The 866,975-nt window shown below is 46.2% G+C and overlaps 1 protein-coding gene across 1 annotated transcript; it reads left to right on the forward strand.

The window, feature by feature from the left end:
* The first annotated feature begins 27,466 nt into the window (after nt 1–27,466).
* ELP3 (elongator acetyltransferase complex subunit 3) lies at nt 27,467–759,315 on the forward strand. The gene is made up of 15 exons (XM_078649905.1): nt 27,467–27,606; nt 35,497–35,596; nt 61,019–61,157; nt 82,707–82,777; nt 95,864–95,927; nt 120,846–120,914; nt 137,552–137,706; nt 231,988–232,149; nt 318,825–318,951; nt 463,689–463,882; nt 485,539–485,629; nt 509,382–509,447; nt 562,769–562,996; nt 635,391–635,472; nt 757,502–759,315. The coding sequence occupies exons 1-15, from the start codon at nt 27,588–27,590 to the stop codon at nt 757,576–757,578; spliced, it is 1,644 nt and encodes a 547-aa protein (XP_078506031.1). The 5' UTR covers nt 27,467–27,587; the 3' UTR covers nt 757,579–759,315.
* Nucleotides 759,316–866,975: the final 107,660 nt, after the last annotated feature.

Raw genomic sequence — 866,975 nt, forward strand, 5'->3', positions numbered from 1 at the left:
ATCTTCACCTCCTGCCCTGACCCTCCACTTCATCTTCTGAACAGTTCACTTGTTCAAGGTGTGGTACCTGACCCTTTGAAATCTGCGGTTATCGTGCCTATCCTGAAAAAACCCGGCTCGGACCCCTCGGTGCCTGCCAATTTCCGCCCCATCTCCCTTTTGCCATTTCTGGCAAAGGTGCTCGAGCGCCACGTCACCGGCGCTCTGAGCTCCTTTGTGGAGATGTATGGAGCCCTTGCCCCCCGTCAGGCCGGCTTTCGCCCCGCACACTCTACGGAGTCCGTTGTCATCTCGGTCTTGGACAGCCTCAGGGAGGGTATGGGCACCAACCAACGCCAGGCCCTGGTGCTCCTCGACCTCTCAGCCGCTTTTGACACGGTGGATCACACCATCTTACTTTCCCGTGTCAGGGCGGCGGGGATCGGGGGGACGGCCCTGGTCTGGCTTTCCTCCTTCCTGAGGGACCGCACCCAGGCTGTTCGCCTGGGTGATTTTACAGCGGACATCCGGAAAGCTCAGTGCGGGGTCCCACAGGGCTCCTCCCTGTCTCCCCTTTTATTTAATCTTTACATTGCTCCCCTTATTTTTTCTCTACAACAAATGGAGGTCGCCGTGTTTAACTACGCGGACGATCTCCAGCTTGTTTTTGACCTGTCTTCTTCTCCCTCCTCTGCTCTTAACTTTCAATCTATCATGCTCCATATCCGGGACTGGATGAGCCACAACCACCTTAAACTCAACCCTGATAAGACCGAGTTGGTGTTGACAGGTGGTTCATCCAGCCCCTGGACTCCTTTGTTTTGGCCCCCTTCTCTTGGCCCCTCTCCCACTCCTGCTGCTTCAGTTAAAACCCTTGGCATAAAAATTAATTCCCAACTGTCCCTTCACTCCCAGGTTAGCTCTGTGGTTTCTGCTTCTTTTTTTGCACTGCGTACTATACGCAGGGTGTCCCGTTTTTTTTCCTTTTCTGCCCTCAAACTCATCATCCTGGCCATGGTGGTGTCCCGCCTGGACTATGGTAACGCCCTATATGCGGGTATTCCTGCATATAGTTTACGGCGTCTCCAACTCATACAGAACCAGGCGGCCCGCCTGGTCTTTAATCTCCCGAAATTTCACCACTCCACCCCCCTTCTGAAATCTCTACACTGGCTGCCTGTACGAGCCCGGGTCCAATTTAAGATCGCTTCCATTGCCTTCCTTGCTCGTCTAGGTTCAGCCCCAGCTTTTATCTCTTCTGAGATTACCCATTATGTTCCGTGTAGAGAGCTCCGTTCGTCCTCCCAGGCCCTTCTTACGATTCCACGTTTCCGAAGAAAGAAGTGGGGAGGCTCTAAATTTGCCACTCTGGCCCCGTCATTGTGGAATTCTCTTCCTCTGGAAATTCGATCTCTCACTTTGTACCCTCAATTCCGGAAACAACTCAAGGCCCACCTATTCAAGAAGTCCTTTGAATAATCCCTCACGGCCCCCTCCCTCCTTCTTCCCCCGGTAGTTCGTTAGTTGTAGCGCCAAGAAACCGCTGGTATACGCGCGCTCTTACAAATAATTTTAAACTCAAACTCAAACTCAAACCCTTATGGTCGCTCTTTAGATCTAAGCCATGGGACATGAGGGCAGTTTCTCTGCTTACACTATAGCCAATTTTCTATTGCTAGAAAACTGCATGATGGCTGCGTTTTGTGTCGGATTGCTGACATCACCAACTGCCACGCCTGTTTGTTGTGTTTGGATGTGTAACCACAACACTGCGAAGTCAACTAGGCGCGTAAGCTGCAGCACCTTTCATCGGTAGACTAGCCTGCCCAGGTTGGACTGCCACCTCTAGGCTTCCATGACTCACACCGCTCGATACCTTTCGCTGAGGGCTAGGCAGTGATCACCAGGACTTCTCTCTGATATGGAAGCTATGGGTCTTTTTTCGGAGTTCTATATAGCGCGAATTTGACCCGAAGATATCAGAGGCTTTTACATGAACCCCAGTTGCGTTACAGACGGAAACATTCATTTTTGTTGGGCACGGGGAGATTAAGTGATTTGCCCAGAATCACAGGATTTTGAGCGTCCCTGCCGAGTCTCGAACCCGGTTCTCCAGCTTCAAGGTCTACGGCTCTGGCCCTAAGGCCACATCCTCTCCCCTTAATACAAGCAGCAAGGCAGAATGACTGAAATACAAGATTACGGTTCTGTATCAAAGCTGGTGGTAACAGAACAAAAAGATCAACAACCTTTTAGAAGAGAGCCAAACCAGCATGAGCATAACAAAAGCTACAGAACACATGTTGCTGTCTAGAAGCGAAAGATGGTACCCCATAGATTGTAGAAAGGACACACCACCAGCCATCAGTGCACGCTTTCACCAGGCATACACACCACTAGCCATCAGTGCACGCTTCCACCAGGCACACACACCACCAGCCGGCAGTGCACACTTCCACCAGGCACACAAACCACCAGCCATCAGTGCACATTTTCCACAGGCACACACACCACCAGCCATCAGTGCACACATCAATTGTTAACGCATCCATAATTAACTATTGTAAAGTAAAGTCCACATTTGTAAAGCGCACAATCACCCGTAAGGGTCTCTAGGCGCTGGGGGCCGTCGGGAAGATTAAGCGAGCTATTGCCCAGAGTCACATGGTGCTGGGCTAACCTGCCGCCGGAGCCGGGGATCGAACCGTGGTCCCCAGATTCCAGCGTCAGTCGCCCTGGCCGCGGCGCCACACCTCTTCAGCAATCGCAGTATGGTGCAGGTTACTTTTAAACATAGTCACCTAAAGCGCAGCATGCCATCATTGCTACAAAAATAAATACACTTTTTTTACCTACAATTTATAGACTTTTGTTGCAATTGGTGTTGCAATATTTAGCAATGCCAATAGCTCAAACTTAATTAATGCGAGACCTATTGCATTGCAAATGCTTGTTTGCTTTTGTCGTAAGATGTAATGCTGACTAGTGTACTGGAACTGATGGCTGAGTTCTATTGTTTCACACTCTAATTCTCAAGTACTGTGTCGGCTGGCATAAACCTATGGGGAAAAAGGAAAGTAATTACAACTGAAAAACGTGTCACCCATCCGAGGGGAGGCCGTAGACTCACTTGTTCAGCTCCTGAATTTAAAGAGAGGTTACCCAAGAAGGTTAGAAATTCATCACCACCTCTCTTCCCAACTACAACAAACACTCACCATCTCGCTTCTGCTTCACCGAACACTTGTCTTGACACGCATAATTACCCTAACAAACACAACTGTATACCACCAAGTAAATAACATCACATACACACACACACACACACACACACTCACACACACACACACACACAGTTAAATCATGAGGGAATCTTGCACTGCCGATCACGTGTCTGGTGAGCTAAACGTTTTCACGTTTTCACCTATTTGTGCGTGTGCTCTGCTGCAGCTAGTGCCGTTTATAAAATCTGTAAACTCTTCAATAATGCAGAACAGCTCCAGAGTCTCTTCACTGTACTCTGAACTGTCCCATGATGGAGCCACAAGAGGACAAAAAAGCATTTTGTTGACCTCCAGTTCAATACTGAAAAGTTGCACATTACACGGTTAGAAACTTTCAAAAACAAAACGTTGCTTTAACAACATTAACCTTTTTTTCTTCTGTTGCGAGTTATTCATTTATTTTATGCTCCTCCCATATATGTTTCATACTTAAGTCTTTCTTCCTTTTGTGGAAGCACAAACACACACAGACACACACACACATACAGCCCCCCCCGCCTCGCATACACACACACACGCACGCACACACACTCATAGAGACCCCCCCGCCGCCGCCGCGCATACACACACACACACACACACACATAAAGAACCCCCCCCGCTGCCGCGCATACACACACGCACGTACATAGAGAACTCCCCCCCCCTCCCCCGCCGCCGCGCATACACACACGCGCACACACACAGAAACCTCCCCCCTGCCGCCGCCGCCCTGCAACTAAGCCCCACTCACCGGCACTCCGGACTTTTGCAGCAGCCGCGGGGCTCTCCCTCGGGCATGGGAGCCCCGTGTTACCAGCTGAGTCATTCTGTACCTCTCGCCCCTGGCTACGAGCGTGGAGCAGGTCGCCGGTCCCGGGGGGCCCGCTCACTCCTCACCGGTGCCTGCTGTGTGTCTTAGCCCAGCTGGGGTCCCGCTATTCCATGCTCAATCGTCGGTCGCGGTCTTGGCAGGCCCACAGCGTTGCTCCCAGCCTCCGGTTAGGTCTCCGCCGGGCCCACAGCTTGATCAATGCACTCCTGCGGCGGCCCTACTCCCGGGCAGTATCACCACGTCTGCCGCACCAGCGCCTACGGCACCCCAGGGTTTCCCAGCACTCACAAGCCTCTTCGAGCACGGGCTTCCAACAGTCCCGCCTGCTGCTAAGGGTAGTCCGGATCGCCGGTCTGCAGCTCGCTGGTGGGCAGTCACCCTGATAAGTGCCCAATCAGCACAAATATGGCGGTTTGGAATTAATTTGGACCTGTCCCTGGTGACACCGTGACAATCCGCGAGTAGCAGCTAATTCTATCTGCTGCATAATTAATGCTAAATGTGCTGCTGTGCCTGTGTGTGCATAACGCTGGCAGTATTCCATGTAAAAGTAATTAAATAAATGCGCCACCTGCTGTCTGTTCACACAGATCCATGGCGCAGGCAGCGCGCAGATGTCTCCCCGCAGATCCATGGCGCAGGCAGCGCGCAGATGTCTCCTCCCCTGCCTGGCCCCCGCGTCTGCGCGCGGCCTAGTTTACCCCTTACTAGGGTGGGGTCTGGATTTGAAGGCCGGGCTCGCGCTAAATGCGCGTGCGAGTTGCGAGAGGTCAATGAGGCAGACACGAGTCACGAGTCAAGGACCGAAAAAGAGCGAGGCACAACTTTTAATTGTTTCTAATTAGCCCCCTGCCCCCCTGTCTGCAGGTGAGTGTAGTCATGCTAAATTGTAGAACTGTTTACCGCTTTTTATTAATAAAAGCACATCGCTTTCAGTTTCCACATTTCCAAAAAAAAGGGAGGGGTGAAGCAGGTGGGCCTGCGATTTGAAACTGAACAAATGAAATCCAATTAATTAATCCGTCCACCCGACTCTGAACCCTGACTGGACACTGCCTGGCCTTCCATTGCAGAGCATAGTTGCGCGTAGTGAAGGTGCCCCGGTCCAACTGCAACACTCGATCAAATCTGCCGGAAGGGGCCTCAGCCCCTATAACCGAAGGTCTTCCTACCCCCTAAGGCCTCTATGACTATGAACGTTAGCGGGTATGGAGGCCCATAGTCAATCACACCCAGTGGGGAACACAGACTGGGTTTAAAAAGCAGGCCTGCAGCCCCTCCCCACCTGCCCTTGTTAATTCCACCCAACTACATCAGTGGCGTCTCTGCCCCCAGCTATCTGACCAGTGGCCCCACCACATTTTTTGCTAAATATATTGATATGTGGTAACACTGTTATTTCACTATGGCCACTATCGTCACAATGTGCTACCAGCCAGTGATGTTGCAGTCTCAGCGAAGAGGTCATGCATTGACTGAGCACGGGTTCTGTAGCCCCCTTCCTGAGAACCTGTGATGCTAAATGGTGTGAGCATAGTACAACGTTAGCGCTTCATGGACTGGATGAGGACACTGGTGAAAAACGTCAGGAACATCCACAGCAAGGCAGTGGCACAGAGGGGCAACCTATGGGCCACGTGAGAAGCAGGTGACTAGTGAAGCTGTTACTGTTGGGCGTTCTAATGTGTTTGCGTCAGATGCAGTATCACACACAAGCGTGGAAATGTGAGCTGCACAATACGCTTGCACTGGTGCACAGCATGATAAACTGGAATGGGGCAGCAGCAGAGGACACACTGGTGAGCGCTCATGCACGTCGATCACACTTTTGGGCAGTGCAAGGAGCTAGCACTGTGAACATTGGAAGACCACGGCAGACAGTATTTGAAGCAAGTGGGCCGTAAGAAATGCTCGTGCCAGCAAGCAGGTCACAAAACTGACACTGGTGAGCACGATGAGATGCTGCAAAAACATGCGACAGAATCATTCCCGAAAGGGTAATCAATTTTAAATGCGCGCATTCATAATTTAATGATCATATTCACCCTATTTATTTAGACGCATGGCATGCATTTATTTCTTGCACTATTCCTGTACCGTGATTGGCATGTTAAGCGAGGGATTGAAAGTGGGCCATTATTTTACATATCACCGGTAAACAATGGCGAGGGAAGGAGAAGGGGTTGTTGCGGACTGGTATGTATGTGTTTTTCAAGTTCTCGGTAATCCACTGGAGGCTGTTCTATAAATGATCATTGAAGGGATGCAAGCTAGCCTATAATTACAGGAAAGAAAGTGGCATCTCTGGCATTTCATAACTATAATGTGTCCTCGAAAACAAAAGTGCTTGGTGAGTTTGTCACCAATAATAATTTAAATATAGGCTCATTACTGAACATCACAACACTTTAAAAACCTTTCACCTTCATGCTGGAGAAGAAAGGACCATTTTAATGGTGAGGTTCTTTTGTGTTCTCTTGAAAAATTCACTTAAGACAAAACGTCATTGACTTAGTGTAGTCTACCGCCTGTATTCTAATGAGAGCGCATAGATAAATTGCATGTATCTTCAAGACTGGACAAATCAATGCAAACATGTTAGTGATGGGGGTGGCGGGATGGGGAGTTGTCTTAAAAATATGCAGGATTGCTACAAAGGAGTGAGCACATTTTGTAGTTTCTCTTCACGAGAGGAAACCTGCAAAGCGATCTGGTCTACAGTGTCTTTGTGGACGAAATATTTTGTTTTTAAATTTTCCATATTAATTATCGAGAGCTTTTACTGTAGCTAGTAGAGGCAAAATAAGGTTGCTTTGTGCCATCAGTATGTGAAATTGGTTGTAAAGGACGAGATAATCTAGCTGCAATTTCACTTTACCTGCTGCACCACAGCTTTTAGGTGCATCATCAGAGCTGTGTGAATAACAACTGTGAGCCCGTGCGTGAGGTGCATCATCGGAGCTGTGTGAATAATAACAGCTGTGAGCCCATGCCTAAGGTGCACCATCAGAGCTGTGTGAATAATAACTGTGTCAGCCCCGTGCGTAAGGTGCATCATTAGAGCTGTGTGAATAATAACAGCTGTGAGCCCGTGCGTGAGGTGCATCATCAGAGCTGTGTGAATAATAACAGCTGTGAGCCCGTGCCTGAGGTGCACCATCAAGCTGTGTGAATAATAACTGCGTCAGCCCCGTGCGTGAGGTGCATCATCCACATTGCTCAGGTCACCCAAATTCCTGCCCTCTCTACCACACTGCTTTCAAAAACAGCATACTCTTGCACACACTCTCACTGCTCACCAATTCAAAGTTTGCTAAAAATTGTATGCAACGCATTGTCATACACAATGCCAATAACTCAAACTTTAATGCTGCGAAACCTATTGCATTGTAAATGCTTGTGTTTTAGTCTTTCTCTTCCTTCCGGTCCCTTATGCCCTTCTTTCATTTCCCTTCCTAACTTTCTTCCTCATTTACATTATTTAAATTTTTTTCCACAATGATATTTAATTGTTTCTTAGTTTCACACCTTATGCATACTTACACTGATTGAAAAACAGTCCTGTGCGGCCAGTCTCATGGTTTGTGAATAGCACACTGTTGCATGATTTACGTGGCAAATATTTTAAATGCTCTGCTTGTGCACAGGCTCTTAGAGTCAGAGCCGGCCTCTAGCTGTGCTCTAGCTCAACTCTCCCTGTTATTTTGTTGCCTCCCTCACCTCGCAAGCTCCACTTGAGCCTAGAAGCCATTAGAGTTTCAGGCTACCTCTCCACGCCTGCTGTATTGGGGAGACCGATTAATATCGATAGATTAACAAACTGAAATAAATGCAGCTGCTCGTCTCATGCACGATGCCAAGATAACCATCAGCACACTGGCAAAGTGGCATAAAGCTGGAAGGATGCTACCCAGGGCACTGCTGCCTGACGTAGCGGTGCGTCCATTGGGGGCGTTTAGGCATTGCCCCACCAATGCCATGGGCCCACAGCCCCATCTAGAAATCGTTCTATTTCTGATGCTAATTCCAACAATCAGGACTCCGTCCCTAAAGCAGACAGCAGAGGCGGCGGACCCGGTCAAGTAAGTTTAAGATTCTTTGTACTTTATTTTCAAACCCCCACGGCCCCCAACCCAGCGTGAGACCACCCCCTGCGCGAGACCACCCCCCCTGCGCGAGACCACCCCCCTGCGCGAGACCCCCCCTGCACGAGACCCCCCCTGCACGAGACCCCCCCCTGCACGAGACCACCCCCCACGCGAGACCACCCCCCACGCGAGACCACCCCCCACGCGAGACCACCCCCCACGCGAGACCACCCCCCACGCGAGACCACCCCCTCGCGAGACCACCCCCCCACACAACCACCCCCCCACGCAACCACCCCCCACGCAAGACCCCCTCCCCAGGCGAGACGCCCCCTCTCCCCGCGAGAGACCCCCTTCCTCGCAAGTATTGCGAGCCGTGGCTGGTCTTTGGGAATAGTGAAATTACAAACTTTGTAAAACTACTTTACAACTTAATATCCCACTGCCCGATTACTAGATTGGATCATGTCATGAACCTAAATACTACTCCTGCGTGCAGAATGGTTTCTGAATCAGGCCCATTGTGTCCTGGCTTGGTCGATTCCCTTTTACATTTTGAAATAGTGCATGCTTATGTTAAGGTGCTAAAAGCGCTCGGCTTCATTGCCTAATAAAAACAAGCATTTGCAATGCAATAGGTCTCGCATTAGGAACATTTGAGCTATTGGTATTGCAAATTACACATTTTTTATTTATGTGTTGGTTTTGAAAATAGCGAAATTAATAGCTTTGTAATTTACAATGCAATACTGGTAACTTTTGCAAATGTGATCTCGCATTAGGAAAATTTGAGCTATTGGTATTGTAAACTACACATTTTTTATTTATGTGTTGGCCACTGTTTAAAAGTATTGGTGGCACTTTGGGATAACACCCAATCCAGTAAATCCTGGGTTTCTGCTGGGGGAAGAATATAAACATAGCAGAATTTCTACAGTAGGATTACAGAAGGCTTATCAACTAGTGGGAAAAATGCATTGTGAGCCAGAAAAGCAAAGCAGGCAATGATAAATCCAGCCTGTCTTGCTTTCCCATTGCATGTTGTTTTCTGCTATTGGCTTTGCCAATACTTTGTAAATTGAGCTAATTGTGGCAAAGTGAGTACCAGTGGCAGTCCACTTAAGAAGTGTGTTTTCAATACTTAGAAAAGGGCTGTCACATTGCCTGTAGACACAATGTGGCAGCCATCTTGAAAGTGTATAAAATGACATTCAGCCATTTTCGAATGTCTACCAAGATAATTAACATGTTGCATCAGACAACGTTGCGTCACGCAATGTGATCATACTTCTAAGATGGCAGCCGCATTATGCCTGTTGCATAACGGAACACGATGGCTACTATGGAAGTATAAAAAAACATTCTGTAATGGCAAACTGGCAGTGCTGACATTGCCAATGCTGGCAATTTTAAAATCATTTGGCACTGACAAAGCCAATTGCGACAAGATCTGGCAAAGAGGTGGTAGGGTAGTTAGTGGAAGCTCATGGTGGGGAGAAAGAGGTATGGATGGGAAAGCGAGCACAACACTCTACCGCCGCATTGCTCAGCGTTTGTCAGAACCGCAAATCCGAGTGTAGGAGTTTGTGGGGTATGTTCCGTGATAAAGGAGCAGGAGTTCCCTTGTTGCAGTGCATGGACCGGTCTGGTCCGCAGTTGGAGATCTAAGATGGCACCCAAGATGGCCACCGATGCTAAAGCTGAGGTGAGCGGTCTAGTCGATGTGCCCACAGCTGCAGGAGAGTAGAGAAGCAGCGTGAGCGCCTCATTGACAATGCACTTCACTGAAGATTTTCAGTCAGGAAGGTCGTCGTTTCAGCGCTACGTTTCCAGAGCTTCATAGTCCCGTTATAGTAACTGTTTTTTCCCCCAGTAGTTTCGGAATTAGAGAAGGAGAGAATTTCAGAGGCACCCGGCATCTAGAGTCCGTGCCAGATATTTAAGGAGCGGAAAATCGTAGGAGTGTCGAGAGTGACTCAGGCTTCGTCAGGAGAAGGAAGCAACAGTTCAAAGGTTCAGAGCAGCTCGAAGAAGTCACGACTAACACAGAGCTAAGTGCAATTCTCCTCAGTAATAAATACGAACTTACCAAGATAGATATTCATTTGTTGTAAACCTGAAAACAAAAGAGACATAATTATTTCAAGGGCATAGCAATTTACGAAAAGAATAAAAACGTCATTTGTAATTCAGTTAATACTTACCAGAACAGAACCCGGGATCATTGTTAAACCTGTGACAGGAAGATAAGGAAGTAGTTAGCTTTCTTAGGGCCCGATGTAGGTGACCATTACCGGTCAGTAACGGCCGAATTCGGCCGTTACCAACCTGTAAATGGGTCATTGAGATGTAGGGGACCTTTTTTACAGAATCGGTAAATTTACCGAATCGGTAAATTTACCGATTCTGTAAAATACCGAATCGGTATTTTTACCGATTCGGTAAATCTCACATGTAGGTGGCACTGCAAACAGTGCCACAGGCCTTTAGGAGTCGGTATTTTACCATCCAATCCAATTGGGTGGTGAAACACCGAATCCAGGTGTGCATGCATGTGTGCCACATGGCACACATGCCTGTAATTGGGGTGCCAGAGGGTGTCAAAGTGACACCCCCTGCACCCTTGCAAAATTCGGTATTTACCGATGTGGTAAATACCGATTCGGTAATGCCCATTGATTCCTATGGGCTTCAATGCCCATAGGAATCAATGGGCATTACCGATTCGGTATTTACCGAATCGGTAAATACCGATTCCTTCCGATTCGGTAATTAATTACCTACATCTGCCCTCCTCTTTTTTACCACTTCTTAAATACCGATTCGGTATGAATCGGTATTTAAGAAGTGGTCAAAAAGATTTACCTACATCTGGCCCTTAGTGTCCTACAAATTCAGACAAGGCAAACTGCAATAAATCATCAGAACAGAAGTCGAACTTTGAGAAGACCTGTGAGAGAAGGAACAGGTTTTAAACAGAGGAAGACATTAAAGACACCAGTTTTAAGAAACACAGTGAAAAGATACAGAAACCCATTTTAAAGAAGTGCCCAACAGTTAGTGAAGTAAGTGCACTTGCAAATAAGTTAATAAGATTATAGGATAAAGGAAAGGCCAGAGAAGTAATGTTTGTTTTCTTTAACAGTAACAACTAGCTGGCAAGGAAGGCATTAACACACAAACCACCAGAAGAGAAGCAAGGTCCAGGAGAATTAGGGTGGGTGAGATATACAGTGGAGTGATACTAGTAGAGAGTAGAAGCAAGGGTAGTAATGTTGCATTAATTTTCAGGTTCCACTGAAAGAAACAGAAGGCGTCCGCAGATAGCTGACTGAAGGAACCCTTCCGGACCAGTCTCTTCTCTGTTTATTATTTTATCCAATTCCCCCGTCCCCCAAGGTAATGGCTTGGATGTTCTGAGTAAAGACCTACTAACATTGCCGAGTGGGACTAGGGACCTAGCATCTCTGTTCCCGTGCAAGAACTGGTAAGTCATTAAAGTGTAAAACTTGAGTTCTGACAGCGTTTGAAGGACAGGGAAAAAAGATGAGTTGGTAGTTGGAAGAAAATAAGTGTTGCATGGCTTAACACTTATAAGGTCCCACAGGCGAGACCTATTGGCTATGCCAATGCTTGTTTTATTTAGGCGTTGCACAGCGAATTACACAGAGGCTTTAGAAACTGACAGTGAGAGTCAACTTTCAAAGCTTTGTTGGAACCTAAACATACGCAGAGTGGAGCGCTAATGTTGGTCACTTTTACACACATGCAGCTTGCTATCTATGCGTCTCTATTGCAACTGGCGCTCATGGAGCTTCGGGTCGAATTTTCGCTATATAAAACTGAGACAACAATAAAAAGAATGGTAGGGACAGATAGAAAAACAGTGAGAGAAGTGAACGGACCATGGCGTAAATCTATTTTTGCCGGGGTACTGTCTGTAGAAAGAACGGACCTGCCTACTGAGGTCACTGTCCTCTCTCGGGTCTCAGCATCTATTGTCGACGCCAGGTATTCTCTTTGGAGGAGGGAGCCTGGATTGACTGTCCTGGCTGTGACGTAGCATGTGTGCATGGGCACAAGTGCAAACAAGGTAAGTTTAACCACCTACCCTTTTACTGTGTAGAATGCCACCGTTCTGAACTGGGCAAAGAGCGCTCCCCCACACCAATGAATCCCGGCGCACCTTCATTGCCACTGATGTACACACGCCTGGGTTAATCTAAATTCATCCGATAATGCAATGAAGTAAAATGCGCTTTATAAAAGTAACACCATAATACAATACAACTGATGTGACGTAGCATGTAAATCAGATTACTGCAGACAGTTTAACTTGTAATGCAGTGCAAGTCACTTAATCTCACCGTGCCTAAAAAAAAGAAATGTGTTGCTTTGTCGTTTGTGTTGCATCTGGGGCTCATGTAAAGCACCGATAGCTTCCGATCGAGTTGGCGCTATATAAAACTGAAACAACAACAAAAGTGGTGGTGCGCGCGCAGCAGAAGTGAAAGTGAGGGAAAGGAAGGGATTCAGGAGCGGAACTGACATTGCGCGTGCGCCTCAAGTTAAACTAGGACACGGGGCTCAAAGGGGGCCGCATTCTATTAGAAGTGAAATTTAAAAGAATGGGATGGATGCCTCGGCAGCCGCCGAGTGTTCATCGGCTTGCATTCGTAAAAGGAGATTGACAAGTCGGATGGGGGTGGAGGGCGGGGGAGAAGGGGAGTGAGCGAGTGGGAGGGAAGCGCTGGCGAAGCATCGCTCTTCAAGAGCCTGGTGGGGGGGCGGGGGAGCCAGCGAGTGGGAGGGAGGGAAGGAGCATATGGGGATGGGGTGTGAGTGAGGGGGAGCAGAAGCCTTTGATGTGGTGTGCGTGGCCAAGCGCGCGCTGGAGAAGCGTCACGCTTCAAGAGTTAACATGCATTGTGAGAAATCCGCAGAGAAATCCGCTTAGTCAAGAGAGTTTGTTCCCCTGCTATAGGGTCGAGCTAATTAATCCCTGCGGGATTTAATAGCTCGACCTAATAAGTAAAAATGTGCTTTTCAAATAAACCAGAAAAACAGCCGGGCGAAGCGATTACACTTCATGAACCTTGAACATGATTTTCCATGCAGTTACTTATTTCCTATTAGTAATCCATGTTCTGAACCCCAATTATGGTTTATGTCAAGCATATTAATTTTTAACACAGGATGCAAATTCAGATGCCACACAGGTGCCGCTCAGAGTTGCCCTCTCCCCGCGCAGGGTTCATTTGAAAAGCACAAGTTGATGGCAAGCGGTCCAGAGTATGAAGCAGGCCTGCGCCATGCAGAAGTTTACCCTGGCCTTTCCAGCCACAGGCCTGCTGCCCCAATGTGCATAATGCCTTGCAGCTGCTAGACTGCACCTGTTCCCGGCCTAAGAATACTCGCTGGCCACTGCCAAACCGTCGTTTGTCTTCGTGAATTCTCTGTAGGAATGACAGATAGCCGCTATTTAATGCTATTTAGGCACATATGGACAATGATGGCAGAAAGTTAATTATTCCTCGTGCAATCATCACTTCACTTTGAAGCAGAGTTTGGCAGGCATTTCGGTAAAATTAGGTTTATTTATGTGAGATTATTGTGCTTTTTGTTAAATTCATCTGTTTAAGTCTTTGTTTTGAAACCATAGAATGAGTGAAAAGGTTCGGTTTTGTACAGAAATTGTCGATTTGTTATGCACTCTTTCACTTACCCTCCATGTCTCTGGTGTAGTAGCTGAAGTGCATTCTTGTGCATCTCTTAACAAGGGAAATACAGATTGGTGTTTCATGGTCTGCATGCTTTTTCCTAGTCAGAGTCTTTCAAGGTCTTCCCCCTGCGCATGGTCCATTCATAGGAGTTCCAGAGATTAGTAGTACCAGCAGGTGTATAGTGATGTATAGTGGTGGGTTTATCTTTCTAGCTGGTGGGCTTTTGCTTTAATGTGACTGAGGTTGCTTATTCTGGCCTGCGTGGGGTGTTTTCAGAATAACACAAGCGTCCTATGCTATTCCTAACATTGGCGATTTTTTAAAATGTGTAATTCTAGCCAATGTTAATATCTAGCTATTATTTTGCCTGTTATAATTGGGCATATTTTATTTTCTCTCCCAAGACCAGTAGCTAGTTGTTTAAAAGCATACTGTTAAACCCAACTACACCATGAACGGTATTAGATGGCCTTGTGCATCACTCACATCACCTTACTTATTGCCTGCCCTTTTAATGTCCGCACTAATTTATGACCGTCTCACATGTTTCGTAAATGTTGATGACAACTTAAACGTATTTCAGTTGCATAAACATAGAAGTGATACTTTATTTGAAATAAAATCCATATTGTGATGCCAGGAATACAACAGTTAATATTAAAATAGGTTCACATCACGGTTTTGCGAATGAACATTGCTTATATTCTGAATGTAGCTATACTGAATAAGCAGCTATCCATATTATATGCCATCTCTGTATTAATGTAATAACTGCACTTTCGCGATTGCTTTATTAATATTTCTGCTTTCTCCAATTTGCTTGAAAATGCACCATTTGTCCACTCTTTTTTCAAAATGTTTCCGGGGGAGAACCCCCCGAACCTCCCCGTAGATTGTTCCGGCTCGCTCGCTTTGGTGCAGTATGAGAATAATTTTACGCTTCACCACTTGCAAATGTCACCAGCCGCCACTGCTCAAACACCAGAGTTACAGAGAGGGTCATCGCGCAGTGGCACCTAGTCTGGGCGTGGCATGCACGGCACAGGAAACTATCGGAGAGCTGCCGCCCTGTAACGGGGAGCAGCCATCAACCCCCCAGAGCAGGTCAACCTGAGTGGGGATTCATCCTGTGACCCCCCCTCTTGTTTCCGCAGACTGGAGAAGCCCGAGGATCCCCCGAGAAGACTACGAAATTGACGCTGGCCCCTTTAACTGGGAAATCTTGGAAGAAGAGGAGGACCCTACTGGAGCGTCAAATGCGGAAGTCGGCGGCACACAGGTGTGCTTGTTCACCGGAGGAGTTGGCGGGAGCGGAGAGGTGTCGGAAGAGTTGGAGAGCGTATTGGAGGAGGAGGACGAAGGAGAGAGAGCCGAAAGAACATCAGGCGGGAGGAGGAGACGAGAACCGTCGGCGGCGCGGGAGCCAGGAGGCCATCGGCACCACGAGTCGCCCAGCCGCACGCCTGGAGGTGTGTGGCTAAGCGAGGTACGAATTCGTATCGCGGGTTGTGTAGAGAGAATGGGGAGGTCTGTCCCGTGACCCAAGACCCCGTGTTACCTCCCTGTTTCCCTTCCCCTCACGACCCACCTCCTCACGCCCGTTAGGTACTGTACAGCACCTGGTGTTCCTTCACTACCCTTTCCCTGTATTGGCCCGGAGAGCAGACCTGGGACTGAATCTGTCCTCTTTTTCCTTCCTCTACATACGGCTGTTGCACCACCATCACGGAGGCGGAGGAAGGAAAGACCCGATGAAGCCCACGGTGCAGCCCCAGAGACGAGAGCAACCGCACAAAAAGGAGAAGACTGAGAAGTCGTTCCCCTAGAAGGCTCCCTTGGAGAAGGACCTGTACGGATTATTTGTCGTCACAAATAAAACCACATGCTACAAAAACACGTCTCCTGCCCTTCCCTGTGCAACCCGCTACAGTGGTGGAGAATGCGGGCACTCCCATCTGCGTGAACGAGATGGAAACAGTGGTACAGCAGTTAGTGAAGGGACAGGAGCGCCTGGAATGGTTCGTGGAGCAGCAACTGCGGTCAGCCGAAGCCGACCGCGAAATTATGAAGGCGGCCATGGCCTCCAAATCGAATGATGCCCCGCCCAGCTGGACCCGACCTGGAGGGGGAGAAGAACGTGGGATCCCTCATGGCATGAGCTGTGTGTCTCTACAAAAATACCAACCCGGAGATGATCCGGACTCGTTCATGCTCAATTTTGAACGAGCCGCTAGAGCGTGTGGGTGGCCTGTGGCCAAATGGCCTTTCTTCCTGGCTCCGCTGTTGGTAGGGGAAGCGCAAGCCGCCTATCAGGTGGCAAACCCTACCGGTGACACGGCCTATGCCGAGGTGAAACGCGTGATCCTAGACCAACTGGGCTTGGACTCAGAAGCCTACAGACTACGATTCAGACGCGAGAGGGGAACCCCCGGAGAAAGCCCCAAAACCCTGTTTGTGAGGTTAAAAATGGCGGCCGACAAATGGCTCACCCCTAACGTGAGCACGAAGGAAGAAATAATGGACCGAATATATCTGGAGCAGTTTCTGGAAGCTTTACCGTTTGCGATTCAGAAATGGTTAAGACAACACCATAACTTGACCACAGCCCAGGCTGTTGAAATGGCCGCCACGTTCTCCCGGGCTCAACCCAAGATTCCCTCCTGGGAACTGGAGAAGAACGTCCGGGCAAACACCAGACCAGAAAAGAAGATGCAAAAACCCCCAGAGCCTCCACGGCAGCGCCCCTGGAAGCCGGAGCCACCGGTTACAGGGGGTCCCCAGTGTTTCGAGTGTGGCAATTGGGGGCACATAGCAAGATTCTGCCCTCACAAGAAAAATTCTGAGGAACCTATGGAGGTGGGATACCTCCCTAGAACTGTACTCTACTCCGCGGAGATGGGGAACCAATATAGAGTGAGTGTGAGGGTAAACGGGTCACCTATACAAGCCTTATTAGACTCAGGTTGCCGGCAGTCTGTGGTGCAGTCCCAACATGTAGAACCCTCCCAGTACGTCCCTCACGAAAAGGTTAACATCCGGTGCGTCCACGGGGGCGTAAAGCCATACCCCGTGGCCTACATTCCCATACAACCCCGACAGGGAGATACCCTCTCGGTAAGAGTAGGGGTTCTGTCTACCCTCCCCGAAGACCTCATAATAGGGACTGACAACCCGTCCTTTACCAGCATGTTTAGCCAAAGCCTCAGTCAAGACAAAGGGAGGGCCACCCGGAAGGATAGGGCTACCACTCCCCTCCCTGCCTTCGTGACCCCTGAGCCATGGGTACTTGACAGGAGTTTTCGGTTCGCCCAGGGTAACAATGCCACCCTATTCAATGCCTGGGAAACCGCCCATAGTACCCAGGACCAGGACCCTCCCAGGTACCCCCGGTTCCTTATTAAGAACGGTCTTCTCTATAGACAGGGACAAGAAAACGAACCAGAGCAGCTATTGGTACCCGTCTCGTTTCGGGAACAAATACTTTTCTTTCCACACGCCCATTTAGTGGCCGGACACATCGGGGCGTAGAAAACCACCCAAAACGTCCTACGCCACTTCTACTGGCCAGGCATATACAAAGACACGCTAGACTACTGTCAAGAGTGTGACGTATGTCAACGAAAGAACATGTCCAGACCACCGGCCGTCCCATTACAGCCCTTACCCATCATAGGCACCCCTTTTGAGAGGGTCTGTATGGATTTAATCGGACCATTACCCAAGACCAGGAGAGGCCACTAACATGTGTTGGTGATAGTGGATTACGCCACAAGGTTCCCAGAAGCCTTCCCTTGACAGCCCCTACCACCAAACAAGTGGCCGATAAAATGTTGGAGCTGTTTTCAGGAGTGGGTTCCCCAAAGAAATCTTGACAGACCAGGGGACCACCTTCGTATCAAGACTGATGAAAGAGGTATGCCAGACGTTGAACATCCAGCAAATTCGAACGTCAGTATACCATCCGCAAACGGACAGGCTCGTGGAGCGGTATAATCGAACAGTTAAGACCACCCGCAGAAAAATGTTGGAAGTCAGCGGTGCGGAATGGGACCAGATACTCCCTTTGGCCCTCTACGTGATATGGGGACAGAAACAAAGCAGCGTCGGCATGTCATCCTTCGAGCTGCTATACGGGAGACAACCTCGTACTCTACTGGCCATGACCAAAGAGGCCTGGGAACAGGAAACCCCCGAAGAAACCCTGAAGACCCTGGAGTATGCACAAAACCTCAGGTCTAAGCTAGGTAAACTACGGGACTTGGCCTACACGAACTTAGAAAAAAACCAGGTCAAACAGAAACAAATCTACGACAAAGGGAAGAAGTGGAGGCGAATAGCCGTGAATGAGTGGGCTTTGGTCTTGCTACCCTCCTCCACCCAGAAATTCAAGGCTGAATGGAAGGGGCCTTACCAAGTCGTCTCAACGGTAGGCAAGACCAGTTACAAACTGAGACTAACTCCCCGCAAAACCCAGCTCTTTCACATAAACATGCTAAAAAAATGGTTAGGACCCCCACCAAAGACGATACACCTGTCCACGCCTACCTCCCAGACTTTTCCCTCTACCATGGAACACCTGGTCGTAAATGAGGACTTAGGGACAGAGGAAAGAAACGGCCTGTCAGCCACCCTCTGAAAACATTCAGCGGTCTTTTCGGACCAACAGGGGAGAACGGACTTGGCGGAACACCACATCAACACCCATCCGGGGAAGATCATCAAAATAAGACCATACAGGATCCCCGAATCCCGAAGACAAGACATAAGAAAGGAAGTACAGGACATGTTGCGCTTAGGCGTTATACGTCCGTCGAAGAGCAACTGGTCCCGTCCCATTGTTATGATCCCAAACCGGACGGGTCCCGAAGGTTCTGTATGGACTTCCGAGCCCTGAACGAGATCTCAGCCTTCGATGCCTACCCCATACCTCGTATTGACGAGCTGATAGAGAAACTGCGGGACGCCAAATACATAACCACGCTGGACCTGACCAAGGGGTACTGGCAGGTACCCCTACGAGAGGAAGACCGACATAAAACCGCATTCTCAACCTACGAGGGGCACTATGAATTCACCGTGTTACCCTTTGGCCTCCATGGGGCCCCTGCCACTTTTCAGAGGCTAATGAACACAGTGCTACAAGACCTGACTGGCTTCACATCCGCCTACCTTGATGACATCGTCATCTTCAGCCCGGACTGGGATACCCATCTACACCACCTGGATCAGGTGTTTACGACACTAGACAAAGCCGGCCTGAAGATAAACGCAAAGAAGTCCCGGGCAGCATACCAGAAAGTGAAATACCTTGGATACGTCCTGGGGCACGGATTAATAGAACCCCAAATTGAGAAGTTACGCGCCATTGCAGACACTCCATTCCCAGGAACCAAGAAAGAGATGAGAGCCTTCCTGGGCCTAATCGGCTATAACCGCCGATTCATACCACAATTTGCCCAGATGGCGGCTCCTCTCACGGATACTCTCAAGCATCAGGTCAAACAGATGGTGTTACTACGCCCCTCATTAGCAATGCAGGAGGCGTTTACTGCCCTGAAACGGGCCATCACGACAACTCCAGTTCTGACTTCCCCCGATTTCTCTCGTCCCTTTTCCCTGCATACAGATGCTTCCGATTATGGGATAGGGGCGGTGCTATCGCAGGTGGGGGAGGACGGTGTGGACCACGATAAATGTTGCATTTTACTGCCACATCAACAAAGGGAGCTGTTCCTTTCATGCACCAGGGCCAATGGCATCCTTCTACACCACTGCTTCGGAGAGTGATTTTACTCTCTGGGTCTATCCCGAGTCTTTCTTCTTGTGTCATTGTCTTCCTTGGCAGTCTCTCCTTTCTCTCCACTCTGGATTGCATGATCTCTTTTGAACCCTCTTGTTTTTTCACTTAATAGTATTTATTGCTATTCTAAAGCGAGCGTGGAGTTTTATTACTCAGCTGAATGGTGCAAAGTTACTGACCTCACAAGGATGAGAGGCTGGGAGGCGCACTAGGGTTTGAGCCTTCGACCTTCAGACTGCACGTGTATGTCTGCCATTTATTTGGTGCGTTAGTGTAAAGATGTATTTGTGCCTTGTCCGGTCTCTTTTACCACCTCTCTCTTGCTGTTGCCCTTCTTTGCCGCTCTTTTCTCCCCATCACTCCAGCTGTCCTCCTCTCTCTCCCTCTCCCTCTAGCTGTCTCTCTTGCATTGTGTTCTCACTGCCAAGACCCATCTCTCTCATTCCTTTTCGCCACTCTTGATGTCTGTTTTTGCACTCACGCTCCCCCGGCCTCATTAAAAATCCGCTTAGTCCATTGTTATCTCTCTGCACTGTCCCTCCCTGGATTGCTCTGTCCGCGTCTGTCTGTCCCTCTCTGCTCAAGTCACGCGTTGCTATTCCTCTGCAAAAGCCCGTATCTCGCCCTGTATCGGTCCCAGTTTCTCTTCCTCTCTTTATCTCGCTGTTGTCTCTCTAGCTCTCCGTTTCGCGCCCAACCCGTTATCGCCCGACTTTGTCCTGCCAACTCTCTGGGGACTGGGGATGCCCCCCCCTTGCCTCTCTAGTCTATTGTCCTGTCATTCCTAAATCTCTGTCCTCCTCTAAGTCATTCTCCGTGCCTCACCCCCCCTTGCTTTCTCAATGATTCTTTACTCTTCTTTCCCCCTTTCTTGCTCTCCCTCTCTCCTCCAAGCCCCTCTCCGCAGACTCTCTGTTCGGGCAGTCTCTAGCTCTCTTTCATCTCTCCATCATCCTCTCTTTTCTGCTGTTTGTAGCTCAACCTCAGGCTACGACCTGGCTGCTATGTTATCAGATGTTTGTGTAGCGCCCATTCCACCTACAGCTGTCAAGGCGCTGGGGCTCGCTTTTTGCACTCATGTATGGGAGTGACATAAAGACGTTTAAAAAAAATGTTAGGCTGGGAATACATTCTGTAAGTAAAACATCGATGTCCATGGAGACGCTTTCCCTATTTTATTTTAGGTATCTGCCACCACCCTCGAAGAGCATCTGCGCTCGCTGCTGACAAATGAGGCGACACACTACTTTAGTACACTGCGCCCACACACTACTTTAGGCCACACACACTGCGTCCACACACTACTTTAGGCCACACACACTGCGCCCACACAGTACTTTAGGCCACACACACTGGGCCCAAACACTGCGCCCACACACTACTTTAGGCCACACACACTGCGCCCACACACTACTTTAGGCCACACACACACTGCGCCCACACACTACTTTAGGCCACACACACTGCGCCCACACACTACTTTAGGCCACACACACTGTGCCCACACACTACTTTAGGCCACACACACTGCGCCCACACACTGCGCCCATACACTACTTTAGGCCACACACACTGCACCCACACAATACTTTAGGCCACACACACTGCGCCCACACACTACTTTAGGCCACACACACTGCGCCCACACACTGCGCCCACACACTACTTTAGGCCATGCACAGTGCGCCCACACACTACTTTAGGCCACGCACACTGCACCGACACACTACTTTAGGCCACGCACACTGCGCCCACACACTACTTTAGGCCACGCACACTATGCACACACACTACTTTAGGCCACGCACACTGCGCGCACACACTACTTTAGGCCACGCACACTGCGCCCACACACTACTTTAGGCCACACACTCTGCACCCTCACACACTCTGCACCCTCAATGCAACATACACTCCAAATAACACTCAGTGCCACATAATTACACTGCACTCAATGCAACATACACTCCAAATACCACTCAGTGCCACATAGTTACACGCCACATAATTACACTGCACTCAATGCAACATACACTCCAAATACCACCCAGTGCCACATAATTACACGCAACATAATTACACTCTACTCAATGCAGCATACACTCCAAATACTACTCTGTGCCACAAAATTACACACCACATAATTACACTCTACTGAATGTTACACACACTCCACACAATACCACTCAGTGCCACATAATTACATGCCACATAATTACATGCCACATAATTACACTGCACTCAATGAAACATACACTCCAAATACCACTCAGTGCCACATAATTATTCTATCCATCTATCTATCTATCGCCCTCACTCTATCTATCTATTGCCCTCACTCTATCTATCTATCGCCCTCACTCTATCTATCTATCGCCCTCACTCTACCTATCTATCGCCCTCACTCTACCTACCTATCGCCCTCACTCTACCTATCGCCCTCACTCTACCTATCGCCCTCACTCTATCTACCTATCGCCCTCACTCTATCTACCTATCGCCCTCACTCTATCTATTTATCTATATCTATATCTATCTATCTATCTATCGCCCTCACTCTATCTATCTATCGCCATCACTCTATCTATCTATCGCCCTCACTCTATCTATCTATCGTCCTCACTCTATCTAGTGCACCACAGCATCACTCAGGGGCACCACAGCAGCACTCAAGGGCACCACAGCAGCACTCAGGGGTACCACAGCAGCACTCAGGGGCACCACAGCAGCACTCAGGGGCACCACAGCATCAATCTGTGCAACGATTCAACAACAACTGGTTCAAATATGTTCTATCAATGTTTCAAGCGTTATTACAAATGTCACAAAAATATGTTAATATTTCACTTCTGTTCTTGGATTTTCGTCACAATAAAGTACACTGAACATAATATTCACAAAAGTTATTTACTAAAGTTTAAGCTATTCCCATTATAAATTACAATAACTTTTAAGTATTAATTATTTAAAAAAATTAAGCCATTGTTATTTGTAATATCAATACATCTAAGTCACGTAAATACAACACATATTGCATTACAAATGCTATAGGTGTCACATTTGCGAAAGTTATAACTATTGGCATTGTAAATGACAAAGCTATTAATTTCGCTATTTTCAAAACCAACACAAATAAAAAAATTGTCATTTACAATACCAATAACTCAAACTTTTCTAATGCGAGACCTATTGCATTGCAAATGCTTGTTTTACGGGCAATCTTCATTACTCTTAGTTCAGGTCTTCCTCGTCAGTTGTTTTGCCCTCTTCCCCATTGCTTAGGGTACAGGCAACCAGAAGTTAATTGTTGTTTTCTTTGGATATCTGCCTTTGTGTTACAGGATGGGGTAGGATTGATTTCTTCTGCATATAATGTGGTGGCAGGAGGAGGAAGTCCACCATATATAGTGTAGCTTTTTTGTTGATTCTAGCTTGGTATAACCATTTCTGGGGAGGAGAGGCCCATCTCGCCCAGTAAGGACTGCTGTGACAGGAAGACCTGAACTAGGTGCAATGAAGATTACCGGTAAGAAACCAAAGCAAGACCCAGAACTGTAAGACTGGCAAAGTAGGCAGCTATGAAGTTACTGGTACTAGCACTTAGCATGTCGGGAATTTTGATCCAACACGTTTATGGTTAAAAGTAAATTCGCTATTCACAACTGGATGTTAGCTCACCAACTCATTCTCAATCCCTCCAAGACGGAATTCCTCCTCTTATCTAGCTCTCTCTCTCTGCCTCCTGTTCAATCCTAGATGGATCAATCAACTCTACTCAACAGTAAACCCATCATTGTGGACTGTGCTAAATCCTTAGGTGTCATACTTGACAAAAGACTCAACCTAATCTCACACATCAATTCCATGGCCAAGAGCACACGTTATCAGCTGCGCCTTTTATGGGGGATTCGTCGGTTCTTCCCGGAGAATGACCTAAAAACCTTGGTCCAATCGCTAGTTTTCTCTAGACTGGATTATTGTAATTCTCTTCTGACTGGCCTTCCCAAATCTCACCTCTCCCCCCTCAAATCCATCCTCCATTCAGCAGCTCGCTTCATTTCAGGGTCCAAACGAAGTGACCACATCACTCCTATCCTGTCTTCTCTCCGATGGCTTCCCATTGAGGCTAGAGCTATCTACAAAACAGCGTGCATCACCCACAAAGCATTGCACTCTTCCTCCCCTCGCTATCTGGCGAAGAAACTGAAATTGTCTGGAGGCTCAAGACCTTCTCGGAATGCGGAAAAGTTCCTTCTTGAACGCCCCTCCTTCAAAAGGGAACAATTGTTGGCACAATCGTTCTCAGATAATGCAGTGAGAACTGGAACTCGCTTCCTCCTTCGCTCCGTGCCATCAACTCCATTCAGATCTTCAAAGCGGACCTCAAATCTCTTTTATTCCAAAGACACTTTCTGAACTGATTCCCTCCTTCCCAGACCCGCCAGGAAGTTCTTTAGTCATTGTTAATGTGTCACATATATTTCTATTTTTGTTTGTACATCCTGTGCTTGCTGTGTTTGATATTGTGTTCAAGTTCAAGTTCAGAAATTTATATAGCGCACTACTCACCCAGAGGGTCTCAAGGCGCTTGGGGGAGGGGGGTGCATTTACTTATCGAATATCCAGGTTTTTAGTTGTTTTCTGAAGGAGAGGTGGTTCTGCGTAAGGTGGAGGTGGGTGGGGAGAGAATTCCAGGTCTTGGCTGCTAGGTAGGAGAATGATCTGCCCCCCATGGTGGATTTACGGATGCGTGGGATAGCGGCGAGGGCTTGATTGGATGATCGTAGTTGGCGGGTGGGGGTGTAGAAGGTTAGTCGTGTGTTGAGGCATTCGGGTCCAAGGTCGTAGAGGGCTTTGTGTGCGTGGGTGAGGAGACGAAACGTTATTCTCTTGTCGACGGGGAGCCAGTGGAGGTCTTTCAGGTGACCGGAAATGTGAGCCTGACGAGGAATGTCCAGTATGAGTCTGGCTGAGGCATTTTGGATGCGTTGGAGTTTTTTCAGTAGTTTGGCTGTGGTTCCGGCGTAAAGGGTGTTTCCGTAATCTAGACGGCTGGTGACCAGGGCGTGGGTGACCGTCTTTCTAGTTTCGGTGAGGCTCCAACGGAAGATTTTTTTGAGCATGCGTAGGATGTTGAAGCAGGATGATGAGACGGCGTTGACTTGTCTGGACATCGAGAGAGAGGAGTCTAGGATGAAGCCCAGGTTGCGTGCGTGATCCGTAGGTGTGGGAGCGGTTCCCAGGGCAGGTGGCCACCAAGAGTTGTCCCAGGCAGAGGGGGATGAACCTAAGATGAGGACTTCCGTTTTGTCCGAGTTAAGTTTTAAACAGCTGTTCTTCATCCACTCGGCTACTTCTTTCATTCCTTCGTGTAAGTTGGTTTTGGCAGTGTTAGGGTCTTTGGTGAGGGAGAGGATCAGCTGGGTGTCGTCTGCGTAGGAGATGATGTTGAGGTTGTGTTGGCGCGCGATGGATGCGAGGGGGCTCATGTATACGTTGAAGAGGGTGGGGCTGAGTGATGATCCTTGTGGTACGCCGCAGATAACTTCGGTGGGTTCTGATCTAAAAGGGGGGAGGCGGACTCTTTGCGTTCTTCCGGCGAGGAACGAGATGATCCAGTCCAATGCTTTTCCTTGTATTCCGACGTTGCTGAGGCGTTGTATGAGGGTGCTATGACAGACTGTGTCGAAGGCCTTATATACTTTCCACATTGGAGAAATTATTTTTAAGAAAAAATTCTTCTAAATCAATTTTTATGTATATGTATATGTATACTGATATGTTTGTTTGATATATATTATTCGAATTAATCCATGTTTATCTATATCATGCAATTATCTTTTTATTGAATCTGATGTATCCACATTTATATTTTTTATAATTATATTAAAAATCAACCCTTTTTGATATCATTACAGTCTATTTCTTCTTTAATGAGTTGTTTATGAATATATGTCTCTTTCAATAGCCTCTGCTTGTCCCTAATTGTCTGCCTGGGTTGATACCTTTGCACAAAAAAAGAAGGCTGCGGATAGGTCAAGTAGGATGAGGGCAACCGTTTCTCCGTTGTCCAGTAGTGTTCTAATGTCGTCTGTTGCTGCGATGAGGGCTGTTTCGGTGCTATGTTTGGCTCGGAAGCCGGACTGTGAGGGGTCGAGGGATTTGTTGGATTCAAGGAAGGCGGCGAGCTGACTGTTGACGGCTTTCTCTATGACTTTGGCGGGGAATGGGAGGAGCGAGATGGGGCGGTAGTTCTTAAGTTCATTGGGGTCTGCTGTGGGTTTCTTTAGAAGGGCGCTGAGTACGGCGTGTTTCCAGCTTTCCGGGAAGGTAGCGGAGTTGAAGGAGCAGTTGATGACATCGCAGAGATGGGGTGCGATGATAGAGTCTGCTTTGTAGAAAATGTGGTGGGGGCAAGGGTCGGTTGGCGATCCTGAGTGGATGGAGTTCATCAGGCGGATGGTGTCTTCGGTGGTGATTGTGTTCCAGGCGTAGAGGTTGTTAGAGTGCGGTTTTGGTTCGGGGGTGGGTGAAGTGGGCTGGTCTTCGGATTGGTTTTTGAAGCTGTTATGTATGTCGGTGATTTTGTTGTAGAAAAATGAGGATAGAGAGTCGCAGAGGTCTTGGCAGGGGGTGATGTCGTTGGAGCCAGCGTTGGGGTTGGTAAATTCTTTGATGATGTTGAATAGTTCCTTGCTGTTTTGGGCGTTGTTGTCAAGACGATCCTTGAATGCTGATTTCTTGGTGGAACGGATGAGTTGGTGGTGTTTGCGGGTGGCTATCTTGAAGGATTCCAGGTTGTCGATGGTTGGGTTTTTTCTCCAGGCTTTCTCGAGGGTACGACAGAGCTTCCTTTTGCCTGCGTTGTTTTGATTCTATGGCCTGCTATTTTTCGCCAGGAAGTACTTGAGTCATTGTAAAATTTGTCATATTTATTCTTATTTTTGCTTGTACGGTTTGTTCATACCAAGCTTGGGATTGTGTGCCTTTTGCCTGCGTCGCTTCGATTCTATGGCATGCTATTTTTGTTTGTTCCATTCCTGCAATAGTTTTCTCATGTAACGTAACTGGTTCTATTGTACAGTGCTCTGACACCTTCGGGTAAAGTCCGCGCTTTATAAAAATGCATTAAATAAATAAAAATAAAAACAAGCCCATGCTGTTTGTTATAATAGCAAGACTGGCATAGAGCGACAACAGAACAAGGTGGCACTTGGGTGGCAATCACGGCATTATAAATATGTCTTTAAATTAATTGACACGATGTTTTTGTGGACATCGCTGCATCGCCTAACAACCCTCTTTCAAGATGCAGCCGGTATCTTGTATTTCCGTCTGAGACGGATGCTTCTGGACCTCCGATTCTTGGGCTTCGCAAGCGACATAGAAAGAAGACAGGGCTACCGATGCCTGTGTGGACAGTGTAAATCGATGATGCACCGTATAATGGTCGATGTAACAGTTTGATGCAGGCGGAAAAATTAAAAGGCCAGTTTTCCTTACAATAAATTTGAAATCAAAAATCTTTAAAATATATTTACATTTAGATGTCTGATTTTTTATATGAACTACTAAATGCAGTTTCTAAACCTATATTTGCAGCAGTAGTATCGTCCGCGAACGGACCTCCACACGACGACTGCAATTTTGCTCAGTCAGTTCGTAGCAAGAATGTTTTTGTATTGAAATTCGCAGGCGCCGGCGGGTCGCAGGTTCGTTCCCCCTTTCAAGATGGCCGCCACTTAGGCTGAGGAGAAACCTCCCAAGTGACGGTGGCCGAAGGGGGCCACGTGTTCCGGCTTCTAGGAGTAAACACGCCGTTGACCTGTCACACGAGACTTTACTACTCCTGAGTTTTGTGTCGCTTTTACCTGTCAGTGCCGGTAGGGGCTGTCAGCCATGAAGCAGAAAAAGAAAGGTGAGTTCTGCCCAGCTTATACTCCTCTCGTGTTTCACAACGGGTACCCATCACCACCACCGAGATACATGCACACACTGCGCTAACTTGCCTTATTTCCTTGTCATGTCTACGCACACACACACTGACCTACATCTTACAACCAGATGATTACTTGTTCGGCTACAGCACCTATCTTGTGTTTCAGCTCAGCGGAGGATGCCTTACATACATTCTGATGTATGCCACTGATACTGAAATCAGTATCCTCACTTATGTCTTCACCGGTGTGTGCACGCAGTGGAAAATACATCCACCACGGTACTTTCCTATAAGAACTAATGAATCCTCAGAGTTGGAGGTTTAATTAAGTTACCCAGTGAACTAATTGACTTGAAAACAAAACATTGTAAAAGGAAACTCCAGGGCTGAAACCACGATGTAGCTAATAGCATGGAATCATGCGCGTGCACCTTACATGCACGCACTATTGTCACTGACTCGGGCTTTGCACCTACATCCACTGACACACAGCCATTAGAACAAGCAGACACGGAGTTGGGGCAGTTGAGCATGTTGTGTACCGGGGGCGTGTGCTGTGACAAATCAGTTATCAGGATCCTGGTGTGAGAGGCAGTCCTTTAGTCTTGTTTCTATAATTCATGCAAGTGGCCTACACTGGGAAGAGCTGGCCACTATCCCTATCAGCAGCTTGGCCTTCATGTGTGTGCCCCCTCACTTCCTGTCCCCCTACGTGCCAGGAAGCAATATCCATTAGTGTTCCAGGTCAGGATCGTCCACAAGGTCCTAACACCCTGTCTCCTTTACGACAGACCACATTGACATGGGCATCGGATTGGCCAAGAGCCCATCTGCAGGTGGGCGTCATTAGTTGCTCCACCGTGGAGTGGTGGAGGATCAAGAAAGTGGAGGAAGTGTGTCATGACCATAAGTGGCCATGAGTTATGCGACAGAGAGGAGGGGGCCGATTAGAACCCTATGAAAGTGCCCCCCCCCCCCCCCCCCCCCCAGTGACCTCCCGCTTTGTCCCCTGATGTGCTGCAGGAGCTGGACTGAATGTTTGCCACCCATCTACCACAAGGGGAGAGGAGTTGGCCTAACGGCAGGACCTGGGGATTCGAGTTCGAGTCTCGGTAACGACGCCAAAACCTCCTGTGATTCTGGGCAAATCACTTAATCTCCCTGTGCCTAAAATGAAAGTGTGTCCTCATGTAACGTAACTGGAAAATATGTAAAGCGCTCTGATACCTGATTCGGTTCGGGTCTAGTTCGCGCTATATAAAACTCTGCCAAAAAAAACAACAAAAAAAAACATGTCTACATTGGAGCCTATTGTAGCCTTGTAATGACATCAATGCTTGAGGGCACTAAGTTGCCCAGTTGACCACCTCCTTCGCGAGAAGCCTTTCAGGGGGTGAGGATGGTTGAAAGGAGGGCAGACCTCCTGGTGGCCCTACACTTCTAGTCTTACCGCGGGTACCCCGGAGATTATGTGGGGCATGACCAAGTCATGGGTACCCCCTGCAGGGACCAATGCGCAATGCGGTCTCTGGAACTGTCAGAAATGTTTGATGTGTCAGTCGCTCACCTGGTTTTTCTGTACTATGTTGACCCAAATGAGGATGTAAATAGGATATGTGCAGTGCTGTGTTCAGGTTTACTGTATATTTTGCGATATTTTCTATTGTGTAATGTTATTTGTTTACAGCAGTTATTATACCACCTTGTTAAATTTGCTACCTCCTAACCCAAGAAGTTGAGTCTGTTGCCTTTGTGGGGGAGAGGGGACCGCACAGTTCGTGAGGGTGGTTGACCCCATCCCTATTGCATAAGTGAGTGCACTATAAGGAGACATAGTAACTGCTCTACTTTGGGGCATGGAGATACAGACGCTGGTGGGGCTTTAGAGTCACATGAACTAGGAGTCACAGAGCCTGGGTCAGAGAGTCAAGGAAGATCTTGACACTGGCACAGGTAGGCACCGACACTGCAGCAGGGGGATAAATACACCTGAACAGCGAGACACAGACACCAGATTAGAATTACAGGGATATGGAGTCAGATATTGTGACGGGGAGGCATGGCCATTGGCTCTGACAGTCATATGGACAAAGAGAAGGGTGGCTGTGGACAGTGGGAAACCAGCCAAGGGCAGTTGGACTGAGACATGTATCCTGGGACATGGAGCCGTATGACCATATGACCATACGGATATTAAGCCTGACAATGAAACGTACCCAATGGAACAGAGAGACCTGCCCTTTGGTGCATGGAGTAATGGCCACTGGGACCAGGAGATACTCCTACTAGAGCGGAGACCGATTCATACACTGGAACTTGAAGGCTGTGTTCCTTACAGTGGGACAGGAAGAAACAAACATAGTGATGGGGTACAACACCTAAATGTCAGGAATTTCTCCACCACATAAAAACGCTATTTACCACCGCAGGTGTCGAAAGATGCGTTTGGATGTATGTGTTGTTGAATACTTATTTGATGGATTTTACAGTGTCAGCGTGGTCGTAACGCAAGCCTCCACATCCCTGGAGGGGGCGCCCTCATTTTGGATGTCTGCGACTGTGTCTCCATTGTGCATGTTTTCAATTTTGAAGCATGCTGTCTTCGATGGTGCCTTACTGACCCAGGCCTGAAGAGAAATAAAGTAACACATACTATCTCTTTCAGGCCGAACCTTTGTGTGAGAGGTGGAGAAGGCAATAAATATACTGCTTTGTGCTTGCTTTGATTTTAATGTTAACTTTTGGAATCCTTTACTTTTTAAAAGGTGGGAGGGGTGTGTTTGGTCTTGGTGAAGCAAGAGGACTAGTGAAGCCGGTGGTGGCATGCTAGGATTTTCAGATCAGGATCAAATGCTGCTTTAATGAACCGTAGAACCACACAACCAGCATGTACCACAACCCCTCATTTGTATGTGTTTTTAAATTCAGTTAAATGAATTGTATAATAGGAAGAAGAGTTGTGAAAGTAAATCAGTGTGTATTGTGCAAAGAAAGTTGGTCCAGGATTGGTGTGCTAGTACTTTGAGTAAGATGGTATGATAATACGTTATTAGAAGAGGCTGCAGATTTACAGCCTCCAACTTACCAGACACATGCAAGTGCAGCTGCAAACCCATCGTTGCCTGAGCTAGGTTGAGCCACAATGGGAGATATGCTTGTAATGGTCGTAGTCTGACGTGGTAGCAAAAAGGACTACAGATCATTGTTTATGTACATTGACAGAGCAGCTTGTACGAGCCTTATTCGAGAAAAAGAAGGACAGCACTGCAACTTAGTAATGAGGCACATTGGCAGAGCTACTTGTCAGGAACCTGTGGCCAGATGTATGAAATACTGATCGCAAAATGCAACGAGTATGTTTGTGACTAATGTGGAATTTTGCGAACCAGTATATGCACTAATAGGTCGAATTGCACAATTCAACCTACCACATCAGTATTCATGAGATCGATCACAAATTGTAAATCACTCTCTAATTTTCAGTTGATTTACATCATATTGAGGGTAAACAGACCACTGTTTCTGTGGTTGTTTTTTTCAGATATATATTTTTCTAAATAAAGCAAATTTTCCTTGAAAGAAATGGGGCTTAGCTTAAAAAATATTTAAAACTTTTTAAATGTTTGTTTGATAGTAGACAGTGGTTCCCCGAACCACTGCCTACTCCTTATCAAGCTTGTCTTGTTTACATTCGCAAAGGGGAAATGGGTTATCATCCCATGTTGGGAGTTGTTAAAATCTGATTGTTTATCAATTAAATTTCAGTTGCAGAACTGTCACACATACCATTTCAAATTACTATGTAGAAGGGACGTCTTAAACACCCATTCCAAATAGCGATTTTTTTTATGCCTTTAAAATCTAGTTTTGTGATTTGGTAACATTTAGCAGTCCCAAACCTTTAAGTTAGTAAATCACAGGCTTTGCAACCACTAATTGACATCATGCAGCTGGCCCATTTTCCTCAATTGTAAACATTAAGGGCCTGATTTAGATCTCGCCTGACGGGTTACTCTGTCACAATGGTGACAGATATACCTTCTGCCGAAACATAAGTCCCATGATACCCTATGGGATTTATATTTTGGCGGACGGGTTATCCGTCACCGTTGTAACGGAGTAACCCATCTGCGAAATCTAAACCAGGCCCTAGGTTACCAACACAGGGAAAATAACACAGACTTAAAAACAATTCTGGTGATTTTCATATTTAGGATTGATGCTAAGAAAGACTTTGCAGCATAAGGTAAAACAAAACTTACTCCAGCCCTGAAATACCTCCATATGGTTTGACAAAAAGCAGGAGTGAACTTCAAAACTCTCTGCCTAGTACATAAGTCATTCCTTGGACAATCACTGAACTAATTCCCAAATATTTTTGGGCCAGATGTACTAAAAATAATGTACAAAAGTAATTGTAAATTGTGCACCCACTTTTGGTGAATTGATTCTGGTTTTGTGAACTGGCTTAAGAACCATGACGTTGGCTTGTTGACTCACCATTCAGAGTGGGTTGCAATTCGACCTACCTCATGACTATCCATATAGCAGTTTGCAAATTGCAGCTCACTCCTATTGGATGCCATCACATGGATAGAGGCCTGCTGGGGGCAGCAGACCACAATGATGTTGATTGTATTTAAAATATATTTTTGTAAAAGTAGCCCATTTTCACCAAAGGAAAACCTTTAAGAGAAAAAAATACTTAAAAAAACGTTTAAGAATATTTAGTGATCCCTTGGGCCACTCCCCACTCCCAAACAGTATATATTTGCCTTTGTGAATGGGTTGCATCCTCCTTTGAGGAGTCTGTAATCTATTAAAAGTTTGCAATCCAAATTGTGGTTGGAAGTTTGGAAGGCATGTCTTAAACATGCCCCTTGCATGCATTTTTCAACTCCCTGAGCGACTTGATAAGCATTTACCGAATCACAAAATGTGTTTACTACATCAAAAAATGCTAATCTTGTGATTTAGGGAATCGTATGATTTGGGACTGCTAAATAGCTTCCTGCATCTGTCCCCTGATTCTGGAATGGCAGGGCAACGATGTTGCAATTCAGTACTAGCAGGCATTGGCAGTCCTGCTCATGAGGACACTAGTTGCTGTGACAGGCTAGGATTGTGTTGCTTTGGTAGAGCGGCTTGTAAGGGCCCTGATTTTGGAACAGTAGGGTTAATGGAACTTCAAGTTGGGTTGACATGCATTGGTAGGTGTGCTTGTATGGGCACTTGTTTTTGAAAATGTAGGTCCGGATTGAGGCGGATTGTCAGTTGCCTATGGTCTGAATTCTGGAAGAGCAGCGGTGCAGAAGGTCAGGAATTAGGTGTATTGGTAGAGCTTCTTGTGAAGGTTGAATCATTGCAATAGCAAGTTTGGTGCCAATTGGGCCCATGTATTACAATCACTGACTTTTTATTTAACAGCTTAACAACCTGAAAGCTTCTGTACCTCTGATCTATGTCAACTGGACTAACCCACCAGAAAGCCATGTCAATAGATGCACTTAACAGGAATAGGTTGCCCCTACTGAAATCGACCATCTGATAATTCTCCCAAGGCTGCAGGTTAGGCCTGAGGCACATTGACCTACCTGCTTGTGAGGGCATGAGAAGATTAATTTGAATGTGAGCCCCTGGGTTGTCGTGCCAATGTGGAGGTATGTGATCACAGTGTATGCATGTTCATAAATAGCCTGTGTGCTTCTGAATGCATTTGTTGCTAGCCTAGGTGTCTGGCAGAATATGCTGGAATTTTAGGTGGGCTCTCCGTCCTGAAAGATCAGACTCTACTTCCTGTGGCAACATTACTTGGGCAAAGGTCATATAATGTGATTTTCAGTGTGTTATTATGCTTATTTGTAATTTTGAAGCTTGAATAAAGTCTATTTTATTGTCACAGAGTGTTGGCATGCATACCGTCCTACAGAGATAAGGCATTACAGAGAATAGCCCAATTATAGAACTGGTTATCAGAAGGTTGAAGAAGGAGCACAGAATTGATCAGTTGTTTTAGGGCAGAAAAAATGTTCATTCCCGCCTATGAGACCAGAAATAATCACTCTGGTAGGCAGGGGAAGAAAGAAATCATCCAGATTATGGCACGATTGGATCTGCTTTGGAGAACAGATGGATGTTTAATGGGTGATGATGAAGAACATAGACTCGACTTGGTGCCAAAAAGAGCTTACGGTGAGCAAGGGGTAGGAAAGTGGGCACCCAACATCATTCTTCCTTTGTCTATGGCTACCTCAGTTGTGCCTTGCTTTGGCGGTGTGCTTTGTTACAGGGCTGAAGAAAGAGGACAGTTGCAGCTTTACCTGTTTAGAGAATGAGGCTTGCACAGCCACATCCCATTCTGTACATTTTTTCGGCGACAGCATTGCTGCAGCCTGTGGTGTAGTTCTTTAATGTGTTGAAGGCTTGTACACCTACCTGCAAAGCTGTACCAGTATTATATATTAGGGAGGCTTCCACAAATAGTGAAATAAAACACGTTGAACAAGTGGCAGCATTGTCCCCAGACCGTTCCAAATGTTCATACTGCACTTGGAGTTTTCTCTCTATTTGTTAGGGATAATTTTGAATTTTTGTCTGGCCTTGTTTGTCATAGTGGACCCCAACATATTAGGTGCCAGGGGTAATGCCATTCTCTTCAATGTCAGGTCCACCCTAAGGGTTTTCCCAATCATGGAGCCTGCGGCTGCAATGCAGTCTGAAATATAATGTTACCTTGGTCTCTAAATGAGTTGGAAAATCGAGGCTGCTGACTGAATGTATCTGTGAGGTAAGGGACAAATACAGTCATCCTATAAGCTCCCATTTTGTAAATCAGAAGGTTTGATTGCAGAGCATGTTGAACTTACATGGTAGGGGTTCTCTTTGACTTTCATTTTATCAATAGGCCAAAACAGTGAAGTACTTATAAAGCGTGGGTGACAGCTGTCAATAAGAAGGGTGGCGCCCTCACTGTTCCTTGTAGGGGACCCCCATGGAGTTTTGTTAAGCCACTGAGTGTGATCTCTTTTTTCCTTATCCTAGCTTCAAGTAACTTATTTTCCCAGTGGCTGCGTCCCTTTAAACTAACCTCATACATTTGAGATCTTTTCTCAGAGGAGGAGTCTATGTATCTTGGCTATTGAACATGTACTTGAATGCAGAGGTCACACAATTAACTGGGAAGTGCATGTGAAATTGGCGTCTTTTTTTGGTCTGCTGTGTGAAGTACCATCAATTGGAAGACATGGGTGCACGCCTACTCCTGTTCAGTCATGCTGTTGGTGGATTAGAAATCGTTTTAGGGCCAGAAGAGTTTTAAGTAATAGGAAGAACTTGCTTGTACAATGTTTTTATGGTAAATCATGTGTTTATTATATTTTTGTAGACATTTAGTAAGTGCTGATTGAAAGCCTTTCATCAGTTGGTATGTCTTGAAATTGTGCGTTCATTCTGATCATGTGGAGAGGGATTTATGCTTTCATGTTTGTTTGTCAGATAACTGCGTATTGTGCTAGAACTGAAATAATTTGGATTTCTTTTAATTTGGTCCATTCTGAAACATTTAACCATGATGTGAAAGACTCAGTGGACAAACCCAGCTTCATACTCTTACAACTATCCAAGCCAGAAGATGAAGGAAGATCTGACCCATTCCCCCTCAGCACTCCATGCACTCAGTTTGGGTTGAAGTGCCTCATACTTACAAGAGCTTCTTTAATATATTTTATGGTGGTTGCTTTGTCATTTTTTCTGTAACTACATTTGTCTGGTTCAATAGAACAGACAATGAATAACCACAAATGCAATCTTCTGCAAACCTTTAGGAAGTGTTTTTCTGTTCCTGTTAACTTTGACGATGTTCTGTTTCAGGAGACTTCAGCCATGCTGAGCTGATGATGATGACAATATCAGATGTGATCAAGCAACTTCTGGAAGCCCACGATCAGGGCAAGGATGTCAATCTGAACAAGTGAGTAGTATCCTGTACTGAATACCAAGCAGGCCGGGTGCTTGTTCAACAATCCCTGAAAAGCAGTACAACTGGCTTATTCTAAGCCCCCTGCTCACTTGCTTATTTTAAATTGCAATTCACCTTTTAACATTGATTTGTGTGTGACTATTGTGATACTTACCTTGCCTGTTCACCCCAGCCCCGGTCCGACACGGCTGTGTGCCGATTGATCGGATGGCTTTCGGGGTTACTCCAGACTTCCGGGTAAGGTCAGCGCTCCAGACTCCCGCGCTCGGACCTATTTAACTAAGGGTTGTGCGCATGCGCGGCCGACGCGATTAGCACCCGGTGGCAGTGGGTGGTCGCTAGCCGCCTGTGATTGCTCCCTGCTCACTTGCTTATTTTAAATTGCAATTCACCTTTTAACATTGATTTGTGTGTGACTATTGTGATACTTACCTTGCCTGTTCACCCCAGCCCCGGTCCGACACGGCTGTGTGCCGATTTATCGGAGGGCTCTCGGGGTTACTCCACACTTCCGGGTAATGTTAGCGCTCCAGACTCCCACACTCGGACCTATATAACCCACGGGCCGCTGGTGACATTTGAAAGTGGTGGGGCCTAAACTGATTTGCATACTGCACCATAGCGAGCGAGCGCAGCGAGCGAGCCTGAAACCCATAAGGGGGTTTTGAAAAAAGAGAAGAAAAATCGTGCATTTTCAAGCAAATTTGAAAACGTACAAACTGCAAGTAACAAAAGGATCTCTCTGACAAAAGCAGTGACTCACTGACCTATTTACATCATATGCATGTTGTGATCTGCATCAGGTACATGTTCTTTGCAGCAGGCACATTAACCTTCTGCGCTGCTGCCTGCTGCCCTGTTCACTACTGGGACCTCAAACATAGGCTAGCTCTGCCAGACTGCCAACGCACCTCCATATATAGGCCAACAACTGATTTTTCTATTTTTTGTTTTATATAGCGAACTAGACCCGAGACATTGGGTATCAGAGCGCTTTACATGAGCACCTGTTTCGTTACATTACCATTAATGCCTAAATAAACCTCACTTTACATGAATGTGTCTTATAAAGAGTCTTGGATAAATAGGTGAATGAGCACAACACATAAGCGGCAACTTGCTTATTCATCTCAACCCCTTGGAACCCTACATGCCTTGCCCTTCCTTCCAACCTGCCGTCCATGCTGCAGCAACAAATGTCATTGAACCACTGCCACATTGTCAACTTTGAATTACAAAATATGTTAGACTTTTTGATGTAACATTCTCAACAAGCAAGGCATTGTAAGCAGCTTGAAAAAAGGGATACTGCAAACAAGCTTTTAGCATTTTGAGCAGAAAACCAAGGCGAATCAGCGACACATTTGGTTATTAATGACAGCATGAAATTAATATGCACTGCAATCTGGGAACAGTGGGCATTTTTCAAAGATCCTTCAAACGGGGGATGCTTGACAAACCGCCAAATAGGATATTATTTGTAATAAGGCTTCAGCAAAACGAGTTGTGTGTAATTGTACTTCAGGGGTGTAAATGCTATCTACGTTCATTCTTTATGTATTTTATAAATGTCTCTGCTTTCAAGCAAATCAGGAAGTTCTTAATTATGAGCGCGATTCTCCCATGCATTCAATGTGCAAATATTCATATTGGCTAAGTAGGATCCCAAAAGCAATGAGCTCGTAAATCACGCTGGAGTAAAAGAATAATATTTGACAGTGTGGGTAAAATAAGATGCATCTACGTCACCTGGTGGAATGGCCATACATAATGCCTGACTGTAGGGTATGCAGATTTCACGAGACATGGGGAGATGCTCCTGTCCTCAAAGCCACAAATGGACCAGGTATACGGAATTGAATATTCATGTGATATCTTGCGAATAGCATGGATCTAAATTGGATATTTTGCATATTCACTGGTCATCTGTTATTAGCATCCCTGGAGGGGTGGTACAGCTCCTCGAGTGCCAGCCCTACTAAAAACCACCTTTTAGTAGTTTTCGACTTGGTGCTGGCTCACACTGTGTCACTAGGCTTAAATTTGTCAGGTTATTACATGTTTTTTGAAGCACGAAACAGAAACAGAGAGTGCCATGACTATGCAAAGTAGTTCAGTTTCACCAGGCACTAGGATGCGAGCGACCAAACCACAGTGAAAGAAGGCAGCCATGATGAAAATCACGTCTTTGAAGCTGGCATAGGAAGGCTTTGACAGGAGGGCAACATGTGATATTTTATGTACAAGACATTTTTACGTCTGCCAGAACGTTTAGTACAGCCCAACTACCACCACCAACATAAAGAATGTGCTGCTCAAGATCAAACGTTTCAGCAGGGTAGCCTGGAGTTAGGTATGTTACTGCATCTCTTGTGTCTTGACCCGGTCTGTCCAGAAGCTCTCCCTGTGCTGTTGATTATATTCTGGATGCCAGACAGCAGGCAGTCGACAAAGCAGTGCTCACTGTAGCGCTGTCTCCGCTCTTTCTGTCTTGTAAAGCGATGAGTCTAAAATGTCCCCAATCCCGAATGCACAACCATTCAGCCAGCACAGACCCCTTCCTCCCAGTCAGAAGGATCCTCGCTCAATTTATAATAATAAACTGCTCGTGCTCAAGAAACAAACATCTCTCTATTGAGTTGTGTCTTGTAGTTGCTGCAAAGATAATTTATTTCTCCTGTCTAATGCTGATAGCCCCTCGGGCCTTTAGCAACAGGCAACATTACATAATGATGACAGCAGAGTGCAGAGCTAAAGTTCCAACCATTTTTACATGTTTAATTCCAGCTTAACTTAAAATGGTGTACTTTGCTGTCAAGCAATGAAAGCAATTTTATAAATAAAAAAAGAGAACTCTCAGAACCGAGCGGTTACTTTGGCTCTGGAGGCCACCCCTTCGTCGGAGTTTTGTCATATGCACACAGTGGGCGAAAATATGACACCAGTGTTTCTAAAATTAAAACGCCCCCTCCCTTTTCCAATGTTTTCCTCCCCTGCCTACACACATATTTCGAATGGCTTATCAGGCCTTACAAATTTAGCGACGCTTTTGTTTTCCAGAAAATGCCTCTTACCCCAGGTGGTGACAGCGTAGACAAACGACTTGAGTGAAGTGCTGTGTCGGACGCCAACGGACGTCTGCTGCTGCCTGCGCGCACATGGCGACGACTAGAGCCCCTACACAGTAGAAAGTACAAGTACAGTAGAAAACGAACTACTGAAAAACGTCATGGCGCGCGTCCCGAATGGCCAATCACTGCATGGCTTCACCTGCTGAAGCCACACAGTGATTGGCCATGATATGTAGTGCTGAGGCAGTGTGCCACCACCCACGAGCGGCATCCAATAATGGATTGCCTGCCCTTCTGCGGGTGGACCAACCAATCCTGGCGCTGCATGCAGCGCCAGGATTGGCTAGGGGGGCACACTGACTGCTCGCCCTGGCACCTTTGAAACCCCGGGGCCTGGCTTAAGCAGCCCCCCCCGGCCCCTTTGGTCCCTCTCTAATGTGAACTTCACACTGTCAGCCACTAACTCGCATGCTCGGGCTAGATACAGCCCAAAAATCCTCATGCGCAGACAGTACTGTACTGCTGCTGGCCTGCTTCAGACAGCCAGCCCCACCCCCTGCGCACTCCGCATTCCATCGGGTGTGTCCCGGAATTGAAGCGCTGCGCTGCGGCGCTTCATTATTTGTGAATTATTATTGCAGGCAGCAATTATGCTCTTGTCACGGTGCGTCCAGGCTTAGTGGGGCTACGCCCCAATGGATGCACCACGGCTGATATAACCCAGGCCCTATGCGCTCGTGCAGCGGGCGCGCCAAAGGCAAGCCCGTCTGCGCCCGTCCATGCCAGACCGGGGCCCGGGGCCTATCATTATGCCCGACTATTATATTATTCCTCTTCACAACTTCATATATATATGAAAAAAGTGGTCCTAGATACACAATTTAAGCACAATTAATGATATGAATATTATTTCTTCACAATCAAAAAACACAAAATCAGACTAAATCTGAACATACAAACACAAGGAGATGTATTATTGGCTTAATTCAGCTCAAGAAAACAGGAAACCCAACACAACAATGTATACGACAATTTCTACTGCAATTTATTTACAAATTCATAAAATTTCAGCAAAGAAAGAAAGGAAAGGAAACAAAGTTGGTGCTCAAGTGAAGGAAAATGTAAATATAGATTTCAAGGTAATTTAGTGCAACAGAGAAATTATATGTACATTGCACATGTAAAGCCTACCCATTTACAATCTATATACAATAATATACAAGGGGACAGGAAGGGGCAGGTGTAGGCTTTAAGGGAGTAACTGGGGGGATCGTCGACGTTTCGACCCTGGCGCAATAAGGGAAGGTCACGACCTCTGCTGCGGGTCTTCTTCAGGACGGTTGTAGGGAAGGGGGGGGACGGGGAAGCACCTGTAACGGTACGTGTAAATATTTTAACCATTTATAATAGGTGTTCTAATCAGAAGGGATTAAATAAAAGGAAGTGTTGGGTACATTACCAATTAAAATTAGAAGGTGTCGCAATTCCAGATCAGTTGGGCGATGCACCTATCGAAGGTAAAGACAGACCGGAAAACTGTTAGCCCATCTCCAAAGGCACAGTCCTCTCAAGTTTGTCAAGAAAGAGGTGTTCCACAATTTTTGACTCACCTCAAATTGTCGTAATCGCCCAACTGATCTGGAATACAGTACTGTTGTCGACACAGCGCTAGGACGCACGATTTTCATAGCGGCACTTTGTATATTTTCCGTTTACTTATGTGTAATGTTGTAAGACACCTGAAAATATGCAATAAACATATTCAAACAAAAAATGAGGCCAATAGATGGTTTACCATCGGACTTAAGGCTCAAAAACTTGCGTTTAGGCAGGCTGAACGCCACTGGAGGCGCAGATACTGCCCTACACTAAAAATACAATATATGACTCTTCTCCGGGATTATAAAAAAGCTATTCTCCTAGCAAAATCGGAATACTTTTCCTCTAAGATTCTTCTTGCGGCAAATAAACCCAAGGAAATCTTTACTATTGTCCATGAGCTAGCAACTTCTGACAGAGCCACCCCTAAGCCTGCCCCCTCACAACTTCTCTGCAATTCCCTCAATGAATATTTCATTGAGAAAATTGCAACCATCAAACACAATATTCCCTTGCCTCCTCCTTCCTTTTCCTGTCCCCAGCCAACGCCTAATTTTCCTTTTCTTGACCAACTTCCCCCGATATCCAAGGAAGCTTTCTACGCCTTGCTTAAGAAGGTCAAATCGGGGTCTCCCTCCGACTGCTGCCCCGCTCACATTCTTAGGGAGATTTTCTTTATTTGTTTTGAACCCCCACTAAACCTCCTCAATACTTCCATTACCCAGGGAATTGTCCCTGATGTGTTCAAATCAGCCAAAGTTATTCCTATTTTGAAAAAACCTGGTGCTGATTTTACCTCTCTTTCTAATTTTCGCCCCATTTCTTTGCTCCCGTTTCTGGGCAAGATGCTGGAGAGCCACGTCACCACCTGCCTTACCACTTTTATCGAGGAGAACCATCTCCTAGCCCCCCATCAGGCAGGCTTTCGGCCATCACACTCTACGGAGTCTGTTGTCCTCTCCGTCTTAGATGAGCTTAGGAGGAGTGCCAACATCAACTCTCCACAGGCCTTGGTCCTCCTCGATTTGTCCGCCGCCTTCGACACGGTCGATCATTCCATTCTTCTCGACCGTGTCGGGGGCGCTGGCATTCGGGGGTCGGCTCTGGCCTGGCTCACCTCCTTTTTGGGAAACCGCACTCAGGCCGTACAGCTGGAGGGCTTTGCTGCCCCCACCTGTTCTGTCCCTTGTGGGGTCCCCCAGGGCTCTTCTCTCTCTCCTCTTTTGTTTAATCTTTATATAAATCCCCTTATAGCTGCCCTGCAAAAAATGGAGGTCACAGTATTTAACTATGCCGATGACCTCCAACTCCTCTTTAACCTTTCTTTTTCCCCTGATTCTTCTCTTAAGTTCCAATCTACCCTGACGTTTATCTATGATTGGATGAACTGCAACCATTTAAAGTTGAATCCCGATAAGACTGAGTTGGTACTTACCGGCGGCTCTCCCAGCCCCTGGACCTCTGCCTTTTGGCCTCCTTCCCTTGGTCCCCCTCCCTTACCTTCTGCCTCTGTGAAAACTCTGGGTATCAAAGTCAGCCAGGACCTCACTATGCGTTCCCAGATCAGTTCCGTGGTCTCATCCTGTTTTCTGTCTCTCAGAACCATATGGAAAATTTCTCGTTTTTTTTCCGTCACAGCCCTTAAACTCATTCTTCTTGCCATGATCTTATCTCGCCTTGATTATGGCAATGGCTTGTATGTAGGCATCCCTGCTTACGAACTCCGGCGCCTGCAACTAATTTAACATCAGGCTCATCTTATCTATAGACTCCCTAAGTCCCACCGAGTTACCCCCCTGCTAAAAACTCTCCACTGGCTGCCCATCTTGGAGCGTTCTTTATTCAAGATGGGCTGCCTGATCTTTATGGCTCTGGCTGGCACGGCCCCAGACTTCATCAACTCTAAGATCAGAGCTTACGTTCCCAATAGAGATCTACGTTCCTCCACTCAGTTTCTCCTCTGCGTTCCTCGCTTTCGGAGGAAAAAACTCGGGGGCACGAGGTTTTCCACTCTTGTCCCCCCTTTTTGGAACGCCCTTCCCCTTGCCATTAGGTTTATTCCCATCTACATGGACTTCCGTAAAGCTCTAAAAACTCACCTCTTTTCTCTTGCATTCCCGCCGCAGTAACCCTCTTGCTCCCCTCGGTGCTATCAGTCTGCAGCGCCAAGAAACCGCGTGGTGATTGAGCGCTTTACAAAACCCTTCAACTTCAACTTCAACTTTGTCTAGTAATGGTAGTGTTTTGCAGTGATATGTGAATGGGCACAAACACAAATATGGAAACGCACACCATACATAGAGGCAAATATCAGGTCATACATTCACACACAGGTGGATGGATGGATTTGTGAGTATGTGGGTGAGTGGATGGACGCATGGTTGCGAGTCGGTAGAAAAAGAGAAGTCTTTAGATCCATATGAAGAGGAGTAGATGAATAAAAGTTGTGCCTACACCCGTCTGGAAGTGTTGTTAGATGGGTGAATAACTTTGGAATATAGTTCTGATGAGAGCCAAAAACGTGTTTGAAATCCTGCAGTAATAAACAAAGCCTCATCCACAAAAGAACAGCAATCTTAAAACTGGCAAAAAATAGCATTTCAAAACGTGGATGGAAATACATATACTTGAAATGGCACAGGGTGAGTACATTTTAAAAATACTTGGAAAAAAAGATTTGAAACGTTCATACAGGATATAGAGAAACAAATACAGTAGCTCAAGCGGTGAGTTTAAAGCTCAATAACAGTGCACAGCTGCATGAAGTATAACTCTGAGTTAGATCCCAAAGATATAGCTATTGTATTTGATACAGGCGTTTTACTCGTTACAATATATCTTTGATGTTTAATTTTTACATTTCTGCCAATGAGTAGTGACATGAAGGAAATAGTTGCTATGGTGTGTGTCTGTGAGATTGTAGAACCAGAGATATTCACTACCAAGTTCGTGCAAAGATTCAGTTGTAGATAATGAAAAGAAACGTGACTGTGGGTCTGGGTAGATTATTGCGTACAGTTTTGTAAAGACAAATGCATTATGGCAAAAATATAAGTATAGCAGAAGTAAACAGTTGTGGTACATGGGTTGCATGTAAGTATTAGGCCCCAAAAACATGTTCAGCAATTACACCAATTGCTTAAATGTATTGATGATTTAGGCAAGGTGTATCCCAATACGTCAAGAAGTGGCATATCCTAGTCGGTTTTGGTAGGGGCCTTTATTTGTGGTTATCAAGGTTTGCCACTAGAAGACTCATTGAGCCTGTTCCTGACTGTATCATTAATTGGTTCCATGGTCTTTAAATGTAAAATGTCCTACTGGCCTCCCCCGTATGGCTTCTAGTCCTACTCTGGTGTTGGCATATGAAGAAACAGTTTATCTGGCCTATATACAATTAGTAGCACATATTGTGATGATATAAACCCCATTGTAGGTGGACAGTGCTTTCCTGAAGGATTGATGTACTAATGTGTGGGTGTTCTATGTTGAGTGCATGCTGCACAATTACTGTACTGACTTCTTATTGGTGGGAGACCCCATGCAGCAGTCAGGGTTGCTTGTTTGCCTTGAAGTTGTATTTACCTTACCACACAGTCCAAGATATTCATATCTTTCTGTGGGGGAAGCATGTTTTTCAGTCCTTGTATTCTGTCATTATGTCAAGCAAGAATAAAAAGAGAGGAAATAATATTCAGAGGGAGGGAAAAAGAGTAGAATAAAATGCGCTACAAAAGTGAAAAACATAACTAAAATAAGAGTAAAACAAATGTAAACCAAGTACGCAAGTATTTTGATCAATAAAAAAAGGTCATTATAAATTGAAATGTTGTGAGGCAAACAAGTGGAAAACGTTGGCCAGGCTCCTTCAAATACAAGGAAATCAAAAAATGGGATAAGAACTTTCAAACTATTGATTTAAGGTAAAAAAAACAATGAAAGATTGGTAGCTGTAAATCTGTGGCTCTAGGAGGAAGGTATGGACATTACCCATCGGGGTAACTGGCAGAATAATTGCAGATCGGCTGCAAACAGAGAGTGATGAGTGGCGATATACAGGACAGAACACTGGAGGTGAGGATTAGAGGTTTGAACATTCTGAGGTTTGAAAAGATCAGATTCCGCATCATGGTTTTACAGACTTTGACATATAAGTCTGCATGAGTGGTAGGGTGGAAGGAGGAGAGTTGTGCAGTGCCAGTGGAAAAAGGTGGAAAGACTGAAGAGGTGGTGGGGGGTTGCCTGTCTGCTGTTAAAGTTCTCTTTGTAGACATCAGCTTCTGTGTTGTGTCCTTGAGTAAAATATGGCGTGTCCTCTGTATTTCTTATTACAATTAAAGTGCATTGGCCAAAGGGACAGTGAAAATTTCACACATTTTCACCAAGTAAACTGCAATGTAACAACAATATTATGTGACTTCTGGTAGTAACACTTACTAAGCAGCAGATGGGCCAGGTATGCATTTCTGTCTCTGGTGTATCATTTATTGTGCAGTGGCGGGGTGACTACTCCATGTTATGATGAAATGGCTACTAAGTAAGTGAAGGCAGATTCCAATCTACATCTACTGGTATCTAGTTAATGGCGCTGTAAATAAGAAAGAAGGTTTTTTTTAATAATTGACCTGAGAGACACCTAATGAATCCTACCCCAAACTATCCAACCCAATGATGTTCAAAGCAAGGAAATCTCAGACTAATCTTTCTACTAAAGACACTGCAGATCCCTGGCCTCTCCTAGGCACAACACTAAAACCCATATATAATGGATTGTGGGAACCTAGTCAGAGGAAAAATTGTAGGTTTTCCTATATTTTGGCTGCGCCTTGTTGGAGAGGAAAATTATTTTCTTGAGTCCCCTCACTCATCAAAGGTTGCCCTTAGGTGACATGCTTCATCATTGGGGCCATCCCAAGCATCTACTGCTTGGGGCGTGCTGCGACTTGCGAAGGATACATAGGAGCACTGGTTTTGTGAGACTATGTGTGGTGCTGTGTGTGGTGGAGTGATGATTAGTGGTGATTAAAAATACCTAGCTAGTAAGCTAATATATTTATTCCTGCCTCTAGTTGGTATAGTAAAAAGGGGTTAGATAAAGGAAAAATAACAATTATCTGGTCATAGTCCCTAATATCTTGTCGACATGTTTCAAGGTGACCCCTACACCTCTTCCTCAGGACAACATGAGGGCCAGCCCCATGTATACCACTCCTGTGATTAAACCTAGAATCAGGACGAAAATAAAGTAGACACACCTAGTGTGTGTATCTATCAAGTATACATACGGTTAATGTTGTATCCGTAGTATTTTTTTGTTAGCAGTATTATGCCCCATGGTCCGCCTGGATGGAGGGGCCTGTAGACTTTCTCGGCAGCCCTCCGTTCATTTAACCTGTAGACCCCAGGTACGACCGCATCTCCTTGGCGCAAACATAATTCATGTAGTAATAGTAGAGCGCCTGCCTTATTCTTGCACTGCCTTTCCAAATAAAGTGCTGTGGGTTTTGAGCATCTCAACATTTTGCTTGTTGCTCTGAGATGATATGATAACATTAGAGATGCCAGCAGCAAAGCATTTGTCATATTTCACACCTCCTGTTAGCTGGAAATCTTGATTACTTCCAATAAGGTTTCCGTAGTGCACAGTACTCCGGTCTCAATCCTGTCTGCTGCATGTTACACCGCACAACACGTAGGGGCATTCTCCTGTACCACACTAATCACTACCCTCGCTCCGACAGCAACCAGCACCCAACACCCGCCGCTCTCACATTCATACTCTCCAGACAGCGACCGCACAACATTTTGCAGTCTCCTGCATACTCCTTAACACCCACTCCTTCACCAAATATGCCATAGAGATTTGGGACAACATTTCGGTCGAGAAGCCCATGCCGATCACCTGGACTCACCTTCCAGGACACATAAAAACATGCCCCAATAATCCACCAGCTCAAAAAGCCTTCTGTCAATTGCACACACATCACACAAGGGGAGAGCTCCACTTACTTACTATACACAAATTTCAGACACCTCACACACACACTTTCAAAGCCTTCCATAACACTAGCCCAGCCTACCTCAGTAACTGAACTTACTTCGCTAACCAACCAGACACCTTTTTAAAAAAAGCTTTATTTGTCATTTCCTAACGTTACAATAATACAAAGCATCAGTGCTCACTGCCATATCACAATGTCTATGAAGTATGAAAAAAAAAAAGAACCATCGTTGTTAAAGTCCCATATATAATAAATCCCATCACATTTGTAACGTAAGCAGGTCATCATAATACAACTCCCTGGCTCCGCAAATACTTACAGCCTACTGACCAGCAACGCTACAGCCCCTTTAGATCCATAACAGGCGCATTGCATGACAGTATGAATCAAAAACCTGAAATCAATACACGTGTCCCTGCTGTCCTGCACTGTAAGTTAACCCCACTCCAGTAGGCACCCGCCCCTGTTCTAATTGCGTGCCAGATGACGAATGTGTAGAGGCCGTATAAGTTGTAAGTGGGCCCCAAATGTCTCACCCACCAGACACCTTCGCTCGGCTGGATTCCTACTTGCACACATTCACAGAAACAAAAACGGTGGTTTGGCCTACTCTTACATTGCCCCTATAGCCTGGAATAACCTTCTGTTACACATTAAAGCCACTTCTTCAATTCTTGTGTTCCGCAAGAAACCTAGGACATGGCTGTGAGAAGTTGGCCTGATGTGCAGTGTTCACTATTCTAGTGATCACTATATATCAGTCCAAACAACCCTTATTGATGATTGGTTGTAAGTCAACCTTATAGACCAGCTATCCTAGTAGCATGGATACGAGCAGTCTAAGGCTAAGACTCTAGAGGGCGTGTTAAGCCAGCTGTTTTACCATCACATTACCCCTTGAACACCCAGTGAAAGGACACCACACAAGTGTTATGAAAATAAACAATGTATTTATTAGAATCACAACAACCCTGTACTCTTTATGAGGACAGGGTGCTAAGCACACAACACAACTCTTATGAAAATACTTAAGTTAGCACGTTATACACAAATGCCCGAGGGGCACGAAAAACCATATACTCTAAAAGTGGAATGCGAAATTACTAGCAGGTAAGTACAGTACTAATAGGCTTTGGAATCGCTAGGACTTGACTAGGGAATCGTTAGATTACTTCTAGGAGACCTAGGGGACTCGGGTGCAGAGTGTGCACTCTCACGCGGGATGCGGGACAAAGTCTATGGGAGCTAGTAAAGGCAAAGTTAGTGTTCATGGGCGAACCCGCCCTGGTAGGAAGAAAACGACAGTGGATCCTGACCCTAGGATAGTGAGGCTATGCTGGGACACCGAAGTGCCGAAGTTACCTAGCCCAGGGGCTGCAGCTGCATAGGTCTGAAAAGACGACCAGTGAAGAAAAGTTCGATGGATCCAAGCCTGGATCAAGGAAGAAGGAAACCTGAAAGCAGAGGGGGCCAAGTTCTTGAATCACTAGCCAGTGATTAGGTGGGCACCAGGATGGCACCGGGCGAAGTCACCGCAGTCAGGTGAGTGGGCGCTGCTGGGCTCTGCAGTCTCTCGGACCAGGAGGCGTTGTCGGCGACCAGGATGGAGGTGCGAGCTGTCCTACGAAGGTTCTTGCTGTCGACGTCGCTGGACCCAGGATTGGGCAACAAGTCTTGGCAAATGCAAGGCCCACGCGGTGGACCTAAAATGGCGTCTTAGTTGGACCAGGAGGGTCCAGGGTACTTCTCCGATGGAGGGAAGCAAGGGCCAGTCTGGAGCAACCAGACCAGCAGCAGTGTTGTCGTCGGGCGTCGTTCGGAAGGCCACAAGCCAGCGGGCTAGTAGCCAAACAACGCGGTGAGCAGCAAAAAGCAGAAGGGCCCCACGCCGATCGTGGAGATGCTGGGGGGCTGCTCTTCGGTGTTGGAGCTGCTCAGGGTGGGGGCTTCTCGGACCCCAAAGCACTCACCAGGAAATTACTCGGTGGGCTTGCTGTGCAGAAGTCGTGCAGTCTTGGCGATGGCCGGTCCCTCGAGGTCTCGTCACACCCACGAATCTCAGCGTGACTGATGATGTAGGTAGAGGTCAGAGGTGCCAGGGAAGCCGGTTCTCGTCGAGCTGGGCAGTCTTGATCCGGAGGAGAGACTTGCAGCAGACCGCAGTGTTCTTAGATGGTGCCTGCGGATGCAGGGTGACTACTCCTTAGCCACAAGGGAGAATCTTGAGGAAGAAATCGTGAAGTCCTTTCGTGGAAAGTGGTATCTTGATTCCAAAGATGATCTGTTTTGGAAGGGGGCCAGTCTCTACCTTTATCTTGGAAAAGGGGGCTGGCACGCGACTAAGTCCTGCCCTAGGGGTGGGACCAGGAGGGGGGTGGTTACACCCACTTCCTTGGCGGGCTTTTCCCCAGCACAGGGTCTGGAGTGTCCCTGGAACTGGTTTAAGCCAGCCTATGCACAGTGAGCACCGGGGTGCCACGTGCAGTCACCTTCCTCTGAAGCCCTGCCTACCTACAATACACAAAACCCTGTCTGGGACGGTGCTGGCACCGCCCCTGGCAGGAAACCCTTTGTCTTTATCTCCTGCTCTGGGAGGACTCCCAGCAGCAGGAGGGCAGACTTGTGTCTCGGTGGCAGCATCCATTTTGTGGATGCTAAGGCTCTGTCTGACTTTTAACCGGGTTATAGGTTACATACATGTCGTGTCCCTCTAGAAGGGTGGAATGCTAACCCCGTCGCCAGAATTGGCGAGGGGTTAGTATTCCAATTCGTATGACACCTTACTCGACATGTTTTGATAAAGCGATACCAGAGTTGGCATATAACCGCGAGGATTATAATGCACTTAAGAGTATATGGTATGCGATATCATGGAAACGGCTAAGGGATGGATCCCGAAAGCCGCAGACAGGCTCAGCTCATGCCAGAGCACCATCTCACACGATTCCAAGCACTCTGCCTTCAGGATTGTTAAGGCCTGCCATAGGAGTGACTGACAGGAGATCTGTGTGTCCATTTTTAGGGTTAGATATAGGTATACTATATCTAAAGCAAAGGGTGAGTACACCACCTTGCCCCAGCTGTCAAGCAGCCAGTTGTGTCAGATTTGGATGGCCAGCCAGGGGTGGCATAATACATGCTGCAGCCCCTGGTAGGCCCTGGGTACACCTATGCCCTGGGTACCTAAGGTACACTGTACAGGGACTGGTAAGGTGACTCAGTATCCAATTTAGATATGTACCTAAGGTACATGGAATCCATTTTACGGAGAGAGCAGTAGGCCTGGGGTCCTGAATAGCAGGGCCCTAGGTCAACTAAGTCAGAAAACCAGCAAAACACCAGGCAAAAAGTTGGGGGCAACCATAGTCAGGGATCTACCTTCCTACAATGGCTCTTCGAATAGAACCACTTGCCAGCCCTAGGCCAAGCTTGTCCTGCACTGCACTGCAACAGCTCCAGGATACTCTCCCGGTGATTGTTACATATAAACACAACACATATTTGGCTTTTTTTGTATAGACTGAGAAACATGGGCTGCTCCTCTAACATTATGTTTATATTCAGTAATTGTGTTTTCAGTTACATTTGTATGAATATGTTAGCTATGCCTATTTACCTATTTTCATTGAGTTTGTTTCAGGACATATTGTCTAGTATATGTGATAAATACCTATATCTGCACTTGTGTCTATTAATTATTTTTTTTTAAACAGATTTTTATTTGTCTGATCTCACATAAAATGCATAGCCCCGAGAACCGGGTTCTTCTGCCAACATCAATAGAGTAAGCATATCATTTGCAGACATTACAGAACAAACTAACCCCCCCCCCACTCCACCTCCCCCCCAGTGCGCTGCTGCTAACAGAGAAATAAGAAATACGAGTAAAGAAAACGTGAAAAGTTGAAGACACGTCACAGCATTACTAAATGTCCCAATGTCACGGCGACGGGAGAGCCGTCACATCAGGCGAAGGGTCCAAGTCCAGCCCTCGGTACTCAGCCCATCTCTTCCAGATTTTGAAATGTTTGCCTGGGCACCCTCTGGCCAAAAATATAAGTTGCTCAAGTCCCATGCAAAAGTCCATGCCGCTTTTCCAGGTGGCCAGGGGCGGGGCATGCGGGGCCTTCCAGGCCCTGGCAATGTCCCTCTTAGCCAGGACAAGGCCCAGAAGCAGCAAATGTCGTTTGTACCTATTGCCCCTTATGCCCTCCATAACATTCAGCAACGCCAACCTAGGGTCTCGTGGAAGCACCCAGGCCAGCACCTCAGACAGGTATCGAAAGACTCCCTCCCAAAACCTCTGTAGTGCGGAGCACCCCCACACAGTATGAAGGAGTGTGCCCGCGTCCGAGCCACAGCGGAGACAATCGGGGGACCCCACCATACCCGCCCTCCATAAGCGCTGTCTAGTAAAGTACGCGCGATGCAGGTATTTAAATTGGATTAAGCGCAAGCGGGTGGAGATCGCTGCTAACCGTGGACTTGCCAGAGCCTCATTCCAGTCCTCTTCCTCCAAATCCCCGAGATCCTCTTCCCACGCAGCCTTGAGTTTGTGTAGATCGGAGGAGCAGTGGTGCACCAGGGTCTGATAGGTACGGGATAGTTTCTTATCAGGTAGGTCCCCCATAAACAATTTAGCCTCCAGCGGACTAAAGTCAGGGAGCTGCTCAAGGTCGGCTAAGTAGGGCGTCAAGGCATGCCGAAATTGTAGATATTTAAAAAATTCAGATCGGGGCATCTCAAATTCGTTCTGCAAGTCCTGGAAGGATTTAAGGGTACACCCTGTCATCACATCGCCCAACGTGGAGATGCCTATAGCATCCCAGCCCCGGAAACCCAATAGCGCAGCCAGTTGGGGCAGACGACCATTTGATCAGAGGGGGGTTTCCTGAGTGCGCACATTCCACCACCCCATTCTACGCAGCGCTTTCCGCCAAACGCAAAAAACCACTTGCGTGACCGAAGGAAGACACCGCCGGAGCGTAGCCGAATACAGCAACGTGTGGACAGTCGCCAAACCCATGAGGAACCGCTCCACCGCATAGGCCGGGCCACCCCGGTCACTATACCACCAGTCATTCAAGCCCAGCAGGTGGGCCGCCTGATAATACGAGAGCACGTCCGATGTGGCCAGGCCCCCAGTATATGTTGAGCGGAAGCATGTCCGCAGCGCTACACGAGCAATCCCCCCCCCTCCCACATAAAGCCACTCAGTACCGAGTTGACTTGTCGGAACCAGCTGGGCGGGATCTGATGGGGATGATTTTGTAGTTGGTACACAAGGCGGGGAAGTGCAACCATCTTGAAAATGGCCGATCTGCCATATATAGACAATGGCAAACGGGACCACACCTTGATATCCTCGCGCGCACAAGTCCAAACCGGGGTGAGGTTACGCTCGCGGGAAACTGCGGCGTCTTCTGATAAATACACCCCCAGATACTTCATACCGCCCGACGCCTTCTGGAGGTCCGATGCCCAAGCCCCGACCCGTCCCTGACCCCGAGTATCCACAACGTCGACTTAGTAGGGTTTATACATAAACCGGAGGTGTCGCCAAAAATCTGCAGAATACGCAGTAGCTGCGGCCCCGAGCGGTCCAAATCTGTAAGAAAAAACAAAACATCATCAGCGTATAACGCTATTTTATCCACCAAATCCGCTGACCACCGAAAGCCTGTAGTTGGGCATCAATGCGCACCCTTGCCGCGAGGGGCTCCATGGCGAGCGCGAATAGGCAGGGGGACAGGGGGCAACCCTGCCGTGTTCCCCTCCGAACCGAAAAAGAACGAGAGACCGCACCTCCGACTCGCACGGAGGCCGTAAGATCGATGTACAACAGCTGTACTTATGCCAAGAAGTGGGGGCCAAGATTGAGGCGTCGCAGCAGAGCAAATAAGTACACCCAGCTCAAAGAATCAAAGGCGCGATCCGTATCGGCCAAAAAGAGCGCCGCCTGCTCCCCCAGCCCCTTCCAAGCGGAGATCGCGACATGAGCGCGCCTGATATTTTGGCGGGTGGCTCTGCGAGGCATGAAGCCGGCCTGATCAGGATGGACCAGGTCAGCTATGTGCGGTTTGAGCCTATTAGCCAGAACCTTGGTTAGGACCTTATCCTCAGTATTCAGTAACGATGTCGGGCTGTAGGACGCGTGGTTTTCAGGGGGTCTGCCCGGCTTCAAAAAGACCACGGCCTCGGCATGCCTCCAGTCAGGTGGAAGCACCCCTCCCTCGCGCGCCTCCTTCATCACCGGCCGGAGTCGCGGACCCAGCTGCACATAAAACCGACGAAACAATTCGGCGGGGAAGCCATTGGGACCCGGCGCCTTACCGGGGTTCAGCTCACCCAGTACCAATCTCATCATCCGATAACGGTTTATCCAATAAATCCCGAACTTCATCTGAGACAGCCCGCGGGGGGAAGGTCATCAATAAATTTCTGGACCATTTCAACCGGCAAGCACTCCCGGGGTGCGTAGAGGCCCTCGTAATAAACAGCGAAGCTCTCCGCGATAGCCTTAGGTTCAAGTATAGGTACCCCACCAGGGCACGTAAGTTGGGGCAGCGGTTGGGAATGAAAGGTGCCCTGACAGAGGCGGTGCAACATTTTGCAGGATTTGTCCCCCCACTGGTACACCCGACTACGAGTGGCCAGCCAAGCCTGTTGCGCTTCCTCCAGAAGAACGGCTATGTACTTTTGCTGAGCAAGTATCAGCTGACGTCTGATGGGACCTCCATCCACCCCCCGACTCCTACGCTCTAAATCCTCAAGCGCAGCTTCACGCCGCACTAAGTCTCTCTTTCGCTCCGTACGGGCCGCTGCGCACCAGGAAATATCTACACCCCGCAAAGTGGGTTTTAGGGCCTCCCAGAGAGTGGTAGGGGAGGTCACGGAACCAACATTGGACCGCAGGTAGTGATCTAGTTCTTTGGCCATGTGCTCCCGGTAAGCATTCTGCGTCAAGTGCTAGGTAGACATAGGCCAGCGAAACGGCTGCCTGGCTGGGCCCACGAGGAATGTGAGGGCTACCGGGGAATGGTCGGACAAGGCTCTCGGTAAAATGGCCGCCGAGTGTATCCTATGGGCCAGCCCCCTCGGTACAAAGATGCAATCCAATCGAGAAAAGGATTCATGGACTGCTGAGAAGAATGAGTAGTCCCTACGTGAACCATGGCGATACCTCCACGCATCAATCCAGACCAGTCACCAGAGCATGGAGTTTGGTGGTGGTGACCTCCCCCTGCGACCGCTCCCACTCGCCACCTATCACTACTCAGGTGCATAACATCGTTCCAATCTCCCCCAACTATAGACAGGGCATCCGGTATGGCATCCCAAAGAGCCGTGAGTCTCTCTACAAGAGGCCGCTGCAGAGGGGGCGGGGCATATACGCTGCCCAGGGTCACCCTGTCCCCCCCCCTACCCTGCACAAAGACATATCGACCCTGTGGGTCAGTCCAGAGTGTATCATGCACATAGGAGATCCTACGATGTACAAGTATAGCAACCCCCCTAGACCCCCTCACAAAGCTTGAGTGGAACACCTGTGTGTACCCAAATCGATGGAGACATGGTACCTTAGTGCCTAGCAGATGCGTTTCCTGCAAGAACAAGACATCCACCCCCGCCCTCTTAGCATATCAGAAAACCGCACCCCTCTTCATCTTGTCCGACACCCCCCGCACATTCCAGCTCAAAACACGCAAAGATCCGGAACTCACCGGCCTACCGTCCCCCGCGGCAGACATAGGGTCAAATATGGACATAGAGAAAACGTGTCGTGATGACTCAGCTCCTCAACAGCATCGGAAACACAGAGCAGCATAACATGCGCAAACAATCCCCCCAACTCTAACCCAGAATAGCAACCCCCCCTCCACCTCCCCACCCTGCACCTCCCAAACATGGAAGCACCTGTCGCGGTTGGAGCGCAGCCCGATCCCCAACGGGGGAACACGAACCCCTCCTCCCAATGGATCCCCGAGCAACAACCCATCAACAGGGTTCTCACTCCCACCCACCCAAACCAACTGGGGCAGGCTCCAGCCCCGATTACTTAAGCACCTGAGGGTCTATTGTTGCAGTGCACACAGTTCAGGACGGGCGTCTCACACATCAGGGAGCGTCCTGGTGTCGTTGCTCCAGAGGCAGATCCCCCTGGCGGGACGCGGAGCCAGAGCGCGAACCACGGCCAGACGTCGAGCCCTTGCGCCGACGCCGCTGACTCCGCAGGCCCTGACGGGCCTTCCCACTGGAGGAGGAATCCAATTCACCACCTGGAGCCGTGGTGACGCGAAGTTTCACAGTTTCGTCAGTCCACTGGAAGACCTCCTCGGGGGAATCGAAGAACAGCGTGCGGGACTGGTAGATGACCCGCAATCGTGATGGGTAGAGCAGAGCATATTGGATGTTAAGGCCCCGGAGACGTCCTTAGCATCAAGGAAGGACTGGCATTGCTGTTGCACCAGCCGCGTGTAGTCCTGGGAGATCAGTATGGTGGCATTGTTGTATGTGAGGGGGGCCCTTGACTAAGCATGTCGCAGGATGGCGACGCGATCAGCATAGTTCAAAAAGTTCGCAATGAATGGGCGCGGGCGTGTCCCGGTAGGGGGTTTCTGCATGAGGGCCCTATGAGCCCGTTCCACAACGAAGCAGCTGGATAAAGCATCCGAGGGTAGCCAGCCCTCCAACCACTGAGCCAGAAAGCGCTCTGCGTTGTTGCCCTCACATTCCTCCGGAAAACCAACAAAATGGAGGTTATTCCGTCGTGCACGCCCTTCCGCATCTTCAACCCGCATGGCGAGGCCCTTCTGAATCTTTTCCATGGCGGCAACCTTTTTCTTGAGCACAGAAACGTCGTCCTCAATTTCGGAGACGCGAGTCTCCGTGCCGGTGATTCTTTCAACAGCTTTCCGTAGATCTTGGCGGAGCAACATAACATCAGGCCCAATGGCCCCAATCTTGGCGTCAAGCATGTCCCATGATTGCGTAATGGCCGCCATTAACGCTGCATTATCGGGCACCGCGATGTGCGGCCCTCCACCTCCTGCCGCTTGGCCCGCCTCTGTAAATTTATCAAGGATCCCCTGCTTAGTATGTCCACCACCTGCTGCACCCGCGTCATGGTGCCCGTAGTTGAAATGCGTGGGACGGAGCACCTCACAGCGACACCCTTTAGTGCCCACACACCGGAGATCCGAGGGGCCAATCTGGAAGGCCAAAGGCCCGGTCACCACTTCAGACAGGGGACCCCACCACCGTCAGCGAGCTGTGGCCCGAACCGACCACTGATGCACACCCTCAGGGGTCCCCTTCGCTCACAAATAGCCACTCCAAAGCACTGCGGCCAGCACACCCCCAGACACCACAGCCTCATGAGGCTGCCGAGCACCCCGCTACAGGGTCACCACCACTCCACCAGGCAGGATATATGGAAGAGAGGGGGGGAATCGAGCGGGCGCCTCAACCCCCTAGCCCCTCTGCGACCAACTCACCACTGCCGGCCGGGTCAGCACCAGGAGTCCGCGGCCACGAAGCAACAGCCAGCCGCCATTACACGCCACATAGGATCTCCCAAAGGCGGAACACGTAGTCCGGCGAGGCACTCCAGAGTTCACGGGGGGGGAGGGAGTAATCCCGCGCCGTCCCCACTGAACTGCCGCAATCCTCCACTCTGTGCCCGTGAAGCTGCAGCTCGCTGCCCGGGAGACCAGAGTCCCCACCAGGCCAAAGTCACCGGATCCTTGAGCCAGCCGCACTGCTCACAGCGGCGGGCCGACTCGGCAAGATGGCCGCCGTCCTTCATAGGGCCGGCCGCCTCCCCGACCCCACACGACCGGCGCATGCAGTCCGGTACGCTGCAGAAGGCCCGGCAAGACCGCCAGCCGCCTCACGTTCCTGCGGTCAGGGCCCTCCCGTGGCCAGGGGGGACAGGGGGGGTATAGCTCCGCGGCCCACGGGGCACCAACACTCCGCCGCTGGCGCGATGATCACTTCCCCTGCAGGGCGCAACACCGCAGGTCCCGGCTTCAGCCTCCCGGGAGAGCATTAGGCCCCGCCTCCGCCGCAGATCGCCGTGCAGCGCCCCAGCAGCCCCGGCAGACAACCGGGGGTCACCCTCGAACAGCAATGAGGCTCCGGAGAGCAGCTAGTCGAAGAAGCGGGCTCAGGTAAGGATAAATGTCAGGATGATTACGGGGCTGGCCGGAGCGAACCTAAAACGCTGCCGCCATTGCTGCTGGCCAAGCCACGCCCCCGTATCTATTAATTTTAATGCATTCAGTTTTATAGTTGTGTGATCTTTAGTGAAAAATACAAAAATGTAATTAAGACATTTGCCCGTAATACAGTGCAGTTCACAATGATGGAGCAGATGTATGAAGAGTTTTAGAGTTAACAAAACCTATGAATCTGTAAATCTAAGGGTTTGCAAAGGCTAAACCCCTTTTTCTTCTACACTAAACACTTACAGAAATTCACACAACTTTTTCTGAATACTTAAGCATGTTTAGAAATGGATACTGAGTTGGTATTAGTAAGGGAAAAGTCATGTTTTGAGTTTCCCTTCCAAATACCGATTCAGATCCTATGTATCACTGATTTGTAAATGTAATCCGGTTCCAAAACATTGAAAAATTATCGCCTCATAAGTTGTGGTAGTAACCCGTTCGCACAGTAAATGGATACTACCCCTATGTAAATACTAAAAAAGTAATTTTGTTTGGTAGTAGGCAGTGATCCATGGGACCACTAATACGTCTATATTGCTAATGGGATATGTGCATGGAGTCAGCCTGGAATTGTTGCCTTTAATCACCAGTTTTTTTTTTTACTTTTACTGTCAGTGAATCTCACTACCTGAAACTCACTTACAGTAATTCAATTTGTAAGTGGATTGAGCTTCTTTAATACTAGTGCCCAGTACAGGAGGGTAGGGGGCACTGTGATGGTTACACATAAAATGTGTGCACACTGGTACGGCTGCGCCTAAGAGACTACCGACCTGCACAGCTGGTAGCTGCACAAAGGTAACATGCATGTGGCAGTTTTAAACTGCAAATTTGTGCTGTCAAAATAACCCCTTTTGCGAGGTCTAAACCTTCCTTGTAAATATTAAGTCACTCTTAAGGAGGCCTTTTTGCCCATAGAGGCAGGGTGCATGGTATTCAAAAGTAGGACATGTAAATGTTAATGTTTAATGTGTCCTACAGTGAAATATTGCAAAAGCTGTTTGCACTGCAGCAAAACTGGCTGCTTGTTATGTGTATTAAATGTCAAATTAGGACTGGTAGCAGCTAGAGAAAGAAATCAGGGACCTATTTAGATAGTTATCCAAAATCCAATACAATGGTAAAATCGAATTTTGCCTATTAAGTAAAAGGTACTTTAAAAAAAAGTTACAACTTTCCTTCCACAAGCCTCTAGAGGCATTTCTTAAGTATTCAACTTCCACTTAACTGCTGAAGGCTCCCTTGTGGCGAGATATAGTTTCTCCCAGAGGACAAAGGGCTTAGGTGTGGGGAGGGTATGGCCTTCCCTTGATAGGACTGCCTGAGGGCTGTGCCCAAGGACTAGGTACACTTCAAAGAGGCCTTTCGTGTCACAAGTAGATGAACCTGATACCAGTCCTGCCCCCGTCCTTTATCTTTTTACCCAATTTGGCACCAAAATAAGTGGGAGGAACAATGAGCTGCTCCAGAATTGGTTTAGAGTGACCACAGAGGAGGGGCTGCTAATTACCACTGGGTGGGCACAGGAGCTCTGCAGAGGAGAAAAATGGTTCTGTCATATTGGATTGTCCCAGAATGCGCTGCAGGAGCGATGGTAGAGGGGTGGATGGATGAAGTGGTATTTTAGGATTGGTTGGGGTGCCTGGCATCTAGAACTATCCACTAACACTTATAAAACCCTGCACAAGGTAGAGACTGTGGAGCAAGATCATGGACCTGGATGGCAACACTACAGAGTAATGGACGACTGGAATGAGAAGCCACCTGATGCCCTTCTAAGATGTTTGTCTACAGATGACCCCCAAGACTAGATGGTTCACTTCAGCACGAGTGATGTGGGCCAATGTATGGCCCCTGAGAACCAGTTGAAGAAAGATCTGCACTCCCCTGCTACCCAAAGTGCCTTACAAGACAGCCAGGAGGCTATGGAGTTTGGGGCCATTAGCATGAATGTGGTCTGCCGGTTGGTAGCAGAAGGTATATGCAATAGGCACCCACCAGCAGGAGAGGAACATCAACAGCTAGGAGAGGAGAAGACTGGCACAGGGGGGGCAATAAAACCAGCTCCCTGCAAAGTGAAAATGCTCCTCAACCAATCAATCAATCAGGTATTTGTAAAGCGTGACTATTCACCCGTCAGGGTCTCAAGACGCTTCATGAGTGGTTAGGGGGGGGAGGGGGCAACTGGTCATTCTGGGTGTGGAGGATCATTCTTGAATTGGGTCAGCGACTCAGATTGCCTGAGGTGGAGGGGCAGGGGCAAAGTGTTCCGGGTCATGGCTGTGAGGTAGTGGAAGGAACTGGTGCTCGCCATCAGAAATAAACTAGCTAAAGATCTTAATCAGCCCAACAGGGCCACAGTTCTGCACCTTTAGGATTTGCCCATTTTATCATGCCCATAAAAAGAAATTAGTGCCAGGCGCTCATTCAAGTTCTACACCTGAGATGGGTGAAGGTCTTTGGGCTGGCACATCTAAAGGTAATTAATTTATTGGTGGAAGTAGGTGTGTGTGGGGTCGCATCTAAACCGCTCATTTCCTCCATGGGACCCATCTCCAGTGTGGGGGTCAATGAAACAAAACCAGCGCATGAACTATGGGGACCCGGGACCCCTTTCCAGAGGCCCAGAAAACCACAGGGCCTCTGCTTTACACCCATCCTGCTTATTTGCCACATACCAGGAAGAATTATTACTTCTGCTCCTATCCGCTAGGAACAGAGATGAAGGGAGCAATATTTACCAGAGGCAGGCCCCTGCCGAGTTTAGGGAGCCTGGGGATCTTCGGAAGTGTTGGGGCTCTCCCTCACAGGCCCGAACGAAATGCGAAGTTTGCGGGCCCTCCCAAAAACTGTAATGTGGTGCAAGGCTGCATATAAGATATGCATGGATTTCTGGCCTGGACATCCCCCATAGTGTTAAGAGGGGGATTATTTGCATACCTCTCTTCTTTTGGTGCCCAAGGAGGGGCAGTGGCACCAACAACAGTTTTGCAACATGTTGTGGGGGATTGCAGAAGGTGCAGCAGCCCCTCCCTAAAGTGGTTATAAAACTTACCCCAAGTTTCATGGGGTTTAAAAAAAGACGCATGAGAGTTTAACATTGGAGTTAAAGCTCTCCAGAGCTTGAGCTTCTACTTAGAACTCGGGAGCACAGAGGTCCCTTGTGATTGGTTCTATTGTTGCATTGTGTAGTCTGATAATTGCAAACGAAAGACTCTAGCACATGCTTAATGTTGTTCTTACTGTTTTATTTATTTGATACCCTTGTCAATGCCAATAGGTCTGCCCTATGTACAATGTTAACCCTTGTATATTATGATGTTGCATTTGGCATAGGTAGTTTGATAATGGGATTCTTGACCCACTGGGGGTGAAATGTGATGTAAGGTTGTCACTAAAGGTATTGTCATCTAACTAAAGTACATATTTGTAAATTGATGCAAACTATTTAGTAGTGGGTTTAATAAGTCATTTTCCAAAGAAAAAGCATTGACTGGACAATCGTTTATTGAGTGTTGTTGCGAAAGGAGAGTACTAACCCATAATACCTCCCCTGAAAAGGCCTGGGACTGTTCTACTTTGCTACCATGAGAGAGTCAAGTGCTACAATGGAGTACTTGGTTCCCAGTTAGGAGCCAGTTGTGGACCGATTACTTGGGCCAGACTCAAATCCCGCACATCTACTAACCTTATTTGCTACAGTCTCAAACAAACATTTCTAAAAAAGTAAAATAGTTTTTTTAATGCAATGCCAGTGGAAACTTAGCTACATAAAAAAAAGTGTTACTTTATTTATAGGCAATCACAGACATTGTGGCCTGCTGACCCTAGCAGAGGATCACACCTGTGATGGCCATCAGTCGTAGTGAGTAGCAATTTGTGACTTGCCTTATGAATATAAATGAGGTAGCTCAGATTGGGACTCACTTCGAATCCTTGTTTTCTGAACTGACTTATTCATGCATAGGTCAGTTTGGAAAATAAATTAGTGATTGCAAAAAGTTACTGTGCAAATTGTGACTACTTCCTGCCACCACATCTTAATACATTTGGTGTCAAATTCTGTACAACTGACAAAGTTGGATTTGCCACACTCGCAAGCCTGGAATCTCTTGTATGGTGATGATGTTTAGTGGCTAGGGTATTGACTTTGGCACCAAAAGACTCACCCACATTGTCTGACAATGGGTATTTCAATTTATCTTATGGTGCTTCATTTCCATTGGGTGCCAACATTGGGAGCATTTACAAACTTCCTAAATGCTAATATAAAGTGCTTTATCAATAACACCACATTTACATTCATCAATTCTACCTCAAAGAAATATACACCCTAATTTGTACTGATCTTTAGATCTTAAACATTTTCAGTCTACTTGAACTATATCAGATGTCTGAGGAATGTCATTGGTAGTGTAGCAGTAAAATTGTTTTTTATGTTCATAGTAAGCAAAAGAATTTCATGGTGTGCAAAGGTGGTGTAAGAGTAATGAGTGCTTTTAATTTTAGGTTGAAAACCAAGACCTCTGCCAAGTATGGACTTTCGTCTCAGCCTCGACTGGTGGATATCATTGCTGCTGTGCCTGCTCAGCACCGGAAAGTCCTTGTACCCAAGTTGAAGGCCAAACCCATCAGAACTGCCAGTGGGGTAAGTCATGTGAAGAAACTTTGGTGTCCGATCTTGACATCTGCATTATGAGTGAGAAGGTCACTTTCATTTAGTGGACGATGTAATGAAAATCAGCCCTACACAAATGATTTTTGATAATGGTGAGGTGGTCTAGAACATGTGCATGATAAATGTTTACTATGTTTTATATGACCATGACATTTCACCTTTGGATAAGTAGGTGTTCCATTCCCATCTTGCATTTATGTTTTTTATTTTCTTTGTTCTTTTTCTTTGTATGTCCTTTCTTTGTGTAACCTGTTTTAATTGCAATACACAGATCTGCACTTTTGACTGCTTTTGTGGCACATTTTGGAATTCATGAAGTTGATTATTAAGCCTTTTGAATAGCAACTTCTTTTGATCTTTATTGTTCTGCTCATAATTTGTAAAGTCTGTTGGCTCGGGAGTTAATTTTTATGTTGATCAGACCCAGTGATTCATGATTAGTTATAGAAGAGTAGTGAATCTTAGATGTCTGTATCAACTCATGAAAAATGTATTGTAAAATTCACATTGTCTTCTGATTCCCAAACAATATTGTGGTTGATGTTTCTATATATGTGTGTTATATTTATATAGTGTGAATTTAGCCAAAAGTGAGCTGTTCAGGGTCAAAGACACAGTGAGTGTGTGATTTCCAAAGAGCTCAACCCTGCCACCTTTGAAACTTGATATGGCACTTAGAAAAATCTCCTGGAAAGCCGAGTATAGGCCTTCGTTCTATTGGCATAGACTCTAGACTTCGACTGCATTGGGAGTTTATAGGGAACCCCTAAGGGATCTCTTGGCCTTCCCTGGTGCCCATAAAATACCATGGCTAACGCATGCTAGAATTACACAAAGGAAGATGTGTTTGTAGAAACTTTGATCAAAGCCAAAGGAATCTAATTCAATCTAAAAAATAAGAACATTACATCGGATTTACTGGGAGTACATATCTTTAGAAACCATTCGAAGAAGTAGAGGCATCCTAACTACAGAATTTGCCAACTTGAAATTGCTCCCTTGTGTTTGAAAAGACGATTGATGAAATCCCGCCCCCTTTGGCTTGGAAATTTTAATTCCAATTCAAGTACCAGTCTCTCCCCACCAGAGCCTTCTGTACTAAGTGGGTTAATGTACAATATGTGGGTGATGAGTGTACAGCGGGGCAATTGGAGACCATACCCCCTATTTTATTATTTTACCCTGGTTATTTTCAACCAGAGAAAAATATGGATACTGCCGATGTGCAGACACCTAGTCACTAAGAGGCACCGGGAGGCATTTTGGATTTTAAGGACCGACAGTTCCAGGTTGGTGGTATTCGCTGTTGCAAGATTCCTTACAACTGCCTAGGCCTGTTGTTCAAAGTGTATCTGAGCAAGCAAATAGGAACTTACATGATGATATTTATTTGGGAAAGCTTGGATGAGCCCTTCTCACCTTTGTATTTAACACCACCCCAACCCCCTGTAGACCGCTTATTGTGCAATTTAACTACTTATTGTCACCCATGATTTTGTGACTGTATTTTTATCGCCGCCTTTTAGCTGTTTATAGCTGTGTTTTAACCCAATGTAATTGTAACCTTGTAATATGATTAATGAAGAGTCCAAATGAAAAATTGCACCTTGTCGCTTAGTGTTCCACTGCCATTTGCACATCCCTTTTGGACTGCAAAATATCTAAAAATCGGGGTCTATACATAGGCTATTATAAGAACGTACACATTATTTGAACATTTGCACAGGCCTGCATATAGTTGACCTGAGGGCAAGTAGGATGCTCTGCATGCATCAAATCCCGTTCCGTAGTGCACTGCTCCTTACAGATTGGTGGCCTGCTAAGTCATTAGGTACAATGACCTGCTGGTTTTACACAACATCAGTACAGGCATTGAAAAACCATAAAGACCCTATTGTTCAATAGAATTGGGGGATCAGCATTGTCTTGTATGAAATTATTTGGACCCAAACTTATAATGTTTGCATTTTTGAAACTTTCGATTTGTATGGCACTTACGGATAGTGATTGGTTGGTTTTTATTATGTTTTTATTTGTACTTTTATGATCCATTGTGATTAACATAAAGTTTTATGATGATGATTTGAGGGGTGGTTGGTTTCTAAGAGTGAAATTGACTATTACTACATCATGATGCTGTTTTCTTTATAAAGGTGTGACTTTCCTAAATAAGAGAAGGGTTGGGAAAGTTCTACTTGCTAAGACTGTCATTCCAGAAACTAGATACTCAGAAAGAGGTCTATTGCCATTGGCTTTTCTTGATATTTGTACTGCTTCTTCTTCAGTGTTATTGTTTCCTGGGTGCAGGGCTTCCAAGAGTATCCTGAAATGGCACATTTGTCAGCGACATAAGCAGGGATATCAGTCACCATGGCTTTGTAGATGATCCAGCTGGTTTTGAGGATTGTGGAGCCTGATAAGAGGAGCCAGTGAAGTTCCATTAAGTTGGAGGTGATGTAGTCCTATTTCTTGAGCCCCTGCTGAGGTGTGCTATCTCTTTTGGGGTTAGGTGCTGGACAAGTCAAGTGTATCGGTAGATGGAAATCAGACTGTTACAGACGTTGTATGTGCCTGTATCTCATGTAAAGGGGCCTGAGTCCCTAAGTTTCTTCTTGTGTGTTATCTTATTTTGTCGTTTTCCTTCCCTAATTCTCGTGTGTGCATCAGGGTCACTTGCACTTTGGACACTCATTCGTGGAGTAGGTGAATCTTTCATGTTTGTGATCTTTGACACACAGCACAGAGTGCCGACTCAGGGGTGTGGAATTTAATGAAATATGTACTTGTCCTTGGGAAGAGTAGCTTCATAAATCTACATGTCCTGTAACAAAAATCACTTGTCCCTTTGGTGCCATGTAGTGCGCCGTCAAATAATGGCTGCAATCTCTTTATAGAAGAGCTCTGATAATAGCCTTTCTGGTTATGTCAGGCTAATACTATAGAAGGATTTGAATTTTGGAGTTTTTCACCAGTTCTTCTCTAATCTTTTCCCATACTGAGAAAGGTCGGCAATTTACCCCTGACAATGGCAGAAGTAAAGTTTCTTCCTGAGCTGGGAAGAATGTGGTTGGAGAAAAAGTGAACTTGTAAAAACTCAACAGATTTCCGCTGGGGCATATTCATATTCATATTTGCTCATGCTAAGATGCAATTCACAAATATTTTCTAGGACTACAGTTTCCTGGCCTATTTAAGGAAATTCATGTGAATTCATGAAAAAACATATATCTGCATTAATACAAGGACATATTTCATGGGTGCACTTTTAACATTTGAGCCCCTAATTAAATCTGAGTTAACCAAGACCTTTTGTTTTTATTAAAATGCTATGTCTTCCTATCTGTGAGCTGGTTTCATTGTGTGTCACAGCATTCTGCTCTTTTACAAAGTAGTTTTGTTCAGTGCCAGGAATTTGTATGGCAATGTGGCCTTTATGAGACCAAATACTAGTGGTCTAATAAGAACGCGCTGGCATACAGTACCACGCCTACCTGATAATCCAAAGGTAGAGAAAGGAGCATAGTGTAGGCCAAGTGAGTAACCAGAAAATTAAAATACCCCCCACGTTGATCCAAAGTTCTTATGACACCAAGCAAGCGAAAAAAGTCATTGAATTCCTCGCCAGAATAGCTCTCTTGTCTCTTCCATCTAAGCATCAATCCATTTATCCTTTCACCCACTGATATCTAGAATTTCACCTTCACATTGGCACCCATTCATTCTTTTATCCATTATCCTTTCACCAATCTGTTCGTCCATCTGTTCATCCGTCAGTCCATCCGCTCATCCATATCCAAACCTACCCATCCATCTCCAAACCTATCCATTTCAACCATCCATCCATCCTTTCTCTCATCCATACACCCTCCCTTTCACTCATCTATCCACCCTCCCTTTCACTCATCCTTCCACCCACCCTTCGACCCATCCATCAATCCATCCTTCCACTCATTCACCCATTTATCCTATACACTCATCCATCCTTTCGCTCTCTAATCCTTACACCCTGTAACCCATCCACTCATTCTCCCTTTCCTTCATTATAACATCCTTTGTCCATTCACCATCCCCGTCACTCAACCATCCTGGTCACTCATTCATCCATCCATCCATCCATCCATCTAGCCAGCCACACTTCCACTCACTCACTCATCCTTTCACCCACACATCCATTCATCCTTTCACATTAATTACGAATCTTTGTCTGCCGAGTTGCAGACAGAAGAGGCCCACCTCTACTGTAGCTGCTAAAGCGGGGCGTTCACGAAGCTCCTGTTCAAACCTTTCCTGCCATCTCCAAACCTATCGATCTGACTGATCCGTCCCGCCTTCCTTTCACTCATCCATCCTTTTGCTCATCCATCCTTTTGCTCATCCATCCATCCTTTCACCCCACACATCCTCCTTTTCATTCCTATTCACCCACCCTTTCACTCATCCCTCCATCCATCCTTTCACTCATCCATTCATCCACCCCATCCATCCTCCTTTTCACTCATCTATCCACCTACCCTTTCACTTCCTCCATTTATGCTTTTGCTCATCCATCCACCCTTTCACCCGTCCATCTTCCGTTTCACTCATATATCCATCCACCCTTTCACTAATCCCTCCAACCACCTTTACACTCAACTGTCCACCCATCCATCTATCAACCTTTCCACCCAGCCACCCGCCCATCCATCCCCACCCACTCAGCCATCTATTCATCTACTCTCTCACCCATTAATCCACTCTTTCAAAAAGCTGTCCATCCTTTCACTCATCAATCCACTTTCAACCTATCCATCCACTCACCCATCCCTTCATTCACCCTTGCACTTATCCTACCATTCTTTCACACATCCATCCTTACATCCATCCACTCATTCATCCATGCATCTATCCATTCACCCTTTCACTCATTAATTTATGCATCTATCATTCACTCTTGCACGTATTCATCCATGCATCTGTACATCCACCCTTTCACTTATTCATACATCCATCTATCCATTAACCCTTTCACTCACTAATTTATGCATCTATCATCCACTCTCGCACCTATTCATCCATGCATCTGTACATCCTCCCTTTCACTTATTCATACATGCATCTATCCATCCACCCTTTTACTATTCATCCATGCATCTATTCATCCATTATTACACTCACTCTCCCACCCACCCTTTCACATCCATTATGGGCCTTTGACTGCGGACCTTCAGACTGAAGAGGCCCGTCAAAATCTCTACAGCTGCTGTAGTTGCTACAGCAGTCTGTTCACAATGCCCCTGGTGCAGGCACAAAGTGAGATGAGAGGCCTAGTGCAAGGACAAGATTGGGGGTGGCCTTAGGCCTGTATGAAAGCCCATGGGGAAACTAATGAGCTTTAATGTAAGCCCTCTATGAGTAAGATATGAGAGGCCAAGGGGAGCGGGTCAGGGATGTCAGAGAGGGCAGCGGAGGGTGGTGGGGTGGGGTTAGCAGGTTCAGGCACCGGGTGTAACATAAGGTGTACAGAAAACAAAGTGCCAAGGAGGGGGTGCAGTTGAAGATGAGCAGGGATATTGGAGCCCTATGAGGCCCAGGCGTGGAGCAGAGAATACAAGGCAGGGGTCATACAGTTCAAGTCAGAGCAAGGGGCCAAGAGGCACAAAAAGCAGCCTCTTACATGCCATTGCTGCAAGTGTACTGGAGCTGCAGAAGCTCGATGTGTGTCTCATGCTTGAAGAAAATAAAAGGACCAGGGGAGGGCCTGGAGCCACACGACCTTATCAAGCTGGCTCCAACTTTGAGCTCTGCTTTATCATTTTGTTGTTCTGCTCTGGGGAAATTAAAGTGCAGGTCCCAGCTTTTGCTTTGACCCTTTCACTGCCAATAAACTGCTCAGAGCAACTTATTTACTGGCTGTGACCCACAGGGTTGAACAGCTGTGTGTCGTATTACCATAAAACTGTCTACTTGTCCTTTGGACAAAATGCAAATTAAAACCTCTTGCCCTCCTAAGAAATCTAGACGTCTCGGGCATCGGGAGATAGGAATTCCCCACCCCTGCGACTGGAGCATACAGTGCTTTTGGTGTTTGAGGCCTATGAGTTGGACAGCTGATGCACATTGTTGTTAGTAAATGATGACCATATAGTGCACGAGGATACAGCAATCTTTATTGGGGCTGTTCAATAATTTCCTCTATCACCCTCCAACAGTGCCTCTAATCTCTCCATAGCCCCTCACTCACATGTATTTCATTTTTTTATAGCAGCTGTCATACCAGTGTAGGGTGCCGTAGCATTTTACATCGCACACACACATACAGAGATAATGACTTGTATGTGCATAAATCAGTGTAACGAAAATGTTACATCGATTCTAGTAGACATTTTTTAAGATTGCTTTTCCTGGGGTTTGTGCAAACTCAGGATTCAGAACGTAATCCAGTGGTTAGGGTTGACTTTACATATAAGAATGTATTTCTACCCAAACAAACCCTTTTTAGCAAAATTAGGATAATGAAAGACTGGGAAAAAAACATAACCTAGATTACGATTGCAATTTAAGAACTGCACAGTAAGAAAAGGACCTCTGTGACAAGAGCAGTAACCCACTGAGCTATGCACATAAAATTCTGTTCTGTGATCTGCAAAGTACATGCTCTTTACAGCAGGCATATTAAGTCAAAGCTGCCACTAGACAAAAAGACCTCTCTCCAGCAGGCACATTAATCACCAGAGTTATCTTGGCTCTTGTATTGTTGCCTGAAAACTGTTGGATATACAAGGAACGGCCCCCCCATCCATCCAGCCTCTGGGGGGGGGCGGGGGGGGGGGAACGCCCGATGCCTGGTCTGGCCAGTCCGGCCTTGATTTACTCTCTATTCTAGGTCTTCTCCGATCACAGGTTGGATAGACTGGTCAACTTTTTTATGCTGTACTTACTATTCGTGTTTAAATAGATTCCCAGCCGCTTCCAATTTTTTACAAAGTTGATCACCGAATTCTAGAAATCAGTTTTTACCTACCGCAGAGCCCGAGCAACCTTGGCCGATACCCGATGGAGCTGTCCTTTATAGCTATAGAGGAGTTTGGCCCCTTGGCCGTCACCTACCCAGCCGGTCATCTTACATTGTTTTCCTCGTCTCCCCGTTTCGGTCTCCTTCCCTCCCCCTCCCTCTGTGATTCTTTGATTCAAACTGATGTAACTATGCAACCTGTAACTCGCGGATTCAACTGATGTAGATAACAAAACTGTTTGTACCTACCACGGAGCGTGAGCAACCTTGGACGATGTCCGGTGGAGCTGTCCTATACAGCTATAGATGAGTCTGGCACCCTGACCGTCACCTACCCAGCCGGTTATCTGACATTGTTTTCCTCGTCTCCCCGTTTGTGTCTCCTTCCCTCCCCCTCCCTCTGATATTCTTTGATTCAAACTGATGTAACTATGTAACCTGTAACTCGCTGATTGAACTGATATAACTATGTATCCTGTAACTCTCTGATCCTCATGTAAAGCGCTCTGATACTTCCATGTCTAGCCAGCGCTATATAAAACGTTGGATGAAACAATGTGGCCAACTGGGCATACAAGGTTTGGAACCTAAGTATCCGGGTTAAGAAGTCAGAAATATATCCGGTAGAACATATCCTTCCTCTTGTACTTGTCCAACAAGCTTAGGCTTTCCTCCTACTCCGATGTCCTTCACCAAAGGAGACGGGCATTTATCGGAACAAATACCAAACATTTGGAACGGACTTGCTAGAGCCCTCCTTAAAATGTGCCCTTTAACAATGTCCCCTACAGCTTAAAAGCTTACTCATTCGTCAATCTCATGCCTCCGTTTACAACAGTAAGCACGTTCTGGTCACGATGGTATATATTTTTATTGGAGGTTGTTTTGATATGCTTCCTTTTCACAAGTCTGATATCCTTTTCATTGGACAAACACCATGTATATCATAGTAACCAATTCAAATATTGTCCTCCACATGCTTTCCTGTCATGCGTTCTGAGCAGATGAAACATTCTGAAATGGCGCTTATAACTCCAAGTGGTGTCTTTGTATCTGTAGCTACCAAGTGCACAGTTAACCCCAATGCACGTGTATTGTTATGAAGGGACAGATTTTTTGATGCAAAGACGGACATTTTTGCTAATATAACTAGAACAGGGATTGACAAAAGTATAATCCTAGACATTCTCATGCAAGACAGGAACACATGCAGGTAGGAATTAATGAAACAATTTTATAGCAGGGTTTGAAAAATCAACAGATTGCCACTAAACCTAAAGATCAAATGACTACCAGGTTTCCTCTCAACCTTGTTTTCTTAGAGTTGGAGTAAAATATATATTTTAAGTGTCTTTTTTATTATGTCATTATGATTATATTAAGTTTGTTTGACTAATATACCCACTCTGTTTGAACTCTTGGTCATAAGTTCAGATTCTGAGGTGTTCACTCAGTCTTTCATCCTTTCAAGATTGACAACATGTCACCTTTGGGTTGTTATGTAAGTTACATCTTTGGCGTAACTTTACAAGGGGTGCTATCCCACCCATGGGAGACACTGCTGAGCTTGGCTCAATGCACCAGTGATGAAGGTGAAAGGCAATTTATTGTAGCCCTACAAAACATATTCAATGTGCAACTGACCTAGATGTATTGCTTTTGGGTTACCAACAACCCCATAAAGGGATCAGGGGCACCGTGGACACAACAACAAACCTTATTTCGTTATTCACAGTATCACACACACTGTACTTAGAAGAATTAACACTGTTAAGTTTGAAGTATTTATTACTATAGGAGCAATCTGTTTCTAAGTACATCTAAAACAACTACACTTAATATTATAAAAACAGCAATGAGACATGGGACAAGTAACGAAAATAAAATAAACATTTCTGGCATTGTTAAAATGTCATTAAAATGTCATCTAGAACCTAATGCCTACTCTATGCACTATACTATGGCTACATGATAGGCAGAGCACTATGCAGTTTCTTAGGGAGAAGAGACGCCCTGCATGCCTTGTTTTTCTTTTCTTTTTTTTTTTTTTTTTAAAACCTTTATTGTACAGAAAGCGCTCACAGATACGGGCCTACAACCCATCGGGCCGGCCACCACATTGAAAGAAGCATATCAGGCAGTACAGAAGCACCAAGAGGATATCACAGCAATCCATACAAAAAGCAAAGGCAAAAAGCCACTGAGCAAACATCACGAACAGGATGAGAGAAGGTTGATTTTATAATAGAAGAAAGGGTGTCGCAGAATAATGGTAATCCGTAAAGTCCAGAGGGCCGTGGTGGGCCGCGAGCAAGCAGAAGTATCAAACACAGGAAAATTCAAAAAGAACAGTTACATTTTGGTAAAGGCAGAACGTGAGTCCCACAATAATAAGCAATTGCAACCGCTGCCCAGCGCCCTCCCACCACTACGAAAACACACAATAATACACAAAACTAAAATTAGACTTGCAAAAACAAAGAGCCCTCTGTTACAACAACCCGGGGAAGGAAAGAAAAAAGGGGGAGAGGAGAAAAAAAGGGGGGGAAAAGACATAGGAAAAAAAAGGGGAGAGAAATAAGAACGCAGCATCACTGTACGCGTCCCACGGCTAACAAGGCACTCGAAAATAGACCGGTACATGGAACTAATGGTAACAGGAGGAATGAATGCGCAGTAAACAGTGACGGCAGGAATACCAGAAGGCCCATGCTAGCAAACACACCCCAGGGGGCCACACACCGACACCGCGTCTCGAAAAAAGAAGGGATACATAAGAGCCTTAGAACCAAAAAGAATGAGGGGAAAACACAACACAACAGACCCCCCCCCACCCCCACCCCGCACATCCCACCCTGCACCCCTGCAGAAGGCTATGGCCTACCCCCCGGCAGCGTGCCTGTCGCCCTAATCAGAACCCGAAATATAGAAGAGATAAGTAAGAAAGAACCACAAAGACAAAAAGAAGCGAAAACAGGGAAGGAACAACGGGAGAGGAGCCATATTATCAAAACCCCATCAGCTCCCTCCCCCCCGTCCGAAAATACTCAGAGCCCACGGGAAGATAGTAAGCACAAGGATAAACTCCAGGAACATGAAGGAGAATCGAACATAGTCATACAATCACAAACGGATCATCCAACCATACCGAAAGATAATAGTCCACCGAGGCAAGTTCATCTCATCCCTGTCCTTGTTTATCACAAGCTGTAGTCGTCCAACACACAAGGAACCAAATCATGCGAAACAGGAGGTGAATAACAGGGAGTCCGATCGGCAAGCCACACAAGCCATATCGAGTGCGACCCGGATGAACAGGAAGGGACGGCAACCACATCAGGCAAAGCAGGCACAGTTCCGGCGACAATATGAGGAAAGCTGATCCGGCGGAGCAATCACAGGATCTTCGTTCGGCCATTCGAGGCAAAAAAGGAAAGGGAGATCCAACGAGGACGGTTCGGACGGGACCCGGCCGGCGGACCCCCGGCACAGGGGGGAGCTCAGGATGAAGGCGGGCAGCAGAGATCCGTACACCCACTCAGACGGCGGCCGCCGGGCCCACGACCTCCAGGAAAGTTCCAGCAGCAGACAACAGAGATGAAGCCGCACCAACCAAGGGGGGCCCAGCAGGCCCGGCAAAATGATCCTCCTCCAGGTCAATGATAGGTGCGGCCATGGGAGCGCCCCAGGAGCGCAAGGCGGCGAGGATGTCGCCAAGCGTAGGATCACCTTTACGGTATTCAGCAAACGTGCCATGCGGCGGACCAGCATCGCCAGTCTCGGCCAGGCCGAGAGACATGGGGCCGGCCGCCATCTTAGAAGCCCGGCGGGGCCGCGGCAAACTCCGACCCCCGTCCGGGCATCAGCGGGGCAAACAGGATACAGTCGACCACCAGCAGAGGCACCACCAGAGCAGGAAGGGGGGCCACCAGAAGAAGGCGAGTCGCCGGCTCCCCACACGCCACCGGCTCCGTTCTCCGAGTCCGGGCGGAGGGACTCAAAATGGCCGGACCGGAGAACAAAGGGGAGACGAGCCACATATACGGTCAACCCCGTCCATGGAAGGCAGCGCCCCAACACCAGGCCGCAGGAGCGCCGGACCAGGCCTGGATAGCCGTTACCGGTCTAATTGCACATCGGCCTCTCCGACCGAGCCCACACCGCCACCAAGTGCCGGCCACAGCGCTCCGTCCCGCCCGGGCGCCGCCAAGGAGTGTCAGGCCCGCTCGCTCCGGAGGCCCCGAAGCAGACAAGGGCGCAGCTCAGGATCCGCGGCACCCAGGAACAAACGGATCAAACGGTAAGTGCCTGTGAAATGTCGTAGTTCCATAGTCTATCAAAGAATACTTCCCGGGGCAGGATAAAACACAGGATAGACGTTCCAGACAGGAAAGCGAACGGAGCCGAGCTAAAACGCGGCCATCTCGGACGCGAGCTTGGCTCCTCCCCCCTGCATGCCTTGTTGACAGCAAAGCCTGTCTATTTTTTAAGAGGAGGCGTGACGAGTGTTACCCACAAAGGGCAAACACCCACTGCGGTAGCAGTCAGTCGGTCTTCCTCTGGGACTTGGCTTTATCAGCTCCAGGCGAGTTTTATCATCTGCGAAATGTGAAGTGCACTGGCAGCAGGGAAGACTGTCTCTGTCAGAATCTCGGGCGATAATCTAGATGAAGGACCTCTCTCGACAAGTGGTCAAGTGACAGTCCTTGTATCCTAAATCTTATCAGAGATTGAAATTTCTGTCTTACGTTTAGGAATGTCTGACATAGATCTAAAAGGCAAAAGGACGTCTATTCAGACTAAATTGTCTTGGTTATGTCTGTATGTGTTTTTATTTAACTTTGATATGGTGAACAGTAAACATGAGACCCAGACGAATGTAACCTTAGATGTTGTATCTGTCATTAATCAAAGAACATGATGATATCACAGTTCCTAGAAAGATAAGATCTGGCGACATCTGCGCCTAATGGTAGAGGTGACAATGATTCTGTATAAATCTGGGAATGCGGGAGGTCCATTGTCTAAAATAAGGACGATGGCAGCCTCCATAAGCTAAGAGGGAGGCATCATGTCGGGAAACTGTGAACATATGTTAACTGACAAGATTTCTAAGAGACTCCTCTGATTGAACATGCTGTCTAGAAGTTCCCTTTTTCTTTATTTTTATAATGACTTAATTTGGATCACATGAAGCTGAGGCAATCATTCAGCTGTTTTAAAATGCTTTTGACGTGAGTTACTCTGCCCCAAACCCCATCCTCTATGTAGATGCACACATGACAGCTGGTCTGTCTGATATGATCTTGAAACGTGATCAAATATGCCTGCACTGCTAATCGTTCAGTTACTGGCCTGAGACCTGGCAATCGGAACCAAGGTTTAAGAGTCAAATCTATCTCAAGGCTGGTCCTTATACAGCCTTGATGGTCTCTTCCTGGTCATATTGGCATGTGACCAACTCCTGTTAACATCTAATCTACTCCATATCTCTGAAGTAGGATCCTTGCTGGTGGCTGCATTGCTGCTATGTTGCCCCTTTGTCAGATCTGGCACTCTCATTCAGACCATACTTCTGAACTAGCAGAAACTTGCCTTAGTGGGCTTATTGGTTGAGGGGGGTGAATACCCATCTCAAATAACAACTACCATCTTTTTCATGGTGAACCCCCACGAAAGTCACAAAATTAACCTGTGTTTAACCCTCTGGTTGCATGGCACAAAGCAGTCAGGCTTAACTTAATAATAATAATAAAAAAAACATTTGTAAAGCGCCTGGTTACACTAGAGAAACAGTGCGTCCCCGCGCTGTGGATGCAGTCCACAAGGACTCCTGAACACAGACCCACAGAGAGGGAAGGGGACAGGAAGGACAAGGACCCCTCAATTCTTGTCTTTAGGGAACAAGTGGGTCTTAAGTTTAAGCCGGAACAGCGTTTCCGAAGGTTCCATTCGAAGTTCAATGGGGAGTTCGTTCCATTGTTTGCTGGCTAAATACCTAAAAGAACGACCCCCCATCCGCGCTTTATGGATACGGGGTGCCAAAAATTGCATGCTACCCATAGATCTCAAAAGGCGTTTGGGACGGTATATAGTCAGCATCTTTTGGAGGTAGACAGGGCCTTTGCCCTGTGCAATACGATGGGTCATGCACATGGTTTTAAACCGAATACGTTCCCGAATGGGGAGCCAGTGCAAGGTCTGTAAAGCATGTTTCCCAGACGACTTCCTAGGCAGGTTCAAGACAAGCCTGGCAGCCGCATTTTGGACACATTGGAGTTGGTTCAGGCCTTTTTTACTTAGGCCACATAGCAGAGAGTTCCCATAGTCAAGATGAGAAGTAACCATGGCATGCACTAATGTTTTCCTCGCTGTGATGGGTAGTAGGTCTAGGATTTTACGTAGAACCTTTAGTATGCCATAGCATTTACCCGCCACATTTCCAATGTGTTGGGAATATGAGAGGTTATTGTCCAAGAGAACCCCCAAGTTCTTCACCGTATCAGAAGGAATAGGTGTAGGACCCAGGTCAGAGGGCCATCAGGCCGACGTTCAGATCGAAGGAGAAGAACTAATCACTAAAAGTTCTGTTTTATTCCCGTTGAGGCGAAGGCAATAGGTCTTCATCCAGCCGGCGAGTGCCACAAGACAAGCGGAGAAATTATCTGCAGTCTCCACTGGGTTATGAGATTGGGTGTCATCGGCATATGACACGATATTCACCCCATAGGATTCCACCATCCTAGCAAGGGGTTCCCTATACAGATTAAACAATGTTGGGCTCAGTATAGAACCCTGAGGGACCCCTTGTCTAAGGGAACGAGGTATGGATTTAAAAGGGGGGCAGTGTGCTTGAAATTTCCTGTCCGCCAGAAAAGAGTCCATCCATTCGTAGGCTGACCTGGCTACCCCAACCTCGCTCAGGCGGGCAAGGAGCTTGGAGTGCGACACGGTGTCAAAAGCCGCACTCAAGTCCAACAGTACCAGGGCGGCTGTCTGTCCCTCATCCACTTTCTGACGGAGCAATTCTTTGGAAAAAGAAGGGCAGTTTCCGTAGAATGTTTCGCCCTAAAACCAGATTGGGAGAGATGTAGAAGGTGATTATCCTCCACAAATTGTACCAGCTGGTTGTTGACCAATTTCTCCACCACTTTGGCACAGAACGGCAGGAGGGAGATAGGGCGGAGATTATCCAGCTGAGATGTACTCTGGTTAGCTTTCTTTTTGATAGGAACCACCTGGGCTAATTTCCATTCCTCTGGCACATGACTCTTGAAAAGATAGGGTAGCCAAATTACCTATGTGGTTACTCATGAGGTGCATATGACTCCTGAGAATCCTAGGAGGGGCAACATCCATAGGGGATCCTGATTGGATACCCGTAATTAATTTTATCAATTCCTCCCTCGGAGGAACCTTGAACTCAATGAGACATGTATTCTTAGTGAGCCTCTGACAAGTATCCGGGACAGGAATGTCATCGGCCGGACTCTTCTGAAAGGACATATAAATCTTCTCCACTTTGTTCACGAAGTGGTCAGCAATGGATTCGCATATCTCGGTGGAAAAGAGGTCTTTGGTCACTGTCCTCGCGAGTGACATTAACTCCTTATAAATCACGAAAATCTCTTTGGAGGAATTTTCGGATGATTCAATCCTCTCTTTAATAAATTTCCTTTTTACCTTCTTAATCAGACTATGGTACTCCCTTAAGCTGTTCCTGTATAACTCTTTACGGGCAGTATCATAGTCTTTGCGCCAAAAGCGATCCAGATCTTTACATTTAGCTTTGGCTGCACGCAGTTCCTCATTGTACCATGGGGCTGACCTAGTCCCCCGTACTGGGGCCTTTTGGGTCCATGGTGCATGGGTCCATGTTGCCACCTTATCTAATGCCTTAGATACCCATTCCTCATACTCCTTCCGTGCTTCCTTAAGAATCTCACTAAGGCGGGGGTTTCCTGATTTAATGCACGTTCGAATGCCTCATGCCTCATGACTGAATTTTTTCCAATTCCTGCGTTTTAGTAAAATCGGTCTCTTAGATTTTTCCCCTCTGGGTGTGCCTGTTACTACGAACGGTATAAGATGATGATCCGACCACAGAATCCTGATGGGAGGGAGCACCTTAATATCTTCCAAATTAGAAAAAATGGGATCGAGGAGATGTCCCGCTTGATGCGTTAGCATCCCACCAGAGAGTCTAAACGTCAGGGCCTTCTGGGAGGCAATTACTGATTGTGCCTCTATACAGTTTCCATCCTCAAAATGTAGGTTCAAATCACCCAATATGAGGAATTTACTATAACGTAAGGCCGGTTGAGTCACTGTTTCCAGTAGGCTCTCAACAAATTGTGTGGACCCCCCTGGGGGGCGATATATAAGATAGCCCATAATCGTACACTCAGGGGACACTTTGATAGAGAACAGGCCTGCTTCACTGTTGCTAATTTTCACTGGCTCAAGGGAGCAAACCAACTCAATTTTATGCACCATAGCAATGCCACCCCCTCTTTGTACCCCCCTGTCGATTGTTAACAGACCGTAAGCCGGTGGGAGGGCCTCCAAAATCTCCGGAGCTGAAGCCTCATCCAGCCAGGTCTCCGTTAAAAACAGCAGATCCGGCTGATAGTCAGTTAGAACATCTGAATGTCCAGACTATGTTTTTTGAATGAGCAACAGTTCACCAAAAACATGGCGAGTTGATCGACCATCCTCACGTTCTCCAAGGCAATTACCGGGTTAAAATGGCATACCCTGCACTCTTGGAACATAATTTCCGGCCGCATACTGTGTTTACAGGCGGCACTCGGGGAAGGGCGAAGAAGTATAAGTTGGTCGCGCGAATATCGCGAACCTTTTACCGTCTCACTAAGAATAGGAGCAGGGGTTCTGGCCCCTGGCCGCGTCCAGTTGCGGACGGGCGCAGACGGGCTTGCCTTGTGCGCGACTTCGGCCGCTGTCCTGTCCTCATTATGTAGGGGTAGGCCAGGAACAACTAGAGCGCTAACCCGAGCGATGAGGAAGCAGGAAGTGGTGGGTTCCTCACCCTCCGCACAAACGCCCACAATGGACGCGGCGGACCGGGGCGGGACAAGGAAACAGGTAAGAAATCACGAATCGGTAAACAAACGAACAAACAGTAGTCTACAATTTTAAAAATGATAAGAGATTTTAAAAGCAATGCAGATTCAAAAAAATATCCAGCAGGATCCGGGCCAGAGGCAATGTGTAAAATATTTATGCAGCACACAAACAGTATTAGAATGAAAACGCACCACAACAAAAATCCCACCCCATGATATAAAAATAGAGCACATTTTAATAAAAGAAATGAGACAAGAATGCCAAAAATCCAGTCAGTTGAAGAGATGCAGTTTTAAAGATTTAGGCAAGTATAGCGCCTGAAAGTACGAAGCACCACTCGCGGTTATCTGGTCGTGCTAGACTGGGAGATGTTCAGGCCGACTGCGATGGAGCATGGGCCGAATACAAGAACCACATTAGTCCCGCTAAAAAAGTTACCTTCTCACAGTTTGGCCCGAATAGTCCAGTTCGAGGTGGAGGATGCTCCAAGGAGCAAGGCGAGTGTTGCGGATAGTCGTGACTGTAACGTGAAGCGCAGGCCTGGCATCAGGGATGGTCGTTAATGTAGTGCCAGGTCCTGTCAGGCGTTGCAGATGGTCATTCCTGGAGCTATGTGGGTGTCTATGTTGTAATGTGAAGTGCACTTCTGGCATTGCCGGTTATCGCACGAAGTCGCTGTAGCACAAAGTGTGGGTTCATCAAAGCTTCTTGTTGGCCAACGTCACGGGCCGCAAGATCTTCGTGCGAAAGGACCGTTTGCAATCGCAAAGAGCCAAAAACATCAGCATTTCTCTCTTTGGTTTCAGAGGAGTGCACTCTGCTGCCAGCCAAGGGCCCAGGACTGGGGAGGAGGTAATTCTTGGGATCAGGGATTCACTCTAGCAGAGGTGGGAAGAATTCAGGAAGGGCCAGTTGTAGGTCCAGTGGCAGCAGTTCAGCAGAGCAGTTGTGGGAGGCCTTTGGAGCTTGTTGTGTCCCTGTAGCTCAGAACAGGAGGTGAGCCAGCTGACCCTTGGAGTCTGAGAGGAAGGAAGGAGGGCAGGTCCAGTTTTCCTTCTCAGAGAGTAGGGCAGGTCTCAAGTGGCAGGGTAGTCCTTCCTCTGTAGTATCCGCAGGTCCAATAGTAGACAGAAGAGTTGATGTGAGGGTCCAGTAGTTCTATCTGGTGCCAGCTTTGAAAGTTTTAGACTCCCCCCCCCCCCCCACATCTTGTTCTGGAATTTGCATCCTTCCCCTGCCCAGGCTTTAAGGGGTCGGGGTGACAATAGGCTGGTGTCGCGTTCTTTGTGAGTATGCTGGAGGCAGCTCCTTTGAACTGTCATTGGGGCAGGGAACAGCTCCGCCCCAACTAAACTCACAGGGTGTCCCATCCTGTCCACACCTAGTCCTCGTTTGTCTCAGTGTCTGGTAGGAATAGACAAAGGCCAACTGCCGAATACACACATTTATGTGACACAGGATAGAGGCTACAGGCACTAAATGGTTAGCACAAAAAATGCAAACTGTATAATAGTGACATTTATAAAATTGTGACTTAAAATACGACTTCACCTTCAAAGAGGGCTATATATTACAGTTCATTTGACTATAAAAGTGAAAATCCTACTTGTTCCCAATCAAAAGTTATCACTTATTAAATGTAATAAGTTAACCAATGGTATCCACTGGTAGAGGTAGGCCTTGTAGTAGTGAAACACAAATGTAAGAGTTTTTTACTATCAGGACATGTAAAACTCAACAGTCCATATCCAACTTTGTAAATATACTGCATCTTGCCCTTTGGGCTTTTCAGCTCTTATCCTAGCAGTGACTTGTATGTATTGAAAAGGGAGGTTTAGATGTAGCAAAAGGGTTATTTTTCTAGGCCGAATTAGCAGTTTAAAACTTCACTCAGACTGCAATGCCAGGCCTGAGACTTGTTTGAAGGGCTATTTAAGTGAGTGGCCCAATAAGTGCTGCAGGCACACTAGTAACATTTTATTTACAGGCCCTGGGTACATATAGTACTACTTTACTAGGGACTTCTAAGTAAATTAAATTAGCTAATTAGGTGTAAGCCAATTTTACCATGTTCAGAGGAGAGAGCAGTAGCACTTTAGCTCTGGTTAGCAGTGGAAAAGTACAAAACCCAATAAAACGAATTTCATCAAACAGGAGGGGCGAAGGCAAAAGGTTTGGGGGTTAGATCACACAAAAGGCGGACAGGTCTAACAATGCAGAAAAATACACATTATTTTGTTTGCAACGCAAATCAGGCAAGTATAGTCTAAGTTAAAGCATGTGTTGCTAAAAGTGTACAGTAAATGATATCTTTGAACATTTTATTTCAAACTACTTCATTGATAATGACATTCTATTGCTTTTTGTCCACATGAAAACTAAACACACAAACAGAAGTTCAGAACTAGATACCATTCAAAGTTTTCAGGTCTATGGAATCTTTATAATTTGAGAGGGAGACAATGTCACTGGCAAATTAATTAATATTCGCCACTTGGGTAAACTAAAAGAGGTCAAACAACTTGGCCTTTCAATAAATCCTTTAAATGAATCCTGTCGCACTTGCCAGCGGATGTCAACATTTTCTATGTCAGTGAAGCACATTAGGAATCCAGTTGGGGAAGGATGTGTGTTTTTTTTTTAAACCTTTATTGTACAGGGAAGGCTCACAAATACGGGCCTACAACCCAGCGGGCCGGCCACCACAGATAAGGAGCATAATCAAAGATACAGAAACGCATACAGAATATCACAACAAATCATACCGGAAATCAGGGCTAAAAGCCATATAGCAACCAGCAGAGACAGGATACGAGAAGGTTGATTTTCTAATATATAGAAACGGGTACAACAGGATAATAAACAGGTAGGAAGTCTCGGAGGGCCGTGGTGGGCCGCGAACAGCCATGGTAAAAGATACAGGATAACTCAATAATGACAAATACCTATCGGTAAGGGCAGAATATGAGTCGCACCAGAAAAACAGTGGCAACTGCCGTCCAACGCCACCCACCACAATAAGAACATAGCACATCAAACAGAGTCGAAAAAGGCTTATCAAATAAAGCCCTCCGTCACACAACCCAGGGAATAAGGAAACCCCCCCCCACGAGAGGGGGGGAGGAAGGGAGGAAAAAGAGGAAAAAGGGACAAAAAGCGAAAGGAAGAACGCCACCTCAAGCATGTGCCCCATGGCAAACGAGGCCGGAAACCACAAATCGGTATACAGAACCGGTGGTAACCAGAGCAAAATTAAATAGTGAGCCAAAGTCACAGTAAGACCCGAAGGCCAGCGCATCAGGAACAACCCACCCAGGGGGACACATGCCGAGACCGCGTCCCGAAAAAGAGGACACACAAGAGCCATAGAACCAAAAAATAAGAAAAAGGGAGGGGAAAAACCCCCCCAAAGAAAGGACAGACCTCCCCCCCCCCCCCACCCCGCAAGCCCACCCTGCACCCCTGCAGAAGGCTATGGCCCACCCCCCAGCAGCGTGCCTGTCGCCCTAATCAGAACCCGAAATATAGAAGAGCTGAAGCAAGATAGAACCATAAAGACAAAAAAGGGGGGGAAAAGAAGGAATAAGGGAGAGAGGAACACGGGAGAGGGCCATATAACAGAATCAACGGCTCCCACCCTCCCGTCCGAAACATCAGCGTCCACGGGAAGACGAAGAATTGAAGAATACTGAACAGGAATACGACAAAAGTCCGACATGGTCATACCGTACTAATCGATCATCCAACCACTGCAAGACAACAGTCCACAAAGGCAAGAGCGTCTCATCCCTGTCCTTTTCTTTCCAAATCCATAGCAGTCCGCCTCACGAAGAACCAGACCACAAGGAACAGGAGGCAGAGAACAGGGAGGTCAAACTTCAAACCGCATAAGACGTTTCGTGCACCACTCGAATGATCCGGAGCAGTCAGAAACCATTGTACACAAGGCAGGCACAGTTCCGAAGATGATCTGAGGAAAGTCGACCCAGTGGAGTCAGCACAGGATCCATGATCGGCCATTTGAGGAGATGAAGAACAGGAAGAACCACCAAGGCCGGCCCGGACAGGACCCGGCCCACCGACCCACAGCACAGGAGAGGGCACATCACGATGGAGGGCAGCGGAACTCCGCACATCAGCAGAAACGGCAGCCACCGGGTCCATAATTTCCAGGATAGAACCAGCCGCACCTAGCAGCGACATAGCCGCACACGCCAGGGGGGGCTCAAACGGCACAGCGAAACGAGCCTCCTCCAGGTTAACAGCGGGTGCGGCCACAGGAGTATCCCAGGAGCGCAGGGCGGCGAGGATGTCCTTAAGTGTAGGAACACCTTCACAGTATCCGGTTTCTGTGCCACATCGTGGACCACCGCTGCCCATCTCGGCCCGGCTGAGATATACAGGGTCGGCCGCCATCTTGGAAGCCCGGCGGGGTCGCAGCGATCCCGACCCCCGACCGGGCCACAGCAAGGCAAACGGAACTCAGTCGACCACCAGCAGAGGCACGTCCAGGGCAGGAAGGGGGGCCACCAGAAGAAGGATCGCCGGCCCCCCAATGCCGCCGGCCCCGTTCTCCGAGTCCGGGCGGAGGCACTCAAAATGGCCGGACCGGAGAACAAAGGGGGGGGACCAGCCACAATTACGGTCAGTCCCGTCAACAGAAGGCAGCGCCTCCACCCCAGGCCGCGGGACCGCCTGATCAAACCAGAAAGCCGCGACCGCCCTCTCTGCACAACCGCCTCGTCGGCCGAGTCCACTGCGCCATCAAGGGCCGGCCATAGCGTAGTGCCCCATCCGGGCGCCGCCAGGGAGATTCAGGCCAGTCCGCTCCGGAGGTCCCGAAGCGAGCGAAGGCACAGTTCCGGAACCACGGCACCCAGAGACAACCGGGACAGCCGGTAAGTGTCTGTAAATCGCCGTAGATCCACAGCGTAGCAGAAATTGTCTTCCCGGGGCAGGATAAAGGCAGGATTTATGTTTCGAACTGGAAAGTTGACGGAGCCGAGCTAAAGCGCGGCCATCTCGGACGCGAGCTTGGCTCCTCCCCCCAAGGATGTGTGTTTTAATGTAGTTGAGCAGTAAGAAGCTATTATGAAGAGAGAGAAGGCAAATACATAGCAGGTCCTCACCCACCTCAAAATCTGTATTTGGTGGTGTGCCCCCACTAGTACTGTAGCCCACCCCACCTTCTTGTACAGCGCTCTGTTGTTGTAGAGCTTGGTCTGCTATCTCCCAGCACAGGTGCATGCACACACTAAACTTCTGTTTCATTGTAATGTGCAGATTATAAATGAACATTCTAGCTCTGTGCCCCAGTTAGAGCTCGGTTGCTGCAAAATTCACCCACTGTCTGATTTAACTAAAGTTCCAGTTGGGCTTGTTTACATGACCGTTTTCTTTAGAAAAAGCCTAATTTTCTAATTGTCATGCTTTTTTTTCAGATTGCTGTTGTTGCAGTCATGTGCAAACCTCACAGATGTCCCCACATTACGTTTACAGGAAATATATGTGTGTGAGTATTCCTAATGTGCCACACGTAGCCTTTGTTAAATAAATAAAAAAAAAAGTCTGGTTTTAAATGTGAGATTCCTTCAATTAGCTCATGACTCGCACTTCACTTCTCCTTTAATGCCACCTCAAGAACCTCTCCTTACTTCCCAACTACGTAACTCATTGATAACAGGCACCTAAAATCTATACTCTTCTTCATGCATCGGCACCGTCACGTTCAAAGACTAAGGTTGAAGAAGCTTGGGAAGCAGATTTGAGTATCTCATGGTCTATTGTGATGTAGGACAAGATATGGAGGAAATTACCGAAATCCTCCAGGGCTGTAAATACGATTCAGACTCTGTTCTTTATTTACAATCGCCTCTTACTCTCACCACTCACTCTCAGTAAAAGATACTCCGGCATTCCAGATACGTGCTGGACTTGCTCCACACCTTGCACAGATTTGAAACATATGCTTTTCGAGTGTGTACTGGTTCATGCGTTCTGGACTAAGGTGTGGTCTCAAATTAATACCATCTTCTCCTCTACGCACCCTTTTCACATATCTCACATCTTCTTAGGCAGTCTCTACCCTATATGGGATCACTACACCCTCAGCATAAAAAGAATTGACCTGCTTCTTGCAGTAGCTTTTCAACGGGTTACCAAAACGTGGAAGGATTTCACTAAACTCTCCTATCAGGCATGGTGGTACGCTATATGTTATAACCGTAGGTTAGACACAACGTTTGTGTACCCACTCGCTTTGGCCCCAAAACGAAAGCAGCTGTGGGATCCAGTCACATCATTTTTTGACATTAATGCTCGTCGTTCCCTGTCTCAAACTCAATTTCAACAAGAAGTTGCTAAACCTCCATGAGTTCCTTAGTTACCGTATCTATTTTCTTAGCATAAGTTTTCACCATTATTACGTTTACCAGGTATCTTTAATTTTTATGTAATTTAATTTTGCTGGTTATGAATGCATTTCATTTTCCTTTTCAGTGCTTCTGTTTCACTATTTATTGTATCATTATCCTTGTGCTTATTTATCCTTACTCTGTACGTCTTCGATTTTATGATTATAAATAAAATCTTTCTGAACTGAAAAAAAATGTGAGATTCATGTGTATATTTGAAAAGCCCTCTTCACCCAAGCAGTAAAGCACACCACTGTCAGGTGCTGTTGCATTGGTGTATCTGGGTGACCTAATATCACTGATTTCACCAGCTCAGGTCTAACATTGTGAAACAGGATAAAAACTTCCCTGGCGACTAATCCAGATGTGTCCTCCAAAGCCAGTAGGCGGCAGTGTAGAAAAGTTAGCAGAACGTTTACGGTGCCTCTTGATTGTGCACTTTTTGTAGTATAGTTCAAAATACATAGTGTTGGGTTTAAATCTGCAAGAGTGACAGAAACAACATTTGTAGGCACAGAAGAAATATTCATTGTCAGACTATGATTGACAGTCATCAGGATCTTTTTGAACACACAATGCTCATGCTGTGCTCAGGTACAGTTGTTATATCCTTTATGCTTGCACTGGTTTATCCTTATGCTTGCACTGGTTATATAAGTATCCCTATGTTGCATCTTTCAGTTGCCTAGCACAGTAGAATGTTACTCTCGTGGAAGCTCCAGTGAAACAGTTGATCTCTGGATGCTGATGCTTTGTGAGGCTCCTTGGTGCTGTACTCTCCTACTGTAATAAATCTACCTTTTAGCCTTACTATTGGACTGGATTGCCTTTATTAAAGGACACAACATAAATTGGCGACAAGCTGGCGGAGTCAGAGAGAGTCAGAGCTGCGAGATAATATATGTGGGAGACCATCTGCTAACGTGAATAACAAGCAGTATGCTCCATGATGTGCTCCCCTGTCACCCGTTTAGTATGTGCACAAACTCTGATGAAGAACAATAATCCAAAAACACATGTACGCCCCTCCCCCCCCCCCCCATCAAAACAGCCTAGCTCTTTTGATGGGGGCATCTCAACCACATGCATCACTCGAATAAGAAGAGGTTTGTCTATCAAAACATGACATAAACAGAAGTACTTCTGTTGGGTGGCATCCCCAAAATATTTCTCCATTTGTTTGACCGTAAAAGCTGCACAAACTGTAGACCAATGGGACAAATTTGAAGTTTGGGGTTCAACACATTCTACACACTTAGTATTTATGAAAACATGTCACCAGTTGATCATGCATCACCACATATTATTCCTAGACATAGAATTGACAAGAATTTGAATTGTGGAGTGACTGGAATACCCCAATGTACATAAACCCATCAGAAAAAAGTACCCATCACCCAACTTATCAGGTCTTTCTGAAGTGAGCGCTTCTGAAACACACTCTGCCACATATGCCCTTTATTGGTGGACATCCTCTCTCCCACATATATCCAGTTCGGGTGGCCTCTTTGAGTAGCAGTCATAGTTGCTGAGCCACTATGTTCTCTTACTACTTCAAGGGCTATTTTCTCCATCAGGCTTAAGGAAATGACCCAGAGAAATCAGGCCAGTGGCAGAATATATTTACGAGATTTACTTTTCTTTACAAATAGGAGGTTTCCATTCAAGACTCTAGAGTCCCCATAAAGATTAAAAAAACATGTCAATACTTTTCTGCCAAGATTTAAAAAACTGCTCCTCAAATTTAACTTCATTAAAATACTCGGAATGTGATGTAACGCTAGCAAACTTGACATGTTTTTGGAAAAATCTTAACTTCTGATGCAAGTTTTCCCAAAGTTACATGGAAATTTAATTGCAGCAGCCATTGTGAAATGATTCTACATGCCCTAGCGTGGGCCATGCAACTGTTGTATTTGTTTTTTATTTTCTCATTCTTGGCAAGAACAGTATCTCACACCATCCTCAACAGAAACCATCTTTCTGTAATAACAGTGGTGCAAAAACCCACAAGAGACACGTCTCTTGCTTGTCTGTTGCCCCTCCCCAAGATTCTAGCACCAATTTCGCGAAGAGTTTATATTTACCAGTAGTTCAGTGCTTTAATGAATCAATCAAAGAGTGAACAAATAGAGCAAGTATATTTAATAGAGAGTAAATTATGAAATTAAGCAATAATTATTTGCGTGCAGTCTCATTACAGATGCTTCCTGAATTAGCTCACATAAAGGTTACAGAAGAGAGAGGCAATCTATCACTGCAAATCAGTCTGTGTTCGACCTTTCGCAAGCTTGCTATTGTAGATAATTTGGAGTTTATAGCAGAGAGCGTAGAGATCATGGCAGACTCCTCCTTCTAGTCCACCTAACACCTTCAGCCAAGAACTAGAAACAATAGGCTTCTTTCAGGGTAAATAGACCTCAGGGAGACTGCTAGCCACCGTCCTGATACCCTCACCTAGAAGTTCGCAAAACAAGGACCTAATGATAGTGTGACCCATAAGCCACTAAAAGGATTCTTGGCTTAGACTGAAGAGACACCTTCCACCTTTCTCTGTAGTCACTGGCCTGTTCAAACATAGGATTACACTTGGGACAGAGTATCCCTAAACCTTCAAGTGGTAAGACCGACATTCAGTCTGCATGCATTTTGACCCTCTAGAAGAGGTGACTAATGAACCCTAAAATTATACCTGGGATCAGAGGGCTGAAAGAAAGCCAGAGGAGAAAACAGACTCACCCGAGCCTTGCATACAGAAGAGAAGTTACCTGCTGTGTATGAACATTGATTTTTATGCATAACTTTAATTCGGCACAGCCAGGGCCATTTCTTCATATACCCTACACATGGTTCTAAAGCAATACAATTTTATACCAAATTCCCACTTCAGTGGCAAATAGAATCTTGGCACATTCCAGGTCAGTCAATTAGGTAATGGATGAGTCTTGCCTTTTCCTGCTCCGACATCACAAGAGGTGGTATGCACACCGTGTTCATCAAAATATAATCCATCTTTTTATCAACTTTAACGTGTTGCGTGCGGAACCGGGCCGTGCTATGCCCAGAGTGCACCAAGAATACTACAATGCTGTGGGGAGCGCATTTCGCGCTCCACTCCCGGTCGCACAGCGTTTTGGATACTTGATCCTTCAACTTTTTCAACAATTGACCATGCTTTACAAATTAATCTGCTGTTGTAGTCCACAGTTTATTTACATTTTCTTTTCCAACCATCTTCGTCAAATCCACATATATCGTAAAATGCATTTCATTCAGCTTCACATAATCCCATGTGCCCATCCGAGCCTCTTTAAGAAAATGATCACAAAATGCATGAAATAGTTCAAAGCAGCCATTCATTTATTTCGTCCCAATGCATTTCGGGCATACTTTCAGCCCTTCGTCAGGGGTGGCTGTAAATCAATAGTAAAAGTTACATTGTTACCATTTTAACAGTTTGTTTACATTATTGCAAATATACGTAATGAATCTATGTTAAAATACTATCCCTATTTAAATTCTTAAACATTTATGCTAACCTGGCACAAACAAGTCCTAAACTACCCGTGTGTAACAACCGCCCCTTCACCAAACAAACTCTGTTGTGCTCTCTGACGAAGGGCTGAAAGTATGCCCGAAATGCATTGGGACGAAATAAATGAATGGCTGCTTTGAACTATTTCGTGCATTTTGTGATAATTTTCTTAAAGAGGCTCGGATGGGCACATGGGATTATGTGAAGCTGAATGAAATGCATTTTACGACATATGTGGATTTGACGAAGATGGTTGGAAAAGAAAATGTAAATAAACTGTTGACTACAACAGCAGATTCATTTGTAAAGCATTGTCAATTGTTGAAAAAGTTGAAGGATCAAGTATCCAAAACGCTGTGCGACCGGGAGTGGAGCGCGAAATGCGCTCCCCACAGCATTGTAGTTTTCCTGTTCCGAGCCATCATGTCTAGCAGGACGCTATCAGCCCTTGCGCAATCTGATATTCTTCAAGCAAAGATAGAATCCAGAGAGTGAGTAGGAATATAGGAGATAGATCGAAATTACTAAAAAAAAAAGCGGGGCATTGTGATTTTGCATCAAAACAATTACAGACTTCTCAATGCCAGACCTGTTCTCAAAGTTTAAGCGTTACAGAGCAGAGGTCAGCTACGTAAAAGAGGCTGTGAGACCCTAAGGAAAAGATTGTTCTAAGCATTATCATTAGCCCTAGTTGTATTTAAAGCGCACCGTAGTCTTCACTGAGGTTTATTCCTTTCGAGCACTGGTTTAACTGGTTTAGACCCTATTAATGTACTCTGTGGACACTAGTGAAGCAACCAGAAGCCAGCTGCTAGGTAGATTATTTATTACCATTGCAGACCCGCCTACAGAGCGTTGGAAAAATTGATTTTAACAATCTGCAAAAACAAAGAGAAACATAACCGTCAGGAAGCCAGACAGTGGCAGTTTCTAAAGGAAGACTTATTACTAATACTACTACCAACATTACAACACAGACTTAATGCAGTCTTGCGTTATGAGGTGGTTGGTACATTGGAACATTTCCTACATCGTCAAACAGATCGCAAAACACAAATCAAAGTATACTGTGTAGACCTTAGACCTATTGAAGTAAGTATACCTCTATAACATATCACAGGCATTACATTGGGAATCAGTACATCGCAAGGAACATAGATCAAAGGCAAGTGTATGTACTAACATTTGAAAAAAATACATGTTCTTCACCTTATCCTAGGAAAAAAAAATATTTATGTATCTCACACAGTGGTGGGTCACACTGTGTCGTTATAGTTAGGTCAGTTTCCATAGGAAGAATGTTTTTTTGTTTCGCCAATACATTGGCTCTACACAAAACCGTCTCAAAAAAGTTCAACCAACTAAGCTCCTTGCTAGAAAGTTTCTCGCCTTTCCGTTAAGCGGAAACAAAAGGGGGTCGGGGGTGTTCTCCAAACATTGGTTGAAGGTGAAGTAGGAGTGTCTTCCCTTTTCGTAATAAATCCTAGTCACATGCTGATTTTTACAGCTTAATACAGATAGAAAACATTTATTTTCTTATCTTTTTAAATGTGGAGAAAAACGGAAAATAGGTTGCTTTTTAGGAAATTCTAAATACTGTCTGACCTGCCTGCCAAGCCAATAGCTGTATGGATTGATAGGTAAGAGGGTTAAAAAAGAAAGGAATTTTAGTATTGAGGATTTACCAGCAGGAGATATGCACAAGGTTGATACAGAAATGTGCATATTTTAATATAAGTGCATTGATTTATCTTGTGCGGGTGTTCACAGAATTGAAACTTTGCAGGTATTCAAGCATGAGTGCATATGTATTGGTTCACTCTGCTGAACGAAACGCATTGGCTGAGACTCTTGTTTGTTGGAATAAAGAAAAAATGTTCACTAAAAGAAGTCGACTACTTGTTAATTAAACAAAGGACCAGGGTAGTGCACCACTCCATCATTTCACAGATTCCAGTTTTATCTGCCTAGCAGTTTGCATCTCTCAACGGCAGGTGCAGGAGAAGTCTGCACACCAATTGTGACTATATTATAGATTTTTTACAACGGGAACGCAGCAAAGAGGTGCGGCCAGTGGAGTCCACTGTTGATTCTTGCCCCTCACAGATGGTTAAATAAATGTGTAAATATACTAATTTCTGCTTCATTTTTCCTTAAAACCCAAAATAAATATGGATAAATGCAGATGGAAATGTTATAAAAGAAAAAAAACTAAAACCGGAAGCCCTACTTATAACTCACCCCTAAAGGTTCATAGTGCAAGGTGAATTCTATTTAAAATGATGATATTTACTTACGTTTGCCCTGTCCTGGCCTCTCTGAAAGTAGTTTTTCTCTGTTGCCTATCCTATCGCTCCCATTGACTAACACTGGGTTACCTTATCACATTGATCAAGTGATAACTTTAGATTGGGAGCAGATATAGATCACGTGTTTACACTCAAATGATTTATTGAAACACACGTTATTGGTAAAATCGGATTTTAAGTCACAATTCTGAAAATGCCACTTCTAGAAAGTTGGAACTTTCTTGTCCTAATAATATTTAATAAATGAGAGCAACCCTTCAGGTCACGAACACTGGGTTTATAAACCTAGACAAAAAAGAAGGTATTACCCCTCAGTGAATATCTATACTATCACTTATACTCACACTCTCCCAACTCACTCAACATAGTGTTTGCGAATGAATCATAAGAACACTGTGAAACAACTAAATGAATGTCAAACAATATATTATGTGTTTATTACAAAAAAAGCTCTGTTGACAATATTTATATAAGTATCCTACAACAAAAGCAGCAACATAAATAAACTTTACAATCACAAGAAAGAGTTTAAAATAGGCCCAAATCATTAGCTATTGAGTTAATACATATCCACTGTTTTGGTCACCGTACAACCATTAATTAATTTCTCTTGAAACATTATTCAGTGCATGTAGATTATGCAGATTAATCTATGTCAACCCATTTTGGTGGAATACGACTTTTTTGGATTCACCTTCTTCAGGACTTTCACATATATATTCTTCCCTCAGAAGTATTTTTTAATCCTACATTTTGAGTCATGACTAAAAACAAAGAAAAAAAAATTGTATTTCAAAACCAACAATTGGGACAATCCCATAATTCTCATTAAAAGCAAATGACACCAAAAGACACGTAATAAAATATTTAACAAATCTAAAATATTACCCACAATTTACATTCATCTATACATCTCACTCTCAAACACACTCCTGTTATAATATTTAACCCTTTTCAATAAATTGGACTGTGTTTGTAGATTCATGTTCTAACCACACTGACATATTCCTGTTTCAAGGTTTGATAATTAATACCCCCTCCACTGGATTTAGAGGGGGTTCATATAGGGAGAAAACCCACAGATTTCTAATCCAAATGATATATTTAATTTCGTAAAGGAAAATAAGAAGATGATGTTAACTCCACAAATGTGCTTATGGGTTGACATACCTTAGGTTCTTGTCCTAGTCATTTGTGCCTTCTGCCAATGTCCTGGGTCACGTAACTGAATGGCTCTCCTGTTGGGGTTTGTGTATTCCTCCTAGACAGTGACACAAAGGGGAGGGACCAGGAGTGAGCAGGATGAGTCGTCATGTTAAGATGGCTGGGGCAGAGCTGTACCCTGCCTTAAATACACTTCAAAGGGCTTGCCTCCAGCACACACAGATCGAGGGACCTGACACCAGCCTTTTATCACCGCGGACAATCTGGAGGTTTGACAGGGGAAGAACTTACCTGAACCAAGTGTAGGGGTAGGACAGGATGTCCCCCACACACAAAGGGTGGCTCCATATATAAATACCTCCAGAGCCACTAATCAGTACACTTCTGGCCTGTGGACATTACACAAGAACTGCCTTGTTCCACAGAGGACTACCCTGCTGCTTAAGGCCTGCCCTGGTCTCTGAAAAGGAAGACTGAACTCATTGCCTTCATTCTAGGCTAACCTATGTGACCTCAAGGTTCAGTTGGCTGACCTCCTGTTCTGAGCTGCAAGGACACAGCACGCTCCAGGTGCCTCTCTGCAACTGCCCTGGTGACCCTCTGCACTGGACCTGTATGAGTCCTTCTGGCCTCTGCTAGAGTGAGTCTTGAATCCCCAAGAGGTGCCTCCTCAGGTCCTGGACCCTAGGCTGGCATCAGAATGCACTCCTCTTGACGAAAATGAGAAATCCGAAAGTTTTTGGCTCTTCTCATGAGTAAATGGACCCCTTCACACTGAGACTCTGCCACCAACGTTAAACTTCGGTGAACCCTTTGCTCTACAGTGACTGCCTGCAATAACCGGCAACGCGAGATCAGCAGTTCACGTTACAGCAAAGGCAGCCCACGGTGACCGCCAACACGAAGCTCCAGCAAAGACCATCCGAGTCTCCAAACCAGATAATGGCACTTCAGCATTGAATGTCCGCTATGCCAGGCCTGCTCGTCCCCTTAGGGACTCCTCCAACTCAAACTGGGCTCTTTGCGCTGTAATTTAAGAATGTAATTACAGTGGGGCTAACCTGGCCCCTCTATCTGGCTGGTACTCCATCGCGGTCTGAACTTCTTACTTTTCCCTGGTCTATCACTACCTGATGACAGCGAGAGGATATGATTTTTGTCTTTTTGGTCTCAAATTATTTATTACAATTTTCTCTCTTTTTCTAAATTGTTTTGGGATTTTTCTTGTATTGTTTGTGCATTTTTACTGTTTGTGTGTTGCATAAATATTCTACATATTGCCTCTAAGTTAAGCCTCATTGCTTTTGTGCCAACCTACCAGAGAGGTAAGCACAGGTTAATTTAGTGACTTTTGTTTTTTACCCTGACAAGTATTCTGGTTGTTGCTCAAGTAGGGTTTTCACTCTCCTCAACCAATATCACAATGTATTACAATAAAGAAAGTATTTTTTTTTCACTACAAAAACCAAATCCAGGGAAGGTGGAACATATTAAATATCTGCCAAATTTCATGTGGATTTGAGAAATAGTCATTAGCAATATGAACAAGTTTGTGACCCACTCCCCTTTTAAAAGTGCCCCCCCTTGACGAATCTGCACAAATTAAATATTATAAAGAGCAAGCTAACAATCTGCCAACTTTTATGTAAACTAGCCAAACGGTTCTTGACACCTGTCAAGATATTTCTAAACGTAATATCTTCATGCGCAGCTCCTATTTTAAATGCAAATTTTTCCAAAGCTACTGAATGGATTTACATCAAACCACCAAAAGCCCATTTCTTGAGTAAAGTTCCATCTTTGTGGCAGGTTTGTTGTAAATCTATTTATCAAATCAATTAAAATGGGAAATCACGCTTTTGGGACCACAACTTTATTGTAGCCTCCCCAATTCATGCATCTGTGCAAAATGTACCGAGATTGACCCAAAGGGATTAACTTTTTTTTTTTAAAGATTTGTGCAGATGCGTCAAACAGTGCCAAATTATCAAGGGAAAAAACGTCAAAAAAGGTACGTCAGTCCAATTGGAACGGAGAATTAGACTTTCCTTCATGATCAAATGGATCCAGATCAAACGTGAATCCAGATTGCTTTTGATTGTCCACAACAGCTGTGCCCCCCTCTTGCCTGAACCACTGCAAAAAACATTCAGCATCTCCATTACTTCTTATAGTGGTTCAGGGACACTTCCTTCTGGGAGCCATAAAATCTGTCCCTTTCCCTGAGACAAGGCAGGTCTCCCAGTCCCATTACTTCTGGGTGACAAAGAAGGGATCTAATCTGTTTCTCATTCTAGATCTGCAACCCCTCAATAGTTTCTGCACAGATCATTTCCCCACATTGTGCAGGCAGCTGTGGCATCCTTCCTTTCATTCAAAAGTCAAAGTTTCAGCCCCATTTGCAGGGAGCTTTGCTTTCTTACTGTGCATGGTGGCAATGTGTTCCTTTTTCTTGCTGGATCTTCAAGTGCATGGGCTACTACTACTTGGTGGCGACTGCACATGCCCTTTGATGCATAGCTGACAGAGGCTTCACCAGTGCACACTCGGTAGTGCTCCACCTCTAAACAGGGTGGAAGAGCTGTCAGTTTGGTAAGGCAGGAGCCCTGCCAATTGGATGCGACTACATTCATGGAGGAGCTCTAGCTCTGCCAAACTCTAAATGACCTCCCCAAGTGCTTACTACAGTTCTGAGTACTGAAATTTGCCACAGGTACATAATTTGTGTACACTATTGGCAATATTGCATTAGGTGGATCCGAAAACCTGCTGCAGCATTACTACTGGACGCCACAGAGGCCTTCAGCTCTATAGAGTGGTCCTATTTGTTCCCTGTTTGAGGCTTTCCCCCCTTTTTATATTGATTCCATTCACATCCTGTGCTCTAGCCATACAGTGTGTATTAAGTTAAACAGGTCTTTCTCTGATCCCATACAGATGAGGCAGGGAACAACCAGGGATGCTCCCAATCCCCTCTTTTTTGTACTTTTGCTGGAACCTCTTGCCTCCAAACAGTGGCTGCACTACTCCCACTGTGCTTTACAATTCCCATCACAGCCAATACTAATTTCCTTATATGCGGACAGTATAATTCTGTATAGCTGCGATCTTCAGCCAAACCTTGTGGGCATTTTTTAGGGAGACCACAAGATGCGGAAGTGGGGACACCCGTAAACTGGTCCAAGCCGGTGATATTCCTTTTGACAGCACGCTAAATTTCACATCCGACTCAGTCCTCAGTTAAATACTTAAGAATATAGATCTGTAGGGACAAAGAAACCATAATAAGAGAGAAGTATGGGAAGGCGAATTGGAGGAGAAAAGAGAATACTGGGTCAGGCTTGCATTATACATGGCCAGCCGCATCGCTCTGTATAAAATTATAATCCTTCGCCTGACGCTGTTTTATCTTTATAAATATTCCCATCCCTCTTACTAGAGCTTCCTTTTGAATCTTGCGATCTTTGTTGATATGGTGGGACTGGGGAAACAAACAGCCAAGCTTAAAATGTGGTATAATCACTCCGCCATATGAGCTGGGTGGATTCGCAGCTCCAGATATGGAGCTCTATTACTTCTGTGCCCAAGCACATTATGCCTTTTACTACCTACCCACAGCCATGCATGGCACACCTCGCTGTAGAAAAGAATATTGCAGCACCGACTACGTTGAACATGATAATTTGTCAAGCCCCACATAAGTTCACATCTGAGATACATACCACAAATTGTACTGTAATCGCTCGGCATGCATTGCATTTTTCTTTATCATCGTTTAAGGGCCGCGTCCAAGTCATTTGTGCCTCTTCCCACAGGAACCTTCGCCTCTCCTTTCTTTTGAAACCGTGATTAAGACCACCTCACCAAGGAGGCTTGTAGCCTTATATGTGCAGTTACTGCCTCAGAATGCTCCCATTTGTGTGGCAAGGTCTAAAGTAAAATGGAGAACTATGTTGCATACTGCATACCGGATAAAAGACTGGCAATTTTGTTGCACTCAAACATAATTATTGGCACTAAGTAGCATTCTCCGCGTGATACACTTCATAAACGTACTTGCTTTATTTCACACTTCTCTTGGCCTGTACAGAAAGAGCCTTAACCCCCCCCCCCCCCCCCGCCACCCCATCACAAGATCCAGAATGGGTGATTTATACACTTAGCATGCAGTTGTTCTCGCCCAAATGACTACTCAAACCATGTATGTGTGCAATACCTTTCAGATATGATCGGTTGATCTATACATGTTCTAAGGTAGCGCTTTTGGACTGGGTGGTGGGAATGGAGAAAGTACACAGGAAGCTGAATTCTCTGGCTCTTGTATTAACTAAGAGACTTGTATCTAAATATTGAGACAGAGGTAGAGCTTTGACAAAGGAAATGTGGCTTTCCGATCTAGTGTATGGCACTGAGCAGCTAGAAACGTCTGCGTAAGAACCTTTGACAGAGTACTCATTAAGAATGAGGTCAGAGGACCATTCCCTAGCCTCGGCATTTCAGACCGACTCCCTCAGCAGCCACGCGAGATGATACCACATTCTAAAAACTGCACCTATGTCATTAATGCATGTGCTGCATGTTTCTCTTGGTGAAACATGTACAGCTCTGTTGCAGAGTATCACCAAACCATTGAGGAGGGGGTGGGACACTGTGTCGCTGAGGCTTCAATGAGGAAAGCCATGACTGGGCTGTTACCGACAATGTATGCAATGATAATATCATGTATTGAGCTAGAACACTGAGATATGTTTGGTTATTCAATTTGTTGGCAATAAAATCGAATACAAAAATTAATGACTTGCTACTGTTACAGCTCATTGGGGAAGATACGCTATTTTATTAATGCAGTAGGAGCATTCAGTTACATCTTCATTAAAAAAAAAAATTACTTCTGTGTCAATTTGCTAATTTGCTCTTGGTACCCATGAAGAAGTGATTGTAATTCTAGTCATGTTACTCTAGAGCCTGCCACCATGAGTAGCGTTGACTTTGTCCTTCGTAAACGCAAATGCATTTGGCCTTTTCTTTGTCTCCGCTGATTTCTAATAGACTTCACAATCTTATTGCATTCTGACAAAAGGGAATAAATAAAAATGCTCAAAGCTTCTGTTTCTTCTGTATTTCTAGTGCATGAGTTTCTAGCCTCTAAACACAAGTGTTTTTGTGTCTCATTGTAGATACTGTCCCGGTGGTCCAGATTCCGATTTCGAATATTCAACGCAGTCATACACTGGATATGAGGTACAGCAGTGCTTAAGAGGACATAGATTCTGCCTTCTTTGTGGGAAACGAAGCAAGTCAGGGAGCACGTTAGTTTATTTGTTGATACCACATGGAAACAATTCTTCATGATGTGTGCTCACTTTTTACATTGGTTTTAGAGGACACAAACTGAATATTTTTAAGAGAACATCCTTGAAGAAAGTTGGCTGTCTATAACAAAAATACCATGGCCTCTGTGAAGATTGGTGTTACGCAGAGAGCTGTCGGGTACTCAGGAGAACTGGCCCATGGTGTAATCAGTCTGTAAGAAATTTGGACCATAAAGCATTACTACTGACTATGTACATACATTTTATTCAAATATATTGTTGGTACATTTTTGTTATGTAGATTTCTCGCATAAAATCAGCCATCCTAGACCGTCATTGGGCACGCCTATTTTAGAGGCTCACTCGTGGAATAGAGCAAAAAGAACAATTGATGGACGGAATGCTGAACAATGTCAAACATTCACCCCCAATACAGAGATCTGGGCATAAATTCATTGTTTTTTTGCTCCCCATGCCATGCCATTCCAGTTCAGACCCCGCCATATGTAAATCAGTCTTGACCCTGCTCCCCATGGATTTAACCCAGATCTATTGACTGGGGTGAATGGTGGATTTGTTTTGCGTTCGGTCCATCATTTGTGTGTCTTTCGCTGCACGTGTGTAATGGAGGCTAATAAAGCTACTGTCTTTCAGGCTGAGATGAAAGAGGTAACAGGGCATGGTGGGAGCCACAATATATGCTATACCGAAAAGGTACATCTTTGTAATTGCAGCATTGGCCAGTTTGCACATGTTCCCTAAGAGCTGAGAAGTACCCAAGGGGCATTGATACTCAATAGTCCTTTTCCTACTACACACCAAGAAACCTTGTGCCTAGCCTGCCTTGAAGGCTTGCAACAGGAATTAGACTGCAATCTAGTGAGAACTGAGTAAACGATAACTCGAAGGCACATAATATTAAAGATCTGAAAAGATCCCGCGAGATTTGAACTCCTGACCCTTGGGTCACCAAGTGCATTCACACAGACCAGGAGAATGCTGCACTTCCGCATTCGTCTCTGTAGACCACAGCTCGCGCACTGGTCCTTTCCCTTGAAAGAGAATAACCTGCGAGACACCAACCACTAATTCTCAGGAACCAGGTAGAGCCTGGCTTGTCGCTCCGTCTGCAAAGGCAACTCTATGCCTCAGATATGTGGGCTCCAACTGAGAAGCCCGCTGTCCGCCACCCCCAGGCAGCGGTGGGGCTGCATGCGCAGTACGTGGCCTCCCAGCCAAACCGAAGGGAGCTTCTCTGATGCACCGCTGCTGGGGAGGATCCGGGCATGCGAGGAGTGAAGTGATGCTTAAAGGAAGCATTAGTGGTAGTAAACACAAAGCCACAGTACAATAACAATGGGGAGGGAAGGGAAAAAACATGCACAAAAGCCAGAGTATCTCCTATGGGAACTTATCTTGCTGTACGAGGAGGAAAAAGGACCTCTTGGAGGGAGGTATGGTAGTTATGGGGAGCGCTGACTCCTGATTGGTAGAGTTTTACAGCAAGCAGGTCATGGGATTTGCAGTGTTCTTTCTCACTACTTCTTGTTGGCCATTGTGGGAATGCTGTTTAATAATAAAGCTTCTGGTTGCTGAAGGCGTTGAATTAATAGATCTTTATGCATAATCCTTGCCTCCTGTCATTATATGGAATTCATAGTGAGTAAACAATATGATAAGACTAAGAGCAAGAGGTGCACCAAGTGCATTGGAAGATGCATAACCACCATACAAAAGAACGTGAAGTTGGTGCCAGTGTCCACACAAATAGTAAATCATCAACAACTTATTGTGTTTGGTTGAAGAGCCTTTTTAGGGCTCGGCCTACGTCACCACTTCGTCAGAAGTGGGGCGGAGCTCCGAGCCGTCGTGTTACAGGGCTCAGAATAGTGAAGTAAAAATTCCTCAGTGCGCGAGATTTTTCCGTAGTTTATTTTGGCATCTGCATGCTAATTGGTGCTCGCAGTGCTGTGTTTCTAGTAGCCTTCACGCAATAGGCCATATGGATTTCAGTTTGTGCACTTCCTGCATATTCTGTGCGGTTACCCGCATGGGAGTGCAATAAATTGTCAATTACGAGCTGTCAGGGTGCCGAGGTAATTGAACCCAGATGTTCGGGGCGCGTTCACCAGTCTGCAGTGAGTTTGGTGGGCGCGCGTTTTGGACAAACTGATAATCCAGGGTCTAAGAAGTCCCCACTTCGTCAGAAGTGGGGCGGAGCTCCGAGCCGTCTTGTTACGGGGCTCAGAATAGTGAAGTAAAAATTCCTCAGTGCGCGAGATTTTTCCGTAGTTTATTTTGGCATCTACATGCTAATTGGTGCTCGCAGTGCTGTGTTTCTAGTAGCCTTCACGCAATAGGCCATATGGATTTCAGTTTGTGCACTTCCTGCATATTCTGTGCGGTTACCCGCATGGGAGTGCAATAAATTGTCAATTACGAGCTGTCAGGGTGCCGAGGTAATTGAACACAGATGTTCGAGGCGCGTTCACCAGTCTGCAGTGAGTTTGGTGGGCGTGCGTTTTGGACAAACTGATAATCCAGGGTCTAAGAAGTCTGCGCAATGTAAAACACCTAGAAACTCACTGGGTATCCTATCTCCCACACGTTCATCATGCATTGTTCTGCTGGCACAGAGGGGCGCTGAGCTGGGGCAGGGTCATTCTGTTTGTAATACATAGTTCTTGCTACAAAGAGGGGCTTCTGTAGGACAGGGTCAGTCTGCTTGTAGGGGAGAATGTTTGCGATACAAAACTGAGCTTAACTGTGGCAGTGCGCTCTGATGCCTTCCTCCATGCAATGTAAAACTATACTTCTATTGGACAAACTGATAATCCAGGGTCTAAGATGTCTGCGCAATGTAAAACACCTAGACACTCACTTTGTGATCCGTCTTAGTGGGAAAACAAAGCTTCTAATATGTTTGCCCCCTCTCTTTCAAACATGAGGCCAGAGGGAAGGGTAGGAATGTGATACTACTCTGACAAGATGAGATAAGAAGTAATTAACACAAAACAGATGTTCTCTTCAGTTTTATGAGGGCAGGAGGGCTTTTGTTTCTGTCAATATAGTTTCGTTTCTGCATTTCAGTTACTAACTTCACATGTTTTTAAAACTAAACATTTGTTGTCTTATGACTTACATCAGTGTGTTCTTAGAACCATCTATAGACATAGGTCAGTCTAATACTGAAAACAGCATGTGGGAAACACATGCACAAGCATCACAACAACTTTGTGGCGCAGCTCTCCCTGTCAGTGTATATGTGTATCGCAGTGCTCTTTAATATGTATTTTGTTGTCAATTTACTGCAGCTAAAATGTTCAACAAACATTAAGTAGCCTATCCTGGGGTAAACATAATCTTGCCAGCTGCTTTGAAACTTTTTACATTTTTATGTAACACCTGCAAGCTCGGCTGAAAGCTATGGACAGGATCTACCATTGAGTAACAGAAACGCTTGCTAGAGTCGCGTGACATCACAACACTAGAGACTAATGGTGATTTATTAAACATTGCGGGGAACATTGTCATTCAGAATACATTGTAGTAAAAATGCCTACCTACGTTTAGTATTTTAAGAACCAGTTCTATCTAGTTATGGTTGAAAGGGCTTTTGCCACATGGCGATGGGCTATCAACGTACCTTAACTTTTAAAATAAATGCAGGGCTGCTGATTGTGGATGGTGCCATGTTTGTTATTCCATTCCGTGCCTCTTTTTGCATGTCCAACACATTGAATGCTGAGTGAGACTAAGTGCAGGGTGGGAGTGAGTTTAGAGTGAGAGTCAGTGCAGAATGACAGTGAGTGCAGAATGACAGTGAGTGCAGAGTGACAGTGAGTGCGGAGTGAGTGCAAGTGACAGTGAGTGCAGAGTGAGTGCAGAGTGACAGTGAATGCAGAGTGAGTGCAGAGTGACAGTGAGTGCAGAGTGACAGTGAGTGCAGAGTGACAGTGAGTGCAGAGTGACAGTGAGTGCAGAGTGACAGTGAGTGCAGAGTGACAGTGAGTGCAGAGTGAGTGCAGAGTGACAGTGAGTGCAGAGTGAGTGCAAGTGACAGTGAGTGCAGAGTGAGTGCAAGTGACAGTGAGTGCAGAGTGAGTGCAGAGTGACAGTGAATGCAGAGTGAGTGCAGAGTGACAGTGAGTGCAGAGTGACAGTGAGTGCAGAGTGACAGTGAGTGCAGAGTGACAGTGAGTGCAGAGTGAGTGCAGAGACAGTGAGTGCAGAGTGACAGTGAGTGCAAAGTGAGTGTAGAGTGACAGTGAGTGCAAAGTGAGTGTAGTGACAGTGAGTGCAGAGTGACAGTGAGTGCATAGTGACTGCAGAGACAGTGTGTAAGGGTGCAGGGTGCACATTGTGTGAATGTGCACAATGAGTGTGCAGGTTAAAAAGTGTGTGACTATGCAGGGTGACATTGGGAGTGTGCGGGTGAGCAGTGTGTGAATGTGTAGGGGCAGTGTGTGAGTGTGCAGAAAACACCACACACACATACCACACACACACACCATACACACACCACACACACATACACCACACACACATAACACACACACAAACCACACACACTTCACTCTCTCAACACCACACACTCGTCACCACTCACCACCACACACTCACCACCACACACTCACCCCCCAGGCTCACCCCCACAGACTCACCACCACACACTCACCACTACACACAAAACAACACACACAACAACACACCCCCAGCCGTCAATGAATGCTTTCACCAGGCACAAACACCAACAACCATCAATGTACGCTTTCACCAAAAACAAACACGACCATGCATCAAGGCCGCTGAACACCCACGCACACAACAAACGTCAGTGCAACTTGCACCAAACACACACACACACCAACAGCTGACAGTGCACCAGCCACTCTTTCAATTGGCACAATCATCAACAGCTGTCAGTGCACCCTTTCACCAACCACACGCATTACCATCCAGCTCTGTACGCTTGACAGCCACACTCAGTAACAGCTCTTACTGCACGCTACCACCAGTCATACACACCTCAAGCCACCACTACACGCTTCCACCAAACACACACACCAACAGCCATCACTGCACAATTCCTACAGGCACACACATCCACCACCCATCAATGCACACACCAATTGATAACGCATCCACAAATTAATATTGTACCTATCGCACTATGCTGCACTTTACCTTTTAAAGATAATGCGTTAAAGTGCAGCATGCCACCATTGATAACATTCAAATCCAACACACATATCTCCAACACACACCACATGCTTCCACTCCAAAACACATGCCTAAAACACATTGCCATTTATAATGCCATTATCTCTAACTCAAACAAACCCGAGCCCTAATGCATTCCTAATGCTTGTTATACTATGGTATAAAGACTGAAAGACCCTGATAACGAGTGCCCGAATTTGAGAATTAATCAGGCACTAAAATCATCTCCTACCACACGTTTAGCTCTGAAAATGGGATACAAGCAGATTTTGGTGCTTTCTGCACCAAGACTCACGTGATGTTATTTGCGGAACATTTTCCTTTGGTGTGTATTTCAAGTTTGACCTCCTGATATGTCTATGGAGAAAAGGTAGACATGGTAACTTTATTGTTCCCAGTAATTACTATATGCAGTAAACTCCTCCTGACTCCTATTTCTTAGCCCTCTGCTAACAAGAGAATATACCAGACCTTAGACAAGCCAGCGATGTGGTAATCCTCAAAGCACTATGAGGAAAGACTCAAAAATTTAAATACTGTGTATAAAATTGAGAGGACTGGGTCTGAAAGCTGTTTTAAAGAGGCATTCTAAGTTCCCAAATGAATAAAACACACTAAACGAAGAAAGTCATTTTCAACAGATAGAACAATAAGAGTTTGGAATGATGTGAGGTAGCACAGGAGTAGAATATTTGATAGTAAGCGCATGGATCAGGTTTTGACGTGTAATGTCTATGGTGAAGATGACAAAGGTCAATATGATTTAAGGTGGTGGTGTCAAGAGCAATTGGGAAATGGTCATAGTGGATGATCTGTTATTTCTCTGCTGTCGCATTGTGTGTTCTTAGACTGAACCATACCGCTGTGTATTGTTCTAGGGCTGAGGTCTTCAAACTTTTTTAGGTTGAGCCCACCCCAGCTGAAATTTTTTAGATGTTGGGCCCCCCACCGCCTGTCAGACATTTCTGGAATCTGGTACATTACATAATCGACCGTCATCCGCATATCCCATACCATATCTGGCAAATATTGGTGGGTGATGTGTCGGTTGACTCATGTAATTTTCATGTCTGGATAAATCAAATCATCACGGACAACTCCAATCCTAAAGGTGACCACTTGAAGTGTTCCAGAAGGAAACCAAGCGCCCCATGGTACACCCAGGCCTTAACGGAGAGCCACCTACTTTGTAGGATAAAAGAAAGGAAGTGGAGAAAAACATATGATGAGGCCTCCAGAGCCCTCTATGTTCAACAGAGGAAACTATACCTCTCAAGCATAAAATCCGCTAAAAAAGAGTACTACACTAAAGCCATCAACGACGCACATCAGAAGCAAAAAACGGTTTTCTCAATCATAAAATCCTTCACTCACCCTAAAGCTTTACAGCCTGTAATCCCTCCCTCTGAAATTTTGTGCAACAATATTGCAAATTTCTTCGGGGAAAAAATTGCTACCATTCAAAAGGATTTCCCCCCTCCCTCGACCATTCCCCCTCAACAACTCCAGAAGCAGGCAGCCGACAATCAGTACTCCCTCTGCAGGTTTCAACCAGTCTCCCTCCAGCAGACCCGTAAAGCGATTATGGCCTGCAAATCAGGAGCACCTACTGACTCCTGTCCTCCTCGTATACTGCATCATTTAATTGAGGTAGTCAATCCGAATATCAACGCCATCATTAATGCCTCCTTAAACTCAGGGGTAGTTCCCAACGAATGGAAGAAGGCCATCGTGAAACCCTTAATGAAAAAACAAAATAAATCCCCCACAGACCTGACTAATATGCGCCCTATCTCACTCCTGCCTGCTCTAGGTAAGATCACGGAGCAGATAGTGTACTGGGAGCTGAAAGCCTTTGTGGAGGACATAACATTCTGCATCCACAGCAATCTGGCTTTCGCCCCAGTCACTCTACCGAAACAGCCCTTATAGAACTCTCCGATTCCATCAAGTTCCTGCAGGATGAGGGGAGGAAAGCCGTCCTCATCCTGCTTGATCTCACAGCAGCGTTCGATACAATATCTCATGTCATCCTGATTGACAGGATGCGCGAGATTGGCGTGACAGACACAGCTTTGGCATGGTTAACATCCTTTCTTACTAATAGGTCCCAATCTGTGTCACTAGGTCCCTATCTATCCAGCGTAAAAACCATTACATCGGGAGTACCGCAGGGGTCCATACTAAGTCCATTATTGTTTAACATCTATATGGCACCCCTCCTAGCTGTTATTGAGTCTCATGGGATCCTAGTCACGTCTTACGCTGACGACACCCAACTTGTCGTCTCTATCGACAAAAACTGCACGGATACAGAGCTGCGTTTCCAGAATTGTCTCACGGAGGTATTTCAGTGGTTGAATAAAAACCACTTGAAGTGCAACAGTGGGAAAACAGAGATCATACCATTAGGTAAAGATCTGCCCTTCCGTCCGAAGGATTGGTGGCCCAAAGATTCAGAGGCCCCTCCAAGTGCTGTGACCTCTGCACGCAACTTAGGCGTGCAATTCGATGCAGCCCTTTCCTTCGATGATCACGTCAGGATCACGGCAGGTTGCTGTTTCGGACTTATCAAATCCTTAAACATTTTTTTTGACTTCCTCCCCATTGCGTCCAGGAAATCGGTCGTGGTCGCTTTAATACTCTCCCGACTCGACTACTGCAATGGGTTGATGGCTGGAGTGAAAAAGTCCACGCTGAAGAAGGTGCAAAGTGTGCAGCACGCGGCTGCAAGACTAGTGTTAAAACTCCCCAGGAAATCCTCAGCCTCAGCTGCACTAAACCGTCTCCATTGGTTGCCCTTGCACAAGAGGATCCTCTTCAAACTTCTACTTACAGTCTTCAAAGCACTGAAAAACATTGGTCCTAAATACCTTGTCAACCATTTTGTTCACTACGACCCTGTAAGAACCTTAAGATCCTCCGGTGGTAACCTTACCAAGATCCCGAGGTACAAATATAAAACCAGGGGCGGAAAAACTTTCACAGTCCTAGCAGCAAGGGCCTGGAACTACTTGCCCCTAAACCTCAGACTGGTTGAGACTGAGAGTCTTTTCAGGAAACAACTGAAGACCTGGATCTATCAACAATCTGATGCCTATGTCATGGCCGCTATTTAGAATTTCCAACATCTCATTCCATCTACACTCAATTTCTCAGCGCCAAGATGCTCCTTCCGGAGCGATAGGTTGCGCTTAATAAATACTCACAAAATAAATAAATAAATAAAATAACTGATTGAACCTTCTACATCCACAGCCACTTAGAAAATGTACTGCTTGAAATCAATCAATCAATCAATCACGGCATTTATAGAGCACGCTACTCACCCGGGAGGGTCTCAAGGCGCTGGGGAAGGGGGAACGCTACTGCTCGAACAGCCAGGTCTTGAGCTGCCTTCTGAAGGAGAGATGGTCCTTGGTTCGCCGAAGGTGGGTGGGGAGGGTGTTCCAGGTCTTGGCTGCCAGGTAGGAGAAGGATCTTCCTCCGGCGGTGACTTTGCGGATGCGTGGTACGGTGGCGAGGGCGTTGCTGGTCGATCGTAGCTGGCGGGTGAGCGTGTAGAAGGTCATGCGGTCGTTGAGGTACTTGGGGCCCAGGTCGTGGAGAGCCTTGTGTGCGTGGGTGAGGAGTCTGAACGTGATCCTCTTGGTGACGGGGAGCCAGTGCAGGTCTCTCAGGTGTCCGGTGATGTGGCTGTGTCGTGGGATGTCCAGGATGAGTCGTGCGGAGGCGTTCTGGATGCGCTGGAGTCTTTTTTGAAGTTTGGCTGTGGTTCCGCATAGAGGGTGTTCCCGTAGTCCAGGCAGCTGGTGACGAGTGCCTGGGTGACGGTCTTCCTGGTTTCAGTGGGGATCCATCTGAAGATCTTGCGGAGCATGCGCAGGGTGTTGAAGCATGAAGATGAGACGGCGTTGACTTGTCTGGTCATCGACAGGGAGGAGTCCAGGATGAAGCCCAGGTTGCGTGCGTGGTCTGTTGGCTTGGGGGCGGTGCCCAGGGCCGGGGGCCACCAGGAGTCGTCCCAGGCGGAGGGTGATGATCTCAGGATGAGGACTTCCGTCTTGTCTGAGTTCAGTTTGAGGCGGCTGCTCCTCATCAAGTCGGCAACGTCTTTCATTCCTTCTTGTAGGTTGGTTCTGGCGGTGGTGGGGTCGTTGGTGAGGGAGAGGATCAGCTGGGTGTCGTCGGCGTATGAGATGATGTTGAGGTTGTGTTGGCGTGCGATGGCTGCGAGGGGGCTCATGTAGACGTCGAAGAGGGTTGGGCTGAGGGAAGATCCTTGTGGTACGCCGCAGATGACTTCGGTGGCCTCGGATCTGAATGGGGGGAGGCGGACTCTCTGGGTTCTTCCGGTGAGGAACGAGATGATCCACTCCAGTGCTTTCTCTCGGATCCCGATGTTGCTGAGGCGCTTCACTAGGGTTCGGTGGCAGACTGGGTCGAATGCCGCAGAGAGGTCCAAGAGGATGAGGGCCGCTGTTTCCCCGTTGTCGATCAGGGTTCTGATGTCGTCGGTGGCTGCGATTAGGGCGGTCTCGGTGCTGTGGTTGGCCCGGAATCCGGACTGCGAGGGGTCGAGGGATCCGTTCGTCTCGAGGAAGGCGGCAAGCTGTCTGTTGACGGTCTTCTCGATGACTTTTGCCGGAAAGGGGAGGAGCGAGATGGGGCGGTAGTTCTTGAGGTCGGTGGGGTCCGCCGTTGGTTTCTTCAGAGGGCGGTCAGCTCAGCATGCTTCCAGCTCTCCGGGAAGGTGGCGATGTGGAAGGAGGAGTTGATGATGTCCCGGAGAAGGGGTGCGATGATGGCGTCGCTTTGTTGAAGACGTGGTGTGGGCAGGGGTCGGTTGGTGATCCGGAGTGGATGGAGTTCATCGTGCGGGTGGTGTCTTCGTGCTGATCGGGGTCCAGTTGCAGAGGGTGGTGGTGGCGGGCGTTGGTACGGTGATAGGGTGCGTGGTCTGTGCGTCGAAGCTATTGTGTATGTCGGCGATCTTGCGGTGGAAGAACACGGCGAGTGAGTTGCAGAGGTCATGCGAGGGAGTGATGTCGTTGTTTCCGGCGCTGGGGTTGGAGAACTCTTTGACGATGCTGAAAAGTTCCTTGCTGTCGTGGGCGTTGTTGTCCAGTCGTTCTTTGAGTGCCGACTTCTTGGTGGCGCGGATCAGCTGATGGTGTTTGCGGGTGGCGTGCTTGAGGGCGGTCCTGTTTTCTGTGGTCTGGTCGAGCCGCCAGGCTTTTTCCAGGGTTCAGCAGTTTTTCTTGGATTCCTTGAGTTCGTAGGTGAACCAGGGGGTTTTCTTGCTGCCGGGTCTGCTGGGGGGGGTACTTTAGTGGTGCGATGTCGTCGGCGCAGGCGGTCAGCCACTTGGTGAGGTTGCTGGCTGCTTCGTTGGGGTCCGTTGTGTTGGTGGGGGTGTTCTGGCTGAGGGAGGCGGTGAGCTGCTCGGCGGTGATCTTGCTCCAGCTCCGGCAGGGAACCTGTTGCGGGTGGTGGTAGGTCGCAGTTTTTCTGAAGCTGAAGTGGACGCAGCTGTGGTCGGTCCAGTGGAGTCCGGTGGCGTGGCTGAAGGAGATGTGCTTGCTGGATGAGAAGACGGGGTCAAGCGTGTGGCCGGCGTAGTGGGTGGGAGTGTTCACCAGTTGCTTTAGTCCGAGGTTGGCGAGGTTGTCCAGCAGGGCGGTGGTGTTTCTGTCGTTGTTGTTCTCCAGGTGGAAGTTGAGGTCCCCTAGGAGGATGTAGTCAGCGGAGCGGAGGGCGTGCGGGCTGACGAAGTCTGCGATGTCTTTGCTGAATTGTGTGCGTGGTCCCGGGGGTCTGTAGATGAGGGTGCCCCGGAGGGTGGTCTTGGGGTCAGTGTGTATCTGGAAGTGCAGGTGTTCGGCGGCGGTGAAGGTATCGTCGGAGTTGGTCGAGATGCGGATGGTGTTCTTGTGTACGATGGCGATGCCTCCTCCCGTCTGGTTGACGCGGTCCTTCCGGGTGATCTTGTATCCGTCCGGGATGGCTATTGCGATGTCGGGTGCTGAGGAGGTGTTCATCCAGGTTTCGGTGAGGAATGCGACGTCCGGTGCTGTTGTGTCGAGCAGGTCCCAGAGTTGCACGGCGTGCCTGTGGACGGAGCGGGTGTTCAGCAGGATGCACTTCAGGTGGTTACTGCTGGTGCTCGACTTGGCTGGGGTGGAGCAGGTCCGGAGGCAGGTGAATCGGCAGGCTTGCCAGGTGAAGGGTCCGTGGGTGCGTCTTGGGGCGGCACGGCAGCAGGCAGGGTTCCGGCCGGCATTGAGTGCGTTGAGGGTGGCGGCGTCGTAGGTCCGTCGGTTGGTCTTGCATCGCTGGGGACCAGGCGCGGACGGGCGCAGACGGGCTTGCCTTTGGCACGCCTTCGGCGCACAATCGGTGCGCCCACTGCGCGTACGCGCGGTCGCCATTTATGGCGTAGTGGGAGGGAGGGAGGAGCAGCTGGGAGGCGGGAGTGGAGAGGGCACAAAGCGAAAAGGGGGCGTGGCCGCTTGGACAGCGGCGGGAAGCGGGGAGCGGGGCTGGCACAGGGGGACTGAAACAAGCGACAAATCCAACAACAATGTGCTGGGGACAGCAGAGATAAAAAGGCAGGAACAATTATGGAACGAAAATAAAGGTTAACACAATCACGAAGGCAAAAGGAAAAAGGCAGACAAAGGCAAAAACAATTAGGGAAGGAAAAAGAAGGTTAAAAACACAGTAAGAGCGGTCATGCACACGCAAAATACGGCGGGAGGGCGGGGAGCAGAGGGCAGGTACAGCGAGGCTGCGGGCAGCAGCGAGGAGAGGGGCACACACACAGCTGGTGGCCGTGCGGCGCGGGGGTGTCCTGAGAACACGTCACACTCACCTGCGCCGCGCGGTCGCCATTTATGGCCAAGTGGGAAGCTTACAATGGGCATTGTACATCTCAGTAGAGCAAAACAAATTATAATGTCGTTCAGCACATTAATCCTTGCAAATAATGTTCATATCGTTAGATTTGTGAAACCATTTCTATATATTTTATTGAAAAGGAGAAAGAACGGGAGATCATTGGTTCCTTGCTATATAGATCACCATGGAGTACACCGGTTTCATGGTTCAGGAAGTTCCAAACATTCCCTTCCTGGAGTTTTAGGTGCCTTATTGCATGGTGTTCGGTATTCTGCAGCTTTTTCTACAAATTGATGCTTTTATCTAGCCTGCACACTCACAGACTAATAATGGTGTCCACACTGAATGTTGAATCAAAAACATCGAAGGGGGGGGAGGAGCTACGCTAGCAACCAAGATGGCCGCATAAGCTCCCGGCTCCGTCGACCTCCGTCGCTGGCGAACTTATCCTGAACTTCATCCTGACCTCCCGCCAGACTCCCGTGTGTCCGAATCGTTGCTGAGCCCAGGGGGGCAATCCCGGAGTTTTTATCGCTTTTATCGATGAAGTTATACCGTCTTTCATTTTCACGCCTACTCCAGTGTGTGAGCCGGGGCCTCGAGTACTGACCCAGCCGGGTTTCAGTTGAACAACATCGGCCGCGGGTACCTGGTGGAGTCCGGTCTCACCGGAGTGGAACGTATTCTCGATCCTGGTGGTGGTCTCTGGTCCCGGCGAATACTAGGCAGACGGCGACGTGACGTGGTTGCTGCGGTGGGTGGGGGGCCGGATCCCCGGACCTTGCTGTAGTCCTCGGGTGGGGCCCCCGCTCTCGGCGGCGGTGTACAGAGCGCCAAGCCTGTAAGTCGCCGGTCGTCTCAGTCCGTCCCGCTCCTGTTGGTTTCCCCGGAGTAGCCGGCCTCCGGGGTTGAGGACCTGCTTTGTTATCGTCCGAGCGGAGATGGATCGGATGATGTGTGGACCGACACTGGGGACCGTAATGGCCGCCATCGGGGCTTTTCACCAGCATATGGCGGCTGCTCTCCACAACTTGACTGTAAGCATTGAGATTGTTTGTTTGAGACCGGACTCCAGCCTTGTGTCAGACCTGCAACATACGGTGACCCCCGCGAAGCCTGACCTAACTCGAGAGGAGAACCCCGAACATAATCATACCCTGGTGCCAATTGTATCTGCGCAACTACAGCGGTGCGCTACTGGAGCCCCTGAACAACCAGCAAAATCGGCAAAGTTATCGCCTGCACAGGACTCATTTCTTCCTTCGTTTCTGGAGCCCTCCGTTAATGCTTTTTGGATTGACTTTCGTGCACCTGGTGGACTTCGAAACTTAACTTTTTTGACCCTTTCAGACTATATTGATCTCCTTTTTCTACAACGTTTTGACTCTTTTGCTACTATATTGGTCCTCCCGGATGGGATTTGTGCGATTGATCGTAAGGGCCAGGGCTGACTTTGGCTGTTTGAATTCGGTACAGTGACTTTCTTTTGGCTCTGCTGGGTTGTATCGGAGGGAGTGAGGGCAAGATGGAATTCTGATTGTCTGGGTTTGGTACAATGACTATGTTCGAACTGGGATTTGCCGCCTCTGTGGTGCCGGGGGTTGGGCGGGAAGGTCTTTTCTCTTTTGGAGACTCCCCTCTCGGTATGCTTATTAGTTTGCTTTAACTCGCTTAGTACTACGATGGGGATGTCTGCTTTTGGCGGGAGATGGGGGTGTCCGGGAGCCCGTATCGTATTGTAAGACTTTCCTCCTCCGTTTTTTCCCTTCCTTGGGGTGTAGTTTAGGGGGCGACAGGCACGCTGCTAGTGGGGTTAGGTCGTAGCCATCTGCAGGGGTGCAGGGTGGGGGGTTGATTTTTTTTTTTTTTCCCTTTATTTTGTTCTATGACATTTCTTTTTCCCTTTTCCCTTCTTCACAAGAGATGTGGCATATTCACCTGAGCCTTGCGTTCCTCATATCTGGGGGTCGAGTGTCCAATCTTCATATCCTGTATCCTTGGTGGGCGGGTTCCGATGATGTTTGCTTATGGTTATCTGCATTGTATTGTTTTGACCCAGCTCTAAATTACTATTGATAATTTCAGATGCCTACAATTGTAATGTATTTTCTCGATTCCTTTGCCCGTTCACCACTGTACTATGTTTCACCAAATGATACCCGATATGTACATTTCTACTCTTGTGTTATAATCAATAAAAATATACATTAAAAAAAAACATCGAAGGGATAGAATATCGACAACAAAATATTGAAGGTAAGTAAGTCTAGATTTTCTATACCCAACTCCACCGATATGTACCCACATGGTAAATATGCATCTTCAAGGTGCTTAGATGTGGAGATAGCAATAGTGAATCTATAAATCCCTCTATGCACTTACCCTTCAATATTTTGTCACTTGATTTTCTGTCCTAGATTTAGTATGCCACAATATTGTTGGTGTCGATATTGAGTAGTACAATCAGTGAAAATACCCATTGTGGAAAAAAACCAAGAAATAAGTTTTAAAAGTGTCAAAATCTGAGTGCGCAAATCAAGAAAAAGCAAACAGGAAAAAAGCCGGTCTTGGCTATACCCATAAAATGTCATAATTCCGAGCAGGATAGGAGCCACTCAAAGCAGGAAAACGCAGTCAAAAATATACACAACATTAGTAATAATACCTATTATTAGCAATGTCATTGTGAGCTCCAATGGTCATCCATCACACTCCTGAGGACACAACAGGCAACCAAACCCCAGACATGGGTGCGTCTCTGTATCAGGTGTGGCCATGTGTGCTCTTGTGCTTCCTCAGATCTAGATCTGACCACCACCACACAGACGGGTGTTGATTTAACATGTCTCCCATCAGTACGGTGGTAGGGGGTTCAGCCACCTTACCTGAGGTTGCCAAGGTTCTCCGAGTCCATTGAAAGACTGAACATCCTGGCAAAGCCTGTGCAGCATAGAGGGAGTCTGCAACCGAGCAGCGGTGGGCACAAACAGATGTGCGCACAACAACCTGCACAGCCCCCGGCCATCCCTAGCTGAATACATTCAGCCAGTGCGAAGAGGCGGGAGCGGATAGGCCAGCCACGCACACTAATATGGAGCGTGGCGATGGTGGCTTGAGCATCTGTCCTGCTGTCGGTGCCATATGGGACTCGTACTCTCCTTTTCTGATGAACAGATCCGGTGCTCAAGGGTAGAAAATTATAAAGTGTCAGTTCTGAGCACCGGCCCAGTTAAACCACTGTCTACATTCATACCTATTCAAGTGATATTTCTACTAAACTCACAAGGTATACGGCATTGCATATTTATACCTTAAGAGTTACAGAAATGTGTACAGTTGTTTTACTGTCCTTCCATTATTTACCACTAAGGCAAAACGGACAAATATAATTGCATATTCATCAAGAAAGTATTTAATTATGGAACAAGCAGATTAAGGATGTCTGGCTGATACTGTGTGAGTGAAGTGGCAAGACAGAGACCGTGCATTTTAATATATCCGTGCACATTCTTTAGCATAAACTTGAGACAAATCCGTAGGTGTGCCAATTATGAGTGCATCGACGCGTTTCAAACTCATAAATGAGATTTAGGAACCGTCTTAATCAGCATGAAATGGCTTCGGGAGGTAACTAAATCGCTACTGTCAGCAAACACAATTAAGGAGCATTCACCATGACCTAATATACAGGACGATGCAGGCGTAACTGAGTTCAAATGGTCTCAATGAGTGAGGGGTAAGCCTGGTAGCATACTTTTATTATATGTTAGAATATGGTGAACAAATGCAAAAGTTACACAATGACACAGGAAGTTACGGATATAAATTACAACGAAATCACGGTCTTGCAGAAGCGAACCACTACATTTAAAACTGCCTTAAGGGGGCTAGTTGTATTTTGGGAAGACCGGTAAGCGGAGAATTCCCATAGTAAGCATCTGGTGACACAAGAGATTGGACGAGCGCTTGGAGGGTCTGTTAAGGAATATATCAACGAAGCCTCCAAAGAAATCTTAGCTAAAAGTGCAGAGTTTTACAAATCATTCACTTGAAACTGCACATGGGGTCTTTTGCCCGGGATGAAACCCTGCCAATGACTGCCGGTTTGCAATCCAGTTCGCCATTGGATCCAGACCGATCTTGTACAGGTGAGGTCGAGCGAGAGGGCTAGACGAGGAGAAACTCCTTTTAAAGGATTGTGTTTCAAGGGGTGTAAAGCGTCATTAACGAGCAAATGGTCTTTAAAAGACCTGTGAAGTGCTCGGTGCGGTTGTGAGTGTTCTCGGCAAGCTGTCTCAGACCGGGCTGCTACACACGGGGGCGGGGCTGAAACCCTTGGAGATTAATGGGCGCTGCGCGCCTGCCTGCACGTCTGAGAAGCAGGTTTGGACCAGACCCCATCCATTGTCAGAGTCGCCGAGAGAGCGGAAGACCGGAGGAAAACGTTTTTCTTTAAATTACAAGAGTAAGGTGGAGCGTGCGCCCCCCTCAAGATGATGTCGCCCCCCCTCCGATCCCCCCCAGGGGGTCGCGCCCCACAGATTGAAGAACTCTGTTCTAGGAAGTAATGCAGAGAGCAGCAAAGTATGCAGGTTCTGCCTAAATGGTTGTATTGATCCGAGTGAATACGAATCGAATGCAAATGGAACAGCTGTCAGAGACAGAACAGAACCGTCCAAGTAGACCAGAAAAAAAAGTTGCTGTATGTTGAAACCACAAATTGTGTTGCTGAATGGATATAAAGCAAACCCAGTGTAGAAGGCATTACAACTGTGCAGTGAAATAAAATACCCATACAGAAACATGAATGTAAACATGTTAAAATTGGCCCCATAACCACACGGGCTCTGGTGGCCTTCACAGGGTAGCACCTGCAACACATGTTGCACTTGTTCTGGATGGATCTACCTGCAGATTCCTCACCTGTTGAATATTCCCCAGTGCCAAACAAGAGGCTGAAATATTGCAATAGCTGTCCTATGCCGATAGATGACATTCCACTCCATCTCGGTGTCTGGTACCATAGTAGCATTACATCAACAGGGCCATATAGCACCACCATCGTGCTGTCGATGGTTCCTTTTTTCTGTGCCCCTGGATGCTGATCCAGAGCGCTATTCTTTGGAACATTTTCTACAAATATGTTTTGCAGTGCTGGGCAGGATGTCTCCACCTAAAAGGTCAACCTTCAAACTCTGTCATTCTGGCCATGGATCCTCACAAGGCCTGTCTGTGGTGCTTTGGCTTAAGCATTGTCTGACTAGGCAAAACTCTCTACGGTGTGTGCGACGAGTGCTGGACTTTGTGTCCCTTGCGATCCAGGTCTCAATCACAGTCCATGCCTTCCCCTTCTCAAAGTCATTGAAGGAGAACAAGAGGAAGCACAAGAAGCGACACCCAACACTGTTCTCACTTCAGAGGTGGGTCTCTGCATCGCTCCTCACCTCAATTGGCCAAGTCTTCCCCTGAGACAGTGTTGGTTGATGTCACCTTGGCATGGGAACCCGCTTCAGCACGAACACTTGCTCCTCCTCTGGTGCCGACCTTTCCTCGGTATACCAGATGTTTCTGATGCTGGTGCTGCCCCCTTGCAGATCGTAGCGTTTACCCAAGCTATTGCAGCTCTTTTGTAGTGCCCCGGTTCCCTCTGGTGCACGCTTGAGCCCCATGGATCCTGCAGGATTCCATGACTCGATTACTGTTGATGCGTTCTCTCTTCGGTGCCAGTCAACACACGATGTCCTCTTCTAACAATGTATCAGCCCAATCAGTGCGACACCAGCGTCCAAGCATCTCCATGATGACGGCTTTGGAGCCATCCCAAAAGCCATTGTCTCATGAGCTCAGGGAGGCAGGAACAGAGATTAGTAGAGGAGGCCCTGTCCAGAAAAGAATTCTATTCCAGACCCTTGCCTAAGGATGAATATTTTCAGCCTAGTGGTGATATTTTTATCACATACTAGAACCACGTACAAATGTTACACATCATGAATTATAATGATGACGACAGCAGCAGCAAGGTGGCCTCCCACCAAATAATCACTTTTAAGAAATAAGAAGTATTTACCGCATACCACACAAAGAAAAAATACGACATTCACAGACCCCTTTGAGGCTGGTGCTCTAGTGTTTCCTTTGCGAATTCCTGCCCGACACCCTCCTTCAATTAGCTATAGTGGCTATTCCCCATTACTATTGGTAACATCCAGGGTAAGCCCTAATAACAGTCTGAGTCTCGAGTCCACTTAGACTCTAATTTAAAGTTAGTATTGTTTCAGCTCTTCCATGCTAGCTAGCAGCAAGTTTCCCCTAGGGCCAACAGGTCCAAAATCAGTCTTACCTGCTCCAGCAGACGTGGAGCATTTGGATTTCCTGAGTGTGCCTCATCCATGGGCTCTAGCAGCAGCTGTTGCTGACTTCAGATGAGTCTTTCACATGTGGCCCAGGTGACTGCTTTTAGCCACTGCCGTGTGTCTCACTCCTTGTCTTGCTCCCAAAGCGACTGGAGGCTCTCTGCGGCTCCACCTGCAAGTTTCCTGGCTCCTCTACTGGTGGGCTTTGGCTGCTACGATCGTGTCTTGGGTCCCTTGCCTGGGTGATGGCACACAGGTGCACCCACAGCATCCTCACTTCTCCGGTGGGAGGTAGCCGATCAGGTCACAGTTCTTGATACTCCCTGTGACTCTCTCTGGCATACAGGGTCACCTTATCTCACAGCACACGGGCTCCTGCCAGATCAGGACAGTGAAATCCTTCACGGCTACCACTCCTGGTGTACGCCACCCACTGAAGCATAAGGCTCCGCCCCTTACCGCACAGCAGTCTTTCCAATGTTGCTCTACCTAGCGTACGGGGTTGCCGACTGCACTACGCACAGGCTCTGGCTTGATCGGCGCAGCTTGGCACATGGCTCAATTCACGGCAGCCCTATCCTGGCATACAGGGGTTGCCAATCTGTACTGCACATGGGCAACAACCTCTTTAGTGCAGCAGCTGCTTCCTCACACCTTAAGCAACAAACAATGGCCCAGCTCTCTGATTTCAATTGTAATTCACATTAGAGTCACTAATTTTTCTCATTTACATTTACAGCACTTGTTGCATGAGAATAATGGTAGTTCAGCTGAGTTGTTTGAAGTATATTCTTTATTCATAAATTCTCTTCCAGCAGAATAATAAGACTGTAGCCAACCCGTTTCGTCCTCTCTGACTTCTTCAGGGCAGAAAACACATTTCCTTGTGGTCTGTACTGTATTCTGATATCATTTATCCTTAGTAGGGCCCGATATAACTTCAATATATCTTGAGAATTTTTTTTAGTATTTTATTAGCAATCTGAATGAAGAATTTCTCACAGCAGTGGATCAGTCCAAATCAACCGTCCTTATTCCCTGATAAGTATTTAGGCGTGGTTTGGCTGGGACCGCGATGGACGCCATGCTGCAGTGCCGAAAGGGTAGATTTCCTACATGGTGCAAAATGAGAACTTTAAAACTGTTTTAATGCTGCGAAGATGTGCATGTGCAAGCGATGCACAATGGAGTCCCCTCAACAAGGGAACAAGTGCAGCTAGCCAGACTTTTTCCTTTTTAGGCCACCACTGGTTCCCACCTCTTGCATGGCTCACTTCCACGACTGGCACCGTGGCGCGGCTGTTAATTCATAGGAACCTCCCATATTTTGTGACCTCCACCTTTGCAGTTGACTTCTAGACAATATAATCAGGCACAACGTACTGTTACAGTCACAATAAATGAGGATCCCATGAGTGCCTAACGGTTAATTAATTCTAAGACTTTACGGGGTAGATGTATCAACATACCCTTTTGCGATTTCTAAATTGCGATTTTTAAGGAATCGCTATTTAGAAATCGCAAAATTGGATGTTTGTAGAAATTAGCTATTTTTTTAGCAATTTCTTATTCTTCCTTATTTGCGAATTCGCAATTAAGGAATAATTTCCCATTCATTCCTATGGGCCAGGAGGCCAATAGGAATGATTGTGAAATAATTCTCAATTTGCGAATCGCAATTTGCTAATCGCAAATTGAGAATAATTTCAAGGGTGCAGGGGTGTCTCAAGAACACCCTGCTGCACCCCTGAAATTTACATGTGTGTGCATATGGCGCACATACATGCCCTATGGGCATGTATGTGCGTCACATGCCACCTTCACAAATGCCAAATTGTGCATTTTTAAAAGAATTTGCAAATTACCACCAACTACAAGTTGGTGGTAATTTGCGATTTCTTAACCTAAATTCGCAATTCCAAAATGCTACATACATGGCATTTAAGGAATCCCAAAATTGCGATTCCTTAAATGCGTAAGCAAAATAAGGAATCGCAAATTTTTGCGATTCCTTATTTTGCGATTTTTTTTGTTACATGTCAAAACATGCAAAAAGACCATTTGCGATTCGCAAACGCCGGAATTCTGCGAATTCCGGCCTTTGCGAATCGCAAACGGCTTGATACATCTACCCCTACATGTTTATTTACTAAGCTGCATTTTGTATTTCTGCCACAAGATGGCGCAAGGTTCTCAAGTCAGCTAACTGCTAGCGGAACAAAAGAACTGTATTTGGCGACACATTTATTCTTTGATAATTTCGACTAACCGTGGAATAAATATAAAGTGTTCTGGTTCCTTAAAGTAAAGTACCAGCAACCGCCGGTTAAAATAAAGTGCTATGCCGCACCCTGTACTCACAAATTACACTGCTCGTCTTAGATTCATGTTTTTTTTTGAATCTGTTTCATTGAAGTTTTTGGAATATTTTTTATTATGATGTACAGTGCATTGTAATTTGCGGCGAGTCGTTACAGGTCATACGATCAGTAACACACCGGACTATTATATAGCATGTGAGTGTGATAACATTGCTTCTCAGAAGTTCTCGTACATGGTAAATTACCCATACGACGGCTAGAGCAGTCGACATCGAAGCTGGGGAACCGGGTTGATCCTCGGCAGGATGTAGGGTGACCAACTGGCATGGGTGCAAATTCAGGACAAAGGGTCAAAATTCAGGACAAAAATTCAGGACCGAAGGTCAAAATTCAGGACACAAATTTGGGACAAAACATACGTTTTACAGACATATCAGAGGAGATCGCACAATAGTAAATAAGTAAATAGACAACCAAAATCAGTACAAGTCAAAATAAGTTTATATTAGGTTGAGACAATCGTAAACTTCACAGTTTTTCAGTATGCGCACAGCTTTGCAAAACGACACCAGGCCCTTTCTACAAACAAGATTTGTGCTAATGTAACAATCAACATTAAATAGTATTGTTTTATGTTTAGATCTTACTTTTAAATGTACAGTGAAAACGCTGTTCCAGTCCCATGACACTAAGAAGCACTTCGCTGACTAACACATTGTATTCATGTTTACTCCGAATTCTTTTACTTTGCACCTTATTTTTATTAAGGGATAATATTTTCAGGGGCATTAGAAACTGAATGGTATGCTATTTTTAAAGTGGTTGTCACTTCTACCCGTCACTAATATCTACCTTGACAATGTGGTAAATGACCTATAGAGGGAGGCCTTGCACAAGTGATTGCTCTGCCTCCGACAGTTATTTTATTTTTATTTTCTCCAGCATGGCTCCAAGACAAAAGCAGAATGCCTTTCCCTAGTCTTATGCCGAAGAAGGCACACCACATGCTGTCACTACAATAGGGCCCCTTGTCATTCTATATGTGATAATCAGCTGCAGTCTCAGAATGACAAATGGCGAGTCCACAGTCTTTGCGAAGACTGGGAGGGGCTGTTGCAGGCTGCCTCTACAGTTTAAAAGAGAAGTCCGAGAGGGCCCGAGTGTAAACTTTTAAACTCATGGTGCCTCTCGCAGGGGAACAGCATACCTTCCTGAAATTCCCAAAAATTACAGACGCCTTATGGACATCATACTAAAATAACGGACGGTCCGTGAAATTTACGGACGGTTGGTCACCCTAGCAGGAACGCTCAACATCCTATGATTCTGGGCAAATCACTTGATCTCCCCGTGCCTAACAAACATGAATGTGTCTGTGATTGTACTGGTGCTCATGTAAAGCGCTCTGATACCTTCGGGTCAAGTTTGCGCTATACAAAACTACAAAAAAATACAAATAACGAATAAGTATAAGTCTGGGTGCTTCATATATCGCAGAGCTAAGACTCAAACAGTACATGATGAAGGAAGGAATGGAGGGGCGGGACGTTAACTATTTTAAACTGAACTTATGTTGATTGTGTGCGCTACCTTGCAATCCAGTTACAAGCTACTGCACATGACAGCAACTTAATTGACCGCTTTCATGCTTATCACGAGCTGAGATCGTCATAACTGCCGTGACCCTCCCATTCGCGGCTAATTCCCCGCCTGTGTGGGCGTTCTATGGGAGTGGTCGGAGTCGTCACGAGCCCAGCTCGTCATGAGCACAGCTCCACTGTGCAGCATAACGAGCAGGGCTCGTCACGAGCACCGCGGCGCCGTACGCGGCCCCCTCGCCCCCACACCGCAGGGGAATTAGCCCCGCGTGGAAGGGGTTAAGCATGGTTTGTGGTCTGTTCGAGGGCTGAGTGGTGCAGTGGGCTGTGCACTGACCGGGGCTGTGCATCTGTTCCGGTTGCGTCAGGTCCGGTGGGTAGTCCATGGCGTCGGTGGCCAATGAAGCAGTTTTAAAATCCATCAATATGGCGTCCCAGTTGGTAGCTATGGGGTATTTGCGTAGGCCCTGGTGTCCTCCCTATGCAGTGCCGCGTTCTCCGCCTGTGCCTTTGTGATGGTGGACCTAACCAATGGCGCGAGTGCAGGGGGCACAGGCGATTTTCCGCGCAGGAGATAGATTTGTGGTGACTCCCTGCCAGTACAGCTGTAGGGTCGGACAGGCCCATAGCATGTGTAATACATCTGCTTCTATTAGATTACAGCTGGACAGGCGGCGTCCACACATTGGAAACAGCAGTTAATCTTGTTGGGAGTAAGGTAGGCTCTGTGGATAATGTAGAATTGGTTAAGTCTGGACCAGGCGTTTCGTGGGACATGAACTGGGCTTTCTAGTATAGTAGACCATGCCTTGTCAGTACCGGGGCAAGTCAAGTCCCTTGCGATACATTCATATAGCACACCTCTCATCCTGCTCTTATATAGACTCACCATACATTCACAAAGGTTTACCATTCAACCTGCACTTAAAAGGGGTAAACCAGTCATCCTACATTCAAAAGGACTCTGCACTTAAAAAGGCACAACTCTCATGCAGCACTCCTACAGAGACACCGCCAGTCCTCTGCGCTTTCAATCATCCGGCCCAAGCGCACCGGGTCTGAGGTCGCGGTGATACAGACCCGTTGATGGTCATCAGATGGACGCGATCATATGATGCGTTTTTCATTTCTGTGAGGTTGCCGGTATGCAGCAGTTACGCAACCGAAAGGTTTTGATGTAAATCCCACATGAAAACACTGATTTGGATCCCTAGCCCTAACGAAGTTGCTTCAAATTGATAATAGCAACGAAACATGTTGGCTAGTTATTATTAGTTTTGACTTGATAGGAGTCATTTTTAACGTGGAAAAGCTTACAGCAAGGAATAAAGAGTATTGGTGGCAAGTAAACTTTACCAATTTTTACTGGTGAGGATTACGTTTTTGTTCTCACGGGATCCTTGAACACATGTATAAGTTCTTTTACACATAGGAAGTACACACACATTTAGGTTGCTTCTTCTTTCTTCTGTTGTTTGGTTTTCATTGGGTTGAGGTCTTGTTTTAATACACATGCACATTTCCTTACTGGAAAGAAGGTAACCAATGATGAGAAGTGGGTTACTGGCGAGTACCAGTCAGTTTTTCCCACTTGGTGTTGCTACCGTGAGGTACCGTCTTTCCTTCTCACACATTTTTTCTGGGATGAAAGGTCTGTAGATGGTGGTCTATTTCTTTTTGTTTTAGAAATCGGATACACTGCAGCCTAATGACCAACTTATCAAATTGGTTCATGTAAAATGATGTCTTAAAATTATTTGACACTTTTGGGCTGTTACTTGTAAAATATGTATGGTGTATCAGTGTAGGGACAGCCATTTATTGATAGTAAATACAATCTAGAGATAGACCCGTCAAGATAGCCAGGGAAAGACCTCACAAGTGACTGTAATGTTAATGTGGAACAACAGGTTAAATTTGTTATGTTCTTGTATCAACGGGATACAATTTTTGCTGGTATCCTAGGGGTCTTAGTGTACAATATTGTTCATATGAAGAAGCTCCATCATGTCCACCTATGTATAATCTCTGACCAGATAAAAATCTGTTTAAAAAAAATAAATGTATAGATTTACAGTCTGATTGCTTTCCCATGCGATGGCACCAACCATGTGCCGAAAGAGTCTTGCAGTAGGTGGCGATTTAGGTGATACCTATGTTCACCTTCAGCACGTGGTCTTTGTTCGATAACACAAAGCGCGCCCATCAAACACGCACTGATCGGTTGTGTTGCCATTGTGCATCGATGGTGTGGCACCCACCGGTGCAAAGCATTAGCAACCGACCAACAAAGGACTGTAATGGGTGAAGTGCAACAGAGCTTTGAGAGAGACCAAACAGGAACGAATTCCATATTTTTAACCCTTTATCACGTTCACTGTTCTTTTCAACTATTCTAACAGATATGCTCACAGTAACATAAATCTTTTTTTTTTTGTCTTTGTTCTCCTAGCCAACTTCAATGAGAGCGATACGCGCCAGATATGACCCCTTCCTCCAGACGAGGCATCGAGTAGAGCAGGTAAATGAAACCATCATCAGTTTTATATTTATTTTTGTATTTATATGAGGGTTTTGTATAGACTTTTCTAGGGCAATGAGGGCAGGGAACACTTCAGATTTAACATACAGGTGATACCCTCACACCGTGAACAGAACTTTAAGAGATGAAAGGAGGGGTAAAGGTGGGGCGAGTAAGATAGTTAATTGTGGATGACGATATTGATTTGGTGCTGTTTCAGGGACTATGGAGGATGTCAAAGTTTGCGCCTGTGAAATATCTTCATATAGATGAATCTAGGTTCACAGCGCAAGACAAAAGAATGCTTGATTCAACGTTTTAGATATTTGTTTTGTTTAACCCTAAAAGCAGATCTTTTGCAAGCATTAGATGCAAGTTAAAGAAACTGTTCAAATTAGCAGAAGCCAGTTTCTTGGATATTACAGGATTTATTTTACATTCAACTCTCTACCATCATCAACTCCAGGGGGGGACTCCACAAATGAGTGGTAGGGTGGATCCCATGAATCAGGTTAGAAAAAAGTAAGGCCACTTGACACACTGCTTGCCCCTGAAGTGCATCACAGTGTCCCTTTCCTTATGTCCTCTTTTAGTCTTATGTCGTTGCTGCTAACAAATTAGATGATGTGAAGTTGTGCTGTAGTACATTTTAAGTAACTGGGTTTGTGAGGCAGAGACAGCCAAGCACCAGAAGGGAAGCAGAACTGAATACACTCAAACGCCTCCCTTTAGTCTTCATATGACTCAGCTAGGGTGATGGAATGGGACATTTGAACATCTGAGAAATCTGCATTCCCAAACAGGCTGACATTTTTAAGTCCATCCAGAGTAGGCTGTACAGACTAGGCAGATTAATGAGGTGGAGCGTACTTCTGAATCGACCATTGATCACAATGCTCTTGTGACGATGTACACTACGGGTCCGATTCGGGTCGGAAGGGCTCTAAGCCATGTTCGGAGCCCTTCCAACCAAATCGGTATGTGTCAGACGGATTCCTTTCCGACCGAGCCATTCCGATGGGCTCGTCGGAAAGGAATCCGACTTGGATTTCCGGATGACCTACGACGGGCTCGGAGAGCCCTTCTGCCATCCGGAAATCCTCCAGTACTCCCCCGGTCGCCTGTTTACGACCAAGGGAGTACGATGGCAGTTTTTCGCTGCCTTTTCGTGCGCGTGTGTCCGGCACGAAAAGGCTGTCGGAAACTGTCTCTGGGGCCCCCAGCAGGGCCCCCATGGGTGTGAGGCCGCCGAATGGCGGCCTGGGGGCACCTATGGTGCCCCTCCGTTGATCCCTGCACTCGCTGGCAGGCACCTTGGGGTGCCGGCCACAGGGTGCAGGGATGAACTGCACCACTTTATTTCACATTGCAAGCATGCTTTCCGGTTGGAAAGCATGCTCGCATTGTGAACCATACGAATGTGGCCAAACAGGGTTTGGTCGCATCGTACTAGCAGGGCCATAACCGATCACAGCAGGTCGGTCGGTTAAGGCTCCTGACCGATGTCGGATGGACTCAGGTCTGTCCGACATCAGAATCAGCCCCTAAGCTGGGAGAGATTCAGGAAGGGGTGGACCGGGAAGTTACGTTTCTGGGCAAATATGCTGTGGCTAGGAGCTCTGAGGAGGCAGAACCCCATTTGAGGACATTGGACAACATGATCCTCGCAGTATAGGCCGCTGGAGACTTGATAGTTCTAGAAACATCAAATAATTGTCAGATATAGGAATTCCCTGCCATACCATTCGGTTTCTGGGAATCCAAGGATTGATACACCTCCGAAATGTCCTTCTCTACAATAGGATTGGCCGATTATCTTGTTAAACTCACCCTTACTTAGCTTGAGAACAGTGATAGAGAGATATTAATGCAGCTTCTCATGGTGAGTCATCTCTGGTAGATTAACCATGTACAGTTTGCATACATCCTTTGTGCCGGTAGACTAGCTCCAACCTGAGGTTCAGGGTGCTTCAGCCTTCTTAGATGCACAAAAAGCCTTTTATTTGGTAGAGTGGGGGTTTTGAAGACCATGCTGTGGATGATGGGAGTAAAGGGTGGGGAGCTATGCTGTCCTGGATATCCCTTCTGTACCTGGGCCCCATTAGTAGAGTACAGATTAATAGAGCCTTATTGGAAACATTCCATATTACTTGTGGCACACATCAAGAATGACCCTTTTCCCTGCTCCTGTATGTTTTGCCTGTGCAGTACAGGAGCGGAGCATCATGTGCATAAAGGTATTCGGTTTATGGGTAAAAGAACTACAATTCCAAACATAGACTTATGATATTCTGCTATTTTTACTTGATCTTAAGGATAATCTCTCTTTGGTGGGTTATTGGGCCTTAGGATCAATTGGGATAAATCCCTTATTTTCCTGCTAATTGAAATTACAAATCTCCAACTTCTACATTCCTCCTTTCAGCCAATAGAGGGCATGGTCTGTATTTGGGCAGTAAGGTTAACCGGGACCCCCTGATGGTGTTTAGAGAGAACAGAGCAGGAGCTGACTGGACCGGTTGGCCATTGGAGCACTCTCCCACTTTTCCTGTAGGTGTTATGAAAAAGTGTATCCTTCCTAGCGTCCTATACCTCTAATATTCCCATTTCCCCCACTTAGGATATTTTTAATAATCTGAGCACCTTATGGTTAGGCTGGCGTGGGTATGCAAGCAACCCAGAGTAAAATGTGAGGTCCACCCATTCCGTATGAGGCGGGAGGCTTTGCAGCTTTGACCTGGAACTATGTGTTTATGCAGCACTTTGCAGTTTGTACACATTTGGCAGGCTCCATGGTTCCCACAATTTGCGGCATTTTGCAGTGAGAAGGGGGAAGCCCTCGCCCTGCTTGATGGCGATGGAGGTGTTGCTTCTGGCTGGCATGGTACTTGGGCAAGTGGACTCACTGAAATGTTCAGGCCATGTGTGACGATGCATAGCTGGTAGACAGGGGCTTCCATGTACCTACTCTCCCTGCATATCCATCCATGGCAACTCCTACGTCCCCCTCTATTTAAGGAACCAAAAGGAAAACCACAGCATGCTTGTGTGGGTGTAACTTGCTTGAGAGACCTTTTTTTAAATGGTACCTTTGGTAGCCTGGAACAGTTCAGGGTTGATGCCCCACTTAGATGTGTTCCTGTGCCACAATATTGGTATTATACTGCGGGCTCGTTTACCACAGTTCTTGACTGAGCCCCCCTTTGCAGATATTTATCTACCTGCTCAAGAATGCTCACTCTTGATATATTGTTACCAGGCGGGTATAGAGTGCAGACTTTGGGCCAGAACTGAAAGCTGTTCAAATAGCCTTTTGTTATATCCAGATGCAAGATGGGCACTTGAAAATTAAGCAAAGACTTGTTCATGTTACATTGATTCAACATAATTTTTACACGCCAGGGACATTGCATGTGTTTGATCAGCTGCCATATGTGGCAGACTTTATACTTTTAGCCCATTAAGGTCTGGGAATAGTAGCGTTCTGGAGGAACATATTTGCCAACCTATTCATAATGACGGAACACAAACTTGAATCGTCTCCACTGACTGTTCTTCTGGGATGTGTTAGGAAAGCCCCGATATCTGTGAGAATGTGTGATGGTTTTGACCCTTTCATTAGCCAAGCAATATGGCGGCAATGTACTGGGTTAGAATTCCTTCTCCTAAATTTGCTACATGGGTTAAGGGCTTGATTTCTGATTTCTGTAGAGAGGAGGTTCCTATAAATACTGGACACTCAACCAGGCATCCTTTTGACATTTGGAACACTCTGAGGCAATACTCACAAATACAGGGGTGTGATTTTTGACTTTGAAATACCAGGTTGTGAAATATAGAACAGATCAGCTGAACGCTTCTGCAGGACGGCTAAGGGAGGTGGTGTATTTTGGTCAACATGAGAGTATAATGTTGTTGATCCCCTGGATACGGTTTCTCCTTAGAGAATGGTTTCTGGTTTTGGGAATCCTATTTATGTTTGTACAGAAGAGGTTTTAGCAAGCTTTCCATTTAGAGTTTTCATCTTCCTCGGTCTGTGACTTGAAAATAGAAGACCTGATTCAGGGTTTGGCAGGATTTGAGTATCCTCCCTGAAAGCAAAGGATTCACCTTCAGCAGCATATCAGGCGTATTTGGCGTATGACAGGTGGCAGCCATCCCACTGATAACAACCTCTCACTCTGCCATCGGGTTTGCCTAGGTGCAGAGGTAATTCCACCAGGAACAGTAATAGATCGGTCACCTGATCTAGAATGCTGGATTTGCCAACATGTCTGCAGAGGTAATTCCCTGAAAGACCATCATAGAGAGGGTGAGCAACTTTCACGTTGAGGTAGGATAAGTGTTGCGGATATGCAGGAAAATACCCTACCTGTCTACGACTGTTTATGTAGGTACGTTTCTTGTTAAGCAAAACACACAAGATGAGTTGACCCTGTGCCTCTTGGGAACAGTCAAGCCCAAACTGCCAAGCCATGTCTTCCCTGGACTGGAATCAAGCATTCCTAGGACCGGTTTCTGGCTATCAGCCCTCATCTGCCAGGATAGCTTGATTCCAGTGGCGTAGTGAGCACGGGACCCACGTCTGGGCATACCCTTCCCACATAGGGTGAACAGCAAAACACACAAGATGATGGACGGAATGTTGCACAATGGCAAAACATTCACCCCCGTTCACCCCGAGACATGTTTTGTTACCCAGATTTTATGCCAGAAATTCTGCTATATGACATTTTATGTAAAGAGTTTTTTCAAACAAAGAATTCTACTACTTTGATGGATTCATTTCTGCTACTTTGCCGATGTTTCTCCACTGCCTTAGAAGAGTGGGGAAATCTGTCGTAATCGGTGATTTAAAGTCCGCTGGCTCTCCCTCACAAGGTCTTCACTGGTTATTGGAATATTGGCAGTCCGTTTATTTCTAGCAGCGTGCTTTCAATACTTGGGAGAAAACTGTGGTCTGTGTTTTGAATTGAAAAACTCCTGCAGCAGATAAGTGGATCTTTTGTGTGCATTGCCACAGTTAGCAAGGGTCATGCCAACATTTAAAACTTTCTTCCACTGTGGATCACTAATTTACAACAGAGTTTTTATTCAGGGGTGAGGCCGACTTTGTCACAAAGAATACCGTAACAAGTGATTGTGACTGAGCTCCCCTCCAACGCTTGTGTGAGTCCTACCCGATTGTTCCTTGATGTCATCTCAAGTTTCACTGTCTACTACCTTCTGCCTATTGAGGTCAACCTCTGCTGCACTTGTCCCATAAACAAATCTGTGCTACTCAAGCAGGGTAATCATTCCGTGGCTAAGTCTATTTTAGAGTACTCTAGTAAAGGCCAAAGACCAATTCCTTCCATCATGAAATCATTCAAAAATCTATTTTCCTCCAAGAAGCAGTCACTACCAATGAGGGAGTTAGGGGAGCCATTTGGCATGGATTTCAAGCTCAAAGTTGGCCTTTGATATAGACATCTGTTAATTTTTTGCATTTGATAAAGCTGCATTTAAGACTATAGTCCTTCAAAGCTGTAAGAGACTCAACCCTCTCTATGGGCCTCTGAGAGGCCATGCCTAGAAATTTAAAAGGACCATTAAGGCGCAAGGAAAATTCAGCATTCTGTTCTGTTATTGTGCCCTTATTTATATATACATTTATAAAGCAAGGTCAAATCCCACCCAGGTTTGCAGGAGTTTGGTGTAATTTATTAAATACAAAATGGAAAAACAAATATTTGTCTAATAGCAGCTAAATGATTGATCAGGGCATTTAAGACATTGAGGCTCTCCTTAAAATTGGACTGGTATTCCATGTTTACTTTCAAACTTGAGTTTGTTCCCAAATTGAGATTGCATGTTGCATTCAAATTTCTCATACACTTGGTTCTTTTCTAAACTTACATTTTGCTAGGAAAAAAGAAATAGAGACATTTTTGTCGTGGAATAACTAAAATATTCAGAGGTTTGCAGTTCAGATCAGTGGAAAACATGTGTTACCACATTGTTCTCCATTTTGACCTTGGGAACTCAGAAAAGGGAGTTAATACTGCACTAGAAAAAATCTTCACCCCACATCATCGTTCTTTCCCAGGAAGTATTACCACAGCACGGGAAATGAGAACTAACAGCCTGATTCATCAAGGTACCGTTTTGCGAGTCTCTAATAGCGATTCATAGCGAATCGCTATTGAGGACTCGCAAAACGGTATTCATGTAGGAATTGCTAAATAAATAGCGATTCCTACATATTCTCTATTTGCGAGTAGCAAATTGCTACTCGCAAATAAGGAATAACTCCCCATTCATTCCTATGGGCCAAAAGGCCCATAGGAATGAATGGGGAGTATCCCTTATTTGCGAGTAGCAATTTGCTACTCGCAAATAAGATAGCGATTTTAAGGGTGCCAGGGGTGTCCAAAGGACACCCTGTAGCACCCCTGAAATGCTAATTGAAACAGGTGTTGCGCACACACATGTCCAAGGGACATGTGTGTGTGCAACATGCAACTTAGAAAAATGCTTTTAAAAGCATTTTTCTACGTTTTTGCTATTTACCGAGAGGTCTGACCTCTCGGTAAATAGCGGCCCAATATTGCTAATTTGCAATTTTTAAATGTGTCATGAATAGCATTTAAGGAATCTCTAATAGAGATTCCTTAAATGCTAATCCTCGCATATTTGCTAATTCTTTATTAGCGATTTTTGCATTTGGGATGATGAATCCCAAATGCAAAAATTGCACTCGCAAAGGGCCAGATTCTGAGAATCTGGCCCTTTTGCGAGCGCATTTACCTTCATGAATCAGGCTGTTTGTTCAGTAAATAGTGAGCTTACAAATCTGTCCTAAACATAGGTAATCAATTGGCCCAACCTGCAAACACACAGTTTCCTTTCTTGACAACCGCATCAATAATAATGACTTCATTTAAGGTAGAGTTTCATACTGCAGTTTTGCCTTTTCTAATTAGGACTATTCACAGTAAACTGGTGGGCAGGTAACGGGACCCTGCGAGTCTGTGTGGAGGACTAACCTTACATTGCCCAGATTTGGGCACACCGATTACTCAGTCAGACATTGGTCCTTGTTTGGAAATGGTGGCTTGGCATTCTGGTGTACTAGGTCTTGTGCCGTGCCCACCTCCTGGACATGGAATGTTTTCCCACATCCACTCTTTTTCATCTACCTGAGTTGATAGCACTATGGTAATGACCTGCTTTGTGTCACCCATTAACTCCCAAATGCATGGTGGATCTGGACTCCAAAGGGCTCCTTTTTACCTCCAGCCTTGTTGCAGGCATCAAACATAGTTAGGAACAGGAGGGCTGCAGCAACACTGCCTGTCAGTGGCTCGGGTATGCCTGCTTTTGGCATCTCCAGTCCTTGCGTCTCCTTTAAGCTTCTCCTGGGTGGCCTGTCCCAGGGTAGGACACTCCACATGCAACAAAGGTGAGGGGATTCTGAAGCTCATCTCTACACCTCAGTTGTGCTTGGCAGCTTGCACATATGGATTTCATTGAACTGAAGCCCAGAACATTCTGTTCTCATCCACACAGAGCCATTACCAGTCAATCTCTTACAGGTTCCTAATTCACTTTAAACCCAGCCAGTGCACTCTGTAACTAGTCTCTCCATGCCACTGATGGAGTTGGTAGTACTCCCTCCCTTTCTGGGCCCACCAGCTTTGGTACCTGCATGGAGAGCTAGAGGAAACAATTAATGCACATTCCAATGCATGAGTATGTGACCAGGTATCCTCACACAATATAATTTGTACCTGAGGGAAAAATATTCCTCCACTTTCTAATGAATGTAAGGGCGAGGCAGTGTTTATAAAAAGCGAACATATATTAATTAGTTAATGTTATGTTAATATTATTTGCTATAGCGCACGTCTCATCTCGGGGCTGTTGTGGATCCTGGCAGGGGGAGCAAACCAGGAGAGATTAGTATAGGTAAGCTTTTAGCAATTTCCTGAATGTGCTATATGTAGGAGTCTCACAGAGGGTTATAGGTATTTTATTCCAGTAACGTGGCGCAAGATAAGAAAAGGCCTTACCCCGGGTGCGTGTTTGGCGAATACGGGGCACGCACAGAAGGGCTTGGGAGCTGGATCTGAGATTGCGACTGGGGACGTATGTCGTCAGTTTGTTTTGGAGATATCGTGGACCTTTTCCTCTTAGGGCATTGTACTTGAGACAACCTATTTTAAAATAGGTGCGCATCTTCACAGGTAGCCAGTGCAGTTCTTTCAGCAGAGGCACAGAGGGGGTGCCTGCAGGACGGTTCAGTATCAGTCTAGCCGCGGTGTTCTGGGCCACCTGGAGCTTAGTAAGCAAAGTATCTCTGACTTCAGCCAGGAGGGCATTTCCGTAGTCCAATCTACTTATCACCATTGCTTGAGCCAACGTTCTACGGACATTTATAGGGAGGAGAGGGAAGATTCTGCGCAGATTGCGCATACTGTAGTAGCAGGAGCTAGTAATAGCTGCAATCTGATCTTTCATTGTTAAGGCATGATCTAGTTTTATCCCTACGTTTTTTACCGTTTGTTTGGGCACGGGGATAGCACCCAGTTGGTGAGGCCACCAGTGTCCGACTAGTTGGCTGGGGCTTTTCCAAGCAGCATGATCTTTGTTTTTTCTCGGTTTAACTGGAGACAGTTCTCTGTCATCCAGTTGGAAATTTCTAGCATTCCTGCCGACAAACGTTTTTTCTCCAGATCCAGCTTTTGGCCCATAGTAAACATAAGCTGGTTGTCATTGGCGTATGATTTAATCTCAGAGCCAAATTGCTCAGCGATCTTTGCTAGCGCGGCCATATAAATATTGAACAGGGTGGGGCTCAGGCATGAGCCCTCCGGTACACCCTTTCCCAAACGCCTTTTGCTTGAGGAAAATGGACCTAGAATGATCGTCTGCTGTCTATCTGACAGAAAATGCTGCAGCCAATTTAGTGCTGTCCTCTGGACACCGATTGCCTGCAGTCTTTCCACGAGCCTTGCCTGCGAGATGGTATCAAAGGCTGCAGACAGATCTAATAAGATCAATGCCACAGGTCTTCCTGCATCCATCTTTTGTCTCAGTGAATGGGTAACGGCCAGGAGTGTAGTCTCTGTACTGAAACCTGGTAGGAACCCAGATTGCGAGGGATCCAATATGTGATTAAGTTCGAGGTATGATCCCAGATGCTTATTTATTATGGATTCCAGTTGTTTCCCCAGAAGCGGTAGCAGGGAGATCGGGCAGTAGTTGCCGAGTGATTGTAGGTCCATAGTTGCTTTTTTCAGTATGGGCCGTACACACGCTTCCTTCCACTCTGTTGGAATGATTCCTGTTTATATAGACCAGTTAAAAATCTTTTGGATCATGGGGGCGCAGCAGGTGTCTAGAAGAGACATTGTCTAAGATGGACATAGATCCCTGGGGGATCCGGATTTGGCTGTGGACAGGGAATTGCAGAAATAAAAGAAAAACACATGGAAAAGAAAAGTGATATTTTTTGAGTGATCAAAACTCTTTAAAGTGCGTTACCTCAAAAAGTTATATATGTGATAACGTGTAGGTTCACTCTATTAGAAACTTATAAGGGAAAAACGTGCAAGCAACAGACCGTGCTTTTTTAGGACCAAACAGTCCAGTACCAGCTAAGTAACTAAATCACAAACCTCGCGTTCCAGAAAGCGGCATTGTTCCAAGGCCTCACTTTTCGCCTTACCAACAATCTGTAAGCTTTGCACATTACACGACATCCCACCATAAATGCAAGAAGCTAAATGACCACCTTAAGACAACACATACACACACAGGAACACAGCACATGCAAATAGCAAACATCTGCAATCTCCAAAACAGATTCACTTATTCATACAAAAGCCTTTGTCTGCACAGGTAGGCTACATGCTCTTCCCAAGCCCCTTTTCTCACTTCTGTATACACAGATGAAGTTCTCAAGAAATGATTTACATGTATTTGATGGGGTCGTGCTTTCCACCTCTTTATTCGTAAAATGTTTGTTCCTACTATGTTTGAAACCACTTTCTCCTAGACGCACCTTGAATATCCTTGGTAATAGAACCAAAGCAGGCATCTTCACCCCCCCCCCCTTATATTGGGTGACTGGGAGAATGACTCTCCTTTGGCAACAAAAAGGTATTGCGCATTACCCCACCATTTCTTTCACGGGATGCTGCCATTCAAAATAATCTTCACCACTGAATCCACAATCACTTTGGAGATGCCGCTGTTACTGGCTCTCTCCTTTTCAGGGACACAAAAGGTGGAAACACAATTACTCCATTTGGCATTGTAGGTAATGCAAATTATTGTTTCCATCGAATGCCACACTGGCCCAAATTAAAACTATTGAGGTATGCTGATAAGTGTAGGTACTCTCCCTTTCTAATTAAAAAAAGTGCAAGTACCCTGTCCCTGTGAGAACCGGCCCATTTAAAGCACACTGTCCTAGAACCATGGACCTCATCACCCCTGCACCGTTGTGCGCCAGTCCCCCTTGGGATTTAGGTGAACTCTCTTATCCTTAGAAGCTTAAACCACTCCCTGGCCTCCTCCTCCTTCTCTGTCGCCCTCCAGTCCACCATCCTGTCATGTGGTGCAGCCTACTTGGAGCCTGCACAGGCCTCTCCTCCTAGAGAACAGCTGACCCAATAGTAGTCCATTCATATGTGTACTCAATTCGACTTTTTATGGGGGCGCACCAAGAAGAAGTCCAAAAAGAAAGTATTGCTCGTGTAAATAGAAAAGTTATTTATTTATTTTTATCCGTTCTTTTTAAAATACAAATCACCAGGCACTTTACAAAACAGATCAGCCAACGCGTTTCACTCCCTTTCCATGGAATTTCTTCAGGGCAAATAGGTGTTTATCAGGATATATATGTTAAAACATTCTAATTCTTGTTCTCGAATAATGTCCCTTTTTCTGCCCGTTTAGCAGTTCTTATGCAGGTCTGTCAAGTGGGGCGGTGTAGTCTTCCCCACATACGTATCACATTCCCAAATCGGGCAAGTGTTAATATCCGGGAAGTTAAGTCTGGTCCCAAGTTGCAGCTTGGGACCAGCCATGCCGCGACAGTGAAACGACCATGTCTATTCATACAGGTTCACTACGACAATACCGCTACATACGGTCAGGACGAGGAAGAGACTTAACTTCCCGGATATTAACACTTGCCTGATTTTGGGAATGTGATACGTATGTGGGGAAGACTACACCGCCCCACTTGACAGACCTACATAAGAACTGCTAAACGGGCAGAAAAAGGGACATTATTCGAGAACAAGAATTAGAATGTTTTAATCATATGTATCCTGATAAACACCTATTTGCCCTGAAGAAACTCCATGGAAAGGGAGTGAAACGCGTTGGCTGATCTGTTTTGTAAAGTGCCTGGTGATTTGTATTTTAAAAAGAACGGATAAAAATAAATAAAGAACTTTTCTATTTACACGAGCAATACTTTCTTTTTGGACTTCTTCTTGGTGCGCCCCCATAAAAAATCGAATTGAGTATCTTCTTTGATCTGGAAAGCACAGCAACGTCAAACAGCAGCTGGCGTTGGGGTTGGCAGCACAAAGCTTTAAAGATTTATTTTGGAACTGGATTTTAGGTGCGGCACTGTAGGGTCCGCTGCTACATTCTCTGAGATCCATTCATATGTGTGTTGGCGACAGCGCCGAGGCTGAAGGGGTAGCGGATAGCCCCATGACCTGTGGGCATTGATGTGCTTCCCATGTCTGGCATGTCCTGTATCCACCCTTCGAAGGGCCTTACACATTTTACCTTTCACCTCCACTGACTTTATATGCCCCAACCTTCATGTAGATTTGATCTATAACCAGCCCTGGATTGCCTACAGTAGCCAGTAAATATCAACCCCTCACTCCATCCCTACTTACACTTTTAAGTGTCCTACATGCCAGTGTTGACAAACGTATCCTTTTCCTGGCCCTGCCCGACTGCTCAAATTGTCAAAAGTTACTGTCAAGCAGTCCCCTTTCCCTCACTTCACACATAGCATTGATTAGTTTTAATTATGTTTTTATATAATATTCAGGAGGCCGTTATTTTTAAGCACTTGCTATTGCTTATTGTTGCCAGCTTGCAAAATATTGCTAGATTAAAATTTAAGGGCAGGCTTGTTATGCCACACTTTTTGCAACTCTGCAAGTACTTAAATAAGATGCAGATATTTTGATTACACTTTTGGAATGTGACTTTGTAGTCTCTGAAAGCAAACACCATAAACAAAAGTAATCATGTTTTAGTTGCATAGATGTCTGCAGAATAGTTTTTGTCTCATCACTATATGGTATGTTTTTCACACTATGCAGAATTTAGTTAGTGCGGTGGAGGTAAACAAGTCTAATAACTTATGTGTGGTTACACGCACTGGTTACACATGCCATATTCATTATTTTTTTTAACTAATTGTGGTCAGAGGGATACGATTCTCTAGTTTCCATACACAGTAGTATATATTTTAAGTCTTTTTCAAGTTATAACCATGTTTACAGTTCTACTGTGACTTGTTGATGCTTCAGGGAAAGCTGTACGGTTTTTCAAAAAAGTCGAAATTTGTGTTGGGAGGCATTTATTAGACAAGAACCACTGAATAGGTAATTCCTAGTCATGTTCACAGCCGCCCATGGCTTCTTTAATATGACCTTTTTAGCATGTACGTTGCCCTCAAGAAGCGACATTGAATCACGAAACATGTCGGATACCCATGGTGTGCAGAAGAAAATGATTTCTTACTTTCCTTTACTGCCACTAAAGGTATTATGAGGAACGATTTCTTTAATTGTTAGAATTACCTTTCCGCATGTAGCCACAAGATGGCAGAAAAGACACGTATGTTCATCTGCGAATGCTTCCAAGTTGCAGAATGAGTGCCACAAGTACACATGCTGCACCGACTTGCACAAAGGTATAAAAATAACAAGCATTAGCATAGCCAATAGGTCTCGTGTCTGGGACCTTATAAGTGTTTAGCAACGCAACAGTTGATGTTGTTGCACCAGGGATATTGTGCTGCATAACTAAATACTTATAAGGTCCCAAATGCGAGACCTATTGGCCATGCCAATGCTTGTTCCTCTTGGCTTTTATATGGACACTGGATTTGTTTGCACAATTTATTGTAAAGCTAAAGCTGGTGCGTATGACTAGCTCGCACACAAAGTGTAAATAACCTGAGTGTATTTCACACGTTGATTTATTTCGAATTTATTGAAGACTAAGAAAAAAGCTGACGCTCATCTATCAAGCACTGGCGTTGCCAATAGGTCTCGCAGTAGGAAAGTTGGAGCTATTACAATTGCAAATAACAATGCCTTTTATTTTTGTTTTCATTTTAAAAACATAAAGGGCTTTGTCATTTACAAAACCAATAGCTCCAACTTTCCTACTGCGAGACCTATTGTGCACTGCACAGTGTGGATGTGAGTGGCGTTGCGTGTGTGAGTGGCGTCGCGTGTGTGAGTGGCATTGCGTGTGTGAGTGGCGTTGCATGTGTGAGTGGCGTTGCGTGTGTGAGTGGCGTTGCGTTGCGTGAGTGGCGTTGCGTTGCGTGAGTGGCGTGTGTGGCGTTGCGTGAGTGGCGTTGCGTTGCGTGAGTGGCGTTGCGTGAGTGGCGTTGCGTGAGTGGCGTGGCGTTGCGTGAGTGGCGTTGCGTTGCGTGAGTGGCGTTGCGTGAGTGGCGTTGCGTGAGTGGCGTTGCGTGAGTGGCGTTGCGTGAGTGGCATTGCGTTGCGTGAGTGGCGTTGTGTTGCGTGAGTGGCGTTGCGTTGCGTGAGTGGCGTTGCGTGTGTGAGTGGCGTTGCGTGTGTGAGTGGCGTTGCGTGTGTGAGTGGCGTTGCGTGTGTGAGTGGCGTTGCGTGTGTGAGTGGCGTTGCGTGTGTGAGTGGCGTTGCGTTGCGTGAGTGGCGTTGCGTTGCGTGAGTGGCGTTGCGTTGCGTGAGTGGCGTTGCGTTGCGTGAGTGGCGTTGCGTGAGTGGCGTTGCGTGAGTGGCGTTGCGTGAGTGGCGTTGCGTGAGTGGCGTTGCGTTGCGTGAGTGGCGTTGCGTGAGTGGCATTGCGTTGCGTGAGTGGCGTTGCGTTGCGTGAGTGGCGTTGCATGTGTGAGTGGCGTTGCGTGTGTGAGTGGCGTTGCGTGGATGAGTGGGGTTGCGTGGATGAGTGGGGTTGCGTGGATGAGTGGGGTTGCGTGGATGAGTTGCGTTGCGTGTGTGAGTGGTGTTGCGTGGGTGAGTGTGGTGTTGCGTGGATGATAGCGGGCTTGCGTGGGTGTGAGTGGCGTTGCGTGTCTGTAAGTGTTGCTGTGTGGGTGAAAGTGGCACAGAGCCTTTGATGTAGCCACTTACTGATTAGCATTATGTGAGTGGCGTTGCGTTGCGTGAGTGGCGTTGCGTTGCGTGAGTGGCGTTGCGTTGCGTGAGTGGCGTTGCGTTGCGTGAGTGGCGTTGCGTGAGTGAGTGGCGTTGCGTTGCGTGAGTGGCGTTGCGTGTGTGAGTGGCGTTGCGTGTGTGAGTGGCGTTGCGTGTGTGAGTGGCGTTGCGTGTGTGAGTGGCGTTGCGTGTGTGAGTGGCGTTGCGTGTGTGGCGTTGCGTTGCGTGAGTGGCGTTGCGTTGCGCAAGTGGCGTTGCGTGAGTGGCGTTGCGTGAGTGGCGTTGCATGAGTGGCGTTGCGTGAGTGGCGTTGCGTTGCGTGAGTGGCGTTGCGTTGCGTGAGTGGCATTGCGTGAGTGGCGTTGCGTGAGTGGCGTTGCGTTGCGTGAGTGGCGTTGCGTTGCCTGAGTGGCGTTGCGTGTGTGAGTGGCGTTGCGCGTGTGAGTGGCGTTGCGCGTGTGAGTGGCGTTGCGCGTGTGAGTGGCGTTGCGCGTGTGAGTGGCGTTGCGCGTGTGAGTGGCGTTGCGTGGATGAGTGGCGTTGCGTCGATGAGTGGGGTTGCGTGGATGAGTGGGGTTGCGTGGATGAGTTGCATTGCGTGTGTGAGTGGTGTTGCGTGGGTGAGTGTGGTGTTGCGTGGATGATAGCGGGCTTGCGTGGGTGTGAGTGGCGTTGTGTGTCTGTAAGTGATGCTGTGTGGGTGAAAGTGGCACAGAGCCTTTGATGTGGCCACTTACTGATTAGCATTATTAAAATCTGCATGAAAATGTATTTTATTATTACTATTTATTCTTTGCCAAGCACTCATCACTGATCTGGGCAGCAGTCAAAGTGCATAAATAAAAGTAAGTGAACTCTGATCCTGGGGGATTTGGTAGATGTTTACGTACAGACATACACAATACAACGCACATACCTTAAATGGAAAATATAAATGCAACTTACCTTTATCTGTCGGGAAAAAAAATTGGGTAGGAAAACTAGTTTGGTTAAAGCAATCACTTTAGGCCCCTGCATGCTACAAGCGGGGACGCATTTTTAGTTTGAAGAATGTGATAAGCTGAAGGAGGAGGGGATGCGAGGGATGAGGGAACACGGCCTGGGGGAAGCTGGCTGGGGAGGGGGAGGAGAAATGCAAGGAAGTTAGGGGAGGAGAAGCCGAGAAGCCGCAGAGCGCACGCTGGGCGAAGCCCTTTGATGTGCTGTGCGGCAAATGGAGGGAGGCTGATGCGCATTCATGTTTGAACACGTGGTTCACATGAACTGCATGAAAACGCCATGAAAACGCCAGCAAAAAGCTGGTGGTTTCATGAGCATTTTCAGCACTTGAATTCTCGTTCCTCAATGCGCTTGCGCGCATTTAAGGTCACGAGACCTAAAAACCTCTAATTTTGCAGGATTTTTACAAAACTACCGATTTTGCTTTTTTCCTAAATTGCTATATCACTGTAGAATTCCATCACCAAATTTCAATCCTGTTGATAGTGTTTGGTTGTCTTCTCAATTCCTTTCTACTCAATCATTATCCTTCAAATTGAGACTTCCCTATTATGTTCCTTTATTGTAATAGACCAGATAAACCCTTTAATGTATCGCTTAAGGCTTCCTTCTACATGGAAGTTACATCTTGGGTTCAATACTTCTCCACTATAACCTGATATTCTTGATCCATTTTACAGAGGCATGGTTCAGAAACTACCAGAATTTGAGGTACAGGAAATGTGAGACTCTCTGCTTTGCGGGAGACATTGGCCCACCTGATCCAACGACATTTAAGAGGAATATATATATATTTTAAACTAAAAGTCATCTTGTTTACACTAGTAGACCTGACTTATGGTTGATGTCAATCCTGTTACCACTGTGATGTGCACAAAGGAGAATTGTTAATGATTGTAATATTAAACACACAATTGCTAAATCAGGTGTTAAAGAATTCAGTCCCTGAGCAATGTCAAAATCAGGATGCATGAAGTGCAACATTTTTGGGACTTTCGTGTACACATGGGATTCCCAACAGACTTGTACTGTAGCCTTTTTTGTTCCTAGTAGGATTCCATTTGATTTCAGACATTAAACAAAATGTCAGATGTGCTTTGTCACAGAACTCGCTATACACTTTAGCTAAAGACCTCTCAATATCTTAGGGAAAATGTGTTTTCCCAATGACTATTGCTGCACTGCTTTGTAACAAATAGTGCAGGATGCCCTTTGACCTTCTGTGTCTGTTTGCAGTTGAAGCAGCTGGGCCACAGTGTGGACAAAGTGGAGTTCATTGTGATGGGTGGCACATTCATGGCACTCCCAGAAGACTACCGAGACTTCTTCATCCGGAACTTGCATGATGCCTTATCAGGGCACACATCAAACAATGTGGCAGAGGCGGTCAGGTGAGCGTGTTAGAACTGTTGCATCACTGAAAATAAAAAGTGTTATGTACTCTAATGATCATCAATGACTGGGGAATTAGGGAATTAGTGGAATTAGTGGGATTAGTTGGACTTGAACATATACTCTGCACCTCCCACCATGGCCGGCAACCATTCAGCTCTTCTGTACTGAAGTGCTATTTAGCAACATGCTCCGTGTGACTAGCGTATCTTGTGGGTCACAGTTGATGGTCACCCCAAAGCTCTTACCCCTGCTCTCCTGTTTTCATACATTAGTTTTATTACCTTACTCTCTGCTTGCCCTGTTTGAGTTGCAGCTGCCATTGAAGCAGTCACCTGCAATAAAAAGGTCTTGGGAAATGGGTGAGGTGACTGAAACTCCTGGAAGACCTCTCGGCCTTGGCCTTGTAGTTGTAGAGCCACAGGCCTCGCTGGGCTGTGGGGCTGCTTTGGCACCCCCTGCCTGGCAGGAAGTGGAGAAGGCAGTGAAGCTGAGAGCTGAAAGCCAAAGTCAGCCCAAGGGAACTAAAAAAAAAAATAATGGTTGAGTATAGGTAAATTGGAGAAGGACCAGAGGAGTTCCAGGGTCGAGAGATTCTGGGGTGTGGGGAAAGCTTGAAAAGTTATGTAGTTGTTTGTTAAGGAGGATGGCATCGGTTTGATAGGGTGCTGATAACTCCCCTGCTGTACACCCATGAGTGCTACAACAACGATATGATAGATTTCCTGCTCTGCCTTATCCTTTCTGTGCAAAACAACAATTGATGGACAGAATGCAGAACAATGTCATACATTCACCCCAGTACAGAGATCTGGGCCAAAATCCATCCTTTCTGTGGCAGAAGGTATGGCGGCCAATGGGGGTTTGGAGAGGTTGAGAATATGCTTTTAAGGGGAAAGAAGAGGAGAAGATGGAGGAGGTGATCAGTGTGGTGGTCAGAGCCAGAACTTGGACAGAGGCTGGCATTACACATGGGTCTCCCTATGATGAATACAGAGACAGGGTTCAGAGAGGGTCTACTGGTTTAACCACCAACACACTTCAACCACAACAAAAGTGAGAATTAGAAGAAAAGAACCATAACTGAGCCCAGACGTGGGTCACGTAGTAACTGTGCCACTGGAACACGCCTGTACACCATCAATCCATTCAGTGGGCTGTTACCCTTGATGCTGACAGACTGCAATATATCAGGGTTCAGCCTCAATGTTTCTTCTTATGGATATGGTTTCTTATGACAAACAGTAGTGTCTTTTTTTAACTCTCGCCAGGTTTTTAATTTGTTTATCTGCACTGTATTTTAATTCTGTGTGGATTCATATGATGCTGCTGCTTTTGTATACAATGTATGCTGTATGACAACTTTTTTTAAATTTTCGGTTACTTTTATCAATAACTTGTCTTTACAACTTTGTAATTTACTTTTATGTGTGAGCACACTGCTTTTTCGGTCAGAACGGTAACCCTCAAGTTTGGATGTATATAATTTTGATTGATTGAGTATAAAACATTGGTGGTGAAGTAGTCTCCAAAGGACAATTCTCTGCTTCTTTTTGATTGAACCCTAGTCCTTTGGGTGTTTAAAGGGTCCTTCTCGCTTTTTGTAAGAATTAATTCAAGCATTCCATCCATTACATTATTGTTATTGTGGTTGCCTAAGAAAATAATTTCTGGCCTGTTATCTATTTCCCTCCCTGCTATTTGGGAAATGCTGTTAAGACCTTCTCCCAGTAGAGTGCAAGCTTCAGGCAGGACCACCGTATATACAAAATTGTGCCTTCTTCACCACATTGTCTCCAACAAACTCTGAGCTTAGTCTGATCTGATTTATTCAGCCTCTCTTGTGTGTAGTGACACCTATACATGATCTCATGTAGCATATTTTTTCATTGTGCACATTTTGCAAAGTTGACTAACCACTGAGTGGATACTTCCTCTCAATGTCTGTCTTTGGAATGCACGTTTTTACAGGGTCTGTCTCGTTGAAAATCATGTAGATTTTTGGACGTTAATTGTTTGGTGGTTGTGAGCTTCTGGAGACATTTTTCAAAATCTCTGGGGGATCTTGTATTATTGCCCTTTTTGACCAATGGCTGCAGTGTTCATTTTCTAAGCTCATGGTAGTGAAATCTCTGTGATTGCAGGATGTTTTATCTATCTTCATTCTCTTCAAACGTCCTAAGAGTACCTCTGTCATAGAGGTAACATAGTCGGGAACCTCCCTAGTGTCTCTAAACTTGCTACTCTTGACCCGGTCACAAAGTCTGAGTTTCTAAAAAGGTAAGGGAAATGAAGTCAGGCTCATGATTTTACAAGGCTTTCACATTTTTCTTGTATGGTGTGGATAACTGTTGTAGCATTTTAAAACACAAACTGAGGCAAATTTGGATGTTATGTTATGGTATGTATTTGTAGGGTGTGCATATTACGCAGAAGGGTACCCTTGCTCCTGATAGAAGGGGATGACCGGAATGTCCCCTGAAGGCCTATTGGAAGAGCCAGGTTTCCAGTTGCATTCTGAACTTCTGGACTGAGCTGGCTGACCTAATGGGGATACGAAGCTCATTATAAGTTTCGGGGAGAAAGTGCGTCCAGCAGTTTTGGCTCAACTGGGGATGTGGTCAAGTAGTAGGCCAGACAGTTCGAGGTGTCTCGTTGGGATGTGGATGTGGCCATTGAAGAATGATGGCCCAAGATAGTACAGAGCCCTGTAAGCATGGGTGAGAAGTTTGACACGGAAGCGTTTCTGGAACGTGAACCAGTAGAGGTCTCTCAGGTGCTTGATTATGGGAGTCCGGGGTGGTAAATTCAGTGAAAGTCTGGTGGACGTGTTTTGCACCACCTAGAATCTGTTCATGAGCTGTGCCGCGATGCCAGCTTAAAGGGAGTTGCTGTAGTCGAGCCTGCTGTTGATAAGGGCTTGTAACACTGTTCTGTGGACATTGAGCATGATCCATTTGAATACTTTCCTGAGCATTTTATGGGTGAGAAAGCATGTTGACGCAACTGTGTTGACCTGGTTCAACACTGAGATTTGGTTGTCTGCCACAATGCCCCGGTTTCTAGCAGCTTTTGGGAAGAGAGGCACAATCTACAAGTAGGTAGAAATCCAAGAAAACGGAAAAATTGAGTACCACTGAGAGTTGGAAAAAATATAATTTTTTTAACCACTGATTTTGCAATTTTCTGTCACTAAAAACTGGAAGGAGGGTGATTTTTAGCACAGCAAACGCTTTGTTGGCGCTTGTTCGCCATGCTTTTATGTACAGCAGATTTTTTCGCAAAAAATAAAAAGTTTACTACACTTTAGCTATTGTTCCCCCAGGTGTATCCACAAATCCTGGGCACCTTTAGAATCCAGAACATGTGCCGAAAAAGGATATAGGTTTGGCCTGGATACATGTAGTGGAAAAATAGTTGTGAAGGCTTAAGAGTAGACTGCCCATACATATAAAATAACGTCTCCATGCATGGAGGGAGGGGAAGTGTAAACCCTCAGCATTTAAGGGTGTGAATGTTACTTGGTGAATTGACGGCCATGTTATCCATTTGTTTAATTGCTCTGATAAAGTGCAATGAATGGCAGGTACTGTCCCTCTGGGTTCTGTAACCTTGGCACTAGTTGTGTTTTGAAAATCAATCTGTTGTTTTGCTTCTTGCCTCTTTATAGACTAGTGCAGCAGTATAAAAGCAGCTCCAATAGTATTTTATTTAAAAGCTGATTTATGGTGCTTCAGATGGTTTCTAGAGGCAAAAATGGATTACCCCGCTACTGTTCTAATTGAATATTTTAATGTATTAGTGAAATGGATTGTTATGGTAATCTTTTCCCCATCTGCCTAAGGGACTGCTTGCTAGATTACTCATTGCGGGTGCAAGTGCCACAGTGTGCTTGTCATCATGTGGCCAGTGGTGGAAAGTAGGGGGATCGCGCTGGATACCGGTTCCGGCAGCTATTTCTGGGCCAGATCTTGGATTCGGTCTGGACCCAGTAAAATATGCTAAATGTGTCCTGGTGTCCTTTTCTGACACCAGGACACAATTCAGCAGCACTCGCACATTGTCTGCATTCTGTTCGTTGCATCAACCTACAGGGGCGAAGAGTGCTTTCTTATTTTCACTTCCAGCTGGGCACAAACAAAGGCCTGATTTAAAGGGCCATAAGGCCGTCTTTAGTTCAAGTATTATCCTGGCTGGCATACAAAAGGGGGATGATGGACGTAGCGTTTGAGCAAATCACAGGGTCAGACTGATTTGCATTTGGCCAGGTCTGAAATGGGGTGGCTGAGTGGGCTAAAGAATGGTGATGGATTAAACCCAGATCAGTTGACTGGGGATGAGTGTTTGATTTGCTCAAACGCTCCATCCATCATCCCCTTTTGTATCGCTTTGTTCGCCCTAAGTGTGGCAGGGTATGCTCAGACGTGAGTCCCTTGCTCACTTGGCCACTGGATTCAAGATAGCCTGGCTGATGAGGATTATGAATCCGAAACCGGTCCCAGGATGCTTGTTTCCGGTCCATGGAAGACATGGCTTGGCAGTTCGGGCTGGACTGTTCCCATGAGGCACAGGGTCAGACTGATTTGGATTTGGCCAGGTCTGAAATGGGGTGGCTGAGTGGGCTAAAGAATGGTGATGGATTAAACCCAGATCAGTTGATTGGGGGTGAGTGTTTGATTTGCTCAAACGCTCCGTCCAACATCCCCTTTTGTATCGCTTTATCCTGGCTGGGAGCCATCTGGAGCACCTAGATGCCAATACAGTAGAAGGAAATAAAGGCACAGCTTATCACAAGCACTTTAGAGAAACTATGACCTGAATGCAGGTTTTTGAGTTTGTTCAACCCCCCTATGTAAGAGATATACATGCACTGAAAGGATGTAAGATGTATCTGTGTGGGAGTAAATGCCACTTACTCATTTATTTTTTACTTATTTCTTTTATAGCGCTACTTATCCCAGTGTAGGGTGTCAGAGCGCTGTACATCACACACAGGACACACTAAATCAGTGGGCAAACCAACGTACAGGAAATGTTACTTAAGACAATGAGGATTATAAGGGGTAGGAATCATATGTCGTCTGTATGTTAAGAGTGAACAGCCGGGAGGAACTCAAAGTCAGGTTATAAAATGTAAGGCAGTGATTGGGGTTGTCTGTACTAGCAAGACTTTATTATTTTCTAAAGCAGCCCTTCACAGCCCTTCTTTGTTATGTTAAAATAACAACAGATTGAGGAAAAAAGACATTAAGGATCTAATTCCATGACTTACAATTTGCGTGCATCTTATGAACTGGAAGTAACAAAATGATCTTGGTGTCAAAAGCAATACATCCCTTACCTCTCTACATAAAATACAAATCTGTGACGTGCATGTTGATCGATATTCTTTGTAGCAGACACATTAACCTTCTATGCTAATTTATGAGTCAAAACTGTGATTGGACATAACTCTCCCCGAACTGCATTAAACACCAGAGTTATCTGACCGGCCTATTACAATCCCCTCAAAAGTGCTAGACACAAAAAGATCTCTGCAGCAGGTGTCTTACCCTGTAAGATATTTTAAAATGCAGCCTCGTTGTGACCAATTTAGTAAGCTAGAAGAAAAATGTTGTCACATTTGTTACCAATTTCTTTGGAGCAGATAAAAAATATATAAATATAATATATATATATATATATATATATATATATATATATATATATATATATATATATATATATATATATATATATATATATATATATATATATATATATATATATATATATACACACACACACACAAAAGTTTGATTATCCGATCCTGCTTTTCAAGCTACGACCCTCGCAACTGCATCCCCTGACCTCTGCCATAATTTGACCCCAATTCATGGGTTCCTGGAGTAAATCTGTTCCAATTCCAGCATTGACTGTGGCTATTCTCTCTGCAGGAACTTTGTGACTCTTCTTGATTCATAGGTATCCTCCTTTCTTATGGGAAATATAGCTCTTAAGGAAAAATAAGCATGGTGCTTATGGTTGGGGCGATTAATGTCCATATTATACAGTCTGTTTTTTCCTCAGCATGAGCTGGTCCTCGGCTTTAAAGAGGATAGGTTTTGCCACTCGCACTTGAGAAAACTGCAATCACTGAATGCCGATGGCAAATACAATTGAGGAGTGCATCTGATCAATTAAACATTGGAATGCTGCACATTGCTTCCAGGTGTAGTATTGGAAACGTCAGCCCATGCTGATAACAGAAGTGCTAGGTTCAAATGGACAAACTCTGGTTTGTACAGAAATTGGAATTTAACCCCCAGCTTGTAAGCATTTTAGGCTTATAAACATCCACTGCAGTTATTAACCAAACTTCTGCACCGAGTTAGCAAATCACCGAATCAGCTTTTGGATGAGGACATCCACTCATTTCTGTAGAACACTGTGCCTACTTAGTTGAATTTTCTTCATGAATAGGTCAGGATGACAGTCAAGAAGAGAAGGGTAGGAATGTCTGTTCACCCTGGAGTTTCTGATCGATCTTGGACAGCAGTTTTTTTCATGTAGACCAAGGGCCTCATTTAGAGTACATGCTTACAGATCCCCCTCCAAGTATTTTGAGATCTCTTTAGCTTCAGCTGCTCTGCTGAAGGCACTGAAATAACGCTCTCAGCAAGGTTTAAACAAAAAAAAGAAATTATTAAAGCAGGAGTTTTTATTGGGAAAAAAGAAATGTTGCTGATACGTTGAGCTTTCCCCCAGTAATTAATTTTTGGTTCCCTGTTTCGGGCTCTAAATAGGGCAGACAGTGTGGCTTAAGAATGTAGCCTTCCGGCTAGAGCGGTCGACCTCGAAGCTGGGGAACCGAGTTCGAGCCTCGGCAGGGACACTCAACATCTTGTGATTCTGGGCAAATCACTTAATCTCCTCGCGCCTAACAACAAAATATGAAAGTGTCCATCTGTAACGAAACTGGTGCTCATGCAAAGGGCTCTGATACCTGATATCTTCGGGTCGAGTTTGCGTTATGTATAACTCTAAAAATTTTTTTTTTTTAAATTATAATAATTTTTACACAAAAGTGGGCTGTCGGTCAAATGTTCCCACCAGTGAAACCAGCAAAGGCTCTGGTGTCAGAACATGATGCTCCCCTGACTCTAAATAGAGAGGAGGAATTGCATGTTTAATGCACAGGACATCAGGTTTTCATCCCAACTGCCACCTCCCATTTCCAACTATTTTTTTGAAGTGAGGAACAGCTATGCTGCTTCATGCGAATGCCAAGGGTATTGAGCTTTTTTTCTTCAATGTGGTGGCTTCAGGCCTAGCTTAAGTTCAGAGCATGTGGTCTATCCATACTAGATGGCATAAGGGTGGAAGCAGTGTTGAGGACCTGATTCTAATAGATTATTCATAAGGCTTCAAAACCGGTGGCCATCCTTTCCTGCTTCAACAGAAGTCACAATTTGACTTCAAAGGAAACATCCTGTATTAAATGTCGAAGGATCCGTTCATTGTAGTTGCATACAATTTGTGGTTCTTCTTGGAAAATTTTGGCATATAAGGTCGCTGAGGATAGAGTCAATACTACGATCACAAATATCCGAGGCTCTGATAACAAACTCTATGACCAACCATGTGATATATTAGAACAGTTTGCTGACTTTTATAGGTCCTTATATACTCCGGAATCTACTCCTAATACTGCCTTAATTCAAAATTACTTAGAAGAGAATTCAACCAACCTCAATAACTTTACAGAAATCGATATGCTATCTGACGACATAACCAAGCTTGAACTTTGTCAAGCTATTACATCTTTGCCCGCAGGGAAGGCTGCCGGGTAGGATACTATCCCTATCGAGATTTATAAAATCTGTCTAGAGGAACTTTCACCTCTTTTACTACAAGTTATACAAACTGTAGGGCTAACAGGAATAGCTCCCCGCTCATGGACCAAGGCTAAAATAATATCTTTTCCTAAAAAAAGGAAAACCGAAGTAAGAGAGGGGGTCTTACAGACCTATCTCACTGATTAATTCTGATGCCAAAATTTTCGCGAAAATCCTGGCAACTAGGCTGGCTCCTCTGATGCCCAAAATGGTGAACCCGCAGCAACACGGGTTTGTGACTGGGAGAGATACCACTACCCATGTCAATATGGCCATAACCGCTTTTGACGTGGCCGAGACAGAGTCCACCCCACTCGCTATGATTTTGCTGGATGCCGAAAAGGCTTTTGATCGAGTGGGGTGGGACTATCTCTGGCTGGCTATGTCAAAAATGGGGTTTGGCGGGCATTTTTTAAAGGGGATACAAGCATTGTATGACAACCCCTGTGCTTGTATCAGTTATGGGGGACTGACGTCGTCCGATTTTTTGATTTCCCGGGGCACTCGCCAAGGCTGCCCCCTCTCACCTTTACTATTTGCACTATAACTTGAGCCTTTCCTTCATGCACTTCAGGTACAAACACGAATTATACCCTTTAAGTCTAATACACAGACACTGAAAATTGCAGCTTATGCCGACGATATCGCCATTTACTCATCTGATGTCACAGAGGCACTGAAAGGAATCTTCATAGAGGCTTGTAAATTTGGGACAGTATCCGGCTATAGGTTAAACATAAATAAGACGCAAATTATAGCTAATTACGCACCGGCAGTAGCAACCCCTGAGATTTGTAAAGTAGCTACATATCTAGGCGTGAAAATAACATCCAAAATACGGGAAATTAACAACATTATTATAGTGAACTGATTAAATCTACCACTGCAACTTTGAAGAAATGGCATAGACTCCCCCTGAACTTAATCGGCAGAATAAATTTAATCAAAATTAAGGTACTTTCCAAATTTTGGTATTTATTCCACTCTATTCCTCTGGCACTAAATAACCTCTTTTTCAAACAACTGGATGGAATATTCAGCAGCTTTATTTGGGGCTATAAAAAACCTAGACGATCGTTGAAATTTCTCAAGAACGGAACCGACAGGGGCGGGCTCCATCTCCCTGATGTCAAGTTATATTTTTGGTTCTCGTTTATTAGGCGTATATGTTCTCTGCTTAACAGAGAAGACACTTTGTTTTTCATTTATTTATGCTAAAAGCTGACTCAAATTTGTTTTTATTTCGAGTAAACGACCCTAACTACTTTAAAAGGGTTAAATTCAAGACTGCAAGGGACATAGTGAGGATCTGGACAAATATATTAGCATTCTGTAAGACCACAGTTTATCATCCGAAACTACAACTATGGGGTAACCCGGGTCTTCCTGGAATCTTTAATGATGGAGCAGCTTTAAGATGGGCTACGCAGGGTGTTGACGTTTTGGGGGACTTAAACGGTGCACAAGGGTTCTTAGATTTCCACACGCTTAAAATTTTATATGGTGTAGGTTTAAATAGCTACAAATTCACGACTTTCTGGTACGAAAAAAACAAATTTACAACATTTTAGACTGTGACATTTGGAATTGCCTATACGCAACTAAAAACGATAATAAGTGATGCGTATAGAAATCTCTGCGCCTTTACACCCGATGATTGCTCAAAATTGGCAACGAAATGGAGCATTAAAACTGGCTTAAATATTACTCCAAAACAGATAACTCAATCTTTATCTAATATTAATAACTCAGTCAGATCATCCAGTCTAAGGCTGCAACAGTTTAGAACAACATGCATGCTATATTACACACCAGAGAAGATTTCGAAATGGTCACCCAACAGCAATTATGGCGACCGCACTAAATGCCCTAAATGTTCAGAGCACGCAGCTGATTTGGAACACATGCTGTTTTCCTGTTCTGTACTGAGGGATATTTGGGGGGGAAGTACTTAAAGTTCTGGAAACCAAGAAGATCTATTTACCTCATATTACAGCGGTTACTGTTCTACTTGATGTACATTCCTCCCCTCCACTTAATCCAGCTCTGGCTACGATTCTCTTATCTTGTGCTAAATTAACATTGGCCAGAGCTTGGACTTGTCCTAACCCTCCTAACATCTTGGAATGGTGGTCTTTAGTACTAGAAATATACTCTATGGAGTCAGCTCTGGCAAAACTAAGAGGTGTTCGTTCTCAAAACAATTTTGAGAAAGTATGGGGAAACTTTATATGATGTATGTATAATCATTGCAATACTGTTTATTTGGTCAGACTCTGACTGCTTCGATTATCAATTTTTGTGTTTAATATGAATTACTATCTATTTAATTTACTTAATGTGGAAGTTAGAAACTGAATACGAAAATGTAACAAGTTTTGTATGGACAATATAACTTGGCATGCTTCTTCTCATCAGTTTGTCAATAAAAAATTTTTTTTAAAAAGATTTGTGGTTCTTCCAGAATATGTATCTGTGTGCATACCAGTAAGGTGAGGCGTTTGCAGGGACTGCCAAAGTCACATCCTCTTCCAACTATAATATAGAACCTTATCTGAGACGCCTGCGTAACAAAGGCCCTCACTTTTTAATTGTATATTGATACACTTGTTATGCTGAGGAAATGTAATAAAGCTGGTCTTGCCTTCTTTGATCAGTATGCATACAGTGATGCTGATTTACAATATTTTTACTGAAAGCGCTCTTTTGGGAATGATACTGCCATAGATCTTTTCCAGACAGCAATTTCTGTAGGACATAATATTGAACCTGACCACGGGAACAAGAAAATGCCGCTTTGGGCGGGAAATCCCTACAAAGCCTGAAATGGTTGGCTAACCACTGTTAAAATGTTAAACAAAGCATAACAACCCAGGTAAACCTACCACAACTGTCACAATCTTTATTCCATCATGAGCATCAGAAGAAAGCAGGGTTGCTAGTGAGCTAGGGGTGGCAGAGCAACGTGACCCACAGAGAGGGAAGCATGCTGCACTGTAACCGACCTTCCAAACAAGAAGCACATAGAACCAAACCGAACAACGTGCAAGTAGGAGGTGTAGATGTGGTGACAGGAAGTGCATGAATCTATGTAAGATATAAAAAAGAAATGGGAGAGGATGAAGGATGTAAGTGTAAGCTGGACATTGAAACATAAGAGTGCACAAATTTACAAGCCAAAAAAACAGAATACAAAATTATTAAAACGAAGGGATTCAATGGAATACAAAGTATTGAAGCACACAATAATGACTTGCACTTATTTCAAATAGAATGAATAAACTCGAAATTACCAATGCACCCCCATATTTTTCTCTGAATGAAAGGTTTTAGGAGTTATCTCTATCTTAACATACTTCGAGATATTGACAGCTGTTATAATGTCAACTTCTCAGGAAAAAAAACTCCTAAAATTGAGAACATGGTGAAGTCTGGGCCCAGAAATCTTAAGATGTATACCTATGAAAACCTGAGTTTCCAAATGTTAGGCCCCTTGTTTTTCTATTGAAGAACCATATTTGTCTGTGTTCCTGTTGCCAGAGTGAGACACCTGGACACCATGATTGACACAATGCTGTCTTTGGCTATCCAGAGCAGGCCATGATTCCAAACATGTTTCTAACATCTCAGGTTGCTGAAAAGCATTTCTACATTCTTGTTCCCTTGTTATGGGTGCACTATGGTACCAGCATGTATCTGGGAACCCCTCTGAAGTCTCTCTTCAGACTATAGTAGTTTCAGAGCTCTACTGCTTGACTGCTGTCAGGTCTGTGAAAGGTTACTCTCATTTCTGCTCTATTGCCTTCCCAGCTGGAGTTTGGTAAGCATGAGTGATTTTGAAGGCCATTTTTCTGGCACACAAGTTATTTCTTTACATGATTCTAGTGTAGTTTTCTGATGGGCCAACCAACGCAGCTCTTGGAATTCAGCAAACACATTTTATCCAGCAGTAAAAAAAACACACACCAGTGCCGCCACCACCTTCTAAACCACCACCGCCACCACCACCTTCTTCCTCCTCCCAAGCCATCCACTAAGACTCCTTAGTGAACAACAGCAGTGCTGGCCACTGTCAACATGAATCCTTGATAAACAATACCAAAGACTTCCCCTGTCCACGGGACTTAAAGGACAAGAGTTCATTGGAGTACCAGGCATTGTCGTACCCTGCTTCACCGGCATACTGTCTCGCAGCTATATTCGACAGTACTTAATAATACACAGACCCCTTTGCTGTGAGTGATGGGAGGGCGACTTGGGTCGCTATGAGAAGAATGCATTGGGGGAGGCCTGTAGGTATCCCTTGAGGTTGCTATTCGGGCAGGCTTCTGGCTCATTCAGTTAAAGCTGCTGCACGGGGCATACTACACGGGCACACCGCTCCGAGTGATGTGATTCAAATCGTTGTCTGAGGGGCTGTGGGCAACAGGGTACACTGATGCACACGCTTTGGGTAGACCCACGAGTGAGGCCCTTCTGGGAGGGGATCCAGGCTAGGCTCTCCTGGGTCTTGGGGAAGCCCTGCTGCTCACTCCCCGGTTGTTCTGCTAGGCACCTGTGTTGAGGTGATGCTGGATAGTTATACGCTTCTGCTCTGTAACATGGCACTTGCGTGGCGACGTGGTGCGGTCCTGAGATTGTGCATTGCTTCCGACTTTGAGGGACTGGGAGGCCAATATGGAGTGGTGCAGGCGGGCCGAGGAACCGATCGACCATGCACAGGGCTGCCCCTGGAAGTTTGCAAAGATATGGAATCTGTGGGTTGAAGAGGAAGGGGACTGAAGGGGGAGGTTTTGGGTGGAGAACAGATTCCTGGGACACTTTGGGAGCTGGGTCGGTCTGGTAATGGCCCTCTGGACTTTACGAACACAGAGCCTGATTCACAAAGGGTCTCCGCACTCTAGGTGGAATCTCCACAATGAGAATCGTCATTACAGAGATTCCGCCCGGAGTGCTGACTCTCCCACGACTGCGGAGGCTCCGCCACGACTGCAGAGGTCCTTTGCAAATCAGACACCGAGTGTTCTTCATTGATGCCTACAGTCTGGATCAGGCTAACTTTGTCACATGATGATTCATTTGTATATATGTGCCGCAGCAACCTGGGGGGTTTGGCTGGGTTGTTTATTGTTTAATATGCTGCTGTTTGTGAGAAAACTCAATGAAAAGACAAAAATAAAGAAAACAATACCAACACAAATTGTACTGGCCATCTTGACTCTAAAAGCACCGCAGGGCCATGTAAATAGTTGAAATACTTATAACATCACTTCTTTTGCAACAGCTAATCTGGTTCTTATTCCTTGTATAATCATGTTTACTGATATCAAAGGACTCCTACATATCTAGCTAAGGAACTGCTTCCTCTACGAGGCATCATACTCAGAAGAAAGCTCTCCGGTGTAATGGAATATTCCAAGATGCCTGGGAGAATGCTCCAGGATCCATGCCTCTTCATCCTCCGCTTGTAGGACGCGGATTGACTTGTAAGCAGCACTGCGGCTCGCATCCCTCGTTATTCTTTCAGATAATTAAAACCTATTGTCTTATAACGAATGTGCGGGGTTTAAATATTCGGTGTCTGTCCTGTTTGTGTTTGTAGTCTTGGTTCCTCTTGATGATTGGAATATAAGGGGCCTTGATTAGGGCCAGTGTGTAGAATCTTAAAACCTTACACTACTGATTAGAACTTGCGATTTCTGCATCATTAAAGGACGGTAGCACAAAAGCTTCCCGCGCTTGGCAGTCCGAGTAACTTACTCACAAAGATCACAGTTGCAGTGGTCCGATGAGTGATCCATGGCCTCCTGGCAGCTAGTTGTTCTAACAAAGAAGGAAATTAGTGATTTTGTGGACAATTAGCTTATTGAATTCTTTCTTTGAAAAACATGTACAAGCAGTGACAAAGAAAAGGAAATACTTCTTATCTCAGAACACAAGCTGAAGGCAAGATCTTCTATTTCCGGATGCCTGTCAGTGCAGAATGTGTACCTTATGATAAGAGCAAGGGATTTCCTTCACCCTGCAAAAAGTGTTTGCTGCAGCATGGTACTGTCTTATTGTTTTAGCAACAGTTTAGTTTGTATTAATATATTTCCATATGTAGGCATGGCAAGACTAAGATAGCGCCACACACATGTTATTTCACCTGCCGCCTGCAAATCTTAGTGGATACTTTGTTAGACTTCTGTAAGAGCAGGAGTTTGGAACTTAACACTGCCAAAACTAAATTCATAGTGTTTGGGAAAGTTAAGGGCAAATCAAGAGAGGCCAGGATTGCACTGGAACCTTTAGAGCGGGTGAAAAACTTTGACTACCTCGGGATAAGACTAAGCGACACACTTGGTTGTGAGCATCAACTGGAAAGGAGCCATCTAACCCTATGTCAAGGATCAAAATCAATACTGAGATTTCACAGGCAGTCACACACTCGATAATTGGCTCCAGCACTAGAAGTTTATCGAGCAAAAGCTCAGTGTGGTGCTCTGTATTGAGCAGAGATATGGGGGTACATTAACACAAACAAAGTGACGATATCTGAAAACATCTTTGATAGATAACTTATATCAGTACCTATTACTACCACTCTAATTCCATTGTTCTTTGACCTAGGGACAAAAGGAATTGGTGACATGGCCTGACTGAAACCTTCATATACTGGCTGACTACCAATTACTGTAATTCTCTGAAGGAGGTTTTGATGATTAGTGGCGCTAAAAGTCTACTCTGGTTTAAACATGTTGCAAGTGGGTTTAAAACACTTGGTATGTCAGAAATATGGGTATATCCAGAGAGGGCAACTAGAGAAAGCTCAAGATTAGGTACTGGGTGGCTGTGGGAGAGCGCTATGCCACCAGGACAGCAAATGGCCAATTAATCACAATTTTTATGTGCCAAGCCACTCCTTTCTTTGAACCCTTTCAGGACCAAATTACACCACCACTTGCTAAAAGTTTATACATTAGATTCAGGTACAGCAAGCTTTTATTAACGTTTCCTAGCAATCAGGCTGCAGGTCTATTGTCGAAACTGTGCCCTGCATGTGCTAGAACAAAAGAGACTGAAGAACACACACTCTTCTTTTGCACTAAATACCAAATGATCCGCAGGAGATGGATACGACCGACCTGCTTAAACATTGGAGTTGGGCAATACCGGGCTGCCTATAGAATCCTGAAAACTGATTCTACAGGACCAATAGTTTTTGCGGTCAGTCATTTCTTATTCTCATTCTGGATCAATCGACAGGAGTTTCTGACGTAGCTGGTGCAGATTGTTATTATTAGAATTAGTTTCTGCGATCATGACATTTTGGTTGTCTGCGCAAATGAACTGGGTGTTGCATACAAGATTAAATTGCAAGCTTCCCAAGTGCTGTGTTTTCTAAATGCATGATGGTTAACAGGACGACTGCTTGTTTTAACGGTTTTAACGTTTTATCTATGCTCTTTTTCTTACATATTTTAGATATAACCCAAGAATTTTACCTTGTTTTAATTGTTTTAACTTGTAAAGTCTTGTATGTATCTGTAACATTTGATGGCTTCTAGTAAACAGCCAAATAAAGTTATTCAATTATGTTAATTCAATTCAATTTAATATAGCAGACATATTGCCCCGGGAGATAAATCTGAGTTAAAACAAAACTGTCTTGAGCAGTTTCCTGAATTTGATGTGGTCAGTGCCAAGTATAGATGTGGTATAGGTAAGTTATTCCAATAGGAAGGGACCAAGTAAGACAAAGACCTCCCTCTACATCTTGACAGTCTGATACGGGAGACGGCAATATCCATGCTTCTCAAGTTCCTGACTGGGCTATAACACCGAACAGGCGCAGTGGCAATATTGTAACAGAGTAAATAGCGGTTGAGGAGTCAGCTAATGCTAGAGAATCACACCCACTGTACACAAATAACAGTATCCCTTTACAAAAGAGCTAACCACCTCTGGGAGGCCACAAGCGGAGTGGATAAGAGATTCTCCCTTCCAGGAAAAAAGGCCCTAGAAATAACCGAAACAAGATCATTTTGGGGGTGCTGGAAATGCTACCCATACTCTTCTCAGGTTTATGTACCGCTCACTTGGCGCTGGTGCATCAACACAAGTTTGTCAGCTCAGTAACTCAAGGAAGCATTTTCAAACAGAAGGTGAGTCCCTTAACATAAACTTGTATAGACCTTTAGTACTACTTAACACCAACTATAAAATACTGGGGATATTACTAGCTAATAGATTAATGCCAATGATAAAAGATCTAGTGTACCACTATCAAAGTAGCATTATACCTAGCCATAACAGATACACATTAACCTGGGATGTCTCTTCTACATCATGCCACATCATGGATAACACATCACAGATGGGTCAGTACCCTGCTGTAGCTTCTCTTAACATAGAAAATGTATTTTATATGCTCCTTTGGCCTTATGTTTTTGAAGTTTTTAAATAGATGGTCTTCGTAGAATGTTTATTGAAGTTGATAATGTTGCCCTACTCCCATCCACCAGCAAGAGTTTGCAGAGGTTGAGTAATTTCAGAATATTGGCCAATAAAAGGGGTTGAGAGAGGGGTGTTCACTGTTTCTATTATTGTTCGCACTAGCAATGGAACCACTTGCATATGCAATGTGAAGCAGCAGCCATGAATGGGGCTTACCGTTGCCGCATACTCTACGTATAATATCTTTATATTCCGATGATGCATTATTATTTCTAAGAGAGCTCACCAGCAGCCTACCAGATATAATGTCTTAACTAACGAAGTTCAGATCCATATTGGTATTCCGAGTTAATCGGGAAAAAGTATGTCTTTCCACTGGTAGCTGCTGAATATGATGAACCAGAAGTTGTACTTAAATGGGAAGGAGAAAAGTTCAAATATTTGGGTGTGCTGGTGTACAATTGAGATGATAAAGTCAAGAATAGTAAACTCGGGAAGACAATAACAGAAATCAAGCACTCAATCCCCTTCTGGTGTAAACTGAACATGTCAGTATTGAGAAGGGTTGTGAGCGTGCACATTATGCTACCTTTATTATTTCTTTGCATTGCCCATCATTCCTAAAAATAATTTCTTAAAGGACTTGAATATCCTATCAGAACTGATTTGGGGAATAGGCAGGAGAAGAATAGTCGTGGGCAATGTTTTGCGACTTCTATTGAAGGGAGGGCTGGGAGTCTCGAACCTTGAAAGACCTGAATCGACTGGAACACTATACGTTTGAGGAAATGAGGGAAACACAGGGGTTGGACCTGGTCCAATTCCTAACTTAAAACGTAATAACAAGGGCAGTCAAACTGACATGAGGGAGGAAGAAAATGAACCACCCAAGACAGAATGACTATACATAACATAATTGTGCCATCAGACATGCAGTGACCATACCACATAAAATTAAAATGGGAGGAAAAGATTGATTGGGAACTCACTTAGTAAGAGTAGAGCAGACATCTCAAATACACCAAGAAGGTGACAAGAAACCTATACTTTACATTATCCCTGTTTAGCTACTTACACTAGACTTACTATGAGTCCCAGTTAGAATATGCAAAATGTACCTGGGTGCCTCCGACCAATGTGCCAGGTTCCAACAAATGTAAGCAGTCTTTTACCACATGGTGTGGGAATGTTCACTGATTAAACAATATTGGGGGGAAAAGATGTCAACAATCTCTAAGGTAACGGGAAAGAGGCTAGAGATGACTCCGCTGCTATGGCAGATGCTTAGACCAAAGGGGCTGGGCGCTAGTCCTTGCTTAAAAAAAATTGCAATGAATAGGAAGACCTGTAGATGCCCAAACTCGAAATCATGGCTACAGGATGTGGAGAAATTGACTCAAGCCAGGATGGCAGCTACTGAGAAAAAAAGGATAACAGGCAAGCCTCCGTGCACTATGCCTGGGACACCATCACACTGGCTTTGCCACCAAATTTAGACGAACGCGCACCATGGCGACGAGTGCTTTGAGACATAACTCCTTAATCACCACATAGTAACATACAGTAATGTGCCCCGGAGACCACATTTACATAACACAAGGTATCCTAACCAAGATGAATGTTACATAAAGGATACTGCACGAGACACAAGAGTGAAGCAAGAGCACTTTTTATGAAGTAGGGGTGTCAAGACTGGACTGCCTGTTCATAAGGAAAAAGTGGAAGAGATTGATGGTGGGCATGGAGGAGTGGATGTTGTTTTTATTTATGTTTTTGTTATTCTTAAAAGATATCGCTGTCCTGAAGTTTTATACTGTCTGACTGTAACAAACAAGGGGACTGATGTGACATGAATGTATTAAATGATAAAACTTAATAAAGAGGAATTAAGAAAATCCCTACCTTACAGACAGATCTCCCATATCCTCTTCTGCAAGTTTTAAAATTATGGGGTTGTCCGTTTCTCATTATTTAGATCTCGCCTAGCGACGCATCGCATGCGGTGCTCGCCTTGGCGAGATCTATTGTTGTGGGTTTTGCGTCCGAAGGGGGACAGGAGATGTGCACTTGCCCGGACAGCCGATGTGCACGCTCACGGCGTGTCTTCTCTGGCGATCTCAGCTTGCGCCCGGACAGCAGATGTGCACGCTCATGGCGTCTCGCGTGCTCCCACCGCGCTTTCACTTTCCCGTGCTCAAACAATGCCCCCGCTGCACTCGTGACACACTAGTGACCATATTAGCATGATGGCTTTGTTCCTTTAGAGCTCACATTCTTAGAGTGACATCTGAAGAAACTGCTGATGATCGATTTATTCATTTTTTTTAAACTTGCACTGCTACGTTCTCTCCGTGACTCGCATTCTGCTATGTTCTCTCCTTGACTCAAGTGATTTGAATTATTGTAATACCGATATGTTCCACTCAATTCATGGAGCTCTTTCAAGTGTAAATAGGAACATAGAACCCACAATAACTTTCTAAATAAAAACTATAAATAGACGCCCTTTGTATGTGTGACTGTTTCAGCCGGTCCAGGTTTCTTCCCAGACAGCTCTTTGCATACTAGGATATACAATTCATGTATTCATTTTTTAATGTGAAACTACCAGACCCAGAATGCACTCCTTCTTGTTACAAAGCCAGGAGTAAGTAGACGAACACCTCACACTTGAAATTAGGCCACTAAACTATAACTGAGTCGGCCACAAATACAGACATGGCTTCTCTATCTAACATTATATTTTATTCGCATTGGCATCTGACATTCATTATTCGATTTTCGAGGCTCAATATTACATGAGAAACTCATTACTTTTGTTTCCCTGAGAGAGATGCACATGAAAGTGGTTGTGCAAGCTCTAACTAGTCTGCTGTGAGCCGACAGGCTGGAAAGAAACTGGAAGCATTTACTGTACAGGTAAGCCAGTGCCTGCGCTAGGTTTTGGCGTGACATCACCGTGGACCAGTCACCTGACCCAGGAATATGCCACAATGTCTCCGTGTGGGCGGAGCCAACGGGAGAGGAAGTTACTTGTTGCATGGGAACAGGTAAGACACCCTACTGCGCCGACTGTGCCCTCCGCACATGCAACATACAACACCCTTTGTTTAATGTTTACAGCGTACGCACAGAGGGACACTTACACTGCCCGCTCGGAGCACTGTTAGAGCTGTCGTCTCTCCCCCCTACCCTCTTGGGTATCTGGTCTTAAAGGGCGGTGCTTTGGGGAAGGTTTCTCTCCGAGTAGGGAAACAAGCATTTGCAATGCAATAGGTCTCGCATTTACGCAAGTTTAAGCTATTGGCATTCTAAATGACACTGCCTTTTATTTATGTTTTAAAAACAAAAATTAAAGGCATTGTTATTTGCAATGCTAGTTGCTCAAACTCCCGTAAATGCGAGACCTATTGCATTACAAATTCTTGTCCTGTTCTGGAACTAACTTATGTGCTCCTTGAGAATAGACTCCACGCCAGGAAAAGATTTAAGGTCTGCCTTTCCCTGCTAAACACTTAATTTATACATTATTAGTTGGGTTCAGTCGGTGCAGTAGCATCAAGAAACTATTATTTTATTTTATTTATTTATTTTTTTTTTTAAAACCTTTATTTGAGTATGCAAGAAAGTACAAGGATGGGCCTACAACCACACGGGCCGGCCGCTAAAGAGGAGTAGAGACGTAACATATATGCCCGCAGAGGAACCAGTCAATCAACAGTGCAATACTTCCCACTATATACAGGACAAAAACAGATTTTATTTTATATGAAAGAACAAACACACAAAAAGGCGAAAGTGTATTACTGAAGGTCAGCTCAAAGGACGTAAGGGGGACAGCAACAGAAGTACAGAAGCAAAGCTCTAAGCACTAAGGAGCTCGGGGGGGGGGAGGGAGGGGCATAGATGTCAGTAAAAAAGGGGGGGGGGGAGCCGGAAACACCAGCACAACCCCTATATGAAAGGTTCCAAGAACGCTTGCCTAAGGAGACAGGGTAATCTCGACAGTGCCTACAAGGGGAGGAGTACAAATGTCGCCACGGTAGTCGTTCCATTGACCCCACACCTTCACCCATGCCCTGGGTCTGCCCCTGGCCACATAGACAGTTTTCTCACGGAACATGGACCAATCCATATTATCCTCCCATTTCGAGAGTTCAGGGGGCCTAGAGGCCCCCCAGAGTTGTGCAATATCTCGCTTAGCAACCATATAACCCAGGGTGGCCCATCGAGTCTGTGCCACCGAATAGTCAGTGGGCTCCCAAACATTCAAAAGACAGCGACGAGGTTCCGGACGCAAGGACACCCCTGTCACCACAGCCATCACTTCAAGCACAGCCGTCCAATAAGCAGCCACCATCGGGCACTCCCAAAGAATATGCAGGAAAGTAGCACGCAAACCACATCCACGCTTACACAATCCATCGGAGGAAAAGCCCATCACCACCAGTCGCGGTCCCGTAACGTACACCCGATGAAGGATCTTCAATTGGACCAGACGGAGACGAGCCGGAATAGCCACCTCCTTCGGGGAGGAGAGGGCCGATTGCCAATCCTCATCATCAAGTTCCAACCCATCGCCCATCCACGTTTCCCGAAGTCGGGCCAGTAGGTCAGTCCGATTGTTAATCAACTTTTTATAGATTAGGGAGATAGTGCTATCAGGAAGATGCTCGTCAAGGATACGGTCTTCAAGGGGGGAAGAGTCAGGCGGAATCTCACCAGGAGCAAATACCGAAGCTAAGGCGTGCCTGACCTGTAAATAACGAAAGAATTCCCGACCATTCAGGCCATAGTCCGCCTGGAGGGCCTGAAACGATCGCACAGAACCCTTAGAGTACACATCCCCCACCTTACAAATCCCAATCATGTCCCAACGGTCGAAACCCTTGGTAGACCAAAGACCGCCCAGACGTTCCGAAGCATAAAGCGGCGTCGCCAACGTCAAGCGATCCTCCCAGCCCAAGCTCACATTCGCGGCACGCCACACCGTCAAGGCAGTCAATGTAGGTCCCACAAGATGGCGCCCAGCGGAGCGAGAGTAAAGCACTCTGTTAAAGTCACCTCCCGGAAGCTGAAGTTTATCCATCTCGAACGCCGGATTACGACCTGGCGAAAACATAACGTGATTGATAGCGGACAGGTGGGAGGCCCAGTAGTATCTCTTAATGTCGGGGAGCGCCATGCCCCCGTCATACCACGGGATGGAAAGTTTCGCGAGAGCAATGCGCGGACGCCCATCCCAAATAAGCTGCCTCTGAAGGCTCTCAATCTCCCGAAAATAGGTCTTAGGGATAGGATCATAATAGTTCTGGAGAGCGTAGAGAAACCGCGGCAATTACATCATCTTAAACAGGGCCGCCCGACCCAGGGGAGACAAGGGAAGTTTGCGCCAACGGGCAACGTCCAAACGTAGCCTAAGCAACGGGGGAAGGAGATTACGATCAAAGCGAAGGGACGAGTCCAAAGTAACAAAAACCCCCAAGTATTTGAAGCCATCCCGGGCAACCTGAAGAGGAAGTCTGCTCGGCAACGGAGGCAAGATACCAGATAAAACATATACACAGGACTTGGTCCAGTTGATAACGAGGCCCGAGTTAGCGCCAAAGGACGCAAGAACGTCAAATAATACAGATAAAGACTTACGAGGGGAAGTAAGATACAAGAGGATGTCGTCCGCATAAAGCGAGACGCGGTCTTCGAAGTCCGGGGCCCAACGAATCCCTTTAAGGGACGGTTCCCACCGGAGCCAGGCCGCCAATGGTTCAAGAGCGAGCGCAAACAACAGCGGGGACAAGGGGCAACCCTGGCGGGTACCCCTGCCCAAGGAGAAGGGAGCCGACACCCTACCGTTCACCACAACTTGTGCCAGAGGTTCTGCGTACAGCAACTTAATCCAGCTAATAAACTCGCACCCGAATCCGAATTTCTCAAGAGTCGCCCATAAATAGGGCCACTCCACAGTATCAAAGGCCATGGAGGCATCCAGGGACGCCAAAATGGCCGGTTCAGTCAAAAGCCCCGCCCTCGCCAGCACGCCGTGAAGGCGTCGTAAATTCAAAGCAGTGTTGCGATGTGGGATAAAGCCAGACTGATCCGGATGGACTAAATCCCCGAGAACCGAAAGGAGAAGGGTCGCCAAAAGTTTTGCCAAAACCTTGGGTTCAACATTTAACAGGGATATGGGTCTATAGGAGGAACAAAGGTCACGTGGTTTACCATCTTTGGGGATGACGACGATCGTCGCCAGACGCTGATCATAGGGAAGGATGTTCCGCTCACGAGATTCTAAAAACATAGCGCGAAGATACGGCGCCACCTTATCGGGGCGTAACTTGTACAACTCAATAGGCAAACCGTTCGGGCCCAATGCTTTGCCCGAACGGAGCGAACGGATAGCTGTAGCTATCTCATCATTCGTAAAAGGGGAGTCCAACGCAATACGGTCCAAGTCGGTGACACAGGGCAAAGTGAGATCACGCAAAAGAAGGCGGGAGTCAGCCACATCCCTCACAGACACGGGAGCATACACAACACGGAAATATTCCGCAAAACGATCAACAATGGCAGTCGGATCAATCACATTCTCACCACTCGCAGACTGAATCACGGGCACCACACGATTAACTCTTTCTTTCTTGTCCAACCACGCTAGGAGTTTACCCGCCTTATCACCCACATCGTACAATCTGCCTTGTTGCTCACGAAACATCACCTTTGCAGCATCAGTGACCAGGGATTTATATGCAAACTGTTTTAGACCCAGGGCATGGAGTTTCTCAGGCGTGACACCAGACTCCAACTCGTCCTCCAAAGCAGAGATCTCCCCCTCAAGGTCCACCACCTCCCTCCTCCCGGCTTTCTTAGCTTCAACAATCAAAGAAAGGGCCTGTCCACGAATCACAGTTTTAAAGGCTTCCCACAGGGACACAGCCGAAGAGACCGACCCCTCATTTTCCAGGAAATATGCATCCATGGACTTGAGTAAGAGGGTACGAGTCTCAGGGGAGGAAAGATACCATGGGTTAATGGGAGCCACTCGGCCCGCTGCCTCTACCCCAACCTCAAAACGAAGCCAGAGCGGCGAGTGGTCAGAAATACCCCTTGGCAAATGCAAAATCTCACGAACCGCCGACGACTGGGCCGCGGGCATCAGGAAATAATCCAGCCGAGATAGACTACCATGAGCCCCAGAATGGAAAGTGTATTGGAGCTGAGTAGGATGCAACAGTCGCCAGCAGTCCACAAGGCCAAAGGTATCTAGAAACCCACCCAACCACTGCTGAGCCTGCGGAGTATCCCTAGGGGGATGGCGATCGTGAAGGCCGGAAAGCACCGAATTAAAATCACCGGCCAGGAAGAGAGTACTATCAGGGAGATCTAACAAAACACGGCCCAAATCAGTGAAAGTGGAAGTCTGCAAACCCGGGGGAACATAAACATTGAAGAGAGATAGGGTGCGGCCCTCATATCTACCCACCAAGACAGTATATCTCCCACGGTCATCTTGAATCACCTCATCAATTGCCAGGGGAAGGGAGGTTCGAACAAGGATACCCACACCCCTAGATCCGGAGGTAAACCCCGAGTGAGCCACAAGGCGGTAGCCCCATCTATTCATTGCATAACAAACATTTCCAATCAAATGGGTTTCTTGCATGAAAACAATGTCCGGTGACAAACGTCGTATACATTTCAAGACCACACTGCGCTTAATACGATCTCCCAGACCATTAACGTTCCAGGAAACGAAGTTCAACCCTCTACCCCCCATCCCATCCACCCGAGCCAAGACCCCTCATCCATGAGCAAAACATCAGAAACAGCAGCAAACACAGGAGCAATTCGCCTTGAAAACCACACACAGAAAAGAAAGAACTTCCCAACCCCCCTCCCCCAAACTGAAGAGAAACACCCCCCACCCTGCACCCCTGCAAAAAGCTAAAGAGCCACCCCAACCTGCAGTGTGCCTGTCGCCCCAGAACCCCTAGTCTACACAAAGACCCCGGAGGAGGAAAGGTCTCCGTTCCACCCGCCCCCTGACCACAGCAAGAACGAAAACTAACAAACGAAAGACAAAATAATCACAATGTAGAGGAACGCCGGCCAACACTCCTGAAAATGTATTCAAAATAAGACATGAGAGCCGAACAGTCAGATCTCCACACCACCTTCGGCACCACCAGGGTGAGCGGCGGATTCAGTCTCAGGAGGACGGTCAGGCAAGGAGTCTAGCCAGTCATTAACAGCATCTGGTCGATCAAAGAAAAGGGTACGCTCATTATACTCGACCCGAAGCCTGGTGGGAAAGAGCATAGCATAGCGTAGGCCCCGATCCCGAAGACGTTTCTTGGCACCACGAAACTCCATCCGTTGTCTCTGAACTTGTTGGGAAAAGTCCGGGTAAAAGTTCACCGTGGCATTCTCAAAGGCCACCGGGCCCTTCACCCGCGAAGCCTGCAGGATAGCGTCCCGGTCTCTATAGTGGAAAAGCTTCGCCACAATAGGTCTCGGCGGGGTTCCCGGCTTGACTTTGCCCCCTGGAACACGATGTGCGCGTTCCACCGTGAAAAATTTTGTAAGACCAGAAGGGGCAAGATGGTTCAAGACCAGATCTTCAACCAGGAGATCCACCGAGTGGGGTTCAGGGTTCTCCGGTACACCAACCAGGCGAACATTGCAGCGACGTGCCCTATTTTCAAAATCCTCCAGGCGTCGGGTCATGAAGTCGTTCACCCGACGGAGATTTCCGACCTCTGTCTGGAGCTCCGAGACGTCCTTCGTGAGGCTGGACGATTTAATATCCAATGATTGTACCCTCTCATTCGTCTTGCCGAGATCAGCACGAATCAGATTGACCTCAATAGCCACGGTGTCAAGTTTATGAGCCAAGGCCTCGTACTGTAGGCCGATGGATTCCCTCACGCCCGAGATTGCGCCCATGATGTCCTGCAGGGAGGGCTCCGCCGACTCTTCCAAAACTCGTTCGGACGCTGTACTGGAACCAGGCAGGGCAGCTCCGGGGGACCCCTTAGAATGGGTATAGCGGTCCATGACATTTGATTGAACTGGAGCTCCGCGCAGAGGTGTTTTCGTCTTGCGCGTCTCCCTGTCCCCTCTGCCCGCCATTTTGAAGATGCGTCACAGGACAAGCCACCAGGGTCGACGGGCCTGATACCCAAAGCACGGATCAAAAGTACACAAAAAAGAGGGGCACAACTCGGGTAGAGGTCGCCAAACCAGCAAATAGTCCACAGGAAAGCCCAACAGCCGATCTGCCTCCAAGTCTCAGCCGCAGCTCGATATTCACACTCGTGGCCCAAGTCGGAACAGAATCGAAACCGAAACTTAGGAAGGGGACCCACAAGGCCAGATCTCCTGCCGCTGTTGTTCAATTACAGGACGGCTATAGAACCGCACCCCGTCCCGGGCGCACCTCAAGGGCGGAGCCCAAAAGTTCAGATCACCATATCTCAAGAATACGAGATCCAAATCAATTTCTGAAAGGTGCCAGGGTAATCAGCCAAACGTCCTCCACACGAATTCTTGCAAGAAATCAGGATTCAGTCGGGATAAAATGCCGGGAGCGGCGAGGGTCCGGAGAGCGCTGTGCTCAAGCGGCCATCTCGGATGCCCGCTAAGCTCCTCCCCCCAAGAAACTATTATTTAGTGTTCACATTCTCTGCAAATAAAAACCTAGGTGATGCCTTTAATTTTAAAGGGTACTTCCCCAAGTTCTCTTTACGGATTGGAACATTGACTCCTCCTAAAACAGGAAATACTAAGCTTCTAAATTTAATAAGTCATTCTCATGAACCAACTCCCGGTGAACCACTCCAATCTGCTCAATTGTGGTTTTGTCTCAAGTATGTTTGATGCCTCCCCTGACTAAGTAAAGGAGTAAAATGAAACCTGTGCAGAATAACCATTTGAACTTTAGTCTAGGTAGCTTAAAGGTTAAACTTGAGGAGGGAACAAAGTGCATAGTGCCATAAATTCTCTCTCCTGTTACTGCTAATTGTGGATGCACAGTTTTCTCCCTGTCAATTACATGAATTTCAAATATTTTCCACAGAGTATAAGGTCTTCTTGGGGACAGTTTATTACAGCTGTCAGCATGTGCAAATTCCTGTCAACCCAAAGTGGAATTTCAGTAGACATTTTCTCTTTCATTATGGCTGGGCATATGCAAACAATGTGACTAATGTCCTCCTTTCCGAGTTGGCAGAGTTGACATACAGCTAAGGTGGTTTTTATCATCCAAGTAGGAGAATTACATAAGAATTGGTTTTAAGAATAAGAATTGGGGCGAGGGGTTGGCCTAACGGCTAAGGCGCTCGACCTCGGACCTGGGGAACTTGGTCCGAGTCTCGGTAACGACGCCAAAAACCCCCTGTGATTCTGGGCAAATCACTTAATCTCCCCGTGCCTAAAAAAAAAATGAAAGTGTGTCCTCATGTAACGTAACTGATGCTATGTAAAGCGCTCTGATAACTGATTCGGTTCACTTCAAGTTCGCGCTATATAAAACTCTCTAAAAAAAATGAAAAAAAAAAAAAAATGACAAAGTCCAATTGAGGCAGGGGAGCGAGGGAAAGATTGTTATAAAAATCTCCCCTTTAAAATGCATGAAATAAGATTAAACTTTGTCTTTAATGTAAAACAAGGAAACTGTGATGAAACATAACATGGCAGTGCTGTTAGGGTGGAATATAAAAGAAATACTTTCTTAAGGTGGAATTGTCTCAGAATATAAAAACTAAAATGATTATTCGCTTCTACTAAAAATCTTTCAAGCCATTCCATATGTTGCATAAATAGTCTTTCGTTAGTGGTGGCTAGGAGATCTTTTTTTAAAGTAGCTTAATAGTGTAACACGTGCCCTGGCTTCAAAATGTTTGTGCGCCTTAGCATAAAATTGACAGGATGATCTCAGGAGCGGCTTCCATATCACAGTTGCTTGATTCATCCTGCTGGTATGTGTCAGTGATTACTGAAAAATTGCTGGACTCTTTAAAACAGAGACACAGAGCATGCATGGGTGATTTCCCAATCCTATTTTTCTTTTAGAGCCATGTGACTATCCAGTTAGTCTATTTTAATGTGTTGTGCAATTTAAACCTTGAGGATACATACCTTTTATAGCTCTCACTCTCTTCTGCCCATTGAGTAAGTATTTGAGCACAGGGGTGGAATGTTTGGGTGTACGAAGAGATCAGGTGGCCCTTTGGTTCACAGACCAAGCAATGAATTAAACCTTTCAGATGCTATATCTTGAACAGCTGCTCCTCCGGCATCACTATAACAGAAGAGGATGGGTCAATTCACCATGCATCCGGTAACTGTTAAGCAAAAAGAAAATCTATAGTCCCATTCTCTGGGCCAGCAGAAAGCATTTCCTGAGAATCTGGGAACTATTGCAAAATCAAGACACTGGCTCCTTTTCTCACTTATCATCCTGGTCAAACTGTAGATCAGTGGACCCTGGTTCGGAATAAAGCCATATTGTCTTTCTGATGGATGCTTCTAACCACAGATTCGTCACCATGTGAATCATCCCAAATGCCAAACTAGATCTAGAAGCACTTGCAATAGCCTCTGCATACCAGGAGGTGAAGCCTTCGGCCTCTGTCATAACTCTGTCTCACATCCATATAATAACACGGAGCGGCATATAGGCACTACCACTGTGCACTGACATCAGTACCTCTTTTATCCGCTCCACTCCTAATATCTATGATATTTTTACTGAAGCCTTTTGCCTTCAACAAGTTATTTTGCCAGTGCGTAGGAATGACGCCGCCATGGACAACAGGCTTCATACTGTGCCACGGGTATACCAAGAACAGATGTTGGTTACAAACCCACAGAGTGTTTGCCTGTGGTGCCTCTGCACCAAACATGGCTCCAAGTTCTGTGACAGTTGCTCCCTGATGCTGCGAAAGCAATCAGTGAAAGGAAAGCCAAGATCTTCCTCACCAAGCACAAGCAGTCGGGTCGATCGCAGACCAGCCAAGCTCTAAGTCACCAAAAGAAACTTGGTCAATCCCAGTACAGAGCAACCTCTTCAGGAAAGAATAAGTCGAGAGACAAATTAAAGAAGAAACATAGGATGAGCAAGGATGCCTCTTCGACGTCCAGGCACACTTCAAGAGATCACAAAGCCACAGTTCAAGAACTTGGATACAGAACTGCTGTTGAAGGCGGGCTTGCCTCAGATCGCCTCGGGCCACCTGTAGAAAACAATGTCATTGCTGTCCACCCAGTGGTTTTCCATTAATGGTAATGTTGAAGCCTCACCTTTAACCCTTGCAGAGACTGTGCTTTCATCAGGGCTGTCTTGAACACAGTCATCTTGAAGGTATTTTCATCTCTGCAGTGAGCCTGGGACATCCAGGCTGTAATCCTGATATTTCAGGCGAGAGCTACTGTCCAAGCTTTAATGGTTCTGAAAGGACTTGGTCTGCTGTGCTCTTGCCTCATGCTGGTGCCTTTTGCTCATTGGCCAGTGTCCTTCAAGGGAACCTGCATGTCCAGGAGGGCCAGCATTGGGGGTGCCTTTTGGACAGGAGCCATGTGTTCGAAGAGGTAGTCAGGACCTTCAGTGGTGGATGGTGGAGTCTAATATATAATGTGGTGGTGAATCAATGCCATCTCCTAAATCTTCTGGAACTGCATCCAACCCACCTGGATCTCAAGGCCTTTCTACCACCTACCAGTGGCAGGTTAATCCAGGTGCTAACTGTCAACATGACCACCATGTGGTATTGCAACAAATAGGACAGAGACAGGGTCATCTGGAAGCATTGAGGCTATGGCGCTGGCTAGCACTTCACTGGATCTCCATAGCGACAAGGTCCCTCAATGTCCAAGTAAACCAACTTAGCAGGTGTCATCTTGCAGATCATGTGCGCCATTGGCACCTGCTGTTGGCCTGGGGCATTTTCACCCAATGGGCTCTGACAGACCTTTTGCCACATCTGAGAACACTCAGTGTCCAATGATTTGCTCTCTTGAGTTTCCCCTCTTGGGAGCTGCAAGAGGACGCTATCCCTCTTAAATGAAATTTGCCTCTAATGGCACTGGTGATGAAGAAAGTTAGGTGTAACTTGGTGCAGCTCATTCTGATAGCCTTGGGTTGGACTCGGAAGGTCTGTAGTGAGAACTCATGACTTTGTGCATGTGCCCTCCACTTTGGCTTCCACTTCGGGAGAATCTGCTGTCCCGGTATCAAACCTGCACAATCTACACCACCTTGCATGGAGCTTGAGCAGAGCTAACTGATACGGAAGTGGTGCATGTCTTTCTTGCTTCCTGCTGCCCCTCCACCTTTGGCCGTTGGGGTAAATGTGTTACTTAGTGTGCGGACAAGCAGGTTCATTGATTTCAGGTTAAACTGATTTTCATATTCTTTTGTTTGTACTGTCTTTGGCCTGTCAAAGCTTTTATGTTGGCAAAAGTAACTCATTGAGCCTTATGTTCTTTATTATTTTGCTTGATAAACTCTCACTATTCATTTTGTGATGCATCTCTTTAAAGGGCTTTCAAATATGCCCCCTGTTGCTCCCTTTATGACGCAGTGGGATCATAATTTGTTCATCGCCTTTCTTATGTCTGCTTCCTTTGAGCTCTGCCATAACTCTATTCTGAAGCTCTTGACCTTGAAAACTGTATTTCTCATTGCCGTCACTAATTCTCTATTTAGCCTTGGTATACTTTTTTCCTGACTATTTGGCATTTAAGCCCTGTGCATCCTTTCTTCCGAAAGCAGTGTCCCCCTTCCACATGGGGCAATCCATCACACTCCATGTTCTTTTCCCTACTGCATCAATCTCAAAAGAAGGAGCAAGACTTCACCATTTTGACCCATGATGCTTCCTTAGCTTCTATACTGATAGGACTAAATCGCACCGTGTTCATGATCAACTATTTGTTGGGTTCGTAGGTGGAAAGGTGATTCTGAAAACAACCTAATTTTATTGTAATATTCTCATCGCCCGCTCACCTCCTTGTTCTTTGGAATGGACATTTAGGAATAATAAAGTGCCCAGTTAGTTCTCGCACACTGCAAGCTGAATGTTTCACCACAGGAACAATAAGAAACAACTGTCATCATCGCATAGGAGTGATGCCTGTATGCAGCTCCTCTTCCTCATTCCTGAAGAAGGGACAGAGTTGTGGCGAAGGCCGATGGAACCGTCTGCCAGCGTGCAGGAGCTATTGCAAGAGTTTCTGAATCCAGTCTTGGACCTGGGGAGATTTACAAGGTGAAGAAGAATCTGCAGTTAGAGTATCCACCAGAAAGAGCAATACCAAAGGTAGGTAACTTGTTTGTTGGGTACCTCCTGTGGATTAGGAAACAGAAGATGGAGGGAAAGTAAGAGGGCGAGAAAACTAGAAAGAAGGCAAAGGGGAAGGAGAGAAACAGGATGTTTTGTCATGGTGGTTGGTAATCTGGCGAATACCCAAATCCTTGAAAATGCCTCTTCAAAGTGATGGGCAGAAATGCTCTTTGTTGTATATTGCATGCACACTTTGCCCTGAACATGACAACTCAGTGGAAAACATTTTATTGACGAGGGACGAATGGCAGGATGAACCTGACTAGAACTGTCCCCTGTATTACAAACCAGTAGAGATTGGAAGCAGTGCCAAATAGAGGGGATTCTGTTCAATCTTAGTGCTACACTCTGGCCCCATCCATCACGAAGATGCAATGTATCTCAGAAAATGAGGATGACAATTAGCGGGCAGGCTCTGGGCGCTATGAGGTTATGTGTGGTGTTGTAAGGGTCTGGGCTGTTTAGCTCTCCGTAGGTCATTTATTCAGCATTGGCTGGACAGGCCAGCTAGTCTTTTCTGCAAGGGCTGTGAGTTGCTGGTCTTGTAGGGATGCCCCACAGAGGTGCTGGTGGGAGAAGATGGTAGTGCAGGGTCTGCCTGTGGATTGTTGAATATAAAAGGAGAGTGACAATGGTCTCTGCTCTTCTCTCCAGCCCTGATCCTCAGAGTTTAATCCTGCAGCAGTCCCAGCTTTTCCGGCCTGTCACTTAAATGTGAGATTGGAGAGAATAGTACGTCTTGCTGGTATCCTGGAGAACTTCTTACAACATTGACATGATCTCCTAGCTTCTTGGGGGCATGTCAAATTTGCTGAGTTTTTATCTTATTTTCAATGGCGTGCCGATGGCAGGTATGTGTTTTACAGTGTCGACTGGAGTCTGAGGCGAAGTAGTGAATGGAATCATTTGTACACGAGGCAGTAGATTTGCTGTGGTAATAAATGAACGGAACAAAAGGGGGTGGTAATGGACGGAGCATCTGAACCAATCAAACACTCACACCCAGTCAAAAAATCCAGGTTTAATCCATCACCGTTCTTTAGCCCACTCTGCCACCCCAGTTCAGACATGGCTATATGCAAATCAGTCTGACCCGGTGCCTCATGGGAACAGTCCAGCGCGAACTGCCAAGCCATGCCTTCCCTGGACCGGAAACAAGCTTCCGAGGACCGGTTTCTGGCATTCCAGCCGTCTTCAGCCCGGCTTGCTTGAATCCAGTGGCAAAGTGAGCAAGGGACTCACGTCTGAGCATACCCTGCCAGGTCGGCAGATCCTGGGTCTGATTCAAGTGGCCGGGGAGGGTGTTCCATGTCTTGGCAGCGGGGAGGGAGAATGATCTGCTGCCGGTGGTCGTTCGGCGAATGTGTGGGACGGTGGCGAGGTTGGCGGAGCGAAGTTGGCAGTTTGGGGTGTAGAAGGACAGTTGTTCGTTGCGGTATGCTGGTCCGGCGTTGTGGAGTGCTTTGTGAGCGTGGGTGAGGAGCTTGAAGGTGATCCTCTTGTTGACCGGGGGCCAATGCAGGTCTCTCAGGTGGGTGGTGATGTGGCTGTGGCGAGGGAGTCCGAGGATGAGGCGTGCGGAGGCTTTTTGTATGCGTTGGAGTCTCTTTTGGAGTGTGGCTGTGGTTCCTGCGTAGAGGGCGTTGCCGTAGTCCAGCCTGCTGCTGACGAGTGCTTGGGTGACCATCCTTCTGGTTTCAGTGGGGATCCATCTGTAGATCTTGTGGAGCATGCAGAGGGTGTTGAAGCAGGAGGAGGAAACAGCGTTAACTTGCTGGTTCATAGGGAGCTTTGAGTTCAGAATGACCCCCAGGTTGCGTGCGTGGTTGCTGGGTGTCGGGGCAGCTCCCTCCGTGGCCGGCCGGCCGGCCACCAGGAGTCGTCCCATGCGGAGGGTGCGGAGCCGAGGATGAGAACCTCCATTTTGTCCGAGTTCAGTTTCAGCCGGCTAGTCTTCATCCAGTCTGTGACGGGCTACATTCCCTCGAGGAGGTTGGATTTGGCGGTGGCCGGGTCCTTGGTGAGGGAGAGGATCAGCTGGGTGTCGAGGGCGTACGAGATGATGTTGAGGTGGTGTGCTCGGACTATGTTGGCGAGCGGTGCCATGTAGATGTTGAAAAGGGTCGGGCTGAAGGATGATCCTTGGGGTACGCCTCAGGTGATCGTGGTGGCTTCTGACCGGAAAGGGGGAGGCGGACTCTCTGGGTTCTGCCGGTGAGGAAGGAGGTGATCCAGTCCTGGGTTTTGTCTCGGACCCCTGTGTCGGGCAGGCATGTGCGCAGGGTGTGGTGGCAGAGGAGGTGATGTTGATTCTGTGGGATCTGATGTTTGCCAGAGGATGGGGATGAGTGATGATCCCTGTGGGATTCTTCAGATGAGTTGGTAATTTCTAAGTACTTCGGGGTTGGCTGAGGGCTTTTTGAGATGGGCAGTAACTTCAGTGTGTATCCAGCTATCTGTGTAGTTGGTTGTCTTGAGGAAGGTGTTCATGATGGAAGTGAGTGGAGTGCTGATAGTTGCTCTACCCAGGTTGTAGATATGGTAAGGGCAGGGTTTTATTGGAGCTCCTGAGTGGGCTGTCTTCATTATTGCTGCAGTGTCCACGACAAATGGTCACTTTTTAGTCTTTGGTTTATGAGGTTAGCAGGCTGGGTAGGTCGATGGAGGGGCGGGGGCCTGCATTTCAAAGTTGCTGTAGATCTTGGTGATTTTTTCATGTAAGAAGTCAGAGAGGTTGTTGCAGAGTTCTCATGTAGGGGCGATGGTGTTGATTGGGACTGTTGGGTGGATGAATTCCTTGACGATGGCAAAAAGTTCCTTGCAGTTGGTGAAGCTAGATTCTATTCTTGCAGTCTGGCCTTTTTCTTGATCTCTTTTACTTGATGGTGATAGTGTCTTAAGTGTGGCCTTGTAGGTATTTCTTGCAGTGGTTCCTCAGGTGGTTCTCCATTTACTTTCAAGTTGTTTACAAACTCTCTTGGCTACTTTGAGGTCAGCGTTATACCAGCTTGCTTGTTTGTTGGATCTTTTGGGTTTTGTGTTTTCAGGTGCACCACAGTATTGGTGCAGGTGGTGATCCAATTGTCGAAGTTGTTTGTGTTGTTGATGAGGTCGTTGAAGGGGTGTGGGTTGTTTAGTTGGAGGGCATTGAGCCATCCTGTTTCTGTAACTTTCTTCCAGCAGGGGCTTGGGGTGTTGCTAGACTCTAGGGGTGGTTGGTGGCCCTATTATGTAAGATTATTTACAACAAGGGGTGGTGATGGAAAGAGTCTCTGAATTAAGCAGAGTACTCTCACCCAGTCAAGAGATCAGGGCTAGATCCAACACCGTTTTTTAGCTCATTGCACCATCCCAGTTTCAGAACCTGGCTGTATGCAAATTAGTCTGTCCCTGGCCCAGTGCATCATGGGAACAGGGCAGACCAGACTACAAAAGCCAATTCTTACACTGGGAAGGAAACAAGCTTCCGGGGACCGGTTTCTGGCATTTCAGCCGTCTTCGGCCCGGCTTGCTTGAATCCTGATGGTGCAATGAGCAAGGGACTCACATCTGAGTATACCCTTCCACGCTTAGGGTGGACAAAATTATTTACAACAAGGGGTGGTGATATAGCCAGGTTCTGAGCTGGGATGGGGCAGTGAGCTAAATAACGGTGATGGATCAAGCCCTGATCTTTGGACTGGGTAAGAGTGGTCTGCTTAATTCAGACACTCTGTTCATCACCACCCCCTTTTCTGAATCGTTTTTGGCCACTATAGGTGTGGCAGGGTATACTCAGACATGAGTCCCTTGCTCACTGCTCCATCAGGATTCAAGCAAGCCGGGCCGACGACGGCTGTAATGCCAGAAACCGGTCCCCGGAAGCTTGTCTCCTTTCTGGTGAAGAATTGGCTTGGTAGTTTGGTCTGCCCTGTTCCCATGATGCACTGGGCCAGGGACAGACTAATTTGCGTATAGCCAGGTTCTGAGCTGGGATGGGGCAGTGAGCTAAATAACGGTGATGGATCAAGCCCTGATCTTTGGACTGGGTAAGAGTGGCCTGCTTAATTCAGACACTCTGTTCATCACCACCCCCTTTTCTGAATCCTATTATGTAAGAAGCTTGATAGGAGATGGCGCCTGGGATACGCTGCCACGGATAAAGCTACATACAGGGAGGTTGTCAGAGCCTATAAGTCAGAAATAAAGGCAACACTGTCGGCTTACTATAGTGAGAAAATCATGTTGGCCAGATCACAACCTAAAGAAATGTATCGAATTGTAAAAAGTCTGACCAACCATCCTCGGCTGCCAATTACAATCCATTCTCCCGATGCAATGACTTAGCGGAATTCTTTTACCAAAAAATAAATAAAATGTACTTATCAATTTCAGATAAGGAGTTAGATCTCCCTACCCAAGAACCACATCTCTCTAGAGAAGCTGAGCATCTGCATCATAATACTTTAGATCACTTTCCCCCGTTGGATTTAGAAACACTTGAGCCTCTGATGTACCAAGTAAAGTCAGGCTCCCCCTGTGATCCTGCGCCCCCGTGTACACTGGTTTTAGCCAGCCAAGCTATCCTCCCTACGATCATGGGACTTCTCAATTCTTCCATAGCGACTGGCAAGGTACCACCCACCTGGAAACATGCCATGGTGCGAGCACTCCTGAAGAAACCTACCCTCGACCCCGGCAATCTCAACAACTACCGCCCGATTTCTCTACTCCCCTGGGTGAGCAAACTCCTCGAGAAACACATTAACATCAATCTAACTATGTTTCTCGAGAGCAACCATCTGCTCGATGTCACCCAGACGGGCTTCCGCCCCAAACATGGGACGGAAACTGCCTTGTTGGCGGTAACAGAGGAAGCCAGGCGGCTCTTGGATCAGGGGAGATCAGTGGCAGTTATCCTCCTTGATCTGAGCGCCGCATTTGACACGGTGAACCATAAAATCCTCTTACGCCGTCTCTACAGTCTAGGAGTGTCAGGTGAAGCTCTGGCTTGGTTTAAGTCCTTTCTAAGTGACAGGACTTTTCAAGTCTTTGAGGGAGCTTCTGTTTCTTCAAGTAAGCCCCTCGGCTGTGGGGTACCGTCGGGCTCCTCTTTAAGCCCTACGCTATTCAATGCGTATATGAGACCGCTGGCTGAGATTGTCCGTCCTTACGGCATTAAGATCATTACATATGCGGACGATACTCAGCTAGTGGTCTCTCTCACGCAAAAGAACTGCCAGCAAGCACAGATTAGTCTGACTACCTGCTTGGAACAGGTCAAGAGATGGATGACGAGGTCGTGTCTCAAGCTCAACGGGGTCAAAACTGAGCTTATGCTTCTCGGCCCACCATCTCTTTCTTTCATTGACCTCACATGGCCCATTAGCTTGGGGGCTCCCCCCACACCCAGAGACCACATAAAAAGTCTTGGGGTGTGGCTGGCCAAATCTTTGACCTTCAACACCCAAGCAACCAAATTATCAGCGACTTGCTTTGGTCTCATCAGGATGATGAAGAACATTTTTCCGCTTCTACCTTTCGAGGCCAAGCAAGTTGTTATGCAGGGCTTAATTCAATCCCGCCTTGATTTCAACAACGCCTTGTATCTAGGGGTGCCTGAATACTGCTTGCAAAAACCTCCGCGGATTCAGAATTGTGCAGCACGCACATTGCTCAGTATTCCACGTAGAGTCTCGGTGGAGCCTGGGCTGAGAACTCTGCACTGGCTCCCTGTTAGGGAGAGAATTAAATTCAAGTCTATGTGTATCTCTCACCAAGCATACTGGAAATCTGGCCCAGAAATTAGCCACTCCTTGATCACCCCTTACCGTTCCAAAAAACAGCTTCGCTCCACTTATGCCTTTTTGGCAGCAGTCCCCTGTGTCAGGAGATCCAGGGCTGGAGGCCGGTCTTTCTCCTATAACGCAGCCAAGTTATGGAACTCACTCCCTCTTTACCTTAGATCTAATCCTAACTTGATGGCCTTCCGCAAACAGCTTAAAGCCTTCTTTTTTAACAAATCAGACTAGCCTCTGGGCTGACCACACTGGGAGGTACTAACCTGGATCTTAGCGCTTGGACGCCCCAGGGCAGCAGTCGCGCTTAACAAAACTCCTTTTCATTTCATTTCATTTCATTTCATTATTGCCGTTGGAGTGGTCCGTCCTTGTAAGTTGATTGATGTGACTTTTTTTAAACTTGTTACTGGAGGAGAAAATGGGGTCCTGGGTGTGTCCAGCGATGTGAGTAGGGCCTTGTACGAGCTAGGTGACGCCAGTGTTCTATTGACTTTTGAGCAAGTTTGTGGAGTTGTAGTTTGTGGGGTTGTTGAAATAAAAGTTGAGCTTGCCTAGGAGTATGAATCTTTCGTGCCCAAGGCAAGGGGTGCAGTGAGGTCGGTGAGGAGTTCAAAATACCCATCACACATCACAGTTGCCCCCAGTCGTGCTGGGAAGGGTCACCCAGGTGCCTCTCTCCCCCATGCATCCTTCATTTTCCTAAGGGCTCCAACAGCAAAGGAAAAAAAAGGGGGTACAAGGTGCAATTTAGAAACATTCTATATACCGTATGTACCCACACTCAATTTGCTAACATCAGATCTGTCATTTCACAGCACTAGGAGGATCCCCCCCGCACGCGTAAGTCATTGTCATGCCACATGTATACATGTGGCAACACAGAATTAGCTCATTCTGTGTTTTTCATCGCATGGTGGTCAGTAGAATTGTCTAATCCCCTCCAAACAGCCCAACCCAACCAAGCAGTTACTCGCTTCCTCACCCTACTCTGCACAGGCTGTTGGTATTTCTAGCCATAGCTCTGTTATCTGCACAGACTCTTTTCCAGTGCATAGAGAACTTTAGCTTTACCTTCCAGGGAGCCCTTGTCGAGCCGCCGGCACTGCTGCCTTCACCGATGCTCCCGCTGCCTGTCACCTCCCCCGCCGCAGCCTCCCTCCACCTGGGCTGCCGTAGTGTGGGGGAGTGTGTGACTACAACTCCCAGCGGCATCCGCGACCGGAAGTCGCGTCGAGGCGGAGCGCGCCAGGAGGCGCTTTAAAACGACCATCACCTCCCGTGTCGCGGGAGCGCGCGGGGCCGCGCCGGGCTAAGCCCGGGCAAAGGGCGGGCCCTCTACGGCCCTCATCGGCAGGAAGAGCCAGGGTCAGGGCCTGGAACGCTGCCCAAATTACTACCTGTGAGTTTTTACCACATACACCTATCACTATATTTATAGGAAAGCCAGCCTGTGCGACAGTATTGTACGGTAAAACTCGGGGGTCACCGGTGTTACAACCTCCCAACATGTCGAAGTCAAAAACGACCCAAGCTATTAACACTCTTGACAATTACATGGTCCAGGTTGTTTCAAAAATAAACAGTGATAGGAGATCCTCACTGGGGTTGAGCGCTTCCCCTGCACTGCTATCACCTGATAATACGCCTCCAGACATACCTGATCTCGATGTTAGCAATGAGGTTATGAGGTTTTTCAGCAATCTGAGACTAACCCATTAACCCAGCTATTAGTAGCTATAGCTGACTCAGACGCTGAGAGTATACCTGATGAAGATATAGTATTGCTAGAAAAGGAGCCCCCAGCACCGGTACCAGCCCCAAGAGTTGCTAAGGGGGGGGGGGGGGGGGAAAGAGTCTCCCAAAACGGGGCGGGCTTCGCTCAAGCAAAAAACGCCTAGATGCATCCCCACCGAAAAGTACTGGAGTAGATGTAAGGGGAATCTCTGGGGGGAAGTTACTTTTGGACGAAGATCAATTTAAGAAACTATTAAACGCCCTAGATAACAAAATCAAGACCATAACTAAACCTCTTCTATGCAAAATAGATCACCTCACTGAAGAGGTGAACAGGTTGGGGGGACTTTTGCAAAAATCATTGGAGGAAGCAGCGAAAAATCCTAAGCAGGAAACACTTAGAGTAGAGTCAAAAGAAACGCAGACAGCCCCCAGGACAGAACCCTTGGAAAATACTCCCCTTATTCCTATGCCATCTAATGATATAGGGGGGGGGGGATCCCAGGGGACTGGGTATTAACACCGGTGATTCTGGAAGGCCAAAGCAATGGGATAGGCTGGTAGACTCCAATATAGAAAAGGGACCAGTTGAATTAATTGTAGAGGCATCCCCCCCTAGTACTGGTCCTGGCGAATGTCCCACTCCTAGAATCTGGGCAAGTAGAGAACTCATCCTCTCTAATAAATAAATCATTGCACTGGCTAGCAAGGAACATGGCCTTTTCTCCGGGGGGCATGGCCCAGTTGGCACAAGAAGTTGTGAAGGCTAGAAGAGTAGAATGGATCGGGGGTGGTAATAAAAAATTTAGAGGGGATTGTGTGGTGCTACATTTCTCTGATCCTGAAGTGCTACCAAACATTTTAGCAAATATATATCCTCCCCAGCGCAGATCTACAGAGATAGTTCCTCTAACGCTAGATTTTTTCTATGCAAAGAAAGGGACTTTAAATCCCACAGTACTTAGAACAAAATGGAACCCTGTGGTAAGGAAAGGCAAACCCCTTGGTATAAGAAGTAATTGGGGCATGCCGACGGAAAATAGATACTCTGCCCTTTCTGATCTCAACGAGTGTGACTGACTGAATGGACAGATGAGTGCAGTCAAGGGAAACATAGTTGGGATTCAAGAGGGGGAAACTGGTATTGCTAAGAAGCTTATTGTCACTAACTCTAGTAATGGGAGGACATTCTGTCTTACGGGGGTTCATTCTTGTACTATGGGGCACTTGGCTCCCACTCCCCGCATCATTGAAAACAGCAGGGCAACTAGCCCCCCTCCCACTCTGTCCCAACCCCTGCATGCCCAATATGAATCACCATCGAACGTGAGGGCTAGCCCGTTGAAGGAAGGTCTTAAATTCCTATCCTGGAATCTGGCGGGAATCTTTAACAAACTAGATTCCCCAGAATGGTGCGAATTTATTGACCTCCATGATGTAATTATGTTCCAGGAAACCTGGGCAGTGATCCCTGCCCATCGTCAGGGTTTTTTAAATTTCTTTGTCCCTGCGAAAAAGTATCCAAAAGGGCGGCCCTCAGGGGGTCTAATCACATGGGTACGCCAATCACTACAATGTACCATTAGAGCGAGACCCGTTAATAATTGTGACTTACTGCCAATTGTGATAACCTAAGCTGACGGCCATGAGACGGCCCTCTACAACATATATGCCAGGGGAACAATAAAGCTTCAGAGGTGGTAGTAACACTTGATAACGATCTGGAGCATCTACCAACGCATATCACAATCCTAGTGGGGGGAGACTTGAACACTACATTCGAACCACTAGGCCAGGAGGATAATGAAATGTCCCTAGAGGAAGATACTAAATGGGGAGTTCCCCAATTGGATTTACCCGCGGTAAAGAAATGGTCTGAAGTGGCAGTACAAGTAAAGAGTTTGTGTTTGGCCAGGGGGTTGAGGGCAGCAAATGGCCGTACCCCGTCAGATCTTCAGTGTGTTCATACCTTTGACAACACAAGGGCAAGTAGTCGGATAGATTACTTCCTTGTAGATGTCAGAGATTGGCATAAGATGATAGATATGAGAGTGACACCTAGATTGGAGAGTGACCACAACCCGTTGTGCTTGCTCTTCAAACTGGATCAAGGAGTAATATTGCCAAATCCCGAAAGGGGCGTCATGCCACTAGATATTATTTCAACCAACAACCAACGCCATGTCAAATGGGGAACTCTGTTGGACAAGCCAGGGAAAATGCAGGATTTATTAGAAGTTGTTGCAAATGAGGTTAGTAGCTTGCAGGATCATTGTAATACGCCAAATTTTAATAAATTAATCGAAGTCACACCTTAAGTTTTTTTCCAAAATACAGGGGTTCTTTTTAAAAAAAGTTCATCAGGGTAAGGGTGCTTGTCCTCGTAGAAATGAAGGATGGTATGACCATTCTTGTAGAAAGGCACGGCAGAACCTCAGCCTAGTGTTGAGGAGTAAAGAAGGAGTGTTGAAGACCAGGGACGACTATAGAAAAACTCAAGCTAGGGCAAAAAGGCTGTGGGACGAAAATCAATGGCTAGATCTAAAAAAAGCCTGCGCAGCTAAACAGCAAAAAGAGTTCTGGGCTATATTAAAATGGGGTAGGGGGGGAATTGCTGACTGTCCAAAAAATCATGTGGCTAAGGAAGCATGGGTGGATTTCTTCAGACCGCAATATGCTGATAACTCGCCTCTGGGCTGCCACCCGCTCCCCAAAATGGTATTCTATAGCTATGAAGTATTCACATTGGGGGATGTAAACGTAGCATTGGACGGGGTGACCAGAGGTAGGGCTCCAGGAATTGATGGAATACTGGCAGATGTATTTTTATCCGACCGGGCTAACTGGTGCCAATATTTTGTTTGGCTTGCAAACTCTATTGCTCAAGGAGCCGCAATACCAGCTTCATGGAAGGGCGCGGAGATCATTCCAGTTTTCAAAAAAGGGGACAAGGCGTTCCCAAGTAATTATAGACCCATCAGCCTTATTGACTCTGCACAAAAGCTGATGGGTAGAATGATACAAAATAAAATACAAGCCTGGATAGATGATAATGATATCCTCTCCCCGTACCAAGCTGGTTTCCGCCCCCTAACTAGCTCTGTCGACCAGGTATTCCATTTTTTAACCCTTTACTGGAAAAACGTGACCTTGACAAATGGCCCATTATATGCCGTTTTTGTGGATTTAAAGTCAGCATTTGACTTGGTACCTCGTCAAAAGCTATGGACTGTTCTTAGTGAGCTTGGAATCAGCCCCGAATTATTGTCATTGTTAGTATGTATGCACGAAAACAACTACGCCAGGATTAGGTGGGGTGCACAGGGGGACGTCACTGATTCTTTCCCCGTGGAGCGTGGGGTGAGACAGGGATGCGTCCTGGCCCCCGCCTTATTCTCCCTTTATATAAACGGCGTAGTAGACCATTTAAAGAAATCACCAACTGATGCTCCTATGCTAGATGGGGAGCGGGTTCCAGTATTAATGTTTGCTGATGACACTCTACTGGTTTCGCGGACCCCTAGCGGATTACAAAAGACAATTGATGCATTTGGAGATTTCTGTTGGATTCGGGGCCTGGAACTAAACACAACAAAGACCAAGTTCATGAACCTGAATCCTGCTAAGCGATTCAAGGGCAAAATACATTTTAATGGGTCTGTTTTGGAAGAGGTGAATGCTTTCACCTATCTTGGTATTTCCTTGCAAGGTAGTATGAATTGGAAATCACACATTGATTCTGTGGTCTTAAAGTTCCATCAGCCTGCTGGGGCCATAGCACAAAAATATAAATCTTCACTAACAAAACCTATCCAGCCTATTATGGAGATTTATAGTATGAAAGTGCTGGGTGCCTGCCTTTATGGATCAGAGCTATGGGGCTTCGCCAATCTGAGTGTCTTGGCTATTGCAGAGAACAAATTCCTTCGCCGGCTGGTTGGTGTCCCGCAGAGCACTCCATCGATCCCACTCCTATATGATCTAGGGAGGAAGAAGATCGAGGATATGGCTCGATTGCGCCCACTCTTATATTGGAGGCGCTTAAAGACAACACCTGAACTGGGCCATTATGCATCTGCTCTCATGGACATTATTAGCTCTGACCGGTTCCATAAAATAACTTGGCTTAGAGAAATTAGGAATTTGCTACAAAAACTGCATTTAGACCACTTATGGACTACTACTGACCCTTCCACCTTTCCATCTAAGGTGTTGTTGAAAAAAATGTATTGGGACATGGTACACCAATCGGTTTTAATTTCCAATCGACTATCTATGTTGACATCCCAGTATTTGGAGACCAAATTAGCCCCAAACTGTGAACAGTACTGGGATCTGATCACAAAACCCTTGGATAGAAAGCTGTATTTCCAGTTCAGAGTTGGTTGCCTACCCCTAAATGTTTTTACTTTAAAATGGTCACCAAGTAATGTTAATACATGTTGCTATTGCAAGGTCCACGTTGAGGATATTCCACACTTTTTGTTTGTATGCCCCTTGTATGCTGCTCCAAGAAGTAGATGGCTAAAACCAGTGTGCAAGAATTTGGGGATAAGAAAATACCTAGAAGCACTGAGAATACTAAGATCAAATTGTGCCCCCAATCTTGCAATTGCCCTAGCCAAATATTTGGGTTGGGCCTGGATCATCCGCACTCGCACTTTAACTGCGATTAATCATGAATGATGAAAAGTTTTTCGTTTTAAGTTAGATTTATCTTTTATGTATTAGACACAGTGACCCTGTATTTTTAAACTGTATAAATACCTTTTAGAGGTAAGGATTCGCCAGCATTTTGTATTTAATGTGTATCTTAAATTGATCTTAACTTAGTATAGTATTTATTTATGTTTAGAATAGGGATAAAATGCTTTTATGACAATGCTGTCGAATAAAGTATTGAAACTTGAACTTGCTATCTGCTCCCGTGCCACCCCTCTGAGTCTCGACTCCTCCACTGTAAGTGCCACCCCTTTTCCAATATAGTCCTGCTCTCTACGCTCTTCACCATCTGCAGTGTGGCTGCCCTTCAGGCGACCGCTAGTGCATCGCTATGTCCCTACAGGCAACCACAAATGCTAAATCAAGGAATATATTTTCCTCCTCCTTTTCAGGCCACTGGGGATATATGCTCAGTAAGCATTTTTCTATGGTCGGCAGTTCTCGCCTAGTGAGCGCATGTTCCATATCCCGGATCATCTTATCCCAATACTGATCCACAAAACCCCACACCATGTGTATAAAATCTGCATCTATCAGAGAGCAGAGGGAGCACTGCATAGTATCAGTATGCATCATAACATTAAGCCTATGAGGTGTAAGACATGTGGCATGAATTTAATTAAACTGGGTGTATTTGAGTGAAGCCTTTCTAGATACTCTGCGGATCTGCTCCAGGGCCTGTTGCCATTCTTTACCCCTGAACTCTCTGCCCAACGATCCCTCCCATCTGGTACGCAAAGACGCAAGATGAGTAGTTGTCATTGAAAGAAACATCATTTATATACAGGTGGTTAATTTGCACACCCCTCCACAGGTGAGGAGGGTCAGTAAACGGTTGTGTGCGCGCGCCTCTGCTGTGTTCGGGCCCCATAGCTGGAGCAGCGCTCTCCTCAGTGCTCCATAAGTAAGGAACAGCGCCCCACCAAGCCCTCCTCTTCCATCAGCTCCTCTGCGGTGCACAGGACTCCATCACAGCAATCCCCAATAGTTCATATCCCCACACTACTCCAATCCCGTAATTGCGGCTCAGTTAAGTATCCCCTTAATAGTGGGTAATCCCGCCAGGGGCAGATCTGGTGCTTAGAGGGGGCGTGGGTTAGTTCTGGTGACTGCAGCATCACAGCAGCGGAGCGCCATTGCAAGAAGGGTATGCCTTTCTGTCGACGTCACCCCAGCCTCCAGCTGCGCAATCTGCACCCCTTCGTAGGGTGGCTTTCCTGCTTCGCCCATCTCCTCCGTCTGAGGCCCAGCATGCCAGTCATTGCAGCTGTGTTGTCAAAACATATACAGTTGTGGCTGGTGACATTTGAAAGTGGTGGGGCGTAAACATTGGGCATGACTTTTATATAGCAAGCGATGTGAACAAGTTCAGTGGACAAACCTGGGGTCCAGGGTGAGTCCCTCTCCTGAGAAAGAAATGAAAAAATGATTGACAAATGAATGTGGCGATAAAGCAAGGCTTATAAAGCAGGAGTAACGTATAGTCTTGAAATATTAAACACATTAAAAAGTGCCCCATATCTTACTGCATTAATATGTTCAATGGTTACTGTAATGTGTAAATTGTACAGCATGACCATTTTAGCCCTTTAAAATGTATGCTTGCCCAGTGTCTTGCACTGCATGCAGCATTAACTGTGGAAAAATATTCTCTATCCAGACTGCGAGAAGCACCCACAACTGCTGGCTGCAACCAGTCATATAGAAATATATGCAGACAGGTCTTAAGTGGAATGAAAAAAGTGGGAGCTGTCTATAAAGGAGCATGTCAAATAGATTTCTGTGATTCCCATAGTGTGGCACCTGACCGGTATTTTGGTTTCTCTCTGAGATGTAATTGTATCAAGATAAATGACACAACAATTGACATACACCTAAAGCATGTCAGTATGATTGGCTTTGTCAGTGGGTTTTACCTGTGTAAAATACATGAGTAACAATGATTTGTTATTGGAAATGTTTCAATTCTGAAACTATAAGTTTGTGAATTAAATAGCATTGAGGCCTGTGGAAGGAGTTTTGGCTGTCAGTTATGTGTGGTTTATGTTAGACATGTATCCTCTTTTCTTCTGCATATATTGTTCATCTGCACATCTTCAACCACCTCTCTTTCCTCTTCAGAATCCTCTTTCCCCTTATGCACTTCCTCGCATCTCTGTCACTTCACCGCCCCGTTCATGCACTGCACTCTCTAAAATTTAAGCACTTTAATTTCTTTTACTTTTGTCTTGCAAATATTTTGACATCTGTGTACCTCCTACACGCACATATCCACAGAATTTCAGTTGAAAATGCAACATGTAAACATTGTTCTGTGTGGTCTGCAGTGAGACCACCCCACTGGCAGGCCCTTTGCTTCAGCCTTTGCGCCTGCGCGTCAATCAAATACCCTCATAAACACCTGGCATGGCTCAAGCCTCAAAGTATGCACAGAAAAAAATAGAGATAAACAACAACATGATAAAACAGCTAATTCTTGGGGAATGTAAGATTAAGTAAAGCATGTGAAATAAGAGAGGAACTAAAGCTCTGAAATGCATTCCCTTAACATGTTTAACATTTATTGTTAGCAAGTCAATCAATGTTTTTGGCATCAGTGTTAACTTAGGGGCATGAAGACACGCCAGTTTTAATGTCATACATCAGAGAGCTGTCCTTTATCGGCACATTTTTCTCGCCTTGCTTGACTTGTATGTTTGGATCAACTTCGCAAGGGAAATAGCACCCTGTTAGTTATTTGGATCCATTTTGCAGGGGAACAGATACAGCGGCTCCGCTTCTAACGGAGCCAGCAATCGGCAGCGAGTGCCTGGGGGGTCACAGTGGGGGAGGTTAGCGTGATGGGAGGTCCCAGCACAATATACAAAACAACATTAGCTTGCAAACACTTATTACCGAGAACAAGGCACCAGATGACACGGGCTTGCATCCACTCTCACGTATGACAGAAGGGTGGGATCTATGCCTTTGAATGATGGGCGTCTGAAATCACGCAGTGACGAAGTCTCCCACGCCCAAAACCGCGGCGCTGATTGCATCACTGGCCTACAGAGTGCATAAAATCATAGACCACAATGGCAATGAAGGGCTTTAGAACAGTAAGCCCCGCGTCCTGCATCACAGTTCAGAAAGTTGATTGGCTTCCGACTCCTGCTTCAGAGTGCGGCGGGGCAGGCAGCCTTACGCAGACAGACAGCCTAGACTTAAATACATCTAAATAAATCGTTCTTTTTTCATATGTTTTATGTAGATGTGTTTGATTTTCAGAGGGGCGCAGCCCTCTGAGCCCTAATGGAGAAGTCGCCAAATCTGGGGTGCCCAGGCACCCTGAACCATCCGACGTCTCAACATGTCCAAAGAGACTCAGTGTCTGCCACTGTCCCAGAACAGTTCCCGAAACAGCCCGTTCAGTTCCCAGAAACAAGACTGCAGCAGCCAAACTGGCAAGTTTGCAAAGTAGTAAAGGGCTCAGGGCAGCATAACCACCTTTGAGAGCGCAATGTGTGTCATTATTAAGAGTTTTAAGGACCAATTGTTTGTTGTAACCAGCAAATGAACGGTGGAACTGTATGAACCTTAACCTTCATCTTCTGAGCTTGGCAATCGCTGCGGTTCGAGGATGACTTTGGTCCAAAGTGACCAGTGATGTCTTTGACATGAAAATCAACAGATGGATGACTGGAGGGCCCGCGAGTTGACGGAAATGAACTCCCTATGCCTGAAAACAGTTCCGGTTGCGATCACTGTTAAAGTACAGACACCTCCGGTCTCGGATAGGCATGTTCAAACGAAACGACCCTCAAGGAAGGTCTAGCGTGTCCGATGGCAGTGGGGTCGATGAAGCCTTAATTGGGAGACCCTCTGGCAAGTCAGACACTGCTAGAACTATGATTCCCAGTTTCCTATTTTTCTTATTGTTTACAGCTAAATATATAGACGGAAAATTATATTTTCCTTGCATCTTGCATGTATTTACTAAAAAACAGAAACCTATACCAAATTGCTCTTCTTTTCCACGACCCTCCACGCTGTCATTCCAGCACCCTCTGCAGATGGAAATAATGGAGACTTAGAAAATGGAGCTAAATAACTTTATGTGTACACTTGCTTATAATGTAATGGTACTACTTTCACATGAATGCATTGTTATGTTTGGATGCATATAGTGACAAAATTCGATCGATATTAAAGTACGAATACATATTACTTACATGAATGTGGAAATACGACACCATTTTACAGATGCAACTGCTAAAAAGGATAAATACCGCCAGGATGTCTAGTTTTGAATGATTTTAGAGTTACTTCGCGAGCTACTACTGGTCGCCATTTTTCTTCTAATGGTAAGGGTTTTGGATAGTTTATTAAGTCTGTCTCGGCCTTATGAATTTAGATGAATCTCTCTTTGTATGACTCTTCTTGCCGCTGAATACCTGATCCTGTTCACTAGATTTAGCTTGCGCGTCCTGTCCAGTCCTGTAGGGGGCGCAGTGGATACACGTATATTGAGAAACAGGTTTCATTCTAAGTATTTGTGCAGCACCTGTCGGGCTCAGTTTACTTACAGATTATTCCGTTGAATGTGTATTTTATGATATCGCAGCCTTTATATAGCGCATACCTGCAAACATTTTGGAGCAGGCAAGTGGGGATATTAAAGAAAAAGAAAAAAAAAAAATATATATATATATATATATATATATATATATATATATATATATATATATATATATATATATATTCGGCAGAATGTATTTTCCCCACTGATTTATACTGAAGCAGAGGAAATCTGTCTGAATCGGGTATGTATGGTGACAGACAATCGGCATTTTGAATTTTTGGCAGTTTAATAGCATAGTGCAAACAAAAACATAGTTCTAGACTATGGCAAACAAAAACAAAGTTCTTCATTTTGTTTTTGTTTGTGCTATGCACAACTGCCAAAAATAAAATGTCGAGGCCTATCACATGCTCTGATCTCCCCCTCCAAGAATTAAGGCCAGATGTACAACGTGATTTTGCAGGCGCAAACGTGTTTGCGAACCCATTTGCGCATGCAAAATCCCTGTTGGCCATGTACAATTCCTAAATAGCGAGTCGCAATTTATTTGCGACTCACTATTTAGGAATAGCGAGTTGCAATTAGGAAGGGGCGTTCCCTTCCTAATTGCATCCGCAGTGCTATGTGTGAATGTTTTGTGAACGCAATGGCGGTCACAAAACACTTGCAAATTACCACCCTCTTCATGAGGGGGGTAATGCAATTGCAATTTGGAAGGGGTCCCCAAGGGACCCCTTATCAAATTGCAATTGCTGTTTATCTTATTTAGAGATTAGCCCAACAACATTTGTTTATTAATTCAATATACAGTAAAATGACTAGTACCTGCCGCCCAAGCCATTCTTATAGCTTTGTGACCCTGGAATAATCTGAAGTGTCACACTTGTAGGAGTGCAACGGCAAGTAGTTGTGCTGATACTGTCATTGGCAGTCCTGTCAGCGGCAATGGGTGGGGCAAGCTGCTGTGATCCTGTAACAAAGCCTTATTTATTTTACAAATAAACATTGTGTTGGACTAGATTAGACTCCTTCGTTGGCTAGTCTTTTGTGACAGATATCTTCAGGTATTCCATGCTTGTTCAGTCGGTGATGGATGATTTATGGGCTGACATAGTACCGGGTGATGGACAAGACCCATAGCATATGTCTTATGGAAGGTAATTAAGCTATAGTTGGTTGCAGACCACTGAGTGTTATGGTCTTAGTAGTAGTGTGGGCCAGAAGGTTATATATGAATTGAAATGTATATATAATATGCAGGATAACCATGGATCAGACCTCCTTTGCTGACCTGGATATTGAAAGTAGTGTGTTGGTTGGGCCGTTCCATAAATGTGAGTTGTAAACTGTAGATTGAACTTGAAGATGCGATTATCTTTCTGGGTTCTGTGCCAGTGTTGTGGGATGATGTACTTATCTTGGAAATGCCCATGATTCCAACTGTCTTCTGAAGGTATCTTGTTCCTGGGTGCTTCGAATCTTGGCGAGTGGCGAGCTCCAGAGCTTGGGGAGTTTCATGAGACAACAGTACCTCCTACGGATTTCTCATGGTAAGGTGGTATGCTGATGCATGGTGCAAGCCTGGAGCCAGGTGCTCTGTTTTGTTTGTATCGTTTGAATTTAACTTGTAGGCATAGTGGCCCTTTTCCTTGGGAGGCTTTGTGGACAGTGCAGAGTGCCTTGAACATTGCCCTTCTAGCTATAGGTAGCCAGTGGTGTGATTGCGAGACTGGAGTCATGCCCTCTCTTCAGTGTAGATAGAGACGGAATCTTGAGGCAGCATTTTGGATTTGTTGTATTTTGGTTATGAGTTATAGGCTGTTGGCATAACCACACTTGGAGCTTACAAGAGTGAGTATGGCTTGTAGTTTGTGTTGGTATCTGAGGTATGGGAAGATGCAACACAGTGTTTTAATTGTGTACAATGTGCTCCCCATGACGTTGTTGATGTGATATAAAGGAATGGTCTGAATCCATGGTTACTTCAATGTATCTTCACTTGATGTTGTTGGTGGGACCTCAAGTTACTTGGGGCATATGACAGTAGGTTGGTATGTTTGCCATTTTCCTCAGGTTGTGATTTTTGTCTTTGTGTTGTTGAGCTTTTGGTGGTTACCCACCACCCATGTATTTATGGCACAAAGGCATTTGTCAAGTTTTGAGTTGCAGTGGCCTTGCGGGCCATCCATTTTCAGAATGATTTGTGTGTCATCTGCATAAATGTAACAGGTGAGTTAGAATGATGCAATCAGGTTTAGTAAGAATGATAGATAAGTGGTGAATAATAGAAGGGGTTTGATGTACCCCGAGGGTCACCACAGTGTTGTGTATGATGTGAAAGGTGGTAGGCAAACTATGCTTAATCTGTCACTGAGTTAAGAAGTAATCAATTTGAGAGTATTTTCACGTATTCAAAACGATTAATTCTTTGTAGTAGCTTGTGGTGGTAGACCGTGTCAAATGCAGTTGTAAATATAGAAGCAATAGTGCGTGCCCCTCCGTTCTTATCCACTGTGAGTTTGAGGTCATCCTAAATGGATGTGTTGGCTAACTCTGTCTCTTGGTCAGACATTGTCATTTCCTCTGCAAATTTGGAAAGTTGAGTAAACATGGCTCTTTCAAGTATTTATCCTAAGAGTGGTCCGTTTGATGCCGACCTGCAATTTGCTGGGTCAGATGAGCCATGGTTTTTATTTTTTAAGGAGTGGTCTAATTTAGGAGGTTTTCAGTTTAGGTGGGAATGAACCTAGTTTATGGGACTTGTTTAGTGAATACCTATCTACCTCCCCTGCACAGGTTGTTCAGAGGATATCAATAAAGATTTTTGGAGGTGCCGGGTCTAAAGGTAATCCAGACGGTCTGCTTGCAATGACAATGTCAAGGAAGTCTTTTTCTGAGAGATTATTGAAAGTGGATAGTGGTGAAAGATTATTTCCTCTCTTTCTAAGTTACTTGCGTTGTGTGTTGGAGTGGTGTTAGCTGTGTTTTCTTTAAGGTTTTTTTCTGTCTCTTTAATATTTTATAGATCAATTTTGTCACAGAGGTGTTGCAGTTGTGGTGTTTGTGTTTTGGCACTCAAGATTGCGGAATACTGCTAGAATATTTTGGTGTTCCTTAAAAGAGCAGTGGGCTTCAGTTGTACTTGTGTAGTAGTTTTGCCTTTTAGTGTTTGTCATGGTTCATTTGTACACTTTGACATAATGGCATTTATTGATTATGTCTTGATTTTCTCCATTAGCTTTGTAGTGTTTTGAATTGTGTTTTCATTCTTTTTATGGTGTCATGAACCCATGTTTTTTTTTTTTGCGGTTAATCTTGGATGTTGTTTTCTGCTTGGTTGTCAAGTGCATTGGAGATCCAGTCATAGATGGTGCACATATTTGTTTTGGTCGCATATTCATTAGGGTTATTTCAAGATGGGAGTGCAGTTTGTGGTAATCTATTTTATTCAGTTGTCTGCATGAGCATTTGTTGTTGTCTGTTTTAGGTGTCTATCAATTGTTGTCGATGATGGGTGTGTTGATCTTGAAAGTAAGGATGTTGTGGTCTGTGCGGTTTAACTGCTTCGATGCAGCGCACATTTCCCTGCTGTGCGGGCGAATTCAACGTATGCGCAAATCGGACAGCCCTCAGCCGTCCGAAGTACATGCCTGCTGACGTCAGACGTCCGGGGGCCGTCCGACGCACGGAAGAGGTTACGGGGGAGTTGTCTGCTACTGTGGTCTGCCCCAAGAGGGAAAATATGACATCAAGAGTGTGTCTAGTAGAGTGAGTTTGGCTGGAACCAATTTGTTGGAGGTTGACGGTGTTGTGATAGGTGTGGCTGTGGTTAGATTGTTCTGTCCAGCCATATGTTAAGGGATTCTAGAATGTATAGGCTTGTTTGGTTCCTATGGGTCTTAAAATTTGCATTGCTGGGTGGTGGTTTGTATATTAGTTGGAAAGAGTAAGTGATAGTTGGGGTAGGGTGACATCTTATCAAGGATTATCAGCCGTACGTAGTGTGTTTTTTGATGTGAGTTATTGTTAAATAATTTTTATGGATGAAGGCTAGGCCTCCTGATATTTTGCCAATATGATTTTTGGTGATGATGCGAAGTTCTAGTGGGATTGCTTTGTCGCATGTGGGAGCAAAGTCTTCACCGAGTCATGTGTATTCGTTAATAAGCCTCTTTGGTGTTAAGTATCCTTCCACAAGAGTCTTCTTTTTGGGATTTTTTTTTGCCTTTTTTCTGAAAGGCCTTAATGAGAGTGCATGCGTTTCCCCCATGTTCTGTGTTTTTCTCACTTCTCTCAACACATTTCTATTCATGACATTATAAAAGTTCTACTTTCAACACCTTTTTCCTTCGAGCTGTCTGAGTACGTTTACACTTTTATACAGATTCACCATTCCACTTGCTCTCCTGTTCACTATCAGTTTTAAACCATTTAATCTAAGCCTTTCATTAAACATCTGTACAGTGAAAGCAGTGTGCACCACTCTGCCATCACCATGACATCTCGCACATGCTTACAAGTACCATCACTGTTTGCACATATACAAAGAAAGTCTGTGTGCATAATTTTGACAACACAAAGGTGTACATTGAAAATCAGTGTACACGTTTCATTTCTCACTGTTTTCTGATGCATATATCTAACAGCAGATTCCTCATCGGTCAAATGGCAGGCCCGCATCTATTCTCAAGATAATTCCTGCAAAAGATCTTTCTTCAACGCCAAACCTTCAAGTAAGTCTAATTTGGAAAAAAACACAAGAAGGTGATACAGGATTCTTTGAAGTCCCGCAACTCTGGAGCAGCGAAGTCAACAGGACGGTAAGGTGCCCCTCGATCATGCTCCTAATTTCATACTGAGGAACCGATTTCACAGCTTATCCCAATGCACTTCAACTTCCTGGGTCAATCAGCTATGCCGCAAACTCTTGACATCCTTCTGGCACGCCTTCAGGCACCAAGTTTCCGAGGAGACCTCCAGTCGGATTACCATCTGCAGGTCTGTCCTCTACAAGACTTTTTTTTGTCTGACTCTAAGCCAAATCCGAGTCAACTTCAACCTAAGTTGCATCCCCCGCCAGTTTTGGCGCAGCCAGTCCAGACTCACTCTGACTCGTCAGAACACGATCCTCACACAGGAGCCACCAACAGGCACTTCAAAATCTTGTTGGTTCAGAGTCTGTACACAGTCTGCATGGTCTACAGGGTGATAATGCAGATGACTGGGATGATGCATCCCCTTTTTAAGATGATGATAATTTATGTATGGACCTTCAAGAGGCCAGTTAACTGGACACTTCCCCTGATACAGGGTTGAGCCCCCTTTCTGCACCCTGCTTTTCCACAGAAGAACCAGCCTCCTTCGCTGTATTCATCCAGCATGCAGCCAAAGTTCTGGACCTACAGATCCTGTCCATTGAATTCAAAACTAATGTCCTCACTGTAGCCCTACAACCTTAGCAGGCTTCCACAGAACCACTCCTCCTCTGACGGGCAGACTAATGGGCACTTGGGAAAAACCTTCTTCTTTCGCACCGATAAATAGGAAAGTGTCTAGAGCACACAGACCTGCTTCAGGTTACCCGACACTCTACATCTGAGAGTTTGGTGGTCACAGCATCCACAAGTAGACTCAGGGCGTCTGTTTACCTTCCCCTCTCTACCTCTCCTGCCCAGACTTTCGATGAAGATCAAGAATGACCAGGCTCAAGTCGTCCTAGTGGCTCTGGATTGGGTCAGGAGAGTGTGGTACTTGGAACTTCTGAGCATGAGCATCTGTCCTCCAATCAGGCTTCTTCTTCGGGAGGATACTCTGTTGCAGCAACAGGGCAGGATCCTGCATCGGGGCACTTGCAATTTACACTTCCATGGGGATTGAGCAGTGATAGTTGCTAGCTTTTGACTTCCCTCCCTAAAGTTATGGATGCCGTTCTAGCAGCCAGACGTACGTCTACAAAATCTGTTTAAGGCCAGATGGTACGATAGGTTTGTTACTTTGGCGCAATTCCCGCCATACAGACCCATTGCAGGCAAAGCTGTCAGATGTTTGCTATTTGTGCTGCATGTAGCACAGCAAGGACTTTCTTTGCACACATTTGCCAGCCCTTTCAGCTTCTTACTTTTGTAGGACCAATCATCTTGGTCTAAATCACCTGTTGTGATACGTTTTCTTAAAGTTTTACTTCATATGTTCATGCCCAAACCCTTTGTGATGCCGCAGCCAGACCTTAATTTGGTTCTCATATTCCTCGTGTGTACCCCATTTAAGCCAGTGTACAGCTGTCTTGTGCATTACCTAACTTTTAAAAGTTTTTCTCATTGCAGTAAATTCGGTTTACTGCGTGAGTGAACTGCAGGCTGTTCAGCCTCCATACACTACCTTTTTCGCAGACCAACTGGTGTTGAGAACCTGAGCTGCATTTTCACCAAAGATCGTGACTCCTTTTCATGTCGGCCAATCCATTACTGCCCTGTCATTCTTTGCTCCGCCTCACCCAGTGAAAGAGGAAGAGAGACTCTATCGCTTGGACCCCAAAAGTGTTTTTAGTTTGACATCAGTCATACAAATGACAATTGGGTGGACACTCGGCTGTTCTTTGGGGCAAAGAAGGGTGAGGCAATGCAGAAAAGGACTTTATTGAGGTGGATAGTCCTCTTCATTAGGATCAGCTACTCATTTGCCAAAAAGCAACGTATGGAGCGTCTGAGGGCTCTTCCGACGAGTGCCATGGCTGCTACCAATGCATAGGCATGAGGAGTACCTCTTCTGAGCAGCTGTCAGGCGTCAATGTGGGCGTCAATTCACACATTCATGAAGCACTATTGCCTTGATAACCAGGTACGGCGGCAGGGGCACTTTGCCTGTTCAGTCCTGTAGGACTTTTTGGTTTGAGCCATTCCACAGAGCCACCACCTTGGGAGGGACTACTTTGGTATCTATTCACAAAGTGGGGAATCTACGGTTAGAAGTACCCATCAGGAGAACAAATAATTTACCTTTGGTAACTCTCTTTCTGGTGGATACTCTGTTTAACTGCTGATTCCTCACTGCCCTATCACCTCCCTGTCCTGTGAAAGGGTCTCTTTATCTATAAAGAGGAGGTCCCAGTCTAGAGATCTGCACAATGTCACGTCTGTTCAATTATTGAGCTCTGCATACAACGGCGCAGATAGTCAAGAAAGAAACTGATGTCAGCATGACGGGTGATGCATATATGTGGCTTCAGCATCATCTCTGGGATTGGACGAAGTTGAAACAGAGCTGTACACAGCTAGCTGCTGGCAGGCGGGAGAAATGCTGAGACAAATCTCTGGATCCACTCTGGGGCATAATGGCATTTACAAGGTGAGGAATCTGCGGGCATATAGTCTCCACCAGAAAGAGCGTTACTAAAGGGAAGCAACTTGTTCTACACTATTATAATTTTAATAAACTTAAACCACTACTTTCTTAAGCATTGCAAGTGTGTACATTTATTTTTTCACCATTCAGCGTGTTTGCACCTTTCTCTCAGTACCTTTCTTTTCATAACATTATAAAAGAATAATTTTTCTTAACTTTGTCTTTCAAGCTCTCTTACGTATGCTTTCCCTTTTATTCAGTTTCACTCCTCAAGCTGCTCTCCCATATGGTTTATCTCAACGTTGTGCTCTCTTGCTCCTTCGTTTCCACCCCCACCACGTTGCTTTGTCTTCATTTGTATCCCTCCCTGCACCCTGTGTGTTATTTGTCCATGTTCACCCCCATATTGCTTCCGCCTGCCCCCTGTGTTGCTTTCCAGCACCCTCCTGTTACTTTCCCCCCTCTTTCATTCTGCCTTCGTGTTGCTTCCACTAACCTGTCCTTTACCCTCACCCATGTGCTTACCCCCCACTACCTCATTACTTTTGTTATCGATCCAACTGAGATCAGTAAATACAAAGGAAAAAAACAACACTTGGGTTAGTTTGTAGTCACACACATGCTTGTTGCACATGCCTACAAAGTGGTACATCCAGCTGTGTAGTCTTTTTTCCTGTTTATTCGCCCTGTTTCACAGCATCATGGATGCTGCGCAGCAAAGCTAAAAATACTGGCAAGGCCAATAGGTATCTCACACGAAATCTGTTGGCTTTGCCCGTGTTTGTTTCATGTGCTTCAAACATGCATACTGAGCAGTGAACTTACTCTGCTTGATGATTGCACATCCAAGCACAATCAGTAAGTTGCCCTTTGCTACTGGTGGGTTTCTGGTTGGTTTGATAAAGAGATGGGTGTCAGGAAATTTGGGGCATGCCCTTAGATCAAGTACTAGTTCTCTCAAGAGTTTAGGGGTCTTGACTGCTCACCTTCTTTACATGTGATACACATATCTAGTTGTAGCAGGAGAAATCTTGAGGAATGGCCTACTGGTCCAGCCACTTCTTCTGTGATACACACATCTGAATGTAGTGGTAGGAGTCATGAGGGATGTCCAGTATTTGTAAAGCGCGAACAATTACCCAAGGGTGTCAAGGCGCTGGGGGCCGTCGGGAAGATGAAGCGAGCTATTGCCCAGAGTCAGATGGTTCTGGGCTGATCTGCCGCCGGCGCCAGGGATCGAACGTGAGCCCCTGGGTTCCAAAGTCCGTCGCCCTGGCCGCTGCGCCACACCTCTTCCAGTGGTACTGACCCTTCTAAATTTGATAGACGAAGTCATGAGGGGTAGAGTACTGGCTCATACGAATGTGGCAAGAGTCATGAGAGATGAGATACTGGCCCTTGATGTGGTGGGAGCAGGCTTAAGGCATTGGGTGCTGACTCTGTGGAGTAGTGTGGCTCACTGGTTAGAGGCGGCAGACCCGGGAGCAGAAGTTGGCCCGGGACCAGGGTTCAATTCCCGACGCGGCAGGGTCGTGACCTTGGGTCAGCGGACTCGATAATTCTCGCTTCGGCGCTTACTCTAATCAGGGGTTCCACTCGGCAACTCTGGGCATTAGCTTGCCTAATCTCCACAACGGCCCCATCAATTCCGGGGATGCCTAGCTCCACCTTGGGGACTCCCAGCAGGGACCATCCCACAGGGAAAGCCAGGACGGGTTCCCCAGAGTTATACAGCGCCAGGAAACCTACGGACGGGTAGCAGTGCGCTTTACAAGCTCAAATACATTTACATTTACATTTACTCCTCTGAAAGTGGCAGGAAGACTCATGAGCGAGGGGGTTAGCGAGGGGGTTAGTGCTACATTTGAGATGATGGTAGGTCTCGGCATTTAATTGTCAACACACCGGTAGTCATGTCAGCTGCCACATGGTGGCCCTATTTAAGTAATTTAGAGATAAGCAGAACAGCAGTTGTTTATGAATCCAGTATACATTAAAGACAAATAATACTTTCCGCCGAAGGCATTCTTCTAGCTTAGGTGACCTCAAACAGTGTGAATTGTCACAATTGTAGCAGTGTGATCGTTAGAGGTTGTGTAGATACTGTTATTGGTTGCACAGATTAAGCACTAGATGGAGTATTGTTGCATCCAAATGTGGCAGGAGGAGTCATGAGGGATGGGATGGGCTCATCCAAATGTGGCAGGAGGAGTCATGAGGGATGGGATTGGCTCATCCAAATGTGGCAGGAGGAGTCATGAGGGATGGGATTGGCTCATCCAAATGTGGCAGGAGGAGTCATGAGGGATGGGATTGGCTCATCCAAATGTGGCAGGAGGAGTCATGAGGGATGGGATTGGCTCATCCAAATGTGGCAGGAGGAGTCATGAGGGATGGGATGGGCTCATCCAAATGTGGCAGGAGGAGTCATGAGGGATGGGATTGGCTCATCCAAATGTGGCAGGAGGAGTCATGAGGGATGGGATTGGCTCATCCAAATGTGGCAGGAGGAGTCATGCGGGGTAGCATATCTGAAGCGCACAGTGAGGTATTTCTAGACTAAACAGATAACCTTTTAAATGCGGTCTTGTCTTTCACTCAACTGAAGTGACAGTTTATTGTGTGTTGGGACAACTTCTCATTAGAATCTGATTCTTCGGGGGCAGGGGGGATGGCGCTGGGTGAGAGACTATTTATCAGATACCCGAGCCTACGGAGGAATGGGAACAGCCGACCTTTTCGTTCATGACTGTGCTGTTGACTGTTAGGTGAAGGTCAGGCATGAACTGGAAAAATGACTCAGGCATATTTGAGTTAGAACAAGCATTAGCAAAGTCAATAGGTCTTACCTGTGCCAGAGCTGTTGGCTTTGGCAATGGGTTTTAGCCTGTTGTACGCCAGTGTTTCTGCTGTTCGGCATGGCTAAAAGTTAGTTGGGTGGGATGGGGTGAGCTGAAATGGTGTGAAGTAGGGTAGATTGTAGTGGGATCGATTTTGGGTAGATTGGAGTAGAGTGGGGTAGATTGGGTAGACTGGAGTGTGTTTGATCGGGGTAGAGTGGAGTGGGGTAAAGTGGGGAAGGAATGGTAGAGTGTGGTAGATCAGGGTAGAGTTGCGAGGGGTAGATTGTAGTAGAGTGGGGCAGATTAGGGTAGATTAGAGTGGGCTGGAGTGGGATAGAGAGGTGTGAGGTAGAAGGCAGTGAAAAGGAGTGGGGTTGATTGGGGTGGAGTAGAATGGAGTGGGGTTGGAGTGGGCGTAGAGTGGGGAAGATTGGAGTAGGCGTAGAGTGGGGTATATGGGAATGAGGTGGATTGGGGTAGAATGGGGTTGGTTGGGGTGGGGTAAGTTGGGGTAGGATGGAGTGGGGGTGGAGTAGGATAGATTGTAGTGGAGTGTGGTTGATTGTACTGAGATAGATTGGATTAGATTGGAGTGGGGTAGGGTGGATTGGGGTAAAGTGGGTAGATTGAGGTGGGTAGATTACAGAGCAGCAGCGGTCACTGCAAAACATGCAAATAGGCCGCACTGTTGATAACCGTTTTAACTGCATGAAATTACCAGGTCACATAGATAGTCCTACCAACCGGGTTCCTTCCAGTGACCCAGTTGTTCTTCAGCCAGTGCAGCGCAACTGCTTCCATGTCGGGATTTGTAATGGGAACGGTGAAAGTTACTACTGCTGACTTAAAATGGCACTGTCTGAAGCCCACTCACAGTGGTGCATTAATGGCTGATCAATTGCAACAATGGAGGGCTTGGGCTGAAAAAAAACAAGGTTTGTGGTCTATTTGCTTACTATTGCAGTTCTTGGAGCGCCTACTGAAAGATATCTTCACCAGCATGCTTATAATTGAGAGGGCGTACTTTATTCCCCCTCGCCAGCCTTTTGCAGCTAGTGAAAGTTACGTTTGAGTTTCCTTCCAGACTCTCCATATCCCCGTTTAAATCAGTTTGAGTTTCGGTGATTCTGGTCCCGCTGTGTTCTGAGGACGCGTTAATTGGAAGGCCGAAACGCGTTGACCCTTGAAATCAAGGATCAACGTCACTTCTTCTAAAAGAAAAAGATGTATATGTAACCCATGGGATCCTTGACCATTAAATTTAAGCCATGTATTAGATGGTCTATTTTTGATTCAACGTTGCTACCTGACAATGGCATATTTCTATTGTCATTGCCTTAATGGGGGCAAGTTATCTGTCTCTGCGTTTACTCATGTTCACCTATTTGACGTGAAATTCTGAATGTTTCTTTGTACCTTGTATGATGATTTGTATTCTTAATGGTGTACACTACTTATTATTTGTTTGTAAAAATGATAAAAGATTTCTTTGATAAAAAATATTAAAAAATTAGAACAAAAAAATATTTGTGCTGTCAATGTTGTCTTGCTGACATTTTGTACAGTAATGCCTCTAAATAGTTAATAGATTCAACAATATATCCAGGACCATGACTTATGATTAATTCATATTAGGCGAGTTTCTTTACCGCCAGAGGCCACAGATAGCAAGTCTGCCTCTTGATAATTCATTGAATGTTTCCTGCTAGAGCTTTCCTTCCTTTTGTTCAGAAAAAAAGCAAGCTGCGTCATCTCAGCATCCTTTGATTCTGGGCAAATCACTTAATCCCCCACATAAAAAAGAATCTGAATTTGTGTAATGTAACAACTGGTGCTCGTGTTAAGTGCCCAATACTTTCCGGTCAAGTCAAGTTTGTGATATATAAAAATGCAAAAAATGGTACCTCAACTTACAGCTGGAGCAGCGGACAGACACTATTGAAGTTCAATCAATCTATGCTTCGTCCATTCTCCAATCGCCACACACATGCAGGAAGTGACGCCTTGCAAGTGCTTCTGAGTTAAAAGGCAGCCAAGAAGAGTGATAATGATGCCAAAGTTATTAAAAGTTACAACATTTTTAAACCAGGAGGAGTGTGTAAGCTTGGATGGTCTGTTTAGAACTGTATGTTTTCAATGCGTAAGGAAAGTGTTCAGAGTTTAACGCGATGATGTTTTCATACTAACGCTCTGATAAGAGGGACTTTTGGATTTTAGTGTGGCCATAAGTGTCGTAAACCCTCCCGCCCCCCCCCCCCCCTCCCCGGCATCCCACCCCCACCCCTCTCCCCCCAGCCGTGATGATCCCCTTATTTTACACTTTCAGAGCATCTTCCAGGAAGCAGACTCCTGGTGATATATGGTGCTGGCGATGACAGTGCTTTCTCTCTGTCACCTTCAACTATCCTGACCGCTTTCTTGACTCGCAGTACAGGGGGATCTGGAGGGCATGCGGCATGCGGGTCACAACTGGTTAAACAGTGTGAAAAGTCCCGGCCTGACATGTGGCTGGGCCCTGACTCCCCAGGCACACACAGGCAGGCTCGGTGACAGTGTTGGCTGTACCTCAGCGCGGTGTACATTCTGCATTTCTGCAGAAGGATCCAACGAAATCCAACAGCTTCGTGACTAAATCGCCCCCCCACCCCCGCATTGCGCTTATCTTTACTCCATACCTTTCAGGTGCGTGTTCATACTCGTGTTCATTATGCCTTTGTCTGCAAGCAACAATTAAAAGAGTGTGATTGTGGAGAGTGACAGCTGGAATCTTCGGTACCTACCTTCCTTACGACTGCCTCCCAGGCCGGAGCTCACCCTCCCAAGTTTCCAAACTGCTTCGGGTTTGGTAGTTTTATAGCTAAAATCCCACTCTTCAAATTTAACTGCTGGCTTCTGCTTTTGGAGGCGTCTTTATTACCGTTCTTATAATTTAAGAGGTGTCGAATTTCTACGAATGATGGTGCAGCTGATGTCTTCTCTCTCCTAGCCAATTATGACAGTTGTAAATAATTGCATTTCTTTGATATACTCAAATTAGAAGCTGTCGCTTCTTTTTGGTAGGGGATAGGCCAAGAAAAGAATGGAAGGAACACAAGACTAATATTAGACAAGACTTTTCATTCTATTTGCAAACAATATTTGGAGCTGCCTAGGTGGAAAAATGACATAAGTTAGCCGTACGCAGACCCTCCAGGATTTTGTGATTTGCAAAACGCTTGTGAAATCTGCAGTTTTGTAAAAAGTCAGCACTTTCAAAAGTGCCCCGAAATTCCTTTTATTGGCCCAGCATTGACCACTAAGCCAAATAAACGAAGGGGGTCAGTGAGCAGGCGAGCTGTTTGTTTACTCACCTGCTGTGTCAAAACCTCCTGCCTGGACAGCAAATAGCAAGTAAGTTGAAGGATAACAGTACTGCTGCCTTTTACCCCAAGAACGGTGATGGGCTGTCTGTATGATGGTTCAATAGCTTGCTTGTCGTGGATATTTTCTTGAACTAGGCCCACAACTTTGAGAACCCACCAGTCGGCAGCAGTGATGGCCTTCTCTTCCAAGGTGGCGGCATTAGAATGATTCACATTAGACAGCTGGTCTCTGACTTCTTGGATACTCTGTAAAACATTCAAACATTTCTCCAAATCAAAGTTATCTTCATCCGCCAAGTAAAAATGCTAGGATAATGTTAAATGGAAAATGTTTTCACATTTTTCTTTTGTTGTATAAGATTTTAAAGTAATATAGTATAAATCAAAAAAGCTTTGTTTCGGACACAAATATGACAGTTAAAGCACACATTAAAAACAGCTGAAATGAGCAACAAAACTGTTTCCATAGTTAACCCCTTCACTGCTAAGCCTAGCAGGAAACTGCCCAAAACGTATTGTGTAGACATTAAAATTACCTATCACAAAAGAACCTGGTTTTGTAAGCGGGGCATCTGGGTTTTTGGTCCCTGGTTGGTGGCCATCAAGGGCAACCTACCAAATCCACACAGGGTCGGAAAACTTTGGGGGGTCCATGCAAGTCACATCTCCTTGAACTCCCCTGGGTGTCTAGTTTTCAGATATTTGTGGGTTTGGTAGGTTTCACTATATGGCTGCCGAGCCTGGGACAAAAAACGTAGGTGCCCCCTTTGCAAAACCAGGTTGTTTTGTGATAGATAATTTTGATGTCTCCAGAATACGTTTTGGTCTGTTTCCTGTCGCGGGCACTAGGCCTACCCACACAAGTGAGATACCATTTATCCATTGGGAGACCTGGGGGAATGCTTGGTAGTAGGAAAATTGTGGTTTTTCTAATACCAGAAGATTATGGCACAGTAATGCAAGGAAAATGTGTGACTAGAGTCAAATTTTGAGGTTTGCATGACATTACGGGTAAGAACAAAATGTTGGGATCCAAGAGAGGCACACCACCCAGGGCCGTTTCTACCATTAGGCAAGACTAGGCGGCTGCCTAGAGCGGCAAAAGGGGGAGGGCGGCAAAATAATGAGTCAGAAAACTGTAAAAGGTGAACATAAGGTTAATCTTGAATGTGTTGAATTGAAGGCTTAAAATAATTCTGTTGCTTTTAAGTTTCCGGAAATACAGCCTAACTAGACAATGAAAGTAGATTGAAATAACCAATTACGATGCAGCATAGTTTAGGCTAAACCCGACCCTCGGAGCAATGAAAAACAGGCAGCTGGAACATCAGTCAATAGCAAAGTACAGTGCGCCATCAAGTGCACTTTTGTCTTCTTGACACTCACCACCCAGTACTCCCCATTGTTTTTAGTTTGCAAAAAAGTCTAAAGTTAGTAGATTTTCCCTAGAGACAAACTTCACCTTGGCAGAAAAAGACAGACAAGGCAAATATCACTGCCTATCCATCTTTTCCTCAAGTACGCACACATACTGGTTGGATTTGGCACGAGGGTGATTGAAAGGGCAAAAATGTATTAGTTATAAACAAGAGATTTCACAAAAAGAAAATGCACTGTTAATAATTAAAAGATGAACCAGTGACTCACAGCTTCTGAGCTGTAAAGCCACGTCAAGGCACCAACCACTTTACAGGCCATTCACACACCTTCCATACTATATGTTCACACCACCAGCTGAGGGCCCAGCACATTACAAGACTCACATCAACAGACAATGTACACCCTGGCAGAGAAAGACAGAAAAGACAAATATTACTTCACAAGTAACTATTCCTTAAGTACACACACATACTGGTTGGATTTGGTACAAGGGTGAGTGAAGGCTCAGGGCGTAAAATTGTATTAACAAAAGATTTCACAAAAAGGAAATGCACTGTTAATAATTAAAAGGTTAAAAACCTGAACCAATGACTCTCAGCTCGTGAGCTGTAAAGCCATTGCAAGGTACCAACCTCTTAACAGGCCATTCACACACCTTTCATACGTGACACACACAAGACCATTCACACCGCCAGCCACGGGCCCAGCACATTATATTTACAACAATAGACCGCGCCATTCGAGGGCCCATCACTGTCATACGTCAACATGACTGACACAGCAAGCACTGCCATAATTGCTTCACACCTTTTTCCTTACACTAGTCTCCAATATGGAGTGAGTTTTTCTCTCGATTAACATTTTACATTTTTAAGCAAAGCCTTCACCCGCAAGGAATTGTATTTTTTTAAGCCATTATAAAGATGGGGCAACACATGAAACCTAAATATAAAAATTAGATAAAGTAATACACTAAAATTAAAATCACGAAAAGAGTAGCAACAAATCTCTTTGTCACTAGCAATACTAGTAACAGTGGATAAAAGGTTGATCAATAAGATCTTTTTAAAGCAAAATGTTTTTAACACTTTTCTCAATAAAGGAAGTTTTTTTGACCAATAGATCTGGGGTGGCGAAGAATTACACAACTATGGGGTATCATTTGAGTGGATTAAGTGGATTAATTGTATTCTTTCTTGTATCAAAACCTTGGAATAGCAGATCACCTGGATCCTTTAATCTGCGACTCTTAGTATCTCCAAAGCTGCTTTAGGGCCAGTGGATTGAAGTTGAAGGGCCACATATGAAATTGTACACAAAAGTGCAGGGGGAAAACAAAGAAGGACAAACAAGGTGGCGATTATAAGTGCTAAACAGAGCAAAAAAAGGCCTTTTAAAGAAGCAAAAGTGCTGGAGAGAGACCAGGTAGGACTTGATTATGTCATCAATCCTTTGAAGTGACAAAAGGTCTCCTTTTTTTTAGACCCCAATGCTAAAGTTAACAATGAAGTCTTGAAAAAAGTGATGTCATTTGAAAGAGGAGTTTATGGGAAAACAGTAAGAACGAGCCACAGATGACAAAGCACGAGTAATAGTTACATAAGGTTGATCTGATGATGGCTGGGTGGAGACTGCTAAGGATTGGAGCACAGTATATTTTATTAAAATAGTTACAAAGAGGGCATAAGACATTAATGAAACTCAAGGGTAATGCTTTTTTATGGTTGGATGTGGGCACGAGACACAAACGGTGGAAGTGGGTTACTGGCAGGAGCATGTACTTAGGGATGGCAGGAAAAAAGTGTAAGGATTGTGTTATTTTATGTTTTCTGAACTGCTGCTGAAAAGAGATACATCTAAGATGTAGGAATGGCCAGTAGTACCAGAACGAAGTCGGAGAAGGCTTAATTTCATGGTGGTTCTTTCTGGATCTTTGAGTTCTCAAGCCTTGCAAGGGATGAGCTATATGTGGTTTGAAGGCTACCAAAGATGTTGAGTTTGTCTGCGAGAGTATATAGTTTTTTTGTTTGTTTTGTGCAGTTCTTGGAGATTACTATAAGGGGTTTGAATTTCATGTTGCCCGGAACGTGGGCTCTAACGAATAGTTTAAGGTGGGATTATTGTGGTCTTGTTTCATAAAATGGTGTTTAGAAACCTGTGAGAAGGGTCCTAATATGGGACTGCACCAGTGTCTGGACGGTGTAGCATAAGCTGCTGGAGGGCAGAAAACGTTGTGTTCTGCAGGAGAGGCTTAGTTGGTAATGTGGTGTCTTTGCTTTCTTCCTCATATGGACCTTGAAGGATCAAGGAACTTGATGCTGTAAAGCATGGAGGGAAGCCTTAGAGGTTGATTTTGAACAGCAATACTTGGATCTGGTATTGAAGGTTCCTGACATCAGTTAGTACAAATTCTGTGTTGATCAGACGGTAGATATTGTTGTGATTTAGCAAATCGGTATATCGGTGGAGGAAAAGGTCTCTGGGAGAGTAGGACACCTCGATATCTTATAGTACCTTAACCGCAATAGGCATGAATATAGAGCCATTGGTGAGCTACCAGCTGTGATGGGTATATGGCAGGTTGGGGCAACGTCATGTCACCACAAATGTACCCTGCTAGTTCTTGATCTTCTTGAGGCACATGAAGGACTGTGGTCAGTATTGGCCAGCTGTGCTGTAATGTCCTTGTGGCTCTTGGGAAGCTCTATTGTTCAAGGTGACCTACATCCAGACCTCAGTTTGCCAGACCATGCTTCTGGATATTTGTAGTCAAGAGCATGCTCCACTCTAGGAAGTACTATTTTATTTGTGCATTTGCCCACTCGGACATTTACAAGGAAAAGGACAGAAAACCTTAGATAAATAGGTAAACTGACACATAACATATGTTGTTATGTGTATTTGTAAAGTGCACCCATGCTTTAGGAGCTATGTAAGAGAATGCTCGTCGTCCTGATCTGGTGCTGCGAATGCGTGGGATGTATGCAAGTAAGAGTCCTGCTGGCGGAAGTGTCTGGGTGGTTAGTAGAAAGAGATGCAACTGTTTAGGTAGGTGGGGCATGAGTTGTGTTGTGCCTTGAATGTGTGCTTTGACTTGTACGTCATGTCCAGTTAGCTGTCAATGATTGTTCCAAGGTTCCTAGTGTGGGTTCTGGGTGTGGGTGTGGATCCGAGTTCAGCTGGCCACCAGTTGGATTCCCATAGTAAGGTGTTCTTGCCTAGGATCACTACATCTGTCTTGTTGATGAGTTTGAGACAGTTGCCTTTCATCCAGTTAGCGACTAAAGTCATGCAGGCAGTGAACTTGTTTCTTGTGTTGGGTCTTGTCAGAGAGGGAAAGTATGAGTTGCGTGTCGGATTAAGAGAGAGAATGTTGATGTTATGTGCACAGATAACATTGGCCATAGGGATCATATATACTTTGAAGAGGGTGGGGTTGAGTGTTGTACCTTGAGGCACTCTGTAGATGAGTTTGCGGGCTTACGAGGAATAAGGTGCCAGACTGACAGCTTGTGTTCTGTCCGTTGAGAAGGGGCAGATCCAGCAGAGAGCAGATCCTTGGATGCTAATCACCTGCAGGCACCCAATCAGGATAGGGTAGACAGCCTTGTCATATGCTACAGTGAAGTCCAGGAAAATGAAGGTTGCCATTTCTCCTCTGTCAAGGATCATGCGGATGTCAACTGTGGCAGCAATGAGTGCTGTTTCTGTTCTGTGATTGGGCCTGAATCAGAACTACGTGGCATTGAGGAGCTAGTGTTTGCTGAGATAGTCGATGCGCGATGTTTGATTAGTTTCTCAGAAACATCTGTCAGGTGTGAAAGGAGGGAGATGGGTCTGTAGTTGGAAAGCATGACTGGGTCAGATTTTGGTTTCTTGAACAGGGGCATTATGGTGGCTTGTTTCCAGGTGTCCAGGAAAGTGGCGGAGGTGAGGGGGGCATTATAGATAGGTGTTAGTGCTTCACTGATTGGTAGGAGTCCTTTGGCAAAGGTGTGGTGGTGGCAAGGGTCAGATGGAGCCTCCAAGCGGATGGTCTTCATAGTAGCAGCTATTTTAACAGTGGTGATGGGAGGCCACGAGGTAAGGGTTCATTTATCGAGTGAGATGGGAAGTTCAATTGCAATGATAAAGTTTGAAATTGCTGTTTAAAGAGGTAATTTTGTTGCAGAGGAATTCAGAGAACTTGGTGCAATGGTCTTGTAATGGGATGATGGTGTTGAAGGCAGCAAGAGGCATGGTGAGATCTTTAATGATGGTGAACTTCTATTAGTGCTGACGCTATTGCGATCTGCAAAAACTGTGCACTTGGTGTTCCGGATCTGCTGGTGGTAGCGTCTTAGGGCTGATTTAAAGATGTCTTTATCTGCCGTGTCATGACTTGATCTCCATTTGTGCTCCAATTGCGTTCCTTTGTGTACCAGCTAGCCTGTGGTCAGGCTGTTGCTGATGGGTTGTGCTGTAGGTCAGCCAGGGTGTCGGCACATGTGGTGAGCCATCTGTTGAGGTTCTTGATGGCATTCGGAGGTCTGGCCGGTGCTCGTAAAAGGTAAAAGCACACTCCTCTTCTGAGATGCGTTTCTATCTACAGCAGTTCCAGTCTTGGTAGGTCTTTGGTGGTACAGGATTGGTTTGCTTATGTTTTCTTGTACTTTTATGGCTTTTAAAATGAAGATTTTGACTGATTGATATGCTGAAATTAATGAGGACATGGTCTGTCAAGGTCATAGTTGCTGGCTTGTGGTCTGTTATATGTTGCTGATTGGGGAGAAAATCGGATTCAATAGGTATCTGGCGGTGCTGGTGGGTTCGGTAACGTGTTGGGTGAGGCCAAACTTTCTGATAGTTTCTAGAACAGCTGTATAGTTTGGGTCAGTGTGGTCTTTTAGGTGAAAAGTAAGGTGTCCAAGGAATATGAAGGTGCTGTTGTTGATGATGAGGGATGCAACGAAGTCTGTGATGTTGCTGATGAAATCCTCTTGATCTGTTAACGAGGGTTCCACCCAGGGAGATGTTGTCTGTGATGTGTATCTTGACTTTGAGGAGTTCCATGTAGCTGGTGGTGGTGTCCGTGTAGGTGGTGCAGCTGATGGTATCTTTGAATATAATGGCGATTCCACCTCCAGGATTGTGCTGACAGTCTTGCCTGGCGATTTTGTAGCCGGTGGGGATAGCTGAAGCGATGTCCAGTGCCGAGGTTGGATTTAGCCACGTTCCCTTGACTAACAGCAGGTCCAGATTATGGTGATGCAGTAGGTCCCATATCTCTGTGGCTTGTTTGTTAAGCAAGCGGGTGTTGAGAAGCATGCATACAAGTGTGGCATGTTGTTTGTGTGGGTTTGCTCTGTATGGGAGAGCTGGTCGCTGTTTTATTTGAGTGCGAGAGAGAGTGCAGTTGGTGTGGGTGTGGTGGTTGTAGGGTGTGGGAGAGTGCATGAGAACTTGTAGGAGGTACATGGGAATTCCCTTCGTGTTGTGAGGTGCAGTGCAGGGAGTGGTGGCCAAGGTTAGGAAAAAGGGGAGCGCAGCATGGTAGCAGTGGGTAGGGGGAGAATAAGGGTACCTGGTGCTGAGCGCGGCCTAGGTGTAGACCGGCGCAGACAGGCTTGCCTTCGGTATGCCAGCTGCACATCCGCTGTGCTTCCATGCTACAGCAGCCATTATATCGATTTTAAGAGGAGGGAGAAGTGTAGGGTAACTTGGGCAGTAAACCAGTGATGTCACTTCCTTTTTAGATGGATTATAGGAAACCCAGTGACATCACTTCATGTGCAGATGGGAAATGAAGCCCACTTGCTTGGCTTCTTCTTTTAAAGACAGTTTTGGCAGGAAACCAGTGGTGTGACTTCCTGTGCAGATGGGCAATGAGAAACATAAAAGGAAATGCTAACTATATACATGGGGCAAGCTGCACTCTGTTTTATAAGCAAAAACAGTGCAAGTAGTAATAAGTAGTAATAGCTCTTCCCCCTCCCCCCCCCTTCCCTCCACCACACCTTCTCCAGTGTACACACACAGTGGGACAAAGTAAGGATCACACGTATTGCAGTTTAGATGGATTTTCACACAGAGAGACAGTATTCAGTCTGTCCTGAAATATAAGTAAAAAGCCTGCACCCTTTATCTCGAATCAGCTGCCCCCAACCTAGCAGTCTCTCCCTAACGTATTTTGAGGCAGGAGGAACCTATCTTCTCTAATTATTATTGCATGCGTTGGGTGCAGCCACTGACCAGCAGAGCTGGGTGCTCTGCTGATGTACATCAGAAATCATGCACCACTGCCAGAAACCTCGCAACTTGTCAATTCACACAGGGAATATCATAGGGCAGGTTAGGCAAAAGCTGAACTGAGGCATGGTGGCCCAGTTCTTCTGACCATACAAGGATGTAACCCCCACCCCAGTTGCGCTTAGCTTTCCTGCTCCTTGCCACCCCATCTGGGCGGTAGTCTGGTGCTTCATTGACATAGTAGCAAATGGTAGTTTATTTACCACTGTGACCAATGAACTGTCTACATGACGTATTGGAAGTTTGTTTAGTATTTCCACAGCACAGTGGACGTAGTAAACAAACTAAGTTTCGCTAGCAGTTGCATTAAAAAAGATACACTATAGTTGTCAGAACTTTCAGGGAGCGGTTATTTTTGCGTTCATTGTTGTCACAAGTTAAGGTCTGGCCCCAACAGGTAAGGTAGTCCGTAATTTCTGTTTCATTTATCCTTGTACGTTATTATTCGTCAAAGTAAAAATAAAAAAAGTGTGAACTTCCTGAAGCTCGCAATTGGACGACATTCTGTAAGCCGCTCCATATGTCGCTGATGCAGTGCAGGCTTGGTGTCACTGTCAGCACATTTCTTCACCTCACCTCTGCTCTTCCACCCCACCAGGCCAGGGTTTGATAGGTAACACAGTCCCTTTACTACCATCAGTGAAAGCGTCCGCAGAGTCATTATTTTGAGGACAGCAGGTCTGCGTTTGCAAGGTTTGTACTTACCTTGATTTAAAAGCGCGCGGTTTCGAAGATGAGGTCACGACAGATTCCAGGGTTGCGGCCCGAGCTCATCCATTCTCGTCCCAGAAAAAGCACCTGGCGCGTGCTCGGGTCATTTGTCAGCATTATTCTACCCTCCTTCGTGTTTCTTTTCCTTAAGCGCGTGCTGCTTCCTCCTGAGTTCCTCGACCGCCATAACACCCACGCCAAAGCATTGCACTTCCGGCCAGTATTCGACGTGGCAAGTATTCTGCGATTGCCAAAATCGTGGATAGCACAGAAATGTGTGAAAAAGGGAACGGCTTTTGGGATCTCAGAGACCAGTAGAGCCCTAGACTGACTGCTGATCTCCCGTGAGGTTTAATTTAGGGGTGGGCATAACTGCAAAATTGTGTGCGTGGGAAATATGCGTATTTCCTTAATGGCGATTAGGACTATTGCTCGAAGTGTGCTCCGGGATGTCTGTCTATGTGAACATTTACTCAAGGCTTCCTGGTGTGTGCAGAGTAAATTCCATGCAGTTTCTTCACGGAGCAGTGAATGTTGCTAGGGGCGTGCATGTAGCCGCAGTTTATACACCATTGCACATCTACCACACGACTTTTTTTGATGGAACCATTCTCCCGTCGAAAACATTAAGCAAAACAAAATTGTAAGCGGAAGAAAATCAAAAACCTCTTGAAATATGAATCTCATTCATTGTGAATAGACCAGATAACACTTTCTTTAAAAAAGGTTACTTTGGCCTAGCTAAAAATCGAGCTTGCATGCTTCGCCTGCACAGACCCTCTCAAAACAGTTTCCACCTCCTTGTTTAAAACCTTAATCCCCTGTGATCCTTGACCAGATCTGGGGGTCCCTCTTGTAAAAACACAGATTCGAGCGTTTCTTGAAGGAAATAGTTCCCCGTTCTGTGTTTGTGGTGTTGATACTCCCCTTCCAACTGGAAGAGACTCTGCCATGCCCTTCTTTTACAGAAACTACTAAATATGCTACAGATTGATGGCTGTGGTACATATTGGGCGTACTCCGGCACCTACTGGTATCTTTTGTTATGTCTCAGGCTCTTATACAGCACAACAGCCACCATTTCCATTAGCACCCTAATGCTGTTTGCAATTGGACAGCTAGGTGATGGATTACCACAAGCTAAGGGTGGTTCTTCCAGGGATTAAGTTTCATGATCCTCTCTCCCAGCCCTTGTTTATGTGTCGTTTAATTGTGTCATCAAAATCTGAGAGCACTGTCGTGATTGAAGTGGGCACTTCTTGCTCTTTTTGTTGAGGCTTTGCAGTTGTGTGTTCTTGCTTCCAATCTCAATCTGCTATTTTGCAGTTGTGGGATTACATCACAGACTCCTCAATGGGTGCAGGATGGGGCGGTATTGTCTTGTAGCTCACCACGATCATGTGTGCCTATGCAACGATGAGGGATGTGCATTTTGACACAGACTTTGCCATTAGTGTGTGAAGTAGTGTGAATGTCTTCAGATGTTGACAACACTCCCACTAATGTGTGGTGTTGAGTGTGTTTGCCTTCCTTTATGGTGTAATGTTAGGAAGTTACACCATTGATGTCAATGTGCGCAGTAGCTCATTGTAGGCGTTGAGTGCTGGCTTGCATTGTGATGGTTCTTCCCAATACCCCTCGTCCTGTCTGCCTTCATCCTCATTTCCCTTTGTGATGGCTTTGGCCAGGCTTTCAGCCATTCTGACCTTTTAGGACATATGGATGCAAATACCAGGTCAGCACCATTAGCATGATAGATGACAAATGTCCTGTTATACTTTTTATTCTGTAGTGCACGAGATAAACCAACACCCATCCTTGTTGACTGATCTTCATTTCTGGGATGGGTGGTTTTTGGCTTGTGGAGATGCTGGCATAGCAACTTTCTTTTCTCCTAGTCTAAATCTCTCCCTGTCCATGTTGGCATGTTCTCTAAAAACTGCACAGAAAAGCAACAACAACCAAAGTTATATATTTTCTTGCAGAAAGAAAGAGTTGTATGGAGGGAGAATTAGGGAAAGCTTTGTGTATGAGGAGAAATTGAGGTGTCTGGGTTAGAGAAAACTGTGTCAGGGTGTTATTAGATAGGCCTTGGCAATGTCTGATCTGTGGGCCACATGGGTTTTTGCTGAGCTTTGATAGAATCCAGCGGCGGCTGCTGCCAATCTGACCTGGGGGGACAGTGGGTTGAAAAAATGATAACAAACAAAAATACACTTATCCAGCATGGCTGGCCGCCTCAATCTTCTGCTCCCACGCCACGCTGCTCCTCTGCTCCCGGCACGCCAATACCCAGGAGCACAGTCTCCCCATGCAATCCCAACGCTGCTCTCATGCTATTACTACTAGCATGAGAACAGCGCTGTGATTGGTCGGAGCGGGCCGGTCACATGCTCCAGCAGGGAGTGGGAGCCTGTGCCCTGAGCACTGGGGATATCTCCAAGGAAACAGCCTGGAGATATCCAAGTGCGCATGTTGGTGTAGCCTCCTATAGATGGCCGGCCAAACCGACATGCACACTTTCAGTGCATACCACCACTCCCCCCCCCCCCCCCTGCTGCTGACGCGACATGGCCCGCTCCGCCCTGGACTTGCACATTAGAAGTCAAAAATAAAATGATAATATAATAGTTTTATTGTCATTTTATTTTTCTTCTGACTACTGCGTTTCAGCAGTGGGGCAAAGCTTCTCCCCCATGGCCGGCGAGCCACCCCTAGGAGAGTCTACCTTGTGGAGTCAATAAGCAGCCATTAGAACTTTTTTTTTTCTTTTTAAAAGGTATGTTTATTGTTTTAACCGAGAACATGCGACAATCCCGCACATCATCCCACGCAGGGGGGAGCAATCAAACCACAGCCAAAGTATAATAAGTTGAAACCGGCCTAGAACACCAACTGAACTGAACCAAGACCCCTTACAGCTTACAGCTTCTAACAGGAACGGGGTGGCCATATAGCCTGCTGTAAAGAGAAGATATGTTCAAAAGCCTCAGGGCTTCCGCAGTCTAGTCATCAGGTAGAATGTCCTGCGCTCCTCCAGCTGAAGGCGACCCCCGCCCCAATGTGAGGCGTGAGTCGGAGCGTCTCCCTATATAGCTCCTCCTACGGGCATTGTCGTAAAAGCAAGAATAAAGCAGAAAACACAAAAAGAAAAATCAAATACAAAACCCACCTCCCCCTTCCCATATCCCTCCCCCACCCCAGTGGTGGCGGCTAGCATAGATCTGAGGACATACTCGCATAATGTCGAGGACTTAGAGCTGGAAAAGGTGAAGGGCTCTAACAGTAGCAGGGCATACAGCAGATGGGAGGGCTCTGGAGAGGAAAGATACCATGGGGCCCCACCGAAATTCAAAGTTCTTAAAATCATTCCTAAAAATGTACGCCACGCGTTCTAAACTCAATAGCTTCCATAAACGGGCGTGCCAAAGGGAGATGGCCGGTGCTTCTCTCTTCTTCCACGCCACCGCCAAGGTGATCTTGGCTGCCCCAATACTAAGCCACATAATCTTTTTATCTGCCTTAGTTTGATGTTCCAAGGTCGAATCACGTAATCCCAGAAGGGTAGTGACCATAGAAGTGGGGATGGGATAACCCAGCATCTCTTTTATGTGAGCTAAAATTTCCTCTCAGAAAGGGCGTATAATGGGGCAGTCCCCCAGATATGCTGAAAATCCCCTAAGAACCCGCACCCCCTCCAACACCTATCGGAGGTACCGGGAAAAATCAGCTTCAATTTGGCCGGGTGTAGATACCAATCCATCATGGTCTTCATGTGGGCTTCCCTAAGTTCCAAGGAGTGGATAAACTTTGCGATATCTGACCATAAGTGCGCCCACTCCTTATCAGTGATATCTCGTTGAAGAACTCCCTCCCACATAGACATGTATCGGGGTCTAGGGGTGATCGCCGTGGTGAGTAGGAACCCGTATATGAAGGAGATGACACACTTCATCGAAGAGGTCCTAGTGAGAAATGCCTCAAATTTCGTGAGGGGGGCGTGTGGCTGCCTCCCGCACCTCAGGGGAGAGTGCCTAGTGGAGTAATTGTGCGTGATGGTATCTTTCAGTGTTCCCCACCCCATAGTCCCGCTTGCAATTGTCGAAAGTGAGGGGGTGGAAGTTGTGGAAGAGATGTGTTAGTGCCAGGCATCCTCCCTCCTTCCATGCCGCAAAGGGACCCTCCCTTAACGCTGGAGAAAAGCGGGGTTGAAGTGTAATGGTGTAAATGGGGAGGGAAAGGTAGTCCACCTATCGTCTCTGGATACAGAGTCCCATACTCTGAGTCGTGCGGGTAGGAGCACTGATATACACATTCCTAGGTCTGTCGCATTTGGGCCTCCATACCAAATCCCAGATTGTCCTACCTGCAACACTTCGGTCCATATGCAGCCAATGTTTTTCTGATTCTAACTGGGTCCACTCCACCAACACCCGAAGTTGTGCTGCCTTATAGTATAGATGGATATCAGGGAGCCCCACCCCCCCTCTCTCCTTGGTCGGCGCAGAATAGAAAAAGAAAATCGCGCCCATCCACCCTGCCAAATAAAGGTATGATTTTACTCGCCGAAAAAAAGTCCCCGTCTAGTTCGATGGGAAGTGCTTTTAACAGGTATAACAGCTTAGGAAGAAGGGACATTTTGACAGCGTGGATCCTCCCCAGCCAGGAACTGAACATAGGCTTCCATCGAGCAAGATCAGCCTGGATCTTAGCCAGTATAGGGGGGAAGTTGGCTGAATAAAGTTTCCCCAACGTAGGAGTCAAATGAACCCCCAGATATTGAATAGAGGACCCTGCCCACGGAAGAGGTGTGAGTGCTTTGAGCCAAAGTATTTCAGATTGGGGGAGTGTAAGATTGAGTATATACGACTTGTCATGGTTGATTTTAAAACCTGCCACTGCCTCAAAACGCTCCAGCTCCTCTCGTACGGATGGAAGTGATGTAGCCGGCTCAGAGAGGGATAAAAGGACATCATCCGCGAATAGGGTGATTTTGTGCGATTCCACCAAGCTTTGCAGCCGGAAGACTGGTCCCCATTTTTAAGCCCATAGCTGCTATCACACTAACCATTTTGTGATTGAAGTCGCCTCATCACCCCCTATCGGAGCAGAAATATGACGCAAGGCCTCTATTTCGAGCACAAATAGAACAAACATTCCCCGGAGTCACACCAGCAGATCTCCTCCTCTCCCATAAAGAGCTGAAACAGCACAGTCTTGAGGGAGCACTGCAAATGGCATGGGAAGTACGTAGTCTCACCACCGTCGAGGCTTCGGAAACCTTGAAATCTCTTGCCCCGAATACAGTGGCCCGGGGCCCAACAGAGCCCCCGCAGGAGGGCAGGCAGACTCACATCGATGGATCGTCCCTTGGGCGTTGTCAGCATCTCCCTCTTCTCGAGCTCGGCACCCAGGACGATGTGGATGTTGCACCCTTTGTCACCAGACGCCTCAGAAGAAGGACCCACCCCCTCTGACGGGAGGCCCAAGAGAGTTAGACCATCCTTCAGGTCGGTGATATGTCGCCTCTTGTTGCGGTATTCAAAACTTAAACTGAAAGGTTAAGTCAATCGGTATTTGATACCATCCTCCTGTAGCTTAGTGGTGATAGGTCGCAGCGTCTTTCTGCGCGCCAGTGTGGAGGGGGCAACATCTTGGAAGATGGAGCAAGAGAAGTTCTGGAAGGATATAGAATCCTTCGCTCTGGCTGCCTGCAGGACCGCCTCTTTGGTTTTATAGGAGTGGAACTTTGCCAGCACATCTCGGGGCCTCCTCCGATCGCCCTTCTGCGGAGGGCCCACTCTGTGGACTCTGTCCAGCTTTATCTTAAGCGTCGGAGGGCTCAGAATTTCCGCAAAGAGCCCCTCTATGAAGGCTTCTTAGTCCAGCCCTTCTGCGCCTTCTTTAAGGTCTCTGATCCGAATGTTCTCTCGCCGTGCGCGGTTTTCAAGGTCTTCGGCCTTCAGTTGCGTCTGTTGTTATTGTTCCTTGAGGGATTGAATGTCTTCCCGGCACTCCCCGATCGATTGTTTGTGTTCCTGGTACTGCGTCTCCAAGTCCAGAACTCTGGTGCCCACCGAATCTACGTCATGTTGAAGCGAGGCCAGACGTTCCGATAAATCCGTGCGTAGTTGATCTATAGAGGACTTTATGTCCTGACTAAGCTCAGTGCGGAGCTCGGATTTAAAGTCCTTAAACATGGACAGGAGATCCGCTTTCGTGAGGGCCATGTTCGCCTTGTCGGTGCCTCCCCTACGTGCTGGCTGATTGTCAGCGGCGGCGAAAATATCCGACACCTTGCCTGTCCCCTTGTTCGTGCCTTTCTTTGGCGGCATAAGGAGGGGGCCCCGCACGGCCCAGCTGCCCCCGGTCGCGCAGATTCCCCCCTCAGAACTCAGCGTAGGCTCAAGAGGAGGCTGTGCGACAGCACCCAGTGCACCTTGTAGAAATCAGCGGTGGGTAGATCTCCTAAAGACAATGCACTCTGCACTTGATCGCTGGCATCGTTAGGAGGGCAAAGAGCCCCGCGGCCCATAGTAGAAGGGCTCTTCAACGCAGAACCAAGAGGACGGCAGTTTAATCCCCTGGGCCCCGTCCGCTGCCACGTCCGTCGTGTGTAGTAATAGCTGACATTGAAGGGACCCCCTCGCTCCCAGCGCTGCTCACCGCAATATGCCTCTGCCCCACTTCAGCAGCTCCAAAGCAACCACATCAGGGAGGAAAAATCGTAGTGGAAGGCTTCAGAGGCCCACAATATCTTAGGAGGCCTCCCCGATCGCCTTCTTACGGTCAGGTAGCAGGGGAGATCGTCGCCGTAGGGTCTCAGTCAGTGAGCTAAATCGTCGCAGCCGCGCCGGGGCCCACCGTCATTGCCTCCGCTGCTTCTGGGCCCCCTGCAGTCTTCTGCCGCCGACTCTGACACCGCGTGCCAGCGCAGTTCCGCCGCCTCTTAAGGCCGGTTGCCGGCCACCATTTTGATTTCGGGACCTCTCGCCATCCCCGAAATCGGCACGTGGGGACCACCGAAACCTCGAAAAGCTGCCAAGTCGCCTGTCGGCGGTGCCTCAGGTCATCCGCCGCCCTGGGGTATGTCGTGTGGCTGATTCCGCTCGAGAACACGGCCAGAAGCACTCGCCAGGTAGTGCGCGGACCGGGAGCCGATGCAGCTCACGTCTGCTCGGCCATCTTGCCCGGCCACGCCACCCCCATTAGAACCTTTCATGATTTAAAATATGGCGTTTCCCATCTCATGACTCGAGCAGTTTACCATCCACCCGAGGACCGGATCAAAAGCCTGGTGGTTCACTCCCCCTTCCTTCCTAGGATTCGTCTGCTGTCCCCTTGGCATTACATGCATCACCTTTTGAACCTCTGCTGAATGTCTGACTACATCTTCTTGCATTAGGTGTTTTCGTGCCATAATTGGTCCTAAGATGAAGTATACGTTTACGGACTTGCTATTCCAGGACTTGGGGAAATTCAGTCCCCATTCATTACATTCTAAAAATAAAGAACATAACACTTTTTATCATATTTTAATCTCTGTTTTAGTTTAGGTGGTCTACATGCCAGCTTTTAATAGTCAGATAAACATATATTCAATAATATTTGCGGGGCGTTTTCTATATTAGTTTGATGTTTGGTTGTTTTATTAATTTTGTGCAAATTATTAGTATTTTTCATCACTTGAAACACCACATCCTATTTTGAAAAGACACTGAATTGGCAAATTCAAAGATTCCTAAACATCTTTCAAAACTTGTGGGCTGTGGTGAGGCTCGAGTTCTGTGGTTAACTAATGAATGAGATGACTCTCGTAAGTACTTTGTGGGGGAAGTAGCTCTCTCTGTAGTAGTCAATTGGCAAGTTCCTTCACTTTGCATGTTTCAAAAGGGACAAGTTCTGTGTTTGTATTTAATTATGGAAGGAAACAAGATCACATAGCTTGCACATCGCTTAGCGATGCCATCTCTTGAATTCCTGTGGCTCTGATGAAAGATTTGATTCTTATCCATAGTGTGGCTGTGGGAGTATACTTTTGGCAGTCTTCACAAGTCATCTTGTTGCTGTTATAGTTATCTTACGACATACTTACTTATAACATACATTTCGGGCAAATACCTCCATTCTGTAATGTTTCTATCTATTTAAAGTAAGAAAATAATGTACTACTTATTTTGTAGATTTTCTTTGGTGTGCGGCAAAGTGCAATCATACGGTATTTGCAGAATAATTGAAGGCAGAAAATTAAGTTTGATGGGCCGGCTGACACCCACCGAGGACATTCGTTTCAGATGGCTAGGGATGAGTCACTTTTCAATAAAATGTTTGCAGTTCAGCTGGTATATTCACTGTGCTTTTCATTTGATAATGAATTATACAGTACTTTACATATCCTGTAACAATCAAAGGCATGACATGACTTCTAAGATTAGACATCTCTCTCTTAGCATTAGACTGTGTTGCCACAGTTTCTGCAGAACAATCAGCAGTGCCCTTTGCTGCTCTAGGAAGATGGAAAAAGACAAATTCTATGACTTCTTCCCAATGTGATTAGGAGGCAAAGACGCTGAACCCCTATAGTCAGAGGATGTAGATGAACATTGACTAGCTGATCCACCAAATTAATACCCAGGCATTTTTGTTCTGTTATGACAAACGTTTATGACGTGATTTCCAAGATCCCAGTGTTTTACCTCCAAAAAACTTTGGAAAGCCCCACACGCGGAATTGAGATAACCCACATGCAGAATTAGGGTGTCCCACTTGGGACATCCTCAACTATTGTCTGCAGCAACATGGGAGGCATCTAGTAATTTGCATCAGCAGTTAGGCAGCTCAAATATGAGGACACTCGGGTAAAGTTCCTTCCTCACTGTGTTGTAGCATTTCAGCCACAAATTAATTTCTAAACTAAGGTAATATGGGTGGTAGGTTCCAAAAATCTCTATTAAATCTAAGGCCCCAATTATTAGTGGGTCGAGTTTTCTGATTCCTGCGCAAACAACATTCAGAGTTGTATGGAATTTACCACAGCCTGCAATTACCAAGTGCGATGAAGTCCTGCTCACCCTTTGTTAAATTTCGGCAAGTGTGACCTGCCGCAATTTAGAAAGGATAAAATGTTGGGTATTTACTGTGACATATGGATTTTAGTACAGTAAGCTTCTGAGACCTAACATGTAACCTTTGCATGTTTTCCCAACAGCCGTTTGCTCAAACCCATCTCTCTGGCCATGTACAATTTGGTAACTCTACATTTTTGCTTAATACGCTTATAGCAGTTATGATGGCTGAAATGAAGTCTCCAGGAACTCTGCTGAGGTCCCTTTCCAAAAGCATACATTTCTGCCGGCAATTGCACCTATTTACTCCTTTTGCTTACCCTACGCTTTAACTGCACTACAAATAACTGGTCACCCAATATCCAGGCTGCAACTCTGGAAACCCCTGTGGATGGCTAAGTGGGAACATTGTGCTTTTCGATAGCACCTTTCCTCATTCAGAAAATGGATCCAGTAGAGCAAATTAAGCTACTAGATTAAGTGTTGGCTTGAGGGAAGATTTCTTTGAAGTTCGGGGGGCTACGCTGGTATTGTGTTGCCAATCCTAGTCGTACTTGGTACATTTCCCTTGGCTTCCAGGTAGTACAGGTATACCAATTTACTATCAGGAGCGGACAAAATGTTCTGGTGTCCTTTTAAGCTCTCCCAGATTTCCTGGAAAGGACCTACATTTGAGAGAGAGATCCTCCCCCCCCCCCACACACACACCTTTTTAAAGCGTCCACCTGTTTGCCAACGGTGAGCCACCTTCAGCTTTCATGGCCCGGCATATGGGATTCGAACTAGTTTATCAGTCTGAATGTCCTCAGTGTAGCAACTCCCTGGATGAAAGTGTACTCTCCTGTGGGCCTCGCAGAACGTATTGTCCTGTTTATAGTATTTCTGCAGGAGGACTCTGAGAAGGTACCCTACTAATTTCTGGAGCACCGTTTGAAAATTATTATGTGATACTCATATAAGATAGCACTAGACCTAAACAAAGGACTATAAGACATTTAATATATGAACTAAAAGTGAACTATCGTGCAAAATATAGTAACACACCGTTATATGCATAATAATTAAACTATTACCATGTGGTAATCTGCATTATGCAGTCAGAATTCCTACGGCCACATGTGGATAATGGTCTTAATAGTGCGTATGCACACATCACTGAAAGAGCCATGGGTGGAAGTGGAAGACAGAGAGAGACACTTACCTTGCACAGCTGAGGCCAGGGTTGACCATTTTGGTGTATGGAACCATAGGTATGTATTCATGTGTTTGATATTGCTATAGCCCAACCCAGCCAAACAGTAAGTGGTGATCTGTAAAAGGTCAAAGTCAGGCATAAAAGTAATGAGCAATAGGAAAGGTCGATGGGTTGGTTATGTGCAGTTAATGCATTGTGATGCAGTGTTCTTTAAAGAGATGAGTCCTCAACTCTTTACTAAATTGGAGCAGCGTTGGGCCAGTCATGGGGATGTTGTTCCAGCTGCTGGGTGCATAGATGGAAAAGGCATGTTGTCTTGGTTTTTTCTTTTTCACACGTCTAAGTCTCTAGTCTGATGGCTTCCTGGCTATGTGTGTGCCGAGAACCACAAGAGATGGTGAGCTTGTCTGCAAGATAAGCAGAGGCTTTGTAAATGATGCGTCTATTTTTTAAGGTAGTGCAGGCCGGCAAGGGTAGCCAACGTAATTCCATCAGGATAGAAGTGATGTGATCATATTCATTTAGGTCCTGGTTGAGATGTGCTGCATCATGTAGGATGCCCTTAATGCATGCCAGTTTGAAGTATAGAAAGCAATGGAGTAGAGCGTTCCCAACGTCCAGATACTAGGGCTTGAACAGCAGTTCTGAAGTCTTTTTCTGGAAGAAATATTTAGATTTTCTTTAAAAGAAAGAGTTGGTACCAGGCCATCTTTGTGTTTTTTGGCAGTGCGTTCCTTGAAGGTAAAGTTGGTGTCCAGGTAAAACCTATTGACTTGGAATTCTGTGAAATTGTGGTTGGAAGTCGCTGATGTTCATGTCACTGAGCCATGTGTTTACTATTTGTTGTTTGTTCTTGGCAAATAACAGGAATCCTTTCTTGGTTGGGTTGAGCTTCTGGTAGGCGATGGACATCCAGGTCTGGATGATGCGTAGGCAGTGTTTGAGATGTTAGATGTCTGAAGCACAGGAGACTTTCAAGTAGAGTTGTGTACCATCACCATATTGGTCAATCCTGATGCTATTATCCATGCAGAGGTTGAAGGTAACCGTAGACCATATTGAGCTCTCAGGGTCTTCGCCGGTGACATGGATCCTTTGAGACCTGTAGATGCCCATGTGAACAAACTGGGTCAATTGGAAAGGTAGGAGGATATCAAGTAAGAAACATAGCTTGTGAATCCCATTACTACAGGGTGCATAAGAGGATAAGATGGTTGACTGTGTTGAAGGTAGCTGAGAGGTCCAGGAATATCAGAAGCCAGGGATCATGTTTATTTGAGGAGGGCATCGTCTATGACGTGTAAGGTAACAGTCTCTGTGCTGCAGCGTGATCTTAAGCCGGACTCGTAGTCATGCAAGAGATAGGTATCATTGCTGTGATGTTGGCCAACATAGACTAGTTTTCCAATTATCTTGCAAATTAATGGTAGGTGAATGATGGACTGTAGATGACGAGGTTGCCTGTCTTGAGACCTACCGAGAAGATGCCTTGAGTCAGGGTGTCATTGACAGCGGCATTGACAACGGTGAGTAGGGATGAGAGAGCGTCCCAAAGAGAGCTTTGATGAAAGAGAGGGTAAGACATCATTCTCATCAGAAGTGGCTTTGCAGTAGATGAGTGTGACGTTCAGCGAGAGAAGGAGCTTTGACATAGTGACCTTTGCAGGTTTTTATTGGGAGACGTGGGCATAAGAAATGAAGCAGGCTTGATGTTGTAGATGTCCTGTCAGGTCTTCTGAGTCTTGTTCATTGAAATGGAGGTTGATGGCATTGCACTTTCCTGCAAAATGAGGAATATGTGTTTCTGACGGGGGGGGGGGGGGGGTGATGAAGTGCTTGATTCCCTATAAAAGCTTTCTGGTTATGGCTATATTGATGGTGAAGGCATGTACCTGGGACCGAAAGCAGATCACTTTGGTGAAAAGCTGGGAGTAGGAAGCCATTGAATTGCATTTGGGATGGCGAGATCTCATTGCATGACTGGATTACCCTTGAACATTCCCTGCTTCATCCATTCCAAGGTGAGCATCTGCCTGGAACTGAAGAGAAAAGAAAATGTACTGACTAATTCATGCCTGTAAACTTGCAAAAGACCATTGGGTATAGTTGACTACTGCTGTGAACTTCACAGTGTACACAACTGGTGAAACCAGTTTCCTGCTGACCCACAGGCCACAAGGCTAAAGCATGTCAAGCTTTCATAGGTGAATGCTGTTTGCTGCTTTGTAAACTCCCTCCTTAGTTTGCAGGGTGCAGAACGTCTTGAATTCTCATGGAGCAATTGAAAATGGTTATAGCTTTTAAGTCTGAAAGCAGGGTTGTAGGGATCTCTCTGTAACTGGAAAATGTTGACTGAGTCTTTGACACTGGCCCTGAAGATCTGAGGTCTTTTCTTTAAACATGTGGAAACGTGTTGGATTTAGTTCGGAAAACTGTGGAGGAATTGAAACAGCCTGCTGAGCGTCATTGAAAAAGATCTGACCTTGGTTGTTTTAACTTTACGGTTTTTCCCACTCTGAGCTTGTTCACAAGTAGTTCAAGGTTAAGGCAAGTCTGCTTGCTTAATGTATCTGACTTCATTGAGTCTTCACCGGCTACACCCTTCTCGCTTGCCTCTCTTAATGTTTGCAATGTCAGAAAAGAGTTTAATTCCAAAGGTAAAAATATTTCAATGGAACCAATCACCAACTTATGTCCATCTAAACATACAGTTCCGGGGTGGGTGTAGGGGGATGACTGCTGTCAAGATACTTTGCTGAGAAGACACCTTATCATTTTTATCAAGAAATACAATTGACATTTTCCAGTACTTTCCTATTTTTCAAAATGTTTCTTATAAATTTTTATTTGGTCATTTAAACTCACTTGGACCTTTTTACGGTCCTTATTTTCATAACTGTGTTGTTTTTTGAATAGTTGTTGCACATATAACCACTATGTTTTTCTCCAGAGAAGGGCTTGCTGCTTGAACCAAGCTGCTAAGGGGAGCTGAGGATTCCTCACATAAACCAGCAGCAGCGACTCCTCCGCTGAAGCGGAAGAGCGTCGTCCCACACGAAAAAATAAAATTAAAAAAACATACCATTATCATTTTAATTTTACGGTACTGGCCCATTTTTTTTAAGGGGTGGGACTGGGCTGGGTTTTCAGCCCACAGGGGAAGGACTGGTATGTGCACTCAATTGCGCATGATGATTTGGCCGGCCGCCTCAGGCCGGCCAAACCATCATGCTCACTTTCCATGCAGCCTGGGTGGAGAACATGCCCAGGCTTCCACTCCCTCCTGAGCACCAAACTACGGCACGCAGACCAATCACGATGCTTTGTCAGCAGTGTCGTGATTGGCTGGGACAGAGTAGGAGCCTGGGTGTTTCCTGTCGCAGCGTCCTCGAAAAAGAACTGAGGAGAGGCGCTGGCCAGGTAAGGGACGTTTTCTTTCTTTCTTTTTTTAACCTCCTGCTTGCCCCCTACCCTGCCCTTCACACCACCATGGACCCATAGCAGCTGCTGGAAACCAGTTTACCTGTGTGTGTAGAATTGTTTGCGTCTTCTTGGGGTCAGCTAAACATTTTTTGGGGAAAAGGCTTTGTTTATATATTTCTACTCTAGAGCTATAGGCAGTCCTACCTGCCCTCTCATAAAAGTATTTTCTCAAACAGCTAAAGAAACATCCCTCTTTATCTCTTTGAGGGTTTGCTGTGGGCAAGAAGATATCCATCTAGTGTATCGACTGATCCAGTGTTTGAAACATCTCAACAGACAGCATGCTTTGGTTTGCTTTACATAAATTGGTGTTACTCTGTAAAGTTGGGAGTAACCGTAGATTTATCTGTTTGTCTTCAGGAACAATAGAAAATGCACCAGGTCTGCAAAGACTTGGCAATACCAGGGATACTGCTAGACTGGGTAAGAGAGCTGGTGTTCTCCTAACCTCCCTGACACCTGATCCCCTAGTTTAGTCACAAATGTAAATAAACCTGTCACACCAAGTGATGCTAGTGGCCCCTTGACAGTTGAAAAAATGTTACTGTTTCGTTGTGATAAGCTTTATCATCAGTTTGAGATTTTACTATAATCACGGTCTGCACGCATGGGTGATCAAAACACGTGAGACTTTTCAAGATGCTGGGACGCCGAACGATGTTTTTCAGACTTGACAAAAAAGTTTTCAAACTTCTGAGAATTGTAGTTATTACCCATTTAATGGTACTCCATTTACTAATCTCAGCAGGAAAGATGAAAGCGGAGTTGGTCCTCCCAAGATTTGAACACATGTCAGTGGTGAGCGTTAAGTACATTGAGCCAATTGATCAGCTAATGTTTTGAGGTTGATGGATCCGTGGCTCACTTCAACCCAGGAAGAATCTGTAGTGGTTGTAAGGCCATGGGTTCTGAACTGACTTCACACTACTGGGTGTCCTTAGCACGGTTGAGGCACACTAAGTGAATAGGAAGGGAAAGTTTCCAATCCACTTAACCTGGTCTGCATCAGCATGGAGAACTTCAATTTCCATTGCTTTCAAGATTCATGCATACACTCCCACATGAGCCTTATCCCAGGGGCACCGAACTGGCAGAGGATTGAAGTTTACCTTTCTAGGAGGATAATCTGAGGGAATTGACATTTCCAGAGAGAAGGAGAACATAAAAAAATAAACAACCAATCCATTTGGTTAAGAGTGCGTCTTGGAACAGAAGTCGGTAAAGGAGCGGTCATGTGCGGATTGTATCAACCCTTATCGGAATGTACCAGACGGATTGAATATGGTTTGCCCCTGCTCTGATAGACTCTGGTAAAAATGAGGAAATTATAGTTTACAAACAGACTTATCTTTGCAAACACACATTTAGGGAAACTGGTAACAGTATTTGACTCTCCAATTAAAATGTATGTGTTTCAAAGAAAGCACTTTGCTGAAGTCGAGGGTCTAAGAGAATTACAGAACCAACCAAAGTGCTTTGGAATTAATAAAGGAAAGAAGTGCTTCCAGAGGCCCTTCACTGTGCACATGTGATCCAATCAGTACACAAAAGTATTAGAACATGATTGGTGAGCCTCATTTATTCAGAAGAGACTACATAGAAGTGTGTTTTATACAAAGTGTTTTATAGCATTTGTTTTACATAAACAGTATTCTCTGGTAGATGGACCTGACAATGTGAATAAAGTATCTTTCTTGTGCTTTCATGCAAGAAATCCATCCACTGTTGGTAATGTTTTTAATAGGGTATGCCGAGTTTGTATTTTGATTCTTAGGAAACCTATGAATATTCTTAGCATTGGGATCCCATTTGAATCTTTATGTGTTGAAATAGATAATAATGACAAGGAATGTGCCTCATAATTTGTTTTTAATCCCATATCATGCTGCACTCTTTTTAGGTCGAGCATCGAGAGACCCTCTTGTATACTTTAGTATACCTCTTGTGCTTACTTGAATGTGGACACGAGTCGGACGCGCGCTTTTTCAGTGTCAGATATGTCCGCGGGAGTGCGCTTCTGAGACGCGCTTGCGCAGGCTCACAAACAGCCCCTGCTTTCGCTTTGCTTGCATGCACTAACGGCGCACACACACAGCCAGCGCACACGTACATACGCTGCCGCCCCCTACCCCCCCCCCTGCACGCACACACAGACACACACCCCCGCACCTTCTCCAGGGGCGGCTGGTGACATTTGAAAGTGGTGAGGCATAAACTAATTTGCATATTGCACCGCAAGCCCGAGCCACCTTGCATCCATCCATACATCATTCATGCATCCACCCACCCACCCATCCTGCATCCATACGTCATTCATTCATGCATCCACCCATCCATCCATCATGCATCAACCCATCATGCATGAATCCATGCATCCATCCATACATCATTCATGCATCCACCCATCCATCCACCCACCCATCCTGCATCCATACATCATTCATTCATGCATCCACCCATCCATTCATCCACCCACCCATCCAACCTGCATCCATCATTCTGTGGGTGGGGAATCAGGGGCGGGAATAACCGAAAATTGAATTAGTGGACGGAGTCAGGGGTGTGGCTAGAAATAGCAAAACACACCAATTATTTGTACGTTTAGCATTTCACTGACTAGTTACAGCTTATAACGTTATTTAATTAAAACAATGGATAACCATGTTTATTTGAGGTTTAATTCAGGAAAAAGCAAACACTTATAGGGAATACTGGTTTATGTAAAGTGTATGAAATATAAGCAGGAACAACATGTCACCTTAACCCTTTTGATGCTGCCCTGCCCCCTCATCAGAACGCCCGAACCGCGGAATTGCTGCCGCGGTTAAGGTGTTAATGCTTTTACTCTCATTGTTCAGAAATCCATGATTATTTATATAAAGCAAAATGCCTGGCAATAGCCACCTATGGCTCCGCAATTTGGGGCTATACAAATCAGGATGATATTCAGAAGGTGGAGAATAAATTTATTAGATCCCTTCTCTCCGTACCACAGTCAACCCCGACCTTCTCAACTCATACGGAGCTGGGGCTGGGATTTGTTACAGATTTACCGAAATCCGCCCCTGTAATTTGCTGGATCAAAACCTGGCTTAACGAGGAAATTTCCTTGAATCATTTGATTCTCAAGGATTGCCTGGCTCTGGATAAAGGCCACAAGATTCCACGGCTGGTCTATATTAAAGCCTTGCTTACGAAATTAGGCAGACCCGAGCTTTTCCATTCTCCCGGTTGTATAAAAAGAGAAGATGTGAGGGAGATTAAAATTGCCCTGTTAAACTTATTTACTGCAGAGCGGGAGGCAAAGGAGATGGAGAAACCACTTGTAAGAAGGAATTATGGATTGATAACTGCCCCCGGACTTGAACCGTATCTCCTTCTGGTAAGGAGACCGTTTCATCGGTTTGTTTTAACTAGATTTCGTTTTAATTTAATACATTTTATGCTTGGTTCTTTCTCTACCTGGGACACACCAGAAAAGGCTAAACCCTGCGACTGTGTCAATTTTTCAATACAGGACACACTACATTTTATGATGTTTTGTGACCACTACGCAGAAATGAGGAAACAATATTCCACCCTCCAACTCCACCCTCCAACTCCACCCTCCAACTCCACCATCCAACTCCACCATCCAACTCCACCCTCCAACTCCATCCTCCACCCTCCAACTCCACCCTCCAACTCCACCCTCCAACTCCAACTCCACCCTCCAACTCCACCCGCAAAAACAACACTCCAACTCCACCCTCCAAATCCACCCTCCAAATCCACCCTCCAAATCCACCCTCCAACTCCAACTCCACCCTCCAACTCCACCCTCCACCTCCAACTCCACCTGCAAAAACAACCCTCCAAATCCACCCTCCAACTCCACTCTCCAAATCCACCCTCCAACTCCACCCTCCAACTCCACCCTCCAAATCCACCCTCCAACTCCAAATGCACCCTCCAACTCCACCCTCCAAATCCAACTCCACCCTCCAAATCCAAACCAGTGTTTGTAATATCAATACATGTAAGTCACATAAATACAACACCTATTCCATTACAAATGGTATAGGTGTCACATTTCAAAAGTTATAACTATTAGCGTTGTAAATGACAAAGCAATTATTTTCACTATTTTCCACAACAGAAAATTAAAATAAAATTGGTCATTTACAATAGCAATAGCTCAAACTTTCCAAATGAGAAACATATTGCATTTTAACTCATGCCGGGAAACCCTTTGTGGGTAGCTGCTGCGTGTTATAAGTGCAATAATAATAATAATAATAATAAACTCCCTGTTAACTTCTGCTGATCTGATGCTCACTTTCACCACACCTCCTTCTCTAACTCCCTATTCAATTCTCTTCTCTAATGCTGATCTGCGGCTCTCTTCCACCCCACCTCCTTCTTTAACTACCTGTTCTCTTCTCCTGTGCTGATCTGTTCCTCTCTTCCACCCCACCTCCTTCTCTAACTCCCTGTTCTCTTCTCTTCGCCCGTGCAGAACTGCTGATGTCTTCCACCCTGCCTCCTTCTCTAACTCCATGTTCTCTTCTCCCGTCCAGTTCTGCTGCTCTCCTCAACACCACCTCCTTCTTTAACTCCATGTTATCTTCGCCTGTGCTAATCTGCTGCTCTCTTCCACCCACCTCCTTCTGTAACTCCATGTTCTCTTCTTTTAGCCCTCTGCTGACCTGCTGCTCTCTTCCACCCGCCTCCTTCTTTAACTCCCTGTTCTCTTATGCTGATCTGCTGCTCTTTCACATCGCATCCTTCTCTAACTCACTGTTCTCTTCTCCTGTGTTAATCTGCTGCTCTCGTCCACCCCACCTCCTTCAACTCTCTGTTCTCTTTTGCTGTGCTCTCTTCCACCCACCTCCTTCTCTAATTTCCTGTTCTCTTCTATTCTCCCGTACTAATCTACTGCTCTATTACACCGCCTCATTCTCTAACTCCCTGTTCTCTTCTTTTAGCCCTCTGCTGACCTGCTGCTCTCTTCCACCCGCCTCCTTCTTTAACTCCCTGTTCTCTTATGCTGATCTGCTGTTCTCTTCCACCCTGCATCCTTCTCTAACTCACTGTTCTCTTCTCCTGTGCTAATCGGCTGCTCTCGTCCACCCCACCTCCTTCTTTAACTCCCTGTTCTCTTTTGCTGTGCTGATCTGATGCTCTCTTCCACCCCACCTCCTTCTTTAACTCCCTGTTCTCTTTTGATGTTCTCTCTTCCACCCACCTCCTTCTCTAATTCCCTGTTCTCTTCTATTCTCCCGTACTAATCTACTGCTCTATTATACCGCCTCATTCTCTAACTCCCTGTTCTCTTCTTTTAGCCCTCTGCTGACCTGCTGCTCTCTTCCACCCGCCTACTTCTCTAACTCCCTGTTCTATTCTCTTCTCCTGTGTGGATCTGCTGCTCTCTTCCACCCCGCCTCCTTCTTTAACTCACTGTTTTCTTCTCCTGTGCTAAACTGCTGTTCTCTTCCACCCTGCATCCTTCTCTAACTCACTATTCTCTTCTCCTGTGCTAATCTGCTGCTCTCGTAGACCCCACCTCCTTCTTTAACTCCCTGTTCTCTTTTGCTGTGCTCTCTTCCACCCACCTCCTTCTCAAATTCCCTGTTCTCTTCTATTCTCCCGTACTAATCTACTGCTCTATTACAGCGCCTCATTCTCTAAATCCCTGTTCTCTTCTTTTAGCCCTCTGCTGACCTGCTGCTCTCTTCCACCCCGCCTCCTTCTTTAACTCCCTGTTCTCTTATGCTGATCTGCTGCTCTCTTCCACATCGCATCCTTCTCTAACTCACTGTTCTCTTCTCCTGTGCTAATCTGCTGCTCTCGTCCACCCCACCTCCTTCTTTAACTCCCTGTTCTCTTTTGCTGTGCTGATCTGATGCTCTCTTCCACCCCACCTCCTTCTTTAACTCACTGTTCTCTTTTGCTGTGCTCTCTTCCACCCACCTCCTTCTCTAATTCCCTGTTCTCTTCTATTCTCCCGTACTAATCTACTGCTCTATTATACCGCCTCATTCTCTAACTCCCTGTTCTCTTCTTTTAGCCCTCTGCTGACCTGCTGCTCTCTTCCACCCGCCTCCTTCTCTAACTCCCTGTTCTATTCTCTTCTCCTGTGCGGATCTGCTGCTCTCTTCCACCCGCCTCTTTCTCTAACTCCCTGTTCTCTTCTCCTGTGCCGTTCTGCTGTTCTCTTCCACCCTGCATCCTTTTTAACTCCCTGTTCTCTTATTCTGTGCGGATCTGCTGCTCTCTTCCACCACAAATCCTTCTTTAACTCCCTGGTCTCTTCTGTTGTGCTGATCTGCTCCTATCTTCCACCCATCTCCTTCTCTAACTCCCTGTTCTCTTCTCTTCTCCCATGCTGATCTGCTGCTCTCTTCCACGTTGCCTCCTTCTCTAACTCCCTGTTCTCTTCTCATGTGCTAATCTGCTGCTCTCCTCCACCCCGCCTCTTTCTTTAACTCACTGTTTTCTTCTCCTGTGCTAAACTGCTGTTCTCTTCCACCCGCCTCTTTCTCTAACTCCCTGTTTTCTTCTCCTGTGCCGATCTGCAGCTCTCTTCCACCCGCTTCCTTATTTAACTCCATGTTCTCTTCACCTGAGCTGATCTGCTGCTCTCAAACACCCCGCCTCCTTCTTTAACTCTTTTATTTTCTCCTGTGCTAATCTGCTGTTCTCTTCAACCCGCCTCCTTCTTTAACTCCCTGTTCTGTTCTCCCATCCTGATCTGCTGCTCTCTTCCACCCCGCCCCCTTCTCCAAAACCCTGTTCTCTTCTCCCGTGCTGATCTGCTGATCTCTTCAACACACATCCTTCTTTAACTCCCTGTTCTCTTATAATATGCTGATCTGCTGCTCTCATCCACATACATCCTTCTGTAACCGCACTCACATACATACAACCATGCACGCACACACATACAAAAACACACATACAACCACACACACACAACCACACACATCTATCTATCGGCCTCACTCTATCTATCGCCCTCACTCTATCTATCGCCCTCACTCTATCTATCGCCCTCACTCTATCGCCCTCTCTCTATCTGTCGCCCTCTCTCTATCTATCGCCCTCACTCTATCTATCACCCTCACTCTATCTATCACCCTCACTCTATCTATCTATCACCCTCACTCTATCTATCGCCCTCCATCTATCTATCGCCCTCACTCCATCTATCTATCGCCCTCACTCCATCTATCTATCGCCCTCACTCCATCTATCTATCGCCCTCACTCCATCTATCTATCGCCCTCACTCCATCTATCTATCGCCCTCACTCCATCTATCTTTCGCCCTCACTCCATCTATCGCCCCCACTGTATCTATCTATCGCACAACAATAGCATCACTCAGGGGCACCGCAACATCACTATGCGCTACCACAGCATCACTGAACGCCACAGCATCACTTGTCGCCACCACAACATCATCAGCGCCACCACAGTATCAATCTGTGCCAACATTCAACAACAACTTGTTCAAATATGTTCTCTCAATGTTTCAAGCTTTATTACAAATGTCACAAAAAATGTTGATATTTAACTTCTGTTCTTATATTTTAGTCACAATCAACTACACTGAACATAATCTTCACAAAAGTTATTTACAAAAGTTTAAGCTATTGCCATTATAAATTACAATAACTTTTATTTAAGTATTAAATATTTTTTTTAAAAACATTGTTATTTGTAAAATCAATACTTCTAAGTCACGTAAATACAAAACATATTGCATTAAAAATGCTATAGGTGGCACATTGTCAAAAAATAAAAGTATTAGCATTGTAAATGACAAAGCTATTAATTTCACAATTTTCAAAAATAACACATAAATAAAAAATTTGTCATGTACAGGACAAATAACTCAAACTTTCCTAATGCGAGACCTATTGCATTGCAAATGCTTGTTCTTTTATTGCCGCCTAATCTGTCTTTTTTTGTCACCTCAGTTATTCAAGTCTTACGCTTCATTTGATCCTCCATTGCAGTGTACCTTGCTGTCAATGGCCTTGTATTAGGCCAAGAACCAGTCATATTGTTTCTATTCATAAAGTTCTAAATCACTTAGTAGCCAATCATCTTGTCCTCCTAGTGGTCGTGGCTAGGTAGTGGTTGTCTGTGGGTATGCCTGTGAAGGTATATTTGTTGGTGACAGGTTGCAAATTACTTGAGGTTTGGACTGCTGAATGCAAACAGCACTTAAATATTTTAAAAAACTGTTTCAATAATTCCAGTGAACGCAGAGCAAAACAAAGGACCAACGAGTGTATGCATTTTGGCAGCTTTAACTGCTGTCTTTGCAGTAGTGTTTCTTTTGGAGGAGGTTCACTTGCTTTATGGGGATGCCTGCAGACAAGCTGAATAACAGTTGAGTTTAGCTTGTTTGATATCTAATACAGTGGTGGTGAACAGACTTGATTGTGGTTAATGGTTCTTTGTTATGTAGTGTATTGATCCTGCCACCACGTTTATATTTTTCAGAAGTTGATTATCCCTCCGACATTGAAACATTAGGTGGGAGGGAGCACTTCCTTTCATCCTAACACAGTTCACCCCATTGCATTCTGGTAAATGCCGTACGCTAGAAGCGCTAGCTGTATTTTTGGTTTGCCCGTGGGGTGTGCTTGGCAATTGAATGTGGTGTTACAGTGCCCGAATGTAGTTCCCCTGAGTCAAGTTTTAGAGTATGTCTGCATTCTGCGTTACTCAGTTGGTTCCATCTTAATAGAGCCTCCTTGGTGTATTGTATCCGTGTCAGAGTCTCCGCCAGACCAGGGTGTGTGGCCCCTGTCCCCGGCCGGCCGCGGACGGGCGCAGACAGGCTTGCCTTTGGCGCGCCCGCTGCGCGCATCCGCTGCGCGTTGTAAAGATCATCCAGTTAAAATGGGGTGTTGCCAGTGAAGGTCCGCCCCCTCCTCCCCTCTTGCCCGGAAGTGCTCCGCGCTCCGCTCCTCCCTCCACAACAATCGGGAAATTCCCGTGGCGTACCGGGGAGGCGCGGGGAGCCTGGGTGTCCAAGGGTGCAGGAGGACAATGGGTGAGTGGTGATTAAAAATTTAGGAAAGTGCGCCGCTGCTATTTCGGGCCAAATCGCCCAGTGCAATTTTTAAAACTACTGAATTACTTCTGATATTTCGGCCGAGTCGCCCAGTGCAATTTTAAAACAAATGAATTCTTTCCTGTCACAGGTAAACAATTTTTAAGGTAAACAATTTTTAAAAAGGTGGTCAGGTACCAATCTCGTACTTGCTCTCCCTGTGCCTGCCTCCGCTATGCGATCGCGGAGTTGCAGGTTTTGTAGGGCGCTGCCAGTGAAGGTCCGCCCCCTCCTCCCCTCTTGCCTGGAAGTGCCCCGCGCTCCGCTCCTCCCTCCACAACAATCGGGAAACTACCGTGGTGGACTGGGGAGGTGCGGGGAGCCTGGGTGTCCAAGGGTGCAGGAGTACAATGGGTGAGTGGTGATTAAAAATTTAGGAAAGTGCGCCGCTGCTATTTTGGGCCAAATAGCCCAGCGCAATTTTAAAAACTACTGAATTACTTCTGATATTTCGGCCGTCGCCCAGTGCAATTTTAAAACAAATGAATTCTTTCCTGTCACAGGTAAACAATTTTTAAGGTAAACAATTTTTAAAAAGGTGGTCAGGTACCAATCTCGTACTTGCTCTCCCTGTGCCTGCCTCCGCTATGCGATCGCGGAGTTGCACGTTTTGTAGGGCGCTGCCAGTGAAGGTCCGCCCCCTCCTCCCCTCTTGCCCGGAAGTGCTCCGCTCTCCACTCCTCCCTCCACACCAATCGGGAAACTCCTGTGGTGGACCGGGGAGGCGCAGGGAGCCTCGGTGTCCAAGGATGCAGGAGGACAATGGGTGAGTGGTGATTAAAAATTTAGGAAAGTGCGCCGCTGCTATTTCGGGCCAAATCGCCCAGTGCAATTTTGAAAACTACTGAATTACTTCTGATATTTCGGCCGAGTCGCCCAGTGTAATTTTAAAACAAATGAATTCTTTCCTGTCACAGGTAAACAATTTTTAAGGTAAACAATTTTTAAAAAGGTGGTCAGGTACCGATCTCGTACTTGCTCTCCCTGTGGCTGCCTCCTTGTGCCTGTTTCAGAAACAACACTCAGCTGTAATTCACCACTGATCCTAGGTGCATGCTGTGATCTGCTATCCTACTTGAAACGTCGATTAAGAGCCCTTATTTTAAACTGTATTTTTGCCATTTTGTGTTTTTTCAAGAACCTTTGAAAGGTGATCGTCTTTATTCTCCTAAAGATGGATCAATGTTGACCTTAAATGGATTCCTCTTCAAAATAGGTTGTGAAAACTCCAATCTATAAAAAAAAAATATGATTTGTCAAGGATAAATGATTTAAGTTTATAGTTGAAATAGGAAATTACCATGATGGCAAAATATTTTTCTGCATATGTAATATGTTAAATAGTTTAAATACAGCAAAAATAGTCAATGTATTTGTAGTTTTGGTGAAGCTGACTGAAATAGACATTACTAAAAGTTTTAAGCTAGATTGAAAATTGTACAATCAATGTCCTTGTTGTGCTGGGACTTTTGGTCAATACATTTCTGAGTATTTGTCTTCTGGACAGTAACAAACATAGCAAGCAGGTGGACTGATGGATGCTCTACCATGAAGCGTCTCCCGATAGCAGAGTTGTGAATGCTCCTCTGTCAGATGGACTGCTTTCTCTGACACTCTAATTGAGGCAGGCGGTAAAGAGATTGTTAAGTGGGTCATCAGCCAATTTTTGGCGGATTCCCTTTTACTAATTACCTCTTAATGAGGCCGTTCGTATTAATTGAAATATGGTTGAGTGATTAAGCAGAGGTCAAAGACCCTTTTATGTGTATGGTAAGGTCATGGGGGAGGGAGAACTGTGGACAGGTTTATAATGATCTTCTGTATTGTGAAGCACTAAAATTCGAACATGTATTGTAGTGTTAGAATAAAAATGACTGTGCCTTTTTGGGATGCTTTAGTCCAGGTGAGCTCATACTCCATATGTCTTATTACAGAACTTTCCTTCCTTCATTTGAATAATGAGAAGCAGGAGAAATGTTCAATTATTCAGCTATGCTCTCGATGGTCAAAATAATTTGTTTTAACGCGGCCTTGCTTTCATCATAGGTACTCTGAGCGGAGTAATACCAAGTGCGTTGGCATAACAATAGAGACCAGGCCAGATTACTGCTTGAAGCGACACTTAAGTGACATGCTGTCATACGGTTGTACCAGGTTGGAGATCGGTGTGCAAAGCGTCTATGAAGATGTGGCCAGGGACACCAACAGGTAAAGAGAATATAACTGAAAATCAGAAAGAAAATTTCATTTGGAAACTAAACTGTGCATTTACACTTGTCTAATTTATTGTGCAAGCAGGTTCAGGCCCATTCTTCTACCCAAGTATTGGCACTCAAGCATATCTGTTTCTAAAAGAGGACAGAACGTAAGAGGTTGTAGAGATGTTGTAGACCGTGATTGAAAAAGAAGAGGTCTTCTGTGATCTCCCTTCTCCATTGGTCAGAGTTGAGGAGAAATGGCAGATAAAGAATTTTGTGGTAGATAGTTTTTAAATTAGATAACAAAAGCCTTTCCTCTAGGAACATCTGAAGACATAAGTGAACACAGTATGTTTACTACAGCTGTGGCAATGTTGTGTTTAGCTTGAACCCCATATCAATATTTATAGACAATCATTCATGAAGAAAGAAATGCACCCTCAATTTGAATCATTGTTTTAAAGAAGGATGTTGTTGAACAAATCTCAGTTGCTTTAGTGAAGTTTACTGTTTTCTGTCATTTCATGTATTCTTGAACTCTCTTTCTGGTTTGTTGTACAGGCAAATATCTCCTACATGAAACTATTCCTCTACAGTTTCTGTACCTCACTATGTTGTGATAGTAACTTTTCAGAAGTCCTGTTGCAATGTTGATCTGGTTTGGCAAATCTAGGTGTCGTCAACTATTCACATTATTTGAATTGTCTATTAATATGGAGATATGATCACTCAACTGCATGGTTTGATGTTGAGATCAGTGTCTTTAAACTTGGACTAATCAGATTATGTGGTATGTTTTATGCTCACATTGAAAAGGTTTGGCGGGCCCGTCTTTTTCTTTCAGAGTGTTTGTTTCAATTTCACATTGAAAACCATAACAGAGCAGCGTCTGGGAGACGGCACTGTCTACAGTCAAGAAGAGGATCAATCTCTGTTTGGAGACTTGGGAGGCTGTCAAGCGTGTCATGGCCCCAAAAGTGCTGAGGACTGCTAAGGGTACTCAGGGGCGCGAAGAAGTGGAGACATCCAGTGAGCCTGACATCCCTGCGGCAAACTTCAGAGCTATGGCGCGGCAGAGGGCACAGGCTCGCAAGGAAGCAGCAAAAAAGCGCGAAGAGGAGCGATTATTGGCAAGTCAGAGAGAAGAGCGACATAAAGAATTACCTGCATTGGGCGCAGTGGATCCGGCTGCAGATTCTCTGAGAGAGGCGATTCTGCGTCAGCCCCTGATTTTCGAATCCTTCCAGTTGCGCGGAGCTTCTCCTTCACCTTCGCCAGCAGTGAAAGGCTCGCCGAGTAAAGAAATGGATGCGGTGCCTACACCCGTGGTAACAGAGTGCATTGAATCGGGACCTGCGGAGACGGGTTTGCCGCGGAAAGCCTTGGATAGTGTATCCGCTGTAGTGGATGGCGCCGACTTGAAGAAAGCAGGGACGGGTTCGCCGAGGAGAACTGCACCTGCGGTGGCGGCGTCAGAAGCAGCAGGGCATTCGGCGGTGATAGAGCCCGCAGGAGCTGGGAGCACCAAGGCAGCTGAGGTACCAGGAGTGGTGGTATCAGCGCGCACACAGCGCTCACCTCCAGCCTCAACCAAGATTACAGAATGCATGATTACAGGCTCTTTAGTAGGCGGGGATTGCACTGGAGGCGGAGCCAATGTCATGGAGGAGGAGACTCGTCATGGAGAGGGAGGAGGTGGTGTACTATTGGAGCTACGGGGAAAACCTGGTGGAGCGGAGGCATATAACACTTGTGCTGGGCTGGGCGCAGACGCGCTCTGTGCAGAGACTAGTAAACTGGGTAACAGAGATTTTCAAGACTTTCAAGACGCTCAAGAAGTAACAATCTGTATGAATAAAAAGGTACACGAAATAGCTACATTGCCTGAAATAATCGATGGGGATGTGGATGTGGTTGTGCAGCAGGGTGCTATGCAATTGGAAAGGCAAGCTGATCACCGGAATATGCAACAAGAAATTTCAGAGGAGGGGGTAATCCCCTCTGTGCAAGTAGGAGCTCTAGCGGAAGGCTCACATAAAAGTGTAAGGGGGCTTGTAACGGAGCATGAAGTTGCACAAAATGGGCATGAAGGGGCAGTTATTGAGACCAACACGATTAAAGAAAAAGCGCTGAGCATTATGAATACTGAAAAAGCCCCAATTACAGCTACAACAACTACAGCAACTGCGGCAAAAGGCGCAAAAACAGTAGCAGACTCAAACAGGGGAGCAATTCCTAAGGAAAAGGGCAGGGGGAAGCGCGAAATGAAATCTCACAAATCGAGTAGCTCTGTCATAGCACCGAATTCTTGTAGGGCAAAACAGGAAAAACAGGAAAGAAACGCAAATACTATAAGGCAATTTTCTCCTAAAAGCTTACTCAGCAGTGATGATAGCGATGATTATGAGTTGGAGGAGGACGAAGAGGAAGGTGATGAGACGGATTCATCGATCATCTCGTCTGCAGAATCAGAGCATTCTTCATTGAGTGATTCTCAAGAATCAGAGACTTGCTCCCTACAATCAGAGATGGAGCAGATCAGTGCTGTGGAAGAAAAAAACTCGAAACCCAAAATTAAAACTAAAACTAATAAGACTAGGGGGAGGTCCCGCGTACGAAATAGCAAGTTAGGAAACATGTCACAAAAGGGAATACCTAAGAAGTCGGATTGGGATAAGATAGGTACAGATACATTGCATAGCTTACAAGATGGGGCCAGAGGCGTTAGCACGCAGGAGCAGGAGCGGATCAAGGATCAACACCAAAAGCGTGAAGACCCGCAAAAAGATAAATTTGATCTTTTACTCTCCACAATGCAACAGATACAAGGGGAAGCCCGGCTGGAGAGTCAAAGAGCCCGGCTGGAGAGTCAAAGAGCCAAGCGGGCTAATAAGAAAATACAGAGATCTCTCCATAAAGTACAAGAAATGTGTGCTGAAGCTACAGGTAGATTGACGGAGGTTGAACAGAGGACCGGCAAAATGGAAGATGAGATGGTAAAGCTGCAAGAATTTAGGCAGGTGCAGGAGAAAACAGAGTCTGACATACTCTGGAAACTGGAAGACTTTGAAAATCGGCAGAGGAGAAACAACATAAGACTACTTGGAGTAGAGGAAGGCAAGGAAGGAGGAGATATAAGAGCCTTTGTTGTGGATTTGCTGAAAGGCGCGTTTCCAGAGATGGACACATGGGACTGGGATAAAGAGGTGCAACGTGCGCATCGATTTCCCTTCACACAGAAAAAGGGTAGTGCGGGCCCAAGAGCAAGGGCAATCCTTGTGTATGTGGGAAACTATCTTTTAAGAGAGGAAGTAATTATGAAAGCTAAGCCCATGAAGAAACTAACTTATAATGACATAACCTTTTTTGCTCGCCCAGACTTCTGCCACACAACAGTGGAAAGAAGATGGCGTATGCGGCAACTCATAATACCATTTCAGAATATAGGATGTGAAGTTTATTTGTTGTTCCCTTCTCGTCTCAAGGTAGGCTTTAATGGCCAGTTCAGAGTCTTTTTCTCGGAAATAGTTGCGCAAGAGTATCTGGCTTTTCTTAGAGAAGAGAGAACACATAGAGAACGGAATATACAGGCCGATCGTATTGAAAGTTTAAAACAAGTAGCTTCTATAACAAAGCAATAATCGAGCCTCTTCTTCAATATCATGAATAAATCTTTAAAAAATATGTACAAGGGGGGAGTGGCTGGGGAAAACTCCCCTGGGGGGGTGCGGCTGTCACACATAGGTCAGGATTGACCTATTTGCCAGTAAGGGAAGGGGGGGGGGGAGAAGGGGGGGCTGGGTGGGAGTCAGGGGGGGAACAGGACACGGCAGGATATACAATAGAGAGACGGAGTTTAAAAAGAACATTTCCAAGAAAGGGGGAACAGGTGGGGCGGCGAAAACTTAAAAGAGGCAACATAAGAAATAACGTCAATGGAGTATTGATAATATGTTGGATGATTACATGGCTAGAGTGCAGAAGAGATTGTAGGTGGGAAAAGACATATGATAATGTATACTATGGGTGCTAGGTCTGTAACATGGAATGTATGCGGTTTAAATGATCCCCAAAAACGAGCAAAAATTGCGGTAGCCTTGAAACAAATGAATGTGGACTTTGTATTTATACAAGAAACACATATTATGATAACACAAGCACACTTCCTTAGTCATTTAGGATTCCATCTATTAGTACACTCAAGCCAAGGGGTCAAAAAAAGAGGGGTAGCTATCTTAGCTAGAAATAATAATATTTTGACCAGGAAGAAAGCACAGGATAAATGGGGAAGATGGGCCATGGTTGAGTGTTTTATTGATGGAGAGTGGACAACGCTTGTAACTGTTTATGGCTCAACAGAGGATGACCCCGAAATTTTTCAATTCCTAGATGTCGAACTGGCAACCTGGGCACCAAAAATTATACTGGGAGGTGACCTCAACATAAATGGAGCAGATGGATTAGGTCTGGGTTCCTTTGGGAAATATAAAGGTAGGAAAAAGAAAGTCAACCAGGCATTACATAGTTTAGTTCTAAACAATGCTCTTTCGGATGTATGGGGGAAAAAAAGACTGGACAACAAAGGCTTTACATATTATTCGGCTCCGCACCGAACATGTGCAAGATTAGATTATTTTTTTGTTTCAAGCACCACTATATCGAACTCAAAGATTGAAAGGCTGCCGCGGATCTTTAGTGATCATAACCCCTTAGTACTCACAACGGCAACAAAAATAAGCACTAGACAATATACAAATTGGACCTTCGAAAGAGAGCTGCTTAAAGATGACAAATATTTAGAACACATGAATAAATGGATTATTGATTTCTTTATCTTCAATAGGGATACAGCAGAAATAGGAGTGGTCTGGGACACTTTTAAAGCTGGGGTACGAGGGGAAACAAAGAGTTACAATTCTTATAAAAGGAAACAAATACAGCTGAGGAATCTAGAGTTAGCTGAGAAGGTACTGAAGGCAGAGGAGAACTTAGAAAACTGTGTTTTGATAGGGAGTGGTATGGATAAGGCTTTGACAGAACTAGCGAAAGCAAAAGGCGCGGTAGAGGGCGAAATTGCTAGCAAAGCAGCGAAAATCTATAATACTAAAAGAGAGAAGTGTTATGAATTGAGTGAGTCAGTAGGGAGAATTTTGGCTACATGGACAAGACAACAAGAAGCTGTGGGAATAGTTAGAGAAATTAAAGATACATCGGGCACGGTGCACTCAGAGTCAAATGAAATAAGGGAAGTATTTAGGACTTTTTATGAGAGGTTGTACGACGATGAATTAGAGGGGCAAGACCGGCAAAGAGATAATGGGGAAATGAAGGAGTATCTCCAAGAGATCCCTACAGATATAATCGAGAAGGATGAAGCAGAAGGTCTAGAGGGGGCCTTGTAGACGGAAGAAATTAAGGAGGCAATATGGAATCTGCCCTCTGGTAAAGCAGCGGGCCCAGACCAAATTCCTATAGAATTTTACAAGGTGTTTTGGGATTTGTTGGCAGAAGAAATAATGAAGGTTATGCAACTGGCACAGCTGGGTAAATCAATACCTAAGTCATGGGGGAGTGCTGAGGTGGTAGTGATATTAAAAAAAGGGAAAAACCCGGAAGATCCAGGATCGTATAGACCCATCACTTTATTAAATGCAGATGTGAAGGTGTTCTCCAAGGCGTTGGCGTCAAGGCTTGCCAGAATTATCCATAAAGTAGTCAGTAGTTGTCAACACGGTTTTATACCAGGGAGAGGAACCACCCACCATATACGTAAAGTAATAACTCTATTCGATGTTACTTCAGTCACAGGGGACCCGATGGCAGTAATGTTACTTGATGCAGAAAAAGCATTTGATCGGGTCTCCTGGGGCTATCTTTGGTATGCTTTGGAAAGAACAGGCATTAAACAAGGATTTATTAAAGCCGTACAGACTCTCTATTTAAATCCGGTAGCAACATTACGGGTGAATGGGGGAAATACGGGTCAATTTCAAATAAAAAGAGGTACTAGACAGGGGTGTCCTTGCTCTCCGCTACTGTTCGCTATATACATGGATCCATTAATTCGTAGAATAGAGACATCTCGGATGATTGTACCCCTAACAACACTCATTGGCCAGTGTAAAATCTTAGCCTATGCAGACGATATTGCTGTGTTTACTCCAAATCCCTCTGAATCTATAGAATATCTAGAACTCGAGGCGAGGACATTTGGTAAGATATCGGGGTATAAATTAAATACATCTAAAACGCAGATAATAAAAAATTCATTTACTCCCTGTATAGATAATCGAGTGACGCAGGAAGGTACATACTTAGGGGTTATTATCATGGCAGGTCTGGAAGTGCTAGTAGAAAAGAATATTATCCCTTTGATTAAGAAAGTAGAGAAAGACCTAGATAGGTGGGACAACTTGCATATGTCAATAGTGGGGCGGACAAACATAATAAAAATGCTGATCCTCCCAAAATTTTTATATTTATTTAGAGCAATACCTTTATTATTTGAAGTTAAAATATTAAAAAAATTAGAGTGTATAATCAATAGATTTATATGGGCAAAGGGGAAAACGAGAAGAGCCCTGAGATTCATGACACTTCCAAGAGAAAGGGGAGGCTGGGGAGTTCCAGACTTAAAATTTTACTATTGGGCGGCTGCTCTACAAAATATGACTGGCATGCTGGGAGGGGAAGAATCAGAAGAGTGGAACGAATTTGGAACACTGGCAATCTTTGGATTAACTTTGGGAATGGAAGTGAAAAATGTTTTGTTGAAATGTATAGAGGCAAGTTATTACAAGAAGACAAAGTTTAAGACGCTCATAGCAGCATACGAAATTTGGAAAAGTTTCTCTAAAAGAATAGGTTTGGGGAAATACAATGTGTACACCAGACTTTCACATAACCCAAATCTTCCACAAGATATTTTTTCGGGGCCCATATTTGCTGAGTGGGAAAGCAGGGGAATTAGAACTATTGGGGATGTAAAGGGGGAGCAGGGGATTGCTCAATTCTCAGATTTACAAGCTAGATTTAACATCGAAACCAGGCAATTTTTTAAATACTTACAAATCAGGAGTTTCCTTTTGAACAAAAAAGGAGGTGTGTTGGGGTTTAGGCGTAATTCAATTATGGATGTAATTCAAGGAGGGGAAGATTGTACAATTAAAAGGGTTTACGCAGAAATGATAAAATTAAAACAGGATGACCATCAAAAATGGAGTGAAAAATGGAAGGATAATCTCAATATAAGTGGAGATAGTTTTGGTATCTCTCTAGAAAAAGGATATTCCTTGTTATGTTCGGCACCCTTGCAGGCGCAACACTATAAAACGATATATCACTTATATTATACGCCCGCTAAAATAGCACAATGGGGAGGCACAGTGGGTATTAAGTGTTATAGGTGTGGAAGTAGTGATGCTGATTTACAACATGTATTTGCAACATGTCCTCATCTAGATTTACTAAAAAAGGATATTGAACGCTTCATAAATAATATTTTAGGAACTGAAATTGTGTTAACCCCCGGAACAATATTATTAGGTGTGAATCTGGAAGATGTACGATCATTCAGCGGGAGGGAATTTTTGTTTGTAGCAATATCTGTTATGAGATTATGCATAGCTTCGACATGGATTGACTCTACACCACCTACTTTCCATAAATGGTTGGCTAAACTAATAACAACATACAATGTGGAGAAAGAGATTTATGCACGGAAAGGAAAAAGGGGGAGGAAGCTGGGTAAGCTAATATGGGATCCTATTACGCGGTGGAAGGATGGAGTAATAGATTAAAATTCTGATCTGTCTGAAATATGGTTGATTCGGGATTATATATGAGGTATTAACTGCTATGTTAGTAATAATGTGAGAAATATATTTGACCCTATGGAAACATAAGAGAAGGGTAACTCTGTCTGACTAGCCTTATGTTGTAGAACTTGGAACAATATTATGGTTTAACTTACTTTAGTCTTCTGCCCTAATGGGATGCAGTTTTCTTTATTATTGCTGTCGTTGCTTCATTTGATGTTCTCCCTTAATGTGATGCATTTTTTTTAATTTTATTTTTTTTATTAATATTGCCGTGCCCTGTATATATATATAATTGTAAAACATTTCAATAAAAAGATTTAAAAAAAAAAAAAAAAAAGAAAACCATAACATATTGCAATCTGGCGGCTTGCTAGTTATTTTTAGAAAAGTGCCCATGAGTTGAAATCTCGCAGGAAAAAACATGAACACAGCCTGTCTTTTCCTTGTGTGTCTCTTTGATGTAGATAGAAGATTATCAGTGCCTTATTGATGAGCTATGAAAGATTGTTTGACTCCCAACTGAGTCTGTGCTTATCAAAGACGTTTTATGTACATTATACAATATTTCTACGTTACCTGAAAAACAGTTCAAATGTTCTACAATACAAGATGTAACATTTGTACCTTTATTCCAAAAATGTCAAATTTTTTTAATTATCCTTTTTTAACTGGCTTCTCCATCCCTTTCACCTCTGGCTTTCTTTGGTGGCATGTAGTTTGTAAGTAGTGTGGCTACCACTGCAACCCTATGGGACCTTGCTTGATTGGTGGCTCTCTGTCCATTTACATAAATCTTTTATGTTGTGCTGATCTCTTATTTTATTTCTGAAAATTGTATTTCAGAGTGAAAATTAACGCGTATGGGGCTGAATTAATTTCACACCATTTCAACTAAGGTGGTCAATGTTGATGAGCCGTACGGGCATTTTCTACTGTATTGGTTGAAAGCATTTTTCATTGCATCCTATTTGACAAGTTTCACAGTTAGCAATCAATTAGAGCAAAGGAGAAACCTGCCAAAAATATTTAAATAAGGTTCTACAAAAAGATGCAAATATGGGCATAGGAGCTCCTATGCCCATATTTGCATCTTAGGATCCTTTTATAGTTGATTGCTTGTTTCCCCCTATTGACCTGCCTATATCTGTTCAGGGGACCCCCTTCTATATAGAAGTTTCACAGTTAGTACATTTTTATATTATCCTAGCTGCATCCATTGGCTGTGTAGTGTACAAAATTATTTCTCATTCCTTCTGCGTGCCATATGCTGTACATCAAGAGTCTTCTATTAGAAAGTCAACACCGCTGTAAATCTGCAGCTGCTGCGCTTTCTTGAGTGTATGAGTAATCATTATATTTTCAGTCACATGCACATTTTTTAAGTAGGTTACCACTCTCTGCTTTTAATTGATGTTCATCCTTTGAAACGTCCAAGACGCAAATAGAGTGGACTGTGAGGATGAAGAGATATACAAGTACAGATGTTTCATGTCTTGGTGAAAGACAAATAGCCTGCTTGGGCTATGATAGAGAACCAGTTTTAGTTGAACTCATTATGTTTGACTATGCTTTAATGGCAAAGTACTCTTCATTGCAAAGTTGAAATTTTCACTCAAAATGAGCCTCTTTCTATCTCTTGCCCGGAAAAAAACTAGAAGAATAATCTCTCTGAATCATCCCAAATCCTATGCTCTTTAACATCTCTTACAACTGTGTAAATGGCCTCTTTGAAAAAAAAAAATTAAATATGGATCCCTGTCCCCTGAAGGTGATTTATAATTTTTTGATACAATTGCGCTTTATCTTACACTCATTATTTAAAGGATTCTGGAAACAGGAACGTTTTCCAAATATCTGGAAAAAAGATTCTATACTTTTATTGATCAAAAAACCGTCATTGGACCCTGCTGAAGAAAAAATATACAGACCTATTTCACGCCTCCCACTTTCAGCCAAGATACTTGAGAAGGTATTAATGCAATTCTTGACACCAACAACTGTCTATATCCCACGCAACATGGCTTTTGGCCACGGGATAGTACAGAATTGATCCTTTTAGCAGCCACTGAAAGATCTGATCCAACGTAGATAACGAAGATATCCTGGTCCTTATGGACCTAGCCGCCGCATTAGATATGGTGGTTCACGCCACACTGATCAAGTGTGTGGACAGAATTGGCATAAGCGTATCAGCCCTAAAACTAATTTAGGTGATACCTCAGAGACAGAAAGCAGGTAGTATCATAAGAGGGCTTCATCTTCATTCCTTTTTAGCTACCTTGTGGGGTCCCTCAGGGGTCAACCCTGAGTCCAACCGTTTTTACCCTGTACGTCAGACCCCTCATCCATTTGATTGGTTCTCAGTATGTTCATACGTGGATGATAGCCAACTTTTAGTGTCAGTCTCTTCGTACCCAAAAAAAATAGCACCCCAGTTTAGTGCATGCATGTCCTATATTGCTCACTGGGTGGCCCAGGATTCTTTTTAACTCAACTTTGACTAAACAGAGGTGCTACTGTTCAATAACAGCAACACCCTATGGAACAATTCATGGTGGCCGCAAAGTCTAGGATCTCTGCCAACTCCAGTTCAGAAGGTAGGAAATTTGGGTTTGGTGTTCGACAATAAACGTACTTTTGCTGACCGCTCCAGTCAGGTAACATCTTCTTGTTTTTTTAATGCTAAAGATTTTTTTGTTGCCATTTCTCCGTCTTGAACTCAGGGAAACAGTGGTCATATCAAAGATTGACTATTGTAATGCTGTATTGGTCTTAAAAAACGGCAAACTCTTTAAAATACAGCCGCCAGAACTCTATTAAATCCACCCAAATTCTGTTCGTGGAATGAATTGCCCAACCATCTTAGATCTCTGCCCAACCTTTACGATTCAGAAAGGAGCTAACACCTGGCTATTTTAACATATGCAGTGTTTTAGGAAATTTGACTGATCCCCACTTTATGTTGTTAAGGTTTTCCAAATGCTTACGCCAAGACGCCAATTATTATTAGCACGCTGTACAAGACCCTGTAACATAACAACAATACAGAACCTGACTTCTGGGCCTCTGCTAATCACATGCAATACAGTGTTATCCCCGTGCACTCGATTAAACGAATGAATTTTATCCAGATTTTTCAAAATAGGGTTGGCGCCACATCTGACGCACGGAGTCTGGCCATGCCTTAAATATAGACGACGTGGTGTGGGAAAGGATCACCTGCCCACTGAGATGCGCACTCAATTCACGTTGAAACACGTGGTTTCTTAACGTTCTCCAATAGATTGATTCAATATCAATACAAAGTCTTTCAAATTAATTTCCATCCATTTATTAATGAAATGTTCAATGTATTCATAATGATTTTCATATGTTACACAGCCTTATTATTTTGCAGTTCTTCAAAACACCCAATGCATTTCGGGTCTGTCAGGTGAGTCCCTACGTCAGGGGTCTGTAAAGTAAGTAATACAGGACCAAATTAGAAACTCCACTTTCAAATAAATACCAACCTACAGTTAGTTCATTAAATTTAAGCGAAATGCGTCAAACAAAAGTGCATACCAAAACTACAAGACAAATGTAAATGTAATACCATGATCAGATGCGGTGCTAAAGAAATACGAGAGTAGACAGTAAAAAGCTAAAGAAAGCTCCCAACGTGGCATAAGTGTTATGGTGAATATCGTGGGATTCAGTGTGACTCAGTGTACATCGAAAGTGCTATTGAACCGAAAATCCGAAACTTTACCGTGAGAAAGGAAAGAAAAAAGTATTTTACCTTGACAACATGCAAAAAGCTGAATGTGGAGAAACTTACGGAAAGACCGTGCAAGCCGCGTCTCGGCGTCCACAATAGTAATCAGGCATACGGAAGTGCACCAATTGTTAACCAATGAGATTTAACGCAAATGCGTGAGTCCCGAGTCACATGATACGAGGATCTCGGCTTCAAGGAAATGTGCCCTCGTGAATATAACGATGATTGATAAAGTTTTAAGAAAAAGATCAAAAAACGAAAAAGTAGAAGGACATGTGTACAAAAACACCGTGAGCCCGGTGATACAGTGAAAGGTGTAAAATAGATGAGTGAATCGCCTAAACATTGTTAGAACATCACTAGTTATCACAATCTTTACGAACAGCATAAACAATGTACATGAGATGCAATGGAACTAACATAGTTGCGGGGGGAAAGAATTTAAAATCAGCCAAGGTCAAAAATATACGCTAAATTACAAAAAACATACACATTCAATACGTGTCAGGACCCGAACCGTAGGTTCCATCCTTGCTGATCCAACCACGCCGCTAACTGAATCAAATGATACTGCAAACACTTGGGCTGAAAGAGTACGGTCTTGGAGACTCAAGATGGCCGCCGTTGTCGCCAGAGCAGAGGGCAGTAGGCGTTCCAGTCTCCCTGACCACTGCTGCTGAGAATGCTACGTGGAGCGCGAGCGCCTTGGAAAACGCGCACTTCACCAACGTTCCTGACTGAAGTGGTTGGGTTTTTTCTGAGAGACGCTTTTCTTAAAAAAGTATTTCCTTGTTCCTTTTGAAGCTGAGAGCCAGTTAGCCGCTCTTCATTAAAGACGTTGGAATTCGGTCTCGGCGCGTTAAGCTAAGCGCGAGTCCCGATATTAATAAACTTAAAGATTCGTGAGGGAAATTGAGGAGAGCCGAAGTCGAGGACAGAGGCTTTTGGTGGGAGCCGTTAAGAAGCTTTGAAGAAGCGATTCCTGGTTTGACACGTCCGAGTGAAGAAGCATTTCCCAGTACTAGGATTCAGAAGACTAAGAGCTAAGTGAACATTAGTTGTATTAAGGCTGTTGCTGTCAATGGAAGTGAAACCAGAGTGACATCTTGCTGTTGATAACGACCTAGGAAGAAAAAAGATATGATTAAAGAAGGTCATCAGTTATGTTAAAGGAATGTGAAATAATGTATATAATGTAAATACTTACCCAGAGACTGTTGGAAGAAGGTGAAAGACCAAGCTACAAGAAAAAGATAAGCTAGAGTTAAACACCCTGAAAATTCCTAATATAAAAATAAGAAGAAGGACTACCTAACAGAACCCCCTATAAAAGAAAGCTCCACTAATAGTGAAGTAAGTGCACTTACTAATATAATGAATAAATAGCCTAGGAATCACCCGAGAAGGTATTAAACTATTTTTTGCTGTTTATTTACATTAGTGACAACTAATAGAGGAGCAGAGTATTCAATCAAATTACTAAGAAGAGAAGCAAGGTCCAGCAGCACAAGGGTGGGTGAGAGGAGACCATAGCGATAAGTAGAATAGATTTTCATAGTCCGGTAGGAAGACAGAAATGTAATGTTGTGTTGTTGCTTTTAGGTTCCAACGAACGAGCCACTAGAAAATAGCGACCCGAGGGAACCAGCGCAGGACCATTCTCTTCTCTGTTTATTATTTTATCCAATTCCCCCTTCCCTTAAGGTAATGATGGGAGGTTCAGTATAATGACCTACCAGCATTGCTGAGAGGGATTAGGGTACTAGCATCTCTGTTCCTGTGCAAGAATTGGTAAGCCAAGATCAAGTTAAATAGTTCCGACAATACGGTCATTCATCCCAATCGGTTGTAGGGAATTTAATTTTTTAATCCAAAAGTATTCCGCTCTTAGTCTATACTTCGTCGGGTCCATATCACGGCGCTGGGGCAACACCTCCAATATCGTGAATCTCAATTGAGAAATTGGATGTCGAGCTTCCTGCCAGTGGCTGGCAATGGTGGATTTCATGTTCAATAACCGTATATTGCTTTTATGTTCAGTGATTCGAACTTTGATTTTACGTTCAGTTTGGCCCACATATATTTTGCCACATGGGCATTTGATGGCATATATACAGTTAGTGGTGTCGCAGGTGCTCATATGTTTCAGTTCGATTAAAGTTCCTTTAGTTGGATGAGTAAATTTGTTACCAACAATCACGTTGTTACAGTCTCTACAGTTCTGGCATTTCAACATGCCTTTACAAGTAGTTTTATCTTTCTTGGGAGTGTTCAAGATTTCTTTTACATTTTTGGATCTTTGAAATGCAAAGGTGATCCTGTCGTTGTACAGATCCTTCAGGTCTGGTTCCATATGGATAAGAGACCAATGTATTTTGAGAATGTCCTCTGCTAATCACCTCATCAGCAAATCAGCAAATATCTTGTGTTTCTCTTCATTTGAGAGTGTGCTGTAGATTTGTAGTAACAGGACAGCATTTCCTTTGTGGACAAGCTTGGAACACCTTATCCCACAGAACAGATATATTTTCTACAACATAGGGGGAGTTCGTTCACATTGAGCAAGTGGCTTAGAGTTTGGCTTTAGGTTCTTGAGAAGGGTATTCACTTCCTTTATATTTTCTTTGGATCGTTTATCATTTGTACCATATTTATGCAGGTCTGCTATTTAGTCATTACTGGCCTGTTAATGAATGGCACCTACAGGAATTGTTGTTTGGCATGCTTTCTGCTTCACTTTATTTTATTTTCACTTTTTGATGGGTTTCTCTATTTGCATTTCCCACTTAATAGACCCATCTAGTTTGAAACTTACATTCCCATGGTCTCGTAAACCTTTTGACTCTATTGCCTCCCATGATGTGAAACTAGTGAGGTTGAAGACTGCATTCCTTGCTTCAGTCACTTGAGCTCACCACAAGAGCATTTTCTGATGCATCACTTCAGGTGTGGAATTAAGCTGGTATTGAGCCGCACGACACTACACACAGGCGCGCTGGAGCAATGCTGTTTAAATCTTGTCGATTCGTCACCTGAGGATATTCTAAAGGCCTTTAGCCTTTTCTCAGTTGAGGTAACCCTAACAAGGCTCGACAAGGTCAAGGCTGCATTTAGGACACATATTTGTTTCCTTATCAACATATTATTGGATTTTTTTTATCAACCAGCTAATTTTCCACCTACCAGCCCCTATATATTCATTCCTTCACTTTCAAGGAAAGGGAGCGCTCACATTTTACGTTGAGCACATAAGTCATTTTAGGTTTGTGACTCAGTAAAGGCTAAATCTCTGAAACATGCTTCTGAAGTCTCGGCCTGTACATTTCTTTTTCCATGAGTTCTAGAATGTTGTACAGTAATGTCGACACCTCCCCTCTACGCATACCTAAAGGAGCCACGTCATTTGAGGCAATCTTTACGGCAGCTACAAGGGCTGCATCCATTCCTTCTGCTTTTGTTTCACAATTAATGGAATTTATGAAGCCAACACCCTCTTGGCAGAGTTGGTATTCTAGAGTATTGTTAGTTTCTTTGGCTCCTTATAAGATTTGAAATCTCTATCAGTTGTGTTACTCCTTATAGTGACTCTGTTCCTCAAGACCCTTCAGCCAACCCTCTCACCTTCCACTTTCCAAGGTTACTTGTACCGTACAGGAGTCGCACACTGTTACAGATTTTCCTTTATTTGGCTTAAAGAAAAACTAAAGACACTGATTAGAATTTTAGTGCCATTATTTATGTCCTACAGTTTCAGAACGTTATCTTAATTTGCCCATTACTAGTCCTTTATTCCCATAGGAGAAATATAGCAAACAATTCCAGATAAGTGCACATATCCCTCTTCTTGAAAAGTAGGACATTTTTCAGCTTTTGTCGCACAGTCTGTAAAGGAAGTAGTGTTTAAAGTAATGAAAAGTAATTGTTCCAAATACATAACGTATTGAGTATGGGAATAATCGAAGACAAAACAAAGAAGCCCCGAGCGCGGGGCACACCGTTCAGCGAGGGAGCGTCCAGGGACAAGGGGGTCTCCTGGGCGCTCCCCACCTCTTTATTCCCGAGGGGCCAGGCGGCCCCTCCTATCGCCCGCCCCCCCTGACCCGGACCCACTACCTTGGATCCGGGTCAGGAAGGCCGCCGGCCAATCGGCGGTGGGCCGCGCCCCCAGGGCACGCCCCCACCGCCGAATGACAACAAAGGGGAAAGGGGGGGGCGACGGTCGCCGCGCCGCCATGCGTGCGGGGGGGCCGAGGGCCCCCCCTTTTCATTTGTATTCATGCCTGTCAAACTGAGCAAAATCATTTCTGTACTTTCTCCTGCAGTAGGAATTTCTAACAGGGCTCAAGGCAGTTGCAGACCGGATGCCTAGAAGTTGCCTTAAACTTCACTCACATGAAACTGAGGTTTTGATGGCCACTTTTAGATACAGGTTCCTCACCTTAAGTATATCAGTAGGTACCAGATTGGAGCGGGAGAACTTTGCTAGCAGCGCTCGTGCATGCCTTAGGTGGTGGTTTGCTGCTAAGTGGTTGGCTCCGTGATGTCGTGCCGTGGGAATGGCACTAGGACCCTGAGGCACAGGGTGGGGACAAGAGATACCGGACACCACATCCGGTCAGGGGAGGGCACCAAGGGTCACTTAGGAGCAGGACCTCGGAGCAAGAGGTCGGGGACAACAAAGGGCAACCAGCGTGTACCAAAGAAGCGAATAAAGAATGTACTGAAACTCCTATCGTCTCCTGTGTTTCCTGGGTCAGGGAACACGACACGTATCACCTGGGAAGTGACGGGGCAGACACCCATGTAATCATCACCCCTGTGTACTGATTTCTGTTGCTTTTTTTCAGTGCCTTATAAAGAATTTCGGGAGCTCTTCTCCTCACTTTTAACTTTTATGAACAGTTCTGGAAAATTATCCCCATCGAAAACTACATAGAATGAGTCATGCTCAGACTGCAAGTAGATTTCCATTGTGTCTTTGCTGATGGGCTCTGGTCACAACTCCCATATATTGAGAAAAATGAGCCCTTCTGCAACCCGAGAACAAGAAACAAAACTCTGCATCTTTGATCACAAGAAGAGGTTGCAGCTGAAGCATAAATCGCGCTCCAGGTTGCAGACCCAGTCCCAAGCCTGCTCCTGCATATGGTCTGCTTCACACTCAAAGTCTTTGGGTAAGTTGCAGTCTAAACTCAATCGTAAAACAGTGATGCAGGACTCAACCCCATCAACACTCAAATGCTAGTGAGAAACCGCAAGGACATCAAGATAATGCACCCGTTTGAAACCCCCACTCTCGGAGCTGATCCCACAGCTTGTCCGGGCATGCACTGAGTTCCCTGGGCCGTCTTTGACCCTACAGCAGATAGTGGCCTTCAAAGAGGCCAGGCTGCAATCGTTTCCTGCGATTCAAGCTCCCTCTGATTTGCCCTCAGGGCCACACAGAGCTGCAGGAGCCTCTAGCTGGATAACTGCCAGTGGGTCCACCTTCCATGCCTTTTTCAGGCCCTTACGCATTCTAGTGCAGGCATCTACACTGGTTGCTAGATCCATGCTGCTTCCCGGCGACAATATTGACTCATCTGATGCCAATGTCGGGCCCCGAAGTGACGTTGGCTCAAGCTCAATCGATACTCTGCTTTGAAATAACAAAGCGCACTAGGTAGTTATATCGTTCAGCTCTAATCTTCAGACTAGCAGAGGCTCTGTTCTCTAATTGTCTCTAATTCTGACTGTGCAAGATACATCTTCCCCTCTCTACACCAATGATGAGGAGGAAATGGGTGGATTACTCCCACCTCGTTATACTGATGTGAAAAATGCTAGTGGGTTAGATAAATCATCCGTGGACTACTGAACGAAAAAAGTACCTCGTTCTGTTGGTGGCCCATTTGATGGGCTTCTTTTGCTGTGGTAGTTCGGAGGGAGCCGAGGCATTAAATCAACAATTGCCCTCCATTGAGAAAGCAAACTTTTGAAATTCTTCCGCCAAGGTCCACTCATTCTGCTTTATTTCTTTTATCTGAGCTGCTTTCTACAATACTGACATAATTTATAGAGCAAATATATGTCTCTGTGAGCGCAGTTGTGCTGTTTCACTAAATTGAATAGGGATAGCGAAATTACTATTTTGCCCCACTCGCGCCTCGGTGAGTTTTATGAGTTGCAGAATTTCACCCGGAGCCATGATTCTGGGTGGAATTCTACAATTTGCAATTTTTAGTGTCCCTGTGCCCCGAACTATTGGTTCTGCATACGGCATGAAGACAGCAGACCTCTGAACTTGCTGTGGAGGCTGTGGCTGGACTGCCCAGGCTGGAGTTGGTGCCTGCCAGCCTGACCGTCAAAGTAGGGTGACCAACCTTCGTGATTTGGGTCTCTCGTCCTTTGTCTGTTATGATCCCTGTTACGGACGCCTATTGTCCGTAAATTTGGGCATTGCAGGGAGCAGCGCTGTTCCCCTACGAGAAACCTCAGTTCCCTGATGGGGCCGCCTTGCACTCATCCTCTGAGCACAAGAGCAGCCCCACCCCGGCCATTGTCATTCTGTATGCCCGCTGGTTGTTAATGGGCCAGTCTGGGCTCTTACAGCCTGTGATGGGCCTCCTCCTGCCGTGGTCTACGGCAAGGCATTCTGTTTTAACAGTACATAAAGACAAGCATTTACAGTGCAATAGGTCTCACAAATTAGGGATTTTGAGCTATCGGCGTTGTAAATGGCAATGCCTTTTTATAATATTAAAACACATTGTCATTTACAATACCAATTGGTCAAACTTCGGCAAAGCAAGACCAATAAAGTAAAAAATAAACAGAGGGCAGTGTCCCTGAAGTGGTCACTGCTCACCATTAAAGTTTCAACAAAAAAAAGAGGGAAACAGAGCGCGGTGTTCCTTAAGCGGTGCCACGCGCCACGTTACAGTTAAAATATTTTGTTTTTACTGAGTGCGTGTCGCTAAAGCGAGCAAGGGTACAGCCACTTTTTAAAATAAAGTTAGAGCGGCAAAGCGGTCTATACGAAAAGCGTCTCTCATTGTCCTGTGTGGGCTCGATGCAAATACAAAACAAGCATTGGCTTAGCTAATAGGTCTCGCCTCTGGGACCTTATAAGTGTTTTGCCAGAAGTGTTTGAAAGTTTGATAAGAGATGCAATTTAATATAAAGGGATCCCACACCTCATTGATACATTCAGTACCTGCAGTTTAATCAAACGAGAAGAGGGCATGGAGAAACCTCTTATTTTATCTCAATTAATGGAGAAGGCACGCTTTACTGCAACTTGTGTGTGCTTTCACCTTATAAATATTTAACACACGATCCGAGACAGTTGAATGCTAGAAGCGAGAAGTGAGGGAGAAAGGAAGGGAGAGAGAGAGAGAGAAAGAGACGGAGTGAGTAAGAGACGGAGAGAGTGAGTTAGGGAGAGAGTGATAGAGAGAGAGGAAGGGAATGAGGGAGGTAAGGATGGGGAGGGAGGAAAGGAGAAAGAGAGAGGCAGGGATGGAGAGAGGGAGAGAGGGAGGAAGAGGGGGAGGGATAGAGGGAGGGAGAGTGGGTAGGAGGTAGAGAGGAAGGGATAGATGGAGGGAGAAAGGAAGGGACGGGGGAGTAAGAGAGGTAGGGATGGAGGGGAAAAGGAGGGAGAGAGGAAGAGCTGGAGGGAGAGGAGTGAAAAAAAGAAAGAGTGAGAAATAGCAATGAAGCAACGGGGGAGAACGGGAAAGAAGACAAGAGTTAAAGAGAGAAAAGAGAAAACACAAGTAATCTACAAAAAGGACAAGAGGCTGTGTGGGTTGGGGTTCAAATAAGCAAGCAAACGAGTGACCAAGTCAAACGATTATAGGCAGCAGGGCACCGTCCAAAAAGTACTTGAGAGGTCTATCGCAACTAGACATCTAGAAAAGACCTAAAAATACTCACTCATTGCATCTCACCGTACCATCAATACGAAAAAAGTAAAGATCGCGAAAATCAACAAAGTAACACCAAATATGCTGCCAGGATTATAAAAAAATCATAAGAAGACCAATGCTAAAAAAAACTAGTGTCCATCCGCAGGGCCCGGAAACATCGAATACAATATTATGTTGATTACGTTCAGTAGAGAGGCCAAACTTAAATAAACTAAAAAACTGAAAAAAGAACCACCTTCTACATATCTATTTCCCATATATTTATGGTCTTTGGTCAGTGCTTTTTTCACGTCTTTTGCCATCTCGAACTCAACAAAAGCCTCTCCATTAGGACGTCCCTCTTTGGAAATGGTGGAATGAATTCCATTGAGACCACCAGTTATGCTGCATTTTGTTAACATACAAAAATAAATATCTTAAACCTGATTCCAATGAAAGAACGCAGATTCCAATATCCACACGTCTAGCAAGTGTTTACAGGCCCAACAAATCTACAATTTTTTGCCATTAAACTACTCCCATATCACCCCGAAGTAAGCCAGTCATATATGTAATATGCATACCGACCTATTACCCCCCCCCCCCGATAAATAAAAACGTGCGCCAAGTAGCTGTTCTCAATCAAATGTCACATGCAATTCAAAGCAATCACTTTACGTAAATTCAATGGTCGAATGTCACGTATTAAGCAGTTTCCTATTACATAAACCGACAGCATCAGTTAAAACCATCTAACACTCAAAATGCCTGCTCCCACCCCAATTTAAGAATTAAACAGTATTGTTAGCATTAATAATTGCAAGTGTAAAAGCTAATTAAGACAACTCTGAACGAGCGTGAATTTCTACCAACTTAAATATAATTCATGCCATAACCTTGTTTCAATGGGTCTGTCTAGTGAAACATACCCACCTGAAAAAAAATCCAGCACTTCCTCCTGCGCGCAGGATCATGGCAATCCTCGAATTTTTACTATATGTTCATCTGCCATTGTAAAACCGGTCATCCACAACGATAACAAATTTATAGTGAATATATTGTAGGTTAATAGTGAAACTTAGTGCTCAATATATCTTAAGTTAAGTAGCTAACTAGTTCTCGAAATAATTGCTTAATTAATAAGCAGATAACCCCAAAAGACATGTCGGGTACGGACTACAGCATCTAGTACAACAATTGAGACTTCCGCATACATTTTTTATTTTATTTATTTATTTGAAAAGTTATATATAGCACTGGCTAGATCCGAAGGTGTCAGAGCACTTTACGTGAGTTAGACCGAGTTACAGGTTACATTGTTACATCAATTAAGTCCAAGAGTCACAGGGGGAGGAAGAGGGGGAGGGAAAGGAATACACAATGAGTAAAACGAGGAAAACAATGTCAGATGTCCGGCTGGGTAGGTGTCGGCCGAGTGGGTGAAACCAGGGCCAGACTCCTCTTTAGCTGCATATGACAGCTCCACCGGGCATCGGCCAAGGTAGCTCGTGCATCGAGGTGAGTACAAACAGTTTTGGTATCTGCCCAGGGTCGTCATCAATGGTCCATCAGAAGTTCCATCAAAGTTCCATCAGGTAAGGGCCATGTTGATTCCGGCTCCGTGGAACACTGCCACACTTTCCTTTCCTCAGAGGATACCGGTGGGGATGACTCAAGATCGCCGACCTTACATAATCATGTCCATGATTTAAACATTACCCTAATGAAAAATATCAATTAAAACCGCAGACACTTGGTCATATGCCCCCCCCCCCCCCCCCAAAGTATCCATTCATTACAGAGTAAGGGAGAAAACAGTACTATTTCAACTAATTAAAACTTATCTATTTCGTTCACCGTCAATAAGGCCAATAATTCCTTATCATATAAACGAATTTTCAAAAGCCAAATGTATGTGCATGGAAATTAAATCCACTTCTGGTGGTTAGTAATAGGGTGGAGAAACCTCCGCATTTACACGTCATAAGGGGCGGACAGCCCTATGTTGAGACCAATCCAGTAATGCGACATGCCACATTTTCTTTCCATATTTACCAAACGAACATAACGAGTAAAACCTATGCTGTGGAACACACACGTACATACACACATGCATATGTGAGGAAAGTGGAGCAGTGCACTCCCAGGAAGGTGTCTCATCAATAAAGAAGTTCGATCAGTGTCTTTGTTGTATAAATCTTTATTTGTAACAATCCATGTGGTTATTAAAATACATCAGCCAACGCGTTTCGTTCAAGAAATGAACTTCGTCAGGGAGGTTCAGATGTAAGGAGGATGGTGTGATGCAACCTAGAAAGCTATGGGCCCGGCCTGGGTTGCTCCTGGTTAGTGGAAAAGGAATCAGTGGTACTCAGAGTAGGTCATGGCGAGAGTGAAGCGGCCACCTTGATAAGTGCCAGTGAAGAGAGACCAAGAGTCCTAGTCTCAGCGTATTGGCTTGATGTGCAACTCTGCAAGAAATGTACAGAATCCAGTTCATGTAAAGAAGTTAAAAAGAAGGGGTTAGAGTTGTTTCACAGTCTCATCATTTTAGAACTGAAGCATTTTCAATATTATATACAACATAGCCATAGTTGCTGCTTTTTTAAATTATTTTATTCAATTAACAGCCATTGACATAGCCAATAGTGCTTGTTGAAGTTATGATGTATTATATATCTGGATGCAATAACAGAAGTAGCAGAATACCAGTCGGGAGGCACACTATGCTAAGCACAGATTTTTGGCTACTATGTTTTAAGCCATGTCCTTAATTTCATCAGGCACGCTCTTTGGAGAGACCCCCACGTTTTTTCAACCCACTTAAAGCCATTGAAACAATACCATGTCACAGTCACCTCAAGTCCTGGCACTGGGCATCATGCATGACTCATGACTTCCAAGTTTTGAAAGGGCACAGTGAACTCTCCCTCCCCCCCCCCCCCCCCACCCCCCCTTGCTTTGGAAACAACAGCAAAGGTGAAGTTACTGATGGGCCTCTTCTGTCTGCAACTCTGCAGACAAAGACTCAGCTCATGATTAATGTTAAAAGGTGGGTGAGTGAGTGAAGGAATCGCTGAATGGCTGGATGGATTAGTGAAGAGATGAGTGGATGAGTGAAATGTTGAATGGATGGAAAATGAGAAATAAGATGAATGGATGGATGAGTGAGTGGAAGGACGCATGAGAGAATGGGTAAATAAATAATGTGTGAATGGAATGGTGAATGTATGGGTGAAATAGTGGATGTGTGGGTGGAATGGTGGATGTGTGGTGGAATGGTGGATGTGTGGTGGAATGGTGGATGTGTGGTGGAATGGTGGATGTATGGGCAAAAGGGTGGATGGATGGGCAAAAGGGTGCATGGATGGATAAAAGGGTAGATGGATGAGTGAAAGGATTGATAGATGAGTAAATGGACGGATGGATGAAGGAAATGATGGATGGATTAATGAATTGATAAGTGAAAGGGTGAATGGATGGATGAGTGAGAGGGTGAATGTAAGGATGGATGAGTGAGTGTAAGGGATGGTAGATGGACAAAAGGATGGATGGATGTATTTTGAAAAAGCCTTAGCTGGATCCAGCCATTTCTGACAATTTCAGACCTATCTCCAACATCCCCCTCTTAGCCAAAGTGTTGGCGAAGTGTGTACAACAGCAACTAAGTCAGCACATCAACAACTTCCACGTTCTCGATGACTTCCAATTTGGTTTCAGACCTGGGCACAGTACTGAAACGACCATGCTCCACATCGTTGACAATGCCCTCCAAGCCCTGGGCCAAGGGAAAACGTGCCTTCTAATCCTCCTAGATCTATCCTCGGCCTTCGACACGGTCAACCACGAAAAACTAATCGAACGCCTCAAACTCAGGATGGGTTTGAATGGCTCTGTTCTAGAATGGTTTAGATCCTTCCTCCAAAACTGATCGCAGTGATTCCTAATCAACGGCAACCTATCTGCTCCCTCTCCGGAGGTCCCCAAGGATCAACCCTGTCCCTTACCCTCTTCAACCTTTACCTCAAACCACTTGCCGAAGTATTACGCACAGCGAATATCTCCTACCATATGTATGCTGACGACACTCAGTTCTACCTCAAAGCCTCTTCTCTCGAGGATATTTCTCCCTGAATGAGGCCCTGAAATCAACCGTCCATTGGCTCACCTCTAATCAACTCAAGCTCAACGCTAAGAAAACAGAATTTCTCTTAATTTCCCCTCCAAAAATCAATCCTGAGGTGCAGATATGGATCAAGGCTATCACAGCCCTAGATTGCCCACGGACCATTGTGGACTCAGCAAAATCTCTGGGAATAACCCTTGACTGCAATTTGAACATGCAAGACCACATCAACTCGATGGCCAAATCAGCCAGATTCCACTTGAGCTACCTCTGGAAACTGAAACCCTTCCTTGACACTTTCGGCCTAAAAAGTGCAGTCCAAGCGCTAGTAATCTCCAGACTGGAATATGGCTGCTCCATCCTCTCTGGTTTACCCATGATCTCCCTGGCACCCTTAAAAGCCTGCCTTAATGCTGCCGCCAGACTTCTTACAAGCTCAAAAAAATGTGACCATATAACTCCACACCTGAAAGCATTGAACTGGCTTCCCCTCGAGGCCAGAATACAACTCAAATTGGCTTGCATTACACACAAGGCCTTATACGCAAACTCCCCTGCTTATCTCGCACAGAAACTTGTGGTATCCGGCGGAATCAGAAACTCCCGGTCCGCCAGAAACCTCTTGCTCCAACCTGCACGGTTCTGGGGGAAAAAAAACTTTTAACCAGCCTTTCTCTGGATCCGCTCCAAGAATATGGAACTCTCTCTCGCCCGCCATCAGAAGAATCTCCTCTCTGGCACGCTTCAAAAAGGAGGCCAAAACCTTCCTTATGGGTAAATTCCTCTCCTAAATGCTGCCTCCTACCAACACATTGACCTGGACCAACTGCTGACTAGTGACTCCTTTCGGAATACCGAGCTACCTCATCAAGAAATCTGGGACCTTATCTGGAGATATTTAAATGTAAACTGTATATACATGTCCTCTACTCTTAAAGTGATTCCTTGCCTAATGTGATCCCCTGTAAAGCCCTCTGATACCCTAACGGGCCAAGTTTGTGCTCTATAAAACATTACCAAAAAAAATGGATGAGTGAAGGGTGGATGGATGAGAGAAAGGATGTATGGATGAGTGATTGGGTCAATGGATGGATTTTTGAGTGGATGAATGGATGGATTGTTGGGTGGATGGATGTGTGAAAGGATGGTTAAGTGAAAGGGAGATGGAGAGAGAAAGTATTGATGGATGATTGAATGGGTGTATGGATGAGTGAAAAGAAGAATGTAAAGATGGATGAGTGAAAGAATGCACCATTGTGTTAGGATGAAAAGCTGGAAGAAAGGATGGATAGATGAGTGGAATGGTGAATGGATGGACGAATGGAGTGACTGGGTGAATGGATGGATGGATGAATAAGTAAAACGATGGCTGGATGGGTGAGAGGGTAAATGGTTGGATGAATGAGTAAATGGATGAATGGGTGAAAGGATTGATGGATGAATGAGTGAACGGGTCGATGGAGGGATGGATGAGTGAAATGATGGATGGATGGATGGAAGGATAGATGATGGATAGGTTTTGAAATGATTTAGTAGCTTTGGATATGGATGGGCACACAGATGGAATGACAGAATGAATAGTGAAAGACTGAATAAGGGATGAAAGAATGAATGGATGCCACACCCATGGAGGGGTGACTGAACCCGCCATCCCAAACCGACACATGACATCAGGCAGCAAGCGCAGAACACTGGCTTGAAATGCTCCTCCTGCTTGCCAAAAAGCAGAAATGAATTTCCTTGTATGGCGCTGTGGTACCACAAGAGACGTTCCGCTGTTGTGCCACTGGGCGGCACTGCTCTCATGCCTCCAGGAAACAGCACGAGCTGCCCTCCTCCTGCCCCGAGGCAATGAGAGATCCATGAGGGCATGGTCTGTGCAGCTCTTCTGTAGGAAAAGGCAGGCACAACATTTTTTCCAGGTACATTTCAACAGGTTTTCCTTGCCAAAATGTACCTGGAAAACATTTGCTGGGGAATTAGTGCCTTGCAAATAACAGAGCATGAAGGTTTTGTTGCAGAGAACACTAAAATCTGTATCTTATGTCCCATTTTCAGACAAAACTCACAATTGATGCTATTTATCACACCTGATAAATTGAGACTCCCCTCTTAGTAACGAACTTAACATTTGCAATACATATCACACTCTCCTCCAAGGCATTTGTAATCAGGGCCTAGGTAGACTTACGTAGTGCACAGTACGGAATTGTGCAGTCCTAATGAGCATCATTTTCAATGTGCTTATGGGAAAAGATATTTGCATGCAATATTGTTAGATACACGTAAGCTTGGAATGGAGCCAAGAGGAGAGATGAAAATACCTACCACCAGTACATAGGTAACTGACACAACTTTGTGGGGTTGTTAGGATTAGGGACAGCTTTGCAGCAAGGGTGTCTTGTCTTCATCAATAGTTTGTAGGGCAGAAGACTATGTTAGCAGGAGGGGCAGTGCAAACTAGTTTGTCTTCAGCCCAGTCTTTTTATCACACTATGATTATTCCAAAATGTTATGCAATTGTTGTAATTTAGTCCCATCGTTCTTAGTAGGAGGCAGTCTCATGCCTTCAAAGTTATTTCTGGTATTACGTAGTCATACTGCTACTAAGCTTCCACCCAAAGAAATCTTATTTACTTTGAAGGTTTTATATAGCGCAAACAAGACCCTTGCGGAGATCAGAGCGCTTTACAGGGCAAATATAGGTGACAGACATATACATAAAAATACTATAGGTTATGTTATTACAGAAGTGGTAACTATTAAAGAGTAGCAAATATATACACAGATGTATAAATAGTTCAAGTGAATTTGGCCAAGAGAATCGATTTAATTTATTTGTTTGAAAAATGCCGCGGACGGGTTCTGTCTCGTTTCTGGGGGCAACGCATTCCAAATCCTGGGAGACATTCCTGAGAAGGTTCAGTTGTACGTTATATTCTTGGTAAAACGTGGTTTCAGTAGAAGATTTTAGGAGCTCCTGGTGGTTCTGTTACTTCCCTATAGCACCAATGTCTCCGCTAGGTATCTCCGGGTTTTGTGATGCAATGCCTTGTGTGTCATACAGGTGATTTTCAAATGGATTCTGACCTCTAAAGGTAGACAGTTGAGGGCACAAAGGTCAGGGGAGATGTGACAGTTCTTTTAGAGCCTGTGATGAGTCTAGTTACTGGGTTAATTGAAGCTCTTAGAGGGGCTGTTGTCGATCTGGGAAGGCCGCCGAGAGAGACAGCCCCATACTCCACTCTGGGGATTACTAGAGCCTGAACTGCCTGTTTGAACTAATTTGCTGGTACAAAGGGTTTCAGTCTTCTCAGGGTGTTCATCTGAAAATGTACTCCTTTAGTCGCAGCGCTGACGTGCCTCTGCATATTTAACTTGTTATCCAGAGTTATTCCCAGCGATTCCGCAAAGTCGATAATGAGAGGTTGCCTGTCGAGTGCTGTTAGGTGCTTCATCCACTCACGAATGATGGTTGATTGGCTGGGGGGAGCGATTAAGCGGAATTCGGTTTTGAGGGTGTTTAGTTTTAAGTGGTTTTTGGCCAGACAGGTCTGCATTTTTTTGAGCGTTGAATTGAGAGATTTGATGTCCTCAGGTGAGTGGATCTTAATGTAGAGTCGTGTGTTGTCTAAATACATGTGATAGTGGACATTTGAGGAGTTGAGAAGCTCGTGAAGGGTTCCATAAACAGGTTGAAGAGTGTCAGGGAGAGGGATGATCCCTGTGGTACGCCTAAAGTGACTGGGGTGGGCTTGGATAAAGAATGCTGGATCTTGAATCTTTGTGTTCTGTTTTGAAGGAAGGAAGTGAACCAGTTTAGAACCGATCCATATAGTCCCATTCTGTGTTTCAAGAGGTCTAATAAGTTGTTGTGTTTGACGGTGTCGAAGGCTGAGGATAGGTCAAGCAGGATTAGTATGCAGGCTTTGTTTTGGTCCAGGATTTTTAATGCGTTATCTATTATGTGGGTCATGGCTGATTCGGTACTGTGCCCTGCACAGAAACCTGATTGGACTTGATCAAGCAGGTTGAAGTGATCTATGTGGTTGCTAAGCTGCGTGTGAACACATTTTTCTAATAGTTTGGCCAGGGTTGGGATGTTGGATATTGATCTAAACTTATTCAGGTCTGACTGGTCCGCCAATGGTTTCTTTAGGATGGGGGATTCCTGACCTGCTTTGAGGATGTCTGGGATGGTTCCTTGCTGAAGAGAGGTGTTTATAATCCTAGTCCATAGAGGCACGAACATTGGAATGAAGTCTTTTAAATAGGTTGCTGGGAGAGGGTCTGTGAAGTGATTGAAGGGATTCAGGGCCATCAGCATTTTTAGGATAGTTTCTTCGCTGTAGAGGTTGAAGGAGGCCCAGGAAGCGTTGTTTTTGAGGTTGAACTTTGCGGAACAACTAAGCGGGGTCACAAGCGGGGTCATTGAGGAGATCATGCGTGAGTCGATATGGCATAATAGATCGTTAAGCAGGTCTGTCTTTATGTTTTCTATCTTCGTTGTGAAAAAGGAAGAAAAGTCCTTGCAATTGGGCTGTGTGTCTGGATTAGCTTGGGGGGAGTGGGCGACATCCTTAAATTGAGATTTGATTAGTTTGAATAGCCTTTTGGGGTAATTCTTGGCTTGGTCTAATTTTTTACTGAACGAGTCCGCTTTTGATCGTCTAATCTTTTTGTAATAGGAGTTTCTCGTGCTTCTTAGTAATTTGAGGTTGTCAGAGGATGGTGCCGCTCTCAATTGTCGTTCAGTTACTCTTAGTGATCTTCTGTGTTCATTTAGCCTACCATCATACCAGTATGTTGCGTCTTTTGTGGCGACTCTTTTCAGTTGTAGGGGAGCTAGATTACCTAATCCCATGTTCATAGAGTGGAAGTAATGATTAGTCAGATCAAGTACATCGTTTAACCCCTCCGATGGGCGCATGAAGATAGGACTAGCGGTTGGGAGTGAGACGGGACTGACATTTTTTAGGTTCCTCTTCCAGATGTTCCTACTCGTGTGTTGGACAGAGAGTAGTTTAACTGCTTAATTGATATGGAAAGTGATGATGTGATGGTCAGACCAGTCACAGGGGAGGTTCAATTCAAGCTGAGATTACCTAATCCCATGTTCATAGAGTGGAAGTAATGATTAGTCAGATCAAGTACATCGTTTAACCCTTCCGATGGGCGCATGAAGATAGGACTAGCGGTTGCGAGTGAGACGGGACTGACATTTTTTAGGTTCCTCTTCCAGATGTTCCTACTCGTGTGTTGGACAGAGAGTAGTTTAACTGCTTAATTGATATGGAAAGTGATGATGTGATGGTCAGACCAGTCACAGGGGAGGATCAATTCAAGCTGGGTGGGGTCCGCTTTGGAAATTACTAGATCGATGGTTGAGCCTTTTTCATGGGTGGGGCTGTCACAGATTTGGGACAAGCTAAGGTCGGATAGGAAAGCTTTGAGGCTATTGACCTCTGGGGCATCAGGGTCATTCCAGTGGAGGTTAAAGTCCCCCAAGAATATCTGAATGTTCTGTTGTCCGACTTTTGTGGCTAGGATATCCATTACGTGTTCAGTGAAGGTGAGGTTGTTTCCTGTTGAATGGTAACATGAATGTAGTGAGCATATTGGCGTGTTATTAAAAGTGATGTCTAAACATAGGTATTCACAGGAAGAGAGAGAACTGGGGAGTTAGAGCGGTTCACAGAGCGGTTGTTCTGATGTATGCAGGCAATACCACCACCTGGCCTATCAATTCTATCTAGTCTTGTGATGTGATAGTTTTGGGGTACTAGTATGTCTAGGAGGGGCGTGGATGATTAATTTAGCAATGTTTCGGTTAAAATTAAAAGGTGAAGGTCATTAGTTAGTATGAGGTCAGCTATATCGGCGGAATGTCGTGCGGCCGACCTACAGTTTAGAAGAATATAGTTTAGTTGGGCCTTGGTAGGAGTAGTGTTGCGATCGTATAGGATGGGTACTCGCATGCGGTTGTTTTCAACAATACCTCTGGAAAAGTGTTTTGTAGCTCTGGAGGTATTGGAAGGGATGGATTGGATTAAGGTCAAATTCTGTGTGTTATCCGTGTGTGCAATATTAAGGGGAGGAGAAGGGAACTCGTAAGAATGGAGTAGGGAAGTTAGATCTTTCGATGATAGAGGGTTTTTCCTTCTGATCTGACAGGATCAGGCTTTGGGGTAAGTTACTGTTCTCAATCTAGGGAGCACCTGTTTCGGGGAGCTAGGGCATGGCTGATGAGTGAGTTTCGCGTGTGGCTTGAGTAGTTGCAGGGTCAGGTCATGAAGAGTTTGGATGTCCTCTTTGACTTGTTGTAGAGATAGTAATATCTCATCCAGTCTAGGATCAGGTGTCGGAGTTCTCATTTTCATAGACTGGGCTGTATTTAAGTGAGGAAAGGTTAATACTTGTGTGTGGCAAATTGAAAAGTATTTGGCGAGAGTTGTCACAAAGTACCAAATAATATATATTCAACATTCTTTGTGCTATAGAGCTTGGATATGTGGCAGCTTCCCCCAAACAGCTACACAGCTATTTCCTATACCAACGTCATATTCAGAAAATAACATAAAAGTATTGTGTGCAGGTAAATGAAGCATGAACAGAGCAGTAACTAAATAAATGTGCGTAAACTGAATTATTCGCTTCCAATTTTCGAAACCTTCTTTTGGTGGAAGGATGGCGAAATATCTTGTAAAATATTTTTTTAACACAAGTTAGGTTGACACAACTGGCACAGAGTGTATGGAGTGTACGATTTTCCCGAAATTATGATGTAAAAACAGAATCTGGTGTTTCACATTGCACCAGGTTTACTGGCCTAATGTGTATTAAATAGAACATTTAACATTCACTGTGCTAAAATTCCTTGAGAGCCCCAAAATCATGTTATGCTCAGAATAATGTTACTGACCCTGTGTGCTTTAAAATGTACTATTTACCACATGTAGTCTGAAAGAATGTGGAGAGGTGTGGTGCAGCGACCAGGGCAGCTGACTTAGGAGCACAAGGTTCACGGTTCGATCCCCGGCTCCGGCCTCAGCTCAGCACCATGTGACTCAGGGCAATAGCTCACTTAATTTCCACGATGGCCCCCAGCGCCTTGAGACTCGTAAGAGGGAGTAGTGTGTGCTTTACAAATACGGATTTACATTTAAAGAATAGCTTGGTGTTTTACGCACTACATCGGAAAGGCAAAGGGAGCCCCCCGTAAACAATTTTGACTCCTATGATGTTCCTGTCTCCACTAATCCATGTGTTAACCCTCCCCCCCAACCCACCCTCCCCCCTCCCCCCAAAGTTTGAGTCTAGTTATTGGGAAGCAGCACAAACCAGCCCCAACCCAACCCATGCAGAAGCATAATAAGGGGAGCTGAAAGTGCCCTCAACCCCCGGGCTGCCTGAAGCTATCCCCAACCCTCATGTCTCCCATCAGCCCTCTTGCTTCAGCCCTCTTGCTGACATTTTCCGCTTCCTCTGACAATACATAATTTGTATTGGTTTTCTCCCTGTAATGGGCAGAAAGTGCATGGACAAGGGCCTGGTATGACAGGGCCCATGCAGTTTATTCTTCTTTCTGAGGAGAAAATTTGTTATCACAGGAATTTGGTGTGGGAAAACCAAGTGGAATCAGAGATTTCAGTCACCCAGTGTCCCCTACCAGATTCCAGCACATCCTGGAATGAGGCCCAGATGTGGCGTAACGGCCAGGCCTGCCGACCTTGGAGCTGGGGACCCTGGTTCAAGTCTCGGCGGGGACCCATAACATCCTGTGATTCTGGGCAGATCACTTAATCTCCCCGCGCCTACAAAAAATGAATGTGTCCTATCGCAATGTAAATGGTGCTCCTGTAAAGCGCTCCAATACCTTTGGGTCTAGTCTGCGCTTTATAAAACTGAAAAAAAAGGGAAAAAAAATGAAATCGCAAAGATCTTTCCAGCAGACAGTTGAACTTGCTGCGCTAAGTTCTCATGCGTTCTGCAGTGTTAATCCTCTGATAGGAAGCATAACAGGAAATGGTAGGGGATATAATTATCACTTCTTAGTCAGTCATTACAAGATGCGTGTTTTCTTATCATGCTTTTTTGCCCAAAATAATTTCATACTTTCAATCAATTTTTCAGATGAAAGGGCGGGTAAACTCATCAGATGAAAGGGCGGGTAAACTCATCAGATGAAAGGGCGGGTAAACTCATCAGATGAAAGGGCGGGTAAACTCATCAGATGAAAGGGCGGGTAAACTCATCAGATGAAAGGGCGGGTAAACTCATCAGATGAAAGGGCGGGTAAACTCATCAGATGAAAGGGCGGATAAACTCATCAGATGAAAGGGCGGATAAACTCACCGGATGAAAAAGTGCGTAAACTCACGTTTCTCCTTTTCCTAGACAAGTTAACAGTCCGCTTAAATATGCCAGAAAAAAATGCGGTAGTATGTTCCCACTGTGATTAAAGCTCTACAGAAACATTAGACTGTAAGGTCTGATCTTATTATACAGACCCCTGGGGTCAAGGATCGGATTTATTTCGGACCTCAGGGCCATCCTGGAATCTTTAGCCCTGGACAGCTCTCTAACCGTCCTCGGTGACTTCAACTTTCATTTTGATAAGACCGAGGACAAGGACACAGCTACCTTCCTAGCCGATATGACTATTTTTGGTCTTCCACTGTTGGTCAAATCCTCCACACATGATGGGGGCCATATTCTAGATGGCATTTTTACGAATTTAGCGGAGCTACATGTTTCCCAAATCCTCCCCCTTACCTGGTCAGATCATCACGTCATTTTGGCATCGCTGACGACTCATGATCCCGGCTCTCCTAAACAACATTCCATCCCTTGTCAGCCTTTTCCGGCATCGAACGATATTGATGCTGCCAGCCTGAAAACTCTTTTGGCTAATTCTACACCCTCCCTATCAACCAATCCCACTACCGCCATTATACAATTTAATGAGTGGGTGGGCTACGCAGCCACCCATCTGGCCCCTCTTAAACAACGATCTCGTAATAGATCTGTTCCGTCGGCCCCCTGGTATTCAGAGGCTCTAAGAAACCAGAAACAACAGTGTAGGAATAAAGAGAGGCACTGGCGGAAAGACTACTCTGCTGAGGCCAAAATCAAGTATAAAGAAACGCTGGTCATATACAAATCTATGATTAGCGAGGCTAAGAAAAAGTTCTTTAGCGACAGAATCGAACTAGCTAAAAATTCCAACAAGGCACTGTACGAAACTACTAAGCAGCTAGCCGGTTACTCTTTTAACGTAACCCCCCCACCTTCTCAGTCGCTATGCGACGCCTTGGCCAATTTCTTTTATGGCAAGGTTAATGACATCTATTCCGCCTTTGCAAATAACACTAATTCCTCCTCTAATTCGCCGATAATCTCTCGGACTGGACCCACCCTTTCTCAGTTCAAAGATATCTCCATTTCTCGGGTCGCGGACATTATATCCACCATAAAATCGGGCTCTGCTCTTGATCCATGTCCTCTTAAAGTATTACTTCCTGTCATCGAAGTGGTGCTCCCTGTCATCACTTCTATTTGCAACTCCATGTTCACCTCAGGTACTTACCCAGCCATTTTAAAACAGACCCTCATCAAACCTTTGTTAAAAAAACCTCATCTTGACATGGAAGAATTAAAGAGCTATCGACCTATCGCCAACCTTCCAATTTTGGCAAAAATAGCCGAAAAGGCTTTGAATTCACAACTTTCGGCCTTTATAGAGGAACATCATCTCCTTGACGACTCCCAGTTTGGTTTTCGCCAATATCATGGGACGGAGACGGCTCTGATTAAGGCTGCGGATGATATTAGATCCATCCGGGACGCAGGGGGGACTGCAGTTTTAATACTGCTTGACCTGTCGGCGGCTTTCGACACGGTCGAACATGTTACTTTGATCAACCGTGTCGAAAACATTGGTGTCCAACATAAGGCCAGGAAACTGCTGGCCTCCTTTCTGGCAAACAGGACTCAGGTGGTTACAATGGGTTCTTTCCATTCGTCCACGCTGTCTCTGCCATGTGGAGTTCCTCAAGGCTCATCCCTTAGTCCGACACTTTTTAATATCTATGTGTCGGACCTTGCCAACACCATTCGTGCACACGGGATGAGCCTCACCTCCTATGCGGATGACACTCAGTTGGTCCTCGCCATCGAGAATGATGGCCACAAAAAAGCCGATGATCTCAATCAGGGCATGTTGGCAATTGGGAATTGGATGGCTTCCAATTGCCTAAAATTAAATTCCGACAAGACGGAAGTAGTCATCTTTGGTCATCTGACCCCGGAATGGTCCTCTTGTTGGTGGCCCGCGTCTTTAGGCCCACCCCCTGAGCCTGTTAGCAAGGTGAGGAATCTCGGAGTCATTTTTGACGACCGTCTCACCTTTCTCCCTCATGCTAACCAGATCACGTCCGCCGCTTTTCATAAATTGAGATTAATTAAGAAAATCCTTCCTTTCCTTCCCGATTCAGCTGGCAAAACATTGGTCACCTCACTGGTACTGTCGACCCTGGATTACTGCAATGCTCTGTTCTTGAATGCACAAGAAAGAGTTTTGAATAAAATGCAAATAATCCAAAACTCAGCTGCAAGGCTCCTGGGCAGAATCCCCAAATACCATTCCGCTTCTGCAACCATCAGAGAACTACACTGGCTACCTATAAGGAATAGGATAAAATTCAAAGCTCTCTGCATAGTATTCAAGGCCATGCATAACATGGGACCTGCGTTCTTTACTCAAAATTTGATTCCTTACTGTCCTGCCAGAACCTTACGTTCCTCCAGTCTAAATGATCTCGTGGTTCCACGCAGCAAATCTGTTTCATGGGGAGACAGAAGATTTCTTGTTTCAGCCCCCAAACTTTGGAATACACTGCCTCCCTCGATCAAATCAAGCCATTCACTCTGGTCTTTTCGCAAACAACTCGAGACCTGGCTTTTTAATCAGTAGACCCACTCTTCCCCTCATCGGTTAAATTCTGCAGATATCTTAGCGCCGAGACGCCCACGGGCCTTTGTCCGCGCTTTATAAATTCTATAAATAAATAAATAAGAATGGTGTACGATTAGTTGTAAAATGGAGTGTACAGTTTGGTTTACCAGGGTTAGCTATCTTTTCACAGACCGGTAAAAGCTGCTGAGAGGTGGAAAATATATGGTTTCAGTTGGCGATATGTTATGTGAATTTGTAGAGTGTGGCTAATCACCTGTGAGATTGTGAAGAGATAGTGCCACGATGATGACACATAGGCAGTGCTTTAAATGGGCCGGTACTGTCCCGTATGGAGTACCGTCACTTTTTTATTTTGACCTGGAGAGTACCGGCACTTCTCAAGAGAAATGCTATACTTCTAATTGGAGAGTACCGGCACTTCTCAGAAGCAAGCAGGTACTCTGTTACAGAGTACCTGCACTTCTATTTTTCCATTTCAAGCACTGCACTTAGGCAAGGTAACTTCATGTGAAATAAGGCATTATAGCCATCGGCTTTGTATAGCCTGTATCCTCTTGGAGTCAAGTGTTGAACATTCAAATTCCAATTTTAGGTCTGGTGAGAGAGCTTTTTCCTAGGAGTGCTAATGATTCTATAAAACCATTAGAAACACTCTAGTGCAGAAAGGATTTTTTAATGCATTTGATTGGTCCTTGGCATCATGTTTTCTGCTTCTTAGGGCTTGGATGCTGCAGTGTGTGCGTCCACAGACATAAACTACCGGACCAGTGTGCCAATCATGTTGAAGTTGGGCACAGGGACTGGAGACAATGCAGTGACCATTTTGTGGTTCATCCATGTCATTGACCCCAGCATGGCTGGCGCTGTGGACTTCTACCAATCCACCACCTCATTTTGAACACTGTTGTAACTCACTATATCACATCTGCACTACCAGCACTGCTCTACCTGCATCAGTACAGAATTAGCATTCCACGTCTCCATACCCCACTACCTGAATGCTGAACTACTTATCTCTCACCATTGTTGTACCACAGCACAGTAATTCTGTGCCACACCACTTCCACCAGCAAGCTACCAACATCCCTTTGTGCAGTCCTCCTCTAACACCAAAATGCCACCCCACAGCACAGCGCAACCACTCCAGCCACTACATTATCATTGCAGTACCACTGTACTACCACACTGCTATCTCCAATACTGCACGACACTCCACCAGCACACCTTTAGTACCATCTTCAGGACTTTACCAACAACCCCCTCCCCGTATCACTACCACCCAGAACTATGTTGCAAACCCAACACCGCACTACTATACTACCACGCTCCTGAATCACACCATTTTTGTAGTTCTTTATCCCCAGCTCTGCACGTCCTGCTACACTACATCACACTTCCACCCACAGTACCACACTACTCACCGCAACTGCAGTACAACCCTAACCAAGTGCACTCCCACCTCATACCAGGTCTGTACAGTACCAACACCGCACTGCCCAACGACCTCGGAGTACCTCCTTTCTCTACATCACCGCACTAACACCCCAGAGCCACGATCACTCTACTGGGCAGGATTCTGTCTGGGGTGAGACCTGAATCGCAAATCACTATCTTCGAATGAAGACGATTTATGATATATTTTATGGGAAATGCTCTGCTTTAGGGGAATCATGCTGTAACACGAGTATGGCTTAAGCTGTTTGTATATTTATATGTTTTAAACATTTATACAGTAATATTATTAAGTTATTTGACATGAATTCAGTATGTAGAATGGTGTCACGAATTAAGATTTCCAGATAAGGTCAATAGAATGGAACTCGACTTTGTTTTAAAATTGTGTTTTAAGAGCAACTAATGTGTGGGATCCTGGTCTTGATTACACCAGGCCTTGATCTTTGTGGTTGTGAAAGGTTTTTATTTTGTGCCCTACGTGTGGGTGGCGGAAACGTACGATTAAACCGGTTCTCATCCCACTAAACATAGTTGAAAGAAAAAAAAGAGCTTTTATATAAAATATATGTCTTAAAACTCAGCTAAAACACGTTGCCTAATGTATCACAGAAAGTATTGTTAGGGCCTAATGTACTAATACACTGGTTGCAATTTGCAACCAGTGTGGAATTTTTGGTCTGCCCTATGTACCAATGCGTCGGTTCCCAAAATTCAGAATCAGAGTGGGTAGCAATCTGGCCTACCTTAATAATAATCATGAGGTGGAATGCAAATTGCGACTCACTGATTAGTGGCCTGTCTAAGTGAAGGTGGTCTGTCAGCAGTCAGCCGTGTCCTGTCAAAATAAAGAAACTTTCCTTAAAAGAAACTAAGCTGCTGTAAAAATATATATATATTTTTCAAAAGTTTCTTTGAGAGCTGGAAGTGATCCCCTTGATCACTGCCTGCTCCCCCTGAAACTTATTTTTAAAAATCACGAAGAGGAAGGTTTAAAAGGAGGTCCCCTTACCTTTTGCGAACAGGCTCTCCCTTACTCCCCCAAGTCAGTAACTTTTCAATGGTTTTTAACCTGAATTACGGTCGCAAAACATTGATTCATTGAAAAGCGATTTAGTGTTTGTTAGAAACGCCCACAACAATGCCCTCCCCAAAAAGTGAATTGCTGTCTAGTAGCAACCATAGTTTAAAACTTTCCTGACTCCTAATATAGGATTCGTGCATCATAAAAAACATTTTCTGGCACAATTGGTTACCTGGAATACTTCAGCTACAGCTCCTGGTCTGCTTTTTCTCAGATCCTCGCTTACTTCTCCACTGAAACATGGATGAGTTCTATAAATTTGAGCAATACAGAGTTGGAATTATTTCGGTGTTTTTAAATAATTCGATTTTTTTTTTATAAATTGAAAAGTTGGATTCTATTTAAACTGGTCATAAAAACCATCACTATTTTATTAATTAATTATTTATATTTATTTTTTCAATGAGAGAGATTGACTTTGTGTAATGTCTTACTGCTTTTTGGATGCTATTTGCTGCTGGATTTGTTTTAATCAGCCATAAAAGTAAATTGTCCTGTTAATGTGTCTTTTATGATTTTTATCGAAATAAAGACTTTTGAATTGAATTGAGTTCTATAAATTTGTTCATAGACCTGGCATAATCTTAATATTGCCTATTGATCATTTTGGCAAATCTCTTGGTTCTGTTTCAAACACACATTTTCTATATAGCGCCATTCAAGTCTAACTTTTGTTCTGCAGTTCTCTTTGACACCCTCAATCACAGTGCAACCTCTCCAACACTCACGGCTCCAAATACATTCTGCCCATTTTTACTGGGAGCACAGGATTTTGATGTCGTAATTGTATCTAGTTGAGAATTTATATATTCTGCAGTTTGAAGAGTCAAACGAATTAAGCACTCTAACGAAAAGTACTTTAGGGGCATGTGGAATTAGCAACTTTCAGGATTCTACAAAGTCAGAACAATACTTCCAACAAAAAAAGAATATGGAATGCAGATAATCCCAAAAATGTGATGGTGAGTAAGAGATAAACTGTAGCCTTCTCCTAGCTTCTAGTTGCACTGTCCCCGTGTTCTGCTACATGGAGCGTAAAGGCACAATGGGTGATCTACTCTACTGAAAGCAGCCTCAATACCAATACCAAAAACAAAATATTTTCATTAACCTGAATCTAGCAATAAAAATGTATATATTTAAAGAACTTTTTTATATTTTCATACAGTAATATATTTTTCACTGGTATAATAATTCTTTCATGGATGCTGAGAATTACCATTATTTAACTCTCTAAAAGGTGATTTTACTCTTCAAGGACTAAAATACTCTTGGCGTGGGCGAACGCCGATACGGTAGGTTGTGGATTTCTAAGCTCCCACCCGGCGATACCACATCCAACAACATTCTGCCAAAATACTGACGCCTGGGGACACACAATTATAGCAAAGGGACCCTAAGGCCTCACTACTTGCTGCACTCTCCCCTTGGCGTGGCTGCCATTGCCAGGGAGTACATTATTTTTGGCAAAGTAGGGAAACGGCGTGGCGGCGCTCCCAAGATGGTGTTCGCAGGACGCTGAGCTTGGTTTCGAGACCCAGCTCTCTGCAGCATCCCGGATCCTACTGTGGCCTGGAGAGATGTAGTGGGCCGGCAAAGCAGGGGCCCAGCGGCCCTGCCAGCCTGGATGGAGAAGAGCTTGGTGGGAGGAGCCGTGGCCCTCCAGCACCTGAGGGCCTGGTGGTGTGGAGACTGACTGGGTGAGTGAGAGGGTGCGGCCGGAGAGCAGACAGACTGAGAGTGTTGGGCCTGCATACGCAGAGGACAAAGAACGGTCTGCATGGCCCGGCTCATGCTGCCTGATTCATGGGGCTCCGAGATGGCGGTGCAGATAGCATTGTGAAGGTGAGCAGCGGCCGATCAGGGGCTCCTGTGCTACAAATCGACGAGGAGGGCGGAGAAGATGAGCGGCAGTAGCGAGTGACTGTTGAGGGACCCCCAGTGCATTGGGGAGAGCTTCATGGGGGAGCCCTCAGGCCGCAGCCAAGTACCAGGGCCCTGGGGCACAGGTGGTTCACCCATATAGAGCTGCTCCACGAACTGCCTTTTGGAGGATCCTCATGTGGGAGGAGTGAGAGAACTGAGCCCCCAGTATCCCTAGGAGGAGTGTAAACTGTCCACGTGTCCTGTTAAATTGGATCGGACACATACCTATTTTGAGTTCTGAGCAGAGGGTGAGTTGGTGGGGGCATCCATGTTTTGTCTTTGAGTGAAGAAGGGGTGCAGAGACCCTGCTGGTGTAATGCTGAGGCGCTAACAAGACTTTGCAGGACCACAGTGTTATCTGGCCCGGCTTAGCGGGTGACTGTCTGGGGAGTGTCCTCCTGTGCTCTGCTCATCGTGATTCTGGCCCTGCTGCCCCCACTGGGCAGAAAAGGGGGAGTTCTCTGGTGGTCTACCGATAGCAGGATATCAACAATGAATTCTATCAATATTATTCTACCCTCTATAGTAGTGCTACTGATGGTACAGATGCAGGCATGGAGGCCTTCTTAAAGCCTGTGGCTGTCCCTTCCATTACATCTGAAGAGGCTAAGGAATTTGGAGGGTGGATCCATGAGGCCATAAAGTCTATGGCCCAATACAAAATGCCCAGCACAGACGGGCTGCTGATCGAGTTCTACCCTAAATTAGTGCACCTCTATAAAGCAGCTAAAGACACAGAAGTGCTGCCATTCTCCACATGAGAGGCTCTGATCGTGCCCCTGCTTAAACCAGGGAAGTCAGCCTATGATAGAAAGGCATACTCCTTGTCGATGATGAAAGTCGACTACAAGATTTTAAGTAGGATCCTTGCCACCAGACTCTGGCACCACATTCTAGCCCTGATACACTGCGACCAGGCGGGATTCATCCCGGGCCGCAATACAGCCCTAGACATCCATAGATTCCTCACGCTGTTAGAGGTGGATACAGACGATAAAGTGCAGGCAGTAGTTTTTGCAGTGGACATCGAGAAGGCTTTTGATAATCTGGAATGGGCCTTCCTCTATAGGGTGATGATGAATTTTGGCTTAGGACGGGGGTTTGTCACCTTGACCAGACTATTGTACACATGCCCTTCGGCCAGAGTGCGAACGGGCTGTTTCATCTCCGAAGGATATCGCATGGAGCGCTGTACCAGGCAGGGCTGCCCTTTATCTCCCCTTCTTTTTGACCTGGCAATGCAGCCCTTGGCGTGTCATGCAAGGGCTGAGAATGCTGATCAGGGAATAACGGTGAGAGCCCAGACCCATCTTATTGCACTATACGCAGATGACCCCTGTTTTTTTTGCACAATGCTGTGGTGGCTCTGGCAGGTGTGCGAGACTTGTTTGAGCGATTCGGCTCCCTCTCCGTTCCTGCGAGTTAATAGGCAGAAATCTAGCTTATTCCATCCACTGGTCACTAGTGCCCCACTGGAGTGACTGAGGGCATTGAAATGTGAGCCTCGTTGCCTGCCCTACTTTAGGGGGCAGATTTATCACAATCCCATAGACCTGCTGGATGGGAATGTGGCGAAGCCATCCGAGGACTCTGATCCAGCATGGAGTTCTGGAAAGCACTGCCTTTATCGGTTGTGGGATGAGGAGCATTACGGAAAATGATAGCCCTCCAGCGTCTGCTATACTTTTTTGTAGTTTGTTGATCAGGCGTTGTTCTGAGACTTAGACACTCTATTTACGGGCTTCCTATGGGGCACAGGACGCAGGGGGGTGGCCCTGACCACACTCCAGAGGCCACCTATGGAGGGAGGGTTGGCTATTCCTGACTTTGAGACTTACTGTCTGATGGCACAGCTCCAGTTGATAGCGGGCAGGCGCACTCCCGGGAGGGACCTGGGCCCATCTGTCTTTGACCTTACCAGACTGATTAATTAGGGTGCTCCTTAGGCTTCGCAGTCCGAGTGTTGGTGGCTCTATGGAATTTCAGGTGCTGTGCCGCTGCTGGGCTAGAGGTCTACAGAAGACGCATGTGAAGCTGCCCTAATCCCCTGACTTTCCAATGGGATATCTTGCGGAGCTCCCACATAGGGGAGGTTGGCAGGAGCTGACGGAGTGTGGGGCTGCCGAAGCGTCGACGGGCGGGGTCCTTTTTGAGGAAGAAGTGCTCCTCACGTTTGAGGAGTTCTGCATGTGGCATGATCTGCTTCACAGTCATTTCCTGCTGCACGGGGCAGTCACGGCAGCTGTTCGCAGACACTGTAAGGCGGGCTTGACAGAACCACTGCATGCTAAAAATTGCAAATACTTAGTCACATCTAATGCGACCTTTAAAGCTGTTACTTGCCTGTATAGACAGACGAGAGGACACATGCTGCTGCCCTTGGCCACCCTTTGGGCCCGCTGGGAGGAGGACTTGGGCTCCCAATTTTAGAGGGGGATTGGGAGATCATCCTACAGCGAATCCTCAAAGTCTCCAGGACACCGGTTTTAAACTTATTGACTTTTATGTGCTGCATAGAGCATATCTCACCCTTGGAAAAATTAACAGGTACTTTGCAGTGGAGGACTCAAGGTACCCGAGTTGTGGGGAAGTGGGAGCTGAGTTTTTGCACATGTCCTTGGAACGCCTGGGATTAAAGAATTATTTGGAGAGCATGACTGCACTTTTGGTCAAGATCACAGAGAGGGAAGTCCCGCGCACCCCTCTGCATTGCCTTCTGATCTGGTTTCCTCTAACTTCCAAAACTAAGGTTACAAGCAAGTACCAGGATCTGGCATTTCTCCTAGCCAAGAGGGAGATCACCCGAAACTGGGAGGCCCCGAGGGGACCTCAGGTGGAGATCTGGAAAAAGGAATAGATATGGTTGGCGGGCTATGCGAGTGAAATGAGGGTCCGGGATGCTAAATGAGACCATGGCTCGGAGACCGAATACCTGCTAGAAATATTAGAGACTCCCATGAGAAGGACAAAAGGGCGGGGCTACGTGAGAGCCTGAGTTGACCTAGCATAGCAAGAATCTGACATATGCATGATCTATGGATGGTAGAGCTGACCAGGACACAACCGGGGGATGGGGGTGGCGGCGGCGGTAAGTTGAGGGAGGAGAGGGAAGCTGCCATGATGCTATGAGAGGGTACTGGGAGAAGAGTGTGATGGGGAGTGTTGGTATCTGTGAAGAGGCGAGCTTGCATAACCGAGCTACTGAGTGCCTTATTGCAACTTCTCCCACGCTCACATTGCAGTTGAATGTGCACTGATGTACTGTACCTTTCTGCTGGGTATTGACATTATACCATGCTCTGTCTACTGATGTTTGCGTTATTTGAACCCAAAATCTTTTTCTTTTTTTAAAGGAGTCAAATACTCAACCTTCTATATAGAGCACTCTGATCCTGAAGGAGATAACCTGATACAACCTTTCAACTCTGCAGTCCATTCTCTTTTTACCTAATAATTTGAAATATTAAAGAAAGCTCTGCAAGGGATTGGCGGGTGTTGAAAAGTTCTCCTTTGAAACCTGATACATTGCGACCAGGCGGGATTTATCCCGGGCCACAATACAGCCCTAAACATCCATAGATTCCTCAAGCTGTTAGAGGCAGATACATGCGATAAAGTGCAGACAGTGGTTTTCGCAGTGGACATCCAGAAGGCTTTTGATAGTCTGATATGGGCCTCCCTCTATAGGGTGATGATAAATTTTGGCTCAGGACAGGGGCTTGTCGCCTGGTCCAGACTATTGTACGCATACCTTTTGGCCAGATTGCGAATGTTATGTTATGTTTCGTTATGACAACAAGTTTTGTGAAGCGCACAGCTGCCTCAGCAAAGAGGCGTTCCTGCACTAAAACAGAACATGGAGGCTGGTGACCAGAAAGAGGCACTAAAGTGAAGGGAAAAGATGAGATTTGATGGCGTTACGGAAGGCCAGGTAGTTGTTCATGGCGTGAATGGAAAGTGGCAAAGCTTTCCAGAGCTTGGCAGCCAGTAGATGGAAGGAGCGCCCGCCCGACGGAGCCCACCTCATTCGAGGCACAGTTGCCAAATGTTGTCCCATCGAGCCAAGTTGGTGCGAGGGAGAATAGAATGAGGTTTGACAAAATGCCAGGAGAGGAGGATTTCAGAATTTTAAATGCAGTACAGAGGAGCTTGAATTCCACTCGGTTGGCAACAGGCAGCCAATGTAGCCGGCGAATCGCACTGGATGTGGGACAGGTTCTAGGGAGGCCCGAAAGATTCTGGACGCAGCGTTTTGAACTTGCTGCAGTCTCAGGGTTAGGTCTTGTTTACCCCTAAATAAAGTACATTGGCATAGTCCAGTCTTGACAAGATGGAGGCCTAAATAATCATCTGCCTGATGGACGGTTCAAAAACCCCCAGCAGCAGTTTGAGCCCCTGTTGTATGCCAAAGCAAGTCCCTGCAAATTTCTTAGTTTGAGACTGAAAGCTGAGGCCTGAATCGACCGAGACACCCAGATCTTTATCCACCTGCTTAGGGGTAGGTGCACAGCACAATATGGCCGGCCACCACCGTCCATCCCCTGTCCCCCCACAGCTACTGATCTTTTCCTACCAGAAGAACTGCAGACTTACTGGAATTCAGTTGGGGACAGTTGGCAGTCATCCACTCAGCGACAGCCGTAAGATCGTGCTGAAACTTAGATGCCACCCCCACGGTGTCGTCCTAGAGAGCAACTACTGTAGTGTAGTTCCTATATTCCCAATAGGCTCTGCGCATTGGAATAATATATCCTATAAATATGACATAGGACTTAGGTCAGTAGGTCTCTATCGAATATACTAAAATTAATTGTGAGTGCCAGCTAGCTCAGAGGTCACTAGAAACTTTCTTGAATACACAAGAAGGGATTAGTTTCTGACAACCGCATAAACATGACAACTTTGTTTCCCTAGGACTGGAATAACTATCTTCAGACTTGTGGAAACAATAGATAAGTATTTCACTCAGTCAATCGTGCATGCTTCGTTTCTACAGAGTTGCAGAGAAAAAGAGAGAGACGGGCGTTTCAATAAAAGGATTTATTGAACAGTCTTCTTTCTCATGCAAGCGTAAACAGTAATATTAAATAATACTGTAATAGCATTGTATGGTTTCTAAGCCACTCAAAAATACATACATAAATAACACAGGCTAAAATACTCAACTGGTGCTTCTAAAATACGCCTACCCAATGTACCTAACCTAGGTCTAGTACGAGTGAGGAAGTAAGTATGGTCTTTAGCATAGGTTTAGTTTTGCCAAGAATTTGCCAAAGGTTTCTCTAGGTTCTAATCGGCTCCATGCCTTAGAATGAAGGTCGGGTATCTCTGTCTTAGGACTCGATTTCCCAACACCCTGCAAAGGGAGTTAGAAACACTGGAGCTGGAATCTCGGCAGAGGTGGACAGCTTCCTGATCAGTGTGTCAGCTGGAGAGTCGGCTTCCTTCAGCACTTACTGTATTGGCTGTGTCGGGCAAGTAGGTCGTCTAACGGATGGAAGTAGCCATGCCTGTATTTGGACTGCATGGGCTATGCCTAAATAATGGCTTGATTTCTATGCCTATATAAGGGCAACGTGAATTGTACCTAAATAAGGGCATGAATCTGGAAAATCCATTTGGAATCTAAAGCGCCATACAACACCACCAACTGTATATCATCAGCATATGATACAATAGTAAGCCCTCTGCTCCTCGCCAGAACCGCCAATAGTTGGACATATAGGTTAAAAAGCGTGGGGCTTAACGCAGAGCCCTGAGGAACATCTTTTTTGTTGGAAAGGAACGTGGAGGCGAACGGAGGGGCCACAATCTGGAAGGTCCTATTGGAGAGAAAGGAGGCAAACCAATCCAGGGCAGAGCCCACAACACCTGCCTCCTCCAGCCTAAGCAGCAGGATCTGATGAGAGACCGTATCAAATGCGGCACTGAGGTCTAAAAGAATCAGAGCGACGTACGACCCTCATCTAGAGCAAGCCTAAGATGCTCGTTGACAGCTAGGAGAGCAGACTCCGTGCTGTGACCTGAGAGAAAACCATTCTGAGAAATGTCCAGGCAGTTGTTCTCTTCTAGAAATCTGGTAAGGATAGAATTAACATGGGTCTCAGTGATCTTGGCGATCCACGGCAGGAGTGAGATTGTGCGATATATTTCCAGTTTGGCTGCATCCAGGCAAGGTCTCTTAAGCAGAGGGACCACCCTGGCTTGTTTCCAAGTGCTGGGAACAACCGCTCTAGACAAGGATATGCTAATCACCTGGCTCAAAGGTGACAGGAGCACAGGTAGTGATTTCATGAATTGGTCAGATTTGAGGGGGTCAGCAGGGGAGCTGGATTTAATCTTGTTACATAGTCACCATAGCTCCTCCATGGAGACCAGTGGGAATGCAGCCAGTGTATGTATAGGAAGTGGTCCAGGCACATGATCAGGACTCCTAGCAGTGTGAGGGAAGGTCTTATAAATGTTCTCCACCTTTTCGGCAAAGAAGTGCCTCACACTGCTCACCCGATGATATATGATGCATTTCAGGGACCCCCGACTGTTTCAAATCTTTCAATATAGAAAAGGTGGTTTTGGAGGAGTTGCAACTGCTCCTGATCTCGCCGGCGAAATAAGCTGTCTGCTCTGTATAAATGGCCCTATGATAGTTTTTGATAGCCGCCTGATAGCACTGCTTCTGCATCGGGACATACTCCCGTTTCCATACCCGTTCCAGCCTTTTGCAGGTTTTTGACAAAATGGCGAGATCATCATTATACCAAGGATTGGATTTAGAGTTACGACTTGTTGACCACTTCGCAGGAATAAGTACATCAAGAGGACTGCGAATTCAGTCTGAGAGTGCTTTATCAGCGGCATCAGGATCAGTTGGCATACTAAAGGCATTTATGGAGAGGAGGTAATGAAATTGGTCAAGATTAAGTTTATGCCATGGGCGTGTGAAAACGGCCTTTTAGGCAGCCTCCGAGAAGGCATAACCACTAAGAGGGACATAGGTACCAAATAATGATCTGACCAACACACCGGAACTGGGGTGTGAACTGATAGAGGAAGATTTGAGAACACTGAATCCAGCAAATGGCCTGCAGAGTGAGTGGGACTGTGGACCAGTTGCAACAGCTGACAAGCACCCAGATCAGCTAAGAAATTGCACATCTCCTCTTCATGGGGAGTATCTAAGTGCAGATTCAGATCCCCAATGACACTAAAATTGGCCGCCTTCATAGCCAAGTTATTAACACTTTCCACAAGCGCCGCCCTAAACTCTTTAGAAGGTCCGGGCGGACGATATATCAGTAACCCTGACATAGTGTAGCAGGCGTTCAGTGAGAGCCCGAAGCATGCGCACTCACACCCTACTAGGGTCTCTTTAATGAAGGAACAGGTATAACAAGATTTAAAAATCACAGCTATGCCACCCCCTCTAGACTCTCTATTAAGGGTCACAATATTAAAGCCCTGGGGGAGAGCCAAACCTAACACTAACTCCGAGTCGGCAGATATCCAAGTCTTGGTTAAAAAAAGAGCATCAGGAGATTCCTCAGATAGCACGTCATAGATGTCGGCGTGATGTTTGAATAAGGAACGACAATTGAGGCTTAAAAGTTTAATGTCATTGTTAGAACATGGAGTAGGAGAGGGGGGTGGGGTCAGTGTCCAGGAATTAAATCCACATTTTAAGCAGCAGAACGGGCCCTCTATAAGGAGGCATGAAGGGTGGTTGCAGGAGCACAAAGCTTTCCTTATAGCCAGGAGATTAACCGAGGCATAGGTAAGCCTGTCTTTGGCAAAGCGGCAGCATGCCTGGCGTCTGGCGTCGTACAGGCTCGGACGGGCACAGACGGGCTTGCCTTAGGCGTGCCCATGAGAGAGATCGCAAGGTTAGTCCCACCCCCCGGAGCTCACCCGGAAGTGCGTCGGCGTTACACCGTAGGCTGTGGCAACAGAGGGAGCCCGCCCTCCACACAAACGGCGAAGCCGCGGTGGACTGGGCGGAGCTCAATATTAATGCAGTAAGTAGAGAAAAGAGAGCTCATACACACCAATGGAAGTCAATAAAAAGTATTAAAATAGTTAAAAGAGGTCACACATTAAAAACACAGAAGCGTCTAAAGTGCAGAGTGCAAGGAGGAGAGACACGCATCCACACCAGTATCATCATGGGCCGTATCATCTCCGAAGGATATCGTATGGACCGTGATATCAGGCAGGGCTGCCCTTTATTGCCCCTTCTTTTTGACCTGTTCACATTGCAATTGAATTTGCACTGATGTACTGTACCTTTGTGCTGGTTATTGACATTACACCATGCTCTATCTACTGATGTTTGCGTTATTTGAACCCAAATTTAAATCTGTTTTTTTTTAAAAAAGGGAGTGAAATACTCTGCCCTCAACATAGAACACTCTGATCCTGAAGGAGATTACTTGAAACGACCTTTCAACTCTGCTGTGCATTCTCTTTTTTTCTTAGTATTTTGAAATATTAAAGAAAGCTGTGCAAGTGATTGGCGGTTGTTGGAAAGTACTCCTTTTGAAATCTTAATTGAGAGGTGTTGAAGAAAAAGGTAAAGGTGCTTAATGGGATTAAATTGGAGGATGCCCTAGATTTTTAGGTCAAGCCTACAAGACAGAGCATGCACTGTCTGTTGAGAGGTATATTGTTGCTTGCCCAGAACATGGAGGGGCTGGGCGTCCGCCCATTTCTTATCACTGAGTTTACATTGCATCTAAGGCAGATCATGCAGCACATCCACCTCTGTCCAAAACAGTAGATAGATGCACACCTTGAACAGCACCAGCAGCTAGTGATGCTGCTACCACTGATTGGCTTTCCTGTCACTCGCATTTGCCTGCTTCCTATTTGTGTCCCAGCTTGTCAATCTTGTGTTTCTTCCTTCCATTTGAGCATTGTTTCTTTGATTGTCTGACATCACTGCTTCCACTGCTTGATTTTCAAGCACTACTTTTGTCTTGTGTGTGAAGCTCTCCATTAAAGTGTGTGTGTTTTTGAGCCATCTCCTTTGTGTATGCCTCTCTCCCTGTACTCCATGTTGTACTGCATTGTGCTTGCTCTCTGTTGCTTGACTGCTTCTTGTCTCCTCCATCTTGCACTCATCTTTTGTGTTTCTCTGTAGTCAGTCAAAAAATCTTTTTTTTAAAATCTTTATTTCGGCCATAAAAGCACATAAAACAATACAGTACTGTTGGACCTAGATTTGTCAGGTCACATAGGGTAGCCTGGCCTAGGGCAAGACAATCAGTTATTAGAGGCACATGTGTAAAGGTTGCTCACCACCCAGCAGTAACTCCCTGCAATTCCACTCAAAAATGACACTACACCTTAATTTTTATAAAAGTAGAAAAAGCTTTATATTTTCTCTTGTCAGTTACTTATTTTCTTAGGTTCATTTGTTGTTTCAAAATCACTTTTACAATGCAAATTAAGGGTCACATTTCTTCATCATGTAAACTCTTCCTCTCCTCCTTACTTAGCTTATTACTGTACTTTTGATGTTACATTAAACATTCACTTCAGTTGAAAACCTTCAGGCTTATACACTTAAATTGGCACCTTGGCACCCAAAGGGTGACACTCCCTCCCTTAGAACAGGTGACTATTTTAGGGTTCCAATGGGCAGGTTCAGTGCACAACACAGCTTATTTGTACAGCCTAAATACTTTTGGTCAAGCAAGCCCAGAGCTTCTTTCCCCCCTCCCGCCTCTGAAAGAGAATACAGATCTTTAACATAATTCCCACTCTTGGCGGCACACAGGGGTTAAAGTAAACGTCACTGGGCAGTTGCCCTCTTTATTCACACCGTTTCCTCACTTTGCCGGGTCAATAGACCTTAGTCTCAGTCTCCTCTCCTTCAGTTTCTCAGTTAACCAAATACTGGCTGTCTATGGAGCACCACCCCTCCTTGGTGACACACGGGGTTGCCCAGTGAATTAACAGCCCCTCCCTTCTCCACCTTACTTGGGACCAGAAGCGGTAACCACAGCAGCAAGGGCTTCACTCTTTAAGTCGATGCCTCCTTCATAGGCCAGGCCACATGCCCAGCAGCCCCACAACTAAGGAAGGCCTCCTCGAGGCACCAGTGGCCTGGAATTGCAACTCGCGTCCACTCCCTCCACACGAGTGGTCACGCTTCTTCTCAGGCGCGATGGGCGGTGTCCCTGCGGGCGCCGCCTCCCTCGCTGCCTCCTACGCCGCCCACCTCACCTCTTCGTAGCCGCGCCTCCACACAGGCGCCACGGAGCAGTGTCTCCGCTGGGCACCGCTGCACACGCTTTCTCCTGCGCTTCCCACCTCACTCCTTGGGCAGCTGCGCTAGAGAACAGGCGCGAAGGAGCAGTGTCTCCGCCCGGCGCTGCCTAATCACGATCTCTGCGCCTCGGGAAATGCGCGAGGGAGCTGTGTCTTCCGCCTCAGCTGGCGCTATTCCCAACACTTCTCCAGGGGCGATGTACCTCTCCAGACCCGCGCGGGGTCCAGGGGCTCCTCCTCGACTACAGCTCCTCAGGGCCCCTCGTGGATTCGCGCTGCGCTACTCACAAGGCTTGTAAGTCAGTCTTTTGGAGCCTTATCAAGGGGGTGAGATGAATGTTCAGGAAGGACCTGAGGGGGGCCAGCAGGAGCTTGAAGAGCCACTTCCCTCAGGGGTAATGAACCACACCGGGGCTCAGTCAAAGGGACTCAGGGGGGAGCGTCCTCAAGTGGAAAGTGTCAGCCTTAAAGGTAACTAATTACTACTTGTGCGCCACCCTCCCCAGGTCACAGCCTCACTCCTCAAGTTCTATGGTCATCACAAAATGGCTGCCTTGCATCCTGCCTTATATAGGTCTCCCTCTGAAGGTCCAGCAAAGTCCAGAAGGTTCTGGAAAGGCTCTATGTTAACCTATGGGGCTTTCTAGGGGATGACAGTTGTGGCAGTTAATATCCACCATTTTGTTGATCTGGGTGAATCCCAGTCAGAAAAGGCACCTAGGCCTGAGGTGAAAAACGACGAGGGCAAAAGAGCATCTATCCCCCAGGCCAACTCCATAAAAATAGTCCAGTGGACACAAAAAGATAGAAAGGGAATGAGGGGCAAAAAGGGGACAAAATAAATAATTAATAGGAGGGACTACCCAAAGGCAGACAGGTCTAACACGCGTCCCCCCCAGCTGAAAGTGGGGAGAGCTACCCAACCCCTTGGGAGTCCTCATCACTAAGGCGGAAATACCTGGAGAGACCGTCTGCATTGGCGTGGTCCACTCCAGGCCGATGTTCCACCCGGAAGTCCATTCCCTGTACGGAAATGGACCATCTCAACAGCTTGGGATTTTCCCCCTTCATCTGCATCAGCCAACGAAGGGGGCGGTGGTCAGTCTGAACCAGGAAGTGCGAGCCAAACAGGTATGGCTGCAGCTTCTTCAGAGCCCACACCACCGCAAAAGCCTCCCTCTCAATTGCACTCCACTTCTGTTCCCGGGGAAGCAGTCTCCTGGATAGGAAAACTACAGGCTGATCCAGACCCTCTTCATTAAGTTGCGATAACACTGCCCCAATGCCATGTTCTGATGCATCTGTCTGGACAATGAACTCCTCGGAGAAGTCTGGGGCCCTCAGGACCGGTGCTGCACACATTGCCTGCTTCAACTTTTCAAAGGCTTGCTGACAAGCCTCTGTCCAAACTACCCGTCGAGGTTGTTTCTTTGAGGTAAGCTCTGTGAGGGGCGCTACAATAGTGCCATATCCCTTCACAAAGCGACGGTAGTAACCGGTGAGGCCCAGGAAAGCTCGGACCTCAGTCTGGGTCTTGGGGGGGGTTCCCAGGCCATGATTGCCTCAATAATTGCCTGGAGGGGCTGCTCTGTTCCCCTACCCACCAAGTGTCCAAGGTACACAACCGACCCCTGCCCAATCTGACATTTGCTGGCTTTGATTGTCAAGCCAGCTTGTTTCAGGGCCTGGAGAACTGCTTGCAAATGTTGCAAATGGTCCTCCCAACTGCTGCTGAAGACAGCAATGTCATCCAGGTAGGCAGCAGACAAACCCTCCATTCCGGAGAGGACCTGGTTCACCAGCCGCTGAAATGTAGCAGGGGCATTTTTGAGCCCAAAGGGCATCACACAAAATTGGAAGTGTCCCTCAGGCGTGGAGAAGGCTGACCTTTCCTTTGCTCCATCTGTCAAGGAGATCTGCCAGTACCCTGAAGTGAGGTCAAAGGTACTGAGATATTGGGCAGCTCCTAGCCGGTCAATTAATTCATCCGCCCTAGGGATCGGATGAGCATCAGTTTTAGTAACTGAGTTCAGTCCCCGGTAATACACGCAGAACCTCAGTTCTGGAGTGGTGCCTGGTGGAGCGGCTTTTGGCACTAGAACCACCGGACTGGACCAGGGGCTGCTGGAAGGTTCTATAACTCCTAGCTCCAGCATCTTGGTAACCTCTCCATGGATGCTAGCCTTCACCTTGTCTGACAGCCGGTAGGTCTTTGACTTCACTGGTGGGCTGTCTCCTGTGTCCACATCATGGGTACACAGGTGGGTCCTTCCCGGGACAAGGGAGAACAACGCAGAATACTGCTCCAGTATCTGGCGGCAGTCCTCCCGCTGTTCAGGAGTTAGGGATGGGGAGAGAATCACTCCCTCCACTGACCCATCCTTTTCTTGAGACGAGAACAAGTCTGGGAGAGGTTCGCTTTCCGCTTCCTCTCCTCCATCAGCCACCATCATTAAGATGACCTCGGGCCTCTCATGGTGGGGTTTGAGTCGGTTAGCATGTAGCACCCGTAGGGGCTGTCGAGGGGTCTTAAGGTCCACCAGGTATGTGGCCTTACCCTTCTTTTCTAACAACTCAAAGGGGCCTGTCCAGCGATCCTGGAGGGCACTTAGCTCTCCAGGCTCCATCACCCACACTTTCTGGCCAGGCTCCAACTCCACTGGGTGAGCGTTGTGGTCATACCACTCCTTCATTACTGCCTGACTGGCCTCCAAGTTGTCAGAAGCTTGCTTCCACAACTTCGCCATTTGGCTCCTGAAGGCCAGCATGTAGCTCACCACATCCTGGGGGGGGGTTTCCTGGGAGACTTTTCCCAACCATCCTTCACCAGGCTGAGAGGACCGCGTACAGGGTGCCCATACAGAAGCTCAAAGGGGCTGAAGCCCACTCCCTTCTGTGGCACTTCCCTGTAGGAGAATAGCAAACAGGGTAGGAGGACGTCCCATTTCCTCCGCAGGCTTTCAGGCAGACTTCTGATCATGCCCTTCAAGGTCTTGTTGAACCTTTCTACCAGTCCATTGGACTGGGGGTGATAGGGAGTGGTGAACCGGTAGGTCACTCCACACTCCTTCCACATTGCCCGCATGTATGCTGACATAAAGTTGGTCCCCCTGTCGGACACAACTTCCTTGGGGAAACCCACTCGGGTAAAGATCCCCATCAGGGCCCTAGCCACCACAGGTGCAGTGACAGTCCTCAGAGGAATTGCCTCTGGATACCGTGTGGCATGATCCACCAGAACCAGGATGAACCTGTGACCAGCTGTTGTTGATGGATCCAATGGCCCTACAATGTCGATGCCCACCCTTTCAAAGGGGGTACTAACGACAGGAAGTGGTTCCAGGGGAGCTTTCAGCTTCACCCCTGTTTTCCCACTGGCTTGGCAGGTTACACACGTCCGACAGTAGGTGTTAGACGCCACTTTCATCTGAGGCCAGTAAAAGTAGGGGACAAGCCGAGCAAAGGTCTTGTCCTGACCTAAGTGTCCTGCCAAGGGAATTTCATGAGCCAATTCCAGCAGAAAGGCTCGGTACCGTTGCGGGACTACCAAGGCCCTTGATGAACCAGGTGAGGGTACCTTGGGTTCACTGTAGAGGAGTCCATCCTCCCAGTAAATGTGGTAGTGTCCCGCAACGTCCCCTGCTGCCTGGGCTTCAGCCTGTCGCCTCAGTCCCTCAAGGGTAGGGCACTCCTTCTGGCCCTTACAGAACTCTTCTCTGGTAGGCCCTCCCTCCACATGCCACTCAGCAGGGATGGGCAGGTCCTCCAGAGAAACTACTCCCCCCTCCACGGACTCCTGGTCCACCACCGCAGGTGGCCGATCTGTCACATGGGGTGTGGAAGCCGAAGCAGGCTTCTCCTGTCTTCGGGTCTGTCCCTTTTTGGCAGCGGGTTGGGCCATTGTTCCAGGCTCCAACCCAGGCGAACTCCCTCTCCGGGCAGTCGCAGACCTTGTGCTTACACAGGCCCAGTCAGGTGTACCTGGTACTCCGAAGATCTGAGACAGATGAAACAAAAGTCCAGGAAGCTGGAAAAAGTATGGAGACAATACCGGAGATTGGAGGATAAACAATGCTACTTAACATCCCTCAGGTCATATCATAAGGCTATAAGGACGGCTCGAAAAAGTTATATTGCTATGCAACTTGCAGAGGCTGGAAAGGACTCTAAAGCTCTTTTTCAAATCCTGCAAACTTTTACTTAGCCTGCAGCATGTGAGACGGCAGAGGCTGCTTCTCAAGAATTATGTGATGAGATCTCACACTTCTTTATGAAGAAATTGATATGATCTATGCAAAGATATTGGCCACAAAAACGACTGAGGTAGCCGACCCCAATAACCCCCCTCATAATAGTATACAGCAGAATGTGCAGGTCAAGTGTCTAAAAAACTTTCCCCCTATTTCCTTAGAGGAAGTCATTGCCCTAACAAATATGATTAAGAGCGGTAGCCCGCAGGACATTGTCCCCGCCCGCATCATGCCCATGTTGGCCGAAATCCTTAGTCCAGATATTCAGAAACTAATTAATCTATCATTAAGTACGGGAGAAGTTCCGAGAGACTGGAAAAGGGCATTAGTGAGACCGTTGAGGAAAAATACCACCATTCCTTGGACGGATCTTACTAACCTACGTCCTATCTCTCTCCTTCCCTTTATGGGTAAAATGATAGAGAACCACATTTCCTTTTGCACGGAGTCACTTTACCTTTGTCTGACTAGGACGTCAGCGGCGCCCATCCTTCACCGCCCACACCTCGCCGCACCCGCTCCGCGGGTGCCGCGTCGCGCAGTTGGGCACAGGGCATACCGGAAAAGGCTTGGCTGCTGTGGGACGGCTGCGGGTGAGAGGCGCTAGCGGGGCTGCGAGCGTGCAGGGACTCCAGGAGCCAGGAGTCCCTGCGAGACCGTCTACCACCTTCCGGTCCGCTCTCCCTGCTGGCCCGCCCCCGCCCTCCACGCCCCCTATATCCTCCTTCATTCCTCCCGCAGCGCGGGACGCAGCTCGGGGCGAAGACCGGGCTAAGAGCGGGCCGTTTGAGGCCGTTCGAGGACGGCCCAGGCCTACCATCCTCGACCGATTGGAGGGCACTCAGGTAGATGGTGATCGTCGCTATACCAGCCCCCGCCCTCCTTTGCACCAAGGACGGACTGAAACTTATTGTTAAATCAAATTGTACGAATCCCTTACAATGACTTTAAGATCAGGTAAAGAACGAACAGTACAAATCCATACCACTAAGGGAGTTGTATCAGGCCCCCTTGATGCATTTATCACACGGGCTACGGGGATCCTGGAAAAGGAAATCACTATGGTTGAAAAAAGACTCTCACTTGACCTTATCAGCGGTAAGCGCTCATCTTTGGGGGGACTAGCCACTATTACCTCCCCTGTATCACATGCTGCCTTTAATTGCGTCCAAACTTCTTCCACGGACGCCATCGTTCATCTAGAAAGTGTGGGGGGGAGTCCAACCGCCATTTCCCAGGTGGAAGAAGGGTATAGTTCTGATGATTCTGAAGCTAGCCAGGAGGGTGCCTCACGGATCAGTGGGGGGCTTAAACCTTGTCAGTTATCTGGACATTTCCCCCTCAACAACCCTAACTCTGTTGAAATCACAAACCACCCAGAGTTCATTTCTGACCCTAACATTAAAAAGAGAAAGTTGGATTCTCGAATGTCGGGGGGTAGAGAACGAAAGATCCCAAAAACAAATGAGGTCACAGATAAAGTGATCCAGGGTCACCAGCATCCTCCTGACAATCAAAACCCCTCTGAATTTGCCAACTTGCTGTGCCCCTCCCTCTTGTCGTTGGGTTCCTCTAGTACTTGCCCCATGTGTCTTAATAGCGATGAAGTTTTGCTAGCAAAAATGGAGGCCATGTTTAAAACTCTATTGTTACCTCCTGAGGTAGCCGACCCCAATAACCCCCCTCATAATAGTATACAGCAGAATGTGCAGGTCAAGTGTCTAAAAAACTTTCCCCCTATTTCCTTAGAGGAAGTCATTGCCCTAACAAATATGATTAAGAGCGGTAGCCCGCAGGACATTGTCCCCGCCCGCATCATGCCCATGTTGGCCGAAATCCTTAGTCCAGATATTCAGAAACTAATTAATCTATCATTAAGTACGGGAGAAGTTCCGAGAGACTGGAAAAGGGCATTAGTGAGACCGTTGAGGAAAAATACCACCATTCCTTGGACGGATCTTACTAACCTACGTCCTATCTCTCTCCTTCCCTTTATGGGTAAAATGATAGAGAACCACATTTCCTTTTGCACGGAGTCACTTTACCTTTGTCTGACTAGGACGTCAGCGGCGCCCATCCTTCACCGCCCACACCTCGCCGCACCCGCTCCGCGGGTGCCGCGTCGCGCAGTTGGGCACAGGGCATACCGGAAAAGGCTTGGCTGCTGTGGGACGGCTGCGGGTGAGAGGCGCTAGCGGGGCTGCGAGCGTGCAGGGACTCCAGGAGCCAGGAGTCCCTGCGAGACCGTCTACCACCTTCCGGTCCGCTCTCCCTGCTGGCCCGCCCCCCGCCCTCCACGCCCCCTATATCCTCCTTCATTCCTCCCGCAGCGCGGGACGCAGCTCGGGGCGAAGACCGGGCTAAGAGCGGGCCGTTTGAGGCCGTTCGAGGACGGCCCAGGCCTACCACCCTCGACCGATTGGAGGGCACTCGGGTAGATGGTGATCGTCGCTATACCAGCCCCCGCCCTCCTTTGCACCAAGGACGGACTGAAACTTATTGTTAAATCAAATTGTACGAATCCCTTACAATGACTTTAAGATCAGGTAAAGAACGAACAGTACAAATCCATACCACTAAGGGAGTTGTATCAGGCCCCCTTGATGCATTTATCACACGGGCTACGGGGATCCTGGAAAAGGAAATCACTGTGGTTGAAAAAAGACTCTCACTTGACCTTATCAGCGGTAAGCGCTCATCTTTGGGGGGACTAGCCACTATTACCTCCCCTGTATCACATGCTGCCTTTAATTGCGTCCAAACTTCTTCCACGGACGCCATCGTTCATCTAGAAAGTGTGGGGGGGAGTCCAACCGCCATTTCCCAGGTGGAAGAAGGGTATAGTTCTGATGATTCTGAAGCTAGCCAGGAGGGTGCCTCACGGATCAGTGGGGGGCTTAAACCTTGTCAGTTATCTGGACATTTCCCCCTCAACAACCCTAACTCTGTTGAAATCACAAACCACCCAGAGTTCATTTCTGACCCTAACATTAAAAAGAGAAAGTTGGATTCTCGAATGTCGGGGGGTAGAGAACGAAAGATCCCAAAAACAAATGAGGTCACAGATAAAGTGATCCAGGGTCACCAGCATCCTCCTGACAATCAAAACCCCTCTGAATTTGCCAACTTGCTGTGCCCCTCCCTCTTGTCGTTGGGTTCCTCTAGTACTTGCCCCATGTGTCTTAATAGCGATGAAGTTTTGCTAGCAAAAATGGAGGCCATGTTTAAAACTCTATTGTTACCTGTCCTAGAGCGAACAAGGCTCATGACCTCAAAAATTGACAGTATGGAGGCTATAACTAATTCCAACCATGCCATCCTTCAAAATTTGCTTGGGACTAGCCATATGGGTGCAAGTCAAACTCTATTAGCCACCAAGGACCCCGTTAGCACCACTCAGGCAAGGTGTAAACCTCCCCACATTAAAAGCTTAGGGCCAAATCCCATTACCCCAAAAGGGGGGGTGAAGCAAAAAGCCCCTCCATCTAAACCAGCTATGGATAAGCAAAACTCTGGTGGGCAGCAAAGCACGGGATTACCCTTACCACCTAAAATAAATCCTGCCCCCCCCAGCACTTATAGAGACCCTGTGAGTCAACGCAACACTAATATCAACCGCAGGGAGGGGAATCGCAAAAGATTAACCACCCCTCGTGTCGACCTTCCGCTTGAAGCTGCCAAACACACTATAGTTTTGACAGGTGTTGCCCCGCTAAATCCAGGCAGCAAGGAGTCATTTGGGGATCTCCGCAATAAAGTAATCTTTTGGCTAAACAGAAACCGCCCTCTACCTCCATCATCTCCTACGGAGATATTATATGTAAGAAGAGTAGACTGGGTGGGCCATGGGACTAAAGACCTGGAGGGAGATTGCATTTTGATTTCGTTTAAGGATGCATGGGTGGTAGATGCCATTAGAAGAAAACCTAGATTTGCAAGACAGGGGGATGTACAAACTCTGGCCCTATCATATTTCTACCCCCACAGGCAAACACCCCTCCAATCTCGTCCCATTTTTCGCCAGGCCCCACCATTTAGACTTCCCTTGACACTAACTCCGCTTGACCATCAGCGCCCCTTCCTTTTTAATCATTTTGGCCCCCTTTCTGACCTTGAGGCCATTGACTGACTCCCTGTTCCATCTAGCGAGTCTCCCATGGTTAAACCTGTTGGATATGAGCCTATTGGGCCCTGTATAATGAGTCCACAGATAATCAGCAATCCAGCTGTAGTGGGGGGAGGCCTAGAGTCTGGGGCACCTAATTCACCCGTATACAGTGATCCCCAAAAGGCCATGATAAATAACGATCCTGCTAATAATCCCAAGCTCATAAAGATTAAGTATGACAGAGGTCACAAACAGGCAGCTATTTCTGCTTCACCTCTTAAACCCCCCCGTGTGGTGGCACCGAATGAAAACCTGAAAATCCTGTCTTGGAACATCGCAGGAATCAAGGCCCGTTTTTCCTCCGTAGACTGGCTGAACTTTGTTGATAACTACGATATTATCTTGCTCCAAGAAACCTGGGCAACTGCCCCAGTCTTTAAGCTGGGTTACATCAACTTTTTTAAACCTGCGGTCAAAGGGGTTAAGGGGCGTGCCTCAGGTGGACTAACGATTTGGGTGAAGCAGACATTGGGCCTTCATCCGACTGAGCTCCCTGCCCAGCATCCGGATCTCCTACTAGTCAAATTAAGCAAAGTTAACCAACGGGATGTGCACATTTTTAACATCTATGCCAGAGGACTCCCTGGTGGTCGCAGCCAGCCTTTGCTGAACATCATCGACCACACAATTGCTGAAATGGGTAGTGGGATCGTTACCATCCTTGCTGGAGACTTGAATTGTACTATAGAGCCTTTGTTTGGCACAGGAGACTGTTGGAGCACGGCTGAGGACACTGCTTGGGATATCCCTGATCTAATTGTCGACAAAAGGGCCAAAGCAACAGAGGCGGCAGTGAATTGGATGGCATTCTGCCTAAACAGAGGTTTCCGAGCGTGCAATGGCCGCACAATCTCGGATGAACTAGCCAACTGTACCTTCGATAATGGGCTAAGGCAGAGCCGCATTGACTATTTTTTGTTAAAATTGGAATATTGGCCCTTATTAATTGACATGGCAGTTATACAGCGCCCGGAAAGCGACCACAATCCGCTGTCACTATCATTAAAACTACCAGATCTAAAGAGACGAGAGGAGCCTACCACCTCACATACAGGGGACGTTTTGTTAACCAATGATAGGAGGAGATTGAAATGGTCCGTGGTCTTGGAGGACAAATCATTATGGGACAATGTTAATACAATGGCCTACAGTGTGTATAATGAGATGTCGAAAATTGATCTGCTGGGGGCAACCCCAGGTTTGGCAAACCATGTTATGAATCTCCATACAGGATGTTTTGATCAGTTAAAGTCCCTTCTTTCCCTCCCGTGCCGTAGCGCTTCTACCAAAGCTAATCCCTTACCCCAAAAATGGTACAACAAAAAATGTAGGGAGACACACTCGGATCTTATTTCATCTATCAAATCCAGGGACATGGTCGCAGTTAAGGCGGCCAGGCTCCAGTACAGGAAAATCCTCTGGGAATCTAAACGGGAGTGGGAGGATAAGTTTTGGACAGATCTTCTGGAGGCGTCCACCTCAAACAACCAAAAAAAGTTTTGGGATCTAGTTAAATGGGGGAAGGACCCTGCTTCATCCACACCGGCCAACCATGTACCCCTGGATGAATGGGTAACATTCTACTCCGCCCAATTTAGAGCTGATGACCCTAAAGCTATAAATCCCCTGGTTAGGTCATCCCCGTCAAGCCCCCTCGAGGAGAAACTTATTTTCTCAGCTACAGAGGCCGAGCTGGCCCTGGGCCTGACTCTGCGAGGAAAAGCACCTGGTATGGATCTGATACCGGCGGACCTATATAAATCCAATCTAGCCTTATGGATTCCTTACATAACCATGATTGCTAACTCCTTAGCTAATGGAGCCACGATCCCAAAATCTTGGAAGGGCGCCGAGATAATTCCGATATATAAAAAGGGGGACAAGTCCAAGCCAGGGAATTACCGTCCCATTAGTTTAATCGATTCTATACAAAAAATCATCGCACGTATGGTCTTGGGACGGGTCCAGGGCTGGATTGAAACAGATGATATCTTATCTCCCATGCAGGCGGGCTTTAGATCGGGAATAAGCACCATAGATCAGGTGTTTAGACTCTGCCTGATCTATTGGAAGGTGGTTTGGCTAGGCGGCGGTACCATCTTTGCTGCATTCATTGATCTAAAGTCCGCCTTCGACTTGGTGCCAAGGGACAAATTGTGGGGCGTGTTGGAAAAGCTAGGTTGCCCGTCAGCACTACTGGATCTCATCATTAGATTCCATGAAGATAACTACGCGAGGGTAAGGTGGGGACGCCAGGGACAAGTGATGGAAACATTTCCCGTAACTAGAGGTGTCCGGCAGGGGTGCGTCCTGGCACCCACACTTTTCCTTCTATTTATCAATCAAGTGGTAAAATTCTTCATGGATACCCCCACTGACGCCCCAATGTTGGCGGGGATGAGATTCCCGCTTCTCATCTTCGCCGACGACACCCTACTCCTCTCTAGAACTCGCAGCGGGCTCCAGCGGGCTCTGGACCGCTTTGAGGAGTTCTGTGCTATTAACAACTTGGAGGTAAATGTGGGGAAAACGAAATTTATGGTTTTTACTAGAAACCATCCAGTGTGGAGTTCTGTGAGGTTGAATGGAGTTGATCTCGAGCAAGTCGAGACCATGACTTACCTGGGGGTCACCCTTGACAGCCGCTTGAGATGGAAAGATCAAACCAACATCCAACATCTCAAGCTGGCACGTCTGTCTGGTTGTCTTATAAAAGAGCAAAAAGGATCATCCACTAAGCGGGTTCTCCCTGCCCTCAGGATCTATGACGCCAAAATCACCACTGCTATTCTTTATGGCGCAGATCTTTGGGGCTACATGGACCTGCTAAACCTTTTTAGAACCCAATGTAAGTTCCTTCGGAACCTAATTGGACTCCCACAATCGACCCCCTCAATCCCTCTATGTCTGGACTTAGGATGCCCTCCGATCAACGAGATGGCTAGATTTAGGCTCGTGGCCCTGTGGAGACGGATATGGACCTCCCCTGACCTGTCTCTCTTCGCCAAAGAATTAGCTGAAGTTAGGTCAATCAGCGGGTCCGGAAAAATCCCATGGTTTTTAGCTGTGAAAACCATTCTCATTGACATGGGCTTGGAACAACTCTGGTTATCCCCCTCATCCAATGTTTTTCCCTCTAAACAAGAGTTCAAATCCCTGTACTGGGCCTCGATTCGTCTAAAAAGAGTTTCATCTTCTAGCAATACCAGCCTCACAGGCAGGTTCTTAACTTTTAAGCTAGATCCATTCCGAGAGCCCTATTGGGATGTAATAACCAAACCACTAGACAAGAAATTGTACCACCAATTCAGAGTGGGGTCATTGCCTTTGAACCCTTTTGTTAACAAATGGTCCACAGGGACATCTATCTATTGTAAAGGTTGCCCGGGCCACAGAGAATCAGAGGGACATTTTCTTTTTGTTTGTCCGAGATATACTATACCCCGAAAGAAATGGCTTAAACCATTGTTCCAGAGACTGACGTTCAAAACATCTGCTGAAGCCATTTGGGCGCTAAAGACCAACACTTCCGAGCTTTTTGTTGTAAGCTTGGCCAAATACTTGGGATGGGCCTGGTCTTTAAGGTTAAGACATACGTCTCAGTTGTCAGAGCCCACATATAGTGTCTCGTAAAGTGACAAACTATGTACACTGTTGAATCCATTTTCTTTATTAGATTTCCCATCTGCATCCACCAGGCAAGAAATGGTCCCATACTAATTGTCTCATATTGTATTGCTAAAACACTATGTGCCTTTTTTTACTTACTCAGGTTTCCTTTTCATTGATATTTAATGTTTTTTAAAATGTATCTAGTTTTCAAATGTATCTAGTTTTTGAGGTTTTGTTTCTTTTCCTTTTTCTTTTTCTTTTTTTTTCATAGAGTTTCCTTTTGTAAAAAACTCATGTGTGATTTATTATTGTATTTTAATGTGTCTTTTATGATTTGTTAAAAATCGAAATAAAGACTTGAAACCTGACCTGATAGAGAAATTCGTCAATAGCCATCTGTCCAGTTTCGTCGAGGAGACACATGGACTGGATCCATCCCAGTCGGGTTTCAGGCCGAGACATAGCACCGAGACCACCTTGCTGTCAGTCGCAGACGATCTACACATGTTCCAGGATGGGGGTTATTCTGTCATCCTGGTTCTGTTGGATCTGTCTGCGGCGTTTGACACCGTGTCACATGACATCATGACCACCAGACTTGTGAACATCGGTCTGGAAGGTGGAGCTCTGGCATGGTTAAGGAGTTTCCTGACAGATCGCACCCAGACAGTCACCTTGGGTGCATACCGGTCAGAGGAGTTGGGGATCTCAAAGGGGGTGCCACAGGGCTCATGTTTAAGCCCGACCCTGTTTAATATCTATGTGGCCCCCCTAGCGAACATCATGAGATCCCATGGGTTCATCCCTATATCATACGCGGATGACACCCAACTCCTCTTTCCATTTAAACATCTTACGGACAAGGTCAGGAACTCTTTCTCCCTGGGGATGAAGGCAGTGGCCCACTGGATGGCATCTAACTTCTTGCAATGTAATGTTGCAAAAACAGAAGTGATGCTGTTCGGTGAGGCAAAGCTCCTATGGTCCCCAGACTGGTGGCCGCAAGATCTAGGCCCAGTCCCAGAGCCAAAGCAGGTGGTCAAAAATCTCGGTGTGCGTCTGGACCAGGAGCTCTCTTTGAAGCAATACAGCAACCAAGTGGTGAGCTCATGTTTTCATGTGATCGCCATGTTGAGGAAAGTCTTCCCTATGCTCCCTGACTCAACTAGGAGGACGCTAGTGCAGGCCCTGATACTGAGTCGTCTGGACTACTGCAACGGGATGCTCCTATCAGCAAACGAGGGAGTTATTGCGAGATTGCAGGTAGTCCAGAACACTGCGGCCCGTCTTGTCCTAAATCAGCCTCGCCGTACTCCATCGAAACCTCTCTTGAACACCTTACATTGGCTTCCCATTAAGCAAAGGATGAAGTATAAGATAGGTTGTATTATACATAAAAGCCTTCAGAATAAAGGCCCAGGGTATCTAAATGACAGATTCTCCCCCTATAAACCTGTAAGATCCTTGAGATCTAGTGATCAAGCTCTATTACAGGTCCCGAGAGCCAGAAAGGCCAGGCAAGGTGGAAGAGCCCTTTCAATCGCCGGACCAAGGCTGTGGAACAGCCTCCCTCTCTCTTTGAGACTCTGTCAGGAATATCTCCCGTTTAGAAAACAGTTAAAAACCTTTTTATTTCAAAACTAGCGATACCTGTACACCTACTGTCACAAGCTGAAAGGTTTTCAAAGGCGCGGAGATACTCCTCCGGGAGGTGATCCTAGCGCGTTATAAACCCGCAAATAAATAAATAAATAAATACCTAGCATCTCTGAATGCGTCCGGTATTCCACCTCTCTCCAAGCATTGTGCTCCATGTCATTCCCCAACAGACAATCAACTGGCACGGCAGGGCTTACGGCAACTCGAAGTGAACCTGCAACCCCTTCCCACTCAAAGGGAACCTCGGCCACGGGGTAGTGGCCCATTCTGCCATCAGCCATCGCGGCGGGGTGGAGTACATTGGGAATCACCTGCTCTGGAGACACCAGATGACTTCTCACCATAGTCATACTGGCTCCTGTATCTCTCAGAGCCTCCCCTCTCTGGCCATTGATGGTGATCCACTGCCCATACTTGGTAGTATTTGGGGGCACCTGGATCTTAGGAACCATCTCCCGTTCTCCCAGGGACACTAAGGTGACACCCGCCCACTCACCCCCCTTATCTAAGGGCAACTCCTCCCCGAGCGCTACACTAGCTACTCCCGGGGCTTTTCCTCCGGTGGGAGGGGGTGGTCTCTTTGGGCATCTGACATCTCCCTTATAATGTCCAACACCACCACACTCAAAACAGTGGACAACCCTTGGCTGCTGGCTTTGGCCAGGATGAGGGTTTCTGGGCGGGTTAGCCTTAGGGGTGAAACCTGTTCCCTTTCCCTGGAAACTGTTTTGGGGACCTTTAGAGAACTCACGCTTTTTATCTCCCCCCTCCTTCTTCTGAGGGGCGCCCTGTCCGGCCTTTTGGGAATCCCCTCCAGTCCCCTTAGAGGACACCTGGGTACTTGCCCAGATGTCCGCCTCCTCTGCAAGCTTCCGGGGGTTGGTCAGCTTGCTGTCCACTAGGTGCTGGTGCAGCTCGGGAAAACATTTCTCGAGTAGATGCTCTTTAAGAAAAAGGTCATACAAACCCTCATAGTCCTTCACCTCACTGCCCTGTACACAGCCCTCCAATGCCTTCCTCGCATAATCCAGGAAATCCACCCAGTTCTGGGTGCTTAACTTGTGGCTCCCCCTGAACTTTTGGCGATACTTTTCGGGGTTAGCCCAAACTTCCTAATCAATGCTAACTTCATGGTGGGGTAGTTGGTCTGCTCCTTCGGTTCTAAGGCTAACAAAGTGTCCCGACCAGTAGGAGGCATATACTTATACAACCCACCCCCCCAGTGCTTTTCCTGGATCCCATGGGCTCTTAAGGAGACCTCATAGGCAGCCAGCCACTTGGCTATGTCATCCCCCTGACTATAGCTGGCAACTATATCCTTAGGCAAGTAGGGTCTGGACTCCCTGGTTGGTTCTCTGATTTCGCTGCCACCATTTGGAGAGTTGGCGAGTCCTAACTGTAGAGCCTTGAGTTCTAGCTCTTTTAGTCTAAGCTCATGAGTCATCCTCTGTTCCTCCCTCCCCTGTTCTAACTTGGCCAACTCCCATTTCAGTTGCCTCTTTTCCCTCCTGTCTGTGAGTTCCGCTTCGGTCAAGCTTCCCCCGGAGACACTACTGCCCCCCCTAGAGGAGGTCATTGGTCCTGGGAGTAGGTTTCCCACCTCAGGGTGGAATAATCCCTCTACCTCTATGACCGTGCACAACACAGCTTATTTGTACAGCCTAAATACTTTTGGTCAAGCAAGCCCAGAGCTTCTTTCCCCCCTCCCGCCTCTGAAAGAGAATACAGATCTTTAGCATAATTCCCACTCTTGGCGGCACACAGGGGTTAAAGTAAACGTCACTGGGCAGCTGCCCTCTTTATTCACACCGTTTCCTCACTTTGCCGGGTCAATAGACCTTAGTCTCAGTCTCCTCTCCTTCAGTTTCTCAGTTAACCAAATACTGGCTGTCTATGGAGCACCACCCCTCCTTGGTAACACACGGGGGTTGCCCAGTGAATTAACAGCCCCTCCCTTCTCCACCTTACTTGGGACCAGAAGCGGTAACCACAGCAGCCAGGGCTTCACTCTTTAAGTCGATGCCTCCTTCATAGGCCAGGCCACATGCCCAGCAGCCCCACAACTAAGGAAGGCCTCCTCGAGGCACCAGTGGCCTGGAATTGCCACTCGCGTCCACTCCCTCCACACGAGTGGTCACGCTTCTTCTCAGGCACGATGGGCGGTGTCCCCGCGGGCGCCGCCTCCCTCGCTGCCTCCTACGCCGCCCACCTCACCTCTTGGTAGCCGCGCCTCCACACAGGCGCCACGGAGCAGTGTCTCCGCTGGGCGCCGCTGCACACGCTTTCTCCTGCGCTTCCCACCTCACTCCTTGGGCAGCTGCGCTAGAGAACAGGCGCGAAGGAGCAGTGTCTCCGCCCGGCGCTGCCTAATCACGATCTCCGCGCCTCGGGACATGCGCGAGGGAGCGGTGTCTTCCGCCTCAGCTGGCGCTATTCACAACACTTCTCCAGGGGCGATGTACCTCTCCAGACCCGCGCGGGGTCCAGGGGCTCCTCCTAGACTACAGCTCCTCAGGGCCCCTCGTGGATTCGCGCTGCGCTACTCACAAGGCTGGTAAGTCAGTCTTTTGGAGCCTTATCAAGGGGGTGAGATGAATGTTCAGGAAGGACCTGAGGGGGGCCAGCAGGAGCTTGAAGGGCCACTTCCCTCAGGGGTAATGAACCACACCGGGGCTCAGTCAAAGGGACTCAGGGGGGAGCGTCCTCAAGTGGAAAGTGTCAGCCTTGAAGGTAACTAATTACTACTTGTGCGCCACCCTCCCCAGGTCACAGCCTCACTCCTCAGGTTCTATGGTCATCACAAAATGGCTGCCTTGCATCCTGCCTTATATAGGTCTCCCTCTGAAGGTCCAGCAAGGTCCAGAAGGTTCTGGAAAGGCTCTATGTTAACCTATGGGGCTTTCTAGGGGATGACAGTTGTGGCAGTTAATATCCACCATTTTGTTGATCTGGGTGAATCCCAGTCAGAAAAGGCACCTAGTCCTGAGGTGAAAAACTACGAGGGCAAAAGAACATCTATCCCCCAGGCCAACTCCATAAAAATAGTCCAGTGGACACAAAAAGATAGAAAGGGAATGAGGGGCAAAAAGGGGACAAAATAAATAATTAATAGGAGGGACTACCCAAAGGCAGACAGGTCTAACAAGTACATTTTAGCGAAAAACAGCATGTCCTCTTAAAAACGATATACTTTCTTTCTTTTTTTTGACTCACTATAAATATACAAATTGAGGCTGCATTCTTGAGTTAGCTCCTCCAGACCTGCTCAGTGTTCTATAGCAGGAGATTGTGCAATTTGCATAGAATACATGATTTCTACATTAAGTGCAAGGTGGGAAGCAATAACACGGGCTGTAACAAATGGCTATTTCATTAGTGATTAAAACACATATTTAGTACTAAAAAACATTGTTCTTATCTAATGAATACTAAAAATAGAATAATAGGGACACCAATTTAAAATAGATAAAATTCTAGGAATTATAAAAACCTTGGCAATGGTAAATTGCGGTAGGGGTAAACTTGTAATAGAATGTATACATACCACATTGTTCTCTATAGTGCTTTCCTCCACATACGCCCTCTGCTCTTTTTCTCCAACCTCCATGTTGCTTTTACATCCCCGGCAGCTCTCTATCCCCTCCCCCTGTTGCTTTCACATGCCTTCCGGTACTTGGGTGTGGCTCCCCCTTCCCTGTGTTGCTTCTCGGTTCTCTTCACCATCCTCTGTGTTGCTTCACCCTCACCTTCTCCCTTGTTGGTTCTCCGTTCCACCCACACTCCCTGCATTGCTTCCACTCCACTGCCCGCTTTAAAAAAAAAAAACCTTTTCTGTTTTATTTTATTTTTGGTTCCTGATCCAATTGGGATTTGTGACTATAAAGAGAAAAAATCACCTCCATCATTTTGCAGGCGCGTGCATGCAAGGGTGCACACTCCTACAAAATGACACTTGAAAACTCCTGAGGCGGAAAGCCGGGAGTCGAACTGTGCTGTTGTTTGTTTGCCTTTTTAAGAATATTCTGATTCTGTTTGCTTTTAAAATCACTGCCCTCCCTGAGCACTCACTTGGGAATAGAGCGCCTCCTGCAGCAGACGCGCTGTAGATTTAGCGCTGACGCGCTGTACAGGGAATCTTGCGCCACTCCCCCAGACACGCACAAGCCACGCCCATCTTGCGAGGCCACGCCCCCCCTCCCTTTCCTACCATCTCCATAAAAACATGTGCATTCCCCGGACGCGCAGCGGACGGGCGCAGCGGGCGCGCCGTTTGCGCGCCAAAGGCGCGCCTAAGGCAAGCCCGTCTGCGCCCGTCCGCGACCGGCCGGGCCCAGGGGCCAGGCAGAATGGAGAAATCACCAGCTATTCCTCTGGGGAGCTCCTTGCCCTACAGAACTCTGGTCCTATCTCCCTTGATCCAACTACTCATGCCCGCTTAAGGACCAACAACATTCACACTCACCAGGTATCGCTGGAACCATCCTCTGCCCCGTCCCAGAGCCCCAATCTTTCTACCCCGCCCTTATGTCCTGTTGCTCGGACACTTGATTGCTTATACCTCAATACCAGATCTATGGTAAAAAATCAATTAGATATCTTCTCTCTACTTCAATCAGACAGTCCTGACATGTTGCTTGTTTCAGAAACCTGGCTTACGACAGATTCCTTGCCAGATATACTCGCAGCCCTACCGTCAGACTACTATATATTATCTGCGAATAGAAAACCAGGAAAAACTGGGGGTGGCGTCGCAGCTATCATTCATAAAGACCATACGTTTACCATATTACCTTCTTTAGATCTGCCTGATACTGATAATCTGGTAATAAAATTGGATAACAACACAGGAACTATGGTATTAGTTTTGATCTATCATCCACCTAGATCGATGCCGTCTTTCCCCATCTCTCTGTCTGAGCAACTGGCTGGCCTGACCGTTGACTATGACAAAGTCACTTTGATTGGAGACTTTAACTATTGGTATAATCATCAAGAGGCGGGTCCTCACGCCTCAGAACTCTTTGAGCTTCTCTCCAATTTAAATTTTTCTCAACATGTCAAAATTCCCACCCATGATAAAGGTCATATCTTAGACCAAATCTGGTCTCATAATATCTCCATTTCCAGCCCTACCGTTTTACCGTGCATATGGTCCGACCATCACCTGTTGCATTTTTCCATCACTTTGCAGGGCAACCTAAAAACTTGTGTGTCCCTGGGAGTTACGGCCAGGAAATGGAGATCGCTTAGCCTCCCGGAGCTTTTATCTACCCTAACAGATTCCCTCCCGGTCTCGGCTTCGGACCAGGACATCAACCTCATGGACAAAACACTAAATGATTGGCTTTCATCTGCTTGCGAGGCACATGTCCCCTTAACCAAGTTCGCTCGCGCTCGTCGTATGGACGCCCATAGGTGGTTTTCTACAGAGTTAAAAACTCAAAAACTAGAACTCCGCCAATTAGAAAGAAAATGGAGACAGGGCTATTGCGAAATAGATAGACAAACATTCGCTACCGCCCGGAGGAATTATAATAGCTCCATTCTTTTGCTAAGGCAGCTTTCTTCTCTAATAAAATCTCTACGTCTCAAAATAAATCAAGAGAAATTTTCAAAGTAGTTAATGATCTATGCAACGACACCCGCACTTCCCCTTCCCAACCCCCAACTCAATTACTCTGCGATCAACTTAATGACTTTTTCCGAGAGAAGATTGATATTATAAAAGCTAGCATTCAGATGAATTATAGCAAGGCTATTAGCAGGGAAATTTGTGAAGCCCCACACAAACTTCAGTCAATTCCCCATATTGATCTTCCCAAACTAGTGGAGCTTATGAATCGGGTAAAGTCCGGCTCTCCCAATGATCCCTGCCCCCCCGCATATCCTGAAGGAAGTTTATTCCATATTACCTCAGGGAATCCTTCCACTTCTGAATAAATCTTTATCACTCGGAATAGTCCCAATCTCATTTAAAAATGCCACTTTGGTCCCACTAATTAAAAAGCCGGGGGCTGATGTGGCTGTGCTCTCTAATTATCGGCCCATATCCCTTCTTCCGTTTGGGGCCAAGCTGCTTGAAGCGCACGTGGCTAGCTGTATCTCTAATTTCATTGAGACTTCTGGCTACCTCGAGCCAAATCAAGCCGGTTTCCGCCAGGCACACTCCACCGAGGCAGTCATTCTTGCGGTCCTTGACACACTAAGGCTCAATGCCGATAACGACGACCATCAGGCCCTTGTACTTCTAGACCTATCGGCCGCGTTCGACACGGTGGATCATACCATCTTATTACACCGTGTCGAACAGGCCGGCCTCAGCGGGTCGGCTCTTGCCTGGGTCAAATCCTTTTTAATGGACCGCTCCCAGACTGTCAAACTGGGAAACTTTACGGCATCCAAACTTCCCACTACATGCGGTGTCCCTCAGGGGTCGTCATTGTCCCCTCTTTTGTTTAATTTATATTTGAAACCATTGTTGCAGTCCCTAAAGAACAGGAAAGTCACCATCTACAATTATGCAGATGATCTGCAACTGGTCTTCCCGTTAAACTCTGTGGATGCGGCGGTAGAATTTCAGTCCACGATGTTGCATATCAAGGACTGGATGGATGAGAATCACTTAAAGCTCAATCCCGGAAAGACCGAGCTGGTACTCCCTGGTAAGAGTGGGATTAGCTGGGGCCCTCACTTTTTTTGGCCACCCTCGATGGGTCCCCCTCCTAAGCCTTCTCAATCGGTGAAGAGTCTTGGAATCGCCCTTAATGCCGACCTATCCTTGAAAAATCAGGTAGGAACCGTGATCTCCTCTAGCCTCTTTCAACTTCGAAAGATCAGAAAAATTGCCCACCGTTTGACACACTCCGCCCTCATCCAAGTGGTGATCGCCTTGGTTCTCTCTCGCCTTGATTTTTCGAACTCATTATATCTAGGCCTCCCTCTCACTCTATCTAGACGACTACAGATCGTCCAAAATCAAGCTGCGAGGTTAATATTTAAAAGTAATCGAAGGACTTCGGCGAAACCCTTGCTAGCCTCTCTTCATTGGCTCCCTGTCGAGCACCGGATCACATTTAAAGTAGGTTGCCTGGTTCACAAAGCACTCCACGGCAAAAGTCCCAGGTTCATCAATCAACTAATAAATAAATATGAACCAAATCGGAACCTTCGCTCTTCCCATCAGTCTCTCCTTAAGCTGCCATTGTACAAGAAAAAACGACTTGGAGGATGTTGATTCGCTTATCTCGCCCCAAAGACCTGGAACAGCCTCCCCCTGTCCCTCCGGTCCTGCACTAACCTGCTGAAATTCAGGGGTGCTCTTAAGACCTGGTTATTCAAGCAAGCGCACGGTTAGACCACTTCTTTACCATCTGTCTCCCCCCAGCGCCATGAAACCTTAGGGTGACCGTGCGCTTAACAAGTTCCGAATAACATAACATAACACAGGTCTACTTGTCAAAGGCATTTCCGGATGCTGTGCAACATGGCTAAAGACCATTGACAAAGCCAATAAGTCACATAGGCGAGAACTAGTGCCAATGCTTGTTAAATCTGACAGCGTATAATTTTTTTCTTCAGAAAGTTTGTGAAATTCCATGAAAATGTAATGAAAAAATGCTTTCATAGAAGAATGTCGTTTGCCGAAATCTTGTCTTCTTTTTTTTTTTAACACAGCCTTACACGTCACTCAAAAAAAGAAGCTGGCAAAATACCATCATCAGAACGGTCTGAGCAGAAAATGTCTCACAAGACATTTTCTGTGTGAAACAGTCCTCCCTCTTGTATCTCATGAGACTTTTGTACACAAGGTGCACACTTGGGTAAAAAAAGTTATGCAAAATTGCATAATCCAAAATTTTGATGAATTTAACAAACACAACATTTTACGAAAACTAGACAAAGACACACATCTGCCCTCTTTCTGTTGCAAATGACGGAAATGCTCTCAATGATGTTACTGACCCTTATTCAGCACACAGTTTGACATTGGTATGAGTGTATGAACACGTTGCCTGTGCGATGGTTTTTTTGCAGTACCCTGAGGTCAGGTCACCTGTGCTTGGGGAACTTTTCATGTCCTGACAAAATACGACATCCATACATACAGATCTATAGGACTTTAAACTGAAGTAATCTGACTGCATCCAGTTTTTAAACCAAAAAGAGGGCACTGTTCCTGTGGCAAGGTGCCAAAAGTCACCTGTACACATTAAAAAGAGGTTGAAATGGACCCACTCTAGAGAGGAAGAACAAGTCTTGCCTCCTGTTGCCCTCACACACCCGAAAGGTGTCATGCCTCATCATCGGGCATTGCTCCTGGTAGGGCCGGCGCTGCAATTCCCTATGGGTCCCCCGAAGGGTCACTTTGTCAGAGATCTTTTAATATTGCCGGATGATGCATAGGGTGTGTGGAGAGTAGGTCCAATGTGGGAAATGAAAGTGTGTGCATAATGATTAAAACTGACAGGGGAGTCTCAAGAAAAGAGATTGGATTTAGTGACACCCTTGCCAGAGTAAAAACCCATAAAAATGGTGTAGTCCCAATGGCACACTGTGCCCAGGTGTAAGGTCGACATGTTTCGCGCATTTGTTGCCAAAACGGTCATTTGCGCTTCTTCAGGAACAAAATAGTAAAAAGTGAAGTGCACGTGAAATTGATTGTTAAAAATGTGTTCCCACAATAATTGTCAGGGGGGCCGTTAAGCTGCTCCTGAAGGAACCTAGGAAAGAAAAACACAAACAAACAGAAAATGTGCTTTAGACTACCTTAATGCAACATAGTGTGCCACCCACGTGTGCACATAAACCATCAGAAGAAAAAGAAAACATCAGAGACAGTTAGAAAATGATGGTCTCCTATAGTTATTGAAGGCCAATTGAGGGATCCCGGTGATGTTAACAAATAAACCATAGGGTGCACTGCGCCACAAAGTACGGGTAAACAGAGTAAGTGTTAACTCATGATCAACCGAGCCGAATAAGGTATCGGTCTAAAAATGCTACTACGTGGCAATATTAGAGTATCTGAGCGTAAATAAAGTATAGTAACTCCATAGTCAAAATACACTACAATACAACAGCTGCCTCTTAAAAGCGCCTGTATATTCCAAACCTCCAAGTGGGGACAACAATTCTGGTGGAGTTCTTCCCTCCCACTGTATAGAGAATAGTGCCAATGGTTAAAAGGGGATAAATGCCTGTACATTACCGGGCTGGTGACAACATCGTATAAGGTCGATTACCAACATAAACAGACAATTAAATGGCATTCAACCAAAAGGGCTCGCTGTAAAGCCTCCTCATGCTTACCAACCTCACCTTCCTTACTTACAGGTATTCTCTGGTGTGGGGTCAAAAACGCATCTGGCTCGTTCAGCCGCCTGCCGACAGTAGGAAGCATCCAGTTTTTGCCTGCTCGCAGTCCTTGCTCACCTGGCACAAGCAGTAAAGAGGCAGCTGAGATTGTTCAATACATTGGTATTCAGTGATTCAGCCTAAGGACTGTCCTTAAAATAGGTTAATAGCAATTAGAGTTAGATTGCCAATAAAACATCATACACAACTGTTCTTCTTTATTGAATTCAAGTACGCCAACTCTCATTTCCTAGCTCATTTGTAAGTGCACCATCAATTGCCTGATTTGTAGAGAGGATGTTTTTTCAAACAGAGTGCCCTTTTCAATGAGAAAAAACAATGCACAACATAATAGGGTCTAGGTGATAACCTTAGGAATCCAGTTTGCTTAGCATGTAGGATAAGGGCCTTTGAAGTGTCTACTCTTCTGGAGATAATTGGTGGAAATGACTTGCATCCTTCCCAGGATTACCTACATTCATTAGTGGCTGTGCTTCTTTACCCATGTTATGATGGTACAAAGCCCCATAGCCCAATGTATTTTTGATGCATGGTTGTTATGTGCATACTTGTAAACTGCAGACAGCAAACAGGCTAAAGTCCCTTCACGCAGATTTGGTATGGTCTTCAAGACTGCGACCCTAGCTGGAAATACTCCAGGGTATGTTGTTTCCACCAACTTGCCCTCCAGATGGTAGCAATCGAAAGGACACCTCAAATTGAAGGTAAAGCTCCTTGGAGACTGACTAGCAAGAATGCATGGTCTAACTAACGAGTGTTACTTGAGCACAGCATTCATACTTAGTTTCCAGGCAGGTCTCACTTCCGATGTGGTGCTTTATGGAAGACTCTGGCATGTTGTGGGGCTTGAAAGCCAATCCATTTGCCTGTCAGGATGACCCGAGTGTTTTATTGTATTACCTCTGGCATGCTTCTATACATAATGGCCAAGTCAGAAGGTCTGAAAGGTGGATGGAGGTGAACTTTAGTCACTACAGCACTCCACGGAGGAAACCGTCATGGTGGTCCTGCTACATCAGCAGTGCGTTGCACGGCAGTCATGGTGTACTTCCTGATAGCTCTTCATTGACCTGGATATCCTAGTTATTGACCCATCAGGAGACTATATTCCCAGGAAAGGGACATCCTGGATCTGGCCGCCATACATCGAAGGCTACTTCAGCCCTGCCTGGTCACATTGCCGGAAGTAGTTTCTTAGCAGAGAGGTGTAGCAACATCTAAACAAAGTATGGGTGGAGCAGATTGGTAGAGGACAGAAAAGACCGAAGATGAAGAGGAGCAGCATGGTGGAGTAGGAGAGGAGGTAATCGAGGAGGAGTGGATGACCATACAGAAAACCGGATGAGTAGAGCAGCAGCATGGCAGCATTGAAGAAGGGGAGAAGACCAGAGCTGGGCTGGAGCATATCATAGTAAGCCAAAACCACCATCACCACTGGACAGTCGGCAAGTGACCGGTAACTGGTGGAAAGCCATAAACACCTGTTGTCACTAGTCTTGAGTGGTGCACAAGAGGAAACTGGTGGCATGGGTTACAGAGTAATCCACAGTTGCCGATAGATAACTCAAACGTGTTGGGTAATAGAACTTGTTTTTCCCTGTTCACTTCACAGCGAAACATTGCAGGTAGCACAAACTAATTACTATAAAGAGAAGCTGAATACAATTGTTACAGCCCCTATAACCAAGTCTTTATTCGTCAGAGGGGCGAAAATCACAGCATCATGGGGCTGAGCAGCACATACATATTGACAGTCCAAGAACTCAAGACAAGGATCCATTGTTACGTGTATGTTCTGTTTTCTATTTTGATAGTTCATTAAACACCTAATTTAAACATTATTCTAACAGTATATTTCCTTCTCTCAATGCTCATACACATAACATTGGCCATCGAGGCTGGTTCTGGTAAGGCCTCTGTATCTGACCAGTGCCATGCCCTGCTGGAGGTCAAGGATTTCCCAAAGAGGATTCTACTGGTCATTAGAGTAATGCTGCTGCAGGAGCATGTGGCGATTGCACTGCAGCAGGTAAAGCCCTGTTGTAGGAGAGAAACATTACTAGAGTCTTCCACTACATCTCACAGTCTCTCAAACTCAATCAGACATCATGAGACAAAGAGATTCTGGAACGCTTATCGTTTCTCTGAGGGCTGTTTTTCTTCATTTTGCTACCCCTTTCTTGGTGAACTGATAAGGTACTCTTAAAAGTGTATTATATGTGGTGTGTGAGTACAGCACTTAAACATTCCTATGCCTTTGGGTAACACAAGATTTGAAAGTGTTCGAGTGTATCCTCTTGATATTGCGTCTAAATAGATTGGAATGAAGGCTGATAGCCAGAAACCGGTCCTTGGATGCTTGATTCCGGTCCAGGAAAGACATGGCTTGGCAGTTCGGGCTGGACTGTTCCCATGAGGCACAGGGTCAATGCTGATTTGCATATGGCCATGTCTGACCTGGGGTGGTGTGGAGTGCAAAACAACGATGGATTTAGGCCCAGATCTCTGTACTGGGGTGAATGTATGACATTGTTCTGCATTCTGTCCATCAATAGTTGTTTTTGCATTTGTCACCCCGAGTGGGATGGGTATGCTCAGACGTGAGTCCCATGCTCTCCACACCACTGGAGTCAAGCTATCCAGGCTGATGAAGGCTGATAGCCAGAAACCGGTCCTTGGATGCTTGATTCCGGTCCAGGAAAGACACGGCTTGGCAGTTCGGGCTGGACTGTTCCCATGAGGCACAGGGTCAAGGCTGATTTGCATATGGCCATGTCTGACCTGGGGTGGTGTGGAGTGCAAAAAAACGATGGATTTAGGCCCAGATCTCTGTACTGGGGTGAATGTATGACATTGCTCTGCATTCTGTCCATCAATTGTTGTTTTTGCATTTGCCCCATGATTTGATGCAAGTCAAGATAGTAAACTCATTCTAGTTATTGTTATGGGAGAGGCTACAATGGATTATTTTTTAGATATTAATATATATCATAAGAATAATAATGAGTCGGAAGATGTGAGTAGGTGCTTACCAGTTTACATACATAACTATTAGTTCATATTAAACCAGACATTTGTCTAGTAGATAGCATTTTTAGATTGTGTGCATCTTTTGTTGCTGTGTACTGATGCAGGCCTGCGTAGAACACGTTTGAAAATCAATGTGTCATGCAGCTTTGTATTTTTTTTAATCAGACCAAAATATGGAAAGTGGGGCATCTTTCAAGTCTATCACTGTGTTGGTAGCTTTGACTTACAAATCAGTATCTGTTCTGATTGTTTCCTTTGAGAGTAAAAAAAAAAAAAATTAGAATAGATTCATCAAGGAAATGAAGACATACAGGTGCGTAGTACAATGCTGGTTTAGGAAAGTGTTTTGTTGTATTGTAGATATAAATGTAAGGTGTCCATTTATTGATCAAATAATGTGAAAATGTAGCTGCAACGTAATTCTTTCATAAAACAAAACATTGAACATGGTCTGCATTAACTGGCACAAGTGTGTGGTGTTTCTGTTGAATCACTGGAGACCACCGGCAGACTTTCAAGACCCCATGAAGTGGTCACTGGAGGGATTTAAATACTTGGTAATCTATCTGACTCTGGACCCCAGAGAGTAACACATACAAAACTTGGTACGAGTTTTAGAAGAATACAGACATGTGGGCCACTGGAGGAAACTCTCAATGTCCTTGATGGCCACGGAGACCCTATATAAAATGATAGCTCTGCCCAAATTCGTTTATATGCTCCAGAACACCTTGTATGAAGTCCCGGATGAATTTTTCAGTGGGATGGATATGGTTACTAGGGCGCTACTGTGGGATGAAGGGGCACCGTGCATTGCCCTGCAAACCGAGGTTAGAAGCCAATATAAGGGTGGAATAACATTACCTGGCCTTCATTGTATTACTGGGTACCACAACTACTTGTGGTGGATGAGTGGGCCTACTGTTCCCGGAATTAACACTCATTAATGGTGAATAGGCAGGCAATGGAGCCGGGACTATGTACGAGAGATTTACAGTTATTGTTGGGCCACCCAGTACCCATCACCAACTGAAGTGGTCATCAAACTCTGGGAAAAGGCTACGACAACATTGGGATGGATGGTAAGGTTGACCCTAGAGATCCCCTATTGGAGTCCGTTCTGTTAGCAGATTTGTACATACTAAAGAGGGTAAGAAATAATAGGACTTGTTAAATATTACAAAACTAGGTACAAAAAGAATATGAATTGGTGGACAATCTGTTTCACTTAAATCAAACATGCCCTAGCAGGCTACACTGAGGTACTCCAAGACGTAGTGGGCGAAATTCCATTAGAGTGGTGAGTACTGGAAAACCCAGTACTCAAGCACTCCATCTCACAAATTTACTGAAAACTACTGAACAATAGCCAGCCATCCCTTGATACGGGGAGGGACAAATCAGAATGTGAACTGAGGAGATTAATAGATGAGAATTGGGGAGAGGCATACCGTTGCCTTAGAGAGGTAGCTATAAGAGCAGGATTGAGGCTGGTGCAGTTAAAAATGTAGTATACTACTCCAGTACGTGCTACTTGCTGGAAAAAAAGCACTTTGACGCCTTGTCAGGGCTAGTAAGCGCTATATAAATGCAATTAAAATACAATACTAATATTCCACAAGGGGAAGAACGGTAATGATATATATCTTTGGGTTGTGATCGACCAGAGATTATATTCCACACTCTCTAGGACTGTCACGGGCTAAAATCATACCGGAAGCAGGTGGCCTTTTGCATTTCTAAAGTCACGCAGGAAAAACTGCAGTAGATCCAAAATTAGCCACCTTAGGAATTTGGGGTGAGTGAAGGTTGCCTAGATACACCTTGCCTTTGTGTAATGTGACACTTGTAGTTGCAAGGCGCGTCATAGCTCGACTGTGGGGTAGTAGGCTATCGCCTACCTTAGAGCTCTGGAAAGTAGGTTTAGACTGGTGCATGCAAAGAATTCAGAGACATTAGTTAATATCTAAGGACGTGGCACACACTGTCATGAATGACAACTAAGACGATGCTATTTCAAAGAAGTATTGTGTAATAATGCCAATATGTTTCATGATTATATAGCTGTTCCTGTGTTGAAAGTACAAGATGAAATTAAAAAAAAAAATTCAATTGAATATGGGTACATTTTGATAAAAACAAAAAAGGAAATATGGATCAATAAAGATCTAAATGTCAAAAAGTAAAACTTTTAGAAAGGGAGTCTTCTTTATACTTGAACGATGAATATAAGAATTTGACATTTAATACATGCGGTTGAATATTAGTAGATTATAGTATTCATGTGTTTTGTGTGATTATACAGCAGATTCTTGAAACAGGAGGTCACAAGTTCTTAAGATTACATATCCTGCTAAATCTGGCTGCTTTGAATACTTTTTTTAGAATCCGCGATGTTTTTTAAACTATATATTTTGTTGTCCTTGAATTATAAAGAGTAAAATTTATATTTTTATTGAAAACATATATTTTGCCTCTGAACTTATTGAAGTTACACATGCTGCTCACAGATAATGAATAGCTTTTTCCATTCCCAAGCGTTCATACATTACTTAATTCCCGTAGGACCCATATGGATGTTCTTTACATCAGTTTATATGCTCAATTGAAAATCCGCTGAGCAATTGCAAATTCACTTTCCCTACACACCCTTTTATCCCACCCTGAAAAATATCCTACTTGTGCCCGTGTTGGGAGTACATTTCAAACCTTATTCAGTGTGGAAAGAGATTGGAGAGGAGGTAGTAGATACTATAAAACATGTAAGTGATTGTGTGTTGGCGGGGTGGATGCACAGATCACAGGGTTTTTTGATGTGTCAAGGCTGTAAAATCTGAGATGTCTCCAAATCCAAACCCTGCTATAATATGGGCCCAGTTAGAACCATAATTTGTCACCTCACCACCTGGCACCAAAAGGGGCACATGGATTTGCAAACAGGACAACTAGATTTATGAAGCACCCCGTTTGTTGGACAAGTAGATATTTTATAAAATTCCACACCTCTAAATACCCTCTCTTTTCTGTTCTTAAGGTCATCATTGCTTTCCATCAGTGCCCCAGAGCAACGTTGGCAACCTTTTTATATTCCCCCCTGTATTTAATTTTTTTGACTCAACTAACTGTTTTCTTGGATATTTTAAAATATTTTAATTTACATTTTCAAAGTAGCTGTCTGAACAAACTTCTTTTATTTATTTTTTATTTTATTGTTTTATAGAGTGCCAACTTGACCCGTTAGGGTATCATAGCGCTTTACAGGGATCATAGTAGTGTACAATAGGCAAGGAATCACATTAAGGATAGAGGACACGTATGTACAGTTTACGTTTAAGTAACTCCAGATAAGGCCACAGATTTCTTGATGAGGTAGCACGGTATTCCGAAGGGAGGCGCTAGTCGGTAGTTGGTCATGGTCAATGTGTTGGTATAAGGCAGCATTTAGGAGAGGAATTTACCCGTAAGTAAGGCTTTGGCCTCCCTTTTGAAATGTTCCAGAGAAGGGATTCTTCTGATGGCGGGCGGGAGAGAGTTCCATATTCTTGGAGCGGGTCCGGAACCGTGCAGGTTGGAGTAAGAGGTCTTTGGCGGACCGGGAGTTTCTGATCCCGCCAGATATCACAAGTTTCTGTGCGAGATAAGCAGGGGAGTATAAAGCCTTGTGTGTGATGCAAGCCAGTTTGAGTTGTATTCTGACCTTGAGGGGAAGCCAGTTCAGGGCTTTCAGGTGTGGAGAGATATGGTCAAATTTTTTGGAGCGTGTAAGAAGTCTGGCGGCAGCATTAAGGCAGGCTTTTAAGGGTGCCAGGGAGATCTTGGGTAAACCTGAGAGGAACAGCCATATTCCAGTCTGGAGATTATAAGCGCTTGGACTGGGCTTTTTAGGTCGTTAGTGTCAAGGAAGGGTTTCAGTTTCCAGAAGTAGCTCAAGTGGAATCTGGCTGATTTGGCCATCGAGTTGATGTGGTCTTGCATGTTCAAATTGCAATCCAGGGTTATTCCCAGAGACTTTGCCGAGTCCACGATGGTCGGTGGGCAATCTAAGGCTGTGTTTGCCTTGATTCATATCTGCGTCTCGGGATTGTTTTTTGGAGGGGAAATTAAGAGAAATTCTGTTTTCTTAGCGTTGAGTTTAAGTTGATTGGAGGTGAGCCAATGGACGGTTGATTTCAGGGCCTCATTCAGGGAGAGAATATCCTCAAGAGAAAAGGCTTTGATGTAGAGCTGAGTGTCGTCAGCATACATATGGTAGGAGATATTCGCTGTGCGTAGTACTTCGGCAAGTGGTTCAAGGTAAAGGTTGAAGAGGGTGGGAGACAGGGTTGAACCTTGAGGGACTCCGACCTTGACCGGAGAGGGAGCAGATAGGTTGCCGTTGATTAGGAATCGCTGCGATCAGTTTTGGAGGAAGGATCTGAACCAGTTTAGAACAGAGCCATCCAAACCCATCCTGAGATTGAGGTGTTCGATTAGTTTGTCTTGGTTAACTGTGTCGAAGGCCGAGGATAAATCTAGGAGGATTAGAAGGCACGTTTTACCTTGGTCCAGGGCTTAGAGGGCATGGTCAACGATGTGGAGCATGGTCGTTTCAGTACTGTGCCCAGGTCTGAATCCAGATTGGAAGTCATCGAGAAGGTGGAAGATGTTGATGTGCTGACCTAGTTGCTGTTGTACACACTTCTCCAACACTTTGGCTAAGAGGGCGATGTTGGAGATAGGTCTGAAATTGTCGGGGATGGCTGTATCCATTGACGTTTTTTTCAGAATGGGGAGGACTTGGCCGGCTTTCAGAGAGTCAGGAGTGGAACCCTGCTGGAGCGAGGCGTTAATTATTGCAGTCCAGCTAGGAATAATGGATTGGACGACGGCTGCTAGGCAGCGGGTCGTTGAAATGGTTATTCGGGTTTAGGGACGATAGGATTTTAGATACAGAGTCTTCGTCCTAGAGGTTGAAGTCAGTCTAAAGTGCTTGATTTTTAGGTGAAGTCTGTGGGGGCATCGCAGGAGGAGGGGGCAGGCCAGGAAGATATAAAAAGTATTAAAGAGTATGTGGCTGCACTAAGTTAATTTTCTAAGGCTGCGACTTTGTCAGCGAAAAAAGAGGAGAATTCCTCAGATGATATTAAAGACTTGGGTGTTTCTTTCGAGGTTTTGACCAATTTGTTGGATTGGTGTTTGACCATAACGAAGAGCTTGGGAGGTCTGTTCTAGGCGTTCTCGAGTTCGGTTCTGAAAAATTCTTTTTTAGAGTTAAGGATGTTCTTGTTGTAGGCATTTCTGGACTGGCGGAGAAGTTTTAGTTGTGCGGCGGAGGGGTGCTGTCTCCAGATTCTTTCGGTTTGCCGGAGGCATCTCCTTTCATTGTTGAGAGATCCAGTGAACCAGGATTTCCTGTCTTTGGTTTGGGTTCTTTTTAGCTTTAGTGGGCCTAGGTCATCCATAATGTTCGAGATAGTTAGAGTAGTGATTATTGAGGTCATTGGCCGTTGAGAAATGCGAGGGGGGGGGGGAGGAGTCAGATTTGCAGCGAGCCTTCAGTTCATTGTGGTCCAGATTTCTAGTGTCTCTAATCCAGCGTTTAGGAATCACTGGTTGTGGTGCCCTTAGCTTGTGGGTGCCAGGAGGTAGAAATGCGATGGCTTGGTGGTCAGACCAGTTGCACAGGTCTATGGAGAAAAGCTTGACTGTTGATTCCTTAGAGATGATCCAGTCGAGGATGGCCCCTTTCGAGTGTGTTGGGAGTGAACAGGCTTGGGTCAGGGCTTGATCGGAGAGGAGGTCTTTGATGGCGTTGACATGAAGGTCTTTGGGGTCATTCCAATGCAGGTTGAAATCACCCAGAAAGATATCTTTGGAATTGGAGGGGAACTTAGCAGTAATAAGTTCCATGAGGTGGTCAGTGAAGGAGTCGTTTGTGCCAGGGGGGTGACAGATGATGTGTAAATTGCACAATACGCTGTTACAGTCACAGACTCTCTAATTAAACATAGCAGTATAAGGAAATACACATCTCTAAAATACACTTTTATAAACAAAACAGTTATATCTAAAACAATAAGTTAATGTAAATGCTTATACAAAGAATAGTTAAGATCCGATAGTAGAACAGATATGTGTAAGGAGAGGGAAAGTAGCAGAAAATGACAAGAATGATAAAGAAAACTATTAAACATGAGTATACATTTTTAATCCTAAAATTCATGTAAATTACCCCATATGTTATTGCACTCATTTTCCCGTCTGTGATAACAAATCCTCCTCAATCTAGTGCTCAAAAGAGAATGTTATCTTACTTCCATACCTTGCTGATTAATTGTTTTGCAACCATATGTTTAGTGTTGAGTTAAAATATCTTATGTCGTTCAAACCCTTGAGAGTTTGGGAGCAAATTAAATAATAGAAGTATTGACAACCTTCTTAAATATTTTTAATACAATTGTATCTAGTGTGTGCACCTAAAGTGTAACTTTCGTTTTTAGGTCTCCTGGCGTTTAACAGCGCGTCAGCGCTGTGTCCGCCAGGAGATCTATTGTTGCTGACTCTGCTCCCCAGGAGACAGAACCTGCCGCGCGCATTTCGCAAAAGGCGATCGGCGCAGGCCACGCGCGCGCGAACGCGCTCGCCGTGGCTGTCTCCTGGGAAGCGCAAGCATACCCAGGCACACCTCCCCCTGCACGCATGCGCAAACACGCACACATACACGCACGGAGAGACATCCCCCCCCCCCCGCCGTTGCACACACAGACACACACACACGCACACATACACGCACACATACAGGCATCCCCCCCTTCCCCGCTCACCGGCACTACGTTCTGTTGCAGCCTCCGACCGACCGACCGCGGGGCTCTCCCATGCCCCGCGTCACCACTGCTCCTCCAGGCACTCCGTGGGCGCGGGCTTCACAAAACGGAAGTCCCGCCCCACCATAGGTTTCGTTTTGCGAGCACGTCTTGTTTTTGTACTCGTGCGTGGTGACGTGCCCTCGGGGGAGGAGGAGGTCGTTGTTTTGGGTTTGCGGACAGTCGCAGAATCGAAAGCAGACTTTCAGTGAGTGTTTTTTTTCATTTATTGCCTACCTCTGCCTATCGTTGCCTCTTCTTGCACCTCCTCTTCCTCTCTCTGCACGGCACCTCCCTTTCCCCTCCCACTTCCTCCGATCTTGCTAGGTGTCTATCCTCTCCCCCTGCCATCTCTGAACTCAGACTGGATCGCAGTTTTCCCGTTTTATATATATGGTCATTACTACTACCTTCTGGTGGGCTTCCCCACTCCATGCTCTCTTCGGTGTTGCTCATTTTATTTATCCTCGTCCCACTGGGTCTCTTCCTGCCTCGTCTCCCACCAATTCACTCTTCTCATCACCCTATTTTCCTTTACTTTTTCCGTGACCTACATGTATAGCCCACATTTATTTACCTTAATGTGTAGCTTTCTTATTCTACCTACTCTTGCCTCATCTAACATCCTCGCTTCTTACTTAGTTTTAACCCCCATTCTTCCCACTCCCCGCTTCTCTCTGTGCTTCCTTCTGCGCACCCCATGCCATGTTCCATTTTGTCCAGATATGATCTGTGTTATCAGGCCGACTGTGCTGTTTTGAGTAATCAAAGGTATGTGCTTTTTACTGACATATGATTAAAAAAAACGTCGTTTAGAGAATTCAAGTCGGTGTCAAGTGTTGTCCATGTTTATACCCCCTGGTTGTTGGGTTCTCGTCGACTCTAGTTTTAAAGGTGGCAAACTTTTGAATACCTTTCCATTCACTTTCAGTATTGACTTTAGTTTAACGGCTTTCAGGAGGTTCTGAAGAGCACATTAGTTAGGCTGCTGAAACTTTATTTGACCATAGGTAATCCTCCCGTTTTGTTTTTTCAGTCGCATGTACTATGAGAGTGACTTTAACGTACCAATCATGGTACACTTTTTGAATGCCTCTGTGGCAAATGTACAGATCGCTCGTTTGTATGGCATCGACAGACTGGATTAAATTGGCTGACTGGATAGGCCTTTCGGTCAGTCCGAATCCCCATTTGTGAGGAGTGTATTCTTTTGTACAATAAATGCCCAAGCGCATGTCTGTAGAGTGTGGCAAGCATAGTGGCCTTGTCGCTAAAGATGTGAAGGAGCAAAAGGACGGACTGGAGGGACCCGGTTTTCAATTAATTGTCAGGCTGCATACAACTGGGCTTTCTGCACTTCGTCTAGGAATTTGACTGCTGCATAGTACTGAAGATGTTTTCCTGTTAACTGTTCGTATTTTCGTTTGCTTGAAACGCCCTCTGCGTTTTTTATATAGCTCAAGCAGGCTGTGTATCCGGATCAAGGATCTGGCAAATACTATTGTACTGGGTGGTTGTCAGAGCTTGGCACCCAGCCGGTCTCCTGCGAACTGGCATGACCCTGCCTTTGGGTGGGACGGGCAGGACCAAGATCTGACAAGGAACCATACACACCCGGAAAGGGTCAAGTACTGTCTGCACTTCAATTATCAGTAGATGTTAAAATAGGTGTTACATTTCTGGCGCTTTTTTGTACTTAAACTGTGCAACAAGAGAGCTCTCCGAAATTGGGAGCAAAGCTTTCATCTCTTAACAGTCTCTAAATGAAAGTCAATTTTTCTTTCCTTTCATAGGGTTGCATTGATTCTTTTAAAGTACTTTGTCACACAAAGGCTCCTGTTTTTCCCTATTGCACCGAGCTATATAAAGCATGTGATATTTATTTTTGGATTGGGAATCAGCAATTGTTATGCAAAAAAATGTGATACATGTCAGTGCAGTTTGAGATGTCCAGCTGTTTGTTGCAAAGGCGCTGCGTACTGACTTACTACTATACATTTTAGGTCTGGCGTTAGCCAAGTGCAGCTGACTTTACTACCTTGAGATATATTATATATATTTATTCCGGCCAGCCCTCTTCATCCAATGCTCTGTTATTATGGTAGTGAGTGCAGAGTAGTGAGTGCAGAGTATTGAGTAGTGAGTGCAGAGTAGTGAGTAGTGAGTGCAGAGTAGTGAGTGCAGAGTAGTGAGTGCAGAGTAGTGAGTAGTGAGTGCAGAGTAGTGAGTAGTGAGTGCAGAGTAGTGAGTGCAGAGTAGTGAGTGCAGAGTAGTGAGTGCAGAGTAGTGAGTGCAGAGTAGTGAGTGCAGAGTAGTGAGTGCAGAGTAGTGAGTGCAAAGTAGTGAGTAGTGAGTGCAGCGTAGTGAGTAGTGAGTGCAGCGTAGTGAGTAGTGAGTGCAAAGTAGTGAGTAGTGAGTGCAAAGTAGTGAATAGTGAGAGCAAAGTAGTGAGTGCAGAGTAGTGAGTGCAGAGTAGTGAATGCAGAGTAGTGAGTGCAGAGTAGTGAGCAGTGAGTAGTGAGTGCAGAGTAGTGAGTAGTGAGTGCAGAGTAGTGAGTGCAGAGTAGTGAGTAGTGAGTGCAGAGTAGTGAGTGCAGAGTAGTGAGTGCAGAGTAGTGAGTGCAGCGTAGTGAGTAGTGAGTGCAGAGTAGTGAGTAGTGAGTGCAAAGTAGTGAGTAGTGAGTGCAAAGTAGTGAATAGTGAGAGCAAAGTAGTGAGTGCAGAGTAGTGAGTGCGGAGTAGTGAGTGCGGAGTAGTGAGTGCGGAGTAGTGAGTGCGGAGTAGTGAGTGCGGAGTAGTGAGTGCAGAGTAGTGAGTGCAGAGTAGTGAGTGCAGAGTAGTGAGTGCAGAGTAGTGAATGCAGAGTAGTGAGTGCAGAGTAGTGAGCAGTGAGTAGTGAGTGCAGAGTAGTGAGTAGTGAGTGCAGAGTAGTGAGTGCAGAGTAGTGAGTAGTGAGTGCAGAGTAGTGAGTGCAGAGTAGTGAGTGCAGAGTAGTGAGTGCAGCGTAGTGAGTAGTGAGTGCAGAGTAGTGAGTAGTGAGTGCAAAGTAGTGAGTAGTGAGTGCAAAGTAGTGAATAGTGAGAGCAAAGTAGTGAGTGCAGAGTAGTGAGTGCGGAGTAGTGAGTGCGGAGTAGTGAGTGCGGAGTAGTGAGTGCGGAGTAGTGAGTGCGGAGTAGTGAGTGCGGAGTAGTGAGTGCAGAGTAGTGAGTGCAGAGTAGTGAGTGCAGAGTAGTGAGTGCAGAGTAGTGAGTGCAGAGTAGTGAGTGCAGAGTAGTGAGTGCAGAGTAGTGAGTGCAGAGTAGTGAGTGCAGAGTAGTGAGTGCAGAGTAGTGAGTGCAGAGTAGTGAGTAGTGAGTGCAGAGTAGTGAGTGCAGAGTAGTGAGCTGCCTCAAGTGAAGTACTCTGGTACCCAAGGATGACTAGCAAACAATATTATTCACAACATTGCTTACTATTCAGCAACATTTGACAGTTTGCAACTCATCTTTATACAACAATTCAGAGTTTGATAACAAATTAATGTAACACATTGTAATGTACAATGCCAATAGCTCAAACTTTAAAGCTGGGAGACCTATTGCATTGTAAATGCTTGTTCCATTCTTACAGGAGTCCCATGCATATGGAATGTTAATTTTTGCAGAATACATATAATGATTCTCCAGTTTATCAACGTTAAACACTTTGTGTTGAAGTATACTTAAAAGCTTCAAAATAGTATCCCAATCATCATACCACTGCTTAGAGATTTATTAAAAGAATGCAGGATCCTTATTGACCATCACTGCCCAAGAGAAATGGAAATTTGTGACCAGATGGCAGCCGGTTGTTTTTGTTTTAAAGTGAGATTGCAAGTGCTTGCTTCAGGATGCAGTTTATTAGATAACTTAGATTTTGACTGGGATAGAATCATTCGAAAATGCCTAGATTTTGTGGGCTTCTTGTTCTCATTTTTTAATTTTTTTAATATGCTTACTTCTCTTTTCTATACAATAACTACAGCAACGAAGCATTGTGGAACATGCCACTCCAAAGAGCTGCTCTAAGATCACGGATTCAAACACTCTCTAGCACTTGATATGTCCAATTCCAGAGTATTTGAGGGTCCACTTTAACTTAGAAATGAATATAAAATGAAACAGCAAATATTGAAAGGAAATTATTAAGTTATGTTTTGTGCGCAATTGATTTTCAATATACCAGCAGACATCCGAGATCTCCAAAGATGGTAGTAAATGCCATGTTTCTGTGTTGGATCATATCATATAATGATGCTGTAGCAGACATATAGAAAGCACAATTTCTACCATAAAAGGTTTGTTTTCACAAATATTTAATGTTTCTAACTGTTGCTGACTATTATTTTCAGAAATTGTTCTGATACTATATGATAAAATGTATTTGAAAGAGATTTGTAAAGCTCTGTTGCTCTCTTCTTTCAGGGGTCATACAGTTAAGGCTGTGTGTGAGTCCTTTCACCTTTCCAAAGACGCTGGATTTAAAGTGGTGTCACACATGATGCCTGATCTCCCTAACATGGGATTGGAAAGAGATATTGAGCAGTTCATTGTAAGTATGGCTCCATGCTTGTTAGTTCTACTTTGTCTTATGTCGACAATAAGAGGTTGTCCTTTTTAATCAATAATATTGACTGATAATGTCCAGTTTTAAATATCATGCTTACCACAAGTGGTGTCTTGTCAGGTAATAGGAAAGAGGCACAGGTAGAATAGAGTAATTTGCCCATGATACTAAAGTTTGTTTATGTGTGAATGTCCAAACAACCCTTCAGGTCTCCACAGTCGACAAATTACCTATTAGGCTTTGTTATACTTTCAGGCGGCCATGGTTGTTTTTCTGCTAGAGCCCCCTGTCACATCACTTTATTTCTTCTCCCACTAATTTCTTTAGTTGTTTGGTTGTCCCAGTTCACTTCTAATTATTCAACTTCTCTTAGCACACCGTCGGAGTAGAAAGCTCCCTTTTAGTTCCAAATATTTGCTATTTTCAGTATGGCTTTACAGATGATGCAAAAGAAAAACTTTAACCAAGAATGTTTAACCCTTCTTTCACTTATAAGTTGGTGTTAACAAGAGCAGACAAGGTCTGTCCACTGAAAACATAGCAGTAATTGAATGTGTGGTCTCGTTCTGAAGCCATTTGTCGATTTGTTAGATAACTATGCCACGTGGTCAAAGTCTGTAATCAGTTAGTTTTTAGGTCTAGCTTACCAGAAGTGAAAAATGTATATTTGTGAAAAGATCTACTGTCAGCTTACAGAGTGTGCCCCCTGCTTATCACTGGTTGTTTTTATTGTTACTCTCATTAGCTTGCTTTTCATTCCTTAGCTTGGGTGTGCTTCTTTTCCTGGTGTGTTTGTTCCTCCCCTGGATCATGGATTCATTTCTTGTGTTCTACCACTGTTTTCTTTTAAAGCACTACTTTTTAGGTTTGGAGTAAGCCAAGACCTTTTGATTTCACTAAAATTATGTATAAAATATACTTGCTTATCGGCGCTTTCAGGCAGCTCTCTTCATCTATTGGTCTGTTTTTGAGTCAGTCACGTTTTCCTTCTGTCCACAACACCATGCAACATGGGGCACTGGGTCAGACTACTTCAGGCACTGGCTAACTTCACTTTAAGTGAATGTATTTTGCTTTTTCACAAGGTGCACATCCACATACAAGGTGGTTCCGTTCAGTGCCAGTGTTTTTTAGTTTTTACTCTATTATTTCTCTAGTGTTGCCTTTGTGTGTAGAGCCTGATGTGGTAGTAGGACGCTTTCTACCAGATGTGAGAAAAGGGCACATTCCTGCTTTACCAATTCCTGTACCCTGCTAATGATGTTGTAAATCCATTTTGGAGTCAGTGGCGGCTGGTGACATTTCAAAGTGGAGGGGCGTAAAAGTTGGGGATGAATGCCATGTTGCAATAAAAGCTAGTGAGACGGTTGTCATAAGGGGAGGTTCAGTGGAGATGGAGGACTCTCCAGAAATTTTGAAAAAAAGAGTAGGCATATGGTGCATTTTAAAGCACATTTGAGCAAGCATGAAGGTTTATAAAACAATTGTGAATGCATATCCTTGAAATATTTAAACACTAGAAACCTGCCCCATATATTACTGCATTACTGCACCATGTCATAGGTAAACTTGTTATAGAAGTGAGGAGATGTGTCAAGTTAAATTTCACAAAAAGGATATCCTGTTTTAACTAAATCAGTATCTCCCACTCGCAGCTCTATCCACGCTCAAACTAAACACAGTATTCATGGTCTCTCAGATTCTCAGCAACTCAATACTAAAAACAAAACTCTGGCTTTCTGGATATTGCTGTAACCTATACATATGATGCAATCACTGTCCTTTTCTGTGCAACTACAATAGTTAACGTTCTATTTTTACTAGGCACTCTATAGTCGAGTTGAAAAAAATAAAAATAAAAAATTTCCTGTCATAGAGTTTGTAGCCTGCCCAAGCCCATAGATCACGATTACACCACTTTCATCCCCATCAAATACAGATAGCCATCCATCACCAGTCCCGTGTTTATTTTGTGCCAAATCCTTTGCATTTATTGCTCGCATTTTAAAGGAGTTTGAGAAGGAAAACCTCTGCTACTCTACACAATATTGCTGCGTGGTGACAAAGTCCTACTCTCATTCACGCTCCAGTTGACGCATGTATTTAAAACAAAGAAATACATAATTCAGAAAGTAAAACGTTACTTTTTCACAGCAAAAACACTCCATGACTGCCCACAATGCCATGCCAGGATAAATATAGGCAGGCAGGGCTCTTCAAACTCTGGGCAGCAGGGCCCAGAAAAGGCGCGTGTGCCCCCTTCTCCCATGCTGCGCATCAACAATTAACCAGGCATGTCCATTATTACCTTACTCTGCTGACTCATTCAAAGCCATTTACGAGGCCCACGAGTTAGTCACCACACGAACCTCCGTGCTGTGTACAAGGACACCGCCAGCATTGAGAGACCATTTAAAAAGATGCTTTCACTTTCAGCTAAAACCCTCTCTTAGCCAGGATGCAACAATATTAAGCATTCGGCAGCAGGGCCAGTCAGGCAACATAATTGTACATGCCTGCTCTCTTGGCCAGAAAGCTCTCGCTCAAATGTGCTGACCGTGTTACCCTGAGAAATGGCAGGCTGCAGTCCCTCCGGAGAAACGGTGCTCGGGTGCTCACATTAGATGCATTTCTTGTCCGATGCAGACTGCCGTCGGTGACTCTGGCTACCTAAGGGGGTACGGGGTGGGTAGGGTAGGGTTGTGCTGAGGCCGGGGGGAGTCGGGTGGAGGCCGAGAGGAGTTTAAAAATAAATAAAAAACTTACCGGGTCCGCGCTGCCTCTGACTGCTCCGGGGTCCGGACTCCCGTTGGCGCCTACAGGAACAGCCGGGTCTCCGTCACTACTACTGGCAACACCTCAGACTTAGCCAATCCGATTGATTTAGGGCAGTGTTACGCTCTGCCCATTAGGAGACCGAGGTGCTCAACCCTCGCTCTCCTAATGGGCATGCGCCAGCAGAACAGACACTAGTGCTCATGCGTGGGCACGGAGGAAAATTCGACCTCCGTCCCCACTCATGCGCACTTGTGCTCAGTGACGTTGTGCTCCTTCCTGCTGCCCCTGGTGACAAGCATGTCATTCAACATGATGTCGGACCGCCCACCCCTTCAGACTCTGAAGGGGTGGGCAGTCCGACGTCATGTTGACTGACATGATTGTCAGTTCAACCTCGGCATCTTTGAACTTGAGTAACCTGAGAGTTACTTAAGTTCAAAGACGCCGAGGGAGCTGCGTGTGCAGGCGGCTTGTGGAGCAATGCCCCTGCGCCCTTAATGGATGCACCGCCACTGTTTGGAGTGCTCTTTGTTTTTCTGACTGTTGATGTTTTGCAGCATACGACATTGTGTCCATTTGAAAGTGTTCTTTACAAAGTTATCTGTTTTTAGTATGCATGCAATGAAGTGCAACTCCTAAATGTTATTCTGGTATGTAGCTTAATTGAAGATTATTATACTACTAAACCAATTTAGTCTGTATGTGTGCCTGTCTGGCATTCTATTTTGCTTTCTGTGCTATTGTACATTGTGCTTATGTGGACATTTACTATTATATTGCTAATTGAAGCTGTGCAGTTTATTCCAGTGTCCTGTTATCTATTAATCTATCTTTGCAACTCAATCTAGCTACCTTTCAATCTTTGCAAACCTATCTATCTATCTTTGCAACACTATGTGTACAATCCTCTATCTTTGCAAGTCCCTCTAACTATCTTTTTAACCCTATCTTTTTGTGATAAAGGTTTACAAAAACATTGCATAAAAAAAATTAGCAAAGGCAAGCAACTGGCAGCCAGCACCAGATCGATTGGCTTTTTCAGGTCTTGTTTTAACCAAAACTTTTTCATTTTACTAAAATCATGTGTATAAAATAGTTAAGTTATATCAGTTCTTAGCCAAATGTACTCTATTAGTCTGTGTTGTGGCATTCACCATCTCCAGCATACATCATGGGGCAATGGGTCAGCCAGCTTCAGCCATTGACTGACTTCATTGTGAGTTATGGCATGCTGCCCTTTCACAAGGAGCACTTCCACACACAAAGTAGCTCGTATCAGTGCAAGGGATTACTATGGTAATGTGTGCTTTTTTGAAACAAAAACAAAATTTGCTTTTCACCAATGTTAGTTTTGTTTAATTGATAGGGGCCCAACTGCCTCTGAAACAATGAGAGAAACAAAAAACAAATTACTAAAGCCAAAAGACTGGCAGCCAATACCAGACCTAATGGCTTTGGCAGTGCTTGTTTCTTTTGGGTTAGGCACCCCATGAGAGTGCATGTGTTTTCCAGCGGTCTCCTTTGTGTACTTCTCTTAACTGGCTTCACTACATATTGTCCTCTGTCGGTCATGTGCTTCTCTCTCAACCCCTCAATGTTGCGCTTACCCTCATGCCCCTGGCTCATAGCGCCTTTTTTGCTTTCTTAAGCTATACATAATGTTTCATATTATGATCACAACCAATTAGACCTTTGTTGACAGTATGAAAGAACCTGTTGCAGCAGAGGCCTGGCCTTTAACTGTGGTCCCTATCGATGGCCTAGGTTGTGGGCGAAGGGGCCATTTTGAAAATTCTTCTCTAGAAATGGTGTTAATAAATTAAGTTGTGATATTGAATGTAATCTTGATTAGGATCTACGTATCAAAGGCTAACAAGAACCCTTGTAAGGAATTGCAGGATACACTTCTACTTTACTTAACACTTTATTTGATTGTGGCATTTTTTTGTATTGGTATATGGGCAATACCAACCACTCTAAAGTATAATAGGAAGGAATATCAAGGAAAGAAGTGTTGCAACTCAAACCCAATTCCTAATTTTTGTGGAATTTTTTGGGTACAGCTGTAAAAAGATAAAGGAAAGGCCATTAAAACATGAATTAAAAAGCTGCAACGCTTACAAATAAACGTGCAAAAATTTGTAATAAATGAGTTAGGCGCGGGAAAAATATCCGAACTGCTGCACTTCAGATATGGACGGCACCCCTATTATTTTCTGTTTCTGAAAAGGTGAGAGCTGAGGAGTGAAAGAGCCGTTTGCTTCCCTTAGCCTTCTTTTCTTCACCCCAGCTGAATCACACAGCAGGGCTGGCTATCTGTCCGACAACAAGTGTAAGCGAGGGCAGCCAGTTGAGGAAAGTCGAGTACTCCGGTTATCAGCAGGGCTGATAAGATCATTGGAATAAGGGCCTAAATGAATCAAGCCCTCGCCGCTGAAGGATTTGCCACCGGAGCCGTCGCCTCTTTCTATGCAGCGCGATAAACACACCACAGCCTGCGTCACAGCACACGAGTCACGAGGGGCTCACGCGGCACATTTACGGAAACTCGTGACGCACGCTGGCGCACAGGTTTCATTCACTTCATACTAAAGGGCTGCGAGTTATAAAGTCAGTCAGAAATCCGATATCTACCCACTATAGATTTTCTACATTGATTTGTATAGATTCCTAAGTTGGGGACATAAAAATGCCCTGGAATGCTCAACTACAAAATGTTGTCCAGACCGTGTTTGCAGAAAGTTGCACATTTATGTTTTTTCTCTCATGGCGGGGTAAAAAAAAAACTTAGCTTACATCCCCCTTGTCTTATCTTAAAAAGTCTGTGAATCGGATTATTTCTTGGGAAGCTGCCTTGAGAAGCTCACAACTTAATGGATGAGTGTACGATGTGATTGAGCCACTAGCAGGTTAGATCACTGCAGCGTCAAGCAAACAACATGTTAATGTGTCCGACATTTTTCTCCTGTGCTACATATATGCTGCGAACAAACGACAGGAAACCATCTAAAAAGTTATAAAGGGCTTTGTGCAACTTCATCTTTAGGTCTCGTCTTGTTTACAGTGCAAGCTGTCTGTTTGCAAAAAGACCTATTCTCAGTTTATAGTGAGCTTAGAGACTGCACATTGCCTTCCATTGGCCACTCTAATTGACTTGCTTGTTATTCATTAGCCTGTGTGGGCTATCCTTCCTCTTCTTGTGTTAGGCCCTCCTCAGCGCACAGCCTCATTACTTGTGTCCTTCTACTGCTTACTTTTCAAACACTTATTTTTTTTAAATATTTGGTTAAGCAATCCATAAGAGTGCAGGTGTTTTCCGTCTGTCTTCCTAATGTGATCTCCCCCCCCCCCCCACCGTCCTACTTTGTGGTGCTCTCTGTCGCCCATATATTTCTTCCCCCTGTTGCTTTCTCTCCTGTGTGGTTCTCTCCGCATCTCCATATTGCTCTTTGTTAACCGTGTGCTTCTCTTGTCCCCTGCCCTGCGTTCCCATGTTGCACTTGCTCTCTCAATCAATCAATCAATCAATTAATTAATCAATCAATCATTTGTAAAGCGCACCACATACCCGCGAGGGTCTCAAGGCGCTGGAGGGTGGGGGGGCGCTACTGATCGAACAACCAGGTCTTGAGTATCCTCCTGAAGGTCAACAGCTCTTGGGTCTGTCGTAGGCTCAGTGGGAGGGTGTTCCATGTCTTGGGCGCGAGGTGGGAGAAGTATCTCCCACCGGTGGTTGTTCTTCGGATGCGCGGGACGGTGGCGAGTGAGAGGTCGGCGGAGTGTAGCTGGCGGCTGGGGATGTAGAAGGAGAGCAGTCTGTTGAGGTAGGCTGGGCCGGTCTTGTGGAGTGCCTTGTGTGCGTGGGTGAGGAGCTTGAAGGATATCCTCTTGTTGACGGGGAGCCAGTGCAGGATTCACAGGTGGGGGGGTGATGTGGCTGTGGCGTAGTACGTCGAGGATCAGTCGTGCCGAGGCGTTTTGGATGCTTTGTAGTCGTTTGATGAGCTTGGTCAGGGCTCCCGCGTAGAGGGCGTTTCCGTAGTCAAGTCTGCTGCTGACGAGGGCCTGGGTGATTGTCTTTCTTGTATCTGTCGGGATCCATCTGTAGATCTTGCGGAGCATGCGGAGGGTGTTGAAGCAGGAGGAAGAAATGGTGTTGACTTGCTTGGTCATTGAAAGCATTGAGTCGAGTATGATTCCCAGGTTGCGCGCGTGGTCGGTGGATGTCGGGGCTGCCCCCAGTGCCGTCGGCCACCAGGAGTCATCACAGGCTGAAGGGTTGGAGCCAAGGATGAGGACCTCCGTCTTGTCCGAGTCCAGCTTCAGCTTCAACCCATACAATAACGCCCCAGAAATTGAAGCCAAACAAGACCTCACTAAAAAAGGTGCTTATGAGAGTGTGGCGGTGGTCCAGAATTAGCGGAGAAAGCATCCAGAGGTGCAAAGAGGTAGAAGTGCCTCTGTGTGGTGACCTTTTAGCCCCAGTGTGGCTCCATGCACTGATCACATTCTTTTAGCACCCACCACAGGGAACAGAATTGATAGAGCTGCGGGAACCGGAAGCAATTGGAACTCAAAGAACAGGCTAACTTGAGGGATGATAACATGGGAAGCAGTCCATTATCATCCCCAGCCAGTGTGCGCTGCTTCCCAAATAAGAGTGTGCTCTCAGTGGCTGTCACATCGCATATGAAAACAAGCCTTGGCAAAGCCAATAGGTCTCGCCTTTGGGACCGTGAAAGTGTTTTGCCGTGCACCACATTATAGAGACAATAAACAAGACCGGCCATGCCTTGCAGGGTATTTACAATGAAATTGCATTTATGTAGCACTGACGCCCCCTGACAAGGCGTTGAGGTGCTTTAGCATGCTAATCCAGAACCCGAAATTACTGGGTAGTGCAGTAGTGGATGGTTATTCTTGTGCTGTCAAGGAAGCTGCTCCTTGCGCTTACTCCAGTTACTTTGTTGTAACATTAATGATTTTGGTATGATAATTAGTTGGTGGTATGTGGGAAGCAAATCATGGATGGAGTGACTAAAGCTATAGTTAGGATGTAGGGATTTATTTTCAGAGCGAGAGATTAAGGCATGCGGTGTACCGTGTAGTCAGGGAGCATGCAGAAGGTGAAGGAGAGGATCGTTGAAAAAAATAAAGGAGGGTTTAAGTCAAGGTCAGATTTTCACGCAGGGTGTACGTATATTGTGTACTGTGGTTATTGAGACAGTATGTGATCTATGGATGTATAAACAGAGTCCGATGTTTCCACCGTCCAGGTCGCAGTGGCCTCTTTTAGAAGAAGGTGGGGGAGGGAAAAGCGAAAGTCAACAAAAAAAGTTGTCTGGTTCCAGCTGTGCGTGACCGCGCTGGGAGCACTTTCCAGCCTTGCCAGACAATGGATTTAGCTACATTTGTCTGAGATTTCATGCCAGAAAAACACTTTCTTTCTGTACAGCTGTATTGTGCAGACGGACATCACTTCCATTGACGTAAAATGGCTTGTTGTGAAATGTCCCAGGTTTTGGCTTTAAAATTCTGGGCACCCCACATACAGAATCTCAGTGAATAACACTTATGACTCTGTGGTTATCATGAAAACCTGGCATGGATATTAGCCTCCTGGAACTAATCTGGACACGGACGTTAAGCTTGAGATTGCCAAAACAAAACACGTATCTCTCAATGACCTTCAACAATCACAGTAGTGGTTCTCCCCTCCCTCCCCTCCTTGTTTTCTTTAATTACTAGCTGAACGGCCATTATTATCATGTACAGATGGCTATGAATTCTCCTTCTTTCCCTGAGCTCAGGGTGATGACAACAGTGGTCTGGTCTCAGTTCCAAGGTTTCAGCGGGAGAAATGGAAAAAAACTCCATTCGATTATTTCCAGGTGAGAATTCACAATCCAGAATGCACTGTCCCCTTCAGCAGCTCAGTGTTTAGTCTACGCAGTCTCCCTGACCGATCACACATTCTGCAGATGCCACCTCTGCATTTGGCAGGATGCTGACAAATTAATTGCTAGCCGCTGATATCTGTCCCTTTGTCCGGGCAACATGTTTTCTGACTTCTTCTGGGACCGTTCAGCGTGACAGGAAGAGACAAGAGAAACGCATTGAGGGCACCACAAAAATGCAGTTGCAGTCACTGACAGCAGCAGACTGGGGCACAATGAGTGCCACCTGCTTGCCGCTATCGGTGAAATCCTAAATCAGGGCCACTCAAATTATGCGACTGTCGGGCAGTGGCGTTTTCGCACTGCTAAGTCAAGAAGGTATGATGGGACGTCACCAGCTGTAGTCTCCCCGCGTGATGCCACTGTGTATTATATGATGCAGGTAACACAAATCCACACCATCAAGGAATCTGTATACTTGATCTCAGAGAGTCTTTTAAGAGCTGACTGCACAACTACTTGTGGAATTCAAACAAGGTGTGGTATTTAGCAGCACTAAAGAAAGGGAGGGATGGCGCTATACTTTCCCTACTAACATCACAAGTACTTGCCCTGTACATGATCAAGAATTTCAAGGACTGCAGTTGATTCACGCCTTGCTACAAATAGGCATTACAAACGGAAACAAGGCATTTAAAAAAATATATATTTATTGCGTCTGTGGCTTACAATACACAACAAACAGAGCATGAACAAGGCTGTGTCAACAACCTCACAAAGCAACTGAGGACAGACAGTCACTTGGCAGTAATAATATTAAACAAACGCGCGGAATGGAGATGCAGCATCCCACGAGTGGTGCGCGCGCGCTCATGTGAACTCTGACACTTCACAGATGGCACACTGCGCGCCGCTACTTGTAACCGCAAGCCGTAGTCCGTGGGTGGATTCATTTCCTGGGAAAGGTGGGACTTGCACCCGCCTTTGCCCAATTGCGCGCTGTTTTTTTTAGAAAGACACACGCATAGTCCAATACAAAAAATACTTTAAAAAAACCCACATGCACAACGTGTGAAAAGTTTAGAGTGATTCCAAGAGGTCGTTTTCCTAGAGCAGCTCGTGCGCGCTGCGCTAGGCCTGACCTAAAAATCTTAAGGCACTCACTGGACCACCAGCAAGCAGACAAGAGATACTCCATCATAGCACGAAGCGTGGTCCACATCGCGAAGAGGGTTGCAGAATGTCATGTGATCTCCACATACAACCTCAGTACCCTCAAAATACCATTTTTGGGCACTCGTGCACAAAAAGCCCTTATTTGGCAAAGAAAGGATCCCGCCGCCCTCCACATCCCCTGGAAAAAAACCTTCATATACTCCAAGGAGAGGTAAGTGAACCGACCTTCACCGTCATTTAAGTATTATCCGAAGCTCAACGTTTAGGTATTGTATTGTAATTGCATTTATATAGCCCTTACTACCCCTGACAAGGCATCAAAGCGCTTTTTCGGCACCTAGTATGCTACTCTGGAACCCATAAAGGATTGGTGTTGAAAATTAGTATAGTGAAATATGAAAGTAATTTGAGTGGTGGATATGTTATTCAGTTATTTGGATAGAGAAGGGTAGCGGAGGGATAGAAGAGGGAAAAAGGTTTGCATTTATATAGTGCTTGCTACCTCTGATGAGGTGTTGAAGCACTTTTTTGGCAAGTAGCATGCTACCCCGGGACCCATAAAGGATTAATGGTGAATTAGTATAGTGAAATATGAAATTTGAGAAGTGAACATGTTAATCTGTTATTTTGATTGAAAAGGATAGTGGCTGGATAGAAGAGTGAAGGATTTAGACTTTTTTAAATTTATTTTTTGTTTTGGAGGTCATAGCAGTAGGAGGAGGCTTGGGATGAGTAAAAAGGGATGTGGAGGGGAAGCTATGTGGGGATGAGTTAACTATTTAGCCCTTTCTGTAGATTATAGCATCAGTTGAACAATGTAACCTTGCTTTATAAAAGGCTTTAATTATTACTCAACTCATTTAAACACATATTAATTGCCTTGCAAGGATGAGGGGCTGAGTCAGCCCTGTTGAGATTCAAACCTGAGGGTGGACTGGGAATGAAAAACAGCTGTGGCAGAAATTTTAAAACAAGCCCGTCTTCCTCCTTGGTCCAGCATCACTCTCTTCTCTCTGTCTCCTGAAGCTCCCCTCCTCCATGTCTTCTGTACTTTCCTGAGGTAGCTGAAGAAAGTGACAGAGGCGCCAGCAGGGGCGCTGCAGCCTCCACAGGCTCCGGCGCACTAGGGAAATGCCCCGACAATGAAACAGACAGCCAGGGCCCCACATGTGACCTTGGATTACACTGCGAGGTAAAGAAGGGGAGAGAAACACGCTGCCGCTTTGACTGAGGGCTGAAGGGTTCAAGTATTTTCCTTTCTTCGGTTTGTCCTTTAATCATTCTGTTGATACTGTAGAAGAGGGCGCCCTCAGCAATTACATCTCATATGCAGCTCCTGTCTGTGCATCAAAAAAAGAATGTCAACTTATTCTAGTAACTGCGCCCGAATGTGCACGCTTTTCTTTCTTCAGATCTAAGGGTGTTTTAATTTAAAAAAAAAAAAAGCTTGACCATTTTATAGCTGTTTTTAGGGCTCGGACTCCTTCCCAGTGAAACTGGGAGGAGTTTGAGAACTAATGTTAAAGGAGAAAAAAAAGAAGAAGTATCTCCTAGGGCCTTGGAGAGAGAAATTCCAGACATTCCTTAGCGTTTTCTGTCATCTGGTCAGTGATTCGTCTTCCTTGTGTTTTCGTTTTAATAGGCTTGAAGTGATAGGGTAAATGTAGTTTAGTTCCGCCATTTTGGGCATATTTCGTGCGTGCTCGCGCTAAGAAGTACATAAATTATAATTAGGAGCTGTCAGGGTGCCTCCGTTAGTGAACGGGCGCGTTCACAATTCTGCAGCGCTCAGCGCGCAGCTTCCTTGTTGTATTAGCAGCTGCTTAATGTATGTCCGTTTTTCGAGATTATATTTTATCGGTTTTTTGAAGATTACATTTTATCATACTGTGTTGTTTTAAAATCTTGCAATTCAGCCACAGAAAGCAGAGAACCCCACGCGCCTTTAAACCTGTAAGCAGACACTCGTCCTCCGTCACTAACCCTCCCAGACCTGAACTCCGTGCTAGTCCCTCCTGCACGGCCCCACCGACGCACCCAGTGTGCCTGAGCCCAGCAGCAAGCAGCCCCCAGCCGTCTATGAGTGGCTCCTTCCAAGCCTAATTTGTCAGATCCCGTTCTGCACAGCTGGGTGGGCAGCCCTCCAACAAATGGCAGCTGATAGCGACAAGCAGCAGGGAGGAGACACAACCCCCTCGGCAAAGCTGCCAGAGGCAAGTAGGCGTGGTATTTAGATGCCCTCTGCCACCCGGCACGGGCACAAATGGAGCTTTTTAAACACTGCTGAAAAGGTGAACGGGGCAAGAAGCCGGACGAACTCCGGATCAAGAATTCCACTGTATCAGCTGCAGCAATTCTACCATACCAGTCACAGTAGTACAATTATATATTGCGCACACTGATTCCACCCAGCTTTGTTCTGCAGAGACCTTGCCCTGATGCCCCAGAAAAATTCTTTAAACAGATTGTTTTCAATTGCGTTTTCCTTTGATTTAATTTTCTGAGTGGTGTGTGAGTGTCGATTACAGACAATTTGCAGAGAAATATGTTTGCTTTAACGTAACATCCATAAAAAAAGGTTATTTTAGATCTAAAACAGGACCACATGTGAGAAATGGGGGGGGTCACAGAGATTACTTACAGTGATATTATTTCAAGATAATAATTTATTCTGCGTGCGTTGTTCGGGTGCAGGGGGAGGCTCTACGGACAGGAAAACATATTTAGACACAACTAAACAAAATCATGTATTCAGCCACAGAAACCCAAGGGCCCCACACGCCTTCCAAATTGTGAGCAGACACTCGTCCTCCGTCAATAACCTTCCCAGACCTGAACTCTGTGCTAGTCCCTCCTGCACGGCCGCATCCCAGTCCTTTACTTTACTTCAATATTGTTGTTATCTCCTGTATTGGGTATTTACTGGGTATCAGTGCTTCAAATGAAAAAAAAAATGTTGGTGCTTCTCAGAGGTGTGTTTCTTATAATTTATTGCAAAAGCTTTAACAAATTACCTCTAGCCTGGTGTCTGGGTTACACAGTAGAGAACCCACTGGATGAAGTGAACCCTACCCTTCCTGCCTGAGCCTCCTAACACTTACTCCGTACCTGTGAAATACCTCAGCGCTTAAACAATAAATGTACGAGCATTCTGTGCATTTAATCCCACCTGTGCCTTTTTCCTTGGCATCTTAAACCCCAGTGTTGGCCCCATGTTCAGTTTCAATCCTGGGCTCTCCATTGGCTCATTGTGTGATCGCTGTGAGGTTATGCTATCCGCCTCAAACTCTGTACCAGTTGGATTCAAGGTGAGGCGTCTGTAAAAAGTGGCCCCTGTACACTATACGTATGCCAGTGCCACAGAGCCTCTCCGAGGCCCCTTTTTGCCTCATAGGGATGCCATCCAAGGCGTTTGGGCACTTTTGTTGCTTTCCATTCCTTCTTTCCCTTTGTCGACAACCCATGTGTCCTCCGTACAAACCGGAATACAGACCACTCTATAAGCATTAGGTGCTGTTGAGTGCAGAGTGCTGTGTGCTGTTGAGTGAAGAGTGCTGTATGCTGTTGAGTGCAGAGTGCTGTGTGCTGTTGAGTGCAGAGTGCTGTGTGCTGTTGGGTGCAGAGTGCTGTGAGCTGTTCAGTGCTGTGAGCTGTTCAGTGCAGAGTGCTGTTGAGGGCAGAGTGCTGTTGAGTGCAGAGTGCTGTAGAGTACAGAGTGCTGTATTGTGCAGAGTGCTGTATTGTGCAGAGTGCTGCTGAGGGCAGAGTGCTGTTGAGGGCAGAGTGCTGTTGAGGGCAGAGTGCTGTTGAGGGAAGAGTGCTGTTGAGGGCAGAGTGCTGTGTGCTGTTGAGTGCAGAGTGCTTTTGAGTGATGTGTGCTGTTGAGTGCAGAGTGCTGTTGAGTGCTGTGTGCTGTACAGTGCAGAGTGCTGTAGAGGGCAGAGTGCTGTAGAGGGCAGAGTGCTGTAGAGGGCAGAGTGCTGTAGAGGGCAGAGTGCTGTAGAGGGCAGAGTGCTGGAGAGGGCAGAGTGCTGTAGAGGGCAGAGTGCTGTAGAGGGCAGAGTGCTGTTGAGGGCAGAGTGCTGTTGAGGGCAGAGTGCTGTTGAGGGCAGAGTGCTGTTGAGGGCAGAGTGCTGTTGAGGGCAGAGTGCTGTTGAGGGCAGAGTGCTGTTGAGGGCAGAGTGCTGTGTGCTGTTGAGTGCAGAGTGCTGTGTGCTGTTGAGTGCAGAGTGCTGTGTGCTGTTGAGTGCAGAGTGCTGTTGAGTGCTGTGTGCTGTTGAGTGCAGAGTGTTGAGTGCTGTTGAGTGCAGAGTGTTGTGTGCTGTTGAGTGCAGAGTGCTGTTGCGTGCTGTATGCTGTTGAGTGCAGAGTGCTGTTGAGTGCAGAGTGCTGTTGAGTGTATAGTGCTGTTGAGTGCAGAGTGCTGTTGAGTGCAGAGTGCTGTGTGCTGTTGAGTGCTGTGTGCTGGTGAGTGCAGAGTGCTGTGTGCTGTTGAGTGTAGAGTGCTGTTGAGTGCAGACTGCTGTTGAGTGCAGACTGCTGTTGAGTGCAGAGTGCTGTTGAGGGCAGAGTGCTGTTGAGGGCAGAGTGCTGTGTGCAGTTGAGTGCAGATTGTTGTGTGCTGTTGAGTACAGAGTGCTGTTGCGTGCAGAGTGCTGTTGAGGGCAGAGTGCAGAGTGCTGTTGAGGGCAGAGTGCTGTTGAGGGCAGAGTGCAGAGTGCTGTTGAGGGCAGAGTGCTGTTGAGGGCAGAGTGCTGCGTGCTGTTGAGTGCAGAGTGCTGTGTGCTGTTGAGTGCAGAGTGCTGTGTGCTGTTGAGGGCAGAGTGTTGTGTGCTGTTGAGTGCATGCTGTTGAGGGCAGAGTGCAGAGTGCTGTTGAGGGCAGAGTGATGTGTGCTATTGAGGGCAGAGTGCTGTGTGCTGTTGAGTGCAGAGTGCTGTGTGCTGTTGAGTGCAGAGTGCTGTGTGCTGTTGAGGGCAGAGTGCTGTGTGCTGTTGAGTGCAGAGTGCTGTGTGCTGTTGAGGGCAGAGTGCTGTGTGCTGTTGAGGGCAGAGTGCTGTTGAGGGCAGAGTGCTGTTGAGGGCAGAGTGTTGAGGGCAGAGTGCAGAGTGACTGTTCCAGAGAGAGCAGGGTATGCTTGTGCGCTTACACGGTGCACTGACACACAGGAGCTAAAACAAAGAACAGCTGAGCACGTGTCTTGGGAGCTTCATTGAGGCAGCCGGCCCTTTGTGAGGGGAGCAGCAAGGAGGGGACGCCTCAACCAATCAAGCGCAACTACTCACAACCTACTGTACGATTAAAGCACAGGCCAAAGGGCAGAGCTAGGTCTTTTCGCATTACGTAGGGTGAGCAGTGTGTGAGTGTGTCGTGTGAGCAGTGTATGAGCGTGCAGGGTGAGCAGTGTGTGAGTATGCAGGGTTAACAGTGTGTAAGCGTGCAGGGTGAACATTGTGTGAGTGCAGAGTGCTGTTGAGGGCAGAGTGCAGAGTGCTGTTGAGGGCAGAGTGCTGTGTGCTGTTGAGGGCAGAGTGCCGTGTGCTGTTGAGGGCAGTGTGCTGTGTGCTTTTGAGTGCAGAGTGCTGTGTGCTGTTGAGTGCAGAGTGCTGTGTGCTGTTGAGGGCAGAGTGCTGTGTGCTGTTGAGGGCAGAGTGCAGTTGAGGGCAGAGTGCTGTTGAGGGCAGAGTGTGTGTGAGTGTGTAGTGTGAGCAGTGTATGAGCGTGCAGGGTGAGCTGTGTGTGAGTATACAGGGTTAACAGTGTGTGAGCGTGCAGGGTGAACATTGTGTGAGCGTGCAGGGTGAGCAGTGTGTGAGCGTGTAGGGTGAGCAGTGTATGAGTGTGAGCAGTGTGTGAGTGTGTAGGGTGAGCAGTGTGTGAGTGTGTAGGGTGAGCAGTGTGTGAGTGTGAAGGGTGACAGTGTGTGAGTGTGCAGGGTGAGCAGTGTGAGAGTGTGTAGGGTGAGCAGTGTGTGTGTGTAGGATGAACAGTGTGTGTGTGCAGGGTGAACAGTGTGTGTTTGCAGGGTGAACAGTGTGTATTTGCAGGGTGAACAGTGTGTGTTTGCAGGGTGAACAGTGTGTGTGTGCAGGGTGAACAGTGTGTGAGTGTGCAGGGTGAACAGTGTGTGAGTGTGCAGGGTAAACAGTGTGTGAGTGTGTAGGGTGAACAATTCCAATCCAAACCACATAATTCCACTACACACCACATGCATACACTCCATAACACATGGCTAAAAGACATTGCCATTTACAATGCCATTAGCTCTAACTCAAATAAATCCGAGACCTATTGCATTTCCAATGCTTGTTTCTTCTTGTTTGAGAAAAGGATAAGGTACCGAAAAGGCCCTTGTTTAGCTGTTTAGAGCCTCAGGCTTATTATTTGGCACACTTGATCTCCTCACACTTTGTAATAAATGAAGTAGAGTGGATATTGGTTGGCGTTTCTTTATTATCCTTGCAGGAGTATGGCCAGGGAGTCGCCGATGTCCCATGGGTACTTACTATTACCTAACAGACATCAATGTCAAAGATAATGTTCTGAGCCCGTTTCTTATTTCTGTGGGTTAAGGGTCGTAAGACCGCTGGCCGTATTTATTATTTTTCCCCCATAACAATTTTTAGCATAACATTTTTGCATAATCACCACATTATTTACATCTTTATTTACACGTGAGACCTAGCTTTAACCGCATCGCTGCGGCGGCTTTTCCCGCTGTGTGCAGCAATTTTAAAATTACCGCGTTACATGACGAGCTCAGCTCGTCATGAGCGTACGGCAGGTTACGCTCATGACGAGCTGAGCTCGTCATCAGCCTGGAAGGGGTTAACAGAGACTCTAGTACATGGGAATCACTTAACCATAATTACTTTGTTCTTGTTCATACAACAAACATTGTCCATAACCGGTGAGGTCAAAACTGGCTCTGTGCCCTTTCCTCTTAGCACCTCCTCTGTCCCTAAGGATGGGGGCTCTCCTTATGGGAGGGACCCACGGTCCCTCTCCCCTACTGGGAGCTCTTTTGCCTCAGGGAGTTTTCTTGTGCGGGGGCCCAGCTGCCCTTTGGATACCTACCTTCGGGACCCCTAAACCCCGTTCCTAGCCCCCCCCCCCTCAAGGGCCAGTGCTAGCTTGTGCCCAAATGTGCATGCACGGTTGGTTGATAGGTTAGGACCACGTGTCAACGACCGCCCAAACCCCCAATGTCCCTGCCACCTCCTTTCGACTTGGTGTCAGCACCCCTTGTAGAGTCCAGGAATGCTGATGTTAATGTTGGTATAAAAAGATGCCGTTAAGGGACCCGAAGTGCCCCCCCAATCTTGACCTCACCCACCACACACCAGCATAGTTTACAGACTATCTACCCGATGTTATGCAGTCAGCAGTCTAGTAGCTGGGTGGGTGGAGCTAGCTGGGGTGGAAGGGAAGAGGAGGAGAGTAGACAGGATGGGGTTAGTTAGAGCAGGGACAGGGACACTGAAGGAGGTATTCAATAAAGCTCCTCTATGAATATATATATTTGTCAGTCTTCATTTCATAGATACGACAACTGGCGACGAAGGTGGGATTGGCGTGTCCATCGCCCACAGAAACCTGCAGGAGTGTCCTGTCCCAAGCAGCGTCCAGAAAGGCAAACGCTGCGGTGCGAAGCGAAGCTGCTGCCTGAAGAGAGAGGCCAGCAGTAGGTGACCCTGTCCCTCAGTCCGGCGACTGCGAGGGAGCCAAGAGGGGCCGAAGCAACGAGCGCCGAAACGCTCGAAAAAAGGAAACCCGTTCGCGCCAAAACCGCGACTCACGCTTAATGCGTGTAAGTTAGCACGTGTTGAAAGAGCAGAAGTCGGGAGCCCACTCCGACTCTGCCCGCCACCCAAAGCCATCCAGAATCGTCCTGACAGCAAGCGTCGCCCACAGACGGCCTGCGGACCCGTGCCAGCGATGCTGGTGCACCCGGGGCTCGAGTGGCGCGCGACCTCACGATCTCACTCCTGATGCGTGAGGTTCGGCAAGGTGGCGCCGAGTGAGCGTGAGACGCCAAGAAAAGCAAGGCAGGAGCCCACCCCAACCTTACCTGAGTGCAGCAGCAGTGGCACAGGGTGTGGAGACCAGCAGAAGTGTTGCTCTTCCTGGAATTGACGGCCGGTGAGTCTGGACTGAAACAGCCTTGGTCTGAATGAACAGAGAGAAAGTCTCGGGTGCAGTGTGAAGCCAACAACGGCGGCCATTTTGAGGTCAGGCAGCCTCAAAGACAGACTCCTTGTGCAGTGTGGGGGCGGCCATCTTAAGGTCAGGCATAGTGATTGGCCAGTGAGAAATGACACACACAGGCTACAAAGAAGCATAGCAAACCTGAATTAACCTGATTAAACAAGGCTGAACAAGCACGAGCAGCTGTAGCAAGATAAACAAACACGAGCAAAGTTAGATAACATTGACTGAAGACGACCGTAATTACTCAACTAAAGCACCTGCGAACGAGCAGCGGCAGGCCAGTCAGTGTCAGAGAAAGGGGTGAGAGGCACGTAATACCACGATGGTGACCCCAGACACATCCCCACAGCGAAATGAAGTCAAGCCCATCAGTGCAGGAGTGTCGCATCTGTGGGCCCCGGAACGTTTAACCCTGACCACCGGAGGGAGCATGGGCCCCAAGTGGCAAGAGTGGCTGGAAGATTTCGAAGACTACATCGAGGGATCCAAAGTAACAGTAGATAAAGAAAAATTGATTGCCCTCCGCAACCTAGCAGGTCGAGAAATAAGCAAGATAATCAAAGATCTTCCCCATGCAGATGCTGGAACCTATGACAAGGTACGTGAGACATTAAACAATAAATTCCTCCATAAAAGAAACGTGGACTATGAACGTCATGCGTTTCATCAAGCGCGCCAAGGAAAGGATGAGGCGATGAGCGCGTTCATCACCCGACTGCGGCGGCTGTCGAGACACTGTGAATTCGACAACTTCTCAACAGATGCCGCCATCAAGTCACAAATTATAGATGGATGCCACTCGGAAACCCTCAGGCGGCGGCTGCTAAGAAAACCCCATGAATTAGACGACATTGAAGAAATGACTCACGTCTATGACCAGGCAGAGGAACATGCCACCACCATTGAAACGGGGCGCAATGTAAGTCATGAACAAGCGCGTTGTGTCCAAGCCAAAGGCAGCAGCCGGAGAAACTCGAGAGAAAAGCAATGGAGACCGAGACCGTCATCTCGTCAAAGACGTCCAGACCACAGGAGGCGAGAACCTGGGCGGAGAGACAGGGGACCGGAAAGGACGAAAAGATGCTACAGGTGTGGATATGACTATCCTCATGCAGATACCTGCCCTGCCATGGGTCAGCGATGTAGGAAATGTGGGCGGACGAACCACTTCGAAGCGATGTATGGGGACTATCACAAGGAGAGGCGAAGCGAAACGACGAGGTCGTCTCGTTCCGACACCAGCAAACATCACATAAGAGCTGTCCAAGGAAAGTCCACATTGTCCTCAGGCTCGTCACACTCCAGCCGAGAGTCGCGCAGATCTCGATGGGAGCGTAGATCACCGTCCCGGGACTCCAGATCATCGTCCAGAGATTCAGAATACACAGTAGAATATGTGAATATGATCGCGGATCCCAACCAACTCAAAAAATATCCACGCTTGGACATAAAAGTAGGGAACCATGACACTAAATTCGTACTGGACAGCGGGGCTTCGCTGAACTATATCCCGGTCACAGAATATGAGAGAATGAATCCCAAGCCCCCACAAACTTATGCACCGGTCCGAGTTTTCACTTGGATGTCCAAGAAGCCACTCCTTTGCTTGGGAAAATTTCCAACAACACTCAAACACGACACCATCACCATACCAGCGGTCATACATGACATCAAAGGCCCAGAGGCCGACTGCTTACTTAGCCTACCAACTGCAGAGCGTCTCCGCCTTGTTGAAATCCTATTTAAGGTCAATGATGACCAGGACAGTGTCAGCAAGATTCCCAGGCTGTTTCAAGGTCTAGGGAAATTGAAGGGATGCCAAATACATTTACACATCAATGAACAGATTAGGCCTGTGGCTCAGCACCCTCGGCGTGTTCCATTCCATCTTCAAAAAGCTGTTGAGGATGAACTGCATGACCTCCTGTCTGCAGACATCATCGAGCGAACGGATGGTCCAACCCCATGGGTATCGCCAGTGGTCATCGTGCCAAAGAAGGGGACCCCTAGCAAGGTGAGACTGTGTGTTGACATGTGACTACCCAACACGGCGATAGAAAGGGAGCGTCACCCTGGGCCGCATCTAAGCGACATGATCTCTGCTTTGAATGGAGCGTAGGTGTTCTTGAAGCTGGATTTAAACAAAGGCTGGAATTGGACGTCAAGTCCCGCTACATTACGACATTTGCAACTCACTTAGGACTCTTCAGATAGAAGAAACTGAGTTTCGGTGTCTCATCAGCCGCGGAAATTTTTCAAGAGGCAATCCGGCAAATCATTCAACACATCCCCAACACTCTGAATTACAGTGACGATATTCTCGTGTATGGCTCCGATGTTCGTGAGCACGACATAGCACTTGATCGCGTCTGTCACGCCCTGTTGGATGCGAACCTGACGTTGAACAAAGATAAGTGCGAGTTCCACCAGTCCACGTTAAAATTCTTTGGCCACATTTTCTCGGGTGCAGGGATGAAACCTGATCCGGATAAGATAGCGGCTCTGAACAACACCAAGAGCCCACAGGATGTCAGTGAACTGAGATCGTTCCTGGGGATGGCCAGCTACTGTGCCCGCTACATCAGAGACTATGCGACCATCAGCCATCCCCTTCGCAACCTCACTAAACAAGGCCAACCATTCGACTGGACGCCCCAGTGTGAACAAGCGTTCAGAGAGATCAAGCGTGCAGTGGAATCTGCTGACAACCTCTCGTACTTCAATCCTCGACGGAAGACTGAGATCACTGTGGATGCCAGCCCTGTGGGGTTGGGGGCTATTTTGGCACAATATGACAATGACTCTGACCAGAGACGCATCGTTGCCTATGCCAGTCGCAGTCTGTCTGATCCTGAAAAGGCTTATTCGCAACCTGAAAAGGAGAGTCTTGCGGTGGTGTGGGCATGTGAACATTTTCATGTCTTCATTTACGGCAAGCACTTTACTTTGATCACCGATCATCAGGTGCTGGTCACCATCTACGGCAACCCCAGATCCAAAATGCCTCCGAGGATTGAGAGATGGGGTCTCAGACTTCAGGAATATACTTTTACCATTGTTCACAAACCCGGGAAGGCGGAGAATCCGGCTGACTACATGTCCGACACCCTCATGCATCGTCGGACTCCAAACCATCTATTGCCGAGGAGTACATCCACTTTGTGGCCGACCAGGCACTGCCACCTGCCATTCCCATGGAAGTCATCCGAGAGGTCACTGCGCAAGACGTTGTCTTGCAGAAAGTACTCCGTCGGATTCAGACCAACCGGTGGAGACATGACTCTCAAGAAGAAGACAATGACCCGGCTGTCAAGCAGGAGATGCAAGCATTCCGACACGTCTGTGACGAACTGTCTGTTACCACAGATGGAGTAATATTGCGAGGTCAACGGATTGTGGTTCCTAGTCAACTACGGCAAGGAGTCATCAACCTCACCCATGAAGGCCACAGAGGAGTAGTATCAACAAAGCAAGCTCTCCGGGAACGCGTGTGGTTTCCCCTCCTCGACCAGATGGTGGAGTCTACTCTGAAGGATTGCCATCTGTGCCAGCTGACCAACAAAGGTGATCCACCGGCCCCATTACAAATGACCACCCTACCCAGTGGAGTATGGCATAAACTTGCTATGGATTTCTACGGACTGCTACAATCCGGAAAATACGTGGTAGCCATAATTGATGAATACTCACGATTTCCCATCGCACAATTTGTGCCATCCACAAGTGCCTCTAGCACTCTCAAAGTGCTAGATGAAGTGTTTGCAACCTGGGGTGTCCCCAGAGAGGTGAAAACAGACAATGGACCTCCGTTCAATGGGCACGAGTTCAGTGCGTTTGCAAAACACCTGGATTTCAATCACAGGAAAATTACACCTCTTTGGCCACAAGCGAATGGCACCATTGAAAGATTTATGGTCACAATCAAAAAGACATTCCAGCAAGCCACGGCTGAAAAGAAGGACCTGCAAGTGGCCCTCAATGAGGTCCTCAGAGCATATAGGACGACCCCTCACTCGACCACCAGAAAGTGCCCTGCAACACTCATGCTGGGGCATCCCATGAGAAACCGCATGCCAACCTGGGAAGGGGCCTTGCGAGCAATGTCGCCAATTCGCAACCATCAAGAGATGATGGCGACTGATAAATGCAACAAGGACAAAATGAAATCATATGCTGATGCCAAAAGGAGAGCGAAATCACCATCCTTGCATGAAGGAGATTACGTTCTTGTCAAACAAGATCAACAAAGAAAGACTGACTGTCGGTTCCGAGATGAACCTTTGCTGGTTACCCAACAGAAGGGCACCATGCTAACTGCGGAATCTGATCAACGACGAGTCACCAGGAACGTATCGCATTTTAAGAAATGTCCTCGAGACATGAAAGGACCCTTGATGAACGTGACTGACACGTTCACTCCTGAAGAGTCTGACCAAGGGAGCAGGGGTCAGCCAAGTGAGCCCCTGATCGATGATCCTACTGGAACCATATCCACGCGACCCCGCCGAGATATTCAGCGGCCAAAGAGACTCATTGAAGAAATATGATTTAGCACACTGTTCTGTCATTTTGTTAAGAAAGGGGGAGATGTTATGCAGTGAGCAGTCTAGTAGCTGGGTGGGTGGAGCTAGCTGGGGTGGAAGGGAAGAGGAGGAGAATAGACAGGATGGGGTTAGTTAGAGCAGGGACAGGGGCACTGAAGGAGGTATTCAATAAAGCTCCTCTATGAATATATATATTTGTCAGCCTTCCTTTCATAGATACGACACCCCCCTGCCCCCATGCACAAGGCACTTTGGCCTAGCCATGCCAGAAAATGTTCCAGAAACATTGCATTACTTTTTTTCGATAAGTGCACTGCATCCTGTAATAAAATATACTCACCCTTATTGCACCCGTGGGTATGGCTGATGTTAGATTTGGGGGTCTCTAGTTGGCAGAGGTAGGTACCTTTGACCAAGTATTTTTATATAGACTTAACACAAGACCACAAACAACAGAAATCAACAATACTGTACTTAAAAATGGTAGAAATAGATTAGTTCTCTTAACATGTAAAATGCGACACTTTGAGTTCAATGTACCTTTGGATGCGTAAAGCTATACAACGAAAGTGTTGCAGGGAAGGTGATGCGTTGGTTCCTTACACGCAAGAACGGTGATGCGTCGGGTCCCTACTGATGCGCAGGGGATGCGTTGGTCCTTCTCGGCGTTGGGGGGTGATGCGTTGGTTTCTTACTGAGCTTCCAGGTCAATACAACCAGCAGCACCGTGATGCGATGAAGATCCGGAGCAAGAAACAAAGATGTCTTCTTCTGGATGCCACCAAATGCATGCACTCCCGATGGCCGTGTGGCAACTCAACGATTCTTCGGAGCCGCGACAGGCCCTGCTACACACTTCCTGGTGATGCAGCGGCATCTGATGCGACATCAATCCTCTTCTCTGGCGATGCGAGGCACTTTGGCAATGTGATGCGACAGCTGCAGCGGCGGCGACATGCTCCTCCGTTGATGCGGTGGTGTCTGATGCGACGTCAATCCTCTTCTCCGGCTATGCGACAACAGCGGCAACGACATGCTTCTTCTTCGTGAGTCGCGCTTCCAGCTCCTTGCGACACACAGTCCCTCAGAAAGCCCAACATAACAGCAGGCACTTCCAAAGAACTCTTGGGGAGCTGGTTGGTAAAGTCTGTTGTCCCTGAGACTTCAGCAGGAGGCAAGCTCTATCTCAAGCCCTTGGAGATCCTTCACAAGTTGAATGAAAGTAGCACAAAAGTCCTTCTCCTCTCTTTGGCAGTCAGGCAACCACTGCAGGCCAATCCCTCACGCTTAGGGATAGTTTCTCCTCAGTCTCTCTGGTTCCTCTTCTCAGCAAAGGTTTCTTCTTGTTTCCCAAAAGAGATCTAAAGTTCTGGGGTCTGGGTCCCCCTTTTTATACACAGTTTCTCTTTGTTCTCTGAAGGCAGAAAGGCCTTTGCCTAGTCCAAACCAGTTCTGGTCAGTCCTGGAGCACTCTGTTTACATGACTTCTTCATTCCTTTCACAGGGCAGGGCAGTGACATCAATCAGACGCACCTCAGGAGGTGTAGCTAGCATTGTGGAGGGAAGGTGCAGCCGTATTCAGGTCCCAGGCGCAACTCCTCCCACCCATCTACATGCAGATATCTCTATTCAGTCCTATGCTGACTCACTCTATCTCCTGGAATCCCCCAGCCCCTGTCACATAAACTCCAGACAAAGGAATACACAACCTAGCAGAGGCAGGCTTGGATAGTTAGACAAGAAAATACCCACTTTCTAAAAGTGGCATTTTCAAACACAGAATGTTAAAACCAACTTCACTAAATGATGCATTTTATCATTCTGAGTTCAGGCATACTAAACTCGAATTTCTACCTAGTTCCCTGAGTCAGTTAGGAGTATAAGATGTAATAATCAAACTGCCCATCCTGGCCTATGGAGAACAAGTAGCCTTGCAATAGTGAAAAACGAAAAAGGCTGTAACTCACTATTAGGACATGGCACACACATCAGGGCAAGTCCTACCTTTCATGTACAACCCACCCTGCCCTTGGGCCTATCATAGGGGTGACTAATATGCAGGTTAAGGGACTGGCAAGTGGAAGCACTTGCCCAGTCAACATGACAGCACCAGACTGCCCACAGGCTCTGCAATGGCAGACCTGAGACACACCTTTACAGGCTGCTTCTGTGGGTGGCATAACCAGTGCTGCAAGCCCACCAGCAGAATTTGGTTTATAAGCCCTTGGGCACACTCAGTGCACTGAACTAGGGTCTGACAAGTAAACGAAATCATCCAATCGTCGAGTCACTAATCCATACATCAATTTACAATAGTGAGAGCACATGCACTTTAGCACTGATCAGCAGTGGGAAAGTGTCCAGAGTAAAAAAAACAACAAAAACAGGTCAGACAAAATACATACAGGAGGAAGGCAAAAAGTTCAGGGATGACCCTGCAACAAGGGCGAAGTCCAACTGCTGACAAACGAGCTGTCCTAAACAACTTACCCACCTTCGGTTCAACCGTTTCACTGACTCATTGATAGCCCTGAACGACTTACAACCTCTCCAACTAAACCTCTGGACAATGTTGGACCAAGCAATTCTAGCCTCTCTGGGAACTTCTTTGAGAGCCAACACATTTCAGAGACAATCAACTTAAACAAGTCTTTTCGACCTAGCTCCGTTAAATATTGCCTCCTAGATGTATAATTATCAACACTGGGAGCGTAAGCGTCTGGGGCAAAATTTTTCCAATGCAGTTCTCCAGTGGGTCAGGCGTAGCCCCCGTGTCTGCAGAAAGTCAGCGGATATCTAGGTTTCTTCGCTCGTGATGCGAAGTCACCTGCAGAATGAGAATGCTTTGCACACCTCACATAGAATTGGCCCAACACCAGCATATCTGTAATGCCCCTTGCTCCAGCGTAGACGAGAGGCAATGATGTACCGAGTGGCTGCATCACCTTAGCATCTCCTCCACCTGTGTTGACAGGAGAATATGGTAAGGAATAGGATCATCGTACAAGAAGAATGTGACCTTCACAACATGTTCAATCTCACAGAGCGCTTGTAGCAATCAGACTGCCATCTGCCTATCCTTTTTACAGCCTGTGATGCCAATCCCATTTTTGCCGCAGCAGCTGCTGCGCCAATCCGAAATTAATGGGAACTATAGTCTGCCGGGTCTAAACCTGCTGACACCAGAGCCATGCTGAGTTCCCTGGCTAATTGAAACCTTCTGAGTGGCATCCCATCCTCATGTACCAAAAGGGGGCCCATAGTCCTTTGTACCCGGTGGGCCATAAAGACTTCCAGATTCCCTAGCGGACAGCACTCATTCAATGGGGCTCAGTGAAGCAGTATGTGATTCCCCCCTACCCATTTGGTTGGTCTTAGAATAGGTAATGGAGCCATTTTGCCATTGAATATCTGGTCGATGCAGACCCCCCATATGTCTTTTTTGTTCTTCGCTACCAGCTCTCCCACCCTCAATACCCCTAAAAAGTGAACCTCATCTTGTGATTTGCATACCTTGTCAAGACTGGCCATGATATTTGCCAGTTTCGATGTGCCTATGGGGCGCCTGGAGTCTTGCCTACACCACACCAAGCGATGCCAGCCCTTCCGTGCCCTTTGCACCAGGAATGCTTTTGTCCCATCCGTGTAGCCCGGCATCTTTGCAAAAAAGGAAATTGCCACTGTATGTCTCTTGGCATAGGACACAGGTCGCCCCTCCCCTCTCAGGTACCCTAGGAATGCGATTACTGATTCAGGTGAAAACCATTCTCCCACCCCTTTTACTTCCTGAAACCTGCGATTTGTGCAATGTGCCCCCGTGTAGGCAAGCCTTGTTCTAGGCGCTAAACTGGCCGCCACAAGGTCTGGTAGACTGGGGCACCAAGCCGCCATAGTTACTCTTGGAACTGTGACAGGAACTCTGCTGCTTCTGGGTATTGATACCTGAAAGCCTGCATCTTACAACAAGATAAAGAATCTGCTGCATTGTTTCATACACCTGGCACATGTTTTGATTTGAAGTCAACATTTAGCCCCTCATTACGATACATTGCGGTTTCACTTTCGACCGCCGCATTACGATGCAGGTGGTCAAAAGTGAAACTGGCTGGTCATTCCAGCTGGATTCTAACGGGCTCAAGGAGCTTGTCAGCCAGTCGCAGACCTGTACATAATCCCAATGGACGGCGTTTCCTCTGTAGGGATTACGATTTCCATATCTGACTTGCTGACATGAAAAGCTTGTCGTAAAGCGACATGGGGGCCCCTAGCGGGGCCTCCTTCACCCTGCGGTATCCGGTTGTGGGCCGAGGGGGCACCTATGGTACCCCTCTCCGGTTGATCCCTGCACCATGTGGCAGGCACCCTGAAGTGCCTGAAACGTGGTGCAGGGGTGAACAGATTCTCCCATTTGTCTATGGGAGCTTGTGCTACGGACGGTTTATGACCGCAGCACAAGCTCCCATAGGCAAATGGCATTGTAATCTCGGTGTCCGGACCGCCGACCGGAGGTCGGTCGGTCAGTCAGTCCAGAGACTGCAGCGGTGTCGGGCAGACGTAAGTCCACCTGACATCGTAATTAGGCACTGAGTCTCAAGCATAGCAGTATGATTTATTTTAGTAATTGCAAGATCACCTTACACTTGGCTGCTTGTTGATTTATGGATTACACCACTGTCATGCTATCGACCAGAGTACCACCGATTTATTGCGGAACTGTTCTGGCTATATCGTGAGGGCTACCAAAAGGGGAAAGAGCTCTAGGAACCTAATGTTTACAACCAGCCCAGATTTTGCCTAGTCTCCTGGTCATCGTAGTGCACACCAAGATGTCCCCAAAATGGCTTCAAAGCCTGTGCTACCTGCAGCATCTGTAAAAAGATCCAGCTCCTTATTGGTCTTGGCATGGCTTGGCCATACCACTGTTCCTGTGAAATCCCTTAAAAATGCTCCCCATATTCTCATGTCTTGGCAGGCCTCACTTGTCAACCTAGTATGATGGTGCCTCAGCTACAGACCAGACATGCCCTGTACCTATATATGTGGAAAACGGGCAGCCTATGGGTATGATGCGGAGTGCAAAATTCAGCTGTCCCACTGCCACCTGTAACTGATGTAGTGTCACCTTTGAGGCTTCAAGGCATTCTTCTAACGCCTTTGTGAAAGCCCTGACCCTTATTCTGGGGTAGCTTGGATACGCCTGCCCAGGAAACCAATTCTGTCCCCAGGAATTCAATTGTGGTTGATGGTCCACAGGTCTTTGCTTGCGCGGGTGATACCTATCAATTCCTGGAAGCATTCCAAAGCCCACCCTCACTTTTGTTCCAGGCACACCAAGGAATATGAAGTCATCCAAATAATGCAGAGCCCAATGGTGTCCTGATCTCTGTCTAAATACCCAGTCCAAGAAGATACTAAACCTCTCAAAGTAAACACAGGAAACAGAACAACCCATTTACAAAGTACATTTGTCAAAGTAGAAGGCATCCTCAAATTGGAAACCCAATAAATGAAACTCCTCGGGGTGCACCGGAAGCTGACGAATAACTGATTCCATATATGCCTTTGCTGGCAAGGTCCGAGATCCAGGAGCATTACAATTGCCTGATCTAGTGCGGCATTCTTAACTGAGCACAGTGTCTCCTCAATAGCCTCATTGACCGACTGACCTGCTAGGTGCGGACAGGTTGTGTATCAGATGGTACTCTCGGTCCGTCAGACGGTACTGGTCTTTTTTCGGGACTACCCCGAAACGGGAGCACACAAAATTCTTCTAAGGGATGGAATCAAAAGGACCTACCACCCTCCTCAAATTTTTCTCTTTCATAATCTTATTCTGGCAATGCTAGGATTAGCCCTTAATGACTGCTGGTTCCTGGATTAGGTCACACCTACACAACCCTCAGCTGGTATCCTGAAGCCGTTCTTAAATCTCTCATACAAAGACTGTGCTTCCATCATGTTGCTGTAAATGTTCAGCCATGACACCATTGCTTGCCAGTTAACCAGGGAGGGGGCCTTGACCAATAATTGGTGCTCATTCATGTTTTTTGGGGCACCTATCTTTTGTCTTTTTGAAACACTTGGACTCAGTGTGTGAGGGTAGACCGCAGAAAGAACAAAGGGTGCTTAAACTTGCACGTTCATGGGGAATTACTGTTTGCCCCTGAGCCCACCCAAAAGGGCTGGCTTGGAGCGGCTTCCACCTTCTGCGGTTTCCATTGGCTCAACTCCTTTACATAGTCCCTCCAACTGGTGCCTTCAAACTCCTCATGTTCACAAGCTATCAAATTTGGTAGCACGCCAACTGTCTCCCCAGATTTGGGAATCTCCCCGCTATGATTGCCTGGAAAATAAAGAAACCTTTGACCCAATTCATAATGGTCTCTCCCAACCTCTTCTTTTAAGGCCAATGCCCAAACTCCCTAGAATGCCAGCCCTCCTTGTACCGTTTGCTCTCCTCTCGGTATGGCACAATTAACTTGCATATATCAACATAAATGCCTTTCCAGATCTTACCTTTAACATCTGGATGCACATGCCTGCCCAACTGATCGGGCTCTGAATGTACATCCAACAAACTCAAGCTTCGCAATGGCAGTAACATACCTGTAGGCGTAGCTTCTTTGAGGAGGGTTCAGGACCTTGCTGCTGCCGGCACTGTTTGTGTCACACTAATTGCTTGGGAGGTACCAGCTACTACTGACCCCTGCACCGCTGCCACACCTGCCACTCCTGCCTGTCCTTGTATACCTATGCCATTCAAATGTCCCACAAGTCTCTTGGACCTTTCAACATAGGCGCTATCCCCTACCCCTGCCAGTGCATATTCCAATAAGGGTGCAGACCACATGCCTGCCTTTGAAAGCCAAGGCAAAACACTGGCTAAGTTTGCCACCAACTCCAGCTGAGCTACAGTCCCCACTGGCATCACCTCACTTGCCCTCAATCTATTACCCCTCTTAACACTGCGGCTGTTCGCTGCTGACACTGTAACCGTAGGAGCTCTGCCCTACCCTTCAGCACCACTTACCCTGCCCCTTTTCACAACCCCTGTAGGCTCGCTGCCTTGCCCTTCACTTATACTGCCCACTGGCACGACCTCAGGGATGACCCACGGTCTCTGACCCCTTGGCCCAACATGCTTCCTTACTTTCGGGAAATGCTGCCCGAGGAGCAACTCCTGGCCTCTGATGCCTATCCACCGGCACTGCTGCCTCTACTGGCTGCCCTCCTTGGGGGCTCTGGGGACACAAAAGAGCCAACATCTCATCCATCGCGTCCATCCTGTGCACATTTCCTCCATCTTACTAACCAGGCATTCCCTCTTAGCACCCTTCCGGACAAAGCAATAGCTTATGTTGTCCTCCCTGATCAACATGCATCAACGCACAAAAAATTAAAACTTGCTATGCAGCATGTTATGATCTACTGTTTGCCTTTCCCTTGCCTATGTATCTCTTCCCTACTGCTCAGCCAGAATGAGTGTTGGTGTGCTAGGAGATGTCTGGAATGTTGGATGATTGATGATGTCGTGGAATGCATGGGTGCCTGGTGAGGCTGGGAGTGTCTGTTGGAGTGTGCAGGCTGAGCAGGAGAGAGGCTGCTCCTGGTGGGGCATCACCTGGACTTTACTTCTTCCAGTAACTTATCTGAAGCTGTCATCTTATCAATAAATCTACAATATACGTACATACCACCTGGCTACAGAAGATCTTTTATTTACAACACAGCATCAATTGCTATGGCAAACACCCCCAATTGCCCCTCCAAAAACACTTCTATCCACAACAAAGCGCTCCCAGCTTGATGAAAGCAGGTCTGTAGGCACTACAATACATTGTCCCCACCAAGCACTCAAAGGTACGGCAACACTTAATAAAGCGCTCCTGCACTTCTGTGCCAAGAGCACAACTTCTAACTAACTCCTCAATGCCAAACAAGCAATTTTTCCCCTCACAAGCGCTCTCAAGAGCTCCCAAAATTACCCCCGCCGAGCATGGGGGTCTACCGAAATATCTTATGACCCGTTTGCAAGTGGTCCAAAATTCGGCAGCCCGTGCCATCTTTGGACTCCCGAGGAGAGCTGGTGCCACTGCCTTACTGAACACCCTTCATTGGCTACCTATCTCCAAGAGAGTCCTTTTTAAATGCCTGACGGTGGCCTTTAAGGCCCTTCATGGTATTGGCCCCAAATATCTTGGGAAACGTTTTTCCAGGTATGTGCCAAGCAGGACTCTCAGGTCATCGGGTCTGTCCTTGTTGACTGTCCCTGTAATTCGCCGTGCTCGTCTGGGAGGTCGATCCTTCCGCTATCTGACATCCAAGGCATGGAACGAATTACCATTGTCCTTGAGATCGGCCCCTTGTCTCCTTGCTTTCAGAAAGGACCTGAAGACATGGCTTTTTAGGTAACAGTTCCTTTCTCTCTTCCTTTTGTTGTGTGGTTGCTTTTTGCTGTTCCTTTCTTTGCTAAAGCGCCGGGATGCTCCTCTGGAGTTGCCGTGCGCTATAAAAGAATTAAAGTAACATAACATAACAAAGTAACATCCTTTTTCCATGTATGCCCCCTCGTGTCCTCCGCAGCCACCACCGAGAGTACACTAATACATCCATATCTGTCGAGCCAGGCGAGACAACTCTCTAGCCCATGGGCCCCCAGCAGAACAGTGCGCTTTGAGGGGGCCTGCCAGTAGTGCTTCCATGAGCGGGTGATTGTCTTTGGTGGGGTGGGGGGTCATCAGGGGGAGAGACGTGACCACGTTCACCTTGGCAGCAAGCAGGTACCTAAAGACCTGCTTGCACTGTGCTGCCTTTTAAATAGAGGTAGGGTTTGGGATGTGCTACCCCGGAAGCACTTTAACGCTTCCGGATCAGCGCCCGACCTGGCCCAATCACCGTCGCATTTACAGTCGGGAGCCAGGGTGAAAACGCCTTGGCCCCGTGTCTGGCCCCTGGCTCCCTGCCATAATGTCAGCTCTCCTGGGAGGGAGAGCCTATGGGAACTTCTTTGAGAGCCAACACATTTCAGAGATAATCAACTTAAACAAGTCTTTCCGACCTAGCTCCGTTAAATATTGCCTCTTAGATGCACTTAGGATACTCTCCATGCCATGCACTGAAGTTCAGCTTACTTGTAAAGGAGTATGTAAACTTTAGTGCTTAAATCCTACCGATATCAGAAAGCAATAAACAACACCTGCGAGGGCCCGCATGGATCTCCTGCCCCCTGGATCGCACTTTAGTTATTGCTCCTCACAGTTCCAAACAGTGAGCCATCACACAATTGAGAATCCATGAGAAATAGGAGAATAACTCGATTTTGTACTGTTTCTCCCATAGAGTCTCTTGTGTAAGGGGATAAAACGTTTTTACTTGATACCAAACTTGCTTTGTATAGACCGTGCAACACTACATTACTTGGGTCTTTGTTTTCCATGTACTCATTTACATCCTCTATCTTTCCCAGTCTGACAGCTTTTCTCAGTTTTGCCCTCTGCCTTCTGGTTCATCTTGTTTTCACAGATTTGTTCCTGTCCTCTTGCATGAAAGTAAATGCTCACATACTTTCCCCTACCACCAGCAATTACATGCCTCTTTAATGAATTTGAAAGTTTGTACATTTGTTTGCCCACTCTTCTGGCTCCTAGTTATCACTCTCCATTTGGGATTCTAGCAAAGGGGAGTGCAAGGGGTATTTACTTTCCAATTTATGGTTCAGTCACTACTTCAGTCAACCACAACACCAAGGATTTTCCACTTAACAAATGCAGAGCCTAAGATGGTTTTCTAAAAGATTTGTTCAATTAAGTTGCAGTCGATTCTGTCGAACACTTTCTTGTCATGTAGGGATGAGGGTGACTGAAAGCTTACATTGGTTTGCCACAACTACCAGATTGATATGTATTATGAAATGTTGATATCCTATTCACTCACCATTCCTGTATCAAAAAAGAAAGGATGTCCTTCATGCCAATATTTATGGAAACTCATTGATTTGACAGTAAGTAGGGTAGCTAGGTGACATGCATCACGGTTAGGTGTTTGCCTGGTGTTGGTAATAGTGATGTATATACTGCCCAATTATAAGTCAAATCCCGCTCAGGGATTATAGGACTTTGATGTAGAAAAGACAAATGAAGAAAGGGTGAGGGGTGGCCGTCACATGTAAATCTACCGTGAAAATATTCAAATCTTCCCTAGGTCCTGAACCAGGGAACTGCTAACGCAGTTCTGATTAATGTAATCAGATAGCTGCACTACCATCAAAACATTGTTAATTTACAGTCCTGCAGAAGAAATGTGCAGACTTAAATATTCACTACTGTTAGAAACACCACTCCTGTGTGCCACCAAATATTGTTTCTATTCGCTTTCAGTACGGTTGGATATTCCATCAAATTGCAACCGTAAAACCAAGAAAGCAAGTGTGTGTGCTTATAGCCTTCCTCTACCGTGCAGGACTGTACCACAATCAATGGCCCCTCCATAGATCTGATACCCGGGTGTGACTAAAAGTAGGTGACACCCTGTTCCGTGGTCAAATTACGTACTGGCACGCTGAATATAACTCTGCCCCAGGTGTGCCACCAAGTTCATAAATTTGAAAGCAGGATTGTCAGTTATCACCACTGTGAAAGGGTGCCCTAGCATGAGCTGAGCCCCTGTGCAGCTTTCGGAACCATCTCCTTATAGCTGTTCTATGATATAGCCATACCATATACTCTTAAGTGCATTATAATCCTCGCGGTTAATGCTAACTTTGGTTTGGCTTTATCAAAACATGTTGTGTAAGGTGTCAAACACTTTGGAATACTACCCCCCGCCAGTCCTGGCGACGGGGATAGCATTCCACCCTTCTAGAGGGAGAAGACATGTAGTTACTGGTAAACCCGGTTAAAGTTAAACAGAGCCTCAGCATCACAAAATGGATGCTGCTGCCACAGACACGAGTCTGCCCTCCTGCTGCTGGACGAAACTCCGGCAGGGGAGGCCTGGCCAATAGGGTTCCTGTCCAGGGAGGTGCTGGCACCTCCCCAGACAGACTTTTGTGTATTGGGGCAGGGAGGGCTGCATTCAGTGAATGCTTTTCAGACGCTGCCTGGGGCACACTAGGTGCCCCATGCATTTCCCAGTGCAAACTGGTTGCTGGGGCACTCTGCCCCGGCTCTGGCGCGAAACTGGACAAAGGGAAAGGGGTGTAACCACTCCCTCCACAGGTCCACCCATAGGAGGGATCTTAAAGTTAGTCCAACCCCTAAACTTAGTATAAGTATAGGATCCCAGTCCCTAGAACGTTAGATTACCCTGGACGAAACTCTGAAACAGATATCCTGGACCTTCGACATTCCATTTCGACTGGAAGACGGAAGACGTCTCCCTTGTGGTCAAGGAGTGACCACCCTGTTCAAACAGGCATCAACAGCAACTTTATCAGTCTGCATTTTCGAGGCTCCCGCCGGATCCAGAAGAATCTGTAACATAGGACACGGACTTCCAGACATCTCTGACCCGACCTTCGCTCACAGCAAAGCTGAGACCCGTGGCGGTACGAGAGACGTGGGACCGGAACTCCTGGACATCCTGCATTTTGCTACCTGCACCGACTTCCCGAGGTATCCCGAAGTTGTGCATTGGGGTATTTGAAGCCCCAGCCCGAGCACCATTTGCACCGAAGCTCAGAGGCCCACACTCCACGAGTGTCCTGTGGGCTCCGCTTTTGCATTTTAGCTCGATGCGTCTTCCCGGTTCCTAGTCCGTTGGCTAGTGAGCCCCCGAAGACCTACTTTCGAATCTGACTTGCTTTCCTGGTTGCTCCAGGCTTGCTCCAGCTTCCCTACAAAGGAGAAGCGCCACAGACCTTGCTGGTCTGCAACTAAGCTAATCTTGACATCCTGCGTGGGTTGCGTTTGCCAAGGCTTGTTAGGGCCAATCCGGATACCGACTCCGCAGTCAACTAGATCCTTCGTGGAACAGCTCGAATCCAGCTCCTGGTCGTCGTTGACGCCTCCTGGACCTCGTGGCTGAAGAGACAAACTTCGCCTTTTCACCTGAAATCACCCGACATTGGCTGGCAGCTTTCCATCGCCATCCAGGTCACGGGCAAGTGACCCAGACTCTGTCCCTTCTGCTTTTAGGTTCTTCAGATCTTCTATCCACCCTTGGATCCACCTGGACACTTTTCCTCTGTTAGCCTGCAGCACTTCTTTGCAGATCTCCATTGAAATCGACCACGAAACCCGACACCAAAAGACACCTATGCACCCGGCTTCTGTGGGTGAGGTAACACGAGTACTCTGGTAGTCTCGAGGGTATTGGCCCTCCTAGTGTCTAAGTCCAAAAGTGTTATTCCTTCGTAGTTCATTTAGAAGTGTCCTTAAATTGTAAATTTGTCACTTGTTTGTTTCCCATAGTAAGTCAATGGTAAACTGCGGCTGTGTTTAGACACTGCACGCGTCTCCCATGGGCCTCCTACTTCCTAACCCTTGGTTGTTATTAGAAGCCCCAGTGATTACACAGGCCCTAGGCCTGCTTTCTATCTCAGACGTGTTTCTTATACCATTATTTTAGTATATGGTTTGTGAGGCCCCTAGGGCTTAACGTATACTGTGCAACTTATCGTATGCTAATTAAGTTCCTTGTATTGTACTTTTACCTCTGACCTCATAAAGAGTGCAGAGGGGTTGTGTGTAGAATAAATACATATATATTTTAAATTAAATATACCTTCCGTGGTGTGCTTTCATTTGGTACTCAAGGGATTATAATTGGTAAAACAACTAGTTTAATTCGCTCTCTTCTATAAGGTTAACTTTACAACCACCATCAATAAGGGTCGATTAGACCGGTGCAAGGTGCCCACTAGAACTAGTGGACATCATCTGCCAGGCTAACTTCTCACAACCACAAGAAATTACTAATCTGTAAAATTATGTAAATTGACTACAAATGACAGCCTCTATAATGATAGTGACTGGTTAAATGTCAATTCAATATTTGATACGTTGATGCCCGCTGTCTGCAACTAACATGCACCGTAACACTTTAAATAAAATGCACATCCTCTCCATCTTGGTTTACACCATCTATAGATGAGATTAAGCACATCTGTAGAAGGCTGGAGACCAGATCGAGGAAAACCAAATTTGGGAAGGATGATTACCCACTTAAGGATCTACAACAGAAATACAAAAAAATTAAATGAGAAAAAGCAGTATCCTAGCAGCAAGGTTAATACTGCAGGTAACAATTTTAAATAACTCTTACAGGTGCTTCGGACCTTCACTAATGCAAGATGCCTCCTTCTGTGTCTGGCTCTTTTTATGGAGAAAGCAGAGCAAAGGCCTTCACTTCTTACCTTAAAAAAGATGATTGATAGTCAACAAGCTGTAGGCGTCAAAGAACTGGAGATGTTTCTGTAGTTGTCAGAGGAGAGCAATTCAATTAAACTAATTCCCATCATTCATGGAAAATGATGCTCCCTCAGTTTTCTTTTGAGGGGGTGAAAGAACTTAAAATGACAATATTTTTCAGCAACTGAAGCCCACCTGTTTTGATTCTCAGGCCTTACCTGGCTTATGGCGTAGGGTATTGCACCGTGCCGTACTACTATTGTAAAACAGTACCTATACTTGGTGGATATCCTCAATAAGCAAAAGCAATCAGTCCTCTCTGCACGAACTTAAACAAGTTTCCATATTACAGTGACAACCTCCCGAACTACCACTAAATCATTGTTCTAAACAAGTCATGGATAAAGTAATTACTTCTCAGCTTCAGGTTTTTTTTGTTTTCTCAAGAGTGGCTGTATAATGCAAGACTCTGATCTCTGTTTTGAAGCCTATCTAAGATTGTCAGTCTGCTCATCTTTGGTTTTAACCTATCTTGAACAAAAACATCACAGAACAATGGTTTGGTCCCTCCTAAATGCTTAACTCCACTATGTAAACACCACACGAGGACTTTGCCCAAAACATGGCAGCAAGGCTGGTACTTAGGTTGAGGAAATCTAACATGTATCTGGCCACCTTCACTGGTCACAATTAGACAGATGTATGCATTTTGAACTAGCCTCCCTAGTGTTAACATATCTCAAAGGCACAAACCCATGGGTGTTTTCGCTGTCAGTGCACACTCCAGGGCGTGCATTAGGACCAGACGATTAAATACACCTGAAAATCCCCAGTGCCAAGCGGCATTGAAAGGGGACTTCGCCCTTAATCCGTGGATCTGGTCCTCATTACCTGGTAAAAACACATGCTCATCATCGTAGGGATTAGAAGGGCTGTGAAAACGTCGTACAACCTCATGAACTCAATATTATATTTTAGGATCACTCGGATATATCCACCGCATCACTTTTCTAAAGTTTTTAGCTCTCAAAACATAGAGACAGTTATATTCGTAGAGCATGCCTCACCAGTAAAATAAATGCAAACGCAAATGTATCTTGGTCAGGCAAGATTACACCCTTCTCAAAGAAGGTGTACGTTTGGCACTGGAGAAGGTGAGTATAAAGCCTCTATGGGAGTGTATCCTGTCTGGGGCCTTGATGGTGGAAAATGCCACTGTTCCTTATATCTGCATCAGGAATTATTGGGCCTTCCAGATGAACCCAAGCCCCAGAGCAGAGCAGGGCTATTTGCATTCCAGAAACGATTGAAAAAGTATAGACAGTGGGACTTTTGCTATGTTAATGTGACAAGCAGCTTTGTTCATCATCCGATTAAAAAACGTTTCACCTCAGGCCCTGTTGAGAGTGCCACTGTTTACATACGTGATTGGGGGGACCCTTCATCTTTCTCAATCGGATTTGTGTTTATATTTGCTTTAGCAAAATATATTTAGCATAATATAATTCCAAACTTTTAGCTTGCTGCAAGTGCTTATCTCTAGTTGTATCTAAGATGCATTTTGTTTTACATACTGGCTTTCTGTATCACTCGTTTTTTACATCCTTTGTTTTTTATTTTTATACTCCTAAGTTGCTTACATCCTAGAGGATATTTATTTTTACTTATTTGACCTTTTTACATCTTTAGGTTTTTCCATCCTTAAATTTGTTTTGACTTTGAAATCTTTAGGTATTTTTACATCATTGACTGTGTACATATTTGGGATTTCCGCATCCATTACTTTGTATATCCTTGTCCTTTTTACAGCTTAAGTGTTTTTTAACATGTGTGACTTTTTGACTATCCCCATCCTTGTTATTTTATTCCTTGTTTTTTACATCCTTATTTTTGATTCCTGCGCTATACGTTATTTAAAGTAGTAGCTCATTTGTGTGGAGGAGAGAGAAGTGCAATTTTTTTTTTAGTAAGATGGCCTCAACTGTAATGAGTCTAGTACGGAACTGTTAGTTTCAATGACGATTGCCTAATAAAATTTAGTGTGGAGTAGAGAATGAAACAAGGAGACAATTGACAGAAACCTCTGTTGTAATGCAGAACTAGACCAGCATCAGCACACCAGAACATAAGAGATGTAATCTATAGCCCGGCAAATTGGGTAAAAGTATCTAGAGTGTAGGCACGTCAGCTGCGACAAGGTGAAAACTTAACAGATTGGATATTGATACATACTATGAAGTGTTAGAATAACTACTGGAGGCAATGTTAGGTTTATAGCATTTATGCAAGTCATTATTACATGTCATTACATGTATGAACAAGTAGTAATAAAGAAATAATGAAATGACCACAGAACTGATCGAGGTCAATGTAAATGACCATTTGAGTAGTCATTCCCTGTCCTATTCTGTATAATAAGTAACCCATAACAAGATAGGAAGGAACATCTTTATTTGTTCCACTTTTTCCATTGTGTTCTACTCACCTAACTACTCTGTGGTGAGAAGGTTAATGTGTCTTCTGAGCATGGGGAAGGCCTTGGAACACTGTGCTATAAATAGGAGATTACATATCAGCTGATACCACCTCTATATTAGCAATGCTTCTTTAGCTTTTGATTGGTCAGGGCTTAGATCTCTTCCCACACGTTTTACATTATGATATAACAAGGATCAAACCCTATTTGCCTACAAACTTCACACGAATATAGCATACAAATTTGACACAGTGCTTCCTTGGGTCTCATTCTTATCCAGGTCGTTCCCATGCCTGTGGGCCTATTGCAATTTTAATACAATTTTCTTCACAATGTATAAAGAATTGCAGGGGGCTTTTTCTTATACAAAGACGTATCTCGAATGAATTCAAATTGTACAGTAATCAATACAGTTCTTCATAGCATGTAAAAGCATTTGTGTGACTGAAGACGATGCAGTGCTCAACAAAGTGCGTGTTTTGTGATAATAAAATGGTGATCCATGCTTTCAGGGTTGTACAGTGATTTTAATGTCTACAAAACTAGCCATGCTACTTTTTTTTTTTTAAAGAGTTTTATATAGCGCTAACTAGATCCGAGACATCGGGTATCAGAGCGCTTTAGATAGCACCAGTTTCGTTACAGAAGGACACATTCATTTCTGTTAGGCACAGGGAGATTAAGTGATTTGCCCAGAATCACAGAATGTTGAGCGTCATTGCCGAGACTCAAACCCGGTTCCCCAGCTTCGAGGGCGATCGATGATGGGAAGCCACCGGAGGGTGGATAAAATGGGTGTGATGTGGTCGCTTCTTTTGGCCCCATATATGAAACAAGCTGCTGAATGGCGAACAGATTTAAGGGGGGACAGGTGGGATTTGGGAGGCCAGTAAAGAAGAGAGTTGCAATAGTCCAATCTGGAGAGAACCAGCGATTGGACCAGGGTTTTACGGTCATGCTCCGGAAGAAGCGACGAATCCCCCAAAGAAGGTGCAGTTGGTATTAAGCAGACTTTGCTATGGAATTCATGTGGGATAGTAGATTGATTTTTTTGTTGAATATGACACTAAGGGATTTTGCGCTGTCGACAATGATGGGTTTATTGTTAAGTAGATTCATCTGATCTATCCATGATTGAACCGGGGGAGGAGAAAGTGAGGAGAGGAGGAGGAATTCAGTTTTAGAGGGTTTCAGAATCAGTTGATGAGTTAACATCCAGTTTTGAATGGAGTCGAGAGTAGAGCTTAGGATGGAGAGATCGTGAGTGGAGGCCACCTTGAGGTAGATTTTAGTGTTGTCCGCATATAGATGATAGTGGATCCCGGATTTACTTAGGAGATTTCCCAATGGTTCTAAATAGAGATTGAACAATGTGGGTGCAAGTATAGAGCCTTGAGGAACACCTTGATCTACCGCCAAAGGAGATGAAAGACTATTCGATATTTTGATCAGTTGGGATGTATCAGAGAGGAAGGAAGCAAACCCTTTAAGCACAGTGCCCTCCATGCCCATTCTCTGTTGAAGAATGTTAAGAAGAGTGTTGTGATTGACAGTGTCAAAGGCTGTAGAAAGGTCAAGGAGAATAAGAAGACAAGACTCCCCAGAATCGAGTATCCGCAGCGTGTCATCAATCATTTGCAGCAGGGCTGTTTCAGTGCTGCAGTTTTGAATGAAGCCGGACTGGAAATTGTCAAGAAGATCATTGTCCTTGATATGACGAGAGAGTTGTTTCGCTACACATCTCTCTGTGATTTTCGCAAGAAAAGGTAGATTAGTGATGGGGCGGAAGTTGTTGAGGTCGTTCGCATCACCAGTGGGTTTTTTAAGCAGAGGGGTGACCTGCCAAGTTTTGAAGGAAACCGGAAGGGAGCCTTGACAGAGGGAGAGGTTAACCAGAGTGGTCCAATAGGACAGAGAATAGGTATAGAAGTCAATGGCAAGGGCACTAGGGATGGGGTCAAGAGAATGGTTGGAGGGCTTTGTTTCGAGGATGCATTTGAGGAGGGCATCTTCGGAGATCGGGTCAAAGTTCTGCCAAATGGCTAAGGATTTACGCTCCTCTGGAGGGGTAGGATGACTGACCTGATCCACAAGTGATTTCACTTTTTTGTCAAAAAATACAGCGTATTCCGCTGCTTTCTTTGTAGAATCCTCCATCTTGGAGGTTGGGGGAGAGCAATTTGGATTCTTGATGAGATCGAATAGTTTTTTGGGTCTATTTTTGGCTGAGTCGAGGAGGGTTCTGAAGTGCAACGCTTTTCCATAGGTTGGCCGAGAGTTATAGAGTATGATGGTGAAGAGAGAATGGGATGAGGAGGTTGTCAGACCAGTCTACATGAATAGGGGTAGCGATAGTAAGCATGCCTGTTTTCGAAATAACAAGGTCCCGGATTGAGCCCTTCGAGTGTGTTTCTGTGCAGTGTTGGATAAGATTGTTTGCAGAGAGGAAGGTGGCCAGCAAATTCGCAGAAGAGTCTTGAGACGAGCCCCAGTGGAGATTGAAGACACCCACGAAGATCTGATTGTCACTTTGCGAGTTTTGGTCTCTAATGAAGTCAGTGAGTTCCTCCATAAACGAGGGGCCGCTACAAGGTGGGCGGTAAATCGCATGGAATCTGAGAGGTGAGTGGTGGTGCAATTGAAGTTCAAGGGATAGGCATTCAAACGTGCGGAGGGAGCTGTTAGGAAAAGCCTTAAGTTGAAGGGAGTTTCTAAAGATGACTGCAACACCTCCCCCAACTTTGTCTATTCTGTCATTTCTAAATATAGAATAGCCTGTGTGTACTAGGAGATCAAACAAAGAGTGTGAGGTATCGTTGAACCAGGTGAAGTATGATGGAGTCGGAGATTTCAAGTTTGTGTTTTATTGCAGATCTGCAGTTTTGGAGCAGACAGCGCAGCTCTGTCGAGACTGTTTTGGTTACGGGGCACTTGGGCTATGAGGGCTGATAGGGATGTTGTACTTATACGAGGGTGCTCAGGAGGGTTTAGGTGGATGAGTGGTTCTGACAGAGGAGATGGTCGGAATAGTGTAGATAGTAGGGTTACTTGGCGATGAAAGTGGAAGGAGGGTGGCGTTCGAGGGCTTGTGTGAGTTTGCGATGTTTGCAGACAACAGGTTTTGCTTGGCTATTATGGGGTGTGGGGGCGAGGTGCATCTCGTGGGAAGGTGAGTGTTTTCCACAGGAATTGAGGTGTATAGAAAAGTGGAAATCTTGCCTTTCCATGCCACCAAACACCAGTGGCGGCCCTGGAGGACACCTCAACCGGCCCAGCACCGCCCAGCCCCCCGAGGGGCACTCGCCTTGCACAGAGAAAGGGCCAGCATCCCCGCCACACGTGCCTGCAACGAGCTCACACACCCGCCCCCAAGGCAGCCCGTGCCATGGCCCCTGTACAACCTGGGTCACAACACTTTGTATGAAAACAGTCACTGAGAATTGTCAAAGTTTTGACCCTTGCATTAGTCTCATCACAACGTAAATTTGCGTCATTTGTCGTTTGTACCTCGAACTCTGTAGTCAATTACTATTATTAGAGAGGAGCTGTACCAATCTTTGAGGTTACAAATCACCGGATGCCTAACTTCGGGATTAAAAGTCAGCACTCCTGCACCAAAATTCGCATGGATGTCTGGAGCTGTAACTACAAACACGCCTCACTCATGGTCAGTTCTAAGAATCTTTCATGTCCTGAAGATACACTTATAACTATTGCAAGGATCAGGGAGTGTTTCTTACAGTGTTCTAACGTACGAACACTGCGTCATCTTCAATCACACACATAGCACTGCTGTGTTAAACTTTGACACGTTTGCAGCCCTAGAATTGTACATTTTATTATTGTATTTATTGTACATTACAGTACAATTTAAGCGACGAAGAGAAAGTTAATTCAAGTGTAAATATTTCACCCCATCCACACTGTGGAACACAATAACAATAACATTATGGAAGTAAAACCATGAAGAGTTGATAAATTATGGTAAAACAGAGCCAGTATGCAGTAGAGTACTTGGCAGGTAACACAAGTTTCATTGCTATGGGCTTACTGTTTTCCTTGTAAGGAGAGATTCCGTAGTAAGTTTCAATTCTTTTCTCTGTTCTTATTGACAGAGTGACCAGTCACCAAGTAGGAACCGAACCAGGCCTTTAATTAAGAACTTCTAGGATTTAAAACATTTTGAAAACGTGCATGCACACACAGTAAAGGGCAGGTGGCGTGAATAATTAAATGAGAAAAAGAATCAAATGGTTTTCGGAATCACATACTGGTTCTACCAAGATAAGTAATGATCTACATCTGACATATGAAGCAACTTCTTTTAACATGTATGAAGCAACTTCTTTTAACATGTTATGGTAAACGTTTCTAAAACTTTTTTAATCTGATGTGACTGTTTCTAATCTTTGTTGTAAATGTAGCACAGCAACAAACATGTATTTACAGAGTGCACTAAGATCATATATTTTGGGAAGATGTTAAAGCAAGAATATACTTGGTGTCTGGCACACATCCAAACATCGAGAATGCAACTTCTGCAAACACTTGGATTTATAGTATGAATATAAAAATTGTATGACTACTAGATTTTGTTAAACCATCTTTTATGAACAATCCAAATTAGTAAGAAATGCAAAGAACAGATACCAAACATGTAATTACTCTACTTAGCTTTGCTTGCAAAACCTTGTTTAATCACTAGTTAAACTGCTGTACCATCAGCTCCCAAATCAATTCTCTCTGGAGTGCCTTGCTTCACATAGAATTTACAAGATATTATTTTTTAATCCTTGTCTGATTTACTGATTTAGCTCTTAGAATTAGTGCCTCACCTTCCTCGTTTTATAGGTTTCCATATATAATGCATACAGATTCCGTTTCATTTACACCAGTTGTGGAGCTTCTATTTAATTAACAAGAAATAGCAGTATTTTGATAAGATTCAAATATCTTACTGATTGCTTCGTAAGCACATAGTAAATCTTCAGCGTTTATATGTTCTATTCAGCCAGTGCAGCAAACTTTTTAATTAGAACTTACTCGTTTGAAATTGTGTAAACTCTGTCCATTGGCCCTCTAACAGGAATTATGGGCTGATCCTCCAAGGCAACCAATCTTTTCTGCCTCTTTTTTTATCAAATTAAGCAGCAGAACATTTCCAGCCACCGGTACTGCTGGCTCTACTGGCTGCCCTCCTTGGGAGCCCTGTGGACACAAAAGAGCCAACATCTCATCCATCACGTCCATCCTGCGCTCCATCCTGTGTGTCATTTCTTCCATCTTACTAACCAGGCATGCCCTCTTAGCACCCTTTCGGACAAAACAATAGCTTATGTTGTCCTCCCTGATCAACATGCATCAACGCACAAAAAAATTAAACTTGCTATGCAGCATGTTATGATCTACTGTTTGCCTTTCCCCTTGCTTATGTACCTCTTCCCTACTGCTCAGCCAGAATGAGGGTTGGTGTGCTAGGAGATGTCTGGAATGTTGGATGATTGATGATGTCATGGAATGCATGGGTGCCTGGTGAGGCTGGGAGTGTCTGTTGGAGTGTGCAGGCTGAGCAGGAGAGAGGCTGCTCCTGGTGGGGCATCACCTGGACTTTACATCTTCCAGTAACTTATCTGTAGCTGTCATCCTATCAATAAATCTACAATATACTTATATACCACCTGGCTACAGAAGATCTTTTATTTACAAAACTGGCGACGATTTAAAAGAACCTTCGTGTTGCTGAAGGATTACCCTGGAACTAAGGATTTGACTAACCACAAGAACTCATGAACTGGAATCCCAAGGAAAAGAATTCTTAAGAAAAAGGATTACAAGAATTACGCTCTGGTAACCCCCACCAGTGTCCTTTGTCAACAGGACAGCCTGCAGACCAGGGCGTCTGACTTTCTTTTGACTTTCCTGTAACCTCTTGAACACAAGTGTCTGCTCTACCCCTGCGCAACCTAAGAATCGGTGCTGTTTGTGATTGTCATACAGTGCTTTAATTGAGAACTGTGCCGAGACTGAGTTTTGCCACATCCTGCTGTGTTTTGTCAGTGAGGATCTCCCAGCCACAAGCTTCACAGAGACACAGCTGGCCTGATCACCCTGCTGTGTTCCTCTGCTGTGTTTGGACCCTGACAGCACGTTTCTACTGTGTGGGCAAAAGATTCACTGTTCTCGTATGCAAGTGTGCGCAGTGCGGGCCATTAACTCTGTGATTGTTATTGTGCCCCGAGCAGCTCAAACAAGAGCATAATCATCCAACTGTTTTTGATTTTTGTGACCTTTCACTGGTGGTTTTTGTGCTGCTACTGCTGCCATCCTACTGCTACAGTGACGTGAAAACGAACACCTTTGTGAGGTATTACAGCAAAGGATAACAGTTATAGGCTGGTAAAACTTCAGGATGTACAACGAATTGAATTGGCAGTATCACAAGAGTGAAAAGTTGTCTTGATGCCTGCTCCAGCTGTGTTGTGTCAAGGAAAAACTTCAGAGGGAAGTACACAACTGGCGATATATGTGTCACTGACAGTGAGTTTTTTTTTACTGCGCATTTCTGAAGTCTTGTGCAGTTGAAAACACACGGTTGTGTTAAGGTGCGCGATGCTTACCGTATTTGAAAGCCGCTTTCAAATACTGTTTCCCGCTCATTACCTAGCGCGTGATCATCTGTGCATTCTTAGCAAGAGATGACTTGTGTGAGTTGATGGTGACGTCACACTGGATTCAAGCCCTATCTCCTTTAGAAATTACACTAAACGACTCACTGGCGGCCTGTTGTGTTGAAAGATGACACTTAAATGTAGGTTAAAGTAGATTTATTCCTTTAGCAAGCAGGTACACAGCTGACAGATAGTCAGTCAGCGTCAACTGAATCTATGTAGAACACATAGAGGAAAGTGGAACACAGTACACTACATTCTAAAGAATGTGGAATGTGCAAGGTTAAAGATACATTACATATTACACAACATAACACATCCCCTTTGGAACGCAAAAACAAAAAAACTTAATATGATTATAACAAGCATCATCCCTTTACTTTGAACAAAAACAAAAAAAATATATAAAATAAATGAATATATAACTATATATCTTGCTCTATAATGGAAAATGTTCAGAAATATAATCAGCCAACCAAACAGGAGGCCTTTTCTCACGTCTAGAATTCCTGTTAGTGCTGAAAGCTTCCTGACTGGTACAACCTGAAACAGGAACACTGGGAACAGTCATATTAGTCAAAGCATTTTGATCAGCTAAACCTGATACATTTAAAAAAAAAAAAAAAAATTGTAGGTTAAAGTAGATTTATTCCTTTAGCAAGCAGGTACACAGCTGACAGGTAGTCAGTCAGCGTCAACTGAATCTATGTAGAACACATAGGGGAAAGTGGAACACAGTACACTACATTCTAAAGAATGTGGAATGTGCAAAGATAAAGATACATTACATATTACACAACATAACACGGCCATTTTAGCTCTTTGGGAAGGATTCCCTTGACTATGGTGATAATCACGACGATTTCCTTATTTTAGCGTGGTATCACCTCTCTTCTTGTTTGCATGCTTCGGTGACAAAGAGCTTGATTTTGCCTCACAAAATGTTGAGTAAACGAGAAAGAGCCTCCTTAAGGTCCTTACTGTTACGTTTGCAGAGTGCTCGAACTGGTTAGTTCTTCCTGTACATTTAAACTTTTTGAGACCTGAGTAACACTTCTGATATTGCTGACCCACGATGCTGGACTTTGCTGGTGGATGCTTTGCCATATAGGGACTTCATGGCTAGGAGATTTCGGGTGAGGAATCGCTCACATAAGGGAAGGTCATCATCTTAAATTAGTAGTCACACCAACGATTGGACGACAGTGACTACGTTTTTTTGTTTTAATTTGTTGTGTTACAGATGTTGTAACTTGCTCTATTATGCATACCAACTATATATAGCTAGGTGTTTTTACAATACTGTTAAGTGGGCATGTTGCAGTTTTGTGAAATTGGTCATTCTTGGTTCTATTTATCTGCTTATTGAATCTACATGGAATGAGAGGAGGAGAGTGTGTAATATCCCTGTTTGTATACACAGTATGGTGTTGGTTTCCTCTGGGGGTTGTGATGTTACTGGTCATTTTGTTGGTTCTATCTTTCTGCATATTAAATCTGCATGGAATTAGAGGAGGTGAGTGTGTAGTATTGTGTCCCTGATCACTCTGGGCATCCAGTGTGAGTTGTTGTGTTTTGTACTCTGAGTTTAAGGGTATAGTATTTACCCTTAGTGTTTCTCTTAGCCTTTGATTTACCACTTAGTGTGGTTATTGGATGACATGTCGGTTTCCCTCACTGTTTGCATTGTGTGGGTGAATGGTTTTTCCTGTTTGGACTGCGTAGGAGAAGACACCTTCTTATTAAGTTTCCCTGCGTGTATCTTGATGTGCGGTTGTCACCTGCGTGGTGTAAGATTTTTCCTGTTTTGGACTGCGATAGGAGAAGAAACCTTCTTACGAAGCTTCTCTGTGTGTATCCTCACTGTTTGGATTGTGTGGGTGAAAGGTTTTTCCTGTTTGGACTGCGTAGGAGAAGACACCTTCTTATGAAGCTTCCCTGCGTGTATCTTTATGTGCGGTTGTCACTTGCGTGGTGTAAGGTTTTTCCTGTTTGGACTGTGTTAGAGAAGAAACCTTCTTACAAAGCTTCTCTGGTTTTACTTTTGAAACGTTTGACTTGAAGCTTCTCTGTGTTTGCCTTGATAGGAGTCTTACAAAGCTTCCCTGGTTTCACCTTTGAAATGTTTGACTTGAATATTCTAGTATTGTCTAAGCCTGATGCGTTTCTTGAAACTCTTTCATCTTGATTCTAGGTGTGTGAATTCGTTGGCTTAATGAATTGTCATGCATTTCATTTGTTTGATATGTCCTTGATTCATTTGCTCAATGTATTTTCATGCATCTTTTACAATCTAATGTATTCTCTATTTTGATTGCCTTATGTACTTTCAATTGTTTTTATTGTGTTTTGGTTTCCTTAGGAAGGGGGATGTGTTATAATCTACTGTTTGCCTTTCCACTTGCCTATGTATCTCTTCCCTACTGCTCAGCCGGAATGAGTGTTGGTGTACTAGGAGATGTCTGGAATGCTGGATGATTGATGATGTCGTGGAATGCATGGGTGCCTGGTGAGGCTGGGAGTGTCTGTTGGAGTGTGCAGGCTGAGCAGGAGAGAGGCTGCTCCTGGTGGGGCAGCACCTGGACTTTACATCTTCCAGTAACTTATCTGAAGCTGTCATCCTATCAATAAATCTACAATATACGTATATACCACCTGGCTACAGAAGATCTTTTATTTACAACACAGCATCAATTGCTATGGCAAACCCCTCCAATTGCCCCGCCAAAAAACACTTCTATCCACAACAAAGCGCTCCCAGCTTGATGAAAGCAGGTCTGTAGGCACTACAATACATTTTCCCCACCAAGCACTCAAAGGTGCGCCAACACTTAATAAAGCGCTCCTGCACTTCTGTGCCAAGAGCACAACTTCTAACTAACTCCTCAATGCCAAACAAGCCTTTTTTCCCCTCACAAGCGCTCTCAAGAGCTCCCAAAATTACCCCCGCCGAGCATCCTTTTTCCATGTATGCCCCCTCGTGTCCTCCGCAGCCACCACCGAGAGTACACTAATACATCCATATCTGTCGAGCCAGGCGAGACAACTCTCTAGCCCATGGGCCCCCAGCAGAACAGTGCGCTTTGAGGGGGCCTGCCAGTAGTGCTTCCATGAGCGGGTGATTGTCTTTGGGGGTGTGGGGGGTCATCAGGGGGAGAGACGTGACCACGTTCACCTTGGCAGCAAGCAGGAACCTAAAGACCTGCTTGCACTGTGCTGCCTTTTAAATAGAGGTAGGGTTTGGGATGTGCTACCCCGGAAGCACTTTAACGCTTCCGGATCAGCGCCCGACCTGGCCCAATCACCGTCCCATTTACAGTCGGGAGCCAGGGTGAAAACGCCTTGGTCCCGTGTCTGGCCCCTGGCTCCCTGCCATAATGTTAGCTCTCCTGGGAGGGAGAGCCTATGGGAACTTCTTTGAGAGCCAACACATTTCAGAGACAATCAACTTAAACAAGTCTTTCCAACCTAGCTCCGTTAAATATTGCCTCTTAGATGCACTTAGGATACTCTCCATGCCATGCACTGAAGTTCAGCTTACTTATAAAGGAGTATGTAAACTTTAGTGCTTAAATCCTACCGCTTCCACCGAAATGGATATCAGGAAGCAATAAACAACACCTGCGAGGGCCCGCATGGATCTCCTGCCCCCTGGATCGCACTTTAGTTATTGCTCCTCACAGTTCCAAACAGTGAGCCATCACACAATTGAGAATCCATGAGAAATAGGAGAATAACTCGATTTTTGACTGTGTTTCTCCCATAGAGTCTCTTGTGTAAGGGGATAAAACGTTATTACTTGATACCAAACTTGCTTTGTATAGACCGTGCAACACTACATTACTTGGGTCTTTCTTTTCCATGTACTCATTTACATCCTCTATCTTTCCCAGTCTGACAGCTTTTCTCAGTTTTGCCCTCTGCCTTCTGGTTCATCTTGTTTTCACAGATTTGTTCCTGTCCTCTTGCATGAAAGTAAATGCTCACATACTTTCCCCTACCACCAGCAATTACATGCCTCTTTAATGAACTTGAAAGTTTGTACATTTGTTTGCCCACTCTTCTGGCTCCTAGTTATCACTCTACATTTGGGATTCTAGCAAAGGGGAGTGCAAGGGGTATTTACTTTCCAATTTATGGTTCAGTCACTACTTCAGTCAACCACAACACCAAGGATTTTCCACTTAACAAATGCAGAGCCTAAGATGGTTTTCTAAAAGATTTGTTCAATTAAGTTGCAGTCGATCTGTCAAACACTTTCTTGTCATGTAGGGATGAGGGTGACTGAAAGCTTACATTGGTTTGCCACAACTACCAGATTGATATGTATTATGAAATGTTGATATCCTATTCACTCCCCATTCCTGTATCAAAAAAGAAAGGATGTCCTCATGCCAATATTTATGGAAACTCATTGATTTGACAGTAAGTAGGGTAGCTAGGTGACATGCATCACGGTTAGGTGTTTGCCTGGTGTTGGTAATAGTGATGTATATACTGCCCAATTATAAGTCAAATGCTGCTCAGGGATTATAGGACTTTGATGTAGAAAAGACAAATGAAGAAAGGGTGTGGGGTGGCCGTCACATGTAAATCTACCGTGAAAATAATCAAATCTTCCCTAGGCCTGAACCAGGGTACTGCTAACGCAGTTCTGATTAATATAATCAGATAGCTGCACTACCATCAAAACATTGTTAATTTACAGTCCTGCAGGAGAAATGTGCAGACTTAAATATTCACTACTGTTAGAAACACAACTCCTGTGTGCCACCAAATATTGTTTCTAATCGCTTTCAGTACGGTTGGATATTACATCAAATTGCAACCGTAAAACCAAGAAAGCAAGTGTGTGTGCTTATAGACTTCCTCTACCGTGCAGGACTGTACCACAATCAATGGCCCCTCCATAGATCTGATACCCGGGTGTGACTAAAAGTAGGCTACACCCTGTTCCGTGGTCAAATTACGTACTGGTACGCTGAATATAACTCTGCCCCAGGTGTGCCACCAAGTTCATAAATTTGAAAGGAGGATTGTCAGTTATCACCACTGTGAGAGGGTGCCCTAGCATGAGCTGAGCCCCTCTGCAGCTTTCGGAACCATCTCCTTATAGCTGTTCTATGATATAGCCATACCATATACTCTTAAGTGCATTATAATCCTCGCGGTTAATGCTAACTTTGGTTTGGCTTTATCAAAACATGTTGTGTAAAGTGTCAAATACGAATACTACCCCCCACCAGTCCTGGGGACGGGGATAGCATTCCACCCTTCTAGAGGGAGAAGACATGTAGTTACTGGTAAACCCGGTTAAAGTTAAACAGAGCCTCAGCATCACAAAATGGATGCTGCTGCCACAGACACGAGTCTGCCCTCCTGCTGCTGGACGAAACTCCGGCAGGGGAGGCCTAAGCTAATCTTGACATCCTGCGTGGGTTGCGTTTGCCAAGGCTTGTTAGGTCCAATCCGGATACCGACTCCGCAGTCAACTAGATCCTTCGTGGAACAGCTCGAATCCAGCTCCTGGTCGTCGTTGACGCCTCCTGGACCTCGTGGCTGAAGAGACAAACTTCACCTTTTCACCTGAAATCCCCCGACATTGACTGGCAGCTTTCCATCGCCATCCTGGTCACGGGCAAGTGACCCAGACTCTGTCCCTTCTGCTTTTAGGTTCTTCAGATCTTCGATCCACCCTTGGATCTACCTGGACACTTTTCCTCTGTTAGCCTGCAGCACTTCTTTGCAGATCTCCATTGAAATCGACGACGAAACCCGACACCAAAAGACACCTATGCACCCGGCTTGTGTGGGTGAGGTAACACGAGTACTCTGGTAGTCTCGAGGGTATTGGCCCTCCTAGTGTCTAAGTCCAAAAGTGTTATTTCTTCGTAGTTCATTTAGAAGTGTCCTTAAATTGTAAATTTGTAACTTGTTTGTTTCCCATAGTAAGTCAATGGTAAACTGCGGCTGTGTTTAGACACTGCACGCGTCTCCCATGGGCCTCCTACTTCTTACAACCCTTGGTTGTTCCTAGAAGCCCCAGTGATTACACAGGCCCTAGGCCTGCTTTCTATCTTAGACGTGTTTCTTATACCACTATTTTAGTATATGGTTTGTGAGGCCCCTAGGGCATAACGTATACTGTGCAACTTATCGTATGCTAATTAAGTTCCTTGTATTGTACTTTTACCTCTGACCTCATAAAGAGTGCAGAGGGGTTGCGTTTAGAATAAATACATATATATTTGAAATATACCTTCCATGGTGTGCTTTCATTTGGTACTCAAGGGATTATAATTGGTAAAACAACTAGTTTAATTCGCTCTCTGAAGTCTTAGCCCGAAGACTGCTCGTCACAGCTACCCCTAGGATAGCTTTCTATAAGGTTGACTTTAATGGTGATTTTAATTTGTTTCAGGAGAGGATTCCTAGAGTTATAGCAAGCAACAAGCAACAAGCATAGTAGCGCGCTGTTAGTACTCATGTTATGAGAATTTTTAATAGTGGCTGATATTTTACCATTGGCTGTATTTTTTAACTTGATAATATTGTGCACTGTCTAGTACTCTGTTCACGCTTACTTGCACACTAAATTGTGGCCCCACCGCTATTTTGCGGATCTTTTCCCTACTTCTTCGTTCATCACCGCCATCTTGGGGGTAGTTGGGACGCTTGGTCTCGGGCCGCCATTTCCAGGGCAGCGTTCTAGCTGTCAGGAGGCTCATTACGACGTCTACTTTAACCGGCTGCATGCAAGCGCGCAGCGCAGGCGCGCAGCGTGCGTGCCGTGGGCGCGCCGGAGGCTCGCCAGAGGCGAGCCCATCTACGCCCATCCGGGACCAGGGGCCATAACCCCTGGCCATTCCATCAGGTACAGTAAAGCGGCCTTGCTACAGCTACAGCATGCTAGGTTCATACCTTCACAGGGATGTATAATGACATTACAACAAGAGGGCCTTTATGTAACTATACGTCCAAGGGAGGAGAGGAAAAATAAACGAATTGATAACATCTTGAGGTACGGCCTCTTAAATACCCGTTCCCTACAAAAGCACAATTTAGAAATTTTTTCATTACTTCAGAGCGAGGGTCTTGACATTCTAGGTATTACGGAAACGTGGCTCGAAGACGGCTCCAACCCAGATTTGGTGGCCGCGCTTCCTCCGACCTATAAGGCTATTTGCTTTAATCGCCAGGGCCCCAAGAGAGGAGGGGGGGTGGCGCTCTTCTATAATGGCCTTCGGCGCACTGAGAGGGTGTGCGCAGAAAATTGCGGAGGCGCAGAAGTGCTGGGAGTAAAATTCGAGATAGGTGCTACCTGCTGGATTGTTTTATTAGTATATCGTCCTCCCTGGGCTAAACCTACTTTTCTGGATTCCTTTTTGGAAATTGCTCATGATCTTAGATCCCGTTATAAAAATCTGTTGATCATGGGAGATTTCAATTTCCATTGGGAGCTCTCCCCAAAGGAAGGGCAGGCTCTTCTTTTAGAAGAGGCCCTCGGGGCTATAGGAATGTCGCAATTGGTAATTGGCCCTACGCATTCCAAAGGCCATACTCTGGACTTGGTATGGACCACTGACTCTGCATCAGGGCAACCCACCTCTGTGCCGTGTGTGTGGTCAGACCACTTTTTAATTACAGGTCACAAGAAGCTTGGCAAGGGGACATATAGGCAGAAAATGAAATGGAAAACCGTTAGGAGATGGAATCACATCAATAAGACAGATTTGATTGAACACCTAGCGAATGCCACCGCCCTAAATATGACCGACGAAAACGTTGAGGTGGGCAGTCAAAAGCTTACTGATAAATTAATGAGAGCCATGGACGTGGTCGCTCCAGCAGAAAAGGTGAAATGGGCGGACAGAGGGCCAGGGGCACCTTGGTTTGATGAGACCTTAAGAGCCAAGAAACAAGCCCTTCGGAGACTGGAGAGAGCGTGGAGGAAGGATTATTGCTCGGTGGCACGTAAAAGCTATGTACAAGAATTAGCATTGTATAAAAAAGCTATCGTGTCTTGTAAAGCAGTCTTTTTTGAAACTAGGATAGCGACAGCCCGGATCCCACAGAAAGAAATCTTCAAAGTTCTTAATGAACTGAAAAATGTTAAAGAACTAAAGCCGGAGTTCTCCCAGGATGACTGTCAGAATTTCCAAGATTTCTTCACAAGTAAAATAGAGGATCTCCAGGATGAGATAGCACGGACCCCTATCTTTGACTGTCCACCCTGTACTCTGCCAACTACTCAGGACGTGCGCCAACAACTCGAGACCTTCCCCTTGATTACTAAGGAGAGGCTCTCCAGTCTGGTGGAAAGAGTTAATTCAGGTTCCCAGGCAGACCCCTGCCCCCCTAGCGTCTTTAAGGTCGCTATTTTAGGCTGTGAAGGAGATGTCCTTACTCTCCTAAACAAGTCGCTGGAAACTGGACAGGTGCCGTCGTCCTTTAAAGAAGCTCGGCTGATTCCGCTTTTAAAAAAGCCAGGGGCTGATGTAAAAACTTTAAAGAATTATAGGCCCATTTCCCAACTTCCCTTCCTAGCTAAAGTAATCGAGCAGCACGTCCTAGCACTCCTGTCACAACATCTGGAGACCTGGGACTTGCTAGAGCAAAATCAAGCTGGTTTTCGTAAACACCACAGCACTGAGCTGGTGATGGTTTCCATTTTGGATGAACTACGATGTAGAGCTGACAAGAAGATCCCTGGAGCCCTGGTGCTCTTAGATCTCTCGGCCGCGTTTGACACGGTGTGCCATAAACTGTTGTTGAAGCGGCTGAGAGATCTGGGCATTGGGGGGACTGTGTTAGGCTGGCTGACCTCTTTCCTGCAGGGAAGATCGCAGAGGGTCCAGTTGTCGGACTTGGTCTCCACTGCAGCAGCCTTAACCTGCGGAGTTCCGCAGGGGTCAGCTCTCTCACCGCTCCTCTTTAATATATATCTCCAGCCTCTGATTTATGCTCTTAACCATATGGATTGCCAAGTCTACAACTACGCCGACGACACCCAGATCATTATACAAATTGAAGATACATCTGGAGCCCAGGATAGATTACATAACATCTTAAAGTTCACAAGCAACTGGATGTCCTCCAACTCCTTAAAAATTAACCCAGAGAAGACTGAGGTGTTGCCCATAACCATCTCGGGAAACCCTTGGAACGATTGCCTCTGGCCTAAGGAGCTGGGGAGGACTCCGGTACCAGCTGCGGTGGTGAAAAGCCTGGGCATCCACATTGACGGGAAACTGTCAATGAAGAATCAGGTGTCGTCGGTGGTGGGTACATGCGTCGGCCTTCTTAGGCAATTGCGGAAAATCTCGCAGATGCTGTCTTTCTCTACCTTGAGAACGGTAGTGTCTGCAACAATCTTAGGGCGCCTCGATTATGGAAACTCCCTTTATGTTGGACTCCCTCAGCAGCAACTCTCAAGATTACAGATTGTAATGAATGATGCTGCGAGGTTGATCTTTGGAAAGGGTAGAAGAGAACATGCTTCCCCTCTCCTATGCCAACTACATTGGCTTCCAATTAGGCAAAGGATTTTATTTAAGGGCATGTGCATTGCGCATAAGGCAGTTTATGGCAATGCTCCTAGATACATCAAAGATAAGCTGAGACACTACCTCCCCAAAAGAACACTACGCTCATCTGAGGAGTCTTTTCTAGTCTGTCCTCGCTACCGCACGACCACCTATGGTGGGCGTGCTCTTTCTACTACTCTACCGGCAGCTTGGAATAAACTACCGCTCTGCTTGAGGAAAGAACCAAACTTACTGCCTTTTAGGCGCAAGTTAAAAACGATTCTGTTCCGAGAAGCCTGGGGCTTGGCATGATTTGGGTGATCTTCTCCTCTGTACTGATTCGGCTGTTTACACCATAAGCGCTTAGAGACCTATCGGTGATAATTGCGCTATACAAGTTGAATAAATAAATAAAAAATAAATACAACCACCATCAATAAGGGTCGATTAGACTGGTGCAAGGTGCCCACTAGAACTAGTGGACATCATCTGCCAGGCTAACTTCTCACAACCACAAGAAATTACTAATCTGTAAAATTATGTCAATTGAACTACAAATGACAGCCTCTATAATGATAGTGACTGGTTAAATGTCAATTCAATATTTGATACGTTGATGCCCGCTGTCTGCAACTAACATGCACCATAACACTTTAAATAAAATGCACATCCTCTCCATCTTGGTTTACACTATCTATAGATGAGATTAAGCACATCTGTAGGAGGCTGGAGACCAGATCGAGGAAAACCAAATTTGGGAAGGATGATTACCCACTTAAGGATCGACAACAGAAATACAAAAAAATTAAATGAGAAAAAGCAGTATCCTAGCAGCAAGGTTAAAACTGCAGGTAACAAATTTAAATAACTCTTACAGGTGCTTCGGACCTTCACTAATGCAAGATGCCTCCTTCTGTGTCTGGCTCTTTTTATGGAGAAAGCAGAGCAAAGGCCTTCACTTCTTACCTTTTAAAAAAGATGATTGATAGTGAACAAGCTGTAGGCGTCAAAGAACTGGAGATGTTTCTGTAGTTGTCAGAGGAGAGCAATTCATTTAAACTAATTTCCATCATTAATGGAAAATGGCGCTCCCTCCGTTTTCTTTTGAGGCGGTGAAAGAACTTAACATGACAATATTTTTCAGCAACTGAGGTCCACCTGTTTTGATTCTCAGGCCTGGCTTAGTCAAAAATATAATGGCGTGGGGTATTGCACCGTGCTGTACTACTATTGTAAAAAAGTACCTATACTTGGTGGAAATCCTCCATAAGCAAAAGCAATCAGTCCTCTCTGCACGAACTTAAACAAGTTTCCATATTACAGTGACAACCTCCCGAACTACCACTAAATCATTGTTCTAAACTGGCTCTCACAAGTCATGGATAAAGTAATTACTTGTCAGCTTCAGGGTTTTCTGTTTTCTCAAGAGTGGCTGGATAATGCAAGACTCTGATCTCTGTTTTGAAGCCTATCTAAGATTGTCAGTCTGCTCATCTTTGGTTTTAACCTATCTTGAACAAAAATATCACAGAACAATGGTGTGGTCCCTCCTAAATGCTTAACTCCACTATGTAAACACCACACGAGGACTTTGCCCAAAACATGGCAGCAAGGCTGGTACTTGGGTTGAGGAAATCTAACATGCTTCAGGCCACCTTCACTGGTCACAATTAGACAGATGTATACATTTGGAACTAGCCTCCCTAGTGTTAACATATCTCAAAGGCACAAACCCATGGGTGTTTTCGCTGTCAGTGCACACTCCAGGACGTGCATCACAACCAGTCGATTAAATACACCTGACAATCCCCAGTGCCAAGCTGCATTGAAAGGGGACTGTGTCGTTAATCCGTGGATCTGGTCCTCATTACCTGGTAAAAACTCATGCTAACCATCATAGGGATTAGAAGGGCTGTGAAAACGCCGTACAACCTCATGAACTCAATATTATATTTTAGGATCACTCGGATATATGCACTGCATCACTTTTTTAGAGTTTTTAGCTCTCAAAACATAGAGACAGTTATATTTGTAGAGCATGCCTCACCAGTAAAATAAATGCAAACACAAACGTATCTTGGTCAGGCAAGATTACACCCTTCTCAAAGAAGGTGTACGTTTGTCACTGGAGAAGGTGTATATAAAGCCTCTATGGGAGTGTATCCTGTCCCGGGGCCTTGGTGGTGGAAAATGCCACTGTTCCTTATATCTTCATCAGGAATTATTGGGCCTTCCTGGTGAACCCTGCAAGATCATATATATTAGGAAGATGTTAAAGCAAGAATATACTTGGTTTCTGGCACACATCCTAAATTAACACAAATCCCATGTTATTATTTATTCAGTTCCTGTTCAGGCATCTTAAGGTGCATCCAATGAGTTGTTTTTTACCTATCCTGAATGACGTGCAGGACCAATTCCAAACATAGAGTATGCAACTTATTCAAACACTTGGATTTATAATATGAATATAAAAAGTGTATGACTACTAAATTTTGTTAAACCATATTTTACTGACAATCCAAATTAGTAAGAAATGCATAGAACAGATACCGACCATTTAATTACTGTTCTTAGCTTTTCTTGCAAAACCTTGTTTAACCACTAGTTAAACTGCTGTACCATCGGCTCCAAAATCATTTTTCTCTGGAGTGCCTTGCTTCATGCAGAATTTACAAGAGATTATTTTTTAATCCTTGTCCGATTTACTGATTTTGCTCTTAGAATTAGTGCCTCGCCTTCCTCGTTTTATAGGTTTACATATATAATGCATACAGATTCCGTTTCATTTACACCAGTTGTGGAGCTTCTATTTAATTAACAAGAAATAACAGTATTTTGATAAGATTCAAATATCTTACTGATTGCTTCGTAACCACATAGTAAATCCTCAGCGTTTATATGTTCTGTTCAGCCAGGTCAGAAACTTTTTAATTGGAACTTACTCGTTTGAAATTGTGTAAACTCTGTCCATTGGCCCTCTAACAGGAATTATGGGCTGATCCTCCAAGGCAACCAATGTTTTCTGCCTTTTTTTTATCAAATTAAGCAGCAGAACATTTCCAGCCATACACTATTAGGTCAACTGTATCAACAAGCATTGTCAAAGTCAATCAATTTTGCTTTTTACTAGTGAAAATAAATACTATTAATGGGTGACTTTGGTGTGGGGTTTTATTAATGGCAAGTCAGTGAATGCAGGGGTTGAGAGTGTAAAAGCACATCAATGGAAGAAGGTGAATGGCAATGTTTAAAGCAAGCTCACAAGTGCTAAAAACAAATATGGACTTTTGCAGACATTACACTGTTAAAAACAATTGCTCTGTTTTCGCATGAGTGGGTGTTGAAAAGTATTAGCAAAAGGAGACTTTTTACTGTTGTGGAGGGGCAATTATTTCCCTGTCACATTCTTCTTAGGAAGAAAATCACATAATGAAGCATCCACTTGACCAACAAAAAATGTGGAGCTGAAAGTATGGCCTCTCTCCTGAACATACTACATGAGCTGTGTTAATATGCACTTTTAAAGAAGGGTATTATTAAAACCAGTCAAAAAATGGGGTCCACAAAATGCAAGATGTTCTGACAATCTACAAACAGCAACATATTGCTTCTTAGGTACTTGCATGTACCACTCACTTGAAATAATGCCAACAGGCCAAGCTAGGAATTAAGTATTATTATGTAAAAATAGGTAATGAAATAGATTGTTAATTTAACACTATCAGCAGTGTGCCGAAGGTTGAACCAGGGCTGGATTGTCACTGCATCTGTTTCTAACATCAAAATCGTTGAAGGCATGCTAATACCAATATCTTTAAAGTCTGTGTCTCACAAGTCCTCTTCCCAATTCATGAAGTTTGAACATAAAGTGGACATATAGGAAGGAGCACAGTGGCTAAACAGGAAATAGCTGCTCTGGGAAGAGGTGCCAAATGCAGAGAAAATCGTTTTTAAAAATCAAGTGTTGGAAGCAAACAAAAAAAAGGTAGATGAGGTCCAAGTCCTCTCTTCCCTGCCCCAGTCTGCCCCAGTCTGCTTATGGAAATTTGGCTTACAAAACTTGATCAAGATTTCATTAGAAACAAATCCTCCATTATAGTCTTCTCCAAAATAACAAAGCTCTGCTAAGCAATACTGCAAATAACATACACATGAGCAGAGGTGCTGTCATTCTGTATTTAGGAACAGCTGTGTAGCACCCAGCAAATTAGTGTACCCTGAAAATGTGTCGTAAAAAAAGGATGCATGAAATGGCACAGCACAAGTCCGATTCAAAAATTTCACTTGCAGCACATATCATTTACTGCACTTGGCTGAATCAACATTGTTGTAGGAAAAAGCTTGACTAACTTGTTTGAAGATAGCTAAAGAGGCATGACTGCCATGGCCAAATCCTATTCCACCTGAGTACTTTAGATGCAAAGAGTGAATTGAGAACCACAATTTTTGATAACGTCCGCATGACACTGAAAATGTAAGGTTCAAACCTATGGTTATTCAGTCAATCAGAAAAAAAGCATGTTACCTCTCAAATGGAGTTAAAAATGCTTGCACATCTAATCAGTGAAACAATTTTGAATATGCATTGAAGTCTCTGGATTGAACCTTTAAGTGTTTAACGTGTGTTCTGTGATCAGTTTGATGATTAGTTTATTTTACTTTGAAATAATTATCCTACTGATCAGCACCCCCTGTGCAACCTCTGCCTCTCACCGACCACTGTGAAGCCGACTGTGACACCTGCAAGTCTTTCTGTTTCAAAAAGACTCCGGGACCGAAGGGCTTGTCTGTTGGACGCGTTAATACTTTGTGCACACCCAGTGCAGGTGCGAGGAGGTGGCACGCGCCCGGTCAGTGCCCGAACCGCTCACTTTATGGGAATCTCTGGGCCGCAGCCGGGTCGGTGTCCCCAGAGGGCACACCCTGCATTCCAGCAAAGGTAAAGGAGGCTTTGTTTGTGCACGTCCCATGAAGGATCCTCCTGGCTCCAAGGCCATATCCTTGGTGATTCAATAGTTTGCTGTAAAATTAACGACCATCTCGCCATGACCCCGCCCCCTCCACTGTTGCCCCACAGGCAGACCAGCTGCCGCAAGGCCTCTCCCCACTCGGCAGATGGCGCAGTGAGCCCTTAGTACACGTTGCAAGCAAGAAATAGTCAGCACGTCTGAGGCGTCCGATCTTACCTAACCAGTTACCATCTACCGTGCCTCTCAACGTGACGCAAACGTTCTCTGAATTTGAAAAGTCGTCGTCCGGATTACATTGGATGAAGCTGTTCTAGACCTTATTGGGCACTCCCTTTTGAATTGTTCTCTTACAAAGTGGCATTTGATCTTTTTCGCTGGACACCACCAGCCTGAATCACAGACCCTAATGGGTATTCCTTTTTGAATTGTTCTTTTACAAATAGGCGTTGATCCTTTTTTGAATTGTTCTTTTACAAATTGGCATTGATCCTTTTCGCTGGACACTATTAGCCTGTAACACAGGATTACATGGATGATTGCAGGCCACAGTATTATTATTATTCTGCTTTCTACTGAATCATCGACATAGTCATATTGATCAATACACGTGCAAATTGAGACAATAACGTCTGTTATCTATTCTGCCCTGAGGAAGCTCCCAATGTGGGAGCAAAACGCGTTCGCTGATTTCTTGATCTGAATGGTCTTAAATACCAAACAATTTTTTTCAATAAAGAAGTGACTGTTTGCATATAACTTTGGTTTCCTGGACTTTGTGAGCTGTGCACCCCCAACTTAGTCTAATTCTCGTCTGTTGGAGATGTCTTGCCGGAGTGAAGACGACACTCCTGACATTTTTAGGGAGGAGCACGCCCAGGAGGAGCTGCTGTGGAAGATGAAGAAGGGGCTTTCTCCATGGAAGAAATCTCCGCCTCTGATGTGGAGGAGGAATTAGAGTACACCCTGCCACCTGGGCAGCGATTGAGTATATCGCCCCAGGCCCTGCTCCACAGCCTAAGCAAACCTTAAAACACTTGCCCTTCCAATACTGGAAGTCGCCGGACCGCCACTGCTATCTGGCCATGGTCTGATCTGAAATAAACACTTTGGAGCCCCGCTCCTGGGCCCGGCACTGAAAATTTCCACCAAGGCTAAGCCCTCAGTGTCGATCTCCAAGGATCGAGAGCATGCTTCGGTCTCCACCCAACCTTCAGGGCAGACTCGGCTACCGACCCAATCTACCTCTGTGCCGAGCAAGAAACATTCAACCATTTCGAAACCATCGAAGACCAAAACTTCTAAGCATTCCTCAATTTCTATGTCTCCTGTTGAGCCTATCCTTGAAACAATGGACGTTTGCCAACCGAAGATCCAAATTCAAGAGCACTGGGCAAATAATGGCCTCTGCTCCACCAAAGAAGCAATTAACCTTTGAGGATCCATGATCACTATCTCCTCCTCCTTTCCCTACATCTCCACATCATGACCCTCTTGATGCTACCCCTCCAGGGTCACCAAGATCAAACACTGGGGGGGTTGGGAGAACTATTAGGGGATCCTGACCCATGATCCTGACCCATGGGGTACATATGATACAGAGCCCATGATGACAAATGATCCAAGTCTTTATCCAGCCAATACCTCCCCTCCAGAAGATGCTTGTTCTTTCCAACAGATCATTGCTAGTGCAGCTACTTATGATGGGGTTGAGCTGCACAAGGAGTTTTTGGAACAAGACTTCCTCTTCAATGCCCTCTCATCCACTTACAAAGATGCACAGTTTTTGCATATGCTTCCTGGCATGTTACGACATGCTGACGACATCTTCAAAGAGCCAGTCCGTGCCTGAGTTATTACCTCACAGGTCGATAAAAAACTACAAAGCAGCTCCGTCAAACCCCCTCTTTATACAGACTCAGGTGCCACCAGACTCCATAGTTGCCACTACTACTCGTAAAAGAGCCAACAGCCAGGCAACTGAAAATACGCCACCTCCTGAATAGGACAGAACGTGTTTTGACGCAGCGGGGAAAAGAGTAGCAGCAGGTAGCTAATCACTGGCCCATTGTAGCATGTTATAGTAGGACACATTGGGATGAGATGGAGGAGCCTACAGTATCTCCATGAGGACCATCCTAAATGAGGACAACAAATTGTTGTACAGGGTCAGGCCATCACCAATAATTCTATCAGGTGTGCCATAGATGCATCGGATACAGCCGCTAGCGGTATCAATACCAGTGTGCTCCTTAGGAGACATGCTTGGCTCAGATGTTCTGGATTCAACCCAGAAGACCAACAGGCAGTTCTCAATATGCCCTCCAACATCTTTTTGGCCCACATGTAGACACCACCTTAGATCAAATGAAGAAAGACACAGACTGCTAAAGCTATAGGAGCCTTACAAACAACTACACCTAGAGGCTCCTTTTGACTCTCTGGCTACAAGCGCGGATATAAATTCACAACCAGGTGCCTCCACTTCTCCGCAAAAGCAGAGCCAATCCACCTATAGTAAGGTCTATTTCAGGGGCTCCTTCAGAGGTGGTAACAATATAGGGAGAGGTAGGGGTACCTACGCACGCGACGCAACATCCACTTCAGAACAGTTACTACCCAAAACTACAATTTTATCACCCGGTCTAGGAGCCCATCACCGCAGACCGGTGGGTACTAGCCATTATCCAACATGGCTACTGTCTGGAGCTCATTACCACACCACCCATCATCCCACCTCGCACTCACAGGTTATACCAGGATCACTTAACACTTCTCAAACAAGAGGTCAAAGCCCATCTTTTCAAAGAGGACATAGAGCCAGTCCCTCATCAACCACGAGGCACAGGAGTTTATTCTCTATACTTTCTGGTTCCAAAAAATTACGGGTTACTAGGATCTATCTTAGACCTCAGACCTCTCAACCACTACATCCTATCAAAACACTTTCATATGGTTACTCTGCAGTATGTAAATTCCACTTCTACAACATTGAGACTTCTGTCAACATCCTGCTCACCGCAAATACCTCAGGTTTGTCATAGCAGGACAACATTACCAATTCAAAGTACTACCTTTCGGGGTGACCACAGTACCTTGAGTGTCCACAAAATGTTTGGCAGTAGTGGCAGCACATCTAAGAAGACAAAACGTTCACATATTTCCCTACAGTCAGGATTAGTGTTGCCGCCGACAATACAGAGAGTCATTGTCCAATGGCTCAGGTTCCCCTTGAGTGGGGGGGGGGGGGAGGTCTCTGGTACTCTTCAGGTAGCTGTGAGGCCCGCCATGCCTGTTGACTGTTTGTTGGGGAACGAGATCCTCAAATCTACCAATTAGCACATCCCAATCCAGCTCGAGTTCAGAATTTTCAAATACCTCTCCCACATTTCCAACCCAACTCATCTCTCACAGTTCAGACTGTGATGTATCTGCTGAGGATGATGGCCTCTTGTATTTCCATAGTCCCCCACACGAAGGTACATATTCATCCCCTGCAGCAATGTCTAACTCCACAGTGGTCTCATTCACAGGGTCGCTTCGAGGATCTAGAGTTGCTAGACCGCCACACTCACCGTTCTCTGCAATGGTGGAACACCAACAACCTGCTACAGGGGCAACCTTTTCTGGATCTTGTTCCTTACATCACTCTCACTACAGACGCATTGGAGGCGGGTTAGGGTGCCCAGCTACAAGACCTCACAGTACAATGTCTGTGGCATGCCAAATATCAATCCCTACACATCAACTACTTGGAGCTTCAGGTGATTTTGCTAGCCCTGAAAGCTTTCCTTTCTCACTTATCATACAAGGTTGTCCTAGTCCGGACGGACAATTTGACAGCCATGTATTATTTACAAAAACTCGGGGGTACACAGTCTTCTCAACTCTCAAAACTATCTCAGACCATATTTAACTGGGCTCTTCACCGCCACATTCATCCTTGGCAGAATTCCTGCCTGAAGCCGACAGCGATTTTGCAGACCTACTCAGCAGGATGCAGCAACAGACCCATGAATGGAAACCCCAACCTCAAATCCTCCTTCCCTACTTTCAAAAGTGGGGGTTTCCTCAAATAGACCTTTTCGCCACAGCCAAAAACACAAAGTGCCCAATCTTCCCCTCCAGGTACCCACACCCACTATCCAAGGGCAATGCACCGTGGATGAGTTGGTCAGGGATATTTGCCTTTCCTTTTCTTCCTCTCCCTCTCATTCCATTTCTGGTTCAGAGACCCAGGCAAATATATCTCACCATGATCCTGGTAGCTGCGACATGGGCACGTCCGCACTGGTTCACATCAGTACTAGATCTTTCAGTAGTCCCGTTCCCCAACAGGCTGGACCTTCTCACTCAAATTCAAGGACAGATCAGGCACCAGAACCCTAAAACTCTCAATCTTGCAGTTTGGCTCTTGAGGTCTTAGAATTTGGCTATCTTAACTTGCCACAAGAATGCATGGATATTCTCAAGCAAGCACACAAGGCCACTGCTAGAGCATGTTATACTGCAAAATGGAAAATATTTGTTTTCTACTGCCAGCCTAATCAATTTAATCATATTAAAGCCACAGTGCACAGCATTATCTGCTACCTCCTCCATTTGCAAAAGGCTAATTTAGCTGATACTTCCATTAGGTTACACCTGGCTGCCATAGCTGCCCATCTCCAAAATAGACAATAGAAATATTGGTCAAAATACCAATCATTAAAACTTTTAACCAGGCTCATGGGTCCCCCTTTTGAGCCTCTTCAGTCTTGCCCCCTACAATTTCTTTCATGGAAAGTGCCATTCTTGGTTGCCATTACCTCATTCAAGTGTGTTAGTGAGCTCCAGGCTTGAACCTTACAGGAATCATTTTTTCAAATACATAAAGACAAACTGGTTCTTCGTGCTAATCCTGGCTTTCTACTTAAAGTGGTCGGTCTCTCAATTTCACCTCAATAAGTCCATTAAGCTTCCAGTTTTTTTCCCTAACCCTGATTCTGTAGCGGAAAGAGCTCTTCATACCCTAGATGTTAAAAGAGCGCTAATGTTCTACATAGATAGAATTAAAACTTTCAGGAAAATAAAGCAACTTTTTCAAGCCTTTTCTCCACCTCATAAAGGCTACCCCATATCTAAATCAGACCTAGCCAGATGGAAATGTATTAAAACGTGCTACATTTTTTCCCGGACTACATGAGAGAAGTCCAGATCCAACATCGTTCCTACTCTGACATCAAACAAAAGCTCCACAATTTGGTACTGCGCTATGGTCTTCTCTTTCCGGCCCGTCTCCGAGTCGTCTTCCAAGGCAAATCAATCTTCTTTGATACCCCGCAGAAGGCCTGGACCTGGCTCAAAGAGGAGAGTCCACTGCGGACCCGACCCCCTTTCCCCCACCTCATCGACATCTGTAGGGCCTCACTCATCTCCTACCAAACAGCAGCGGGGGCGCAATTGGTCCCGCAGGTGGAGAGACCGAGGGGGGGGGGGGGGGACTCAGGCTCGCCGGGCGCTCGGTCCCAACTGCTGGTTTTCTCTGAGGTTCCTCCGGCTCTCGATGAACATAGCCAAGCAAATTCTCGGATTGACTTAAGTCGTGGCCCGACCCGTCTGGGACACCCCGCCCCGTCTTATCTGACTCCGACCTATCTAGAAGTCCCACACTCCGTGGATCCAGCGACGATACAGGAACCTGATGAGTGGAGGCCCACGGGACTGGATTTGAGGCAGAACTCTTTGGCTATTATTGCTAATCAATAGCTGATGGCACTATGACATCCGTCTACATGGAGGGGTCCATCATTGCCACGAACTGCCCTGCTAAACGTTCTAGCTTAGCTCTTTGTTACTGTTGTTGTTAATTTTCCTTTACAGGGCGACAGATGCTTCAATTTCGGAAGTATAGGGTGGGGGCAGTTGGGTGGGATTGGGGGGAGGTGGGGCCATTGCCCTCTGGACTCTTCTTGTTTCAGTTCTGTTTGATTTGTTGTTTTTCGTTCTTAATGACAGCTCACCACACGCACATGAAACTAATATAGACAGGAGACACCACACCCTGTACAGTCCGCATCTTCCTATCTTTGCTGCAATGTGCCATCTCGCCTGGGACCCCGGTCCCCCCAGTCCTTCTCCTCCCCATGCGAGCTGCTCCCCAGATGCCCACTCATGATAGATCCCTCCATGTCCTGTTGTGGAACATAAATGGTTTGCTGGACTGTATCAAGCACGCATCAGTCCTCAGGAGCACCCAACCCCAAGCGCCCAATGTACTCCTCCTTCAAGAGACACGCCTCCTGGGTACCCACTGCTCCTTTCTCGCCAGATATTGGTTTGACGGGGTCTGGTACTCCGGTTTCACACAAGACTCTCGGGGGATGGCTTTACTGACCCGGAAAGGTCTCCCTTTCATCCGACTACACGTGACGATCGACACGCAAGACCGCTATGTGGCCCTGTCCGGTAGGCTTGAAGGACAGGTCCTCAACCTGCTATCAGCATACATTCCTCCAGCCACGCTTCCCTCCACTCTCCACCATTTTACGGAGGTAATCTCCGCCCTGCCCCAGGGTCTGACGATAATGGGGAGGCTTCAACGCGGTTATGCAGCCGTCCCTTGATATGACGGGCGACCCCTCCTCAGCGCGCCTAGCCTGTTCCAAAAGGCTGTCGGACTGGTCAATTGCTCTTTGTTTGTGTGATGCCTGGAGGATCTGGAATCCCCGTAGGAAACAATACACTCACACTTCTGCAGCCCATTTCCGACTTGATCCTCCTCCCGGCCACCGACTGCCAACAGGTCTCTGGTGTCTCTATTCTTCCCCGTGGAATCTCAGATCACTCTGCCATTTCCCTCCGCCTGGGAAGTCCCACTGATGCGGTGCATACGGAGATCAAAGAGCCGCGCTCACAGTAGAATTGGAGCATTACTTTCTTGCCAACAAAGATTCGGTCTCTTCTCCAGGCACACTGTGGAAGGCCGGTAAGGCTACCTTACGTGGCGTGGCCAGAGGTCTGGTTCACACTAAATGGGCGGCGCAGACTGCTCGCCTGACCCAGCTTGAAGCTCAGGCCACACGGCTAGAGTTGACCCTTGGAGACACAGATGACAGAGACACAGAGACTCGCGTTGCTCCAGGACGAGATCCGCCAGATCTCCCTTGACTCCGTTAAGATGCTATGGCGCTCCTCTGTGGCCCGTGTCTACGGGTGGGGCGACAACAATGGAAAGCTGCTTCATAATTTGGTCTCCTACCCCAAGGCCAACAGAATTATTCCTGAAATCTGCTACGCCGCGGGCACCCACCACTGTACTTCGCGGGCTATTGCCCAAGCCTTTGCGGGCTTCAAAGCCCAGCTCTACGCAGGTCGGCCCCCCTGGGACCTCCCTGGTTGACTTGCTGGAGCGAGCGGAGGTCCAGCTCCCCTGTCTTGCTCTGGCCGAATGGGCAGACCTTGACCTTCCCTTTACCCCTGAAGAGATACATGGAGCGATCTCCCTATTGCACTCTGGGAAGACACCAGCGCCCGACGGCTTCCCGCAGGAATAATACGCGACCTACAGAGACTTATTGGTTCCCCACTTGGTTGACCTCTTCCAACATGTGGTCGAGACGGGTTCCTTCCCCTCGGATACTGACGTGGCTGATATCGTGGTCATTCCAAAGACCCAACCCCCTTCTCCCTCCTGTGCAGACTACCTCCCAATTTCTCTCATTAACACCGAAATGAAGATCTATGCCACTGTCCTGGCTCAACCTCTCCGTCACTTGTTACATTAATTGATCCACCTGCATCAATGTGGCTTCATGCCAGCCCGCGGCACTCGCCACTGCATACAGAGCCTCCACCTTGCCTTAGCCCATCGCCATCTGCTCACCCCGTACCTGGCCCTGTTGCTCATCGATTTTGAGATTGTTGTCGATACGGTTGACTGGAGTTACTTGGAGGACCTTCTCCTCATGATGGGGTTTGGCCCCCATTTTCGACGCCTCATCCATGTCCTGTGCTCCAACCCCACGGCAAGAGTCCTGACTAACAGTACTTTCTCAGAGGCGTTCCCCATCTGAAGAGGCACCTGTCAAGGGTGCCCTCCCTCGCCGCTCTTATTCATGCTGGCGATGGAGCCCCTGGCCTGCCTCATACGTAATGACCCCCAAATCCGAGGGTGGTCCTGGGACCCACACCAGGTCGACAAAATTGCCCTATACGCAGACTACGTCCTCATTTTCTTGGCCGACTTGGAGAACTACGGCCCATGCTGTCTGGAGGTCATTCAGGCCTTTGAGAATGTCTCGGGCCTGCGGCTCAATCCGGCAAAGTCCACTCTGATCCCCCTCCATCCCTTGAGAGCCTGCTTCAAACTGGCAATCCAACATCCCCCTACAGAGGCAAGCGTTTAAATATCTTGGGATCTGGGTGGCCCTTCTTCCAGAGCTGGAATGGGCTCTCAACCCGACACCCCTCGTCACGAAAGCCAAATCCGACCTTAAGCGATGGCAATCCCTCCTACTCCACCCCCTTGGAAGAGCGGCACTTTTTAAAATGATGATCCTTCCCCGTTTTTATATATCCTTCAAAAAATCACCTTTCACCTCCCGGGTAGTTGGTTCCATGAGTTCGATGGGGTATTTACCACATTCTTATGGGGGGGGTGGAAGGCCACACATGGCGCTGGCTCGCTGCCGGATACCTCCCTTCGACGGTGGCATGGGTGTGACCAACATTCACCTCTACTACTTGGCCACTAGACTCATTGTCGTCCACGACTGGATCGCTGGAGGCTGGTCCAACCTGGATTATCACACCGAGCTTAGAACTATAGAACTCCCACAAATCCAAGCCTACTTGTATGGTGCATCCATTCTATAACTATTCCACTTATCACTAGGGTGGTCCTAACGGCTTGGCGCTCTGCTCTGTGCTATACGAGATGGGGCAAGAGGCTCACCCAACATACGCCTCTGTGGTACCGCACATGGCTGCGCGAGGCATCAGCCCTTCAGGTTTTTTGGCAATGGGACCGGGTCGGGATTTCACTCCCTGGAGACATTTGGGTGGGAGATCACGTCAGGGCCTTCTACGACCTGCAGCAACGCCACTCCCTTCACGCCACTCAATTCTACAAGTACCTGCAGCTCCGTCACGCCCTCACTGCGCATATTTCACCAGGCGCTCACTCCCTGAGTTTAGTGTGCTAGAAGCCCAAGTCATGAAGGAGAACCTGGATAGAGGAGGGTGTCGCAGATTTACCGCTCCCTCCTGAACAATGGACCTACTACCTTAGACTCGCTGCGAACCCGCTGGGAGGGTTGGCTGGGCCCCTTGGAGGAAGCCGACTGGCGAGACGCCCTTATTGCTCCCAAAACCCTCACGACCTCCTCTAAGCTACGTCTCATCCAACTTTATTACCTTCACTTGGCATATCTCACCCTGCGCGCTTACACAGGGCAGGATTACGCCCCTCCTCTGCTTGTACACGATGTGGTCACTTCCCGGCCGATTTTTACCACATAGTGTGGCTGTGCCCTGGACTCACTCCTTTCTGGTCAGGTGTGGAATTAGAGCTCAGGCAGACTCTGGGTTGGCAGGTCCCTCATGACCCTTTACACCTTCTCCTGGGAGTATTAGATGGCCTGGACGGCTCTATAGGCGATAAACGCTTCTTGGGCACTGCGGTGGCAGTGGCCAAGCGAAACATTGCAGCAGCTTGGACACGGGCCACACCCCCTACCATACGTAGGTGGCGGCGGTGAGTGGACTGGTGCGCAGCCCAAGAGGAACCCCTCTCCGAGGCCTGGGGATGTCTTGAAAAATTTGAAAAGGTTTGGGGGAAGTGGCTCAATCTATTGGCTTGAGTTTGGTACATATTTTTCTCCCATATTGTTATATTGTGTTTGCACGATATGGTTTGTTCGAGGGCCTTACACCTAGACCAGGTCTCCTGTTATCTGCCGTTGATGGGCTTGCTATAATGTGCACTTCTATGCTGCCTATGTTTGTTTTGCTATCTCAAATGCGAATAAACTTGATTATAAAAAAAAAGTGCTACATTAAAGCCAAAATACCTTTACCTGTTACTCCCAGAGCACATTCCGCTCATAAAAAGGGAGCTACTGTCGCCTTTTTAGGAAACAGTCCCATATCGGACATCTGTAAGGCAACTACATGGTCCAGCCCATGTACATTTACCAAACACTACTGTGTGGATGTTTTTGTGCCAGCAAGCCAATGTAGGTCAGGTAGTGCTACGTACTCTTTTTCAAATTACTGCAACTCCCACAGGCTAGCCCACCTTTATGTTTAGGCGGGACTGCTTTACAGTCTATGCAGAGCATCTGTATCTACAGCCACACATGCCAACGAACAGATTATGTTACCTAACCTGTAAGAATCTGTACGTGCCATGTAGTGCTGTAGATTCACATACACCCTCCCTTCACCCCGTACTCCTGTGACCGTTGTAGTTACATTTCATACTTTGGTGATACATTTGCATTTAGCATGGACATCCTCATTCTTTACACTCTTCTTGCACACCTTTCTCACCTGCCTGTGGTAAAACAATCTAACAAAGGGGTCGATGCCCATGCGCAGTATCGCCAAGCGAAGGAGTCACTCGATCTTGTGACTCAAAAATCTTTTTCAAAGAAAAACAACGTACTCAACTCTGTAACCACCACTAGATTGCAGGAGTATGCAGAGCATTGGAATCTACAGCACTACATGCCACGAACAGATGCTTACAGAGTAAGTAACATAGGGCCAGATGTAGGTAAAATCAGTTTTGCGAATCATTAATAGCGATTTTTAGCTAATCGCTATTAACCGCATGCGTGCGGGCGGAATTCCGCTCGTACGCTGAGATTTTTTAAAGCGCATGTTACGTGACGAGCTGGGCTCGTCATCAGCGTGCCAGGAGGCTACCTCATGACGAGCCCAGCTCGTCATCAGCGAGGAAGGGGTTAAGGACTCGCAAAATGGAATGTATGTAGGAATCGCAATAACAATTGTGATTCCTTAACATTTGTTAATTGCGATTGCAAATTGCGATTCGCAATCAAGAAATACATTACCATTCATTCCTACGGGCCTAGACAGCTGGCCAAAGAGACATGCATACTTTAAACAAGTGCAAAAGGAAGCCCACACTCCTCCCTGCTGCTGCTGTCATTCAGCAGTGTCCCGACCCTGACACTCTGTTTGGAACGAGGAGACTAAAAATAAAATGGTAATGAATTAGTTTCATTGCCATTTTGATTTTTGTTTCTGAGACATTTCAGTGGGGCGTCTTTCCTGCGCTATAATGGAGGAGCCGCCCCTGCGTGATAGAGGGGGATTAGTCCTATGCCCGGGAGGACTGTGTTCTACTCTCCATTTAGAATGTATGAAAGCATGGTCTGACCACTCATTTTTTTATAATGTGTAATACCTCAACCTGGCCGTTGGAGAAAATGGGGTCCAGGATGTGGTCAGCTACAAATTGTTGAATGTTCCAGGAAGCCATATTTTCCAATAATAGGCGACCGTGCATGTCTGTGGCTTGATGCACATGTATATTCAGATTATGTTATGTTCTAAGGAATTTGTAAAGCGCAAACTTTCACTCCGAGGAGCATCATGGCGCTGAGCGGATCCCTAAAAGACACGATGACTGAGACTGGGAACTTGAATTAGATGAGTGATCTGCTTAGAGCATCGGGCTGTAAAGATCCAAGTTTTCAGGGCTTTCCTAAAAAAGGGTTTCTGATTGGATGAAGCGTAGGTGGTTGGGGAGTTGGTTCCAGGCCTTAGTCCCAAGAACTGCAATAGATATCCACCCTTTTGAGACACATCTGAAGGCAGGGGGTTTTAATAGATTTGCGTTAGACGATCTAAGTGTGCAGTGTGGCACATAGCGTGCAAACCTGGGCCGAATGTAATGGGGGCCTGAGGAATGAAAAATCGTAAAGGTAATTATCAAGATCTTAAACAGGATTCTTTTGTGGATGGGTAGCCAATGCAGTGCTTCCAGTGCAGCAGATCCTGATGAGCTCCTAGGCCATTTGAGTACTAGTCTGGCTGCTGCATGTTGTACCATCTGTAGTTTGTGTAGGACCGACTTATTAGCTCCTGCATAGAGGCTGTTGCAGTAATACAATCTGGAAGTGATTAGGGCCCCTGTGACTGCCAGTCTAGCCATACAGGGGAGTACGTCGAAATTTTTTATAAGTGATTTTATCAGGTGGAAGCAGGTCCTAGGCACTGCTAGGGTTTGCTGGTGAAGTCAAATTTGACCCCCAGGTTCCTGGCTAACGTTACTGCATTAGGGTGAGGAGGAATGTCGGAAGGCCACCATAGGCTAGTGGAGAAGGTGTTCGCTTTCCCTTGTGGCATGATTTCTGTTTTTTCTGAATTACATTTTAAGTGGTTTGCTTTCATCCAAGAAAGACTGCTGTGAGACATTGACTGAGATTTTCCTCAGCCAGTATGGTATTTTTATCTAACACCAGAATTAGCTGCGTATCTTCCACGTATGAGATAGTCTCGATGTTGAAGGACGATATCAGACTAATCACGGGCGCCATATAGGCATTGAAGAGCACTGGACTGAGAATAGACCCTTGTGGAACCCCAGAATGCAGGTTTTTTTTTGCTGACTGGTATTGTCCAAGGGTAATGACTTGACTTCGGTTTAGTAGAAATTAGTTTATCCAGCCTAGGGTGAGATGAGAGATACATACCATATGACGCGAGACGGACCAACAGAATGACGTGAGACCGTGTCGAAAGTGGCTGCTAGGTCTAATAAGACCAACACAGCATTCCTTCCCTGGTCTAAAGCCGCTTTAAGGGATTCAGCGGTGTACAGAAGGGCTGATTCCGTAGAGTGATGAGGCAAGTGTATCAATATATTCCAGGTACTTCATTGCACCCAGGTCATTTTGTACATCTAGGTGGATATTAAAATCTCCTAGTAAGCTGAAATTGGAGAATCTAAGGGTAAGTGAACTTACTGGTGGGCGGTATAGCAGAGCCCCTGAGGAGAAAGAGTCTTCTAATTGGAAGCGGAACCCGATACTTTCTGCACCTTTGAGGTCGGATATTTCAAATACCGAGCAGGTCACATAAAATCATGAAGTTTGAATACTTTAACATATATTTGGACATGAACTCGTCCGGTGGATAGAAATTCTCCTGAGTGAATAGAGGGAACTATATAATAAAACCCCGTACAGGGATTTGTTTCCGAAACACACAAGGAAGAAGGTCAAGGCACCCTAGACCTGCACAGGTACATATATAGTTCTGTGAAGTATGGGCAAGCAGTGGCAGTGCAAGAGCTGGGAACCTGACCTCTCTAGTTCCCTCAAATTTTTGACAACCACAAATACAAGTTTTAACAGAGCTCAGCACATACCCATATATTAGATTGTCAGAACTACTGTAGTACAGTTAGTAATTCTCAAAATCAAGATCATTGTCATTCTTAATCAAAAAAGATAAACTCCCAAGAAAGAATTTGTTGAAGACTTCTTTTAGAGAAATTTTCTTCATCCTTTATTTTATATTTGATAGATGCTGTTTCATTCGGTTATTTAAAAACACAATACAAAATGTTAGCCATCATAGCTGAGGCGAGGCTTTTCGTCTCCACGAGACTTCTTCAAGGCTTTTTCTGTTTTTATAAGTTCTCTAATCGAATCCAAAGTCAAGTAGTTGCCAAGGTAAAATCAGACTTTCTTGTTTAATTAATAAATCGTATTATCAACAAAAAGCTCCACTTTGGTAACTTCTGTTGGTCTGTAAGTTGTAAGTGAATATCCTCCCAAGGTGTTGTAGTCACCTCAGGTTAGAATATGCTGGACAGAACATTTAGTTTGGTATCTGAATTTGTCGAGACCACGGACAGAGTCTCAACAAATGATTTTGAGAATTACTAACTGTACTACAGTAGTTATGACAATCTAATATATGGGTATGTGCTGAGCTCTGTTGAAACAGGGATTTGTTCATCCTCTGAAGCTTTTTTTGTGTCAAAGCAACACAATTAAAAGATAGTTTGTAGACAATTGCTACACCACCCCCTCTTTTTCCTAATCTATTGCAGCGCATCATAGTGTAGCTAGCAGAGGTGGCTAACGCTACATCTGGGGCTGAGCTATCAGACATCCACGTTGCTGTAAGAAAGAGTTTGTCCAATTTGTCCTCACTAAGTAAGTCATGAATGTGCAAGGCGTTTTAATGGAGTGAGCGAACATTACCAAGCCAAGCCCATATCCCAAACCAGTCGCTGTGTCCCCGGTAGTAACGAGGGGATAGATGTATACCAGTTTGGGACCGGTCCAGCTCTAGCAGAGCCCAGGAGTAAAAGTGGCATATATGGAGGATGAAAATACCAGGGGTAGCACACATACCTCTACAGGACATCCCCGTCTTAGGGAGAGTAAATCCGTAGTGCAGTAGTTAAGACCCGGCCACTCATGTAAGGGCGTTCTCGCTTGTGAAAGGTCAAAACGGAGAGTTCTGTTTTTGTTTTTCTTGCTTAAAGAGCGTGTTTTTCCCACGGCTAGAGCGGAATTAGTTTTCAGCGGCACTGCCTGAGTTACTGACACCAGTTTAATAGGAGATGCAAGTCACTGAGAGACCTCAGTTGGTTGTGTACCTGCTGCAAACATCTGTGAGTCCTCTGCTGCCCAGACGTCCGGACAGGACTGGCTCCGCCTCTCATCGATCTGCAGGAAATAAAATGAGTTCCATTGAGTGCAGTAATAGTATCGTGTTATTCAAGCGCCTAGAAGCAATTCCGTTTGTGATGTGTGCTAAAAAGCAACACAGTTGCTAAATATTTACATATCTACTTCCTTTGCTTGGCTTTACAGGGAACATCTGCTTACAAGTGAAAAGTGTGCCAATATTTTAATTGCATTACTGATATAATGATATTATAGCATTTGTATAGCACTTCGCACACCTTTATGGGAAGCTGAAGCAAATTTTCGGGTGGGCAGTATGCTGCATGTCGGGGGATTGTGTGATTGTCAGAATGCTGTATTTGTTGTGATCATGTGTGCACTGTATTTTGGTGTGCTGCGCGTCTGACCAGAGAGGCACTCTGCTGTTATCTTGGGTCATAGCGCCTAGTGGTTTGATAGAGGAGGGGGGTATGATCTATAGCCACGCAAAAAATAGTTCTAACTGTCAGAACTAAGTTACTCGGACAAGTTGTCACAGACAACAGGAGGGTTGAGAGAAAAGGCACGGACAACAGGAGGGAGGGAGGTAAACAAGGCACGACAACGGGAGGGAGGTAAAGAAGCCACCAAAACACGTTTTGCTTCCAGTAAGAGAAAATGAATATAGAAAAGTGTTCACAGTCTAAATAACACGTACCATGTAACAACCAAAGTAAAGGGGCCAGTTGCCATGGGGGGTGACAAATGAAGAGGAGGTGGTACTAAGGAGGGACTAACAAACCTATTTACGGAAGCCAGCATTTAGGACAGACAATGACACAAGCCAATGGCAAATTTGGTTGGTGAGTGGGCGGGGCTTTTATTAGCTACTCAACCACAACAAGTCTCGCAGAGCAATGCATGCTTGAAGGCTGTAGGCTCGACCTAAAAAAAACAGGTTTATACACTTTGTACTTTCTGAACGCTTACAAGCCCAAGTCAGAAAAGATCCACACGTCTAAACCGGTGTCCTATCATTGGCCGGTGTTTATAGAGTGTAGTCTTCTAATTTAGAAATCGAACAGTTAGACCGTTAACCAGCTCAAAATGGCAGCCGGAGCGGCAAGTGGAAGTAAAAATCCACTCCTCCCTTCTCAGCAAGATGCAAATGAGAGCCACAAAGCTCGTTACACAGCCCCCCTACTTGGAGATTTTATACTTTTAAAATTTAGCAGACAAAGCGACAAAAATGTGCAATTTTCAGTTGTGTTAAAATCAATTCTAATAAAGTGCAAAACATCGAAAAACAGGTTTATACTCGATCTACTGTCTGAGCGTTTAGAAGCCCAAGTCAGAAAAGACCGACACATCTTCAGGCCCTGCCCTGAAAGGGATGTAAAGCAAATTATTTCCCCCTTACAGCATTGCCGAATCATTTGGGTGGCATAACATGCAACAACCGGTACTGTGGAAAGCGAAACTTAAAAAACGACCTATGAGTAAACTGATTTAAAACATCCAGAAAACTAAATAGCGTCACCTAAAAGAAGCGCACAAAAATAAAATAAAGACTTTTACAGAATTCCATAGCACAATTGCAATGTAACAATATCAGGATTTAAAAATATATATATTTTTTTTTGAAACAAGACTTTATTAGCAGTTTGCGGTAAGATTACATTCAATTGCCGCCATGTGGGACGGTCAGAAGCATCAATCATCACATAAAGGAAAACATACATGAGTTGTAGACCGTCCAGGCCAATGGCTGCATTCAGTGTACGGTGCTTGATAGACTTACCGAAAGCATTTTCGTCATACATAATATACGCTTGCATTTTGTATTTTATAAAACAACAAAACAGTGAACTAGACATATGGCTCAACATGGATCGACACAGTCAATATCGCAGGGAACTACGCATTTGGCAACTGGCAGTATGGAACACTATGCTCATCACCTCCCGCCACCCTCCATGGAGTCCATCCCACAACGGCTGCCCCTAACACAATACAACTAAGCGGGTCTCCCGCATGTTACAGGAGGCACTCTTACACCTTCAGTCACTGTCAGTGTCCTCATCCGAGCTCTCACCATCATTCTCAGGCAACGGTTCACAGATGTCACCTCTGTAGGAGTTCCATTGTAGCCAAACCCCATTCCACTTTCGGGGATTGTCCCTCACCTTATACACTGCCCTCTCCGTTAACATGAGCGTGTCCATGTTCCTTAACCACTGCGCCAGTGTGGGGAGCTCAGCCGCACCCCACTTTTGTGCAATGTCGCGTTTGGCCACCATACAACCTATCGTGACCCACAGTTTACCATAGTATGTCAGATCAGTAGGGCCCCAAACATTCAATAGGCACACCCTGGGATCCTGGGGCACAGAGGCATTCAACGTTTGTGCCATGGTTCGGAGCACCCGCTGCCAGTAGCTCAATATGTGGGTGCAGCTCCAGAGTGTATGCAAGAGTGTGCCCTCCCTCCCACAGCCCCGCAGACATAGCGGGTCATCCGCCCTCTGGAGTTTGTGTAACGCCACTCGAGTGTAATAGATTCTATGGAGGACCTTCAATTGTATGAGGCGGAACCTAGCCGAGATGCCGGCTTCACGCGGAGATGCCAAAGCTGCATTCCAGTCGGATTCATCGAAGTCCCCAAGGTCTTCCACCCATTTATCCTTAAGTTTACCCAGTGGCTCCGGTAAGTTATTAAGCAGTTTTTGGTAAGCTAGAGAAGTCGCACCCTCCTGCACACAGTCCGTGAGCAGGCGGTCTTCTAACGGGGAGGATTCCGGAGGTGTGGTGTTCGGTGGGATTGCTGCTAGGAGGGCATGTCTGATTTGCATATACCTGAATTGTTCCGTGTCGCGCAGGTCGTATTGTTGTTGGAGGGAAGTGAACGGGACTACCCCCTCCCTGGACCACATGTCTCCCACAGTAGAGATTCCAATGGCATCCCACTGCTCGAACCCCTTAGTACGTCTCAGATGGCCCAACGCTTTTGTGTCCCACAATGGTGTTAGTTTTGTAATTACTCCCGCCCAGTGTAGTTTCGATTGTGCTTTATACCATAGTTGTACTGTGTGTTTGGTGGGCCCTATCAGTTTCGACGCAACACCCTTGTGATATAGAGGCGCCAACATGCTGTTGGTGCCCAGTTGGGCACGGTCCGCCATGAAGGCTGGGTCATCCTGAGGTGCGTGTATCCATTTATTAAGGATTTTGAGTTGAGCCGCCCAATAGTACAACTGCATATTAGGCAGGGCAATCCCACCGTCGTACCAGCTCCTATTAAGCTTCGCATGCGCAATTCGTGCCGGCCGATTACCCCACAGTAGGCCCGACAGCAAGGATTTAAAAATACTTTTCACTTTCAAGAAGTTACGCTAAGTGAAAGTATGGGATATTGGATTCTAATCTTTATAGCTAAGGGAGTAATGGGCATATCTTGTTCACAATGAGCTATTCACCGAAGATGAAGAAAAATTATGGATTTCAGAAACCAACCCAGCAATGTGTAAACCGTCAATAGAGGCAATAACACACCGCTGAAAGTGCAGCCTGCCCTGCCCTGCCCTGCCCTGCCCTGCCCTGTGGCTGGTGTCAATGTTTGCATCAGGAGAACAAAGCTGTACCGGGTGTCTACGAATATTTATTATCATGTGCCAAGCTCCATGGACCACCAAGCCAAATATGACTCAAATTAAATCATCCCTATAAACCATCCACTCTGAAATAAAGTGTCACAATTTAAGAAAATGACATTTTGCTTAAAAAAAGACAATAAATTGTAATTTGTCAATAAGATCTGGAGCTGGACTAAGCTATCGGACTAATACCAAAGCCACTTTTCTTGCTCCAAAAGATTTGACTCCAGTCTGAATATTTGACATGTCAGCTGCGGTAAATGTTTTCTGGGGATGTAATGTATGTTTTGTGGTGACTGCTGGCATAATGCATGGGATGGAAGAAACACACTGAAGGTGGGGCATTATGGCCAAAGCTGCCGACTTTGTAGGTGTAACAATATACCTCAAGTGTTGTTGATCACTTGACTCTACCCGCACAGCGTACTGAAAACCCTGGTTTGCTCAAAATTAAACCACAACCTTCTGTGAATTTATATACATTTTACAACTATTTAATGTATCCACAAATGTATATCAATACATGTTAGGAAAAACTTCCCAAACCAAATTGTATGAACAGAAATCAGAGGCAAACATTTTGAGACGGTAAAGACTAAGATAATGGTTTGTGCTACGCACATCTGCTTAATATGTATAATACTGTATCAAATTTAATCATCCATCCACTCTGCTATTCATCCATCTATCCATTCACCCTGCTATCCATCACCATACTTTCATTCGCTGCCATACATCCATCCACGCTGCCATCTTTCCACTCATTCGTTCATTCTGCCATCCATTTGCTTATCCTTTCACACACTCCTCCATCCATCCTTTTATTCTACCATCCATTCACCTGTCCATCTATCCATTGATTCACTCATCCATCCATCTACAGGGCCATCCTGACACTTGTCTATCCACCTATCCATTCACTTATTCATTTACCCATTCATCTATCTACCCACACATTTATCCGCCTACTCATCCCTCAACTCTTCCCTTCACCCTTCCTTCTATTCAATATTCTGTCCTTCTTTCCCTTTTCAATTTGGCATCTTTTGCTTGTCCTCGCTCCCGCATGCTCATCATTGACTCTGAATCCCCCCATGGTGCTAATTATTAGATTTTGTTTGCGAGGTTGCAAGCAGCAGAGGTCCATAAAGTGCCCACTCCCGCTGTAGCTGCCAAAGTGGGGGGTTTACGACGTCCCTGCTTTACTTAAACATAGGTTTGATATGCACATATAATCCCGGTCAATACACATCCCTCAAGTCTTCCGCTAAGGCAGGGAAGTGTCGCCCCACTGCTTTTAAGCAGTATAACTAAAGGAAACATAAAATGATAATTACTCAATGTTATTATAATTTTATGTTCGAGGCATGTGGGCTGCTGACATTTATATCTGTGCATAGATCGCCGCCTAGTGTTGGGTCTGGATGATTGCACATTGTTGTCCTGGAAGAGTCTTCGAAGTATCACGAGATAGGTGGCTCCTCCCCTGGACTACAGTGCGCATGGGCATCCTCTCCATCCTCAGATTGTTTTTTCCGCCATTGGGTTTGGATGTACTTTCTTAACTCACGTTCGGAATATATATACAAACTTTTTCTCAAGGCCAAAAGGCCTTCGGGGCGTCGGTATTGTCTTTCGTTCGGTGCCTCGTACTTGTTCCAGTTCTTCGAGCCGGTAGTCGAAGGCCGCTTGCCTTTCGACACCAAAGGCCCCATCAACGATCGACGATGGAACGGAGCCCGTTCAAACGATGCCCCGTTTGCAACTCCAAATACCCTCACATTGATGTGCACCCGGTGTGCAATAAATGTCTATCACCGGACCACGACGAGGCCAGCTGTATGGCCTGTTCTCGATTCAGGTCGAAAAAAACTCTTCGGCTTCGACGCGCTGCAAGACAGTGGGCGCGGGCGTCAGCGTCCGACCCAGAAAACATCTTCGGGGCTGACGACGAAGAGGGTGTACAAGAAGAGGATCCTGATCAACGGTCGGATCCCGCGTCAGAGCAAGACTCGAACTATGATGAGGACGAAGAGGAAATCTACGTCCATGATGAAGACATCGTCGAGGTAGGAGACGACGCACAACCCATCGGAGCTGTCGACGACGACTCAAGCGATGAGCGAGGCCCAACCGCAGTAGCGGGGCCCAATAAAGACTCTTCCAAGGCTCAGGTCGAGGCATCGCCGGAAGGCCTTAGCCAAGATCTTCGTCCACGTTCTATAGCCCCGCTTCCGGGCCCGGCTAAGAACATTTCCAAAGAGCCATCGGTAGATCAACCACAATCAGTGGAGAAATCGAAACCGAAACCTAAAGACACTAAATCGAAACCGAAACTAGTGAAAACAGTTATCGGCTCGACGACTTCGGACCCAACCAAGTCACAACATGTGATCGACCCCTCGGGGTCGCAAGGGGGTGTCGACCCAAAGATCAGGGCACTAAAGGCCGTGTCTACAGTCAAGCACGTCACGCTAACGTCGTCGACGTCTGGGTCCAAAGATGGCGACTCTACCAAGGGACTCGAGACTCAAAAGACCCTCGATCCAAAGCTTCGGAAGCCACTAATGGTCAAGGCCTTCGAGTCAATAACCAAACTCGGCCCGAAAGAACATAGCATGTCGAAGCAAAAGAGCGTACCTGCTACGCAACAACAACTCAAGTCGACGCATGGCCACAAGCAACATGCTGAACAGTCGAAGTCGGTCGGATCGAAACCAACGCCTACCTCGAAGCAGGTCAGTCCGTCTCCAATGCTTACGGCGCCGATAAAATACGGACTGCCCCCAACAGCACGACCTAAGGCGGTCCAGCTCCCAAAGGGCACCGACGCATCCAAATCATCGTCGGTAGCCTCAAATACTCAGCCCATGGAGGAGAACGTTCTGTTCCAGGCACCGTCCCATGATAATCAGTCAAAACTATTCATCGACTCCGATTCAGGACGACTCACTATTTATAAACGGAAAATCATTCCTAAAAATCCTATGGAGTCATACAAAATACCACTCAAAAAGAAGAGGGACTCTGCCACCTCCCCTGCTCTTTTTGAACCTCTACAATCCTATGGACAGGAATATACCTATTCTCCCACACCTGCCACCGAGGATGTGGAGGGCGGGTACAATGAGGAACAGTTTCATTATCCTATTGACACAGATCAAGAGGAGTCCCAACCATGGACTGACCCTGTTGACCCTGATGAACCACACACCACCCCTGACACTCAGTCCTATGCGGTCAAAACATCGCCTACTGAGGATACTGCTGCGTTTAACGCATTGATTGAAAGGGCAGCCCTTAACCATGATGTGGATATGCACGCTGACCCAGTGGAGGAAGACTTTCTGTTTGATACCTTCTCAACTTCAGAAAGATCAGTGAAAACTTTGCCTATGCTTAAAGGTGTGTTCAAACATGCTGGTGACATTTTCAAAGAACCAACAAAGGCAAGGGTTGTAAACCCCAGGATTGAAAGGAAGTACCGGCCTGCGCCTGTAGACCCTACGTATATCAAAGGCCAGCTCCCGTTGGACTCCTTGGTGGTGGCTAATGCTCGTAAGAGAGCGAACTCTCAAACAAGTGGTGATGCTCCTCCTCCGGACAAAGAATCCAACATCTTGGAAGCTTCTGGCAAACGTGTAGCAGCTCAAGCGGCTAATATTTGGAGAATCTCAAATACACAGGCCCTATTAGCAAGATATGATAGGGCTCATTACGACACGTTAGAGCAGCTACTGCAACACCTGCCTGATGCTTATAAGGAGGGAGCAGAAATGCTAATACAGGAGGGGAAGTTAATCTCAAACGCATCCATTAAATGTGCGTTAGATGCAGCTGACACAGCGGCTAGGGCCATCAACACTAGTGTAATGCTCAGAAGGCATGCCTGGATCCGCATCTCTGGTTTCAAGTCAGAGATCCAAACAACTCTACTTAATCAGCCAGTTAACCCTGACTTTCTATTTGGTCCTGAGGTAGACACCACCCTAGAAAAAATTAAAAAAGACACAGAAACTGCCAAGTCCATGGGAGCTCTACAGTCACAACAGTTCAGGGGCGGTTCCTTTCGTCGCTCCGGTAACAGAGGAGCTTCTAGGGGACAAGCGTCGCTGCAAGCCCAACACAACAAAGGAGACACACAAACCACCTATAACAAGAACAATAGGGGTGGATACCGTGGGAACAGCACCAAAGGCAGAGGTCGGGGAAATAATAATGCCAGATCCTCCGCCACCAATAAACAGTGACGTCTTGTGACTGCCCCCAGACCATATAACACCGGTCGGGGGAAGACTTCAGCAGTTCCTGCCAGTCTGGGAAGGCCTTACCACGGACAGGTGGGTGAGACAACTTATACAATACGGATATTGTCTAGAACTAACCTCCACTCCACCCAACATACCCCCAAGGCACCGTCCTATGTCCTCAGAGCACATGCACTTATTGCAGCAAGAAGTCATCTCCATGCTGCAAAAAGGAGCCATAGAACTCGTGCCTTTCGAACAGCAGGGCACAGGGGTGTACTCACTGTACTTCTTAATCCCAAAAAAGGACGGGTCTCTGAGGCCCATTCTGGACCTCAGACCCTTGAACCAATACATCCTATCACAACACTTTCACATGCTCACTTTGCAGCAAGTTCTACCATTGCTCAGTCAGGGGGATTTCCTTGCAACCCTAGATCTGAAGGATGCGTATTTCCACATTCCCATTCACCCCAGTCACAGGAAATATCTCAGGTTCACCATCAACAACCAGCATTACCAGTTCAAGGTCCTGCCTTTCTGGGTCACTACAGCCCCCAGAGTGTTTACCAAGTGCTTGGCAACAGTAGCTGCGCACCTTCGGAGACAACACATCCATGTCTATCCATATCTGGACGACTGGCTTGTCCAAGCAAAGTCGGTCCAGCAGTGTGCTAGCCACATGTCCCGCACAATTCACCTCCTACACAGTCTGGGATTTTCACTAAATTACCAGAAATCTCATCTCCAACCCGCGCCTGTACAACAGTACTTAGGCGCAGAAATAAACACTCTGACAGCAACAGCACGGCCAAACTCAGCAAGAGTCACCAGCATGCAGGTGCTGATTCAAAAATTCAGGCCCCAACACTCACTCCCAACGCAAGTGTTCATGCAGCTGATCGGCATGATGGCCTCCTGCATCTTTATAGTCCCACACGCAAGGCTGCACATGCGTCCGCTTCAGGAGTGCTTGGCGCGACAGTGGAACCAGGCTCAGGGACAGCTGAAGGACCTAGTGTTGCTGACCGGTCGTGCATACAACTCTGTGCATTGGTGGAACACACACAACCTTTGCAGGGGACGACCGTTCCAAGAGCCTGTGCCACAGATAGTGCTGACGCCGGACGCATCTCTCCAGGGCTGGGGAGCGCATGTCCTCAATTACACAGTGCAGGGACTATGGACAACGCAACAGCAAAAGATGCACATCAACCTACCGGAACTGATGGCAATCTTCTTGGCAATGAAGGTGTTCAAATTGCATTTGTGCAACAAAGTCGTGCTGATCCGGACGGACAACATGACTGCAAAGTATTACATCCAGAAGCAGGGAGGGACACACTCTCCACAATTGTCACACCTAGCACAGTGCATGTGGAAGTGGGCCATTCAAAGGAACGTGTTCCTCATGGCGGAACACCTCCCAGGCAAGGACAACCAAATGGCGGACCTGCTCAGCAGACACAGCCATCAAATGCACGAGTGGGAGATACATCCCTCAGTGCTACAACCGTATTTCCAGCAGTGGGGTCATCCAGAGATAGACCTGTTCGCCACACAAGAAAACGCAAAATGCTACACCTTCGCCGCCAGGTTCCCACACCCGCAGTCTCCGGGCAATGCGATACGGATGAACTGGTCCAACAGATTTGCGTACGCTTTTCCTCCAGCACCGCTCATACCGCTGGTAGCGCGCAAACTGCGGCAGCACTCCATGACCCTCATCCTAGTTGCTCCAACGTGGGCAAGGCAAGCATGGTACACCACGTTCCTAGAACTTTCAGTGGTGCCCCACCAGCGACTGAGACTCACACCCAGTCTCCTCACTCAGAGCCATGGAGACATTCAGCACCCAGATCCGCAACAGTTGAGCCTTGCAATATGGCTCCTGAGGTCATAGAGTTTGGCTACCTCAACCTGCCCCCTGACTGTATGGACATCATCAAGGAGGCTAGGCGGCCTACAACCAGGGCGTGCTATGCGGCAAAATGGAAGCGTTTTGTCATCTACTGTTCCAATAATGACATAAATCCGCTAGATGCATCAACGCAATACATCATATGTTATTTATTGCACCTATACAGATGCAATCTGGCATATAGTTCCATCAGGATACATTTAGCTGCAATGGCAGCTTATCTTCAAAACAGACAGCACCTTTCCCTTTTCAGAGTGCCTGCCATTAAAGCTTTTATGGAGGGACTCAAAAGGGTGATTCCTCCAAGACACCCGCCTTCGCCTGTCTGGAATCTAAACATAGTCCTCACCAGACTCATGGGTCCACCATTTGAACCTCTTCACTCTTGTGAGATACAATTTCTGACATGGAAAGTGGCTTTTCTAGTAGCGATCACATCGCTAAGACGGGTTAGTGAGCTGCATGCCCTCACTATTCAGGAGGCTTTCATTCAGATTCATGCTAATAGGGTAGTGCTGCGTACCAACCCTAAATTTATGCCTAAGGTGGTGTCACAGTTCTACATTAACCAAACTATTGAACTGCCAGTATTCTTCCCAAATCCTGATTCAGTAGCAGACAGAGCACTACACACACTGGATGTTAAGAGGGCTCTCCTGTATTACATTGACAGGACTAAAGATTTCAGGAAAACTAAGCAACTTTTTGTTGCCTTCTCTCCACAGCACAAAGGCAACCCAATTTCAAAATCAGGTATAGCCAGATGGATTGTTAAGTGCATACAGATCTGTTATCAAAAGGCCAAACGCACATTAACAGTTCCCCCAAGAGCGCATTCCACACGCAAGTTAGGGGCATCCATGGCTTTCCTAGGTAACTTTCCTCTAGAGGATATATGTAGAGCAGCCACATGGACCACCATACACATATTCACCAAACACTACTGCGTGGATGTACACTCCAAACAGCAAGCTGCTGTCGGTCAGGCTGTTCTCAGAACTCTTTTTCAGACTGCTGCAGCTGGCACTGGCAACCGCCGCTAAGGAGGATACTACTATTTATTCTATGCACAGATATAAATTCAGCAGCCCACATGCCTCGAACGGAATATGCTACTTACCAGTATGCATCTGTTCTTGGCATGTAGGGCTGCTGACATTTATATCGCCCGCCCTCCTCCCCGGTGCCTGTCGCAGCTGTAGCACTCAGAATTATTCTCAGGCATGGTCATCACTTACTGTATAATACTCCATCTCTGCCACAATGGCGAAAAACAATCTGAGGATGGAGAGGATGCCCATGCGCACTGTAGTCCAGGGGAGGAGCCACCTATCTCGTGATACTTCGAAGACTCTTCCAGGACAACAATGTGCAATCATCCGGACCCAACACTAGGCGGCGATCTATGCACAGATATAAATGTCAGCAGCCCTACATGCCAAGAACAGATGAATACTGGTAAGTAGCATATTCCTTATTCCTGCTGCTTTGGGGACGGGGGGGGGGGTCTGCTCCCAGGGTAGGGGATGATTGGTTTGCCCACTTCAAGTGCGCATGAATATTTAGCCGGCCCTATCGCCCGGCAAAATATTCATGCGCACTTTGCATGTTCTCCTCGCAGGCTGCATTACAGCCTGGGTGGAGAACATGCCCAGGCCCAGTCTGAGCACTGTACCACGGTGCTCAGACCAAACACGTTTCATTGCAGCGTTGTGATTGGTCAGGGGAGTCTGCATGCTTCCTGTTTTTTTAAATTATTTTACATCCCTCCATCCACCCCTAATCCCTGCTGGCCGCCACTGATTACAGTACCAGTGCGTGAAAACATACACTTTCCTATAGCACAATTAATGCCACAAATTGGCAAGAAAGGCGGCTATAAAACGAAGTAAATCAGTAACCCCTGTGCTTTAACAAAAAGATCCCGTGGAGAAATAAAAAACTCAAAGTAATGATTGAAAAGTGTGAATTGGTAACTGTCTAAGGTGTGTTTTCTATTAAGGACGAAAGCTTTTACCCACCATCCAGGTGGATGGATGGATGGATGGGTTTTTATATAGCGCAATATCACCGCCAGGTCTCAAAGCGCTTTGCATTGGGAACCCGTCCTGATTTTTCCCTGTGAGATAGCCCCTACTGGGTATCCCCAAGGTGAAAGCCAGGCATCCCGCCGCGGGGGGCCGTAGTGGAGATTAAGCAAGCTATTGCCCAGAGTTGCAGAGTGTGAGTCTGTGATTCGAGTAGGCACCGAAGCGAGAATTACCGAGTCCGTGGACATTTTGGGCTCAAGAACCTGCCGCGTCGGGAATTGAACCCTGGTCCCGGGTCTGATCTCAGCGTCCGGTTCTGCCTCCTCTAACCAGTGAGCCACACTTCTCCACTGGCATGCGGCATGCTTCATTATAGGACTCCTCCTCACATTTACAATGTCTGCTGCCCTTTTTCTGTGAGGTGCACAGTGCTACATTAACTTAAATTGCTCAACCAGCATCTTCATCTTGGACAAGGGCTTATTATGGTGGGGCAGACTTTTTAGAGTCCCTACACCCAGGAGACATCAGCTGCTGAGAGCAGAGCAGAAAATGGTTGACTCATGGCTCAACGAGCAAGCTGCAAGAACACCGGTCACATAATAAGTACAGTGGCAGATATCCATGCAATTCTTAACAGAAGCAAATACTAGGAAAGTTAAAAGTTCAGCTCTAGTCCGTTTGGGGGACTAAGGAGGAATATTTTTCAAAACGAGTTTAACATTTCAGCAGCATTTGCGAACTGACTGCAGGTACACTTTTAGTGGCTCCCTAGGTGAACTCACACAGTTCTAAAAACCAAGCAACTGTAGCAAGGCTACATGCTGTCACTCAAACTGCCTGATAATTCAAGTACTAATGGCTGTCCTGGGGGTTGACCTAAAAAGTAAATGACAGTGGCAGCCAGACCAATGTCTGAAAAGAGCGGAACCATTGCCCCATTCTTTGTATGTAATCCTGTGGGCTTACCTAAACTGTAATTGACATCTCCAGACAATGGCTGAAGAAGGATATACCAAAGGGGGAAAAGCCATTACAACGTGACTGTTACCACGCATTACCATTACAATGCAGCCCTTACAGCACGGGTACCGTTACCACGCATAACCATTACTACGCAGGATTTTACAACGTAAATGACTTAACCTAAACGCATGCCTTTAGAACTAATTTCGTTGTAAAGGCCTAAATGGCAAAGGCATACATGTTTTAAATGTAAGTAAGGTTCTTAGATGGCAAGGGGATTTTTAGGGTTAGGGTAGGTATGAGTTTTTGGGTGGCAAGGGAAATTTTAGGGTTTAGGGCAGGGCTGGGTTTTTGGGTGGCAAGGGTAATTTTAGGGGTTAGGGTGGGTTGAGGGGTTGTGGGACTTTAAGGAGATTTTTATATATACGTGTGTGTGTGCATATATGTTTCGGTGTATATATGTCTGTGTGTGTATATGTGTGTATTTACTATATATATATATATATATATATATATATATATATATATATATATATATACACACATACACATTCTTATGTATTTATGCATGTGTAAATATAGAAAAAATACACATAGGTATACATAAAAAAGTGTTTTTACCTACCTGTACATTTTTGACACAGCATATGCCTTTACCATGCTTCCCCTTATCACGAAAATGTGAGTATTTTACCGAAAAATTATATATATATATATATATATATATAAGTCGAAAAGTTGCTGCCTGTTGTGGAAAAAGCCGCTACACAGGTGTAAATACGCCAACTATTTTATTGCAGGGAACAGCGGGGGCATTGCCTTTCAGCACGGCAATGTAGTCCGGTCTTAGCCGACGCGTTTCGTGATCTGTTCACTTCATCAAAGGCTCCGGCACAGCGTTTAACACAGGTAATAGTATCCCTTCCCGCCCTGATGGGCGTGGCAACAAAGCATCTTGGAAGTTGAAGTGTTTTTCATAAATTGCCCATGTGGGCCCTCTGTTAACTGCTGCTATTAAAACAAGTTTAAACACCTCAGTGGGTTGTGGTGAAAGGCATTGAGTCCCCACATGCACATCTCATTCCTGCAATAACGGCTCCCGTCTCCCAAGCGGTGGCGTCATTAAGGCGTCATCCTGGAAATGCCGACCGGCATCAGGGCTCCTTCCGCGACCCAGGCAGGGCCGCAAAATACAAGTCGAAAAGTTGCTGCCTGTTGTGGAAAAAGCCGCTACACAGGTGTAAATACGCCAACTATTTTATTGCATTGCATAATAGCAGCAGTTAACAGAGGGCCCACATGGGCAATTTATGAAAAACACTTCAACTTCCAAGATGCTTTGTTGCCACGCCCATAAGGGCGGGAAGGGATACTATTACCTGTGTTAAACGCTGTGCCGGAGCCTTTGATGAAGTGAACAGATCACGAAACGCGTCGGCTAAGACCGGACTACATTGCCGTGCTGAAAGGCAATGCCCCCGCTGTTCCCTGCAATAAAATAGTTGGCGTATTTACACCTGTGTAGCGGCTTTTTCCACAACAGGCAGCAACTTTTCGACTTGTATTTTGCGGCCCTGCCTGGGTCGCGGAAGGAGCCCTGATGCCGGTCGGCATTTCCAGGATGACGCCTTAATGACGCCACCGCTTGGGAGACGGGAGCCGTTATTGCAGGAATGAGATGTGCATGTGGGGACTCAATGCCTTTCACCACAACCCACTGAGGTGTTTAAACTTGTTTTAATAGCAGCAGTTAACAGAGGGCCCACATGGGCAATTTATGAAAAACACTTCAACTTCCAAGATGCTTTGTTGCCACGCCCATAAGGGCGGGAAGGGATACTATTACCTGTGTTAAACGCTGTGCCGGAGCCTTTGATGAAGTGAACAGATCACGAAACGCGTCGGCTAAGACCGGACTACATTGCCGTGCTGAAAGGCAATGCCCCCGCTGTTCCCTGCAATAAAATAGTTGGCGTATTTACACCTGTGTAGCGGCTTTTTCCACAACAGGCAGCAACTTTTCGACTTGTATTTTGCGGCCCTGCCTGGGTCGCGGAAGGAGCCCTGATGCCGGTCGGCATTTCCAGGATGACGCCTTAATGACGCCACCGCTTGGGAGACGGGAGCCGTTATTGCAGGAATGAGATGTGCATGTGGGGACTCAATGCCTTTCACCACAACCCACTGAGGTGTTTAAACTTGTTTTAATAGCAGCAGTTAACAGAGGGCCCACATGGGCAATTTATGAAAAACACTTCAACTTCCAAGATGCTTTGTTGCCACGCCCATAAGGGCGGGAAGGGATACTATTACCTGTGTTAAACGCTGTGCCGGAGCCTTTGATGAAGCGAACAGATCACGAAACGCGTCGGCTAAGACCGGACTACATTGCCGTGCTGAAAGGCAATGCCCCCGCTGTTCCCTGCAATAAAATAGTTGGCGTATTTACACCTGTGTAGCGGCTTTTTCCACAACAGGCAGCAACTTTTCGACTTGTATTTTGCGGCCCTGCCTGGGTCGCGGAAGGAGCCCTGATGCCGGTCGGCATTTCCAGGATGACGCCTTAATGACGCCACCGCTTGGGAGACGGGAGCCGTTATTGCAGGAATGAGATGTGCATGTGGGGACTCAATGCCTTTCACCACAACCCACTGAGGTGTTTAAACTTGTTTTAATAGCAGCAGTTAACAGAGGGCCCACATGGGCAATTTATGAAAAACACTTCAACTTCCAAGATGCTTTGTTGCCACGCCCATAAGGGCGGGAAGGGATACTATTACCTGTGTTAAACGCTGTGCCGGAGCCTTTGATGAAGTGAACAGATCACGAAACGCGTCGGCTAAGACCGGACTACATTGCCGTGCTGAAAGGCAATGCCCCCGCTGTTCCCTGCAATAAAATAGTTGGCGTATTTACACCTGTGTAGCGGCTTTTTCCACAACAGGCAGCAACTTTTCGACTTATATATGAATGATGTGATCAAGGTTCCTTGGAGCCGAAACGTTATGGCGGCTAAAGAGCACGTAATAAAATAACTTGCATCTATCCTGCTGGTCCGTTTCCGTGATAACTGAGAAGCAGCGAAGACAAAGCTGCAGCAGTTGTTTCACTGATTTCTCCGTGAAACATGCTATCCTGTTTTAGGTTTAAACCTATATTAACTGATAAAACCCCACCGAAAGGAAAATAGTCCTCACCAAAGTAAACATATCAACCCTAAAAAAAACACCTTCACAACCACAAACTAAATGCCATTCAAAGAAAGGAAAAGTTGAGTGAAACTTTATAAATAAATAGAGTCATTTTATTTCTTCCTGAGGGGCCAATACAATGTAACTTTGTTAAACAAGGCAGCAGCAAGAAAGACTGGACTAACATTATTCTGTGTGGGTTTTGTTGTTTAGGGATGTTTTAAAATATTGTTTCTGCATCCTTTAGTTTTTTTCAATTTTGTGGTCTTAGGTCAAAAGATGCAGGTTTAAAATTATGTTTTGGGTCTTATTTAAGTATTTTATAAACTGTTGGGGGGCGCTAGAGGGCGCGCAAACGGAATGGCTGCCTAGCATAGCAGCTCCCGTTCGTTGAACACTAATCCTTAAAATATCTGCTACCAACGGCGAGCAAACTCGCGAAACAACCCACCGTCAGTTGCAGGAAGTAGTTGCTGACACTCGACCCGAAGCTCGGACATTTTGAGCAGCGTGTGCCGCTGCACTCGGCAACAGAAGACTGCCCGGCTGAGCCCTCGTAGCGTATCCCCTGCGCCGGTTGGCTGTGGTCGGCTGCGGAGACCTACGCGGGGCCGGGGCTTGCCACGAGGCGGCGGGCCTGCCTGGCGCTCTGGGCTCGGGAGCTGGAGCGGGTCTGCCCCGGCGCGACGGAGGTGCTACAACCCTCATTGACGACTGGCTGCCTGCCACCCGGCCCGCTGACCGGGTTCCCTGGTACTGATTTGCCGTCCGAGGGCTCTGGGACCGACGGGAGCTGCCGCCCTGCTCGCCCGACCTGGAGGGAGCTGTGAGAGGACATTGTGCTTGTGAGTGCGGCGCCTGGGGACGCCCGCGTATGTGGTAAGGAGCTCCTGCCCATGGTCTGGGCGTGCTTCCCCCCCCCCCATACTGGGTGACCTGTTGCGGTGTGCGGGACGAGGGCACCGAACACGAGCGGACGCCGCTGCTGATTGCTGCAGTCCTCGCAGCGGCACGGACGCCATTGCGGGCCTATTGGTGCAGGAGCGCTGGTCCGGGTCCCTTCTCCTGGTGCCCGTGAGGGTCTGTTGACTGTTGCTGGGTCTGCACGGCATGTGCCGGCGCCGGAGGCGGACCCGCTCTTTGCCTGAGAACCCGGACCCCTCCTCCCGACTGCCTGCCGTGGCCCTGCTTCCACGATCCAGAGAGCCGCTCCCCCCCGCCACTGCGAGAGCCCAACATCCTGCCTGCACGCGTCCTTCATGCCGCCTTACCGGGCCCCCTTTGTGGATTCCATTGCAGTCGCTAAGAGATCGGGCGCCGGAGGGCCCCGGAGCTCGTGCCTCACTGTCTCGGAGCAGCTGCCCCTTCTGCGGCCCCGGTCTTGCGGGGTGCTGGTGTTAAGGGGGCGCGATCGGTGGTCACCATGGGGCGCCTCGATAACCGCCAGGCCAAAATCAGCTTAGATGGCGCCAAGAAGACCACGAAAACGGCGACTGCGCAATCACGGCCCGAGGACACTACCTCATCGACTGCTGCTTCCCCCACCAGAGACATGGATTTTTCGCGCTTATTCCTGGAGATGAGACAGGGGTACGCTACTGTGGTGGAGAAGGTGGATGGAATGACCGCCAGACTGGACGCCCTGGTCCACAAAGTTGATCGCCATGAGGAGCGCATCACTGCCACGGAGCATCGCATATCGGACAATGACGACATCACCACATCTCATACCACGCAATTAGCCCGTATGGATAACTTGCTCCGTACTATAGCGGCCAAGAATGAGGACTTGGAAGCCGCAGCCGGCGCAACAACATACGGGCGTTCCGGAGTCCACGGACACTGGCAGAATGGAACTATACATTGAGAAACTAATCAAGGGCTCGATTGGAGAGGAATCCTTCTCGCCGCAATTTATTGTGGAGCGGGCGCACCGCTCGTTGGCCCCCGTTCCCAAGCCCGGTCTGCCACCCAGACCGATTATCGCCAAATTACTGAATTATCGCGACCGGGATGTTGCACTGCGCGCAGCCCGAACCCAACAAACTCTGCAGTATAATGGAGTGAAGTTTTCCATATATCCTGATTTCACCCCCTTAGTGCAAGAAGAAAGGAGAAAATTCCTCCCTGTCAAAAAGAAATTGCGAGAGGCTCAGCTGGAATACGCCCTTCTTTATCCGGCGAGACTGCGAGTCACATATGGAGGGAAACATCGCTTCTTTACCAATCCACAAAAAGTCGAGGACTTCCTAAAGTCTTTTAGAAACGCCCGACGAGAGGGTCGACAAGCTGAGGTGGCGTTGGAGGAGGATGACCCACCCCTGGCAGCAGAGGAGCGATGAGCATGGGCACCGGAGTTGTCCGGACTGTTTCCAGTCCTGTGCTATAGCTGATGGCCCTGGCCTAGGGCGATCGGGAGGCGGAAACCCTGCACTACCGGACTGGACTAAGTACATTCACCGTTGGTAACGTATCCCAAGGACCACTTTCCATGCCCCGACCTCCACCGAGGGCGGTACAGATTAGCAGGTCGGCTGGCGGGAGTAGTGGCTGTGCGCCCTCATAGGTGTTTCCCCTTCGGGTGTTCCCCATGCATAATGTTGGAAAAGCACAGTTGTGGGTAAGGAGGGGGGAGGGAGAGGGGTGGAGGGTGGGGACAGGTGGCTGCTGGCATGATTGGGATGCAGTAGTGGGAGGGGGGATGGGAAGGTTTGGGGAACCACGTTTTGTTCATGAAAGGGGTACTCGAGTCCTGAAACACTACAGTCTGCTACATGCTATGAATGGTACACTGCCTGTTATCTCGTTATTGCTGAGGTGGGGTGTACAGATGGATGACTACCTATGGCGGGTTTAGGGGCTGAAACACAATTGAATTGCATTTCATGGAATGTTAGAGGACTCAACAATGCTAGGAAATGTAGGAATGTGCTTGCCTATCTCAACAGGCATAGTGTTCATGTGGCTATGTTGCAAGAAACTCACTTGTCACCGAGGGGTAGAGTTACTTTTGCTAGTAAGTGGGCTGGTATCAGGACATTTTCTTCCTACTCTACTTACGCACGAGGTGTGACAATTCTGCTTAGGCGAGCGGTGCCCTTCCATAAGTACGGAGAACTGCAGGATGGCGAGGGTCGCTATGCACTGCTATGGGGACGCATGGGCCATGATACTAGCACATTTGTGAACTGCTATGCCCCCAACTCGGATGTGCCTTCTTTTTTCACCACATTATGGGGCAAGATAAAGGATGTGGGATCTCGCCATGTCATCTGGGGGGGAGACTTTAACTTAGCGTTTACACCACACTTAGATCGATCAGACGGGGCACCCCATTACAAACCAGGAGCCAGAGAGGCTCTAGAGGGAGTCATGACTGAGGGCGGCCTAGTGGATATATGGAAGCATCTACACTCATCTCGGAGAGAAGGTACACATTTCACCTCACACACAGGCACATGGTCACGGTTGGACTACTTTCTCGTCTCAAGGGGGGTTGCCTTGGAGGTTCTGGGGGTGACACACCTACCGCAAACATACTCTGATCACAGCCCGGTACTCTTGCATACACGCATCCCTGGCTGGGACAACCCTAGACCGGGGTGGAGATTACAACCAGCGGCACTATTAGATAGTCTATTCCGAGCGGAACTGGGGGAGGAGATCGCCGCCTTCTTCCCCAGGAACAAGGGGTCTGTAGATTCAGTGGAATGCATCTGGGAGGCCTTCAACGTCACCATAAGGGGGTACTGTATGTCCAAAAGTTTTGGGGTCCTACGGGACATACGAAACAGTCTTCATTCGATACACACAGAGCTTAAGGCGCTGGAGCTCCGCATGGCTGAGGGCAATGGTCCAGAAGTACACGCAGAATTTAGGGACAAGTTGTCGAAATATGAAGACGAAGCTAACAGAGAGGTGAAATTTCGAGGGAAACATTGGCAGGCCAGAAAATATTGCGAGGGGGACAGGCCGGGGAGGGCACTGGCGGTCCTTACACAGCCTGCACGAGACCACAATACTGTCCTAGAAATCACTGATGACCATGATCACGTTCTCAAAGACTCTGATGTCATCCTAGAGGCTTTCACATCTCACTATCATGCACTTTACACCTCTGCTACATCGGATGGAATACCGTATTCGGAGTTCCTTGGAGATATAGCGCTATGCGGGCTCAGTGATGGCGACAGGGCTTTCCTGGCCGCTCCCTTCGAAACTGACGAGATCCGCAAGGCCATTATGTCACTGCAAAATGGTAAGGCACCAGGCCTCGATGGCATACCCGCAGAGTTCTATAAAGCCTACCTCGACATCATGGCCCCTGTCCTCCGCGAAGTGTACGAGGAATCGCTAGCCGAAGGCCTCCTCCCGCGCTCTATGCGGGAGGTGGTCATTACCTCACTCCTGAAACCGGGCAAGGACCCAGGCTCCTGCGGGTCGTACCGTCCGCTCTCCCTCTTGAACTGCGACGTTAAAATCCTAGCGAAGGTCCTGGCCACCCGGCAGTCCCTCCTTATGACTAGGATCGTCCTTCTTGATCAGGCTGGGTTCGTCCCTGGTCGGTCCACTTCGCACAACCTTCGCACCTTGTTTTCCCTGCTCCGTACGGTTCACCCTGATCTGCCAGTAGCGGCCGTCTTCCTCGACGCCACCAAGGCATTCGACTCTGTCGAATGGCCGTACCTGTTTTCTGTTCTGACACGTATGGGGTTTCCCAAGCTCTTTATTTCCTGGATCCAATTACTCTACACTTAACCTACTGCGAAAATTCTTATCAATGGCCGGCTTTCTCACTCCATTTCCATCACCAGAGGCACGCGTCAAGGGTGCCCTCTATCCCCCCTCCTCTTTGCTATTGCAGTCGAGCCCCTTGCCTGCAGAATACGACAGCTGCACCGAGCGGGCGCGGTGCAATGCCTGCAGCGCCAAATAGATGTGTCTTTATATGCCGATGACATCACCCTTTATGTTAAACACCCGGACGTCCACCTTAATCCGTTATTACGGGAATTTGTGGTATTTGGTAGAATGTCTGGGATATGCATAAATTGGTCTAAATCGCAATTCTTCCCTTTGACCGACGCGGTGCAGGACTTCCCTCTCGATTACCCACTCGAATGGTGTCGAACGGATATTCGTTACCTGGGTATCCAAATCTCGCGGGATAAGGACGAAACGCTCCAGGCTCATTACGGAGTGGCCATTACAAAACTCACAGCCATGGTTGACCGCTGGATTGCTCTCCCGCTTTCCATGGCTGGTCGAGCGTCCCTTATCAAGATGGTGGTTCTGCCACAGTACCTGTATCTATTCCTCAACATACTGTACTACCCAGGGGCGTTCTTCTTCAAGACTCTGATATCGGAGCTCTGTAGACTATTCTGGGGGGGTAAGAATCCGAGGTTGAAGTGGTCCACTCTGATTTAACTTATGAGGTCGGAGGCTTCGATGTCCCTGACTTCGAGGCCTATTATCTATGCGCACAAGCGCAGTATGCATATCACTGGCTGGTCCCGACGCCCTTCATGCCACAACTGGGGGTGGAGGACTGGATTGTCCATCCTATTCCCCTTAATGGCCTACTCCTCTGCTCGGAGGCACTGATACAGACACCAAACACCTCTGTCTCCTGCACTCTGGATGTCTGGCGCCGCATGGCGAAGAGGCTCTCCTGCTCCCTGCCATACTCCCCCAAACTGCCGCTGACGTTTCATCCTTCCCTTCCCCTTTTACAAGAGCGAGGCTTTCGACTGCTCTGTGATCGCCTGCGGCTCACCTCTTGGGGGGAGCTCTTTGTAAACGGCACATTTAAAACTGCTGATGTTTTTTTTTACCTCCCACGCTCACACCCCGCTCGATGTCTTCTATTACCTGCGCCTACGTCAGGGCATGAAGGACATCTTGCCCGAGTTCCCAATGGAACCTGAGATCTTCCTTCCCCTCCACTTCTTATTATGCCCGCCGGACGGTAAGCATCTAGTTGCTGGACACTATCGCCAACTCAGAGCTGCTACCACGCTGCCTGAGACAGGGGCCCGGGCACGCTGGAGTGCTGATCTGGATATGGACCTCACTGATGACCTTTGGCAATCCTGCTGCGCCCTAACAGCCCGAATATCGGCCAGTAGCAGGTTCAAGTTACTACACTACAAGTTCTTACACCAGTTATACTATACCCCGGTGAAGAAATACCGATTTCATCTGACTGACGATGACCGCTGCGAGCGCTGTCATGCTGAACATGCGGACTTCCTCCACCTGGCTTGGGCGTGTCCCCCGGTTCGTCTGTACTGGCAGCAGGTGACGGAGGCCCTCACGGTGATGACCGCAGAAACCATTGCTGCAGAACCGGTCATTGTCTTACTTGGACACACTGCCCGAGTCTCCAAAGCCTGCAGGAAATTCGTGGACGTGGCCTTACTCTTGGCGAGACGCCGAGTGGCATGTCGCTGGGGCAGGGGCAGGGCCCCTAAATTCAAGGAGTGGCTAGCGGACTTAACTCATTGTCAGGAACAGCACCTCACCTTTGCTGAGCTGCTACTGCTCACTAGCCGACCCAAGGATATATGGAGTCCGCTGGTCGGTTATCTACTTGCTCAGTCAGATGACGACGATGTCCCTACGGGCGGACCTGTGGGCGATTAACTAATTCGAGAACAATAGAGGCTTCCGACTACTCTCCGTAGTCGGGCGCAACATTTCTTAGCTAATATCGCTGAAGCACTGCATCACTCCTTGCCTCACTGGTAGTATATATGCATACCACCCTCCCGCAGCCTATCCACTGGCACTATGTCCAATGCCGTTGCCATCGGATCCACGATTGACATGCACTTTCCATTGACCTAACACTTCCATACACCCTCAGTTTCAGGCCCGACGCAACCCACTGACGCTTCATGTCATCTCCGGCTTTCGGGGAACAGGACACCATTGTTACTATCACTCGTCATTGCATTGCTTCAGTAGACTCTTGTTGATTGCTGTTCTGAATATACCCTAGGGTTCTACCCCCGGGTACGGCCGTGCACCCCTACAGTTTTGTTCTAAAGTTGTGAACTGTTTCACTGACCTAAATGTACACAAACGTTACAAAAACCTGTTCTGCTGCAGCATATCCGGATCTGATGGTTTTAAGTACTGGCTGCTGTTCATACCTGGCATGATACAGAATTGACGCTACCGAACCTCCGGGTTGTCGGTTCCACAGCTGTGTTCTTACCGATATGTTTTTTTCCTTTTGCTGCATACCTTGCTGCCGGCCTCCGGGTTGTAGGCACAGAAAGCTGTGTACTGTCTGTAATTTCCAATAAAGGCAGTTTGAACTCCCCCCAAAAAAATATATATTTTATAAACTGTTGAGAAACAGGAAATATCCGAATCATATATGATATTTTGACTACGTTTGGGTCTTTCACTGATAGGTAAAAGGGCTGGTTTCATAGGAATCTTTCCAAATATGTACCATCACATTTACCCACAGACAGAGAATGGATAAAACCCTTTGATACATCAGCCCCTTTTTCTAGCGAGTCCGTATTGATAGTAGGTGAACTGCCAAACACCCCAGGCTTTAAACATTCAATGCAAGGTGTAGTGATAATAAAGGATTGCTGTCACCAAGCATCATCCTGCTTCAATCTCGTGGCAGTATGTTGGTTGAGCAATCTACAACCGTACAGCGACGAGATTGAAGCAGGATCGTGGAGTTATTGTAAAGATTTATATGGATTACTGAATGTGTGCAGCAAATCGATGATGGCTTAAAGGAGAAAGAACAGCTAACTCTGACTCATAAGGAACTCGTTTTCCCACAAGCATCCATTGTGGTCACATTTTATATTGGAGGGCTAAACACTGACACGTTCAGAGAAATGACAGAGTCCAGGTACTGAGGAGAACCCCTGAAACAGTTAGGGGTTTGAAACGCATTGGCCTATGCCATGGGGAAAGAACATTCATATCAAAATTGAAAGAACTTGAGAGAGATTCAGAATGTAGTACCTCTCTCCCTGATAACATTTAGAGTCTGCGGCCCCTAGGCTATACACATTGGCAGGATATACCTTACATAACAGAAAGGGAACAATCTACCTAGTGTCAACATGTAAATGAAGGACTGGTCAAAGAAAAGCCACACACTCAGGGACAGATTTACAAGCCCCTTGCTCCACCTTTGCGTCACTTTTAACATGGGAAAAGTGATGCAAAAGTGTCGCAAGGGGCTTGTAAATCTGCCCCTCAGTGTTTTGTTACATATATGAATATTTTGGTTTGTCAATATATGTCTTTTGTAGATTTGTGTGTATACAAATGTGTTTCAATGTATGTTTGTACTTTGTGTTCTATAATTAAGTGTTGCCCTTCAAAGAGACATGCAATTATGTAAAAATAATTTTCTGCAAAAGAAAAAGAAAAGTGAAATAAATAACAAGGGCTAATGAAATCAGAACATTGGTACCTTTATTTCGAGTAGATGAGAAAATGTAGCAACTAGATACTTTGTCAGTTTATAAAGTTTAAATGGTCCAATCTGCTCAAAGGATCCAAGCTTCCCTTCACCAAAAATGGCATTTGAATTCAATGAAGGCTCACTGAGGTACTCTGCACGAGTTCTAGATACCTTCCGTAAAGGGGAATTTTAGCCGGACTTTAAAAAGTACTACTTCAATTTGACTGCTTCAATAACGGGGCATATGCGCCCATTACAACACATATGTCGCAGAACCTGTCCCAAAGAATCACAATCTTCAGGTGCACCAGTATTGGCAGGCAAAGCTATGTCGGTGACCAGAGTTAGAAAATTGTGTACTGACTGTTTTATCGTTGCCCGTCTCAAGTGCCAATGTTGAAAGGGCCTGTCATAGATGCACGTTTACATGGGAAGAGTGAGTGTGCATGACCAAAGACTCATTAAAGAGGTATTTTATGGTGTACTACAGTAAGATTGATGTGTAAAAATGTTTTGGGATCTGATATACCTTCTACACACATTGCCTATACATGTATACTATCAGTGCAGAAAGCAAGCAATAATAAAAGCAAAACGTTCCATAAACACTGGTAAAACAGTTTCTATTGTTTTTAATGGTGCGAAAATGTGTAACCACTGACAACCACAGTTTTTTAAAGTTATTGAAGCCTTTACCATGCATTTGCCTTTACCATTTATGCTTTTACATTGAAATTCATTGTAAAGGCATGCGTGGTAAATGCATAGTCGTTGTAAAAAAAAAGTGTGGTAAAGGTTACGCGTAGTAATGGCATTTGCAATGTAACAGCTACATTGTAACGGCATGAGTTACAGAGGAATGCGTGTTTCAGTACTACATCCGTACCAAAGCCACTGCTTAAACTTCTCTACACTTACAAACTGAAATTCTCATGTATACATATTTTCCTCAATTGTTCTTTTGAATTGTACCAGCTCTGCTTCAATATGTTTGCAAGAAATAAGTCAGTCTTTTATGGGGGAGCAAATCCTCTTGAACCTCTGTGCAAAGTTCACTTCTTACACATGCATTGTAGTAGTAGTAGTCTTCAGAGACCCTCATCCTTGCCAGTAAAGCTCATTACTTTTTACTTGAACATCACTCTGCGTCTAGCAAACAAGCTAAATATTTTGTGTGATTACGATCCTGCCTTAGCCAATTCATACTCTCAAAGGATGTGTACAAATTCCTTCTAAAAAGATGATGGAAGTGGCTTGTCTTGTACGGAGGCAACGACTGCTTTCTGGAAGTCACTGCTTGCTGGTATTGCATACTGTCCTTCACTATATCCAGTTAAAGAAGCAGTTGAAAACTTTTCTCTTTTCCTTCCTGCGTGGGATAGATTCGGGGCAGTGGCTTCTTCATGCTGCTTACCTTGAGTTGTCCAGCATAGGTCTTGGAAGGCTAGATCCACGTCAGATTTTCATGATATACACAACATATAATGTGCCTCATTTTTTGCAGTCCATGCCGGTTATTCTGAAAATCCTGTAAGGATTTGGTCCTCATTTAAAAGGACAAAGGTTAAATTGAATATCTTTCTGTATAAGTTGAGTTTACAAGGCGTCCCATCAGCCACTGTAGATGTTTGTCATGTACAATGAAGGGTAGATTATCCACATGTCAGAGCATCTCCGAGAGGGAGAGAAGGAAGCATTAGGGAACTCTGGTGCTTCTGTGTCTACAGCTGTCCTCTCCCACAGGAGAGATTTTATAACAATGATTAATGGTGTCTTTAAGGTCCACCAGTTCGAATTCACCTGTATGCCTCTGGGTGTTGATCTTCACTGAACACACAAAATGCGGTTTTAAATCGGAGTTTCCAGTCTTGTTGCCAAGGCAGTCTTTTAGTCCAGGTGTTCTCTGTGTCCTGAGAGAGTGTGCTTCTGATGTCTGATGTCATTTGTCACTTAGAACCAAGATCAATTTCGGTTCAGATTTCAGGAACCTTCCTTCATTTTAGATAAGAACGCGCCATTAATTTGACATGCCAACAGCATTTCACTAGGGCAACCCATACTTTCCAAGATTTCTCTTTTTATTATTTTGCTTTGAGCTGTAATACTAGATTCTGTGTGCCATCACCAGCAATAGGATCAACATATGTGATGTACTGCCTTACAATGCTATCAGCATGCAGGAAGCAAATAAACTCCTGTCTCATGCAAGTCGGCTGCCATTTTGGGCTACCTTTAGACTTTAGAAACTGCCATTTTGAAGAGGGCTATTCTGTCACTTATCTCAAGCTTTTAGATTGGAGCAAGTGAAGAGTCATAGATGCTACATGTATTTCTTTTTTGTATTGACTATGCTATATTCATGGCCAATAATGGAAATCGATGTGCCCCCCCCTTTTTCATTGCTGCTCTTTTTCTTTCCTTCGTATTTTATAAAAAAATAAAAAAAAAGTTGCTCTACGTAGACTTGTGTTACTTTTCCACATTTCTTTATGACGTTGGTGTTGGGTAGCAAATGTTTGCTATGTTTTCCCGCTCTCCTAAAGCTGTAGTTATACCATATGAGTTTAGGGTTAATACACCACACATAGCCGAGCGGGTAAACCTGTTTAATGTTCCTGTACCCCAACCCTCGTTTAACCCAATCGTGCCTTCCCTCTCAGGCGATCGGTCTGAGACTATTGAGTTAGCGGATGGAGCACAATCTCTGACTATACAGGGTAGGGTAGAAGGTTGTGTGGAATCTTTGCATCATTCAATCTTGAAAGTTATTAGCTGGAATGTGGCAGGCCTAAATAATAAATTAGATACCCCGGACTGGGCGGCGCTTATTGAGCCCCACTCAGTCTGTGCATTTCAAGAGACGTGGAGCGTGGAACCAAGGCACAGAGTGGGTTATGCCACTTTTTTTGTCCCGGCAGGCATCCCAGCATCGGGAAGAGGCCGCCCTTATGGAGGTCTCTTAATTTGGGTAAATATTTCCTTAGGATGGAGAGTATACCATCATCCCCAAAAATCCCCAGATTTGATGCGCTTGACCATAATATGCCCTGGGAAAGCCGAAAAACTGGAGATTATTAATATCTATACACGTGGGGCCACTGGGAGAGCATTGTCACCAACTCTTTCTGCTCTAGAGATAACTCTAGGTGAGTGCAGTGGAGACTCGTTAATTATGGTTATGGGAGACTTCAATTGCACTTTTGAACCTCTGTTGCCAGATGAATCTCTGGATTTGTATGATGAAGACTCAAGGAGAGGCGTCCCGTCATTAGACCTTCCGATAATAAATAGATGGACGCCCAGAATTATTCAGCTAAACTCCCTTACACTTGAGTATGGCCTGAGAGCAGCCAATGGGAGAACATGCTCAGACCTAGCAGGGGAACATACATACAATAGGGTTGGGCACTCATCCAGGATAGATTACATCCTTCTAAATTTCTCTTTTTGGGCCCACATGATGGACATGATAGTTTTACCCTCCTTGGACAGTGACCATAATGCACTCTCCCTATCCCTAACACGCTGGTGGCGGGAGAGTCATTTAGTCAGTGGAGACCGTGATGCACCTAAGCCAATGCCTTTGGGAGGGGTGGTCCCCTCAAACTGCCTAAGACGACTAAAGTGGGATAAAGTGGCAATCGATGAAGAAAAACTTTCCTGCATTTGTGCTGTTGCCTCTGCGGCCTGTGCAATTTTGGAAAATGAGCCTGTCAGTCCTAACCATATTACAGCAATGTTTAGTGAGGTTTCGACGTCAATTGGGGGCCTATTTAAAGCTAAGATAAAAAGGGGAATTAATAACCCTGATAAGCGGCATGGGAATTTTGGCTGGTACTCAAAAGAGTGTAGGGCTAGAAAGAAAGCACTAATATTGGCTGTAAAAAGTGGAGATGCTGCCCTAATAGCCACCGAACGCAAGAGTTACAAAGCAGAGCTAAAGTTGGCAAGGAGAGACTGGGAAGACGCATTTTGGCAGGAACTTCGTGTTGCCAGTGGTGGAAAAAATGCAAGAGGCTTTTGGGACCTAATACGCAAGAAAAACAGACCCCTAGACACTGTCATCACTTGTAACATAACTGAGGATCGATGGTATTTACATTTCTCAAAATTGTATACAGCTCCTGTAGCAGAGGTAATGGACTTCGCTCTACCTCAGATCTCTCAAAGTGATGGGAGTTTCGAGGAAAGCCTGTTTACTAGGAAAGAAACAGAAGGTGCAATAAAATCTCTTGTTCCGCGCAAAGCGGCTGGTCCCGATGGCCTTCCTGGTGACCTGCTTCGTATGGACTTGGGCAATTGGAGTATGTTAATTGCATCAGTTTTAAATGCTGCTATGGCGGGTGCACCCCTGCCCGCCTCATGGATGGCTGCGGAGGTGGTCCCTCTGCATAAGAAAGGCTCAAGAGAAGATCCAGCGAACTACAGGCCGATTAGCCTGATCGATTGTTCGCAGAAAGTAGCAGGCAAGGTACTTTTAGCCAGAGTCCAGCAGTGGGCAGAGGAAAACAAGATTCTTTCAGATTTCCAGGCTGGGTTCCGAGCTGGCACGGGAACAATTGAACAAACATTAAGGCTACTTATGATTTATTGGAAGGTGGTCGTGATTGGGAAGGGTACCCTATATCTGGCCTTCATCGACCTCCGCACAGCCTTCGATTTGGTCCCTAGAAATAATTTATGGAAGGTTTTGTGTGACCTTGGCATGCCATCTTACCTGCTCCATTTGATTATGAGGTTCCACGAAAAAAACTATGCCCAAATTCGCTGGGGGCCGAATGGTGAAAAGACCTCAAGAATAGACGTGAACAGAGGTGTAAGACAGGGGTGCGTACTTGCACCAACACTCTTCTCGCTCTACGTGAATGGGGTGGTGGACTGTCTGAATAGGATACCAGCTGATGCACCCCGTCTGGCAGGTCGCTTAATTCCCACCTTGCTTTTTGCGGACGATACTTTACTTCTGTCAAAATCCCCGATGGGACTTCAGCAGCTTCTCTTTGGTTTTGATGCCTTTTGCAAGCAAAGAGGACTCTGTATCAACACAGACAAAACAAAGTATCTTATCCTGAATCCCCCGCAAAAACTTGGCCCCCCGCCAACATTGGGGTCTGTTGCATTGGAAAGGACCAAGACGTTTGATTACTTGGGTATCCGGCTGGTGGACTCGATGAAATGGGACCATCATTTGACCAAAATGTTGCTAAGTTTGAAAAGAGTAACTGGGGCTCTGTTGAAAGAGCAAAGAGCAGCCTCTACGAAACCCATAGCAGCAGTAATGGATATTTACTCGGCCAGAGGAGTAAGTGCCGCTCTCTATGGGGCAGAACTCTGGGGAACGTCAAACATGAAAGATCTTACTCGAGCTGAGAACACCTTCTTGAGAAGTTTGATGTCCCTCGGTCCCTCTGTCCCTATCCTGCCGTTGCAATTAGACATGGGCTGTCGGGCGATCGAGGACCAAGCCAAGTTACGCCCTTTGCTTCTATGGACCCGCATCTGGAGAGTCCCTGAGCTGTCAAGTTATGCGGATGGCCTGCGTGAGATCATTAAATCCACTGGCTGGACAAAAATAAAATGGCTAAGGGACATCAAAGTATTACTTGCCAATCTGGGCCTAGAAGAAGCATGGCATCAACAGACGGCTCCGCCCAAACTAATGTTAAAACAACTCTATTGGAAATGGGTGGCAAATAAAAGAAACTCTTCTGTAACGATTTGTAAATCGTCTAGAAATTTTATGGAGTTTAAAGATGTCCCCCTCAGAGAATTGTATTTGGACATTATTTCAGCCCCATGGGAAAGATCCTTGTATTTCAAATTTAGAATAGGTCTTCTTCCCTTAATGGAACTCACAAGCCATTGGAAAATTCCCTACCAGACTGCCCCGTGGTGCCCTTTCTGCCCACAACGTTATGAATCTGTCCCTCATTTTTTATTCGAGTGTCCTGTCTATAAAGTTCCACGGACGAAATGGCTAAAACCCATGTGCCTTACACTGGGAACAAGACATTGTAATATGGCACTAAGGATACTACTTTCAGACACTCGTTCATTTTATGCATGCGCCACCTCGAAGTATCTTGGGTGGGCATGGAGGATTCGGTCAAAAAGACTTAGACAAATAGTTTAATCATGTTTTTATTTGCTGATTTTTATCATGCAAGGAGTCTTTTTTATATACATGTATGTCTTATTCTTATTGTTTAAAATGAATTTTAATCGTATGTACGCTTTTTAAGATATTTTTATGTCGAAATAAAGCCTTCTTTGACTTGACTTGACTTGACTTGTAATACTAGATTCTGTGTGCCATCACCAGCAATAGGATCAACATATGTGATGTACTGCCTTACAATGCTATCAGCATGCAGGAAGCAAATAAACTCCTGTCTCATGCAAGTCGGCTGCCATTTTGGGCTACCTTTAGACTTTAGAAACTGCCATTTTGAAGAGGGCTATTCTGTCACTTATCTCAAGCTTTTAGATTGGAGCAAGTGAAGAGTCATAGATGCTACATGTATTTCTTTTTTGTATTGACTATGCTATATTCATGGCCAATAATGGAAATCGATGTGCCCCCCCCTTTTTCATTGCTGCTCTTTTTCTTTCCTTCGTATTTTATAAAAAAATAAAAAAAAAGTTGCTCTACGTAGACTTGTGTTACTTTTCCACATTTCTTTATGACGTTGGTGTTGGGTAGCAAATGTTTGCTATGTTTTCCCGCTCTCCTAAAGCTGTAGTTATACCATATGAGTTTATTGATAGAACGGAGGAAAAGCGCCACAAGCCGAACAGGAAAATGAACGACTGCGGTGTTAGATGAATGAAGGTCTTGAGAAAGATAAAAGGTTGACAGTTAAGAGAAGTAGATCAATCCCGCTGCCATCTTTGGTTGTTTGGTAAGGTGCGTCTTGAAACGCTTGACGTCAGCATAGCCAGAGAAACTCAAGAAAAGTGCTTTGTCGCCCTCTGTGGGTCTTTGAAAAGGGACCTTGAAATGTGCCTGCCATTCAAGTGAAGATTCATTTTTCCTTCGCAATTTTCTCCTCACCTCTGTCGTATGAGCTGTGCTTGGGGTCTGCGTGCGCTCAGTGCAAAATTGAAGTATACCTGAAACGGAAGCTTGGCTACTCTGTAAACACAAGAGTATAGATGAATGACTCCTCTATATCTATGGAGTCACAACTATTGACTTTATTAGGCTAATAAAGATGAATTTTCAGATACTTTCGTGGTCCAGATCTTCTCATACAATTTTGACCATGACCACCGAAGAAATGAATGTTGGCAAATTGTACTGAAATGTTGATGTTTGTGTCATCCTGACAAAGTTACCAACTACTACGCAAATAGCATTAATTGATTAACACATTTAAAGCAAGTTTCAAAATTGTGAGCGATAAGTGCACTAAATCACTTCATAAAATGCTAAAATTGAACATCTCAAATGGGAGAAAGTAGTAGAACAAAGTCATGCAGTTTGAAGTGTACATAGCATACTTAAAACTTTCTTTAAACAATGAAGTACAAATACAATATACATATTAGGCAACAGCCCTATAAGCTTTAGTTTTGATGTTTAAGTGCAAAGCTTTCCTGACTCTGAAGGCTGATAGTGCTTACTACAATGACATGTTAGTGTTAATATATATGTTTTCAGTTTGCTTTCAGACAGATCTGTAACAGTAGGTACGTCCTAAGACATACTGCAAATACTGAGCAGGCTTTGTCCCATAGTCTCTGTGTGGTTTTTTTAAAGGGTGGGACAAATGAGAGCGCTGAATAGCTCATCTGTAATAGGCCTGGTGAGATATACCAATGGAAAAGAGATCGCATTGGAGAAGTAATTTGACCTTACACCGTTGTTTTTACAAAAGACAGTGACTTGAATGACATTCTTCCAGCTGTTGGAATCCAATGCATTCACCAGTCCCTGTGACACATGATCTGATCGCTTCAAATCTAGGAAGTATCCGTATGTGGTGTTTTGATTTAGCTGAAGCTTATTGATAATTTTTGGGTATTTTAAATAAGTTGCATTTCAGAAATAAACTCTGGCCGATACGAAAACACCCCGCATTCTTCCACCCATTGACTCTTTTTTTGAAATTACTCACTTGCACAACCCAAGTAGAAAAAAGAGAACATACTGCCATCTAAACGTGGCGGGCATATGCTAGCAATAGCAAATATAATTAAACATAGCAGCACGCAGGTGTCTCCAGTGGAACTGTAGAAACTGTATCATTCTTTGAAAGTTCCAGCACGGCTGCAATGTTTACAACCAATGTGATGGCCATCTTGGGATGCTAAAGAAATGCTTACACTATGGAAAGTACTATTCCATGATTGTTGCCTGATTTAGAGGCAGATGGGGCACACTTCGGAGGAAATGAGCAGCAAGCAAGAGCAGTTTAGGGAGCTGTGGTATTCACTAAATATAAAACGAGGAGAAAGAAAGAAATTATAGAGCAAAATAAAACCTAAAGGAGTGGCCCATTACAGGGGCGGCTCTAGGCTCATGGCGGCCCTGGGCAGGGAGCGTAGGTAGGGGGCCCTGGAAGAGGGGGTCCGGGTGGGGCAGAGCACGGAGGCCAGTGAAGAAGGGGGGAGTCAGGGTGTTTGGAAGTGGAACAGAGCCGGAGGCCACCAAATCCCTGCCAGGGGCCGCCACGCAAATATGTATCCATCCTCAGAGGATTACTATATTAAGGATATATATTGGAGTGGTGGCCCCTGGGGTGTGTTGGCCCTGTGCAGGTGCGCAGCTTTCACATGCCTAAGGCCTCCCCTGCCCATTAGCCTTGACCCTGAAGCCAATAATTTTCAGGGGAATGTGCATGTGATCACACAAATGCAGTCAATCACAGGACAAGAGAGCCAATGACAAAAGTGGGCTGTCCTCTTAGCCCATTCAGTACTCTGTTATAGACAGAAACAGAGGGTAAGTGAAGTTCATACAGACCAATGGCAGAGGAGGGCCTACTCATGGCGTGTGTGTGTGTGTTCTGTATCTATGGCACATCAGTAAAAATAATTGTATGCCTGTGGCCTAATAACTCATTCTTCAGAACACCTGTATAAATAAGCATGCATTGACACATTTCTTAATACAGTGCAAGGATAAAACTCGAGTTTATTACCACACTACAGTAAAAATTGATATTATGAAAACACTTTTTACTGCCTCACAGATTGCTTGTGACAATTATCATTGTGGAGGAAAGGGAGGGGCATCATGACTCACTCCAGGTTTTACCTCTTGTGAGTCATAGCCCTCCACCCACTCAACAATGGTCATAAATAGCATATTATACTGTGTGCAGCTCCTGTCTGTCCGTCTGTCCGTCCGTCCGTCTGTCTATCTCTCTTTTAAAAAATAAATTACAAGATCCTAGCAGGAGCTGTAGTAGCAGGTTTGTATCATAAGTGTAAGAAATTGGATTAGAACATTGGACTGTTGAGAGCTCCATTGAAGACCATGATATAGTTCCGGGCTTATAATGGTTGGTATAAGCCCCTAGCTCCAACATTCCAATTTTTGTCTTTATGTTCCCCCTTTTTAATTTCAAATATTCTACCCTTTGTTGGTGGAATTTTCTAGTAGGCTTTGGGCTATACCTGTTGTTATAGGCCCTCTCCCTCGTTTTAGGCCCTTGCCTGGGGCTTGGGACTATGACTCAGGCCTTTAACAACGGGTGTAGCCCTCAACTGAGGGCTATTAAGCTATATTAGAACATTGAAATGATGAGCGCTCCATTGAAGACTATGATGTGGCTCAGGGTTTATAATTGTTGGTATAAGCCTTCTGCTCTAACATTCCAATGTTTTTCTTTCTGTTTCTCCCATTTTTAATTTAGAACATTCTACCCTTAGTTGGTGGAATGTTCAAATAGCCTTATAGCCCTTCTCCCTCGCGATGTACTGGTTGAGTTACATCAATGTGTAAAGTATTTATTCGGCACCAAAACAGTACTAAAGTAATAAAGTAAATATGCAATAAATATAAAAATTCCAAACCAAATTAGTAAATGGAGTAAAATTTTATAAACAAAATGACAAAAATCCAATAAGGTGAACCGGTGAGATGTATTTTCAAATTTTAAATAGGAAATGCACCAACAAGCATTTACCAATGATAGACAGTGGTTGAGGTAGACCAGGCGCAATTTGACGTTGACCGCAATGGAGCGTGGGTCGGATGCATTTACCAAGTTTGTTCTGGTCAAAGATTTGGGGGATTATTGTGAGTACAGCAGTCCTGTGACCACCACCACCCCAGCGGGTCCGCCCGCCGGATTCCGAGGGTGGTGGTCAGACCGTCACAGGACCAACTCCTTCGCTGGATCCAGGATCCTGCAGCGGTTGTGGTGTGGAAAGGGGCAGGAGCATATTCCTGGTTGCATTTCCAACGCCCATTTCATGGCGGTGACCCCTCCATAAAAATTGTGGCAGACCGTGGCCTAACCGAGCCCCCGGGCAAATTTTCCCATTGGGGGTTGTGTGGGAGGCGCATGTGGTGCTCCCCTTATATTTTCACCTTTGTTCCTGCACTGTGTGGGATGCATGACATGGTGCATGCCACACCGTACACGAAAGTGCTTTAGGCACAGCCACTGCAGCGTTCTGATTGTTAGGCTCTCCTATGAACCTAACAGACCATCGCCGCCACACCGTCTGCCCTCCATGGATTGAACTTGGAATCTGGCGGGTGGGTGCACCACAGGCTTGGTAGTCCACCTGGGAGCGCAGCGGTAACAGTGCTACAGGAGGACCGCCAAACCCGTAACCAAGCCCTTTGTCTTCTTAAGTCCCAATCCACCACAGCTGTACACTTCTAAATCCTCCCATACAACTCAGTCAGAGTTGTACTAAACAGGGGTCAAAGGGGCTCTGCTGGGACAGAGGAACGATGTCATATAAGGTTGTATTTATTCCAACTTTATAAAAAGTATTTTTTCGTTTTTTCACTTCTTCACTTAATTGTTAATTGGCAATGCAGTAGCAATACAGTTCTCTGTTAAGGTCCTGAAGAAAGCCTATGACCAATATTCAATAAGGCTGAAACATGTCGACCGTATTGTGAGGAAGCCTATTTGTTCAAAGCTGCTTTTTGCACTATATTTAATCAGGAGTAGTAGAGATATTTGGAATAAAAGTGTTTTTCTCTTCTACCTCCTTGCACTTACACGCACTGCACAACAAATCAACAAAAATTCCATCACTTGATGTTCATGTCCATTACTATGGGAGAATTGGTCTTTTCTTTTATTTTCTTCCTCTCCTTATGACCTTTATGACCTGGTCGAAACCCGAACCACATGGGTATCCTCTGTGATCTAGAGGTACTGTGGAGGGTAGAAAGGATATCCAGAGGATGACACTGACCACTCTTCTTGCTTTTGGGTTCCTTGTAGTATTCTTTTTGTCACTTGGCAATTTAGTCCTGTTTCCCAGTTGTAGACCACCGGACTCTTTTGTTTAGTTACACTTCTAAATCCTCCCATGACCTCAGGGAGGTGTTTAGAGACTCACAGGATGTCAGGCAGATGCCAAACAGTATTGTCCAGTCCAGGCCCAGTTGCCCCCGGTCTGCTGGGCAGTTGCAGACAAAGGGCTGTTGTAGCTTATTTCATGTCCCTGTACTTTTATCACAAGGTCAGGCTTATGACCCTTGGAGTCCACTTCTTTTTCCTGGGTACAAGAGAGAGCAGATGCAGTCTGTTCCAGGCTCTGGCGGGTCTCATATAGCAGGCTAAGGCCTCTTCTGAGCTTCCTCAGGTGCCAGGAGTGTCCTGAAGTGGGTGCCTGGGGATGCCACATTTATGCCTGGCACGAGTTAGTGAGTGGTAATTACTTCTGGGCTTGGCCTAACCAATAAGGGAAAAGATCCCTGGGTCAACTCTACCCACTTTGGGCATTTTCAAGATGGTGGAAGTCTTTGGCCACACTAAACTTGAGCTCTGAGAGCTGGGGTGTATGTGAGGAGTGTACTATGGTAATCCTACTGTCCTCTCACATCTAACTCTAAAATCTAGTTTGGGGAAGTTACTGTAACCCCAGTAAACCCAGAGACAGAAGCATGGTACAAAAAAGCGGAGTTTTCTAGCAACTAGACAGTAGATACGCAAGATTTGTTTTGACATCCTATTTCCCTGCCTTTCAAGTGTGTCTCCCATGTTATATGTAAACCTCATTAAACCTGTCATGCAGGATTTGACACTATAATGTCAAAAAGTGACCTGCTGTGAGTTGAGCCTGCCTTTCGGGATGGGGGCAGCCTTGCCTAGGTGTCACCTAACATTTGCCTTTGACAGGGAAGGCCTCTTTGAAGTTAATCCAGTTTCTGGCCCAACATCACTGATCATCCTGTCAAGGGAACAACGCCACCTCACCACACCCAAGCCTTTGTTCTCTTTTCTGAAAGCTGTTTTCAAAGTTCTTCAAATGCTAATAATTGTCTGGCAGAAGTGGGAGAGCACAAGCAAATGCGCCTCCAGAGTCTTTAGGCAGGAAAAATGTACCTTTCTAAAAATGCATTTTTCTTAAAATGTATAAAAACTCTGACTTACCCATTGAACTGGATTTTTAGTAGCTGTTGAAAATAGTTTTGTAATTATTTTTCTTTCTTTTTTTCCTTACCGAAATTAACATTATTAAATATATAATGTAACCCAGTGTTTCCTTATAGAAGAGCTAGGCTTGCTAAAGTGAAAGTAGCTTTTGGGGCCTTTTCGCTGTAAGGACATGCTTAAAAACATTACATTCCTACACGTCCTACTTTTACATACCATGCACGCTTCCAATAGGTAATAACTACATAGGGGGTGACCTATAAACATTTAAATGTAAGTTTTTGATCTGTCAAAGGGGATTATTTTGACATGCTGTATTTTCTGTTTAGAACTGCAACAGCCAGGCTACAAATGGTAGGCCTGCAGTCTTGTTTGCACTGTCAGTGTAGTGGATTGAATAATGGGTTCTGCAGTCCACAAGTGAAGTTTTACATACATACCCTGGGTACCCTTTGTTCTGTATACTAGGAACTTTCTGATAAGTTAAATATGCCAATCAAGTGTAGACCAATTTCATTATGTTTAAAGGGGCACCACAGGCCCGTTATTCCTGGTGAGCAGGGGTAAAGTGCACAGAGTTCTCCAGCCAGCACAAATCTGGGGATAAGCATGCAAATTAAGGTCAATTCCTAGAATCAGTATACAGTTTGAACCCGTATGACTGAGTCAGTGTTGCCAGTAGATTAACATACAAGTTAAAGAATGCAGCCAGGCTGCTAATAATTACCTCCCCCAAAGTGTCCATTCTCTTCCCCCCTGCAATTCCTCTCTGCAAATTGAATCGTGGAGTATGCCTTGGCATATACAGCCAAATTGCAGTTATTTTATTGATTCCCAGTTATTGTTTCATTCTCACTTTGCCAAGTGAATATTTCTGTCATAAAAAAGTGAAATATTTAAGGCTCAAGTAGTTGCCCCACTTGATGGGATAAAGGCCTCTTTTACCGGTCTTCTGGCAAGTTCTCTCCATTCACTGAAACTGGTCTTCCATGTGGCTCAAAAAATAGAGAAAGCAAGACATGTTATTCGTATTACTCCCTGTTGGACCTGCGATGGGCAAGCCCAGCACAAAGGGGGTAGCTTGGCTCAAGTGACAAGGCAAGTGAAGGATGTAGTGTTAAGCCGGCTCTGACCCAATAATAACTCCTTGTACATCCACACCAAAAAGAAGGACACCACACCACTGCTGTAGAAAAATACGATTCCTTTATATAAAAGTTATTTGTTGTAAATAGGGTTGTCTTGGAAAGCACATATACATTTCTTTTGGTCATACAGTTCTGGTAATAAATAGTATTAATAAATAGAATAACTTCAGGAATGAGTATCAGAATAAATATCAGAATAAATATCAGAATAAATATCAGAATAAATATTGGTTCATTTAAATAAAGAACCACATGTTTCTTCTGTTATCGCTGCCACCAATTAAATACTTTCGAATCATTACATCTGCAATACGTTTCAAATGGGAAAGATAACTCTTACAGTTTATGCTGTTTTCAATGACCAGGTATACGGCTTCTCTGAGCACAAAATAAGGTTTGGTACTCTTTAATAATCACTCAAGGCGTATGCGCGTATATCTAGAAGGCAAGGAAACACAGTAAATACATCATTTGCACTCGGCGGTCACCGGGATAGGATCTCTGCTTTGCCGGTGAAGTCTATGCGCGCCTACGGGCTTTAGCACCACTTGAGCACAGGCGGCACCAGTTCAAAGTCATTAGACTGACGAACGGGCTGCCGGAGAGGTCACACAACCTTCGCGCACAGTCAAGTAAATGCCGGTTCACAGTTCCTTCACAACGCTGCATTCACTATGAGGAAACGGGCCCACCTCACATCGGCTGCAATCAAGATACGATTCAGTCGGGCACAGCACTCCTCTTGTTAGCGACGGGGCTCTCAGGGGCTCCATGGACCTCCCTCCGACTTCCGCATTCAGGGTGGTTCCCGCCCACAGCTACAGCTCCCGGGTCACTGGGGAGTGGCGAAGACGCTAGTCCCGCCCAACGAAGGCCGGCCTTTCCCCGCCCCGGCGCACCACCTCACCTTCTATCTGCGCAGGAAGCGCTCTACGCTGGTGGGGCTCGGAGACGTCCGAGCTCCCCTCTAGAGGCACCTGACGCGAAGGGGGGCACAGCTGATGATCGCGGTCGCGGCGAACTTGCTCTCGCCTCGCGACTCGATAAGTCGATCACAGTTCACCACCGGGGGCGGAGAGGCACACGAATCTGGCCACAGTCTTTGGGGGCAATGAGGTACTCGCTGGGCAGGCGCTGTAGGCGCTAGATCACTTCTCACGTAGCTGACTGGAACGCCAGTCAGACACAACGCCAGCAACCCTTTGCTGCTCTACTGCCTGCGCTACCAGCCACCTCAGGGGTCAACAGGGCAGGTGTCAATCGGGTGTCAAGTCTGGAATCTCTTCTCTAGTCTGAACTAATCTCCATCATCTCATCTAATCCAAAATGGCCACCAGGGACTGGGCCTTATATAGCCAGTGCCCTGGGGTACTGGCACGAGCCAGAAGGTTCTAGAACCTTCTCTGGCTGTGACAATGACATGGCGCTCTTGAGGGGTATTTAGGACACTCACAGCCACCGTACTGGGGTTCTAGAGCAGCCATTTTGTGTACCTGAGGAAAATAAAGGAATTCCTGTCAGAAATGCGCGCCAAACAAAGGGCGCCAAAACCTCAAGAGGCCAGGGTTCATGAAGGCTCCAATGGGAGTCACTTCACATGAGAAAGAAAGGGTGTCCACCATTTTAGGTTCATTTACACAGGTTGACAACCCCAGCTTGTAATGCCACAGGTTTGGGCCAGGCGCCTTGTAAGTAGGTGCCACAAACCTTGTGAGCAACTGGGCGTCAAGGAACATCTAACCCCATGAAACAACACATAAAAAGTCCTGGTAGACAAATAAAAAGCGACAAATTTTGGGAGGTACAGGGGAACAAAAGAAATCATAGTGGTGAGGGGACTCTCAGAAGCAGACGGGTCTAACACGCGTCCCCCCCCAGCTGAAAGTGGGGAGAGATACCCAACCCCTTGGGAGTCCTCAACACTAAGGCGGAAATACCTGGAGAGACCGTCTGCATTGGCGTGGTCAACTCCGGGCCGGTGTTCCAACCGAAAGTCCATTCCCTGTAGGGAGATAGACCACCTCAACAGTTTGGGATTTTCCCCCTTCATTTGCATGAGCCAACAAAGGGGTCGGTGGTCTGTCTGAACAAGGAAGTGTGAACCAAACAAATATGGTCGTAGCTTCTTCAGTGCCCAGACCACCGCAAAGGCTTCCCGCTCGATGGTACTCCACCTCTGTTCCCGGGGAAGCAGTCTTCGTGACAGAAAGACCACGGGCTGATCCAGACCCTCTTCATTGAGTTGCGATAGCACCGCCCCAATGCCAATGTCGGATGCATCTGTCTGGACAATGAACTCTTTTGAAAAATCTGGAGCCTTCAGGACTGGAGCTTTACACAATGCTTGTTTCAGAGTGTCGAAGGCTCGCTGGCAAGCCTCCGTCCAAATGACTCTCCTGGGTTGCTTTTTGGCCGTGAGTTCTGTAAGGGGTGCCACGATAGTGCCATACCCCTTCACAAATCGTCTGTAGTAACCTGTGAGGCCCAGGAAGGCTCGGACCTCAGTCTGGGTCTTGGGGGGTTTCCAGGCCATGATTGCCTCAATCTTCGCCTGAAGGGGCTGCACCGTTCCCCGGCCCACCAAGTGTCCTAAGTACACTACCGACCCCTGTCCAATCTGACATTTGCTGGCCTTGATCGTCAAGCCAGCCCGTTCCAGGGCCTGGAGAACGGCTTGCAAGTGCTGCAAGTGATCCTCCCAGCTGCTACTGAAGACAGCTATGTCATCCAAGTAAGCAGCAGAGAATGACTCCATCCCGGTGAGGATCGTGTTCACCAGCCGCTGAAAAGTGGCAGGAGCGTTCTTGAGCCCAAAGGGCATGACGCAAAACTGGTAGTGTCCATCAGGTGTGGAGAAGGCTGACCTTTCCTTGGCTCCATTAGACATGGGAATCTGCCAGTACCCTGCAGTGAGGTCAATGGTACTGAGATATTGGGCAGCTCCCAACCGGTCAATCAATTCATCCGCCCGAGGGATCGGATGAGCATCCGTTTTGGTTACCGAATTTAGTCCTCGGTAGTCCACACAGAATCTCAATTCTGGTGTGGTACCAGGTGGGGCAGCTTTAGGAACTAACACCACCGAGCTAGACCAAGGGCTACTTGAAGGTTCGATGACTCCTAGCTCCAGCATCTTAGCTACTTCGCTTTGGATACTGGCCTTCACCTTGTCAGACAGCCGGTAAGACTTTGACTTCACAGGTGGGCTGTCCCCTGTGTCCACGTCATGGGTACACAAGTGGGTCTTACCCGGGACAAGGGAGAACAGAGGAGTGAATGACCCCAAGACCTGGCGACATTCCTCCTGCTGCTCAGGAGTCAGGGTTGGCGAGAGTTTCACTCCCTCCACTGACCCATCCTTTTCTTGAGACGCAAAAAGGTCGGGGAGAGGCTCCGTGTCCTCTTCCTCTGATCCGTCAGTCACCATAACCAACATGACTTCGGGCCTCTCGTAGTGGGGCTTGAGGCGATTGGCATGTAACACCCGATGCGGATGCCGAGGTGTCTTTACGTCCACCAGATAGGTAGACTTGCCCTTCTTCTCCAATACCTCATAGGGGCCTGTCCAACGGTCCTGGAGGGCACTCAGCTCTCCAGGCTCCATCACCCACACCTTCTGGCCAGGCTCCAACTCCACTGGGTGAGCGTTGTGGTCATACCACGCTTTCATGACTGCCTGACTGGCTTCCAAGTTGTCAGAAGCTTGCTTCCACAACTTAGCCATTTGCCTTCGAAAGGCCAGCATGTAGCTCACCACATCCTGGGGAACTTTCCGGGGAGACTTTTCCCAGGAGTCCCTCACCAGGCTGAGAGGTCCACGTACAGGGTGCCCGTACAAAAGCTCGAAGGGGCTGAAGCCCACTCCCTTTTGCGGCACTTCCCTGTAGGAAAAGATCAAACAGGGTAGGAGGACGTCCCATTTCCTCCGCAGGCTTTCGGGTAGACTTCTGATCATACCCTTCAAGGTTTGGTTGAATCTTTCCACAAGACCATTGGTCTGTGGGTGATAAGGAGTGGTGAACCTGTAAGTCACTCCACACTCCTTCCACATGGCCCGCATATATGCTGACAGGAAGTTGGACCCCCTGTCGGACACAACTTCCTTGGGGAATCCCACTCGGGTAAAGATCCCCATTAGGGCCTTGGCCACTACTGGTGCAGTAATGGTTCTCAGAGGAATTGCCTCTGGATACCTTGTGGCGTGATCCACCAGGACCAGGATAAACCTGTGACCGGATGATGTAGGTGGATCTAGGGGCCCAGCAATGTCGATGCCCACCCTTTCAAAGGGGGTGCCAACGACGGGAAGTGGTTCCAGGGGAGCCTTCAGCTTCGTCCCTGTTTTCCCACTGGCTTGGCATGACACGCACGACCGACAGTATGTGTCGGACGCCACCCTCGTTCGAGGCCAATAAAAGTGGGGGACAAGCCGGGCAAAGGTCTTGTCCTGACCCAAGTGTCCTGCCAAGGGAATCTCATGTGCCAACTCTAATAGGAAGGCTCGGTAACACTGTGGGACTACCAGGGCCCGTGACAATCCGTGCACTGGCGCCCTGGGTTCACTGTAGAGGAGACCATCCTCCCAGTAAACACGATAGTTCCCAGACTCGTTACCTGCTGCCTGGGCTTCAGCCTGTTGCCTCAGACCCTCGAGGGTGGGACATTCCCTTTGTCCCTTGCTCAGTTCCTCCCTGGATGGTCCTCCTTCCACTCGCCACTCAGCGGGGATAGGCAAGTCCTCCAACGGAACCATGTCCTCCTCCGCAGACTCCGGGTCCACCTCTACAGGTGGCCTATCCGTCTCACGGGGCATGGACATCGAGGCAGGCTCCTCCTGTCCTCAAAATGTTCCCTCATCAGCAGCTGGGTGGGCCATTGTTCCAGGCTCCAACCCACGCGACTTCTCCTCCCGAGCAGCCGCAGACCTGGTACTCACACAGGCCCAATCAGGTGTACCCAGCATCTCAGTATGAGTCCGGTATTCCACCTCCTTCCGAGCATTGTGCTCCATATCATTGCCCAGCAGACAATCGACTGGCACGGCGGGGCTTACGGCAACTCGAAGTGAACCTGCAACCCCTCCCCACTCAAAAGGAACCTCGGCCACAGGATAGTGGCCCCTTCTGCCGTCAGCCATCGCGGCTGGATGAAGTACGCCTGGAATCACCTGCTCTGAGGACACCAGATGACTCCTTACCATAGTCATACTGGCTCCTGTATCTCTCAGAGCTTCCCCTCTATGGCCATTGATGGTGACCCATTGCCCATACTTGGTAGTATTTGAGGGCATCTGGATCTTTGGAACCACCTCCCGATCACCCAGGGACACTAAGGTGACACCCGCCCACTCCCCCCCCTTAACTAAGGGCATCTCCTCCCCGAGCGCTACACTAGCGACTCCCGGGGCCTTTCCTCCAGTGGGAGGGGGTGGTCTCTTTGGGCATTTCACGTATCCCTTATAATGTCCAATACCACCGCACTCATAGCAATGGATAACCCTTGGCTGCTGACTCTGGCCAGGATTAGGGTTCTTCTGCGGGTTAGCCTTAGAAGTGGAGAAGAAACTTTTCCCCTTAAAGGTATTTTGGGGGCCTTTGGAGAACTCCTGCTTCTTGTTATCTCCCCCCTCTTTCTTCTGGGGAGCGCCCTGTCCGGACTTCTGAGAATCTCCTCCCGTCCCCTTCGTGGACACTCGGGTACTTGTCCAAATGTCCGCCTCCTCAGCAAGCTTACGGGGGCAAGTAAGTTTGCTGTCTACCAGGTGTTGCCTCAGCTCGGGAAGACATTTCTCGAGTAGATGTTCCTTGAGTATCAGGTCGTACAACCCTCGATAGGCCTCCGCCTCATTACCTTGGACCCACCCATCCAGGGCTTTCTTAGCAAAATCCAGGAAGTCAACCCAATTCTGTGAGCTCAGCTTGTGGCTGCCCCTAAACCTTTGCCGGTATTTCTCGGGGGTCAACCCAAACTTCCTGATGAGCGCCACCTTCATGGCGGGGTAGTTAACCTGTTCCTCCCGGTCTAGGGCCAATAGGGCATCCCTACCTGTCGGAGGCATGTACCGGTATAATCCACCACCCCAATGCTTCTCATGGATCCCATGGGCTCTTAAGGAGACCTCATAGGCTGCCAGCCACTTGGCTATGTCGTCTCCAGCGGTATAACTGGCGACTACGTCCTTGGGTAAATGGGGCCTGGGCTCCCTGGCAAATTCCTTTGACTCGACACCCTTCGGAGTAATGTTAGGGGCCTGGAATTCGAGTTCTCGTAGCTTGAACTCGTGTTCCAACCTCCTCCCCTCCCTCCTTTCTTCCAACTCCATTTTTGCTATTTCCCACCTTAACAGTCTTTCCTCTCTCCTGTCAGCTAACTCGGTTTCTGACAACCCTCTCGATGACACACTGCTGCCCTCCCGTGAGGTTGCCTTGGGGCTGATTGACATCTCACCCACCCCCGGGGGACATTCCGCAGTCCTATCAATGACAGTACCTCTGTCCGATTTCTCCTCCTCCACCGTTCCCTCCGTGTGTGCTTCCACCCATGCTCGCAGACTAGTACGGAGCTCCTCTCTTTTGGCCCCTCGCCTGACAAACACTCCCCTCTCCTGACAGAAATCCTTGAGCTGTGCCACAGTATAGGTCTCCAGCTCTGACATTTCGAATTCCATCTTGTCAGTGAAAAGTGTGGACCACCACCCCGAAGTAGGTGACCAGGATAAGAACTTTGAGGGTCACTTCCACCCACCTCCAGGAAAGAATTTGGAAAAAGCAAAACGTTGAATTTGAGGGCCGCTAGGAGAAAACTCCGGGTGTGTGCCTGTGGTGCACACTGAATTATTATGGGGTTCAAAACAAGCACGGCTCGCAATCCCACCCGCTGAGCACCAATTTTATGTTGGACCTGCGATGGGCAAGCCCAGCACAAAGGGGGTAGCTTGGCTCAAGTGACAAGGCAAGTGAAGGCTGTAGTGTTAAGCCGGCTCTGACCCAATAATAACTCCTTGTACATCCACACCAAAAAGAAGGACACCACACCACTGCTGTAGAAAAATACGATTCCTTTATATAAAAGTTCTTTGTTGTAAATAGGGTTGTCTGGGAAAGCACATATACATTTCTTTTGGTCATACAGTTCTGGTAATAAATAGTATTAATAAATAGAATAACTTCAGGAATGAGTATCAGAATAAATATCAGAATAAATCAGAATAAATATCAGAATAAATATCAGAATAAATATTGGTTCATTTAAATAAACAACCACATGTTTCTTCTGGTATCGCTGCCACCAATTAAATACTTTCGAATCATTACATCTGCAATACGTTTCAAATGGGAAAGATAACTCTAACAGTTTATGCTGTTTTCAATGACCAGGTATACGGCTTCTCTGAGCACAAAATAAGGTTTGGGACTCTTTAATAATCACACAAGGCGTATGCGCGTATATCTAGAAGGCAAGGAAACACAGTAAATACATCATTTGCACTCGGCGGTCACCGGGATAGGATCTCTGCTTTGCCGGTGAAGTCTATGCGCGCCTACGGGCTTTAGCACCACTTGAGCACAGGCGGCACCAGTTCAAAGTCATTAGACTGACGAACGGGCTGCCGGAGAGGTCACACAACCTTCGCGCACAGTCAAGTAAATGCCGGTTCACTGTTCCTTCACAACGCTGCATTCACTATGAGGAAACGGGCCCACCTCACATCGGCTGCAATCAAGATACGATTCAGTCGGGCACAGCACTCCTCTCGTTAGCGACGGGGCTCTCAGGGGCTCCACGGACCTCCCTCCGACTTCCGCACTGAGGGTGGTTCCCGCCCGCAGCTACAGCTCCCGGGTCACTGGGGAGTGGCGAAGCCGCTAGTCCCGCCCAACGAAGGCCGGCCTTTCCCCGCCCCGGCGCTCCACCTCACCTTCTATCTGCGCAGGAAGCGCTCTACGCTGGTGGGGCTCGGAGACGTCCGAGCTCCCCTCTAGAGGCACCTGACGCGAAGGGGGGCACAGCTGACGATCGCGGTCGCGGCGAACTTGCTCTCGCCTCGTGACTCGATAAGTCGATCACAGTTCACCACCGGGGGGCGGAGAGGCACACGAATCTGGCCACAGTCTTTGGGGGCAATGAGGTACTCGCTGGGCAGGCGCTGTAGGCGCTAGATCACTTCTCACGTAGCTGACTGGAACGCCAGTCAGACACAACGCCAGCAACCCTTTGCTGCTCTACTGCCTGCGCTACCAGCCACCTCAGGGGTCAACAGGGCAGGTGTCAATCGGGTGTCAAGTCTGGAATCTCTTCTCTAGTCTGAACTAATCTCCATCATCTCATCTAATCCAAAATGGCCACCTGGGACTGGGCCTTATATAGCCAGTGCCCTGGGGTACTGGCACGAGCCAGAAGGTTCTAGAACCTTCTCTGGCTGTGACAATGACATGGCGCTCTTGAGGGGTATTTAGGACACTCACAGCCACCGTACTGGGGTTCTAGAGCAGCCATTTTGTGTACCTGAGGAAAATAAAGGAATTCCTGTCAGAAATGCGCGCCAAACAAAGGGCGCCAAAACCTCAAGAGGCCAGGGTTCATGAAGGTTCCAATGGGAGTCACTTCACATGAGAAAGAAAGGGTGTCCACCATTTTAGGTTCATTTACACAGGTTGACAACCCCAGCTTGTAATGCCACAGGTTTGGGCCAGGCGCCTTGTAAGTAGGTGCCACAAACCTTGTGAGCAACTGGGCGTCAAGGAACATCTAACCCCATGAAACAACACATAAAAAATCCTAGTAGACAAATAAAAAGCGACAAATTTTGGGAGGTACAGGGGAACAAAAGAAATCATAGTGGTGAGGGGACTCTCAGAAGCAGACGGGTCTAACACTCCCTTATACTAAAACGTTGTTTTTCTTCAACCCCCAATTTAGGAAAAACAGCTTAATCTTTATGAAAGCTGCCTCCATTGATAAGACATTGATTCAAATTAGTCACACCCCAAACCTCTCACCACTGGAAACACACTCAAGCCATGTAACAGGCACTCTGTCCTTCTACTCCTCGTTCTGAAACTCTTATTACAGTCACTGGGCTTATTTCTATTGTTACTCAGGCTTCAGCGTGGCTGTTTATTGTCCTCAATATAGTTTGTTGATCTGTTCAGGTGGAGACTTCTTCTTTTCTGTTACATTGCATTGTGTTTTAACCTCATCAATGCTAAAGCAATTCCCCCTGAGTGCTGTTACACGAGCAGTGTAGTGCATGACGAGCTGAGCTCGTCATTAGCATGGAAGGGGTTAAGTTGCTGATGTATAACGTTTGGTTTCTCTTACATTCTGCTGCCATTTTAGAGAGGCTTAAACACAATAAATGAGGAAAACAGACCTGTTGGAACCTAAATATGTCAGGTCACCTAGGGTAGCCTGGCCTAGGGTAAGACACTATCACTAGAGGCACATGTGTGAAGGTTGCAAACCACCCAGCAGTAAACCAACGTAATTTCACTCAAAAAGGACGCTACACCAATGTTTGGAAAAATATGGATTGCTTTATAAAAATAATTAGGTTCTTCTGTATATCTCTTTTCTTTTTACACCAATATTTCTCCTTATTCCTTCTCACTTTGCTTAACAGATAACATTTACAATTTCATTTCACATTCCATTGGTCAGTTTCATTACAGTTCAATATGGCTTCATTTACATTTACTTAACAGTGCTACACATTTAATAAAGAAGGAAAGAGTTAAAGAGACCAATCTATGCTGTATTCTCATTGAACAATGGCCTCCTAGAAGTATTTCCAGAGGCTCACACCAATGATTTCCTTGACTTTTAACTCCCACACCGTTTCAGGGCTACTGGATAAGTAATATATCCTGCACTACATTCCTTGTGCAGGGAGACTACCACTCCGTCTCCAAACAGGTACTGTCCTCTCTTAGCAACTCCCAGAGGACTTATTACTGAGGCAGTATTCCCCTCTACCCCCGTTTATCTGGCGCCTTCTGCTCTGAACTCGTGTAACCACCCACAGCGGCTTCCTCCTATTAAAACAGGCAACCCACTGTTACCACGAAGGGAAACCTCTGACCCTGCATCAACGGAGAGGTGTAGTTCACTCGGCCGATACCGGCCAACTGGGTTACTCAGGGGCACCCCTTCACTCACTGGCTGCTGCTGACTTACTCACAGCCCTTATTCAGCAGGGCTGCCGGTGTGCTTGGGGCGGATCCCACTCTTCCAGTCACCCGACAATCCTCTTTCACCTTTTCCCCCCTTTCCGCCACCTTACTTGGCTGATTTGACACAGGGATGAGGCAAAGTCCCTCCTGGTTCGTACTTTGGCTGGTCCTCTACCGGACTACGGGTTCTCCTCACTTGCTAGAAGGACGAAGGAAGGCCAGACGGGGGCTGCCGGTGAAGTACTCTCCCGCGCTGCTGCCGTCGTTCCTTCGTTGTCGGCGCTTCCGCTCCTGCGCGTCGGAGTAGTGTCTCTGTCTGGCAACGCCTCCGAAGCCCGGGGTTCCAGGACACTCAATAACAACGAAGCCTGTAGGTCGAGTGGTGCTGAGATACAAGAACTAACACTGGTGTGATTACACAGAAAGAATAACTTTAGTGACAGAAAGTCAAATAGGCTATCAACAATTGCTGATTGAGTCCTATCAGCCCACCTCATGGCGGAGCCTCATCATGTAGGACCTCCAAACCTAGGTCTGTGTGCGATCGCCCAGTTGTATTTTAGCAACGCATCACTGGACCATGGTCCGGTCACCGCAAATGTTCGTACAAAAGGTAAGGCTGATATGTGCAGTGCAAAAATTAAATCAGGTGAAGTGTCTAAAATGGCTGTCAAAGCAAACAAAGACCTTTAATAGTGTTTGCCTGGACGTCAGATTAAAAGATAGTGAGGTGACAGTGTGAAAAAATCACTGTCTTACTTGCTTGGTAGAAATCCAAAAAGATCTATATAGGGCCAACATGTTTCTGCCTTTATGTAAAAAATCACTGGCATTCGTCAGGGCCAAGCTCTTATCTGCTACTGCAATAACACTATCATATGTGCTAGAATAATGAAAACAAAGACTTGGTAGACCATTGTCAAAGTAAAATAAGAGTGGTCATTTAAGACCATCTTACCACATCTTCTTAGTATTGCTCTATTGATGCAATTGGTCTTTCCTGTATAAAAATAAAAAAGGAAAAGAGAACCATGTAGAAATTGTATATACATAATCCTCAATGTTACATCTTCAACATATGCTACGTAGAAGGTGCTATAACTATGCAAAACCAGTGATAATTAAACTAGACTCAGACTAGACCATCAATACTTTGATAGCCACATTCACAGTGCGCTGTGTTACGTCACCAGCAGATAATCAGTATGTCAATTTACAAACAATAGTTTAACACTTACCCATCAATATGTGGGAAGTAAGCCTCACCTCACCCGGCAACTGCTCGGACGAAAAAGGCACCGCTCTAAACATATGAATAAAGACAGTTTCTTTAGTAGATACATGCCTTAAGGATTAGACCTCTGTGTACTGTTTCAAAAACCCAAATATTTTTTAATCCGTCTAAAACATATCCCCCACCGGTGTACCAGATGGCGGCATCAAACGACTTAGACATGTAACCCCTTTAAGTAGATTCAAGAGAGGCGCTCCATGGTGATAAAATGGCACCTTCTCTTGTCCATGAAAACAGCTGTATAATGTTGCTGTTTCAAGCCAGTGAGAAAATACCCCACACGCTATTGTCCATTCCTCCAGTCATATCAAGTACACAGAGGTCTAATCCTTAAGGCATGTATCTACTAAAGAAACTGTCTTTATTCATATGTTTAGAGCGGTGCCTTTTTCTTCCGAGCAGTTGCCGGGTGAGGTGAGGCTTACTTCCCACATATTGATGGGTAAGTGTTAAACTATTGTTTGTAAATTGACATACTGATTATCTGCTGGTGACGTAACACAGCGCACTGTGAATGTGGCTATCATAAAGTATTGATGGTCTAGTCTGAGTCTAGTTTAATTATCACTGGTTTTGCATAGTTATATCACCTTCTACGTAGCATATGTTGAAGATGTAACATTGAGGATTATGTATATACAATTTCTACATGGTTCTCTTTTCCTTTTTTATTTTTATACAGGAAAGACCAATTGCATCAATAGAGCAATACTAAGAAGATGTGGTAGGATGGTCTTAAATGACCACTCTTATTTTACTTTGACAATGGTCTACCAAGTCTTTGTTTTCATTATTCTAGCACATATGATAGTGTTATTGCAGTAGCAGATAAGAGCTTGGCCCTGACGAATGCCAGTGATTTTTTACATAAAGGCAGAAACATGTTGGCCCTATATAGATCTTTTTGGATTTCTACCAAGCAAGTAAGACAGTGATTTTTTCACACTGTCACCTCACTATCTTTTAATCTGACGTCCAGGCAAACACTATTAAAGGTCTTTGTTTGCTTTGACAGCCATTTTAGACACTTCACCTGATTTAATTTTTGCACTGCACATATCAGCCTTACCTTTTGTACGAACATTTGTGGTGACCGGACCATGGTCCAGTGATGCGTTGCTAAAATACAACTGGGCGATCGCACACAGACCTAGGTTTGGAGGTCCTACATGATGAGGCTCCGCCATGAGGTGGGCTGATAGGACTCAATCAGCAATTGTTGATAGCCTATTTGACTTTCTGTCACTAAAGTTATTCTTTCTGTGTAATCACACCAGTGTTAGTTCTTGTATCTCAGCACCACTCGACCTACAGGCTTCGTTGTTATTGATGTAGTTACACAGGGGGTATTTGCCTGTGTGGTCGTTAAACACCTCCCTCGGACCCTCCCTTACGAGTTGTTGTGATATTGTTCCAGGACACTCCCCGGCCTGCTCACGTACAGCGCCACTCCTCACACAAGGCCGGCATCACGGAGCCTGCGCAAGACTAAGCGCTCCTCTGCTCATGCGCGCCGCCTGCCACTACCACAGTCAACGCAGGACCCTGTGACTCGCTTGAATCTCCCTCAGATCAATCGGTAAGGGGATCTGGCGAGGGGGCAAGAAGCAGGGAAGGAGCTTCTTTCAGACAGCGTCACTTAAAGCAGGGGTTGCAGGATTCACAAGGTCAGTGTTCCACCAATGCCTCCAGCTACCAAGCCTTAGCAAGAGGGTTTGGTCAGGGATGAACGGGGGAACGTCTCCTTGGAGAGGCTGCCTATTCCACCGACAAACCAACTTCTCCTAGCGCGTCCACCTCCTCCCTCCTGTAGCTCAACAGTCTACACAAAATGGCTTCCTGACCCCTACCCTTATATAGCCTATCCTTACAGGGTCCAGTAAGGTCCAGAAGGTTCTGGAAGGCCTAATACTAACCTATGGGGCACTCTAGGGGACTGACAGTTGTGGCAGTTAGAAGCCAGCATTTTGTTGAACTAAGGAAGGGCACCTAAACTGAGGTAAATGATTATGAGGGTAAAAGAGCACCTATCCCCTTGACCAACACCTTGAAAAATCTAGTGGACACAAAAATAATTAAAGGCATGAGGGGCAAAAAGGGGACAAAATAAATAATACATTGGAGGGACTACGCAAAAAGTCAGACAGGTCTAACAAGACCTTATAAAATACAACTCAGATTTTAAATTAGGAACTTAGTTTTGGCATTTCAAACCCCTGCTTTATGATTATATATGACCTTGGTGTACGGAGCCCATAAAAAAGGACTGGTATTATCGTACCTCTTAAAGTACACATTATTAACACACACATTCTGTTTACAGTGCCTGCTGTGCAGATGGTTCAGCTTGCTATGTAAGCGCCTGTCAGCAGTCGCTACACCCTCTAGTTCGAGATTTGGCTCATGACAGGGTCAGATTACACTTTTCAGGTTTTTGAGGCTAATTAATGGATTGATAATTGTGAGAAGTTGGCCTGGCATATGATGCCCACTATTCTAGTGGGCACCTTGCACCACTCCAAACGACCCTTATTGATGGTAGGTTTAGACAACCTTTATAGAAAGCTATCCTAGTGGTAGCTGTGGAGAGCAGCCTTCTGGCTAAGTCTTGAAAAAAAAGGTAAAGCAGCTTGTTTTACCAGTCTATAATCTCATGAATGATCAAATGAAAGGAGAACCACACCAGGTATTTATATAAAATATATATATTTATTCTAAACACACCCCTCTAGTCTCTTTATGAAGCTAGAGGCGAAAGTACAATACAAGAACTTATATAGCACACAGTAAACTAGCACAGTATACGTTTTGCCCTAGGGGCCTCACAAACCATATACTAAGAAAGTGGTATAAGTACCGCTCTCAACATAGAGACAAGGCCTGTAGAACCGCTGGGGCAACCAGGAACCAACCAAGGTAGGGACGTAGGAGACCCACGGAGGACGCTTGCAGTGTGTAAACACAGCCGTGAATCACCATTGACTTCTATGGAGAAAGTTAAAGTTAGATTTTTAAAGAATAACGACACTTAGGAGTGGACTACGGTAAAACCCCTTCAGTACTGGACACTTCGAGAGTCAAGACTCACGGGAGTACCAAAGTACTCGTGTTTCCTCACCCAGAGAAGCCGGTGCATAGGTGTCTTTTCGTGTCGCGTTTCGTCGTTGTTTCCAATGGAGAGCTGCAAAGGAGTGCTGTAGGCGACCAGGTGAAGAGTGTCCGGATATATCCAAGGGTGGATCGGAGATCTGAAAACCGTGAAAGAAGAGGGGACAGAGTCTGGGTCACTAGCCAGTGACCAGGAAGGCGACAAGAAGATGCCAGCCGATGTCGGGTGATTTCAGGTGATGTAGGTGGAGCTTGACTCTTCAGCCATGAGGACCAGGAGGCGTAAACGACAACCAGGAGCTGGATTTGAGCTATCCGGATAGGACCCAACAAGCCTTGGCAACAGCAACCCAGGCAAGATGGAAAGATTGGCTTCGTAGCAGACCAGCAAGGTCTGAGGGACTCACCCTCTAGAGGGGACTCAGGGCACGTCTGGAGCAACCAGGGAAGCCCAAGAAACAAAGTAGATTCCTTTGTGGGGACCCACCAGTCGACGGACCAGGGTTCGCGAAGAGGCCTCGAGCAGAAATGCAGGAAGCGGGCCCACGGAACACTTGTGAAGTGTAGGCCTCTAAGCTTCGGTGCAAAAGGTGCTCAGCGCTTGGACTACAAGTAGCCCAATGCACAACTTCAGGAAAGCTTGGGAAATCGATGCACTAGCAAATGTGCTGGATGTCCAGGAGTTCCGGTCCCACGTCTCTCGTGATGGCTACAGGTGTCAGCTTTGCTGGGGACTCGTGTGGGCCTCGGAGATGTCTGGAAGTCATCTGTGTCGCAGATTCGTTGGAATTCCGTCGGGAGCCACGAAAATGCAGATCGGCAAGATGCTTCTTTGGTGCCTGTTTGAACAGGTAAGTCACTCCTTGACAGCAAGGGAGATTTCTTCTGTCTTCCAGTTGAAATGGAACGTTGAAGGTCCAAGAAATATGTTGCAGAGTTTCGTCCAGGGTAATCTAAAGTCCTAGGGTCTGGGTTCCTATACTTATACTAAGTTTAGGGGTTGGACTAACTTTAAGGTCCCACCTATGGGAGGACCTGGGGAGGGGGTGGTTACACGCTTTTCCCTTTGTCCAGTTTCACGCCAGAGCTGGGCCTTAGTGCCCCAGCAACCGGTTTGAACTGGGAAATGCACGGGGACACCTTGTGTGCCCCAGGCACTGTCTGGAAAGCATTCACTAAATGCACCCACCCTGCCCCAATACACTAAAGCCGGTATGGGCAGGGGCTAGCACCTCCCTGGACAGGAAACCTATTGTCCAAGCCTCCCCTGCCGGAGTTTCGTCCAGCAGCAGGAGGTCAGACTTGTGTCTGTGGCAGCAGCATCCATGTTGTGATGCTGAGGCTCTGTTTAACTTCTACAGGTTAGACCAGTGTGTACATGTCTTCTACCTCTAGAAGGGTGGAATGCTATCCCCGCTGCCAGAACTGGCGGACATGTTTTGATGCAGCCATTCCACAGTTAGCATTTACCCCGAGGTTATAATGCACTTAAGAGTATATGGTATGGCTGTATCATAGAACAGCTATAAGGAAGGGATTCTGAAAGCTGCAGAGGGGCTCGGCTCATGCTTGGGCACCCTCCACACAAAACCAAGCACTCTGCCTTCAGGATTGTCAAGGCCTGCTGGAGGAGGAGGAGGGGGGTGTGTGTGTGTGTGTGTGTGTGTGTGTGTGTGTGTGTGTGTCTGTCTGTCTGTCTGTCTGTCTGTCTGTCTGTCTGTCTGTCTGTCTGTCTGTCTGTCTGTCTGTCTGTCTGTCTGTCTGTCTGTCTGTTCCTACTGGCGGTCGCCAGTAGGTATATATAGTTAGGACCTAGTTACCATAGGAAATTCCGAACATTCTATTGGGAATAACTTTGGTGCTGATTGAGGGATCTGCCTGTAATTTTCCTTACATTTGCCTCGCTCCGCTCCTTCCCTGAAAGTTTCGGGGGGATTGGTCAAGCGGGGGCCGAGAAAAAAGGGGGGTCCCAAAACGTGTTTTCCCCATGTTAATTTCCATAGGGACATTCTGACAAGGCTACAGGCTGAACGGAATTACACCAAACTTGGCAAAATGGTAGGGACAGGTATGCAGTAGTGCCTTTTTTATATTTGGTGAAAATCCCTCCAGTAGTTGTTGAGAATTTGAGCAAATTATATATCTATATGCGCTCAACATTCTATTGGGAATAACTTTGGCGCCGATTGAGGAATCTGTGTGTAATTTTCCAGAATTTTGGCCAGCTCCGCTCCGCTCCTTCCCTGAAAGTTTCGGGGGGATTCGTCAAGCGGGGGCCGAAAGGGGGGTCCCAAAACGTGTTTTCCCCATGTTAATTTCCATAGGGACCTTTAGACACGGCTACAGCCCGAACGGCTGAATGGAATTACACCAAACTTGGCAAAATGGTAGGGCCTGGTATGCAGATGTGCCTTTGCTATGTTTGGTGAAAATCCCTCTAGTAGTTCTTGAGAAAATTGAATTTGAAATTTTTCAAATGGCATTTTCTATGGGACCTTTAGACACGGCTACAGCCCGAACGGCTGAACGGAATTACACCACACTTGGCAAAATGGTAGGGACAGGTATGCAGTAGTGCCTTTTCTATATTTGGTGAAAATTCCTCCAGTAGTTGTTGAGAAAATTGAATTTGAGCAAATTATATATCTATATGCGCTCACCGTACGCGCACCGTACGCGTACAGTACGCGTACCCTTACGTGCGCGAGCGAGTTTCTGATTGGCTGGCAGTCGACTGTCAACATTCCAAACTGTCCACACCAGGAAGTGTTGGCCACCATCTTGTTTTACAGGAGAACTGAGACACAAGAGAGCCCAAAACAAGAGTGGAAAACACGAAAAGGGGGCAGGGTAGAGACCCCCCAACCCTCTAGCCCTTCTCAGGGGGTCCCAAAAGGACCCCCAAGGGCAAAAAAAAAAAAGAAATTAAAAATAATCACGGGGTAGGCGCACCGTACGTGTACGGTACGCGTACCGTGCGCGTACTCTACGATTTAAAAGGGCTGAGAAGGGCTAGGGGTTCAGGGAGTCTCAACCCTGCCCCCTTTTCGCGTTTTCCACTCTTGTTTTGTGCTCTCTTGTGCCTCACTTCTCCTGAGAAACAAGATGGCTGATCAGGTGGTCCCAGAAGGATAATAACATATATAAACATTATCCGCTAATAGAATTAGCATTTACAAAACCTTTGAAATTTATTGAAAAAAAATATAGGTTTCACGCCTGATATAGTTAGGAATTAGCATTTAAAAAACCTTGCAAATTCACTGAAAAAAACAAAAGTTTCAAGCCTTATATAGTTAGGAATTAGCATTTACAAAACCTTGCAAATTCACTTAAAAAACCATAGGTTTCAGGCCTTATATAGTTAGGAATTAGCATTTAAAAAACCTTGCAAATTCACTTAAAAAACCATAGGTTTCAGGCCTTATATAGTTAGGAATTAGAATTTTAAAAACCTTGCAAATTCACTTAAAAAACCATAGGTTTCAGGCCTTATATAGTTAGGAATTAGCATTTAAAAAACCATTGAAATTGCTCCTATATAGTTAGTTGTACTAACTATATTTCGCGCACCCGCAATCCACTGATGATATCACATATTACATTATTCATGACATGGTCAGTGACATCACTGATGACATCACTGATGACGTCTCAAATGACATCACTGATGACATCACTGATGAATCAATGGTTTTTTAAATGCTAATTCCTAACTATATAAGGCCTGAAACCTATCGTTTTTTAAGTGAATATATAGGTAGATATAGGTATATTATTTCTAAGTCAGGGTTACAAGTACCACCTTACCCAGGCTGCAGTAGCAGACCTGTGGTGCCATTTTGGAAGGCTTCCCAGGGGTGGCATAATACCTGCTTCCGCCCCCGGTAGGCCTAAGGTACCATATACTAGGGACTCACAAGGGTAACCCAGTAACCAATCTGGAGTGTACCTAATGTACATGTAATCAATTTAGAGAGGAAGTATCTAGGCTGGGGTCCTGGTTAGCAGGGCCACAGCCAGACTAAAATCGATAAATCAGTGAAACACAGCAAAAAGTGGGGGTAACCATAGTAAGCAGACCCTACTCTCCTACAATAATTTACTTTGAAAATATTAAAACCACCTTTCTTAGATACTTGAGTTACCTTTATATTGGGTGGCTGATTTTACATTATAAAAGAAAATGCAGCTCGTATCAGCCCGGTGTATATGACGAGTGGTAAATTTGGGGGGGGGGGGAGCAGGCATTAACCTAAGGGGTACTGTCATAATTTGATGAAATGCCAATAAACAGATTAAAAAAGAAAAAAAAGAAAGAAAATGCACCCTAGTTCTCATCAAAGCAGTATTGTAAGGGATGTTATTAGGTAATCTTAAAAAATAAAAATTAACCATCTTAATAGCTCACAAAATTTAGTAAAGCAGCTTTGTCAGAGCCCCATCTATTGACTCACTCGGATAAGCTGTATTTGTTCAATAGAATTCTTACTTAATGTAACTTTGTTTTTTGTCTTTCTTGTTTAAAAGTTTGTGATTGGTCTTTTCCTAAAGTCCTGGAGGTTTACTTGGTTATGCAAAGGCAGGTGGTAAGAAAACTATTCACTTTTTGTGCTGTCATTATTTAGCACTCCTTCTGTAAAAGGAAATATGATTAAAGTGTATAGGTGTCAAAAAGGTGACCTAAAATGCAAGTACTGAAAATAATTGTTTTGACATGACCTTTAACAGAGCTTAGTCTGCGTGCTCTTATATTTTTTCTAAAACAACAAAGAAAGTTTGCCGCGTGTTGGAAATGTGTACTCGCGGTTTCACATAACGATTATGCAGCAACTAGCTTATGCTAGATTTCTCATCTCTAGAATAACACAATAGTAGGGCTTCTGGCAGATATTGGCACTAATCGAAGAGCTATCCCATATTCATTCCATAGAGTTTATGGTGCTGTAAATGGAACCTTGAAGATATACCGAACGGCTGTAATAACAGGCATGATTTTGCAACCATGCCTTTTGCTTCTGAAAAAATCAATTGTCACTCATAAAATATATACAATTTGTAATTAAATCTACTTTTTTTTTGACAGTAATGGTATTTTATTTTATGACTTATTATCTTTGGTTCGCCAAGCAGTCCTTTTGAAGTGACTAGAAATTGAATGATAGATAAAACTTTACTTCGACTTCTGCATGGTATATTTATGAAAGCTTATGTCCTATTTACAAGGGGAGCGGTCACATTTTCTCGTGCCTAGGCTGCTTGTGAAGAGGATCACAAGTTATGCGCTCTCTTTCTAGAAAGGTGCCAGCCTCGTGTGTATATTGTGAGGTTAAAGGACAACTAGTAAAATGTCGAAAAAATCCATCAAGACTGATTCAAATTGGATTTCATTGATCACCGTGTTGTGTGATTTCATCTCATCAATGGTACCCAGGGTGAACATCTGCAATGAATTAAAATACCAATAATGTGCAATTTTATGCTAGCATTTCCTACTCATATTTTACATTAATTGCTCTGTGCTAAATATTTTATGGTCTTAGAGCTGTTATTGGCACAGCTAACCATTGCGTGTCAATTGAAAGTATCCTGTAGAATATGCTATGCGAAATGCTTTATTTTGCTACAAAACCTGTTTTGTACTTTAGAGCACAGGTGAACTCCAATGAGAACTGCGTGCCCCCTCCCTATCAACTCTTTACTCGTAGGGTTGGAAAGATTTTGTTGGTTTTATCATAGATACAGAAAAAGAAGTCTAAAACACTCTCTATGGACTGAGTTTTCCAGTTACAAGATATGTTGTAGAATCCTAAATTTGTCCTTATGCTCATTTAACAGGTATTTTGTAATTATTTATTAACTGTTCAATTAATTAAAATCATTACAGTAAAAAAAAACATTCAGCATATAAAAACGAAAACAATGATGCTAAAAACTTCTGTTTATCATACATAAAATTAGGCACCCCACCCCAGTGCCCACACGATCGTCTCTCCCCCGAGTTTATAGTCCATGCTGTGTGGCCTTGCACACTCTCGTAAAACCCCCTTTGAGCCTCGATAGATGAACAACTATGCAGGATTATGGGCAACAGCTCTAACATTTCAATTGGCCCTCGCTGGTGTTTGGCGCTGTCTTAGACTGGCGGGCTAGGGATGTGTTAGGACCACTAAGCGTACTTCCGCCAGGTTTGCGGAGTGTTGTTGCTTTCATTTACATTTAGCAGGTAGTAGTCACATATTCAACTGATGCCTTAATGGCTTGTGTGAGGTAAAAGGATACCACGCATATTTTTTAATGTATGTTTATTTTCGTGTTATGGAGATTAACCGAGGGTTCACTGTAGTGCATGTATACTGATCATTTTGTGGTATTGGTGACTTTTTGCACATCCATAACAGCAATAAAATCTGTGGGACACCATTCATGCATTACTGCTTTATCATATCTCACACCAGAGCATTTCAGAACACCAACTGGAGCTTATTTCTCTTACATGTTTGGGATCACCGCACACGCATTATCTATCCACTATGTTTTTTGGGCATTAGGGGTGAAAATTAGGGTGATCGCCGTGCTGGTGTATGCGTCGTTTCGGGTCATGTGACATGGTGGTTGCATCTCAGATGGCTGGCTGTGTGCATGTGTGCGTGCGTGTGTGTGTGTGTGTGTGTGTGTGTTTAGAGCCCCCCTCACAAGTTTTTCCTGGGTGTTAGTTCTTTGAGATGAGTCATTCATCCCTGCTAGTTTGAGTATTGTGCCCTACAATGTTACAAGGTTAATACCTCAGCCTGTAGCCTGCTCTGTTGTCAGTATCAAACCTTCCGCCTTTCACCCAGTTAAGAAGGTCGCTCCTCTAGCATGTTATATGGGGTGTACTCACTGGTTTCTGCCAGTTGCCTTTTTGCCACTCACTGTGATAGGGCAGCAAATTTACATTCAATTTTGTTCTTCTTTGTTCTTTTCTGCATGCCTAGCAGGCATACCCTGGGGCAAAGAGTAAGTGATTTACAAGTTAGTTCTTCCATTGTGCATGTAACTCTTGTCAAGTGTTACAGCTACAGAAAATGTGAAGCGATACAGCATTTCCATAGTGTCATCTGGGGCATTCTTTGGGGACCGATGGCTACATTCTACTGTGCAGTTGGTTGGGTGTTAAGTACATGCTTTCAATATACTGAACTGTATTAGTTTTAATCCGGGATACCAAGGTACTTCTTTTTGGGTACACTGATATAGTCCTCCAGTCTGTGTCCATTATGCCAGTGCCTAAGTCTGGAGATGGGGTTTTCGTAGGTTCTGGAGAGCAGTCCCATCGGTTTCCCCTGCCGCCGAACATAGCAACCACTGCTACCATACACGGAGAAATGTATCCTCCTGTCCACACCCTTTCCAGCATTGCCCATTGGTCAGCAGTTTTAATTTGCATAATCTCATAGTAGGTAGAGGCCAACTATATATCATTTAACAAACATCTTCATGTTACAGATATACATTGTAGACCTTTTAGTGTGTGCCTCTAGCCCTGTTTTCTCATCCCCTCTTCCCCACCACCTCCAACCCTGGTCTTCTTAGGACAGCCTTCCAGGTTGGCGGACATCTACATGTCCTTGTTTGAGGTACCCAACTTTTATTATAGTATTATTTTATTATAATGTTTTGGGAATGTGGTAAGGTGCTCTACCATTGCCGATTCTGACTGGAGACTTAAACACACATACCAGGAATACTGCCTTCACGTCTCTTGTAACTACAGCTTTGGCTGTCAACAAGGTATGCAATGCCATGCTTCTCCCTAAGAAAGTCTTGATTGCAATGTATACTTCCCAAGCTCTCCTAGTGAGGGGCATAAAAGTAGGTTTAGGGTGTTAGTTTTTAAATGCCATTTTAAATGTGATAAAAATATTCATTTTATTCTTGTTGTTCACAGTGGGCCTATTTGCTGTTTTTATGATGTTCTGTGTGGTTATTTTAGATTTTAGAATCAAATTCGTAATTTTGCAATAAATGCTTTTATTTAAAATTATCTATTTGTCTTAGTACCAATTGTGTGTGTGATATTGTGATGGATGAAATTAGTTTGTTTCCAGTACCGCAATGCCCCAGATCCCGGCTTAAGGATTGTTAGGAATCCAAAAGTAATTATTCCTCTTCAACAGTGTTTTCGGTGGGTTTCTGTGGGGTCTACAAGAACCTCTCTTTCACATTCAGCGTTGGTGCATTGAACCAAGTTCACTCTTATCACCTGTGGGTGGGACACCAAACCTTGTAGAACTATACCACTGACGCAGTTCACGCAACAACAGATGTCATACTCTTCATGGCCTATTAACAGGTCATACAGTAGAGACTTCCCTTGAAATAGTGGGCAAGCGGGTATCCACTGTTTCTTAAGCCTCCCTGGGAATCCCTTTCGCTGGTGCAGAGCACAGTCCCAAAAAGTTTTTTTTTCTTCTTCTTGTGCCCCATTTACTGTTCTTTGAAGGAATAATGTTACAGTGAGTCACTATGGCTAGGTGCATGGACAGCAGTAAGCCTCAGACCCTCAGTGGATCCCACACAGCTTTGCTCCTCAAAAAGATCATTAAGTGAGGAGGACAGTAACTGCGCACCACTCCCCCTGTGCCTCCACGGCACCCGGGCAAGCCACACGCACAGCACTCTTTGTTCTTACCTCAGGGTGGCCATACGACAGTCCCAGGACAGTCCCAGTAGTGTCAGTATCACCACTAACCCACCCACATCATCATCAGGCAGTGCCCTGCCTCATCAGCTGCATCATCCAGGCATTATAGAAAGGAACAACAGGTTGTTCATCCAGGAGGAGCTGCCATAGCAACATCCAGAAGCACAAAGGCACCAATTTTGAATGCTTGTTTCCGGTTCAGGGAAGACATGGCTTGGCAGTTCGGGCTGGATGGTCCCATGAGGCATAGGGTCAGACTGATTTGCATATAGTCGTGTCTGAACTGGGGTGGCGGAGTGAGCTAAAGAATGATGATGGATTAAACCCAGATCAGTTGACTGGGGGTGAGTGTTTGCAAAGTTCAATACTCCGTCCATCATCCCCTTTGGTTTTGCTTTGTTTGCCCTAAGTTGGCAGGGTATGCCCAGACGTGGGTCCCTTGCTCACTTTCCCACTGGATTCAAGATAGCCTGGCTGATGAAGGCTGTAAGCCCGAGACCGGTCCCATGATGCTTGTTTCCGGTCCAGGGAAGACATGGCTTGGCAGTTCGGCTGGACTGTTCCCATGAGGCACAGGGTCAGACTGATTTCCATATAGCCATGTCTGAACTGGGGTGGCGGAGTGAGCTAAAGAATGATGATGAATTAAACCCAGATCAGTTGACTGGGGGTGAGGGCTTGCAACGTTCAACACACCGTCCATCATCCCCTTTGGTTTTACCAATTTTGGATTTACAACATTGCAATGGCAAGGAAAGATGGAATTTGATTCCCCTGAGTAGTAGGAAATGTGGACACAAGGGTGGCTCATAATCAAGCCTTCAGGATCTCTGGGCCCAGAGCCCCAGCCTCCTACCTCCGAGCTTGAAACCAGAATCGTGATGGAGCTTCACACTGAACCGCCTGGTATGGAGCCCAGCAAGTTCTGCCTCTCCTGTGCTCTTTTTAACCTCAAGTAGCTTAACTTGCTGCAGCACGCTTTGGCCATCTTTTTGAGTAGCCCGGAGTAATTTTGTTGTTTCCACTAACTTGGAAGTACCAGTACTGTGGGCCTGGATAATTCCAGAGGCAGGGAAATAACAGGAATTACAAGTCCTTGGGGAATATCATGGTTAAATTGTACTTAACTTGCCACATGTTTTTCCCCGGTATTACACTGGAAGACTTTGACTCCTAGCAGCAGGTGAAATCTCTGGGTGGAATACCACTCACTAGCAGTGAGTGGTATTCCACCCAAAATTACGCATAAATTAAATGAATGATGTTTGTGGCTCGCTAATGATTGGACAGAATTGAACTTGTTTTGAAGAGTTTGGAACAAGTGTCAATTAAGACAAGTGGACAAGGAAGCTTGCATTGGAATTTTGATTATTTATGGCCTTCAATAATTAATTGTTGAATAATACATAATAACTGTACGCTCCTTCTGTGTGGATTTAATCATATGTATGTATATGGTATTTGTATAGCGTGAACTTAAGCGAGTAATATCTCGGGACTCATGGGCACTTTGCCAACCTCTGCAATTGTCACAGGACTATCCCTACACGACAGGTCTAATTTCCCCACAACAAGTTCGTTCCTGCACTGTTTTTTCTTCTTCTATTAGCTGGTCATTCCTGAGACCCTCTGCGCTCGCTGCAGGGTAGAACTTTTTCACATCCAACAGCTGCGCTTTGGCACCTTTTGTCGCACGCCCCTCTGGGCCCATTCGAAACCCTGTGCTCCTGGAAATCTCTTACAAGACAGCTGTTAAACACATCCAGTTACACTTTGTTTTAACACACTGGAGCACATCTGCTTTCCCCATAGCCCTGGGATGCCCCACGTGGTCGCTGTACTTCACAAGTTAATTTGATCATGTACATCAGTGGATTAGCGGTTGAAGGTTCAAAGCATTTATGGTTGATTCATTAAAGTCACTATAATACAATAATCAACACAATCAGCGGGAAAAGTGGCATTTAAAATGCCACCTATAATTGCAAGCATAACATTTATCAATGGTGATGAAAAATTGCTACATTGGCAGCTACACCTTTTACATGCCAAAACGAAAAACCCGCTGTGAGCCAGCTGGAGTAGGGCCTAATATAAGATATAAAAAACCCTCATTAACATAAATCTGCTAATTATACATTCCGGTGAATTGCAATAATTAAATATTTTTTATAACCCTAGATGAAAGAGTAGAGTTTATGGATGCTCGACATGCCGTCTTACAAGGCCGCACACATAGGTGCCTATGGTAGACCTTTAGTGGCCATGTCTGTGAACTCACCAATCACTCCATCAACTGTGGGCTGGTCCCACTCAGAATCCCTAGTCACCGCGCCTCAACATGTTGGGGGTCCTTGTTTCATTAACATGGACTTCAACCACTGCCTGCACTCTGTGTCTTAGGGCATATGTGAGCATGCAGCATGTAGAATGTAGACCAGAATGCAGTTGTAAAGCCACACAGGCAGCACCTTTTCAATCCCCTGTAAAGTTTTCTTCAGGTCTTCCTAATATCCAGCAGGGAAAGCAAGAGGCTTCATTTGTGTCGAACAATCATCGACATTGAAGCAAGCAAATCAGTCCACACCTGGCCTGTAGGATGCTTTTCGTGTTTTTTCAGTGACATCATGAAACCCAAACTTTTAAAAGCGAGGTTTGCCCTAAGATTTGACAGGGTGTGCCAATTCGGAACCACATCTTTCACGGCAAAGTTTAGGTAACTAGATTTGGCATAGCGAGTAGTATATTTTGTGATAACTAAGGTCAGCCAATGAGAGGAGGTCGCAATCCCAACCCTTCTGGAAACACTCAAGCTTCCCTCCCAGAGACTCTGCCGAAGGAAGGTGTGATGTTTTTAATGTTAGTTGTGTGTGTACGTGTGAATTGCAGGCCAGGTCGCTCCCCACCTGCCGCACAGCTCCACCTGTGTGCCTGTGCCTCAGCCCCCTGTGCTGCCGCTCCGCCGTGAGTTTGATCCTGCTGTTGTCCCAGTAGTATAGTGTCTTCGTTTTTTGTGCCTTGTAATCTGTGATTCTGTGTATTACTGTACTGTTCTGTCTCTGCTCTTCCCTCGTTTTTTGCCTCGTATCCCCCTCCCCCCTTTTTTCTTCTGATCCCCCTGCTCGTTTCCCACCACTGCTCATCTGCGGCCCGCCCCCCTCGCCGTCCATTCGCCGCCCCACTCCCGCCTCCCAGCTGCTCCTCTCTCCCTCCCCGCCTTTAAATGACGGCTGCTGCGCGGCAGTGAGAGCGACCCCTGACCCTGCTAGCAGGCCAGGTCGCTCCCCACCTGCCGCATAGCTCCACCTGTGTGCATGTGCCTCCCCCCCCCCTGTGCTGCGCTCCGCCGTGAGTTTGATCCTGCTGTTGCCCCAGTGGTATAGTGTCTTTGTTTTTTGTGCCTTGTAATCTGTGATTCTGTGTATTACTGTACTGTTCTGTCTCTGCTCTTCCCTCGTTTTTATCCCCGTATCTCCCCCTTTTTTCTTCTGATCCCCCTGCCCGTTTCCCGCTGCTGCTCCCCTGCGGCCCCGCCCCACTCGCCGTCCATTTGCCGCCCCGCCTCCCAGCTTCTCCTCCCTCCCTCCCTGCCTTAAATGACCACCGCTGCGCGTCCGCGCAGAGGATGCGCGCAGCGGGCGTGCCGCTGGCGCGCCAGGGGCAAGCCCGTCTGCGCCCGTCCGCGCATGGACCGTGCCCAGCACCAGAACCCCTGGACCCCCCAAACGCCACGACGCCGTACTCTGATACAATGCCAGCACACTCCACGCACTCAACGCCGTCAGAAACCACACCTGCTTCCAAGCCGCCCCGAAACGGACCCACAAACCTTTCTCCACCTGCGACAGAGCCACCAAACCTCCAAGGACCGGACCCAACCACCTCCGCTGCATACTCCTGAACACCCGCTCCGCACGCAAACAAGCCGTCGAGCTCTGGGACCTGATCGACACCTCCGCACCAGACATTGCCTTCCTGACCGAGATCTGGTGGAATGACTCCTCGGCACCCGACATCGCCATAGCCGTCCCAGACGGCTACAAGATCACCCGCAGGGACCGCGCCAACGGAATTGCCATCATCCACAAGTCCTCCATCAAGGTCTCCACCCACTCAGACGGCACCCTCAACCCCGCCGAACACCTGCACTTCCAGATCCACACCGACCCCAACACCACCCTCCCAAGAACACTCGTCTACAGACCCCGGGCACAGTTCAGCGACTCTATCGCCGACCTCGCCAGCACCCACGCTCTCGCCTCCACAGACTACATCCTCCTCAGGCACCTGAACTTCCACCTTGAGAACAACAATGAGGCCAACTCCACCTGCCTGTTCGACAACCTCGGTCTCAGACAACTCGTCACAGCTCCCACCCACACCGCCGGCCACACGCTTGACCCCATCTTCTCCACCAACACCCACGTCTCCTTCGACCACACCACCGAACTCCACTGGACCGACCATAGCTGCACCCATTTCACCTTCAATAAGGTCACCACGCTCCACCACACCCAACAGCTGGCCCGCCGCTGCTGGAGCAAAGTCACAGAGGACCAGCTGACCACCACCCTCGCCCAAAACCCACCCACCGACCCAGACGTCGCCGCCCGCAATCTCAGACAGTGGATCAACGACTGCGCCAACACCCTCGCCCCGCTCAAGAAACCCTCCAACAGCCTCACCAGCAAGAAAACCACCTGGTTCACCGAAGAGCTACAGACCTCCTAACGAGCATGCCGTAAACTGGTGAAGAAATGGCTCCACGAACAAACACCAGTCAGCCACGCAGCACACAAGGACGCCACCCGCAGACATCACCACCTCATCAGAGTCGCCAAGACATCTTCCTTCAAAGCCCGCCTAGACAACAACGCACACAACAGCAAAGAGCTCTTCAGCATCGTGAAGGAACTCTCCAACCCCAGCGCCAACGCCATCCCGCCCACACAAAAACTGTGCGGCGCACTGGCCACCTTCTTCCACCGCAAGATCTTGGACATCCAGGACAGCTTCAACACCCTGACCGCCCCAATAACGACAGGCCGCACCCACCCGACAAACACCACCCGCATCAACGGGCTGACCTCCTGGAGCAACGTTACCGACGACGAGACACGCAAGGTCATGAACTCCATTCACTCAGGATCACCATCAGACCCCTGCCCACACCACGTATTCAACAAAGCAGACGCAGCCATCGCACCCCAACTCCGGAAAGTCATGAACATCTCCTTCGAGACATCTACATTCCCGGAAAGCTGGAAGCACACAGAGATCAACGCCCTTCTGAAGAAGCCCAAGGCGGACCCCAAGGACCTCAAAAACTTCCGGCCCATCTCCCTGCTCCCTTTCAATCAATCAATAAATCATGGCATTTATATAGCGCGCTACTCACCCGGGAGGGTCTCAAGGCGCCTTTCCCGGCGAAGGTCATCAAGAAAATTGTCAACATACAACTGACCTGCCATCTCGAGGACAACACCATCTTAGACCCCTCCCAGTCCGGATTCAGAAGAAACCACAGCACCGAGACAGCCCTCATCGCCGCCACAGACGACATCAGGCGCCAACTAGACAACGGCGAAACATCAGCCCTCATCCTCCTGTACCTGTCAGCCGCCTTCGACACAGTTTGCCCCCACACACTAAAGACAGGCCTCCAAGAAGCGGGAATCCAAGAGAAGGCCCTCAACTGAACCACGTCCTTCCTCACCGTCAGAACCCAGAGCGTCCGCCTCCCACCTTTCCGTTCTGAAGCCACCAACATCATCTGCGGTGTACACCAGGGCTCTTCCCTCAGCCCGACACTGTTCAACGTCTACATGACCCCCCTCACACAAGTGGCCCGCCAGCACTACCTCAACATCATCTCCTGACACCCAGCTCATCCTCTCCCTCACCAAGGACCCGCACACAGCCAAAACCAACCTCCACAAGGGTATGAATGCCGTCGCCGAATGGATGAGGAGCAGCTGACTGAAGCTGAACTCAGACAAGACGGAGCTCCTCATCCTTGGACCAACCCCATCAGCCTGGGACGACTCTTGGTGGCCAACCACGCTGGGAGCAGCACCAACACCCACTGACCACGCACGCAACCTAGGAATCATCCTCGACTCCTCCCTCTCCATGTCGAAGCAGGTAAGAGCCGTCTCCTCCTCCTGCTACAACACCCTCCGCATGCTCCGCAGGATCTACAAGTGGATCAAGAACAGTGACACAGGCCCTCGTCAGTAGCAGACTAGACTTCGGCAACGCACTCTAGGCAGGAATCTCAGCCAAACTCCTACGACAACTACAACGCATTCAAAATGCCTCCGCCCGTCTGATCCTCAACATCCATGCGCAGCCACATCACCCCCCACCTGAGAGACCTACACTGGCTCCCCGTCGACCAAAGGATCACCTTTAGACTCCTCATCCACGCACACAAGGCACTACACAACACCGGACCAGCCTACCTTAACAGCAGACTCAGCTTCTACACCCCCCCCCCGCCTGCCAACTCCGCTCTGCCAGCCTCTCCCTCGCCGTTGTTCCTCGCATCCAACAAGCGACCTCCGACGGCAGATCCTTCTCCATCCTCGACGCCAAGACCTGGAACACCCTGCCCACCTTCCTGCGGCAGACCCAATACCTGCTCACCTTCAGGAGACTCCTCAAGACCTGGCTCTTCAAGAAGTAGCAGCACCTCCCACCCCCCTCTCAGTGCCTTGAGACCCTCGCGGGTGAGTAGCGCGCTTTACAAGTAGACTGATTGAATGTATGTGTATTTGTGAGTGCATGCTGTGAATGTGTGTGTGTGTGCTTGTGAATGGTGGGTATATGTTTGCATGCTTGTGAATGCATGGAGGTGTGAGTGAGTGTGCATGTAGATGGGTGAGTTTATGTGTGTGCCCCGCCTGCCCCCCTCATGCTTGAATTTCGGCTCATCAATGCTTGAATGGCTCGTGAGATTAGAGTGGTTGTGGAGCTAATATGGTTTGTGTAAAGCCACTTCAGCATAAAAGCCAAGGTTGCTTTCAGCAAGGCACATATTACTGATTACAGCTCCTCAAACCACTGACCAAGTTAGCTGTAAGCCAACACCTTCTGAGATCCCAGCTACCAACTTTGCAATGCTTATGACCAAATATAACAATGTTCGTTTTTCCCAGGTTGGTCTCCAATTTATTTGCTCACTTGTAAGTTTATAAGGTTCTTAAAATCAGCGGGTGTCAACAGCCAATCAGACCAATTACATTTTATCATCTGTATATTAGAGCACAGGCACCTGGGTAGAACTAAGTTTTAATGGTGAGGACCTAGCTGTTTTTAGCTCACTCTCTAACTCATTGTTACATAAACTAAATAAGAAAGATACTAACAAATTCTTGTTGTAGCCTGTGCTTAATTTGAGTTGGTGGGGGGCCACCAGCAGTTATTTTGGGGGCTTGGCACTTATTTTGCCCATAAAATACTTACTGGGCACAAGAGAGAGAAAAACACACAAATCTGAAAGACAGAGGACGAGAAAGACAGAAAAACGTCACAAAGGGAAAATGCTCTAACCTGCAAGAGTTGGATAAAAGGTAAGAGAGTTGCAGATAATGGATTAAAGAGACCTTAAGCCTCGGCATTCACATGCCTATGGTTAATTGCACTGGCCACGGGCACACGAGCAGAGCTTCAGGCACCAGCACTTTTTCTTTCACAAATTAAAGAGTGGTTGTAGTCCGTAATCTATGTAATTCTGTTTTAAAAGCGAATCTCTGCAACTTTATTGTAAATCAAGTGTTTGAACTCGACCAGCAAATGAGACCAGCAGTTGAGATGCTCTAATCCCTGAGCTTTTGACATACACCCCATCAAATGCTGCTTTATAATCTATGCAACAATCAAAAAGGCATGTTTTCTCAATACCTTTGCTGCAAGACTACCATGGATATGGCCAGGATGATGTCTATCATAAAGCGGCTTGCAGGAAAGCCAGCTGATTGTAGAGGATAAGGTTGATATTAGTGGCCGAGTCCTCCAGATCATCGAGCATACCAACAAACCAATTGGCCTCCACATCCATTAGTGCAATCAACCTATTTGCTGCACACTAAGGATCTCCCTTTTTCTGCAGTGGGTGAAGTATAGAACGCCTCCAAGAACAAGGAGTGGAGAAATTTAACGGACTGTTCAATTGAGACCAGTAGTTGTGGTCCCTTTCATGCACCTTTGTGGGGATTCCATTTGGACACACTACCCCAAATAATAGTGATAGGCTAGTAAAAGTCCTCAGTAATGCTTTGATAGCTCAGCCTAACCGGGAAAGCCTGGAGTCTTGAATCCAAGTCCACAAATATTTGGCCCATCTCTGGTATTAATACACAACCCGAATTTCTGGTGTTCACCTTCTTTGCAGAGGAGAGGCATATGTCCCAGGAATACTCACATCAGGCATTATCTTTGATATGCTGGAATGTGCTCAGTAGATTCTATACCTCCCATATTCCCAAAACTGATGTCCTTTTATGGTTCTTAGCCAAGAATTACAGTGATTCCTGGCAGCAGGTGATCGCTTTCCACCTGAGAAGATTAGTGGTTTACAATGGTTCATATTCAGAAAATACAGATTTTGTAATGGCTTGTCAGCCCTGTTCGTATGTGCGTATTTAAAGTCATGAAGAGATTTGAAAACTATCATTTTAATATATTGTTCAATGTTTTGATAATAGTAGATTTGTGATATACTTATGACAATAAAAAAAGATTATGGATATAGAATAACTTCTGCGTTGAGTTTCACATTCAAGGAGCGTGATATGCCAAAGACCATATGTCACCATGGACCAGTGCTTGAGCTTCCAGTGACTGGACTGTTTCGTCTGCCTGTCATAGGCTGTTATGGAACGCTCATGTACTCAGTCAAGGCTCAGGGTTTGCAGAATGCTAACAAGGTTGCTTTCCTCCAATTACTACTAACACCTTATTTAGCTAGTCTTTACATTTTTCTGGATCTACTTTTATGATACTAAGGGTATTGTTGTTTTTCTTTTGTGGTTTAGGAATTTTTTGAGAACCCTGCTTTTCGCCCAGATGGAATGAAACTTTATCCAACTTTGGTGATCCGAGGAACAGGTCTCTATGAACTTTGGAAGTCTGGAAGATATAAGAGTTATTCTCCCAGCACCCTTGTGGAATTGGTGGCAAGGATCTTGGCTCTTGTACCCCCATGGACACGAGTGTATCGTGTGCAGAGGTAAAGTTGATATAAAAGTTCTGCTCTATATAATGTGCACATATGCATTTCATTATCTTTGTTAAAAGCAGGTGCTGGATCTTACACATGAATATTGTGATGTACATTTGTAACTAAGATTAAGGCGGCCTCATATGCCTGACTTCCACATGCCTCTTCCTAGGATGAACAACAACCTGGAAAAGTCAGAAAGTAATTGGCGAATAGTGATCTGAAAAAAACTGATGTTTGAGCTCGTTCACCAGTCTAGGACGTAGTTAATGCTTCTCATTCCTCATGATCTGTGGACTGTGGTGAACAGAAATAACTATGTTTAACTTCAGTATTGGATCAATATCATAAAACAAAACCATACAATACTTTACTACTAACCAGCACATAATATAAACTGACCAAAGCAATTGCTGTCTCTACCGGTCAGGAGTATGAGAAGATCCGAAGATGCTCTTCCTACCCTAAGTCTTTGTAGTCTCACTGAGTGCCAGGTGATTTACCTAATCGCACTATGAGTGTAATATTCTTTCAGTGATCTCATCCCAACTTACACCCATTCAGCAACATCAACTCTACAATAAAACTGGACTTCAGCAGTAGAAGAAAGATATTTAGAATTTGTCAAATTTGTGTCTGTTTTTTTAAAGTGTGTGGTCGGGTATTGGATGTATCAGTCATGGATGATGAACACGAAACAGAGTCACTGGAAAGGACCTGAACCAAGAGATTGGTTTCCTAGTAACCACTTGAAGTGCTGCAGCTTTGTGAAAGACGTCAGGTTTTTGCATCCCACTCAGGAGGGACAAGTATTCTTGCCAGCCTCAAGAAAACTTCATAGTAAAAATACATACATAATTTGAACTTTCATCACATTTTTTTAGCTTTTGGTTTGTTCAACTGACATTTACATTTTGCTTCGTCCTACCACATGACACAGCATAGGACAGGAGATCAGCACAGATCAGCCGTAGTCTTAATATACTAACCAACTAAATTGTGATGGCACACATATATTCAAATCAGTTTGCTAGGAATACGATTGAAGGCACTTGAGTTTACCAGTGACTGGCAGTACCTATGTATAGTAGGTTGTCATCACAATTGTTCCACAGTAATTAAGTAATTGATTGAAAGTTGCAATTAGGACTTTTTGTCATAAATCAGCTTTTGCCCATCTATTTATCATCTGGAAAACAAACACAATTTACTAAAGTAACAAAAGTGTACATGTCATTTTTTATGTAGAACCCACACCCACTCAGCTTTGTGAAGACTTCAGTTGGATCTGACTCGTGAGGGACACCTAGTAATGAATTTTGGTACTGCAGCGATACAAAAGACTAGACCTGTTGGCTATGCCAACGACTGGTTATTTCTGCTTTTTCTTTGCTGCTGATTGCTGAACTTTCTCTCTGTGCACTCCTAAGGGCTCATCCTGCACCAGCAGGCGTTACCGTGCTATTTGAGACAGTTATTAAAACTACAATCCATTAAATACTGCCTTCTCTGGACAACTTGTGATGGCAAGATCCGTCTATTTAACTAATGTAGCTGTTTAAAGTGGTGGTGTTACAAAATCTAACTACGAGAGTTATTCAGTGAAATGCATATACAGTGGATGTGTATTCTGCTAATCAGCAACACAACAGTGCCTAGACACTGTGTAATTGGTACACATTACGCCAAATTAAATTATTACCAAAACTAAATTAGTTGCTGTCCACTGTGAATCCTACAAATAGCTTTACTTATCTAAGATTTGAAAACGTATTCAAAACATATTTAAACAGGGTGTTTTTGATTACACCTGTTGTAGTGTACTCCATGGGTAAATGGCTTTATAGTTTTACAGCTTGAATCTTTTCTAGATTGTGCATTATTCTGCCATCTGGTGGTTGGATGTGGGCTTGTCTCCTCAAGTCCTTTCTCTCTGTCTTTTATGTGTTTCGTGCTTCATCAAAAATTTGGTGCACTACCCCTCCCTGAATTACATCAGATGTACACCCTGAACATTGGATGTGTTCGCCGTCTTCAGATTCATTTTTCCAACCTTGGTTTGAAAGTACAGCCAGCTGAAAGAAAGAAGAATTTTTTTTTTGAGGCAACATCCAAGAAAACACTGAAGGTTATAGTTTTTTTAACTGATTTACCAATGGCCATCAAAGGAGGAGCACAAAACACCTAGGAAAACCAAAGATCGTTTGAAGTTTCAAGAAGGGAGAAATCAATCATAAGGGTAAGAGAATGGGCATAACGTATTGAGAACATCCCATTCAGATTTTGCCCCACTGCCACCACAACCTCACACAAAAGAACAACCACGACATACACAACCTTTGCCTCACAAAAGGATCACAAGCCGGTGGAGTGAGCTGAGTTCCAGACGAAAAGCCTTAGAGCAAGAGAGAGAGCACAATGGGCACAATATGCCATGGCCCAGTCCCAGCAGAAGCAAGGAACAGTGAAATATCTGAGTTTGTTGAGCGATGATTAAACTCACAAAGACACTGAGGTAGGGGAAGGGGAGGGGTCAAACACTGAAGAACTGATCGAGGCTGAGAAAGAAAGAATGCAGAAACGCTGAGAACAAGAAACGCTTGGTAACATAGCAAGTGCAACACGGGGTGTACAGCAGCTCAAAACATTACGTAATGAAACAGCATTAGCGTATGACCATTGAACAAAGATTTGCCCAAAGGGCTAACTCACGTGGACTGGCATTTCTGTGCTACCTTGGATAACTTACCCTATTAAATTGCAAACATTCCCGTCTGCCTGTAAAGGAGGATAGTCTCAGAAGATTCCAGCACATTGGATCAAGGAAAGTAGGATAGAGGTGGAGAGGGTTTCAGTTATTTCAAGCCTCCTTGGCAGCCCTACAGCTGGGTGATCATAAGAATGCATCAGTGCTCTCATGCTACAACAAATGTAGATATCCCCTTCATGTGTTACCCCTGGTGTCTTGGGAAACTACAAATTGAGTGCAAATAGTTTTTGAAATAAACTCTTTTTAATTTCATTTTTGGCCTTATCAGAACTATCACCTCGCACAGACCTGAGAAATCCTCATTACAGAGAAGCAGTGATCAGTTTCCTTGGCTGCGGCTCTCAAATTGCTTTGATTGTGCTTCACCATTTCCAATATCAGCCTGCAAATTCAAGATGCTATGCCTCCTGGGCCATCTGTGGGGAACAAGATGATGTAAAGTAGTCTTCCACAGCATGAGGATCTGGCTCCCAGCACTTCCCCTTATCCGAAAGCTTCCCATAGATCCTTCAGGTCCTCCCATTCGGCAGGAGGGAGCATCTGGAGCCTCCGAAGTTAGGCATTTTGTGCTGTGTTCTCAAGGGATCCCTTTTTGTTTTTCGGATTTGTAATGGAAGCAATGGCCCACCCCTTGAATAAGTCTCAGTGATCAGGCTTTGAGTTGTCCTCAGCTTTCCCCACATGGCATTAGACACGCTTGTCAGTGAGGCCATATCTTGCAGATTTATGCTAAGCAGTAATTGAATTATTTAGTGGCTCCTTCTATGGAGTGAAACTTCGCCTCAATCTGCTGGGTAGATTTCTGCAGAGTACAGTGTAATTCTCCTTTTGTTTGTCATCCATATGGTTCCATAAAAGTAGGTTCTTTTGTTTCAGAAGCAAAGTTATTCTGCAGTACCTGTCTATTAACTCCTCTTGTTGGCTTGGTGAGCTCTACTTGAGTGTCTGCATAATAAATCAGTAGAAAGGTGCCTAACTGCAATCAAAAAAAGCCTGTCTCAACGTGCTCCCATTCCTACTCATCACTGCATCTCCCAGTATCTGTCTTCATTCAGTGGAAGGCCTGACCACCACTACAACCCAGTGCCTCCTTTTGGCTCCTCCTCGTCAGATTCTGCATCACATTCTCTCCAACGGACTGTGGTAAACCCATGACTGTGCTGTCACGCTAGATTGCAAAATGACTCCCCTGCCAATTATGAGAACTTGTGCCCCTCCCTCGGTCACCAGGGGCTTTAGTGCCTTTCAGAAGCTTGCCGTTTGCATACTTTAGGTGGAGAGATCTTTAGAATGGAAAATGCACTTATATTGAAAAACCAAAGGTGGTGATGGACGGAGCGTTGACAATACAAACACTCACCCCCAGTCAACTGATCTGGGTTTAATCCATCACCGTTCTTTAGCTCACTCCGCCACCCCAGTTCAACGCTCCGTCCATCATCACCTTTGGTTTTTCTTTATGCACTTATATTGCTCATGGTTACCCGTAGGCATTCCAGCGCATTATGATAACCAGAAATGTCATAGCCATTCAAGGGAAAAGGAAGGTTTTCAGCTGTTTCCTGAATTGTAGGTGGTTAGGTTGAAAACGGATCGATTCAGGGAGTTGATTCCATAGTTTTGACGCGTGTAGCGCAAATCTGCACCCGCCAGAGCGAGCCCGGCGAATCCTTGGGACTGTCAGCAACATTTTATGGTTGGATATGAGGGTTCGCAGTACCGGCAGGCGTTGAAACATCGGTAGAAGGAGCGATGGCCCATTACCAGTGAGGGATTTGTGTACAGTACACAAAGATTTGAACACAATTCTCTGTTGTACAGGAAGCCAGTGAAGCTGACGAAGTGCTAGCTTAGCAGAGTCACGTCTCGCCACCTTTAGCAGTAGGCGTGCTGTGCAATTCTGAACCAGCTGAAGGGTCTTAATGGTCCCCTGTGGAGCGCCCAAATAGATCGCGTTGGAATAGTCGAGTCGTGATAGAATGAGGGCTTGCACCAACGTGCGCCTAGCATCAAAAGGAAGAAGAGGGAGGATCTTCCTCAGCGTTCTGATTAAGCCATAGCAGGTGGCTGCGACCTTGCGAGCTTGTACCAGAAAACTGAGACCGGGGTCAATCCACATGCCCAGACTCTTAATCTGGCTCTTCGGCAGCGGGCTAGGGCCTAGTACTGCTGGCCAGCTAGGATCAAGATTAGTAGGGGAGGCATGACCCAATAACATGACTTCGGTCTTGGAGCCGTTAAGCTTTAGAAACAGCATTGTTTTGGGTTCTGTGTTTCAGGGTTTTGGGTACCTGTGGGTTTGGACCTCGGGGTTCCTTGAGAAGAAGGGTGCACCTCCAAGCGGTGTCCATAGTTTTCCGAGTTTGATTGAAAGAGACACTTTGAATATGTTGCTGCCAAATAGTAGGCAGTGGTACAAAGTGACAATGGCCACCGTGTTTCGCATAATATGATTGTGGTCATAGCTGTTATATCCCCCAAAAACATGTCTGCTAGTTGATCAGCTGTCGATAAGAATTAAAGTGGGCATACTGTGAAGGTGCATGTATAAGCAATGAAGTTGCAGTCCAGAGGCAGAAGGCTAGAAGAACTCTTGAGCACATCAGCAATTTGGCCCCATAGAAGGGCAGGATATGAAGAAGGATGGCCTTTCCCAAATATGCTTGCAAATCAAGGTAGATGAAGCAGCATGGAATATACCTCTTCTACGTAGTAGTCAACATGTGGTACATATAATTTTTCTATGGCTCTAGTTTTCTGATAATATCCTTAGACCACTTTTTACGTGCTTCATGTTGGTAAGTGCAAGATAATTGAATTTATTTTTGTACCTGTTTGTTTCGCCAGTCTGGATCCGGACATTTTTCCACAGCAGTTCCTTTGCGCGTAGGTAGACATCGTCTACCAGATGTTACGTCGTTAGAGTCCATATAAGCCCTTCCCTGATGCGCTGACGTCCGTTTCTTCATTTCCACGCTTCCACCCGGATTCTGAGTGTAATACCGCTAGCCATTTTTGGCCTACTTTTCGTTGTTGAAGAAACGGTGTGCTTTTTTCTGGATATCTTCAGGGTCCTGTGAACTACTATGTCGACCTGTACCCTCATCCAATTTGCATGTGATGTCGGGGCACGCACCCTTATTCCAAATGGTGCAGCTGTGTCTTCAGCTTCAGTCGTTGGCGTTGCAGGAGCGCCACATGACCCAGTTAGCAGCGTGGTGGTTGTGGGCCTCTCATTGATTGCGTTCCTCTTCTTCTCCGAAAGACTATTCGAGGGCCAGCTCTCGAAGTACTTCATCCTCACTGTCGCCTAATAAGTCACGTCATAGGCCTTTTCCAACTTTACCGCATGCGCATGATGTCTATGACTCGCATCTTATTTCTCCGATTTCTGAGTCGGAGCAACAATCTTAGCCGCGCCTACTGGTATTCCCCGGCGCAGAGGTGACTCTTGCTCAGATAAAGGACTAATATCTCTCTCTCCATGCCATTTTTGGCTCTCAGCCTCCCTCTCGTGTGCTTCTGGGCCCCAAGGTGGTCGCAACTGACTCCAAAATGGCGGGACCTCCCTTTGCATCAGTGGGCCCTCCGAATCCGTGATCAACTTCTTCTCAGCTCTGGTGCACAGCCCTTCGGGGTTCCCACCTTTGACGCCTGTGTTGGATTTGCCAGCGCCTACTTCGGTGTCAAAGACACCGATCTCCCCTACTTTGTCTCTCCTCCCTGACACCAAAGTGTCATCTTCTCGACGCAGATCAATGTTGTGGGAACAGTCCTCTTTGGGCTAACTTCCTCTGCCTTCGGAGGAGCCCCCTGCTATTTTCTCCTTGGTACACCAGTATTTTGGTGATGTGGGTGAGCACATGACTGAGCCTCCTTGAGTTTCATTGGGTTTCTGCCCTTGGTGACGCGAGTGGCATTGATTCTTCCCCATCCTCTGACTTGTTTTCTCTAGCTCTGCTTTTGCTAAACTTTTGAAAAGAGTTGATGTAGTTCTAGGGCTGCAGCTTCCTTCTGTGGAAGTGGCTATTGATCCATCCTTGGGGTGCTTCAGAATGGGCAGCTGAGAACTGAGCCTGTACTTCTCTTCAGTGAAATCCTCTTTGATATTCTGTTGTGCACTTGCAATAAACCCATTATAAATACCTCCATTGACTGGTCTAAAGCTCATAGGGACCATCCTTCCCCTGGAGACCCTCTTTGTCTTTCTCGTCAGCCTACTCCGCACACCTTTGTGGTTCAGGCTGCTGTTGTCGGATTTGGTCTTGCGCCTTCTCACCTTAGTCCGTGATGACTCTGAGGACACACTTTCTCAGTTGGTACAGGATGACTGTCAGGCGGCTACGTTACTGATTCGTTGTGGCATGAATATCACAGATTATTTTGGACTGGCTATGGCCCTTCTGGTAGCTCTTGGCCGGCTTGCCTGGCTACGAACCTCTGGCTTTTCTGAGGGTGTTCAGTCCGCCTTGGTGGACATGCCTTTCGATGGTCAATATCTGTTTGGCTGTCAAGCTGACTCTGCTTTACGATATTTTTGTAATAGTCGCAGTGGAGTGAAATCTTAATCCCTGATTGCTATACCGTCCTCTTTCCCCCCCATACTCAGTGTGGCTGAAAATTGTCTCCTTCATTTATTTCTGTGTGAGCCGTTATAGGGCGGTGCCAGTTGGCTTCTTCTTTTCACTTGTCACTCGCTTGCCGTCCGGTGTGGGGCCCTGCTGTGCCCTGGCAGGTATTTTCTTTTCTTGCATTCTTACCCTGTCAATGACAGGTTGTGGTCCCTGGTTACTTTCTGGGACGCGTCTTAATTTCTGACCATGTTTGGTGTCGACGCCAGTGACTGCACGGTGTACTTTGCTTTCTACCCAAGTTCCGATTGAGGTGTTTTCATGGTATTGCGCAGATGCACTGTTGCCTTTTCCCTGTTCGACAGGGTATTTCATCTGTATGCCTTACAGGTATTCCTCAATATGTTTTTGACACAATGATACCCCTTATAGGGGACTTGATGCTAGTCGGAAGATGGTGCACTGGGGTTCTTTTTGCCCCCCTCTTTTTTGGGGAGTGTTTCTCCGTGCTGGCCAGGGGGTTCTTTCCTTCCACTCTGCCTGTTGCCGTTCTTTCTTAGCAGACGCAAGGGAAGGGGCATGGTTCTCGGCCTATCGTTCTTTGTCTGGTTCTGCACTGAGTGGTGGTCCTTCTTTCTCTCATTAGGTGTTAGCACTTCTTGTGCTACTTATTGCTATACATGGCAGAGACCGGCTCCTCTTTCTTTCGCTCCTTGTGGCCATCCCTTGTCCGTATCTTTGCATGAGTCACCAATTCGGCTGCTGTACCTCTTCTATGCCTCTGCATGGCCTGTTTTTCTGTAGCTTCTGCCTTGTGGACAGCTGCATTTGCTTTCACTTTTTGATTGAAGCCGTTTCTATGACACCTCCAATACCAACCACAATGTTTTGTTACTGGCCTGGCTGTTCAAGTGTGCCTACTACCCTTTTGGGGTTTATGGCTAATTTTCATCTTCCGTTCTTCTCGGACATGGGCTTCGTACCCCTCCACTCTGTATTGGATTGTACGGAGGTTTGTGATCCCTTAGGATGGTATCAGGCAGACTGCTGAGCATGGTTTTGCTTCAGTCCAGCTAATGGAGGACTAAGTCTTCTATGGCTGGTCAAATGTCATTTTCTGGGAGTAACTGCCTCACTTTTTCCAATAGAGAGGGTTTGAACCAAGCTATCTTGGTTTTCCTTGCAGTTGAATAAGAGGTCTCGCTCTGTCATGGGTGAATCCCAGTGATGGTAAAGCCTTGTAGGCTTACGTTGGACAGCATGGCTTGAATCTGGTTGCTTGGGGCTATTGACAAACAGGAAGAATGCAGTCTTTGTAGGGTTTAACTTTAGGAAGTTAGTTGACATCCACAAATGGCTGAGTTTGAAGCAGAATTTGAGCCTCTGTCATTGGATGGGGATATTTTTATGTAGATTTGGGTATCATCTGCATATTGATGGATGTTGGTGCTGCTGTCTGCAGAAATTGACCCGACAGCTCTATGTAGAGCTTATGTATGACATGGAAAAGGATGGAACCCTGGGGTACTTTGCAGGAGTCTAGTAGTGTTGTGATCTTGAAGTACTTATTTGAACGAGCTGGCACCAGTTCATGAGGTAAGATAAAAATCATTTCAGGATAGTGCCTGAAAATCCCATGTGCATTTTCAGATTGTTGATCCAAACAGGACGGTCACCTGTGCTGAAAGCTGCAAAGAGGTGAAGCAGGACCAGAAAACAGGGGTCATTCATGTGGTTTAGGAGGAGGGCTTCGCTGACTATTTGAAGTGTGCCTGCATCAGCGGGTATGCTGTGACTCCAGCGTATATATCTTAGATCTTTCCCCAAAAGGGGAGAAGGAGTGCTTAGTCAAAGGGCACAAAAAGACAGGGGGCTAGACGGTGAAGCGGACTAGAGACTAACTCAGCTACTACCCCTCCCACTATTTTAAAGGCTTGGTTGTGTTCGAATTAGAGCCTAATTGCAAGAAACTTTTGTTTATGTTATGTTATGTTAGGCGCACTTTTATAGCGCACGGATGCCCCAGCCAAGGGGCGTCCCGGCGCTTCCAAGAATAACAAACACAACACAGCGGCAACGGCAGGAGATGAACAGCATGGAGGCTAAACTAACTGTGAGAAAAGATGGGTCTTAATAGCCCTCCTGAACTTCAAGAGCTCATCCATTTCCCGGATATGGGGCGGAAGAGAGTTCCACAATTTTGCGGCCAGTACCCTAAAGGACCGACCGCCGGCTCTACATAGCCTAAACCGAGGAACAGTTAACAGATTCTGTCCTGAAGATCTCAGATTACGGGCAGGGACATAGGGCACCAACAGATTCTGAAGATTTTGGGGAGAGGCCAGCTTGAGGATCTTAAAAGAGAGACACAAGGTCTTAAAGTGGATCCTCTGTGCCACAGGCAACCAGTGAAGCGAACGGATGGTACTATCCGCTGAGCAGAATCTGGGTAAGCCCACCAGGGCTCTGGCTGCGGCGTTCTGGACGCGTTGTAGCCGAGTAATCTCTGCCTGATTGGCTCACAATAGAAGCGAACTGGCGTAGTCAAGCCGAGATAAAATAGAGGCCTGTACAATCAGCTGTCTGGTGGAGGGATCAAAGAACCTCAAAATAGGTCTTAATCCTCGCAGGATGCCAAAACAGGTGGCCGCCACTTTTTTGGTGTGTCTTGAGAAGCTAAGGGCAGGATCCAGCCATACCCCTAGGTTTTTTAGCTCCAGAACAGGAATGGGGGTCACACCCAGCTCAGGGGGCCACCATATGTCACCCCAAAGATCGGCCCGTTTGCCCACGACCATGACCTCAGTTTTTTTGGCATTTAACTGGAGACAGTTGGTATTCATCCAGCTGGCCACTGCTGAGAGTCCGTTCCGGAAGCTGGGGGCATCAAGGTCGGAGTCACCGCTCAGGACGACCGCCAGCTGAGTGTCGTCAGCATATGACACCATCGTAATGCCCCATTGCTTGACGACACCCGCCAGCGGCCTCACATAAAAATTGAAAAGGGTAGGACTCAACAACGAGCCCTGTGGCACACCCAGCTGCAACGGATAGGACTTAGACTCAAATGGTGGAGTGACCACTTTAAAGGTCCGGTCAGCGAGAAAAGATCTGAACCAGTCGAGTGCAGTGCCCGACACGCCTGCCTCACCAAGGCGTTGAAGTAAGATCTTATGTGAAACCGTGTCAAACGCGGCACTAAGATCCAGCAGGATCAGCGCCGCGGTCTGACCCGAATCAAGCACGGACCGAAGATATTCTGTCATAGAGAGCAATGCGGTCTCAGTGCTGTGACCCGCACGAAAACCGTTCTCGGATGGATCCAAAATACCTGCCCTGGTGAGATGTTCAGATAGCACCCCATTAACAAAGGCCTCAGTGATTTTAGCCGGCCAAGGAAGGAGTGAAATAGGCCGGTAGCTCTCAAGTTTAAGAGGGTCCAGGGTGACCTTCTTGAGTATAGGTGTCACCACAGCCTGTTTCCATTTGATTGGGACGACCCCAGAAGAGAGGGAAAGATTAATAAGCTGGCGCAAAGGAGGAAGACCGAAGTCTGCTGAATCTTTAAACTGAGCTGGACGCAGGGGGTCAGTAGGAGAGCCAGATTTTACCTTGCTGACCAACATGCGAAACGTCTCCAACGATAGATTAGGCAGGGAGACAAGGGCATGACTATTGGTCAATAAAAGGTTAGTAGGCTCAGCAACCGGCTCAGGTCTAGAAAAAGCACGGTAAATGGCTTGGACCTTTTCAATAAAAAACAGAGCCAGGTCTTCGCAGTGGGTCGCTGAACAAATTTCTGACACAGCGGCTCTGTTGGCTGTCAGGTCCTTAAGGACCTTAAAAATAAGTTTGGATGGATTGGAGCTGTTGCTAAATTCCTGAACATAGTAGGCAGCACGGGGTCTACATACTGCTTTGTGATAAATTTTGACTTTCGCCAAATAAAGCTTCTTATTCTCAGCATCATAGAGTTTCCGCCAGTCCCTTTCTGCCAATTTGCAGGCTTTTTTTAACAGCCGCAGGGAACTGTCATACCATGGACTGGAGGTTTTAGAACGCTGTTTAGTCCAAAGCGCAGGAATCAATGCGTCCAAGGCCCGAGAGACCCACTCCACATAGTGATTATAACCAGACTCAGCATTAAGAAGAGGATCTAGTGGATTAAGCTCCAAGAGATGATGGAAATCCACCAGGTTAAGTTTCCTCCAGTGACGCTTGAGCACAGCTCTATGCACAGGCGTGAGGAGGTACTCTCCAATCTGGAGGGAGATTTTAACTAAAAAGTGGTCGGTCCACGCGACCGGACAAGGTTTGGACACTTTGACCCCAGACAAGTTGGTAAGAAACGGATCAAGAATATGACCACCCACATGGGTGTTATGAAACACTAATGTTAGCCTCAGCAGAGCTGTTTCTGATTTCATGATTTTAAGTGTTTTAATGTGCTTTGTTGATATTTTGCAGACGTTAGGAGGTTGTTGTAATTCTCCTGAGTTAGTGTAGAACTAATGAATTGCCATTATTTTCCCCATTAGAACTACCCATATTACACACAAAGTGGTTAGTTTAGTTAAATTGTGTCTTGTTTAAAGTCTGGCGGATGCGAACATCTGTCAAAAAGAGGTGGACGTCCCACCCTCCTTATTTAGACAATATTGTGCCTTTGTGCACTCTAAATAGGCCAGACTTGCATCCACCACATTTCGGCAGTGTCCTTGTCTGCCAAACGCTTAATAATCCCCTTTGTTTCCTCAGTAAAACTTGAAGCATTATTGTTCTTGATTTGTAGAGTTGGCGTATGCTTTGAAATGGGCAAGCTTCGGTCTTCTGCTTCTGATATTGCGTTTTGGTACAGATTGCAAGCAAACTGTTTGCTCGCAAGTTGAGGTAGTTATGAGTTCTATTAGGCTGTAGTCCTGGGCCAAGGCTTCCCACTGCTGCATCCTCCTGTCTGTCATTTTAGGACGTATGTAAAATAGAAGGCTGTTGTTTTGTGCGGTCAGCCTTATGCACTTGTAGTTGAAGACTAACCTTATGCACTTGTAGTTGAAGACCTTATGCACTTGTAGTTGAAGAATAACCTTATGCACTTGTAGTTGAAGAATATACCTATGCAGTTACAGCAGTGGTTGTACTTTGTTTAAAATAAACCAGTAGAATCTGTTACAGATGAAGTCACACACCTGCTCTTCATAAAGAAATACATCCAAGAGCAGCCCTTCAGGATGGGTGACCCTAGTGGAAGTCATCTCCTAACTTAGCTCTGTGACTGGAAGACGTCTATGGGGCTCAGAGACACTTAACCTCATATTTCCTTTCACTGGAAATATTGGAGAGTCAGGTTGGTACGAAGCCAAGCCATTGGCAATTGAAGAGTTTGACCTTTAGACTGGGTTCAGGTTCCAGCTTATTCTCCATACCACTCACACATGAAAATGTGGTCCATGTCTTTCTCTACCGGCTTAAGATGATCCAGTAACTGGCAAAGGCGGCAGTCCATAAATGCACTTAACTGTTCGAGGCTCTGGGACATCGTCAGCTTTCCAAAGTATAAACTGATCCTACTGACCCTTCCCGGCTGCACGCCTCACCTCAAACTGTGGTTAGTTCCTCGCTGGAGACGAGTTACTGGGAAAGTCAACTGTGGTGATGACCAGATGGTTTGTGACCTTGTAATTATACTTATTCTATTGTATCATCATGATACTGCTGTCCAGGTTTGATGCGGGTTCTGCAAGAGGAGAAATACCTACCTTTGTCACAGTTGTCTTAAGAGTGACAAGCTCACAAGAAGGCAGCTTTGGGCTGGTGGGTCAGCCGCATCTTGACTTCAGGCATGTCCTTCTGTCCTGGAGACCACGTTGATCATGGACACCACCCTTGAAGGTTAAAGACATCGCGTTTGACCAAAAATCCATAGTCCAATCCTGAAATGATGCAGCACCTAAACGGGAGCTGTGTTTAATCCAAGTATGTCACAAAGACTTTCGAGGTGCAAGTCATGGGAAAGATGGTACTTATTAGTGGGCAATAACAATTATGTTGTACATTCCCAGAAAGGGTTACACCTGTTCACTGACCCTTGCATGGTAGGCACAAGAGATCTGGAAGTGAGCTGCCAAACTGAACATTTGCCTCATGTTAAGATATTTCATGGGCATCAGAGTTCAATGTGTGTGAACTAGATCAGACAGTGTTTGACAACCTGTTCAGCCTTTGGGGCAAACAGTGAGCAGTCCTCTTTGCATTGAGGGGAAATGGAATATATTTGGCCCTCGTTTCCAGGTTGCTAAAACATAGGTCACTGGGGAAGCATTCTCCAGGAGCTCGATTGGATATACACATTTGTAACGGTCCCTTTCTATCAGCTGAGCTCGTCGGAGTGCTGTTGTCAAATGATTCTGGAGGCACTGAATGGGCAAGGCAAGGTCGACCTGGTTTCCATAAGCTTCCCCATTTGTTGGAGAAGTTTCAGTCTTATCTGGAAACGCCAAGTTTCTACTTAGGCGAGAAGTAGGCTGGATTCTTCATCACAACCCAAATCTTCCTCAACCTCTGGGCCTACCTCCGATCTTAGATTTCAGAATCTTGGAGCTATCTCAGGATGCATGCAATTGCTTACATGTCCTTGACAGGCTCTACTAATTCTACATACAATCTGAAAAGGAAAAGGTCCTACACATAGTGCTTAGGGATTTGTGTGCTCCTAGTGCTGAGTTAGCCTCAAAGATTACAAGCTTGGATATGTCAGGTGTAAACACATGTGCCTTTGGCAGCAATCTCTCATTAGATGAAGAGGCCCAGCTTGGCACACTGTTCCTCCAGCCTGTCGTTAGGACTTAATGAAGGACTTATTGTGCATGTTTCCCTTAGTCAGAAAAAAAATCCAAGGTGTGAACTCATTGTGTTGCTTCTGTGTTTCATATCCTCTCAAGCTGACTCTGATCTCAAGTTTCTCACTTGTCAGATGGTCATCCTTATGTCTATCACCTCTGCAAGAACGTGGGATGGAGATATAGGTGTTCTTCTGTTAAGGGCTGTGTATCAGGTTTCATCTTGACAGGGTATTGGTTCACACACGCAATTTAGTTCCACACAAAGGTGACGTAAAGCCCCTAAGGTCTGACTCATCTGACTTTATTTTAGGTAGGCCCGTCGCCATTTTAGACAATGGAGGTCACCATTTTAGACAATGGAGGTCACCATTTTAGACCATGGAGGTCACCATTTTATATAATGTAGGTCGCCATCTTTCTCCATTTATGCAGAATCATTGTCATGTCTGCCACTTGACGCAGATGTTGTCTGACCTTATCTTTCTGAGAACTGCGGAAGAGTCCAGTCATTCGACTGATGACAAAGATATATCACCTCATGCGATATCAGTCTGGGCCAAGTGTCTACTTATCACCATGTCTAGGTCAAATAAGTACAATTACAGACATATAGGGGGTCATTATAAGTTTGCGGTCCGATGGACCGCCAAACCTGCAGTGACGGTGCAGCTACCACCACACTGGTGGTCCAACTGCCGTATTGCGACTTTGGTGGTGACTTTGGCGTTTTGACCACCAAAGAACTGCTGCAACCTCTGGGAATCCCAGATCCAGTGGAGGTTGCGCAGCGGTCTGAGGCCGCAATATGTTGGTGGTGCCACATTTTTCATGGCGGTGAGCCCGCTATGAAAAGTGTGGCAGTGAGGAAACTTAGGGGGCTCTACAGGGCCCCCCTATTGCCTCAGGGCCTGGGAGTGCATGCAGGGGGGGCACATTGTGTGCCCCCCTGTCTTTATGCACCAAACCTGGTAGAACTATGCCAAATGTTTACTTTACAAACAAAGGGTGCTGTCTGGGTTTCATCTCACCCTCACAGTTACCGTGATATTGTGCTTCAAGTCACCCAATTCTAAGGTGGAGCAAGCTCTGCACATGCTGAACATTAGAGTAGCGCTGAGGTACTACACTAACCGAACTAAATCTTCTTCTCTAGATCTCAACTATGGTTTTCGGGCAAGACCCAGAAAGGGAGGTGGTGGCCAAGGCCACTATTGCTAGATGTCTAATCGACTCCATCAAGTTTGCCTACCAGATGGCAGATGTGCGCACCCACTCTACAAGAAGAATGGTTATGATGGCGCTGTTTGTGAGCAATATGCTATTACATCAGATCTGCAGTGCCGGCATTATTGCTTGAATAGTGACACAAAGACAGACACTGGCGTTGGACAAGTGATGCTGTGGAGTCCGTTTCAACAATGGGACAGCTCTTTTCTTCCCTCCAGTGTAACTATCTGCTCAGTCTTCTCTACAAATAGCATGTGGCTTTATAAAAGATAGAGTAATGGAGATTAAATGGCTCTTGCTTTCACCTGGCTTCAATATGTCAAAGATAATTTTAATAAGATTGGGCTAGGGCACTATTATGATAATCCTGATTGTATTGAATCCAATATGACTTGATCATAAATGCATATTATGCTGAACTAAGTATGTCTAATCAGGATCGTGGAACACAAAACTGTGTAGACGGACGCCTAAACCATCCGCAATTTTATTTGTCTTTCACTATCCAATTACAATCACGTTTCCTCATGACTAGATTTCGTCTTTGCACATTGCACTTTCTTGTGGCTTTCCCCAAACAGGCAAGTTGGTGTGCGAGGCTAACTCCCTGTCCATGCAATAATTCAGCCCAACAATGCACAATGCGCTTTGTGCTGGTTTGCAAGCTCTACAAAGACCCAAGGGCATGCTTCATCAAGCCTGTCTTGAGCGAGATTCGACCCTGTTCTTACCAGAGGGTTTTAACTATTTATGATCTTTATCTACTGCTGCTATTTGTATTGCTGTGCTTAACTTCACTCGAACTGCTTTATCAATTAGGAAACGCTATAAATTGTAACAGGAATGTACGTTTTAAATGATTTTATAGCTTTATTTATTTGGTATTAGAACATTGGAATGTTGGAATCTCTATTGAAAACAGTGGAGTGCCCTGGGATTAAATGGCTGGTAGGAGCTCCAATATTCCAATGTTTCTTTGTTCACAGCTCTGGCCAGTCCGGCCCTGGAGCATTGATTGGGATATTACTTGAACCACTGATTTCCTTTTTATGAAACTAATCCCGATCCGGCCATTTTTGAAAAAGTTAATGCATTTTATGCCAAAGGTTATAATTTTGTATTAGAACATTGGAATGTTGATAGCTCGTCCGTAGATCGGGCCTATACCTTGGGAAGAGGGCCTTTAAGAACTGTTAAAGCCTGTAGCACTGGGCTTTTATGCTTTATTGTTCTTTGTCAGTGCTTGAAAGAAAAGTTCCCTTATTGTTTGAAAATATTGGTGTTCAAAAACTGAGCTATTTACTGTTTATCACTATTCTGGTTTAATGGTGGATTAGTTAGGAAAGAAAGTGTAAGCCTATTTTCAGCAGTTATTTAGGCTTATTTGGGAAGGATCCAGGCATTACAGTGGCATATTCAGAAACTCTTTGGTTGGGGAGATCTGGAAAGTGCCATGCTTTTTGGAGACTCCTCTGTCTGGCCCACCAACTCCTGGTGTGACCTCTGTAGTTCAGTAGAGCATATTGATTAGTTTGTCTGTATCATTTCTCTCTTTTGGTTGTTGCTCGGTATTTGGTCCAAACAGTGTGAATCCTTGAAAAATGCATCACTGGAGAGAATAGGTCACTTGCCCAGCAATAAAAGTTCTTTGCATGTTCGATAACATCTGTGGACCACTACTGTATCGCAAGGAATCAGGTTGAATAATTCATATTCTTCTAGCCCTAGGACACTCCCGCGCCGCACGGCCACCAGCTGCTGCGTGTGCATCTCCTTCCTCTGTGCCTCGCTGCCCGACTGCCGCCTCGTGACCACGCCCCCTCCGAGCGGCGTGGTCCGTGATCGGCGCTCTTCTCCCTGTGCCCTGGTATTTTTACTGTGTTTAACTGTTTAATTTGTATTGGTATTTGTTAGCATTGCTGTTTCCCCCGCTGTATTGCCTGTCTCTCCCTGCCTGTCGCCGCCCTCCGTCAATTTGTATTGGTATTTGTTAGCATTGCTGTTTCCCCCGCTGTATTGCCTGTCTCTCCCTGCCTGTCGCCGCCCTCCGTCAATTTGTATTGGTATTTGTTAGCATTGCTGTTTCCCCCGCTGTATTGCCTGTTTCTCCCTGCCTGTCGCCGCCCTCCGTCTTCCCTCCCCGCTCCCCGCTTCCCGCCACCACCGCTGACCCCGCCCCTTTTTTCATTCTGTTCCCTCCCCGCTCCCGCCTCCCAGCTGCTCCGCCCACCCGCGCACTTGGCCATATATGGCGACCGTGCGACGCAGGTAAGTGTCCTAGCCCTGGGACACTCCCGCGCCGCACGGCCACCAGCTGCTGCGTGTGCATCTCCTTCCTCTGTGCCTCGCTGCCCGACTGCCGCCTCGTGACCACGCCCCCTCCGAGCGGCGTGGTCCGTGATCGGCGCTCTTCTCCCTGTGCCCTGGTATTTTTACTGTGTTTAACTGTTTAATTTTATTGGTATTTGTTAGCATTGCTGTTTCCCCCGCTGTATTGCCTGTCTCTCCCTGCCTGTCGCCGCCCTCCGTCAATTTGTATTGGTATTTGTTAGCATTGCTGTTTCCCCCGCTGTATTGCCTGTTTCTCCCTGCCTGTCGCCGCCCTCCGTCTTCCCTCCCCGCTCCCCGCCACCACCGCTGACCCCGCCCCTTTTTTCATTCTGTTCCCTCCCCGCTCCCACCTCCCAGCTGCTCCGCCCACCCGCGCACTTCGCCATATATGGCGACCGTGCGAACGCGCAGCGTTGACGCGCAGCGGGCGCGCCGATTGTGCGCCGAAGGCGCGCCAAAGGTAAGCCCGTCTGCGCCCGTCCGCGCCTGGACCGTGCCCAGTGCCAGGACCTCTGGCCCACGTGGACCCCGACCGACCCGCCTGACGTACACCGCCGCCACCCTCATCACTCTCAACACCGACCGACTCACAGGATGCTACCAAGCCACTCCGAAGCAAACCCACGGACCCTTCAGCTGCCACGCCTGCAAATTCTCCTGCATCCGGACCTGCCCGACACCAGCACCCGCCAAGCCGAACACCAACAGCAGCCACCTCAAGTGCATCCTGCTCAACACCCGATCCGTCCACAGACACGCCATCGAACTCTGGAACCTCCTAGACGCCACAGCCCCTGACGTTGCCTTCATCACGGAGACCTGGATGAACGCCTCCTCAGCACCCGACATCGCCATCGCCATCCCAGACGACTACAAGATCACCTGGAGGGACCGCAACGCCAACCAGGTGGGAGGAGGCGTCGCCATCATCCACAAGAACACCATCCGCATCACGACCAGCACCGACAACACCTCACCCTCCGCCGAACACCTGCACTTCCAGATCCACACCGACCCGAAGACCACCCTCAGAGGCACCCTGATCTACCGACCTCTGGGACCACGCACTCAATTCAGCGAGGACATCGCCGACTTCGTCAGCCCGCACGCCCTCCCCTCCGCTGACTACATCCTCCTGGGGGACTTCAACTTCCACCTGGAGAACAACAACGACTGCAACACCAGCACCCTGCTCGACAACCTCGCCAATCTAGAACTCAAGCAGCTGGTGTCCACCCCCACCCACCTCGCCGGACACACACTCGACGCCATTTTCTCATCCAGCAAAGACATCACCTTCAGCCACGCCACAGAACTCCTCTGGACGGACCACAGATGCATCCACTTCACCTTCAGAAGAACGACGATCCACCACCACCAGCAACAGGTTGCCCGAAGAAGCTGGAACAAGATCACAGCCGACCAGCTCGCCGCTTCCCTGAGTCAGCACCCTCCCGCCAGCTCAGCGAACCCCAGCCAGGCCGCCGACAACTTCACGAAGTGGATCAGCGACTGCGCAGACGAACTCGCCCCTCTGAAGATCCCGCCCAGCAGGCCCAGCAGTAAGAGAGCCCCTTGGTTCACCGACGAACTCAAGAGCTCCAAGAAGAACTGCCGAGCCCTCGAGAAAACCTGGAGAAAGGAACCCACGCCGGACAACAGGACCACCCTCAAGCTCGCCACCCGGAAACACCACCAACTGATCCGCACCGCCAAGAAAACGGCTTTCAAGAACCGACTGGACAACAACGCACACAACTGCAAGGAACTCTTCAACATCGTGAAAGAGGTCTCCAACCCCAACGCCGGAAACAACGACATCACCCCATCGCAAGACCTCTGCAACTCCCTCGCCTCCTACTTCCACAACAAGATCGTGGACATACACAACAGCTTCAGCACCCAACCGACGCACGCCACGACCGCAGTAACGCCACCCACCACCACCCTCCGCGCCTGGACCCCGGTCAACACCGAAGACACCGTCCGCATGATGAACTCCGTCCACTCCGGATCTCCGACCGACCCCTGCCCTCACCACGTCTTCAACAAAGCCGACGCTGTCATCGCACCCCATCTGCGGGACATCATCAACACCTCATTCGACACCGCCACCTTCCCCGAGAGCTGGAAGCACGCCGAACTCAGCGCTCTACTCAAGAAACCTACAGCAGACCCCACCGCCCCATCTCTCTACTCCCGTTCCCAGCCAAAGTCATCGAGAAGACCGTCAACAAACAGCTGGCCGCCTTCCTCGAGACGAACGGATCCCTCGACCCATCACAGTCCGGATTCCGTGCCAACCACAGCACCGAGACCGCCCTCATCGCCACCACCGACGACATCCGAGCTCTGATGGACAACGGAGAAACAGCGGCCCTCATCCTCCTAGACCTCTCCGCGGCCTTCGACACGGTCTGCCACCGCACCCTAGTGCAGCGCCTCAGGAACGTCGGAATCCAGGAGAAGGCACTGGAATGGATCGTCTCCTTCCTCGACGGAAGAACACAGAGAGTCCGCCTACCACCGTACAAGTCAGAGGCCACCGAAGTCATCTGCGGCGTCCCTCAAGGATCCTCGCTGAGCCCTACTCTCTTCAACGTCTACATGAGCCCCCTCGCGGCCATCGCACGCCAACACAACCTCAACATAATCTCCTACGCCGACGACACCCAGCTGATCCTCTCCCTGACCAACGACCCCGCCGCCGCCAGAGCCAACCTGCACGAAGGGATGAAAGAGGTAGCCGAGTGGATGACGACCAGCCGCCTCAAACTGAACTCAGACAAGACGGAGGTCCTCATCCTGGGCTCTTCACCCTCCGCCTGGGACGACTCCTGGTGGCCTCCCGCCCTGGGCACCGCACCCAAACCGACAGACCATGCACGCAACCTGGGCTTCATCCTGGACTCCTCCCTCTCCATGACCAGGCAAGTCAACGCCGTCTCCTCGGCGTGCTTCAACATCCTGCGCATGCTTCGGAAGATCTTCTGGTGGATCCCCACGGAGACCAGGAAGACCGTCACCCAGGCCCTCGTCACCAGCCGACTGGACTACGGCAACGCACTCTACGCCGGAACCACCGCCAAGAACCAGAAGAAACTCCAGCGCATCCAGAACGCCTCAGCCAGACTCATCCTCGACGTCCCACGACACAGCCACATCTCCGGACACCTAAGAGACCTGCACTGGCTCCCGGTCAACAAGAGAATCACCTTCCGCCTCCTTACCCACGCTCACAAAGCGCTCCACGATCAAGGCCCGAGCTACCTCAACGACCGCATCAACTTCTACGCTCCCAAACGCCACCTCCGATCTGCCAGCCACGCCCTCGCCGCCGTCCCACGCATCCGTAGAGCCACCACAGGAGGAAGGTCCTTCTCCTACCTGGCCGCCAAGACCTGGAACTCCCTCCCGGCTGACCTGCGCCTGACCCAAGACCACCTCTCCTTCAGGAAGAAGCTCAAGACCTGGCTGTTCGAGCAGTAGCGGCACCCCCCCTCCCCCCCCCCCCCCCAAGCGCCTTGAGACCCTACGGGTAGGTAGTGCGCTCTACAAATGCCCTGATTGATTGATTCTGAAAAGAACATTCACTGACAGAAAGTTAGATGAAGTTGTATGATAGTCTGTACTAGGTGTCTGCTGTATTTGCAAGGACATTGGCTGGGGCAGTACTGCTTTTCATTACAGCATCCATCTTGAAAGGAGTTGGGGGTACAGGCACTGCATTACGCAAATACATATCAGCTAAATGCTGCTCCGCCATGTGACTAATCTTAGACTAATAAATGCAAACGGCATTTTAAAGAGGTTGTATTTTTGTACATATACTCCTTCCACAAATGCATCATAGGTTTTTATTAGAAAAAGCATACACTGAATACTGAAATGTTTTATGTGAACATGCTTTCATCTCTCCTATACTAGGGATATCCCAATGCCCCTGGTTAGCTCAGGAGTGGAGCATGGAAACTTAAGAGAGCTGGCACTGGCAAGGATGAAGGATTTAGGCACAGAGGTAAGAAGCAGATTCGTCCTTGGGCTTTACCAAAGTACATAACACATGATTGCTTTGTGTACAAGGGACATAGCTTTGAACATACAATGTACAGCTTTGCAGTAATGGAATACTGGCTTGATGAGGATGTGGACGGAGAGTATAGTGTGAGCCAAGACTCTTGACATGCTGCACAAATGTATTAGAATGAAAACTTGGTGCAATGTGACCTATGTAACCATGAAGTAGAATACCTGCAATTCATAGGTAACGCTTTTTGGAAGTTGTTCCAACCTTTTAATAGAACTTAATAAAGGCAAACTACATGCTTACACATTAATAAAAAAGATCTTCAAAGCAGTATCATGTGGTTATGTTTTTCCCTTATACTTAATTTGATAACACGTGCTTAATGTATATGATGATTCTAAACTCACTCTCTTTGCAGTGTCCTTGTTTTTTGCAAAAGCTAATTTTGCAGGAATTTGTAGTAATCATGTTGTAATAAAACGACTAAGCTTAAAATCAAAAACATTTTGCATATCTGTTGTGTAGGTTCTTCGTCGATTTTAAATCCCTCAGAAGGAGCCCTGGAATATATGCAGTTCACATTTAAAAGGAGCACTATTTAGATTTCAGTTTCTATCACAATGTGATCTGTTTTTCCAATAAAGTGATTTTCCCTGCAAGTAAGCATATCTAGTTTGTACTCACTCTTCAGAAAAATTCACCTAAATTTCCACTTGTTGAAATACAGGAACCTATGGTTAGTCACATGTCTAAAATGTTGACTTAGGGAGTGTTGCTAGGATAAAAATTTCAAACCTCTTTTTACAAACAAGAATAGTTGGGTCAAGCACAGGGGGTGTCTCAACAGCAGAGTGGAAAACTTGTGTTATATCAGAGACAACACGTTTTTTAGTTCCCTCAGGGTTTCCAGGTTTTAGGCCTCCACCATCTTGTTTCCTTCCAAAAAACATTTCGGGGACCACCACTGAACCCTGCTTTGGGCCCACCCCCCTCAACAACTACATTACTGCCACCACCCTCTGGGTCCCTCCCACATACAGGGTGCTTAGTAGTTAACAATGTTCCACATTCGTCAATCAGTTTGTCGATACGATCCATAACACAGTCCCCTCCTGCATGAGATACTGGTTTCTTCATTTTCGTCTTCCTTGCCTTTTTCTCCACCCTGGGCAACACACCCACAGCCTCACACCCTTCCTCAGTGTTTTTCCTTTTCCCCATAGTTTTGTGTCCGTAAGCTCACCAACAGTACCTTCAAGGAGCGAATGTCAGGGGGGTGGCCCAGCCCAGCCTCCTCCGGCCCCCGACGGCCACAGATGGCCCGCCCTTTGCCCGGGCTTAGCCCGGCGCACGCCCGCACGCGTCCCGCGGTGCGGAAATGACGTTTGGTCTTTATGGAGCTCCGGGCAGGAAAGGAGGGCTGCTGCAGGCGCTGGTAACACCCAAAGGCTCCTGAGGTAGGTAGTTTGAAGAGAGAGCCCCCAACACGCCGCTGAATGCATCTTCTGCCCCCGACATCGCCATAGCCATACCGGACACTTACAAGATCATTCGAAAAGACCGCACCGATCAAACTGGAGGAGGCATCGCCATCGTCCATAGAAACACCATCAAAATTACAACCAGCTCTGACGTCAATCTTGCTACCGCCGAACACCTCCACTTTCAGATCCACACCGACCCCAGGACCACACTTAGAGGAACCCTCATTTACAGGCCCCCAGGCACCCGATCTCAATTCAGCGACGACATCACTGACTTCGTCAGCCCGCACGCCCTCGCCTCCGAGAACTACATTCTCCTAGGAGACCTCAACTACCACCTTGACAACATTCTCGACAACAACACCACCACCCTTCTGGACAACCTGTCCAATCTCGGACTCAAACAACTTGTTGACACCCCCACTCACATAGCCGGACACACGCTCGACCCTATCTTCACCTCCAGCAAGCACATCTCCTTCGATCACACTACAGCTCTCCACTGGACGGATCACAGCTGTATTCACTTCAGCTACAAAACAACCCTGACCCACAACCGTCCACAACCCATTCCCCGAAGAAAATGGAACAAAATCACCACCGACCAACTCCTCACATCACTCAGCCAAAACACTCCCACCCTAGCAACGGACCCAGACCTAGCGGCCACCAACCTCAGGCAATGGATTACCCACAGTGCGGACGAACTAGCACCCCTGAAAAAACACCAGTCGTAATCATCCAGCAAAAAAGCTCCCTGGTTCAATGATGACCTCAAAAATTCCAAGAAGACATGCCGCACCCTGGAGAAGAATTGGAGAAAAGAACCAACCTCAGACAACATGGCCTCCCTCAAGACAGCCACCCGCAAACACCACCAACTGATTCGATCCGCCAAGAAATCAGCATTTAAGGACCGTCTCGACAACAATTCCCATAACAGCAAGGAACTCTTCAATATCGTCAAAGAATTCACCAACCCTCCAGCAGCATCCAACGACATCACTAACTCCCAAGACCTCTGCGATGCGCTATCCTCCTTCTTCTACAACAAAATTGCCAACATCCACAACAGCTTCAAGAATACTCCTAATGACCAATTCATCCCACCCCCTTCAGATCCCACCCCTCCAACTAACTACCTCAACTCCTGGAACCCAATCACCATTGAAGACACCATTCGCCTCATGAACTCAATCCACTCTGGCTCACCTTCTGACCCCTGTCCCCACTACATCTTCAACAAAGCTGACTCCATCATCGCTCCCCAACTCCGCGATGTCATCAACTGCTCCTTCAACTCCGCCACCTTTCCAGAAATATGGAAACACGCCGAACTCAGCGCCCTTCTGAAAAAACCAACAGCAGACCCCTCAGATCTGAAAAACTACCGACCCATTTCCCTCCTCCCTTTCCTGGCCAAAGTCATCGAGAAAGCCGTCAACAGCCAACTCGCAGCCTTCCTTGAATCCAACAACTCCCTGGATCCCTCACAGAACGGCTTTCGAGCCAAACACAGCACCGAAACCGCCCTCATTGCGGCGACCGACAACATCCGAGCACTCCTGGACAACGGTGAAACAGTGGCCCTCATTCTACTCGACCTCTCCGCCGCCTTCGACACTGTCTGTCACAACACCCTCATACAACGCCTCAACAACATCGGCATACAAGGAAAAGCCTTGGACTGGATCATCTCGTTCCTAGCCGGGAGAACCCAGAGAGTCCGACTCCCCCCTTTCTACTCAGAGCCCACCGAAGTCATCTGCGGCGTACCTCAAGGCTCCTCACTCAGTCCCACCCTCTTCAACGTCTACATGAGTCCCCTCGCCTCCATCGCGCGTCAACACAACCTCAACATCATCTCCTACGCCGACGACACCCAGCTAATCCTTTCCCTCACCAAAGACCCCAACACCGCCAAAAACAACCTTCACGAAGGTATGAAAGAAGTAGCCGAATGGATGAAACAGAGCCGCTTACAACTCAACTCAGACAAAACGGAGGTGCTCATCCTAGGATCCTCCCCCTCAGCTTGGGACGACTCCTGGTGGCCTTCCGCTTTGGGATCTGCGCCCACACCTACAGACCATGCACGTAACCTTGGCTTCATTCTAGACTCCTCCCTCTCAATGTCCAGACAAGTCAACGCCGTATCGTCCTCCTGCTTCAACGTCCTTCGCATTCTCAAAAAGATCTTCCGCTGGATCCCCCTCGAAACAAGAAAGACTGTCACCCATGCACTGGTCACGAGTCGACTGGACTATGGCAACACACTATACGCCGGAATTACAACAAAATTGCAGAAAAAGCTCCAGCGCATCCAAAACGCATCAGCGAGACTCATTTTAGACATCCCGCGCCAAGAGCACATCACCGGTCACTTAAAAAACCTCCACTGGCTTCCCGTCAACAAAAGAATTACTTTCCGCCTTCTTACCCACGCACACAAGGCCCTTTATAATCTAGGACCCGAATGCCTCAACACCCGACTGTCCTTCTACTATCCCACCCGCCAACTAAGATCATCCAATCAAGCCCTCGCCGCAGTCCCGCGCATCCGAAAAACCACCATGGGTGGCAGATCCTTCTCCTTCCTGGCTGCCAAGACCTGGAACTCACTCCCCACCCACCTCCGCCTCACTCAGAATCACATCTCCTTCAGAAAAGAACTGAAAACATGGCTATTCGATAAACAGTAAACCACTCCCCCCAGCGCCTTGAGACCCTCTGGGTGAGTAGTGCGCTTTATAAATGCATGAACTTGAACTTGAACTTGACACGCCACAAAGTGTTGCTTTCTGGTGAAGAATTGGCTTGGTAGTTTGGTCTGCCCTGTTCCCATGATGCACTGGGCAAGGGACAGACTAATTTGCATATAGCCAGGTTCTGAGCTGGGATGGGGCAGTGAGCTAAATAACGGTGATGGATCAAGCCCTGATCTTTGGACTGGGTAAGAGTGGTCTGCTTAATTCAGACACTCTGTTCATCACCACCCCCTTTTCTGAATCACAAAGTGTTGCTAGGCATAAATGCCCGATGCCTAGAATTGTGGTTCCCGTTTGCTTGTCACCTTTTACAGCTAATGTTGTGCCCCAGTCTGCGTTCTTTGCTTTCCAAGCAATGATCAAAAGTCGGAGCTAGAGGGGCACCAGCGGAGAAGACCTTGAAGCAGAGGCTTCAAGTGGCTGCCAGGGCAGTAGGCGCACCGCACATTAAAGGAGATGCAAGGCATCAAGATGGCAGTAGAAGTGTCCCAAGAGCCAAACTGCAGACCTGCGGCCTGTCGCTGAAGCAGAACCACATTATGGCAATCACAACCTGCTGCTTTGGGAGGTTGGGCCTCCTCTGGGACATGCAGCTCCCTCTAAGTGATCCATTGAAAACACCGCTGCTTGATGCTCAGGACAGAATGCTTCAGTCCTGTACAGAAACAACCCGATGAGATTGAGAGGTACGGCGTTGGACATACAGGAGCGTGCCATATGGGAGGCTTAGAGTACAAATGAAAATGCATGCAAGTTGGCCAGGGTCTATATTTATGGTTTAAATCTTTTTATTGAAAATCATGTAAACAAAAAAAAACACAGGACCTCAATCTCGTCGTCAGACAATGCATCGTGGACTCCAGCTCAATGGTAACAGTCCAGCTCTGTAATAACTAGGAGTCAATCAGCAATATGAGTCCCACAGAACACCCAACGCATCAACAGAACCCAACCCCACCCATCCCCTCTGTCCTCCAATCAATAAAAAAAGGGGGGGAAATGGGGAAAAAAACCCACCAGGGGAAAGAGAAAGCGTGTCCAATCAGCAGAGAATGGCTTTCCGCCCATGCCCGGGCTTTTTGCGTACTTCCGGAATTGGGGTATCTGCAAGAGGCAAAGTTATTTGGGGCAGCTCAGTTCCCTAAACTCCCCAGTGAGCAGAGTTAGGAAGGGTCTCCACAATTCCGGGAATTCCTCCCCTCTTCCTGCCAGCGCAAGGGATAGTTTCTCCATGCCAAGTACCATCCATAACCTGTGTTGCCAGCCTGAATGTGGAGGGGCCTGCGGAGTCCTCCAGTGTGCTAATAGGTTTTGCATGGCTGCCCCCAGGGCTATCGCGACGAGACGACCTCACCGCGACTTCAGGGGGTACATCAAGGCATTGGGCAGCACCAGTAGGATATAAGACGGGAACCAGAGTAATTGGGTGTCTAAGTGTGCATCTATCTCGTCCAATAATGTACACCAGTAGCCCTGAATTCGGTTGCAGCTCCAAAGTAAGTGTTCCAGTGTGCCTACTTCCCCACATTCTCTCCAACAGCGGTCACTAACGCGGGGGTCAAATTGGTGGAGGCGTTCAGGTGTGTGGTACCAGTAGGTGGCCACTTTAGTCAGGGTCTCAGTGAGGCCTGCATGATACGCGGAGTGTCTCGCTCTGTAGTAAATGCCTCGCCATTCCTTGGGGGTCAGAGCTCTCCCTATTTCCTACTCCCACCGACATCTGCCTGCATTGTACGTGTGAAAGTTTGTGACGAGTAAGTGCTGGTATAGGTCTTAGATCAGTTTCTTGTCAGATGTGCGTGTGACTAACCACTTCTCGTATGCAGTGAGGTGACGCTGCGCCCCTGGTCTAATCTGTGGGTGAAGAGCCCAATGCCGGACTTGCAGATAGGGTAGCCTGTCCCCCTCTGGGATGCCATAGTCCTCCTTCATTTGGTGAAATGAGAGGATGCCATCTAGGTTAAAAAGATGCCCCAGGTTCCTGCAAGGGGATTGCCGCCATGCCTTGAATGCCGTCGGGACAAGGCCTGGGGTGAAGACAGGGTTAGCAAATAAGGGCGTCAGGGGGGAAAGAAAGGAGGTCAATTCGTGTTTGGTGGAGACCCGATCCCATACCTCCATGACGGTGCCTGTAATGTAGGATGCGTAAAGATTGGGCGGCCGGTGGTGTTTGGGTAGGGAGGGGATCCCCTGCAAGGGTATTCCCGCCACTGCCTGGTCCTGGAAAAGCCAGTTTTTGCGTGATTCCAGCTGGTGCCATTCTACCAGGCATCAGAGCTGGGCCGCATAGAAGTAGAGTTGTAAGTCGGGTATCCCCACTCCCCCCTGTTCGGGTGGGAGAACCGCGATGGCCTGTTTGAAGCGTGGGCGCCGTCCCTGCCAAATGAAACGCGCCAATTCCGACTGTGTCTGTTGGATCCAGCCAGACGGGGGACGCAGGGGAAGGGTTTGGAAGATGTACAATATCTGTGGCAGAAGGGTCATTTTGGTGGCCGCAATTCTGCCCAGCCAAGAGAGGGAGTGACGTTTCCATCTCCGAACCTCGCAGTCTAGCGTAGTTCGCTTCTATGGTGGCCGGGATGGTGGGACCCAAGAGTACCCCCAGGTATGGGACTGTAGAGCTGGACCACTGCAGTGGGTGTTCTTCTTGCACCATGGCCACTGTCTCGGCCGATGTTAAGCGCGATGCACTTTTCGGTGTTGATTTTGAACCCGGAGGCCCGTGCGAAGCTGTGCATTTCGACAAATAACGCTCTAAGCGATTGGACCGGGTCTGTGAGGGAGAGTAATATATCATCCGCGTATAGGCTGATCTTGTGTGTATCTCCTCCAAATTTGATTCCCGTGATGAGTGCATGTTGCCGGATTCTTTGTGCGAAAGGCTCCATATATAGAGCAAAGAGGATAGGGGAGAGGGGACACCCCTGCCTGGTCCCCCTGCTGATCGGGAAGCGAGAGGACGTATGTCCATTGACGCGCACCGCTGCGTTGGGCTGTCTGTAGCAGTTCAAGACACGGGTACAAAAGACTTCCAATAGACCGAAGCGCTGTAAGACCTGTTCAGGATAGGGCCAGTGAACCCTATCGAAGGCCTTTTTGGCATCAATTGCTAGCAACATGCAATCTCGTCGTATGCATGACCCGGCCTCGATTAGGTGGAGGACCCGCCTAGTGTTGTCACTGGTTTGGCGCTGGGGTATAAAGCCGGCCTGGTCTGGTTCCACCAGTTGCGGCATATAGGGAGCTAACTGTCCTGCCAAAATCCTGGTGTATAATTTAAAGTCAACATTTAAAAGCGAAATCGGTCGGTATGAGCTACAGCGGGTTGCGTCTTTACCCGGTTTTGGTATAACCGTGATTGCGGCTTCCAAAAGTTCTGCAGGAATTGCGCCCAGTTGGGCAAAGGAGTTAAAGAGATCCCGCAACAGGGGAGCCACCTGATGGGAGAATGTCTTATAAAAGACCGCCGAGTACCCATCGGGGCCAGGGGACTTGCCAAGCTTCAGTCGTGAAATCGCGGATATCACCTCCTCCAGACTGATGGCCCAAGAACGTTGCCTGGGCTGTGTTCAAGGAGGGAAGTTGCGCGCCCTGCAAATATCCCAGGCTTGCTTGCGGATCAAGAGAGTCGCCTGTATAGAGGGATTCGTAGAATGCCCGAAAGGCCTCTGCTATTTCCCTGTCTTCAGAGACCAAGTCACCTTGGCCGGTACGTATGGTCTCAACTCCTCCTCCTAGGCGCTGCTCCCGCAGTTTGTTCGCGAGCAGCCGACCGCATCTGTCCCCCCCGTTGTAGTAGGCCTGTCTAAGGCAAAGGGCCGCATATTCCGCCCTGTCTTGATCCAAAGCTGCTAGCATTTTCCTTTCCACACAAAGTTGGCGCCAAGCACGTGCCGCCCCTGTACGCTGGTGCATTTGCTCCAGTTCGGCCACTCTCTGTGTAATCTACGCTCGTTTCTTCGCTCGTTCCTTGTTATTAGCTGTGGCAATTGAGATGAATTCGCCCCGTAGAACAGCCTTAAGGGCCGCCCATTGTATAGCTCGCGAGGTCTCCGCATTGTCATTGTGAGTTAAGAAGTGGGTGATGGCGGATTTAATCCGGTCTACTATCGATGGTGCGTGTAAGAGGGAGTCCTGGAGACGCCAGTGTCGCCGTGGAGGCGATGCAGGTGGGAGTGAGAAGGAGGCTTTTACCGGGGAATGGTCCGATAATGAGGCTGGGAGAATGTCTACGTCCGTCGTCCGCTGCGCCATTGGGGAGAAACAAAGAAAGTAATCGAGTCTGGCATAGGTCTTGTGCGCCCCTGAATAATAGGTGTAAGCCGTGCTACGTGGGTGCAGATGTCTCCAAAGGTCGAGGAGGTCTAGGTCTCGCAGGTTTGCATGTCCCGCCTTAGAAAGCGCCCCCACCTGTCCCGACCTTTGACAAGAACTGTCTGAAGTGTTATGAAAAACCAGATTAAGGTCACCCCCCAGTAGTAGGTGTCGTTCCGTGTGAGCTGTAGCTGCCGCTAGCGCTTGCTGAAGGAATGCCTCCTGACCCTCATTAGGTGCGTATACGGACCCCACAATTAGCGCCTGGCTGGCCACAAGGAACCGGTATACCAGCAGTCTCCCTTTTATTTCTGCCTCACGGTGGAGCACCCTGCCCGGGAATGTTCTAGACACCAGTATTGCCACCCCTGCTACTTTCTTGGAGAAGGACGAGAATAGTTGTGTAGGGAAAGCCCGGGATTTAAGGCAGTGTTGGTCCTTAGCCAGCAGATGGGTCTCTTGGAGGAGGCACAGATCTGCCGTGGAGTGCTCTAAGAGGGTCAGAAGGGCACGTTGTTTTATAGGGTTGTTTAATCCTCGTACATTAAGTGTAAGGATCTTGAGCCGTGTGTGTCATCCGCCCGGTGGTATTGCCTCAAACGCCTTGTAAGGATTATATAAGAGGAGCCAGAGAAAAGGTGGACCGCAGGATACCCCACCCCGGAACAAAAAAGGAAGGACAGAGGGGTGCCCACCCCACAAACCAATTCCCTCCCAAAGAACAACCCAAACTCCCCCCCTCCGTGTACCCATCCCCCTCCCAACCCCCTCCTCCCTTGCCCCTCCCCCCCTTCCCCCATCCCTACCCGGAAGTCCCGTATGCAGGTAGATATTTCAAGTCTGTCAATTAGCATCCCCCCTACCCCAATCGTCCCCCCCGCCCCCTCCCCTTCACCAACCCCAACTTGAAGTCCAAACGTACAAACCATAGTCCCAGACCAGTCACACATAGATCAGGCCTGTAGTAGTGAGAGTGAAGGAGTGTGTGGCAGTGGAGACCCGGTGGCCCCCCGCCCTCTACCCCTCCACCCCCCCCGGTTTCATGTTTTAGCTGCGCAAATCTGCCCCCAGTGCTTGCCGCATCAGGTGCCGGCTGATGTATCCTTGGTCACTTCCTGTATGGCCGCTGCTTGTTCCTGCGCCATCGTCGTTAGGTCCGGCTTAAGGTTGCTTCTGGGCGAGCGTTGACGACCCACGCGTTGCCATCCGCTCCGGGAGGACTGGGAGGATTTCGTCTGCGATAGCTGCGTTGGTATCCCTTCAGCCTGCGAATCCCCATCTAGGTCCACGCCCAGCAACTCACATGTTTCACGCAAGGACCGAAGCTGGTGTAGGGACCCCTTCCATTTAAAGATGAGTCTAAAGGGGTGTGGCCCCAAGAGTAAGGAATCCCATTGTCTCGTAAAAAGGTTGTGGCCACCCTGAAAGTATTCCTCTTTTGTAGAGTAATAGCAGAAAGGTCCTGGTACAACGCAACTAAATGTCCTTGGAATCTGAGGATTTGCTTTTCAGGATACGCTCCTTCAGAGGAAAGTCGGGTAGGAAAGCCAAGATGTCAGGCGCCAGCCCCACCCTATGTCCTCTGTCTATGCGGATCTCAAAATCATCGGGCTCCCTTAAGATCTCTCGAAACAACCTCTGCAATAATTGTCCCCCTCTGATTTGGAAGGCACGCCTCGGACCCTTATGTTGTTGCGCCGAGAGCGGTTCTCGAGGTCCTCAGCATGAGCCTGTAGATCGGTCTGTTGCTCATGGGGACGGACGACCTCTTGCCGCAGGAATTCCACCTCCTCGCTCCTAATGTGGTACGCTTCTTCCATCGCCTCCACTCGCTCCCCCAGTCCATCCACGTCGCGACGCAACTCCCAGTGCTCCCCCGCCATATCCTGTTTGAGGATTTGGAAGTCCTCCCTCAGGGAATTGAACAGGGACTCCAAGAATGCTTTGGTGATGGGGGGCCCCTCCATCTTCTAGCCCCGGGGGACCTGTAATAGTCACTGGTGGCGTCGGGCTGTTCTCTCCTTTAGAGGTGCCCTTGGTTAGCATGTCAGTAATGGTGCGACCGCCCCTGCGATTGGTGGTCGCCATGTTGCTCCCACTCCCAAGCGCCAAGCAGGTCGGTCCGTAACAGTAGGCGGTCCCCGCAGAGTGTGGCCCCACGAGGCACCAGGAACTCGGGCCGCAGAGTAGATCCGCTCCGGGGTAGGCCCTCCGTGCAGCCCCGGATCTGGTTCAGCGTTAACTCCAGACTTCGGTGGGGGAGGAGGGGTAGTGGGTTGCGTGCTGCGGAGGATGCTATGCTCTGCTCTGGCTACTGTCCAGTCTACCCCGTGGTTCTAGGGCCCCCGAGACCACATCCACGTGACCACCAGTGTTTCTCAACTCACACTCTCCTGTGTGGCAAACTTCTGCATGTGCTAGGCAGCGCTCGGGGCTCCGACCCCCCTGCACCCACTTGTTAGCACTGGCCCTGTCGCTGCAGGCTCGAGCAGGTTCTTAAGTCTCAGAGTCCGAAGGAGGTGAGGCTCCTGCTCGTCCCCTCGCTATGCCGCTCCTCCCCAAAGCAGGTGCAACATGTGAGCTAGGCCACGCAAGGCCGTGCTAGGCCCCACACCGGGGGCTTGCATTGTGCTCTCCAATGTTCCCCTTCTGCCACCTCCGGCCCGGTACTCTTATCCTCACCTCCGGGTCGCTCAGTGCACCGCGGGCTGTCCTCCGCCGCTCGCCGGGTGCTCCAACTGTGGCTGTGCTGCTGGATTGCCACGTGGAGCTCCGGTACACCTCACCGCCGCGTTCGGTGCTAGGCTCTGATCCCGGGCCTCGATTTCTGCGCCGCCCGGCGCCCCACTCGTCCCCATCTGCACCAGGGGCCACCGGCTCTCTTGCTCGCGCCTGCCCTGCAGGCGGTGCTGGGAGTAAGTTCTGTGGGGCGTGATCACCCCCGGAGCCGTGTCAGGCAGGACCAGTGGCAATCACTCAGCGGGCTCGGCCGCCATTTCCTCACTGTCCGGGTGTACTCCACGCAGGAGGCAGCAGTCCCCAGCGGCCATCGAACAGCACCTGATCTCTCCGGAGCCGCCACCAAGAGTCTCACCACAGCCGGGCTGAGCGGTGCTCAGTTAGGGGGCTGGGGTGCTCATTTAAGAGGCGCCGAGGGGGTCCAGGAAGGGGAGCCTCTCAAACAGACGTCCTCTTTGGTCGCCATCTTGGCCACGCCCCCCAGTCCAGGGTCTATATTTAAAGGGAACATGAGATCCCATCATAGAGGCCAAAACTCATTGGATACTGGGGCGTTTGCAGACTTGTGTAACCCTGCCCCAAGCCATCAGTATTGACCCCCTCTGATGGTTACTGAGACCTGGTCGGTGGTACTGGGGAGGATCCAAATAAGTAATGGCAACCATCTTATATTGAGACATTACTCTCAAGAGCAGGTTGTTTATATATCAAATGTAAACGGGAGCTGGCTTAGAGAAGATATGTATGTAAGATGGTTAAGCCTTCTTATTGAATTTTTGTATCACAGAAAAAATGTCTAACTGAAAATTGTTTCCTATAATTTACAATGTTGAATTCATTTGCAAGATATTTAGCTTCCCTAAACAAATAAAAATGTTTAACTCAGGATTTCTTCTTTCTTTTAGTAATGGTAAAATAACGTTTTCACAATGACATGTGGCTCTTAGAACATTTATCAGCACACATGAAATGCTCACCCTTGCAGGCCCAGCCTTGATGCAAGCATGCATCAATGGATCCTTTCCAGTATGTGGAAAAAGAGTGTAAGCAGAGAACCCTGCCAGGCAAAAGTTAACACTGTCCCACTTTTGCATTTTATTTTCTTTGTTTATGTGTTTTGTTAAACCTATTTTTTAGTGTCAGTGTACTATAAAAGAAAAGCAAGTTGTAGAATTCAACTACCTACTGTCTGAAGTTAAGACAAACATCCTTACCGAAAGTCCTGAAATCTCGGCCTGCTTTCTCTGAGCGGCTGGTCCAATTCAATTAAGCTCTAACTTACACTTTCGGGACTTAGTCTAAGCGTTGCTCTCTGGAAATCCAGAGGATTCTGGTCGTCCGGTGGGAAACCTGACTCTTTAGCAATCTGTTAAAGTTGGGGCCATTTGTCTGGCCTTGAAGTCCTCCCTACTGCCTATTAGAGGCAGGCTGGTATAGGTTCTCACAGCCAACACCACCACCGTGTGGTACTTGTGGGACTTGGCCCCCACTGCAGGATTTCCCCCAAACATGTTGCATTCAAGCCTTCTGTTTCCTGAATTAATTTGTGTTGACTTTAGTACACTTCACCACTGATAACCAATGCTATAGTGCCTGTGCTCTCCTCCTAAAACATGGTAAAGTTGAACTTCACCTGAATGTCACATTTAATTTACTTGTAATAGCTACTAGTGGCGCAAATTGTGCCACTTACTAAAGTAGCACTTTGAACATGTCTCAGGCTTGCCATTGCAGCCTGTTGTGCAGTTTTAAACTGCCAATCAGACCTGGCAAAAGAAACCTTTTGCCAGGCCTAAACCTTCCTTTTTAGGTATCGCCTAGGCAGCGCGCGTGCGCTGCACTAGGAGGGCCTTTAGCCATCGGTCTTCACTTTTCAAGCACTGCACTCGTGCTTGTGGCGGTATCCACCTCGCGGGGGCGAGCAGCAGTACACCACAAGCACAAGTGAAGTGCTTGAAAAGTGAAGAATGCTATCCCAAGCGCACGCGCACCACTCGCGGGCTCACCTCCTGCTCCCCCTCTCTCTCACAACCCTTCTATAAGCGCTTCTACAGCTTCCACTACAGGCCTCAGTGTGCCCCGTGAGCCGTGATGATTGAGGACAATTGTGGGTAGGGGAAGCAGCTGAAGGTAAACCGCAGCGCAGGACACTCCCTATACCAATTTCTGTATATGAACTGGGATCTGTATCAAAATGCAAGGGAGCAGTGTTCTTTGAAAAAGCTGTGCATAGCAGGCACTCCGTCAGAACTGAAGATGGAAATAGTATGCTGTGCCTAACTGTCAGTGCCAAAGCTAAAAGCAGATGCAAGCTATTTCCTGGTTGGCCACTTCATGTAGCTTACAATTGGCTTCTGAACGACCCCTCTTGGTTGACTGTTAGGAATGTTAATATAGTGTTCAGGCGGCTTCATGCGGTTTTGTGTGAACTTAGAGACATGCTATAGCGTATTCTGAGATAGTGATTATATGTTCTAGATCTAAATTTGTATTCAACCATCAAAAGCAAATTGTCTGTCCAATTGGTGAGGGATACAGCAGTAGACATAGAGGTGCAAGTCAACAGCATTGGCTTGCAATAAAGTGATGACTAGTGGCCACGTTAGGAGGCAGTAAACAAAACCTGATAAATGTCAACAATTTTGGATGAAAGCAGGGAAAAGTAACTGGTGTGTAAAATAACTGGTGCTCATGTAAATTAGCCCTCCAATGCCTTCGGGTCGAGTTTGCGCTATTTAAATCTGCAACAAAAAAGGCAGTATGTACGTGTGTGAAAATGTGTCCATAATTGTGTATGAACGATTTAGCATACTTTTATTTTTTAATTGAATGGAGTAAAAACAAGATAATAACTTCTGTTCCGGAACCAAAATTGATAAAGCCCGTGCTTTTAACGTTCTGAACTAAAAACACTTTGTAATGTTTCAATTACTTACCGGTAAATGTCTTATTTGAAGCCCTTTCTTCTTCGCTCCAGTGGTTTCCCATAAGTGTCCATCTCCTCTGCCAGACATCATATGCTGTGCTGTTATAGTTTTTGAGAATGCCACTTTTAGAAAGTTACAGTATATTATATTGGTGCCTTAATTAAATTGTACCGTTTAGCAATAGAACCACATTTGCAATTATAGTGGTCTTAGGGCCATATGTATGAACACATTTTCCCATAGACACAGAATGGGTCCCTTTGATACATCTGGCCCTTAGTGATTTATTTAACACTCTTTTTTTTCTTTTTTAGAAGCAATAATAAACATCTTTCTCAGGAGGACAGCCCTTTTTTATTATTTACATATATACATTTCACAATACTGATAAGACAAACAAAAATATTGACATTCAGATACAAAAACACAACAATTGTGAAATAGGCCAGTCCTTCACTCTCTAATTAGAACACATGGTGGAGTTAGGAGAATTAAATTTGTTGTCTGAGAGGGACGTCCACCTACCTCAACCATTAACCCAACTTCTTACAGTACTGCAACAAGTAGGGTGGACTGGTGTCCTGGATCCTATGCACTGATCCCACTGGGGAGGAATATGTGCTCGAGGACTATAAACTACAGGTACCATTATGCTTTACATTTTGATTCACTTGAGAGGTCCACTGGGGATTATTCAAATAAGCATCATGCGGTAAAGGCGCCAGAACGAGCATTTCAGTGCATTTCTGATTCGTCATCCTATGAATAAGGATGTATATGTGTACCATCCCAGTTCCGATTACTCGTGCGAATCGGAAACCCACACCAGGTAAGACACCAAACAACTTGTTTGGATTTTGCGCTGCGATTTATTCCGCTGTAACACGTTTCAGCATTACAGCCTTGATCACACATCACGCGTATTGTATCTGAAAGAAACAGGTTAGTATTAGATTCCTTACCTTAGAATATCCCCTGGCGTCAGACTGGATCCGGAAACATTTGCGTAGCAGTACCCTTGCGCGTCGGTAGGCGTCGTCTGCGGCTCCGCGTCCGTCGTCGGTGTCGTTGGCGCCGGGATGACGTCGCCGTAGTACTTAGATGCCGCCCTCGCGCGCTGACGTCAGTTCTTCTTTTTTCCGAGCCAGCAAGCGCCGATCCGGAAAAAGTTGTACCCTAGTCAATTTTTGACTAACTTTTTCGATCCTTTTTGATCATCCTTCAAAGTCTCTCGGCTCGACGGTGCCGGTAGGGATGCCCGGGTTCAAACTCTGCGTCGATTTCAGCCGACTGATGTCGGTTACCGACCCCCATCGCCGGTGCCTTCACTGTTTGGACCCCGACCCCGACGACAAGTCCTGCGCTGACTGCCGGGCCCTGACGTCCCGCAAGCGACTCGAGCTCCGGCAGTCAGCCCCGCGCCGCTCCAGGTCCAGGTCCAGAAGGAGGTCGAGGGACCGTCACCACAGTTCCGGGAGTCGTCATCAGTCTTCGGACTCGAAGTCCTCAGTTAAGAGGCACAAGATGTCGAAGAGGCGACATTGCTCTTCGGACTCTCCCCCCCCCCCCCCGTCGCTCGCGGCCGGGGGTTCGGGCGACACCGCCCCCGCGGCTCCGCCGGAGCGGCAGACATCGCGGCGTACTCCATACCCGCCGGTCTCTGGGCAGCATGCGACGCCGGAGGAGATTGAGTCCTTCCTCATGGGCATGAGGTCGCTCGCTCCTCCGTTGGGTTCCCCGGCGCCTTCGGGCCAAGCAGCCCCGACTGGGTCCCCCAGCAGGCCGGGTGCTTCGGCCCCGGTGCCGTTGGGTGCTTCAGCCCGACGCCGTCGGGGACTTCGGTCCCGACGCCGCAGGGCCCTGCCGGATCCGGGTCGCCGCCGGTCGACCTCGCCGGCGCCGGCCCCCAGGGTGTCGGCCCCGGCGCCGTCCCCAGTCCTACCCTCGATTCGGGTCCGGCACCATAGCGGCGCCGCTCTCGAGGCCGATGGGAGACTTTTACTTCTACGACCCAGCCCCATCCTTTGAACCTGAGTACCAGGCGATGGGTGACGAGGGGGATTGGGAGGGGTCCGAGGACCCTCGGACACGTGAGTGTCAGTCTTTTCAGGACTGGACAGGTGAGCTTGGAGAGGCCAGTGGTCTGGACACTTCGCCCGACATTGGTTTTGTCTCCCCTCCTACCGTGGCTACAGAAGAAGGGGCTGCCTATAGTGTGGTGCTGACGCGGGCTGCCAAGGCCTTGGGCCTTGAGCTCCCCGTCAAGGCCGTGAGGACTAACCTCCTCACCGAGGTCCTTAAACCGCAGACAAGCTCGGCCGAGCCTCTGCTGCCTTTTAATGAGGCCTTGACATATTTTCTTCTGGGCACTTCGTCCAAGCCCGCTACAGGTCTGCCTGTAGATAGGAACATGGCCAGGCGCCACTGCCCGGCTCCGGGCGACCCTTGCTTCCTGTCCACCCACCCCACCCCGAGAGCCTAGTCATCCAGGCCTCTAACTCCCAGACCGCATTCCCGTCGGCTCCCCCCGATCAGGAATCCAAGAGGTATTAGCAATACGGGAAGAAGGTATTCTCCTCCCTGAGTTTGGGGTTGCGGTCAGTCAACACTGCATGCCTCTTGGGCCGTTACACACACTCTCTGTGGGGACACGGTCGCGGACGTGCTGCCACAATGTCCGGAGGAGGCCCGGACTAAGCTCTTGCGGAGGATCGAGATGCAGCACGGTATTCCATCCGGTGTGGGCTGGATACCACGGACTCACTGGGCAGAGCGATGGCAACGACGGTGGCGATTGGTAGCCACGCCTGGTTGAGGTCCGCCAACATTTCGGCTGATGTCCAAAATACCCTTATGGACATGCCGTTTGATGGCCGTAACCTCTTTGGCGACAAGGCAGACTATGCACTTGAGCGCTTAAGGACTCCAGGGCTACGGCCAAGTACTTGGGTCTCTCTGCCCTGCGCCAGCAAACGGCTGCCTTTCGCCCCTTTCGTGACCAAGTAAGGGGTGCCCCCACACATCCTGCCAGCCACGGGCCGCAGACTACCATCCAGCGCGGGGGTGCACGTGGAAACCGCCGTGGCGGCGGTCGGGGTCAACGGCGAGGCCAGTCCACACCTGCCCCTGCAGAATCCCCCTCAAAACCCTACTAGTCCGAGCTTTCAGGCCCATGTGACGCCAGTGGGGGGCAGGGTTCGCCATCACCACCACCACTGGCGCACTGTCACATCAGACAGGTGGGTGCTGCAAATCGTCCGAAGGGGCTACTCCCTCCCCTTCGAGGCGTCCCCTCCAGCCATGCCACTACAGTACCACCGCGTGTCGGGGGATCACTTGAAACTTCTACAAGAGGAAGTTATGGCCCTCTTGGCCAAGGGGGCCATCAAGCACGTTCCTGGACCAGAAGTAGGGTGTGGTTGTTACTCCCACTACTTTCTGGTACCCAAGAAGGGCAAAGGGGGCCTACGCCCTATCTTGGACCTGCGGAACGTCAACGGCTTCCTCCGGAAGAAGTTCAAGATGCTGACACTGGCTCAGGTCTTGGCTGCCCTGGACCCGGGAGACTGGATGGTAGCGTTGGACTTGCAGGACGCTTATTTTCACATCCCCGTCCTGCCGGCCCACTGGCGTTACCTGCGGTTCAAGGTAGGCCACGAGCACTTGCAGTTTACCGTGCTCCCCTTTGGCCTTGCCAGCGCCCCATGGGTGTTCACGAAAGTGATGGTGGTGGTCGCAGCTCATCTGCGCAGGTTAGGGGTTTCAGTCTTCCCCTACCTCGACGACTGGTTGTTGAAGGCGGGCTCCCCCCAGACAGTCGTCAGCCACCTCCAGACTACGGCCGACCTCCTGCACCTGCTGGAGTTCTCCATCAATGTGCCGAAGTCGCACCTGTGCCCATCTCAGAAGCTCCTCTTCATCAGGTTTATCCTCCCGAACAGCGGGTTCGGGATATTCAGGCTCTGATGCCGATCTTTCAGCCGTTATCCCGAGTCTCGGTCAGGTTGACGCTGCGGCTTCTGGGGCTGATGGCCTCCTGCATCCTTCTGGTGCATCACGCCTGGTGGCGGATGCGGGCTCTGCAGTGGGACCTGAAGTTTCAGTGGGCCCAGCATCAGGGCAACTTGTCCGACCATGTCTTGATCTCGGAGGGCACTGCAAGGCAGTTGCAGTGGTGGCTCGCGGACTGCGATTGGGTCAGCGGCAGATCCCTCTCCCTACCCCAACCGGAGTATGTGGTTGTGACGGACGCGTCCCTCCAGGGCTGGGGAGCCACATGGGAGAGGCGGAGATCAGAGGCCTCTTGTCTCCGGCGGAGTCCCAGCTCCATATCAACCTTCTGGAGCTGCGGGCGATCCGACTTGCACTGAAGGCATTCCGCCCCTCTGTCCGGGGAAGTGTAGTGCAGGTGTTCACAGACAACACCACCGCCATGTGGTACTGCAACAAACAGGGCGGGGTGGGGTCGTGGACCCTATGCCAGGAGGCTCTGCGCCTCTGGCAGTGGCTAGAACATCAGGGCGTGACCCTGGTGGTTCAACACCTGGCAGGTTCCCTGAACGCCAGGGCGGACAAACTCAGCCGTCGGTGCATGATGGATCACGAATGGGGTCTGAACTCTGACGTGGCGCAAGGCCTCTTTCAGCAGTGGGGAGAGCCTTGGTTAGATCTATTCGCCACAGAAGAGAACGCGCAATGTCATCAGTTCTGCGCGTTGGAATTTCCAAGGCGGCACTCGCTCGGAGACGCTTTTCGTCGCGAGTGGAGCTGCGGTCTGTTGTACGCCTTTCCGCCTATACCAGTTCGGCCCAGAGTGCTGAAAAAGATCAGGCGCGACTGGGCCCAAGTTATCCTTGTGGCTCCTGACTGGGCACGAAGATATTGGTATCCAGAGCTACTCAACATGTCTGTCGATCCCCCGATTCGTCTGCCTCTTCAGGAGGACCTTCTGTCGCAGCAGCAAGGGACGGTCCTCCACCGAACCTGTCCAGTCTCCACCTCCATGCTTGGAGATTGAGCGGTGACAGTTGAGGCCATTTGACTTGCCTCCTGAAGTTTGTAATGTGATTCTGGCAGCCAGGCGTCCCTCCACAAAGTCGGTATACGCCTGCAGGTGGAACAGATTTGTGGCATGGTGCACAGCAAAGGCTGTGGATCCACTCTCTGCCCCCCTTTCTGAGGTTCTCCTCTTCCTTCTTTCTCTTGCCCAGCAGGGCTCTGCTCTGGGCACTATCAAAGGCTACCTTTCTACCCTTTCCGCCTTCTTGAGGCTACCTGATCAACCTTCCTTGTTCAAGTCCCCGATTGTTAATAGATTCTTGAAGGGCATCACTCATATGTTCCCCCCTGTTCCTTTCGTTATGCCCCAGTGGGACTTGAACCTGGTTCTGACTAACCTGATGTGCGCTCCCTTTGAGCCACTTCATAACTGTCCTCTCTGTCTTCTGACACTCAAGACTGCTTTCCTGGTTGCCATTACCTCTGCCAGGAGAGTCAGTGAGCTCCAGGCTCTTTCCTCTAAACCTCCTTTCCTTTCTGTCCATCCGGATAAGGTTGTGTTGTGGACAAGACCCTCTTTCCTGCCCAAGGTAGTCACAGCCTTCCACATCGGGCAGTCCATCCCCTTGCCCACCTTCTTTCCCCCTCCGCATCCCTCGAAAGAGGAAGAGCGGCTCCACCGTCTGGACCCAAAACGTGCGCTCTCATACTATCTGGATCGCACACGCCAGTTCCGGGTGGATGTCCAACTCTTTGTTGGTTACGTGGGCACTAAGAAGGGGCGGGCGGTGCACAAACGGACCATCTCTTGGTGGGTCGTGTTGTGCATCAAGGCATGCTACTCTTTGGCTAAGAAGGAGCCTCCTGTTGGGCTGAGGGCCCATTCCACTCAGGCCACGGCGGCTACTACTGCCCTGGGCCGGGGAGTCCTCTTGCAGGACATCTGTCAGGCAACTACGTGGGCCTCGCTGCACACGTTCGCAAGACACTACTGCCTGGACAGCCAAGTCCGGAGAGATGGCTTTTTCGGCCGTTCCGTTCTCCAGGACTTTCTGGTGTGATCATTGGTTCACAGACCCACCACCGGGGTTGGTATTGCTGGGGTATCTATTCTAAGGTAAGGAATCTAATACTAACCTGTTTCTTTCAGATGCACAAGTTACTTACCTTCGGTAACGATATATCTGTAAGAAATAGTAGTTAGTATTCGATTCCTTACCGCCCCACCCATCCTCCCCGTTCTGCGAACTGATATCTAGCGTTAAGGTCATCCCCTTTCAGGGCCCTAGTTTCATGGCACCAGTGTTGGTTTTTATCATGGCTCTGCGTTTCTGGCGCGGAAAAGCTGTGTATAAGAACTGACGTCAGCGCGCGAAGTACTACTATCATCCCGGCGCCGACGACGGGGTGTGTATCACTTACAACGCAACTTTTACGTCGTAATGCTGTTACAACGCAGCTATTACAACGCAGGATCCATTACAACGCATGGCATTACAACGCATGGCATTACATCGCAGATGCTATTACAACGCATACCATTACATCGTAAGTATTGGTAAGTATATAATTTATTTTAATTTTATTTAATATTATATAAATGATTTAATTAATATTAATTATAAATAAAAATAAATAAAAATATTTATTTATGTTTTTAAATATTATAAATTAAATTTATTATTTTAAGTAATTTTTTTAATAAATATGAGTATAGGAGTATATGTATAGGTGTTTGGGGGTACAGGGTGTTTTTAGGTTTCAGGGTAGGGTTTGGGTTTTGGGGTACAGGGGTGTTTTTAGGTTTCAGGGTAGGGTTTGGGTTTTGGGGTACAGGGGTGTTTTTAGGTTTCAGGGTAGGGTTTGGGTTTTGGGGTACAGGGGTTTTTTTAGGTTTCAGGGCAAGGTTTGGGTTTTGGGGTACAGGGGTGTTTTTAGGTTTCAGGGCAGGGTTTGGGTTTTGGGGTACAGGGGTGTTTTTAGGTTTTAGGGCAGGGTTTGGGTTTTGGGGTACAGGGGTGTTTTTAGGTTTCAGGGTAGGGTTTGGGTTTTGGGGTACAGGGGTGTTTTTAGGTTTCAGGGTAGGGTTTGGTTTTTGGGGTACAGGGGTGTTTTTAGGTTTCAGGGCAGGGTTTGGGTTTTGGGGTACAGGGGTGTTTTTAGGTTTCAGGGCAGGGTTTGGGTTTTGGGGTACAGGGGTGTTTTTAGGTTTCAGGGTAGGGTTTGGGTTTTGGGGTACAGGGGTGTTTTTTGGTTTCAGAGCAGGGTTTGGGTTTTGGGGTACAGGGGTGTTTTTAGGTTTTAGGGCAGGGTTTGGCTTTAGGGATAATTAAATTATATTTACCATTTTAAAATTAATTGAAATATATTTAATAAATTAAATTAATTATTTTACATTAATTACATTTTTTAATTAAATTAATTAAATTAAATAATTTAATATTATTAATTTAATTTAATTTCATTATAAAAAATATGTACATTAAACTAATTACTTTTTTTAATTAAATTAAATTAATTACAAATTTTATTATATTTACATTTATTAAATAGATATTATTTTATTAAATTAAATTAATGACAATTTTTAAATGTCTTTTAATTAAATTATTTAAAAAAATTTAATTACAATAAACTAAATAACATTTTTAAAAAAAAGTCAACTTACCTATACTTACGATGTAATGCCATGCGTTGTAATAGCATCTGCGATGTAATGCCATGCATTGTAATGACATCCGTTGTAATGGATCCCGCGTTGTAAAATCTGCGTTGTAACGGAATGCGTTGTAATACAACGCGTTGTAATGACACCAATCCGACGACGGATGCGGAGCCGCAGACGACGCCTACCGACGCGCAAGGGTTCTGCTACGCAAAAGTTTCCGGATCCAATCTGACGCCTGGGGATATTCTAAGGTAAGGAATCTAATACTAACTACTGTTTCTTACAGATATATCGTTACCGAAGGTAAGTAACTTGTGCTTCACAACAATTACTTAAAAACAATCGGATTCTTCCTGTCACATGGGTTGCATCAACTATTGCCACTGAAGAAAGACTTTGCTTTACATCGGTATCCACATAAGTATATCTGGTGATTCTAACATTCGCTCTTAAACCCCATAAATTGTTCTAATATCACAAATTATTCATTTTGCTTTTCGGCACAAATTTGCATTGATTAATATCGATCAAAAGTTCATTGTGCAAGTGATAAATCACTAAATCATACACTTAATTAATTTAATTCAATGTGAGGGAACATTGAATTCATGGTTAAAATAAAATGCCTATATAAATGTATGTATGTATATATAAATATACACTCACACAGACACGCACACACACACACACACACACACACACACACACACACACACACACACAAGTACACGAATGCTTAGATCAGTCAATAATAAATAAGAGAAATTGGTGCCTCCTTCATTCTGTAGGTTCGAGCATGCATTAGGAATCCTGCAGTTGTCCACAGAATGGCGCGACCTTGAAGAGTGGCCCTGAAATCATCCTTTTGTTTTCCTCCAAATGATCAAAGGCATCAACAGAAGCATTGTCCCTCTACCAATGCTAGTCAACGTTGCTAAATAGCATTTGCAACGCCATTATGTCCGAAAAGCAAAGCCTATTGGCAATTTTTGTTTTATTAAGTCATGCCAGTCAACCTCATTAACTAAGAGGTTGACATGTCAAAAACACTGAATTGAAGAGGAAATAAAACAAAAAAGGCAACAACAGAATGTTGGGTTTCACGCACAAAAATGTCTGCTAATGAAAAGGTTGCAAATATGTGGCTTTATTTAGGGTAAATAAGAATAGAACATGCCCAGAATCTGAAGTGTTTTCTTCTCGGAGCGATCTTCCAGTTTACTATCCCAGAAGAAGTTTCTCTTTTTTGGAGGACCTCAGCAGGGGCGGCTCTAGGCTCATGGCGGCCCTGGGCAGGGAGCATAGGTAGTGGGCCCCGGAAGAGGGGATCTGGGCGGGGCAGAGCCCCCCGGAGCTCAGGAAGGTATTTTAATAAAACGTCCCGAAAAGGCGTTAGATAACCAGTATCTGCGGCTGCTCCTACCCTTCCGAATTCCTCTCAGAACGATACAATTTAGGAGGAGGAGGGTATTGTGACACGACTTGAGGGAGTGGGTAGGGAAGAAAAGAAGCCAATCAGGAACCAGGAGGAACGCAGGCGCGGAGGCCAGTGAAGAGGGGGGGTCAGGGAGTTTGGAAGTGGAACAGGCCCCCAAATCCCTGCCAGGGGCCGACACGCAAGTATGTATCCATCCTCAGAGGATTAATATATTAAGGATATATATTGGCGTGACGGCCCCTGGGGTTTGCCGGCCCTGTGCAGGTGCACAGCTTGCACATGCCTAAGGCCGCCCCTGGACCTCAGGGATAGGCCATGGGCGGTAGAACTGAGTATTAGGCCAAGTCATATGCAGGAAGCTCTTGAAAGTAAAGCTTTGCTCATCCAGATTCTCTCCTTCTCTCTAGTGTCGTGATGTAAGAACAAGGGAAGTTGGGATTCAAGAGATCCATCACAAAGTGAGGCCGTACCAGGTGAGTTTCTTCAAGTGACCAGAAGGAAACGTGTTGTAGTATTGCACATACTTCCGTCATAGTTTCTTTGTAATAGACTGAAAATATTTACAAGTAACCAAAATTTATAGTATTCAGAAATAACCAAGTACCGAGATTCATACAGTTATTATCCGCAATTTAATGTAATTAACAGGAATTAAGTCCAGCTTGCAAGGATCATTGTTGTTTTATATTTTGTCAATAACGCATTTTTGACTAGCTTCATGGTTACCTGTCATTTTAAAACACATCTTATGTTAACTAGTAACCGTAATCTCCGGGTGCAACATAGGACCTTATGGACGATGTGAGGAAAACACATCTGTAACACTGCACCTGGAATTATCACTAATGCTGGATATGATAATCTAGGGGAATGGTATTACTATAGCCTTATAGCCCGCTGTAGAGGGCTATACCAGCTATTAAAGGCCCTCTCCAGCGTTAAAGGCCCGAGCCGAAGGTGAGGGCCTTTAACAAGGGAGAGGGACTTTAATAGCCGGTATAGCCCAGCTACGAAGGGCTATAAGGCTATTAGAACATTATGTCATTTGTTTTCAATGGAGCTCCCAACATCCCAATTTTCTAATCGATCATTACCACTTTGAAATGGAGAATGGATGTAGGAATCATCGCTTTTGTGCCAGTTCCAGGTCCCTCTCCCTGAACACATTTCACCGGGTTTCTCCAGATGAAATGCACAAGGGGAAAACCGCTCACCAATGCACTGATCGCACAGAGCTTATGATTCCTGTTTGACGTAAATATTCTGTATAAATAAGGCCAACATAAGTTTCTTCTCTTTCCATAGCTCTTTCTGCTTCCTTGTCCTACCAAAGGGGGGACAGGAGGCTGCACCTCTTTCTTTTTCAGGCTTTTGAGCTTGGCATTTTTTGGTTTTGCGGTGACCTAGCAGGCTGAGCCTCGTTACATATGCTGGTCCCAAGTAGTGCATCATTTAATAAAAAGGTGTTTGTGGGTTGTCAGGCGATTTTCACCGTTTCTTTGACACAGTTCCTAGCCGAGATGTGGTATAGACTGAATCACAGCATTCGATTCTCATGTTTGCCAGACATCACTGTCTCTGCCCTTTGCTGTCCGTGTGACAAAAAAACTTTCTAAAATCAATCAATTTGTAATACTTAATTCATCTAATAAATATACAAAAACATTTCTATTTCTCTTGTTTTCGATCATGATAATCATAATAGGATGTACTACACAAATATATTGTCTATAGTAAATGTTTCTGATAGATACTTCTAACTGCAAATTCCTCATAGGATAGAGCAGAGAAGGATATCATCGCCTACTGTTTCTTTCTTTTCACTCTTTCTGAAGTGGATCCAGAGCTCCTTTGCCAAATTATCTGTTTTTCTGACTTACAGAATTTTCACAGTGGGCTAGGGAACGATCCCCTCACTGAAAATGACAAGATTCAGGCCGTGCTGTGACTGCAAAAAAACAGTGTTGGTCATGGATCCGTACGAGGTGTGTTTTTCGAGCATGGGCACAGGATATAACTTTAAGTTGTGTAGCAAGTGTGCCCTCATACACCCAAAAGTGAATCGAACAGGGAGGCAAAATTGTATGTTGCAGGGCACAAAAAAAGTTGCCGCTTTCACATGAATCCTTCTCAAGATTTGATCCCACCACCCGACTCCGATTCAGAAGAGAAGATGTGAGAGTGTTAAACACATGTTGCACGCCGACTAGGTCACCTGTCACTGATCTGACTCCTCAGCTGTTCTGGATGTTCCCTGAGTTCCCTAGAACATTCTCAAACCTGCAGCAGATGGAGGCCTTCAAATAGACCTTTTTGCAAATTGTCAGTGCGCATCCGCCTTCCTCTGGCATGCCTTCGAGTCCCATGGAAATGCAGATGCCGCCAGTCTAGTAATTCCGGTGGGTCACTCCCTAGTGTCGTCTATCCTCTTGGGACTTGTTGTGGGCCCATACTGTCTTCAGTTTAGGCTTCTACTCCAGCCCCATCATCAATGGCTGTTACCCCATGGCCTCCAACATCAGAGGATGATTGGTGCCAGCACAATAGTGGGACATCGAAAAATCATCATTCCGAGCTAGACCGAAGTTGAGCTACAAAGTTACAAAAGCACATCTGGTTGTCATGCAGCATGACTCCAGCCATTTGCCCCTTCTGCATCATAGCTAGCAGCAGAGGCTCCATTGTCTTTTTGTAACCGACTCTGACCGTGTGCCAGAGCAGGGTACACCACTGGAGGTTGAAGATGATGGTGCGAGGAATAGTTTGTTCTCCCTCCTATCACTGATGATGCCTTATATCTTGATTTACAGAACACTAGTGGGCTTGACAACTCTCCTGAGACAGAACTTGACTCACCACATGGGCCATAAGCAGAAAGAGTGGCTCATTCGCAGTGGTAGTTCGGAGAACTAGAGTTACAGCTGGCATCCATTGAAGCTAAAACAATAAGAACATCTGCAGTGGGGCCAGCAACATATGAGCCCTCATTTCGTTTTTAACAACTTTGTTACAGAAATTAGAAGTCACATTTATCATATTTTTGATAAGATCAGTATAGAGGGAAGAGCATTCTAAAAACCACATATTAATCAGGGGTGGGGAGGCAGATGTCAGTTTCCACATTTGGGCAACAGACAATCTGGAGCGAACAGTAAGTGTGAAATTAGCGTATCCATTGGTATGGTCAAAGGGAACATGGTAATTTCTTCTGAATCAGTGGCCGAAGCTTCAACATAGCTCAAGGTAAGGCTGTGATGTACAATAGGATTGTATGAATTTGAGTACTAGAGCATCAGTCACGAAGCAACGTGCCTCACTTCCCACAACCTTTCCTACAAGTGCCGGGTCCCCAAGCATTGCCTTTAGTCTTGTGGGGCAGAGGTACCATCTGGTCATTCGCTTGTAGGCATTTTCTCTGTGTTGTATACATATGGAAGACTTGGCAGTGCTCTTTAATGTTCTAGATTGACCCCTAGCCTCTTTTCACATCTGTGCAATATAATGTTGCTTTTGTGACTCTAGATGCCCTATCCTTCCACACAGTCTAGCATTTTCTTTTGTATTTGTGTTAAGGTCGATTTAGGGAATTTAAGTTGCAGCGTCTGAGCCACGTGTAGCAGACAAGGCATGAAGTTTGATTTCAGACTCTCTATTCTCCCCATTTTGTATATTTTTTATTTTTCCAAGCGGTACATGTGTTCCTCTGTAAAGCTTGTAGGAGAGATGGGATGTTAAAATTATAACAGCCTTTTGTCATGAATTGTCGGTCTAAGTATCTAATAGGATTTCCAGTACAAGTAAAACCAGCTAGCGTACAAAACGTGTTTTGTGGGTCTGCAATACTATGCCCTGAAATTTTAAGTAATTAAGCAAATGAACCCAGAGACTTCTGCGAACTGGTCGAGTTCTGATTATAGGGCTCGTAGGGACGGTTCTGGGCTGGTTATGAAGCAGAGAATGTTATCGGCAAACAGCGCCAATTTATAATCTGTGTTTCTCTCCATGATGCCGCTAATATCCCGATTGTGTAAAATTCTCTGAACAGGGGGTTCCATTGAGATTGTGAGCATCAAGTCATCTGTCTCGCCCCCTTGATATGGGGATGCTATCTGAATAATATCTGATTACCTTAAATTTGCCAACGTAGCTCTTATAGGCGGCTTTGATAACTGTCCTAATCATTAGCCAAATGAAGTTCCACCCAGCACTTCCATTTAGTATGTCAAGTCGACAGTGTTGAAGGCTTTTTGCACATCAAGTGAGAGAAGGACCATTGACTGTCAACTCCATTTCCACCTTGCAGATGCAAGCCTTGTGTTATCTCCTGCCTGCTGTTTTTTGTGAAATCCAGATTGTTGTACAGAAATCAGCTTGGGCTATAATGTATGATGTATCTTTGTTAGGATAAAAGCAAATAGTTTTACATTAAAGTTCAAAAGTGCAATGGGGCGATATGTCCTGCAGAATAGTGGGTTTTTGTCTGGCTGGAGCAAAAGAGACAGATGTCAAGCAAGCATCCTCTTGTCACAAGCACAAGCGTCAAGCACGGAGGTCTTCCTCCCATACGCGTACTACTGGCGCCCTATCCTCCTGCTCTGCCAGGTAAGGGCACCCGGCAGTCGCTTCCTCCATACCCCCACTTTCCTGGAGTTGGAGCGACGCGTGCTCAAATAAAGGCTTATTCTGAAGCACTCCAGTCTTACTTTAGGTCACCCCCTCTCCCTGGAGCGCCTTCGGGCCCCAAAGAGGCAGAAGGCACTCATGTCGGGTCATCGCCGGCGGATTCTTCCTCGGCACCAGCTGTGTGCATCAATTCCAGAACCGATACAGCACCGACGGGACACGGCCCAGTGGGTCCTCCCAGTCGTCCGGCCAGCCCACCCCGTCAGTCTTCGCATAGCCCTGAGTGGCTTCCTGCGTCGACGTCAGAGGCGGCGCCGGCACCGACGCCCGGCTTGCCCAAACGTGCACATTTTGCTGTGGCATCGACGTCGGATGGTGTCCAGGTCGAGTCCACTCTGGAGGTCATCGACGTCCACGCGACTCCGACGCGGCGTCCATCGACACCGGTACCGACGTCAATTCCTCTTGCCTTGGTTGAGGTTGTTGCTCCTCCCGACTCTTCGGGCGGCGATAGGTCCCCTACACGGCGTCGGTGGACACCAGTACTAGCAATTACGCCTCCCCCTTTACAACATGATGCTTCCCTGGACTCCCTAGATCAAGGACCCATGGTGTAAGTACCCAGTGTTGCCTGGCCTTCGGGTCAGTCTCCGCTCCTCCACTCCTATTGTCTACTGGCAGGATTAGTCTTCAACCGTCTCCTACCGACGGTTTGTTCTCACCTACACGGATGGTGACTGAATCTAGTGCTGCCTTCGCGTGCGCTCTTCTTGGGGCGGCTGCTGTACTCTGCTTTCAGCCTCCTATGGTGCCTATACTTTCTGATCCTTTATTGGATCTGCTCCATTTGGAGCCTATCGAGGTAGAGCCTTTGCTACCCTTGAGAGTCGCTTTATTTGACATCCTGCGTGGCACTTGGTCCAGACCCTCTTCTGGTGATTCTGTTGATCGGGGTATTGCTAATAGGCACCGCCCTACTCCGGGTGATTCTCTTTGCCTGTCTCTTCACCCAACAGCTCAGGGCCTAGTTTTTCAAGCAGCTTTTAATTTACAGTCTTCCCTCACATTGCCATTTTTACCTCCTACCAGGGAGTCTAGGTGGCTGGATGATTGTGGTCGCCGACTGTTCGCCTCCGCCAGCGCAGGCGTCCGGGCTTTAAATACGGCCAGTGTGTTTGCACGCGCATACTCAGCTCTTTGGGACTCGGTTGCGAACCTTCTCCCTTCAATTCCAGAAGGGCCACGGACAGAATTGCTTTGTCTTCTGGTGCATGGCAGGAGCATGGCACAATTCTCCCTTAGGTCTTCCCTTGATGCAACTGACTCTATGGGACGGGTCCTTATTCACGATGTGGCTTTATGCCGCCATGCTTGGCTGCGCGACAGTCGCTTCCCTGATCATATTCGGGACGCCCTCGAAGCTCTGTTGTTCAAAGGGGTGGATCTTTTTGACCGTCACGCGGTCTCCCATCTCTTGTCCATGCTGCAGTAAATATTGGTGCCATATTCTATGCCTCCTTTTACGGCACCCAACCTAATGTACTGGTTAGTTTTAGTGCCGGTTACTGTTCATGGCTGGTTTGCCATTTCTATGTTCGTTCAGTACAGCCGTTCGGCTGCTTCTCTTGTTTTTCAGTCCTCTGACTGTGTGCTTAGCCAAACAGGACACCCCTACCGGGGATTAGCCTTACCCTATGTGGGGTATTTGCTGGCATTAGGTTCTGCCTTTGCCTTGGTACGCTCCTATGGAGTCTCCCTGCGGACATCCTGCTCGGTGCCACTTGTTTATTCCTGCAGTGTTGCCACTTGTTTATTCCTGCAGTGATCCTTGTACAGCATTGCTCTATTGCATGTCTGGGTTGATCTGTCTGTGGTGCATCGGAACCTGGCATAGGTTCCATGCCATGCGGTGTCTCTCTCGAACACCTGGCGGAACACCTTTCGGGTTTCGTTCTTGTTCGTGGAGGCTTGACTGCTTGTCATCTGCCCTTTTTACAGGTTGTGACACACCGCCTAAGTCCTGGCGTGTCTTGGTCCTTTGTACTACCGGCACCTTATGGCCCCGGATTGGCATCCTGCCACTGCTGTCACTTGTGTCTTGCTGGTGCAGGTTTCAACAGGGCTCCTTTTCGCGGTTGTACATATTAGACCGGTGTGCGATGTCTCTGTCATACCCATTACCGTCACGAGGCTTTGATGCAGGCGACCCGTTGCTTCGGCAGCTCTCTCTCAAACCCTCGGTTCAGCTCCACTTCTTGTCAAGTCATGACCTTGCTCTTTCCTCCAGCATATCTAGTAAATGTTTTCTTCCATGCTGGCACGTGCTGAATAAGTGTCAGCCTCTTGCTTCTGCTGCCTCATGTATCTTTGCAGGTGCAGGTTCTACAGTGCCCTTTTTTTCCACTGTTCTGCTTGGTCGACCGGTAATTGCTTTTGCTTTCTGTCGCCTCCTTGGGTCCTGTGGTTCCCTCAGACCCTGGGTTGGTTATTCCCCGTTTCAAAATTATAACCTCTCACCTCGCCACTGGCATCCTGGCTCTGTGCTTTCCTTCTTTCAACCCAGGAATACACAAAGGGTTTTTTGTGCTGTTCTTAACGGCTTCTGGTGCCTTTGCCTCCCAGTGTTTACCTCTCTCTTTAGAGCTTCATGGTCTGCGCTACATTACTGTTCTCCTTGTGGTTCGTCCCAGAGGTTGACGGTGCTGTTATACCTCACCTTATGAACGACTGAGTTCTCTCAGGATCTTGGTGGGGTTCAGTTGCAGACCCGCCTCCTCCATGGGTATGGCTTTGGTATCTATTCTAAGTTAAGGAATCTGTGGCAGATTCCTTAACGCCCACCCGTTCTCCCCGTTCTGCGAGGACCTTTTCAGGTTGAGGCTTTTCTATACTCGCCTCCCTTAGGGTGGCTTGCCCTTTTACAGGTTAATATACTCTCACTCCAAGACCGACTGATTTGTTCTGTTTCTCTGCTCCTTCTCGCCCATTCTCTAAAATTAGGCGGTCTGTTCACTCCGCCGCCCTGGTCTCACTGATGATGCCGTTGCAAGCTGATATCACTATCACAGCCACTGCCTGCACTGTGGTTTGGGGTCACCACTCATAAGTCACAGGACGCACCACCCCATCCCTCATAGCAGTCTGCGGCCACCGACGCCAGCTCCCATCGACTAGCACGGTTGCCTGCACCAGGACCTGTCAACACCACAACGAGCAACGCCCCACTTCACTCTGCCGCCCCGGTCTTACTGATGCCACTGGACGACCGTCCCAGAACCTCTGCCGGCACCATGACCTGAGGGCAACGGTTGCCAGAACTGACCCGCACCGATGGAATCGGCCCGAACCAAAGGTACTGTTTACAGGTATTCTGACACCGACGCGGTTGAGCGAAACTGTTGGATTTGGTTGATTCCAGCACCACGGGAGCCCTGGACAGAGCTACCGACTTCAAGGAACTGCATTTTGCCAACTAAAGACCCCATTTTTAACATAGGGCCTCTTGGGTCAAGACAATACATGATGGACAAGGCATGGATAAATATGCTATCCATGTAGGTTTGGATACCACAGATTACCTTCGCAGGGTGGTTGGTACCAGAGTGGTCCTTCATCAACATGCCTAGATGAGGTCCACTGGATTCTCCGATGATTTGCAGGCTTGTATGCCCCTTAATGTGTCCTGGCTCTTTGGTGAGAAGGATGATTCTGCTTATAGACCGTAGAGCTAAATCTGATTCCATGAGACTGTTAACCCCTGCAAAGAATTCCTGCACCAGTTTCTGAAATGTAGGGGCTAATTCAGAAGGCTGGCATATACGCAGACAACCATCACAACCAGTGATGCAAAAGACAGCCTAGTCGTTTTGGAGCCCTGGAACTGGCTGGCAATATGCTGGCCAGCAGGAGCACCAGTCTTCCAACTCCTCCTCCTCCCCTACTATAATGACCAACAAACCGCTTTTGTTTGCCATCAGTGGCAATGCTTAATGGGAGGCAGGATCCGGTATTGCCTTCCGGGCTGGTGACCAATGACATCGGACAGATGGGTCTTGCAAATTATTCAAGTTTATGCCCTACATTTTCATTCCTTCGCGCCCAACATCCTTCCCACCCAGAACAGATTTCAGAAGAGCATCTCTCCATCTTTCTACAGAAGGGTACACCTGTTACCCTGCAGTAGTGCCATAAAGATGTACCAGACTCTTAAGAAAGGCAGGGGTTGTTAATCTTGATATCTCTGTATCCCAAAAAAGCATGCCGGCCTCACACCTATCTTGGACCTTCGTCCCCTCAAATCCTTTCCTTAGAACAGCAGATTCAAAGTGCTCATGTTGCCCCGGCTCCTATCTGTTCTGGACCTGGGCTATTGGATGGTGGCCTCAGACTTGCACAATGTGTATTTTCATATACCCGTCCTGTTGTTCCATAGGTGTTATCTGAGGTTCAAGGTGGGCTAGAAGCATTTGCAATTTGTCATACTCCCCTTCGGCCTCCCCAGCATGCCTTGGGAGTGATGGCGGTGGTGCCTTCCGTTGTTCAGAGGTCAGTAGTTGTTGCATTTTCTTACCTTGATGACTGGCTGCTGCTGAAGACAGGCTAGTAGCAGTCAGTTGTTTACAGCTTCCAGACAATGGCAGACTTTTTGACATTGGGTTTCACCATAGCTGAGCTGAAGTCCCACCTGATTCCGCCTCAGAGGCTTCCATTCATTGAGGAAATCATGGATACAGTGGAATTAAGGGCAAAGATCCTTATTTTTCATGCTGGCTCCTGGATCCTACTAGTGAGAGTGGCGCTGGGTTTTTTTAACCTTGTGCATCCTCCATATCAATCACACTAGGTGGCACATGCGACTTCAACAATGGAACTTGAGGTCCCAGTGGCTCAGTATCAGGGTTGTCCTTTTTTGACACCATCCAAATATGCAAGGAAGCAGATCAAGATCTGCAGAGGTGGATGATGGACCACAGTTTGTCCTGTGGCAGGTCACTTTCCCTTCCCCACCCAGAGCTAACAGTGCTGATGGGTGTATCACTGCTGGGTTGGTGCGGGGGCGGGGGGGGTCATGTGAAGGAGGTGCATATCAGAGGACTCTGGTCTCCAGTGGAGGGCTGGCTCCAATCAACCTACCAGGCGATTTGTATGGCCCTGAAGGCCTTCGTGCCATCCATCAATGGAAGGCAGGTGCAGGTACTCAAGTTCTCACAGTCAACACCCATGCCATGTGGTAAGGCAACAAGCAGGGCAGGGTGGGGTCTTTGACCCTGTGCTTGAAGGCTTTGCTCCTCCGGAGGGGGCTGGACCTCTAATGCGTCTTTCTGTTCATTTCCTGCCCCAAGGTCTGAAAAACAGTCAAGTCAGGGTCCAAGTGATCCCGGTGGCCCAAGAATGGGCCAGGAGACGGTTGTACCTGGAACTTACGACATGAGCGCATCTGTCCTCTGATGAGGCTGCCAATTCGGGAAGACCGCCTTTTTCAGGACAGGGCAGGTTCCTCCTCCCCCCAAATCTACACAACTTACAACCCCATGCGTAGCGTTTGCGCAGCGTCAGCTGACTGCATGTCCTTTGATTTGTTTTGTGTTTATCCCAGCAAGGCATTGCAGTGGGCACTGTAGAGGGTTATTTGTTGGGTCTCTTGGCCTGTCTTGTCAGATGCTTTTGAAGCCACAATCGTGAACTTGACATCTCTCATGTGTGCCCTGCAAGCTGATATATAGCTGCTGGTGTTTCTCCTGACCTTGAAGACTGCCTTCATCATTGCAATTAGGTCTGCTTCCTCTGTGAGTGAACTAAAGGCACTCTCAGTGGAACCGCCCTACACCACCTTTTTCCCCCCAGACAAATTTGTGCTGAGATTCGGGCGGTCGCCTTAACTTAAGTTGTGAATCCCCTCCATGTTGGGCAATCCATCGCTCTGCCATCGTTCTTTGCTCCCTTTCATCTCTAGTTATGACTATTCTATGGACTACACATACAGATGTTCCCACTGCTCAGTTTAATGGTTCTTTTTTCGGGGATGTCTTTGATGGCTGCTGGTTGTCTTGTGGTAGGTTTGCTGTTGAGTATCTGATTGGTGTCATGCTTCAGGGGTCGTTGTGAAAGGGGGGTTCTCCATAAGTGGAAGCCTATGGATGAGCATCCGTGAGGATGAGGTGGAAGGGGCTTTTATGGAAGGGATGGCAGAGGTGGGCAGAGAGTTGGCATGTCGTACTGAGGATCTCCAGGGAAGGCCGAGCCCTGGGGAGGACGAGAGCAATTCATTCTGGAGGTGAAAGTAATCCCAATCTCGGTCCTTCTCAAAGAGGAATCAGAATAGCCCTGCTGGCACTGAAGGCAATGTCCTTTAGGCTCATATAGGCCATAGAGTAGCCTGGTACTATAGTCAAATAGGCATCTGTTGTTTTTTCATACACCTCCCTTGTTCTGTTTCTAAGCCCTGTAAGTAGCAGATGTGGCTATTACCCAATATATGCTACTAAACTTACCCGAGAGTTGGAGGAATAGAAAGCTGGGCCTGCCCCACTGGGATTCAAACTCATGAACTCAAGAACACTACTTAGGTCATCGGCGAGCATTCAGCTCACTGAGCCATCATCTGCACGTTTCTGTGAGTTCAAGAGGATGTTCACCCACATTTACAATATGGTGCTCACAGGGCAGTGTTGTAAAGCTGCAGTGTACACAGATAAGTGAGTGAGGTTAGCACACTCTACACAAACGCAGCTATACACACATGAACTAACACAAAGCCATGGTCTCCGGTGAGACTAACTCTGCCTGCGCCTTCTGGGCCTGCGTGGCCTGATTCACATCCTACAGATCTGTGGGGCCGGGCTGTTAGTTTCCTCTTAAAGACATGACCTATACACTGCGCATGTATAAAGTATTGGGATGCTGCAACGAGACATTTCTACCGCTGTATGTGGCCTGTGTTATTCTGTGGCCAAGTTCTCCCTTCTATTAGTGTGTCCCGATGGAATCCACGTGTCGTGTGGCTGCATGCTCCAGCGATCAAAGCTCGGTGGGAGAAGGGCTCGTTGGCCACACATCTTGTGTCATATCACATTTAAAGCCCACATGCGAGAGCAGCAGAATCGGAATCACACCCAGCGACCCACAGGCGTGTGTGCAGTGAAGTCACCCCCTCTGGGGGCATTGGCCTGGTGTTGCACATCACCGTACACCTAGTAAAGGCGATGACAGCAGATGTGCGCATCTCTTGTCACCACCCCTGCACGCTATGCCGCATAAAGAGCTCCGCCTGGGACTGAAAGAGGCAGCGTGACGCTGGTGCCACCTCAGTTACTGATGTTGTACAGGAGGACACTGACAATATGATGAGTGTAAAATTTACCATTTTAATATAACTCTAAAACATTCCAGGAGTGCTCCTGGAGAGCTGACATAGATGCAGTTTTCCAGGAACAATCACGTGTGAGCACACATAAAAACATAGAAACAGGTTTCTTTCTCTTAAGGGGAAAAGAAAACGATTTCTGCGCCACACTAGTCTTGAGGGTGTTTCCACCCTATATCCAGCCTTCATTCAGATTCAGTTTTGACGTCGACCGTAGTGACTCTCCAAGTAAAGCACGGGAAATAGCCTCCCACAAACTATCAAGTGGGTGTGGCCTACTTTGCAGATTGTCTGTTCTCAGTCTAGATTGGCAGAGTGGAGGAAAGAAGTGGACTGGAGTGTGACCCCGAGAGATCACCAGTGGATGAGAATAATTCAGACATTTTTCCAAATCTATCTTGTTTGTTGGAGTAGCAGTCCTTAGTGTGAAAGGTATGCCAACATAGGGTTCCTTTGAACCTTGTGCAACAGCACTCCAGCTATATCCTGGGCCACTGGAATTTTGCAGCAAGGGAAGACCAATTTATGCGGCAGGGTTGAGTAAATTATGAGTTAAAAAAAAGAATCTTGCGCAGCATAATGGGGCACGTTTTGTGATAGCATTACCTCCGTATTTTTTCATATACACACTGGCTTACCCTGTCTGGGAAAATGTTTCACTCCATTAGTACCAGTTTAACACCCAAATACCGGTGTAAGCAACAGAAAGTGGACCAGTCAACCTTTGCAATGGGCCTTCCACTGTGCAGTAACACGTGTCACCACAATTTTAGTAACGTTTGATCCATTTGAGCTAGAAACATTTTTTTTATTCAAAACCTGCAGATGATGGATGGTGTGGCAAATCAATAATTATCCGAAAAACAATGCAGACCCAAAATATCATAATTCCCTTAGCTGTATTTCCCTGGTGAGGTCTAAGTAGGCAGGAGCCTACTTGGGGCAGATTGCGTTTCATTTGGCAGGGTCTTGGCTTGCGAGTTGTCCCAACTGGAGCTAGATAAAGACTAATTTGCATACGGCTGCCCTCTTTCTATAGTGGTAAAAAAACGATGGATTGAAATGCATCCCTAAGCGATCGCCAGTGGATGATATTCATTGAAGCTTTGTTCCATCACTTTGTTACAGTCGATTCCTGCCTTTAAGACATCCCCATGCTGTAGCACCCAATCAATGCCCTTATGAAGATAGTTTCTCACATTTAAAATTACCATCCCAAATGCAAATTCTCATTAACTCCAAATCTGAATACCTAACTTCAACTTACACTTGTAAATCAGGTCATTTGCACGCTTAAGTTTGATTTGAGCGCACAAGCTTATTTGTGAATCGAGCTCTAAAAGATCAAAGTGCCTGTCATGTTACTGTCAGACATGTAAACTACAAATTGCAAATCTTCACTCAGATTAATTACGATTGCAGTACTGTAGTAAGACACATCAAACATAGTTCCTTTTACCTAGCGACAGCCAAACGTAGAATGTTCAGTGTAGAAAACCATTGCTCCAAGGCTCTAAGTGAAAAAGAAAATGTAACCTTCTGTACTGTGAAGTAAGAAAGAAAGGGAAGAAACATGTACCTTAAAGACCTGCCCTTACAACATAATACCAGATGTACCCCCCCACACACACACAAAAGCACACACACATAAGGAGTAGCAGTTAATACAAAAACACTCACGCTGTCTAATAGTATAATCCATGTCAACTGGAGGGACACAAACCAGAAATGTCTCATATTTCTTACAAATTGATCCTTAATAGTCCAGTCGATCATACAACGATACTCCTTCAAAGAATAGTTGAATACAGTTAAGTTTTTATCGAATCATTGGATCGAAGAATATATGATGAGCATAACAGCCAACATGTTTCACTCTTAAACCAAGACCTTCATGAGGTCTATTGACAGTCAGTACTGATTTATTCTCAGTCTAAGTCCCAAGAAGTAAAGTGCTCATATGCATGCATAGTTTGCTGCATCCGGATACATAATGTGGTGTTGTAGACACAATGTAGAATGATATTGGTTATGAATTTTAGGGCTGAGGACTACCAGTTTTTGGAGGTGGACACAGTGTGTGAAAACTAGAGAAATTCTTTGGAAAGTGCAGGAAATTAGACCCAGGTTGTCCAGTTACTAGTATTTTTTTAATAATATAATCCAACTGTTTAATGGTTGGGGAGATGCAGTAGAAAGGTAGAGCTTGTTTTGATCAAGTGTAGTTATTTGCTGTATTCTACCAAATAATTTCACCTTGATTAAAGGACTCTTTCCTATAGATGAAGTGATCCAACACTAACCTCCTATGCAAAACGTTGGAACACTTTTGGCATTTTGTTTCAGTGAAGACCGAGAGACGTTTTGCTCTTCAGCTTCCAAAAAATAATGCATCTCTTTTGGCAGCCAGAAAGTGCTGTTATGCTAACTCTCCCAGTAGGTCTAACAGTCTCTCTCCTAAGCATTCGTGAAGGATCTCTCATTTTATATTGCTGCTCAAACTAAATTGACTAACTCTGTTGATCTCTTGTTTTTCTTCAGTGAAAAGAAAACATTAGACTTAAGGTTTTGACTAATAAAGTGTTAACTTCTATTCTTGCTTTGGTAAGGCTCCTACCACATTCTTGACACTTTCAGACCCATCTCCCGGGAGAAACCTACTCTATGAGTACTTCTTACAGATTTAGGGTATCTTAAGATCTGTCCACCCATGAATCTTAAATAATTTCCTCGCATCATTGACCACTCTCAGCTCACTATTGATGGGAATGATCCCTGTCTGCTGAAAGCCATTGTTACTCTACTTCTTACAATTACATCTTTAGACCCTTCTGTTTGTTCCAGAGCCTCACAAAAGGGGGTGGTGATGGACGGAGCATCTGAACCAATCAAACACTCACACCCAGTCAAAAGATCTGGGTTTGATCCATCACCGTTCTTTAGCCCACTCTGCCACCCCAGTTCAGACATGACTATATGCAAATCAGTCTGACCCTGTGCCTCATGGGAACAGTCCAGCCCGAACTGCCAAGCCATGCCTTCCCTGGACCGGAAACAAGCTTCCGAGGACCGGTTTATGGCATTACAGCCGTCTTCAGCCCGGCTTGCTTGAATCCAGTGGCAAAGTGAGCAAGGGACTCACGTCTGAGCATACCCTGCCACACTTGTGGTGGCCAAAGCGGTACAAAAGGGGGTGGTGATGGACGGAGCATCTGAACCAATCAAACACTCACACCCAGTCAAAAGATCTGGGTTAGATCCATCACCGTTCTTTAGCCCACTCTACCACCCCAGTTCAGACATGGCTATATGCAAATCAGTCTGACCCTGTGCCTCATGGGAACAGTCCAGCCGGAACTGCCAAGCCATGCCTTCCCTGGACCGGAAACAAGCTTCCGAGGACGGGTTTCTGGCATTACAGCCGTCTTCAGCCCGGCTTGCTTGAATCCAGTGGCAAAGTGAGCAAGGGACTCACGTCTGAGCATACCCTGCCACCCTTATGGCGGCCAAAGCGGTACAAAAGGGGGTGGTGATGGATGGAGCATTTGAACCAATCAAACACTCACACCCAGTCAAAAGATCTGGGTTTGATCCATCACCGTTCTTTAGCCCACTCTGCCACCCCAGTTCAGACATGGCTATATGAAAATCAGTCTGACCCTGTGCCTCATGGGAACAGTCCAGCCCGAACTGCCAAGCCATGCCTACCCTGGACCGGAAACAAGCTTCCCAGGACCGGTTTCTGGCATTACAGCCGTCTTCAGCCCGGCTTGCTTGAATCCAGTGGCAAAGTAAGCAAGGGACTCACGTCTCAGCATACCCTGCCACACTTATGGCGGCCAAAGCGGTACAAAAGGGGGTGGTGATGGACGGAGCATCTGAACCAATCAAACACTCACACCCAGTCAAAAGATCTGGGTTTGATCCATCACCGTTCTTTAGCCCACTCTGCCACCCCAGTTCAGACATGGCTATATGCAAATCAGTCTGACCCTGTGCCTCATGGGAACAGTCCAGCCCGAACTGCCAAGCCATGCCTTCCCTGGACCGGAAACAAGCTTCCGAGGACCGGTTTATGGCATTACAGCCGTCTTCAGCCCGGCTTGCTTGAATCCAGTGGCAAAGTGAGCAAGGGACTCACGTCTGAGCATACCCTGCCACACTTGTGGTGGCCAAAGCGGTACAAAAGGGGGTGGTGATGGACGGAGCATCTGAACCAATCAAACACTCACACCCAGTCAAAAGATCTGGGTTAGATCCATCACCGTTCTTTAGCCCACTCTACCACCCCAGTTCAGACATGGCTATATGCAAATCAGTCTGACCCTGTGCCTCATGGGAACAGTCCAGCCGGAACTGCCAAGCCATGCCTTCCCTGGACCGGAAACAAGCTTCCGAGGACGGGTTTCTGGCATTACAGCCGTCTTCAGCCCGGCTTGCTTGAATCCAGTGGCAAAGTGAGCAAGGGACTCACGTCTGAGCATACCCTGCCACCCTTATGGCGGCCAAAGCGGTACAAAAGGGGGTGGTGATGGATGGAGCATTTGAACCAATCAAACACTCACACCCAGTCAAAAGATCTGGGTTTGATCCATCACCGTTCTTTAGCCCACTGTGCCACCCCAGTTCAGACATGGCTATGTGCAAATCAGTCTGACCCTACGCTTCATGGGAACAGTCCAGCCCAAACTGCCAAGCCATGCCTACCCTGGACCGGAAACAAGCTTCCGAGGACCGGTTTCTGGCAATACAGCCGTCTTCAGCCCGGCTAGCTTGAATCCAGTGGCAAAGTAAGCAAGGGACTCACGTCTGAGCATACCCTGCCACACTTATGGCGGCCAAAGCGGTACAAAAGGGGGTGGTGATGGACGGAGCATCTGAACCAATCAAACACTCACACCCAGTCAAAAGATCTGGGTTTGATCCATCACCGTTCTTTAGCCCACTCTGCCACCCCAGTTCAGACATGGCTATATGCAAATCAGTCTGACCCTGTGCCTCATGGGAACAGTCCAGCCCGAACTGCCAAGCCATGCCTACCCTGGACCGGAAACAAGCTTCCCAGGACCGGTTTCTGGCATTACAGCCGTCTTCAGCCCGGCTTGCTTGAATCCAGTGGCAAAGTGAGCAAGGGACTCACGTCTGAGCATACCCTGCCACACTTATGGCGGCCAAAGCGGTACAAAAGGGGGTGGTGATGGACGGAGCATCTGAACCAATCAAACACTCACACCCAGTCAAAAGATCTGGGTTTGATCCATCACCGTTCTTTAGCCCACTCTGCCACCCCAGTTCAGACATGGCTATATGCAAATCAGTCTGACCCTGTTCCTCATGGAAACATTCCAGCCCGAACTGCCAAGCCATGCCTTCCCTGGACCGGAAACAAGCTTCCGAGGACCGGTTTCTGGCATTACAGCCGTCTTCAGCCCGGCTTGCTTGAATCCAGTGGCAAAGTGAGCAAGGGACTCACGTCTCAGCATACTCTGCCACACTTATGGCGGCCAAAGCGGTACAAAAGGGGGTGGTGATGGACGGAGCATCTGAACCAATCAAACACTCACACCCAGTCAAACGATCTGGGTTTGATCCATCACCGTTCTTTAGCCCACTCTGCCACCCCAGTTCAGACATGGCTATATGCAAATCAGTCTGACCCTGTGCCTCATGGGAACAGTCCAGCCCGAACTGCCAAGCCATGCCTTCCCTGGACCGGAAACAAGCTTCAGAGGACCGGTTTCTGGCATTACAGCCGTCTTCAGCCCGGCTTGCTTGAATCCAGTGGCAAAGTGAGCAAGGGACTCACGTCTGAGCATACCCTGCCACACTTGTTATGTTATGTTATGTTAATTGAGGCTTATTGAGCGCACTAACACCCGAAGGTTTCTTGGCGCTAACTGGAAAAACATGTGAATGAGCAGAAAAGAATTTATTCAGGAAGGGTAAACAGAAAAGTCTTAAGGAGTTTCCTAAACTGAAAAAGGGAGTTGCTAGATTTAATAGTCAGAGGAAGGGAGTTCCAGAGCCTGGGGGCAAGGAAAGCAAAACGACGGCCTCCAAATTTATGAAGTTTAAATTTGGGGATGACAACCAAGTGATGGGAAGCTGGGCGAAGGGAGCGGGCAGGTTGGTACAGGGTAATCCGGGATTTCAAAAAAGCAGGGCAAGGACAGTGAAGGGATTTGAATGCCAGGCAGCCCATCTTGAAGGCCGCTCTCTCCTTCACTGGCAACCAATGGAGCCTGCGAAGCAGGGGCCTTGCCGATTGCCACTTAGGGATCTTGAATATGAGGCGGGCTGCCTGGTTTTGGACCACCTGAAGACGGTGTAAGAGGAAGCGTGGGAGTGCATGATAAAGGGAATTAGAAAAATCCAGGCGCGATATGACACTTGTGGCGGCCAAAGCGGTACAAAAGGGGGTGGTGATGGACGGAGCATCTGAACCAATCAAACACTCACACCCAGTCAAAAGATCTGGGTTTGATCCATCACCCTTCTTTAGCCCACTCTGCCACCCCAGTTCAGACATGACTATATGCAAATCAGTCTGACCATGTGCCTCATGGGAACAGTCCAGCCCGAACTGCCAAGCCATGCCTTCCCTGGACCGGAAACAAGCTTCCGAGGACCGGTTTCTGGCATTACATCCGTCTTCAGCCCGGCTTGCTTGAATCCAGTGGCAAAGTGAGCAAGGGACTCACGTCTGAGCATACCCTGCCTCACCCATCTTCCCTTGCTGCCTCCCCCCATAGCTATTGAAAAAGAGAGCAATGGAACAAATAACTCATTTAATCTAGTGTTTAGACTGCATTGTCCCAAAACAGACTCCATTTCATCTGGGAAGGTGAGAAGTATTTCATCTGGGAAGGTGAGAAGTATTTCCTTTGATATTCGTTCTACATAACCCTTTATGAGCCTTTGACGCCTGCGTTGGTGACCTAATCCTAGATTTGAAGAAGCCTCTAGCTTTGATATTTCAGCCAGAGGTGCTTTTTCAGTTGAATTCCGTAAATCCATGGCAAACTGTTGATAAGCTGTATCTTTTCTTCCGTATGCAAAAACAACTGAGCCAACATCTGATAAGTCTTTCTGCTGGACCAATACTGACTGTTCTAAAAGCAAAACTGCTTCCAGGTATCACTTATGGCCACCTGGCCTTCCCAGGGTCGTTGAATGTCTTTTTAAACTTCGCCCCAGGCCAAAGCATACAAATCAATGCTCCTTATCCCGAGGTCAGCTAGAAAATCAAGGCTGAGATTGGAGCTAGGTCTCACGAGGCCGGATTTGACGTGCCACGGGGAGCTTATAAAGCTATGCCTAAGGATCTTGAGGGCGCCAGCTGACTCCTTAAGATACCAACTGAGATCCATTTTTTAGGAGACAGGTTTGGTCTGGCAAGCCGGTCTTGGCAGTGCCATCAACGTATTGAAGATAGAGGCAGCAAGTCTACGGTTACTGGAAATTCCATTTAATGTCTGGGAAAAAGCACACAGTGTGTGACATATCTTTTGCTCAAGACACTAAGCCCCTTCGGTCAAGTTCTAACCTAGACCCATTGAATAAATTGTACATGTCAGGAAAAGCCCAACCCTACCTAAGCGAGGCCCTAACAACGCAAGCCCGAAGTAAAATACTTTTTATGAGACTTATTACATTATGTATTGCTGACTTTAACCCAGCATGGGGCCCGTAAGGGGGAAAATACAGAATGCAGGCTGTGTTCCTCTACAAAGGAATCCTGGTTGCAAGGTCTATGCTGCTGCCCCAATCTTAACAATGAACGTCGGCAACTCCTTTGTCCGATCTGTATTTTTATTTATTTATTTATTTATTTATTTTAAAAGTTTTATATAGCGCTGGCTAGACCCGGAGGTATCAGGGCGCTTTACATGAGCATCAGATCATAGTTACAGGTTACATCGTTACAAAGGTTACACAGTTCTTAGATCATGGCAACATAGTTACTTGTAAGGTCGAGATAAACAATAAGCACAAATACGTAAGGGGAAAAGCAGGCAAGGTGAGAGATTCAGGGGAGGGGGGTTGGAGCAGGGGAAGTAGACAGATAATGAAGGCGGGAAAGAGACACAGCATGGGGAGAGGAGGGCAAGGATGACGGGGACACAAACTGGTGGACGAGTCAAGGCAACGTCCAAAGTCCAGTAAGCTGTGATCCCAGGGGAAGTAGTATCCCTTCCCTATCTGTATTGCGAGAGGCTCCCTTTACGCAGTGGACTCTCTCAGAGGGGTCTCTGAGACTCCAAGGCCTACATACTGGATCCTTCCCCAAAAAGGGGAGAGGGAGTGCTTTGGCAAGGGGTGCCATACCATACCTCAAGTGTGAGTGGCTCCCTTGGCGTGTATTGTCAATGGAGCAAAGACCTGCAGCGAAGCTTCAGTCTTATGCTTTCCAAATCAAATACTATGACCTTAGCAAGATTAGGGAAATTCACACATCTGATCAGGGTTGCCTTAAAGGAGTCCCATGAACTCAAACCAGCTCTTGCAACTGATATGCCAAACTCTGCTGAAGCAAGCGGGCTGGTCACCGACAGGCACTGAGGAGTGCGCCCCTTTTTTACTAGACCCATAAAGTCAATGCATTTACATTTTTTTTTTATGAAGTCTTTTTAAACAAAAATGAATTCCAAACAGCATTGGGGCTCTGTAATGTGTTTAAAGGCATATGGCCAACCACAAAGCCAGGATATGGATGAAATTGGAGGGTTCAGGGGGAAGGAGGGTGGCATTTGTTAAGCACAAATATGATTCTTTTAACAGTGTTTGTTTTTACTGAAATTATTTTAATTAATCAATCAGTTAATAACATTCATTCAAATCCTTCCGTATGCATCTTCTTGTCTTACTCGGGCTAGACTCACTAGTACCACCATCACTTGGGTCCAGGGGCAGTGCTGCCTCACTAACTTTCAGTCCTTCAATGGTCCCACCATCCCTTGGCCTCTCAGATATCACCAACATATGCTTCTCAAATTAGGTATTCTACACTGCAGAATCTTGTGACTCCAGGGCAAGCTCATCCAACAAGTCGTATTCTAAGCAGCTTCAGTTCAGGTGGGCTTCATTCTTGCTCTCACCTTCAGACAACTCACTCTTCTTTAGCGTACTATTATGTCCAGTCTTCCCAGTAGGACATAGTAACAGGGCTCCTCCAGATCCCAAACTTGGTATAATCGTTGGTCAGGGTGGGAACAACAACATGGATCAACAGTGGGTGAAATAAGATTGTCTGGAATGCAACCCAGTTGATCACCACTGCCTGGGATTAATTCAGGCACTGCTTCCATCGCAGTGTTATTTTTGGAGTAGATGCATTAAGTGTGACAGGTGTGACATGGGTCCTGCGCTCACTGTGCCATAGGACTCAAGCTGTACATCACTGTACAATCGGTTAGAAGTTGCTTGTCTTCACATCTGGAGGGGATGTGGCCTGGCGATTTGGGCTGGACTGTTCCTATTGGAGCAGGACTAAAACCGGTTGTACATCCCCGTACAACCGGTTAGAAGTGGCTTGTCTTCACATCTGGAGGGGATGTGGCCTGGCAATTTGGGCTGGACTGTTCCTATTGGAGCAGGACTAAGACTGATTTGCATACGGTTGGTCTCTGTCTAGAATAGAAAAGTGGACGAATAACAATGCGCCCCAGAGCAATTGCCAGAGGCTAAAATAAATTCAAGCATTCCTCTCATCTCCTTGTTCTGTTATGGTCAGGCTCCTACCTGAGCAGTGGAGCTAGTTATGAATCTAAATTGAGAACAATGCCCTGTCCCTCCAGGGCTAGGTCCATGAATATCTGGCAGGAATCCAGGGACCTTTCATGATTATGCAATGTTTAAAATTCATACATCTATTCAAATCAGTGCTGTACACAAGATCTTGGCGATTTCCACAAAGAAGGGAAGGGCACGATGGAATGCAGCGACCGCTGTGGGGAGCGAGAGCTAGACCCCTGACCCTCGGGCAGAGATCAGCTCTCCTCCCGCAGCGCTTGACTTCGATCCAGACCAGGCAGGGTTCGAGCCTCCTCCTTGCTGGGTCCCACTCTTGGTCATTGTTTTTTTTCCCTTTGCTCACCTGTTCCTCCTTTTTTCTTCATCTCCACACTACACTTCCACTTCTAACCCTCCCATTCCATTCCCTCCGTGCTGCCCATAACGCTCTTCCTGCGTTATTTTTCCCGCCGCTTCCTGCCCCGCTCTCACCTCCCAGCTGCAAGCCCCTCCCCGAATGCAAGCCCGTCCACGCCTGGACCACACCCAGCGCCAGACCCCCTGTCCCACGCGAACACGCCACCAGATGCCGGTACGATGCCGACCACCTCCTCCCACTCAACGCCGGCCGATCGACTGCCTGTTTCCAGGCTACACCGAAGCACAACCACAGACCTTTCTCCTGCAGAAACTGGAGCTTCACCAGCAAGCGTACACAAGTACACCCTGCCCCCTCACCAAGACAGGCAACAGCCACCTCAGATGCATACTGCTCAACACCTGCTCTGTACACAGGTACGCCATCGAACTCTGGGACCTGCTCCATTCATCCTCCCCGGACATCGCGTTTCTGACGGAGACTTAGATGAACACATCATCGGCGCCCAACGTTGCCATAGCCATCCTGGATGGCTACAAGATCACCCGCAGGGACCGCACCAACAGACCGGGAGATGACATCCTCCTCGGAGACCTCAACTTCCACCTCGAGAACACCAAGAACAGCAACTCCAGCACACTACTGGACAACCTCACCAACCTCGGCCTCAAACAGCTCATGACAACACCCACCCACCCACTCCGCCGGACACACGCTCAACCCCATTTTCTCCGCCAGCAGCCACGTCTCCGTCAGCCACACCACCGAACTCCACTGGACCGACCACCACTGTTTCCTCTTCTCCTTCATGAAAACCACTGCACACAACCACCAGCAAAGAATCCCCCACCGCAACTGGAACAAGGTCAACGGAGACCAGCTAACCACCACCCTCGCTCGAAACCCACTAGCCGACCAAAACTACACCGACGCAGCAGCCCGCCACCTCAGGCAATGGATCAACGATTGTGCCAACATTCGCCCCGATCAAGAACCCCTCAGACAGATGCTCCGGCAGAAGAGCCATCTGATTCACCGGCGATCTCCAGATATCGAAGCAGACCTGCAGAAGACTAGAGAAGAAATGGCGCCACGAACAAACACCGGACATCCAGGCAGCCCTCAAGAACGCCTGCCGCAGACACCACCAACTCATCCGAATGGCCAAAAGGACCTCCTTCAAGGAACGCATCGACAAGAACGCTCACAACAGCAAAGAGCTCTTCAACATCGTGAAGGAACTCACCAGTTCCGGCTCCAACGACATCCCGCCGTCACAAGACCTGTGCAACTCTCTGGCAACCTTCTTCCACCTCAAGATCACAGACATCCACAACAGCTTCAACTCCCAGACCTCTCCAACAGCCGCCGACACCCCAGACCCACCGCCCTCCAGTCACACCGGCTGCCTGACATCCTGGAACCACACAAATGACGAAGACACCATCAAGACCTTGAACACCATCCACTCCAGCTCACCATCAGACCCCTGCCCCCACCGCATCTTCAACAAAGCGAGCTCGATCATCGCACCCCAACTACGTAAGATCTTCAACAGGTCATTGGAGACCGCCACCTTCCCAGAAAGCTGGAAACACTCCGACATCAAGGCCCTGCGGAAGAACCCCAAGGCAGACCCTAAGGACCTCAAGAACTTCGACCCATCTCCCTGCTCACGTTCCCGGCGAAAGTTATCGAGAAGATAGTCAACAGACAACTGACCCAATTCCTTGAAGTAAACAACACCTTGGACCCATCCCAGCCCAGATTCCGCAGCAACCACAGCACCGAAACTGCCCTCATCGCCGCCACTGACGACATCAGGGCCCTACTGGACAACGTCGAAACCGCAGCCCTCATCCTCCTGGGCCTTTCGGTCGCCTTCGACACGAATGCCACCACACCCTTTGCACACGTCTCTACAACGCAGGGATCCGCGACAAAGCCCTGGACTGGATCACTTCCTTAGTCACCGACAGAACCCAGAGAGTCCGTCTCCCTCCATTCCGATCTGAAGCCACCAAGATCACCTGCGGCGTACCCCAAGGATCATCCCTCAGCCGACCCTCTTCAACGTATACATGACACCACTCACCACATCGTCCGATCGCAACATAGTTTCATACGCCGACGACACCCAGCTGATCCTCTCCCTCACCAAAGACCCCGCCACTGCCAAAACCAACTTCCACGAAGGGATGAAGGCCGTCACCGAGTGGATGAAGAGCAGCCACCTGAAACTGAACTGAACTCGGACAAGACAGAGGTCCTCATCCTCGGCTCCACCCCCTCTGCCTGGGATGACTCTGGTGGCAGGCCTCGCTGGGAACCGCGCCGACACCCACCGACCACGCCCGCAACCTAGGGTTCATCCTGGACTCCTCTCTGTCAATGACCCAACAAGTTAACGCCATCTCTTCCTTCTGCTTTAACACCCTCCGCATGCTTCGCAAAATCTACAGATGGATCCCCACCGGAACCAGAAGAACGATCACCCAGGCCCTCGTCACCAGCAAGCTGGACTACGACAACGCTCTCTATGAGGGAACCATAACCAAACTCCAGAAGAGACCCCAACACATGCAGATCGCCTCCGCACGCCTCATCCTCGACATCCCCCGCCACAGCCACATCACCGCCCAACTGAGGGACCTGCACTGGCTCCCCGTCAACAAGAGGATCACCTTTAAGCTCCTCACCCACGCTCACAAGGCACTCCACAACACTGGACCAGCATACCTCAATGACCGACTCAACTTCTACACCCCGAACCGCCAGCTCCGCTCCGCTGACCTCTCCCTCGCCACAGTCCCACGCATCCGCAGAGTCACCGCCGGCGGCAGACCTTCAGGAGACTCCTCAAGATCTGGCTGTTCGATCAGTAGCTGCTCCCTCCCCCCTCAGCGCCTTGAGACCCTCACGGGTGAGTAGCGCGCTTTACAAGTGACTGATTGATTGATTGATTGAAAAGAGACAGGCAGACTTCGAAAGTGGTGGTCTTTCCTATTCCCTGATATTTAACACCTCAGTAGCTAAGGAAAGGCCGCAGATAGACGTATGATGTTTGGTGTGCCTCCAACTGTCCAGGCACCTTGAGCAGAGTGTCTCTAAGCAGATCTGATAGCAGATATGGCCAGTCCTTTCAATTTTCGTCGCTTGTGTTTTTAGGAGGCCTGTCTTTTGGTTGAATGTAGGTTGAAGCCAACACAAAGAAAAACTACAGTTGGTCTCCAATGGAGAAGCCCCAGGGTTACTCTAAGTAACTTAAGAATGGAATAATCGACTATATGCAGAGAACTACTATTTTCCGATGGGTTCAATGTGCTCTTGTAGGCCACACATAAGCAACTTCACTCAGCACACGATGCAGGAGGGAAGTGAACAAGAGTTCTGAGTTCTGGGAAGACCCCTATCCCAGGCAAACAGGGACAGTGGCCTGGGCCAATGCACTGTGAATTGGCTACCACAGCACAGTGATTAAGGTACAGAAGTCAGCCTCGACTAGAAATGAAGAGATGGACTTTGGTATAAGCCATTCCAGCAAAATCTAATACTGTGCGGGTGGGAGCAAAATGCACCCTCTTACAGCATCACTCAATGCCTCAAACATGCGACACTGCATGACAGAAATAGTACAGCTTCTGATAACTATTTCCTGAACTCTCAATTAATAATTTTTTATAGATCTCCTTATAACTTTTTAATATGCCAAGTGCACAAATTTGAAAACAGGATGCCTAGCTTACTGTCCTTGAGTGATTTTCATCTCAGCCTCATACCTTTTCTCTTTACTGTTCCATTAGTCTGTCCACCTTACCCGCCTCCAGAATTTCCTCTGCCTTTTGTATCTCTGGTAGTAGAAACTGATTACAGTTGCTTGCAGTATTCAAGGAATATGTTCGATTTTTTTTCTTATGATGGCACAGAACATTCACATGACCTCCTGGCTCACGTCAGCCTGTAAGGATACCCAGCAGGATTACTACCACTTACCACAAAGATTTGAGCCTGCTGAAATCTATTCACAGTGCCATTCTGATTACTGCTCATCAAAACCTGACTGTTTTGTAGTATGTTCCCTAACGCTTGGCCAATGTCTCCACTGCTGCTCTACCTAAAACTTGATGAACTGGTCATCAATGTCTGTCAAGTCAACAACCTCCGCTTCAGGCAAGCTTTTTTTTAAAGTGCCACTCTAACTCCAGGTGCTTTTGTCTTCGCAGCTGACTGAAGATCCAGCTTCTTTTGAATTGCTTACCTTTCACTGTGCTGATTATCCACCCCCATTCTGCGATTAGATCACTATCTATCTGCTTTTTTATCCTGATTGTTAGATCTCATTTATCATTTTCCTTTCAAACCAGTATTCTACAGCAATATGTCTGATCTCATCACATCAGCATGCACAAATGATCCATCTTCTTTGAAAATCTCAGCCTCTCAAAAACATAAATGATGCTTTCCTTGACCTGCAGGTTATCACTGACATTGAATTGTTCATCATGCTGCCAGCTACATTTAAGGAAATGTTTCTGCACATCTATGACCATCACTAACTGCCACCCTCCTACATGTCGAAGGGACCGCCCACAGGCCATCCTTTCGACCTGACCCCTTCCCCCAGCTTACACCCAACAACAAACCTGAAAGAGATAATGAGCAGATCGTTCAGAAACTTTAGACAAGACACTCTCCATAATGATCTGAGAGCCTGGTATTTTTATATGACCGTAGCGTAGATGTTCGGACTCTAGCACTGGATTTGAAGAATATCCTCCAAACAAAAACATTCACACTCCCCAGCAAAAGCCTAGTCCATGGAAGCCAAACCCATGACACGTTAGTACATCCATGAATTATTCAACATCAAATGTGCCAATAGGCATCAAAAAAGAAGATATGCACTCGGTTGCATGGCTATTGACCACTCAAACACCTAGACTGCCCGCAAGCATCCTTTCACATAGGATGATGCTATCAGTTACAACAATTGTGTCCATATTGCCTCCAACAGGCAAAGGGTGCTCTTCAGGGCCATCAAGTACGATGTCAACCCATGCTCAAAGCCTGCATCTTCATACAAGGTAGAAGTACCCAGCCAGCAGCAACTACCTGGAGGACAAAGTGGACAAAGTCCGATAACACATTGACAATATACCCATCTACCATCCACACTCTTTCAGCAGAGACCTCCTAGAGGACAACCAATCTGGCTTGAAACCATGTTGCATCAGTGAGCTTTTGAACATCAACGAAACAACACCCACTGGTTATGAGCTCTCCCTTCTCATCCTAGTGCCTATTCCTAGCATTTAAAATAGTCGACTACCAAGCCTGGCTTCTCATCCTCACACTATAAAAATTAATTTAAACTCACCTAATAACGTAGCCTATGAGTGCCTCTAGATTCAACCCCAATCCTTAACATTTACAGTCCACCAAGACTCCATCTTCTCACCAGTACTTTTCAGCTTGTTTATAAAGACTCCATGGGTCTTGCTGTCTGATGAAGGCATGAATATTCTCTAGTACACTAGAGAAACCCATCTCTACCTGAGGATGTCGACTGGCTACCATATAACTTAACTTAAAAATTGTTTCACCACCATTCAAGCCTGGATGTCCTGAAGCTGAATCCAAATAGTCTGTTCTCATTGTCAACACTTGCAAGTCACATCAGGATGATGAATGGCTCCTTGAAATTAACCTCAATGGTATTACACCACAATTTGACAGTGCCAAGACCCTGGATATTACATTGATACCACCTCTATTTCAGGACACACATCATGCTCAAGACCATTTGACTCTTCTTCAGAGATTGAGGCCATTGCTTACAGAGGATGGTTTATGAACACGTAGACATATACTCTACTGGCTGGTTTCTCACAGATCATATTTAGAGTGAGCTCATGCAGAAATCCACCTCATTAAGGGTTCTTCAGAAATGCAGCTGGATAAATCAAACTCTCAGAGAACGTACCTGGCTCCCTCTGCCCACCCACATCACCTTCAAGACCTAGTTCATCATCTGAAAGGCAGTGGTACTCCACCATACCTGGTGATTTGGATATCTGGGGGACTCCCTACTAGAGACACACCAACCTCATTTGCAGACTGGAATTGAGGAAATGCATACAGAAAAAGACTAGATTTCAGGACGTCATCTTAGCCTCAAGGGTGTTGAAATGCGACACTGTTGAAACTCTATCTGACACTTTCCCAACTCTGCATTGCGAATTGAGATCAAGAGTGCATGCTTTAGGCAATACCTAAACCTCCTGGTTCCCAGATGCCATCAGTGCCCCCGAGAACCTTAGCCACCCACACCAAGCTCTCTCCCACCTAAAGGCCTTCATCTCCCATGCCTCTAGACCTGCAACTCACCCACCACTGTACCCTCTTTCTTTTGTTGTTTCGCACTCTCCCAGGTCATCCTTTCTTGCTCCCTACCATCTCTTGATGCATTATATCCACTTACTATTGTAAGGTTCTTAGCTTGCTTTGTAGCTAACTTTACACTATTCAATTCATCATACAGGCTCAAATACTTGTGCGTACGCTCTATTGCTGTCTTCTTTGTGTATATGAATAATTTCCATTCTGTCACTTACCTACTCGCAAGTCATGAAAGCATTCAATATTTTGTTACCCTCATTGTTTCAGAGTTGTTAGAAATGGGGGTCTGTAGTTGGCAGAGGTAGGTTCCTTTGTCCAAGTAGGGACCCTTCTTCCTAGTCAGGGTAAGGGGGACACACTTCTAAAATAACCCCAGCTCACCCCCTTGGTAGCTTGGCACGAGCAGACAGGCTTATCTCCGAGGCTGTGTGTGAAGCATTTGTGAACACATACAGTAATACAGTGACAACACCACAGATGGATACCACACTAGTTTAGAAAAATAAGTAATCTTTATCTAAACCAAAACAAGACCAAAACGACAAAAATCCACAATACAGTAATAAAAATATAACTTTCAAATGGTAGAAAAAGTTCAGTTCAAAGCAAATTGCAGATGCAACACTTTTCACACAAAGTACCTTGGATGGGTCGCGCACATAGCAAAAAGAGTCGCAGGGAAGGTGATGTGTCTGTTCCTTACACTCAGGGAAGGTGATGCATCGGTTCCATGCTCCGGGGGAGGTGATGCACTGGTTCCTTGCTGCTGCGCAGGGGAGGGGATGCGTCGGTTCCTTACCGGAAAGGAGGTGATGCGTTTGGTTCTTACTGCGTCCCCCAACGATGCAACATACCTGGTGCCTCGATGCGATGAGTTGATCTGGGATCATGAGTGGGTTCTTACAGCCACACAGCAGGCTTTGTGTTGGAAACGGTGCGGTAACCTCGGATGTCGGAGATCGGTGCACTCGATGCGGCGTGCGGAGATTTCTCGAGCTGCGAGCGGGCGACGATTTCTTCGACGATGCGTCGGAACCAGGTACGGATGCCTCATGCTTCACGAAATGCGCTACCTTTCTAGCTCCTAGCGACACACAGCCTCCAGAGGTCCAAAACTACAGCAGGAACCTCTCAGCAGATCAGAACTTCCAGCAAGGAAGTTCAGGGGATCTGGTTGTGAAGTCTTTGTGTCCCTGAGACTTCAGAACAGGAGGCAAGCTCTTCTTCATGCCCTTGGAGATCTTTTTCAGGCTGGGGACACAGCAAACAACAAAGTCCTTTTCCCTTTCCTTGGCAGAAAGTAGCCACTGCAGGCCAACCCGAGACAGCAAACAGCACAGGGGCAGTATTCCTCCTCAATTTCTCTAGGTCTTCTCCTTGGCACAGGTTCCTCTTGATTTCCCAGAAATGATCTGTAAAGTCTTTTCTATCCCTGAGACTTCCAACAGGAAGCAAGCACTACTTCAAGCACTTGAAGAAAACCCTAACAGCAGGATGATGAAAGCACAGTCCAGTCCTTTCCATGCCCAAGACAGAAGCAACCACTACAGGACAACCCCAACAGCACACAGCACAGGGGCATTACTCCTCCAGCTTTCCCGGTTCGTCTTCCTGGCAGGTTCTTTAGTTCAGCAGTATTCTATTTGTTCTCTGAAGGCAGAGAGTGTCTGTGCACAGCTAAAACCATTTCTGTCCTCACTGTTGCAAATTCCTGGCAGTAGGTGGAGACCGCATTGTGGAAGGCAGATCTGGCCAATTCAGGTGAAAGGAAATCTCCTCCCCCTACTCTAAATGCAGCCCAGGTCTATTCAGCCCAGCCCTGACTCATTTAGACTCTCTGGAGCCACTGCACCTCCCCATCCCCTGTCACTCCAAAGGCAGACAGTCAATACACATTCTAGCAGAGGCACACTGGATGGTTAGGCAAGAAAATGCCTACTTTCTAAAAGTGGTATTTTCAAACCCAGAATGTAAAAATCACCCTCACTAAAAGATGCATCTTAACATTCTGAGTTCAGGCATATCAAACTCTATTTTCCTATCTTGTTCCCATGGGCAGTATTGCTCATGAGATGTTATGAGCAAACTCCCCATTCTATCCATCGGGGACAGATAGCCTTACAATAGTGAAAAAACGAAATTGGCAGTATTTCACTATCAGGACATTCCACACACATAAAGGCGTGTCCTACCTTTCACATACATTGCACCCTGCCCACAGGGGTACCTTGGGCCTACCTTAGGGGTGACTAACATGTATGATAAAGGAAAGGGTAGGGCCTGGCAAGTGGGTGCACTTGTCAGGTCGACATGGCAGTACTGGACTGCACACAGGTACTGCAATGGCAGGCCCGAGTTACATTTACAGGCTTCTTATGTGGGTAGCCCAATCAGTGCTGCAGGCCCACTAGCAGCATTTGACTTAGAGGCCCTGGGCACACATCTAGGAAGTCAAATATGCCAATCATGGAATCACCAATCTATAACAACAATTAACAAAGGGAGTACTTGCACTTTGGCACTGAACAGCAGTGGCAACGTGCCCAAAGCATCTAGACCAGCAAAAACGAAGTCCAACACACAGCAAAAAAACAGGTGGTAAATGCAAAAATACAGGGAAACCCATGCCAATGATGCCAGCTCTAACACAAGTTATATATTTAGTGTGCCCAAATGAACTACTACACCAGGTCCCTCAGTGATTCCTAGTATATGTTATTGAGGGTATCCAGAGCATGTAAGTTGGAAGATAAGTCCAGGAATTGCAGCACTGTTTGCGCCACCGTGGGTGAGACACCGGTCAAATGAGTCTCCCAATCTACCACTGCAGACTAGAAGCAAATTCAAGGGGATTTGGGAAAGAGCCCTGAATCTTTTCAGACAGTCCGTTCTTTAGCTCACTTCACCACCCCAGTTCAGACCCAGCCATATGCAAATCAGTCTTGACCCTGTGCCTCATGGGAACAGTCCAGGCTGAACTGCAAAGCCAGGTCTTCCCTGGACAGGAAACCAGCATCCTGGGACCGGATTCAGGGTAACACCCGTCATCAGCCAGGCTAGCTTTAATCCAGTGGTACAGTGAGCAAGGGACCCATGTCTGAACATGCCCTGCCAATTTAGGGCTAACAAAGCAAACACAAAGAGGTAATGGACGGAGCACTGAAACTTTTCAGACACTCACCCCCAGTCTCAGATCTGATTTGAATCCATCATCGTTGTTTAGCTCACTTCACCACCCCAGTTCAGACCCTGCCATATGTAAATCAGTCTCTACCCCGTGCCTCATGGGGAACAGTCCAACACGAACTGCCATGCCAGGTCTTCCCTGGACCGGAAACAAGCATCCTCTGACCGGTTTCGGGATAACACCCCTCATCAGCCAGGCTAGCTTGAATCCAGTGGCAAATGGAGCAAGTGACTCACGCCTGGTCATACCCTGCAAACTTAGGGCAAACAAAGCAAACACAAGGAGATGATGGACGGAACGCTAAAACTTTTCAGACAATCATCCCCAGTCACAGATCTAGGTTGAATCCATCATTGTTCTTTAGCTCACTTCGCCATCCCAATACTGCTGCATCACTACATTTGGGGGCACATGAATAAATTGGGAACACCTTCATTTGATTCAGTTCTTTCTCCTTGATTACTGTGCATTTCTCCACTCTCTTTATGTCAGAATTGTAATCAGCTAGATTAGTGCACAGTCCACAAACTGTGTAGGATTTAAAGAACATAATGTCACAAATATTTCTACCTTCCACTTTCTGAACAACTTGTTTGTCACTATTGAAGTGTTTTTTGTTCAAAGGTATGTGTGCGTCCATATCACATATGTCAGTTTTCTATTTCTATAGTAGTGTTCTTTTATTCATCTTAAATCCCATGTGATAATAACCTTTGTCATCACTGTTTTCCTGATCTTTTAGGTTGTTCCCGGCTACACATTTCTTCTTTATTAAACGCTTCCCAGCATTAGTAGTTTACCACCTTACTTTCTACTTTCACTTTTGTCTTGTACCTTCTCATGTTCATCCTGGTTAGCTTGCTGCCATTTCTTTCGTAACTTAAAACAGCCCTATCTTTCACCACCTTCCTCCCCATCACCACCTCCCTACCCATCACAATCTTACGTCGGATTAAAAGTCTTTGCTCTTGGTTACTCACCTTTCTTCTACATTGCTATACTATGTTCTTCTCTGCTATAATAGGAATATATGATCATCTTTGACAGATGTGGTGTACCCGTCCTCTGCTTAGTGTGTGTTTGGGACTTGTCCATTTATCCTTCCTGCTATCTGCACTGTTCCAGTTTTATTCTCCTTCTTTGACCAGTCCACTGTTTCTCCTTTTCAATGTTTCATCTTTTTTTGGCATTTCCTAATGCAACTCTAATATGTCAGAGTTTTCGTCTGCCTTTCTATTTGCTATGGACTCCTGTTATCCCTACTCAATGTCCTTCTGTCTCCCGCCACTCCCCCATCCTCAAACTCTATCAGGTTTCTGTTTCTTGACATGAATCACATTGCTTCTCTGATTCCTACTGTTTATTGGTTTCTCTCTTCTCTTTCTTGCATCATTTATTCTATGTTCCCACCGTCTATTCTTGACTTTTGTTGGCAAATGAATGCTTCCTGCTATGACAAAGAAAATAGGCCTTTTTAGTCATTGATTATCTTTACTTTGCATGGTTAATAGTAGCATGTTCCTGATCTGCTGTTTTCTAAAGGGCCTCCTAGCATCCTCATATGATTTGTCAGTTAGTAGAATCGATCAATCACAGCACTGTTGGATTCTACCATTTTCTTTAGCCAGTCCTCCATGATCTACTGTCGCTCTCTCTCCTGCAGTCTGGGCCTTCTGGTTTTCCCCTCTCTGAACTGCTCTTTCTTTCAGAACCCTTCAGGTAACATCATTTTTATGGTTAAGACATTGATTGTTGCAGGACAAGATAGTGAGTGAGAGGTTCCAGAATGGGCAAGTTGACATCAAGCATGGAACCTTGGGGTTGGGACAGTTGAGGCCTGGAATTGGCATTGAAGGTTCTGTGGTCCTGTATCCCTGCGCATGTGCCACTAAAATTCTACAAAACATTTCCATGTGCAGTGCTTATTTTTTTTTTTCCTTTTTTTTTTTTTTTTAAACTCTTTATTTTCAGGAATCAAGTGTACAACAACATTATTGCTGATAGTGAACACCGTCACAGCTATTGCATGTAACATCATATGAATTGTGGACATTAGATTGCAATCTTATAAGGTGAGGATATCCTGTACATATGGATACAAATGAGACATTCGCTATTAAGACTCTCGTCTTTCATCACATCATCAGTTCCTTCCCATGTCCCACCTCGTGTTCCGCCCCAGTTTGGTATAACAATTTCTTCCTGGCAAAATTAACTCACATCAAAGGAAAAAGGAAACATTAAAACCCAACTAAAGTCATCACTTGGTAGAGGTCTAATCCCTCTGATATTCATGTGTTAGCCATTGCCCATGTCCAGCATGACATCAAAGATATCATTACAATCCCGCACCATCCCAACATCTACCCGATGCAATGTGCATGCCCCCCCTCACTCATCTTCCTCCTCTTCAGAGTCCAAGTCCTCATGTTCCGGCAGGAGTTCACACGGTTCTCCCCTATATTTATTCCAAGGCGTCCACACCTTATTCCATTTACGCGGGCATGCCCGCAGTACATAGACTGCCCTCTCTTTCACCATGAGGAGGTCAATATTCCTGATCCAGCCAGCCACCGTAGGCAATTCCGGGGCACCCCATTTCTGTGCAATGTCCCTTTTGGCTACTGTGACCGCCAATGTGACCCATAGCTTGCCATACCTGTCCAGGTCAGTAGGATCCCAAATGTTCAACAGACATTTACGGGGTTCAGGTAGGATTGAGAGCCCAATTGCCTGGGAGATCGTGCGCAGAATTTGCTTCCAGAAGTTCATTACCAGAGGGCAATCCCACAATGTGTGAAGCAGAGTTCCCTCCTCCCCGCAACCCCTGAGGCAAAAGGGGTGTGCCGCCCTCTGTATTCTGTGAAGAAGTGTTCTGGTGTAGTAAGTGCGGTGTAATATCTTGAGTTGTACTAGCCTGAACCTAGCCGAAATGCCTACTTCCCTTGGTGATGCAAGCGCTTCGTTCCATTCTGTGTCATCCATGTCGCCTAGTTCCTCAACCCATTTCTCTTAAGTTTCTGTGTGGGGTCTGGCAAGTTGTTGACCAGTTTCTTATACGTGAGAGAGGTCGCCTTCTGCTCCATAAATTCAGTTAACAGTCGGTCCTCCAGTGGCGACGACTCTGGGAGTATGGTGTCAGGGGGAATAGCCTGTAGGAGTGCGTGTCGGACCTGCACATACCTAAACGTTTCAGTGGTACCCATACCATACTGTTGTTGGAGTTGTGGAAACGGAACCACCGTACCACTGTCCCAAAGATCCCCAACCACGGAAATTCCAATGTGATCCCATCTCGCAAAACCCTTACAAGACCTCAGGTTGCCCAGCTCTCTCGTGTCCCACAATGGCGTCATCTTTGTAATTTTCCCCTTCCAGCCCAACCGAGATTGCACCGTGTGCCATAACGCTGCCGTATGGAACGTCGGGCCGAGTAGGTTCTTAACTTGCGGGAAATTGTAAAGCACCGAAAGCATGCCGTCCGTCCCCAGCTGCGACCAATCCGCCCTGTATGCGGGGTCGTCCCGCGGGACGTGGATCCAGTGATTAATTATTTTAAGTTGGGACGCCCAGTAATACCACTGGAGGTTTGGCAATGCGATCCCCCCCTCATACCAACCCTTCACCAATTTGTCTTGTGCTATGCGGGCTGGGCCGTTGCTCCACAGCAGGCTGGAAATTAGCGCAGCGACCTGTTTAAAGTAACGCGGTGCCACCACATAGGGGGTGTTTTCAAGCACATAGAGGAACCTAGGGAGAGCCATCATCTTATATAGTGCCGCGCGCCCGAGGAGGGTCAGCGGCAGGGCAGCCCAGTACTTAATATCAGTACGTAGGCGAGCCAGAGGCGGCAGCAGGTTCGCGTTATGAAATTCCGTGGCGTCGTTAGTGATGGAAATACCCAGGTATTTAAAGGAAGTGGCCGCCAACTGTAGGGGACAATCGTTCCGGAGTATAGGGGCCGGGCCTCGAAGTACGTATATTACTGACTTGGACCAATTCAGGGTGTAACCTGACGCCCTGCCGTGCTCATCACACAGGGCCAACAGGGCAGGGATCCCCTCGTTAGGATTAATCATGTATATTAGCATGTCATCCGCGTACAGGGAGACTTTATCCTCCCACCCTTCCTCCCATGCGATGCCCCGGAACAGCGGCGTCGCTCTGAGCAGGATGGCCAATGGCTCCAGTACCAAAGCAAAGAGCAGGGGCGAGAGTGGACACCCCTGTCTAGTTCCGCGCCCCAGCGGGAATGGCGGCGAAATGTGTCCATTTGCAACCACTTGTGCCACTGGCGAGGCGTACAACAACCGCACCCATGCAAGATATTTTGGGCCGAAGCCCATCCGAGCAAGGACAGCAAACAAATACTCCCACTCCACCAGGTCAAACGCCATTTTGGCGTCTAGGGACAAAATCACCGCCTGATCTGAAAGAAGATGCGCCCGTGCCAACACCCCATGTACCCTTCGCAGATTCATTGCCGTGCTTCTGTGGGGGATGAAACCCGACTGATCAGGATGTATTAGGGTTTGGAGGTGTCGGGTCAGGCGACTGGCCAGGAGTTTCGCCAAGATCTTTACTTCAACGTTGAGCAAAGAAATGGGCCGGTATGAGGTGCATAAATTCGGTGGTTTGGCCGGCTTAGGAATGGCCACTATTGTGGCCGTGCGTTGGTCGAGAGGGAGCTCAGCCCTCTCCACACTTTCAGCATACATATCCAGCAAGGGTTTGGCCAACACTGAGGCTGTCGCCTTATACCATTCAACGGGTAGCCCGTTAGGCCCTAGGGCCTTGCCGGACTGCAATTCCTGTATGGTCAATTGAATTTCATCCACCGTCAGGTCCAAATCTAAGTCTTGCTGTGCCTCCTGTGAAAGCACGGGGATAGCAATGTGTTCGAGCGACGCCGTCGCCTCCTGTTCCGATACGGTCCGCACCGGGGTATAGACCTCCTGATAGTGGCGTGCTAGGATGCGCACTATTTGTTCAGGGTGTGTTTGTAGCTGTCCGTCATGCGCATAGAGGCTCTGTACCCCTCTGTGACAACCGCCCCTTCTGTCCAACCACGCCAGCATTCTCCCAGCCTTGTCACCCACGTCATATATTCTGTGTGCGGTGTGTGCTAGATGCCCCCTCGTAATCATTGTGAGGTGAGTCTGGTGTTGTTGCTGTCAGAGGTGCAGCGCATGCAAAGTGTCAGGGGTGGGGTCCGCCATGTGGGCGGCGTTCGCAGTGCTGAGCGCCAACTCCAACTTTGCGAGGTCACTTCTGGAGTCACGTTTGTGTCCTGTGATTGCCGCCATGGCCACTCCACGCAGAACTGTTTTATACGCTTCCCATAGCACTGAGGGTGAGGAAACCGTTCCCACATTTTCGTTAAAGTAGTGTGTTGTGGCCAGTTTGAGTTTCTTCCTAATGCCAGGGACCGACAAATAGTTGGGGTATATCGGATACATTCTAGCGCGCTTCCTCTCACTGGTAGTAAGGTGGAGAGACACGGGGGAGTGATCAGATATGCCCCTGGGTAGAATCTCTAGCTTGTCCACCATCCCCACTCCCATCCCCAAAAAGAAAAAATAGTCAATGCGCGAAAGGCTGTTATGTGTAGAGGAGTAGTGCGTGTATTGGGTCGCCGCGGGGTTCAAGTGACGCCAAACATCTGTGAGGCCTAGTGCGCTTAAAAATCCAGGGAGTGTTGCCGCTCCTCTCAATGACCATATCCCCCTCGGGAAGATCAAGGAGAAACTGTCCAAGCGCCGGCAGCGCTGTAGAGTGAAGGGCCGGGGGGATGTACACAGATATCACATTGAGGGGCCTCCCCTCCCATTGGCCAGAGAGCGCCGCAAATCGACCCTGATCATCCGTCTTGCGGCTGCCAACCATAAAGGACGAGTTTTTTTTAAGTAATAGCCCAGTGCCCCTAGACCCCGTAGTGAAGTCTGCATGCACTGCCATTGCATAACCACGCCTGTCAAGCGCTTTACATGTAGACCCCGCCAGGTGTGTTTCCTGAAGCAGCACTAACTCAGGCCCAGAGCGCTTGATGGTTTGCAAGACCAGACCCCTTTTAATTTTGTCCCCCAGCCCTCGAACGTTCCACGTGAGTAGTTTCAGTGGGGGCACCGACGTCACTGCATGAGCGTCCTCAGTGGGAGCATCTCTTACCTGTCGGGCCATCTAAGTTTGTGAGTAGTGTCACTGATGTGTGGCAGTGCGATGTGTCGTAAAAGCAACGATGTGTGCTGGGGTTCCATGAGTGTATGGCTTGCGATAGGACCGTGGTCCACAAGAAATTAGTGATGACTATGAACAAAAACTGTAACGTTACAACTTCCCCCCCCCCCCCACCCCATCCCTGCTCCCCTGCAACATGGACGAAAACCCGCCCGCTTCCCCAACTTGGCAGAGTGCTTAATCCCATCCCTATCTATCTTACTTGCTCGTGGGGTTGGTAAGTCCCCTACAGGCACCGGCCGATGCCCGCCCTACTCAGCTCCATCGGCGTCAAGGTCCCAAACGCTGCCAACGTGTTGTCCCTCACGCAGCATAATTAACTAAACCCTGACAGGCTGTCCTGAGTCAAGTGGGTCCCTCTCCAGATCAGAGTCCATTCTCGCGGCATCCTCTTCGTGCGTGGGTTGACTCGGATGTTGCTCCGCTGTCCCTCCGTTGCGATGGGTCTGGCGATCTCTGTGTGGGCGCTGTGGCTGGCCCACCTGTCTCCACCCATCAAGCCAGTCTCGCGCCATCTCCGGCGTATCAAAAAACCACGCTTTGCCATCGGCCACTATCCGCAATTTGGCGGGGAAAAGCATCGAATAAGGCAGGCCTTTGTCACGCAGCGACTTCTTCACTTCGGTGAATGATTTTCTGCGCCGAGCCACCTCCGCCGTGTAGTCCGGAAAGAACGCCAGAGTCGAGTTTTGAATCTTAACTGGTGGCGAGACCCTCGCCGCTTGCAAAATGGCGTCCCTGTCCCGAAAATTAAATAGCCTAGCTAGCACCGGTCGTGGCGCGGCTCCTTGCTTGGGTGGTCCTCCCGGCACTCGGTGTGCCCTCTCAACAGAGAAAAAGTGTGACAATCCTCTAGGCTGCAACTTAGTTTTGATGAGGTCCTCTATGTATAGATCCATGGCGCCCTTTCCTTCTGATTCCGGAAGGCCTAAGATGCGGACGTTATTTCTTCGTGAGCGTCCTTCTTGATCGTCCAACTTATCCTGCAGCTGCTTAGTGACCTTCTCCATTCGCTCCATCGCAACTTGCAGGTCCGAGGTGTCTTCTATGAGCGATTTCGTAACCACTTCTACTTGAGACACCCTCTCCGACATTTTCTTAAAGTCCGCCCTCAGCAAATTAACCTCAGAGGAGATTGTGCCCACTGTCGTTTGTACCTCGGTGAGGGTTTTCATGATGTCCTCCAGGGTGACCTTCTTAGTTCCGTCTGTGTCCGGATGTGTCCCTGTGGAATGGCGCCCGCCGCCCTGGGAGTGTCCATGCTGGCTGTACGCAAATTTGTCTAGTTTTGCCTGGGTCGACGTGCTTCTCGTACCCTTGCCTGCCATGGCGCCCTGCTTGTGGATAAGTAGCCCGGTCCCCGTGGCAATGTCAGTGCCACACGCCAGTTTCCTGTGCGTTCCCCGCACTACAGGCCGTGTGCACCCGAACAGGCGCCCGCTGGTTCCAAGCGCCCGGAGATACACTCACAGGGTCCAGGCGTGCCTCAGCCGGTCCCCTCGCGCCAGTGTTTCGTGCGTGGAGCTCACCTCACGCCCACTCCGACCTCTTATCTTCACAGTACTGTGGCGCGCTTCGTCGCTTCGGCCTGTGGTTTGCGTCGGAGCCCCGACCTGCAGCAGAGTAGCAGCGTTGTGGTGTCTCTCAGTGGGCCGGTCCCCACTATGGACGCCCTCTCAGAAAGCACCTCCTTCGCCAGGATTCAAGGGCTCCTCAGGATTCCGGAGGGGGACTCCGAGTCGCGGCGTTGTGCGAGGTCTGCTGAGCCCCCGGTGCCGTCCCCCGTAACTCACAGTGTGGGCGCTGCGGCCGGTCGCCTGTGTCACCCAAAATGGCGTCGCCCGGGTCCCAGGGTCGTCTTCACCCACGGAGGTACCTGTTCTGTGCCTGGGAGACGCACGCAGCCAGTCCCGGATGAAGCAGCCCCTCCCGTTTACATGGATGTCCGCGCCGGCTACGTTGAACGCCGGAGCACCTTATTGTCCGAGGGTCCGCCAGGGTCGGCCGGAGCCCTCGCGCTCAAGCCGAGCAGGATCCACTTCCGCCTGGCTCCGCCAATCACGCCAGGTCGGCGCGGCCCGGCAATCACAGGCCCCAACACTCCGTCGCAGAGAGGACCACCTCCCGGCAGCCGAAATTCACCGGGACTGGAGCCGACAGCGTCGCTCGGTTCCCGGAGCCGATGCCGCCTCTTCGGGCGGGAGATGGATCGGATAATTGCACGGATAGTCAGTACGGGCCGGGATGCCTGAAGGAGCTCCCGCTTCAAGCTGCCACCATGCTCGGCAGTTGGCCACGCCCCTGCAGTGCTTATTTTTAAGTGCTACGCAAACAAATAATGGATAGAATGCTGAATGAATCATACATTCACCCCCAGTCAAGAGATCTGAGTTAAATCCATCGTTCGTTTGCTCACCATGCCACCCCAGTTTAGACTCAGTCCTATGCAAATCAGTCTTAACCTTGTGCCTCATGGGAACAGTCCAGACCGAACTGTCAAGCCAGGTCCTCACTGGACCGAAAGCAAGCATCCTGGGACCGGTTTCTGGGTATTACCCTTCATCAGCCAGGCTAGCTTGAACCCAGTGGCACAGTGCGCAAGGGACCCACGTCTGGGCATGCCCATCCCACTTAGGGTGAAAACAAACACATGATGGAAAGAATGCTGAATGAATCATACATTCTCCCCCAGTCAAGAGATCTGGTTTAGATCCATTGTTCATTTGCTCACCGTGCCACCCCAGTTTAGACCCAGCCATATGCAAATCAGTCTTGACCGTGTGCCTCATGCGAACAGTCCAGACCGAGCTGCCAAGCCAGGTCCTCACTGAACCGGAAACAAGCATCCTGGGACCGGTTTCTGGGTATTACCCTTCATTAGCCAGGCTAGCTTGAATCCAGTGGCACAGTGAGCAAGGGACCCCAACTGGGCTTACCCATCCTACTTAGGGTGAAAAGTGCTACACAAACAAATGATGGACCGAATGCTGATTGAATCATACATTCACCCCCAGTCAAGAGATCTGAGTTAAATCCATCGTTCTTTTGCTCACCGTGCCACCCCAGTTTAGATCCATCCATATGCAAATCAGTCTTGACCCTGTGCCTCATGGGAACAGTCCAGATTGAACTTCCAAGCCAGGTCCTCACTGGACCGGAAACAAGCATCCTGGGACCGGTTTCTGGGTGTTACCCGTCATCAGCCAGGCTAGCTTGAATCCAGTGGCACAGTGAGCAAGGGACCCACGTCTGGGCATACCCATCCCAATTAGGGTGAAAAGTGCTACGCAAACAATTGATGGACAGAATGCGGAAAGAATCCTACTTTCACCCCCAGTCAAGAGATCTGGGTTAAATCCCTCATTATTTTGCTCACCATGCCACCCCAGTTTAACCCAGCCATATGCAAATCAGTGTTAACCCTGTGCCTCGTGGGAACAGTCCAGACCGAACTGCCAAGCCAGGTCCTCACTGGACCGGAAACAAGCATCCTGGGACCGATTTCTGGGTATTACTCTTCATCAGCCAGGCTAGCTTGAATCCAGTGGCACAGTGAGCATTTTTAAGGCACACTGCAACAGTCAACCAACTCTTCTTTTTTTATTTCAGTTCCTGAGATCCGTTTCTCAACCTTTATGATATTTGGCCGCACATTGTGTAGATTCTACTGTAAGAATGTGACCTCTTTGTTTACGGATTGATTCCTTGCTCTAGTGGCTGCTGGGTTTCTTGTATTTCTTTCAGTATAATTATGAGAGACAATGCCCAGCCTGCTTATGTTTACATTCATGTAGCATCTGTCACAATATTACTTCCTACGCCCATCTTCTGGTGTTGTGTGTATTTATCCTTTTCCGTTCACAGCAACATGTTTTTAGTATACTGTCATCTTGATTTCCACCTCTAAGTAACCCATTTAATGAAGCCCCCTATGCCAAACATGGTTAATATGGTTGGCTCTACTTAATCATCCCTATTCGGTAGCCCAGACGATTTTTGTCACCACTCATTTTGGTGTTCTTACTTCAAGTTCAGAAACCATCCTCACTCCTATGAGTGTCCTAAGGAGCTGTCGCGAACTAGGGGTACTCATGTCAAATTTACTTGTATTTTACAAAGTTTGGGGATTAGTCAGTTTTACAAGATTTAAGACCTGGGATGGAGAAAGTGAGCACTGAAGCAAAACATGAAGTTTGAAAATAGACCGCTAGAACTAAAGCCTATCATGAGACTTGTCACTCAAGAGTAAGAACTGGAGCATAGTGTTATGATGCTTTCAGTGCTGTTGTGTTACTGACGACAAAACTGACAGCCCCCCAGTCCAGGCATTGGTAGACACAGTCAAGGATGCTGATGTTCATCTTGACTTTGGTTTGGGGGACCTTCAGGATCTTGTGGAAGGATATATCCCCACAGAATTTCCTGATATCTTCTGGCCTTTTATACCTTGTTATAAATCACACAGCTGTCCACTATGAAATATCCTGCAGTTTGATATGCTTCTTTCTGGTAGATATATACCCAGGAGATCCATAGCTAGAGCTTTAGACAAGCATCATCACGGTATCTTCCCACATATCACTGCACTTTCTTCCCATAACAGCTGCATGTGAAGATGAATGAGTTCTAATTAAGAACTAGAATGCTCACTTAGCTCACATAATGTGCTTGCACTGGCAGACATGCTGCTGGAGAAGATGGCTTTAGAATCATTCACTTTCATGTACAGAAGGCAGATGTTCCTGAGATGTGAGTCCAAGAAAATATTATTTTCCATGTGTTGGTATTATATATTTACAATATTTTTATTCTGTGAACATTGTGTAATCACTAGGTCTTAAAATACTTTTTAATGATTAATCTATTAATGTAATAGTTTATAATGTATTCTGAATGACTTTTTTTTATAGTGGTTGCATATATATTTTTAAATATGTTTTAGAATTTGATTATATTTAACTCGTAATAAAAATTATTTTGAAGCAAGTTCGCTTTCATGCGGGAAGGCACAACTATATAGACAAGTGGAAGAATTAAATTTCCTAACAGCAACTCCTTCTGAGGATCTCACTGCCCATTGAAGCGCAAATCTGTTCATTTTTAATATGAGATCTACCTGTACATAGCCTCCTATTCATCTAATACAACTTTAATTCTATGCATTTAAATGGAACATTTTCAAAAACTAGATATCACTAAAAGTTTACTATGTTAAAATGATGGAGGTATTAAGCGACTGGGAACATGGATGATTGGAGAAAACAGATGTGAGAATGAGATAAAGGACTTTGGTATGGTTCTCTCTCTCTCTTTTTTAGCTAATTTAAAAATATGTTGTACTGCAAAAGACTAAACATCTATATCTCCCCTCACATTGTTTTTAGCCATCTGGTTTCATACCTCAATGCTCTTTTACCTCAGCCTGATCCATAGGAAAGGCTTAAATTCATCAGCTGTTCAAATACAACTAAATGGAATAAAGTAGTGCAGCAGGTTTGCCTTGAATACAGAATGTTTGCACTCTATGTAGTCATGAGAACTCTGTGAAGAAGCTACAGTAGATCACCCAGGAGTCAAAATAGGCTGCTGTTGGAAGTACATATTTGACTCGGCATGTTAACCTTTTTTTCCTGATATGTATGAGGAAGACATTTGGGATTTTATAGAAATGTGTCCTTATTTAAAATTTCTAGGGCACTAGATATAATTTCTGTGATGAAATAAAACCCCCCATGTTGTCCATTTACTGCTGTCTTCTTTGTAGGTAATACTTTTATTTCTACAGCTCTGATTTCAGCGACATGGCGTTCAGGTGTGCCTCACATTTGTCGTAGATGTAGAGTGTTAGTGCCCTAGTGATTGATTAGAGCTCTTTGGTGAAGCGACAGTCAAACACTGGGGAATCAGCTGACAGGCCACTGCTGCTGCTGCTGTTGGACGTTGGTTTGGAAGTGCATGTTTTATTCAGCACGTCAGACTTATTTCTTATATAGCTGAGGAAGATATTTGTGGATTTATAGAAAATGTGTTCTTGTTTATATGCTGGAGCACTTTTCATAACTTCCATGAGAAAATCATGAGCGAAAACAATTTTCTCTCAAATGGGGTTAATCAAATCCCAGCAGACGATCAACATTTTGCATAGGGTAACATCACCTTCGAACACACCACAATTCCTAAAATTAGTGTGACATCACATTCATTGTTATATATTGTGGTTAAAATATGTTAATATGCCCTATATTTGTTCTTTTCAATGGCACAAAAATAGCAGCACTATATCACTAAAAAAAACCACAGTTATATTTCTTGTTACCTTCCTCCTAAGTAGTCCAATGAAAAAAATGGCATCTAACAAACTCTTTTGTGACTTACGCCTCAACTAGTAAGGGTCTGATTTACAACAGCAATATTATTTAAGGGGTAAGGGCACTCCCAGGTAGTTATTGGCTGGGTGGAGCTCGACTCTCGACTTCGCCATGGGTTCCTTTGACTACACAGGTCTATAACTACCTTCGAGTGCCTCCCCTTGGATAATATTACTCTAGTATCTAATCAATCTGGCCTGATTAACAAGACCCTAGGATAGAAATATGGAAACCTGCACCATTGTATTAGTTTTATGTTTAAAAAGATGTTTGACTTTTTAGAGTTTAAAATAATTACTGTATTATTAATGTGTAAAATGTATTCTTTGCATTTCCTCATAGGTGGAAAATATTGCATGCATAGATATGACTCAAATGTAATGTATTTTCCCTTGAAGCAAAATATTTCCCCTGGACTAAACCCTTCCACTTCATACATCCCCATTAAATATGGGGCGCCATATCCCCAATCCCACTTGGTAGAGGCACTTACTCATGCCTTTAGCAGCAGGAAAGGAGAGACTCGTAAACACTTGCCTGACGGCCTTCATAGAATAGAAGAAAACTCCATCCTGGATGCCTCCCATGAAATGAAATTTATATGAAATGAAATGAAATTTATATCGCGCAACTAAGCCCGTAGGCATCAAGGCGCCTAACAAAGTAAGATCAAAAAGGCAGAAACCAAGTCGGAATTCCGCAGCAACCAAAGCACCGAGACCGCCCTCCTCACCGCCACTGACGACATCCGCATGCTACTCGATCAGGGACACACCGCAGCCCTCATCCTTCTAGACCTCTCCGCAGCCTTCGACACTGTTTCCCATTGCACTCTTGCAGCCAGACTGCACGACGCAGGAGTACAAGGAGCCGCCCTCAACTGGATCCAATCCTTCCTCTCCGGCAGAACCCAGAGGATCCGACTCCCTCACTTCCTCTCCAAACCCACAGAAATCAACTGCGTAGTACCTCAGGGATCATCACTCAGCCCCACGCTTTTCAACATCTACATGGCCCCCCTCGCCGCCATTGGCAGATAGCATGGGCTCAGCATCGTATTCTACGCCGACGACACCCAGCTCATCCTTTCGCTCACGAAGAATCCCAAAGACACAAGACTCTGTTTCCAGGAAGGTATGAAGAACGTGGCAGCCTGGATGAAGGACAGCTGCCTGAAGCTAAACTCAGAGAAGAACAAGGTCCTTATCCTCGGTCCCTGCTCCTCCGCCTGGAATAACTCAACTCCTGGTGGCCCTCCGCCCTCGGGAGCCCACCCACTCCTACGGACCACGCTCGGAACCACAACATCATCCTTGACTCCTCCCTCTCCATGAACCGCCAGATGAACACCGTCGCCTCCACCAGTTTCAACTGCCTTCGCATCCTACGTAAGACCTTCAAGTGGATCCCCCCAGACTGCAGAAGGACCGTCACCCAGATCCAACGGCGAGGGGTAGGCACGAGATGAGCTGCTCAGGAACTCCCAACCTTGCGGTGGAAGATCTTACCTGGAGCTTTACCCGCTGGATACTGTTGTTAACTGAACATTATACTTTTTAGGTAATGACTGCTTAACACAGGCAATTCATGGAAGCAGGGTAATATAGGGATAACACTTGTCCCCCCCCCCCGTTTTTTCCAGTTGTAAATGGTTTTAATTCATACTAGTGTATACTCGTATTACATTAGGGACTCACTGTAGACAGTTACACCATAGATACCTGCTAATTAGTTCCATAGGTCCTGAAGAATCGCCTGTTTATAAACACTAGCGAGAAACATGTTGACCGGACATTAGCATACTCTGGAAGGTCCCTGGAATCATATTACTCCAGCCCCACCCTCTAGAATCTCTTTTTAATTAAAGCAGTGGACCGCCAGAATAAATAATTCATCGGTACCCCTAGCTTTATTTTAATCACTCAGAAACGTCTACAATCCTCACTGGCCCCACACCCGCACTTCATCTATACGGCTGTTGGAAAAAGATCTCTGATAAAGAGCCCCTCTTTGAGGTGTTGCCCGTTGGGTATTGCACCGCCGACCCAACGAGGAGCAGGCCCAAATGATGAAGCATGACACCTGCAAAGGTGTGTGAGGGCATTAAATCCAACAAAATGGATACCCAGGGGTAATTCCTCTTTACCCTTACAACATCCTCCGCATTTCTTGACGCATACCTCTCCCCCTTTTTAGGAATGGCTCAGCAACTCTTGTATTAACTTGATCTTGTGGGCACTAGCAGTAGCTGGACCTTCTACTTACCCTTAAGTGGTAATAGCCCGGTTCTCCTCCCTTTGTACCTATACCGTCACCCACGCACTCATCACCAGCAGACTGGACTACGGCAACGCTTTCTACATCGGAATCAACAAGACTCTTCTGCACAGGCTCCAGACCATCCAGAACACCGCAGCAAGACTTGTCCTTGGGACACCGCGCCATGATCACATGACCCAACACCTAAGAGGTCTATACTTGCTCCCCGTCGAAAAGAGGGTCACCTTCAAACTCCTGTCCCACGCCTACAAATCTCTCCACAACATCGGACCAAAATACCTCAACGAGAGAGTATTCTTCCACGTACCCATGAGGAACCTCTACTCCGCCGACCTCGCCCTGGCAGAGGTCCCCCGCACCCGCAGAAAGAGAACCGGCGGAAGAGCTTTCTCCTACATCGCAGCCAAAACCTGGAACAAGCTTCCCGTGACTATCAGATGCTCGCCGACCCTGCACACGTTCAGGAAGGACCTTAAGACCTGACTCTTTGACTGATCAGGAGCCCCCCCCCCCTAGCGCCTTGAGTCCCCCGCGGGTGAGTAGCACGCTATACAAACCCCTGATTGATTGATTGAAATGTGCCTGTGTTTCGATTTGGGGAAAGTATTCTGAAGACATATAAATACCCAGAAGGTATGAGCCTGTGGGTATTCTACTTGTGATGGGTGTCCCATCTAGAAAAGGCCACAATACCACCCCTAACCTTCAACTCGTGGAAGGGGCAAGCCATAATTTTCGTTGTATTTTTACGTTCAGAACTGCACCTTAGGAGCATGCAATTCCAGTAGGAGCTGAACTGTGTCTGCTCATGTTTTGCTCAGCTTTGAGTCTATTCGATCTGAAGCTAAGCCCTATGCAAGGAGTTCATATACTAACTAATTCCAGAAACCCCATTACTCATTTAGTGCGGTGTGTCATTTTGTGTACTCAGGTAGTTGTATTATTCAGCAATCATTTAAATAAATCAAACCGATGGCCAATGTGTTGTCCACCCTAAATCTACAGAGGGTCCTCTATCAGTATTCTCAGTAGACATAATGCATCGTGTGTTCCTTGATTTGTGCTCTTCACTGCCACGAGGAGGGCAGTTTGCAATAAATAGGCCCTTTGAGGCTTCCTAAGCCCCTGAGCATTGCCCATGTCCACACGTTAGCACTTCAAAGCGATAAGTGCTTGCAGTGAACCGTGAAGCTCCTGAGGTTTCTTCCTAGCAACATAAACCTCGAACTGCAGGAAGCCCCCTTTTGACACAGTTGACACGCTCAGATCAGAATTAGGCCAAGCTGTGCGTTTGTTTTCTGCAGCCTTAGAAGCGGGTGTGAAGTGAGTGGCTGTTGCCTTTCCAGCACACTGAGCGATACTAGGCATGATGAGAGGGTTCATGCGTAGCTCGTTTGAAGAATAATCAACTTTTATTGGAATCTACTTTAATATCTATGAATTGATAAAAAAAATCCTCATTCTTGTTCCCTTTTTCGTACCCTGTAAATTCACATTGTTATTAGTCACGTCTCTGTGTTTTGACACCTTCTGTTTACTTCTCATTTTAATGTGTCAAGAAGGTAACTGCAGAGCCACAATATACCACTTAACAAGCATTGGATAGAGTTGACAAAGCCAGTAGATCTGGCTTTTGTTTAGTGCATGCCCAGCACATATGAAGACACCGGTGCACAAGCACGCACGCATGCAGCATGCGTACCAATGGGGGCTGGTGTAAGGACAGAGTGGTAAGGTGGGTCAGGGAGGGGATGGCGATGGACTACGATGAAAAAATTATGAAATTAAAAAATAAGAACTTCAGGCACCTGCATTGCGCTCTTCTGCTCCTCTGCATACAGGCTCCCAGCATCCCCTACGGCTATCCTGCTGCTGCTTTCATGCAGCATGAGAGTAGCATCAGGACTGGCTTGAGCACCCTGGATTGGCGCTCCCAGTGAGTCTGGGAGCCTGTGTCTGCTGTCTCCAACCCGGCATGGCAGCTCGGGTTGTAGACCGCCTCAGAGTGCATGCAGTTTGGCTGCCGTCTGACGGTTGGCCAAACCCACATGCGCACTGAAGGCAGTACATACCACTCCCCCTCAGTGCCTGTCAGTTCCCTGGCCCGCCCCCAAGACTTGACACAGTTAGAAAAAAAATAAAACGATAATAAAGCGGGTTTAACCCCTGTTTTTTTTATCAACGCATTTTTCTAGTTTTTGAGGATGCAGGCAGGCGACGCTCCTCTGCTGGTACCAACAGCCATCAGCAAACATGTACGCATACAGTCAGTCGTACATACATAGGAAGCTCATGTAAAGTCACCAATTTAGAACCATCAGGCAACGTAACTACTATAAGATTGGTACTAAAACAATGGGCACCACGTTTGTATGTGTAGTGACCCAATGTGTAGAGATTCTCAGAGCACCAAAGCTGCTGTTATTTAAAAAAATAATTGTCCCCAAAGGTACTGGGACTAGAGTTCGAGTAGTAACTTAACCCATTCCTACTAGATGTGGGAAAGTAATTTTCTTAGATTTAGAAATAAGATAGAGGTCAAGTTTTGTTTTCGGAAATAGTTACACAGTTTTGAGTTTTGCTGGTCTATATTTTGCATCAAACCTACATTAACGACATTTGTCCATCATTAACCTACGTGCCCCTCCGTGTCTGAGGAATAAGCAAATTGAGCTGTTACTTTACAGAAGAAATCATGTGAACCTTGTGTAGCTTTCCAAAAGGTCATAGAGGATTGGGAGCACCAAAATGTTAAAGAGAGGAAGTCTGCTCATGAGGTAGATGGGGAGATTCTCCCAGCTATTGAAATCATGGCTGAGGTAAGTTTTGGAAGCCTTCTAGTTCACTATAAGCTGCAAGGTTCAGTCAACACAGAAAGCACTGAACACCTGCATTGCCTGTGGTATGCGCATGCTATATATGTGTTATTAACATAAAATTACCACAACATTGCTTGTGGGCCTGACTGTCAAGTACTCCTCTGGTACAAGCTTAGATGATCCTTAGCTAAGCATACCTGGTCTTCCGCATGAGATGCTCATTGGAAACCCTTAAAATAATTATCTGTGAAGGATCATTCCAGTGGTGGCTCCATTGCGAACGCTAAGAGAAGAAGCCAAAGCGGGTACCCTGATAAGGAAATTGATCACACAGGAATGTGGAATATTTTTTGGGGTGGACAATTGTCCAACTCAAAGGATAAGGCCACCACGTACTAGCTGTTACACAAATGAAATAGAATAAACCTGTGCGCCATCCCTGGTAACATGGCAAAACCATGATGGACGGAGTGTTGAAAAATGCAAGCACTCACCCCCAGTCAACTGATCTGGGTTTAATCCATCCTCATTCTTTAGCTCACTCCGCCATCCCAGTTCAGACATGGCTATATGCAAATCAGTCTGACCCTGTGCCTCATGGGAACAGTCCAGCCCGAACTGCCAAGCCATGTCTTCCCTGGACCGGAAACAAGCATCCTGGGGGCGGTTTCTGGCTAATCAGCCACCATCAGCCAGGCTAGCTTGAATCCAGTGGCAAAGTGAGCAAGGGACATAGCAGGAAACATTCAGGCTTAGATGAAAGGCAATGTGTAAAGTATTTAAGCGGTGTGTACACAGTAAACAAAAGTTACAGAAAACATGATAACGTTCCACAACCAATTTTAAAATAAATGGAAAACTGTTATGAGAAAATTAAGATGAAACAAACAAAAATCCAATAAGGAGAGCCAGAGATATGATTTACAAAAAAAAGTGAAAGTATCGCAAAAAGCACAATTGCCAATGGTAGTCTATGGAAGTCTTCGACAAGGACCTATGCACAATTTGATGCCAACTGCGATGGAGTGCTGGTCAGATACAACAAGTGGATTGGTCCTCGTGAAAGTCTGGAAGACATAAAGTTTGAAAAAGTTTCTAATTTCCCTCACAGGAAGGGATTTTGTCACTCTTTATTTACATGATTGTAGAGAAGTGTGCCAAAATCATAACTGCATTCATCAATCGTAATCATCATCACATGAGTATAGAATATATTCCCAGTGCATTTCGGACCATGCAGTCTTTTATCAAGGGGGTTCACTTAATTGTCCATTACTCAAGTGATCAAGGTAAAACAATTATATTTTATATGCTCGAACCTATTATTTAACACAGATACATGAAAATTATATTTTGATCGATTATGAGTATCGCAGATTATTTACAGCACTGTAGGAGCACCAGCTAGCAGTGGACCTGTGGACCTGTGGGACTATTTGTTGAATAACAAATAGCTGGAAAATTGTTCCAGGTATTAGTGGATCATAAGAGAGCCCATATGTTTGGAAGTATGCTGTGCATTGTAAGTTAAGATGGATGACATGACGATAATGCTCAACACAAAGCTTTATGATTTACTGCATCTCAGTACAAGGTTTTCTCAAGGCGAAGGCGGTCTGTGTACTGGAAACCCATAGAGTGCCTTTATAGGAAATGTCTGTTTTTTTCCAATCTTAGATTTTTCCCCGTCTGTTCTGAGCTTCAGTTTGAAAGGGTTTTTGTAATGTGTAATCATCCTCAGGATAAGCCATCCTTTTTTAGTAATGGCATTCCTTTCTGTGAATAGATCATTTTTATCATGTATTGTTTTCTGACCTTGTGTTATTGTACAGATTAAGAACTATACTAAAATGCCAGGATCCTGACATATTGAGGTTTTTTGCATTGACAAGGCCCGCATCACGAAAAATCGAAGGCTTTGCACATGCAAAAGCTGCACTTCTAATACCCTAAGTAGTCATTATGAGTCACCAATGGATTCTCAATAGTGTCCACATTGTGACTACTTGAGATGAAAGAATCCCCCCCCCCCCTTCTTGCAAATTGCAAGAATATGTATTAGTGGTTTCCATCCACAAACATTTGATTGGATACTGAGATCCAAAAGATTGTGGCATCCATTTCTAAAGAGAAAGCTGTCCGTGAGGGATAGCTCCCGCTTAAAGATTTACATCTGTGGTCTTCGGGAGCAGACAGCTGTCCAGTGGACTGCTTCATGTTCCACTACAGATGCTCTCACATCATGTCTTTTTCTTTTTCAATTGCAGCCCAGTTCCTTTTGAGGCAGAGTCTGCAATGTCTACAATGTTACAGTCCTAGCTTAGGAATAGAGGTCGGCTGCCCCCCCTAGACCTCCATCCCTGCATCTAAACAGAATCTTACTGCTTAATATTAATGAGTCCAGAATGGAGCAAATCCTTGAAAGTGGCAGCCACCTCCCTTTCAGAGTAAACATGTCCTTGGCTTGTATCTCAGATGCTGCCCACAAATAGTGTCCAAGATGTAGCCCAACAATAGTACACCATGCTCTCTGAGCTTCTGTGGCAGAGGAGAGGATAATTACACAGCAGGGATGAGGGCCAGAGGCAGAGCGTCAGCTATTCTTCATGGGACTGCAAATCTAATACCATTCCTAGCATATTTTCGTTTAATACATTTTTGTCTTTCATTAAGTAACATATTTTTTTGTATTTGCATCAAACACCTGTTCATTTCTACATAGAGATCGGTGTCTTAGCATGTGATGGCCAGGGCACAGGAACTTCCTGTTGCTCGCTGTGAATTCTTTAGTTGTGTTACAAGTACCATACACTGAGCAAAGAGAGAGCAGTAAGAAACGCATGACTTGATCTCTCTTGGTGACTTATTTACTTACTTTAGATGCTTACATGTCTGTACTCTTATCTGAAAGGGTGCCAGTGTGCATCCCATTTAATAGTGAATAAGAGGCCACTGCCTGAGAAATATATTAAAGAGAGCAAGAGAAGTGAAATTCTAAAAATGTGTACCTTATTAGGAGATCAGGGTAAGACAAGTTAAATGAATACAATGTGAACATTGGATAGATAAAGATAGAGAGTTGCCTTACATCTGGGGGATTTAAATATTGATTGGAATCATGGAAGATCTTGTTGCAGCCATGTAAAGCAGGTTGGCCTGGTACTTGGCCAAACATCAGGCCCTTCCAGAGAGACAGAATATGTCTCAGCCTAGGTTCCTCAGGTTTGGGTGCTTCACTGTACAATGTGTTGTCTGAGCCAAGGCTCTGTGTTCTACATGCTTGATCTCGGGCTGGGCTAGGGTGGTGTAATAAAACAGCAGAAGTAATCGTTTTTCGTTACCTGGGTTAAATATAACCCATATACGATCTCCCCTGGGAGCGGGTTGAACTCGACACCACTAGTGTTGAGGAAAGTAGCTTGCTTGCTATAGCACAGTCCACGAGTTTCAGGCAGCACAATCGAACCATGATAGAGTACTAACAACTAGCCAAGGATGTATTTTTGGGTAGTGTTTTTGTTTTCTACTCAGCATGTTTGCCCACTCGGAACTATGTCCAGACCTGCCAACTCAATTGATGCCACTGTGTTGCACACACTATTGCCTCCCTTCGCATGGTCACCCGGTGAGGAGCCGATATCACACTGTGGCAGGGAAAACAAGCTGGAAACCACTGCAAAGAATGGAGTTCCAGCTCGTTTTCTTTGTTTTTTGGGAGGCTTTCAAATGTTTATGTCCATCATGGGGTGTTTAAACACCCTAGGACTTAGGCACCAGCCTAAGCAGATTTGTTTTTAGGAGGAGGTGGTTTAGTGGGGGAGGGCACAGAAGTGCCTCCTTGGTAGTTCTGGGCAAAAGGCCTGGTCCCCTGCTTCACATAGTGAATTTTATCTTAAGCTTGGCAGGTCTGTATGTCCTCTTCACAAATCTGTTATTAAAATCAGAGGATCAGTGGTGGCCAGTGGAAGATTGGGATGTGGGAGATAGGAGAAAGCGATGATTTCTGCCACCGATCCCAGCTTAGATCTTTTGATAACTATACAACATTAATGCATGTTTACATGGGATCTAGTGTGCCTGTCATTTTGCTAATCCATTGAGTCCTTTTAGATTATTCCAGTTTATATCATTTAATTTATTTTTAGCAATAATTCCATCTACCATAGCTAGTATTGTCCCCACAGAAATTCCTCCAAATGCTCACTCTGCAAAACGCTATTCTAGATCGTTATCCTGTGCCTATGCTACACTTGTTATTTTTGCAGACTGCAAGCATTATAGTTTTGGTTGCAGTAAGTCTGCATTGTGCACACCGTGTACTATGTGCCAGCTTTATTCAGTGTTTGTTGCTCTGTCTTCTTCAAGCTGTTGCGTAGCTCCCACTGCATGTTCTTGCCTGCCCTACAGGTTGAACTCATTCGAAGAGAATATGTAGCCAATGGCGGCTGGGAGACATTCTTGTCCTATGAGGATCCTGCACAAGATATCTTGATTGGTCTGCTGCGCTTGAGGAAGTGCTCGGAAGAGTCCTTCAGGCCAGAACTGAAGGGAGGAGTTTCCATTGTCCGAGAACTGCATGTATATGGCAGCGTGGTTCCCATTAGCAGCCGAGATCCTTCAAAATTTCAGCATCAGGTACTCCATTTAAAGTTTATGATTTCCTTAACTTGGTGCCAAAGTTTATGGGAAGAAATGTTTGTCTCATGTTCATTCGCAATGCATACCATTTTCTCTTAAGCGTCTTCTAGACTGCTTATCACTGTACTTCTCCTTCTGATTCCAAAAATGGCAAATCAAGATTGTTGACCCTACCCTCACAATATTAGTAAAGGTAAGAGTCATTGTAGCATTTTCCGTCACACTGGGTTCGTTTTTTTTATTTGAAGATCAATCAAGTTATCTTGATTAATGGAGATTGTTTATAAAATATTTTTATATTAAATGCAAGTTTATTTCGCAGTTGTTCGCTTGAGAAAGATGTTTTTACCAAACAGGAGGGCCCCTAAGGACGTCCTTAGTACCAACTACCCCTCATGTTACCTCCAGTAACTCCCACACAGCGGAATTGCAAGTAGGTCTTCTGAGGCCACGTCCCCTTTCTCCATCACTCCGCAAACACAACTCCTGGCGCACTACTGGTTGGGGGATGAAGTCCACTTTACTCCTGAGGGACCTAGGGGGACAAGAAGCCCTCCTGGTACCTCCTGTAAGTCCTAAACATCGGGATTCCTAAGAACTTGTCGGAGGCCCAGCCCCCTTTCTCCACCTCCCTGCAAACGCGACTACTTAAAAAAACATAGAAATTCACTGAAAAAACAAAGGGTACAGGGACTTTACAGTTGGGAATTAGCATTTAAAAAACCTTGGAAATTGACTGGAAAACCAAAGGTTACAGGGACATGATAGCTAGAAAATAGAATTAAAAAATCCTTAGAAATTTACTGAAAAAAATGAAAGGTTACAGGGACGTATAGTTAGACTGACATTTCACTTGTACAAAACCAGAGAAATTCAGCAGTTATAGTTAGCTGAGCTAACTATAACTCACGCCCCCGCAAAGCACTGTTTATGCCCTCACATATTACATCACTCATGACATGGTCAGTAACATCACTGATGACATCTCAGATTACATCACTGATGACATCTCAAATGGCATCAATGATGGCTTCATCCGCACTCACATACCTACTCACTGATTCATAGAGCCACTCCCACATCAACTCACCCACACAGCCACTAACGCAACCACTAACTCACATATACAGCCACTTATGCACCTACTCACTGACCAATACAGCGACTCACGCATCCAGTCATACAGATGTACAGACACTACATACCCACTCATACATCCACCATAGAGCCATTGTCAAACTCAGTCGCCTATACAAATACTCGCATATCTACTCACTCACCCATACAATCACTCACACACCTACTCACTCACCCATACAGCCACTCACACATCCACTCACTCACACATCCACTCACTCACCCATACAGTTATTCACACATGCACTCATTTACTCATAGATATACAAACACATCTACTCACTCATCTGAAGTCACTGAAGCAAGTACATACTCTCCCATACAACCTCTCACACTCACTCACCGATACAGCCACGCACACACCCATTCACTCACCCATACAACTACACACACACCCACTCACACATACACCCCATTCATACACCCGTACAGTCACTTATGTACCTTGTCACTCACCCATAAAGACATTTATGTACCTGCTCAGTCACTCATTCAGCCACTCCTGAACTCTCATTCACCATTTTCAGCCACTGACACACCTGCACCCTCACCCATACAGCCACTCATTCATCCTCTCATTCACAATTGCACCCACGTAAACACCAACCCACTCACCCATACAGATACTCTCACAGCCACTCACTTACTCATACACCCACTGACACACCCAGTCTCTCATATACCCACACACTGCTGTGTACAACACTTACACACCCACTCACCCACCCATATCAAAGCTCCCACAGCTACTTACCATAGTATATATGTTTAGCACCTAGTACGTTTTAGATATCATCAGTGATGTTATTTGAGATGCATGAGTGATGTAATATATGAGGTCATAAGCAGTGCATTGCGGGCGTAAGTTATAGTTCGCTCATCTAACTATAACTGCTGCATTTCTCTAGTTTTGAGCAAATGAAATGTCAGTCTAACTATAATGTCCCTGCAACCTTTGGATTTTTCAGTATATATATATATATATATATATATATATATCAGTAATCCCCTCAACAAGAGAGGCGGAAGCCACAACAGGGGAGTACTTCGGAGTCCTTTATTCTTTATTTTCAAGATAAAACACAAAGGGGCGAATGCAGCATTTCGGCTGTGTAGCCTCGTCAGCGCCCAGGATTAAACAGGAGGTGAGTAAGTTGCCACGGAATCCATAGTCCAGCCCCACTTAAGCAAATGTGGTATGCTCCGCCCAATGTGATGATCTGTGTCACCTGCAGCCGTTCCTAGATGGTCACTGGACTGCAATTCCCAGCATGCATTGGTTTGCCGGGAAAGGGCCACCGAGTGTTGGCGCAAGCAGCGGGGAGTCGTGTAACCTATCACCAATGTCCTGCAGTGTCTGTTGAAACATCGAGGCTCCTTGGGTCCCCCAATTGCACCACCTCTGCTAGCAGGCATGAGATCAACGGGGGCAAGTGCGGGACCGCAAAACCTCGCAGAAAAACACCCCCTCTGAAAGCGGAATCACGAAACATGGACCATCTTTAGTGTCAGCGTTATTTTATTCCTGTTCACAAGTCACGACGCGTTTCGGCCGTCCAGGCGGCCTTTATCACATGACTGCGCATTCTGACAAACTCAGTTTTTAAAGTGCAAGTGCCTCACATATTGCAGTTAACATAGAAAAAATACTTCCATGTTTAAATACATGTATAAAAATGTTTTTTTGCGACATTGAAAATAAATACATGTGTCACATGATAGAAGAATATACCAGCATAAATGCAAATTACTGTAAACATTCCATCTTGGGAAATTTCATTTTTTGGAGAGAAAAAGACATGCATTGGAACGTCCTTTCGTATTTTGTCTGCATAAATACAAACGCATTCCCCTTACTATTCTAAACGTACTCCTGCAATACCATACATATACTCTTGCTTCTACGTGCTCACCTAAACGTGAAGAAAAAGATTTTTTTTTAAACTAATGTGCCTTACAAATTATATACAACTATATGTTAAATTTAAAAGAGGAGAGATTCACCCTGAGTTCTTTGTCTAACATTAGGATTATTCCCATTTGTTTGTGGTCACCTTATTCACTTTGCAATTGTATTCATTGCTTGCATTTACACATTTATATAGCTCAATCAGATTTTCAGTCAAAAATTCTTTATACATAGCCAAAGTGCTATTGTGCTACAGTACTGTAAACCTAAAGTGACAAGTGCTTATGTTTTTAACATTTAAAGTGACAAATGCCAACAGTTTTCATAAATAATTGATTTCATAAGTCCAGAAATAAAAATACAGAGATCGGGGTAAGAGATTTGGTGTGTTCAAGTGCATGAAGTTTCATATATATAAGAGGTTAGATAAGCCATCACAATATTACCATTGGTTAAAACCTACACATAAATAAATAATGCATTCATGGTGACAAAGCTAAAACAATTGATTAAAAGACACATAGATAAAAACTACCCTGGACGTCTTAAAAACAATCATATATAAACATGTCCCTTGTAGGTTTGCCAATTCTGTGGACTGAATACTCTATATTTTCAAATTTCTTCATATATAAACAAGACCTCACACAGAATGGAGAAAGTAAATATAGAAATAGATTTTCAGGGGTTACAGCCAATGGTTACCAGGCTAATCTCACATAATTTCTCTCCTCTTGTTGTTTGATAAATATGTAAACATGGTGCTGAACTGGGGTTATGGGACAATCACAGAACAGTATGAAGGTCCTCCGTTGCATTTAACCCCCCTGGCCATTTCGAATCGAACTCTAAGATGTATCTAGTTTCCGTTCGTCTGAGGCAGGCTTCTCTGTCTCCTCCTCTTTTTGTTAGAGGGATTGATTCAATTGCATAATATTTGAGACATTTGGGGTCACTACTGTGAACAGCCTCAAAATGTCTGGCAACAGGGTAATTCTGGTCCTTATTGGTGATTGCCCTCAGATGCTGCAGGATACGTTTGTGTACCTGCAGTTTGGTGCTACCTATGTATTTCAGATGGCACTCGCATTCCTCGCTTCTTTTGTTCTCCTTTGTTTGCCGTTGGCATTTTGTTTTGCTGCTGTGCCTTGGGGCCGTGGTCTTAATGTGTCCCTCCTGATTTGCTTTAAAATATCCAACTCTTCCCCCAGAGTTAGTTTGATACCCACTGCTTTTCTGGCACCCTCATTCTCCGATTTACTCTCGGGTGCCGAGCTGGATAGTGAGGAAAGTTCCGTTGGTTGTTTTTCTATTACCTTATTATTTGTGTTGCGTTTATTTGCTGTGGCAGCTCTTAATGTGTCGTAGCGGCGAGCAAAAGTAAAAATCTGCCCATTGGCATAATCATCCCGATCTCTTTTAAATTCATAATTTTTTCTTGTTTTTATTTTTTCTTCTTCTTTGGCCAATCTGCTTAACATATCATCCCTCATTTTGCTCTCTTGGCGTGATTCTCCGCCGCCTGCCAGTTGTTTTATGCTAATTTCCAGGGCATCTATTTTTATTTGAAGAACTGCCCCATCTATTTCTGCATATTTCACTAGAATTTGGACCAGGCGACGCGAGGAGTCCAAATTGCATTCACCCCACTCAGCCATCATTTGTGGATTTGGCGCCTCGTAACTGGGGGCTAACATGATGCGTAGCCCCCTTGGAATTCTCCCAACATCTAGATATCTTTTTAACAAGCGCGCTTCCCACCATTTTGACTGTTCTTGTCGTTTTAATTTTTCCAACTGTTTGAAGGAATCCCTTAAGTTTGCACAATCTGCTCCATTATCCAAACTTATTTCTTTAATGACATTTGCTTCATTTTCAAGAGCATCAGAGAACATCTCATCAGCAGCGAGCTCACAGGCTCTACGCACGTCACTTGACATTCTACTTTAGGAAAAATTCAAAAATACGCTGTTTGACACGCAGCAACTGTGATCTTCACGGGCTAACAATCCCTTTATCCAAGCATCAGCCCAGTCGCCTTCTCTGCTTATCAGTGCTGCGCACACACCTCCCTCACCCAGGGCAGCCTCAATCCACAAATAACTGCGTCCTTACCGCATATGGTAGAGCACCTCGCTACTGTCACAGTCCCATGCTGCTCAGCCAAACGGCGTTTAGGGGACCTCCGGCAGTATCTCCGCTCCACCACGCTGGTCGCGTAGTCGCTGTCTCGATATGTATATATATATATATTAGTTCTTTGCATCAAAAAGTGCTATTCCTTGGAAAAGAAGGAACCTCCAGTAGGATTACGCACCCACTCCACCAGGGCGACAACAGCCACTACTGCTTTGGGACACGGAGTCCCTCTCAATGACATCTGCCAGGCAGCCACATGGGCATCGCTGCACATGTTCACTTGTCATTATTGCCTGGATACTCAAGTCCGGAGAGACAGCTTCTTTGGCCGTTCAGTTCTCCAGGACTTCCTGGTTGGAACTTGGTTTGCAGACCCACCTCCGGGGTTGATATTGCTGGGCTATCTATTCTAAGGTAAGGAATCTATAACTAATAGTCTCTTTCAGATGAACAAGTTACTTAACTTCGGTAATGATATATCTGTAAGAGACATATATTAGTTATAGATTCCTTACCGCCCCACCCATCCTCTCAGTTCTGCGAACTGACTTCTAGTGTAAGTGACCCCCTTTCAGGGCCCTAGTCTTGTGTGCCAGTGGTCAGTGTCTTGCATGGCTCTGCGCTTCTGGCATGGAATGTCATGTAAACAATAGACGTCAGCACGCAGAGGCGGCGTCCAAGTAGATACCGCGACGTCATCCAGGCGATCACGATGCCGGACATGGAGTCGACCGATGCCACCTACCTATGTGCAAGGGTACTGCTATGAAACAAATTCTCCAGATCCAGTCTGACGCCTGGGGGTAATTCTAAGGTAAGGAATCTATAACTAATATATGTCTCTTACAGATATATCGTTACCAAAGGTAAGTAACTTGTTCTTTTAAGCTAAGTTTGGTGTAATTCCATCTGAGGTGGAAAGCACGACTTCATATGGAAGGTACAAGTGGGATCTCTGCTTGTTTTGAACCCTCCCTTATACAGTTGAGGTACTTAGTGTACATCTGTAAACCCTAGTGAGGTCTTAGTGGGTATTTAGTGTGACGCCCCAAGTCAATGTCTGTGTGTCCAGGCTTACTCTCAAAACTCCATGCAGACAAGTAGAGTAAATGTTGCACTTCATTTTTACTTTGGTATCGGCTGCCCATTTAAGTTAGTAACAACTAGAGTCTAGACAGAGTAGAGACAGCATGTGTGTTTTTAAGGTCATTATCTTCTTCAGTGCAGGCTTATTTAGGATGGATTTGAAACATATTTTTAATAGAAAATGTATTTTGGAGAGAGAGGCCTCTCGGGCATTTTCTTCACACTGCGCTCATCGGACACGGTCAGTGTATAGGAGCTCTGTCCTCCATGTCATTATTTTAGCAGTGCACGGAAAATAGTATTTAGTGCTTTTAAACAGTGCCAAAGAAATAGATACATGTGCTGCAAAGAGAATAGAGCAAGGGTTAAGTAGATTAACAGTGCTCTGACTTTCAAAATCTCACTTTGGCCACTGAGCTGAGGGTGACTGGTTGAGGTGAATAGTTGATTTGGCGGGTGAGCAATGAAAGTGCTCTTATAGCAAATTGAGCAATGTTGTTTACTATGAGATGCATGATGTGGCACGGATGGTATTACCCATGTAAATGAGTGTTGTTCTTCTCATATCGGTGTAAAATTGTATCCGCTAGAGACATGAGCTGTGCTAATATTGATTAGCATGTGACCATAACTGGAACAGTTATTTATATATATATATATATATATATATATCTCCAATTGCATACACACCAACAGTTGAGGCGCCACACACGGTCGTTGAAATACATTCTTTTTTGGCAAGGCAGCAGGGAAAACAGCAGCACCCCGTCAGTTAAAATGTCCCCCAAACACGTTTCAGGCTGTCATAGCCCTTGCTCACTGTGATATTTAGGTTGCCGCAGCCAAAGTTCTTCCGCCGCACTCCCGGCGTTTTCAGCTACTTGCTCCGCCCCACTGGCCGTGTCATTCAATAGCATTCAGGTCTTGGAAGTTCTTACAGTCCAAATGACAAGTCGCTGTGCCCCCTTTCAGACTTCAATTCCTTTAGTAGGTAACTGTTCAGGATCATGCTGAGTCCCTGCTCATATGAGTCTTGATACACTGGTCACCACGTTCCTCTTGCGCTCAAATCATCAGCGCTTAGGAGCTGCACTTCCACAGCGGGTTGCCTCGCAATCTGGTATAGACCGCTATATATCCAATTGCAAACACACCAACAGTTGAGGCGCCACACACAGTCGTTGGAATACCTTCTTTATTGGCAAGGCAGCAGGGAAAACAGCAGCACCGCGCCAGTTAAAATGTCCCCCAAACGCGTTATATATATATTCACTGAGAAAAAACAAAAGTTACAGGGGCGTTATGGTTAGGAAATAGAATTTAAAAAAAACTTCGAAATTCCCTGAAAAAACCCAAAGGTTACAGGGATATTAGTTAGGCTCAGATTTCACTCATACAAAACCAGTGAATTCACTCATGACCTAGTCAGTGACATCACTCATGACATCACTCATGATATTACTCGTGACATCTCAAATGACATCATCCAGTGTCTGTGAGTGTTTTTAAACTTTTGAGTGTTACATATATATACACCAAGGTGTATTGGTGACTTAGTGGGTGTATGAGTGCCTGTATGGATGATTCATTGGGTACATGACTGACTGTATAAGTGAGTGATTAGGTGTCTCAGTGAATGTATGGGTGAGTGCCTGGTTGTGTTAATGTCTGTATCAGTCTGTCAGTTGGTGTCTAAGTGGCTGTATGGGTGTGTGAGTGGGTATGTGAGTGATTGAATGGGGGATTGATTGGTTGTCTGAGTACCTGTACAGGTGTTTGAGTGTCTTTGTGGGTGGGTAAAAGGGTGTGTGGCTGCCTGTTTGGATGAATGAGTGAGTGAGTCAGTGGCTGTATAGGTTAGCGAGTGTGTGTGTGTGAGGGCCGGAAGGGTGAGTTAGTGTGTGTATGGCTGTGTGGGTGAGTGAGTGGATGTGTCTGGTATATGGGTGAGTGACAGGGTATATGAAAGGCAGTATGGGTGACTATATGGATGAGTGAGTGAATGTGTGGGTGGCTGTATGGGTAAGTGTGTGCTTGTATCAGTGACTGTATAGGTGAGTGAGTATGTGTTAGTATATGTATGAGTAAGTGGGTGTGTGTAACTGTATGAGTAAGTGTCTGTGTGATTGTCTGTATGGGTGAGTGAGTAGGTGTGTTAGTAGCTCTATGGGTGACTGACTCAGTATGTGAGTGGCTGTATCGGTGTATAAGTGAATCTCAGTGGCTGTATTAGTGAGTGAGTAGGTATATGAGTGGTTGTATGGTTGAGTGAGTGGATTTGTGTGTAGATCTATGAATCAGTGATTGGGTGTATAAGTACTAATATGGGTCTGTAAAACCTTAGATATTTACTAAAAAAAAGGTTACAGGGATGTTATAGTTAGGCTGACATTTAACTTGTACAAAACCAGTGAAATTCAGCCGTTATAGGTACCTGAGTTAGCTATAACTTGTGCCCCGCAATACACTTCTTATGAATCACATATTACATCACCCATGGCATGGTCAGTGACATCACTGATAACCTCAGTGATGACATCATCTCTGATGCACCCACTCACACCCTTATAGAATCTTTTTTACACCCAATGCCACTCCTACACAACATTCACAAACCCATTGGCAGAGCCATACCAGTACTTACACAGCTACTCACTGATTCAAAGATGTACACACATCCACTTGCGCACCCATACTGCCACTCCTACACCCGCTCAGTCACCAATACAGCCATTTACATATCCACTCATATACCCATACAGGCGCTCACACACTGATTGCGTCACCCATAGAACTACTCCCACACCTACACACTCACCGATACAGTCAATCATCTAAGTACATACTAAGCCAAACAGTTACATACATATCCACTTGCTTGCGCATACAAATAGTAACACATACTCATTCACCTATACAGTCCCTGACAGAAGCATGTACTCATCCATATAGCGACTCTCACATCCACTCACTCATGCAAACAGTCACTCGTATACCCAGTCACTCACCTATACTGCCTTTCACATACCCAGTTACTCACCCATGCTGACACAAGCATTCAATCACCAACACACCCATACAGACACTCACTACCTCATACAGGCTCTCACTCATCCATATAGGCAGGCATACACCTCCTCACCCACACACAAAGACACCCAGGCAGGCATAGAGATAGTCAACCAATCAATCACCAACAGGTGTGAAGACAGCATATTCATGTCTTCCCGTACTTGGTTGACTGGCTCATCAAAGCCAGTTCTTAGCCAAGGTGTCTCCAGGCCACTCAAATAACACTGCAATTGCTGCAAAAGCTTGGGTTCACAGTGAATGTGTAAAAGTCCCATCTCCAACCCTCACACATACAAACATATTTGGGAGCCACTCTGGATACTCAAAAAGCTCTAGCCTGTCCCAATGCAGCCAGGATCTGCAATATTCAGGCTCTAATCTCCCAGTTTCAACCCAACCAATCACTACCAGCTCGGGTATACATTCAGCTGCTAGGAATGATGGCGTCTTGCATCATCATAGTTCCCCATGCACGACTTCATATGCGTCCCCTTCAAGAATGCTTAGCACGTCAGTGGAATCATTCTCAGGGTCAATTAACAGATCTAGTGTTGGTGGACGGCCGCACCCATCGCTCTCTGCAGTGGTGGAATCCACAAAACTTAACCAAAGGTCGGCCCTTCATCGACCCAGTTCCATAGACAGTGCTAACAGCAGACTGGGGAGTTGGGAAGTTCCTCTCCAAACTCACACAGTTCAAGGTTTGTGGACCCAGAAACAAAATCAACTTCACATAAATCATCTGAAACTGCTAGCAGTATTTTAGCGCTCAAAGCCTCCTAGACTCACCTTGCAGGCAAAGCTGTCCTAGTCCGCACCGACAACATGACAGCCATGTATTACCTACAAAAACAGGGGGGGGACACTCTCCCAAACTGTCACACCTTGCTCAAGTCATTTGGAAGTGGGCCATACGTCACAATATTTATCTCCTGGCAGAACACCTTCCAGGAGTAAACAATCAACTTGCAGACCTCCTCAGCAGGCAGAGACAACAGATTAACGAATAGGAACTTCACCCTCAAGTTCTCCCATTCTTTCAGATGTAGGGTTTTCCACAGATAAATCTGTTTGCCACGAACGAAAACGCAAAATGCCCAAACTTCGCCTTCAGGTATCCTCACCCATTGTCCAAAGGCAGTGCACTATGGATCAATTGGTCAGGGATATTTGCCTATGCTTTTCTGCCTCTTCCACACATTCCAATAGTGGTTTGAAAGCTCAGACAAACATCCCTCATACTGATCTTAGTAGCTCCCACATGGGCCAGTCAACCTTGGTTCACTACCCTGTTAGAGCTCTCTGTAGTTCCTCATCAAAAACTACATCTCACACCCTGTCGCCTCACACAGAGCCATGGAGACGTAAGACACCCGGATCCCAAAGAACTCAACCTAGCAATCTGGCTACTGAAATCATAGAGTTTGGTTATTTGAACCTTCCACCAGACTGTATGAACTTCATTAAAGAGGCCAAAAGGCCTTCTACAAGGGCTTGCTACGCAGCTAAATGAAAGCGTGTTGTTATATATTGTAATAACAACCATATCAACTTGTTAGATGCTTCCAGTTGGACTTGGCCCTGCTTGCAGGGTCATCCCAAGCTTTTTCGCCGCTCCCCTCCTAGCCTTGTTGCTATATGTGTGTGATGAAATGCAGCGCAATGGTGTGCAGAGGTTTATTTACACTGTTTAAAAATTTCACTTTTTAAATGTCACCCTGTTTGGTGTGCTTTGTGCCTGCCTGTCTGAGGTGGGTTGCCTGTCTAGTTGTCTGTCGCCCCGCCCCCAGCTCTTGGCGGGAAGTCTGGCAGACAGGGTGTTCTACACCTCCCCCAAAACCAGTTGGGACCGGATTACCAGAGAGCCTTCTAGAAGGTTCTAGCCCTTTCTGGTAGGTGGGGTGATGGGTGTATATATAGGGGGGCTGTGCCTCCATGTGACAGACTGCGCGTGGACTTTGCTTGAGAGGGGACACCCTGCCAGGAGGTACCGCCGCAAGGGCCTGTGTGCTGGCCCCTGTGCCCATCTGTACCCCTCTACTGTCCACATGGCTAGTGAGAGACTCTGCTGGAGTGGAGACTGCTGCACTAGCAGGATTGTCACTGTGATGGAGGATGACTGTTCCTAGGAACTGCTGCTTCAGGTCTGGTGAGCTGCCCTACAGCCTGCTGATCTCGCCCTGCATTAACTGTCTCCTTGCCCCGACCGCCCAGTGAGCGCTACATGTAAAGTGCTAGGAGAAGAGGGGCACTGCAACTTTATTTTTGTGGGACTTAGCGCTACAACCTTATTCCTACACAAGGAGAGTGCTACATGTGGAGTGCCAGGAGAAGAGGAGCGCTATAATTTGCTGGCCTGTACTTTAAGGAGAAGAGAAGTGCTATATGGCCCTTTCCAAAGAGAAGAGGAGCGCTGCCTTGTGTCCCTGAAGCTCCAAGTGGGACCTAGCGACTTGTGAGCGCTGTATTCAAGTGGCCAGTGAAGAAGGAGCATGGATCCTGCAGCGCTGAGGCTGCGATGTGCCTTGAGGGATTTCCCCCTGTGCTCATGAAATCGGCGGGAGCCATCCCCGCATTTATGCACCCTGCTGGATATTTGAACTGAGCGGGTGCCCACCCCACATGCTGCCAGGGAGAGCGGCAGATTTAGAAATACCGCAGGAGCCTACCCCGCACCACTGATGTGTGGCGGGAGCCCACCCCGCACTCGAGGATTGCCGCAAGAATCACCGCCACGACCCGAGCCCAGGACAAGTAAGAAGCAGCCGCGCTGCCCGCGGCGACCCGGAAGTAGACTGGAGCCTACCCCGTATTGCTTACCTTTGCGGGTGCCCACCCCACGCTGTGTCACCTTTGAACCGAAGGCGGGGGCCTACCCCGCACTTCGTGGACGGAGAGAGGAGCGCCGTAGAACAGAGAACGGAAGACAGGTGCCCGCGTCACCCAGTGGGCGGGGCCTGCCAGGGAACCATCCGGAGCCGGTGGGCTCTCCACTGAAGGCCCGTGTCCCAGGAGGGGGCCCGGGTGAAGTCTGGGGAGGTGCTGGCATTGGCTGGGCTCCCCGTGAGCAGAGGAGACCATGTCGTTGTTGCATCCAGAAGAGGGACGCATGCCTGAACAGAAACTTGTGGGCCTCATTGGTGCACTGCGGCCGCGTTGGGCAAAGTTTCCTGTTAGAGTCCCAGAGGGGGCTCCCCAGGCGCGATGGCACCCAGGGCTACTCTGGCCGATAATATTTTTCTGTGGTGCCCTGCATTACTGGGGATGATAAGCATGATATGCCAAGTACTATTAATGTGTGCCAGGGTTGGTTATGTCATGAGGGTGCCTAATGCTAATATGATTATGCCTTTTACATTCTATGCCTATTTGGATGACTAATGTGATTCATGCCTATTGGAAGTATTGCCTCTATGCTAAATATGTTCCTATGCCCTTTGTTCGCATGTTTTATGCCCCAGGATGTGCGCCTAATGTTATGTAGGAGCTGTTTTATACTTCATGCCTGCTGCATTCATGCTAATGATATTGCATTTACGCCTCAGATTCATGACTGCTGAGTGTGTTGGTACCTAATAATGTGGCTTATGCCAAGCTACTATGAGTAGGCCTCATGTGATGCAGAAGAGATTTATCTGTTACGACTAATGGGTTCATGCAAACCAGATGCCACAGGCTAATGTGTTTTAACTGCATAAAGGTACTGTTGATGCCCTAATGTGCCCAATATGCTTGTGTGCCTAATGCCATGTGAGGATGTTTTATGTTCCTATGCCTAATTGCTGTGCATAATGCATTTCTATTCCTATTGATGGGTCTCATGCAAGTTGCCTAATGTCAATGATGTGATGGTTTATGTTTAGGCCTAATGCCCCAGATGATGCCAAGTGGATGGTCTTACCAGTAGGTACTGGCTGCTTTACGTTTAATACTGAGAATTACATTTATTCTAACTGTGCTTGTGATGGTTCTGGCAGTGGCCCGATTGGCCCTGCCCTGTAAATAGTCCCTCTGTAAATGACTACCTGGTGCCAGTAGGCACAGTACTGTTACAACTGGGATTACCTTACGACGTGTTCTACATAATACATATGCTGTTTTTTTCACCTAACCTGGTGTGGTCTCTTTTTGTAATGTACCTAGTGTATCGCCTGTGAGTGTGCTGCGCAGATACTTTACACAATGCCTCCGAGTTTGGCCTACCCTCTCCGCACCACGCTACCCCGTTTCTAACACTACCATTCATAATATCATTTGTTATTTACTACACTTGCAGCAGTCAGGATTGGCTTATACATACATTCATTTACATCTCGCTGCAATAGCTGCATACCTTCAAAATAGACAGCATCTGTTCCTTTGTAGGATTCAAAAGAGTTATTCCACCAAGACTTGCACCTGCTCCAGTGTGGAATCTTAACATTGTCCTTACCAGACTAATGGGTCCACCTTTCGAGCCATTGCATAGATGTGAACTGCAATTTCTGACTTGGAAAGTTGCTTTCCTCATTGCTAATACATCACTGAGGAGAGTCGGTGAGCTTCAGGCACCATTTTTCCAATTCCACAAAGTGGTTCTTCGCACTAACCCCAAGTTCCTGCCTAAAGTAGTATCTGCCTTTCACATCAATCAAACTGTTGAGTTACCCTTGTTCTTTCCTCAACCAGATTCAGTAGCCGAACGAACTCTACACACTTTGGATGTTAGAAGAGCATTATTATATTACATAGAAAGAATAAAACCATTTCGTAAAACAAAACAACTCTTTGTGGCTTTTGCTCCACCACACAAAGGCAATCCTATATCTAATTCTGGTATTGCTTGGTGGATTGTCAAATGTATTCAAACATGTTATGCTAAAGCGAAAAGAACTTTACCAATACCACCTAGAGCGCATTCCACCTGCAAACTAGGGGCTACGACGGCTTTCTTAGGAAACATCCCCATAGCTGACATCTGTAAAGCTGCACATGGTCTACACCGCACACATTCACCAAGCACTATTGTGTAGATGTGTTAGTGAGACAGCAAGCTAATGTAGGCCAGGCAGTACTTACAACACTCTTTCAGACAACTGCAACAGCTACTGGTTAGCCACTGCTTTGGTAGAATACTGCTATATAGTCTGTGCAAAGTATGTGATCTACAGCTCACATGGTTCGAATGGAAAACGCTACTTACCCAGTAGGCATCTGTTCTTGGCATGTAGAGCTGTAGATTCACATGTGCCCACCCACCTCCCTGGGTAACTATACCTGTTGCAGTTTCTCTCTCACTTTATATACATACGCATGGACATCTCTGTTCTACTCTCACTAACTCCATTTTCACCCTCTGTGGGGAAACAGTCCATCAATGGAGCCAATGCCCATGTGCACTATCACCGAAAGGAGGAGTCACCTACCTCGTGACTGGAAAGACTTCTTCGAAGAAAACCAACTTGCAAACATCCGGACCCAACACTAGATGGCAGGAGTATGCAAAGCATGTGATCTACAGCTCACTTGCCTCGAACCAGTAACACCTTTAAATACCTAAAAAAGCAAGTAATTCCTGAGGGGTCAGAGGTCAAGATCGACAAGATGGTATCGGGTGCAGCAAAGCACCGAATGTGCTGCATGGCACTACAGAAGGACAACTCACTGGAGCGATGGGGGCTTTTTGGTAAGCAGGCCATCATCCTGGCAAAAGGTGGGAAGACCATTGCATAGTACCAAGGAGGAGGGGTGGGGCCAAATGGGCGATGCGTCCAGGTAATTTTGCTTTAGCATAGTCTTTTAAAGGAAAAACAATGGACTCTGCTCTCCCCAGGAGAAGACAAGAAAGAGTACTCATACAGTCACTAAAGATTGCTCTGATAGGGACCGCAGGGGAACCGCAATGCCCCTGAGCTCCCTACCATCTGCCTGCTTCCAGCAGGAGCTGGCATTGCTCAGGCACGCACGCAGGCAGTAGCAAAAAGTCTGTTCCTTGCATGCAGGAGCAATTTTTTCATCAGTTTTCTTGCCTGCTGTATGCTACTCACACACCCACCCACAGACCATGCAGCCACTCACACACCCCACTCACTGATGCATGCAGCCACTCACATGCCCAAAACAACACAGACCCACTCGCTGACACATACAGCCACTCACAAATCCACTCACAGACTCATACAGCCTCTCACACACCCATGCAGCCACGCACACACCCATTCACTGACGCATACAGCAACTCTTACGCACAAAGCGACACACATCCATACAGCCACTCACTAACCCATACAGCCATTCACACACCACCTAACCAACCTATACAGACACCCACTCTCAAAGGTTGCAGGTTGCAGGTTACAGTTCGGAAATAATGTTTTTTGAAAACCTTCGAAATTCCCTAAAAAACAAAGGTTAAAGCGACGTTATAGGTAGGAAATAACATTAAAAAACCATAGAAATTCACTGATAAAGGTTACAGGGACGTTATAGTTAGGCTCAGATTTCACATGTACAAAACCATAGAGATTCAGCAGTTATAGTTACCTGAGCTAACTATAACTTTCCCCCCTGCAGTGCACTGCTTATGGCCTCGGATATTACATCACTCATGACATGGTCAGTGAAATCACTGATGGCATCTCAAAAGACACCACTGATGACATCACACACCCAGTCACACACCCATACAACCACTCACACAACCACTCACAGATTCATACAACTCCTCACACGCCCACACAACCACTCACGCACCCACTTACAGACCCGCACAAGCACTCACACACCCACAAAAGTTCTCACACACCAACTCCCAGACCCATACAACCATTCACACACCCACTTGCACACACATACAACCACCCATATACCCACACAACTTACACACCCACACAATTCACACACCCTTTAAACCACTCACACACCCACACAGCTACTCAGACACCTACTTACACACCCATACAACCAGACACCCATACTACCACTCACATACTAAAACTACCACCCACACAATCATACAACCCTTCACACACCCACTCACACACCCACTCACATACCCAGAAAACCACTAACAGAGTCACAGTCCCATACAGCCACAAACTCACTCGCAGACTCATACAGTCACTCACTCACCCGCAGACCAGACCCATACAGCCACTCACAAACCCACTCACACAGCTACTCACACACCTTCTCATAGACCCATGCAGCCACTCACACACCCACACTAACACCCACACCCATATTACCACTCACACGCCCATACTACCACTCACACACCCATACTACCACTCACACACCCATACTACCACTCACACACCCATACTACCACTCACACACCCATACTACCACTCACACACCCATACTACCACTCACACACCGATACCACCACCCACACACCCATACAACCACTCACACACCCAGAAACCCACTCACTAACCCATTCACAACACCATACAGCCACTCACATACCCACTGAAATACTCATACAGCCACCCACTGACCGATCGTTACAGCCACTCACACACTGATACAGGCAGTAGCACAGCCACTCAGATGACATATAGCCTGTTAAATGTTTCATTCTCTAGGTTCACAAATCAGTCAATCCCTCATCTCTTGCAGTGTGTAGCTGCAGAACCCCTTCAGTGTAATATGTCACGTTATACTTTATGGTTCACTTTGCATTGTGTACTATGCATATATTAACATTTGCACAGCACATATGCTCCATGTGTCCGTTTATTGGCACAACGTATTAAAAGCGATGGTCCCCTGGAGCCGGGAGCAAAGCCAGGAATACATGTTGTCCGATTCAACAGTGACAGTATATGTACTGATGTTTACATATTTTTTGCTTAAATGTTCACAAGGATATCCCTGTGACTATATCAACACATTTTGTTTTTGAGAAGGAGCCCAGATCACAAAATGGTTTCCTTGACAGCTAGACAGGAATGATACTGCATTATCTTCTGCATCACGCTCGATTTTGCGATTTATTTTTTTACGGAAATTATGTCCATGTATCCAAAAATTTTCAGAAGTACTCATTAAACGGTATAAAATGCAGCAAAATGCTTGGTCGTTGTGTTGCTTAATTTCACATAATGTTGCATAATATTTCGGGAACTCTATGTAATTTCTACAAAGCAAATTCTGTTAATTATGAGTAGGCCTATTTTTGTGCTAAATATTATTTTGTTATTAGAACATATCACATTTGCGTGAAGTTAAATCAAGGAAAGGAGAGGTCTCACCCTAATTTATCTGCTTGCAGGGCCTCCACTAAGAAACGCCTTGAACTTTGTTTATTTCCTGTTCCAGAGCCAACTACATCTTGCAAGGGTACCCAGAGTGCAGAAATGGTCTTCGTTGCTTAGTGATGAATTCTGTTTTACATTACTAACCTTGATAACTGGTTTTCTGGTATCAATTATATCTGTAGAAGAGTCACTGAAAATTCAGGATTACTTTTAATTTTTCAGGATGATGCGATAGTATGTGCAGGGAAAGTTGTAGTGGGTAAAGTGTGGCATCTGCGTTCTAGTTTAATTTTGTAATTAGAGTTAGATATTTACAGTCACTGAGAAAAAACTAAGCCTAAAATGAAGTTATGGTTCGCTTTGGTTCTAAAATGTACTTTCTCAAAAATCTTAGAAATTCACAGAAAACTAAACAGAATGCAATTATGGTTACAAAACCTAAAAACCATTGAAATTTGCAAGTTATGGTTAGATAAATTAGCCGTAACGAACATCCACCCTCTGCAGTACTCATGGCCTTACATATGACATCTCAAATGACATCATTGATGACCTCACTGACAATGTCACTAATGCCAGCATCCCAATGTGCCGGTTTTCTGCTTTGGCTGTGCAGGCCCCTTGCGTTAGCAGCCAACCCTCACTGTGCATGGCTTTCTGAGATGTTCAACAGGGGTTTTCCTTAGGCCATGCTCTACAACAAATTTTCTGCTGGTGGCCAAACTCCATGATGCATAGCTTTCTGCTGTGCACAGTGTAGGCAGGCTGCAGGACCAGACCTGCATACAGGCCTTGAGGTTAGCCCCCCGTTTATTGGCTAACCTTTGCTGCACATGCCAATAGCTAAGTTCTGCAAGGATTGGCCGTGCCCAACCCTTCACGGACAGCCAACTCTCACTACGACCATGCACATCAGGGATTTATCACAGTGCCTGACCTATGACCTGGCAATGCACCAAACCCTCCATGGATAGGCAATCTCCTTTGGCTTTGCAGCGGTGGTTGTCCTGAATGAGGACCTGCATCGAAATGTTCCTGAGCAGATTACTCGTACTGCACATGGCTGTCAGTCCTGCATGGCAGGGGTTAATCACTTATGACTTATCGCATCCAGCCCTTTGCGGGCAAGCACCCCCTACTGTGTACCTTTGTCGGTGCTCAGTGTGGGTTGATGGTAAGGTGGGGCACTGTGGCCATTCCTCCGCAGTCAGCCATTGCTACATGCAACCAAATGCTTCTTTTATTTCCTCTTTTTAGCTATAGCCAGGTTGATTTTATGAAAAGTATATGCATAATATACTTTCTTATAGTAGCTTTCAGCCAGCCCTCTTCAACCATTGGTCTGTAATTGTCTATTTCACTTAATTTTCATCTGCCCATTACTGCATACAGCATAGGACAGCCTAGTTCAGTCAGTGGCTCACTTCACTGTGAGTGTCAGCTTCTGCCCTTTCACGCAGAGCATATCATCACACAAAGTTGTTCCCTTCAGTGCCAGAGACTACTATGGTAATGTGTGCTTTATATATATATTTATATTTTATAGTATATAAGTAAAGTAGACCATCATTAAAGAATGTTTTTTTAATCTATTTTTTTACAACTAAAAGCCAATGTGTCTAAAAATCCATACAGCTGGCAGACCGGGTCGTCTTACTCCCCTTTTGTCACTCTTCACCTTCCTCCCTTGTGACCAGTGATTGCGCTGATACAGGATACTCAAAAAGATACAACCTTGTGTATCTTTACTGTATTTTTGTGGCCTTTAATCTAGCCACAAACGTTGAGTGGCATAAGTAATGAGACCAGGCATTGTCATCGATTGCTCTATTAAAACAAACACATAATTATTGGGTTTGGCCGAAATTTGAATTACGTCGGTGTAATTTGCTAAATGTTAGGAATTTCACATTACGCTTTTAAAGCTAAGTTCCTGAAATGACACATTTACACTACTTTGTGCAGTTCTCTGTAAGAATTCCTCACAAATGACGCAATGCACCGTAATTTCTTTACCCCAAATTACCACTAATTGCGCATTTTGCAGCAAAAAATTCTGCAAATTCCGTAAAAGCCCAGGTATACCAGAACTTGAGCAGCTACTGTGCGAAGCGATCTTGTTTAAATCTTTTTTTAATGTGACCAAAAATTGACACACGGATGCATTTCATGCTAAATTATATAATAAAATGACAGATTTGGATTTTGTGTAGTTACGCTTAATTTCACTATAAATTTGCGTAATTACATGAGAGCGAATTTTGAAAACCCCTAATAATTACCCCAGAAAATGATGACACCTAATGCAAACCATTCCTCCCTGTTAGTCATCCTTCGTTGATTAATGAGCACTTTGCAAGTGCTTAGTTTCTTTGTGTCTCTCATATAAATTGCAGCTTCTGTCGCCGATTGAGCTAGGCCCAAAGGCTTTCCTCTGTATGAATGCAGAATATACATTTTCTTATCGAGGCTACAAACTCTGGAGTTGTGCTCTTCGTCCACGACTGGGAAGTCAACTGCAAATGAGCACCGCAGCTAATCCCAAATCTTGGAGTGAATGGTGTGAGACATGTAACATGGCCAAGGAGGGTGGCTGCTGACTGCACACATTCGATACCCCAACATTGCAATGACCTCTGCCATATGCCTGACCTACAAGATTGCTAACAGCTGAACAAGACTAAATCAGTTGTATAACATTTGCCCCATCAGTGAGACAACGACAACTATGGTCATACCTATGTGTTTCCTGCCTGGATTGAGACAGCACCGCTTTAAAAAACAATAGTCCATTTCTGTGGGAAACTATACTTGTGAGCAGGCAGGCTCCAGATCATTTTAAGGTTAAGAGGGAGAGAGCACAGTGTTTTGTGGTTCCAGTGTAGTTCTGATACTTTTCAAGAATACTGTACTGACTTTCCTCTTTTTGTTAGCTGCTGCCTGCTGCCTTTAGTTTAACCTTCTATTGGTGACCTAGCTTGGAGCTGCAGGATCCTGCCAGGCTCCAGAAATGGCTCTTGCAGACCCCGGCGGTCACGTCAGTGGAAATAATGTCTGCAGTTCCATGACAGGCAAAAAGATATTCCCTCAGGCACTGCTTTTTGTTCTTCTTTCTTCTCAGGTGTCACATTGCTTTACAAGGTGAGACCCATAGGCTAGACATGTGGTGCAAAGCAGCCTCTTTGAGCTTTATGTTTGTTTTCCATTTCATTTCTGATCGTACCTGTTCATGTCTTTTTTCACTACTGAAATACTTCACACATATGACTGTATTCTTAATTTTATGTACACTGCTGAGAAACCATTGCAGTGTATTGTGCGTGTTCTATATATTTTTTTTTATTTCTGAAATTCTTTATTGTATATAAAAAAATATATATTTACATGGAGCAAGGATTATACATGAGTGGAAGAAGAAAGTAGACGGAGGAAGAAAAAGGAAGAAGGAAAGGGAAGGAGAAAGGGGAAAGGGAGAGAGAGGGGGGGGGCGGTAGTCCGTATTCTTGCGGTTGTTCGATAGATCGGTATTTAAAAGTTCGGATTCCATCGTACATGTTCCAAGTCCTGCTTGACGTTGTGTCACACCGTTCGCTTATCTGTGTTCGCCCGTATCCTGCCCCTCGCCCCGGACCCTAAGGGAACAGTAAAGAGATAGGAGTAGGAGATGAGAGGTGTGCAGGGCTTTTTGTTAACGCATAGGTTGCAGAGTGTGCCCTCAGTTATGTCTTTATTCTGCGCCTATGCCGGTTTATGTGATGATAGGTAGAGGTCTAAAGACCCCCACATGTTTGACTGCTTGTGCGTTTTCGGTGAGTGTTTCGCTGTGATGTTATCTGCCCCCCTTAGGAACGTGACCCAGTTGAGCCATGCCTGGGGTGCCGCTTTCGATGTGTCCTTCCAGTTACTTAGGACTATTTTTACTGCGGCTGTCAGCAAAAGGTCAATGAGGTCACGATCCTCTGTCGTTGTGATGGCCTGGGATGTAAAGCCTAGGGCTAGGCTTGCGAAGTCTATTTGTATGTCTATACCTGTGATCTCGTGGATGAGTATTCTGATTCTTCCCCAGAAATCCTTTATTTTTGGGCACTTGAGCAGGAGGTGTTCTAAGTCTCCCCTCTCCTTGTTGCAGTTCCAGCATACATCGCTGTCTCGGATACCCAGGGTGGCCAGTCGGGCCGGTGTCCAGTATGCCTTGTGCACTAGCCAAAATTTCGTCTGATTTAGGTAGCGTGTTCTATATTTTATGCTTGTAACTTTCTTGCAGTAACTGCTCACAGTAAGTTGATTTTCATGTGCAAAGAGAAATATTTTATTCTTATTTATGGATGGCCGAATCTGAATACATGACCATAACTGTTTTTTAATATAAGCTATGTAAATATTTGCCAGTTGTTTTTTCACTGGTTTATTAAATATGGGATAAACCTTATCCATGTTACTTTCCAAACCGAAGCAAACCGAAGCAGTGCTTCAGTATTACTGTTTTACCCCTTCTTTCACGTGAACGCTAATACTTAATAGGGATGTCACTATCTGGAGACGCCGCCTTGCCTGCCCTTTCATTTTCAAACAGAATTTCAGCCTCAACTGTTGCTTTTTTCCTGCTAAGGTTAAGTGTATCTTTCCAGTCATCCCTCCCCTGGAGGACTCCTGGATGATTGATAGAGGGGTTCACGCCAGAATACAGGGAATAGGCTTGAGTGTGTCCTCTCCAGGAGTGAGTATCTACAGAACTTCTGCTAGAGATGAATATCCCTTTTAATTGGAAACATAAATTATTGCAGGTGCTCAGATGTTATACGGGTATCTGCTCCTACTATTTTACTATCTGACAAAAAATCCAGGTGTGCTTCAAGCAGTGTTCGACAGTAACGATTCTGAAACAATCACTGCCCTTTCAGAAGATTACATTTTTAACTCTGGCCAGTGCCTCATGAGTCATACATCAAGAAGACGTACTGTATTTGATAAACCCTTAGTTTGCATAATTTGAGATCTTTGTGCATGAAACACATTGCCGGCACTCATGATTCACGGTGGGGAAAACCCAACGTATCCTTCAGTCCGAATTACACGACCGAGGGCACTTAACAAATTTTAAGTATGTTGTGTCTTTCCATGACTGCCAGTGTCCTAGCTTCTCTACTGCGTCCTTTTTTAGGCCCTTCCTATTGATCATTGTGAATATATTTCTTTAACTTTCACTTCCAATCTCAAAATTGGCATAATTATTCCTTTGATTAATAAAATAGGTTTAGAAGTAACCCACACAGCTAACTATGGATCTATTACAGATCTGCAGTATCTAAAATATTAGAACCGCATGTGACCAAACAAATATGCTCCTTTTTGTAAACCAACTGCTTGCTTGATGGTCCCCAAGCTGCTGGTTTCTGCCTGGGTGGGGGACAGAGCTGGTGGTGGTGCTAGAGATCGCGGGTCACCCGACCAATAATTTCGCCACTTCCGGCCCATATATTTCAAATCACCATATACATTGATCGGATGACGTCACAATCTACTACCAATAATTGTGAGTTCCTTTCGATTATTTCCAGTTGTACCCGACTTACCATCCACTACTACGGGTACCTATGACCACAATGGATCAGGGAGCTAGCTGAAAAAGGAAAGGTAGAGGAAAACACTACTCAACTTATGGCTTTACTTTTCATAAAATGACCACGGACAACTTAGAGTTTTAAAAGCTTTATCTCAGATTTAAATTCTTTAGAACATACACTCCACTACGAGGAGACAGTCTAAAATCAAATTTGCAAAGAATACATAGCTGTATAGAAGAACTATAAGGGCAATCATTTGCGTTTAAATGCTAATGCAACAGGGAAACAAACTAAGAGAGCTATCGGGCTAAATTTCAAAGTTACTTTAGTAATATTTATGGGTGAAAATCAGAGACCATAACAGGAAGTTGCAAACTGCAAATGGCGAAAATGATTTCTAAAAGGTAGGGTAACATAGGAACACGCTATGCAAATAAATGCAAATAGTTTTATGAGATGCAATGGTTTGCGGAAAACATGGAAAACTTATCAAATGCAAAGATATGTCTTTATTGAAGCAAAGACAGAAAAATAGAAAGGTGCAGTTTAAGAGCTTCAGAGCGATATTTACCTAGACTGGTGTGGAAACCAACCCTGGCCACGGGTCAGTTAAGGACAGGAAACCCTCAAGGAAGGATACCCCTCAATGGACAGCGGGTGCAGAATGGACACCCAGGACAGGACAGGAAACCCAGATTAGGATCAGGACATGACCACCAGGACACGACCAGCACCCGCAGTTTGGAAGCAACGCCTGCGCTCCACCCTCTCTGCAGCTATCGATCAGGACCCCGATTGGGTCAGCGAACTCCCAGCAAAAGTGCTCCGCCAGCACTTTAAGGTTTAGTAAAACCTTAGTCTATGGTCAAATTCGGACAGAGTGCTCCGCAGCGCTCTGTATCTTCAAGTCACCTATTGAGTGCGTTGGGTCAGTGACAGGTCAGCTATTCAGACAAATCGGACAATTTCCCTAGGTGAACCTAGGCTAGATATACTGTTTTGGGACAGGGTACCACCCCCCAAATGTTGCAAAGTGTCAGAATCCCCAATTTCGATTGGTCCTAAGGTAGGATTTGGTTAACACACCAATCAGAACAGACTATTCTAAGGCCTATTTTGCATTCTAAGGTGCCGCCTAGCAAGATTGCGGTTCCCACGAGAAGTCGCAGGGAATACAATGGAAAGAAATACAATGTACTAAAATATGGTACAAGTTAGACTTTCTCGCTGGGTGAAGGTGCATCTTCCCATGCAGGCTCTGGCAGCAACCTTCTTTGGCTTGGTTTCAATGCCACCTCGCCACGGCTGATCCTGCGCAGTATTGCCCTCCAAGATGGACTCCCCATCACCCCTCAGCGACGAGGATACATGAAAAGTAAGCGAAAACAAATTAGTACATAAAAATAAATGAATGTATTACATGTCATGATTTCGTAATTCAGTTTTATCATTATAAAAATATACTATGCATTAATGGTAAGTGCAACGAACAATATCACAGGAGCAGCAGCACAAAGCTTCACCACGTTATCAAAAGCACAGCCATCTTATTGCTATTACGCATGCGCACCCTTTCCCTCTCAAACTCTGACTGCGTCATATCACATGACTATGACCCACGCATGCGCAGAAACAGAAATGCAAGCAGCGGCCATTTTAGACACAATTATTATTTATATCAGTAAAACACATAGGCAAGCTTCGTTACCTTTCATGCATATCCAAAATAACGAGATTAGTAAAACGTACATTTGTTATGATGTTACGACAGGTTCGAGGTTCATGAATCGAGCAAGTCGCGATGCGAAATCTTGCTCTATCAATCCCCTCTTTGATGATATTTACTATCATCACAAAATCTCGGAATCAGATGCCAACTTTCTTTCACACTTTGTACAACTCTATTTCCTCCAACAGGCGATTCAATTTCTCTTTCTCATTTTTGGAAGGGTGAGAATTTTTCACCCTTTTGTAAATCTGATTATTTATTTCCTCCAATTCAAGCTCATCCGCATTCCGTTTCACTCCTCTTGCATTCACCTGATACTTCTTAGTATGTTTTCGGCATTTGCAACAGACGAATATAAGAAATAGGATAAGACCTATAATTCCTATTGGCATCAGTACCTTGCACAATAAGCTTCTACCTAAGTTAGCAAACCAGTGACCTACATTTGAGAGACCATCAACTAGTCTCTTCCAGGCACTGTCAACCTCGAGTGGTTTGAGTTCCCTTTCCAAATTAGTAATGTTTTTCACATATCTTTTGAGCTGCACGCTTTTGTCCGGAATGTAAGTGCAACAATGTTGCGCCTTCAACATCCGGCAGACTCCGCCCTCTTTTGCTAATAAGGTGTCAAGAGCAAGTCTGTCCTGCAAAACCATTGCTCTGATCGCAACCATTTTGGTATTGACCAGCAGAAATCCATGAGCTGTGTCAGTAGACAGCACATCCACTATTGTGGACAATTTGCAAATTCTGTGAGTGTTCAGAACCACTCCCACTCCAGGTATCAGTGCACTAAAAATACTACCCATTATTTCACCTACACTTTCTCTTTTACTACGCACTAAGCCATTAGTGTTTTCATTGCTTTCAGCAATTTCAGTCACATGGTATATTTTCGGGAAGACAATGACAAAGTAGCAGCTTCCATACCAGTGATCCGGCAATTTGAAATAAGCCTTGTCTCCACATATATAATAAATTCCAGGAAACACAGGCTCTGACCCATTTTTGAAACCCCAACCTCCAATTACCTTGTAATTGTGCTCACATTGACTGGAACCAATGAAAATGTTATTATAATAATCAGTCTTCTCGCTGTGAAGACAGAGTTTCCCTTTCTTTTCGAAATCCAGCAACAGAGCAGGTCCCGCCCCGCCAGTTGAGGTGCTTTCCATGTTCTCAGCCCATTTAGGTGTTTTCTGCCTTTTGTCATTTGCCTTTCTTTGGAAACTCTCCCTTCTTTTCTCTGCCATGTTTAAAAATACCTTTTCTTGTTCATGTAATGAACAGGTCAAGTTGTCTCTGTGTGCTTCATTTAAGTCTATAGTACCTATAGTCAGAAAGTATTCTCCCATATAACGTGTAACGTCACTTTTGGTATGTACAGGATTCAGATTTCCACGTATGGGAAGTTCAGAAAAAATCACGTCATTGTTAGAGTAATAATACTGTAACTGTCCTCTTTTGTAAAATAAGCTTGCTAAAACACTACAGGAAATTCCATATGTCAGGGGCAAGTGATGATATGTCACGCCTTCAGCCACAGAAGTAGGTAGCTTCATGCAGACATAGCAATCCTCTATCTCCATAGTCTCCACATAGTGTACTAACAAGTTTGCGAAAACATTTAAGTGTGTCTTGTTCTTAACTCCGTGGTAATGTAGTCCTTCCTCATCTGATGCTTCTAAGTCTCGTTTTGTTTGTCTGAGTGCTTCCTCACGTCTTTCTACACTTCGGGTCAGTAATCTGTGTAGGATCAATATTAGTATTTTTACTAACCATAAAGGGAATGAAAACTGTTAGTCCTATCCAAACTAATATAACTATAACTATACTACATATACATACTTTGCAGCATGTTTTGCAACAACTGCGACTAGGCCTTCCATTCGTTCTTGACTCAGACATTTTTGCTCAGAAGAAGTTTTTCAACCCCTCTTTGTAACTTTACACAGGTAGCTTACTCTGTGCAATTTCAGGTGAGCTCTTCTTCTTCGGTAGACAAATCAGTAACCTGATCTTCGTCGCTTTCGTCAGTTATATCAAGTTCCTCAAAATTTTCCAAGATTAAGTAGGTCCACTCCGGATCCTGGTATTTTTCGTTCAGTCTTTTTATTCTTTCACTCCTTCTTTTGGAGCTATCTTCCGGTAATTCTGCAATTCGGGGACTTCTTCTTATATCTGCAAGTTTCTCCTGGACTGTTTTTAGTCTTAATTTCAGTCTCTTAACATACCTTGGCTCAATGTGCTTCTTTTTTTTGAGTCTTTTTGCTGGCACTGAGATTTGGCTTTCTTCTAATGCTCTTTTATTTTCACTTGTCTGTGGCGCTTCGGTTTCTGTTTCTTCCCTCCCTGTCTGACTAGTCCCAGGTCTTGTATCTATTTCTTCTGCCTGGTTACTAAGCTGGCCTGGTTCAGGTGAAATTTGGTTTTTGCTTTTGAATGTCTCTGTTTCTGCGTCCTGAACACGTTCTTCTAATTCTAACTGATCCTGTTCAAGCACTTCGATCCCTTGATTTTCTTCTGCTCGAACTTTTACACTATTTCTAGTCTCTCCCTTTTCGATTTCAGGAGTTAGTGGAGGTGTGTCAATCACCTGATCTGTCCCTGTCCGACCTTCTTCTTCGTCCTCAGACTTGATGTGAATCTCAATGATCTGAGGGTCTTCGCCTGTGCCTTGCTTGACCTCTCTATTCCACTCTCTGTCTTCTCTTATTCGCTCTCTTGTTCTGAGTGGGTCTCCAGGGAGATCGATTATGGGTATCCAATCATCTGGGCTGGTTCTCGGCTGCTCGTCATCAGCTACTTCCGGACCAACGTCTGTGGGATTCTCAGCAGTACTGGTGCTCGGCCATACGTCATCAGTTACCTCTGGGCCAACGCCTGTGGGACCCTCAGCTGGGCTGGTGCTCGGCCGTCTGTCGTCAGCTACTTCAGGACCAACGTCTGCATACCCCTCAGCTGGACCACCTTCAGCTCCAGGTTCCTCGTCAGGTATCACCTTCTGGGTATGGCTGGCATGGATCCACTTGGGAACGCCTGCGCACTTCACAGCGGTCGTGGTTACCAGGATTACATGCCGCTTTTTCCCCCAACTGGGTTCAAGGCAACTCGAACGAGTGTGCTTCTTTATCTTAACCCAGTCACCAGGAACCAATTTGTGAACTGGGGTTGTCGGGTTGGCGACGGCGTCTGCCCCAATCTGGCGAGAGATAGAACGCACTTGGTCACCCAGTTGCTTGCAGTATTCAAGTACCAAATCCTCAGAAATGCTTAACAGTTTGTATCCTGGTACCCATGCTTGTCTCATCACTCTTCCCATCAAGATCTCATGGGGGCTCAGGCCTGTTCTCCGATCTGGAATGCTTCTGAGTCCCATCAGAACAAGAGGCAAGGCAGTTATCCAGTTCATGCCAGTAGAATCACATATTTTTGCCAATATATTCTTTATGGTGCCATTTATTTGTTCTACCACTCCAGAAGCCTCTGGATGATATGCACAGTGCAGCTTTTGTGTGATCCCAAATGCTTTGCAGAGTTGAGCCAAGATTTCATTCTGAAAATGTCCGCCTCTATCTGAGTTAATAAAGACTGGAACCCCGAATCTAGGTATCAATTCCTTTAGTAGGAGCTTAGCTACTGTTATGGCATCATTCTGTGTGGCAGGGTAAGCTTCCACCCACTTTGAAAATAGGCAGACAATGACAAGGACATATCTTTTTCCCTCACATCGAGGCATGGTAATGAAATCAATTTGTATTCTCACAAAGGGACCCCCTGATCTCCCAATTTTCATCAGTTCAACTACTGTTCTCTTGCCAGCGTTGAACTGCTGACATGTCAAGCACCTCTGGCAAAGGGACTCTGCTACCTTCCTGAACTTTTTGTTGTACCAAGTCTGTTGAAACACCAGAACCATGGCGTCCCTACCAATGTGTGATCCATCATGTATCAATCTGGCCATTGGGGCAAGCAGGTGTCTGGGTAACACAGGCATACCATTTGGGCCCACAATGACACCATCCTCACGTCTTGGTCTACAACCTTGTTCCTTCCACTTCTCTTTCTCCTCCCAGGGCGTCACATGCTGCCATTCTCTCACTTCATCCCATGTAGGCACTTCTTCAAACATTCTAAGTTGGCAGCTGTTTCCAGTTCCCCCCCCCGTCTGGGATTTATTGTCATGTGATCCATAGCGCATTGTTTTGCCACCCGATCAGCAAAGTCATTTCCCAAAGATACAGGGTCAAGGCCCTTCTCATGAGCAATAAATTTGACCACTGCCAATTCTTTTGGTAACTGGATTGCCTCTAAAAGGTCTTGAACAACTTTTCCATTTCGAATGGGGGTACCTGATGAAGTCAGGAATTCTCTTTGGAGCCGTAACTGGCCAAAGTCATGCACAACCCCATAACAGTACTGACTATCAGTATATACTGTTATTCTTTTGTCTTTTCCCAATTTGCAAGCTCTTATCAGAGCAATCAATTCAGCTACTTGTGCAGACTTTACTCCAAATAAATAAGATGCTTCTTCAATTTTGTTTAACGTGACCACAGCATAGGCAGCACTTAGGCCTCCGAGTTCATGCCTCATGCATGAACCATCCATGAACCATTCCTCATCATGTACAGGCAAAGGAATTTCTTTAATATCTGGGCGAGGTTTAGTACTGAACTCAGTCAGATCAATGCAGTCATGCTCATTATCTCCCTTATCTTCCATTATCATTGAGTCAGGGAGTAGAGTAGCGGCGTTTAAAATATTACATCGGGTGATGACTATATTCGCAGCACCCATGAGAATCCTCTCATATTTAGTCAGCCGACTAGGGGTGAGATACTGAGTTTTTGTGCGAGTTAATAGGATCACAACTGCATGTGGAACATACACAGTTACGGGATGTCCCATGATAATGGACTCACTTTGCTCTAAACTGGTGCAAGTCGCAGCTACTGCTTTCAGACATCCAGGTAATCCAGCAGCCACTGGATCCAAAGTGGCAGAAAAATATGCCACAGGCCTTCTGGTCAATCCATGCTCTTGAGTCAGGACTGACAATGCACAATTGTCACGAATGTCACAGAATAGGCCAAACTCCTTGGAGTAGTCAGGCATCCCTAGAGCAGGGGCTGTACACAGACAATTTCGCAACTTTGTGAAAGCTGTCAAGCTCTCGTCATTCCATTCCACTGGGTCCTTTGCTCCTTTCTTTGTCATTTGAATCAAAGGTTTTGCAAGGACTGCGAATCCCACAATCCATTGCCTGCAGTAACCTACAACTCCCAGGAACATTCTTATTTCTTTCTGAGTACGGGGTAACTGCATATTTTGAATTATTCTGACTCTCTCTGAGGTGACTTTTCTGATGCCTTTCTCTATCTGGTGCCCCAGATATTTTACTGATTTTGAACAGAACTGCAATTTCTCAGGGGCCACTTTATGTCCCTTTTCACTCAGGTGATTCAGTAGGGCAATGGTGTCATCCACACAGTCCCTATGACTTTTGGACGCCACCAAGAGGTCGTCGATATATTGCACCAAAACAGACTTTCCAGGTAAGACTAAAGATTCAAGGCATTTTTTCAAGATCTGATTAAAGATAGAGGGGCTTTCTGTGTACCCCTGGGGGACCCTATTCCAGACATACACGTGACTGTTGAAAGCAAATAAGAAAAGAAATTTGCTATCTGGATGCAATGGAATCGAAAAGAATGCATGACATAGGTCTATCACAGTGAACCATTCAGCATCCCAGGGGATCTGATACAGAATCACTGCTGGGTTCGGGACAATAGGGCAGCACGGGACCACTATCTTGTTTACCTTTCTCAGGTCCTGCACCACTCTGTACTTACCATTAGGCTTTTTTATGCCCATAATGGGTGAGTTACACGGGCTACTCATCACTTCCTGTATTATGGTTGCTTCTAGCAATTTCTGTATTTCAATGGCAACTCCTGCTCTTACTTCTGCACTCATTCTGTAAGGTTTGGTATTGGGGTACACTGCATTTTCTTTCATGGCTATTTGTATGGGGTCTACGTTTTTCATTAATCCTACATCTTTTCCTGTAAAGTCCCACACTTCTTGTTTCACTGTCTGTTGGAGTTCTTCCGGTAAGTCCTGTATAGTCATTCGTTTGATTTCTGAGTCAGGTCTAACTAACATTAACTTGTAGATGCCATCTTCATCTGGGGTTTGAATTTCGACGCCTTTTGGTGTGCAAAGATGGTGCAGTTCATTTTACACAGCAAATCGCGTCCCAGTAAGTTTACCGGACTGGTATCACAGACGACAAATCTGTGCATTTCTTTAAAATTTCCAATTGAGATCTCCATGGGCTCGGTAACAGGTGTACTAATCAGTTGATTAGATACTCCTACTACTTGGATTGCTTCTCCCGAGAGGGGTAGGTTTGGAACGTCCACTGTTCTCACAGTAGAACGGGTAGCACCAGTGTCCAACAGAAAGGTGACATCATTTCCATCAACCTTTCCTTCAATGTATGGTCCCGACTGGTCTACCGGCAAGGAGGCGCCAAGTACGCACTCCTCGTCCTCCCCTCTCAGGCCCCCTCAGTACTGGTCGTCACAGAAGAAAGTGTCGTTTAACAAATACTGCGAAGTTGCTGTATTTCTATTCTCATTGCCTCCCCAGATCTCCACATCGTCACCCTGCGGTGATTTCCCTTTAAAAATAGGTTTTGGCGCTCGGGGCACTTGAATCGTTTTTACCTGCTGCTGGGTCTTTCTCTGTTTTTCATTCTGCGTCTGTGGAATTAAATCAGGTGTTTGGGCATTATCAGACTTAAATATGGACACTCGTCTCTCCAGTGTCCAATTTCTCCGCACTGGTGGCATGGAAATTTCTTTTTCGCTTCCTCTCTGCTCATTTTAGCTCGGGGTTTTCCTCCACCCCCACCCCCAGGGCCTTGGTTCTGAGTAGTTTTGTTTAACTTACTCAATTGCTTCTCCTGCTGTTCTGCGAGCTTTACTTGGGCCCACATCACCTTTTCCTTGAGAGCCTTTTTCTTCTCTGCCATCTCATCCTCACAGTACTTTGCGTACCGTAAGACCTCATCCATCTTTTTGGTATGCCAACAGATTTTATTATCTTTTATCCACTGACAAATTTCGGGTCTTAAACCGTTTACAAACCTGTAAATGAAGTGGGTCATGTCCTTCATCTCGATGTTATCTATACCACTGTATGTCTTAAATACCTGCAACAGCCTTTCATAAAAGGAGTGCACAGTCTCGTCCCTTTCCTGCGTTGTTCTATCTATCTTGGTCCAATCAGTTTCCTTTGCGGGCACCTTTAGCTTCAGATGCTGAATGACCTGTTCATATTTTCTCATCACTTCTTTAGAGGGTTCTCCTGTTTTCGAATCTCTCGGGTATTCCTCACTGGGCCAAGCTATGGCGATTTTACACTCGGTCCACAGATCTACAGGGACTACTATGTCGAAGAACCCATCCAGGTCCTTCCACAGGCATTTCTGTACTTTTACAAACCTTTCTACCTGTCGGTACCAATCCACGGGCTTCTCGCGTAATTTTGGGAAGTCATTAGTAAAGGACACAATATCCTGTCTGGACCATGGAACGTGTACATATTTTCCACCTGGCACTTCGCGCATAGGGCATAACTGTTCTGGTTTGTCAGCTTCCTTTAGAACAAATTCGGGAGTTGACTGCTTAGTCCTGGCCTCATCTTTTTTTCCTAGCCCATCTGGCTTTCCATCTTTCTACATCTCCCCATTTCTGCAATACTGTCAATAGTTCTTTGACCTGTACTTTCTTTCCTGACACATTCAGGTTTTCTAAATCTTTGTCTGAAAAGTCTGCTCTGTAGGGTTTCTGCAAAGGTTTCGATTTTGCTAGCAGCCGTGTCTGTCAATTTTTCATGGAGTACTCGGGCATTTCGGGTAAGACTTTTGCAAATAAACAGCAGCTCTTCTTCAGAGTAGGTATTTAATCTGTCTAATCCTACATTTCCTGCCATTAGTTCTTCTATTTCTACTCTCAATTTGTAGAGATCTAGAGGTTTCGTCTGTTGAGTTTGTTTCTCTAATTCTTGACTCCATCTTTCGATTTCCTCAGGAGTCACCAACGTGACACTTTTAGTACCCGAAGTTGATTCCATTTGAATCTCCCTCGTGTTAAAAGGATTATGTCTTTTCGGAATCCTTCTCCCTGTATTTCTAATGGGCAGATCCAATAGTGAGACTTCAGATTCACCCTCACTTGTCTGTTCATCTACAATTAAGGGCTCTGGTCTGGGCTGTGCTATGACGGGAGTAATGACTGGAGTTTTTGGACTCCCTTGACGGTCCCCATACAACGGAACCACCGGTCCGATAGTTACTGGGATTGTCAAGGCTTCAGGACTGGTATTTAACTGGGAGATTTTCTGAATGATCTCAGCTCTCTGTTTTGCTAGAACCTCCCGCTCCTTTTCTTCCAATATTCTCTCTAAGGTTTTGTCATGTAACACCTGCGGGGTCAGAGTGGGAGCATAACTTGGGGCAGTGGGATGTGTTTCGCTTGGTCCTTCACCATAATTAGGTCTTGGGAACAAACTTCCTGTGCCTAGGGATCTTGGTTCCTCCTCATAATGAGGGTGCAGAAACGGCATCCCTGAACCTGAGGGTCTTGCTTCACCTCCGTAGGGAGGTCGAGAGCAAAAATGTTTTTCACAGGAGTATCTTGCCTCCCCACTAACGGGTATTTTTGGATAAATATCCCTCTTCTCTACAGGTCCTAGATTTTCGGGGTGGGGAGGTATGAAGCAACCCCCTCCTGCACTGCCAGATCTGGCCTCCTCCGGGGGAGGAGGTCTTCGGAAAATTTCCCCCTCACTAGAAGGTCTACGGTCTTCATTATAAGGAGGTGGGCTTCTTGTAAATATGTCATCTAACAATTCATCATCCGACTCTCCAACGGGCACCCAATGTTTACATTTCTCTGTCTTTTTCTCCCCTGTAGGAGGGCCACATGCTGGCATCATTGGAAACAGCCCTTCTACAATCATATTCTGTCTCCACTGTTTCATCTTTTTGGCTCGGGCTTCCTGCTTCAACTTTGGATAAAATTTTGTTAACCCTTTATCCATCCGTGGCTTATCCCTTTCAAAAGCCTCGATTTCCCATTCCTCTAGTGCTTCGTACTGCGTTAATCTAGGTCTGGGATGTAAATCATTCATTCGGGTTCTCAAATTAAATAGAATCCTGCTGTTAAATGTTCCGTCTAACGGAAAAGCCAATACTCCGTCATCTTTTGTGTATTCCGCCCAATTTTCCAACCATACACATATGTTGTACCCTTTATCGAACATCATGAAAGATGCGGGAGTATTTGGTGGTGGAATTACAACACCTTCTCTAGTTTTAATTGGTTTGTCCTTTTAGAAAAAATTCTTTACTTTATTTACAAGGGACAATTTTCTCTTATTTCTGTACATAATGTCGGTTTTAACACCTTTCCACTGATCGTTTTCAAATCCCATATGCCGTGGATCGGGTCGAGTATGCGGTCTATACGAATGCCACATACGATTCCTACGAGTGACTTTGTTTACAAAATCACTTCCAATCTAAATGCGTCTTTTATTTTCGTGCGGCCAAGAATATGCACAAGTTCAGATATTTCCGACCAATGGGTGCGCGGCCCTTTCGCGAGACAGTTCTCACGCTTCGGCGCTCACCCCTCCTTTACAATTCCAGCCCCGCTACCCGCCCGCTGCGTCTACCAATCCCAGCGCGGCACAGAGTGACGTCAGAGAAGCTTCGCGACTGACTCCCTCCTTTACAAGGTAACGGAAACTTTCTTACTTTCTAAAGTGCTTAGTGCTTGGTTATTTCACAACGAATACACATTCGCCACTGTGCTCAAGTGTCTAGACAGGAAAGAAATTTTCACTGCAAGTAAACTACTTCCATTTACTTTTCATACACTACAGGTAGATCTCTTCTGCCTACCCTTCACTCAAGCATTAGAGAACCTATTACTTCCCTAGACTCATCCACTTTCCGGGATATATTCGAGCCTAAAGTTTCCCCAGCGAACCCCTTTGCCTTCACCCGAGCTCCGATGAACCTGCTACTCTTCCGGTGTGACCCTCACTAGGTTATTGCCACAATAGGATTTTCACCAATGAACCTCGTTGCTAACATTTATTCAAACATACATTCAGAAAAAACCCTAGTTAGTGCTTCCAGTTCTGCCTAACCTGCACCAACTTTCCTAAAAGCCAGTGACCTCAAACGAATGGATTCTATTCACCACTCGCTATTCAATTCCCCGGGGATTCCTAACAACATAAAAAACGTTTTACGTACGAATGGATTAATACATATAACAGTATAATAACAAGAATAACAAATTTAAAACATTTCATAATTTTTCAAAGTAAACAATTTTCAAGTGAGTGATCAATTCCCTTGAAACGCCTACTCTTATAGCAGCATCCGACTTAGCTAGACTAACTAGATCTACCTAACCTTTAACTATTCCCTAACCATCCTCGATGCTACCAGAAAATTACTGCTAGAGATCGCGGGTCACCCGACCAATAATTTCGCCACTTCCGGCTTCGGGCCCATATATTTCAAATCACCATATACATTGATCGGATGACGTCACAATCTACTACCAATAATTGTGAGTTCCTTTCGATTATTTCCAGTTGTACCCGACTTACCATCCACTACTACGGGTACCTATGACCACAATGGATCAGGGAGCTAGCTGAAAAAGGAAAGGTAGAGGAAAACACTACTCAACTTATGGCTTTACTTTTCATAAAATGACCACGGACAACTGAGAGTTTTAAAAGCTTTATCTCAGATTTAAATTCTTTAGAACATACACTCCACTACGAGGAGACAGTCTAAAATCAAATTTGCAAAGAATACATAGCTGTATAGAAGAACTATAAGGGCAATCATTTGCATTTAAATGCTAATGCAACAGGGAAACAAACTAAGAGAGCTATCGGGCTAAATTTCAAAGTTACTTTAGTAATATTTATGGGTGAAAATCAGAGACCATAACAGGAAGTTGCCAACAGCAAATGGCGAAAATGATTTCTAAAAGGTAGGGTAACATAGGAACACGCTATGCAAATAAATGCAAATAGTTTTATGAGATGCAATGGTTTGCGGAAAACATGGAAAACTTATCAAATGCAAAGATATGTCTTTATTGAAGCAAAGACAGAAAAATAGAAAGGTGCAGTTTAAGAGCTTCAGAGCGATATTTACCTAGACTGGTGTGGAAACCAACCCTGGCCACGGGTCAGTTAAGGACAGGAAACCCTCAAGGAAGGATACCCCTCAATGGACAGCAGGTGCAGAATGGACACCCAGGACAGGACAGGAAACCAAGATTAGGATCAGGACAGGACCACCAGGACACGACCAGCACCCGCAGTTTGGAAGCAACGCCTGCGCTCCACCCTCTCTGCAGCTATCGATCAGGACCCCGATTGGGTCAGCGAACTCCCAGCAAAAGTGCTCCGCCAGCACTTTAAGGTTTAGTAAAACCTTAGTCTATGGTCAAATTCGGACAGAGTGCTCCGCAGCGCTCTGTATCTTCAAGTCACCTATTGAGTGCGTTGGGTCAGTGACAGGTCAGCTATTCAGACAAGTCGGACAATTTCCCTAGGTGAACCTAGGCTAGATATACTGTTTTGGGACAGGGTACCACCCCCCCCCAATGTTGCAAAGTGTCAGAATCCCCAATTTCGATTGGTCCTAAGGTAGGATTTGGTTAACACACCAATCAGAACAGACTATTCTAAGGCCTATTTTGCATTCTAAGGTGCCGCCTAGCAAGATTGGGGTTCCCACGAGAAGTCGCAGGGAATACAATGGAAAGAAATACAATGTATTCAAATATGGTACAAGTTAGACTTTCTCGCTGGGTGAAGGTGCATCTTCCCATGCAGGCTCTGGCAGCAACCTTCTTTGGCTTGCTTTCAATGCCACCTCGCCACAGCTGATCCTGCGCAGTATTGCCCTCCAAGATGGACTCCCCAGCCCCATCACCCCTCAGCGACGAGGATACATGAAAAGTAAGCGAAAACAAATTAGTACATAAAAATAAATGAATGTATTACATGTCATGATTTCGTAATTCAGTTTTATCATTAGAAAAATATACTATGCATTAATGGTAAGTGCAACGAACAATATCACAGGAGCAGCAGCACAAAGCTTCACCACGTTATCAAAAGCACAGCCATCTTATTGCTATTACGCATGCGCACCCTTTCCCTCTCAAACTCTGACTGCGTCATATCACATGACTATGACCCACGCATGCGCAGAAACAGAAATGCAAGCAGCGGCCATTTTAGACACAATTATTATTTATATCAGTAAAACACATAGGCAAGCTTCGCTACCTTTCATGCATATCCAAAATAACGAGATTAGTAAAACGTACATTTGTTATGATGTTACGACAGGTTCGAGGTTCATGAATCGAGCAAGTCGCGATGCGAAATCTTGCTCTATCAGTGTTATCTGCCTTAAAGGACCTGCGGATGGCATGAGTGTAAATGCACTGATTTTGTTAGCCCGCTCAGCTGCATATGGCAGAGTTAACCACAAGATCTTGCATATTAGATTAAGAACAGGAGTCAGTACATCAGTGGTTCTCTTCCTTCTATCCAATCGCTCACAAAGAATGTTTGGACGCGATCTGTCTGAACTCTTTTCTCTAAAGAGTGGAGTTGCTCAAGGCTCTGCCCTTTCTTCACATTTGCTTGGTCTTTATGTGAAGCCTCTATCGGTGCTAGTCAGTTCCGCTGGTGTTTATCAGTTCACCTAAGCTGACAATACTCTGATTGTTTTTCAGCTGTAAACAGCCTGTACTTTAAGCAATTGAATGGCAGATGTGAAGATCTAGATGGATGAGCACTGACTTAATCTAATCCTAGAGGAGACAGATGTGTTAGATACAGGAGGCTATCCATCATTATGGAGCAAATCCTTATGGCTAATCACCCTAGGTAATTGTTCTGAACCAGTTAATGTTGTTAAAAGCCTATGGATCAAAATTGATTCAACTTCCAAACGACATCTACTGTCCTTTCATGGACATCATGTTCCTTTCAGATGTAGTGCATTTATGGTATGGCTAGGCTTCTTACCCTTGACTGCGAGAGTACAGTGGCCTCAGCCTTTATTGATTCAAGCCTAGATTACTGTACTTTGGCTTCCTAGGCATTCTCCGTCATCTATAGCTTACAAATATTCCAGAACCAAGCTGCTTGCCTGGTCTGGCTGTCTCCAAAATAAAACTCTCCACATTTCTGCTGCGTGCTCTGCATTGGCTTCCACTTCATCACTGTATTTCGCTCAAAGTTCTGTGCCTTGTACATGAATCAATTCATTGCAAGCTCTCGGCTTTTCAAAGCTGTAAAATCACACTATACCAATCCTGGCTCAGTGGACTAATGCATCTACTGCAGGGGCCTGTGTTCGACCTCATGGTAACAGGCTCAAATTTTGGCACGTCCAATCAGTCTTTCGTCCATCTGAGGTCGATAAAATGAGTACCAAGGTGTTGGGTGAAAATAAACATCTATTGTTCAGCGCCAAGATGCCTACGGGTGAACGTGCACTTTACAAATGCATGTTACGTTATGTTACTCATACTCTTCGCTCTTTAAACAAACTTCTTTTAAAGATACCCAATTTTATAAGCCCTAAACTGGATCGAAGAGCCTTCTCCTCATTAGCTTCGGCCTTATGGAACATGCTCTCTCGTTTAACCTTTCGTTAAAAGTTAAAAATACATCTATTTTATTTATTCGATTTTATTTCAGGTTTTATAGAGCGAGAACATGACCCGTTAGGGTATCAGAGCTCTTTACATGGATAAACGCGTTACTTGCAGCCTTAGCCATAGGCAAAAAGCAAGGAATGGGGATTAGTGAATTGGACACAACAGGACAACAGCCAGAGTTATATACAATAATCAGGGCAGAACCAAAGTCAGCGAGCGACATGTAAGCGATAAAAAGGGACATCTGTCCATACAACAGTTTATTTATTTTCCTCATGTGTATCCACCGCATTTGGGGACTTCTGTAGATAAGAGTACATTTACAAGTCCTCATATAGCATACCATAACATGATCATGCGGTCGCCTTTTTCAAAGCTTCTGTTTCTTCCATGAATGGTGTACCGTAGAGCAGACTTTGAATGAGGACTTTTCAGTTCCACTTCTGTGACCAATCGAGATGAGGTCAATCATTTCCAGGACATGATCTCTTTCAGTAATGTTTGAGAGCCCTCATCTTCTCTGAGATGTGAGAGAGATCTCCTTCAGCATTCACTGTTGAAAGAGTTAAACAGTCTTTCAAGACGTGTTACTCAATAGTCTCTAGTGATAATAACATTCTTTTTGCTCTTAAATGGCCTCTACTGATTCCTCTTCCTATCGCTTAATTACATATGTTCTTCCTTTTTTCAACTGAAGGGTAGCCTTATTCCATACCGCCTTAGTGCGTTCACGTATTACACCAGGGAGGTATGTCAAGCCCACTCCCTCCGCTCTCCCCAAAAGTGGTAGGGAATTTGTGAAGTGCCGGACCTGTAGTGTTCAGTAATATCATCTAAGATAACTTTAATATGCCTCACCTGAGCTGGAGCTAAATTAAAAGGTGACCACCACTGCCTGTGTGAACTTGCGTTGTGACCTGGTCAGAATGGTTACAGCCATTGAGTCCAAAAAGTACCTGACATTTGTTCTGTGGAAAGGCAGTGGTGATTGTTCTGAAGAAGACATCTTCCACCAGGGGGCAGGCTTCTGCCTTTCCTCCTCTGTCACTAGACTTCCTGTCTTCAGTAGCTGCCACAAATGTTACCCGATTTACATAGATGTGCCTGACCAGTTCTATTATCCCTCGGCTCTCAAGCAACCAGAGCCCTCATCTTTCTCAAAGAGCAGACCTCAGTCTCTGGTAGGGGCAGTGTTTCCAACACCATCCTTCTTCTGGGAGTCAGGCGGTACAAATGCTGGCTGCACACAGGTTTAATGAAGAGTTAAACTCTATGAGCTTTGCAAAAAAACACAGAATTATGCACTCTCTGACCAGCACGCTAATCTACGGCATCACCTGCCAGGCTGCTGTATTGATGTACTGACGTATGTTTGGACTGAACAAAACCACTTTCTTTATGACAACGTTCAATCGTGTGTTCGTGTGGTTATAGTTACTATGTGCTCAATCACAGTCCAATGACATTCATGTTCTGTGGTCTTAGAAAAACAGACGTGGCTAACCGCCTTCAATTAATTAAAGCCCTGAGTCACTAACACAGACAAGGACAAAGCGACATGATGGACCAATGGGCAATGTTGTTAGTGTTTTAAGTGGTCATGGCCGCTTAATGGGGACGGAAAACGAAAACAAATGTAATGCTTGCTGAGTACTTTCTGTTAATTTCTTCCCTTCGTCAATTATTCCCCTTGCTTGAAAAGGTCAGGCACCGCGATATCTATTTGTACATGCGCAGGACAGTGTATAGCTTTCATTAGGTGACCTTTTGATCATGCAATGTGCTCCAAGATCCTGGACATCATTTTTGGGTGCATTATATGAGAGAAGGCAGATCAGATTGATTACTCCCAGACATGTAAGCAGAGAAGCAGACATTTTCAAGGAGCTGGTACAATGGTTGCCATAAATGAAAGACCAAATGGCATTTTTTTGCCCAAAATGCTTCTTCTGCATATCATTTTCAAATTTGATGTGATCGCCAATGATCGGCAGAAGGCTTTTTGAAACACTCTCCCGCAGTAAGTGACTTCGTCCCATTTGCGCAAATGCAGTTGGTGCCGTGCCATTTACTTAAAGGCCGTCCACAAACCATTGACAGCCATCTTGTATAAGGGCATGAAGGCACACGTGTCTGCTTCTTGCTGTGCATTTATTCGTTCATCCCTCATTGCGTCAACAGGGTGCTCATTCCAGTTTGCAATAATGCTTCAAAATCATATGGTTTCATGCTTGACTTGTGTACGCTCCTTGACACACGTTAACAATTGTGAAGGGTCAGATCACCAGAATTGGTATTATTTGGGTTTCCTATTAGTATGTCAACTTTGCAATTACTGCAGATAGTCATTGATATTATTACAGGGCAAATACTTTTCTCCATAGCGGGGATTCTATGAGTAAGGGCAGTGCACACTACACACACTCCAGAGGGCAATGTGATTGGCTGAAAGGACCCACTGTTCTCAGCGGGCAATTCAAGATGGGATATTTTAAAAGGGATGGAAGATTAGCAAGCTCTCTATGTATTCTGCTCCATAAAGCGGTGTGTTGTGCTCTCTGCCTACCCTCCACCACCTGCCACCTACGACTCAATCCCCTGGTCCCCGTCCCCTTCCCCACTTGACCCCCAGCTCCAAAGATACAGCCAACTTGACCAGAGAGATGGTGCTGACACCTTAGACCAAACAGAGAAGAGCATGGAATGAAACAAGCAGGAAAGATGTGGCAAAGCTTAAATTGAAGAGTCCTCATAAGGTAGCACAGACTATTTTCGCCAAAGGTGGCAGGTCAGTTGGGTTTTGGAGCTTGCATAATATTTGGCCGGTTTCGTGGATATTTTACTGTTAGCAAAATATTTCCCGTTTATTTTTTAAAGTCTATAAAATATCTTAGCGCATTGAAAAACGACATTCATTTAAGAACTAATACAAGGTAAACTTTTATAAATCAGTTAAAATTATTTGGACTTCAGTTCCTGTGTGTCCACATTTCGTCTCAGTTTAAAGACATGTTTAATCTACAGTCTGCCTCAATCACTATAATCTTTTTTATCTTAATATTCACAATAGGCTTTAGATTTTTTCATTTTTATGAAGGTACACATTAACAGAAAATTGGATTTAAAATAAGCACATTCAAATGCGACAGCCAGTCAATCAATCCCTGTGCTCGGTATATACTGTACTATCAAAAATAATTCAAACATCTGCAAATGTGCATCTTAGGATGCAAATAATGGATCATGAGGCAAATACAGAGACCGGTTTAAAGCATCCAAAAAGTGTCCAAGCAAGACATTCTTGGTGCTACTTGTTCATAAGCTTTCTGCTCCCCTTAACTACATTTTATCTATTTTTCTGTATTTATTTATTTTCGAGATTTATAGAGGCGCGAACTTGACCTAAAGCCTTCAGAGCAATTTACAAAGTTTATACAGATAGCACTTACAAGGAATACACAAGAAAGATGGACTGCCTACATAAAGCATTTTGCTTTATGTGGGGGAATGGTATACAGTAGGGGGGGGTAAGTGGTCAATATAGTTGAAGGGTAGTGATGGCAGGATATTACAGGTGTTGGCGAAATGAATTATAGTATTTTCAGAGATAGGAATGAGCGGGCATTTCGATTAGGAGGTTGGGTTCAGGAATTTGTCAAGAAGAAATAGTATGAGGTTTTTCGTTATGTATTCGCATGCTTGATTGTCCAGTAGTTCTTGAGGCAGAGCTTTCCAAATTCTGGGTGCACTCCCAAAGAACGGGTGAGTGTTTTTAGTTTTTTTCTTAACCCCTTCGGTGATCATGACGGAGTGGTTCCGTCATGAGCACCGGTTGAGCTGTGCTAATGACGGAACCACTCCGTCATGGCCCCGTCCGCTCAATAGAACCTTCATCACAGCATGAAAATTCGCGCCGCACTGAAGAGGTTAAATTCGGAGGGGGGCGTGAGCGGGGGTTTTAATTGAGAGCAGAGTGTTTGAACTTTGCAGAGGCCTCTTTTGGCCACCTTGTGAGAGTTTGTTAGGGAGGTTACTTGAATTTCCAGTTTAGAGATCTTTATGGGTTATGTAAGCAGTTTTGAATATGCTTCTCGCTTCGATTGGTAGCCAGTTCAGTTTCTTAAGAGTGGGAGTGATGTGGTTATATCGCCTCGCTCCAGAGAGAAGTCTGGCCGCTGTGTTGAATATGAATTTCATAGGTAGCTGGTGGATTTTTGGATTACCTGTGATAGATTAGTTGCTGTAGTCCAGTTTCTTCAAGGAGGAGGAATGGTTTGATTTTTCTTTTGGAGTAGTAGCATATAGCAGGCACTTTTAGCCGAGGTATCAATGTAGCCTTTTATGTTCAATTTATTCTCGAGTGATCGTTAGTGACTTAACAGCGTCAGAGATAGATAGTTTACAGTTTAATGTATTTAGATTGTCGAGCCAGTTGTGGTTAGGATATGACTTTCCTATAGGCTGGATAAAGAGGAGTTCAGTTTTGTTGGGGTTAAGCTTTAGGTGGTTGTTGGTCAACCAGGTTTGTACCAAAGAGATAGAGTTATTTAGGTGTTGGATGACTGTGGATGATCAGATTTGTATGTAGAGTTGGGTGTCGTTAGCATTGAGATAAGGGACAGACATAAGGTTTAAGAGTTTTTGGTAATGTCTCCGTGTATTAGCGCATATTTATTTATATTTTGATGTAGGTTGTGTGTTGCCTCTCTGGTCTTTGTGCAGAGTCCAATAATAAGTAAGATTAAGGACCTCTTTCAGGACTGTCTGTGTGTCTGTTAGCACATGTTTATTTATCTTTTACTTTGGGTAATCTGTGGTATCAAGATTTGGTGAGTCCAAGAAAAGGGGTGAAAGTGAGGTGGTGTGTCTTTTAACGCATATATATTCGGTGGTGTGTCATCCGCAGTCTTTGTCTAGAGTCCATTGAAATGTAAGGTTAAGGAGGTGTGCTTCAGGTCTGTCTGTGTGTCTCCTACAGAATTTTTATTTTTTAATTTGGGTGATGTGTATCGTTTGTTTCTTTGTGCAGAATCCAAGAAAAAGGAGGCAAGGATGGGGAGGTGTTTTTCAAGCATTCCAAAAGAATTAAAACACAAATCGGAATGCCACCTTTATTTAATTCCAACCCAAATTACTGCGATGTACAGAAGTCCTCTGCAGAAATACAGATGTTTAAAAGTTGTAGTGTGCAACAGATAAACAGCGAGTAGTAGGAGCCATTGTGGCCTCAACACACTGAGCATCGTATTAAAGCTGCCCGGTATGTGCCATAATAATCATGTGCCGAGGAGAATGCTGAAGGTTGTATGACACTAGTGATCAGTGGCCAAAAGGTCTTAGAACCAAGGCCAACATTTGAAGGATGTAGGAGCAGAGACCTAAAACTGCCAGATGAGGAGCCCTCAGTCTTTGTTGTGGAGCCCCAGCATGCTTCACAGACTGGCCTCCAACCCCTCCTCAAATAACACCACGCACACAGATGTCTGTATGGCCACCATCAACATGGTAGAAAAGGGTCTTTACTAATTTTTGTAGTTGTTGTGGAATCAGCTAGACATTATGTCTATAGGCACAGAGAGGACAAATTCAGCTTCTTAGGCTGTAGACTACCATACCTATGAACCAGGAAATACGATAAAATGGTGCTTGAGCATCAATGGACTCCCCAGCGAGATCCTCTTTCCAATAGTTACACTTTCATTATTTCTCCAATTGAGGGTAGTTCCCGTTGCGTGTTCATGAGCTCTTAGCATGTTCGTTTTTTCATCTTCTCCATAGCCAGTGTAAGTTCGAGTTTGAGGCTCACCAGGCAGTCAGCCATGATATTTTTCAGATAAAGTGCAACCTGCACCCTGTCATCTAGCATTGTCCTTCTGTTTGAGGCACCTCCCGCTAGATAGATTTCTCTTTACCTGTTTCTCTACAGTATACGAGGCCTGGATCTCACCTAATTTGCTTTTTTTTATTAGGAATGTTGGTCTCCTACAAAGGCAGGCCAGGTCCCTTTTCCATCTTTCTTGATCCGTGAACTTCCAGTCTAATTCTGGCTCCCTTAGGTTTGGGCGTTTTCGTGGCCAGGAGATAGCGCTTTTGTCCGTTAGAGTGGTGCAGGGTGTGGGAGTGCCTGTTTGTTAATTTGTCTTTAAGAGTTTATTAACTTCTCATTATACGCCGTAAATCTCAGTAAATGGTTTTGAACCAAAATAAACCTGATTCTTGGCCTTCCTAGATGTGTGTTGGTTAGATGCAGTGTAGGTGAGTCCAGAGGCTGCTGTCGCCCAGGTGAAGGAGGCTGAAAGTGCAGCGGAGAACAAGTTAAAATCCATAGGTTGGGTGAATATGTGATCAGTTTGAGCGACCTGCTTGTTCTTCTTCAGGCTCATTCTGATTGCAAAGCAGTGATCAGTGCCGGCGCCACCTGGTACAATAGGGGTTGTATTGAGTTCGTTTTGGCACCTGGTTGTCTCGTTCTGGGAATTGAGAATAATCTAATTTAAAGCAGCCTTGTCAGCTGTTATTGTGCACCGTATTTCCTCACTTCCTCTCTGTTTTAGCTGCCCTGTTTCCTCCACACTTGACCGGAAGGACATTGCCCATGCACAACTCAAGAACAGAGCAGTGTGAAAAATCTGCCACAAAAACCATATGAGTTCGATTTTTCAATTTTGTCTCACTCAAAACAACGCCCATAGTATATGACAGAGTAGAATGTACAATTCTGCCAATGAGCATTCAGGTTGAGGTATCTGAGGTTAAAATGTGTTTCAGGTTACTCTGTCACACCCGAAAACTCCTTTCCCACCAGTCTTCAAGCATGGCTTTTAAAGATCGAATTCCCAGGTAGGAGGACAACGTCCTTAGTAATACCAAAGCTGTCCTTTGATCAGAGGGCTCAATTTAAACGTCACTATTGGTGCTGTTTTTGGCTTGCATTAGCAAGAGGTTCATTGTGTAAATTGGTATTATGCATGTAAAATGTCGAAAATACCCCTGCAAATCGCATCGGGTGATGCAGAAGCAGTGCTTAGTTTGCAAAATATTAAGTGCCAGGGCCCTGACCAGGAGGCCACTGCAGCTGGCACCCCCCCCCCCCCCATCGCCCCTGTCATCGCTGCCAAAACAACTCCGAGCCATCTCTCTCGCCTTTAAACCCGACAGTTCATATTATTCTAGGTCCCCAAAGCTAAAGGAATGGCTGGGGAGGCAGGTATTAGCATTGTTTTTAATGTATATTGTTTTTCTAAACAACTGTTATATTGCCCATCTCTAGATTACATGAGCAGCGCCACTTTATGGCGATTCGCACACACGTGCAGCTCCTTTCCCACATGTATGTGCTCTTCAAACTGACACCTCAGGGCTCCAGGTTTCCGTGCGCTGTACGCGTTAGAATAAAGTTGTATTTTCCCAGTGGGTGTTGGGAAGCAAATACTGTTCATAGTAATAGTTTTCCAAGTAAGAGGAACAAAGGTACGTGTACTACAGAACACAGGATGTATGTGAGGAGCGCAAATGCACGTGCATAAATACATTAAAAAAACACCTAGGAGAGGTCCTGTCCTGTCTTCTTTGCCGATGTGATGCGCGAGACGAGGGTCCTTCGTGCAAGCCGCGAGGAAGCAAAGCTGAGCCGAATGTCAGCCCCGCGCCCTGGCATTCCTCCGGGCCCGAGAGGCTCTGTGGCTGCGAGCACAACACGGCAAATGCATTAGTATCTGTGGGCGCAGCTGCACTGCCCAGAGCCAGGAATGTCACAGCATAGCAACCATTGTATCACTCAATGACCCCAATGCAAGCACACAGCCTGAGCGCCTCACACATTTCACATGCTCTGCTGAGAGATTGCAGACTCGTAGGCACATAAAATACTTACAATAGCACGAGGTATGACACGTTATTTTCAAAATGGAACCCATTCTGAAAATATTGAGCATTTCATGCATTGGACTTTTAATGTGTTCAGTGATCAGACCTATCCCAAGAAGAAGCTTAAGGGCAATTGCCTTGCATTGGAAAGCTATTTGCTGTTTATTATGATTATAGGTGAAATGAAGTTAGCTGATTGAGTGGCGGGGGGGCATACCAAGGAAGGACCCAAGGGATGGGCAAGAGCATAAGGTCTTCACCAGGGTCTAGCAGAAGGCACGCATCCCTAGGCGTGAGGAGTCACAAGTGGCTGGATGCTAGAGGATCCACCAGGGAGCAACACTCCAGTGCAAGCCAAGGAAGAAAACTGATACTGGAAAAAGGAGTCTGGCCCAATTAACTCTAGGAACTAGGGCAGCACACCAAAGGGAGAAAACTGAGGCATGTTCCAGAATAAAGACGCACCCCACTCAGAAATGTATGTACATGCGCACATTCAGTGGTGAGCCAAGGATGCATCTAAAGAGAACTTGAGGTTATGAGGCATCGAACCTTTTTGTGATTCATCAGAATGATGAAGACTTTTGTCGAAATACAAGAATAAAACCACCTTCTCGGTTTATGTTTATAAAGGTGGTTATTTCTATATTTATTAGCGTTTTGACATTGCGTGACACAGCCCACGGCTGTTCGATTGTTTTACTTATAAAAAGGTTAGGTGCTGAGGTCCTTTTAGCAGGTACTTTTTTTTTGTTTAATAGGGACCAATGGTGAGAGTGGGAGAATATTTAGTGTTTTCTAAACTGGAGGAACAGGGACAAATTGGGAAAGTGAGAGAATTGTTAGTTTTTTTCCAAACTGGAGGAATAAGGACAAATTGGGCGATCGGGAGAATATTTAGTTTTATTCTCTAAACTGGAGGATTGGGGACCAATTGGGGGACTGGGAGAATCTTTTGTTTTTCCAAACTGGAGTAAAAGCGACAAATTGGGAGACGTGGAGAATCTTAGTTTTTTCCAGACTGGAGGACGTTCTCTCTGTGTCTGAGTGCCTGCAGTAGTGAGTTCCAGTAAGGAGACTGTGAGCCGAAGGAAAATTGGGCATTTCTGAGTCTGTCTTAATGACTTGGCTTCCACTCGTAGTATGCCAGTCTCTTGCACCACTTTAGATATTCAGGATGGAATAGAGATGGGTGAGTTATTGCAGAGGTTTAAGAACCGGACAGACGAGTGTCTATGGGCGCCCAGTGTAGTCATCTCTACACAGGGGTAATGTGGCAACTTTTTTTTGCCACAAACGTAAGGGTATGAGCCTAATTTAGGATGCTTTTAGCAACCACGATGTTTTTGGTATTCTTAAGAGAGCTGTGGAACTGCTATCAATTTTGGTTATGTCCTGGGGTTGAAGTGAGGTGATCATTGCATGTAGGTCTCCCATTGGTACACTAACCTTAATACCTCTTGTGGGCAGTGCTTTGTGAACTTGCCTATCCGCTACTTCCTACATGTTTTAATCATGGCACTTCTGCCACACTCCCCAGTCTCCCTATGTTAACGATTCTTCTAGAAACAGGATCCCAGTGGCAGGACATTGTCTAACAAAAGCAACTTTAGGGTAACAGCTTATAGTGTGACTTTCCTCTTCCTACATTCTCAATTGTTGCTCTGCAGAAGAAGAGGCTCTCTTTGCAAGGGCACCATGAGTCAGGATGTGTAAGTTGTAAGAAGCGTGATTCAGCACATGTTCCTATATCGCATGCTGAACATTCCTTCCACCACCTCTACAAGCAACCTAGTAGGGGTCTCCTAACAAGGGATTATGAAGTAAGGAGCTTGCTTAAGTGAGGGGGTGATGGGCGGATCTGCTGCTCCCCTTACGCTTGCACCTTATTTCATATGCTACCCAGCTGACCTGACTCTTCGTTGCTTATTAGGGACAAATGAGGACAGGGCCAGTTTCCTTGTTTCTGCTTCCTATTCCTACTTATAGTTCCTCTTCATCAAGACCCAATAAATGTCTCTCTATGTCACATAACAATCCACATAAATACTCTCCACACCATGCCACTTAATTCCACTCCACATAATTTCACTCAGTGCTACACTGTTCCATTCCACACTATTCAATTCCATATGAATCCATTCCACACCACATACTTCCACACCAAATCACATAATTCCACTACACAATTCCACTATGTACCACATATATCCAAACCACAACATATAATTCAACATCATACCACAAAATTGAACACACCACATAAATAAACTCAACTACATAACACTTCACAATACAACATACCATTCAACATAATTACACTCCATGACACATAATCTCACTCCACATAATTCAATACACACAAACACATAATTATTATCCACATAATACCACTGCACACCATGCTACACAATTCCACTACACAAATCCACTCCACACCACACAAATACACGCCACACAATGCCACAATTAACAATTCAAATCCAGCCCACATAATTCCATTACAGATCACATACATCCACTTCACTCCATAACACACAGATGAGACATTTACGTTTACAGTGCCAGTAGCTCTAACTCTTTCTTTTTTAACAGCCAAACATAAAGATATGGAGCTTAGCTCCTACCTATTTGATTTTTTCATCAACAATAAGTAAAGCTATCCACCAGTTCCACGCCACACAATTCAAATCCACACATTTCCAATCCACACCACATAATTCAACACCAAACTACATAATACAACTCAACAACATAATTACACAACAACTCACATACATCCATGCCACACCACACACTTTCATATCATGCCACAAAATTCAACATCCACATAATTAAACTCCACTACATACCACTCCACAACACAAAATACCATTCCACATAATTACACACCATAACACAGTGCCACGCCATATAATTCCACTAGACTCAATACCACATAATTACTATTCACATCACATCATGCCACATAATTCTACTACACAAATCCCCTCCACGCCACATAATTCCACAACTAGTCCAATCCAACCCACATAGATCCACTACACACCAGATACATACACATCATAACACGCAAGTGAAAGACATTGCCATTCACAGTGCCAATAGCTCAAACTCAAATAAATGCTAGGCCTTTTGTATTTACAATGCCTGTTTATGTTTGCTGGACCAGCTGTCCTTCTTGAAATCACTGGTTGTGAAGTGTTTTATAGGAGGTTTGCAGCATATGTTTCCACCCTTGCAATTCCACAAAGGGACTTGAGTTTAGTCCTCATTTTTCTGATGTGTACCTCTTTTGAACCAATGCTCAGTTGTTAATTGTGCCTGCTCCTCCTAAGAATGGTTTACCTGGTCGCAATAACATCTGCATGCCAAATAAGTGAAGTTCAGGCCCTTTTGACCTAGCCTCCTTATTCTACCTTTTTACCTGACAAACTGGTGCTAAGAGCTTGAGCTGCGTTCGTACCGAAGATGGTGATGCCGTGTAAAGTCAAACAAGCCATCACTTTGCTGACCCACTTTGCTCCGCCTCATCCCTCAAAAGAGGAGCAACATACTCTCTTGTCTGGATCCCAGGAAAGCGCTCAGCTTTTACATTACTAGGGAACATTGGGTTGATGATCATCTCTTTGTGAGGTTCTCTGGGGCAAAGAAGCGCAAGGCGGTGAAACAGACCGTCTCTGGATGGATTGTCTTCTGCATTAAGATATGCAACATGTTGGCTAGCTAAGATGCAGCCTCCAGTGGGCCTGCAGGCTCATTCCACTAGAGCCAAAATTCTTACCACTGCATTGGCACATGGAGTGCCCGTCTTTGATATTTTTAAGACAGCTATGTGTGCATCAGCGCACAGGTTCACAAAGCACTACTGCCTCAACAGGTCCGTTGAGACTGGCATATTGCCCGCTCAGCCCTGCAGGCCACAACATGGGGATCAATTCATAATTCCATAAAGCACTAGTGCCTGAATTTTTCACTCCACTGGGAGTGGCACATTGCATGTTCAGTCCTGCAGGTCTTTCTGGTGTGAGCCATTTGACAGACTTGCCACTTTAGGAGGTACTGCTTTGGTATCTATTCACAAGGTGAGGACCCTGCAGTTAGAAATATCAATCAGAAGAACAAGTTAACTTCAGTAATGTTCTTTCTGGTGGCTACCAATAAGGGATAATATCTAGGGGACTTCCAAGCAAGTCCATGTAAAGTACCTTTTTAGGTCTCACCTAGACGAAAGCAAAAGCGAAGCTTTTGCTGTCTAGGGAGACAACTTATGTCGCCACTTTCCGGGGAATGTAGATAGCAGACTGTGACGAGCTTGTCCTCCTGGAGATTGTAGCTCGTGAGCGCGCACGTCGCGTCGCCGTGCCTGCTATTCCCATGCACAGAAAGGCTCCCGCACGCATGCGCACATACACACACTGCATACACACACACACACACGCACCCCCCCTTTAACAGACACACGCGCAGACAGACACACGCACGCACAGACACACTACAACAGACACACGCGCACACCCCACCCCCACTCACCCCTCCTCCTCCGCAACACACTCACCTGTTCTGGCGGTGCTCGGCGTGCCTCTCGGGCGGCGGTTGCGCTTTGCGGGGCACTCTCACCACATGAGAGGCCCGCCTTCTTCATGCGCCCGGCCGCTCTTCACCCGGTCCCCCATCTCGGGACCGGGACTCGATCAGGAGCCCTCGGGGCTCCTCGGACAGTGGCTTCTCTCTCGCGCCGCGATGGGGGCGGGACTTCCGGTTGGGGCGGGGCTGCGATTGGCCGGCTGCCCAACCGCTTCCGGGTCGTCGCAGGCAGCGCGGCGGCCCGGCGGGAAGCGGGAACTTGAAGAAACTCCGCTGGAACACACATTCCAACATGTAAGCAAGCAGCAGCTACAACAACGCAAAGTGTTTTTTTTTTCTTTTTTGTGTATGAAAACACTTTGAAATATGTGCGCTACCAGTTGTAGAAAACCTTCTCAGTGCAGAGCGATAACGTGCAGCATTAACACCAAGCCTTCACAATTTAAAGAACGACACCTTTTTTAAAGAGGCCGTCATATTTTAACGAACTCTCGTTATTTACCGAATCACATGCTCATGCTGCTGCCTGGTTTGTCTACATGCACACAGGCAGAATCACTCGGTACAAAATGGCTCCTGTTCACTCGTCAGTACGGTCTTGCGCCGCCCCACCTTCCCCCTGCCAAATACATTCATTCCAAATACTGCTTATTTTTATATCAGACTGACTTCTCACATCTGGGATAGCAGGGGCACCTTCCACAGTGATTAGTGCTTCACAAAAAATTATTCTCGGCTAGCGCTCAGAAGCCTTGAAGCTTTGATTGAATGACACTGCAGTTTGATGCCCCGCTCGTCTTTGATGCTATGCGTTCCAGACACTGATTTTATTAAGACTCACTTGGAGCTCTAAACTGTCACTTGATCTTTCTTTCGGTCATTTCGTTTGCCCGGAAGGACTAACATATCTGTGAAACCCTCTTCTTTTATAGTTTGAGCATCGTCTTCGTTTAGCAGGATAACATTATATATTTGAAAATACAAATATCCGGGAAGAGCAGAGAGCAAATCTCCGTGATGTTGGGCATTCTCCTATCATAAAGGAAGCGTGTTGGTGGGACCTGTGGCATCTAACGCATCATTTAACCCTATATGCGTGGGCACCTACCACAAAAATGTATAGGATGAGTTTGTTCCGTTCCCGTTTTTAATTTGATGTAAAACTCAAATCACTGCACACTCTCTACTACACACTCTCTACTACAGTCACTACTCTCTACTACACACTCCCTACTACAGTCACTACTCTCTACTACACATTCTGCTACACACTCTCTACTACAGTCACTACTCTCTGCTACGCACTCTACTCTCTACTACACACTCTACTACACACTCTACTATACACTCTCTACTACACACTCTACTACACACTCTACTACAGTCACTACTCTCTACTACACACTGTACTACACACTCTATACTACACACTCTACTACAGTCACTACTCTCTACTACACACTACTACACACTCTCTACTACAGTCACTACTCTCTACTACACACTCTACTACACACTCTCTACACACTCTCTACACACTCACTACTACAGCCACTACTCTCTTCTACACACTCTATACTACACACTCTCTACTACACACTATCTACTACAGTCACTACTCTCTACTACACTCTCTACTACACACTCTACATTACACACTCTACATTACACACTCTACATTACACACTCTCTACTACACACTCTCTACTACACACTCTACACTACACACTCTACTACACTCTACTACACACTCTGCTACACACACGCTCTACTACACACTCTACTACACACCTCTACTACTCTCTACTACTCTACTACACATTCTCTACTACTCTACTACACACTCACTACTTTCTACTACACTCTACTACAGACTCTCCACTCTCTACTCCACACTCTCTACTTCAATCTCTCTACTTCAATCTCTCTACCTCAATCTCTCTACTTCAATCTCTCTACTTCAATCTCTCTACTTCACATTCTGTATTACACACTCTCTACTACACACTCACTACTCTCTACTACACACTCTACTACACTCCCTACTACACACTCTCCTACACACTCTACTACACACTTTACTACACACTCACCACTCTACTACACACTCACTACTGCTCACTCTCTACTACACACTCTCTACTACACACTCTCTACTACACACTCTCTACTACACACTCTAGTACACACTCTAGTACACACTCACTACTCTACTACACACTCTACTACTCACTACTCTCTCTACTACTCACTCTCTACTACAGTCACTACTCTCTACTACACTCACTACTACACACTCTACTACACACTCACTACTCTACTACACACTCACTACTCTCTACTACACACTCTCTACTACACACTCACTACTCTCTACTACACACTCTACTACTCACTTACTACTCTCTACTCACTCTCTACTACTCACTACTACTCACTCTACTACTCTCTCTACTACTCACTCTCTACTACTCACTCTCTACTGCTCATGACAATGCCATTTATTTATCTGTTTCCAAAACCAACACATAAATAAAACATTTGTCATTTACAATGCCAAAAGCGCTAACTTTTGCAAAGGCGAGACCGTTGCATTGTAAATGCTTGTTTAGTTAGTTCCTTATAGTGATGTTTTGGAATAAAGATGGATGTGCTGTTAGCACAAGAGTACTTGAGCACTTTGCCACCTATACATGCATTGGTTCCATAATGTTGCTGCTGCTTCCTTTTGGGCAAGTTGCCAGTGAACAAGGCCAGTGGAGTGCCCGAAAAGCGTCTGGTCAAGTAATTATGACTGTCAGCAGGAAAGCGGATCCTATGGCAGTCCTCGAATAAAAGGTCAATAGCATATCTTTATGTGTCAAAAATGCCAAAAAAAAAGCGACAAAAAAAATAAGCTCCGTGGGTGCTCAACCCTGGTACAACAAAGAGTGTCGTTTGAGCAAGGCCCTACTCCTAGAGGCAATTAAAAATAAGACACCAGATGCAATTAGGGCATCAAGGAAGGAATATAGGAGGGTTCAGGACATCGCTAGAACAAGCTGGGATGAGGACTGCTGGGTGAACATGCTATTGGCGGCTAAGTGCAGGGATAATGTGAGATTCTGGAAATTAGTCGCAAATGGGAAACTTGTAAGTAAAACACCTGATGACGTGTTCATTGATGAACAGACATGGGTTAACCACTTTACCCACTTATACGATGCCCCAGAAAACTTGGAGGTAACTACAGAGGATTGCCCATGGCTTGTAGCTTGTACTGACACCATAGTCTTTAGCCTAGAAGAAACTGAGCTTGCTATTAGCTCAGTTAAAAATGGCAAAGCACCAGGCCTCAATAAGATACCCGGTTGACTTGTACAAACACGAGACTAGAGTCTGGGCTCCATACGTTAATCAGCTTTTTAACATTTTAGTTACTGGTGCAAACTTACCTGATAGCTGGAGGGGAGTGGAGATTTTTTAATTTTCAAAAAGGGCGATAGAAATGACCCGTCTAACTATCGTCCTATCTGTTTAATCGACATTTTACAAAAAATATTTTCTAGGCACCTTTTATCACGTATAAATTCCTGGATAGAGGAGAACGCTATTCTCACAAAGTTCCAGGCAGGTTTTAGGAGCAAAATCAGTACAATTGACCAAGTTTTCAGATTTTGTTGTCTTTGTTGGAAATATGTTTTTTTACGGAAGGGTCACATTTATGTAGCTTTTGTTGACCTTAGGGCAGCTTTTGATTTAGTTATACGGGATCGTTTATGGAATTGTTTGCATATGTTGGGGTTACCGACTTGTATACTTCAACAGATCAAAAGACTGCATGATAACAACTATGCTAGAGTGCGTTGGAGTCCAAACGGGGAGTTAACTGAACCAGTTTCAATTAAGCGGGGATTCCGCCAAGGGTGTGTGCTGGCTCCCACGCTTTTCTCCTTATTTGTTAACGACATCCCAGCTCACCTACAAGAGTGTAATAACGATTCACCTAAACTGAATGGAGAGAGGGTACCCGCACTCTTATTTGCGGATGATACAATCCTGATTTCGCAAACGCCCATTGGTCTACAAACCCTTTTAAATTCTTTCCAACTTTATTGCAATAAGAAAGGTCTAGAAATAAAGTCAAAGAAGGCAAAATGTATGGCCCTTAATCCCCATAAATCCTTTAAGGGTAATTGCTTCCTAAATAGCCAAAAACTGGAACTTGTGTCTGATTTTTCTTATTTGGGAGTTTCCTTAGATTCCAAAAACTCATGGAAAACCCAAATAGAAAAAAGCAAAACCATTCTTACTCAGAACACCTTACCTATTTTAAAGAGACATGGGGCGAGTCTTAGTAAATCTATATCACCAGCACTTGAAGTGTTCAAATTTAAGGCCCAGTCTGCAGCACTTTATGGCGCAGAAATCTGGGGCCTGAATGCTGGGAACCTTTTTATGAAAAATGAAAACAATTTTTATAGAAGTATTTTAAGACTACCCAAACGTACACCCCTTTTACCCTTATCCTTATATCTTTGCATAAAACGCACTGACCATCTCGCAATATTACGCCCTCTTTCTTATTGGGTGAGACTCTGGTGTACACCTGAGCTTGCAGTTTATAGAGATGGTCTTTCAGAACTGAAGAGCCTGGACGCTTATAATTCCAATCCCTGGTTAAAATATGTCAAAACCTGGCTGTGCAGAATAGGGTTGTCTCACTTTTGGGTTGACCCATCGCGCTTGACACAAAGCTGTAAACAACATGTAAAGGTAAAATTTTGGGCTTATATAACATGCAATTTCCCAAATGATCTGACATGTGGATCCATTACAAGCAGTTTTCTCGCATTTAAGGACTGCCCACAATTTGAAGACTTTTTAGACGAGGTCCAACCGCCGCTGGCAAAAAGTCTATACCTGAAATTCAGGTATGGAATACTTAAATCAAATGTATTGCTAGCTAGATGGTCAATGTCAACGGGGACACTGAAAAGCCCAAAATGTGTGTGCTGCCAATCCAATTCTACAGAGGATGTCAACCACATCCTGTTTTTTCTTACTGCGTATAAGTTGGCAAGGAAACGATGGATACAGCCTCTGTGGAATGCTTTGGGTATACGATCATATGTTGATGCACATAGGATTATTAAAACAGATACTAGACAACCTGTAGTGTTCTGTGCCAGTAGGTTCTTATTGTCAGTCAGTTTTTCACGTAAGAGATTGGGTCTGGACTTATAAATAACTTGGCCTTGTGTATCTATTATGTATTTGCTAGGATTGTTCTGACCGCTATTGATTGTAGATTGATGAGTTGATTGTACATTGATAAACTGCCTCAGTAGATTATTATCTTCTGGATTAGTATACAACAGTCTTTTATATTATATCTTTACGTGCCTTTTTAAATAACTTATGAATTTTATTGTATCTCCTGCAAACCCCACTGGTTACCTTGTATTTAATCTGTTTTTCACCATTGTAATATGTGTTCCTTTTTGTTTGTATGCATCTTTTATGGCTAAAATGTGCGATTATATATATTTATATATATATATCTGCGCAAACTCCCAAAAACGCCGCTGCAGGTCCTAGTACGATTCAGAACCCACGAGGCAAGTTGGAGACGGACCACAGTCAGGATTCACAGATGTTTATTGCAAAGGTTGAAAATTGCGAGGGCATATATATATATTCCACTTCCAATTCCCTTGATCAAGAGACGGACATCGACATGGTGGACTGTTCAACGATTTGATCTTAGTTTATTCAAGTATACGCAGTAACGCGTTTCGGGACTTCCTGCCTTGCTCACACAACCTATATATATATTCCAGCCTTAAACCACATATTAGCTTGATTTCTTCTACTTCCATAAAGATCTCTAAAGGATCTTCCTTTCTGCCTACTTCCTCTGGGCAACACCCCTATTGGAGATCGGATCCAGCCGCGGGAACAGAGGCACGTGGGAATCCTTCCGTAGCTGGGACTATCTTGATATTGGTCACGTTTCTCTGAATGTGCTCTTGATTCTGTCTGGCTTTGCATTCTTCAACTCGTAAGCGCCGCCTTCAGACATTTGCTGGTTTGTCAACTACCTCGAATCAGCAGCATACCCAGCTCTCCTCCTCAAACATTCTTTTCTTTCACAGCAGTGGAAATGAAGTCGCTGCTGAAGTATAATTAACCTTGGAGTCCCTGATATCCATCTCTAATGGTCTGATGCACTCTGGAAATCAATTTGTAAACCTTTTTTTGTCGTTTGCAGTTTTCATTGCAATTGGCAATTAAATGAGTTAATTGCTTGACATTTACTGTCCTGTTTCCAGTTAAAAACCAGATCTTAAACAAGTTTACATTTTTCCCTATTTTTCACTATTTCCAATGTCACTTTAATTAAACTTTTGTATTTTCTTATAGTATGATAATGTCCTATATTCATTTGAAATTATACCATTGCTGAGTCACTCCCGCTCCCTGTGCCTCTGCTGCAAATGTCAGTAGTATTATTATGGAAAATGCAACTGTGCAGTGCACTGTTCCGCGTTGCCCCAGTGCATTTCTCTCATATGACCACTTCAACCTGGTTTCTATAATCCACTCCCAATTCAAAGGGCCATATTCCATGTGGGGCCCACTGACACTGTTTGCGCACCTACACATTTCTATCGAGGTGTGCTAGACGCAAAAAGGGACAGTGCGCCATATTACATCAAATGTGCTACCATCAGAGCAGACACGCCTGCGCTGCCTTGAAGTTGGCGCAATAGTGAAAGGCGAATCAGCTCACGTCACTCACGGTACAGGCATATTGCAGCCTTCTTATCGAATGAGGATGGAGATCTGAATGAGTGACTGCACCTGCCTACAGAGCAATGGCTGGGGGGTGTATGGGACCCCTCATTCCCACTTTCAGAGGCCGCCCTCGGATGCTGCAATGGCTGTATGCCCCCTCCTTGTGCTTCCCCTGATGGCCTCTTTGCATCTCTGCCTCCTTAAGATAGTACCAGTGCTATCTATATCACAGAAGGGGCTGCACAAGCGTCAGTGGCACTTCTGTAATACTACAGTACCCCGGGGCACAGAAAACGGGTGCACACACATGTTGTGCCCCTGCCTTTCCTGGAGACTGTACGTAATACAGGTCCAGGAGAGCCAAACACAGGTCACATTTTCATTATAGCCATGTAATTGAAAACTTGCATGAAATTCATCTATTTGTGGGTTGTTTACACAGACTTGTTGTCATGGAAATCTGGATTGGATCCAGTCAACCCAGGCTCATCTTCGGAACGCCACCTTTAGATGATATATTGATACTTGTCTGGTGCTGTAAATATAGCCATTGGCACATTTGTGTGTTTAGCAAAGCATGTTTTCTTTTCATGCTTTCTGTCACAGTAAATATGGTGTCTTGGACATCAGAGGTTGTCACACTCCACGAAGTTGAGTCCTCTCTTCTGCATGCCTGGAGAATCTGACAGTTACCATGTCAACACAATGCTCGGCCAAGAGCAGAGTTAATCCTGATAAATGAACAACTTGCTTAAATTCGCTTCCCTTTTTGCTACACTGTCAAATTTGTTCTTCGGTTTGCTCCATTGTCCACATTGATTACAGAGCACAGATCATCCTCCCATTAAAGCCCTTTATCAAGGTTTGCTGAACACTAATGAGCGTTTGTCTTTTGGAGGGCTGACAGCGGTACTCTCTTCGTGAATTGTGTCTTAACCAATCTAGGAACTGTACCTCAAGTGCTGCATAATGAGATCTAAAGAATTATTCAAACAAAGGTCCCAAGTGTAGACCAATCTAACGAGAGAGTATGAGGCTGCACAGGCTTTCTCGGACCATGCATGTCCATGAAGACACTATTCAACAAAACATCTGTACTAAATGGGCCACTCGTGTGGTCGAGTACCCCATGATGACCGTCGACTATCGCCATCTCTGATTGATTGTAGTGTGGTATTTCATTTAATGATATTGTATATGCCTGCCTAGTAAGAATAGTTATGAAATAGGGCAGTCTCTCTTTCTTTTAAGACCTTACTATCGACTTTGACACAGTCTTCTGTCAATCTTGTTCTTTACTTTATCTTGCTTTACGGCAGTGCTTGCTGTTGGCTTTGACATGATCTCATGTTACCTTGCATTCTAATTTTTTTCTGCTTCAGCTTCTTTACGTGCATGACAACGCTTGCAGGACTGACTCCATTTTCTTGACTGTCACCATTTTCTGAGCTTCACAAAGTGGGGAAGGCATGTTTTGCTCTTCACTGGTATTTCGCACCTCACAGACCAGAGCAAACTGGATGTTATCGAAGGAATGTAAAAACTCCACCTCAAAGCCTAAATACAGAGGCTTGGCCAGCTTCTGTCTTGACCTTGACGCGAACTGGTACGTGCCAGCCCGGTTAACTCGATGAGAATGGGGCGAGGCTTTCTAGAAGCTTTGTTTTATGATTGAAAAGTATTAAAGCTGGGGGCCTCCACGGGCTAGACGGAAGTTCGCCACAGAATAGACGTATTGCTGTGGAATTGGTTGGAACGTTGTGTCCTGACTGGACTCTCGCCTGACTGCAGTACCGGACTCCCCTCAGCTTGGTTGGCGTGAGATGGCTTGGAAGCATCAGTCAGTGAGGTGTTTCTAACCACACTCTTTACTATTTTCTTTCTATTATTGCTATATCTTGTTGTCTTTCTTTCCATTAGTTCTCATTCTTTTCATTCATTATTAGATGTAAACATTGCACTTTATTTTTGGCATCCTATTGTTACTTGGGAGTCTGCCATGACTAATGCATTCGGCCTGCCCTTGTTGAAGTAGTGTATGAAAAAAAGTCATATGTGTTACATTCCATGTGTTTGGATTGGTATTATTATCTCGCCTTCGGGGGGTGCTGCGTTTTGCCTCGGCCTGAGGGAGTAGTGTGGGTAAGACCTGTCCATTTAGTGATGAGCAGATTTCAGAACAACGTCCAAAACGGACTTTGCCAAGTGAAAGTCTAATTTTTGGTTTTTGTTGCTTGGTCACTGTTTATCTTACACATATGGCTTCACTGAGGTCTTCTGTTGTGTTCACAATTTGGATTCCTTTCATTTTCCACCACACATTCTTATCTCTCCAGCCCAGAACTTTGTAAGTTGCTTTTTGCACCTCTCCCCTCATATCCACCCTGCCTAGGCAGCTTCTGAAACCCCACAACCAGATAAAACAAGCATTTGCATTCTATCGGTCTCGCCTTTGGTACCTTATATGTTATATTTAGCTGTGCAGCACATTAGCCTGGGTGCTGAAACATCTACTGTTCATTAACATGAAGAGAAAGTAAGCACCAAACTGCGTGACACGCCAGGTATGGAACACTTGGAGATAAATATTGCCTTTCAGCGGGAAATGGTATCGTCCAAAGCTCTATTTTTAATATAAAATTAAGGCCTTCGGTGGTCATATCAATGAAAATACAAGATTTGAAAAAAATATTATTGTCTACGGGTGCTCGTGGAAGACAATTTCTATGGACTGGAATCTAGAGAATGCTAAAGTGATTCTGAAATTTTACTGAACTCAGCTGGTCGTTTTCTAACAAGAAAGTTAAATAGAGGCAGTTGGCAGAAAAATTAAAAAAAGAAAGTCCCTCAGCAGAAAGCAGTCCTGGTGTTTTACTGACCTCAACTGGTCCCTTTCTATGAAGACAGTTGAATAGAGGTAGTTGAACAGAGAAAAGTCCCTAGGCGAAAGCAGACAAGTCCTAGGGCTGATCTCTAGAGCCCACAAAGTACATACACATATAAGTATACACTAATTTGTAAGTATATACTAAAGTATATACAAGAGGTCTCGAATTCTCAACCTAAAAAGTACTCTCTGCTGATTCTGAGATTGTCTCCGTCTATCTAGATCATGGTGGCTCTAATTTTTTTAATAATGTGAACCAGTTTTCCTTTAATGACTTAACTTTAATGGTGCCATCACCACAGTTCTTCTGTCTTCAGAACTACCATTAAGTACCATTGTATGTGTAACCCCATCACATCCATTTGCTGACCCTCCCCCCAAAAGCAGCTCTTCACACAGCTACTGGTGCATGTGGTGTCATTTTTTTCATGTTACTTTCTAGTAAGAGTCTTACCTCCTATGTGCAGTTTCCTTACCGACACTTCTGAGGAATCCTGTATGAACAACAAGACTGGTTTTAAAGAATTAATCTCATGCATGGCGTGGTGTTAAGCTCCTGTGGCCTACCCGACCTTTTTATGCCTGTAATATCTGTGATTACGTTTTGGAGAAGCGGTGCTTTAGCACCAGAATTGGAATGGTTTTCTAAGCAATGGACTGCAGGGCAGGACTTAGTTTAAAGAAAAAGATATCCTTTTTTTTACGCAAGGAGTGCCTTGGTGGTATTGGGAAAAGAGCACAGATCAGGTGAGTTGTGTTTCAGGATAAATCATTATATTATTATCATCATCAAGTTGTAGGCGTAACAGAGCCACCACCGTACTCTCGTCTGACTGCGCTTCAACTGCGCTCCGGTGGAAGGCTCCACAGACGAGCACAGCAGTGACCTCACTCAAACCACATTCCAAGAGTTGGAGGATTCTACCATCTCAGTTGCTGGTACAACCAGTTGCTCGAACAGTTTGGGGAGAGATTACTCAGGTTGATTTGTAGAAAAACAAATTATGTTTACCAGTATCTCAGCTATATGCACCACACAGTTCTCTAGGTCTTGAGTGATGTTACAAAGTGAAATAAAAGGAAATAATTGCAAAGCCCTACATTTCAAATTGCTACCGATAAAAATGGTTGATTTTTTTTTTCTCTGAATGGACATTTTCAAAAAATGGAAAATTGAATTGATCCTTTATAATGCACACATAATGACTCAAGTTGTTTCTAGTTATGCGGAGCCATGGGTTGTCGAAGAAATGTTATGTATGTTGAGTTACCCGACACCATAGGGCTGGGCTACTCATGCATGTTCTGAAATGGCACCAAGAGGTGGAGTTGATAAAAGACAGAGAGACATCAGTTACAAAATGTGTCGTCAGGTCATAGATTCCATAGAAGAGTAGTGAGGCATGATGCCGGTACCAGTGTTATGCAGGGTGGTTGTAAATCTACCCTCTGTTGCATCATGCTCAACCTTCCAAAACAAACTACTGGCCCTGGTTGACCCCAACTCATTCTCTGTCACCTATAGAATGTCATCTGCCTTAGACTGGGCCAGTCTGCAAGCAAACAATGCCTATAACCTGAATACGTGGTCATCCGCTTTGTAGCCTGGGGCGGTATTCAACAATCCAAGACTGCATATTTTCCCAAATATAAGATCTTAGCTGCAGGCAAACATCTGATGTTATGGATGAAGCTTAACAGTGAGTGTCCAGTTAGAGCAAGAGGTTCTGTGGAGCTACCTCAGCGTGGGATTTGCAGCTTCAGACAGTCTTCAACAGTCCAAGATGCATATTTCCCCAGGTGTTAGATCTCGGCAATAAGCAATCCTCTATGGTGTTATGGATGAAGCTTTGCTATTTTGGTTTCCAGTTACAGAAAGTGTTTCCATTCAGCATCCTGGACATCCTTTTTGGTGCTTTGGGCAGTATTCCCCGAATCTAAGTTTGTGCAAAGCCTTTAACATTCCAAGATGGCAGACTACATATCTCCATTCCACAAACTGACAAAGTAAAAAAATCACAGCTCAATTTATTTCCTCGGTTTTTAGAATTTTGATGGCCTCTGAAGGTTGTCCATTTTGAGCAGATGTCAGTGTTGGTAATGTCAGTAAGCCAATAATGGTGCAGAATGTTGTGGATATTCCAGTGTTGTAGAACGTTTATGAAAATAAATCAATGTGGTCTTCAATCCTTTTCTCCTATTATGTATATACACCTATGATCACTTGGAGAATGGAAATGGGCTTTCTTGGTATTGAGCATGTCGTTTCCAATCATCCACGTTTGTCTTAGTGAGCTGCTCATGAAAATAGATTGAAAAAAATAGATGAAAAAACATTGCCTGCTAGAATAGCTGCCCGACATAAATTGCTCCCTAAATATGCTAGAACTAGGATTGCAATAGTATATCAACCCAGTCATATGACACATAGTAAATGAGACTGGCTGGAAATTACGAATTTAATATAGGCCGATATTTATGGAAAGAGATAATTATGTATGGTCAATATTTTGTCCGTATTTTAACAGTCCGTGTTCTTTTATATTAAAGAAATCAGTAGGGAGAAGATGCGCCATGTTGAACTGTACCTACTCGTTTGCGTCCACCCCAGGGAAACGTTTAGTTTTTTTAAAGGATTCTTACCCACTATTGGTCCATCATCGAGTCCTCACCCAGAGGACTGAGCAGATGCAGATGCACTCATTAAAATTCTTCTACCGCACATTATGATGATATGAATTGTGTTTTATTATAACCTGATTCAGACCTGACTTTGCTTCAGGAGGAAGTCATGTCTCTCTAAGCCAAGGGAGCCATAGAAAGGGTTCCTGCTCCAGATGCAGGCGGTGGTTGTTATACCTGCTACTTTCTGGTCATGAAAAAGGAAGAGGGCACGCACCCTATCCTAGATCTCAACTACATCCTCAAAATCTAAAAGTTCAGGATGCTCACTCTAGCTCAGGTCTTGTCTTCCCTGGACCCAGGAGACTGGATGGTAGCGTTGGACTTGCAGGTCGCCTATTTTTATATTCACATCCTGTTTGTACATCAGCTCTACCTGCGGTTTACGGTAGGCCATGAGCACTTTCAATTCCCCGTGCTCCACTTTGGCCTTATTAGCGCCCTTGGGTGTTCACCAAGATGAAGGTGGTGACTGTAGCTCATCTGCGCAGATCAGGGGTGCTAGTCTTCCCCCTATCTCGACAACTAGCTGTTGAAGGTAAGCTTACCTCAGGCTGTCATTTCCCACCTCCAGACTATGGCAAACCTCCTGCGTTCGCTGGGGTTCACTGTCATTGTGCCAAAGTCACACCTGACTCCCTCTCAGATGCTCCCTTTCATTGGAGCTGTGACCAACTGTTGGAAAACGAGGCTGCATCTGTGAGGCCTGCACAAATAACATGACTACATTTGTCATTCACTGGGAACCAAACACCCAGTTGTAGCGCCTGACTCTCAGAGGGTAGCGTTGCAGAGCAGTCTGAGGCTTACCTAAGGGAGGTGGTGTGGGCTAGTAATCGCCATATGCAGGTGCCCAAAAATAACATTCAATAAGTGATTGTCCAGTCTGTACTTTGCTTTATAAAAGTAAGAGTACATTTATTAAACACACACCCTACTCAATACTATGCACCAATTTACAAATATACACAAGCTGTTGGAATTACTTTGTGACATTGCATAACATCTCCACCCATCCCACAAGGGGGGTGGGGTCTAGTACCACCAGTCCCATGTATGCGTATCATCTTGCCCCCAATGCAATTAGTTGGAGATAACCGGGAGCGAGGGCCCTGCACACTGGCACCATCCCAGTGGCGCCCCCCCATTACCTGAACAAGCATTAAACAGGGGTACACCTGCCTTGGTGACACATGACCCTGACTGAGCATCTCCTACTGACCATACAGTATGCACCTCTACATCTTAAGGCCTAACAGTCTGGGGTCTTCACCTAAGTGCAGCAGCAAGACTACATGTTTACGCACACTTTAGAATGACAGTACTGAGCACATTTGGATATTATTAAAAATGCATTGCAATTACAGCCCCTAAAGGCATCACAGATGATCACAGGAGTAAGTTGTAAATACCGTCAAACACCCTAGCAAGAGTGTCAAGCCACTTAAATCCACTTTGCTTATGACATCACCTTACACCAATACTTCACATTGAACATCAGTCCCTCTAAAAGAAATAACCCTTAATAAATGCATTTCAGTGTGTTAGACCGGACAGCCCTTTGGGTGGTCCTTCCTTTATTTATTTATTTTTGTCCCCTTTCTGCCCCTCAATCCTTTCATTTTTGATATCCACTGGAATTTTTAGGTGTTGACCTGGGGGTTAGGTACTCCTTGACCCCATGGTTCGCCATAGGCCTAGAAATCCCTCCTTTTCTGAGGGCAAGCTTAGTTACCCAAAATGGTTGCCAGTAACTGCCATAACGGTTACTTCAGGAAAGGGATCCATAGGTTAACATAGGGAATCTAGAACCTTCTGGCCTGTTCCGGACACTTGAGGCTAGGGGTATAAAAGGCCAACTGTAGGGCGGCCATTTTGTCACTCAGAGAGGGTCAGCTGGAGTACAGGCTGTGGCGCTATTTTGGTTAGGACATTTAGAGGGTGGACTGCTTTTTAAGGGTTGCCTCCTTACTGTATCACCGCCTCCTTTTCCTGCAGACCTGACCCAGTTAGACTGCGTGCCTGTTGATCCTGGGCAGGAAGTCTACTCAGGTTAAAAAGGGTTAATCCCTAACCTGGGGTGAGTTTGAGAGACTTATCAAGGAGTGAAGGGGTGTGGAAGTCGACCCCCCCCTGTCCAGTACTGAAGATTAAATTGAACTTTGAGAAACACTGAAAGGCTGGTGTTAGGATAGAGGGAATTAATTATTTCCTTCCTCCCCTTGTGCTTCGTGCCCACCTGCCGCCTGCGCTTGGCCCCCCAAGTCTCTCCCTACCTTCCTTCAGTGGCACAGTTGGAATATTCTTTCTCCGCTGTCGGTGGCCTTGGCGGGGAGAGCTGAGAGCTCCTGAGGTGTGTTCCGCTCGACAGTCAGCCCGTTCTGTCTGGGAGATTGAGGGCGGCTGAGGGCTGCTGTTGTGGCGTGGCGGAACGGGTGACCGGCTGAGGTGGCGCGGCACTGCGCTGGTCCGGTGAAGTGATCACTGACTCAAAGAGGGGGCGGAGATTCTGCCAGGAGGAACCTGCGATCGCGCAGGTTCAGAGAAGGGCCACTGAGCACTAGCGGAGAAGGAGGAGGTCTCCGCCTAACGACGCTACTCCCCTGCGCCTGCTCAGAGACGCCGTATACCAGCGAGTCGACGGAGTTGGCTCGTCAGAGAGATCGGCGGAAGAGAGAGAGCATCGGAGCCCTAAACCCAGCGCGTCCTCCCTTCAAGACCGGCTTGATTGCTACGGCCTGGCTTACGAGGGAGGCGCCACTTGGTGGAGAGAGCCCGGTAGAGTGGCCGGAGCGATCCAAAGCCCTGTCAGCTTCAGGAAATTAAGTAAGCGGGGAGGGGCTCTTGGCTGGAGGGAGGAGGAAAGTGAAACTGGGACTACATCGGGACACCAGTCCTGACTGCCAATCTAAAATTAGACTACAGGATACCACCCCAAGGGATGTACTGAGACACTTCTAGGACCCCATAGGACCACAACCTTCGGTGCAGTGTTTCCTTAATTGGGTGGTGTTAAATTGCCAGAAGCAGAACCCCGAAGTCAAGGCTGTTTAATAAAGAGTGGGGCTGTAACTGACTTGAAACAGAATACTGTGGGTCCATGATGAGAGAGTGAGAGATCCCACGTGTCTATTGAGAGACCAGAGCAAGTTGGGTAATTTGATTCAGTGAATAAAAACTTGTCTGTCTCCATTCAGATCCCTAGCTGCTTGCGCTGTGAAACAAGAGTGCTGTTACTGGAACTGAGCTGAGAACCTGAATCAACTTGATTATAATGTTCTTGAGACCTTAAGGGGTAATGTACAACTTGCCCACCTGTAGAGAGATTTAACACGATCTGAGACCTTTTCTGGGAATGTAACATTTATGTAATGTTTCCTTAATCTGCGGAATATGTCATCCAGTTTCCTTTCATTTAAAGATGAGAGAAGGGGATCTTGTAACCTCAAATGCAAAGTAATGTTAAGTTTTTCTTTTTACTGATGCAAAGAGACTGATGGTGGAATATTTGATGTGAATAGTGATAAAACTGACAGATGGAATAAGTGAGAGTATACAGAATTCTTTTATAAAAGTGAACCGTATTTTCCTAAAACTGGTGTAGTGTTGTTTTTGAATGGATGAACGCTGAGTTACTACAGTGTGTGATGCAAGCTTTACACTTTTGCCTTCTGGTTTGACCTTCCTATCCTGCGCCAGGCTACCCTATGTGATCTGGAGATCCCAGGTCTAACACAGTGCAATTACACTCTTCACCTCCAGGGGATACCCTTCTCCAGACATCCCTAACTCAGCCGTCCACCCCTTGATGCACTATTCAATCCTCCTCCATCTGTAGAACAGAAGTTCCAGCCAAAGAGGAGATGAACTGGAGACTGAGCCCTTGAGGGGTTATCCTTTTTAAGTCCCCATGACACTTAGGGGTGGACTTTTCTTCTGTGGGCTGGGGGAGGCTGCGGTGCTCCTGCAGCCCCCCTGCCCCTCCTTCAACAAATGAGGGTGACCCCCCTCCTCTGGGGACACCAGTATCCAAGACAGTAGAGTTCCTAATGCCTTGCAAGGCATTCTGGGGCGCTCCATGCCGATTTCCCCGCATATTAAATGAGCGGCTCTCCCGCTGTGCCGGGGAGAGCCGCTGTGTGTGCGCCACGCTGCTGCGGACGTTGGTGGGAGGGTCTGGCCCCACCCGGACCCTCAGGTGAGTCATTCGGCTCGGGGAACTCACCCCAGGCCGTTCCACCAATTTTCTGGGGCCCGGTCCTGCCCGGACCCCTGGCACCTCTCTCCCTCCTCTTGGGGGGGGCCCGGTCCCCTCCGGGACCCCGCATGCCCAATCATTGGAGGGCAGACGTGTGAGGCTTCTCCGGCCCTCGGGGGGAGTGAGGCTGCACTCTCCCGGCATTTTCCTCCGGGGATGGGGTCCCGGGCCCCCGGACATCTTTGGGGTAGTGCGGCGTTACTCCCCCACCTCCACCTCACTTCGGGGGCCCGGGGTCCCGGGCTCCCTCCATGACTTCGGGCCCGGGGATGGGGTCCCGTGCCCCTGGACATATTTGTGGGGGGGGGCGGTGGGGGCGACGGCGCTCTCCCGCATCAGCGGGGGGCCAGGGTGGGCTCCAGGCGCCCCCTGTGGGCAATTTTCACGGTGGCAGCGTGACGGCGCTCCCCCGCCCCCCTCCTTCACATCTTCACGGGGTTCGCGACGGTGCCCCCGGCTTTACTTCCTCCTGGAGCAGCCCTGGGACCTGACCCACCCTGGGGGCATCTCTGAGACCGGCGACAGAGCCCCACACGCTTCGTCGTCGGTCTTCTTAGTTGTCAAAGGTCGCCTACCTCCCGGTGGCCATATCTCAGCCCCTGGGGGTCCGATCTGCCCCATTTTCGCATCTTCTTGCTCCTGGTGGCGTCCCCCAGCCACTGGGAGCACTCTCCTTTGTCCTCCGGGTCTCCAAGAGGGTGCATTCTGCAGGGAGCGGTCTTCACTGGCTCCCTGCGCTTCTCTTCTCCCTGTGCAGAGGCCTCTCCTTCTGCGCACCGGTCCTGGGCTCTCTTTCTGGTGCTGTTAGGGGCCTAGGGGGCAGTCAGGGGTGTCCTCCTTCCAAGTGCCCATTGCACCAGGCTCCAGCACCTTTCGGCTCAGCAGACCACACCCCAGAGAGAGCTTCTCTTCCTGTGCAAGTACTTTTTAAAAGTTGAGTAGGGGGCTGGCAGGAAGTCTCTGTGTGTCCTATCAAACAGCGACACATCACTTCCCTGCACCTGCTCCCTCCTTCTTGTCCAGTCTCTGGGTTGTTCAAACATGGCGTCGCCCAGTGTCTCTGGCTACATGGCACCTGAAACCAAACTCTTTCCCCCCTCACTGCCTTCCCTCCTTGGTGCAACCTGGTACCCAGCGACAGCAGTTGATGGATTGGCTTGTAGCTCCACCTATCTTTTCTCCTTGGAGGGAAGATATTCGCTCTGGAAAGAAAGGTCAATAATCTAACCTGCCAGGGCCAGACCCCAGCCAGGGACTCAGAGAAATATGACAATTCTGGATGACCCATAAGCAGTACAAATATGACTTGGGACTCTGCAGAATACTCATTTTCACATCCGCTACACTGGACTTTAGTGCGTGTCTGGAATCTATAGGCCTTGTGGAAGGCATTTTAGCCATAGGTCCCACATCCCCACAGGGGGATAATGAAGTGAAAACACAGTAAAACACACTGACTTTCCCTGGCATGTTCCTTCCCTGGGTATAAAGCCTATTCCATGTCACCACCCAATTCTGCCTAAATCCTGTTACACCATTCACTCTGTAGCTGCTCCTGGACTGCGCCTGCTAGGAATCTCCCCTGCGCAGCCCTTACACGTGAGCACATGCATGTACACCTGTATCTGCATGTAACCAGCACGGTGCCCCATACTCCAGCTGCTGCGCAGCGGCCTAGTCAAGCCAGAGGGACACCAGTAAAATCTCCATGCAGTCTCCTTCCTTATGAGTAGTTCACTGTGGGTGAGTCCCAGATTATGAGGCTCCCCCACAGTAAAAGCTCAACAATAAGGTGCTCAAAAAGTGAAAAATCCGGGCTGCCCCTAGTGTCAGAACCACCTTCTAACAACGACACAGTACAGTTTCAGGCCTATCCTCCCGAGCGGCGAGTCCAGGAATTCAGGCTATGATACTGATGTTTCAAACTGTATCCTTGATTTTGATGAGAATGATTATTAGGCTGCGGGGCCTCATGGCCTACTGTATCCTGCTAGTGACACATGCCAGATGGCATATGCGGTCTCTCCAGTGGGAAGTTCCAGTGGGTGCAGCATCAGGGAAATCTCTCTGACATGGTGCAGATCTCAAAGAGAACTGCACAGGATCTGCAGTGGTGGCTAACCAACTGTGATCGGTTCAAAGGTAGACCCCTCTCCTTTCCCCAACCAGGCCACACAGCAGTGACAGATACGTCACTTCTGGGATTGAGTTGCCTTCTGGGAGAGATGGAGTTCAGAGGACTCTGGTCTCTGGCGGAATCCGGACTGCACAATAACTTGCTGGAGCTCCAAGCGATTCGCTTGGCATTGAAAGCCTTCCTCCTTTCCATCAAGGGAAAGTTGGTTCACGTGTTCACAAGCAACACCACTGCCATGTGATACTGCAACAAACCGGGCCGGTTGGGGATGTGGACCTTTTGCCAAGAGGCCCTGCGTCTCTGGCCGTGGCTGGAACAGCAGGGCATATCCCTAGTGGTTTAGCACCTGGCAGGTTCTCTGAGCACCAGGGTGGGCAAACTCAGCCTTCGATGCCTAGCAGATCAAGAATGGCTTCTCTTTCAACAGTGTGGGAAGCCTTGATTAGATCTGTTCGCCTCTGGGGAGAACACGCAATGTCTTCAGTTTTTCACGCTGGAGTTTCCAAGGTAGCTCTCGTTCTGAAGTGCTTTTCATCTCGAATGGATCTCAGGTCTCCTATATGCTTTTCCGCCAATACCACTCCTGTCCAGAGTGCTCAAGAGGATCAGAAGCGACCAGGCCCAAGTCTTTCTTGTGGCTCCAGACTGGGCACAAGCAGTCTGGTATCCTGAGCTTCTCACACTGAGTATCAATCCTCCGATCAGTCTGCCCCATCGGTAAGATCTTCTGTCCCACCAGTAAGGGAGGGTCTTCTACCCGAACCTGTCACTCTAATACTTCTTGCATGGAGATTTAGAGGCGGCAGTTGATAGCATTTGAACTTCCTGCCGAAGTCTTTAATGTTATTTTGGTAGCCAGGCACCCCACTACCAAGACCGTGTACACCTGTTGGTGGCACAAATTTGTAAAATATTGTAAAGAAAGGTCTATTGATCCTCTTTCTGGTTTGTTTCTTATGTTTTGCTTTTCATTTGACCCTTGCCCAGCAGGGCTCTGTACTGGGCACTCTCAAAGGGTACCTTTCGGCCCATGTCTGCCTTCCTGAGGCTGCCAGACCAACCCTGATTATTCAAATCTCCCATTGTAAATAGATTCCTCATAGGACATGTACATATGTTCCCCCCTTTTCCTTTCATTATGCTTCAGTGGGACCTTAAATCGGTTCTCACCCTCCATTTGAACCTCTGCACAATTTCCCCCTTTGACGCTTAATATATAAACAGCCTTTTAGTGGCAGCGTGAAGTTCCAGTCCTTGACCTTTGTCAGGCAGCAACATGAGCATCCCTGCACACGTTTACCAAACATTACTGCCTGGACAGTAAAGTCCACGGGTTGGCCTTTTTGGCCGTTCTGTCCTGCAAGACTTCCTGGTCTAAACTTGACGCAGTCCTTCCGCCGGGGATGGTATTGCTTGGGTATCGATTCAAAGGTAAGGAATCTGCGACTAGATGTCTCCATCAGATGGACCAGTTACATATCTTAGGTAACGCCTTATCTAGTAGAGACATGATCTAGCTGCATATTCCTTACCTACCCACCCATCCTCCCTGCCCACTGACAGGGTTTTAGGGTCAGGACTGTTTCCTTTCAGGGCACTTGTAGTTCAAAACACACCTCTGTCTGTGCACTTCATAGCTCCACGCTTCTTGCGTGGAAAGCCGTGGAAAGTAACTGACGTCACCGCGCCGAGGTGGTGCATATATAGGTGACATGGACGTCACAACGACGTCAACGATATCACGCGGAGCCGACCGAAACCACCTACCGGCGCGCAGGGGTATTGCTCAATGAAAAATGTTCTAGATCCAGTCTGACGCCTGGGAAATTCAAAGGTAAGGAATCTGCGGCTAGATCATGTGTCTACCAGATAAAGCGTTACCAAAGGTAAGTAACTTGTCCTTTATGATAGGGACTTACACGCACCTTATGCAAGAATATGAGACTATTTTTCTATGAGTAATACAAAGCAGAGCCCTTTTGTTGTACAACACATAAATACGGTGTGTTGTTGTAATGGTTTAGTTTTCACATCCCTTTCTAAAATGTTGATATGGTATTTACTTTGTCGTGATAATGGTGTTTGTATTATTTGATTAAACTTTGTAAATATGAACGATATAAATTAATTATGTGAAAGAGAAGTAAATATTGGATGGCGGGAAAAGTGACTAAGGGGTCATACTGATGATGCAGGTGGCGGACCTTGATACGTACAGTCCATGTGTTTGAGTTTGGGGTACAAAGAGCAAGTTCTGAATGGCATAGATGCTAATAAAAAGAAATTAATGTCTTGCTTTGAGAGGTGGCTGCCATTTTGAAAGGGTTTCAAGGCTTACTAATCTAAAGGTTAATGTAATTGGCAAAATGTGCGGTGCACTTCTCTCCTTATATTGCTGTTATAGTGCATGCTTAGTCGGTCAGACTGTTGAACAGGTGTGTCCATGCAGTGGGATGTATGCCAGTAACGTTCTTGCAATCTGACTATATAATTGTTTCCCTTACAATCTTTCAAAGGGTTTTGGAATGCTGTTGATGGAGGAGGCCGAACGGATAGCCAGAGAAGAGCATGGGTCATGGAAAATTGCAGTAATTTCAGGTAATGTTATACAATGTTACACATAGCTGCTTTGTAATTTACTTCCATTCTTAAGATTGGAGACCTTTTTCCACGGTGACGGCATTCAAATACACTTGGAGAGTGCTACATTTCGAATGTGCCTTGATACTTATGGTCGAGATATTAGCCACAGAGGAAAAGTCAATTTTACTCCGCTTATAACTTTAGAACTTATAACCAATTTGCACCAAATTTTCCAAAAACAAAAATCTAGTTTGAGATTTTCCCAAATTTGGAACAAAATGGTCGAAGGTGGGGAGGCTGATATGTTTGGGTTAGGCCATTTAAAGGCACAGTTCCCTGTGGAAGCCTCCATTGAGAACTTTACCACAAAAATTGTTGTAAAAAACGGCTAAACCAGAGTGCAGCAAATTTGGAAGATATGCAGTGTGTTCGAGGCATGTGGGCTGCTGAATTCATATCTATAGCATAGATCGCCGCCTAGTGTTGGGTCCGGATGATTGCACATTGTTGTCCTGGAAGAGTCTTCGAAGTATCACGAGATAGGTGGCTCCTCCCCTGGACTACAGTGCGCATGGGCATCGACTCCATCCCTAGATTGTTTTTTTCCGCCATTGGGTTCGGATGTACTTTCGTTCTCTCAGTTCGGAATCGACATAATTCTCGAGGCCAAAAGGCCTTTTTCTCTCTTTATCGTCGGTATTGTTTGCGTTTGGTGCCCGGTTCTGTTCGGACTCGCTTCCGAGTTCAACATCCAAGGAGTCGGGTAACTCTTTGGAGCTCGAGGCCCAGTCGACGCAGCAAGACCCTCGACGACGCGACATGGAACGGAGCCCGTTCAAGAAGTGTCCCGTGTGCGGATCGAAGTACACACACATCGACGTCCACCCGGTGTGCAACAAGTGCCTGTCGCCGGACCACGATGAAGCCAACTGTATGGCTTGTTCCAGGTTTCGTTCGAAGAAAACGATTCGGCTTTGGCGCGTGGCGCGCATGGAGGCCCGGCAGTCGGTCCCGGCACCGGTGGACATCTTCGACAGCGATGAAGCAGACGAACATGACGTTCACCTGCAGATTTCGCCTCCAGCGGAAGAAGTCGAATACGACCCTCAAGTGGATGTCGAAGACCTACCCGTAGAAGAAGTCGTCGACGAGGTAGGAGACGACGATGAGGCCTATGTGGCCATGGAAGATAGCTCAGAGGACGAGCTATGTCCCGTTCGAACACTTACAAAGGCTCAGGTCGAGGGATCGCCTATCTGCCTTACCCAAGACCTTCTACCAAAATCCACGGCCCCGCCTCCCGGCCCGGCTACGGACACTTCGACGGAGCCGCCATTAAAGAAATCGAAACCGAAAGTGAAACCTTCGGTGTCCGAACAACCTAAAGTGGTTCAGGCGCAATCGAAACCGAAACCTTCTGATCCACCGTCGACACCCTCGTCCTCCGAGGTGTCGGGACAGCCCAAGTCGAAGAAGCCTGTCGACCCGGCAAAGTCGGTGAAATCCGTCCAGCCGAAGCAGACTAAAGGCGTCGAGCTGAAGCACAAAAAGGCCGTCCAGACTCCGTCAAGCAAGGGCGTCGAGCCGAAGTCCGGATCGGGCATCGAGCCGAAGCCGAGCAAGGGCGCGGCACCGAAGGCCGCAAAGGGCGTCGAGCCGAAGACCAGCAAGGGCATCGAGCCAAAGGTTGGTGCCCCTAAAGCGGTTGCCCAGGACACCAACACGGGCACGCCTCGGACCGACCAGCCAAAGTCGTCGACGATCGAGTCTTCCCACGTTGCTGGACCGAGGTCGTCTGTCGTATCGGCGAAACCATCCGCTTCATTCACGAAGCAGGTCTCGGACTCCCTCAAGCGTATCAGGGACAAGGCCTCGGCAGTAGACCCCAAACCGCCTTCCGCGCCGAAACAGTCGGTTCCCACCTCCAAGTCATCGACGCCACTCCTCTTCACGTTGCCGCCGAAGGTGGCACCGAAGGCCTTCGCACCACGGGCGGCGCCCGAAGCGAAAACGCACAGTGATGTGGGGTCGACACCTACTCTCCCGGCTGGGGGCTTGACGCATCGACCACCATTACTGGAGGAACAGTCGGAACGTTTCATCGATGCCAACACTGGGAAGCTTACGCTTTACAAACGAAAAATTACGGCGGCGGCGCCTTTGGAGTCGTATACCATTCCTTTAAAGCGCAAAAAGCCTGCTTCTGATGCACCAGTCTTGGTCGAACCATTGACTCCTCGGACTCAAAGAATTGCCACGCCCTCGCCAACTTATTCCGATGCCGAGGATGCTGGGGATCAAGATGAGGAATACAGCTTCCCGACCCACGCTGATCCTGATGCACAACAGGACGCATGGGTGGACACAGGTGACCAGGGTGACCAGGGGGATCAGCAACCCACTCTCGACCCTCAGATATACAATATCAAAACGTCTCCCACTGAGGATTCTGCGGCATTCAATGCCTTAATTGAAAGGGCAGCTAAGAACCACAACGTTGAACTCCATGCTGACCCTGTGGAGGTGGACTTCCTCTTTGACACTTTTTCAGCAGCTGAAAAGACTGTGAAAACCCTCCCAATGCTGAAAGGGGTCCTCAAACATGCTGCGGACATTTTCAAGGAGCCCACACGGGCAAGGGTGGTCAACCCTAGAATTGAAAAGAAATACCGACCAGCACCTGGCGATCCCACTTACATCAAGGGCCAGTTGCCATTGGACTCTCTGGTCGTTTCTAATGCCCGCAAGAGGGCGAATTCGCAAACCACTGGTGAAGCTCCTCCCCCGGACAAAGAGTCCAAAGTGCTAGAAGCATCGGGAATGAGAGTAGCAGCTCAGGCGGCCAATATATGGCGTATCTCTAACACGCAGGCACTCTTGGCACGCTACGACAGGGCACACTACGATACACTAGAGACCCTGTTGCAACATCTCCCAGACCAATATAAGGAGGCTGCGGAGATGCTTATCCAGGAAGGGAAGCTCATCTCCAACGCTTCAATAAAGTGTGCACTGGACGTTGCCGATACTGCAGCCAGGGCAATTAACACCAGTGTGATGTTAAGACGACAGGCATGGCTCAGAATCTCTGGATTTAAGCCTGAGATCCAAACTACCATCCTCAACCAGCCAGTTAACCCTGACAGAATATTTGGTCCTGAGGTGGATACCACCTTGGAAAAAATAAAAAAGGGTACCGAGACGGCCAAGTCCATAAATTTCTTCCTAAAGTGGTTTCGCAGTTCCATGTCAATCAGACCATTGAACTGCCCGCATTTTTTCAAAACCCAGAAACAGTTGCCAAAAGAATGCTCCACACTCTTGATGTCAAACGAGCCTTGATGTACTACATCGATAGGACCAAAGACTTTAGGAAAACACAACAACTCTTTGTTGCCTTCTCAGCCCAGCACAAAGGCAACCCCATTTCCAAAGCAGGTATAGCCAGGTGGATCGTTAAGTGCATTCAAATTTGCTATCACAAGGCTAAGCGCACTTTAACGGTCCCTCCAAGAGCCCACTCCACCCGAAAGTTGGGGGCCTCTATGGCTTTCCTTGGTAATATCCCTTTGGAAGATATTTGTAGAGCAGCCACATGGTCTACACCACACACATTTACTAAACATTACTGTGTAGATGTGCACTCCAAGCAGCAGGCAGCTGTAGGGCAGGCTGTTCTTAAAACGCTTTTTCAGACTTCTGCAGCTGGCACAGGCGGCCGCCGTTAATGGAGGGACTGCTATGTATTCTATGCTATAGATATGAATTCAGCAGCCCACATGCCTCGAACTGAATATGCTACTTACCAGTATGCATCTGTTCTTGGCATGTAGGCTGCTGACACTCATATCGCCCGCCCTCCTCCCCGGCGCCTGTAGCGGCTGCAGACTTTTTAACACTTACTCTTAGCATGGCCATCGCTTACACTATTACACTCCATCTTTGCCACAATGGCTAAAAACAATCTGGGGATGGAGTCGATGCCCATGCGCACTGTAGTCCAGGGGAGGAGCCACCTATCTCGTGATACTTCGAAGACTCTTCCAGGACAACAATGTGCAATCATCCGGACCCAACACTAGGCGGCGATCTATGCTATAGATATGAATGTCAGCAGCCCTACATGCCAAGAACAGATGCATACTGGTAAGTAGCATATTCATTCACTCCATCTATTGCTTTTTGTTTCTTTGGTACATATTCATTCAGCAGCTGTGGAGAAATTGATGAAAATGACAGTGTGCAATGCTCATGCCAGAGTTATGTATCGATCTTTTACTCTTCTTGTGAAGACCTGGACTATCCATAGATACGTAACAAGGCTTTTGAGTGGCTGATTTTTTCTGTCGTCCGCAGAAAGAAACAAAAATGATGGGTAAAAAAGACCACTTAATTGCTAGAAGCCAGAGCCACCTTTTTTTTAATTTTTTTTATTTTTTATTTATTTTTATATAAGATACATACAAGAATAGTAAAACAGTTAAATGGGTTAACGACCTTTGGCATAGTCACAGCAATACAGTACATTTTGTGTGGTTGGCTCGTTTTAGGTAGAGGAGTAGGAGTAGGAAGGAAATATATAGGAAAGTTAGAAGTAAGCGGAGGAAGATGATAGGTCAGGCAAGAACAGGTATATACCATCCTGACTTAAACAAAAGAGAAGCTCTTAGTATCCGACATGCCCTTTGCTTTTTATTTCCCACCTGCATTTGTCACCCAGAGTGGGGCGGGTATGCCCAGACGTGGGTCTTGTGCTCTCCATGCCACTGGAGTCAAGCTATCCTGGCTGATGATGGCTTAAAGCATGTGTCCAGTCCAGGGCAGACCTGCCCTGGCAGTTCGGGCTGGACCATTCCCATTAGGCGCAGGGTCAAGACTGATTTGCATATGGCAGGGTCCAAACTGTAATGGCATGGTGAGCAAAAAAACTATGGATTGAGGCCCAGATCTCTGTACTGGGGTGAATGTATGACATTGTTCTGCATTCTGTCCATCAATTGTTCTTTTTGCATTTGTCCTCCACCTACAGCATATTCTTGTGAATGAAAGATGCCTAGCTAAACGCTTATGGTGCTTGGAATACTCCAGCACAAAAGGTGAAAAAAAATGGAACAAAAAAGAAAGCCATAAAAACTTTGTAGGGTGAATGGCTTCTCCTGTACATAGTCTCCCCTCCACACCAATGGCACTGAAGAGAGGGAGGGACTATTAAAGGGCATGGCAAAATGATAGCAGTGGGAGTTAAGGTTGCCCATCTTTATTAATAGGGGAATTATTTGAGTCTTGTTAGGTTTTCTCCCGTATGCTCTGTATTATGAGAACTCAGATTGTTAAGTTAAGCCATCTAGCAACTTCCTACGCAGTCTCAAGTAAGTAATTTTCCCTGTTGGGAGGGAAAAAGCATTGGTTTCACTGACACAGTGTGCACGGGACCCACATCTAGGTCCCACTTAAGGGAACAAACTTAAGTATACCAAAAGGTGGTGGATGGAATGCTTGAATTAATCTCAGCCACTGGTAATTACTCGAGCCGTATCCCAGTCTGTTATTATTTTGCACACCATACCACGTCAGTTTGGACCCACGTGCTTGATGAGTTCAAAATAGGGCGAAACCGGTCCTGGGCTGTTTGTGTTTCGGTGCATGGAGATCTGGCCTGGCAGGTCAGGCGGAACTGTTCCCATTGGAGCAGGGTTAAGACTGATTTGCATATGGCCAACTGAGGTGGCATGATGGGAGGAAAATCTGGGATTTGGATGCTGCCCTGAGCAACCGCCAGTAGCTGAGCTCAATTCAAGTATTCTATCCATCACTTTGTTTTTTGATCATGAAAATTGTGTGGCAGTCAAAATATCGGTTTTAGATACTGTGCCAGGATTTATGATGCCCTCACTCTTCCTGTGCTATTAATTTGCCCATAAGCGTTCTAGGCCTGAAAATAAAATACCACCAGAACTGATGTAATGCACTATTTTTCTGTCTTCACATGCCCGAGTACTTCCAGTATGAATTTATTTACAGGAGGCTCCTGCTACAATATTTCAGAGTGAGGAGCACTTCTGGTCATATCTGTTCGAGTAGTCAATGTCCTAGCTAGCCCGGAGTAATCGCTTATGCACTAGCAGACAGTTGCTGCTTAGTGTGCCAGTAGAGATGCTCAACTTTGCTGGAACAGCTAAATATGCTAATGTTGCTGTTTAACTAGGCATTGGCTGGTCATTGTGCTAGGAGCTGTTTGTGGTATTACCAAAGGCGTTTTAATCCCTCTCTCTGCTTCAAGTGCCATTTTCACAGATCTCACTGTTGAGTGAATATCGCCCAACTCTCTTTATAGCTGGCCAATCAAAATTGAACTGAACCCGGGCTCATTTTGATTGGTCAGCTCCTTTTGCAATCTTATTCATCATTGCAAGGCACTGTAGGAAAAACACTTTTTCCTCATGGTCACCCTGGATGTTTTGCCTATGCTGGATACTGTTTTTGTTGCTGGCTTTAGAACTCTGTGCACTGTAGCCCTTTCAGTCTGTAGCAAAGTGCTTGTGCTGTATCTTTAAGCATAGTTTAATTGTAATACTCCTAATTGGTATATTTAACTTGCCTAGTATATGGTACAAAATGTACCCAGGGGACCAACGTCCTGGAAGTTAAATGTCACTAGTGGACTAGTGCAGCACCAACTGAGCCATTTGCTATAGCGGCAGTGCAAACAGGGCTTCAGCCCTACCACTGGTATCAACATAAGCAAATAAAAGAAGATTGTAATATAACGCAAATTCTGGTGCAGGGAGCCAATCTTATGTTCATACCAGTCCACATGTGTGAGGCAACATTGTCGTAAACAAAAAGAGGACCGTTTTTCAACTGAAACCTTGAAGAAAATTGTATTTGAAGGATTGAATCAAACCTTGAACTTCAGCGTAAGGGTCGCCTAACCCTTCGGAGTGCAAAGTGGGGACGCTGTTCATGTTCAACACAGAGCTTTTCACCCTTTATTGCTTTCACGCCCTCAGGTCAGGGGGAGATACCCACATGCACCCAAACTGAATGCGCTTTTGGAAAAAAAACGTTATCATTGGATAAACTAAGAGTGCCACATAAGTACTTGATATTTTTATCTCTGGAATGAGACCTGCTTGAAAAATAATTAAACATCTTGTGGATTAAATAGTTTAAAAATCCAACTCAATGGTAACGTCAGATTTTTTATAAATATTAAGAAAATGTAGCTTTTAGAAAGTTGCTTTTTTCCTGCCCAAAGTTCCTGGAAGCTTTTTTGCTTTGGCTCTCCAGCTTCTCCCAGCCAATGATTAGCCATGAAAGCCACAGAATATGCAGGATGGGGGCTGTGGGCCTCGTTATGACAGCACACTGTAAAACCCTGCTTGACAGGTCTGTGGAGACATGTGTAATACTTGGGGTACACTTGAAAAGGACCAAGACAATTCTTGTGTTTCCATTGTCTGGTTGCACCCTGCTTTTGTCCTACCTGCCCTCTTTTTCTGGTTTTGTTGTGGGTACAGAGCCTGCCTCAAACTGGATTTTAGTGTTAGGTGTGGAAGGACACTAGAATTGCCATAGTACAGTCCAAACACCATATTCACTCCCACAGACCTCTGAGCCTAAGTTTAGTGTAGGTAAATATATCTGTCATCTTGCATTTGCACTGAAACATTACATTTTGGGCCTGTTTGTAGTAAAGTGAAGAGGAACTGCTGCAAAAGATTCATGCATTGAAATTTTTACCACATTTGTTAGGGAGAAGCCAGCAATCCCACCCACCCAACATTTCTGTTTTCCCTCTATTGGATTTTTGTCATTTTGGTGTTATTTTGTTTAATTATACGCTATTTTTTCCAATTCTTTTAAGATTTTTATTGTTTTGGATTTTGACCAAATTACTGTTAAGTATTGCATTAATACTTCACACATTGCCCTAAGTTAAGCCTGTCTGCTCTGTGGCATAGCTACCAGGGGGTTGAGTTCAGGTTAATTTAGTCCCTATGTGGCGTCACTTTTATAAGGCTTGTGATTATTCCTTGAGGTGGGTAGTTAACCCACGAATAATAACATTTCTTACAGACAGCTAGTCACACAGCAAAACAAATATTCGATCACATAACTTCATGTGTAACTTCTCTTTTGCATATGTAATTAATCATAGTGCTGCTGCTGCTCCAGGGATTAAGCAATTCAGAGACTCTCCCCCCCCTCAACACTGCCATTTAGCCATCTCCTTTTTCCCTCTGCGTGGCCACCAAATTAAAGTTCTTTAACTGCATCTAAATGGGGTTGAAGTATTTATGCCTCAATCTTGGTTTCATCAAGGTGTGCTTAAAGCATCAAATACTTTGTTTCTGACCTTTATCTGTTGGGTATACTGTTGGTTAATAAGCCGGCATAAGATTCTAAATGCTGTCTTGACTACTCAACTCCAGCTTAATGTATGATGCCCACATTGTAAGCAGTGTAAATCAGCACCTTTGATTACACACTATTCAGGTATTCTGTGATGATCCCAGCAGTAATAGTAAACCGCAGCACTCAATTCACTTTTCTGACCTGATTAGTTATGTTAGCTACTAGCTGTAGTCTCTCCATCCACTCGCCTGTGTGACAAGGCCTCCGTTCACCTTAGCTGACCCTGCTATCTAAAGAACTCCTGTTCCAGCAAATCCAAGCTAGTGTTTGTTATCTTTCCTCCAGGGAGTCGTACTCCAAAAGACTACAGTGAAGGAGAAATTGTAAAGCCTTTGTTTTGGATGGAAATAAACCCCCGAAAACTAAGAAGCAACCACACATGCAACAAACAGCCAGGATACTGAGAAAGTATGTTCATGGAAAGAATGGGATGATCTTAAGCGCATCAGTGCTCCTTATCAATTGTGTGATCTTTGGTTGATGGCAAGCCTGCACCTATCCCTTGGACTTTGATCACTGGCAACAGACATAAGCCTCCCATGCCCAACAGAGAGCTACACTAGTTCTAAACCATAGTCCATCCAGGACCCACAAATCTGGGTCAGTAAGCAGTTTCACTTGCCCTATGACAGTCTATCTACTGATGCCGGCAAGCAAAAGGTTCTTTTACTGGAAAGTGGAAATTTGTATGGTTAACTGTGGCTGTGCCTATTATCAAATTCTGTTTTAGTGGTTAAAGAGTTGTAAAATTACTTGGATTTGCTTAAAAACTTAAATTACAGAAATGTTAAAGCGAAGCCATGCACCTTCATCTCTAGACTATATCCTTCACTGATGGCGAGTCTTGTGATCTCATCTGATTTATTGTGGTGATTTTGCAACCAAGAAGGGGAATAAGACCTTTTACAGACAACCCTATATTTGAAATTCATGCAGTGGCAACGCATGAATAGCTGGGAAACACTGTAATTAAATGTAAAGATAACTTTCTTTGGTGATCTATATTAAACAGGCTGTAAGCTGTCGTTTAAGGTAATGACCTGATAGAGACCTCTAGCCACAGATTCCTTACCATAATATTATTCCTAGGTGTCAGGCTGGATCTGAAATTTTTTCTTGAGCAGTACCCTTGCACACCGGTAGGTGGCGTAGTTTGGCTCCACATGGCATTGTTGGTATCATCGTGCCGGAAGTGATGTGCGCGGTGCCTATAAAGGCATACCCCAGTGCGCTGACATTAGTTCTTTTCTTTCCACGCTAGTCAGCCCAGAGCCACAAAGAGCTACCCTTAGTCAATTTTGGCTACCTTTTTTAGATGTTTTGTCAAAGTGTATTTTGAGTTTTTTTCCTCCCGGTTTGGCAGGTTATGTGATCCAGGAAGGCAGACTTCAAGCCCTGCGGTGCCTATCGCCGCTGAATGTCGGTGGTCCACAAGCACTATCTGTTTTCTGTGCTCCCCTTTGGCCTCATCACCGCCACTTTGGTGTTCACCACGGTGATGGCGGTGGTTGCAACTCTTCTGCGGAGATCAGGAATGCCAGTCTTGATGACTGGCTGTTGAAGACGGGCTCATACTAAGTTGTTGTCTCCTGCCAACAGACTACGGCAGACATCCTGCATTTACTGAGGTTCACTATATCAACGTGCTGAAGTCACATCTGGTTCCCGCTCAGATGCTCCATTTCATTGGAGCTATTCTGGACACTGTGCAATTTCGGGGCTATCCTCCCAAACAGTGAGTCCAGGATATTCAGGCTATAATACCAATGTTTCAACCTCTATCTTGGATTTCGCTGAAACTGACTCTGAGGCTGCTGGGCCACACGGCCTCCTGCATCCTGCTGGCAGCAGCGCTAATCAGAAGAAGAGTTCACCCTTAGTCACTGTTTGACTGGATTTTTATGACGTTTTAATATGTTATTTTTTATGTTTTCCTCATCTAGGAAGACAGAATTAAAATCCTGCTGAGCCTGTCAGCTGTGGTTAGTGTTCTTCATGGCTCCGCACTTCTGGCGTGGAAAGTCATATAAAGAAACTGACGTCTGCGCGCCTAGGTAGCACCTACATAGATACCACAAACTTCACTTTCAGAGTGGATGACGCCAATGACACATGTGGAGCTGCACAACACCACCTACCGGCGCGCAGGGGTCCTGCTCGCAAAAAATCTTCCAGATCCAGTCTGATGCCTGGGAAATTCAAAGCTAAGGAATCTGCAGCTAGATATAGTCTCTACCAGATAAAGCATTACCGAAGGTAAGTAACTTGTTCAAGAATACCTACGGTTGCACCCACTAACTCCATAAACCCATTGAACTTTCAGTTCTTGAAACACAACCTATGGTAAACAACAACAGAACCAAAAATGCTGACGTTATTGCTCAATCACCCAGCTAGACTTCTGTCTTAGTCGGTACAAGGAGATACCAGGCTGGTAGTGCTACAAAGCTATCCCAGAGGAAGAGTGTGTACTATATAAATACCTCTAACACACTGTTTCCCATTCTGTGGGTTGGGACCCACTGGTGCGTTGCAAGATGATTTTTTTGTGGGTCTTGAAAGGCCAAGCAATAAATAAAGAGGCCTTTAAATTCCGTACTTGGTATTTTTCTGGTCACATTTTCTCCACCTCAATGTCAAATGTCAAGCTATATCTTCTGACAAATTACTGCTTTATGTTTTTTGACATGGGGATTGTTGTTTACAAACTTCTCTCACGATGCAGTCAGAGAAAGAAAAGTAAAGTGAATTATGTGGTGATCTTGATAGTGCACAGAGTGTGAAAGGAAAGGCAGTAGTATGTAAAATACCTTTACGTGAGCTGTACAGTTTCAGCAGTTAAAAAAATAAATGAAGCACATTTTAAGTGATATGTGATATCTATCTGCAGTAAAGTACTGCTAATTAGGTTTATGTTGGAGTCTAACATAAAACGGTGTAGCAGTACTTTAAGTGCAGACAGAGGTTGTATGACAGAACCACACATGGCTATATCACACGTGCCTTAACAAAGCAGTCGGAACAACAAATATGTCTTAACCAGGCATTCCTTCACCACTCAAGTATTTACATCCACTTGCCTTAGGAAAAGCGCTGGACTTTGGAACAGTATAATTTACAATTCCAACTCCAGTCCTAGCAATACTAAGGAAAGCGTTGGACTTTAAAGTCCAACGCCACCTCAGCTAAGGTACGTTGTTGTAACGACATGCGTGGTAAAGGAATGCATGGTTAAGGCACATACGTGTTCCAACCGTGCTGCAAAGGCAACACATTGTTCGGCCGTCATCGTTATTGCTGTTTCCAGCAGATAGATAACGCTTTAATTCAATAGGCTAAGGGGCCACATCAAATATTCTTGCTTTCGGCATTAAAAAAAGCACACACTCGCCATGCTTGCACCTCCCACACCTCTGCCAGTCGTCCACACGGAGTGCCATCACTTACAAGAGACGTCCGCCGAGAGTCCACTCTTCACCATCCGGACAGCATGGAGCACTTTGAAGTTTGTTAAGGCCGATTCAATGTCCCTGGTAAGAGCCGGGCGATGTCACCCATTGCAATGACTTTGTCGTTAATCTCTGCGCTTCGGGACCTGCCCATGCTACAGGCCAATTTTGCGAATTAATGACTTTTTGCATGGAGAAGGCCGGTCCTCCCAGACCAGGTTTCTATTTGTGTTCCTTCGAGTGGAAAATTAACATGGACGAACTCCAAGAATTTGGATGCTTGAAAAGACAGGGTCCTTGGTAATGGGAAAACCCACGAGAGGAGGCACTGGAAAAGTTATTTGGCTTGGGTGCGTGCAGTAAAGTTTGCTTACAAGAAGGAGACTGTGGAAGGGAGTTAAATATTACACACTGGAAAAAGTGCACGTGTCTAATGGATCCGTAGTCAATTTGATATTCGGTCTGTCGCGGAGGCGGTGGAAAGGAGTGATCTGCGAGTCCTCTTATCTTTGGTAATTACAGAAATGTCAAGCATTGCTTGTCAAACCTTACCCCAAATTGTACGTTAGCACAAATTATCTTGTAATAGCGGCATTTCTCCCAGTGCTGATAAGTGTCAGAAGTGTGAAAAAACAGTAATAAAGGCAGGTGCTGCATCGAACGCCACTCAAAAGTCCAATCCCAGAAGCTGAAGATGTCCCACAATTATTTAAGTCTTGTACAACCGACAGCTCTCCACTCCTGGCAGCAGCTGCCAACCAGAACCCAGACCCTCCCTCACCAACCCTCTGCCAATGCTGCAGAGCAGGGACTCTCCAGCTGTTGAGGACACCCCCCCCCCACGGCCATGCAGAACCATCAGAGTTAGTGAGGCCTCCATGCCAACATTAGTGAGGCCTCCATGCCATCTGTGATGTTTAAGCTCCTGCAACCGAAGAATATTTCAGTCTATTTAACTTTTTTGTTTTTGACATTTGATATATTTCTTTATTCTGGTAGTTTGTATAGCGTTACAAACCGTTGTGAGATGTGTTCAAGATGCAACTGCGCTCACAAGCTTGGTAGAGCGTTGTACAGATGGTGCAACCATACGAGAAATTGTTAAGACAAAAGATGCTATGCTACTTTGGGGTATTAAGGAGGGGTCCACCGTGTGCTGCTGGGGTCTCATATACATTTATCCATATATTGGGCGGGGCCCGGTGACTGAGCAAAGTTTTCAATTCGCCAACAGAACTTTAGGTGGACCCTAATTCTCATCTCTGAGGTCAAGGCCCTAGGCCCGAACTCCATCTAAACCTCTGCTGACCAAACTTCACTGGCTTTCAGTGAAACAGAGGGTAAGGTTTAAAGTATGCTGTGTTATTCACAAATGTCTCACAGGGAATGGTCCCGATTACCTGACTAAAAAGTTTAACGTATATGTCCCCTCTAGATCTCTCAGATCTGGAGATCAACAATTATTATGTGTTCCCAAGTTTAACAAGACAAGACAAGGGGCCAGAGCTTTGTCAGTGGCCGGTCCGAAGCTATGGAATGATCTCCCCATGGAACTCAAACTATGCAGAGAACACTTTCCATTTAGAAAAAAATTAAAAACTTTTCTCTTCCAGCATTAGGTCATCTATTTAGGGATGACCATTACATTACATTGTCTGGGTTTCCTTGCTCTTAGATGTGTGCCAGAGGCGCGGAGATACTCCTTCGGGAGTCGAGTCCTAGCGCGGTATAAGTCTGAAATAATAATAATAATAATAAAGCCTCTTTACTCAGTTGCACCTAAGTGGATTTGCCAGTTTATCCATTGTGTGCAGTTGAGTGGCACAACGTAGGCCTCTGTGGCGGTGCAGCGGGGTCCCTAAGCTTCAAGGGACCCGCAAGCTTCAAGGGACCCGCTTCCTGCCTAAAGCCTACGAATATCTGTGCGGTATGGGAATTTCAGAAGTCCATCACAACATTGTGCGTGGGGCCCCAACATTGGTACAGGTGAGTTCCGGTGATGGAGCAAGCGTAGTTTGTGGCAGTCGAGAGCCACACACACGCCATATAAAGCCAGCAGAGACGTTTGCAAGGGTAGCAGGTCTCTGCTCTATGAAGAGCCAGTCAAGAGCTCAGTAGCAGCGCATAACCCAAAATGATGGCCCTGCGCCACCGGGTGGAAAGTGGTACCTGAGAGTCCAGCATCTCTCAAATACACATAAGGCGTAGGCTGAATGGAGGTTGGGGGGTCTTAACTGTGCCCCAGTGGCTGTAGAGATCTTCTTTAGCCCCCCTGCTTAGAGGGTGGATTTTGTGTGGTCTGGTTTCTGTCTTCCCAGGATTAGTGTGGTCTCCCAGGTCTGAGCTGGTTGCAACTTGATCCGTGAAAAAACTCCAGAATACGGACATTTGTCAGAAATGGCAGCAAAGCACCAGACGCTTGGGCAGGGCCCTGCTGGTCAGCGCAAGAAAAATACTTAATGAGGGCGTCCGCATCACTGCTCATTCGGTGGGACTCCACCTGCCCTGTCCCACCTCTGCCTTTGCGTTTACCTCTGTTTTGTCTTCACCTCTACTGTGCATGGCCTACAAGAGACGATGCCCACACTGTATAAAACACCTTAAACGAATCAGTTGCACACAGGGGACTTGGTTGTGATCCCTCAAGTGCTTCTAGCAATATCACAAAGTCTTTTGTTTTCGGTTCTTACACACCAAGACACCTCTGGGATGTGAACTGGTTGCACGTCATTCTCTAGGTGTCAACCAGAAGGTGTCTTCTGATGTCTCCAGGGCTGGTATCATGGTGCTCCCCGGCATTGTTTCTTCTCATTTACAAATCATTACCGCCCTCGTCTCATTGCACAGCGTCTGCATAACTAGTCAGGGAGGTGCAGGGATCTAGCTGCCAGTGGTGCAGAAGGTGCAGTGGCACCGGGACCCAGAATCATGAGGGGGGGTGGCGCTACACGAGTGTGACTGGCTGTATAAGGCAGGTCCACTGAGCTGAAGACAGCTGTGTGCTCACTCCTGGTGACTGGAAACCAACTCTGCGCGAGAGCGACCAGGGAACAGAAACTATCTCCGCGGGGAGTGTAACTATGAGGTGTCCTATAGCCATAGCGAGACACGTTTTCCCTCTCCGACTTACTGGACTACGGTGGACGCAGGCTGGATGTCTGCCCTGCTGCTCAGAGTCTGTTTAACCAGCTGAACTTTGCATGTTGGGTCTTTTACGTTTTTCTTTTTCTTTCCTAAGGGCTTGCAAAGTACTGGTGGCCAGAAAGCCCGGCTGCGGGTGATGCTCGTGTGCAGGTTACAGTGGGATTTTGTTTGCAAGTTTGAGGGGTCTGGGGCAGTTGAGAAGTTACACGTTTGAGATGGTCCAGCAGGGAGATAAGACAATCAATCATACGACAGATTGCATAGAGGGCCAGGGACTGAAAGATCCGACTTGCAGGCAGAGGATTGTAGGGGCTAAGAGTGCTTGATAGGTGTCCGGGGTTTAAAAAGGGCAGGTAAGAGATGCAGGCGGGAATGGGTGTCCTAGGTCTGGCGCAGGAATTATACACACTTGTAGTAGACCATAGACATACAATACAACCTGAGGAAGGGGGTGATAACTGCTCAGTCATGTAAATGCCCACTACACAATACACAGTTTTTAAAACCTGTAAAGCACATATATTGGTCTCTGAGCCCCGCTATCAGTGGTAGGCCTTTCTCATTCTGTATGCTTGTTTTTGCTTCCTCTCTATTATGGGCCTCTAGTTGGTCACGTGTTTGCATGTCCCCACTGAACCACAATGCTTGCATGTCCACACTGCACTTCAATGCTTGTATGTCCACACTGCACCACAATGCTTGCATGTCCACACTGCACTTCAATGCTTGTATGTCCACACTGCACCACAATGCTTGCATGTCCACACTGCACCACAATGCTTGCATGTTCACACTGCACCACAATGCTTGCATGTCCACACTGCACCACAATGCTTGCATGTCCACACTGCACCACAATGCTTGCATGTTCACACTGCACCACAATGCTTGCATGTCCACACTGCACCACAATGCTTGCATTGTCACACTGCACCACAATGCTTGCATGTCCACACTGCACCACAATGCTTGCATGTCCACACTGCACCACCATGCTTGTATGTCCACACTGCACCACAATGCTTGTATGTCCACACTGCACCACAATGCTTGCATATCCACACTGCACCACAATGCTTGCATGTCCACACTGCACCACAATGCTTGCATGTCCACACTGCACCACAATGCTTGCATGTCCACACTGCACCACAGTGCTTGTCTGTCCACGCTGCACCACAATGCTTGTATATCCACACTGCACCACCATGCTTGCATGTCCACACTGCACCACCATGCTTGCATGTCCACACTGCACCACAATGATTGCATGTCCACACTGCACCACCATGCTTGCATGTCCACACTGCACCACCATGCTTGCATGTCCACACTGCACCACCATGCTTGCATGTCCACACTGCACCACCATGCTTGCATGTCCACACTGCACCACAATGCTTGCATGTCCACACTGCACCACAATGCTTTCTGATAGATACATCTGCCGTGTGGATTCCTCACCTTGTGAATATCCCCTTGCGTCAGCAACGTTCGGAAATTTTCTTCGTAGCACGCCGACGTGGACGACGTCACAGGAGTACGACCTCGCGCGTGACTCCGCCTGACGTCACCGACCCCTTATCAGGCCCACGCCGGCGTGATGACGTCAGTTCCCTTTTTTCCGCGTCTTCGACACTAACGGTTTTCGGGATCTTCTGCGATACTTAGTATCTAGCTATTATTTAAACGTTACTGTTTCTCCTTTGCGACTTTTTTCTTCATCGAGGATGTCGTCGAGGAAGACAGGATTTAAACAATGTGGATCTTGTGCCTGCATGATGTCAATCACCGACCCACATAGAGATTGTTTGTGGTGTCTGGGTTCAGACCACGACGTTAAGAACTGTCGATCTTGTTTTAAGATGAACCCTAAGGCGCTTCGAGAGCGTGAAGCAAAACTACTTCTCGCGAAGGTAAAGGGAAGAGATGCTGGGAGATCTTCGAGGTCGACATCGAGACGCTCGAAGTCGAAGCAACGGTCTCGATCGAAGTCGAGATCAGCGTCGAGGTCCAGAGCGGGGTCGAGATCCAGAGCGAGGTCGAGGTCCAGAGAGAGATCAAGATCTGGATCCAAGTCGGCTTCGGGTCACGCTTCGAGCTCCTCGAAGAGGAAGCACAAGAGGAGGAAGCACAGCTCAAAGCATCATTCGGGGAAGGAATCTTCAGATTCGAAGAAGAAGTCTCGCAAACACCATAAGGACTTCGTTTCTCCTTCTCCTGCTCAGTCCATCGGGGGTTCCCCGACTCCGGAACCGGATCCGGTATCTTTGCATTCTTCGGAACATGAGGAGGAAGAAGAGGTAGTTCCTCAAACTCCGACTCCGATGGAGACTCCTGTGGACCAAGAAGGTCAGAATGAACCTGTGTCAGAACGACCTCCTTTAGAGCATCCTGTAGGTTCGTACCCTCCCTTTCCTGGTCCTGGTCAGGACCCCTCGCATTTTCTCAATGCGATGTTTGGAGTATATTCCAGGGCGATGTACCCCGCTGGAGCACCTGTTGGTCCCATGGGTCCATTATCATACAATTTGGGCATTCCTCAGTCGTACGCCCCAGCTCCATTTATGCCTTTTATGCCGGCGCCTCTTACACCTTGGCTCGGTACGGCACCGCCGAGGTCTTCGACTCCGCATGCGGCTTCGCCGACTCCGGATCGACCTCGTAGTTTGGATCGAGGTTCCACACCTATCCGTGAGTCTCGTCCTCCGGCTGCCCCGGCTCCTTGCTCGACGTCGAATCCGGCTCCGTCGGAGTCGTTACCGAATCCGTCGACTTCGATTCGAATAGAGTGGTCGAGACGAAGGGCTCAGCGTCTTCTGGAAGAAAAGGGAGATGAAGATTCAGATGTGGAAGAGGGTGAGCTTCTTGATCATGATGATGACTTTGAAGACCTACGTGATGCTAGTGATCTGGAGCTCTCTCCTGAGTGGGGTTTACCTTCAGCTTCTGATGCTCCTTCTAGGGACGTGGCACCCTATCACGTTGTTATTAGGAAGGCTGCAGATCTTCTCAACTTGAAACTGCCCACGGTTGAGTACAAGCCCAACATCCTTACAGAAGTTTTGCATTCTCCCTCTTCTATTGTTGAACCTACATTGCCGTTCACTGATGCCTTATCAGATCCAATAAAAGAGATCTGGAAAAGACCGTTGTCTGCTCCTGCGGCTTCAAGATCTATTGCAAGGCGCTACAGGGTGGCTCCTGGTGACCCTGAGTTTCTCTCTTCGCATCCCTCTCCTGAAAGTCTTGCAGTGCAGGCGGCATGTTCTAACAGGGCTGCAGGCTCTTTCCCTCAAGTACCAGCAGACAAAGACTCGAAAAAGTTGGATCAGTCTGCAAAGAAGACTTTCTCTTCAGGGAGCATGGCTCTTAAATCCGCTAATGCTACTTGCCTTTTAGGAAGGTATGTCCATGCATTGATGGATTCTGTGAAGCAGTTATCCCCTAAGCTTCCTGAGGAAGATAGAAAGAACTTTAATGAGGTGGTCTCTGACACTCAGTCTGCTGCGCGTATGGTTATTCAGAGTGGCATGGACACAGTTGATTCTGTTGCCAGGATTATGGGCTCGTCTATTGCGACCAGGAGAGCCGCGTGGTTAAAATCCTCTGATTTCTCTGCAGATGTGCAATCTACGTTGCTGGACTTACCTTTTGAAGGGACTGGCCTTTTTGGTAAAAAGGCGGATGTCGCCTTGGAAAGGTTTAAAGATAGCCGTGCTACTGCAAGATCTTTGGGTCTCCAGATGAGAGGGTCGACAACTAGAAAGTTTAGAGGCTTTGGTAGATCCTCTTTTCGTCCCTTCAGACAAGGCCAACAACAACAGCAGCAACAGCAGAACCCTCTGTATAAGTCCTATAGAGGTAGACAGAAGGGTCGTGGACGTGGGCGTCAAGTCTCCTCTTCCTCCACTTCCTCCAATAATACCCAACCCCCACCCGCATCAACCCTAGATCCACCATTCTGGATCATGTGGGGCCAGTAGGGGGTCGGCTTACTCATTTTCTACGAGATTGGGAATCGGTTACATCAGATCTTTGGGTTCTCAATCTCGTGGAAAATGGGTATGCACTTCCTTTTCAGGAGTTCCCTCCCAATTACCCTCCTTGCCAAGGTTATTGTTCAGAGGACCACCTGCTGCTCCTGCAGGAAGAAGTCCTGGCTCTGTTCCGAAAGGGTGCAATAGAGGTGGTTCCAGAGCAGGAGAGGGGTCAAGGGTGCTACTCCCGGTATTTCTTGATACCCAAGAAGGATGGCAGGCTTCGGCCAATCCTGGATCTCAGGATTTTGAACCTCTATCTCAAACAGGAGAAGTTCAAAATGCTCACCCTTGCTCAGGTTCTTCAAGCGCTGATGGAAGAAGACTGGATGGTGTCGATCGACTTGCAGGATGCGTATTTTCACATCCCCATTCTGAAGTCGCACAGAAAGTATCTCCGTTTTACGGTGGGATCGCAGCACTACCAGTTTGCGGTCCTTCCATTTGGACTTACTACTGCGCCTCGAGTTTTCACCAAGGTGATGGCAGTGGTGGCTGCGCATCTCAGGAGATCGGGGATACCTGTGTTCCCCTATCTGGACGACTGGCTGATCAAAGCGGAGTCGCCGGAGAAGGTGCTCCATCATCTGCAGGAGACAACTCAGTTGTTGCACAGGTTGGATTTTTCGATAAACGTACCCAAGTCTCACCTGGTGCCCTCCCAGCGCAACCTGTTCATAGGTGCGGTACTGGACACTACTGTATGTCGTGCATTCCCTCCACCTCAAAGGATTCACGACATTCAGGAGATGATTCCTTTATTCTACAATGGAGCGGTTGTTCCAGTCCTGAAGGTCCTTCGTCTGCTCGGTCTGATGGCTTCTTGCATTCTGTTGGTCAGTCATGCACGCTGGCACATGAGGGCACTCCAGTGGTGCCTCCGCAGGCAGTGGTATCAACACAACGGAGATCTCAGGGAGTCAGTGAGGATCTCCAGAGAAGCTGCAGCGGATCTGTCTTGGTGAGGCGTGGAAGGCAATCTGTCTCAAGGAAAGCCTTTTCAACTGCCTCCATCAGTGGCCACAGTGATAACCGATGCATCCACTCTCGGGTGGGGTGCTCATCTGGGGGACCTGGAGGTCAAGGGCCTTTGGTCTCCAGAAGAAAGGTTGCTTCACATCAACCTTCTAGAATTGCGGGCGATACGTTTGGCACTCAAGGCCTTCCTCCTTCCCTTTGCGGTCGGTCGGTTCAAGTCCTGACGGACAACACGATCGCGATGTGGTACATCAACAAGCAGGGAGGAGTGGGGTCACAGTGTCTCTGCAGAGAGGCTCTGCGTCTCTGGTCCTGGGTTCAGGACCATCAGATTTGTCTGATGGCAAATCATCTGGCCGGGGTTCTGAACGTTCGTGCGGACAGTCTCAGTCGGCAGTTCTCTGCCGACCACGAGTGGAGGCTTCACCCGGAGGTGGTTCACGACATCTTTCAGATGTGGGGGACTCCTCGGGTGGACCTGTTCGCCACTCGCGAGAATGCTCACTGCCCGTCATTCTGCAGTCTCCAGTATCCGTTGCAAGGAGCCTTGGGGGACACGTTTCAGTTGAGTTGGGGAAATCAACTCCTTTACGCGTTTCCTCTCATACCCTTGATTCCTCGGGTTCTGAGGAAGATTCGCCAAGACCGGGCCCAAGTCATATTGATCGCCCCGGATTGGCCAAGAAGGGTGTGGTACACAGACCTTCTCCACCTCTCCTCTCACCCGCCGCTCCGTCTCCCTCACAGGGCAGACCTCCTCTCTCAGATGGAGGGGCAGGTTCTACACCCCCACCTCCAGACATTGCACCTTCATGCCTGGAGATTGAACGGGGCAACTTGAGTTTTTTTTCTCTCCCTCACGATGTGGTGGATGTCATTCTTTCTGCCAGGCGTGACTCCACTAAGTCCATTTATTCCTATAGGTGGTCTAAATTTGTTTCTTGGTGCAGGGAGAAGGATGTTGACCTTTTGAAGGCTCATTTATCTGACATTTTACAATTTGCTCTTTCTCTGGCGCAGCAAGGTTTTGCTGTGGCCACGGTCAAGGGGTATCTTTCGGCCTTATCGGCATTTCTCTGTTTGCCGGATCAGCCCTCTCTTTTTAAATCTCCGGTGGTTTTAAGGTTCTTGAGAGGTCTAACGAATATGTTCCCTCCTACTCCTTTTGTTGTTCCTCATTGGGATTTGAATCTTGTGCTGACCTTTTTAATGGGTTCTCCCTTTGAACCCTTGCACAAGTGTCCATTGAGGCTTCTTTCTTTTAAAACGATCTTCCTCGTTGCAATCACCTCGGCAAGGAGGGTAAGTGAGCTTCAGGCTCTTAGTTCCAAGCCCCTGTTCCTGACAATTCATGCTGAAAGGATGGTTCTCAGGACCAGGGCTGCTTTTCTGCCTAAGGTGGTTACTCCCTTCCATCTTGGATAGTCCATTACCCTTCCTACCTTCTATCCTCCCCCTCACCCTTCTAAGGAGGAAGAGAGACTGCATCATCTGGACCCTAAGAGGGCGGTGTCTTTCTATCTGGACAGGACTAAAGACTTCCGAGTGGACGACCAGCTGTTTGTTGGTTTTGCTGGCTGTCGGAAGGGCAGAGCGGTGCACAAGCGCACACTTTCCAGGTGGATAATCCTGTGCATCAAGATCTGCTACTCCCTTGCGGGTAAGGACCCTCCTGAGGGTATTAGAGCACATTCAACTAGAGCAAAGTCTGCAACATCTGCTTTGTCTAGAGGTGTACCTGTTGAGGACATTTGCAGAGCCGCGACTTGGACCTCCCTCCACACTTTCGCGAAGCACTACTGCTTGGATACCGAGGTGAGGAGGGACGGCCACTTCGCGCGCTCTGTCCTCCAAGATTTTCTGGTACAGCAGAGTGGGCACCCTCCTCCAGGAGTGGGGACTGCTGTGGGACTCTATTCACAAGGTGAGGAATCCACACGGCAGATGTATCTATCAGAAGAACAAGTTACTTACCTTCGGTAACGCTTTTTCTGGTAGATACAATATCTGCCTGTGGATTCCTCACATGCCCACCCGCCTCCCCGTTGTCCACTCTGCTATACCTGGTCTTTCTGTATATATGGTTTATGCTATTGTATTGATTTTGATTTATGTGTACTGGGTACGTTGTATATTTGCATATTTGCTATCGTTGGTCCGTCCGTGTGCCTCGAAGGCATGGAAAAAAGGGCGGAACTGACATCATCACGCCGGCGTGGGCCTGATAAGGGGTCGGTGACGTCAGGCAGAGTCACGCGCGAGGTCGTACTCCTGTGACGTCGTCGGCATGCTACGAAGAAAATTTCCGAACGTTGCTGACGCAAGGGGATATTCACAAGGTGAGGAATCCACAGGCAGATATTGTATCTACCAGAAAAAGCGTTACCGAAGGTAAGTAACTTGTTCTGCATGTCCACACTGCACCACAGTGCTTGCATGTCCACACTGCACCACAGTGCTTGTCTGTCCACGCTGCACCACAATGCTTGTATATCCACACTGCACAACAATGCTTGCATGTCCACACTGCACCACCATGCTTGCATGTCCACACTGCACCACAATGCTTGCATGTCCACACTGCACCACCATGCTTGCATGTCCACACTGCACCACAATGCTTGCATGTACAATTCTTGCATGTCCACACTGCACCACAATGCTTGTGGCCAAGTCCCAGATGAAATATTTGGGAGGGCTCTGCTGCAGTCAGTAATTACATGTATAAATTGGCGGGATTTGTGCGCCTGCATTAAGGTTCACCAGGTTAATTGGCTCTTGGCCGCCAGCTGCCTGCACCCAGGATCCCGCGTGCTGTTGCGGCTTTTCCCATTGACTCTTCGCGCTGCGGTGGGCCGGGGTTGCGCCGCCATTAATGAAACATCGCCTTCTCACCGGGCGATCAATGAAATCTCACCTCTCCATCTGGAGGCCGGCTGATGGTTATAGGTGCATTTTAAATAGAAAATATTGTGATACGTATATGCTTAATTAATGTCTTTGCAAAAAAGCATTCAAGTTTTTCTGTAATTAAAGTCGTTAGCTTGTGGTAATTGGAAAAATATAGGATAAAGAGTAAGTCAATAATATATATGCTTTTACATCCTGTAATTTTTAACTCCAAATGACCACTGATTAGAAACATTAATTTGTCACATGTGTTTTTGTAAATGCTAGTGATTGCATAGATTAAGTTAACAAATGTTGATGGCATGAACATTATATTGGACATTCTGCTCGGAGCATCTCTATGGCCTTATTTCTTGAAGGTTATTATCAAGAAAGCAGGGGTTAGATTGTAAACCTATTGCCCAATTCTACCTATCGATAATCCAAATATCTATCTAGATTCACTGAAAAAAACAAAGGTTACAGTAACGTTCCAGTTAGATGAATTTGTCAGGGACCACATTAATGTTTTCAACAAAGAAACACCACAGAAATCCACCAGTTATAGTTAGCAGATCTAGCAATAACTTGTGCCGCCGACATGCCCTGCTCATATGACATGTTCTATGACAACATTTATGACATCTCAAATAACCCTTCTTTTTTCTCAGCCCCGAGTGACGGATCACCCTGAAACTTACCATGCGCAAACTAGTCAAAAAGTAGCACCTTTTTGGAAAGTGGAAATTCGTCAAACGGTGCCATAGTTATTAGCATGAACAATAAAGAGTTGGCTCTAATCAGTTAGGCTGAGCACCTATAACCTATAACAAAAGAACGTGCCTGAACTGATACCACAATTTAGAATACAATTCACTCAACAGAGAAGAAAGCTCATTTCAACCTGTAATGTTGCCAATCAATAGCGATTTATTTGTTCAATTTGACGTTATTATTTTAAACACAATTTTTACATTTTATATACAAATACTACACCAATATCCTATGTAACAAAAATCATTCATACTAGTCAGTCATGTCACAGTCATTCAACAGCAGACGTCCATATATTCACAAATCTGGCAAATTAAACTTTTGTGGAAATACCAGAACAAAGATTGTGAGTGGAGGGAAGGAAAATTAAAGAAAAATGAAGAAAAAGACAAAGGTTGCTCAGACAATCAGCGCTTGCCGTACAATGTACTATACATATATACACATGGAATTAAATCACAATCAACTTAGATTGATAAAGCACAATATGTATAAACCAATTGAGACACGGGGTTTCTCAATTTTTAGATTTAGTGAGAGCAACACTCTGTACAAGGGCCAACGCGTTTCGAGTCCCAATCAGAAGTTGGAGGGGGGACTCTCATCAGGACCGATAAAGTATCTGGAAAAAGAGAGAAATATCTCTGAGTGAAAAAATTCAAACGGGGGCCTATATGGCACTCAAGAGTGAACAACCATTCCCTCGAACAGCTTACCCCACTGGTCTACAAGGCCACTTGTAGGGTGTAGAGTTGTATAAAGTCTATAGTAACAATGCGTAGCGGGTAGCGTTCTGTCTTTGGCAGGGCACCTTTCTGATGGTGAAGACACACTAGAAAGTAAGAAAGTTGGACATTATCTATCGTTGGCAATGCTGAATGACCTAAGTGCACAAGGCACCTTGCACTGTGTCTTACCTAGCTCGCTCCGGGGATCCAATTGGGCCCACTGGTGGCTGGATTAAAATTTCACAGCTTGGCAAACGGATGAAGTCGAGGATTTACACCTATAAAAGATGAAGGATGTCTCAAAGATTGATAGCGCTATTTGTCCTCGAATAGTGGTCTCGTGAGTCAGAGTAATTACCTGCGGCAGCAGCACATTCACTTGGTCAGAAGGAGTTTACGGGTGGGGGTTCAATTAGACCCACTGATGGCTGGTTTTGTATTTCACAGCTTTTCAAACGGAAGTGATGGAGAATTAACACCTATAAAAGATGAGGGATTTATCAAAAACTGATAGCGCTATTTGACCTCGAATAGTGGTCTCGTGAGTCCAAGTAATTACCTGCAGCAGCAGCTAGTGCACTTGGAACGTGACAGGAGCTTCGTCCGTTCGATTGCCTCCTGCAAAAGGAGCATCAGCGTTAGTGACAGAGTGCTGGTAAACGGGGGTGGCCAAGCCCTGGGACCTCCGTAAAAAAGCTTACCTAGTGTGGATCTTTCACAGGTCGCCCGTCTCGGCGTCTACGCAGCACTGATTTTTCGCGCATGCGCAGGGAAGCAGGAACACTCTGCTTAAGACGTCGAGCTCGCGGGAGACACTACTCTCCCGCGCATGTGCATTGCGGTTTTAAAACTATGTGTGGACCGAGTCCTCGACCCAATTAGTATTAGAAGGAACACCCTACTCACCGCAAAAGGGGGGCGGACAGGGGCTGTCACTACTGTTTGGACAAAGCAGGGGGGTGGAATGTGAATTACAGTTTATAGATTTCTGACAGTTCATTCAGGCCAGTGACGGCCGTGTTAAATTTCACAATGAGGAGCGCTTCCCTTTTGGAGAGCCTGGCATCCCAGTCTCCTCCTCGGGGATCACGCTCAACCTTGGAAATAATCGTCCATTTTAAATCCTTAATTTGATGAGACATTCTGTTCCAATGGTTGACCAGTGGTGCTGTCTCAACCCGATTTCTGAGTCTGGATTTATGTTGGGAAATTCTTTGGCGGGCTTCCTGATTGGTCTTGCCAATGTACAGGAGTCCGCAGGGGCACATAACTCCGTACACTACAAATCTTGATTTGCAATTAGTGTGTGTATCGTGTTTCCACGATATACCCCTATGCTGAAACAGAGAGCCCTCTATTGTGGACTCGCAGCACAAACAGGTACCACATTTGTGATGCCCTGTGATGGGATTTAGACCCATCATTTGCCTGATGGTGGGAGGTTCCTCCTTTGGAATAGCTGCTCTCACTACAAAATTGGCTATGCTTTTGTCTTTTTTGAACGCAAACAGTGGGGGTTCAATAAGGCCTTCTTCTAGATTTTTCACAAGATGCCAATTTTGTTTTATCACTTTTTTTAGTTGGTTGGCATTGGGACAGTATGTGGTGACACATACCTGACGTTTGAGTTGTGGTTTATTACGACGTTCCAAGAGGGTCTCCCTTGGAGTCCAACGTGCCCTTTTCATACAATTTGACACCAGCTTTTTCGGGTAACCGCGATCACATAGCTTTGTTATTAGATTCTTAGCATGATGCCTATAGTCTTCATTTGTAGAACAATTTCTTCGGATGCGCAGAAATTGTCCTAGCGGTAAATTCTCACGCAAGCTCCTCGGGTGATTGCTTGAGAATAGAAGGGCTTTGTTCCGGTCCGTTGGCGCGGTTACCCGAAAAAGCTGGTGTCAAATTGTATGAAAAGGGCACGTTGGACTCCAAGGGAGACCCTCTTGGAACGTCGTAATAAACCACAACTCAAACGTCAGGTATGTGTCACCACATACTGTCCCAATGCCAACCAACTAAAAAAAGTGATAAAACAAAATTGGCATCTTGTGAAAAATCTAGAAGAAGGCCTTATTGGACCCCCACTGTTTGCGTTCAAAAAAGACAAAAGCATAGCCAATTTTGTAGTGAGAGCAGCTATTCCAAAGGAGGAACCTCCCACCATCAGGCAAATGATGGGTCTAAATCCCATCACAGGGCATCACAAATGTGGTACCTGTTTGTGCTGCGAGTCCACAATAGAGGGCTCTCTGTTTCAGCATAGGGGTATATCGTGGAAACACGATACACACACTAATTGCAAATCAAGATTTGTAGTGTACGGAGTTATGTGCCCCTGCGGACTCCTGTACATTGGCAAGACCAATCAGGAAGCCCGCCAAAGAATTTCCCAACATAAATCCAGACTCAGAAATCGGGTTGAGACAGCACCACTGGTCAACCATTGTGACAGAATGTCTCATCAAATTAAGGATTTAAAATGGACGATTATTTCCAAGGTTGAGCGTGATCCCCGAGGAGGAGACTGGGATGCCAGGCTCTCCAAAAGGGAAGCGCTCCTCATTGTGAAATTTAACACAGCCGTCACTGGCCTGAATGAACTGTCAGAAATCTATAAACTGTAATTCACATTCCACCCCCCTGCTTTATCCAAACAGTAGTGACAGCCCCTGTCCGCCCCCCTTTTGCGGTGAGTAGGGTGTTCCTTCTAATACTAATTGGGTCGAGGACTCGGTCCACACATAGTTTTAAAACCGCAATGCACATGCGCGGGAGAGTAGTGTCTCCCGCGAGCTCGACGTCTTAAGCAGAGTGTTCCTGCTTCCCTGCGCATGCGCGAAAAATCAGTGCTGCGTAGACGCCGAGACGGGCGACCTGTGAAAGATCCACACTAGGTAAGCTTTTTTACGGAGGTCCCTGGGCTTGGCCACCCCCGTTTACCAGCACTCTGTCACTAACGCTGATGCTCCTTTTGCAGGAGGCAATCGAACGGACGAAGCTCCTGTCACGTTCCAAGTGCACTAGCTGCTGCTGCAGGTAATTACTTGGACTCACGAGACCACTATTCGAGGTCAAATAGCGCTATCAGTTTTTGATAAATCCCTCATCTTTTATAGGTGTTAATTCTCCATCACTTCCGTTTGAAAAGCTGTGAAATACAAAACCAGCCATCAGTGGGTCTAATTGAACCCCCACCCGTAAACTCCTTCTGACCAAGTGAATGTGCTGCTGCCGCAGGTAATTACTCTGACTCACGAGACCACTATTCGAGGACAAATAGCGCTATCAATCTTTGAGACATCCTTCATCTTTTATAGGTGTAAATCCTCGACTTCATCCGTTTGCCAAGCTGTGAAATTTTAATCCAGCCACCAGTGGGCCCAATTGGATCCCCGGAGCGAGCTAGGTAAGACACAGTGCAAGGTGCCTTGTGCACTTAGGTCATTCAGCATTGCCAACGATAGATAATGTCCAACTTTCTTACTTTCTAGTGTGTCTTCACCATCAGAAAGGTGCCCTGCCAAAGACAGAACGCTACCCGCAACGCATTGTTACTATAGACTTTATACAACTCTACACCCTACAAGTGGCCTTGTAGACCAGTGGGGTAAGCTGTTCGAGGGAATGGTTGTTCACTCTTGAGTGCCATATAGGCCCCCGTTTGAATTTTTTCACTCAGAGATATTTCTCTCTTTTTCCAGATACTTTATCGGTCCTGATGAGAGTCCCCCCTCCAACTTCTGATTGGGACTCGAAACGCGTTGGCCCTTGTACAGAGTGTTGCTCTCACTAAATCTAAAAATTGAGAAACCCCGTGTCTCAATTGGTTTATACATATTGTGCTTTATCAATCTAAGTTGATTGTGATTTAATTCCATGTGTATATATGTATAGTACATTGTACGGCAAGCGCTGATTGTCTGAGCAACCTTTGTCTTTTTCTTCATTTTTCTTTAATTTTCCTTCCCTCCACTCACAATCTTTGTTCTGGTATTTCCACAAAAGTTTAATTTGCCAGATTTGTGTATATATGGACGTCTGCTGTTGAATGACTGTGACATGACTGACTAGTATGAATGATTTTTGTTACATAGGATATTGGTGTAGTATTTGTATATAAAATGTAAAAATTGTGTTTAAAATAATAACGTCAAATTGAACAAATAAATCGCTATTGATTGGCAACATTACAGGTTGAAATGAGCTTTCTTCTCTGTTGAGTGAATTGTATTCTAAATAGTTATTAGCAACACACAAAAGCTTTTTCTTTGGAAAAGTACTTAGTGGCGACCCCCAATAGGTAATATAGGATATCTATCTGGCGCTAGTGGAATTTACATATTATAGCCCCTTAGGTTTCGTAGTGCATTTTTACACATGTCCCATAATCCCATTTAGGGCTTTTATCTTGCTTTGGCACAAAATATCAGTGAGCCCTTTGGCCTATGCAACGCCTACAGCAGGGACAATTTTAGGCTAGAGATTAAGAAATATATAATTGAGAAGATTGGAAGTCAAGCACTCTTCTGCTGTGCATCCAAGATCTGGAACTCCATCCCGCCACAGACGTGACAAGTTCCCTCCTTCCCCATTTCCTAAAAGTTGATAATGTACATCTTCAAAGGGAAGAGGTGTGGTACAGCGGCCAGGGTGGCTGACTTCAGAACCCGGGGACTCACGGTTTGATCCCCGGCGGCAAATCAGCCCAGCACCATGTGGCTCTGGGCAATAGCTCGCTTAATCTCCCCGACGGCCCCCAGCGCCTTGACACCCTTGGGTAATTGTTCACGCTTTACAAATACTGGACATTTACATTTATAAAGAACATATTATCTCATCTGCAATCCACAGCTTCCTTCCCTTTTATGTGGACACTCCTAGAAGAGTAACACAATGACTGGTAAGCTGTTCTTGCTTCACCCTCCTTGTTATGCCTCCCTTACCATCTGAAGGGCATTCTGTGCAGGTACATATGTGCACTTGTACTTTCATGTTAAGATTAATGGAGAAGCACCTCCATTGGCTCTACAGACAGCAAAGGTGTGGTTAAAGCATGGGCGAGTACATTTTTTCACTTCAAAGTTTGACAGTAATAGAGAAAGGAGTGGACAGTCATAAGACCAATTCATAAATTGCAGTCTAACTGCCAAGAAGATGGTGTTGGCTACTGTAACGAGGCAGGTTAAGAGAACAGCAGGGGTGTCGTCAACCCCTCGCTTTAGCTGCTATATTGAGGAGTGGGGTTCTTGGTGGACCTCTCCTATCTGCAGCTTGACAGACCAAGGTTCATAATTAACGTGAAAGGGTGGGAGGGGTGAGTGAAAGGATTGTAGGATGAAATGGTGGATGTATAAATGCATGGGTGAGTGAAAGGATTGATGGATGGATGAGTGACAGGGTGAAGAAATGGTTGGAAGAGTAAAAGGGTGGATGGGCAAGATGATGAGAGAAAGGATGGATAGATGAGTGAGTGAAAAGATGGATGGATGAGTGAAAGAGTGGTTGGATGGACCGATGGATTATCAGGGTGAAAGGGTGTGTGGATGAATGAGCGAAAGGATGGATAACCGACATGAAGTATGGATAGATGAGTGAAAGAATTGGTGGATAAGTGAAAGAGACGGTATATAGATGGCTGGGTGAAAGGGAGGATGGTTAGATGAGTGAAAGTGTGAACGGATGGATGGATGAGTGGGTGAAAGGATGGATAGATGAGTGAAAAGTAAATGGATGAGTGGATGGATGGGTCGCAGGTTAGATTGATGAGAGAAAGGATAGATGGCTGAGTGAAAGGGTAAGTGGATGATTGGATAGAGTGAACTTATAGATGGGTGGATGAGCAAAAGGATGGATTAGTGAAAGGATTGATGGATGGATGAGTGAAAGAGAAGGCAGATGGATGGTTGGAAGAAAGGTTGGACAGATGGATGAGTGAAAGGGTGAATGGCTGGAGGGATGAGTGAGTAAAAGAATGGATGGATGAGTGAAAGGGTAAATGGATGAATGGATGGGTCGAAGGTTGGATGGATTAGTGAAAGGATGGATGCATGAGTGAAAGGGAGAATGGATGGATAGAGTGAAAGGCTCGATGAATCAATCAGGATTTATAAAGCACGACTAACAATCCAACAGGGTATCCCAGCGCTAACAGATCCCGGAGGCTCATTCAAACAGCCAGGTCTTGTGGGCCGTTCTGAATTCCGGAGGTGAGGTTACGTGCCAGAGTTGTGTTGGGTAGGCTGTTCCAGGTCTTCGCTGCGATGTGGGGGAAAGCGCAACCTCCACTTCTGCTTTGGTAGATGCGGGGAGTGTGGGCAAGTGAAAGGGAAGCAAAGGGTAGTGTTCTCGGTTGTTGGTGCAAGTTAAGGCGGTGATTAATGTAGGCAGGTACTTGGTTGTGTAAAGCCTTGTGTCCCTGGGTCAGGAGCTTGAATTGGCACCTCTTCTGTACAGGGACCTTGTGCAGTTCCTGGAGGTGGGTGTGATGAGTACATCAGGGAAGGTCAAGGATGAGGTTGGCTGTGGTGTGGTGTATGATCTGAAGTCTCCGTAGGAGGTGTGCAGTGATCCCTACGTAGAGAGTGTTGTCATAGTCCAGTCAGCTGGTGATGAGGGTCTGTGTCATGGTGCGTTTCGTGTGCAGGGGTAGCCACTTGAAAATCTTACATAGCATGCGCGGAGTGAGGAAGCAGGGGGAGGAGATGGCATTGATCTGTGATTTCATGGTGATCTTGTTGTCAATTATGATTCCTAAGCTTCCAGCGAGGTCGGAGGGAGTTTGTGCGGGTCCTAGGTCTGATGGCCACCAGAAGTCACTCCATGTGTTGCTGTTGTTGCTGCAAATCAGTACTTCTGTCTTGTCTGTGTTCAGTTGCAGGCAGTTGTTCTCCATCCATTTGGCGATGCTTGTCTTACAACTGTGGAAATTGGTTCTTGTGGTGGGTCGTCGGTGGGTGAGAGGCTGAGTTTGGTCATCTGTGTAGGAAATTATGTTGAGACTGGGGGATCTGACGATGTCGGCCAGCGGGGTCATATATGCATTGAAGAGCGTGGGGCTGATCCCTATGGGACACTGAAGGTTATGTCCTTGGGTTCAGACGTGAGGCAGGAGGTGATCCATCTGAGTGAAAGGATGGATGGATGTTTGGATGGATAAGTGAAAGGATGGATAACTGAGTGACAGGATGGATATATAGTTTTGAGGATGGATGGATAGCTTTAGATATGAATGGATGGATGGACAGAGACGCAATGGTGACAGACTGAATTATGGATGAAAGGTTGGCAGAATGTAAAGGTAAAATGGTGGATATCAGCTGGTGGATGGAGGGATGAATGGATAGATGCTTAGATGAAATAGGCAAGCAAACTCTTCTCGTGAGACTAACAAGAACATGCTTTGCTTGCTTGAAGCCATAACAGCTTTGGTTCAAAGTGGTGGTATTTACATTTTCTGGCTACACCCTTGGAGAACAGCGAACACTTATTCTTTGCTCCAGATAAAATATATTTTCTCTAAATCATTCACCAGAAAACTCATATACAGTTATTATCAAATAATTTTAACTTTACAGGGTGGTGGCTTGCTACTCCACAAAGGTGCATCAGAACCTGGTCCATAAGAACCATTGAAGCCGGCAGCACAAAATAGCCATTCCAACTAGTTAGTGAATGTTAAAGCACGCCTGAAAAACCTGGTTAAACATCAAGAACAGGAAAGAAAAGTTACACAGCAAAGGACCAAGAATAGTTACAAGCCGAGTCCGATACCTGAAAAGAAAGTGATTAAAATGGAAAGTAAATACAATAAAATAAAAGATAGAAACCATAACAAGAAGAGAAGCACAGTATTTGACGTCTAGTCACTGGAATAAGAAATGAGTAGCGGATCATGCTAAAGAACACAGGAGTTTTGATTAATAGGGTCACGTGGCAGACCAGACTTTGATAGGACGATGTGGACATTTTAGAATTAGTGAAGAGAAACCGCATTCTTGAACAAATCAGGAAATAATCCAGACAAAAGTGAGATGTTACACTGTGGGGTAAGATTTGGTAGAGGCGGTGGAGATCGTTGGAAGTTTAAGGAAGCAAGCACGGAGTAAGCGCAAGCTTAAACCGGGGTAGTAATTATCAAAATGATGGAAAGCCTTGGATTGAATTCATTTTGGTCGTGAAGTCAAAGGGCGGGAGAAAGGGAGATGAGAAATTACAGGATGAAAATTGATGAGAAGCAGACAAGATGGCAAACAGATATAGTGGGAAAGGAAGATAAAGATGTAATTAGTACATGTAGTTTAACACCAACTTTCAGTGTTTCTCTTGCCTCCAAACCCACCATATAAATCTAGTTTTAACTCTTTGGAATCTATTGTTCTCACTCATGTGACACACTTTGTATCCTTTTGCCCCACTTTTCCGTCTATACTTATCAGCATCTTTTGACACAGTATATCTCTGTATCATCATATTACTTACTTTATTTTGATTGCAAACCCTGTCCTCCGATGATACTACCCTTTCTTCTCTCTAATCGGTTGTACTGCATAACTTTGACCAAAACCCCTTATGCCCTCTAATAAAGGGTCCTCTATGGTTCTGTGCTTGTCCACATTCTGTTTTATTTGTTCTCATCCCTGCACTCCAATTCATCTCTTTCTTTGGTCTTTCACACCCCTATTCTCGAGACCATGCCACGGTCTAACTCTTTCTCCTCCATGGTTCTAGTACGAGTTGGCTTCAACAGATAACTCCTATCTTTTTTCTCCTAGCTTCTTCTTCCTCCATGCACCTTAAGCCTTCCAAAACTAAAATACATGCTGCTCTTTCTTCTGCTTCCAACTTCGGTCTGCTACGTATAGTTCTCTCTATCCCTTTGGTCGAACCCCTGCTGTCAGATTGGCTCCCTCATCATTTTCAGTGTTTGTAAGACTTTCATCCTCCTTGGATGTTTTTCATATGTTGAATACAGTTCTGTGCTACTTTCTGGGCTTCCAGAATGCACTCTTGGTTACTTTTCAGTTGATTTTTATTTCCTCTATTTGCTCTCTATTCAGACTCCCATTGCCCTTCCGCGTCCCCAATTTCTGTATTTAATGGCTCCCCTTCCGTTTCTGTTAATGCCTTTTTTGTGTTGCCTTTTAAAGCCACTCATAGATTGTCTATTTCATGTTTTCCTTCCTCATTCAACTTCGTCCTGATCACTCCAGTCAACTTTAGAAACATTGTTGGCCCTGCCGTCTGCTCCTTGTATCCCATGTGGATTTATTTTTAACCCTTTACTTTCCAAACTGGCACTCTCTTCCTCCCATTCATATCATACTCTCTACATTTTGTATACTGTATCAAAAATATGCCCTTTGCAGGAATCCTCCCCTCACTTTTTTCCACCTACATAGTAAACTTGTAACATTCCTCCATAATTCTCTTATGTTAAGTCCTACACTGTACTTTCTGACCTTGCTTGGTGGTGTGCCTAGGCCAAAGCGCTTAATAAATGAGATTATTGAAATAAAACATGCCTCTCTCATGCCCCCATTCCATCTGCCTCTACTTCAAGCCACCTCAGTTTAGTAGACTGTCATCCTAATTTGCCACCAGAGAAATACTCTTGGCTGCAATCGAGAGCACACACCTTTCCGTGTCCATGTGGTGGTGTCCGAGTAATTCCAACCTCAATTCCCTTTTCTTTTGTTTTTAGCTTTTCTTTTAGTTGGAAGAAGGCATCACACAGATCCCCCTCTCTAGTGTGCTTCTTTGGGTGTGATTTACCAAGATCTACCCTATCCCAGCAGTTGCAACAGCCATGGATCTTCACTGCTTTGTCCCTTGGGATTAGATGGCTGTCTCCAGCCAATGCTTCCTCCTAATCCTCTGTTCCTCACAAATAAAGTTCTTAGTGGTAGCCACCGCTGACCTCAGCGATGGAGTCCCAATGCCTTTGGACCATGCAGCTCGCTTGCCTCTTCATGTCGGTTAGAATTCGATCCTAAGTACATTCCCTTAGCAAACAAGCATTGACACTAGTAATAGCTTTTTTTAATAGACTGTAAGAGATAAGAAATACAGGAAGTCTGTTAGCTCATTCTTATTAAACCGCAGTATGCAAATTGCTATTTAAAGATGTTCAGTTGTCATTTAGAAGAACATTATGTTTAGGGTCAGCTTAAAACATTTTATCTCCGCATCTGAACGCATAGACATTATTTCTGTATCTCTTATTTTCACATTCAGACAGCAGTAAGCTGCACGGGGCTAAACTACTAAATACTGAAAGAATCTCAAATATGAGTAATTATATCAGGAATCTGATCTCTTCAATTTGTTCTTCCTCTGAGTTCCCGAGAAGTGAAATGATTTTCTTTCATTTCACTTAATGAGGTCTGTCTGACTAGCGAGAGTGCTTGTGACTGTACCACATATGACCGACAAGCCTCGGATGCTCCAAACTGAATCCAAGCCATAGCAGGCGGAGCAGCACTCGGAAATTAAAGATGAAAACAGGCTTCGGAAGTAGCACATTCAGAACTTTAATTCAGCTCTATTGAAAGTATGTCCAAAAGGAAGGCTAAGCCATGGTCGTTTTAGGTTGACATGGGTGACCGTGGTTTGTACCAACAAGGTTGCCCGTTCCACAGTGCTGCCCGGACTCTCCCATGGCCTTATGTATACCATGGAATCGATTCTCAACTAACGCTTCCCTCCAACCCAAGATCACATCGAAAGGAGAAAAAAGGTATCTTGTATTGATCAAATTATTCAGAAAGGCCACCTTCCCTTACCACCGATGAGTGGAGACATCTCATGGGACAAGGGAAGCTTTTCAAGTATTGGATCAAACTTTGTAAATCTGATTAGAAAAAAAACCTTTTTCATAGCAGACTTACTTTGTGTCCTTTATGACTCAGTTTCTGATGAGAGCACTTGCTTGCTCGCAATGGGGTCCTCAGCAATTTTCAGCCATCCTTTGCAGCCGTTCATATTGTCAAGACCACTTGTTTGTTCTTGTGGATGACTAACTTTATATCGTTAATTTAAGGTAAAAAGTTTCCCAGAACAAATTAGACGACGGTGGGCTGCTTGACGCCCAAGACCACGGCGCTCTTCTTCCTTGGAGGGGGGTGGGGGGGGCTTGAGCTGTCAGCTTTGAGAGCTGTCTCCAAGTGGGTCCTCGATTTTCTGATCAGAGATGTAGCTAGAGAGGTTTGAGTGCTCTTGTATTCTCATCTGTGTACTGTCCGCCTGTCATTGTGTGTACTCCTAATTAAAAGAACACTGCTGCGTTCCAGCATGGGACTGATATACTCTGTTCACTTATATCTGTGAGGCAGTTTATGAAATGGTGACGCCAAAGCTATAGGTTACGCCACAGCCGATTTTGTACGCACGGGCTAAGTTGACTGGCTTTGAAGTTTACCATGAAAAAGTTCCTGATTCATCAGACATCAAATGTTCCTGGCTCAGTTTTTTACTACTTGGAGTAGAGCTTTATGTCTCCAAGGCTGCTTCATGGGACACATTTCAAATATAGACATGGTGAATGAAAAACAGACCATAATCCACAGTCGATACAGTTTGCAGCAATAAATACTCATATGTACCTTTTAAAATGTCTCCATAAAATGCCACCAGCCTCAGTGTACAATGAAAGGTCATGTTCAGTCCCTCTTTGGCTCAGTTGAGGCTATTTTGTCGTGTTTCGGTAAGATGCTGCACCGGTTGCAGATAACAGAAGCTCTTTCAGTCTTGTTTAAATTCTACCAAGCAGGTTGAGTAAGAAGCTGCTGTGAAGATTTGAAATGTGGTAAACTGGTAGCTTGGAAACCCATGGCTGGTGTAGACATGCCAACTAGTCCCAGGTGTATGAAGTGAATGGACTGTTTAGAGAGACTGGTTCAGAAGCATGCACTAATGGACTAGTGGATACGATGACATACATTGTACATATGTTAATAGCTTTAAGGTACAGAAACTATAATAGTCTAAGGTTCCAGAGCAGGTAAGACTTAAAAGCTAAATGAATAGACGCTGATTGTTACTTAATTCAGTGAAAAAAGGCTCTAAAGCATAAAGATTTGGTAACATCATCCAATAAGACTGTAAAACACAAAATGTGGGAACGTTCTTTGAAAACAGGAGAGGTAGACTGCAAGCATTTCAGGAGAGCACCTATGGACATGCGACGCTGAGAGAGTGATGCTTGATTGAACCGCAGTGCAGCGCAGAGCCAGCAATACCCAGTACGTTGCCTCTTCACTGCTGAGATTATGGGTAAAGTGATATTCAACGAGTAGCGAGCCACTGGCACATACACCGGGTAGAGTCTGCAAAGAGCACCTAGATTTACCAAAAACTCAATGCTGCAGCAAAGAAAATCCACATGAGGAAAACGTAATGCCTTTTAAAAGGCTTCGGAATATTCATAAGATAGTAGTCAAGGTAAATGTAATACTGATTTCAGTACAAGTAAAATAAGGTTTTTTGTCATCAATAGTAATAACAGTTACTTGGGTTCCCCCCGAGAATATTCTCTTATACACAGAACAAATGAACTGACTTACAAAGGGTTCCCTCTGTATTGATGGGGTAGGTGCTGGTGATGTTTGTGTTGTCACAGTACTTAGTACACACTGGCATCAAATGCGATTGTTTCTTGTTGACACCTGGACAGAAAGCACTCAGGTGGAAACATTCTAAATAACAGAACAGAGCAATACACCTACATTCCGTATTCAGTGTTATACATTGCAACATGTTGTTCCCTGATCTAAAAGAGCGTATGAAGTCAGTTTCAGGAAAAAGAGGTCTGATGAATGCTCAGAATGGCTATGACCAAAGCCCCTCACTGCAGCATTGAACACTGTGGATCACTACACTCTAGTCTTACCACACACTGCATTACTGGAGCAGCACTGTAATGGCTTCCTCTAGTTTTCCGCTTTTAGCGTCATGGAACTGCCTGCTCTCCACCCCGAAATTACTACTCATCTGTGTCCCACGAACCTTAATCTTGGGTCCTCTTCCTTTCTCCTTTTACACTACATCCCTTGATACCATCATCTTCTCCTTTAATATCTTCTTTCCTTTCTATATTTCCCATATTCAGTCACAGAACCTGCACTGCTGAAGGAGATCTGTATTCAGTTCCCAACTCTTTCCTCATCAAATCAGAAGCGCACTCCATTGTCGCTCGCTGTCATCTCCAGTCCACCGTCCCCGCCCAATAACTCTGCCATGAATTTAATACCACTTGTAAATTTTCTATATCTTCCATTCCAAGCGCTAGCTATCAATTACTCCTCGTTCCACATTCAGTAGCTCTATGTTGATGGCAACATTCTCCAATGCATCCCCTGGAAAGCTATGTAGAAAATGAGCAAGAATTAAGCGCCTGCTTTCTCAGTCACCCATTTCCATCACTTTCTATCTTGAGTTTATTTCCTCCGCAGGGGACAATGCCTTCATAGTAAACACTCACACATGTTTACCTTTCATTGATCTCTGTAACAAATGTGCTGCCAAAGCTTTACCACTGGCGAAACACTTCAATTTTACAGCATCACGTACAGCATGCTTCACACACTCAATACACACTAATGCACGTCCCTTCACAAATGTGGATTCCATGTTTCATGATTTATTCTGCATAGAAAACATGGACATTGAGAAATCTGGATCACATTCAAAGTAAAATTCATTGAAGCCTAGAAGACACCCCTAATTAATACTTCCCAATGGGGGCCAGAATCAACTAAATCAACTCTACCAACTTCTCTTTTGATCATTGCTGATTTCATTTACCAAACAAAGATCACCTGTCAAACCATTTTTGCTTAGAAACAAATACCTATTTTCTACAATTTTCAGTTGCTCTTCTCCTTATTGCCTATCATCACCACAATATCCTAGAAATAGAGAACTCCTCTTGCATCCAGTAATTTACTGTGTATCAGTTGCTGGAATGCCGGTGCACCTGCCTGAACTGGACTTTTCTGAATTGAAATGTATTCATTAAATTGTAGTTTACGGGTTCTGGACTCAAGGTGCTGCTGGATTTGATAGATGCTGCTCATAGATTGATAATGCTAAAATTACCAGGACCTTTTTACCCCGCGTCACTGGAGTGAGGCCTACAGGCTCATTCACGTTTAAAAAAAAAAGTTCTACTGTTGTGTGCTTAACGCACCTTTGGCCTTCATCAAGTAGACGTGGAGTGCTAAATAGCACAGGAGTAGTGACTCTGCGTGGTTGCATGTGTGCCCGGGAAGAGTACAGTACAGGGATAGATCAGTACTGTGTAGTACATGTGAGATTGGTGCATGTACTGAGTGTATGTTTGCCTCGGAGGAATACGCGACATGAAAGATGTAGTGCTGTACAGTGCTTGCGAATGGGAGCATGTGCTGGGTGTTTGTGTACTTGCGTGAAGTACAATACAAGAAGGGTGAAGTGTTGTGGAGCGCTCACATGGTGAGTTTATGTGCAGGCAGTGTGTGTGTTTGTAGATAACACACCCCGGATAAAGATAGAAAAGGCTTCAGTGCTGAACAGGGCACACAGACTGAGTATGAGTACTGAATGCATTTGTACAAATAATGGTTTAATGCATGGATTTACTAGTGCTGGACAGTAAGTGTGCTGTTGATTTACACTGTGCGCCTGCAATGGTACATTATATGGAGGTCCCTCTGTTCCATATTGGGAAGCCCTGGCCTCTCTGGTGAAGACATGAGGAGGATAGAAGTGCCCCCGACAGATTTGTTGATTGCTGCATTACTGTGTGCTGGGAGGGATATACACTGGAGGGAAAGGAGTAACTTAATTTGCACTTCAATAGGTTGCTCTCTGATTCAATAATAGATCTCAAGGCAGGGGCCGGAACACATTTCAGGACTGGAGATGGGGCGGATAAGGGTATCATAAGAGTAGGTCTCGGATTTGGGGATTAACCTTTTGATGCGCATATCACTGTGTCTGACATTCAGGAGGGAACTCTGGTCACTCCAATGAACTGTGTTGTTGGTTAATCAGCTTTGGAGTCATGTCTGCAATAACCCTGGGAGTAGTTCGCGTAGTTGTGCTACACATACCTACGCAAAGTGCACTTCGCACTATGCAAGCTACGTGTAGCACTACGCGAACTGCATAGTGTGCTGTTCGCTATGATTGCACAGTGCCGGATGCTTGTGCAATCATTGAAAACGGCATCTCGCACAGTGCGAGCTGTCGTTTTCTGCCCCTCAAGTAGATTTTTACTCGAGTGGCAGCTTTCTCCACGCGGACTGGTAGTTTCTCATTGCGAGCGGTCACGAGTATACGCAACCACTCGCAGTGAGAAACATGACCTCCCTGCGTTGAGAATCTCGCCGGTAGGTTTATTTTCCTCGTTCGTGATTGCCAACTTGATGTTGCAGATCGCGAACGAGGAAAAAGTCTTGCCGGGATGTCATTTTGCTCGCTCGTGGTCGCCAACTTGATGTTGAGGACCGCGATCGAGCAAAAAATGCCAACTGCGCTAAGCAATTCTGTACTGTGCTATGTGCAATTCGCGTAGCGCCAAGTAGCACAAACTAAGCAAACTTTGCGAGGGTAGCGTAGTTGGCCACCCAGGGTTAGTCTGCAATGACAGACTTTTTTCATGAGGAAAGAAGAAAGAGAGAAACATCTGCTTCTTTTGAAGCGGAACAGCAATAGAAACCTTCAAAGGCCCTAAATCACATTTGGTGTCTGAAAAAGGACTATAAGAAAGGGAGGTTGAGTCCCCAAAAATTGGTCATCTGCCAAAGAGGCAGACGGTCTGCTAGTCTCCCTGCTGGGTTAGGGGACATCAACCAGGAAATCAAGACCATGAGCCCTTAATCCTAGAGCACCAGTGCCTACCCGCTTACCAAGACCACTTTGCCCTGTGAGGAAGAGGAGAGTGTGTGAGGTCCTGTGGAGGAGCCCTAATGTGAGGACAGTGCGGGGTGTGAGGATTCGGCTCTGCACCGATTGGACCTTAGTGGGGTGTGCAAGACTGTTTTCGGTGATCCCCGTATGTCATGAGAGGGCCACTGTAGACTGTGCCAATATCGAGCACCGTGTTGAGAGCATGTTCCCACACAGCCTTGTTGCGGTGACTTCGTATGCCGACAGGGACCACCGTTGAAGTAGTTGTGTGACCAGCTTGCCACAAGTCATTAATGCTTGAGTGGCAACCCTGTAAGAGAGGTCGCCGTGGTATGGGTGATTGCACCTGAGGAATCTACGTTGCTCCAGAAGGTACAGCAGAAACTCTGTGTGCTAGAAGGGGCTCTCAGGACCAAATCACCAAAGACTTTGGACCGTCGCCCGGGACGGGATTGAGGCTGTGACCAGCGGGTATAGCCGCACTGAGAGATCTTCCCTGGCTGACCCCCTGAGGACCAGGAGGATACAAAGATGGACGAAGTGGCCCTGCGGGACTCCAGTCAGGAGCAGAAGGATTTAATTCCTCCCCCCACCCTCCTGCCAGGTCGAACTTGATTTACCGCATGGCAGGGAGCTAGAAGCTAACCGATCACAGGGGAGAGCCAGCCATGCGTATATTGAGACTGCGCCTGCCGGATGCTGCCGTGTATACTGTAGACAGCCTGTCTTCTCCGAGCACCATCTGATCTTGCAAGTACCTGCGCTGAGGCACCTGCTGTAACTCCGAACCCTTCCATGCTGCAGGAGTGGGTAGGACTTGAACTAGAGCCTGTGGACCCAGGGGGATTCTCTGCTGAAGGTGCTGCAGCACCATAGACTCGTTTTAGTAAAATCCTGAAGAGGCAAAGGGAACTCTTGAGTACGGCCTAATAATGTGCATTCCCTGATTGTGACTAATAACTCCAAACACGTTACGTGAAGGAGGATGGGATAGGGATTTGCATGACAACTTCTGGAACTCCGATTTCAAGAGGGATTGTGCCAGAAATAAAAGACTACTTTTTCTTATAAAAGCAAGTATTTGGCTGGACATTGTTTTACTGTTCGTACTGTTTGCACTTTGAGTTATGAGTTGTGTTCACTGACCTGTATCTGCATCCCCCCGAGGGAGCCTTGACTGCTCGACCATAGCTCCTACACGGAGACAAGTGCAGAAGGGGTACTTGGCTCAGTTTAGCAGCATCCATAGCAGGACGTGTCCCGGGATATCATGAGTAAAAGGCCTCAACCACCACGGTTGGGTCCAGTAACCCGTGCATGCCCGTAGCCCTTTAAAAGAGGTTCTGTCAAGTTTTAATTTAATTTGTTGCATTTTTATATAGTACAAACGTTGCCCATGGTCATAAGAGTACTTTACAAGAGCACCATATTACACAAGGTCCGAGATTTTTTTTTCTAAGTATAGAGAGAGTTAATGATCTGCTCAGAATCATAAGGTGTTAGGCTGACGCTGGAACTCAGATCTGCTTCCCCAATTCCACAGCTCAAGCCATAACACACATATGCTCACCTTAGGACTTGGAAATACATCCTCACATTCCCTCTGGTGTTCTGAGTATTGAACAGAGGAGATAACCAGGTGAATGATTCTGGGTATTCTGCTCTGTCCAATCCCTGCAACATTTACAACTCTTAAATTGTCTCCACTATTATATCCACAGGGATTGTGTTGATCTTAAGTACATGGAACCCTCCTTTAATACTATCTCATTTACAAACTATGTTGTTTACCCAAACACTTGCAAATGGTTCTCAGAACTAGCTCTGGCACCATGTTATTACCCCGCTACCCAGAATCTGTCAGCACTGTTCAGACACCACTAGCACCTGCTCTTTTTCTTGGGGAAACAAATTAATATGCAAACCTGCTTGCTTTCTCCAATAATGATGTTGTCCTTGTCCAGTACCATTTACCTGATTTCTCATCTTTTAAACCAGACTACTCTGTAGAGTACTCAGAAATTTACGGCGTAACAGAAGGAATGAAGGACAGTCCAAAAATACATGATTCAGATCCTGAACACCAAAGTTTTGAAAATTACCATCAGTGTCCTTCGTCAATAATGTGGACCAATTGGCAGTTCATGATTTTAAAGGTATCATATTCAAGCATAATAGTAACCAACAGCATCTAACACCTTGATCAATTTTCCCAGTTAAATGTTGCTGTGGTTTACTCATCATGCAAAAATCAGTTGTCGCATTGAATTTCCACTTTTGACCACAGTATACAGAATATAACTGTAAACATAATATCCTAGACACTAGTTTAAGGAAAGATTTACGCTGCATGTTGCAAGAAAACACATATTCGGGTTTTAACTCTAAAAGATTCTGATTATAAATAAAGTATGAGTATAGCAGGGATTTTTCTTTTTTTCATTTCAAAGATATCTATATGCCAAAAATCCTTAAAGAGTTCACATCGCTTTTCAGCAGTTGATAATCCCATCGTACCACTGCCTCTAGAACCTGCACCAGAGAGTTTGGTGTCCCAAATTCTAATCCTGATGCCTGTATAGCGGTTTAAGTATTGAGATGACTTATCTCCTCAAAATGTGCCCTTCTGATTTATTTAAGAAATTCCACTTTAAGACATCAGTTGTTTCTGTGGTGTATAGAAGGAATGACGAAATGTTTACCTACATACAGCGAGTAAGTGAATAAAGTGCCTCTGATCCCACGGCATTATAAAAAGCCCTTGTGGGGTATCTTTACTGGTACAACGACATGTGACGGATATCATTCAAGCTTCTGGGCATAAATTTGCCCAGATAAATATATGTCTTTACTATTTTCAGTTTCTCTATTTATGAAAGTGGCAACTATAATTTAGATGTTTACAATTATTTTCCCTTAAAAATCACAATTTTACTTTGGGTGGGACTGATTTTTAAAAAGTGGGAGCCCACAAACTGCTTTATTGATGGCTAATGGCTGCTCAGGCCTTTGGGGTTAAATCAAGAATCATGATGTCATCCGTATATAATAGACATGGCAGTTGACAACCCTCAATTCTAAGAGTCACCAAAACCGCAGCCAAGATAATGAGGTAAGTCAGAGGCATAGAGATAAAGCAAAATGGAAACTAACAAGAAACCCTGTTTACAGCCTTTCTTAGTAGGAATTTCAGAAGATAACGTAACGTGTATTTGTAAAGCGCACGTTCACCCCCATAGGGCCATCTTGGCGCTGAATAACAGATGTTTATTGTTACCCAACTCAATGGTACTCATTTTATCGACCTCAGGAAGGATAAAAGGCTGAGTGGACCCACCGGGAATTGAACCTGTGACCATGAGGTCGAACACAGGCCCCTGCAGTGGATGCATTGCCCACTAAGCCACTAATATCAAATCTGGACCCCCCCACCCACCCCAACAACATCTGACAACAGGGGTTTCAGCCATGCCCAGTCTATGCAGCTTTTTGTGCAGAGTTGGCCAATCGACTTTGTCAGATTCTGTGCAAAAATCAATTAACGCTTCATAGACTGGAAAGCTTAGGAAATTAACGTATTTTTCCATCCTGAGTTGGAGACCTGAAATGTTATCCAGTTTACAATGTTTTATCCTAAACCTGGATTGTTCTACCAGGATAATCTTTTTCTCTTCCACCCAGGAGTGAAGATGGTCCAATATGCTTTTTGCAAAAATGTTACCAACTGTGTCCACTAGGATAGATTGCTGATAATTATTGGGCAGATTAAGAGAACATTTTCGTACAAAGTCCATTGCACTGGAGGATAACATTGCTTGGATGAAATCCACAATCTGTTCCACTGAAAAGGGACCATAACATATGTGTAACTCCGGATTTAATGGAAAAAGAATACCTCATACCCGACTACTCACTCCAGTTGGCTGCATATAACTGAAAGAAAATGAGTCCATTGTTCTTCCCTATTTAAGACAAGGAGATACCTCACGCCAGTCCCGCTACATTTGACAATATTTCCCCAAATGTTCTCATAGCATTACATGCAGCTGCCTGTCTAATTGACATTTACAATCACATTCTTGCCTTTTTCCGCTTTAGGAGAGAAATTCTTGAGTACAAGGTAATTCACCTTTTGTCTTCCTTCACCTTGAACATCTTTTAATCGAACGCTCTTCAAACTTTCATGAAATGAACAGATGTGTGGGTGACAAACTCCTAGTTCAAATGTATTCCTCTCAAGGATGGTGTGCAGTTGGCTCTTTATTTAGAACTGCAAAGTCCTTGAGAGCCCTGGAAATATCAAGTGGCCATTGCTTAGGTCCTTGAACTTTGGCACAAGATGATAATTGCCGTCTGCCCTTGTTATCAAATACTTGGTTTAAATTGAAAGTTTGAATACTAGACAGGAAGAAGCCTTTTTTCTTGTTTTGCTCGTCACTTTTTACTAATGTCGTCATATGTGTACCGCTTTAAATATATTTCATTGCTGTATCTTTTGTATCCATTCAAAGCTCTATACTGCAGCATTTGTACAAAACTCAGTTTGTTTTGCATGGTTGAAAGTCAGTAGCATGAGCACCAGATTCTGATTCCAGTTTTCACTGCTACTACGTAACAGGCAAACACCGGTGCCCGCTGCTGGTGATGTCATCACGGGAAGCCATCGCTGCCCTGCTGCTCTTTCCTTCTTGTCCAGGTCTCCAGCTACTCCTGCAAAGTAGCAGAATGGCTGCTAGCAGTCTCGTGCACCTTCTCCCATCTCTTTTGGGTTTCCGCAGACCTGAGGAGAATGGGAGAGAGTGCCCTTTGCCATCCACCATCTCCCGTCGGCCACGCGTCTCTGCAGGTGCGAGCTGCTGTTTTTTAAATTTTAGGATGGGGATGGTGAAGAGAAGGGTCCTTTTTGAGTGGTGTAGAAGAGGGACAGGACACCAGAGTTTTTGTAAATGTATTTTGAAGTAGAAAAGCTCTAATGAGGGTGGTTGGGGGCGAGGGTGGCAGGCCAATCAATCAATCAATCAATCATACCATTTGTATAGCGCACTACTCACCTGGGAGGGTCTCAAGGCGCTTGGGGGAGGGGGTATGCTACTGCTCGAACAGCCAGGTCTTGAGTTGTTTTCTGAAGGTGAGATGGTCCTTGGTCAGCCGAAGGTGGATGGGGAGGGAGTTCCACGTCTTGGCAGCCAGGTAAGAGAAGGATCTTCCTCCGGCGGTTGCTCTTCGGATGCGTGGTACGGCTGCGAGGGCGAGGCTGGTGGACCGTAGCTGGCGGGTGGGCGTGTAGAAGGTCAGGCGGTCGTTGAGGTACTTGGGGCCCAGGTCGTGGAGAGATTTGTGTGCGTGGGTGAGGAGCCGGAACGTGATCCTCTTGTCGACGGGGAGCCAGTGCAGGTTCCTCAGGTGGCTGGAGATGTGGCTGCGTCGGGGGACATCCAGGATGAGTCAGGCGGAGGCGTTCTGGATGTGCTGGAGTTCTTTCTGTAGCTTGGCTGTGGTTCTGGCGTAGAGGGCGTTTCCGTAGTCCAGCCCGCTGGTGACGAGTGCCTGGGTGACAGTCTTCCTGGTCTCGGTCGGGATCTTGCGAAGCATACGCAGGGTGTTGACGCACGATGAGGAGACGGCGTTGACTTGTCTGGTCATGGAGAGGGAGGAGTCCAGGATGAAGCCCAGGTTGCGTGCGTGGTCGGTTGGCTTGGGTGCGGTGCCCAGGGCTGGGGGCCACCAGGAGTCGTCCCAGGCGGAGGGCGAGGATCCCAGGATGAGGACTTCCGTCTTGTCCGTGTTCAGTTTCAGGCGGCTGTCCTTCATCCACTCGGCGACGTTTTTCATCCCTTCGTGTAGGCAGGTTCTGGCGGTGTCGGGGTCTCTGGTGAGGGAGAGGATCAGCTGGGTGTCGTCGGCATAAGAGATGATGTTGAGGTTGTGCTGGCGTGCGATGGCTGCAAGCGGTCTCATGTAGACGTTGAAGAGGGTGGGGCTGAGTGAAGATCCTTGCGGGACGCCGCAGATGACTTCGGTGGCCTCGGAGCGAAACGGGGGAAGGCGGACTCTTTGTGTTCTTCCAGCGAGGAACGAGATGGTCCACTCCAGTGCCTTCTCTTGGATACCGATGTTGTTGAGGCGCTGGACTAGGGTGCGGTGGCAGACAGTGTCGAACGCAGCGGAGAGGTCCAGGAGGATGAGGGCCACTGTTTCTCCTTTGTCGAGCAGGGTCCGGATGTCGTCGGTGGCTGCGATGAGGGCGGTCTCAGTGCTGTGGTTGGCTCTGAATCCGGACTGCGAGGGGTCGAGGGATCCGTTCGTCTCGAGGAAGGCGGTCAGCTGTCTGTTGACGATCTTCTCGATGACTTTAGCAGGAAAAGGGAGGAGCGAGATGGGGCGGAAGTTCTTGAGGTCGGTGGGGTCCGCTGTAGGTTTCTTCAGGAGGACGCTGAGCTCGGCGTGCTTCCAGCTCTCCGGGAAGGTGGCGGTGTTGAATGAGGTGTTGATGATGTTCCGGAGTTGGGGTGAGATGGTGGAGTCGGCCTTGTTGAAGACGTGGTGTGGGCAGGGGTCGGTCGGTGATCCGGAGTGGATGGTGTTCATCGTGCGGGCTGTGTATTCGGTGGTCACCGTGGTCCAGGTGCGGAGGGTGGCGGTGGGGGGCGTTGGTTCGACGGTTGGGTGCGTGGGTGGTGCGCCGAAGCTGTTGTGGATGTCGGCGATCTTGCGGTGGAAGAACGAGGCGAGGGAGTCGCAGAGGTCTTGTGACGGAGTGATGTCGTTGGTGCCGGTGCTGGGGTTGGAGAACTCCTTGACGATGGTGAAGAGCTCTTTGCTGTCGTGGGCGTTGTTGTCCAGTCGTTCCTTCAGGGATTTCTTCTTGGTGGTGCGGATGAGTTGGTGGTGCTTGCGGGTGGCGTGTTTGAGGGTGGTCATGTTGTCGGTGGTCCGGTCGAGGCGCCAGGCTTTCTCGAGGGTGCGGCAGGCCTTCTTGGAGTCCTTGAGTTCGTCGGTGAACCAGGATGCCTTCTTGCTTCTGGGTCTGCTGGGCGGGTTCTTTAGTGGCGCGAGGTCGTCGGCGCAGGCGGTCAGCCACTGTGTGAAGTTGCGGGCTGCTTCGTTGGGGTCCGTTGTGTAGGCGGGTGGGCTCTGGTTGAGGGAGGTGGTGAGCTGGTCCGCGGTGATCTTGCTCCAGTTCCTGTGAGGTACCTGTTGCGGGTGGTGGTGGGTCGTGGATCTTTTGAAGCTGAAGTGGACGCAGCTGTGGTCGGTCCAGTGGAGTCCGGTGGCGTGGCTGAAGGTGATGTCCTTGCTGGAAGAGAAGACGGGATCAAGCGTGTGGCCGGCGTAGTGGGTGGGGGTGTTGACCAGTTGCTTGAGTCCGAGGTTGGCGAGGTTTTCCAGCAGGGCGGTGGTGTTGCGGTCCTTGTTGTTCTCCAGGTGGAAGTTGAGGTCCCCTAGTAGGATGTAGTCAGCGGAGGGGAGGGCGTGTGGGCTAATGAAGTCCGCGATGTCTTCGCTGAATTGTGTGCGTGGTCCCGGGGGTCTGTAGACGAGGGTGCCTCTGAGGGTCGTCTTAGGGTCGGTGTGAATCTGGAAGTGGAGGTGCTCGGCGGCGGCGAAGGTGTCATTGGAGTCGGTCGTGGAGGGTCCGTAGGTGCGTCTCGGGGTGGCTCGGCAGCAGGCGTGGGTCCGGCCGGCATTGAGTGCGTTGAGAGTGGGGGCATCGTAGGACAGTCGGGTCGTCTTGCATCGGCGGGGAGGGCCAGGGGTCCTGGTGCTGGGCGCGGTCCAGGCGCGGACGGGCGCAGACAGGCTTACCTTTGGCACACCTTCGGCGCTTAATCGGTGCTCCCGCTGCGCGTGTCCGCTGCGCGGTCGCTCAGGGGGCGTCATAAGTAATGCGCCGGGAGGGCGGGTCACCTGGGTGGCGGGAGCGGGGCGGCCAGTGGGCAGGGGGAGGCGGAGTCGGCTGGAGGACAGTGGCGGGAAAGGAGGGCCGAGGGCGGCTCAGCGGCGGCTGGGTCGTCCGGCGGCTGGAGGAGACCCACAGGTAGGGGGAGAGCAGCAGAAGGGGGAAAATAGGGTACAGAAGGCAAGGGGGCACAGGGGAAGGTGAATACAGGAGGCAGAAGACCAACAGGCAGAGGGCAAATAGGCGGAGAAAACAGAGGCAGCAAGAGGGGGGGGGAAACACAGAGGCAATGCAGTCAGCAGGCAGCAGGCAGCGCACTGGAGGTCAGCGGGCAGGAGCAGCGGTGGGTGGGGGCGACCTCGCCTGGAGCAGGCCACCAGTTTACTGTATTGCTTTTAAAGTAGGGTTAGGGATAGAGGTCTGAAGGAGGTGAGGTATACTGTGCATGTATTCCACTCGGCTTCTCTTCCACTGCAAAGGCGTGCAGGCAAAGGTGATGGGTGTGGCGGGCATACACAATATCATACTGTAGATGTGCAGCTGCCAACATGGAGTTTTCCAGCTTAGGGCTCCAGGCAATATCATCGAGGTCTCGCTATTCGCTCCCATTCTCGATTATATATCACTTAGAACCCTGAGGTGGAAAACAACCATATTGTTGTTAGTCACCCTGCTATTATTTCTTCGTATCTGTCATGTGATGTTCTTATATCGATAAATGTAGCCTCTTTGCATGTGCGGGGTCCAAGGACACATTTTACATTACATTTTCATTTCAATTTATAGCAGAGTTACTGAGGGAGTTCGTTATTTTCCCTCACTGAGCCTTTCAGATTTTATTTTTCACTGGAAAATCCATTCCACTATTTGTTTGATTTCACTCGCAGTCCAAGTGATCTTACCTCTAAATTCCATTGTCATTCTGGAGTCCTCTATTCTATTTTATCTAATGGATAAAATCTCCTTACTTGTCATCTTCAGCCATAAGGCCAGTGCTCAGTATTTTTTCATGAGTATCCATCCTTTGGTGAGAAGTATCGGATGGACAAGCATGCAGTTTTCTTTGTTGGCCTTCCAATTCTCTCACCATTGAGAACTGTGACATTTGTAACCGAATAATTCTGCGCAATTGAGACCTGCTGTACCAAATAAACGAAGCAGATTTCTACTGGGTTCTATTCCAAAAAATTGGTTCTTGGAGAAAGTTCCTCTATTTAGGACATATCGTCAATCAGAAAAAAGGCAATATCACTGCTAATCATAGTCCGAGTTGTGGTAACATTCGCTGTCAATATCTTCAAATTTGAGAGCATCCCTAGTGACCTAGGGCCAGATGTAGGTAGGCTTTTACCGGGTGGTAACGGCCGAATTCGGCCGTTACCACCCGGTAAAAGCAATTTGACATGTAGGTCCCTGTAATTTACAGACTCGGTAAATTTACCGGTAGGTAAATTTACCCAGTATGTAAAATACCGAGTCGGTATCATTACTGATTCCGGACAATTGGTATGTAGGTGGGACTCTTCTGAGTCCCACAAGCAGTACCACATCGGTATTTTACCATCAAATACTACTTGATGGTGAAATACCGTTTCTGGTGTGCATGCACATGTGTGCATGCACACCTATGCCATATGACAGGCAGACCTGCCCTTAGGGCAGGTATGCCTGCCACATGGCACCCGAGCCTCTTTTGGGGGTGCCAGAGGGTGTCAAAGTGACACCCCCTGCACCCTTGTGACAGTCGGTATTTTCCGATGTGGTAAATACCGACCGGTATATGCCCAATCAATCCTATGGGCTTCAAAGCCCATAGGAATGCATGGGCATTAACTGGTCGGTATTTACCACATCGGAAATTACCGACTGTTTCCGATTCGGTAATTGCACATCTGCAATTACCTACATCTCGGTATTTTTATTTTCCGACCTCTTAAATACCGAGTCGGTGTGACTCGGTATTTAAGAGGTCGGTAAATAAAAATTACCTACATCTGGCCCCTAGTCAGCATCGAGGCATGCTTTACCACTGAATCCTTACTCTTACACCAACATTGAGATATCAATCGAACTCGAAAACAGCCATGATTTTAGGGTCATTCACTTTCTAAGTGTGGGAGATTTAGCTATTATTCCTCAGAGTGTATGGCTTCCTCAGTACCCTAACTACTATCTCATCTGGTCCCTTAACTTCAAGGAGGACAGAGCGTCCTAGAGAAGAACAGCCTAGAGAAAAATCCAACACCAGTGGCAAATCCTTCCACTTTCACTGGAAGTCTAGCTGACGACATAAATCGAGTTCATAATACACCCTATTATCAGTCGTTCCCATCAGAAATCTCGATGGTGAATTGCATCCTCATGTTTCATTATTTGAGCCTACATGAAGAAATATAATAAATGATGCATCAGGCTTAAAAGTCATCAGTAGTGTCTGAGGTTTTTCACGCAGAACCCCAAGCAAGACACTTGGGCCCTATTTACGATGTCAGGTGGACTTCAGTCTGCCCAACACCCTTTTGGGTCAGGAACTGACCGACCGACCGACCGACCGACCGTAGGTCGGTGATTCCAAGCACCCAATTACAATGCAAAACTCCCATTTCCCTATTGGAGCTTGTGCAGCGGTCGGGAACGGGTTGCAGCACAAGCTCCCTTAAAGAAATGGGAGTTCCTGTAAATCACTGCACCATGTGGAAGCACCTCACAGTGGCTGCTAATCAGTGGTATAGGGATTTACAGGTGGCACCATAGATGCCCCCCAGTCCTCCAAACAGAGGCCCCCTGCCAGGGGCCCCGAAAGTCACTTTCTGACAGGCTTTTCATGTCAGAAAGCTGCTCATGAAAAGCCTGTCAGAAACCAATATCATAATCCCGACGGCAAAAACACCATCCACAGGGGCTTATGTGTGGCCTCCGATGGGTTGACGGGCTCTTTGAGCCAGTTGGAAGCATTCGGTCCGACCAACCCGGTTTAAACTCCAACTGCCTCTATTGTAATTAGGCGGTCGGACTTTGAACGAAGGATGTCGGTCGGAAAGCCTCAGAACTGCGGTCAGAGGCTTTCCGACTGAAATCCTAATGAGTCCCTTGGTCTGTCTTGTCCTAGGTCTCTGGAACCAATAATGGTTACTTTTCCGACTTCTTATTCAAGAAGAGCATAGAGGAGACCACAAGAATAGGTCACGTAATTTGATTCCCAGTTACTGAGAAAACCCACCGTCTGGCACACAGATTCAGTATTTGCAGTAAGTTTATTACGTCTTCCTCTTTGGCAGTCAGTGAAGATGCATTAATGCTTAGGCTTCTCGAACGTTGGTTTACCAAACATTGGTGAACACCGACATTTTATAGACCTTTATATGTGCTGTGACTAGACACATTAGCCCTCCTTGATCTAAGTTAACCCTGGGCGTAGTTCGCGGAGCCGCACTCCGCGGAGCTACGCGAAGACGCAGTTGCACTCCGCGACCTTCACGTAGCTCCGCGGACATGCGTAGTAGCTTGTTAGACCCGTTCGCGCGCCGTTTTTCGTCTTCGGGAGCGCGGTGCGTGTGTTCGGGGCGCTGCCTGCATGCTCGAGATAGCTGTGTGTTAGACATGTTGGGGAACTCATCTTCTCGTTCGCACTGCCAAAGTGCGTGATCGCGTCAAATATCGCGCGAACTTACCCCGGCGCACGCGATAATGTTATTCAGCGCGCGAGAACTACGCTACGCACCGGATCGCGGAGTAATCAACAGCTTCGCGTTCTCCGTAGAATGCAGAGTTGCCAAAACTCCGCAAGCTCCGCGAACGGAGCGTAGTTCTTCGCCCAGGGTTAATCTAAGTCACTCAGCTTCTGCCTCCTGACTGCAGAGATGATTTTAACATCTTAAAAGAATAAATGATCACTTCAGATCAAATGATCCGTGTGGTTTCAAACAGCAGAACTATCAGCAAATGGGTGCTGTCTTGAGATAATCATGAGACATTCATCCTGATTATCTGTGACCTTCTTAAAACTCCAAGCAGAGGGGAAAATTCTAGATCTGCTTTTCACATACATATACCGAAATTCAAACGATGAAAAGAATAGGCTGTAAAGTTGCTCAGTCATTAGAAAAGGTGACAACTCTCCCAATTGCAGCTTTAGGAACAACAGCACCACAGGGTTCAAACCTGCTGGCAGGAACTGAAGCAGCAGCAGCACCAGCCAGCCTTCCACCAGTGACACTAGCCTTCCAATAGGGGTAGAAGAAAGTTATATCCATATCTCGCCTAGGAAAGCTCCATCACCCTGCTCCAGTGGAGCAAAACTCAGGTAGGAAAAAGCATTAGCATTCTACAGCTCTTGCCCAGCATTCCATAAATAATGTCAAGACTTCATTCTAAACCGACTAGTCCAGGCAATGCAAAATTCAGTAAAGAATGGCCAAGAATGTTCTAATACTCTAAAGGAACAAATGCAACTACGTCTGCTACTTTTTTGCTAATTAAAAAAGGTAGCCAGTCCTACATTCGTCGGGTACATTTCGCTTTAGAGCACAGACCTTATGCTCTTGGATTTTGAGAAAGCATTTGATTTCTTGGATTGGGACTTACTGCCCTAGGCTTTAACCTGATTTGGACCAAGTTTCCAATAATTCATTAAGGTGCATTTATGCTGAATCCTGGGCACAAGTTAGGGTTAACTGTGGTGTATCCTCTCCCTTTACGGTCCTCAGGGGCACCAGGCAGGGCTGTCGCTCTCCCCGTTCTTGTTTGCTCTGGCTATTGAACCACGGGTGGTCTGGCTGCTCTGTTAGGCACAAGTCTGGGGTTTACCATGGCTGGACTACCCAAAAGACTGCATTGTGTTGTATGCTGATGATGTTCTGCTGTCTCTCTGTCAGCCTCACAGTACAGGACACCGCCTCCTGCAGATTCTCTACTCCTACGGCGATGCCTCTTGACTGTTGGTTAATTGGGGTAAATCACTCCTTGTTCCTCTTCAAGGGGCTGAGAAGTAGTTGACTGGCAAGACTGCATTCCTGTTAACAAATTATGCTTTCCTATTATTAAGTTGTTGTTTGTGGAGCAAATTGGCATAATTATGTTTTTTCATTATTAGAATGTTAAAGAAGGTGTTAGCCTTCATTCCACTGATTTGCAAAAGTCAGTGGTCATCTTCCTAGTTATATCCAGGCTTGATTACTGTAACACCCTCTATTTGGGCGTTCAACAGAGACCGCTAAGCAAGCTTCAAATGTGGCAGAACACAGCCTGTTATTGCACATAAAAATCCCCACGTCCGTAACTGTTGCATTGGCGGAGCTCTACTGCTCCCTGTCAGGAAAAAGATCTCCTTGAAGGTGTTACGTCTGCCACATAAAGCACTGCATGGTTCTTGAACACAGTAACTTAAAAGTCAATTTTGATGGTACTTTCCTAAAAGAACACTGCAATCAGCTGCTTCTAGATCTGTGATCACTCCTAGAATTAAGACAGTGGCATGGGGTGGTTGTAGTTTTGTTCATTCCACTTGTGATCTTTGGAATGGCTTGCTCTTAAAAGTCAGGTTGATGTTATTTGGTCTCGCAGGCAGCTAATAACATGTCTGTTTTCAGCATCCATAAATCTGTCACTATCAGTGTTATAGACTGGCTTGACTTAGGTTGAAGGACATAGTATTAAGTCAGTGCCAAGACGCCTGTAGGCAATTGCACGTTTTAGAGAATTTTAAATCAATTCAAATTTAGGGGTGACCATTACAGTGGAGCCCATTCTCGCTTTAACTTGACACTGCTGTTGCATCTGACCCATCAGGACTTGGCTAAATGGGCCACCCTTCCTCTTAATGTCCAAGAAAGTGTGGCACTTTTCAAAATGATTGCACTTACCCAGCTCCTTTATACCTCACAAAATGTCCCCCTCTTCGTCCCCCAATCCTAGTTTAACAGTTTATCTGGGACGCTATGCTCATTTTTGTGGGCAAATAAGACTCCTCGAATAGCGCTCTTGAATTGTGTTCAGCCACCCTACGATGTTGGAGTGGTGATGTCCGATGTGCAGCTATAGTCTTGGCCCACACAACTTCTGGCTTTTTGGAGATCCCGATAACACTGCATTTCGTCTGGACATCTTGCTTCTGGGCTACCAGTGTATCCTGCAATACTTATATGACACTCGACCTTCTTGTTCTTTGCCTGAGACCACGGGACTACCCTCCTGTATTGTCTACAGACCCTCCATCAGATTGGGTGGGACCAATGATTGACTTAGGCGACGCCCTTGTGACTGGCCATTTGATGGCCCTAGTCTCCACCTTACAGGGGTTCACTTGCTGTGACCTCACTGGGATCTCTCACCTGGTGGACCTCTGAAGGGGCTCTCATATGAAGTCCTTTTAGGACCTCCAGGAGCAATTTAGTCTCCATAAGACCCAGTTCTACAGGTATTTGCAGCTTCCACACACACTGACAGAATACCATCCGTCGCTGACCTGCCAAAGTGTAGTCCTCTGGAGGCCCAAGTCTCCTCCTCGCCATGGGCTGGGCAGCATTTCATGAATATACTACTCCCTGATTGTGAACTCACCCGAAACCAGGGTCCTTGGAGCCTTATGGGCCAAGTGGCAGCGTTGGATTGGCAGCCTCAACGTTAGTGAGTGCGGGACGCCATGTTGGCCAGAGGGAATTGGTCATCACCTCTCGCTTACACCTCATTCAACACAAATTCCACCACACGGCGTATTATACCCCGCAACGACTTTGGCGAATGGATGGCAATTTCTTCTATATGTTGTGGGCCTGTCCCGTCATTGCTAAATACTGGCTCTCCACCGTTACGGCTCTCTCTGAGGTCTGGGGAGCCCCTTTGACTGCTCACCTTGTGTGAACATGTTGGGTGTTCTGGAGAATGTCGGAGGACCCAGGGGTGCGCATGCGCTGTTGGGTATTGACGTTGTGGCTAAGCGTGACATTGCTTGCCGCTGGATATTCTCCACGCCACCAACTATTAACGAATGGTGCTCCATGATGAACTGGTGTGCCGAGGCCAAAGAGCCCATTTACTCAGCCCAGGCACCTCCGGAAGCATGTAGAGATCTGGGGACGGTGGTGGGACTTTTACGGCCTTGATAATGATAGACATGCAAGCTATCTGGTGTCATATGTGTGATCACTGTGCATTGTTGTGACCTTTGTTGTAAAATCAATAACATTTGGTTTCTAAAAAAAAAAAAGAAAAGAAAAAGGCAGTCAAAATCTGAACTCCAACACATACTAGGTCTGAATACCGCAAACCTGTGGATCTGAAAGAAAAAGTTCAGAATGTTGACACTACACCAGACTTTCCCCCAGTCATTTCATTGAGATTATCTATGCACCACAAATGTACAACTTTTTTTAATTTAAATTGGTTGTCAGCGATAAGGCACTTTCGGGCGAATAACAACATGGCAATGAAAGTTCAGAGTGTAGGACTTACATCAAAGCTTGCAGCAGTATCTCAAGAAGACAGAGTGATGCTGGCAAATCACGGCATCAAATAGCATGTGAGTAATGTGAGAACAGAGCAGGTCAAACGTAACCTAAGACATAGGGCACAAAAAAATGAGGACTCCGAAAGTGAAGGAAGGGTAGAGTAGAGTCGCCAAGACCTGTCGCCATATCTAAACTCGCCGGAGCACCTCAAACACCTCCAAGTCTCAGTGGCAGCGGGGTTCTGTGGTAGAGGGGGAGTGGTGATCTGGGCGTCAGTGTTAGTGTGCAGTTGCGTCAGTGGGGGGTAGGGGATATTCTGAGTGGTAATCCTGTGCGACGCAGGTGGAGATCCGGTGTCTGTGTCTGTTTCCAAAAGTTTGGAGACCATCGCATCCCATTGAGGAGCCAGGGGGAACATGCGAATGCCAAGCAGGTCTTCTCTGTGTAGTGCTGCACCCTCTGCCCTCACCCAATTGGATAGGGATCGGCGCCAAGCAAGAGGGTGAGGCGGTAGGGGGATTTCCATCGCTTGGTGATTAGGCGCTTGGCTGTTATAAGGCCTAGTTCTAAGAATCGCGTGGCAGCTTGATATTTCTTGTTTCTGCGGAAGAGGTGCAGTACATGGGCTTCCCAGGTCGGGGGAATGGTACAGGATGTGCAACTTATGAGGGTAGCTGTCACGGTGTTCCAGTAATCAGTCAGTACCGAGCAACCCCAAAGCATATGTATCAAGTCAGCATCCAATTGTCGGCAGCGGGGGCAAGCTGCATCTACACGGAGGAAGTATCTGTTTATGTGAGCTGGTGTAAGGTAGGCCTGATGTAGTATGAAAAATTGTATCTGTCGGAATCGTTGATTCCGGGGGATGCAGGTCGGACCTCTACAGGCGGCCAACCATTCCTTATCTGTGAATGCTCTACCCAGGCCCTCCTCCCAGTTAAGTCGAAGTTGAGTGAGATCTGTTTCCGTGTGCTGTCGAAGCGAGGATGCAAACCAGCGGGTTAGGTGCCGTCCCCTCCCCATCACGTGAAGGTACTGCAAAGAGTGGTGCACGGGAGGTTCCTGAGCGAGCGCGCCCCATTTGGATTCTAATGAGGCTATGAATGTTCTGTGTAGTAAAAACTGCCCAGGATGTATATTCTTCCCTATTATAAGTTTCTGAAATGGAATAAGAGCGCCGTCTTGAAATAGATCCCCCATATCTTGTATCCACTCCGAAGTCCAGTGTTGCAACTCTACTGCCGTCGTGTAAAGGCCCATGTTACTTCACAACTTTAGGGGATCATTCAAACACACTGACACCTGTTCAAGTGTTCGGCATGCTGATTTCTAATTTTCGACTCTGCTGTTTTCTGGCCTTAGAAAAATTGGAAAAAGAGTATGTTAACGACTGTATATTGTGATTACGACTGGGAAAAACTTAGAACCAGTCATGCTGCATATTATTGAATGCAGCTCGGGCCCTTTATTTCAGTGTGAAATAAAGTAAGAATGAGGGTAGGCAGAGTTGATGGTGGATCCAAAATGTAGTTTATTCTTCAGGCTAAGGTTGGCAGCTTAGGTTACAGGAATGGTAGGTTTAGGGTAGTTTAGGGTAGTTAGCAGTAGTTTCAGTAGGAGAAACAGCAGCCCCACCGGGAGCAGCATCTCAGCCCACACACCAACTGACATTTCACTCAACCATACACACCAGGGACATTCCATGACATCACTCAACCAATGGCTGAGCAGCAGAGCACATAATACAAAGGAAGGACAAACATCAAGAAGAGGAGGATACCACACAGTGCTTTTTATTAAAATGAATGGTTAAAGCTGTCCACTGCATACCATTATAGATCTGCTGTAAAAAGAGCAATATTTACTTTATCACAATGTATACATATGACTTAAGTTGAATGGAATTAACCTCTTCGGGCTTCTGGTCATTTTAATGGTAATGAATACATTTAGATTGACTTGCATAAAGAAGTGATAAATTGGATACTCTACAAAAGTGTGTTACACTTGGAAGTCCAAGACATTCAGTTGTCATTTAACAACATCCTTCACAATTTTCTTTCTAAGTTTTTGCTCCCCTCCAATCCGCGAAATGATGAAGGTTTTCATCTACTAGTGCACACTGAGCCTCTAGGACTGCCTAACAACTGCTTGCATTCTCAGCTCCACTTGGGACTTGTGAATGGTCTGCAGCTTCTCGTGACCATTTTGAGTCTCAAAACAACAGAAAATACCAGCACCCTTATTTTTTAGCAATAAATCTATAAAAATGCCTTTCCTGTATTTAGTTGTGGATACAACAACCACTGTTCTGCCTTTCTGGTAACCTAGTAATAAGTTTCCAATTTTTCCTGGCATCAGGTTATATTCTGTGGTGTCGGGTTAGAATTTCTGCAAGAAGCAGATCCCATTCTCAATCTACTCTGGGGTGCCCAGGAGCCTAATGTTTGCTCCTCTTCTATTGTTCTCCAGTTCACTCTTTGTGGTGTCACACTGGATGTGCTGTGTACACTAGCCGAGAAGCAGATGGCTACTTCTGTTGCAGTCTGCCTATCCTTCACTTGGATTTGTTTTTCTATAATCTGATAAATCAGTGGTGATTTTCAGAATTACATTCCAATGGTCTTTTATGTGGGATAACTAAATACATGAAAACATCACATACTTGTCACATGTTATCCCTTGTTACCTATGGTATGGTCCATGCAGAAGAGCAATGGTTCTGCGTTTTCTTTCCATTCAGTGATCCATGAAAAGATTATGTTGATTTTGCTCATTAAATTTAGGTTAACGTTATTTGCTTGTAGAGCTTTTTTAAGCATATTTACATTAAGAGATTTGCTACGCCTTTTCTCTGCAAAATTTTAATGAGAATGGTAACTGTTGATAAGTGCATTATCTTCATCACAAAGCACTGCATGCAGCATAAGTACCAGAAAATTGATGTCAGATGTGTAGCTTATTCCAGTTAGCTTCACAATGAGGGAAGAGTGCTGTAGGAATCATTAAATGTCATATTTAGAAGATGAGAGGGCAGCTCTTAGCTTTTAGGATCATTTTGTATTCTTTTGTCTGAGATCTGTGTGAGAGCATTTAAAACTCATTTTAAACTGCTTAGCACTTGTTTGTGATTCAGCCGTGTGGTGGCCAAATTTAGTGTTTCACTGCTGGATACTATGAGATTATGGATAATAATTTGGGCTCTTAATTAGAATCGTTTACAAGCAATTTACAAAAGGATAGCTATAACGCATTTTTAATATTTCATACAGGGGACCTGCTAACCCAACCCAACTTTAGATATCATTGTATTTGTCAATATGTGAAAACGCTGCTATGTTGTATTTTGTATTCTTTATATGAAAAACGGTATAAACAAATTTTGAAACAAAAAGCATATTTAATATTTGTTCAATCTTTTTATTGGGGAACACATCAGATGGGGTTCGGTGGTAGGGGTAAAGGACAATAATGTCAATAGGTGAACCATATTATTATATCAATCTTTTTTTTTTTAAGGAACACATCACTTGGGGTTGGGTGGCAGTGGGAGAAAAAATGAAAACAATTCATCAAAAGACAAACCATAAATCCACTTGATAGTGTCCAACTAAATCTAACTTCTAGACAAACACATTTTATACATTTTTTCCAATTTGAAACATTGCAACATCTGTTGTCCATCTGCCTTCCCACAGGAAATCGGAAAAGATACACGGTATGATTACACTGCCTTACAAGGCTGTTTTTGTTTTCACAGCGGACACCTATATGACAACTAGTTCTGGATCCCAGGCAACCAACCATTCATCTATTATTATCTGACAAAACTTAGCTTATCCTTCACAGACCATCATCCGAATCGGAGACTTAACTCCATCCTTAGTTCTACACTATAAAAACAGTATGTACTTCAAGCTTTGTCAGCTTTCCTTTCTGCTAGCTCCACTGACAAGAACACATTTCCATCATGGTCCATGCAATTGTTTCTGACAGTAATGTCAATTTTAAATTAATTACTGGTAATTAACATTGAGGTGATTCATCTTGCATTCTATTTTTGTTGATATTTGTTCTATTTTATTGAGCCTTTTTTTGGGGCAATTCAAGGTATATCTTGGATTTTCCCTTATTTAAACATTTATTTGCAATGAAAATCCTTACCTCAATCTTCAATTTAACGCTAATATATGCCTGTACCCATACACAATTTTTTCCCTGTTTGGGGTTTTTCCCCCCAAAACATATCAGAGCCATCATATTTGATAAACCTTGCCTAGCCTGCAAGTTGGAATACTGATGTCTTAATGCATCTCCACCAGCATCTGATCTCCAAACTATGTCCACCACAAGCTGAACAAGGCGTTTTAGTTTGTTGAAGCAAACCTCAATGGAACTTGCCAGGAACCACTGTGCATGTGCCTGCCCCTGTTCACCAAAGTTTCCACCCTATTTTGTTGCAGGTAAATTGAAACTTGACAGGTAAATGTGCCTACAAGGGATTCATTTAGGCGCACTCAGTCAAACAGTTCATACAAGGATGTATCGAGGTTCCATTAATGCGAACATCTATTCCAAACAAAAACATAAATAGAACAGTGCGTCTGAACAAAACAGAAAACCCTTTCTAAAGAAAAAACAATCAATAAGGAAATAGGTGAGGTTGTCGACGTTTCAGTCTTGTTGGTGTATGCATCCGTTACACCATCTTCAGCACTCACTGTTCTATTCATGTATTTTTGTTTGGAATAGATGTTCGCATTAATGACTCTGAGGTATTAATAGCACTTAATGTTGTAGTAAGCCTTGGTAATTTCTGTGTTGCCTTTAGTTTTTGTACTCTTTCTATTCACATTATATAAATTGGAATATTAGAAGAGAGGGGTGTTGGTTGTATAGGAAGTGGTGGCGCCAGACTAATATTGTGTATAATATGCTGATCTAAAGAACCTGAGGTACAAGAGGTAGGGGAAACACCCTGCAACCCCTAGGTTGTGTAGGATCAAGATCCTACGCCTTACTGTAACAAAAAATCCTATGCACCCGCTGTTGGTGTTCTGTGAAAGTTAATCAAGTTATAGAGCACAAATGTGGTCACGTTTTATAGATTCTTTTCTTTCATAGTAACTTTATTTCGACTATTTCAGTCATAAAAGCACAAAGGTTGTTAACAGTCAACTGTACATTTTCATACACACTAAAACCTAAAACCCAATGGTGGCATTTAAAATTATAAGAATTCACAAACTTCCCGTGGTTTTCGGATAGTAAGACAGTTTTACATTTGTAGCACATTATAAAAAAAAATTAGTATAAGAAGTTATGAAAAGATTATTAAACATTGTAGACGATTAATAAAACAAACGCTCCACAGTGTTCGCAGATAGATAATACAATCAAAGCTCACTAAATGTCAGTTTCCATGAGGTGCCTTCGTTTCACCCGCATTGCCTGGAGAAACTTAGAGGTTGTCACCACATACACCGGGTCCATATCAGATTTTAGAATTCTAAAGAAAACATGGTAATCCCTGATACCCAAATTCCTACACAATTGTATGGTCCATTTAGATCTAGCCTGCTTATAAGCCGGGCAGAAAAAAAATACATGGATTTCTGTTTCCTCTGCCACACGGCAGCCAGGACATAAATAGCAGGTGTTGGAAGGGGCAATCCCAGAGGGCCAGGTTGTGCTCACCTGACCACCCCAGGACCCACCTCTCCCACAGATATTGCTGAGTCTTATCGTGAGGTCCCCACCGGGGAGGTCTCCGAGTCTAGGATCGTACACACTGAGCTCACACCACACTTACGAACGGACACCACACCGTAGGTTTTCAATAATAAGTTCTTTATCAAACAGTAAGAAGGATCAGCACTCTTATTTACAAGCGATCGAGGGATCGTAAAGTCTTTAGGAATTGGGGAAGAGGGAAGCGGGACAGTCTCAGTCTTTAGGCCAGTACGAAGCGTACCCTGCGCACAGCTCTCAATCCTCGAGCCGGGGGATACGGAAGATGATGGTCGTACTGGCTGCTTCACTCACTTTGAGTCGACTCAGGTCGGGGTGGTAGCGTCGATGGTCCAGCCGGACCAGCGTACTCCTCGAGCCGCGACGAAGTCAGCAGGGCTCGATCCGGAGATGTTCGTGGGGAGCCGCGACAGCGTCAGCAGGGCTCAGAGATCTTAGTTCGGTCCTTGCGAGGATGAGCCGCGACAGCGTCAGCAGGGCTCGGCCCGGAGATGTTCTTGAGGAGCCGCAACAGCGTCAGCAGGGCTCGATCCGGAGATGTTCGTGGGGAGCCGCGACAGCATCAGCAGGGCTCAGAGATCTTAGTTCGGTCCTTGCGAGGATGAGCTGCGACAGCGTCAGCAGGGCTCGGCCCGGAGATGTTCTTGAGGAGCCGCGACAGCGTCAGCAGGGCTCGGAGGTCTTAATTTGGTCTTTGCAAGGATGAGCCGCGACAGCGTCAGCAGGGCTCCGATGGTCAGGTTCCATGTTACGAGTAGGAGCCGCGACTGCGTCAGCAGGGCTCGAAGGGTTCAGAGGTTCAGTTCTCCCAAGGGTCAGCCGCGATCAGATCAGCAGGGCTTTCTTGTCCAGGATACAACTGCCCGCTAGTTGTGGTGCGGGCCTTGATATAGTCCAGTGGCCCTTTGATGTCCGGATCCTCGCAGGCGGAGGCCTCAGGTTTTGGCGGCTGGCCGTTGGAGAGGTCCGGCGGTTGGCTCTTTAATCCTTTGACGATGTAAATGTATGTATCTTGTAAAGCGCACTGCTGCCCTGAGGCGTCGTGGCGCTGTAGACCGCTGGGGAACCTGTCCTGGCTATCCCTGTGAGATGGTCCCTACTGGGTATCTCCAAGGTGAAACCAGGCATCCCCGGCGAATGTGGGGGGCCGTTGTAGAGATGAGGCAAGCTAATGCCCAGAGTTGCCGAGTGTGATCCCTGGTTAGAGTAGGCACCGAGGTGAGAATTATCGAGTCCGCTGACCCTGGTCCACGACCCTGCCACGTCGGGAATTGAACCCTGGTCCCGGGCCGTTCTCTGCTTCCGGGTCTGCCGCCTCTAACCAGTGAGCCACACCACTCCACTCGATGCGTCCGGGAATTCCCAGACGCCCAGCAGGTCTGGAGCCAGCACTCGGGGAGGCCAGAGGTGTAATCGAAACTGGCCCACAGGGGAGGGCAAAAGGTGTGACAACTACCAGTCTCTCTGGGGAGGCGGGAGGTGCCATCGAAACTCCCTGGCTTATCTCACTCGGGGAGTCCTTTACCCCCCATCCGGGAGTGGCGCGCCTTGGAGTCTAAGGTTCGCTGGGGCCGGGGTTGTGCTAGGCCCCGGGGGTCAGGGGTTTCTGGGAAGGAAAAATGGCTGCCGGCCTTGTGGGGCATGCATGGTCTGGCCGCTCGGAGCCGGGAGCGGGATGGGACCTGCGGGGCTGGTCGTTGATTACGGGGGTTGGGCGTACAGGGAGCGGGACGACCAGGGGACTCCGGGTGCAGGGCTACGCTAATGGGGCGCTGAGGAACGGGGGGAACCACGCCACGAGGCCAGGTCCAACACGCGTCCCCCCAAGCTGAAAGGCGGAGAGAACTACCCATCCTCTTGGGGGTTCTCTTCGCTGAGGCGGAAGAATCGGGACAGGCCGTCTGCTTTGGCGTTGTCAGCACCAGGCCGGTGCTCAACAGTGAAATCCATCCCCTGGAGGGAGATGGACCAGCGCAACAGTTTGGGGTTCTCCCCTCTCATTTGCATTAGCCACCGGAGAGGTCGGTGGTCGGTCTGGACCCGGAAGTGAGTACCGAACAGGTAGGGCCTCAGCTTCTTCAGGGCCCAAACCACCGCGAAGGCCTCCCGCTCGATGGTGCTCCACCTTTGTTCTCGAGGGAGTAACCTCCGGCTAATCAATGCCACTGGCTGGTCTAGGCCTTGGTCGTTCATCTGGGACAGGACTGCTCCGATGCCATGTTCGGACGTGTCCGTTTGAACCACGAACTCTCGGGAGTAGTCGGGGGCCTGTAGTACTGGGGCAGTGCACATGGCTTCCTTCAATGTTTCGAACGCCTCTTGGCAGGCAGGGGTCCAGTTGACTATCTTCGGCTGGTTTTTGGAGGTTAACTCCGTGAGGGGGACTACGATGCTACCGTATCCTTTTATGAATCTTCGGTAGTACCCTGTGAGCCCTAGGAACGCCCGCACTTCCGTCTGGGTCGTGGGGGCCTCCCAGGCCACGATCGCATCGATCTTGGGCTGGAGGGGGGCTACGAGGCCGCTTCCGACCTGGTGCCCCAGGTAGACTACGGACCCTTGTCCGATCTGGCACTTGCTTGCCTTAATGGTGAGCCCGGCCCTCTGCAGGGCTGACAGCACCTCCCAGAGGTGTTGGAGGTGCTCGGGCCAGTGGGAGCTGAACACCGCGATATCGTCTAGATACGCGGCGCTGAATTCCTCCAACCCAGCCAGTACCTGGTTAACCAGCCTCTGGAAGGTGGCGGGGGCGTTTTTCATCCCGAAGGGCATCACCCGGAAATGGTAGTGACCATCCGGGTGGAGAAGGCGGATCTCTCTCTGGCCCCCTCGGTGAGGGCGATCTGCCAGTATCCGCTGGTCAGGTCGAACGTGCTGAGATAGCGAGCAGCCCCGTGGCGGTCAATAAGCTCGTCTGCTCAGGGAATGGGATGGGCGTCGGTTCTGTTGACTGCGTTGAGCCCGCGGTAGTCTACGCAGAACCTCAGCTCGGGAACAGCACCGGGGGCGGCCGCCTTCGGAACCAGGACCACGGGGCTGGCCCATGGGCTGTCAGAGGCTTCGACCACTCCTAGAGCTAGCATCTTAGAGACTTCGGCCTTGATGCAGGCCCGAACTCTGTCAGGGACGCGGTAGGCCCGGTGCCGTACCGAGGGCTGTCCCCGGTGTCCACGTCGTGGACGCACCAGCCGGTGACGCCGGGGGTGAGAGAGAAAAGGTCCGAGAATTGTCCCAGTAACTGGCAACAGTCCTCACGCTGCTCAGGAGTGAGGGAGGAGGAGAGACTCACTCCCTCTACGGAGCCATCATTTTCCTTCGCACACAGGAGATCGGGGAGAGGCTCCGTTTCCTCTTCCTCTCCGTCGTCAGTGGCGAGGAGTAAACTCAGCTCGGACCGCACGAAGTGGGGTTTGAGGCGATTCACATGAAGGACTCTCAAGGGGTTCCGGGGGGACTGCACATCGATGAGATAGGTCACCTGGCTCTTGCGTTCCACCACCTTGAAGGGCCCAGGCCATTTGTCTTGCAGGGCACAGGGTTCCACTGGGGCCATCACCCAGACCTGCTGCCCAGGCTGAAACTCGACCAGAGTGGCATTCTGGTCATACCAACGTTTCATCTCTTCTTGACTAGCCTCGAGGTTTGCCTCGGCCAGTTCTCGGAACTTTCGGATCTGGTTTCGGAGGGCCAGGATGTATCGAAACACATCCGGAGGGGGCTCTGGGGCCGCCGTTTCCCAACCTTCCTTGACCAGGCTGAGGGTCCCCCTGACGGGGTGCCCATAGAGTAGCTCAAAGGGGCTAAACCCCAAGGATTTCTGGGGGACCTCGCGGTATGCGAACAGGAGACAGGGAAGGAGGACGTCCCACTTGCGCCTCAGGGGCTCTTCGAGACCCATGATCATTCCCTTGAGGGTCCGGTTGAATCGCTCAACCAGACCGTTACCTTGGGGGTGATATGGGGTGGTGAACTTGTACGTCACCCCACATTGTTGCCAGAGGGACTTCATGTACTTCGAGATGAAGTTTGTTCCTCGGTCGCTCACTACTTCTCGGGGGAATCCCACCCGGGAGAAGATCCCCATGAGGGCCTGCCCCACTACAGGGGCCGTCACAGTTCGGAGGGGGATGGCTTTGGGTATCGGGTGGCATGGTCCACCAGGACGAGGATAAATCGGTGGCCCAAGGAGGTCCGGGGGTCAAGGAGCCCCACGATATCGATGCCCACCCGCTCAAAGGAGGTACTGACCACGGGGAAGGGTTGGAGGGGGGCCTTGCGCCTCCCGCCGCTCTTCCCGCTGGACTGACACGTGGGGCAGGACTTACAGTGGGCCTCCACATCGGAGCGCATGCCGGGCCAGTAAAAGTGCGTGACCAGGCGGTGATACGTTTTGTCTTGTCCCAGGTGCCCCGCCAGGGGTACATCATGGGCCAGGTTCAGGAGGAAGCCGCGGAAGTGTAGGGGTACCACCAGCACACGGGCTGACCCAAGCTCGGCAGACTTCTGTTCGCTGTATAACAGGCCGTTCTCCCAATAGACAAGGTGGGAGCTGGACTGGTCACCGGCGGCCTGGGCGGCGGCCTGCTGCCGCGGCCCAATCAACGACGGACAGGAGGTCTGTTCTAGGCAGAATTCTTCTCGGGACAGTCCTCCCTCCTGGCGCCACTGGGCCAACTCAGGAAGGTCGTCCAAGCTTGGGGTCGGTTCGACGTCAGGGCCGAGGAGACCTGCGTCGGGGACAAGGCTCTTACTATGAGACAGCTCGGGGGTTTCAGATGTTCCGAGTACCTTGGGATCCTCGGGGACTGGCTGGGAGTGTTCGGGGCTTACCCCCCTCTGGGGAGGACACTCGGGCGGTCATGGAACGGGTGCTCACACAGGCCCATTCGGGCAGGCCCACCATCTCCAGGTGGGTCCTTCGTTCTACCTGCTTCCACAGGGAGCTCTCCAGGTCGTTACCCAGTAGGCAGTCCACCGGCATGTCGGTGCAGACCGCTACTCGTAACTCTCCGGAGACGCCCTCCCACTCGAACGGGACCTGAACTATTCGGCAGGTGCGGGTGGAATTGTCAGCTGCGATCACCTTGCAGGAGGCGTGGGGTACAATTTGGTCTTCTGTGACTAGGTGACACCTTACGGCAGTGATGCTGGCCCCTGTGTCTCGGAGTGCCCCTATGTGGTGGCCATTGACGGTCACCTGCTGGCGGTATTTCTCAGTGTTGTCTGGCAGGGGGGCCCCGGGGACCATTTCCCTATCACCCAGGGAGACTAAAATCATGGCGGCTGGGTCACCCCCCTCGAACTCCTCCCCCTCATCTTCTTCTAGGGCTACGGAGGCTAGCTGGCGCGCTGGGGGACCTGCAGCAGCGGGTTTCTTGAAAAGAGGGCAGCGGGGGTCATTGGCATAATGCCCTGGTTGCTGGCAATGGTAGCAGGCTTGGCTGACTCGGGGTCCTGGCCTGGCGGGAGGAAACCCTGCTCTAGCTGTAGGAGGAGAGGTTCCGGACTGATTTCTGGGGGGGCTTCGTGGGGATCCTACCTGGGACCCCCTCTATCTATTCTGCCCCCCCTCCCCTCTGGCGGGAAGATCCTTGCTCGGTTCGGCCATAGTCTCCCCCGGGACCCCGGGGGACTCTGGTGCTCACCCAGCGATCTGCTTCGACGGCCAGCTTCCGGGGGTCAGCCAACTTGCTGTCCAGAAGGTGCTGTCTCAGTTCCACAAAGCAATTCGTGGACAAATGTTCATAAGCGATGAGATCAATGAGTCCCTCAAAGGTGGACACTTTGCTGCCCTTGAACCACCCTTCCAAGGCCCGGCTGTAGAAATTCACATATTCCACCCATGTTGTGCCGGGGATCTTCTTGCAGTCTCTAAACCGTTGTCGGTACATTTCTGGGGTGAGCCCGTACCTTGTGAGGAGGGCCTCCTTCATGTGGTGGTAGGATGTTTGCTCGGAGGACGGCAGATCGAGTAGGGTGTCTCTCCCCTCACTCAGGAATCGTCCCCACAGCCCGGCTCCCCAATCCGTCCGCGGAACTCGGTGGGAGGTCATGGTGACTTCGTAGGCCTTGAACCATTGCTGGATATCATCGTTCTTGTAATACTCTTTGACTACATCCTTGGGGATGTGGACTTTGGGTTCCGCCGGGGGAACGGCTTCTCGGGCCCCCGAGGTTCGGTTGTCGTCGCTTCGGGCCTTCAGTTCGATCTCTTTCAGGCCGCGCTCGTGCTCTAGCTGGAGTCGTTTGCCTTCGTGTTCTCTCTGGAGTTTCTTCTCCTCCAGTTCTCCTTGCAGCCGCAACTGCTCGATGGCTAGTTTCTTCTCGGCCAACTTGAGCTCCCCTTCTATCTTCAGGCGCGCTAGTTCTAGCTCGTGGTTTCGGTTGCGTTCCCGGTCTGTCATCTCCTCCGATGACAGACCTCTCTCCGTGCTGGGACTCCGCGTCGGGGACTCTGCTCTCGCACCCTCTTGGTCACGGGTTTCGGTCAGTGGCCCTCCCTCTCCACCGCCTTCTGATGGCGGGGGAGGATGGGCTCCGGCCTCTACCCATGCTGTCAGGGCTTTTTGAAAGTCCTCCTTGGTGCTTAACCCCGTTGTAGGGATATGGAGATCTTTGCAGAACTGCTTTAGCTTTCGGTGCGTATACTCTTCCAGACGCTCCATCTGGAAGGTGGTCTGGTCGTTCGTTAGGATGAGGCTCATGGTTGTTCTTCGTTCGGGTAGTGTGTCAGTTACTGTACGATCCCTAGACGTGGGTTTTTATCGCGTCGCTGCCACCAATGTTGGAAGGGGCAATCCCAGAGGGCCAGGTTGTGCTCACCTGACCACCCCAGGACCCACCTCTCCCACAGATATTGCCGAGTCTTATCGTGAGGTCCCCACCGGGGAGGACTCCGAGTCTAGGATCGTACACACTGAGCTCACACCACACTTACGAACGGACACCACACCGTAGGTTTTCAATAATAAGTTCTTTATCAAACAGTAAGAAGGATCAGCACTCTTATTTACAAGCGATCGAGGGATCGTAAAGTCTTTAGGAATTAGGGAAGAGAGAAGCGGGACAGTCTCAGTCTTTAGGCCAGTACGAAGCGTACCCTGCGCACAGCGCTCAATCCTCGAGACGGGGGATACGGAAGATGATGGTCGTACTGGCTGCTTCACTCACTTTGAGTCGACTCAGGTCGGGGTGGTAGCGTCGATGGTCCAGCCGGACCAGCGTACTCCTCGAGCCGCGACGAAGTCAGCAGGGCTCGATCCGGAGATGTTCGTGGGGAGCCGCGACAGCGTCACCAGGGCTCAGAGATCTTAGTTAGGTCCTTGGGAGGATGAGCCGCGACAGCGTCAGCAGGGCTCGGACCGGAGATGTTCTTGAGGAGCCGCAACAGCGTCAGCAGGGCTCGATCCGGAGATGTTCGTGGGGAGCCGCGACAGCGTCAGCAGGGCTCAGAGATCTTAGTTCGGTCCTTGCGAGGATGAGCCGCGACAGCGTCAGCAGGGCTCCGATGGTCAGGTTCCGTGTTACGAGTAGGAGCCGCGACAGCGTCAGCAGGGCTCGAAGGGTTCAGAGGTTCAGTTCTCCCAAGGGTCAGCCTTGATCAGATCAGCAGGGCTTTCTTGTTCAGGATACAACTGCCCGCTAGTTGTGGTGCGGGCCTTGATATAGTCCAGTGGCCCTTTGATGTCCAGACCCTCGCAGGCGGAGGCCCCAGGTCTTGGGGGCTGGCCGTTGGAGAGGTCCGGCGGTTGGCTATTTGATCCTTTGACGATGCGTCTGGGAATTCCCAGACGCCCAGCAGGTCTGGAGCCAGCACTCGGGGAGGCCAGAGGTGTAATCGAAACTGGCCCACAGGGGAGGGCAAAAGGTGTGACAACTACCAGTCTCTCTGGGGAGGCCGGAGGTGCCATCGAAACTCCCTGGCTTATCTCACTCGGAGCGTCCTTTACCCCCCAGCGGGAGTGGCGTGCCTTGGAGTCTAAGGTTCGCTGGGGCCGGGGTCGTGCTAGGCCCCGGGGGTCAGGGGTTTCTGGGAAGGAAAAATGGCTGCCGGCCTTGTGGGGCATGCATGTTCTGGCCGCTCGGAGCCGGGAGCAGGACGGGACCTGCGGGGCTGGTCGTTGATTACTGGGGTTGGGCGTACAGGGAGCAGGACGACCAGGGGACTCGGGGTGCAGGGCTACGCTAATGGGGCGCTGAGGAACGGGGGGAACCATGCCACAAGGCCAGGTCCAACTGCAGGCATCATTTGACCACTTATTAGTTATCGCAAATAGTGGCAATGTCCCATACCTAAATTGAAGGAATAACCTCCTTGTGAACAGGGGATTTATCAAATCTAGTACCTGTTCAAATTGATAATGTAATTTAAAATTCATGAACCCGTGCGTCAAACTCGTGGCGCTAATCGCTTAGGTTAGGCTGGCCAGTTTGTATTCTCTAAATTCTTTAGATAAAGTTTTTTTGGGAGTGGCTGAGCATGACTCCTCCGGAGAGACCCAAAGATTCTCCCTGCCAATAGCACGGGGCGAGTCTCTCACGAAAGACAACCATGGAATACTCCCCACGGCCCCTGGTAGCAGTAGTAAAGCCTTGAGTTCCTCCCGATAGTGTCTCAATTCAGCTGTACTCCGTCCATCCTAAGAGGGACCAGTGGGGTATTCATTGGAAGAGCCGTGATACCTCTAATAAACTTATTTTCAGTGAGGATCGATATAGATGACTTGCTATGTCCCCAAAGTTCCGCTCCGTACATAGAAGCTGAGCGAGCTTGAACTTTATATATTTCCAGGGGGGGGGGCTAATTGCCTTCAAGACACAGCCTTTCTGTACTTTCCATAATCACCCTATTGCCTGCGTCAGCTTCAGGTTCGCCTTGTCAATTTGTGGGCCCCAGCTCATTTTATCACTCAAGGTTAGGCCAAGATATTAAAAAATGTGTACTCGCTCTAACGAAATGCCGTCCATTGCTGGATGCGGATAGGTAGTAGGTTTAGCATTAAAAACCATATATTTGGTTTTACTAATGTTGACTTTAAGTTTTCTCCTTTTACAGAACTGTGTGAATTCCCTCAGAACATGCTGCTTCCCCATGGGTGACTTAGAGAGGAGCAGAGTGTCATCCGCAAACATTAGTGCGGGAAATTTGCATGATGATATTTTTGGGGAATCCAGATCCTTCATCAGGGGTAAGTCATCTATTAGTCCATTAAGGAAGAGTGAAAAGAGGGTTGGCGCGAGCACGCAGCCCTGCCTAACCCCCTTATCGACAGGGAAGGGAGTTGTTAGTCGAGCCTCTTTGCCATATCTCACTCTGGCATAAGTGCCCTCGTGGAGGAGTTGAAGTTGGAAGCAGAGACAGGGTGGTACCCCCATGGTCAGTAGGATACTCCAGAGCTGGTCCCTATCAACCATATCAAACGCAGATTTCAAGTCCACGAAGGTAAGGTAAAGACTCCCCTGTTCTAAAACCACATGCTTCCAGTATATCAGCTGCAACCTAAACAACTGATCGACAGTTGACATCTTAGCTTTAAAACCCGCTTGAAGTGGGGTTAGTATATCGCGATCCTCCATCCAATCCTGCAATCTCCCTAATAATAGCCTCCCATAAAGTTTCTGAGAAACGTCAATAAGCCTAATAGGCCTATAATTTGAGGGTTCCAATGGAGATCCTTTTTTGTATATTGGGACGATCTCGGCACCTGCCCACGTAGGCGGTGCAGGGAGGCCATATTGGATTGCGGTAAATAGTGATAAGAGATATGGGGCCCAAATTGCCTGTTCACTTTTGTACAGGTCGCCCGGGATTCGGTCCAGTCCGGGGGCTTTATTAGGCTGCAGTTTAGTTAGAGCAGATTTAAATTCACCCATAGTATATGGCGGTGCCTCACAGAGAATTTGGAGATTAAAATTACACGATGGGCCTTGTTTAAAACATACATCTGGGTGGGGACTAGAATATAAATCCTTAAAATGTGAGAGCCAATCGTCCTCATCGATGTTGGGATCAAGTGAGGTTCTACCCTCCGCTACCCCAAAAAAATTCCAGAAGCTTTTAATATCTTTTTGGTCCAACGCATTCTTGATCTCCTGCCATCTTTCTGTTTCCCGCTCGGTCTTCGCGTCTACAATTGTTTTATTGTATGCCGCCCTAGCCTCCTTAATACGGGAGCAATCAGCCCCTTTGAGAGCAGCCAGCAAAGTTAATTTCGCTGTCTTACAAGATTTCGAGTACCACGATTTCCTAATACCACCAGATTTGTGTTAAGAAGTACCACTCTAAAAAAAAAAAAGCCATCCAGGACCAAAGTCATTTCTTGATGTAAAACACCTCCACCTAATCCGTCTTTTGGTATGGCTCGTTGATATCTCCTCTAGAGCCATACCACTGGTAGTCCAGCTCAATAACAAGGGGATTATGGTCACTCTCACACCGTTCTCCTACCATAAGATCCAACACGTTGTGCCATAGGTCTGTACTGATCAAAATATAATCAATAACCGTGGCCTGTCCAGGCCTCTTAAAGGTCGGATGGCCAGGATTGTCGCCAGAAAACCGCCCATTACATGCCCTTAGCAAAAAACGCAGCGTTAAGGAGGTTAGCTGCAGGACTAAAGGAGCCCATCGATTAATAGGGTACATATTTGGGGTGGGAATTGACCAGATAGAATCCTCCTCACTAGTGATTGGGTGCGTGATTCCATTCAATGGCTCAAAGTGGCAATTAAAATCTCCACAGATTATGAGATTTGGGTTTCCTGTCAATTTATTCAAAAGAATTGCCAAACTATCTATTGTTAGCGATGTCCCACCATACTGAACCGGTCGGGAGTAGATATTAATAATGGCAAGTTTCGAGAAGTTCTTATGTGACAGAAGAATGCAGGTTATGTCTGGTGAATGTGTCTCAATTCTTTTGACCTTGCATCCTATATGTGAGGCCACCCATATATAAACCGCCAGACGGTCTGCCCTTGGCTCCCTTCACTGCCCCTTCTCAATATGCTACAAAACCTGCCCTATATTGTGGCTCTACCGCCCAGGTTTCCTGGAACAAGCATTTCTCGTGGGAATCAATATATTCCCCCAGTCTGCTTGATCCAGTTTAGAGGTTAGACCTGCAGTATTCCACGATAAAATTCTAAAGCCGCCAGTAGTTGCTTGTACAGGCCGACTCCCCATTCCCTGTGCCGAAGATCTGTCACTAATCCCCAAATTAATACATTCGGGAATAGTCCCGGAGTTACTAAATTCAGGGACAATCCCATGGATGCTGTGTTCTATAGTGGGCGGACCAATTTCTATAGTATAGGAGGGAACCTTTCCACTGTCATGGTCACTTATCCCTAAGCCAGTGTAATCCAAGACATCACTCCCTTGTTCCACCGACCTAAGCACTACGACTTTATTGTGGTCCACTGCACCCAGTATTCTGGGGGTTGATCTGCAACTCCGCACAATGCTACCCTGCTAATGGTCTGTTTAACCAAAGTTACAACCTGGTCTGTGTCAGCCGGAATCAGTCAATCCACTGAGTCCAGTCAAGCACATCTATTATGCAAAGGTACTGCGGATAGTTGGCCCCCATTCTCCCAGTTTAGACAAGTTGTCGTCCAAGCTGGGTGGCCCCTCCTGCCCCTCACAAGCTCTTAATTCGCTAAATTGGACACCGAGTCTGGAGGGGTGTAGAAATAACTCAGATCCCTGACTTGTATAGAAGTTTGTGGATTTGCCAGTACACCCCAGCAGACATGATCAACAACCCTCGGGTCGTTAAAATTGACAACAATACAATCCCCTTGGGTATTTTTCGGTTAGGGTCCTACCCAACCCACCCTTCTTACAAACAAGATTTTAGACTGTACGTCACAGGGGAGTGGTCTATTGACGTTTAGCCAATGTGTTGTCTTGTTCTTAAATTGCTCGTAGGTTTCAAAATGCCCTTGCTTAAGTACTGGGACGCCAGTCAGAACAGTAACATAGGACGAGCACTCAGGGGGGAGATCAAGATGTTGATGTGCGTTTTCTACCTCCTTGCCGTTCCGGTTTCCCCTATGGGCAAAACCAGTTAACTGGGAATGTCCCTGGAGTTCTCCATTACCAGTACTAGGCCCTCCCCGTGATTCTGTAGCCGCAAATGCTACTGTAGTAGTTATTTCCGGCATCAAGGTATTTTTGGCAGTTAATCGGGGTCCCAAACCCACGGTTGTTGGCAAATTGGTACCAAACGATACTGCAGACTCCCCTACACCCCCGTCCCTCAAGGGGTCTATAACTTGCCCACCATCCACTATATTACTCTTCATGGCACTTACAACAGAGGTCAATGAGGACTCAAATTCCACAAGCCTATTCTCAATTGACGACAGTCTCATTAATAGGGATTCCAAGGACAGTGTCATTATGGTACCTATTTTTAGCCAATATTCATCATTCGACATTAACATTCCAATAGCACTTTTATCTAAGTTCCCGCCATTTTGTTGGTTCGCATGTTTGCGATGAGGCCTAAGTAGTTGCAGGCCCCCTCTTTTGATCTTCATCCGGTTTGCTCAGTTTAGGTACTTTGGGGTTCTTCCCCTTCTGCTGGGCTCCCCCTTGCTTCCTTTTGGGGATTGCCCCTTGTGCGTGATCCTTCGGTTTAGTGGGCTGCTTATGAACCAAGGTAGAGCATGATGCAATATTATTAGAAGAGTTTTGCAGTGCTTCACCTCCGGACGCCACGTCCCTCCATGGCATTTACTGAGCTGTCATTCCGCTGCAGGCCTGCGCTCGGCAACTGGGAGATAAACGGGGTGGGGGACTGAGAGTCTCCTTGAGGTGAACGAGCATTTATTATCCCCCCCAGTGACGACCTCTTTGCAAATGTAGGATCCAAAGATAGTCTGCGATCAGTGATTGCTATCTCATGGGCCAGGACATATGAAGCCCTCGTGATAAATTGATCTAAAGGTCTTGCAACTTTGCCTACTCCGACTGCTTTCCTACCTCGACCCTCCCGTGTTGCCATTTCTTAACTCTGTTTGGTAATGCTTGCAATTTGCCCATAAAACAAAACAGATGTACACTTACTGACGAGGCGAAGTGACCATTGATTTCGAGGGGCTAAGAGAGAGGGCCCAGCCCAGCCTCTGGCGGTCTCGAACGGGCTCAACAGGCCCGCCCTTGGCCCGGAGCGTCGCCAGGCCCGCGTCCCGCGAAGCGGGTACCGCGAGCATCTTTGAAGGCTTGTCAATGGTGCACAGGTGTGGCAGCGCAGGGCGTCCTGGAACTAGCAGTCCCTGTGTGATTCTTTTCTTTCAGGTACATGCATCAATGTAGGCTTTTGCGATTCCTTAATTGCGATTATTAAGGAATCGCAATTAAGGAATTGCATAAGCCTATGCATGTAGGAATTGCTATAAAATAAGCGATTTTCAAACATTCACTAATTGCGAGTCTCAATTCAGGAATGCCTTCCTATTCATTCCTATGGGCCTACAGGCCCTTAGGAATGAATGGGAGATTGCATGCGCAATTTGCGAGTACCAATAGGTACTCGTAAATTGCGCTTGCAATTTCAAGGGTGCAAGGGTGTCAAAAGGATACCCTGTTGCACCCCTGAAATTGCTCTGTGCACATGTGTGTGTAACCTACAACTTTGAAAAATGCACTTTAGTGCATTTTTCAAAGTTTTTGCAAATTACCATCAAGTTCAACTTGATGATAATTTGCGCCCCCTAGTAGCGAAATCGCTATTCTAAAGTAGTTTTTGCATTGCATTTAAGGAATTTCAAATTGCGATTCCTTAAATGCAATTGCAATTAGAGAAATTACAATTCATTTCGAATTCTCAAATTGCGAGTGCCTTGAACCTTGATGCATCGCAAATGCCCTTTTTGCAGGCACAAACGACCGATGTTTGCGAATCGCACCGTTTGTGCACGCAAAAATGGTTGATGCATGTGCCTGATAGTCTTTTATTCCAACAAACAACAATGTACAGCCAACACATGTTTCGTTGCTGTGCGGTTACCCACTGACTTCTTCAGGGCTGGGGATGATACAAAATGTTTGTATAAACAATAATACACAATAATGTGGTACATAGAATGGTGAGCATTGCCACCTCGTTGTGGTGAAGGTGTGCATCAAAACACACCTATACCCTGGAAACCCTATGTAAATTAAAAACCCACAAGTCATTGTGGAATCTTCAGATTTGTGGGGTGCAGTTATAAGTGAAAGTTATATTGCTGCTTCTTACCAAAGTGAAATGTGAGGTGTATCATGTGTGTCTGGAATGTACCGTATAACCCACATAACAGAAGAGCAAAACTAGACTATGGTGACAGATTATGGAGGTAACTGGTATCTGTGTCAAAAGTGAAGAGTAACGAAAAGCCACTGTAGAAAGGGGAATCTACCTGTTAGGAAAATCGCGTTATTTCAAAATCTAGAATAAAAACAATAAATGGGCAATGAAATCGGTGCCCAGACCTGGGTTCAATGTCTAGTTACATGGAGGACCAACAATCTGAAGTAACGTACAAAAATAGGTTTCCCTCACCCCAATGCCGGTGATAATTCCGACCCGGGCAGTCAGTAATGTGAGAGTTCTCGTATTTCCGTTTAAAGACCTTCAGTGGTCAAGATCAGACCTAAAGGATTAAATGTTTGTCAGAGTTCGCAGGTTCTAAGCAAAATCTTGAGAGAATGTACTCCAATTTTTTTATCAAGATTAAAGTGAGGGCAACTAGCCTTTTACCTTCAAGATGTGAGATCGGTGGAAATTGTGTGCTGATCACTGGATGTGACAAGTAAGTCAGCCAAGACAATATAATGATCTGTAAAATAGACAGAATCCCCAATGGAGCAAAATCGTTCTTGAAATATGCCAGTTAACTCAATGGTACAAAACTAATGTACACAAGCACCTTCCCTACAGCGAGTAGGCTGTAGTCCGGATCGGCGATTGGTATGCGTTCGGTACCGGATGCGACCTATCTCGCCACCCGGAAGTGATGAAATACTAAAAGGGTTCTGAAGACTAGAGAGTAATGTATGGAACTGCTGTATACAAGACAGCAAAGCTTAATTAGCAAATGGACCGCAGTCGTAGGGACAAACGGACAGGGATCGTTAGTAACCAACGCTCAATAGCGCGTACATACTTAGTAAAAGAGAAATTATAAACAGTTTTTCAGACCCATCTCGATGTCTTGTCGAGAGAACAGTGTGCTTTTATAAGCTATGTTATCTGGGTTTAAACCCTGCGGAACTTGTGACAGACAAATGTCAATCATGGATCTGCATACTGTCTGTTTGGGGTGCCTCAGAGAACATCACGACTGAGGACTGCGGTTCCTGCATGCATCTTTGACCAAAGGCATTGAAAGAGCGCCATATGAAACTCCTGGCAGCGTACTTTTCTGAAAAACCTTGCATCGTTCCTCTTTACCGAAGTCTAAGGACCAGTCAAGGAGTCATTCAGGTGAGGAGCCGCCGCCGTCAACATCAGGGAAGGTTTCAAGAACCCAACGGTCAAACGCAAGTCTGATGCAGTCTCTCAACTATGGGTTGAGGAGCACTTGCAGGAGCCTACCCAGCGCCTCCCTAGATGTCCTGGAGCCGGGGAGACTCTAGCCAAAATGTGGGAATATTATTTTTCTCTGCAAAAGGTTTTTGGGCATCAGTCTCCCTCTGGTGCGCCCTCTGGCCCCCAGGAGGCAGGTGGTGGCCTGGCTCGATCCTCAAAGGCAGGTTTGACCTCAGTGACAGTGGGGCCCTCTGACTCCGCTATCAGGATTCGAGACGGGGCCGGTGCACAGCCCTTCTGGGTTCACACCTTTGGTCAGTCTATTCAACCAGTGACGTCGTCTGCGCTGACGGACGCCGATCCCATTCCTATTTCCGACGTTGAGACTACAACACAATGGTGTTGAACGGTGGTTGCAGCTTCAACCGTTCCATCTTTTTTGGATGACTCTACATCTGCGGTTATCCAGCCCTTGTCTGTTTTTCCTCTAGGAATACACAGTTTGATGACTGAAGGAGAGAATATTGAAGGTCAAAACCCTTGCATGCTGTCCGACCTCCTGTGGAGGAATATTGGCTGGCTGAGCTGGGGGAGGTTAGTGGATTAGAGACCTCTCCACTTTCAGATTTACTTTCTCCACCTGGTTTGGCAACGGAGGAAAGTTCATCCTGGCTCACCTATAGAGGAGGGCAGCTGTGGTGTTAGATTGCCAATTTCCCTTGGTGGAATTGCCCACGGATCCTTTGGTGAATATTCTTCATCAAGGGGATATGGGAGTGGAGCATGCGCTCCCTTTTAATGAATCTCTGTTTAACTTATTTCTTATGAGCTTGGGCAAAATCTGTGACGAGAGCTCCAGTTGACCGGGATGTGAGCCTGCCCCTGGGAACCCTCTCTGGCTTCTGCGATATCCCACTACAAAGGGCTGGTGGTTCAAGCTGCTACAACTTCTTTAGATCTGTATGCCATTGTGCGCATTTTTAAATATGCATTTCTTTCTATGTGTGTATATATATATATATATATATATATATATATATATATATATATATATATATATATATATATACATACATATATATATTCACTGAAAAGACTATAGGTTTCAGGGCTGTTATAGTTAGCTGGACATTTCACTCATACAAAACCATTGAAATTCCTCCGTCATAGTTAGTTCTCCTAACTATAACTCGCGCGCCCGCAATCCACTGCTGATGATGTCACATATTACATCATTCATGACATGGTCAGTGACATCACTGATGACATCTCACATGACATCACTGATGACATCATCCAGTGAATGTGGTTTGGTTCGTTATTTAAATATGTATTTTATATATAGCAATCTGCATTGAAGAATGAGTGGATATATAAAATAAATATCTGGATGGAGGATTTAGTAGCTGTGTGATTGACTGTTTATTTGACTAACTTATAATGTCTCACTAAATATATTGGTTAGTGACTAAACTGTTTGAATATCTGTATCACTTTGTCAGTTGTTGTGTAAACTGCTGCACCAGTAGGTTACTAGCTATATAAAAGTCTATATTAGTTATTGATTAGTTAACTGAGTATTTGTATGGGAGAGTGAATGTGTGTGTAGTTCGGTGGGGGTGTGTGACTGCCCAAAGATGTGTGAATAGTTGATTTAGTAGGTATATGAGGTTAAGACTACATGTTATAACAGTTGTTTGGGTGAGTGAATATCTTTATGGGTGTGGTGATGAGCAAATATATCTCTCAATGGTACATGTCCAACAAACTAAAAAAATAAAAGGCAGTGTATGTGACCGTTATATATACATAAGACTCAGTGACTGTATGGATAACTGTATACTTGTAATAGTGATTTTATAACACACTAAGTATGAGTTACTATCTATATGAAGAAATTAACCCCTTCCATGCTCATGACGAGCTGAGCTCGTCATGACCACACCCGTTTTCGTTGCTGTCCAGCACAGCAGGGGAAACTATCAAGCAGCGATGTGGTTAAGTGGTGTTTGTATAAGTGTGTAGCTGAGTAAATGTAAGTATGATCCATTGTTTACATAAGTGAGTAGGATGACTGCATAAGTGAATAGGATGTGTGCTGGTGTTTAATGTCGATATAGGTGTATAAGTATATTTGATAGTGTTCTATTGATCATTGAACGCATGTATGAGTGAATCTATAGGTGTAAGTGATTAGATGTGTGTGTAGATCTAGGAATCACTGAGTGGGTTTTTAGAAACGTGTATTGGTGTGTCAATGGATTCAAATATGGTACTCTGTATTTTACAGTGAGTGATGAAAGGTTATACTAGTGTATGATGAGGTGTATCTGATTGTCACATGGATGATGTCATCAGTGATGTCATTTGAGATGTCATTTGAGATGTCATCAGTGATGTCACTGACCATGTCATGAATTATGTAATATGTGACATCATCAGCAGTTATAGTCAGCAGAACTAACTATAACTGAGGAATTTCAATGGTTTTGTACAAGTGACCAGCTAACTGTAACAGCCCTGAAACCTATGTTTTTTTCAGTGAATTTCTAAGGTTTTTTAAATGCTAATTCCTAACTATAACATGTCTGAAACGTATGGTTTTTTTTCAGTGAATTTCGAAGGTTTATTAAATTATCATTTTTAAACGTAATAATAGTTATATATATTTTTTTATACTGATTTTCTAGATTTTTAACTGTTTATTTTTACATAGTTTATTTTTTAAATTACATTATATATTTTTAATATAAATGGAAATAAAAATGTTTTTAAAATATTGAAACTGAAATATTGTTTTTTGTTGTTGAATGTACTTGCAAAGTTTTATATAGCGCTGGCTGAACCCGGAGGTATCAGAGGGCTTTACATGAGGATCAGGGAGTTACAGGTTACATAGTTATATATCAGTTGGATCAGCGAGTTACCGGTTACATAGTTACAACAGTTTGAATCAAAAAAAACAGAGGGAGGTTGTGGGGGGGGGGGGGGACACTAACGGGGAGACGAGGAAGACAATGTCAGATGTCAGGCCGGGTAGGTGACGGCTGAGGGGCCAGACTCCTCTATAGCTGCATAGGACAGCTCCACCGGGCATCAGCCAAGTTTGCTCAGGCTCCGCAGTAGGTATCTACATCAGTTGAATCAGTGAGTTACAGGATACATAGATACATCAGTTAGAATCCAGACAATCAGAGAGGAGGGGGGAGGGGGAGGGAAGGGGACCGAACGGTGAGACCAGGAAAACAATGTCAGATGTCCGGCTGGGTATGTGATGGCCGAGGGGGAGAACCAGGGCCAAACTCCTCTATAGCTGCAAAGGACAGCTCCACTGAGCATCAGCCAAGGTTTAATGTCCAATGTATAAGTGCAAAACTATAAGTGTGTTGGTTAGTTAGGGGACTGCATGCATAGTGGATAGGGGTGTGAAGCAGTCCATGTGCTAAGGCCTGGGTCAGTGCATGAGTACTTGGGTACTGACTGAATGATTAGAATACTGCAAGAAGAGTGCTGTGGTGGATTTATAAGTGTTTGGCTTTTGGCGCAGTGAATGGATTAGTACATGGTACTGAATGGGTCACTAGAGGAGTGCAAGGGGAGTGACAGGGTGTTTGCTGGAAGTGTATGGATACTGACTGGGGAATTGAAGGTGTGAAAGACAAGTGTGTAGGTGGTTAGAGGACTGCATGCATAGTGGATAGGCATTTGAAGCAGTCCATGTGCTAAGGCCTGGCTCACTACATAAGTACTTGGGTACTGACTGAATGATTAGAGTACTGCAAGGAGAGTGCCTGGGTGAATTTATAAGTGGTTGGTTTTGGCGCAGTGAATGGATTAGTACATGGTGCTGAATGGGTCACTCGAGGAGTGCAAAGGGAGTGACAGGGTGTTTGCTGGAGTGTATGGATACTGACTGGGGAATTGAAGGTGTGAAAGACAAGTGTGTAGGTGGTTAGAGGACCGCATGCATAGTGGATAGGTGTTTTCATTTGGGGGATAAAGTCCCCTTGAATCCTGAGGGTCCCTTAGGTCCAACTAGCCCACCAGGTGTCTCCAGTTAGCGCCACAGAGCTGCGTTGCAGAGAGGTTTAAAAAGTGGCACGGCCTGGACCACCTCTTTGCTACCCAGCGCAGTGGCGCTTACTGAAAGCACCTGGTGGACTAGTTGGCCCCCAGGGGCCCTCAGGATTGAAGGCAAATTATTTCCCCACCTTAAAACGCGCCACTGGGCATGTTTGCATACGTCACCTCAGGCCCCATCCCCTCCCTTCACCTCTGTGTAACGCACCCTGTGGCCGTTTTAATTTGGGAGATTAAGTCCCCTTGAATCCTGAGGGTCCCTAGGGTCCAATTAGGTCACTAGGTACCTCCAGTAAGCGCCACAGAGCTGCATTGCAGAGAAGTGTAAAAAAGGGCACAGCCTGGACCACCTCTGTGCAACGCAGCGCAGTGGCGCTTACTGGAAGCACCTGGTGGACTAGTTCGCCCCCAGGGTCCCTCAGGATTGAAGGGGAATTATTTCCCCATTTTAAAACCCGCCACAGGGCGTGTTAGCACACGTCACCTCAGGCCCCATCTGTGAGAAAGTGCCATCTTTCTTGCATGGTATGCTTCCACTTTTTGCTGAATTGCTGATGTGCTTTGACTGAGTGTGCCCTGGGCTCCTGACAATCAGGTGCCCAGGGCCTGTGTTCCTTCCCTAAAACTGTATTGAAGCTGAAACCCAATTGGCATCTCTAGCCACATGTCAGCTCCTGGTAAATGCTACCCTAGGCACCCAGGGCATTGTGACCAGACAAGACACCTAAGGGCTGCAGCACTTATTGTGCCACCTTTAGGGGCCCTGCACCCTGACACCCACAAACTGCCTTTGGATACTGAGTGTCCTGGTGCAGAACTAAATAAAGAGTCAACACATCCCTGTGTGCCATGCCCACAAACCCACTGACCTGGCATACATCAGTCACCTCTCTGGCTAGGGGCCCTATGCCAGTGGTGTGGGCACAGGTGCATGAGCCCTGTGCCCCTACCATACCCAGCCCTTCCCCTACCTGTAACACCCCTAAATTTAGTATTTTGGGGCACCCTGAACCTCCTTCCTCAGATCCCGATTTTGAAACAAGAAAAAAAGACCAAGAAGAAGAAGACCTGCCGTGCAGCTGCTAACAAGAGGACGACACCAACTGACTTGGCCCCAGCCCTACAGGCCTGATGATCCTTGAACCTTGGACCTGCCTGCCTTGACCCTCTTAGAGACTGGGACTCCCACGAGCAGTGGCTCTGCTCAAACAGCAACACCCCTGGTGCCAGCCAGGAAGCGGGAATCCAGCCCACTATGCACCCGCCTAACCCGGCCTGTGCCCGAGTGGACAAAGACCCTGAGGACGTCCCCCTGGCGATTCTGACCTGGAATCCAGTGCCCAAGGACCCTCCTCAACGACTCAGACGACACCTGCAGATTCAGAACCAGGGACCCCTCCAACCACGACCAACAGAGGGGAAGATTTCCCGACGTCCAAAGACACCCCTTTACCCGGCGCCCCCCGTTCTCCTGTGCCCAACTCCAGGCGGCCTACCTACCCTCCAAGATCCCAACTTACCCCTCTAAGTGTTGGTTGCTCCAGAAGATCCACCGTCACCGAGCCTGCAGCCTTTGTTCCCTATTAAAGATCTCCATTGAATAACATTGAGCGCCCGATGGCTCAAAAGCACCCTGCTTCCAGACGCCCGAGTGCCCCTGGCAGTGCAACCTTTGTCCTAACCTACTTCCCCATTTGCCCTGCTTCTCATTGGATAACATTGGACCTAACGACCTCTGCACCCGGCTGCCCCGTGCCGCTGAGGGTGTACCAACTGTACCTACCTTTCCCTGGGAGACCCCTGAGTCTATGCCCAGAACCTTAACTCTGCCAGTCAAGTACTTACCTAAAAGCTGATAACTCACTTTTCTTCCATAGGCTAACATTGACTGGTTTCACTTGGAAATTATTTTAAGTGTGGAGTTTTGGAACGTTTAAAATATTCATCTAAAATCAGCCAAACGACGAATTCCGATTTACTCACCTGTTATCAGGAGAGACCTCAGTGCTGCATCTTTGAGCCCAGTACTGATCCTGAAAAGTAATTCTAACCGTACTTACCAATAACTTGAATTTCCTTCCATAGGATATCATTGCCTGCTTTTTGCTGAAAAAGTTTCCAAGTGTCGATTTTTGAAACTTACAAATATTCCTCGAAAATCAGCCGAACTGCAAATTCCAATTTACTCACCTGTTATCAGGAGAGACCTCAGTTTTGCATCTTTGAGCCCAGTACTGATCCTGAAAAGTAATTCTAACCGTACTTACCAGTAACTTGAATTTCCTTCCATAGGATATCATTGCCTGCTTTTTGCGGAAAAAGTTTGTCGATTTTTGAAACTTACAAATACTCCTCTAAAATCAGCCGAACTACGAATTCCGATTTACTCACCTGTTATCAGGAGAGACTTCAGTGTTGCATCTTTGAGCCCAGTACTGATCCTGAAAAGTAATTCTAACCGTACTTACCAGTAACTTGAATTTCCTTCCATAGGATATTATTGCCTGCTTTTTGCCGAAAAAGTTTCTAAGTGTCCATTTTTGAAACTTACAAATATTCTCTATAAATCGTGCCAACGATAAAAACGTAATTACTTGCCTGTTTTAGATAGAGGTCCCAGTGCTGAACCTAGGAGTCCAGCACTGGATTACAAAAGTAACGTGAACATACTTTACCTGCAAATTGAATTTCCTTCCATAGGATAACATTGGTAATTCCAACTGAAAAAGTTTTTAAGTGTCAACTTTTAAAATACAATAATATTCCTTAAAAATCACTACTGTAACCAAAACGCTTTTACTTAACTGTTTACAGCTCATATCCAGGGACTGAATCTAGGATCCAGTCCTGTGGTTACAAAAGTAATCTACAAAGTAACTAATTGCATTTAACCAGAAATTCCCATTGGGTCCCCAATCCCCCCACGGTCCCGCCGGCTCCCCGCGTCCTGTGGGAGCCGGCATTGCTTTTCCACATGGGGAGCGGCGCAGATGCAGCTCCCCATGTGGAAAAGCAATCGTCTTTGGTATTTGGGAGAGCAGGTTTCCTGATCTCAATTCAAATACCAAAGCAGTTTGCTATGGCAGGGCGGGAGCCGCGAGGCTCCCGCCCTACCATAGCACGCAGCAGGTGGGCACCCCTGGACACTGCAGAGCCGGCCCTGGACGGTGGCAGTCCCCATGGCCACAACAAGGCTCCAGGAGGGGGGGCCGCGCGGCCCCCTCCCCACAATTTACAAAGCCCCGGGGGGGTGGTGGTCCCCGGGGCTGGGGGATCCGTCACGGACCCCCCCAATTTGAATATTTAGAGCCCTGGGGAGGTGGTGGTCCCTGGAGCACCCCACACACAGGTTTTCTATTTATTTTTTTTAAAGCCCCAGGGGGTGGCGGTCCCCGGGGCTGTTGGGGGGGCCGTGAGCCCCTCGCATATATTGACAAAAAGCCCCGGGGGTGGTGGTCCCTGGGGCTTGGGGGGGGCTTTTTAGCCCCCCCACCCATGTTTTTAAAAGCCCCTGGGGTTGGCGGTCCCGGGGCCTGAGAGCCCCCCTCCACATATTTTTATAAAGCCACAGGGTGTGGCAGTCCCTGGGGCTGGGTGGCCCCTCTGGGCTCCCCATTACATTATGCAAATTGCCCCCGGGACTTGGCCCCCCCGGGGGTTAATTAACAACGAAGCGCGGGAGTCCGTCCGCCGCACATCCCGCGATTTAAAAAAACAATCATTTTTTGGGGGGCCTTGGGGGTCCTTGTGGGATCCCTTGAGCAGGCCTAGGGGGTCGGGATGTTTCTACCCTGCCCCCTTTGTGTGTTTTGCGCATTTTTTTTTCTGCTTTCTTGTGCCTCGGTTCTACCGAGGCACAAGATGGCTGCCAGCACTTCCTGGTTTGAAGTGTTGACAGCCAATTAGCATAAAGCTCGTGCTCGGGAGGATCCGCGGCCCTAGATATATATATGATTTAACTTTTGATTTTCTCAGCAACTACTGAACGGATTTACACCATTTACCAAAAAGGCACGACTCTGAACCATGGGCTACCTTTTTGCCAAATTTGGTGTAATTCTGTTAAGGAGTTCGGGCTGTAGCTGCGACTAAAGGTTCCTATGGGAAATTGCAAGGGGAAAACGCGTTTTGGGACCCCCCCTTTTTCCTCGGCCCACGCTTGATGAATCACCGTGAAACTTTCAGGATAGGAGCGGACCGGAGCGCCCCACGAGTTTTAAAAAATTTCGTGAAGATTCGTCAACCGGCACCAAAGTTATTGTGAATAGAATGTTGCGGATTTCTTATGGAAAATGGTTCCTAACTATAACTACCTACTGTCGACCGCCAGTAGGTTATATATATATATACATATATATATATATATATATCGAAGTAATCCCAATGCCACGACAGGCAATTCTGGCGCAACACAAGGGCACAGACTCCGTAAGCTGGTGTGAATAACGATGGAAGTTTATTCACTCATCAAAATAGTCCAACATGACGCGTTTCGGCTGCTAGACATGCAGCCTTGATCACATAGCGCTCTGTGTGAACATGTGCTCAATATATATACAGGTGAAAACAGCAGTCTGGTTACTATGTCTATTACAATGAGTAAGTGAATTTACTACATCTTTCACTTCATTGTGACATCATCATACATGTTGTTTTACTGCGGAAAAAAAAGCGACAACCCCTATGACATGACAAGTATATGTGCGAACATAAAGAACAGACTGAATACATATGCGACATCACTGCTTTGTAATTATTGATGTTTCACAGCTTCTCAAGTAGTCATCGGATTAGCTTGTACATACTTAAATGGAAAACATTTGGTCATTTGGAATGAAACCCTAACGCATGCTGGAAACACTGCAAAATAACAACGTAATGAAAATGAAGACAGTGTAGTGCCTTTCAAAATCAGCAAGCGTTCGACATGTGTCTGGGCGGAATGGCTGAAATAATGTTTCCATGTTAAAAGAGCCGCTAGGGTCTCGGGAAGTAACTACCTGCCAAACCTGGGTAAGTGAAAATGCGTCGATCGAAATGTGCGACATGTGAAAAAAATGTAAAGGACCGGGCTGAGACAATGCGTGAGCCCGGAATGCCAGAGGCTCCAATTTTGCTCGTAACTGGTGTCTGTCTTTTTGTGAGATACTGTGGTGTATCATGTTCGCTATGTTAAGGTTATCAAAGCTTTTAAATGTCCAGGCATTTGCCCAGCTTATGCATTTTGTCTCACGCTTAAGTGGATTGAGTTTACCTCTATGTGTAGGATTAGTTCTCTGTAGTACTTTTGAATTTGTACCCCATTAGAACTTTGGGGTATATGATGTGCCCTTTAATGAGAGGCTCAGTTGCAAATACCTCTTAATAGGCGTGTTCAGTGTCTATTATGTTGTTGTAGGTTATAGCACTAAGGTGTCTATCCCTAATTTCTTCTAACATTTTCACAGAAGGCAGCCTGCATTTTTATTAATGTGGCTTCGGCCTTCCGTTTACTTGATAGATTAAGTTCTCTACATCTGCTGGATGCAGAACACTATTAACCAATCCTTGTCTTGTGAACCTTTATGACATCATTTTACTATTCAGGTTCTGCCTTATGGCCGGTGATACTGAGCAGTTCCATGTTTTCACACATTAGTAGTTGCTGACTTTCCTGGAATTATATCTTACTCCTCCCCCATATCTGCTGCTCCTCTGCCATATCTGCTGCTCCTCTGCCATATCTGCTGCTCCTCGGCCATATCTGCTGCTCCTCGGCCATATCTGCTGCTCCTCGGCCATATCTGCTGCTCCTCGGCCATCTCTGCTGCTCCTCGGCCATCTCTGCTGCTCCTCGGCCATATCTGCTGCTCCTCGGCCATATCTGCTGCTCCTCTGCCATATCTGCTGCTCCTCTGCCATATCTGCTGCTCCTCTGCCATATCTGCTGCTCCTCTGCCATATCTGCTGCTCCTCTGCCATATCTGCTGCTCCTCTGCCATATCTGCTGCTCCTCTGCCATATCTGCTGCTCCTCTGCCATATCTGCTGCTCCTCTGCCATATCTGCTGCTCCTCTGCCATATCTGCTGCTCCTCTGCCATATCTGCTGCTCCTCTGCCATATCTGCTGCTCCTCTGCCATATCTGCTGCTCCTCTGCCATATCTGCTGCTCCTCTGCCATATCTGCTGCTCCTCCGCCATATCTGCTGCTCCTCCGCCATATCTGCTGCTCCTCCGCCATCTCTGCTGCTCCTCCGCCATCTCGGCTGCTCCTCCGCCATCTCGGCTGCTCTTCTGCCATCTCGGCTGCTCTTCCGCCATCTCGCCTGCTCTTCCGCCATCTCGGCTGCTCTTCCGCCATCTCGGCTGCTCTTCTGCCATCTCGGCTGCTCTTCTGCCATCTCGGCTGCTCTTCTGCCATCTCGCCTGCTCTTCCGCCATCTCGGCTGCTCTTCCGCCATCTCGGCTGCTCTTCCGACACCTCTGCTGCTCCTCCTGCATCTCTGATACTCCTCTGCCAGCTCTGCTGCTCCTCTGCCATCTCTGCTGCTCCTCTGCCATCTCTGCTGCTCCTCTGCCATCTCTGCTGCTCCTCCGCCATATCTGCTGCTCTTCCAACATATCTGTTGCTCTTCCGCTGTCTCTACTGCTCTTCCGACATCTCTTCTGCTCTTCCGACATCTCTTCTGCTCCTCTGCCATCTCTTCTGCTCCTCTGCCATCTCTGCTGCTCTTCCGCCATCTCTGCTGCTCTTCCGACATCTCTTCTGCTCTTCCGCCATCTCTTCTGCTCTTCCTCCATCTCTTCTGCTCTTCCGCCATCTCTTCTGCTCTTCCGCCATCTCTTCTGCTCTTCCGCCATCTCTTCTGCTCTTCCGCCATCTCTTCTGCTCTTCCGCCATCTCTTCTGCTCTTCCGCCATCTCTTCTGCTCTTCCGCCATCTCTTCTGCTCTTCCGCCATCTCTTCTGCTCTTCTGCCATCTCTTCTGCTCCTGCGCCATCTCTTCTGCTCCTCCCCCATCTTTACTGCTGCTCTGCCAAATCTGCTGCTCCTCCGCTATCTCTGCCTTCTTTCTATGTTCTGCAGTGAGAAGTGTATCCAAATTGCCTTGAAATCAGCTTAAAGCTAAGAGCCTAGCTCGGCAGGGTATTCATAGATAGAATTTAATATTAAAGGCAACACCTAGTCATTCTTAGTTTCTTTTCGGCAGGATGGTGATACAGTGAGCGTAACATGAAATACTATTAAAGGTCCAATCGGCCAAAATCTATTGCCTTAACAACATCCTCCAGCTGACCCCAAGTCCCCAAAAGTTTTTTGCACTGTTTGGAAGATTCGTAGGTTTTTTTAAATTATCCTGCTCATGTTGTTTAAAGATGGCATTTTGTCATCTGGCTTTAAGATTTAATATGAATGTTCTACTACGTGCCTGATGAAATATGTCCTGGAAAAGACCCGAGGCAGCTGCTAAATATACAAACATGTAAGATACAAAGATGTAGCAAAACAATGTACTATTCGCAGTAGTCATGGAACCCTCCCAGGGAAGCCCTTTCCCTTGGGTGGGTTTTAAAATAGCAGCTTGTTCTGGTAAAATCCACATCCTTGTACAACTAACATTATTCTGCCTATGTAATGAATAATGCTTATGGGACTATCTGTTAGCTAATTACATAAGGGAATATCTACGGATGAGTGGGTTTGGATAAATGCCATAATTGACTTTTAGAGAATAAGCAATCGCCACTTCCTTTCACCTTTTTCAAGGTCATTTTACTATTGATCCTGGTTATGGCTTATAATGTCTCATTTACAAGGTCATGACCCCAAAGGCAGCTAATTTATATGCATTAATAAACCTATTGATTTCTCTTTGGTCTTTCATGGGATGGCTCTGAACACGTTTAGGAAAGAAGTCCTCCCACTGAAATAAGTCAAGGCCCAGTGCAGACTGCTGTGAACTCGTATTGATAACTTAGGGCGAATTTAGAACTGGTTCAAAGTGTGAGTCCTTCCTTTACATTTGAAACAAAACTAAACTCTAGCGGCGCCCCCACACAGTCACAGCATCCTCCGTCTGGAAGCAGTAATGACCCGCATCCAATTCTTCTCAATGGGAGCAATGTTATCACGGCCTAGCTGGAACAAAAAAGAACTGTGTTGTCATCAGAAACAAGTTTGCCTCTTAATTAACTGGTTAATGGTCGTAAAATTAATTTCCCAAAGTTAAGCATATGGTTTCTGGATCAGATCATTGTTAAATGAGCGTATGAATAGATGATAGCTCCTTGGAGTGTGTCATATCTTTCCCACTCTCAGGTTGTTCTTTTTTTACATCTCTGGAAGCTTTGGACTGGCTATTCCAAAGGAGAGGGCTGGCTGGTTTAGCCGGGATGGCATAGTTGAATTGTACACCACCACTGAACCCTGTGCCCTCTTATGCTTATGTGATCTGCTCAGAGGGGGAGGAGTTGCTAGTCTAGTGAGGCTCTGACAATGCAGATTGTCTTAATTGTCTTAAAGGCACGAAGGTGAAAATTATGGTTTTCTTTCCTTCCCTTGACATAATTAATAGCAAAATAAAGTCCGTGAAGGTGTGAGAAAAGACAACCATTGGAAAAGACACTGTAGTGCGCCAGGGGCCTGTCACATGACCTGCCAACATCCGCGCTACAGACAAGTTGCCTTTGCGGAGCGTCTTTACCAGTTGCATAGAGCAGTGTCCCCAAAAAGGGGCATTGCTACAACCAACTATGAGTAGCCCGTTGTTTCTGAATCCGGTAATCCCTGGCCCAGAGACACGACACATGGTTTACTAGGTGCGGATACATGGATGTCTCCGGACAGGGCACCGCCCACCATTCTCCAGCATCGAGCAAGTAACTCTCTTCCAGCATTGGCCTGCCCTGCTGTACCCTTCACACTCCAGACCCACAGCACTCCCTCTTGCTTCCAGCAGTGGTATTGGAGCAGAATTTGGAAAGATGTGTGTAAAAGGACCTGGTATTCTCTGATTTGCATGTTATTCCCCTTGGTGGGGTCAATAACGTATCATTCCTGCTGTAAGAGATTGCGGCCCCTGTATCCTTTCACACAATATTGTGCTACTAATACTGAGGCCCCTTGTGGTCGAACGAAGCAAACACTGGAACTGAAGTAAGACCCAAGATGTCCGCCCAATCCAAGCATCCTTGAGACCGAAGCACTGGAGCTGCAGTAATATCAAGAAGTAAACTAACAGGGAGGCCCGGCAGGCACGAAGGACATTGGGGCAGGATAACTTTCACCACCTTGTCTTTAATTAAATGATGATTTTCCCCTCATACTACTCTGTAAACTTGCATTTGATGGGTCACAGCATATCAGTGGTAACCACTGAAACAGGAGCCAGTGGTTAACCTCTGAATGCCTGAGAGATAATACCATGGGTTCAAATCTGCTGCCTGAAGAATGTCCTCCAGCTGAGCCCAGAAAGCCTCGAGCGCATGAGCATCTTTGGAGGAGGCCAGAATCTAAACTTGTTCACACCACCGGCCCCCAGACCGACCCGACATTGTAGTAGTGCATGACGTTTGTGACGGGGAGGGGCGTCCGAAAGAAGCTGGCCTCGCCTTCTGTTCGGGCAGACGGCTAACGTGCCCAGTGCTAAGGGTGAAGAAGAAATGCTGATACTCCACCCTGGTGTATGGTGAACAGGCGTCCACCAAGTGTCACCACATACAACCACATACAACACAGGGACGCCTTGTACAGCAGCTGTGTACTCTTACCTAACACAAGGAACAGTCACAGGAGAGGTCACAGCAGCATTCTCTCTTTTACCTCATGTTTGCTGTCTCTCTTACCCCATCTCTCTATTGCTGTCTCCTCTCATCTGTTCTCTGTCTCTCTCACTCCTACTCTCCCCTCCTCTGCAGTGCATGAACTCTGCAGGATGACCTTTGCTTCTAAACTATCATCCAAGTGAACCCTGGTTCCGAACGTTATCAATAAAAAACAAAATAAGTTCTCGTCTCACTCTAGCATTTTCAGCTAACTTCTCCAACTTCGGGTGTTCTGTGGATGATTATTCCGGTGTCAGCCAGCATCACTCAAGTGGCCTTCACCACTGCTCATGGTTAAGGGTCTGACATGCAGTGGTCGAAGTGGGAAATAAAAAGTGGGGGAAATGTGGGTGGAGAATCAGGGGGCAGGAATAACCAAAGATTGAATCAGTGGACGGAGTCAGGGGTGTGGCTAGAAATACCAAAACATACCAATTTTTAGTACATTTAGCATTTCACTGACCAGTTACAGTTTATAATGTTATTTAATTAAAACAATTGATAAACATGTTTATTTGAGGTTTAATTCAGGAAAAAGCAAACACTTATAGGGAATACAGGTTTATGTAAAGCATGTGAAATATAAGCATTAACAACATGTTACCTTAACCCTTTCGTTGCTGCCGTCGCACACAAGGTGCTCCATGCATAGCCCGGTTCAAACCAGTTGCTGGGGCACTCCAGCCCCAGCTCTGGCGCGAAACTGGACAAACGGAAAGGGGTGTAACCACCCCCTTCCCAGGTTCCACCCATAGGAGGGACCTAGCAGGTAATCCAGCCCCTTAGTTTAGTATAAGGTTAGGAGCTGTGTCTAGAGACTTTAGATTTATCCTGGAAAGAAACTCTGAAACAAAACTCTTGGACCTTCGACGTTCCATATCGACTGGAAGACTGAAGACATCTCCCTTGTGGTCAAGGAGTGACCACCCTGTGCAAACAGGCACCAACAGTAACTTGCTGGTTTGCTTTGTCGGCGCTCCCGCCAGAACCCGAAGACTTAGCGACGCAGGAACTGGACTTCCAGACTTCTCTGACTCCGACCCACATCCACAGCAAAACTGAGACCCGTGGCGGACACGAGAGACGTGGGACCGGATATCCTGGACTACCTGCTTTTTGCTACCTGTGCAGCTTCTGAGGTACCCATGAAGTTGTGCATTAGGGTTTGAGAAGCCCCAGACCCGAGCAGCATTTGCACCGAAACGTGGGGCATGTGCCTGTATTTCAGCTCAATGTGTCTTCGCGGTTGCTAGCCCGTTGGCTAGTAGTCCCTCTGAAGACATCTTTGTAAAACTACACTGCTTGCCTGGTTGCTCCGGGCTTGTTCCAGCTTCTCTGTGAAGGAGAAGCTCCCCAGACTTGCTGGTCTGAACTGAAGCCAATCTTCCCATCCTGCGTGGATTGCATTTGCCAAGGTTTGTTGGGTCCAATCTGGATACCGACACCGCCAAAAGCTAGACCCGTCATGGGACAGCTCGACTCCAGCTCCTGGTCATCGTCGACGCCTCCTGGTCCTCGTGGCTGCAGAGACAAGCTTCACCTCTTCACCTGATTGCATCTCGACATCGCCTGGTTCCTTCCTGGTCCCTTCCTGGTCACTGGCTAGTGACCCAGACTCTGTCCCCTCTGCTTTCAGGTTCTTCTCGACTCCGATCTACCCTTGGATCCACCCGGACACTTTTCTCCTGGTCGCCTGCCGCACTTTCTTGCAGCTCTCCATAGGAAACAGCGACGGAACCCGACACGAAAGAACACCTATGCACCCGGCTTCCCTGGGTGAGGTAAGTCGAGTACTCCGGTGCTCCCGTGGGTATTAACTATCCAAGTGTCCTAGTTTAACAGGGTTTTCCCGAAGTCCATCCGGAAGTGTCCAAAATATACTACTTAGGAACTTTTACGTTCCCATTGAAACTCTATGGTAACCTGCGTGTGTGTTTATATACACTGCACACGCTTCCCGTGGGCCTCCTACTTCCACACCCTTGGTTGCTCAGTGTAGCCCCAGCGATTTCCTAGGCCCTAGGCCTACTCACCCTTTCTGAAGTGGTTCTTATACCACTTATTCAGTATATGGTTCGTGAGGCCCCTAGGGCAGAATTGTATTTGTGCAACTTAGAGTATGCTTATTGAGTAACTTGTGCTGTATCTCGAACTCTGACCTCATAAAGAGTGCAGAGGGGTTGTGTTAGTAATAAATACATATATATTTGATATATACCGTGTGTGGTGTCATTTCATTTGGTATTCAAGGGATTATATATGGTAAAACAGCTGGCTTCACATGCTCTCTGAAGTTTTAGTAAAAACTGCTTTGTCCATGCTACCACTAGGATAGCTGGTCTATAAGGTTGACTTTACAACCATCACCATAAGGGTTGTTTGGACTGATGCAAGGTGCCCACTAGAATAGTGGACATCATATATCAGGCCAACTTCTCACACTGCCCCGTTCACTACACCTGCCCCGTTCACTACACCTGCCCCGTTCACTACACCTGCCCCGTTCACTACACCTGCCCCGTTCACTGCTCCTGCCCCGTTCACTGCTCCTGCCCCGTTCACTGCTCCTGCCCCGTTCACTGCTCCTGCCCCGTTCACTGCTCCTGCCCCGTTCACTGCTCCTGCCCCGTTCACTGCTCCTGCCCCGCTCACTGCTCCTGCCCCGCTCACCGCTCCTGCCCCGCTCACCGATCCTGCCCGGTTACCGCTCTTGCTCATGCCTAATCACCGCTCCTGCTCCATCACTTCTCCTGCTTCGTCACCTCTCCTGCCCCGTCACCTCTCCTGCCCCGTCACTCCTCCTGCCCGGTCACCTCTCCTCTCCTGCCCTGTCACGTCACCTGCCCGTCATGTCACCTGCCCGTCACGTCACCTGCCCGTCACTTCTTCTGCCTGGTCACTTCTCCAGTCCGTCACTTCTCCTGCCCGGTCACTTCTCCTGCCCGGTCACCTCTGCTGCCCTGTTGCCTCTCCTTCCCTGTCACTTCTCATTCCACGTCACTTCTCATTCCCAGACACTTCTCCTGTCCCGTCACTTCTCCTGGCCCGTCACTTCTCCTGTCCTGTCACTTTTCCTGCACCGTTGCTTCTGCCCGTTCACTGCTCCTGCCCCATTCACTGCTCCTGCCCCATTCACTGCTCCTGCCCCATTCACTCCTACTGCCCCATTTACTCCTACTGCCCCGTTCACTCCTCCTGCCCCGTTCACTCCTCCTGCCCCGTTCACTGCTCCTGCCCCGTTCACTGCTCTTGCCCCGTTCACTGCTCTTGCCCCGTTCACTGCTCTTGCCCCGTTCACTGCTCCTGTCCGTTCACCGCTCCTGCCCGGTTACCACTCCTGCCTAATCACCGCTCCTGCCCCATTACTTCTAAAGCTTCGTCACTTCTCGTGCCCCGTCACCTCTCCTGCCCATCACATCACCTACCTGTCATGTCACGTGCCTGTCACTTCTTGTGCCCAGTCACCTCTCCTGCCCTGTTGCCTCTCCTTACCAGTCACCTCTCCTGCCCTGTCACCTCTCCTGCCCTGTCACCTCTCCTGCCCTGTCACCTCTCCTGCCCCGTCACCTCTCCTGCCCCGTCACCTCTCCTGCCCCGTCACCGCTCCTGCCCCGTCACTGCTCCTGCCCCGTCACTGCTCCTGCCCCGTCACTGCTCCTTCCCCATTCACTGCTCCTGTCCTTTCAACGCTCCTGCCCCGTCACCTCTCCTGCCCCGTCACCTCTCCTGCCCCGTCACCTCTCCTGCCCCGTCACCTCTCCTGCCCCGTCACCTCTCCTGCCCCGTCTTCTCTCCTGCCCCGTCACCTCTCCTGCCCCGTCACCTCTCCTGTCACTTCTCCTGCCCGGTCACCTCTCCTGCCCAGTTACCTCTCCTGTCCAGTCACCTCTCCTTTCCTGTTGCCTCTTGTGCCCCGTCACTGATCCTGGCCTGTCACTTTTCCTGCCCTGTCACCTCTCCTGCCCCATCACTCCTCCTGCCCCATCACTCCTCCTGCCCCATCACTGCTCCTGCCCCGTTACTGCTCCTGCCCCGTTACTGCTCCTGCCCCGTCACTGCTCCTTCCCCATTTACTGCTCCTGTCCTTTCAACGCTCCTGCCCCGTCACCTCTCCTGTCCTGTCACTTCTCCTGCCCGGTCACCTCTCCTGCCCAGTTACCTCTCCTGCCCAGTCACCTCTCCTTTCCTGTTGCCTCTTGTGCCCCGTCACTGCTCCTGGCCTGTCACTTTTCCTGCCTCGTCACATTTCCTGCCCCGTCACCGCTCCTGCCCGTTCACTGCTCCTGCCCGTTCACTGCTCCTTCACTGCTCCTGTCCGGTCAGCACTCCAGCCCCATCACTTCTCTTGTCCCATCACTAGTCCTGCCCCGTTCACTGCTCTTGTCCGTTCACTGCCCCTATCCGTTCACTGCTCCTGCCCATTCCTAATCACCGCTCCTGCCCCTTCACTTCTCCTGCCTCATCCCTTTTCCTGCCCTGTCACCTCTCCTTTCCTGTCACCTCTCCTGTCCCATCACTGCTCCTGACACGTCACCTCTCCTGCCCCGCCACTTCTCCTGCCTGTCACTTCTCCTGCCTGTCACTTCTCCTGCCCTGTCACTTCTCCTGCCCGTTACTTCTCCTGCCCAGTCACCTCTCCTGCCCTATTACCTCTCCTTTCCTGTCGCCTCTTCTGTCCCGTCACTGCTCCTGCCCAGTTCACTCTGTGTACAACATTGACAAGATACACAAGGTGGCAAATTCCCCACAGTACTCTGTTTGGGGAAAGCTCCTCTGTAATCACTAACTCCAATCTCACTGGCACATGACATGCTAAAGGCAGACGGCGGGGGCATTGTTTTTCAAAAGGGGGTAATCCGCCTCAATCGGAAACTAAAGCATTTTCAATCGGAAACTAAAGCATTTTCAATATTATATACAACAAAGCCATAGTTGTATGAATGTAGTATATTTATCTTTTCCAACCAACAACCTTTGACAAAGCCAATAGTCCTGGCTTGTTGTAGGTGTAATGTTACTTGTTGTATTATATATGTGGAGGCAATAACAGAAGCAGCAAAATACAAGTCGGGCAGCACATTACACTGGGCACATTTTTTTAGCATAAATGTTTTAAGCCACATCCTTAATTATATCGGCCACGTCCCTTTGAGAGCCCCCCAGTTTTTTCATCCCACTTAAAGCCCTGCCCCAATTGTGCTGTGAGTGATGGAAGGTCATGAAAAGTTGGTCGTATGGGTGTCAAGGGGGATCATATTGTCAGAGCCACTGTAGCGTCACAACGAGAGATTCCCCAGCACACAGGCCCTTTACGGGGAGATTGAGACAAATAGTTTTTCTCAGTCTCTTTAGATTGTACTGGGTTGCCTTCCTGAGGAACAGTGCAAAAAATGTCAGTGCATCAGTGAAAAAAAATGTGATTAACCCTATACACAGAAAAGGCATTTTTTTCAGGCCTTCTTCCATAACATGACACAACCATTGTATTGTAATTGCATTTATATAGTGCTTACTACCCCCAACGAGGCGTCAAAGCTCTCTTTCAGGGAAAGCTCCTCTGTAATCACTAACTCCAATCTCAGTGGCACATGACATGCTAAAGGCAGACGGCGGGGGCATTGTCATTCTGAAGGGGGTAATCAGCCTCAATCGGAATGACAATGGGCCTGCCATCAGCCTGTGAGAGCTCAGGGAGGGGCTGCTGCAGCCTCTGGAGTACAACAGAGAAGTGCGAGCAGCCCCTGAAAGCTGAAAGAAAAAAGTTATCGTTTTTATTAGGTAGAACTATTCTTGCCGTCCCGGGATTGTTTTTTGAAAGCAAGAAGTAGGGGAACGGACTGGAATAATTTCTAGAAGTAGGGGCACGCCGTGCCCTTCCGTCCCCGCCCACTTCTACCACTGCTGACATGTATTTACTTCTTTGCCTCAAACTAGTTGAATCCATTCTTCAGGTTAAGTAGGATGCCACATTGCCACGAGTTTGACAGTGCACGCCTCCCTTCATTCGCCCATGCCCACTGAAGGCCCCATTTCAGATCCACTTGTCAGGAATGCAGGGTGCATTGAGAGTAAACGTGCAGAGTGTCCCTGGCATCGTCATCATCCACAGTAGCATTTTAGAAGGGGTTGTTAAGATAAGTATGCGAGAGAATAATGACTAGGAGCCATATGTATCATTCAAAATTGCGATCGCAAACGCCGAAATTCGCCGAATTTCGGCGTTTGCGATCGCAGTTTAGCTAAGTGGGATGTATGAATGGAAAACAGCCTCGCAAAATAAGGAATCGCAAATTTGCAATTCCCTATTTTGCAATTGCATTTAAGGAATCGCAAATTGCGATATCTTAAATACAACGTAAGAGGCCCAGAAAAAGTGCAATTTGGCCATAAGGAAACGCAAATTACCACCAACTTCAAGTTGGTGGTAATTTGCGATTTTTCTGAAAAATGCACTTTTTTGCATTTTTCAAAGTGCCGGGTGGCGCACATACATGCCCTTAGGGCATGTATGTGTGCCACATGTGTACACATGCACATTTCAGGGATGCAACAGGGTGTCCTTTTGACACCCTGGCACCCTTGAAATTGCATTCTCAATTTGCTATTCTCTAGTTGAGAATTGCAAATTGAGAATGTATTCCCATTCCTTCCTATGGGCCTCTAGGCCATAAGAATGAATGGGGAGGTGTTCCTTAATTGTGAATCGCAATTTACAATTCACAATTAAGGAATATGTAGGATTCGCAAAATTATTTGCAAATCCTACATACATAGCGTTTTGCGAATATCAAATAGCGATTCGCAAAAAATCGCTATTTGAGAATCGCAAAACCAAAGTTTCATACAAATGGCCCCTGGTATATTATGTACAATATGTGCTAGATATGACGTGAACATGTTTAGATACATTGATGATAGCTTGGAAAACCAATAAAATCTGGTTAAAAAAAATCATCCACAATAACATGCATTTGTCCTGAAGTTGCCCGTTTTCTTGTGCGCATCATTTTTTTTTTTGTAATTTTAATTTGAAATATTCTCCTTACCTTAATACTAAATTATATCTCACGTGAAAAATTGCTTTGTCTCCCCTTTCCATGGATTATTTTTTTATATAAATAACTTAACTGCCTTTTCAGTAGGTGAACCATTAATAGAAGGTAGCAGCTATTTAGCCGGACGTTAGGTAAATAGTGAATATTCCCTGCTGTTTACCCAGCTTGAAGATATTATGTACTGTGTGGCAGCCATCCACGCAAACAGCAAATCAACTCTACTATTTATTTACACGGCCTATGCCTAAATGGCAGGCACTGGTTGGCTGGCGATTGTGCAACGAGCTAAAGAACATCACAGTTTGCCAGACCAATGGCTGAGTAGAACACATAAGCATTGTCAGCTCCTGTGCAGACAGAAAATAAACTTCATTATTTACTGCGCACTGGCTAAATAGTAGAAATGATATGCCATCTGCCCAGTTGCCGTGCAACCAGGAAAGAAACTTCACTATATACTGCTTGCTAAATAGCACATATTAGTCTTGATTGGGTAATGTTCTGTGTAATCAGCAAAGAAACTTTCTTATTTGCGATGCTGCTGTACTATTTCGATGTTGGCCATGGATATAGCAAAGAACGTTCACTATTTACCCATCTGCAGGTTACATAGCACACATTATAGATGATTTGGCTGGTGGCTGTCCGTATAGCAGAGACACTTTACATTTACTCTGCTATTGTCTAAGCTGTCAGATGGGTACTTCTAACAGCAGATTCCTCGCCTCTAGAACAACCCCCAGGCGCCAGATACGCTCCGATGCTTTTTCACAGCAGTGCTCTTGCACGTTGCTAGGTGGCGTTGTGTGGCTCCACAGTGACTTTGTTGTGCCCCAAAAGTTACAGAGCGGAACCGTTATAGATGCCATCTCTGCTCGCGGACATCAGTTCCTTTCTTTCCATATCTCCATGCGCCGATCAGGAGCTCTGTTTTTCTTTCTTCCTCGTTTGACAAACTTTTTGCCCCCAATTATTTATTTATTTTTGGGTTTCGCCTGCCGAAGGCTGCGCTCTGCGCAGCTTTTCAGCGCAGGTGAAATCCTATGTCGACAATAAGCACTTCGGGAACGTCCCCCGGCTCTCATTGGCTAGCTCCATAAATGGAGGCTAGCCATTGAGTGCCGGATCTGTCCGTCAAGGCCGGACCAGATTCGGGGGCGTTCCCGAGATTTTTTCCCAGGGCGGAGTTACGTTTTTTCCCGTTCCCTCCCCTTTCACTGAAAGTGAATTCAGATGCGCTGTCCATTCCCGCCCCCTCCGTGTGCCTTTCCGCCTCCCTCGCTGTCCTGTGCACGTTTCCCGCCGTCCGTGTCCTCTCCCGCCCCCTCCCGCCGTCCGTGTCTTTAAAACACGTTCAGAAATCTTTCATTTTGCACAGGACTCTATTTTAGCAGTACTTTGTCTTTAAAAGCGACATTGTCTCGCCAAACAGATGATTCACCGCGCCTTTCCGGAAAATGACGTCACGCAGGTGTGGCAATAGCACCGTCTTCCCACCTATCACACAAGTCTCTGCGCACAGAGGCGGGCACAGCTTATGCCACAAGTCTTACTTGACTCCAGTTTCCGCCAATCAAAAAGCTCAGCACTCCACGACTGAGCAATCCACGGCACGTTTGATGGATGGGATGGGATCCAACTGAAAGAAGGGCGTCCCATTGTTTCATCCAGGGTAGGGCGGACTTGAGCGAAAGGAGCGGGGGTCATTGGCTGCAGGGGAAGGAAGGGCACCTCCCATTGGCGGAGGTGGGGCTCTACCCTGGCTGTCAACCCTTCTCTCCTTTTGTTCAAGGAGTTTTCAGTCCAGAGAGTGGGGAGTGGAGACCAACGGCCGCCGCTTCCAGGGGACGCGCCGAACCTTCCAGATCCAGCCCGGGATCCCTCCGTTTCCTACGCGTCAGCCGAGCTAAATTCCGCGCCTGGATTGAGCACTAGCCGTACGGGGTCGCAGGTGCAGGTCTGGAACCGGTTTAGGATCACGACTGCGCCGCACCTAGGAATCCGCCGCTGGGGTCAGCTCCGCTCGGAGCGAGCCCTGCCTGCTGCCCGCACCCCGGCTGGGCCCCTCCCTGCAAATGTCCACCTGCTGTGAAAAGTCAAGTGCCTCCCTTGCCCCCACACCTCTGCCCGGCGGTATACTTTAACCCTGCCAGAGGTCAACTTACCCTCCTCCATGACAGGTGTGGGTTTCCTGTCTCTCCTGTAGTTGTCTTTCGTGTCCCACCTGTGTCAGGGGTCGCCCTTCTACTCTCCGGGGTTGGCACTGCCGTATCCTGCCCCTTCCTACCAGGGGTGGCATTTTTAGCCCCACCCTCTTGTCACTTGTAAGGTTTCGCTCGACTCTGCCTGGCAGATGTGACCTTCCTGCCTCTACAGTGGTAAGCTTAATGTCCCAGGTTTGTTTTGGGGCTTGCACGCGCCACTTGCTGGTTCTTTGCTTTACCCTTGTGCTCCCTGGCAGGTGTGGGCATATTGTCGTTTGAAGAGGGATACGTGCACCGCTTTCCCTCATACGGTCTACCAGGTGTGGCCCTCCGAGCCAAGCCATGTTTTCTGTTTTGCTTTTTTAATCTCCTACCCTAGAAACCTGTTTTCTGGGCTTCCTTCTTTGCCAGAAGTGGCACAGAAGGGAGCCCCATACCTGCCTGTATGGGGCTCGCCACCCCATACAGGGAAGAATCCTCTTCACAACCACCCCTACAATTGGTGCCCCCCGCTCACGTGCTGCTTGGTGGCTCTTGTTTACCCCCCACCATCTTCGGCGCCCTGCACTGTCTAGCCCGTCAGATTTGCATTTTGTGTACCACCCGCACCTTCAGTTGTCTTTGGCCGCTATGTTTTGAGTTCAGGGGTGCACTACCGCGCCTTAGCTGGAGTGTGTTTATAAACTTTTATAATGGCTGGACATGGTTCTTGGGAGCAAGAGTGCGGCACCTACATGGCCAGGCAAGTGAAGGCATCACGCATGCTGTCCGCTTACAGTTTGAAATCCTCATTTGTTTTCCTTCATAAGATCTTTAATGTTAATTTCGATATCAGTTACCAGATGACGACAAACCACAATTTCTAATGTGATAAATGCACGCGTGTGTGCTCTGATATTTTTAAGCTGTCGTATATTTGCTTTAAAAATGCCATATACACCGGAATGTTCTTATCTCGGGTGGTTCGTGTAAAGCGTTGTACTATTTCCATTAAGGATCAGTATATTTAAAAAGAATTAGCGTGGACAATAAATCTCGCACTAAAATATTAAAATGCTGTTGGTCTTCATTTGCATTGCCGTTTCAAGCTGCCTGATTAGCCGAAACCCGCAAAACGTGTATATACAAATAAAATCATGTTTATTCCGTAATTCAGTTTACAAGTAGTGATCGGTGTTTGTGTTTTACTGTAGCCTATTTCAGGTGGCCCAGGCTAGAGTAAACTGTACATGTCAATAACGCATTTTAGCGCTGGCTGGTAGCCTTTACACGTTTCAGATTAAATACGGAGCCCCTGTACTTTTTTTCGCAGCACCATACTACTCACTCATATTTACTCTGGTGCTATGACTTTTCATTAAAAAAATGTTTACGTTTATTTCCTACAAAATTAACCGATTGGAACAGAGCTGTGGCATGGGACGAGGGTAAGCGCCCGCGGCCCCCACCTCGGGCGCAGTTCTTTCTAATGAGGTCATGGCTGGGATGTCTGCCGATAGTGTTTGCTTTTCTGGGGGAGGGGCGTGAGTGTTTTTTTTTCCCCCCTTCCTTATTTGTAGTGCATGTGGCCCTGGGAGCGTCCTTACAGGCCGACGGGAGAATCTCTATTACTGTTACCCAGGGCTGTACTTCGAGTATCACTGCTGTAGATTGAACAGTATGGTATGTGGTAGCCATCTGAGATGTAATGGGACAGTCACATTTAATTGGGACATTAGAAGGCAGCACGTTTTACAATTGATACATCGGTTTAACACTCGCTGCGCCGGAACACTCCGGTTGGAGTAGCTGTTTACAAGTTTCGATCTAGAGATTAAACTATTGGCATTGTAAATGACAATGCCATTTATTTATCTGTTTTCAAAACCAACACATAAATACAAATTTTGTCATTTACAATGCCAATAGCTCAAACTTTTCAAAAGGCGAAACCATTGCATTGTAAATGCTTGTTTAAACTTAAAACCGTTGTGCAAGGGAACTATGTCCCTCCAAAAACTATGGAATTTAAGCCACGAAGAGGCTGTTACAAAGAATTGTCTGTGACAGACTCCCATGAGGTATGCCCTTAGTGTGTGGGCTCGGGCACAACTCTAAGTCTTGTGCCCTCATGAATTTAAAGGCTGTCCAATACAGTAAGTTGTGTGCCGCTGAACACTGGAAGAAACCTCTCAAGTGTCTCTCTCGCTCGAAGTCGAGACCACGGACTAACTCTCGCTCTGCAACCACTGCCACAACAGGTCATTGTCACTGTAAAAGTCTTCAGGTATGTCCAGGTCCAGTGAAACACAAGAAAGCCAAGCTAGACTTGTTCCCATCCCACCACTCTTGGCCGCAGAGAAGTTATAACTGTGTCAAACTACCACCCGGTCTTGCTTTCGATTCACCAAGGAGCTTATTCCAATAAGGACCTGCAAGGGCCTCCATTCAGGTTACTGCCCAGGGGTCTTTCCTCTGTTCTTTCTGTGCAGTTCGAACCTGTTTTGGGTTTTGCACCGGCATTGATGCCTACTTCCAATCCGATGCCAAAATCTGTGCCAGTCCATTTGACATTGCCGTCGGTGGCAACACCACCATTGCTGGAGCAAGACTGTATTCCAGTGTCTGACTCCGAGCTGAACACATCTCAGCCTCGACCATGGTCGTGTCTGGAATCCACATTGACGTGCCCAGTCTACAATCAGTCTGATTCTGACAGAACACTGTCGCTGTTGTGGAACCACTCTTGGGTGCTCCACCAGTTTTTTGGTTCAGACTCTGATCAGAGCCTAGTATAATTTGAAAATGACAATGCAGATTATGGTGATGGTTACCCCCATGCTACGATGAAAACAATTTGTATATGGAGTCACCTTCTGCAATACCCGGGCACCAGACTGGATCTGTAGAATTTAACAGCAGTTCCCTTGTACACCAGTAGCTGGTATTGTGCGGGTCCATGTCAAGTTCATCTTGCCCCAGATGTGACATCAGGGCCCTTACATCTGCACCATTTCCACTTGCTGACATCAGTTTCGTTCTTTTGGTGCCTTCTGATGTTTACCTAGAACTACTTTGCATCCTGTCAGTCTGACAGAATTTCTTTTCCTCTCTCGTGTCTCAGTTCCTGGCAGGATTTGGTGTTGTACAGCTTTTGCGCGAAGATGAACAGGAAGGCCATCCGTGACCGCAAAGCCATACTTGCTGTCACAGAACGTCCAAGGAAAATAAGGAAGGTTCAGTCGCATTAGAGACATGGACGCGCTCTAATTCCCGAGATTGGTATAACAACTACTCCTTATTGAAGTCCAGGAGTTCAGGTAGGTTCAAGAAATCAAATAAGCACAAGAAGTCAAAGTGTGGGTCGCGGTCATCCTGTCACTCCCATCATTTGGAGTCGCACAACAGCCCTGGTACCTCCAGGCCACAAAGTTGCTCCCCTCTCCCAGATTCAATTCTGCAACTGATCCCGATCTGCCCTGCTTTCCCCGGGCCATCGGCAACACTTCAACAGTTCCATGAGCTGAAACTGGCAATCACTCACATTTTTGGTACCTAACCAGATCCCTCTAAAGCGCCTTTGGGACCCTAAAGGATCAGGCTATCACTGGGGATCCAACGCAGACTGTGCCTCACCTCACTTTGATGCTGACTCCATTTCCTAAATAGGCTCTGCTGACTTCAACTCCGGTGGAAGATCTGATACCGCCTCTGGTGCCGCGATCGACCTTGCAAACCCATGTTTCGATACCAGCCCAATGTGACCAATTCCGGAAATTTGGCTCATAGTTTTATCGAACTCCTCAACTCAGTTTTCACTCCTTCCCCTGAGGTTGCAAACAACACATTTGTACTCTTGTGACCCTGAAACCTCTCAACCTCATTGTGACAATAATGATGATAACCCTCATTATGATGATGACAAACATATTCATGGATCTTCAGTATGCCAGTGGGTTGGATACTTCACTAGACATTGATCCGCCCCCCCTAACCAGTCTGTGGTAATAGAAGAGTCTGCCTCCTTCGCAACAGTGATCAGGAGGGTGGGCCCTCTACTCTCCTTCAAGGAAGCCTTCACTGATGTGCTTGTGGGAACCTGAGCAAAACCAGGATCTTGACCCCAAGTTAATAGGCAAGAGCAAGGTAACCTAGACCTGCCGCCGGGTACCCATATTTTCCTCTGTAACCCCCCACCCCAGACAGGTTACCTGAACCATATTGCATTCCCCACTACCTCTCCTGACAGAGAATCAAAAAGCATGGACAATTTCACTGAGCGCACGTTTTCTTTCGTCAGCCCTGCTGTCATATCGGTCAATACTATTTGCCTCCTGGGGTGGTACTCACATGCGTTATGGGACATCTTGCCAGCTGGTCCAGAGGACATCCGGTCAGCTCTGTCTCATTACAGATGGCCAGGACGCAGCGAAATATTCTATTTGCTCGGGTAAGAATACGAACAACTGCATAGGGCAGTCGGCACCAGTGTGGTGCTGCGGTGCCACATCTGGATTCTCTCCTCCGGGTTCTCTCCTGTTGTCTACAATCCTCGATGTGCATGCCTTTTGATGGCTCTAGGCTGTTTGGAACAAAGGTAGATTTGGCCGTAGAAAGATTTAAAGAGAGCAAAGCTATTGCTCACTCACTGGGCCGAGCTCTGCCTGTTCAGCAGTTTCCCAGCAATTTTGCCGCTTGAGAGGCTTCAGCAGGAGATATAAGCAGATGCATTGTCAGGACATGCCTCTGCAACAACAGGCCTCTCAATATTTATAGGCCATAGCATCCAGTTCCCCCAGGTGCGGCAATCTATCCAAACCCCAGCCCCACCACCGACTGATGCTGCACAATCACTTTAATTCACCATCAACAGCACACGATCATCCAATGGGAGACAACATCACCTCTTACCCCCCCTCTCCGGTGGTGGAGCATCACATCCGACCAATGGTTCTCCAAATTGTGGAACACAGTTACTCCCCCAGATATGCCATCCACAACACCTCCTGAGGGACTACTTGTCCATAAGCCGCTGAGAAGTCAGTTGATCAAGAGAGCAATAGAGAGGGTGCCATCCTCAGACATCGGTAATGGCTGATACTCTAGTTATTTTTCTAGTGCTGAAGAAGTACTGAGGACTCTGCGCCACCCTAGATCTTCGCCCGCTGAACTTTTTCTGTCTGCCCTGAACCAAGGCGACTGGATAGTGGTGCTGGATTTGCAGGACACATATTTTCGCTATCCCATTCTGCAGTCCAACAGCCATCTGCGGTTTCAGGTAGGCCAGAGGTCTTTCAGTTCTCCGTGCTCTCCTTTGGCCTTACCGGTGCACCCGGGGTATTCACAAAGGTGAAGGTGGTGGCCGTTGGGGCTCATCTGTGGGAGTTGGGGTCCAGTCTTCCCATACCTCACTAACTGGCTACTGAAGGCGGGCTTACCTCAAACAGTCGTAAGCCACCTCCGGATGATGGCTATTATTTGCCCAAATGTAGCTTAAAGTTGCAACTCTGAAATAAAAGAAAATAGTCATTAGGAAACATTTTAAGCATATGTTTAATTTCTATTAAGTATGTATAACATTAGAGGAGGTTCACAGGACAGCTATGTACTTCAGTAATCATGTCAAAATTCTAATACTTACTGATTGCAAATATCAGTCACACTATGACCTTCTAGCCGGCACTCCAGTCATCACAAATCCAAACCCAAACTTGGCATTGATGAATGAACTCTACAGGAACAGACTATAGTCAATTTAAATAAAGTTTAAAGGTGGCGATTTTGACACTATTTTAGCAGAGTGGCTCTTAAAACTACACATTAATCGGATCTTCCAGGATTTACATCACAATGCTAGACCTTACCTTATAAAAAACACCCTTGTGCTGAAATAATCCCAGATTAACTTGTTTGAACAGCTTGCATTTTATCTGCTTGTCCATAGATATTAAAACAAAAAAACTTCTTCTACAAGGCATTTGTGACAGGATAGGATACAAGCATTTGCAATGCAATTGGTCTCGCATTTGCGAAATTTTAAGCTATTGGCATTGTAAATGACAATGCCTTTTATTTATCTGTTTTTAAAATCAACACATAAATAAAAGCTTTGTCATTTACAATGTCAGTAGCTGAAAGATTCACAAATGCGTGACCTATTGCATTGCAAATGCTTGTTTAAAGTTAGCGTGAAGCACTCTGCCAGGAATGAATTGCAGCAGTCAGGAGGTGGACCTTGGCAGGGTCGATGCTGAATAATATTAGAGGACATTCAGAGACACCGCTTCCGGGAGTGCAAAAACAAATCAACAAGAAACAACTCTTGTACTTACACGTTGGGTCAGCTAATTACTGATAAGGTGTCATGTCTAGCAGAGACGTCACATCTCATGCATCCCAAGTAACAATAACACAAACAATTGTACCCATGAACTATTATAAGGACAGGGTCGGTCACAATCGGATGGAACGAGATAGAAGACGTGGCTTCCCGATGCCCAGAGTGTGCTGGACCCGCCAGATCCCTCGTTTCCTACCGTAGTCATGGGCACACCGGTAACTGCTGGGTGCGGCAACTTAAACAATTATATCAGCACTGCTGCTCAGCCACGCTGGTGAGATCACCCAACCTGGAGGAAACAGCGGGGTCCACCAAGGACTCTGGCTTCCACCCTTCATGTTAAGAGGTGCTGCCGGCACCTCATCTCTGGTACAGAACTTACCTGCTGGACATACCATTTTCCGTCCGCAGACGGGCTTCCCTACTCCTGTGGTTTGCCTGCCCCTACCCGTAAACCAGCCACGGGGCCGAGCCAACTGGAAGACCCCCGTGATCGGGAGCAGTGCTAGTGAGACATATGCCAACGGGGGCCACCCGGGCTGTACAGTGCGTCACGGGCATCAGTGCTGTGGCCCCATGCAGCACTCCCTCCAGTGCACCGTAACTCTGCCACTTGGGTGCTGCCGCCTTACATTTTACATTTTTAAGGGACGAGGAACCCTGTTGTTTCGGGCGGCGCCACCACTCTGATAATTAGGGAACTGAGCAGGAGACCTGAACAGCATTTAGTTTGTGAGGTGTCTCTGACAATACACTGCCCCTCTGACACACAATTTACCTGCTGCACGCCCAACCTCCGTCCGTCGAAAAGCTCCCTGACCCTTTACTTCGCCAGCCTCTCTTAATTCTCCGGCATCCAAGCCCGGGAAAGCTGGAAGCCCCATAACACTAACAATAACAATAATGTGAACAGAACCAGTGTTGATGCGAACCAACCGGCCTGTACGGTGCATCACTTCTCGTCCCAGTTCATGTACCTGGTCCCTGTTAGATATGCTATATATTGCCAAAGCCTGCATGTCCAGTTTCACCTGAAAAATAGCTCTGTCTAAAGTCCTCTTCTTTTCTGTGCAGGCAGCTGCTCCCCCTTCCTATTATCCCTCCCTTTCTGTCTTGCTCCTCACTTACTGAAAACCGTGACTTGAAGAAACGGTTCACAACCTCTCTTTCCTTCTTTCATTTAGTTGCTTCCCTGTGAAATGGATCCAAAAAAGAACAAGCGTGTGCCTCGCGCTGAAGGGGGAAAAAAAAGATGAGGAGAGGAGGAGGCAGCAGGGGGAGGGGAGAGAGGAGGGGGCCTGCGCCTGTTTCCCTTGCGGGAGCAAGCAGGAACGATATGTTTGTAATTAACACATGGTTTGAAAGCTCGCTCCCGCAAGGGAATTGCCAAACGTGCCCGCGCTGCATTCAAAGCAATGAAATGGGTGCACGTTTTTGGCAGCAAAGCTGAAGCGATTGCTAAAGGTCTTTTCCTATGGAGCGCATGCGTGCAGCGCATGCGCGCTGCATAGGCGAGACCTAAAAAGGTAAAAATCAGCATTGTGGCTGCACCCTCTAACTTTGTAGATTCAAATGAAGGAAATGACCAAACGTCATTATTCTGAAATCGATATAGTGCTCAATGTTGAGTAGTATGGCACTACAACAAAGACAAACCAACAGTGGCAACCAGACACAATTTAAACAAATAATTTTGTAGTACGATATGCAAGTTCTAGAAGCTTGTACACCATCCATTTCAGAGGAAATGCATAAGCATAACTATGGAATGTCGATCAGAATAGAAATAAGCAAGTTACTTGAAGTAAACCAAGCATACATACTTTCTCTGACCAATAGGTTTGGAAAATAAGAAACATGGAAAATGAACCAACCAAAAAGCCGTTGGTGTGTTCAAGTCTGCTTTGGAAAGAACAAATTGATTCAGACTGAAGAAGTTGTTTTAACTCCTCACTAATAAAGTAGACTGACCAAGAAAGATTTCTAGAGGAACAAAGAAAAATCACTTTGTGGACCCTGTTGTAAAAGTGGCTATACAGGCTTTACATGGTAATTTATACCCCCTTGTTATTATGTTTCTAAATGTTTTCTAATATTCAATAAAAAAAATCCACACTGTGCCTCTTAACAGAAGGTGTATCTGGTTACTACTGCAAGGTAAATATTGGGAATGTTTTCCTATATTACATTGCCACCTATTTTCCGTCCAGTGCATTTCTAGAGACACATTTCTATCTCATTTCTCGCTCATTTGGCGGGAGCACCTCCAATGGAATTATCTTCACATCATCTAAAATCCGGTCACGCTTAAGGCAAATCTAAATTGATGTCCCAATAAGATACGCGGCTATCACCAATTATGACCCAATTTGTAAAGCCATCTGTGTTCACCCTAGGTGAGAAATGGATTGCTAGGTAAGAAAAAGTTGGAATTAAACCAGCCTTTAAGAGAATCAAGGCTCCAAGGGGTGTCCATATTTCACTCAAACGCGTTTTAGCTTTTCCCTATCATAGCTTTATTGGTATGCAGGCAGCTTTCCTCAGTACATTTTAAGGCACGCGACCACATCCTTACGCGTTTCGTTATACAACTTCCTCAGAGGCATCTTGGTCGAAAGAAGCAATACTGACTTCACCTCCTCCTTTAATCCTCATACGCTGATATTCAGCTGCTCTGAATGAGCCTGTACGTGCAGGTAAGAGAATCATTACAACTTTGACAAGTTGAGAACGATATGATGCACACATTTAGTCATTCCAGTGTTCAGAAAAACTCAAATGTATCCGTTGGGGGTGACCTCTTTTCTAAATAAAAAAAAAATGGTGTAAAAACAGGAAATGTCTATGCAGCCTCACCTGCAAATATAGAGTTGAACAGTATGGTGATGCTGCTATTGTCCTGTCCAAGCTGTGTATGCTGAATAATTAAAATCCCAGCCCATTCCCCAAAACCCCACTGCACCTCTCAAGTCCCTGACAAGTGCTAAAGGGTTTTATCACAGGGTGAGGGTAGGCACACGTTAACTAAGCCTTTCTCGTTCCAGGTCACATGCAGGTGGGGCAGATCACTGTGCACAGAAGCCACCTTATCCTCACCCCTTACATCCTCATACCGATGGGGATCCTTCCGACCCTGTTGATTCCTCAGGTACAGCACTTTTCAGGTAAAGTCTGGCAGCAACCCCCCTACACGACGGTCCATAGGGAAAGGACCCAGGCGGGCACTAGTTCCTTTTCCGTGTTTCTTTTCCACCTCCTCACAATCGGAGCTTGCAGGCAAGCCTGGAGGCAGAGTTTAAAGGAGCATGTCATTGGATAAAAAAGTAAAACCTGTTATGACCGCCCCTCTATCATATGGCTCACCAGCTGCATTAAGCAGGGCCATCATATATGACACTTACTCTATGAATGATTGACGGCCTTCCTGTGCTAGGGCAGGGGCGTGGGAGAGAGTAGAGCCTGCGTAAAGATCCTAGTACTCGGCGGGCAGCACAAAATCTAGTAATTCCTCCACATGAGGCAAATTGAAACACAAATTTGGCCAAACTGCCAGCAAAGTTTACCCTCGCATAAATGGGAAAAATATCCCCCAGTTATGCTGTCAATAGCCCAATCCGGAAACATTTGTTGCTTGATCTAACATACTAAGCAAGCACAATGCCTCTTGAAAAGAAGCCCAAAATAGGTGTTTGTGGAGGAGATCATCCTTTTCTTTGAGGAGCTCCAGGTGGCGCATGGAAACATGGCGGGGTCATTTTTGACGCACACAGCATTTTTTTTTCATTTTTTTTTTTGTTTTATATAGCGCGAACTAGACCCGAGACATTGGGTATCAGAGCGCTTTACATGAGCACCTGTTTCTTTACATGAGAACATATTCACTTCAAGAGACTATTGGAGATGTGTGGCTTGAGCCAGGAAAATAACCTGACACTGACCCAGCATGTTACATGCTGTTGGCGAGGAGTGCTACGCAGCAGGGGGTTACTAATATGTATAGGGCGTTGGGTCTGACAGAGGGGCCAATGTTGCCCTAGACTGAGCCGCCACTGGAATCAAGTCTTCGAAATGAACGTCACGGATGCGGCCTGTGCCGTATTCCACCCATCTCAAGGAATGCGCATCTGTAACTATTACAGTTTAACTATGTCCACCGCACATACCTGACTGACATCCTCACGGCCGCACAGCATGTTCAGCTCTGTATCACACACATGCCCCTGCTGTGGTGCAGGCCATGCAGACTTTTACCACATGACATGGCAGTGAACGGTACTATGCCCATTCTGGATTGATGCCTGCAACTATATTATGCAGGTAACGGGTAGATCGCATCGCAACACACCAAAAACGTCTCTGCTAGTCCTAATGCAGCGCCCAAACACCGACAAGGCGGGAAGAAATGTGTAGACTCTGCATTTGCTTTCGCACGTGAGGAATCGCAATGAATTGAAAAGCGGCCTTCCCACCGCTGGCTTCTGCCTGGAAGCCAGAGCTCTGCTGCTGGGCATGGTCAGAGGACGACATGATGCAGTGGCTCTGCTACCGAGCCAGACAGGGTACACAGATCACAGGGTGGGTTCTCATAGTTCTAGCAGCGGGGCCTGCCTCTGATCTGCGACACTTGGGGCAAAAAACATGTCAACCTACACGCACACTATTTTATGAGCTGGATGGGACCAGTACTTCCACATTGAGCCACCCATTGCTTTTAATTCATAACAAGAGAACCCACCTATTAAATTTAGCTGGGTATCGCTTAGCTATTTTGAATTCACACTTACACCAATCTACTTCTAGAGCACCTATACCTCACATCGGCCTCTCGTGCTAAGAAAAAGACTCCCACCAAAGGGCACCCTCAAGGTGCCCTTTGGGCATTGCCGCTCCAGCCCAACGGTGAGCTGCATGATCATGAAGCGTTACATCCACTCGGGTGTGTAAGGGCTCTTGCTTTTAAGCAATCCGATCCCTGATCTGTTGCCTCAGTTTTCCTGACCTAGATGTTCTTTCCCTTCCTTCTCCCTTTTCCCCGTCTCAGGAACTGCATACCTTTTGTAGTTCATCTGATCTGCGACCGCCGTGACTGTCAGCTACCTGATTTTGCCACTTGGGCACCTCCCCGTGTGGACCGACTGGTTAATTCATGCACTTGCTTTTATTTTTTACATGCTTTTGTGCATTTGTGTATGGTTCAAACATTAGACACACTCTTTCTGCCTCCCTATCACAAGATGGCCATCTTCCTGCAATTCCAGGGAGTCCCTTTTTTGTTCATTCCCTGCTAAATTAAGACATCCTTCACACTGTTTCTCTGGTCCCTGGTCAAATAGTACATAATCTCCACTACTTAGTTGGCGGCCAGATAAATAGTGAACTGTCCAATATTTAAGCAGCCACATGCTGCTTAAATATTGGCTAAGTTCCATAGAGGTCGAACTTAACCCTGGAGGTCTCTGGTGACCTGTGGCTGCTCACTGCCATTCCTTCAAGCCTTGCACAGATCCGGGCCCCTGCCTGCATTTTATTCATGAAAATTACACTTTGATTAAAGTTTATTTAAGTGAATTAAATACGAAAGTCTTGAGTTTGTTAGTTGCAACCTTTATTTGCAGTTCTTTGGGCCTTGTATATCAAGGTGAGTTCGCAAACCAACAGGTACTGTCTGTTCACCAACTGGTTGATGAGCTGAGCTTCATTTTTTGCGATGCAGCTGATGAGCTAATTAACTGCACAAAATGTTTCCTCGCTGGAGGCAGTAACACCTCCTGCCCCAACGATATTTGAGGCAAGAGGTATTTTGCCTACATCAGTACATTTGCATTCCTTACACAGGATTTTCTTTTTTAAAGCAACGCATGCCCCTAAAAGACAACGGGGCTCCTGCCAGGTTCTGCAAACTGGAAGCTGTCCTCTTTTCATTTTGGGAATTGGTCCATTTTGAGAACTAGCTTCCATTTTGAGAATTGGCTTCCATTTTGAGAACTGGCTTCCAGTTTGAGAATTGGCTTCCAGTATGAGAACTGGTCAGCACCCCAAGGCTGGTGATTATAGCCTTTCAGAGATTTGCCAGCACAACTGTGGTTGCAAAGTATTGATACACAGCATTGCGACTGATACATAGGCAGGGCACGCCCCTTTCATGTTCCGTCCTCTTTGTAAGTTAAACTTATAATGGTTTGCAAAACCCATTTATTGAGTCAGAAAGAAGTTTAATTCAGGCACTAGTGAACAGTTTTCGTGTGTGTACTTATTCCAAAGGAGTATTGAATAGAAAAGCCTGTTACTTCCCGTTAGAGATCGAGGTGACATATCTGATCCTGGTACCCAGAAGCTTTCCTCCTTTGCTGGCCATTAAACTGCTCCCGTGGAGTGCACTTACATCTCATTGTGCCACTGAGAACATTGTCATCAAGACTCTAAAATGGACAGTAATGAGATCAGCAGATGTTTACGGCTTTCATTCTGTGCTATTCATTTCAAGAGGTTGTCCTCACGGTATTCAGAAGTTAGGGCTCTCCAAACGTGGAAAATAATTGGCCATTTTAACAGACGGCGAAATGGTCCTTACTTGTTCCACGCTTCTGTTAAAAGAGCTTGAGGTGTATAAAAAGAAGGCAGAGTGTGACAGCGCACTATTGTAAGGATCTCTGTCTGCCCCCATGGAGGGAACAAGCTTCCCAGAACCTGTGCTTGATCCACAACGCTCACTGTTGAAAGCGCGCAAATATGCTCCCATGGGACTATTCCATACTTTGAAGCGAATCCCAGAACTACTCCAGGAAATATAGAGCAGTTACAGATTTCCTGAAATGTACAATTGTAACAATTCTGCATTTATATTTCCTATCAGGAGAGAAATTCGGTAGCGGTAAATGTGAAGCATATGTGCAGTTGCCACAGGTATCCGTATCTCCCTTTTTCTTCCAGGAAAAATATTTTCATGTATCAAAACCCCTTCACCTGTACCTTCTGTAAATATGATTGTTTTACCTATCCACCATGTAAACACACTTAACTCGGGGGCGAACCTTAGTCAGTGTGATTTGGGGGGCGGTGAGTCTCAAATTTCCCAATACAAAAGCAATGGACCTCAGAGTGAAGGTGTGAGGTGCCCAGGATTCGGGATGGTCTGTTCCCATGAGTTGCATGGTCAGTACTGAATTGCTGTTGGTGGGCCTCAGTGGCTCATTTAGAGTTTGGCGAACAGGTACTCTGTTGCAACGGCAGCGGAGTACCCTGCTCGCCAAACTCCAGGTTCGCCAGCCTAATATTGAGTCGAGTGGACCACTAGTTTTATGCTGGCAGAGTAACATTTACTCTGTGAGTGTCAACCTTCCTTCAGCGGACCGACTGAGTAGGCGTCATTGAAGAAATCCATACAACCATTTTCCCTATGTAGAGTGGACGGTCAATGTTTTTTTTCCTGGGGGAGGAACAGTAAAAAAAAGAAAAATGAGTCCCACACTGTGGGAGAAAAATAATTGGTGTGGTATTTATTAGGTATTTGTTATTTTTCAAAAGCTTTGGGATTTTGTTTTTGGAATTAAAATACATTAGAAAATGTTGACGGATCCATCCATGAAACCTTTCTTACATTGACACGAATCACCATGACGGCAGTTTGTGTCACTGTATACAAACGTCCTCTGGGCTATCGGTCATCTCTAAATTTGGGGGGTGGATTAAAGGCAGTAAAGTTCTCCTCCACCCTGTCTGCCAAATCCTAAACCAGGCCCTCTGTCTAAAGTGGCAGAGTGGGCAAAGAAATGGCTTGGAAGGCTACCCGGAGGGGTTGCCAGTTGTTAGACTATTTGCAGGCATTCATGCCATCACCCTTTGGGTGTTTGATTGTCAGTAATATGCCTGGAAACCTGAGACTGGAACATCTGGTCAAGACTCCTGGTGCTAATGTTTGTGAAAGCAGTAAAATTGCATCCATTCAAGGAGTATTACTGTAGGTGCAACTTTGCTACCTTTTTAGTAAACTGGTCACTAAGGTGCATAGTTAGAAAGAAGTGGTGCAACACGCAAAGTTGCTGAGCCCTGTTTGTCACCCGAAGAGAGTAGAAAATATTCATATCTTCACTGAAATGGCACAGTTGTGCTGTTTCTATGTGCTGCAGCACTTTGGGTTGCCTAGCACCAATGCAGGCCTCCTTGTTCCATAGTGCAAGGATGTCTGCGGTATGGTCAGTATATATTTTATGCATGAAGGGGTACAGTCCTGCACAAAAACTATCCTTGGAGTCTCTTTTATTTGGGTGGTTACTCCTTCCTTTAACCCCTTCGATGCTGCAGACGGCCCGCGACCGCCCCACGTGACGGTGGGCATGTGCAAAGGACGTCCGGGGGCCGTCCGAACCCCGCGCACTGATTAGAATGCCAGCACCGTGGCGGAATTCTCGCCTCGGTCAACATGTTATTTGGAGCAAATATGTGCGCTTCTGGTGTAGGAAACTACCTTTAATATTAAATCTGTTTTATTGACAGAATAAAGCGCAGAGAACAAGCTTAAAGTTGCCTACATCCCAGCGGGCCGGCCAGAGAAAAATACAATTGTGCAGTCAATCAGTAATAGCAACAAGGCTCCAAAAGTTAAACACAGCAAGCTGCCTACAACCCCGCAGGGCTGGCCGCGAATGAAAAAGGAGGAAGGGTGTTGAAGAAGCTAAGTGCTAACACTTCTATTTGTTAGATCGGCTGAGGGCTGTTAAACGTCGCTGGAGGCAATAATCTTTACATATCAGTCCCAGTGCAATAATAAAGCCCCTGAAAGGGTAAAGGGAGTGCGCCCTGTCCGAACGTCCATTCCAAACACTGATGGCACACTAGTAGGCACCTCTTAGGTAGGGAACAAGAGCGGCCAGGACATATGTTGGAGTGCCACTGTGGAGCAACTGAGACTGAAACATGCGCTCTTGTAAGCTCTAGAAAACAAAAAGAAGAACACATTGGAAAAAACCCATAGCCAAGAACAACCCCCCCTAACCCCCCCTGACCCTCCCACCACCCCTGGTCCATGTCCACCAATTATCTACAGCCCCTTGCGTGTGTGCCCCAGCCCCCCCCTCCTCCTGCTACATATTCCTACTCCACATCTGTAAGGCGTAATAGTCTGAGGTAGCGTGGGCAAGTGATCTCAATAAATTCGGAGGCCAACAAAGACAGGAAGGGTCGCCACAGCTCTGCATTCTTGGCGCTCTCTCCCGCCCTAGACAGCGAGAGTTTTTCCATGCCAAGTACCAACCAAAGGCGATGGAGCCATCCCTGATGTGTGGGAACCTGCGGAGAGCGCCAATGCGCCAGGAAACTACCTTTAAAGGGTGTGTAAATGCCCCCTGTTTGAGTGTTGGGTTTTCCTCTACTTTTGCAGAATGGCCCATCCCCTAAAAAGAGACTGAATCGTTAACATATCTGATACAATGACTGATCAATTCTGATGCGAGTCTCGTGGATAATGTGGATACAGAGCAATGACAGAGAATAGACCAATAATGTTGTATTGTTGTGTCTCTCCCAGCATTATATACTTGACTGTGTTTTTACGGTTTATGTTTATCGGTTTATGTTGCACCGTATATGTAAAAGAATAACGTTTGTTTTTAATTGATACACCCTACAAGTGGGAATTGTTTGAAAATAGTATAAAGAGATTCAGGCTGCTACTTTTTAGCAATTGGTTTGTATCGACAATTTTAAGTGTTGGATTACTAATAAGATCATAGAAGAATTTTAACAGTCTGTATTGTCACTTCGTTTCTTCCCCTATACTGAAGTGGTACTGAGATTGGATTACACAATTGTGTTGTAGTGAGCCCAGGTCGAGTGTTGAACTGAATGGTAGATGTTTTTGTGGTATTATTGCCTTTCCCAAGGGGAAACCACAATTTTACTGTTTTCTGTAAATACACCTACGAGCATGTGAGTTACGTTGCACAATGTGCACAAAGCCCCTAAGCAAAGTATATGGTGTCTCCTGTAGAAGAGATGGTACTACTTGGTCCTTGAGATCGAGGAGGGGCAACGCCCCCTGCTCTGTGGAAAATATAATAGCTGGTCCTACATCGTTAAAGACAATTTCATTCACAGTGGACAAAAGACACGGTAGGATGTCCTTGGAACTAGTTCGCAGAGCTTATGCCCATGGATGACATGATGGTAGGGGAAAAACTCAAATTCACATATATAAGCATACAGTACCACACGCAGTGTTATTAGTAGGAGGAAAGGGACGCGTTCAACCAAGGTAGCATTCTTTGGACAAGGTCTTGCGATACTAGTTTATCATAAGGCGTACATTCTTAGCACAAGCATGAAGATGTCTATAGAGACGAGATGTGGTATAGGGGCTGGTTTCTCAGCGTCCTTGCCCCAGAAATGAAGGAGACAGAAAATGCAGACTAATTGGGATGAAGGCAGGTGCGGCTGCACTTCTGTAGAAAACCTTCAGAATCCACAGTCCAGAAGACACACAGGTACACTTGCAGATAGCAGTGAACCATCTTTCACTCACATTCATTCATTCATTTACAAGGAAGCGGCAAAACTGACCCTAGCAGGCCTAGGTGTGTCCTTCCCACACACTGGTGACCACCGTCCTGTCCAGTGGGTGCTGAAGGGAAGGAGTAGTGGCAATAACAACAACAGGCAATCCAAGCACGTAGGTCAAAATGGCAGCGTTACAAAGCCATGGCAAAACTAGACAAGCAATATGTACAATCCTGCAGTGCTATAATTGAAACAAGTTCTTAAAAATGGCAATGATAAAATAAAAGATACTGAATAATGTGCATGCCTTGAGCTCGGGATCACCCAAAGCAAAATCCCAAATTGGGACTACCCAATGCAGATTCTTAAATCTGGACAATCCGTTGGAGAATCCTAAATCCCCCTCCTTTTGTAACCAGGGAGACCCATGTGTTACAATCAGACACAGTAGAATTCAGAAAAAAATAAAATAAACAACAGGGAACTATTAACGAAAGGCAGGATATCCTGAAGTAAAGCTGCAAATAAACCAGGCAATGTCAGATAACATACAACAACCAAAACTGCAAGGAGCAGGATAAGATCTAGGGTGGGTGGGGTGAGAACACTAAAGACAGGGACCTCAGGGGAGGGCAGACCTGTCACTTCAGAGGCGGCGTCCGTCTAACGGCCCAGAGTGAAGTCCGAAGAGAAGAGACGCCGCAAAGCCATGTTCAGACCTTCCACCACCTAGGACTGCATTTCACCAAATGTGGAACCTTATTTAAAGAAACACAGACAATTGTCATATTTCATAAGCATCTTTATTTGTGATTCACGAGAACATGAGCAAAGTAGCATGTCCAATTTGCGGTACTTTCTCTTGTTTTTTTATACCCATAAACCACAAAATACGTGTTAATAGAGAGCCAATCATGATACAGAAAAGGTGATTTCTTCAGCCTACATGATGAGGTGTAGACCAGAGAAGGCAATAGTTACACATGCATTAAACATACAACCAATTGCAGTAGAATAAAGAGCTTGTGATACAGAATGGTGACAGGTAAGGTGTCTACATACCCTGATGGCTGAGATCATCAAATGTTGTCAATACAGGGGTTTACACAATACCCGGGCAACCAACTTTCGACAGTTCGCCTTTGCAGTGTATGGGCATAGATTGACAGATTCTTCGTTCGGAAAGTATCTAGCAACTTGTTACAGGAATTGTGCATCTTGTGACAAGTCATTGTGTAAGCTTAATGAACATAAGTTCAACCTTGGGGCATATGACTTGTTCTGCACGTTCCATAGGCCAGGCCTTATCATAATTTAATGACACATAAAATGGGTTTCCACACTACCTCTGTCTGTTTACATAGATGCCTGTGTGTTGTTTGCCATTTCTAATGAGTACCTGTATGTCTGTTAATCTATATGCATGGGTGCCTGTCTGTTGTCCTTTTCACATGGGTTTTATGCATGTCTCTAGGTCTTTGTGCATTACAAATCATTTGTCTGTTTCTGTTGGTCTTTGTACGTAGTGTCTGATTGCCTTTTGGACTGTGTGCATAACATATGTGTGTTATCAATCGATCCACCCAACCCTCAATCCCCCTGGTTACTTTTGCGTTCTCAGACTATACATGCATTTGAGATCTTTACAGTGATTTTGTGTATATGTTCATGAACAGTGCATGGTGCAGCATGCATGAAGGTGTCCTTGGCTAATCATTCATGGACCAGTGCCATTGGTTTTAAGTTATTATTTATAGCCAGATCTCCAATTGTATGTATATAGTTATCTATGATATTTGAGTGGTACTCACCACTGGTGCACAAGACCGTAGCCCGAATAACTGGTGTAACCATTCCGCATGGTCCAAACCAGTAAGTCTCGAAACCTGAGCTATGGCGCCAATGTAGGAGTCTAAATCCTGTAAATGTGTTGTCGATGGTCTGAGATTGTGAGATTTTCATTAGTGCACCCTGCGTCTTCCATGGAGCTTCTTAATCACAACATCTAACTTGGGCTCTATTCCGAAAGGGCAGAATTAAAAGTGAAGGGAGAATGGAAGTAACTTGTAAAATGAAAGATACAATGAGATGCAATATGATATGTAAGGTTGCATTTTCTGAACTGCCTAAATCATATTTGGCTTTATGGACATTTATAGGCGAACGATTCTGGAAAATTCACTGTTCCCACCATAGTTCAAATTTCTCTTAGAGCAGCTCAACCCGCGATACACCTAAGGAGGGCCAGCCTTGATTGGCATTCGGTGACATTTTGAACCTGTTGCTTGTAGCAATTTGGTAAGCAAACAGTGCTGTACAAATGCCTTATTAAATGCCAATTTTTTACAAATGCGTTACCCCATCTAATGACTCCTCTGAACATCAACCTATGCTGTCCCTGATGCACACCACCCTGTGCTTCTGATTTTACATATCTCTATAGCCCCACTTTATACATGTAAGAAATTACTGCTCACATGGTGCTTAACTTCCAATGCGTACCTGGACAGAGTACTGGGGTACAGCATCCTGAACTCATCTGGACTACAACAGACCGAGCTTCCTGCTACACGTCATTCTGTGCTCGACTTGATGCACTTCTGTGTATTGATGGCCATATTGTTTTTTGATCATGTGTGACGCTATGTCTGCAGGTTTGTATGAGTTGGCATATATGTATAGATATGTGGGGGTGTTTGTGTATGCATATGCACATTCTGTGTGACCATATGGTGTGAATGAATGTCTTTATTGTATAAAATATATATCATAATAAATACAGTAAATATATTAAAAATCACAAATATATCTACAAAGATTCCGTAAGAACAGTATTTCAATCACACTTCCTTAAAATGACAGTAAGCATAATCTAAAGAATGTGTTTATTTCCCAATAAATTGACGATCTATTGTAGAAAAACAGTAGGCAACGGTCTCTTTGACAGATCTATGATTAATTAAATGATTTTTTTTAGGTATTTAGGTATTTCTTTCATATGTCAAGTACACTAGAACATAAGCCAATTAAATGCTCCATTGACGCCTTTGAGGGTAAGCAGTTAGTGTTCCACAGCCCCTCAATTTGAGCTATTGGTATCAGGAAATTATACCTCATGCATTTTAGCTTGCGTCCTGCATTCATATTCGAGGCTAAGTATTTTTGCTTTATTCTACAGTACGATTACATTATATAGTGAGCATATCGATGTTTCTGTAATGTCAACAAGTCCGCAGCTCTTGTGTTACTCCAGAGAGTTTGGCTACTTAATATTTTCAGCTCCAATCGGGGCAATTATATTAGATCTGCCGATAGCGGTAAATTACTTTTCATGATTATTTTATTAACAGATACCAAGTTCAGCCCAGTGCATGAATCTTGATGGTTTCTTACCTCATTGTAAATAAAAAATGTCAATGAGTCTTTGTTTTCAAAAGTAATTTAGCATTGCTGCTGAACGACAAACGATTAATCACATCAAGTATAGTTGCAGCCGCATTTTACATGGGGGAGGTACATGAAGATTCATTTAAGATCTGACCTTTTTATATACATTTTGTCCAGATCGTTAATGGATTTTTCAGGAAGAACTAATGCTCCATACAATAAGGTAGGTAACCATTTTGTTTCCAACACCTTTAGAGACTGCATTCTCATGAATTTTTTGACTGAGAGTATCACTATCAGGACCTTGGTTTTTAAGTTGGAAAGATGAGTTGTCCACTATAATCTATTACCACCCGTCAAGCCCAAATAATTGCATGTCGATACTTTTTCCAGAATGTAGCTATCGATTTTTAGTTTAACATGTTTCTAGGTTTTCCCAAAGATCATAAACTTTGTTTTACTTTACTTTTAAGTCGTTTCCGTTATAAAATGTTTGTAAATTCTGTAATTGTGACTGAAGCCCTTAAGGGGGTCAATGAAAATAATACCATTGCATATGCCAAATAACGAATTGGTTTACCTCCTAGCTTTGAGACTAGTCCCTCCGGACACTTTAAGAATTTTTATAGATCTGCAATGTATAGCGAAAAAAGAAGTGGCGCTAAAATGCATCCCTGTTTCAATCCGTTGGCTGTAGATATCTTTGGTGACAAGACATTTTTTGTCAGCTTAAACTGTAACCAACTTTTATTATGGAGCAATATTTAAAAAAATTAAATTGTGGGACTGATCCCATATTTGCACAATTCCTCCCCGGAGTTTTTGTCGATTAATGTTCTCAAATGGCGACGAATAATCAATATAACATGCATACTTATTGAGATTTCTCTTTATGGTTTTGTGGTCCAATAATGTACCTGATTCCAGAATTTTCATAAACAAAACATAAAGTAACTCACTCCAAAGCAAATCACATAAATGGGTATCCCATTCGACCAACAGCTTTCAAAGAACAAGATTTCCTTATTAACACCTTTATTTTCTCCTTTGAAATCCAAAGGTTAGTGTTGTGATAACTTGGTGTGTTCCCTTCTGTGCGCATGAAGTTCATGAACTATACCTAAGCCAAACCCACTAGCTTTGTGAATGCTTCCCTTACACATCAACCTGTAGTAAATATTGGTTAACAGTTCTGGACTTTAAGACATTCTTTTTTCTTTACTGAATGTATTAAATAAATTCAGCACAGGAAGCCAGGTAGTTAGAATGTAAAGGAGCTCGCTGCAACCATGATTTTAAGAATAAACATGACGCAATCTCAAATTCCAGTTTTGACTAAGATTTAATTTTTCTTGTGGTAGATGTAATTGGAAAATCTTTTTTTTGGGTGAAAAAAAGTCCATGTGAAATTGAGCATTTAAAATAATTACATACTTAAAACAGTAATGCTTAAAGACAGACCAAGATTCTTAACCAATGATATAGATAACGTTGTCAGAGCACGAAGTTTCTTGACATTAAAAGAGCTTTGCCGATTTCAGTCCCTGTTCTTCCACCTTAGGTTAAATACAGTCTAGAAGCTTGTGTCAGTTATCCGCATATGTTTTAAATACAGTAAGAGGTAAGGGAAATTGTTATGTTTGAAGTTTGATAAAAAAACTAATAGCCATGAAATCAATGCATTTCAAGACGTATTTTTTTTTTTTTAAATCATGCAATATTTTTATATATGTGTTATTTATAGAGTGTAATTTGTATGTGTTTTGTTGTAGGTGTTGGCACCAGGAATTACTACAGAAAGATTGGCTATGAGTTAGAAGGTCCCTATATGGTAAAAAAGTTGGCCTAGCAGCAAGCAAGAGGAAGCCGGCTAAACAACGGCAATCAAAAATAATTCGGCAAAAGTACAGCAAGCAAAAAGAAGCTGGTTAAAGAACAGCAAGCAAAAAGAGGCCAGCTAAAGTACAGCAAGTAAAAAGAAGCCAGGTAAAGAACAGCAAGCAAAAAGATGCCGGCTAAAGAACAGTAAGCAAAAAGAAGCTGGTTAACGAACAGCAATCATGACAAGCCAAGGAAAACCACTCTTCAGTTCTAGACCATATGATGGAGTAGAAACGACTCTCAGGGACGCGCAACCCTGAACCCTTATGCTTTATAAATATTTTCATCTCAATGGGGCACCTTCACAAAATTACTCGCAATACTATGCTATGTTTCAGTATACAAATGTACTATACCATATGCCATCATTTAACAGAACCCATGGTCATGAAGGAAAATCACAAGTTATTTGATCTAGTTGTAGGTGCTTGTAGATTTTGCATAATAAATGCAATGTTGCTAGGCAAAATGGGAAAGCTGCATCGCGGGTATACTGCTGGGTAAGAAGTACAGGAGCTTTGTCATTGGTTTCTTGAAACGCGCGTTGACGCTATTGCTACCGCCAGAGGGTTGAATTCAGATGTGAAGGTTTTAACTTACTCCATTAAACTCATGGGGGAAGTTGGTAACATATGAGCCTGCCCAGTGTGAAGCCTTTATAAGAAGCACATAAGGTTATTAAGACCAAACGGGTCCATAAAAAGTTTAAAAAATAGATGCAAGTAAATCCCAAAAATACAAATCCAATTATAGTTCTGCATTAGATAATCACTCGTGTTTGTCGTCTACAATGATCATGACATTTATGTTCTGTAAATTATGGTGTGAAGGATCAAAACTGCCTTTGTTCACGAGTCATTTGAGGACACATCAACTCATTGAGTTCAAGGGCTGGCCCGATGTAGTCTAATTATACACTTTTGCTAATTTACTCTAACACTTTGCATTATTCAAGGCTTGTTTTAACCTGAAGGAGCTTATGTTTTCACAGTACACCAAGCCATCCCCCTATCAGACAAGAACATTATGTAGTGCATATGTCCTGAAAGAGCCTTTCTACATCTTCTGTAGGCAGCACTTTACATGGTTTTGATTATGCCAGACTGGAGTTTCAGTTGAACAAACCAAAAAAGCGGTACAAGCACCATTATTTTGTCTTTGTTTTCCATTAACAAACAAGAGTGTCTGCTTCCTTTGCCAGTAGCAGCTATATTTATACGTGTTGTTGGATTTATATTTTTCTCATTAAAAACTGAATAAAACCGCATCTTGATGAACCACTTTTCTTTTTATTATATTTTTCATTTCAAAGGCTCCATTTTCTACTTCAAAAGCTCATTGATACTTTTCCCATCACAGGTTTACAAAACTGAAATGAACATTACTGTACATCAAAAAAGTCTGAGGCCAAGTTGAAGGCGGTCTGCCACTAAAATAAATTGTTGCCTTCAATGTCTGGATACGCTTGTCTGCCTTTCCAGTTGTTCTGGTATTTGATGCTGTGGAAATGTCTTCAGAAACTTGCAGCTTTGGACGGACACATGTGCAACTTTTCATTTCTGTTCTATGCAAAAAAAATTCAAAATGTTTGAACTTTATAGTCAATTTAAGTCAATCTTGTATTGCCGGAATGGGGATCTAGATAAGTAAGCCATAAACGTTTGTTTCAGCGTCTACAAAATAAAGTTTGGTGCTTTTTTTGGTATTCGCTTCTCTTTTTACCTTCTGTGATCTTTTGTTGGAAACACTTTAGTATGCTTTTTATATCTTAGTTCAAGAGCAGCTCATGCCCTTTTCCCAGAATGCACAGCGGGGATTGACACCTACCTGACGGTAGGCATGTACATGATGCATGGAATTGATCTGGTAGTCCTGGAAGGCTAAGGAAAATGAAGGTACCAAGGTACTTGTTTTTTTCCAATGAAAACAGCCATCCTTCATTTTGCTCTCACTACGAGGATCAAGTATTCTGTGGCGTTCTGGTCTTAAATTTCTAAAAGGCATATATCTCCGTTGTCTGCAGCAATTGGGGTATCGCCCCAGATGTGCAAACAGCTGTTTCTGTGCCTTGTAGTGGGTGAGAGTCAGATTTGAATGGTATTGAAAACGGTTTGATCGAGAAGGTTCAACTACTGTCTTATCTGAGATCTTTAACTCATGGGCCTTTTCACCCACAGTGCTGAGCGCTTTTTTGGCTATTTGTGGTAGAATGCACGTTGGATTCCATGACTTTTTCCACATAAGCCAATAGCGCCAAATTTGAGTAATTACTCACACAGCATACTGGGGATTCTAAAGGTACCCAAGGGTTGTGGATTCCCCTGGAGGGGACCAAGAAAATTGGCAAAAAAAGCTAAAGTTTGAGTTTTCTGGGGAAACAAAAAAAAAGTGCTCGGGATAAAAAAAAGTGTCTGTTTGTTCCTAAAAAGGGCTTGAACAAATAGTTTGCTGTTCTAAAGTCACCACCTTCTGAGTTTTCAAGAACATGAAGTGCTGAATTTTAAAAAACTATATTTTTAATCACAGCTGTGGCATTTTTGAAAGAGGTAGCACATTTTTCCTATTTTTTGCGCCCTCAATCTACTTCCAGTTTGTGGTGGAAACCAGTTTGAAACCCATGGGTGATCCAGGAAAGCTATAGATTTCTAAAACGTAGACACAATTCTGAAATCAGCAAGTTGTCATTAGGTAGATCCCTCCAGGTTTTCCCAAAGAGGCTATGTTTTGAAATAAAAAAATATTGAAAATGAATAAGCCAAAACGTCCATATGTGACAACATTTTCATCTGTAACTTTTTGTCACGGTGGCAGATTTACAAAAGCAATATACCATTACGTTGGCTAGACCGTTTTGGTTGCTGGTGTATATAGGGACTATAGATTCTCCAATTTTCCAAAGAACATAGAGCCAACAACTGAGCTACACCATACAATGGTTTTTCTATGTATGCCAAGTATAGACTAAGTCATATGGTAAAATATGTAGAGTGAAAAATAGGTATGAAGGAAACCTATGTATTTCTGAAACAGGCACAAGATATGGAGCTTATGAGTAGCAATTATTTGTCCACCTCTGAATTTTTGGGCACCAAAACTAGCATTTTTCAAAATATCTTCTTTCTTACACACTACTTACATCTGGAAGGCATAAATGCAGCCTAAGCCTATTGGTAATAATGAATGTTCTACTATTCTATGGTCCCACATGTCTTCTGATAAACATGGTACCTCATTTAATGTGGATATGCCTAGTGGCGGCAGTAGGAAATAGTCCAAAACGCAACATGAGCACAGCACATTTTTCCACTGAAAACGGACCCTTTTTTCAATTGTACGTGGCTCTGGATTATGGGCTGTAAATCAGCTGGCACTTAGCAAACCGGAACGTTTTTGAAAACTAGACACCTGGGGGAATCCAGGTTGGGTTAACCTGTGTGGCTCTCACAGTTTTCTTTTTTTTTTACCCAGAATCCCTTGCAAACCTCAAACCTTGACAAAAAAAACTAATGTTTTCACATTTCTGTTACAAAATGTTGTGGAATCTGTCGGGAGCCACAAACTTCCCTCCAGCTAGCATTCCCTCAAATCTTCTGTTAAAAATTGTATTTCACTTGTTTGGGTAGGCCTAGTGCCCGTGACAGGAATCGGCCCAAAATGCAACATGGATATATCCAAGTTTCCACTCTAAACCTTTTTTTGCAAAGTGCGTAGCTGTGGATTTTGGGCTATAACTCAGCTGACACCTAGGGAAACCTAGTAAACTTGCACATTTTTGAAAACTTTTCACATAGGGAAATCCAGGGTGGGGTGGCTTGTGTGGTTCTCACTAGTTTTTTTTTACCCCGAATCCCTTACAAACCTCAAACTTTGACTGGGAAAAAAAAAATCTCACATATCTGTGATGGAAAATTTATGAATCTGTGAGAATTCACAAACTTCCTTCGACCCAGCATTCACTCATGTCTTACAATAAAAATGGTACCTCACTTGGGTAGTTCTAGTGGCCACAGCAGGAAACGGCCCAAAACCCAACATGCGTATATACTATGCCTCCACTCAATACGGACCCTTTTTTTGCAAAGTGGGTAGCTGTGGATTGAGGGCTATAGCTCCGCCGGCACCTAGGGAAACATACTAAGCTGGCACATTTTTTAAAACTGGACAACTTGGGGATTCTAGGGGTGTGTGACTTGCATGGGTTGTACTAGAAAATTTTACCCGGAATGTTGTTGTTGTTGTAAATGTTTTTGAGCTTGTAAAGCGCACTGCTACCCGTCCATAGGTTTCCTGGCGCTGTATAACTCTGGGGAACCCGTCCTGGCTTTCCCTGTGGGATGGTCCCTTGCTGGGAGTCCCCAAGGTGGAGCCAGGCATCCCCGGAATTGGTGGGGCCGTTGTGGAGATTAGGCAAGCTAATGCCCAGAGTTGCCGAGTGGAACCCCTGATTAGAGTAAGCACCGAAGCGAGAATTATCGAGTCCACTGACCAAGGTCCACGACCCTGCCGCGACGGGAATTGAACCCTGGTCCCGGGCCAACTTCTGCTCTCAGGCCTGCCGCCTCTAACCAGTGAGCCACACTACTCCACTACTACCCGGAAGCGCTTGCAAACGCCAAACTTTAGTAAAAAACATATTTTACTTGCATTTATGTGATGGAAATTATTCTGGAATCTCAAGGAACCACACATTTCCTGCCACCCTGAGTTCCCACATGTCTTCCGATACGAACGGTACCCCACTTGTGTGACTGAGCCAAGTGTCCATGACACAAAAGGCATTGATAGATAAGCAATAGGCGTTGCTGTGGTATTGGGGGCCGTGTTCTGGCGCTACCCATGGACATCTACGGAGCACAGACTTTTTTTTAAACTAGGCAGCCAGGGGATTCCAAGGTGGTGTGTCTTGCATGCCATGAGGGTTTCTTACCCACAATGCCCTGCACACCTCAAATTGTGCCTGGAAACACGCATTTTTCTTTACATTTCTTAGACTGAACTTCTGGAATCGGCAGGAATCGACAAAATTACTGCCATCCAGCGTTACCCCACTTGTGCCAATAGAGACGCGGTGCTACTTGTGTGGCTCGGCCTAGTGCTTGGGACAGGAATGGATGAAACCACTTGGTCACTTGTGTGCACCAGAAAGTGGCGCACACAAGTGAGATACCCTTGTTATCTTGAGACTTAGGAGAATGGTTTGTGGTAGGAAATTTATGTCTTTAACAGATTCCAGATGTTTTTCTCACAGACATGAGGAAAGTATGTGTTTTAGTCAAAGGTTGCGCTTTGCAGGGCATTGTGGGTAATAAAATGTTGTGGGATTCACGCGAACCACATCACCCTGGACTCCCTTGGGTGTCTAGTTTTCAGAACTGTCTGAGCTGGTAGGTTGTCCCAGGTGTCAGGCTACCCAAGCAGAAGAAGTGCAGCCATATGCCATTGCAAGTGGGACTATATAGGGAGTTAACCACACTCTCCTGGCTCATATGTAAAAACAACACCCAAAGGAATTAAATGTAAAGTGAGTAAGTAAGTAAAAAGCTTATAAAGCACAGAAATGCCGAGGCGTCTTGGCGCTGGAAGTGGCGAGGAAATGAGTGAAGAATCAGGTGAAAGCTTCATTCCTGTAAGGGAAATAGCCAGGTCTTAAGCATTTTCCTAAACAGGGGTCTAGTAGGTTGTACCCTAATGATGACCAGTAATATATTCCAGAGCTTAGATGCTTGATAGGAAAGGCTTTTCCCTCCCCATCTATACTTTTGTATTTTAGGGACCTGGACTAGACCATTATTGACCGATTCAAGATTACGCCATCGGGAGTGCCAGTGAAAAAGTTTCTGTAGGTCCGATGACCCACCACCATATAGAGCTTTATGCTCGAAACATAGTGCCATGAATTTAATGCGCTGCTTGACCGGAAGCCAACGCAGCTGCCTAATGCTGCTGGCCATATGGTGATATTTTGCACTATTGAGCAGCATTTGTGCTGCAGCATTTTGGAGGTATTGAAGTTTTAATAGTTGGCGTTTGTATATGCCCACGAAAAGTGCATTACAGTAGTTGATTCGTGAGAGAATTAGTGCGACTACAACAGATTTTCTAAGGTGTAGGGGAATAAAAGGCAACATTTTGCGCAAGGTTCTTAGTAGGAAGAAGCACGAAGATATAATATAGTTGATCTGTCCTACAAAGTTTAGTTGGTTATCAAACAGGAAACCTATGTTCCTGGCTTTTACAGCGGGGCTCGGGCAGTAACCTGCTTCGGCTGGCCACCAGGATTGATTCCAGTGCAGTGGCCCATTCCCAAACGCCATGACCTCCATTTTGCCTGTGTTTAATTTGAGGTAATTTGGATGCATCCACCCCATAATGTGCTTCAGACAACTGTAAAATCTACGGGCCATGGTTTCCACACTCAAAGAAATAGCTTTGCCAAAGGTGTAACATAGATGTTAAATAAAGTTGGCAACAATGCTGAGCCTTGGGGAACTCCGCAGGGGAGGGAGAACCTCTCTAATTTAAGATAGTCCCAACACACCCTCTGTTCCCTCGCAGTGAGGAACGAGGTGAGGAGGGTTAAGGCCGCCTCTTTGATGCCTATTGCCTTCAGCCGCTGCGTTAATACCAGATGGTTAACAGTATCAAACACAGTTGATATATCAAGTAGGATTAAAATGGCTGTTCCTCCCCCGTCCAGCTGTCTGCGTATTTCCTTTGTGGCCATGATTAGAGATGACTCAGTGGAGTGCCGTGGTCTGAAGCCATGTTGGGTGGCATCTATAAGGTTATTGGCATTGAGATATGCAGTTTGATCTTGGTTGATTGATTTTTCTAGAATTTTGGCCGCAAGCATATAGGCCGATAGTTTTACACCTCGGAAGGGCCCATAGATGATTTATTTAAGATTGGTCTAATACAGGCTTTCTTCCAAGAGGCGGGAAAGTTTGCTGACCTGATGAGATTTTTTAAACGTGGGACTAGTTGAATAATAATCTTATCTGAAGCCAGATGTATTATAGCGGGCGACAGGGGTCTGTCCGGGACCCAGATTTTGAGGATAGTCGCAGATCGTTTACCTCGTCCACTGATAAGGGTGTGAAACTGGTCAATTGGCAAGCAATGGTATCCAAAGTAGAGTCCACAGTTGGTTGTAAAAGGGGTGTGATAGAAGCAGGGACCTGACCTGCAAATTCCTCATAGACCGTTTTCATTTTGGTCCGAAAAAAATTGGCCACCTTATCGCAGAGAGCTTGATGTGGTACAAAAAGATTCTCCTGATTCAGTGTGGAAAAAGCGATGATGGTCCTAAAATGCTCTCTCGAAGAGTTTTTAGCCGCCTCGATTTTGCCTGTAAAGTATTTCATTTTAGAGCTTTTAATGGCTTCCATGTATTCAGCTAGTGCAAGTTTAAAGGTAAGTTTGCCCTGCTCACTGTAGTCTGCCTTCCAAGCCAGCTCTAGGCGTCTACACTTAAATGTTATACGTTTAAGATCGTAGTTATACCAGGGGGCTGGAGCTTTATTTCTCGGTTGTTTACTTATTCTTTCTGGGGTCAACCGATCCATAGCTGATCTAATCCAGCCATCAAAGTTATCGGCGGCCTTGTTTTCATCTACCACTAAGAAGGGTGTACTTTTATCAAGCGTCTCTACTAGATTCACTTTCTTGATTTTATGTCATGATCTAAATTTGTCAGGGGGCAGGTTCTTAGACTGCGACATGTGACTTGAAATGAGAGAGTTTGAAGAAAATAGCTTTGTGGTCTGTCCAAGTTAGGTGCAGTACTTTGTCCACAATAATATTAGAATTGTTGGTGAAAATACCATCAAGAATATGATGGGCCTTATGTGTGGGCTCTGAAACTAATTGTGTGAAACTGTCTAATAGAGTGGAAGTGTCTATAATCTTATCACATTCTATATGAAAATTAAAATCCCCCAGTATCGTAAACGTCAGGGAGTCCAGACAAGATTCCATGAGAGTATGTAGACATGGAATGAACAAAGATTTCGGGTCTGGCAGCCGATATAGAAGTAGACCGGGGAAGGAAAAGGTGTTACAAATTTTAATGTTAAAGATCATAGCTTCTGCACTTGGCAGCTGAATAGACTCAAAGGTGGCTTTAAAGATAGACCGGTAAATGATTACTATGCCATCCCTTTTTGCCCGTTCCTGTCTACACTGGCTAATAAATATCCTGCCGGTAATGCATGACCCAGTCGGGCTCGGACGTTTCATTTGCCTAAGTTTCAGTTAGGAAAACCATATCCGGGTTTAACTTCTGCAATATACATTCAAACTCGCATTTGAGCTTAATCACTAGTGTTAAGCAAAATGGCATTTAGCGAGCTCCCAACCTGTTCATGGTAATTATTTTTCCCCTTTAAGGGGGTTGTGTGGAGGAAGAGCGCAATATAGTTAGTACAACTAACTATATAGGAGCAATGTCAATGGTTTTGTATGAGTGAAATGTCCAGCTAACTATAACACCTCTAAAACTTATAGTTTTTGAGTGAATTTTAAAGGTTTTTTAAATGCTAATTCCTAACTACATAAGACCTGAAACCTATGTTTTTTTCAGTGAATTTCAAAGGTTTTTTAAATGCTAATTCCTAACTATATAAGGCCTGAAACCTATGGTTTTTTCAGTGTATTTCAAAGGTTTTTTATATGCTAATTCCTAACTATATAAGGCCTGAAACCTATGGTTTTTTCAGTAAATTTGCAAGGTTTTTTAAATGCTAATTCTATTAGCGGATAACGTTTAAATATGTTAATATCCTTGTGGGACCACCTGAGCAGCCCTAGGGGTCAGGGTGTTTCTACCCTGCCCCCTTTTTGCATTCTACACGTTTGTTTTTCTGCTTATTTTGTGCCTCGGTCTACCTAGCACAAGATGAATGCCAACACTTCCTGGTTAGAAGTGTTGACTGCCAATGAGCATGCTGCTTTCCTGTGAAAGGCATGCTGATTGGCTGCCACTGTCTGTCAACACTCCAAACCAGGAAGTGTTGGCAGCCATCTTGTGCCTCGGTAGAACCAAGGCACCAGAAAGCAGTGAAACAAAGGTGCAAAACATGCAAAGGGGGCAGGGTAGAAGCACCCTGACCCCCTAGGCCTGCTCAGGGGGTCCCACAAGGCCCCCCACGGCCCAATTTTTTTTTTTTCAGAAAATCACGGGGGTACGCGCACTGTACAGAGTACAGTAAGCTTACTGTAAACTTACTGTAAGCTTACTGTACTCTGTACGGTACGCGTTTGAGTTCTACACGTTTGTTTTTCTGCTTTCCTGTGCCTCAGTCTACCGAGGCACAAGATGGCTGCCAACAATTTCTGTTTTGGAGTGTTGACAGACAGTGGCAGGCAATCAGCATGCAGCTCATACTCGGGAAGGTACAGAGTACAGTAAGCTTACAGTGCACTCACGGTGTGCCACCCATAGATATATAATTTGGGAAAATTCAATTTTCTCAACAACTACTGGAGCGATGTTCACAAAATATAAAAAAGGCACTACTGCATACCAGGCTCTACCATTTTGCCAAGTTTGCAGTAATTCCATTCAGCCGTTCGGGCTATAGCTGTGTCTAAAGGTCCTATGGAAAATTGCATTGGACTCAATTTCACATTCAATTTTCTCAAAAACTACTGGAGGGATTTACACCAAACATACAAAAGGTACTGATGCATACCAGTCCCTACCATTTTGCCAAATCTGGTGTAATTTCGTTCAGCCGTTCGAGCTGTAGCCTTGTCAGAACGTCCCTATGTTAATGTCCCTATGGAAATTAACATGGGGAAAACACGTTTTGGGACCCCCCTTTTTTCTCAGCCCCGCTTGACGAATCCCCCCAAACTTTCAGGGAAGGAGCGGAGCGCAGGGAGGCAAATTTAAGGAAAATTACAGGCAGATCCCTCAATCGGCGCTAAAGGTATTCCCAATAGAATGTTCGTAATTTCCTATGGTAACTAGGTCCTAACTATATATACCTACTGGCGACCGCCAGTAGCTAATATATATATCGCCACCTTAGGGAGAAATTTCTTTAGATTGCGGATAACTTTGCCGCCATTTGACGAAACATCATAAAACTTTCTGTAAAAAGTGCATCCACCCATGCTCCTTCTGGAAAGTTTCAGGGTGGTCCGTCAAGCTGGGGCAAAGAAAAAGATGGTTCTAAAACACATTTTCCCCATACAATTTCCCATGGGAATTTTAGACCGTGATACCGAAAAAAACGGTTTAACAGAATTACACCATATTTGTCAGACCACTAGTTCACTACTCACCGAACATGCTTTTTGTAATCCGGTGTTAATCCATTCAGCATTTTTTGACAAATTATGGTTTAATAGTTAGTCATATATTGACCATTGGTTCTGTGGAAGTTTTGGAGTACTGTAAACTTAAATAAAATACTGCAATCTGATTAGCCGAGAGGCCTTTTTGTTTGCTGATGGCTGCTTTGGTCCCTGTCCTGCAGAACCAAACTCTCTGACTGGTTGGCCGCAACATTGAGAGAAATGTTGCGGCCACCATTAGAGGACACTGGGACTCTGTGACCTATATAGGAAGGTCAAGGAGAGAGAATCTTTTAAGTAATAACAAAGGGAGAGCACCCGAGTCTCAGTGAACGATTCCAAAACCAACTCTGTGATCATCTTACTCAGCAGTAAAAACATTTCTTCTCCAGTTGGTCTTTTGGAACCAGGAATAGATTATGTAGTCCATCTTGGAGCCATGTTGGGATCACCAAATATCTAGAGGCCTTAAATCCCACATGCCCCTTTTCTATGCCTCAGGCACGGAGGTCAAACAATAACACTCTAAAGCACAATCAAACACTGCATTAAAATCCCTAGCAAGCCCCCAATGACCTATTGTAGTATCAGAAATGTTGTGAAATACTGTGGATTACAACTATCTCATTTCCTCATTTGGTCTATAAACAGAAAAAGTGCATATTCCAACCCATGTAGTTTCCTCATATGAACAATTGTTACTTACATGTAAACAGGTGATTCTCCAGTATTGGTGTCTTTCATAGATTCACATGCTTGAATATTCCCGGTCGTCGGAGTGGGAGTCCCACGGTAAATAAAATAGCAATAATATACTATATATATATATATAAGTAACAACATAAAAACCTGAAATATGTACAAGAAAAAAGGCAAAACCTGCCTACACATATTTCTACATAGGAATGCATGGGAAAAGGAAAAAACCATATGCAGTCTATCCTTGTCATTATGTTGGTCCAAACTGCAGCCAATCAGGCGATAGCAACCCTCTAGAACCTTCTCCTCCGAGCTCAGCACCTCAGATTTTCGTAGCACAAGAGTGACCCAAGAGTCTATGAGGAGAAGAGAGCCTCTCAGGGGAGGAGGGAGGGTCGCATGTGAATCTATGAAAGACACCAATACTGGAGAACCACCTGTTTACAGGTAAGTAACAATTGTTCTTCTCCAGTATTAGGGTGTCTTTCATAGATTCACATGCTTGAATATAGAATAGATAGCAGTCAGCACCCGAGAAAAGTTTCCATAATTACAAAGCATATGAAGAGACTGAAAAGCACATGTATGAAATACAAATATATATAGAAAACAGTCAATAATTACTTGGAAACCAATAAGAGGAGGGTAGAACAGAGGCAGCACAACTTGTCCCACTGCAGTATCTGCTTCATTCATGGCACCCAGACAGTAGTGTTTCGTAAACGTGTGCCTGCTGGACCACGTGGCTGCTCTGCAAATTTGATGCAGCGGGACGCCGGCAAATAAGGCAGTGGAGGACGACATTGATCTGGTAGAAGGGGCTCTCACCGAAGACTGCAGAGGCTTACCTGCCTTTTGATGGCAGAAAGCAATGGCTGAAGACACCCAACGGGCTATAGTAGGTTTAGTAACTGGATGCCCCTTGTGAAAACGTCCATAAGCGACGAAGAGTTGGTCAGATTTGCGAAACAGCCGTTCTGCTGATGTAGAACTTCAAGCACTGTTTAATGTCTAAGGAGTGCAAGCGTTTTAGGCAGAAAAGTAGGGTTTGTGCGAAGCACCACAGTCTGACTGAAACTGAAGAAAAGGAGGATTGATCGTAAATGCATGAATGTCACTTACTCTACGAGAAGACGTTAATGCAAGGAGAAGAGCAACCTTCCAGGTGAGATACTTTAGGTCAGCTCTATGTATTGGCTCAAATGGCGTTTTCATCAATTCTGTTAAAACAATGTTAAGGCGCCAAGCTGGAGGAGGGCACGGAATCGGTGGAAATTTACTAAATAGTCCTTTGAAAAATTGGCGTATTAACCTAGAAGAACAGAGGGAGGAGGAGCCATTGTGGCGGAAGCGTAAAATTGCCGCCAGAAAAACCCTTAAAGTGGCATGAGACAATCCTGACTGAGCCAATTGAAAGAAGAAAGGGAGGAGCTGTGCAGGCGTTGCATGTATGGGATGAACACCGGCAACAGCACCCAAATGGCAGCATCTCTTCCATTTCAACTTGTAGATCTTTATAGTTGAAGGAGCTCTGGCCTGAGCAAGGACGTCTCGACATTCCTGTGGAATGGCTAGATGGGCAAATTCGCAGTGATCTGAAAGAAACAGGTTAGTATTAGATTCCTTACCTTAGAATATCCCCAGGCGTCAGTCTGGATCCGGAAACTTTTGCGTAGCAGTACCCCTGCGCGTCGGTAGGCGTCGTCTGCAGGCGTCCCCTGCGGCTCCGCGGCATCGGCGTCGTGCGCCGTGATGACGTCGCTGGAGTATATAGACGCCGCCTCCGCGCGCTGACGTCAGTTCTTCTTTTTTCCGCGCCAGTTAGCGCAGATCCGAAGAGCAGTACTCCGGTCTTTGACCAAAGTTTTTTGATTACTCTAACTCTTTAGGTGCCGGTAGGATGCCCGGTTTTAAAAATTGTGACGGGTGCGACCACCTGATGTCGGTCACCGACCACCATCGACTCTGCCTCCGGTGCCTGGGCGCCGACCACGACGTGGAGTCCTGCGTCGACTGCCGGGCCTTGACGGGTAAGGCTAGACGGGAGCGGTCCCGCAAGCTGCTCGAGTTCCGGCTGTCGGCCCCGCGCCGGGAGCGGTCCCGGTCCGGCCAGAGGTCGAGGGAGCGGTCGAGAGAACGGTTGCGGAGCCACCACGAGCGCTCCGGGAGTCGTCACCATTCCTCCGGTTCCTCAGGTAAGCGACACAAGAAGTCGGGGCGTCGTCATCGCACCCCCGACTCCCCCCGACGCTCGCGCGATGCGGCCGGGGGTTCGGGTGGCCCCACCCCCGCGGCCCCGCGTGGGTCGCCGACGCTGCCTGCTCCATACCCGTCGGTCCCTGGGCAAGGCGTGTCGCGCGAGGAGATAGAGGAGTTCCTCATGGCCATGAGGGCGCTGTCTCCTCCGACGGGGCCTATGGCGCCTGCGGGCCCGGTGGTCCCGTCCGGGGGCCCGAGCGGTTCGGGTGCTCCTGCCCCGACGCCGTCGGGTGCTCCGGCCCCGACGCCGCCGGCGGCTCCGGCCCCGGCGCCGCTGGGCCCTTCAGGGTCGACGCCGGCTGGTCAACCGGCCTCTCCGGCGCCGATTCCATCGGGGCAACCCGTGGCGCCGCCTCCGCGCGGCGCCGTGCCTCCGACGCCGGCTCCGGGCGGCGCCACCCCCATTCCCTCTCCAACTCCGGACGCGGAGCCGGACCGGCGTCGTCCGACGCCGGGTCCGGCGCCGATGGGGCCCATTGACCCCGAGGAGCCGGTCTACATCGTTGAATCCGAATATGGTGATGAAGATTATGGAGAGGGTTGGGAGGGGTCTGAGGACCCTCTGTCACGCGAGTGTCAGTACGACGTGGACTGGACAAGTGACTTGGGTGATGCCAGTGGTCTGGACGACTCTCCTAACCCTGGTTTTGTCTCGCCTCCCACTGTGGCGTCGGAGGCTGGGGATGCTTATTCTGTGGTGCTGATGAGGGCTGCCAAGGCCTTGCGCCTTGAGCTCCCCGTCGCTAAAGTGAAGCCTAACATCCTCACCGAGCTCTTCAAACCGCAGTCATGCCCACAGGAGCCTCTGCTGCCGTTCAATGAAGCCTTGACGGACGTTCTTTTGGGCACGTGGTCCAGGCCCGCTTCAGGTTCGCCTGTTGATAGGAACGTTGCCAGGCGCCACCGTCCGTGTTCGGACGACCCTAAGTTCCTGTCCACCCATCCCACCCCTGAGAGTCTGGTGATCCGGGCCTCAACAGCCCAATCCGCATTCCCGTCGGCCCCGCCCGACCGGGAATCAAAGAGGTACGACCAGTTTGGCAAAAAGGTCTTCTCATCCCTGAGTGCGGGACTGCGGTCTTGCAATACCGCATGCCTCTTGGGCCGCTACACCCACTCTCTGTGGGATACGGTCGCGGAGTGTCTGCCGCAATGCCCGCAGGAGGTACGGGACAAGCTCGGCCAGGCTATGGTTGAAGGCCGAGACGCGGCGAGGTATTCCATCAGGTGTGGTCTTGATACGACCGACTCGCTGGGCAGAGCGATGTCCACGACGGTGGCGATTCGTCGCCACGCCTGGCTGAGATCCGCCAACTTCTCACCGGATGTCCAAAATGCTTTGATGGACATGCCGTTCGATGGCAGTCGCCTGTTTGGCGACAAAGCGGACAACGCGCTTGAGCGCTTCAAGGACTCCAGGGTCACGGCCAAGTCCTTGGGTCTCTCGACCCAGCGCCAGCAAACGGGTTCGTTTCGCTCCTTTCGTGGCCAAGGAAGGGGCGGTCCCACACGTGCTGCCAGCCACGCACCGCAGAACACTTCTCAACGCGGTGGCGGCCGTGGATTCCGCAGTGGAAGCGGTCGGGGACAGCGGCGAGGTCAGACCACACCTCCCCCCGCAGCAGCCTCCAAATCCTCCTAGTCCGAGCTTTCAGGCCCATGTGACGTCAGTGGGTGGCAGGGTTCGCCATCACCACTCCCGCTGGTGCACTATCACATCGGACAGGTGGGTGCTGCAGCTCGTCCGAAAGGGCTACTCCCTCCCCTTCGAGACCACTCCTCCAGCCATGCCACCGCAGAACCACCGTGTGTCGGGGGACCACTTGACACTTCTGCAGCAGGAAGTTACGGCCCTCTTGGCCAAGGGGGCCATCGAGCGCGTTCCTGGGCCAGAATTAGGGTGTGGTTGCTATTCCCACTACTTTCTGGTACCCAAGAAGGACAAAGGGGGCCTGCGTCCTATCTTGGATCTACGGAACGTCAACGGCTTCCTCCGGAAGGAGAAGTTCAAGATGTTGACTTTGGCTCAGGTCTTGGCTGCTCTGGACCCGCAAGACTGGATGGTGGCGTTGGACTTGCAGGATGCGTATTTTCACATCCCCGTCCTGCCGGCCCACCGGCGTTACCTGCGGTTCACGGTAGGCCACGAGCACTTTCAGTTTATCGTGCTCCCATTCGGCCTTACCAGCGCCCCACGGGTGTTCACGAAAGTGATGGCGGTGGTCGCAGCTCATCTGCGCCGATTAGGGGTTTCAGTCTTCCCCTACCTCGACGACTGGTTGTTGAAGGCGGGCTCGCCCCAAACAGTCGTCCACCACCTTCAGATGACGGCAGACCTCCTGCACGAGCTGGGGTTTTCCATCAATGTGCCGAAATCACACTTGTGTCCCTCTCAAAAGCTCCTTTTCATCGGAGCGGTTCTCGACTCGGCGCAGTTTCGGGTTTATCCTCCGGAACGGCGGGTCCGGGATCTACAGGCTTTGATCCCCATCTTTCAGCCGTTATCCCGGGTTTCGGTCAGGTTGACGCTGCGGCTGCTGGGGCTGATGGCTTTCTGCATCCTTCTGGTGCATCACGCCCGGTGGCGGATGCGGGCTCTGCAGTGGGACCTGAAGTTTCAGTGGGCCCAGCATCAAGGCAACCTATCCGACCATGTCCTGATCTCGGAGGGCACTGCGAGACAGTTGCAGTGGTGGCTTACGGACCGCGATTGGGTCAGAGGCAGATCCCTCTCCCTTCCCCAACCGGAGCACGTAGTTGTGACGGACGCGTCCCTCCAGGGCTGGGGAGGCCACTTGGGAGAGGCGGAGATCAGAGGCATCTGGTCTCCGGCGGAGTCCCGGCTCCATATCAACATGTTGGAGCTGCGGGCGATTCGCCTAGCACTGAAGGCATTCCTCCCCTTTGTCAACGGGAGTGTAGTGCAGGTGTTCACGGACAACACCACCGCCATGTGGTACTGCAACAAGCAGGGCGGAGTGGGGTCGTGGACCCTTTGCCAGGAGGCTCTGCGCCTCTGGCAATGGCTGGAACGTCAGGGCGTGACTCTGACGGTTCAACACCTGGCAGGTTCTCTGAACGCCAGGGCGGACGAACTCAGCCGTCGGTGCTCGGTGGATCACGAATGGCGTCTGAACTCGGACGTGCCGAAAGGTCTCTTTCTGCATTGGGGAGAGCCTTGGTTAGATCTATTCGCCACAGAAGAGAACGCGCAATGTCATCAGTTCTGCGCGTTGGAGTTTCCAAGACGGTACTCGCTCGGCGACGCCTTTCGGCGCGAGTGGAGTTGCGGTCTGTTGTACGCCTTTCCGCCTATACCACTTCTGCCCAGAGTGCTGAAGAAGATCAGGCGCGACCGGGCCCAAGTTATCCTTGTGGCTCCGGACTGGGCTCGAAGGTACTGGTATCCCGAGCTACTCAGCATGTCAGTCGGTCCCTCGATCCGCCTGCCCTTTCAGGAGGACCTTCTGTCGCAGCAGCAGGGGACGGTCCTCCACCCGAACCTGTTCAGTCTCCACCTCCATGCTTGGAGATTGAGCGGCGACAGTTGAGGCCATTTGACTTGCCTCCTGAAGTCTGTGATGTGATTCTGGCAGCCAGGCGTCCCTCCACAAAGTCGGTATACGCCTGCCGGTGGAACAGATTTGTGGCATGGTGCACAGCAAAGGCTGTGGATCCCCTTTCTGCCCCTCTCTCCGAGGTTCTCCTTTTTCTTCTCTCTCTTGCCCAGCAGGGCTCTGCTCTGGGCACTATCAAGGGCTACCTTTCTGCCCTTTCCGCCTTCTTAAGGCTACCTGATCAGCCATCTTTGTTCAAGTCCCCTATTGTAACGAGATTCTTGAAGGGCATCACGCACATGTATCCACCTGTTCCGTTCGTGATGCCTCAGTGGGACTTGAACCTGGTTCTGACTTTCTTGATGTGCGCTCCCTTTGAGCCGCTTCATTCCTGTCCTCTCCGTCTCCTCACTTTAAAGACGGCCTTCCTGGTTGCCATCACCTCTGCCAGGAGAGTGAGTGAGCTCCAGGCTCTTTCTGTCAAACCTCCTTTCATGTCCATTCATCCAGACAAGGTGGTTCTGAGAACTAGACCTTCTTTCCTGCCCAAAGTAGTTTCTGCTTTTCACATCGGGCAGTCCATCACCTTACCCTCCTTCTTCCCGCCTCCGCATCCTTCAAAAGATGAGGAGCGGCTCCATCGTCTGGACCCAAAACGTGCGCTTTCATTTTACATGGATCGCACACGCCAGTTCCGGGTGGATGACCAACTGTTTGTTGGCTACGTGGGTGAGAAGAAGGGACGGGCGGTACAGAAACGAACCATCTCCCGGTGGGTCGTCCTGTGCATCAAAGCGTGCTACTCTTTGGCTCGGAAGGAGCCTCCTGTCGGGCTGAGAGCCCATTCCACTCGGGCCACGGCGGCTACTACTGCTCTGGGCCGGGGAGTCCCTTTGCAGGACATTTGCCAGGCAGCTACGTGGGCCTCGCTGCACACCTTTGCGAGGCACTACTGCCTGGACAGTCAAGTCCGGAGGGATGGCTTCTTTGGCCGTTCGGTCCTCCAGGATTTTCTGGTGTAGGTTGTATTGGTTCGCAGACCCACCACCGGGGTTGGTATTGCTGGGGTATCTATTCTAAGGTAAGGAATCTAATACTAACCTGTTTCTTTCAGATGAACAAGTTACTTACCTTCGGTAACGATATATCTGTAAGAAACAGTAGTTAGTATTAGATTCCTTACCGCCCCACCCATCCTCCCCGTTCTGCGAACTGATACCTAGGGTTAAGGACATCCCTTTCAGGGCCCTAGTTTCACATGGCACCAGTGTTGGTTCTCACATGGCTCTGCGTGTTCTGGCGCGGAAAAGCTGTGTGCAAAGAACTGACGTCAGCGCGCGGAGGCGGCGTCTATATACTCCAGCGACGTCATCACGGCGCACGACGCCGACGACGCGGAGCCGCAGGGGACGCCTGCAGACGACGCCTACCGACGCGCAGGGGTACTGCTACGCAAAAGTTTCCGGATCCAGACTGACGCCTGGGGATATTCTAAGGTAAGGAATCTAATACTAACTACTGTTTCTTACAGATATATCGTTACCGAAGGTAAGAAAATTGTTCTTCAGGTTCCAGGCTGATAAGCTCAGAGAAGAGGGGTCCGGATGGTAAACTAGACCCCTGTCCATGGAAAGAAGATCCATCCGAGGATGTAGAAGGATGGGCTCGCACTGGGACAGAAGAAGCAACTCCGAGAACCATGCCTGCCGAGGCCACCTGGGGGCAATAAGAAGGATGTGGCAAGGGTCTCTCCGCATCTTCCAGAGCACCCGAGGCACTAGAGGGATCGGAGGGAAGGCATAAGCAAACAGATTGGACCAGTTCATCAAAAGGGCATTGCCCTGTGACCCTTTGTGGGGATGCCAACTTGCGTAACTTCCGGTTCTCTGGAGTGGCAAAGAGATCCAGTGGCGGGCGCCCCCAACGACGAAAGATCATGTCGAGTGTTGATTGATGTAGCTCCCACTCGTGGGTTGATGATCGGGATCTGCTGAGGGAATCCGCCAGGAGGTTGGATGTCCCTGGGAGATGAACTGCGGTGATTGTGAGTTGGTGCTTGAGTGACCAGTCCCAAATTGACTGCACCAGTCGAGACAGTACCGTAGATTTTGTTCCGCCCTGCTTGTTTATGTAATGCATGCAGGTTGTGTTGTCTGTTTGTATAAGGACAGACTCCCCTTGAAGTACGGGTTGAAAAGACTTGAGCGCTAGAAATATAGCCATGAGCTCCAACTTGTTGATGTGCCATGCTTTCTGAGGCCATTTTCCTTTTATGGACAGGTCTTGGAGGTGTGCCTCCCATCCCTCCAAAGATGCATCCGTCGTGAGCGTGAGAACTGGAGTGACGGATAGGAATGATGTCCCTGCTGCAAGATTTACTGCCTGTGACCACCATTTGAGAGCTGTTTTCATGCGAGTCGTGACACAAATTAGATCGTTGAAGGATCCGGTGACCTGACGCCACTGTCCGTCTAACTCTTCTTGAATGGGACGTGTCCGCAGTCTCCAATGTGGGATGAGTGCGATGCACGATGACGCCATCCCCATAAATTATTTCAGCAGCCGGACTGAAACGTACTGCTTTGATAGTAGAAGAGATACTAGACGAAGAATCCTTTGTTGACGTTCCAGGGACACAAAGGCTTTTGCCAGAGTGGTATCCAATGTGGCCCCTAGAAAATCCTTGCAAGGAGTTGGGCGTAATTGGGACTTTTCCAGGTTGAGAGATAGTCCCAAGGAGCGGAACACCTTCTGACAAAGGGGTGTATGGTGAAGCAGCTGTGCGCAAGACTGTGATTTCAGGAGGCAATCGTCGAGATATGGGAATATCTGGACACCTTGGAGGCATAGGTAGGCCATCACTGGAGCCAATGTCTTGGTAAAGACTCGAGGGGCGGAGCGAAGGCCAAATGGCAACACTTTGAACTGGAAGTGTTTCTGTCCCACCCGAAATCGCAGAAACTTCCGATGACGTTGGAGTATTGGAACATGGAAGTAGGCGTCTCGGAGGTCGATAGTAGCCATGAAATCTCCGACTAAGAGCAAACGCAAGATCTCTGTAAGCGTTAGCATGCGGAAGGATTGACTCTTGAGATAGTGGTTGAGCGCTCTCAAGTCCAATATTGGTCTCCAATCCCCGTTCTTCTTGACGATTAGGAAAAAACGGGAATAAAACCCCTGTCCTCTTTGAGATTTTGGCACTACCTCTACTGCACCCTTCTGAATCAGAAGTTGAACTTGATGGAAAAGTTCCTTGATGTGAGAAGGTGGCGGTCCGGAAGGTGGAGTTGGAGGAGGGATCTTGACGAATTCCAATGCATGGCCCTTTTCTACAATGTCTAGCACCCAACGATCCGAGGTGATGGACCATTGAGAACCAAACAGGGAGATTCGACCTCCAATCTGCTGGGTTAAGGGCAAGTCATTGTCGTTTATTAGAAGATCCTCTGTAAGAGGTTTTCCCTCTATAGGTCTTGGCAGGCTGTTGACGAAACGACTGTTGTCGGTTACTGGAGTAACGCTGGTTGTTTTGGTTATAGGAGCAAAATTGATTGCTTCCTCCTCGAAAATTGGAACTGGTGCCTCGTCCTCGAGCACCACGAAAAGGCTGTTTCTTAAATTGAAGAGTACCCAAGGCACGTGCAGTGTCCGTGTCCTTTTTTTATGGATTGTAACGCCTCATCAATGTGTGCTCCAAAGAGTGATTCGCCATCATATGGCATATCGAGAATTCTTAACCTGAACTTCCTGACGGAAGGAGGTGGAGCGCAACCAGCCTTGCCTACGTAAAACAGCCGCACCAGCGAGCTGTCGGAATCCAGTGCAGGCTACATCTACTGCACAATCAATCAACTCTTCAGACGTTCTTTCCCCTTCCTGAAGAAGTTGCAATGCTTCCGCCTTAGAAGCATACGGAAGCAACGCCACATAGGAGGTCATATCAGCCCAAACTTGACGGTCGTATCGACCCAAGATGGCCATAGCATTAGCCGCTCTCACCGTAGTGGAAGACATTGTCGAGAACTTGCGCCCTATAGCATCCAGGCGACGGCCTTCACGGTCCGGAGGCTCTGTAATAGTGGATGCAGGATTCCGGGATCCCGGCAGAGCTGCCTGTGTAACAACCGAATCTGGCTTCGGCTGGCCAATGAGGCATGCTGGAGATCCGACCGGCGCCCTATATTTCTTTTCTAATCGTGGTAATTGGGCAGGCAAAGAATTTGGCGTTTTCATTAATTTCACCCCTTCAGCCCAGATGAAATCTATAATTGGAACAGTATGAATCTGTTTGAATGGTTGACTCTTGAAATCGTAAAGGAAACAATCTTCCTCTCTTTGGACTCGTGGTAACTTAAAACGCTGAGCCGCTCTGTCCATTAACTGATGGAAGCTTGCAATATCCACTGGAGGAGAATCCCCTGGCGTCACTTGAGATGGGGACGGTGTTTGTGCCCGATAGTCATCCCACTCCGCCATGTTATCATCACCATCCACATCTGTGACCTCCCCATCCTCTCGATCAGGAGGATTCTCCTCGTCATCATCTGGATATACAGTTGCGTTCACTTGAATTGATGTGTGTCTCTCAATGACAGCAGGTGGTGGAGGTAAGGAAGGAGCAGCTGACGGCTCCGTAATAGGGGTTAAGACTGAAGGAACTGCAGACACTTGTGGCGATGGTGGGAAACGCCTGTTATAGTCGTCTAACATACTTTGGAGGTTAGAGATAAGCGACAATGGTAACGTGCAGTCGGAATTTGAGGCGGAACCTCATCCTGTTGGCCATACTGTTCCTCCTCATCATTACTGAACTCCTGACATTTTATGTTCACATCTGATGGACTATGAGCATCAGGGAAAGATTCATGTACATCCTCTTCAGACTCCTGATCTGAGTCTGTAGCAAACAAAGGCGAGGGAGGCATTGCATCACCAGGAAGTACAGGCTGATTACTTGGAACCATACTACTTTTTAGAAGATTGTCAACATTTGCTAAACTGTTGGAAGACAGTGACAATAAAGGCAGAGAGGCAAATGTAGACGGTTTCGTAGACGGTACTGTCTTTTCTACATTTGGAGGTTCCATCGTCGATGGTAATCTTTCCGTCGATGGCGCGGTCGTCAGCATAGATGATGATGTGGTCATCTTGGTCTTCGTCGACGAAACCGTCGTCGACGGTGACTTTTCCGACGAGGCTGACGGTGACGTAGTCGACGACAATGGTGCCGACGACGGAACCATCGTAGACGTCGACGGGACCTTCGTCGACAGCAATGGCTTCTTCATCTTCTTCGTCGACGGAGCCGCGGTCGACGGAACACTCGTCGACGGAACAGTCGTCGACGGAACACTCGTCATCGAAGGCGTCGACGAAACCAGCATCTTAACAACCTTCGTCGACGATGATTTAACTGTCGACGGAGGAGGTTTCTTCGTCGACGACGATGAAATTGGAATATTCGACGACAGTCTTAGAACTGAGAATTACCCTCATCGACGACGAAGACGTCGACGAAAGGGCTGTAGACGATCCAGAAGCAAGCGTCGTTGTGACTGTCGTAGTCAATTTTGAACCAGAGACAGCCAACCTCGTCGACGGGACTGTACACGACACTGTCGTCGACGGAAAATCAGTTTTCTTCACAGAAAAACTTGAGGAAGTCGCAGCAGAAGCCTGAGAGCCAGATCTCGTGGGCCCAGAAGTGGTAGGAAGTGGTGAAGACACCGCAGGGGCCAAGGAAAGAGAAGTTTTCTTCTTCTTCAGAAATGGAGAAGGCAACTCCTGCACACTACCACGTTTTGAGGCTGCTTTGGAATGGCCAGAAATAAGACTTTCCGCATGAGAAAGTACATGATCTTTATCCTTAAGTCTCTGAAGCCAGAGGAGTAAACGGCCTTCCCTGTCCTTTAAAGTCTTTGTGGAGATTGTTCTACAGAACTTACAGCTCCCCACCTCATGGTCCGGATAAAGACAGTAAATACACTTACTGTGTGGATCCTCTGAAAAAAGTCTTAGCTTTCCACAAGAAGAACACGCTCTAAAAAGAGACTTCTTATTTGTAGACATGTTCAGAAAACCAGGAAAAACCTGAAGAGAAGAGAAAACTGAGCAGAGCTCAGGGAGACTCCCTTACACACGACGTGCGGTAGAAAATCTGAGGTGCTGAGCTCTGAGGAGAAGGTTCTAGAGGGTTGCTGTCGCCTGATTGGCTGCAGTTTGGACCAACATAATGACAAGGATAGACTGCATATGGTTTTTTCCTTTTCCCATGCATTCCTATGTAGAAATATGTGTAGGCAGGTTTTACCTTTTTTCTTGTACATATTTCAGGTTTTTATGTTGTTACTTATATATATATATATATTCACTGTTATTGGTTCTGTCTGGCATGTGATCAAGGCTACCGTGTCGTAGCCGAAACGCGTCATGCTGGCAACTACGAGAGAATAAACTTCCTTTGAATTGCAACTTTAGCGCTGTGGAGTGGTCTGTACCTGTGGTTTTCGTTGTTGAAGGAATGCTTTTCCTCGTGTAAGAACGGAGCAGGAACTTGAATCATATATATATATATATATATATATATATATATATAGTATATTATTGCTATTTTATTTACCGTGGGACTCCCACTCCGACGACGGGGAATATTCAAGCATGTGAATCTATAAAAGACACCCTAATACTGGAGAATCACATTAACCCCGGTCTAAACCCTTGGACACTTGATCCAGCATGAAGGGGGGCATCCAGTAGAAAGTAAAGCAGCACCCTCTCTCCTTGGTGGAAGCATTTAAATGAAACTGTACATCCACCAATAGGAGCCAGCTTCAGCACGTGCTTTTTAAAAGATGAGTCTCCCGGATTAATAATATGTCTATCTGCTTGATGGGGAGTCATTTTAAAATGGCTCAGCTCGGCAGGGCCTGGATGGCCATGATGGCAAACCTGCTAGTTTGAACTCCCATTAGGATCCTGTAACAGAGTGATCACCTGGTTGCTGGTGTGCCCCATGAGCAGCCCAACAGTGTTCAAGGTGTCTGCCGGGCCCCCAATGGAGTGGATGCCGTGAAACTCCCTGCAGAGATCCCGAAGGGCCAGGTAGACAGGTCGCATTCAGGGCAAGATAGCGGTTCGAGGCCGAAGGCTGTGCCCAGAGCGGAACCTGCAGCCTTGGAGGTTTCTGTTGCGCCTTCAAATGGCTGAGAGGGGGCCTGCCCGCTAGGGGAGCTGCTGAGACTTGACAAGGAGAGTCCCTCAATGAGAAGCCTGTTGCCTGTATAGGAGAACTGGAGATTGAGCCTGCCAAGAGCACACAAGACCACGCTGGAGGCCCCTCAAACATGCAGTGAGTGCTCCACAGGTAGTTCTGACTGCTAGTGCTGCCCTCGGCAATGGCTGTCCTTTGAAAGAGGGTCAGGCCCCCACCCACTATTTGTTTTCACTTTGCAGGTGGATGAAATGAGGAGGAGTTAGTCCTGCAAGGCTCCACGGACAAGAGATCGCTTGTGACGACCAACAGAAGCGGGATGATACAGATGACCCGGAAACCCAAGGGAAGGCTTCAGGCGCCAACACCAGTGAACAACAACTGCTGGCGACCGGACCCAGGGCCGTCGGACAGTGGTGGACTCCCCCAGTGGCCGCACTACACAAAAAGAATTTGTGCGCCAGCATCGCTGAATCCTACTGATGTACTTCTTTAACACTACTCCATAAGTGGAGCCAGTGAAGGGACAACCGTTCCCTTCCCTAGTTTGTTTCTAGTTGTGGGGTTTGACAACAGATTGTTCTTCGAGGGAGGAAGTATAGGGAGGGGGGAGTTAGGGAGATGGGGTGAAATGGGGTCCATATAGTTTATTTTGCTTATACGTGATGTTAAACTGATGTCAGGAACAAACTCACACTTCACACATCCGTGCAACAAACCCATCAAGCCATTCCATGGGCTTCACCACTGACTTTTCTAGTATTGTAGGGCCTTATATGTTCCCTCTTGGTCAGGGTAATTCATCACCACCACCACGCACGCCTTCACAGTAATGACGTGGAACCTCAGTGGTCTCCTGGAACGATTTAAGAGAGGGGAATAACTGAAATTCGCACACTGGCACACCCTGACAATCCTAATGCTACAAGAAACTCATCTCCTCTGCACTAGCTGCCCACTTCAGGCCTGTTGGGGCTATGGCAGAGTGCTCCATGCCAGATAGTCCCGGGGCTCAAGAGGGTGGCCTTACTCCCTCACAAAACTCTGCCCCTGGTCGTGTCCAGGGTAAACCGAGATGCATCTGGGATCTACATAATCCTTGAAGGGCACCCCTACAATCTAGTTGCAAAAACTCACCAGGGCACCAAAAGGTGGAAAAGGGATTGGTGACTGGCCTAGTATTTAGTCACATATGGAGAATATGGAGTTCAGAACAAAGGGGTTATACATACATATCAGCGGCGCTCGGCTCACTGTCCCATATTGATCATCTTCTGCACCCGGCCTCCTAACTCATCCACACAACTGCCGCTCACATTTCTCTGCGGGGGATATCTGGCCAAGCCCCTGTAACTACAAACTTCAGCACCCCAACAGGGGATAGACCCATGTGGTGTGTTAATGCATGGTTGGTGATTGCTAAGCAATTTCCCCTTCACCTAGCTGAGGAATTAAAGACAATCTTAGTAATAAACATGGGCTCACCTAGTGTGCTCTGGGAAGCCTATAAGGTATCCATGCAAGGAATTACCCTCCCTTACATCAGGGGCAAGGACCGTAAAAGGTTGGCAAAAATTACTGAGTTAAAAACATCCATATTGTCCCAAGAACGGAGAGCATGGGTCCAACCAGATGGAGAGATGCAGCATCGCCTTACTCTAGATAGTATCTCCCTGCGACAGCTATACTGAATAGCCTCCACCAGGTGCTTTTACATATGGGAGAGGAATCAGATAAACTTCTCTATTGGCTATCCTTTAAGAATATGGAAACCTGGGTGCTTCCCGGAGGGGGATAGGTGGGAGCATGGCGGTAGAGATGTCCTCCAGGATCGCATTTGCTTTTGCACAATACTATGAGACCCTCTACATGAACACACCTGCCCAGCGTGGGAGACCAAAGCTCTGTTAGAGGCGAAATACCATTGCCCTGACTGACTGCGAATAACAGAGGTGACCTAGATCCACCATTCATGCTAGAGGAGGTGGGAGAAGCACACTCTAACCTAAATCCGGACAAAACGCCCAGGCAGACAGATTTTCAGTGAAATATAACCCAAGCTCCAATCAGAGATCATCCTCCCCCCCACCCACTCAATTGAGGTAATCTCTAGGGAACGCTTCCCATCAGATATAGACAAGGCAACAGTGGTGCTTTTGCCAAAACCGTGCCGTCTCCTGGACCGCTGTTCCCCGTACTGTTCCATGTCTCTTATTAATATGAAGGTCACACTCAATGCTAACGTACTAGCTAACCGCCTCTCGAGTGCTTTGACCCATCTGGTCCATCTGTACCAGTAAAATAAAAAAATTTAAAAAAAGTGGGATACTTGTAAAGCGCACTGTTACTCCACCCGAGTGTCCTGGCGCTGTAGACCGCTGGGGAACCCGTCCTGGTTTTCCCTGTGAGATGGTCCCTTTCTGGGTATCTCCAGGGTGAAACCAGGCATCCCTGGCGTCTGTGGGGGGCCGTTGTAGAGATGAGGCAAGCTTAATGCCCAGAGTTACAGAGTGTGTTCCCTGGTTAGAGTAGGCACTGAGGCGAGAATTATCGAGTCCGTTGACCCTGGTCCAAGACCCTGCCGCATTGGGAATTGAACCCTGGTCCCGGGCCGTTCTCTGCTTACAGGTCTGCCGCCTCTAACCAGTGAGCCACACCTCTCCAGTGCGACTTCCTTCTACACTATAGTATACAACACTATATTTGAAGGGTACACCTGGCTCTTGCTCACTTTTAATCACTAAGCAAAAGCATTTGACACCCTGAACTGGTCATTCATGGAGGAAGTCTTATTTAAAATATGCTTCGGCCCGCAGTATCATACTTACATTAGGGTCCTCTATGCAGCCGCACAGGCCCAGGTGACAGTAAATGGAGCTTCAACCCCCAAATTTCCCATCTATGAAGGGCACCAGACGAGAATGCCCCCCTGCCCTCCCTCCCATTTGCACTAGCCATAGAAACCCTAGCGGCCTGGAAGCACTGTGATGCACAAGTGTGGGGCTTTGGAGATCAGCTCGACCATTGGCTACTCGTTAACTGAGACAAATCCCTCCTGGTCCCCCTAAAGGGTGACCAACTAGAGAACTGGCACCTGGGGATCCCCATTTGCCGCCTTAGCTTTTTATACCTGGTAATTCAAAAATCCTGGCAACTGGAACTCACCCTGAGCCTGAATCTTCGTCCCCTACTCCATAGGGTTTGTGAGGGTTTGACCCGATGGGTCAAGTTAAACCTTAATCTCATTGGCAGGAGTGCCTTATTCAAAATGATGATACTTCCCCGGCTGCTCTCTACACCCCAAAACATTGGTTTAATGATATGGCATTGTTTATAAGGTGGTTATTTTGGGCAAATAAGCCCCACACGGTCGCCTTTACCAGGTGCATCCGCTATATCTACGACGGTGGACCCGCTCTCCCACCTACCACCTCCCCCCGCCTTCCCTTAGATCCGAGTGATTTCCCACTGATCACCTGCATGCGGTACTAAAGATTGGAGCCTGACTCTGTGGGCTGGCTCCTGGAGGCCCAGGACCGTCGATGATAGGGCCCTCTGAGTGGTCTGGCTGTATCTGGGAGCGGCTACCTTCTCCCCCCTGCAAATCATCACTACCGTTTACTACCTCTGTGCTGCTAACAGGTGCGCCTGGAGTCTAGATGTTCAGAGGAATCCTGTGCGCTCGCAGTGGAGATCAACGGCGGCTTCACCAATCTGGAGTATCTTAGCTGGCCGTGATGGCTACATGTAGCAAGCGTACCTACCTCTGCAGATCACTCCCGGTTGTCTGCTTCCCCTCAGTCACAGGTAAGGTCCCTAGGAAGCGTGACCTGGGCGCTGCCATTGCTATCCCCATAGCTCCCAGGATATTGTCTTGGGACATTAGAGGGATGCATACCACGATGAAACATTACAAAGTATTCTCCTTTCTTTATAGTCGAGGAGTACAGATAGCACTCCTGAAGGAGCCCCACCTTCTAGCCTATTTTACCACCTTCTCAGCCTATGCAAGGGGGGCCATGATCTGGGTGCGCCTGGGGGGTCCTCTTTCAGTGTATTGAACAGATAGTGGATCCTGCTGGCCGTTCTGCTGTGGTCACTGGCCGTCTAGATGGGCATGAAGTGGCTCTAGGTAGTATATATGGCCCTTCTGTGGACCAAGCTGTATTCTTTGATGACATTTCATGGGTGTTGGCGCCTCACTTGGTAGGCTCGATAATTTTGGGAGGAGATTATAACTGTATGGTGGACCCCGCTTTAGAATGTTCCCACCCTCCATTGCGGGAGCCATCGACCCACAGAGTGGCCCGTGCGTTTACTGCCTGGCAGAGAGACTGGGGAGTCTTGGCCTCCTAGCGCTTACAGCATGCGAAGGAGTAAGACTATTCCTTTTTTTCACGTTTACTGCCTGGCAGAGAGAATGGGGAGTCTTGGACTCCTAGCCCTTACAGCATACGGGGGCGTACGACTATTCCTTTTTTTCTGGCTTGCACAACTTGCATGTGTGCCTGGACACGCTTTTGTGCTTGCAGGACGTGCAGAAGATGGTCGTACCACAGAGTGCCCATCCCGTACTATCTCTGATCGCAATCCTCTCATACTGAGACTGGATTGGATAAGGACCAGATCTTATATTACGTTGTGGAGCCTGAAACCGGAAACCCTGGAGGATTCGGCATTCTGAGGCACGGCACGGACCGCTGTCATTATTTTGATGAAAATGGTGGCTCTGGGTCATACCTCTAGCAGAGTGGGATGCTTTTAAAGTAGTGATACCTGGGACCTGCCTTTCTGAATCAGTGGGTGTTCGAAGGACACTTGCCCAAAATGCTGGCAGCTAGAGAGAAGGTTGCGGAGCAGGCGGCGGAGCGATTGCAATGCTTTGACTATCAGCAGTATATGATACAGGCGCATGCTGAGAGGGACCGCACAGGTTCATTGTGAAGCTTACCGCTGCTGACGGTTCTAGGCTATATAGGCAGGATGCCATTCACCGGGAGTTTTTTTTACTACTATTCTAATCTGTATGGTTGATTGCTCATTGACAGTTGGTTGCAGCCTTCCTCACACCCGTGCAATTTCCCACTGTGTCCCATGAAGAGGATGAGGACCTGGGAGGGGATATTACTCTCCAGGAGATCCGTGCAGCCATAAAATCCATTGCTTGGAAGAAGACACCGTGTACAGATTGGCTGCCAGTTGAGTTTTACTCCACTTATGTGTATGTAGTTGCTCCCAGTTTGTTCGACCTTTACTAATCCACCAGAACTATGGGGTTGCTCCCTTAATTGACTTGGGAGGCTTTGAGTGTGCCACTGTTGAAACCAGGGAAATCAGCATGGGATAAGAAGGCTTATGGACTATTGTAAATATTCAACTTAGATTATATAATACTGAGCAGGATCCTGGCTACCCGGCTTCTGCCCCACATGTCACCCTAATCCATGCCGATCAGACGTGATTTATTCCAAGCAGAAACTTGGCACTCAATATCTGCAGGCTCCTCGCACTACCGGAGGCAGACTGCTATGATAAAGCGCAGGCAGTGATCTTTGCTGTGGAAATCGAAAAAGCTTTCAATAGTCTAGAGTGGAGCATTCTCTATGGTGTGATGACCATTCTGGCCTGGGGCAGGGCTGCTTAAACTGTACCAGACTGCTGTATTGTGCTCTCTCGGCTAGGGTGAAGACAGGCTGCATTGTTTCAGAAAGTTATACAGTGGACCGCGGCACTAGACAGGGCTGCCCTCTGTCACCATTGCTCTTCACCCTGTCTATGGAGCTATTGGCTTATCATGCCAGAGCTGGGAGTGCTAATGAGGGTATTAAGGTTGGATCCCAACTACATCATATTACTTTATGGGTCTACGATCGCTTACTCTTTCTACGAGATGCGGAAGAAGCCCTTACGGGAGCTCGGGATTTGCTGGAGCGATTTGGCTCTCTCTGGGCGATATGTTAATTGGCAGAAATCTTATCTCTTCCCCATGTCCATACCTAGGGACCCACCACAGGACATGGATACGCTTCAGTGGGAGCTCAGATGTTTGCCTTATCTGGGGCTACAAATTTACTATGATTCAATCAACTTACTGGAACGGAATGTGGGACAGGTCATTCAAGCTCTTTGCTCTAATAATGCTTTTTGGTAAATGCTTTCCCTTTCGCTGCCGATCCACGTGGCTTTACTGAAAATGATATAATCTCACCCATTTGCTGTATTTCTTTGTGGTGTTGCCGGTTTGGGTCCCTAGGGCACTATTCCGGAATCTGGATACACTTGTCACGGGTTTTCTTTGGGATATGGGTCGAAGACGAGTGGCTTAGTCCACGAAGCAGCGGCTTAGGTAAGAGGGAGGCCTGGGCATTCCAGACTTTGAAGCGTACTACTTGGTGCAACTACAATGGCTTATACAGAGGATTGCCGGCAGCCTTACCCCTGGGAGGAGGTTGTAACCATCTGTACCTGATCTTCCCGGTTTGAGCAGGGTGCTTCTCCAGCTTCCCTGTCCTATGCCTGCCGACCCCAGTGAGTTCTGAGTGATGAGCTGCTTTTGGACTCGAAGTCTGAGACGGGCGTTTATATGACTGCCTTACTCTCGACATATACTGTGAGAAGTTGGCCTGATGTGCAGTGCTCACTATTCTAGTGATCACTATATATCAGTCCAAACAACCCTTATTGATGATTGGTTGTAAGTCAACCTTATAGACCAGCTATCCTAGTAGCATGGATACGAGCAGTCTAAGGCTAAGACTCTAGAGGGCGTGTTAAGCCAGCTGTTTTACCATCACATTACCCCTTGAACACCCAGTGAAAGGACAGCACACAAGTTGTTATGAAAATAAACAGTGTATTTATTTATAACAAGACTACCCTGGCTCTTTATGAGACAGGGAGCTAAGCACACAACAAAACTCTTACGAAAATACTTTTAAGTTAGCACGTTACACAAATGCCCGAGGGGCACGAAAAACCATATACGCTAAAAGTGGAATGCGAATTACTAGCAGGTAAGTAACAGTTCTAATAGGCTTTGGAATCGCTAGGACTGGACTAGGGAATCGTTAGATTACTACTAGGAGGCCTAGGGGACTCGGGTGCAGAGTGTGCACTCTCACGCGGGATGCGGGACAAAGTCTATGGAAGCTAGAATTCACAAAGTTAGTGTTCACGGGCGAACCCGACCTGGTAGGGAGAAAACGACAGTGGATCCTGACCCTTGGATAGTGAGGCTATGCTGGGACACCGGAGTGCCGAAGTTACCTAGCCCAGGGGCTGCAGCTGCATAGGTCTGAAAAGACGTCGGGGATCTCGTTGCCGGACCAGGAGCCTGGAAGGAAGAAGTTGCTGGCAGGCGACCAGTGAAGGAAAGTTCGATGGATCCAAGCCTGGATCAAGGAAGAAGAAAACCTGAAAGCAGAGGGGACCAAGTTCTTGAATCACTAGCCAGTGATTAAGTGGGCACCAGGATGGCACCGGGCGAAGTCACCGCAGTCAGGCGAGTGGGCACTGCTGGACTCTGCAGTCTCTCGGACCAGGAGGCGTTGTCGGCGACCAGGATGGAGGTGCGAGCTGTCCCACGAAGGATGAAGTCGTTGGCGTCGAAGTTACCCAGGATTGGGCAACAAGCCTTGGCTAATTCAAGCCCACGCGGTGGACTCAAAATGGCGTCTTGAGTGGACCAGGAGGGTCCGGAGTGCTCCTCTTCTGGAAGGGAGCAAGGGCCAGTCTGGAGCAACCAGACCAGCAGCAGAAATGTCGTCGGGCGTCGTCAGGAAGGCCACAAGCCAACGGGCTAGTAGCCAAACAACGCGGTGAGCAGTGGAAAGCAGAAGGGCCCCACGCAGATCGTGGAGATGCTGGGGGGCTGCACTTCGGAGCTGGAGCTGCTCAGAGTCGGGGCTTCTCGGACCCCAAAGCACTCACCAGTAGATTACTCGGCGGGCTTGCTGGAAAGAAGTCGTGCAGTCTTGCAGATGGCCGGTCCCTTGAGGTCTCGTCGCACCCACGGTTCTCAGCTGGGCTGTAGAGGTGGGTAGAGGTCAGAGGTGCCAGGGAAGCCGGTTCTCGTCGAGCTGGGCAGTCGGATTCCGGAGGAAGGACTTACAGCAGACCGCAGTGTTCTTGGATGGTGCCTGCGGATGCAGGGTGACTACTCCTTAGTCACAAGGGAGAAATCTTAGGAAGAAGTCTTGAGTTCCTTTCGCAGAAAGTAGTTTCAGGATTCAAAGATGATCTGATTTGGAAGGGGGCCAGTCTCTACCTTTATCCTGTAAAAAGGGGCTGGCACGCGACTAAGTCCTGCCCTATGGGTGGGACTAGGAGGGGGGTGGTTACACCCACTTCCTTGGCGGGCTTTTCCCCAGCACAGGGTCTGGAGTGACCCTGGAACTGGTTCCAGCCAGCCTATGCACAGTGAGCACCGGGGTGCCACGTGCAGTCACCTTCCTCTAAAGCCCTGCCTACCTACAATACACAAAACCCTGTCTGGGACGGTGCTGGCACCGCCCCTGGCAGGAAACCCTTTGTCCTTATCTCCTGCTCTGGGAGGACTCCCAGCAGCAGGAGGGCAGACTTGTGTCTCGGTGGCAGCATCCATTTTGTGGATGCTAAGGCTCTGTCTGACTTTTAACCGGGTTATAGGTTACAGGCATGTCGTGTCCCTCTAGAAGGGTGGAATGCTAACCCCGTCGCCAGAATTGGCGAGGGGTTAGTATTCCAATTCGTATGACACCTTACTCGACATGTTTTGATAAAGCGATACCAGAGTTGGCACATAACCGCGAGGATTATAATGCACTTAAGAGTATATGGTATGCGATATCATGGAAACGGCTAAGGGATGGATCCCGAAAGCCGCAGACAGGCTCAGCTCATGCTAGAGCACCATCTCACACGATTCCAAGCACTCTGCCTTCAGGATGGTTAAGGCCTGCTATAGGAGTGACTGATAGGAGATCTGTGTGTCCATTTTTAGGGTTAGATATAGGTATACTATATCTAAAGCAAAGGGTGAGTACACCACCTTGCCCCAGCTGTCGTGCAGCCAGTTGTGTCAGTTTTAGTTAGTCAATCCAGGGGTGGCACAATACATGCTTCAGCCCCTGGGAGACTTCTGGGTGCACCTCAGCCCTGGGTACAGGGACTTGGAGAGGGCCCAGGGCCAATTCAGTACCTGAGTACAATTTGGATAGAGAGAACAGCTAGGCTGTGGGTCTGATTAGCAGGCCCACAGCCAGGGAAAGTCGTAAACCAGTGCAGCAAAAAGCAAAAATCTGGGTGATCATAGGATTGCAGACCCTACTCTCCTACATGACCCCCCCCCAAACTTTGGGACAATAAGCTAACCTTGACCAGGTGAGTCTTCTTGCTCTAAGTGGAAATACCTGGAGAGCCCATCAGCATTGCTGTGATCAGTCCCAGGTCTATGCTCCACTGTAAAATCCATCCCCTGTAGGGAAATGGACCACCTAAGCAGTTTGGGGTTTTCACCCTTCATCTGATTTAGCCACAAGAGGGGCTTATGGTCTGTCTGAATGGTGAAGTGAGTGCCAAACAAGTAGGCCCTCAGCTTCTTCAGGGCCCAGACCACAGCAAAGGCCTCCCTCTCAATAGCTGACCAATTTTTCTCTCTGGGTGTCAACCTTCTACTAATGAAAGCAATAGGCTGATCATTACCATCAAAATTCAGTTGAGACAGAACAGCTCCCACACCCAACTCAGAAGCATCTGTTTGGACAATGAATGGCTTGGAGTAATCTGGACTCTTGAGGATAGGTGCTGTGCACATGGCCTGCTTTAGGTCATTGAATGCTTTCTGACAGCTTGCTGTCCACTGAACTTTCTTTGGCATCTTCTTGCTTGTCAGGTCATTAAGGGGGGTCACTATGGACCCATAATTTCTGACAAACTTCCTATAGTACCCAGTCAGGCCCAAGAAAGCTCGAACCTGAGTCTGGGTGATTGGAGGAGTCCAGTCCTTGATGGCCTGTATCTTACTCTCCAGTGGCTGAACCTGGCCTCCACCTACAAGGTGGCCCAGGTATACAACCTGTGACTGCCCTATCTGGCACTTTGTGGCCTTGATAGTGAGGCCTGCCTTTTGCAGGGCCTCTAACACTTTCCTCAGGTGGACCAGGTGATCCTCCCAGGTGGAGCTAAAGACAGCAATATCGTCAAGATAAGCTGCACAGAAGTCATCCAGCCCAGTGAGGACTTGATTCACCAACCTTTGGAAGGTGGCAGGTGCATTTTTCAGTCCAAAGGGCATTACCACAAATTGATAATGCCCTCCAGGGGTAGAAAATGCTGTCTTGGGTTTGGCTTCCTCAGCTAACCTGATTTGCCAATACCCAGCTGTCAAATCAAATGTGCTTAAGAAGTTGGCAGAAGCCAATCTATCTATAAGCTCATCTGCTCTTGGTATTGGGTGGGCATCAGTCTTAGTGACTGCATTGAGGCCTCTGTAGTCTACGCAAAACCTCATCTCTCTCTTACCACCCTGGGTGTGAGGCTTTGGCACTAGAACTACTGGGCTAGCCCAAGGGCTATCTGAGGGCTCAATGACTCCCAGTTCCAACATTTTCTGCACTTCAGTTTTGATGCAGTCTCTAACATGATCAGGCTGTCTGTAGATTTTACTCTTGACAGGCAGGCTGTCTCCAGTGTCAACATCATGGGTACACCAATCAGTTTGGCTGGGTGTCAGAGAGAACATATGTCGAAAGGATTGCAGAACTTGCCTGCAATCCTGTTGCTGATGTTCAGTGAGGCTGCCACAAAAGACAACACCATCAACTGACCCATCATCAGGATTCTGAGTGAGCAGGTCTGGGAGAGGGTCACTCTCTTCCTCCTGTCCCTCATCTGTGGCCATGAGCAAGCTCATGTCCTTCCTGTCAACATATGCCTTGAGCCTGTTAACATGGAGCACTCTGAGAGGGCTCCTGGGAGTTCCAAGGTCCACCAAGTAGGTAACCTCTCCCTTTTGCTCAATGATGGTGTGGGGCCCAGACCATTTGTCTTTCAGAGCTGCTGGGGCCACTGGCTCCAGCACCCACACCTTCTGTCCTGGCTGGTACACAGTCAGTACAGCCTTTTGGTCATGCCAAGCTTTTTGAAGTTCCTGGCTGGCCTCAAGGTTTTTGGATGCCTTTTCCATATACTCAGCCATCCTGGAGCGGAGGCCAAGTACATAGTCCACTATGTTGGTTGCAGGCTTTTTGAGAGGTCTCTCCCATCCTTCCTTCACCAAACACAGGGGTCCCCTTACAGGATGCCCATACAGAAGCTCAAAAGGGCTGTAGCCAACCCCCTTCTGTGGGACCTCTCTGTAAGCAAACAAGAGGCAGGGGATCAGGACATCCCATCTTCTCCTAAGAGGTTCAGGTAGTCCATGAATCATCCCTTTCAGGGTCCTGTTGAATCTCTCAACAAGCCCATTGCATTGTGGATGATAGGGTGTGGTGAACTTGTAGTTCACACCACACTCTTTCCACATGGCAGTCAGATATCCTGACATGAAGTTTGTACCTCTGTCAGAAACGACCTCCTTAGGGAAACCCACTCTGGAGAACACTCCAACTAGGGCTCTTGCCACTACAGGGGCTGTAGTGGTCCTAAGGGGAATAGCCTCAGGATACCTGGTGGCATGGTCCACCACCACCAGTATAAACTTGTGTCCTGATGCTGTCTGGGGTTCCATTGGACCAACAATGTCAATCCCCACTCTTTCAAAGGGAACCCCCACCACAGGTAGTGGTATGAGGGGGGCCTTTGTTGTGCCACCTGACTTACCACTGGCTTGGCAAGTGACACATGAGCGACAAAACTCCTTGGTATTCTCATTCATATGGGGCCAGTGAAAGTGTGAGACAAGCCTGTCCCAAGTCTTTGTCTGACCTAAATGACCTGCAAGGGGAATCTCATGGGCCAAGGTGAGAAGGAAACCTCTCAGAGACAAGGGGATGACCAGCCTCCTGGTTGCACCAGGCTTGGGGTCTCTTGACTCAGAGTACAGGAGTCCATCTTCCCAGTATACCCTGTGGGCACCTGTGGCATTCCCTGCAGCCTCAGCAGCAGCCTGCTGTCTGAGGGGTTCAAGGGAAGGGCAGCTCAACTGTTCCTTCCCCAGGTCTGCTCTGGAGGGTCCCCCTGAGCCCAGAAACTCAACTTGATCAAGTTCAAGCTCTTTAGGCTCAGTTTCCCTCAGCTCTTCTAGATCAGCCTCCTCAGAGACTTGATCCTCAACCTGGGGCAAGGGGGAAGGCAAAGCCTTACCCTTACTGCTCTTCTTCTTGGAAGGTGTCTGGTCCATAATTTCAGGATCCAGCACCTGTTCAGTGGGGCATCTTCTGGCCTGTGACCTAGTCACAGCAAGCACATGTGCTGGCAAGCCTAACATCTCCATGTGAGTCCTCTGCTCCACTTCTGACCATTGTGATGACTCCAAATCATTGCCCAACAAACAATCAACTGGGAGGTCTGAACTGACTACAACTTTCTTTTGTCCCTTCACTCCACCCCAGGAGAAAGCTACAATTGCCACACTATGACTAGTAGTGACATTGCTGGCATTGGTCACCAGGAAATCAGTACCTGGCATGATCTGTCCAGGGTCCACAAAGTTAGGTGTCACCATGGTGACACTGGCACAAGTGTCCCTATAGGCCTGAGCCATCTTGCCATTAATCAAAGGTGTCTGCCTGTATTTGCCCAAAGTATTGGGACTTATTTCAGGGGACATATCCATATCCCCTGTACAGACAAGGACAGCCTGAGTGAGTGTGCCAACTAAGTTGTCAGACCCCTCAGTACCCAAGGTTAACCCAACTAATGCCTTGGGAGTGACACTACCACTACTGACTGTACTAGGGGGTGCAGTTGCTTTAGGAGCTGTAGTGGCAGGAGTTTGTCCTCCTCCTCTTTTGGTGCACTCACTAAACCAGTGAGATTTACTTTTGCAGTACTGGCACCACCTTTTTGACTGGCCTTCTTGAGTCTTCTTCTTCTGGGAAGCCTGACCCCCACCCTCTTTGGTTTGTTGGGGACCTGGTGAAGACTTCTGGTCATTTTGCTCATTCTTAACATTACCCTTCTGGTCTGCTTTCTTCTGACCACCTTGGTTCTGGTTCTGGTTCTGCTTGATCCTTGTCCTGACCCATTTGTCTGCCTTCTTTCCCAATTCTTGGGGAGAGGTCAGATCTGAATCAACAAGGTGCTGGTGCAGCAACTGGTTCTGACAATTGTTCAAAATTTGTTCTCTCATCATTAGATTATACAATCCTGTGTAATCTGTAACCTTGCTACCCAGCAACCAGCCCTCCAAAGCCTTAGTGGCACAATCCACAAAATCAGACCAGTCCTGAGACTGAGTTTTCTGGGTGTCTCTGAACAGCAACCTGTACTGCTCAGTGGTTAAACCAAACCCATCAACCAGTGTATTCTTCAGGACCTGGTAATTGTTAGCATCCTCCACTCTTGTAGTGAGGAGCTTATCTCTACCTTTACCATCAAAGGAGAGCCACAGTATAGCTGCCCACTGACTCTGGGGAATGTTCTGCACAGTGCAGGCCCTCTCCAGAGCAGCCATCCATTTCTGGATGTCATCCCCTTGCTTAAAGGGGGGCACTATTTTAGTCAGGTGTTTAGTATCTAAACCCTTCTCTCTATCTCTTGGGAGATTGCTGCCACCAGTGGGAGCTAGCCCACTCATCTGCTGCTCTCTTGCCAGGGCAAGCTTCTCTTTGGCCAGGGCAATTTCTTCCCTTTCAATCCTCAGTTCAGCTTGTCTCATCCTAGCCTCATGCTCCTTTCTCTGAGGGGAAGTAAATCTCCTCTGTGGAGGATTCCTTCTCCCCTGAGAAGAGGCATTAGAGTGCAGAGATCTATTGGAGTCCCTAGAAAGAGATCTATCTCTCCTAACTCCAAGGTTAGGCCCACTTCGGGTTAGTACTGGGGGGCCCCCAGATCCTAGCCCAAGTAAGTCTAAGTTGGTCCTAGTTAGCCTTCTGACTACCTCAAGACCCTTGTCTACCTCATCCCCAGAGAGTACCTCCTGATCCTCCTCCTCAACTGCTGAATCAGTGTTGTGGAGATCTGGATCCCCAGAGGTTCCCTCTAAGGCTGGCATGTTCTCATGTAACTGAGAAAGCTTTCTGGCATCATATGTCTCTAAGAGACCTATCAGAAAGGAAGTGGTGGGGTTAGACCCCTGCTTCAGTTTTCTGGAGACACAGATCTGTCTCATCTCATGAAAGCTGTGAGCTGCATATCTTGAAGTGACCTGTGGAGGGTCAACACTGACCAGGGGAGTCTCAGTAGAGTCCTCCTGAGTCGACATGCTTTTCTAGTGAGGTGTAAGTGGTGCACTTACCTACACTATATGTTTGCCTACTGATCCCTTGCTAGAGTTGTAGTTTAGGGTGTGCTAGGCCCTAGGAGCTACAACAGCTGGTTCAGTAGAACTCAGAGTATTCTAAGCTAAGTTATATGTACCTTTAGTACTTATGTGATCTTTCACAAGATATTCTTAGGATATGTGTGGTAAAACAACAGCAAGCTCAATCCCACCGCTGCCACCAATGTGAGAAGTTGGCCTGATGTGCAGTGCTCACTATTCTAGTGATCACTATATATCAGTCCAAACAACCCTTATTGATGATTGGTTGTAAGTCAACCTTATAGACCAGCTATCCTAGTAGCATGGATACGAGCAGTCTAAGGCTAAGACTCTAGAGGGCGTGTTAAGCCAGCTGTTTTACCATCACATTACCCCTTGAACACCCAGTGAAAGGACACCACACAAGTTGTTATGAAAATAAACAGTGTATTTATTTATAACAAGACTACCCTGGCTCTTTATGAGACAGGGAGCTAAGCACACAACAAAACTCTTACGAAAATACTTTTAAGTTAGCACGTTACACAAATGCCCGAGGGGCACGAAAAACCATATACGCTAAAAGTGGAATGCGAATTACTAGCAGGTAAGTAACAGTTCTAATAGGCTTTGGAATCGCTAGGACTGGACTAGGGAATCGGTAGATTACTACTAGGAGGCCTAGGGGACTCGGGTGCAGAGTATGCACTCTCACGCGGGATGCGGGACAAAGTCTATGGAAGCTAGAATTCACAAAGTTAGTGTTCACGGGCGAACCCGACCTGGTAGGGAGAAAACGACAGTGGATCCTGACCCTTGGATAGTGAGGCTATGCTGGGACACCGGAGTGCCGAAGTTACCTAGCCCAGGGGCTGCAGCTGCATAGGTCTGAAAAGACGTCGGGGATCTCGTTGCCGGACCAGGAGCCTGGAAGGAAGAAGTTGCTGGCAGGCGACCAGTGAAGGAAAGTTCGATGGATCCAAGCCTGGATCAAGGAAGAAGAAAACCTGAAAGCAGAGGGGACCAAGTTCTTGAATCACTAGCCAGTGATTAAGTGGGCACCAGGATGGCACCGGGCGAAGTCACCGCAGTCAGGCGAGTGGGCACTGCTGGACTCTGCAGTCTCTCGGACCAGGAGGCGTTGTCGGCGACCAGGATGGAGGTGCGAGCTGTCCCACGAAGGATGAAGTCGTTGGCGTCGAAGTTACCCAGGATTGGGCAACAAGCCTTGGCTAATTCAAGCCCACGCGGTGGACTCAAAATGGCGTCTTGAGTGGACCAGGAGGGTCCGGAGTGCTCCTCTTCTGGAAGGGAGCAAGGGCCAGTCTGGAGCAACCAGACCAGCAGCAGAAATGTCGTCGGGCGTCGTCAGGAAGGCCACAAGCCAACGGGCTAGTAGCCAAACAACGCGGTGAGCAGTGGAAAGCAGAAGGGCCCCACGCAGATCGTGGAGATGCTGGGGGGCTGCACTTCGGAGCTGGAGCTGCTCAGAGTCGGGGCTTCTCGGACCCCAAAGCACTCACCAGTAGATTACTCGGCGGGCTTGCTGGAAAGAAGTCGTGCAGTCTTGCAGATGGCCGGTCCCTTGAGGTCTCGTCGCACCCACGGTTCTCAGCTGGGCTGTAGAGGTGGGTAGAGGTCAGAGGTGCCAGGGAAGCCGGTTCTCGTCGAGCTGGGCAGTCGGATTCCGGAGGAAGGACTTACAGCAGACCGCAGTGTTCTTGGATGGTGCCTGCGGATGCAGGGTGACTACTCCTTAGTCACAAGGGAGAAATCGTAGGAAGAAGTCTTGAGTTCCTTTCGCAGAAAGTAGTTTCAGGATTCAAAGATGATCTGATTTGGAAGGGGGCCAGTCTCTACCTTTATCCTGTAAAAAGGGGCTGGCACGCGACTAAGTCCTGCCCTATGGGTGGGACTAGGAGGGGGGTGGTTACACCCACTTCCTTGGCGGGCTTTTCCCCAGCACAGGGTCTGGAGTGACCCTGGAACTGGTTCCAGCCAGCCTATGCACAGTGAGCACCGGGGTGCCACGTGCAGTCACCTTCCTCTAAAGCCCTGCCTACCTACAATACACAAAACCCTGTCTGGGACGGTGCTGGCACCGCCCCTGGCAGGAAACCCTTTGTCCTTATCTCCTGCTCTGGGAGGACTCCCAGCAGCAGGAGGGCAGACTTGTGTCTCGGTGGCAGCATCCATTTTGTGGATGCTAAGGCTCTGTCTGACTTTTAACCGGGTTATAGGTTACAGGCATGTCGTGTCCCTCTAGAAGGGTGGAATGCTAACCCCGTCGCCAGAATTGGCGAGGGGTTAGTATTCCAATTCGTATGACACCTTACTCGACATGTTTTGATAAAGCGATACCAGAGTTGGCACATAACCGCGAGGATTATAATGCACTTAAGAGTATATGGTATGCGATATCATGGAAACGGCTAAGGGATGGATCCCGAAAGCCGCAGACAGGCTCAGCTCATGCTAGAGCACCATCTCACACGATTCCAAGCACTCTGCCTTCAGGATGGTTAAGGCCTGCTATAGGAGTGACTGATAGGAGATCTGTGTGTCCATTTTTAGGGTTAGATATAGGTATACTATATCTAAAGCAAAGGGTGAGTACACCACCTTGCCCCAGCTGTCGTGCAGCCAGTTGTGTCAGTTTTAGTTAGTCAATCCAGGGGTGGCACAATACATGCTTCAGCCCCTGGGAGACTTCTGGGTGCACCTCAGCCCTGGGTACAGGGACTTGGAGAGGGCCCAGGGCCAATTCAGTACCTGAGTACAATTTGGATAGAGAGAACAGCTAGGCTGTGGGTCTGATTAGCAGGCCCACAGCCAGGGAAAGTCGTAAACCAGTGCAGCAAAAAGCAAAAATCTGGGTGATCATAGGATTGCAGACCCTACTCTCCTACATATACCCTTGACATTTCTGAAGGTGCTACCGCATGAGGGAGATTGAAAAATGTTAACAGACTGGGTGGAGGCGGGAGCATCGACACTGGGGTCCCTCTTCGAAGATGGCGACCACCTCCCATTCTAAGAGTTTCGATCTCATTATGACTTATCACAGGGCCAGTTTCTCCTCCATAGCTCTGTAACAGCGGCCATTCCCAAACACTGGTGGGGAGGCGCATTGGAACCCACACATTCCAAATGTTGCCAATATTTGGTTACATTATCGGGGACTTTTAAGGCAGTCACTTGTCTATGTAGAACAATTTGGTGTGATGTGATCCTAACCTTAGAGGCCCTTAGAGCAAAAATGGAGATTACGTGTAACTGGAAGTCTCTGAGGGGCCCGCGAGTGGAGGTTTGGACGCAGGATTTGGAGAAATGGGTGAGTTATGAGTGTGCGGTGTTGTTGAGGGGGGCTCAACGAGCCGTGGATCACTGGATAGAGCCTGAGCTTGGGAGTCACTGGTAGATGCCCTGCAGAAACCAGAAGAACAGTCACCCAGGCCCTCGTCATCAGCCGACTGGACTACGGGAACGCCCTATACGCAGGAACCACCGCGAAACTCCAGACGAGGCTCCCGCGCATACAAAACACCGCCGCACGACTCATCCTCGACATCCCTCGCCACAGCCACATAACCACCCACCTGGGAAACCTCCACTGGCTCCCCGTCAACAAAAGGATCATGTTCAGACTGCTCACCCACGCACACAAAGTGCTCCACAACATGGGCCCCAACTACCTCAACAGCCGACTCTCGTTCTACACCCCCACCCGCCAGCTCCGCTCCACCAGCCTCGCCATCGTCCCACGAATTCACAGAACCACCTCCGGAGGAAGATCATTCTCCTACCTGGCTGCGAAGACCTGGAACTCCCTCACCACTCACCTACGACTGACCCAGGACCATCTCAGATTCAGGAAGCACCTTAATTAGGATTTGACCTATTCTTGCTTAAGTACTCAAAGCTGTGTTGTGTTCTAAAGTTTCAATAGCGCCATGAAGCCTGCGGGCGTACGAGCGCTCTATAAATAAATAACTAACATAACATAACATAACTTAAGACCTGGCTCTAGCGCCTTGAGACCCTCACGGGTGAGTAGGGCGCTCTATAAATGCTTTGATTGATCGATTGATAGGGTTGTAAGAAGCATGATTCCAAGGATCACGAACATATTAATAGCCTACAGAAAGACTGTAAATGTGTAGTGTGGGACCAATTTAAAGTAGAAAAGCTTAATTTAAACCTAATTGGCAGGAGGCGCTAGGGGGCGCACAGCGGAATGGCTGCCTGAACCGCAGCTCCGCCGGGCGATCACCATCTGGGAGGTCGATCTCCGCCCTCACCCCGCTGATCAACTCCACGAGGACAGCGAACATCGGGGGAGGATGTGGTGTGATGGCGGCAGGGGTGTAAATCACCCAATACTCCGGTAAAACTGACTTTTGACCGCGTTTGCCGAGGAGCGCAATCGATTGCCTGACAATATGGCCGCCGTCAGGATGCGGACCCCGGACATGCGAGGTGACTCGTATTAACCCCGACCTCCTGCACTGACTGCGGCGGGCCGAGGTGAGATACTGCGCTCAGGATATGTGTGCTTGCTTGGCTGGGTCTTTTCACCCCAATTCATGACCGGAGGACTTCACAGGCGCCCAGATCCAAATGCCTGACAATATGGCGGCAGAGGGCTCCAGAGTACTGAGACGGCCGCCTTCGCGCCGAAACGCGCTATAACTGCCGCAATGATCTGGGGGCTCAGATGAGTTCACCGTCGCACAGCGGATCACTGCCCACATGCCAGTGCGAACTGCCCTAGCCAAGTTGCTGCCCTCGACCGCGCTGTCGCATTGGTGCAAGTACAGCTGGCCTGGCTATATATTCCAGCGAAGGTGGGTCATAAATGGTGGAGGGCGACCCCACATCTTGCTGTCTGCCGAGGGAGCCCGGACAGGAGTGCAGACGGTTATTGGCTGCGCCACGCCAGACTGGGGAGTGATAACACAGACCACGTCCCTCCCCTCATGAACTGCGTTTGGCTGAGGAGGTGAGCCCAGACGCCGAGACAGTGTCACACGAGCGTGCTTAATATCTATTCTGTGGCATCACGGCGGCAGCAGTACGAGCAACGAGGGCTTCTGGGCCCGTACTCAGGAAGGCGGCTTCCCCCTCCACCACCATGGGTAAACCTGATAAACAACAGCCTAGGATCTCCTTCGACAACAAGAAGGCGACGAAGACAGTGGAGGGGACGGCGGAGGATGGCGGTGCGGCCGGACCACTACCCAGCACCAACATGGAGAAGATCCTGCTGGCGATCCAGTCGAATCTACAAGACATTAATGGTAAGCTGGATAATCTAACGTGCAGGATAGATAGTATGGCCGCCCGTCAGGAAAAACATGGAGAACGTCTGGATGAGGCGGAGACCAGAATTTCCGCCGTTGAGGATGAAGCGCGGATCTCCACTACAAAATGCACGGGTATGGAACGTCTCTTGGAGGTGATCAGAGCGAAGGAGGAGGATTTAGAAGCGCGCTCGAGGCGCAATAACGTCAGAATAGCGGGCCTGCCGGAGACGACCAACACTGGGCGGATGGAGCACTTTGTCGAGAACCTATGTAAAGATCTCTTTGGCGCGGAGGCCCTATCATCGGTCTTCATAGTGGAGCGGGCCCATAGATCGCTAGCTCCTAAGCCGCCACCTGGCGCCACACCTAGGCCTATTGTGGCGAGAATTCTCAACTACCGAGATAGGGACACGATCCTTCGGCTTGCGCGGGAAAAAGGCAAAATCACCTATCAAGGCAACTCTCTGGAGTTTTACCCGGACCACACGGTTGCAGTTCAACAGGCACGTAAAGAATACTCCTCTGTGAAGGCCAAGTTGCGGGAGTTGAACATTGTCTACTCCATGTTATATCCAGCGCGGCTTCGAGTGATGTGGAAGGGGAAAGCAATCGTGCTGGCAACACCAAAGGCTGCTCAGGACTTTGTTAAAAGGGCGCAGCGTGAGTCCAGAGAGAACTCGCAAAATTACCAACACGGAGACTCAGACTAGAACCGTGGCTGTTATCCCTGGTCCCGCAGCGGTGAGTTTTGTCGTGATATTTCTCGCCTTGGGAGGGCACGTGACCACTGTTGACTGTGTTCGACGGCTCCATATGAGGTCGTCCTCCTGGGGGGGGTCAGTGTCACCGTTCAAACACCTGCAGTGAGCCGCTGGGGCTGCCATCCAATGCACGATAGGGATTACAATACAGCTCTGTTTTTTCTCCTGATTTTTATGCTTTTCCCTGTAGCTGTCCCTGGCTACACTTTCTGCCTCACAGCACTTTGACCAGGAGGCCGAATCGGATGGCTAAGGTCACGGACGCCGGGGACGGTGAACGGGCCCCCACACCTGGCGATAGCAATGTTTACTTTGATTTCGAAGTCATCGGACCGCGATGTGCGTGCATGACTCTTACATACTGTGGTTTACCGACTTGGGGTGCGGACTCCAACTGTGGTCAGCCCATTTGCTTGTATGTTGATGATGTTGCCCACGGGCTGCATCACACTTAATACAGATGGCAACTAACATCGGATGGTGTCGAGCTGTCGTGGTGATGCCCCTGCGACACTGCTACTACTTGGATAATGTTGTGGAGTTACTGGAGAGGTGGGGGGGGGCGGGAGGTTGATCTCTTATATTATGCATATGTACAGTTGTTATAGTATCGCCGGTACCCGACCACCGGGTGCAGAGTTGCGCACCTAGCGGACCTCCGTAAGGGTATTACCCACTAAGTGTTCTCAATATGGGCACTGTGTTGATGGTTGAATGTTTGGGGGAGTTGTGCTCTGAGGGTATATGGCTTCGGCAGGTTGGGGTTGCTGGAGTGGGTGGGATTAGGGGTGGGGGGATGACTGAAAGTTCTAAGAGACCGACAACCTTGCATATGTATTGCTTTGTGGGTGCTAAACCGCACTGTGCAGTTTTTGTTGTGCTTGCTCCATGCACTGAGGGCGGGGGGACACCACATGAAGGATTGGTTTATGGGGGGATGGAATGTGTCACAATCACAGATGTGAATGGGTTCTAGGAAGGAGGGTAGATTATGCTTGAACGTTCTTACTTGGAATATTAGAGGGTTCTCTAAACCTCAGAAGGTCAGGCAGGTCTTTGCTAGTCTTAACAGGTGGGAAGTAGATATAGCTTTCATACAGGAAACACACCTTACACCACACACTCACGCACATTTAGGCGAGCGGTGGGCTGAGTCAGTGTATAGGGCATCTTATTCCTCCTACTCCCGCGGGGTGATGATTTTGATCAGGAAAGGGATCAACTTTGAAGAGAAACACGTTATATGTGATCCCGCTGGCAGATACGTTTTGGTGGCGGGTACTCTGAGGGGCCAACAGGTGACACTCTTAAACGTCTATGGACCAAACACGGATGCTCCTGATTTTTTCCGGGAAGTATGGGGACACTTACAAACACATGCTAGCGCGCTCATACTCTGCGGGGGGGACTGGAACGTCACATTACAGGATGGACTGGACCGCTCCTCCCAATCACTAGAACAGCACAAACAATCGCGCCAGATGGTGGGTCACATGATGGAGGATCTGGCCTTAGCGGATCTATGGAGGTTGCAACACACTGATCTGGCAGGCGCTACACACATCACCGCGTCTCACAACAGTTGGTCCAGACTGGATTACTGGTTAGGTTCTAGGGACATGGCACTGTGGGTTCGTAAAATACAGGTACTGCCCCGCACACTATCAGACCACAACCCTGTCATGCTACGAGTAGAGCTGCCTCATTACACCCCCCCCCTTCCAGTGGCGATTCAATGCCCGTGCCCTCTCAGACGCAGTCTATGCTGACACATTGAAAAAAGCTATCGAAGACTACTTTGCTAATAATGCGCAATCCACTGAAGACCCATGCCTCCTCTGGGAGGCTTTCAAAGCTACGATCAGGGGAGTCTGCTTAAGCACCACTGTAGGGATACTCAGGGACTTAAGGGGCCAAATTCGTCGTTGTGAGGAACGAATGAGGGACTTGGAATTGATGTATGAGGCAACGCAGGACGACGCTCATTTATCGGACTTGCGTGCTCTGCATACGGAGCATGCGGATTTCTTGGAGTCCGAGATAAAGTACCTAGATCGCCCACAAGTGGCTAGAGCCTTCGGGGAGGGGGGTAGACCGGGAGGTGTACTGGCGCGTAAAATTTGTGAGGGACGAGGACAAAAAGCAATACTCAGAGTAAACTCTAAGGAGGGTGTACCACAAACGCACTCAGAAGATATTCTGAGATGTTTTGTTGACACCTTCGGCACGCTATATCAGACACAGCCCACAGCCCCTGAGGAGGACACGTATGATTATTTACATGACGTGGCGATTGGATGGCTATCAGATGCCCACAGGGAGTACTTGGCTAGGCCCATTACAGTTGAGGAGGTAACAGAAGTGATCACTTCACTTCCGAACGGCAAGGCGCCCGGGTCTGACGGGTACACCTCTGAATTCTATAAGCAATTTGTGGATATTCTCGCTCCCTATTTAGTAGACATGTATGGCGCTGCCTTCGATAAATCATTGCTCCCCGCCACTCTGCGAGAAGCCATGATCATTGCTCTTCTAAAGCCATCCAAAGACCCGGAGGAATGTGATTCCTATAGACCTCTGTCTCTAATTAACGTTGACTCAAAAATCCTCGCAAAACTGTTGGCGGATCGCCTGTCACCCTTGATGACCCGCCTGGTCCTCCCGGATCAATCGGGATTTATACCCACTAGGTCCACTTCACACAACACTAGATCTTTGTTTGCTCTTTCCCATTACCTCCAACCTTCGGTTAAAGCTGCGGCTGTCATGCTTGACGCCGCGAAAGCGTTCGATTCCATTGAATGGCGATATATGCTCTTAGTCCTGAACCGAATGGGGTTCCCTAAACGGTTTGTGCAGTGGATCACCCTACTCTACACAGAACCTAGCGCTAGAGTTCGGATCAACGGCTATATTTCAGACCCGTTCGACATTCAACGTGGCACTAGGCAAGGCTGCCCACTATCCCCTCTGTTATTTGCGCTGACGCTAGAGCCACTTGCGTGTATAGTACGCCAGAAATACAGAGAGTCGGCATTGCAATTTGCAGCCAGGCCACTTCACATATCGCTCTACGCGGACGACATGTTATTATACGTCCGTGACCCTGAAATCCATCTAAATCCGCTGCTCCGAGAATACATCCGCTTCGGCGGTCATTCGGGGCTAGCGATTAATTGGTCCAAATCCTCCATAATACCTCTAACTGACACCACTTTACCCTTCGAGGTGGATTTCCCATTGGACTGGCAACGTGAACCGATTCGATACCTAGGGGTCATGTTCCACAGAAATCCGGAGGAGGTCCTGCGAGCGAACTATGGGGTGATCCTTTCTAAGCTTGAAGATAAGGTCCAACGTTGGATTCACTTGCCACTCTCGCTAGCCGACAGAATCGCAATCGTCAAGATGAACGTATTGCCCAAACTATTATACCTGTTTAACAATGTCCCAATCACGCCGACGCGTGAAATATTCCGCCGCATAAAATCCATGGTGCGGACTTTGATCTGGGCGGGTAAACAGGCTCGGATTGATCTGCAAACTCTAACACTTCCGATCGCGAGGGGCGGTTTCGGTGTGCCTGATTTTCTCCTCTATTATCTCTGCGCGCAGGCACAGTATGCGGCATATTGGTACCACAGGGTCCCGTATCTTGCGCATACGGCCGTCGAAGAGGGTGATGCTCATCCCATACCCCTCTCTGCGATCATATCCCACTCTAGGCCGCCTCTGCATGCTATGGACATCAACACAGTGGACACCACGGTAAGAGCGTGGCACAGGCTTGTATGTGTAAGGAAGAAGGGGTATCCCCGACTAGAGTTCCTAATTCGGGATAGGTATAGTATTTGGGAGGAAAGTAATTAGGAACTGGTTACAAATGGAGGGCAAGGACGGACAAATGACAGCAAAAACTCTTGAGGGACAGAGTGTATGATACAAAAATATGGCTTTTATTTTATTTTATTCAAATATTGTTCTGATAAAAAGCATCATTAATTTATTACAGGTAATTGTTGTGTGCATGCCTCCAACATACATGTGACTGTCAATCTACATATATATACTTATTATTGCATCCTATACACATTTCAAGATAATGAGTTTGGGCTTGGAGGTTGTGTGGAAGATTGTTTCAGCACACTGTACATAAAAACATGGCTAAGTATGACATCTACGCGCGTTTCGGCTGGGGGCCTTCATCAGGGAGCCATGTGAGTATCCAAATGGACCTCGGTGAATAGATGGTGCCGGTTCTCACAGAAGGATAGGGAGATCTTGACCTATAAGAGGTTTGTCTTTGAGACCTGGGCGCTGTATTGTAGTTTATTGTGCTTGTTTTATTTCTCTTTCAGTCGGTATCCTGTTAACTGAGTGCTAGCTTCGGACTTTGAGCTGTAGAGATGGTCTTGTACAGTTGCTAGGTTACGTGCTCCTGGCGCGGGAGGGATGTTGTGCAGTTAACCTGTCGATGAGGTTTATAAGTGCTCTAGGTCGGGATCTCTGGCCGTTTCTCGTGGCGCTGACTGTCTTTGGTCTGCGTCCACTGTGTTTACACTGGGGAGTCTATGAGCTTCTAGAGTTTAACCGGCGAGATGCTTAGCAGTCTCTACTATGAGCATCATGAGATCCCTTGAGCATCTATTTGCTATTAGCGACCATCTTTCTAGGAATCTTCTTATCTGGACAAAAAGCCCTGGGATATTTTTCACTCGCAGGCCCTGAGGGATGACTCCAGCTTTTAAGTATTGAAGCATGAAGTGGCCATGCAGTTCTATTCGTTTTGTTTTTTTCTTTAAAGCTAACAGTTGCTGATAATCAGTATTTTGTGAATTAGTACTTATTGGGGTGTCTGTGGTAGCTAATTCACCTACCATGGACCTACCATGGACACGAAGTCATCATCAGAGAACCCAAATGTGTGTAGTTTATCCATGATGGGCGGGTGAAGGGGTAGGGGATTATGAGTGGGTGACCAATATGGGCAACAGGAAAGGGTGGTTGAAAAGAACAGGTACAAGAAGAGAATTAGACTAAAGTTAAAATAAGAAGATTCCTAGAAAGATGGTCGCTAATAGCAAATAGATGCTCAAGGGATCTCATGATGCTCATAGTAGAGACTGCTAAGCATCTCGCCGGTTAAACTCTAGAAGCTCATAGACTCCCCAGTGTAAACACAGTGGACGCAGACCAAAGACGGTCAGCGCCACGAGAAACGGCCAGAGATCCCGACCTAGAGCACTTATAAACCTCATCGACAGGTTAACTGCACAACATCCCTCCCGCGCCAGGAGCACGTAACCTAGCAACTGTACAAGACCATCTCTACAGCTCAAAGTCCGAAGCTAGCACTCAGTTAACAGGATACCGACTGAAAGAGAAATAAAACAAGCACAATAAACTACAATACAGCGCCCAGGTCTCAAAGACAAACCTCTTATAGGTCAAGATCTCCCTATCCTTCTGTGAGAACCGGCACCATCTATTCACCGAGGTCCATTTGGATACTCACATGGCTCCCTGATGAAGGCCCCCAGCCGAAACGCGCGTAGATGTCATACTTAGCCATGTTTTTATGTACAGTGTGCTGAAACAATCTTCCACACAACCTCCAAGCCCAAACTCATTATCTTGAAATGTGTATAGGATGCAATAATAAGTATATATATGTAGATTGACAGTCACATGTATGTTGGAGGCATGCACACAACAATTACCTGTAATAAATTAATGATGCTTTTTATCAGAACAATATTTGAATAAAATAAAATAAAAGCCATATTTTTGTATCATACACTCTGTCCCTCAAGAGTTTTTGCTGTCATTTGTCCGTCCTTGCCCTCCATTTGTAACCAGTTCCTAATTACTTTCCTCCCAAATACGTGGCACAGGCTTGGCCAGCTGGCCCACAAGACCCCGCTATATGCACCAGACATGCCTTTGCAACATCACCAAGCACTGTCAGTCACTGGTGAAAAGGTCGGAATGTCCTTGCTGAGTAAAGCTGGTATTGACAAGCTCGGAGATGTGTTTCAAGCCGGCACGTTCATGGGCCTCGACCAATTGCATTATATCCAAAACCAGACCCCTATGTTCCGCTTCACATACTATAGGTTGACCAGAGCATTGAGGGAACATTACCCAACATTCCCAACAGAACCTGACTCCCTTACACCACTACAACTCCTGATCACTACTACTGATCTATCCCATCTGGTATCCAGATTATACTCAGCTGCACAAACAGAACTGGGGGGACACACTCAGAAAGCTAAGGGGCGGTGGGATGCACTATTAGAGGATCCGTTATCAGATGAGGAGTGGCATAGCACTTGCGCGTTAACGCAGATGTTGACGCCTAACGGCAACTTAAGAATCATACATTTTAAATTTATGCACCAGGTCTACTACACGCCGACCAAGATGCGCAGATTTGGCCTACAGGAGGAAGACAGATGCAAAAGGTGCAATAGGGAGGGGGCGGATTTTGCACATCTGGCTTGGGACTGCGAGAGGGTGGCGGGGTATTGGGGAGAAGTCACCGCCGCACTAACAGGCATGTTGGGGGAGGAGGTACAATGCACGCCCAAGATCTGTTTACTGGGGATAGTTCCCCAATTCCGAGCGTTGAAACGCAAGTTTTGTGCACTTGCTTTATTATTGGCGAAGAGACAGGTAGCGCAATGTTGGCATAGCCGGAAGGTACCGACGAGGAAATCATGGCTGCATGATATGGCCATCTGCCGGGATAGACTACAGACATATGAGGAGCAATTACCGGCGAGGTCCAGACCGAGGGATATGTGGTGTTTTTTGACAAACTACCTAACATCACTGCAGGACAGTGAGGAGGATTAGTTCATCTTCTGTTTCATCCTCCCGGATGGGTTGTTTAGTGCATAGGTACAGATTGGATACGGGAGCATACAGGGTGGGCACTGGAGCTATGTTTGAATGTATGTCTAGGTCATATGCCATGATGCTGTCAGGTCTTAAGTTGGGGTATGTTGTTTTTCAGTATAAAAGGTTAAAATGTAAGACTCACGTAACTTGGCAGAATGAGCCCTATATGAGATATTGAGGGCAGTAATACCTACAGTTTCCACGCACTGCTTCATATAACGCCTGATAACTACACACTGCTGGCGTGGAGATAGCGAGCCGGCCTCAGGGTTGTAGGCTCATGCTGTGTACTCTGCTTGGTATCAATAAAGGTCTTACAAAAAAAAAAAAAAAAAACTAATTGGCTATTTCAGCCAGTTGCTGGGACTCTAAATGAGAACACATTTAATCGTATATTACAGCGGCAAAAGACCGCATCTCAGTGTTCACAATAAGGCTAAGACACATTCGAAATGATTGTGCTTCTTTAGTGTCAGCCAACACGTCGTAATGTGAAGTTGGATAAAGTTATTTTTCTTCCTTATGATTTCTGAGCTTGTATGGAAGGGGCCATTATGGTTTCTAGCCTCATACACATTATCCTATTTTATCAATATGCACTGATCGTCAGCAGACGCTGACCCGCGACGATGAATATCATTATGCTTTTATTCATTTAGAGAATGTTGCAAATGACCTCCATAAATTACCCTGATTCCACCTGGTTAACCTCATTTGTTGTGCTCATCTTTGTCACAAATGTCAATGTTTCAGGGCTAATGATGGTTAGCAATGATACATTTTGCAAAGGTAATTAAAAAGCGGATCATCATACATTAAGTAGGATCTATACAGATTTTTATACTCAAAATAAATTGATCAATATTGTGTTCTCACCAGGTCATCTGTCCTGATTTTCAGCTTGTGTGGTGGCCGAGGTCATTTTTTTCTGTTCAGTTCATTCTTTGGGTATGTTGGCATGAGCCTTTTGCACACAACTTTTTACCAGCCCAAATTTAAAAACACTGATCAATAAAAGGAATTTTTAAAAAGGAAAAAAGACGCTAATAATAATATATTTTTACAACAAGTTTATTTCCTTGAATAAACAATGCAACCAACAATGTTTCACAGTCGTTCCTGCACAAAAAGGAGACAACTTCAGCCTAATACAAAAATAGCGAAAGATATTATTTAAAAAAACAATTGAAAAGTACAATGCAAAAACTAAGTATAAAGCGCAAAGTGGTGGATGGCAACCCCCACGAGCCAACGCTTCACCCAGTCGGTGTGCTTTGTCATTGTCTTGTTTGGAGTGTTTAGGCTGGGTGGAAATGCGGTGCAAATACAAGAGCGAAATAAAGTGCTAAAGCTTTCATTCTGTGCATTCTATTCCTCTGAAGCGTGGCTCTCCTTGTATGCATCTGTTGAGGTATTTGTAGTGTGGAAGCTCCTTTTCAGAAAAGTTTACACTCGCTAAATAGACTCCTTCCGGTGCCTTTCGACAGCACCATTAGAGTCTGCATTGTCCCCCATTTGATGAATGTATATGTTTCTGCATCCTATGTATCTCTGTAAAGCATTCTGCCAACCATTTAGGTTGTTAGGCGCTATGTAAAACAACAAAATCTATCAGAGAAAATTATTAACTTTTAATGTTGAGGCGCCCGTCCTCTCACCTCCTAAGTGAAGCAATCCAAAGTAACCTTCACTTGATGCAGGCCAGAGGAGAAAGGGAGGGTGTCTGTCTGTCTGTCAATCAGTCACAGCTGGGAGCAAACAGCCCCCTACAAATGCCACACACTCTCTAGAATTGAATCCCTATTGCGCACCTGGACAAAAAACTAAAACATGAGTATACAACAAAATTCCACCTTGCATTTGTCAGCTGTGGGCGTGTTCAAACTTCCTGTGTAGGAAATCATCTTCTAATGTATTAACCTGAAAAGGAATTCTAAGAAATTAATTACTGGTACCTTTAGCTCTCAGTGTCACCAGCCTCTTTAACTGACCATTGTACTCTGGGGAATACCTACCGACCTACCTGTTGATGGTCCTGCAGTGATGAATTCGACCGGGTAATTAGAATTAAGGCTATGAATATTTATGAGACATATTTAACACAATAGATCTGTGCGGCACATCTATTCCATATTCACCAGTTATACAGAACATTTCTGGTTTCCCCTGTCAATTCAAATTTATTTGTTTGATTAATTAAAATCTTACAAAAATGTGACTTTAGAAAAAGTAGCAGCATCAATATACATTTATACGTAATACAAATAGTAAATGGCCTTAAAAATAATTAAAATAAAAAATGAAAAGTTATAAAACTAAATGACATTGTCCTTATGACCTTTAGCAATCACATTTAAAATTTTTACAAAAGCAACATTCATTGGTAGGTCATTTGGGTTTAGACAGGCCATTACTGCTTGTCTACAGGTTCTTATGTTTCGGGCATTGAACAACCTCCTGAGGATTTGTCTCCTTTCTGGGGCTATAGCAGGGCACAAACATACCAAGTGCATAATGTCTTCTTTTCCCCCCTTGCAAAGTCTGCATAACATATTACCCTCGTTTAGTTTCCAAGGTGGGAGATGACACAAACCAGGCCATACACCAAAGCGTGCTCCTATAAATGTTCGCTTACTTTGGGCTGACCATGCCGTATGGAGGTAGGCTTGGACTTGTTTTTTTTTGTAGCCATTTATGATTGGCCATGAATGCTTGCGTTTTGCTAACAAGGCTTTGTCTTTAAGCAGCGATAGGTGAGCTACCAGCTTATTTATTGTTTTTTTAAAGCTTTCCTGCGTTACAGTGTTTTCCCAGATTGCTGATATTCCAAATTCTTCTTTTGCGTTGTTTAGATATTTCCACGCTTGCAATTTCTGGTTGTCTTTAACCTCTCTCCACAAAGCTATAGACGATTGATTGTCCTTGTCGTTTTTTACTCTATTCCAAACTTTCAATATTTGGCCTTGGTGTGTACCAGTGCTGTATGGAAACCTCCGACTAATTTACTCCCACCTTTGACCTAAGGTCTCGCTCTGACACCCTACTAGGGCCAATTGTAAAACTTTATAAATAAAATAAATAAATAAGGTCAGGTTGGCGAGTTTTGCAGTAGGCGTTTATCCCTGCTGCCTTGTCGCATGAAGAAAATCCTGACAGCAATCCAGAATAATTCTGTCGAGTATATCAGACCGATTTGACTTTATCTGCAAGGCACAAAATCTTAGAAAATTGGTTAGAAATTTAGAGTTGTTTGGTGTTAATTTCATTGTGTCTCTTGCCAATCACTGGGGTTCAACAGAAATTGGGGCTGTTTTGCAAACTTTTCTCCTCTGAGTTCTTTTGAACCCGTTCTCAGCCAGATAGAAGTAAGTATATGGAATGGGTTGGGTGGTCTCAGCCATCCCCCATGCCCGATGTGCTATACCTATCTGGGTATTAATTCAACCTTCATCACCAAGCGCATCCAGCCCAATCAGCACATTTGGAATATTGTCTTGCCTTCCAATGGAAATGTGAAAAAACAATGGGGCAAGGAGAGAAGTTTTCCTCTTGCACCCATCTCAATCTAGGTTCCGTTCACGACAAAGCACTGAGACAGCGCTATTGGAGATTTTGAAATCCATTACATCAAGCCTCAACCTAGGGCTCAGTGTGGCCGTAGAGTTGTTAGGAGAGGTGTGGCGCCGCGGCCAGGGCGACTGACGCTGGAATCTGGGGACCACGGTTCGATCCCCGGCTCCGGCGGCAGGTTAGCCCAGCACCATGTGACTCTGGGCAATAGCTCGCTTAATCTTCCCGACGGCCCCCCAGCGCCTAGAGACCCTTACGGGTGATTGTGCGCTTTACAAATGTGGACTTTACTTTAGATACGTAAGCAGAGTTTGACACAGTGAACCACAAAATCCTGCTATAAAGGGTGGAGTCTATGGGGTAGCTGGGGCAGCACTGAGCTGGCTAGGTTCCTTCTTCTAACTCAGAGAACAAGTGGTCTGGCTGAAGCCCTTCTCTTCTAGAGTGCAACCTTTAAAATGGGGGGTTCCACAAGGGTTCTTACTTGAGCCCCACTCGATTTAATGTTTATATGGCTCCACTAGTAATCTTGTTTGAGTCATCCGGTATTAAGATCACTTCATATGCTGATGACAGTTATTTCTCACATATCAAGGTGATTCAGATAGGACAAAACACATGTTTACACTCCGCATGGATGAACTGTTGGGTTGGCTAAGAATGAATCATTATATAGAGATTATGGGACCCCCTCTACTGAAGTCTCTTTAAGGTCAGGGAGAAGAGGGGAAAAGGTAACAAACACTATGAGATAGCTCCCTATTTATCAAGCAATTCAAACTCTGAATTCAAACATGGGCAAAGCCAAAATTCAAAAACATATCAATTTTACTTTCTCATTTTCTTTTATTTTACTGATTTTTCATTAGTACTTTTTTAAATGTCATTTTTTTCAACATAACACTTTATCAAAAATACATGATTTCATCAAAGATCTACAATACAAAATTCGTTTTCCACACTGCAATCCATTAATTCCCAGGTAGAGAACTCACACAACCAAACCACTCATTCGCACATACCTCTCTTTTATACCACATACACATCACATTCAAAAGTAAATCTAACTGTACAAGTTAACACGTTTACTTAGTTCTCATCTATGACCCTATTCAGGGCTACTACAATCTGTAGGATTTTACAAAGACTTGGTCAACGCGTTTCGGTGGCATACAGCAACAATAGGAGCCACCTTCATCAGGACCCGCCAGATATGTCACAACTTGTTCTCTAAACCCTGGGATTTCCTGCAAAAATGTATATATAAACAATCCACAGTAAATTACATGCCCATGACATATCAATTACAAAAGACATCGATTGGACCAATTATCAATTTATAACCTTATTAGAGCCTCAACGCACCAGTGCCACCTTATACCCGGAATCACCAGTGAGTACATATCCACAATAATAGTGAAATTTCTGTAATTGTGTTGCCCCCACTTACCTAGGGCAAGAAAAAACAAAAGAAAGAAAAGAAAAAATATATTTTTTACACCTCAAGATACTTTCAACACCATCACCACATTTGTCACCACTGTTCCAACATCATTTAAGCTAAAACTACACTTGACCATGCTTCATGGGTACTTACTAATGACGAATCTTTGATGAAAAGATTTTAATACCAAAGTCTGGGAAGGCACTCCACGTTAAATCCTTCGTCAAAGAGAGCCTGCTTCCTAGTGGCTGATAGGGGGAAGAGTGCCATCACCTATCTTTTATGAAGGGTATTATCATACTCAAAACCCAATCTCTAAGCCATACTTCACCAAATGTCTGACCTAGGGACAGCGTCTTTTATTCTGTCAATGTTGGCGGACACAAGTTGCTACCAGACCCCACTAAGTGGTTAGGTAACCTGCATGAGAAAGATATATAATATAGGATCTAGTATAGCCCATTGAAAGCCAATCACAACATATAGCAACCTATAATGCTTTCCTTTTCTAAATCCAAATACCTTGAAAATATCTGTCCGCATATCACAGTATATGCAAGCTAATTTTTCAATGCCGATGTCCCTCACTTTGCAGCGTCAGATCGGTACACGTTATTTCAGTTTTTCCATATAACAACTGCCAAGATGAAAAACAACACAATTCACTCTTCAATGTGTTATAAATCTAATTCTCTCCAACCCACATTATTCCCCATACTTCTTTCAACACAATATTTTCTCTCATAGGTGGTCTTTCCCCCCCAAAAAAAATACACATTAGTCCTTCGTTAACCTACACATTCCAAAACGAGAGAGCACTTCCCTCCTTCGTTCGTATCATATATACCCCAATAGCTTTCTTTCATCTTGTTTATAAAAAAAAGGGAGGAGGACCCCACACAGGCTTGTAAGGGACTGGGGGGAAAGTAGTATCAAAAGAAAAAGGTCCCAATCACAAATGGACAACAGAGGATATGTCCAGGTTCAGTATTTTTACTGAGGGTATCTACATAAAAGCAGCATGCCAGATTGATAGGCGGGAAAGGCAAAGATACAATTTAAACAATTGGGGACAGATGTACAATAATACACAAATTGCTTCAGGCTATACAAATCATCTGAGACTTGTTGCAACACATGTTTGGTAAAACTCTTGTTTCAAATTTATTAACACAGTCATTTAGCACAATCAATTATAGTTCATATAAACATTAAAAAAGCAATTAAAAAATCAAGTTCAATTGAACAAATGTACTTCATAATAATGAAAAGATATAAAAATTGTTTGTCTTTTTTTTATACAAACACAATTAAAAACAGAAAGAATCACAAAAGTCGACGCGGCGTTTCGTTTTTTTCTCTTAGTACACCTTCTTCAGGACTGATTCTAAACAGTTAAGAGACACAGAGTTACCATCCATTACCACATTGATACAACATTATCCAACACTATCTCTTTTTTTCATTTTAACACATTTGATATGTTGGCAGTTCCATTTGCTTTTTTACACAAAAGTTTTGTACAGTCCTCCCGAACAATTATGCCCATCATTGTTTACTTAAACACTGTTCTTTTCATGGTACCATATACATATTACCCCTTAGTTATTCAGTATTTCCTTGCTTTCTCTGCATGGTTCAACAATTCAAATTTGTTTGCCTTTCCCTTGGAATTTTTATTCCAATGCTGATCAATACATTATCCAAAAATATCTAATGTCAGCCTACCTTATTCCAAGTGGAGTAAAAGATGGCTCCACTGGAGGGTGCTGGTTATCTCAAGAATGTTTCTATGGGTATATCGATGGAAGACGAAACACAGCCTGCCGTATTCAATTAACAAGGTGTGATCGCTTTAAATAAAAGATATTTATTTTTTAGTCGGCCATACTTTTATTATTGTTCTACCAGATTGGTACTTCATATTGGATAGGCAATACCATCGCTACATACCTCTTTGATTTGGGGGTTTAGGCCAATGTTCATTTAGTAGCCATCTGCATTTATAAGCAGGCTTCAGGATATATCTATGGACCTAGAGAAACAAGCATTCTTAGTACATATAAATACATCAAACATCCTACATCTATTTATTTAAGATATAGTATAGTTGACCTACTACCTGTTGGTCTGCTATGTTCTTACTGGATCTTACTGCCAGGAGGAGCCACTGTGTTCAATACCACTTGGACGGTTCTTTACCTGGAAAATTCAATTAGTCACTCACTCAGTGTTTCACTCTCTATTATTAAGTGGGGTTAGCTTTACTGTCAATATGTCCCTTACCAGATAAGTTAGATTGAAACTCCACTGCTGCCTTAATCCTCTTTTAATGCGATCAAAAATCAGCAGGTAACAGATCACTCAACTGGGGATAATCTCGTAATTCTGTAGTTCTCTGAAAATGTATTGGGCATGGTGTCATTAGTAAACTCTTCTTATTGTGTCACCTATATTTATCACAGCTATTGACAACTTTGCTTCTGTCATTTAAATTAAGCATTACCAAAATTCTCCATTATATATAATGTCCCCATCTTTATTGATCCGCGAATTTTCTTTTTCTATCTTGTATCATCGCGCTATTATTTTCTATACTTAAGAGAGAGTAACCAAATCACTAACTGATCATGTCTCCTAAGTAAGGTTAGTGCCGTTCCTACTCTTTTACCTTATTTGTTTCAGTCGGCCTCCCTGCTCCTTTCTCCTGACAGCGCGTCTCGTTCGGTCAAAATTCCGAAAGCGAAAAAGAATGATTGCCGCCGTGTCCCCTGGTTTAAATGCCTCCCGCAATCTAATTGGGTGCTCATTCCGCTTCGACCGATTGGTGGAAATCTAACCAATTATGGAAAGGGAAGTTAACTCCGTCCCTTCTACTTGTTCTTTTCTGCCCTCGTATTGGTTAAGGGCCTTTCCGCGGTTGATACCCATTGGTTACAAACACAAATGTGTTGCCATGGTGATATGTGCTCGTACCTTCTCAGGCATACTGCGGATGGTTCATGCCATTTCCGCTGTCGGTTTCCATTGGTTAAACCAACAATGTGTTACTATGGTGATATGCGCTCGTATTTTATCAGTGAAACTACAAATATAGAGTTTCATAAAGGGCTTGAATTCTTCCTATTTTAATTATCTCGAGTCATTCACACTCGCGAGCATTTTTTGTGTTTTATCGTTATTAGACCGCCAATGACGATAACCTCACCCTGTTAATACCATCAAGTGTATTGTCGTGGGGCATTAACATAAACATTGACATTAATTCTTTAGTATATCCTAGTTCTATTTGTTATATGCATCAAGAGAAATGTCATGGTGACCATAGTTAGTTAGTTAATCTAAGTAACGTCAATAAGCATATTTCTGACTGTTAACATCCAGGTTTACCACGTTTTTTAAAAATTTATTTAAATTTTTTTTAAATTATTTTTTCCCGGTAACCCTAATTAAATTCTCTAGGTGATATCAATGGAGATTTTATTAGCTATTGAGATCCCAGTTATTGCATATTATAACCATCGTCTTAGATATCATGGTCACCATAAATAATTGGTCTAGGTGGTCTCACAGGTTACAAGTTATGAGTGCCTCCTTCGGACCTGCTGGTTTCATTTAATAATTTTCTCCCAGTCTTCTCTTGAATTTAGGCCCAGTCTCACACTGTTGAGGGTGGACATATAGAATTGTTCCCTTTTCTTTCTTTTATCATTGTAGTTTCCTCCTCTTTTACTAATTGTTATCCTTTCTAGTCCACACCATCTCAGGTCATCAATTCCATGGCCGGCCGGCCGACTTCCAATGTTCAGGGAGGGGTGCTCCAATTTTATTCGTTCTAAGGGCAGAGCGGTGTTCATTCAAACGAAGCCTGATTTCCCTGGATGTCTCACCCACATAGGATTTCTGACAGGGACATTGGATCAAGTAGATTGCATTTTTGATCCTGCAATTTGCATAGGATCATAGGATCACTTACTGAACCTTTGAGTAAGTACGTGGAAGTCTTTTTACAACCCTTAGTGCAAAATCAAAAAGCTTACATTAAAGACACGACCTCCATGATCAAGAAGGTCGAAGGATTGAGTTTTAACCCGGAAACCCAAGTGTTAGTGACTTTGGACATCGAAGCACTATACACGAATATTCCTCAGGACAACACCATAGAAATTATGGAAGAAATTCTGGGGGGTAACCAACAAGATATGACAGACCACCAAGTGTTCATTTTAGAATGTATAACTTTGATCCTCAAAAACAACATTTTTATGTATAAGGATGAACTATTCAGACAAATAAAGGGGACCAGCATGGGGGCTACCTGTGCGCCGAGCCTAGCCTGTCTATATGTCTCCAGATTTGAAGATAAACACATCTATAACAGTACCGCCCCATTCTATGAAAACATCTCTGAATGGGGTCGGTATATAGATGACATATTTTTCATATGGACCGGCGAAATGGAGACTTTAAATGATTTCTTAATCTGGCTCAACTTGGGCGATGAGAATCTTAAATTCACATCACACATGAGCAAAAACTGTGTGGAATTCCTCGACATTATAATCAAAGAAACAGAGGGCTACCTCACTGTGGAGCTATACACGAAGCCCACTGATAGGAACAGTATGCTACATTTTGATAGCAATCATCCAGCATCACAGAAGAATAATATCCCCTATGGACAGTTTCTTCGGTTAAGAAGAAACTGTACCTCAATGCTGGATTATGATAGACATGCAACAATCTTGAAAACGAAATTTGTAGAGAGAGGCTATCCGAAAAGGATGGTGAGGCACGCCTACAAACGTGCGAAATATTTTAACAGAGAAAATTTCTTTGTACCAAAGGATGAAAGTCAAAAAGGTCAACAACCTGTTATGTTTGTCACCAATTTCTCGCAAGTCAGCCATCAAGTCAAAAATATTATTAACAGAAATTGGCACCTGATAGCAGACAAAACTGACATACCTATCCCAAAGCCTATGTTCTCATACAGGAGAAACAAAACTATCCGGAATTCTCTAGTCCACACATACAGGGAAACGCCCAAAGCTTTGCAAACAACCATTGATGGCAACCCTTTACCCACAGGGACACATCCTTGTATGGGATGTGTCAACTGCACAAGTATTATTAAAGGGAATAAAATCACAGTTAATGATAGATCTGTAAATATCAAAAGCTTCATCAATTGCAGAACCAAAAATGCAATCTACTTGATCCAATGTCCCTGTCAGAAATCCTATGTGGGTGAGACATCCAGGGAAATCAGGCTTCGTTTGAATGAACACCGCTCTGACCTTAGAACGAATAAAATTGGAGCACCCCTCACTGAACATTGGAAGTCGGCCGGCCATGGAATTGATGACCTGAGATGGTGTGGACTAGAAAGGATAACAATTAGTAAAAGAGGAGGAAACTACAATGATAAAAGAAAGAAAAGGGAACAATTCTATATGTCCACCCTCAACAGTGTGAGACTGGGCCTAAATTCAAGAGAAGACTGGGAGAAAATTATTAAATGAAACCAGCAGGTCCGAAGGAGGCACTCATAACTTGTAACCTGTGAGACCACCTAGACCAATTATTTATGGTCACCATGATATCTAAGACGATGGTTATAATATGCAATAACTGGGATCTCAATAGCTAATAAAATCTCCATTGATATCACCTAGAGAATTTAATTAGGGTTACCGGGAAAAAATAATTTAAAAAAAATTTAAATACATTTTTAAAAAACGTGGTAAACCTGGATGTTAACAGTCAGAAATATGCTTATTGACGTTACTTAGATTAACTAACTAACTATGGTCACCATGACATTTCTCTTGATGCATATAACAAATAGAACTAGGATATACTAAAGAATTAATGTCAATGTTTATGTTAATGCCCCACGACAATACACTTGATGGTATTAACAGGGTGAGGTTATCGTCATTGGCGGTCTAATAACGATAAAACACAAAAAATGCTCGCGAGTGTGAATGACTCGAGATAATTAAAATAGGAAGAATTCAAGCCCTTTATGAAACTCTATATTTGTAGTTTCACTGATAAAATACGAGCGCATATCACCATAGTAACGCATTGTTGGTTTAACCAATGGAAACCGACAGCGGAAATGGCATGAACCATCCGCAGTATGCCTGAGAAGGTACGAGCACATATCACCATGGCAACGCATTTGTGTTTGTAACCAATGGGTATCAACCGCGGAAAGGCCCTTAACCAATACGAGGGCAGAAAAGAACAAGTAGAAGGGACGGAGTTAACTTCCCTTTCCATAATTGGTTAGATTTCCACCAATCGGTCGAAGCGGAATGAGCACCCAATTAGATTGCGGGAGGCATTTAAACCAGGGGACACGGCGGCAATCATTCTTTTTCGCTTTCGGAATTTCGACCGAACGAGACGCGCTGTCAGGAGAAAGGAGCAGGGAGGCCGACTGAAACAAATAAGGTAAAAGAGTAGGAACGGCACTAACCTTACTTAGGAGACATGATCAGTTAGTGATTTGGTTACTCTCTCTTAAGTATAGAAAATAATAGCGCGATGATACAAGATAGAAAAAGAAAATTTGCGGATCAATAAAGATGGGGACATTATATATAATGGAGAATTTTGGTAATGCTTAATTTAAATGACAGAAGCAAAGTTGTCAATAGCTGTGATAAATATAGGTGACACAATAAGAAGAGTTTACTAATGACACCATGCCCAATACATTTTCAGAGAACTACAGAATTACGAGATTATCCCCAGTTGAGTGATCTGTTACCTGCTGATTTTTGATCGCATTAAAAGAGGATTAAGGCAGCAGTGGAGTTTCAATCTAACTTATCTGGTAAGGGACATATTGACAGTAAAGCTAACCCCACTTAATAATAGAGAGTGAAACACTGAGTGAGTGACTAATTGAATTTTCCAGGTAAAGAACCGTCCAAGTGGTATTGAACACAGTGGCTCCTCCTGGCAGTAAGATCCAGTAAGAACATAGCAGACCAACAGGTAGTAGGTCAACTATACTATATCTTAAATAAATAGATGTAGGATGTTTGATGTATTTATATGTACTAAGAATGCTTGTTTCTCTAGGTCCATAGATATATCCTGAAGCCTGCTTATAAATGCAGATGGCTACTAAATGAACATTGGCCTAAACCCCCAAATCAAAGAGGTATGTAGCGATGGTATTGCCTATCCAATATGAAGTACCAATCTGGTAGAACAATAATAAAAGTATGGCCGACTAAAAAATAAATATCTTTTATTTAAAGCGATCACACCTTGTTAATTGAATACGGCAGGCTGTGTTTCGTCTTCCATCGATATACCCATAGAAACATTCTTGATATAACCAGCACCCTCCAGTGGAGCCATCTTTTACTCCACTTGGAATAAGGTAGGCTGACATTAGATATTTTTGGATAATGTATTGATCAGCATTGGAATAAAAATTCCAAGGGAAAGGCAAACGAATTTGAATTGTTGAACCATGCAGAGAAAGCAAGGAAATACTGAATAACTAAGGGGTAATATGTATATGGTACCATGAAAAGAACAGTGTTTAAGTAAACAATGATGGGCATAATTGTTCGGGAGGACTGTACAAAACTTTTGTGTAAAAAAGCAAATGCAACTGCCAACATATCAAATGTGTTAAAATGAAAAAAAGAGATAGTGTTGGATAATGTTGTATCAATGTGGTAATGGATGGTAACTCTGTGTCTCTTAACTGTTTAGAATCAGTCCTGAAGAAGGTGTACTAAGAGAAAAAAACGAAACGCCGCGTCGACTTTTGTGATTCTTTCTGTTTTTAATTGTGTTTGTATAAAAAAAAGACAAACAATTTTTATATCTTTTCATTATTATGAAGTACATTTGTTCAATTGAACTTGATTTTTTAATTGCTTTTTTAATGTTTATATGAACTATAATTGATTGTGCTAAATGACTGTGTTAATAATTTTGAAACAAGAGTTTTACCAAACATGTGCTGCAACAAGTCTCAGATGATTTGTATAGCCTGAAGCAATTTGTGTATTATTGTACATCTGTCCCCAATTGTTTAAATTGTATCTTTGCCTTTCCCGCCTATCAATCTGGCATGCTGCTTTTAGGTAGATACCCTCAGTAAAAATGCTGAACCTGGACATATCCTCTGTTGTCCATTTGTGATTGGGACCTTTTTCTTTTGATATTTCTTTCATCTTGTCCATCCTGCAAGAATAATACGGATCGCTTACTGAAAACCCTCTTATAACTTCTACGTTCTGCTTAACAAACTAACACCTCTCCCATCATTCTATTTCAGCAGCGTAACACTCACCTATTCCATCTGGCATGTTCATCTCTCAAATTTCACCAACACCGTTCACGTCTTCATGGCTGAAGAATCGCTAAACAACCGATCTACAAGTGCAACCATTTATACCGACCACTAACAAACAAATTGCACGCCAAAGTCAATGACCCTTCGCACCTGGTGTGTTAACAAACACTATCGGCGGACTCACCCACTATGACTGGCAGTCGCCATCTTTGTGGGGATAATAGAGCTTTCACTTTTACTCGATCTCCACATCAACTGCGTCATTCACCACAAACAGTAACAAGGGACTAATACACCCAAAAACTAATAGCGCCATGTTGGAGTTGAGTCAAACAGTTGCATATGTGGTGCAAGGTTTCTATGTCGATGTCAATCAAGCGCACATAAGTAGTATTTCTTAACCACTAACAATAATATGATATAGATATCATTACTCAATATCCACACTACTATGTTGTTAACCACAAACCTTAACAAAGGACTCAACCATGTTGTTAACCACTGATGGAGTGAGATATAGAATGAAATTTTGTTCAAACTCGCAAAGTTAAACTTCCATATAACCATAACTGTATTAATAAGCATGGGATGAAAAGTATTAATCAACATAGTATAAAAATGCATCTACACAGAAACACGAGGGACTAACTTATGTGCTCTATGTTGCAGTAGCAAGTTTGTTGAAAAATAATAAACTAACCTTGTCTATTGTCTTTGTCAGTATTAAATGCGGCTGTTTAACTAATGGCATGTGCTTATTTATGTGCTTATGTTATGTCTTTTCTGTGGCAAAAGCTCGTGTAGGATCTTTGCGGCCTAAATGAAGAAGGTAGATATAAATGCTGCTTTGTGTGCTAAAGCTAGGTAACATAAATTAATGGGTTAATAATTAGCAAAGGGGGTGGGTAACAGAATGGGTTTCAATACTCTAATTAATTAATGTCTTGTGTTTGTTTGAATACTAGTTTCCAAGAGAGAGGCCTAGCTTGTAAAGATGGCGTTTAGAAGCCTGTCCAGAGAAGAGCCTTGCACAGAAGTGGAGACTTTTACCACGTCAACAGTATTGACAAAAAACACAGTTAAATAACTTGTGCTAAACGTGCTCTTGGAGAGAAAGATTCAAGGACAGGAAGCGGCAAGATTGCCAAGGCCAAGGAAGTCATGAACTGTACTCGCAAAATGTTTCATTTTCGAGGAAGCTAAAAGTTATGAAGCAAAAAGACAATAGAGCTTAAGAAAAGGCTCGAAAACGGTGATGACACGTTATGGACTGACATCAGACAGCCAATGAAAACTCTGGATGGCAAAGAAAAGTATACATTTGTAGAAAGTTTAGCTAGTTAGAAAGGTATAAAACCTGGCCCCATGGGCAGGAGGGCGCTTCTTGCTTACCGATTCCTGAAGGGCGTGACGTGCTGTTGGACTCTTTGGCGCACGTAAGGACAGCAGTCTTTAATGACTATTCTTTTTAGGTGAAGAGAGTTTTAGACAGGGACAATAGAATTTAGGGAATGGAAACTTTATTTTGCTTCAGATTATGCTGATTGATTTGCCTTTAAAATGTCAGTCTAATAAGTCTTTTCCTTAATAAAATGCTGTTTTCACTTTGCTAATAAAATAAAGATTCTTATTTTGAAAATGCTCTTTCATTAAATAATAAAGTAAATAAAATTAGATTTTGAAATGACAAGCTGGTCTTGTTTATTCATGTCTAGTTACCATCACAAGAGAAGATGGCCGCCAAGTAGGAGCTCTAGGCAGGAGCTCCGGGGTTAGGGATTACCAAACGGTATAAATCCCGAAGTAAACCCCTCCAGCGACCGGCCACCGTAAGCGAGTTGGAAAGAAGAAATCAGCCTACCTGAACAGCGGAAGGGTAGCCGTCGGGAGAGGACGCTGGCTGAGAAGTCGATGCCTGCCCTCGGGTGCTGCGGGGCTGCGGAGCACATCGGGAGTTGAAGGCTTCATTGCGGGGCTGCGGAGCACTTCGGGAGTGAAGGCGTCATTGCACATGACTGCAGAGGAGCAGAAACGGAGCTTGAAAGGGGCTGCCGGAGGTGCCGTCTGGACGCGCCGAGGTAGGGAGACGCCCCGCCTGACCTCAAAATGGCCGCCGGAAAGGACATTTAGTCAATTAAAGTAACTAAGCGGCCGGAATAGGGGAGAACGAAGTAATCGGAGGGCGGTAGCTGCTACCACCTCAATATACAACAAGAAAACAGTAAATTAGCAATAAGGGATCCTGGCTTGGTCGACGACCTCGGGAAGCTGCGTTTTAGAGGGCGGACTAATACTAAAACGGAGGGCTGCCCTTTCACCTAGTCCATCACCTAAGCCATCTCTAATGAGCAGAAAACGTTACTAGATAACAGGGAGTCGGTTGGACCACTGCTAGCAAGCGAGGAACTGATCTAACCCGGCCTGACACTAAAATGGCGACTAAAAAGATATCAGGAGCAGAGAACAACCAAAAAACAAGCACAACCAACCGTTAAAAACAAGACCTGGGCCCAAAATAAACATAAAAAGGAGGACGGTGGGGAAAACAACCCTACAGCAACAGCACATGAGCAAAATCTGCTTCTCGCAAATAAGGCTAAACGGCTGCAGTATACTTACGAGGAGATAGGTACGCAGCAAGGAGAACCGGAGAAAAGAATCCTGGCAAAAGTTTGAGAAAAACATTGAGGATCATGTGTTTAATACTAATAAGAAATCAATAGAAAATACGACAGTGAAGGAGATCTCATAACGATGCACAACGTTGGCCCCAAGAAGAAATTTTAGTCAAAAAGCAAGAGAAAATCTCACACAGCGCTTGCTACATAGACTACAAGAAGAAAAGATAGACAATAATAAATTTAATTTAATTTAAGAAGATCAGTGGAAGCCATCTTAAAAAGAACTCTCCCCACTTAAAAGTCAGCAACACCAAAAAGCGGACCACCAAACTACAAAAATGACCGAAAATAACTTAGAAGTGGCAGGCATAAATGCTCACATCATAAAATATCCACCCTTTCTTTCCAAAACTTCAGCCAAAAAATTTAAACACAATCTATTGAGGAAAAACCCTGACACATTGATCTCGGACCCGTGCTGTAACCAAGACCTAAACGTGATCGCATACGACATGATATTCTTTACCAGGAAAACGGCGAAATGGCGCACAGTCATTACAGAGAAGCTCAACATACAATCTGTCAGCAATATACCACATGGCACTAAACTAGTGATCACACCGTCACCTAGAATCAAGGCAGACTTGTGCATAACGCTATATAAGAATGGAATAGTGCTTATACAGGCAGCCAATGCCGACTTAGAAACATTTGACCACATATTCCCTACCTTAAAGGATTGTGTAGAGAACACAAGGAAACAACAACGCCCTCTGAATGGGCAAGTAGATAGTCCAGACTCCATCGATTCTACCAACACTGACATCATTCTACTGAGAGACACACAGGACTCGCAACACAGAACGCATCCAAATGACACAGGCGGTAATCGACCTAATGAATATCAACACCCCCAACAAGCAATGTCAAAGACAAAATTCAATCGGAATAACGATGATATAGAGAGCTCAGAAAATCGGTTACCTCGGACTACTACAGCTCTAGATCCGACACAAGCACAGAAGGAAGAAACATCGCTGATCCACCAAGACGCTGAGCCGCAATGCCTAACAGCGCCAGAAGACTCAATGGAGAGAGAAGTCAGGCAGGATGAAATGACTGAAAACGGTGAAGAATTACCCATAAGCACTAATAAGAAGGCCCCGCAGCAAACACTGAGGGAAGTACGAAGACTGCGCTCACAGGATATGACTTCGCCGTCAGAGAGGCCACTCAGTAAGAACCTAAACATAAGTGACCTGGAAAACGCGACCACCCCAGCAAGCGCCCCATGTACAAGTCAAAGGTCAAGTAGGAACACACAAAGTAGCCACCACCCAATACCGAAAGGGAGTCCACGTAAAAGAGCGTCTTCCTTACACATCCCACACAATAGAGACATGGCTAATGGAACCGGAGGCACCAAAGAAAGGAACCTGAGAAAAGGAACGGAACCTACACATGAGGAAACAAAAGATGAGCATCGAACAGAGAGGAGGAACACTATGAATACAGGACCGCAGTCTCAAAAAGAAATTAATAGAATACAGACACAAATTGAAAACATGTCAAAAGACTTACAAATCACACTGAAAAGAGTGGAAAACATCCTGGAACTCACGGTAGATACACACTCCAAAGTTGAGAACATGCAAGAACTACTGCAGATGTCGAGCAGACAAAATAGACCAAAGAGAACCCTCAGGTACTTAACAGAAGAAGAAACAAGGTCAATACTGAATAGTTACGAACCCGAAGAACACAGTAGAGGGGAGATAATTAAAACTGTGCCGATTGATGCTAACAGAATATCCAAACAAAATGGAAGGAAACTAGACTTCAACAACCTGCAGCAAGTCCATATATCCACGAACCTGAGTGAACAGGAATCTAATAATGCAAGAAAACCAGTGAAATGCATGTTGCTCAACTGCAGGTCAGCTGTAAAGCACGCATCAGACGTTGCTGCTCTTATCATTAATCAGGAAATCGATATAGCTATCCTAACTGAAACCTGGCTCTCGGAATCATCATCACCATGCATAGACCTGTTAGTGCCCCCCCAGTATAACATAGTAAGACTGGACAGACCAATAAAGATTGGGGGAGGGATAGCCTGCATCCACCGATCTGATATAGAAATCAACCAAATTCAATCCGACCCTATGGAAGGCTTTGAATACCTAGGCCTTAATGTTCGATCTACAGGCATTCAAAGTTGCATCCTGCATGTCATCTATCATCCCCCAGGAAATAATGCTACCTTTATAGACCAGTTAATGGAGATTATCACGGAAAATTCTAACATCCACTCGAACAACATATTCCTAGGTGATTTTAACTTACACTGGAACGACAATAAGGACAAACTGATCAACACTCTGAAGGACTTCCTGACTGAGTTAAACCTTACCCAAGCATGCACACAACCAACACACTCGAAAGGAGGAATTCTTGATTGGATACTTTCAAGAAGCAATATCATACAGTTACAATCTGTTATGCCATGCGACTGGTCGGATCACCACGTCATAACCTTCCTAATGCCAACGCTGAAAAGGGGAAAGACTAAGCAGCCTACTAAACTCAAGAAGTGGACACGGGAGACTAAAGAGTCGAATATCGAACGATTAGTAGAAGAATGTGAGAAAGATCTCAAGTTACCAAAGGACATGCAGAACGTGAATGACCTAATAGACCACTTCAACACAACAGTCACAAACTTAGTTAACACCACTATGCCACTAAAGTTAAAAAGAGTGTCGGAAAAGGACAAAAACCCATGGTTTAATGAAGATCTGAACGAGGATAGACGGAAACTGAGAATGGCCGAAAGGATATGGAGACAAAACCCGGCAACTCCAGAGCTGAAATCATTAAGGAAAATAAGGAAGGAATACAACAAAAAGATCCTGAAGTCTAAAAAGGAATATATTAGATCAGAATTGGATAACGCCAAAAACAGACCAAGGAAACTATTCGAGGTCCTAAAGCAACAATCCAACAAATCGGCAAAATCAGCCCAAGAATCCACTAAAACCCTTCTGAGCTGTGAAGTATTCGCTAAGTTTTTCACCGACAAGGCCATCACATTGGACACAGAGCTCAAAGCTGAAGCGGACAATCTACTCATCCAACCACACAGTCTACACAATAACATTCAGACAAACGACCTTGAGGAAACTAAAAACAAAGCACACTGGGACACCTTCAAAACGTATGATCAGAATACCATCGCCAAAACACTAGAGGACATCAAACCAAATAACCACTTCAATGATCCACTCCCCACCAAATGTTTACAAAATATCAATCACGTCATCATCCCAATATGGACAAAAATAATAAATGCATCGCTATCGCAAGGGGTCCTTCCTGAATGCCTGAAAGCAGGCCAAGTGACACCGATCATCAAGAAACCAACAGCGGACCCAGCAGATCCGAATAACTTTCGCCCAGTCACCAATATTCCATTACTGGCCAAGTTAATCGAAAAATGCGTACAAAATCAACTAAGCCAACACATCACAAACTTCAGACTATTGGACAACTGCCAATCAGGATTCAGAACAGGACACAGCACGGAAACAGCGATCCTACATATCGCGGATGACGCCTTACAGGCCCTAGATCTTAATAGAACATGTCTACTGGTCCTTCTAGACTTATCATCAGCGTTTGACACGGTAAATCATGAGAAACTACTAGACAGGCTACACAAGAGGATGGGAATATCAGGTCTGGTACTGAAATGGTTTGAATCCTTCCTTCAGAACAGATCACAAAGATTCCTGGTCAACCAATCCTTATCCCCCTCTTGTCCAAACTCGATCGGGGTCCCTCAAGGATCTACCTTATCTCCCTCACTCTTTAACCTTTACGTTGAACCTCTGACAGAAATCCTCCAAGACGCAAACATATCCTATCACATGTACGCGGATGACACGCAGATCTACATCAAAGTAGCATCTCTAGAAGACATCAAGTTAATCAATGAAGCGTTAAGAAAGACAATGTATTGGTTAACCAGTAATCACCTGAAACTGAATGCTCAAAAAACTGAATTCCTATTAATTTCACCACCTAAGATCAATTCAGAGACGATAGAGTGGACCAAAATGATCACAGCACTAAACTGCACCCCTACGCTGGTGGACTCAGCCAAATCGTTAGGAGTCACCTTGGACAAGAATCTAAACATGAAAGCACACATCAAAATAATGGCAAAAAGTGCGCGCTTTCACTTGAACTACTTAAGGAAAATGAAACCGTTCATCTCATCGGCAGACCTCAAACTAGCAATTCAATCCTTAGTTATCTCAAGGATTGAATACGGATGTACAACCTTGGCAGGTCTACCAAAAATGTCCACGGCACCGCTAAAAGCATGCCTCAATGCAGCGGCAAGGCTCATCACCGGATCGAGGAAGTTCGACCATATTTCACCTCACCTAAAAGCGTTAAACTGGCTTCCATATGAAGCGAGAATCCAATTTAAAATGGCATGTATCACACACAAAGCACTCCACTACAAAACACCGAGTTACCTGGCCCAGAAGATTAAGATATCGGGAGGTTGCAGACCGGCCAGAAGTGCCAAGGAGCTGCTGTTGAGGCCACCCATATTCAGGAAAAAGAAAACCTATGACAGAGCGTTCTCTGGGGCAGCCCCCAGAGTATGGAACTCACTCCCTCCGAAGATCAGGAAAATCACTAACATTATTACATTCAAAAAGGAAGCTAAGAGCTTCCTAATGAACAAGTTCCTTACATAGTCAAGTACGGACCTCAACGTCACTGCATCGGAAAGGGCCCGCACGGAGCATCGAATGGAAACTAGAAACAATGTCCAGTAAGCAGTAACGACCCAGAGGCTAGAGCACAGAGAGAACTAGATGAAATTGCATAATCAAAGCCAAGACAGTATGGTCTACTCAGGAACTCAGCATTGAATCTAACAGGATATTGGAGAAAAGTTATAAACTTTTTGTCAACTTGGGGTCAGACACAGGTTGAAAATTTTAGCATTATGCTATCCTGGTGTTAGTACTAACCGCATCTACCTCATTTCAATATGATACGCCTAGTTATGTAAAGTATAAATAACTTACCATACTCCAGTAAGACAATGCTAGGTGAATTGTAGCAGTAGGTTACACCTAATGTATGGAACTATAACTACCTACCTTCATTCCCTTTAGGTAACGCTATGTGAATGGTTTGTCTAATCTACCTCATGTTTATGTATTCTGTATTTCTAATATACCTCCTGTTCATATATGTTGTGAAGCGCTCTGATACCCAAGGGTCACGTTCGCGCTATATAAAACTTTCTAAATAAATAAATAAAATTAGTTGATTCATTTGCCTTAGTGACTTAATTAAATGATAAATGTTTAAAACCAATGTAAGAAATGATAAACTGTAGTTGTATATAAATATGTAATAGTTTTGTGAATAGATCTGATTAATAAGTTCACATGATTCAGTTTCTCAAAATTGTCTCATAGGTTTATGGGCCTTGGTAAATGATTCATGATTAATGGTGTGTATTGTGGAGATAGGTAGCGTTGGTGAGACAGTTTTTCATTAGGAGCGCTGGATCAATAACTTGGTAGCAGAGTTACGGTTACTATGGTAACTGACATGCTACATGGTAATTACATAGGATTCATGACTAAAACATGTTAAGTTTGTTTAGTTGTTATATGTTGTCGAAGGGTTTTTTCCAGCAGTGTGAAAATTCCTGGTATGCCGGCTAAAGTGTAGTGTAACAGGTGAAGTTGCACAGTGCATTTGTTCTGTTTCAAAATAGTGGTATTATTATATATCACTGGTGTTGTGGACGTACAGCACAAGTTTAGGGATTTTAGGTGTGCTAGGTAAAATGTATAGTGAGGATTGTCTATGAAATCGTAGCTTTCGAGTATAGGGACACCTGTCCTGTTTTAAAACTCACTGTGAAAAGAGTAGTAGAATTTATCCAAACTTGAGTGAAGGGTAAGGAAGCGTCGTCTATCTTACTCGCGAGGGTGGGTTTCTATGGTTGGTTAAAGTCCTATTTAGATTCATGTATACATGATTAGGGATTTTTTCTGTTTGAATGTGCATAAATGATTTTGTAATATACGATTGAGTCAAACTTTGAATTGTCACTATATGTGCATTCAGAGAGAAACGAGTTCGTTATTACCTGTTAGAAGGGTAGAGTAGCCTTACTTTATCAACGAATCTGAATATTCTGTGAGAATAGCGTTGTCTATTTCACGCAAAAGAATACTTGAATAACTGTAAAAGCTATCACTTTATTTTAGCGAAACAGACAAATGGTTTGTTTTTGTGTAGTTACTAACTGAATTCCATTGAAAAGATTTGTAAAATAGCGCTGTGAAAATATTTTGTAAAGGAGGGGTTAGTTTAAGGAGTGAGAGACAGCGAAGCTGCAGCGGCAGTGTACCTCACAGGGTCCGCGCTGTGATTGGTTAGCATACGTCACAGTAGACGCACTGATCGGTTCACATGACTAAGTCGAGCTGACAACTGATTGGTTCATTCTGAAAGCAGTAATTCTATTGGTTGAGCAAGGTGGTGACGTACCTTAACCTGATTGGCTTGTTGGTGAGTTTCGCACACGGATTGGTTGGTTTTGCGGAATAACTATTTCCTGGTTGTAAATACTTACGATCTTTTTAGAATCAAGCGGAATCGTTTTAAAACATGGATTATTATTACATGAAAGAGGAAAAGAAGCTTTCATGGTTTCAGAAATTGATAAATATATGTAAACCTGACAAGAAAATTGAAACGCGTGATGGAAGATTACTTCATAAGTACAAAACACCGGCAGCTTATATGTTAGGTGAATATGGTTATCATACTTGTCTTTAGATTGAGAATTGGATGGAATATACCAAAAATGATGGTGTATTAGCGTGGCCGGAAGACGGATCATTTAACATTAAGGTTTTGAAAAACTTAAGAGAAAAGATGAAGACTCTTGTACCAAAGCCTAGACCTACTCAATTTGAGGCTTTAGCTGAATGGGAGGATGAGATGTTTGAATTAGAACGAGAAAGCAGAGGTGTAACAAGAGTTCCAAAATTAGATATTAACAGGGAAACTCATGAGGATAGAATGCGTCGATGGAGACGTGCAGACATGTGCGATGGTTTGTACCCAGTAAGAATGATGGTTACTGAAGTACCAGGTCAAAAGAATACCCAAAAGAGAAATAATAATGATGAAGAAAATGACTCAGAAGATGCGGTTTTATAAGCAATGTATATCACAAAACCGAAACCGCCACCTTACCAATATCAACCAGTTTGTTCATGGTCTTCCCCAAGAATTCCAGTCACACCAAGAGTCTCCCCAAGTGCTCCTCCTCCTCCAAGAGAAATTATTGATGAGATATCTCCCATATCATATCAAAATTATGGAAAAACACCTGCAGTAACAGTACCAGTAACAATTGGACCTGTTCTTCCAGTATTTGATCAAAGGGAAATTAGACACTCAGCTTTGACTGTTCCATTAAATGCAGAAATTCAAAAAGTGGCTGAAAAATTTTATTCAGATTTATCTGAAATACACCGAGAGAAAACAATGATGCCTGACTGAACTTTTAATCAAGGTTCACCATGTAAAACTCCATTTGGTGCAAAATCTGATACTGAAACTCCAGAAAAGAGCATAAATAAAATAGATTTAACGCATACCCCACAAACTCCTGAATTTAAATTACTTGATGTTGCAAAGTTGAAAGCAGATTTGGAGGAATTGATTATTGATACAATTGGACCTGACAGTTTAAAGCTATATCAGGATGATGAATTATTGTTTATTTGTAAAAGCATACAATGGAAAACGAAAAATAAGTATGACCAATTAGAGGAAATGGCTTCTGAATTAGAAGTAGACAGAAACATTTGCAGAAACATTATAGAGTGGATTTCTCTGAAAAAGACATTGAAAATATGAATACCACAGGAAGAATAATTCATGTAAAAGAATGAATTGTGTTCTTAAAAAGATTAGGTGAATTAAGTAAGTGGAGAGTAAAATGGACAAAGAAAAGAGAGGAAGAAAGAAGAGAAAGAGAAGAAGTAGCAAATCAGTTTCCAATGAGAGAAATAGCAGGAGGGGGATATGTGCATGTTCCTTGGACAAGACAGGACATTTTATTGTTCACAAATGATTTCCCTCAGCTGAGAGAGAAACCTGTGGAATGGTATCGACAGGTGGACAGATTTGTTAAGGTTTCAAAGGTTCTGCGGATTGATCTTGATGGATTCTTTGACATTGTTGTCCCATCGGACCTTTGGACAGAATGTAAAATTTCTATAGATTGGCCCAAAGAAGAACCTGCTCGAGATAGAGTAACAGGTGCTCCTTCAGCAGATGTTATAAATCTATACGATAAGGTAATTGTCTGGTTAAAAAACAAGATTCCCCCAAAAGAAGTACATTGGGTTAAAATAGACAGAACAAATCAAGAGCCAAAAGAATCAGTACATTAATTTTATGAAAGATTACTGCTGGTATTTAAACAATACAGTGGTTATGAAAAATTGAGTGAGAAGGATATGAGCCACTTCATATACAGATTTGTTTATGGTTTAAGACCTGAAATTGGAGAAATGATAAGAAATGGAATAGTTGGCTGGCAATCTCTTACAGTGGATGATATTTTGAGAAAAGCAAAATACTACAGTGATGAAATAGATGCTAAACAAAAGAAGCTTAAGGAAAAAGCTATGTGGGCACAGGTGAAAGTGGCTGAACAACAAATAGCAACACTAGAAAACAAAAATGTTCATCAGAATCACGGAAAATTTAAAGGTAATTTTAATAAGCCAAAATTGATGGGAAATATTGAAGAATTAAAACAGAAACTCCCATGTTTTAATTGCGGCGAAATTGGACACTGGAAGCGCGAATGTAAAAATCCGCCCAGAAATTTTAAAAATGCACCATTAAATCCACAGATGCAGAATGAGATAAATCTGCAGCAACAGCTACAGCGACAGGTAGTGAATCAGCAAAGTCAAATTCCAAAACCGCCACTTCCAAACTGTGTAAATGTGCAGAGATACAGTATTGTTAATGTTAATGTTATGGGTGTCTTATATAGCGCTCGGCTACTCCAAGGAGTGTCCCGGCGCTTTCAAACCCACAGCAGACTAACAGAAGGCAGAAGGAAGAAAGAAAAGAAACAGCAGATCATTGTCCATAGAGCCACGTCTTCAGACCTTTTCTAAAGGCCAGCAGGTTCGAGGAACCGCGGAGCGACAAAGGGAGGGCATTCCACAGCTTGGGAGCCAGGTGTTTAAAAGAACGCCCCCCACCCTTGCTTTCCTAACAGAAGGAATCGTGGCCAGACCAAGAGATTCCGATCTTAGGGATCTAGCTGGCTTGTAGAAAGCAAGGCGTTTCTGAATATATTCAGCTCCCACATCATGGAGAGCCTTATGCGCCAGCGTAAGTGTTTTAAAAACAATCCGCTTACGAATAGGGAGCCAGTGTAGGGAATGTAAAAGGTCCGAGGCTCTCGCGCGACGAGGCAGACCAAAGACTGCCCGAGCCGCCGAGTTCTGGACCACCTGAAGTTTTTGTAATAGATAGTCAGGAAGACCCAAATACAAAACATTTGAGTAGTCCAGCCTAGAACAGATGAGAGCCTGGACAGTGGTCTTCTTATGCACAAGCGGGAGCAGGGGAAGAAACATGCGCAACATTTTAAGTAGACCAAAGCAAGTGCCCGTTAGACCAAGGATCTGGGACTTAAGTGACAGGCAGTTATCAATTTTGACCCCCAGATTCTTAGCAGCCAGAGAGGAGGACGTGGTCGGGGACATGTTCACAGGCCACTAATCCTGCCACTTTGGGTCAGCCTGACACCCGAAGAAAAGCACCTCAGATACAGTACAGAACCAGGATTCTGCGGAGGTGAACAGGTAAACAGACCGCCAAGAGTGAATGTGTAAAAATGTTTCTCAACAATATTGTTGAAAGAAAATGGAGGAAGTGATTCTGAGGATTACTTATGACGGTGCCTGAGAGAGAAGGAAGAGTGTGTGCTTGGAGCCACTCTTGAGGTAGATCAGTCTGGTCCATTTGTAAATGGTAAAGTGAATGACGTAGAAATCACTTTCCTAGTGGATACAGGTGCTACCCGTTCTACTGTTTGATCAGTGGAAATAGAAAACCTACCTCTCTCTAGGGACACTATCCAAGTAGTTGGTGTAGCTAATAAACAAATTAAAACAGATTTAACAGAACCAGTTGAAGTTGAAATAGGCAAATTTAAAGACACACATAGATTTGTAGTTTGTGACAGCAGTCCTGTAAATTTGTTAGGTAGGGACATACTTTGCAAGATGAATTGTAAAATATATTGCTCACCAGATGGTATTGAGCTCCAAACTCAAGAGGAAGATGGGCTTTACAAGCTAACAATGTTAATGGTTGAAGCAGAAGAAAGTGAATTATTTCCTGCATTTGATAAAGATAATCTACCTGAAAAATTAAAAGAGACAGTCAATGCTAAAATGTGGGATTTGACAGGAAATGAAATGGGTTTGATGAAAAATGTTGACCCAGTGAGAATAACAGTAAAACAAGGAGTAGATTTCCCAAACATTCCTCAGTATAAAATGAAAGCAGAAGTTATTGAAGGTGTCATACCTGTAATTGACAAATTCATAAAACAAGGTGTTCTAAAAGAAATTGAGAGTAGTCCATGTAATTCACCGATTATGGGAATTAAAAAGCCAAACCGAACTTTCAGGATTGTTCAAGACCTGAGAAAGGTTAATCAAATAGTTGTTCCATGTTGCCCTGTTGTGCCAAACCCAGCGGTAATTTTATATCAGATTCCGCATGATGCAGAATGGTATACAGTAATAGACCTTTGTAATGCATTCTTTACTGTTCCATTGCATCCAGATAGCCAACAAATGTTTGCGTTCAGGTTCCAAGAGCGTATATTAGCATGGTGTCGTATCCCTCAAGGGTATACAGAGAGTCCATCTATTTTTAATCAGTTGCTAAAGAAATCCTTGGAAGATCTAGATTTACCTGGAAAATCAACGTTAGTGCAGTACATATATGACCTCCTTGTGGCTGCAAAAACTCGAGATAATTGTGTAACAGATACCATTACTCTTTTAAATCATTTGGCAGATGAGGGACATAAAGTGTCTCCTGCAAAATTACAATTTTGCAAACAAGAGGTAAAATACCTTGGTCAGAGAATCGCAAAAGGAATCAGGCAAGTAACAATTGAGAGAATAAAAATGATTCAGGCCATGCAACCCCCAAAGACACAAAAACAGGTCAGAATGTTTCTAGGAATGGTTGGTTATTGTCGTCAGTGGATTAGTGGATTCTCAGTAATTGCAAAGCCTTTGCAGAGACTGACAAAAGCAGACATAAAAGACCCGATTATCCTAACAGAAACTGAGTTAGAGGCCTTTGAACAGTTAAAGAAAAGTTTGTGTGAAGCTCCAGCATTAGGAATGCCAGACTACGAAAAGGAATTTGAGTTGTATTGCAGTGAAAGGGAAGGATGTGCATTATCAGTTTTGATTCAAAGACATGGAAGACTAAGAAAGCCTATAGCATACTTCTCAGCAGTTCTTGATCCAGTTGCAAAAGCATTACCAGGCTGCTTAAAGGCAGTAGCTGCAACTAGTGTAAGTCTAGAGCAAAGTGAAGGGATAATTATGGGATTTCCTGTAAAAGTATATGTGCCCCATTCAGTTGAAATTCTCTTGACCAGAAGCAAAACACAGTATTTGACAAGTAATAGGCTAACAAAATATGAAAAAGTTATTCTGGGATCAGATAACGTTTCTATTGCAAGATGTGTGAATTTAAATCCTTCCACATTATTGCCTGATGGTACTATAACAGAAATTAAAAATGAAAATGATATTGACCATGAATGCTTGGATGTTTTACAATATTGCACCAAACCTAGGCAGGACATTAAAGATGTCCCATTAGCTGATTCAGATTCTGAAGAAGAATGTCAGAACCTTAACTTACTCTTGACTCACCAACTACTGCACATTAACAGAGATGCTAGAGCCCAAGCCCCTCTCAGCAATGCTAGTAGGTCTTTACACAGAACCTTCCATCATTACCTTAAGGGACGGGGGAATTGGATAAAATAATAAACAGAGAAGAGACTGGTCCTGCGTTGGCCTCCTCAGTCAGCTACCCTCGGTGCTGTCTTGTAGATGGAAACCTAAAAGCAATATCACATCATTATAATAAGGCTGTGGGGTTTTAAGTTTAAACCTATAATAACTGATAAAACCCCACTGAAAGAAAAATAGCCCTCACCGGTAAAAACATATAAACACTGAAAAAACACCTGCACAACCACAAACTTAATGCCATTCAAAGAAAGGAAAAGAAAGTGAAAGAGTCATTTTATTCTTACTGAAGGAGTCAATAAAATGTAACTTTGTTATACAAGCTAGCAGTAAGAAAGACTGGCTAACATTATTCTGCTTGAGTTTTGTTCTTTAGGGATGCCACTAAAATATTGTTTCTTCTTCCTTTTACTTTTTTCAGTTTGATGGCTTCTGGTCTAAAGATGCAGGGTTTAGTTTCAAGTTTTAGGTTTAGTTTAATTATTTTATAAACTGTAGAGAATCAGGACATATCAAACTCACATTTGATATTTTGGCTGCATTTGATTCTTTTACTGATAGGTAAAATGGCTAGTTTCATAAAAATCTTTCCTAATATGTGTCATCACATTTGCCCACAGAGAATGGGTAAAAACCCTTAATACATCAGACCATAGTTTCTAGTGGGTTAGTATTGATAGTAGGTGAATAGCCAACACCTTAGGCTTTAAACATTAAATGCAAGGTATAGTGACAAGTATATATATCACCGAACATCTGGGATAGTGGTGAAAACGTGAGACCAGACTTTTGGAAAACATGGAACGCAGTGTCACTGTTATGCTCTGCAAAAAAGGTTCTTTCCAAGTTCAACAAAGATTTGAGTGATATTGTTTGTATTTGCAGTGATTCAGCTACGTATATAAAAAATTTGTGTGATGACCTGTCATAATTGGTACCCGAGCTGAAGTGATTCCCTGTAGGAGATCCTTGCCACTTGTTAGATGGTATACTGGAAGCATCTTTACAATCTTCAGAGTTAATGAGGGATGCTATTGACTTTTTAGTCCATTCTGGTGCACTGTTTTCTTATGCCCAGGAACTAAAACGCAAATATTTATCATTTCGTGCTTTATGTGGCATCAAAGAAAGAGTCATCCCAACTGCGTCCCTTAGCTGACGGTTCTCGGCCCAAGGGACTATGAATGCTGAGAGGGCATTTTCACAGAAGTTTACATGGGAAGGAAAGCACAAGGACACATGACCAAAGACTCACTGAAGAAGTATTGTATGGTGTACTACAATAAGATTAATTTGCTAAAATCTCTTTGGACCTCATGTACACTACACGTGCACTGTCTATATACCATGTTCTTTCAGTGCAGAAAGCAAGCAATGATAAAAGCAAAGAGTTCCATAAACACCGAAAAACACTTTTTATGTTGTTTTTAGTGGTGTGAAAATGTGAAACCACTGATAACAACTGTTTTTTTAAGATATTGAAAACACTAAAAAACACCACCAGAATTTACCAAAAATAGAAACTGAAAACAGGACAGGCTAATTATAATCCTAACCTCCTACTCTTTCTATTGAATTCTACTCTGTTATTCTCTCTCACCCACCATTTTGCAGCTGAACCTTAGCTCCTCTTCTTATGTGTGTAGTGATCCTGTTCTCCTCTATTAGTTGTCACTAGTGAGAGAGAAAGGGACAATTTATATATATGTATATTTATTTCTTCCTCTAGTGATTCCTAACTAATTTTATCTATTGCTCACAGTAAGTGCACTTACTTCACTATTAGTGGAGATTTCTTTCTATTTGGGTTTCTGGAATTCTCTTGTATTCCGTAGAAGTCTTTTCTTGCTTTCTAACCTTGCCTTTTCTTGTCTCCTCAGTTTGGCAGAATTTATCAACGCTTCTCAACTCCTTGGTGAGTTTTCTTATGTATTTACATAGTATTTACATTTCTGTTGCTGAACTGAGTGCTATCCATATTTAATCATTGCATCTTTCTCATTTCTCTTTTCAGGTATGACTATTTGACTGTATTCCTTTTTCGAAAAACTGTAAGTACAAGAAATTGAGTATAACAACTTAAAAGTCTATTATTTTTCCACTTAGCTCTTATATTAAAGGTCTGTGTTCCAGCGCATAACTTCTCCTCTCAGGAACTGTCACTCGGCCTTTTCCTCGTCCGAGTTCTTCAATTTGCTAATCCTCCACTCTTTCTCTGCTCAACGTTTTTTGACACCTCCTTCTTGGCCGTTCACTCGCTAACGGCAATCTTCACTTGACGCTCTCCTGGAAAGCTCGGCACCCCGCGCTTGAATCACGCACCGGGTTCCGAAGCGAAACGAATTACTTCAAAATAAATGCTGGGGGCAAGACAGAAACTTTTTTTACAACCTGCGCCTTTCCTGTCAGAAATTCACGGATTGTCACGTAACGAACTTCTCTAGTCAGTAGTCTACGGTGAAGTGCGCATTTCTTCCGGCGCTCGCGCTTCTCATTGGGTTCACGGGAGCTGGGGGCCTGAGAGACTAGCGCGCCTACTGAGCCTCTACCATGGCAACAGCGGCGGCCATCTTGAGTCTCCAGGTCTGCACCTTCTTTGACCAGGCATCTGGTCCAGTGTGCATCGTGGTTGGATAGTAGAGGATGGAACCCAGGGTTCGGGTCCTGACAGTACCCCCCAACAAGGCAGGTCCTCTCTTTCTTGGCTTGGTGGGGAATCGTTGATGAAAAGATCTAACTAACCTAGGTGCATTTACATCCTCTTCTCGTTCCCAGGATCGCTCTTCTGGACCATAACCCTTCCAGTCTATTAAATAGTACAACTTCCCTCTTGATCTTTTGGAATCCAAAATTTCTTTCACTTCATACTCAGTTCCTGTTTCTAGCTGAATTGGCTTCGGGGGTGATTGGCGTCTCAGGGTTGCAGGAGCCTTCTTTAACAATGAAACATAGAAGACTGGATGTATCTTTAACTTGGGTGGCAATTTTAGCCGATAAGTTACCTGATTGATTTGTTCCTCGATAGGATAAGGGCCGATAAATCGAGGTTGAAACTTCCTGTTTCCCCTCAACCTCAAATTTCTGGTACTCAACCAAACCTGGTCTCCATTAGTCAAGGATGGCCCTTCGCGTCTTTTCCGATCAGCGTATTTTTTATACTTTTCTTTGGCTACTCGTAGATTGTCTACAGCTCTTTGCTGAATTTGAAGCAGGTGCGACATAACTTCCTTGACTGCTGGGACTGCTGTTTCCATTTGTCGAATGGTAGCATTTGGGTGCCTGCCATAGTTCAGGAAAAAGGGGGAATACCCTGTCGAACTGTTCTTTGCATTATTGTGGGCGAATTCCGCTGTCCACAAATAATCCGACCAATTACCTTCCTCTTTCAAAAGAAACAGTCGCAAATATTGTTCCAGTTCTTGGTTCACCCTTTCTGTCTGCCCATCTGTTTCTGGGTGGTAACTAGTGGAGAATATAACTTCAGTCCCTAACCCTTCCATAAAGGCCCTCCAAAAATGGGACACGAATTGGGAACCCCTATCCGTCTATGACAATTTTAGGGATCCCATGTAGCTTGACAATCTGGGAACTGAAGTGGGCAGCTAACTGTTTGGCTGAAGGAACCCCTTTTAAAGCTGTAAAGTGGGCCATTTTTGAAAAGGCGTCCACCACCACCAGGATGGTGTCGTACCCTTGACTAATGGGTAGATCTGTGATAAGGTCTAATGTAACTGTGTGCCATGGATGGGGAGGTGTAGGTAGGGGTTGCAATAACCCCTTTGGAGCCTGCCGTTCCGACTTCCCCTGCGCGCAAATCTCACAAGACTTAACATACTTCTCTATATCTGTTGTCATCTTTGGCCACCAGTAATGTCTTTTAATTATCTCCTCGGTCTTGGCTTCTCCTTTGTGACCAGCTAATTTGTCATCATGGCATTCATGCATAACTTGCTGCTGCAACTCCGTGGTTGGAAGATACAAGGCGTCTTGATGATAAGGCATTCGTTGAATGATTTTTCTGCAGGCATCCTTCTCCGCCCAACTCTGCATAGCCTCCGGACTCATGACGTCCACAATCGATTCTTGTAGTCGGATGGAGGTGATGGCTCCTATGATTTTATCACTGGGAATGGTTGGCTGAATGTCGGTAATGGTCTTCTGCAACTCTGTACCAATCCTGGACAAGGCATCCGCCTTTCCATTTTGGTCTCCTGGACGGAACGTGATCACGAAATCGTAGTCAGCGAAATACAAGGACCATCTTAGTTCTCGTGGTGTAAGAGTCCTGGCTGTTTTCATAAATTTTAAATTGCGATGATCGGTAAACACCGTTACTTGGTGCTGAGCTCCCATCAAGTAGTGTCGCCACTCCTTAAAGGCATCCTTAATGGCCAACAACTCTTTCTCAGTGATCGTATAGTTTATCTCCGCTTGAGTCAACTTTCTTGATCGATAAGCTACTGGGTGTAGTTGGCCTGTGGTCTTATGTCACTGCGATAACACTCCTCCTACAGCTAGATCCGATGCATCGGTCCCTACATAAAAAGGCTCCGATGGGTCAGCATGCAACAGGACTGGCGCTGTGGTGAAGTCCTCTTTTAAGGATTGAAAGGCCTCCTCCGACTCCTTTGACCACTCAAACTTGGTTCCTTTCCTCAACAGTTTCGTGAGGGGAAGAATCTTCCTGGAGAACTTGCTGATAAATCTCCGGTAGAAATTAGCGAATCCAATGAAACTTTGGACTTCTTTTACACTCCTCGGAGATTCCCAGTTCTTCACCGCCTCCACCTTTCGTTGATCCATCAGAATTCCGGAAGGCGACAACACGAAACCCAAGAATTCCACCTGCGATACATCAAATGTGCATTTTTCTAGCTTCACGAACAATTTGTTCTCCTGCAGCTTCCGTAACACTCCCTTCACTTGTTCATGATGCTTCTCCACGACAGAGGAATAAATTAGGATATCATCAATGTACACTATCGCACACTGATCTAAAAATTCCTTCAGGACGTCATTGATGAAGTGCTGAAAGGCTGCAGGAGCATTACACAGTCCATAAGGCATCACCTGATATTCAAAAAGCCCAAATCTAGTCCGAAATGCCGTCTTCCACTCATCTCCTTCACGCATTCGAACTAGATGATAGGCTCCCCTCAAATCGAGCTTAGTGTAGACTTGCGCTCCCTTCACTTGGGCCAGAAGCACCGAAATCAATGGCAATGGATACCGGTTCTTTTTGGTTATCTTGTTAATGGCTCTGTAGTCAATGCACGTCCGCAATTCTCCCTCCTTCTTCGGCACGAAAAATAAGGGAGATGAAACAGGTGACTGGGACGGCCTGATGAAACCATTGGCAAGGTATTTATCCAGGTACTCTTTTAGATGTTGGTGCTCTTTCTCAGTCAAGGCATAGACACGACTGCATGGCAAATTTGATCCCGGCTCCAGTTCTATCTTACAGTCGTAAACTCGATGTGGAGGTAACAGTTCTGCTTCCACTTCATTAAAGACGTCCACAAACTCTTTATATTCTTCGGGAATCTCCTGAACGTTAATCACGCACATGGAATGCCCTATGGAGCATAAGGACAAGGCTGGGTTGTTCCTTACTCGTTCGGTCTTTGAATCTAAACAATTCTCTCGACAATAACTCGAATCCATTACTACGGTTCTGGAGCTCTAGTTGATTGTAGGATTATGCTCAGTAAGCCACGGGAGACCAAGAATTAACTGAAACTGGGGAGCATCTATTAAATTAAACTGGATCTTTTCCTGATGACCGTCATTAGCCGTCAATTGGATTACTTCCGTGTGGCTCACAATTGGCCCGAAGAAAGGTTTGTTCCATCCACTGCACGAACAGGTTCGCTCTTCAACTTCCGGATTGCCTGGATTCCCACCTTAGCGGCAAATCTCAAATCACAGAAATTTCCTGTAGCTCCCGAATCTATCATGACCGATACTTCCGTTAGGGTGGTTTGTCCGAACTTCACTTCCATGGTCATGACTAAATGCGGGGCCGCTGACTGTAGCGTATTTGCCACTTGATATTCATGCGGAGTTATTCCTTGAATTGCACCCACCTGCTCAACTCCTCCCACAGGTGGTGCCGTTAGTTTCCTTCGGCTTGAAAGTGCCCTTAGGCTTCTTTGGGCAATCTCGAACAAAATGGCTCCCGGATCCACAATACATGCATTGATTATTTGCCCTTCTTTTCTCTTTCTCTTCCTTGGTTAATGGGCCTCTTATTGCTCCGATTTGCATTGGTTCGGATCCTGAGTGAGTCTCTGAGGTTCTAGCTCCATCTGACCGAGCCCAGTCAAATCTTGGAGGTATCACCTTAAAGTCTTTTTTCTTTTCTCCTCGCCTCTCTCCCTGGCGGAAATCTATCTCCAACACCAAATCTATGAGTGCCGATTAGGAATCTGTGCCAAGGTGTCTTTTAATTCATCTCTCAATCCACGATAGAATATCGCCGCCCTCTTGCTTTCTGGCCAATCGGTCTCCACCACCAACTTATTGAACTGAGCCAGATAATCGATTAAGTCTCGATTTCCTTGTTGTAAATCAAGCAATTCGTTATCCACCACTTGAGAAATTCTCCGTCGGTCAAATATCCAAAGGAATTCTCGTTTGAAATCTTCAAAATTCCTTAACAGAGGGTCTTCCCACGTGACTAATGGCATGGACCACGAAGCTGCATCCCCACTTAGATAAGAGAGTATGAAAGCCACTCTAGACTGCGCGTCTGGGAAGATTGAAGGGCGGCACATGAAGTGTAACGAGCATTGGGAGAGGAATATCTGCGCCTTCTGTGGGTCCCCGCTAAATCTCTCTGGAGCTGCCAATGGTATAACTGGGGAGAGGGAGTGTATGACTTGTGTGGTTGTCCTATTGGTAGTCTCTAATACTGGATTCATGGTCTCCCTCTCAAAACTACTAGGTTGACGTAATCTTAGCGCCAATTCGGCTGTTTCTTTTCTGGCACTGACTACCTCTTGTCTCAGGTTTCGATTCTCCTCCCTAACCGCTCCCAATTCTTTCTGTATTGCGTCTAGGATTGTACCTAAGGATTGGACATCAATTCCTTCCGCCATCTCTGTTCGGGTGCGAAGGCAACTTGGGCACTTCACTCTGTCAGAACCGTAACTTACTCTTGACTCACCAACTACTGCACAGGAACAGAGATGCTAGAGCCCAAGCCCCTCTCAGCAATGCTGGTAGGTCTTTACACAGAACCTCCCATCATTACCTTAAGGGACGGGGGAATTGGATAAAATAATAAACAGAGAAGAGACTGGTCCTGCGTTGGCCTCCTCAGTCAGCTACCCTCGGTGCTGTCTTGTAGATGGAAACCTAAAAGCAATATCACATCATTATAATCCTAACCTTCTACTCTTTCTATTGAATTCTACTCTGTTATTCTCTCTCACCCACCATTTTGCAGCTGAACCTTAGCTCCTCTTCTTATGTGTGTAGTGATCCTGTTCTCCTCTATTAGTTGTCACTAGTGAGAGAGAAAGGGACAATTTATATATATGTATATTTATTTCTTCCTCTAGTGATTCCTAACTAATTTTATCTATTGCTCACAGTAAGTGCACTTACTTCACTATTAGTGGAGATTTCTTTCTATTTGGGTTTCTGGAATTCTCTTGTATTCTGTAGAAGTCTTTTCTTGCTTTCTAACCTTGCCTTTTCTTGTCTCCTCAGTTTGGCAGAGTTTATCAACGCTTCTCAACTCCTTGGTGAGTTTTCTTATGTATTTACATAGTATTTACATTTCTATTGCTGAACTGAGTGCTGTCCATATTTAATCATTGCATCTTTCTCATTTCTCTTTTCAGGTATGACTATTTGACTGTATTCCTTTTTCGAAAAACGGTAAGTACAAGAAATTGAGTCTAACAACCTAAAAGTCTATTATTTTTCCACTTAGCTCTTATATTAAAGGTCTGTGTTCCAGCGCATAACTTCTCCTCTCAGGAACTGTCACTCGGCCTTTTCCTCGTCCGAGTTCTTCAATTTGCTAATCCTCCACTCTTTCTCTGCTCAACATTTTTTGACACCTCCTTCTCGGCCGTTCACTCACTAACGGCAATCTTCACTTGATGCTCTCCTGGAAAGCTCAGCAACCCGCGCTTGAATCACGCGCCGGGTTCCGAAGCGAAACGAATTACTTCAAAATAAATGCTGGGGGCAAGACAGAAACTCTTTTTACAACCTTCGCCTTTCCTGTCAGAAATTCACGGATTGTCACATAACGAACTTCTCTAGTCAGTAGTCTTCGGTGATGTGCGCATTTCTTCCGGCGCTCGCGCTTCTCATTTCGTTCACGGGAGCTGGGGGCCTGAGAGACTAGCGCGCCTACTGAGCCTCTACCATGGCAACAGCGGCGGCCATCTTGAGTCTCCAGGTCTGCACCTTCTTTGACCAGGCATCTCGTCCAGTGTGCATCGTGGTTGGATAGTAGAGGATGGAACCCAGGGTTCGGGTCCTGACAAAGAACCTGAAAGAAATCCAGATTCTGAAGATCGACAAGAAGGTCGACATCTGGAAGATTCAAATTCAAATGAGAATGAGGCATTGAATGATGAAATTGAAGAGATTGTGATACAAGACTCTGAAAATGATGAAGATCTGCTAGAAAAAGAAGCAGAAAAGGAGTCTGAACGAGAAGTGAATCAAGATCAGGACGGTATTGAAAAGCAGATTGGAAGCTCTGTAAGAAGGAACGAAAATTCTGAAACTGGGAAGTTAGAAGTAATTGAAGAAGAAGAAGAAGACGAATTACCAAGTACCAGCTATAAGGATGATGTTCCTAACAGAGTGAAACTGCCGAGTAAAGAAGTACCTGAATCTAAAGTTGATATTACAAACAGTGAAACAGATGAAAATGATGATGAATCCAGAGTGAAAAGATCAAGAAAAAGAGCTTGGAGAGTAGAGTGTAATCTATCTGAGCCAAAGAAGAAATTGTTAAGAAAAGGAGATAATTGGCCAAATGTAAATGAAGGCCTGAAATTCAAAATGGCAAAGGAACAGGTTAATGAAGTCTCAAGTCAGAAAGGAGACTCAGATAAAAAAAGATCAAGCAGGAAAGAAAATAGTAGTGATTAGCAATAGAGCAAAAAGAGTAATAAAACCAAACCAGAAGTACACGTCTCCTGAATGGACCTACATAATAATCCCACCAGTAGTGGAGGTGAATAGTAGCAGTCAGGAAGATTTAGATGATACAAGTGACAATGATTGATTTTGTTTCCACATTAGGTTGAAATTTGTATTTGGCACAAGGCTGAAGAAACGGTGTTAGGTGACACAAGGTCGAAGAAATTGTGTTAGCTGGATAAAACACATTGATGTAAGACATAAGGTTGAAGAAAAGTTGTTAGAAAGTAGGATTTCCTTTTTTTAAAAAAAAAGTAAAAACAGGGGGGTGAATATTTAGTGATTTTTAATTTTTAATTTTTAGTTTTTGATTTTGAAAAGGCTCTTGTTTCAAGAGTAAGGATGCCTTCTACTAATAACAATTCAAGATGTTCCATTTTGAGAAGATGTTGTAAAATGTCTTCAATTTGTGTTATTCTAATAATTTTAGTTTGGTTAATTTTAGCTGTCATTTTTCCTTTTGGAATTGACAAAGAATTGTACAAAACTAATATGACAAGTAAAATCGTGGTTAAACAAGATAATCATGGTGTAGTAGGTAAAACTAACAGAGTTATTGAACACAAACCAGAGATCCACCAAGATAGATCTGTTGGTGATTTTTCTAGTAATACCTTTTCAAGACTTTTATCTAAATATGTTAAGGTAATGAATGTGAAAGATTGTTATATTTGTGTGAAACTACCTGCTACTGTTTCGGAAGGGGTTACCTATAATATGCTTCCTCTTACTTATGGCATCACTTGTAGCGTAATAGCTAGTTTGTTTTATCAAACAGGTCGTCTAGAGTATTATTACTCTAATTATGACGACATGTTTGCAAATCTAAAAGTTGACAACAGCCTGAATAAATTGAAACATGCTAAACGGATGAGGGAATTTTTCATAGTAACTAATGAACTTACTTATGAGTATGCTTTTAGAAATAATCTAACATGCAAATTGAGGTCGAAAGAAAAATCTTTCTTAAACATGGTTGAAGAGAGAAGGGCAAATTATAAACGAAATGAAATGCTGAAACAAACCAAATCTAAGTTTTGGCAGATTGAAGATGAAAAGCTCAATGGTAGAAATGAGAATGTTGCTATTCACATAGATAAACCTGTTAGTAGAAAGCTTTGTATTAGGAGAGATAACATGTTATTTGACAATTACTTTGTAGGTGCTAGTCAATGTGAGGATACTTATCAAATCTTAGGTGGATGGAGATTCAAAGGTGGTAAAGATCCAATTTTCCCTGGAATGTATTTTGTGTGTGGGGGCAAAGCTTATTACAATCTCCCTGACCACTGGTATGGGACTTGCTACGTGGGTTTAGTTTTTCCAATTTTTTTTCATGTAGATAGAAATGTGAAAGGTTCATTTGAAATTGGCGAACACCTGAATAGGTTCAAGAGGGAAAGCTTTTCAGAAATTTCGGGTGACATATTTGGCGCAGTAATATCTATGGTGGGTATAACCCTGAATGCAATCAAAATCAGGAAAATGTCTACAATTGTTGATAGATTGTCAACTGATACTGCTAGTGGATTTCAATTAGTTAATACAGAACTTATTGCCATGAGATCGATGGTAATGCAGAACCGTCTTGCTCTAGACATTCTGCTAGCTAAAGAGGGAGGAGTCTGTGGAATTTTGCATGTCCAGCATTGCTGCACATATATCCCAGACAAGAGCCAAAACATAGAATCATATATCAAAAATATTACAGAATTGCATACAGAAATTGAACCTATAGAAGATGAAGATTTTTCAGAACGTTTGAGTAAAAGATTTGCAGCAATCAAAAACTGGTTTCAAGAGATTGGTAGTTCAATTTTAGGCAAAATACTGTGTCCTTTATTAATCATAGCATTTGTGATACTTTTGTTAAAAATTAGTTGCATGATACACAAGAGAAAGAAATATCTAAGGGAAAAGAAAAGAATTTACAAACTTAGAAGAGAACAGGAAAAAGAAATAGAATTAGAAGAGTTTCGTAGAACTCAATATGAGAGTAGCAGACAAACAGCTGAGTCAAGAGTTTAGAAACACTAATATTGTGAATGTCCAAAACATGTTCAAGGGTTAAAAATTTTTGCTAAAAAATTTTGGGTGTAGTTTGGTGATTTTTAAATCACCAGATGAGGGAGTTGATGGAGCGAGATATAGAATGAAATTTTGTTCAAACTCGCAAAGTTAAACTTCCATAAAACATGAAAAGTATTAATCAACATAGTTTAAAAATGCATCTACACAGAAACACGAGGGACTAACTTATGTGCTCTATGTTGCAGTAGCAAGTTTGTTGAAAAATAATAAACTAACCTTGTCTTTGTCAGTATTAAATGCGGCTGTTTAACTAATGGCATGTGCTTATTTATGTGCTTATGTTATGTCTTTTCTGTGGCAAAACCTCGTGGAGGATCTGTGAGGCCTAAATGAAGAAGGTAGATATAAATACTGCTTTGTGTTCTAAAGCTAGGTAACATAAATTAATGGGTTAATAATTAGCAAAGGGGGTGAGTAACAGAATGGGTTTCAATACTCTAATTAATTAATGTCTTGTGTTTGTTTGAATACTAGTTTCCAAGAGAGAGGCCTAGCTTGTAAAGATGGCGTTTAGAAGCCTGTCCAGAGAAGAGCCTTGCACAGAAGTGGAGACTTTTACCACGTCAACAGTTTTGACAAAAAACACAGTTAAATAACTTGTGCTAAACGTGCTCTTGGAGAGAAAGATTCAAGGACAGGTAGCGGCAAGATTGCCAAAGCCAAGGAAGTCATGAACTGTACTCGCAAAATGTTTCATTTTCGAGGAAGCTAAAAGTTATGAAGCTAAAAGACAATAGAGCTTATGAAAAGGCTCGAAAACGGTGATGACACGTTATGGACTGACATCAGACAGCCAATGAAAACTCTGGATGGCAAAGAAAAGAAAAGTATACATTTGTAGAAAGTTTAGCTAGTTAGAAAGGTATAAAACCTGGCCCCATGGGCAGGAGGGCGCTTCTTGCTTACCGATTCCTGAAGGGCGTGACGTGCTGTTGGACTCTTTGGCGCACGTAAGGACAGCAGTCTTTAATGACTATTCTTTTTAGGTGAAGAGAGTTTTAGACAGGGAAAATAGAATTTAGGGAATGGAAACTTTATTTTGCTTCAGATTATGCTGATTGATTTGCCTTTAAAATGTCAGTCTAATAAGTCCTTTCCTTAATAAAATGCTGTTTTCACTTTGCTAATAAAATAAAGATTCTTATTTTGAAAATGCTCTTTCATTAAATAATAAAGTAAATAAAATTAGATTTTGAAACGACAAGCTGGTCTTGTGTATTCATGTCTAGTTACCATTAGTTGATTCATTTGCCTTAGTGACCTAATGAAATGATAAATGTTTAAAACCATGGTAAGAAATGATAAACTGCAGTTGTATATAAATATGTAAATAGTTTTGTGAATAGATCTGATTAATTAGGTCACATGATTCAGTTGCTCAAAATTGTCTCATAGGTTTATGGGCCTTGGTAAGTGATTCATGATTAATGGTGTGTATTGTGGAGATAGGTAGCGTTGATGTGACAGTTTTTCATTAGGAGCGCTGGATCACAACAAACACTGACAAAAGACTCAAACGCTCCCAAACTAATGACGCTATGTTCGGGGGGAGTCAAACAGCTATATTTATGGTACAATACTTCCATATCAATCCCTATCAATTACACCATCTAATGGTATTTATTAACCACTACTGAAAAAATGATGTCAATATTGTTAGACCCTAGACTGTGAATTCACGATTCTTTTTGCAATCATTACTTGTAAGTATACTCATGCATTTTCTGTTATTAACCCCATCCAACAACCTTATAATCATTCTTGCACACAGGAGTATATTCTCAATTCCATTTCTTTAGCCCCACAATCTTGCGGGCAGATCACTCACCGATGAGCATCCTCTACATCCACTGCTTTGTCAATAATGGAAGCAGACAGCCGTCTGCTTACGACCTACCAATATCTTTCTGTAGGTCCTCTAAAACATCCTTCTCAGTTCCATATCAATTCCAAAGAGTACCAAACAAGAAAAAGTACCAGGGGTAGACAGCCGTCTACTTCTCTCAACCCTGTTATATTGTAACAGTTCACTCATCTTTGTCACCTGACAATACATCTGTCGCCTGTATAACATCTTCTGTACACCAAGCCGCTATCCATGTAAATATCCCAATAGAAATGGAATACTACTGGTCCTAATGTCCTCACTCAACATCATATGGGTACTAGTGATATTCTACTGAATTTCTTCATTCAGTCCATATTTCACACTATCCAGGGACAAAATCCGGAAGGTCTCCCTTCTTTTACGAATTATCTCCATGGGCATTCCGACCTATCCTTTCACCTTTTCCAAAACACACCATTTAATGTCCCTTTCAGAATGCTGTTTGGCCAGAAAGTGTTGGACAAGAGGAGCTTCGGTTCTACCAGTACGTATCGCCGATTTGTGCTCACTATATCTTACTCTAAATTCACGCGACGTCTCACCAACATATAATAAGTTGCATGGACAAATCAACATATACACAATATTCTGACTCCTGCAATTTTTGTCTCTCAACTTAATGTTCCTACCTTGATACTTAATGGAATCCGTAACCAGAGCCGAATCACAAGCATGACAGGATCCACATCTGTGATTACCCATCACCATTGGGAGACCTGTAATGGTGGTCTGACGCATTTGGTGTTGTATATTAGATCTAGTATGTACAAGAATGTCACGCAGGTTACGATTTCTACGATATGCCACCAATGGTTGCTCTAACTGAGCTCCATCATCTTTAGTGTTAAGAATTTTCCAATTTTTCTGAATAATGTTTTTTATCTTGAAGTTAAGGGGGGAGTGATTGATGACACAAACTACCTGCTCCTTTGAGGTACGGTGTGTTCCCTCCAAGAGGGCGTCACAATTATAATATTTGGCCCTTTTGTACGCATGACGGACTAGTCTATTTGGGTAGCCCCTGGCTAACAATCTTAATCTATGAGCATCACCGTGTCTATGAAATTCAGTCATATTGGTACAGTTTCTTCTTATCCGTAGGAACTCACCAAACGGAATTGAGTCCTCCTGGATATGGATGATAACTTTGATACTGCAGGATGGTGTTCTTTGCCGTTGGTTTTCTGAATAGACTGACCTCCAGGACCGAATTGGACCCCGAGATCAGGATATCCAAAAATTCTACATGCTGGGCACTGCTCTTGGCTGTAAATTTAAGATTATTGTTGCTTGCATTTAGCCATAAGATGTATTCATTGAGAGAGTCACTATGTCCCTTCCAAATATAGAAAATGTCGTCAATGAAGCGTCTCCATGTTCCGACATTGTCAAAGAAAGGGGCCGCCTTATTGAAAACATTTCTAATTTCCCACTCTCCCATGTAAATGTTCGCAATACTGGGAGCACAGAAAGCCCTCATGCTAGTGCCTTTCATCTGTTGGTGCAGAGACCCATTGAACTCGAAGAAATTATTCAAAATAACTTTTTCCAAACATTCGAGCAAAAACCCATCCGGTCTATCTCCTGGGGTCCTCTGCAAGATGGCTGCCACCGCCTGTAACGCCTGACATTGAGGGATGTTGGTATACAATGCCTCAATGTCAAGCGTTACCAGTATCTCAGTGATGGGGTTAAATGGCATTCCCTCAAGTTTGCCAATAATATCTCCAGTGTCACGAATATAGGAGGCATATGTCTGAGTTAGAGGGCACAGATATGAATCGATATACTTTGAAAGTGGCTCAGTACTAGAGCCAATAGTTGATATAATGGGGTGCATAGGTGGATCTAATACATCTTTGTGTATCTTGGGAAGACCATATAATGCTGGATTTATAGGGCAAGATTTGTTAAGGAAGTTGTACTCTTGCTGGCAAATATCCCCTCGCTCCAATGCTCTAGCTGTTATTTTCTCAATGGTATCGCTCAACTTAGATAGTTCTCTCGGGTGAGATTTTTTGTAATGTTGTGGAACAGCCAGCATTTTAGAAATCTTGTCATTGTAGTCAAATCTACTCATAACGACTATGCCACCTCCCTTGTCACAGGGTTTTATATTCAGATCCTTATTCGATTTGATGTTCTGTAATGCTTTATTCTCTGTGGGTGACAGATTATTGCGCACCAAGGGCATGTAATTTATTGTGGATTTCTTATATACACATTTTTGCAGGAAAGCCCAGGGTTTAGAGAACAAGTTGTGACATATCTTAGGGGTCCTGATGAAGGTGGCTCCTATTGTTGCTGTATGCCAACGAAAGGCGGTGACCAAGTCTTTGCAAAATCCTGCAGATTGTAGTAGCCCTGAATAGGGTCATAGATGAGAACTAACTAAACGTGTTAACTTGTACAGATAGATTGACTTGTAAATGTGATGTGTATGTGGTATAAAAGAGCGGTATGTGTGAATGAGTGGTTTGGTTGTGTGAGTTCTCTACCTGGGAATGAATGGATTGCAGTGTGGATAACGAATTTTGTATTGTAGATTTTGATGAAATAATGTATTTTTGATAAAGTTTTATGTTGGAAACACTGATATTTAGAAAAGTACTAATGAAAAATCATTAAAATAAAAGAAAATGAGAAAGTAAAATGTACATGTTTTTGAATTTTGGCTTTGCCCATGTTTGAACTCAGATTTTGAATTGCTTGATAAAATAAATAGGTCACGAGGGAGCTATCTCATGGTGTCAGAATGAATCATTTACAATGCATGAAATCGGATTGGATTCGCCCTTTAGCCACCCCTCCCGAAGAAAGTGCATTTTATTTATTTATTTTATTTTATTTTTATTTAGACAGTTTTGTATAGCGCGAACATGACCCTTGGGTATCAGAGCGCTTCACAGATACAAATACAATAGGTAGGTTAGGGATACATCTTGCATAGAATGCAGAGGCAGTAGGTGGGGACACTGAAGTTTTGGATTTACAGTTGACTACATGGAGATCAAGGCAAACCTACTGACTGAGATCTTGCAACCTGAATCATCAACTACTGACCCGTTGCATACATTTTAAAAGGTTTTGAGTTTGTTATGGGTTCCTGGTCCAAATCATGTTCAGCACCATCTGTAATCTGCCTGATTACTCTGTGCCTCAGGCCGGCTTTTGTGGACCCATCCTTCTTGACACAACATTTGAGTCATTGGCCAAGCTTCGGGGAGCATGGTGGAGCCTAGTGCTTACCCTATTGATCCTCCATATAGGGAATGCAAGAAGATTTAATGTTCTTAAAATATGTTATTTTTTCTGCCAATTTGGCCCGATGTTCCCTTTTGGACCCGACACCTTTTGCATGATATTCCCCCAGACCTTTTGCCTTCACTACCCTGTTTTTGTTGAATTAATTTTTGTTGACATAAGGATTCTGTGTACTTTGCCCCAGCTAAGTAGTTCTAAAGTGCTTGTCCTCTATCCCTTAAACATGATAACATTGGTATACACCTAATTGGCACATTGAATGTACTTGTAAGGCCCTAGAAAATGGCACTACATGTATCAAATGTCTTTAAATTAAAGTCATTGTGCAACCCAAAAAAGTAGCATTCTAGGACATGTCTCAGGCTTGCCACTGCAGCCTGCTGTGCAGTTTTAAACTGCAATTTCGAACTCAAAAAAATAAATCTTTTGCCAGGTTCAAACCTGTCTTTTTAATACTTATAACTCACCCCTAAGACAAGCCCTGAACTTTCATAGGGCAGGGTGCATCGTATTTCAAAAGTAGGATATGTGTACTTAAGTTTCACATATCCGGACAGTGTAAAACTTCTAAAGTCGCAAGGCTAGCTCTCCCACAGACTGGCACTGGGTTATCTTATTACAATTAATAAGTGATATCGTCAAGTTACTATCGTGAAAATGCCACATTTTCTTGCCTAAACCAAATGGTCCTTTCTGCCAGTGTCAAGAGTCGCATGACTGTTAATGGTTCTCCTGTGGTGTGATGTCTATTCCTTCCAGACAGGCGACAAAAGGGTATTGGGTGTGGGGAGGGTGTTTCTCTCCTGACCATGATGGCCTGGGGATTGTACTCGGTACTTTCTGAGCTTCAAAGGGTTGCCCGAAGGCTGAGCCCACTCAAATCAAATTTCAAAGCTTTATTCGACATTTGTCATAAAAGCATCCTCCTAACCCTAATACAATAAATACTATGTCTAAAAATATTTCCTAAAACACATATTAAACAGTGACAGTCGAATGCTATACATATAAAAAATACCATTATATTTTCCATAATTCATAAAAATTCTTAACAATTCATATAACAGAATGGATAAATGGTGGCAACCAAATTCAATTTACTATATTTGACATAGAGTACGAGTGCGGATTACCCACGCCCAAGCAAGAAATTTTCCTACGGCAACTACAAATGGAGCTGAACAGTCGGTTTCTAGTATTCTAAGAGCTATTGATTGGCTACGGGTACCCATGTTTAAGCACAGTGATTTTAACCATTTGCGCCTAGGGCTGGTATACAATGGGCAACAGAATAACAAATGGGAAATGTGCTCTACTTGATTCTTACAAAAATAACAGTGTTCATCCCACGATGGGGACCAGTGATTCTTGAACGCATTCACAGGTAATGTGCCTATGCGGAACTGGAAATACAGTTTCCTGTCGTATGGACGTTCAATTATATCCCAATATAATTCACAAGACGGGTACATTTTTATGTCCAAAAAACAAGATGTCAATTTTGATTGGGATCCATTACAGAACATTGTTGTATACACCATTTCCCAATATAATTCTTTCAGTTTTGCTTTTGTAGGAAAGCTAGCCACATCATTAGAGCCCCATAAATAATCCAATTTTAGCTTTGCAAGAAGACCCCGTAGTTCTTTTAGCCATTCAATGCAATGAAATCGATCAAACTCAACAACATCTGCCAAAGCTGAAGCGTAATGATTTAGCTCTGGAGTCACCATCAGGCGTCTCCAATATAAGAGTGGCCGTAGCCTGGCAATATCCTCAATGTTTTTCCTGCCAAGGTCCAATTTCAATGGAATTGTGGGTGTGCTTTGGGGGACCGTTACAAGCCCTCGCAAGAATCTATTTTCTGCACGTCCCAACTCCCCCAAATTTGAAAACCCCCATAATTCAGAACCATATAAACAAGCGCCCAATACTTTCATATTATAAATTTCAAGTGCACAATTTACCGGCTTAGTTAACGAGGCTCGGTGTTTTAGAGCAACTGCGCCTGCGAGCTGGTTAAACTTCAGAACTGTCGTATTTATGTGCGATTTCCACTTCATGTTACCCTGTAAGATGATACCTAAATAAGAAAAAGCATCCACTTTCTCTAAGGGAATACCTTTGTATTTTATTACACCTTTAAAAGTGGAGTGTTGATTTAGGCACATAAATTTAGTTTTCGTGGTATTCAATTCAAGACCCCTATTGTCACAAAATTCTCCAAAGGCGTCTACCACTTTTTGAAGACCGCTCGGTGTACGTGAAAGTAAAAGCGTGTCGTCCGCAAACATAAGGACGGGGACACGGGAGCCTGCTATGATTGGGGCATCACTTGAGAGTCCCTTTAGATGATCAACTATGCCGTTTATATAAATTGAGAATAATGTTGGTGCCAAGACACATCCTTGTCTTACCCCTCGTTCTACTGGAAATGGGTCTATAACTTCTCCCTGCTTGCCCCACCTAATTTTGGCAAAATTATTTTCATGGAGGCGAACTAGGAGGGTAAGGAGTTCCTGGCTTAGTCCTACATCAGCCAGGGTCTGCCACAATTTTTCTCTAGGGACCAGATCAAACGCTGCTTTGAGATCCACAAAAACGGCATACAATGACCCCTTTTTTAGTGTGACATTTCTCCAATAGATGGTTATGAAGTATAGTACTTGGTCAACACTACTAGTCAGGGGGCGAAACCCTGCCTGATAGGGTGAAAGTATGTCCCCTTCATCAATCCATTGCTGCAGTTTGTTTTGGACTAGGCGCCCCATTAGTTTTTGGGCTGTATCGATTAAACTAATAGGTCTGTAATTTTTGGCTAGGGTTTTGTCCCCTTTTTTAAATATGGGGATAATTTCTGCTCCCTTCCAAGATGCAGGTACCTCCCCTCCCATCGCTACAGCATTGGCCAGCATTTTAAAATAGGTACACCAGGATTTCCGGTCCGATAGGAATATATCAGCCGGAATTCCATCCATACCAGGGGCTTTTCCCCCCGCTATACAATCCAATGCTTTACTAACATCCATTTCATTAAAAATTTCGAGTTTGAAATAGACAGGTGATGGGGGTTTAATGGAGATGTAGGCTGGGTTTCGAGCATACTGTGGTTGGAAAAACTCAGTCCATTCGTGTTTAGCAACGTGGTTTTGTGGCTGAGCAGCTATCCCTCCCCTTTCCCATTTTACCAGGGACCAGAATCGCTTAGAGTCCTTGGCGGCACAGGCCTCCTTCAAGTCCTGCCAGCATTCCTCATCCCAACGTTTCCTAGCCTGCTTCTGAGTCTGCCTATAATTATCCCTAGCCCTCCTAACTGCTATGGCATTGCCTGCTCTCAATTCTGTACTTAAATTGTGTTGTGCCAACCTGCAACTCTTATCATACCATCCTTGCCTGGGTTGTTCTTTTTTGGTTTTATTCGAATTTGCTGTTTTAATAAAAAAGCTTTGGATGTTACAAAAGAGGTTTTTATGTGCCTCCATCATATAATCTTGAAAGTTGGGCTTTCCACAGTGGGACTTAATGTTATTTACTTCATCGACTACTATTTTTTTGAGAGTCTCAAGTTTTACTGGATCTTCTAATAACATTCTCCATTTCAGATGTCGTTGGTTGTTTGAACAAACAACATCTTGCGTGACCATTTCATTTATATTAGTAGACACTATACTCTCATTATAGGAGTTAAGGGTCAGGCATAGAGGGTTGTGGTCACTTTCTAATCTCTTTTCCACGACCATATCTACCATTTTATTCCAGGCCCTTACATCCAGTAGTAAATAGTCAATTCTACTAGTAAATGTAAAAATGTAAATGTAATGTACTAGCTGCTCGGCCATTATCAAACGTGTTATTCCCTTCTAAATCAGAGGGCGAACGCCCGTTTACTGCTCTTAAACCTTTTGCTAGACAGAGACTCTTTAGCTGAATTGCCACTGAGCTCCATTTTTTAATAACAGGCACCTCTAGCTGGGGTATACCCCACTTCACATCCTCCTCTTCAGATAAAGTCCTGTCCTCTTCGCCCAGAGGTTCAAAGGTGGCATTAAAATCTCCGCCTACTATTACATGAGATTTTACTATTATCACTTCTATATTCTCCTCCAAGATTGTTACGACCTCTGAGGATTTGCCACTGCCCACTCCCCTGGCATAAACATTATATAAGACAAGTTTGTGACCGTTTTCCCAACTGATATCAAGAGCTATGATATCGTTGGAAGGTACGGGTCTTTGTTTTATGGAACAATTCAATGATTGACGAACCCAAATTAACAAGCCTCCTGAGGGGCGTCCCAAACGATTTCTAGTTGCTGACATATGGAAGTTTAAGTACCCCAGTCGAAAAGTTGGAGTCACTGACCAGGTTTCTTGGAGCATGATTATTTCAAATTGATCAATGAAGTCCCCCCACTCTGGTATGGTTATTTTATTTGCTATGCCTGCTATATTCCATGACACAAGAGATAGTGGTGTAGTCACTTGATATGGCAACACCTGGCTCTTCTCAATATTATTTGCAAATACTTCACGTTCTGCAATTACTGTTTCTCCATCCCTCAATATTGTCTTACTTTCTTTTGCCTCTCTAACTCGGTTTAAACCCTCTAAATCTGCCTCTAACACTCCTTGGACAGAGATTGGGGGTTCCCTAGGGGCTAACTTCCGATTGCTCGACTGTGTACATCTCATATTTTCTGTCCTTCCATTATTTTGGATTAACTTCTTTTTGGGAGAGACAGATTCACAACATTCGAGTCAGTCGCACTCGTTTAGATCGGATAAAGCCGAGTAGCGATTTGCCAAATTTAGTCCCCAATCACAGGTAGGGCCACCCCTTGCCCTTCTATTTCCCACTACTGCCCACTTAGTTCTCAATATACTTGGCTTGGCTACGAGTCCTCTTCTAGTGTAGAAAAAATCCAACATAAGTGGAATTATTTCTGCCGTTCTGCGTTGTGGGGGAAAAATGTTATGCAAAGTATCCGGTAGTACCTCAGGGCCCTTAAGGTTTAATACCACGCAGTCACCTGCAAATTTCTTTGGTTTAGTCCCTATCCACTTTACCCGTCTCGCTGATAGCAAGTCTTCTAGTAGCTTTTCTTTTCCCCAGGGAGATATGTGCATGTTGTTACTTAACCACTGCGAGGCTTTATTTAATAGGAATCTGGCGACTCATTCTCGCCTATTTTCAGTGGTGAGACATTAGCGAGTACTAATATCAATGGTGAAGCTTCTACAATTAGCTCCATGGGACTCGTTTCAGAATTAGGATCAGGGAATATAATATTCTCCCGAGTTATCGGAGGCTCTGAGACTGTATAGTTGCTAGGGTCATTACTAGATCTAGAACTAATTGGCTGGGTAAGTACTGGAATATCTTCTGTTCCCCCTACGATGTTTCCCCCCATTGCAATTCCCGTCACTTGTTTTTCATCAATTTTACTTAGTACCAGATTCGGTATCTCTCCCACACTATCATTTGTTGTTTTTAGAAGGGTCTCTAGTTTATTAACTTTATCAGTTAAATGGTCTATTTTAGATATAAGGGGTTTGATTAGCCGGGATAACTTAGCTTCTAACATGCCCAAAAATTTACTTGATAACATGTCATCCCATCCTGTATTACCATTCCCTTCCTCCCTTATTCCTTCTGAGACACTCTTGTGTTTGTTTCTAGGGAGGTTTATTGGTTTGTTCCTACTAGACCGGAGACCTTCTCTTTTGGGAGGGACTTTTGTGGACCCTCTTGTTACTCTTGGTGCAGGTACAGGTAATTCAGGGGAAATACTCTCCTTATCTAACCCTGATTCATTACAGGACATGTTTAACTCATCACCAATTAATAGATCTACGTTTGAATCTGGTTGTGCAACATTTGATGTCATAGAGACATTTAACACTAAACAATCATTTGTCTCTTCCGCATGTAGATCTATGAAATTTATTTCATCAGGGTCCGGTTGGGTTGAACCAAGGTTTTCCAGTTGAGCACATGGAGGAGAGTCACTAAGCCCCAGGGAAGACCTCCGTACATTATTAATTTTTGTCACCACTTGGACTAGATAATTGTCCATGGTGTTGGCAGGAGTGACGGGGGTCTTCTGTTTCGACATATGGGAGCCTCTCAAGCCTAATACGCTATTACAAGATGTAAAATTATTACCGTAGGCAAGATTTTAGGATTTAGGAACTTTTACAGTTAATAACAACTGTCCGAGGGAACAAGTGACTCACGGCACAGCAGATGATAGATTCCCGGTCCAGTCCAGTCGTGGCCAGTCTTGGACTGTCTTAGACTGTCCGCCCTTTGTCAGGGCTTCGTCCGGGCGTCCCGCACACGCGTCCCGCTGTGCGTCAGTGATACGTATTTATGGGAGGAGCAAGGGGCGGGAAGAGACTCCAGGTGCGCTACGGTGATCCTGCGCGGAACCCTGGGTCTCGCAGTCCCTGCCCCTGTCGCAGCAGCCTTACAGTCGCCTTCACTCCAAGTATGCCCCTCCTCACAGGTCAGCAGGCGGACGGTGGGTTACTCAGGCAGAGTCACGGTCTGGCAAGGATACGAGCGGCACTCACTTTCTGACTTCTCAAGCTGCCTGTACTGTCACTGGCAAATGCAGATGAAACCTGGCTCTGCCTGCCCTTTGTTACCCTGGACTTTTTGGAGCCAAAGAGAGGTGACCCCATACACAGACTGGCACCGGGTATACAAGTTGCATCTTCAGAACCTCTCATCAGAAAACTTCTGGGCCTATGGAAGATTAAGAAGAAGGACTGCCCTGCTGCCTGAAGAAGGAAGACTGGACCTGCTTGCCTTGTAACCAGGATCCCCAAAAGTGACTAAGGTTCCTGGTTGAGCTGCAGGGACACATCACGCTTCTAGAGGCCTTGCCTGCAACTGCCTAGGTGACCTGTACCAAGTGGATCTGCCTGAGCCCTGCTAATCTCCGTGTATGTAATTTGTAAAGCGCAACTGTTACTACAAGAAGTGTCCTGGTGCTACTGCAGGACCATCAGCAGGAAAGAAGGAAGGACAGGCCTAGGGGCAGGAAAAAAGCCAGGTCGTAAGCTCTTTTTGAAACCCAGGTGTCGCCTTGATGCACCTGAGAGTCAGTGGAAGTTTTTTTCCAGAGAAAGGGGCCCAGGAAGGAGAGAGATCTGCCCTCTAACCTTGCCTTTCTAAGCTTGCAGAATTTGGCAAGTTAGAGATTTTCAGAATGGAGATTTCTCTGGAGGGTATAGAACTTAATTCTATCTTGTAGATAGCCCGGGCCAGTTCTGTGGAGGGCTTTCTGGGTAGCGAGCAATGTCTTACAACTGATCCTCTTCCTAACCGGGAGCCAATGAAGACTCTGAAGAAGGCAAGTAGCATGGGAATTGCGGGGAAGCCCGAAGATAGTACGTGCTGCTGCGATCTGGACCAACTGCAGCCTGTTAATCAGGTTTTGGGGAGGCCTATGTGAAGTCCGTTCCCATAGTCAAGCCGTGATGTTACCAAAGCTTGCACCACCTCCTGTCTAGCCTTAAAGGACAAAAGATACAGTAACTTCCTAAGTACACTAAGAAGTGCCAAACAAGTGGCCACATCCAAATTAAACTTGGGAGCGAAATATGAGTTGTCCATCAAATTTGGAAACCAGGTTTTTCACCTCCAGATTTTGAGATAATGGTGGGGGGCATTCGATGGCCAAAAAGACTCCCACAATATCTCGGCTTCTGAACCAAAAAAGAGGAGCTTGGTCTTCCCAGCATTACATTTGAGTTGAGTCATGGACAGTCATCTACATGTTGCTGTAATACAGGTACAGATGTTATCACCTGGGAAAGTCGCACTATTCTGCCGGGAGAAAAGCAGTTAGGTGTCATCTGCATATGACATGATTTTTCCCCCTAAGATTCTGCCAGGGAAGCCAAGGGAGTGAGATAAACATGAAATAGAGTCGGGCTCAGAGCTGAGCCTTGTGGCATTCCTACACTTAGTTTACAGGAAGTGGCAGAAAAAGGGTTGCACCATACCTTTTGTCCTCTCTCCTCCAAAAAAGAAGCAAGCCACTGTCACGACTGCCCTCTCATTCCCACCGAGTGAAGATGACCTAAGAGTATGTGGTGAGTGATCGTATCGAACGCTGCCGATAGGTCAAGTCACACCAGCAGCGCTCTATCATCCCCATCCAAACTGAGGCGGATGGAATCGACTACCTCCAGCAAAGCTGTCTCAGTACTGTAGTTGGGATGAAAACCGGATTGGCTAGCATTAAGCAAGTTATTGCTTTCTAAGTACGAGGACATCTGTTGGTTGACATGTTTCCATAGCACTTTGGATAAGGCTGGGTGGAGAGATATTGGTCTGTAATTGGTTGGATCATTGGGTCCGTCTGAGATTTGTTTTACGGGTGGTATCGCCTGTTTCCATTTTCTTGGCACCGTAGCTGTAGAGAGGGAATTATTAAGTAGCTGAATCACCAGCAGGGTAATAACCTCTGCTTGTGGGCTAAAATAAAGGAGGGACCAGGATCCAAAGGGGAGCCTGATATGAGGCGACAGCGCTAGAAGAGAGTCTTCCATGGAGATGAAAGAAAAGGAATCCAAGAAGCTAGCTTTCCCACTGGAGATTGAGACAGATGTAATAAGATCTGGACAACTCTCTCCCACCTTCACCTTCTCTTTGTGGACCATTACCTCCTGGAGCTGAAAATTGCTTCCTGAGCTATAGCACATAGCTCAGGAAGCATTTTTCAGCTCCAGGAGGCGGAAGGCTTGCTTGAATAAAAGCTATTTTTTTACGGAAGGAAAGAGTGAGTTGTTCAAACCATCCCTGGGAAGAAAGTTTATAATTAGTACCTGCCTAAAAGACTTAACAATTTAAAAAACTTCCCTGGAGTGGTTTCCCGCATTTAAGATTTTGGCCTCAAAGTATAGTTTTTTTGCTAATTTAATTTCTTTATGGTACTTCCTAAGTGCTTCTCTGTATTCTGCTTTTGGGCAGTGAGTTGCCCTCCTTTGCCTCTCTATACGGTTACACTCTAGCTTTAGAATTTTGAGTGAAAGAGTGTACCAAGGACTGGACAGTTTAATGAGGCATTGCTGTGTCTTCCTTTCTGGATCAAGAGCTTGGATAGCGGTCTCAATCCAACTCTCTATCCAGCTAACATCCTCGTCAATATTGCCGGAAAGAGGGGGTTTACTCTCTTCTAGTGTACTACATCGGGCTTTCAGTTGAATTTTAGGGAAGGCTTTTACCATAAAGGATAATTTGCCTTTATTAGCAGGGGGCCTCTGAGCTTTGCCCATTTCAACCTAAGAATGTGGTGGTCAGACCAGACCAGAGGAATAGAAGTATCCACGTCAAGAGGTCCCGAAGTGAAAATTTGGTCTAGAGTATGACCAGCGAGATGCGTTGGGGCAAAAAGGTATTGGGCAAGGCACATAGCAGCCAGATTCTCCAGAAGCAATGAACTTTCTCGTGCGTTTGCACATTCCATGTGAAGATTAAAATCTCCCAGCAAGATGCAATGTGCATATTTGAGAGTTCGAGGGGTCAGAACATTACATAGAGAGGAAATGAAACCCTCAGGTAGGACCAGGAGGTGTGTAAATAAGTGCTCGAGATACAGATTGCTTGGATGAGAGGGAGAGAGTGAATCCTAAAATCTCTGCGCCTACTAATTCCATTTTGGGCAAGGGGGCCAGAGTGTAGCATTCCTTGTAAATAATTACAAGTCCTCCCTCTATACCCTTATTGCAATCTTTCCTCAGCATTTTAAGCCAAGTTTCTGTTATAAACAAAGCATCAAGATATTCATCACACAGTAGGTCGTGTATATTATCTGCATGTTTTAGAGAGTAGGAGTTGATCAAGGCCACTAGAAAAGTGGAGATAGGACCTAATTGATCCATTGTAGGTTGTTCCTTAGGGTTAGTGCAAAAATCACATGATGTGCACTTTGTCTCTGAGAGACCAAGGTGTAGGGGTAAAGAGGAGTACAACTGGAGGTTAAGGCCAAATCGTGATGTTGTGTAGGATTGTAAAAGAGACTGAGAGTACCTTTTTTTGATGATTCCGGCATTGTGGCTGGCGCCGCAGACTCCCGGAACACTGTCTGTCACAGACGGGCTTGATCTTGGCTAATGACCTCTGCTGGAGTGAGTCTTGACCCCCAGATCCTGGAGCCTTGACCGCTGTAAAAGTGCACCCATCCTACTTCAATGCTGCAAGAACTGGACTCCAGTTCAAAATTCAGAAGTCTTGGGTTCTTCGCGATTGCGAAAGGCTGTCTGCATCTCCTGCCAATGCGAAGATCTGACAGTGACTAGCTCTTTGCATCAGCAGCGACCGCCTGCATCTCTTACCAATGTGAAACTCCGTTGGTGACCTGCTCTTCAAGCTAACAGCAATCTGCTCACAGCACCTGCCAACACGAAGCTCCAGCTGAGCTCCTCACATGGAACTCGACTGTGTGAGAAGGTAAACTCTTTACCGGGACGAACCAGGTCCCTGTATACAACCGCACTCCTTTGTGGCTGGCCTGAACTTGTTTACAGTTATGGTGTTGGGATGCACACCTGTTATTCTTGAATTCTCCAATCTGAAAGAGACACGTTAGTATTAGATTCCTTACCTTAGAATATCCCCAGGCGTCAGACTGGATCCGGAAACTTTTGCGTAGCAGTACCCTTGCGCGTCGGTAGGCGTCGTCTGCGGCTCCGCGTCCGTCGTCGGCGTCGTGGGCGCCGTGATGACGTCGTCGGAGTACTTAGACGCCGCCTCCGCGTGCTGACGTCAGTTCTTCTTTTTTCCGCGCCAGCAAGCGCAGATCTGGAAAAAGCAGTAACCCAAGTCAATTTTTGACTAACTTTTTGAATCACTTTTTGATTGTCTTTCGAGTCTCTCGACTCCGTACGGTGCCGTAGGGATGCCCGGCTTCAAGCACTGTGACGATTGCGACCGCCTGATGTCGGTCACCGATCCTCACCGCGTCTGTTTATCTTGTCTGGGCGTCGACCACGACGACAAGGCCTGCTCCGACTGTCTGGCCCTCTCTTCGAAAGCCAGGCGGGAGCGGTCCCGCAGGCGACTCGAACTCCGGCAGTCGGTCCCGCGCCGCGAGAGGTCCCGATCCCATGGGAGGTCGAGGGACAGGTCGCGGGCTCGGAGCCACCACAGTTCCGAGGGTAGGCCGCACTCCTCCGGGTCGAAGTCGTCGTCAGGTAAGAGGCACAAGAAGTCCAAGCGGCATCATCGCTCTTCGGACTCCCCCCGACGCTCGCACGATGCGGCCGGGGATTCGGGTGACACCACCCACGCGGCTCCGTCGGAGTCGCGGGCGCCGCGTGCAGCTCCACACCCTCCGGTCCCTGGGCTGAACGCGTCGCAGGAGGAGATCGAGCGCTTCCTCATGGCCATGAGGAAACTCTCTCCTCCGGCGGGCTCCGCGGTGCCTTCGGGCCCAGCGGACCCATCTGGGGCCCCTAGCGGGTCGGCGGCTCCGGCCCCGACGCCGTCGGGTGCTTCGGCCCCGACGCTGCCGACGCCTTCGGGCCCGGCGCCGCAGGTCCCCTCTATCCCGACGCCGCTGGCGCCTTCGGGCCCGGCGCCGGGGAGTTCAGTTGTCCCGGCGCCGCCGGCGCCTTCGGGCCCGGCGCCGCAGGACTCCGCTGGCCCTCCTTCGGGATCTGGTTCGTCGCCGGTGGATCTTACGACCTCCCCGGCGTCGGACCCGCAGGTGTCGCCTCCGGCGCCATCCTCAGGCGGCGCCGTCCCCGGTTCCACCTTCATTCCCATTCAGCCGTCGGGACGGCCCCGATGGGCGCCGCTCCAGACGCCGTTGGGTGACTTTCACTTTTATGTACGGGCCCCATTAGATGAGAACCCTGAATTTCAGGAGATGGGTGATGAAGAGGACTGGGAGGGGTCTGAGGACCCTCTGACCAGGGAGTGTCAGTCTCATGAGGACTGGACAGGAGACCTTGGGGAGGCCAGTGGCCTGGACACCTCTCCAGACACTGGTTTTGTCTCCCCTCCTACCGTGGCTTCGGAGGAGGGGGCAACCTATAGTGTGGTGCTGATGAGGGCTGCCAAGGCCTTGGGCCTTGAGCTCCCCGTCGCGGCCGTGAGGACTAACCTCCTCACTGAGGTCCTTAAACCGCAGTCAAGCTCGGCCGAGCCTCTGCTGCCCTTTAATGAGGCCTTGACCGACGTTCTTCTGGGCACTTGGTCCAAGCCCGCTACGGGTTCGCCCGTAGATAGGAACGTGGCCAGATGCCACCGCCCAGCCCCGGGCGACCCATGTTTCCTGTCCTCCCACCCTACCCCCGAGAGCCTGGTCATCCAGGCCTCCAATTCCCAGACCGCATTCCCGTCGGCCCCGCCGGACAGGGAATCCAAGAGGTATGACCAGTATGGGAAGAAGATCTTCTCATCCCTTAGTCTAGGCCTGCGGTCTTCCAACACCGCCTGCCTCTTGGGTCGTTACACCCACTCTGTGTGGGATAAGGTCGCGGAAGTGCTGCCAGAGTGTCCGTTGGAGGTACGGGCCAAACTCGGCCAAGCCCTTGTGGAGGGCCAGGATGCAGCCAAGTATTCTATCAGGTGTGGGCTGGATACCACCGACTCGCTGGGTAGAGCGATGGCAACGACGGTGGCGGTCAGACGCCACGCCTGGCTGAGGTCCGCCAACTTCTCGGCTGATGTCCAGAGCACACTCATGGACATGCCGTTCGATGGCCGTCGCCTCTTTGGTGACAAGGCAGACCATGCGCTTGAGCGCTTTAAGGACGCCAGGGCTACGGCCAAGTCCTTGGGCCTCTCGGGCCAGCGCCAGCAATCGGCTGTCTTTCACTCCTTTCGTGGCCACGGAAGGGGTGCGCCCACATGCGTCGCCAGCCACGCTCCGCAGGGCAATACCCAACGCGGTGGCGGCCGCGGGAACCGCCGTCCGGGCGGTCGGGGGCAGCGGCGAGGTCAGTCCACACCTTCCCCTGCAGCATCCGCCTCAAAACCCTCCTAGTCCGTGCTTTCAGGCCCATGTGACGCCAGTGGGGGGCAGGGTTCGCCATCACCACCTCCACTGGCGCACTGTCACTTCGGACAGGTGGGTGCTGCAAATCGTCCGAAGGGGCTACTCCCTCCCCTTCGAGGTGACTCCTCCAGCCATGCCACCGCAGAACCACCGTGTATCGGGGGATCACTTGGGACTTCTGCAGGAGGAAGTTACGGCCCTCTTGGCCAAGGGGGCCATCGAGCGCGTTCCTGGGCCAGAAGTAGGGTGTGGTTGCTACTCCCACTACTTTCTGGTACCCAAGAAGGGCAAAGGGGGCCTACGTCCTATCTTGGATCTACGGAACGTCAACGGCTTCCTCCGGAAGGAGAAGTTCAAGATGCTGACTCTGGCTCAGGTCCTGGCTGCCCTGGACCCAGGAGACTGGATG

Source organism: Lissotriton helveticus, chromosome 6 (assembly GCF_964261635.1).
Source record: "Lissotriton helveticus chromosome 6, aLisHel1.1, whole genome shotgun sequence".
Classification (NCBI taxonomy): domain Eukaryota; kingdom Metazoa; phylum Chordata; class Amphibia; order Caudata; family Salamandridae; genus Lissotriton; species Lissotriton helveticus.

Excerpts from the sequence above, each read along its gene's own strand:
- ELP3 (XM_078649905.1), top strand. Across the intron at positions 61,158-82,706 it reads CCATCAGAACTGCCAGTGGG|ATTGCTGTTGTTGCAGTCAT; the intron begins GTAAGTCATGTG and ends CTTTTTTTTCAG. Across the intron at positions 485,630-509,381 it reads TGAAGGATTTAGGCACAGAG|TGTCGTGATGTAAGAACAAG; the intron begins GTAAGAAGCAGA and ends CCTTCTCTCTAG.